Source organism: Macrotis lagotis, chromosome X, assembly GCF_037893015.1.
Source record: "Macrotis lagotis isolate mMagLag1 chromosome X, bilby.v1.9.chrom.fasta, whole genome shotgun sequence".
Lineage (NCBI taxonomy): Eukaryota > Metazoa > Chordata > Mammalia > Peramelemorphia > Peramelidae > Macrotis > Macrotis lagotis.
In genome coordinates, this window is record NC_133666.1 from 660,413,203 (window position 1) to 661,566,635 (window position 1,153,433).

Below are 1,153,433 nucleotides of genomic sequence, written 5' to 3' on the forward strand. Positions count from 1 at the left end.
AGTCTGAGGAATGCTCTTCATTTCTGAAGAAGATCGTGCCATCAGGGAAGTGATACCATGACATGTATGTGAATTGAATTTGAGTGAGGGGATAAGGTGCAAAGTCACCAGGCTCACTTTCTACTCCAGAGGCATCTGGGTCCAGTGGCCAGACATGAATCAGGATGTCTGGAGAGGCCTCTGGATCAAGGCAATCAGGGTTAAATGACAGCTAGTGCCTGTCAAGTATCTGAGGTTGGATTTGAACTCATGTCTTCCTGACTCCATGTGTGGTACTCTAGCCACTGTACCATTTAGCTGACCCAGTGCCACTTTGGTGCCCTTAAATCTGGCCACTAAACCCAGATGGCTCCAGAGAAGAAAGTGAGACTGGCCATTTTGTACAGCTCCCTCTCTTAAATCCAATTTACTTTCATGTCATGGTAATCATCTCTCTGGTGTCATGGTCCTCTTTGAGGATGAAAGACGAATAACAACAATAAAGTTAATTATTAAAATTTGATTAATTATTCCACCCAAAATTACTTAAGTTTCAATTTAATGTGAAATACCTAAATATTTCTGTTTCCTCTGGTCTTGGTTATCCCATTAATTTTCTCAATATTCTACCACTCTTTTAGGGGAAAAAAAGGTTAATCTTTAACCTTATAGGTAAAAAACTAAGACAAGAATTAAGTCCAATAACTTTTTTTTTAGATTTTTTTTTTTTGCAAGGCAATGGGGTTAAGTGGCTTGCCCAAGGCCACACAGCTAGGTAATTATTAAGTGTCTGAGGCCGGATTTGAACTCAGGTACTCCTGACTCCAGGGCTGGTGCTCTATCCACTGCACCACCTAGCCACCCCCTAATAACTTTTTAAAATAGATTTAATAACTATTTTAATCTAGCTAGCTTCTCTTGTAATTCTACACATTTTATTTTATGTATTTAAAACCCTTATTTCTGGGAAGGTGTCCCAAACCTTCACTAGAGGTCTTCAAGTTAACAACTGGATAACTATTATCAGATGTGGCCTGGTGAAGATTCTTCTTTTGGACTAAATGGCCACCAAATTCCCTTCCCACCTTGAGATTCTATGGTTAAAAATACTACTTTTCAAGTCTATTTCACATATCTAAAAAGAAAATATTATTTTTGTATCTCTACACCAATTAGATTGAAAGTTCCTTGAAGCCAGGGATAGAGTTACATATTTGTCTTTGTGAATACAATTGTATTAAGATTTGTGGAAGTGAAATGATTTTAACTGAATCATTGCTATTTTAGAAAGGTCATAATTTAAACCTTGCCCTGAACAAATTTTCTGAGTTACTTTAGGTCAATTAGTGACTATTATCAATATTAATTTAAAGGTGGCATGGCTATATACATTTTCCCGGGCTATCAGCTAATTAGTTTAGCAGGAACAATGTCAGGAATGGCTTTATTCTCCATTTTCCTGGGAAATGTGCCCAGAAGCCATTATTAGACAGTGACTCCATTCAAGAAACACCATAAATATAGTATATAATATAGTTTCAAAGTTTTTAAAAATCAATGACACCAAGCCAGTAAACAACCTATCCTTCCAGAGAACATTCATTTAAGTCCAAGTCACATTCTGTGTGAATAATAGCAGATGAGGTCCTCAAACATGGTGCCTGCCCTTTCCAAGAATGGATATCAAAACTCAGTTAGTTGTCCTCCTTGAGGGGGAACCTCAATCAATCAGTGGATGGATGGATAATTTCAAGAAAAACGTTTTTACAAAATATTTTTGGGAGGAAGTAAAATGGGACTCAAAAGGACAAAGTCTGGGAAGGCTAGGATGGAACTGGAAAAGAATGGATGAAGGAAAATGATGGCAGTACAAAGGATGGAACACTGTTACTCAACCTCAAATACTAGCTATGTGTTCCTGGGCAGGTCACTTAGAGGCTCTCTGCCTTAATTTTCTTATCTGTACAACAGAGATAATAATAGTGCCTATTTCCTAGGATTGTTGTGAGAATGAAATGAGATAATATCTGTAAAGCATTTTGCAAACCTTACAAAGTTATACAAATGCTAGATATTAATATTTCTAAAAGAATCACACAATTTCAAAGCTGACAGGTAAATGTACCTGAGCAGTCATCTAGTCCAACCATGAGCAAACAGTAATCTCTTCTATATCACATAGATTTAGAACTAAAAGGGCTCTTAGAATTTATCATACTCACCACCTTCATTTTTACTTATGGGGAGACAAAAGGGCCAAAAAAAGAAAAAGTAACAACTAAGTGTCATCAATTAAATAATTCCAATAAAAGAGATTCAATTACTTCCAATTACAGTCAATTGTACTTTGAGAAAGGAAAGAAACCAATGCTATCTCAGCACAATGTTGTTAGTTTTTTCCACTCCCTCCCACCCCCCCCCTCCAATATTTACTCTTCCTTGGGTTGTAGGAAATACATTCTATGTCTGCCTCTCCTCCCTCTTTCCATTGAGCAGAAAAATAACACCAAAATACATGAAATGAAGAACCTTAGAAATGGAAACTTAACAAAACCTAAAGTAGCCACAGAAGAGACATCAATGTTAATGAAGTCATATTTCTTCCTGGTAAAGGAAAAAAATGGCAGATATTGTGGGAAGGAGTGGAGGACTTGGCAATGGGGGAAGGTAGTGAACCTACCACCCTAATAATAATAACAAAGAAAGGGACTTTGGTTTCCTCTACACTGGGATGGGCATCTTTGAACTCTGAACTCATGAAATGGCCCTCTTCAATCACAGTGAGTTAATGTTATCTAAGATGATAAGATATAAGTATATAAATGTACAGACTACTCTACTATTCTCCATATCCATACTTTATCAACTCTCTGTTTTTCTTTCTTTATCTCTCTTCCTTATGTCTGCTTCCATCTGTCCTCTCTGTGTCTCTATCTCTGTTTGGATCTTTGATTCTCTCTCTCTCTCTCTCTCTCTCTCTCTCTCTCTCTCTCTCTCTCACACACACACACACACACACACACACACACACACACACACACGAGGATCAAAGAGTTTAATGCTTAAATGTACTGTCTGCCCTCTACTTTTCCATATTCATACTTTACCACCTCTCTCTGATCTCTCTCTATTTCTCTGTCTGTGTCTCTGTCTTCTTCCCCATCCCCTAACTTCTGTGTGTGTGTGTGTGTGTGTGTGTGTGTGTGTGTGTGTGTGTATTTGTGTGTGTCTGGCTCTGTCCATCTTTCTCCTTTCCCCTCTCCTCCCTCTTACTCACACAAGTACAGACGTGCACATTGCTTGGGGATTTTTTTTTTTTTTTACTCTTTAAAAGGATTTCATCTGTGGCCAACCCAAGACTTTAGGCCTGAATGAGTCTTTCAAATTGATTTTTTTTCTTTCTCTCTTTAACTTAAGGAGAAGTTTGTACTAGTCAGCCCCTGCTGAATCCTTTGATGCTAATTCCTTGTTTTCTGGTTTGGAGAGAGACAGCTTCCCTATCTATATTGGCAGGATGAATAAGGTCAGCTACTTTGGGGAAAACCAGGACAACTCCCATCTTGTACAGAAAAGTAAAAAAAAGCCAACGAATTTTGCCAAGAATTTTGAAGTCATGAGTCCACATGGGGGAAAAGAACAAAATCAATGTGGGATAAAACTGTTAAGCCATTTTGTCAGAGGACGGAGTTTTTAAAAAGGGCTTCTATGCCTCTGTCCCCAGGTACTATGTATGTATTTTGTATAAACCTACAGAAATAGTTATTCCTTCCCCATGATGACTTTCCCCATTGTGGTTCCAACATATATTGAGAGTTGGCATAAGAAATTAAATGGGAATTTGGGGGAGTTTTGTAGAAGGCCAGCATATAACACAGAGTCTATGTCCAAACATTTGACTGAAATTTTACAGTAAGGTGCTAAACTCATTCCATAAAAGAAAAGGAAAAATTCAAACTTCTTCGATACACAGGGAGAGATAAATATACATACATACACATATATATTACATATATATATATATATATACATATATATATATATATATATATATATATATGTGCGGATTTTCCAGATGGTAGGAGTACCATGCCTCTAACTCACAGGATGTGGAATGGATAACTAACTGTATATGCTGTTTCTTTCCATAAAATGGAATGATTATTTCCTTTTTTTGTCCTTTTTCTCTAGTACTTAGCACAATGCCTAACATATAATAGGTACCAGATAAATTCTTGTTCACTTGATTGGTTAATTTGTGAAGGAAATAGGACATAAGAGAGGTAATAAAGGTATGAAATTTTACCAAGGATACCAGGAAGATTAATATAAGATGCATAGTTGCTTTGCCAATAAAATAGTTAAAAATTATAAAATAATTTTAGCAAGTAGGTGAAGTTAGAGGAAAGTCAATCTTTAGAGAGATGTATGATAAGAGAAGGGCAGCTAGTTGGTGCAGGGGTTAGAATGCCGCAAAGTTAGAATAAGAAAGACCTGAGTTCAAATCTAGTCTCAGATACTTATTAGCTGTGTGACCCTGAGTAAGTCTTTCACCCTGCTTGTCTTAGTTCCTCCTCTGTAAAATGAGCTGGAGAAGGAAATGATAAACCACCCCAGTATCTTTGCCTAGGAAACTCCAAATGGCTTCACAATTCAATAACATCAACGAATGATGAGAGAGAGAGAGAGAGAGAGAGAAGTGGGCCATAGAGTGAGGAAAAGAGTAACCAATGGATATGGTAAATATTTTACTGGCATTAATGTAACAGCAAGAGAATGAGAGGAAAACCCCTAGAACATTGTAGATATCCTGAAGATAGGTTAAGTTGCAGGAAGACATGGATAGAGATCATAAATGATGTGGAGGAATAAATGGATTGAAATCTGTACCATAGGAAAGTTACCCACACCTTCAAGGATCAAATTATGGGAAAATCAAATAGAAAAGGATTCAGACTAGCTTTCTAGTCAAATTTTCTAGGCCAGTTGCGAGATAGTGCATAAGTAAATACACAAAGAAATTTCAAGCAAACAGAAACTGAAGCCAGGGAAGGGGAGCAAGAAAAGAATAAGACTGATTTTCTCTGCAAAGTTGTTAAGAATGAGAGTGATTTTGATATTAGCATGGGGGTCACTCCTGTAGACTAAGCATTATGGAGGACAATGCTATAAAGATCACAAAAAGAACAATTATTCCTGAGTCATTTTAGTTATGCCCAGTCTTCTGTGACCCTTTGGGGAATTTTCTTGGTAGAGATAATGGAATGGTTTGCCATTTCCTTCTCCTATTCTCCTATTCATTTCACAGAGAAGGAAACTGAGGCAAACAGAATTCAATGACCCACCCAGCATTACACAATTCATAAGTTTCTGAGGCCAGATTTGGACTTAAATTTTCTAGAGCCCATTGTTCTATCCACCATGCCACCAAACATTCTACCATGTATCCCTAAACAAATACAACCCATTAAAATGGATAAGCCAAACATCATCACATGTCACCAGCAGGCATTTTTATAATCATTTGTTTTCAGGTCAATCAAATAAATTGATAAGAATCAAAGATTTCCAAGAGATAGTCCTTCTTTATTCACTGGTCTTGGACATTCCAGTCAAATTGGTCTACCACAGTGGTTTGTAATTTTCTTGGAAAAAATAAAATAATTAAATTCATTGACATAAAATAAGCCATGCAATTGTTCAAACCCTAAACTTTCCATAGTCTTCATGAGTTAGCTTTGAGTTCATAAAATTTTGACATTATATTTCTAAGTCTTCATCATGAAACCATGATTTTGGATATTGCATACCTTTGATAAGAAGATCATTTTTTTTCCAAATCAAACCTTGATTGTAGGCCACTTCAGTCAGTATTTCATCTCTATTTGGGAATGTCTTTAAATCTAGGACAATTCTTCTTGTCAGTAAATCAATGTGTTCATCACTATGCATCATTCCTTCATTGAGGACAAGAGTGAAATTAGACTGGTTGGAATTTTAAAATCTTCAAAACATTGTAGGGGCAGGTAGGTGGATGTTATACAATCTGATAAACATATTTATACTGATTTTGGTATAGCCTTGAATTAAGAAATGATATTTATCAGTAAAAATTATATTTTCTAATCTTAAGTGCTTCGGGTTTTTATATTGTCCTGTCCAGGAAATGCATTTTTTTCCATATCTGTATTTAGAAGCTTTTTTTTACTGATCTGCTTGGTTTTCTTCTAAGTTCAAGATTATACCACAGTATAGAGAAATCAATAGCAATTCTTCCAGTCATAGAACCCCTATGAAGGTTTTTACTTATTTTTCTGAGGATTAATTAAACTGTTTTGCAACAATATTTTTTCAGCTTTTGGAAATGCTTTTTTTTTTTAGCATTTTACTTTGAACTTTGGTGTGAATGATCCCACCTCATTGTAGACTTGATGGATTCTTGAGATATTTGTCTTCTCTTTATCAACAGCTACTACAATATTTCTAATAGCCATTGAAGTGCACACTTTGAGAATTACAACTTTTGCATATTTCCATGATGCAATAAATGCAGGATTAAAAGCACAAAGGAAGAGAGCCTAAAATCCATACACTTCCTCAAATTTACAGAGAATACTAAAAGTTGAGGGGGAGCAGCTTAATCCAGGATAATATATTCAAGGTCAGACATTCTGTGTTAACATGCAAAATCACTGCTGTTAAAAAAATGAAACCATATCAAGATCATTGCTTGTGATTGCAACTGTTGTCTACATGTGACATTCTATCTGCCACCTTTGACTCTTTGAAAAAGTGATACCCCAAAACTGTAGTGAATTCTGGACTTGTCTTTGCCTTATAGAATACCCAGATTCATTTAAAAGACAATGTGGCTGCCACCTCCTATTGTCAGCACCACTACTTCTTATAAATTATTTTGTATTAATTTATAGATAGATAGATAGATAGATAGATAGATAGATAGATAGATAGATAGATGATGGATAGATAGTATTCATTTACTTGGTAGTTGTTCTACTGCCCCCAAAAGAAAGTAAATTCCTAGAAGATAGGACAAGTTTGTTGTTGTCTTCCTACACTTCTAACACAGTGTTTGATATTTATTAGTTTTTTAATAAATGTTACTCAGATTGAATTGAATATCCAGTTACCTTGGTCCAAAGAAGGGAGGAGCCTGGGGAATTCAAGTCCCCTTTTAAGATTACAGATTTTATTGTAGTGTTTAAAAAAGTTTGAAAAACATAGTTTCTGGGTGATTTAATCATTTTAATAATAAGGCAATATGTTTATTAATAAAAGGATGGTCATTTGGTTCTCTCTCTCTCTCTTTCTCTCTTAGTACAAAGGCCTTCATGGTATTGGGCTCACGTTTATATGCTCTTGGAAGAGGAAATGTTTCTGAAGGTGGCAATCATCCTGTGATTGGTTAACAATTAACGAGAGGCCCCGACTAGGTGGCGTAGTGGATAAAGCACCAGCCTTGGAGTCAGGAGTACCTGGGTTCAAATCCGGTCTCAGACACTTAATAATTACCTAGCTGTGTGGCCTTGGGCAAGCCACTTAAACCCATTTGCCTTGCAAAAACCTAAAAAAAAAAATAAAAACAATTAATGAGACTTTCCCAACATGGTTACTATGGAACTTTGTTAAACACAACTGTACATGTACAGCTTTTACCAGAGAGAAGAGAGAGTGGTAGAAAAAAATGTGAACTCATATTCTTGCAAATAGTGGAATGTTGAAAAACTCTTTGCATGTAATTAGAAAAATTAAATAAAATTTTGACAAAAAACAAGTAATGAGAGAATGAATATTGCCATGAGAGGTTGAGATATATTCCCATGAAGGTCTTAGGTTTCGTGACTTAGATCATCCAAGTCTTGATCAAAGAGATTTATCAACTTCTGTAACACCTGTTTGACCAAAGAGCCAACACTTCCTCAGACCTGTCTGAACAAACACAATGATCAGGAATCCATGAATTAGACTAAACTTAGAATTTCTTCTACTATCTTATTAGTTCTTGAGTAAGTCTTTGTATAAGATTTCCATACTGGTTGATTTTTTGACTGAAGAATTAGAAAAGAGGTAAAACTTTATTCCTAATTCAATAATTAGTTATTAATCCAAGAGAATCATTATCATTTTTCTCACTACAATGGAGAAAGAGCATTGGCTGTGTAGTCATTTGTGATGGAAAAAGTCATCCACTTTCAGAGAAAAGAGCTAAAGAAAAGACCAAACCATATTATTTTCACTTTTTTAAAAATTTGTTTTTTCTTTCCCATTTTTCCCTTTTGTTCTGATTTTTCTTTCACATTATGACCAAAAATGGAAATGTGCTTAACATGATTGTATATGTATAACCTATATCAGGTTACTTGCTGTTATGGGAGGGGAAACAAAGGAAGGAAGTAGAAAAATGTGGAACTCAAAATCTTACAGAAAATAAATGTGGATGTGTTGTCCAAGAGTTTGGGTTTAAATACTATTTCTATATTTACTACCCACTTGGGTAGTATTTATTTACTCTCTTGGCCTCAGTTCCTTCTTCCCCCTCCATCATCCTCACCTCATCCCCATAAAATGAGAGAGCTGGATTTAGAGGGATTGTAAGGTTTCTTGCAATTATAATGCTCAGATACTGTATCCAAAATGTCTAACTGGGTAAATTGAGGCACATTTATTTATTTATGTATTTAGACTTCAAACAATTCCTCCTCTGAAATACCCCATATTTGGGTAAGCTTGGCCATAAACTCTTGAAGGTTTGCCAGAATTTAACATGCTCAGTCATTCTTAATCAAGCTGGAAAGGCTTCAAATATGGATTCAAAAACAAATCAGCTATCTGGCATCAGATCACCAGCCTAGTTGTGTCCAGAGATGCTTATCCCCAGAATGATTTCTTTCTCAGCCTTGATCACTCATGAAATATTCTACCAAAACAGAGAAGCTGTGATCTGCATTACAAGAAGAGGGCACCCACAACTGATCAGATCAGAGACTTTGACATCTAGAAAAGGAAAAGGTTGATAGGTTGTTCCCCTTTGATATATGAGACTGACTCTTTAATGTCCCTCACTTCTTGCTTAATTTTCCAACTATTCATCTTTCAAAGTTAGGACTTAGATTGTTTTGGTTTTTTGTTTTTCCTTTCTCTCTATTGGTTATTCATCTACTAAGTCCTTCAGTGAGATTCCTAGTCAATTAAGGGGAATTTACTGCCCCCTTAACTCATGCCATATTTTGAGTCATCCTTTGTTTCCTTTGGGCCCCCCCAAAAGAAAAAGCTGTTCTTTCTGTCTGGAGGCTTTGCAAAGAACAGATGAAAGAATTCCATGTTATTTGAAAAACTTTTGTCCTATTTTTAGCTCTATACTTCTCGGTTACTCTGAAAAGCAGTTTGAGAGAGAAATCTAAGAGTCCCGGTTTGTGTGATGCCTTTCTTAATTTTATGAAATTAAACTGCTTAGGAAATTGTGGGCTCAAGCATCTTTAGTGCTCCAACAACACTTGGTGGTATCCCCAGTCCACAACAAGCATTCATTGAGCATCTTCCAATGCTCTCACACTGTGCCAGGCTATTGGGGGATATAGTGGTTTAAAACAAAATTCCTTGCTTTAAGGAGCCCAAAGTTCCATTGAAGTGACAAAGCACCCTCAAAGTCATAAAAATAAAATAAAACAAAAGCCAAAAGAATAAGAGCTTACCATTCTACATCAAGTTTGCAAAGCATATTTTGGCACATTATTCAATTTGAACCTCACAACCATCCTGCTAGGTAGTGTTATGATTATCTCCATTTTGCAGTAAAGAAAACAAAGCAGAATTAACATGAATGAAATAGGATTGGAACCCTAGCCTATCATACTCCAAATCCTATTCTCTAACCATTTTGCAACAGTCTCTTAAATACTAGAGTATGTTACTTCAAATTAAGGAAGGAAGGAAAGAAGGGAGAGGGGGGGGAGAGAGAGAGAGAGAGAGAGAGAGAGAGAGAGAGAGAGAGAGAGAGAGAGAGAGAGAGAGAGAGGAAAGGAAGGAAGAAGAAAAAGAAGAAAGAAAGAAAGAAAGAAAGAAAGAAAGAAAGAAAGAAAGAAAGAAAGAAAGAAAGAAAGAAAGAAAGAAAGAAAGAAAAAGAAAGAAAGAAAGAAAGAAGAGGAAGGGAGCAAACAAAGAAGGAAAGATTCACAGTGTTAGCCTTGGGACATAAACCCAGTCTTCTTTGGCTTATGCCATGTTCCCTATCTCCAGAGAGATAAGTAACACATAACTAAAAGATTTTCAGCCATACAAATTAGACTATGAGACAGGAGGTTAAGAGGAATGACTATTTAGTGGGAAAAGATTATGAATTAAGTTTTAAATGTTTTGACTTTGAGGTATGCAGCAGAACATCAGCAACTTGAGTAATGGAGTAAACTGAAGATCTAAATATGGGAATCATTCTCCCATTTCAGCCATATCTATCATGTCGGACTCTTTAAGACCTTATTTGGATGTTTTTGGCAAAGACAGTGATGTCGTTTCCCATTTCCTTTTCCAATTCATTTAACAGATGAGTAAACTGAGGCAAACAAGATGAAATGACTTACTCAGGGTCACACAGCTAGTAAGTGTCTGAGACCAGATTTGAACTCGGGAAGATAAGTCCTCCTGACTCCAGGCCCACGACTGTGCACCACAATGCCATCTAGCTGACCCTATACTCCTATAGGTAATTGCCATGATTGGATGCTGCCCTACATTCTTGAAGAGGACTAAAATGACTTCCCTATGCTAGAGTCAAGTTACAGTGTGTCTGACTCTGACTGATAAGATTGACATTAGCTCAGAATGCTCAACTACAGGTCAGGTCAAATAGTCCATGTGAATATTTGGAGTGTATTCTCTGAATTTGCACATCTTGTGTTTCTTTTGAACTACTACAATTTTGCTTTGCTTATAGAATGCAGCATTTTCTCTAATGAGGGCACACCATTCTGGGAGATCTTGTGCCGCACAATTAATTCCAAAGTTCTTAAGAGAGACCTTGAGAGAGTCCTTGTATTGCTTTTTTCTGACCACCATGTGTGTACTTGCCCTGTGTGAGTTCTCCATAAAATAGACTTTTTGGCAAGCTACATATGGTATTCAAAAACATGACCAACCCATGGTGGTTGCACTCTCTATAATAGAATTTTTGATTATTTGGCAGTTTGGCTCAAGAAAGGACTTCAGTGTTTGGTACCTTATCCCACCTAGTGATCTTCAGAATCTTCATAGGTCAATTCAGATGAAAGCAATTCATTTTCCTGGCATGGTGCTAGAATACTGCCCAGCTTTCACAGGCATACAACAATAAGGAGGTCAGTAAAATGGCTCTGCAGACTTTCAATTTGGTAGTCATTAAAAAGGTAACCACTAAAGCCATGGTAATGAAAGCAGTTGTGATATAGTAGAAAGATTTTGTTGTGGTTGTTTAGTCATTTCAGTCATGTTTGAATCCTCATGACCCATTTGAGGTTTTATTGACAAAGATACTGAAATGAATTGCCATTTCCTTCTCCTGCTCAGTTTACAGAAGAGGAAACTGAGGCAAGCAGGGTTCAGTGATTTGCCAGGGTCACCCAGCTAATAAGTGTCTGAGGCTAGATTTGAATTTAGATCTCCTTGACTCCAGACCCAGAACCACCTAGTTGCCCATCAACCTAGAAAGATCTCTAATTCAAATCTATTACTTAACTGACATTGGCAATTCACTTCCCTCTCTAGACCTCAGTTTCCTCATTTATAAAATGAGGGGTTTGTACTAAATGTCCTCCCAAGTCCCTTTCAGCTTTAATGGGGGTAATCGTAAGCACACACAAAAATACACACACATGTACATTATATATATATATATATATATATATATATATATATACATACATATATATAATTATAAAAACATACATATGTGCACATTCATATAAATTATATGGATTGTAAAGATGGATGGATTTGTGTTCATGTATATAACATATAGACATACATATATACTTAGATATATAAGCTACCTGTCTCATCACATTATTTAAGAAGAAAAGTACTTTGCAAAACTTGTAAGTAATTCAACCCTCTGTCTTCTTAATCATACTAAAGACCATGGCCTGGAGAATAGCCTTTCACCTCCTAACTGCCTGCCCCCAACCCTACCATGCCCTGTCTTCCACTGGTGAGGGCCTCAAGGTTGTAGGGAATAGCAGACAAACCCTAGCCATGCTTTATATTTCCCTCTCCAAATATCTTTTCACAACCAATTTTGCCATCACTCCTCCCCAGACACATACTCATCACCCCCTACTTTTCATTCCGGAATCAAAATCAAATCAATACCACCATTGCTCTTAGTAAAAGTGTCCCAATCTGTTCCTGTCATCATCCCTGTAACTTTCTAGGCCGTAAAAACCTCTCAATGGATGGTATACCAGTCAGATCTCATTCATTAGGAACCTACTATGTGCTCCAGTGGTAAGCACTGGAGATATAAGACAAAGAATAGCCCCTGCTCTCAAGGGGCTCCCCATCTGATGTTTCATATATATTATGCAAGTAACTATAATCAAACCGGATAGATAGATAGATAGATAGATAGATAGATAGATAGATAGAGACAGACAGATAGATGTATGCATATCTATCTATATATGATCAACTGAAAATAATCAATAGATGGAAGACACTAAGAGTAAGGCAGACTGGGAAAGACTCTTGCATAAGAAATGACTTTAAGGGGCAGCTAGGTGGCACAGTGGGTAGAGCACTGGCCCTGGAGTCAGGAGTACCTGAGTTCAAATCAGGCCTCTGACACTTAATAATTACCTAGCTGTGTGGCCTTGGGCAAGCCACTTAACCTCATTGCCTTGCAAAAACTAAAAACAAAACAAAACAAACAAACAAACAAAAAAGAAATAACTTTATCAGATACTTAAAGTAAGCCAGGGAATAAAGAAGGTGGTAATGGGGAGGAAGAGAGTTTCAGATATGGAGAGCAACCTGTGGCAATGTCCAGAATTAGGAAATGATGTGTATTGTAAGCAAGGATGCCATTGTCACTGGATCATAGAGTATGTGAAGGGTAGGTAGGTGAGAGATAGAAAGAGGACAAGGTATGAAGTTTAAAAGCAAAATAGAGTAATAAATTTGATTTTGGAGGCAATAGAAACCACTGGAGTTGATTGAATCATCATGTGGGGTGAGCTATATGACAAAGGTCACATCTATACTTAAGGAAGGATAAATTAGGTGATAAATGGAGAATGGGATAGAGAGGAGAGATACTTGAGACAGGAAGACCAATCAACAAGTTTATTTGAACATATATGTTGTCTCCTCTATTGGAATATAAGCTCTCTGAGGGCAGAGGCAGTCTTTGTTTTTATATTTACATCCCTCCAGCCTAGCTCATTGCTTGGTAACTAGTAAGGAATTAATAATACTTTTTCATTTATTCATTTATTATTCTAAACTATCACTGATAATTTGGGATTTTGTTATCGAGTCACTTCTAACTCTTCATGATCTCATTTGAGGTTTTCTTGGCAAAGATACTGGAGTGGTTTGTCTTTTTCCTTTTCCAGCTCACTTTACAAATGAGGAAACTAAGTCTAACAGGGATAAATGAGTTAAAAGTACCCAGGGACATACAGCTAATGTCTGAGGTCAGATTTGAACTCATGAAGATAAAAGTCTTCCTCACTCTAAGCCAGGTACTATATCCACTGCCTCAGCTTTTTTTGTTCAGACTCAGATAGATAAATATAGATATAGATATTAATAATTGAATGAATATGTGAACAAGAAAATAAATAAATGATAGCCCAGATGCTACCATATATATGTTGTACCATTTACCCACTGGTAGTAAATTTAACTTGCATTTCAGTAATTTCACAGTATCTCAAGAGTTGGAAGTGATGTCAATGACCATCTATTCTAACTGGACCATGATCAAATGGACGTCCAGTCTTTATTAGACAACTTCTAGAGAAGAGGGTCCCTCTGTCTCCTTGGATAGCTTGTTCCATTGTGGAACAGCTCTAATTCTAATTTTCTCCAGCATCAAGTCTTTGTAACTTTAAATCATCGATACTGGTTGTCACTGGGGTCAAGCAGAATACATCTAATCCCGCATCTACATACTTGAAAATTGCTACATACAGTCTTGTTGAAGTAGAAATAAGTAGGGAAGGGGGTGATTGCGCTTAGGATTAGTGAAGAACAGAAAAGTGGGCATAGGCCAGAAAGTTCCCAGGATTTGTAATTTTCAAAGGGGGAAGGGAAGGGAATAAGCAATTATGAAGTGCCTACTATAAGCCAGGCAACATGGTAAGCACTTTTACAAATATTATCTCATTCCATCCTCACTACAAAGAGTTTTGAGGAAAGGATAGGTGGGCTCCCATAGTCTGAAATTCTACCAGAGGAATTAGCTTAGAAAAAAAGAGGCAACTCTTTAGAATAAAATTCTGAAATTTTCTCAGTGAAAAATTCTCAGTGAAAAGGAAGGAGGCTATTGAGTCAAAAAATAACACTTGAAAGACTTCAGAATACTGATTAGTGAATGACTTTAGGAAAGCTGCTGAAGAAGCAAGCCTTCTGACCTTTAACAGAGAGGTGGAAGGTAGAGGTATGGATTAAGGTATACATTTTCACATATGATTGAGATATATATATATTGATTTTTTTTCTGCAAAACTACTTCTTAGTTACTAGTGAGTATGATGGTGGGATGAGGAAGAAAGTATTCAGTGAGAACTAATAGACCACAAGCAAATATTAAACACTTAACTATTTGCTGCTCAATGTGTTATGGCACCTAGGGCTAAAAAAGAAAGGCAAAAACAGAGAGTTCCCCCCTTCCAGAAGAGGATATTTTAGTGGGGGGAAATGGCATGCAAACAAGTAAGTATATACAAGATATTAACTAAGTAAATAGAGAAGGTACTAGAAGTTGAGGGGACCAGGCAAGACCTCCTACAAAGGGTATAATTTGAACTGAATATTTTTTCTAAATAATATTTTATTTTTTCCCTACTTACATATAAAAACAATTTTTATTGTTCATTTTTAAAATGTTGGAATTCCAAATCCTTTCCCTCCCTCTCTCCCCAAACTTGTAAGCAATTTGATATAGATTATACATGTGCAATCATGCAAAACATATTTCGGAATTAGTCATGTTGTAAAGAAAACACAAACACACACACACACACACACACATACACATACACACACAAAAGTGAAAAATTGCATACTTCAACCCACATTTAGACTCTGTCAATTTATCCTCTAGAAGTGGGTAGCCCTTTTTTCTCATGAATCCTTTGGAATTGTCTTGAAATATTATATGAATTGAATCTTTAAGGAAGTGAAGGATTCTTGGAAGTCAAAGTGCAAAAGAAAAGTTTTCCATGAGGATGGTCAGTACAAAGACACAGTCAGGAAATGGAATTCCATATACGAGGAACAGCAAAGAGGTCAGTGCATATAGATCAAAGAACTCATAATGATGGGAAGGAAGGGAAGACAGCAAGGGCAAATAAAGCAAGGGAAAAGAGGAAAAGGGAAGGAGAAGCAAGAAAAGAGAAAAGAAGGAAAGGAAAAGAAAGGCAAGGCAAGGGAAGGGAAAGGAAGACGTCAATAAAATTATTTTTAGGAAAAGAAAAAATCCAATTGGGTGGACAGGGAGCTCTAGAACCAATTAGATTTTTAAAAGACCTTTACATAAGAAAGAAAAACCAAATGAAAGAGAATGAATGTGAGTAACACAGAATAGTGTCAGCATAGAGTAGAGGGAAGAAGACCAAGGGTATAAAATGGTAAGAATGAATTGAGATCCATAATCTTTACTGTGGCATGAAACCCTTTGTAGCAGGTGATGCCTATATACTCCTTCTTATAATATGCACTATGTAAATCTGCAGATACCAATGAAGCCATCAAGACAGAGACTATCCTCATAAAACTTATATTCAAAAGGAGCAAAGAAAATACATAAAAGATGCTGGAAGGGGTTGAGGACAAGTGCCTTCATAAAATAGTAGTCTATGCTAGGGTTTTGCCAATCAGAAGAGTGACCCTGACAGGGAGTTTTCTTCAAAGTGGAAAGGTGGAATTGTGGATAAGTATTTTTCTGATTTAAGTAGTAGGAAACCGCTAATCTTTGGTGCCAAAGAAATGCTATGAGGTTCCCTTCATAATGGTTTTGTCTGGCCCTTGTGACAAGGGCAGAAAAAATTATTTTTTAAACCAAACTTTAAAAGGTGTAACAGGAATGAAAGTGAATAATAAAAGAGAAACCAACCACAGCACACCTACACAGGTGAGAAAAGAAATTCTTTGCTTGCCCCAACTAATGATTCCCTGATAACTCTAATCATCAGACTAATTGACCAGAACCCTTAAGCTCATTTTGCTTCTACCTTCTTATCAGAACATCTAAGAAAAAAAGAAAAGATGCAAAAATCCATCTGAAAAGTCAAAGAAAAATAAGACATAACAAAAAAAAAATTGGCGTTTTACCCTAATTCTTGGAACAGGGAAAAACTTCCCTGACTTTGAGTCTGTATTATATCCAGTCCTTTAATGAGTCCTAAATTTGAAGTTGTCTTTTCAGTGTGTTTCTCCCACAATTACTCTGCTACCTCTGTTAAAAGAGATAAAGAGAAGAAATTAGGTTTGTACCAGGACCATGGTTGTTGTTAATGGACATCTGGCCCCATCTGACCAAAGGGACATGTCCTCCATTTTTCTTTGTACTTCAGTCAAATGTAAGTATGTGATATTTGCTTTGTGAAGTCTGACTTTATATCAAGAAATTAAAAAAATGTTTCACATAAATTTGCAAATTTCATAACATTACACTAAGGTATATAATTATATAAAACAACATACAAAAAATCTAGACACTGTTGGCCACCCTTCTCAATTCTCTACTTTCTTGGTTTCTAACAATGACCACTCTCTTGGTTCTCCTCCTCCTCCCCCTCCTTTTCTTTCTTCTTTTTCTTCTTCTTTCTTCTTCTTCTTTCTTCTTCTTCTTTCTTCTTCTTTCTTCTTCTTTCTTCTTCTTCTCCTTTTTTCTTCTTCTTCTCCTCCTCTTCCTCCTCCTCCTCTTTTTTCTTCTTTCTTTTTCTTTCTTCTCTCTCTCTCTCTCTCTCTCTCTCTCTCTCTCTCTCCCCCACCTCCTCCCCCTCCCCCTTTTTTTCTTAGTTTCTTTTCATAATTTCTAGCCTCTTACAAAAAGACAAACTACTTCAAGTTCTCACCTCAGGCCCCATTCTTTATGCTCTTACTACTTTCTGCCCATAATGAATAAATTCACTATGATGGCTTAACTTAGCAGAGACCATAACAGGATCAGAAAACGTCATAATTGGAAAGAACCCAGAAGTTATATACTTTAAGATTTATCTGAAAGGAATTTTTACAATGAGAAGTGATCTGAATTCTCTCTCTGCTTGATTTCTCCAATGAGGAGAAATCCATCACCTCTCACTTTTGGACATTTTCTTTGTTAGAAAAGTTGGTTGTCATTTCATTCCTTGAAACAGAGCCTAAAGTTTCATCCTTGTCAATTTTATCCATTGCTCCTATTTCTAAAGTCTAGGGCCAGGAAGGTCAAGCTGAATCACTACCTACCCCGAATCTTCTTTTCTCCAAGCTAAACAACATCAGTTTCTTCTGCTGATCAACATACAATAATAAGAATCACACAAGATGAATGAATCAATAGCTGAAAAACCATCTTTTCAGTATTTTAGTGTGCCAAATACTTTATTAATCACTGAGAATAAAAAAAGGCAAAAATGAAGAATTTATATTATCAAGGGGAGATAAAAGGAGTAGACAGAGGCTATGAAGGGGCACCATGATCAGAAAAGTTACAGAGATGGTTTAGTAATGTTATTGCAGAGTAGATGAACCTATATTATCCAAATGTAAGAACAATTTATTTGATCATGGTTTTGGGGGTTCAGAACTGGGGGAGGAAAGGAAAGAAAGATGGCAGTAAGAGACGGATGAGGCAGTTAGAGAAGGACTTCAGGGAGAAGTTCCTTTTCAAAATTAGGAGTAGATGATAAGAAATAGGGGATAGATTGCAATATAGCACATATAAACAGAGAGAGCTTAAAGTTTATAAAGCAAAGGTTCTTAACCTGAATTCATTAACATGTGCTCTTATGGGGTTTTTTAATTTGATGACTATACTTCGATAGAATTTCTTTCCTTTGTAAACCTGTATGTTTTATTTCAACCATTTAAAAAAAAGTATTCTGAGTGCTGGCCCTTAGGTTTCATCAGCCTGGCAAAGGAAATAATGAGAAAGAAGTTAAGAATCCCCACAGCAGGAGTTCCCTACACCAATCAAATTCTGGGTATAGTAAAAAAATCATATATATTGTGTAAATATACATATATGTGCAGATACACATGTGTGCATATATAAATGCATATGTGTACATGTTTACAAATATAAAGAGAAATGGAAAGATATAGAAACAGATATATATACATATATACATATATATATATATACATATATATGTATATATATATATATATATATATATATTCCAAGGGCCCATTCTACTGCATTGTAATGCTTGGACTCATCCTGTTGGTAGGGGACCTGCTGCCTTGCCATTATTCCCTAAGATCTGTGGGATTTTACTCTCTCCTTATCATCTTTCCTGTCTTTATTTCAACCTGACTTCCTTCTACCAAGAACATGAGCTCTCCATTATGGTACACTTTCCTAATTTAAACCCATCACCAAATCCAGAATTATCTCATAGTTAATCTCAGTCCATGACCACATTATGGGGTGTCAGGGGTCTTAAGAAAACAAGATAGAGTTTTCAATGAGTCCTTGACACCCCTATTCCCCAAATTTCTATTGTTCCTCTCCAAGGATCCAGGTCAATCCCTCTCTTTCAAAGTCCAGTTCAGAATACACACCCTTTGGGGAAGCCTCTGATGATGATCACTTCCCATTTCAGTCCTTCCCTCAGTCTCATATCATCTCAGAATTCAGAATGAATTCACCTGCTAAACATTGCTTTCTAGATGGTCTGAAGTTTTTTCATGGGTATACAATGTCTATCCCTAATCAGATCCCCGGAGACACAGACTATATTTCTTCATCTTACTAACAGCAACTAACCTAATTATTTTTACATAAGGAAAAATCAGTAAGTAGCACAGATTAATTTGCAAGGGTAACTATCTAAGAAAACCCAGTCTTGGTGATATGTAAATAAGCTACAGTTTCATTTATGAATTTTTTTTACCCCTCTGGTAAGGAGTGGGTCAATTATGTTTGAATCCTAAGATCAGTTCTGATCACCAAATTTTAGGTATATATTGGGCACCTGGAGGAGGGCAACCAGAATAGTGAAGGGTCTTGAGTTCAAGGAATGGAATTAAAAAACATTTCTTGACTGCCTACTAAATATAAAACACTATATTAACTACAGGAAATATATAAACTTGGAAAGGAGGCACTTGTCTCTGTTCTCAAGGAGCTTATATTCTAATTAGGAAATAGCACATATGACATGGAAACGTCAGGTGGTACTTAGGTAAAATATTAGCTTGTGATCTCTTAGAGAACAAGGAATGTTTTTGCCTTTTTTTGTAACTCCTGTGCTTAGTAGTTGTCTGACAAACAGCAAGCACTTAATAAATGGTCATCGACTTGTTACTTTGATTTGTCTAAAGCAGCAAGTTAAATGACAAGGCTTCAAGGACCTTGGAGAGTAAGGGCAGAGCAGATGGTCCCTTACCAAAAGAAGAGTAAATAGACTTAGATTGAAGTGGGGGATCCTGAGATATATCAGAGTTTTCATCTAATTGACAGTGGATATCCTTCACTTGATGAAATTGGACAATGGAGGATTGAGGATTGGTTGGCTGACGGAAAGGTCCATGCCTCCCATCAGGGACCATAGACATCTTACAGTTTCTCAGTGGAGGGATAGAGGAGGAGGGGAGGAAATCCCAGTCAGTCGTCATGCAATGTGAATTTCTGTTGAAAAACTGGTATATTTAGCCTGAAGCTGAAGCAAAGAAGACTAAGAAGAGAGAGAAGAGCTGTATTCAAGTGTGCGAAGTCATTACATGGAAATAGATTAAGTGTGTTCTACTTGATCCCAGGCTCAGATTAAATGTGTTCTACTTATCCAAGACTTATGGATAGAGTAAGGAAAGAACAAATTTAGATTTACATAAAGAAATATTTCCTAAGAGTGGGTAGATTGGGCTGCCTTGGGAGATAATGGATCACTCATCATTGGAGGACTTCAGTGAAATGGAGAGTCAGCACTTTTGGGGGGTGTGATAGAAGAGATTAGGGCAGCTATGTGACACATGGATTGGACAATGGAGGATTGAGGATTAGTTAGTTAAGAGAAAGGTCAGTGCCTCTCATCAAAGCTATAGATATCTTACAGCTTCTCAGTGGTGGACTAGGGCGGGGGGGGGGGGGGGGGGGGGGGGGGGGGTAGTAGTCAGGAATATTCATGAGTCTGAGTTTGGATATTTCCTTCCAGTGTGATCCTGGGTAAATCACTTCACCCTATTTGCCTCACTTTCCTCATTTTTTGGATGAACTAGAGAAGGAAATGGCAAACCACTCTAGTACCTAGGCCAAGAGGTGGTCACAACTGAACAACAATGGAAGAGACTGGACTTTTCTAGATAACCTTTGAGGTTCTGTGATTCCATAAAAATACCATACTCAGTTAGTTTCTTCAAAATTGAATTATATTTATTCATTTAAAATATTACAGAGAATCCTTACACTGAAAATGATCAGTCTGGGAAGCTTTTTATAACAGCTATTAACCAGCAAGAATATTTGTAACCTTATAATCAGTTTCCATTATCTTCCTAAGTAATATAAAATGCATGTTCTATGAACCTTAAAACATTCATTCTCCCCTGCAAAAACAGGAATTTTAACCCAGTAAAGGCTACTCCTTTCCTTAAGTCTAGCAGCAATTCCAGGATCTTTATTTGTATTCATCATTGCTCTGATTTATTCACAAAAACTATTAACGGGCTAATTCACCGTCTGCAACTAATATGGTTTCCCTCAAAATATATTGTTTCTGAAGTAACAGACAAATGTCAGGCTTAAGTGATCACAGAGAATGAGGCAATTCCTTTCATATCTTCTAAAAAATGATTACAGCCAAATCTGCTTTGCCAAAATGCCTCCACCCAGTACATTTGGGTTTTATTTTCTTGGCTCAGTCTCAGGCACTTGATTTTTTGCAATTAGAGAAATATTTGACCACGATAAATCTCCCCATCTGTGCCAGATTCTCCCTTCTCCTGCTCCCCCAACCTATCATTCTTTTTTTTTCTTTTTTAAAGACAAAGAACTCTCTGCTGAGAAATCAGCTTCTCCCATGAGTTCATAATGACCGGGAACTAGCAACCATCCCAAACACACCTTGAGTAGTTCTGAATACTCAAGACTCCCCTACCTCTGATACTTATATCCCTAACACATTTCCTTCAAGCAGAGATTGAAAAGAAATCCTTCTATCCAATTGGAAAATACCACCATTTTCTACCACCTCCCCTTTCCACAAATGCACACATGAACACTGAGAGATGGCTTGCTGAACACACCCTTGGCGTGGTCCTGTGGCAAGGATTCTGTGAATTTATAACAATCGAAACAGCCCTTCCATATAAATCCAATTGCAAATAATGCAACAAACACATTGAAAAGGCAGTATGGGGCAACTGGATTCATATATATGTATGTATTTATACATATATTTTATATATGCTTGCATATATTGTATGTTTGTGTTATATACATACACATGCACATGTGTTTGCACATACATATTTTGTGTGTGTGTGTGTGTGTGTGTGTGTGTGTGTGTGTGTGTGTGCTCAGAGAAGCTGGTTTTAAATCCTGGCTCTTCTACTTAATAGTGGTGTGACTTAATTTCTCTGTCCCTCAATTACCTCAATGTAAAATAAAAGGGTTGGTTTTTATGACTTCCTTCTGGCTCTAAATCTATGAGATTCCATATTCCATTCCAATCTATAAGATTCCATGACTTCATTTCAATGATCTCTTTGGACTATAAATCTATACTGTTATGAAGCCAGAGCTTGATTATAAAAGAACTCTTTTTTTTTTTTACTAGAACTCAGTCTCATGATCCTCTCTTCATAGACACCTGGCCAGCAAAGCTCCCAAGAAAACACCAGAGGGGAGATATTTAGAGTGAGTTCTCTGTGATCAGCTCTGTCCAGAGGTTCCATGGTCCATCCATTCTGTGAGAATGCCCTCACTCTCACTAACTTCTATCACTCTCACTAACTTACGCTACTCACTAACTCTACACTGAAAGTAGAATATATCTGACAAGAACTCCTAAACCTAACTGAAAATCATGGAAAACATCACCAACCAAAAGCTGCTATGCCATTTTGGGATTCTGAGTTAAACTATAATGGTCAAGAGTGTTCATCAAGAAGAGCCACTATGGAATGGCAATAATCTATCCATATGGACTTAGATTCCAGTACCAGATACATAGATATCAATTGGGCTATCAAATTAACCATTTCTGTTTGATTTCATTTCCATAGCATCCTTATCTAAGATGAATCCTAATCCCCACCCATTTAAAGTATTAGAATAGCCTTCCAACAAAGTTATCTTGCCTCTACCACTATCTAATTCATGGCAGTGGGGGGGGGGGCAGAAAAATATTAGTTGGTCTCTAATTGATAAGGATTGGAATGAGAAAGAAGACTCCTGCCTCAGATACTTTCTAACTGATGACCCTGGGGATCTCCCTCTCTGTGTTCCTCAGTTCCTCCATCTATAAAATAAGGAAGCTGAATACTTCTAAGGTCCCTTGCAGCTGTAGGTCTATGATTTTATGAGTCCACCTACTTCTATGCTATGATTTCTTCTCCTTCCTCATTCCACCCTACTTGCCACTCCTAGTTAATATAATCACAGTGATAAAGTGGCAGATAATAAGATGTTTAATTATAAGGATATGATTAAAGTCATCCCTTTAAGAGGTGTTGACAAGCTTTTCCTTGATAGAATGGAAAAAAGTAATAATATCATTTTGTTGCTGTTCAGTTGTTTCAGTCATATCCAACTCTTTGTGACCCCATTTTAAGGTTTTCTTGGCAAAGATACTGGAGTGGTTTGCCATTTTCTTCTCCAGCTCATTTTACAAGGGGAGAAATTAAGGGAAATAGGGTTAAGTGACTCATTCAGGGTAACACAGATCATGTCCTGACTGCAGGTTAGGTGCTCTATCCACTATATAAACTAGCTGGACGATAACATCATTGAACTGTATGAAAAATGGCCTAAACCTTCATGGTTCCTTAAAGACTGAAGCCTATCCGTTCATATCAGCCCAGGTCAGGAACATTACTGTGAAGGGAGAACCTGCGGTATCAGAGGTCAGGAGGACATTTTCTCTGATCCTGACATTTTGGTGAAACGTTTTGCTATCTAGCAACAAAACTAACTGCCAATAGAAGACAATTTAATCAAAGTATAGTAGACAAACAGACAGAATTTTAAATCCTGTTGTTACAACTTCATACCAGGAAAACTTTCTAAGTATTGAGTCACTGGCAGCAGCAGTAGGGTGATGAGTTTAGCCAGATTTATTCACCTTACCACCACTCCACTACTGACACATTGTCTATCTAGGTTTCCCAATAAAACACATTCTCTACTCTTAGAAGTTGTAACAAAAGTATTGATGTTTTCTTTTCTGCTTTTTTTTAGGCTCTCAGACCCCAACTGGAGACAACATTCTGGCAAAACACCTCAATTCTTTTATCTCTCTCCACCCTTTCCTGGGATAATCCCCCTCAATTGTCTCCTCCCAACTGCAATCCCAATAAGTGCATCCAGACTAGCAAATGCCTAACATTAACATTATATATAAAGCTAAAGCAAACATTTTAAACATGGAAAGGTAAACAGACTTTTTATTTCCAGTTTAAAAGGTTTCAGGTTCCAATGAGTTCAAAGGGAAGAAGAAAATGCAGAATTACAGACTTTGAGTCTACTGAGGTTCCAATGACACAGCATCTGTCTCAGCATTCCTGGTGCCTGATTATTCCAATAAAGCTTCACTCCTGGAGCCCTGGCAACTGTTCCTGGTGGTAGTTGCCTTTTCCTAAGCTTCCCAAGGTTCCTCTGGACCTCCCTTTCTCCATCTCCATTTTACATATGAGGAAACTGAGGATGACAATATTTAATTGATTTGTCCAGGGTCACATAGCTGGTATCTAAGACTATATTTTCATTCTGGTCTTCCAGATTCTAAGTTCAAAACTCTAATTACTATGCACCTAGAGCTTTATATGAGCATTAATAAAAAAAAATTTCAAAATAACAAAATCTTACACTATCCTTGTTTACAAAATGGAAAATCAAATATAAAATGGAAAGATACAACCTATATAATGGAATAAATTGGGCAGATTTGGGATAAGTCAAATATCTAAACCTTTTAGCGATCCAATTGTCAATCTAGAGAGAATTCTCTAGTAATACACATATACACACACACACACACACACACATACACTCACATATACATATATTATGTGTGTGTTAAATGTTGTACATACTATTCCTGAGCTCTATCATCCTTATGATACACAACAGTTTTATTTCAATTATTTAGGTGAAGGCATACATATCATACATACCAAGTTTACAAATGGCATAAATCTGGAAGGAATAGCTAATATATCAGGACTCAAATAATTTCCAACAGGTTAGACCAACTAGACACATCTAATAAAATGAAATTCAGTAGGGTTAAATATATAACCTTGAATTAAAAAAATCAAATTCACAAGTATAGGATAGGAACAAATACAACAACCATATTTTCTGTGATAAAAATCCCAGAGTTTGAGTTGTTATAAACAATATGAACTAACAATGGTAGATGCTATTCCTTCATTCTCAAGAAACATCACATCAGGGAGGTAATGCTGTGAGGAGGTGCTGTGCTAAGTCACCAGTCTCACTTTTTTCTCCAAAGTCATCTGGATCCAATAGCCATATATGAATCAGGACAACTGGAGATTGATATGAGGCAATCAGGAGTTTGTGACTTGTCCAAGGTCACACAGTTAGGTGGCACAGTGGATAGAGCACTGGCCTTGGAGTCAGGAGGACTTAGACCCCTGATTTCTTCTCCTCCAGGGAATCTCCAGTCATCCTGATTCATATCTGGACACTAGCTCCAAATGGCTCTGGAAGAGAAAATGAGGCTGGCAACTTTGTATAGTACCCCCTCACTCAAATCCAATTCATAAGCTTGTCATGACATCGCCTCCCTTATGTTATGGTCTTCTTCAGGAAGGAAGGACAGGGGCAGCTAGGTGGTGCAGTAGATAGAGCACCGGCCCTGGAGTCAGGAGTACCTGAGTTCAAATGCGGCCTTAGACATTTAATAATGACCTAGCTGTGTGGCCTTGGGCAAGCCACTTAACCCCATTGCCTTGCAAAAAAAAAAAAAACTAAATACAAAAGATGAAGGATAAACACCATCAACAATAGCAACTCCCCCCCTCCCCCCAAAAAAGGCATTGAGATCTCTTAGGGAGTAAAGGAAGGAAAGAAGAGATCTGTGATTTCATCAGTGTGTAGAACTCCCATTATGAGAGTTTCTTGCATCTAGGCAACTATAGTTTTTATTGGCAGGTAATTGGCCCTATAATAGATAAAGTCAGTTTTGGAGTCAGGAAGACTCATCTTTCTGTGTTCAAATCTGGCCTCATTAGCTGAGTGACCTTGAGCAAATCATTTCACCCTGTCTGCCTCAGGTTCCTCATCTGTAAAATGAGTTGAAGAAGCAAATGACAAACCACTCCAGTATCTTTGCCAAGAAAATTCCAAATGGGATCACAAAGACTTGGACATGTCTAAAATAACCAAGTAACAACAACAAAATCTTACTGAGTTTCAAGGAGAACTAGAAAAATAGCTAACTATATAATACATTAAAGCTTAAAAAGTGTTTTACAAATAATAATAGCTAATTAATAAAGTGTTTTACAAACAATAATAGCTAAAATTCATATGGCACTATATGCTCAGCCAAATTAAATTGTTTTGCAATTATTATCCCACAATGACCCTGGGATGTAAATGCTATTATTACTACTTGCATTCTATAGATGAAGAAACTGAGGTAAACAGAGGTTAGGTGACTTGCCCAGAAAAATATCTGAGACAGAATTTGAATTCAGATCTTCCTGCCTCCAGGTCCAGTTCTTTATCCATTACATATAGGACTGCTCAGTGAAATATCAACCATTGTCACCCAGTTAACATATGTCAGGGAAAAGATTTGAACACAGTTCTTACAGATCTAGAGCCAGTCTGCTATGAAGTGTATCACATTGTCTCTCTGAAAGCTTAAAACGTATTGTAAGATCATGGGAAAGTTTAGTAGGAGAATAAGAGAGTGCTTCTTTACTCTACCTTGATCAGACCCCCTCTGGAGAACTGAACTCATTTCTAGGAAGAATACTGGCAAAATGGCACTTGCCGGCATGGTGTCACCCAGAATTCACTTCAATACATAGAAGGGCTTGTTAGATTCCAAGTGCTCCAAATAGTTAAAAAAAACACATACAAAAACCAGCTGAGGCAACTTAGCTTGAAAAGGAGAAATCTTGAGGAGAAAGGCAGATCATTCTGGAAGGAAGCTTCCGGGATGTCCCCTCATTGTGCAAATAAGGAAACTGAGGCACAGAGACACATGCCCAGAGTCTCATATCTAGAATGTGATCCAGGTAAGTTCAAAAGGAGAAAAACCTCCTCACAGTTAGGGCTGACCTAAAGTGGAATGGATGCCCCTGGAGGCTGTGGTCTCTCCTGTCGAAAACAGTCGGTATAGGCCACTCATTAAGAAAGGCAGAGAAGGAACTCTGAATTCAGGTACCAGCTAGAATGGATGCTCAAAGCCTCCAGAGTCCCCTTCAACACTGAGATTCTGGGATTCCCAATTTTTCACCTAGGAGCTATTGTGTGAGAGTTAAATCAACACAGATTTGGATCGAATATACAGTGAGTAGTTTGTTATGGATTCAGGCTGTAATCCAGGTGTTCTGGGACCCATTTGGAGAACTCCAATGTTGCACAAATGTAGAGCGCCGCAAGGTATTGCAAAGATTTTTATAGCTAACCTGCCCTATAGGCTTTTTAGATTCTCTAATCCGCTCACCAGGTTTGGAACAAAAAAAAAAAAAAAAATCCACGTCTCTCTGTCACTCTCTGGCGGTCAGACTGGGTATTTGCTGCAATTTGTTTTAGCAAGTCTTGAGATCAGCCAGTTATAATGTAATTCTTCCTAATTTATGGGTTTGATTGATGCACTTATCAATTAGAAACTTTCAGGGTTGGTTGAAAAGGGGGAGAAAAGTCTTTGATTCCCCTATAATAAAATTTCCCAGCAAGACTTTTAGGCTGGTTAATAGCCTCCAGTTTGGAGGTAGAAGGAAATTTAGAGGTGATCTAAGTGAATATCTACCCTTAACAGGTGAGGAAATCGAGACTCAGAGAGGCAAAGAGGACAATACGACAGAGTGAGAAAAGAATTAACTCTGGTTGGAGTTAGAGACTCAACTCCTCAAGCTAACTGTGTGGCCTTGGAAGTCAATTAAGTTCCCTGTCTCTGACTGTCAGTTATCCACAAGGTTCCTTTCAGCTCCAGATCTATGATCCTAAGAGATTTGCTCACACAGGATCTGGACTCAGATAATCCAAACTCTAAAGTCAGGATTCTTTCTACTATATAACACCTTGTGTTGTTCAGTCATGGGCAACTCTTTGTAACCCCATAGACCATAGTCCTTCTATCCTCCACTATCTCCCAAAGACTGTCCAAACTCAAGTTTGTTGCTTCCATGAAACTTTCTATCCATCTCATCCTTTGCTCTCCCCTTTTCCTTTTATTTTCAATCTTTCCCGATGTCAGGGTCTTTTCTGATGAGCTTCATCTTTTCATTGTGTATCCAAAGCAATTAAGCTTCAGTATTTGACCTTCCAGTGAATAATCTGAATTAATTTCTTAAGTATTGACTGATTTGACCTCCTTTCCACACTTTAATACTGGAAAAAACATATCTTTTACTATGTAGACCTTTGTTATATTACCTCTCCTAAACATGTATAAATTCACAGTGAATCTAAGAAATTGGGCAGGGATTTGATTTTAGCTATTCTCATATATATTCATCAAATAGCTCTTTCATTCTAATTCAGAGTACTTATCACCTGAATTCTTATAATAATCTCCTAATTGATCTCCCTTTCTCAAATTTCCCCCACCGCAACCTCTCTTCCACAAGGCTGCCAAAGGGATATTCCTAATGTACAGACCTAACTATAATCATTTCTCTGCTCAAGAAGCTTCAGTGGCTTCCTGATGCCACTTCAATTAAAATATCTTGGCTTTACAATGACCCCAAATAGTCTTTTCTAGACTGTCATATGACTCCCCCCCCAATTACTCCACAATTCAGTCAAATTGATCTATTTGCTGTTGTCTATATACAACATCCCATTGTGTCTTCATGTCATTCCATAATTAGAATACTCTTCTTCTTACCTTCTGGTTTTTAGAATCCCTTACCTGATAAATTCAATGGTTAGTACTCTTCCCCAAATAATTAATTATTAAGATAATAACTTTGTGTATATATATATATATGTATATTTTATTAATTTATCATTGTATTGATTGGTTATTTCTCCTCCCCACCCCACCCCCAGCACCAGTCCAATACAATATAAATTCCTCCTGGACAGAATTTCTTTCTTCCATTTTTCCTGTGCATTGAGTTCTGGGACTGGAGTCAGGAAGACCTGAACTCAAATCCAGTCTCAGATACCTACTATGTAACCCAGAGCAAGTCACTTCACATCTAACTCCCAGGATTGTAGTGAGGATTAAATGAGATATTACTTGTAAAAGGCTTAGCACGCTGCCCAGGGCATAGTGAGTATTCTAAAATGTATTATCATTATTATTATTATTATTATTATTATTATTATTATTATTATTATTATTATTAATTTGTTCCTTGGTATCTGACATCTAATAGGCACTTAGGAATGGTTTGTTAAATGAATGAATGAATCCCACATGCATTTATTAAAACCTACTACCACTAGGGGCAACTATGTGGCACAGTAGTGTTAAGGACTGTTAAGGGGTCCCCCTGAACTTGTCTTTTTGAGTTGCCAGTTTTTCCAAAAGCACTAGACCCAGAGCATGAAGGTGACATTACACAGAATGCAGAAACTAGAGTCGGGAAGACGCATCTTCCTGAGTTCAAATCTGACCTCAGACTTTACTAACTGCATAACCCTGGCTAGGTCACTTAACCCTGTTTGGCTAGTTTCCTTATCTATAAATGAACAGAGAAGGAAACAGCAAACCACTTTAGTTTCTTTGCCAAAAAAACTGAATGGGGTCAGAGTCAGAAATGACTGAAACAACTGAACAAAAAAAACTATCAGTAAATGAATGGATGACCACCAAAATGGATCTGTTCAGAAGACTGTCTTTTTTCATCTGAGAAACAAAACCTAAATTGCTCTTAAGCTTAAGAACTGCCTCAAGCCACAGAGCCTGCTAGAGTACCACAAATATGTCCACCAGCCCATATGACCTTTTGTCCTGCCTTTCCTAAAGTTGCCACTGCCATTCAAAAAGCTTCTTTATTATGATTGTTTTCTATTGACATTCTAAAATGCAAAATTTTTGGAATCATAGCTTTAGAGCAATAAGTTACCTCAGAGATCAACTGTTTCAATCCCTCATTTTACAAAAAAGGAAACTGAGACCCAAAAGGTGAACTGAACTGCCCAAAGTCACACAGAGGCCAAAGAGTCAGAGAGAGGATTTCAGTTCAGTTTCACCGATTCCAAATGGCAATATTCTATCTACAACACCACAATTAGACTACAACTAATTTCTTTTAGGTTCTGAAGTTTGTTGACTTAAAAGGACTTGGCATAAACCTGGTTGTGTAGGCTTGCCTAATGTGCTGAGAGCTATTGGAGGGGATGCTTCTGCCACCAGCTGAAATATTACTTATTTATGATATTGTTATCCCTATTATTCCTTCAGTAGCCATTTCTGCAGATGGGTCTGATACTTTCTCTCGAGAAAAGCAATAAGAAAAAAATTAAGCATGTGTAAAGTCATCGTTACTCACAGAGCTTCCTCATTTGGCATCTCAAAAGGCCCACCATGGTCTTTGCCTTCCCCCCTGTAGCACCTCCCTCCCTCCCACAAGCTGTATTGCTTTGCAATGTTGGAGGATTTCATTAAGTATGAACAAGCAACTCTATAAAAATGCAATTACATCAAGAGAGTTCTCAGGGAAACTACAAAACATGATGGAAAGAAAAAGGAGTCTGTCCTTAGGTTTGGCATCAGTTGCCCCATCTGGAACAAGAGTCCCTCTCCTTCCAGCATGAGAACACAGTGGCTGTAGCCTTCTGCACCTCTTCATAACTTTCAGAGTCAAAATCTGGCCATTAATTAATAAATATGCATCCAGACCCTCTGCTGTAGAGGTTTTACTTAGCTTCAATTCATTCTTATAGGTCTTCTCCCTTCAACATAGTTGGGGCAGGGGCTAAGTAATCATAAGTATGGAGAGCCAGCACCACCATGTGGCTGATGTGAGAATTACTATAAAGTAATTTTGTTTAATGTTCCTTTAGATTGTGAAATTAATAAGTATAGATAAACATGCCCATTTCTTTGTTCTCGATGAGGAAACTATAAATCATCACTATGTACAGCTTGGACTTAGATTGCTTTTTATTTCAATTTCAAAAGAAAAAATTTAGATGAAAATTTAGTTGTGTATTTAAAAGAAATAGCAAACTGTGCATGGTTTCATTACAATCTTTTTTTTTAATTATACCATGGTATAAAAGGGCTTGTCTTATTCCATAAATTAAAAATAAAATTTAAAAATTATTTCAAATAAAATATATTTCCTGCAGAATTATCATCTGCTCTGTTTGTTATCTCTCCTTATTTTTTAATTTTTTTCTATTTTTAGACCACCATTACAATCCCACAACTTTTCTTCTATTCACCTCTCCTTCAAAAAAAATTTCTCCATTGTTTAAGAAAAAAAGTGATACAGAAAAAATCCATACATTGGTTATATATAAACAGTAACGTCTCCTACGGCACCTCTGTCCATCACCTTTCTGCCAACAGGTAGGAAGTAGAATTCCTCATCAGTCTTGTGGAGCTGCAAATGGTCATTATGAGCTCTCTAAGATAATAAATTGTAGACCTATAACTGAGCAACACTGGTAGAAGGAAGAATCCTCAGCAAGGAGGAAGCAAAGGCCTAAAAAAGTGATTTTTTTCCGTCATTAATCTAGAGATGGGATATGTGAAGTGTTTTGAAAACTCTAAATGTATTAAATGCTAGCTATTATTACACCTGGAATACCTCAGAGACTGCCCAAGTTAATCCTTTCCTTAATACAAATGAGAAAACTGAGGCCCAAAAGAGAAGTTAACTAAATTGCCCAAGGTCACACAGATAGTAAGTGGAAGACTCCACATTTGAATCCAGGCCTTTTGACTTCAAAGGCTTACACTATACTATGAATGGCAGCAGATTAGTTTCTTTAGGTCCTGGGGTTTGCTATGGTCTAAATCTGTAGACACAAGAGCTGGACATGAACCTTCAGTCTGAGACATGAACCTTCAATCTGGGACTCTGTTTCATTCTCCTCTTTCTCAATATTTTTATTTACAAAACCTTGTTTCAGTTGATTGGATAATGTTTGACATCTGTCTCAGCTCTTGTAATCGATAATTAATCCACACATTATAGCAGTTCTTTTCCAAAGTTCTTTGTCATCTCTGAAGGTATTTGATGTATTTTGAGAGCAAAGTTCTATAATAATATCATGAAATAAATCCAGGATGTGGAGGGAAGGGGAGGGAAGAGGAGAGGAGAGATGGGAGGAAAAGAAAAGAGAGGGGAGAAGAGAGAGAGAGAGAGAGGAGGGGAGGGGAGAAGAGGGGATGGGAAGGGAGAGGAGGAAAGGTGACATAACAGCAGTCTTCAAGGGCTCTCTTGTGGAAGAGATATTAAACATGTTCTCTTTGACCCCATGAGACAGAAGCAGGGACAGTGGGTAAAATTTCAAGGAAGCAATATAGGTTTATATCAATGCTGCCTCTAATAATGGTAAAATGCTAATAATGGTAAAATGGTAAAATTGCTAAACACTTACAGATTTGCAAAGCACTGTTCTAGTCCCAGAAATACAAATTGAAAAGCAAGACATTCCCTGTTCTCTGGGAGCTCACATTTTAATAGAGAGAGAAAGACAACACATGAATCAGCTACAAATCAGATGGAAAGGTCCCATGATCCTTAGAGTGCAGCAACAAAGCAGATGGTCATGCATCTTTAATGTAATTTCCATTGATAAAACAAGGTCTTTTTACGATACTGAACCATTTGACAGTGCCAAGGACTTTGGCACTTTTCTTTTCTAGGTTCCGAGTAGTTATATCATCTAAGGAGACAGGGGCTGCCATATCTTTCAAAGCACTTGACAGCTAGCATCTCTACCACAGTTGTTTGCCTAAGTAATGAATGCAAGTGCCATACTGGTGGCAGGGTGGATGATCTGGAGAGCCATTACTATTCCTAGTATCATTGGACTTAACCTACCTATCAGTGGAGTTAATCAGTGGCTAGGGTTGCTCTTCTTCACAATTGTTGGAGGGGGTCAAGCTAGATCCAGGACCATTAATCTAAGGGGAGTCACAGTACCCAAGACTAGGTGATCTCCACAGTTTGTTAATAGCTTTAAAACTATCACTTTATGATCTTATAGCCTAACCTCTCTTAGTTAGTTATATATAAACTTCCTTTTTGGGTCTACACTATTGCTTCATTGGTGTATGGAACTCCTTGAAGATTACTGGAAGCTTCCACATAAATAAGAAAGTCAAAAAAAAAAAGGTTGTAGTCTGACAGACATATATATTTATAAGATGATGGTGAGGGCTCTCCAATACTTTGGCCAGAAGCAGTGGTCATGTTTAACACATTGAATCCTGGTGCCTCAGAGACAGGAAAAGGTAAGGCAGAATGGCACAGAAGAAAGAGTGATGAATTTGGAATCAAAAAGAACTGGATCCAAATCCCATCTCTGCCACTTAGTACTTATGTGATATTAGCTGATGGTTTGATTGAGTCTCAGTTTCCTGCTCTGTAATAACAGCAAATGTTTAAGGTTTGAAAATTGCTCTGCAAATATTATCTTATTTGATCCTCACAATAACAAATTCTGCAAACCACCAGGAGAAAGACTTTAAAATACAAAAGAAAAGAAAGTTGTACCCACAAGAAAATTCAAGAGGAAACAGAATTCTGTAATCAGAAGACTAATGGAACCCAAGATGCACCCAAGGTAATCTGTCCTGTAAATCTGAGTTTAACCATAATTGAAAAAAAAGATAGGGCAGCTAAGTGGCACAGTGGATAGAGCACCAGCCCTGGAGTCAGGAGTACCTGAGTTCAAATCCGGCCTCAGACATTTAATCATTACCTAGCTGTGAGGCCTTGGGCAAGCCACTTAATCCCATTGCCTTGCAAAAAAAAAAAAAAAAAAAAAAGACATTCAACAATAAAAAGGCATTTGAAACATTCTTAGAAGAAGAAAAAAATCAAATGTGAAGATATTATTTATTTCTTCAACACCTCAGACAACAGAAATACCAGAGGTGAATGATTGCAACAGCCAAGGACAGCAGTAGTAACAGAGTGACAACAGAAAAACCAGCAAGACGCTTCTCTCTAAATGTACATAAGGAGACAGTGGGGAAGGAGGAAGACAGATGGAGACAATGGTGGAGAGGTTGGCCATGGGTATTATGAACAGGCCCTTGAGGGATCTCAGCTATTGGTGAATCTATATGGGAGACCTATTGAGAATAAATTATGAAATGAGAGAGTTCATGGAAGGGAGAGAGGAGAATGATAGAAGGAACTATGTGATTTCCCCTACTAAGCTTGAGAGCTAATAGTGGGGTGGGGGGGATGATTCCTGTGGACTTTAGAAGAAAAGAGCCTTTAGAAGAGTGAGTAAGAAGGAAAGGGGAGGAATGGAAAATTGGGGTGTGGGGAAAAGGAGGTTTTATTATGGTGATGAAAGGGGGTTCCATCAAAGAATGCTCTTATGAGTAAAGAGACATATTCTGCAAAGGGAGACCAGAACCTTGTGCTGAGTGTTGTCAATGAGATTTGGTACTTGAAGAAATCAATCATCCTGCCTTGGAATGGGAGGGAAGGTGCTAGAGCTTCTAGAGGCAACTGGCACCTGAGAGAGTATGAAGGCATGAACCCAGGGAAGATATAATTGAGGCCAATAGGAAGGTAAGGTGACCAGGGATAAGGTAAATGTCAGTGGTGGGTAGAAAAATAGAAGATGGGAGTGGGGGTCTTGCCAGAGCAGTGTCCTCTATCTCCTGCAGGAATTGGCATTTTCTGTGAGGAACAATGGAACAACTCCTCTAAAGGGGAAAGCTCTACAAGGCATTGATGAAAATTATTTAGAAGGAAGAGACCCAAAGTGAGTACCTCAGTACCTAGCTCTAAATCTTTCAGAATGGAAAGAATGATCAGTGAAGAGAGAGCAGAGACCCTACTTTTATATTGGAAGCACCAAAAACTTACAGGTCCTTAGACTGAGCTGTGAAAGCAGCAGAAAATATAACAGAAGCTCTGTCTCCATCACCCCCAGAGATTGAACAGGGTCTAACACTAACATAAAATCAAGAATTAGTCTAGAAAAATGAGCAAAGAAGTTTAAAAGAAGTTGACCACAAAAAGCTACTATGGTAACAAGGAAGCCCAAGACTCAACCTCAGAAGAAGACATTTACAAAAAAGACCTCAAAGGGAAAAGTACAGATAGAACACAAGCCCAACAAGAATTACTAGAAGAAAAAAAATGACTAGAAGAAGAATTTAATTTTTTTTTTAAAGATAAAGATTTAAAATGGAAAAAAATAATGATTTTGAAAATCAAATAAGCGTGGCAAAGGAAAAGCAATAAAATTAATAACTTGGTAAAAGATAAACAAAAATACAGATGAAAATAATTCCCTAAAAATTAGAATTGAACAAGTGAAAGCTAATGACTCCATGAAACATCAAGAATCTCCCCCAAGCCCCACAAAAGTGAAAAGACTAAAAAAATATACAAGATAATGTGATATATCTTTTAGGAAAAATAACTGACCTGGAAATCACACAAGGAGAAATACTTTAAGGATTATTAGTTTACTGGAGGGATTGAAACTCAGGGAAGCCTGGAAGGATTTGCATGAACTGATGCTGAGTGAGATGAGCAGAACCAGAAAAACTCTGTACACCCTAATAACAACATGGGGGCAGTGATCAACCTTAATGGACTTGCTCATTCCAACAGTGCAACAATCAGGCAAAATTTTGGGGTATCTGCGATGGAGAATACATCTCTATCCAGAGAAAGAATTGAGGTTGAACAAAGACCAAAGACTATTTCCTTTAATTTAAAAAAAAAGTCATCTTATTATGCAATTTTGCTTTCTCTTATATTTTATTTTTCTTCTTTAAGGATATTATTTTTCTGTCATCACATTCAACTTAGATCAATGTATACCATGGAAACAATGAAAAAACTAACAGACTGTCTTCTGGGGGGATGGGGGGAGGGAAGCAAGATTAGGGGAAAAGGTGAAATATTCAAAAATAAATAAAAAATTTTTTAGGTTTTTGCAAGGCAAATGGGGTTAAGTGGCTTGCCCACAGCCACACAGCTAGGTAATTATTAAGTGTCTGAGACCAGGTTTGAACCCAGGTACCCCTGACTCCAGGGCCGGTGCTTTATCCACTGCACCACCTAGCCGCCCCAATAAATAAATTTTTAAAAAAAGAATTATTGGTTTACCTGAAAGTCATAAATAACAATAAAAAACTCTGACAAAATTTGATCAAGTGTTAGAGACAGAGATATTAAAATATACAAAACAGAAATAGTAAGTATATCCTGTACAGAAATAATAGTCATTGGTTCAGGGAGCACAAACAAAAGATAGATTCAAAAAACTTTAAATAATGGATGAGTCAAAGAACAAATAATAGAAATAATGATTATAGGAAAGAAAATAATAATGATTAAAAAACATCCAAAATTTCTAGGATGCAGCTAAAGCAATCTTCAGGGAAAAAAGTCTAGCCCTACAAACATATAATGGAAAAATAAAGTATTAATGAACTGAAAATTCATTTTTTAATTAGAAAGACACAAATGAACAAATCTAAAATAAAAACAAAAGAGGATATGCTAATAGAGAAGAAATAGATAAACTAAAAAAGGAAAAAAAATTCATAAAAATGTTAAATAAAAATATTGGAGAAATTGAGACTCAGAGGAGTAAAGAATTTTTCCAAGGTCATAGAACATATGTCAGAGCCAGAACTTGAAGTTAAGTCTTGTACACTCTTGCACCCTATTGTTACTAAATTTCTAGAAATGCCAAAGTGTAGTGTTGGTTATTATAATGAACAATTCTAATTGTCCTGTGTGATTAAAGATCAAAATATATGTTGAACTAATAATGTTTGTCCTTCATTTTCTGTGGGGGTTTTTAGTTTTGCAAGGCAATGGGGCTAAGTAACTTGTCCAAGGTCACAAAGATAGGTAATTATTAAATGTCTGAAACTGGGACTGGTGCACTATTCACCATGCCACCTAGCTGCCCCTGCCCTTCATTTTCAAAGAAGAACATGACATTGGGAAAGTGATGCCATGACAATTACATGAATAACATTGCAAGGGGCAACTAGGTGGCATAATGGATAGAGCACCAGCCCTGGAATCAGGAGGACCTGAGTTCAAATTCAACCTCAGACACTTAATAATTACCTAGCTGTGTGACCCTGGGCAAGTTACTTAATCCCATTGCCTTGCCCAAAAAAAAAAAAAAAAAGAATAGCATTGCAAAAATGTTAAATAAAATACTAACAAGGAGATTATATCACTATATCACAGAGATGAAAAAGGAGTGAGGGTTTAGGGAAGGCTAGTACCTCTGAAAATGTTGGGCCATTTTCAGGACTGCTTTCCATCTTTGAAGTCCACCTGATTCACCCAACTCTCACCTGTGGCTCCAAAAAGTTGTAGCATGAGAGCAGCCATACCCAGGTAAATCATTTCAGCAGACAGGCTAAATCAGGTTGAGGGTAACCAAAGGGGTCTCAAATCTTTCTTTTAGTTAGGGGAAATCTCTATTCAAAGCATGAGAAGACCTCCTCCAGAGGAGTGGGTGGATGAGAACAATTTGTTCCAACAGCCATGAAGGTACCTGAAGCAAGTGCTATGAAGAGTTTAAAGCTTGGTTAGATATTGAAGATGCCACAGTCATCCCCTGCATCCTAGACCATCACCAGTTGTCTTTATTTTTGTCTTGCCATTGGACACCAATGATTCTGGAAGAGAAAGTGAGGCCAACAACTTTGCACAACTCTGCCTGACTTAAATACAATTTATATATGAATCAAAAAACACAACCCATACCATTTTACCATTTTTAGCTGTCTCAAAGTCATGTGGCAACAAGCAAGGTATAGCTACACTGGGAATAGTAGCTACAATCCTGCACACAAACAGCCCAGGTCATAGGGGGTCATCTTCTCACTAAACTGAAGCATCTCCCTCAGTGTTTGAACATCTTTTTTAAGGACCCCAATGCTTACCTCCTCATGTAAGGAAAGGGCTAGAAAAGTTGCTCTAAATAAAACCCTGGCCCATTGCTAGCCCTGACAACCACAAGTAGGAAACCCAATTTGGAGTCAAAACATACACCAAAAAAAAAAAAATGTACCAAAGATTTTTACAGAGATAATTCCACTCCATATTGGTTCATGGAATGTGTGAACATTTAGGAACAACATGAAATTCAGTAGACCTGAAAGACAAACTCTTGTTGCAAGAAAACTTAGCAGGTATCATATCCAAATAGCAGTCCTGAATGAATCAAGGCTGGTAAATGAAGGCCAGCCTACTGAAGTTGGATTTGGATACACGTTTTGCTGAAGTGGTCTCAATGAAGGTGAGCACCATGAAATAGGCAGAGGTTTTGCAACTGAAAGTAATCTAGTCAACAAGCTTATATGCCTATCTATCAAAAGGCATGATATACAGTTTATGATAATGCTATTGCCACTTGCAGGAAAATGCCATGCCACTATCATCAGTGCCTTTGTTCCTACCATGACGAACCCTGATGAGGTCTAAGAAAAATTTTTTGAAGACCTGGTGACCCTCATCATCAACATGCCAAAAGAGGACAAGCTTATAACTCTGGCTAACTTTAATGAAAGAATGGCTACAGTCTATGAAACATGGCAGAGAGTCCTTGGGAGGAGTGGAAACATTAATAGTAGTAGTGTTCACTTACTATTGAAGACTTGTACATCGCTTGATTTCTTCACCGATACTGTCTTCCATTTTCCTAAATGCAATAAAACTTCATGGAGGCACCCTCACAGAAAACACTGGCATTTAATAGACTATATTATTATAAGTAGAAATGACAGGTAGGATGTGAGAGTGATAAAAGCAATGCATGGGCCAGTGCTAAACTGTTCATAGGCTTATTCTCTCCAAGCTAAATATTTGCATGCTTACAAAAATTGTGACCTCAAGACAAGATGACTACCAGAAAACTCAGTGTCAGCTGATTAGAATATTTCTCTTAGCAGAAACAGTTCATTTTGTAACATGGAAGGAAATTTAGGCAAATGCATCGTTGGCAAGAGTATAGCAGAAAAGGAGCTGGCATGTTTCAGAGATTTTGTGACAGAACTAAATTTACTCATCTGAGCCAGAACACTCAGAAATATCAAGATTGGTTTGACAAAATGATGGGGGAAATTCAGAAGTTGATAAATGAAAAACGATAACTCCACAAATTTACCAGCGGGAAAGTTCATTGGTCTCCAAGAAAACAGTGTTTAAAATAAAATAGAAGTGGAACAGGATTCTTGGTTCCATTAGAAAGCAGATGAAATTCTCTGAAAGCTATATATGAGCCAGAGACTTCTGGTGCATCTTAACAACTAAGCATTAATGATGCCACATTGATTAGTGATAAAGGACATGATCCTAAAGAGATGGAATGAACACTTTCAGAGTGTTCCCAATAGACTGTCATCAATCAATGATGAAGCCATTACCTGTAATGCCTCAGGTTGAAATCAATCCCTTCCTAACTGAATTTCCAACAGAAGAAGAGATTTGAATGCCAATAAACTGCTCTCATGTGGCAAAGTGCCTGGTGCAGATTTTATTTCAGCTGAGATTTACAAGGCAATGGGTCCCACTGTTCATATAAAAACTGACTTAAATTTTCTGAGTTATAGGACAAAATAAGGTTATCTCCCAAAAGTGTCCATTTCTGTAAAGGAAAGGAAAATAAGTTGTTTGACAATCATGGGGGGAGGCAGGGAGAAGGGCTGTAAATGGGAGTGTTTCCCTCTTAGTCATTGCTGGTAAGATTATTTCTGGGGTCCTCCTTAACAGACTGATCATTCATTTGGAAGATGGCCATCTACCTGACAGCCAATGTGACTTCAGAAAGGGTCAAGGAATGAATGATATGGTGTTTGCTGCCCAGCAACTCCAGGAAAAAAGACAGGAGCAGAACAGAGGTCTATACATAATGTTCATCAGTCTGGCCAAGGCCTTTGATATTGTCAGTCATTAGAACTTTTGGGAAATTATGTCAAAATTTAGCTACCTGAAGTTCATCAATGTTGTACATCAATTCTATGATGGCATGCCTATGCCTGCCCAGATTCTGCTTTACCAATCACCAATGAAGTGAAGCAAGGCTGTGTACTTGCTCTTTTGCTTTTTATACATTATTTTCTTTTGCTTTTTAACATGATGTTGTCAGCAATGTTGCCAGATGCCTTCAATGAGGACAAAAATAGCATCATGGTCAGTTACCCACACTGATGGTGAATTAGTTATCTTGAAAAAGCTACATGCCAAGATTAAAGTAGAGAAAGAGTTGGTGCATGATTGTTTTTATGTTCAGATTATTGAATACACAATGCAGTCTCTGAGGTTGAGATGCAATAAAAGTATGGATCTATTCTCTGCTGCTTGCCCTAATTTTGACCTAAAAGCACCAAGGAAACACAGGTTTTCCACCAGCCAGCACCACACCAATCATATGTGGAATCATTAATTAGAGTAAATAGAGAATTTTTAATACTGTGGGTGAACTCATTTACCTTAGAAATATGCTTTCCAAGGCTCTACACATAAATGATGAAGCTGACACATGCATTGGAAGAGCTAGCACAGTGTTTGGGAGACTCCAAAATAAAGTGTGAGAGAGAAGTATTAGCCTGCCTATCAAACTAAAGGTCTGCAGAGCCATTGTGCTGATCTCATTATTGCATGTCTGTGAAACTGGGCAATTATACCAGCACCTCACCAGGAAACTGAATTGCTTCCATGTGAATTATCTTAGGAAGATTCTGAAGATCATCTGGTAAGATAAGGTACCAGACACTGAAATCCTTTCTCAAGCTTAATTTGGTTAAGACCAGAGTGCAGACCAGGAGAGAAGTTACTACACTGCCTCTTAGAGTATGTTTCCTTGGAAACACTGAAAACTTACAGACTCTCAGAACTAGCTCTGAAAATAGCAACATGAAAAACCTGAAGTTTTGGGACAATGTTCACTAAACCACAGGAGCCGAGACCAACTTTAACATAAAGGAAAAATCAATAAATAGATTGGAAAAAATGAGCAAAAAATATACACAGAAAAAGAATCTGACCATAAAAAGTTATATTGGTGACAAGAAGAATCATGACACAAACTCAGAAGAAAACTATGTCATAACAAGTAGAATCAAAACCTCAAAAAGGGGGGAAATGTGATTAGACCAAAAGGTCAACAAGAATTATTAGAAAAAGTAAAAGAATATTTTGAAAATCAAATAAGATTGGTAGAGAAAAAATGAGAAAAGAAATGAAAGTGATGTAAGAAAAATTTTGAAAGAGAATCAAGGGGGGGAAAAAAAGCACAAAAAGACTAGAAAAAATAAATATCTTAAAAAAAACAGAATTGACCAAATGATAAAAGAGGCACAAAAAATCCACTGAAGAAAAGAAGTGTTTACAAAGTAGAATTGACAAAAGGGAAAAAGAGGTACAAAAGCTCACTGATGAAATGATTCCTTAAAAATTAGAAATAGGCAAATAGAAGCTAGTGATTCCATGAGACATAAAGAAACAATAAAACACAACCAAAAGAATGAAAAATTAAAAGAAAATGTGAATCATTTCATTGGGGGAAAAAACTGACCTAGAAAAATAGATCAAGGAGAGATAATTTAAGAAATATTGAACTAGGGGGTGGCTAGGTGGTTCAGTGGATAGAGTACTGGCCTTGGAGTCAGAAGTACCTGAGTTCAAATCCAGCCTCAGACACTTAATTACTTAGCTGTGTAGCATTAGGAAAGCCACTTAACCCCATTGCCTTGCAAAAAACCTTAAAAAAAATATTGAACTACCTTAAAGTTATGATCAAAGAATATAGACACTATAAATCAAGATATTATCAAGGAAAACTGCCCTAATATTCTGGAACCAATGATAAAACAGAAATTAAAGAATCCACTGATCATCTCCTGAAAATGAAAACTCTCAGGAGTTATAGTCAAAATACTGAAATCCTAGGTGAAGAAGAAAATAGTGGAAGCAAGCAGAAAAAAACAATTCAGATATTGTTGTGTCACAATGAAGATCCCACAAGATTTAGCAGCTTTCACATTTAAGAATCAGAGAATTTAGAATATGATATTCTGGAAGGAAAAAGAATTAAGATTCAACCAAGAATAACCCAAACAGAAAAACTGAATACAACTCTTCAGAAGGGAAATTTCTATTTTCTATTTAATAAAAGAGGACTTTCAAGCATTTCTGATGAGAAGACCAGAGTTGAAAAAGGAAACATTATTTTCAAATACAAGACTGAAGAGTAGCATATAAAAGTAGAATGAAAGAGAAATCACAAGGGATTAAATAAGGTTAACTTGTCTACATTCCTATATGAGAAGATGACACATGTAACTCCTAAGAACTTAATCATTAGTTAGAAGTATATATAAACAGAAATCATGGGTGTGCTTTTGGGAAGATTTCAAAAAAATAAAGAAAGGGTGAGAGAAAAAAAGGATGTATAAGGAGAAGGGAGAAGAAGAATAAGAAATTATCTCACATAAAAGAAGCAAGAAAGGAAGAGCTTTAAGAATAGAGATATAAAGTAATCAGTACTTGAACTTTATTCTTATTGGGATTGCCTCAAAGAAAGAATAATATGCTCACTCAATTGGCTATAGAAATCTTGTCATCCTATATGGAAATGGGAAAGGAAAGGAATAAGAAAAGGAAGGGTGGATTGAAGGAATCAGTGCTCAAAAGCAGAACTGACTGTTGAAGAGGGTCAGGGGAGAGAAAGAGAGAGACAGAGAAAAAGAAGGATAAACAGAAAAATAGGATAAAAGAAAATATTCAGTAATCATATCTGTAAATGTGACAGGTTAAATTTACCTATAAAAAGGAAGAAGAATGTGTTGAAAACCAGAATCCAACAATACGTTGTTTTCAAGAAACACTTGAAAAAGAAAGATACACACTGAGAAAAATAAGGGACTGGAGCAGGAGCTATTATGTTTCAGCTGAACTAATAAAAATACAAGAGCAGCGATCATGATCTCAAATAATGTAAAATCAAAATAGTTCAAATTGAAGAAGATAAGCAAAAAAACTACATTTTGTTAAACCAAAGACAATGAAGTAATATCAATACTAGATATATATTCACTTAATGGATAGAGCACTGGTCCTGGAGTCAGGAGGACCTGAGTTCAAATTCGACCTCAGACACTTAATAATTACCTAGCTGTATGGTCTTGGGCAAGTTATTTAACCCTATTGCCTTGCAAAAAAAAAAAAATCCTGAAGTTTGGGACAATGTTCCCTAAACCACAGGAGCAGAGACCAACTTAACATAAAGTTAAAATCAATAAAGAGACTGGAAAAAATGAGCAAAAAATACACACACACACACACACACACACACACACACACACACGAAGAATCTAACCATAAAAAGTTATATTGGTGACAAGAAGAATCATGACACAAACTCAGAAGAATACACAAACATGCAAATTTTTGAAGAAAATGTTAAATGAGGGACCTCAATTTTCCCCTCTCAGAATTAGATAAATCTAGCCATAAAATAAACAAGAAAAAAAGTTAAGGAGATGAAATTTAAAAAGTTAGATAAGATAGACCTCTGGAGAAAACTGAATGGAAACAGAAAGAGGCATAAACATTTGCTCATCTGTACATGGTACCATCTGCAAAAGAGCATAAAAACCTCACAACCAAATGCAGTAAAGCAGAAATACTAAATTCATCTTTTTCAGACCATAATGCAGTAAATATTACACTTAATATAGGGTTATGGAAATAAAGATCAAAAACTAATTGGAACCTCTGGCCAGGATGGCAGAGAGAAGCCAGACACTGTTTTAAGCTCTCCTGATTTTCCCTCAGAACTGCCATGAATCAAAACTCTTAACAGATTTTGAATTGACAAAACCCATAGAAAAACAGAGGGAACATATTCCAGCAAGTTCTATCACAGGGGAGCATGGGCATACCCAGAGCAGAAAGCAGAGATCTAGCACAAGGTGGCAGGGCAAGGAGAGAGACTAACTTGAGAACTGCAGCTTTGGGAGTAGAAGCCTTCATGGTGTGCATGGTGATCAGACTGGGAAAGCTCTAGCATGGATTAGGAGAACTCCAGTGGGGCTACCCAGGACAGTCATTCTACCAATTCAGTTGGTCTGGAAGGCCCAGGTCTTTCCTATGGGAGGTCCTGGCTTTCTCCAGCACAAACACAGAAACAGCCCCAGGTATTTGCACCTTTTCCCAAGGTTCAGGTGTGGTCAGCAAAATTTCCCCAGTGCTGATTATCCAGAGAGATGTTCTGCCTATCCAGCCCTGAGGGTCCAGCCCAGTGACTGGATTGTGAGGACAGCCCAGATCCAGCCTGGGGAGTAGGTTGCTGACACCCCCAACACAGACAATCTAGAGAAAACTTCTGACATCCCTTACTGGTTGGTCCACTGAATAACCCCTGGAGTTCCTAACCCCTGTAAGCAAGGCCTCTAGGGTTTTCAACACTGAAGGTCTATGAACCAGTCCCTCACCCAACACAAGACCCTAGGGAAAGATAACTTCCTGAAATGCAAAAGGCCAGTGCAAAGCAATTACCTTGGAGATAAGGATGCTTGCTCAGAAAAGGAGGCCAGAAGGGAAACTGTAGGTGAAACTTCAGAGGACAATATGAATTGGTCTCCAGTTAGAAAGTCTTCTTAGAAGAGATTAGAAAGGAGTTTAAATATTAAATGTAAAAATTGGGGAAAGAAATACAAGAGAAAATTAACACTATGCAAGAGAAAATTAACATCTTACAACAAAAAAATGACAGAAGAAAACAGATCCTTTAAAAATACAATGGACAAAAGCAAAAAGAAAACAATTCCCTCAGAAACACAATTGGGCAAACTAAAAAGCATAACTTTTTCAACAAGAGAATTAATCAAATGGAAAAGGAGATGCAAAAGCTAAATGGGGGCAGCTAGGTGGCACAGTGGATGGCGCACTGGCCCTGGACTCAGGAGAACCAGAATTCAAATCCAGAATCAGTGTGTTATCTTAGGCAAGTCACTTAACCCCAGTGCCTAGCAAAACCAAAACAAATAAACAAGAAAAACACACACACACACACACACACACACACACACACACACACACAAACCTAAATGGAGAAAATTCTTCTCTGAAAAACATACTGGAATCTGTGGAAGCTAATAACTTCATGAGACACCAAGAATCTGGTAAACAAAAATTAAAAAAAAAACTGAAAAAATAGAAGATAAGTTAAAAGGTAAAATACCTCATTGGTAAAACAACAAACCAAAAAATGGATATAGGAGAGACAATTTAAGAATCATAGGACTACGGAAAGCTAGGTGGCACAGTGGATAGAGCACTAGCCCTGGAGTCAGGAGGACCTGAGTTCAAAACTGGCCCCAGACCAGTTACATAATTATATAGCTGTGTGACCTTGGGCAAATCAATTAACCCCATTGCCTTGTGAAGAAGAAAGAAGAAAGAAGAAGAAGAAGAAGAAGAAAGATAATGATGACAACGATGACTCATAAGACTACTTGAAAACCTAGATCAAAAAAAAAAAGAGGGCAAAATACTCATTGAAAGAATATATTAAAAAAAAAAAAAAGAAGGGGTGGCTAAGTGGCATAGTAGATAAAGCACCGGCCCTGAAGTCAGGAGCACCTGGGTTCAAATCCGGTTTCGGACACTTAATAATTACCTAGCTGTGTGGCCTTGGGCAAGCCACTTAACCCCGTTTGCCTTGCAAAAACCTAAAAAAAAAAAAAAAAGAATATATTGATACCCTCCTGAAAAGGACACCAAAATGAAAATACCAAGGAATATTGTGATCAAATTCCAGAATTATCAGATCAAGGAGAAAATCCTGCACATGGTCAAAAAGAAGCAATTCAAATACCAATAAACTACGTTCAGGATTTCACAGGACCTGGCTGCATCAACATTAAGGGACTATTAGGGAAGCTATTATTATTCTTTCCTGAGAAGAATGAAGATCAATAAGAGTTCCTCTCATTAATACACAATGATTGAGAAAATACACATGTGCAGTTAAATTTTCTTTTCTAAAAATAGACAATTTTTTTACATATGGATTTAAATATCATGTTTTTTGTAGAATGATTTGTAAGGTTATTTATATTACTTCAAATTTTGCTAAAAGAAACAAGTGCAATTTGTGTAAAAAAAGAAGAAAAAAGATCATAATGTAGTCAATAGAGGAAAAAAGGAAGGCAGAATCAAGAGAAGAAACTTTAAAAAAGTAACATTCTACAAAATATGTCTTCCAGAGAGGCACATTATTTGTTATTGTTTTTCAGTTGTTTCAGTTGTGTCTGACTTTTCAAGACCCTATTTGGAGTTTTCTTGGCAAAGATACTGGAGTGGTTTGCCACTTCCTTCATGAGGAAATTGAAGCAAACAGGTGACCCATCCAGGGTCACGCAGCTAGTAAGTGTCTGAAGTTGGATTTGAACTCATGAACATGAGTCTTCCTAATTCTAAGCATAGCATCCTATTCACTGTGGCACTACACCAGTGACTTTCAAACTTCCTGATGAAAAGATCAGAGTTATACAGAAAATTTGATCTTCAAACAAGAGATTCAAGAGATACATGAAAAAGTAATTAGGGGGAAAAAGAAACAAAACTGCTATCGAATAAGATTAAACTGGTTACATCCCTATGTGGGATGAAGATTCTCATAATTCTTAAATATTGTAACTCTAATAGAGGGAATATACTTAAGTTGAAGGTACAGATATTCATGGTATGGCCATGACTTTGATGGAATGATTTTTTTAATTATCTAATTAAAAAGGGGGAGATTGCACAAAGACTAGAGACTTCTAGGGTAGAGCCAAGATGTTGGCATGAAGCTAACATGTTCCCAGAGCTTCAAAAGCTAAATGAAGCTCTGCACAAACACTAAAGCTACAGATCCAACCAAGGAAAAATAGAAGATCCAAAGAAGTTTTTAATGATAGACAGCAGAAGAAATCAACAGTAGGATCTTCAGTGAAAGTCTGTCTCTTTGGGGGAAAGGGGAAGTAAAGTCCAGTGAGGCAGGAGAGCAGGAAAGCCAGTGGGAGGTTTTAACCATAGTGTAGTCCAAGTCCTAACAGCCTGACAACAGCATGGGTTCCATCAGCTTGACAGCAAGCTGGCAGGGATGGTTCCAATAAAGTCTGAACCCTGGGAACATTGGGGCAAAACAGTACTGGGTTGGGAATAAACCACTGCATAGGGAGAACCTGAACATAAAGGAGGAAATAAACCTCTGCAAATGCAAGATCTGGACTGCACTGGTAACATATTGGTTGGCCAATGACAAGTCAGGCCAGCATAAAAAGTTTGGGTCTATACTCCCTATACCCCAGGATTTGAGCTCAGACTTTTCAAGACAAACAAAACAGGTAAAAGAGTGCTCATTATAGAAAGTTACTATGCAGATAAAGATGATAACATGCCACCTCAGAAGAAGAAAACAGTGAAAAATTATCCATAGGGGTAGTCTCAAAAGAGTCTATGAATTGTACTTAAACCCAAAAGCTCATAGAAAAGTTTAAAAAAGAATTTAAAAACTAAAGAAGAGAGGAAGAAGAAAATGGAAAAATGAAATGAGAGTCATGCAGGAAAAGTATGAAAAGTTAACCAAAGAAATCAACTCCTTTAAAAGTAAAAATAACCAAATGGAAAAAAGCATGTAACTTCAAAAAATAAAACTGATCAACTGGAAAAAGAAACACAAAAGTTAAATGAAGAAAATAAAACCCTAAAAATTAGAATTGAACAAATAGAAATCAATGAATCTGTGAGACCACAAGCTTCCATCAAACAAAATAAGAAGGCTGAAAAAAATTGAAGAAAATGTAAAGTACCTTTTAGGAAAAACAAATGACTTGGAAATAGATCCAGAAGAGATAATTTACAAATCATTGAACTACTAGAAAATTTAGATAAAAAAAAGAACTGGGAAAACATCTTGCAGGAAATTATCAATGAAAACTGCCCAAATCTCCTAGAACAAGAAGATAAAAATAGCCATTGAAAGAATATGCAGAACTCCTGCAGAAGGCAACCCCAGGATAAAAACTCCAAAGGGCCATTATAGTCAAATTCTAGAATTCTCAAAGAACAGAAAAATACTGCAGGTAACAAAAAGGAAACAATTTATATGCAAAAGAAACACAATCAGACTTACACAGGACTTAACAGCCTCAACATTGAAGGATAGGAGGATTGTATATCAGAAGTCAAAGGTTCTGGGATTACAACCAAGAATTTAATATCTGAAAAATTCAGCATATACTGTCAGAGGAAAAGATGCATGTTCAAGGAAATAGAGGACTTCCCAAATTTCCTGATATAAAGATCAGAGAATTCAGTCACCAAATACACAACTCAAGAGATGCATAAAAAGGTAAATGAAAAGGAGAAGGAAAAAAACAAAACAAATGTTAATCAATACCATCAAACTATAAACAACTCTATAAGGGAAGATATAACACTTGCAACTCTTGAGAATTATATTTCTCTTAGAATAGTTAAAGGGTTGAATATAATTGAAGAGATCAGACAGAGGATATGGGTATGGTTGATTCTTTTCTCTTCATTAAAGAAGACCGAAATGACATCACTATGAGACAAAAAAAAAAAGCCCTGATGAAAAGCAGGATGTTTACTCTAAACTTAAATGTCTCAATTTCCTTTGATGGACTTTAATTCTGCTTTGCTCACAAAGCTTAGCATTTTCTCTGATGAGGACATTATATGCTGGGTGGTCCTGAGTCCCATACCTTCTAATCAATTGTAAAGGTCTAAGAGAGAGACATTTAGAGTGTCCCAATACTTAGACCACTTTGAGAGTCTATAGTTAATTAAATTAGAAGTGACTTTAGGAGCAGAGGGTGAGAACCTACCTAGAAGGATTGAACTTAATCCATACATTAGTTAACAAGGGTTTAAGTACCCTGGTGGGGAACTAAACAGGAGAATATAAGAGAAAATGTAAGAAATGCTTGGGGGAGGGGGTATAAATGATTCATGAAACACTTTGGCTTTGGATGATACTTTGGCTCATGTGGATTGTGTGTCCTTGGAAGGTATATGAAAAGGGGCTAAGGTTAAAAAAAGATTATAATTTGATGTAATTCATGACTCTTGAGAGATGTATTTCTATTGAGACAGAAATTGGGAGGGTACTTAGTGACTCTGAGGCAATGCTACTTATCAAACAACCAAGCAATCAATATGTGATTATACTTTGAAAGTACTTTTAGTTTATCAAGTAATCAAGCAATCAACTAATCAAGGTTTGATTGATGGTACCTGATTAATAGTACTTAATTAATAAGTAATGATCTAACTATAAAATAAACAAGAAGGAAGGTAAGCAGGTAAATAAAATGTTATAAAACTTAGTATGATACCTCTGGAGAAAATCAAATAGGGATAGAAAGGAATATACTTTTTTTATGTGGTACATGGTACCTACACAAAAATTGATCATATATTAGGGCATACCTCATAAGTAAATGCAGAAAGACAGAAATATTGAATACATCCTTTTCAGACCATGATTCAATAAAAATTATGTTCAATAAAGGGCCATGGAAAGATAGACCTAAAACTAATTGCAAATTAAGTATAATTTTAACAAATGTGTACATCAAACAATAAATCATAAAAAGAATTAATGATTTAATCCAAAACAAGGACAATAATGAGACATCATAGTAAAACTTATGGGATACAACCAAAGCAGTTATTAGGGAAAATATTATCTCTCTAAATGCTTACATGAATAAAATAGAGAAAGAGGAGATTAATGAAGTGAGAATACAACTTTAAAAAAGTCAGAAAAAGAACCAATTTAAAATAACCAATTTAATTCCAAATTAAATTTTGAAAATTAAAAGTGAAATTGATAAAATTAAAAGCAAGAAAACTAATGAACTAATAAATAAAACCAAGAATTGGTTTTATGAAGAAAAATAAAATAGATGAAACTTTGGTTACTTTGAGAAAAAAAAGAAGATAATCAAATTACTAGTATCAAAAATGAAAAAAGTGAATTCACCACCAATGAGGAGAAAATTAAAATAATAATTCAGAACAATTTTGCTCAACTGTATGCCAATAAATTTGATAATCTAAGTGAAATGGATGAATATTTACAAAAAAATATAAATTGCCCAGGTTAATAGAAGAGGAAATTAAATACTTAAATAATACTGTCTCAGAAAAAAAAATTCAACAAGCCATCAATAAACTCCCAAAGAAAAAAATCTCCAGGGGCCAGATGGTTTCGTAAGTGAATTCTACCAAACATTCAAGGAAAAATTGGTTCCCATTCTATATAAACTATTTGAAAAAATAAGTGAAGGAGGTCTGTCTGCCCAATTCCTTCTATGACACCCATATGGCGCTGATAACTAAACCAGAAAGAATCACAACAGAGGTTGCAGTTAGGTGGTGCAGTGGATAAAGCACCAGCCCTGGAGTTTGAACCTGAGTTCAAATCTGACCTCAGATAATTGCCTAGCTGTGTGACCTTGAGCAAGTCACTTAACCCCATTGCCTTAAGTTAAAAAAAAAAGAAGAGTCAAAACAGAGAAACAAAATTATAGACCAATTTCCTTAATGAATATGGATGCAAAAATTTCAAATAAAATATTAGCAAAGCGATAACAGCAAATTGCCACTAGGATAATATACTATGATCAAGCAGGATTTATAACAGGGAATGCAGAGTTGGCTAAATATTAGGAAAACTATCAGCATAATTGACTGTATCATGGGAGCAGCTAGGTGGTGCAGTGGATAGAACACCAGCCCTGGAGTCAGGAGTACCTGAGTTCAAATCTGGCCTCAGACACTTAATAATTACCTAGCTGTATGGCCTTGGGAAAGCCACTTAACCCCATTGCCTTGCAAAAAAAAAAATCTAAAAAAAATAAATAATTGACTGTATCAATAACAAATCATAGCAGAAATCATATGATTATCTCAATAGATGCTGAAGCTTTTGACAAAATACAGCACCCATTCCTACTAAAAACACTAAAGAGCATAGGAATAAATGGAATGTTCCTTGCAATGATAAGCAGTATCTATCTGAAACCATCAACAAACATTAGGGGGTAAATTAGAAGCAATTCCAATAAGATTAGGGGTGAAATTAGGATGCCCGTTGTCACCACTATCATTCAGTATTATATTAGAAATGTTAGCTTTAGCAATAAGAAGAAAAAATAATAGAAGAAATCAAAATTGGTAATGAAGAAACAAAACTCTTACTTTGCAGATGATATGATGGTACACCTAGAGAACCCTAAAAATTATCTAAAAAAACTATTGGAATCAACTAGTAACTTTAGCAAAGTCACAATATAAATTAAACCTACATACATCTTCAGCATTTCTACATATTATTAACAAAATACAGCAGCAAGGGACAGAAAGAGATAGAAAGAGAAATTTCAATCAAAATAACTTCAGACAACATAAAATACTTGGGAGTCTACCTGCAAAGGCAGATTCAGAAACTCTATGAAAACAATTATAAACACTTTTCACACACACAAAAAATATCAGATCTAAAACATAGGCAAATATCAACGGCTCATAGGTAAGCCAAGCTAATATACTAAAAATGACAATTCTACCTAAATTAAATTACTTATTTAGCGCCATACCAATCAAACTTCCAAAAAATTACTTTAATGAGCTAGTAAAAATAGTAACTAAATTCATATGGAGGAACAAAAGGTCAAGCATATGAAGAGAATTAATGAAAAAATTGCAAAGTCATTAAAACCATTTAGTACTGGCTAAGAAATAGAGTGGTACTACTGGGTCTATACCCTGAAGAGATTATGAAAAAGGGTAATAACATCACTTGTACAAAATTATTCCAAGCAGCCCTGTTTGTGGTGGCAAAGAATTGGAAATTAAGTAAATGTCCTTCAATTGGGGAATGGCTTAACAAACTGAGGTATATGTATGTCATAGAACACTATTGTTCTATTAGAAACCAGGAGGGATGGGAATTCAGGGAAGCCTGGAAGGATTTGCATGAACTGATGCTGAGTGAGATGAACAGAACTAGAAAAACATAGTACAACCTAACAGCAACATGGGGGTGATGGTCAACCTTGATGGACTTGCTCATTCCATCAGTGCAACAATCAGGGACAATTTGGGGCTATCTGCAATGGAGAATACCATCTGTGTCCAGAGAAAGAAATGTGGAGTTTAAACAAAGACCAACCTTTAACTTGGGAAAAAATTGTTATCTTATTATGTAATTTTGCTATCTCTTATACTTTATTTTTCTTCCTTAAGGATATGATTTCTCTCTCATCACATTCAACTTAGATCAATATATATACCATGGAAACAATGTAAAGACTAATAGACTGTCTTCTGTGGGGGTGGGGGAGGGAAGCAAGATTGGGGGAATATTGTAAAATATTGTAAAACTCAAAATAAATAAAATCTTTCTAAAAAAAGAAATAGAGTGATAGACCTGTAAAATATATTAGGTGCAAAAGAGACAGCAGTAAATGATTATATAATCTACTGTTTGATAAACTCAAAGATTCCAGCTTCTGGGATAAAAATTCACTCTTCGATAAAAAGTATAGGGAAAATTGGAATATAGTATGGCAGAAACTTGGTACAGACCAACATCTCAAACCCTATACCAGGATAAGATTGAAATGAGTGCAGGATTTAGATTTAAAAGGTAATATAAGTCATTTACGAAAACAAGGAATAGTTTACCTGTCAGATCTATGAAAAGTGGGGGGGGGGGGGCAATTTATCACCAAAGAAGAGATAGAGAACATTATAAAAGACAAACTGGATAATTTTGATTACATTAAATTAAAGAGTTTTTGCACAAAAACCACTGCAACTAAGATTAAAAGAAATGAATAAGCTGGGAAACAATTTTTACAACTAGTGTTTCTGACAAAATTTATAAAAAAACAAGTCATTCCTCAATTGATAAATGCTCAAAGGATATGGAAAGACAATTCTCAAAGAAATCAAAGTTATCTATAGTCATATGAAAAACTGCTCTAAATTATTATTGATTAGATAAATGCAAATTAAAACATCTCTGAGATAACACATCACTCACACCTCTCAGCCTGACAAATATGACTAGAACAGAAAATGATCAATGTTGGAGGGGATATGGGAAAACTGAGGCACTGATACATTGGTGGTGGTCTTGCAAACTGATCCAACCCTTCTGAAGAGCAATTTGGAATTATGCCCAAAGAGGAACAAAAAATGTGCCTATCCTTTGATCAAGCAGTACCATTACTGGGTCTGTATCCTGAAGAGATCATGAAAAAGGGTAAAAATCCCACATGTACAAAAATATTCATAGCAACTCTTTTTGTAGTGGTAAAGAATTGGAAATTGAGGGGATGCCTCTCAGTTGGGGAATGGTTAAACAAATTGCAGTACATGTATATGTTGGAACACTACTGTACTATAAGAAATCATGAAAATGAGATTTCAGAAAAGGCTGGAAAGACTTGTATGAATTGATGCTGAATGAAAAGAACAGAACCAGATGAACATTATATACATTAACAACTTGGGGAAATGATCAACTACGATGAACTTGTTCATTTAAGCAGTACAATAACAAAAGACAATTTTAAAACACTTGTGATGGAAAATACCTTCCATATCCAGAGACGGAACTGTGAAGTTTAAATGAAGACCAAAATTTACCAATCTTCAATTTTTTAAAAGTTGTCTTATGTATTATCTCATTTTTTTCTCTCTAATGTTTTCTTTCTTCTGTATGGTTATGATTCTTCTATCACAATATGTTCAACATTTATCTATGTTTAATAGCATGGCTATATATATAGAGAGAGAGAGCTTATATCAGATTGCTGTCAGGGAGAAGGCAGAGGTAAAACGGGGGGAGAAAAATAGCAAAACTCAAAATCCTGCAAAAAAAATGACTGATAAAAACTACCTTTCCATGTAGCTGGAAAAACAAATAAATAAAATGTTGAAAATATTTTTAAAAAGAAATAAGAAGACATCAAAAAAATTAGGAACTAAATAATCTAATCCTAAAGAATATATCAAAAAAGGGTGAATGTGCCACCAATAAAGATGAAACTGAAAGCAATTGAAAGTTATGTTGCCCAATTATTTGCCAGTAAAAGTGATAATCTAAGTGAAATGGATGAATATTTACAAAAATATGAACTGCCTCAATTAACAGAAATACTAAATACCCCTATATTAGGAAAAGAAATTGAGCAAACCATCAAAGAGTTACCTAAAGAAAAATCTACAGGTCAAGATGTATTCACAAAGCAGTTCTACCAAACAAAGAACAATTCATTCCAATACTATAAAAATTATTTGGAGGCGACTAGGTGGCGGAGTGGATAAAGCACTGGCCCTGGGGTCAGGGGTACCTGAGCTCAAATCCGGCCTCAGACACTTAATAATTACTTAGCTGTGTGGCCTTAGGCAAGCTACTTAACCCCATTGCCTTGCAAAAAAAAAAATTATTTAGAATTATAGTCAAAGATGGAATCCTACCAAATTCCATGAAACAAAATTGTGCTGATACCTAAACCAGAAAGAATAAAAATAGAATGAAAACCAAAGACCAATGACAAAAATAAATAAATAAAATGCTAGCAGAGAGATTATAGTAATATATACCCAGAGTCAGGCACTATGATGAAGTGAAATATACATAGATAGATAGATAGATAGATAGATAGATAGATAGATAGATAGATAGATGATAGATAGATAGATAGATAGATACTAGAAATGCAGGGCTGGTTTGATATTATGAAACTATCAGCATGATTGACTATATCACTAACAACAAAAACAAAAATCATATTAAAATTTCTATAGATGAAGAAAAAATGTTTGACAAAATGCAAATCATTCCTATTAAAAATATTAGAGACCATAGGAATAAATGGAGCTTTTCTTAAAATGATAAGTAGTATCTATACAAAACCATTAGCAAATATTATTTATAATAGTGATAACTTAGAAGCTTCTTAATAAGATCAGGGGTAAGGGGCAGCTAGGTGGTACAGTGGATAGACCACCAGCCCTGAAGTCAGGAGGACCTGAGTTCAAGTCCGATCTCAGACACTTAATAATTACCTAGCTGTGTGACCTTAGGCAAGTCACTTAACTTCATTGCCTTGCAAAAAAAAAAAGAATGCAATAAGATCAGGGGTAAAGCAAAGTTGTCCATTATTATTACTAGTCAATCTTTTACTAGAAATGTGAAAAATTACAAAAATCAGTGAGAAAACAAAATTATAACTCCAGAAAATATGATGGTATACTTAGAGAATTTGAGAGAATTAGCTTAAGAATTACTTGAAATAATTCACTTCAGCAAAAGTTGCAGGATATAAAATAAACCCATATAAATCATCAACATTTATTTATATTACCAACAAAGTACATTCAAAGGAGATAGATAAATTCCATTCAAAATAACTGAGGACAATATAAAATACTTGGGAGTCTACCTCTCAAGGTAAACTCAGAAAGTATATGCACATAATTACAAAATACTTTCCATATAAAGTCAAAGTTAAACAATTGAAAATACGTTAATTGCTCATGAGGAAGTCAATACAATAAAATACCAATGAAAGTTCTACTTGTTACTTATTTACTTATTCAGTTTCATACCAATCAAACTACCAAAAAAGATTACTTTATGGAGCAAGAAAGAAGAATAAAATTCATCTGGAAAAACCAAGGGTTAAGAATATCAAGAAGGGGGCAGCTAGGTGGCGTAGTGGATAAAGCACCAGCCTTGGAGTCAGGAGTACCTGGGTTCAAATCCATCTCAGACACTTAATAATTACCTAGCTGCCTAGCTGTGTGGCCTTGGGCAAGCCACTTAACCCCATTTGCCTTGCAAAAACCTAAAAAAAAAAAAAAAAAAAAAAAAAAGAATATCAAAGGAATTAATGGTGGATGTGGGGGGGAGGGGAGGAAAGAGAAAGAAGGTGACTTAGCTGTACCATATTTCAGACTATATAATAAAACAGTCATCATCAAAGCAACCTGGTACTGACTAGGAGACAGAATGCTGGATCAGTGGAATACAGTATGTATAGAATTCACAATGGTAAATTAACAGATTAATCTCGTGTTTGATAAATCCAAAGAATCAAGCTTTTGTAACAAGAATTCACCGTTTGACAAAAATTTCTGGAAAATCTGGAAAGCAGTTTGACAAAAATTAAAAATAGTCTAACATCTCACACCATATTACAACTTAAAGTAAAAATGAATACAGGGTCTAAATATAAAGAGTAATATCAGAAGGAAATTAGGGAAATATGGAAACTTTTACCCATCAATTCTACAGATAAGGGAAGAATTTATGTCCAAACAAGCAATAAAAACCATTATGAGATGAAAAATAGATCATGCTGATTACAGCAAATTCAAAATTTTGCAAAAACAAAACCAATGCAGCCAAATTTAAAAGGAAAGCAGGAAACTAGGAGGAATTTTTACATTAAGTTCCTCTGATAAAAGGTCTCATTTCTCAAATATATAGATATCTGAAACAAATTAATAAGACTATGAATCATTCCCCAAATGAAAGATGGTCAAAACATATGAACACATAATTTTCAGAAGAAATAAAAGCTCTATCTATAGTCATAATTTTCAAAATGTTCTAAATCACTATTATTAATACAGGAAATGTAAAACAACTCTAAGGTAACTTCCCACCTACCAGACAGGACAGAAAAACAAAATGACAAATATTGGAGGGGAAAAATTAGGAAATTGATACACTATTGGTAGAGTTGTGAACTTATTCAACAATTTTGGAGAGCAATTTGGAACTATGCCCAAAGGGCTATAAAATCATGCATACCTTTTGGCTCAGTCACAGCTCTAGTACATCTGTATCCCAAAGAGATGAAAGAAATAAGACTTATATGTTCAAAAATATTTATAGCAATTTCTTTTTGATTAACAAAAAATTGGAAATTGAGGTTATGCCTATCAATCGGGGAATGGCTAAACTACTTGTAGTATGCAATTTTGATAACCACTGTTGTACTATGTGAAATTTTGAGCAGTTTTTTGTGATGGCAAAAATTTGAAAATTGATAGACATCAATTGGGGAATAGCTGAACATCTTATAATATATGATTGCAATGTAATACCATTGTGTTATAAGAAATGACAAGCAGAATGCTATCTTACCTGAAAAATCTTCCTTCAGTGAGATATTCAAGGCTCCCCCAAACAAAGGGTCCAACATGATACCAAAGAAAGAGGCCTGGATGCCCTATCAAAGGCTGTTTGGGCTCAAGTCTCAGACATTCAAGGCCTTATACTGGTCATTCTGATCATGTCCCAGTCAGTGTGCTTTCTTTTGGTTTACATAATTTTGATCTACATTATTCATGGTTTTCATTGATAGAGACTCCATATTATTATTAATATCATTATTATTATGACTTTCACCAATAGAAACATTTCTAGGAAATCCACAGTATCCATGGCTTTTATTACAAGAGACTTTGTTTAGGAAATAAACATTATTCATGGATTTTACTGCTTAAGGTAAGGGTGGGGAATCTTTTTTCTGCCAACAATCATTCGGATATCTATACCATTATTCTTGGGCCATGCAAAATTATCATCTTAAAAAATTAGCCTGGGAGGGCAGCTAGGTAGCAGAGTAACTAGAGCACTGACCCTGGAGTCAGGAGGACCTGAGTTCAAATTCAGCCTCAGACACTTAATAATTGCCTAGCTGTGTGACCTTGGCAAGTCACTTAACCCCATTGCCTTAAATAAATAATTTTTTTTTAAAATTAGCCTGCTATATTTGGTCATATATTTAATTAATTCTCCATCCCTAAAAAGTTCCTATATTTATTGAATTTTGAGTATAGTCTGAGATTTCAATTTCATGGACCTTATATGGGTTGCAGGCCAGACATTCTCCACCCCCTGCTTTCAAGGACCCACATTATAGCATTCACCAATAAGGACCCCACCTGGAAAAATTTACTTGACCTCAAGCAAACTGAACTAAGCAGAACCAGCTAAACATTGTACACATTAACCACAATATATTACAATGATCAATCATGAATAATTCAGAGAGAGAACTGACAAACTGCAAATACAGATTGAAGTGGACTTTATTTTTCTTGGGAGTTTTTTCTGTGTTTTCTTTTGCAACATGGTTTATGTGGAAATATATATTTTCCATGATTTTATATAAATAAATGACATTAAATTGCTTACCTTCTCAAGGAGGGGATGGTATGACATGAAGGGAGAGAATTTGGAACTAAATTTTTGAAAACTGAATGTTAAAACATTTACCTGTAATTGGGAAATATTTGATGAATTAAATAAACTTATTTTGGGAAAAAATAAAAATATAATAAATAAAATAAAAATAAAAAATAAATGAATGAATGAAAACATGCAGGTATCTCCCCTGAAAATTGCTTGCTTCATGGCATTTGTGAGCTACCAAAGAATTTTATAATTGCCTGAGAAGTCAGTCAGTAAGTTATTAACTAGCATTTTGTTTTCTTTTTAAATGATTTACCCAAGGTCACACAACTAGGTAATTATTAAGTGTCTGAGGTCAAATTTGAACTCAAGTCCTCCTGACTCCAGGGCCAGTGCTCTATCCACTGTACCACCTTGCTGTCCTTTAATCAGCATTTATTAAGCTCCTACTCCTTGCCAGTGACTATTGCTAAGCCCTGGGGATACCACCCCCCCCCCCCCGCAAAAAAAGATAAAAGACAGTTCCTTGTCTTAAGGAGTTCCCAGTTTAATGGAGCAGATATAATACAAACAACTATGTTCAAATAAAATATACACCGGATAAATTGGAGGTAATTTCAGGGGAAAGGTATTAAGATTAAGGATTGAGAAAGAATTATTTTTTGAATGGTTATGTATTTTTTTCCAAATACACGAAATAGTAGTTTTCAACAACCATTTTTTACATTTTTCTTCCTCCCTCTCTTCCCTCCCCCCCTTCCCCTGATAAAAAGCAATATGTAGGCTCTACATCTATAATGTTGCAAAAGAAGAATCAAATTCAAATGGAAGGGCAGCTAGGTGGAGCAGTGGATAAAGCACCAGCCCCGGAGTCAAGAATACCTGGGTTCAAATCTGATCTCAGACACTTAATAATTAACTAGCTGTGTGGCCTTGGGCAAGTCACTTAACCCCATTGCCTAGCAAAAAAAAAAACCTTAAAAAAGAGAGAGAGAGAAAAATTCAAATGAAGAGAAAAAAAAGTTAGAGAAAAAAGATGACAAAAATCATAAGACAGTTTCTTTTTTTAATTGAAGAAAGTAAACTTTAGTCTGCATTTACACTCCACAGCTCCTTCTCTGGATATGGGTGGTATTCTTCATAAAGCCTTTTAGAATTGTCTTTGATTATAGTACTGCAGAAATGATGAAGTCCATCATGGTTAATCTTTTTGTTGTTGTTAGAGTGTATAATGTTCTGGTTCTGCTCACTTCATTCAGCATCAGTTCATGCAAATCTTTCAAAGCTATTCTGAATTAGAAAAGAATTCTCCCATAAAGTGGTACTTAAGCTGAGATTTGAAGCAGTCAGAAAAACCAAAAGGCAGAAATAAGGAGGAAGCTTTCCAGGCTCCCATTCCTAGATAAGTCAGTGAAAATATTCATAGCCTGGGCATAGGGTATTCTATACAAGAAACAGAAAGGGAGCCAGTGTCAGTGTCATCCCAGAACATTATTTGAATTATAGAATAGGTGGAGAAGAATAAGGTGGAAGAATACTGGAAATGTAGGAAAGAGCTTTAAACACTAAACAGACAATTTTGTATTTTATCCTGGAGATAATAAAAGAACCATTTAATCTGATTGACTAGGACGATGGTATGGTCAAACTTGCACTTAAGAAGATAAGTTTAACAACTGAGTGGAGGATGGATTAGAAGGAGAGACCTATTTCAGAAAGAAAAACCAGCAACTAATCTAAAGAATCTGGCAGGAGGTGATGAGGGCCTGCATCAGGAGTGACAGAAGAGAGGAATATATAATGGGATGTTATGAAAATAGAAATAACAGAACTTCACAATTTATTGGATATAAAGTAAGAGAATGGGTTGTGAGAGAAAGAAGGAAGAGTGGAAGATGATATCTAAGCCTGGGCATCTGGGAGGATGATAGTTCTCTTGGCAATAATATGGAATTTAGAAAGAAAACGGGTTTGGAGTATTGGGGAAAAGTGTGTTATTACAGAGCTACTGAAAATTCTCCAGTGAAACTTTGATTCAATTCCTCTAGTCAATCTCTATTCTCATTGCTCTGTTTATTCAATGAACTTAAATCCCAACCATGTGCAAAACTAGATATGGAGGATAGAAAAATACAAAATCACAGTCATTGCCCTCATTTCATTTGGCCCCATGTAATATTGGTTCCCGTCTTGAATCAGGTCAATTGGTTCAGAATTGTGCAGGTAAGACGAGAAATATACAAAATATTTTCAATGACAAAAACTGTGAGCAAAGACTATTGAAAATACTGACCACTTAAATTAAACAAGTAGAACTTGCTTCAGTGATTAACTGTTATTCAGTAATTTTTTAGTCATGTCTGACTTCATGACCCCATTTGGGATTTTCTTGGGAAAGAAATTGGAGTGGTTAGCCATTTCTGTCTCTAGCCTTTTTACAGAGGAGGAAAATTAGGCAAACAGAATTAAGTGACTTCCTCAGCTAATAAGTATCTGAGGCCAGATTTGAACTCATCAAGGTAAGATCTCTTGATTCTAAGCCTAGTGCTCTAGCCACTGCACCACCTGGTTAGTAGGCACTTTAAGGGGTTACTAATGCCAATAAAAGCCTTTAATGGTGGTATAATGTCCCTTAAGTTCAATGCAAATTTAAAAACCTCCTTTCCACATTAAGAATCACTTAAAGGGGCAGCTAGGTGGCGAAATGGATAAAACACTGGCCCTGGAGTCAGGAGTACCTGGGTTCAAATTTGACCTCAGACACTTAATAATTACCTAGCTTTGTGGCCTTGGGCAAGGTACTTAACCCCATTTGCCTTGCAAAAAAACCTAAAAAAAAAAAAAGAATCACTTAAGAGGCTTCCCACATCTACCTGGCCAACCAACTGCCCAAAAACGTTCAGTTTTCCCATATGGGTTAGTCAGATGCATAGTCAGGTAAATATTCAAAGGAGAAAAAGATTAAAATATATTCTGAGAAGTTTGAACTGTGCTTTTTTTATTTCAATGAATTAAATAATTAGTAAGAATTGTCTATTTGAAATAGCAGATGTTATTCTTTGGGGTATAAAAAGCTCTTTGAAACAAGATGGAAATTTCCAAAAGAAATCAATGAACATTTAGTATATATTATAGAGTAATACCCCAAAATTTTATACTTCTGTCTCTACATCTACCACAGTGCTCAATAAACAATTAGGGGTTTTGTTGTTTTTGTTTGTTTGTTTAAGTTTTTGAAAGGCAAATGGGGTTAAGTGGTTTTCCCAAGGCCACACAGCTAGGTAATTACTAAGTGTCTGAGGCTAAATTTGAACTCAGGTACTCCTGGCTCCAGGGCTGATGCTCTATCCACTGAGCCACCTAGCCACCTCCAACAATTAGTTTTCAAAGAAAATGTTAGCCTGAATCTTGCCATAAAAGATTCTAAAAGAAAGGCATAGAGAGAAATTCATTCAAGTCATTCAGAATGGTGTGAACAAAGATGAAGCAGGCAAGTAGAAGCAAGATCAAGGAAACAAAGGAAAGAATCTGGTCTTCTTGAAAAGATTAGACTAAAAAGAGTAGCATGAGGTAAGAGTAGGGTGATGACAAATGGTAGAGAACCTTGAAGGTCAATTAATTCAACAAGCATTTACTAATATGTCTATATCCTGGGTAATGGAGATACAGAAACAGTCCTTGACCTCAAGGATCTTATATTTAGCTGAAGTAACTATGAAATATATACAAGTAAACACAAAGTACATTGTAGAATAACAAAGTAATTTCAAGGAGAGAATTCTAGCAAACATATCTTCAGTTTCCCTGTGGGAGTTGGGTTTGAGGTCTGCTTTGAAGAGGAGGATTTTCCCAGGCAGAAGTAAAGGAATGTATACATTCCAGATATGGGCAACCACCTATGCAAATGTATGTAGAGAGGCAGAAGATGGAAGGGCATCTACAAACAACAATTGGCAAGCCAGTTTGACTGGAAGTTATACATAAAAAAAGGAATAATAAATAAGACTGGAAAAATAGGTAGGAGTCAGATCATGGAGGGTTTTAAATGCCAGACTGAGAAGTATTGAATGTTTCTCTTATTCAAAAAGGATTGATAATAGATATCAGGGTGGTGGCAATAAAGGTGGAAGGATAATACATGTAGAAGTGGAAGCTTCTATATTTGGCAACTGGCTGGATTATATCTGTTACCACACCCTAAGTACAGAAAAACTTAGGGCAACTACAGTGGGTAGTGTGCTGGATCTGAGTTCAAATACCTCAGATACTTACTAGCTGTGTGACCTCGCACAAGTCACCTAACCCTGATTACTTCATAATCAGGGCCATCTCCAGTTGTCCTGATTCATATCTGACCACTGGATGGAGGAGAAAGTGAGGCTGTCAACTTAGCACAGCATCCCCCTCACTCCAATTCATGTGCATGTCATCAGCTCTCTGATGTCGGTCTTCTTTGAAAAACAAAGAACTGACATCTCAGAAAACCTTAATACCTCTGGTCTGCTGTTTCAGGGAGAAGGGAGGGATGGGAAGGAGGCAAAAATAGAATTTGGAACTCAAAATTTTTTTAATTTTTTTAATGTTTAACATGTAATGGGGGGGACAATATTAAAATTTTAAAAACAAACAAAAAAATAACCTCTTTCCCTTGGCTTCCTTTCTGCACTCAGGGCAGATGATGCTAACATCTGAGTTTCAGGCCTATTTTCTCACCTTGTAGGTATCTCCAGCTGTACATCACCTAGCAACTCAAACCCAATACATTAAAAATTCATCATCTCATACAAATCTATTCATTCTATTTCTGTGCCAAAATTTCCAGTCTAGAATGAAATTTGGATATTATCTTGGATGACTATCTTTATTTACCTACCCACACATCCAACTCAATCAAATCTATCTCTTCTCCTCCAATCTTTCAGATTTTAACCCATTAGATCCCTTCTGTCACTAGTATTGCTCTGATTACTGTTTCATAAACCATCGCCCCACTATTGGCTTCTACCTACCCACTACTAAGCCCTCCCACTTCCACCATCAGATTTCTTCCCAAATTATATGGTTGCCCAATATCTGAATATAAATCCGCCATACTTAGTATGGCAATTAAAGTCCCCTACAATCTAATCTCAAGCAATCTTTTGGAGTTTTATTTCCCAATAAAAGCAATTCAAATAGATTCCTCCATTTTTAAGTATTTGTGATTTTGGTTCTCTCATTCTCCACCTAGCTTTTTCAGTTAAAATGCCTCCCCTTCCTTCAGGAAACCTTTTCCTTTTTCCGTTAGAAGTAATCTCTCGTCACAAACTTTTGTACATACTATTACTAACAAAATCCAGCAGCAAGAAAAAGAAAGAGAAATTTCATTTAAAAAAAAAAACAACAAAACTGTAGACAATATAAAATACTTGGCAGTCTACCTGCCAAAACAAACCCAGGAACTATATAAATACAAACAAAAAACACACTTTCCACACAAAGTTAGATCTAAACAATTAGAAAAATATTAATTGTTCAAGGGTAGATTTTTTTTTGTTGTTATTCAATCATTTCAGCCATGTCTGACTCTATGGTTTTCTTGGCATTTCCTTCTCCAGCTCATTTTATAGGAGGAAACTGAGGCAAACTGGGTTAAGTGATTTGCCCAGGGTCACACAACTAGAAAATGTTTGTACTGATCCAAGATCCCCTATAATGCTTTATTCAAACCTCTCCAAAAAAGGGGTCCAACATGATACCAAAGAAAGCATCCAGGGAGTTCCAGATTGGTTTTATAAGTCTTTTTTTTTAGTTTTTTTGTTTTTTTGCAAGGCAATGGGGTTAAGTGGCTTGCCCAAGGCCACACAGCTAGGTAATTATTAAGTGTCTGAGACTGGATTTGAACCCAGGTACTCCTGACTCCAGGGCTGGTGCTTTATCCACTGCATCACCTAGCTGCCCCCATTTAACTTTTCCTTAAGAATTTGGATGCAAATTAGCTGTGTGGCCTTGGGCAAGCCACTTAACCCCATTGCCTTGCAAAAAAAAAACTAAAAAAAGAATGAATTTGGATGCTATACCATTTTTGTGCAGATATATGTAGTATTCATAATTTTTCATTGTGATATTTTTTGACAAAATGTAATTTCCCTGTTTATTTCTTTTAATTATATTTTTTAATTTTGCTTTGTCTGAGATCATGATTGCTACCCCTTTTTTTAACTTCAGTTGAAGTATAATAGATTCTTCTCCTCTTTCTTATAAATAGCATGTTGAAAGAGTCTGTTTTTAATTCATTCTGCTCTCTGTTCCCATTTTATGGGTGAGTTCATCCCATTCACAGTCATAATTATGATTATAAATCGTTAATTTCCCTCCATTCTTCTTTTTTTCTTCCTGCTTATCCTTCTCTCTCCTTTCACCCTATCCCTACTCAAAAGTGTTTTGATTCTGATCATCACTTCCCATAATCACTTTCCTTCCTATTAACCCTTCTCCTTCTATTCCCCTTCCCTCCTATTTCCCTGGAAAGAGCTCTATGTCCAACTGAGTATTATTCTCACTTTGAGCTAATTCCAATGAGAGTAATGTTCAAGCATTGACCACCACTACCACTCCAATCTTTCCCACCATTGTAAAAGTTCTTTCACATGTTTCTTACATATAGGATGAAATAGATTATTAAGGGAAGACTAGTTCCTCTGATGTGAGGACTTGCTGAGCCCTTTTCAGGGACTGTTCATATTTGCTCAAGTTTGATATATGTACCAATTACCCAACTCTCATCTGCAGCCTACAGGCCACACCCTGACTAAGTTGAGTGTGATCCATCCATGAATTAGAGGAATATATACCTCAAAGATGTGAAAATTTTCTCCCCCTGGAAGAATGGGAAGATGAGACCAATTTTTTACATGAAGGCAGCTAAAGTAGTTGATGTGAAAAAACTTAAGAGCTTGGTCAGACATCAAAGACCTCAAGGTCATCCATTGTATCTTCAGTCCTCTTGACTTTTCTTTTGCCACTGGACTTTGATGACTGGAGGAGAGAATGAGGCTGATAACTTTGTAGAACTCTGCTTCACTTAAATCCAGTTTACTCAAAAATCAAGACATCACCTTGTGATGTGATTGGTCCTCTTGGAAAAAGGATAAACAGGAATAACATGAATAATATTTGTGTACTTTCCTAAAAATTCCTTTGTTGAAAATATTTATAGCAGCCCTGTTTGTGGTGGCAAAGAATTGGAAATCCAGTAAATGTCCTTCAATTGGGGAATGGCTTAGCAAACTGTGGTATATGTATGTCATGGAACACTATTGTTCTATTAGAAAGCAGGAGGGACAGGATTTCAGGGAAACCTGGAGAGATTTGCATGAACTGATGCTGAGTGAGATGAGCAGAACCAGAAAAACACTGTACACCCTAACAGCAACATGGGAGTGATGTTCAACCTTGAAGGACTTGCTCATTCCATCAGTGCAACAATTGGGAACAATTTTGGGCTGTCTGAAGAAGAGAGTACCATCTGTATTCAGATAAGGAGCTGTGGAGTTTGAACAAAGTGCAAGGACTATTCCCTTTAATTTAGAAAAAAAACAGATATCTTATTGTCTGATCTTGTTAGCTCTGAGAATTCTCTTCTCTTTAAAGATATGATTTCTCTCTCATCACACTCAATTTGGATCAAGGTACAACATGGAAACAAAGTAAAGACTGACAGTGCTATCTGTGGCGGGGGGGAGGGAGAGCAATATTGGGGGGGAAATTGTAAAACTCAAATAATATCTTTAATAAAAATAAATTTAAAAAAATAATTGAATAATCAAAAAAAATTCCTTTGTTGTAAGAAACGTGATAGGTATTATGTCTTATTCTTCTTTGAATAAAACATTTAGCAAATTTTAATTTTTTGAATGTTATGTGCTCATGTTAGCTGAATTTTACTGACTAAACTTTAAAATTTCTTTCCACGTCTCCTGTGGAAAGTATGTCTTTCACAGGTTTCTTTCATATACATGCCCTTTGAAAACACCCAACTCTTAAAATTCATTCCTTTTCTTTGAGTTCCCATGTTTATTTAGCACACGTAGGCTTTTGTGTTGCAGAGGATGAAAAGCTGTGTTCTCAATATCAATTCTGCTCCATCTCAAGGCAGCTACATGACCCAGTAGAACCTAGAGACAGAATGACCCGTGTTCACATCTGGTCAGACAAATCCTAGCTTTGTGACCATGAGCTGGTCACTTCACCTCAGTTTGCCTCAACTACCCCATCTGTAAAATGGTGGTCATAAATCTTCCAGGGTTGTTAAGAGGATGAAATAAACTACTTATAAAGTAAGTACTTATCACTGTGCCCAATACATAGTAGGCACTTATTCCTCCCTTCTTCTTGCCAGGCTACCACTCTTTCCCAGATCTTGTTTCTATCTCCTATTCAGGGAATAGTAAACCAGTTTACAATTGTTTCTGGAGTGTCAAGGGTCCCATTACTCCACTCCATTCCCTGGTACTTTCCCAATCAAAATACTCCCTGCTAGCCACAATCTCCCTACCTGTATCCCAACATTCCCAAGGGACTAAACTCCTTGAGGGGAGGGGCTCCATTGCTCATCCCATTGTCCATATCTGATCAATATTTTTCCATTCATCCCTCCAAATCCCCTCATTTGGGAATTAATTACACCTACTTCCATTCATTTCAATTAAAAACCAACCCTCTATACTTAGGCATATATTTTTCTACAGTTTTAATTAACTATGTAACCATTTCCTAAGCATGGGTAAAATTACCTCCACAGGTAATAACTGAAGGCATTAATTTTTTCTTTGTACAGCTCTATTGTCCTTAATATAGTAGCTTTGTACTTTGAGGGGACTGAGATAGAAAAATTGCTTCAATAGGTTATGGAATTTAGACAGAAAAATTAAATGAAATTCTATGGTTGATACCCCAGATAATGGTCCAAAATGGGTAAAAATTTACTAGGCTATTAAATACATTCACATTTCTTCTGTTTCAAATATCTAGATGTGGACTTTTAAAACAACCACCACAGCAACCTAGCAGACATCAAATTTTTTCTCCCTGGGAGAAGAAAAATGGACAAATTAAGTTTTGCTAAAAATGAAATTTGCTAATCCCTTGAAATTTTTGATCTGGATATGTTCATGTGAAACCAAAGAGACATTAGTCAAATTTATGACTGGGTAAATTAAACTGAACAAGTCAAAATGGAAAGCAAGTTTAATATGTTAGTTTGTAAATGGTATTCGTTCAGTAAATATTTATTTACTGGGCTAAGTGCTGGGGATACAAAAAGAGGCAAAAGATAATCCTTGAACTCAAGGACCTTACTATCTAATGAAAGAGACAAATATGTACAAAGCAAGGTAGGATTGATAGGAAATAATTAAGAGGGAAAGCACTTGAGGGGTTAGGAAACTTCCTGTGGGTGGGATTTTAGTTGGGGGAGGTTGGGATGAGGGCAGTGGTCAAGAGGGCATTCCAGGTATGAGGAACTGCCAGAGAAAATTCCCAGAATCAACAGCTGAAATGTCTTTTTGAAGAAACAGGCAGAAGGACAGTGCCACTGGATTGAAGAGTACAATTCAGGGAATAAGTCATAAGAAAATTAAAAAGGTGGGGGGGGGCTATATTATGAAGGACTTTGAATAACAAACAGGATTTTGTATTTGTTCTTGAAGGCAATAAGGAGTTACTAAAGTTTAATGGTGGGAATGGGAGGAGGTGAAGAGGAGGGATTGATCTGACCTGTTTCAGGAAAATCACTTTAATAGCTGAATGGATATCGAGGAGTCCAAGATGACTTATAGCTTGAGAGCCTGGGGGATTGGGAAGATGGTGTTCCCTAGGTTAGTAATAGAGAAGGTAGGAGGGGGAATAAGGATTTGAGGGGAAAATAATGGGATCTCTTTTTGTACACACTGAGTTTAAGATGTATTTCTTGGACATCCATTTCAAGATGTTTGAAAAGGATTTGGAGATAAGAGACTGAAAATCAGTAGAAAGATTGGAAAGTAAAGTAGATTTGACAATCATCAGTATAGAAATAGTAATCAAGTCCAGGAGAGCTGATGAGCTCACCAAGTGAAGTTGGTTGGTTCTTGCCCTTCATTGTTGAAAACTAAGATGACATCACTATGCTAGGGATGTTACAATGTATCCCACTGCGGCTGATCAGACCAATGAGCTCAGAATGCTCTACCACAGGTCACATGTGAACAGGTCCATGTGAACACCTGGGGTGGTTACATAGCACACATTTCCTTAGAGTTGTTTCCATTCTACCAGGTTCATAATGCACAGCATTGTCTCTAAGGGCATGCCATGCTGGCCAGTCCTGTGCCAATCAATTCCAAGGTGTCCCTGCATCGATTCTTCTGACACCCCCCCCAACCCCTCCACCTCCGTGTGAGTTCTTCATAAGTCTTTTTTGGCAAGGGTACATTTGGCTTTCTAACATGGCTAGTCCATCATAGTTACACTCTCTATAACAACATGTAAGTGCTCACTTTAGCTAGAGAAAGGACCTGTGTCTGCTATCCTCCTGCCAGGTGTTCTACAGAATTTTCCTAAGACTAAGTGTGTTTCAGTTTCTTGGCATACTGGAAGACTGTCCAGGGTTCATAGGCATCAACATGAGGCTGTAAACCTCACTGGCTTTGTAAACCTTCAGTTTGAGTCTTAATACTTCTCTCATACTTCCTTTCAGTCTCTCAAAGTGAAGTAGTAATTAAAGAACCAGGACAAAACTCTGAAGAACAGCTATGAAGTCAAGATTCAGAGGAAAATGCAGCAAAGGAGACTGAAGCATTCAATTAAGGAGAGGGTGATGTCCTTAAAACTGAGATTATCAAAGAGATAAGTGTGAAGTGACAGGTCAAAGAGAATGAGAATTGAAATAAAGCCAGATCATTAATACCTTTGAGGAGCAAAGTTTATAGTCATTTGACAGATTGTAAGAGATTGAGTTGTGTTAACAGCCAGGTGGCACAGTGAATAGAGCAGAGTCAGGAAAAGGAAGAGTTCAAATCCAGCCTCAGACACTGTATTTACTAGCTGTGAAACTCCGGGTAAATCACAACCCCATTATCTCACAAAAAAAAGTGGGGACACCTAATATGGATGTAATGGGGGGCAGCAGAAGAAATATCCCATTTCAAAAGGAGGGATCACGATTTTTTTTAAGAGGAAGACATGGGCATGTTCATAGGTAGTAAAGAAAGGAGCCAGCAGAGAGGGAGTAAATGAATAGGGATGAGACAGGGACCTTCTGTGGAAGATGGAGGTGGAACACATTCACTTGGGGATACACTTGGATAAGGAATATGGGTGCCTAATGAGTTAAGAAAAAGGCAGAAGGTAACCTAAGTGATAGGAAATTGGGGAAAGGGCAGAAGAGGTAGTTCATAGTGAAATGACCTAATTTTTTTTTAAAATAAAGTTATGAGGAGTAGAAACTGTAATTAGTTTGTATAAAAGCTGTGGATAGCAGGAAAATGAAGGTACAGATTGCCTAAAAGCCATTAGACATTGTATAATGTAGATTTGTAAATGGATTTTACCACTTGTGTTCAGCAGCTCATGTGTAGACTCAAATTGGGCAAAATGGTGGGAATGATAAAAAGCTAACTTATTTGGTGGTTTTAGGGGAGATGGGTTCAAGGCCTAAAGAATTTCATGCATTTTATTAACTCAACCCCCCCCCAAATTCAACTTACTTACAAATAAACCTATTAACTTTATTTAACCCATTCTAAGGTTGAGTCATCCCAATTGGTGTGAACTCAACTGGTTAGTAGGTCTGTCTAATTACCAAGTTCATTCACATACCAAGTCCCTCAAGGGATTTTTATCACTTGTATTTTCATTCCCTATTAGTTATTACTAAGGAATTTAATATTCACCAAGTGACTACTATAAGAGTTTGAAACAATTTTATCCAAAGTTACCAAGCTACCATAAACCGTTTTCTTGAATTTCAAATGTTCTCCCTCCAGCCTTAGCACCTCAATTCTTGCCTCTGGCAATCTTGATAAACTCTGAATTATGAATATGTAAATGTTTTGGATTTAAAAATTTTTATAGCCTACCTTCTGACTAGACCACATGGGGGGGGGGGGCAGGAAGCATCCCTAGGTATACTTTATCTATTGGCCTGTTAAGATTGTTTTCTACTGAAGCAGCTAGGTGGCACAGTGGATGGAGGACTGGTCCTGAAGTCTGGAATGCTATGAGATTTAATTGCCCAGCTGTGACCTTGGGCAAGTCACTCAACCCACTGCCTTAAAATTTAAAGTTTCCTATGCAATTTTTTCCATTAAACGCAGCAGCAGATAGCAAGTTTTAGTCATGTGGATTGTAATGTCTAGTTGTATCCATTAAAATCCAAGCAAATTAAAAATCCAAAAATATACTTCCTTTTCTCAAGCTTATTTAATTGGCTGAGTGGTCTGGTTCTCTAGAAACCCTGAGGAGAGAATATAAACAGGGCTGAATACTTAAAAGCAAGTCCGCTTGCTGAAGATTTTCTCAAATAGCTGCCCTTGGCCCCATCTCCAATGAAAATCAACAGCTAAATGGAGAAACCATGCAAAATAAATTAAATGCTTCACTTTTATTATAGAACCCAAAATACAAAACTCATTCCAAGGCTTCAATTTAGGTTGACATCACTGAATATGGTCCATTTTCTCACTATTTCGGTGGTGTTCATCATAGCATCACCTGATTAATGACATTTGTCTCCATAGGCTTCCTTTCCAACAAGAATACTTTGCCTACAGTGGATTTAAAGCTCAAAGTTGAAGTTAACAGTCTAGCTTATTTCCATAAATCACCTCAAGCCACCCATTTAAAGCATGGTTACTTGCTCCCATGTATGTTAAGCAATAACAGTCTTTAAAAAAAAAAGCTGCAATTCAAATGATATTCAATTCACATAAATTAAAATTCTATTCTATTGACAGCTCATACACAGGAAAAATGTACAACACTCATGTGATTATTTTATTCTTCAACTTTACCCTTCCTTCCACAAATCACCTTAGGTACATTACTCAACTAGTGGGAAAACTTTTAGCTTATATGTCTAAATTATATTATACTCACACCTTTTAACTTTTATTAGCAAGCTGTGACCAGTCAACTAACAGTAGCACAAGGTTTTTAACCTATCCAGTCCCTATCTTTACTTTGTGAAATGTATGACTTAGATGTTTCTTACTGATGTTTGAAATAAGTTTTAAAAACTAGTCATAAAAAAATGTGAAGGCCATTTAAATAGTAACATGGTACACATCCACAGACCTTACAAAACAGGTTTTAAAATGCTTATTGTAAACAAGGGATAAGAGCTCACTTGCTTAGATATTTGAAATACAACTTTATTATGATCTAAACGAAAAAGGAATGACAGTAACAAACAAGATTCACCACTGAATATTGTGATGGGACTGCAGCAGTCTTATATTTGAAACTCAAGGGGACGTAATTGCGGTCCAAAACAGCTAAATACGCAGGTCCAAAATATGAATTATATTTTTTTAAACTGCCACATTCACTCCGAAGCCCATTCATCTCCTTCAGCATCCCAAAGATTAAGCACATGTTCTGCTCAGCTATATAATAAAGTGGCAAACACGCTACACCACTGACATCACAGGACAGTTGCCTATAAAACTAGACCTCTGACGCTGGGCTCTAGCTTCATTCCCTTACAGGTCATCATCTTCATCAGGGAGCGCAGTTGTCTGAGCAATCTGAAAGAAATGTTTAAGAAATTATAAATTTAGCAAGGATGGGAAAGGAAATAAAAGTGCATAATATAGTCTAATTAACTAGAATGACCAATACCTGTAAGTCCTGCTCATACTGTGCTGCCAGTGCTGGGTCCATGACAACCTCTGGAGGTGCAAGAGCAGGCATGGCAACAAACTCCAAATTAGGGTCTCCAATAAGTTTTCTAGCAAGCCAAAGGAAGGGCTTCTCAAAGTTGTAGTTACTTTTGGCTGAAATGTCATAGTACTGTTTAAAAAAAAAAAAAAAAACAACTTTGTAACTTGCTCACACATGCAGGCAGTCTATTCTAAAGTTTGTCAATAAACTACTGTCTCTTATCCTGATATATGTTTTGCTCCTTAAAATATCTAGTTTCAAAAGGACATAAATATGTCAGTGAATCCTTACTTAAAATGGCTAATTTTAAGACTTACCTGGAGATTCTTCTTCCTATGGAAGACAATTGATTTCGCCTTGACTTTTCTGTCCTTAATATCCACTTTGTTGCCACACAACACTATAGGGATATTTTCACATACTCGTACCAGATCTCTATGCCAGTTAGGTACATTCTTGTAAGTAACTCTTGATGTTACATCAAACATTATAATGGCACACTGAGCTGAAAAGAAATTCAATGAATATTAAATGATTAACAAAAATAGAATTAGTAGAATTCAGGAAGTCTCAGTATTTCTGCCATCAGCAATTGTAAAATCTTGAGGAAAACTACTTGGGCATAGTGGTTCAAGGGCTGGATTTGGGAGATAGCAAGATGCAGGTTCTGTCTTTATCATACTTCAGAGCACTACCTAGAGCAAGCCACTGTTTCATTTAAATAAGATTGCATCTAACAGGGTTAATTTGAGAATCAAAAAACACTAATCTCAATGAACAAAAAACTCTTCCAAATAAAACTAAAAATTTAAAGAGATGAAAAATTCTTAACTTTACATCATCATTGAAAATGATTCAAGCGTTAAACTAAATCTGCCATGTTTTTTACACAATTACAGATTTTTTGAACTTTATACTGGGCAGTTTCTGAGTCCAAGAGAAATTCTTTTTCAAGTCCTAAATCCTATAATCTTTGCTCTACTACATTATTCAGACCCTTTTCAAACTGTAAACATTTTTTTTAACAACCAGCCATACCAACACTACCTTTCAAAAATTCTAATAACAAAAGTACCTCAAAAAGCTTACCTATTAAAAACTACTTGAGCAGTGAAAGATTACCAAAACTAACTAACCATCTCAGACAAAACAGAACTTCCTTTATGGTTATTGTAATAAAGTCTTGGGGGATTGCTAGAACTTAATAAAAGGGACTTTCTGTTTTTTACTAAGAGACCAGTTCCATCTCTTCAACATTAAATACGATACACTAAAACATGCAATGCTGTCATATAAATACCTTGGATGTAATAACCGTCCCTCAGACCACCAAATTTCTCTTGCCCAGCTGTATCCCATACGTTGAATTTAATGGGACCTCTGTTAGTATGGAAAACGAGGGGGTGTACTTCAACTCCCAAGGTGGCTGCAAAAGTGAGATTTTTAATTAGTTCACTGATCTTGTTTTCTTGAAAAGAATGCAAGTAATTTAAAAAAAAAAAATACATACCTACATACTTCTTCTCAAATTCACCAGTCAAGTGACGTTTTACAAATGTGGTTTTTCCAGTACCTCCATCACCAACTAATACAAGCTGTAGGAAAAAATTAAATTATTTTTTCAGCGGCCTTCTCAAAAACATACTTGAAACACGCTCCATTTTGGACGGCCCAATGCCTTCTGGCCATTTCCACATCCTCTGCGGCTTCAGTCCCCTCGGATGGGAGGGCAGCCGGCCCGAGCCCCGGGCTCCCCCCGCCCCCCGGCGGCGATCGCGGCCCCCCGACATTACGTACTTTGAACTGCACTTGGGGTTCTCCTTGGGCGGCCATCGCGATGGTTCTGGGGAGAGACGACAGCGTCAGGCGCCGGCCCGGCCGCGCGCTTCCGCCCCCCCGCGGCGCCACGTGCCCGGCGCCCCACAAAGCTGCCCCGGCCCCGGGCGCCCCCATGCGCGCCGGCCCCTCCCCCCGCGTGGGGCGCGGAGGGCGGATGAATGAGGCGCTAATGGCGGCGGCCCCCTCCCCGGGCCGCGCGGCGGGTCCGGGCGCCCAGGGCCGCGGCGCGCCGGGACAAGCGCCCGGCCAGGGCCGCAGCGGGCGGGGGCCCGGCCAGGCCGCCCCTCGGCGCCGCCCCCCGCGCGCCCGGCCCCGGCCCGCGGCCTCCGCATGGCCGGCCCCGGCCCGGGCCTCCTCACACAAAGCGCGCCAAGCCCAGCCCGGGCCCGGGCCGCCGGCGGCCGCGGAGCCCGGCCCCTCGGGGGGCCGCCCGGGCCCGGGCCCCCGCCGCCGCCTCCCGCCCGGCGCCCGCCCGCCCGGGCCCGGCCCCCGCCGCGCCCCGCCGCTACCTTCCAGAAGCGTCTCCGTCTCCGCCTGACTGAACGATGGAAAGATGGCGGAAGCGCGATTCAAATACCCGGAGACGCAGCGGACGCCGCCGCGCGCGCGGAACGGGGCGGGGCCGGGGGCGGGCCGGGGGCGTGGCGAGGGCGCAACGTGCCCCCACGTGCGCGGGAAACCGCGCGCCCAGGCGACGTTACGTTACCGGCTGCACCCAAAAAGGGCGAGAGGGCGGGGCTTGGCGGCCGTGGGCGGGAAGAGCGGAACGACTGACAGGTCGGGAGCGCGCCGACGCCCGGGCCTTCCCGGAGCGCTGCGGCTGACTCGTGCGCATGCGCCCCCGCACACCGGCCCGCTCCCGACTCCAGCGCCTTCCACCCCGCCCGCCCGACCTTTTACCGCGCTCTCGCCGCCGGGCCGCGCGCGCCGGCGCTTCCCAAACGCCCGCCACTGTCCTCGCGGGAGCGCGCTGGGGCGCTTCCTCCGACCCTCCCGACCCCTTTTCCCCCGCCGCCCTCCCTTTACCTTTACCGCGCTCTAGGGCTCGGCCTCGGTCCCACCTCGGCTCCCAGGCTGGCGTGGCGCATGCGCGTGCGCAGGCGTGCCCCAAGGCGGCCCAGGGCCAGCCGCGGGAGCGCGCTCGCCGCCTAGTTCCTCCTTCCTTTCGCCGCACTCAGGCTCGGGCTCGGGCGCCCCCGCCTCGGCGCATGCGCCCCGCGGGAACGCGGCCGCCGCGGGAGCGCGCGCGCAACAACCGCCTCTGGAGGGAAATTGAGAGAAGAGCCGGGAGGAGGGGTCGGCGAGGGTGGGCTGCGGCCGGCTGCCAAGTGGGCAAAGCCGAGACAAAAGGCGCCAACTCGCTCCTCGAAATGACGATAGCGGCGTTTCCTACAGAACGCGCCTCCCGAAGCGCTATTAGTATTGATCCGAATAGGCAAAGCGCTTGCATCCCCTCCTTGGACCCCCTGTAAGTGGGGGGGGGCCATCAATAGGCGATTATGGGGCGCTTCCCGCCTCCCCGCAGCAGAGGACCCTGAGGCCGGCCCAGATGGCCTCCAGGCCGCCCCCCGGGAGGCCTGGCTCGTTCTCAGCCCACTGGCAAGGATTTCAAACCAAAGGGGGTTGTTTGGGGGTCCCTGATCGAGGCAAAGCACCCCGCTTTGCAAGGCCTGGTCCAACACGAAGTCTCCATCACTAGGAGATGAGCTCCTCTCTTTATGGAGGGCTCCCCGAGAGCAGGGGTGGTCTCCGGCCTGTCTTTTGGGACTGATTACATACTTTTGGTGACTGGAGCTGGAGGAAGTCTTCAGATATCACCTCATCCAACCCTCTGTTACAGAGAGGACCAGTGACCCAAGATCTTTAATAAAAGTGGGCTTAGGATGCCGGGTCTCACGAAGCTGGGGTTATCGCTAGTAAACCGTACTGTAACACCAGAGGAGCTTGAGGTTCAGAATGATGGCAAAGGAGCCTTACCTTCACTGAATCCTGCAGTCTAATGAAGGGCAAGGAAAAGGATTGATGATCTCACTAGCCTAGAGACGGTCTCTAGCACTTTCATTGCAGAATTTCTGAGAAGCTGGGAGATAAGACCACTTATTCAGAATCAGAGTTTGGCAGCTAGGTAACGGGAAGTTTGGGACTGAAGTCACAAAGACCACTATTCAAACGTGTCTTCAAAAACTTAGTAGCTTTGTGACTCTGGGTAAGTCACTTAAATCTCTGGCCGGTCACCTCTATTTGTCTCAGACCCATCATTCAAATGAACATAACAGCATCTGTCTCCCAGATCAAAGGAGATAGTTGTAATGCATTTCTCATAGGATTTTTTTTTACACTTTTTAGTGAGGCAACAAGGGTTAAGTGACTTACCCAGGATCACACAACTAGAAATTGTCTGAAACTGAATTTGAACTCATTGTTCTTCCAACTCTAGGGCTGACGTTGTATCCATCCACTATGCCACCCAGCTATGCCAACACACAGGTTTTTAATAAATACTTGTTTTCCTCCCCTCCTCCAAGCCTAGCTATTTTCTCTCTATTCTTCATATATATGTATATATGAGGATATGATATATATATATATATATATATATATATGTTTACATACAGATAGATAACAGAGACAGAAATGAGTGATTTAATAAATACTTGTTTTCTTCTTTCTCCTCCAAGCCTGGCAGTTTATTTTCTGTCTGTCTCTGTCTCTGTCCCCGCCCTTCTCCATTTATGGAGAGAGAGAGACAGAGAGACAGAAAGAGCACATTCTAGTTTAATGATGAGACATCAAAACAGTTACAATACTCAACATGACAGTATCAGCAATTTAGGAACCTAAAAACCAAAGTATCTTGTGAGGACTGAGAGGGCTAGGCTAGAGCTAGATAGAAGGTCCAAATGAGATAAAGTATTTTGCAAACTTTAAAGATCTATATAAATACTAACAATATTATCTTATCATCATCTATTATTAAGACAGCTCAGTGGCCCAGTGTACTGGGCCTGAAGCCAAGAAGCTAGCAGTATAATTTTGGGTAAGTCATTTAACATTCAGCTCAGTTTACTCAACTATAAAATGAAGATCAGATATTTTTAAAATGCTCAGTACAATACCTACCACTATACTCTCCTTTTCTGAAGAGAAGTTAAGTGATTTTGTTAAAATAACAAAGTAATAAATGCTTAAGACAAAATTTGAACCCAGGCCTCTGATTATAAATTCATTCTGCCATAATTTCTCAACTATATTTTGGCTGCTCCAAGAGCCCCAACCCCGCCCCCCTCCATTCTGGCCATTTATTAATAGAGTATGGAACCTCAGCTCCCAGGGCTGCTGCTCTCACTATCTTTACTCATAGAATAGGTGATTGGAAGAAAACTAACATCTTCCTTAAAGAATATTTAATAGAGTAAATTATTCATAAGCTATTGACTCTTCATAAGATACTGGGTTAAGTTCTGGAGACTTTTTTATTATGATTGTTCAGTGTCCAACTCTTAATGATCCCATTTGGGGTTTTCTTGCAAATATAAAATAGTTTCTCATTTCCTTTATTTAATTTACAAATGGGACACTGAGGCAAATAGAAGTGATTTGCCCAGGGTCATACAGCTAAGAATTGTCTAGTGATCATTCTATTGTGAATTTGTTGAATGGCCATACAGCCATGAGATTCTGGGAGGGGTTCAAGAGGGAGAAATCCAACAATCCAATCCACTCTAGAAATACTTTTAAGTGTCTATTATATCCAAAGTATTGTATGAAGTGATGAGATTAAAAAAAAGAAAACAAAATCCAATCCACTCCCCTCCAGGAATTTACAGGCAGGGTAGGGAGGAGAGTGATATACATAAACAAATGAATGCATACATGATTGTTTGATTGTTTGAGGAGAGAGAGAACACTAAGCTCAGGGGCATCAGGAAAGGTTTCCTTTAGGAAATGATACAAACTGAACCTTGAAGGAAGCCAAAAATTTTAAGAGGTAACAAGGGCATGAAAAATCCTTTGGACATGAAGCTAAATTAAAATCTGGACCAGAGAACAAAATGTGTATGAACAGCAGCTGAAAGAATTAGGCATGTTTAGCTTAAATAAGAGAAGCCTGTGAAAATATGATAGCTATTTTCAAATATTTGAAGGGCTGATTCAGGGAAGAGGGAGTTCTGCATGCCTAACTGCCCAACTGAATGACAGAACTAAAAGCATTGGGTAAAGTTGCAAAGTCAGATCAATAAACATTAAGCTCCTGCTTTGTCCCAAGCACTGTGCATTAAGACAGTTCCTGCCCTGAAGAAGAGCAATAACCACAAATAGAAGGAAACTGAGAAGGTCCCAGTATTAGGGCATGATAGAGAAAGTTCAGGGAGTCCAGATTGAGTCCAGAGAGGAATGATGTCTGGTCATCAGTCACTTTCCTTAAAATGAAGGGTCTGGGAAGAGTTGACCAGAAGAAGCTGCTGAAGAGTGAATTTCCAGGGTGAGAAGGCTATCATGGCATGGCTAAGGAAAGTTGGAAGAATCAGAAATAGAGCTGAGGAAGCCGAGAACCAAGTTTAGGTATGATACCAGAAAAAAAAAATTTACTAATAAGACAAATTAAGTTTTTTAAGGGCAGGGAGTGATTTGTGTTTCTGACCTGCAATCCAGTCCTTGACACATGATGCTTATTTAATAAATGCTTTTGTTGAATAATTGATTCGCCTTCAGTGGAGATATTTAAGTAAAACTTAAAATAACCATTCATCAAAAATATTCTTTAAAATACTGCTAATTTTTATTGTTTTAGATCATATTCATTTCCAAAACCATTTCTTCTCTCCTATCCAGCAAGCCTTCCCTTATAATAAAGATTTGTTTTTCAATTATATTTTTATTTTCAATTTAGAAACATCAAATAAAATTAGCATCTCCATATATAAAGTAGAAAAGAAAAAAGATTTACATAATTTTGAATATTATAAACAACTTGCTTTTCATTTTAAGTATACAATCATTTCAATATGTAACTTTTATAGCTTTCTTGCTTGCCTGTGTTTCCTTCTGGCCTTCCTTCTCTTCCCCTCTGCATTTAAAAAGAAATGTTTCAATGGCAATATTATTTCTCTTGTTTTTTTCCTTTGGGGAGGAAGCAATCCTGTTCCTACCTCCCTTCTTTTCACCCAACAAAATAATACTATCCTAGTAATAAGATATGCATAGTTAAACCAAACAAAATTTCATAATGAACATGACTGAAAATGCATGTCTCAGGTAAAATGCTTAAGCACTGATCTGGAATTATAATTGCTCATTGCATTGCTCAGCATTCTTAAAGTCTTTCCAAAGTTAAATTTCTTTTGTTAGATATTTTATACACACACACATATATACACACACAAACACACACAGACCCCAATTAATATAACAATATGCTCCAATACTGTTTCCAAGTGAGAAAACCTCTTTGAATAAGACTATATATAAAGCTGATATAGATATATAAAGTAAGTTTGAGAAATTGAGTTTTTCTATACTATTATGAAACCTAGGCCTAGGTATAGTGGGGGAAAATCTTAGAGGAAATGTAGTTAAGGTTTGTTGTTGGGATTGGAGGGGGGTGTACTTTGAGGAGCCAGATTCTTTTGCTTCTTAGCAAAGGGTAGCATAGAGAAAGGAGGTTGAGACCAGATGATGCATCACATCTTTACCATGTCATCAGAGAGACTAGACCATTTGCAAACAATGTAATGAAAGAGCTCAATTTAGAAACACCAAGGAAAAGCGGCTTCTTATTTTTGGTGAAGGGAGAAATATGCTATGGATTCTAGAAAGGCCCCAGCCCCCAGAGTTCATGAGTGAGCTACACACACCTCAATTCAACTACAGAAGGACTTCAGGAAGAGAAATAAAAAAGGACTTCTATCTTTCAAGGAACTGTGAGTTACCCCTTTGCCATATATATTTTCAAAAGTTTAACCTAATTTCCCCTAATTTTTATATATATATATATATATATATATATATATATATATATATATATATATGTATATACTTGTGGGTGGGGAATGTTTTGGGTTTTTTTTAGACAATCATGACTATGTAGTCTTTATAAATACAGTACTATAAACTAAAAAATTTCTAATTGATTCAAACTTATTGGACGATGCTGGTGGTAGGGGCTCAAGAGTAATAGTAGCAGAAAAAACCCCACCCCTCAGGATTACCCTTAAAACAATGAAATGAAAAATGATTAAGTGCCCTTTGGAATTCTAGTCTGCTAAGTGAGTGAGTCCAGTGAGTGCTCAGAAGTGCTCTATTTTACTTATTGTTGTCATTGACTAAATTCACCTCATTCTACTCACCTCAATCTGAATCTGTTTATAAAAGTTTTTTCTCTAGTTTCGCTGGTCTGTTTTTTTGTTTTGTTTTTGCAAGACAATGGGGTTAAGTGATTTAAGTGTGTGAGGTCTGATTTGAACTCAGGGCCTCCTGACTGCAGGGCTGGTACACCACTTAGCTGTCCCTGAAATCTTTTCATTATTTTTTGGCATGATAATATTCTATTACATTCATATACTATAATTTGTTTAGCCATGCTACAGTGGATGGAAAATCTTCCATTTCCAGTTCTTTATTACAACAAATATAGCTATTTATATGTCTTTTCTTACTTCCTTTGACATTTTTGGAATATAGGCATAATATGATATAAGTCAAAGAGTAAAAAATGGCTCAGTAACTTTGTAGAGGTAGTTTTAAATAGTTCTAAAAATGACCAACTTAGAATTGCACCAATAACAGATTATTTGGCCTGTTTTACAACAGCTTCTTTAATATCTGTAATTTTCTTTTTTTTATTCTATTTTTCAATTCAGTGGCTGTGAAGGAAAACCTCAGAGTTATTTTCATTTGGATTTCTCTTATTAGTGATTTTGCATTTACAAACACATATGGTGGGGGGAGAGAGAGAGAGAGAGAGAGAGAGAGAGAGAGAGAGAGAGAAAGAGAGAGTGTCGTGGTTAATTTGAATTTCTTCCTTTGGCAACTACCTTTTTGTATCCTAATAGTATTGGAGAATTATTCTTATATATTCATAGATTTTTGATCGGATTTTTAAATATCTTGGATATAAAACCTTTACCAAAGAAACTTGTAGGGGCAGCTAGCTGGTGCAGTGGATAAAGCACCGGCCCTGGAGTCAGGAGTACCTCAGACACTTAATTACCTAGCTGTGTGCCCTTCGGCAAGCCACTTAACCCCATTTCCTTGCAAAACATTTAAAAAATAAAAGAAACTTGTAGCAAAGATTTTTTGCCCAGTTAATTGTTTCTTTCTAATTGTAATTATATTCATTTTGTTTGAACATTTTAAAGAACAGTCTTTTATCTTAAAGGGATTCTTGGTTAGTTCAGATGGATACTGAGGTTCCTTCCACTTTGGAAATTCTAATATTTCATAAAATAATAGATATGAAAGTACTTACCATTATCATGAAGACTAAGTAGCTAGTCATCTAAGAAAAAATTATTCTCCTCCCTGGAGACTAGCTCTCCCAGAGGGGAGAAGATCAGCCTGGTCTCAGTGACCACAAAGGAGTCAACTACTAAGTTCTGAGCTTGCCTACCAGCAAGTCCTCAGGGTATCCAGGTGACGCATATTGGGATAATACCCTCAACTGCCTACCTCTTGGGAATTAATGGAGAAAGCCCAGGCCAAACTTAGTAGTGCCTATCCCATGAAAGTCAAGTAAAGAAGTGCCAAACCAAGACCATATGGTTTTTCTTTCTTTGGTCTACCCCTCAGAATTAAATGACTCATAGGTTTTTATACTAAGTGTATAGGGTATTAATTGCCCAAAGTTCAGAACTTGAATTAGTCTACATTTTACATAGTACTAGGAGAAAATTGGGAAATGAACCTCTGGCTAACACAGATAATAGTTTTGTTTACCATTAAAACTTTGCACATGCTTTAGATCATCAGTGGTTTTACAGCTGGTGTAGTTTCTCTTTTTTGCAAATTACACTTTTTTTTTTTTTTTTTTTTTTTTTTAGGATTTTGCAAGGCAAATGGGGTTAAGTGGCTTGTCCAAGGCCACACAGCTAGGCAATCACCAAGTGTCTGAGTCTGGATTTGAACCCAGGTACTCCTGACTCCAAGGCTGGTGCTTTATCCACTGCGCCACCTAGCCGCCCCACCAATTACACTTTGATCAGAAACCGAAACTTGGAAGATGAGCCAAAAAGTATTCAACCTATACTTAACCAGGCACATGCTGAAAACTATGAATAAACTATACAAGGTACTATGGGAGAGAAACAAATGAAATAAAAATTATAGTTCTTGCCCTCCCAATGCTTATAATCTTATTCAGGAGGCAGATCACATCTGAAAATGACTGGAATATTTATTATAGATATAGAGCTGGAAAGGATCTAGACACTCATCCCCTTTATTTTACAGATGATGAAACTGAGGCTTAAAGAAATAAAATTTGTCCAAGATCACATACATCATCAAGAGCAGAGCTGAGGTGTCAAACCCTGGTCTTTGGGTTCTAATACATACTAGTGGACTCTACAATGTTTCAATTACAACAGGTAAAAGCAAAATTCAGTGCAATCCAAAGTAGTGTTGCATACATTGATAAAGCCCCTCTTGTGTGCAAAGTACTAAATAGAAAACATTTAATAACCTCTCCAAATTGGGCTCCTGACTCTTCCTTTATCAACAAAGCACCAGAAAGCTTCCTCCTCCTGAAATCTCATTCGAGACCTGGAATATAACCTTGGAAAGAACCTCGGTCTCTGTGGTCTCTCCCATCCAATAGGCTGATTTCTCTCAGATTCTCCATTTTTAAAGAGGATACTCATGTTACTCATGTCTTCATTCCTCTCCAGACTGCACTCTTGACTTTCCTCCTGGTCTTTCTCTACATTACTCCTACAACAATCATGTTTAATTCTCCTTTCTCCTTCCACCTTCCTTTAATATGTTATCTCTCTTTTAGAAGGACCTTTATTTCTTTCCCTTCTCCCTTACCTCTTTTCTTTCTCCCTCCCTCCCTTCTTTCTTTCCTTCTTTCCTCCCTCCTTCCTTTCTTTTTCTGTCTCTCTGTCTCTCTCTCTCTGCCTCTCTGTCTCTCTCTCTCTCTCTCTCTGTTTCTCTCTCTCTCTTCCTTCCTTCCTTCCTTCCTTTTTTTCTTCTGTTTTCCCAATTAGATCTTAGCACAGCATTGGTCACATGGTAAAGTATTTAATGTTCCTTACCCTACCAGATACTGTGTTAATACTATTCAATGCGATACAGTATAATGCAATGCAATGCAAAGTAGTGCAATCCTTTAATATACAAACACATTATATGTAGAGTAGGTGTTCAATACAGTACAATGTAATATGATACAATATCCTATAATACTGTACATTACAATGTAATACCGTATAATATGATACAGCATAATATAGTACAATAGAATATGAAATAATAATATAACACAGTCTAATATAGTATAATGCAGAATAGTATAACACAATATATACAGTATGATACAATATAATACAGCACATATTATATTGCATGTGCCAGGTATTATATTAAGCACTATTAAGTGCTAAGGATATAAATATAGGCAAGCAAGACCAGTCCCTGGCCTGAAGGAACTTATTTTGATTGAGGAAACCACATGAAGAAGACCTGGAAAGAGGAAGACAAGGCCAGGTGAGGAAGGTGGTGAGGAAAGCTGGTTCAGGTTTACATAAAGTGAAAGTGCTATCTAGGGGCTGAAATGAATCACCTTTACTTACAGTATGTCAAGTGTCCTGGGCTTTTATTTTCAAAGAACCTAAATATGGATTTTTGAAATCGTTCTCTGATTTAAAAAAAGTCAGGAGCAATTGCTAAAGCAAAGGTATTCAATTAGATCTCATAAATGTAGGCACTCAGTTCACCCATACTCCCTGACACATTCTTAATCTTACTTTTCTGGGGCAGCTAAATGGCTTAGTGAGTAGAGCACCAGCCCTGGAGTCAGGAGGACCTGAGTTCAAATCTAGCCTCAGACATTAATAATGGCCTAGCTGACTATTGTCCCTTAAATAAAAATTCTAAAAAAAAGATAAATCTTATTTTTCTGTAAGCCCTCCATAAGTTTTCTACCCGACACATGAGAGATATTTTTCTAGTCATTTTGTTATTTTCTTTTGGATACTAGTGTAACATCACATTGTCTAATTGTCATTTTTTTTAATGGGCACATCTTAAGCCCATATCCTGGTATCATTTGTTCTAGGACCATATATGTAGATCTGGAAGGGATCTCAGAGGCTATCTAGTCTCATTTCTTTTACAGATAAGGAAACTGAGGTTCACAGAGGTGAAATGAGTCTTGTTCAGGGTCACATATATAGTACTTCTGGTTTGTAGGTTAGCAGTCTGTTTATACTTTCGTAATGAAAATACCAGAGTCAAAACACTTAGGAAACCTTGAATTTTCAAAATGCAAAATAGTATAATAAAATTGATTATATGCATTCAAATAGAAGTAAGCATTTTTGTTAGATTTTGCATCTAGTGTCATATTTTTCAGGACAGAAGCATTGTCTTTGTATTACATAAAACTTAGCAAAGCAACTTGTAGGAATTAACTTTGTTTTGCATATAAAAAAATCAAAACAAATCTGTTATCTCACATTAAATCAGTGGCATTGTATTGAATTGTATGGAATTTTATTTCAGTTTAAGTACCAATAAATAACATTAAAGAGCAAACCAGACCTGGAGCAATCAGATATCTTCCTAAAGAATGGCTTCATGGTCTATATCTATGCAGCAGAGCTCCTGGAGATGCCAGACTTTGTAAAATTCTTTTATTGTCACAGATCAAAGAGAAGATTTTTGTTATCCTAGGTGCTATAGAAGACATTGTTGACTAGGCATCATTCCTCTTTCCATCCAAATCTGCATAGAGATTGTAGCCATAATCACTACAATCAGATTCTACATATTCTACCATAAAGGTTTGTGATTTAAATATATGAACATAAAACATTGTCATTATTTTTAGTCTTTAAAATCATTTAGCAAATATTTTATATGTTTGCCAAATACAAAGCCAGACTTCTGTAGTTCCCATAAACCCTGTTGATGATGAAACAACAAGGAAACGTCTCTAAAACTTAGAATTATCTAACATGTTCCACAGAATGCTGACTATAATTGACTTTTCAAATGTAATATTTGCTTACTATTCAATTGGCTAATGAAACAAAATATTGATGAGTAAAATGATCTAGGTGTTCATGGACAACTTTAGTGTTGGGGAATGGGTCCCATTAAGTCCATTTCAGCCTGAATATGTGATTAATTTGGCTTTGAGGGGTATCTAGGTGGCACAGTGAATAGAGCACCAGCCCTGGAGTCAGGAGGACCTGAGTTCACATTTGACCTCAGATGCTTAATAATTACCTAGCTGTGTGACCTTGTGCAAGTCATTTAACCCCCCTTGCCTTGCAAAAAAAAAAATTGTTTTTGAGATACTTACAGCATCTTTAAGGTAAAGCATCAAGTTTCGATCTTGGTGGGGGATGAAGGAAGGAAAGAGAATTGGCACATACCTAGTTCAAAAAGGGAAGAGAGTGTAAGCCAGGGAATGCATATATAAACCTGAAAGGAAGGCTTAAGGCCTGCAGTTTGAATGCACCCTAATTTGGGATCATACATTTACTGGTGGAATGACTCTTATGGACCATCTAGTCTAATTCCCTCTCATTTTACAAATTCAGAGACCAAGGTCTAAAGGAGTGAAGTTATTATTTTAATCACTCAACAAGCAATTGTTCCCCCCCCCCAAAAAAATGGCAGCTAGATGTTGTAATGAATAGAGCACAAATCCTGGTATTAGGAGGATCTAAGTTCAAATTTGACCTCAGTTATGTGTCCTTATGTAAGTCATTTAATCCCAATTGTCTTGTATCCAGGGAAGGCATCTCCAGATGTCCTGATTCATATCTGGCCACTGGACCCAGATGGCTATGGAGGAGAAAGTGAGTCTGGTGACTTAGCAGAGCACCCCCACAACTCAAATACAATTCATGTGCTTCTCATGGCACCATCTTCCTGGTGTCATGGTTTTATTTGAGGAAGATGGACAAACAACCAACTGTACAAATCACTTGGCCTCATTTTTCTTCATCTGTAAAATGGGCAGGATACCACCAGCACCTTACAGGGATGCTATAAGAAAAAGTATTTCAAAAACTTCAAGTGCTCTATCCATGTAAATTGTTATTCATTATTACAGAAAGGCAATTTGTCAAAAGGCCCTGAATGTTTCAGGGAAGGAAAATTGGTTTCACTTATCATTAATATAAAAACAATCACAACACTATTAATAAATGATAACAACAACAATAATAGGTCCATGAAAAGTTAGAAGGAGTTTATACAATCCCCACTGGAAAAAGGAGCAAAGATAAAATTGAAAAGGTTCCTGGAAGATCTAGGAGTAATTGATACAACCCCACAATACATGGTAGCTAATAAGAAATAAAATAAAGGGAGAAAGTTAGAAAACCCAGAGACTTAAGCCAATTGTCTTGTACCTTGAACATTAAAAAAAAAAAAAAAGTTCATTTTCCTAAGGTTAAGAACTGTTGCTCTACTCTATTCTCAGAAAGTGATGACTCTTATTTTTCTAGATAATAATCTTACTAGAATATCAAAGATCTGTTATTCAGCTGTATAATTCCCAATGTGGCAACTCCTTTTACCAGCACAAGTAACAACCCATTCATGACTTAGTAGAAAAGTACTAAGGAATTGTTTCAGTCACATGAAGGTCAAGTCACTTGCCAATTATTAAGTCACTGAAGCATAATTTGAACTCAAGTCTTCCTGACTCCAAATCTAGTGCAATCTACTCTGCCTTGCTCCTACTCAGGTAACATTCATACTGATTCAAAAATTAATATAAAAAAAGATTGTCCCTATTTAATTTTCATTACCCTAAATCTTATAAATTAAATAATTTCCTGAAAAAGAAAACCAAAGTTAATAGAGGTGAGGTAATGTACTTGATAATCTTCTTTTAAAATATCAAGAATTCCTGTGTTTAGCACATTAAATCAAGATAGCTGAAAGTATTTTTAATGACATTCATTCTGGAGCATATCCTGTTTCCAGAAAAAAAAAAAGAAATTGCTTTAAGCTGATCTTAGCTATAAGGCAGTATGCTTCCTGTTAAATGTCAGAGACCATCAAGGCAGTCTTGATGTTTCTCCCCCCCCCCACACACTTTCATTTTAGTGTATATTAAAACTGTTATGATGGCAAGAACAAGGAAAATCTTAAGGTTTTTCACTGTCTTGCACTTCATAATCTAGCTTCAGTCTATCATTCTAGTGTATTACTTATTATGCTCCCTTTTGTGGACTCTAAGGATCCATCTCACTGTCTTCTTTTCTGTTCTTCGTGCACAACATCCCTTTTCTTTGCCTTTACAAAAGTCTCGTCTTCCATAGCTGGAATGTGCTTCTTTTTTACCTCTACATTTTAAATCTCTTATTACCTCTACCTCTAGCAACCCTAGGTTCCCTCACGAATCATTTCAATGGCTACATCATACATGAGGCATTTCTTGATGTCTCCAGTGGCTCTTCCCTGTCCTATGGAAATTACCTTGTCATTACTCGTATATATTTTGTATGTAATTAGATGTGTACATGGTGTTCCTCCTAATGGAATAAAAACTCCTTAAGAGACTTTCTTATTTGTCTCTGTATCCATAGTGCCTAGCAAGGTACCTATCATCTACCTAGTAGGCATATAAAAATGCTTGTTCAAATACTGATAGTTATGATAATTCAACCTGCTCTGAGCAGAAATTTTCTTCACACTATCAGAAAAGGAAAAATATATCAAGTAAATGCATAATGCAGTTTTATTCATTACTTTACATTCTGTCTTTGTATATAACATTCAAAGATCAATATTTTGAAAATTTATTCAATCCTATTTTATTGTTAATTTATAATATTTTAAAATCTAAAAATATTTTTTAATCTTCTTGATTCTAAAATTCTTCCTTTAGGAGTTAGAGAGAATGACCAACAGAAAGACAGGTAGGTAATAGGTAATCAAACTTGATTACCTATCCAGTTCTAAATCTATGATTTCCCCAATTAAGTATGAATTGATGTAATTTTGCTATTAAGAATTTTATGTTAATAATATATTTATTTTGGTACTTCAAAGGATCCATGATTTTGTCAATGTGGACACTTCTCATCCATGCACAATACCTCTCAGTTTCCTTTCTTACAAAAAGGCTTTCCACTGTGCTGGAGGCCTTCTACAGAGTCCTGTGCCATTTCATGGACAACAATGCATTATACTATGTGAGCAACCCACTTCCTTTTTATGGGCAAATAGATTCTTATATGTATGACCATTTTATACTACCTTTTTGTTTTTTGTACTTTTTTTGGCATGGCAATGGGGTTAAGTGATTTGCCCCAAGGTCACATAGTTAGGTAATTATTAAGATATGAAATTAGAGTATGATGGATTAGGGTTAAAGTCATATATTTATTGGGGGCAGCTTGGTGGCACAGTGGCTAGAACACTGACCCTGGAGTCAGGAAGACCCGAGTTCAAATCTGCCCTCAGACACTTAATAATTACATAGGTGAGTGACCTTGGACAAGTTACTTAACCCCACTGCCTTGCAAAAAAAGTCACATCTTGTTATGGTCAAAAAATGGAGGCCAATAGAGTATAGTTAACTACTGATCTATATGCTTACTTTTCCATTTGCATAAAGTGTTTATGAGAATAATCTACCACATGAAACAAAGAAATCCTTAATAAATGTTGAAGAAGGGAAGAAGCAGCCTTCTATATATAATGTTTAATTGAATATAATAGAACAGACATTTTCACAATCACATAAATTGCTGTGAATATGAAATTCCACTTTGCTTTTTTTCTTGGCTCTAAAAAGCATTTGATTTGGTAGGACAAAATGCTACCTCATAGCCCCTCCTCCTCCAATAAAGTGTGTCCTATGCAAAAGTCAAAATCATAAAAGCTCGTTTGAAGATATAGCAATAGAGATAACATGTTAAATAGCTTTACAATCACTGTTAAGCAAGGCATAAAACAGGGAGATACATGCTCACTAAAGATAAAGATTTATAATGGAGCTCCCATTTTTTAAAAGAAATTCCCTATAGATTGTGAGGTAGCACAGAGACTCCTTCTGCAGATGACATTGTTCTAATTTGATCAAACCCCAGAGCACTTCAGAACATCCTAAATGAGCTCTATAATCACTCAGAAGAGCTTTGTCTAATTATCCATGGAGGAAAACCGAAATGGAGAATTACTATTGTTCAGATAATAACATGCAATTGGAGGAAAGATCTATAGAAATTGTATGTCTGTCTGTCTCTGTCTTTCTGTTGGTCCTTTTCTCTGTCTAACAGACACCACAAATCCACAAATGGACAGAGTCATGCCCAGAATTCAATGGAAAGTGGAGAGCAGAGTTGATTGCCTTTGGGAAATTTGAGGTCTTTTAATTGACCCACTCCATATCCCCAACCTCCACCCTTCAGAGTCCTGAAGCAAAGGTCCACCTTTTTTAATGTTCATGTTCTTTCAGTGATGTTATATGCCCCTAAGTTATAGAACATTATAGTTTCTGATGTATTGAAGTTGCAAGTTACCCAAAAGTCAATGAAGATGTACACACAAATATGGGAGCAGGCTGGAATGAATTATAAATGTAAATAAGAAATCATAGGATAACCAATCAACAACTACTTTTTAAGAACTTCCCTGGTGCCTAGCACTTTCCTAGGTGTTGAAGATACAATGACCAAACTGGAACAATTCCTGCCCTAGGGTAAGCTTACATTCTATCATGCACCTATACAGACATATACAAAAGATACAATGTAAGTTGATGGAACATTAACAGGCAGGAAGATGAAGAAAGACTTTATGGAGAAAATGGTGTTTGAGTTTACTTAAGAGTCCAAGAAGAAGTGAGGAGGGAGAAGACTTAAGGTATGATGGAGGCATAGTGCAGCAGATTTCTATTGGAGAGAGTGTGTCATCATACAGTAAAGGAACCAATGAATGTAGAAGAAAAGAAGATTGGTCTCATGTTATAATCTCTTCCAGGATATTTTTACAGTTATACAAATGACTGAAATATAGAGATAATACCAAAATGTGAAAGGCAGTAAGTAGGTCAATGAGAAATAGAAAGAAGCTCAGTTTGACTGGACCATTATATGGGTGAAGGGAAAGAATCTACAATAAGATGGAAAAGTAAATAGGAGCCAGATGGGAGAGAGCTTTAAATGCCAAAAAGATATAGTGATTTTTAATTCTAGAGGAAATAGGGAACCAGTGGAGTGTAACAAATAGGGTATTGATATGATTGGACATGTACTATAGGAAAATCACTTTGGCATTTTTATGGACTGTGTTTTTGATTTAGAAAAGACTTGAAACAGAACAAATTAGCAAGTTACTATAAGGCAAGACAAGAGATGATAAAGGTTTGAAGTAGGATGATGGTTATGTGAATGAATGACGGGAAGGGTACAAATGCAAATGTTGTTGTGGAGGTAGAAGCAACAAGATTTGTCAATTGATTGGATATTTGACATAAGTGAGAGTGAAGGATATGTCCGGAAACATAAAATAAAAAAAAAATGTCTTCCATGGATCAAAAACAAAAGCTAATTGATGAATAGTCTGAGTCCTCCATTGTTCTACATACCAGACCTCAAGAGATCACAAGGAAAGCTTCCAATATATTGGATGATCTGCTTTGGCAAACTTAGAAGAAAACAAAGGTAAAAAGTCATCCAGAATGAGCAAACCTGTATTATTAATGATCTGTATCATTGCAAGGAATACACTCATGAAAAAGTAGCCCAGAGCCATTAGAGTTTTGGAGGACATGTTTTGAAAAGAAAAGCTTTGGAATCTGCAAGTAACATGATTTGTTTGGTTCAATTTCCCAAATGAAACCTATCCTTCTCAATTCTTCTTATCTTCCTAATTCACTATCGTTAGACATGTTATATTTACTCCATACTCAACTGTGTAATCTGGTCAATGTACATCTTCATCCTTGCTTAGTCAATTGCTAAGTGGTTGTAAAATCAACAAAAGATCTGCAAACCAATTAAACATTTGTTATAAGAATTATGCTACGGGTGGCTAGGTGGCACAGTGGATAGAGCACCAGCCCTGGAGTCAGGAGTATCTGAGTTCAAATCCAGCCTCAGACATTTAATAATGACCTAGCTGTGTGGCCTTGGGCAAGCCATTTAACCCCATTTGCCTTGCAAAAACCTAAAAAAAAAAAAACTTATGTTAAGCAGCTGAAATGAAAATACAAAAAAAGAAGATAATCCCTGCAGGCAAGGAGCTTTTTAATGGGGAAGACAACATAAAAAAAGAACTTGAAAAGAAACAGGGGCTAGAAAGGTATTGGTGAGAGAAGGAAAGGGGGGCAAGATGCAGAAGCTCACAGGAGTAAAGCCAGGTGGGAAATGAAGAGAAGGTTGATGGCCTGGATTCTTTACCTCTTAAATGGAGTGCCCAGTCAGAGGGAAGAAGGAGACCCAAGGGCAGAGAGGACTCATGAGGTGTGAGTTCTAGTGCTGAAATGATATTACAGATTGAAGCGGTTCCTGGCCATACCTGCATGGTGAAAGATGAAGAGACATGCATTCTTCATTCACTGGGTTCCTTGGGAATTGTTATGTCAGTCTCTTTTGAGAGGTTGTGTATCTAAGTGTGGAGGTCCTGTGGTATTCTTGAACCTGAGGCAAATAGAACAATATCATTCAATAACAAGCAAGATCTCACCATATGTATATTGTATATATGTGTTGAATGACTGAACAACAAATTCTGAGAAGTCAGAGAGCAAGGCTGCATAGAACTGAGGTTGAATTTCTACCATGATTTCTGGAAATACTCCTTTGAAATGTTCTCTTGCTATCTCTGGATGACAAAATCATTAACAACTTGAGAGAGATGATGTAGAATAAAAGAGGTTTCAGAAGAACCAAGTCCATATATATGTATATATCTATATATGCATGTATATACCTATATATGAACTTTTAATACACATTATGTAAATTATATTTAGACCAGCAAAATAAAAACTGCTTGAAAACCAGGACCATTTGACTTTTGTCTTCCTTATGCCTATTACCTAGTGGTTTTCTCATAGTAGGTATCAGATAAAGTTTGTACACTTGAATTGAATTAACTACTTTCTTAAAGGAACAAAAATTGAAAAGATATTTGAGTTTTTTCAAGCTTTTCCAGATTTCCTCTAGGGAGCACTATAGAGTTTTTTTTTTAGTGTTTCATTTAGTACATCATGAAGGTTTTTCACTATCCTAGTTCTTAAAAGAACCTTTTAAATGACAGTCTCATTCTTTAGAACAAGGGTTTAAATGTTTTAGAAAAGAGAGGGGTTTCCATCCTAGTTCCTATGAACCATTACTCACAAACACAAACTGTTCATTCATCTATTCATTCAACAAGCAACTAAAAGTCAATAAATACTATTCTAGGCATACATTAAGAAGAATACAAAAGGAGCCAGTGAAATACACATCATATATTGGTAGAGGACTTGGTTCTTTCTAAACCTCTTTTATTCTACATCATCTCTCTCAAGTTGTTAATTATTTTGTCATGGGAACAGCACATCCAGAGATAGCAAGAGAACATTTCAAAGGAGTATTTCCAGAACTCATAAATTCAACCTTAGTTCTATGCAGCCTTGCTCTCTGACTTCTCAGAATTTGTTGTTCAGTCATTCAACATTCATTGAACAAGTAGTTTTAATAGTCATAAATGGATAGCACTTTTACTGAGCAATGAAGCTGTTACAGAAAGAATATAGTATACGTTCCATCCAGGAGCATAGGAGACCTATATCTGGGGATATGCTTCTTTTCTGAGACATTCTTCTAATCAGCCTTCTTCCAGATTCCTAGCTTCCACCAGTTCAGCTTCAGGATATTGCTACAGTTGGGTCCCTCTCTTAAGCTCGCAATTCTCATCTTCCGTTGAATTTGCCATGGAACCCAAAATCCCTAGTTATATCTTTTGATGTGGGACTCCCTTAAAGCATGTAGCAACCAGTTTATTTGATCACCATGAATGGTGAAGTCAATTTGGTGATACTGTTACTAGGTTATACTCAAAATTTTTCATTTTTGTGGACTAAGAATTTACCTAAAGGAATATGGTCCTCTCTCTCTCTCTCTCTCTCTCTCTCTCTCTCTCTCTCTCTCATGTTTACATTTTTAGAAACTTTACCTTCAGTTCCAAATTCTCTCCCTCTCTCTTCCCCTTCCACATTCCTTGAGAAAGCAAGAAATACAATACCCATTATACAAATAAAGTCATGCAAAACATATTTCCATGTTAGCCATTTTATCTTTTTTTAAAAAGTCTTCCAGCTCTGTCTCTCCCTATCTAAAAAGAAAGGCACTAAAACATTCCAACCAATTTAAATTCTCCTTATCATTGACTTAGGCTAGTCTGTTTTTAAGGGCACTTATGTGGCATGCAATTAACTATGGGCATACCAAGATACATCCAGGGTATACTGGAAGTAATCTCAGGGAAGGTACTAGCATTGAGAGAGATTAAGAAAGGCTTCTTGCAGATGGTGGATTGTGAGCTGAAAGTTAAAGGATGTCAAGGAAGCCAGGAGACAGAGACAAGGAAGAAGACTTCAGAAATGGGAACAGCCAATAAAAAAGGCATAGAGTTAAAAGATGGAGTGTTCTGTGTAAAGATAACAAAAACAAAACTAAACAGTGATGTTGGATTCTGAGTAAATGGAAGGGAGTAAAGCATAGGAATCTAGGTAGCATAGTTCATAGGAATCTAGCCAAGCCTGGAATCCAGGAGACCAGGGTTCAAGTCTAACTTCAGATATTTACTAGTTGTGTGACCCTAGGCAAGTCACTTAACTTTGTCTTAGTTTCCTCTATCTGTAAAATGAGCTAGAGAAGGAAATGGCAAACCACTCCAGGATCTCTGTCTAGAAAATCCCAAATAGGGTAATGAAGATATAGACACAACCAAATAATAAGAATTCTATTCTTTAGGATAAATTTAATTCAGTTTCAGTTTTTTAAATTTTAGTTCAGATGTCAATTTTAGTGACAGCTTTTAGCATTTCCTGATCCTCTTAGTTCTTAATGTCTGTCCTTCTTCAAATTATCTTATACTCATTTATCTTGATAAATGTAGTATTCATTCACTCCTTCCTCTCTCTTTTTGTCTCTCTCTCTCTCTCTCTCTCTCTCAGTTTTTGCAAGGCAATGGGGTTAAGTGACTTGCCCAAGGTCATACAGCTAGGTAATTATTAAGTGTCTGAGAGCAAATTTGAATTCAGGTCTTCCTGACTCCAGGACCAGTGCTCTATCCACTGCACCACCTAGCTGCCCCCTACTCCCTCCTCTTTTGCAAAGAATATAACCTCCCTGAAGGCAAGGACATTTTGCCTTTGCCTCTCTGGCACATAATAAAGGGCCTTATTCCATGGCAAATGTCTGATAAAAGTTTTTTATTTTCCCTCTCCAAGTCATCATGCAAATAGCTCCTTAAATATAAGGCACAGGTTTGACTATATTTCTACCCTGCTTAAAATCTTCACCCTTAAAACACTCCCTTTATCTATTTCTGCTGCCTGTCATCTTATATTTTCTTCCATTTCATACCTAAACTCCTTAAGAAAGAATTCTGACATTCTTCTTAATTCTCTGCTAAGCTTCTGACCTCAACATACTAGTGAAACTGCTGTTTTCAAAGTCATTAATTATTTCTAAATTGCCAAATCTCAATACTCATCTTCTGGATCTCTCTGCAACCTTTGACACCTGTGATCACTTTAAATACTATCATCTTTCTAGGTTTTCATGATACTGTTTTCTTCAGGTTGTAATCCTTTCAGGCTGACTGTTCCTTCTCAGTCTACTTTGCCAGAAATTACATCCAGGTTAACCCTGCATAGGATGTCCCTCAAAGATCTATTCTGGGCTCAGTTCTTCTCTCCTTCTATATATCTCCCTTGGTTATTGCATCAGAGCCTATGGATAAATTTACCATCTCTAGGCAGATGATTCTGAGATCTATATATCTAGTCCTGTCCTCTCTACTGACCACTAGTTTCACACCTCCAAACTGTTTTTTTTTTGATATTGTGAACTGGATATCTTATAGACACCTTAATTTCAATATGTTCAAAACAAAACTGATTCTCCTTTCTCCTTTCTTCTTCCAAACTTTCTTTTAATGTTGATGGTACCACCATCCTCCCAGTCATCTAGGCTTAAAAGTTTGTACCATCCTTGACTCCTCCCTCTCTCTCTCTCTCTCTCTCTCTCTCTCTCTCTCTCTCTCTCTCTCTCACACACACACACACACACACACACACACACACACACACACACACAGCTTCCATATTCAATCTGTTGCCATGTTCTATCTATTCTACTTTAACATCATCTTTCACAAAATTACTTTATTCTCCTCTGACACTGCTTCCACCCTAGTACAAACCTATATCACCTCAATCTAAACTACTGCCAATAATCTGCTGGTTGGTTTTCTTGCCACAAGTTTATTCCTACTCCAATTCATTGCTTCCCTCGGCTGTTAAAGTGGTTTTCTTAAAGGCAGATCTGATATGTTGACCCTCCTACTTCATAAATTCCTAATTGTTTCCTATCATCTCCAAGATCAAATATAAAATCTTCTTTTTGACTTTTAAAACCCTTTATAATCTGAACTCTTCCATATTTCTTAAAACTTCGTTGTTGTTGTTCAGTAGTTTCAGTCATGTTTGATTCTCTGTGACCCCCTTTTTAGGTTTTCTTGACAAGGATATTATAATGGTTTGTCATTTCCTTCTCCATCTCCTTTTATAGATGAGGAAACTGAGGCAAACAAGGTGAAGGGTCACACAGCTAGGAGGTGTCTGAGGCCAGATTTGAATGCACAAAATTGCGTCTTCCTAACTACCCACTGTACCACGTAGCCTCCCTTGCTTATGCTTTATTACCCTCTACTTACTCTACAATCCAGCATCATTGTCTTTTTTGCTGTTCTTTACAGACAACACTCCAATATTCTTTCTCCTAACTTTGTGCCTTTTTCCTGGCTGTCTTCCTATTGAAGTCTCCTTTCTCATCTCTGACTCCTCTTTTCCCTGATGTCCTTTAAGTCTCAACTCAGATCCTATCTTTTATTAGAACTGTTTTCAATCTCCTTCAATGCTAGGTCCTTCCCTCTGAGATTACTTGATATGCACATAGTTATTTGCACTCTGTCTTCTTCCCCTTAGCACAGGAGATACTTGAGGGCAGGGATTATTCTTGCCTCTCATAGTATCTTTAGTGCTAACATAATGTTTGCTGCCTCTTGAATACTTAATAAATACTTGACTTCAGTGATTCTATCCTGATCCATATCTGGCCACTGGTCCCTGATGGCCCTGGAAGAGAAAATGAGGCTGGTGATTAGCATAGACCTCCCTCACTTAAATCTAATTCACGGGCATGTCATGGCATCACCTCCCTGAGGTCACCTCAGATAAGGAAGGACAATCAACCCCTATCACCAGTACAACAACAAAAAGAACATCAGCAATATAGTTTATAGGATAAAAGAAAATCTCCTTAGCTTGGCATTTAGGAATCTCCACAGTCTGTTTTCCATCTGTTTTTTTAGCCTGATTTCATACTACTTTCCTCATCAATTCTAAATTCTAGCCAAATCAGATTAAATTATTATTGATGGCAAACCATTTCATTATCACTGCCAAAAAAAATTCCAAAAGGAGTCAAAAAATGTAGGACATTACTGAAAAAAAACTTGCCAGCAAAAATTGTTGATCTGATTCTGTGCATTCATACAAACTGTTCCTTATGGCTGGCATTCATTCCCTTTTCATCTTCACTTCTCAGAAATGAAGTCTTCCTTCAAATTCCATTTAGATAGCATTTCCTCTGTGAAACCTCCCTTGATTTCTAGTCCCTTGTTGTTAGTACTCTTGCCCATCTCGATTTTCCTTGATTCATTCTAATTGTTTACATCTTGTCTTCCACCTCTCCTCCCTGGCCCAGAACATCTGCTTATTTAGAGAAAGGATGGTTTCTCTTTAGTTTCATATTCTCCTGTTTGTTGAGTTCAATTAAGTTTAACAAATAAAGGTATATTGAAATGAAAATAATGAAATAATAATAAATATAGAATAATGAATAATGAAAGTAAAAAGGTTTTGACTATAATTCTGTTTAGAGGTTATTCTTTGGGGAACTGTTTTTGATTCTGAATTATGAACAAGGCAGAGAAGTTGCAAACAAGCACATATAGAGGAGTGATGTACAGGAAATCTAGCAATTAAAGTTATAGATAAGTGGTTTCAGATGCCCCTTGGATGACTTGTAGAGGGAATTATTGTTCAGGTACTAGATGGCCAAAAATTGTCTCTGAAGTTGATTATAACTCTGGGATTCTTCAATGTAACTGTTGGTTTCTGTTTTCCAGCTTGTGGAATGAAGGAGAGAACAAACTGTGGAAAGCAGTTATGTAAAGTTGGCTTCTCAAAATGTCTCTGGTTTGCAGTTTGCCTCCCAAGAGACTGGGAAATTTCCCATTAGGTGAGATCAGAGCCTCTCTCTCTTGTGAGCAGAGGCATCTCCACAATTCCAGTGGGAGAGTTCATTCACTCAGTATATTTTCTAGAATTTCCCAGATTTCTGCTAGGATAAATGACTTTACTTGCTCCATGCTGTTATGTGATGGTCTTTTATTTTGGGGAAGAATCTAAAGAGCTTGTGAATTTAAGCTTTGAGCAACTCTTCTCCTCTAAGGGAGAGTGACTAGGGAAGTGTCTTGAACCTAAAAATTATCATTCTCCTAGACCAGTAATCTTTGGGGAGAAAGGTAGTTAAATATAATTTTTTTTTGTTCTCCTCTAGCTTAGAGAAGAAAAGCATTTGTTCCTTTCCAGGCAGGAATCAGAGACTTCTTTGGTGAGAAAGGTTCCATATCTAGCTATCTGTTCATGCTTCTCATAAGTTACATTTAGAAAAGTCATATGGATGCAACCTACATGATCAAAAATACAATTTAAAATTACCCTGAAGTTCAAACTTATGAGGTTGGTAAAAAAATATTCTATTGGTAAAGATGAAAAAGAAAGTTTCTGGAGGGGCAATGTAAGAAAAAAGGGACACAAACGTACTGATAGTGTAGTTATGAATTGATCCAACTATTCTGGAAAGCAATTTTGAACTATGTATTTTTGTCACTGTAGGCACATAGCCCAAAGAGGCAAAAGACAGAGAAAAGGATCCATATATGCAAAAATAATGATAGTGGCACTTTTTGTGGTCCAAAGACTAGAAATAAAATGGCTATTTGTCAATTGAGAAATAGTTAAATAAATTGAGGTATATGAGTGTGATGGAATAGACTTTTGCTATAAGAAACAAAGAATATGAAAGATTCAGGGAAATTTGAGAAGACTTATATGAGCTGATCCAAAGTGAAACAAATAAAACCATGGAAATAATTTATAAGATGAATAAATAGTATGGAGGTAAACAATTTGGAAAAACTTCAGAACTCTGATCTGTACCATGATCAGTAACAACTTTAGAAGCTTAAAGATGAAGTGAGTAGCCTGTGTCATGGCAGAGAAGTGAAGGCCTAGAGGTATAATGCAAAATATACATTTTCAGACATGGCTGATGTGTTGATATGCTTTTCTTGACTATACTTATTTGTTATGAAGGGGATGGTTCAATTAGAGAGTGAATCAGGAAGTAGTTTAAAAGAATGAAAAGAAAGTGTATCAATGTAAACTTAGGTAGATGAATGTGATGGAACATTATTGTTCTATAAGAAATCAAGAGGTTGGGACTTCAGAAAAGCCTAGAAAGACTTACATGAACTGATCCTGAGTGAAGTGGGCAGAACAATATAAAATTCTACTGCATGGACAGAGGGTCCTGTGGACATTTGCCTTTTTTCCTCACCACTAATTGGCCCCTCATGCACATAGACCAGGTTTATTCCTGAGGGAAGCTACTCACTTAAAAGAAAGGTCATTCTTTGACTCTTTACATTCTTCAATCACCCTGTCAGAACTCTGGTGGAAATTACTTAAAACTTAGCTTAAGTTTCTCCAAAAGAGGATAAAAGAAAGATAGGATCAGGTAGGAACAGAAAGGATCAGGTACAGATAGGATAGTTTATTTCCTTTATGCAAAAGATGTGTTAAACACATACATACACACAATTCAAAAAGATTCATTCCCAGAAAAAACTTAAATAAACAGCAATAATGTTACAAGTACTGTTTTATTCTCTCAAAAGGTTGATGCTGGGGGTGGGGGACGCAGTAGGTGGCTCAGTGGATAGAGCACTGGCCCTGGAGTCAGGAGTACCTGAGTTCAAATCCGACCTCAGACACTTAATAATTACCTAGCTGTGTGGCCTTGGGCAAGTCACTTAATCCTATTTGCCTTGCAAAATCCTAAAAAAAAAAGTTGATGCTCAAGATATGATGTAACTTGTAGGACTACTAATTTGGCATTTTACATTTAAACTCAACTTTGTCTAATGTCTAATGCATTCTTTTCAGGCCCATATTTTTAGGCAAGCCAGGTCAGGGCTTAGGCTCTTCCTCTTATTAGCCATTGTCTTCTGATCTAAGAAGCACAGGAGTGAATATGGAGAGGACATCTCTTAAGTAAAATAGCACCAACTATTAACACCCATTATCTCCTGACCTCTCAGACTAATGAGGTTTCCTTTAACCCTGGGACAGTTCAGTTTTGGATCACTGTTCAGTCACCTATTATCAAGGGAAGGATTATCAAATAGAAAAGCCAACTGGGGCCAAGGATTATCTGAACAGTTAAGAGTCTCCCCTGAACTTGTCCTATTGAACTGCTATATTTTCTAGAAACACTGGAGACCCTGAATGTGTCAAAGATGATGCCTGTTGACAGCCCCTGCTCTATCTACCCATGAAAAAGCAGTTGCCATCCTGTGGAGGTCAAGAATGGCATCTCTCATATCATATCACCTAGAGAGAAAAAAAGAAGAGAGGGACAGAGGATAGTCACTTCCTTTTTAAGGTCCCCTGAATGGACCATTGATTCTAACTATATAGCTCTGTTTTCCCCTTCCCTTCCCCCCCCCCCTTCCCTTCAGCCCTCATAGAATGAGGGACCAAGTCACACTGCCAAGGTTCACTGCAATAAGTCCTTAATAAGTGAGTCTGTATTTTCCTGGAAGTGTTCAGGGCAACTCAGAGCATTTGCAATATTTGAAAATAAGTTTTTACTAAGCATATATTTTCCAGAAAGCAGCCCGGGCAACTCAAAGCATTTTCATGGGATGGCCCTCCCAACTCCATGGATGGGTAACTCTCGTTACAAGAACATTAATAAAACATTTAAAAAATATAGAAGAAAATGACAAAAAAAAATTCAAAAAGGACACAAAATAATTTTGTTACAATCCAATTAAATTCGAAAATACCTAAACACCTGAACTGCATATATCAAAAGTTCATGGGCTCATGGACCTCCTTTTTTGTATATTGAAATGGTTTTTATTGTTTTTGTTGACTGTTAGATTCATAATAATAATATTGAATCTTATATGTTGTGAATATTTAATAATCATTGAAATTATTCAATATTATTAGAAAATACAGGATAAAAGAGTTAAATGGGCAATAGTCAATGTGCCATCTTCAACATTTTTGCTGTTTAGTCATTTTTAAGTTGTGTCTGACTCTGTGACCCCATTTGGGGTTTTCTTGGCAAAGATATTGGAGTGGTTTGTCATTTTCTTCTCTGGCTCATTTTCCAGATGAGGAAACCAAGGAAAATGGAATTAAATGATTTGTCCAGGATCATAACAGCTAGTAAGAGTCTGAGGTCAAATTTGAACTTGGGTCTTCCTGACTCTAGACCTGGTTTTCTAGCTACTATGTTGTCCATCTTTAACTAGATTTCCACATTATTCATGAGTTAACAGCTTCTGAATTCAAATTCCTGTACAGTCAACACAGAAATGAAACTCAGTAAAGACAACTCAGTAAATGAAAAGCAGAGCACTATCGGAAAATAACATGGCTGTCTTGAAAATAGGAGCTTTGGCTTAGTACCTATGGACAAGTACACTTCACCTCAGAGTTTTGATTTCTTTTGTTTTTTTTTTAAGATTTTTGCAAGGCCATGGGGTTAAGGGGCTTGCCCAAGGCCACACAGCTAGGTAATTATTAAGTGTCTGAGGTCCGATTTGAAATCAGGGACTCCTGACTCCAGGGCTGGTGCTGTATTCACTGTGCCACCTAGCTGCCCCTGAGTTTTGATTTCTTTAGATGGAAAATGGAAACAACACAATTTGCATTACCTATATGAGGGTTGCAATATCAACAATGGTGGTTATTGTAAGGAAAGTACTTATTATTCTATTTTTAATTTAGATTTAGGAAATTAGATCTATGACTCTATTGGTATAGAAAGTGTTCATGAGAAAGCTTTCAGTAAGCATATCTTTACAATCTCCGGAATTTAGAGTCTCAATATAGAGTTGACCAAGGGTACTGAGAGAGTAAGTGATTTGTCCAGGGTCAAACAGCCAATATGTCAGAAAAAGGATTTGAAGCCAGGTCTTCCTAGCTTCAAACTTGGCCTCTGGCTAGTATGGTAAACTGCCTCTAGCTTGGCAAGTATGTGGTTCCATCCCTAAAGAATCTCACAGTAGAGGGATACAAAATAGAGGCAGTAAAAGGTAGAATGTGATGTGCAACAAGAGACATAAACCAAGGACTCCTTCCCAAGAGCTGCAAGTACATTTTTTCCTAATAAACTGCTCTATCACTCTTTTAAAGTCTTCAATGATTTTGTCTTTCAATTACTATATTGTGCAGAATAAATTTGTTTTGATTAATGTTTGTTATATTATGTGGTATAAATCTGGGGTATGATGAAAAGAGCAATGGGTTTGAATTCTGTTTCAACACCAGTTCTGCCGTTTACTACTTGTGTGATCATGAGTGAGTTGCTTAATTTCTCTGAGCCTTTGTTTTTCCCAAAAGTCAATTTAAAAAATAAATTATTCTATCAATATACTTAATATGATTTTTTGCATCTACCAATATGCCCTCTAATACATGCAGGGTATATATATATATCTATACATAGATATATATATATATATATACTTTATATATTATCAAGTAAAATGAGATGCATAATATTTGTAAAGTCCTTGTATTATTTGTATGTATATTTGTGTATATATATATATATATATATATATATATATATATGTATAGATATATATATACACACAATTTTTTGCGGGACGCGTCCTCCTCGGGGCCCCGGCCCTCGGGGCCCGGCTCTGGGGCGGCAGAGCTCCGGGGCTGCGCCCCGTGTCGGCTTCGCACCCCCGCACGTCACGGCGGGGCAGCGGCTCGGGACGAGTCCCCGCAGGCCGGGCAGGGGTCGGGCCCCGGCCCCCGCCCCCGCCCCCGCCGCGGCCCCCGCCCCCGCCGCGGCCCCCGCCCCCGCCGCGGCCCCCCGCCCCCGCCGCGGCCCCCGCCCCCGCCGCGGCCCCCGCCGCGGCCCGGCTCGGCCCCCGGCCCCGCCCCCGCCCCCCCGCCCCCGCCCCCCGCCGCGGCCCCCGCCCCCGCCCCCGCCCCCGCCCCCGCCCCCGCCCCCGCCCCCGCCGCGGCCCGGCTCGGGGCGGGCCCGGCTCCGGGTGGGCCCGGCTCGGGGCGGGGCCGGCGGCCGGGCATGCGCAGAGCGGGGCTGGCCGTGGTTGCCGTGGCATCGGGCCGGGCGGGGCTGCGCGGCGGCGGCGGCGGCGGCGGCGGCGGCGGGGCCGAGCGGGCCCGGGACGGCGGCGGGGCCGGGCGGGATGAGGGACCGGCTGCCGGACCTGACGGCGGTGAGCGGGCCGGGGGCCGGGGGCTGGGGGCGCGCGGGGCGGCGGGCGGGGGGCTCGGGCCGGGCCGGGCCCCGCCGGGCCCCGCGCCCCCGGCCCCGCCCGCGCCCCGGCCCGGCGGGGAGGGGGAGGGGGAGGGGAGGGGCCGCGGGGGGCTCGTGTCCGCCGGGCCGTTGGGGGGCCCCCGCCACCGCCCCCCGCCCCCGGGGCTGACCCAGCCAGCGCCGCCCGGGGCGCTGCGTGTGTCAGGCCGGGCTCCCCCAGGGGGTCCTCTGCGTGCGCGCGTGTGCGCGCGTGTGTATGTGCATGCATGTGCATGGGTGCACGTGTGTGCATGCATGTGTATGTGCATGTATGTTCGTGCGTGTATGTGTGCGTGTGCATGTGTGAGCGCGCGTGTGTGCATGTGTGTACGTATGTGCATATGTGTATGTGTGAGCGCGTGTGCATGTGTGTGCATGTGTGCATGCCGCGCGTGCCCCGCACAGCGCCTGGCACCCAGTGGGTGAGCGGCATCACGGAACAGGCGGCCACAGGGAGAGGCGGCCCCGGGCCCGGGCTCAGTTTCCTCCTCTGCAACGTTAGACTAGAGGACCAGCCCGGCCTGGCGCTGCCCCACCTGAGGGGCTCCGGGCCCCCGTAGGCCTCCAGGTAAAGGCTGGAGGATCACCGGGGCCGCCCATGAGGGCAGGTGCCATCAGGTGGGGTTGGACAAGACAGGCTGGCATTGTTTTCCAGCCACAGATGAGGGGAGTACCCTCAGACCCTACAGGTGACGCTGAAGAAGTGCTCTACTCTGATTATTTTTTAAGGTTTTTGCAAGGCAAAGGGACTTAGGTCACACAGCTAGGTAATGATTAAGTGTCTGAGGCTGGATTTGAACTCGGGTCCTCCTGACTTCAGGGCCTTTCAAAACCTAAATTTGAAATCCAAGGCTCTAGATTACTGCCTATGACCTTAAGCAAGTCACTTCTTTCCAATCCTTAGTTTTCCTCCCTCATCAGGTGAGAGGGTTGGACTAGATTATCCCTAAGGCTTCTTCCAGGCTTTAACTCTTGTAATTTATAGTTTATTTGGATCCACAGTATGTATGTGACTTGGTATTTGGTGAATCTGTAGACAGGTTTGGGAGATGAATTAATTGCACCCCAACGTCTGGATTACAGGGCCTCGGAACCCTCATAAATTCCCTTTACAAACCACAAGAAAAATGTACCAGGGTCTCTGCTCTCAGGCTACCAAAGAAGTGGCAAAACAAGACAGATAGGTCCAGGGAGCAGGCCAGGGTCATAGTGTGTATGTCGAAGGAGTAATAGAAGCCCCAAGGAAGGGAGAATGGAACTGTAGCAGCAGGTTTCTTGGTAGAACCAGCTTTTCTACCTGGACCCTTATATATGCTTAAAGAGATGATACTTAAATGCTCAAAATCATTTTGCCCTTATTGATAAATTGTTTGGTAAAATGACCAGAATGTGATGATATACATGCAAATATATATATTTTTATGTGTGTCTGTGTGTGTGTATCTGCTTCTGGAGATCTAGGTCTGAGTATTCATCATCCTCCTATAGCAACTAGTATAGTATTCTGTGCATAGCTTGGACTTCAGTAAATGATAATGACTGCAGCTTTTTCAGAGGGGGCGAGAAGGGGAAGGAAAAGTGGTAAACTGGAAATAGGAATTTTATGGAAAAATGCATTGAAATGACAGTTTTTTGAAGTCATTGAAAAATGCATGGTGGGTACATTTCTTTTTGTTCAAGTTAAATAATACTTTACAGTAACACAAAATATCTGTTTTTAAAGAACCTACTAGGTAACTAACCATTTTTTTCTTAAAACTTTTTTTCTTTTTTCTTTTTTCAGCTTTTTCAATTAAAAAGCTTTTATTTTCTCTCCTTCCACTTTACTCCTACTGGGAAAAAAAACAAACCAACAAACCCCAAACCATTGTAATAACTTGGCATAGACAATCAAAACAGAGTTCCTCAATAGCCATGCCTCATTCTGCATATTGAGTCCTTCCTCTCTAGGCCTTTAACCTCATTTCTTTGCAGTTAATTGTTGACCCTTGTATTGATCACAGTTCTTAAATCTTTTTTTTTTGTTTGTTTTTGCAAGGTAGTGGGCTTAAGTGACTTGTCCAAGGTCACACAACTAGGTAATTATTAAGTTTCTGAGGCCAGATTTGAACTCTTGTCCTTTCCAGGGCCAATGCTCTACTCACTACACTACCTAGTTGCCCCTTATTAAGTCTTTCAAAATTGTTTTTTCATTGTTATGATAGTAAGAATTGTTGCTCTGGTTAAACTCACTTTACTCTGCATCAGTTCATATAAGTCTTCTTAGGAGTCTCTAAAACTTCTTTTCATTAGCCTTTTCCCCCCCTTGCTAATACAGTGAATATTAGTCAATGCATAAATGTACTTGAATATATTAAAGATTAAATCAGGCAAAATAGGAGACAGAAATATTTCCCATTCTAGGCTGAGTGTTACATCCTTCTGGATGACAGAGAGTAAGATTTTTTCAGTTCATCAGAAAAATGTCTGATGTTTTTTCTTAGGCAAAGTTTAAGGGCAAATTTAGGTCATTAAATATGTCTTTAGGGGCAACTAGGCTAAGTGGATAGAGTGCTGCATCTAGAGTTAGTCTCATCTTCTTGAGTTCAAATTTGGCCTCAGACACGTGACGCTGGGCAAATCACTTAACCCTGTTGGCCTCAAGTTTCCTCATCTGTAAAATGAACTGGAGAAGGAAATGGCAAACTACTTTAATATCTCAGCCAAGAAAAGCCCAAATGGGGTCACAAAGAGTCAGACAAGACTTAAAAAGGACTAAACAACAAAAATATGTCTTTGTAGCTACTATTGATACTATCAAAATGCATATAATTGCTTAAAAAGAAGCCCACAAACTTTAGTTTTTGACACTAGTGGGTTTTTTAGTTTAATTTTGAACCGGTCTTGCAGTCTCATTAGTATAGAAACTCTTGTGGAGGAAACTGCTATAATCTTGGGGGAAGGTGACTGGAAAATTTAAGTGACTTTACTGTGGTCAAACAGATAGCAAGTGTTATCTGAACTTGAACTCCTTTCTCCAAGACAAAAGCTCTTTCTATCCATGCTTCCTCTCATTTAATTGTGAATGTTGAAATATTTGAACAATTTTGAGCAAAAGTTTCCTGTTAAAGTAATTTGAAAAGAGCATGAGAATTTACTTAATGTTTTTGTGTATAGTTGTAATATTTAATTAAATGTAGATTTGATTTGTCCTTTTAATATCCACGTTTCAATTTGACAGTAATCTACTCTTCACCTTTTTGTAGTCTTGAGAATCTAAGATCTAGTTATATTAGAGGTTCTTTTGTTAATGTGATTGAAATGTCAGCCCCACCTTCATAGAAAAGTAAAATAAAACCCCAACATTGGCTTTGTGATTGCTGAGTTTGAAAGGCTTCCCCCCCCCAAGTTTATATGTTTAATGCTTTAGAAGGATAATGAAATACTTATTTGACTACATCAAACAAGTAGCTTCATACCTCTATGTTGGAGGGAGGAGGGAATGAGGAGGGATTTCATTTTTATAAGACTGATTAGTTTCTTACAAATTGTGTTCTAGATTGGAAAGTTAATCTTTGCCACAGTCTTGAATTTGTATTTGTAATTTAGACCTAACATTTAAGTTACTTATTCTCTTCTATTAATGTTTGTTGATTGTACATTAGAGAAAATATTTCAATGATGTTATGGATAATGTTTGTCCTTCATTCTTGAAGAGGGAGGTGATGTCATGACAAGCACATGAATTGGATTTGAGTGAAGGCGTGCTGTGCTAAGTCACCAGCCTCACTTTCTCCTTCCAGAACCATCTGGATCCAGTGGCCAGATAAGAATCAGGAAGACTGGAGATGGCCCTGGATGGTGAGGCAGTCAAGGTTAAGTGACTTGCCCAAGGGTACACAGCTAGTAAGAGTCAAGTGTCCTAGGCTGGATTTGAACTCCTGTTCTCTTGACTCCTGACACCACTGAACTGCCCCAAAGTTATAGATAGTTGAATGTGGGGAATGTGATATTAGTCCTTCACCAAAGTCCACCTTCATTGTCTCATAGTGGTCTGGAGAAAATAATTGGATTCCTGAAGTATATAAGAGGAGTACTGAGAACAGACTTGGCAGTGGTTTGTGTCTTTCACCTGAGGAACCATCTAGATATATTTAGCAGATTGGCTTTAGTGGGATGAATTTTGGGGCCATAGTATCTCTTGAAAAACATGTCAACTTTGGAAGGGATGTGATTTGCTGTGGTGAAATCAAATTTTCTTTAAATATTGACTAATGGGGAGTTAGTTGCCCTTGAGGAATAATGATGGGCATCTGAGTACATGACTAATGGTCTCTGATATGCATGATTCTAGGAGAAATATTTTGGAGGAGCTTTCCAAATTGTTGAAATCTTAGCATTACTCTCTCCCCTTTTTCATTCATCATTAAAGCTATTAGGATTTGAATGAGATTCCATTGCTTTTTTTGTTGTCCATATACCTACATATGAATATGTATATACTTATGTACATAGATAGATCTGTATATCTAAAGTGTAGAAACTAACAGTTTTTCTAGATTCTTGGATCAAATGGGAATTTAGAATTAATATTAATTCTAAATAGTAAAATATTTGAGAGAATGTGAATCAAAAGGTAATTGTTGCCTCTGTATTTGCCTTTTTTGCTTTAAAAGATGAAGTAAGTCTTGTTGATTACACTCACTACTCTACCAAGTTCAAGGAAATGATGAAATGGTTATTTTACATTTGTTGGATGAAAATTCAGGTCTGTGGATTGCTGAATGTGTCAAGTAAGGAAAATAAATACCCCATAATTCTTTAAAGTCCAGGTTTCAAATGAAGTTAAACAATAAATTAAAATTTAGGATATTATGAAAAAGTTTTTTCCAAGTAGAATTTTTTTCTTAATATTTTTTGAAACTATTTTACTTGAAAATAATAAACTTTAAAAGAGAGTTTCAGATTTTCTTCAAGGTTGCAGTATTCTGGCTGCTAATTTTATCCTGGCACAATTTTGTTTACCATCGAATGAGGGAATCCCAAAGGGGTCTCCACTGGAGTTTCTCCCGTCTTGTTGACTGTAATAAAGGTACCTTATGGCATGCATAAACATGTTCTGGGTTGTTTGTCTTCCTTTATTTCTTTCCTTCTTTGAAAAGGAATACCCAGAACATAACCTCTGGGAAATAAATTTCCATTTGGTGATTCTGTTGTTTTAAAACCTCAAGCCTGTTCTGTGAGAAATAGATATTTAGAAAACCAAAAAATTAAGAGACTTTATGCATTTTAAAAAACACATTCGCATAAAATAACAGTTTGGGAATGCCTGTGGTTAAGAAATCTTCTAAAATCAATGACATCTCATTGAGTTTTTTTTTTTAAACAGTATTATTAAAATCCTTTAAAAAAATCCTTCATGTTTACATACTCAATTTCTATATGGGTCTTTAATCTGATCACTTCAAAAAGACTCTTTAGTATCAGAGATCGCAGCCCATTCACAGCCTTAAAGGTCACTACTGGAGGGTCCACTGAATGAATGTTCTCCCTTAACTTTATTGTCCGGATGTTATCATGGTAGCATATCTGGTACTAGTGGAGGCCTATCTATCTCATCATTTGCTCTTACTACATAATTGGCCTGTCTTTTTTGACTCTTATGCAATTGGCTCATTCTTAGGCAATCCATCTTCAACACTCCATTCTTTGGTGTTTCTCTTCTGGTTATTTGTGGCATCTTGCTCACACCCACAATGTACTTCTCCATTACCTTTCATGTAATACTTGTTTTTAATTCTTAGGAGACTTAGGAGTTGCTTCATACTCATAAAATTTTCCATTACAAGGTTCAAGAGTAAGAATTTAATGAAAGGTAAAAAGAAAAGATATTAGAAAAATGTATTTTGTCTTTTTTAAAATAATAACTAGCAAAATACCCGTGACTAATTAGGAAACAGGTTTTTCTTTTGTCTCTGTAATTTTGATAAATTAATGTACATGTATCTTGACAGCAATATGATTTAATGGGAAGAAACCCAACTAGATTTAAAACTTCAAGTTCTGGTTCAGTTTTTTAAAAATTTTTATTTATTTAAGGCAGTAGGGTTAAGTGACTTGCCTGAGTGAGGTCAGATTTGAACTCAGGTACTCCTTACCCTCGGACCAGTGTTCTATCTACTGCACCACCTAACTGTCCCTTGGTTTAGTTTTTAGCTGTGTGACTAAAGGATGAGATCCTTCTCCCCTTTAATTTTAGTGCCTTCTCATTGTCAGTTATTTCAGTTTTATCTTGTGTATAGCTTGTTGGTGGGCAGTTGAGTGTCATAGAGGATAGTGTTGAGCCTGGAGTCAGGTAGATGTCTATAAGGAAACTGAGGCCTAGAGGGTGAAACGACTTGCCCAAGATCTCACAGCTAGTGGTTTGCTACTTCCTTCTCCAGTTCACTTTACAAATGAGGAAACTGAGGCACATGGGGTAAAGTGACTTGCCCGGGACCACACAACTAGTGAGTATCTAAGATCCAATTTGCACTCATGGAGAGGTGAGAGGCATTTTCCTGTTTTCAGGCCTGGTGCTGTGTCACTGGGCCATCCAGCTGCCTCCACCATTTATTTAGCTTTTATTCCAGGTCAGGCACAGTGCCAAGTAATTTATGATCCTCATATCAACCTTGGGATGGAGGAGCCATTATTATTCGCATTTATAGATGAGGGAACTGAGGAAAACAGAGGTTGAGCCTAGGGTCTCCTGAGGCCAGATTTGACTCCCAAGTCCAGACTCTTTCCACTGTACCTCCTAACTGGACTTTATTGTGCCAAGAGCTGGGGGGGGGCGTAAATGCAAAACAGCCTTGACCAGGGGTCAGCAAATTGCCTGTTTTGATAAGGCCCATGAACAAAACTTTAAAAATATGGGAAGCATTCTTAGGCTGCCTGGATCTTAATTTGCAGGAACTTGCAATCTACAGAGAATAGTGGCCAGGAAGTGGAATTATGGTACGGAAAGTCACAGGTCACAAAGATGTGATTGGGCAGTAGAACAGTACATTAATGCAAGCTTTCAAGAGAAAATGGAATGGGGGCAGCTAAGTGGCATTGTGGCCCTGGAGTCAGGAGGACCTGAGTTCAAATCTGGCCTCAGGCATTTAATAATTACCTAGTTGTGTGGCCTTGGGCAAATCTCTTAACCCCATTACCTTAAATAAATAAAAAAAAATTTTAAAAGAGAAAATGGCATGGTGATATGACTATAGCTCTCAGAGACATGAAAAGCACGAGGGGGGAGAAGAGGAATATTTGTGCTCTGGAGGCTTGGTGTGGATGATGAATCTCCAGAAGGGTCTGAGGCCTGAAAGGAAATAATTAGAGCAGAGAGAAGACATGGCCCCAGGGACCAAACTGGGCTGGGCCCAGCCAGGCTAGAAGATAGAGCAGTAGCTGCACTAGAAGGAACATCTGAGAAAGGTGGACCTATCCCCAGGGTTACTGCTAGCTGTGTCATCAGCTCTCACAGGCTTAATAGGCCTTTCTTTGAAGATGATGCCAGAAAGGAACTGGGTCAGCTGGGTGATGCTTCCTGCCCCAGACACTTGTTATCTGTGACCCTGGCCAAGTCAAGTAACCTCTTCTTAGCCTCAGTTTCCTCACTTGTAAAAATGGGATAATCATGATACCAATACAGAGGGTCCTTGTGAAGATCAAATTTAAAGCACTTTGCCAACCTTAGTACATAATATTAATATAAATAGTTAATATTGTTCCCATTATCATCATTCTCTAAGTATCTAGCCTCAGTACCTCTCTTGAACTTCACTCTCTTCTCTCTAACTTTTTTAAAGAGGATTTCTGTCCATTTCCAATAGAATGGAATGCAAAAGCATTAGTTAAGTAGGTCTTGTTCCAATGTGCTATGGGCCAGGGTCTTCTAGACAGACTCTGCTCTCAAAGACCTCATGTTGTAAGTAGGGGAGACTCCACATAGAGGAGCACGGAGGGTTCAACTTTACAGCAGATGGACCAACTTGTTATTGGTGGGTTTGGACCAAATGTACTGTGAGCACATCAAAACCCACTTTTTGTTCCTCTCTTCCAGATGGCTCTGTTTCTACTGAGGCTACCACTTTTCTTCCAGACACATTCAGAACTTGAGAGTTCTCAGATCCTCCCTCTTCTTTGCCCCACGGAGCCGTTCAGGGGCCATGTGTTGTGAATTCTGCTTCCACAGCCACGCTCCCGTTGTTCTCTTTCCCTCACTGGGCCACTCTCCTATCCAGTTCCTCATCGATTCTCAGAGCCTGTACCCCTGCCATTAGCTGGTGACAGGTCTCCCTGCCGAAGCCGCCTCCCTCTACTGCTCCCAAGTATATCCAGGGTCCAGTACAGGCTTATCTTTTTCATAATCTGACTCCAACCCTTCCCAGGCTTATTCTACAGAGGAATATGCTGTTCCTCAGAAACATTGCTCCCATCTACAGTCTCTAAAATGGAGTGACTCCTCTAAAAACCTTAGTTTCCCCTCACATCTTAGCTCCTGTCTTATCTTCTACATCACATCTTCCTGATCCCTCTTCCTCCTCCTCCTAGAAAATTTTATTTATGGTTTTATTGGCCTTTATGCCAACTTCCACCCAGCTTTGGCTTGTTTCTGATTGAGGAAAACAATAACATTAATCTGACCCAGACCCCTCATGCTGCTCTTTGGCCACATTTGGGTCTTGTCACCCTCCAAATAAATGCTTCTCCAACCCAGTTTTCCATCTCTGGTTCTGGGGTTCAATACCACTGTAACTGGAGGAGACATTTCAGTCAGTTACTGCATGACCCCACTCATCATCTGTGACTTCCCAGGCCAGAAATCCCCTCTCTGGGTTACCACTTCCTCAATGTGGTGTTCTTCCCCATAAGAATATTAGAACATGGGCTACTTAAATTCAGGGGCTATCTCATTATTTTTTTGTGTGTGTTTTTATCCCTCGCATTTAGTACATTATCTAGAATAGCCTGAGAATTTAAGAAATGCTTTTTTTATTTCATACATGATTTATATATACTTTTGTCTGTATGTTTACCCTTTATAGAATGCAGTAATAACATTTTTACAACACTGAGATTGATAAAGAACTTTACATATCATTGAGTTGTTTCAGTTGTGTCCAACCTATTTGAGGGTTTTCTGTACTGGAGTGCTTTGCCATTTCCTTCTCTGGCTCATTTTAAAGATGAGGAAATTGAGGTAGAAGAGTTAAGGAACTTATAGTGCCCAGAGTCATACAACTAGTAGGTGTCTGAGGCCAAATTTGAACTCTTCCTGACTTCAGGCTTTGAACTCAAACTACTGCACCACCTTACATCTATTATCTCATTTAGTTCAAGGAACCATACTTTCATCTTCTTTATGCCTAGTCCCTTCTTATCCTTCTTTCTTCTTTTTCCTTCTTCCAGCTTTCTTCTTTTTTTTCCTTTTTCTTTTTTCTTCTTCCATCTTTCTTCCTTCTCCTCTTTTGTAGATAATAATTACTTGTGGATTGGTTGACTTCTTACTTTAGTCTTGTCGATACAACTGGAGAAACAACTCTTTATCTGCAGTTTGGCCATTTAACTACTGCCATTTATCATTGAAATACTTCAAAAATATCTTGAAATTTCACTGAAGTGGGCAGACCCTCCACCTGTGCAGATGCCAGCTTCTGCCTGTCCTTTCAGATGGTTTGGGGACTTGCTGAAACAAAGCAGAGCAAAACATCGCCCATTAATGAGTCTGCTGAAGCCACTCTATGCTTGCTAAAACTCTGCCCGGCCGGCCTTGCCTTAGAGAACGGAGAAGCTCCTTCATGCTAAATTGAAACATTAAAATAGGGTTTTAGTGCAGAAATCCTGAGATAAGGATACAGTGTTCCAGGACTAGAAGAGGATTTGCTCCCCCCGCCCCCAGCAGATAGGTGCTGGGCACTGTGGCAAGCCATGAGGATGTGGAAAAGTTGCCAAAGCCACAGTCCTTGCCCTAAAAGTTTGGGGACAAATGCAAACCTGTGAAGCGGTATCTATAGCCTAGTGTTGTGAGTGTGCAGTGAGTCCTCCAGGTTGCCCAGAAGGGAGATGCTGGACTGGATGAGACAGGGAAGGCTTTTTGGAAGAGGATAGATTTGTCCTGATCCCCGAAAATTAGGAGACTTGACAGAGGAGGGCCATTCCAGGTAGAGGAAAGGAACCCCTCCAGTGAACATGGCTAGTTTTGGAATAGTAGAGCCAACAGGTCTTTTGCTTAATTTATGTCGGTTTTATCCAGAGTGGGAAGAGTGAACTCTTAAAGAGTTGGTAAATAAGCATTTCTTACTTGCTTCCTATGGATTAAGCACAGAGGACAGTCTCTCAAGGGACATACAGACATGCATAACTGTGCCCAGACAAGCCACAGGGCAGGATACCCTGATGATGAGCCACAGAGAAGATTGGGAAAGGCTGAGATTTTAGCTAGAACTTGAAGGAAGCCGGGAAAGCCAAGAGATAGTGATGAGGAAGAGCATTCTGGGTATGGGAGGCAGAAAGTCCCTTTCTCATACTTATTGGAGTAAATAGTGTATTTTTTTTTAGGTTTTTGCAAGGTAAATGGGGTTAAAGTGGCTTGCCCAAGGCCACACAGCTAGGTAATTATTAAGTGTCTGAGATTGGATTTGAACCCAGGTCCTCCTGACTCCAAGGCCGGTGCTTTATCCACTATGCCACCTAGCTGCCCCAATAGTGTATTTTCAAAGACCGGTGAGCTTTCCACTGTCCCACAGTTTTGAGTACCCCCTAAATCTTTCCTGTAGACTAAACATCCTCAGGTCCTTCAGTTGAGCCTTATCAAGGTCCTTCCCTATCCCGAATATCTGAAGATTCTTGCTTCAAATGCTAAAGTGAAGGAAAGTCTTCTCTTACTGCTCTGATAACACTGAGTGACAGACTTGGCCTTGTTCACAAACAAAGGTTAGAGCTGGACCAGAACCTGCATCTTCTGTTCTGTCTAATTGCTTTACACTAACATTTGTTAAGGAACTGTAATGGATAGAGAGCTGTCTTCAGAGTTAAGAAGACTAGGGTTCGAGTCCCAACTTTATGGCCCTGGTCAAGTTCTTAATCCTCTCAGTGCTCAGGTGACTTCCCAAGACTAACTTATAGGACAGGTGCCCATCTGCACTGGTAGAAGGGCCTTCAAAGAGGGAATTGCCCACAGGGCACCAACAAAGTCTTAGGTCTGGACAAAAAAGTGCCAAGTACTTTGCAAAGCTCTGGAGAGAGAGACAGAGACACAGAGTCAGATAGAGACAAGAATGCAATTGCCTTCCTGGCTTTGGGAGCTTATAGTCTATTAGAGGCAGAGGGAACAGTGTGTTCCTAGATGTTCCAACTGCACGTGGATGGGATCTAGGAGTAATATTAGTGGAAGTGGGAGGGAGACGAGGGCAGCTGGACTAGGGAGCTGCCTCATGCCGGAGGGGCCATTGGGAAGAGCCTTGAAGGAAGTTGGGGCTTCAGAGCAGTGAGAAGGGTCGTGGAGTAGTGTGACTGAGGAATGCCAGGAGGCCAGCGTGGTTGGAAGAGCACACGAGGAGACAGGCAGTCAGTCTGGACTGGTCTTGTAGACTGAGAGAGGTTTTATCCTTGGGGCAAGAGATGCCACAGAAGCATCTTGCAGAGGGTAATGGCCTGGTCAGATCTGTGCCTTAAGAAGGAACCCAAATCCAGAGCTCTTGGAGTGGTGGAGGTGGGGCTTTGTTGTATAGGGAGAGTGAAGGAGAGGGAGGTTAACAGTGATGTGGAGGGAGAAGCAAGTGAGATTCAGATGTTGGTGACGAAGGAACAGGAAGTGTCAAGGATGACTTGTGACCCTGCCTGACGGTCAGTGGGGAGGGGAACGGAGGGATGGTGGCATCTTCAACGCCCAAACTAGCCAGCGACAGTATTGAAAGGCCCCCAAAAGAATAGCCCTGAGACTATTATAGTTTTTGGTGATGTTGGCACCAAATCTGTAAAATTGTAATTTGTGAAATGCTTTGTAATTAGGTGCATTCACTTCAATTATTCCCCCCCCCCCCCATTTTTACAGCCACCTGTAAGATAGATTGGGATTCTTACTGGACAGATAGGAAAACTAGGATTCTAAAGAGGTGAGTGAACAGTTCAAAGTCAGAGATAGCTAGTAAATGATCATATTGCTGGTGATAGAATTCAGTTCTTGTGATTCCTGATTTGTCAATCATGCTCCTATCATGTATGTGATATGAAAAGTAAAAGGAAACTAGTATTCACCATTTAGTTCAATAGTTAGCATGGTTAGGGATTATTCACTGTAGAGGTGTACTGTGACAGATGCTGCCACAGTTGGGGATACAAATAAAACAAGACAGCCTCTACCTCTGCCCTCCAGATAGTCTCTACCATTTACATTCTAACAGGAAGACAGCTCGGATCTGGTGGGGGGGGTGGAGTAAGTGAGAGAGAATTTAGGCATGTGAGGTGAAGTATGGTTGGAATCCTGCTTAAAATGGTGTTTAGGTAGCTTATTTCACACAATGGGAGAAACCCCCTCCCCTTCATGCAAAAACCCAAACAAGCACCAAACCATACCATTTCATTTTAGCTTACTAAATAACTTTTAATCTCCTGCTGTATATTCCAGGATGCTGATTACTAATAAAACCAAAAAAAAAAAAGCTCAATTTCCATCAGGAAACTAATAGGATGGAAATGATTTTATACAAATAAGGGCAAAGGGAAGCTTCAGATAATCTATGGTATCCCCTATTGGGGTTTCATGATAAAAAAGCAGTTTTTGGACAGCCATTCTGTGTGTTGGTATAAACGTCTTTCATCTATTTAAAGATGTTAAAGATTTTAAGATGCCCCAACTCTTTTCCCCCCTCTAGGTACAGTAAAGGACCCTGTTTCCTTTAGCTTTTTCCTCTATGTAGCTGAACTAATTTGCTCAGTACAAGTCTTTTAAGTATAGTTTCACCAGGCTAAAAAAGGAGAGCATTTGAAAACTATGAGAAGATAATTAATGTTTCAAAACATGGTCAAATTGATATAGCTCAAGTTGGGATTAGGATGAATGCAACAGTTCTTTCTTCACAAACTTTTCATATGGTTCATATTTTGTTCACTTTACTTAAATTAATCAGTGAATGGGGCCCTTTGATTGAGATCAGCCAAGGTCATTCTAGATTCCTTGTCCTTTAGATTATACCAGAGGTGATGGTGGAAAGTTTAGAACTCAGGATCACTTAAGCGTTCATTTAAACTTCAAGTCAGCCAATTCTTCTCTGCCTTAGGGAGAAAAGAATTGAGAACATTTCCCTATCCCATCTATTTTCCAGTTGTTTCATTTTCTTGTATTTAATTCTAGTGTTTCAGCTAATGTACATTATCCTAATTTGATAGAAAGTAAATTCGGCTTAGCACCCTATATCTTTTTTCTTTTCTGGCAAGGCAATCAGGATTAAGTGACTTTCCCAAGGTCATACAGCTAGTAAGTAAAAAGTGTCTGAGACTGGGTTTGAACTCCAGTTCTCCTGACTCCAGGGACCACATATTGTACCACCTACCTGCTCCCTCCTCCCCATTTCATGTTATAGTTTGTGTCTATGATAAACAGTTCTCTTCTTCAGTTGACTTTATCACTTTCTGGCTACTTCAGATGTTTCTTATCTTCAAAACAAATGCCAAATTGATATTCCTAAAATACAGGGACCCCTCTTCCTTAATATACTCCAGCAGCCCCCTCTTGCCTCCAGGATTAATTAAAAACTTAGTAGTTTGACCTTTAGAAATTTTTTTTTATCAGCTTATAGATCTATATATTCAAAATAACAGGACTTTGGAAGACAGTTCCTTAAATGTCTATGAGATTTTGGGGAAAACACTTTACCTTTCTGTGCCTTAGTTTCCTTTTCTGTAGATGAGAAGGCTGAATTATATGGCTTCTTAAAATAAAGTGAATAAGGTGGCAGGACACTAGCAGGTGGGGGGATCTGGAGGTAAGTGGTTGGGGGGATCCTCAGGGAAGTGGTACTGAAAATGTGCCTGAAACAAAGAGAGGATTCTCTGAGGTAGAGGTGAGATGTGAGGGCATAACAAGCCTGGCCAGTGCACAGCTTTGGGGTTAGGAAGAGGAGTGCTTGTGTGAGGGACAGACAAGACCGGGGAGTGGGGTCTTCAAAGAATATGGGAAGGAATGCACTTACATGAGAAAGATAGGGTGAGGCTGGGTTGTGAAGGGGCTTCAAAGGTTAAAGAGAGGAAGTTCTGTTTGATCCTCTAGCAATAGGGAGCTGCTAGAGTTGATTGGATAGGGGAGTGACATGATCAGATGTGTGCTTAAGGGAAATGATTTTGGCAGCTTTGTTGGAAATGCACTAGGGTGGTCAGATATGGGAGGCAGTGAGACTGATTATGGCCTAGATGAGATGTGGTGAGGTCCTTAATATGGTGACTATGTGAGTGGAGACCAGAAGACTGGATACAAAAAAGAAATGTTAGAAATAGAAAAAAGGACAAGATTTGAGGGAAGATGGGAAATTGCACATAAACTGAGGCTATAGACCTAGGAATCTGGAAGGTACTCTTTTTAAAAAAATATTTATTTAAGGCAATGGGGTTAAGTGACTTGTCCAGGGCCACACAGCTAGGCAATTATTCAGTGTCTGAGGTCAGACTTGAACTCAGGTCCTCCTGATTCTAGGGCCAGTGCTTTATCCACTATGTCACTTAGCTATTCCCCTAGAAGATACTCTTGACTGAAATAGAGAAGTTTGGAAGGTGTAGGAGCAATGGAGGTAGAAGGTGAGAGTAATTTAGGGTTGAATTTGGCAATAATGTAAGGAGGTAAGGGATTTGATAATAGGATGCTTTAGGCTTGAGATGAGGTCAGAGTTGGAATAATGTCCTGAGAAAATAATGATAGAGGAGGCATTAGAGGTCAGTAATGAGGATGATGAGCTGGAATAAGGGGCTGAGGCGGAAGAGTAGGTTAGGAGATTTGGGGAGGTTGGGAAGTTGGCGTTTAAAGGAGCATGAATGTCGGAGCCCTTTAGGATGAGTCCAGGAGTTGCTGAAGAAGAAAATGAAAAACACTTGTGAGCCCTCATGATGAACTCCTTGAGAAAGAAAGGAAAGTGATCCAAGCACTGGTACATAACAGCTGCTTAACATAACACCCTGGAAAAGGGTGGGAGAGCTTAATAGAGGGGGCTTCAAAGGAGGAGAGGATGGCCAGTGATGGTGGGGAGCAATTAAGGACACTCCTCTCACTCCATCTTTAAAACTGTGATCCTATCTTTCTAGTCTCAGTGCTTTGTTGCTCTCCTTCACTAGGCTTAAGGTCTTGCCATACTGACCTTGTTGTAGCCCAGAAATAACTCTCCAGCCCCTAGCTGGCTATCGCCCCCCAAGTCTGGGCTCCTAGAACACCCCCCTTCCTTTGATCATAGACTCATCTCCTGTGTGATATCCACACAGGAAGCCTGTCCTGCCCTGTCCTGCCCCCACTCCTCCTCCTCCCCAGCTGACAATTCTTGGTTGAATTGATCAGATTGTTATCCCAAGTAGAATATAAATGAATGTTCGTTCCCTTGAAAGTCTTCTAGCTATAGAGAGGAACAAGAGTTTCAGTTTGGGCTGGACTGAATGACCTCTAAAATCTCTTTCAACTTTGAGATTCTCTGATTTTCTTGGAAGCAAAACAATTTCAGTCAATTCATCATTAAATATTTATTACATTCCTACCATGTGTAGGCACCATGTTAAGTGCTGGGGATACAAAAGGAAGCAAAAAGATAGCCCTGCCCTCAAGGATTTTATAATCTAATGGAGGAGACAACAAGCAGGCAGATTTTTACAAAGCAAGCTATATACAGGGTAAATAGGAAATAATTACAGTGGGCAGGCACAAGAAGTAAGAAAGCTGGGAAAGACTTCCTGGAGAAGATGGGATTTTAGTCCAAACTTTAAGGAAGCCAGAGAAATTAGTAGATGGGGTTGAGGCGGGGAAAGCATTTCTACAATGGGAGATAGCTGGAGAAAGCACCCAGAGCTGAGAGATGGTACGTCCTCTTGTTGGAACATTTGGGGGTCAGTGTTACTGAATGGAAGAGGACCTCCCAGGGAGAAAGGTATCAGAAGCCTGGAAAGGGAGGAGGGGGCTGGGCTGTGAAGGGCTTTGAGGATTTTGTATTTGTTCGTGGAGGTAATAAGGAACCCACTGGAGTTTATTGAGGAGAGGAGGAGGAGGAGGATATGATCAGAACTGAGCTTTTGGAAAATCACATTGATGGCTGAATGGAGACTGGATTAGAGTAGGGGGGAGACTGGAGGCAGGCATTGCCGATGCTGCCTTCATAGCCCCTCCTTTCTGGAGAGTGGGCTCCACTTCCCCATGAGATAACCCTCTGTTTACTTTGGAGATCAAAAGTCTACCAAATTAAATGATGAGAGGTTGAAGTCATCTCAAGTATGTGTCCAAACCTCAATCCCCGGGCTACATAAGCCCATACCTTATTACTTCATTTTATTATTATTATACACATTGATAATATGGGTTATTGTCATAAAAAATTAAATTGTTTGCAACTCTTCACAAGTTTTTTTTGGACAATGAGGTCCAGAAAAGCTGAAAGGTTGGATACCCATGTTCTGGAGAGTCAAGCTCCCTTATTTTTCAGATGAGGAAACAGGCCTTTATAGAAGTAATTTGCCTAAGGTTAAAACTACTTCAAAGTGTCTGAGTCCAGATTTGATCTCAGGGTTTCTTTACTCCCAGGCCAGTGTTCTATCCACTATACCTGCTTTTTCTCTCAACTATTTGCCAGTTGGTTACATTTTGGGGTTAATTGTCCTTTTTACTGAACTGAGCTAAGTATGTATCTTACCTTTTAAACCCTTTTTCCCCCCTTTCAGTGTAAGAGTAATGAAGATGGAGAAACAACTATTGTTGTTGAGAAGGACCACTTCATGGATGATTTCTTCCACCAAGTAAGATGCTTTAAAGGAACAGACAGCTAGTGAGCATATTTATATAGTTTTTTTGTAAATGTGCAGTTCTCAGATGAAAATGATAATAAACAGAGACTAGTATTTTAGCAAGTTGCCATTTGAATGAAAACTTCTATAAGCAGAAGTAGTGTTATATTAGTTACTATAGGGAGAAAACATGGATTTTACTGTTTTTACATCACTCAACCTATGGAGTGTTTGATCAGACATACAGTTTCCATCTTTTGATGGAAACCTTTAAGCAGATAACTTAGCTTCATCAAATAATGAGAGATGTGTCAACTTGATTTTCCATTTTTCTGGAAATTTCATTTTTTTAAAAGTGCTTATTTTAATCATATTATAAAGACTAAATTAGACTTCTTTTTTGAAAGAATCACTCTATATTAGAATGTATTGAATCATGATTGCTCCATTACTCTATTCATGGGTATAGGCATTCCAGATACATTATCAACACTAAAAGTACTGATTTTCCACAATACATGAATTTCCTGATATATGTGAATTTAATTACATAATAAATTCCTAATACCTTTTTCATTTCAAACATGAAGTTGCTACTTTTGCTTAATGAAAAGAACATTAAGGGATTTAAAGATTTCAAAATAAAGATGACTTAGTTTGAAATTAAAATGAACTAGCTAGCTTCCATAATTCACTGTTTTCTTTTACTGCTTTATTGGTGCATATTAGTAATCTAAATAGCAAGTAGCTATCTTCTTTGTAAGGTGTCATTAGTATGTTGGGCCTTGCTCTTGTTATCTGTAAATTTTTTAAGTGGTTGACCCCACTTGTCTCTTGAAATACATTTCTAAAAAGACAGACCTGAAATAGCATCAAGCTTTGCTGTCTTTCAGTGAGAAGATGAATTAATTGATTGAATGATTTTCATTTGGAGTCATTTTGAAAATACATCTTTACTATCAGTGTGAAAGATTCAAAAATAAAAGCAGATTATCCCTAGATTATGAAATTGTTGTTAGTTTAATAGTAAATATCTTTAAGTGAATTCTTATTTTGATCTGACAGTGAACTAAATTGATTGCTCTTTTTATTTATTTTTTGATTTAATTCATTTATTTATTTTGAATTTTACAATTTTTTCCCTAATCTTGCTTCCCTCCCCCACCCCCCCACAGACAGTAGTCTGTTAGTCTTTACATTGTTTCCATGGTATGCATTGATTTAAGTTAAATATGATGAGAGAAATCATATCCTTAAGGAAAAAAATGAAGTAATAAGAGATAGCAAAATTACATAATAAGATAACGTGTTTTTTTTTTTTAAATTAAAGATAATAGCCTTTTTGGTCTTTGTTCAAACTCTACAATTCTTCCTCTGGATACGGATGGTATAATCCATTGCAGATACCTCCAAATTGTGCCTGATTGTTGCACTGATAGAATGAGCAGGTCCATTAAGGTTAATCATCACTCCCATGTTGCTGTTAGGGTGTAAAATGTTCTTCTGGTTCTGCTCATCTCACTCAGCATCAGTTCATGCAAATCCTTCCAGGCTTCCCTGAATTCCTATCCCTCTTTATTTCTAATAGAACAATAGTGTTCCATGACATGCATATACCACAGTTTGCTAAACCATTCCCCAACTGAAGGACATTTACTCAGTTTCCAATTCTTTGCCACCACAAACAGAGCTGCTATGAATATTTTTGTACAAGTGATGTTTTTACCCTTTTTCATGATCTCTTCAGGCTATAGACCCAGTAGTGGAATTTCTGGATCAAAGGGTATGCACATTTTTGTTGCCTTTTGGGTATAATTCCAAATTGCTCTCCATAAAGGTTGGATGAGTTCACAGCTCCACCAACAATGCATTAGTGTCCCAGATTTCCCACTTCCCTTTCAACATTGATCATTGTCCTTTCTGGTCATATTGGCCAGTCTGAGAGGTGTGAAGTTGACCACTTTTTTTTTTAATCACCACTGAAATTAGAGGAGAAATTTGCTATGGTGGATGTCCATTCTATGAAAATGTTATTTAGAATAGTGGAACACACTGCAGTAAAGAAAGTTGTGATTTGAAAGAAATCCATTTTTAGTGAATTTAATTTGTAATGGGAATGGCAAAGAATCTATCAGTTGTGAATAACATGAATCTGGTTACAGATCTGGTTACACTACAAGCATTCTAAGGATGTTGCTATGGCATCCTTAGGCCTGTAGCTGGTTATTGCCCCATATGATAGTGACAGGGCAGAGTTAATAGAAAATTTTGTCTGTGCTTTCTCTGACACAAGCTTACAATTAATTTCTTTTTGAAAGGGTTGGATTGATCATTTAAAAGTTAGATTGTTGGGGCAGCTAGGTGGCGCAGTGGATAGAGCACCGGCCTTGGAGTCAGGAGTACCTGGGTTCAAATCCGGTCTCAGACACTTAATAATTACCTAGCTTTGTGGCCTTGGGCAAGCTACTTAACCCCATTTACCTCAAAGAAACCTAAAATTTAGATTGTTGAGAATGACAATGTCACTATGAGCTTGAGGATGAAATCAAAACTCTCATTGTTTATGTCAAACCTTTGTTTTAAGATGACAATTTTTTTTTTTAGGTTTTTGCAAGGCAAATGGGGTTAAGTAGCTTGCCCAAGGCCACACAGCTAGGTAATTATTAAGTGTCTGAGGTAGGATTTGAACTCAGGTACTCCTCACTCCAGGGCCAGTGCTCTATCCACTGCACCAACCTAGCTGCCCTAAGATGATAAATTTTTGGAAAATATTTGTATTTAGTTTGCTTTTATATGAATAATAAAATTAGTATATACTATTAATAAATAAAGGAGTTTAGAAATGCAGGGTTTGTGTATAAAATTAGAAATATTATCAAGATCTTAAGATTTCATCCATAGGAATGTTTCAGCTCCCAATAGATATTAAAGTCCTTTCCTGTTGACCTTGTAGTCTCTTCTTAGCCTTGGGTTCTGAGGAGTTCTTAGAACAGGCCATGGAGGAGAATGGCTGTCTCCTATCTAGAAACCAAGGTGGCGAGGCACAGAAAGGGAAGCTCAGCACCCAAATGTTAACCACTTGGCAGTGTCTAAAAAAGTAGCAGTGACCCATGAGACAGACGCAAATTACTCCTTGGTTTTACTTCCCCAGCAGTTACAGTGATGGAGAGGTAATATGGAATCATGGGAAGAGTATTTGATTTGGAATCCTGGGGCCTAGGGTTCTAATCCTGCATTCATCTGAGTTGTCTTATTGTAGGCCCATCAAACCCCCCCCCCCCACTCCCACCAGGCCTCAGTTGTTTCTGATGTAAAATTTAGATGATTCTTATATCCCTATTGGCTCAGTCTTGAATGTTAAATCTATGGCTTTAGATACCTCACTTCATTTTTCTGGGACTCCAGTTTTCTAATACTTTAATCTTGTGACCTTAAAAATAATGATCTTCCTGAGTCCCTATGACCTAAAAAAAGTCCCATCATCTAGATACCACGTTTCTGGTGACAGCCTTTCTGAATTTAACTGGACTGATTTTCAGATGACAAGACCATCATTTAAAAAAGAATTTTTTTAATTATTTAAGGTAATGGAGTTAAGTGACATGCCCAAGGTCACACTAGATAATTATTAAGTGTCTGAGATCAGGTTTTGGACTCAGGTCCTCCTGACTCCTGGGCCAGTGCTCTATCCCCTCTGCCACCAGCTGCCCCCCAAACCCTCATTTTTTACTAGAAAAAGCATTTTACTTTGTTGGCCCTGGACTGAGCCTCCTAGATACTGATCTAACCTTCAAGAATCCTGGTTCCCAGTGACCCAGTTAAGGCATTGAAGGAGAACTTTAGTATAGGAAACTTGTTATCATAAATAAGCAAAGCTGCACATTTGAATCCATCACATGAGGTTTAGAAGTGAAGCTGATTTTCTTTTTAAACAGAGGAAGCTACTGAGCAAAAGCATTGACCAGAGCAAGCCGGTTTATGCTGCGGTGCCAGAGTAGAAATCATGCTGCATGAATATTAATGTGAATAATGTCTTTAAGTGATTCCTATGAAATGGGTATTATTATTGATTTTCAAGACCTAAATCTTCGGGAGCAATAAAAGTTGATAGTGCTTTGTCAGCAATACAATTATGATAGGGCAGTGGGGTGGTGCAGTGGATAGAGCCTTAGACACAGGAGGAGGGGAGTTTGCATCCAGTCTCAGACATTCGACACTAGCAGTGTGACCTTGGGCAAGTTACTTAGCTTTGATTATCCAGGGCCATCTCCAATCATTTGGCCACTGGACCCAGATGGCTCTGGAGGGGAAAGCAAGACTGGTGGTTTAGCCAGCACCCCTTTATTTAAATTCAATTTAAATGCTTATCAGGATGTCACCTCATTGATATCATATTATGGTCTTCAAGGACAAAGGACAAAAACATTTCATTACAATTATAATTGACTCTCCTCAATACATTTGGCCCAAATGTGAGAACAGATAAATTATATTTGGAAACTTTGAGACTAATTTGGGCCTCTGGGGGAATGTTATTAAAACATGTAATTTTAATCCACTGATCAATACTGATAGTACTTAATATATTTGATTGAAATGATTAATTTCCTCATTGAAATATGAAGACTGAGAATATTATATATAGACAGGTAACTCTTGAGCTTGTATTCCAGAAAGGCCACTTTGTCCTCAGATTTTTTCCTTCGTGTGTGTGTGTGTGTGTGTGTGCCCAAGGTTACAAAGCTAGTAAGTATCAAGTGTCTGCGACGGAATTTGAACTCAGGTCCTCCTGACTGCAGGGCTGATGCTCTATGAACTGTGCCACCTAGCTGCCTGACTCTGGGCATGTCACTTCATGGCTTTTACCTCAGATTACCCCTCTTTAAAATGGAAATAATAGATACTTCTCTTCCACAGTGTCAGGTACATAATAGGAGGTCTGTAAGAGTTAGCTATTATCATTAATTGATCCTTTATTTTAAATCATACTTGATCCCAAATTGTGTCACTGCTGTTGCCTTATCCAGAAGAGAAAAATGTATTGATATTTTCTTGTCCTTTTAAATCAAAGATTATCAAATAAAGAAAGTGACAAAATAGCTGCCATTTAGCCTTTTATTTCTTGGGTAACTTGAAATTTCATTTTCTGAAGTACTGAATGTAAAAATTCATAGTAAATTTTAAGTTACCAACATCTTTTTTCCAGGTTGAAGAGATTAGAAATAATATATCCAAAATTGCACAGATTGTTGAAGAAGTAAAAAAAAATCACAGTATCATCCTTTCTGCACCAAATCCAGATGGAAGTAAGTAATTGTTTTACAACTGATAGTCTTCTCAGAAAATATGTAGGACTATTTTTTTAAAATAATATTTTATTTTTCCTTCAATTTTATGTAAAGACAAATTTTAGCATTCATATATATATTTTGGTTTTTGCAAGGCAATGGGGTTAAGTGATTTGCCCTAGGTCACACAGCTAGGTGTCTGAGGCTGGATTTGAACTCTGGTTCTTTTGACTTCAGGGCCAGTACTCTGTCTACCTAGCTGCTCCTCAACATTCATTTTGGTAGGATTTTTAATTTTCTCCCTCCCAATCTTCCCAAAATGGTAAGCAATTTGATATAGGTTATAAATGTATAGTCACGTAAATCATATTTCCATGTTAGTCATAATTGTGAAAGAGGAAACAAATTGAAAGAAAAAATCAGGAAAAATATAGTAAGTGAAAAAAATATGCTTCAGTCTACATTCAGTGTTTTCTTTATCGGGAAGTGGATAGCATTTTCCACCATGAGGTGTTTGTAATTGTCTTGGATTGTTATGTTTCTGAGAAGATCTAAATCATTCATATTGATCATAACACAGTGTTGCTGTTACAGTGTTCAATGCTTTCTGATTCTGCTCATTTCACTTTGTATCAGTTTGTGTAAGTACTGACTTTTAGAAATAATTTTTATTATTTGATTTTATTGGTATAGGGAAGTCCTAAGGAACCTCCCTCAATGCAGATGGGGAGCCTGCTTTGAAAGTGATAAGACAGAGATGTCTGTCACACAGGACAACAGGACATATGCTGAACCAGATAAAAATGCATTTGGGAGATAGTTTTTTTTTTTTTTTAGATTTTTCAAGGCAATGGGGTTAAGTGGCTTGCCCAAGGCCACACAGCTAGGTAATTATTAAGTGTCTGAGGTCGGATTTGAACCCAGGTACTCCTGACTCCAAGGCTGGTGCTCTATTCACTGTACCACCTAGCCACCCCCATTTGGGAGATAGTTAATGAAATAAATAAATATATAGTTTTCTAACTTCAGCAGTAAGAGACAGGGAGAGGAGTTCCATTTAAATTAACTTCAGACAATTTAAACTACTTGGGAGTCTATCTGCCAAGACAAACTAGGGAATAAAGGGAATTTCAGAAACCTATATGAACTGATGCAAAGTGAAGTAAGCAGGACCAGGAGAACAGTTTACTTAGTAAAAACCAAATGCATTTAAAAGACTTAGGAGCTTTGATCAACACAGTGTCCCAGTGTGATTCCAGAGAATTCATGACGAAATATGTGACCTTCCCTCTTCCATCTGGAGGTGATAGATTTAGAGGGTGGATGAACTCACTAATTTTTTGAAAAGAGTTCACAGGAGAATTTATTTTCCTTATCTGACTATTTTTTGTTACAAGGATTTTATTTTTCTTTCTTTTTTTGATGAGAATGGGGTAGGGAGGAGAGTAGGGGAGAAGATGGATTTTGGTTAATTAAAAAAATTAAAAAAGCAGTTAAGTGACAGCTTTAGTAGACTAGCAAGACTTGTGTGAAATATTTTCTTTCCCCTAGATGTTGGGGCTCTTCTCTCATTAAAAGGCTTGCTGTATCTTGGAGAAAGATGGACTCAGACAGATACTTATGGCAAAGGGTAGTTGACATTCAGGTGTTCAGGGCTCTGGGTACCTTTTGTTCTTCACATAGTCCTCAGTGGCTCCCCTTCGATGTAGTTCTTCAAGTTCCTAATTTCTGCTCAGCTCCACTATGAGGAATCCCTGGGGCTGCCTCTTCTTTCGGAAGACCATCTCTTCCTAGTATTTTCCTTGTGTGTCTCTCTCTGCTTTTGGCATGATATATCTTATCTCCTTCCTTGTTCACTATATCTACCATAAATTTTTTCAAGTGCCCTTCATTCTAATCACTTAGAATTTTGGTGCTCCCGAGATCACAGTATTTCCATGGTTCATATTCATGTGGTATTTCTGGTGTTGTTGGTTTTGGCAGTAGAAAAAAGCATGGAATCATTCCAAGTTTTCCACGCTTTACCAAATATGATCCAGCCTATTGTCCTCATGGTTAATTTTTGGACTCTTTTGGGTTCAACTCATTGTCCATCTGAAAGGTTTGTCCAAGATATTTTAAAGGACAGACAGATGAGTTGACATTCCAACTGCAATTCATAACATGGTAATATAAAATTGCCTTTTTTTCTGTGGGCAATACAGGGATGATTTTTTTTTTAACATTCATTTATAAAATTTTGAGTTATTTTGATTTCCAGATTCTCCCTAGCTCCATCATTGAGAAGGCAATCAATATGATACCCATTCTATCTGTGAAGTGATGCAAAAAAAAATTCCTTATTAAAGCTGATCTTTTTTGAATGACTATGGAAGGAATTACTTGTAGGAAGAAGGTCCAGTAGCATTGTAGGGTCTGATGAAGCCTGCCCAGTGTCATCTGCGGAACATTTGGATAACTTACTTTTATAGGAAATTTTTCCTTCATTTAAACATGGTATATGAGAGTTTACATTGGCAAACTAATGTGGAGAACTGTTCTCTATGCTTTGTGCCTCATTTGATATTGAATATTAGAACAAATTATTTCTCTAAATCCTCTAGTGAATTTTATATGATTATGACTTTAATCCATCCTCCATTCAGTGACCAAAGCAATTTGTCCCCATTCAGTAAACTCCATTGACTTGCTATTGTTAGTTCTGGGAGCAAGTATACATCTTCTGTTAGCCTTTAAAGCCCTTCACAGCTTGCCTTTTTCCTACCTTTCAAGCCTTCTTATACTTAGTCCTCTGGGTGCACTCCATGACTGGCTGCATCAGCCTCTTGCCCTCTCTCACCTGCCATACTCTTACTCTCATCTCTGGGCCTTTTCTCCGATTCTCCCCAGTCTAGAATTCTCTCCCTCTCCTCACCTCTGTCTCCTGTCTTCCCTTTCTTCTTTCAAGATGAAATTCAAACTCTCCTTCCACAGGACGCCTTTCCTTTTCCCTTCTAGATGGCAGGCGCTGCCCCTCTGGAGTAATCTCCGATTAATCTCTTCCGTTGGCCTTGGTGCTCCTTGAGGGCAAAGTTGATGTTTGTCTTTCTTGACATCTCCAGTGCCCAGTACACACTTCACCCTGGCTTGGGGAGGGTCTCGGGCTTCTTGGTGTGGCTTGTTTCTTTTGATGACATACTAAGGCGAAGGTTTGGATGGTTTGCTGATCAGATCTGCCTACACCACTGATCTGAGAAAGAGAGTCCAATGCCTTGGATTCCAGCCTAAAGAACCAAAGAGAATATTGAGGAAAACTGGTACAATGAAATTTAATGTGAATAAATGTATTCCTACTTTGGTGTACCAAAAATAAACTTCACAAGTAGAAGAAGGAGGAGGCTTGACATCTGTTCACCCAAAAAGAACTGGGCCTGTTAGTGGACTGCAGGCTTGCTGTGAGTCAGCTCTGACTGGAGCGGCCAAAAAAAGCTCAGGTTCTCATGTGACCGTGTTCTGCTTCAAGATTCCTAGGACCTGGCCTGGGGGCATCAGCCCTGCCTGATGACTCTGCTCTTTCAGAACCTCTGAGACTGAGGGAGAGCCGGATGGTATCCACGGGATGGCGGGCAGGGTTTTTAAAGGAGTTTGGTATCACATTAAATGAGGACTGAGCAAAAAAAAGTGAGGTGTGTTTGGCTTGGAAAAGAAATGATCATGATTAGGAACATGGTGGCTGTTTACCAGTCTTTCCAGAGTTGTAATATGGCACAGAGATTTTGGACTGCTACTGCTTGCCCCCATGTGGCCAAGCAAAGAGAAAGCACTAGAAGCTGCAAAGAGGCAAATTTAGATTTATTTTAAGGAAAACCAGTGGAAAAAGGTAGCCTACAGTGGCCTGGTCTGCCTTGGGTTGTATTGATTTCTTTCTCATTGGGAGTATAAAAGCAAAGGCTGCATGACCGTGTTTTCTAGATTAAGATTTTTTTGTTGTGGTTCCAGTGCACATTGAATTTGATGGTTCTTTGTACTTCTTGAGATTCTGTGATTCTATGACTCTTAATCTCCATGTTTTAATGTGAGTGTAATTTGTTGAATTTCATTTCTGTTTAGATGTCTTTAAGAAATTTGAGATTTTATCAATATCTTTTGTTTTTATATTATCTTCATTTCCCAAATATCTTTCCTCCACCCCTATCCAGCAAATCATCCCTTATAGCCAAAAGGTAGAGAAAAGAAAATAAATAATTTTTTACCAAAGTTAACCAACACATTAATGATGGGAATAATGGAAATGTCCTATCCCTGTAGCCCCACACTTTTCATCTCTCCTTCAGGGACCAATTTGGTCATTATAATTAACATAGTATTCTGGTTTGTTTTCATCTTGTTCTGCTTTTTTTTTTTTTTTTTTGTAAGGCAATGGGGTTAAGTGGCTTGCCCAAGGCCACACAGCTAGGCCATTATTAAGTGTCTGAGGCCGGATTTGAACTCAGGTACTCCTGACTCCAGGGTCAGTGCTCTATCCACTATGCCATGTAGCCACCCCTGTTCTGCTTGTTTTAGTCACTATGTTTACTGTTTTTCTAGTTCCTTTTTCTTTACTGTACAGCAGTAATTAAAAGTCTTTTCGTGCTTAATTTTTTATACTCATCATTTTAATATTTCATTATCTTTATATTCAATAATTTGTTTGGTCATTCATTAAGGCATGCATCAACCATTCATTCTAGATGTACAGGATCATTTTTTAAGGTAAATAAAAGTCACTTTTTCTTTTCATTATCATTATCCTCTTGACCTCTTTTGCCAAGTAATAGCAGAGAACCATCTTAAACATAAATTTGGAATTCCTAAAAGTTTTAAATAAAGTATTTATGTATAGTCTAAACAAAACTCTGATGTCATTGTTTAGATGATTTTTTTCATTTCTACAAAGTAATATCTGTCAGAATTTTACATAGAGCAGCTGATGGACAGATAGTTATCAAAATTAAAATTTTGAAAAAAAGGGAAAATTAAAAATTAAATGTAAGATTTTTTTTTTTGTTTTCTTTAAGGTGAAATTTTTCTTTTTAAATTCTAACTTTTTGGTGCAGCTAGGTGTTGCAGTGGATAAAGCACTGGTCCTGGAGTCAGGAGTACCTGGGTTCAAATCCGGCCTCAGACACTTAATAATTGCCTAGCTGTGTGGCCTTGGGCAAGCCACTTAACCCCATTTGCCTTGCAAAAACCTAAAAAAAAAAATTACCTAGCTGTGTGACTACTGGCAAGTCACTTAACCTCATTGCCTAGTAAAAAAAAAAAATTCTAACGTTACAGAATTTCACTTTCGATATACCCATCATCAGAATTCTTAACTTTTATCTATCTCTCTTACTTTATGAATGTTATATCTCATTGGGGGATTCATTACTAAAAGAATCTATATTAGATATTTTTTTGTACTCTTCATTAACTTTGCATCCATACAAGAAAGAAATCTATAGAATAGGTAGTCATCATCTGATTTTAACCAAAGTAGTTGCCAAGTCCCTCTAGGCAGATGGACAGGAAAGGCAGAAACTAATGGAATGGTTTGCTAGCTAAAGAAAGACCAAAGACAGCAGATTTAGGATAATGCTGGTACCTAATAGGTTCTGAAATACTTGTGAAATAATAAGCACAGGAATGGGTAGAGTGGGATTTACCTGCATCAAGAGGTAGGTGGCATGATGTGGTGTAAAGAATATGACACTTGTCACAGGACTTGGGCTTTTGAGTTTTGGTCCTTGGCTGACTTGGATGTTTTTGGACAAGCTCATTAATTTCTTTGTACCTCACCTGTAAAAGAGGAATGATAGACACACACGTTACCCCATAGAGGTATTGTGAGGAATGAATGAGTTAATATATGTAAAATTATATAAATATATATGTTAATGTCATAAAGTATTAACACCAGCTCAGATGTTAGGGAAGGGAAAATATCCTTGTACTAACTGGTTGATCCAGTGCTACAGAATGACCTTGTATGACAGCAAGGTGTAGTGATGATTGTCTTTATTAGGTGATTACATGGAAATTGCCCAAGAAGGCTTGGAGCTCTGTTTTTGGAGTAGGTCTAACTTGGTTTATTACCATCTTCTCTTAAGTGGAGTGAATGCCAGTGTAGACTATGAAGCAACAACTGGCAGTGTTGGCTATCTTTTTTGTTTATTATTGATCTCTAAATTTTGTATCTCAAATTATACTTTATTTTTAAAGGGACAAAAGAAGAACTAGAAGATCTGAACAAAGAAATCAAGAAAACTGCTAATAACATTAGAGCCAAGTTAAAAGGTAAGTTTGAAAGTTTAATTGCTTTTTTGGGTAAATGTTTAATGTTGACTTTTGGGGAAAGTCTTTGAGTTATCAGTTCTCTTCTGTATCTTTAAGATACTTGAATTGAATATTGTGAAGACCTGAATATGAAGAGCTAAATGTCATTACTTCTTATTCATTTCAGTCACTACCTCTTGTTCAATAGTATCATCACTGACTGATTTACTTTTGAATATTTGATTATGTACTAATCTTTTATAGTCTCATATTTTATTTTCTGATTCTTTTTACTTAATTTCTATTATTTCAATCTCAACATAATTAGTGATTATGTCTCCATATATATGTATACATACATGTATGTTAATAGGCAATGACCATTTAAAATATTTTATTTTTTCCCAATTACATGTAAAAACAATCTTATTTTATTTTATTTTTAGTTTTTACAAGGCATTGGGGTTAAGTGACTTGCCCAAGGTCACGCAGCTAGGCAATTAGTAAGTGTCTGAGGTTGGATTTGAACTCAGGTACTCCTGACTCCAGAGCCAGTGCTCTATCCACTGCACCACCTAGTCACCCCTGTAAAAACAATTTTAAATGTTTTTAAAAATTTTTGAATTCCAAATTCTCTCCCTTCCTCTTTCCCCACTTGCCTTTCTGAAACAGCAAGCAGTTTGATACAGGTTATGCATGTGCAGTTATGCAAAATATATTTCCATATTAGTCATATTGTAAAAGACCCCAAGAAAAACAAAACATTTTGAAAGGATGCTTTTGATCTGCATTCAGACTCCATCGTTCTTTCTCTGGAGATGGTGAGCCATTTTCTTCCATAAATCTTTCTGATTTGTCTTGAATTGTGTTGCTGAGAACAGAGAAGTCATTCCCGTTTTATCATTTGTACAGCATCACTGTTTCTATATACAGGTGCTCCTGGTTCTGCTCTCTTCACTTTGCATTGCTTCATATAAATTTTTCCAGGTTTTTCTGAGATTCTCATAGTGTTCATCACATTCATATGCTACAACTAGTCAGCTTTTCTATAATTGATGGGCATGCCTTCAGTTTACAATTCTTTGCTACCATTGAAAGAGCTGCTAACAATATTTTTAATATAAAGGTCCTTTTTTTTTCTTCTTTGATATCTTTGGGATACAGACCTAGTATTGGTATGGCAGGGTCAAAGGATATGTATAATTTTCTTTGGGTGTAGTTCCCAGTTGTTCTCCACAGTGGTTGAATCAGTATACAACTCTGCCAGTAGTTCATTAGTATTTTAATTTTCTCATATCCCCTTAAACATTTGTCATATTAGCCCATCTGATAGGTGTTCTAATTCCATTTCTCTAATCAGTAATGATGTAGAGCATTATTTCACATGACTTTAAACAACTTGGGTTACTTCTCCTGTTCATACGCTTTGATTATTTATCAATTGGGGGATGGCTCTTATTTTTATAAATTTATAAATTATAAGTTCTCCATTTTTTGAAAAATAAAACCTTATTAGAAAAATTTACTATTGAATAATTTTTCAGTTTATGATAATTGTGTATTCCTTCCATTTTCTTTTCCCTGTTTATCTTACTTTCTCTTTTCACCCTGTTTATCCACAAAAATGTTTTGTTTCTTTTACTTCCCTCAATCTTCCCTTCTCCTCCCCCCGTCTCCTTCCCTTCCCTTATTTTATCCTCTTCCCCTCTACTTTCCTGTAAGATAAGGTAGATTTCTGTACCCAACTGAGTGAGCTGTTATTCTCTCTTTGAGTCAATTCTGATGAAAATAAGGTTCGAGGGCTCCTGTCTATCTCCCTAATCTTTCCCTCTACTATAAAAACTTTTTTGTGCCTCTTTTATGTGAGATAATTTCTCCCTTTTCTACCATTTCCCTTTTCCCATTTCCTAGTGCATTCTTCTTTCTCACCCATTAATTTTAATTTTTTTTTAGATATGATTCCATCACTTTCAACTCATACCCATCGCCTCTGTTTAGGTATACTCCTTCAAATTTCCTTAATGAGGAGAAAGTTCTTAGGAGTAACAATTATCTTCTCATGAAGGAATGTAAACATTTTAATTTTATTGAATACCTTTCTATTTCCTTTTCCTGTGTATCCTTTTATGTTTCTTTTGAGCCTTATATTTGAAAGTCATATTTTCTATTCAGCTCTGATCTTTTTTTATCAGGAATGCCTTGAAAGTCCCTATTTCACTGAGGAGATACGTTTTCCTCCTTGAAGGATTGCAGTCAGTTTTGATGGGTAGAGTAAATGGTTTTTGGTTGTAGTCCTCCTAGCTCCTCTGGCCTTCTGGACCATCACATTCCAACCCCTCTAATCCTATAATGTAGAATTAGTTGCTAAATATTGTGTTACTTTGACTGACTCTGTGATATTTGCATTGTTTCTTTCTGGCTTCTTGTAATGTTTTTCTCCTTGCCTTGAAAGCTCTGGAATTTGGCTGTAACATTCCTGGTAGTTGTCATTTTGCTATCTCTTTCAGGTAATAACCACTAGATTCTTTCAATTTCTGTTTTAACCTCTGATTCTAGAGTATTAGAGCAGTTTTTCTTGATAATTTCTTGAAAGATGACGTCTAGGCTCTTTTTTGATCATGTTTTTAGATAGTATTTATTTCCCAGATAAGTTGTTTTTCCAAATTTTCTTCTATTTTTTCATTCTTTTGACTTGATTTTATTGTTTCTTCATATCATATCAAGCTTTCACTTGCCCAATTATAATTTTTTTTTTGCAAGGCAATGGGGTTAAGTGACTTGTCCAAGTCTACAGTTAAGTAAGTATCAAGTGTCTGAGGCCACTGAACTCAGGTCCTCCTGACCCCAGGGCCAGTGTTCTATCTACTGCACTACCTAGCTGTCCCCCAATTATAACTTTTTAGAATTATAGGGAGCTTTTGCAATAACTTTCCCATTTGTACAGTTCTGTTTTTTAAGGAATTCTTTGTGAATTTTTTAAACTCTGTTTTTCCATTTGGCCAATTCTGCCTTTTTAGGATATTCTCTTCATTAGATTTTTGTGCCCCCCTTTTCATCATTTGACCTATTCTGTTATTTTCTTTGGGGTGTGTGTGTGTGTGTGTGTGTGTGTGTGTGTGTGTGTTGCTTCCTTTATCAAGCTAGTGACTTTTTTCATTATTTTCTAGCATTACTGACATTTCTGTTCCCAATTTTTTCTCTTTCTCTTTTATTTGGTTTTTAAATCCTTTTTGAATTCTTCTATGAATTCTTTTTGGGCCTGAGACCTTTCACATTTTTTCTTAATGCTTTGGATTTAGCTGTTTTGATTTTGTTGTTTATATCTGAGTTTGTGTCTTGATCTTTCCTGTCCCCAGAGTAGCTTCTTGTGATCAGATTCTTCTTTGGTTCTTTGTTCATTTTTTTTTTTAGATTTTTTCAAGGCAATGGGGTTAAATGGCTTGCCCAAGGCCACCCAGCTAGGTAATTATTAAGTGTCTGAGGTCGTATTTGAACTCAGGTACTCCTGACTCCAGGGCTGGTGCTCTATTCAGTGCGCCACCTAGCTGCCCTTTTTGTTCATTTTTGTAGTCTGATTTTAACTTTATGTTAAAGTTGGACTCTGTTTGAAAGGTGGAAGGGGGACTGACAACTTCAAGGCTTTTTACACAACTGCTTTCAGAGCTAGTTCTGAAGGTCTGCAGGTTTTTAATTCTTTCAAGGGGGGTAGTGTTTCCTCCTCTGCTGTCCTGGGCTGTGGTCTTTGAGTGAGCACAAGCACTATTTTCATTCTGGAACTTTGATTAGGGACTCACTTCCCTGTGGCCACAATCTGTAGCGTGCTCATGCTTTCCCTTGCCCTGGAACTCTGACCCAACCAGGACTGCAACCAAATCTGTGTATGGGCGATCTCTCAACAGCTGCCGCTGTGATTCAGTTGTCCCCAAGGTCCTCTGCCACGTGGATGGCTGACCTGTGTTCTATGCTCACCTGTGTGAGACAGACTTTTCCTGTTGTAGGCTGACCCCACCCCCTTGCCTTTTGTGAGTTTTGCCACTTCAGAATTTGTTTTGAGATGTTGTTATTTTAATTGTTTGAAGGGGAATTTGGGAGAGCCCAGGTGAGTCCCTGTCTTTTCTCCCAGCACCTTGGTTCTATCACTCCAGTGACTTTTTTTTTTGAGAAAAAAGATAAATCTTTACTGGGCATTTTAAATTATTCATTTTTTTTTGCAAGGCAATGGGGTTAAGTGGCTTGCCCAAGGCCACACAGCTAGGTAATTATTAAGTGTCTGAGGCAGGATTTGAACCCAGGTACTCCTGACTTCAGGGCCAGTGCTCTATCCACTGTACCACCTAGCCACCCCTTTACTGGGCATTTTAAAAACTTTCAGCATGATGTGACTTATTTTTGTGGTGCATATTACTCAACTTTGGTAGCCATGGTTTTTGAGGTATTTGATGTCTCTGTGTGAAGTTAAAACAGAAATTATTTTGTGACAATGGAAAAACGATGGGGAAAAAGTCTCTTTCTACCCTAGTAGTCAATTTAATCAAGAATATCCCTTAATTGATTATTTTCAATTTCTCTTTAGCAATTTGTCAATTTAGTTTTATTTGTTGGAAATTAGAAAGCAATGGATTCCATGCAAGAAAACAATGCAATTTGAGGTCAACATTCAATAACTAATTTGAAAAAAACAAAATGAAAACTGTTCTGTTTTTTTTTCTCAGCTATTGAACAAAGTTTTGATCAAGATGAGAATGCCAACCGAACATCAGTGGATCTCCGGATACGAAAAACACAGGTTTGATTATCAACTTCATTTGGCTAAGATAAAAACTCAGAGATCATTCCTCTCTGATGGCATGTTTATCTTCACACAATCTGTTTTCAAAGTAGGGGCTGTAATATGCACAAAATAATTATATCATACAGTTTTAAGAAGAAAGGGCAGATAAATGGCTCAGGGGAGAGAGTGCTGGGGCCAGGAGTCAGAAAGACCTGAGTTCAAATCTGGCCTCAAACACTTCCTAGTTGGGTGACCCTGGGCAAACCTTGTTTGCCTCAGTTTCCTCATTTGTAAAATGTTCCATAGAAGGAAATGGCAAACCTTTCCAATATCTCTGCCAAGAAAACCCCAAATGGGGTGAGAAGTATCTATTGCTCACGAGGTGCCTAGAAGGAAAGGGAGTATAAATAAATACACTTAAAATATGTATTTCTCTATTTGGAGTAATAGTATTATAGGTTGACTTGCTGAAATTTGTTTTCTTAGTGGGGAAGGAAAAAAGTAACATTTTGATCAATTTTGTCCCTGTTATAGCATTCTGTACTGTCTCGAAAATTTGTGGAAGTGATGACAGAGTATAATGAAACACAGACTTTGTTTCGGGAGCGAAGCAAAGGACGGATACAGCGTCAATTAGAAATAAGTGAGTAAATAATGTTTTCTTGTCTGAAATCTCATCAACTGTGTGACCATGAAGATGTGTCTTAGCAACCTCTGTGAACTTTGGGTGTCTTATCTGTAAAACTGGAATGGTAATACTTGCACTACCTTCCCCACAAGGTTGTTGTGAGAAAAGTGCTTTATAAGTGTGAGTCATTATTGTTGTTCTGTGAGAAGTACATCATTTTTGAAGTGCAACACTCTAAATGAAGTGTTTTAAATTATGTTAATATCTCCTTAGCTGGAAAAACTACCACTGATGAGGAACTAGAAGAAATGTTGGAAAGTGGGAATCCTTCTATTTTCACTTCAGATGTAAGCATACAAATGTCACTAGGACTGGATATGCATTTTATTTTTAAAAAAATACTGCAAACCAACCATATGTTCATTAGCATTTCTTTCTTGTTTCTCCATTCCAAAGATTATATCAGATTCGCAAATTACTAGGCAAGCTCTTAATGAAATTGAGTCACGTCACAAAGATATTATAAAATTGGAGTCGAGTATACGAGAGCTACACGAAATGTTTATGGATATGGCTATGTTTGTTGAGACTCAGGTAACTAAATTGATTTGAATTAATTTCTTTAAAAAGAAATCTTCCTCTAATGTTTGTGATCTGATGTTTAGTTGAATAATAACTTCTAGTATGCTTGTATTTTCTGTTCTGTTAGAATAAGAGGAGGCTCCCCCTTTCTGAAACCCATTGGTCTGGCAGAGGTTGTCTGCTTGCCCAGTGGACTTGGGGGGGGCTTCCAACATGGAGATTTTGTAAATAGTATTTCAGTTTTTCTAAATGATTTATTAAAATATAAAGTGTAAAGTTGATGTAGACCCCAGAGATCAGATTGTTGTGTGACCCTGAAGAGATTCTGCTCTTGATTTTTGTGCACCTTTGGATGATCTTGATTTAGTTCCTAATAGATCCACTGAGTCCATTAAAGATGAATACTCCTCCCCCAGTATAAAAACAGACTATTCCCCAATAAATGGGTTTTTACTGAAATCTATTTCCAGTCCGTGCTTTTCCTTTTGGCAAACATTTGAGTGAATTATTATTCTTTCTTGTGCTCCTGCCAGAAGAGTTCTTTAGGATTAAATGTTCACAGTGAGACATTCATAACCATTATCCTTGGCTGAGAAGGTTCTCATCTGAACTTTACTTAAATCAATGCTTTTAGGTCCTTCTGTGGCACTGGTAATTTGTGAAGGGTAATTTGTGACAAGGGTTCACTTCACACAAACTTTAGTGACCGTTTCAATATGACATTTTTTGACATCATAAAGTTGATTGAGGGAAATTGGCATGTGCTAGCAGTGTTTTTGCTAAAAGAAGTTAACAATTACTATATATGTGGGGGAGGGAATATTTCATTCCCCCCCCATTAATGATACCAAAAAATGGATAGATTGGCAGACAGTACTTCATATTTCCCAATTCCTGAATTATTCCAAAGGAAGCAAATTAGCTAGGTAAGAATTATTAGAACAGACTTGTAGTTATTAAGTTATTCTTTTATCATACAGATTCTACAGAAAGAAAGTAATTCTTTCCTTGGGCTTCATTAGAAAACTTTAGCACTTTACAAATTTGTCTTGCCATTTACATTTAGAATTCATTAGTATAATTTCTCCTATGTGGACACCTTTGGGGTTAGTTATTGTATTGATCTAATTTAGTTCAGATTGTGTTGGGAAATTTAAATCTGTCTATGAATGAATGAGTTACTTGTGCATCATTCTTCAATGCTTTGCTATTCACTGCTGCAGATTATGTCTGCGAATGGACAGAAACCAGGTAATGCATTTTCTCCCCTTAACATTTCACCGCATTTCCTTGTTTAAAAATTTGTTCATTAATTCAGCCAATTTAGTGTCAATGTGTAAGTTATGTTACATTTTAAAATATAATGAAAAATTACACCCATTTTTAAAAAAGTCATTCTCTGTCTATATGTATGTTTTTAGAGTATTTTTGTGCATGTAGTAAAATATTTAACCCAAAGCTAGCTTTGTTTCCATCATTATGCTCATCCTTAAATATTTTTAGTATTTCCATGTTTAGAAAAACTCATATACCTTTAATTATCAAATTTGAAATCTTATCTATTTTATCTTTAATTTTAAAAATTGAAATTGAATTTTAAACCATTTTTTTTGAACATGAGTAGAATAGATTTTGCCTTCTTCCTTCCTTAGTGAATAAAAACTTCAAGACATCCCTTTCACAAGGTACATTCTAATCTCAAAATCATTATTGATATGATGTAGCTGCTCTTGGGTATGCATCTGGAAATTCATTTCTTTTAAAATTAAAATTTTTATTTTTAGGGTGAAATGATCAACAACATAGAAAAGAATGTAATGAATGCTTCAGACTACGTAGAGCATGCTAAAGAAGAAACTAAAAAAGCTGTTAAATACCAGAGCAAAGCCAGAAGGGTAAGCTTATGTTTTGGAACTGCTAAAGATGAAAATTTCATAATATCCTATGGATTGGTCTATGCTAACAGTACACTAATGCCATTTTGCTAGGTTTATTGAAGAAATAAAACTGGGTGCCCATTCTACTCTACACTAAAATATAATGCATTTCTTAGGTATACTGACACTAATCTTATTAAGAAGCATAGAAGTTTATTAGGTAAATTCTGCTGAATGTACGGGGTCCAAAATAAGTGCAAACCCTTGACAAATAAGCATAAGTAACATTTCCCTTCTCACATGCTAGACTGAAGCAGATTTTTATTTTAAAGTAGAAAAAGTTTTCTGTAGTTTTGTCAGTCTTTGTAAGAACTGATGGAGAATAATACAGTATCAGGTCAGAATAAAATGTTTTCTTTAAAATATTTTCTCATTAATTTTTTTGATATATTAGTTTATTAAGTTCTTTAATTGGATTGCCATTCCTTTGATTTTTGGATTATTTGACCTGCATAAACTTAGGCAGTTAAGCATAGATTCTTCCTAAGAAATATGTGCATTGTTGGAAATTAGTTTATTATTAACAAGAATTAAGGGGCCCTTCAGAATTTTTTTTTCTTAAAAAATCAATCTGACAAATGTACCACTAGCCTAAAGTATTTTTCTTTACTGTCATTGAATTTATACTTGGATGCCCATTTTGTAGCATTGTCTCTGTGTAACAGAGGGATGCAGTAGCACTGACAAGCTTAAGGTATGTAACAGTAATACAAAAATGACATTTGACTGTGGAATATGTGATTATATTTATATTGGAATGTAAATGTATTTGGGAAACACATTTCAAAGAAATTATTGGCACTAAATTGTGAAAAGCCAACTGAGGAGCTGGAAAGCCACCTACTCATGTTTTCCATCCTATTCCCCTGTTTAATCCCTTGCTCCCAAGGGATACTGGAGCTAGATTAAAACATCAGAGCACCTTAGGAGGACACGGTCAGACTGTTGTCCAGCAGACTACACCCAGTTGTTTCTTTAGATCCCTTTGTTGGGTCCGTGGTAGTTATCAGCATGAGAAGAGGCAGAAATAATGATATTGTCCTCAACAGGTACTTAGTAGATATGTCTATAGTACTAGAAAGAAGTTAAAAGTAAGAAATACTTATAATAAATAATTGAATTTTTTTATTGATTTTTTTTTTAAAGAAAAATCCAAGCCCTTTAGCTTTTCCCTGATTCATCTTCTCCCTGAATCTGACAGTTTTTTAATGAAGTGTGGGGTTAATAGCAGGGAGACAGCCATCAGTTGTCTGGCATGCGCTTGGTAGAGCTCTGACTGCATTGTCATTGTATTAATTGGTTGGGTAAACACAGTCTTATTAAGTCATCAGTATCCCTAATCCCCACAAGTGTAAAGGAGCCTGTTCTTGTGCTGATCCATGACTGCCAAGACCTGCTGGTGACAGTCGGGAACCCTGGCAGCTTGTCCTTTAGCCTCTTAGCCTCCCTGTTGTCCTGTTCTGGAGCCTGGGGGTTGCATTCCCAGCATCACGTTGATTGCATTATTATGTGAAACATTGCTGCTGAAGCTACAGTGGAGTTTGGTGTGGCCCATGCTGCGCCAGACCACGTTAGCAGTGTCATTGGCTCACCAGGGAGACATGGTAGATAGCGCTGAAGCATTTGGTCATCCTGCACAGATGTGTTCTGTAATTTTAGGTTGTTGGAGACAGATTAGAAGGGCTAAGTACAGCATGGAGATCACTCGTTCCTACAAGTCGGCCAGTGGCGTTCGGTCAGTGTGGGTGCTCCCTCGCTGATGTCCTGCATCTACACCAGGGAGGGAGATCTCAGGATCTTCTGAATCTGGGAGGGCAGGTGAAGCCAAACTGTGCAGCTGTGGGCTTCCTTCCTTTTTTGTTGAGGTCTGATGGTTTTTGTGGCTAGGGCATCTTTGTAATAGGCAAGTGTTATGGATTTTGTGGATGCTTTACTGCATGCCAGACAAGTCATCAGCACATCAGTTATTGATACATTTCCTTGTTAGCAGCATAACACAACATATGTGCTTTTTGAGAATCACTGCCCCTTGCACCTTAGTGGATATTCTCAAACTGAAGATTTCATTCTTGAACCGTGGCCTTTCTGGTGAAGAGCCTTGGCAAGCTTCACCTGTCTGCTCTTGGGATCAGGAGGACAGTGCTGGCTCTGGGTCTGTGCTCAAAGCCCTCCCTGCCCGGGCTCACCCCATCTACCAAACATCCACTTTACTCCCATAGCCTTTAAGAGCCCCTGTCAAGCTCCCAGGAACTAGTGAATGTAGAGTCTGGATCTCAGGATGATAAGGTTAGCAAAACAAAATAAAAGCTAGCAAGTTCACTCATGATAATGGTTAGAACTAATGTATTCATAATTGTAGGGCCTAATAGTCTCCCTGTAGCAAAATAATGATAACTTTTTATGAATTGAGGATTAGGTCAAATAGGGAAAGAGAATCATTACCCAGAATTTGAATTGACTTATGTTAGGTCACAGGGTTGTCTTAAAGTGCAGAAGGGGTCTTAATCCTGAGGCTGAAAATTAATTATGATATAATCAGGTTACTTTTCTTTGACAGAAAAAGTGGATAATTGTTGCTGTCTCACTGGTGCTGGCTGCCCTACTTGCCCTAATTATTGGTTTATCAGTTGGCAAATGATGATGTGTGGATAACTGCAGCATGCTTGCCTCTCTGCCATTGTGGCAGTAAGTAACTAATTAACTAACTTTGTTTTTATTTCTTTTTAACATTCGTAATTTGCCCCCATAGTGATGATCCCATTTTTGTTCTCCTTTATAAGCTTGCCTGTTTGCTGCTCCCTTATCTCTTCCTTTTTAGTAATGCATGCCAATGCTATCCCTAAGAGTACTTATGTCTATCCTTCTGAAATCTGTATTCTCAGAGTAGTGAATCTGGTCTCAGTGATTCACTTTCTAATAAAAGTAATTTTATTACATGGGATTTTATTATTTTTTTTAAAGGGGGGAGGGGGCTTTTCAGGAATTTCCCCCCAGAATCATCTGTTTTCATATAATAATAAAAATAACATTTTTACTGAGAACTATATTTAGGTCCTTTTAAATTTAGAATGCTTTTGATCTTTTTTTTCACATGAATATGTTTCATTGTTTTTTGATGTTCAGAGGTTTCAGTCTTGTTCAACTCTTAGTGAAACCTTTTAGGGTTTTCTGGCAAAGATCCTAGAGTGGTTTGCCAGTTTCTTCTTCAAAGGCATTCTACAGATGAGGAAATTGAGGCAAACAAGGTTAAGTGACTCGCTCAGGATCATCCAGCTAATAAATTGCTGAGATTTGAACTCAGGACAGTGAAACCTGACTCCAGGCCTGGCACTCTATCCATTGCATCAGTTAACTGCTCTGTTTCCTTACTTTAAAAAAAAAAAACTGTTAATATTTTAAAAAATTTAGAAAAATGGAAAATTTTATTTCAAAGGATAAATGGAGATACTGTATGTTAGATATTATAATAATACTATTTCAATATTTAAACTCTTATAGAAGACAACAGTTGCAAACCAATTTCTAATAGTATTTTACGCATTTTATAACTAAAGAGAAGTCTTATCTCCTTTCATTTTAGGGCATTTTTTCTATGCTCATAGCTATGCTCATAATTAGAATAGGCTTTCATGTGAGAAGCAAAATAAATGATCTTACTCAGAGGGTTTGCCTCTAATGGGTAATTTTCCTTCCTTAAGATGTAGCCTTAGTCATATATTCTAGGGACAAAACTCTACTCATTGTTTCAGCAACTGGCTGATGCAACGCTGTCAGCAGTTTCTGTTTCTAGCTCTGTTGGAATTTTTAAGAATCCTTTTAGCACAATTATTGTCCAGAATTTTCTGACATTTCAGTAGTAGAGTCACAGGACATTGTAGCTCCATCACTCTTTCAGAGGAGCGCTTCCCGCTGTCGGTGGCCCCGTCTTCCTCTAGAGCTCTTGATGTGTGCCAAGGATGGCATGGGGCTGGAGGGGAGAAAAAAGAAAAAGAACATTTGATTTCTATTCCCAGTCAACCGATAGTCTGGAGAGGGAGGCAAAGCCCGAGGATGCCCAGCAGTGGATCACTTAGAGTAGTCCACCCAGCAGTCATCCAGAGGGGAATGTTCTTATTCCCTCAGTTCCCAGGGGAAGGAGACAGTATGGGGGTCATCTTGAGGGTAGACTGCCGGCAGGAGGGTCCAGGAAATGGGAGTGAGGCATTGTTGGGGAGAAGGGGGTACAGACAGACGGCTGGACAAGACAGGATCTTGTGATGGGACAACTGGGGAATATCCTCAGTAGGTCAGAGTCTATTCAGGGGACTTGGAAGCCTCAAGAAGAGATGAGGCCCGAGGCCCAGCCAGGCCACCTGCCAGGCCTTGATGGGGTGCAGGCCTGGACAGTGTGGTGGCATCGTCTTAGATCAGCTCAGGTCATTAGACAGGTTTATATGCTTTGTGTGCGAGGCCCTGTGAGAGAGAGGAAGCAGTCTCTTCTTCCAGGACTCTTCATTCTGTAGTGGCTCTGCTTCTTCAGTACTTTAGCCAGCAGCAGACAATGGAACTCAATATATGAGACATCTGTTTCCCTAGAAAGGAATTTAGTAGTCCCATGCTTGGCAGAATTTACTTAAAGGAAAAACAACCTGACCCAATGGGTGCATTTATAACCAAATTCAGCAATGTTTTATCAGCCAAATTTCAGAGAAACCTTGATGGCATCACAGAATGTCCCCGTGTATCAGGTGGAGCATTTTCTGGTCACTTTACCATGTTGAGTAGTAGGATTCATTGAGCAGACCAGCACAGAGGTCACAGCTATGGGGCCCGATGAAGTAGAACTCACAAACAAAATAGGAGGAAACCAACTTGGAGCAGTTTTAAGAGTTAAAACTGAGAAAAAAGCCCATTTTTGTCAAAGGGTGAACCAGTGAATGGGAATAATAGCCATTCCCCATTTATAAATGCACACATTAGGGTAGCCCAAGAGTTAGCACCCAAAACTTTGTAAAGATGGGCTAATATACCCTCTTTGTGACTCTTCTTGTGTTGACTACCATCTTTCTGCTGTTTTTGGTTCTGAGCCTACATTCCTTACTGTTCTAGCCAGATGTGGTTAGAGGGAGTGATGCTTGTAATTTATTTCCAGCTGATGTAATACATTTTTGATAAAATTTGATAAATTAACTGAGGTTTTTTTTTTATCTTACAGAAAATGATGTTCATAATTATTTGTGTAATTGTTTTGCTTGTGATCCTTGGAATTATCCTAGCAACAACATTGTCATAGCAAATGCATCTCAGGAGCTAATTATCTTTGGAGCTTCAGAGCACATCTGCGGTGAAACCCACACCCAGGCTTTTCACGAATGAACCACACACGTCGAGACAAGTGGCATTCCGGCTGCTGATTTACGATTAGTGACTTCAGGGGGAAAACTCCATAAAGAGATGTGCACAAAATCGACTGAAGGAAACTGGATGGCTGCCGTGAGTTATTGACAGATACCAAGAATTTGACAATGGGAAACGTACTTTAGGGGCCTTAAAATAAGGAATGATTGAAGACTTCAATTGTTGACATTTCAGTGTTAAATTAATCTGAAGTTTAATTAGGAGTACATGCTGTTAAGAAGCAGTTGGGTTCCAGCTCTGTGGCTTCCCCCCCCCCCCCCAGCTTGTGTGTGCTCATTAAGAGAAGTTTTTCTACTGTGTTTATTCATGTTTATTTCTTGTTGGCAAAATAATTCTAATTATCCAAATAACTCTTTTGTAAAATGTCTACAATTTTAATATATTAACTTAATACATTAACACCTTTCTTTGTCCTATTTTTATATATTAAACATTGTCTTTGTATAAAAACTTCATTTAATTTTTAATTCATCTTTGTACAGTATCCTTAAGTTAGTTTGTTAATAAAGAAAAGTTGCCATCATCATCAAAACAGTGGACATGAGACACCCAAATAATAATTCAAGTACCTTCTGTTATTAGCTAATAGCAAATCTTGTTATTAGGGAGTTATAAATAAATTCAAGCTGATTTCAACACCCTCTAGAAAAGTCTAGATTATTGTTATTTAACTCTAGTTCTTCCTGTTTTGTTTCCCAAGATAATAAATTAGTTACGACCCTGTAATGATAATGATTTGTTTTCTTTGTTCATTGTTTACATATTTCCCTATTTTGCAAAACTCAGATTGAAATGGAAATATGATGAAACAACCTGATGGAACACAATTTAAGAAATGATCTTTTTTCTTAAGTCCAGTTATCCCAGTGAGATCATTTCCCTGCTTAGTTGAATCTTACAGTGCTGGGTATGCTTGTGTCTGATGACCTGCACACCATCAATCCTTTAAAATTTCTTGAAGTTTACATGACTCAATGATGGTTTCAAGGTTCAGATTCTCTTTATTTGATTTCTTTGGAATTTCTCAGTATGAAGGACACTGGTGTGACCTGAAGTGGGTGAAGTGATGCTAACTGAACACCCCTCCTACTAGTTTCACATCAGAGTAAATGATGAGAGCATTTCCAAAGGAGTGTCAGCTTGCACAGCGTGGGGTGTGACTTGAGGCGGAGGGTGGATATGGGCCTTTCCCCAGATGTTTGTTTGAATGTACATGTAGTTAGTTGCATTTGTATAGAAACTGTAAGATGAAAATACAGGTGTACAATAGGTTACCATGAAATGGCTAAAGGCAGGCTTCTTTCAATACTACAATTATGAATTTCATTCACATTCCTGAGTATATTCTCAGTTATAATCTTTTTCATTCTATAGTGCTGCATTTTGTTTGCTTTTGATATGTGATTGTACATTTTGGAATTAATGAGTATCTTTAAACAGATGCGTCAAACGGAATGTTTATTAATCTAACATATATTTTGCCCTATGGACGTTTGGATACTAAGCTTCTCTAGTTGGAATCCTTGTCAGTGAAATTGTTTTATATGGGCTTTTGTACATTTATTTGTCAGAATTATGTACAATTATAAACTTTGTAATATTAAACAACCAACTTTCTGTACCTTCTTGTGGGTCTGATCACATAATAATCTTCTGGTGACGTCTTTCTGATCTCATTTGAAGTATTGGATTTTTTTAAGTTTTTATGTTTGAATTGATAGAAATGATCTTGATTTATTTTTAGATATTTAAATCAATCCACGGATGGCACACTGATGTACACAAATCACTTTTACTCATTTGATATTAGAATTTTAGAATATATTTGTAGATTTCTTTGTGACTTTTTGTAGTTTCCATTATTCTCTAAATGTTGGATGTTTCTATTAAAAGAAAACTTTCACAGAGGGCCACACAGGAAATTTATGCTTGCATTTTTATTTCTGAAAAGCTGTATGGGACAAATATTGCATCTGCATCAATAAATTGTTCTATTAAAGAAAAATACTTTTGTCTGTGACAGTCATTATATATCTGAATGTTAATAACAATGGAGAGAACCTAAGGTTTGGAAGCAGAGAGACTAGATTGAAGTCCAGTATCTGCTACTGACAACTTGCACCTGTCACTTCTTTGATCTCAGTTTCCTTATTTGAACATTAAGGGGTTTGGACCAAGTCATATTTAGGACCATTCTAGCTAAAAAACTATGATTCTGTGAATTTATATTTTTGTTTTTATTCATTTCAAAATATATCCATGGGACTTTAAAATGATTGTCCCTCATGTCACAACTGTTAACTCAGTTGGGCTTCCTTGCTAAGGGACAGTGGAGAGTTGGGTAATGAGGTGTCAAGCTTGCAGACCACTCCACAAGAAGCCATATTAAAATATTTCTGGGAAACGTGTGCCAAGATAAATAAAAATACAATGCAACATAGATAATGTTAATTTGTGGCTTTCTAAATCTGCATGAAGTTGGCAGGGACTCATCTGTTTTTTGTTTGGGTTTGACAACATTCATTCAGCTGCTGAGTGTGCTTGATTGGAAGCAGCAGAGGAGATGGTGAACTCCTCTGGAATTTTTATATCATAGAAGTTGGGGCCATGTTTTGGGTTTCTTTTGTCAGTCTTACTAGTCACATATGACCTTTACCAGATTGATCAGAATCCTATATCCCAGAAAGAGGCAGCTGAAGCTGTGGCTAGAAGACTGGACTTTGGTCTTGGTATTACTTAGACCCTACTTTGAATCCTGCCTTAGGTATTCACTCGCTGGATGACCCTGGACAATTCCTTTAACCTCTTTAAGCCTCAGTTATTTCATCTGGAAATGTTACAATAACAGCACATCCCTCACAGGATTATTTTAAAGAGATGAAGCATCAAAAGTCCTTTGCAAATCTGAAAGTGTTTTATATAAACACATAATTCTACAGTGGACCATTAAACACTTGTACCAGAAATCACCAATCCTCAATGTACTTTTGATTCTCCTGTGGGTTTTGATTTTGCCCTAGAATCACAATCTTAGGCTACATGCCCAAATGAACATCCTGTGGACCTGAGAATTGAACCAAATAAGAATTCTTACCTAAGGAGACTACATTTCCATGATTCTCCTGCATAACATCCCTGTAAAGGTCCCTTTGAGTTGGGTCCTTGGGGCCTCCATTCATCCTGGGTAAGATACACAGCCATATCTTCAAATGTCATAGCCCCTGAAATCAAACAGATTCCACTGTTACCTGCTACCTGAAGGACAAAACCATGCTATGTGTAGAAACTAATTGATAAGTGGAGAAGATAGTTCAAAGTCAACAGGAAGGATACAAGTGAGAATGGAAATAACCTGTGAGAAAATCATCATCATCCCCAGGCTGATACCAGACCTGTGATAATGTCCTGGAGATTACCTGGCAATGATTGCCCTTGATGGATGGACAGAATGGTACAAATCCAAGTTAGGAAAGGTAGCAGCCTGATGTGGGGAGGCAAAAAACAAAAGATTTTATCCTCAAATGAGTCACTAACTTATGTATAGAGTACAAGCAAGTCACTTTTTTTAAGTCACTTTTCCTTAACTTGTAAATTAAAGTTTACTCAAATGGCTTTCTCTAGTCCTTCTGATCAAGCCCTTGCTTGAATACTTCCAGGAAGGAGAAGCTCACTACCACTTTATACCATTTCTGGAGAAAGTTCTTGAGGTTGTTTTGTGTTTTCTCCTGAGATTTAGCCTGACGTGTCCTCTGTGCATAATTTACCCATTGCTTCTACTTCCATTTTCTGGAACAGAGCAGAGGAAGCCTTATCTGCCTTCCCCATTTTGAAAAATCAGGACAACAGTTTCCCTTCTCCCTTCTTGTAGAATCTTCTTTATTAGCCACAATCTTTCAAAGATCACACCTACCAGTTCTTTTAATCATGTCAAGTCAGCCAGCATTTATTTCTTTTAATTTTTTAAAAAACATTTTCCCCCAATTATATGTAAAATAATTTTTTTTAACATTTTTTAAAACAAGTTTTGAATTCTTCCCTCCCTTTTCTCTCCCCTCCCTGTTATAGGTTATACATGTTCAATCATATAAAATATTTCCATATTAGTCATTTTCAGCTTTTGATAGGCTCTATCCTAAGTCCCGAGGATTCAAAGAAAAGGAAAAACTAACAACCAAAACAAACCCTTGCTCTCAAGAAGTTTTCTGTCAGGGTGGCTAGGTGGTGCAATGGATAGAGCACTGGCTGTGGAGTCAGGAGTACCTGAGTTCAAATTACTTAGCTGTGTGGCCTTGGGCAAGCCACTTAACCCCATTGCCTTGCAAAAAACTCTAAGAAAAAAGTTTCCTGTCTAATGTGGGAGACATCATGGGCAAAAAAACTTGTTAAAAACAAAATATATACAGAATAAATTCAAGTCATTTTTAGAGAGGTTGCATTAGTATTAAGAGTGATTAGGAAAAGCTTTTTATAGAAGATGGAGTTTTAGTTGGGATTTGAAGGAATTCAGGGAAACTAGGAGGCAGAGATGAGAAGGGAACAGCATGGTGGATTATGGAGTGAAGTATATAGTGAAGTGTAAGAAGACTGGAAAGGTAATGGGGACCCAGCTTTTGATGGGTTTTAAAAGTCAAAGGATTTTATATCCAATCCTGAGAGTTAATTGGGAGTTTTTTGAATAGAAGAGCTGACAGGTTAAGACTTGCTCTTTAGGAAGATCACTTTTATAACTGGGTAGATTGGAGAAGGGAGAGACTGAAGCAGGGAGACCCACCAGCAGGTGAGCAAAGGTGGTGAAGACCTACACCAGAATGGTTAGAGGAAGGGGTGGCTAGGTGGTGTATTGGATAAAGCACCGGCTTTGGAGTCATGAGTACCTGGGTTCAAATCTGATCTCAGACACTTAATACCTAGCTGTGTGGCCTTGGGCAAGCCACTTAACCCCATTTGCCTTGCAAAAAAAAAAAACACCCTAAAAAAAAAAAGAATGGTTAGAGGAGAAAAGGCATTATACAAATAATGTTAGACAAAATTGAGCTGATGGGTTGTAGCAACTGATTGGGTATGAGGCAGGTAGGTGGGGCAGAGATCGAAAATTCTAGGATGGTATATTGGTAGCAAACTTGGTTGATTAGGAGGATGGTGGTGTCCTCCACAAAAACGGAAATTAGGAAGGAGATTTTGGAGGAAAAATTGTTCATTTTTCATTTTGAGTTTAAGATGTGATTGGGAGATCCAGTTTGAGATGTCATTAATAGGCAGTTGATGGTAAGACCAGGTCAGAAGTGAGTTTAAGGCTAGATAAGTGCACCTGAGGATTAATAGCATAAAAATGATCATGGAATCCATGGGAACTGATGAGTTTAGAGTATAATAGATGGGGAAAGGAAGAGAAGAGAAAAGAAGATGGTCCATGACATGTCCCTATGGCACACCCAAAGTTAATAGGGATAATTTAGATGAAAATTCACAAAAGGAGAAAATAGAGAAGTCAGGAAGGAAGCAGGCGAGAGTGGTGTCCTGAAACCTTAAAGAAGCAGAGTTTCAGGGAGAGGGTGACTAGCATAATCAAAGGCATAGAGAAGTTAAGGAAGAGGATTCAGAAAAAAGCCATTGGATTTGGCAACTAAGAGACATTACTGGCACCAAAGATGCAATCTCCCTGAATGATAAACTCATTGGGGCAGTTTGTTGCTTCAGTGACTTAGCTTGGAAAACTGTTCCTGATTAGCCATTTTTTGTTCAGTCCTTTCCAATCTAAAGACCATTCCCCTTGACAGGTAAAAGTAGTATCATCATTTATCATCAGTTACCAACTCTGTCATCAGTTATTAGTGTCCCACTCATCTAAGTATTTCTTGCCCCTTATAATTAACTTTTTTTTTAAACTTGGAAAGTATTTTGTCCAAATTCACATTAGAGACAGAAAAAAATGGAATAAAATTCCAACAAAATGGAAAATCTTTGTTAAAATTAACTTTACAGAGTAGGAAAAAAATGAGACACCAAGGTCTGGTGCAAAGTCATTCAAAGAAGTCTTATCTATCCAGATCAAAATTTTGAACATCTTATTCTTCATAACAGAGTTCCAAAGTTAGGTCCTTTGTTCATATATTTTTATTTTTTTAGAAAGATTTTATTTATTTTGAATTTTACAATTTTTTCCCTTCCCTTTTGCCCTCAGAAGGCAGTCTGTTAGTTTTTACATTGTTTCCATGGTTCTTAATATTTTTAAAAGAAAATTAAAAGAAGGCAATTTTTAGTTTTTGTTGGAGTTACATATTTTTCTTCCTTCCCTTTCTCTAATTGTTGATATCAAGTGAGCTAAGTTATATATGTATAACTATGTTCAACCTATTTCCTTACTAATCATTTTTAATTTAGCATCTTTAGAAAGTTGCCTGGAACACTTCAATTTAAATGACTTGCCAGTGATCACTGAGATACCCCTTTTTTTTAAACTGATGTTTCATTAAGAACAAACTCATATCTTATATAGAATTTTGAAAACTACATATTTGAAAAGACTGCAAACTTCACAGTGTGGGCCTCTTCTTTCCCCATCTAGACAATGAGGGGGTTGGATGTGCTGAGTGAGGTTCCTCTGAGCTTAAAATCTTATGATCTTATGATTTCGGGTGGGGAGAAGGAGTGAGAGTTTTGGGGGAAGGAATTTTGTAAGGCGTTGGGGAAAAAATATACTCAACAGGCTTATTTTAGAAAATCATTCTGGTGAGTGATAAAAAGAATAGCCACAGGATATTTAATAAGGTTTGGCCTTCTGGAAAAGCTTCAGAGAGAGCTATGAGCTGGTATTAAATGTTCTCTAATATTCTTCTACATGACTCATGGGCCAGGCTAAATATAAACATGCAGGGGTTCTTTTGACTTGGGTCAGTGGGCCAATCCTCGCACCTGGGAAGCAGCTCAGGTTTTTTTTTTTCTTTCCCTATGTTCAGTGATTGGTTTCTTTGCTACGAAGTCACCGGCTCTATTTTACAGAGCCCAAGAAAAGCATGCTAAGTCTGAGCCTGCAAAACAGTCTCAACTAAGAGAAAACTGGACTCCCCAAGGCCAAATAAACTTAAGGAAAAATAACAGTTCTTGAAATCAAAAGACAGCCCTCCAGAATTGGGATACACAAATGTTACTTGGAGGGTTAGTTTTGTTTTTCTTGTTAATTGTTGTTGGGGAACAGGATCGATTTTACAAGGAACAACATGGATGTGGTGAGTACCAGCAGGCCTCAACAGAGAGCTATTATCTTCTTTTAAAATATTTTTTATATTTTTAAACATTTTATATTTAAAACATTTAAAAAAATTTTTACATTTTTGGTCACATTCAGCAAAGGGTTGATTACAATGGGGTTGAATTTAGTGGCTAATTATCTGGTAGGAGTAGTTGTGGAAATGGATTTGATGAGTTCAGGGTAGTTAGGAAGAAAGATGAGTAGATAATTTGATTAATGTGACATCCTGTCCTGTTACTTTGGGGTTAAGGGAGATGTTGGAGAAGTGCTTTTCTTACTCCAGTCCCCCCACCACAGTCCCATTGTTTGGATCTTCTTGCAAGAAAGCAAAAATGACCTGATCTATAGGTGATCTGATCACAGTGCACTTTATAGAATGAGCTAGTTCTGAGAAAGTTGTGTTTTAATTTGATTAGTTCTTGCCCAAGGAAAGTCATTTGATGTGCACTTTTGTAAAATGACTTTTCTCAAGTGACTAACAATGCTTGATGTAGTTTTGAGACCCTATTGGATTTGAAAAGTCAGAGGAGGAATTTGAATTCAGGTCTTTCCTGATTCTGCTCTTTCTGTGACATAGCGCTGCCTCCCAATCTAAAATCCAAATCTCTGACCTAGAATTGGTGATGTCACCTCATACAGGCAATATTAATAGGTGTCCAAGCAGCAACCAGGGTTTCCCTGATATACAGAGATGTGTTCTAGATTTTGTGTCTGAAGAACTAGGTCCCATCCTTTCCTTCATACTGTGTGTCTTTGGGCAAGGAAGTTGTCCAAGTCAGTTGTGGTTGGATTGAATTAAATTAATATTAATTCAGTTCAACAAGCATTCTTTTCTTTTTAGGGTTTTTTTTTTTTGCAAGGCAAATGGGGTTAATTGGCTTGCCCAAGGCCACACAGCTAGGTAATTATTAAGTGTCTGAGACCGGATTTGAACCCAGGAACTCCTGACTCCAGGACCAGTGCTTCATCCACTGCGCCACCTAGCCGCCCCTTCAACAAGCATTCTTAAACATCTACTAAATGTAATAATTTAAAATAAATAAATGTTTATTAACTCAGCATATTTTTAATTATTAGCCAGTTAATTTATTTTTCCAACTACATGTAAAGATAGTTTTCAACAACCAATTTTTGGTAAGGTTTTGAGTTTCACGTTTTTCCTCCTTCCGTCTCTTCCCTCTCCCTCCCAGAAAGCAATCTAATATAGTTTATACATATATAACTATGTTAGACATATTTCCATATTAATCATATTATGAAAGAAGAATAATACACATTTCTTAAACAGCCACTATGGACAAGGCAGTGCTCTAGCCTTGCTGGAAGATAGAAGGGTCATGAATCACATGATCCTTGTTCACTAAAAACTTAAATTTTAAATATTGAAGAAGTGGAACAGCAAAATTGAGTCTACCCAAAAGAAAAGTTGGTTGACAGTTATTTTAGTAGTGAAGGACAGGAGCGTTAAACTCAAATAGAATGGTATTCATTCATTTTTCAGTTTTATCCAACTCTTGGTGACTCTATTTGGCGGTTTCCTGGCAAAAATACTAGCAGTTTGCCATTTCTTTCTCCAACTCATTTTATAGATGGAGAAATTGAAGCAAATAGGGGAGGTGACCTGCCCAGAGTCACTCAGCTAGTAAGTGTCTGAGGCTGGATATGAACTCAGGAAGATGGCCTGACCTCACTCCAAGTCCAATGATGCCACCTAGCTGCCACCTCAAATAGAAATAGTGGCCACTAATCTTTACATGCCCGGGGCCTCATATTGACCCCCAAACCTGCATGTTTGTATAATTCTATATTATTATTATTATTATTATTTCTACATCAACACATTAAAATAGATAGGCAATATATTTTTAAATTTCAATTTAAATTTTTTCAATTATATTTAATGATAGTTTTCAACATTCATTTTTGTAAAATTTTTCTCCCTTTCATCCCCTCACACTAGGATAGGGAGTAATCTGATAAAAGTTGTACACGTTCAATCGTGTTATACATATATACTCTCAAGAGTGTTGTGGCCACATATTATTTGTATGTTTGACATCTCTGGTGTTGGATAAAGAGTCAAAACAAATCATTTCCTCTCCTCAAAGAACATATTCTACTGGGTATGGGGAGAGGAGAGTGAATATAACCTATAATATTGATCATTCTCTGCTCTCAAAAATCTTATGTTCTACCGGGGTGGGGCCTTCAAGAGGAGGTGAAAATAAAGTTAATATGAGGTGAGGGAGAGCTTTGACAATTGGGCGTAATGTTGGTTAAGGAATTGGGATTAGGGATGGGGATGTGAGGGGGTTTCAAAAAGGCTTCAGGTTGAGTCTGAGTGAAAGCTTATAGGAGTTCTGAGAAGTGGAGATGAATTGGGAGTCCATTCCAAAAATCAAGGATGGTCCATACTTAGGTACAGAAGCAAAATATATTCCCTGTTTTTTTAAGGTTTTTTTTAGGGTTTTTTTTTTTTTGCAAGGCAAATGGGGTTAAGTGGCTTGCCCAAGGCCACACAGCTAGGTAATTATTAAGTGTCTGAGGCTGAATTTGAACTCAGGTGCTCCTGACTCCAGGGTTGGTGCTCTATCCACTGCACCACCTAGCTTCCCCCTTTGTTTTGTTTTTTTAAGAAAGATTTTATTTATTTTGAATTTTACAATTTTTCCCCTAATCTTGCATCTCTCTCCCCATCCCCCACAAAAGGCAGTCTCTTAGTCTTTACATTGTTTCCATGGTATGCATTGATCTCAGTTGAATGTGATGAGAGAGGAATCATATCCTTAAGGAAGAAACAAAAGTATAAGATAGCAAAATTATATAATCTGATAATATTTTTTTTTAAATTAAAGGTAATAGTCTTTGGTCTTTGTTCAAACTCCACAATTCTTTCTCTGGATACAGATGGTATTCTCCATTGCAGATACCCCAAAATTGTGCCCAATTGTTGCACTGATGCAATGAACAAGTCAAGGTTGATCATCGCCCCAATGTTGCTGTTAGGGTGTACAGTGTTTTTCTGGTTCTGCTCATCTCACTCAGCATCAGTTCATGCAAATCCCTCCAGACTTCCCTGAATTCCCATCCCTCCTTGTTTCTAGTAGAGCAATAGTGTTCCATGACATACATAGACCACAGTTTGTTCAGCCATCCCCCATTGATGGACATTCACTCAATTTCCAATTCTTTGCCATCACAAACAGGGCTGCTATGAATATTTTTGTACAAGTGATGTTTTTACCCTTTTTCATAATCTCTTCAAGGTATAGACCCAGTAGTGGTATTGCTGGGTCAAAGGTATACACATTTTTGTTGCCCTTTGGGCGTAATTCCAGGTTGCTCTCCAGAAAGGTTGGATGAGTTCACAGCTCCACTAACAATGTATTAGTGTCCCAGATTTCCCACATCCCTTCCAACATTGATCATTCTCCTTTCTGGTCATTTTGGCCAGTCTAAGAGGTGTGAGGTGGTATCTCAGAGATGCTTTAATTTGTATTTCTCTAATAATTAGTGATGTAGAGCAATTTTTCATATGACTATAGATTGCTTTGATTTCCTCAATTGTAAATTGCCTTTCTATATCCTTTGTGTGTTCCCTGTTTTAGAGACTACAAGATATAGGTCACTAACCTAAAGTATACATGTGCATGTAGTTATGATTTATACGGCAGAAAAAAGGAACATATATTGAAGTTTTACTGAATATTCTTTTTTTTATAAAACACTTATTTTAAAGTTAATTATTTTTAGTTGTTATACCCAGATGATGGGTTGAAAATAGTATTGCTGGATTTCAGTGGGTGAGTTACACTTCAGTTCTATATCATGAATTTTTCTTTTATTTCCTTCCTCCTCCCATTCCTCTGGTCTGCAGGGTTCAATACCTGGATCTTATGCTTGACTCTTCACTCTTCCTCACAAATATCGAATCATTTGTTTTTTCTAAATCTTGTCTTTTCCATCCTACTCCTTCTCTCTACTGTACCCACCACCCTAGTTTAGCCCTTCATCGCCTCTCTTTGATTATCATAGCTACTGTTAATTGGTCTCCCTTCCCCAAGTCTCTTCCTTGCCCTTGCCCTTGCCCATTGGTTATTTCCCCACAATAATATGGCCCTAGTTCATATTGTTGCCAAAGTGATTTTCCTTGAAAACAGATAGGACAATATCATTTTTCTACTCTATAAGGTCCAGTGACTCCCTATCAATCAGTCTCCTAATCAATCAATCAATCAATCAACCAATTTCCCTTGTTTAACCTTTAAAACTTGTCCACAAAAAAACATTTCCAGCTCTGTTCTTTACAGAGGATATTCCATTTTCCATCTTTCTTACTTTGCACTCACCATCATTCATTTGGGAATGTACTCCTTCCTCCATTATAAAATTCATTTCCCCTCAAGACATAGCCCAAGGACTCCCTTCTTCATGGAGCCTTTACTGGTCCTCCCAAATGCTTCTTTCCCTTCCTTTGTGTACTTAATTACAATTTATTTTAGATGTTGAATTCTTGTAGCAATGAAGGGTCCAGTTATCTATGTGAACTTGCTATTTCATACCCTTTTCTTTTTCTATTCCTAGTACTGAGTATAGTGCTTAAGTCATAAGGTTTAATGCTCTCCTCATTCACTCATTTGTTCATTCGTTGATTCATTGATTCATTCATTCATTCATTCCCCCTTTTAGACCTCCTTGTGAGTAGGGATTATTTCAATCTTTATACATACTATCTCTAGTCCTTAGTATACAGTAGGTACTTAATAAATGCTTATTGCTTGATTCATTCCTGCTCAACATCCTAAATGACTAGTGGCGGGTTTATCTTAAAGGGTCTATGATTTAATTTATGAAGTCTTCCTGGGTTTTCTCAGTGGAAGGAAAAAAAGTCTGAAATATAATAGAAAAAAACTGAACATTGACGGATATGAAGGATAATGAGATGGACACCCCCACTGATCTGAAATTAGAAGTTGAAACCATATCAGGAACAGAAATGTAACAGGATGTGGGGCAGTGGATCTTGAATCTTGTTTAGAGGGAATCCTTTTCAAGAACTTTTTAAACTGAATCTCCTGGGGGGTGGGGTGGGGTTAGAAAATGAGGTGAAGGTCTGAGGGAAAGTTTCATTTAAAAAGCATAAAACTAGACAAAAAAATGAATTTTTCTTTTCATATTTTTTCTTCATAGTTGCTCAGCTGTTGTTCAGTTAGTCATGTCCAGCTTTTTATGACCCTGTAGACCATCCTGTACATGGAGTTTTCTTGGCAAAGACACTGGGATGATTTGCCATTTTCTTCTCTGACTCATTTTTGCAGATGAGGAAACTGAAGAAAAGAAGGTTATATGATTTGCCCAGGATCACACAACTAGCAACTGTCTGAGGCTAGACTTGAACTCAGGTTTTCCTTACTTCAGGTTCAGTGCTCTATCCACCGTGCTACCTCCCAAGTTGCTCGGCTAGTCTGTTTTCAAAGAGATGTGAGGAAATTATAGTAGCTGATGTTCATAAAGCATCCCTATCTCACTTGATACAACAACCCTCGGAGTTAGATATTGTTACCATCCCCATTTCACAATTAGGGAAATTGAGGCTCAGAAGTTTTATGACTTGCCCATGGTCTTTTAGCTAGTCTCTAGTGGTCAGAGGAAAGACATAAGCCTTCTAACACCAATCCAACATTTTCTACTAAATCAAACTTGTACCACATTTATAAGGATAGCGCATGTTTATCTATGGTGGAGATGGCCATCTACCAGCCCCTGAGATAATTATCACAAATCAATAAACATTTATTAAGCTCCAACTATGTATAGGTTAGTTGCTAGGGGGTACATTACAAAGGCAAGAAATAATCCCTGTTTACAAATCATTGCAAAGATCTTTCAGAATTTTCTTACATCTTTGCTTCTGATCCTTGAGGGAAAAATAGCAAGCAGCTTGCAATTACTTTTATCTGGAACTGAAACAATTATTTTTCAATGTATTCATCAATAGTTTTCATTCTGGACATCCCAGGTAGCTCTAAGCCTTTTGGGGGCATTATTGCTATTTTGACATGTGATTTGAAGAAATGGTTCTTTTCATATCTCATTTCTGAGAATGGATGGGGTTTACTCTAGTCCAAGCTCAGTGTGTTGATTAAAAGATGATGGCCATGTGGATATTCTCAAAGACTTGACCCTTTCCCAGGAAAATTTCTCTAATGAATTGTTCATTCAATCATTCTCTAATGATGGTCCATTATGCCCTCAGTCCTATGCTAGGCACTGTCCCTGAGAGGGGGCAGGTGATCGCCCTAGGAAGTGATTTTCATTCATGGGGAGCTAGCTTATTGTCCGGATAAAAACTAAGCTAATGTACTTGATTCAACTAATAAAAAAATGGAAAGGGGGAGGGAAAAAAGTGTGAAACTCAAACTTTTACAAAAAAGATGAATGTTGAAAACTTTCTTTGCATGTTTTTGGAATAATAAATAAATTTAAATTTTAAAAAGTAGTAAAATGAAAATGAGGACTTGCCCTGTTTCCTCCTCAGGGTTATCCTGAAGGAAGCATGTTGTAAATAGAATTACAAGATCTTAGCACTTAGAAGGGACTCCAGGGATCATCTGGTTCAACCTGCACCTGAACATGAATTCCCTCTTCACTTTCTCTAATAAACAGTCATCTGGTCTTGACTTGATAAACTCTAATAAGGGGGAATCATAGCCTCCTGACCCAGTTCATTCTATCTTTGGATAGCTCTCCTGGTTAGTACTTATTACATAGAAAATTGAATAAGTAGTTGCCATTTGACAGGTAATACAAAAACAGGAATGCAAAGAAAGGCCAAAAAAAAACCACCCCACCATTCCTATCCTAAACAACCAACTGAATATGGGATATGTCAACAGTGTTTATTAAGGGCCTATTATGGTTGTTGTTCAGATTTCTTATGAACTTATTTGAGGTTTTCTTGACAAAGAGATTGGAGGAAAGTGAGGCAGAGTAGAGTGACTTGACCAGGGTCACTCAGCTAGTAAGTGTCTGAGGCCAGATTTGAACTCATGAAGATGAGTCTTGCTTAATCCATGCTTAGTATTTAAAAATAATTTAATTAAATTAATTAAAATTTTTATTTTTTTAATTTGTGCTTCTTAAATCATCAGCTTCAGAACTAATCCAGGAAATGTGACAATTAGCATTAGCACAATCTGTCATAAACCTGATAGAAATTGATGACATTTAGATCTAAGAGAAAAATTCTGACTTGGCTAGTTAGTAGAGAATAATTCAAAAACCTATTTCTAGTTATTACTAACTAGTACTTAGCTTAACTAGAAAATAGTCTATTATTTCTTTTTTTTTTTAAGGTTTTTTTTTTTTGCAAGGCAAATGGGGTTAAGTGGCTTGCCCGAGGCCACACAGCTAGGTAATTATTAAGTGTCTGAGACCAGATTTGAACCCAGGTACTCCTGACTCCAAGGCCAGTGCTTTCTCCACTACGCCACCTAGCTGCCCTATAAATAGTCTATTATTAACTAGCTATAAAAGACATATCAACCTCTCTGTTCTGTTAATGAATCTCTAGTATTGGGGTATCTGCCCTAGCTACCTCAAAAGGTAGTTGTGAAGACCATCGCACCACCCAGTTGTCCTGTATAACAATATAATTGGACGGTGTTTATCCTTCATTCTCAAGGAAGCCCATGACATCAGGGAGGTGATGCAAGGGAACTGGACTTGAGTGAGGGGGTGCTGTGCTTAGTTACCAGCTTCACTTTCTCCTCCAGAACTATCGAGTCCAGTAGCCACATATGAATTAGGATGGCTGGATGTGAGGCAATCAGGGTTAAGTGATTTCCCAAGGTCACACAGCTAGTAAGTTTCTGAAGTTGGACTTGAACTCAGGTCCTCCTGCCTCTAGGGCCTAGATGCCCAAATGGAAGATAATCTGGAAAGGGGAGACATTAGTTACTGGAGGGTCAGGAAGAGACCTCGTGTGGAAGGTGTGAGTTATTTACTAAATCCTGAAGGAAGCCAGGGATAATTAAAGGTGAGGAAAGAGCTCCAAATATGAGGCGTAGCCAAGGCAGAGGCAGAGATGGAAGATGGGATATCCTGTGAATGAGCAATAATAGTAAAACCAGTGTAGTTTGTGTTTGGGGGAGTTTCTGAAAGGAAATAAGGTGTAAGAAGTCTAGAAAAACAGGAAGGAGTCACACTGTAGAGATCTTCAGATTGTAGAGAAGATTTTATATTTGATTCTTGAGGAACTAGGAAGCCATTGGAGTTTATTCATTAGGGGAGTGATATGATCACACTTGTATTGGCAGTTGAGTGGAGGATGGGTTGATGGTGAGGCAAGGAGACCTATTAAAAGGCTATTTAAATAGTCAAGGGAAAAGTACTGAAAGCTTTGATTCAAACACATCATAAAGGTAGAAATGATATGATTTGACAACAAATTGTGTATGCAGAGTTAGTAAGAGTGAGGAATTGAGACTGATATTGAAGTGGGTTCCTTGGAGAGAAGTGGTGTCCTTCCTTAGTAATAGGAAATTCTAAAGAATAGGATTTTGAGGAGAAAAAACAACTGATTTCTATTTTAAACATGAAATATTTGAGATACTTCTGGACATCCAGATGATGTTTAAAATTAGTAATATGGAACCATAGCTCATGAAACCACATAGGTAAAGATCTAGGGATAGTTTCCATTGAGATGATAACTGACTCCAAAACAAATGATGAGCTAAGTGACATAGGATAGAGGGGAAGAGAGAAATGACCAGGACTAGTCTTGGGAGATGGACATCCACTATTAGCTGTTTTGACATAGATGAAGCAAAGGAAACTGGAAAGGAGAGTTTAGACATCAGGAGGAGAACCAAGAAGGAATAAAACCAGGAACATCTGGAAAGAAGAGATTATTTGGGAGAAAAGGGTGATCAACATTGCCAAAGATAGCAGAGCGGTCAAAGAGAATGAGGTTCAAGAAAAAAAATGAACCCAAAGGTTTGACCGTTAAGAGATCAGTGGTGATTTTGGAAAGACTAGTTTCTTTTAAATGGGCCAGATTTCAGAGGGTTTAAAAGAGAGTGATAAAAATTTTAAAAAAGGACCACTTCATTCCTTTCTTAGTCTGACAGAACAGCCAATCAGTGTTTGGGTTTGAATTATATGGTGCTGGAAATAGCTGCATAATAATTATAACTAACATTTACATAGTGCTTTAAAGCATGCAAAATGATTTACAAATATCTCATTTTATCTTCTGAATAAGTCTGGGAGATAGTTGCTGTTATTTCTCCCATTTTACTTATGGGGAAACTGAGGCAGATAGAAGTTAAGTGACTTTTCCAGAGACACACATAGTAACTGAGACAGATTTGAACTCAGGGCTTCCCTGATTCCAGGTTTAGTTCTTGATCTCCAGTATCCTCTAGCTGCCCCATGAGAATAAGGATTAACAACTTAAATCCTAGAAATAGTTATTGAAGGATATATGGAACAAGGTGGTAATCACAGTCTCATGGTCCATCCCCAGCTACTCTGAAATGGAAGTTCCCCATTAGAATGTAAACTCCATGAGGTCAGAGCTTGTTCCACTTCTTTCTCTGTATCCTTAATGCTTAACCTGATGTCTGGAACGTTAAAATTTCTCTTTGATTGATTGACCCTTGAGCCCACACCTGGAGTATTTGGGGAATTCTGTTGTTATCAAATGGGTTTCAAGACACTGCTCTACTGACTTCCCTTTGTTGCCTTAGAATCTCACTGGGAAAGGAAGCATCCAAGAAGGCAATACTTGGTCCAGATCATTAGATGCAATGGTGATTGGTCAGTCTTCAAATACTCCATCATTTTGAAGCTTGTATCCTTGTGGCTACTCTCTATTCGGTCTATGAGCAGCACCTATGAAGATCCCTAGTCAATGAGTAGAGGCGTCTCCTTTCCTCTTGGGTTCTGGAAAGCCCAGTGTGTGTGTATAAATCAACCCATTTTGTGATGAGCTAATGAGCAGAAGGTGAGTTCTACCTAAGAGAAGGAATTGTGTTATCCCATCCACATGTGAAACAGATGTTCACGGATCACCTTAGGGTTGGGCATGGTTCCATTAAGTCCATCTCAGACTGAATACAGGATTAACCTGGTCTAAGATGGCCTTAGAATCACCTTTATGGTGAAACTTTAAGACTGGATCTTGGGGCAACGAAGGAAGGAGAGAGAAGGGGCACATGCCTGTCTCAGAAATGTAAGAGATTGGGAAAACCAGGGAATACAAACGTAAGCCTGAAGACAAGGTTTAAGACCTGCAGTTGAACTCCCTCTCCAAATGGTAGGGATCTTAGGGACCATCTAGTCTAACCTCTCTCGTTTTACAAATACAGAGACTGAGGCCCAGAGGTGTAAAGTTATTTTAATCAACCAATAAGTAATTAATTGTTAAGTTCCAAAAGAAATGGCAGCTAGGTGAACCAGTGGATAGAGCACCAACCCTGGAGTCAGGAGGACCTGAGTTCAAATCCTATCTCAGACTCATTAGCTGTGTGATCTTGGGCAAGTCACATTATCCTGATTTTCCCACATCCAGGGCCATCTCCCATCATCCTGATTCATAGTTGGCCACTGGACCCAGATAACTCTGGAGGAGAAAGTGAGGCTGGTGACTTAGCCCAGCCGCCACTCACTTAAATGCAATGCATTTTCTTGTCACGGCATCACCTCCCTGATGTCATGACCTTCTTCAAGACAACATCATCATCAAGTTACAAATAAGTATCAGACTTTCAGTTAAACTAGGGAAACCGAGACATTGCCCTCAAGAAGCTTACACTCTAATGGAAAACACTTACATATAAAAGTGTAGAGGCAAAATGAATACAAGGTGGATTTGGAAGGGTGAGTGGGCATTCCCATCTGAAGGAATTAGGAAAGGTTTTAACAGAAGGTAGAGTTTGAATTGAATCGTAAAGGAAACCAGGAATTCCAAGGGAAACATTGCCAGTATGAGGATGAGTGATTGATCTATGCTACAAACAGAGAGAGTAAGCCACCATGACTGGTCTTTGTTGAAGATCACACAGGTGCTAAGTGGACAGAACTGGTATTTGTACTCAGGTCCTGTGACCTTTATAATAAAAATAACAAACATTTACATAATACTTTACATATCTTGTCTCATCTGGTCTTCACAGCAGCCTTGTGATAATCATCTCCATCATAAAGGTGGAAACTGAGGCTGAGACTTGTCCAGGACCACCCAGCTAGTCAGCACCTGAGAAAGGATTTACTATAAGGTCTCTGGATAATATGACACACTGTAAGGAGCACTTGGCAAATCCCTAGCCCCTTCCCCAAACCCAAAGTGGGAAGGTGCTGCCCTACCAAAATCTCTGGGGCAACTGACGTCGCAGTGCCGAATTTTCCTCTGTTGACAGTGTTCTGAAATGCCACCAGCAGCTTTTAGACCTCCATGCTACAATGCATTTAAAAATAACTTTGCAGAGTCAACTCCAGTGAGGCATCTTGGCCAATGTATTACTCATCTCAGGAGCAGCTGTCAAATTGTTAACTGGGCCTGCGTTACCCTGTTATGAGAATGATGCAGGGGTGATGTCGGCTGTGTCTAAATCTTACCCATCTCAAAGAGATCAGTTTGGCTTGATTTCAGGTCTTTTCAACAACAATCAAAGTAGTTTTCTCCATTTTCATGTGTAACAAATATGTGCTAGCTCACTATCTCAGAGCAAGACCTTCCATGAGCCGCCCCCCCCACCAGATTTCCCTTATTTTTAGTGCCATTTGCTGGTGCCCTATTTCCGTGTAATCATTTGACCTCCATTTTTACAGAGATCTTTACTTCAAATGTATGGAAAGAACAAGAAGTATTTGCCCCAGTCCTTCAGGGTCTGCTGTTTCCTAGCAGCATCTTGATCTCTGGGGGAGTATAGACTCAAAATTTAGCCTGGTTCCTATCCAGTCTTGGTCCCACCAAATTCATATCTAGAGGTGTTATGACTGTGGGCTGAGAATTTCTACCGGAAGCTCAAGTCCTGAAGGTCATTTCTGAAAATTGCATCTTGAAGCCCTGATGCTTCATTGGCTTCAGAGCTCAGTCTGGAGTCCAACTTTGGGGTTCCTATTGTTCTCCCTCCTGAGCATTGAAACTCCCGAGTTCAGAGACTATACTCCCTTCTAGAACAGGAAAAAAAACCAAGGAAAAGACCAAGGACTGAAGCCCATTTCTCTGCAACCATAGAGCTGAAAGTCTAGGGGTCTTTCCCCTTACAGTGCAATCTCTCACTAGATGCTGATGGGGAAGGAATTGGTGGACGAAGTCAAAATGGTTAGAGCTGACTCAGTTTTTAGGAAGATACCAATAACTTCAGCTACACAACCAACTGAACAACCATACTGCTAGCCAACCAGAACCAATGAACAAATGTGTATACCTTTACAGTTGAAGAAACTGAGGCTGAACATGTGTTACAGTCTCCCCAAGACACATTTCCCTTGTAGTGAAAATAAAGTTATATTTGGAGTTTAAAGACATGGATTCAAAGTCTTGATTTAGTTATTTACTAGAAGTGTGATTTTTGAATGAGTCCCTTTCCTCTTCTGACCCCCCATTTCATCATCTGTAAAATGAGGGTGCTAGGCTAGAGAGCCTCTCTGGTCCCTCTCAGCTCTAAGTCTGGATTACATATAGAAAGGTGATTATTATTAGCTATTATTACTATGTTGTTTATTTTAATTTTGTACTTCTTTTTGATATGATTATATATATTTCTTTTTATTAGCATCCTCAAAAATGCTTATCATTTACCAGGGGGATTTAACATGTTCATTGATAAATACATAAAGGATATACCCACATAGACATACACAGACATAGACACACATATACAAATACATACATATCCACAATGATTTGTGTGACTCTCTAATGCTTGGGGAATCATGAAAGACCTCTTAAAAGAGGTAGCACTAGCAATAAAGGGGATTGGGAAAAGTTTCTTATAGATGGAGAGCTTTTATTTCAGACACTAAGAGGTGGAGATGAGGAGGGAGAACATTCTAGGCAGGGAACAGCCAGAGAAAATGCCCTTGAACTGAGAGATGAAGGGTTTTGCTTGTGGAATGGGCAATAGGCCAGTGTCTCTGACTTGAAAAGTTAGTTAGGGGTATAAGTAAGTACGGGACAGCTATGTGCATTAAGTAAGTTGGACCTGGAGGCAGAAAGACCCATCTCTCTGAGTTCAAATCCAACTGCAGATACATCCTAGCTGTATGACCCTGAGTAAGTCACTTAACCCTGTTTGCCTCAGTTTCCTCATCTGTAAAATGAGCTGGAGAAGGATATGGCAAACCACTTCAATATCTGTCAGAAAACCCCAGGTGGGATCTTGAAGTGTCAGATACAACTGAAACAAATGAACAACAAACAAATAAGGTGTAAAAAGACTAGAAAGGGCAGCTAGGTGGCTCAGTGAATAGAGCTGAAGTTAGGAGGACCTTAGTTCAAATCCAGCTTTAGACACTTAGGCGACTGTGAGACCCTGGCCAAGTCACCTAAACCCGATTACCTCAAAAAGATCCTCATACATGATATTACAATTCTTTGACTTAACCTTTCTGAGACTCAGTCTCCTTATCTGTAAAAGGGGAGCAGGTTTAAGTATGTGAGGAAGAATGATGTGTAATCATGTTGGAATGCACTCCAATAAGCATTAGTTAATTAATTAGCTTCTACTGGGATACAATTAATAAAAAGGAAGACAGTCCTTGCCCTCAAGGAACTTACTCTCTAAAGGATGCATAGAGACAGACTGAGAAAGGTTTTAAATGTCCAGCAGAAGAGTTTATATTTTATGCTAAGGGATATTGAGAACCACTGAAGCTTCTTGAGTAGGAGAGATAACAATATGGGCAGCCTTGTACATCAGAGGCAGCTAGGTGAGGTCAGGGAATCAGGAAGGAGGAAAACAATCATTGATTAAGTGCCTACCACAGGTGAGACACTTTACATAATTTGCTTCACTTTATCCTCACAATAATCATGTGAGTAGATTCTTTGATTATCTCCATTTTATATATGGGGAAACTGAGGGAGAGATTAAGTGACTTGGTCAAGGTCAAACCGTTAGTCTGAGGCTGAGTTTGAATTCAGAGCTTCCTGATTCCACTTTGCCACTTAGATGTCTCAGAAAACTGAGACTCCGGAGTCTGTCTATCTGCTGTCTAATTATCTAATGGTGGTTTGCAAACCTTTAAGTGCTCCATATTTTCTAGCTAGCCTTAATAATGAGAAATGCCTGGATACAGTGGAAAGAGTAAAGGTTTCAGAATCAGAGGACCTAGGTTAGAATCCCACATCTGCCACTGACTACCTACTTCAATTTGGGTAAGACACTTCACTCCACTCGGTCTCAGTTTCCTCACCGGTAAAAAATGAGGCACAGTGGCTTCCCTCCAAAATTCCTTCCTTCGCCAAGACTAAGTCTATGACCTTACCATATGTCAGCCTGTTTCCTCTTCTATAAAATCAGATGAAAGATAGCACCTCTCTCTTCTCTCTCTCTCTCTCTCTCTTTTCTCTCTCTCATATAAAAAGAGTTAATGTGTGTAAAATACATTCCTTGAGTTGCTATTATTATCATAGAAACATGAATATGTAGACTTGAAGCTGGGAGGGACATTAGAAACTATATAGTTCAACCACATCATTTTACAGATTAGGAGTCCAGAGATTTAAGTCAAAGAATTGGAGCATCATGTATTAGATCTGGAAGAGGCCCTTCCTCTTATATAGGAGGAAACTAAGTCACAGACTATTGGGAGTGACAGTCATAATTTGAACCCATGCTCCCTGTCCAAAACCAAACCACCTATACAGGATTCTTGTATAGGCAAAAATCATCCTGGATAGTCTTTGATATACCTTTCACTTCTGTCAATCTGGGATTCTTATCAGGGAAGATCCCAAATCTGGATGAAGAGGAAGGTGATATGGGGCGGCTAGGTGGCACAGTGGATAGAGCACTGGCCCTGGAGTCAGGAGGACCAGAGTTCAAATTCAGTCTCAGACACTTAATAATTACCTAGCTATGTGACCTTGGGCAAGTCACTTAACCTCATTACCTTGCCAAAAAGACCCCAACCCAACAAAAGACAACAAAAAGAGGAAGGTGATAGATTTGAATTAGATAGAACAGAGACTCCATGACCCTCCAGCTCTATTTTGGTACATGAACTTTGCTTGCCACACCATGATAGGCCCTATTTTCCCCACTTCATTTTAGAAAACTCAAGATAGTTGCTCTTGCTTCTCCAGATGGGTTGGAGGAATGAATAGTTTCCTGATTTGACACATCCTCAGGCAGTTTTCCTCAAAAAAGTCTTTGACTATGAGCAGGACTGGAGAGTTTCATCCCTGAAGATTTAGGACTAATGACTGAAGAGTTCTGATTATAACTAGCTGGAAGAAGCCTCTCATTCCTGAGACACAGACTTATATTTTATTATTTTTATCAATTTTGTATATTTAATTATATAAACTATTCAGGGTCACGTGGGTTATTAGTTATTATTATTGATAATAATGATAGCATTTATATAGTATTTTAAGGTTCTCAGAGTGCTTTACATATTTTATTATATTTGATCCAAAAAACCCTTAAGGAACTGTTTTTATACCCATTTTATAAGTAAGGTAACTGAGGTCAGGGAGGTAAAGCGACTTGCCCAGAATCACATAAATTAATAATAACTAAAAACAGCTAACATTTATATTCCACTTTAAGGTTTGCAAAGCACTTTGATTATGTTGGGATCCTTCCAACAACTTAGGTGCTATTATTATCCCCATTTGACATTTGAAGAAACCGAGGCTGAGAGAGTTTCTGTAATTTGCCTAGGATCACATAACTACTGGAGGCAAGATCTGAACCCAGTTCTTCTTAGGGCTGAGCACAGTACTCTATCCACTACGACAGGCTGCATCATTAATGAAACAAAGCCCTTTCCCAAGTGTCCCCCTCCCCACTCAGTCTCCTTTTCTCTAGGCTAATCAATCAACCAGTAAAGATTTAAGTCTGATGAGAAATGTGTCAGACATTGTGTAAGCACAAAGAAAGGAAAAATAGGTGGTTATTTTTCAATTTATTCTTATCTGGCAAAGTCTCTGGTGCTTTGACCATCCTCCTTGCTCTCTTCTGGTTGTGTCTGTCTTTCCTAAAAGGTAGAACCCAGAATTAAATGCAATATGTTATATATGATCTCCCATGAAGTAAAACATATATGGTGCAATTCATTTACCTTGTTTTGGGTATTGTGTCCCTTTTAATGTAGTGTAGGGTAATATTTAGGCAGCTAGGTGATGCAATGGATAGAGTGCCGGGCCTGGAATCAGGAAGACCTGAGTAAACTCTGACTAGCTGTATGATCTGAGTAAGTCACTTAACTTCTATTTGTCTTAATCCATTGGAGAAGGAAATGGTAAACCATTTCAGTATATTTTGAGGTAGCTAGATGACTCAGATGTCTTAGATGACCCAAATTTAAATCTGACTTCAGCTACTTTCTACTGAGATGAGCTGGGCAATTCACTTAACCCTGATTGTCCCAGTTTCCTCATCTGCAAAATGAGCTGGAGAAGGAAATGGCCAACCACTCTCAGTTTCTTTGCCAAGAAAACCTCAAATGAGGTCACAGAGTCAGATATGACTGAATAACAGTAAGAAGTAATAGTATTTATTTGTTTTGGGCTGCCATGTCACTTATCTTATATTGTGTGTAGTACACCCCCCCCATGTTGTCATAGTTTTTAAATTAATTTTTATTGATCTCTTTTGATCTTTATCACCTACATTTATTCATATATGCCTCCTCTTACCTTCTAAAGAGGATTCATTTATAACAAAGTATAAACAATAAGGGAAAACAATTCAACAAAACTACCATATGGAAAAAAGTCTGGCATTATCTGTAGTGTTCCATATCCATAGACTCCAACCTCAGTGAGGAAGGAAGGAATTTGCCTTCGTATGGCTCTCCTCTGGGGATAAACTTGTTTGTCAATATTTTGTAGTGTTCAGCATCTGTTATTTTGTGGTTGTTCTTTCATTCATTGCGGTAAATTCTGAGTATGTTGCTATAGTCATTGAATGTATTGTTTTACTGGTTATGCTTGTTTTGTTTTGCATCAGTTCATAAGTCTTCCTATGCTTCTCTGTATTCATCATAGTCAATGTTTCTTCTAGTAGGGTTATATTCTATTATGTTCACCTGCCACAACTGGCTTAGCCGTTCTCCAATTGATGAGTATCTACTTTATTTTTATATCTTTATTCTCACAAAAAGTATTGTTATAGATATTTTGCCATTTTTTGCTTCTTTTTGTCATTAACTTCTAGCAAAGGGACCCCTGGACATAAGAACACTGGTTAAAGGAAGAGGGATGCTTAACTTAAAAAAGAGAAGACTTGGGGTGGCGGGCGGGGGGGGGGGTAAGATGGTTATCTTTGAATTTTGAGTGACTATCACTTAGAAGAAAGATGAAATTTTTTTTCCCTGATGGGTCCCAGGTGGCATAGAACTGGGAGAAATACAAAGAACCAGATTTAAACTTTCTGGCAGAAATTTCTTAATAATAAGAGTTAGCTCAAAGCAGAGCAGGCTGCCTCTGGAGACAGTGGGTTCCAATTTACTGCAAGTGAGGGCAGCTGGATGATTATTTTTCTGGTAGAGATTGGTTATGGGTTGGACTAAGTAGACCGAATAACTTTCAAACAGTAGGAAAAACATTCCCTTTGAAGACAGAGAGCCAGAGTTGAAATCCCAGCTCTACTACCTTACTTCCTGTGTGACCTTTGGCAAATCATTAATCTCTCTGTTCCTCATCTGTATAATGAAGGGGATTAGACTAAAAAAAAAAAAAACCCCTTCAAGTCCTAAATCTAAGCTATGATACCACACTCTCCATTTTTCTAACTTGGAGAGGGATGATAATGGACTTGGACTCATTTTTTATCAAGCTTTATCCTGCACTGTGAGGTGCTAGAAATTCAATCACGAGGAGTGAAATAGTCCTTGCTTTCATGGAGTTTACTTTCTCTTGAAGGAGGCAAGCACATACATAGAGAGAGACAACAGGGTAAAGTGAGAAAAGAATACGACCTATGGAGTTCACCTTCTACCTTTGATGCTTACCCTCTCGATTACCTGGTGCCTCAGTTTCCCCACATGCAGTTGAACTAGAGGTCCTTTCCACCTCTAGCTCTATGACTCTAGGATCTTTTATATAAATATATGAAGAATAACTACAAGGAAGGGAGGCATTAGCAGCTGGGTAATCAAGAAAGGCATGACACATTTCTCTGAATGGCTTGGGGGGGGAGGAGAGAATTCACTGCCTAGATGGGCATTTGAAATAGAGCTACTCTGGGAGTGGAATGGGTAATCTTCAGACACCAGCCTCTCCCACCCATGTGGATGTGGGAAGCATCATGTGCTCTCCAAGAAAACTCCTGTCCTGTACCTGTCATTTCTGCTGCCCCTAGGAGCTCTACTGGCTCCCCCACTGCGCTGCCTCTCATCACCATCAGGGCATTTGGACTCCCCCTGGGGAAGCTGGGCATAATGTAGCTGGTGATGCTGCAGGAGGGGGAGATCGAAATTCTTGGTGGCACTCTTGTGGGTGAGAGATTTGTGTGTTTTTCCATTTGTCAATGAGAGCCAGAGGGATAATTTTTCCTCATTCTGTCTGAGACAGCGTTGCTGTTCACTGGAGGCTATGGAAACAGAGTATCTTCTTTCTGAGTAGCATTGCCTCAGTAGGACTTCGGATGGACCAGAGCAGTTGGCTTGTGGACCCAAGGGGATCCTTCGAAGGCTGGTCACTGTTCTTCTGTTCAAGGATATTGGAGCATCCAAAGAACCCCAAGAGAGGTGTGTGTGTGTGTGTGTGTGTGTGTGTGTTGGGGGAAAGAGGAGGGTGGTACCGGGATCCAGCAGCCTCTCAGGAAAACAAATCACAGAGTTTCTATCTTTATGCAGCTTTGGGCAGCTCTGAAGGAACTTGGGTTCTGAGAAAGCAAGTTTTCGAAAAACAAGGTTACCCTGAGACTTTTTGGACTCATAGTTCCCAAAGGAAGAAGTTAAGGGTTGGCTTCTGGTAATAATTGGAACAAAGGGTTATTCAGTAATCTTGTCCAGGCAGCTGCTCTCCGACCCTTGTCCTCTGAATGGGGCAAGGGCCCTGGTGTTCAAGGCAGAAAAAGAAGGTAGGTGACCCAGTGGTGTTCGCTTCTTGCTTGGTGTTTTTGTAGGCTGTTTGCTCAATCAGAGGACACCTGACTAGAAGTGAGAGTAAAGCAGTATTGATCAGATACCCGAAATATTAAGTTTGGCTCTATGGGTTTCTGGAAATGTTTAGTTATCTAAGATTCTAAGAATACCAGGAAATAAAACTCTTAATTTATTATATACCTGTATATACTGAATGAAGGCATTAGATGTAATGCATGGTGTGGTAGATAGAGTGCTGTACTTGGAAAAAGGAAGATCTGAGTTCAAATTCTATTTCTGACCCGTACTACTTATGCGACCTTGGGCAGGATATCTAAACTCTCAGATCCTCCATTTACTGATCTATAATATAAGAAGGTTGGACTGGTTCTGGATCTGAGATCCTGGGTTACCTCACTTGGTGACCTATTTGTGGGCAAATTGGTACATTGGAGAAACTGCTTCCCCTTCCTGGACCTCAGGAGGAAAGTTGGGTTCAAGCCCCCCCCCCCTTCCCCTGACAGTCTCAAATTGTGGAATTGGTAAATCACTTAACTTCCCAGTGACTCTGTTTTCTGAGTTCTAAAATGGAAATAATTTTGCCTGGAATGCCTAAGAGTATTTTGAGGAGATAACTGTTGTAAAAAATGGGAAAAATCAGACATTATTTTTATAATATATTCTAGTAGGAACTGTTTTTCTTTTTTTCTTTTGTATTTCCAGCATCTTACATGATGCCTTGAACACAGTGGGTGCTGAATTAGTACTTGTTCAAATAAATTTAACCTGTAAAATGAGGCAGTAAAACTATATATTCTATAATGTCTGTCCTAGCTCGAAAATTGAGCAACCTTCACCTATTTTTTTTATTCATTCAAGGGAGTGAAATTGAAAATGAAGATTAGTTATCTTCTAATCCTACATTCTCATCTTATTCATTTATTTTTATTCATTCACTCATTCATTTGGTTTTTCATCCATCTTCATTCATTCATCTATTTATAATTTATCCATTCATTCATTTATTCATATATTCAGTATGCAGGAATGCAGGAATTCATTTATTCATAATCTATGCATGCATGCATGCATTCATTCATTCATTTATTTTTGTCTATACCTGTGGCTTCAATAATGCAAGAAACTTTCAATAAAAATTAGTCTGCAGCTTCTGGTTTTATAAAGTTGCTTGGGGGGGGGATCTTGTCTGATATCACTCTATTAGGGTTATCAGAAATCAGAAACTTGAACCCATGTCATTCAGAGTTTGAGATTGGTTCTCTGTTCACTAATAAATGCCATCCTAATTCTCTTAGGCTTTTGTTGTATCTGTAAGATCTCACAGAGAAAGAGACAAGCTTTTTACAGGCTTGGGATTTATTCACCATCCCATAGCTAGAGAGCCTCAGAGGGAGCATTTGAATTAGGGTCTTCTCCATTCCACTCTAGCTATACTGCCATAGTTGGTGGCAAGGGTTAGTGAGAATATCTTAGAATGAAAAGGACCTTACAGTCAACTTGCCTTGTTTTGCTTTTGGAAGAAATAGCAACAGTTGAAAAATCCTTTTTCTTATCACCAAAATCCTTGGAACTGGCAAGTGGTTCAACATCAGAAATGTGTTTGTAGATAGTGGAAGTGACATTGAGGGAGATACATTACCTCTCACTTTGCTGGTTTTATAAGACATTTCTGTATGACTTGTTGCTGGACCCTCTTAAAGATGTTGTCTCCCCCCCATCAAAAGGTGAGTACCTTAAAAAGGGGGCTAAGTTTTCTATTTGTGTGCTAGTAAAGAGCAGTAGTATCCCAGGTATATGGCAGTTTCTGGCATATAATAGGTGATCACACACCTATTTCCTCTTCCCTTTGTTTTCACTTCCCTTTCCCTTTTAAGTTCCCTTATATTTTTGATTGAAAATCACAGAATTTAACAATAATAACAATTATATAGCACTTTGAAATTTTCAAAGCACTTTACAAATAGGAGACATGAAGGGGAAAGAAAAGGAATAAGTATTAAAATTGACCTATCATGTGTTAAGCAGCTAGGTGGTACAGTGGATAGATTGTTAGGCCTGGACCCAAAGACAGGAATACCTAAGTTCAAATCTAAATTCAAACATTTCCTAATTGTGTGACTCTGGGCAAATCATGCTGTTTGCCTCAGTTTCCCCATCTGTAAAATGAGCTGGAGAAGGAAATATTGAACTACTCCAGTAACTTTGTTAAGAAAACTCAAATCTGGCCTCAGACACTAGTTGTGTGCCACTGGGCAAATCGCTTCACCCTGTCTGCCTCAGTTTCCCCATCTGTAAAATGAGCTGGAGAAGGAAATGTCAAATCACTCCAGTATCTTTGTCAAGAAAGCATCAAATCAGGGGCAGCTAGATAGTGCAGTGGCCCTGGAGTCAGAAGGACTTGAGTTCAAATCCAGTCTCAGACACTTAATATTTAGCCATGTGACCTTGGGCAAGTCACTTAACCCCACTGCCTTATAAAAATAAAAAAATAAATAAAAGGGAAGAAAACATCAAATCTGGCCTCAGACACTAACTATGCAATACAGGGCAAGTCATTTCATTCTGTTTGTCTCAGTTTCCTCATCTGTAAAATGAACTGGAGTAAGAAATGGCAAACCATTCCAAGTATCTTTGCCAAGAAAACCCAAATGGGATAACAGAGTCTTACATGAATGAATAATAATGGCAATAAAAATGTGCTAAGCACTTTACTAATATTATCTCATTTGATCTTCATAATAACTCTGTGAGGTAGTGCTATTATCTCATTTTACAGTTGAGGAAACTTTGGCAAGGGTTAACCAACTTGCCTAGAATCACATATCTAGGAAGTTTCTAGGACTGAATTTGAACTGAGCTTTTTTGATTTCAACTCCAGAATTCTATCTACTGCATAAACTTTGGGAATATTATTTTGATCTGCATTTTACAAGTGGGCAAATTGAGTCAGACAGAAATTAAATGACTTGTCCAGAGTCACACCATTAGGACATGACTAGGGCTGGATTTGAACTCAGGTTTTCCTGACTCCAGGACCAGGACTCTAACCACTGTACAACCTAACTGCCTTTCAATTTGGGGGTTGGAAAAGACCTAGGATGGGGGTGGGGAAAGGTCACCATTTCATGTTCCTTGTGTTTTAGCTGCAAGGACTCCTTGGGCACTTCTTCTTGAGTAGGATGTCCATGCTGTCTGTCGTAGGAGATCTGAAGCAACAATCAAGCTTCCTCCTGAAGCTATGACTCATGCTACATGCCAAAGCATCCTCTTCGATGGTCAGAGTATTTGACTTTGGCAGATGGGATTTGAAAAGCTGACTATGAGTGGGTTATTTTGGGCACCCATTTACTGAAGTGGTAATGATAACTCTAAATATGTTTTCCCAACAGGAAAAGAAGTCACCATGGAGGTTTGCTTCTCCATGTGATGGTGACGATCTCAGAGTTAGAATCTGAGTTAGGAAATCTGACTTTGTGTTCTGCATCTTTCTCTTCTCATCTGTGTGACTTTGGCTAAGTCACTTCACTTAGTTGGGGCTCAATTTTATATGTTAAAAAAAATAAGAGGCAGGAAGGGGATAGAGCGCTAACCCTGGAGTCAGGAAGACCTGAGTTCAGATCTGACTTCAGATACTAGCTGTGCCACCCTGGACAAGTTATCTCTCCTCATTTGCCTCAGGTTCCTTACCTGTAAAATGAGCTGGAAAAGGAAATGGTAAATTTCTCCAGTTTCCTTGCCAAGAAAATTTCAAATGTGGCCTCAAATGCTAGCTATATGATCCTGGATAAGTCATCTTGACCTGTTTGCCTCAGTTTACTCATCTGTAAAATGAACTGGAAAAGGAAATGGCAAACAACTCCAGTTCTCTGACAAGAAAACCCCAGATAGAGTCATGAAGCATCAAAAACAACTGAAAAACAAGAACCATGTATAGTGAGTAAAGGTTCCTTTTAAGCTCTTAGAGCTAATTCTTTTGATTATCAGGATGGATTGATTAGTTAATTCCTTTGATTATCAGGATGGATTGATTAGTTAATTTTAAAGCCCTTGAGGCATAACTAGGAATTTTGTTTTAATCTGGGTCATAAGGAGTAGTAGTAGTAATAATGGTGGTGGTTGGTGGTGATGGTAGTAGAAGCAGAAGTAGTAGTAGTAAGGGGCAGCTAGGTGGCGCAGTGGATAGAGTCTTGGAGTCAGGAGTACCTGGGTTCAGATCCAGTCTCAGACACTTAATAATTACCTAGCTGTGTGGCCTTGGGCAAGCCACTTAACCCCATTGCCTTGCAAAAACCTAAAAAAAAGTAGCAGCAGCAGCAGCAGCAGCAGCAGCAGCAGCAGCAGCAGCAGCAGCAGCAGCAGCAGCAGCAGCAGCAGCAGTAGTAGTAGTAGTAGTAGTAATAGTAGTAGTAGTTTGTTGTTGTATATGGGATCAGTGATAGTACTTTCCAACCTGGAGGAAAGTGCAAAAGAAGGCTAGTGATAGGACTATGACAGGCTACATTGCACTTGTATTCTCTACAATATCATTCTCAGAATCCCAACTCTTGGAATGTGATGATGAGATGGGGGTATCTTCTGATCACAGGTCCTGTTGCACTGTTCCCTTCATTCTCGATCTTTCATGGGTCCCAAACCCCAATCTTTTTCCCTGTCCTGGAGCTTATCTTCCTATCTAAACTTTATAGATACGAACACTGGTAGGAAACCCATGTAAAATGGGGTCTTCAGTCTAGAGAATGATGGAGGGGAGGCATGTCCCATAGATGTTGGTACCCTGGAAAAAACAACAACCCTTAACTGCCCCACCCTGGTCATAGCCACAAACTCAGTTTAAATTGAACTAGAAGATCCATTTAGGACATGGGTTCATTTCCGTGTTTCATTAGAAATGGGGTCTTTCTTTCTTGCATAGGTTTGGATGTGGCCATGACTAGTAGAGAGAGGAAAGGGAACCAAATTGGTGTAAGTCCAATTTTTGTATGCAACCTTGTACCCATCTCCTGGGAAAAGCAAGTACAGAAAACAAACAAACACAGACAAACGAGACTCTGGTTGGTTAATTGGCTTCCTGGGCCTGCATTAGCAAAGACTTAGTCTTTGGTGAGCTCAATAATTGCCAAATGAATGGAGACTTTCTGTGATCCAGGAAATGGATCTTTGGTAGATAGGACCACAATGTACCATGGTTGCGGTCAATGGGCCTATCCTCTGGTGGTTAATGGATGCTGCAGGGTCCCACTTAGAATTCTGGGAACCACTCTCAATTTCATTTAAAAATCATCCATTTATTCATTTTAAGTGACTGGAAACTTTCTCTTGTAATCAGGGACAATTAGCAAATAGGAAATAATCTGATTCTTGACATTGAATTCTGGGACGATCCCAGTCTGTTTATGGGCAGTCATTGTCCACATAGGATCAAAGTGACTCCAGATTGTTTTTCACTCATTGGGGGGAAAATCTGGATGAAAAATGGACAAGTAAACTGAGAAGGGGAAATCTTATTCATGGACCCACTGGAATAAATGGCCACTAAGGTTCTTACCCAGGCTAAAATTCTACTTGATTCTGCAAGGCAGACACTTAGTCTATTGTTGACATTGTCACCTGAGTAGATAGGAAAGGAAGAACAAGAAGTAACATGAAAGGCGGAAGGAGATGGTTCTAGATCAAGATGGAGGGTGGTAAGAAGAGGGGAGGCAAGGAAAGAAAAGAGAGTAATAGTAACTCAATCCTATGGATTATAGAGCACATTTGAGTAGACTTGGAATGCTAGGTAGGTTGCAAAAAGCAATGATCAGAAATTAGGACCAAATTGTAAATACTAAAGGGAAAAAATGGATGAAAGGAGAGGAGAATAAGCTGGAGAGAAAGAAAGAATCTGTTTATTTTTAATGTCTTACTGACGGCTTATTTTTATAATACTCCACCTTTCTACTTCCTTCCCCAGAAGTGAACCCTCTCTGTAATCAAGAAAAATAGTGAAGCAAAAGCAATTGATTATGATGCCTAGAAGCCACAAGCTAGGATAGCAGATAGAATATTGGACCAGGAATCTAGAAGACTTGAGGTCAATCTAGCCTCAGATACTTATTAACTGTGCAACTCTGGGCAAGTCACTTCATCTCTTTCTGCCTCAATTTCCTCATCTGTAAAATGGGGTTATTAATAGCAACTACTTCCCTTATTGTTGATGAAATAATATATGTAAAGAGCCTGGCACACAGTAGAAGGTTAATAAATACTTGTTTCTTTTCTTCCTATGATTGTGTTTATAACATTTCATCTGAAGGTCCCCCTACCTCTCTTCTGAAAGGAGTGAAATTTGTTTCATTATCTTATACTTACTATCTATATGACTTTATCTGTTTCTCTGTCTCTCCTATCTCCCTCTTCTCTGACTCTTTCTTTCTCTCTCTCTATCTCTCCCCCCCTTTTTCCCTTTCTCTCTTTCCTACTTCTCCCTCTCTTTTTCTCTCCCCACTTCCTTTCTCTAGCTCCCTCTGCTTCCTTTCTGTTTTTCTTTCTCTATTTCCTCTACTGCTGGCCTCCTTTCCCATTCACTGTCTCTATCTTTCTGTCTTTCATCTCCTCACCTCCTCTTTCCCTCTCTTTCTCTGCCTTTCTCTTCCTGTCTCCCTCTCTCTCTGGCTTCCTCTCCCCTTCTCTCCTCTTTATCCATCTCTATCTTCACTTCTCTCTCTTTCTGTGTCTACCTTTACCCCTCCCCCTTCATCTCCCTCTTTCTCCTCAGTCTATTTTTTTTCTCTTTTATCTCTCTCCCTCTTTCTCTATTTCTTTTCCTGGAAAGGGAAAACGATGTCCTCTTTTCCATGCTACTTCCATTAATTCAATCGAAGATTTATTAAGCCTCTACTATGTGCAAAGCACAATAAAAATCACTTACATTTAAATGCTTTAAAGTTTGCCGAGCATGATATGTACCTACATACAACACACATGTATGTGTGAGTCTATATTTTATATATTACACCCATGTTATGTGTACATACAATCCTATTTGAGTCAAGTAAGGCTAATGACTTACCCAGGTTTACACTACCAGCAAGTATTTGAAGTGAGATTTTAACCAAGCTTGTCCTGATCCCAAATTTAGGGAATTTTCCAAATTTTCCAATTTTCCAAATTTTAGTGGAATTTAGGACTGAAAACTTGTGGGAACAGGAGATGCATTTACAAGTAACCCTAAGGGAGATCTATGAAGGAGAATGAGATAAGGCAAGTGTGAGAACTTTGAGAACACTTTTGACTGGAGGCAGGGTTAAAGGAAGGCTTTACAGAGGTAGTGACACCTGAATTTGATTCTCTATTTCCCTCTAGGCTCTAATACAAACTCATTATCTGACATTTAAAGCTTTGACATTTAAAACTCTTTATATATAACTTGTAGTTTAGTCTTGTCCCCATTCATGAGGATTCTTCATGACTCCATTGGGGTTTTCCCTGGCAAAAATACCAGAGTAGTTTGCCATTTCCTTCTCCAGCTCATTTTACAGAAGAGGAAACTGAGGCAAATGGGGTTAATTGACTTGTCCAGGGTCATACAGTTAGCAAGTGTCTGAGGTTGGATTTGAACTCAGGTCTTCCTGACTCCAGGACCAGTACTCTAGCCACTGCCCCACTTAACTATCCCTTTATAATCTAGCTGTGATGTATCTTACCTCACATATCCCACTCTTCTTTGAGCCTCAGTGGAACAGCCAGGCCAGCTTTCTTGCTATCCCTCACCACAGTCCACTTCTTATCTCTGTACCTTTGCCCTAGGTGTCTCCCATGTCTGGAATGCCCTCCTTCCTCACCTCTGTATCTTAGAATCCTCAGTTTCTTTCAAAATTCAGTCGACTCCCTACATCTTTTTTTTTTTTTGGCAAGGCAATGGGGTTAAGTGACTTGCCCAAGGTCACACAGGTAGGTAATTATTAAATGTCTGAACTCAGGTCCTCCTGACCCCAGGCCAGTGCTCTATCCACTGTACCACCTAGCTGTTCCTAGACTCCCTACATCTTGCGGTCTTTCCTGATCACCCCAGTTACTAGAGCCATAAGCATCTGGGTAGTATATTGGTAGAAACTGGGCCCTTAGTCAAGAAGACCTTAGTTCAAATCTTTGCTCAGATATTTACTAGTGGTAGGACCCTGGACAAAACTCTTAACCTATTTGCCTCAATTTCCTCAACTGTAAAATGGAGATCATACTAACAGGTACCTTACAGATTGATGTGAGAATCAAATGAGAAAATGTTTCAGTCCCTAAAGGTTTGTCCACTTCTTTTCCTCTCCCTCCCAAATGATTGCCCTTAAAGAAGGTGTCTCCCTAGTGTTCCCCTACAGCTCCCCAGCATCCAGGAGAAGGCTGATTCTTTCCTTGGGTAAATTTTCCTCAGGTCACAGGTAGGGGGAGGGGAGAACAATGAGCAGCTCTTGTGCTTTTCTTGGTTCCCTAGCAGGTCTGGGCAAACGGGGGTGACTGATCACGACAGCTCTGAGCTCCGGGGGAGTTCCATCTGCAGGCAAACGCCCCATTATAGGGGATGTGTCAGCTTGGGTGGGGAAAGCAGACTGCAGAGAAGAGGTGCTGAGGATGTTGTCTCCACCCCCTTTCTCCCACATTCCCCTGGTGGGGGTCCCTGTAGAAAGGGTTGTGACCAGCAACAGCTGTTGGGGTACAAAATCTGACTTGAGGAAAATTGAAGGAAGGATTCTTGCAAAGTCAAATTTTAAGACACATTCAGTTGATGCACTTGTCTGGGGAATCTTGGCCTTGGGAGGCTTAAGAGATTGGAGGACACTATTCCAGGGCATGATGGAGACAGAGGCTAGACTGGGAAGAGGCAAGGAAAGGGAGTATATGATAAGGTGACTTCCTCTTTAATTTTGTTGTTGCTGATTCTGTCTGATGAAGGAGTATTGGTCTGATACCCTGGAAGAAAGCCCTTATTGCCCCACCCTAGGTCTAGGCTAGACTCTAAGGGTCAAAGAGGCTATCTCCTGCTTAGAAACTGGAGAAACCTTCCTTATAGCTTTTGGGGAGAGATGGGGGCGAGAGGGCTTATGTGGCCTGGCTTCCTTTGAACAAGTCAGGCTAATTGATTTTTTTTTTCAGTTTTTTGTAAGGCAATGGGATTAAGTGACTTGCCCAAGGTCACACAGCTAGGTAACTAGTAAATGTTTGAGGTTGGATTTGAACTCAGGTCTTCCTGACTCCAGAGCTGGTGCCCTATTCACTGTGCCAACTAGCTGCCCCTCAAGTCAGGTTAATTGTAGTAGATGGAGGGCACATGCAGGCTAAGCATCCTCTAAAGAATAGAATCTCCCAAGAATTCTAGAGAGTTGGGATCCTTAGTACTACCAAACCAAAGGCTCCCCTCCTTATGATTGTCTTTCTGTGCCTCAATTTTCTCAATCCACAAAATGGGTATGATAATACAGGTAATGCCTACCTCCCAGGGTTGCAGTTAGGAGAACACTTTGTAAAACTTAACGATACACAGATACAGCCCACAGGAGCACTTTACAGAACTCTTGTTCTGCCTTAGAAGAAATACTGTCCCTGCTATGTTGACTGAGATAACTTTTCTCACTCTGGCATAGTTGATGGAGTTTTGCACTTAGAGTCAGGATCAACACCTGGAATCACCTGGTACTTGTACTTGAGGTTCATCTGTAAAAGGAAGACAATGATACCTTTTATACTTTGCTCATTGGTTGCTATGAGGTCATAGATTTAGAACTGGAAGGACATTTAAGGTCCAGGGAGGACAGCCTCTTCATTTTACTGATGGAGAAACTGAGGCACAAAGCATTTAAGTGACTTGCCCAAGATTACACAATTGATCTTCAATGTGAGATTCAAACCCAGGTCTTCTTGACTAGAAGTACAGTAGTCCCTTTAATGCACCAAACTCCCACCAAAATGAAAGTCTATAAAGTGATTTATACCTTAAAAGGCCCTCTTCTGGGTGTCCCAAAAGTCTAAGTGCAATTTTTAGACAGCCTGTCTCAATGACAGCTTATTTCTTCTATTGCCCTCTAATGATTCTTTTTTTAGGGGTTTTTTTGCAAGGCAAATGGGGTTAAGTGACTTGCCCAAGGCCACACAGCTAGGTAATTATGAAGTGTCTGAGGTCACACTTGAACTCAGGTCCTCCTGACTCCAGGACTGGAGCTCTGTCCCCTGCGTCACCTAGCCGCCCCCCCCCCCAATGATTCTTCAAGGATGTTTTAGATCCACTCACTGTCAGCAACCTGTATCAGTGTCTACAATGCAAAGATAACTCAGTCTGGAGGCAAGAGGTCTTGGAATCAAATTCTGGCTCTAATATTTATTAGCAGTATGACTTTTGATAAGCTGATTTGTCTTTTCTGTGTCTCAGTTTTCTCATCTACAAAATGGGGATGATAATCCAGAGGGTGCTGTTAGGAGAAGACTTTGCAAAGATTGAGATGAAATTTATTATTGTGGTGTGATTGCCCAGGCTTTCACCTGCAACCTTCCAAAGGGATCCTATCCTAAATAGTTCATTTTGAGGGGGCAGTTAGGCAGTGCAGTGGATAGAACACCGGCCCTGGAGAGAGAAGGACCTGAGTTCAGATGTGGTCTCAGACACTTAATACTTAGCTGTGTGACAAGTACTTAACCTCATTGTCTTGCAAAATCCCCCCAAAGCAGCTTATTTTGAGAAAGAGGGGAACTTGGTTCTTAGAGACGATGCCACTAGAGAACAAGTTCCCTGCAGATCCCTTGCAGGAAGAGCTCCAAGTAGAGGCCTAATATTAAATAATAATAGCTGACATTTTCAAGAACTTTAAGATTTATAACCATGATGATGACAACAACAACAGCACATTTTACCTACCAGGGTTCCCTCTGCCCCTTACAACAGACATTAATTATTTTCTAAAAGATAACAAAGCCATCCCTGGAGCCTCATGGGCATCTTCCTCCCTTGATGCAATTTTCTTGTCACTGAATACTTCACCCATGTGCACTCAGGGCCTTTTCAACTTGATGACTATAGGCATCACCATACCGTGTATTACTGGCCAGAACAATTTCTCTATAGAAACATGTGGGAGCTGGTCTATAGAAGCTATCCAGCAACAGTTGTATGGTTGTTGGGTTTTTTTTTTGTCTTGGAGCATTGTACTACTGAGAATAGCTAAGTCATTCACAGTTGATCATCATACAATAGTGCTGTTCCTGAAGACAATGGTTTCCTGGTTCTGCTCATTTCACCTTGTATCAGTTCATGTATATCTTTTAAGGTTTTTCCAACAGCATCTTGCTTGTTATTTCTTATAGCACAATAGTATTCCATTAAAATACCTCACCTTGTTCAGCATTCCTCAATTGATGGGCATCCTTTCAATTTCCAATTCTTTGCCATCACTAAAGAACCACTATAATATTTTGTACATATAAGTCATTTTCTTTTTTTTTTAATCTCCCTGGGATACCAGCTGTATCATTATTGTATATCTTTGCTGTGTCAGGGCAAAGTAAAACTCCTATTTGGTGTTCAATGACTCATGAGTGTCTCATTTCATCTCCAAGTTGAATCTAAATTAATAGGGTGCTAGTGATAATAATAATAATAATAGCAATAATAATCATAACAACAATAATGATAACAACTAGCGTTTATATATAGTTTTAAGGCTCGCAAAATGCTCAGCAAATGCTAACTGATGCAACCTTTACAACAAACCTGAGGTGGGTGTTGTCATTATTGTCACTATCATTTTACAGATGAGGAAACTGAGGCAGATAGCGGTTAAGGGACTTGCTCAAGGTCATATAGTTAGTGTATAAGGCAGAAGTTGAATTGAAGTCTTCTTGACCCCAGGTCTCATACCCTGTTCCTTGGGCCACTTAAAAATTTTTACATAATCTCATTTGATCCTCAAAACAACTCTGTAAAGTTAGCACTACAATTATTATCACCCTTACAAGAAGAAACTGAAGGGGGGCGCAGTGGATAGAGCACTGTCCTTGGAGTCAGGAGGACCTGAGTTCAAATCCGGCCTCAGACACTTAATAATTAACCTAGCTGTGCAGCCCTGGGCAAGCCACTTAACCCCATTTGCCTTGCAAAAACCTAAAAAAAAAAAAAAAAAAAAAAGAAGAAGAAGAAGAAACTGAGACTCAGAGGCATTCTGTGACTCAGTCTCAGAGGTGGGCTTTGAGTCCATAATCTCTCTGATTCTCAGATGTCTGAGAATCAGCCAATCTAGGCAAGGTTTGAATTTTTGGCCAGAGTAGTGCATGGTGAACATTTATTGAGTTGTTTAGGGATTTTGATCTAGAATCTGTTGAGGGCTGGAAGAGATCCTAGACATGTAGACCAGGGGTTTCTTAACTTGTGAATTTCTCCTTTTTCTTTTTAACCTGTGAACTTAAAAATGATCTTGATAACTTTATTTCAATATAAATGCCTTCCTTTGTCACCCTATTTATTTTGTTTTGTGCATTCAGGTGGCATAGTAGAAGGCCTGGAGTCAGGAAAACCCGAGTTCAAATCTATTTGAAGACACTTAGCTATGTGACTTTGTGCAAATCATTTAATCTCTGGTTGCCTCAGTTTCTCCAATTGTAAAATAGGGACAATAACAGCATTTCCCCTCCCCCACCAGGGTTGTTGTGAGGATGAAATCAGATAATAATTGTTAAGTCCCAGTTCCCGGGACATAGTTAAATGCTATATAATTGTTAGCTATTAGCTGTTATTATTTTTCCCTATCAGGGTGGAAAAACTCCATAAGCTCAGCTACTTGGGATGTTGAGGCTGGTGGATGACTTGAGGTGGGAATTCTGAGCTGCAGTAGGACTAAAGTCAATTGGGTGTCCTCATTTAGTCTGGCATCCATATGATGTTGTTGGGTCAGTTTCTTGTCTCTTCATGACTCCATTTAGGGTTTTCTTGGCAGAGATGCTAGAGTAGTCTGCCGTTTCCTTCTCTAGATTTTTTTCTGTGGATGGGGAAACTGAGGCAAACAAGTTAAATATCTGAGGGGAGATTTGAATTCAGGAAGATGAGTCTTCCTGACTCCAGGCCCAATACTCTATCCATTGTGCCACCTGGCTTCCCATTCACCTGATAAGCCCCCAGGAATGGAGCCAAGTCAATCCAGGTTAAAAATGGGACTCAAGCTTCAGCAATGGAGTAAACTAGTAGGGAGATCTAGATGCAAACAACAAAAACCACAAATCCCATATTATTTTGGAAAGTTTTTTCTGCCAGATCTTTTTTCTTTGGAGGCTTTGGGGATAAGTGACTTACCCAGAGTCACACAGTTAGAAAATCTCTGAGGCTAGATTTGAAATCCTAACTCTATGATTGGTGTTCTATCCATTGTGCACCTAGCTGCTGGGATCTTGACTTTCTTTAAGAAGCCCTGTTTAGTTGAACCCTTTCATTTACAGAGGAAGAACCAATGGGGTAAATCAGTTTGCAGATAAGGAAACTGGAACCCAGAGAATTTAAATGACTTGTCTAAAGATACAAAGCTAGTATGAAATCAGGGTATGATCCAAGTCCTTTCATTCCTTATATAGCATTGTCCCCACTGTACTATCCTATTAAAGGAAAAAATCCCCAAAGCTTGGCATGTGGAAGTATTGTTCTGCTCTGTTTGTCATTTATATGTTGATTGTGAATGCATGCATGCATGTATGTCTTAATGATATATGTAGGATCTGACCCTCTCCCAATAAAGAGGAAAGGATGATGTCCTAGGACTTGTCCTTTATCAGGTTTTCATAGTTTCCAGGTTGATTCATGAGGTCTGGGGTCATTTCCAGTGGCATATTTTCTTTATGTACACAAGGGAGGGGAACATGGTCATACTGAAGACTTTGTTGCCTGAGGAGTTTCCTCCAATTCCCTCAGGTATTGGAATGTGGTAACCTCAGAATTGAGAATTTCACATATGGCTTTTGTTGACACTGAGGACCGCAAAGCATCAAAAATGTTCTGTGGAATTTGATAACTATATCTTGACCTCAGCCAGGCTGTGGGGTGATTTCATCAATGTTGGCAATCCCTCCTGGGACAGAGATCCCAACCCATCCTGCCTTCTCAGTCTATATGACTTGTGTATGATTTATTGGTCATCTACTATATAGATCTCACTCTCCCAACATGGATAGCAGGCATCTTTTGCCTGGTAATGTTTCAAAACCTATGGTCACCAACCATGCCCTTCTCCATTGCTGACTGGGTAAACTTTTTTTTAACCTTTCATTATTTTTTAAATTTTCTTTAATTTATTTACACATTACTAAAGAAATAAAATGAAAGAAAGAGAAAAAAATGTGTTTCAGACTGTGTTCTGATACCATCAGCTCTGTCTCAGATGGATCACATGCTTTATCATAAGTCCATCAGAGAAGTTACTTCCATATTTTTTCACAGTTGCTATTGCTGATTGTAATTTCCTCCATCCATTCCTCCCCACTACCACCATCTATTATATTTTCTCTCTCCTTTCACTCTGCCCCTCTTCAAAAATGTGCTGTGGGGAAGCCAAGTGGCACAGTGGACAGAGAACTGGCCCTGGGACCAAGAGACCCCAAGCCCACATCCCACCCCTGAGATCCAGCAACCACCTGGCCCTGTGGTCCTGGACAGGCCAGCCAATTCAACCACCTTGCAAAGAGTAAAAAAGAAAATATGTTATATCTGACTATCTTCTCCCCTGATTTACCCTCTCCTCTATCACCCACCTCCCCTCCCCCTGTCCCCCTTTTCTCTTTTTTCTTCTATATTTCTATACCCTATTGTGTATGCTATTTCCTCTCTGAGCCATGAGAATGGAGGCTTCCTCATTCCCCCTTGCTTTCCCTCCTTCCATACCATTGCAAAAGCTTCATGAAATATCTTTTACATGAGATATCTTAGCCTACTCTACCTCTCCTTTCTCTTATTCCCCGTACATTTCACTTTCACCCATTGACTCCATTTTTACAATATTTTATATCTTCAAATTCAGCTCTCTCCTGTGCCTCTTCTATAAAAGCTCCTTCTACCTGCTCTATAAAATGAGAAGGTTCATATGAATGTTATCAGTATCATTTTTTCTATGCAGGAATACATGCAGTTTTAAGTCCCTCATAATTTACCCTTCTTGTCTACTCTCTTCACCTGAGTACTGTACTTGAAGGTCAAACTTTCTGTTCAGCTCTGTTCGTTTCAACAGGAACATTTAAAATTCCCCTGCTTCATTGAAAGTCCATCTTTTCCCTTGGAAGAGGATGCTCAGTTTTGCTGGGTAGTTGATTCTCAGTTGCATTCCAAGCTCTTTTGCCTTCCGGAATATTATAGTCCAAACCCTAAGCCTTTAATGTAGATGTTGCTAAGTCCTGGGTAATCCTGATGTAGTTCCATGATATTTGAATCCTTCTGGCTGCTTGTAATATTTTCTCTTTGACTTGGAAGTTCTGGAACTTGGCTATAATATTTCTGGGGGTTGTTTTATTTTGGATCTCTTTCCAAAGGAGATCAGTGGATTCTCTCAATTTCTATTTTGCCCTCTGCTTCTAGGATATCAGGGAAATATTCTTGTAGAAATTCTTTAAAAATGAGGTCAAGTCTCTTTTCCTGATCATGACTTTCAGTTAGCCCAATAATTTTTAAAATTGTCTTTTCTGGATATGTTTTTTCCAGATCAGTTGTTTTTTTTTCCAATGAGATATTTCACATTTTCTCCTAATTTTTCATTCTTTTGGTGTTGAATTATTTTGTCTTGATTTCTCACAAAGTCATCAGCTTCCTTTAGCTCCATTCTACATGTGAAGGATTTGTTTTCCTCAGAGAGCTTTCTTATCTCCTTTTCCATCAGGCCAATTCTGCTTTTTAAAGCATTCTTCTTCCCAATAACTTTTTGAACTGTTTTATCCATTTGGCCTAAGCTGGTTTTTAACATGCTATTTTCTTCAGCATTTTTTTTAATCTCCTTGACTAAGCTGCTGACTTCATTTTCATGTTTTTTCCTGCATCTCTCTCATTTCTTTTCCCAATTTTTCTTCTACTTCCCTTATTTGATTTTCAAAATCTTTTTTTTGCTCTATCATAATCTGAGACCAACTTCTATATTTCTTGGAGTCTTTAGATGCAGAAGCTTGGACTTCCTCGTCTTCAAAGACTGTGTTTCGGTTTTCAAGGAGACCAAAACGGTCAGGCTCCTTTTTTTCTGTTCACTCATTTCCCCAGCTTGTGCCTGGTTTTGGGGTGCTTCCTGAGCTTTTGAGTATTTTGGGGACACCCTCTCAAAGACCTCAGTATGTGAGTGTCTGACTGCTCTCCTGATCTATTGAATGGCCACAAACTCACCCCTCTGGGGCCCCAGACTGTGACCAGGGTCTGAATATGGACAAAGTCCCGGAGTTCTGTCCCAGGGAGAGAGGACAGACCTCGACAGTCTCCCTCCACTCCCTTACCTTCTGTGGGCTGAACATTCAGGGAGCAGCTGCCGCATGGCTCCCTGCTGGGTGCTCCACAGGCTGGCTTCCGTTTCCTGGGATCTGGGTTGCACTGAGGGCCACGGCAGCGCTGAGGAGGGCCCTGCTGGCCTGGGCTTCATGCTCACTCTGGCAAAGGTTTCCCTACTCATGTTCCAAGTTGTGCTTGGTGCTCCAGGGGGTGGAAGGTCAGGAAACTGCATCTGCTGCCAGGAGCTGGGACTTCCAGGGACCCAGGGACCCTGGGGCTGTTCCTGTAAGGCTGAAGCTCCATTGCCTGAGCTGCTGTCCCTCCAACCCTGTGGAACAGAGCCTTCCCACTATTTTCCAGGTTACCTTGGGCTGGAGAATTGCCTCACTGGATGTTTCTGTGGGTTCTGTTTCTCGAAAATTTAGAGTCATAATTTTAAGATTTTCAAAATATTTTGGAGACAGCACCTAAAAGTGTATATTCTCCTACCACCATCTTGGTTCTACCCCCTGGGTAAGATTTAGACTTGAATTCTTTAGAGATTATGGCATTCCCTGATTCAAACATTCAAATTCTGACTCCTATACTTAGTACTAATGTGACCTTAATGAAGGCATTTGATCTTCTCTGTAAAATAGAGTTAATCATACTTGCATTACTAGCTATGTGACCCTGGGCAAGTCACTTAACCCCCACTTGCCTTAAAAAAAAACAAATAAAAAACCTCAAACAACTATACTTGCATTATTTACCCCATAGTATTGTTGCGAGGAAAGACCTTGCAATCCACAATAATTTATTAATAATTTATTCTGTACCAGACACAGTGTTGAGTACTGGGGATAGAAAACTAAAAAGAAAACAATTCTCACTTCAAGGAATTCATAATCTTTTGAAAAATAGAATGATACTTTTTAAATGTAATAAGTATTTTTTCTTCTCACTTTCTCCACTGAAAACAAATAAGAAAGAAAGGAAGAGAAAAAGGAAAAAAGGAAGGAAGGAAAAAAAGAAAAAGGGGAGGAAGGGAGAGAAGGAGGGAGGGAAGAAGGCAGGGAGGAAGGAGGGCAAGCAGGCAGGCAAACAGGAATGAAGGAAGGAAGGGGTGGGAGGGAGAAGGAAAGGAGGAATGATGGAAAGAAGGAGGGAAGGGAAGGAGGGAGGGGAGGAAGGAAAGAAGGAAGGAGTGAAAGGAAAAAAGAAACAAAGGCAAAACCCTATAAGAAATAAGCATGATCTACCAAAAAAATTCACATTGACTAAATCCAAAGTTGTATGCTTCATTCTTCATATTAATCCATCACGCCTCTGTCATAACTGTCAGTCCCCTGGAATCATGGCTGATCATTGTGTTGATCAAGTCCTTAAGCCCTGCCGAAGTGTTTATCCTCACTATTTTGTTATAGTTATAACTTATAACTTATTCTCATGGTTTTTCTCACTTCACTTTGCAACAGTTAACAGAATTGAAGCTGCTCTAAGGAAACACGAGTTAGGTAGGTTGAAACTATCCAAACCTGGTGTTCATATGGACTATTTTGTTTTTTGCAAGGCAATGGGGTTAAGTGACTTGTCAAAGGTCACACAGCTAGGTAATTCTTAAGTGTCTGAGGCTCAATTTGAACTCAGGTCCTCCTGACTTCAGGGCTGCTGCTCTATCCACTGCGCCACTTAGCTGCCCCCACACGGACTATTTGTGCCCAGCCTGTGGTAGAGCATTCTGAGCTTGTATGGGTCTGTTCGGCCACAGTCAGACAAACTATAACTTATCTCTAACATAATTTTGTCATTTTGGTCTTCTTCCATAATCAAGAACAAGAACCAAAACCAGTTGATAGAAATCTCAGGTTTCTCTGAAACCAGAGGAGTTTTCATTATAGTGGGAGATAGCCTATTTATAAGCATGTGTATATAGAGTAGTATATAAGGGAAAGGCCTTTGGCAGCTAGAGGTGGGGACACCTGACAAGGCCTCCTATTAGAAGGTGGCATTAAACCTTAAAGGGTTGCTTTGTTTATTTTTTGCAACATGGTTAATATGGAAATGTGGTTTGCAGAATTTCTCATGAGAGGCTAGAGGGAGGGAGAGAATTTAGAACAAAATTAAAATAATAAATGTTCAGAAAAAACCTTTACTGTTACAGCAATGTGAGTTCTCTTTCTCCCTTCCTATGGATAGGGTTTCCCAAAAGTCTTAGGGAAGCTTTAAACTATTAAAGAGCTTTATTATTAAATCTTTGTTAAAATTCAAAGCTATTAAGTTATTAAAGCATCAGGCTTCCTTAAGACTTTTGGAATACCTTATTTGGACATGTGCAGCAGCATCAGAAGAATACTGAATACTAAAAAATGGGAAGAACTTGCTTCAGAAGCATGTTAATTATGTTGTTTTGTAATAATCTGAGGAACCAGATACTACAAATATTAATTATTATTCCCATTTTTCTGATGAAGAAGCTGAGCCCAAGTGACTTACCCTGATCTCACAGTAAATGTCAGACTTGGAATATAAACTCAGATGTGCTCTACCTCAAAGGGTACCACCCACTACCCCAATTCACCCTCCACCATGACCTTCCCTCTAGAGTCTAGTCTCTAAAGTGAGACTCCCCAGGAACATAGGAGAATGAAAAGCAGGGGCTTAGATTGGAATAAAATATTCAGCTGAGAATAATAGGAAAAAGGGTTGGAATTTAGTGTACAGTTGGGAAAAAGGATTTGTTTTCTCTTTCTTCTTCTGCCTGTACTCTAGTCTTCTCAGATCCCCTAAGGTTCTTCTTCAGTCCATCTTGTGTCCCTTGACTGAGACAGAGATAACCCTCATTTCAGCTTTTATATGCTAAAAGTTTACATTTATATAGACACTATGTTCTTTTGGGAGGTAATGGGGTTAAGTGACTTGTCCAGGGTCACATGGTTAGCAGATATCTGAGGGAGAAGTTGTTACCAGCTTCCAGCCTCATAGAAAATATTGGCAATGATACAGTAGTTTGTGAAACCCCATTAAAGGGCAAGTTTCATTTTTTACAGTTCATTTCTGATGATGTTAGACATATCTGATTACTATCAGTTGACTCTGAGATGGGTGGGGATGAGGGTGTTAAAAAATGGGAAGTTGTATATGGGAAAATGACAGAATTGTCTTGGCTTTTTGGTTGAGATCTATATTTCTAGGCAAAGTACACTGGAAACCTTAAATTGCTTTATAAATATTTACTTTTGACTATACAACATATAATTTCCATAGGATCTATCATCCCCTTCTCCTCACCAGTCCTTGGACACCTTAGTACTCTTCTCCAGATCCATGTCTCCATCAAACATACTGGCCATTCCCAAGTCATGTTCCATCTTCCTCTCTAACCCTTTTCCATCTCTTGTCTTTTCACATTAGAACAGAAGTTCCTCGAGGGCAAGAATGGTCTTGCTTGCTCATATTAGCATTTCCATTGTTAGCACAGTGTCCCTCTCTTTGTTCCCACCCCCATTTCCCTCTATTTCTCTCCCCATCTCTGTCTCTGTCTCTGTCTCTCTCTGATTCTCTGTCTCTCTCTGCTTCACTATCTGATATGAATATAATCTGCAGCAATGTGGTCTCTCTAGCACTCTTTCACTCTTCAATATGGTGGTTCTCTGCAGCAATATATATATATATATATATATATATATATATATGTATTTAACCCATCCATGTCCCTTTATATGGTGTGATTCCTGCAAATAATAAGGGAAAACTTACTATCTGCCAAAACATACCAATTGAATTTTTCTATTTCTCTAGAAATTTCTCTTTGAATTCCTCCCAGTCAAATAGGTTTACAATCTCATCCCTACTTTCCATTCCTACATGGAATGGCTGCCACATCTCGTTGATTCTACCCCAGTGATGCCTCTACCTTTCTTTTCCTTCTCTCCATTCACTGGACCAACATTTTGTTTAGGCTCTCATCTTCACTCACCATCTACTTAATCTCCCAGCCTCCAATTTTCTGCCCCTCTGCTGTTCATCTTCCACACAGTTTTGCCAAATTGACATTTCTAAACTAAGGATATGACCAGATTAGTAATTCTTCTGCTCAAGAAGCTCTAAGTGATTCCCTACTGGCTTTAGGATGCCTCCAAGGGCTTGGCATTTAGAGTTTTTTAATACAAGCCTGTAAATTATCTTTTCCAATGGATTTCACATTATGCCCTGGAAAAAAAAAACCTATATTTTTTCAAACAAACTGGCCTTTTTGCTTTGCTCTGTATGTAGGAATTAGGAGGGAGTTATTTTAGTCATGGAAAACAATGTTAGCATTACCAAATATACAGAAGAAAATGGGATTTGGGGGTTGGAAAACAGTAGATAAGTTTGCCTAAAGAATATATGTAGAAGAGTAATATGAGATAATGGCATGGTAAGTAGGAGCCAAATTATGAATGGTTTTCAATATGAGATTGGGGAATGAGAATTTTTATCTTAAAAGCAGTATCTTTCCTTTCTTTCTCGCTGCGTGTGTGTGTGTGTGTGTGTGTGTGTGTGTGTGTATACATATATATATATATATATATATTATATATATGACAGAGTAAGTGGAATCATGAAAATGGATTTGGAGACTATTGCCAGGTGAATAATAAGGGTCTGTCCTAGAGTTGTTGGCCATGTGGAGAGAAGGTGCCAGATGTCAGTTAAGTTATGGAGGTAGAAGCAATATGACTAGCCAAGTCATTGAATATGAGGGGGGAGGATGGGAGACAGGTAAGAGTCAGGGTAGAAATTGGGAAGTTTGGAGGAGCAATGAGCTTAAAGGGGGAAAATAATGAGTTCCATTTTTACTTTGAGATGGTTGATGAAACCATTCAGGTGAAGGTGTGAAGATTAAGGCTGGAATTTAGTTACCTTATCCTTATTCACTCATTTATCATCTATTCCTTTTTCAGTCACACATTCAATTATTCATTCATTTGCTGTGTTTGTAGTGTTCCCTCTGGGATACCCACCTAGCACTCGAATTTCCAAGGGTAAGTGTTTACCTGAATTTCAGGGTGCTGTGCAGGTCTATATTCTTTTTTTTAAATTTTTATTAAAGATATTATTTGATTTTTACAGTTTTCCCTCAATCTTGCTTCCCTCCCCCCCACCCCCATCAGTCTTTACTTTGTTTCCATGTTGTACCTCGATCCAAATTGGGTGTGATGAGAGAGAAATCATATCCTTAAAGAGAACAGAATTCTCAGAGGTAACCAGATCAAACCATAAGACATCTGGTTTTTTTTTTTCCGAATTAAAGGGAATAGTCCTTGTACTTTGTTCAAACTCCACAGCTTCTTATCTGTATACAGATGGTACTCTCCTTTGCAGACAGCCCAAAATTGTTCCCAATTGTTGCGCTGATGGAATGAGCAAGTCCTTCAAGGTTGAACATCACTCCCATGTTGCTGTTAGGGTGTACAGTGTTTTTCTGGTTCTGCTCATCTCACTCAGTATCAGTTCATGCCAATCCCTCCAGGTTTCCCTGAAATCCCGTCCCTCCTGATTTCTAATAGAACAATAGTATTCCATGACATACATATACCACAGTTTGCTAAACCATTCCCCAATTGAAGGACATTTACTGGATTTCCAATTCTTTGCCACCACAAACAGGGCTGCTATAAATATTTTTGCACAAGTAATGGTTTTTACCCTTTTTCCTTCATCTCTTCAGGGTATAGACCCAGTAGTGGTATTGCTGGGTCAAAGGGTATGCACATTTTTGCTGCCCTTTGGGCATAGTTCTAAATAGCTCTCCAGAAGGGTTGGATGAGTTCACAGCTCCACCAACAGTGTAATAGTGTCCCAGATTTCCCACATCCCTTCCAACAATGATCATTATCCTTCCTGGTCATACTGGACAATCTGAGAGGTGTGAGGTGGTACCTCAATGAAGCTTTAATTTGCATTTCTCTAATAATTAATGATTTAGAGCATTTTTTCATATGGCTATGGATTACTTTGATCTCCTCATCTGTAAATTGCCTTTGCATATCCTTTGACCATTTGTCAATTGGGGAATGGCTTTTTGTTTTAAAAATATGACTCAGTTCTCTGTATATTTTAGAAATGAGTCCTTTGTCAGAATCATTAGTTGTAAAGATTATTTCCCAATTTACTACTTTTCTTTTGATTTTGATTACATTGGTTTTACCTGTGCAAAAACTTTTTAATTTAATGTAATCGAAATCATCTAATTGGTTTTTAGTGATGTTCTCCAACTCTTCCTTAGTCAGAAACTGTTCCCCTTTCCATAGATCTGACAGGTAGACTAGTCCTTGATCTTCTAATTTGCTTATAGTATTGTTTTTTATGTCTATGTCCTGTAACCATTTGGATCTTATCTTGGGAAAGGGTGTGAGGTGTTGGTCTAATCTAAGTTTCTTCCATACTAACTTCCAATTATCCTAGCAGTTTTTATCAAAGAGGGAGTTTTTATCCTGGTGGCCTGAATCTTTGGGTTTATCAAACAGCAGATTACTATAATCCTCTCCTGCTTTTACACCTAGTGTATTCTACTGGTCCACCACTCTATTTCTTAGCCAATACCAAACAGTTTTGATGACTGATGCTTTATAATATAATTTTAGATCTGGTAGTGCTAAGCCACCTTCGTTTGCATTTTTTTCATTAAGCTCCTGGCAATTCTTAACTTTTTATTTCTCCATATGAATTTACTTACAATTTTTTTCTAGCTCATTAAAGTAATTTTTTGGAATTTTGATTGGTAGGGCATTAAACAGATAGTTTAGTTTTGGTAGAATTGTCATTTTTATTATATTAGCTCTACCTATCCATGAGCAGTTGATATTTGCCCAGTTATTTAAATCTGATTTAATTTGTGTGAGAAGTGTTTTATAATTGTTTTCAAAAAGATTCTGAGTCTGTCTTGGCAAATAGACTCCCAAGTATTTTACACTGTCTGAGGTTACTTTGAATGGAATTTCTCTTTCTAGCTCTTCCTGCTGTTTCTTGCTAGTCATATATAGGAAAGTTGAGGATTTATGGGGGTTTATTTTATAACCTGCAACTTTGCTAAAATTGCTAATTGTTTCCAGTAGTTTTTTAGATGATTTCTTGGGATTCTCTAGGTAGACCATCATGTCATCTGCGAATAGTGAGAGTTTTGTCTCTTCCTTCCCAATTCTAATTCCTTTAACTTCTTTTTCTTCTCTAATTGCTGATGCTAACATTTCTAATACAATATTGAATAGTAGTGGTGATAATGGGCACCCTTGTTTAACCCCCGATCTTATTGGGAATGCCTCTAGCCTCTCCCCATTGAGTATAATGCTTGTTGATGGTTTCAGATAGATACTGTTCATTATTTTAAGGAACAGTCCATTTATTCCTACACTCTCTAGTGTTTTTAATAGGAATGGATGCTGTATTTTGTCAAAAGCTTTTTCAGCATCTATTGATATGATCATATGGTTTCTGATAGGTTTGTTATTGATATAATTGAGTATACTAACAGTTTTCCTAATATTGAACCAACCCTGCATTCCTGGAATAAATCCTACTTGATCATAATGTATTATCCTAGTGATGACTTGTTGTAGTTGTTTTGCTAAGATTTTATTTAGGATTTTTGCATCTATATTCATGAGGGAAATAGGTCTATAATTTTCTTTCTCTGTTTTAACTCTTCCTGGTTTAGGTAGCAATATCATTTTGGTTTCATAGAAAGAGTTAGGCAGAGTTCCATCTTTCCCTATTTTTCCAAAGAGTTTATATAGGATTGGAACCAATTGTTCCTTAAATGTTTGGTAGAATTCACTTGTGAATCCATCAGGCCCCGGAGATTTTTTTTTAGGGAGTTCACTAATGGCTTGTTGAATTTCTTTTTCTGAGATAGGTTTGTTCAGGTATTTAATCTCTTCTTCATTTAACCTGGGCAACTTATATTTTTGTAAATATTCATCCATTTCACTTAGATTATCAAATTTATTGGCATAAAGTTGGGCAAAATAATTTCGAATTATTACTTTAATTTCCTCCTCATTGGTGGTGAGTTCACTTTTTTCATTTATAATACTAGCAATTTGGTTTTCTTCTTTCTTTTTTTTAATCAAATTGACCAGAGGTTTATCAATTTTATTGGTTTTTTCATAATACCAACTTTTGGTTTTATTTATTAATTCAATAGTTTTTTTGCTTTCAATTTTATTAATTTCTCCTTTGATTTTTAAAATTTCTAATTTGGTATTTGATTGGGGATTTTTGATTTGTTCTTTCTCTAATTATTTTAGTTGCATGTTTAGTTCATTGATTTCCTCTTTCTCCAATTTATTCATATAAGCATTTAGAGCTATAATATATCCTCTGAGAGTTGCTTTGAATGAATCCCATAGGTTTTGGTATGTTGTTTCATTATTATCATTATCTAGGATAAAATGGTTAATTCTTTCTATAATTTGTTTTTTGGTCCACTCATTTTTTAAGATGAGGTTATTCAGTTTCCAATTTGCTCTGGGTCTATATCTCCTTGGCCCAGTATTGCATATGACTTTTATTGCATTGTGATCTGAGAAAGATGTATTCACTATTTCTGCCTTTCTGCAGTTGATCATTAGGTTTTTATGTCCTAGTACACGGTCAATTTTTATATAAGTTCCATGTACTGCAGAGAAAAAGGTATATTCCTTCCTATCGCCATTCAGTTTCCTCCATAAGTCTACCATATCTAATTTTTCTAACAATCTATTTACCTCCCTAATTTCTTTCTTGTTTGTTTTATGATTTGATTTATCTAGATCTGATAGCGGGAGGTTGAGGTCTTCTACTAGTAGAGTTTTGCTGTCTATGTCTTCCTGTAATTCTTTCAGCTTCTCCTCTAAGAATTTAGGTGCTGTCCCACTGGGTGCATATATATTCAATATTGAAATGACTTTATTGTCTATGGTACCTTTTCAGAGGATAGTTTCCTTTCTTATCTCTTTTAATGCTATCTATTTTTGCTGCTGCTTTGTCTGAGATAAGGATTGCTACCCATGCTTTTTTTACTTCAGCTGAAGCAAAATATATTTTGCTCCAACCTTTTACCTTTACTCTATATGTATCTCTCTGCTTCAAATGAGTTTCTTGTAAGCAGCATATTGTAGGATTCTGGTTTTTAATCCACTCTGCTATTTGCTTACATTTTAAGGGAGAGTTCATCCCATTCACATTTAAGGTTATGATTACTCATTCTTTATTGCCCTCTGTGCTATCTTCCCTCTGTTTGTATTTTTCCCCCTTTCCCCCCTTTTATCCATATTCCCCAGTATTTTGCTTTTGAATACCACCCCCTTCAGTGTGTTTGCCCTCCTATATCACTCCCTCCCCTTTCTTTCCCCTTTCCCTGTTCCCTTCCCTTCCTTTTGTTATTTCCCCTTATTTCCTCCACTCCCCTTCCCTTTCTCTATCCCCCATCCCCTTTTCCCCTTTTACTTCTTGAAAGGTTAGGTGTTTTATAAGTTAACTGAGTATGTGTAGTTTGACTTTAAGCCAAGTCTGATGAGAAGAAGATTCAGTTGTTTCTCCTCTTCTCCCTTCTTCCCCTCTATTACCAAAGGCTTTTTGTACCTCTTACTGCACTGAGATTTGTCCCATTCAATCCCCTCCCTCCTCCTGTCTCTTTCCTGTCCCCCTTTCTAGGGAGGTAGTGTATTTTTTTTAGATCATTCTATCTAAGTCATAGAAAATTCTGCATGTCTGATCCTTCTAGTTCAGTATATTCTATTGAATAGAGTCAAAATTCCTGAGAGTTATTAGAGTCTTTCTCCCCAGTGGAGTTATAGCCAGTTACATCCCATTAGATATCAGTCTCATGGATAGGTCATGGATGTCCATCATTTCTGGCTATGTATATGCTCTCTGTTAGAGTTTCATTTCTCAGGATTCTCAGGATTTATGAGAGTCTCTACCCCCCCCCCCCCATGCTGGGATATAGCCAGTTTCAACTTGCTGGATTGCATTTTTTTCCTTTTACCGCCCCCCCCTTTTTTTTACCTTTTCATGTGTCTCTTGAACCTCCTGTTTGATATCCAAATTTTCTGTTTAGCTCTGGTCTTTTCATCAGAAATTTTTGGAATTCTTCCATTTCATTAAATGTTCATCTTTTTCCCTGGAAGAGAAGGCTCAGCTTTGCAGGAAAGTAGATTCTTGGCTGCATTCCAAGCTCCCATGCTCTTCGAAATATCTCATTCCAGGCCCTTCGATCCCTTAAGGTTGATGCAGCCAGGTCCTGCATGATCCTTACTGTGGCTCCTTGATATTTAAATTGTTTCTTCCTGGCTGCTTGCAGGATTTTCTCTTTTATCTGATAGTTCTGGAGTTTGGCCACAACATTCCTTGGTGTTTTCCTTTTAGGATCTTTTTCTGGTGGGGATCGATGTACTCTTTCAATAACTACTTTGCCCTCCGATTCCATGATGTCAGGGCAGTTTTCCATCACTAGATCCTGTAATATTAAGTCCAGGCTTTTTTTCTCTTCAATGTTTTCAGGAAGTCCTATAATTTTCAGGTTTCCCCTCCTCGATCTATTCTCGAGGTCAGTGGTTTTGTTGATGAGGTATTTCACATTTGCTTCTATTTTTTCTATTTTTTGATTTTGTTTAACGGACTCTTGCTGTCTCGTGAAGTCATTAGTTTCTGTAGACTCCATTATTTTTTGGGGGGAGGAGTTTTCTTCATTAACCTTTTCCAATTGGTCGATTCTACTTTTGAAAGAGCTTTCCATTTGACCAGTTGAGGTTTTGAGAGAATTCATTTCTTTTTGCATTTGCTCATTTGAGGATCTGAGAGAATTATTCTCATTTTGCAAGGTATTAATTGTCTCCCCCAAATTTTCCAGTTGATTTTTAAACTCCTTCCTTATTTCTTCAAGGAAGTCTTTCTGTGCTGGAGACCAGATTGCATTCTCCTCAGAGGTTCCAGGTCTCTCTGGGTTGGGGTCTTTCCCTTCCAGGAATTTTTCTATGGATCCACCTTTCCGCTGACCCTTCTTCATTATGCTAAGACCTTGAGTTGGGTGGGGCTGGTTCACCTGGGCTTGGGATCTCTAAAGGCTTTACTGAGTGCAGTTTCTCTGCTGGCCAGTAGGAGGTGCTGGTTGCCCTCTCTGGGGTGTCTGTGACCTTCTCCCTTTGCTTGAGGGAGGGAATTGGAGCTATTGAATTCTTTTGCCTTCAATCAATGGTGGGCTTTACCCTGGCCTGAGGTCATTCCTCAGCTGGGCTGGTTCTTTTGCTCACACCCCTGGGCCTGAGGCAGAAATAATTTGCATTTGTTTGAGAAGAGGCCTCAGTGCAATGGAGGCGTGGGCTCAGAGTTTCTCAGACCCGAGGAGCCCAGGGATGGTGTCCGCAGCTGTCCTGCACCAGACCTCTCCCCGCAGCCCCTTCCCCAAGCTCCAGGGGGACAGCCCCAGCACCAGCGCCTCTGCTTCCCTGTGGACCCAAGCCCCCTTCGTCCAGCCCCACCGCTGGTCCAGCAGGTCCGGCTCTCGGGCTCTCAGACTCCCGGTTCCAATTCAGCTGTTGGTCTGGCTGCTCTTCCCTGGGAGCTCAGACTCACCTGCTGGTACTCAACCAAGGCTGCTGCGGGAGACAAATCCTGAGGTAGATTTTCCTCTCCTGGCTTTTCTTTCTGGGTTTCCTGGTTCCGATTTCTTTTAAGAGGTTTGTTTCATGTGATAGATGGGGAAGAGATCAGGAGACTTTAGAACCGTGCCTGTCTTCTCTCCGCCATCTTGGCCCCGCCTCTGTACTAGGTCTATACTCTTAATACTATAACTCATAAGCCCCCCACTGATGCATTCATTCTTAGTCATCAGCCAGTTAAAAAATTAGCCAAAGCTAAGAGTATTTACTGTAATGACTAAGAATAGAAAATGATTACTCCTCATAAACCGGACTGTTAAGAACTGGATTGTCAGAACCACACACAGTATCAGTAGGAAGAATGGGTTCACATATAGAGTACACTAGTAAAGGAACACGCACATTGGGAACAGACATGTCCAGGGATCTCATATCTCATGGATGGGCTCTTTCAAATAGAATTGAACTGGAAAAGAAAGTTCATAACCCTTATACTCATTTTGGAGAGTAGTAAGGATGGTGGAAAGCTAAGTTTCTTGGATTTTTCCCTAGAGAAACACATTTTTGTTTTTGAAGTCGTCAGCTTTCCATTCTGATCCCTTATTTCAGGAGAGATTGAATCAGTTTGAATTTGAATTCTCTTACAGGGAGTGGTCAGGGATGACTATCTTAATGGCTGCATTAGTACACCTGGGGAATATAGCCTGCACCTCAAGTCTACAGAGAAGGGGAAGGAGATCCATAACCAATCCCAGGAAGACTCTGGAAAGCTGGTGAGTGAAGTAGATATGGTTGTTATAGCATAAGGATTAAAGCTGATGAGGAAATTAAAGCTTATTTGGCACAACTCTCCTATTTTACAGTGGGGGAAACTAAGGCCTAAGGAGGGAAATGATATTAGCTAGTGTTTACATAGCACTTTAAAATTTTGCAAAGAACCTTACAAATAATTATTTCATCATCACAATAACCATGAGACATAGCTTTTATTATTATTTATTATCATTATTACCCACATTTTACAGATGAGAAAACTGAAGTAGACTTGTCCAGGATCACACAGCTAGTAACTGAGGCTGGGTTTGAATTCAGGTACTTCTGACAGTTTTATCCACTATAACAAGCAGATGTCTCACCCAGGGTCACACAGGTTAATGGGAATTAAACCCAGGACCTCTGAATCCAAATCTCATGTCTCATCTTGTACTTAGCAAGTAAGAATACCAATGTTTTATCATCACTGGCCAGTCTGGTCTTTCAAACACAAGAAAATTGTGGGTTTTGACCTGCAGAGGGGAGAATGGAAAGAGAAAAGAGTCAAGAATTATGTGAAATTATTGCCATTGGGGATAGCCTTGAGTCTTAGTCCTGATAACTACTGAGTACTCAAGTGACTGGTAAAATTTAAGTTAGCTACAAGGAAGAATCTCTTATATAAGAACAGATTTCCATTGGGTTTAATGATAGTTTTCCTTCTTTTAAAACACAAATTGCTTTAGAACAGGGGACACCATTTTCTGATAAGGGGGTTTCACAAATAATATCCGAGTTACACCTGGTGACCATATCCACTAACCTGTGGCTTATGTACTATTTTGCTTGAGGCAGAGAATTGGACTAGATGACCCTCAGAGGGTGTTCATATATCTAGGATACACTCCAATTTTTTCTCTGATTTCTTTAAATATATATATATATATATATATATATATATATATATATATATATATATATATGTGTGTGTGTGTACATATATGTATATATTTAATTAACCACCTTTTCCCTCCTCTCCATGAACCCTTGTCACTAAAAAAAAGGAAAAAAACAAAATAAAAAAAATCTTGTATAACAATATCTAGATATAGCTCTTTAAGATTTGCAAAATATTTATATACTATCTCATTTTATCTTTGCAATAATCCTGTAAGATGGTTGCGATTATTATCTCCATTTTGGAAATGAGGCAACTGAGACTAAAAGGGAATTTTATTTAAAAACTTTTAAGTTAAATTATATTTTATTTTTAAAGTGCAGTCTTCTACTCCCCTGCTCCCTCTACTCCTGACCCCAAAACTAAGAAATCAAGAAAAAATAAACCCATCACACATAGTTATAGTATATTAAAAACAAAATTCTTCATTGGCCAAGCCCTAAAAATATTTGTCTCATTTTGCATTCTAAATCCTTCACTTCTCTATCAGAAGGTAGATAGCATGTTTCATCATTAGTTCTCCAAAATATTATTTAGTCACTCTCCTGGTTAGCACAAGAATTTTCCATCACATTTATATAGCATAAATTGCTCCACCATTCTCCATTTATGGGTAGCCCCCTTAGATACCCATTTTTTGTCATTTCAAAAATACTTTGAATTTATTTTACTGAGGTCTGATCCTTCCTTTAGGACTAATCCTCTCCCTCCAATTCCACCCCATCTTCTCCTTTCCTTTATATTTTACTATTGAGTGAAATGTATTTCTGTACTCAACTGTGTGTGTGTATGTATCCTTCCTTCTTTTAGCTAATTCAGATGAGATTAAAAGTAGAATCTGCCAGTCCTCGCCCCTTCCTTATTTATATGGATGTCTACTTATGCACAATCATTTTTCCACCTAACCTTCCTCTCCACTCTCTTCCCCAATGGATTCTTTCTCTCCTCTCTTTCCAGTCTTAAGATTATTAAGACAACAGAACCACTTCAGGTCTTGCCTAACGGGACTCCCTCTAAGAACCCTGATGATGATAGGGATCAGAGGGGATACATGGATCATTTCTCCTCATTTTAATGTAAACAGTTCATTTTTGATTGATCCTTTATCATTGTTCATTCACATTTATCTTTTTATGTTTCTCTTCACTCCTGTAGTTATACTTCAAGGTTTCTTCATAGCTGTTCTCTTCATCGGGGATGCTTGGAAATGCTCTTATTTCATTAACGTTCCATTTCCCCATATCATTATACTAGTTTTGCTGAGTAAGTTTTTCTTGGCCGTAAAAGCCCATGTCCTTTACCTTCTGGAATATCATATTCTAAGTTTTCTGCTTCTTTATAACGGTGGTTGCTAAATCCTGTGTAATCCTTATAGGGGCTCTTGATACTTGAATCATTTCTTTTAAGTGTTATTTTATTTTTTCAATTACATGCAAAAATAGTTTCCAGTATTCAACTTTTTTTTTTAGGTTTTTGTAAGGCAAAAGGGTTAAGTAGCTTACCCAAGGCCACACAGCTAAGTAATTATTAAGTGTCTGAGACCAGATTTGAACCCAGGTACTCCTGACTCCAGGGCTGGTGCTTTATCCATTATGCCACCTAGTTGCCCCTTAATATTCAACTTTTTGTAAGCTTTTGAGTTCTACATTTTTTAGCCTCCCTCCCTTCCCTCCACTTTCCCATGATAGCAAGAAATCTTTTAAAGGTTATACATGTAAAATCATAACATATTGACACCTGAATTATTTCTATCTGGGTGCTTGCAGTCTTTTTTAATTTGACCTGGAAACTCCAGAAAGTATACTCGGTAATGGAAAGGGTGGCTTTCATTTTGCATCTGCTGCTCTGATTGGTTTCAACTCCATAGAACATGGTACTTTCATGTCAGGTGCCTCCTGATTTTCCTGCCTTCGTTTGTATATTGTCTCTACCAAGAAAATTTTAAGTTCTTTGAGAACAGGGACTTTCTTTTTATTATTTACTTATTCTATCATCTATCTGTCTGTCTGTCTATCTATCTATCTAACATTTATTTATTTGTCTCCAGGGCTTAGTCCAGTTTCTATTACCTAGTGGCACCTGATAAATGCTTACTGAATTAGATTGGCTGGCAGGGGAAATAGTGTTATCAGGAAGGAGCCAGTGATAGATGATGAAAGGAGTGATAAAAGATGTTAAATATGAACGGAAGTTTGTTGATTTTGGAGCAACTCTTGAATGTTCTTTCTAATATTGGCTCTGAACTGAAATAAAGTGGTTTAATGAAGTCAGAGTACAGCAGATTACATCTCCTTTTTCCTGAACACTATCCCTTTCTTTAGGTAGCTTAAAATCATTTCATGTGATCAAAATCCAAATGGTTGATCCTTCTTGAACTTTCAATTGTCTCTAACTCCCACCTCTTTTTTTTCCAGTCAAATTTCTGTCTGTGCCCCTCCTGTTTTGTACATAGGAGCCTGATTTTTTGAACCTTAGTATAAGGCATTTATACTTATTCAATTTTATTGTAATTGTTAAGGGTCCATAATACATTGAGATAAAAGAATCAATGATCTAGACCCAGGGAAGGGGGATCATGGTTGGGAGAAAAAGGAAAAAGCATTTAAATAACTCTGTATTAAATGCTTTATAAGTGTTGTTTCATTTATTTCTCATCATCATCATCATCATTATTATTATTTATTATCATATCCATTTTTCAGTTGAGGTAACTGAGATAAGTATTTAAGTGAATTGCCCCAGATTCACACAGCTAGTGAGTGAATGAAGCTAAATGTAAACTCAGGATTTTATGACTCAGGTTTAGCACTCTATTCACTGTGTCACTTATCATAATTATTATAGTCCTTCTCCTTCATTTTATTGGTGAGGAAATCAAGACCCAGAGAGCTTAATTGATTTGCCCAAGGTCATACAAGCAAAGCTGGGATTTGAATTCATTTACTGCTCTTTTAGTAACTCAACACGGATCTTTTTGGAGCTTGAATTTGTCATCCAATATCCTACTCATCCCTCCCATCAACCATCCATGACATGTGTCCATCACATTTGATAAGGTGCATTCTTGTCTTTATCAGTCATGGACAAAAATGTTCAATAGTGTATATGATGAAAAGGACAATTGGTTGGTCATCTTTCAATCTCCCCTTGGGTTTGAGGTGTAAGAGAAGTGACATGATTAGAGCATCCAACTAATTTACCCTAAATTTCTCAAATTCCTCCTCACACCCTGAAATTCTATACGAGAGTTTCTGTTTTCCTGAGGGGTAGTGAATAGTTAGCACAAGATACTTCCACATTTCTTAAGGGAGCTGAGTTGTTGGAGACGTTCTTGAAATGGTTAATGACTCCTTCCTAAAGATCCGATTATATGGCAACACTGCTCTCTTGTTTTCTTATTCACTCTGGGACTCAACTTCCTCATCTGGAAAAAGAAGAGGTTGGACCAAATGAAGGACATCCTTGTTCCAGGTTTATAATCCCATGATCTGGGATCTGGCTTGCAGCTCTTCAGAACTCAGTGGAAAGGCAAGGGGTGGGGAAAATGGAGAGAGGGAAGGGGGAGCAGAAAGGAGGGAAGCAGGAAGGAAATGGCGCATTTGCAATCAGTCTGTTTAATGGAACCAGCTGTTTTCAGCTAAGATTAAATGTGATATAAAGACAGAGAACAGCTGTTGGTCGACAGTTAAAGCAGGTGTGTGTGTGTGTGTGTGTGTGTGTGTGTTTGTCTGTGTCTGTGTGTGTGTTTAAGGATGGAGAGCAATAGTGAAAAGTAAGCCTCCCTTTCTGAGTTGTGAATGAAGAAAAGACTGACTAATGTGTTCTTAACCTGAAGGAGAAGAATGTGAGGGGAGTTTTCTAAATCATTTATTCTAATTTTTAAAATTTTTATAGGAGGAAACCAAGTCCTAGAAAGGGAAAGTAGTTCTCCCAGAACTAGGATCAGCCCCCCTCTTCTCCTCACTGTTATATCTAGCTTTAATCTCCCTTGCTTGCCTCAACTTGAGGGCCACGTATAAGGACTGACCCTGTGATTTCCAGATGAGGAAACTTTCCTTACCAATGCAGATAATGCTGCAATTTATAATCTTAGAAAACTGCCTAAGAGAGTAGAGAGATGAAATGACTTGTCCAAGGTCATAAGGACAATTCTACAGACACTTGAAAACAGGTCTCCCTCAGCTAAAAGGTCCATTCTGCATCCGTTACACCACATCACCTTTTTAAAAAGTTATGTTTTGGGGCAGCTAGGTGGCATAGTGGATAAAGCACCAGCCTTGGAGTCAGGAGTACCTGGGTTCAAATCCAGTCTCACACACTTAATAATGACCTAGCTGTGTGGCCTTGGGCAAGCCACTTAACCCCATTTGCCTTGCAAAAAAAAAAAAAGTTGTGTTTCAGTCCTTTTACTTTTATTTAAATGATTAACAAACACTTATTTTCACTCCCTTTCTCCCCTTCCTGGGAAAAACAAACAAAATCCTTATACACAAATATTCATAATGAAACAAAATAAATTCCTGCATTGGTCATAACCCAAACTGTCTCACTCTGCATTTTGAGTTTATCACCTTTGTGTCAGGAATATGATTATTTTTTTCTCTTCAGTCCTCTGTAATCATCATTGATTTCGTGCTGATCAGAGTTGTTAAGTCTTTGAAAATTAGTCACTTTTACAATGTTGTTTATAAATTGCTCTCCAGATTCTAATCTCTGCATTCTTCACTCTGCATCAGCTCTGGTAATCTTCTCAGCTTTATCTGAAACCATGCCTTTCTTCATTTCTTATGACATATTAGTTTTCCATTTCATTCATATACCATAATTCGTTCAGCCATTGCCCCCCCCCCCCCAATTGATGGGCATCTCCCTTAGCTTCCAAGTTTTTGCTAACACAAAGAAAATTGGTAAAAATATTTTGGTATATATGGGACCTTTTCTTCTTTTTTGATTTCTATAGGGTATAGGTCTAATAGGGATATCCCTGGGTTAAAGGGTATGTGTAGCTTAGTAATTTGGGGGGCAAAGCTCTGGATTTCTTTCTTGAATAGCTAGCTGTTCTAGTTAACAACTCCACCCAAAATTTTCCTGCAGCCCAACATTTATCATTTTTCTTTTTTCCTCCTCTACCAGTCTGTAAAACCTCGGAATTGTTCTAATCTATGATTCTCTAATTATCAGTGATTTGGAATCTTTTTAAAAATATATCTATAAGCAGCTTGTATTTCTTCCCTAGACAACCACCTTGTTCATATCATTTGACCATTTGTCAATAAAGGAATTGGATCTAATTCTTACATATTCGAATCAATTTTTAAAATCCCTTTTAAAAAATAAGTGTAAGGGACTATCTTCCTTCCCTCCCCCCAAGGTCAGGTGTCTTAAATTTTCACCCCTTGCCCAAGGTTACACTTAAAGGGTGAGAAAAGGTTTAGACTCTTCATCAATGACTCTAGTCCCTAATGACGGTGTTCCCCCAATTATAGGGGGGCTCCCTTGCACCCCAGACCCATTTAGTCACTAACAATCAGTTTAGATTTTACAAATATACAAACGTATCCCTCTAGCATGGCAAGACACAATCTTCCTTCCCTTTTGTAATACCTTGGTCTCTAGGGAGGGGAAAAGGATTAGATTCAGAGTTTAACTTAATTCCAAAAGAACAACCGGATAAACTTTCAAATACAAATAAAATCCTGTGGTCAAATGGTGACTTAGAAAACCACAAATTAACATTATCTAGGTTTTATTGTATCTTCATTTATTTTGTTAAACACTTCTCAATGACAGTATTTTTTTTTTGTCCCTGCCCCAAAGCAAGACTACCAGAGCAAGCTGTCCTGGTCAAGTACCCCAGACAATTCCAGTTAGGCACCCCTAAATTTCTGGCCTGCCTTGCCTGACTGACTAGCTATACCACATGGTCTGGAATCCTGCCTCCAAGGTCAACATGGCTCCAACTTGCAATGGGGAGGGGGGATTGTTGCAGGTGAGAAGCAGAAATGAAACAGAAAATTTTTTGGAGTTGGAATAAAAGAGAGAGACAAGAGGGAAGATGCCTTCCATTATCACTGGATCAGGTCATGGAATCTGTGCTGTGGGTGAACTGGCATCTGCAGCTTCCGCCCAGGACAGAAAAAAAAAAGTTAGAGAGAGAGAAGACTGACTCAGTCTGGCTAGTTTGCAAGATGTGACCCTTTTAGATAAGGCAGTCTAGAGGAGGCTAAACCCACCTGGGAGCTAAGAGAGGCTCCATTCATGAGATCTACCCATGCCCTCTTAAGAGATACTGCCCTTTTAGGTGAACTGATCGTGCTCTAAAGGCCCTATTAAAAAAGAAAATTGATGGTGAGAGTTCAATTCAAGAAACGTACAATTCAAGAAACTTCCCCTTAGAGACAGCTAGGCGGTCTAGTGGATAGGATTCTGGACCTGAAGTCAAAAAGATCTGAATTTAAATTCATTTTTGGACATTTATTGACTGACACTGGACAAATCACTTAGCCTCAGTTTACCCATATGTAAAAAAAATCTGTAATAATAGCACCTATCTTGCAGGGTTGTTATAATGATTAGTGCTTACTACTTTGGCACATAGTAGGAACTATATAAATACTTATTTCTTCCCCTGTAGAGCCTACTATGTGCAGGGCAATGAATGGCATAGTGATGGACCTCCAACCTTAGAGTCAATATGGCTTTGATCTACCATGTCATGACTGTTTGACCTGGAATTTCCAGGTAACCCGCTTAGACTTCAAATTGCAACATCCATACAAGAATCCATTTACAGGTAGAGAGGGTTTCCTTATCTTGAGTTCTTTTCAACAATATAAGCATAGCTCAGGTCTAAAGAACAAGAAATAAGACACAGGCATGTGTTATTGATTCGTTTTTCAGTCACATCCAAGTCTTCATGAATTTTTTGGTTTTCTTGGCAGAGATACTAGAGTGGTTTGCCATTTCCTTCTCCAGTTCATTTGACAGATGGAGAACCTGAGGCAAACAGGGTTAAGTAACTTGCCCAGAGTCATACAGTCAGTAAGTCCCTGAGGATAAATTTGAACTCAGGAACTTTTCTTAACCTCAGATCCAGTACTTTAGATACTATGGCATCATCTAGCTGCCCTCTCAGACATTTAGCAAGAGATATATAACTTTGAACAGAGTGTTTCACTCCTCTGAGGACCATTTCCCCCCATCAGTCTAATGAGTGTCTCATACAGTTTAAAGTTGGTGGGGATCTTAGAGGGTATAGAGTCCAGACAATCCTCATTTGGTAAAAACTGAGGTCTTTCAAAGATCACATAATAAATTGATTCAGGGGCAGCTAGGTGGCGCAGTGGATAGAGCACTGGCCCTGGAGTCAGGAGGACCTGGGTTCAAATCTGGTCTCAAACACTTAATAATTACCTAGCTGTGTGGACTTGGGCAAGCCACTTAACCCTGTTTGCCTTGCAAAAAAAACCTAAAAAAAATAAGTTGATTGAGGAATGGTTGGAATTCATCTTTGCATTCCCTAGAATACCCAAGTCCTGAGCCCTCGAGTTCAGAAGCTTCATTATCCACAATATATTTTGCAGGCAAAAGCAGTTAACTGTGAGCAACTGGTGACAAGAAATACTGTGGGGAGACATTCAGAAGGTAGAGGAAGAGGCCAGACCATCCCCCCAACCAGCATGGTGCCTGGGTCTGTTGTGAAGAACAAGGTATGGACAGCAATGAAATAGTGCCTGCTGCAAAGTCTTTATTGAACAGTTGAACTCAAGAAATCTTTGTTATCCATGCGTCATTGTGCAAGGTGCTAGATCTACAAAGACAACAAATAGTCCTTTACCTCAAAGGGCTTCTATCTGCCTGAGGGGTTGAGAGTAGTGGTTAAAAAATGTCACAAAACACAGAATCTTTGAATTTTAGAGTTGCAAGAAACTAAAGTGTGAGACATCTTTTGTTGCTCAGTAGTGTCTGACTCTGGGTTTTCTTGGCAAAGATATTGGAGTGCTTTGCATTTCCTTCTCTAGTTCATTTTACAGATTAAAAAAAAGGCAAACCAGTTTAAATGACTTACCCAGGGTCACACAGCTAGGCAGTATCTGAGACCAGATTTGAACTCATGAAGAGGCATCTTCCTGAATCTAGGCCTGGCACTCCATTCACTTTGCAACCTAGTCAACATTACTAATGACTGAAAAAAGAATCCTTACTATTATATAGAATAATATGGAGTCAGATAGCCTTTCCTTGAACAACCTCTGATGATGGGAAACCTACTGTCTCCCAGAGAGGTTCATTTCACTTTTGAATAGCTCTAACTGTTCATTGACAGGGACTTCATAATTACATGCAATGGTTTTTTTCAGTAACTTATGATGCAGTTCATCTGGGGCATATGTCAATGGTGGATAGAGCTAGGCTGGAAAGCAGGAAGACTCATCTTCCCAACTCCAAATCTGACCTCAGACTAGCTACATGACTCTGGACAAGTCACTTCACTTTGCTTGTCTCAGTTCATCTGTAAAATGAGCTGGAGAAGGAAGTGACAAACTACTTCAATGTCTCTACCAAGAAAACCCCAAATAGTGTCATTGGACACAGCTAAACAACAACAGAAGACTTGAATTCACCAAGGGCAGCTAGGGGCTCTCTTACTATCTCTATTTATCTTCTCTAATACCTATTTATAGGCCATTTTTCTTCTGTTCTTTTTAGTCTAAAAAAAATCATTCTTGGTAGATCAAAGACAAAAGTAATTTCTTGTACCTCTGAGAACAAATTGTTCCCAGAAACCACAATAAAGGTCACCACAGAGGCCTAATTTTCCAAAAGTTACCAATTTTATCAAAACTTCTTAAAATTAATTTTTTGTCTCTGGCTTTTCTCAGATGTTAATTGTTGTTCAGACCTTTTGAACCTTGGTAAACATACTGGAATGGTTTGCCATTTTCTTCTCCAGCTCATTTTATAGATGAGAAACTAAGGTAAATAGTAAATAACTTGCTCAAGGTCAAATTTGAACTCAAGAAAATGAGTCTTGGGGTGGCTAGGTGGTACAGTGGATAGAGCACCGGCCCTGGAGTCAGGAGTACCTGAGTTGAAATCCGGCCTCAGACACTTAATAGTTACCTAGCTGTGTGTCCTTGGGCAAGCCACTTAACCCCATTGCCTTGCAAAAGAAAAAAAAAAAACAAAATGAGTCTTCTTGACTCCAGGCCTAGTGATCTAATGGTGCCCCCTGACTGCTTTTTCAAATATTTAGGTAAAGATATATGACTTTGAACAGGATGTTTAACTTCTCTTGAGGATCATTTTTCCCATCAGTCAAATGAGCATTTCATACAATTTAAAGCTGGTAGGGACCTAAGAGATAAGGGAGTCCAGGCAACCCTCCGGCAAAAACTGAGATCTATCAAAGAAATTAATGACTTGCCTAAGGCCATGTTGGAAGCAAGTGGCAGAGTCAAGATTTGAACCTGGGTCTTTCAAGATGCTTTTCTAAGTAGATAGATAATTAAACAATCCCTTTGTTCCAAGTACTTTGGTAGGAACTAAAGTTAGATATCCATGCAAGTAAGATGGTTTGTGCCATCAAGGATTTTACATTCTAATGTGTATACAGGAATTAGAAAGGTGAAGAGTATGGGTACTCAGAAGGTGGAATGATATGGAATGGGCAGGAATTGGACTGGAGGCCTGGGTCCCAGTCTGGTCAAGCAAATGAAAGAGCTGTATGGGCAAGTGGGGAGGGGATACTTGGAGTGGAGACCTGGGCTCTGGCAAGATGAGGCAAAAACTGATCCATCACAGGTGACTGTCTAGGTTATTGTTGAAGAAGTCTGAATAGAGGCAGTGCTGGAGCAGACTGGGAAAAGGGGCGGATATGGTAATAGTAATAATAGTAATAATAATAGTAATAACAACTAATACTCGCGTCATATTTCCTGTTTGCGAGGCCGCGAGGCCCTACTTTTCCATGGCTATTTCTTGTTCTTACAATAATCCTAGATGTTATTGTTATTATTATTATTATTCCCATTTTACAATGGAAGAAACTGAAGCAAACTGAGGCTAAATGACTTGCCCAGGGTCACACAACCCCCAAGTGTCTGAGGTCATATTTGAACTAAGGTGATTCTGACTTTGAGCCTGGTACTCTATCTATTGCATTGCCTGGTTTCTCCTAGGTAAGAAAAGGCAAAAATCTTCTGGTCCCAATATTGGTGATTCCATGATACACATTGTCTCGTTTACTTTTCTGGCTCTTTAGCACCCAGGTAGCATTTCAGGATCTACTTGAACCTGTTCTCTGTATGCTAGTCCATATGTTCTTCCTCCCAAAATAACTACCCCCCAAATTCCTCAGTACCTGCTTGTCAAATTGATTTCAAACATATTGTTCCTATTATCATTCTGTCCCATCTCTAATCTTTTACCTGAATCTGGATTATTTGCTACTTACAGGTCTCTCTAATTCTTTTCTCCTTCTCCTTCTCCTTCTCCTTCTCCTTCTCCTTCTCCTTCTCCTTCTCCTTCTCCTTCTCCTTCTCCTTCTCCTTCTCCTTCTCCTTCTCCTTCTCCTTCTCCTCCTCCTCCTCCTTCTCCTCCTCCCTCCTCCTCCTCCTCCTCCTCCTCCTCCTCCTCCTCCTCCTCCTTCTCCTTCTCCTCCTCCTTCTCCTTCTCCTCCTCCTTCTCCTTCTCCTTCTCCTTCTCCTTCTCCTTCTCCTTCTCCTTCTCCTTCTCCTTCTCCTTCTCCTTCTCCTTCTCTTTCTCCTCCTCCTCCTCCTTCTCCTTCTTCTTTTTCTTCTTCTTCCTCCTCCTTTTTCTCTTCTTACTCAACTTTTTTCTTCTTCCTCTTCTTCTTTTTCTTCTTATTTCTTCTTCTGCATTTGGGGCCAAGAGACCTGTGCATGGTCACATAGCTAATGTGTCTGAAATAAGATTTGAACTCAGATCCTCCTGTCTTCAATACCACCTAGCTCCCTAATCTCCCTCATTCTTAAAAAAAAAATCATTGATAAACTTCCCTTACTAGTAGTTTTCAGACTAATATTTCTCTTCCCTTTCTCAAACTTGAAAAAAGTTATCTATATTCAGTGACTTGACTTCCTTTTCTCTCACTTAGTGAATTCTTATTGAATCCATGTTGTTTAAGAAAGGGTGTGTGTGTGTGTGTGTGTGTGTGGTCAGGAGGTAAGGTCTTTAGGCGATGAAATCTCTCAAATAATTTAGTTTTGTCTTGGGCCATTCCAAATCAGGGCCATGGGAGACCTCCTTGTGTTCACGGGTAGGGAGAGTATGTCATTACTGCTCAATGTAATTCAACAAATACCTATTAAATCTATATAGTAGATGATTAAATCTACGATGTGCAAAGCCAATAGTTTACATTAGAATATGCCTTTAGATTTGTCGATTTCTGCAGTCCTCCTTTGAGATAGATATTTTAAAAAATACTCATCTTCCTGGCTGATCCACTTGCTCATTGCCTGGTTTCTGAGCAAGGAGATAGGCCAATGGCAGCTATCTTCAGCCATCTGGGGAATAACTGAAGGGGACTCTTCATTCTCTAGCATCTCCAGCCAACTGTAGTTTATATAAGCTGTAAAAACTCCCTTAAAAGAGACCAGTAAAAGTTTAACTGTCTGGCAATTGTTGGGTTTGCTGGAGTCTAGGGGGAAACAAGAAGGGAGTGAAGACTTTTTACCATTTACTTAGTATCCAACTGCTTAGTGGCAGCTCATCTCTTAAATATTCATGGGCCATTTTAAGCTGATTCAATTCTCTTGACTGTTCATTCATGACAAAATTGAACTGTTTCAAGGATGGGAAATTGCATTTGCTTCAGAGTTGGAGTAAATGGGACATTGGAGGTCAGTGTCAAGGTCTATTGGAATTAATACCGAGATGTTTTGGCCTCTGGGAGAATTTTGTTCAAACTTGGGCCCCACCATCACTGACAACCTTCTCTCTGTTGATTTAATTGATGTTTTTGAGAGACTGAGATTCTATTCTCTGGAATCGATCAGTGATTAACAAATATTTATTAAGTACTTACTATCTGCCAGATTAGGTATTTAGGTGGTGCCATAGTGGACAGAGCGCTAGACCTGGAATCCGGAAGACTAATCTTGAGTTCAAATCTGATACATACTAGTTAGGTGACTGTATATAAGTCACTTAATCCAGTTTGCCTCAGTTTCTCATCTGTGAAATGAGATAGAGAAAGAAATGGCAAACCACTTCAGTGTCTTTGCCAAAAAAAAAAACCCCAGCTAGACCAGGAAGAGACTTAAATGAGTAAATACCAAGACCAAGACCAACACTAGTACCAGCACCATCACCGCTACCACCACAACTTCCAACAATAAAATACCAAGAAACACCAACTACCATAAACAATTGTACCAATTACTTTGTTTAGCTCTGATGATCAAAAGAAAATCTATTTTCTCCCTTCAAGGAGCTTACATTTTATGAAATCGACATCATATACATAGATCATCATGAATTTGATGCATATAGGTAGCCTTAGAGGAGACAACTTGGGAAAGGGAGGAATTTAAGAAAAGGCTCTTGTAGAAGTGGTGTTTGTAGGAACTCAGAGCTGAATTGACAGTGGAGAGCATTCCAGATATGGCAGACAGGCTATAGATATGAGACAGTCAGTCCCTTTTGTGTAAAGAATAACAAATAGGCAAATATGACTGAATTGTGAAGTACATGAAAGGAATTAATGTGCAAGAAAAATGGAAAGAAAAGTGACAGGTTATAAAGACCTCAAAATGATAGACTGAAGATATTCAATGATCCTTCAGATAATGGGTAGCTATTAGACTAAGTAAAAGTGGTGACATGGTTAGATTTGTTAGTAGTGGCTGAGTTGGAGGAAGGATTGGAGAAGAGACATAAGATAAGGAAACCAAAACAAGAAGTTTGACAATAGGCTAGTTTGGCATAATATGGTCTGCAGGTCAAATTGGCCTACTGAATATTTTTGCACCCGAGTTCTCTGGTCATGCAAAGACACTTTATGAATTGTAGTTTGCCAACCCCCAGTTTTAGTTGTTTAGTCATTTCAATTGTGCCCAACTCATTGTGATCCCATTTAGGGTTTTCTTGGCAAAGACATTGGAGTGGTTAGCCATTTCCTTCTCCAGTTCATTTTATAGATGAAGGAAGTGAAACAAATTAGGATTAAGTGACTTGTCCAGAGTCACACAGTTAGTAACTATGTGAGGTTGGTTTTGAACTCAGGTCTTCCTGATGTTCTATGTACTGCACCATCTAGCCGCCCCATCCCCAATTCCTGGTAAGCAAGGAACTCTCAAAGTGTTGTCTAAAGACCCTAAGGATCCCCCAAGACCCTTTCAGAAGGTCAATGAGGTAAAAACTATTTTTACAACAATTTTAAGACACTTTCATTCTTAATAAGGTAAATATAACTCAACTAAATAAAAGTTCTTAAGTGTCATCAATATTTTTTCCAACAATAATCTGACTCTATTCTTTTCCTTATGCACACTGAGGATTCCCTAGAGGTATAAAGGGGTTTGGGGGGGTTATTTTTGTTTCCCTTTATTTGTTTAAAAACAATCATTGTTCTCAGTATAACTATCAAACCTGGGGGTCTTCTTGTTCTTTTTAATCTTCAATAATCTTCAGTTTTTAAGAGTGTAAAGGGGTCCTGAGGCCAAAACATTTGAGAACCATCTAGGCAAAAACCAGATGAAGGCCAGAATGAATGTGATAGCTGTATGTGTGAAAGATGGGGAGATAGAAATGACAAAATTTGGCCAATGATTGGGTATGTGGTAGGAGTGCAACACATCAAAGATGACACTGCTACTTTATATCTGGATGAAAAGAATAACTACCATCACCCCCACACAACATAAGGATGCTGCTAATAGCTAACAGCACTCTATGGTTTCATAGAATTTACTGATGTAATCTCACTTGTTCCTCCAGCTATTTTGGTAGGATAATGGTGCCCTCAACGACAGCAGGGAAGTCATGAAGAGAAGAGAATTTGGGAGGGAGGAGAAAATGCATTCTGCTTTTGGACATGTTGACTTTGAGATATAACAAGGACCACTAAAATTTCATAGCTAACTTCTCTAGGTGGAGTGGACAGTGGACTGCACAGTTCTAGAAAGAACACTAGAGGTCAGTGTCTCCCAGTTACTTGAGTGGATAGGTCTTTGCCAACTATAGAGGAACCTCTCTCTTCAGTAGGTCCATTCTTTCATTAAAAGAATAATGTATAAATTGATTTTAGTAACTCACATCTCATTGTTCCATAAACTATCTAAAGTAATTTCAAAGTCATTTCTCTTGGCTTCTGATAGCCCTTTAGATTTCGGTGTCTCCTCCAAGATGAGACCCCTTCCTATCAAGTAGCTAACAGTCTCTTATGAATTAATAAACATTAGTCATGTCACTATTTCATTTCATTTTTCCTTTCCATGAATTTTGTTGTGTTTGGGTTCCCTCCTTCTAGCATTATTTATTATTCCCTTATGAGCTCCTTGAGAACAGAGGTTGGCTTCTTATCTAACTTTCTAATCCCAAGTCATAGTCTTTTAAGATAAAAGAGTTGACTGACTCTCCTCTCAGTGATAACTTCTATTGTGGTGTGAAGCAGAATGGGTCCGCCAACTTTTGTTAAGTCCATGTGTGTCACACTTATGTGACAGTGTATTTGTTTGGAAATCAGAGAATCTGGGTCTGATATCCAGATGTAAATCTTACCACAAACCACTTAACCTCTTTTGTTCTTCAATTCATTCCTTTTTAAAATGAAAATGTGGGGCTGGATGGTCCTTTGAGTTCCTTTCTGTCCCTAAGTCAATGAACCTTATATAATCTTTTTCTTTTGTAGATGTCCTTACCTCTTTCCACAGATACATACTGAATCTTCTCTTGTCACATAGAGTTCAAATGATATTTTAAAAATACAGATAATAAAGGGATACCATTTTAAAGAAATACAAATAATCTTTTTAAAGAAAAAGAGAAAGGGAAAATCAACAAAACTAAGCAAAGTATTGAGAAAAATCTGAATATATCTGTAATGGGCCATACCCGTGGACCTCTCACCTCTGCAAAGGATTAGGTTATGGATATCTTCTTATATCTCTTCTTTGTAATGTTGCAACGTTGACTTTTGATGATTTGGTAGTAGGTAAGAATTTCTTAATCACCTACTGTTTGCCAGGGACTGTGGTTAGCTTTGGGGATCTATTCCAAGTTTTTTTTAGGATATAGACTTTCCAGGATTTCATGAATAAGAAAGCATAATTAGGATTGACATTGACAAGAAGGAATACCTTCATCACCGACATCCCCTTCTGTAGGTGTCATTTCTTGGCCCTTCCTTTCTTTCCATAAACCCCACATTTTTTTCAGAATCCCCTTCCTTCTCCCCGTTACTTTCTCTAAAAGATTACCCTTTATCTACCTTTAATATATCTTGTATGTATGTATAATTTCTTTTTATATGTCATCTTCCTTATTAGAATGTGAGTTCCTTGAGAGTGAGGATAATGGGGTGGGTTTTTTAAAGTCTCTTTTGGAATTAAGTGCTTATTGGTTCCCTGATTGATAGAGATCATTGCCCTCATTCAGGGGCAGCTAGATGGTGAAGTGGATAGTGCATTGATCTTGGAGTCAGGAGGATGGGAGTTCAAATCTAGCTTCAGATACTTGCTATTTATTAGGTGTGTGACTTTGGGTGAGTCACTTAACACTGGTTACCTTGCATCCAGGGTCATCTCCAATCTTCTTGATTCATTTTTGGTCACTGGACTTGGATGGCTCTGGAGAAGAAAGTGAGGCTGGTGACTTAGCCACAGTACCTCTCACCCAAATTCAATTCATCTGCTTGTCATGGTATCAACTCCCCTGATGACATGTTCTTCTTCCAGAATAAAGGACAAAAATAATCTCATTCAATTCGATAGTTATTCATGGAGAGACTATTATGAGTCAGGCACTGGAACTACCAGGTCAAAAACAAAATAGTCCTTGCTCTCAAGGAGCTTACATTTTTTTTAGGTTTTTTGTAAGGCAGTGGGGTTAACTGGCTTGCCCAAGGCCACACAGCTAGGTAATTATCAAGTATCTGAGGTTAGATTTGAACTCAGAACTCCTGACTCCAGGACCACTGCACCACCTAGCCACCCCTAGGAGCTCACCTTTTACTCAGTGGACACAACATGTATACAGATAAATAAGTAAAAGAAAAAGAAGGGGAATCTGCTTTGGCTTCCTGTAGGAGGTGGTACATGAACCATCTGAAAGTTAATGATTCTAAAAGTGAGAGGACAAGGAGTGCATCCAGCTTCCATTTAATACTTTAAACTGTCCAAAAGCACAGTTAGAAGCACTGCTAAAGGTAATACAGCTGTTTTCTATGAATGTCCTCAAGATGACAGCCTCAGTATATATTACTACCCTCCTCAAAACTCTATGACCCAACCAAACTGACTTTGCTGCTCACAGATGATTTTTTTTTGTTATTGTTCAATCACTTCAGTCAAGTTTGACTATTTGGGACCCCATTTGAATTTTTTTGGGCAAAGATACTGGCATGGTTTTATAACTTTTTCTTCAGTTCATTTTACAGATGAGGAAACTGAGGCAAAATGGATTAAGTGACTTGCCCATGATACTCTATGCATTGACCATTCCTTATACCTGGAATGCATTGTATTCTCACCTTACCTCCATTTTATAGAATCCTTTTCTTTAATCATTACCATGTATACAAAGTCTTACCTAATCTTTCTCCCACTCCACAACTGCTAGTCCTCTCATTTTTTTCAGTCATATCTAACTCTCCAACCCCATTTGGGGTTTTCATGGCAAAGATACTGGGAGCAGTTTTCCTTTTCCTTCTCCAGCTTATTTTATGGGTGAGGAAACAGGTAAAACAGGGTGTGAAGTGACTTGCATAGGGTCACACAGGTAATTAGTATTTGAGTTGGATTTGAACTTAGGAAGATGAGGCTGACTCCAAATCAAGTGCTTTATACACCATGGCATCACCTATCTACCCATATCTATCCCTTGGCCATATCTTCCCTCCCTGACTACTTTGCATTTAATACCATTACATCTATTTGAATTTATCCTATATATGTGTGGTATTTGTTCATGTTATTGCCTTTATTTAATAAAAGCTTTTTGACAGTAAGAGTTGTTTCATTCTTCCCAGGGACCATCATAGAGATGCAAAAGATGTGGGAGTGAAAATATTTAACAGATTGTACCACTAAGGTACAAACACGGTAACACCTGAGCCATCACAGGCAAATTATAATAACAAAGTCTCACATTTGCAAAGTGCTATCAGCTCTTCAAAATAGTTTTTATCCTCACTTTGACCCTGTAGGCTAGGTAGGAGAGGGATTGTCATTATTTTGCAGCTGAGGAAACAGACCCAGAAAAGCGAAGCAAGATAAGGTGTGGAGCACTCGTTTTGGGAATCCAAGGGTCTGAATTCAAATTCAAACTTTGCATCCTCTTCGGGGATCTTTGGGGGAGTCACATATTCTCTTGGAGTTGCCTAACTGCCTATTAAACTCAACTTAAATCTTGCAAAAGGTTTTTACCAATAGCTAATATCAGCCTTGAGATTTCCTCTCATGTATATTATCTATCTCTATCTCTATCTCTATCTCTATCTCTGTCTCTGTCTCTGTCTCTGTCTCTGTCTCTGTCTCTGTCTCTGTATCTGTATCTATATCTAATCTATATCTATAATGTCTATATCTATATCTGTGTCTATATCTATCTATAACTGTATCTGTCTCTGTCTCTATGTCTATCTATAACTGTATCTGTATCTGTATCTGTCTCTTCTCTGTGTCTATGTCTATGTCTATATCTATATATCATCTATATCTATATCTATATATCTGTATCTATTTCTATATCTCTATCTCATCTCTATCTCTATCTATATCATCTATATCTATATATCTGTATCTATATCTATCTGTATCTATCTCTATCTCTGTCTGTCTCTATCTCTATCTCTGTCTCTATCTCATCTATATCTATCTGTATCTATATCTATATATCTATCTATATCTATATCTATATTATCTATATCTATATCATCTGTATCTATCATCTATATTATGGTTAGTATGTTGTCTTCCCTAATAGTTCTTAAGCTCCTTGAGATCAGAGACTATTTCTGCCTTTGTGCTGTTCCCCAGGGCTTACTTAGCAAAGAAACATGGTACATAATAACCACTTGATTAAATGCTTAATGATTGACTTACCTGTGAGGTCAGTAAAAATGGGGAATTACTCACCTCATTTTACAAGATGAGGAAATTGAGGCTGATATCGAATGACTTTCTCAGGGTCACACAGTGTCTGAGGCAGGAAGACCAAGGTGTTTCTAATTATAGGACCAGCGCTCTTATCAGAGCTCTATCAGAGGTGTTAAACCTGTGACTACTCCTGAGTGCAATTTAAACCAGATTAAATGAAATTATGAAATATTTAAGAAATAAATGAAAATACAGCAAAACATAGAGAACACTACATTTTTAAACTGTCACTATGTGGCTCTTAGGGATCCTTATGGATGGATTAGTGGCCCCTGCTCTCATAGAACATCCGGACTTTAAGATACTCAAGAGTGTCATCTTTTTCAATCAAATTTAAATTTAAATCTAAATCCTTTATTTACAAATAAAAGCAACCGGAGTCCAGAGAGGGATGATCATAAGACAACTAGTGATAGAATTAGAACACAAGGTCCATTTCTCTGGATTTTTAGATTAGGGTTCTTTCCACTTAGAACTTTGACTAAAAAATTTGTTAGTAGATTGCTTTTTTTTTTTTTTTTTTGCAAGGCAAATGGGGTTAAGTGGCTTGCCCAAGGCCACACAGCTAGATAATTATTAAGTGTTTGAGACCGGATTTGAACCCAGGTACTCCTGACTCGAGGGCTGGTGCTTCATCCACTGCATCACCTAGCTGCCCCAGTAGATTGTCTTTTAAAATGCCTTCTAGTGATTAGGAATAGGTAGACTTCCCCTTCCCCCCTACCCCCCTGCTCCTTGTCAATCCCACCTACATCCTAGTCAGCTGTGAATGCAATGACCACCATGTTCCTGAAACTGGAGAGCTCTTCTTTGGCTTGAGCAATGTTTGGTGGGAGAAATGGCATGTTGTTTGTTAGGTAATAACATTATAGTCATCAAGGGCACCATAAGTATACCCAGGGCTTTACAAAGCCCAGAAAACCTTAGAGGCTACCTTTAAAAACTCAGATAATCTAGTGCAGGTGGGTCTAAAACAAAGGTCAATGGAGAAATGTCTGAAGAAATGGAATAGCTGAATGGGGATATAAATAGAAAAGACTTTGTCAAAAAGGGGTGCAATGTATCTAATATCCTCTAAGTGCTTCTGAGCTAATGAAGAGGAAAGAGAAAGATGGAAGCAGAGAGATTAGAAAACCCTCAGAAATATTCTCAATCTCATTGGGTGATGGAAGGTGGAAATAACTAGACTGGGGAAATAAGGGGACCCAGGGAAATCAAAAGGAGATCCTTCTATAAAGGGAAAGATTCCTGCAATGTGTAGACCTGGAGGAAAGAGGAATGCAATAGAGAATAGAGATCTGACTTTCAAGTCAGAAGATCTAGGTCCAAGTATTGCCTTTAAACACATACTAGTTGTATTATCCTGGGCAAGTCATTTAAACTTTCACCGTCCCAGGCACCTGGGGTTCATTTCAAAGAGATTATGAATTTGGATGGGGAAAAATATTACATCTTTAGTTTCATTAAATTTTTCTTTTCTTTGCAATTATATGCATTTTGGGGTTTTTTTTTTAGGTTTTTGCAAGGCAAATAGGGTCAAGTGGCTTGCCCAAGGCCACACAACTAAGTAATTAAAAAGTGTATGAGGTCAAATTTGAACTCAGGTACTCTTGATTCCAGGGTTGGTGCTCTATCCACTGCTCCACCTAGTCACCCCTTAGGTTTGTTTTTTCATGGAAACATATTATTATAGGGGATTCATAAGCTTCATTTGATTGATAAAGAGCCATGACCATAAAAATGGTTTAGAACTCTGGTTCTAAAGGTACTGACCTACATTGGGAAAAAAAAGTGTTTTCTTCATTGATGTTTTCTATAGCAGTAAAATCACATTTCCAGTCCTTATGTCTTTCCATTGTTCCATTCAGAGGTATTATTGGGATCTGTGAATTTGATTAAAATTTTTTGATAATTATATTCCAAAATAATTGACGTCCTTCATAGCTTCATGTGTTTTATGAATCCATAGCCATCACACAGTCATCAAAGGAATTTTTGACTCAGTCAACGTTAGGAACTTTTGAAATCCTATATTTTAGAGTTGGGGAAACTGAGTCTCAGAGAGCACCTAAGTCTTCTGAAGCTATATTTAGTATTCTTTTTTTTTATTTTTATTTTCATTTTTTGGTGTTTATAAGGCAATGGGGTTGTAACTTGCTTAAGGTCACACAACTAGATAAGTATTAAATGTCTGAGGCAGGATTTGAACTCAGGTATTCCTGACTCCAGGGATGATACTCTATCCACTGTGCCACCTAGCTGTCCCCACCATGTCTTCAATAATTTTTATATAGTGATTTCATTGCTACATGGAAACTCCCTTTGTACATGGAGGTGGATACTTGTTCTTCAGAACCTTAGAGAGTTGCCAGAATAAGGTAAATGATTTGCCCAGGGTCACACAGCCAAGCTATCTAAGTGACAGAATCCAGCCTTCCTAACTCCAATGCTGGCTTTCTCTTTATCAGACTACATCTTCATGCTGCTTTTCATTAAGCAAACATCTTCTTGCTTTTATCTGTCATTCATTGGTCTTCATTATGCCACCTGGGTCCCATGATGAGCCTTCAGATATCAAAAAATAGCTATTATTTTTCCTACCTTCCAGATTTTCTTCTCTGGGTTGATTATCCCCAAGTGACAAGTCAGTGTAATAGTTCCCTAGATTCTGTAACCTTAAGTTCAGCAGCTCAAGATTCTGAGATGACTGGGCAACCTTGGGGAACAGAGCAAAGCCAACGAGCATGTACATGGATTGAAGCTGTGACTCCGCTCTTGTAAGCATCATGCATCAACCAGCGGAGATGTATCGGAATAAGATGATAACATCTGGTGTTTCCATTTAAGAGCTTATTATAGCGCCCTTCTTGAGGATAGGTTGGGGGAGAAGAGCATATAGGCTCATCAACTTGGACCCGAAAAGATCTTTAGAGGACAGCTATCCCAAACTCCTCGTTTTTCAGTGAAGGAAAATGAAATTAAATAAATAACCTAACACTTACATGGTATGAGGCACAATTGAGATTTGAACCCATATCCAATGCTCAACTTGCCCTATATTTGCCTCCCAAAAAGCATTGACCTAAGCTTCATATACAACATGATTAATGATTGATTCTAGGAATGAAGATTTTGGATTCTCTAAAAGCTTGATTGAAGCAGGCCTCTACTTAGTAATTCAATGAGGATTTATTGAACAATTACACATGCAAGATCATGTGTTGGATTTGCAAGAAAAAAAGCTAAAATTCTTTTTTTATAAATTCATTTATTTATTTTTCCAACTACATGCAAATTTAGTTTTCAGCATTCATGTTTGTTGTAAAGTTTTGAATTCCACATTTGATAAAGATTATACATGTCTAAATATGGTTTTTTGTTTGTTTTTTTTTTAGATTTTTCTTTTCCTTTTCTTTTTTTAAATTTATTTTTTATTCTCATTTTGTACAAATGTTTTTTTACATTAATAAAATATTCTTGTTTACAAGTAAACAAAATACCCCTCTTCCCCCATGAATATAGATAGACTTGCTTGGGCGAAAAAAAGTAAAGGGGAGAGAAAAAAATTAAAATAAAAAAAAATAATAGTAATAATTGTAGGTATGGCCAGGTGGCACAATGGACAAAGCACCAGCCCTGGAGCCACAAGCACCCAAGCCCATATCCAGCCTCGTAAACCCAACAATCACCCAGCCGTGTGACATGCAAGCTCCCCAATTCCCACTGCCCTTCAAAAACCAAAAAGAAGGGGGAAAAAAAGACCCAAAATAAAGTAAAATAGTAATAATAGTAGGGGTGGCCGGGTGGCAGACAGAGCATTGGCCCTTGAGCCAGGAGCACCTGGGTCCAAATCTGGCCCCAGACACCCAAAGATCACCCTGCTATGTGGCCCCAGGCAGGCCATCCAGCCCCACTTGCCCTGCACCCTCCCCCAAATAATAATAATAACAAAAAATGTGCTTCAGTCTTTGTTCCAACACCAACAACTCTGTCACGGGTGGATCACATTCTTTATGATAAGTCCATCACAAAAGTTACTTCCATATTTTTCCACTGTTGCCATTGCTGATCGCAACTCCCTCCTTTCTTATTTCTCCACTACCATGTACTCTATTTTCTCTCTCCTTTCACTCTGACTCTGCTGTAGGGTTGCTGAGTGGCGCAGCAGACAGATCCCTGGTCCTGGGGCCAAGAAGCCTTGAGCCCCCATACCACCCTTAGGCCCAGAATCCACCTGGCCCCATGGTCCCGGACAGGCCATCCAATCCCAGCCCCTTGCAAGAAGTAAAAAAGAAAATGTATTATATCTGACCGCTCTCCCCCCATGGTCCATCCTCTCCTCCTTTATTCACATCCCCACCCCTTCCCCCTGCTCCCCACTCCTTCTTACTCCAGTTGTCTATACCCCATTGAGTATATTTGCTGTTTCCTCTCCTAGCCACCTCTGATGAGAGCAAAGATTCCCTCATTCCCCCTTGCCTCCCCCCTTCCATATCATTGCAATAGCTCATTGTAATAAAAAAAATATTATGTGAAATATCTTGGACTATTACCCCTCTCCATTTTCTTTCTCCCGTTCCATTTCCCTTTTTTTCTATTGACTCCATTTTTATACCATATTTTATCTTCGAATTCAGCTTTCTCCTGTGCTTCAACTATAAAAGCTCTCTCTACCTGCTCTATTAACTGAGAAGGTTCATATGAGTATTATCAGTGTCATTTTTCTATGCAGGAATACATGCAGTTCATCCTCATTAAGTCCCTCATATTTCCCCCCTCTCCTCCAATCTCCATGCTTCACCTGAGTCCTGTATCTGAAGATCAAACCTTCTGTTCGGCTCTGGCCATTCCAAAAGGAACATTTGAAATTCCCCTGGTTCATTGAAAGTCCATTTTTTTCCCCTGGAAGAGGACATTCAGCCTTGCTGGGTAGTTCATTTTTGGTTGCATTCTAAGCTCTTTTGCCTTCCGGTATATTATATTCCAAGCCCTATGAGCTTCCAATGTAGTTGTTGCTAAGTCCTGTGTGATCCTGACTGCAGCTCCACGATATTTGAACTGTGTCCTTCTGGCTGCTTGTAATATTTTCTCTTTGACTTGGGAGTTCTGGAACTTGGCTATAACATTCCTAGGGGTTGGCTTTTTGGGATCTCTTTCTTGGGGGGATCGGTGGATTCTCTCCATTTCTATTTTGCCCTCTGCTTCTAGAATATCAGGACAATTTTCCTGTAGTAATTCTTTGAAAATGATGTCAAGGCTCTTTTCCTGGTCATGACTTTCAGGTATTCCAATAATTTTTAAATTGTCTTTCCTAAGTCTGTTTTCCATATCAGTTGTTTTTTCAATGAGATATTTCACATTTTCTTCTAATTTTTCATTTTTTTGGTTTTGAAGTATTGATTCCTGATTTCTGGTAAATTCATCAATCTCCCTGAATTCTATTCTTTGTCTGAAGGATTTGTTCTCCTCAGAGAGTTTTCTTATCTCTTTTTCCATCTGGCCAATTTTGCTTTTTAAAGCATTCTTCTCCTCAATAACTTTTTGAACTGTTTTATCCATTTGACCTAAGCTGTTTTTTAGCATGCTATTTTCTTCAGCATTTTTTTGGATTTCCTTGACTAAGCTGCTGACTTCATTTTCATGTTTTTCCTGCATCTCTCTCCTTTCTTTTCCCAATTTTTCTTCCAACTCCCTCATTTGATTTTCAAAGTCTTTTTTGAGCTCTGTCATAGCCTGAGCCCAATTTCTGTTTTTCTTGGAGTCTTTAGATGCAGGAGTTTGTGCTTCCTCATCTTCAGACTGAGTATTTTGATCCTTCTTGGGCTCATTTGCAAAATATTTCTCAATAGTCTTCCTTTTGTTTCTCTGCTTGCTCATTTTCCCAGCCTGGGCCTGGTTTGGGGTGCTTCCTGAGCTTTTGGGACACTCCCACAAGGGTCTCAGTGTTTGAGGCTCTGTCCTCCCTCCTGGTCTGTGAATGACCATAAGCGCCCTCCTCTGCCATGGGGCAAGGTGGGGGGGGGGGGCCTGCTGTTCTATGGAGGGGCCTAGACTGCAATCAGGATCTGAATGTGGTCAAAGCCCAGGAGTCCTGTTCCTGGGGCTGAGGACAGAGCTGGGCAGTCTCTGTTCACTCCCCTCCCTCAGCTCAATGGGCTCATGCCCTGGGGGCTCCTGCTTACTGGCTCCACCTGCTTCTGTTTCCTGGTTTGGGTGAAAGACCAAGCTGCTGGCTGTGTGCCCTGAGGGCTGGGCTCCACGTGCTCGCTCTGGCAGAGGTGTTCCCCCCCCCCCCGTTCCCCCACTTTGTGCCGGTGCTCCTTGGGGTGCAGCTCAGGAGACTCCCCCGCTGCTGTGAGCCGCAGCTCCCAGTGCCCTGGGGCTGCCTCCGGGAGGCTGAAGTTTTTTTGCTCTGGTGGTCCACCCCTTGGTGGGCCGCCCCTCCGACCCCAGGGAGCAGAGCCTTTCTGCTCTTTTCCAGGTTACCTTGAGTAGGAGAACTGCCTCACTGGGTCCCTTTGTGGGTTCTGTCTCTCGAAAGTTTAGTTAGAGTCCTTAGCTGATGAGTTTTATCAGAGAGCTCCTAAGACTGGATCCCTTCTTGTCGCCATCTTGGCTCCGCCCCTTTTTTTAGATTTTTCAAGGCAATGGCGTTAAGTGGCTTGCCCAAGGCCACACAGCTAGGTAATTATTAAGTGTGTGAGACCGGATTTGAACTCAGGTACTCCTGACTCCAAGGCCAGTGCTAGCCACCCCCATGTTTAAACATGTTAAACATATTTCCATAAAACTCTCTCCTTAAAATGTTATATTAATGAAAAGCATCCTCATCTTCATCATCACCATGTTCATTATACCATCATCATAACTGCATCATGATCAACCATCATCTTCCTCATCTTTCTTTATCATCATCTACACCATGTAAATGGTTTCAACAGAAATTGTCCAAGGAGTAGCTTGGGCATAGGGCCCATTGCCCCTCAGAGTAGCCCACCCCCTCATCTATCTGGCCTACTTCCTAAGGGTTCCTTAGGGGCCATTATTCCATCATTAAGTAATTGAAGGTCCATGAGATGCCAAGGCCTATTTAAGGTACTCAGAATATGTAGCAAGAATTAGCTTTAGCTATTCTCTGGGCCATTACATCTGCTCCAATCAGCGGGTGGGTTTCTGAGTTATAGCATTTGTCTGCCAGAGCATCTGTACTCCTAGAATGGGTCTGAGGAAGGAGGAAGCAACTGTTTGAGAAATCTTGCGACTGAAAAAAATCATTTTGATCGTCAAAGATTGGACCTTGAAAATGAAAATAGCTCTTGCAAAATCTTGTAAGAGAAAACAACCTTGAATTCAGACTGAGACAAAACAGACAATTTGTAGAAGTGAAGAAGATGATCATTTCACAGAAAATCTTTTGAATAAATAATCTCAGGCTTTTAAATAAATCTGATCCTTTTCTTTAAAGGCCAGAATATAACAAATGAAAGTTACGTGGAGACCAAATTTGGGTCACTATAAAGAAACTGTTCTTCTTGATTAGAGTTATTGAATGGCAGAATGGACTTTCTTGGGTCAGAGTAAGCTCTCTGTGGTTGGGAGCATTCGGGCAAAGACTGGATAGCTATCTGTTAAAATTGCTATTGGACAGTTTTGGAATTGGGAAATATTTAAATTCAGATCTTGCTTCATACAATTATTAGTTATGTGACCCTGGGCAAGTCACATAATTTATCAACTTATTTTTCCTTATCTGTAAAATAGGGATGATAAAAATAGCACTTATGTCCTAAGGTTGTTTGGAAAAATGAAAGAGAATATTGCAAAGTTCTTGGAAAACCTTAAAGGATTATATAAAAGTTAACTATTGGTGCTGTTGTTATTCCTGTATCGTTCAGAGGTTCTTACCTTTTTCTCTGTTGTTCTGACACGCATGACTCCTCTGTAAAATGTCACTTGGATTCAGTCCTGCAAATATTTATTTATTAAGTCCAATGCTGCTTTATTTTTACTATTCTGGATACAAAGATGAAATTGAAAATGGTTCCTGATCTTTAGGGGGATCTAGGAAATGATCAATCAACCAGCAGGTGTTTAGTGCTGGAAATAGAAGCAGTTCTTGCCCTCAAAAAGCTTACATTTTACCAAAGGAGAAAGCACACACACACACACACACACACACACACACACAAATAAATATGACATATATGCAAAAATAAAGACTTCAATTTCAAGGGTTGGCATCAAGTTAACCAAAGGAATGTAGAAGAAATATCTGAGTAGGAGATGGCAACTGTGATGGAAAATTCTAAGAGATTAGCTGTGAGAAAGAAATCAGTTGCAGACAGTTTATGCAAAGACAGGGAGATAAACTATGAACTCAAAAAATTGTAATGCAGATTACAGATCATGGATGAAAAGCAGAAGAATCAGATAATTGATTAAGAGCTAGAAGGGACCTTAGAGGCAGGCTGTCTTATTCAAACCTCTAATTTCATAAATGGGGAAACTGAGACCCAGAAAGATGAAATGACTTGTCTAAAATCACATGTATTATAAGATGTAAGACAGAGCTGGAAAGGACCTCCAAAGCCATCCAATATAACAAGCTTATTTTATAGATGACAAAACTGAGATCTGCAGGGGTGAATGAACTTTGAGGTCTTATAAGTAATAAATAGAAGAATCAGAATTTGAATCTAGGTCCTAGCTCCCAACTTTAAGGGGATCATGTTCACTTTCTATGCTGTCATTAGAGAAAGCTTTCCTGTAGAAGATATCCCTTGGCTTTGGTTTTTACTCTTTTTTTTTGGATTGTTTTTTCTCCCCCCCGCCCAGGATACTGGGGCCATATTCTCCCCTCTCTCTTTGACTCCCTCTCTTCTTAGGATGAGATTGCCCATCTACAAGTGTGTATGAGAGCAGCCAGGCAATAGAGTGGGGTATAGTTGATATACCTCATCCTTTATTTAGTAGCATAATGGAAATGCTTGTGTTTTAAATATATTTTATGCTATGGTCATATCTTAAATATATCTGCTGCATGTTAATAATTAAACAGATGTGTAAGTGTTTAGTTTGGGGTAGGAAAATAGGAACTATCAGTCCAGTGCATAATTCTCTTCCCATGGGAGATTTGTCTGAATCAGGATTTTAGAATTAGGTCCGTAGACTATCTGTATAAATAGCTTCTTTTGGGAGGAGGAAAGGCTCTAGGACTACAGGACAGAGCTTGTTTCACCTCATTTGTTCCCTTGAGTCTGCAATGAAGTCGTTTCCCTATCTTAACTCAAATCAAGTGACATTCAGGGTCTCTATTATTTCCTTTCAGAAGGGCAATCCTTTGTCCTCATCCCTATCTTCTGCTGAGCAAAGGACTGGACGTCTTCAGATGCCAAAAGGTCACTTGGGCCGCAGAGGAACACCCCAGCTCCAGTTCACCCTCAAGGGGTCCAGCACCACCAAAGACCCAGAGATCCAGCTGCTGCAGATGGAGCATGAGGAACTCAGGGGCCAGCTGGGCCGTCGTCGGGTCAATCCCCTTCGCTTCGTGGGCCCTCCAGAGAATCTGGAACCCGGAGGACGTGGAATCAGGGAACTGACCCAAAGAGAGTGGGCCGAGCCCTATGAGGTGAGGCAGCTTCTTCCCTTGATCATCCCATGAGTCGTGTCCGAGGCTAGTCAACTTGTTCTGGGCTGGAGGGAATTCTCTAATTAAATCATTCAGAGCTACCTTCTTCACTAAAAACACTGTAAATGCCCCCTTGGGAGCAACTTTCTCATTCTATGGGATCTGTCCCCTGACTCTTTCTTTTACTAAAGAAAATACTAAATTATTCAGGAGAGCCAGATTTTTTTCCTTTACTAGCTAGGGTTCAATGGTGTCCACACCTTTAAGAAGGGGTGCATGGGGGACAGCAAGAATAGTGACTTGGAAGTCAGTAGACCTGCCTTCAGTCTCCACTTGATTCTTACTACCTATTTTTTGGACAAGCCTTATCACTTCTGGAGACCTCAGTTTTCTCATTTATAACATGGGAGGGAGTTAAACAAGATGGGTTCTGGGTCCCTTCCAGTTTTAGATCTATGCTGTTGTGGTTTGAGTCTGAATTCTGGCCCTTCTACATGTTCACTTATGTGCCCTTGGAAATCTTTTTCCATCTATAAAATCATGGGCTTGGATGAGCTGGCCTCTGAAGTCCCCTTCAAAATTAGGATCCTATGGGGATTGCTTCATTATTGGTACTTGCATCCCCAAGAATCTGGCATATAGTGGGCAATTAAGAGATTATGAGAGATTGATTAAATTAGTAGGGGATAGAGCAGCTAGGTGGTTCAGTGGATGGAGAATCAGGTTTAGAGTTGGGAAGACTCATCTTCTTGAGTTCAAATATGGTCTCAGACACTTAATTAGCTGTGTGACCCTGGTCAAGTCACTTAACCTGTTTGCCTCAGTTTCCTCATCTGTAAAATGAACTGGTGAAGGAAGTGGCAAAACCACTATCTTCAGCAAGATCTTCTGCAAGAACACCTCAAGGTGACTGAACAATAATAGTAGGTACTTAATCATTGCCTGATGAATGAAAGAAATAGGACCAGCCAGATGTTATATTGTATCCCAGAAGCCTTCTGGCTAAGCTAACTCAATTGAGCATTTAACAAGCTCCTGCTAGGGATGCAAAGACAAAACAAAACACCCCCTCCCTCAGGGAGCTTTAGATCCTTAGAAATAAAATGCAACAAACACCTAAGGATGGTATTTGTACATTTTTTTTGTACTCTCAGGTTTTTTTCCCCTTTCTGTATTACAAAGTAAGTATAAACCTCTTATCAGGTGTTTAATTTTGTGTGTGTGTAAAAGTAAATAATAATTATTAGGGTCTTATGGGGAAGCAGCTGGAAAAAGTCTCATGACAGAAATATTTTATATACTTTATCTCCTTTGAGCACCATAGTAATCTGTAGGGCTGCTGCTATGGGAATAATGATCTCCATTTTATTTCCATTAGGAAAATGAGGCTTGTGGTTGTTTAGTCTTGTCAGACTCTCCATGACCCCATTTGGGGTTTTCTTGGGAGAGATATTGGAGAGGTTTGCCATTTCTTCTCCACTTCATTTTATAGATGAGGAAACTGAGGCAAACTAGGTGAAATGACTTGCCTAGGATAACACAGGTAGTAAATAATCTGAGGCTGGATCTGAACTGAGGTCTTTTGACCCCCAAACTCTATGCTCTATCATGTTGTTCTTATTTTCTTGGCAAAGCTACTGGAGTGGTTTGCCATTTCCCTCTCCAGGTCTTTTCACAGATGAGGAAACTGAGGCAAACTGAGTTAAGTAACTTGCCCAGGATCATATAACTAATAAGTGTCTGAGATCAGATTTGAACTCAGGTCTTTCTGACTCCAGGTCTTCCAGACTTCATTAATACAGCACTAATCTATACCCCCAGCCCTATCACCAGCAAGGGTGAAAGAGAGTAAGAGTCAACTAAACCTTGACTTTGTGATGACACAAGCTCTTTTAACTCCATCCTGCTCAGAAGGTACTAGCTGGTAAGTAGGAACCTGCTCTATCTGTAGCCTGCAATGTTTCTTATTGGGCTACTTGTCATACTAGGGTTCAGCCTATCCTTGAAGAATGATGAATTCTGATACCCCACTCGGAAACTACTGCTTCTTCTCAAATTAGCTTTCTCTATCTCTAGGTAGATATCTTTCTAAAGATATAGATAGTTATGTTTGATAGACACACATATATACAAATATATATACAATGTGCTCAGAATTGTATGTATTCATAAATTATATATAAATACACATTTGAATGCATTTTAAAATTTAAGTACATGTCAGACATAGTAATGATACTTTATATATTATATAATGATAAATGTGAACATATGTATTATAAAAATATATAATATGTATAATAAAATATATATTATAAAAATGTATAATATAGTATATGTGCTATTATAATATACACATATAATACAGTAATATAACACACATATAATATGCATATAATGCATGTATACAACATGTGTTATATACAACATACAGATAATACATATATTATCTCTTACATGTATTATAATATAGGTATATTATTTATTGCATTTATATATTATGCATTATATAATGTGTACATATAATAGATATATTGCATGTTATATAATGTGTTCATATAATAAAATGTATAGATTATGTATGTTATAGAATTTATGCATATATGATAACTTTACATTATATGTTTTTATTATAGTACACATATGGTCCTCTCAGACCTTCTAGCTTACTTCAAGGCTTAGTGCTTTTTCTCCTTTTATATGTGAAGCCTTTCTGATCAGCTTCAATTTTGTATCTCTTTTCTATTTATCTATATAGGTATATCTATCTCTATCTCTATCATCTCTATCTCTATCTTTATCTCTGTCTCTATCTCTCTATCTCTATCTCTCTGTCTCTGTCTCTCTCTCTATCTCTCTATCTAATCTATATCTATATCTATCTACATCTTATCTACATCTATATATCTATATATCTATATATCTACATATCTATCTATCTATCTATCTATCTATCTATCTATCTATCTGTATAATGTATAGGTCTCCCTGGCTAGCCAGTAAGCTTCTGGAGGTTAGGGAATGTTTCCGTTTTTCTCTTATTCTTCTTAAGGCTTAGGACTATACTGGCACATTTTAGGCACTTTAAAGAAGCTGGTTGATTGATTCATTCCTTACTGACCTTTGTACATTTGTCTCCCCTCATAGAACGGAAACTCCTTGAGGACAGGGACTGACTCCTCTGGATTCCCAGTACCTAAGTCAGTCCCAGGAACACAGGAGGCACTGATAAATATTTGATGAATAATATACTGAGAAGCCATAGCTGGGGAATCTCATGCAATGTTTTGCCCAAAGGGAGAGGAGGCCTAGATTGGAATCTTAGCTCTGCTACTGTTGACTTATGTACACTTGGAAAAGTTACTTCAGAACCTTCTGAACCTCGGTTCTCTCAAGTGAAAAACAAGTAAATGACCTCAAAGGTCCCTTCTAGCTCTCAATTTATGATCTTATGAAATGGAAGGATTTGCATGAGATGATCTCTAAGCTCCCCTCTAATTATAAAATTCTATGATACTACGTCTTCACAGACAGCTAGAGAACAGTCTTGCAAAGACTTCATATCCCTTCCTAAAGATACTTGACATAAATTTCTCTGATCCTTAATTTTGAATGTTCATAGAGTCTTTCAACTTTCCAAAGACACAGAAGGAAAATCTGCTGGCATGCACAGAGGGACTGGCATTGTCCAACAGTCATTTTCCTTTTGGTGTCAAAGTCATTAGTCTTCTATAAAGTGAGCCTTGGGGCTATGCCCCCATAAACTTTTGGAGACAGCCCAATTTCAGTAAACCAACATTTTGCAAGCTTCTTCAAAAGGCTGGAGAAAAATACACATGGCAGGCAGAGAGAAGAAAAAATAGTTGGAAAGTGTATCTGTGGGACTTCTGTGTTTGAATATTATGTGTGAGCTTCTGAGAAAACATAGGAACAATGTAATGAAGATTCCTTGAAATGAGCTCTGAAGGGCCCCCTCCAATCCCTCTGCCTCATTTAGTACTTCTGCTTTCCAGATGAGGTCTGAAAACACATCTATTAGTATTTGAAGATTTGCAAAATACTTTACACATGTGATCTAACTTGAGCCTCATAATAGAAATAGGTTTTTATGATTATTACTATTTCACAGATGAGTAAATTAAGACTTGGAGAAATCAAATCACTCACAGAGTCTTCAGTTAGGCAGGTGGTGGAAACAAAGTCTTTTGTTTTCACGTTTCAGGATCTGACTTCATGATTCTTGCAGAAATTTTGGAGTGGTGTGTATTCCTTTTCTAGGTCTTTTTACAGATGAGGAAACTGAGGCAAACAGGGTTAAGTGACTTATCCATGTCACAGAGCTAGTAAGTATCTGAGGCCAGATTTGATATTTTCTTGGCAAAGATACTGCAGTGGTTTGCCATTTCCTCTCCAGTTCATTTTATAAAAGGGGAAACTGAAGCAAACTTGGTTAAGTGTCAGCCACTTACTCCATCATGAGGAGATTTGAACTCAGAAAGGTGAGTCTTCCTGACTCCAGTTACTACTACAGTTCCACCCAGTTGGAAACAAGGTCTTCCTGACTGGAATTCCACTGCTTTCTCCAATATGCTTTGCTCCTTCCTTAGAAGCATTATATGGAGTGCATATGGCCATGAAGATGACTGAAGCAGGTACTGTAGCACCCTAGAGGTTGGCCATACAGCAAAAGTAGAAAGAGAAATGAAAAAAGTGTCTACATTTTATTTAACCAAACTCACTATCTCTTGGAGGTTGCTCATTTACCATTGTCATGGAATCATAGTATCATAAATCTAGACAGGTCTCTAGTACACTGTCCTCATTAGACACAGGAGCGATTGAGGAAAGGCACACAGGGGAAGTGACTTGTTTAAGTTCACATCTTAAACCAATGGCAGAGCAAGGTCTCAAATCTAAGTCTCCAAACTCAAAAGTCTGGGGTCTTTCCCATGGCAATATCCTACATCTCCTCAACATTTTCATTAGAATGCTGAGTCTCACAGAATAATCTCTGTTGGCCTTGAATGTTCACCAAGTTGTTTATATATCTAATACAAAATCAATTTGTTGGGAATTTTAGCTGCTTAAAAAGACCTCATAATAGAGTCATTTGGCATTCTTGATCGCAGTTGAGCCTCAACACAATCCTGCAAGATAGACATGAAAGAGCTTATGATCTCCATTTTACAAGTGAGGAAATGAAGCTCAGGGAAGTTGAGGTTTTGTCTTGTTTCCAAAGGTAAAGAGGGGTGGGATTTGAATTCAGACTCTAGCAATATGTGGATTTTAATCCCTGGTGTTTCTATCATACCCTAGAATATTGTTTTCTATTTCTATGAGCACTAAAAAAAGAATAATTTTTAAAAATTGTTTTTATATAATACTTTGAAATTTGCAAAGCACATTTGATCCCCACAACAATCCTATAAGGTAGGTAGTTGCTATTATTATTCTCATTTGACATAGAAGGAAACTGAGACTGGGCTAGGCTAAGGGTCACCAAATAAATATCAGAGATGGGATTTGAACTTGCTTCTTCTGGAGCAAGTATAAGACAATAACCACTGTCCCACCTACTTGCCACCCCTTGTTCTCTGTTCCATAGTTTGAGTGGGTAAATATCCTAAAACCAAATTCTCCTTTGTTTTCCTGGGGAGACCAAGTCAATGTATCAGACAGAGCTTGCTCTAAAGGGTTTCTTATTCTGTCTAGCCAGTTATTGACTTTCTAGATGGGCTTCTGAAGGGAACAGCCACGGACTGCAGGTTTTTAGCACACAGATCTCCAGCCAGGTCTATTATCTCATTTAAGAAAAAAGGAAAAAGTTGCATCTTCTGTTCAAGGTAGAATAAATGGATGCCACTGACTAGGCAAAAATGAACTGCCAATAGAGGCAGGACCAACCAGATACCCTTGCCCCAAAGACCATGGCCCTGGTGATGACCCCTGGGTTCTGGGGCCCCTCAGGTGGCCTTTGACAGACGAAGGAGTGATCGCTAAGGAGGGACAATTTTTTTTTTTTGCTACAGGAAGGGCTGGTCGGCCAGAAGCCTGCTAACGTGGAGCAGCTGCTCAAACAGTCTCAGAGGGAGCTGCTTTGGCTACAGAGGCAGCTGGCCTTCGTCTCTACAGGAAGTCCCACCTACCTCCTGCCTCCTCCGGACCAAGTAAGTCCCTGTTACCATCTGCCTCTAGACTGCATGGGTGTGGGTGGGGGAGAAGGGCTGCTTTTCTCTTATATGTTTTGAATGCCCAACTAAAAAAGAATAGAGAATGGGTTTTTTAAAGTCTAAAATTCACATAATTATGCATGTGCGGATTATCCAGTTGGCAGTTTGTTGCCGATGATTTTTATTTGAAGAAAGACTGGCTTCCCTCTGCCTCATCAGCCTCTTCTCTCCCACCCCCTGTTGTCAGTTCATTTGTACTCAATTTGAACTTCAGCCTAAGCAAAATATAATTATGATTATATTTGCAATCATATAAGGAATTATTATAGCCAACATTTATGTTTAAACTTAATTGATTACATTTAATTGCGTTATTATTCAATTATGTCTGACTCTTTGTGACCCCATTTGAGGTTTTTTTGGCAGAAAAATTGTATTTCTTTGCCATTTCTTTCTCTAGTTCATTTTACAGATGAGAAAACTAAGGCAAACAAGGTTAAATGACTTGCCCAGGGTCCCACAGCTATTAAATGCATGAGGGAAGATTTGAATTCAGAAAGACTCATCTTCTTGCCTCCAGGCCCATCATTCTATCCACTGTGCCGCCTAATATTAATTAAGACTATTATTAATTGCAATATTATATCATTTGTTAAAAAAATTTGTTTCTAATACTTTTGACTCATCAATATTCTAAGAATCTCTGGGTCCATTACCATGAGGTGATGACATTCTTTCACAGTTCCTCCTTGTATATAGCTTCAGTTGATGTCTTCCAAAAATTGCCTTAGGAGAAAAAAGTCATCACTGTTTGGGGGGGGGGATATAATGACTCTGTTTGAATTTAATTAGGCTATGTTACTCTTTGGGGGGTATAGGTCATTAATGTGGAATATTTAAGTTTCTACAGATATAGATAAGCAATTGGTCTGTAATTTATTGTTGTAACTGTCTTTGTTTAGTCAGATTTGACTGAATTGACTGTGGACTCTGAGAAGTTAGGGAATATCTTGTCCAGGGTCATGCTGCCAGTACATGTCAGAGTTTAGATTTGAACCAAAAGCAGCCTGCTATCTATTTACTACCGTATTGCCTCTTAAGGTTGTTTTCCAGATGGGAAGAATCTTGAGCACCTCTGTGCCCACTTGAAGCCTTTTTCAACTTGGTGATGGTGGTGGTGGTGGTGGTTGTGACTGTTGTGGTGATAACTTATATTTATGTGGCACTTTCAAAGATGCAAAAATTTTTATGTATATTCTCTCATTGAAATCTCACCGTGACTCCGAAGTATTTGGGTATGGGTATTTGAGGCAGCTGGGTGGTTAAGTAGATAAATTGCTGGTCCTGGAGTCAATAAAATCTGAGTTCAAATATGGTTTCAAACAGCTACCAGTTGTATGACCCTAGGCAAGCCACTTATCCCTATTTGCCTCACTTTCCTCCCCTGTAAAATGAATTAGATAAGGAGATGATAAACCACCCCAATATTTTTGCCAAGAAATCCCTATTGGACAGCATTAGCATCCTGAGATCTAAGGAATCACAAAAACTTAGCCATGATTGATGAAGCATGGCTATTATTATCCCCATTATAAGTGAGGAAATAGACTCAGAAAAGTTAAGTCATCTGAACTTGGTCTATCACTATATTACAATACTAGACAGCTAGGTGAAGCAATTCATAGAGCACCAAGAGGATCTAAAGTTCAAATCCGATCTCAGACACTTTGACACTTACTTGCTGGGAGACCCTGGACAAGTCACTTAAATATGACTGCTTTGAATTCAGGGCCATCTCCAATCTTCCTGATTCTTCTCTGGTCACCGGACCCAGAAACTCCTGAAGAGAAAGTGGGACTGGTGACTTAGCATAGCACCCTCTTACACAAAGCCAATTCATTTGCTTATCATGATATCACTTCCCTGATGTCATGAGCTTTGAAAACGAAGGACAAGCATCAATCAGTCACCACTCAGGGAGCTCCTGCCCAGTGTTATGCTCTACCATCTAAGAATTCAGACTCACCTCCATGATATGATAACTGAATTACTGAATGAAGTATTTATTAAGGATTTGTGCACAAAGCATTGTGGTAAGTTCTGGGAATACAAATAGAAAAGTAAAACAGTCCCTGTTTTCAAAGAACTCATATTCTAAGGGGAGAAATAACACATAATATGGGAGACTTCAGCTGCAAGTGAGATGGAAAAGTCTCATATGATGAGCAGGAGGACATTAATGCCATCATCAAGCTTTTATTAAATGCCAATTGAGTGCCAGACACGTCATCTTATTGAGACAAAAAAAAACACTGTATAGTTTTAGCTCATTGTTGGAGAAAATTGGAGGAGTTATAAAACTTATAAATGATAAAGCTTAAATAAATCATAGTTGCTATCCTCTTGGGCTCACAGTCTAGCAGAACTTGGAATGATTGAATGAATGAGTGTATTTTTGCTGTCCCAAGCACGATACTGAGGACTGTAGACACAAATGCAAATCCTTCCCTCAGTGAACTCACATTCTAATAGGGAGTAAAACATCAGTTACTAGCAGAACGTGAACTTTACTCAGTAGGGGTCAGGAAGTCATAAAGATGTGTAGGCATGGTATGATAGGATACATGCCTACAAAAGATTATTCTGAAATTCGTAGGAAGGAAGGATCAAATAAAGAGAGAATGGAGTTGAGAATATCTCATAGGAAGATCTTTATGTACAGCTTATACTATGGCATTCTAGGATGCTGGCGGTGGGAATAGAGAGGAGGGGATAGATAGCAAGATCTTGAGAAACTTGTATTGATAGCATTTGGCAAGTTATTGAATACAAGGAGTTAGGAAGAAAAAATCAAATATAAATTCAAGATTTTGTTGAACTTGGAGGAAATCATTGTTTGGTTCATGGTTGGGTTAGCAGGTTGGTTCAGTTAGTATGTAAAAGGGAGTGGTTTTAAATAAACTTGGAAGAGTAGGCCGTGGCCAGATTATTGGTGTTGCTTTTGCTGTTGTTTATCCTTTTTCAAAAAGGACCAATAATATCACATGGTGCTATATTGACTTGTATGTGAATTGGATTTAAGTGAGGCAGAATTGCACAAATTCATCAGCCTCCTCTCTCTTCCTGAATTGTCAAAGTGTTAGAACAAAGGTCAGGATGACTGGGGATGGTCTGAGATGCAGTGGATGATCTTGTTGTCTTTGATGTGTGGCCAACCTCTAGCTCTAGGGCCCTACAGTATCTGCTTCAGTTATCTTCATGGCCATTGGAAAAAAATTGTTCTTATCCACCCATTCACCAAATGAAAATATTCCCTTCATTTAGGATCTGGTTTAGCCCATCTGCTAAAATGCTTTTACCAGGATGTGGCCATTGCACATGCTTCAGCTTCTTGAAGTCACAGATTAGAATTTGGTGAAGGTGGACACCAAAGGTATATGAGCATTTCTAAAAAGGGTTCAGCAAACCTTCGTACCAAAGGTGCTAGTCCTCCACAATAAACCATAAACCCCAGATTATGATGGTTTTTGAATGCCTATCTGAGTTAATTTTATCCTTATGGCAATAGAGAGCAACAAACACATTTTGAGAAGGAAGTTGAGTGACTGGACCCGTGCTGTTAGAAGAGCTACACACAGTGTCTGACTATAGTAGCTAATATATATATATATGTATATATATATATATGTATAATCATTTAATAAGAAGGCTAATTGTGCTTTGTAAAAATTTGGAGGCAGGCTCATCTAACTACTACTATTACTACTAGTATTACTACTATTACCACCAGCTCCACCAGCACCACCACCACCATTACTATTACACTACTATTACTACTACTACCACTGATGATGATGATGATAATAATAATGATAACTGACTTTTACATAGTACTTTAAGATTTACAAAGTGATTTCCAGACATCTGATTTGAGTCTTTGAAAACTTTGTACAAGTGATGACAGATGTTGTCATCTCTATTTTATAAATGGAGACTATGTGACTTAACTTCATGCATTCTAGTCCAGTCAAACTGTCTTACTTAGACAACCCATTTCCCACCTATGGGTCTTTGTCAAAGCTGGCCCTCATGCCTTGGAGAGTATCTCCTCCTCATTTCAAACTCTTAGAACTTCAATCATCTTTCAGAGCTTGGTTGGAGTGGGGTTGAGCCACTTCACAAGAGTTGACTGATTTTCACTGTAAGCATTTGCACCTTGAAATCAGAAAACACTCTAAATTAGGGCTTGGTTGATTTCTGGAGTTGAGAAAATGACTAAGGAAGTGTTCCAAAATGTAGGTTCAAAATTAAAAATGTGTCATTGGTACATATTTGGGGGGCAAGAGCTTGTTGTTGTTATTCAGCCACTTTAGTTATGTCCAACTTTTTGACAGAGATATTGGAGTGGATTTCCATTTCCTTCTCATTTTATAGATGAGGAAACTGAGGTAAACACAGCATCACACAGCTAGTAAATGTCTGAGGTTGGATTTGAACTTGGAATTTCCTGGCTATGCCACCTAGCTGCTTTTTTTTGCAAGGCAAATGGTGTTAAGGGCTTGCCCAAGGTCACACAGCTAGGTAATTATTAAGTGTCTGAGGTCGGATTTGAACTCAGGTCCTCTTGACTCCAGGACCAGTGCTCTTTCCACTATGCTACCTAGCCACCCCCACCCAGCTTCTTTTTGAAGAGCTGGTTGTTAAATAATTACCAGCATATCTCTGACCACTTTCTACATGAAGCCTCTCTGAATCCCAGCTGCAAGTGCATCTTTTATTTATTTTGCATATTTTAAAAGCATTTTACATTTTACTTTAAACTCATAGCAAAAAGGACATCTCCATATACATAGCAGAACACACACTAGATTATTTATGAAATCTCTACCTTATATTACTTTAAAGTAGTATAGTACTACAATTTTACTTTACTCAAAGAACTTAAAATCAATTTAAAACTAAAAAATTAAAGTATATAAATTCTACAAATTGCTTTTTAAAAAACTATCCTAGGGGCAGCTGGGGGTATAATGCAGAGAGCACTGACCCTGGAGTCAGGAGGACCTAAGTCCAAATAGGTCTTTGTAGCTTACCAGCTAAGTGACCATGGGCAAATCACTTAAACCCAATTGCCTTTGCATAAATTAGAATAACATAAAAATTGCCCTGAGTGTCTATGATGTCTTCTGTGGTCTTTTTTGTTTTAAAGCAGGTTTCAATGGTTCTCTTCCAGAAGTATTACTAACTCACGTATTTTGGCTATCTTTTTATTTCCTTAATGCAAGTTGTTTCCGGTGATGGAATGTAAGCTTCTCAAGGGCAGGACTGTTTCACTTCTCTTTCAGTCTCTAGGACCTAGCATATTGTCTGGTATATTAGGAAATGCTTGCTGATTGATCGATTGCCTGTGGTCAGGTAGCTAATAAGTGTCAGAGATGGAATTTTAAAAATAGCTTTTTTCTGCTTCCAAGTGCAACATTCTTTTGCACTAGATCCCCTAATCTCTCCCCTCTTCCCCAAAGTTTAAGACTATTAAGGCTCATAAGACAATGACAAAATTTGTCTGACCTTCAGCCTACTGTTGCATCAAGGTCATGGTTGGTGTTTCCCTTGATTGCTTTTCCCACTCACTGGAAATGGGCCCGTTTTTGTTTTCTGTTGTGTGGCTTCAGAAAACTCTAGTTCTTTGAATGGTAATTATGCCACTTTGCAGCTGGTGCATATCTGACATCTGGCAAGATTCATCACATCCAGGGCTAGATAAACAAATGGTGAATTATTTATAGGATTTTTTAATAGCTGAATAGCCCAAGTTAATAGCAATGCCTCTGTGTGGGTTATTTCGCTGTCAAGAGATTATAAGGTACATACAATAAGCATCCAAGGAGTTTATTTCTTGTTTTTAAACTGAAGTTGCCCTTGTTAGGGAAAGCTCCTCTTTTCAAAACCAAAACTATTTTGAATATTTTCTCGCATCATAGTCATATAGTTTTAGAACTGGAAGGGACCTTTGAGATTATTTCTTATGGATGAGGAAAATGAGACTCAGGGAAGTTGACACACAAATAGCAAATGACATCATGAGAATTTGTGCCTGAGTCCACCAACTCCAGACTCAATTATGTTATTACTGTACCATGATACCTATTCAACATAGCAAACAACCACATGCTTTTATTAAGCATTGAAACAAAGTGTTAAGCTCTAAGGATACAAAGAAAGACAGAGAATGGTCTTTATTCTCAAGGAAAGCACTGGCTAATGGGAAAAGCAACAGGCAAACAATTGTGTACAAACAAGCATACAGGATAAATTGGAGATAAGTAACAGAGAGAAGGAGCTAGCATTCAAGAGGATTGAGAAAGGCTCTTAGGAGATGGGACTTTAACTAAGATATAAAGAAAGCCAGGGAAGCTAGAAGGGGCAGTGATGTCATAGTGGATAGAAGACTGGTTTAGATTCCTCTTTTTGAGTTCAAATCTGGGTTCAGACACTTACTAGCTGTGTGATCCCAGACAAATGACTTCATATTGTCTCAGTTTCCTCAATTATAAAATGAGCTGGAGAAAGAAATGTCAAGCCACTTTAGTATCTCTGCCCAGAAAACCCCAACTGAGAGAACACAAAGAGAACAATAACATCAGAAAAGATGGCATCCTTCTTAGCAGCTAGAGCATCCTATCTGAAATATTAGTTATTTGAGGAAATAGTGGTTCTTTGAAAGTTGTAAAGAATGCTGTTTTTTACTGGCCCTGGAGTCAGGAGGACCTGAGTTCAAATGTGGCCTCCGACACTTAACAATGACCTAGCTATGTAGCCTTGTGCAAGCCACTTAACCCCATTTGCCTTGCAAAAACCGAAAAAAAAAATTTAAAATATAAAAAAGAATGCTGTTTTTGGAGTCATAATCTGTTTTGGTTGCTTCCTGCCCATATAACTTTGAGTAAGTCACTTCTCCTCTGTGGATTCCAGTGTCCTTATCTAAAAAATGAAGGAGTACCCTAGGGGACTTCTGGTTCTAAATTTACAATTCTAAAAATCATTACCTGTAAAAATAACTTGTTTTTTTCCTCCCATGAGTCAGAGTGGCAGAATCTTACAATGAAATGAAGCACCTTTTACAGAGAGTATGTCTCAACTCTATGGTTTGATGCCCTGCCATCAAATTCTGGGAATTTATCTATATGGCATTATTCAATGTGTTGTCACCAGCTCTACTTTCAAGCACACTATTCACAAAGCTCAGGGAAGACAGTGTTTATTTTTAGGTCAAAGGAGGCAAATTGAACTGATAGGAGAACTCATAGAAAAGCCTATATGGCACTATTCAATGTGTTGTCACCAACTCTAACTTTCACAAAGCTCAAGGAAGACAGTGTTTATTTTTTAGATCAGAAGAAACAAATTGAACTGATAGGAGAACTCATAGAAAAGCCAGTGGTGGTCTCAATGAACAACTCTAGCCTGGTCACCTATAATCCTTGGTTGTTGTTGCTTTTACAGAAATGATACACTTCATGGAGGTCCCAATGAAAAATTATATAACAATTGATATTTTTTTGGCAATTTGACCTTGCAAGATGGTTAACAAATATTTGATTTTTACAGTAATCTTATTAGGTAATCTGTGTATTGTTGTTACCATTTTAAATATATGGAAACTGAAATTCAGAGAATTTTGATGACTGTGACCCAGTTAATAGACATCAAATGTAGGGATGAACTGAGCTGTTCCTGACACAGGTCCTAGGCTTTGTGCCTCATCCTATAGGCCACTACTGCAGCTCCCAAGAGGATTTAGACTTGTTAGGGACCTTAGAGACTATCTAGTACAATCTACCCATTTTACTGAGGAGGAAACTGAAACCTAGAGAGGTAAAGTAATTTGCCCAAGGTCACATAGGTAATAAGTGGAGCTAGCATTTCAACTCAGGCCCTCTGACTCCAAATCCAGATCCTTTATACCACTCCCTGTGATTTCATTTCACTTCTACTTGGAGTCCTTTGATCTCCTGCTACTCCACCTGCAGTTCTGGAAAGTTTTCAGCAGGTGGCACTGATAGTCTTTTTTCTATTAAAAAAAAAGCACGTCCTCTGTACATTTCCCTTTAATAACAGGAGATATTCTTCCTCAGAACAACTCAAATGCAACATCAAACTGGAGGGTTTCTACTCTGAAATCTCTCCCTTATCTGCTGTCATTAAACATACTTTATTAAGGACTCAAGACCCATCCTTTTCTCCCTCTTGTCTCTGAGTCCATCTCCCATTCTCTGTTTTTGATGCAGAATTGGGACAGAATGAATTCAGTCTTAAGACCTCTTTCCTCAGCTTCTACACTGAGATCTTACCCTCACTACTGTCTTCTACAAGCTGAGAAGTTGATAGAGAACTCTAATTTATCTGCCTTTCCTCTCCCCCAATGTCTCTTAAGCATATCCTTCTTGGATCAAATGATTGGGGCTTGCCCCCCTCTATATCTAGGGTAGGATTGAGAAAACCAAGCGTGTCCAGGCAGGAATGCTACTACTTTACTACTACTACTACTACTACTACTACTATTACTACTACTACTACTACTACTACCACTACTACTACTACACATATACATACATACATGTATATATTTATATATATAAAGCATTTTGAGGTTTTCAAAGTTATTTATACATATATTATCTCATTTTACCTTCATAACAGCCCTGAGACATGGGTCCTATTATTATCTTGTTTTACAGATGAGTAAACTGAGATAGGGAGAAGTTAAGTACAGGTTCACACAAGTAGTAAATATCTCTGACTCCAGATCTAGCAACCTAGCTGCCTAATAGTGACTGCCAAGAAAGGCAAAAGAAGGGGTGGTGGTGGGGGAAATATGTCCTCCATTCTACACAGCAGTTTGCACTCCACTGAACCAATATTGATTAAGTGCCTACTGTGTGCAAATAACTGTACCATGTAGCCACTGGAAGAAATACAGCATTCACTGAAGATATGATCCTTACCTTCATAGGGTTTACAGTCTAGGAATTGAATAAGACACATATATAGACGATGTTGCAGTGATAAACCCATGAAAGAATCGCAAAATAAACTGTAATGAAGTTGGGTATGGAGAGAATTATATGTGGAAATGATACCATTATAAAACCAAAGGCCATCAATAATACTTAAAAATGAAATATTTGTGGGGTCTGCAGGAGGAGATATTTATTATGTTTAAACCGAAAGAGCCATATGTACAAAGGCATCAAATGGAAAAGATGTAGAGAATGTTTTGTGGGGCAGAGAGTCACACTTCTATGTGATAAGAGGGTAGAATATGCAGAGAGTAGTAATGTGAGATACAGCAGGAAATATAGGGTAGTGACCAATAATGAGACATCTTGAATGTCAAGCAAAGGATTTATAACTTTATTGGTGAGGCAAAATGGAACTCCTGAAGATTTTTGAAGAGGGTATTGATGTAATGACATTTATGAATATAGAATATTATTTTGACAGATGGAGAATAAGAGAGAGAAAAGAAATACAAAGATTAATTAGGAAGTTATAACAATAATGTGAGTAGGAGATGATGAAGATTTGTATTTGGGTGATAGCCATGGGAGTGGATGAGATGACATAGATGTCAGATACCAGATAAATGTGATCTAATATGCATGGGTTTATTGGAATCAGTTCGAACTGATGATAGAGAAGGTCTGGTAAAATGTAGCTTGATAGGAAATGAAGAGATAACTGACTTGGACACAGGTGTTGGAAGCCACAGGTGACTTTAGGAATATCCTTTATCCACTCTGGAATGTTATTTTTCCCATCTGGCTAAATTTATTGCTGCCTTTCCATTAGATTGAAAACTTCTTGAGGGCAGGGACTGTCTCCTGCCTTTTCTTGCATCCCTAGCTCTTAACCATGCCATTGGCATAGAGTAGGCACTTAATAAATATTTATTGATAGATTGATTTCCCTAGAGAAGGTACTGTTGAGCTTTGTTTTGTAGATAGTGTTGGACTTGGAGACTGAAAGATCTGGGTTTGAAGCACGTCTCTGATATTTAACAGCTGTGTGACCATAAGGAAATCATTTTGGCTCTTGTATCAGTTTCCTCATCTGTAAGATAGAGATAATAATAACACCTATGACAGAAGGTTGTTGGGAGGATCAAATGAGGACATTTGTGCACCTTTAAAGCCAAGGAAGAAAAGTTGCTACAGTAGAAAGGATGCTGATTTTTAGAGCCAAAAGACCTGGATTCAAATCCATGTTCTGGGACTATGTGTGACCTAGATTACTTCATCTCTGGGTCTTGATTTTCTCATCTGTAAAATGAGCTGGCCTAGATGATTCTGATATTCCCTTCCAGCTGGAGAGCTATGACCCTATAAGTAAATTAACCTTTGTGATTCTCCTTCTCTAGATTGAGAAGACAAACCCATTGTATGATGTGCAAACTATTTCATCTCCATGGACCTCAGTTTCCTCATCTATAAAATAAGGGAACTAGACTAGGTGGCCTCTGAAGTCCCTTCCTACAAGTGATACCCTATAAGTGATTTGAGCTACCTATGTCACCCCATTAATTAGATAGTTCTAAGGTTTCAAATCACAGCTCTATCATTTATTAGCTATGTGACCTTAGACAAACTTCCTTTAATAGTAATGAGACCTTCCCTCTAGGATTCCTTTTAATCTGTCCTATAAATAGCTTGTTATTTCCCCCATTAAGATATAAGCTCTTTGAAGGCAGAGTTTCTTTCCTTTCTTTGAATCCTTAGTGCTTAGCAAGGATTGAAGCCTAATTGTTGGGTCTCAGTTTTCTCATCTGTAAAATGAGAACACTGATTATTAGAGCTTCTGACATCCTTTTCAATTCTAGAACTATGACCCTGTCATCTATTGTTGTTAAGAATTATGAAGATTATTGTTAGACTAGCTAGCTACAATATATAAAATATAATACATCTAATATTATGCACATGCACTAATATTATAATAATAATGTGGTAATATAATAGTCATGGAAACTTAGAATTCAAGAATTAGAGACTACTTACTCTTACCCCCTCTCTGCAGCAAGAATCCTTTGAATCGTGAAGAGAGAACCAAGCCTTGTTGCTGGTCATGGTGCAGCAGTAGCCTGGAAGGAGGCCTTGGTGTCCTTTGAAAAAACATGCTTACTTTGTCATTCCCTGATTTCTCAGAATCGTTGGCTTTGGGCCTGTATCAATCTCAACAGCTACTGCATAAATCAATAACTTCTTTATGGGGGAATCAGGGGTGAGGAGACATTTTAAAACACTGCACTGTATGGCCTTCTCCAAAGAAATGGGCCATTCTTGTGGCGATTGTGGTGGGAGTGAGAGGGAGATCTAAGTTTGGTTTCTTTCTTCCCCACCACTACTCATGGTTACTATGAAGTCACAGGATCTGGAAAGCACCCAAGAGGCCATTTAACCAACCACTCCTTTTTAAAGATAAGGAAACCAAGGCTCATGAGGTGAAGTGATTTGTCAAGGTCCCATAGATTGTAAATGATAGACTGAGGTTTTGAACCCAGATTCTTTGATTCCAAATCTAGTGCTCTTTTTTTCAGTATTAGGTGAAGGCCACTCATTATTCCATAAACATTTATTATGTATCTTCTACATAAAAAGGTGCTTTGCTAAGCACTCAGGAAACTAATATCGCAATGGATCTATGATCTCATTGATAGGGGTCCCATGATGTTTAATATAACCTAAATTTACATGTCTGTCATACCTAACTCTTGTTCATATCCTTCCATAAACCCATCACTGGGGATCAACCCAATGACAACAAGGATGGTGGTAGAATAGATAGGCTGATTTTTTATTGATTATTGATGACTAACTTACCTTTTATGCTCATACACTCCTTGGATAACAACTTCTTTACCTGATTTCCTTCATTATTCCTTATTTATCATATGTGTTATGGTCTGCTCAGATTCACCATGAGCCTCTCCATTGTCCTCTGGGTGGTGCCCATTATCAATTTTTCAGAAACTATAGTGTTTCAAGGTTTCTATCTATACCACTGACATTGGTACTAGGGAGACACAGATGAAAAATTATCTAGGTCCTTTAAATAATAATGATAATGACTAGCTAATATTTATAAAGATCTTTAAAGTTTGCAAAGAGCAATAAAAATCTTTTTTTGTTCAGTCCTGTCTGATTCTCTTGTTACTTCTCTACAACCCTAGGATGTAAGTGCTATTATTGTTTTACAGAGAGAAATCTGAGGCAGTCAATATGTATGGCTCTTGCCTAGGAAGTGTCTGAGGTAGGATTCAAATTTGGTCCAGTGTTCTACTCATGATCTGTAATGGGGAAGGTCTATGTATGATATAGGGAATTGGGACTAGACTTGTGATTTCATTGATATAGGAAATTCCTTCTACCAATGTAAGTCAGCACCTTCTCTAAAATTTTGGGTCTCAGAAGGTTGGTTAGAACACTAAGCTGATAAATGATTTGCTTCGGGTTATATTTCCAGTACATGTTAATAAATTTACTTTTCTAACTAAAGATGATATTCAACAATCATTTTTGGTAATGTTTCGAGTTCCACATTTTTTTCCCTCCTTCCCTTCCTCCCTTTCCTCCCTCCTCCCCTTGAGAGTAAGTAATCTAATATAGGTCTGACCCCAGGTCTTTTGGTGCTGAGGCTATCTTTCTATCTCCTACACCGAGCTTACCTCTTATGCATGGATAAATGTGGTATAAATTGGGTGCAAAGGGAGAGAGGTGAAGATCTTGACAAAATCCTCTAAGAAAATGTGAGGTCACATAGGAAAACTTCAGTTATCAGTGGTGGAAGGGTATGTATCAGAAATGAAACTGTAGTCCTGGTTATCTGTCAAAGGACATCGTCATCAAAATATTTACTTGATTTACCAAGGAACAGAGAATAGGTAGGATTTGGGTGGGCAGGAACATGATAATGGACAATGGAAAGAAGCTAAAAATATCATCTTTGCCTTTGTTTGCTTTCTCTGCCAAGGAACCTGACCTTTGGATTAGAAAGGACAGAATAAAAATGACTGGTAGAAAGATGGCAAGAGAGTACTCTGCTACCATTGATGAGTCAGATCCCTCAGCCAAGACTGAGTATGTCCCAAGTTACCAAAATAACAGGTAGTTGTTCTTGTTGAACCAATGGCCATGATTGCTGAAGGATCATTGAGACTGGGAGAGGCTCCATAAGACTGGAGAACTGTAAGTATCCTGATCTAAATAAAAAGAACAGAGTCATCAAACCAAGGGCCAGTAGGTTTGACTACAATTTCTGGCTAAGTTCTATATGATATTGTTAAAAGGATGGTTACTGAACACTTAGAACAGGAAACGACGAGCACAAAGAACTGTTCATCAATAGCAATTCATACCAGTTAAACCTCATTTCCTTTTTTGGATAGTGTTACTACAGTACTTCAGGAAAATGGCTTGAATTAATTTACCCAGACTTTTTTTTTTTTAAACTAAATTTTTCATAAGACCTTTGTGGATGGTGACACGAAGACTCAATGATTGTGTGTTAGGAGGATTTGGAACTGGATGAATGTCAAAAAGTAATCAAAAAGAAAATTTGGAGCTGAAAGGGACTTCCTAAACCACTTGTGTAAACTTTCATTTTACAAATAAAGAAATTGAAATTGAGGAAGATGATGTAATTTGCCTGAAGTCATACAGCTAGTGATACTTAAAGATGAAATTTTAAGGTTTTCTAATTCCAGAGCCAGTGTTCTTTTCATTGTACCTCTTTCTCCTCTCTGATCTTTTTCCTTATCTATCTCTCAGTCTCTGTCTCTTTCTTTCTTCCCCACATGGATTTATGGGAATGTTTATATTATATACATTATAATATATATTAGATGTATGTATAAATAATATGAATATATGCATGTCTCATTAATATTTTTGATAATCCTGTGTATAAGGGATAGATAAATGTACTATATCTAGATAGGAGGATAGATGATAGATATTTAGACAGAGCTAGATATAGATAGAGGAATAGAGAGAGACAGAGAGATAGACAGGTGGACAAAGAGATAAACAGTTGATGGATAGAGAGATATATACAGATGTACAGGTAAGTTAGTAGATAGATAGATAGGTATAGAAAGATGGAATGCCAAAATCAGGAAAACTCAACTTTCTGAGTTCAAATCTGGCCCCAAATACTTCCAAATTAGGTGACCCCTGGGCAAGTTACTTAATCCTGTTTGCCTCAGTTCCCCCTCTGTAAAATGAGCTGGAGAAAACCATTCAAAAATGACAAATTATTCAATTATCTCTGTCAAAAAACCCTTAAATGTGGTCATGGAGAGTCTTAAACAACTGAAAAAGACTGAACTGATTTATTTATCCCGAAATAGTTTCATGTCAACTTAGATGTTCTCTAGTGAAGTGACCTAAAGATCTGTACTTGACCCTATGCTATTTAAACGTTTTTCTCCATTAACTTGGATCAAGGTATAGAATAATTATCAAATTTTCAGATGACTCAGAGTTTGTAGGAAGAGCTACAGAGTAAGGTTCCAAAATAACCTTGCCAGGCTAAATATAAAAAAGAGTAAATTTTATGAGGTTACATTTGTAATCCTTAACTTGGGTCCCAAAACCTCAAACTTCCCATATTCTCTATATGTGAAGTTTGACTAGGTAAGGCAATAGTGTGAATGGAAAAGATCTGGGACTTTATTGAATCCCAAGATCAAGATGATTCAACAATGTCATTGACACCATTAAGGGAAGCCTCCTTGTTTAGGGTTGGGGAGGTGAAAGCAGTATATTCAGCTTGGTAAGAACACAGCTGTAGGATTGCATTCAGTTCTGAATATTGTCCTTTAAGGAAGGCTATTGATAAGCTGGAGAGTGATCAGATGATAACAAACAGGATGAAAAATAATTGAAATAATGCTTGATGAAAATCAGATGAACAAATACAGCTAGGTGGTGCAGTGGATAAAGGACTGGACTTTTAGTCAGGAAGATCTGCGTCCAGATTCTGTTTTAAGTGCTTAATTACCTATGATGCACTTGGCAAGTCACTGAACTTCTCTCAGCCTATTTTCTTCATTTGTAAAATGGGAATAATAATAGAACCTCCCTCAAGGGACTATTGTGAAGATCAATAAGATAACATGTAAAGTCTTTACAAACCTTAAAGCTATTAAAAATGCTGCTTATGGTTATCAATAATAATATAGTAACCATATCTATATATTATATTAAAAATAAAATATTAAATTGAATTAAATTAAACTAAACTGAGATTAAAATAACTTATAAATTCATAGTTATAAATTAAAATTAAACAAATAATTTTATGAAATTAAAATTAGATATTAAATTAATGATAAAATTATTAAAATTATTTTTAAGGAAATGAAATTTTAGATAAACATTTTAAATAAAATATTTATTAAAAAGAAAAAGAAAAGTTCAGGGAGGACATGGCTGCAGTCCTCCAATATGTGAGGGATTGTCATAAGATGTGATCTTTTTTTTTTGTTTTGTTTTTGCTTTTTTGCAAGGCAATGGGGTTATGTGGCTTGCCCAAGGCCACACATTCAGGTAATTATTAAGTGTCTGAGGCCGGATTTGAACTCAGGTACTCCTGACTCCAGGGCCGGTGCTCTATCCACTACGCCACCTAGCCGCCCCAAGATATGATCTTCTTAGTCCCAGAAAATAGAAATGGAACGAGTGGAAGTTATAAAGAGAAAATTTAGGTTAAATGTAAGAAAAGTTTTCCTAGCAATCAGAAGTGTCCATAAGTGGAGAGGGTCCCTTGGAAAGCGGTTGGCTGCCAAAGACATACCTAAGAAGAGCCTAGAGAACCTCCTATCTGCTACTAACTGGTTCAGCTTGGGATACTGAACAGGTAATTTCTTCCCCTTGGACTTCAGTTGCTTCATCTATATATTATTCAGGTAAAGGGCAGCCGAGTAGTGCAGTGGATAGAGCCTCAGCCCTGGAGTCAGGAGGATCTCAGTTCAAATCTGACCTCAGACATATGACGCTAACTAGCTGTATGACCCTGGGCAAGTCACTTAATCCTGATTGCCTTGAATCCAGGGCCATCTCCAAATGACCTGATTCCTATCTGGCCACTGGACCCAGATGGCTCCAGAGGAGAAAGTGAGATTTATGACTTAGCACAAACCCCCTCACTCAAATCCAATTCATAGCATGTCATGGCATCTCCTCCCTGATTTTAGGGACCTTCTTTGAGAATGAACAACAAAGTACAACAACAAAGAGAATCCTGAGTTGGGAATCCACCTCAACCTCTAGCTCCAACTCTGCTGCTTATAAAACTTTGGTAAATCATCCAAACTTTGCGAGCCTCAGGTTCCTTATCTGTCAAATGAAGGGGGCGAGAGGATATGAGTTCTAATGTCCTTTCTAGTTTAAACTTTAGAGGACAACTACCTCCTACAACACTTCCCAGGCTTGTCTTTTAGTCTAGTCTGCCTACTTGACTTCTGGAAGTGAAGAGTGAGTCTTGGCAAGGGAGATTCTCTTTCAAGTCCAGTGTCAGTGTGATGGAAAAGCTGGGTTTGGGGAGAATTTCCTTTCTTGGTTTGTTCTTTTAGTTTATATCAGTAAATGATGGTAAAGGCTGATGCAATAAAGACCGGACAGGAGTGGCTAGTAGCTCATGTTTCACCACCAAGCTCATTTGTTTTCCAAAGTGCCCAGAATAGGTCAGGAAAAAAAGTAGAATCTTCTGGAGATTCATTCCTTCTTTTTCTGCCCCTGAGTCCTGTCAGATAACTGAAGACTTCACTTAACCCACCTCTATGTTATCATGTGGGCAATTACCTCCTAATAGTCTCTTTTGGAGCCCCAGCCAGGGTCTATGAGCACTCTTAGGCTTCTCCTGTGGCCATCTCTTAGTTTTAATTAAATAAATGTCATGAAATAACTGCTAAAGGGATTATATTTCTAGGAAGGGAGGGGAGGGGGCCTTTGAACATGTGCTTCACTATTTGAGCTTCTTCTTACACCATTCTTCAAGTTACCTTTTCTTTGTTGCCTGAGACCTGGGAGCATAATCTGAACTTCTGGGGAAGGTAGATGGAGTTCTATCCTTATCTGTCTGTCTATTTGTGTCTGTCTCTCCATACACATGTATGAACACCCACACACACATACATGCATACTCTTAGACATCCAAATATACATACATGCATATATGACTATTAAGTATATATATATATAATATGTTTAGATAGTAAGTAAGGGCTAGAGGGAGGGGGAGCAAGGAAGTGAGGACAGTCACGGTTTGGGATGATCCAAATAATCTCTTAATTTCTAGGACAGTTGAGTATTTACTTATTTCTATTATATGGATGGGGGGCAGTGGAGAAGTGAGAGGTGGGGAAGCTGAATGATGGCTCAACATTGGCTATAGATCGACTCCTTGCAATACCTCCCCAGTTCCCTGTGAGAGAGATCCTGGGATATGATTACATGTGAATCCGATAGTTATAACCCCCCTCCCCACACTTTTCTTCTCCCCTCCCTTCCCAACTCAGACCCTGTAGGTGGGGAAGCCAAATGATGGCTCTACATTGGCTGGACCGACTCCTTGTAGTACCTTCCCCGTGAGGAAGATTCTGGGATATGATTACATATGAGTCTAATACTTATAATCCCCTCTCCACACTTTTCTCCCCCCCCCCCCCCCAGTTCATACCCTGTAAGAGAGTCCCCCATGGTTAAGAGCTGGACAGCTCCTTTATGTCTCTGTCCAAAGTCCTGGTCATAATGTTAGGATTGATGCTACGTGAAGAGTGGGGGAGATGGGATAGCCATCTTTGTGTGTATGTGTGTGTGTTGTGTGTGTGTGTGTGTGTGTGTGTGTGTGTGTGTGCGTGCGTGTCCCTGTCCTCGTGTTTATGTGAGCGTCTGAACACTGCCATCTCATAGGCTTAGCTTCCTGCTGCATGGCTGATGATCTCTCTCTCTCTCTCTCTCTCTCTGCTTGCCTGCAGACAGCTAATGAATCATTTCTCCCTTCATCCAGGCAGGGCTTGCACACAAATGTGGGGCTGCTAGGGGCTACTGCTGCCGCTGCCTTCGCCACCCCTCCCTTCCTCTCTCCCTCTTGGGCTCCCCCCCTTCTCTCTCTCTCTCTCTCTCTCTCTCTCTCTCTCTCTCTCTCTCTCTCCCCCCAGTTTGTAATCTGACACAGTAGACTGCAGTTGTCTCAGCAGCCGGCCGCTGGAGAGCCAGGGAAGCACTCGATTCTAAGGTATGCTGAGATTTCTTTTCCTCCTAAAAATAGCTTTGACCATCTTCCATCACCCTAGCACACCAGGAGAAGGGGGGAAAGAAAAAAAAAAGCTGCAGGGAGGAGAGCCATCTTCTCAGGGCTGGGACTCTGAGGCCAGAAAGATAAAGTTTAGGCTGCAGTCCTTTGTAAATGTCCTTCAGTGTTCGTCTCAGGTAGCTGTCCAAAAGGAGGGCTGGGCTGGCTGACCAGCCGGGGGCTGGGAGCACAGAGGGGACGCCTAAGGAGACGAAAATGGGCTTTGCTTCTGGTTTTTTGTTTGTTTGTTTGTTTTGTGGCTTCTTTTTCCATCAGATCTGACTGGTCTTCTGCGAGAGGGCTCACAGGTTTCTCAAGGGTTGGCTTTGGTGATGGTGGGCTCTCTGGTTGGGTCTATCGTGCTCTCTTTTTCCTATTCCTATGCTCCTCTGGGCAAAGTTAGTCACCATCCTGGAGGATCTCTCTTTCTCCCCTCCCTTCCGCCTCATCTAAGGCTTCAGAGTCCCATCGGTCCTGCCAGGGTCAGTGGTCCAGGGCAGGGTCATAGGTAGATGGTGTTATTCCAGGCCCATTCTGATTTAAAAGATATTGAGCAAAAGACTCATTCCATACAGAACAGTCCTCGGAGAGCAAGTTGAATAATTCATCTGTCAAAACAGATGTTCCCCAGGCATGGGTGCGTGGGCTGTTGGCCAGAGAGCCAGTGTGTGATCAGAATGCATCCCTCGGTTTCACCTGGAGATGCAAACCGCCCTGGGAGGGGAGGGTTGGGAAAGGCAATGGCAAAATCTCCGTGGCTGACCAGGCTTAGAAGTAAGTTGTGGCTGAGTCTGAGCCAGCTGGAGGGTGGGCTGTGCGGTGCCCATCTCCAAAGTGGTCTGTTTCCAGTCATGGGATTCCAAAAGCAGCCATTCCCTGAAAACAGACAGCAAACATACAGAAAAGACGGTTTGGAGATTGTGCCTTTTCTGAAGAATGAAATCCAAGCTGGGAGGGTCAGGCAAGAGAAGGCAGGGGGAGAAGGATGAGGGCCAGCTCTGGGGAATCATTCATCACTTTGCCTTGTCACACCTTGCAGCGGGGTTGGGGGGGGGGGGAGACAATTTCTCAAGAACAGTTAAAAGCATGTATTAAAGAAGCTGGTCATTAATTCTAATGACCTCCAACACATCTCCATCCCAGAATCCTGGCAGTCACGAGGGGGCTTGGGGAGGGGGAGGCTGCCACTAAGGGAGGGGAAAATTACTGTTCCAAGAGAAGAAGAATTATCAAAGAGCAGTGAAAGCAGAAGGGAAAGGAGGCGATAGAAACCTCTTACAATGGGAGATAAGATATGAGGTAGTATCATGTGAGAACTAGGACTGCTAGCAGTTGCAATAACTTTCTTTCTTATTGCTGATACCTAGAAAGTTCTCCCCCTCCTACCATCACTGGTGATTTATGTGTATCCGGTATGGGGTGTGTGTGTGTGTGTGTGTGTGTGTGTGTAGGTTGGGTATACATGGTATGTCTATATATTTGAATTATGTATCTATATTGTATATATTTAATATTGTGTATTGTAGTGTGTGTGTATGTAACATTGCATACATGTATTTATGCATGTGGGGTATGTGTGTGAGGAAGTGTGGGTCAGGGTACATGGTATGTCTATAGATTTGAATTATGCATGTATATTGTGTATATTTTTGTAGCATTGTGAATATATATTTATGCATGTGGGATATGTGTGTGAGGGAGTAGATTGTATGTCAGTATGTTTGAGTTGTATCTCTGGATTTTATATATATTATATTGTTTATGTATGTGGTATGTTGTAGCATTGTATATGTGTATTCATGCATATGGTATATATATGGGTTTGCTCTGTGAAAGTTTATTTACATGTCTTTGTGTGAGATGAGCATATTGTAAGATGTATATATTTTGGTGTGTTATCACATGTGCATTCATGTTTGCATATATTGAGACAGAGCAATGGTGTAATAAGGGTGTGGTATGCTCTTATGTGATGCTTGTAATATTTGTAATGTGTTGTATGAATACAATGTGTATGGTATGATGCTCATGGATGTATATGTAATGTGGATATTGGTTACAGAAGTGTGTAGGATATTTGTGGATATAAACACGTGTGGTGTGTAGGATATATTTGTATGATTTCCATGACATGATCATATGACATTTGCATATGATTTACACCTGTGATGTACATAAAGAATATGTATATTCTATACATATGTGATTTATATATAGAGAGAGTTATAATTGTGTGTATGAGTGTGTAAGTGGTTAACAGGGTAGACATTTTAAAACTGGCTTTCCCACTGAAGTTGACCTGGATTTACCCTTTGTGATAAATCCTCCCTGGAAAAGATCCCTACCCTGTACCCTAACATTTCCCCCAGACTTGCTGAAATCTACTGCTCTTTGCTTCTTTTCTGGCTCTGAGGATCCTTGTGCATCACAGGGGACAGTTTCCTTGACTAGAGTGTCAGTACATGTGCCACAGATTCTAAGTGTGTTCACTGAAGAGCATATCCTGGTCTTCTGTACAGACAGAGCATGATCATCTGCCCTTGATCCCCAGTAGGCTCCAAGTTCCTTTACCTCATGCTGAGGCAGACTGGCTCCCTTCCCATGATCAGGGCAGCATGGAGAGAGGCAGACAGAAATACTTAGGCATTCTTAGTACATGGCCATATGGTATTTTACCCAGGACACAGAAAAAGCATTTGAAGGCTACTTAGATAATTTTTAAATCTTCCCTCCATCAGCTCCTTCTTTGGAAAAAAAATAACAACAGTCACAATTTCAGTTCTGAAAATTGTTGACATTTTATTTGTCTAGAAAACCAAGATATTGTTAAAACTCTGTAGGAGCATGTATTTCCAAAGAAGGGTCTCTGCGGAGGCACATGGTCCAAATGAATTGAATCTCTTCCTCCTGACTGACAGAGAACCAATCAAATTGATCCCTGGAATCTTGATTTCTTGATTGTCTTTGTTCACTGATCTGTAGGCTTAGCACAAAGAGAGAGGAGGGGCTGATTAGGGGGTTAGTGCCCTGGCCCTGGTGAGTGTCCATGGGGTAGTAGATGGACAAGCAGAAGCTGAAGCTGAGCCGTCTGTGGCAAAAGACATTGGCATCTGGAGATAGTCATTCTCAAGAGCATAGAATTAGAGGCAGAACCAGGGAAGCCAGCACTGACCAGTGGATCTAACGTCCTTTCTGGATCTCTGACTATATCCAGAATTTGTAAATATTCATTAGCTCTTTTCTCAGAAGCACTTTGAGCTTCTTTGGGGAAAGTTCCTTATAAAGACTAAAAATTAAAGTGATCCAAATGATCAAATGTGGTAATATTTGCAAAATGCTTAGGATACTGCCAGACTTTGTGACCTATAATAATAGATATAATAATAATGATGATAATTATTATCATAATAATTAACAACTTTTATTATTTATAATTAGTAATATAAATAATAATAAATTATTATGATTTAGTTGTAGTGGTTAGAGTTGTAGTAGTTGCAGTTGTAGTAGAAGGAGTAGTAGTAGTAGTAGTAATAGTAGTAGTAGTAGCAGTAGTAGTAGTAGTAGTAGTAGTAGCAGCAGCAGCAGCAGCAGTAGTACCCTTTTGGTAATTTTTCTTTTCCTAAAGAAACTTGAAAATTATAGACTATTCACCATGAAAATAGAAAGTTTTCTTGAGCCCTGAGTTCAAATCTTGCTAGTTGTATGACTCTGGGAAAGCCTCTTCCCCTGTGGCTTTCAGTTTTAATCCTTTTCATTTTACATGAAAAGATTAGAGTAAATGGTCTCTAAAGAACCTTCTAACCATCAGCCCTCTAAGAATTACACAGACCCCATGAAAAATAAAGAGGCGAGGCTAGTTTTTTACTGCACGTGTTTCTGTAGGATTTCTGTCCGAGGTCTGACAGCAATTAAGAGTTCTTCAGTGTGGGGAGGGAAGTAAGATTAGGGGAAACATTGTAAAACTCAAAATAAATGAAATCTTAAAAAAAACCCTAATATATCAAAGATTAGATAAAATAACCAAATTAGATTTATACTAGTGACGTAAGTCACCTGAGTCTTTAGGTTCCTGAATCAACCAAGCCTTGAGGATGGTCTCAATGCATTTTATTTTATCTATCTATCTATCTATCTATCTATCTATCTATCTATCATCTATCTATCTATTTGTTTGTTTATTTATTTGCAAGGCAAATGGGGTTAAGTGGCTTGCCCAAGGCCACACAGCTAGGTAATTATCAAGTGTCTGAGACCAGATTTGAACCCAGGTACTCCTGACTCCAGGGCCGGTGCTTTTATCCACTGCGCCACCTAGCTGCCCCTCTCAATGCATTTTAATGAAAAAAAAAAACACCCTAACTAACATGGAGGAGGAAGCTGGGATAATTGTTCCTATCTTAATTATCTTTGGGAAATCACTCATACTAAACCAATATAAATTTAAAAAAAAGAGTTCTTCAGAGTGAGGGCTGATTTGTTTGGCAGTGTGTATTCTCAAGAGTTTTCTGGAGGATTTGAACTTCCCAGAATCATGAATTTGTTAAAAGAACCTGTGATGGCTCCCCAGACTCACTTTGTCATTGAAACCTTCTAGTTTTTCCATTTATGAAGGTGGTCAAAATTTAAGACAGCATTCATTCTAGCACTGCCTTATACAATTCTGTTCAACAGGGATAGTTATTCAGTTAATTGATAGACAAGCCGTTACTAAATTCTTAATATGAACCTGTAATTGTGCTGGGTGCTGAGGCTCTTATGCTTCACAAATGAAACTTCCTTCCTGCCCTCAAGGAGATTGAATTTTACGCAGAGACAAGAGTTACATATATAAATGAATAGATCCCTATCATATACTAGACATGGGCTAAGGTCTAGGGATACAAAAACAAAATCTAGATAGAAACTCCTGCCCCCTCCCCAAAGAATTTACATTAATATTATTAACTCTTAACTCCTAGTCTGTACTTGAAGAAAAATAGTCATTTCCATTTTCTTAAATATTGATTACTTCTAAGGGTCTTGCCTTGCTCTGGAAAAAATCCTGCCTTCTCCCTTTGCAATAGAATATGGTTTATTGGTCTCTAGAAAATCAACATTGTTCCATTCCTCTAAAGGGATTAGATTTGTTAATAAATATTTATTAAGAGCCCACTTATCACCATTTGCATATAGATGGCTCAATGGATAGAGCCCTAGGTCTGAAGTCAGGTAGACCTGAGTCTTAAGCACTTACTATCTGGGCCAGTCACTTAATCTCTGTTTGCTTCTACAGGAAGAAGGAAATAACAAACCACTTCAGTATTTTTATTAAGAAAACCCCATTGACAGTACTGGCCTGCAATGGTCCAATCAAACTTGAAGACTGGGACACAACTGAATAACAACAGCATGTAAGAAATTATTCTAGGTGTTGCTGATACAAAGACAAAATCAAATCAGCCCCTATAATGACTAAACTTACTTTTGGAAGGGGATGGGAGATAAATGATCACAAGTCTATAAATTCAAGTCTTGTTTTTTTACTTTTTTGTTGATGTTATGATTATCGTTCAGTCGTTTCAGACTCTTCGTGACCCTGTTTGGGATTTTCCCAGCAAAGATACTGGCATGGTTTGTCATTTCCTTCTCCTACTCATTTTTCAGATGAAGAAACTGAGGCAAACAATGTTAAATGATTTGCTCAGGAACACTTAGCTAGTAAAAGTGCCTGAGGACCGATATGAATTCAGGAGAATGAGACTTATTGTCTTTGGACCCTCTGCTCTACTCATTGGACTGCATATCCCAAAGAAACTGGGAGGAATCCAAAATCTGAAAAAAGCCTAGTCTAATGGGAAAGAGATCAGGAAAAAATATTTTTTGATCTGTGCTTTCAAGTAAGAGTTCGTAACCTGGGGTGCTAGGGTGGGGTAAACTTTTTAAAAATAATTAAAATGCAATAGAATTGTTTTCTTATGTAATTCTCTATGATTTATTTTGTGCATTTAATGATTAGATTTCCTGAAGGAGTCCAGAGCCTTCACAGACTGACTATCAAAGGGGTCCAGGATACAAAAAGAGATCAGAAATTTCTGCTTCAAAGGAAGTTGATGTGAGGGCAGGTAGTATTCAGAATTTAAGAAGCATGGTTCAAATCCCATTTAGTATCTGCATGATATAACATCTCTAAACCACAGCTTTCTGATCTATAAAATGGGTTGGTTGGCCATCTCAAAGGTCCCTCCAGATCTAAATGTGGAGGTTTTCAGATCTGGGGTTCCACTAGTCCAGAGGTTCCCAATATTTTTTGTTTCCTTTTCAAAAACAACAAAATGGATCATGAATATGTATGACTCATAATATTTTCTTAGATTTATTTAGAACTTACAATAATTACATTCATAACTTTTGCCTCTCAAAAACCCCAAATTAAATTGCATATTATATAATTATAATTTTTCAAATCTGGCATCAGACACTTACTAGCTTTGTTACCTTGGTCAAGTCACTTATCCCTGCTTGCCTCAGTGTCCTCATCTGTAAAATGAGTTGGAGAAGAAAATGGCAAGCTATTCCAGTATCTTTGCCAAGAAAACTCCAAATGGGGTCACAAAGAGTGAGGCACAATGGAAGATGACCAAACAGCAAGAACAACTGAAGATGACTGAACAGCAACAGATATAAATTAACTATTTTCAATAAAAGAAGCTCCCTAGATGTGATGTTCTTCTCTTCTACATTGGACACAGAACTATTCTCTCACAGAAGTAGGAAGATGCAAAGTCAGAGGATGTGGATGGTGTGGGGGTAGCTAATTGCCCAATTTGTCTAAAAGTAACAAAATTGTATTCTACTTATTATTATGAAAATGCTATAATATTTGAAAACTTTATGAAATAATTATGGTGATTTTCATAATTGGAGGACATTATCTAAGAATGAAAAGAAGCAATCCTGCAAGCCCTCACATGCTTACTTTTAACCATGACCATATTAAATTTCTTTGTTTTATAAATTTCATTGGATATATATAATTTTAATGAAATAAGTTACAACTCAAAAGATGTTTAGCATAATGGAATAATCATATGTAAACTTAATTTATGCATTGGACCTTTTATATTTGAACAAAGGCTTTGCAATATTGGGGTCAACAGTAGACCAATGCAGTCTTAAATCTGGTTTTATTTCTGCATTTTGATTTGAAACAAAAAAACGCATATTCACACAAATATGTGATAGGAATAACAGGAGAATTTTACACACTCTCTTTGATGAGAGTTAGAAATACATTTAAAAATTTAGCTATGTAGGCTGAATAGTTAGTTATAAAATATTTACTTTTCTATTGACTGATGTCAAGAACTATATTAAATAACACATGTACTTAAAATTTAATTTCATATATTATTACTTCATCTTTAGCCATGTTTAGATATAAGCTAGGGGTAGCTAGTTGGTGAAATAGATGAGTACTAGACTTGGAGTCAGGAAGAACTGATTTCAAATCCAACCTTAGATATATACTAGCTGAGTGAGCCTAGGCAAGTCAGTTAACCCTATTTACCTCAGTTTCCTCATCTATAAAATGAACTAGGAGGGGCAACTAGGTGGCCCAGTGGATAGAGCAGCAGCCTTGGAGTCAGGAGGACCAGAGTTCAAAGCTGGCCTCAGATACTTAAGAGTTGCCTAGCTGTGTGATCTTGGGCATGTCACTTAACCCAATGGCCTTAAATAAAATTTTAAAAAATTCAGATGAACTGGGGAAGGAAGTAGCAATCCATTTCAGTATCTTTGTCAAGAAAATCCCAAATGGGGTCACAAAGAGTCAGAGACAACTGAAAATGACTGAACAATAACAGATATAAATTACCCTTTTTCCTTTTTTTTGAATATTTTATTTTTTCATTTACATTATGAAAGTTTTTCAACATTCATCCATTTGCACATATATGATTTTTTTTTTAGGATTTTTCAAGGCAATAGGGTTAAGTGGCTTGCCCAAGGCCACACAGCTAGGTCATTATTAAGTGTCTGAGGTCAGATTTGACTCCAAGGCCGGTGCTCTCTCCACTGCTCTATCCACTGCATCACCTAGCCGCCCCTAGAATAATGTTTCTAAATGTATTCAATTTGTATTCAAAGGAAACAATTATATTGTCAGTCAATTAGCAAGCATTCACTAAGTGGGTGTTATATACAAAGACAGGGCCACCCTGGAATGGGTTGCCCAGGGAAAGGGGCCTACTCCTTGGAAAGTAGTTTGGTTAAAGTTCCCAGTGAGCTGGAGGTGTGTGTGTGTGTGTGTGTGTGTGTGTGTGTGTGTGTGTGTGTGTGTGTGTGTGTGTGTGTGAAATCTGTAGAAATGAGAAGCATAGACCTCTTAGTGACAAAGATAATGGATTGCCATTTCCTTCTCCAGCTCATTTTATAGATGAAAAAACTGAGGTAGATGGGGTTACCGCTTGTCCCTGGATCACCCAGCTAGTAAGTGTCTGGAAGCTCTACACCAAATTGTACCCTACTGATGAGAAGTCTATGGTCACAGAGGTTAGCATTTCCCCATTGGTGAAAGACTATGGCTATTAAATCACTTTATTGACAATTAGATCATTGAGAGGCGGGTTAGCTTTACTGGATCATCACAAAGTGATGAAGACTTTGTTTGCGTGCCAAACGAGGTTTGGTATTGGTCTTAGAGGTGATAAGGAGGATACGACTTGAGCTATGCTTTGGGAAAATCACTTTGGGAACTGAATGGAGGATGGTTTGAAGTGGGGAAGAGACTTTTGGCGGGCAGACCCACCAACAAGCCATTGGATAGTCTAAGCAGGAATCGATGAGGGTTTGCACTAAGGTAGTGGCAATATTATAAGAGAGAAAGGGGAATAATTGAGAGATGTTGCTAAGGTAAAATCAATAAGCCTTGACAATAGTGAGGAGTTGAGAATAACACCTAAGTTGCCCAGGAGCATAGTGATATATTTGACAAAATAGGGAAATGTGTGTGTGTGTGTGTGTGTGTGTGTGTGTGAGAGAGAGAGAGAGAGAGAGAGAGAGAGAGAGAGAGAGAGTATGTGTGAAGATGTGTGGGGAAAGATATTGGCTTCAGTTGTGAATATCTTGAGTTTATATCTACTGATATCCAGTTTGAGATGTATGAACAGCAATGGGAGATGTGAGATTAGAAGTTAACAAAGAGGAGAGGGCTAGATAGATCTGAGAATCATCAACAGAGAAACAGAAATTAAATGCATGAGTATTGATTAGCTAATCAAGTGAAGTAGTATAGAGGGAGACAGAAACACTTAAGTTTAGAGGACGTGATCCGAAAGAGGATTCAGCAAAGGAGACGGATAAGGAGTGGTCAGGGAGGTAGAGGGAGAGCCATAAGAGAGGACTGTTCTGAAAACCTGAAGAAAAGAGTATCAAAGAGACAGTGATCAATAGCATCAAAAGCTGCAGAGAGGTTGAGGGGAATGAGGAGAGAAATAAGCCTTTAGTTTTGGTGATTAGGACATCACTGGTAACTTTGGGAAGAACAGTTGGGGTGAATGATAAAATTGGAAGCTAGAATGTCAGAAATTAAGAAAAGAATGAGAAGAGAGGAAGGAGAAGTATCTATTGTAGACCTTTTCAAGGAGTAGAGGCAACTAAGGCCAGAAGCAATATAGGATGACAGATAGTTAGGATGAGAGGATTCTTTGAGGATGGGGAGACATGGGTGTGTTTGTAGCCATGGATCAGTCGACAGTGTTGAATGGACATTTATATTTAGGTGGATAACACATTTTTAGAACTCAGGTTAGGATGCTCTGGATATCCCAAAATATCAGGGTTGCCCCGGAACTTTCATCTCAGAATACTTACTTATTTGTATTGGATTTAGAAGGGTAAGTTCATGAAAAATAAGAGAATAAGCAAATATGACTGAAATGGGTTTACAGAGAAACTATGACTTTGAGTAGGACAGGAAAGGCAGGGCTAGGAGGAAATGCCCCCCAAATTATTGACTCAACAAAAAGAGGAATATCTTAATAAATTGGATTGTGTGATCTTGGGTAAGTCATTAAGCTTGACTTTTCTCATCAATAAAGTGAGGTCACAGAATAGAAAGTTTCTGAGGTTCCTTCTAGTTTTAGTTCTATGAAATATTTGTGAAGAGCCAGTTACAAACCTTGTTTATAGTTCTGAAGAACATAGGGAAAGATTTCTGCCATCCAAAGCTTGGGATGTTGTTGGGAGACAAGGCATGGCTTAGTGGAAAGGAAGATCTAGGTGAAAACCTCCCCTCTGACACTTACTAGCTATGTGTCCCTGGGCAAATTACCTAAACTGCCTGTGCCTCAGTTTCTCCTTCTGTAAAATAAAAGATAATAGAGTCTCTTAAGATCCTTTCCAATTAAGCATCTATGGGCTTATGAATATACACATATGAGAAGTTAATAATGCAAAGTGCTCCCAGGATGCCAGTCATATGAACCACAGGAGTTTAGAGAAAGGAGGCAAGATCATGGCTGTATGGGGTTAGAGAAACCTTCCTGGGGAGGAGAGAGGGAGAGAGACACAGACTGGAGAGAAAAAGAGTCAGAGACAAAGAAACAGACAGAGAGAGAGAGAGAGAGAGAGAGAGAGAGAGAGAGAGAGAAGAGGAGAGAGAGAGAAGAGGAGGAGAGGAAGGGAGAGACAGACAGAAACAGAGAAAGATGTTTGGAGAGGTGGAAAGGAGCAAGGAATGGGGTTGGGGCTTAACCTGAACATCTTTTATGACAGCTCAGTTACTTAACCTTGTTTTGCCTCAGTGTCCTCATCTCTAAATTGAGGGCATTAGAATCAGTGGCATCTAAAGTCCCTACTACCTTTAAACCTATTTCTATGATATTACTGATGAGTTGTTGACCTATATAAGTGGAATGACCTTTTGGTATATTGGAGTTCCCCATTGCTAATGAAATCATAGGTCCTACCTTCAACCCCATCTCCTCCCCCTTCTAAAAAAGATAGATATTTTAAAGCTTTTATTTGCTTGAAGATCATTTAGAATAGTGTTGAGTTTGGTATTTTAGTATGCAACCCCACAAGTATTTATTTTGCATTTATTATGTTGTAGGCTCCGAACAAAATTCTGCAGATACAAAGGTAAAAGTTATCTGGTTCCTGTCTTCAAGGAACACAATATAATAAGGCAGAAAACATGAAAAGGCAAACTATATGAGCCCCTCTGTAAGATGAGAGGACCACACTTGGTAGCTCTAGAGGTCCCTTCTATTTGTAAATCCCAGGATTCTATGACTTTTTCTCTTTGAGGGACAGAGATGACAAGATTTCCTGGGGCCATGACATTATTATTGGTCTGCAGGCTTTTTGGCAGTAGATTAAAAATCAGCCTGAAGGATTGTCTTGACATTCAAGTATCATGGTCACATCAGCATTGGTTCAGTGGTCTGCCAGGGCTTGGGAGGCCTGGAGTAAGCTCTTGGCTTTACTCTTGGGTTTGAAGGTACTGCACCAATGAACCCTGTCTTGTATGATGGACCAGGCTCCCACATTTGGGCCAGGCTGCTGTTATGGCAAGACTTCCTTATGGTTCATCTGTCCAAAATCCAGCAATGCTCTCTTACTCCAATCATTTTCCACTACTGTCCTCTCCTGCAGGCCCTCCTCTAGGGACATTGCTTTGGAAAAGTTCTGGATCTTTGGTCTGGTCCCTGGACCCTGGTTCCAGTCTCCTTATGTAGCCAGCCTCAGTTTAACTGTATGTCCCACTTACCATCCATCAACCTCTACAGAGTCCCTATGACTCCATCCACCATTTACAGTTTTCCCAGACCAAGCATCCTTTTCTGCCCACCACTATCCAAGTGAGGTGTCTTCTTCCCTTTAGAATGTAAGCTCCTTGAGGACAGGGTACTGCCTTTTTGTCCTTTGATCTCCCATGTTCAGAGCACATTGTAAGTACATCATAAATTTATTCATTCAATGAAGGCTCTTCTCGGAAGTGAACCAATCTAGCAGGGAGACTTTTGGTAAGATTCCCTCCCTGATTAAACAGCCCAGCAGCCAAAGCCAGCATGTGAGCATTGATGATGATAGTTAGAAGAGACTGCCACATTGGTGGATTCAAGCTCTTTCTAACAATTGGGTTATTAATTGTCATTATTGACTTATTGTCCCCAACATGGAATAATACTCCCCTATAATTGTTCAGATTTTCTCTGGTGAAATGTTGCCAGTTTATTGCATCTGATCTAGAGATGAGCAGAAAAAATAAGGCAGCATGGCTATTTTTTTCCTTTCTGGGTAGAGGCAGTAGGATACAGTGGGGAAAATCTTTTATTTGGACTCAAAAGAATTCATATTTGAGTTTTGGTTCTGATCCTGAATATCTGTATCATCTTGGGCAAATCACTTGACTTCTGTGGGGGTTAACTTCTTTTTCTACAAAATAAGGGGACCTAGCTTAGATGGTTAATAAGTTCTTTCTAACTGGATTTATCATCTATTTGGGAGCCCAGATAATACGTTAGCTTGGTGTGAACTGAGAAATACCTACTACGCCCTACCTTTCTGAATAAGAGTAGTGTGTGGAAAGTACTTAAGATAATCCATAGGGAAGGTGCTGATGTTTACCCTTCATTTTTGAAGAAGACCAATGGCATTGAGGAACCTCGGGGAAGTAGAGAACTGAGAAAAGAAGGGAGAAGAGCCAAGTGATGCTTCTCTTTCTGTCCTGGACTTGGAACCAAGAAGACTTAGGTTCATATGTCTGACTCCACATCTTGCAAGGCAGTACGGTATCATTACAACAATACTGGCTTGGGAGACTTGGTCTGGGATCAGATCCTGCCTCTATAACTGACTATTTCTATGACAAATTGCTTTATTTTTTTTCTGGGTCATAGTTCTTCTTCTATAAAATTGAAGGATTAGATAAGATGGTCCCAGTGGACCCCAAATATAAAACTTCAATTTGCCTTTTAAGTCCTTCATAATCTGGTGTCCCCTCTTCCCTTTCCAATCTTATTATATTTACCCCATATACCATATAAGGTAAAGCATTCTAAGATCATACTGGTCTGATCAGCCATAGTCAGACACACGGTACCTTGACTCCAACAGAGTGATGCCATTTTTGATCCTCTTTGAGAACAGAGGGCAAGAACCAACCAAGCTGCCCCCATATACTCTGCAGTCCAGTGATATTGACCTCTTTACTCTTTCTTGCATGAGACTGATCCATCTTTCTACCAAGTGTTTTCAGTGGCTGGCCATTCCCCTTGCCTCTTCTTCATCTCCATCTTTTGGTTTCCTTCAAGTCTCAACTAAAATCTCACCTTCTTCGAGAAGCCTATCCCTATCCCTCTTGTTGCAAGAGCCTTCCCTCTGAGATTCTCTGTGATTGATCCTGTCTCCAATACTTAGTTTAGCAGGTCACAGGACCTCATAAATCCTAGCTGATTATCTGGCTTATGAGATCTTTTCCGACTCTAAATCTATGATCCTACCTCAGTTAATTGAGTTGTAAAATGAAAGAGTTGGACTAGATGAGAAGATGGACTTATAGTCATGGAAACCCAAGTTGTAATCTTATCCCTAATACATACTAGCTGTGGGACCACGGATGAGTAGATCTACCTTTCTGAGACTGTTTCCTCATCTATAAGATGGAGGCAATAATACACTTTGTACCTACGTCATGGGATTGTTTTGAGGTCTAAATGAGCTAATGTATTGCTGTAAGGCACCTCACAAACTTTTTGATATTTAAGATCTATCAGTGGCTCAGGGGATAGAATACTGTCCCTTGGAGTCTAGAAGACCTGAATTCAAATCCAGTCTCAGATCCTTAGTTCCTATGTGACTATAGACAAGTCACTTAACCTCTGTCTGCCTCAGTTTCCTCATCTACTAAATAAGTATATTAATAATATCTACTTGTTGGGTAGTTATTAAGAATAAAATGAGTTAAAATTTGCAAGGGTCTTAGTATATAATAGGTACCTAATAATTATTTATTCCCTTGACCCTTTTCTCCTATTTAATAGAGGTCAGATAGAAATGGTCCTAGGATAAGTTGCTATTTGATAATTGGTTTTTTATGTTTACTGTTTGGTAGACCACTTGATTCTTTTTGTAGCTGAATATCTCTGACCAATTGATATCTCAGGTGTTGGGATATAAACTTATTTTGTATACATTTGTTGAAAGCATCTTAATGACAGTTCCAAGTGCAGACAAGATGATGGGGATGATACTGTTCTTCTTAAGGCTACTTCTACTTCTAGGTTTTTTTCATTTCACATTGTTTGAGGGTTTTGAGAATTTAATATGGCAACATCAATAAAAATGTTTGTTCTTAAGACTGTTATCGTTAGGTCAGAAGTTAGCCTGAATGCCAAATGAAGATCCTCTCAACTTGTTTTTGTATCTCCAATAAACTTGTAAGTGTCTGAGTTTGAATGACTCCAGTCCATTGCAACACCAAGCTCTCCTTTCAGGGTTATTCCAGTATTTTAATCACGGAATACTTACTTGTTTAAAATAAAGCCTCTATTTTTCTTCAAACACAAGGAGTCAAGGGGAGACTTATGTTCACAGCCACCACGACAGAGAGAGCGAGAGCGAGAGTGAGAGCGAGAGCGAGAACGAGAGAGAGAGAGAGAGAGAGAGAGAGAGAGAGAGAGAGATATGGATGTTGTACCTCTCCTGCCCAACTCTCAAAAGAGCCTCAGCTACAAAGGAAAAAGATGAGAGTTGGGCAGGTTGTCCATTTTGTATATATGCTCTTTCTGACTCAGCAATCCCTAAGTCATTAGTTCTGCCTACTTTGCAACCAATTAGAAGAGCTTTCATTATAAAAAGGTCATGGCCGAGAACAGAAGGAAGTCTTCCTTCCCACCCAATTTCCACATGGTCATTTGGGTTGGAATCAAGGCAGGGGAAATTTGTTCATGCATCAAAAACTAAGCTCACCCTCTACCATTGGCCAAGTCTATGACATTACGTGTAGATGAGTTTCAGGTAGGTCAAGTGACTTGAAATCAGTTTGAACAGAGGACCTGACTATACTATTTTCTGTTCCTTCAGCCCTACAGCCAGATCTTAAGCTGGAGTTTACTGACTCCAAGTTCAATACAGAGGAATAAGCTAAATGGAAGAATCATAATTTTAGAGCTGTAGGCTAATCAAGAAATGAACGATGTGTACATTCTCATCAAAAACAAATACTAACATACCCCTTGTATTTAATGGGTATTTCCCAGAAAGTTTTTATTGACTCTAATCTTTAAACTGCCCTGTTTACTATGTCATGGATCCCTTGAACTCTGTAAAATTCACCAGCTTAGAAGGGCCCCATAGTTATGAGGTCAGACCCATGCAATCATACATCAAATGCTGGGGTACAGAGAGCAAATGTATTATTATCCCTTTAATAGTTCAATCAGCCTGAACGTTGGTTCAGGGCACAGTGGGAGCTGAATGTTGGTACTGGATTGACTTTAATCAGTGTAAGTGGCCATTAGCCTCGGTTCTAATTGCATTGGTCTTTAGTATTTTTTTTTTTTTTTTGCTTCAGTCTTCCTAAACTGGGAGGCCTGAATTCTTGAAGGAGCTTCTATATTTTGTCAAAGTTAACAGATAGTATAGGTTTTTGCAGTTGTGATGTTTTATTTGGAAGGCTAATGGATGTGCTACAGGCTTAATAGGAAGCAGAGCCGTAACTAGGGTGAGGCATTTGGTATTTTTTCCCTGGGTGCCAAAATTTAGAAGACAAGGTCAGTGCTTGTACTCTTTGGTTAGAAATAATAATAATAGGGGGCGGCTAGGTGGCGTAGTGGATAAAGCACCGGCTTTGGAGTTAGGAGTACCTGGGTTCAAATCCGACCTGAAACACTTAATAATTACCTAGCTGTGTGGCCTTGGGCAAGCCACTTAACCCCCTTTGCCTTGTAAAAACCTAAAAACAAAACAAAACAAACAAATAATAATAATGGCAAACATTTGTATAGTGTTTTAAGCTTTGCAGATAGCTTTACATATATATATATATATATATATACATACATACACATTTTTGTGTTTATATACAAATAAATTCACTTATACATTATAGATATACTCCTGTATATATGTTGGTATCTTTACATATATATACATTATATATTTTTTTATAGACATACATACACACACACACACACACACACACACACACACACACATCTCATTTGAGGCTCACAGACCTGTTAGGTAGGTGTTATCATTCCCACTTTGCAACTAAGGATACTATGGCTGGAAAGGTTTGCTGACTCACCCAGTGACACATAGCCATTATCTATGCCTGTGACTGTGTTTAGCTGATAGTAGACTTGAAAATTTTCAAAGCACTTTACACACATTATCTCTGTTGAATTGTTCACCAGCTAGGTGAAATGTTCTAGGTGTTATGATCCATTTTACAAACGAACAAACCGAGGCTTAATAAGTCAAGTGTCCAAGGGTCAGCTGGATGGGACAGTGAATAGAGCACTGACCCTGGAGTCAGGAGGACCTGAATTCAAATGCAACCTCAGATGCTTAGCTGTGTGACCTTGGGCAAATCACTTAACCCCATTGCCTTGAAAAAAACAAAAAAAAATTGTGTTCAAAATCACACAACTTGTTTCATTATTTTAAAGTTAGCTAGTCAGAGTATTTCATCAACAATTAAAACTTTAATTTGGTAGCCCAATTAAGTCTGGAGGATGACTCTATTGACATTTCATGAAAAAATAACCTAGCTTATAGAAATGCATTTTGCAATTGATGACTTCTCTGACAATAATAATGATGGCTAGTATTTATACATTACTTAAGTTTGTAGAGTGGTTTACAAATATTTTATCAGTTGATATTTCCAGCAGCCTTGGAAGGTTGGTCCTGTTATCTGCATTTTTTAGATGAAGAAACTGAAAGCAAACAAGGTTTCATTGTTTGAGGCAGATTTTGAACTCAGATCTTCCTGATTCTGGATCCAGTGTTCTATCCACTTGCACCATCTACCTACTTTAAAGACTTTCCTAAATCACACAAGTTAAGTGACTTGTCCAAGGTCACCCAACTACTGTCAGTGACAGGATTTAAATACAGGACTCCAATCCTAGATTTCTTACTTATTTTTCCCTATAACTCCTTATTCTCATTTACAGAGGGGAAAACTGAGGTTCTGAGTGCAGGTGACTTGCTTAAGATCAAAGAGCTAGTAAGTTCCTGAGGTGGAATTCAAATCCCAGTCTCTTTGCTCTAGGTGCAGTTTTCTATTCAGGGCAGTAAGCCACATCCCAATGGCTGGAGTTCTGTATTATAAGTCTTTTGAAGTCGGGGTCTGTATTCTAATCATGCTTATATGAAGGGGGTGTATTGTTAAATATTTAACAATTGACTTTCTGAAAAAAATAAACATATATTTATATATGAATGCAGATGACTAATTTTCATTATTCCCTTTCTTAGGTCTACATAGGTACATAGGTATCATAGGTACAGATAGATAAACACTGGCTCTGGAGTCAGTCACACCTGAATTCAAGTTTGGCTCAGATACTTCACTCTTACCAGCTGTGTGATTTTGGGCAAGTCACTTCAACCTGAATGCCTCTCATCCAGGTCATTTCCAATCATCCGGATTCATATCTGACCACTGGACCCAGATGGTCTAGAGGAGAAAGTGAGGCTGGGGACTTAGCATAGCCTTTCCTCATTCCAATCCAATTCACTTGTCATGGCATCACCTCCTCTGATGCAGGAGTCTTCAACAATAAAGGACAAATAACAACAGGTCTACATATTCAACAAAATGATAAATCAAGCCCTGATTTGGAGTATTTCCCAATTTCTGAGGTCTAAATTCTCAGCCTGAAAATGAAGGAATCATCCAGAGAGCTGCTCTGAGTTGACTCCAATCTGCTCCTGCTGATGTGTTCCCCTCTTACTCTTCATTCCCTCCTCCCCACAGGGCCTAGTTCAGGGCTCTCAGTGGCTAATAGGTTCTTAGGGATTGATCATTGAATCAAACTGTATGGACAGGCAGGTTATAGTTCTATTTACAAAGCCCAAGGCTATGGGCAATGGTGATGCCCGCTCTTCTCTCCTCTCTTCAAACAAGCTTTCAAGATTGGCCATAGAAGCCCATCTTTGGCCAATTTCCCCCTGGACCCAACAAAGCTTTACAAAGGAAAAATTTTGAAATCTTTAAAATTTTAAAGAAGGTTATAGGAGCTATAACACAAGTGTGGGAAGAAACTCTCTGTAATTGATTTTTTCATTAGTCAGTGCATAGGAAACAACACTGAATTTTTATGGAAAAGCCCAGATTTTGCTAATATACTGGGCACAGCAAATTGGATGGCAAACTGAGGGGAATAACTCAGATAGCTTTGCTCCTTCTTCTTCTTCCCAGTATCTCTTTCAGGCACATCCTATTTTGGGGGTGGAGGGATCAAGATGAGGGGACACTGACCTTTAATTTTAAGAATTATAGGGAATGTCCAGTGTCAGCCTGTATGTGATCTGCAACTGTCTCATAACCTATGGTCTTAGAGGAGCAGGGAGGAATTAAGTGACTTGGTCAGGGTCATACAGTGAATGTGCATCAGACCCAGGACTTGCTGACTCCAAAGCTGGCCCTCTATCCAATACATAATGATGGTCTAAAAAATGATGAAAAGAAAAATCTGCCACCCTAGATCAAAATGTAATTGTGAAGGATAAAATAGCGTATAGGGACTCAAGGAGTAATCTGAATCAGAAGAGTTGGGATCACAGATATAGAACTGGCAAGGATTTATGGGATCACTTTGTTCAACCTCTCATTTTATCCATGAAGAAACTGAGGTCCAGGGAGATTAAATTATCTATCCTACCATGTAGGTAGTAAGCATCAGGGGTAGGCAGGTGATAAGAGTCAATAGAGCCCCTTACCTGGAGTTAGGAAGACCTGAGTTCAAATCCAGCGTCAACCACTTAATATCTATGTGATCCTGGACAAGTCACTTAACCTTCTTTGCCTCAGTTTCCTTATCTGTAAAATGAGCTGCAGAATAAAATGGCAAATTGCTTCAGTATCTCTACAAGAAAACTGTGTGATCCTGAGCAGGTCACTTCATTCTCTTTGCCCTAGTTTCTCATCTAAAATGTGCTGCAGAAGGAAGTGGCAAATCCCGCTGGTGATTTTTACCAAGAAAACTCCATATGGGGTTAGGTAAACAACAACAAACCTCATATGTGGGTTTTGAACCCAGGTCCTCTGATATTGCTACCATGCTGCTTGCTAATCCCAATTCTATCACTAACTTTATGATGTTGAGTAAGTCATTTTCTTCTCTTGGCCTCAATTTTCTTATCTGTCAAATGGGGATAATAATCCTTGTCTTGTTCCTTTAAAAGGTACTTAATGAGGATTAAATGAAAGAATAGTAACGAAAGTACAAATTATTTAAAGAATTTAATTTAATAACCTTCAGTTCCCACTGAGGGTTGCTAGGTGCTGGGGTTACAAATGAATGAATCAATCAACAGCTTTTCCCTGCTAAACCCTTCCATAAATCCTTCAATGAATCCATCCTCCCCCTCAAAGAGCTTCTATTCTCTTGGGGCTGCCCAACACATGCCCAGAAAAACATAGAAATACAAGACAATACAAAATAATGTAAGAGGGAAGGAAATAGCAACTGCTGTATAGGAAGGAGCTGACTGCTGAACTGTGCTTTGAAAGAAACCAGGGATTCTAGGAAATGGAAGTGAGGGAGGGAATTCCAGACTTGGGGTTCACTTCTCCCACACCCCACCAAGTCATTGTGTACAGGAAATATCTAGTACATCAAATTGACTGGAAGGGAGGGATATAATAGGAAATAGAACTGAAAAGGGAGGTGAGAGGGGGACCTCAGAGGCCATGCTGAAGGGTTCCCATTTTATCAGTTGTAATAGGGAGCCACTGGAGCCTTTTGAGTAGGGTAAGTGGCATAGGATGGTCAATTCTAGGAATATCAGGTTGATCACAAATATTTGCCATTTAATTAATTCTTGAAGAATTGAGAGAGATCCAAAATAGAGAATCAACTAGGAGAACTTTTTAAAAGTCCAAGAAAGAAGGGCAGCTAGGTGGTGCAGTGGATAGAGCACCGGCCCTGGAGTCAGGAGTACCTGGGTTCAAACCTGGCCTCAGACACTTAATAATAATTACCTAGCTGTGTGGCCTTGGGCAAGCCACTTAACCCCATTTGCCTTGAAAAAACCTAAAAAAAAAATTCTAAGAAAGAGATGAAGAGGGTCTGAAACAGGGTGGAGGTCTGGTGAAAGGAGGGAGTCATCAGGAGCTTTCTCTCTCCTTGACTCCTACCCCATGTTTTCCTAGGTGACTTGTTTTGGTGTGGATTTTTTTCCCCTAAGACCATTAAAATAAACCCACAACATTACACTATAGAAAAAAAAAACAAACCCTAATCTTATTTAAATAAAGAGAAAACTCCTACCTCTGCTCACTCCAGAGGAGGCTGGAGTGTGGGGCTTGTTTGCAGAATGCTAATTAGAGTTTGTAGGTGGCAGCCTGAGGTATTAGGGGATCAGAGTCACGTGAGAGGTAATGCCCCGCGGAGCTGCTGTTACATAATCTTGGCTGGCAGCAGAGACTGTGTGTACTGGGAGCTGGCAGAGTCAGCAGCCAGCCTTGGCCCACCTGACAAGCAGATCAGGGGGAGGGGACACAGGCTTAGCTACTTGGCAGGTCCTGGGGCATTTGCAGGAGGGCATGGATGGACTCTTGGATTTGTTTATGCTCAACTCAGACAAGAGACTGGCATCCTGGAGAGAAGGGGGACGAGGGCCACTCCCCCAACCCATGTCCCTGTGCCAGGATCTATCATCAGACTAAGGAGCTTAGCTCAACTGGGTCAGAACAGCCCCACAAAAGACTAGAGGGTTCAAAGTCAAAAGTATAATTTAGCAGGTAGAATATTCTAGTTTTGAAATCAAGAGACTAGAGTGAGAACCCTACTTTTGATGCTGATCATGTGTGTGACCTTGGGAAAATCACCTCTCTGCTGGGTCTCAAGTTCATGGACTACAAAATGAGGAGGTTGACCTACCTGGTCTCTCAGGTCCCTTCCTGATTGTTTCTTGTCCTTTGTTTTTGAAGAGGACCAAAATGGTATCACTTTGTTAGAGTCAATGGTATCACTTTGTTAGTGTGTCCCACGGTGGCTGATCAGACCAATGTGAGCTTGGAATGTTTCATTACAGATCTGGCACAAATAGTTCATGTGAACACCTTGGGTTCTCATTATTTGCACATCTCATGTTTCCTTTGAGCTGCTCCCCATCTACCTTGCTCATAAGGCACAGCACCCTCTCTGATGAGGGCACTCCAGACTGGGCAGTCCTGTGCTAGTGTCTACCATACTCGGGCTGTCCTGTGCCAATGTCTCCCATGCCTAGGAGGTCCTGTGCCAGTGTTTCCATGCTACACAATCAATTCCAAAGTTCTTAAGAGTCCTTCATAGGACTCATAATAACAACTAATATTTTCATAGAGTTTACAAAGTTTTTTTATGTAATTGACCCCATTTGAGATTCATAACAACACAGGCTCATAAGGGCTGTTACTATCCACAATTTGTTGTTGTTAAATTGTTTCAGTTGTGTCCAACTCTTCATGACCCCATTGGGGGTTTTCTCATCAAAGATACTGGAATGTTTTTTCATTTTCTTCTCCAGCTCATTTTACAGATGAAGAAACCAAGACAAAGAGGTTTAAATGAATTAGACAGAGTCACACAGCTAGTAAGTGTCTGAGGCCAGATCTGAGGTTCTCCATTCACTGTTTCACCTAGCTGCTACAAGCCAACCCTCAAGGTACTTACATTCTAGTGAGGGAGACATCATATATAAAGGAGTTGAGCTAGGCAAGTGTGTTTTGGTCTGTGAAGGTCTGGAAATTCTGGTTGGAACAATAGTGCAGCTCACAGACATAGATTTTCCAGTAGTGTTGATTTGATTAGGGCCAGAAGTGGGATTGGGGAGGGGAGGTTGGAAAACAGCCAGGGAGGGAAGCTGAGGGCTAATTGGTTTAGCTTGTCCTGAACATGAGCTCTAAGCAGTAAAGCTTAGATCTAGTGATTTGGGCCTATTTCCCCATTTGCAAATTGAAGGGGTTGGTTTGGGTCAGGGGTTCTTAATTTGGGATCCATGTACTTGGATGGGAAATAAATTACATCTTTAATTTTACTGACCACTAAGTGATGATCATAAGGGTCCAGAACACAAAGAGATCTCTTAGAACCTTCAATCCTGTGGTAGTCGATGCATCTTCTGATCCCAAATCCAGTGTTTCTAGCATTGAATCTATAGTCATCTCTCTAAGCATTGTTTATGTGAACCCCTTCCCATGGAATCCATCCATCCATCCATCCATCCATCCATCCATCCATCCATCTGGCCATCTGGCCATCTGCCTGCATACCTGCCAACCTATTTTATTCCCAGCATGTTTTTGGGCCTAGAGACAACCTTTCTATGGGGTAAGATCTCCCTTTTAAAGCAAAAAGTTACCCCTCCACCAATGTAACTGATAGTAGCTGCAATCATTCTGTATATATTTTTTCTATTAACAAAGCAAGTTTCATTGATGCCTTTAGTTTTTATATTACAGCTTTCCTCCATGGACCCCAACACCTAGGTATGGTAGACATTGGCACAGGACAGCCAAGGTATGGTAGACACTGGCACAGGACAGTCTAGGCATGGGGGACGATGGCACAGGACCTCCCAGATATGGTAGACACTGCCACAGGACAGCTCAGGTATGGGGGACACTGGCACAGCACTGCCCAGCCTGGAGTGCCCTCATCAGAGAGGGTGCTGTGCTTTATGAGCAAGGTAGATGGGAAGCAGCTCAAAGGAAATGTGAGATGTATTTCCACTGCAAATGATTCTTTTGAAAAATACAGTTATTGGGGTGGCTAGGTGGCGCAGTGAATATAGAACACCAGCCCTGGAGTCAGGAGTACCTGAGTTTAAACCCAGCCTCAGACACTTACCTAGCTATGTGGCCTTGGGCAAGCCACCTAACCCGATTTGCCTTGCAAATAAATAAATAAAACATAAGAATTCTCCCTAGTCATGGCGAAAAACAAAAACAAAATACAGTTCTTGACATCCATTGTTTATCTATCACAGTCTCCCTTGGTCACTGATCTTTCTTCCCCCTTCCTCCCCCCACCCTCCCCAACAACAACAAATAACTTCATGGACTAAGGTTTATTTTCCTCCTCTTTCCCAATGATAATAGCTGCATTTACAATGCATAATTTTATTTTTTAATTGAATAGTATTATTGCCTTTTGCTTTTCTGTTACTTATTTCTGGAAATATTCATTGATCCCTTCCCTCAACTGAATGATATTTCATAGCATTGCAAAAGAATGGTCCTTGAAGGTCCATAAGCTAAGACAGAGAAAAAAGAACAATAATGAATTATTAAGTGGACATCTCTGGCAATTACTTTATGAGGTTGAATTAGTCCCTTGAATTAATTAAAAAGGGAATCCCCTCCCCTAAAACCACAGAATGAAGCATAGGAGACCACATTTCAGGTGACCTTTAAAAGTCAGTTTTCTGAGTCCAAGAGAGAGATTCACAGAAGAAAATGCTCTGGACTAACTTTTTGGCATCTTAGTGATTCTCATTATTGGACCCATGCAGGGGAAGACAAGGAAAAAGAAGATGACTTTCATTCTTTTCTACAAGTAGATTTTACCAAGGTGACCATTTAGACCAAGGCAAGTCAGTTTTCAAATGATTCTTTGAGAAGGTGATTAGAGACATGACCCGTGAAAGTGGTGTTGGTGGCATTCTTGTCTTTGGGGAAGATCCCCAATAGCCGAAATGTTGAATTTGCTAGAGGAAAATGACCTGTGATTTTCAATGGAAAAACCACAATTTTGAAGAGTTTCTGTCAAGTATGATGTGGGTCACTAGTATCTCAATAAAGTGTGAACATTGACTCAAAAGAAAGATGCTTTCTTTACTTGGTCACTCCCATAGAACCTAATAGGCAACTATCACAAGTCAAGTCAACAAACATTTACTAAGAACCTAGATGTACCAGACCCTTTGCCAGGCCTACAGAAGTTTGTTACGGACTATATTTCTGTGCTAAACTACAAAATTGACTCCCTTATGCTTTCATGATTGAATATGGATCACTGAGTTGTATTGAATCAGAAGCAAAAGGGAAAAAATGGTAATTTACTCTAAAATTCACAAAACCCTTGGGAACCAAATGGACAGACAGATGTGTACAAGCTTTTCAAGAGTTCCCACATGAATCAGTATTGGCCAATGAAGATTCAAACAAGGATCCCTCACCGGCCCCAGAAAACCCCAAAACAACAACACCCACAAAACAAAAAACCTGATGTCAGTTTGGAGTAGTTCTTTTCCAAAAGAGATGGTCATCAGAAATCGATTATATTTGGCAGCAGAGGATTGAATGACCGAGTTTCATTGTCACATCCAGGAAATGGAAGTTTTGGTTTTGAAATAGGCTGTTAGTGAGAGCGAATGATACAGTTTACTTTTTCTCTTGTATCCGGGTCTTCCTGACCCCATTTGGGGTTTTCTCAGCAGAGATATTGGAATGGTTTGCTATTTCCTTCTCCAGTTCACTTTATGGATGAGGAAACTGAGGCAAATAGTGTTAAATGACTTGCCCAGGGTCACACAGCTAGTAAATGATATATTTTAAACAGTTCTGGTTGGCAGATATGGGTAGCAGCCTTAGTCCTGAGGCATCTAGCGGTCACAGTGGCTAGAGCATTGGACCTGGATTCAGGTTTAAATTTGGTCTCAGATACTTAGGTGTGTGATCCTGTATAACTCATTTAACTTCTGCCTCAGTTTCCTCAGATAATAATAGATCCTACCATCTGAAAGATATTGTTAGGACCCGAAGGAGATATTTGTAAAGAGTCTTGCAAAACCTTTTAGAGCATTATACAGTTGCTAGCTACTGATATTAGTAGCTATGAATTCTGCCAATACTACTGGGAGTAGAAATACTAATGTGGATAGATTCCCTAGCTTGAAGGTCAATTATATAGTGAAATCTAAAGATGTGGGCTCTCTGTGACATCCATTGAACTGGACTATAGGCAAAAGATAGCTGCAGATGAGAGTTTGGAGCATCCATTAGACAAAATGCCACCACTATATGTCGTTTTACTGAATCAACCTTTTCTGCCCCAGCTGTCTATAGGTGACTAGTGGGAGACTGTGGAAGATGATACAAGCTGAGAAACAAGGTGATGGTGCTAGAGCAAGGTTGTCAAACTCAATGAGAGATGCGAGAGCCATTGGTACATATGGATTTCTACGGCTGCATATTGACCCCTTATCTACCTTATCTATATTTTATTGTACTTTTATTTATTTTGTTAAATTTTTCCCAATTACACTCCCAGGAGTTCTATAGGTCAAATGAGACCTATGGGACATATCTTTGACACCTCTACTAGAATAATCAATTTCTAATCCCTTGACATTACCCTGTTGTTGAGACAATAGAAGAGATTTGAGTTATGCCACTGAATACTGTATCTGTCTTTCACTGTTCCATTACAGCCAGGGCATAGTGTATTATGGCCTTAAAAGCTTTACATGATGACTTTGGACATATGGAGCAAGAGAGAACCCTAGAGCTAGTAAGGACAGATTTTTACTGGTCCCAAGTGACCGCTAGAATCACTAAAATGTGTGAGATTTGTGTTCATTGTGGGGAAAGAAAAGTATTGCCACCTTGTGCCATATATTTAGAGAATATATGCACTTGCAAACCCTTAGAACTTGCTTGCATTGATTTTCTATCTTAGAAGGAGAGAGTAAGAACACAAGTCATAGTCTGGTGATGACTGAACATTTCAAAAGGTATGTTAGGGCATATCAGAATCAAAACCCAGAAAATTTCCATGGATGCTCAGTTATTGTGGATAAAATATTCCTCAGTAATGTTCTTCCTGCCAGGATCCATCCATTTGTATCAAGGCAGAGACTTTGAAAGTATATTACTTAGAAAAAAAGAGAAATGTTAGTTTTGGCTGGCATCAAGAAGTCTAGGTCTGCCCATTATCATCCTCAAGGTGATTAACTTCCTGAATTGTTCACTGATGGACACAGGGACTAGAAGATACATCTCAGTGACTGATCCACATGTTCAACACCATCAGGAATGATGCTCCAGATTTCACATTATTCACTTTTTCATTGTTCATTTTTTCAGTTGTGTCCAACTCTTCATGACTCCATTTGGGATTTTCTTGGCAAAGATACTGGCTTTATATCATATCTTCTGATATTTGGGGGCTAAGAACCACCTATCTACTGGTTTATATTTTGTAGTTTCTGAAGATGAAGAGACTACAAAAGGTAGCTTTGTGGATAGAGCATTGGACTCAAAGTCAGGAAGACCTGAATTCAAATTTGACCTCAGACACTTAACTAGTTGTGTGACCCTAGGCAAGTCACTTAAGCTCTGCCTGCCTCAGTTTCCTCATTTATAAAATGTAGATAATACCAGGGCTGTTGTGAGGATCAAGTAAGAGGTATTTATAAAGTGTTTTGCAAGCTATCAAGTGCTAAATGAATGTTAGCTATGGTTATCATCATCATTATAGTCATTATGAACAATTTACTACATCTTTTGACTGAGAAACTGAAAGAAATTTACTTCCTAGTGACTCAAGATCCCTGACTGAAGCAAATTTTATCTAAAAGACCTAAAACAATGAGATGACAGTTTTCTAAGAAATAGTTTTCAGAATGGATATGAGGAGACACATCCTTTTACTCCTGTCTGGAGATGGGAGTCCATTGGTGTGGCACATCCATATCTTCAGATTTTTTCAATGGGTCAATCAACTTTATGAAATTTTACTCCCTCTTTTTTCTTTTTTTTTAAAAATATAAGTGATGGTCTCTGGAGGGGCAGAGGCAAGGGATATTTCATTGATGTAAAAACAGAAGTTATCAGTAAAAATCTATTTTAAAAGCATTATTGTTGTTTATGGGATGAATGATCAATTGATACTTACTTGTTGAGAGGCATGACATCTTGTCCACTTACAGAATATAACTCCAGAAACTGGCAGAAAGGGAGACCCTGTAGAGATAATTCTCTGCTGCCACTTACTGCCTAAAGGAGAGTAAATCTGACTCCCTGATGGGCAAGAAGAGCCTAAAAGTCATTTATTTGAGCTTAGGGTGCAGAAGAGATAGCCCATGGAGTTTTCAAAGACTTGTCTGAACTACCTGATAGCTTCAGAACAGACTTTTCAAGGAGAGAAAACAGAGGGTACTTTAACCTAACAATAAGGACAATTAGGGAGCCACAGAACCTTCCTGCCTACAACACAGCTGTAGAACCAGGGTGGAAACCTTTTTTTCTGTCTAGAGCTATTTGAATATTTATTATGTCATTTGCAGGCTATATTTGGTCATAAATTTGATTAGAGTCCCATCTGTGATTGCCTTGGCAAGGCCAGACCAACGTAACCCTCAAACCCAGAGGTTTCCTGCTCCTACTGTTCAATGAGTTGACTTGTACCCTCCATGAATTCAACTTTTGGGCTCTAGGACTCTGCTTCTGGTGATGACTTTAATCATTTAGACATAAGCTAGTCCAAGAGTTTGGAAAGATGGGTCAGCTTGTTACTAGAGTAACTGATGGTGTTAATTGGGAAACTGGAGAAGGGGTGATGTAGACCAATGACAGCACTAGTGTTTTTGTCTGCAAGATGTTCCTTATATATAATTACATATGTTCATTGAAGCACATGGTAATTAATTGCATATTTGTGTAAGACAGATTCATTAACTTATTAGATTAAGAGCAATTTTTTTCATTTATCTTTTGACGTATAGGCTGTTGTTTGTGCATGTTCTATTATTCAGTTGACTGATGTTATTCCTTTTTATCCTTATTCATATGTGTTGAATTGCATGTATTTTTGGGACAGGTTAATAGCATATATCTTGTATGCAATTTAAACTTACACTTTAGGAAAATCACTTTGGCAGCTTAGTCAATTTTAGATGGGAGTGAAGAGAGACTTGAGGCGGGGAGACTAACCAGATGACTATTTTGAATCTAGATATGTGGTGATGAGAGCCCACCACAAGGTATTGTTTTGTTGGTGCAGGGAATAGAGCCCTGACCTTGGAATCAGGAAGAAGGTAGTTTGAATCTAGACTCAGACACTTGACACTTACTAGCTGTGTGACCTTGAACACGTTGCTTAACCCTGATTGCCTCACGTCCAGGGCTATCTCCTTGATTCATATCTGGTCATTGGACCCAGTTGATTCTGGAGGGGAAAGTGAGGCTGGTGACTTAGCACAGGACCACTCACTCATATCCAACTCATGTGCTTGTCATAGCATCACCTCCCCTGATGTCATAGTCTTCTTTGAGAATGAAGAACAAATATCATCAACAAGTACAATGGACAAAATGGAAAAACCCAGGAGTGAAGAGATGACTGCTTGGATACTCTTCTTAAATGGAGGTTCTGGGAGAAGGCCTCTGTCCTCCAATCAGAGGAAAAGGCCCTAGGGGCCTAATATGGTAGTCAGAGAGTTCCTGGGGTATTGAGAAGTTAAATAATTGACTTAAAGATACATAGCCAGAATGGAAAGAAGCTGGACTTCTGGAGCCTGGTCTTCTATCTAATCTCCATATCATGCTACTTCTTGGGGTCTTTAATTGTCCAGACTCTAGTTGACATTCAGTGACCTTTTCATCTGTCTTTAAACATTTCCCTTTCTATTCTGTATTTAATCATCAACAAAATCCGAATATTTCAATACATCAAGAATAACAACAAAAGGGGCTCCATATGAGATCATGAAGAGATTTTAAGTGTAGATTTAATGTGTTGTTTGCTTGTGTGTTCCCTTCTTGGCCTTGTTTTTCTTTTATGTATTTGTTCATATTTGCTTGATATCCTTTAAAAATTATTCACATCATTGTTGTCATTGGGCATTTTTTTCCCTCAGATCTGCTGATTTCACTCTACATCAAACACAACATTATTTTGTGGGCGAAAACTAAAAACAAAAATGAGAATATATGACAGAGAAAGGTTTTTCAGAGTTCTTGAAATGATCCTGAAACCAACCTTCCCTAGGACCTATGGCTTATGTAGGTGGGAATCATTGATTTAGAGTGGTAGGACCTCAGGTTAGGAGACTGGAGTGCCAAGGATCTATTGTTACTGTTGTTTGGATGTGTCCAACACTTCATAACCCCATTTGGGTTTTCTCGGCAAAGATACATGAAGTGGTTTGTCATCTCCTTCTCCAGCTGATTTTACAGATGAGGGAATTAAGGAAAAGAGGGTTAAGTGACTTAGCCAAGCTAGTGTCTTAAGCCAGACTTGAACTCAGGAAGATGAGTCTTTTTAACTCTTGACTCAGGGTTTGAGCAAAACAGAGTTAGGAATCAAGACCAAAGACTCTGGCTAACAAGAATTGAGGATGTAATATAGAACACAGAACTAGGCTCAATTAAATAATTCTTGAATAAATATTTAAACATACTGTAGTGGTGAGGCACAGGATTGGAAGTCATGACCAAATTCAATTTGATTAAAAAAACATTTATTTAGCATTTACCTACTTTTTTATATCTTTTTTTCTTAAATAATATTTATTTCTAAATGTAACTTTTCCCCTCCTCAGTACACAGAATATACTCCTTATCACAAAGAATAAAAAGAGAACCTGTTCTATAAATTAACATGTGTCACTTTGGTGATACACAATGCTCTGTCCCTATAGTCCTCCACCTCCCCAATTAAGGGTCCAAATTTGGCTAAAATACAATATTTATTCTCTTCTCCTTTTTCTTCCTTCTCTCCTTCTTTCCCTTCTACCTTTCATTTTTCCTTTGTTTTTAAGGGGGTTCTTTCCTTTACATTATTATAGTCCTTTTGGTTTTTTTTTTTTTGGCTTTTCTTTATTCATTTTGGGTAGTTCATGTAAGTTCTCATACTTCTCCAAATTCTTTTCACAATTTCTGACAGCACAGTACTATTCCATTACATTGCTCTATCACACTTTATTTAGTCATTTACTTTGCTTCAGTTTTTTTCCATCACAAAAAGAAGCACTTTCATGTCTTAGATAGTTGGGGGAGAATAAAATATGACCAAAATAGACTCTGCCTTCAAGAATCATAGAGAGTAGGAGGCAGCTAGGTGGCACAGTGGATAGAACACCGGCCCTGGAGTCAGGAATACCTGAGTTCAAATCCAGCCTCAGATACTTAATGATTACCTAGCTGTGTGGCCTTGGGAAAGCCACTTAATCTCATTTGCCCTACAAAAACATAAAAAAAAGAATCATAGAGAGTAATAGAAGTAGTGGTAGTAGTAGTGATGGTAGTAGTAGTAGTAATAGTAATAGTAGTAGTAGTAGTAATAGTAATAGTAATAGTAGTAGTAGTGGTGGTAGTGGTAATAGTAGTAGAGGTTTTGGTAGTGGTAATAGCGATGATGATGATAACAACTGATGGTTATAAATTGTTTCTAAAGCCCTTTACTTCCATTATCTCATTTGTTTCTCATCACAACTGAACAGATGAGGAAGCTGAAAGTCATCCAGTTCAAGGGGCTTGTTTAGGTTCACACTGCTTGTATCTAGTGATCCAAGTCCACCTCTTTTTGACACTTTAATATTCTGTGCTTGAGAAGAGTACAAAGTCTTCTGTGATTGTCAGGGGAGGGAAAGAGATGGCTTCCTAAAAGTAGCAATATTGAAGGAGAAATAGGACTTTAGTAGTCAGAGACAGGGAAAGACAGGGAAATAGAGAGGGCATTCCCCAAAGTTGGGGGGAGGAAATGACTTAATTTGACAACTAACTTGGACAACTAACTGTGTGTCCAATCTTTGATTTACTTTTTATCTCCAGGACCTGAGATACTACCTTCTCAATGCAATCATTGCTTCTATCCATTACTCTCTTAGCCCTCCCCACCCCCATCCCAACCCATACAAGTTACATCCCAGGGATTTAGCTAGTAGATACTCAGATTTTATGCAAGGAAAAGACTGAGACTTTGGGGGGGGGGGATGAGGGTTTGAATCTCAGCTCAGTTGACTTTGGGCAACTTCTTTGGGATCTCAGTTTCCTCATAAATAAAATTGGGAAACTGGACTTCAGGTCTCTTCAGGTCTAAATCCTTGCAGGTCTAAATCAATGATCCAGTGAAGGCATCACAAATGACTTTCTATGTCATCTAGAGCATTACTCCACTTCTGAGGCTGTTTTGTAATCTGGTAAGATGGAAACAACACTTATAGTGACTCCTTCATAAGGTTGCTATACAGAAAGCATTCTGTAAAATTTTAAAGTACTATAGAAATGTGAGTAATTTTTTATTGAATTGCATTATTCATGGATATTTCTCCTAAGTTTAGCAGAGAGCTCCTTAATCATATCTGCCTTCCATGAAATGTGTTGAGAATTTGATGTGGAGGAAGACAGGCAACTGATAAGAAGCTTCATGGCTATGAATCCTTAAGGAAATGAAAGGAGATGGCCTGCTTGACTTTGGGGTGGGTGGCTTAAGAAAAAAAGGTTTTTTCCCAGGAGGTTTCCAGGTACTTCTGTCTCTATGATATTTTAGAAACATTTTTCTTGAGGATTATTTTTTGTGAGTGGGAAGAGAATCTTTCCTTCACGTTGCCAGCATTGAATTCTTCCTGCTCAGCACCTGGAGTATGAGATGAGTACTGGTGAATGCATTTATAAAGGCAGATTGTCCTCCTGTCCTTGGAGATGGGCAACTTTTCACAAAGGGGAAGGAGCCGTTCGGGAAGGAAAGTGGGCAATTTGTAGGACTGAGGTTTTCCATGATGGCAGGAGAGATGGACACTTGAGAAGAGGGGTGATTCATCCAAGGGTCCTTGATATCTTTATTTTGGTAATGCAAATATTCCTCCTTAAAAAACAACAAAAGCAGTCAAAAATAATTCCCACCATGAAAATTCTATTTTTGATTAAGAAACCAGAGAGAGTAGTGTCATGAAATCCAGAAAAGAGAGATTGATTGATAGTGTAAAGGCTGCAGAGAGGTCAAGAAAGATGAGGAGGATGGAGAAAAGGCCGTTTGATTTGGCATTTAAGAAATCATTGCAGTTTCAGTTGAATAATGAGGGTGAAAGTCAGACTATAGAGAGTTAAAAAGAGAATGAAAGGAAAGAAAGTGAAGGCATAGATTGTAGATGACTTTCTCAAGGAGCTTATCCATGAAAGGGAAGAGAGATGGAGTTGAAAGTTATTGGAGACAGATGGAAAAAATGAGGATTTTCTGAGGATGGGGAGTCATGGGGATGTTTGTAGACATCAGGAAAGCAGCCAGTAGACAAGGAAATACTGAAGTCTAGTGAAAGTGAGGGGAATATAGAGGGGTCAATCTGCTGGAAAAGAGGAGATCATATGATTTCCTCATGTAAATGAGTTTGTCTTGTCAAGGAAAAGTTTCCTCCTCATGTAATAGAGTGACTTCCTGATAGGACATTTGCAATTTGTATAGTTTACTGATTATTAACAGAAACAAAGGACTTCAATCTTCCAACTTTGGTGCCAACCTTGTCCATTGTATTTTTTTTCAGTTTTTTAAAATTATCTTTTTTTTAACTGTCTTAATTTGTACTGTTTTTTGACAGGATTATAGACTGTTAGGATAAGGTCTGAAAGTAATCTTAGACATTACTGGGTTGTATCACTTACACTTAAAAAAAGTATTTTGGAATGGAAATTTGAAATCAAAATTAGTTTAGTCCAGACCCCTTTAATTTATAGATGAGGAAACTAATAAATTAATATTTATTCCTGAAATGCCATTGATTATTATGATCCAAGTGATTATTTTGATTTATTTATGGAAGTTCAAATTGAAATGATCCTAGGGTAAGACACTATCCAGAGATGATCTATTGATATGTGTATTTGTTTAAGTATATATGTGTGTGTGTGTGTGTGTGTGTGTGTGTGTGTGTATGTGTGTATGTTTGTATATGAAGGGCCCTGACCCTCTGATTCCAAAGCCAGCCCACAACTACCTAGCAAGATGGGTTTTAGAATATTCCATTAGAGACTTAATTTTTAAAAATATTATTTTTTTCCCCACTTATATGTCCAGATAATTTTTAGCATTTAATTTTTTTTACAAGATTATGAGTTCCAAATTTTTCTTCCTACTCTTTTCCTCAACTGGGGAGTAATTTGATTTAGGTTTTATATATGCTATAATGTAAAACATATTTCCGTATTAGTCACAATGGTGAAAGAATAGCTCAAAAGGAGAAAAACAGGAAAAAGAATAAAGTGAAAAAAGTATGCTTCTATCTGCATTGAGTGCATCAATTTTTTTTCTTGGTAATTGTTTTATTAATATGCCAGAATTTTTATTAATAAAAGAAGTCAGTGACACTCTCAAATACCAAAGACTCATTATGGTTATTGGCTCACAGTATAAATCCCTTGGAAGAGTGGATGTTCCTGAGGGTGGCAATCAACTCTGATTGGTTAATTAATGAGAGAATGAATATTATGAAAGGTGGATCTATTAACTTTTTCAATGTAATAAGAAGCAATTCACCAATTGCTATGATTTAAGTATTTGAGAGATTCTTTTTAAAATTTTTCAACATTTGAATAGTATTTTTGTTTTTTCCATAGTTACATAGAGAAAATTTTAGCATTCATTTTTTTGCAAGATTTTGAATTCAAAATTTTTCTCCCTCACTCACTGCTGTCCCACTTCTAAAAATGGTAGGCAGTGTGATATAGTTTAAATATTTACTATATTTCCATAATGGTCTCAGTTGTGGAAGAAGAAACAGATCAAAAGGAAAAAGTAATAACAAGAAAGAAAGCAATTTAAAAAATACTTCAATCCACATTCAGAGTTCATTTGTTCTTTGTCTGTATTATAGATAACCTTTTCCTTTATGAGTCCTTTGTACTTGCCTTGACTTATTGTGTTACTGAAAAATACTGGATCATTTATAGTTGATCATCACACAATCATCATACACAGTTACTGATATCATATACATTGTTTTTCTGGTTCTACTCATTCTACTTTGCAACAGTTCATACAGCTCTTTCTAGGTTTTTCTGAAATTTTCCTGTTCATCATTTCTTATTGCACAGTAGTATTCCATTACATCCACATATCTCAGCTTGTTTGGTCATTTTCCAAGTGATGAGCATTTTTTCTATTTCCAATATTTTGCCACCTCTAAAAGGGTTGAAATAAATAATCAAGTAGGTCCTTTCCCCATTTTTATGATATCTTTAGGATATAGACCTAGTAGTGGTGATGATGATTTTTGTCCTTCAGTCTTAAAGAAGACCATGACATCAAGGGAGATGATGCCATGACAAACACATGAATTGGATTTGAATGAAGGGGTGCTGTGTAAAGTCACCAGCCTCACTTGCTCCTCCAGAACCATCTGGGTCCAGTACCCAGATATGAATCAGGATGAATGGAGATGGCCCTGGATGTGGCAATCAAGGTTAAGTGACTTGCCCAAGGTCACACAACTAGTTAAGTTTCAAATGCCTGAGGCCACATTTGAACTCAGGTCCTCATGCCTCCTAGGCTGATGCTCTATCCACTATACATTATAATAGGCCATAATAGGCCTTGGCCATAGTTCCAAATTGCTTTCCAGAATGGCTGGATCAGTTCACAACTCCACTAGCTGGTTATTAGCCCCAATTTTCCCATATCTCCAATCTTTAACACTTTCCTTTTTTTTTTTATCACATTAGCAAATCTGAAAGGTGTGTTGGGGGGGTAGCCAAAGAGTTGTTTTAATTTTCATTTCTCTAATCAAAAGTGATTTAGAACACTTTTTCAAATACTCATAGATAACTGATTCTTCATCTGAAAACTGCCTCTTCGTATCCTTTGATCATTTATCAGTTGGGAAATGACTGGTATTCTTATAAATTTGACTCAGTTCTGTATATAGGTTGAGAAATGAGGTCTTAATCAGAAACTTGCTGAAAGTCACTTTTCTGCTTTCCTTCTAATCATATTACATTGATTTTGCTTGTGCAAAAGCTTTTACATTTAATATAATCAAAATTATCGATTTTACATTTCATAATACCCATGAATTTGTTTGCTCATGAATTCTTCACTTCTCCATAGATCTGACAATAGACTTTTAGAATGAATATTATTTCATTGTCTATGTACCTTTAAGCAAGATGTAGTTTCCTTCCTTGTCTCTTTTAATTAGATCTGTTTTTGCTTTTGCTTTGTCTGATATCAGAATTCATACTCCTTTTTTTTTAAAAATTTTAGTTGAATCATGATAGATTGTGTTTCAGTCCTTTATCTTTACTCTGTGTGGGTGCCTCTCCACTTCATGTAAGCAACATATTGTAGGATTTTGGTTTCTGAGCCACTCTGCTTTTCACTTCTATTTTATGGAAGAGTTCATACACATATGATTACTGTATATTTCCCTCCATTCTGTTTCTCTCTTATTTATCCACTCCTTTCACACTTTCCCTCCTTGACAGTGTTTTACTTCAGTCTACTGCCTCCCCCATCTGACCCTGTCAGTCCCTTCTCCCACCTTTTACTTAATTTTCTTCCCTCCTACTTGTTAGGTAAAATATATTTCTATTTGCAACTGATTGTGTATATGATTCCCTCTTTGAGCTAATACTGCTGAGAATAAGGTTCAAGTGATGCCCATTGCCCACCCTCCCAACTTTCCTTCCATTGAATTAGGTTTTTGTGCCTCTTCAGAAGGTCTCTCTTAAGAATTTTGGAAAATAGAAATTGAGGGAATTCACTGATCACCTCCTGAAATAGATCCCAAAAGAAAAACTCCCAGGAATATTATAGCCAAATTCCCAAAATCCCAAGTCAACAAGAAAATACTACAAGCTGACAGAAACAAACAATTCAACTACCGTACTCTATAGTCAGGATTACATGGGATTTGGTAGTGTCTATATTAAGTGCTCGTAGGGCTTGAATATGATATTCTGGAACACAAAAGAGCTTGGATTACAAATGAGAATCAACTAGCTGGCAAAACTGAACACCCTCTTTCAAGGAAAAGATGGGCTTTCAATGAAACAAGGGACTTTCAAACTTTGCTAATTGAAATGACTAGAGCTGAACAGAAAGTTTGTTCTCCAAGTACAGGACTCAGGTGAAGCATAGAGGAGGTGAATGAGAAGGATTAAGAGGAACTTAATGATGTTGAACTGTTTGTTGAATGAGGTAGAATTGAAGCAACTCAAAGGAAACATGAGGTGCATTAAGTTTAGAGTACCTTCTCCAGGGGTTTATATGGATTTTTTGTGCCTGACCTGTGGTAGAATATTCTGAACTCATAATGGTCTGATCAGCCTCAGTTGGACACACTATAATTTATCTTTAACATAGTGGTATTGTTTTGGTTGTCTTTGATAATGAAGGACAAGAACCAGGTGAAATAATTTACTCCATTCTACCTTTCCCTTCCTTCTGTATCCAGTGTATTCCTTTTTTTCTCACCCCTTATTTATTTTTTTATATCATTCCCTCAAATTCACCTTATACCAAAAACCTCTCTCTAAGTTTATTTCCTCCTAGTTGTAATGCTTAAACATCTTCCCATGTAGGGATTTAAACAGTTTGGTTCTTATGTTTTCTTTTTTCCTTTCCCCTTTCTCTACTTCTTTTGGGGCTTGCTATTAGACAAAGTTTTTGTTCAATTCTGGTCTTCTTATGAAAACATGAGGGGCGGCTAGGTGGCGTAGTGGATAAAGCACTGGCCCTGGAGTCAGGAGTACCTGAGTTCAAATGTGACACTTAATAATTACCTAGCTGTGTGGCCTTGGGCAAGCCACTTAACCCCTTTTGCCTTGCAAAAAAACCTAAAAAACAAAACAAAACATTAAATCCTTCTAATTTCATTGAATGACTATTTTCCTCCCTCAAAGTATTATACCTAATTTCACTGAGTAAGTGGTTCTTGGTTGTAGTCCTACCTCCTTTGCCTTCCAGAATATCAAGTTCCATGACCTATGATCTTTTAATGTTGCAGCTGCTAAGTCCTGTGTAAATCCTGACTATGGTTTCCCATTATTTGAATTGCTTCTTTCTGGTCACTTGCAGTGTTTTTCCCCCCTTGTCCCGATAATTTTGAAATTTGGGTATGATGTTCCTCAGAGTTTTATTTTGAGATCTCTTTCCTTAGGTGATCAGTGGATTTTTTTCAATGTTTGTTTTGCTTTCAGGGCAGTTTTTGTTAATTTCTTGAAAGATTCTGTCCAGGTCTTCCTTTTAGATTTTGACTTTTAGAGTCCAATCATTCTAGCATTGTCTCTCTTGTATCTATTTTCCAGATTTTATTTTTCCAGTAAGGTATTTTACAATTTATTCTATTTTTTTTCATTCTTTTGAGTTTGATGGATTCTTGATGTCTCATAGTTATTAGCTTCCACTTGCTCAATTTTAATTTTTTTATTGAAATTTTATTTATTTTTCCATTTATAAGTTATAAAATTTTTCAATATTCATATTTAACTTGCATATTTAAAAGTTACACAGTTTTCTTTTACCCTCCCTTCCCACCCCTCTTCTCTCAGAGGAAAACAGATTAGTATATGTTGCATATGTACATTTGTGTTTAACGTATCTACACATTAATCATTTTGTGTTTGAGGCAATTCCAACTTTTAAGAAGTTGTTTTCTTCAATTATCTTTTGTACTTCCTTTTCCATTGAACTGATTATAATGTTTCAGGGACTGTTTCCTTCAGTGGATTTTTATATCTCCTTTTCCATTTGGCCAGTTCTACTTTTTAAGCAGTTAGTTTCTTTTTCCAAGCTGCTGTCCTTTTTTTCATAATTCCCATTTTCATTTCTTTTCCCAATTTTCTTCTACCTCTCATATGATTTTTAAGTTCCTCTCGGAGATTTTCCATGAGTTTTTACTGCTCTCGAGACTATTTCCCACTTTGCTTTGGGGTTTTGTCCTTAGGTGTTTGATATTGTTATCCTCTTCTGAGTTTGTATCTTGATCTGCTATCACAATAATTTTCTATGATCAGATTCTTTTGATAATTTTTACTCATTTTAGGGGGGGTCCCCCCCCTTTTTTTAGGTTTTTGCTAGGCAATGGGGTTAATTGGCTTGCCCCAGGTCCTCCTGACTCCAAGGCCAGTGCTTTATCCACTAAGCCACCTAGCCGCCCCTCCCCTTTTCCTTTAAATTTAAGCTCTTCTCCCAGAGTGGATGGTGTACTGTCTCAAGCTTCTCGTGTAAGGAACTGGCTGATTATCTGGTGCTTTCCTGATGTTGCCCTGAGGTCCCCAGGGGACCCTCATATCTGCTGCTCACTGAAGGGGTGGGGTGGAGGGTGACTTATGTTGCTGGGGGTCATAGTGGTCTGGCAGCTTAGCTGGTGCTGAGCAGGATTCAAGACCAGAGGGGTGTTTCTGTGCATCCTCCACAAAGGTCAGACTACTGGTGACTACCTATTTCCTTGGGCACTCTTAGGGTTGGTGGCTATCTGTCGGCTCAGGGTTATGCTCAAGCACATGGAAGTTCTTGGAGCAGGAATCTTCTCTTCTCTGGGCTATGCTGAGGCATGTGGGATCCTGATGTTTGCATTTTCCTGGTCTTCTACATTGGATCTCCCAAATGCACTCTCTTTTACTCAAATAAAATATACCTTTTCTTACTGACCTTCCAAATTTCTTGAGCTAAAAGATTGTTTCACCTCGACTTTTTGCTGGTCTGCTATTCCAGGATTTGTTTTGGGATGATATTTAATGGTTGTATGGAGGTGAATATGGAAGAGTTAACAGCAATTTACTGTTTACTCCACCTCTTGGCTCCTGGAAGTCTTCCATAAAAGACTTTAGTTAGAACAGACTAGAAGTAAGGAAAAGTTATCTCCAAGGAAAGAGAATTTCAGAAAGACTGGTGTGGGAATGAGGCTTGGGGTTTTTTGTTTTAAATGAAACTATAATTAGAAGCTCATAGAGCCCAAAAGCTCCTTTCCTAATTGCCAGGACAGAAAAACGTTCCAGGTTGAATACAGTACTTCACATTAAAAAAAATTTTATACCTGCTTCAGAGAAGTAAGGCCTGGACTGAGTCCCAGGCTCATTATTTATTTTCTTTTCTATTCTGGAGTCCAAGCACAAGTCAAATTTCTCCAAGATAGACTGATCCTTCATCAGATTTTTCTTCCCTATAGCCAGGGAAGCAGTTTTACAATAAACCTGCAATTTTCTCAAGTGGGTATGATTATAACCCAGACACATGCTCCCCTGGCTTCAAGGGTTTGGGTCACTCTTCTTTTATTCAGTGGAACAGCTCATCTTCCTTAGACTTCTTTTCTTCCCTTAAGTTTGAGATGAAGATATTAGGAGTCAGTAAGGCATAGTAACTAGATTTGGAGGTAAGAAGATCAAGGTTCTTAAAAGGTAAGTTGTGAATATGTTTATTTTCTGTTCCCCAAGGTTAGTTGTTTCATAGCTTGGGGTTTGTTCAAAATTACTTTCCCTTGATTCTCTTGTAAAATGGTTTAGAAAGTCCTATGCTGACCTCAGAGAAAAGATGAGAAAATGAACCTCTCTCCTTTTAGGAAAGAGATGAGAGACTGGGTACAGAATGTTGTATATACTACCAAGTTGTCATCATCATGTCTGTAGGTTTTGTTTAAAAGTTGTCCTCTTCCTTCCCTTCTTTCTCTCCTTCCTTCCTTCCTTCCTTCCTCTTTCTCTCTTTTATTTCCTTCTTCTCTCCATCACTCTCTATTTTCCTTCCTTCCTTCCTTCCTTCCTTCCTTCCTTCCTTCCTTCCTTCCTTCCTTCCTTCCTTCCTCCCTTCCCTCCTTTTTCTCAATTTTCTCATTTTAAAGGTGAGGAAATTGAGGACAGAAATTAAATGATTTGCCTAAGGCCATACAAGTAGAAGCAGAGTTGGTGGTGGAACCCAACTTCACTAACTCCAAATCCAATGGTTTCCCCCTCCCCATCTTTCTCTTATTCATGAAGCCTCTTCTTATTCACATATCCTTTAAACTTCCTTCATGTTATTCCTTCATTTCCAAAAAAGCCTTTGTTGCTAGACAGTTGGTGACACAGTGAATAGTGGAGTCAGGAAGATTTGAGTTCAAATCCAGCCTCTGGCATTTACTAGCTATATGACACTGGATAAGTGACTTAATTTTTCTCTTTCCCCAGTTTTCTCATCTGTGATATGGGAATAATCATAGGACCTTATTCAGAGTCTCTTAAATGAGACAATGTATTAGGAACTTTATAAACATTAAAGGTGCTATATAATAGTTAGCTGTTTTTATTGCTATATGAGTACCACCCAAAGGTGTTTTGTTCATATGAATATATGTTTCCTTTCACCCACTTAGAATGTAAGTTCTCATTAATCTCTTTCTTTTTATCTCCAACAATGGGTGCTCCACCAGGGTCATTACCTACCTTACTAGGTAGGTAATGAACTAAAAGGGATCAGAATCATTCTGACAGACTGGTAATGAGATATACCACTGTTGGGATAATAAGCTGATAATGGCTGTCAGAGCAGCAGATAGCCCAATATCGAAAACCCAGATTTCTCTTTTAGACTTCAAAAACATTCCTGACCCAATCCTTGGAGAATAAAATAATTTGACAGTGTAGTGGCTTATAAAGAGGACAGCTATGTGGTGCAATGGTTCATCTGCCTGAGTTCAAACCTGACCTCAAACACTTATTAGCCATGTGTCCCTACTTTAGTCACTTCACCCTGTTTGCATCAGTTTCCTCATCTGTAAAATGATCTGATGAAGGAAATGATAAACCACTCCAGTATCTTTGCCAACAAAATTCCAAATGAGATAGCAAAGATTCAGACACAACTGAACAGGTCCATGAAGATAAATAGGAACATTAGAAAATAGGCATTAAGTCCCATAGGATTTTCTTCAAGGATCCTACAATCTACGCAGTATTGATAAACTTGGAATTGCGCCCCTAACCCCTTTTTAAATGCCATGATAGTGAAGGAGTAAGCTCATGATTGGGGTTGGCCAAAATATGGAAAAATTATGTCCCAGTGAGCGTTTTGTTAATCTGGTCCATATCAACAAATCTTATTTTTCTGTTCTGGAAAGCTCAAAAGAAATGAGTCAAAGAGTTATGAAAATCAAAAGAAATAGTAGGTAATAAAGCACAGTGGAAAGAATTCTGGATTTTACATCAAGAATACCTGGTTTTAAATCTCGACTTGTCCACCTACCCATGTGACTTCAGGCAATCCACCTAACATCTCTTGGCTTTAGTTCCTAGAGATGTAAAATGAACTATATTAACTCAAAGATCCCTTTTAGCTCTTATTCTATGGCTCTATCCACTGTACCACTTAGCTGCCCCTGGGTCTCAGTTTTCTTATCTGAAAAATAAGGTGATTATAATAGATGATATCTCAAGTGTTTTCAACTCTAAATCTATAGTGTTAAGAGGAAGCAGGCTTAGAAGGTAGGCAAAATAGAACAACTCATTTGAAACTGAGCCCAGTCTGCCCCTTCCTGCCTCCTATTTTACACTAATAGGAGAATTTGAGTCTATGGTGAGTATGATCCTGAACTAGACTTTAACTAGGCAGAATTGTGAAACTCTTAGTCCTCTTATTAGATGGTCTTTGACATCAGAGCCTTTTGTATTTTGTTCCTGCATCCTCAGTTCATGCTCATCATCATGTTTTAATGGATAGAGAAAAATAACCTGAAAATGAGGAAGACCTAGACTCAAGTCTCTCTTCTGACCCATTCTGGTACATGTATGACCATAAGCAAACCACTCATTCTCAGTGCTCCAGGCAGCAAAGGTACAGACTTGCCTAGAGGTTACACCAATGAAATCAGAGATCTAGATCCATTCTCATTATCTTCAACAGTGTCTTGCATCTAGTAGGCATTCAGCAAAATGAGTTAGACAGGACTTTTCTGTTCACAAATAAATTGTCTGAATTTTAAGATGGTCCATTAGCCCCTTTTCCAAGGGAATCCAGAGAATGATGGAAAAATACTGGACCGGGAAGAACCCCTAGTGGTTAATCTTACTTATTCTTTTGTGTCAGGGTTGGGCTCTTTGATTGGTTTTCCTCTAATGGTTTTTAATTAAAGTTTAATAAATGAAAAAAAGAACAAAGAACGATCAAATCATTTTTCCTTCTTTAGTGCTCAACTTTAGGCAATTAAAATGCTCATTTGAAAATAAGGAAGTGGAGAAGGGGGAAGCAAGAAGAATATTGGTAATGCAATAATACTGATAAAAACCATTCCTTGGGGCAGTTAGCTGTGATAGAGCACTGACCCTGGAATCAGGAGAACCTGAGTTCAAATCCAGTCTCAGACACTTGATAGTTACTAATTGTGTGACCTAGAGTGAGTCACTTACCCCAACATTGCTTTACAAAAAAGAAATCATTCCTCTGAATGGGCTGACCTGGCCAGATTGGGGTCAGTCTGCCACAGCACTTGGGTATCCTGGGCTCAGCAGAATTCCCTTGAACAATCTCTTCTGTTTCATTTCTCTCTGTACCACACCCTCAATCTCCTGCCAACATTAACTCAAGGTAAAATGAAGCTTTGTCACAGGGCAACATCTTTGGGGGGTACATTTTCTCCCTTTAGCAACACAATCAACAAATATTTCTTAAAGAGCTAGGCATTAGAGTTATAAGGATAAAAAACCCTCCCTGCCCTCAAAAAACTTACAATCTAGTAAGGCAACTAGGTGTTGCAGTGGATAGAACACTGACCTTGGAATCAGGAGGACAGGAGTTCAATTATGGCCTCAGACACTTGACTCTTACTTGTATGACTTTGGGCAAGTCACAACCCTGATTGCCTCATATCCAGGAATCATCTCCAGTCATCCTGATTCTGTTCTGGCCACTGGACCCAGATGGCTCTGGAGGAGAAAGTGAGGCTGGTGACTTAGCCCATCGCCCCCTCACTCAAATCCAATTCATGTGCTTGTCATGGCATCTCCTCCCTGATGTCATGGTGGTCTTAGAAAATGAAGAATAAGCATTATTACAGTCATGCCTCTATTGGGAGGCAACCATACACACATCTATGGTGGGTATATATATATATATATATATATACACACACACACACAAACACATTTATATGGATATAAAACCAACCATGTATGCACATATTATATGTATACAAGGGTTGGATTGTTGATTGGTTCTTGTCCTTCATTATGGAAGAAGACTAAAACAACATCACTATATATGTAAATGTGTGTCCATGTAGATATTTATGTATGTCTATATACATGCATACATATATATTTACATACATAGACAAAGGTCTTCTGAACCATTGCCATTGGGGTGCAACTTCCCCCAAGATGTCACTCCCAGGGACTCATTACCATTCCCCATATTCCCCCTAATCCTTCTGTAATGGTAGCGAAATTTTCTGGGAGATGGATCACCCCTTTGTCTTAACATAACTGGAAACATGATCAAGCTGCCTTATGTACCAGCCTTCTCCTATGAATTGAATTTTGAAATGCTATTACTCTTGACCAACTTTTCTTACCATTGATGGAGGATTTTCTAGATACCGCTCTCTTCTTTCTTGATTCAGAACCTTAGAATGTCAATGGAACAGTCATCTCCCAACTCTTTTTCTTCAAGTAGTTTTCTTTAATGCCATCACTCATCTAAGGTCCTTGTAAAGAACCCCAGCTATAATAAGGACAACTAAGTGGTTCAGTGGATAGAGCACCAGCCCTGGAGTCAGGAGGACCTAAGTTCAACTCTGGTCTCAGATACTTGACAATTACTAACTCTATGACCCTAGGTAAATCACTTAACTGATTGCCTTCAATCCAGAACCATCTTCAGTCTTCCTGATTCATAGCTGGCCACTGTAGATTCAGATGGCTCTCCAGGAGGCAGTGAGGTTGGTGACTTAGCACAGTACCTCCCTCACCCAAATCCAACTCATTTTCTTGGTCATGAAATCACCTCCCTATTGTCATGGTCCTCTTTGAGAACAAGGATAAGCATCATCATCATCATCATCATCATCATCATCATCATCATCATCATCATCATCTAGCTGAGGTAGAATGGAGCTCAGGAGATGTAGGTTGCAAGGATGAGTGATTACTTCACTCTGCAAAAAGAACACTTGTGTGTATGTATGTTAGCTATATATTTGTTCCCATGATTTCTGTATTCCACAAAACAGGCAGTCTTTTTATTGGTCTAGGATCACATCCTTATTTTAATTCACAACTTTGAACTGTTCAAAGAAATGGAATGTTAAACTTGATAAACAAGATTCAGTTTTCAGATGACTATATTATTACAAATTGATCCAAATATAAGCTATTCCCCATTAGAAGTTGAAAAGGAGTGAATCTCTTTCATATATCTCTTTCATCCCACAGTCAGAATCTTGAGTCAGGAGTAACTGTATTTCTGATATCCCATTTCTGATAGTAACTATCTATGTGACTTTGACTAAGTCTCTTACTTTCTATCAATCTCAGTTTTTCATCTCTAAAAGAGACTAGACAGCCTCAGAGGTTCCTTTCAGCATTCTTAAGGATTTTTAAAAACTGTATATATATTAAATCTTTCTGTTTAAGTTTGTAATGCCTGGATAGCAAGAACATTGACAATAGCTATTCTTTCTCACTGAAGCAAGATGGTACCAGGAAATAGAGGGTTTGGGCTTGAGCCTTGGCTATTTTGCTAACTCTCTGTGCGGCCTTGAGCATGTGATTTTTCTCTCTTTCTGGGTCTCAATGTACTGTAAAATAAGGGGATGGAATTAGGTGACCTCTAAGGTCCTTCTTAGCTAAATCCTGTGGTCCTTCTCTCCTATCTTCTAGCACCATATTGGGTCTCAAACACCAGTTTGATGTGCTTGACAAATTGTAGCAGAATAAGATTATCAATCTGTACATGAAAGGAACCTGTGAGTCTGTCTAGTTCATTTTTCCAGATGAAAAAATTGAGGTTTGAGAGAAAGGATAAGAGACTTAAAGTCACTTCAGAAGAGGGATTTGAGAGCAGGTCCCCTGACTCTAGATTTTGACTGTGGAATGAAAGAGGTAGGTAGTGATTATATTCATTCCTTCTCTATGGACTTCTCTTAGAATGAGTTAAGGGCAGGCAGTTTTAGTGTGGCCCTCTACCTGATTCACAGGTGGGCAAAAGGAGACGTAGTGAACTTCAATGTTCCCAAGGGAATCAGGAGTCCAGGGACAAAATCCAGACTCCCTGCCTCCCAGTTGGCAATGATCTTCCCATGAGTCTCTGAAGCCGCTTCTTGAAGAGAAACCAGCAATGTCTCTGCCTAAAGGCAGCTTCTGAAGCTTACCTTTCTAGCCCAGAGCTTCAGTATATGAGTAGACTTGACTTTGGATACAACATGAGTGAAGTACCTTCATACTCATTATCACAGCAATAGAAGGTAATTTTTTGCTCTAATCAGACTAGTTCACCTACCATGTTCTCTGTACATTCCCTGCCTCTAGTCCTTGGTTCAACCTTCTCCCCATGCTTAAAATGCTCTCTCTAGTCTTGGGGACTCATATATTATTTGGAGTCTGAATGGACTTTTAAGATCATTGGGATCAAACCCCCACATTTTTCACATGAAGAAATTGAGGCAGGGAGTGGCTAAGTGATGTAGGTAGGAGTCTTCAATATTCTTTTTAGGTTTAAATGGCTAAGCCTAATGCTTTCTCTACGTAACCCTGTTTGAATCCAGAGAATCTATTTTTTATTTACAAGTGTTATGATTTACAAGTGTTACATACAGATGGTCCCTTTTTAGATTGTTGTTGATTTTCAATGTCTACTCCCAATTCTGTCCCAGGGGTGGCTAGGTGGCACAGTGGATAAAGCACCAGCCCTGGAGTCAGGAGTACCTGGATTCAGATCCAGACACTTCATAATTACCTAGCTGTATGGCCTTGGGCAAGCCACTTAACAGCATTTGCCTTGCCAAAAAAAAACCCAACTCTGTCCCAGAACCATTCTCTCAGCTCTTCCACTTGGAAAAATATCACATCACCCAAATCACTGAGGTCTTCTCCCTACCCTCTCTATGTTGCACTCAAAGCAAAAAATACAGTTAGCCAAAGAAATGAACACACCAGTCATGTCTTGTAACTAATGCTTTATCCTTTCCTGTTTTTCCCATCTAGAGGAAGGAGACATGTTTCATTCACCATCAGCCCTTTGAATCCATCTATTTCCCTTAGCAAGTCTCTTAATGTTTTCTAGAAACTTATTAACATGCTCCACTTTTAGAGTCAAAAGTTACAGGCTTCCTTCTGATTCAAAGGTCTAATGACTGTAGGAAAACAGAATATGGAAAAGATGAATTAACCTAGGCCTCCTGCAGGCTTTTGAGATCTCTCCCATTATAGTAGATTTGACCCTTTCAGAATGAAGGTCAATGGAATATTCAAAACAATGGCCAAGGGAAAGTCAGTGAGCTCTCCTCCCAGTTCTAGGGTGGATATTCCTGGACAAGTTTGGAGTAATGCATTCCCATTTCTGCTCAGAGGCTATGGCAGTAACAGAGGATGGACTACTTGAGGAGTCAACGTGACATGTGGGCTATATATTCTTCTCCAGATGGGTGACTTCTGGACCTTGGGCATCTGACCAATTGATGCTTCTGATATGGAGATTCACCAAAATGCTCAATCCATTCATGCCTTTTGTCAACACCCATTACATTCAGCAAAACTTGTTCACTATTTTGGGCAATTAATAATTCAGTAGGTTTAGGGTTCTCTACCATAAAATCCCAACTTACAAATCAAACCATCATGATTCAGAAACCCAGGAGGACCTATAACTGCCAGACCCTGTCACCAGAATGCTTTTAAGAAGACTGGAAAGGGCATCACAGAACAGTTTGTCCTATAACTCAATTCTATTCATGGAGATGGAGATTATGTCATACAAAAATTGGTTCAAGTAGGTAGTTGCTCAACAAACATTTATCAAACACCTGCTGCAAGTGGACTAAATTCTGAGGATACAAAGAAAGTCAAAAGTCACTGTCTTTGCCACTGAGGGGCAATGGGAGGAGGGGGAGGGAAGGGAAACTAAATGCAGAAAATTGTGCATGTACAAATATGCACCTACAGATGGAAGGTGATGGGGATGATGTTTGTTTTTCATTCTCCAAGAAGATCATAACATGAGGGAGGTTGATACCATGACATGCCTGTGAATCACATTGGAGGGAGGAAGGGCTGTGCTGAGTCACCAGTCTCACTTTCTCCTCTGGAGTCATCTGGGTTCAATGGCCTGATTTGAATCAGGATAATCCAGATGTCTCTGAATGGGAGATAATCAGTATTAAGTGACTTGTTCAAGTTCACACAGCTAGTAAGGGTCAAGTATCTCATGCCAGATTTGAACTCAGGTTCTCCTGACTCCGAGGCTGGTTCTATGTCCACTGAGAGGAAAAGCAATAGCAGTGGAGAGACTAGGGAAAGAACTCTTGAGGAAAGTGAGTTTTAAGCTGGATATAGAATGAAGTCAGGGTAGCCAGGAGGTAGAGAGGACAGGCAACTGGGCACTTTCTTTTCTTTTTTTTGGGGGGGGGTGTTATTTTTTGCAAGTTAATGGGGTTAAGTGACTTGCCCAAGGTCACACAGCTAAGCAAGTATCAAGTGTCTGAGGCTGAATTTGAACTCAGATCCTTCTGACTCCAGGACCCATGCTCTCTATCCATTGTACCACCCAGATGCCCATACAACTGGGCATTTTCACTGGTAAATTGTCTGACTTCATATGCCCTCCTTCCTTACTTCTGCCTCCTGGTTTTCCTGACTTTCTTCAAGTGCCCCACTAAAATATCACCTTTTACAAGAAATCTTCCCCAATCTCTCTTAATGCAAGTACCTTTGTTGTATTGATGATTTCCAGTTGATTCTGTCTGTAGCTTGTTTCCACATAGTTGTTCTCAGGTTATCATTACCATTAGACTGAGATCTTTAAGAGCAGGGACAGTCTTTTGGCTTTCTTTTCATCCCTAGTGCTCATCTAAGTCCTTGGCATATAGTAGGTATTTTATAAATGATCATCAACTGATTGACTAAGAATATTTTGGGCATGGGGGACTATTATAAAAAGGGATAGAGCTGGGAGATGGACTATCATGTTCAATGAAAAGCCAATATTATGGGATTATAAAATAACTAAAAAAGAGAAAAGTATAAGAATCCCAGAAGGATAGAAAAGGATGAAGTTATGAAAAGTGTTAAACGCCAAAAAGAGAACTTTATATTGATCATAAAGATGATAAAAAGCCACTGGAATTTATTGAATAAGAAACTGACATTGTCAGCCCCAAGCTTAGGAAGATAAATGAGCTAGCATTTTTTGTTGTTCTGTTGTTTCAGTCTTGTTTAACTTTTTGTGACCCCATCTGGAGTTTTCTTGACAGAAATATTGGAGTGCTTTGTTATTTCTTCTCCAGTTCATTTTACAAATGAGAAACTGAGGTAAAAAGGGTTAAATGACTTGCTCAGGGTCACAAAGATAGTAAGCCTTTGAGGCCAGATTTGAACTCATGAAAAAGAGTGTTCATGACTCTTGGCTTGGTGCTCTCTCCACTGTGTCACTCAGCTGCTATTTCCCTTTCCCTTCTCCTTCCCTTTCCCTTTTTTCCCTTTTCCCCTTTTCTCCTTTCCCTTTCCCCCTTCTCCCTTCCTTTCCCCCTTTCCTCCTTTTTTCTCCTTTCCTTTCCCCTTTCCTTCCCTTCCCTCTGTACTTGTTCTAAAAGGAAGTTTGGGAAAAGAGAAAAGATAAGAGCTCAGAAATAAATACCAGTATCCTCAATAAGTTGACCAGAGAAGGATTTTATGAACTTTAGAGGACTGGAAGATTTAGACTTTTTCAATGATGTTCTATTCTCTGCAGTGCCTCTGAATAGCTGATGCACTATCTGAATAAGGAAATGAGAACAAACTAGGAACCCTGAAGAATTATAGTTTCAAGGTTCTATAAGAAACCCCTCAAAAAGATGAGGAGGAAAGGACTTCCAGCAACCAAGAACTATACTTATCCCTCCTCTTTGCCCAAACCTCTTTTAGGAGTGACTCCTTCTCCTCTCAGCTGCCAGTCATTTGAATCTTTGGCTTACAAACTGGTTTGTTAGTTGTAGTGGCCCAATAGGGTGTGAACAAGTTTGCTCAACCAATCCAAACATGTGTGCAACATCATACCAATTCATCCAATGACTTTTTAAAAAGATTTATTTTTAACAATCATTTAGAAAAAAATTTTGAGCTCCAAATTTTCTCTTTCCTTCCAATCTCTCCGTCACTCATTGGGAAGACAAGTAATATAAAAAATTTATACATGAAGTCAATACTAAGCATATTATCATATTAGTCATGTTGTTTAAAAAAAGCAAGAAAAATGAAGAAAGTAAAAAAAGTATGCTTCAATATTCAATGAGAGTGTATCAATTCTTTCTATAAAGATTTTCATCATGAATTCTTTGAAATTGTCTTGGATCATTGTATTGATTAGAGTAGGTAAGTTTTTACATAGTTGATCATCCCTATGATATTGCTTTTATTATGTTCAATGTTTTCATGGTCCTGCCAACTTCACTTTGCATCAGTTCAGATAAATCTTCTGAGATGTTCTGAGAACATCCCCCTCATTATTTCTTATAGCACAATAGTATTCTATCACAATCATTTTTCATATACCATATAATTCCCCAATTAATGATGGCTGTTGTTCAGTCATGCTCTATTCTTTGTGACCCTGTGGACTGGAACACTCCAGATCCTTCTATCCTCCACTATTTCCCTAAGTCTGTCCAAGCTCATGATCATTAATATCCAATTAATAAGCATACCCTCAATTTCCAATTCCTTGTCACCCCCCCAAAAAACAGCTATAAATACATTTTTACAAATAGGTCTTTTTCCTTTTCCTTTGATTTCTTTGGGAAACAGACCTCATAGTGCTATTACTGTGTCAAAGGGTATGAACAGTTTTATAAACTTCCAATGATTTTAAAGGACATATAATTGGATCAAGGACTCTTTCCATACTTAATTTAAAGCCTCTGATTAAATGATTCAATTGAGAAGTATTCTTATTGGACAACTGTATCAAGGTATTGTATCTTATCTGTTACTTAAAGTGGGGTGGGATAATTTGATTAATTGACTCAATGGACTCTCACCCTTATATATGTATAAGTATATAGAATATAGACAAAATAAATACTGGGTAGTTTTGAGAGTGAGGACTTTCCCAATTAGGGTGATTAGAAAAGGCTTTATATAGAAAGCCAAGCACAGGCTATGGGGAGAAATGGGGCCATGTAGCTACTAATTTATTCTTTCCCACACTTGTGCTAAGAGTATCTAGTGAAGAGAATTATGCCCTTTCTCCTTCAAATAAATTATCATCTCTTTTAATGCCTGGTCCTTTGAATCTCCAGCCAGAAGTCTTGTTTTTGTAGCATTAACCTGAGTCGTATTGGGATTAAACCCCAGTCATTTATATCTCCTTTGCTCCAAGGGTTTTTCCCCTTCCTTAGTTCCCAATTTCATTTTTAGCATTAAAGCAAGCAGAACTGGCACAGACTTACATGGCCATCCAGATTTTAGTATTCACATATAATAAGAGAATGCTTAAAATAATATGGTTTACAGAAATAGCAGTTTTAAGAGCAGTCAGAGTTGGCTGGGTTGAGTGGGGGTTGGGAAATGAAGAGTTGTGTGACTTAACTTCCTCTCTACCCGGAGAATGGGTAAAAGAAGACAATGGGGCCAGATGAAAGGTGAGGGGATCTTTGTTCCCAGGGAAGCACAAGGGGTGTTATCATTATTAGACAGCTTCATCATTGTTCCATTCCTGCATCCCGGATACTCATTAGCTGCTTCTGGGATTCTGTCCCTAGTTCTTCTGTGCTTGCCTGTGATGGTGCAGTGACAAAACTTGATGGGACTCAGCTCAAAGTTTCATGGGAGATTTTAGCATTAGACTCCGGTGATGTTGCTTCTCTGGTTTCGAGTTCCACCAATTCTCACTCATCCTGTAAGGCTCCAGTCTATATAGCCTTCTTTCTTATCTCATACTCTCTTGGCTTAACTTTCCTTGGTTGACTCAGCCACCCTCAAGTTCAGGGTCAAAAGGAAAGTCCTCTGCCCAGATTGCCATCAACAAATGTAAGAAGCTACTAAAATTTTAGTGAACAGGGTAAAAAGGAATTCTCTCACTCTAAGGCAACAAACTTTGTTCCCATTTTTCCCTTATCCTATATTCAAACTTTTTTTGAAATGCCACAAAAATATGGACTATTAACTTAATTCTGTGTTTAGATAAAGGTTGGAGATACAAAGAAAAGTGTGTGTGGGGGGGAAGGTCCTGCTCTAAGGGGCATTTAATACACTTTTGTTGTTTATAGTTCTCAAAAAGGACTATGACATCTGGAAGGTGATGCCATGAATAGCAAGTGAATTGGATTTAAGTGAGGGAGAGCTGTGCAGCCACCAGCCTCATTTTCTCCTCCAGAACCATCTGGGGCCAGTGGCAAAATATAGATCAGGATGATTGGAAATGTTTAGATGCAGTGGGAACCTTGCTAAAATCTTTTTAAGCTAAAAGATCTTTTTTAAAGCTAAGGTCTTTAACAGGTCTCAGTTTGATGGAGGCAATGCCTATTCAGTGATTAAAGTTAGTAAAGAAATGAGGCAAAGAATGGTTTCTTTTACCTAGTAAAGAAAATCAATCTGAAGAAGGGAGCCCTCAGGGTTTCTGATCAAAACAGAAATAATTGCTATTTGCATTCACTCTGAGCCATCAGGGGTCAAACAATGACCAAGTGGGGTCTCCAGTTTGATTTAATAGACTAATGAGAGAGAAAGCTGATTCAAATAACTAAGTATAAACAAGATACCTAAAGGATAATTGGAGGTGGGGTAGGGTCTCTCTTGGGAAGCACTAAGATTAAGGAGGACTGGAAGGGATTTATAGAAGGGAAATATTAGTTGAAAGAAGCCAGAAGGCAAAGATGAGAAAGGAAAGTATTCTAAAAATGGAGAATTGGTGAAAAGGCTGGGAATCAGAGGATAGAATATTGTGTGTTTGAAAATCAAGGAGGCCAGTATCACAGAAACACTATTTTACAGAGGACAAGGAAAGAGCAAAATCTAGACTAGAATACTAGAGTTGTAGGAAGGAGTTCGAACATGAGGGCTTTGAATGCCAAAATATTTTATATTTGATCCTAAAGGTAATAGGGAGCTACTGGAGTTTATTAAGGGCAGGGAAGGGGGTGGGGTGGAGAGTGACATGGTCAATCAATCAGGAAACATTTATTAAGCATCTTCCATGTGTCAGACAAGAAATTCAGTTTGACAGCTTAGTGGAGGATGGGCTGGAGTGGGAAGAGGAATGTGAGAGAGCATGATGAAGAGGAAAGCACTGACCCTTCACTTAGAGGACCTGAGTTCAAATAGTGACTCTGTTCCTGATAACCTTAGTGTTCTTGGACAAGTCAACTAAACTTGACTATGTTTTCTTATCTGCAAAATTTATCTGAAAAATCTATAAAATCTGTTTTCTTATCTGACTCAGTTTTCTTATCTGTAAAATGAGAAATTTGTACTAAATGATTTCTCAAGTCCCTACTTCCTCTAAATCTTCAAACCTTGTTTCTAGGGACCGGACTGTTGCCATGGTACAATGGTATAAAATAGACAAACTGGATTTCCATGGCTAATTCATCCTTTGTATATATTTACCCATACATTCTTTGAGGGTGAGGAAAGAGAGGGGAGAGAGAGAGAGAGAGAGAGAGAGAGAGAGAGAGAGAGAGAGAGAGAGAGAAGAGACAGAGACAGACAGGCAGAGAGATAGAGAGAATTAGAGAAAGAGTGCAAAGGGGAGAAAGAGAAAAGGGGAAAATGGGTAAGAAAATGTATTTGTAGGACTACAGAAATGAGAGGAAAATCCAGGTATGGGGTACAGCTAGTACAAAGGAGAAAGGGAGGCATGAAATGTAAGACTGTTGGCTGGACTGCAGAGTGGGAGAAGAGGAGTGATGAACAGTAAGTATAGAAAGGTATCCTGAAGGACTTTAAAAACTTAACTGAGGAACTAAAACGTTCAACATCAGAGTTTAGATACAAAAGCAAAGACAAATCAGCCTCCACCCTTGAAGGGTTTAAATCCTTCTGGAAGAAACAGTATGCACACAGATGAACAAATAGAAAATTTATATAATAAATATAAAAAAATCTCTGTATGGAGAGCACACATGGTTGAGAGAGATAGAAAGAACCAGAGACAAAGGACAAAGCAAATAGAAAGAAGTATGAAGAGCAATACACAGAGAGAATGAGAGACAGAAAGGGAGAGGGAGACAGAGGAATAGAAAGCAAGAGACTGGGAGAGAAGACAGGATGAGAGTGAGAGAGAAAGAGAAAAACAAATTATCGAGGGAGGATAGAGAAGGAAGAAGAGGGGAAAAGGTAAAGTATATGTATGTATGACTGTGTGTGAAATGTTTCAGGATACAAAGTATGAAAATATTTTCTGAACTAAATCACTAGTAGTTTTCTTGTGGGGATTAGTTTATCTGTTTCATTTAGATGTAAAGGACAATCCAGCAGTTTCCTCTGGAGGGGAAATAAAATTCCAATGTAACAAGAAACTGGCATTTGAAATAGGAATGCCTATACTGTCAGGTAATAAATTGTGGAAATTCTCTGTACTGTTTGGCCCTGGAGTGGAGTGGGGTAGGGTGGGGGCACTCTGCCAGCTGATATACCCAACTATATGTCTGAACCTTTTTTTGGTCCTTGTGCTGAAAAATCTCTCTCTCTCTCTCTCTCTCTCTCTCTCTCTCTCTCTCTCTCTCTCTCTCTCCACATATATCTATATCTCTATATATGTATCTATATTTATATCCATATATCTGTCTCTGTCTCTGTCTCTCTGTTTTTGTCTCTGACTCTGTTTCTCTGTATCTGCCTCTATGTCTGTCTATTTTTATCTCCTATGTTTCGGTCTGTTTTATAATTCTCATTCCCTGTAAATATTGCCTTCTGTGTCTCAGAGCCCTTTACAATGTGATTATGGTGCTAGCCAAAGTGCTGATTGCAGAAAAGGCCTTTGAAAATCCATGCTTAAAGAATCTTTCTTAAACCAGATGGCCAGGAGTTTGATTCCTGTGTGGACTATATGGAAATACCCATCCTCTTTGCTATGTTTTTGAAAAGAATGCAGCTACTGCTCTTTCATCATCTTATACAAACATACAAGAAACTCAGTTTACATTGTTTTCTTACTTAGGAGGATAGCAATGCTGAGTATATAAAAACTACAATGTCCTTTAGCCTCCTTCGATTGATTTAGAGCTTTGTCCCTCATTTTCAGGTTGTCCCCTATTTTTGAGATATTCTATTAAACCCCTCATTTTGTCTTTGTCATGTTCAAGTCTTCCTTCCTTCCTTCATTTTCCATCCCTGTTCTTTTCTTCTGCTTCTGCTGCACCCTATCTCCTAGCCAGGGTCCAAGAAAAGGACTGGATTAGGTAAGGGGCAACCTGAAATGGAGGATTGCCAATGTATTATGGATTGGAATATTTTGGGTAACTTACTGATGTGAATTACTTAATAGTGGAATAAATATTTCTGATATTAAAAAAAAATCTTCTAATCTTCTAAATCAATTAGGGAATAACACAAAGGCTGTGAACCTGGAAGTACAATAGTGCTGTCCTTGACAAAAATAGGGAAGTTTGGAAGTGGGGTAAACTTTTGGGTATGGAGAATAAATTTTATCTTAGACATATTGAGTTTGAGATTTCATTCTGGGCCAGACCTGACTCAGTCAGATAGTTAGCATGAAATGAGATGTTCATAGTTCGTGTAACATTTAACAAAAGAAGATTACCTAATAATAGCATGGAAAAGCTGTTCAGCAACAATACAATGTTGGTTCATTTAAGTGTTGCTCTACTTTTCTCAGAATTTGACATGGTGTATCTGGGTCGGAAGGGTAGCCAAACCTAAGAAACTTAGGTTCCTTTTGTCTTGGACTTTTTATTCCTTACAAGATTGGGAAGATATGTTAACGATGAAACCAATTAAGTCTCTGGGACTATTTCATTGCATTTTTAGAGGAAAACTGATTGAGATTATGTGGAAGAGATATTGCTTTTATCACAGTTGTCAATGGACAATCCAGTTCAAAGTGTCCAGCAAGCTTTTGGTGCAATGGGCCTGGAACTTAGGAGAGATGTTTGGACTGGATGCCAAATACAGAGGGGTACAAATCAATTTAGCAGCTACATACTGCAGTGTATAGAGTATCAAGTCTGGGGTCAAGAAGTTCTGAGTTCAAATTTGACCTCAGAGACTTACTAACATGATTCTGGGCAAATCACTTTACCCTCTTTGCCTCAGTTTTATCATTTGTAAAATGAACTAAAAAAGAAGAAAAACAACTTCAGTACCTATGTCAAGAAAATCTCAAATGGATCACAAAGAATCTAATATAACTCATTATCAGCAACAACAGTAACAACATGATAGAGCAGAAAATATCAGCTGAGAAATAATGTGAGGTTAAGGCTAGGAGGGTAAATTGAAGAAAGAATTTTAGAGAACCTTGAATGCCAATATAATAGAATTGGACTTTATCCTGTAGGTAATTGAGAATCATTGAATACTTTTGAGGACAGGAATGAAAATAGCTCACATTTTTGTGCATTGTAAAATTTTGCTGACATCATTTCATTTGATGTTAATAGGGACTATAGGGTGATTTGGGCAGGGTGAGGGAAAGGGCTTAGGGAAGGGGAGGGGAGACAAGTGACTTGTTATTTCCTAGCTAAGAAACTCCTTGGAGGGGAGACTGGCAGCTATTCTGCAATTTATGGTCTTAGGGATTTAAGTAGACAGAGGCATCAAACACTTGGCCAGTGGGTCTCACATAGTTTACAGGCTTCATATGGTTCAAATTAATGTAACTGGAAAATATTTAACAAAGTAAATGAAATCACAGATAATATTAATATTTTATTTTCTAAGTAAATATGCAACTCTCAGAGTTTCTGATTATACAGTTTAATAACCCTTAATAACCTTCCTATTTGATATTAAGAAGAGTATCAATTTCTTAGAATCTTTCAACCATTATGTGTCAGAGGCAGACTTTGAACCCAAATTTTCCTGACTTTAAGGCCAACTCCATCATATCATACTGCCTCCCCATGATGTTCAATTTGACCCAACATTCATGCTCAAGATAGTGTGAAAGGTTCTAGGTATATAGTACTGTAACTATTCCTACTGTCCCTTGACAGTTCCTTAGTTTGTATTTTTCTAAGGAAATACAACAGAATGAAATATGGAATCCTCAATTACCCCTGGGAAAATCAAGGTTTATAGAACAGAATCTGAAAGTTGAAAGCAAAAGGAATTCATTGTATAACAATGTCAATGAATGGTAGTTCAACCTCTAATTGATGACCTCCATAAGGAGGGAACCATCTGAGATGGTCATAATGGTTAGAAATTTTGCCTTGACACTTGGCCTCAATTAGCTTCTTTTAGTCTTCCATCCACTGCTCTGGGTCCAGATGGAATAAGTCAAGTACCTGAAATACAAATCTAGGTTTTTCACAACTATCAAGTCTTCCCAGAGTCTTTTCTTTTTCAAATCAAACATGCACAGTTCCTTTGGCCAGTCCTCATTTGACATGGACTTCATTAATTTGGCTGTTCCCTTGTGGGTGTTCTCTAGTTTATCAATTTACTTCTTAAAATATGGAAACCCAAACTGAATACAGACCATTCAGACCTGGTTAGGGCAAAATATAGTGAAACAATCACTTCTCTTTTCCTGAATAGTATGATCTTAACAAGGTCAATATCACAGTATATTGAACTTGAGGTCCACCAAGACCCTTTGATCCTTTTTGGAACAATTAATACCTATTCATATCTTTGCCATCTTTGTGTGGTTGATATTGTATTCCCAAGTACAAGATTTTACATTGAAATTACTATTTTAATTCATCTTATTAGATTCAGTGTTCTATTATTATTTAATGATCTTATTAGCCCAGTGTTCTAATCTGTCAAAATCCTGTTGGATCTATCATCCAGTGTCTTAGCTTTCCCTCCCATCTTTGTGCCATCTGCAAATTCAATGAGCTTGCCATCAATACCTTTAACTAAGTCACTGAATGTTCAAGAATACAGGATAAAACAGAAAACTCTGGAATATCCTACTGTAGACCTGTTGACATTGACCTAAGGAAATAAATTAGGAAACATTTATTATTTTATTTATTAAACTGTGCCAAATAGGGATTATAAAGGCAAAGACCATTCCTATTCTCAGATAGCTCACAGTCTAATCATTGATAGTTGGTTTTTGAGTTAAGCCATTGAACTTGTTCTGCATCCATCTGACTGTGCCATGATTGAATTCATATTTCTCTATCTTCTCCACATGAATAAGTAAGACTATGCCTATTAGAGTCAGGGGTAAGAGGGTCTGGATCTGAGATAGTATGTGAAAGAGGCAGGATTGACCCCAGGTCTTCTCGACTCTGAGGTCAGTTCTCTGTCCATTGTGCCATCTATCTCTGTCTGCATAAAGATGAATCTGATGATGGGCATGGGGTGGATTGAAATGGAGGAGAGACAATTGGACAGTGATTGTAAAAGCCTAGGCAGGAAATTACAAGTACATGCCTGGATTATATTAGTGACAGTGAGAATTGGGAGTGGCTATGCTTTGAGACAAAGGGCAGTGTTAATAATACTTTAGATTCTGTGCCTTTGCCTTTCTGAGGAATGCCATCAATCATTAAATATTAATGAAGCAATATGATTAGCATATTTTATTTCAAAGGCATTAACATTTCCCCTTTCAAATAACCTTTTGGGGAATAACAGAAATCTCCAATGGTTCACATGTGGAAGCATTTTTTCTCCTTTTAAATAATAGGAGATAAATTTTTCTCTTGGCACTGCCGGGATGGCTCTTCTTAGTTAATGGGTAATGTGAAAAAGGTTCTAATCCACTTGACAAATAGATTCCCTCCAGGGAAACTTGTGGGGGCAATGATCTTTTGTTGTATAAATGGGAATTATTCATGCCATACAGATGCAATGCCAGACCATCCCCAAGATGAATGTTCCATTTCCTAATTGGGTAGAAGGAGATGTTTTTCCTGATAGTTTGCATTTCCTTTGAGAGAACTAATACATCATTTCCCAGTATTCTGTCTGTTATCTCTCAGTCTCTTGTCATATTCAGGTTCTGTGGCTGAGTGATTTGTTTTTTTCCTCTTGGATCCTTTCTTTGAGTTTCAGATGGGAGATGGACCTTCTTTCTTCATAGGTCCTTTTCCATGTGTCCTGTTTTGCTCTCTACTCCATTGTGTTGACTGATCTATTTGTCCCATCACTAGTACTTTGCACTAATATATCAGGATCATCTGCTGTTCTCCTGATCTCTATCTGGCCATTTGACCCAGATGGTTCCAGAAGAAAAGTAGGCTACTGACTTTGCACAGCCCTCCTGCACTTAAATCCAATTTACTAAGTTGTCATGGTATCACCTCCCTGAAGTCCTGTCCTCTTAGAGAATGAAGCACAAAACAATAACAAAGGTAACAGCAGCAACAACAACAGTACTATAATGTACAGAGTTGCCTTTGGATACTTGGCTATAGTAGACTTGAATTAGAAAATAAAAGGAACTGGAAAAAAATATCACCTATTCCCACCCTCCAGAGAATTAATCCTGACCAACCTCCACCTCTCCCAAGGAGAAGAGAAGAAGGACTTGAAACTTGAGAGGAACTTTATGGAGTTGAGTGCTAGGGATTAGAATTTGCCATTTATGATTTGAAGCTTCTTGGTTAGTCATTCCAGAAGCATTTATTATGTTTGAGGTTCTGTGGTAGGCATATTAAGTAATACATTTATTAGATAATTTTGTGAAGTGCCTAGAGATAAAAAGATAAAAAAGAAATAATTTGTGTCTTCATTAAGTTTATATTGTTTCAGGGAAAAATAGTTACATAAACATGTGTGTATATTTGTTTGCATGTATACATTTATATATGTATGTGTGCATATGTGTATATATATATATATATATATATATATAATTTTGGAGGGGTAAGGGCAATAGTGGGTAAGAGAATCAAAAAAGGTTCAGGTATTGGTATTGCTTGGGAAGAATTTTGAACATAAGTATGGATCATTCCAGTATAATGCAAGCCCCTTGGGATCAGAAACTGGTTTTTTGTTAATTTTTTTCTATCTATCCCTAATGCCTGTCATAGATTCTTGCCTGCAGTAATAGATTAATAAGCATATGCTGGATTAAAATGGTTTGAATCCCATTTCCTTTAAACCAGATAGTTCATTAATAAAGTCAGGGCTGTCCAGCTTTTCCTGGGGACAGTGCACTCTTATGAATAAGATCTGAACATCTATTAGTCTACAAAAGTCCCCAGACAATTCTTATTTTTTTCCAATTGAAATTTTATTTTATTTTTTCCAATTATATACACAGGTAGTTTTTAACATACATCCATTTGCAAGTTTATGAGTTCCACATTTTTCTACCATCCTTCCTCCCCTTGTCCCTCAATTAGGTAAAAGTTGTACACGTACAATTGTGTTTAACCTATTTCTATATTAGTCATGATGTGAAAGAGGAATTAGAACTAAGGGCAAAGAAAAAAACCCATGAGAGAGTAAGAAAAACATAAAAGAAGTTTTAAAAAAGTGAATCTAGCATTTTTTGCTCTGATTTCAGACTCTATGGTTTTTTACCCTGGATGTGGGTGGCATTGTCTGTAGTAGATCTCTCAGGATTGCCCTTGATTTCTGAACTGCTGAGAGGAGCTGCATCCATCATAGTTGATCATCTAACCATGTTGTTGTTAATGTGTACAATGTTCTCTTGGGTTCTGCTCACTTCACTCATCATTAGTTCATGCAACTTTCAATGCTTCTCTAAAGTCCAACTGCTCATGATTTCATACAGAACAATAGTACTCCATAATATTCACATGCTATAACTTGTTCAGCCATTCACCAATTAATGGGCATCCCCTCAATTTCCAAATCTTTGCCACTACAAAAAGAGCTACTATAAATATTTTTGAACATAAAAGACTTTTCCCATTTTTTATAATTTTTTTGGAATACAGACCTAGTATTGGTATTGCTGGATCAAAGGGTATGAACAGTTTTATTGCCCTTTGGTCATATTTTCAGATTGGTCTCTAGAATAACTGGGTCAGTTCACAACTCCAACAATGCATTAAAAGCAATTCTTATTCTTTTCAGTTAAGTTTCTCTTCTCTATAAAGAAAGGCATTGGGAGGAGTTTGTTACTCTACCTTCCAGTCCTCCACTTAGAAAAAAAGAGGAAATTGGAGGAAATGTATCATTCAAGGCTTAAGTTAGCAGAATGATGTTGAGATTAGAGGTGACAAACTAAATAAGGAAGGGAAATTTGTTATAGAGTTAAAGTAGATGCTGAGGGAAGCACTGCCATGAAAAGATTTTGGAATTTTGGATACAAAGGAACTTGGAATTCAGGCCTAGCTTTGATATTTGTAATTCATGTGACCCTGAGCAAGTCACTTTATATCTCTGGGTTTCCTCACTTGTAAAATGAAGGAGTTTCATGAGGTGACTTCCACATTCCTATCCTGTTCTAAATATCAGAATCTATGATCCTAAGACCTCCCCGATGCCACATCAAGTCATGGGAATGGTACTGAATTTTCAAAGGACCATAATGACATGGAAGCCATATGAAGATGTGCCTATCATTGAGCAACCAAATGAACTGAATTTGGAGAGATTTAACTCCAGGTTTATAGATGGGTAATGATTCTGTCTGACACAGCAGCTCATGAATGACTCCTTATTGTCTATTAACGTTGGAGAGGGGTAGTGATCTGTGATTGTAGAGTGCGGAACTGACATAGAGAATAGGATTAGACTTACTTTGGTTGGACCTTAGGGTATAGAACTGGTAACAGTGGATTCTCCCCTTCCCTATTAATTAATTAATCCATTCATAATATGTTTCGTCAAAGGTTAGATAGCCATTTGATGGGTATGTGTAGTGGGTAGTCTTACAGTATAAAGAAGAATATTGGGGAGTGGCTAGGTGGCACAGTGAATAGAGCACTGGCCTTGGAGTCAGGAGTACCTGGGTTCAAATCCGACCTCAGACTCTTAATAATTACCTATCTGTGTGGCCTTGGGAAAGCCATTTAACCCCATTGCCTTTAAAAATCTAAAAAAAAAAACAAAAAAACATTGGATTCATAATTGAGAAGACCAGCAGTCAAATCCTGCCTCAAACACTTTTAATTATAAATATCACTTAATCTTTCTGTGCTTCATTTTTTTTCTGTACAATGAGGATGTTGGTCTCAATGACCTTTAATGTCCCTTTAAGCTCCAAATCTATGACTGTGATTCTATGATGCTGTCAATACCAACATAGAAAATATCATGAGTCCTTTTAGAATGGAAGTATAAGTTTTACATTGTTCTAATTTCTCTGAGGTTCTGGGCCTTGGAGCCATTTTGGTAGCAGCTGGAGATACTTTCAGTTGCTGGCCCTGTCTGGTACATGGTTGATAAATCATTGGATAAATGATGTGCTTAATATGAAGCATTGGGCAAGGTCCACCCACTTTCCACCCCTGGGGCCTAAATGGGCAGCTGTGATGCTAAAGATTCCACATTGTTCAGTTCCCAGGAGAGTAGTCAAATAGTGGGCCATTTTGGAATTAAATTATAGCTCAACTAAAGTGACGAGTTTCCTTCTGCCTCAGTTTTTTTGGTTCCTGTCCAATGTTGGGTCCTGGTATAATTAACAACTTGCCCAGGCTTCATGGAAAGTAGAACAACCATTCTCAGCCTTTATCAAAATGCTTACATCTTTGCAAGTTTCCTGCCTTGATGGTTGTAGAATCCAAACACAAAGCCAGAAGAGGAGACAGGTTCCAGATAATTGTGTTCATCATCTCAGGGCTGACACTCTGCCTCTGTTGGGATGAGATAACCTTGGAAGATTTTTGGTCAAAAGACCATTCCTAAATGGCACTCAAATACCAAGACTTGAAACCAGATAGTTCACTACTACAGTCAGGGCTTTCCAGCTTGTCTGGGGACAATGCACTCTCATGAATAAGATCTGAATATCTATTAGTCTACAAAAATCCCCAGACTATTCTTATTTTTTTCCCAATTGAAATTTATTTTATTTTTTCCAATTACATACATAGGTAAGTTTTTAATATAATTCAATTCATAAATTTGCAATGTTATTCAGTTGATAACCAGCAAACTCAACCAAAAGGATAGGTCTATGCTAGAATGATCCATCCATCCATCCATCCATCCATCCATCCATCCATCCATCCAACCAGTCAGTCAGTCAGTCATCAATCAAAAGACATCCTAGGCATGCTGAGAATATCCATAATAAAGGGAAATAGTTTCTGCCCTCAAGCAATTTATATTAAGCAGGTACTAATGGCTCTTAGAGAGTTAATTAGGATAATGGGATATTCATGGAGAATTAATGCCTCTGGTATGAGGGCTTGCCAAATCCTTCTCAGGTTTACATATCCCATTGATGTTCATCTTTACCCAACTCTCACCTGTGGCCCCAAGTAGCTGTACTATGAAAGTAGCCATAACCTGGTAAACCATCTCAACAGAATGGCTAAGCCAGGATGATGGTACCAAATAGGTCTCAGACCTGTCAGTGAGTTAGGGGAATGTCTATAAAACCATTTCTTCTGACTTTAAAACCAGTACACTTTTCATATCACCATGAAAGATAACCATTCTTTCTAAATGTCCTGAAATTGCTAGAACTATGGGCCTGGAGTCCAAAGGTAAAACAGAACTGGATTGGAGATTGAGATTTGTAGTTGTCTATAAGAGGTTGTTGGAGTAGATGAGACTACTAAAAAGAGAGTACAGCAGGACCTGGAACAGGACCCAGTCTGTTCTTGGGGAACATTTATGTTAAAGGAGCAAGAAGTAAGCAAAAGAGACAAAGGCAGAATCTCCATTGAGGTAGAGAAGGACTCAGAAGTTGTTGGAGTTCTAAATCAAAGAGTGGAGAGAAATAGGAGTCAATAGTTCCAAAAGCTATAAAAAGATTAAGGAAGATAAGGCTAAAGAAAACCTTAGCAATAAAGTGACCTTAGAAGGAAGACAGCAAAAGTTTGCAGAGAAAGTGGATAGTGAGGAGGTAGAGGCATTGAGGGAAGTAATTTTTTCTTTTTAAAAGTATTTTATTTCATTAAATAGTTCCCAATTACATGTAAAAATTTTAATAATCATTTTTTTCTTATTCCCTCCTTCTTTTCCCCCTCCTTGAGAAGGAGGCAAGCTTACTGATATTGATTCTGCATATGAAGTCATGCAAACATATTTCCATTATTACCCATGTTGCAAAAGAAAGCATAAACAAAATAAAACAATAAGAATAAAGAAAGTAAAAATGTATACTTTTACCTACATTCCAAGTTCTCTCCCTGGAGACAGCATTTTTCATAGGTCCTTTGGAATTGTCTTGGGTGGTTGCACTGGTTAGAGTAACTAAATCTTTCACATTTGATCATCTCTATGATATTGCTATTATTGTATACAGTGTTCTTCTGGTTCTTTAAACTTCATTTTGCATCAGTTCATATCAGCCTTCCCAAGTTTTTCTGAAGCCATCCTGCTCATCATTTCTTAAAGCATAACAGTATTTTATCACAATCAAATGTCACAACTTTTCAGTCATTCCCCATCTGACGTCGGGCATCCCTTTGATGTCCAGTTCTCTGCCAACACAAAAAGAGCTGCTATAGATATTTTTGTACAAATATATCCCTTTCCATTTTATTTGATCTCTTTCTAATACAGAACTAAGAGTGGTATTTCTGGGTTAAAGAGTGTGGACAATTTTAGAGATCTTTGGCCAGTTCTAGTTACACTATTTCAGAGTTCTACCAATAATACTTTAGTGTCCCAATTTTTCTACATATCCTTCAACATTTGTCATGTTAGTTGATCTGATATGACAGTTATTTTAATTTGCATTTCTCTAATTAGCAGCAATTTGGAGCATTTTTTTTCACGTGATTATGGATAGCTTTGATTTCTTCTTCTAAAAACAGCCTTTTTATATAGCCAATGACCATTTATCAACTGGGAACAGCTTTAATTTGGCTCAGTTCTCTATATTTGAGAAATGAAGCTTTTATCAAAGAAACTTGCTATAAACCCCATCCCCCTCAGTTTTCTGGTTTTTTACATTTCTAAAATATTAGTTTTAGCTATACTAAAGATTTTTAATTTCATGTAATTAAAATCATCCATTTTATATCCTATGATGCTCTCTGTCTCTTGTTTGGTCCTAAAATGGTAAGACAATTTTTCAAGAAATTTCACAGTGAATAAAGGAGTAGAGAGAGATTGGATGTTAGTTGAATAAGTTAGAAGGGTCAAGGGATAGCATTTTTTTTGGATGGGAGGGAGACCTGGGCATGTTTGAAAGTAGATGAAAATGAAATGGTATGGGGGCAACTGGGCAATGCAGTGGATAGAGCACTGACCCTTGAGTCAGGAAGACCTGAGTTCAAATGTGACCTCAGACACTTAATAATTGCCTAGCGATAATTGGACAAGTTACTTAACTCCATTGCCTTAAATAATTTTTTTAAAAAGAAAGTGAAATGGTGTGTATGGGGGATGGTGTGTGTGTGTGTGTGTTGAGAGAGAGAGAGACAGAGACAGAGAGATAGAGACAAAGATGGAGAAATAATGATTGATGGAACAAAGTCTTGGAGGGAACAGTGGGGAATGGGAGTAAAACCTTGATTTGTAATAAGGACAACTATTTTTTTATGAGAGAGAGAGAGAGAGAGAGAGAGAGAGAGAGAGAGAGAGAGAGAGAGAGAGAGAGAGAGAGAGAAGGTAATCTAATAATAGCATATATTTACATATCTATTTAAGATTCAAAAAGTAATTTGGGGAACAGAGACAGAGAGCAGTTAAGTGACTTGTAGAGGTCTTGCAGCTAGTGTCTGAGGTCACATTTGAACTCAGGTTTTCCTGATTCCAGGCCCCATATGTCAATACCCACTGTGCCAACTAGCTGATCTAGAGAAAATCTGAGTAAAAGCAACACTGGGAAAAGAGGATAACATGTTGAAGCCGAAATCAGAAAGCAGCATTTGGAATCATGACTTAGATACTTCCTAAAGGTCTAATTTTCAGTTTCGTTTTCCTTATCTATAAAATGCAGCTTATAATAATAGGACCGTTTCAAAGGGTTGTAAAGATTATGTGATTTAGTGCATGTAAAACTCTTTACAAAGATTAAAATGTCATGTAAATGTCAACCATTGCTGTGATTTCCCAGCTTAAAAATCTTTTCCTAGCTACTACTTCCTATCTGTATCTTTATCTATTGGAATGAGTGCTACTTGAGGGTAAGAAGTTGTTAATTTTTTTCTTTGTATTCCTAGTTCTCATCACAGGGTTTGGCCCATAGTTAATACTTGATAAATTTTTCTTTTGCTTTAATTCAATGGAGGATGGAGTTTGAAGGAATCCATTTTTAGCTTGATTCAATCATTTTAATGAAATAGAAAGCTAAATCATCCATGGTGATGATTGGCAACAAAGGATGATAGGAATGGTTCAGAACAGTTTACATTAGGAGAAAATAAGCAAGTCCCTAAAGAAAAAATAGGATTGCTGGACAGCAACAAATACTCAACAGAGATTACATATGGCTGTAGGATTCAAATAAATTAACAACCAGTTCTCTGCCCTAATGACCATTTTATGTATACAAAAAGATATATTAAATGGCAGTTTAATATTTCATGCATTTAATATTCAAATAAGAACAATAAAAGAGGCACACAAAACTAGATTATATTACCCACAGCAAGTAAAGGAATCTTTATGGAGTGAAAGCAACCATGTGACCACAGCAGCCAATGTTGGAACATATGCAAAAGACTCATTCTACTTATTCTAACTTTTTTTTCCTTCTATTTCCATGGCTACCAAAATGGGCAATAAGATAACCCTTGAAATCTACATTTCTATCGGTTTAGTGTTCCAGCTTCCTATTGGTTTCACTGTTCAGGGAACACCAGGACACTCATAATATCTTGGGGGAACTTGGGACATAACACAAAGTGGAAACAATGACCTGGCTGTTTGGGACCTTTTTCTCTTTACATTCTCTGTTTGTTTACTGAAGTAACAAAAACGAGGGAATTAAAATATACTATTTCATCAAAGGTATAATGAGTTTTAAGAAATGAATAAATAAATATTACAGGCATAGCTCCATCAATTTTTTCACCTATGGATGGAATGAACATTACCACAGGTACTTAGAAAACCTTGTTACATGGATAAACTTTAAACCCAGGTGCCCACCTTAGAGAGAACTCTGATTATATGTGCCATTTTAACAACCTGTCGACTGAACTCAATATAAAATTAGGTATCAGTTTTGCCCAACTGTTGTGAACTGACTGAATTCCACCACTGATTACATAGCATGATTTTTCAGTAGTTCGAAAAAGCTTGGTTTTATTACTCCTTCTGGTGATAAACATTCTATTACAGAAGCAGAGAATTCAAGAATAAGGAGTCCCATGGTTGGGGCAGAGGGAGTTCAATATGCAAGGAACTCTAAGGATTCTAATTCTAATAATGGATTCAAGGTTGATTCTGCCTCACTAAACAATGCAGGCTTTTAAATGAAATCTAGGTGACCATTGGTCAAATATATTCAGGATTGCTGCTCTGGAAGAGATGTGTGCTAGAATCAGCTCAAATTGGCTTACCTAAAAGCCATTTGTTCCAATTTTAGCATTTTAGCATTTGCTCCTTGGGAATCAACAAATGCCACAAACAGGACTTGGTTTATTATCTTGTTGATTGTCTGGATTTAAGGATGCTAATAATGCAGATTATACTTTAAAATGTGTCATTCATACTTTAATTTTCCCTTTGAGAGAGAGTTAAACATTTACCAGTACACCTTTCACTGGATTAGATGCTATCTGAAGTCTCTTCTAGCTATGAAGCTCTTTATCTTTGACATTGGTTTAGGGATCCATCATTCTGGTCCAGCTTATTTATCTATAAAAATAGGTTAACGATAGTACCTAGTTTCTCACCAGTCTAGATGTGTCATTCATATATTTTTTTCCCCTGAGAGACAAACATTTACTAGTATACCTATCATTGGATTAGATGCTATCTGAGGTCCCTTCTAGCTAAGAGGCTCTATATCTCTGACAGAGATTTAGGGATCCAGATTAATTTCTTACCAATTTAGACTTTTCAGTGAGTTAGAAGTGGGGCAGATCTTCCCATTAGACTGTCAGGTGGGGCGGCTAGGTGGCGCAGTAGATAGAGTACGAGCCCTGGAGTCAGGAGGACCTGAGTTCAAATCCGGCCTCAGACACTTAATAATTACCTAGCTGTGTGGCCTTGGGCAAGCCACTTAACCCCATTGCCTTGCAAAAAACCTAAAAAAAAACCTGTCAGGTGCAAGATCTACCTATCTATCTAAACCCATGTTGATACAATAGGAATCAAAAGACATTTATTGAGTAAAATTAACTCATCTTGAACACCCTCCAATGGGAGCCACTTTGAGGAATGGAATCATAGAATCTCAGAATTGGAAGGCATCAAGAGTCGCTTCCAGCTATATATGAAGCCATGAGTACTTGCTAGCTGTGTGACCTTGGATAAATCATTTTGCCTCTCTCAACTTCAGTTTTCTAATATATAAAAGCAGAGAGCTGGACCAGATGTCCTTCAAGGTCACATTCAGTTGTAAATTTTTTTATCTGAATACTTGTAACTGTAGTATGACTTTGGACATCCCTCTTCATGTTTCTGAGTCTCATCCTTAAAATGGGGGAGTTTGATCACTTAGTGCTTTCTAGCATGAAATCTCCAAACTCTAGCCTAACCTTCATTCTCAAAATGTGGTCTTGGGATTCTTGGAGTCCCTGAGACATTTTCAGAGCACCTACAAATTATCTCATCACATTAAGATATCTTAATTTCTAAAAGTAAATATCAGGGGCGGCTAGGTGACACAGTGGATAGAGCGCCAGCCCTGGAGTCAGGAGGACCTGGGTTCAAATCTGGCCTCAGACACTTAATAATTACCTAGCTGTGTGGTCTTGGGCAAGCCACTTAACCCCATTAACTTGCAAAAAGCTAAAAAAAAAAAGTAAATATCAATAGATATAATTCCCAAAAAGCAAAAACTCTTTGAGATCTTCAGTATTTTATAAAAATGTGAAGAAAAAGAACAACCCCCCCCCCCATATTTGGGTCTGTGATCTTCTTTCCACCACCTTTGACAGAGATTCATGGTCCAACATCTTTAATATGGGGGAGCCAGGTGGTGTAATAGATAGAGCATAGGACCTGGAGTCAGGAAATCTTGAGTTCAAATATGACCTGAGACACTTACTAACTGTGTGATCCTGGGTAAGTCATTTCACCTTCATTGCCCTAAAAAAAGACCTTTCTGATAGACTTTCTCCCAAGGCAGGCACTTTTGGGTGTCTCTGATGGTTAGTAAGTTTTTCTTAACATTGAGTTCAAGGCTCCTTCTCTTTAACTTCCAGTTCTGCTCCTACTTTGGCCATCTGAGACCAAGCAGAATGGGTTTAATAGTGTGCTTCCAGGTAACTGGGTGGTACAGTGAATAGAATTGTAATTGCAGTCAGAAAGATCTGGGTTTGAACCCTACCTCAGACATTTAATAACTGAAGGATCCTGGACAAATCTCTTAAACATCGCTCTCTTCCAGTTTACTTATCTATATAAACAGATTAGCAATAGTGCCTACCAGCTGTGAACTGATTCAAGATTAATACAGTGCGAAAGATCATTTTTACATGAAATTAGGAGAAAATAAAATACTAAATATATGTTTTTAAATTTAAAAAATAATAACATCTACTCACATAGTTATAAGGATCACAGGAGATGCCATATATTAAAGGCTTTATAAGCCATAAAATGCTATATGATTTTAATATTATCTTCAAATCTTTCAAATTCTTGGAGATAACTATCAAGTTTCTAGGAAGTATTTTTATAAGAATGTACTCCCTTTTCCTCCTGCCCCCTTATGATCCCTAATTTCTTTCAAGACTCATTAATTCCTCCATGAAGTTGTTCCTGATCTTACCAACTGCTAATGCCTCCTCCATAAGTTGTCTTCCATTTATCCTTTGTATATATTCATTTACATATATTATATGTATAGTATAGTAGTTAAATGTGCTGGTAAATCTATCTAGCTATACTATAGGTATAGATGCTGATATAATTATTATGCCTACCCCTCCTGGGTACTCCTGGGAACTCCTGAATGGCAAGACAGCCAACACCAGCTGTTACTAATGAAAGAAAAAGACAATCCAGTCAGTTGAAGTAGCAAAATACACTTGGGAAGAGATAGGAGGAAGCCAACCAAACTACTGCAACTACCCAGAACCCTAACCCAAAAGTCTTAGAAACAGAACATCTCCTCTAAAATATATAAGGCCTTTGTTTGGCCTTTACAACCTCAACAGGAGGAACAACCCTAGTGGATAAGGGGCCTACCACCATCAAAAACTGCAAACCAACTGTTATTAATGGAAAAGACAAGATGACCTACCTAAAATAGTTAAGGTTTCTTAAAGGAGAGACAGAGGTCAGTATATATCAGGTAGATCAGACTGTCTGGACCATCATTTCCCCTCAGACTCTGCCAGAAAATATTCAGGACCTTGGACTCAAGGGCCATAAGTAATGCTGAGGACACTGGTATTTTGCAGTCATCATTACAGACTAATCACCAGGAAGTCATTGTTTGAAACTTGATTGGTTTAGAATGAATGTAGATAGCAATTATTGCTGTTTTGGCCAGAGACACTGAGGGTTTTCCTCTCCCAGACTTAATTTTCTTTTTTGGACTAGGTAAAAAGAAGTCATTCTTTGCTTCTTTTCGTTTTATCCCTGATGTCATGGTCTTCATAAAGAACAAAGGAGAAACAATAATGACCAGTAATCCTTGTGGAAAGAGGACCACTTTCCTTTCTACCATATATGCTACCCACTGTACAATTGTTAACAGGAAGGTATACTCAAGAGCCTTGTGCCCAGTGGCACTCTGCCCCCACCCCATGCCCTCAGCTTTGTCTCTTAGCCATGGTCTTTTGTTTTTTGTTTCTTTTTTGCAAGGCAATGGGGTTAAGTGGCTTGCCCAAGGCCACACAGCTAAGCAGTTATTAAGTGTCCGAGGATGGACTTGAACTCCAGTTCTCCTAGTCACTTCAAATGGTTTAGCATCAGGAACCAATTTTATTAAAGGAAATGACATTAAAAAGCAACATAACCATTCCTGTGCCATTCTACCCTGAGGATCATGGAACCTTTTCATCTGGCTCGGCCAAAATTTTCCAGTGGGAGATGTTGATACTATTTTATTTGAATTCTTAGCACTTGTTCAATCATTTCAGTTGGGTTCAACTCTTTGGGTTTTCTTGACAAAGATACTGGAGGAATTTGCTATTTCCTTCTCCAGCTCAGTTTATACATAGAAAAACCAAGACAGAGTTAAGTGAGTTAATCATAGACACAATGCTATTTATTTGTATCCTTAGCACTTGTTCAGTTGTTCCAGTTGTGTTTGACTCTTTGGATTTTCTTGGCAAAGGTACTGGAGGAGTTTGCCATTTCCTTCTCTTACACAGTTTACAGATGAAAAAACTGAGGCAAACAGAGTTAAGTGATTTAATCATGGTCACAAAGCTATTATATTTATGTCTTAGCACTTGTTCAGTTGTTTCAGTTGTGTTTGATTCTTTGGATTTTCTTGGCAAAGATAACAGAGGAGTTTGCCATTTCCTTCTCCTCTATATTTTAGAGAAGAAAAAACTGAGGTAAATAGAGTTAAGTGGGATAATCAAGGTCACCATACTATTTTATTTGTGTCCTTAGCACTTATTGTATGGTTGTTTCAATTTTTGACACTTTGGGTTTTCTTGCAAAGATACAGGAAGAGTTTGCCATTTCCTTTCATTTTAAAAATGAAAAAATGGAGGCAAACAGAATTAAGTGATTTAATCAGGGTCCCCCAGCTAGTAAGTGTCCCTGATGGAATTCAAACTCAGATCTTTCTGGTTCTAGGGCTGACTTTCTATTTATTGTGCCACTTTGCTACCCCATCCTCAACACACAGTATAGTGCTTTGCATATGATAAAATACTTAATAAATCCATTTCCCCCCCATACCTGCATGCATTCATTTGTTTTCTCAGTAGGTAAGCAAAGAATCTGAAACAGGGTAAGCACTTGCTAAATGATGATTGAGTGATTTCTTCTCCAGATTTAACATCCCATTTCTTTTAAAGAACATTCGCAAAGTATGGTCTCCAATCCCCTGCCTAATCTAACGCATCCCTTCAGTCTAAATGTAACCTTAACTCTTCTTAAGGGCCAGGACAAAGTCAATAGTTTCTGTTGGAAATGTTGCCTTTATTTCCCACCAGCTGGGAGGCACGTGAGCAGTATTTGACTGGTGGCTGTAGACAGTCACAGGGGCCCTGTATAGCTTCAAGCTTCATTGCAATCGCAGAGGGGGACGCCTTGTTTCAAAATCTCTTCCTGTTGATATTGCTGACCTCATCACTTCAGCTCAGTTCTGCAAGGCTACAGAAACCCTGAGTCTCTTCTTATTTGTTGGTCTGCCCTGAGAGCTTCAGGGTCTTTTTCTTCAAGGAAAGGAATATTTTAGGAAAGCATGATTTTTTTTTCATACAATTCCCTATCATTGGGCCTGCTCAGGGTACTACTCAGCCTGTGGATTTCTTACTATCAAACTGAGTCAAAAAGTGTGTTGGGTTTGTTTTATTATCAGTCTGATTTCACCAATCATACTTGGGAGTGGCCATCTGTCTTTTTCTCTCCTGTTTGTCTTTGGGATGGCTGGCCTGCTCTGTGCCTGCAGATGGAAGGGAAGGAGGAGGAGCAGAGGAAACAGATGCTCTGCCTTCCCTTACTATCAATCATCCTACGCCCCCAGCTGTAATTCCATCATTCTCTTTGCCACTTGAAAAAGAAACAACTGTCTTGGGAAGGCTCCCTGGGGTATCATCACCTGGTGTCCCAGGAACCCAACCAGAGCTGGTGAGGGAACAGAGAGATTCCTGAGAGTCTTCAATTCAGAACTTCCTTTTCAACTCTACAAATCCAGAATTATTATTATTATTATTATTATTATTTTCAAGACAAGATATGAGATTTCATTGGTCATCCAAGGAAAAAACTCCCTCAATGCAGATTAACACCTGAGTTATCATTCATAGTTTTCTGAGAGGGGTTCTTAACCTAGTTTGAGTCCTGAACCCTTCTGGCAGTCTGATGAAGTTTATGGAATTCTCCTTAAATCACATTTTTAAATAATTGAAAGAAAGGCTAAGTTTTAGTTAAAGTAAAAAATAAAAATATATTTTATGTGTGTCCTTGAACAAGTCACATGCCTTCTCATGGACCTGGGACTGGAAGTGCTCTCAGAGTTCGTCTTAATCCAACCTCTTCCTTTTTCAGATGAAGAAACAGAAGCCCAATGAGGTTCACTGACTTGTTCCACTTCACCTAAGTAGTGTCAGAAAATTTTTTTTTCCATTGTTCCATGAGCCTTCTTATCTTTAAAATGAATGGTGCTAGAATATATCATCTCTAAGGTCCTTCCTACTATTCTTTCCCCTCTGGTAAACTCAGTGGTCCGTATGGAGTCAAAGGTCAGGTTCTTGGGTATGAATCTCTCAACCAATGAGTAAATCCTGATACTTATTTTGGAAGAGGATCTCCTCCCATTCATTCATTTGGCAGACATGTAGTCAGCGTACTATGTGCATGACACTGTTCTAGATTCTGAGAATACAAAGATACTAAAAAAAGCAATCTGAATGTGACAACCCAGGACCATTTGCATCTGACCCATGTACAAAATTCAATGATCTTGTTTTGGGCATGAGAATAGCAGTTTCTCAACTGAGCTTCCATACAGACAGTTGTTCAAGCCTTACTCCCACCTAAAAGGTTGTATTTCAGAAGTGGCTCCTAATTGCTATTCTTTACCAGCCCCACACTAGCAGTATAAGAAATGAATTGTGCTCTCAGCTTCCATACAATCTCTAGTCAATAGCAGATTTTCATAAACTCTCAACCCGGGAAGAAGGATGGCATGGTAAATGTCTTCTCTGAACTGCCTTTTTAGCTTGCTTTATTGTTAAGAGGGATGAATATGACATAATATTAGGCTTGCTCCTGGCCATAGAATGAGAACATTGGTTGGTAATGGGAATGTTATGATATTGGACAGAAAACTAGCTCTTTACCCTGGAGCAAATCAAGTTTAGCCTTCTTCCTGGCTTTGAAGGAAGGCTTTCTATACACTGGTACCAGTTATTTTCCAACCCTACCTTATACAATATCATTTTTGTCAGTCATGTCTGACTCTTTGTGATTCCACTTGAGTTTCTCTTTGATATAGATGCTAGAATGGTTTACCATTTTCTTCTCTTGGTCATTTGACATATGAGGAAACTGAGGCAAACAGGGTGAAGTGATTTGCCCAGGGTCACTCAACTAGAAGTGCCTAAGGTCAGATTTGAACTCAGGAAGATGAGTCTTCCTGACTTCAGTCTGAGCATTCTATCCACTGAGCTGCCTATATAAATTATGACTATATTAATCTAACTAAATTAGATATGACAGATCTCAACCTCTCCCCAAATATGTACTAACCTTCTCCCCATCTGCCTTGTCATATTCTTTTGCTTATGCTTTCTTTTCTAACTGGAGTGATCTCTTTCTCTCCATTTCTGTCCTTTAAGACCCAACTCAAAAGCCATTATAGCCTTCTTTTCTAGTTTCCTGTTGATAATGACTTTCTCCTCTCAGACCTCAGATTAACCTCTTGAATATACTCATATTCTATAATGTGACTATCTGTATTTGTGACTTCTTTCCCTACTATTCTGTGATGCAGCTAGATGACACAATGGATAGAATAATGGATCTATAGATAGGAGAGATCTGAGTTCAAAAAGTAATCTCAGACATTTACTAGCTGTGAGATTCAGAGAAAATTAACCTCTGTTTACCTTATTTCTCAACAGTAAAATGGATATAATATAGTGTCTTGTACATAAAGGGTCCTCCCTCCCTCCTTCCTTCCTTCCTTCCTTCCTTCCTTCCTTCCTTCCTTCCTTCCTTCCTTCCTTCCTTCCTTCCTTCCTTCCTTCCTTCCGGTACGCATGAACACAGGAACTGCACTATTTTAAGCTTTATATCTTCTGCAGAACAAGCAAAAATAGTCATTTAATGCTTTATAGAATTTCCAACTTTTTTCTGTTCTCTTTCCCTCCTCCCAATTACCTGCTGCTCCCATGCACACAATACCACATGGATTAAAGAGTATCAGATAAATTGGAGTTAAGAGACAGTTTTATGTTCTGATGTCCCCAGGGTCTGGTACATATTAGGTAACTCATACCTCTTTGTTGAATGAATACATGCATGAATAAATAAATGTTTAGTGTATTGTACTATGAATTGGTTAGATAGAACCTGAGATCTTACATCTAGACATACTCCAAACCATCTTCCCTATAACCCTCCCACAACCTCATGCATCATGGTTCCTTTTGCTCCCTGTGATCTTTCCTCAGTGGCACTTTCTTTTGAATCAAGAGACTCAATTTGTCCTGTATAAGTTACTCTATCAACAAAGTTTTTGAGATTGACTTGTGGTGTACCACACATTATTCTACCTACTGTGGATTAAACCAAGGTCAAGACAGCTAGTTCTTTGTTCATATGTCCTTACATCTTTTCCATGTATATATGTATTTGGAGTTTCCAGAAGGCAAAAGTGATGCATTCTGGCTCTTTGAGTAGCCTTTCACACAGGCTTTGAGCTCTGAGGATATTCAGACCAGGGTGCTGGGGGATTGATAGAAACAGAAATCTTCCTTCAGGTCTCATTTGGTGGGGGGGAAGATGGAGAATAATCTGATTATCTCTTTCAAAAAGCCCCCAAAACTCACCTTAACATGCACTTGGGGTCATTACAAACTGCAACTACAAAACCTTCCTATAAATATTTAAATGGCAACTCAGCTTTCAAACCAACACATTAGAGGCAAAAGATCAAACTTTTTGACCTTTTGTTAATTTGCCAGTAAAATATGATTTTCCTGATCTCCTTTTAGTATTTTTTTTTGTAAATTAAGTAGTTGCATGGTATTCAATACTTTTTTTTTTGGTGGAAAAAAACCTATATATTTGACTCTACATTTGATTAAAGAATCAGAGATGCAGAGAATGTCACAGATTAAGGCAAATTTAAAGCTAATTTATTCTAACCCTTTTGTTTTACAAAGGTGGGAACCAAAGTCCAAGAAGGAAAAAGGACTTGATTAAGGCCAGCATTAAAAGGCAGAGTTGAAGGTACATAGATTATCATATTATAAAGAGTAAATATTATATCACATGAGAAAAGAGTCATGCAGGATGAGAAGTTGCAATGTATTAATGAAATTAGTATACGTCATGATTACATTCTCACCCTCAAGACACTAAAAGCTCATGAAGGGGCTCATGAAGGAGGGGAATCACCTAACTTTTTGATCTTTCTGTCTACTTCAACTAGACCAATGGGTTGCAAATAGTAGGTGCTTAGTAAATTCTTATGGAATTGAACTCAAGAAATTTAATGTATAATCAGTGTAGAAAAGCAGGCAGGAGTCACTCATGCTGTAACTAAACAGAACAGTTTAATTTTTGTCCTAGAAGCAATAGGGAGCCATTGAAGTTTCTTTTCTTTCTTTCTTTTTTTTTTAGGCTTTTAGGTTTTTAGGTTTTTGCAAGGCAAACGGGGTTAAGTGACTTGCCCAAGGCCACACAGTTAGGTAATAATGAAGTGTCTGAGACCGGATTTGAACCCAGCTACTCCTGACTCCAGGGCCGGTGCTTTATCCACTATGACACCTAGCCGCCCTGCCATTGAAGTTTCTTAAGGAGTCACAAGGTCAAAATTGTTCTTTGGGAATGTCAATATGGCAACTGGGTGGATGATGGAATATCAAGGAGAAAGGCTTGTTTTTAAACCAGTGTATATATTTGTATCCTTGGTATTTAGCATAGTGCTTAGGACATTGAAGATGCTTAATTAACATCTGTTGACTGAATGGAAAGAACCTGTTTCAGAATGAATATGACTTTGCTCTAAATCTCAACTCTGGCACATACTGGTTCCATGGCAAGTCACATAACCTCACTTTCTTCCAGTCAGTTCTTTAAGCCTATAATATAGAATATGGAGTAGGTGCTAATCAAAATTAGTAGCAGAAATTTTCTCATCTGATGTTCCTTATATTAACAAAATCGCAAATCTGATACGACACCCCCTTTCCACATATGTGGAAAACACTTATGAAGACAACCAGATACCTTTTCAAGGAATAAAACACATGTGATTTTTGTTCTAAAGAGCTGGTAAAGTAATTTGATATGTACACATAGATAGTCTATAAATGTTTGTATTTTGTATTTCTTTTTCTTTTTGTAAGGTAATGGGGTTAAGTGACTTGTCCAAGGTCACACAACTAGGTAATTATTAAGGGTCTGAGGTCAAATTTGAACTCAGGTCCTCCTGACTCCAGGGCCGGTGCTTTATCCACTATGGCACCTAGTTGTGCCTATAAATATTTGTTAAAATGAAATGAAAAGTTAAATGTTTCAGAAGGAAGTCTGAAAATTCATCATGAGAATTCAGGTAATGCATTTCAGGTAAAACCCCAGTATGAAAATTCTATAATGTACAAAGTGTTCTACTGGACCTTGGTAAAGCAAAGACAAAATTAAAAGTCCATTGCCTTAAGAAACTTACATTCTGGGGTGGCTAGGTGGCACAGTGGATAGAGCACCGTCCCTGGAGTCAGGAGGACCTGAGTTCAAATTTGATCTCAGACCCTTAAATAATTACCTAGCTGTGTGGCCTTGGGCAAGTCACTTAATGCCATTGCCCTGCAAAAACCTAAAAAAAACCCCTTACATTCCATTTAGGGAAGCAACATATGTATAAACAAAAAAATACGTATATCTCTCTCTATATATACACATAAACATGTATGTATTCTCATACATATACAAATATATATCTATACACATATGCATATATATATATATATATATATATATCTAAGAAGTAAATACAACATAATTTTGAGGAGCAGTAACATATTGAAGAATTAAGAAAGGCCTTATGTTGGGAGTCGATACCTGAGGTATAACTTGGAGGTAGGAATTCTAAGAATTGAAGGGAGAGCATTTAAAGAATGGGAGAACATTGATCCAAATGTGAGAGATGTAATATCCCACATGGAGAATAGCAGACAGTTGAGAATTGATAACCATCTTGGATTTGGTTGAGAAGTATTTAGAATCATCAAAGATATAAAAGAGATCTTAGAACTAGCTACTCACAAGGACCTGTTTTGATCTCATGGAAATGAAAGCTTGAAAATTTGCCAATTGCCTGAAATATAGACTGTATAATATTAAAAAATCTATGACAATTTATTGTGAGATAATAAGGATGGCTACTTGGCTTCAAATGAGAATGGCATCACTCCAATGTCCAGAAACAGGGGGAAATGCTAAGGTTTTATTCTAAAATATTAAACGTATTTATTGGAAACTCAGTTTAAATGAAAAAATTATAACTATTACAGGGGAAATTGACATTTGCTTTGGGAATCTTTTATTCATGAAAATTGGGTCATTTTTCAGGGATTGAAAAAAAAGATCAAGGAAATACCCTGTGGTGAAATGGGATCAACAAAGCTAACTATGGGATTAATCATTTGATGACTAATTTAAGTCTTGTTTTGCCTTTCAATCTATATAAAAAATATTTTAAGCATGATTTAACAGCTTTCCAACTGGTCAGGCTGGGTGACTCATTAGATAGAGAGTATTAGAGCTAAAATTGGGAAGATCTGATTTCAAATATGATCTTTCTAGTGGTCAAACTTACTAGTTGTGTGATCCTGGGCACATCACTTCTCTGTGCCTCCGTTCCTTTATCTGTAAAATGGAGGTCGTAAAGATTGTTATGAAGATAAAAGGAAATAATATTTATAAAGTCCATTGCAAGCCTTAAAAATAAATACTAGTTTTTATTATTGTAGTAAAATTTCAGGGTTGGAAGCAATTTCAAAAGTCATCTAATTTAACCCATACCTTAAAAAAAGGATTATTCCTATAGTATATTCAACCTGTGGTCATGGAGCCTAGGTAGCTGAAGACCTCTAATGATAGCAAATTAATCTCATTGTCTGTTGATGTAATCCATTATATTTTAATATGGTTCTAATTGATTAAAAATGTATTGCCCCCTGCCAATGTCAAGTCTAAATATGCAACTTCTATATATTGCTTAATTTTACCCTTTAGAGGAAAACAAAATAAGTTTAATTCTTCCATGAGACAACCCTTCAAATACTTGGAGATAAAATACCTCTACTTTTCCCACCCACTTTCCACCCATACCTCCACCCCACCCCCCCAGCATAAGCATCCTCAATTTCTTCATCGAATCTACATATGGCATAAACTCAAAATTCTTCACTATTCTGGTCACCTTCCTCTATATCTTATCCAAATTTTACATCAATAATTGAACATTATACTGCAGATGTGCTCTGACCAGAACATAGTTGTTGCCTCTTTTTTCATAAAAGACAGAACTTTTAAATTTTATATATTTATTTTATTTCTTTAATAAATGAATATGGCAATCTTTTCCATAATAGAACATAATAAAAAGATGATTGTACATGAAACTGCAAATCTGTTATGTACAACTTGCTGTTCCATTTAGTTATATAATAAAGTTATCTTGAAAGTTTCTTTTTTTTCCCCGTTTTTAATGTGGTGTGACTTAGCATTTTAAATTGTCATGTGATGCTGTTGGCTCATATTGAAATCTTGGTCCTTCAAATAATCTTCAAATAGCTTATGTCTAATCAGACCTTCCCCATCTTATACTTGCAAAGTTAGTTTTTTTAAACCCAAGCATATGATCTTGTTTTATCCCTATTAAATTTCATTTATTAGCTTCTGTGATTGGGATTCCAGGATGCCATTATCTGTTACTTTTATCTGTGTGATATTGAATAGATTATTTAATTCTCAGTATCTTCATTTTAAAAATGAGAAGTATTTTACAAAGATGTCCTGTCTGATGTCCCTTATAGTTTTAGATCCCATTAAACATCATTACTTTAATACTTATATCTCCTTTCTGCATTATGATTTATATTATAATCATTTCTGCCTCTTGTACCTTATTATACTTGAGATTGTTGAAGACAGGGACCATGTCTTATTCATATTGAAATCTCTCTAACACAATGTCCTATGCCTTGAAATTTTTTGATAAAATTTTTGTTATATTTCAAAAGAATCCATAAATGGATAGGGCATGATATTTGCAAGGCAATTGCTGTTTAAAGTATCTGTTCAGTTTTCCCTAATGATGTTCCACTGAACATTCAGTAAAGTTGATTGGTTTTTCGGTTTATGTCATAAATCTACATTGTATTCACTTTGTATATGTGTTTTCTTTGGTAACCTCAGATTATTGGCTGGTTTGTTTTGCTCAAGAGTTTGAATTCTAGGGGCAGCTAGGTGGTGCAGTGGATAAAGCACCGGCCCTGGAGTCAGGAGTACCTGAGTTCAAATCCGGTCTCAGACACTTAATAATTACCTAGCTGTGTGGCCTTGGGCAAGCCACTTAACCCCATTTGCCTTACAAAAACCTAAAAAAAGAAAGAGTTTGAATTCTAGTTTACCCAACTAAGGAAAAAATGAAAGCATATGACTAGTGTGCAGGATTTTAAAAAAAAAAATCCAAGTATCTCAATCTAAGAATGTAATCATTTTGTTCTTCCTTTCTCACGTGGCTTATGTCCACATATGAAAGGAGACAACTGGTACACCTGTGCTAATCCCATTCCTCATGCTAGGGAACATTAAGTTTTTAGAGCCTAAACTTGAGTTAGTTGACTTGCAAATAGTACCAGCCATTTAAGAACATAAGGGCAGAAAAGGTATCTAGAAGGGCCTTTTAGAGCATAGATTTTAAACTTTCAGAGATAATTCTCTATCTGAACACATGATGCCCAGATCTTCCACCATGTTGTTCCCATGGATCCCTAATAATGACTAAATTCCAGACTTCTGGCCTAAACAGAATGCCCAGCCAACTTCATTGTGTTTAAGAACTAAAGATCCTTTTTGCCTTCAATGTTCCCATCTCATAAACCACTAGGTCAATAATGCCAAAGTTATAGGTATCCTCAGAGCTTAGCCCAGTATGTGGAATATAGCAGACATTTAATAATTGTTTATTAGTTGATTGACTCACAAAGTTGTTATTAATCCCTGTTAGTATTATTTATTCAGCACCATGGTCAGCAGTTAAGACAAGGCTTAGCAGTGATGGATGGTGCAGTCCTGAGGTAGCTGATAGCCTCAAGCTTCACATCTCCCTTCTCAATACATTTCTTACTGAGGCTGGGCAGTTAGATGACACAATGGGTAGAGTGTCAGCTCTGAAGTCAGGGGAACCTGAGTTCAAATCCAACCTCAGACACTTACTAGCTGTGTGAACTTGGGCAAGTCCCTTAAACCTGATTGCCTGGCATCCAGGGCCATTTCCAGTTGTTCTGATTTGTATCTGACCACTGGACTCACTGACCTATGAGACCTCTCTCTGGAGGAGAAAGTGTGACTGATGACTTAGCACGGCACCCCCTCACTCAAATCCAATCCATGTGCATGTCATGGCATCACCTCACTGATATCATGTTTTTCTTTGAGAAAGAAGGATAAACATCATTAATCATGTTTTATAAAAAGAAAAAAGTTTGTGCTGGGGCTTGGTAGTTATAATTAGACCAGCCTGTGTTTATGTACTATCAATCATATAGTGAAAGTAAAATCCAGGTGAATCTCCGGAGTAAAGAAAGGGCCCTGCTACACAGTATTATCTGCTTTGCCCCTGCTAATTTTGTTTTTCTTCCCCTTTGCACTAATTTATCATACTGTGATTTATAATCTTATAATCTATGACCCAGGGGGATGCAAGCTAAAGGAAAATATGTATATTTGTGTGTCTCTTCTCCTGGGGCCTGATATAGCAGAACTTGGTACCAATTCTACAAGACAAGGAATTGTGTACCTTTAAAGGCTTAGCCTAAGAGTGTTTTGAGAAGCCAGACATAAAACTAATGCATTTTAGTGTAAATTAACTTATCTAATCTTTTCCAGTGTGACATCTGGATAATTAACATTAGGGTCTTGAAGGAGATGGGTGAATATTCATTTCTAGGGCACAACTACTATCTGGGATTCTGGTCAGGTTTGACTAGCAAAGAGGAGGAAATAAAGAGGGGGAATGGGAAATCATCTTCCCCTTTAAGGGTACATAAAGAGAGAAGGTTCTGAAGACGTATCTTATTTAATTCATAAGTTTGTTGAGTGCCTGTTTTGCTCTGGGAAATTCTTCTTTTGTATGATACACACATATATGCATGGGGCATATATAAATTATATATAATAATAATAATTTCTTATTTTAGATGACTGATTTGAAATTCACTTAGTTCAAAGAAGAATTAGCTGCTTGATGATACTAGTGTCAGAATTACCATCTATTTTTGTTCTTTCCCTTTTCCCTCAACTGACTTGGCACAATGAGATTATATCCTAAAGCTTAAATATTAGAATAGCCCCTGTCATTTTCATCCTCTCTATTTTGATTCTCCTGATGTTTCTATTTTTAAAGACAAAGCTATGCATCTCATTTGCTTACTGCTAAAGTGAATTCCCCAAGCTGAAATTTCATAAATACAGCATCTCTTTTTAACCTTCTTGAAAGTGTTACCTCTTCATTCTATAAGTCTATAATCTAAAGCTTTTCTTTTTTTAGAAAAATGTTATCCTTTCATTGTATTTGTTGACACAATTCATTCTGTTCAAATCTATTTGACAGGTCTAAAATGAGTACCTAGCGTGTGCCTAGGGGAAAACAAGAGCGACTTTCAGGGAGCTAAAAGTCAGTTTGTAGAGACTGGACATACATATTAGGGAGGCAAGGCATACATTAGGGAGACAGCTAACTAGTAACCCAGAAGTGCTACAAAAGACAAATGAGGCCTTTTATTCCAACTACCTATTTTCAAAGACGAGAAGATAGAAGTGCATGTAAATGCTATGCTCAAGATTATGTAGTTAATAAACATTAGAGACAGATTTCAATCCAGGTCAGCTAAATTCAACTAACAATCATAAGTGGCTTTGCTAAATGCTGGGAATTGGTTCCTTGGTTGATTGGTTGCTCCCTTAATTGCTTAGTTCTTGACCTTTGTTATCAAAGAGGGTCAAATCAACATCTCTGTGTTAAGACACAAATTACAGTGTGTCTGTCTGTGACTGATCAGACTAATATGAGCTCGGAATGCCCCACCACAGGTTGGGCACAAATAATCCATGTGAATACCTGGGATGGTTACTCTAACTTACACATCTCATGTTTCCTTTGAGCTATTTCCATTCTCCCTTCCTTCCTTCCTTCCTTCCTTCCTTCCTTCCTTCCTTCCTTCCTTCCTTCCTTCCTTCCTCCTGTCCTTCCTTCCTCCTAACCAGTCCAGCCTTTGCCTTGTTCCCAGTACCTCATGCTCCATACTTTTGCTCATATTTTCCTTACCATCTCTTCCTCCTTAATTTTTCTATAAGCACATACAAATCGACTTTCAAGGCCCAGCCCAATCCTTTCTCTTCCATGAAGTCTTTCCCTAAAGTGCATCCTATATTAACTCTCTTCTTCCTATCACTTGTATCATTACACGTAAACATCTTGGTACTTGCTTCTATTCAATTTAGAACATATTCATTTTGATTTATTTTGTTTTGTTCCTTTATTATAGCATCTGTGTATTATTTGTCTTCTTAGAAACATTCAAATTGTCTGAAGTGAGTGACTATGTCTCACATTTCCTCTATATCCTCTTCCTTGGCACTTAATCATAAGCTACCTTTCTCAAACTAAGTTCTGCTACTCACAAGAAAGGTTTTTCTTTGTAAGTCATTCATTCATTTGCTTAGTCATTCAAATAACAGTAGTAAAAGCTTTCTCTGTGAAAAGCACTATGCTTAGAAATTGTGACAAAGCAGTTTCTATGTCATCCTACATTTTAATTATAGGATTTGGCATAAACACTATATTATAATTATAATTATAATTTTTTTGTAGTTCAATTGTCTTCAATCCTGTCTGTGACCTCATTTCTTCTTGGCAGAAATACTGAAATGTTTTGCCATTTCCTTCTTCAGCTCGTTTGAAGAAGAAACTGAGGCAACTCTGAGGATTTCTTTCAGAGTCCAGCTAGTCAGTGTCTGAGACCAGATTTAAGCTCAGGAAGATGAGTCTTCCTGAATTAAGGTCTGACAATCCATCCACTGTGCTACCTAGCTCCTCAATTATAATACACAATGTCACATAGTAAGAGTATCAAAGAGATTCAAAACAAGTTGTTATGAGATATTTGAAGGGAAAGATCTTTACCAACTAGGAGATTGGCAAAAGGATTCCTGAAGCAGATGACATTTGAAATAAACTTTCAAGAGTGGGTCTGAATCCCATGAGACAAAAAGGGAAGAAGGGGATTTCAGGCATAAGATATAGTGTGAGCCAATGCTCCAGAGCAGGGAGATACAAAGTTGTTTGGCTTCAGAACTTTCCAGTTTGATTGAAATATTGAGTGAATAAAGGGGAAATATAGGGAGTAAGGTTAAAAAAAGGTAGAGGAGAACCTAGAAGTAGTAATAAATAATAATAATAATAATAGTAGATCATAGTAATATATTGCTTCAAGATTTATAAAGCTCTTAGTATGCATTATCTATTTAATTTCCAACAATCCTGTGAGGTCGATTTTATTATTTTCCTTATTCTTACAGAGGAAGAAGCAAGCTGAGGAATATGAAATATTTTCTCAGAGTCACAAAGCTCATAAGTATATGAAAGGGGATCTGAACTCAGGTTTATTTTTGACTCCATTTCCAGCTGTCTGTCTACTATGCCATCGAGATTAATAGGGGAGCTTAAAAACCACTAACTCCCTAAATATGAAGCAGAATGTGCTGGTCCTAGAGTCTGGCAAACTCACCTTTGTGAGTTCAAATCCAGCCTCTGATATTTCCTAGATGGGTGATCCTAGACAAGTCACTAAACCCTCTTTGCCTCAGTTTCCTCATTTGTAAAATGACCTAGAGAAGGAAATGGCAAATCACTCTAGTATCTTTGTCAAGAAAACCTCAAACCGGTTCACAAAAATCTGGATATTACTGAAATAATTAAGCAACAAGCCCACTAAATATGTCTCTGAATATTCCTAAAGGCACAATTTTGTTCCTGCCATGTTGAATGTTTGTCTCTTCCCTTCGCCAATCACTGCTTGCCCAAAATTTTAACCATTAAGTTCTATATGATCTTGCCACCTCTAGGAAAATTTCAATGAGTTTCTCAGGTCATCATAATTGTTCTATCCTATGGACACATATAACAACACCCTCCGCTTATGCCTGTCTTCATGTCCTTTACATGTTGCTTTCTTTTTTATTTTTTATGAGCATCAGGGATGTGTGCTTAACCCTGTATTTTAGAAGATATTTATGTGTGACTTGGATGGAAGTATAAATGATCTAGTTCTTAAATTTCAAGCTGGCCCAAACCTAGAAGGGATAGCTAACAGACTGCAGGGAAATCAGGATTCCCGAAGATCTCTTCAGGAGGACCCTTGAAACAAATCAAATGAGATAAAACAGAACGAGGATGAATATCATCTTCCAAACACCCCCCATTTTTTTTTAAAATACAAGTTGGGGAAGGTATGACTGGACAACAATTTGTATGCCAATGTTCTGAAAATTGTAGTGAACTTTTGGTTCTGTCGGGGTCATTGGTGCGTTATGGAACTTAAAAAAGAAAAGAGAGTACAACTCTTCTGAGGATGACAGAGTCAAGTGGAAGCAGGACAGCCAAGATCTTTCACAACCACTCCATCAAGGATAACAAAATGCATCAGGGCCGTTAGGTGGCGCAGTGGATAGAGCACCTCAGACACTTAATCATTACCTAGCTGAGTGATCTTGGGCAAGTCATTTTTCCCTATTACCTTGCAAAAACCCAAAATCGAGAAATTAGTGGGGCAAATGGATAAGAGTCATACATGTAGGACAGGTTGTGAATAGTGTGTGATTCTTGATGTAGAGGGATTGCCCTCCTTCCTAAGATCACAGATCCTTGGAGGCAGTGAAATAGGAACATCAATGGGGGCGGCTAGATGGTGCAGTGGATAGAGCACCGGACCGGGAGTCATTGGGACCTGAATTCAAATCTAGCCTCAAACATTTTAATAATTACCTAGTTGTGTGACTTTGGGCAAGTCACTTAATCCCATTGCCTTAAATTTAAAAAAAAATAAAATTTAAATTTAAAAAAAGAGCATTAATGGATATACTAAGTATAATATTATATACACTATATAATATTATATTATACTTTCTCTACCCTCTTCTGATAGAAGTGTGTATGTGTGTGTGTATGTATGTATGTGTATACCCATGAGCATTTTTCTTTTTTTTTTGCTTAAAATGCTTTCTCAATCTGTTGAATTATCATCATTCTTGTGACATTTACAAAGCTATTTGCAGGAGCACAAACACAGGGAATAATTTTTATTCAAGATTATGCTATTTGAAATTCAACTCCCTGTGATTTTCCTTCAAGGGTATGAAGCTCAACCTTATTGCAAGACAGTTTCTTTTAAGATGCAGGCTTAGTTTAGACTCCAGAAACTTTGTCTTAGTGTGAAGCAAAGTCCCCCTCCCTGGGTCCACCCCTTTTGTGCACCTATGAGAATAACCCTCCATTCAAACCATGAAGTAACTCCAAAGGTCCACAGCCTTTAGATTAAATTTGGTCTTCCCTAGAGTGAAAATGTCCTCCAAAATGACAAGGGGTCCTTATTGAGTTTTAACCTGTTGGAAATAAATAATTTGTCCCAGAATTTGTCCTAATCAAGGAAAAATGTTACAGAGCCTGGTCTTAAGAAAGAGCAAAATAGGGTAGAGAACTGGTCCTGAAGTCAGGAGGATCTGACTTCAAATCCGAATTCAGATACTTAATAATTATCTAGCTGTGTGACCTTGGGCAAGTCACTTAACCTCACTGCTTTGCAAAAACCAAAAAAACAAAAAAAGGAAAGACAAGAAAATTAAGAACAAAGTAGAATTAGGCAAACATTCATGTTTATTGAAATTTCTCCAATTTGAGAATTTTGCAGACATGGGTATGGTGGGGTCTAGCTGGAAAGACAAACTGCCCAAAATGGAGGCCTACTGTCAACTTTAAATAGTCTTGACTATCAGAATGTGTTATCTGAAACAGCACTTTTGCTTTTTCCAATCAAAGAAAGGTTTAGGGCTCCCAAACCCTGAATATGGCAGGGGAACTCAGGAAGTAGTATATGTGTGTGTGTGTGTGGGGGGGGGGGCCTCTGGATAGGATGTAAGAACAGACAGCAGGCATTCCAATAAAAGGAGGGCCTTATGCTAAAAGGCACCTTCAAAGCAAAGAGATATAGGGCTCTTGATGGGATTAAGAAGGTGAACCTTTGTTCTGTTTATAATTAAAGGAGTTCTCCCTAAGTATCCTTTTCAATTGCTAAATTGACTTAATTAAAGGTGATCTCACCCATACTCTGCTCATCCAACTGTTCTAACAGACCCAGAATAACTCAAATATATACATACACACACACACACACACACACACACACACACACACACACACACACACACCTGTGAAAGGGCAACATTCACTATTGACACTAGTTAGAGGATTGAGGACAAGATTTATGCATAGCAACATGATCGTGAGAATCTTGATAATTAATTTCAAATGCCAAGGCCAGGATGGATGGCAAAGGACAGTGTAAAGGTTTACACTGATTTGTACTGGTTTAATTTACAAGGCTAGAAGGGATCCATCCAAAAGCCCACTGAGGAATAACCTCAGGGAAAGCTCAGGGTCCCGGGATGTTCCCTTGCTTCACAGCCATAGTAATGGGAAATAATGTGCTATGATGAGCTTATACACTGGTCCAGTCGAACAGAAGGAAGTAGCATCTATAAAAAGCACAGATACAGTGTTAAATGAGGCTATATTTAGAGAGTGAGAAGCAAAGATGTGCCTTGCTACCAAAGGAAATTTAGCATCTTCTCTGGGGATTTTTAAGAATGGAAAAGATAGTGAAACTAGACAGTGTCAACCCAGTGATAAGAAGATGTGTATGATGACCTCACAGATTATAGTAGAAAAGACTGGATTTAGAGTCTGAAGACCTGGATTCAAGGCCTGGCTGTCATCTTGCTACCTTGGAAAAGTAAATTAACCTCTCTTTTTCATTCTTCAACTTTAAAAAGAGAGGGTCAGGCAGCATGATTTCTTGGGTTCCTTTCAGTTCCAAATTCTATTTCTCCAGAGCTGATGCATAAATAATGGCATAATCTAGCTTCAGCCTTCCTTTCCAGGCTTATTTCATGTTGCTACCTTTTCTATACTATACATTTCCACCAAACTGGTCTGTTTGCTTTTCCTTAAACTCAGAATTCCATCGCCTGATTCTTTCTTTATACAAAAAAGTTACTTAAAAAAGAGTTGCTAAATGTATGAATCAATACAATCATGAACTCTGGTTGTAACAAGGAAAGGTATGGGTGGTCAGGTATTTATAAGAAGCCTGATAACCTATAATACTGTCACAGACACAACAAACTTTACTTATGGAGACAGAATAATTTCTGTAGAAGTAAAATAACAAAACAAAGCCAGATCAATGAACATAAAATGTGCCCTATAGTATAACAAAAGAAGGCACAGAGATTGGAGAGGGAGAGGTGGTACAATGGATGGAACACCAGATCTGGAATTAGGAGAATTCATCTTCCTAATTTTAAATTTGGTCTCAGGTACTTACTGGCTGTGTTACCCTGGGCAAATTACTTAACCTTGCTTATCTCAGTTTCCTCATCTGTGAAATGACTTGGAGAAGGAAATGGTAAACCACTCCAGCATCTCTGAAGAAAATCACCAATGGGGTAATGAAGGGTTGGGCATAACAGAATAGCAACAACAAATCATTTATATAATGGTTCAAAGTTTGCAAAACATTTGACAAATGTTCTCTCACAATAACCCTGGGGAGGTTTATCATTCATTCATATTTTTCAGATGAGGAAATTATTTGCTCAGGATGGTGTAGCTATTAAATCTCTAAGGCAGAATTTGAACTCAGGACTTCCTCACTTCAATTCTAGTACTCTAGCCATTCTGGTTGCCAAAATCCATGTCTCTTCTCAGTAGATCATAGCTCCCTCTGCAGAGGCACAGCACACAGAGGGATGAATGCAAGTCAACTCATGCTCCACAGGACTTTAAGACTGATTGATCTTTCTTGACCTGGCAACACAGCTGTTAGCTTCAAGGAAGTGTCTTTATGAGTTGTGAGGAGCTACCTGAATTATTCAGACTGGTATGCTAGCTATAAAAAAAAAATAGCAAAATATATTTCAGGCACAGTTTGAGTTAAGTAGGGCCCCCTCTTTTTAGAATATTACTCTTATAACTAGTATATAAGCTTCAATAAGGCAATCACTGGTCATATCTAAGCTTGTCATCTTTCTCAGGGTCTCAAATTGTGCTGTATAAACAGTAGGTTCTTAATAAATGCCTCATGAAGTGAATTGGGTTAGGTCTTAATCTTTCCTTGGCACTAGAGAACATAAAGGCTTTCACCTGAGAGGCAGATGGAACAGAAGGTCTTCAGTTCTAAACACTGGAGTCTGGCCTAAGGTCTTTCCAAAAATCAATCAATTCAATTCATCTCAACTCAGTTCAGTAAATTAATTTTAATTATATTCAGTTACTATTCAACTCATTTCAATTACATTCTATTCAACAAGCATTTCCTCAGAACCTACTGGGTGCCAGACACATTCTACATGCTGGGAATTCAAAGATAAAAATGAAATAATTCTATTCCTTAAGGGGCTTCCATTGTCTTAGAATAACTATGTATTTGGTTATTCTGAAATAGTTCATAGACTCAAATGTAACTAAACAGTTGTGCTGTTTTAAAATCTATTCTGTTCAATGGGCAGCACCGTGTGGTGGATACTGGGCTGACTTTTCAGTGGAGGAGATCTGGTCTTGAATCCCTACCTCAGATTCTTTATAGTTGGGCTAAACCAGGTTGACGATCATGATGGGCTTCAAACCCATCAGCGAGTTATGGGGATTATCTACTTTGCCCCAAGCATGTGAAAATTTCCCCCTAGTAGAATGGGTGAATGAGTACAGTTTGTTCCAGTGGCCATGAAGGTGACTGAAGCAGCTTTCATCTTGGTCAGACATTGAAGATACCAGGGTCATCTACTACATCTCAGACCATTGCCAATCATCTTGACTTTGATCTTACCATTGGCCCCCACTGAATCTGGAAGAAAGAGTGAGGCTGACAATTATGTGCAATTCTGCTTCATTTAAATCCAATTCACTCCCAAGTCGACATCCTGTGGTGTCATTGGTCCTCTTCAAAGATGAAGGACAAGCAACACAACACAAAACAGTTGTGTGACCATTGGCCAGTTACTTAGAACTTCTGTTTTCTTGTAACTGTTCTTAGAACAGTTATTTTACAACTTCTGTTTTCTCATCTGTAAAAAGAGAGGAATTATACTTGCAGATCTACCTGTTGTGGGGAAAGTTAGCTAAACCCAAAAAAAGAGAAAAGGGAATGATTACTTTCCAGGTTTTATTCTCTGAAGTTGGATCTGGGACCAGGTGCCATCTCACACAAATTAATTTCCACTTGGAGTTGAGCCCTTTTGAAATAATGATACTTTTAATCTCCCCATCCCATTTGTATTGATTTTTTAATGGTTAATCTTCTTACAGTGGCTAATGCATGAGACCATTGACACAGCTTCAATGCATTATTGAATTGGGCCTTTTAATGCAATTTGTGTTACTAGGCTGGGTTTTGCTGCAAGCCTAAGCAAAGATACAAAGGTCAAGGAATCAGATTAAATGTTGTAAGGGTGGTGGGATCCATTTGAGCTAGTTCTAAACTGGGAAGATGGTATTAAGTCTTCTTTCTTGTTCCTATCACTCATTTGATATGTTGGGAAGCATTTTCTTTTTTCAGGAATGGATTGTATTAGATGACTACTAAGATCCAACCATTCATTGTAGCTCTGAAATGCTTAAATTCTATGATATGGTAGTTCTTGCCTTCCAACTCTAAATTTTTTTAGAGAAATCACCCACATTGATGAAATCACAGGTCCATTCATAGCTCAAAGAATTTAAAGTTGAGGTTTTTTGGTCATTCTTCAGCTATTTCAGCCATGTCTGACTCTTCATGACCCTATTTGAAGTTTTGGCAAAGACAGTGGAGGAGAAAGCCAAGACAAAGAAGGTGAAGTGACTTACCCAAGGTTACATAGTTAGGAAGTTATCTGAGACCAGATCTGAACTCAGTTGTCACTTTCTTCATGAGCCATTTCCTGCTTTCTTCCCATCCCCATTTCGTAGGAAATGAATGAAAAGTTAGAAAGACATAGTTTCTAGGTGATTAATAATCAATGTATTAATTGGGCTAGCAAATCATCAATACATTAAGGTCTGTAGTTCTCTTAGAAAAAAGATCTCACAAGGAGGCTGCTAGAATATCTCAATTCCTTTTGAAAAGGGGTTGTCCCTGAATATGCATGACTTTCATTGGTTAATCAGTAATGAGAGAATAAATATCATAATGAGATATGGGCTGAAGGATGAGACTCTGATCATGTCAGAGCTCTTGGACAAAGAGACTCATCTCAAGCCAGACTACTCCCATTTTGAAAATCTAGACAAACTTCCCAGAGTACAACAATGGGCTGGGATTCACCTATATTAGATTCTCCTTTAATCAGAAATAAACTCTTCCTTCTGGATGAGATCTCACCTAAGACTGAGGAGTGTCCCATTGTCATTTTCATCCTTGACAAGAACTGGGCTTTGAATGAGAAAATGAAAAGAGAGAGGATTTGAGTCTTATATATAAAATTGGTTATTAATATAGTAAGAAAATAATTTTTTCTCAGTTATTCCCACTCCCCCATTGCATCTTATATATTTTGTTGCCTCCTAGTAGAATATTAATTCCTTGAAGGTAGAAAGTTTTGTTTTGTTTTCTTCTGACTTTGTAATCTTCAGCTAACACAAAACCAAGTAATATGTTAGACATTTCATAAATTTCTTGAATTCTGTTTGAGAAAGTATTTAGGTGACTGGAATAATTTTAAAATCATTCCAATCAGGAAAAGGCCAGAGACTTTGTGGTCATCTATGCAAGAGGATTCCCCCTTGGCTTCATGGCTTTCTCTAGAAAGGCCAGTTTGTGGAAGAGGAGATTCCCTGACCCAACCCTTGCAGGGATTCAAAGTCTTAGTGTTGTCAAATGAAAGAATTGGACTAAATGATCTCTTGGGTCCCTTCTGGCTCTAGAAATAGGATCACAAATGGTTTGTCTATGGTTACAATGCAATGTGTCAGTGAGTAAAAGTGGCAATTCTTGACTCCAGGAGAAAAGCAAAACATCTTCTAGTAATCAGAACTCTCTCAGCTTGGAATGGACTTGAGTGGGAGGGTCCCTCTCATAGTAGAATAAATTTAGGGAGAAAGGAGCATTAGAGATCATTTTGTCCAATCTTGGTCATTTTAAAAATAGGGAAACTGGGGACCAGTGAAGTAAAGTGACTTGACTAAAACCATTGAGAAATATAAGTATTTCAAACCTTTATTTCCGATAAAATGTCTGATTTACTTCTATTGTAGGAAATGGAATGTTATCTCCCTATGTGTTAATTACAAATTCAGGAAGACAAATGATTAGGAAGTCAGAAAACTTGTCCTGCTTTCATTATACTTTAATTTCAGAAAGAGATAACAGTTCATCCTTATTTATACCAGAAAACATTGTATTAGGATGATATTCTTATGACAAGCAATTAAGCAAACTAATATTGTGAAACCTAATGGTGGGCTTCCAAGGAGGTCTAATGATTCCCCTATCTTTGTTTATGTATAAATATCCTTTCTCTCTCTGTTCAGGGAATCATCTTGGATAGATGACTTTCACCTATAGGTTTTGTGGTAAATCCTAGAGAATAAACTCCATGTCTAATCTTTATTTTCTATTATTTTATTTTAATCCTAAAATTTTAAGTTTTATACCACATGGGTCTAAATGTCAGAAATGATGAAACCTTTCTCTGACTTAGAACTCCATGAGCTGGTGGTATGTAGCTCCTCCATTTTGTAGGTTAGAAAACTTGAGACCCAGAGAAATGAAAACACTTTCCCCAATGGTCCAATGACTAAGAGCTAGACTATAATTTGACCAAGGTATTCTAACTCCAGATTCAGTGATTTCAAACAGAGGCTTAATGCTCCTCTTCAGGGACATTGGATGGTCTCTGAGGTTAGTTCCAATTCTTGAGTTTCTAGAATTAGAACCTAGGACTCATTTCTATTCCCTACATATAATTACTCTTTTTTGATAGACATACAGATTTTATTTAATTTGAGTTTTACAGTTTTTCCCCTAATCTTGCTTCCCTCCCCCACCCCCATAGAAGGTAATTTGCCAGTCTTTACATTGTTTCCATAGTATACATTGATCCAAATTGAGTGTGATGAGAGAAAAATCATATCCTTAAAGAAAAAAATAAAGTATAAGAGATAGCAAGATTAAATAATCAGATATCAGGTCCCCCGCCCCCAAATTAAAGGTAATACTCCTTTGTCTTTCTTCAAGCTCCACAATTCTTTCTCTGGATACAGATGGTATTCTCCATCATAGATAGCCCCAAATTGTCCCTGATTGTTGCACTGATGGAATGAGCAAGTCCATCAAGGTTGATCATCACCCCCATGTTGCTGTTAGGGTGTACAATGTTCTTCTGTTTCTGCTCATCTCACGCAGCATCAGTTCATGCAAATCCCTCCAGGCTTCCCTGAAATCCCGGCCCTCCTGGTTTCTAATAGAACAATAGTGTTCCATGACATACATATACCACAGTTTGCTAAGCTTATTCCCCAATTGAAGGACATTTACTTGATTTCCAATTCTTTGCCACCACAAACAGGGCTGCTATGAATATTTTTGTACAAGTGATGTTTTTACCCTTTTTCATCATCTTTTCAGGGTACAGACCCAGTAGTGGTATTGCTGGATCAAAGGGTATACACGTTTTTGTTGCCCATATATAATTACTTTTAATGAATGTTGAATTGAGTTAAATTCACAGAAATATTTAAAATTTTTAGGGTTACAAAGGAACCCAGGTACCATCTACTTCAATCCATGGTTGAATAAGGCTCTTTACAACAGTATCTCTGAGAATGAATCATCCAACCTTGACACAGAATTGAATTGTTGGATGTCAGCCTTCAGAATTGGTTCACTTTCCACTGTACCATTTGGAAGAGAATGTTGGATTTGGAATCACTTTCAATCCTGCTTGATGCTTCCTAACTGTTTGTTCATCTGTAAAATGGGGATAAACTTAACTTGCAGGGTTTTTGTGAGGGTCAACTGAGATTATGTTTATTAAGTAATTTGTACATATTATTCTCCTATATTATTATCATCATTTATTATTCTTATTCTTATTATTGCTATTCAGTTTGGTGTTTTTATTCTTATTCTGTTCCAAGCATATTCAGCTTTGGCTAATGATGGTGACTCCCTGCCAATCTGAGTGCTCACCTTCCCAGTCTCCTGTTTTTTTCCCTTTCTTACATAGTTTCTGTGATTAGCAGGCTATTCTAGGATTGGGCTGCCACTCCTCAGATGATAGGGACACTTTCTCCAAATCCTGTGATAATGGGGAGCACAGTTTGCACTCCTACAGTTCAGCAGTTAATTTTCAGTCATTGATGAGTGGCTATCAGCCCATGTGGTTGATTAGAAGAGAGGAATTTAAAGTTACAATTATGAGGGGGGAGGGAAAAAGGCTGACTGTAATTGTAATACTGAAAATAAGCTGCTGTGATGTAAGGCTTAGTGTGGAAGAAGTCATCTGTAAAGCATAATTGTTCTCCAACCACTTAAAGGCTTGTCCCTTGGGTTAAGGATCAGGTGGTCTAATCAGACTAATTATTGAGAGCCCTATCTCTGAAATGGGGAATAACAGAAGAAGAATTAGGACCAGTTAATGCTTTGGAGAGCAATTTAATTATGATGTCATATATCTATAAGTAGTTCAGAATAATCAATGTATTGAATATGGAAGGGAAATAGAATAGGAAAATGAGCCCCCCCCTCTTCCAAATTAATTGAGATCAAACAGAATATTCTGTACAGTCTATTAGGAGCAGAGTGGGGGGGTAGTAGAAAGAGAACTGGATTTGTAATAAGGAAGATCTGGGTTCAAATGTTATTTCCGACTCATATTGAGTATCCATATGCAGTCACTGGAAGCTTACCACATTGCTGTATTTCCTAGGAGAAATGTACACTCCTTTGAGCAAAGATGATAGCATATCAAACTTTGCTGATTGGAAATGGGTTGGCAAACAGTTGGCAAATGTTAGATCTTCTACAGATTTAAAACACATATTTTTGCAAATCTTAGCCAAGATACTGGACCCCCAATGGGATCAGTAAGAATTATACATGACTGAAAAATGACTGGAAAAACAATACTAAATAAGATAAGGCTGCAAAATGACTGGTGTGAGGGTGTAGAGACCATCCTTCAAAGTCAGGAAGAGTGGTTTGAATTTGATTTGCTACTGGATAAGTCCAGTTTAGTTTTCAGAACCATAATATCTCCATCATCAACCAATGTCTTCAGTGCATAGCTGTACTGCAATAATCCTGATAACAAATATTGCTCTCAAGGAGCTTACAATTTAACAGAAAGGGGAAGGCATAAACAAATAACAATGATTCAATAATTCAAGGCTGAGTTGGATGAGTACAGAGAAGTACAGGTAGGATATATATATATATATATAAAAGAGAAGAGAAAACTTATCCTCACCTGGGTCAGATGGATGGGAGAATTAAGGAGATGTTGACAGACACAGTGGCCTTTTAGCTGAACTTGGAGAGATATGTCAGTAGGAAGAGACTGAGGGGAGGAGCAAATCTTTCTCTGAGAAGGGTATAGTTATGTGTAGAGAGTGTGGCACCATGGAAAGAGTCCTCCCTGGTTCAGAGTTCAAATCTCACCTTTGATGCTTCCAATCTGGGCAACCACTCCACATTTTTCTGGACCTCAGTGTCCTTATCTGGAAAATAAAGGAGTTGGATGTAATGGTTTCTGAGGTCAGATCCATGATTCTTTGAAAGGCTTAGGAGAAAGGAGAGAAAAGGTTGAGAATGGAAGATAGAATGGTTATATTAAAGTTGGATTGGAGAAATACATGAAGTGGTAAGGCTTTCCCAGCTATAGGAAAACTTAGAATAATAGAGGAATAAAACCCTGAATTCAGCAAATGGAGCTGTATGTTGACTTTATCCTTAAGCTCAACAATCCAATACCCCTACCCCCACCCCAATCCTTTACATATATACCCAGTGTTTATGGAAATTCCTCTAAGAAAATAAATGTAAGATTACAAAACACACAGAATATGGATTTTAATTCTAAATATCAACAAATAGAAAAATGAAATGAAGAGAATTTAGGCCTGATCATGCTTGGAATTTCTTAACATAGAAATGCTAAGGTCTTGCTTATGAATTCTATCAATGTGTTTCACACAGTCTTACTTGCAGCTGGGTTTGGCATGGCCATGAATGCAAAGTACTAAGGGACCCCCAAGGGGTTATCCAGACTCCCTAACTAGGTCAGGGTCAGCACATCTGAAACATTTCCTCTGCTCATGAAGAATTTCTCAATAGCCATCACAGAGGCAATACCACTAGGGGAAAGAGCTAAATTCTGCATCTGAAAATTATCACATGCTTGACCTTAGACAACCACTAGACTTCCATGGGCCTCAGTTTCCTCATGTGTTTTTTCTTTTCTTGTTTCTTTATCCAAATCATTTTACAGAGGAGAAAACCAAGACAAAAAAGGTTAAGTGACTTACCTAAGGTCACATAGCTGGCTGTATTTTCAGACAATGTTAGAGAACTCTATTAGCCCCACACATGGATTCTAGAAGGGCAGAATGAATATTCTCTGTTCCCCTGTGCATGATTGGTTGCAGAAATAGTCCTAAGCAGCTCTGTTGATTTGCATTTTTTCTTTAAAAGGATATTTCTGGACTTGTCTGTTGTTGTTGTTTTTAAATCTGCAGAAGCTCTAACATTTGCCAACTGTTTTCAATTATGATATTTCCACCAGCCCATTCCCAATCAGTCAAGTTTGATATGCATATCATCTTTATTCAAAGGAATGTACATTACTCCTAGGAAATATGGGCAATTTGGTAAACTTCCAGTGCCTGCATATGGTAGGTTGTCATCTGTCCTTCATCCTCAAAGAGGATCATATCAGGAAGATGACACCTTAACTTAGAGTTTACTTATGAATTTATCAATGTGCTTCACCCAATCCTGCTTGCAAGTCAGTTGGATTTATGTGAGAGAAGGCTGTGCAAAGTCACTTACTTTTTTCCTCCAGAGGCATCTGGGCCTAGTAGCAAGCTATAGATTAGGACAACTAGAGATGGCCCCAGAAGCAATGGCAGACCTTGGTCTTTTTAGGCTAAGATCTTTTTTTCAGGTCTTTGACTGAGGTAATACCTAAAGCTAGGTAAGAAGAGAAAGGCAAGAAAATAAACATTTATTAATTTGCCAGGTATCATCCTGAACATTTTTATAAACATCTCATTTGATACCCAAAACCCTGTTATCCTCATTTTGTTGTTCAGTTGTTTCAGTCATATCCAAGTCTTTGTGACCCCTTTTGGGGTTTACTTAGAAAAGATATTGGAGTAGTTGGACATTTCCTTTTTCAGCTCATTTCACAGATGAGGAAACTGAGTCAAAATAGGGCTATGACTTGCCCAGGGTCACATAGCTAGTATATGTCTGAGGCCACATTTGAACTCCAATTTTCCTATGACTCTATCTACTTCACCATCTTATTGAATTTTAATCAATAAAGGAATGAACTACACATTTTTTTCCTGACTTTGGGTAACAAAATTCTATGACCATATCTACTCATCAGTCAGTTAGTCGGTCCATAACATCCATTTATTTAAATCCTCTCAAGTTAACTCCAGAGGATATCTAATAACTACTGGAGATAAAAAGAAAGGTCAGAGATAGTCCTTGCCCTCATGAAATTCACAGTCAAATAGGAGAGAAAACAAGCAGATTTATAAAAACAAATTCTATACAGGAGAAATAGGAAATAATTAATGGGGGAAGGCACTAGAATTAAGAGGCCTTGTGAAAGACTTTCTGTAGAAAGCGAATTTTAGTTGAAACTTGAAAGAAGCTGGAGAAGCCCCAAAGGGAAAATGAGGAGGGGAGAGTATTCTAGGCAAAGGAGGTAGAGAGAGAAAATTTCTGGAGCTTAGAGATGGAGTATCTTGTTCATGAATAACCAGGAGACCACTGCATGGAGGAGGCTGTGGAGGTGGAGAGTATAAGGTATTAAGAATATTGGAAAAATTAAGGGGGTGTATCTTTGTTAGGAAGGGCTTTGAGGACTAGTAGAGGTTTTGCTTTTGATTTTGAAGGTGATAAGGAGTCACTGGAGTTTATTGAGGATAAGGGTGGCATGTTTAGAATTTGCTATTTATAATATGCCATCTTTCTCAAGTGATTTTTGTAAAGTATTACCGAAACTTCCTCAGGGCCTTAATGTTTTCCATAGGCCAGTGTCAGCTTCCTTTGGCTTCTGATTAGCAAGCAAGTCAAATAATTGGAAAGGGGGCCTATTTTTAATGACAATTAGGCCACAGAAAACTTTGATCTTCTGTGCTAGAAGGTGGTTGGGTACATAATTACTCTAGTGCTCCCTTTTAGAGAGAGCCAAATTAATTTTCATTTAAGATGATGGAATTGCTTTTGAGTACTCATGTGTTTAATTAAATTCAGGGCAGGACTTGATGACTGAGCAGGGATCTGGGTTGGCCCTCAGAGGCAGTCCTGTTTCCTAGGTCCTGGTGGCATCCTGCTTTGAGCTCAGATTGGTTTCCTTGGCCATTGAGACGTTTTTTAAATATCTTCCTTTTAAATGGAAGTCTATGTGCTAGAATACTGGAAAACAACATGGTGGAGAATCCAAGATGTCAGATGGCAAATGTCATCTATACAGTGAAAAGACCCCATGGGCAATCCATCCTTCCAATGCAGGGACGGTTAATGTGGTTAGCCATTTGTCCTGGTAGGAAATCATTAGGGCCTATATTGAAAGCACTGGACTTAGAGACACAAAGTTCTGGACTCAGATTCTGACTTTCATTTACTGGCTTTCAGAATCTGACCATGTACCTTCCTCTTCCTGGACCTCAGTTTTTTGGTTTATAAAATGAGAGTATTGGACTTGTTGATTTCTAAGGTTCTTCTTTCAACACTAATATTTCATAAATATTACAGGACAATAATGGTAGAGCAGAGAGCCTAGAAGGATCTCTCATGAACCAGGAAATTAAGTATTGGCTTGTTAGAATTCGATGTAGGTGAATGTTAATAGAATCAGTCTCCTGAAATGAATTTTCCTTCCTTCGTCCCTCCCTCCCTCTCTTTCTTCCTCCCTTCCTCCCCTCTTTCCTCCCTCCCTCCCTCCTTCCTCCCTCCCTCCCTCCCTTCCTTCCTTCCTTTCCCTCCTTTTTTCTTTCTTTCTTTTTCTCTCTCTCTCTCTCTCTCTCTTTCTGTCTTTCTTTCTTTCTTTCTTTCTTTCTTTCTTTCTTTCTATTCATCCATCTAGGTTGTCATCTCTACATATATATTCATATATCCATATGTATATAAATATTCATATTATACATATTTGAAATATAAAATTTCACAGTATATTATATATAATTGCACATTATATTGTGTCAAAGAAATTGTTGATATTAATTGCATACTGTTTTTAGATTCAAATCTCCAAGAAAGATTTTAATATTTTTATTGTTCTGCTTTTTTTAGTCATGTCTGGCTCTTTGTGACCTCATTCAAGGTTTTCTTGGTAAAGATATTGGAGTGGTTTGCCATTTCTTTCTTCATCTCATTTTACAGATGAGGAAACTGAGGCAAACAGGGTAAAGTGACTTGTCCATAGTTACACAGCCATTAAGTGTCTGAGGTCATATTTTTAACTCAAATCTTTCAGCTCAGGTCTAGTACTCTATCCACTCTACCACCTAACTGTCCCATTGATACTATAGTTTAATATAGCATGAATTTATATGCAAACTATTTCTACCTTGGACTTGCACAATCTACCATGCCTTCCAACATGACTCTCTGCCTTCCCAAAATTTCAGATAACATTTATCAGAATCTTGGAAAAGGAGAAGATGTATTAAAATACAGACATGATTAACATTCCACAATTGAGCAACAAGGCTCACAGGTTGTCAATGGCTCCCCCCATATTTCTTTTTTTCATTCCATTTTGTCTGTTAGGTTTTTGGATTTGTTTTACATCTCTCTGAAACAAACACCAAGCTTTTCCTTATAAAAAAGAAAAACAGACAAAGCCAACAGTGCACTCAATTAAACCTGATAGTTGACCCACCTCTCTTCCAAGAGGAAAGATATATTGAAATTTCTGTTAGCATGAATAAAAATTTTTCATGGCTATAATTTTAAATTTAGCTATTTCTAAGTATTGCATTTTTATTCCCAGAGTCATGTTATATATATATAGCTTCTTTGGGTTCTGCATCAACTGATTGAAGTCTTCTTTTGTTTTTTTTTTCCTGACTTCTTTGCATCTGTCCCTTATTATACTGCTTTAATATTTTATTATATTTATATACTATAGTTTTTTTCAGTTGTTCTGCAATAATGGGTACCCACTGCAATTTCCCATTTGTTATTTTATTTTAAATATATTTTTATTTATTTTGTTAAATATTTCCCAGGTACATGAAAATTTTTTAGTATTCATTTTCAAAAATTTTGTTTTCTAAATTCTCTCCCTGTCTCTCATCCCTCCCCTCTCCTTGAGAAGGCAAACAACTTGTTATTTATAATAAATGTGAAGTTATACAAGGCATATTTCCATATAAACCATGTTGCAGAACCCTCCCTTCTCCTTGAGAAGGCAAACAACTTGTTACTGATTATGCATAAGAAGTTATACAAAACATATTTCCATATAAATCATGTTGCAGAAGAAAGTACAGATCAAAAAACCCAAGAACAGTAAAGAAAAAAATTTTTAAGTGTGCTTCAGGCTATACTTAGAGTTCATCAGTTCCCCCCTTTGGAGATGGATAGGATTTTTATCATGGTTTCTTTGGATCATTGTCTTGATCAGAATAGCTAAGTCATTACATTGTCATGCAACATTGAGATCACCATGTGCAATGTTTTACTAGTTCTGCTCTCTTCACTTTGCAGGGAATCATATAAGTCTTCCCAGATTTTTCTGAAACAATTCTGCTCACAATTTCTTATAGTATAATAATATTGCATCACAACTATACACCACAACTTGTACAGTCATTCCCCAACTGATGAACATTTTTTCAATTTCCAGTTCTTGCCACCACAAGAAGTACAAGAAAACATCATAGATATTTTTGTATAGCTAGGTCCTTCGTATTTTTCTTTAATCTCTTTTGGGTATAGTCTAGTAGTGGTGATGCTGGGTCAAAGTGGGTATATAGTTGTTTAGCCCTTTGGATGTAGTTTGAAATTGTTCTCCAGAATGGTTGGATTAGTTCACAATTCTACCAGTGAATTGTTTTTCCACATCCCCTCCAGCATTTATCATATTTATTTTCTGTCATGTTAGTTTATCTGATAGATATGAATTGGGAGTTCAGAGTTATTTTTCAAATCACTAGTGATTTAGAGAATTTTTTTCTTGTGATTATTAAGTAACTTTGATTTCCTCTGACCATTTATCCTTTTACAATTTATCGACTGGAGAATAGTCCCTTTTAATATAAATTTGACTCATTTCTTTATATATTTGAGAAGTGAGACCTTTATCGGGGAAATCTGCTATAAAATTCCCCACCCTACCTCCAGTTTCCTGTATTCCTCCTAATTTTTATTGCATTAGTTTTGATTGTGCAAAAGCCTTTTAATTTCCTGTGATTAGAATTATTCATTTTAATTCCCATGATCCTTTCTATCTCTTATTTTGTTATAAATTCTTTCTCTATAGCTCTTGATAAGTATATTTTTCCATACTCCCCTAATTTACTTACATCATCACCCTTCATGTCTAAATCATTTATCCATTCTGACCTTATTTTAGTATAAGATGCAGGTCTTGGAGCAGCTAGGTGGAACAGTGGATAGAGCACCGTTCCTGGAGTCAGGAGTACCTGGGTTCAAATTGGACCTCAGACACTTAATAATTGCCTAGCTGTGTGGCCTTGGGCAAGCCACTTAACCCTATTGCCTTGCAAAAACTAAAAAATTAAAAAAAAAGATGCGGGTCGATGCATATTTTCTGCCAAACTGTTTTTCAATTTTTCTTTTTCTTTTTTTTTTAGATTTTTTTTTTTTTTTGCAAGGCAAACAGGGTTAAGTGGCTTGCCCAAGGCCACACAGCTAGGCAATTATTAAGTGTCTGAGACCAGATCTGAACCCAGGTACTCCTGACTCCAGGGCCGGTGCTTTATCCATCATGCCACCTAGCCGCCCCTCAATTTTTCTACCATATTTTTGGTAAATGGTGAGTTCTTAGAGCTTTTGAGTTTATCAAAGATTTGATTACTATGGCCATTTACTATTGTGCATTATGTACCTAATCCATTCCACTGACCCATCACCCCATTTCTTAGATAGTACCAGATTGTTTCAATGATTACTGCTTTGTAATAAAGTTTAGGACCTGGCTGCTTTCTTTCACATGTTAAAAAATTGATTCGCTTGATATTCTTTACTTTTTGTTTTTCCTGTTATATTCTGTTATTAGTTTTTCTAGCTCTATAATTTTTGGAAGTTTGGTATGAGACTAAGTAAACTAAAGGAATTACCTTTTTATTACACTGATTTGGTCTACCCATGAGCCATTACTATTATCTAATTTTTTAGATCTCTATTTCTGTGAAAATGCTTTGTAATTGTGTTCATAAAATCCATGGATTTGTCTTGGTAGGTAAACAAGAATTTTATATTATTCTATGCATATTATATTATATAGATCATTATTTTCATTGGAATTTTTCTTTCTATCTCTTGCTGGATTTTGTTGGTAGAATGTAGAAATGCTGATGATTTATGAGAGTTTACTTTATGTCCTGCAACTTTGCTTAACTTGTAATTTTTCTACTAATTTTTTAGTTCCTTCCCTAGAATTTTTCAAGTTTGCCATCAAATCATCTGCAGACATTGATAGTACCTATTTTTATTCCTTCAATTTCTTTTTCTGGTCCTATTATTATAGCTTGCATTTCTAGTACAATGTTTAATAATCATGGGGACCATTGCTAGCTTATCTCCTCCCCTGACTATACTGGGAAGGCTTCGAGTTTATCTCTGTTGTAGATATTACTTGCTCTTGGTTTTAATTATTTGATGTTGCTACAAAAAGTGCTAGGGTTACATATAAGATCTTCCTCTCAATACTTTTTTTTATAATTGTCTTTTGTATTATGTCATTTCCCCCCTCTCTAATGCTTTCTTTCTTCCATTTGGATCTGATTCTTCTCTTACAACATGAGATCTATGTCTAGCATGGTTAAAAATGTAGGATCTATATTAGACTTAGCTCAACCCTGATGCCATGGTCTTCTTTAAGAATGAAAGACAACATGGGGCGACTAGGTGGCACAGTGGATAGAGCACCGGTCCTGGAGTTAGGAGTACCTGAGTTCAAATCTGGCCTCAGACACTTAATAATTACCTAGCTGTGTGACTTTGGACAAGTCATTTAACCCCATTGCCTTGCAAAAACAAAAACAATAACAACAAAAAAAAAAGAATGAAGGGCAAATACCATCATTATCATCAGGAGGAATTAACTAGGGATCTTCTGGGACCTTTCATTTTTTGTCCCACATGATTCTGGATCAAGACCTATAAATAAAAAGTATGTAGAGAAAAAGACATAAAATATTTTTGTTGAGTTAGGCTTAGGATGGAGAGACAGGTTATGAAATAGCAGCCTAGCTTGCCTCATAATTAGCATGAAAGGGTTAACTCTGGAAAAAATAGATTATCTCCATCCTTTTCCATCACATTCTCCTGTTCTTGGGTTCAGAGCACAGATTTCATTTGGAGGAGAGGGTCAGACAGAGCAGCAGTGGAATGAAAATATCTTTAGATGAAAGTGAGACTAGGGAGAGATGATGAACTGATTACAGTGATGATAGTAGAAACAATAAAATATCATGTATTAACAACTACAAGAATGTGACGAGGATGACCTTTCCAGACTCATTTTTCATCACTCTTCTTTGCACACTGTCTCCCTCTGTCAAACAGGCTGATTCATTGTTTCCCCATACTCCTCTCACAATAAGTATCTCAGTTACATTGAGTGCGACTATGTGGTGTAAAGGATGGAGCACCAGCCCTGACGACAAGAAGACTTGAGTTCAAATCTGACCTCAGATGCTTGACACTTACTAATTGTATATAACCTTGAGCAAGACGCTTAGTTTTAATTGCCTCGCATCCAGGACCATCTCCAGTCATCCTGATTCATGTCTTGGCCATTGACCCAGATGACTCAGGAAGAGAAAATGAGACTGGTGACTTAGCAGAGCACCTTCTCACTCAAGTCCAGTTCCACGTGCTCGTCCTGGCATCACATCCCTGATGTCATGGTCTTCTTTCAGAACAAATGACAAACATCATCATCAGTTACATGGTGAGGAGAGATAGGAGACTGGGATATTCTCCCTTCTCCACTGGAGTCCTTATTAGGCATCATACAAGGATAATCCCATTCAAATCTATCCTCTAATAAGAGGGCTTTAGATTCTCTTTTTCACTATCTTTTTATTTATTTATTCATTCATTCATTCACTCATTTATCTATCTATCTATCTATCTATCTATCTATCTATCTATCTATCTATCTATCTATTTATTTATGCAAGGGTTAAGTGACTTGCCCAAGGCCACACAGATAGGTAATTATTAAGTGTCTGAGGTCGAATTTGAATTCAGGTCCTCCTGACTCCAGGGCTGGTGTTCTATCCATTGTGCCACCTAGCTGCCCCTGTCTTTTTTACTACTTTTAACTATGTCCCCTATCCTGGCATCCTGGAGGGAAGGCTTGGGTTTCTGCTCATATTTAAGAGTCTTCCCAAAAGCATTAGGAGGAAAAAGTTATAAATCAGCTATGGAGCAGGCATTTATTTCCTATACACAAAAGACTAGCACTGACCATGAGCAAAATATAAGCAATCAATAACCTACATAACTATTTATCATCTTCTGGGAAGCTGGGAAATTGAATCAAAGCACAAAGTAGTTTGGGATTATCAGATAGGCATTCCACTTTTCACTTTGGTTCTGAAATGCTCAAACAATGTCTTCTGCCAAAACCAAGCCAGTGCTTGGGACCATCTTTCTATTGGTGGTTATTTCCTCCAATGAAGGAACTTGCCAGCAATTCCACTAGAAGGACCCAGGACCTTTTGAACTCCTAAGGTCAACTCCAAGTTAAGAAACATTCATTTCAAGAATTCTGTTTAATTACTAAATAGAGTGGAAAACTAAACAAAGTGGAAAAACCAATTAAAGACCCAGGTGCAACGCTCTCCCACTTGTTAGAGGAGGGATCAAATCTTAACTCACCCCACCCCAACCCAACTGTCCACTCCATGTTTAGGGAAAGCAACAGCTTGCTACTGAGGAGAGTCAATAGAAGAGAGCATCCAAGATAGAATCATTTCCTTTTTATAAAAAGGTCCACTGCTTTACTGCTTGGTTGCCAATAAACCAATAAGGAAAAACTTCAGTAATTCAAGGGTGTAGGAGTGCTTAGTCACACATTGTTGGCAAGAAAGAGCCAGCCATTTTCAAAGTACCCAAGTACTGAGCCAGCACATGGGATGGGCAATCAGGAAGGGCAGCATCATGAATGCTGTATTCAGCCCCCCTTGCACTTGGACTCTATTCTCTTGCCCTCTCCCCCCATCTTCTTCCAGCTACTTCCTGGAATCCTTAGCTTCTTTCAAGGTTCAACTCAGTTGCTATATCCTTTATGAAGCCATTTTAGGTGATTTTTAGGTTACTTATTTTTCTGAATTTTTCCTCCCCCTCCCAGATGTTATCTCTTGTGACAAAGGAGGGAGGAAGGGGGGAGAGAGAGAGAGAGAGAGAGAGAGAGAGAGAGAGAGATAACTAACCAACATATCCAAGGACCCAATAATAGACAGTATTCTAGACAGTCAACTCTGCAAAGAAGGAAAGGAGGTTCATTTTCTCTTCTTTGGGGAACAAACTTGATCATTATAATCACACAACAATCTGCTAAATGGGTGGGAGAGGTATGGATGGAGGAAGAAAATTTGGAAATTAAATTGTAATAATTAATCTAAAATTAAATTAAAAATTTAAAGTATATAGTATTCCATCTCATTTGTTTTGTCTGTTATTCTTTCTTTCCACTTACTTGCTGTAGTTTTTTTTTTTTATGTTTTTGCAAGGCAAATGGGGTTAAGTGGCTTACTCAAGGCCACACAGCCAGGTAATTATTAAGTGTCTGAGGTCGGATTTTAACCCAGGTACTCCTGACTCCAGGGCCAGTGCTTTATCCACTGCGCCACCTAGCCGCCTCATCTAGGTCTTCTAATACTTCTTTGAATTTTTCTTATTTATTGTTGACTTCAGTGAATTAATTCGTGGCATTCATGCACCACAATGTATTTACTTATTCCCCAATTTATGGTCTTCTGCTTTTGTTACAATTACTACAAAAAGTTCTGCTCTGAACATTTTGATGTATGTGGGATTTTTCTTTTCATCTTTGACCTCCTTAAGAAACATATCTATGAGAAGCTTTTTCTGATTCCTCCTAGTTATCTTTTTCTTGATCCTTCAGCCATATTTATCAGTTTGCATATTCCATATTCCATCTACTTTCCCATCTCCAGTAAGATGGAAAGTTTGGTCTATTTTTTTTTTTATTTTGTCTTTGTATTGCCAGTGCTAAGCTCTTAATAGTGCTTAATGAAAACTTCTGGAATTGAAAGATGTCTTGAAATTTCCTAACCTACAAAATCAAGATTAGCCTTTAATTCCAAGGAAAAGTTAAAGATTCTTATCTGCATCAATTATACTGAAGGAGTACGTTTTTTATTAGTTTATGTATGATAATATTCAATGCAATCGAATAACTTTGTTCCAATACTGTCTGAATGACCCTTTGCTGAAGATGTTGGAGGTGTTATTCTTATTCAAGTTCAGGTTGTTCTAGAAGGTTCCTGAATCCTTTTTAACTGAAATTCTAATATTCTGGGATTTTTCTTACAATGTGCCTTGTGAGATTCCAAGGAATATAGGGAGAAGACAGAATTCTCCACCATTCCACGGGCATTCTACCATAACCAAGGCAAATAAGAAATTGTAACATAATTTGCTTCTCTAACTGTACCATTTTGTCTACAATATTACTTCAAACTCTATGGAATATTTACACTTCAGCAGTCCAAAAGGGTTTAAGCTGTCAGAGAAAAAAGTAATGGATGTCATCATCTGTGTGAAAAATTAAACTTCGTTCTTGAAGCCGTAGCTTGACTTTGTGCTTTGAGGAAGACAAAGGGAATGTTTCCTAAATTGATTTGTTTGGTCTTTGCTTGCTCATTCTTCAGCTGGTTACTTCCAATTGCTGAGTAGCTGGCTTCCTCTTGACTTTCTATGAGAAAGTTGTTCTTCCATCTGCCTCATTCACTTTTTGCTTTCCCATTGCCCCCCCCCCCCCTTTTTTAAGTTTTTACAAGGCAATGGGGTTAAGTGGCTTGCCCAAGGCCACACAGCTAGGTAATTATTAAGTGTTTGAGGCTGGATTTGAACTTAGGTTCTCCTGACTCCAGGGCCAGTGCCCTATCCACTGCGCCATCCTAGCTGCCCCGGCCCTATTTCTTTTTGTTCAAAAGCAGTTGCTATTAGTGTGGGAGATTGCTTAGAGATTGTCAGAACTTGGGTGGATCTTAGGGCATATAAAGAGAGAACTGGATAGGTTCTTAAACAGATTGCTAGAATTTAGAGCACAGATTATTAGAGCTAGATGGCCCTTGTTGGAGATAAGAGATCTTAACCCATGGAATACTAGAGTTTTAAAGATCTTAGGTGGGGGAGAAGATGGGGGAGGGTGGGCAAGAGAATACAGCCCAAGTAGAAGCAGAACTGGGAGGAAATTTTGTTATTCAATTGAATCTGACTTTTTTTTTTGACAAAGATACTGCAGTTGTCATTTCCTTTTCTAGTTCATTTTACAGATGAGGAAATTGAGGCAAACAGGTCACCCAGTTTATAAGTGTCTGAGGCTGGATTCAAACTCAGGCAAATGAGTCTTCCTGATTCCAGGTCCAGCATTCTATCTACTGTAATACCTAGGTTAGAACATAGAATGTCAATTGGAGTTTCATATACCAATTAGACCAAATGCTTGATTTATAGATTAAACTAAAATGAAGAGATGTGTCCTGCTATATGGAACAGACTGACTGCCTTTTGAGATGTACATTTCCTACCCCTGAAGGTGTTCAATCACTGGCTAGATGACTTCTTTAATTCAATTCTCTGTGTGCTTATGAAGCACCTACTTTTTATAAGTTACTGGGGATACAAAGATAGAAATAAAATATTTCCTGTTGTCAGGGAGCTGACATCTCCAGATGGAAGGTACATGTTTAATATGAGGAGTAGTTTGGTAACAGTAGAATTGGGTTTCCAAGAGCACAGTGGAATGGGAGGAATGAGTGAACTAGAGACATAAATGCTCTGGGGTTGGTGTGGATGGTATGAGTTAGCAGATCTAAGTGGCCAGGGTAGGGAGCTTCATCCTGGGCAGTCTACAACTTGGAATTATGAGAGACTCTATATTGTAAGAGATGATCGCATCCTTTGTAGGAGTTAAAGTGATAGAGATATGGTTATTCAATAATATTAAGGGGGGAAAGGGCTATCTATGATCAGGGTTGCAGGATCAATGTAAGACTGTAGTCCCTGGAGTCTTGGACTCTGACTTATTATAAAAGAGCATGGTACATTTGAGGTGCTCTCCCTCCAGTCACCAGCTAGGTCAGCTCTACCCTAAGTTCAACTCTGTGTTTTCTCTCAATTTAAACTTTTATAAATTGATAACTACCCAAATTGAAAGTGAACCTTTTCTATTATTCTTGATGCCCTCGAATTATTTTAAAAACATTCTTGAGAATGTTGGTTTAAAAAAGTATAAAACCAGGAGACTGGGGTGGCTAGGTGGCACAGTGGATAGAGCACTGGCCCTGAAGTCAGGAGTATCTGAGTTCAAATGTGGCCTCAGACACTTAATCATTACCTAGCTGTGTGGCCTTGGGCAAGCCACTTAACCCCATTTGCCTTGCAAAAACCTAAAAAAAAAAATGACTAAAAAAATATAAAATAAAACCAGGAGGCTTAGATTGGGGGACATTTTGCTCACTAGCAAGACCATATATCCCTGGAGATATTTCTAGGGTCCCAATTAAATCCCATAATCATTATATTCATTATCTTATACGTGCCACCTCCTATCTGTTCCTCTTGTGCCTGGAACAAGAGTTGTCTGAATAATGATGGTATATGAGACACTCCCTACAACTAACTCTGTTATTTTTTTTATCTTTTCCTGTGGTTTTATCCCTAGAAGAGCTCAAAGACCAGTAGAGGGATGAGAGCACAAATATTGATCATCCAAGATATGATATAAGAAGTGCTAAAAAGAGAAAGAAACCACACCTACACACATATATTTATATAAACTATATGTATATCTATATATCTGCATATGTCTATATATATATCTGTATGTATATAGGAATATATATGTATATATGAATATATATATATATATATGTATATGCATATAAACTAATTGAGGGTGGTGGCCAGAGCTTCTCCTTGCCAGCTTGCTGCTAGATGGAACCTTAGATCCATAGAGATTGTTGAAAGAGAAATAATAAGGACATATTCATCTGGCATTTCTTGTAGTATTAAGGAAATGTTATCTGTGCTTGTCTGGATTTTCTGTGTATCTCTGACTTCCTCCCATTGTTCAGTCTCATCGGAAATGTAAATTTGCTGAGATAATAGAACTTGTCAAGGATTATGCCTGACCTTAGTCATGTCCAAGTGGAGTCACACCTTGGTTCTTCCCTAAGACTGTGTGAACAGTGGGCTAGGCTGCTACATATAAGCTCTGCTCACCCTCTCCCCAATCTTAACCGATTTACTACCTTGAGGCTGTTCCTATCTTTTCTTCTCCCATCCTCCTGTCTGACTGCTGACCTCAGTCCAATTGCCAAGCATGGCCCTGCAGCTATCTTTCTTCTCCTGACTTTTCTATCTTATTAAAAACTCACTTTTTTACCTTGTTGCTTCCTTTAAAAAATTCTGTGAATTAACTTAAAACTTTTTGCAGTAACATGGGAATTAAAATTTATGACTTTTTTTTAAATGACTTTTAGGCCATAGAGTCTTGTGATTTTTTCACCAATAAATGAAACCCCAGCAGTCTTTACAAACCCCCTTTTCAGTGATACCTACCTCCTAGGCACCCTTCATCAGAGATAGCATATAAAATATTATGTAAATATCAATTGTTATATTCATTCATATATTTTTAGGTTCATTTATTTATTACCTCCCTCTCTCCTCTTCCCTTTTTCATTATTGTTGGTCCAGATATATGATTTCATCTAGATAGAGACTTTTTGGTTGGAATTCTTTCCATATATATATAATTTATATATATATTATATATATATGTATATATAGATCAGAACTCATCTCTAAATATATAATCTTTAGGAAATTGCTTGAGACACTTGAGAGGCTAAGTAACTTACCCCATGGTCACATGGCCAGTAGATGTTAGAGGGAGCATTTTAACCCAGGTCTTCCTAATTTCAAGAGCAGCACTTTAGAGAGCTGGTAGACAGACAGATGATAGATGGATGGACAGAGAAACAAATGGCTTTATCAATAGATACAAAGAAGGATAGAGATACATGTAAGGCTATGCATATAAATATAGAGATATATGATAGAGATAGGGAGTAGAGACAGGTAATTAGACAGTTAGGTAGTTAGATGATAGATAGATAGATATTAAGTATTTTTATATGTTGAGCATTGTGTTAAACAGGATATATACAAATAAAAAATATACTAACTAATCCCTTCTCCCAAGGAGCCCTCCCAGGCTAATGAGGGAAATCAAGGGGAATGAGGAAACTGGGAAAATTGTTGGCAATAGAGACATGTCCAGGAAGGTTTGTGAAGACCAAAACTAGATTTTTCACAATATGAAATGTTTCTGAGGGAAGAGTCCTGTTTTTTAGTGGAAAGGTAGGGGTGCTACTGGCATGAAAAGAGAGAGAGATTCACTACATCAGACTACATCTCACAGCAGGTATTATCAGCCCCTGTTTATAAAGGAGAAAACTGAGACTGAGAAGTATTTAGTGATTTGTCTAGGCTTACTCAGTCAATATATTTCAGAGGCAAAACTTGAATATAAGTCTTTTTTTAACTTCCAGATCATTTTTCCATTTTACCTCATGACTTCAAACTTATAGGTAGGGTAGATTTTAAAAAAATATTGTGGTTTTAATCCTAAAGGAGTTCAATGTCCATTAGAGGGAAAAGAGAAGTACAGAGATAGTCATTTTTCAAGGTATGATATAAGAAGTGCTAAAAAAGAAATAGAAACACACACACACACACACACACAGACACACATACACACACATAAATATCTATATCTATAAACCATGTTTATATATAAACTATATATGTATAAATCTATTAATGAGATATCTAAATTATTTCATTATTCATTCATCCTTTTATTTTACATTATTTTATTGATACCTTTTGGTTTTCTATCTCATTCATTTCCGAATATATCCCCTCCCCCCTTCTATTTTATTGATGGATGTTACTATTCCACAAACTGGATGTTTTGTTTCTTCAACTGGATTTGCTTGCCTGACCTGTGAGTATTACTTGATGAGGAAGAAAGACTGCCCCTTCTCCAAAGGAATTTCTTTCCTGAAGATGACTATTGAGACTGGGTTAAATGTAGGACCAGGGACCAGGGGTATGTTGGGAGCAATACTCTTCCCACAGCTCTTATCCTGTGCTACTTCCATTGAGATCTGATAATTTTCATTAGCAATAATGATGGGATAGATTGCTAGTGAATGTATCATTTAATTAGTAAATACAATGGAAATAATGATGAAAGGCAGTGTGGTATAGTGAAAAGAGGGGAGATTATTTGTAAGCTAGGAAGACCTGGGTTCTAGTCTCATCTCTAACACATAGTATATTGGCTACTTCACAATTTCACAGTTCTTCAAACTACTTGCCAAAACTGTATGTTCCTTATAGAGAAGGTGCTACCTGCATTGGTGCAGGAAGCTTCCTCACTTGGGAGTTCTTGATAATATGGAAATCACAAGTTCGGCCTCTGCCTCAATCCTTGAAATAATTATAGCTAATATTTATAACACTTTAAGGTTACAAAGTACCTTCTCCATAATGGCTCAAGGCAGGGTAGGAGGGAGAAGTCCAAATTACATATTTCTATTATTAATGATTTTTCTTAGAACCAGAATATGGTTTCTGGGTTTTTTAATCTAACTCTTAACTTCATATCCTCAACTCCTGGTTTCAGATCTTCCTTGCTACACAGGATTATTTCCCTTCTCCCTTTTCCATTATCTCTGGGTACCAGAGACACAGACATTAATGAAAAGTCTAAATGATCTGTTGGGAGATGACAAAGTCGTCTTTGAAAGCAGACACTTTGATTGTGTGTATGTGTATGTGTGTGTGTGTGTGTGTGTGTTGGGGTGGGGGTGGGGAAGGAAATAAATAATGCCGCCAGTCTGGTACTCAGTTTCCAAACAGTCTGTAATATTCCATCACCCTTTGGCCTTTAACAACCTACTTGTATTACTACTACCACTACCACCACCACCACTACTACTACTACCATTACTACTACCACTACTATCACCACCACCACCACCACTTACTACCACTATCACTACTACTACCAGTACTACTATTACTATGACCACCACCACCACCATCCCTACTATTACTACTACAAATCTGCATTTACAGAACTATTTAAGGTTTTCAAAGCCACTTAGAGGCTATATAATTTGAGTAATCAATCAGTGAGCATTTAAGTGAGGAGGACCTAGGTTAGGATAAGACCTGGCTAGCTGAGTCATTGTAGACTTAAAATCCATAGGATGGAATCAGTGTGGCCCAGTGGAAATAGAACTTAGAGTCAGAGGACATGAGTGTGCACGTTGCCTCTGGCAATGAGGACCTTTCAATGTTGGACAAGTCATTTATCCTGCCTGGACCTCAGTTCCTCATTTGTACGACGTGGGAATTGGACCAGATGGTCTCTAAACCCTATGTCTATGATTTCCCTTGAAGGCATAAACACCCTTTATTTCTCTGGTTCCATTCTCTCCACAGGAGGCTTAAAAAAAAGATTTTTATTTTCTGAGATAGAGAAAGAGAAAGATAGAGAGAGATAGGGGAGGAATGAGAGGCAGAGTCAGAGACAGAGAAAGAGGAGAGATGGACAGAGACATAAAGAGAAAAAGAGACACAGGGGGGAGAAGAAAAGAAAGAGACCAATAGAGACAGATAGACAGGCACACACACTCATACACACTCACAGACAGAGACAGGTGGGAAGGAGGAGAAAGTAGCAAAGAGAGAGGGAGAAAGGATGGGAGAGAAACAGGAGGGAGAGAGACAGAGAGAGAGAGAGAGAGAGAGAGAGAGACAGAGAGAGAGAGATGGGGGACCTCCCTCTCTCCCATGTTTACCCACTGCCTATTTGTGAGAATTGAAGTTTGACAAGCCTGGAGAGCTGATGGACAACTGGAACTGCTCGTAGATCAAAAGTATTCCTTTTATGTGAATGCCTCATTAGGAGGGAGAGAGCGTGGGCTGAATTGTTCCCTTTTGGGGATTGAATTACTGTCCTATTCAGCTGATACAAAGAAGCGATTGGTCCCGCTTAGGTAGCACATGAATAAGTAAGTAGCCTTCCAGGGAGAGAGGCTGAGAGAGTCCTGGCCCCGGAGCTGGAGAGGCCTCCTGCCTGGCAGAGGGGCCTGAGCCGCAGCCCCAGCTTGGGCCCAGGTCTGAGAGACCCCATGTGGTCAGGGCGGCCAGGAGTGAGTGTGTGTCGCAGCCCCAGACAACAGCCGGCCTTCTGTAAGTACTTGCAGTTTCCGGCAAGGAGCAGCTCTAGGGAGATGGGGGAGCTGATGCTGTGCTACAGACTGAGGGAGGGAAGCAGCAGAGGCCGAGAGCATTGACTCTGGGTTCGAATCCTGCCCTTTATCTGCTTGCCCTCGGGGAGGGGGGTCTCTAGTCTGGACCCTTATCTGTAAGGTGACTGGGGGGATGGGGGTAGGGGAGCCTGATGGGCTCCTGCAGGCCTGATCTTTGGTTCCAAGGTGGATCTGAAGGCAGAGAATGTGCTTTCCGATCTTTCTTCCGTTTCCCTGCTGGGAAGGACTTCTTTCTTCACCTGCTTGGGCCTCATCTCTAAAAGGAAGGGATTCCAACTGTAAATAAAACCTTGTCGTCCTTTGATCTCTGGTCAGATGGTAGAGATTGTTCAGTCTAGACTGAATTAGGGGTTGGTTGACGGAGGAGCCTGAGGCCAAGGGAGGTGTTGAAGGAATTCTTCAGGGGCCTGCCTCCTTGGGGAATCCAGGGGGACTGGGGCCTTAACAATTTTGAACATTTAATCTGGTCTCTCAAGGCAACATTTTGTCCTGACTTTGTCTGATAGACAGCATCGTGTTACATGCAGACGGCTCCCGGCTTCTCTTCCTGTCCTTTACTAGGGATCTGGCCAGGGTCCTGATTACTGACTCCTAATAATCGATAACTTTCTATAGAGAAAGGTCTGCAAAGCTCTCAACATGCATGGTTTCATGTGACCCTTGAAGCAACCTTGTGGGAAAGGACTGATGGACTGGGGTCAGGGAGGCAAAGGTTCAGGTGACCTATTTCTGATACCAGCTCTGTGCCTGGACTTCCTCATGTATAAAATGAGTATCTATGCTCACATAGAAAACAGTCCCTTTTGTACCTGCCTCAGTTTCCTTTGTGTGTATAGTGGAGCTAATAGTACTTGTAGTAATTACCACAGCAGGATTGTTTGGGGCTTCAAATGAGATGGCTTTGCAAACTCTAAAGTGCATGTCTTAAAAGTCTTAAGGCAGCTTTTTAGCTTTAATAACTTAAGACAGCCTTAAGACTTTTTGGGGCATTCAGCATAAATGTCAGGGATGCTTTTGTTGGTTTGTTTTTGGTTTTGAATGGGGTGTGGTTTTACCTCCAGCGTTACCAGTGTAGTATGAGGAAACTCTTCACCAATGCAAATTTGTAACCCTTTTTTAATATAAATGTCTTTGGCCACTGAGAGGTTAGTAGCTAATAATTAATATTTAATATGGCATTTTCAGGTATTCAGAGATTACACACACACACACACACACACACACACACACACACACACACACATTACCTGTGAGGGAGGTGCCATTTTTATGTCCATTTTTTGCAGAGGAGAAAACTGAGGATCAGAGAAATTAAGTAATTTGTCTAGGGTTTAACAGCCTGTATATATTAGAGACCAAATTTGAACTGAAATCTTTCTGACTCTGAGATCAGATTTCTACCCTCTACAATATGCTTCCTCTCTAATAATAATTTATTATATTTTTTAAAAAGCATAATATAAAATAATTTTACATAATTTAAAATTAAATTATTATATAATTTATAATAAAGCAATTTGTTAGGTATAATTTATAATTAAATATGTAATATAAAATGATAGGTAGCTCAATGGATGGAATGCCAGGCTTAGAATTAGGAAGAGAGAGATCATCTTGAGTTCAAATCTGGTCTCAGATACTTATTAGCTTTGTGACCCCTGGCAAGTCACTTAAGCCTGTTTTTCTTAGTCCCCATCTATAAAATGAACTGGAGAAGGAAATGACAAAGCACTCCATTATCTCCAGCATGAAAACTCCAGTTGGGACAAGGAAAAGTCAGGCATGGTGAAACAACCAAACAATAACAAAAATAATTTATTAGACATAATTGTATTATTTTTATTGTAGAGGTCACATAACTCCAAGGATGAGGATCTTGTCTTGAAGTCCAGGGTTCAGATCCTGATGACCTGGTTTCAAATTCTGCCTCTGACATCCAATGGACATGGGTTCCTGGACCAGTTACTTTGCCTCTCAGGGTTCTAGGCAGCTCTCTCTCTGATTCTAAGCTTCAGAAAAATCATATATTTTCATTAGTAGAGGGAATCTCCTCACAGTGGAGCTCACTATAAAGATAGAATCCCAGTTCTAGATAAGGAAAACCCCCCACTATCTGTAGCAGAGCACTAAGATTGAGCTATTTAAACTTTTTAGAGAATTGAGAAAATGAATAATATTATTCTTTCAAATCCGACTCCCCAGTGTTCATCCTATTTATGTTAGTAGTTCATGAACATGGGCTTCAGAAGGTCAGGAAGCCTGCCTGTATCTTCCAAACAATAAATTCTTTTTCATCTTTTTCATCCTCTCTATCTTTGCCATAGATGGATATATTAAATGAACAGGTCTTGTGTAGTCCGAGAAGTGGTAGAAAGCCAGACCTTTTCTTTGGGCCAGGGGAATTCATGTTATGATCTTAGCTGAGGGTGTTTTTTTAGAGGCGAGCAGGTGGGTGGTGTTTTATGTTTCTCCAGGTAGTTTATGACAGGCAGTAAAAATACATCAATAAATCTTTATTTTCAGACCCGGAGTAGCCCGATCAGCTCTGTTAATTAAAATTTTGTCTGAAGTGGCATTTGATAGTTCAATAGTCACTGCTTTTGATTCATTAGGGCTCAGTACTATACAGCCGCTCTAAGGCACTGCTGGGTCCACTACTTCTGAATTAATAATAGCCATACTCCCCACTTCCCATAGAGAGGATTCTTTCATCTTTTAAGAGATTTACAAACCCCAACCAACTTTCCTGACACCCTGGTGCCAAGGCCTGTTTTCCTTTTGGGAGGGGGCAGCATAAGGTTATAAGATCTGGCTTCTAGTTCGACTCACCCAGGGGAAATCCTACAAGTCAGAGCCCCATATACTCTATGGTTGAATTGGTAAACCAAAGGGTGAAAGCTGGGAAAGGAGGTCAGAATAGAGATGATAGATGGAAGGGAGTGATGAGAATGAAAAAGTTGAGAGGACTGAGACATAAGAAAAAATTAGGTGGCATAGGGAATGAAATTCTGACTTGGAATCAGAAAGGTGTTGTTCAGTGATGTCTGACTCTTCATGACCCTATTTGGAATTTTCTTGGCAGAGATACTCAAGTGGTTTGTCATTTCCTTCTCCAGTTCATTTTTACAGATGAGGTAGCTGAGGTCAACTAGTTTTAAATGTCATACAACTAGCAAGTATCTGAGGCTGGATTTGAACTCATGAAAAGGAGTCTTCCTGACTCCAGGCCCAGCCCTCTATCCATTGTCCTGCTTACTTGCCCCAGTAAGAGGGCGAATGTCTATAATAAATGCTAGCTATTATTGTTAGCTTCTTCAATAAGGTTAAGAGGTTGTGCTCAGAGATAGAAGTGTCAGAATTCTATATTTGACAGAATGGTTAGGACTTGAAGGTTGTGCCAATTGTATACCCATCCCTATGTGTGAGTTTGAGGCCAAGCAGAGATGGGGGTTATGGAAGTTTTTCAGACTGATGACTGGGGAAGTCAAGGCGTTTGAAGTGGCATTGACAAATGGATCAAAATGGTCAAGTCTGAGAACAAGTGGTTAGTGCAGAGAGGGAGGCAGTAAATCAGATAATGAACTTGAAAAAGGAGGGAAGATGACCTGGAGGCCAGTAGATAATGGTAATAAATAGAGAGCTGCAAAATAGTGGTGGCGAAGGGATATCTCCAAATGGGATTGAGGAGCAAAGAATATAACTGTTCTTGGATGAATGCTTCAGGGGCCACGAGAGAAGGCACGTCCTTATTCAACTCAGTTCATCATAGTCCTATATCCTCTTCTGCCCTCCCATTCCATGTATTATTGTATCCATGCTGTTTAAGAAAAGCAACAAATTCCCTCTTATCCTGGCAGTTTTCAATAATTTTTCACCTTCATGTGGATCTTCCATCTGACAGTGCATCTCTGGCCACCTTCTTCAGTCTCAATCGTCCTTTTTCTATGGACCTCAGTTTCCTTATCTGTCAAATGTGGGACTTGGATGAATTGACCCCTAAGATATCTTCCAGTTCCATGTCTATGATGTTCTAACTTGCCCAAGGTCATATTGAGAGTGAGTGGTAGAGACAGGATTCAAACAAGAAGATCCAAATTCCAAATCCAGGGTTCTTTCCTTTATGCTATAGAACCAATAAGGTTAAGAAAAAGAGACATGGCTAAGTATTACAGTTGCCATATGGTGGAAAGAAGAGGCAATTTGGAGTCAGAGGATATTCAAATCCAAATGCCAATTTAGCTGTTTATTAGCTGTGGGACTTGGTTTTCCTCTCTAGGCCTCAGTTTTCTCATTTGTAAAATTATGGAGTTGATCTAGATGAACAATGAAATCCTTTGCAGTTTTGAAACCCATAATCCTGCTAGAAGCTGGTTTTTTTGTTCTGATTCTATACTCCAGCCATACTGGCTGTGTGTGTGACTCTTCGTGCACAATCTCTATCTCCTGTCTCCATGTCTTTGTTCTCCGTTCACAACTCTTGAAATCCCTGGTTTCCTTCCTAGGCATGTGCAGTGAGGAGACATCAGGTGAGGCAGAGCCTCATCTCTGATTATGAAGGGTTGAATGTACACACCACACCAGGTGTCAGCCCTTCACAGTCAGAGGTGAGGCTCAGCTCTGCTTCACCTGTCCTGCCTTCTTTGCATATCCCAGCAGTCAAGAGTCATCTTATTATCTTCTCATGGTAATGTCTTTTCCTCTAATTTCCTCATATACTCATTATTATTTATGTCTCTTATCTGTGTACCTATACGATGGTTCCCTCATTGAAAGCTCCTCAAGGGCAGTGAGAGTATTTTCAGTATCAAGCTTAATAAAAAAGTAGGTGCTTAATAAATGATTTGCTTGGGTGCCTTTTCTATTTTCTCCATTGTTAAATTCTTTCCCTCATACACAGACTCTCTCTTCTACTCCTTCCTGCCCATTGTGAGTAGGTTTGGGAAGGGAAAATGGGGCTGGTAATTTTGGGATCTTCTCCAGGAGCTGTATCTTCCATCTGCCCCTGTATAACCTCCTCATCTTGATAAATTATTGTCATGAAATTGAAAAGAGAAGAGAGACAGAGTGACAGAGAGAGACAGATAGATAGACACACAGACACAGAGAGACAGAGAAACAGATGACAGAGAGATGGAGAAACAGAGACACAGATAGAGAAAAAGACAGAAAAAGAAATACAGAGAGAGGGACAGAGATAAACACACATAGAGATAAAGAACAAAGAGAAAGAGATAAACACATACAGATGACACAGAGAGACACAGAGACAGACAGAAAGTCTGTGTGTGTGTGTGTGTGTGTGTGTGTGTGTGTGTGTGTGTGTAAGTCCCTTATAGTGTGACTAATGAGGGGAATATGAAGGGTTAATGGAAGATGGGGATTACTGCCCTTGAAGTATTGGAGAGAAATGGGAAATGACTGATTATTTGTTTTAACCAACCTGCCAGTGTTATTGATTTTTATTAATTAATTCAGCCAATAATCAGATTGCCCATAAGCCACTTGGCCTCTAGTCATACTTGCATAATTAAAGATGCTTCTAAGGGAAACTCTGGCTAAGTAATGAGTAGTTTGTCTCTGTCCAGATTCCAGAATACCTTACAGCTAATGATAGTGATGATAATTGGCATATGTATATATATATATATATATATATATATATATATATATTTCCTTACAATTTATAAAGTGCTTGGTATATATTACCTTATTAAAATCTCAGAGCAAACTTGGGAAGTAATGGAACCTAATATTATTATTTTCTTTTTTACAAATGATGAAATTGAGACTTTGAGAGACTTATCCATATCACACAGCTTATAAGATCAGAGGTAGGATGAGAACCCATCCCTCTAAGGACACTCTGTTAGCTACTCCTGATAATCATTGGTCCTCCCAACCTATTCCTTTAGGTAGGTTTCTAGTGAGAGAAGGAAGATTCAAAAAGTCGTGAAACCTTTGGCTCAACATTTGTGCAAATCCTTTGCAGTGGTTTAAAAATGATAAATAATAATATTCATTTCGATTGTAGCTTCATGACTTGTGTAGATAGAGTACTGGACTGACTTAGGAAAATCTAAACTCAAGTTCTGCCTTAAACATTTACTAACCCTGACTGAACAAGTCATTTAATTTCTCTACCCTTCAGTTTCCTCAACTATAAAATGGAGGTGTTAAAAACACCTGTCTTCCAGGGTCATTGTATACTGAACTGACTTAGGAAGACCTGGGTTTAAGTTTTGTCTAAGAAATTTACTAGTTCTGTGACTTTGAACAAGAAATGAATTTCTCTACCTCTCAATTTCCTCATCTGTAAAATGGAGAAGTCTCCCAGGGTTATTGTGAGGTCCAAATGATATAACATATTCATAATACTTTCCAACCTTAATGTGTCCTGTAAAGAAATGCTAATCACTGTTATTAATAGTGTTTTCAGATGTGCAAAATAATTTCTTCACACTAGGTACATGAGGTAGGTAAAAGAAATATTTTTACCCCTGTTTTATGGATGAAAAAACTGAAGCTCTACAAATTTAAATGGATTGGTTACCACTACATAGCTAAGTTTCTGAATTTGAACTCAAACCCAGGTCTTCCTCACATTCAAGCACTCTTAACTTCCAAATCACTAGGGCTCATCCAGATGGGATTTTCTAATGCAATAATTAGTCAAATTCTTGAGCATGGCTATTCCTTACAAGGGGTATTGATTGTAGCAAATAAAGGACCAGACTCCAGATCCAGAAAAGATGGGTCCAAATCCAGTCTGTGTGACCATGTATAAGTCACTTTAAGCCACAATTTCCTCATCTATAAAATGGGCAGAATAATTAGATGACTTTCTTTTTCCATCACAATATAGCAGAACAGAGGAGCAAAAGTCTTGTGCTAAGAGAACAGGTTTGCTCACCTTGCTTTTTCATTCACTTGTTTGTTAAATCTATTGACCTGATGACTTGCATGAAAAAATGGGTTCAAGAAGTCCTGCTCTTGCTGACCTCACAATACTGTGAGAAGGCTAAGTGAGAGGAAAGAAAGAAGATAACTTCTGTTTAATGACATGTACCTGTTTTCCTCCCCACAGTTCAGAAATGATCTGTACTTGCAGTCTGCAATCCCCCAGAAAGCCTTTGGTCAGTGCCGACTTTTAGAAGAGCGACCTCAGACTTTCCCAGTCCATGTACCTGCTCTGAACCAGGATCCTCACCATTGGAGTCTTGCAGTAAGTCCTCTCTTGTTTTCCTTTCAGCTTCATTTTTCTCTTGGTGATCCCTCTCAGAAGCATCAATTGGATGGAACCCATATCTAAGAGCTGTGTCTGATCACTTTTGGGATAGATTTCTTATATAAATGATGCCAAATGTGAACTCCCCTTGGATCGGGGATACTAACTTGGAACTAGGAAACTTTAAGACAAATTCGAAATACCACCTCAGAAGTTAGTGTGTAACCTTGGGCAAGTCACTTAACCACTATCAGACTCAGGTTCCTCAGCTATAAAGTATTATACTTGGACTTGATGCCTTCTGGGCATCTTCTGACAATGTTCTGATCATGTTCAGTTTAGAAACTGGTTATGCTTCTTTTCTCAATTGGGAATCCCATGTTCAGTAATATTGGTGTCTGTGTAAAAATGTTTTATAACCCAGGGTCCCAACCTAGCTGGTTTTGAAAGACTCATATATGTTGCCACAAGAAAGGTAAGGCATCCCTCCATATAGCAGTGAGACTACATACCATTAGTCTGGGTAGGAAATTCTACTGTTTGGACTTTTCCAGGTTGGAGGAAGTTGTTGCAGGAACCCAAATCCCTATAAACTTCCCATTGACCTGAATCAGAAGAAAGAGTCATCTTCCCATTTTGTTTATTTGTGACTTTGTCCTCCATTTTCAGGTACCTATTTTTCTTGGGCAAGACAGTTGCAATTAGGTAAATCTGATCCCTTTTCTATGTGAAGAAGATTATGCTTAGTTACACTAATGCAATTTTCTTTAATGCAAAAAGTAAACTAGATTCACAAATTTACAGGAAAGTCCAATAATACCCTAATTGGAGTAGTGGATAAAGTGCCAAATTCAAGTTAGGAAAACATGGATTCCAATCCTGCCACTGACACTAGTTTGCAAGACTTTAATCTCCCCAAGCCTCAGTTTTCCCATCTGTAAATTGGGTGTAATAACTATTGACCCTATTTCATTTGGTCATTGTAGATCTTACATGAGATCAATGTGTGAAATTCTTTTCAAATCTTAATTCTTTATATAAATATCAGCTATTATTTTTATTTGCTTGAATGGGACTTATCAGTGCTACATGGAGTAGCTATAAGGGTCAAGATATAAAAATGAGATATGCTTGTTTATTTTCTCTAAGAACAGTAAGAAAGAATATGTTGGACCAAGCTATGAAAAAGCAAAACTTAATTTATAAAAGGCTCATTAGGCAGGATCTTTGGTGGGGAGTTTCTAAGATCATTTTAAAATTGTATCATCATCATCAGTGCCCTCTTTCTCCTCCATCATCATCATGACCACCATCATTATCTTTATCATAACTGATATAATTAAATTGAGCATCCTGCCAGCTACTTCTGGGCATCTGCAATGATGAAATGCTTCCTCAGAGTGGCCCTCAGCCTTCCAAGGTGTGTCATTAGTAGAGCTTTCATGGAAGAGCTTTATCAAAAGAAGAATTGTAGAGAAATCTAATGAGATTATAGGCTACATTAGGAAAAACAGAACATCTTAAAATAAAGATGTGATGGTCCTACCCTGGACAGAACATATCTAGTCTATTGAGTTCAATTATGAATGTCACACTTTAGGAAAGACTGGCAAATAGGGAAATGTGCAGAGGAGGGCAACCAATTTAGCATTAACATTTAAAAAATAAATTATAAAAATAGTATAATTTTTATGGATCTTTAAATATTACAAAAGTGTATATATTTTTTCTTTGATCTCACATGATTCTCATAACAACCCTATTTAGTTTAAAAATGGATTTGAGTTCATGTTAAAGAACAAACAATTGAAGAAAATATGAATGTTTATTTAACTCAGTGAAAAGAAGAAACAACTGTAGTCTTTCGTTATGTGAAAAGTTATCAAGTGATAACAAGTTTGAGATTTGTTCTACTTGGCTCCAGCAGGTAGAATCAGGGGCAGATTTTATCTGCATAAGAAAAACCTTCTAACCATGAGAGCTGTCCAAAAGTGGAATAAGGCATCTCTGGAGGTGATAGGGTGCCCCTCATTGAATACCTGGATGTTGAAGGGATTCTTTTTTGTGTTTTGGTATGGTTTCATGCTACAGTTTGAACTAGAAAGCTGCCTTTGTCTCTTTAAAAATCTGAAATTCTATGATTCTATGAATGTGGAGGAAAAGAAGGTCATTCTTTCAGCACTAACTTACATAGCTCAGAAGCTTCTCTCTCTTTTTGCTGGGTCTCAGGGAGGTTATATAGAGAATGTATTATTCACTTTTTTTTTTGGAATGGTGACATGGAACATCTAATTGGGACTGGGTGCTGTCCCCATTTTGAAAGTATCAGAGAGCCTTGATGAGTGCATGTGAGTTCTTCCTAAATTTGGAATTGGCCGATCTTATTTTTTGATAAATGTTGGCTATGTTGAACTGCAGATGCATCATTAAAATTTTCTTCTCATTTAAATATAGCTTCTCACGTCTCAGGGTAGAAATGTTGAATGATTCTTGGTTTGGGGTGGGGTTGGTGGTAGAGGGAGCCCAGTCTCTGACTTTCCAAATTGGGAGGCAGACTAATTGCTCCTGGAGGTGATTGGTTATTTAATTAGGTAATGAAGTGGGGGAGAGGGGGAAACAGACAATGCCATATTTCATGGCGTTTACTTGGCTTATCAGAGAGAAATTTGTCATGATCACCATTTCATATGAGGATTGGTTGAAGGAAATGGGCATGGTTAGCTTAAAGAAGGGAAAATTCAGAGCAGACATGATTACTCTGATGTTCAAATATCTGAAGGCTTTCCCATAGAGAAGGCACTAGACATTATGATTTGACTCCAGATGAGCGGCAGCTGCAAAAAGGTCAAGTTCAGTTCTGGAGTCAAAGACACGATTTCAAATCAAGTTAAACTTCCTAACAATTCAGAGTTATGCAAGGTGGGAATGGACTGCATGGAAGTGGGGGTGTCCTTTTCCTTATCTTATTTTCAGATATTGCCTGGATGATCTGTCAGATGTGGTCTGGAAGGAATTCCATTCATATATAGATTGGACAAGAACCCTTAGACTCTTACATTCTGAGATTCTGGGATTTCATTAACCCAGTATCTGATATATAGTAGGTGCTTAATAATTGTTTATTGGGTGATTGATTGATCATTGGTTAAAGGATAAAGGGGTCAAACATCCCAGTGCTGCCAGAACCTGATGAAAATGTAATTAAGCAGCATTTATTAAAATAAATAAAAATACAGCACAACATAGATAATGTTAATGTCTTTTTTAAAGTCAATATGTAGCCCGAAGGGATCCTTGTATATTATTTATTGGTTTATTTTTCTATTTCAATTTGACACTGCTGGTAAATAAGAAATTGCTTCTGCTAATACCAATTGGCAACTGCTCTGTAACTTATATTCTTAGAGAGATGCCTAGGACACTGAGAGAATAAGTGACTTAGTCAGGGTCACACAGCCATTATGTAGCTCTCCCACTGCATCCAGGGTCATCTCCAGTCATACTGCTCTATATCTGGTCACTGGATCCAGATGACTCTGGAGGAGAAAGTGAGGCTGGTGACTTTGCATAGCCCTCCCTTACTTAAATCTAATTCACTTGCATGTCGTGACATTGCCTCCCTGATGTTATGGCCTTCTTCTTTGAGAAAAAGAGACAAAAAACAGCAATTGGGAGAGGCAAGACTTGAACCCTGCTCTTCCCATCATCCCATAAATATATAAATATATATTCAAGGTGATTTCATCATTGAAGAAAGCTCTAATGATGGCAGGGTTCAACTGGAGGATAGCTTTGAAGGAAGCTAGAAATTCTCTGAGGCAATGCTACAGTGGATAGTGGTCATTAAATCTGGAGTCAAAACACCCTAATTTCAAATTATGCCTAAATGACCTTGGGCAAGTCAGTTAATTTCATCTGTAAATTAGGAGGATTGAATTAGATGAATCCCTGGGTGTCTTCCAGCTTTCGATTTATGTTCCTTTGCTTCTAGAAGGTATTGCAGATGTGTGTATACACACACACACACACACACACACACACACACACACACACACACACACACTGTGATGATTGGGTAGGAAGGAGAACAATAACACATAATCTCATTACCTATGAATCACAGACTATTTAGAACTGGAGGAACCCTTAAAGATATCTCATCTATTTTATACTTGTGAAAATTGATGCCTTAAAGGAATCCCAAGCCAATAAGTGGCAGGGCTGGAATCTGACCTGTGGCATTCTAAGTTCAAATCCAGCAAACACCTGCAAAGGGCCTTGGGCTTCTTGGAGGAAATACTGCATCTAATTGCAAAGTATTTCCAGAGAAGAAGGAATCCAAACCCTTCTGAGCTGTGGGTGGGAGCCATCGTCCTAGCTGGGCCATCCAATCTGAATTTGCCCCCAGGTTGGCCTAGGGCCTTGTGTGAATAACTCCTTGACTGTCTAGGGAGTTGATCTTTCAGAATCAAAGTTGGAGAAGCATTATCAGACAAGGTCTTTACTTTTCTCCCAACAGGTTCCAGGGTTTGGTATCTGTCTGTACCTCAGAACTGACTGTCTCAACATAATGTTATTTCTAGAGGAAATGTTCTCTGAAAGCAGCCCCTGATGCCATCATTCTTCATCATTAAAGCAATTACGGATTTTAAATTCCCTTTTGCTTAAAAAAATGGAGAGAGAAATCAAAGCAGGACAGACTTTCTTGTTCTCCCACTCAAAATGCCCACAAGTGATCCATCAAAATTTGCCATTTATTCTTGATATGCATGATTCTTTGATGTTGTCCTAGGTCTTGTCTATTCTATACTAGCTAAGAAAAATACAAGGTTTTAGTTATTTAATTTCGAGACCAAATATAGATCTGGCAACAAAAGCAAAGAAAATTGCTCAGGAGGCCTTGACATCTGTTCTGATAGTATCATCTTGGTCTCAGTTTTGCCACTGCTTTACTGGGTGTTTTGCTAATTCACTCCCTCTCTCTGGTTCTTAGTTTCTTCATCTCTAATAGAGAAGTCAAAATGAAAAGTGCACATACCCTGGAGTCAAGGATCAGGGTTCAAATCCTGCCCCTGATATGAACTGTTTTTGTGACCTTGGTCAAATAACTTAGCCACCCACATCCTCATTTGCCACATGTATAAAATGAAGGTTTTGAGGTCTCTAAGGTCCTTTCCAGTTTTAGATCTATGTAATTTTTTTTTACAATTCAATATTTCATAAGAACTTGCTAAGGATGTCTATTATTCTGAGCACATATGAATTTATAGTATTTGTAGTGTGAATATATAGTATTTACAGTATGAATTTAGTAAATATCTTTTTTATTCTTTCATTCATAGAACAACAACACAAACCCTAACCAGTCCCTAATTTTAGATGAGTTTCCATTCTATTGGAGGTGGAGCTTGGGGTTGGCTTCAGAGAAAATTAAACACAAGACAAAGCAACTGAGATGGTTGGGAATGACACCTGAGCTAAGCCTTGAAATGAACTAGGGATTCCAAACTTCAGTAGACTTTCTCAGAGAGATTATTGGAACTATTACTTGATCTTTAAGAGGTAAATAAATCTTGAGAGATTAAGAATTTTCCTCATTTAGGATTTTGTCATAGCTGAAGATAACTTCACGAAGTACAGAGAGGAAAAGGATGAAAAGTCTTTCTCCACTAAGAAAACTTTATTTTGGGAAGGAAACATTCCTTGGCTACTATGCTGACAGTTGAATGGTGGAACAGTCTTCCAGAAGTAAAGAGAAGTCAAAAGGAGCTGTGATGGTTAAAGGAGAATCTGGCAGTGATTTTATTCACAGCTGAAAGACTGCTATTATTTAGGAGTCAGTGTGTTATAGGGTATAGAGAGCTACTATTTGATCTAGGAAGTCTTGAGTTCAAGTTCTGCCTTTGACATATATTATTTGTATTACTATGGATATGTATTTTTAATTCTCTAAACAGCTAAGGCTACAAGTTGCAGAGAAAGTGCTTATTTGCATTTTTTTTTTGGCAAGGCAATGGGATTAAGTGACTTGCCCAAGGTCACACAGCTAGGTAATGATGAAGTATCTGAGACTGGATTTGAACTCAGGTTCTCCTGACTCCAGGGCTGGTGTTCTATTCACTGTACCACTTAGCTTGCATTTTTATAGGGAGTTTCATTACTAAGGAATTCTCTATCCCAGTGAAATCATTTGTCTAGTACCTGTTTCCTTTATTATTTATCACTCTGTTAGCAAATTTCATGGCAAGTGGCTTTGATGCAGTGAATAGAATGCTGGTCCTAAAGTCAGGAGGAGCTGAATTCAGATTTAGCTTCAAATACTTGCTAAGTGACCTTGGGCAAGTCACTTAACCCTGTTTGCCTCACATCCAGGGCCATCTCCAGTCATCCTGATTCCTATCTGGCCACTGCACCCAGATGGCTCTGGAGGAGAAAGTGAGGCTACTGATTTAGCACAGCCCCCTCCCCCACTCAAATACAATTCTTGAGCATCACCTCATGGTCTTCTTAGAAAATGAAGGACATGCATATAGTACTATATATATGTGTGTGTGTATATATTATATATATATGTATATATATATATACATATTTTTAGAGAGAGAAAAAGAAAGGGATAGAGGAATAGAGGAATAAAGATGGAAGAGGGAGAAAGACAGGAGAGAGACAGAGAGTGAGAGACAGACAGAGACAGAAAGAGACAGACAGAGAGAGATACAGAGATAGAGACAGAGAGAGGCAGAAACAGACATTCAGAGAGAGGAAGAGGAAGAGAGAGAGAGAGAGAGAGAGAGAGAGAGAGAGAGAGAGAGAGAGAGAGAGAGAGAGAGAGAACAATTGTTTATGGGAAGCAATTTCTTCAGTTAAAGAGGTACTACTTAATTAAGTGAAATAGGGGCTCACAACTAATTTGTCTAGTAAGTCCCCACTGCTGTAATGTGCAAGTCTCAGAACATAGTCCTTGATTCCCCTAGAACCCAGGCTAAGAATGCACTAGAAAGATGGGTCATTTCCAGATAAGAGAGGTCACCAACCACCTCATCAGGCTGTGGGCAAGTATGGTCCACACTGAAAATCACATGGTAAGAGAGAGGGAGCATTTGGCTGGGAAAGGCTTTCCATAGGAAATAGCGTTTAAGCTGAGCCTGGATGGAAACTAAAGTTTCTGAAAGTAGAGCAGAGGAGAAAAAGCCTGTGGGTTGAGAACATAAAATGAGGGGGGCCCGATAGCTTCCATGCAGCTAATCCTCAAGCTCTCCCGAGGAAACAGGCCCATTCTCTGGATATTCTCTGATTTGTCAAAGTTCACTCTAGTACTTTTCTCAAAGGTTAATTGTTATTAATTCATTCATAAGAGGGGATAACTTTACCATTCTCAGACTGGAAGAACAGGGACTACTCATGGTCCTGGTTCTTCTCAGAGTGGCATGGGTCATTAGTAATATATATTGGGTCTTCAAAATAGCACTTAGGCTTTTGGGACACACAATCAAATAGCAATGCAAAAATCTGTAGTTGAGCATTGAGCAAAGAGCCCTGTATTTGGAGTCAGAAGGTTTGAATTCAAATCCCAAAGCCACTTACTATCTATGTGACCTTGGGCAAGTGTACTTTAGTCCCATAACTTTACAGGTTCCTTCCAACTCTAAATCTAAGATTTGGTGATCTGCTTCCTCATGCCAACCCTGTGTTATGGGCAGTGAAACTATGATTAGGAAACTGAGGTTCAGTAACTTACCCCAAATGACTTAGACCTTTTTAAGGTTCTGAGGCAAAATTAGAACTTGGTCTCCAGCTCCATGTCCACACTTTACTCTGTTGAATACATCATGTTGCCAGGTACTCATTCTTTGTTCCTTCCCTCCCCTCCCTGCCAGCTCTGTTTCAGGGCAGAAAGAACCTAAAGGTATAGAATGCAACTATCCACAGGATCCTGTCTCCATAGATGCGATTCAGCCCTCATTTCCTATCATTAGTCTTTGAATGGGAGCCTCTAACTGGGGCTTGCACTGGTTACCCATTAGTAACCAGGCAACGGAAGCATTTCCTATGGGTGGTGGCAATCAACAAAGAGTATTACTCCCTGTGTATAAATTAAAGTGCTTTGGATTTGGAAAGGATGTTGATAAGGGTATACAACAACGGATATAGTTTAATTTTTACCTGTGGACATGGTATAGGCCCAGTCCCTATGGCAACATGACTCTGCTCAATGATGTACACATAACAGACAAGAATTGCTTTTGTATTCTCAGCATGTAATATTCTTGGGAATTAAAAAATATAACTTTTTTGATCTCACTTAAGGAAAATGTGGCATTTAGCATCCCTGAAAACCATATTTAATTCATTAGAGTTATTCCTGAATAGATGGACTTTAAGACACAAGATGGGATAATGGTGATGTCTTCAGAGAGTTTTCACAGTTGACTTACTTTGGGGATATGAGGAGTAGCCAAGAGATTAATGATGTCAGCAGGTCATTAAGAGGGATTGCTAATGATAAGGTTGATTCAGAGTAGAATCTAGGGAGTGGCAAAGGCAACAAGAAACTGTAAACCATGGAAAACGAGCAGCCCCTGTTCATTTTACCAAGCTAGTGTGTGCAAGTCTTTTCTTGGGTAGGTAAGTTTTAGCATTGCACCAATGATCATTTCTTAAGTGACTCCTTAAGGAGGAGGGGCATGGTAGAGTGGGATAAGTTAGAGACACCTGAATCTACTGTTCACTACCTAAGTGACCTTCAGCAAGTCACTTAAAATCTGTGGGTCTCTATTTCCCCATTTATAAAATATGACTGTTGACCTGGGTAATTTTGTCTTTTCAATTCTGGTTACTTTATGTTCGCTGTCCTGTGGTGGGGCCTGAAGGAGATGCCAACCTTGCTGTTAAAATCCAGGCTCTGTTACCAACTACCTCTGTGACCTTGGGCAAATCACTTTACCTCCCTGGGTCTCAGTTTTCCTGTACATAAAAGGAGGGCTTCTCATCTTACATGGTTTCTAAGTTCCCTTTCAGCTCTTAATTTTTTATCCTCTTATACTTTCACAATCTCTCTGGGATTTGGCTTTCTCATTTTACAGTTGAGTAAACCAAGACTCAGAGAGATTAAATGACAAGAAAACTAAATTTAGGACTGGAAGAGACTTCAGGGACCCATCAAATCCAACTCCTTTGTTTTACAGATGAGGAAACTGAGGCTTAAAAAGATTAACTAGACATAAGATCATAAATCTATGGCATTGGAAGTTGCTTCAGAGACTATCTGGCCCAACACCCTTCATTTTACAGATGAGGAAACTGAGGGCCAGTTAGATGTAATGTATTATAATGTAAATAATGGGTACCAGATATGGGATTTGAACCCTGATCCTTTATCTCCAGGGCCAAGTCTTTCCACTTTAGATGAGGGACTAAAACAGACTTTCTGTCTGACCCACTTTGATCTTGCCTTATGCCCTTGCTTATCCTCATTCAAAGCCTTTCTTTGCCTGCTCTCTCCAGAAATTTAGACAGTGCTGTGATTAGCATCATAAGGAGAAGAGAAATAGTTTTCCATCTGAATGCTTCAGAAGAATAACTCTTCTCTGACTTTCCCCTTTCAAAATTTCTTTGGCATTCAGCTTGCTAGTGAAAATCAAACCAAGAGAAGCTGAATCCTTAAAGGATGCCCAAAGCTCTAGGCCTCTTAGAAATCTATAGCAGGGAACCAGGGAGACAATTCAGCCTTGTTAGCAATACTGAGTGAGTGCTTAGTGAACTTCTTCTCTCTTAGACTCTTCTCAAGCTTCATCTTCTTAAAAAGACAAAAAAATTAAAGTTTCCTTTTGTTTCATTTTTTTTGTTTCCATATCTCAGGAGACCAGGAAGCTGTAAAATCTATTTCTTTTCTGATAGTATCTTTCTGATTGGTTCCTTGGAGTCCAATCTTTTTCTGTGATGGAGATGGTGGTGACTTCAATCAATAGAAAAAAAAAACTAAGGGTGCTTAGATTGCAGAAAAGAAGACTTAGGAAGAGCCTTGATCACTGTCTTCAAATGCTTTAAGGTGTGTGTCAGTGTGTGAGTTTATGAAATTACATCAAAACAAACACAATGAATGTGTGTGTCAGAAATTGCAGGACAACCAACATGACAATGTGACATATCCATAGTCCATCTCTGCAAAGAAAAGAGGAAAATCTTGTGTCTTTTCTACATCATGTCTCTTTCACTTAATCTCCCTTTAATGAGTTGATGAGAATTGTTTTTAAACAATTTTAAACAATTGAGTAATTTTATAGAAATTTGTAATAGTAATTTTATAGAAATAACTACCATCAAAGTTATTTTTTAGTTCTGGAAAACAGTTTGTTGTTCTTCATCATAAGAAGGATAAACAGTCCCTGTTAGTTCTCCAAATTTTGCTTAGCCTATTAATTTACTTAATGAACTTTCTTTCTGAAAGTGTAAAAAAAGTAAATGTTAGCCCTGTATATGAGCAGGGTACCATATGCAAAGGTTTCTTTCTACTCTTATAATAACTATAGAACTTTCAAGACATAGAACCCTTTCCTTGACAATATTTAGATTGAATACCAGATTTCCAATTTATGACCAAAACCAACTGTAATCTCACATTATTTCAATTATCTTTCATATTGACTTAGCAAAGTACCAGTGACTTTTATGGGTATCATATCTTTAGATTATGGCATTTAATTGGGACAAGAATAAGATAAAGGGAAAATACATAGGTTGGATAACTCTAGAGAAAGTACCAAGCAATCAGGAAAAGTTGGAAATATAAACTGATTTTCACACAGCAGAGACATCAGAAAGTTTTTAGGCAACTTTGGAAGAGAGCCAAGCATTAGAAATACTCCCCCCCCCTCAAATTCTCAAAGTAATATCCCAGATGTGGTCTGACCAGAGCAGAGGAGGGTGGAAATTTTATTCCCTAGTCCTTGGCCTCTGTCTCAATGTAGTTTGGCATCTCAATTCTCCTTTTTTAACGGCCACATAACATTATTGGCATTTATTGATCTTGTAGCCCATTAAACCCCCCAAATCTTTAGCAAACAACAAAAATGGGATGAGTGTATTAAGATGCCTGTAAAGAGAGATTTCCCTCACTTGTTTATTGGGAAAAAAGGAAGTGATATTAAATTCAGTATTTAATTCCTTTCAACTAATTCAGTTCAACAAATGTTAAAGGTTTTACTTTGTCCATAGTCTTATGGAAAATACTGGCAGAGATACCTCATTTGGAAAAGACAGGGTCCTATTTTCAGGGAATACATGGTCTATTTGGAGAATAGGTTATATACAATGGATTACTGTAATGCCTCTTTATAACACACACACACACACACACACACACACACACCAGTGACTCCTGCCCAGAAAAGAAAATGAAAGATGAGTCCAGTGACGAGTGAACCTGGCTACAGTCAAATCTCATAAACATCTCATGGGACAGATAACACATCACTTTCCATGCCTCATCTTTTCCATTGCTCTCTGTGGGTGTCATTATTATTGGGGAGAAAAATTCTAAACCCAGGACCTGATCAGCACTTGGAAACCATCTACTTTCTCTTACTGGTTCCTCAGATATGGCTTTCAGGCATATAATGTGCCCCCCCCCCCAGAGAAGTAATATAGACCCTTAGACCCTTCAAGTGAATATGTGCTCAGTTCTCTCTCTGTCTCTCTATATCTCTCTCTGTCTCTTTCTGTCTCTCTCTGTCTCTCTCTCTCTCTCTCTCTCTCTCTCTCTCTCTCACACACACACACACACACACACACACACACACACACACACACACACACACATTCTTTTTCTCTCTTTCTCCCTCCTCCTCCTATATATCTGTCTCTTACTGTATGTCCTTGTTTCTTTGTGTCTCTTCTCTTTTCTGTTTCTGCCTGTACCTCTCTGTGTGTTTTTCTTCTTTCCTTCCCTCCCTCCCATTTGTCTCTCTATCCCTTCATCCATCCCTCCTATTTATTTCTATCTCTTTCTGTCTGTCCTTATTTCTTTGTGAGTCTCTTCTCTTTCTCTAACTCTGTATTTCTCTTCTCTCTCTCTCTCTCTCTCTCTCCCTCTCTCTCTTTCTCTCCCCTCTCTCTGTCCTCAATGTGGAATGTAATACAGTTCAGCTCCTTTGCCTCTGTCATAAAGGCATGTGTAGACAGAAGACCTTTCTCAGTATTTAATTAAATACAGTCACAAATATGGAACTAAGGAGAAGATGATGGAAAAAGTCATGTAGGTATTAGAATCCCCTTTAAGAAATCCTTAGCCCTGTATTATATTTGTGTGTATATAAAAGGAGTGGGTGTGGGTGGTGTCTAAAAAGAGGGGAAACACAAAGAGAAGGTGAGGATAGAAAGATCATGGGTCCTGTAGCAAACTTAAAAATGTTCAAGTTCAACCCACTTATGTTGCAGTTGAGAAAAGTGAGGTAGAGAGAGAGAGAGAGAGAGAGAGAGAGAGAGAGAGAGAGACAGAGAGACAGAGACAGAGAGAGACAGACAGATATGAAGAAGAGGGAAGGAGGACAAGTGAGAGAAAGGAGAACAAAACATGACAAGCGAACCAAACTGAAAGGGGCAAGGAAGAGAAAAGAGACAGAGAAAAAGAAAGAAGTAAAAGAGATGATGAAGGGATAAAGGAGGGAGAAAAAGTGTGTGTATGTGTGTGTCGGGGGCGGGGAGGGAGAGAGGAAGACGAGAGAAATTTCAGAAATGAATAAGAGCTGAAAGAGAGGGGGAGTAGTAAGGAAAGAAAAAGGAGGAAAAACATGCAGACAGAGGGAGTAGAGAGAAAAGAAGAAAAAGGAATAGAAAAAGAAGATACAAGTGAGAATGAAGATAAGGCAGAATTACAGGAATGTGAGGGTAGGGGAAAGGAGAGATTAGAGGGAGGAAAAGAAGCAAGAACAGGAAAGAGAAAATGAGGGGAGAAAGATATAAAGAGAGAGGGATAAACGACTGAAGAGGTAGTACAGAAGATAGAAAGAAGAGGAATAGGAAGGGATGAAAGGAAGAGACTAAGAAGAGGAGAGGTTTCTGGTAGACTGAAAGACTCATTCATGTTAGAAAAGGGGAAAATGAAGGTTTTTTTAAGATTTTTTTTTCCCACTTTCAGAATGAAAGGATTGAATAGAAGGAAGGGATGACATCCAAAAGTATGGTAATTTACTTCTCTGTGAGCCTCCATAAGGGACATCTTTATGTAACTCATCCTGAATGATGAGCAGAGAAATGAAATTGGGATTTAATAATCTTTTTTCCACCAAGACAGTAGTGAAGTAACCAATCAGGGTTCTGTCAGTCAGCAAACATATATTGATTACTTAATATGTGCCAGACCCAGGAGAGAAGATAGTTTAGCAGCCACAAACATGCTCTGAAAGAGAGCCAAAGTTATGCATATCTCAATCAGAGTTTTGCAAAGACACAAAATCAGAGCTTCTTGTAGCTGGAAGCTACGGCAGAGGCCACACCATCTAATCTATATCTAGTGCATAATTCCATCTGCAATATGCCCAACAGGTGTGGTTATAGTCTTTAAGACCTTTAGTGGGGGGTGGTCTCAAATTGACCATTTCCACGTTTAAACATCTTCACATATTAGAAAGGCTCTCCACCCTGAACACTGGGGCAGCTGGGCAGTACGGTGGCTAGAGAACTTGAGCACCTGAGTTCAATTTTGTCCTTGATTGCCTTGTATCCAGGGCTATTTCCAGTTATCCTGATTATCTTACCACTAGACCCAAATGGTTCTAGAGCAGAAAGTGTAGTTGGTAACTTGGCACAGTACTCCCTCACTCTAATCCAATTCACATGCATGTCATGGCATCACTTCCTTGGTGTTATGGGCTTCTTTTTTTTTTTTTTTTGTTAACAAGGCAATGGCCCAAGGCCACACAGCTAGGTAATTATTAAGTGTCTGAGGTCGGATTTGAACTCAGGTCCTCCTGACTCCAGGGCCGGTGCTCTATCCACTGTGCCACCTAGCCACCCCCATGGTCTTCTTTGAGAACGAAGGACAAACATCATCATCATAGTTGTGATTATAGATATTGAGATCGAGTATCTCTAGCTCTCACTAGTCTCTCATGTTGATCACTTTTTACACTACAATTATATTCTATTATATTAATATGCAATAGTTGTTTCAGCTTTTCTTTAATCAGTGAACACACATTTTGTTCCAATTTTTTCATTGCTAAAAATAGTGAGGCCATGGATATTTTAATAAAAATTACACTTTGATCTTCTTGAAGGTTTATGCATAATAGAAGAATCACTTGGGTGTAACAGTGTGATCAGTTTAGTAACCTTTCTATTGTGATTCCAGATTTTTCTGGAACAGTTAACCAAATCCAGTTATGTCAATAGTATATTAATTTGCCTATCTTCCCATTGTGGCCTTCACCAAATATTGACTCTTTTTACCTTTTATGATTTTTTCCTAATTTAATAGATATGGGCTAAAACTTCACAGCTATTTTTATTTGAATTATTCTCAGTATTATTTTTCCTTTGTATTTTTACATATTTGTTATTAGATTTTATTTCTTTAGAAAAATTGTACATATTTATTTCTTCAGCAATGACTCATAATAATTATGTATTTCCATCAATGTCCAAAATACACTGTATCTCACAGACTTTTATCAGAGATAATTGCTTCATATACTTTTCCTGTTACAATCTCCTCTTTTTCTAGTTGATTTTATTTTTGTAAAGGTTTTAATTTTTATATTCTAGAAGCAATCTAATCTTTTGAGATCGCCTACATTCCTTGTTTGTTATAGCATTTCTTGCTCTATATAATTGTGAAAGCTGTCAGTTCTCTTCTAATTTTTGTTTGTTTGTTTGTTTGTTTGTTTTGGTTTTTGCAAGGCAATGAGGTTAAGTGGCTTGTCCAAGACCACACACCTAGGTAATTATTAAGTGTCCGAGACTGGATTTGAACTGAGGTACTCTTGACTCCAGGGCCGGTGCTCTATCCACTGTACAACCTAGCCACCCCCTAACTTGTTTTTTTTTTTAAGTGATTATTTTCATTTAGGTTCTTTATCTGGTTGGAGCTTATTATATGTTGTGAGATAGGGGGGCCAAAATATATCCTGTCAAACTGTCTTCCAATTTTCTCAACATTTTTTCCAGTAGACTGTATGTGTATCTTTATCAAACAAAAGGTTACTGAATTTGTTTGCTCTTGGTCTTACTTCTCTAGTCTCTTTAATGGATCTACTTTCTATTTTTAAACCACTATTGAATCATTTTTATGATTACTGATTCATAATTAATTCTGAGATCTGAAAAAGCTAGGTTTTAAAATATCTATTTTTTATTATTTCACTTGAGATGTTTGACCTTGTTTTGTTATTGTAATTTTGACTGGTTCCATAGAGTAATTTCTTGGTAGTTTTATTGATATAATATTAATATTTAAATGAATTATATAATAACAATAGACATATGCTAGGCACTATTCTAAATAATTACTGAAAAAAATGTAAAGCAATCCTTGCCCTCGAGGAGCTTATAGTTATATATATCTCTTATATGCCAGGTACTGGAGGATACCAAGAAAGTTAAAAAAAAGCATTTTCCCTGACTTCAGGGAGGTCATAGTATAAATGGGAGAGACAACATGCAAACAACCATGTGCAGCATAAACTGGAAATAATCTCAGAGGGAAGGCAATAGCGGAGCAGGTGAGGGGGGAGAGAAAGGACTCTTGTTGGAAGTAACATTTGAATTGAATGCTTGATGGGGCGGCTAGCTGGCATAGTGCATAGAGCACCTGCCCTGGAGTCAGGGGTACCTGAGTTCAAATCCAGCCTCAGACACTTAATAATTAATTACCTAGCTGTGTGGCCTTGGGCAAGCCACTTAACCCCATTGCCTTGCAAAAATAAAAAAAAAAAACAAACTGAATTGAATGCTTGAAGAAAGCCAGGGAAGCCAGAACCCAGAGATGAGGAGGGAGAATATCCCAGGCACAGTGGACAGCTGATGAAAAGAGAAAGGATTGGGAGATGGAATATGGCCCAGGAGCTCCCAAAGTTCAGTGCTGCTAGATTATAAAATATGTGGAAAGGAATAAAGAATAAAAAGATGGAAAAGGTATGAGGGACCAGATTGTGAAGGGATTTAAAGCCAAGCAGAGGACTGATTTTCTATTTCATTTTGGAGTTAATAGCTACTCTCGTTTATTGAATGGAGTGGTTAGACCTGAGCTTTTTTGTTGTTGTTTAGTCCTTTCAGTTGTGTCTAAATCTTTGTGACTTCATTTGAGGTTTTCTTGACAAAAGAAACTAGAACAGTTTGCCATTTCCTTCTCCAGTTCACTTTACGGATGAGAAAATTGGGACAACCAGAATTAAATGACTTGTCCGGTGTCACACAACTGGGAAGTGTCTTAGGTTAGATTTGAACTTAGGTTCAAACCAGGACTAGTCCTTTAAGCTGCCCTAGACCTGAGCTTTAGGAGGATTCATTTGATAACCAAGTGGAGGAAAGACTGGAATAAGAAGAGACTTAAGGTTGGGAGATTTACCCAGAAGGCTTTTGCTATCATGTAGGAATGATGAAATCCTGGACCAGGATGCTGGCTATGCTGGGAGTATCTGTCTTGTCTTGTCTACTTCTACCTGTCATTCTCTTGCCTGTGACTACTTCAGATTTTCTTTCCTCCTCAGGATCATGTGCTCTCCAGCTGTTTCATCAACTCAGCCTTCTAAATAGGCAAAGGCAGAAGCTGATGTGGGGAGATTTCTCCCCACTTTCTGCTTTGGGCTTCTAAAGAGAGAGGTCTTTGTCCCTGACCATAGATGCCCTTCCAGTTTGCATGCTTGAGAGAAGTGTTCAGCCTCCTCAGCTTTAGTTACATTCAAGCATCTATCTTATAAACAAGTAGGTAGACAAGTGTTCTATGTCATGAGCTCTCCACACAATGGATAATTAATACTGTCCTTTATTTTTTTTATTTTTGTACAAGTGATTTTTTTAATACACTGCTAAAATATTCTTGTTTAAGAGTAAACATAATACCCCTTCACCCCCAAAAAATATAGACCCTCACGAGAAATGAAGTAAAGGAAAGAAAAAAGTGTGTTTCAGTCTATGTTCTGATACCATCAGCTCTGTCTTGGGTGGATCTTTATGATAAGTCCTTCACAGAAGTTACTTCCATTTTTCTACTGCTGCTATTGCTGATTGTAATTCCCTCCACCCATACCTCCCCACTTCCATATATTATATTTTCTGTCTCCTTTCACTCTGTCCCTCTTCTAAAATGTGCTATAGGGTAGCTGAATGGCATAGCAGACTGATCACCCACCCTGGGGCCAAGAGGCCCAGAGCCCACATTACCACCCCTGAAACTCAGCAACCACCAGGCCCTGTGGTCCTGGACATGCCACCCATTTCTAGCCCCTTGCAAGAAGTAAAAAAAGAAAATGTGTTATATCTGACTATTCTTTCCTATGCCCTCTCCTCTATCACCCACATTCCCCCCCTTCTCCTTTTCCCCCCTTCTCTCCTTTTTACTTTAGATGTCTATACCCTAATGAGTATGTATGCTGTTTTCTCTCCAAGCCATTTCTGATGAGAGTGAGGGCTCTCTCATTCCCCCTCACTGTCCCCCTTCTATATCATTGCAATAGCTCATTGCAAAAAAGATTCTTTTATACAAAATATCTTAGCCTATTCTACCTCTCCTTTCTCTTACTCCCAGTACATTTCCCTTTTAGCCATTGACTCCATTTTTACAATGTATTATATTTTCAAATTCATCTCTCTCCTGTGTTTCATCTATAAAAGCTCCTTCTACCTGCTCTATTAAATGAGAAGTTTCTTATGAGTATTATCAGCTTCATTTTTCTATGCAGGAATGCATGCAGTTCATTATCATTAAGACCCTCATATTTTACTCTTTTCCTCCACTCTCTATGCTTCACCTGAGCCCTGAATTTGAAGGTCAAACTTTCTGTTCAGCTTTGGTTGTTTCAACAGGAACATTTGAAATTCCCCTGGTTCATTGAAAGTCCATCTTTTCCCCTGGAAGAGGATGCTCAGTTTTGCTGGGTAGTTGATTCTTGGTTGCATTCTGAGCTCTTTTGCCTTCCAGAATATTATATTCCAAGCCCTGTGAGCCCTTAATGTAGTTGCTGCTAAGCCTGTGTGATCCTGACTGCAGCTCCACGATATTTGAATTGTGCCCTTCTGGCTTGTAATATTTTCTCTTTGACTTGGGAGTTCTAGAACTTGGCTATAATATTCCTGGGGGTTGGTTTTTTGGGATCTTTTCTGGGGTAGATCAGTGGATTCCCTCAATTTCTGTTTGCCCTCTGCTTCTAGGATATTTAGGCAATTTTCTTGTAGGAATTCTTTAAAAATGAGGTCAAGGCTCTTTTCCTGATCATGATTTTCAGGTATTCCAATAATTTTTATTTTTCTTCCACCTCCCTTAATTGCTTTTCAAAGTCTTTTTTGAGCTCATCCATAATCTGAGCCCATTTTCTATTTCTCTTGGAGGTTTTGGATATAGAGGCTTCTATTTTGTCATCATCTGAGTATGTGTTTTGATCTTTCATGGGACTAAAGTAATTCTCTATGGTCAGATTGTTCTTTTTTTGTTGTTTACTCATTTCCTCAACCCAAGACTAATTTACAGCACTTCCAAAAACTTGGGTTTTTTGGGGGGATACCCCACTGGGACGTTTATTCCTCCAAGGTCTTATGCTCTCTTGCCTGTGCTTTGATATGTAGATGGACCCTGTACTTCCCTCTGCCCTGGGGCTATAAAGAGGATCCTGCTATCTTAGTATGGAAACCCAAACTGCAACCTGGATCTGAGTATAGGCTCACAGCAGAATCCTACCACTAGGGAAAGCAGAGAAATCTCTGCAGACTTCCCTTACTGTCTCTGGGGGGTATAGGCTGCTTTCTCCAGATTCTCGCTGCAGATTCTGCGGTCTGTGCTCCTCACTCTATACTCATTCTGATGTAGCAGAGTTCTCTCCCCACCCCTACAAGCTGTTGCTGGTGATTTCTGGGCTGGGCTGGGCTGGGCTGGGCTGGGCTGGGCTGTTCTGGGCTGTGGCCGCAACTTTTTTCAAACCCCTATCCTGCTGACACACACCTTTCCCACAGAACTTCTAAGTTATATTGGACTGGAAAAATGTATCACTTAGTCTTTCTATGGGTTCTGCCCCTCTAAATTTTGGCGTTTTTTGTTTTTTGGAGTTTGTGGGGGAAGGAGTTCCCAGGAAATGCTGCCTTCATGCTGCCATCTTGCCCCCCCCCCAATAATTTTTAAATTATCTTTCCTGTTTCTGTTTTCCAGATCAGTTGTTTTTTCAATGAGATGTTTCACATTTTCTTGTAATTTTTCATTCTGTTGGTGTTGAAGTATCGTGTCTTGACTTTTCGTAAAGTCATCAGCTTCCTTTAGCTCCATTCTACATCTGAAGGATTTATTTTCCTCAGAGATCTTTCTTATGTCCTTTTTCATTTGGCCAGTTCTGCTTTTTAAAGCATTCTTCTCCTCAATAACTTTTCGAATTGTTTTATCCATTTGACCTATGCTGGTTTTTAACATGTTATTTTCTTCAGCATTTTTTTATCTCCTTGACTAAGCTGCTAACTTCTTTTTCATGTTTTTCCTTCATCTCTCTCTCATTTATTTACACAATTTTTCTTCTATCTCACTTACTTTATTTTCAAAATCTATTTTGAGCTCTATCATAGCCTGAGCCCAACTTCCAATTTTCTTGGTGTCTTTCGTACAGGAGCTTGCACTTCCTCATCTTCGGATTGAATATTTTGATCCTTCTTGGGATCATAGACAAAATATTTCTCAATGGTGTTCCTCCTTTTTTTCACTGTTTACTTATTTCTCCAGCCTGTGCCTGGTTTTGGGGTACTTCCTGAGCTTTTGAGTATTATTGGGACCCCCCACACACACACACAAGGATCTCAGTGTGTGAAGCTCTGACTGCTTTCCTGAGCTGTGAATGACCACAAGTGCACCCCTCTGCCACGGGGCTCAGGTTGGGGGGGCCCTGTTCTATGGGGGGCCTAGACTGCGATCAGGATCTGAATGTGGTCAGAGCCCCAGAGTCCTGTTCCAGATATAGAGGACAGATGTCAGAAGTCTCCTTCCCCTACCTTTGTGGGCTGAGCACTCAGGGCTCAGTTGCTTGAAGGCTCCTGCTTGCCTGCTCCATGCCTGCTCCATTTCCTGGGTATGGGCTACTGCTACAACCACCTCTGTGTTGAGTGCCCTGAGGGCCTGGGCTTCCTGCTCTGGCAGAGGTCCCTTGCTGATCCTCCAAGTTGTGCCCAATGCTCCCTGGTGTGCAGGTCAGGAAATTGCTTCTGCTGTGGAAGCCGCAGATCCCAGGCACCCTGGGACTCTTTCTGGGAGGCTGAAGTTTCTCCACTCTGGTGGGGCCCCCACTCTAACCCCGTGGAACAGAGTTTTTCCACTATTTTCCAGGTTACCTTGGTCTGGAGAATTCTGTCTCTTGAAAATTTAGTTAGAGTCATAATTTAAAAATTTTTGAATTATGGAGAGAACACCTAGGAGAGGCTCTTCTCCTGTCGCCATCTTGGTTCTGCCCCCAATATTGCCCTTTAAAAAGGTTCTCATGTGTCCCAGGGTTGGCAAAGAACTGTTTGTAGATTATTATCAATATTTCAGTTTCACTAGAGAACCCAGGAAATCAGGAAGATGTAAACCTTTTGAACCCTTTTAAGCAATCCTTGGGATAGAAATAAATTTTGTCTAAGAAGACTGTTTTAGCTGCTATCAGAGGTAATGTCTGCAATTTATACCTGTGGTTGAAGTCCTGAGATTGGCAGTGTTCTCTTCAGTCAAACACTGTAAAGGACACTGGTTGTAAAATAAGCTAGCAAGAGTTGGGTTTTTTTTTTTTTAAGGGTGGTCATGTACAATTGTATTTAACATTTCCATATACGGCATGTTGTGAAGAAAGAATTAGAATTAAGGTGGAAAAAATTATGAGAGAGAAAGAAACAACTACAAGAAGTTTTAAAATGTGAATACAGTATGCTTTGTTTTACATTTAGATTCCAAAGTTTTTTCTCTGGATGTGAATGGCATTTTCCATAACAAGTCTCTCAGGGTTGTCCTTGATCACTGAACCACAGAGAGGAGTTGCATCCATCATAGCTGATCAGCTCACAATGTTGTTGTTAACGTGTACAATGGCTAGCAAGAAGTATAACTCCAAATGGACACTGGAGTTTTGCCAGAAGGTGGAAAATTGAGTGATCCCAGAAATTTAGCACATCTTCTTTCGTAAACAGAGTAGAAGGAAAAGAGGGGAGCATGGGCACTAGTGTTGAGCAAGGGATTGAAAAGAAGAGGTCCTTATTCCAGGGGTTATGGGTTCTTCCTTCCTCTCTCCTTATAGATTAATAACACTCTATCCCATTCCATTGGAGGACTTCCTCTGCCTCCTCTCCTTTGTAGGGGAATTGATATCTATCCCACAGCCCTATGATAATAGTTACAGTGACTCCTGATAATCACAATGCTACCTTCCTTATTACATGCTGCATGGGAGGGAGCTTGGTCCCCCAGTCCCATGGAGGGACTATATGTCTCCTGAAAACCTTTGAACCCTGAGATTTTAGTCACCTGAGCAACTATAGTAATATTCTTCCCTCCACTCAATTGCTAAGAATGCTTCACAGTTCAATGGAAAGAGTCAGAGAATAATTCATATCTGGCCTTTCTTTCCTCAGTTTCTCCACATCTTCTCCAACATTTAGCGATTCCCTTTTTTGTCATATTAGCCAGTCTGACAGGTATGAGGTAGTACCTCACAGTTGTTTTAATTTAAATTTCTCTAATCAATAGGAATTTAAAGCATTTTTCATATGAATATAGATAGATTTAATTTCTTTATCCGAAAACTGCCTGTTCATATCCTTTAACCATTTATCAATTGGGGAAATGCAAGACAAAGTATTGGAAAAAAGCAACTGGGATTAGTCCAAGAGGAGGAAATAACTTCACAGAAGATCAATGATGGAGTTTTGCTCCAATCTAGAACTGAGTTTAAAGCAACTCTGATTCCCCTTGAGAATTAGTATCGATAGGAACCAGGGCAAAGAAAAAAGGGCTTGGTTGGAGGATGAGGAGAGAAGTGGATTTTTTTTTTTGAAAACCTCAGTGAGCCCATTTAAACTGGAATACATTGTTTCCTCACCTCTGACTTAGAGAATGCTTAGATTCCTTCAACATATGACTCAACTTGGGAACTGCCATCCTGGGGTTGAACTGTCTTGAAGGTTGGTAAGTAAATTTAAATACATTTATTCTATTCTACCTGACTGATCCCAGAATTCCAAATTTATGGCTCCCCTCTGTCTCTTTTCCATTTCATACTTTGGGTCAGCTAGCAAGGATGGGAATTAGGGAAGGAAATAAACATTTTTTTTGAAGTTTAAAGAATTAAAACCTTCCCAACAGAGTGAATATACATGTTAAAATTAGTAAGACTTAATTAACTACACTGATAATACATGTTACTATTTGAACTTTGTAAAGCTTCAGATAATTATGTTTTTGACTTGTTGCTTATATAAAAATATTTTAATCCAATATACCTTTTTTAATTATTTTCATTTTTTTGATGTGTTTTAAAAAAAATTTTCATTACCCTTTTTTTTCCAAAGTGACCTCCAGACTTTATTGATATAAATTGTAAGAAATTGAATTTCAGGGGGTGGCTAGGTGGCGCAGTGGATAGAGCACTGGCCCTGGTTACCTGAGTTCAAATCCCGGGCCTCAGGCACTTAATAATTACCTAGCTGTGTGGCCTTGGGCAAGCCACTTAACCCCATTTACCTTGCAAAAACCTAAAAATAAAAATTGAATTTCAGTAACACAGCAAGTGAAGATCTAAACAGATCCAAAATAAACATTTGTTACGAGCATGCTATATGGAAGGCACTGTGCTACAACCTGGAGAAGAGAGAATGCTAGATCCCAAGGCAACCTTAGAAAGGAAAGCCCTGGTATCTGTAGGGGAGATGACAGGATGCTTATCTTGAAGAAGGAAACACTTGTATTGGCTCTTGTTAGAAAATCAGGAATTACAGAGGGTAGAGTTGGGGAAGGAGTACATTTTAGTCTTCGAAAACAAGATTTACTATATAAAGACTACAATGTTGTGCATTAACAGTTGAATAGTGAAAGAGAAGAAATAAGAAGCTTTTTGTTAAAGGGTGAAAGAGGAGAGAATCAAAGCTGACTTGAAGCTTAACATAAAAAAAAACAAAAACAAAAGAACTTAGATTGTGGTAACTGGTTTTTATCACTTCTTGACAAATAGAGGAAGAAAAATGGAAGCAGTGTCAGATTTTATATTCTTTAGTTCAAAGACCACTGTAGACAATGATTATAGTCATGAAATTAAAAGACATTTGCTCCTTGGAAGGAAAGCTGTGGCAAATCTGGAGAGCTTACTAAAAAGCAGAGATATTATCTTGCTAATATAGTCACAGTTATGATTTTTCGAGTGGCAATGCATAGCTATGATATAACTGATCCCCAAAGAATTTTTACGTTTGAATTGTGATACCAGAGAAGACTTTTGAGAATCCTTTGAACAACAAGGAGATCAAATCAACCAATATTTAAAGAAATTAGTTCAGACTATTTGAAGGTTACATACTTTGACCACATAATGAAAAGACAGGTCACACTGGAAAAGACCCTGGTGTTGGAAAAAGATTGCAGGCAAAAGGAGTAAGGGATGGCAGAGGGTAAGATAATTAGTATCATGGAAGCAATGAATATGAACTTGAACAGACATCAGGAAATAGTGGAAGATTGAAGAACCTGATGGGATATGGCTCATGGGGTCACATGAAGAATTGGATATGAATGAACAATGGCAAAAATGAGGCAGAAGTTAAGTGACTTGCTCAGGGTCACACAACTACTCAATATTTTAGGACAGATTTAAACTCAAGTTTTCTTGATTTGAGACTCAGGGCTATAATCACCGAGTCACTCAATTGTTGCTAACAATATAGAGACAAACAAAAAGAAAGACAATGTCTTCTCTTAAAGAATCTACCTTCTAATTGGAAGAAGACACATAAAATGGAGTGAAAAAGGAAATGGGCTATGAGATGGGGTGAGGTTGGGGAGATTTGGGGAGAAGGTACTGGCTTGGTATCTGCAGAGTCTTGAACAGAGCTAGGGAGGAACAATGGAATGAGGTTCGCTGTCCATGGCACTTCATCAAAATGAAGGTTTTATGAGGAAATCACTAATTAGAGGAGGGAGCTTCAGGGACATAACTATCTTTCAGGATAGGAGGGGAAGTAATCCAGAGGATCTGAAATGGAGACAGGAAAATAATGGGCACTGAAGTCAAATCACTAGTACTGTTGTTTCTGGAAATGGAGTACCAACAGTGGCTCTATGAGCAGTACACTCACTTTTCCTGTGATCCTTCAGACTAAAATTCTCTTCCCCTTATCTTTGCTTATTCATACTATTAAAATGTGAACTCCTTGAGGGCAGGGACTATCTCACTATTCTGGTGGTGCAGAGCACTGACCTTGGAGTCAGGAGGATGGGGGTTTGAATACAATTCAGACAACTGCATAATCTTGGGCAAGTCACTTAACTCTGATCTCCTCTCATCCAGGACTTGGTTGTTCTGATCCATATATGGCCCTTGACCCAGATGGTTCTGGAGGAGAAAGTAAGGCTGGTGATTTAGCACAACTATCCCTCATTCAAAGCCAATTCATGTGCTTGTCATGGCATCACCTCCCTGATGTCATAGTCTTCTTTGAAGATAAAGGTCAAAAATCATTATTTGTATACTCAGTGCTTAGCTATTAAACTCGTAAATGCTCATTATTCATCTCTTCCCCCAGTTATTGGTGCCCTGGCTTCTAGAAATCATTTTGCCTACTTTATCCTTGTCCTTATCATATTGCCTTCACTATCCTTTTCTTCTCCTTCACTAACATACTCCTCACATGTTTTTCACTTTTGTGGGCATTTTAAAAATGTTTAAAAATTGGAGCGGCTAGGTGACGCAGTGGATAGAGCACTGGCCCTGGAGTCAGGAGTACCTAAGTTCAAATCTGGCCTCAGACACTTAATAATTACCTAGCTGTGTGGCCTTAGGCAAGCCACTTAACCCCATTACCTTACAAAAACTAAAAAAAATGTTTAAAAATTGAGTTACAATGAATTTTTCTAAGTGGGATATGCTTTCTCTGGTCCATTCTTAGGGATATTGTGTTTTTAGAAATGTGAGATGTTTAAAAGAAATGGTTAATGGTTCATCAGACAGTTGAAGCCAGGAATTTCCAGAGGTCCTTATCTTAGGCATGGCAGAAGGGCCTTGTTTAACAACTGCATGGGGCCAGGTCCAATGTGAGAATAAGGATATAATTTATAGAAATCTTACCTCATAATTTCTAGCATTTTGTAAACTACAAAGCACTTTATAAACATGTTAATGATGATGATGATGATGAAGATGTTGATGCTGATTGCTGATGGTGAAAGGTCATCATGGAAGGGCCTAGAAAGCATTTAGTCCTTACTGGTCATTTAACAGAGAAGAAAATACCATAATTTTGAGAAAGTTCAGTGATTAAATGTTTTGAAAATAACATTTAAGGCTTGCCAAGTTATTTCTTTTTAACAGTCCCATCAATTAGACCATGCAAAGATTTGCAATCTCCATTTGGCAGAGGAAGAAACTGAGAGCTTGAGATATTAAGTGATTTGAAACAGGTTTTTATGGCCCATAAGCATCTGATTCAAGATTTGAATTCAGAACCATTTACTCTTAATCCGAGAATTCTATCTACTATGCTATGCAACCTCCTCAATCAATTAGTGGGCAAAGTTGGGATCACTATGAGTCAATACATTTTAGCAACACAACCTCCTTCATTTAGGAGATAATAAATTTTAGAGAGTTGCCTGAAGCTTAGAAAGGTTAGACAGCTTGTCTGAAACCATACAATTTATAAGTTATCAGAAACAGAATTTGAACCCAGCTCTTCCTGATTCTGATCCATCCCTTTCTTCACTGTGTTATGTAATTGGTTCCTTACTGTGAGTAATTAAGAGAAATATATTTTTCCTAACTCAGACTGTAATTAGGTTTCACTACTCTGCAAGATATTTAAAGCTTGGGAATTTTTTATCAACTAATCAGTCCAAAGAAACTACGATAAATAGATTCAAAAAGTTGTTCATTTTGACTATTTTTAACAAATTTGCATTAATGAATAGTCTGAAAATAGATTTGTTAGAGTGCCTGTGTTGTGATTGGAAGGGAAAGACTGAAATCTCAAGACAATTCATGTTGGAGCAGAAAGGCTGTTGTCTGAGATTGGTATCTAAATAATTAGAGCTTGAATCGGGCATATGGGGGACATTCACTTCCATTTATTTTAACAAACATTTATCAAGTACCTACTGTTTGCTATGTACTATGCTAAGTGCTGGGAAACAAAGAATAAAATGAAACAGCTCTTGCTCTTCAGGAGCTGACATTAAAGAGGCAATTGGTCTAATAGAATTTAAGCATCTACTATGTGATAGACGCCACATGGAGTAGAGAAAATGGACACATAAAGTATACAAAACCATGAGGCAACCTTGGGGTTGAAAGCACTGGTAGCTGGGTACAGGAGATGACAGGACAGACTTCTTGAAGAGGGCAGCACTTGTATTTAGTCTATTTTTTTGTGAGGTTTATTTTTGCAAGGCAATGGGGTTAAGTGATTTGCCCAAGGTCACATAGCTAGATAATTATTAAGTGTCTAAGGTCAGTTTTGAACTCAGGTTCTCTTGACTCCAGTACTAGTGCTCTATCCATTGCTCTACCTGGCTGCCCCTGTACTTGAAAGTAAATCAGAGATTCCAGAGGGTAGAGCTGGGGAGGGAGTGTATTTCAGTCACGTCATCAGCAAGTGGAAAGACACAGGGATAGGAAGTGGAGTATAAGTGGATGAGGAGATCAGTTGGGCTCAACTGCTGAGTATATAGAGGGGAGAAAAGAAGACTGAAAAAGTTGGATGAGGTCAGGCTATGAAGAGCTCTCAGTGACCAAGAAGCTTATGTTTGATACTAGAAGTAATAGGGAGTCACTGACATTGATTGAGTACAGGGGTGACATGATGAGACCTATGCTTTAGGAAAATCAATTTGGCAATTCTGCTGAGGGTGGTTGGAGGGAAGGGAAAGACTTGACAAAGGGAGACCATTAAGAGACTATTGCTATGGTCCAAGCAAGGAGTAAAAAGTACCTATACTAGAGTGGTGTCTGTGTGATAGGAGAGAAGGAGATATCAAAGATTGATGATGTGAAGGCAAAAATAGAAAAATTTGACAACAGAGTAGCTATGTGGGAAGAAGAGTAAGGAAGGAAAACTGACACTGAATATGTGCGAACCTTGGTGAATGGAAGAATGAGTTATAGAAAGTTTGGAAGGGGGTGAGTTTTAGTATAGAGAAACAAATTTTATTGTTCATCTTGGTCATGTCGGACATGTTGAATTTGAGGGTGTTGCCTTTGAGATATGTAACTGACACCAGTCAAGTAACAGATTCGGGGCCTAATTATCTAGATCTGGAAATCATCTGAATAGGGGTAATAATTCAGCTCATGGGAATTGATGAGGTGATTGAGAAAGTAAAGAGAAGATCTAAGGTTAAGTATTGGGGGATACCCACAGGTAGTGAGCATGGCATGGCTGATGATCCAGCAAAGGGGAGAAAGAGAAGTCACACAGGCAGGAGAGGAACCAAGGTTTATTAGTATCATGAAAATTCAGCAGGGGGCGGCTAGGTGGCACAGTGGATAAAGCACCGGCCCTGGAGTCAGGAGTACCTGGGTTCAAATCTGGTCTCAAACACTTAATAATTACCTAGCTGTGTGGCCTTGGGCAAGCCACTTAACCCCATTTGCCTTGCAAAAACCTAAAAAAAAAAATTCAGCAGGAAAAAAGTACCCAGAAAGTAAGGATGGTCAAGAGTGTCAAGTGTTTCAGAGCCATCTAGAAGGATGAAGTTTGAGAAAGGGTCATTTAATTTGGTCAGTTAATATTTATTAAAACAATATTTATTAAGTGTTTCATTTGTGCTAAAGTATTATACTAAAATGATATAAAGAAAGGTGAAAGAGTCTCAGTTCTCTAGGAGTTCTCTAGTCTAATGGAGGGAGAGAACATGCAAAACATGATGGATAAACAAGTTATAGATGGGATAAATTGGAGATAATTGATAGAAATAAAGCACTAGCATTAAAGAGAAATTAGGAAAGGCTTCCTGTGGAAGGTGAGATTTTTAGCTGATATTTGATAGAAGTCAGAGAAGCTAGGAGGTGGAGATGAAGAAGGCATGGGACAGCTAAAAAATACCCAGCATCAGGGTTGTGTTGGCATATCCAGATGGCAAGTGCACTGGATTGAAGAGTTTGTATTAGGCAATAAGGTATAAGAAGACTGAAAAGGCAGGAGGGGGCAGGTCAGAGCATTTTATATTTGATCCTGGAGGTAATGAGAAGACACCGAAGTTTGTTTAGTATGGGAGTGACATGCTCATACTTGATTTTTAGGATTTTAGGATTTTACTTTGGCAGCTGAGTGGAGGTTGAATAGAGTGGGGAGAGACTTGAGGCAAGGAGGCCCAACAGGAGACTATTGCCATAATCCAGGTATGACAGGGTAAGGGTCTGCACTAGGCAGGTGGCAGTGTTAAAAGAGGGAAAGGGGTATATTGAAGAGATATTGAAAGGGGTGAAGTTGACAGGTGTGGCATCAACTTGGATATGGCAACTGATTCAACAGCACTTCTAGATTATGAGCCTGAAGGACTGGGAGAATGATGATGTCCTTCATAGTGTTTCATCAATATGTGCATTTGGGCAACTCACACAATGTTGTATTGCTTTATTCAACTCTCTCTTGTTTTTTTTTTGTTGTTGTTGTTGCTTGTTTATTTTATTTTTGCAAGGCAATGGGGTTAAGTGAATTGCCCATGTAAGTATCGTTGTCTGAGGTTGTATTTGAACTCAGATCCTCCTGACTCCAGGGCCTGTGCTCCATCCACTGCACCACCTAACTGCCCCTATTCAACTCTCTCTACAAAGAAAGTACTGACTTGTCTTGGTGGAGAGACTTTTCTCCTTAGGGATGTTTGTTCCCCTATATTGCAGATAAGGAAGCTGAGCCTCTGAGAAGTTAGATGACTAGCTCAAGGTCACAAAGCTAGGGTTCAGTGGAAGGAGTTCCATACCAATAGGAGCATCTGCATTCAAATCCTTCATCTTCCAAGTACTTCCTGAGAGGTCTTTGGCAAGTCACTTCACCACCTGCAGTTCCTGTTCCTTACTTATAGGAGAAGTTTGGAATAGATCAGTATTAAAGTCCCTTCAAGATGTAGATTTAAGACTCAATAAAAATATCAGAGGCTGGATTTGAATCTTCATCTTCATTATTTCAAGTCCAGAGTTCTAATCACTCCACTATTGATTCAGGACTAATCTTAGAGCGATGGGAATGCCTCAGAAAAGACCATGGAGACCTATCTGGGATATAAATCTCCTACTTAGTAGCTCAATTCTGTACTCTTTCTCATTTTCTTAACCTACTTTTTTTAGAGCTTATTGCAAAATAACCAAAGTTTATTCAAGTGATGATGCAGTAGAGTGAGAACAGTTCGTAGACGTAGAAGTCAGAGGACTTTGGGTTCCATTCCTGACTCTGACATTCCCTGGTTTCATGAATGTTAGCAAGTTGCCCCGGAGTCTCACTGTTATCTGAGCAATGAGGATAAAAATACTTCAATTACAAGGCTATTGTGACAAAATGTTGTGAACTGTAAAGTGCTAAATAAATGAATTATAACTGTTATTGATCTCTGTATTGCCACCAGCACCTAGTACATGTCTTTGTATTTTGTAAGTGAATAATAAATGATTCTTGAATGAATGCTTGCCCATCCAGGGGCATGGCTATTGACAACATGACTGGTTGATAACATGAGGATACTGAATGCTGAACCTAGGATTGCTATTTCTTTACCTTATATCCTCTATTGAAGTAAAAGATTGTTTCATTCCTGGTCTTTGTAACCTTAGTTCCTGGCACAGCAACGTTTGTTGATTGATTGAGTCATTTTCCTTTGAAGTGTTATACAGTGTGCGGTAGTGGGCAAGGAGAAAGGATTGCTTCCTTCCATCTCTTCTCAGAAACTTATTGGTGCCTAGTAGCAGAAAAGCATGGTGGTAGGTGGACATTTGTCTTTAGACTTTGGAGGGAGATCTCAACCTATATAAAGGGGAATGAGGGTGATTATTGAATTTCCTTGGTAGTGACTCTGGATTATATAACCTTCCAGACTTTTCCAATGGAATTCTTTGAGGGCAAAAATAAATTCATTTTTGACTGTGTATCTCTAGTGTCTACCATATAGTGCCTGGAACATAGTAGAATACCTAAAAGGAGCTAGTTGATTCCCTGATAGCTAGAAGGACATATATAGTCCAATGGAAAAGAACTATCCCAGATTATTATTTATTATCTCTGTGACCCTGGTCAAATCACTTAACCTCTCTGTAATCCGTTTCCTCAATAATATGAGGAAGTTGTATTAGACAGTCTCTTAGGTTCCTTCCGACTCTAAATCTTTGCTCCTAGGACATTGGGAAGGGGAGGGGGTCAGGGCTCAGGAAGGAAGAGGGAAGAGACAGGATTTTGGGGGGCCACCAGAGATTGCAGCTACTGACCACATCATCTTGCTGCCCTTTGAATGGCCCATTCTGCTTGTTAATATTTGTCATGATCAGTGGTATATTCTCAGTAATTAGGAAAGCAAGGTCCACTTTGGGAACTGACATGGGAGATGCTTACGCTGAGTTTCTCCTTATTGGAGGCCTTCAAGCAGAGCTTGTATGGTTGAGCTATGGATATTGGAGAGAAGTGTCTTGCTCATGGGACTTGATGGGTCTCAAGGTTCCTGCTAATTCTAAAATTCTATGGTTCTGTAATCCTGGTGTGATTTGATTCACTGAATAGTTGAATGTGGAGATATATTTGCCATCCCAGATAACATAAAGAAGTAGTGTTTTCATATCTGTCTCTAAGGAAGCTCCTAATGGATATCTTCCCAAGAATTGTGGCAACATTGAGTATAAAAATGTTGCCAGATTCCCATGAAGTCATTGAATGCTCAGAAAGTGAGACTAGGTAATAATATTTGTCCTTCATTCTCAAAGAAGACCATGGCATTAGGGTGGTGATGTCATAACAAGCCCATGAATTGGATTTGAATGAGGGGAGAACTGTGCTAAGTCCCCAGCCTCACTTTCTCCTCCAGAGCCATCTGGGTCCAGTGGCCAGATGTGAATCGAGATGACTGGAGATGACTTTGGATGTGAGGCAATCAGGGTTAAGTGACTTACCCAGGGTCACAAAGCTAGTTAGTGTCAAGAATCTGAGGCTGGATTCAAATTCCTGTCCCCCTGATTCCAAGACCAGTGCTCTATCCACTGCACCACTGAGTGTGTGTGTATACTGACTTGGAGGACATCTCAGAACTAGGGAATGGCCCATTAAATAGAATCCTAATTAGCCTTTTAAATTGAGATCAGAACGTATACAACCATCCTTGTGTCACTTTCTCCTTGTGGAAAGAACCTTGTCAGATGCTTAATGAAAATTTTCTGGAGGTTGGGATCTGTGGTGCAATGTTCTAGACATGCATATTATGGGATTATCCAGGGTCTATATTTAGAGATCCCGCCTGATGAAGGAATACTCGTGGAAGCCCGGGCTCTCTGGTCAGACAAGCAGAGTTTACATAAGCTATGTAAAGCTTATCCTCCATCTTTGTATTCTCAGGGCTAAGAAATCCAATCCTGAGTGTCTGACGCCAGTTAAAAAAAGTTGTATGAGATCCATAGTCTCATGATGACCATGAATGGGATCTCCCTGTCCCCAAGGTATAGAATCATAAGTTTAGAGACCCAAGGGACCTTCGAGATCATCCAGTCTAACTACCTTCATTTTGAAATTGAGTAAACTGAGTCAACCTCACAAGATCCTGGGTTTGGAATCAGGGGTCCTGGTTCAAATCCTGACTGTGACTTATTAGATGAATGAAGGCAAGGCACTTAACCTCTCTAGGTCCTGCTTTTCTCTTGAAATTGTTGGATTTATGGGGCAGCTATGTAGTGCAGTAGATAGAACACCAGCCTTGGAGTCAGGAGGACTTGAGTTCAAATTTGACCTCAGACCCTTAATAATTACCTTATCTATGTGACCTTGGGCAAGTCACTTAATCCCATTGCCTTGCAAAAATCCAAAAATAAAATAAATTAAAAAATAATGTTGGATTTAGACTAAATGATCTCCAAAGTCCTTTTCCAACTCTAAATCTTTGATCAGCCAGTTTTCATTGAATGCTTATTATGAACCAGTCTGCCAAGCACTGGAAATACAATTCAAAGCAGTAAGACAGTACCTCCCCTCAAGGAGCTTATGCTCTAATGGAAGAAGACAGAACATAAAAAGAAGCTGAAAAGGGTGGAAGTAGGGAAAAGGACTTGATAGAGATTATCTGGAGGACAATTTGGAAAGGACTGACACAAGACTGGCCTGGGGGATCTTCTTTACATGGAAATTCTAGGAGGAACCAACTATCAGAATGTCCATGGGAAGAGTGGAGCTTAGTTCCACTGTATGAATTACAGGACTGGATAAACATTTGGTAAAGGAAGTGTAGACTATATAGTAAAGGAAGTGTAGACTATAGATTGGTGTTATGATCCAAAATGACTTGTCCCATGATCTATCAACATTTATTAAATGGCTACTGTAGGTTAGGCACTATGATAAAGAGTCTATTCCCTCAAGGTCCCCATTATCAACTGAGGGAGACGGCATGGTCTCATGTAAGCATGTACATGATAAATGCAAGTCAGTTTTGTGGGGGAGCAGCTGGAGAACCAAAACAAGTTACTTTCTAATAACTAAGGGGAATTCCTCTTAAGTTAAGTAGCAGTATATGATTTAAAAAAAATGCTTGCTCAACCCTAGTTCCTTTTACCTACAATGCCTTCCTCCTTTCTCTATACTTAATTGTATGTAATAAGATGTGTGACCTTACCCCCACCTTTCCTGGACCTCAGAGGAGGCAATATAACATAACAGAAAGAGGATTAAGTTCGGAATAAAAACACCAGATGACTGATACTTATTATAAGTGTAATTTTGGAAAAGTCACTAAATTCTGGGACTCAGAAAAGGATGTAGAAAGAATATAAGCTCTTAAAAGGCAAAATCTTTTTTAATTCTTGTTTTTGTATCTTTAGTACCTAGTATGGTGATTCACATATAGTAGGCACTTAATATACATTTTGATTGAATTGGATTGAAAGGGTCTCTGACATTTGCCACACATGTGACCTTGGGCAAGCCATTCATTTCTCTGGTGCCTTAGTTTTCTCATTTGCCTAAAAAGGAAATTAGGCTTGATAGCCTTTGAGATAGAGTAGATGGCTCTGTGGTATTGGACAAGTCACTTAATCAATCTGGGTCTCTATTTCCTCATTTACAAATTGAAACTGGGGGGAATTAGATTAGATAGTTTCTGAGGCAGCTTTTAGCTCTTAGTGTCCTGTGATAAAAACATGTGTGTGTGTGTGTGTGTGTGTTATTTTTTAAGAGAATGTGAAAATAGAATACATGAAAATATCCTGTCCTAGCTAACACTTTGGTTGCTGGAAATTCAATGCTTTCTTCCCTGTGATCAGAATCACTAAGAGATATCTTGGAGGGAGATCCATAGCACTACTTTGTGTTTTAAAGTGATAAGATAACAAAATGGTGACTAGTGTTTTATGCGATTGATGTTCTAGATGGAAACCTCTCTGTGAAAGAGGAACACTAAGAGAAGGGATATAGCTTTGTTTGCATGGTTCAGATGGGGGCCTGTTGTAGATAGGAAGATGTGGGTCCTGGAGAAGGAGAATTGCCTTTCTACTTACCTCATTTTCCCCCTGACTTTATGGGAGAGAGAGAGAGAGAGAGAGAGAGAGAGAGAGAGAGAGAGAGAGAGAGAGAGAGAGAGAGAGAGAGAGTCAACCTCAGGGTGGCACCCTAGGTCTGAAGCAGCTATCAATGTCCCTAGGAAAGAAAGATGGTGAACAAAAGAGGAATGGGTCATATATAGAATCCACCTTGGGGTATACAAAACTTCACAAACTATCCTACCCCCAATAACTTTCCAGTTTTCTTAACATTTTTACCCTCCTCTAGGACACGACTAATCCAGTGGTACTGACTTCCGTGTTATTCCTTAAACAAGACCATCCACCACTCAGCTCTCTGTAAAAATGCCAGTGCCAGTGTAGACACTTACTAACTGTTTATTGATTGACTAACTGGCAATGATATAAGTTCTTTTCTTACATGGGGATCTCAACCACAGGATGACACTCTGTATTCAGAGTTGCTGCATATGTGCCTGGAAAAGGTGTATACCAAGTCATATCAATAGGCTTTTATTAAGCTTTTACTGTGTACAAGTATCTCCAGAATGACTTGTCCCATGATCTATCAACATTTATTTAACACCTACTATAAATTCGGCACTGAGATAAAAGAGTCTGTTTCCTCATCTGTAGAAAGGGGATTGGACTAGATGGCCTTTGAGATGGATTAGATAGATGACTCTGTGGTATTGGGCAACTCAATCAATCTGGGCCTCTATTTCCACATTTAAAATTTTAAAAATGGGTGGAGCCAAGATGCTGGAGATACAAGGAAAAAGAGGGGGGGAGAAAAAGAAACAGTTCCTGTTGTCAAGGAGCTCATGGTCAATGTAGAGATTCGTCTAATAATATCATGTGTAGGGCAAATTTTTTCTAGTTGTCCAGGGGTTCCTGTAGGAGTGCTTTCTGCGTACTTTATTTTATGTTCTGAATTTACTCTTTCCAAACTTGGTTGCTTTCAGAGATATTGAACACCTACCCATAAAGAAAAGAGAAAAATTAAAATAAAGTATCCTGCAATCTGAATTATGGGTGAAGGAAAACATAGAGATGAAAATGATAAAGAACGCCAAGTCTTGAGTCAGGAAATCCTGAGTTCAAATCCAACCTCAGATATGTACTTTGCTAAATGACCCTGGGTAAGCTGTTCAACTCTGCCTCAGTTTCTCATTTTATAAAATGGGAATAATAATAATAATAATAACAGCTGTCCTGTAGGGTTCTGTGAGGAATAAATGAGGTAGTTGTAAAGAACTTAGACTAGTGCCTGAGACATAATAAAGGCTTTATAAATGTTCACATGTTGTGATTTTCATTGTTGATATAATTGTTTTTGTTTCTTTAGAAATATCAGTATTTTGTATATTAGTACGTGGCACTATATAAATATATTAGTGATGATAATGATATGTATATAATGATATACCTATATAATAATGATTAGATGATGAAGAAGAAAAAAACCATTTATTAAGAACTTACTATGTCCTGGAAACTCTGCTATTCACTGAGATTAGAAACAAAAGTTAGTCCCTTCCTTCGAACAGCTTTCATTCTAATGAGGGTGGAAGGAAAGAGTGATAGGTATAGGACCTGTATTTCTTTGGTATAGGGTACAGCTGAGTGAGGGATCATCCTTAACCAATGTAGGTCAACATTTTTTCTGAACTATTTGGCTTTAAAATTTGCTTAGAGCATTGAGAATTTAAATAGCTCGTCCATGGTCATACAGTCAGTAAATGTCTTTGCCCAGGTCCTCCTAGTTTCAAGGTCAGTTCTTTCCATCCTGTTATAGAAAATAAAGACAATGAGTTACACCCAGACATTGATTTATTTAGAAAGGCATGCAGTTGCAGAAGCAACTTGGGTCCAAGGCTCTCCAGTCAGTGTAAGGACCCTGAACTTTGTTTTTTGATGTTATTGTAAAGTGGAAAGGAAAGAAAAACACGAGTAGGGATTGAGTGAGTCATCTTATTTCTTATTGATGGAGAGGACCTCGACTTTCAGAGTTAAGGGCAGCTACATGGAGCAGTGGATAAAATGCTCATCCTAGAGTCAGAAAGACTCATCTGAAGTCAGTCACTCAGTTTTGTGACCCTGGACAAATTATTTTACCCTACTGGCCTCAGTTTTCTCATTTGTAAAGTGAGCTGGAGAAGGAAATTATAAACCAATCCAGTATCTCTGCCAAGAAAATCCCAAGTGGGGATATAAAGAGTCAGGCATAACTGAAACAAATGAATAACAACAACATGGGGAGTTATCTTGTGCCTTTCTCAAAACTAGGTGACTTATGAGATGCTGAAACTTAACTTTACAAAATGGTGGATAAAAGGCAAAATGGAGTAACCAATATTATTTTAATAACTCTCCCTTCAATACAAAGGTTAATTTTGAGATTTAGGGTAACTGCAAAGAAGAGAAGTAATTTATTAGAAGATCTTATTGTTAAGGGTCTTTTGTAGTGAATAGTCATCAAACCCAATTGACATTAAGGTAAGTAGCTTTTCAAAACACCTTTTTTTGCTAGAGAGAGACAGCAAGCTAAATATTCTCTAATGATTATGAACAGGCTTGATGTGGGAGTGATGTATCTAGGTCATCCACTTGTCAAGCTGGATGGTAGTATGACTGGTCAGCCAGATCTGGAAAAGTCCATTCCAAAGAGCCGAAGACTAGATGTTAAAGTTACAGTCTCCTGGCCCAAATGGATGAACCGACTCTCCCGAAGACAGAATTTATATCAAGACTGCCTCTTTCCAGACATGTGAAAGAGAACTAGACAAATATATCACAACTGTTATCAGGCTTTCATCCTCTGTGGCCAGGCTCAGGATAATCCCCAAACACTTTGAGCATTGCTTGACTATTTATGCGATAAAGTACAGCCCTTATTTTCAATCAGTAGTAGTACATGGCAGATAAATCTTGGTATTATGACCTTGATCACACACCTTGCTAGTCTTTGCTGTGATATATGTCTTTACTCAGTGACTCAGTTGATCTCTGTACATCACAACATATCTGAAGTCCATAGAGTTTAGGAAGTCAATAAAGTCCAATTTGCAGGTGTTCAAATGATAGTGTCACCATTTTCCCCCTACTTTTGTCACAGTTTTCTTCCACAAGGAGTTAGACTGCTGTCAAGAATGGCACAAGTTGGGGGCAGCTAGGTGGCATAATGGATAAAGCATCAGCCTTGGAGTCAGGAGTACCCGGGTTCAAATCTGGTCTCAGACACTTAATAATTACCTAGCTGTGTGGCCTTGGGCAAGCCACTTAACCCCCATTTACCTTGCAAAAAACAAAAACAAACAAAAGAGAATGGCACAAGATGGGGGAAGCTAGATGGCAAAGTGGGTAGAGCACTGGCCTTGGAGTCAGGAGGACCTGAGTTCAAATGTGACCTCAGACACTTAATAATTGCCTAGGGCTAGTCACTTAACCCATTGCCTTAAATTAAATTAAAAAATATAAAAATGGCACAAAAAGGACCTCAGGGTTTCAGTTCCTATAGGCCTCTGGTCATGGCGTTTTTTGTTGCAGGAGGTGAACCAATGTGGAGTGGGGCATCCATCTGGCAAAACTCACAACACCCTCCAGTCAATTCTGAAACCTGTGACAGTAGAGGGGCTAGCCGAGAACATGAATCAATGTTTTAGGTGGTTCTTGAGGATTCCATAAGACAGTCTAGTTCAAGTGAGAACTGCCAAGCCTAAGAAGCTTTTTTAAATCTAGTTACAAAGAATAGGAATTTAATCACCAATTTGAATTTAAATAATACAATCTCCCTTATTTGGATCCTACTATGGTAACTCAGAATTGTTCAACTATTAAGCTATTGATTTAATATTGATCTAATATTGCTGATAATAAAACTTCCTTTATTCATCTGCCCTGATTACAGAAATTTGCCATGAAAAGGAAAGGAAGGATGTGGTTTTAATGATATCAAGGCTGTCCCAGATGACATAAGCCATAATGGGAGAGCACTTTTTTAGTTTTGTCAGCCATAAGTTGTATCTAACAGCCAGTTTGTAACAATTGGTATCAAAAACCAGGGTTAGAATTAACCATGAGGGGAAAACTTTCATTTTTAGAAAGTAATTAGCACTATGAGACAATGAGTCAAGAAACTTCTCCCTTTGCCTATCCCCTCAGTTCTCTCAGACTCAGACATCCACCTGAAGCAGTTCTCTGACCTCATTTCCTTGGGGGGTAGTTTATGGCATTCCCCTTGAATAGCATGGCATTCCCCTTGAATAGCAGACTATTGGATGATGACAATTTGGACAATCATCTATGAAATCAGAACTCATAATAATATCATATTATTACTCTCAAGAGTATTTGCTTCAAATAGCAGCATTTCACTAATCACAGCTTAGGGATAGTTTATTATCATTTTTCTTATGTTACAATAATAGTTAACAGTAAGTACATAAAAAGGATGTTTTATTTACCCCTCATTTATAATTCAAGAATAATTATATTCCAGAGTTTCACACAAACTGTGAATATATGATAATTGATTCCAAACCCCAGAAAAATGCTGACTATATCACCCTTCCAATTTTTATTGTCTATTAACCACCCGAGGCAAAATGAAATCTTTGATTCTAAGGTCTATTGTTACTAAGTAAGCTCAAGATGTAATTTCAATAAATGCTATTTATTAAGAGTTACAATTTCAGGGTGGCTAGGTGGCGCAGTAGATAGAGCAAGGGCCCTCAAGTCAGGAGTACCTGAGTTCAAATCCGGCCTCAGACACTTAATAATTACCTAGCCGTGTGGCCTTGGGCAAGCCACTTAACCCCATTGCCTTGCCAACTCCCCCCCCCAAAAGAGTTACAATTTCATAATTTTCATGTGTCGTGGTCAAATAATTTCAGATGAAGCTCATTCTTTTCTATAAGTAGACTTAAAGATTTTCCCACTTTGGTTGGGAGCAGTCCAAGTTTTTCAATCTCAGTTCTTTAGATTTATACAACAAGCTATCATCAGGGCTGATAAGATCCTATGACTTTACTGGACTAGAAATTCCCCCAAATCTCATAGGTAAGGCTAACTAAAGAGGTCTTTGCTACTTTTCACCCAACAGTAAGTTATTTTTATTATCATTCACTTTAAAGCAATATACATCTCATTCAACATTTAACAGTAACTGGGGCGGCTAGGTGGCACAGTGGATAGAGCACCAGCCCTGGAGTCAGGAGGACCTGGGTTCAAACAGGCCTCAGACACTTAATAATGACCTAGCTGTGTGGCCTTGGGCAAGCCACTTTAACCCCATTTGCCTTGCAAAAAACCTAACCCCCCAAAAATGTTTAACAGTAATCAAACATTTTTGACCACATTCTTTTAACATCTCAATTCATAATCCAACAGCATCCAGATGAAAAGAAAAGTTATTTTTCTAACATTTCTGATACAATAGATTTCCAAGTTTCTAAACAACATTTTAGAAAATAATAATATACACAGTATATCACTTACGTAAAATATGAAACAAAAATTATTACCAGTCAGATTGCATTTCCAAATTACGTTGCATAGAAAATCATTCATTTTATTCCTTTTTGGTATTCTATAATTATTGTATTCGAGACCAACATAAAGTATTTATATCTACTAATATTTGTTTAGTGTTTGCATGTGCAAGCTACAGTGTTAAGCATTTTATAATCATACGAGCCTCACAATAATCTGGGAAGTGGGTGTCAATATTATTCCTTATATAGATTAGGAAACTTTTTTTTAAAAAAAGAAGTCAAATAACTTAGCTTTTAAACACTTCAAATTTCAGAGCCCACTGTTTTGGTTTGCACATTTTCAAGATTTTTCTCCCCACCAATCTTTGTAGTTCCTTTAAAATTGTCCTCTAGGAAGAGGAGAAAAATGTGCTATTTGTGACTAATTTTAATCTTCATTTCAAATTTTAAAAACCTACTAAGATGTTTTTAGCAGTTGCAAAAATCTTTAAGCCATAATTTGGAAATTTACAGTAAAATTATTGCATTCAGTTATAAATTTAGTCTCTAATGCCAAAAGTTTCTACAAACTAAACAAATAAATGAATTCTTCCTTTTCTTGTTTGCCTTTATCTCTGAAAATCTCCCAACTGGCCAGGGTTGTAAATGCAGAGAACAAAAGAATTTGAAGTTTTCCTTCTCATCTTCTACAGAAAGTTTAATCAAAAAGTCAGTGAAACTAAGTCCCAGTTTAATATTACCAATAACTGGGAGACATGTTTTGAGATTCTATCTTTCTAAGCTACCTACAAAAGTAGTTTCTTCAGAGTTCTGTGGTTCTTTTTTTGAAGTGACCAATGCTATTTTAATGTAACAATAATTATATAGCATTGCTGCTCTTTCTAAAGGGGCATAAGAGAACAGTGCCCAGGAAAAGGAATTGTGATCCAGGCAATCAAAGGGATGGCGGTACATGGAGCCATAGCCAGCTAATATCACACCCTTTGCAGTAATGATGATAAAATTGATTTAATTGCTTTTGCAAGAGCAATAGAAGGAAGGGAAGATGGGTAGTGATGGTAAAGGTGGCAGTAATGGTGGTCGTGATGGTAGAAAAGGAGGAGGAGAAGAAAAACTTGGGTCGTCCATGGTTTTTTAGTGGCTATGTCTAGATGCCATGGGAGTTGGAGTGCTGCTGCCTTTGGAGTCAGAGGAGCTGAGTTCAAATTTCAGTTCTGCCTCCTGCTTCCTCTGTGACTTTGTGAAGCTACCTCACAGATTTGATCTTTAGTTTCCTCAACTAAAAATCAACTGGGCTTGACAGATGACCTCTAATGTCCCTTTTGGCTCTAAATCTAGGATTCTTATTATTGAGAACCTTTCAAGACTGAAATTGGACTGTGTGAGCCCAGAGTTCTAGGACTGAGCCACAGATTATATTTTGAAGAGACAAAGGCTATAACAATTATAGATAATGCCTTAAAAATAGAATTGATTGCCTCTTCAGGTAGATCCAATGGCAAGTTGGACATCTAGAGGAGTTAACATATTCCTTTCTATTGAGAAGGAAGAAACAAAGAACAAAAGGATTTCTTAAACACCTACCATGGGCCAGAATTTACATTTATTATCTCACTTAATCCTCACAACATCCATAGGAGGGAGTTACTATAATTACCCCCATTTTACAGTTGAGGAAACTGAGGCAAATAATGATTGTGACTTGCCCTGGGGCATACAGTTAGTAGATCTGAGTCTGAAGATTTGAATTCAGGTATTCCTGGAAATCATGCTCTCTGACATTTACTTACTGTATAATGCTAGGTAAGTGGCTTAATCTTGCTGAGCCTTAGTTTCCTCTTCTGTAAAAGTGGAGATGATGACATTCAGTGCCTGTTTCCCAGAGTCATTGTATGGTTCACTTGAGATGATGGAAGTCAAGTGCTTAGGAAACCTTAAAGTCCTATATAAATGTCAGCTATTATCAGGTCTTTGAGGTCTTGTGAGTCTGAGCACATCTTTTTAAATAAATTAGATCAATCACTGTATCCCCAGGAACACGGACTAGAAGGGCCCTGGCTCAATCCAAAGTGTCTTTGGAGATAAGGATTCCGAATGTGCTAGGAGGTAATCGTATTATGGACCTCGTAAACCTCTCTGCAAACATTGAAACCTCTAGTCTGGGACAAAATTATGCCCGCAAGCTCAGCATCAGCTCCCTGGCAAACTCAATTAAGTCATCAAGTTGGAAGCCAGACCGAAGAGTAAATTAATTTCTAATCTAGGGACCCAACCTGCAGTCTAAGATGATGGATGGGCCACAAAACCACTGGTCTGAAATCCAAAAAGAAAGAGAAGGAGATAATCAGATTCTCTAGTAAATTTACTTTGTTTCCTTATGCTGCTTCAGAGTTTAGGAGAAGTCAGAAATTGCCTTCTGACTTTGTTTCTCTGTCCAGATGGAGATCTGAAGGAGGACCCCGGAGAGAGTTTGTAGACCATGATATCATGAGCCCAATAATCCCAACAAACCAGATGTGGAGTTCCTTAAACTCAATAATCCATCTCTTGCCTCCACAGATTTACACGCCACCTTCAATGCTGGATTGAACATCACATTTTCTTCATTGATTTCACATCTGATTCATTTTTCTTCAAGCCTCAATTCACTTGCTTTCCTTGATTTCCTTCATTGCCATGTGCCAGTTTTTATACACCTCGATTTTCTGTGTACTCTCCTTGTTGGTATTCTCTTCCTTCCTCCTTGCTTCCAGAATGTAAATTTCTTGAGGTCAGGGATCATTTCATTTTCATTTTTCTATCACCGGTATCCTGCACATAACCTGTAGTTCTAATTTCCTTGATTTCCAGTGAACAAGCTTTAACTGCCTAAGTTGGATCTCACTCTGATCTAATTTATAGTCTTAGATCATTGCTTAGGATAATGAGAAATTAAGTGACATGTCAAGGGTCAAATAGCCAGTATATTTGGGACAGGACTTGAATCGATGCCTTTCTAAATCTGATCCATTAGCCTATGCTTTCTCTCACTATTATGTACTTAAATGAAAAGTGGACTGGTTACAGAAAATAACCCTGCATCCTCCCCACCAAGTTGAAGGTGATAGGCACAGAATACCAGATAGGACCTTGACTTAGAGTTAGGAAAAACCAAGTTAAAATCCTGCCTCCCACACTTACTAGCTATGTGACCTTGGACAAATCACTAAATCCTCTCTGGGCCTCAGCTCCCTCCTTTGTAAAATGAAAGGGTGAGACACAAAGGTCTCTGCCCTCTAGTTCCAAATCTATGATCCCATGATAAGGTTCCGATTAAGAATCAGGAAGCTTTGACTTTGATTTCCAGCTCTGATGTTTGCTAGCTCTGTGATTCTGGGCAAGTTTCTTATCTTAGTCATTTTTTTCATCTGTAAAATGGAGTTATTAATACTTGTAGCACCAATGAGAAGATTAAATGAGATACTCTAAAGAACTCTGCAGACTTTAATGTGAGCCATATTTCTATGATGATGAAGATGATGCATGCAATTTGTTGGTTGGTGCCTTCCTTTCAACTATTTCCTACGGAATATTCATCTTGAAAGACGGTTGTGGAGGAAACAACCATGCTTTTGGAGTCAAGAATTCCAGCAAGAATTTATTTAAAAAAACCCCTACTAAGTGCAAGGCAATATTCTAGGCTGATGCCAAGACAAAAACAAACAATCCAGGCCTTTAAAAAATTGGCATTTTACTAAAAGGAAATAATTTGCAAACAGCTAAGTAAATTTGAGAATTGAGGAAGGAAAGCTTTAACAACTAGGGAAAGAATATGAAACATTTCATTAATTTTTTCAACATCCTTTCCAGGACCTAGGATGATTCTAAGTTTAGAGCTGAAAGGGACCTTGAGGTCACTGAGTCCAACTCTCTCTCCTTTTACAGATTAAGAAACCAAGGCTGAAAAACAATTAAATATCTTGTCCAGTGTCACAGCTCTAAGGAGGGATTTGAATTAAATACCTTCTATGTGTTAGCAATCAAATTTAGAAATTTTCTGATGGGAGGGGAAGATGGGTTGATAATGTGGCAAGGGTGAGTGGACAGTGATAGTGGACAGTCAGAAGGTTTCATTGTTATCCTCAGGATGTCAGAAGAGAGAAAGGCCTCAAGCTCATAGTGGAGACCTTTTGCTGTCTTTTTTTTAGGGTTTTTTTTTTTTTGCATGGCAGTGGGGTTAAGTGGCTTTCCCAAGGCCACACAATTAAGTAATTATTAAGTGTCTGAGGCTGGATTTGAACTCAGGTATTCCTGACTCCAGGGCCAGTGTTCTGTCCACTGCACCACCTAGCTGCCCCTACTTTTTGTTGTCTTGAGAGGAAATAGATTAAAAGAGTCACACAGGAAGGGTAATCATGTATGGGTTGCAATTTGTGTCTTTGAAGGGAACTTCCAAGTTGATATGATGCATTTGAGTAGGGGGCAGGGAATCAATCTTTGCCTTCAAGGAAGTCACATTTTTGGGGGGCAGACCACATACACATATGTATAAACAAATTACAGGTAAAATAAATTCAAGATGTTTGAGGGGAGGAAGACATTAAGACAGTTGTATTCTGTGTGACTTTGGGAAAATCACTTCCTCTTTAGAGACTATGGCTGTATTATAAAGAAACTAAAGGAATCATTAAATCCCACTTGTAGCATTAAATCCTAGGACTCCATCAGACTTTTCATATTTTCATAAGGTCTGTCTACTTCCTTCAAGACAGCTCTCTGCACCAAGGCCTTGATTTCAAGGAATTCTTAATAAACCCTGCTTCGTTGAATTAGGTCTGGTAGTTCAGATGGTCAGGGCAAAGTGCTAATGATGCCTAGGTCACAGATTCATATCCGAATAGACCAATTGGCTTCACCTTATACTAAGAGGTCCAGTAACTCTGGTCTCCTTGTACTTGTTCATCAAAAGGTCTTCCAGCTCCTGACTCTCCAAATGTTCACTGATTATCATCCATGCTTGGACTGTTCTCCTTTCTCGTCTCCACCTCCAAGCTTCCCTCAAATCTCTGTTAAAATGTTACCTTCTACAAGAAATCTCTCCTAAGCTCCCTTAATGTTAGTGCATTCCTTCTATTGATTATCTCCAATATCCAAAAGCTAATTTGTCCATGGTTGTTTGCATGTTGCCCAATTGGACTTTGAGCTCCTTGGGGACAAGACTATCTTTTGCCTTTCTTTGTTTCCTGGGACTTAGCACAATGCCTAATAGAAAGTAGGCACTAAATAAATGTTTATTGACTCACAGACCTTGTTTCACAGCCAGACAGTGCCCTTTCCCCTTAACTCCAACCATAAGCTTTCCCATATTCCCATCTCTCTTGAAATGTGGAGCCATACGAGAAATGGGATGAGGCAAGAGAGTGTGGGTGGTTCTTTCCAGTAGGCCCTCCTAGCTCCCTGTACTGAACTACAAGAAATGGTATGATGGAAGGTGTACTTATTTTGGAGTCAAAAGAACTGGGTTTGAATTCCATTTCTGACACTACTGTATCATATGACTTCACCTCTCTTTGCCTCGGTTTCCACCCCCTGTAAAATGGAGTTGGCCTAGATCAGGGATGCTTAGGCTTTTCTTTTTGTGGTATGCCCTACTACCAAGTTCAGTAAATCACATGGTCCTCTCCATGTATTCAACAAAATGTATACATTTACAAGATAAGCAAATTATATTGAAGTAGTTATCAAAATATATTTTTTAAAGTTCCCGGACCCCAGACTCAGAACTCTTAGATGAAGTGGCCTCTCAACTTCCTTCCTTCTCTAAACCTATCATCCCATGAAAAATCGAAATATATTTGTGTGAATTCTAACACATTTCCATCTAATCTATGGACAAGACTAACTAATGAAGCCCAAATAAGATGAAGGAATGAAAGTAGTGTGTGTTACAGTTGGAAAAGTCTGTGAGATATGGTGCCTGGGGTTTTGTTGCAGTGGCATTTACTCCATACTCTATAACCAAGCAAAATCTCTTTTCCTGTCCTGACTCAGTTTCCCCGTTTGTAAAATGCAGACTGTTCACTAGGAATGCTCTCTTTATGTTTCTCCTGTGGTCTGTGACTTAAGCATTGATAGTTTCCTTCAAGGTTAAAAATCCTTTTGAAGAGTTCTCCCTCCTTCCCTTGGCTGGTATTAGCATTCAAAAGTGTCTCTAGCATGAGCTTCATCATTTTCAAAAGCAATTGCAGCTGTTAATTATTCAAGGCAATCGGAAAGGTTTGTTAAAAGACATGTAATTTTAATAGACTGGTTTGGCTTCAGGAGAGCTAGTGATGAAGTCTACTTTTCATGCAGCAGGATGGCTGCTAGTGGGAAGATTGGTACTCGGAGGGTGACTTATCCTCCCCATGACTGGGCAGGTTGCCTTCTTTCCCCAAAGGCTGATTTTGGAACAGGGCAAAGCAGCTGCATAATTGGAAGATGACAGCTGGTTAAAAAAAAAAGAAGCCAGGATTCCTTTGGGAAGGCATTCCATCATAAGGCGCTCAGTCTGATCGCTCTATGTGTCTAGTGAGAAGAGCCATGAGCTGGTGGTCAGGAAAGAAACAAATATTTATTTAGTTCTTACTATGAGTTAGGCTCTGGGCTAAATATTTTACAAATACCACTCGTTTAATCCTCACAACAACCCTGGGAGATAATTACCCCTATTTTACAGTTGAATAAACTGAGGCAGATAGAAGTAAATGACTAGCACAGGCATATACAGTAAGTGTCAGAAGCCAGATTTTATCCAACATTCTATCTTATTGTCCCACCCCCAATGTTCCTATATTGATCAATCCATCCACACCCTCTAATATGTCAGACACTGTCCAAGGTACTAGTATCCAAATACAGTAGCACAATACTGCCTGTCTTTTAAGATGTTCACATTTAAAAAATGGGGAAATAATTTGTCCAATAATGTATACAATATAAGTGTATACAAAATGGTACCCAATAAATAAATTCCAAGTTGTCTGGGCAGGAAGGTTCTATCACCTTTGTAAACAATGTTAAGTGTATCAAAATGGCACCTAATAAATAAATAAATTCAAAGTTGTCCAGAATGGGAAAAGATCATGAAAAGGTTCATCTAGAAATTAGTGTCTGACCTGTTTTCTATCTAAGAAATGAAAGTGAAGACTGTGTATTTTTGACATGAGGGACAGCCAATGCCTGTGGAGATAGGAGGTGAAATATCACATGGAGGTAGCAAGAAGGAGACCTATTTGATTATACTATAGAATGTATAAAGGGGGAGTAATGTACAAGATAATATGGCTAGAAAGGTAAATTGGGGCCAGGTTATTAAGGCCTTTAAAAGTCAAACAAAGGAAGTTATCTATGATCTAAGAGGCAATAGGGAGCCATTGGAGTTTATTGAGTCTGGGAATGACATACGCTTTTAGAAAATCATTTTGGCATCTGAGAATGGGATATTCCCTTAGTTGGGAGCTGAAAATAAAGCAGGACAGTCAGGTCTCAGAATGTCAACATGCAGGGGCATGATTTCTCCTCTTGTCAGTCCTAGGGCCTGTCGATATCATTCTGGGGATTGCTACAAAGGGGCAGCTAGGTGGCACAGTGGATAGAGCATTGGCCCTGGAGTCAAGAGGACTTAAGTTCAAATCTGACTTTAGATACTTGTATGACCTTGGCAAGTCACTTAACTCTGATTGCCTCACATTCAGGGACATCCCCAGTCATCCTAATTTATATCTGACTACTCAACTCAGTTGGTTCTGGAGGAGGAAAGTGAGGCTGGTGACTTAGTCCAGCACCCCCTCACTCAAATCCAATTCACTTGCTTATATGGCATCACTTTCTGGGTGACAAGGTCTTCTTCGGGGAACGAAGGACAAAAACAACAAGAGAATTACTACTGCTAAAGGTCCTAGTTCTCTTTTGGGGCCCTTTTCCTTTTTTCTTCATCTCTTCCCAAAAGTTATGAAACTTGTGGTTGTCAACCATTCTATAAGGACTGTTCTCTCTGAAGAAAGGATATCTCCTTTTCCTTGCATATCCGGGACAGAGTAGAAAAGAATATTTCCTCTTTTCCCCTTCTACTGATCCTTGCCACTCCCCTCAAGTGGCATAATTCCTATCTATGCTCCTTGCATTTCCATTAACCTGCCATATAATCTTTGGTAAACCATTCCACTCTTTGGGATTCATAGGCTCATGGAATTATAGTTGTAAAGTCTGAAGGAACTTCAGAGGCTATCTAGGTTAATCTCCTCATTTTACAGATAAGGAAAACAAGGCCAGAGACTTCTTTTCCTCATCTATACAATGAAAAAGTTAAAAACATACCACTGGTCTTTTATTGAGTTTCTGTGGTGTGCAACTAATATCTATACTCCCGATCTCATAGGGATGGTGAGGATAAAATGAGATAATCAATGCAAAACATTTTGAAAATAAAAGGCTTATACAGATGTGAGGCAGGGAGAAGAATAATAATGATACTATTAATAAATTATGAGTGTGGAGGTGGCAAAATTTCCATTGCAATCTCCCAGTGCTACTATAAGACAATGCCCATACATTAACCATGAGTAAATGGGAAGTCAAAGGGGAAGGGAAGAGGAAAGAAGAGGGAGAGAGGATTCTGGAGATAAGGTAGCAAGTAGTGATGGGGTAGCCCACACTATGGTAGGCCCCATGGGGGATGACCTAAGGAGAAAAGGAAGAGAATGAGGTGTGTTTTTGAGGAGTTTATAATCTCATTAAAGAGAGATTTATGTACAAGAGAAAGCCAGGTGGAGTTTGGAGGTTGTTGAAGGGAATGTGTGTGGTGTGTTGCCGGTGCAGGCTGAAGGTGGAGGCAATAGCTAAAGCCAGACAGGGTTAGGAATTTGGGTAGGGAAATAGGTGTAGCTAAAGCTACATATTGGAGAAAGGGGAAGGAATAGTATCTGGAGCCAGAAGAATTGATTAAATCTCACAGGGTTAAGGACATGGTGGTAAGAGTAAGGATGGAGATGGAAAATTACTATTCTAGGTTAAAAGTTCCCAAATCACAATTTACCTCTTCTTTTAGGCTCCCTCAGATCAGGAGGTGGTTAAGTCAACTAAAGTTGGGGAGTTTGTAGGAGAGCAACTATAGTCAGGGAGAATTGAGGGCATAGACAGGGGCAGGTCAAGGAAGAGAGAGTTTCTGTTGCATATAGGTAGCATTTGGGGCATGAGCTGGTTAGGTGATGTGGAGGCTAAGATGGATTTAAAGAACATTTGGGGCATGAGTCAGGGCAGGAGAGATGGAGTTTTAAATATGTCTAGGGAGTATTGAAAGTAGAGAAGGCTGGTCCAAGTCACAGAGCATGAAAAAGAACTGAAGGCAGACATAGTTGGAGCCTTGGAGAAAGGTTAGTGTGCTAGGGTCAGGGCCAGCTAAAGTCAGGCAGGACCTCTTAGCCCCCTCCCCTCTGCCTCTGCACCATGCAGAGTAGAACAGCCTGGCTACAGTCTGAAGAACAGCTCTTATAGGAGCCCAGGGACGCCTTGGGTGCAACCCCATTTGGCATTCTCTCTTAGTAATCATGGAAGGCACGTTTTCCAGATCCTGGGGAGTCAGGGGCTGGGGGGACTTGAATGCATCCAGCTTCTGCTAAGCCCTTCTGCTCTTTGCAGCTTAGCAGAGTAGGAATTAATTTCCCACGATGCTCTCCAGCCTTGTAAGCTCCATTCTCCCCCTTGCCGTCCTCCCAGGAGCTGAGGAATAAATCATAGAGGAGGTTAGCTCCCTCCCACTCCCTCCTCTTGGCTTTTCCTTTGGAATCCTCCTTGCTGAGCCGAGGAAACCCAGAGGTGCTTGGAGAATGAATCATTTTTATTGCCTAGCTGGTCTTGCCTTTAACTCTAGGAAAAGGTCCTTTAACTGGATCTCGAAAGAGGTGCTGAGCACAGACCTCAACATTCCCAGGGGAATCTTTGGCCTAGAGAGCCAGGGACCTATTGACCATTTCTTGATTAGATTTTGTCTTGTAGGTTGCTATCTGAGCTGAAGAGAAACAATATGATTTTTATTCAGTAGTAATCACTTGTCGGAGAGTCACCATTGCATCAAAAACATTTATTAAAATATTTACTCCATGCCTGTGCCACAATAAGTGCTGGAGGATATAAAAAGGGACAAAAACAGTATGTAGAGTGTGGAGGTGTCCCAAGGCTTTCCCCTCTAACCCTCCATTCAGAGAGCTGCAGGAACCAGATTAAAATATAATTGGGAAATATTTAATAAACTAAGTAAAAATACAACATCAATAATGTTAATTTGTGATTTTCTAGGTCAATATGCTGCCAGCAGGGACCCATTTCCATTGAATTTAATTTCACTGGTTTGATGATGTTTGTCCTTTGTTTTCAAAGAAGATCATGATGTCAGGGAAGTGATGCCATGACAAACAAGCGAATTGGTTTTGAGTGTGGGGGGGGGGCATGTGCTAAATCACCAGACTCACTTTCTCCTGGAGAGCCATCTGGGTTTGGTGGCCAGATATGAATCAGGATGATTTGAGATGGTCCTGGATGCGAGGCAATCAGGATTAAGGGACTTGCCCAAGATCACACAGTTAAGTGTCTGAGATTTGAACTCCCATCCTTCTGACTCCAAAGTCAGTGCACCATCCACTTCGCTATCTAGCTGTCCTAGCTCCAGTATAGTGAATGGTGGAGTGTTGGACTCAGAGATAAGGAGATCAGGGTTTAAATCTTGTTTCTGATATTTAGAAGTTGCATGAGCATGGAAGGAAGGAAACAAATCATTGATTAAGCACCTACTTATATGCCAGACAGCTGGGAGTGCCATAGTGGGCAGAGTGTTTGCAATGGACTCAGAAAGACTCATCTTCCTGAGTTCAAATCCGACCTCAGATACTTACCAGCTGAATGACCTTGGACAAGTCATTTGATCCTATTTACCTCAGTTTTCTCAACTGTAAAATGAGTCAGAGAAGGAAATGGTAGCCACTCAAGTATCTTGACCCAGAAAATCCCAAATGGGGTCACAAAAACTGAGAAATGACTAAACAACAAAACATATCAGATACCTAGTGCTTCATAATTTTTATTTCATTTGATCCTCAAAACAAACCTGAAAAGAAAATGCCATTATGATTTCTATTTTATAGTTGAGGAAATTTGGGCAGACAGGAGTGACTTGTCCAGGATCAAACAGCTCATAAGTATCAGAGGCTGGATTTGAACTCAGGTCTTTCCAACTCTCGACCCAGAGCTCTATCCCCTGCATCATTCTAGGAAAATTGCTTAACATCTCTGAGCCTCTAGCAACTCCCTCACTATTTCTATAGACTATTTTTCACCTAGTGGAGGAAGTTCCCACATGGAAGAAATCATCCATTTTGGATATGATGAAACATAGCATAGTCAGCAATGGTTGGGCACTCAAAAACATTTTAGTCTAATCCCCTTCTTTTTCAGAAAACAGAACTGAGGCCCAGGCTAACTAAGCAGTTTGCCCAAAGTCCTATGGATAGTAAATGATAGAAGATTTAAATCTGGACCCCGATGATGGCATTTCCCCCCATTGTGTAACACTGCTTATTTCTGTCCATTTCTTTGTCTCTTTTTCTGTTTTTCTGTCTCTCTTTCTTCTTTCTCTGTCTCTCTATCTCTTTGCTTGTTTCTGTGTTCCTGTCTATCACTCTGTCTCTGCCTCTCTCTCTATCTCTGTCTCTTTTGACTTAGCAAGACTTGTTTCTGGGGGGAAAATAAACCAACCCCCAAACCCTTAATCAAAGAGCAACTTTTGAAGGGGGGGCTTATAAGATATCAGGTGCAGAAAGTGATATTTCTCTCTCCAGCATAACATTTTCCTTTAAATATCATTCATCCTTTGGTGCTCTTAGCAGATGGTACATTTTGGCTAGACATGGTCTTGTGGAACTACGGACAGCTCCCTCCCTTCTTCTCTACTCCAGGTGATTCATCTCCCCCCCCCCCAACTTTCCATGCTCACAGGAGTAAAATGGCTTGTTCTTTTACTCTTTCTAAAATACACCCTAAGGAATCTACCCCTATATTGTGAAAGTAGTTGATAAAACTAGAAGTGCATGGGTGAGATAGTCCATACTGAGGATGAGAGTAGGAACATTGATGAATGATTTGATTAGAGCAAGACTAGAGATTGGCAGTTGTTCAGTTATGTCTAATGCTTCACAATTCTATTTGGAGTTTTCTCAACTTGCTTTGACCCCTTGGGGTTGTCCTGACTACTTTGCCATTTCCTTCTCCAGTTCATTTTACAAATGAGGAAACTGAGGTAAACAGAATTAAATGCCCAGGGCCATCCAGTTGGTAAGGGTCTAAGACCAAATTTGAATCCAGGAAGAAGCATCTTCCTAACTCCAGGTCTGTTACTCTATCCATGTTACCATCTATTAGCCCCTCCTAATAAGCAAAGCTATTCAAAAAAGAAGGGCTTATTTTGGGAGGTGGTGATTCCCCTTCTGGGCCCACTGGCTATTTCTACCAATGAAGGATTCTAGGTTAAGGCTGGAGAACTACTTGTCAAATATATTGTAGAGGGAATTATTTGGGGAGTGTGTATGAGGGAGGGGTATAGGCAGGACTAAATGGTCAAATTCTGTGATTCTGTAAAAAACAGACACACCCTAATTGCAGTGAATTAAGTTGCCATATGCTTAGAGGAATAAAAGATAAGAGTAACAGATGAGAAATACAGTCATTTTGAGAGGTGTCATCAGAGTGAGTTGAACTCTTTAAATAGGAGCAATATTCTCTTATTTTTAGTTTCTCTTTGGGAAGGGAAGAAAGAAAGGGTTGGTCACTAGTATATTTAGGATGGTCATAAAAGTTAACTTTGGCTGAGTTGATGTGAATGAGAGGTACCAGAGCATTCCAAGAACTGACTTTCCCAAGGTATAGAATTGATTTGTCCCTCAGATTGGCATTTACCCTGAAGAAGATGCAGAGTTCCCATTCAGTGGAACTTTGGGTGAGAGTTTGCTGGCACCAGTTCTGGTTCCTGAAGTGACTTTGATGGATAGTTTCTAGGAAACCACAGCCCATGGCAACAGGCCTGAGAGAGAGAGTGATATAGGGAGGGTGCAGCAGGAGGGGTGGAGGTAGTCAGTGAAGATGGCCAGCCTTGCTCTGCAGGGAATTTTCATGAGGCTTTCTTTTAAAAAAAAATATTTTCCTCATCAAGGGATTCTGCTTGTATCATCTCCCAGTTGGGGGTCTGTCCCTAAGCTTTGGTACTGAATCTCTGCAGTTTTCTTCCACCCAGTAGATATTACCAAGTTAAAACTACCAGGATTTTTCAGGGTGGTTGTGCAACCAACACTACACCCTAGCCTGTGGGATCCTATTAACCCAGTGAGGAGCCTATAATGCTTCGAAATAGCCTCAGGCCTCAGCTATTTCCAGGAGTGCAGTGGAGTGTCCCTCTTTTATCCATTTCAGTTTATTTCGAAAATGGTTCTGGGTACATTTCAGAGGTCAGTATTAAAAACAAGCAAATAACTCATCAAATTCTAGATACGATTCTTCCTAATACAGAGCTCTTAAGATCTTTGATGAAAAGGTCAGAGTAGTAAGTGGAAAGATTCTAGGAGTGAGTCAGATTCTAGTGTGAATCCCAGCTGCTCCCTCTAATCTTTGTGACCCTGGAAAAGCTATTCAGCCTCCCTGGGCTTTACTTTACTTCTGAGGAAAATCCTTTGAAATCTGTTAAGAAGGGAATTTTTAGTTCCCCAAACAGTTATAAAGGGGGAACCCAGACTCGGGGCACGGATCTATCTGGTTCCATCCTGCATCCATGCCCTGAGTCTGGGCTTCCCCCTTTACAACTATTTGGGGAACTTAAGATTCCTTAGCAGGTACTGAAGAATTTTCTCAATTCTGTGATGCAGGGCAGGGCTTCCTGTTTTTAAAAACAATTTTTGAGAATTATGTTTCACTATAATTGGTTTCCCTTGCAATCCTATGTATTTTGTTCATTTAAAAATTTTATTCTGAGCAGGAAGGGTCCCCCGTAGGCTTCATCAGGCTGCCCGACAGATTGTTAGGAACCCTTAATCTAGAATTGAGTTTTCTCTTTGAACATCAAGTCTAGGGACAATTAGGGTAGAGAGAGTTAAGACTCCATCTTCTTGTTTTCCTTTAAGGAGCTAATGAGGACAGTGTGCTCACTTGTTCCCATTAGTGTCAGATACTCTCCTACATGCTGACTAGTTTCCAACCTCTTCCCTATTAAGCTTCTTCTTCTAAAAAAATAAACAATGTTTATAAAAATCTCCTTTTCCCATTTAAAACAAAAAAGGAAATAGTGTCATAGATTTCAATCTAAAAGGAACCTTAAAAGTCATTGAGTCTAACATTTACAGATGAATTGAGGTCCAGACACAAGAATCCTATGAGTCAGAGTCAGGATTTTGAACCTAGATTCTCCTAAGTTCAAACTTAGTGCTCTTGATAAAGTGATTTATATCTCTTTGACCAGGATGATAAAGTGGAATAGTTTTATCTGATGCCAAAACAGCTGAGAAGAGGTGTGGCACAGTCTGACTATAAGGACATGGAACAACTCCTCTCTCTGCTTTATTGCCCCCATATGTAACCCAGGATGGTGAAGAGAGACAGAGAGATGTTTTGTCCTTCATTTTCTGTTTTTGGTTTTGTTTTTTTTTTAGATTTTTTCAAGGCAAATGGGGTTAAGTGGCTTGCCCAAGGCCACACAGCTAGGTAATTAAGTGTCTGAGACCAGATTTGAACCCAGGTATTCCTGACTCCAGGGCCGGTGCTTTATCCACTGCGCCACCTAGCCGCCCCTTGTCCTTCATTTTCAAAGAAGACCATGACATCAGGGAGGTGACGTCATGACAGGCACATGAATTAGATTTGACTGAGGGGGATGCTGTGCTAAGTTACCAGCCTCACTTTCTCCTCTGGAGCCATTGGAGTCCAGTGGCCAGATAGGAATCAGGACGACTGGAGATGGCCTTGGATGTGAGGAAATCACAGTTAAGTGACTTGCCCAAGGTCACACAGCTAGTAAATGTCTGAGGTCACATTTGAACTCATGTCCTCCTGATTCAGGGCCAGCACTCTGCCATCTAACTGCCCCTAAATAACCAAGAAAGAATTACATGAAATAATACACTATAATATATAATACTGAAATAATTTACTTATTATATAATATACTAATGTAATACACTAATATTACACTATAATAATAGACTAAAGAAGGTAAGACTCAAAACAAAAACATAGATAATGAATGTGCTTAAAACAAAGCCCAAAGACAGTGACAATCCTGAAAAGAACCACCCTTCCACTGCCAGCACCTTGAGACAAAGCCCCATCTACCACACTTTAGTTATACCTCTGATCTTGGGAGCTTCTCTGGGGAATGTCTATAGCTTGTTCATAAGCTCCTTTTGTCCTGCTTTAGGGAATTTGCTCCTTCCTTCTTAATTCAACACAATATCTTCTCCTGAGTCCCAGAGTCACTAATGTTTCTCGGAGGCATCATTCACATGCTATGAAAGTGAAGTGAATGTTCCTACAACTGTGATAAGTGTAAGTGTCAGAGATCTCGGAGCAGCAGTTCCTGGCTTCTAAAAAAAATGTCCTGGAAGTATTTGCCTACTTTGTAAATACTGTCTTTTTTTGCACACAGAAGGGAAACAACAATAAAAAGAGGCTCATGGTTGCCCCTTAGAAGTCATTTCTTTTGTCATATTTCCCAGTCTTTGCCTCTGCCTTTTAGAATCCTGGCTTCATCCAAGACTTAGCTCACCATCTCCTCTAGGAAGTATTTCCTGATTGTTCTAGAGGCCTTAGAGGAAATCTTTGTCAGTCCTCATCTCATTTTGCAGGAGAAATAGGATCTCAGGGAGGTTAAATTTAGTTATATAAGTTATTAGTGTCAGAACCAGGTGAACAATAATGATGATGATGATGACACTGATAATAGTTTAATTTATTATAAGTATGTTTGATTCTTTTGTGATCCCATTTGGAGTTTTCTTAGCAGAGATCCTGGAGCAGTTTGCATTTCCTGCTCCAGTTCCTTATAGATGAGGAAACTGAGACAAACAGTAAAATGACTTGTTTAAGGTCATAGAGTTAGTGTCTTCTTGACTCCAGCCCCAGAGTTCTACCTACAATACCACCTAGTTAAGGTTTAGAAAGTGTTTTTCAAACTGATTATCTCATCAAATCTTCATCACTATATGATATGAATATTATTATCATCAGTATTATTGTTACCTACTTTATGCAGATGAAGAAGCTTGGGTTTTGAAAGTTTAAATGACTCATCCACTCTCATATAGCTAATTAACGTCTATGGTGGGTGTAGATCCTATGGGTTTCAGATTCTGAACCCTAATGTCTATGCATTTCTATATTCTGCCTTGAGGGTTCTAATTCCTACCCTCAGACAGAGATCACACCCAACACCTGGTACCAGGGAACACACCAACTTAAGGATTTAAGGGTGGAATTTTTTTGGGGGGGGAGATGGGGAGTCACATGAAGTCTCTGCTTTTGTAGACCTATATTTGTCCCCTTTGCAAGAGATTTCACCTATCAACCTTTGTAGGTTTTCTCTTCTCCTGAGTCCTGCCATGCCCAGAGTCTCAGGACTTCCTGTCCAAATAGATTAACCTCAATTTCAACTGTGTGGTAACAGGAACACATTCACCCCGTGATTCCACCCCAGTGGAACAAATGAATCTCTGAGCATGATCGTGGATCATCAGAATAAGAAACCGATTGGTGGAACTCTGAATGATTCAAACCAGAGCTGATGCCATGCTCGTTCCAGGGAGATGATCTACCACTTTTGCCCAGGACTGAGGCAGCACCTGCCAAATGTTCAGTGTTGTGAGGTTGCTATGTTAAGACAATAGAATATTGAAGAGAGTCTCAGTCTCTGGGGTGGGGGTGGGGGAGAAATAAAAAGGAATATTCTTTACTTGAAGATATGTTGTCACCTGCATATAGGAAGGCTGAGGAGGGCACAAGATTTGGAGTCAACAGGAATTGGGTATGAATTTTGCTTTTGTTGCTCACTAGCTGTGTGACCCAGACGAGTCATGTAACCTCCTCAGCGAGTTTCTTTCCTTTGCTCATTTTGATGCTCCAGTGGATCAGACACTTCCTAGCTAGGTGACCCTGGGCAAGTCACTTAACCCTCTTTGTCTCAGTTTCCTCATCTGTAAAATAAATTAGAGAAAGAAATGGCACACCACTACAATTTCTATGCCAAGAAGGTCCCAGATGGGATCATGAAGACTGGACAGAACTACAGATGACTAAATAACCTCTAGACTATAGTCACATACTTTTCTACTGGTTTATTACTTTGCTTTTTTTTTTACTTTGAATCCTTTCATAAAGTCTTCTATTTTTCTGAATTATTAATAACTACCATTTATTATGGCATTACCATATAACATTCATCCAACACAATTCCACCGTTCTCCAACTGATAGGAACAGATTTGTTTTCTTTTTTTGTTATTCCCAAATCCTAGCACAAACATTTTTATACACTGGGGTCTTTTCTTGTCTTTAACCTCTTAGGGCTATCATTCTTGCAATAGAATCCCCTGATCTTTAGTAATTAATAAATTAATAACTTTAAATAATTGAATTCCCATGTATGCTTCCAAATAATTTTCTAGAACAGTTGAACCAATTCACTACTTCACTAATGGTGAAGGGTTGTATCTGAGTTCCCACCAGTCTGCCACAATGAGTTTTCATATCTTTACTAATTTGATGGGTATGATGGCATGCCTAAGCACCCTTCAGGATTTCTCCAAGTGATTCTGCAAATGATTAAACAACATCAAGATGAAAAGAAGTCTCTGCCGACTAGACCTGGGTCATCCTCCTGAAAGAGGAGCAAAAAATCTCCCTGTCTTTTGTAGCCCTGCTTACCTCTGTCTCCCTCATTGGGTGCCTAGAGGAGATGATCACTAATTAAGAAGCATTAACAATGCTGTCACTTGGCAGGCCAAGTTGAACTTGAGTCTGACACTTCAGTGATCTATTTTGGCTGACTTTGGGGAAAGGAAGCTGGACTTTCAGCTTCTGCCAGCCCTGATTTCCCTCCATTGATGGGACTCTACTATGCTGAAACAACTCATGCCAATGCCATTTGTAATGTGGCTAGAAAGTCTCCTTAGCTCATTAGGCTGGGATAGCTTTCACCTGCTTAGCAACTTAAGCTTAATGGAGTTGTTTTTGTTAACTTATCACTTTCTAAAAAGAGATGAAAAATGCTTATTAGCCTAGAAAATAAAAGGAGAATGACATAAAAATGTTTCTGAAATCAATTTTAAAATCCTTCTTAAATTTCTGATGGAACTTAAGTCATGAACCTGGAAGCTCTCTAATGGGCACATTAGACTATGAATATTGGAGTCATTTCGAGAGGAAAAAAACAAAACCATCTTATTGACCTTTTTCATCACTGATGCATTTTTTTGAATCATTGCCATGTTCTTCATTAAGAGCAAGCCCTTAGGTGGGAGTACATGACATATTTGTAAAACTCTTTGCAAAATGTGTATAAGCTATAATGAGTTGTTTACCATTTCAAGAGGGGCAAGAGGAGGGATAGAATTTGAAACTCAAAACTTTTAAAAAATGCTCAAAAATGTGTTTTAACATGTAATTGGGGGGGAAATAAAATATATTTAAAAACTTTGCAAATGTTTAAGTGCTATATATAAATCTTATCATCATTGTTATTGTTATAATTTGTTATACTATTTTTATCATATTTTATAATTTATAGTATAATTTTAATCATATGTTTATATGACATAATTAGAGCATTATCATAATTTATATGTATTACACAGTAGTTTGAAACATAATAATAATGTTGTTATAATGTATGATACCCACACATTTTCCAGTGAATTTAAGAGTAATAATAAAGGTGATAATATTAACTAGTATTTATGATATGCTTATTATGTGCTAGGTATTATGATAAATGCTTTATAAGCATTCTCTTGAGTCTCACAACAACCCTAGGGGGTGGGTGTGATTATTATCTCCATTTTATAGCTGAAGAAACCATGGCAGGCAAAGATTAAGAGACTTGCCTGATTTACACAGCTTGAAAGTATCTGTGATAAGATTTGAATACATGTCTTCCTGAATTCAGTGTGATGTTCACCTAGCTGCCTTAGAGATATAAGGGATCGTTGGGTCCTTTTAGCTCAACCAAGACCTGGACTGCAAACCCTTTAACATCCCTGACAAGGATCAGCCAGCTTCTGCTTAAAGAAGGCACTCATTACTTCCTAAGGGTACCCATTCTACTCTTGTAATATAATGATATAATGGGCAACTGAGTGGCATACTGGATGAAGTTCTGACCTTGGAGTCAGGAAGATTTCTCTTTCTGAATTCAAATCTAGCCTCAGACACTATTTGTATGACCCTGGGCAAGTCATTTAACTCTGTTTTCCTCAGTTTTCTTATCTGTAAAATGAGCTGGAGAAGGAAATGGCAAACCACTCCAGTGTCTTTGCCAAGAAAACCCCAAATGGGGTCATGAAGAGTTGGACACATCTGAAACAACTGAACAAGAACAACAATCGAAAGGGGAAAGGTGGAAGTTTGTGTATAGAGATGAGTTCTGAGAGGATAAAACAGAGGCATACCTCCCTATGGGAGCCTGGAGTCCCCGAGACAGAGTCCAAGGTTCCATGGGGGTAGAGATGAGGAGGATCACAATGGAGGCAGCATTGTATGGGGATGACCAGCAGGAAGTAGTGGGTTTTACTTATTTTGTTTTCCTCCTTAGATTCAGTTTGTTTTTAACTAGAAAGACATAAAAGGACAAAAAAGAGGTAGCTAGTTGCTAAAAATAACATCCATGTATGCGTGTGTGCAAATGTTTCTGTTGTGTGGGAGGTAAGCTGTAGCTAATGGAATTAATGGCATTTTATTTTCCTAGAGCCTCTGCTGTATTTCTCCTTGAAACAGATAATTGTGTTTTGCTGACATGACTGAGGATGGCCAGGACACCATGGTGCTAAGACAGGGAAAAGGAACATGGATTTTTCAATTACCAGTTAGCAAGGCAGATCAGCTTGCTACAGTCACGAGTTTCCCTGAAATGCAGACTTTAGTCTCCCACTCTTTCTTCCCAAGTCTGTTTCTTTTTTTTTTTTCTAATCTTTTAAGTCACATCTGAGAAAGATGCTTTGGGTTTCCCCAGATTGCCTCTAATTCTTCAGATGAAACAATTCAGCCCCGGCTCTCCAACTGTGTCTTGTGCAACAAGTGATAGGGGAAAAAGGAGGATAGACTTGCAATCAAAAGACATAGGTTCAAATTCAGACCCTGCTACTTTCTACTTGTGTGATCTTGGGAAAGTTGCCTAACCTCTCTGGGTCTCAGTTTCCTAATCTGTAAAATAATATTGAATTTGAAGACTTCTAAGGTCTCTCCCTCTAACTGATAGTATTGTATAGTAGAATAAAACAGGGGTGGTAGAGTTAGAAGACTGGATTTATATCTTGGCTCTGCAATTTGCTCACCTTTGTGACCTTAGACAAAGTCACTATACCTCTCTAGGCCTCCATTTCCCAATCTATAATATAAAAGGATTGGATTAGATGAACTCTGAGGCCTCTTTCAAATTCTAGAATTTATGATCCTATATTACTGTGCTTTCTACTAATAGTTAGAATTTATATAGCACCTATTATGTGCAGGCACTATTCTAAACTCTTTACAATTATGATCTTATTTGCTCCACACAACAACCTTGCAAGTAGGCACTGTTATTATCCCCATTTTGTGGTTGAGCAAATTGAGGCAAACATCAGGGAAGTGATTTGTTTGGGGTCAGATAGATGGTCAGTGACTGAGGCAAATTTGAAGTCCAACCTTCCTGGCTCTAGATCTGGTCAAGTTATCACTTACCTGTCTCTGTACCACCAGTTTCCTTATCTGTGAATTGAGGGTGTTGCCCTAGTGAGTCTCCAAGAACTTTTCCAGTTCTACACCTGTGTGGTTTTATTATCCTATATTATTTTTAGTTGCATCTATTAGTTTCTGATTCTCATACTTACCTTGTAAGAGTCTGAATTGGCCATTCCATCAAAAATGAACCATTAAACCTTTCCATTCAATTTTCTCATCTGTAATATGAAGGGACTGGATTAGATAGTCTCAGAGGTCCCTTCTAGATTTTGATCAGCTTACCATGGTGAAAGGAGCACTGACCTTGGAGCTGTAGGAACTAGATTCAGATTTTACCTCTGACATCTAACTGATGATCCAAGGCAAATTAATCTCTTTGAACGCTGGTCTTATTGACTTTAAAGTGAGAGTTTGGATTAAAGCAGCAAGTGCTTAACCTGGATCCATGAATTTCCTTTAAACATATTTTTATAATTATATTTCAGTATCATTGGTTTCCTTGGTAATCCTATGAATTGTATTTTATGTATTTAAAAGAGTATTGTGAGATGAGATTTCCACAGAGCTCTCCCCAAGAGGGGTTCAGGGCACTCTAAAAGTCTATGAACCCCTGGACTAACTGATCTTTAATGTTCCAGTTCCAAATCGATGATCCTAAAAGAAGAATCACACAATTTCAGGATTAGGATTTAAAAGACCAGTGACCAAAATCCCTTCTGTAATCAAAAAGGGGCCACCTTAGTTTTTCCTTAAGACTTCTTGTTTTTGAGTTGAAGGGAACTTCTGCTACTGCCTGCAATCCATTTAGTTTCTGCCAAGCTTTGATTGTTGGGAAATTTTTTCTGAAATGAAGCCCAAATGGGCTTCTTTGAAACTTTCCATTGTTCCTGGATCTGTCCTCTTTGGCTGAGCAGAATTAAACCAATCCTCTTGGATACTTGAAGGTAGCTACCATATCTTCTGCACTTCTCTCAATTCTGCTCTTTTCCAGGTCAACCCTTTTCAATTTCCCGAACCCATCCTTTTCTGACAAGGGTCTTACCAGGAATTTGCTGGAACCAGCTCTTTTAATTAACAAGAGTCAATGATTATTAAATGTTCACTCTGAGCATTTATACTTCAGGAGTGAGAATTGCTACAAATCAGTATTTAATTTATTGTTTGATTGATTTTCTAGATTTAAGAAAGTTTCACTAATACAGATTAAACTAAAAATCTTTGTGCATATACTTTCTCTCCAGGAGCCTGTTGTTAAATATTTGCCAGCACATACAAGACAAAGTAATAAAATGTATTGCTCTTTGAATATTGCCAAAGTTCAGCAAGAGTCTAGTAGAAAGATTTGGGAATGAAGTCACCATCAGATTGAGATCTGGTGACTGGAAGTGAGAGAAAAGATTATTAATAGCCATTGATTTGGAGATATTCAGATTTCTCTCCTTTTCTTTTATCCTCATTTCCAGTCCTTAGTCTCTGAAGGTTGAGCTAACCTTCTCCTCTATCCCAGACCCCTCCCAGATGAGGCAGCCATTGTGTTCTGCTCTAGGCTTATGTATGAGAGCATAAATTCTTTAAATAGATTGCCCAAGGCTAGGAATAACTTAGAAATTCGTGATATAATCAAAGTTCAGGTCTCGCCCCTCATTAATTTTTAGCCAATCAGGGTTGATTATTGCTCTTGGTAAAACCCCTCTTCCTATGGGCATATAAACTATGAGTCCACCACCATGATCGTCTTTAATGGCCATCATTTTATTACAATTCTGGCATTATAAATAAAATTATTAAGCTACTCAGAAATTGTGTCTCAAACCTCAAACAAAGGTTAACTAATAATGTTGATGACTGACATTTGAACTGCATTTTAACTTTGCAAAGCATTTTATAATATTTTATTTGCTAATTTATTTATTACTCATTTACTTTTTATTATTCAATGTTATTACTTACTAATATTAACAGTATCTTATTTACTAATATATTATTTGAACCTCATGACATTCTTCTTTATAACCATGATGTTTGACTATCTTTGGATATTTTCCAGTTTATCAAGGTCTTTCCAATGCCTGGACCAGTACAATGGGCTTGTAATTGGTCTCCTATTCTCATCCATTCTTCATACACTTGCCCCAGTGATCCTAGGCACAGGTCTGCTTGTGCCACTCCTCTACTCAAAAAACCTTGAGTCTCCTTTTTATTGCCTCAAGTGTTACTATTTAAATCTTCCTAAATCTTTTCTCCAACTCCAATGGCTCGCTCCCAGGGGTCTGACTTTATATTTAAGCTTTTATTGCTTTAGGATTACCAGCTTGGAGGCATAGTGCCTGTAGATTTGCCACCAGAATCCTGGTGTTCTGCAATCTTTTTCCTGATGTGATTCATTTAGGATCCTGGAGGCTCACGTTGCAGCATGTGGTGCCTCCATATGCTCCTTGGCCTCCATGGCAAGGCTCCCAGGAGCAGATTTCCCTACATTATAGAGAGAGAGAGAGAGAGAAAGATCAGCCACCATCATCACGGCTGTGATGGTGATACATACACCCACCCTCCTTAGCTTTTTCCACTTTTAACACTCAAGGAAAAATTGCTTCCTAGTGATTTGGCAAAAGCTACCTCCCTCAGGTGGGTTTTCCATTAACTATTTTTTGACTTGGGCATATAAGCAAGCCTTGGGATCAGCTGATACCTGGCTTCAGATCCCACTCTTGCCCTTCCTACCCGTGTGTCTATAGCAAACCACTTAGCCTCCTAGGTATCAGCTTCTCTTGCTGTAAAATGAAATAGATAATTTCTAAGATTCCTTCTAGTTTTAATTTTCTTACAGTTTCATCAGTGGTATCTTCCTATGCAAACAACCAACGACTATTTATTAAATACATTTTCTGTGTCAGCCACTGTGAGAAGAGCTAGGGCTACAAAGACTGAAATGAAATAGTTTCTGACCTCAGGGAACTCATATTTGGGAGTACAACATGTACTCATGTACAAAAGAATTTTGTCTTTTAGTTCTTGCTAATGATTTCACTAATACAAGGAACTTCCAGGTGAGGGAACTAGTTCTTCCAATGCAGATCTCAAGCTTTTGTAATTTATTGTCTTCAAGAATTTCATGGGTTCAGGACCCCACAGCCATTATGTGTCAGAGCTAAAACTTGAATTCAGGTCTTTCTTGTAGCTTCAAGACTGGCTCACTCTCTCTCTCTCTTCTCTCCCCCGCCCCCATCAGCTCAATGGCAGTACATTTAAATTAAAACTTGCTCTCTTATTTTCGTTAAGGGACAGACCTGGTTGCTCAGATTCATGCTTCTTATTTCTTTGGTAACAGTTTTGATGCTCTCAGATCCACATCTCATCTATGGAGCTGTGAGTTAAGGTTGAAAAAAATGAGCCAGGGAAGAGCATTGGGAAGAAAGAGGCAAATGAAGGGAATTACTGTGAACATTTGGAGCTCCAAGGCCGGCCCCCACCCCCACCCTCCTACACACAGTATGAACTTCCAAGAACCAGTCAGCTGCACAAATTTCAAACATTTTCCAGGCTTACTTACTTTGCCTTCCTTTCTTGCCTATCCCCAACTCCCTCCTTGATTTCTTTTCTTTGCAAGCCTGATATCTAGTATAATGCCATATACAAAGTGCTTAATGAATGCATGTGGCATGGAAAAGTGTATTTTCTCACATATATTCTCACATTTCTCCCAAACTAGGTCTTTGAGAAGTTATTTGGTAGAAAAATTCTTCATGGGGCCAATGGATTAATGAACCTCTCTGAACTTCTTGTTATATCTGATTCTTTGTGACCTCCTTTGGGGTTTTCTTGGTAAAGGTACTAGAGTGCTTTGCCATTTCCTTCTTCAGCTTGTTTTATAGATGAGGAAAACTGAAGCAAAGAGGGTAAGTGACTTGCCCAGGGTCATATACCTAGTAGTAACTCAGGAAGAGGAGCCTTCCTGACCCTTGACTTTGCTTTCTGTCCACTGCACCACCTACTTGCTCTTCTCTGAACTTACCTAATACCTTTCCCTGAAAGTTTACCTTGGATGTGTTCTATATGTGTCTTGAATATACCTCTTTGTGCACATGATATCTCCTCCATTAAAATGTCAAATCCTTGAGGGCAGGCATTGTTGTCACTTGGGATCCCTGTGACTGACTCCTTGGATTCCCTGTGATAGATTAGCACATAGTAACTGCTTGTCGATTGATTAGCTGGGCTTGTCCTCAGGTAACAGATGCACCATTCACTGTAAGGAGCCTTCTTAAAGAAACTGCAGCATGGTAGGACTTCCTTTGTTAGAATGCCCTTGAGGGCAGGGTCTGTTTTATTTTTGTCTTTGTATTTCCAAAGTCTAGCATTTTAGTATATATCATTACTTGTTGAATGAACCTAGTCTTTACTTGATTCCCCAATGAGATGGTGCCCAAATCAGGTCATTCCATTTTTGCTAAGCTGTCTTTGTCAGGAAGACTAAATATACTTAAGCAATTTCTCAAACTCCCATTCCTTCCTCATTCTGCTCTCTGGGACCAAGCAGAACGATTCTCCTCCCTTTTTGATAGGACAAACACTTCCAATATTTGAAGACTAATTCTGTTCCCCCTGAATCTACTTTTCTGATTAAGCTCACCCAATTCCTTCTTGCGTGTGATATCCATTCTCTTGTTCTGATCCTCTAAGAGTACAAACTTGTAGTCCTCAATTGACAGGCTTAGAGTCCCTCCACCAACTCATATTCTATCCTTTCAGCTTGTCAGATGCAGCCAACTTTTCCTTTGCCAGAATAGTTTCTGAGAACCCAGGGTCAAACTTTTCCTACCCTCTCCCTCCCCACACAAACTATGATTACACATCAGAAAAGGACTTTATTCATCAGACAGATAAATAAGCATCCATCTGCTTCCTCTTCTGTAAGAAAGAATTCTTCTTCCTTCCCAAATTGGGACCAAGATTTTCAGATTTCAAATGAAGAGATAAGAACAGCTACAACACAACAAAAACATGAAGGATTGTAAATTTCTCGTTGAGTTAATCGAATTTCTCTTAGAGGTCAAATAGGAGAATAAGTCTTTATTTTCATGGCTACCTTGACTGATTCCACTATTAGGGTTTTATTTTCAAGGACTGTCTACATTTTGAGATAGATCATAGTTTCTTTTTGGCAGGATTATTCCCTTTCCCCATTTAAAAAGTTTTACTAATGATTTTTGTACCATCTTCCCTTTCCCATATATACCTCCCAATAGAGCTCTCTCTCTTGCCGTAAGGAAAAAATGGTTAAGCAAAAACAACGTAGCACTTCCATCTGACAGGTTATATATCATTCCGTGCCTATACCCTAACCCCCAACTGTCTACCAAGAGAAAGAAAATATGGGAGACTTATTTTTGCTGTTTAATGATCAGTGATTTAGAGAGGAGCTTCATCCATGAATTGCTGAATTTGAAAAAGAAAACAGAATTCTGCCTTTGCAGCAGAATTATGGATTGAATTTTGACCTTCTTTCTTATAGTGCTCAATTTTAATTGGCAAATTTTGTTGTGCTTACTTTGTGGTCTTTTTTTGTGGCAAGGAAAAAATCACTTTCTCCCATTTGACAAAAAATAATCAAATGAACAACTACAAAAAACAACACCAAAAGAGGCAGGGTCTTCTAAAAAAGTGTTTTCATTGCTTTCTCCCCTTTGTTAGAGAAATGGGAGAGAGATGCTATAGGGACAGAATGTTGTATATGTTGTTAGTCATAGCCTCTGTGTTGGTTGATTCTTAATTTTTTATTGTTGCTGATATAAGAAACTTCTATTTACTGGGGGTATGGATAGAGTGAGAAAGAGGAGGATGAGGAACAGGAAATATATATATATATATATATATATATAGATATAGATATATACATATATATATGATATATAAAGGAAATATCTATAAAATATTAGACATGAATTTTGTCCTCTGGTAATTAGAACTCTGGAATTGCAAATATGTAGGAAGCCTGGGAGACTATAATGAAGACTGAAAAGTCATTGGACCAGGTTCTGCAACTGTTCCAAAGCAAGGGCTGTGGCAGTTCAATCGACTAAATAGCAGCTGTTAATCATGGACTATAAATAATATGCTGAATACTATGCAGGGAGTTGAGGATACCAAAGACAAAAATAAAATAGACCCTACCTTCAAGGGACTTACATTACCTTGGTATTAGTAGTTCTGTTAGTCCACAGTTAGAGTAAGTATATTCTTAATATGTGTTGGGTGCTGAGGATACAAAAATGAAAGGAAGATATCCCTACTCTCAAGGAGCTTATCTTCTATTGGAAATTGCTCCAATAATCTGCAACAACAGTAAGCATTTACAAAGGGCCTCCTAACACTAGCCTTAATCACTGAATGGGTCTTTCTTCAGTCAACCTGAGACTTGGGAAAGACCTCAGCTTAAAAAATCAAGGTCTCCCATTGCATTGGGTGATCAGCACAACCACTGAATATGGGTGGTCACAGCTAACACTCTGTAGGAGGTCCTCTGTAGGAGGACCAATGTTAAGGATGACTGGATTGTGTGTAGGCACTCTCAGGTATACATACCCAGCTCACGCCCCATCTATGCCTCTTGTGTGCAGAAAAGAAAATTTGTATGGCTCCTCAAAATCTGCAAACTAAGGAAATGGATGAAGCAGATAAAACCTCCAGTCACACTTCAAAGGATAAAGGGCTCACCATTTTAAAAACAACCATTCTGGAAAATTTTAAAAGTCATTGAAAGAATAGGAGCCTTTATTAGAATGGGGAAGCTGGAACTTTGCTTTTAGAGCATCATTCTGGGCTCCATTTCTGAAACTCAACTTTCTCCAAACAAGTTACCATCTCCTTTTTAGCTATATGTGTGTGTATGTATATATATATATATATAATATATATATATATATATGCATGTATGATATGTGTATGATATGTGTATGTGTGTGGTATATGATGTGTGTGGTGTGTTGATGTGTATGTGTATGGTATGTGTGGTGTATATGTGGGTGTGGGTGGGGTATGTATAGTATGTGTGTGTGTGTGTGTGTGTGTGTGGTCATTCCTACCCCTCCCATTAGACTGTAAGCTTTTTGAGGGTAGGGACTCTTTTTTTTCTTATGTTTGTACTCTGAACCCTTAGCACACTAAATATATTTTTGTTGGTTTGATTTGAATTCTCCCTAAAAGCAACCACTATTCAGGTTCTCATGTTCCACTACTTTTCCAACTATACCATGGGTTACTCTCACCCTGGGCTTCCATTACTGTGCTGCCCTTTTCCTGGGATCTGCTCTATCTGTAAGCTTCCCCTGGAGTAGTTGACAATGACATTTGGGGCATGTTTCTGCTCCTGGAGAATGAGAAGGGGAATAATACCAAGGAAGAGTAGAACTAACCCTGCTGCTAGAGTCATTGGACATGGATTCACATCCCTTCTCTGATACCAACTACCTCTGTGACCTTGGGCAAATTATTAAATTCCTTTTGCCTCAGTTTCCATATCTGTAAAATGAAATTTAGATGCCTTGATGTCTGAGGACCTCCAATTCCAGTTTTCAAATTCTTTGACCTCAATTCTCATTCCATATTGATGCTTCTTACCTATGTGACCCCAGGCAAGTATTTGGACTTCCTTGGACCTCAGTTTCATTATCTGTAAAATAAGGAGATTAGACTAGATCACTACTGAAGTCCCTTGCAGTCTAGGGTTTAACTGTCCGGGAAAACAGCTAATCAGCTTGAGGTGGTGTGCTGGTATTTCCCTGTTTAAATACTTCCAAAGACTGACTGACTTTCTTTTAGAAGATCACACTTTTTCTCCAAGTACAGGACTCTGGTGAACCATCAAAGGAGTGGAAGAGAGGGACTAACTATGAGGAATTTAACAATTTTGACCTGTTTGTATTCCTGCATGGGAAGAAGATATGGATAACTCATGTGAACGTTCTCTTTTGTAAGAGCTGTTGGAAGGAGCATATCTATAGACAGGACATAGGAAGGAGCAGAATATAATGGTGTGATGTGGTAAAGGGATGGAGTCAGTGGGTGATGGGGGAAAGTACTGGGAGGAAGGAAAAGGAGAGGAAGAAGAAGCTGAGAGATTTCATATAAGAGTAAAAAAAAAAGCTTTTGCAATGGAGTGGAAAGGAGGAAGGCAAAGGGGAATGAGTGAGCCTTCATTCTCATTGGAAATGGCTCAGGGAGGAGATGACACACACACTTAATAGGGGGAGGAAATCTATCTCGCCTTGGAGAAGGATGGGAGGAAAGGGATGGGATGAGGGGGAATGGGGGGAGGAAAGGGGGGGAATAGGTGACAGAAGAGAGGGAAGATGGGGGAGAGGGTACTCAGATGCAACACACTTTTGGACAGGGCCAGGATGAAAGAAGAGAGAGAGAATAGAGTAAATGAGAGTGGGGAGGAATAGAGTACAGCTAGTAATAGCAACTGTGGGGAAAAAAATATTGAAGCAACTTCTCTGGTGGACTTAGGATAAAGAAAGCAACTCACCCCAAAGACAGAGCCATTGGAATCTGAACACAGATGGAAGTACAATTTTTTTCTCTCTCTCTATTCTTGAGGTTCCTCATCTTCTTGGGGGGAGGGGGTTTATGTTTATTCTTATGTTTACTCTTATAATATTCAATTTATATCAATATATGGCATGGAAACAATGTAGAGACTGTCAGACAGCCTTCTGTGGAGGGGAGGGAAGGGGGGAATTGTAGAATTCAGAGCCTTGCAAAAATGATGGGCACATATTACTGTTGTATATAATTGGAAAACAAATAAAATGTTAAAATTAAAAAAAATCACACTTTCCATCAACACTAAAATGTTTCTGAGTCAAGAAAGATACAAATATCTCTCTAATGATGAGGAGCTCAAAAGTCATCTTGACCTCTCACTAGGGTCTGTCTTATCCACAATTTAACAGTGAGCACTAGATTTCACCCACCACAGCAGATCTATTTCTGAAAAGTTGTGCATAAATTGAATTTTAAAAAAATAAAATCTTAGGTGAATTGCTGGTTAAAGGAAGCTATGTCATTCAGGAGCTTTCTTAAGTCTAAAGTATTAATAAGACAGTAAATCAAACCCTGAGGTTGTAAATGCTCCTGCTGAAGATTTAGCAATTAGCTGTTGAACTTGTTTGAGTTGCTTCCAACATACATGCCCCTGTGAGTTAATGCGATATAGCTATTTCTTCACAATGGCAAGGCCATTCAATATTACTTCTGATAGTACTGACTAATTTGACACCTTTGGGAGCCTTTCGAGAAGAGAGCATGATTAAGGCAGGCATTCTTAGCCTCGTTTGTGACATAGATCCTTTTGACAATCTGGTGAAGTCTATAGACTCCTCAGAAATTTTTTTTTTTTAAATAGTCAGGGGCAGCTAGGTGGCACAGTGGATAAAGCACCGGCCCTGGAGTCAGGAGTACCTGGGTTCAAATCTGGTCTCAGACACTTAATAATTACCTAGCCATGTGGCCTTGGGCAAGCCACTTAACCCTATTTGCCTTGCAAAAACTTAAAAAAAAATTGTCAAAGGCAATGATAAATTTCATAAAAGTTCAATAAAAATAAAGATGTCATTTTCCCCATTCAAGTTTACACTCTCCATGGATCTCTTCAATGGTAATGGAAAGAGTATTGAACATAGAATCAGATGAAGCATGGGCTCAAAACCTGCCACCAGCTTTGTTTCTAGTCCTAAACACCTCATAAATTTCAACTCTTCATTTGTTGCCTTGATTCCACTAAAATGGCAGAGCTAGGATAGCATGTAGGAGATGGATTTGTCAAGAGAGAAGATTTGAAATGTGAGGAGCTGAGTTCAAGTTTTGGCTCTGCTACTTACCTTCCTGTGTGATCCTGGTGAATCACTACATCTCCCTGGATAGCTTTTCCCTCCTTTATCACTAAAGGGGATTAAATTAGAGGATCTCCAACATTGCTTCTAGCCCTTAAAGCCTCAGAATCACATAATTTGTGAGTTGGAAGGGAGCTTAGTGACCACCTAGTCAAAGACCATGAGTCAACTCATAGTCACACCATACCTAACAAATGGCTCTCCAGCTTTTCCTTAAAGACTGGTATCTCATCACTTCTTGGGACAGACCATTTCACTTTGGTACAGTTCTAATTATTGGGATACTTTTCTTGACATTGAGCCTAAATTTACCTCTTTTTAACATCTACCCATTTCTCAGAGTTTTACTTTCTCCTCTAGGGTCAAATGGAAAGATCATAGTTCCTCCTATATATAATGACCTTTGCTTGGGGAAGCTATTATGATCCTTCTGGTTTTCTCTTCTCCAGGTTAGACATTCTAAAAAGAAAGAAAATTATATGTGAGCAGAGTTTTGCATGAATTACTGAGGGACTCAAAAAAGATGACCTACTGTCTTGCTAAAGAAAATAAATTATCTCAGTATTTTGGAGAGACTCCACAGAAAAGACCTCTTGTGATTTTTGAAAATGAAATTATATTTTCATAATCAGAAGTCCTCCTGGACCTTCTTGATCTATTTTCATTTCCAACTTTTTGTTTTGTTCCAAGCATCTTCCTTAGTAATACTATCCACTTCTTTGGAATGGCTCCCCTGGGATCTAGAAAAAATAATGTATCTCTTAAAAGACCCAGATTTCTCTCATCATAGTTTGCTCACTCGGAAGCATCTGGTTCTTTGTTAACAGCTGGGATCTAGAAATGTAGTCTTCTTTTAAACAAAAGGCATCATTGTCAAAATATTTACTTGAGAGATTTGACTTGAGGTGGTACTAGGGACTGGAGATGTTCTGAGAAGAACCACTTAGGGAGCCAGGGGGGAATACATAGGAGGAATTTATAAAAAAGGCCTATTAGTATGACAGACACTTTGATTTTACTCAGAACATTATTACCCCACCCCTCTCAACTATTTCTAAGTTTTAAAGCTAAAGATAAATCTGTTGGTTTCAACTTGGTGTTATTCTTCATTTCGTAATAATTTAAATTTCCCCAAAAAGGGATCCCCAGATGTCAGATGATCAAAAATTTAAAGTTATGTTTGGGAGTGACCTTCTGAAATAAAATCTTTGGAAATCAATGTATTTCCTATTAATAAAGTAACCAACAATCAACAAATAAGTAAATATTTATTATATTCTGGGGACAGTGCTTTTCAATGGAGCACCTAACTGTACATCCTATGGTGCTTTGTCCAAAAGCTTATCATCTTTGTTGGATTGGCTTATCAACTGGATAATAGAATTTCACTGTTTGCATACGCATGCTTTGGGTTTTCCCCACCTATACTGATTTCCATTTGACCAACTTTAAATCTGGTTGTAGCTCTTCCCCATTTGTTCTTCTCTTTTTTCTCCCCATTTAGACTTTCAGTCTTTCATTGTTTTTTTTTTATTCCTTCCTTATCATTTAACACAGTCCCTTCATTGCATGTATAGTGCCTGGAAAATAGTAGGTGCTTAATAAATGTGCATTGATTGATTGATTGTTCTTAACATCCCCCTTTAATCCCTTTGATCTCTCTCTCCCCACCAACAACTGAACTTCTAATAATCACAATATTGTGCTTCTAATATGCCTTCCAACAACCTTGTGATGGAACTGAGGTAATTTAATATCTTGTTTTCCATATCTGATCACCTCAAAAATGACTATCATAGCTGAGATTTGAACCAATTCCTGCAATTCATCTAATATGATAGGCTGCCTCTAAGTTGCTGCAATTTGGGAGGAGCCTCTGTTTTATTTTTAATGTTACTCATTTTTGGTAATCTCACTCCTCTAACACCCCCAAATCAAATCCTCCCTTGTAGCACAAGAAAACAGCTAAGCAAAAATAACTAATTACATTGATCATATCTAATAATGTATGTAAACATTCTATTCCCATAGTCTTTATGGTGAATGGGGGAAGTATGTTTCATTATTTCATCTTTACTCCCAAGATTGGTTATTAGGGTTCAGTTATTCAGAGTTCAACTTTCTATTAGTGTTAGACCTTTGACACTTAATAGGAGGCAGTTCTGTGGAACTTTCTTCCACCAATGTGCCTAGGCAGCATAGAATCTAGTAGACTGACCTGGGGCCAATGAGAAGTTAGTTGAGCTGTCCGTAGTCAAACATAGTCAATGTGTGTGGTCCTAGGCAGAATTTGAATCCAAATCTGTTTGATTCAAAGATCAGTTCTCAGAGGAAATGTATTTTTTACATCTTATCATTTCTTGACCAATTTTCCAATTTGCACAAACTATTAGCTAAGGCTTATTTCTATTCATGCTCAGCAGCTATTCTGGGGCTTCTGACACGAAGCTTTCCATTCTTAAATAGTCATGTGGCCTTCCAACTCTGGCTCATTTTTCTTTTGCCTTCCTTGCTCTTCTGCTGGTGAATTTGAAAGGAAAAGATATCTCCTGAATGCATCCTGGGAGAAAGTCATTCCCCTACAACAGGCTTTCTTTCATCCAATCTATGAGATTGAATTTAATTGTCTGTCTGTCTGTCTGTCTCTCCCTCCCTGTTTCTGTCTGTCTATCTTTGTTTCTCTGTCATTTTCTCTCTTTCTCCCCTTCCCTTCCTCCCTCTCTCTGCCTCTCTGTCTCTCTCTCTGTCTCTTCCCCCACCCTATTTCAGTCTGTCTCTCATTATCTTTGTTTCTCTGTCACTCTCTCCCCTTCCCTCCCTCCTTCTTTCTGGCTATCTCTGACTCTCTCTGAGTCTCTCTCTCTCTGACTCTCTCTCTCTCTCTCTCTCTCTCATTACCTCCCTTCTTCCCTTCCTCTCTGCATTTCTCTTTTTTCTCTGTTTCTCTGTCTTTGTTTCATTGTCTCTGTCTCTCAGCTATCTAGAACTAAGAATGCTCCAAATATGGGACCCATACACTCCTAGCAGGTGTTACTGCCCCATTGGTAGCAACTTCCCTTATAGGTATAGTTTTCAGTAGAATACTGGAACTGGAATTAGAAGATATAATGCTCCAATGTCGTCTCAACTGCTTGCAACACTGATGTCCTCTATGCCATAAAATTCTTCCTTCTCATCTCAACCTCCTTGGCTTCCTTCATTTTCCCAACTTAAAATCCAACCTTTTACAAAAAGCCTTTCTGATCCCTTTAATCTGTCTATATCTTATTTGGTTATAGTTGTTTGCATCCTTGAGGTCAGGGATTGCCTTTTGTCTTTTTTTGTAGCTCCAGTACTTAGCACTATTTTTGGACGGAAAAGAGATGTGGACAAATCTATGCTTTGGAAGATGATTTTAGATCTTTGTGTGGACAGAGCATCAGAGAAAGAAAAATAAACTGAATGAAGATGATTTAGATGGAAGGCCTTTGCAATGGCCCATGTGAGGAAATGATCAGGGTCTGAATGAGAGGAAGTGCTATACGTGGAGAGAAGGGGATTGATGAGAGATGTTGTGGAGGCTTTTCTGGATTGTTGTTCAGTCATTTTTTGACTCATCACAACCCCATTTGAGGTTTCCTTGGCAGAAAAACCACGGAATGGTTTGCCATTTCCTTCTCCAATTCATTTTAACAGATGAGGAAACTGAGTCAAACATGATTAAATGACTTTCCCAGGATTACATAGCTATTAAGTATCTGAGACTAGATTTGAACTCAGGTCTTTTCCTTACTAAAAGCCCAGGCACTTCAACCACTGCACCATCTAGCTGACCATTGTGGGATTAGATGTCTTCTGAGTTCCCTTCCAGGTTTAGATCTATGATTCCATTGTTTAAAAGGAACTGGCTGGGACGTCACTTCTCTGATTCACAGAGGGCTCTAGATGCAGCAACCTTAAGGGATTATCCAGAACAATCACTTCATTTCATTTTGGAGTAGATCAAGGCAGGGAGCCATGAAATACTTTGTCCTAGGTCTCAGAGATGATGATGAGTTGATGGAGTCTGGATTGAGATTTAACCCTTCTCACCTTAAATGCTGCTCCTTCCTCTACTCTACAGCACACTTTATTGTTATCATATGTCACCACATTCAATCTCATTAGAAGCCTGGATCAATTTTAGTGTGCCCTGATCTTTCACAAATCTGAAAAAAAAGAACTTCCCTTAGCATATTAAACCAGGCTTTGTCCTCCATTGTTAGAGCTGAGAGAGATGATCTTAAAAAAATACAGTCACTGAATGCTTAAGCCCAAAATGATGTATAGAGAGACTAGAAATAGTTGTTTTATTTTTTATTCTCTTATATAATGGGGTCAAAATGTTCTGTAACAGCAGCTCCCAAAAGAAAGCTTCTGTTTAATTTGTTAACTTTGAAATCTTACCATTGGCTGCTTCTGCTGTTGGTGGGTGAATTGTTAGATATGCTTTACTGGCCTTCAGAAGGAAGGCTTGGCATAGGGGAATAATTTCTTATGTTGTTCCTTTTTGAACAAAAGATAATTCCCATTATATAACTAACTAATGAAAATCTCTAATGTTCATGGTCTTAGTGGGAAAAGTGAATGGGCTGTGGGAACCAGCTAGTAGTGGAGAAAGCAAAGGGGCCAGCTTGTGGCTTCCAGTATGATAATGAATGAGATGCCCATTTCCTCTGCTAGCCAGTTTTGGAAAAGGAGGTAAAAATGAGGAAGAGAATACTGGCTCTAGAATCAGAGAACCTGTGTTCAAATGTCTATTGTGATGCTTACTATCTATATGACCTTGACTAAGTCTTTTGACTTCTATGAGTCTCAATAGTAAAATGAGGGTATGAGCTAAATAATCTTTGGTTCTCTTCTAGCTCTAGGGATATGATCCTATAATTCTTACTGAACTAGATAAGGTTAGTAGTAATAGGGATATTTCATGGATGTTGGTTCCTTCTAACTGAGATTCTAAGAATGGAGAAGGTATCATGGCATGATGTCCATCTTTAAATACTATTGACTTGTTCTGCCTGGTGTGAGATGGATGAAGTAGGAAATGGTTAGAAGTTTCAGAGAGGTAGATTTAAACTTGATATTACACACACACACACACACACACACACACACACACACAATTCCCAAACAAAAACTAGCTCACATTTAGTGCTGAACAAAAGTGAAACAAAATATGTCCTTATGAGCTGGGGCACCATGTTGGCCAACTGCTTTATTTTTTCAGTTGAATAGAGGACTAGAGATATTAAGTAATTTGCTCAAGATTAGATAAAGCAAAACCTTACCTTCATTTTCTCTCCTATCAAAAGAAAAGCTATCTTCTTTTTAATGTCCCTTCCAGTCCTAAATCTCCACTCCTTTGGAAGACAGCATGACATAATGGATAGACTGCTGGTCTTAGAGTCTGATTGTATGTTTAAAACACCAAGTTCCAATGAATTTCTGTCATTTTGTTGGGTAGCCTGTCTATTAATCACTTTGAGCAATTTCATCTATCACTAAGGGAGAGTTCGAAATCTTTTACCCTTTACCTTTGACCTTGGAATATTTACCCATTCCCCCTTTCCACTCAGCCTTGGATGTAATTTAGTTTTCTCGTGTGGCAATTAGTGGGCTAATTATTGGGTTGAAGCATCACAAAAGTATCTTGTTGTGAGTGTGCATGGCAGGACTCAGAAAGGTTTTTCAAGTGTCTAGCAATAAGCACATGAGGAAAATGTAGACAGGTAAAAAAGGAAAGTGAAGATGTCACATTGACAGGGAGGGCTCTTTTGTATCACTTGCCTCTTAAAATTCTAAAATGAAAAGCTCTTGCTGATCTGGTTCCATATGTAGAATAATAATTTTTTTCCTCACAAAGAAGTTGGATTTGGAGATCTCATTTCATTTTCAATGGGAAGAAAGATTTGACCAGTGGAGTCAGATGGTGAATGCATATGGTGACAAGTGACACTGAGTTGTTTAGATTTGTCGACATGCAGTGATTTGCTAGACACAGTGTATGGTTTTCTTTTAACTTTTCATTCCTTTCTCTCTTGAAAGGACTCAAAGGAATTTTGATGAGTTGTCAGATACATAGCATCCTTCGGTATTTCTTTGGAACATGTGGTATATGGATGGATCCCTTTATGTTTGTGAAACCTGAGGATGTTTTTTTGAGCCTAAAAATGTACTTGGAATCTGATTTAAAACTTTTGTTTATTAAATTCAGGGAAGAGGTGGGGCAAAATCATTTGCCAGCCAGTTTCTACTGAAAAATTGGTTCACATAGAGGATGTCAGAGGCTCTCTTCTCACCTCCACAGATGCTAATGACTTTTCTTTTATTGCTCAATTTGTAAATGGTTCAGAGCTAGGTTTTGTACACCAGACTTTTAACTCTAAACCCTCTGTTTTAGGGCAATTAGATGATGCAGCAGCTAGGGAGTGCTAAGCTTGGAGTGAAAAAGACTCAGCTTCCTGAATTCAAATTCAGTTTTGGGCACTTATGGACTACATTACCTTGAACAAGTTACTTGAAACTATTTGCCTCAATTTCCTCATCTGTAAAATGAGCTGGTGAAGGAAATGGCAAATCACTATAGTATCTTTGCCAAGAAAATCCCTAATTAGGATCATGAAAAGTCAGACGTGACTGAAAAATGACTCAAAGAAAATACAGTGGGTTTCGCTTACCTTGATTTTAACAAAGCATCTCATATTATTTTAGTAGTTAGTTTGGGGAAAATATGGAAAATTGGATTCAGAAATAATTGTATGGCTGGACTCAGAGTTACCATTAATGGTTCATTGTGAGTGTCACAGCTACTACATTAGAAATGGAATTAGAAAATATCTTGACAAACTAGAGAATTAGACAGCATCTAATAAGATAAAGTTCCATACAGATAAATGTAAAATCTTACTCTTAGGCACAAAACCTCAGTTACCAAAACAAGATGGAAGAAGCATGGTTAGACTAATGTTATTCTAAAACATGGTGGGGTTAGTGCCTTTCAAGCTCAATATGTTAGTAGCGTGAGATGACAGCTAAAATATGGGCAACCTCAAGATGTCAGTATTCTCTTTAGAGGTTTCCCATCAGAGGTTGGAAGACTACTCCTTGACTATGGTCTTGTAGTGATTTCTTTCATGGACTGGCTGAATGAGATGACTACTCAAGTTCTCATATTCTATGATTCTCCAGTACTCTTCAGCTAAGAAGAACAATTCCTATCTCATGTAACAGCCCTTCAAATATGTGAAGACAGCAATCATTTCCTTCAACTCTCTTTTCTTCATCTAAAACTCATATGAAATAAACCTGAGCTCTTTCAACATTCTGGTTGCCCTCTTCTACATGGTTTTATCACTTCTTTTTTCCAAAATATGATACTCAGAAGGGAACATGGTGCTCCAGATATGATTACACCACTGATCAATGAGCCCATTCTTAAATTCTAGACATATTATGTCTTGAATCCAGACGAGATTTCATTTGCTTTTTTAGTTGCGATACCATACTCTTGAGCATGCAAGTCCTCTGAGACTTATCATCAATTTTTCCTGTCTACCTCTTAAATGTATATAGCTGTTTGCATGTTGTCATCCTTATTAGACTGAATTACATCCAACAGACATTTATCAATTAAAAAAAGACAATCCTTGCCTCAGAGAACTCATAGTCTAATGGATTGTGAGCTCCTTGAGGTCAGGGACTTCTTGCTTTTTTTGCTTTTCTTTGAATCCTTAGTGTATGGTACATAGTAAGTGCTTAATAAATTTTACTTAATGACCAGAAACCCCATTTTTTTCTCTCTAGTCTCCTTTCTTTAACTTTATTTTTTATGATTGATTTTTTGGACCCTAGTATAAAACCTTACATTTGTCTCTAGTAAATATTATCTTATTAGATTCAGCCTCATTCTTACCTTCTAAAGACCTTCTGAGATATTAACTCTCTCATTCAATGATGTTTTAACTTTAATAGCTTATTTTTGATGAGGTGTCAGAAACATAGCATCTTTTAGTATTTCTTTGGAACATAGGATATATGGATGGGTCCCTTTATGCTTGTGAAATCTGAGAATTTTTTTTGAGCCTAAGAATGTACTTGGAATCAAATTTAAAACTTTCATTTATTAAATTCAGGGAAGAGGTAGGGCAAAATCACAAAAAAAGTTATCAACAACTTCTTAACATCTACATTGCATCTACAAATTCATCTAAATTGGTTTTAATTCTAACCCAATATGAGAACAAGAGAAGACCTGAAACTTATAAAGAAATCATGAAACTTGGATGATATTCTATTGGCCTTCATGGAGACTTAATGACAGAGAGAACAATGGATGAATGGATAGAATAAGGAAAGAACAGGCATTGAGTACATGGTGTATACTTGAAGAATTCCTACTAAACACACACACACACACACACACACACACACACACACACACAGAGAGAGAGAGAGAGAGAGAGAGAGAGAGAGAGAGAGAGAGAGAGGGCACATTCAAGGATAATCAATCTAGTGAAGATACAATGAAGAACCAAGATAATTGGCAGCATAATTTAGACTCATAACCTCTATCTAGTAAGTAAGAAAGAAGGGAATTGAACCAGAGATAATATGATTGTCTCCATTAAGTAAGGTCACCAAATTCTTTCAGCAAAAGTAGGTAGATGAACCTCCCAGTCATTCAAATGACTACTTGGTCTAAGCCAGAAAAGATCAAGACAAGTCATAAGAAAAAAAATCAAGCTGTAGAGAAATCTGAGTTTCTGTAACCATGGAAACTGCTAAGCATTCTTATGAGAAGAGCTAGTAGCTTCTTAGAGTGTAGTGTGACAAGAATTGGTCAAAGTTTTGCTGGCTGATTTTTAAAAGTATCTGAAGTGCTGAATTTTTACATTAACTTTTGAAGTAGCACCAAGTTCATTTGAAAATAGGCATCCTTTGGGTTTGACAAATATGCACGAGATAGTCACAGGTCATTAAAATATCTCATTCTGTCAAAGACAGTGACAGTAAGAGATATAACCACGGCTGTCCTTGTGACTGAAGAATGAGATACAATTTCAGAAAATTTGCTAATGAAAACTAGATTCAAAAAATAATGCATTCCACATTAAGATTAAATTTATTTAAGAAAAGAACTTTGTATCTTCTCAGGAGATTCAAGGATCCATAGAATGCATGCCTCTTGAGGACATATCTTGATCTTTATGTGCTTCATTTATGGGTTGTCGATTCTAAAAATCAAGGAGATCTTCCAATACCTTGGGTTCCTTTTGGACAAATTATGGAAGTCTATGGCTAGATATAGATTTATTATGATCTGAATCATTGAACATAGCTTCTAGATCAATCCTATTCCAAATTCATTTGAGTATCTTCAATGTCTCATTTACAATTGGAAGACACTTAAAAGATTTTCTTGTCTAAAACCCTCAATTATAGATGAGATTTAGATGGACTGACTGACTTAACCAAAACCACATAGGTAGTAAACATGGGAATCAGGATTTATATAGTGTTCATTGTACACCTGGTGTATTATAACATGACAAATGCTCTCATCAGATGATATCAATCAGTGAGTAACCATTTATTAAGCTCCTATTTTGTGTCAAGCATTGCAATATTCTGGAGATAGAAAAAAAAAGGCAAAAGACAATTCTTGCCCTCCAGGAGCTTACATTCTAAGGGTGTATGTGTGGGGGCAGGGTGGGACAACACGCAAATGACTATGGAAAAAAGAAGTTATGCGAAGGATAAATTGAAGATGATCAATAGAGGAAAGACACCAGAATTGGGTCTTTTTTAAAGAAGATAAGTTGTTTGCTCTTTGGTCTCTTGAAGAGGGTCAGAAGGTAAAGATGAGGAGGGAGAACATTCCAGGCATGGGGGACAGTCAGGAAAAAATGACAGAAATCAGAAGTTGGAGAATGTCAGAATAGAAATCCTATACTCAGTAATGCATTCTTATTGTTTAAATAAGTAAAATCAAAGCTTTCCATTTACATTTTAAAGAATATTGATCACCTTTCACCTCTCCTTTCAAAAAAATTAGCAATTTGAGAGGCTTATGAAAGGACTGCAGGGAAGAATCCATATTCTCCCTAACTTGACAATTTAAATTGAATTTCCCTTGAAGGGAGGGAACTCTCTCTCTCTCTCTCTCTCTCTCTCTCTCTCTCTCTCTCTCTCTTTCTCTCCACCCCCATCATACACACACACACACACACACACACACACACACACACACACACACACTTTTTTTTAAGCTTTGCCTAGGAAGTAGTATTCAAATTTCTGAAACTCAGTTTTAAGTATTGCCTAAAGGATTCTGGTCTGAAGGTTCTGGAAGGAAAATTTTGACTTAGCTTACAAGTTAGTGGGGGTGAGGAAAGCCAGTGTTTTCTTAAAGTTAAGGGGCAGCTAGGTGGCACAGTGGATAAAGCACAGGCCCTAGAGTCAGGAGGACCTGAGTTCAAATCCAGCCTCAGACACTTAATAATTAGCTAGCTGTATGACGTTGGGCAAGTCACTTAATCCCACTGCCTTTCACAAGCCAAAAAATAAAAAAATAAAATTATGGTTTAATTTTCATTTACCTAATGCTGAATTTATGAAGATATATGTTCTTAAGTTAGATTTTTGGGGGTGGGGTGGGATGAAAGATACAGAACTGAGAGGGGTTCCAGAGATCATCTTATCCAATAACTTCACTTTACAGCTCAGGAAACTGTAGTTCAGGAAGGTCTTAGCCAAGGTCACAGTAGTAGTAATATTAGTAGCAGTAGCAGTAGTAATAGTAATAGTAGTAGTAGTAAAGGTGGTTGTGGTAATGGTAATGAGAGAGAGAGTAGTAGTCTTAGTAGTAGTAGTGGTGGTGGTGGTGGTAGTGGTAGTAGGAGTAATAGTAGTGGTAGTGGTAGTAGTAGTAGTAGTAGTAGTAATGGAAATGATAATAATAGAGGTAGTAGTAGTAGTAGTAGTAATAGTAATAGTAGTGGTAGTAGTAATGATGATGGCATTGTTAATGGTAGTAGTATTAGCATTAGTAGTGTAATAGTGACAGTATTAGTAGTGGTAGTAGTAGTAATGGTGGTGGTGGTAAGTAGTCATTGTCATTGTCACAGTAGTAGTAGCAGTAATAGGAGTAGCTAATATGTATATAGTGCTTACTATGTACCAAGCACTCTTCTAAGCATTTAAAATTACTTTCTCATTTGATCCTCACAATAACTAAGGAGGCAGGTGTCATTATAATTCCCATTTTACAGATGAGAAACCCAAGACAAATAGAGGCAAAATGATTCAGAATCCGGATTTGAACTCAGACCTTCCTGATTCTAGCACTAGTGGTAGCAGTAGCAGCAACTAATATTTATATAGTGCTTTAAATATGGCAAAGTATTTTACATGGATGTGTTATACCAAAAGTTCTGTTTGATAAACTAAAGCTGCCCTAAGACTTTTGGGACACTGATCTCTTTTCCCTTTAAAACAACCCTGTTGCAGTAAATGTGTTTTATAAAGGACTGAAAGAAATTAGGTAATTTGCCTGAGGTCATACAATGAATAAGTGTCTAAAGGAAGATTTGAATTTAGGTCTTCCCCATTGTGAATCCTATTCTCTATTCCTCATACAGAGTTGAGCTTACTAGAGTTAATTTTGGGACTATAAGCTGGTTTAGTGGATAGAGCCCTGGCCTTAGAGTCAGGAAAACCTAAGTTCAAAACTGGCCTCAGACACTAGCTGTGTAACCCTGGGCAAGTCACTCGCTCCTGTTTTCCTTAGCTTCCCCATCTATAAAATGAATTGAAGAAGGAAATGACAAACCACTCCAGTATTTTTGCCAAGAAAACCCCAATTGGGGTGGCAAAGAGTTAGGACTGAAAAGGACTGAGCAGCAACAGTAACAAAAGCAAGATGAACTGACCTTACCAAAGGCTAAGCTGACCTAGCTTGTTGCTCTAATTTTTAGAGATTTGTTCTGCTTATAGTCTGGCCTGCTTTGAAGGAGGTGATCCTTGGCCTGGTACCCTATGCTTCAAAGGGAGAAAGAACTCTTGGGCCTACTTAAAGAGAAGGATAACTTTCAGGAATATAGAGGTGGTGGTTTCATTATATTATGTCCTGGACAGATCTTGGCTGACTTATTCTATTCTATTCAGTCTTATGGTATAATATTCAAGTCAGAAATATTTGAGTGTAATCCTACCTGAGACCATGGACAGTTTCTTACCCTAAGTTTCATTTTCTTCATCTATGAAAAGAGGACCAATCCAATTGTCATTCTTTTATTCAGCAAACATTTACCAGATGTGTCTAGCCACAGGCTATATTATTTAATAGTAACAATAACATTAAATGGAATGTTTATATAGTGTTTTAAGCTCATAAATATTCTATTTGCTCCTTACAACAAACCTGGGAGGTAAATGATGCTATTATTAGCCCATTTTTTGATCAAAGAAAGTGAGGTAGACATTAAATGAATCACCCAGGATCACATAAGTAGTAAGTGAGTGAGGTCAGAATTTGAAGCCAGGTCTTTCTGACTCCAAGGATGGTATTCCATCACTAGCTTCTCCTAGCTGCTATGAGTTTTGATGGCAATATTTTCACTTATATACTCAAGGGCATTGAAACCAAAAGTCTGACACTGATAAATTCCACAAAGAATGATACATGAACCCTTTTCAGTGAAATCAAGTATTCACAACATTTTATGTGTATCACAGATTCCATTCCTAAGGAACCCTTTCTAAGAATCAAGTTTTTAAATAATTGTGGGAAATACTAAATTTATTAAGGGTCATTGAAAATAAAGATGGAATTCTTTTTTCATACACATTTCATTAACCTCTGAAATCTAGCCATGATATCCATGTTAAAAACTATTTTGTTCAATCTATTCAGGTATATAGTGGCAGGAACCTAAATTTCCCAGTCTACTTGTGAAATTTCCCAGTTTGCTGTAAGGTGAAGTTGTGCATTTATTCAGAGGAACTGGGTAAGAAGATAAGACAGCCTCACAACTATGCAGCTGTGTTTGTTTGCCTAGTCAGAGGTGTGTATGTTTATTACCATAAATATTATGATAACAGATGTCCAAATTCATCAAAACTGTGGTGAAATTTTATTTTAAGATGTATTTTATATTAATAGTTACTGTACCATTGGTGAGTTATTTTCATTAAGACAAAGTCCCCTTAAATGACAGAAGAGTTTGAATGGATGTTTCATTGACTCTATCCTGCTCTAACTGCATTAGGAGAAGTGTGTCCAGTCTAGGTACCATGATTTAGGAAGAGACTTGATAAGATGAAGAATATCTAGATGGAGGCAGATAAGATGGAGGAGAATGCTGAGTCCATGACACATTAGGATTGGTTAAAGGGAAAAAAAGATGTTTAGTCTGAAGAAGAGAGACTTGGAGGGTAGAATGATATCTGACTTCAAGGATTTGACATTATCATGTGTCAATCAATGAACATTTATTCATTATTATTAATTTATTTATTAAACTTTTACTCTCTTCTAGGTTCTGTGCTAAGCACAGAAACTCTAAAGATAAAATGATTTAATTCTCACCCTTGAATAGCTTATAGTTTAACCCAGAGAGGTAATCTGAATGACTCTGTTGTGGTTGTTGTTCAGTGCTGTCCAATTCTTTATGACTCCTTGGACCATACAATCCATGGAGTTTTCTTGGCAACAAAACTGAAGTGATTTGCCATTTCCTTTACCATTGACTGAGATAAACAGAAGTTAAGTGACTTGCACAGGTCACACATCCAGATTTGAACTCAGGTCTTCTTGGCTCCAGGTCCAATATTGAATCCACTGAAACAACTATCTGGCTCTGTATATCTCTAGGCAATTCAAAATTGTCTCAAAATCATTTGGCAATGGTGAAAGGAGGCACTAACTTCTGGGGGACATCAGGAACACATCCTGTAGAAGGTGGTTAAACAAATTTCAAAGGAAATAATGGATTTTAAATAAAGTGAGGCTGTATTCCTAGAATGGAATATGCCAATGCAAAGACCTGGAGATGGGAAATGAAGTACTATGTTTGAGGAAGAGTAAAGGCACCTTGTCTAGAATGCAGTGTTTGTGAAGGGGAGAATGAATTAATAAGCTAGAAAGGAGGATTGGGGCTAGGTTGTGCTATACAAGTCAAACAAAGGAAATTCTATTTAATCTCAGGAAAAATAGAAAGCCACAGGAGTTTGTGGAAGAATTAGGCTTATTCTACTTAGTTCCAAAAGGCAGAATTTGAAGCAAAAATGGTGCTTACAGAAGTGCCAATTTAGGTGAAATATAAAGGAAAACTTCCTAAAAGGGAGAACAGTCTAAAAGTAAAATGACTGTCTTAGGAAGTTCCTAATTAGATGTCTTGAAGTAGAGACTGAGAAAATCATTTGTTGGCCATTATTTAGAAAGGTTTCTTATTCAGGTATAGACGAAGGTTGCTAGGGGGTGCCATAGGGTGGAGCACTGGATCAGGAGTTAGGAGGACTTGAGTTTGAATTTGACTTCAGATACCTACTAGTTGTATGACCCTGGACAAATCACTTAACCCTGTTTGCCTCTGTTTCCTCATCTGTAAAATCAACTGGAGAAGGAATAGTCAATCTCTCCAGTATCTCTGCCAAGAAAGCCCCAAATGGGATCACAAAGATTACTATGACTAATCAAAAATCAGGGATTCCCCAAATCACCTCCAGAATCATATATGAAATGCTGTGAGATTCAAAGCCCTGCACAACCAAACTCCTCATCCAGCCCCAATCTTATATTTTTTTGGTAAGTCAGTGGTTTTGCCCAAGGTCACATAGCTGGGTAATTATTAAGTATCTGAGGCAGGATTTGAACTCAGATCCTCCTGACTCCAGGACCAGTGCTCTGTCCATTGTACCCCTAACTGTCCCCCCCAATCTTCTTGTACCTTATTCTGTCCACCCTCCCCACGGTGCCTCAAACTTTGATCCAATAATTCTAGCCTTGGCTATTCCTTGGGCAAGACTCTCAATCTCTTAGCTCTGGGCATTTTTCTCTAGCTGTCCACCATGCATGTAATGCTCTCCCTACTTATCCCTGTCTACTGGCTTCCTTCAAGTTTCAACTAAAATCCCATCTTCTTCAGGACACCCTTAAACCTCTCTTAATTCTAATTCTTTCCTTCCTTTAATATAGCTTATTTTTCTTGAATGTGGTTTGTTTGTACCTGCTTGTTTTGCTTTGCTTTCCTCCCTCTTTAGATTGTAAACTCCTTGAGGGTAGCACTGTATTACTTTTAATTGTATCCTTGGCACTTAAGAAAGTTCCTAACACAAAGTAGAAGACAAATAACTTTTTCATGGCAGACTGACTAGTAGGGGTTAAAAAGCCAAAAGATGGAAACAGTTGTCACCCTCAATAAACTTACATACCACTAGGGTAAGGATTACAACATAACTATAGATAGGAATAGGGACTAGACCTGGACTTTCACAGGGAACATATGGAATTATAGGAGTTTCTTAAAGGAATAACCTTTCCTCTTGTGTAGGTTGGCATCTTCTCTGAAATCTGTGGAGTTAGAGAATTGCCTAACATTCTGAGAGGTTACGTGATTTGCCCAGCTTACACAACCAGGGGTAAAATTTGAACCCAGGACTTTATGACTTCAAGGCTAATTCTTTAACCATTATCCCACACCACCTGTACATATTACAGATTTTACAGATACATATTGTTGTTTAGACTTTATTAATGGCATCTGACTTCTGGGGTTTTTCTTGGCAAGGATACTGGAATGCTTTGCCATTTCTTTCTCTAGTTTATTTAACATATGAGGAAACAGAGGCAAATAGGGGTAAGTGACTTGCCCAGGGTCACATAGCTATTAAGTATCTGAAGCCAGATTTGAACTTAGGTCTTCCTGACTCCACACCTGATATTCTTTCCAAGGAGCCACCTACCCGCCCATTTATAATTATTAAGAAAATGGGATGACTCATTTTACTTTCACCTATTAATGAATCTATGATGTCACCAATGAGGATGATTCTTTATCTCTTAAGATAAATATACTTTGTCTTTTGACCTCTCTATACAGATAAGCACAAAGTAATTTAAAAGGGATTGGGTGGAAGGCTTAGAATTGAAGTGAGTGCACTAACAATTGAGGAAATGAAAAAAGGCATCCTTTAATAGATAATATCTAAGCTGAGCCTTCAAGGGATCTAGGACTCTCTAGAGACAGAAGTCAGGTAAGGAGGAGGGTCATGTCACCCATTCAAATGTGTAGAGATCGATATATTCAAGGACTTTCTGGAGAGTAGAATATCACATCTTAGGTATACAGAGATAGATAATTATAAGTGAATTAAATGATTAGCAATTTATATTTAGAGTAAGAAGACTCTTCTGGAAGAGAAATCATGAATAAATCAAAGCAGTAAAATTAATATGCTTGAAGTTTAGAATCCAGGAGGACAAAGAATACAGTCTGTAAAAATCATTTCTGAGTTTCTTGGGGAGGGGGAGAGTAATGGGGTAGTGGTGGTGGTGGTGATCGTTTCTGGAAGGAAGTTGCTTCGATTGGTCTCAGTCATCTGATGGCTATGATGGTGATTTTGGGGGGATGAGTCTGGGACTATTGCTTGAGGCACCTGATAGGATTACCCTTAACTGTATGATCTCTTTCTTAAATTTCTGGTTTTTCATCAAAAAGCATTTAAGAGCTCATTTCTATGTTTCAGGGACTGTGTTGAGACTTAGGGATACAAAAAAGTGATATCAATCCCCATAGTTTAGGAATTGACATTTTAATGAGGGGAGACAACAATTAAAAAGTGGTACGAGCAATGTTAATAGAAGGTCCTCTAGAGGGAAAACTTTATAGCAGGATGTAAATAAAGGAGAAAGGAGTCAGAATGGGAATGGGGAAAGGGCGATGGGGTTTGAAGGAAGTCAGGAGGTAGAGGGGAGGAAGGAGAGCACTTTAGACATGGGTAAAACCAGTTATAAGATTATGGAGTTGGAAGATGGAGTGTGGTCTGTAAGAAACTGGCAAATACCAGTAGCCTGATTGTAGAGTTTATTGGTGGAAGGAAAGTGGAAGAGACTGGAAGGATAAGGAGTCAGGTAATAAAAGACTTTTAATGCCACACAATGGACTTTTTTTTTTTTACTTAATCCTAGAGATACTAGGGAACCACTGGAGATTATGGAGTGGACATGGTCAGACCTGTGCTAGAGGAAAGCCACTTTGGTAGCTTAGTGGAAAATGGATTGGAGTGAAAAGAGTCAAGAGGCAGTAGGCCTAACCAATGAGTTATGGTTATAGTCTAGGCTAGAGACGATGACCTTAAAAAGGATGGTGCTTGTTTGAGAGGAGGAAGTGGAGGGGGAAAGGAGAGGAGGAGAAGTAAAAGGAGGATGAGAAAGAAGAAGAGGAGGAAGAAGAGGGGAAAAAAAGAAAGAATAAGTCGAAGGAGGAGGAGGACGAGGAAAAGAAGACAAATTATATAATATGTTTTGAAGATAGAAAAAACAAGATTTGGCAATAAATTTGGGTAAATAGAGTGAGTGTGAATGATGCAATATTGAAAGTCTGGGTGACTGGGAAGGTTGGAGTGCCATTGCTAATAATATGTTTAGAAAAGGGGAGATTTGGGGGAAAGTTAATGAGTTGAGATAATATATTGACTTAATATGCTGAGATGCTTATGGAATATCCTACAGAATGGGGTATTTGAGTCTTGAAAGAAGTCTTGTTTGTCCAACTTTCTGAACCAATCATCTTTGGTTTCAATGTGTTTTAAAAAATTCAAAAGACCTTCAGGATCTTGGAACTCTACTCATTCATTTTCAATGAACAAAACTAAGGTTCAGCACTCTAGAGAGTTTGGACCAGTATCACCAGAACTCGGTGTCCAAAGCTGGTGATTCTAAATCTAGGGTTCTTTAGCCTATGACGCACCCAAGGATATTTCCAGAAAAAATCTCAGGTGGTTCCAAGTAAGAGGCAACTGTTTTTGTGACACACTGAGTCCTTGTCATTGATTACTGTTGACTGACTGTCTCAGAAGCAGTTAATCAAGGGAATGTACTGTGTCACAGTGGCTTGCTCCAAGTATAGTAGATATGGAAAGTTGAAAATGCATTCATTGGGTCTGGTGCTTTTCTGTGGTTTAAGAATTGAGTTCATAAGCCCAGAGCAGTGTTTGGAATGTTATAATAACTGTATCTAGCATTTCCTTATCACTTTTATATCCTCATAACAACCCTTCAAGTTAGGTACTATTAGTATCATCCTCAGTATATAGATATGGAACCTGAAGCACAAAAAAATCAAGTGGCTTGTTTGGGGTCAAACAACTTGCAAATGTCTGAGTCAGTAGTTAAATTCAGGTCTTCCTGATTCCAGGTCCAGCTGCTTAAGGTCCTACCTTTTAAAGAATGAACTTAACTTGAAAAGGCTATCTCACAATTATCCTCTGACCAGTTATGTAAAGGAAAGCTGCATTGAAAGATAGGATAGCACTGGTCAGTTCATGACTGTTCTTAACTCTAAAGGACTGATATCTACTCTCTTCTCTACAAAGAATACACTGTGAGTACAAAATGGTTTTGGCTATTGGGTGGATATGTTTTACTGAGGTGCCCTTGAGAGCCATTGGATAAGAGTACTTACTTGTTCTGTAATCAGAGGTCTAAAAAGAGTGGGTACTAACTCTTTCAGTGGACCATTCAACCAAGTGGCTCTTCAGAAATATCTCTTCCTGCCAGAATCTGAACCAAAATTATTTAAACTCTTGTCAAGGAACCAAGGGAAGTTGGGAATCTGTGTTCAAATTTAAGCTAGTAACCAAGAGAGAAGAGAGCACATGAAAAGTGAATACGAAGAATTGAAAGAGACATATGAAGGCTTATAAGAAGTGATACCATCCAATTGAATAAGTATTTATTTATTAAGCATCTATTTTGTACAAGCCAACTTTATTTTCCCCCAGCTTTCTTCATTTGACAGAATTCTAATATGATCATGTCCCTAGGAAATGCTCTCATCAGGAAACTCATCCTTCCCTGAGAATGAATCAATTTAGATACTTACCTCAGCAGATAGTCATACCTCTAAATCCTTTTGATTGGAATCTCCTCCCAGTTTTATTTTGTATGGTCTCTTTTCTCTTAGATTGTAGGTTTCTTGAGGACAGGGATCATCTCTCTTTTCATTATTTGTATCTCATTGTTTGGCACTGTACAGACCCCATATTGGGCACTCTCTAAATGTTGAGTATTACCTGTAGATGTACTAGGTAATCTATTAAGTCCCGAATAGAAGAAATAACGAAAAAAGGAAAACAGTTTTCATTCTAAAGAAGCTCATAATCTATGGGTTGGGAGAAGTCATATAAACAGAATAAGGAAAGCAAAAAAGGTTAAAACAACAATCACAGGGGCAGCTAGGTGGTGTAGTGGATAAAGCACTGGCCCTGGAGTCAGGAGTACCTGGGTTCAAATCTGGTCTCAGACACTTAATAATTACCTAGCTGTGTGGCCTTGGGCAAGCCACTTAACCCCCCATTTGCCTTGCAAAAAAACCTAAAAAAACCCCAACAACAATCACAAAAAACATGGTCAATCAAGAATTCACAGAATCATAGTTGAAGAGACCCACCTCTTCTGCCATTTGGTCTAATCCATACACAAAGGGGATCCTGATTATTAGACGGTCATTCAGACTCTGCTTGAAGGCCTCCAAGGCACCACCTTTCATTCTAATTGGTAAGAAATGTCTCCTGACATCAAACATAAATTCAATAAACATTTGTGATCTGCTGGGCACCAGAGAGAGTCAAAGGACAAATAGCACAATGTAGGCAATGTCAACATGGCAAGACAATCGAATTCTAGCCAGTTAAGATGGTCAATGTTAGTACCATGTTACTTGCTTTCTGTTAACAATCAATAAATTAATTGTTTAGGGGAGTATAGACATAAGGGAGTAGTGACTGTTTATTGAGAAGTATCTGTTTTATCAAAATAAAATGAATCTATACTTTCAAAAAATGAAAATACATCTCTGAGGATGGTGTTAATCAAGACAAAATCTGGATTTAATGAAAAATTCCTCCCCTCTGGCAACATGACTCTTCTTTTGTAGATTAAAATCTTCTTTCCACAGTCATCATTTTCAGCCTTGTTTTAAGAGCTGGGTGAGGAGTTTAGATGAAAGTCAATTTCCCTCATATCAGGGATCCTTCTCAGACCCTTTTTAATAACAAAGTTCTCATGGGGCTGGGCATGTGAGACCCAGAAGTTTGTATTTGGTTGTTGGTTGATCATAGGATAATGTTTAGAACTAGAAGGTATGTTAAAGACCATTGAACCCAATTCCCTCTCTTTACCTATGGGAACATTGAGGGGAAAAAAGTGACATCTATGATTATGTATATAATACAGTTATTATCCATATCTACATCTATATCTATATCTACATCTACATCTATATCTATATTTACATCTACATCTACATCTATATCTATATCTATATCTATATCTATCATCATCTATCTCTATCTCTTTCTCTATCTCTATCTATCTATCTATCTATCTATATATACATATATATATATATATATATCAAAGTTAGTAAATGTAAGAAATGAGATTTGGATGGATCCAAGTTTTCCTGTTCCAAGTTCAGGATTCTATCTATCATGGAGTTCTATGACTTACTAAAATCACATTGTGAGCCAATTATAGGTCTTGTCCATTTCTATTCCTTGCTGCCTGCCTTCTTTCTGAATCTGTTTCCCCAGATACTATTCCTAGTCCTCCAATAATGCCATCGAGAGGGCAGAAACATTGGAGATATATCAGGAGCACTAGAGTTAACTACAAATGAAATTTTTATAGCAGATAATATAGAAAGAGAGTGAATAATGCTTGAAAGAAGAAAATCATGGAAACTGATCAGAGTTGGGGGAAGGAAGGAGACACAGGCTAAGATTATTATAAATTATATATTATAAATAATAAATTATATGTAAATATAAATAAATTATAAATATATAACATTTATATAAATATAAAATTTATTATTATGTTCATTATCAAATGAGATTATTTTTGTAAAATACTTAGCACAGTGGCTGGTACTCAATGGTTGCTTAATAAACTTTTGTTCCCTTGCACTCTATTTCCTTGGAAAGCTGTGTAAATGAAAGTAACTCTGCATGTACTGATGATATGATAAAGAGATCAGTAAGATTTTAAGGTTTTGATAATTACCCATGAGTCCAACTTGCCTTATGCTTTATTCTTCCAAAACTTATTCTTTGGCCCTATTGTGATCCATAACCCCTCCACACTTTAGTAGTTTTTCAGGCCATCACCCCTACACTCTGGCTGCACTTTGCATCTTTCCTACTTTTGACTCTTTGTCTAACCAAATCAACTTCATACTATCCTAGACTTTCTGGTACCATCTCCTTTGTCTTTGTGCTCTTGCTCTTTTTGGCAAACTTTAACCTTGTGCTCTGCCTTTTCTATTTCTATTCAGTTCAATGAAACTGAGTAAGCCACTTAAACCATGTCGTCTGTTCTGCTGCAAATTTTTATTATCTAATCTTAATTGGGCAGCTAGGTGGTACAGTGGATAGTTCATGGGGGGGTCTGGATTCAGGAAAACATGAGTTTCAAAGGTGACCTCAAGCATTTACTAGCTGTGTGACCCTGGGTAAATCACCTAATCCAGTTTGCCTCAGTTTCCTCATCTGTAAAATGAGTTAGAGAAGGAAATTGCAAACACCTTCAGTGAAACTGCCAAGAAAACCCCAAACAGGACCTTGGACAGTTAGTTAGGCATGACTAAACATGATTGGATGTCAGCCTCAACTTCAACTGGGCCCTCAATGTAGCAAGGCAATTCCTTGATGATGATGATAGCAAATATTTAGTATTATTATATCTAGCATTAGTATAATGTATTAAAGTTTGCAAAATGGTTTACAAATACTATCTCATTTGATCCTTACCACAACCCTGGGAGATATGTGCTATTGTTATCCAAATTTTACTCATTTTCTTTATCTTCCAGTTGAGGAAACCAAAGTGAGAGAGGAATGTGGTTTACTGAGAGTCATACAAATAGTAAACATCTGAGGTCACATGCAAATTCAGGTTTTCCTGTCTTCAGATCCAGCCACTCTATCTATGGCACCACTTTTTATTCTTCCCTATTTGATTCTCTTTCCCTTTGTCCAAGCAGCTAGTTCAGTCCTTCTCTTCTTAAGCCTTTCATGTTACCTTACCTCTCTCTCAACTGAGGACAACTCTTATTCTTTTCTGAGGAAATCAAGGCCATTTAGCATAAGCTCCCTCTTCTCTTCTTCTCCTCATTTTGAAACTCTGACATCATCCCCCACCATCTTTTCCTTTACTCTAGTGTCTAAAAAGTTGTTAAGTCTTTCTCTTTACTAAGATAAACACCTCTACATGTATCCTTATTCCTGTGATCTTTCATCTTTTATAGTAAGTTAGCCACACCTTCATTCCCCTTTTCTCTCTAATCTTCAAACTCTCCCTATCTATGGTTTTCTTTCTTGATGTCTGCCATGCCTTTAATCTTCCTCATCCTCAAAAAGTCCTCCATAGCCTCTGCTTATCCCCACTAGCTATTATCTTTTATCTCTCTTCCTTGGTTAGTCACATTCCTTACACAGTTTGTCTGCATTTGTTGACTCTACTTCCTTTCCTATCACTCTGAATTCTGTCCTCATCACTCAATTGAAACCCTCCAAAGTCACCAATGATCTAATTAGCATATCTAATGTTTTCAGTTCTCTCAGCTCTCAGATCTTATGTCTATATACAAATATTTAAATGCAACATTGCCTAATAGAGAGCTCATCTTGGAGCCATTAAAGTTTGTGTTCAAATCCTTCCTCTGACATATATTAAATATGTAACTTTGGACAAGTTATTTGATCATTATGTGCCTTCATAATTCTCTAGGTTTCATAGAAGGTGCCAACCTGTGTTGGAAGAGTGAGAGAGAGAGAGAGAGAGAGAGAGAGACTGACTCCTCTCGTGGGGAATTCACCATGCCAATGATATAACAACTTACTTCATATTCTTTTACATATTTATTTAAATGCTCTCTCTTCAGCTTTATTACCCACCCAATGCTAAAATAAAAACTTCTTGGGGGTATGAAACCTAGGTTAAAATAAGGAATAGAGTGTCTTATTTGGAGTCTGGAAGAACTGAATTTATATCCTGCCTCAGACATTTACTAATTTGAAGATCCTTGCCAAGTCACATACTTCTCAACCTCAGCTTTCTCATTTGTAAAAAAAAAAAAAATTAGTATCCTTTCACAGGGTGATCATAAGGTTCAAATGAGATAATGAGTACAAAGGACTTTGCAAACTTTAATATATTATATACATGTTAATTATTAATATTATTTATTGTTTTTCACTTTGTATAGCCAGGACCTCACTCATATTATTGGTTAAATGATATCAGTGGTTAAAGTAGATTCTGGGTCCAAGTGATACCTAGGAAACTCCTTTGGTCACTGGATTCCCAGAAACATAGAATTTGAACTTTGAAAGAGACCTCAAAGACCACTTAATTTTACTTAGATCTAACCAAGAATCCTTTCTATGACATCTCCAATAAAAGTTCATGTAGCTCCTTGAAGAAGTCCTTTAAGGAATGGATTACCTCAAAAGGTGATGAACTTCCCCTGTACAAGCTGAATGACTTCTATGGGACCCTCCTCTTGTTTATGACTTAGATTAGATGGTTGCTGAGGTCTTTTCCAAATCTGATATTCTGTGATTCCTTTGAGGATGATCCCACTTCCTCCTGAGGCCCCAGCCTACTTTTGGATAACTATAACTGATGAATATTTCCTGAGGCAGGAATTCTTAACCTTTTTGCATATGTTATGGATTTCTTTAAGAATATAATGAGGCTCCTTAGAATAAGAGTTTTAAATTAAGTATACAGGATTACAAAGGAATCTACTTTGAAAATGAAGATGTAATTTTTTTCTATTTAAGTTCATGAAACCCTTGAATTCTACTATGAACCCCTTGGGTGTATCCCTTAAAGTCAAGAAACCCCTCATCTAAGAATTTCTTGTGGTACCCAGAACCCACAGTGCTGAGGACAGCACCTCAGCAAGTGTGTAATGATCACATATGACATGGGGCAGTGTACAAACTCTAAGACATCACTACAGTGCTGGCTTAAAAAAGAACTGTTTAAAAAAGAAGCAGACTACACAGGAGTTTGAGCCCCAGTCAGAAATGCACACAAGTCTGTTCATTTTCATCTTCTCTTCCCAAGTACAAGGGGCCAGTAATGTTCACCTGCTGTGCCATGTGGTTGCCATGACAACTGCTGATATTCCCTGTTTGGCAATGCATCCTCTTTGTTCATTACAATCAGTCTGGTTTGTCGAAACATCATCCTCCAACTCATTCTTCCCAGTTACCTTTTAATTATTCTTTTAAAAAGTAGAGCCAGATCATCATGAAGTTTTGCCAGGCATGGGACATATGTTTTTATAGCGAGGTTGCAAACAGTTTCCCTATCTTGGTGTATCTGCTGGGTTGGTTGTAAGGTCTATTATGTGAAAATTTCTTAGTGATTTTAGAGAAAGATTTACAAAGCTAAAGAGGAATTGGACAAAAAGATCCCTGCTGTTTCCTTTTGATCAGGGAAGACAACCTGAAAACTGTTACTTTACCATGGATTATTTTCTAATTAAAAAAAAATCTGAAAACTTCCTAGGAAACAAGAATTGAATGGCAGGCATTTCCTAGTTTACCAAATATATTTCTCTTCCATTTTGTCTTTCATCTTCTTCCCTTAGGTGAAACACTGAATGGTTTCCACATAGCTTTTTAGACTTTAGAGCTACAAAAAGTCTTCATGATCCACGTGTTAATTGGGGAAAGGGGTTCTTATTCATTCACACAAGTAGTAAGTTGAAGAACAGGACCTTCCACACCTGTAACTTCCACAGTTGGTGCTTTTTTCATAGGTATAACATGGTCTAGCTACTTCCTTGACTCCTAGACTCCTGAAGGATGTTCTACCCCAATACAGGGATACATCTTAACCAACTTCACCTGATTCCTTAAATGATCACTTTGGAAAGTTGCCTCTAATTTCTTTGAGATACCTTTGAGACCCATACTTAAATATACAGATAAATCCATGATCTTGTCAATTTTAGTTTTCTTTCTTATAATGGAGATGCAACTTGTTTCTCATAAGTTCATCAAAGGGGAGTCTACCCAGTATGCCAGAAGCCTTCCTTTCTTTCCCCAAAGACTGCATGGGCATCAGTGGAGTATTCTGGCAGTCCACCTGTCATCTCTTTCACTCACCACATGATTAGCTCATCTCTTATCTTCTTCTCAGATAATTACATGACATCTTTTACTCCTGCTCTTTTGTGGAGTTCATATGGTTATAGATTTAGAGCTGGAAGGGTATCTTCAAGGTCATCCCACTCAACCCTCCCTATTTTGTAATAAGGAAACTGAGACCCAAGAGGGTAAAATGACCTTGCTTTGGAAAATCATTTAACTTCCAAATGCTCCAGGTTTAACTGTTTCAAACTATAAATTACAGAGCATCTGCATTGATGAGGGACTCCTTAGAGAACTTCCCGCACTGATAGAATCACAGCTCTAAATGGTGGTGGAATGGAGCGGAGCCCTGAGACAGAAAAACTCAGTTTCCCAAGTTCAAATCTGACTCCATATACTTACTAGTTGTGCGACCCTGGACAAGTAACTTAATCCTTTTTGCCTCAGTTTCCTTATCTATAAAGTGGGCTGGAGAAGGAAATGGCAAACCCACTCTTGTTTTTTTGCCAAGAAAACCCCAATGGGGTCATGAAAAGTTAGACACAACTAAATAACTCAACACTTCCTAAAATCATTATCATCATTTACTCTTCTTACTATTATTTTACCTTTTTTTTAAAAAAAGGCAAATATTTTATTGAATCTCTTTTTTCTGTAACATCATTGTTAGTTTCCATAGTCCTTCCCCTTGGAATCTTGAAAGGATTGTAGATGTAGAGCTGTGAAAGGGACTTCAGAGGTCCTTAGAATCAATGACTCATATCGTGCCTGAGGTCACATGGGATAGCCAGGAATTGAACCCAGGTCCGATGACTTTAAGAGCACCCCCACCAATTTTCTTATTAAGAATAAAATTTATGTGTTTTTTAATGATTTTGATTGAATGATGTTGAATCCTAAAGTGAAAGTAAGGACTTTTAAAACATCTCACTTCAAACTCTTTCCCAAGGTCACCTGAGGGTTCTCCTCTCCTCTAGGACTTCATCATCTCCCAGTAGGTTCTTATCTAAGGCACCTCTTCTCCCTTTTTATTTTCTTTGAATACTCTTTACCTCCTCCATCAGTCATTGGAAGTATCTGTATATTTGCCTTTTTCCTGCATCTATGAACACACAACTGAGAGACCAACTAGGAAGCGTGAGATGGTAATTCCAACATCATACTAACATGGGCATACCTTGGAGATATTGTGGGTTCGGAACCAGACCACTGTAATAAAGATTATCACAATTAAGCAAGCCCCATGAATTTTTTGATTTTCCAATGCAGACAAAAGTTACTGTAGTTTATTTAGTGTGCAATACTATCCTGTCTATGAAAAAGCACATCCCTTAATTTTAAAATACTATATTGCTTAAAAAAATGTCAACTATCATTTGAGTCTTTAGATTCACAATCCCTTTGCTGATGGAGGATCTTTCCTCAATTTGGCCTTAGTGGCTGCTGACTGCCAGTCTGCTTGTTTCTGAAAATTGGGATGACAGTGATCATTTCTTAAAATAAGACAACAATGAAATTTGCCACATCAATTGGCTTCCTTTCCCTTGAAGCCCTAGAGTACACTGTAGGATTATTTATTCATCAAATTTCAATATTATAGTATTTCAGAAAATATGAAGACCAGAGGAGAGGGAAAGAGATGCTGTATGACCAGTCAGTAGAACAGTCAAACACACATGATGTTTAAATTTGATTCACAATTTTATATGGAAAAGATTCATAGCACCCCTAAACAATTACAACAATAACATCAAAGATCACCAATCACAGATCACCATAATAAATATACTAATAATGAAAAAGTTTGGAATATTGCAAGGATTACCAAACTGTGACACCAAAACACAATGTGAGCATGTGCTGTTGGGCAAATGACACTGAGAGACTTTTTTCAATTCAGGATCATCACAAATCTTTAGTTTGTCAAAACAAAACAAAAGAAAACAGAGGCCTTAATATCTGTGAAGAACAATAAAACAAAGTGCAACAAAATGAGGTACCTGTGTATATCTCATCAGTGTAATGGCAGTGAGGCATAATGGAAAGAGCTGTCCTGTGAGTTGAGAAGACCTATAGGCAAGTCCTTTTCCTGACACATAAGACTGTGTGATGGCAGACTTGTCTCTTTGATACTCCAGGCAATTGTCTCTAAGCATAATTACAGAGCAAGTACTAAGCCGCCTTGGTGGATGGAGCTTCTTCATGGAGAATTTTCTACAATGATGGAATGAATCACCATCATTAACTCTTATTACCATTAATTTCATTTTTTAAAAAATATTTTGTTGTTTGTTTTTTTTCTAACATCCTTGTTGCTTCCCAAATAGAATCCTCAAAGAATCATAGAGGTAGAGCTGAAAGGGACTAATTCAACTCCCTCATTTTACAGATGAGGAATCTTAGGCCAAGCAGAGTTCATTTACTTAACCAAGGTCACATAGATCATAAGTAGAAGAGGTGGAATTTGATTCCAGATTTTTCTGACTTTAGCTTAGCTGGGTGGCACCATAATGTGCAGGACTTCAGATCTAGAATCAGAAAAACTCATCTTTGTGAGTTCAAATCTGGCCTCAGACACTTACCAGCTGGGTGACCCTGGGCAGGTTACCCCTATTTCTTCAGTTTCCTCATCTGTCAAATGAGCTGGAGAAGGAAATGGCAACCACTTCCATATCTCTTCCAAGAAAATCCCCAAATGAGGTCAGACACAAGAAAATCCCCAAAGGAGGTCACAAAGAATCAGACACAGCAACAATCTCTTGACCCTAGACTCAGAGATTTTCCCATAGCCTTCTAGAAACAGACTGTGCAACTGTATGCAATTATCTGTGGAGCCATGACTACTTCCTTTTGTGTGAATTTATTGTCATCTACATATCACTTATAAGGAGCCAGGGACATTCCCAGCATAGCAAGCTCAGATTCACTTCTAGCTACTTCAAGGACCTTTGACTTCCTATGATTATGAGCAGACATCGATTCATTAGCATTTCTGCCCATCAAAACCCTCAAATTATCTGAAAACACCCTCAGTAACATCAATTACCATCTGTTCTTTCCCCAAACCCAGGAAACCAATTACTATTCTAATCCCTTCTCAGAGGAAGGAGCTCTCCATGTTTCAATGTCAATGCTCCCTCTCAGCTCAGGATTGGGGAATCAGCCCTCATGGGTGTCAGTTCAAGTGTTCTGGCAAGCACAACCATTATCTGCCTTAACACATGGCTCAGGAAACCACTCTAATGTAGGAACATTTTGTCTGATGATTCATTTATTTAAGATGAGGTGGCAAACCACTGTATGCATTGCTATCACCGTAAATCTAATTGTCTGCACCTGAGATGACTTTTCATAATTTACTACCAACTTTCAATGGAAGGCTGAGACCACTTGGAGACTTGAAACTGGTCATGAGGAAGAGTGTGCTGCATCCCTCTGGGCAAGAGCAGTGTGCCCTCTAATGCAATTGAATTGAATTGCATGGAGCTCTTATCCTTTCTGGAACTCTGAGAAATCAAGGTTTAAAAAACAAACAAATAGGGTTCTTAACCTCAAGGAACTTTTATTTTATGGGGGAGGACAGAGGGGGTAGCATGTTCAAAGAGAAGTAAGCAGAAAACAGGTGCAAAATAAATGCAGAGAACTTTCAAAGCATCTAAAATAACCCAAAGGGAAAAAAATGGTTCTTTGAATAGACATTTGTGGGGATTACGGGAATTAAGACAATAACTAACATTGATATAGTGTTGAAAGACTTCTAAAGTTCTTTACATTTTATCCTCACAACAACCCTGGAAGGGTAGTATTAATATTAGTTCTATTTCATAGATGGGAAAACTAAGACTGAGAGAGATAAGGGCTATTGTTATCTTCATTGAATAGATGAGGAATTGGAGGCAAATCTTAAGGTTAAGAGACTTGCCCAAATTCACACAGCTAGTGTCTGAAGAAGGGTTCGAACTTGGGACTTTCCAATTTTAAGTCCCAAATTCTACCCTCTATACCATATCACATTTGATGCTTATATCTACCATGGTAGAATGCTATTACTATATTCATTTTACAGATGAGAAAACTGAGAACTGTTGCTGAAGTAACAATGTGTGTCTAAGGGGTTCACATCCTGTGTTCTATTATATCCCATAATCATCCTCTTTGCCACCTGCCATTACCTGGCAACATGCTCATACCCAAGGCGGGTTGAGCAGGTTATGTTGAATACAAATTAAACTACTGGGGCTATTTATTTCATTGTGGAACTATCTTGGTGATAGAAATCTCTCACCCTGCGATTCGAGGTCCTCTACCATCTGGCCCTAGCCTACTTTGGCAGCTTTATTTCTGTTACTCCTCTATATGAAACCCTTTGCTATAACTAAACTTATCCATACAGTATTCCTTAAGCATGTTATCTCCCCCATCTATGAATACTGCCCTCATTTATATAAACGTACATGCACATGCACACATATACATACACACTTCTATTCCCAATGAACTATTTTTCAAAGTCTGCTTCCTCCATATTGCCACCATCTTAGGAAGGAAAGGCTTTCTTTAAAATGGTTTTAAGTGTATGATTAAGCTGAGGTCAGGTCCATGTTATGTTCACCTTCCTCCAATGTGAGTAAGACTTCAGAACTGGAGGGGCATGACACAGACATCTTGTTTATTTAATCTCTATCTCAACAAACACACATTCTCTACATTGCTCTTTTCACATAGGCATCTAGTCTCTGATTGTGGACATAGAATCAGTAAGCGCTCACTACCTCCTGAGGTAAATCATTTCACTTAGGGACAACTCACACTGGGAGGATGCCTTTTCTGACATCCAAACTGAATGTGCCCTTTTGCAACTGCCACCCAAATTTCCTTGTCTGACCCTCTGGGTCCAAACAGAAGATATCTTCTCTCCCTTATTATTGAAATATTGAAGGACAGTTAATTTATTCCCCATTCCTCTCCTTGACCTTCGGAGCAAGCTAAGTGAATAGAGCATTGGACCTAGAATCAGGAAGATTCATCTTCATGAGTTCAAATCCAGCCTCCAACATTTTTTAGCTGTGTAATCCTGAGCAAGTCACTTAACCCTATTTTTCTCAGTTTGAAAATGAAATGTCAAACTACATGGGTATCTTTGCCAAGAAAACCTCATAATGGTGTCTCAGAAAGTTGGACGTACCTGAACAACCACCTCTTCCCCCACCAAGAAAACCCCCAAATGAGGTCAGACACAAGAAAATCCCCAAAGGAGGTCACAAAGAGTTGGATACAACAACCTCCAGACCAGTCCTACAAGGCATGATCTCATAGTCAATCAGTTTGCATTTATTAAGGACCTACCATGTTCCAGATACTGTATTAATTACTATATCTGTTCACTTATCAATAATATAACATCTATAGAAAAGAATATCTATTTATAATTATATCTCTATAAAATATAAAACAACAAAAGATAGATTATCAAACATTTTTTTACTGATTATTTTCAAAAATTAGATTTTCTTGCTGCTTTGTCCTTTTTTGGGGGGGCACATTTATGCCTCATCTCCTTGAGGGCAGGGAACCCATTGGATTTATCTTCATATTTTCATCCCCCTCCCCCAATATAAACCCCTGCAAAAAATAAGTGCCCAATAAATATTTGTAGTTAGATGGATTGTCTGCAATAGCCTGGGGTCTCGCTTTCCTGATCCAAAATTGTTTTTGTTTAGGTAGCAAAGCCCCAGGCTTTCTTGGTGTTTGCTAGATGGTTGTTTTATTTTTTCATTTTAATCAAAATGTCACCCACTTGTTTTTATTGGAAGAAAAGGGATTCTTTGTGAGCATTTTCAGTTCTCTCACACTCTCTTTATTTCTTTTGGACATGAGACTCTCCTCAGGATGAGGGTGTGGGAAGTGATTGGCATGTCTGAGCCCGGCACAGGGCAAGAGCAAGTGGGCTGTGTGATGGTGTTGGGGACTCTTGGCTCAGAGCTGAGAGCCTGCTGAGCTCCCCAGATAAGCATATGAAGCACTGATTTTTTTCTTATTTCAATCCAAAGGCAAATTACAGCCTTTCTTTCTCTCCAGGAGCTTTTAAATTCACTCAAGTGGTATCTTCTGCACAGTAAAGTGAAAAGAGCACTGAATTTGGAGTTGGAAGAGCTGGCTTCAAATCCAAACTCTGTTTCTTATTATACTTGTTATTTTGAGGTCACTGAACCTCTCTTGCTCCCTTTTCCTTGTTATTTTGAACATCTAAGGTCACCTCCCAGTGTACATAGCAGATCCCTCAGCAAGTTCACTCCAGTGTTAGTCTACCATGTGGTAATTCCTGAGCCCCAATCGATGTAGTCACCTTTACCAATATGTCAGAGGACATCATTATTTAACAACAGCATTTCATTAAATTACAACAGAGGAATAGTTATCATAAAATATTTCCATTGTATATGTCAAGCACACTTTGCTCACAAATGATCCCATCAGCAGCAGCAAGATCGAATGTATGTAGAGAATGTATGGAGGAATCACACATATGGAGAGTACATGTGTTCAGGACACATGTATGGAAGGATAGTTCATGACCTTGGTCTATAGTACTGCTCAACTTACCTTTTTAGTTCTACTGGACTTGTTCCCTATTTTTTTTTCAAATGACATGAAACTTCTGCCAAGTCTATAATCATTGCCAGACATGTGGGCATAATATATAATTTCTATCACATCTTATTACTTTCTGGGTTCCCCCTTATTGTTCTTCAATGATCCATTGTTCCTACTGATTACTTCTAGGAATGGCTTTGCTAGGTACTAAAGCATATCCTCCCTCTGCTTCTTGCTTCTAGTTTTAGAAGAAATTCTTTACTGAGGTGTTGAGGAAGAAATGGGCTCTGCCTTTGCTCTGTTGGTTTAAAATCTAGAACATCATTTCCCTAGAATTCTTTCATAAAAGCAAAACCATAAACATACCCAGTCACTGGACTAAATGGGGGAAATCCTTAAAGCAGCCTTGTTCCTAGTTGGAGGAATCTATTTCTCAAAACTATAGTAGGAACTATTTAATATTATAGTAGAAAGATTAGCTTTAGCAATGAGAAGAAAAAGAAATTTGAAGGAATTAGAATAGATAATGAAGAAATAAAACTTTCACTTTTTGCCCAAGATATGACAGTTTAATTAGAGAACTCTAGAAAATCAATTAAAAACTACTTTGAAATAATTAATAACTTTAGCAAAGGAGCAGGATATACAATAAATCCACATTGATCATCATTTCTATATATGATCAATAAAGGCCAAAAGCAAGCGATAGAAAGAGAAATTCCATTTAAAATAACTGTAGACAACATAAAATATTTGGAAATCTACTGCTCAAGACGAATCCAGGTTTTATATGAACCCAATTACAAAATACTTTTTTCACACAAATAAAGTCAGATTTAAACAAATGGGAAAATGTCAATCGCTCATGGTTAGGCAGAGCTAATATAATAAAACTATAGTGGGAATGGGAGCCTTCTCTCCAGATTTCTCACCTCAGGGCCTAAGCTCTTTGAATTTTGAGTGTGTGATATTTAAAAAGTTCAAAAGAGGTAGTTTCTGGATAATCAATCATTTTCTTAATAATGTTACCATATTATTATTAAAAAGGATCAGTGACTCTTTCAAATGCCAAAGATGAATAAAGGTAGTGGACCCTGGGAAGAATGGGTGTTCCTAAGGGTGGCAATCAACTCTGATTAGTTAACAATTAATGAGAGAGATAGTGGATATTAAAATGAAAAGTCGACCTATTCTAATGAGAGGCTCGGGGATATAACTTTGATTTTGTCTTTTATTTTAAATTGCCTGGCTTTGAGCAATCTGATCAAAGAATTTATCCCTTCTAAGCCTGTGTAGATAGAGCACAATGGTCTTCCCCACCTTAGGTTAAATTTCTTTTAAAGTTGAACAGGGTCTGACTATAATTGAGGAGAAAGTTAATTCAATCTCATTATCAGCAATGCCCTTCAAAGGCTGGACAGCCTACAGGCTTCTGAAAAAATTAGTTCAATAATTGATCATTGATATGAGAGAAACAATTATGTCTCTCAGATGCTAAACCATTTGAAGCCTAAACATTTATTACTGATATTGTGTTTGATGTATATATTCAGTATAATAGAGCTTCCTTGTTTATTCCATATTAGTTTTTGAATGTTTCTTTTTGCTCTGTCAGCATGATTGCAATTTTTGCTTTTTTAAAACTTCATTTGATGAATAACAATTTTTTTGCCATCCCCTCAGTTTTATTTTGTATCTTTGATTTTTAAGCATGTTTCTTATAAACAACATGATTATAGGGTCTTACTTACTTGTCCAATGCGACAGTTTTTCATTTTATTGGGTTAATTGATCAATTTAACATTTAAAATTATGAGAATTAGGCTTATCTTTTTCTCTATATGTCTATAATATTGTGCTTTTTCTCCAAGTTGTGATTTCTCCTTTTTTCTGTTAATACAGAATTATGCTTCTTTAATTTTTTTTTAAGGAAGCTCTTTTCCCACTGGCTTTTTTCCTTTTCGCCCTGATTCCCTCCTCTCATTTCTTAACCCCCTTTTCCTTTGGGGTTTGCTTATTAGTTCCTTCTTTATCTGTTTTATCTGGTCTTGTTTATTAGTTTTTATTTTAATTTCATTTTGCAACTTTTTCCAAAAAGAATTTCTCTCATTTTCTTCATTATCCATCCTCTTTTTTTCCCGTCTACTCTTGGCCCTCCTTCTCTGATTCATGATCTCTATAATTATTTGTCCTCTCTCTTTTCTTCATGTAATCAAAATTTCCAAAATATCCATTCTAGACTCTACCTTTTAGAGCTTGCCTTGTGGATTCCTCTTTCCCATTGTGCCTCATTCTCCGAATAATACCAATTATTGCAGGTGTCAGAGAGGCACCGTCTCATGGCAGGGTGGCTCCCACCATGTCCATGATTATGCACTCTACCATTGATCTATACTCTCCTGTAGCTACTCTTTTTTCCATTTGCCTCAAAATCTTTTCCCTCTGTTCCTTGTTTTCCCAAGACCCATCTTTAAAAGACCAAGGTTTCCCATGCATCTGGGGCCACCTCTAGTTGTCCTGATCCCTATCTGGCCACTGGACCCAGATGGCTCTGGAGGAGACAGTGAGACTGATGACTTTGCACAGCATCCCCTCATTTAAATTCAATTCACTTTGCATATCATGGTATCACCTCACTGATGTCTTAGTCTTCTTCAACAAACAGCAACAGTCAATCAATCAATCAATTCTTCCAGGCGCCAGTTATGCTCAAGCGTTCCAACTCCCCTTCCCTTGACATAGGAAACTTATAATTTTAAGCATCAAGCCCCCTATTCCAGAGACAAGGAATGTCTGCCAGAGGGCCATTTGATCTGGTGCTGCTATGATAACCACTGGTGGGGACTCAAAATTCAATAAATCTAGGAGCTTTTTAGAGGTGAATTAATTAAATATTGACCAAATATGACAGGTGGATGATGTTATAAATATCCAAATGGCCCTTGGCAGAAAAAAGGGTCCCCACCCTTGCCCTCCACCATAAACTCAGATCAAGGTTCTCCTTTCCCTTTTAGACTCTCTTCACCATAGGAGCATTCATCAATGGAACCCCTCTCACTACCAAAGTAAAGCCGTGTTTTTCTTCCTTTGATTTTTTATCTTTCTCACTACTCCTCATCCATCCCCCTATATCTTATTTTTCTTACCTCATTTTACAGATGAGGAAGCTAAGGCAAACAAGGGTTAAGGGACTTGCCCAGAGTCACATAGTGTTTGAGGATAGTTTTGAATTCAGGTCCTCCTGACTCCAGGGTCAATACTCCATCAACTGTACTACCCAGAACCTACAAAGCTACAGGTTTCTTGTGACCATCCAATGAGATGATGTTTACAAAGAACATTTCAACCTTTCAAGCACCATTTGCATTTCTTTTGTTGTTGACTTCTGGCTGTTTTCCCAAGATTACAGAGAGGCAGAGACATGAATCACATTCAGCTTTTGTGACTCTGACTTGCATCTTCAATATAATGAATGAAATTTGATTCTCCCCAACCTACCTACCTACAGGTGCATTAATGCACTTGAAATTATGAAGAAGTTTCCATTATTGGCTCAAGATATAAAGTTAGTAGAGATATTAGAGGTTATCAGACTTAGGCTGCAGTCACTTACCCAAGGTCACACAGAGAATAAGAGACAATACAAAATTTGAACCTATTTTGTAGTCTTTTGACTCCAAATCCAGACAATTTCCCATTACACCACTGCTGTACCTCACCTTAAATGTTGTACCCTATGGGGCATCAGGGCAGTGGATAGAGTACTGCTGGCTTTGGAATCAGGAGCAACTAAGTTCAAATCCAACGTCAGACTAACTGTGTGACCCTGGGCAAGTCATTTAACCCTGACTGCCTTGCCAAATATAAGTCTATGTAGAAGTCAGGTGCAGTTCAAATAATGTCTTGCTCTCATCCTTTTCTCACAGTTCCCTCTTAGTTTCTACATTCAGGACCAGAGTCTTCCTTATTCAGATTTAACACAAGACAATAAATCAGGGATTTCATTTCCCTCTTGTGGTGGGAAGCGATGTAATCTTCCATAACTCATTGTGGAGATCATATCACTTCCAATGTCTTTTATGATGTCCCAAGGCCTCAGAAGGAAAACCATTTGAAAACAATTTCAATAGCAAATGTTCGTGTGAAATGTGAACATTTGATTAAAGTTATACTAACACGGTTGGAATATGGTAGGTGAGAACATCCTGTCTTCAGAGCCCTTCATACTCTTAAGTCCCTCCTCCCTAATTGGTCAAGGTCTTCACCATATGAGCCAGTCATGTCTGATTCTTCATGACCCTATTTGGGGCTTTCTTAAAAAAGATGCTTGAAAAAACAAGGTTTCCATTTTCTTCTCCCACTCATTTGCCAATCTGTGGCAAACAGGATTATGCTCAGGGTCATACAGCTAGTAAATGTCTGAGACTATAATTAAATTCAGGTCTCCTTGACTCTAAGCCTGGTGCTCTATCCACTGAGATACCTAGATGCCCTATATGTGTCGAAGTCTGAATAATGAAAAAAGTTTTTCTGAGATATTGAGGATCACATCAGATTTCTTAGTTATGATGCAGGACATTTTGCTGAAGAATCATGAACATGGTTTCTTTTATCCCATTTACCCCATACTTGTCTTGTTTGAGCATGGCTAGTTATAAGTTGTTTCCCTCATTTACTCCTCAGAGACCTTATATTTGCCTTTCTTTATAACTTCACCACTTAGTATGGATACAGGCTCACATTAAGTAATTGTTCAGAAAATGTTTATTGATTGCAAATATATAAATCTTTGGGGATATTCTTAATCTTGGAGCGATGATCCTTGAATGTCAAAATGACCTAAAGACTCTCTCCTCATTTTTGCCTTGGGAAGTTAATTTGTAGAGTTCATGACTTGTAGTTAGGAAGATCATGATTCAAATATTGTCTCAAATGCATATTATGTGACCCTGGGCAAGTCAGTTAACTGTTCCCTGTATTGCTTGAATCATATGCAAAATGATTCTAAACCAATTTATGATGGTTTCTAATGTCCCTTCCAGTTTCTATGCTCCTTCAATTCCTACTTGCCTTTAAAAAACTGCTCATGGGCCACCTTCCTAAATATGTGAGGTCTTTCCAACTATCTTTAGGTGAATTTTTTTTAGGTTTTTTTTTTTTTGCAAGGCATTGGGGTTACATGGCTTGCCCAAGGCCACACAGTTAGGTAATTATTAAGTGTCTGAGGCTGGATTTGAACTCAGGTACTCCTGACTCCAGGGCCAATGCTTTATCCACTGTGCCACCTAGCCACCCCTAGGTGTAATTTTTAAAAATTACTTTGTTTTACTCTGGAAATAATTTTTATTTAATTCTCTGACATATTGTTTTCCCCAGTAAAATATAGGTTCCCTGAGGGCAGTGATTAGTTTGTGTTTGTCATTCTGAAGCAGATCTTTGAATGAAACCCCCTTTGTAGTTTCAAACTTCTGTTGCATTTATATTCTAGTCACTAGTATAATTATTCTTTGTGTGGAGTAAGTTCTTAATAATGGCTTATTAAAATTCAGTAATTCAATAAATCTAAAAACTTTTTGGGGGTGATTAATTAAATGTTTGACCAAATATAGCAGACTAATTTTTAAGTATAATTTTGCATGGTCTATGAATGATGTCATAAAATATCCAAATAACACTTGGCAGAATAAAGGTTTTCCACCCTGTTCTATACCTTCTGGGCTGTTATACATATCTCATCTTCATACTTTGGCAACTGAGAAAGGAAGTAATCATTCAAAATGAGGCAGGATTTTTAAAAAAAAACACTTTTCCATGGTAACTGAACAGGGGGTAAGTCTAAACCAATTTATGACACCTCCTAGTAGATGAAGACAAAGCCACATTCTTTACCCAAGGTCTTTGATGAGAAGAGAGCATGCTGAAACCCAGGACTAAGGGTTTGTTTTACCTTGTTCAAAGATAGTCAGGGCATTCTTCTTATTTGCCTCAACAAGAATACTAATGTTAATAGCTAGAATTCATATGGTACTTAACTATATAACAGATAGTGTACTAAGCATTTTGAGTCCTGTGCTAAAGGTTGGGTTGATCCTGACCAGTGGGACTAAGCAATTTCTCCATTTTTTCTGCCAGTCCCATCATTTGGTTTGATTTTTCAACATTCTCAGTTTGAATCATTTACCATCTTAAACTTTCTCAGGATAGGGACGCTCTGAATGATTCTAGTTTGCTCTTGAATGTGGGATTCATCATCTGAGTTGGAGAGAATTCAGTTTGCTTTACATTGACAAAAGGCTGTGCCAGCCTCTCTGCTATGTGTCAAGGATATTTTTGGAACATACCTGGGATGTCAGGAGGAGGCTCCCATAGTGCAAAATCCCTTTCCTGAGGCAGATCAGCAGCTGCTCTGCAACATAGACTATGCATTGTGTGTTTGGGTTTGCCAAAATTGTGGTTCAGTGACTTGCCTGATGTTGCACAACTAGTAAGTGTCAGTGGCCAGATTTGATCCACTATGCCACCTAGCTGTCTCTGCAACTTGGAATCTTAAGACGTTGTCTGGGATGCTAAGAATCTCAGTGATCTGCCCAAGATCACAGTCTGCATCAGAAGGTGAGACTCAGACCCAGGTTTCTGTTCCTTGTAGTCATCTCTATCCATTACATTTCATTTCTTCTTGAATATTACAAAAGCAAAACCAAACCAGGGTATACAAAACCCCCCAAAAAATCTTTACCCTCAAAATTTTTAGATTCTTCAGAAAAATAATGAGGACATAAGAGACCAATTCAAAATATGTGATCAATCAAACATTTCTTAAGCATCTATAAAGTATCTATTTAAGCATCCATAAAAGCATTTATTTGTACCTGTGTAAGTCACAAAGACAAAAGGGTCTCTCCCCTAAGTCATCTTTTTGCACACAAAATATATCATGAAATAAATACAAGACACAGGGAGGAGAAAAAAGAACACTTATGCTGAGGAAATCAGGAAGTACCTCTGGAGAAGGTGCTGTTTGAGGTGAACCTTATAGGAAGGTAACAATTGCAAGAGGTAGAAAATGAGGAGAAAATCTCTTGGCTCATGAAATGGAACAGGGGCATTAGATGAGATGCCATGGGGATGGGTGGCATTATCTAGGTATGAGGGATTTTTTGGACTTATAGTGAAGAATCAATTAGTATAAGGGTTGGACTATAAGGTTACAGAAGTCCCCTTCAGCTCCCAAATTCTGTGATTCTCTAAAGGAGGCCAGGGTGACTGAAATATAGTGAGTATTGGGAAGTAATGGGAAAGTATCTAGAAAGATAGGTCAAGAAAATTCTTTCCCAGTAAATATTTGCTACCGAGGTTTGTGAGTGGACGAACATTCAAACCAACAAGTGTTCATTATATGTCCATCCTTATGAGAGGTGCTGAGGTAATTCAGTAATTCAGTCATTATTTAACAGGTGTTTATTGCAGGGAATAGAGACAGTGTGTTATGGTGATCAGATAGCTTCAAAGCCAAGAAGATCTGGGTTCAAGTCCTGCCCTGAGATTTGCTGCTGTGATCCTGGGCAAGTCATCTAACTTGGTTTTGTAAATAACTCTTTAAAGCTATATATTGTAGATAAGATACTAACCTACTTTGGTGGAAGACATTTCCTCATGAGCAGCAGAGTCAGACAAAATACCCTAGGAAAATATGGAGAAAAGGAAAACCTTTATTTTCACTGTGTTAAGAAGACAAGGAAAGCTTCATGAAAGAAATGAGCCTTTGAGTTAAACTTTGAAGAAAATTCAAGATAAAGAGAGAGGGCATACCAGGCAAGAGGGGCAGCCTATGTAGATGCTTAAAGATGGTAGGGGGCAAGATGAGTCTAGGAAAAATCTAAATATCAGATTGATTGAAATGGAGACTGTGTGAAAAAAGACTAATGTGAACTAAAACTTGAAAGGTAGATGGGAACCAGACTGTGAAATGTCTACTATGTCAAGGTAAAGAGGTAATATTTTATCCTAGGGGTGATAGGGAATCACCAAATATTTTTGAGGACAGGAATGACAAGATCAGGTCTGGACTTTAGGAATATGGGAAGAATGGATTAGAGAAGGGGGGAGACTAAAGTCATCAGAACAATAGTCTGAAGGACTCAAATAAAAGCTTGAACTAGGTTGGTGGCATTGTGAGTGGAGAGAAGCTAAGATTAAGGATAGGGATAAGACCTATGAGAGAACTCCTGGATGAAGTAACTCTATTAGCAAATAGAGGTTGGGGGCAGCTGGGGAGCAGTGAATAGAGCACTGACCATGAAGTCAGGAGGACCTGAGTTCCAATCCAGTCTCAGACACTTAATTATTGCCTAACTGTGTGACCTTGGCCAAGTCACTTAACCCCATTGCCTTGCAAAAAAAGTGCAGGTTGACACCTCCTTTGCAATGGAGACCACAGATAACTTAGGGGACTTGCCCAGGGTCACATAGCCAATACAAGTCAGAGAAAGAGATCCAAACCCAGATTTTTCTGACTCTGAAGTCAATTTCCTATGTGAGGGAATTAGAATCTTGCCCTTAGTGAAGAAATAAGGAAGGTTAGTTCCTTTCTTCTCACTGAAAAGATGAAAGATGTTAACATTATGGAACTGTTTCACAGGTTATGGGGTATGGACAATATAACACTTGATTTTGCTTAGTTGATTTTTTTTCCTCTTTGTTATGAGGGAAACCTCACTGTGGGGGGGGGGGAGGGAAGGGAGCTATCTCTGGGAGTGATTATATTGTAAAAACAAAAAACATAAATAACACTTTAATTAAAGAAAATGACTCAATGAAAAAAATAAAAGATACTTGTCAGATGATGTCTTTGACTCCTTCTAGCTCTCCATTTTTTTCATCTTTCTATTCTCCTACTGGTACAATTATTTGATCAATAACTCTTTCCTCCCTAAAAATAAACTGAGTGGTAGCTGAGGATGTTGTAGTAGGAATTAGATAATCCTGCAGTCACTTTAAAAATGTCAGATAACACTGTCAAGGAAAACAAACGGAAATGTTGATCACTGGGCAATCTACTTTTATGAAACTCGTGAAGCATGAAATGAGTCAAATGGCCATAACATTGTCAATAAGAAAGACATTTAGTAGCCTGGCACTGGAGGAGATAGCATAGGCAGAAGCATAGTTCACTTTAAATTGGTCTCACAAATTCAATTTTCCCCTTGCAGTCAACATCACGTAACAGTGCAGCTGCTCGTCCAGATGCCTCGCTCTGGCTAGCACCCCTGTGCAAGTGGGGGGAAGAGAGAGAAACTGACCCCTTCAGTTAGAGTAGACTGTATTTTCATTCTATATTTAAGCATTTTTTTTTGTTTGTTAGTATTTATAAAAACTGAGTCTACCTGTGTCATTCAGATTGAAAATATAAGCATGGGCCTGCATGGGCATAGAAATTTTAACCTGCTTGATTCTTAGGTTTTTGTTTTTGTTTTTATTTTCCAAGGTGGTGAGGTTAAGTAGCTTGCCCAAGGTCACACCGATAGGGAATTATTATTGGGTCTGAATTCAGATTTGAACTCAGGTCCTCCTGATTCCAGGGCTGGTGCTCTATCCACTGTGCCACCTAGCTGCCCCCACTTGCTTGATTCTTGACCTGGATTGATGTGTCTCTTCTTAGTCAACTTGGCCCCCTTCCCCCAACAACTTCACACCAAAGCTTTCAAGTTTAGCCAGCTAGTTGGCATGGGTTGCCATAGGTCAGAAGTTCAAGAGATCCACCAGCCTCAGCCTCCCTGGTAGCTGGGATTATAGGCATGTGCCACCATGACTGACCTGGCTTCAAATATTTGAAATGATGTTCTATAGAAAAAAGGTCTTAACTTCTCTTTGGTCTTAGGAGACAGGACTCTGGGAGTAGTAAGCAGAAGTAGTTAATGAGAGGCAGATTCAGTCATTAATGTTAGGAATTAATCTATAAATTGGAATGGGGAAAAAAGGGAAAAAGAAATTTAAAAATGAATTTTAAAAAAATTAAAAAAAGGGACAGTTGGGTGACTCAGTGGATAGAGCTCCAGCCCTGGAGTCAGGAGGACTTGTGTTCAAATCCGGCCTCAGACACTTAATAATTAAATACCTAGCTGTGTGATCTTGGACAAGGCACTTAACACCATTGCCTTGCCAAAATAAATAAATAAATAAAAACAACCCAAACAAGTTAGAGTGGAATGGACTGTTGAGGAAGAAAACAGGCTTTCCTTCACTGGTGGCCTTTAAGCATAAACTGGTTTTCCTTGACAGTGTTTTCTGACATTTTTTTAAGGTTTTTTTTTGCAAGGCAAACAGGGTTAAGTGGCTTGCCCAAGTCCACACAGCTAGGTAATTATTAAGTGTCTGAGGCTGGATTTGAACCCAGGTACTCCTGACTCCAGGGCCTAGCCGGCCCAATTTTCTGACATTTTTAAAGTGACTTTAGGTTTATCTAATTCCTACCTCAACATCCTCAGCTAGCACTCAGTTTATTATTATGGAGGAAAGCATTATTGATCACTATATAATATTGATTATTATCACTGTATTGGTTAAGAAGCAATTTGCATTAGATGACTATTGAGGTCTTTCTCTCCTCTAGGATTCTGTAAGATCTTCTCTAAGATCTATGGGTTTTAAAGAAGCCCCAATATGAGTCAACACTGTGTTACGGCAAGAAAGCTAAGGGAAGCTTGGAATTCATTGAGAGGCATGGTTTCTGGCAATAAGGAGATGATCATCCATTGAACTCTGCCCTCAAGTACTCAGACCTCATCAGGAGTGTCATATGAGATTCTGAGTGGCATATTTTAGGAAAGAAATTGGTAAGCTGAAGAGTGCCCAGAGAAAAGTAAACCATATGGTAAAGGGCTAAGAACTGAAAGAACTGAGGATGTTTAGCCTGAAGAAGAAAAGACTTGGCAAGTGGGTCTTGGGGGAGGGACACCTGGTAGCTGTCTATGAGTGATGACACTTTAGTGAATTTAACCTCCCCAGGTATCTTTCCTCTTCTGTAAAATGAGAGAATTCAACCAGATGACCTCTGTGGGTCCTTGCAACTCTATACCTGTGATCTTATGATCTTATTTAAAGAATTGTCATATGAAAGAGGTTTTAGACTTATTCTGCTTAGTCCCAGAGGCAGAATTAGGACTATTGAGTTGAAACTGAAAAGAGGGAGATTTCAGTTTGTTTAAGGGTGAAAATAACCTAACTATTTGGCAATAAGACCATAAATATTTATTAAGATCCTTCTATGAACCAGACATTGTTCTAAGTGCTAGGAATAATTTAAAAAAGAGTTCTTGTCCTCAACAAGCTTACAATCTAATGAGAAAGACAAAACAGAAAAGGGAACTGAAGAGGGAGGATGGAGCTGCTCAGTCCAGAGGAGTGAAGTCATATAGAAATAAAGAGATGTATGGCTTGAGTAATCTTAAATGAATAAATCCTTGCAGGAATTCTTCAGTACTATCCTCTAGAGACAGAAGGATGGGTTTCAGGGGCTTAGGATCCTGAGTTCTATGGTTCAAGCTATCTTATAGTATGATGAGGTTTCTAGGGCAAAATGGCAAAGTCCAGAGAAATGTAGTCAGGTAGAAAATATTTGAGAGGTGTGAACTGCCTCTGAAGGTAGTGAGGTCCCCTTCATTGGAGTTCTTCAAATAGAGGTCACCTGATGGCTTGTCAGGAAGATGTTCTTGTTCTGATATGGGTGGGACAAGAGAGCTTTTTCAACTCTAATATTGTGTGATTTGTCTATCTTCTAGATTGGATGCTTCCTTGTTTGTTTGTTCTCTCCCCCTCCTCACCTTTGTTTCCCAGGATGTTTAGCTCTATTCTACTCCTTGTACTCCATGTTGACTTCCTCTTGTTCCACTCAATTGATCCCTTTCCCTCTCTGCAAGCCTGGGTTGCTCAAATAGAGGCATTGTTGCCAAGTGATTAAAATACTGGAGTAAAAGTTTCAGATCTTGGCTGCCTGACAGAGAAAGAGGGGGGAGGAGAGGAGAAGGGAGGGAGGGAGGGAGGGAGGGAGAGAGAGAGAGAGACAGAGAGAGAGAGAGAGAGAGAGAGAGAGAGAGAGAGAGAGAGAGAGAAGAAGGGGAAGAGACACAGGAGAGAAGAGGTGAAGGAAGGAAGGAAGGAAGGAAGGAAGGAAGGAAGGAAGGAAGGAAGGAAGGAAGGAAGGAAAAGAAGGAAGGAAGGAAGGGAGGGAGGGGGAGGGAGGGAGGGAGGGAGGGGGGAAGGGAGGGAGGGAGGGAGGGGGGAAGGGAGGGACACCAAAGATCTTGTTTCATTATCCACAGACAGGAAAATATCACAGAATCTCAGTTGGGGAAGGAACCTTAGAGGCAACTAGTCCAACCCAGACCCAATCTACAACATCCCCAACAAAGTGTCACCTGAGTTATTTGCCAGAATATTCTCTTTCTGTCTGATTGTATCTGTCTGTCTGTCTATCTATCTATCTATCTATCTATCTATCTATCTATCTATCTATCTGTCTCCCTCCCTCTCTTTTCCTTTCCCTCTGTCTCTCTGTGTTTCTCTTTCTCTCTGATTGTTTCTTCCTTTATGTCTCAATTTCTCTCTCTCTCTCTCTCTCTCTCTCTCTCTCTCTCTCTCTCTCTCTCTCTCTCTCTCTCTTCCTAAGGCCCTTTCTGTTTTTCCTGATCAACAGCATGTATTAATCACTTAACTTGGGTCACACATTTTGCTAAGTGCTAGAGACACAAAGAAAGGCAAGGTCACAGTCCCTTCCATCAAAGAACTCACATTTTAATGGAGGACTCAACATGAAAACAATTCTGTCCACACGTAATTGTTGGTGGTGTTTCTGCTTTGGCCTAGAAGAGGACCAAGACATCAAGGAGACGTGGCCAAGGCACCAGCTGGAGGGGAGGTGGGGAGGGGTGCTGTACAAAGTCACCGGCCTCACTTTCTCTTCTGGAGACATCTTGATCCAGTGGTCAGACATGGAAATAGCCTTGACATCCATACCTATAGTGTGAATGGGGCATAATCTAGGAAGGAAGGCACTAGCATTGGGGATGGGGTCGGACAGGAGTGGGTCCAAACTAGGGAAGTGTAGTAGGTGGATTGGAAGAGAAGTCAAAGAAGCTAAGAGGTAGAATTGAGGATGGAGCAGGCATTCTAAGCCTGGGGAGAGCTAGTGACAAAAGATGAAGTGTGTTGTTTGAGAAACCCAAAGAAGCCTAGTGTCATTGGATAGAAGAATTATAGTGTATAAGAAGACTGGAAAGGTAGGAGGGAATGATATTGTGAAGGACCTTAAATACCCAATGGTAGATTTTCTATTTGATCCCAGAGGTAAGAGGGATTGAGTAATGGGATGGCATGGTCAGACATGATCATTACTTTGTCAGCTAAGTGGAAGATAGATCAGAGTGGAGAGAGGCTAAGTCTGCCTATTAGTTACTTTGACCCATTTCTCCCAGTTTTACACTCTAGGGCCAAATAATTCATGATCTCTCTTCTCCATGAAAACTGTTCAAATATTTGAAGACCACAGCTATCCTGTGACAACTCCTCCCCTCACCCCATCCATCTCTTCTCCAGATAAATCACATAGAGTTTTTCCAACCAAACCTCATAAGAACATGAACTCAAGGTCATGAATTTTTATCTTAGTCCCCCTTCCTCTACAAAGATGGAGCTCTGCTCATTTATGACCTGCTTTTTTTTCCCTTGCCATTGATCAAATAATAAAATGACTTAAAAGAGGCAAATAACTGAAGTGGGAAGAAGACAAGACTTGGAGTCAGGAATAACCTGGGTTCTTTAGGTAGAAGTTGAAAGAACACTTTGAATATCTTAATAGAAGGAATTCTTTTTCAGGTACAGGGGGAAAAAGCTCTGTAGTCTCTTCTACTTCAGAGATTTTGTGATTCTGTACTGAAATAGTACCACCAATAAGTTGCAGCTCTCTGAGCATGGGCTGGTCGTCCCCTTCCTGAGTTATGGACAACCCAAGTCCCGATAATGAAATCACAGGTTTCCAAATCAAATCCAAAAACAATCCAAAATAAAACCTAACCTGTTGTTATGCACGATTTTTAGATGCCATCTTGAATCTATGACAGAGCTGGGACCCAAACACAGGTCTCCTGATTTCTAAAGCTCCTTCCACCACAGAATGCCTTAGTGAACACTAGAGTGATTGAGAGGGCTTGGGTTCAAATTTCAGATCTGATTCTTGTTCTTGTTGGGAACTAGGTGACATCATTTAATCTTTTTTACACCATTAGTCTCTAAGGTTGATCCAGATCAGTTAGAGGTGGGTTGCAACCTCTATTAGTGGAGATAATTCCTACAACCTAGAAGTCACAAAAATAATTTCCCCAGGTCTTAGTTTCTTCAGCTTTAAAATTGAGTCAGATAGACTTTGAGATCTTTCCAGTTCTAACCATATATTCATTACCATACAGATCTACTTTTGTTCCCTGATGAAATCGATAAGATCCCTTTATACCTTTCATGAAGTCCCTCATCTTCTTTTCATCCATAACCACAAGAAAAATAAGAACTCAATATATGCATAGAACCTACTGTATATCAGGCTCTAGTCAGTGATTTTGAACCTCACAACAACTCTGGGAGGGTAAATGCTATTATTATCCCCATTTATAGATGAGGAAACTGAGGCAAAGATTAAATGTCTTGCCCAGGGTTATATAACTAGTGTCTGAGGTTAAATTTGAACTCAGGTCTTCCTGATTCCAGGCCCTGTACTCTATTTACTGTGCCAACTACAAATGAGCCCAACATTGTCAAATCTCTCTCCAAGATTTCTTACCCTGATGACTATGAATTTATTTTTAAAAAATATTTTGATAACTGCATTTTAAGCATTTAATTTTCACTTGTAACTGATGCATTTTATTTTATTCTTGTCTTTGTTGAGTTATTTCAAATGCAAATACTCTGCATTTGAGGTGTTCTTGGCAAAGATACTAGAATGCTTTGCTGTGTCCTTTTCCAGCTCACTTTACACATGAAGAAACTGAGACAAATAAGATTTATCTTACTCAAGTGACTTGTCCAAGGTGGCACAGCTAGTAAGTGTCTCAGGCTAGATTTGAACCCAGTTCTTCCTGATTCTACTCACTGATCCATCTAGCTATCCCTTAAAGTTTTATTGGTAATGCTCTAAATTTACTTTGCATTTATTTTGTTCATGTTTTGTAAATTCTTACCTAGAGCTATGCTGTTTCTGATAAAATGTCAGCTCCTTGAGGGTAAAATTTCATATTTTGTCTTTTATCCCCACATCCCATCATGGAGCATTAGTAGCATATGATAGGTTGAAGTGAGAGAATCAATAAACAACAACGATAGGTAATTTTTTTTAGAGCACAGGCAAGAATACTTCCCCCCCCGCAACTCTCTTTGTGTCCCTATTAGTGGCCCACAGCCTGGAAGAGTAGAGTGGGTAAGATCCTAAGTGAGTCCTTCTGTTGGTAATCCCAGAAAGTTACCTTTTGGAATCACTAGATCAATGCTTAATGCAGAGTTCTGAAAGGGCTATCATTCCATGGTTTTGGGATTGGGGGAAGGTGTAGTGGGGGTTGGAGTTGGTCTGGAAGCTTGACCTTGTAGCCATACTTGGGTTGTCGGAGTAGTTCCTCCATGCTGAATTGCCACTGTTGGAAACCCCATGTTGATTTCTTTAATTCAATCTTGAGATTGTTCCTCTCTTGCCCCATTTCCCCCAATTTTCATGGTTTCCTTTTTCCACTCTGGTGTTTAGAAGTGTTGGCAGCATTAAAGGATTATGTAAATCTGTGATAAACATTCATTTCAACCTCAAGGAAGCTTTAGAAAATGAAGAGTCTGGGCATGATGCTTCTAAACAGAATCTGGGGTTTGAGAACTTGGAGTTGAGTTGCCCAGCATACTCTTTGAACTCTCTGATGTTTATCTGCCTAGTCAAGCCACATTCTTGGTGAAGGATGGAGTGGGAAATATGATTAGGGAAGTTGGAGAAACCATTGTTTTGGCTTTAAATATGAAATCATAGAATCATACATTTAGGAGGGACTTATAACTGATCCAGGTCAGCATCCTCATTTTACAGAGAGGGAAACCGAGACCCAGAGAGATGAAGTGACTTACCCAGGGTCACATAGTAAGTACGAGACAGAGTTAGTGTTCAAATCTAATTTCTCTGGCTTCAGAGTCTTGCTAGCTTCCATTCTCCATCTTTCCTAGATGAATTGCAACCTGGATCAGGGTGGAGTGTTCTGGTGCTAAAACTCTGTCTTATTCAAGCATGAACACACACACACACACACACACACACACACACACACACACAGACACACAAAACACTGTTATCATTATTTACAGAAATACAGTTCACAAAGATAACCGTGGTTCTATTCTCTTATCAGCATCACTTCTACTGAATGGAGAGGAAACATGAATTGAGAACAAAGTCCGTATTATATTCAATCTGTCTTAGCAATAGTGACAGTGGTTTTAATAATAGGCCAGTTGGATTGTTGTTACCTTTGTTCTCAAAGAGGATCAAAATGACATCACTATGTTAGATTCAAGTCACAGTGTGTCTGACTGGCTGATCAGACCAATATGAGTTTGGAATGCTCTACCACAGGTTGGGCACAAATAAGCCATATGAGTATTTGGCATGGATTCTCTAAGTTTGCTTATTTCCTTCCCATTTTTTACACTGCTTCAATTTTGCTTTGCTCATAGAGCAAAAAAAAAATCACTCTTTCTTTCTTTCTTTCTTTCTTTCTTTCTTTCTTTCTTTCTTTCTTTCTTTCTTTCTTTCGCAAGGCAATGGGTTAAGTGACTCGTCCAAAGTCGCACAGCTAGGTAATTATTAAGTGTCTGAGACTGGATTTGAACTTATTTCCTCCTGACTCTAGGACTGGTGCTGTATCCATTGCATCATCTAACTTCCCCAAGGACAACAAACACTTTCTCTGATGAAGGCGTGACAAATTAGATGGTCCTATACTAGTGTCTCCCATGTCACATTATCAATCTATGTCACATTATCAATTCCAAAGTTTTTTTTTTAGCTTTTTGCAAGGCAATGGGGTTAAGTGGCTTGCCCAAGGCCACACAGCTAGGTAATTATTAAGTGTCTGAGGCCGGATTTGAACCCAGGTACTCCTGACTCCAGGGCCGGTGCTCTATCCACTGCGCCACCTAGCTGCCCCAATTCCAAAGTTTGTAAGAGAGACTCACAATATCCTTATGTTGCTTTTTCTGTGACTGTTCTCTATGAGTTATCTATGAAATAGTTTTCTTAACAAGTTTTTATTTGGCATTTGAACATTTGAATAGGCAAGTATGTTACAGGGAAAGGAGCACTGGGTTCAGAAAAAAGAAAGATACAGTTGTGTATCTTATCTCTGTTTAGCTGTGTGACCCTAGGCAAGTCACAACCTCTGTGCTCCAAATCCATATTTTGCAGAATAGGGATAATAATATTTTGGGAGACTCAAAGGAGATTATGCATTTAAAGCCCTTTGCCAACCTTAAGGCAATAATAATGTTGGTAATAATGATGATGTTTGTCCTTTGTTGTCAAAGAAGACCACAATATCAGGGAGGTGATGCATCCCTGGATTTGAGTGAGAGAAATGAACAGCTAAGAGTTGAATCACATTATAGATGTTTTGCAAATGGTATTTCATGTTTTCCTTACAAACAACCTGGGATGTTGGTGCTGTTATTACACCCATGTTAGAGCATTGCCCTTGAAGTCAAGAGGATGGGAGTTCAAATCTGGCAGCAGTCACTGAACTCATACTAGCTGTGTGGCCTTGGGCAATTCACTTAACCCTGATTGCTTCACATCCAGAGATATCTCCATTAATCCTGATTCATATCTGCCCACTGGACCCAGACGGCTCTGGAGGAGAAAGTGAGGCTGGTAACTTAGCACTTCACCCCTCACTCAAATCCAATTCACTTGCTTATCATGGCATCATCTCCCTGATGTTGTGGTCTTCTTCGGAAATGAAAGACAAACATACCCGTTATACAGATGAGGAAACTTAGGTAGACAAAAAGTTAAGTGACCTTCTCAGGATCAATATAGCTAATATCTGAGGTTTAATTTGGATTCAAGTAATCCTGACTAGCTCCAACCTTCTCTTCACTGAAGCATCTAGTTGCCTTTAAATAAATGTCAACCCACTATTAGTCCATGTTTCCCTATATTTCCCAGCTGACTCCTGATCTTACTAGACCTAGGAAACACAGTGAAAAGAGCCCTGGACCTGGAGTTCAGGAAGACTTGAGTGCAAATCCTCCTGCTTCAAATATTTTGAAAATAGGTGAACCTGGACAAGTCACTTTATTTCTGTCTGCCTCAGTTCTTTAACTATAAAAGAGAATAATAACACTTATCTCCCATCAAATGAAGTAATATTTGTAGAGTTTTGCAAACTTCCAAGTGATATACAAATGCTAACTAACATCATCATCACCATCATGGTGGTGGTGATGGTGGTGTTTTGTTACCATCTTGGTCAAGTATCTCACATTCATTAGAAATAAAAGTCTGAAATAGGAAAGAGGGATGGATTTGTCCAACTCTAAAGGAGAAACGAGTTGAAGGAATCCCAGATTTGTTAAGGCATGAGTCTGGAGTTGGAGTACAGCTGTGCTTGGGGGGACTGACAGTCCAATAGTGAGTCATTCCACAGCTTTGCTCACTCACTAGCTCTTGGATGTCTTGACTTGCTTCTATGAATGGAAACATCTTGAAAACTCCTAGTGTCTCATTGAAAACTGGTGGTGGATGAAAAGCTATCTCCTCAGATGCTCAAGTCCATTATAGCTGACTCCAAAGAGGAGTACTAGGAGTAGCACTGGGATGTTGTAGATTAGAGTTGATGTCTGGAAAAGCTTCCTAACATCTAGAAGAAATGAATCACCCTTTCAATGAAGGTTGTCTAGCAAATCTCAGTGAATCATTGGAGGTGCTATATAGAGGGGGCTTCTGTTAGTTGGAGGTCTTTTCGCTTTGATAGTCACTCATTCTGATTCATTAGAGAGAAGGCATTATTCAACCAGTAGCTGTCAAAAAAGGAAATATATGGGAAGATACTCACCTGGTACCCATCTGTTTTCCTGGCATGGAACAAATTTGGGCAAATGAGAGCCAGAATCTAAGCTCTCTGATGGAAGGGGATAAATAATCAAGGGGGAAAAGAGCCAAGCTAAGACTTAGAGTGAAATGAATATTAAACTAAGAGACAGGAGATTAGTTTTTCCTCTGAGTTTGTCCGTTTGCTGAGTGATGCTGAACAAGTAACCACTACTCTGAGCTTGGATACCTTATCTGTAAAGTGAAAAAGCTATAATAATAGTAATTAATAATAATAAAAATAATAGCATTTATTTAGGGCTTTAAGGGATGCCAAGTACTATCTATCTATCTATCTATCTGCTATTGTATTTGATGATCAGCTAGATGGCACAGTGGGTAGAATATTGGCCCTGAAGTTAGGTCAGCTTGAGTTCAAATCCAACATCAGACATTTACTAGCTGTTTGATCTTGGGCAAGTCACTTAACTCTGATTGCCTCATTTCCAGGACTATCCTCAGTCATCCTGATTCATATCTCACCATTGGACCAAGATGGCCTGGGGAGAAAGTAAGGTTGTAACTTAGCACAGACTCTATCATTCAAATTCAATTCATATCTAAGTCAAGGCATCATCTTCCTGATGGCAGTATCTTCTTTGAGAATGAAGGACAAACATCATCATCATCATCATCATCCTATATAACAAATTCAAGTAGTGGGTAAACTCTTTCAATCCTCAATCCTGGTTGCTCTGTAATACCTAAGGCCCCTTTCCTTTAAAATTTTTTTTTCTATTCTATGTTTATTCCTCTCTCTTCACTCTCACTAGAATCATCCTTTACTATTAAGAACAAAAATGATGAAGCAAATAGAAAGCAGTTCTGCAAAACTGTTCTCCATATTGAAAAAAATAAGAAGCCATAAGAAGTGTTGCCTAGTCCTTCACCTCTACAAAAGAAGTTGCCTTCTCATACTCTAATTTGGGGTCAAACTCAATTGTTAAACTCTCACATCATTCAATTCCAATTGTTTTTAGTTCTCTGCTATTTAAAAAAGCGAAGCTATCAATATTTTAAAAAGTGGTGCTATAAATATTTTGTAGTATTTGTGACATATCTCAGATTAGACAAGGGAGCTGAACGAAAAATCAGACTTTGAAATCAACCAATCCATTAGCATATATTAAATACCTATTATTTATGTTCTGTAGCCAGCAAGACCTGGGTTCAAATTCCCAGAGTTGTTGTAAATCTCAAATGGTGTAGTATTTGTAAAGTGTTTCACAAACTTTCGATTGATATGCCAATGCTAGCTAACATCATCATCATGGTAGTGGTGTTATGTTACTAGCTTGGTCACTTATGGACCACAGGTTGTTGAGCTATTCATCAATCAATCAACATCGATTTATTTTTAGTTCTTAACTATTTAAAAAAGTGATGCTATAAATATTTTGGGGATTAGCCAAAGGAGATGAATAAAAAAATCTTGGCTATGTGACCCTTGGCAAATCACTGAATAACCGAGTGGTCTAAACAGCTCTGTAATGTTGTATATTGTGGGGCTTAATTACATTTATAAAGAATTGCCCCCATCCCAGCCCCACTTGGGAGTTCACAAATTAATGAAATCATATCCTGTAATATGATCTCCTATCTTTATGTCCTAACCACAGTGTGGTAGATACTGGAAAAAAACACAAAAATTAAAATAATCCCTAACTTTAAGGAGCTTATATTCTATGGGAGAGACAGCATGCTTATATAACAAGATACACAATATAGACATATCCATTACAAGGAAATTTGGGCAGGGGGTGACAATAGAGGGGATATATGGTGTCTAGCTTGAGCTTCTTAGAAAAAGTAATTTGACTCCTGTAATATTTCTGAAAATTCGTATTACTTGTTGAAATTATCCTGAGCCCATTTCCTTCTTCAAAATGTTCCTTAGTAAACTCTGTGCTCCCAGCTTCTGGCCTTATGTTAACAAGGCTGGGTTATTATAGTGTGGTTTTCAACTCCTCAGTCATGATACTGTTCTTGTCCTTAGCAAACTGGAAGCTTTTATCTCTACTTCTCTGCTAAGCCTCAGATTTTTTTTTTTATTTTTGATAACAACTGAAGAGTAGACATTATTTTTAGTGACTGCTTTCATACAATTGCTTTTACTAAAAATAAGGAAAATGAATTTTGACAGGAGAGGTCACCAGCATGCTCAGTGGTATACTTGATCATCAATTTCTCATTTATTTTGGGGTTTGACCCAGGAGAAACAGCCTGAATGTCTCTATTGAAGAATTTTGAACAATGGAAGGGAGAGCAGGACATGTATACCCCTTCTTGCCTTTTCCCCTTGCCTAGGGGAAATGTGGGTCTAGGAATAGAGAAAAAAAGGGATTTGCAGGTACAATTTTCCTAGAAGCTCATAGAATGTTCTTGTGGTTGTTGTTGTGAATATCTTCTATTTTTAATATCGCTTTCTGTCCCAATGAGCTATTCCAGGTAACCAAGAATAGGAAAGAGAAAGATGTGGGAGGAGAGCTTAACTAACCAACATATAAACTGAGTCTAACAAGTCAAGTCAACAACCAGTTATTAGGTACTTACAAAAAATATGCTGGGCAATAGAACATTATGCAATAATCCACACTCAGTTCCTCACTTTTTCAAAGAAGGAAGATGAATGTTTTCGACTTTTCTTTGGGACAAAACTTAAAATGTTAAGTAGTATTCACTTTGTTATTGTCAGTTATCTTGTTCAGTTTTGTTACCGTTGGAATATTCAGTGGTGTTATTATCCTTTATACTGTTTATCTGTGTTATTGTTAGTTTTGTGGTTTTTGTTATTAAGAGTATTCAGTTGTGTTATTGTGAATTGCAGTGTTCAGTTTTCTTTTTCTTTCTTTTTCTTTCTTTCTTTCTTTCTTTCTTTCTTTCTTTCTTTCTTTCTTTCTTTCTTTCTTTCTTTCTTTCTTTCTTTCTTTCTTTCTTTCTTATTATTTTTTGCAAGGTAATGGTGTTAAGTGGCTTGCCCAAGGCTTGACCACACAGCTAGGTAATTATTAAGTGTCTGAAGTCGGATTTGAACTCAAGTCCTCCTGACTCCAGGGCCTGTGCTCTAGCCACTGTGCCACCTAGCCGCCCATTCAGTTTTCTTCTTGTCACAATTCAGTTTTGTTATCAATAATAGTAACAATAATGGTTACTGTCATTTATTAGTATTATTGTCAGTTAAACCGTTTGACTGTGTTACTACTGTCCCTTAAAGTGTTCAGTTTGTTATAGTAGATGTTCCGTTTTATTACTGTCATTTACAGTATTTGTCTTTGCTATTGATAAAATTGTCAATTGTGTTATTGTCAGCTACACTGTTGGCTATTATCTGTTACAGAATTTGCTTTCGTTATTGTCACTGTTCGGTTGTATTACTCTCAGACACAGTGTTCAGTTGTGTTATTGTCAGTTGTATTTGTTTCATTGGACTGGTTGGCAGTTACGGTCACCCAGCTGCTTCTAAAGCCTAAAGTGCCCTGATTGCAACTTGCAGCCATTGTCCCTGTTTCTTCCCTCTGAAGCTAAGCAAAGCCAATCCTCTTCTCCAAACTATTTAAGTTAAAGTTACGGAATTTGTGTTTCTTACTGTTCACTTATGTCATTGCTAGCCACAGTGTTGGGTTTTATTATTGTTCGAGTACTCATTTGTGTTGTTGTCAGTCACATTGCTCAATTGTGTTATTGTCAGGAACGTTGTTTCAGTTGGTTATTTGCTATTATAGTGTTTGGTTTTATTATTTTGTGTGGGTTCTTTCTATTAGAAAGTCAGTTTCTTGAGGGTTGTTGTGGTTTGGGTTTTTTAAAATAATCTTTTTTCCCCTTTCAGTATCCCTAGCACAGCACAGGGCCTGATACATAGTAGGCACTTAATGAATTCCAGATGATGATAATTGTTCATGTTTACATAGTCCTTTGCAAAGAATTTTACACACATTATCTTCTTTGTTCTGCTTGGCTCCAGGGATCAAGACTAAGGACAATGGGTAGAAATTATAGAGTCAGGATCAGGCCTTATATAAGGGCACATTTCCCAACAATTAGAACTTTCACCACGTGGAATGGGTTGTCTCAAGATGAAGTGAATTCTCTCTTGCTAGAGGTGTGTAGACAAAGGCTGGGTGACCACCTATGGGGTAGAAAGGGTCTTTATTCAGTTTAATATATGGGATTAGATGGCTGCCAATGCATACTATTACAATGATAGTATATTGGACTTGAAATCAGAAGACATTAGTTCAAATCCTGAATGCCATTTACCAGTTGTATGTCCATGGGCTCTCTAAGCTTCAGTTTCCTCCTTGGAAAATAATGGAGTTATTCTCTGGGACCTCTAAGCTTCCTTCCAGGCTGAAATCTATGATCATCTCCTGACCCCCTTTGATCCCTGAGATTCTTTGATTCTATGAATGTTCTTTCCCATCCCCTTGCCCAGTGGCGCCACTGAACTGGGTAGTGAGCACCCCTTTCTGGACTTTGTGTCTGCTGGTCATTTGTTAAATAATCTCTGTGCCTACAATGCTGGTCCTTTGTTGAGTGGGTTCTATCATGCCAATCTGGGTTCAAGCTGGCTCTGTTGGCATTACTCAGCAGCTGATTAGTAATACTCCTGACTCACTCTCCAGTTGATACTAATCCTGTAAAATCTATTTTGCTACTTTTAAAAATACATTTGTTTATTATATTCACAGCTGTTCAACAGTATAACCAAGAGGCAGAGATTGTATTATGGACAGGGGAGTGTAATAAGGGTGCTCAGTAAAGGGAGCAAGGATGTATTCAGTTCCCAGGTTGCAGGGAAGGGAAGGCAGAGTTCTCTAGTGGAAAAATATTCTGAATCCGTAGATAATAGACTTAACTTGAATCCCAGTACTGCTGCTTACTAGCTATGTGACTTTGATAAAACTTACCACCCTCTGTGCCTTGTATGTAGCAGGGTTTAGATCATTTCTATGGCATGCAAAATGAGGGCATTGGACTACACATATAAAAGAGAAGACACCTCAATGGCCATCTGGTCTAACCTGTATACAAATAAGAATCCTCTATTCATCATAGCTGATGAGTGGTTTCTAATCCAATCAGGAAGAAAGTTTTTCCTGAAAAAGGAAGATGAATGGATAGATGGAAAAGAAAGAAGAAAGGAAAGAAGGAAAGGGGGGAAGGAGGGAAGGAAGAAAAAAAGAAGGTAGTAAAGAAGGAAGGAAGGTGCCTACTTTTAAGTGCTTTATAAATATTATCTTATTTGACTCTCACATAACCCTATTAATATCATCACCATTTTACAATTGAGGAAACTGAGGCAAACAGAGGTTATTTGATTTGGCCAGGGTCACTCAAAACTAGTAAATATCTGAGGCATTTACTTAGGTCTTCCTGAGTCTAGGCCTCTACCCACTGAATCACCCAGCTGCTTCTAAAGACTAAAATGTCCTGTTTCTTCCCTCTGGAGCTAAGCAAAGGCAATCCTCTTCTCCAAAGCAGTCCTTTAAATAGTTAAAGATAGTTTACTTAAGGGACAATTAGGTGGCACAGAGGATAGAGCACCAACCCTGGAGTCAGGAGGACCTGAGTTCAAAATCAAACTCAGGCATGTAATACTTACTTAGCTGGGTGACCTTGGCCAAGTCACTTAACCCCATTACCTTGCAAAAACAAACAAGCAAAGAAAGCTTACTTATACTTCCTAAGCCTTCTCCTCAATTAGCTAAACATTTGTACTGATGTTCATGGGACATGAACTTGAATCTAGGTCTCTCCATCTAGCACTCTACCAAACCAAGCCACCTGTAGGAAAAGAGTATGCCATTGAGAAGACAAAGACAACTTCATAGTGGTACAGCTATCTCTCTGTCTCTCTGTCTCTCTGTCTCTCTGACCAGAGGAAAAACAAATAACCAATAAAACAGAAATTCATTGTCTACAGCAGTCCTCCATTTTTCAAGGAGACCATCTCTTGAGAGGCAGAGTAACCTAATAATAACAAACAGGGCTTTAAGGTCTGCAAGATTTATAATAATGGATATTTGTTAATATTTATATTTTCTCATTTGATGTTCACAATCACCTGGGCCAGCTAGATAGTGCCGTGAGTAAAGCACTGACTCTCAAGTCAGGAGGATATATCCAACATCAGACACTAGCTGTGTGGCCCGGGGCAAGCAAGTCACTTAACCCTTATTGCCTTGCATCCAAGGGCCATCTCCAGTCATCCTGATTCATGTCTGGTCACTGGACCTAGATGGCTCTGGAGGAGAAAGTGAGGCTGGTGACAGTACAGTCCCACCTCACTCAAATCCAATTCGTGTCATTGTCATGACATTACCCCCTGATGTCATGGTCTTCTTCGAAAATGAAGGACAACATTATCACAATCATCCTGGGAGGTAGGCACAAAATTATGATCTCCATTTGGTTGTTGTTTAGTTGTTTTCAGTCATGTTCAACTTTTTGTGACACCTTGTTGAGTTTTCTTGGCAAAGATTTTACTGAATAGATTGCCATGTCCTTCTGCAGCTCATTTTATAGATGAAGAAACTGAAGCAAATAGAGTGAAGTGACTTGGCCAAGATCATACAATTAATAAGTGTCTGGAGTTGAATTTGAACTCAGGTTCAGCATTCTACCTACTGTGTCACTTCACTGCTCTGTGGATCTCTATTTTATATATGTTCAAAGTGTAACAAACAGAATAACAAAAAGACTTGCCCATGATCAAATGGTTCTAAAACAGATGTGGCAGGAGATGAACTCAGGTCTCTTTGCCACCAAGTCTAATAAGATACCCAGCTCCCTAGTAAGTAGATAGTATATAGAACTGGGGGAAATAATTTGATTCTGACTATAGATCAAATGGCTAATTATAGAATGAATGAATGAACATCCAAAATGTAGCAGTGTGTCTGACACAGAGTAGGTTCTTTTTTTTGCAGGAAATTATTTTTTCCAACTACATGAAATAAGCATTTAATGGTTGATTATTAAGCACTTATGGTGTGCCAAATGCTACATTCTAGTACTGCAAACACAAAAATAAGACAGTCTCTATTCTCAAGGAATTCACAATCCAGTAGGCATCATACTAGAATGTGAGCTCCTTGAGGGCAGGGACTATTTCACATTCTGTCTACATGTACCTGGTTCTTATTATTGAGCCTGGCATATAGTAGTCACTTAATAAATGGTTGAAATTGGGGTGGCTAGGTGGCATAGTAGATAAAGCACCGGCTTTGGAGTCAGGAGTACCTGGGTTCAAATCTGGTCTCAGACACTTAATACCTTAGCTGTGTGGCCTTGGGCAAGCCACTTAACCCCATTTGCCTTGCAAAAAACCTAAAACAAACAAACAAACAAATAAATAAATAAATGGTTTAAATTGTAGCCAAATTCAGGTACCAGAGTCTTGATTTCTTCATCTATAATAAAGCATCTCTTAAGGCTTAGACTTCCCCAAGTTATTATGTATGAGGGTACAGTGGTTGTGATCTTTATATACCTACAGTCAGGGAAACTTATATAACTTTAAAGGTGTCTTCCGGAGTTACTCAAGGGATCAAAGTGTTATCATTAAAAAGTTTCCGGAGAGCCTTGGTCAGCAGACTCCCTGGGAAAGACTTTGCCCATTCAGGCTTTCCCAGAGGAACCCTATTTGCTCTTCAATTCATTATGAGCCCACTCAATAAAAGAAGCTCTTTGAGGACTGGACTTATTGCAATAAATTTCTCTTAATTGCTTCTGGCCGCCTTTGATATCAAAGCAGGTTCAGTGTTCAGTGGAAATACCTAGCTACCAGGGTGGAGTTCTTTGAGGGAGCCTTTGGGAGAACAATACTGGATTCATCTCTTTGAGGTGGAGGTTTCTTTTCAATAAGATTCCGTGAAAGGCTGTATAGGTAGTAGAATCTGTGCTAGATCTGGGGGGTCTGAATTCAAATCCTGTCTGATACTGAGTCACCTTAAATTACTTAACTTTTCTGTGTCTCAATTTTATTAATTAAATTGTTGGGGGGGGGGGTGAACTCAATGACTTTGAAAGTCACTTCCAGATCCCAATTTATGATTTATATGTTTATAGAGTGCTATTTATAGAGAACATTTCATATAGGAGGAACAGCCTTTATGAATGCCCATAGGTAGGAAACAAAATTGTTGCATTTGTAGGAAAAACTAGTCATCCTGTCTGGCTGGAACATGAAAATTTGTAATAGGAAGTAAATAATATGGAATAGGATTAGACAGTTATACTGGAATTGGGCTGTGGTGGGTTTTTAAATAGCAAACTACAGATTTTGTAGTTTTATCTTAAAGGCAATGAAGAATTAACAGAACTGCTAAGTGGTGCCACAGTTCACAGAACACTGGCCCTGGAGTCAAGAAGACTTGAGTTCAAATCCAGACTCAGACACTTACTAACTGGGTTACCCTAGGCAAATCCCTGCATTCTGTTTACCTGTTTCCTCATCTGTTCAATGAGCTAGAGAAGGAAATGGCAAACCACTCCAGTATCTTTGCCAAGGAAACCCAAAAAGGTGTCATAAATTGTTGGAGAAGGCTGAATAATAACAACAAATTAGAAATTACTGCAGGAGTCACTTAACCTGTGTCCTTTTTTTGCCTAAATTAGCAGCACTAACTGCTACTTAAAAGCCATCAATGTATAACTTTGATTGCAATCCTGAAAAGATTTCTGAGGTCGTTGACACAAGACCTTCTTCAATCTACTGGCAAATGGTTTTCAATTCATCACTTTAGGATCTCCAGTTAGGGATGATAGGTTGAAAATCTAGAGGTGGAAGGGACCTTAGAGGCTACTCTTAGACCTTAGAGGCCTCATTTTACAGATGAGGAAACTGAGAGTCAGAGAGACCTTAGGGTCATAGACCTATTATAGATCTGAAATGGTATCTAAAACAAGGTCTTCCTGACTCCAAACCCACTATTTTTTTAAGTTTTATGTAGCAATTTTTAAAAAAAATTACAGCAGTAGTCATGTTATAAAAGTAAACATACCCACCCCCCAAAAGAGAAACCTCAAGAAAAAATAAAGTAAAAAAGAAAGTATGCTTCAATCTGTATTCAGATACTTCTGTCTTTGGGATGGGTAGTATTCTTTAGCGTAAGTCCTTCAGTGTTTTCTTGGGGCATAGCATTAGTGAGAAAAGATAAGTCATTCACAGCTGATCATCCTACAACATTCCTGTCGAATCTGCTCATGTAAGTTTTTTTTTACTGAGTGTATCTTGTTCATCATTTCTTATAACAGAATAATATTTCATCTTAATCACATGCCACATTTTGTTCAGTCATTCCCTAAGTAATGGACATTCCCTCAATTTACAATTCCCTGCCACCAGAAAAAGAGCTGCTTAAATATCCTTCTACAAATAGATCCATTTCCTTCCTGTTTTTCATCTCTTCAGGAATATAGACTTGGTAATGTGGCATTGCTGGGTCAAAGGTTGTATAGCATTTTGGACAGAGTTCCAAATTGCTCTTTAAAAATGAATCTTTTGGGGCAGCTAGGTGGTGCAGTGGAAAAAAGCACTGGCCCTGGAGTCAGGAGTACCTGGGTTCAAATCCGGTCTCAGACACAATAATTACCTAGCTGTGTGGCCTTGGGCAAGTCACTTAACCCCATTTGCCTTGCAAAAAAAAATTGAATCTTTTCATAACTCCAACAGTGCATTAATGTCTCATTTTTCCTACATCTCCTTCAACGTTTGTGATTTTCTTTCTGTCCTATTAGTAAATCCAATAGGTATAAGGTAATAACTTAGAATTATTCTAACTGGCATTTCTCCTGTCAATAGTGAGTTAGGACATTTTTTAAAAATGATTTAAAAAGCATCGATAACTTTATCTTAAAACTGCTCATATCTTTTGAACATTTATCTATTGGGGAATGACTTATTTTTTATAAATATGACTTAGTTCTCTATATTTGAGAAATGAGGTCTTTATCAGAGAAACTTATTTCAATATTTTTTCCCATAGTTGCTGTTGCTAACTGTTTTTTCCTCCATCCTATTCCCCCACTCCCATTTAATCTATTTTCTCTCTCCTGTCATCCATTCCCTCCTCTTTGCACTCCTGTCATCCATTCCCTCCTCAAAAGTGCTTTGCACCTGACTACCCCCTCCTACAATCTTCCTCCCTTCTATCACCTAACACCATCTCCCCTGCTGCCTTTCTCCCATCCATTTCCTCTCCTATTTTCCTCTAGGTAAAGCTAGATTTCTATACTAAATTGAGTATATACACTATTGCTCTCTGAGTCAATTCTTATGAGAGTAAAGCTCAGTCAATACCCTTGCCTTGCTCCTCTTCCATTCTACTGCAAAAGCTTTTTCTTGCCTCTTTTATGTGAAATAATGTATCCCATTCTACCTCCCGCTTTATCTTTCTTCGAGTACATTGTTCTCTCATCTTCTCTCCATCCTTTTAATAGATTATCCCTTCAAATTCAATTTCTACACACTCCTTCTAATTGCCCTTATAAATGAGAAAGTTCATATGAATTATCAATATCATCCTCCTAGGCAGGAATATAAGATGTTCAATTTCATTAAGTCCCTTATAATTTGCCAATTCTTTTTACCTTTTTATGCTTCACTTGAGTCTTGTATTTGAAAATCAAATTTTATGTTCAGCTCTGGTCATTTCATCAGGAAAATTTGAAAAATTCCATATTTTATTGAATATCCATTTTTTCCCTGAAAGAGTATGTTCAGTTTTGCTGGAGAGTGAGTTCTTTTTCCTTCCAGAATATCATATTCCAAGTCCCATAATTCCTTAATATAGAAGCTACTAAATCTTGTGTTATCCTGACTATGGCTCCATTATATATAAAATTTTAGGTGTTTGCAAGGCAAATGGGGTTAAGTGGCTTTCCCAAGGCCACACAGCTAGGTAATTATTAAGTGTCTGAGACCGGATTTGAACCCAGTTACTCCTTACTCCAGGGCCAGTGCTTTATCCACTGCGCAACCTAGCCACCCCTTGCTCCATTATATTTTAATTATTTATTTTTGACTGCTTGTCTTGTTTCCTTTACTTGGAAGTTCTGAATTTGACTATAATATTCCTGGCAGTTTTAATTTCGGAATTTCTCTTAGGAGATGATCAGTGGAATCTTTCAATTTTTATTTTACTCTTCAGGACAATTTTTCTTAATAATTTCTTGAAAAATGATGTCAGGGCTCCTTTGTTGGTCATGACTTTCAGATAGTCCAATTATTTTAAAATTACTTATTCTGGATCTGTTTTCCAGGTCAGTTGTCTTTCCAAAGAGATGGTTCATGTTTTCTTCTAGTATTTTGCTATTTTTGTTTTGTCTTATTATTTCTTGATTTCTCACAAAGTCATCAACTTCTCTTTGGTCCATTCACTGTTTTAAGGAATTATTTTCTTCAGTGAACTTGTGTATCTCCTTTTCCATCTGGCCAGTTCTGCTTTTTTTAAGGCCTTCTTCTTCTCCTAATTGGTCTATTGAACAACTTTTTCCATTTGGCCCAGTATAGTTTTTAGGATGCTATTTTATTTAGCATTTTTTTTTTCTATCTCCTTTACTAAGCAGTGACAAATCTAAAAGACTTGTGATGGAAAATACCATTCACATCCAGAGAAAATAACTATAGAGTCTAAATGCAGATCAAAGTTTACTGTTTCACTTTTTAAAATTGGTTTTATATTTTTCCCTTTCGTTCTGATTTTTCTTTCATAATATTGCTTATATGGAAATATATTAAATATGAATATATATATATATATATATCCCATATCAGATATCTTGCTGTCACAGGGAGGGAAGGAGGAGGGAAGGGAGGGAAGCAGAAAAATGTGGAACTCAAAATCTTACCCCCCAAAAATAAATGTTCAAAACTATCTTTAAATGTAATTGGAAAAATAAATTAAAATTTAAAAAGAGAATGTAGAAAAAACAATATTTTGATAACTGCAAAAAATGAAAAAGTGAGCCACCTTGAAGGGTTGTTGACAGAGTTGTCACTAGAAATCTTGGTGCCTGAGGCAAATTTACACATCTTGGGGCAGGCAGTGTGAAGTTACTTTCTAATCAGCTTTGCAGTTCAAACTGTGAGAATAATACAAAAAAAAATTTTCTTAAGTAAGAGAGAAGGAAAACTGTTTCATTTTATGCTGCACATCTAACATTTCTGTACCCTTGAAATTTTAGTGTGCTGGTACCAAAATAACCCAATTGCCTTCCTTTGGTTATAGTTCTGGCCATTCTGGAGAATGAACTTCGTACGTTTTAAAATAATAGAAAAATGAAATTCAGAGATCCTAGATTTCATTCTAGAAAGGATTTGCCTTGGGGTCCCTCAGATCAAATGACAGGGCCCAGATTCAGCTGAAGGTCTTCTGATTTCAAATCTCCCAATCCTTCCACTCTATGATACTGTCTAAGCAGGTGTATAAAATAATTTTAATGAAAAGCATCAGTCAATTAAGAATGTATTAAGTATAGAATAGGTGCTAAACTGTGAGTACAGAGACAAAATGAAATCATCTCCTATTTGGACAGAACTTGTTGTTCTATTGAGGAAGTTATATGTACACATATAATTAGATTTAAAATACACACAAAAGTGCAATAAGAGAGATAAGAGAATTGCAGATGGGAATCATGGGTAATAGATTTAAAGACGGAAGGAAACTTAGAGGTCATCTAGTCAAATCTCTCATAAGATTTGGGAATATGAGGTCAAAAGGGTTGAAATGATTTGTTTCCATGGTCTTGTTTGTCCTTTGTGAAGAAAACCATGACATCAGGGTGGTGATATGACATTCATATCAATTGGATTTGAGTGAGGGGGTACTATGGCCAGATATGAATCAGGATGACTGGGGCCCTGGATGAGAAGCAATCAGAGTTGTGACTTGGCCAAAATCACTCAGCTAGTAAGTGGCAAGTGTCTGAGGCCAAATTTAAACTGGGTTCCAGGGCCATTGTTCTGTCTACTGCACCGCCCAGCTGCCCTGTTTCCATGATTGGTAGTAGGTAGCACGATCAGAACTAAAACCTAGGTCTTTCAATTTCAAATTCATAGATCTTTCCTTTGTACTAAGCTTCTCCTAGAATTAGCTGAGTAAAGAAATAGCAATTTCTCCACCTCTCTGTCTCTCTTACTGTCTACCTCTTAGTCTTTGTCTTTACCTTTCTTCTCTCTCTCTCTCTCTCTCTCTCTGCTTCTGCATTTCTTTCTCTCCCTGGCATTATGTTAGCCTTGGACCTACCAGTGGACTTCATAGACAATATTTGGACCCAGTCAGTGACCCTTGGCTTATTGACCCTTGACAATCCTGGCTTAGTTTCTTTCTATCTCTATGACCTTGAATAAACCACTTCCTCTGTCTGGGTCTGAATATCCTCTTCTATAAATGGATTGGGATGGATTATATGATTCCTAAGACTCTTGCCAGTTCTAAATTGACAACCCTACAATCCTATGACATTAAAGCTGTCTACTAGTGTTATACTTAAAAAACCTCATTTAAAGGGCTCCAATTCCAATTTCAGTTTGGTCTTTTCTATACTTGAAATAACTATAAACTTTAAGACAGTTCAGCATCATAAATCCTTAATCTTATCTCTTGAGACAGAATATTCATTATTATTTTGACCTTTGCAGAAATTCTGACACTGACTGTTTGCTTTCCTCCGAAATAAATTCTAAGATAAACCAGCTTTTCTTCATTCCCCAAACTCTCTCAATACCTACCATCCCATCAAATTATCCCCTTTCTAATTCTGGAACCATTATCAAATCAACTCTGTCCTTATTCTTCTATCTCTCTGTCTCTCTGTCTCTCTGTCTCCATCTCTCTCTCTCTCTGTCTCTATCTCTCTGTCTCTCTTCTCTCTCTGTTCTCTCTCTCTCTCTCTCTCTCTCTCTCTCTCTCTCTCTCTCTCTCTCTCTCTCTCTCTCTCCTCTCTCCTCTCTCCTCTCTCCTCTCTCCTCTCTCCTCTCTTTCTTCCTGTCTCTGATTGTCTCCTTCCTTTCTTTCTTCTCTCTTCTCCTTGTCTCTGTTTCCATTTCTATCTCTTCTCTGTCTCTTGCTCTCCTCTTTCTCTGCATGTCTCCTTTCTCTGGCTTTGTCTCTGTCTCTGTCTCTCTCTGTCTCTTTCTCTCTTCTCTCTCTCTTTTCCCTCTCTCCTCTCCTCTTTCTCTCTTGTCTCTGTTTCCATTTTTCTCTTCTCTGTCTCTTACTCTCCTCTTTCTCTGCATCTCTCCTCTCTCTGTCTCTGTTCTCTGTCTCTGTCTCTCTCTCTCTCCTCTCTTTCTCTCTCTCTGATTGTCTCCTTCCTCCTTTTCTTCTCTCTTCTCCTTGTTTCTGTTTCTATTTCTCTCTCTTCTCTGTCTCTTGCTCTCTCCTTTTTCTCTGCATCTCTCCTCTCTCTGGCTTTGTCTCTGTCTGTCTGTCTGTCTCTCTTTCTTTTCTCTGTCCTTCTATTTAACTTTCTGTCTCTCCTCCATCTCCCCATCCCCATCCCTCCCTTAAAATAAATTTCAGTAATTAAAACATGAATATAATACATATCCAAAATTATCCTGGATTCCAATCATTCAGAGACAGCTAGATGGTACATTGGATAGAGTGCTAGATTTGGGGTCAGGAAGACCTGTTCATGCGTGAGCATTTATTGTCTATTATGTACCAGGCTGTGGGCTCCAAATTAGATTTGGTTAGTCTAGGTGACTTGACTTCAGATCGGGCCTCAGTCTCTTCTTAACTGCAATTCTGGGCAATTCACTTGATATTACTAAACCTCAGTTTCCTGATCTGAAAAATGAAGATACTAATAGCACCGTCCCAGGGTTGTTGTCAGGATAATGTTCTAAATGGAAGCTGATTCACCATGGAACAACTAAAGTTCAGAACCAACAACTCACTTATGGTCCTCATATATTAGAACTCCCATTCATCGCTTCCTTTCATGGATAGTATGTTAGTTAGCAAGGGAAACTTGGAGCCTCATCCCCTTCCAATATTATTTACTGATTTCTCTACTCTTTGAGACTCTTCAGGATCAATTTATCTTCTGCCTCTGTTTCTTCATCTGTAAAATGAGGTTTGGGCACTGTCACCTCTAAGCCCTTCCAGCTCCAAATCTATGATCTTTTCAATCTCTAGTCCATTCTGACTTCTAACTTCTAATCCCCCCCTTTCTCCAAAGTATGTTTCTCATCTTGTGTTTCTATTCTTGGGTTTTTCATCTTGGGTTTCTATTCTTTTAAGAGACCTTCTCAGAACTGTTTCAGTGACCCATGGTAAGAAAGGTTTCTCTATTACCTTAGATAAGTGACAGTAATAGGCTAAGCCCATCCACCCCTCACCTTAAAGTACCTTGTAGCCACTTCCATATATTCCAAATCATGGAATTTCAGAATTAGAAGGGAATTCAATTTCCACTTATTTGAACCCCTGGCCTGAATTTCCCCCTTCTACAATCTCAGCAAGATTCCTTCAAGAGGCCTTTCCTGATTGCCCCGGTTTCTAGAATCTGCCCCTCCTATCCAGCTCTACCCCCCATCATTTTTTTACTTATTTTATTGACTTACCTGTGAACATATTGCAACCCCCAATAGAATTTAAGCTTGCCAAGGGCCCAGGAATGTCTGACTTTTGTGAGACCATTCCTATTATATAGTAGGTGTTTCATTAATGCTCACTGAGTGATTGAGAGGCCACAGGCTACTGAACTTGAAGCTCATATGTACATATGTACTAACCTTCTTAGGTTAGTAAATGTATGTAGTTCCTTGAGTCAGAGAATAATAAATGAATAGTAGATGAATAGTTCCAGACCCTGAGTTCAAATTTGATATCCAATACATCCTAGCTGTGTGACCTTGGGCAAAACACCCAACCTCTGTCTGCCTCAGTTTCCTCCTATGTAAAATGGGAATAATAATAACACCTACCCAAAGCATTTTTTTTAGTTTTTTTTGCAAGACAAATGGGGTTAAGTGGCTTGCCCAAGGCCACACAGCTAGGTCATTATTAAGTGTCTGAGTCCGGATTTGAACTCAGGCACTCCTGACTCAAGGGCTGGTGCTCTTATCCACTGTGCCACCTAGCCGGCCCCCAAAGCATTTTTTAAGGGATCAATGGACTCCTAACTTGATAGAGATATCATGTCCCTCCTTTCTCCTGGCAGAGGGCTACACTTATCCCTCAGAACATTAGGTTAATGAGCCCTTCTTGTTTTCATATTTGTGTTTCTGGGAATTCTTGGCAGACTGCAGAGCATTAGACTAGAGGGGAGAACAAAAGTAGAAGACTAAATAAAAGGGTGTTCTGGTAATGTTTAGCAATCAGCCCTTTGGAAAAAATATGTACACATGATATGCTTGTATTAACCTTGTATTAACCTTTTCTCCTTCGCTTTCTTGAGTCTAAACAATCAGCAAAATGATCAATTCACTCCCAATTTGTAGCATTTGTCATTTTGTAATGAACATTTAGCAATCAGCTCTGGAGAGTCAGTGGGTATGAGTTGGTTCTAGAATGCCCCTAACTAAAGGTAAGAAATGTCTCGTGTCCTGGCCAATAGGGTCACTGTTATTCAGTTTGACGCCTCTCTTTTGCTCAGTATAAGAAAGAGCAATAGAACCTTTTGCACTTGAATCACTAGTATCTAGAACATAGTAGATCCTTAATAAGTGGCTATTGATTGATTGATACAAAGGTTTTATGGTAGAATTCGCATATTGGAAAATAGACAAACTTTACTGAAGAAAAAGCAAAAGGAATGGGTAGAATTTTTAAAAGAGTCTTTGAGACATTGGAGTACTGAATTTGAATTCTGCCTCCAGAGCAACATGACCTTGACAATGGTGCTTCTATAAAATTGGGGTTACTTAGGGCGAAATGAATAGAGCACCAGACTTTGAGTCAGACAGTCAGACATTTCAGTCAGACTGATTTCAAATCTGATATCCAACACATCCTAGCTGTGTGACGAAGTCACTTAGCCACTGTCTGCCTCAGTTTCCTCAGATGTAAAATGGGAATAATAATAAACCTACCCAAAGCATTTTAAGGAATCAAACGAGCTAAATAATTGTAAAACACTGGCACATATTCAGTTCTATATAAATGTTAACTATTATTATTTCTTCACTAGATTACCATGAGGATGAAATGACCCAATATATCACAAGTGCTTTTTTTTCATTTTTTTTTGCAAGGCAAATGGGGTTAAGTGGCTTACCCAAGGCCCCACAGCTAGGTAATTATTAAGTGTCTGAGACCGGATTTGAACCCAGGGACTCCTGACACCAGGGCCGGTGCTTTATCCACTGTGCCACCTAGCTGCCCCCCCCCTTTTTTCATTTTTAAAGATTTTATTTGAGTTTTGAATTTTACAATTTTTCTCCCAGTCTTACTTCTCTCACCGCCCCCCCCCCCATGGAAAGCAATCTTGTCAGTATTTTGTTTCCATGTTGTACATTGATCCAAATTGAGTGTGGTGAGAGAGAAATCACATCCTTAATGAAGAAACAAAAAAGTATAACAGAAAGCAGGATCAGACAATAAGATGTCAGTTTTTTTTTTCTAAATTAAAGGGAATAGTCCTCGGTCTTTGTTCAAACTCCACAGTTCTTTCTCTGGATACAGATGGTATTCTCCATCACAGACAGCCCAAAATTGTCCCTGACTGTTGCCCTGATGGAATGAGCAAGTCCATCAAGGTTGATCATCACCCCCATGTTGCTGTTAGGGTGTACAGTGTTAACATTCTGGTTCTGCTCATCTCACTCAGCATCAGTTCATGCACATCCCTCCAGGCTTCCCTGAATTCCCATCCCTCCTGGTTTCTAATAGAACAGTAGTGTTCCGTGACATTATCACAAGTGCTTTTTATATTTCCTACTGCAATAAAAATGTGAGCTATCCCTGCCCACTTCCCTTGATCTTGGTCTATAGAGGGAAGGATCCTCAAAAATTTTCTAGTCAGACCCCCTCATTTCCTAGATGGGGAAACTGAGGCCTGGAGAAGTTAAGTAATTTCTCCAAGTTTATACAGGTCACAAGATGGAAGAGGCAGGGTGGCCCAGGACAAAAATCAACCTTTACCCAAATATCCTATCTCCCAAATCTGTACTGTCTTTTGGTATTTGGAATCCTAAGCCCTTCCTAGAACATTCTACCAAAGCATTCTACCCAGGCATGACTTCCCCAAGAAAGCACACCATGAAATAGACCTTCCTCTTCTCTCTCCCTTTCACTGCAGGATTTGGACAAGTGACTGCTATCTAACTGCTCATTGTAGGATTGGGAAAAGTCAATGGATTTGGAATCAATGGACCTCAATTCAAATTCCAGCTCCTCCACTTACTTTGTGTGTCACCTTGGCCAAGTCCCATGCCCTTATTTAAGCCTTCATTTCTTATAAACCATGTGTCTGTTCTAGTAAGTGATGGATTAATTTGTAGCCCATCTTGGGAATGTAGACAGCTGGATCCACAAAAGGCAAAAGAATGGTTTTAAGAATGGGAACTTGAGGCTCTATGTAATACATGCATACATATTTACACACATACATGTATGTATCTGTGTATGTGTGTATTCACATGCTTAGAACTGGTCCCAACTTTAATGTATTCACATATAAAATGGGGATAATATTTATTTCAATAGAGAGTAAGAGATAAGGGAATGTCTGAGAGGTCAAGCTTTTCCCAAAAGAGTACAGTGGTCAGATGTTACTCAAGTTTATAAGTTATTTTTTTTCTGAGATCACATTTCTGGCATCCAACTTATTCTATCAACTCTTAATTGGTCTTTTTGCCTCTAGTTTCTTCCATCTCCAATCTGTCCACTACAGTTAGAAGTGTCAAATTCAGTCAGCAATATTACATGAAAAATAAAGAGCAAAGAGATTAAGATGTAAATAGGAAATGTTTAACAAAATAAAACCACATTACCAAAAAGATAATGTTAATAAGTGGTTTTCTAAGATAATATGCTGATTCTAGAGATTGTATGTAGTTCCTTAGTCTCCATCTTTGTTCAAATTTGATATCAGACCCTATTGCCAAATTGATAATCTGAAAACACAAATCTGACCATGACACTCACCTGCTCAAGGAACTTGGATGGCTCCCTATTGTTTCAGGAATAAAAAAAACAAACTTCTTTGGAGCACTTTACCATATCTTTCTAGCATTTTCACACTACTCCTTAATACATTTCTTTATTTTTTTATTTTTATTTTTTTAGGTTTTTCAAGGCAATGGGGTTAAGTGGCTTGCCCCAAGGCCACATGGCTAGGTAATTATTAAGTGTCTGAGACTGGATTTGAACCCAGGTATTCCTGACTCCAAGGCCGATGCTCTATTCACTGAACCACCTGGCCGCCCCCAATACATTTCTTTATATTCTAACCAGATTCACCTGCTTGCTACTCACCATATATATTCTTTTCCCATCATCAGGCATTTGTGTGAGCTGTACACTATGTCTGGAATTCTTTCCCTTTTCACCTCCGCCTCTTCGAAAACCTTAGCTAAATTCAAGACTCAGTCCAAATACTTCTTCCTTCAAAAGAACTTTTTTTGATCCCTTCTTCCCCATTTTCAAGACATTCCCTAGCCCCCAGATTACTGTGTATTTACCCTGCATCTATGAAGTGTTGTTCAGCCAATTTTCAGTCATGTCCTACTTTTTGTGACTACATTTGCGGTTTTGTTGGCAGAATTACTGGAGTGCTTTACAATTCCTTCTTCAGTTCATTTTACAGGTGAGGAAACAGAGGCAGAGTTAAATATCTTACCCAGGGATATTCAGCTTGTGTCTGTGGTTGTATTAGAACTCGGGAAGACAAGTCTTCCTGATCAGGTCCATTGTTCTATTCACTGTGCCACCTAGCTGCTCCCATGAAGTATTATGTTGTATTATGTTGTATTATGTTACCTTGTCTTTGTTTTGCATATAATTTTGATCTTTTTGATTTACTTATCTGCACACATATATTGTATCCATCATAGAATAGAAGTTCCTTAAGGACAGGCAGGGATTGTTCTGTTATTGTCTTTGCATCACCAGCCCCTGACATAGTTCTTAACCCATAGTAGGTACTGGGTTGTATCATTTGAATTGAGATTCTAAATCCTCTTGCAGTTTAGATTAAAAAGCCAGTAAGCCAGAAGCATCCTGGGTATTATATTTCAAAGTGCAAGAATGTTTTCTTAGAGAAGAAAAGCACTAATATTGAGAAGAACTGGTCTCCATGGGTTTGGCTTTCTCTCCTCCCTTCATCTGTTTTTTTTTTAAATCTTAGCAGGGATATTGAGATTTCTTCTTTGTCACCATGGCAGTGACCTATTCTGAACCACTGTCTCAAACACTCTGGGATGTGAATGTGGAGTCAACCTTAATTAGAAAGCATTCATATACAGTCAAGAGCAACTAATATTCCCACCAATGGAGGACCCCAAAGGGGACACAAACAATAGTGAGGAATAGATAGTAGGGATTTGCATTTTATAGAATTGATAGCAAACAGGGAGCCAATTCTAGGCCCATAAAAAGCCTATTATTCATGCATGAGAATTTAGGTTTTATTAGATCCAAGAATTTCCTTCTCTCCTTTTCTTCTCCCCCACTTTCTCACTTCCCCTTTCATTCCTCTCTTCTTTCTTCTCTCTCTCTCTCTCTCTCTCTCTCTCTCTCTCTCTCTCTCTCTCTCTCTCTCTCTCTCTCTTTCTCTCTCTCCTACCCCCATGCCCCCTTCCATTTAACTTGGCCCTCCTCTGACACCCTCCCTCTCTCCTTCTTCCTTCCTTCCCACTATTCTTTCTCTTGTCCTGTCTCACTTCCACTTATCTTTCTCCCTGTTTCATAGTCTTCTTCCTTTTCTTATCTCCTTCCCCATTTTCCCTCTCATTCGTCCTGCCTTCTTCCTGCTTCTCTTCTTCAGACAAAAATGATAATCTCTTTCTTCAATTAGCTAACATTCCATTGAAGATATATGTACACAAACAATTAAATGCAAAATCCAGTCCTTATCACTTTCCCTTTGTTAGAATACCATTGTAAATGATTGAACCTTTAAACTCTACTACCCCAAGTGATTCATAAAGTCCATTCCATGGAGGAGTTAATCTATTGATCCCACCCTAAGTGGATCTGAGCTGCCTTGCCTGATTGTAAGTACAGACTGGCCTAGACCCATCTAACCAGGCTCAGGCTTTATACCTGTCCCCCTTAACCATTTCACTATCCAAATGGCCATATAGAATATATCTCCACTTTCATTTACAAAACTTCTCCTCTGCTTCAAATACTTTCCTCTTTCTACTCTGAGTACAGTCATTAAATTAACATGATCATGGCACTAGGAAAGAACATGCCAGTCTACTGCCCTTTGGCTTAGTTCACCATCCCTGTGATTCTCCTTATCCAAAAGCTGCTTCTCTGGCTTTTACTCCTAATGTATGTTGCTTTTTTCCTATGAGAATGCAATATCCTTGAGAGCAGAGACTGTCTCTATTTTGTATTTACATCACCAACACTTAGTAAGATGTTTGATATGTGGTAAGTAAACTCTTTGGTATCATCCTCTCTAGTGACTTGGAAAGGTTCCTAGGATCATAGATTTTTGGAACCAGAAGTATCCTCAGTGACTGTCTAGGTCAATTGCCTCACATTTTATAGATGTTGATGATGTTGATGTATTGTCCTTTGTTCTTGAAGAAGACCATGACATAAGAGAAGTGATACCACGCACATGAAGTGGATTTGAGTGAGAGGAGGGCTTGTGCTAAGCCACCAGCCTTACTTTCTCTGCTGAAGCCATCTGGGTCCAGGGGCCAGATATGATCGGGATAAATGAAGATGACCCTAGATCTGAGCCGTTCAGGGTTAAGTGACTTGCCCATGGTAATACGATTAGTGTCTAAGGCTGAATTTGAACACAGATCCTCCTGACTTCAGGGCACTGTGCCATCTAGAAATAAAGAAACTGAGGACCACATAACTTTCCAGATCACCTAGGTGAGGTAGGAAAAACACCAGTTCATCTAAAGTCACAGCCAGGGCTCTTTCCACCATGGCACATTCCCTGTTCAAGAATAATTAGGAAGCAGTGGCAAGACCACCGGATTGGGAATAAGAAGACTTAGTGCTAGTCTAGGCCTCTCTATTTATTAACTTATTAACCTTGGGTAAAGCACATCATCTCTTCAAGCCTCAGTCTTCTTGATTATAAAAGAGGAATAACAATATTTGCATTTTCTAATTCATAGTGTTATGAGGGGAAAACATCACATGGTCCTTGAGGGGAAGGATGGTCTTTTGATCTTTCTATGTATCCTTAGTGCTTGGCACAGTCCCCAGCATACCATAGGTGATTAATAAATGCTGATTGATTGATAATGAATTATAACGTAGATCTTTTAGTACTATATAAATGTGAGTTATTGGTATCTTGGCCCACCTCTCTTAAACTTCCTCTGGGGATCATAGAATCATAGACTTGAAGATGGAAGGAACTTCAATGGGTTTCTAACCTAACCCCCCCCATTTTATAAATGGAGAAACTGAGACCCAGAGAATATCAGTGACTTGCTCAAGATCGCAGAGGTCAAAAAAGACAGAGGCAAGATGACCCAAGGCAAAAATTAGCTTTTGCCCACCTGCCCCATAGACTAACTAATCCTCCTATAGATTTTCAAGTATTTGCTTTCTTCAGATTAACTTTCTTAAAAGGTCCACTACAACATTCTACCCAGACATGAGTTCCCCAAGAAAGCACACCTTGAAATTGGCTTTCTTTTTTATCTTTCACTCCAGAATCTGGGAAAGCAACTGTTATCTCCTCATCATGGGGCTGTGGGAAGGACACTGAATTTGGAGTCAATGGTTGTGGATTCAAATTCCACTTCTTCCATTGATTAGTTCTGTAACCTCAGTCAAGTCCTGATTTTCTTGAAATTTCTTGAAATATTTTGGAAACCAATTAATACAGAGCTTTTACATATAGTTCTACAATAGCATGGAACACATGATCTGTGAACTTTAGAACAACATTTGTATGGTGACTTTAGGATCATAAAGTACTTTTCACACATTATTTCATTGAAGGCAGCTAGATGGTACAGTGAATAGAACATTGGACCTGGAGTCAGGGATGCTGGAATTCAAATATTACCTGAGCTGTGTGATCCTGGACAAATCACATAACCTGTTTTGCCTCAATTTCATCAATGTAAAAGGGAAGTGATAACAGCATTTACCTCACAGGGTTGCTGTGAGAATAAAATGAGATAATATTTGTAAAAATTTATTGTTTTTTCAGTGAAGTCCAATTCTTCATGAGCTCATTTGGGTCAAAGATAATGGAGTAGTTTACCACTTCCCTCAGTTTATTTTACAGATGAGAAAACTGAGGAAAACAGGATGAAGTGATTTGCCACAGGGTCATAGTTAGTGTCAGAGGCTGGATTTGAACCCAGTCTTCCTGATTCTAGGAATTCACTAACATTTCCAAAATTGTATTGGAAGATACTATATAAATGATTATTCCTTCCTTCCCTAAATATATACATATATATATGTAATATATATATATATATTATATATAATTATACTTCTGAGGAGTAGAGATTCCATTTTAACAAATGAGAAAAATGAGATCAAGAAAGGTTAAGTGATTTGGCCATTTTCATATAGCTAGTTCTGTGTTGGGCTTCTGATATGAATTCAAAATATTTCTGTAGCCATCATCTCCACATTGCTGATCATCCATCAATTTCACAGTCAATTACAGCCATATTTATTATTATTATTAATTATCCCAGCCATGTATCCCTCCACCCAGCCAGCTGGCTTCTTAAGACCTATCCAAAAGATATTTCATGGAACCATTTCCTTCTTTCCTAGGAGCATGAATTGAAGGATGCTGCACAAGGGAAGAGTCGCCTGAGACTTCAGTATGCTAACCTTTCCCACAAGGCACTGCAGTATGAGCAGGTAACCATGTCCATTGACTGACTGACTTGGGGGAAATCAACATAGCTCAAATTGTAGGTAGACATGAGGTCCAATGGTCAGGTCATTAGTGGAATTATCTTTTTTTATTTTAATATTATTAATTTCAATCAAGAAAAAATTCATTTTTCTTGCCCTCCTACCCTTATCTCTTATATTGAAAAAGATAAAAACAAAAACAAACTCCTTGGAACAAAAATGCATAGTTGAATAAAACTAATTCTCACATTGGCTATAAATATATACATATATGTGAGTATATACATATGTATATGTAGAGAGAGATGAGATATATATGAGATATTTTTTATATTTCATTCTCCATGTAGATATATACTTGGATCATATATATAATTTATGAATGTATAAATATATACTGTGTATCTTTATATGTGATATCTCTATCTATAAATAGATGGATGGATGGATGGATGGATGGATGGATGGATGGATGGACAGATAATCTCACTCTACATCATGAATACATCATAATCTCACTTCTACATCATGAATCTATCACTGCTCTCAGATTATGGATAGCACCTCATGAATTCTCTGAGAATTGTGTGACTGATCACTGTGTCAGTTAGGGCTCTTTAATGTTTCCAAGTTGTTTTTTAAAATATTGTTGCTATTATAGAAATTTACTTTGTTTACTTTGTTTTAAACTTTTCATTCTGCATCAGTGCAAGGCAATCTTTCAAGGTTTCTCCAATATCATCATCTTCATCATATATCACAGCATGACACAATCCTATTTCATTTATATACTACAATTTGTTCAGCTACTCCTCAGTTGATGGACTTTCCTTTTTGCCAATTCTATATAGTAGCACAGCAAGAGCTGCTGTACATATTTTTGTACATATAGGGCAATTTCATCTTTGCTGATCTTGATGGATAGTTCTAGTAATGGTATCTATCAGTGGCTGAAGGGATGAGCACAACTTAGTGTCTTGTTCAAAGTTACAAATTACTTTCCAGAATGACTGGACCAGTTTAGCCAAAATGTGTTGATTTTCCTACAGCCCCTCCCAATTTCTGATTTTCCATTTTTTGTAACCAATTTTGTGAGTTGTATGGATGAGAAGTTGAATTTCTCTATTACTGATTTTTGGAGTTAAGTAGCTTGCCCCAAGGTTACACAACTAGGTAATTATTAAGTGTCTGAGGCCGAACTTGAACTCAGGCCATCCTGACTCCAGAGTTAGTGTTCTATCCACTGAGCTGCCTAGTTGTCTCTATTCTTATTAATTTGAATCAGTTTCCTAAATACCCTGCAAAATATACTTTTATCAAAGAAACACACTGCAAAGATTTTACTTCCCAATTACCTGCTTCCCTTTTAATTTTAACTGCATTCATTTTATTGGTACAAAAATTTTTAGGTTTCATATAATCAATCTACTTCTGCCATTCTTCTCTTCCCCATCCAGAGTCTATCATAAGTCCTTACTCTTTTGTTCTTTCCTTTTAAATTATTTGCAATTTACTCCTCTATGATTAGAAGTTGTTTTGCTTAGGAAAAATGTCTTCCTTCAAGGTACCCTCCCTCTTGTTCTTGATTGACTACTCCCGTTTCCTTCCTCTTTGTTAAATGAAATGTATTCCTGTATCGTGTGTGTGTGTGTGTGTGTGTGTGTGTGTGTGTGTGTGTGTGTGGTGGTCTTCTCTCTTTTGATCATTTCAAATAAATTGTTCATAGAGGAAAAACTAGCTTGTATGTGCATAAATTATATATATGATTAAGAGTCAGAAAGACTTGTTTTCAAATCTGGCCTCAGAAACTTATTACTTGTATGACCTTAAGAAAGTCTCTTAGCTTCTCCCAGTCTGCTTCATTTTACCTGTCTATCAACTGAGGACAATAATGACACCTATCTCTCAATATTCTTGACCTTGACTAAACCCCTTACCTTCTTTAGTTCTCTACAAAGTGAAGGGGTTGATTCCAGTATTTTTTTTTTTTTGAGGCAGTTGGAGTTAAGTGACTTGCCCCGTCTCACACAGAGAGTAACTGGCTGAGGCTGGATCTGAATTCAGTCCTCTTGACTCTAGGGCCAGTGTTATTCTCCACTGAGCGACTTAGATGCCCCCCCCCACCCCCCACCCCCACCCCGCCCAGATCCCTGCATTTTCAAAAAATATCTATTAAGCATCTACCCTTTACTGGATAATCAATGGTGATAAAAAAGACAAAAATCAGTCCTTGTCCTCAAAGAATTTACATTTTGCTGGAGGCATATAAATTGTCCATGGATAAGTTGATAACAAACTAATTTCAGGAGGGATAGAATTCTTACCACTGGGGAGACCAGGAGAAACTGATGTTAAGACATGGGACCTTGGGGTGGCTAGGTGGCATAGTGGATGGAGCACTGGCCCTGGAGACAGGAGTACCTGAGTTCAAATCCAGCCTCAGACACTTAATAATTACCTAGCTGTGTGGCCTTGGGCAAGCCACTTAACCCCATTGCCTTGCAAAAACCTAAAAACAAAACAAAAATAACAACAACAAAAAAAAGACATGGTACCTAGGGTGGGTTGTGAAGGAAGCTAAGTAATCTAAAAGGTGATGGTGTGATAGGAATGCTTTCTAGGGAATGCATCAGGGACAGCCTATGTGATAAGTACTATGTTGGAAAGAACAGTCACACACAAGTCTTGGATTCAAATTCTGTTTCTGTCTCTTGCTAACAGTATGACCATGGGCAAGTCACCTATCTGGACTACAGTTTTCTCATCTATAAAAGGAGGGGATTAGACTGAGTGAACTCTAAGGTAGCTTCCTGCTCTAAATCTAGGATCCTATAGGGACGGCTAGGTGGCATAGTGGATAAAGCACCAGCCTTGGAGTCAGGAGTACCTGGGTTCAAATCCGATCTCAGACACTTAATAATTACCTAGCTGTGTGGCCTTGGGCAAGCCACTTAACCCCAGTTGCCTAGAAAAAAAAACAACTAAAAAAAAATCTAGGATCCTATAAAAGCAGAGTTTGGGAAGCAACTGGTAAAAGTTAATTGGCCAGAACAGAATGTCTAGGGCTTAAGGAGTAGGAAGAGAGTGTTGCTGGGGATGGGGGTTGGGGAATAAATAAACTAGACTAGTAATGGGAACAAAGGTTGTAGAGAACTTTAAGTTGCAGATCAAGGAGATTGTATTTCATCCTGGAGGCAATAGGGAGCCTCTGAAAGTTTTTGAGTGATAGAATCAGGCCTGTGCCTTGAGAAGCATTTGGCAGCTGGGTGGAGAGTGGATTCAAAATCTGAGGAATTAGATCTATTACTTAAGACTTCATTATTGACCCTTAGAGAGAGACAGCAGTTTCAGCTGAGTGGTGGGATGAGAATCCAGATTATCAAGGACTGAGAAGTAAGTGAATGAGAAGGAGCAAAGCAGAATGCAGAAGGAACATAAGCGCGGAACATGGAAGTATGACAGTGTTGGAACTAGCACGTTAAATTTGAAATATACAAAAACAAGAATAGAAAGAAGTATGTAGGAGATGAGGCAATGGAATCAACACATTTTCCAAGAGTTTGGACTTGGAAAAAAGTAGGAAAAAAAGTAGCTTATAGATAAATGTAGATAATCATACAGTCAATCAAAGGGATTTTGTATGTGTGTATGTATGTGTGTGTGAATTTTAAGACTGGATAAAACCAATAATATTTGCAGGTAGTAAAGGCTAATACTGGAGAGGAGAGGAGAAGAAAGAGGGAGGGAGAGAGAAAGAGAGAAGGAGAAGGAGGAGGAGAAGGAGAAGGAGAAGAATGAGAAGAGGAGGAAAGAGGAGAGGAAAGTGAAGAGAGAAGAGAAGCAAATATTTAAGAATAGAAGGGATAGGGCTTTGGAACAGGGAAATAGTTTAGTATCCATGGCTTTGATTTTTCTTAGTAAAGCAGGAATGAAGTTCTCTACTGAGCAGGATGGAGGGATCAATAACTTCAAGAGAGAAAAGAAGTCTGAAACTAATACTGTAGTTTGTGTCTTACTGGTAATCAAAGATCCCCTAAGATTTTCTATGATCTGGAACTGTGGATTATTTAGAGATCACTTAATTTTTCTGCAAAAATTTTGTAATGATTTATTTTAAACTACTATATTATAAAAAATCATCTAGGTGGTGCAGTGAATAAAATATGGAACATGGAATCAGTAAGATTCCTTTTCTTGAGTTCATATACAGCCTCAGACATTTTTTTTAGCTGTGTGACCCCAGGTAAGTCACTTGACCCTATTTGCCTTGGTGTTCTCATCTGTAAAATATGTTGAAGAAGTAAATTGCAAGCTACTCCATTATCTTTGCAAGAAAACTTCAAAAAGGGTCATGAAGAGTCAAATATGACTGAAAAAATTACTAAACAAGATTAAAATATCATGCAGTGCTTAGATTGGAATTTTTTTTCTTTTTTTCCCTTTATTATTTCTGATCATACACACATGGAGACACACACATACACACACACACTCACACACACACACACACACACACACACACAAACTCTATTTTGTTCAACTAATTTGCATTAACATGGTAACCTTTCTGGGGTAGTTCACACACAAAATTAATTAAGAAGTCATCTAGTGAGGGCAGCTAGGTGGTGTAGTGGATAGAACCAGCCCTGGAATCAGAAGGACCTGAGTTCAAGTCCAGCCCCAGACACTTAAGCCTAGCTGTGTGACCTTGGGTCAGTCACTTAATCCTATTGCCTTGCAAAAAGCATAAAAAAAGAGAAGTCATCTAGTCCAACCAGTGGTTAAGAATCCCTTGTATACATCTCTCAACAAGTATTCATCCAGTGAACACTTTGAAAACTCCGGTAATAGGGATTCCATTACCTCATGGGGTGATCTGTTTCATTTTTGAACAAGGTAGAGCATAGTCTTAGGCCAAAGGAATGAATCTCTAATGATGGAATTGCATTTGTCAGAGACAGGCTGATACATCTAAGGAGGAAACTTGTTGTGTCCCCATTCCTCATAAAATTCCATAAGTAGGTAAACTATTCTACCAAAATAAGTTCTAAACAGTGAAGCTGGGTCATCATGCCTTTGTTTTTTGGATGTCTACCACCTAAATCAGATCATTCCTGCCTTCCTAGAACTATCTTGTATTCATTTCATAGATGTATGTGTATGTACATATCTGCATATATTTATATGGATAGAAGGAGATTAACAAGTCTTATAAGACTGTTGCTTGGTAGTTTGATTAAAATCATAGATCATACTTTTTTATTTTTATTCTTTTATCTCTATAATCACACATTTTAAAAATAACTGTTTTGTTCAAGGCTGAGGAACATGGAGCATTTGCTCAGTAATTCTGCTTGGTAAATGTTTGGCAGCTGTCACTGGAACCCAGTCAGAGTTGTGAATAGGCCTCTTGGCAGGCATATAGCCTTCTTGTCTCCCTTCCTGGGGTCTGGCTCAGGTTTGCTAATAATGCCCCCAGACATGCCATCCTTTAACATCCTTGGCTCCGTAGTCTGTATCCAGTGTATCATTTTCTTGTTTCTTACTTAAAAGTGTATTCTTACTTGCAACTTGATCTTCACCTGCTTGCCTGAAACAGCCCTTGGAAATGGAGCCTCATGGCATAGCTTTAAGAGAGGAGAAAGGGGCAGAGGCAGAGAGAGAATGACAGGGTCCTGGAAAGGCTAGCAAACAAAGACCTAAGTCACTCAAAGCTCTCATTTGACATTTTCTCCTTTTCCAGGTTTGGTTTTACTACCATTTAGCTAACAGAGAGGAAAGGATGGGTTCTAAATCCCTGAATTAAATGTCTGCCCTCATTGCCAGAGTTCTCTTTTAATCCATTAATTGTCAGATTGATCAACAAAAATTTGTGCAGACACTAGGGATAGAGAGACCAAAAAAATGAAATGAATCCCTGTCCTCTGGGAGCTTGCATTCTTTAAAAATCTTATCTCTGAAATGACTTCCTCCATATTACGTAACCTCTGGCAATAACCAGTAGATCCAAGGATATCTATTAATACCACTATGTAAAAGGAACTATGCAAAGTGATAGATTCAAAGGCAGAAGTGAAACACTTTCTGCCTTCCAAGTGACCCTAATGTAACTAAGGGAAACTCTATTGGCTCATCGTCAGTCGATAAGCATTTATTATGCACCCACTCTGCATCAAAAACTATTCTAGGTACTATAGGAACAATTTCTGTCCTCACTGTCCACATATGCCCACTGTGAAACAATAGATATAAAGCTAGAAGGGATCTCAGAAGCATCAAGTCCCACCCCCCCATCCCCTACATCTACAGATCAGAAAACTGACAAGTTCCCCTAAAAAATAAACAAATTAAAACTTTGAATCTAAGGGGAGTCAGGAAAGATGGTAGCATTCACATTGTGCCAGTTTAGATTTATATAATGGCATTAACACTGTTTCAAGGGCACTGGAGAAGGGCAGGTCTTGGTTTCCACTGCCTACTTTACAATCTTTTCACTAGTAGCAGAGCTCAAGAGAGAAAAATTCATTATCGGGACCCTTAATTATGGATGCAAGAAAGTGTTTTGCCTGCCTTATCCCCGAAGTCTGCCTTGAGATAATTGGCATGCCAATGCAAAGATGGAACATCGGACCATCTGAAATATTCGGTGGCAGCTCCCTGGAGTCAGTCGCCTTGTCAGATAGATGAAGAGAGGCAATCAAATTGAGAGTAAAGGAGGGTGATATAAATAGGATATGGGGAGTTCCAAATTGGAAGTACCTCAAGGAGCTGATGGGTTGTCATTGGAAGTGCTTCTGTCACCTCAGATAGCGACTCTTCTGAGTGCAGAGGGATCCCAAGTTCCTATATCTAGAGTTGAAAGGGGCCTCAAGGGTCATCTTTTATAGATGAGTAAACTGAGACTTCTGAAGGTTAAATGCTTATTTGCTCAAAGTCACCCAGGCAGATGGATTTTTTAAGTTTTTGCATCAGAGAGATTTGTTACCTTCAAAGAGATGACTCTTAACCAACTTGACTTGTTGGTACTCAGATTAAAGCCATATAATCCCACCTTTAGCCTTTCTAGAGTTTATGCTGCCCTAGAAGAACTTTTGAGAACCCATTATATATATGCCCCTGTATCATGGGTGCCTATCACAGGACTTAGAACATAGTAGGTGTTTAAGAAATGCTTGATGGGGATAGTCAATCGGAGACTTCAGGCCATAGAGGATAAATACTACAGAGATCATTAGATTGTAAACTGCTTGAGGGCAGGGACAATCTTTTGTCCCTCTTTGTACCTCCAGAGCTTACCACAATCCTTTGCACATAGTAGGTTCTTCAGAAATGTTTATTAATGAATGAAATATCAGGAGTAGGGATTTTAGAAGAAAGGAAGTCAGGGGGTGAGGAGTGCATGTCCATATTCTCCTAAGTCAGCTCGATGGTGCAGTGGGTAGAGCACCTGCCCCAAAGTCGGGAGAACCTGAGTTCAAATCCAGCCTCAAACACTTACTAGCTGAGTGGTCTCGGGCAAATCACTTAACTCTGATTGCTTCACTCCCCAGTCATTCTGATTCATAACTGGCCACAGGTACTCCTGACTACAAGCCAGTGCTCTATCCACCCTAGCTACCCCTATAATGAATCATTATTAATACCTTCCTGTAATCTCACACTTGGAGGGAGGATCTACATAGACAGGAGCACAGATTTCTTCGAATGAAATTTGGTTTCCCCTATGAATTCATCCATGCAGGAATTCTTAGCATAGAAAGTCTTTCCTTCACTGCAATTGCAGCTCTGTAATTTATAGTCTTAAATAGTTCCCTGGGATATAGAGAGATTATTTTGTTACTTATTCATGGTCATATTAAGTGTATGTTAGAGGCAAGATATGAACCCAGGACTTTTGACTCTAACCCCAGTATCCGCTATATACACGCTACTTGTCAAAATAAGATATTTTCATATATGTAGACCATGCTTCCTGTTGAGCCATTTTTCAATTGTGTCAGATGCTTTGTAACCCCATTTGGGATTTTTTGGGCAGATACTAAAGTGGTTTGTCATTTCCTTTTTCGGCTCATTTTACAGATAAGGAAACTGAGGTAAACAAGTTAAGGGATTTATCCAGAGTCACCCAGTTAATGAGTATCTGAAACCAGATATTAACTCAGGAAGATGGGTCTTCCTGATGTCTGGAAGTCCATGCTCTGTGGCACCAACTTGCTGCCCACATGTCCTCATCCGGCAGATCATGCTTAAAGTTTTACAAAGGACTTCCTAATACCTTGTCATCCTGAAACCTTGTCATAACCTTATAGGGTAGTTGGGGTAGGACTTGATACCCACATTTTCCATTTGAGAGAACCAAGGCCCATGGTTCATGGACATAGAATGAATTAGTGAAAAAGTGAGGAACAGAACTAATTTTGCTACACCCTTGCTTCTCCCAGCACCAATAGACAGAGGCTGTCTGGGAGCAGCCAAGTGCAAACTCCACACAAAAATTGTGCTTTGCATGGCAATGCTAATAAAAGAGCCCCAAGGAAGCCAGAAACTGATTTCTTTTCTAGTCTCCTGAGGTGATTTCTTTCTGGGCCAATGCTATCAACCAACAGGCGGTAGAGAAGGACCCTCAGCAGGGTCCAAGTGTGAGGCCAATGAAAGGCAGCCTGGCAGAGCTCAGGATGCCAAGTGTTTTCATCAACCCGCCATGCCTGTGGCCCAGGAAGCAATCTGGGTCAGCTGCCATTGCCACAGGGTGGCCCACGTGATCCTGTTCCACGCATACCCCATATGGTCCTGGGCAGCCCACTTGGTAAGGGTAGAATCACCATTCACACTTAGCGAGAGCTGTGCATTGCAAATTCAACAGACAAGGTTGTTAGAACCTCTGAAGAGACACACTTGGGGGACTCTTCTCTATCCATCATGAGGTCAGTGGTGATTGAAGTGCAGAGAGCACTGTCCCAGCCCCTGGAGGGGGAGGCAAAGAAATGGAAATTCACTCTTTGCTTACAGGGAGTCTGCCATCTAAACCCTGGAGAAAGGATGTATGAGTAGGGAGAAAAGATCATAGACTCTCAGAACTGGAAGGAGAGCTTCTAGCTGAATCCCAGCTATAACAGGAATACTGCCTACCAGTTAACAAGCATTTATGAAATGCCTACTATGTGCCAGATATTAGACTAGTCATTGGAGATAGGAAGAAAGGCAAATGACAGGTTTTGCTCTCAAAAAACTCATGTGACTACATGTAAATAAATAAGCTAGATCCAGGATAAATTTAAGTTGATCCGTAAGGGGAAGTTTTGAGATTAAGCTCCGTGGGTTCCACTAGAATTAAGGAATGGGCTGGGGCCTGGGAATGCTTCTTGTAGAAGCTGGGTCCTGAAGAATGCCAGGGATGCCAGGAGGCAGAGATGAGAAGGGAGCTTCTAGACATGGGACACAGCCAGGAAAAATGCCCAAGGTAGAGTTCCTCCATTGGAGGAACAGTGAGGAGACATTAGATGGAAGAATATATAAAGAGGAAGAGGATGTTAAGTATAAAAGGGTGGGGAAAGGTTGGGGTGGGGCTGGTTAGGAAGGCCTTTGAGCACCAAGCAGAGGATTTTTATTTTTGAGCCTAGAGGTAATAGGGAGCCATGCAAGTTTGAGTAAGGGAATGAAATGGTCAGATTTATACTTTAGAAAACCCAACGTGGGGACACTAGCATGGCATTAGACAAGTCCAGGCTTGAGGTCATGAGAGTGGTAAAATCAGAGAAGAGAAAGGTGTATATGCAAGAGTTTTCTGCAAAGGTAAAATTAGCAAGTTTTGGCAACACATTGGGTATGGGATTGGGGTGGGATATGGTGAAGAGTCACCTAATGAGGATTATGGCTAGGTTAACCTCCATATGCCTCCATTTCATCACCTGTAAAATGAGAGGATTGCACTAGAGAGCAACTGAGGTCACTTGTGATCTATAATCTCATCTCATGGAGTGTCTGATGAATTAAACATCAGATGCTAGATAAATGGCTAGTGATGGAGAACTTCTTATCACCCATAATAACAATGAGCATAGCCTATGACAATGAGGTGGCCCAGTGGATTGATCACTGGACCTAGAGTCAGCAAGATCAGAGTTCAAATTCAGACTCAGACACTGCTTCCCCCTGTTTGCCTCAGTTTCCTCATCTGTAAAATGAGCTGGAGAAGGAAATGGCAAAACCCTCCGGTATCTTTGCTAAGGAAAGTTCAAATGTTGTCATGAAGGGTCAGAAAAGACTGAAACAACCAAATAGCAGCAAAACATTGATGAAGTGCTTTTCTTTAGATTAAACCAGAATTTGCCTCCCCATTTCCTAAAGAAATATCCATATGTTGGCAGTACACTAAAGAGGAAGAGCTTAGATGAGGAGGCAAAGGATCTGAGTTCAGATCCAGACTTTACCAGATATCACTTGGATTGGTGCTGACTAGGACTGGTGGCAGTTTACCACATGTAAACCATCTTTGGTGGTTTCTTCTGACATTATTCCTGCCACTATTTGCTATTTATGGGGTTGTGACTGAATGTTCCTCCTTTGTCAGTAAGATTAGAGAATGAGACTGGCTGTCTTCTAAAGGTCCTTTCTACATATAAAGACAGAATGGGGAAATGGTGAAAGGATGAAAACTTTTTGGAGACAGTGAACTTTGACCTGTGCTTGGATGAAATGGATAGAAATGTGTTTCTTTTAGAGGAAAAAATAACTATTCTTGGCATAGAAAGTGTTAGACAAATTTCATTTCCAATTCTCCATCGTCCCATCTAAGATGAAGTTGGAACAAAACTTCTGGCTTATAACACATAAAGTTTTATGCTGAAGCAACAAGTTTAGGGGCACCGGGAAAGCGGACTGGGTATAATGATGTGTCCAGGAATGTTGGTAGCATCTTAGCTAATGTTCTTCTTACCCACACTTTTCCTCCTCTAGGTCGGTTCACGTGTCCCAGCCCAGGATCGCTCCTATAAGATTCCCAAATGACTATGGTCTATTCTTTCTATTTAAATAGATTAGGAGATGGGAAGTACTTGGCATAATGAATGGAGCATTTGCATTGGCAGTTGAGAAGACTTGCATTCAAATCCTTTCTCACATGCTTGCTCTCTATGTAGCTAGTTGTAGACAAATTGCTTGACTTTCCGCAGACTCATTTTCCTCATCTGAAAATTAGGGACACTTTGTTGTTGTTTGTCAGTCCTTTCAGTCGTATACAACTCTTCATGACCCCATTGGGGTTTTCTTGGCAAAGAAATTAGTGTGCTTTATCATTTATTTTTCCACAGATGAGGAAACTGAGGCAAATAGGATGAGGTGATTTGCCCAGGATCTCACAAATAGGAAGTTTCTGAGGCTGGATTTGAACACATAAAGATGAATCTTCCTATATCCATGCTGAGAACTCTGTATCATTGTACCACCTAGCTGTCTCCCTATTGATGATTACATGATATCAATTGCCATACAAAGAATAATTATGAATTTATGCTTTATGAAAGTCCTAAGTATATGATCATGAGAGGTGTGCTCTAACTAAGGTGTCCTATAACAGGCCTTCAAAGAATTACAGAACTCACAGACTTCTAAAAGTTCTCAGTAGTCAATGAAGGCAATGCATATGTAAACAATAATCCTACAAGTCTTCTCCATAGCCAGCCTTTGCTTGAAGACTTCTTGTGATATGGAATTCCACATCATCTTAGGAAGCCCACTATGCTTTAGGAAAACTGTAATGATCAGGAGCTACTTCATCATAGACTTCATTATATCTCTGCAAATTCTGTCCATTTCTCTCAGTTCTTTCCTCTCGGGCTAATCCTTCCTTGATGTGACAATCCTTCAAACACTTGAAGATGGTCATCATGACCCTCCTGAATCTTCTCTTCTAATTATTTAAATTCATCCAGTCAGTCCCCCATCACATGATCTCAAAACTCTTAAGCATTCTATTTGCCTTTCTCAGAATGATCTCCGAATTATCCACATCTTTCTCAATATGTAGCCTCATTCAATCAAATTCAACATGCATTTATTAAGCACCTTCTGTATGCAGACATCAGGATTACAAAGGCCATGCTCTCAAGAAGATGACATTGGATGATGATGTTTGTTCTTCATTCTGGAAGAAGACTATGACATGCACTTGAATTGGATTTGAGTAAGAGGATGGTGTTCTAAGTCATTACAGAAGCTCTGTACCAGCCTGGGAAAATCTATTTCATCCCTCCTTGGGCAGCTTAATCAGAGCAGATAAACAATTGACTTTAGCCTTACTGTATCACAGAAACCCTGAACTCAAGTAATCGACCAACTTCAGCCTCTACCAATAATAGAGATTATAGGCCTGTATCACCACAACCAGCTCTTGTCATGATTTTAAGAACAATATGGGAACTTCTCTTCCAGAGCCATCTGGATCCAGTGGCCAGATATGAATCAGGATAGCTGGAGATGGTTCTGGATGGGAGGCAATCAGGATTAAGTGACTTGCCCAAGGTCATACAGCTAGCAAGTGACAAGTGATTGAGTCTGGATTTGAACTCAGATCCTCTTGTCTCTAGGACTGGTACTCTATGCATTGTGTTATTGGGAAGATGACATATGCATAAAAATTAATGCAATATATACATATACACACACACACACACACACACACACACACACACACACACACATATATAATAGTAATTTCAAAGGAGAGGCCATCAAAAACAAGGAGAATTAGGAAGCATTCAGTCTTGGTTTAGTGAAAGCCTGCTATTTCTTGTGGTAACCCATAACACTTTGGAAGAGCTGCTCTTGCCTTCCTCAGTCCCTGCAAAAAAAAAAAATAGCACCTTAATCCAGTGGTCTGGGAAACTAAAAACCAATGGTATCCAAAAGATCTCTGCCTCTCGGTTTGATAAAAGTCACAAACCAATCGTGACATTTTCTCCCCTGAGATCTTGAAAGTTATTTTTTCTCTCTGGCTGTCTGATGTATAACCTAATAGCAAAACTGCTTTAAGACATTCTTATCAACAAAACCTCTCCATGACCTCTTCTAAGAACACCTTTCAGGCAGGTAACAACAATCCAGTGGAGGGGCTGGAAAGTTCATGCCTCCCACTTTCTACATATCTGCTGGTACTGACATTGTCTCTAAGCAAATATCATGACAAAAAAGTGAGTGGGACTGATTAAAAACTCCAATAAAAGAGTGTGACTTTCAGTGGACTGTTAGAACAGCATGATTCATGTGAAAAACCTTTTTTGGGGGGAAGGCAAATATTCAGTTCCATCAAAATGGGTCTTCTTCTGCATTATCAACAGCAAAAAGATCTTGGAAGGAAATGGGAAATTGTTTCTAGATCTCTCTCTTATGACTCATCCTTGTCAGAAGTCCAAGGGAAAATTTGGAATAAACTGACATTCCCAAGAGGTCACTCATCTGTAAAATGAGGTATTGGACTAATACAATCATAAAGATCTCTTCCAGCACTAAAAAATTATAAATGAAGGGAGGGGGATTTAGATTTGACTCTATCAAGGAGGGAAATTTTGATATTGAAATTCTCCCATTGCATGGATTGGCAATGGCAATGTGTCTATAGTTTATAATCTTTTTTTTAGGTTTTTGCAAGGCAAATGGGATTAAGTGGCTTGCCCAAGGCCACAAGGCTAGGTAATTATTAAGTGACAGATTTGAACCCAGGTACTCCTGACTCCAGGGCCGGTGCTTTATCCACTGCACCACCTAGCCACCCCTATAGTTTATAATCTTTAGAGAGTTACTTGAGTCATTGAAAGATTAAGTGATGTGTCTAGAGTCATGCTACTAGTATCCAAGTTCTTTCTGTATTCGAGACTGATCCCCTGTTCATCATGTCCTCTAAGAGTCATATTGCTTTGTTTTTGTTTTGGGTGGTGCAATGGGGTTAAGTGAGTTGTCCAAAGTTATGTATTGAATCTGAACTCAGGTCCCCCTGACTCCCCAGCCAGAACTCTCACCACTGCACCACCATATTGTCCTTTTTGTTTGGTTTTTATTTGTTTTATTTTTAAACTTTTGCTCCAATACCTGCAAAAGTTTCAATATTTAAGGGCAGCTAGGTGGCGCAGTAGATAGAGAACCAGCCCTGGAGTCGGGAGGACCTGAGTTCAAATTCAGCCTCAGACACTTAATAGCCTACTCTGTGTGACCTTGGACAAATCACTTAACCCCATTGTCTTAAAATAAATTTTTAAAAAGATTAAAAGCTTGTAATATTTACTTTCAAAACCTTGTGATCCAAATTCTCTCTTTTCCTCCCACTTTGTTGAGAAAGCAAGTTACTTGATGTAGGTTAAAAATGTGTAGCCATGAAAAACTTTACTACAATAGTCATATTATAATAGTAAGCATAATTCCCCCCCCCAAAGAAAGAGAAACTTGAATAAAAATAAAATGGGAAAAAATATGATTAAGATTGTATTCAGATACCATCAACTCTCTCTTAGGAATGGATAGCATTCTTTATCATAAGTTCCCATATTGTTCTTAAAATCATGACAAGAGCTGGTTGTAGTGATACAGGCCTATAATCTCTGTTAGTGGTGGAGGTTTAGGTTGGTTGATTACCTGAGTCCAGGATTTCTGAGATACTTTAAGGCTAAAGTCAGTTGGGTATCTGCTCTGAGTCCAGTGCCAATATGAACCATTAGGCTGCCTGAGGAGGGATGAAACAGATTTTTCCAAGCTGGTGTAGAAGCTTCTGCATTGACAGTATTGGAGTGGCTACTGCATTTTCACTTCAGTGAGCTAAGGAGACCCAGTCTAAAATAAGATATAAAATTAAACAACAAAAAAAAGAGTTATTGAAGCTGATATACATATAGAACCATGAAATGTTAAAACTGGAAGAGAGTCTAATCCTTTTATTTTACTGAAAAAGAGACTGAGACCAAGAGAAGGGAAACGATGTGGCCAAGATACCTAGATAATGAGCAGATGGATGGGACATCTGGATAGCATGACAGGCCTGGAGCAAGACCTGAGTTCCAATTCAGTCTCAAATACCATATAACTGTGTGGCTGGGGTCTAGTCTGGGCAAGTCACTTAATCCTGTTTGCTTTAGTTTCCTTATTTGTAAGATGAGAATGAGAAGGAAATGGTAAACCACCCCAATTTCTTTGCCAAGAAAACCCCAAATGAAGAATTAGACTTGATAAGCTAGGTAATACATTTCTAGTGTGTGATCCTTAAAGAGTCCCCCCAAACAAACAAATTTCTGTGACATAATTAAATCATCGCACATTTTACAGATGGTGAAAATTGAAAGCTAATAAGTCAAGGGACTTGCTCATGGTCTCAGTTAGTGAAATTAGAGCCAGGATTTTCATAGAACTACAGATGAATCTCTAAAGAAGAATGTCCTCTATAGTAAGCCTATCAAGTAGTTATCTATTCTTATCTTTATCTCCAGTGAGAAAGAATCAACTGACTCCCACAGCAGTTCAATGCACTTGAAAATACTTCTTACTTTTAGGAAACTTTTACTAAGTTTGCCTCTTTGAGACTTTTCTCCATTTCTCCTGGTTCTCTCTGGGGTCCAATTTGTTGTACAGCTGTTTTACTTGTTTCCAACTCTCCAGGCCCACATTTGGAATTTTCTTGGCAAAGATACTGGAATTGTTTGCTGCTTCCTTCTCCAACTCATTTTACAGATGAGGGGCCTGAGACAAACAGTTAAGTGATTTGCTCAGGGTCACACAGCTAGTAAGTATCTGAGCTCAGATTTGAACTTCCTAACTCCAGATTCAGTATTCTACACTTTATGATGCCATCTGGCTGTCCTACAGAGCCAAATAACCTCCTCCTAGTAGCCCTTTAAAAACTCTCATGCCCTGGCTGTCTTCATTCTTTTCTCCTGACCATCACATTGGTGAAAAGCAAAGTTTAATTTGGTTAAAATCTGTCTTTTCTGAATCATTAACAACAAAAAGAATATGAAAGTAAATGACAAGTTGTTTCTAGATCTCTCTTCTGTGGTTCATACTTGTCATAAGTCAAAGGATAGAATTGGATTAAATTGACACTGATAAAAGGTCACTCATATATAAAATGAGGGATTTGGACCAACCTGATCATAAAGTTCTCTTCTACCACTAACAAACTATGTCATATTGCATAAACTGGAGGCCCTTTAACATCCTCAATTTTCTCCTCTGGTCCTTCTCCTATTTATGCATGTCCTTAAATTGTGGCTCCTAGGGGCAGCTAGGTGGTGCAGTGGATAGAGCACCAATCCCAGGGTCAGGAGGGCCTGAGCTTAAATGTGGCCTCAGACACATAATAATTGCCTAGCTGTGTGACCTTGGGCAAGTCACCTAACCCCATTGCCTTAAATTACAAAAGTTGTAGCTCCTAAAAGTGAGTCCAATGCCCCATATTTAGTTTGTCCAGTGCAGTTTCAGAATCCTCCTGATTCCCACCTTAACCCTCCTTTCATTCTCCCATAGTGAACCCCAATGATTATAGGTAGCAGAAGTGAGGGTTAATGCTAAGTCTCTTGTCTACTACCCCAATGTTCTTTCCATGATAAGACAGGGGCATCTTTTGTAACTTGATTAGCAAATGAGCACATGTCCTTGACCACTATGGGCTTTGATGTAAATGAGTCAGAAACTTATTCCCCTAGATTTATCCAATTTCAAAAAAGGTTTGGATTTGTGTGTGACATTAGGAGCATTCTATGTCTTTTGCTTTTCTCATGGACAAATTTACATGAAATCTCTTTTGATTTGATTGAATTCAATTAAACAAATATTTATTTTTATTTGCTATATGTTTGGCACTGATTTTAGAAGTGGGCATGATCAAAACAAAATGGCAGTGGTCCATGCCTCAGGGATCTTATATTCTCCTTTTCTCCTTCCCTCTTTTTTAAAGGTAAAGGCAGACTATGATCGGCTCAGCCACATCCTCACCTTAGTGACCAAAGAACGTGATTTGGCCGTGAAGGAGAAACACCAGCTCCAAGCCAAACTGGAGAATCTAGAGCAGGTCCTAAAGGTAAGGGCACAACCTTGCATTGCATTCTCATTTTTCAATTTGTCAAATCCCAGTGTGAGAAAGAAGGGTGAAGGATAGGGTATGGAATGACAGAGAACTTCAGTGGCATTTTCTCCATTTTTGTTTTGAGATGGGCATCTTTAAAGAATTGTAAAGGATGTTCCCAATGATGTCATAAAAGAAATGTTGAAAAGGAACATGGCAGCATGGTCATTTGGTGAGAGTGAGTTATGGGCTCCACTGATATCCTCATTAGACCGAGTGAATATGACAAAGGCTGCCTGCCCATGTGAGGAATTCCATTTTGGTGAACTTTGGGGACACCATGGATAAAGACTGCACAGGACAGACAGATTGTGATTTGCAGTTATCCATATTGATGAGATGATGATGTTTGTCCTGAATTCTTGAAGACCATGAGATCAGGGAAGTAATTCCATGACAAGCATATGAATTGGATTGGAGTGAGGGACTGCTGAGCTAAGTCGCCAGCATTGCTTTCTCCTCCAGAGCCATCTGGTTCCAGTGACCATACTCAGAACAACTGGAGATGGCCACAGATACGAGGCAATCAGGATTCAATGACTTATCCAAGGTCACTTAGCTAGTACATGTCAAGTGTCCAAGGTCAGATTTGAACTCAGGTTCTCCTGACTCCAAGGCCAATGCGCTGTGCCAGCTAGCTGCCTCTTTGAGATGATAAGTCCATTGGAATGTCAACAATATGGACTTGTAGGACACCTCTCCTTTCTGTGGCTAAGGAAAAAACACTCCGTAATGAAACATTAATGTTTTTGCAAGTGATGCTATAAAACCAATTATGCATTTCCATGGCTTAGGAAGAAGTTAAATACAACTAAACTGGGAGATTGAGCAGAGAGCCACCTGCCTGGAAATGTAGCTTACTTAAGTTGAAAGATTTGAAGTATCTGTATTAGTTTTTTTTTTTAAAGGATTCATGAATTTTCAACTGCTTCTCAGATGTTTAACAACCTTTATTATAATGAGGAGAGTTAGATCAGAAAATTACTTTATCAGGGAGCAGGTAATTGGCTACTAGCCATGCATTTCTGATGGATGGAAATCTGCTTAAATAGACCATTCCCTAGGATGCAGACATATTGGAGAGCGTTTTGCTAACGATGTAATTGGCTTGAATTCTGATAGCCTCCTGTAGACAAGTCATTTTAATTCATACTTTGCAAACTAGTATGCAGATGACAGAGGTGTTAGATCTGTCGCCTTTAAAAACAAAAAGGTGTTTTATCTGGAAGTGTCTATAACTGATTATAAAGGGAAGCAAGGGAAAATTTGAAAATGTGTTAAAGATCGTTTTTCCTCCTCCCTCCCTTGAACCCCTCCAAAAAAAAAAGAATTTTTGTAACAAGTAATTAAGGTATTTGGGGCAAGAAATCTGCCTCCCATCTGAAGAAACATGATGACTAGTCACTTTACTCTGATATCCAAAAATTGGACTGATAATGTTCGCTTCTCTTTATTACCTCCAATGAGATAAGGAAAAGTAAGGAGAGGTAAGGGCAGTTAGGTAAACTAGACTTAAAATGAGGAAGATGCATCTTCTTGAGTTCAAATCAGACCTCAGACACTTGTAGCTGTGTGACCCTGGGCATGTCACTTCACCGTCTTTGCCTCAGCTTCCTCATCTGTAAAATGAACTGCAGAAGGAAATGATAAACCAATCCATTATGTTTGTCAAGTGAACCCTAAAACGGGGGGAGTATGTTACAAACTGACATGATCAAGTTGAATCAACTACAATCAGCAGAGACGAGAACAAGAAGAGAAACAAGCAACTGTAACAGTGGGAACGTGAAACGTTACACACACTTTCAGTTAAGGTCACTGCATTATTCATTTTGCTTAACTCTTTTACTTTCTTGTAAGAGAATTCTCATCAAAGGGAATAATGTGTAAATGTCTCTAAAACAAAACACATCTAAAAAATTAAAAGTAAATTTTTTTTAAAAAAAAATGACAAAATATGATCAAAGAGGAGATAGGAGGAGCCTCTTTACAGAGATAGAAGACTCTAAGTATAGCACAATGGGAAGGAGAATAATGTTAGATTTTTTTTAACATGAGTTGGTTAGGTTTAAAAAAGTTGGCTGAGCTTTTTTTTTCTTTTTTAATAATTTGTTAAAGAGAAGGGATATTTGGGAGAGGATGGGGGAAATGGTGATTAGAAACAAAAGATTTTAATAAAATTTTATTTTAAAATGAGATAATGGATTTATAACTCTTTGCAAAGCCTTAAAACTATAGAAATGTCGAGATAGTCTTTTTTAGTGTGATTTGCCAAGTATTCTTTGTTCTCAATTATAAATTATCAGAGAAACTGATTTGCAAACAGTTCAGCTCTTCAGGGGCTATGATGTTCCAATATATTTTATGTTCATTGCACATTTATAGGATCATAGATGTAGACCTGGAGGAAAATATAGAGGTCACGGGGTTCATCTCCCTTCATTTTATAAGGAAGGAGGATGAAGCCCAGGAAATTAAATGACTTACCAAAGATCACAGGGGAAGTCTCAAAATAGGGTTTTGAATCCGTCTTTGAGGACCAATTGTATCACAAGAAAACAACCAGTCCAACTGCCCCTATTTTTACTGGAGAAAGAGTTGAGAATTAGATAAAGGAAAGGACTTGCCCAAAGTCCCAGAGCTGATAAATGACAGAATTAAGATTTAGGATTCCGATCCACTCACTCCAAATCTAGATATCTAACAACTTTAGAATCCTGCTTCTTCCTTGCCAGTGAAAAGTTGTCCATTCTCATTTAAAGTCCAGTAGGAACATAAGGGTAAGGGGTGGTGATGACATTATGAAGATGACGAGGATGATGGAATTGAGGGGATTAGGACAGTGGTAGTAGGAGTTAAGTGAATCAAACTAATCCCATTTTGTGACTCTGTTCTGGAGTTAGTTCTATTCAATTAGGGGTCTAGTCAAACTATTGTTTCAATAAGGAAACCATTGGACTCTAGAAATTGGGAGAAATTTGTATTGCATTGTTTGAATCTAGCCCTGCATGACTGGGAAGCTGTTACATCTCTACCTAACCCTTAACCAAGGACTTAGGCCATGCTGACCAGAAATTTAGTCAGAACCAAAGATTGATGTGAGGAGTTTTCTCACAATTGTACATCTCACGTAACACACATATATCTTATCTGGAAACTGATCCCAGTATTTATCAATCAGCTACTGTTTTCGTGTTCCTTTGATTGTTTATAGATTTTTTTTTAGGTTTTTGCAAGGCAAATGGGGTTAAGTGGCTTGCCCAAGGCCACACAGCTAGGTCATGATTAAGTGTCTGAGACCGGATTTGATCCCAGGTACTCCTGACTCCAGGGCCGGTGCTTTATCCACTGCACCACCTAGCCACCCCTGTTTATAGACATTTGAGGAAGTGGTGGTGCCTCCTTTTCTGATGTCAAGGAATTGCACCTGTTTACTCCCCCCCCCCCCATTTTGGAAAGTCCCTAATCTTTCCTTCAATATAAATCAGATTACCTAATGTTTTATTGTTTCCTTTTGATTAGTCAAATAAGACTAATTTTTTTTAAAGTATACAATATACAGTTTTTTGTTTTTTTGTTTTTTAGGTTTTTGCAAGGCAAATGGGGTTAAGTGGCTTGCCCAAGGCCACACAGCTAGGTCATTATTAAGTGTCTGAAACTGGATTTGAACCCAGGTACTCCTGACTCCAGGGCTGGTGTTTTATCCACTAGGCCACCTAGCCACTCCATCAATATACAGTTTTTAAAAGTATAAAGTATCCCCCCCTGTATTTGGGGCCCAGGTCTAAGCTGAGGAACTCTGGCTCCACTTTATTAGGTAATTGGCATGCCTTGTTTAATAAATCAAAATACGCATAAGATCAGATCTTTGTTTCCTCAGTCATTCATCTTTTACCCACCACAACGATGATGATGATGATGATGACTATTTGAGATTATAGTATAAGTGAATGAATGGAGAATTGACTTTTTTTAGAAAGTTATTCAGTTATGTCTGACTCTTTGTGATCCCATTTGAGTTTTCTTGACAAAAATACTGGAGTGCTTTGCTGTTTCTTTCTCTGGCTCATTTTACTATGAGGAAACTGAGGTAAACAGGATTAAATGATTTGTCCAGGGTCACCTAGCTAATAAGTGTCTAAGGTCAAATTTGAACTCAGGTCTTCCTGACCCCAGATCTGATTCTCTATCCTCTGCACCACCTCACCACCTTTTTGATTCAGGAAGATCTGAATTCACATCATACCTTTGATATATACTATTCATGTGACCCTGGTTAAGTCCCTTAACATTTCTGTGATCTAAGTAATTCTGTTAGACTCTGTCATTGCTGAGTAGCTATTAATATACAATGGTGGAGGAGGTTTCAGTCCTCAGGAATACAATTGCCTACAATGAAGTAACAGGTTTGGTTCTAGAATGCTCTTTCTCTGTCTCCAAATTGTCCTGTGAGGTGGGTCCTATTGATATTACTATCCTTACTGAATCAGCTGCAACAAGTAGAGGTTAAACATAGCGATGTCATTTTTGTTCTTCAATAATGAAGGACAAGAATCAAATCCTTATTTTACAGAGAAGGAAACAGACCCAGAGAGGTTAAATGAATGTTCTCATCTTCTACTCATTATCCCCTTCTCACCTACCCTATGGGTACTACTGCTATGAGCAAGTAGGTGATGCTACAAGTCAGGAAGACCTGAGTTCAAATTCTTCCTCAGATACTAGCTTAGTTACCCTGAGCAAGTGACTTAAGTCGTACTGTTCAAATACCAAACGTGTACTTGCCAAAAAAGACTATTTTATGGAGAACTCACACAGGGCAAGTGCTCACAGGGAGATCAGAAGAAACAATACAGGGACACCCTGAAGGTCTTTCTTAAGAACTTTGCAATTAATTGTGAAGCATAGGAGACACTGGCGCAGGAATGCCCAGCATGGTGTACCCTTATCAGAGAGAATGCTATAGTTTAAGAGCAAGGCAGAATGGAAGCAACTCAAAGAAAATGTGGCATACAGTAAATAAGCCAGATGTTCACACTGACTATTTGTGCCCAACATTTGTGGTAGAATAGTCTAAGCTCATATTGGTCTGATCAGCCAGTTGGACTACACCGCAACCCATTTCTCATATAATGATGTCATTTGGTCTTCTTCAATAAGGAGTGAAAAGAACCAACCAACAAGAACAAAGGCAATATCAATTTGATTATAGTTACAGAACTAAAAAGTGGGAAAGAGTGGACGTGAAAGTGTCCATGAGGAAGTCCAGTGGCCATAGAAAAGATGTATGAGGAATGGGTAATAAGGTGAAGCATAACTGGTACTTGTCTGAAATAATGATCCAAGTGAGACATCTCCTACTTAGGACAGTTCCAAGTCATAATCTTTGCCCCAATCATCAAGGGCCTGGAAACAAGGAGAAATGTTATATTAGGTAATAGAGAAGGCACCATCTGCAGTTATGGAGAGGGATCACTGAAACATAACTTCTCAGTTCATGGAAGGAATCTTTGAGCTCATCTGCTCTGACTCTTTTCAATGCACAAAGAAGGAAACTGAGGAATCCACATGAATGGAACCCCAGATTCCTGAGGATGAATTGAAATGATATTAATGGACAGTTTACCTGTTAGCAGGAATCATCTCTTCATTTATTAATCCATTATTAATCAGCAAATAGTTGGGAAAATCAGGGTGGTGTCTTGGGTTGACAGATTTGGAATATTAAAGGTGTTTGTGTGTGTGTGTGTGTGTGTGTGTGTGTGTGTGTGTGTGTGTGTGAAGAGGTAAGGATAAAAAAAAGAAAACTTTTATACACAGTAAGGGGGAGTGAGAAAACAAAACTTTGCCTACTTCATGAGTTTTCTTAGAACCCAGCCTGGCTGCCAAGGCTATTTACAATCAGCCTTGGAGAGTGGCCTTTAATGGAAGCAAAACATAACTCTGTGTCCAAATGCTATAAACAGCAGATAAAGAATAAAGAAAGAGAGATCAAGAGTTTTGTCCTTTCAAACAAGGAGTGTGGAGGGAGGGAGGGCAATTATGTGCTATTAAATAATTGAAAGGAAATCATCACCAGGCAGTTTTTACAGAATCCTATGTGAACTTGCCAAGTTCCTATAACTGGGGAAATGAGGTCTTATTGAGCAAAAACTCTGGGAAATGAGGGGCCTTCTTTTTCTGGGTTCTGGACGAGAGATCTCCAGACTTTTCTCCTCTTGGAGAGTGTTCCTCCACCCTTCTCTAGAGAAGCAAGATAATTACATCCTCAGGACATTTGAGCCTCAATTTTATGCTGTTTCAAGGCTTTTCAATTTCTTCTGATATCTTTGGAGTAATCATAGCTTACGCTGAACCCATACCCTTTCCCCAGCAGTGGGATCAATCATTCTACATTTTAGTAGCAATGTAGCAATGGTGAATTCAACCGCTCACTGGGCAAAGAAGTTCTCTTACTTAGGACAAATTTCAGAGGCGCGCACACACACACACACACACACACACACACACACACACAGCTATGTTCTTGCAGAATAGTATAAAATGGACCAATCCCTATGGTCTTTGAGCTTCCTGAAGTCAATCTCATCATTGCCACTAATGCAGAATGGATCCTCAACAATCCATTTTCAAGGACTCCAAGGTATAGCCAATCTGTTAATAAGCATTTATTAAATGTTAGCTATTTGTTAAGCATTGGGCACACTAAAGGGGGGGGAGGAAAAAGTTGGTCTCCTACCTTGAAATGTATAAAATTTAATGGGGAAGACAATTTACAAGTCATATACATACAAGATAGATAAGAGTTAAATTGGAGATGATGCTAGCAGTAGAGGAGAGGCTTAGGACTGAGAAAGGTTTTGTGAATAATGCAGAGTTTAATCTGTGTCTTGATGGACACCAAGGAAGAAAGAAAGCAATGATGAGAAAGGTGAGTCTTCAGGCATGGCAAATTTGGCAAAGCAAAAAGGCAGAGTGAGAAGGTAAAATATTGTGTAGGAGAAAAGCCAGTATTGCTGGATTATGGGGGTTGGGGCAGTGTTGGGGAGATCGGAAAGGTAGGAAGGGACGAGGTTGAGAAGGGTTTTAAAAGGCAAAGGAAAGGTTTCCTGCTTGATCCTGGTAATAGGGAATCACTGCTCAATGGAGAATGGACTGAAGTAGGGTGAGGGAACCAGAAAACCCTACTTTTAACATTTGCAAAGCACAATTTCTGGCTTGTATTGGGGGAGAGGGTGTGATTTCCTTGATGTAAAAAACTCCCACTGAGGAACCTTTCTTTACAAATATAAATCTACTCTGGGGCAATGAAAGATTAATTGATTTAAACCAGGATCACGTAGCCTATGTGTCAGAGATGAGACTTGAACTTAGGTTTTCCTGACTTCATGCCCGATCTCATAAAATATGGGTCTGGCACATGGTTAGAATACAATAAATGCTTAATAGATTGAATTGAAAGTGATTTACCTGTGTTATCTCATTTAAACCTCACCTCAGCCATATGAAGGAGAGAATATAATTTAGTAGAGAAACTATGAGACTGAGATAGGTACAGTATTGGAACCCAGGAGTTAGCTGGATTTCAGCTAACTTAGGTGCTCTCTAATTCAACCCTTTCATCTTAGAATAAAAAAAAAAACTGAGGTTCAGAGACTTGTCCCAGGTCTTAGAAGTATACAATCATAGGTTTAGAATCAAAATGAGACCATCAAGACTAATGTCCTCATTTTACAGATGGGTAAACTGAAGCACATAAATGTTAAATGACTTGCCTCAGGTCTTAGAAATACAGGATTTAGAACTCAAAAAGCATTAGGTGTCATCTGAACTAATGTCTTCTTACAGATGGGGAAACTGAGGCACAGCATAGTTAAGTGATTTGCCCAGGATCACACAGAGCTGGGATTTGAACCTAGTATCACTACCAGTGTCTTATCCATTATGCCACAATGAGATTTGAAGTCAAATACTCTTAATCTGAATTCTCCTTGCCATCTTTCCCCAACTCTTATTCCTTGTTCACCTGCAAACAGAACTGGGATGCTCTGAAAAATCTAGTTAATGGAGGGCTCCACCCAACCATGAGGTATGATTCTAAACTCACTAATGACTTCTAGCCTACTGAGCTCGGTTGACAGAGCTCAAGGGACACCCCTGGTCTCCCCTTTTGTTCAAATCTTCAGCTTCAGAATATGCATTCTACACAGAGGTATCAAACCTTCTGGGTGGAGGCAAATCCTAATCACCTCACAGAAGGAAGCCTTCTGTGTCAGAGTGTGAACTCTCCACACTTGTGGATTATCTCACTTTGTCTTCTCTCCTCCCCCCGGCACCTCCTTACCACTGTAAAGGTAAGGGAACTCCTCCAGGAGGGCATCTGCAGCTTTCTGTGTTGTGCAGACACAAAGCCCAATTAACCAATTTCTGTTGGAGATCACCAACATGTCTTCCATCTGTCCAGGGGAGTGTTTGAGGAGCAGGCAAGAAGCATCGTGACTTGGTGAAAGGAGCCTTGGCCAGGGGCTCAGGACCACTGGGCTCAAGAGTGAGGGGAGCCAGGAGAGGAGCCTGGGTGAAGTCCCTTCCCTCCGGGTCTCCTCGTCCTCTTGGAGTGGGGGAGCTCAATGAATTAGGACTCTCATGGCTCTAGGACTGGAGGGAATCTCAGAGACCATCTAACCCAAGTCTTTCATTTCACAGGTAAGGAAGGTCTAGGGAATCAACATACTGTGCCCATAGCTCGAATCTCAACTCTATTAGCCACTGTGATCCCAGGGAGTCACAATCAAGATGCCTCCCTCCCTCCCTCCTCCCTTCCTTCCTTCCTTCCTTCCTTCCTTCCTTCTTTCCTTCCTTCCTTCCTTCCTTCCTTCCTTCCTTCCTTCCTTCCTTCCTTCCTTCCTTCCTTCCTCCCTCCCTCCCTTCCTTCCTCCCTCCCCTACATCTCCAAGCTTCTGGGAGCATACTCTATATTCTCAGCCCCCCAGACCTTTCCTCCACCTGTAATGTCTCTCTCCTCCTCTTTCCTTATTGCACAACTGCCTATTCTTTAAAGCTCACCTGAAGTGTCAGCTTCCCCTTCATTTCTTAGGTGGATAATGTTCTTGGTTTTGTACTTCTCCAACACACTTAAAATAATACTGTGTAACTCTTTGTACTGATGTGTTATCAATCTATTAAACTCCAAGCACCATGACTGATTGATTAATGCTTATTAACCAACCAAATTTTACCTCCCAACTAGGCCATAAGGTGGCCATGGAGGAATGTCAGTTTTCCCATCTGTAAGACACCTAATGATACAGTACTGAATAACCTTCTGGATTGGGGGTCAAGAAGACCTAACTTTGAATCCTATGCTAGACACTTACTAGCTGTGTGAATCTGAGCCTCAGTTTGCTCATCCAGAAAATGGGGTTGATAATAGGCTCTCCTAGGCAATGTTTTGAGGGTCAAATGTGATCATATATTTAAAATGCTTTGCAAACCTTAAAGTACTATATAAATACTTGCTATTATTAAAATGAGAAAACTGGACTAGATTCTAATGTCCTTCTTTAGTGTAGACTCATAATCTTGAGTCTACAAAGGCAGGCACCATCTTTTCCAACGGTTGACATTTATATAAGGCTTTAAGATTTGCCTAGTATTTTATTTATGTCATCTTATAAAATCCTGTGAAATGAATGCTGTTATTTATTCCTGTTTTACAGATGAGGCTACTGAGACAGAGAGGCTAAGTGACTTGCGCAGGGTCATTCAGTGAGTGGTTGTCTGAGGTCAGCTTCAAACTCAGATCTCTCTCCAATACACCACACTGCCTTTCTAAGCTTTATTTCTCTCCAAGCACCTAGCCCAGCTCCTTGCATTCAGAAGGGACTTAAACATATTTATGTTGATTGACTAATTGGTTTTGGAACCATTTAGCAACAAGAATAGATTATTTATATTCCATGTAAGTAGATCCATTCTTATAAGTGGAATTCAAGGAGAGGCATTGTGTGAGGCAATCAGACAAAATAGCTCCAGAGGCAATTCAGTCTGGTGAAACCTATGGGCTGAGTAAGAAGAATGTTTTTAAATGAATAAAATTAAAGAATAAGATTTAAAATAAATCAATTCTATTGAAATAAATTTATCTATGTCTACACAAATGGATATATACCTATGTACATGTGTATTACATGTATGTGTATACACTCACACACATACATTTGCACATGTATGTGTATATCTCAAGTTCACAGACTCTAGGATAAGGATTACTACTTTAAGTAAAACAAAGAACTGAAATCTCTATGAGAACCAGACAATGGTCAACTGATCCGAAGTATTGGACGTCAGTGTGGGAACTACTGTTGGCTAATTCCTGAGTAGTATTTAAATGTATGAGTACACCAAAACACAGAACACATGACCAGAGCCCGCTGAAATGAAAAGAGTGCCAGATCTGGAGTCGGGGAGCTGGGTTCAAATCCTATCCTTGCTACTTTATGACTTTGGGCAAGCACTTGCTACTCTATTGGTCTGCATGTAGGGGATGTCCAGAAGGGGTCAAACCAGAATGGTGAAGGACCTTTGTCTCACTTTGTCTTCTCTCCTCCCCCCTCACACCTCCCTTATCACAAAAATTCATAGAACCTAGATGCTATAAAAAGCTCAGCTCTTTTGAAACATCTAAAGATCTGTTGGTAGAAGAATGGATTAACCTTAAGAATCTCCAAAGATTGCCCCTCATATCTTGTAATATTTAATATTTACAAGATGCTTGAAGATTGGTATAAAGTTTCACATATATTATCTTATTCTGTTTGACACCAGACGATAGAACCAAGGGATAATGGATGTAAGATTCCCAGAATGTGTTAGAAAAATTTTCCTACTATTCGAGTTACTCAAAAGGAAATAAACTGCCTCAAGTATGGTAGATTCTTCTTCCTTATAGATCTGCAAGCAGAGACTGAATAACCACATTAGGGTTGATGTAGTTGCATATCTGGGTTGCACTCAATGACTGCCAAGGTCCCTTCCAATTCTCCAGTTCCATGCTTCTGAAATTAATCAAGTTTGGGGAGAAAATTCTCCATTATAGTATAATAGAGATACAGTTTATACAGTTGAAAGTCTTGTTATACAACTTTCTCTCCCAATTTATAGATGAACAAACTGATTGGATGGTTGGTTGGTTAGTTGGTTGGTTGGTTGGTTCTTGTTCTTTGTTATCAAAGAAGACCAAAATGACATTACTATTTAGAGACAAGTTATAGTGTGATCATGACTGTGGTTGATTAAACCAATACGAGCTCAGAATATTCTACCACAATTTGGGCAAAGATGGTCCATGTGAACAATTGGTCTATTTTCCCTCTAAACTTATGTATCTCACTTTTCCTTTGAGCCATTTCCATTCTGCTTTGCTCATGGAGAACAATACCCTCTCTGATGAGGACATGACATGCTGGGCGGTACCTGTGTCTCCCATACTGCATCATCAATTCTAAAGTTTGTAAAAGAGACCTTCAGAGTATCCCTGGTATCATTTTTTCCTGATCCCCTCCATGAGTGCTTACCTTGTGTGATTTCTCTGTAAAATAGTTGAATCAACTTGCCCAATGTCCCACAGATGAGTGACAGAGCTATGATTTAAACTGAGACCTAGCAATCCACATTTAGCAGTCTTTTCACTTTACCCCATTCCCACCCATGGAATCACCTCATCTTTAGGACAAAAAGAATGTGATCCCAGCACACAGAGACACATGACCCTCCCCACAATGTATAAATGGCATCACCCTGAGCTAAAGCAATATCTAATAATATTATGGTATTAAAGTTTCATATATTAGCATGCCATCTTTAATTTGTATGGCAATCCTGTAAGTTTTATTTATTAGAAGTCAGATGGCCCCAAGCAGGAAAATCTCTGAAGTATAATTTTCTTAGTTGCATTATGGAACAGAGAGGTGTTTCGGTAATGGGGTGTTAATGCAAAGAGGCCTTATTTGTCAAAGCTGCCCAAGTGCGTTTAGAGATGGGATATATTCAAATTGCAGGCTTTTTTCTCTAGAAGAGCCCTGACTTTTCTCCTCTGCTGCCATAGGTCATCTGGAAAGAGGGAGAGGGGAGGAGGGGCTCTCACCTGATTATTGGAGGGGCAGAATACCAGTCAAAGCAGTTCCTGCTCATTAAAGTGTGAAGATCAGATGACAATAATGGGACCTTGTGATTTGAACATCTGGTGTTCACAGTTCCATAGGATGAATGTTGGGTTGAAAATATCTTCTAGCAAAAGGTTTCTTTAATCATTTTTATAGAACAGGCCCTTTCAGTAGCAATCTGGAGATTTTTATGAACCCCTTCTCAAAATAGCACTGTTCAATATATCAAATAAAATACATGGGGTCACGTATAAAAACAAATAAAAATGGGAAAGAAAAAAGGGAAAGGAAAAAATTTATATTAACTTCATTGTATATTTAGAAGAAATAGCAAGAAGTACATTTTGGAGTTTGATGTTCAATCATCATTTTTATTATGCTATCCTATAAAAATGCTTCTTTTATTCCATAAATTAAAAATAAAATAAATTTTTAAAAAAGAAATACAGGTATCAAAAAATTTAAAAAGAATTCACAGAAACGAGGTTAGGAATTCCTGGCAAAGAGGACCATGGGATCATAAATAACATATGGAAGGGCCCAAAGAGGCTATCTAGGATAAACCTTCACATTTTGACAAATGAGACAACTGAGTCAGATGAGGAAACAGAAAGGTAAAATAAAATAATTTTCCTTCTTACTATTCCTCGCATATAACACATCTCTCATCTTTGTGCCTTTGCAATGACTGACCCCTGTGCTCAGGAAATTCTTACTAATTCTTAAAAGTTCTGGTTACCTTCAAGATTCTCAGATGGCACTGGTCCTAGAGTCAGGAGGACCTGAGTTTAAATCAGACCTCAGACACTTGATAATTACCTAGCTGTGTGACCTTGGGAAAGTCACTTAACCCCATTGCCTTGAACCCCGCCCCCCCAAAAAATAGAATGTAAATTCTAAGGGGGAAAGGACTGTATTCTCAGAGTTGACTCCACAGCAGACCCTTCATAAATAATTGTTCATTGATTGGTCTAGTTTGTTGAATAATAAGCATTAAAGGTAACATCTGAATCCAGTTCCTCTGACAATATTCTTTCTACTGTAAAATTCTGTTTGCTTTAAGGGATACCCTACAGTAAAGGGCCTTGAGTTTTGCCAAATGAAGACTCATTAAAACAACTGTAGATGATTAGACTGGAGAAGACTGGAGTCTTTGAAGTATATGACCTGATCAGGACAGATTAAGAACAAATGTTAGAAATGATGAAAAGGCAAATTTTGGCTTGATGCCAGTTAATATTTCATATCATTTAACTCTGTCTTCATGGGAAAGAGGCCTATCTCAGGAGGAGGGAGGTTCCCCTTTACTAGGAGGTCTTCAAGCAAAGGATTAAGGACCATTTCTTAGATTTGTTATAAAGGGGAAGGTTTCCCCCCCTCCAGATATTGATTGAATTGGAAGCATAAAAACATTTAGACTGTAATTCTAAGTATATAGGAAAATAGATCCACTTGAGCATGTAAAAATATAGAGTTAGCTCAAGATCTAACTGTATAGGTCATTTAATCAACCTCCTCACTTTACAGAGAGGGACACCGGGACACAGAAAGGTTAAGTAATCTGGCCAAAGTCCCACCCAGAGAAGAACCAAAAGTAAGGCAGTTAGGTAGCACAGTGGACAGAGCATTGGTCCTGGAATCAGGAAGACTTGCGTTCGGATCTGTCTTTCAGACCACTACCATCTATGTGACCTTGAGCAAGTTATATAATCTAGGTCTGTCTAAGTTTCCTCAAGTGTAAAATGGGAATAATAAAGGTGTCTACCTCCCAGAGTGGTTGTGATGGTCAAATTGGATAATCTTTGTAAAGTGCTCTGCACATAGAAGGGCCTTAATAAATGCTTCTTTCTTTTCTTCCCATCCTATTAATGCCAAAACAATCACTTTATCTGCCTGCCCAGTAGTTCATCGATTATTGAACATAAGGAACAATGTAGGAAGGTGATTTGTTCTTGAACTGTTTTTTAAAACAACTCCATCCATTATATAAGAAGATGCGAACTTTCAGACTTGCAAAGCCTTTTACAAAAATCACACCACATTTTTTGCAGGGCCTCTCTGAACTTCTAATTAAGTTACTAATCCACCATTGGAATTATGTCATGTTGATTTTTCAGCTTCCAAATATTGCTTACTTCTCTCTCTCTTCTCATGATGATGATGATGATGATGATGATGATGAGGCTACCTTTCACATGCTGGGCCACTCACAGACTTAATTCTATTACGGGTCTGCCCACCCGTGTTGGTCTCTTCTCCTGCCATTGGTTCATCTCTCTTCATCTTGGTGCTAGATTAAGCAACTGATTAAGCTACTGATTAAACAAATAGGATATTGTTCCTGATGTATTAGTCCTTTCTAAATCAGCATTTAATATATATTTATATATATACATATATGTATATATATATAATATATATATATATATATATATATATAGAGAGAGAGAGAGAGAGAGAGAGAGTTAATTGGCTAATTAGAACAAAGATCAAAATGAATGCAAAATTAGAAGAAATAATAAAATCTAAAAAGTGATTTGAAATGAAGACAATTACAACCTGATCTCCTGTAACATGTTATTCAGACTGAAACGTGGGAAATGGATGAAAGAAATGCATTGACACTATTTATGCCAGTTTCCTACAGAATTTTAACTGATAAATCACTTGTCCCAAGGACACCAAAGGAGTCTTAAAAACTATTGTAGTCAGCAAACACTAAACTTACTTATCAGGCTGAGAGATGTAGTAGCCATGGGCATCCCTGCTTTCAATATAAATGTCTTTGTGAAATCAAAGGAGATTAAAATTGTCCACTCAAATGTCAAATTAATCTTCCAGCCAAGGTTTAGCCTTGGATCATTCTCACCATCTTCTGTCTTTCTTCTTAGATTTGTGCTGCTAAACAAAGGGGAAACAAATCACACGATCATTCTGATTTGGTCTACTACAAACTTATATTATGCAGCTTCAGCTGAGCCCTCACTGCTGCTAGGCAATACTTTTACATCTACTTTAGCAACTTATTCTGCTTTACAGACACTGCCAAACCTTTTCATACCTCCTTAAGTCCCCATGGTTCCTCCTGTTCCCACTCCTTCAGCTAACAGTCTTGCCTCATTTTTTTTACTAAGAAAAATTGAGAGCATTCACCCAGAATTCCCTCTTCTCATTCCTTCTTACTTCACCCAAATACTTCTTGCCATAATCATCTCCTTTATCCTTATCTGACATGTTGAGGTGGTGCTTCTTGCTCTGTACATGAACAAGTTGAACCATTCCATCCTGTTTTCTTTAGTAGTTTGATTCTCTAGCATTCCTATGCTTTCATCTACCTTTAGTCTCTCCTTATAACTGCTTCCCCACTCCTTGCAAACAAGCCCATGTCTCTTGTTCCTTAAAGCAAAAACCTGGTGCAGCTAGGTGGTGCAGTGGATAGAGCACCGGCCCTGGAGTCAGGAGTACCTGAGTTCAAATCCGGCCTCAGACACTTAATAATTACCTAGCTGTGTGGCCTTGAACAAGCCACTTAACCCCATTGCCCTACAAAAACTTAAAACAAAATGAAACCAAAAAAACTCACTTTATCTCTCCATCCTTGCTAATTATCAGCCCATTTGTCTCCCGCTAAATTGCTTGAAAAGACCATCTACTGAAAAATGCTATCCACCTCCAGAGAAAGAATTAATGGAGTCTGGATACAGACTGAACTATTTTTCTCTTTCTACTCTTTCTATATTTCTATCTTTTTGTCTTTCTATCTATTTTTATAAAATAAATTCCGGAGGTACCCTGTAAAATACAAAGTCCTCTTTTAGCATTCAAAATCCTTCATAACTTGGCTCCTTCCTCCCTTTGTAGTCTTTCCACATATTATTCCCCTAAAACAGACTCCAGAGTAGAGCCAAAAGCGTGGCCAAAGCATGTCCCAGTATATAGCCTTTGTCTTCTACAGGTAGCCCTATCTACTAATAATGCCAACTCCCATTTCTAATAGCAGTTTAGAGTTTGTAAAAATTTTCCCTCAAAACAGCCTTGTGAAATTGGTAATGGGGGCGGCTAGATGGCACAGTGGATAAAGCACCAGCCCTGGAGTCAGGAGTACCTGGGTTCAAATCCGGTCTCAGACACTTAATAATTACCTAGCTGTGTGGCCTTGGGCAAGCCACTTAACCCCATTTGCCTTGCAAAAATCTAAAAAGAATAACAAAAAAAAAAGAAATTGGTAATGAAAATGTTATTTAAAGATGAGAAAACTGAAAAAGCAAAGAAAGGAAAATGACTTTTCTCCAGGTCACACAACATCTAAGTATTAGAGGTGCAGCTAATGCCCTAGTCTTCTGAATGGCGTCAATGAAATATAATATATTTTCAGGCACTGCTTTTGGAGTTAGAAGACCTTAATTGGAACCCCACTCCTGCTATTTACTTAACCTATATGATCTTAGGGAAGTCACTTGATTTTCCTAATGATCACAACCCCCCAAAACTTGGACTGGATGATCTTTACGTCCTTCCAATTTTAAATCTTTTATCCTATGTTTCCTAATACTATAATTATTCTACCACCAAACTGCCTTTCATCATGATGTCTAGTACAGTTTTCTCCTTCTTCCAAAGAAAACTAATAACAAAAATCCTTCAGGGACTCTCGCCACTTTCAATATAAACATCTTTTTGAGTGGTGACCAGTGAAATAAGAAACCTTCTAGAAGGAACCCTTCAAACCAAGTGAACAAATATCAAATCCCACCCAAGGTGGGACTTCCCAACTTTAGATCCAAATGGAATAGTATTGCTCAGAGTAGAACATGTGTGAAGACTCTGGAATGTGTCTTTGGGAGAAGTACTCTATATACAAAAAGATATTTATCTAATTTAGGAGAGAAGGGAAATCATGGTGGACTGGCCCTTAAAAATAATTTTGAAATCCAAAAGTCTTTCTGCACCTCAGAAGTCATTCGTTCTCATTGGCTTTACTCTGAATAGAAGACTATTATCTTTTTTTCCCCAAGGCAAAGGAGAGGATATTCCAGAACAGATGCGTTGTTTGGGTTTGTTTTTTTATGGGCTGTATTGTTGAGGTTTTGAAAAAAGATTATTATCATTACATATTGTAAAGAAATTTTCCATACTAAAAAAGAATGGCATTTCAATAATGCTCGAATCTTTGTTACAGTTGTCAATAGTTTATAATTCTTCATTGAAGAATTGTTCATTCATATCCTTGGACCACTGATCCATTCCTCCAAGGACTCTAAGTCTATGTGTTTGTGATAGTCAGCAGACAAAAATAAGATTTTCTATCATTTATTTGGAGGCACTTAGCTTGCAGTAATTCAATCCAAGTAAACTAAGATTTATTGTGTCCATTCTATATGCCAGAATATATGTGAATAGGATCATGAAGGAGAGAGATGATCTCAGAGTCAAGAAGACCCAGATTCAGGTCCTGCCTCTCACATATAAGAGCTTTGTGACCATGGGCAAGTCCTTCAGTGTCTCGGTGCCCCAGACTATGTCTAAGCTACAAAGTCCAGAAAAGGTGCCGACTTTCATTAGAAAAGAGAATTTCCTCATTGGCAAATCCCTATACCATTGACATTGAAGCAGCTAGGGAGGATGGTGAGTAGAGCTTTGTACTTGTATTGAAGGAGACCTGAGTTTGAATCCTGCCTCAAGAATCAAGAGAAGTTACTTAATCTCCCTCTGCCTCAGTTTTCTCATCTTAAAGTGAGGAGAATAACGGTAACTATCTCTCTGAAAGGAAATTGCATAAGGAGAATGGGGAATAATTAGGAAATAATAAAATGAGGAGGTGGGACTAGCTGGCCTCTGAGCCCCCAGCTAGCTCTCACTCTGGGCTGTGATGATGCTATCATCTTAATTGACTTTGCCACTCTAAGCCTCTCCCCATCTCAGCCTCCTCTGTAGTATGACAAGTCACATCAGCTTATCAAGGAATCAAACACCCTGCATCAGAGTTTTCAGGTCTAATTAATGTTTTCAAACTCATTTCCTGTGTTCCACAAGAAGTCCCTGATAGTATTCTCTATTGTACGACAACTGATAGGAACAGCATGCAAGGGCTGACTGGTCTAATGAGCTCATTTGGTGGACTTATCGAGCAGTTCAGACAATCTTGAGAAACAGGAAATGTATTACTTTGGAGTTTCATTACACACACAAACATATGGAGACGGATTTTGTGTTTTTAATAAGAGACACCGCCAGCTTAGATAGCCTTGTTCTCAGAATGTCACTTGTCTCCTCAGTGAGGAGGAGTGCAGGGGCCGGGTGAGCTGTGCAATGTCCGTTGATTGAATGGTGATGGATTTTCTTAGCATTCTTCTGACTTGAGACTTGAGCAAGAGAGATGCATCCTCTTTTTCACTGGCCCTTCAAGTTCCAGCCTCCTTTTCCTCCTTTCTGTATTTGATTCTGGAGGGAATAAGGAGCCAGTGATGGGTAAATTGTCAGAGGGAAGGATGAGATAGAGGGATAGAATGTGAGTAAATGTGAGTAGGAACAAGAAAGGTTTGTTCTGGGAATCCTGAAAGTGGCTTAAATCGAAAAGAGAGATCTCATTGGGAAATATGGTGTGGGGGGGGATAAACTGGATCATTGTTTTAGTGTTGGGAAGGACTCCAGTTAGAGGACTGGTAGTCAGAAGACTTGGTTGTTCCCCCTCCCCTCCAACCCATTTTGGTCATACTACTTATGTAACCTTGGCTAAGTCCTTTCACTTCTCTGCACCTCACTTTATTCATTTGTAAAATGAATGCATTGGACTAGATGACCTCTAGGTGCCTTCCAGCTCTTAATCTGTGATCCTATGATTTGCTCCAACTCTGTATTTTATCACTTAAGAAAATGAGCCTCTCCCCAAGATAAATGACTTGTCCAAGGTCATACAGAATCAAGCTTTGAATTCAGATCTTCTAACTTTATGAAAATCAACTGATTTTCCCATACTACTATGTGGATAAAGGATGGAAATGTCAGGCTGAAGATTTGATACAGTAAAAGTAATGGGCCACTGTGGAATTTTGAGTGACAAGTTAAAAAATAGTATCTGAGAAAAAATAATCCAGCATCTTGATTCAGGGTAGACTAATTCTTCTTGAGATTCTGGGCTTTAGCAGAGAGCTTTGAAGTGACATATACTGCTCTAACAAGAAAGTCTAACCAGGGAGGCAGCAGGGCATCAGAAAGAGATTGTTAGCTTGGGATTCAGAAGAGCTGATTTTAAATCCTGACTTACAATCCTTCAGTTTTCACCCCCAGATTCTAGAGTCTTCCCCTCTAAGGTTACTTTGTATATATCCTTGTATGTATCTATTTACAAGTTGTCTCCTTCATTAGAATGTAAGCTACCTAAAAACAGGTACTATTTTTTGTCTTTCTTTGTTTCCGGGGCCACTTAGCACATCGCCTGGTACCTGCTAAGTGTTCTGTTGATTGGTCCCATGATTAATCACGTTACCACCCAAAGTCTTAGTTAACTCATATGTTAAATGGAGAAAATTATACCTACACTATCCACCTCTTAGGAATTTGTGAGGAAAGTATCCTATAACCCTCAAAGTACTTTGAAATGAAATCCCTGTCAATTAGGAAAAAAGGTATCTCAGGACAGCTAAGTGGTGCAGTGGATAGAGTACTGGCCCTGGAGTCAGGGTTCAAATCCAACTTCATACACTTAATTATTTCCTAGCTGTGTGACCTTGGACAAATCACTGAATCTCATTGCTTTGCAAAAAAAGAAAAAAGAAAAGGAAAGAAAAAGAAAAAAAAAAGTATCTCAGAAGAGAAATGATACACAGGAGCTGTCCAGTCTAACTCTTTGCCTATCATCAGAAAGTGAAGTCTTAGACCGGCTGAGATCACCAGCCCTGAAGTTAGAAGAATTTGAGTTCAAATCCAGCCTCAGACGTTTATAAACCTTGTGACTTTGGACAAGTCACTCCTAGTTGCCTTGCAGCCAGAACTATCTCCAGTCATCCCGATCATATGTGGCCCCTGGACCCAGAGAAAGTGAGGCTGGTGACTTAGCTCAAAGCAAATTCACTTGCTTGTCATGACATCATCTCCCTGATTTCATGGTCTTCTCCAAGAAACAAAAAAATTAACACCATCATTCTAATGTTACCTCAGAGGCTTGCTCCAGATCTTGAAACCTGAGGATCATGGCATCTTTAGACTGTTCTGAAAGCAAGCATGTGGTTTAAAATAACAAACTATTTCCTGTTTCTGAAGAGGCAGGTGAGTGCTGTTTTAGAATGTGGCTCTTTGCCAGTTTTTGAACGTGAAGACAGGAAAACAAAGTGTCTAAGTTGTTTGACAAGGTCACAGTTTCAGATTTTGTGTGTTTGTGTGTGTGTGTGTGTGTGTGTGTGTGTGTGTGTGTGTGTGTGTTTGCTGAATTGTTTTTTCTTTGTTATAAGGGAGAGTTCAATTTGGGTTGGGGCTAGCAGGGGTGGGGAGGGAAAGGTGCATGTCTCCAAAACTGACTGATGTAAAAACAAAGGACATTGACAGAAGCATGAGGAACAGGAAGGGTATAAAAATTAGGAAAGGGAGGAGAAGTATTAGGAGGAGGAGGAAGGAAAGAAGGAAAGAAATTGGGGAAAAGGAAAGGAGAAAGTGAATGAGGGGAGGAGGGGAAGAATGAGCAGAAAGAAAAAGAGAGGAAGGAGCAGAAGAGGAGAACTGAGATTTATAAACCACTTTCTTACAAATAGCAATAGGCAGTGCAATTAATATGTTGTTATTATAGATAAGAAAATAGGAGCTGAGAAAAGAAAAGTGCCTTTTCCTCCCTGAAAATTGCCTTTTCTTGTACTCCAAACAGCTTATAACTACCTCTCATTGCAGCTAGTATTCCCCTTTTAACCTTGAAAAAGGGAACAAGAAGAATTGTTGAATATTTGTTAATCATATACTTTTCAATGTTATTTGAATCCACAGTAAGTCTATATAAGCATTAAATAATTATATGTTTGCACTTTGGGAGGGGGGAGTTTGTGAGGCCATGGGATTAGGTGACTAGCCCAAGGTCACACAGCTAGTAAGTATTAAGTATCTGGGGCTGGATTTGAACTCAGATATTCCTGACTAAAGGACCAGTGTGCTAGCCATTGTACCAACCAAGTGCCCCAATTATTATGTGTTTTAGAAGAAAGAAGGTATAAAATGTGTTCTGGGAAAGAGGATAAAGAAAAAAAGAAGGAAAATGAAAGGAAAAGCGAGGGAAAAGAATGGGAGAAAGAAAGGTAGAGAGAAGAAAAGGAAGGGAAGAGAAAGAAAAGGAAGAGACAGAATGGAAAAATAAAATGAAAAGAGAAAGAAAAGGGAGATACAGAAAGAAAAATGAGAGAAAAAAGAAGATAGAAAACCAAAAGGAAAAAAAGAGAAAGAAAAGAGAGAGGTAGAAAGGAGAAAGGAAAAGGTAGATAGAGAAAGAGAAAGAAAATAGAGAGTCAGAAGAGAGAAAGAAAAGGGAACTAGAAAAAGAAAAAAAAGGAGAGGAAGAAGGAGAGAGTAAGGGAGAAGGAAAAGGAGAGAGAGAACAAAGGATAACAAAAGCCTTGACTTTTTTTTTTCTATGATTCATACCAGATTCTAAATTCGTCGAAACAGAACTCACTAAAGTGCTCTGGTAAATCTCATGCTGACTCCTGGAGGTTAGATGTACCCTCTTAGGAAACACAGATCTTTGCTGAAGTCCCTTGCTATGAGTGGGGAGAGGGGTGGGCCTCCTGGCCACAGAACCAATTCTCCTTTGAGCTCTCTCTAATCCGAGTTGGGGGCAGACTTAAGCGAGTTGACTCATTCATTCATTGTCACGTCCTTATCTTCTGAAAACAAGAATCTAACCAGAGTAAGGCTACTTAAAAGTCAGTATTAATGTCGGCGTTCATCTATAAATATCTCTTTTAAAAATACATCCTGCCACTGGCAAAGCTTTTTTGATGGCCATTCCCTGCTTTGTGGCGTATATATCGTGAAGCTCTTTCCAGATGTGAAATCCTCGACTGGACATGTTTCATACGCTTAGGAATGGGAAAATGTTTTTAAAGGGGTTATGTGGAGATTTGGGAGAGCCTTGCTTCTGAAAAGAAGCCAGGTCTTTCTCAATTCTCATCCTCAAGCTCTCCATGTTTGAGAAAATGTGGGACTTGTTTCTACAAGGTCATCAAGAGGAAACTAAGACCAAGTCAAGGGTGCAGAAGAGTAGAATGGGAAGTTTGCTGCCCTGGCCTTCTGACTTTCCTACCTTACTGTCCAATACAGTGAGACCCAAGATGCATGCAACAGATGGGAGTGGGTCTTCAGAGAGACTGTGGTATGGTAGAAAATGACTGAATTCACAGTGAGGGGCCATGGGTTCGAAGCCCAAATCCGTCATCTAATGCTTTCCATGTTAAGGGCCACGAAGTGGTGAAATGGATAGAGCACCGACCTCTAAGTCAGGATGATTTGAGTTCAAATTTGGCCTCAGACACTTGACACTTAACTTACTGTGTGACCTTGGGCAAGTCACTTAACCCTGATTCCATCACATCCAGAGTCATCTCCTTTTGCCCTGGTCCATATTCAGACAGTTCCGGAGGAGAGAGTGAGGCTGGTGATTTAGCACAGCATCTTCTGACTCAAATTCAATACACATGCATATCATGTATCACCTCCCTGATGCCATGGAACTATGAACAAACATCATCATTCATGTTAAGTGACTTGAGTAAGTCACTTGTCTTTTTTTTAAGGTTTTTTTGCAAGGCAAATGGGGTTAAGTGGCTTGCCCAAAGCCACACAGCTAGGTAATTATTAAATGTATGTATCCACTGCGTCACCTAGCTGCCCTTGACTTTTTTCTTTAACACTATTTATTCATCTATAAAATCAGGAGCTTACAGAGGTCTTCCATGAGAGGATGAGGTCCATCAGGAAATACAATGTAAAAAGGAAAATGGCAACAATCATTGTCCTTAAAAAGTAAATCAATCCATCAATAAATAAAATTTATTAACGACCAAGCACTCTACTAAACACTGGGAATACAAAAAGAGGTTTGCCCTCATGTTTTTGTTCAATCAGTTCAATTTTGTTGGAGTCTTCATGACTCCATTTGAGACTTTCTTGGTCAAGATCCTGATCCTGGAATGGTTTATCATTTCTTTCTCCAACTCATATCTCAGATGAGGGAACAGAGATAAACAAGGTTAAGTGATTAGTCTGGGGTTATACAACGAGTAAGTGTTTCAGACCAGATTTGAACTTAGGAAGAATAGTCTTTCTTACTCCAGGTCCAATATTCTATGCACTTAGGTACCATCTAGCTGCCTCCTGCTCTCAAGTAGGTTAAGTCATATGTATTTTACTGCATCACTTCTCTGAACTCATGATCTTCTTCAAAAACAATGGGCAAACATTATTATCACAATCTTATGGAGGAGATTACAAGCAAATAGATATGTACAATTTATATATCTCTTTATATATATGTGTGTGTGTGTGTGTGTGTGTGTGTATATATATATATATATATATATATATATATATATATATAGACACATACATATATATAGGATAAAGAGGAAATCATAAACAGAGGGAAGGTGCTAGAATGAAGAGAGACTGGGGGAGACCTCCCAAAGTAGTTGAGATTTTTAGACTGGACTTAAAGGAAGCCAGGTAGGTTAGTAGTTAGTACAGAGGTAGGAGAGCATGCCAGACTTGGAGGACAGCCAGAGAAAATGCCTGAAGTTAAGAGATGGAGGATCTTGTCCATGGGACAGCCAAGAGGTCAGGGTCACTGGATTGAATAGTATGTGTAAGAAGACTAGAAAGGTAGGAGGGGCCACATGTTTGAATGGGATAAAAGAAGGGCATTGCACTCCTGAAGTGTTTGGGTCTCTTCTGATTCTAAACTGGTGATCCCATATGTATGTATGTATGTATGTATGTATGTATGTATGTTTGCATATTTGCATGTGTAGAAGTGTGTATGTGTGTGAAATACACACACATATATGGTGTGCCATGGGTGCACGATTCATGTCACATGGATACATGTGAAAACACACATTTACACCTACTATGCATGCACACATATGACTGCATGTGTATATACCTAAACATACTTATATTTACATGCTTCTACATGCACACACACTTGTGTGCATGCACATAGATGCACAATATGTGCAGCTATATACATAGCACATACATATGTTTATCAAAGTGAATCAGTCTTTAAGCATTTACTAAACATTTACCATATTCCAAGTCAATAAACATTCATTAAGCATCTGGTATGTGTGTGCTAATGTGGATACCAAAGCCCAAGGGATGCAATTATTGCTCTCAAGAAAGCATAGTGTTGCCAGAGGAGGTAACATGTATACACATGTACAAAATGGGACAAAGAAAGAGAAAAGAAGGAAGAGAGGGAGGATGAGACAGACAGACAGACAGACAGATATAGACAGATACAGACAGATAGAATCAGAGAGAGAGAAAGAGAGAGAGAGAGAGAGAGAGACAGCAGACAGAGAGATACAGAAAGACAGAGAGACAGAGAGACAGAGAGAAAGCTCTTAATCAAATAAAAAGCCTTGGAAGTGGGGGTGGGGGTCTTCTGGGAAGAGGTAGCATTAGGTTGAGTTGTAAAGGATGAGTAGGTGGAGAGGAAGAAGGAAAACAGTCCAGGCAGGAATAATGCTGGGAAGGCAAGTCTCTTCCTAGCTCTCTGCTTCTAAGATAAAAGGATGTCTTCTGCCATTGCCCATCTCAGATCTTGCATATTAACTGTCTTAACTATCTCATACTTAGACTACTAGTTTTGAAAAAGCTGACATTCTGTGGATGTTGAGTCGTTTTAGTCGTGACTGATTCTTTGTGATCCCATATGGGGTTTCCTTAACAAAGATACTGGAGTGGTTTGCCATTTCATTCTCCAGCTCACTTGACAGATGAGGAAACTAAGGCAAACTGGAGTAAGTGACTTGCCCAGGATCACACACCTAGTAAGTGTCTGAAATCAAATTTGAACTCGGCCCTCCTGGCTCCAGGTCCCATGTTCTATTCACTGTGGTACAGACATTAAATGCACATAATTGCTCAGCAAGCACTATTAAAAATCCACTACGTGCCAGTCTTTTGTTTGGCAACCAAAGAATTTTAAGACAATCCAGAAGCCAAGTATCCCATCAGTCCATCTTCAGAAGGAAGCGTGTTGAGTTGGCCACCAACTCTGCCAATCCTAGAACCATAGACTTTGAGCTGATAGGGACCTTGGAAGATTTCTAGTCCCCATTTTTCAGGGGAGGAAACTAGCTCCTACAGAGGATCACGGACTTGGCCAAGGGCAATTAAGTGACAACGTCATAATTTAAACTCAGATTTTCTGACTCAACCCCAATGATGGTCCTACTGTGACATGTAATATCATCCTGCTGGCCACAGCCATTACACACAAATCCAGTGTGGGGCATCCTAAGGCCCATCTGGAGGCACCATGGCAGCAATCCGCGTATGGCCAAACTACAGGAACAAGAAGATCATTCTTTTTCTTTTCTCAACAAGTGTAGGTCTCCTTCACCACTAACAAGGTTTTTAATTATGGCCTGTCAATGTCATCAGGAAAAACAGTTAACAGCTGTTCCCATTGGCACAAGGAATGGCTCTAATCAGCTTCTGTGTGGACTCTGGTTTCCCACCTTACTCCTCAACGCCCCTCTCATCCTCTCTTGTTTTTCAAGAGGCACTCCCACCTCCCCAATATAGTCACACATCCATACACACACATGTGCTTGGGTGCACACATGCATGCAGACATATACACATTCACAAGAAAGGACTTTTGCTCTCATTTTTCAAGATGTCTAGAATGCTGTAGTAGGAAAAAATATTGAACTTGGGATTCAGAAATACTTCATGAAAAAATTCTCCGATTTTTACTAGCTGAGTGACCCTGGATAAGTCACTTAAATTCTCTGGAACCTCAGTTTTTTCATCTAGAAAAATGGGAATAATAATGCTTTTTGTATTTACCTTGAGAGTTCATGTTGCTGTTGGATATCATTGGGAGTCAAGACCTGGGTTTGAAACCTGCCCCTGTTATTTAAAGCTTATCAAAATAAAGTCAGAGTCCAATTGAGAGATATGCTTTGGTGGTGGGAGTAGAGAAATATTTCCAAACTCCGTAGTTTGATTTAAAGCCCACATTCTTGAAATGGAGATGACAAAGGAAGGGCTGACTCAGTTCTGTTTTTATATCAGTCCCCTCTCTTGCAGAGAGACACAGAGTGTTGTTTTTATTTTTTTGTTCTTTGTTTTTTTTTTTGGTAGAGTAAAATGTAGTAAGATGATTCAGTGAGAGAACCATGGAGGATGGTAGACCTCAGAAGCCCTCTAGTCCCACACCCTCATTTAACAGAAGAGGAAACCAAGTCTCTTGAGGCTTAGAGAGGTCATAGGATTATAGATTCTAGAGCTGCAAGTCCCTCTGTGTCAACTCCTTCATAAACCAATTCCTTCATTTTAGGGAGGGGGAAACCACCTTTCCCAAGGTTGGATAGATAGTGACAGGATTTGAACTCAGATCCTCTGACTTCCAAGCTAGGACTTTTTTCACTGTACCATTTCCTCTTCTATCATCTCTAAGTAAAATTTGAAAATAACTTGTTCCTTCTCAAATTGGCTTCTTGGTTCTGTAACCCAAAATCATCCCTGCTCAGAGAAGAGGATGTGTGACTTGTCCAGCACATAGCTAATAAATGTCTCAGGTGGGATTTGAAATCCCACCTTACTGACTATGAATCCAGTGCATTATCCTCGATATTGTTTCCTCTTCTACACGGACAAGGAATCTTCCAGCCTCTGGGTAAGATCTCTGGAGCAGGGGGAGCTCACCCCCTCCTGAAGCAGCCTATTACTCTTTTGAACAGCTCTGATCATTGGGAAGTTTTGCATCCTATCCAACCCAATTCTGCATCTCCTGCAACTCGGAGTTCTGCCCTTGGAACCCAGCCGGATAAATCTCATCTTTCATCAAGACAGACCATCAAGTGTTGAAAGATAGCCACCTTGTGCCCACTAAGTCTTCTCTTACTCTGACATTAGAGAAACCCTTTGGAGATGTGTATATCTCTGTCAAGCAATCTCTTTCCATCTTTTCAATGCCCGCTATTAATGCTGAATCAGATGCAATGTTGGTTAAACTCCACTAATGGCTCTAGCTGTGTGACTGACTGCAAGCAAACCTGCAAACCAACCTCAGTCCCCTCACTCTTAAAATGGGAATAACTTTAGCACCTACTTAACAGGACTTTGTGAGGATTTAATGAGAGAAAATTCATCAAGTTCTTGGCAAACTTTAAAGTCATATTAATATGAGTTATTATTGTGTGAATAATGAAAATAAATCTAAAATTGTTTTCTCATCTTTAATAGAATCCTAAACTCATAGAGTTATCCTGAGGGTCAAACAAAACTTGTAGATGTCTAGTGCTTTGCAAGTCATACATATGTAGGCATGTACGTATGTATGTCTATATAAAAGCAGATACACATTTATACACATGGGTACACATATATAAATGCACATGTATGTCATATTATTATTATTATTATTATTCCTTGGGGAGGAAAGCGAGAAACCTTACCCAACAGCATATGACCAAATACTAGAATGGGAGGGTCAGTCTTCAGAGGTAACTATGTAGTCAAGGAAGACTTCTAAAGATGTAAGAAGTAATGCTATACCTTTGGGGAACAATGTGGTATATTGGAAATGACATGAGACTCCAAAGACTGCAATCTGACCCTGCATTCAAATCCTAACTCTACCAATTATTGCTGCCTGTGTGGGCTTGGGCAAGTAAATTCTGACAAATATATGGCACTTTAGTTTGCAAAACACTTTTAATGAGCTAGATTCTCTTATTTCAGCCTCACCACAACTATATGAGTCAGAACTATAGGTATTACTAATTCTATTTAATAGATGAGAAATCTGAGACTCAGAATGAGTTGAGCTTACTAAGTGTCAGAGATGGGGTTGAAATCCAGGTATCCCTGACATCTATTATCCCCTATGGCTCCCCAGCTTTCTAGGGACACAATTTCCTTATCTGTGAAATGAAAAGTTATACTAATTGACCACCGAGGTCTCTTTCACCTCAAATATGTGCTCCCGTGGAAGGGCAGTTAGGTGGCACAGTGGGTAGAGCACTGACCTTGGAGTCAAGAGGATGGGAGTTAGAATCCAGCCTCAGACCCTTATTACCTCATGTCCAGAACCATTTCCATTTGTCCTGATTCACATCTGGCCACTGGACTCAAATGACTCTGAAGGAGAAAGTGAGGTTTGTGACTTAGCATAGCACCCCCTCATTCAAATTCAATTCACATGCTTGTCATGGCATCTCCTCCCTTATGTTGTGATCTTTTTCAAAAATGAAGGACAAAGATTATTATGTTCCCATGGACAATCCTGAGAAGGCAAAAGCAATGAATTTGGGATCACAGGAACTGGATTTAAATCCTTCCTCTGACCTTTAATCTTCAGGTTCCCATTGATAAGACTTAATTTCCCTAAGCTTCACTGCCCTTATCTATAAAAGGAGAAGACCTAATGGACTAGGTGATTTTTGAAGTCTTTTCTATCTCTATATCTCTGTAAGTATTAAAGAAAGTAGGAGCTCCTTGAAGGTAGGAATTATCTTTTACTTCTTCTTATATTTCCAGTGCTTAGTCCAGTGCTTTTTCTTAACTTTTTTTTGCCTTGCCTCTTGGCATCTCTGTTAGAGCTGATGACTCTGTTAGAATACGGAGTCTCAAGCTGCAGAGAGAATTATTTGCTATATATTCCCAAAAAACCTCCAGGAGGTGCATGCCTGCATCTGCTATGTTCATATATTTGGATTGTGCAGATGCTTAGTAGGGATTTAAAAGTGTTTATTGAATGATTGAAAATTTTCTTCCCATGCAGCTTGTGATTTGGAGAGGCAAAGAGAATATTGATGTTCATAGTGTATCTATTTTCATTAATCTCACCTCTTCCCATTAAGATTATTTGTTCCACGAAGAACATGGTTTTCTTATTATTTCTGCAAACATCAACTTCAAACAGATGCGTTTTATTAACGTAAAATGCTACTTTTAGCATTGCCTACATCTTGTGCCCCCCAACTAGAGTATACACTCCATGAGGACAGGGGTTGCTTTTTTGCTATTTTTTGTATCTTCAGCAATTAGCACACTGCCTCAGACATAGTTAGAAATTAGGGGAAGTTTGTTGCCTGAAATCTGGCCATCCCAGAAGAACATCTCTTCACTATTGTGTCCTACCCCAAACTTCCTGATCCATTGCCCTTCGAGGGTCCCAAGTCAGAATCTTGCATTACATTCCTGTCTAGACCAATTGTTTCCATAGTTAATGTTGATAATGAAACCTTGCAAAAGAGCAAGTTTCCGCCACTAGCTAATAACTTCCTTCCCAGAGCTAAATAAAGATTACCAGCCTGCATTTTGCATTGCCCATTTCTAAAATAAACAGAAGCACAAAAATTAGCTGGAATAATTGTGTAATTAAACAGCTGTATAATTGTTGCACCAAACTATGGTGGCTGAAGGGGAAGCGAAGACCTTTTTTTTCCACTAATGCCAATTCATTTAAACATTTAACTAAATAGTCCAAGTGTGTGGATGTGCCAGGTGTAGGCATAGACCTAGAGATATTTTGGAACATGAAGCAAATACTTCTCTTTGCAGTTTTGAGACTCCAGATTTTAACAGTCACCAGTTTATGGGATGCCATGGGGTAAGGCTAAAAAAAATGTGTTGATGCCTCCATTATATAGTCTAGGATTTAGAGGAAAAGAAAACATCAATTTCTATTGCTTTTGAATCAGCTAGTGTGCTTTGGAAAAATCTAATGCTTTCTAATGAAGTTATAAAGTTCAATGATTTCAGCTTCTTTTTTGGAGTTCCTAGGACCATACCTAGGACCATACCTAGCCCATTCCTAGGGCTGGAAGGATCCTTGTCCTTTTATTTCAGTCCTGCTGACCCCATTTGAAAAGATTCTGGAGTGGTTTGCCATTTCTTTCTCCTGTGCATTTTACAGATGAGAAGCCCAAGGCAAAGTTAAGTGATTTGCCCAAGGCACACAAGCTAATAGGTCTTTGAAGTCAGATTTGAACTCAGGAAGATAAGTCATCCTGTCTCCAGGTCTGGTGCTCTATCCACTGCATTAACTAACTGCTAAGAGATGCAGTGGATAGAGCACTGACCTTGGAGTCAGGAGGATGGGAGATCAAATCCAATCTCAGACACTTGACGCTTACTAGCTGTGTGAACTTGGGGATGCCACTTAACCCTGACTGCCTTGCATCCATGGTCATCTCCAGTCATCCCGATTCATATCTGGTCACTGGACCCAGATGGCTCTGGAAGAAAAAGTGAGGCTGGTGACTTAGCACAGCACCCTCTCACTCAAGTCCAAAGCATGGGCTTGTCATGGCATCACCTCCCTGATATGGTCTTCTTCAAGAACCAAGAATAAACATCATCATCACCTAGCTGCTGGAAGGAAATTTAGAGATGATGAAATCTAATCACATTATTTTATAGGTGAGCAAATCGATGTCCAGAAATGGTCACTGGTTGCTCAAAGTCATACAGACTAAAGGGAGCATAGCTAGGCTTTGAATTCTTTTCATCTGACTCTAAATTGGGGCTCTTTCCTTTTAGCCATAATACCCTTCCTATTATCTTCATTCTGCCTGCTGTGTCTTTCTACCTATTCTTATAATTTAAATTTTAGTACCTGAAAAAAATGTATTTCATCAAAAAAAACCACTTTTGATACATTTAAATCTGATAAAACTCAGTGAGATAGCAATCCAAAGCTGGTGATCTTGGGCGTAGCTCTTTTATCATACCAGGAAGCCAAGTTTGAAGGAACAAGCCTTTGTTCTTACACATCTAAATCCTGTGGGATTCAGTAGAATTTGACTTGTTTCCTCTTTTTTGTATATGCAGCACTTGGTCTTAGTGGTTGACAAGGAGTAAGCAATTGTGTTTTTTGCTCTGCTTCCTCTCTGGACATCTCTGTTTCCTTCCACCATGTATCCCCTTCTTATCAGCTCTCCTTTATGCACTATTTGCTTCCATTAGAATATAATCCCCTGGAGAACAGGGATGATCTTGTACTTCTAACTTTGGCATTTGGCACCGTATTAGGTAAATAGTAAATGCTTAATAAATAGTCTATGTATTTACCTATCCAACATATGATCCATTCAACCAAATAAGCATTTTCCTTAGGAAGACCTGACCATAAGATTTAACACTAATGGAAACGTTCAACTCCCGAGCTTCACACTCCTTTAATTATCCTGCCATATGCCTTTACCCCAGCTAGACCACTCATACTGTCTGTGGTGACCCGGGCTGAAGATGTCTCTGTGCCATAGATTTACATTCCTGTTTGTGCAAGTCCATGTAAGAATTCTTGTAGTACTAGGCAAACTACCACCTGCCTGCTGCCGAGTGTAGCGGTAATTACAGCTTCTGCTATTGCAGCTTCATGCTATCCGTGTCTACAGATGGTAGAGGGGACCCAAAGGTTGTTGGATTTAAAAAAGAGGAAGAAATTAGCATGGGGAGCCATCAATTCCAAACATATGTACATTTTCCCAAGTAGTATGCCAAATGCTATTCAGAACTTTAGTTTTTAAAACAAATAGATTAAAAAATCCATGGGCAGAAGTCCTTTGGATAGAGAGAAAACAAGGCACCATATATTTGCTAAAATTATCCAGATTCCTACCTGAAAAAAGCCTATGGACAAATTTGGAAATGTCATTTCAGAACTTTCGGTCTCTTCAGTCCTCTCCCTTGAGCACTATCCCATCTTACTTCTGCAATGACCTAAAATTCTGCAGAATTCTATAAAATTCATCTCTTCAAAGATAGAAGCCTATAGTCTGGAAAGTATCCGATGCTTTCCTTATCAATGGTAATTGCATTACAAAGACTAAAAACCATGGAAGAAACAACCAAATTAATCCCTCGTAGAAATACAAATATATGGTGGTGAGAGAAATATTGTTGGGGGGGAGAAAGAGACATGAAAAGAGATTTTGCTATGCTGACCCTTTTACATTATTAACATTACTAACATTATCAACATTGTGTCTGAAAAATCACCATGTAGTTTTCTGATATTTGTTTACAACTTCACTAAGATTTTTGGGACATGCTGTATGTGCCAGCTATAAGCTAGGACCTAGAAGATAGAAAAAATGAGTTACATTTAGATAGACAGACAGATAGACAGACACAGATAGATAGATAGATAGATAGATAGATAGATAGATAGATAGATAGATAGATAGATAGATGCAAAGGTAGATAGGTGGGTCAATGAGAGAGAGAGAGAGAGAGAGAGAGAGAGAGAGAGAGAGAGAGAGAGAGAGAGCAAGCAAGAGCCAGAGTGAGAGTGAGAGCGAGAGCGAGCGAGAGAGAGAGCGAGCGAGAGAGAGAGAGTCCTTTCCTTCATGGACCTCATGTTTATTCAAGAGATAAGAATATACAAGTAACAACATACCATGATTGAATGAATGCCTATTTATTAAGCACTTCCAGAATATTACAAATACACAGTAAAACATTAGTTTCCAGGAAAAAGAGGCCACATCCACTTGGAGGGCAGAGGATGGACCTTATAGAATGAGAAGGAATTAGACAGGTGGGCCCAAAGAGATAGAGATGGCAAGGCTCAAAATAAATAACATGTAATTTGGAATCAGAGAACCTCAAATCTCAAAATCTGCTATTTGTATAACTTTAGCCATCATTTCATTTCATTTCTTATTTTGACTCCATGACCCCTGAGATCTCTTCTGGTATCTAAATCCCATATTCCTTTGACAGAGATTGAATTGTGGGGTGTAGGGGGAAAAGGGGGCTGGAAAGGTGGTTTGTAACCAAATTACTCCTGAATGGAATGCAAATCACAGAATCTCAGAGTTGGAGAAAACTCCAAAGGTCATTAAACTCGATTTATGCTAAGGAAAAAAATGCCCATCATATCTCACCCACTAGAGGAAGGACTGTGAATGTGAGACAAAGAAGTCTTCCCTTTATTCAGAAGTTAAAGGGGAAACATTGGAATTTTTGGAGTCGGAAAGTGACACAATCAGAGCAGTAACTACCCAAACCTGAAATTAAAAGACTTCTTTTATTCTTTATGTCACAGAGGAAAACTCAAAAGAAAAAAAAAGAGAGATCTAAAAGAAGAAGATGAAAAGGAGGGAGCTGAGGACACAGGGTTTGTGACTTTTCCTTAGGAACATAAGAGTCACGAGACAGGAGGTAGAAGACAATTTTGTGGTTGGAGCTTCCCATCAGAAGAGGTCTCCCATGCTCAGGCAGGCCTCCCCATGGGAGGCAAAGGTGCGGCAGATTTCCCACCACCACCACCTCCATCCCCCACATGGTTCGTTGCTCAGGAGGACAGCCTTGGTGGAAACACCCATCTGTTTTCACCGCCTCCAAAGCTAGACTGAGTGTTCTATGTTGAGTCAGACTCCAGGAGCTGACTCGTGCTCCACAGCATCCCTGCCGCCAACCACAAATCTTGGAGATTCTAAACAGTGTCCTCTCTCATTCTCTTTCTGTCCCTTCAAATAGCATATGCGAGAGGCCGCAGAACGGCGGCAACAGTTGGAATTGGAGCATGAGCAAGCCCTGGCCGTTCTCAACGCAAAGCAGCGGGAAATTGAGCTCCTGCAGAAGGTGAGTTGGTGACTTGGGGTCTGAGTTGGGTGAGAGGCAAGGTGGGCTTAGTAAAGAGAGGAGAAAAATAAGCACAAAGTCTACAAGGGAGAGTGGAGGGAGATACTGGGTTTGATCCTTTCTTGCCATCTTTTCTCCCAAGAGCACTTAATTATTATTTTATTATTCCTTTTATTATTCTTTTTATAATTCTTTGTGTCTGAGTTAAAAAAGGTTTAAAGTATGTGTTTCCAAAGGCTTTTGGTATTGTCTTAGAGGCTGCTGCAAAGGAAATATAGCATGAAAGTGAGAAAGAACATTAGAGGTTTTGTGGAGATGGTGTGGTTCAAAGGAAAGATCCCTGATTTTGGAGGCAGAGGATTTGTCTTTATCACTTACTACCAATGTGACCTTGGTCAAAGTTGCTTAACCCCCTTGGGTCTCAGTTTCCTAATGTATGAAATAAAGAGGTTGGGCTAGATGGCCTTTGATGTTCCTCTTCCAGGTCTAGGTCTAACCCAGCCTCTTCATTGTATAAAAGGGGAAACTGAGATTCAGAGGTGTTAATGGTGTTATCCAAGGTCATTATTAAATGTTAGAGACAGAACTTCTGAAAGTTTAAATGGAATCTAGAGTTTTAGAATTGAGGGTGTATAGACCATCTAAGTCAACCCCCTCCATCTTGTAGATGAAGAAACAATGGTTTAGAGCAATCAAGAGTTTGACCAAAGCCCAATAAGAAATGGCTTGCTTGACCAAGGTTATACCAAATCCAAATTCAAACCCAAATCTTTTGCCTCCCAGTCTCAAGTAATTTTTGCGATAGCATACATTTGTGTTTCCTATAAAATTAACCTTTGATTATTGATCTACTGAAATTTCCTTGGGACTATGAGGCTTCAGTCTTAGAACAGCAATGGTGGCCCTCATGACTTATATATTGAAATATCAGTTCTTTAAAGTCAAAACCAAAGGCAACATCATACAATGGAAAACACACTGGACTGTAATTATAGGACTTGGGTTTGAATCTTACCTCTGATATTTCTACCCACGTGACCATGGGCAAATCATTAATTAAGTGACTCAGGAAGTCTGGATGTCTTCATCTGTAAAATGTTGACTCTGAAAACCACATATTCAAATTCTCTTTATTTTAGTTTAGTTTAGTTTGTTAAATGCTCATCTATAACATGAAGAAGACACTCCCTCTCTCGTCTGAGTATTTTCTCTGGTTGTCCTCCATGCCTGGGTATTCTTCCTCCTCATCTCCTCCTCCTTCTAACTTCCCTGGGTTCCTTGAAGTCCCAGCTAAAATCTGACCTTCAATAGAAAATATTTTGTAGTGCCTCTTAGTCATAGTGACTTCCCTTTGTGAAAACCTCCTATTTATCCTGTATATAGATTATTTGTATATTGTTTGCATGTTGTCTTCCCCAATTGATGATAAGCTCCCTGAGGATGAAGGCTGTCCTTAAACTCTTTTTTTTAATCTCCCTGATACATGGTATAGTGTAGGTTTTTAAGAATTGCTAATTCACTGGTTGAGAGAACTAGACTAGACACTTAGAAACATTATGCATCAGGAGATGTCTATCTTTAAAGAAGGGTTAGACATAAGATGATAGAAGTTTCAGATATTTACTCCTTTTGTGACCCCGGACAAGTCACTTAATCCTGACCTCAGTTTGCTTATCTGTAAAATGGGTTAGAAAAGGAAATAGTAGACCATTCCAATATTTTTTGCCAATTAAACCCTAAATAGGGTCACAGGGCATTGAACTTTACTGAAAAACAAGTGAAATGAGAACTACTGATAAATTAGAGAGGATATGAAAGGTCATTTATTCCAATCCCTCCTTTTTCTTCTTTTTTTTTAAAAAAAATTTCTTTATTTAAGGCTATGGGGGTAATAATGGCTTGCCCAAAGTCACACAGCTAGGCAATTATTAAATGTTTGAGGTTGAATTTGAACTCAGGTCCTCCCGACTCCAGGGCCAGTGCTCTATCCACTGTATCACATAGTGGCCCCAACCCCTCTTTTTACAGTTGAGGAAAATGAGGCTCAAGGAGTGGCTTGTTCAAGAACACATAGGTAATAAGTGATAGAGAAAGAATTGGAAATCAAGCCTTCTGAACAGAATATTGCTTGTGTTTCCATCCCAGAGAGCAAACAAAGAACAGTGGATAGAAACTGGAAACGTCTAAAAGTAGAATGAACTGTCTTGGAGGACAGGGAATGCCCCCTTGTCAGAAGTATTCAAGTATAGGCTCTGGATGACTAGTTGTCAGGGGTCTTGTAGAGGGAGTTTTTGCTCTGAAGTGAGGTGGTCAGGATTGTCTCTCAGGTTCCCTCCCAACTCTGAGATTCAGGGATCCTCAAAAAGCATCTCAGAAACAAAACTAATAACAGACACTGCGTGATGTGTTTCCTTAACCCTGGTGATAGGGTAGCAAGTAATTACTCTTTATTACATATATAGCTACCTCTGCAGATCACAGTGTATTTATCCAGCTCTCTGATCACAAAATGAAGAACATCATATTACTTGTTCAAGCTCACTGTCGATAGGAATCTGCCAGAGTGATTTTTCTCCTCCGGAGTTTATTAGCAGCCCCCGCTGACTGTCGAGTGATAACTCCTGAGGTTGTATTCTTAATCATTTATCAAGATCTCATATTAAGGAGAGATTTTATTAATCCAGGGATGATGGACAATGCCATGGTTTCTATTACCTGTCATAATGGGTTTGCTAACACCCCAAGAAGCCGTATTTTATCAGATGCTATCTGGTGGAGATATTACTAAGACCCCAGAAGAAATATGAGTCTGCTCATCACCTATGGTGCCTGAGACTTTGTTATTGAGTTGGAGATGAATGTGCTTCCCTGATATCTAAATTCATTCTCCCCCCCAGCCCTGGACCCAATATCCTGAGGTTTGGCTCGCTCAAGGAATATCTGATATTAGAGAGGAAATAGGATAGAAGAGTTATATGGGACAACGGAGTAAAATGCCCTGCCTCTCTTGTTCCCTAGTTGTGGGATCTTGTACAAGTCAAACAATCTCCCTGGACCTCAGTGTTTTAAATTCATAAAATGAGGAGGCTGGATTAAATGGATTCTGAGATCCCTTCCAGCTATAACAGGAACAGTAATGATACTAATAATGATAGCATTTTAAGGTGTGCAAAGCATTTACAAATATTATCTCATCCAAACCCCAAACAACCCAGAAACAGGTTTTATGATTTATCCCTATTTTATAGATGAGGAAGCTGAAGCAAACAGGGTTAGGTGACTTACCCATAATCTCACAGCTAATAAGTTTCTGAGGTCACATTTGAACTCAGGTTTTTCTGACTTCAGGCCACATTGTAATTATCACATACCATTCTGATTTTATGAGGATGAGAAAACAGGTGAAAGGCATGCTAATTAATTTAGATATTTCTCAGTGGATACTGGAGCCTGGAGTAGAAGTGGCCAGCTACATTTTACAGAGTGGACAGCTAGGTGGCAAGTAGATATTTCCTGATTTCAAGTCTTGTAGAGGGAACTTTTATTCTGGGGTGAGTTGGCCAGGATTGTCTCTGAAGTTCCCTCCCAATTCTAAAATTCAATGATCCTAAAAAAAAAATCACAGAAGCAAAATTATTATTATTATTATTAATACAGGATAAATGGGAAATCCTTATCAGAGGAAGGGCACTATAATTAAGAGGAGTTGGGAAAGGTTTCCTGTAGAAGGCGGAATCTTAGTTGGGACTTAAATGAAGTCTGTAGGTAGAGATGAGACATGAGAGCCTTCTCTGAATGGGAAACAGCTAGAGAAAGTGCTCAGAATTGAGATAGGAAGTGTCCGATTCCAGGAACATGTCAGTGTCCCTGGATCAAAGAGAATGGATCCGGGAATATGATGTTAGAAGAATGGAAAGGTGGAAGAGGACTAGGTTATTGAAGGGCTTTGAATGCAAAACAGAGTATTGTGAAGTTGGTCCTGGGGGCAATAGGGAACCTCTGGAGTTCACTGAAGAGGGGACCACATAATCGAACCCACACTGTAGGAAAGTCACAACAGGAGCTGAATGGAGATGGATGGAGTGGGGAGAGACTTGAAGCAAGTAGGCCCAAAGGTCCAAGGGGGAGGTGAGGGTCTGCATTACACAGGTGTCCAGTGTCAGAGGAGAGAGGAGGATGTGTTCAAAAGCTGTCACAAAGGTGAAATGGAAATAGTTTGGAAAAGACAGGGAGCGGTTGTTTGAGAGATAGTGAAGAGTCCTAGATTGGAAGTCTGGGGGAAGATGGCAGTGCCCTCTGTTGTTGGTAGTGTTTGTCCTTTGTTCTCAGAGGGGTCCAAGACATGCAAGTGAATTGAATTTAAGTGAGGAGAGAGCCGTGTAAAGTCACCAGCCTCACTGGCTCAGCTGGAGCAATCATGGGTCCAGTGCTACAGTAATAGGGAAGGTTGGGGAGGTGGTTTAGGGGAATAGTTAATGAGTTCTCTTTTGGATATGTTGATCTAATCTTTATATAGCACTTTAAGGTTTGCCTCATTTGATCTTTAAAACACTGTGGTAAAGTGACTATTTACCTTTACCATTTTACAAATGAGGAAACTGAGGCAAAACAGAGAAAGTGACCTGTCTGATAAAGCTAGTATCTAAGGTAATATTTTAACTTGAATCTTTCTGACTCCAGATGCAACATCCTACTCACTCTGCCACCCTGTCTCTCCCCACGTTCTCATTTATGTGAGCAATATATGGAAATACAGCCGTAAGAAAGATTTCCAATTGATTAAGAGTTTATTCAGAAAGTCACAAAATGGGAAGACAGGAACATTCTCCCAGCAAAGGCTGATTACTATCACTGAATTGTGAGTGTTCTGTCTTCTTGACAGCAGACTCCTATATTTCCATGCCTAATATCCCCCACCTTTTTTTCTTCATCACAAACGACAGTTGTAATGATCGAGCCTTTACCATAAAATGACTTTTTTGTACATTTCCAATTCATTAGAGGGCCAGATTGATTTGGTCATTATTTTTAATCTCTCATACTTGTGAAATGATTTTCCTCATTTTGTAAAATGCTGCCACTGAATTGCATAAAACCCAACCTAAAGATCTATAATGACTATTTCTAGGGGATTTCAAGATCTTCTCTTGGGTCTCCCAATTTTAATTACTTTCTGTGCCTTTTGGATACATGGAAGACCCCTGGGTAAGGCAGGACCTGTCAAGAATAATTATTTTCTCCAGGACATAGTGCAAATACAAAAGAATTGAAGAGTTTCTACTGACCTTCCTGGCTACAAATTCCAAGAATCTAAAGCTATTATTTGTGTTGGCTATCTATGGTTAATATGGTGGTACTCTGCCACATATCCTTTCCACCATGATGGAACTAGACTTATTTGAATGAAACACTCTAAACCATTTGGAGTGTAAGGGGTTCTATGATCCTGGGTAAATCACTCTACCCCCTGAACTTCTCCCTTTGGATGAACCCTCTGTCACTGCAACCTCTCTTTCTCTGATGATCACATTCCTCATGGAACCTCCATTTTAAGGAGGACATCTAAGGTGGCTAAGCCTCTCCAGGCTGTCCTCCCTGACTCTTACTAATATGTGCCAGACACTGGGAGTGAAACTAAAAATGAAATAATCCCTGCCCTTGTTGAGTTTAGATTTTTTTTTCAAGGCAATGGATTTTAAGTGACTTGCCCAAGGCCACACGGCTAGGTAATTATTAAGTGTCTGAGGTCAGATTTGAGCCCAGGTACTCCTGACTCCAAGGCTGCTGCTCTATTCAGTGTGCCACCTAGCCACCCCCCCTTGTTGAGTTTAAATTCTATTGCCACACTGCTTTCTCCCCCTTCTGAGGTATATTGTGATATCAGAAAATGATACATATCATACTAAAATGGAAAAAAGAAGCTAACATTTCTATTTTATAGTGAGTTTTGTACCAATATAGTGCTTCTTGCAAAGATACTAAAATAGTTTACCATTTTCTTCTTCAATTCATTTTACAGATGAGGGAACTGAGGCAAACAGGGCTAAGTGACTTGCCCAGAGTCACATACTCATTACAAATATTGTCTTATGTGATACAACAACTCTGGAAAGTAAGAACTATTATTGTCCTTATTTTGCAGATGAGGAAAATGGGACAGAGGTTGAGTGACTTGCCCAAGGTCACACAGCTATAAAAGTCTAGAGTCCAATTTGAACTCAAGTGTTCCTAACTCCAGGTTTGGTGCTTTAGCCAGTGGGTCCCTGCCTCTATGCCTCATAAACCTTTTCACCTTGAAATATCACTCTACCCCTGAAATTCTCACATTGGATGTACCCTTTGCTATTCCTCTCTCTCTCTCTCTCTCTCTCTCTCTCTCTCTCTCTCTCTCTCTCTCTCTCTCTGTCTGTCTCATTCCTCATAGAACCTCCTTTTTAAGAGGACATCTAGGGCAGCTATGTCTTTATTCCCCTCCAAACTGTCCCCCGATTCTCCACACTTTCTTTACCAGCACTTAGCATCATGACTGGCATGTTTTATTGTTGCTCAGTTCTTCTTTCAGTCGTAACTAACTCTTCATGGCCCAATTTGGGTTTTTCTTGGCAAAAAAATGTGGAATGCTTTGCCATTTCCTTCTTCAGCTCATTTTACAAATGAAGAAACTGAGGTAAGCAGAGTTAAATGTCCTACCCAGAGTCATACAGCTAGTATCTGAGTTTGGATTTGAACTCAGGTCTTCCTGATTACAGACCTGGTACTCTTATCAACTTGGCCATCTAGCTACCTTTCTGTCATATATTAAGTACTTAATGATAGCTTATTGACTTGACTTCCCCTCTCTATACCTCAATTTGCTCATCTGCAAAATGAGAGGCTTCACCTAGATCATCTGTAAGGTTGCTTCTAGTCCTTGATCTATAAACCAATGAAAACGGATATTATATTCTCTCCAAGCTGATCACCACCTCCAAGAGGTTAGTTTGCCTGAAGTCTTACTACATGCCCCAGTAGCCAGAACCTATCTAGAGACAACCTATCTAGTTGCCTATGGAGATTAGCTTTACTGGAGCTGAGAATCATTCATTTAAATCTAGAAGTCACTTTGAGATTATTGATTGAACAGATGAGGACACTGACTTGTCCAAGGTCATGCAGCTAATAGGAGTCATATTCAAACTCAGATCTTCTGACTTCAAAGCCAACATTCTTTCCATTATACCACAAAACCTAATCCTCTCATTTTTCAGATGAGGAAGCTAATATCCAGAGAAAAGCCTCACCCAAAGTCATAGCATCTTGAAATTAGAATTGAATGAGATCCCAGAGGTCAGCCAGCCTACCATCCCCATTTTACAGATGAATAAATTGAGCCCCTGCAAAGTTTAGATCTTTGCTCAAAACTACACAGGTGGTAAGTGACAAAGTTGGGATTCAAACCCAGGTTTGAACTTGCCTGTATCCAGAATTGCTACCATTAGACCATAATTGGCTTCTTTTTTAGGCTTCTGCCTCAATTTACTGCTTATACATTTTTAGGCTTCTGCCTCAATTTACTGCTTGTGCATTTTTAACTGTTAAATTCAAATAATCTTCTTTGAGCACCCCTCATTCCTTTGCCCCATAATGCCCCTGTTTAGAAGTAGCTGCTAAAATGAGTTCACCATTTTCAGCTCAACTTAGAAACAGCCTTGTTATTGCCAAGCTGGCTGAGTTTTAACTGCCAGTTAGTGTTGTGGGGTTGTTGTTGCTTTTTTAAAAAAAAAATTCTTAATTCTTGCCAGTTGACAATTATCTTCGACTCCACTGAATCATCGGAGCTGTTATTTATATCTCCTCTATATGGTCTCCAATTTTTTTTCCTTTCTGCCATTTTGAGAATTTGACATCTCTGGGAACAATATTAAGTTGATTTAAAAAGCAAAGTAATTAATTTCCTATATTCTCCTAGGAGCCATCACTGCCAATAAACGCACTGCAAATAGGCAGGGAATGAAGTGGTGGGATCACGAGGTGACTCAAATGCCCACCAGTGTGATGTGCCACAGAAAGAGGATTCTTTGCTTCATGGAAAGAAGCATCAAATCCAAGCCTTTTGTTATTGTTGTATGATTCTTTCACTTGAGTTCAATTCTTTAGGACCCTATCTGGGGTATTCTAGGCAGATTACTGGAGTGGTTTGCCATGTCCTTCTCCATCTCATTTTATAGATGAGGAAATTGAGGCCAACAGAGTTAAGTGACTTGCCCTAAGTCACACAGCTAAGTGTCTGAGGCTGGATTTGAACTCAGTTCTTCCTAACTCCATGCCTGGCCACCTAGCTTCCCTAATTCAAGGCTAGGGATTTGATAACTCCTTTATTCTGTCCTCTATCCTGGTTGACTTCTGGATAATTGTGTTCATTTTGGGGGGCATATTTTATTAAAAAGAACATTGAAGACATGGAGGATAAAAAGCTGCTTGAAAAAAGATTCCCCTTATAGGGTATTGAACACTGGGTCTGGAATTGTAGGAATTGGCTTAGAATCTTCAGTGTTTTCCTAGGCATACAACCTAGGGAAAGTTATTTTTCCTGGGTTTCAGTTTTCTCATCTGGCATTTGAGAAGATTGGACTAGATAGACTCCGAGGTTCTTCCAGCTCTAGAATCTATATTAAGTCATTTGACTTTCCTGAGTCTGAATTTATTCATTTATTAAGTGAGACTTGGGGGGAGGCAGCTAGATGGTGCCGTGGATAGAGCACTGGCCCTGGAGTCAGGAGTACCTGAGTTCAAATCCAGCCTCAGACACTTAATAATTGCCTAGCTGTGTGACCTTGGGCAAGCCACTTAACCCCATTGCCCCTTAAATAAATTAGGAAAAAAAGAGAATTATTGTACTAGACAACATCTGAAGTCCCTCTTGGATCTATATCTATGAAACTGATATCCTACAAATCATTTAATTGTCCTGGGCTTCAGTTTCTTTATTTGTAAAGTATAGAGGTTGGACTGGAAAACTTCAGAGGTCCCTTCTACTCTACACTCTATAATCCTTAGAGCTTTCCTCAGTATGGGAGTGAGGATGAGAGACAAAAGAGAAGTTTGTGAGAAAGTCTTTAATTCTATTACTGCAAATAGTGCAGGGGACTACCCATTCACACCCTTTGGTGTTTCAACAAACATTTCAAATAGCTAATAGTGATAATAGTGTTCTATTAAGCACCAGGCCCTCTGCAAAGTATTGTAGGTAACGAAAGAAGAAGAAAGGAGAAGGAGAAGGAGGAGGAGAAGAAGAAGAAAGAAGAATGAAAAGAAGAAGAAAGAAGAAGGGAGAAGAAGAAAGAAGAAGAAAGAAGAAGGAGGAGAAGGAGAAGAAGGAGAATGAGAAGAAGAGAAGGAGAAGAAGAAGGAGAAGAGAAGGAGAAGGAGAAGGAGAAGGAGAAGGAGAGGGAGAAGGAGAGGGAGAGGGAGAGGGAGGAGGAGAAGGAGGAGGAGGAGGAGGAGGAGGAGGAGGAGGAGGAGGAGGAAGAAGAAGAAGCCTCGCCCTTCAAGGAACTTACTCTCTAATTTTGGAAGCACCTGCCCTTCCCCTTTCCCAACCAGCATCTATACAAGATATAGAACATAAATGAGATCATCTTAGACAAAGGAGGCCAATAGGTGGACAGAGCATACACCCTGGAGTCAGGAAGACCCGAGTTTAAATCCAGTCTCAGACACTTACTAGCCATGTGACCTGGGGCAAGTCACTTAACTTCTGTCTGCCTCTGTTTCCTTAAATATAAAGGTCTTCAAACAAAAGTTTGTTAGGTATGATATAAAGGTGTGGCAGTTATGGTCCTCTGCAAATCATGAATTCTGAAATGGTCTTCTTGAACCTAGAGCAAAAAGTGCTAAGAGGCAGATGAAGGCACTTCCCCACAATAAGAACCATTCACAAGTAGGGTAATGATGACTCCTCCTTACTAGAGGTTTCTGAGTCAAGGCTGGATGGTTGCTTGTTAAATATACTGGAAAGGGGAATCTTTTAATTTTTTATGGGTGTGGTCTTAATGGTATTTGAAGTCCTTTCCAGTTCTGAGATGCTGGGATCTCTCCTCCCCTCCCCTCCCCTCCCCTCCCCTCCCCTCCCCTCCCCCTTCCCCTCTTGTATGTGTGTGTGTGTGTGTGTGTGTGTGTGTGTGTGTGTGTATGTGTATGTATGTGTGTTGAATGATGCAAGTTGAATTGGGAAACTATCAAAATTCAAGATTATCTTTTCATTTGTTAAATTTCTTGGCTATATCTGTCACTAATTATCCCCCAGTCACATGGAAGTTAACATCCAGCCAAAGACTCAGCATCCTTTATGTAGAAATCAATGTTGCTCATGAATTTTTTCTAAATGCTAAGGATTTCCAAGAGGCAAGTGCTCAGTGGTGTTTGGAGATAATCCTCTCTGAGCACGGATGTCTTCCTTGGAAGCAGTCACAAGGATTCTCATTAAGTTATTCTCAACCCAGATGAACAATATATTGGAAGGGGCAGTGATAAATCAGAAGAAAGGACGAGGCTTACCTGTCTAAAAATGTTATATGTATCCTGATCATATGGAGGAACTAATTTTAGTTGAGAAGATCATAAGATTATATGTATAGAATTTATATAGTGTTATATATATTTACATTCACATGTTTATGTATATATATAGGCATATATATACATATATATATATATGTCCATGCCTACCTATATCCATATATATGTGTGAGAGAGAGATCCCAGAGGACATATGCTTCACTTCTCACATTTTACAAATGAGGAAACTGAGGACCTGGAAAGTGAAGGGACTTAACCAAGGTCACACAGATAGAAAGTATTAACCCATCAATAAACATTTATTAAGCATCTCTTTGATGCCAGGCAGCAGATGTAAGGTGAAGAATTTCACTAAAGATATGCAGGTTTAGAGGAAGCCAGCTGGCCTAGTTGATCCAGTTACCCTCCAGCTGGTATTTGGTTAAATGCTCCCAAACTCGGGAAGGGGGCTCTGCAGCCTTGCAGAGATTTTTAAAGGCTTGTTTCTTATTAAGGAGTGAAGTTGATTTGTGGTTTTTCTAAGAAGTCAAAAGGGATTTAGAAGTTAAACAATACAGTGATTTTAGTCATAGGACTAGATTTTAAATTCCTGCTTTGTCACTTACTTCTTGTGTTACCTTGGGCAAGACATCTAGATTCTTTGGGCCTCCGTATCCTCATCAATAAATGAGGAAGGTGGGCTACATGGCCTCTGAGGTCTTTTCTATCCTTAAATCCATGTTCCTATAATTCCACCATTCCATCTGGAGACACCAGAAATGGACCAGGGAGGAACAAATAGACTATTTCTTCTGCCATTTTCCCCTCACTCCATTCTCTCCCTCATCTTTCTCAGGTACCCATTCCTCTCTCCTAGTTCCCTCCAGAATTCAAAAATCTGCACAAAAGCTCTGTCCATCAGTCTTGGGAAGCTATCATGATATTCAGGTAATCCTGTGATTCAGGAGAAAGCTAAAAAAAATGGAAATAAGTCAGGAGATAGCTTGGTCTAATGGAATGAATGCTAGAGACAGCAGACCTGTTTTCAAGGTCATACTTTCTAAGCACAAAACCCTAGGAAGACCAGTTAATCTATAGAAGCTGCAAAAATTTTCTCATCTGCAAAAAGGGCATCCCAGAACCTGAACTGGAAAAGGACCAGGTTGAATGATTTGCTCAGGGTCATGAAGGTAATATAGGTCAGAGGCAGAATCACTTTCAAACTGGTAATTCCCTGAGCATGGCTCTCTTTGGTATCATACTTGTCAAAAGGTCATCTAGCATCTTGGTTAAAGTCTCCAGGGAAGGAAAATCTTTTCACTAACTCCAGAAGCAGCTAGGTGGCTCAGTGGATAGATTCCTGGCCTTGGAGTCAGGAGGACAAGAGTTCAAATCCAGCCTCAGACACTTGCCTCTTGCTAGCTTTTGTGACTTTGGGCAAGTCACTTACCCCAATTTCCTCCCATGTACTGGACCCAGATGACTCTGGAGAAGAAAGTGAGGCTGGTGACCTAGCACAGCCTCCCCCCCCCCCCACTCAAATCCAATTCACGTGCTTGTCATGGTATCACTTCCCTGATGTCATGGTCTTCTTCCAAAATGAAGGACAAACATTAGAGCTAACCTATTAACTGTGTGACCATAGATGAGATGCCATCCACTTTCATTTCATCTTTCAAATGGATATGATAATGCTTACAGTAACTACTGGTAGGGCTGTGGGGATGATCTGAAATATAAATGGAAAGTGGGTTCTTGCCCTTACTTATGTAAAGGAGTTTTTTGGGAGTCAGTAAAAAGAGGAACTTCTCTGGAAAATGTTTGTTTTTAAATACATGAAATATAGCACAATAAAATACAAAGCTTCAAAGGAAATTAATTATATTAAAATAACTGTCAAAATATATTTTTTAAAAAACTAACTTCATGGGTCCCAGGTTCAATTCAGTTCAACCCAATAAACATTTATTAAGTGCCTGTTATATACTAAGCAATGGGTATACAAGTCCCTGTCCTCAAGGAGCTTACAATTTAATTGGCAAAGACAATATACATATATATATATGTGTATATATATATATATATACACACACACATATATATATATATATATATATATATATATATATATACATATATATGGAAGTTAGAAAACATGTTGGGGGTTGGAGGAAGAACAGGGAATATTCAGTGTGGGGGGTATCTTGCTCCATGTAGTTGAAATTGGGCAATGCTGCAGATAGTGAATGGAAGTCACGAACCCCCTAATAGAAAGGAATGGTTCAGCACCAGAGTACAGAGTGCCAAGCCTGAAGTCAGGAAGACTCATCTTCCTGAGTTTAAATTCCACCTCAGACACTTACTAGCTGTGTGACCCTTAGCAAGTCACTTCACTTTGTTTGCCTCAGTTTCCTCTCTGACAAATGAACTAGAGATGGAAATGACAACTCACTCCAGTTTCTTTGCCAAAAAAAACCCAAAGGGGGGCATGAAAAGTCAAATGTGACTGAACAGAAATGACAACAATGTAAAGGATTATCATTTAAAATAAATCACTTTTTAAAAATTTTTATTTAAGGCAGTGGGGCTAAGTGACTTACCCAAGGTCACACAGCTAGGTAATTATTAAGTGTCTGAGGCCAGATTTGAACTCAGGTACTCCTGATTCCAATGTTGGTGCTCTATCCATTACACCACCCAGATGCCCCCTAAAATTAATTATTTTCAAACAGGTAGAGAGAACAGAACAGTAGGCTAAAATTCTGCCTCTGACGCTTAATTGCCTTCATGACCCTGAGCAAATCATTCAGCCTCTTTGGACCTTCATTATGTCATCTGTATAATGGGGAGATGAAGTAGACATCCTTTCCAGAGATGTCAAATCCTATGATATTGAATAATTAACCAATCTTCTTCCTTCTTTTCCTCACATAAAGGCTCAGGTTGAAGCCAAGAAAGAGCATGAAGGAGCAGTGCAGCTGCTAGAGGTGAGTCAATATTATCTCTACTTCTCTTCTTCTCTCCTTTGGCATCACTCAGTGTGCATAGATGGGGCTCTTCCAAGGTCTTTTCTTTCAATACTGTCTATGTCCCTTTACCACCACTGGAGGTAGGGGATGGCGAGACATTCACCAATCACTTTTGATTGCATCTAGGAAGAGAGGACAAAAAAATCGTTGCTTCTATTTGACTCTGGAATGGAAGGATCCTTCAATGGAAGGATAATTTTTTAAATGTTACTAAAACTCTGTGCAGAACAGACCGTTCTTGATAAGGTCATCACAAAGTTGGAATAAGAAGACAGCTATAAATTTAAAAAATGAACCCTAAGCTAGAATGGCCATATCTTTAATGTTAATTCAGCCCATTCTAACATACCATAATTATGATATTAGGGAAAGGGAACCATCGGTATTCAGAGAGGAGTGGAAGACCAAATGAGATTCTAAGAGATCGTTTCTGAGTTCTTTTCCCATATAAAGGCTGTGTGGTATAGTCAGTTGAAAAAATCCAATCTTTTCTCACCCATTAATAGCTATCAGTTTAAGTAGACTTGTGATGTTGTGAATGGAGAATATTCACTTTGAGGAAAGTCCATCTACTAGAGTAGGTCGGCTCCTTAAAGTCTTGGAAATTACTTTGAGGCACTTGCCCAGGGTCACATGGTCAGTAAGTGTCAGAGGCAAGATTTGAACCCTGGGCTTCCTGAGGCCAAACTCTATGATATGTTATCTCTCCACCTGCAAAATAAGGGTTATCAAGTAAGGACTTAGGGGGTGGGAGGGAGGTCCATCATAACAATAGGATAACCACTAGATGATCACTTGTGGATGTGTCGCATTTTTGACTGCCCATGTCCCTTCCAACTCTGAAGTTCTGTGATTCCCTATTTACTAAGCATCCACCCATGGTGCCATTCAACATCAACTAAATAGACCTCTAACCCTGCTCTTTGGGAACTTCTTAAACATGGCTCCATGGATATTGTTTTGTGATAATACATGTATCACCACCATTTGAAGAAGTTTTCACTGAGTGGTCTCTCCAAACATTCAAGCTTTTTCTTCAGATTATGTTCTCTTCTTTGAGGACATATTGGTTTCCAAGCCCAGGATGGAGTGAAGCAGGCCACCTGCAACATATATCTCCCATCCCCACTGCTCCTTCATCCATAATAGATGGGCCATAATGAGCACCAGGATTCCTACCTGCTTAAGGCAAAGGTCATACCCTTAATGATCTGGTATCATACATAAATTCATCAAAGGTCTAGACTCCCAGAAATCAGTGATCTTTGCCATAAGCCCACACTCCCCTGTGGCCTTATTCCATTAAGAAAGGCCAAAGAGTGCTTGTCTTCCTTATCTCCAATCTCCAGGTCCTTTGTACAGCTGCTACTTCCCAAAGGGGTCTTTTCCTCCAGCCCCAGGGATCACTGAAGCCATTAAGGAAAACGCAACTCTTAGGTTGCCATTCCAAATCTATTCCTCCCCCAGGAGGAGATTCTATCATTCCTCTCCTACATATTAAAATTGATTTTTAAATACTTATTAGATAATGAATCCCTAGTAGGAAGCACATGATGAATTATAAGGGGGACTATGGGCGGGAGCAACACCTGGGGAAATAAGGAACCCTCCAAATAACCATTTATCTCCCTGAAAAATCACTCAGCTCCTCTTGTTTGAATGTTGTCCCACCCCCTGCCTTGTATCAGGCATTTTCCATCTGCAATAATCTTAGAGATGAAAACTCACTGGTGGTTTTCCCAGATGTGCTGAGGCTTGTTTGTTTGAAATTTTGTATTGGTTTAAATCTGCTTGCTTAGATTGTGGCACAGTGCCAAGGTTGATCTTTTTTTTTTGTTCATGTCATCGAGTGTGGTTGGCCTGTGCATGATTTTATATGTAATCATTGTCTTTATTTTGTTTTAAAAAAGGGGAGGGGGAGAAAGGATCCAGATGTGTTGAAAATTGTTTTGTTTTGTTTTATTTCCTTATCTCATCTTTTTTGTTATTGTGCCTTGTTGGGATTTTGCTTTCCTCCAGACCACCTTGGACAGCATGCAGGTATTTTGGAGTGTAATTTGTCCTTATGCCTGGTGTGTGCTTTCCCTAAGTATCCCCCCTTGCATGGAAGCTATCATAGTGCCACTGTGACCTGGGTCTGCTCAGAAGGTTTTCTGCACAGGTCAATGTTCTTGCCATAGCTTGTTGCTAGGGTTCTGTAACTGGGCTGTCACTCTGCCTGGCTCCCAAGGGATCCTAAACTCCTGCATGAACATTGGAGTTAGTTGTGGGGAAGAGGAAATGGTAACTAAATTTAGAGACAAGAAGATTTGGCTTCTGCCCAATCTTGGCTCTGCTCCTGACTAACTGTGTGACCTTAAACAATTTACTTCTGAGTCTCTGTTTCTTCCTCTATAAAATAAAGAGATTGAGCTCCAGGACTTCTAAGATCCCTTTAAGGTCAAGATCTATGGTTTCTTGAATAATAAGTCCCAGATAACCAAATATTATCCACATTACTCCCTGAGCAGGCCCAGGAACATAGTTTCAGTCTAGTGTCCAGATTGTAATTTTCACACTCTAGAAATGTCCTTTCAATTCAAATGACCTGGGAAGACAGAAGTTGGGTATCTTTTCCCCTACCTCATAACTAAGGGACTTCTTTACATCCCCATTGATTTTCTATGGAACACAGCTACAGAATAGGCCAAGGGTAGCTATCTAAGAATTGGATCTGGGTCTACCTCAATTCACCTAGGCAGTTTCCATTCTTATTGGCTCCAAAGCCTCTTTCAATAAGTGAACCCTCTATAGCATTTTATTTTATAAGCATCTGCCTTTATCCTTGAACCTAGTGTGTGCTAGACTCAATCCCTCCAGTGACAATGTTTTCAGCCCATCAGGAACCAAACTATAGTCTGCAAGAGGTCTTCAACTTTGCCAACAACCTATATGACCCATTACTTCCCTCTTCCCAGAAGAGGTATTAGAGTTTCCAAAAGTCTGACAATGGATTTCAAGATAAATTTTGGAAATGGGAAGTCTGGGATAGACGCCCTCTATTAGCTGACATTCTGTTATCTAGAACTCCCTAGGATCTTTCACTTCTTTTATATATTTCCAATGCCATGATTATTGCTTATGTCTCTAGTAGTGACCCAAAGTCGGTAAAGGATGCAGAGCAGCAAAGAATTAAATGATGTTAAGTAGCATTTTGGTCTAAAAATATTTGGGGTTTCAGTTTGGTGATCTATGTAGGCATATAAAGATAATCAATTCTTAATCATTCATTGAAAGACAATCACTCGATTTTGATTATATGGCTCCTGATACTTTTTGATAAAGCAAATCACTGTATTTTTTAACCAAAAGGTACTTAAAACTATTCTCTTTGATACACATTTATTAAATATTTACTATGTGCATGGTGTAGTAAATAACCTTGGAAGAGCTGATATGATATGATATCTATTTAGCTATTAAATAGAAAATACATTGTAAATCTTAAAATTCCATTTAAATGCTAATTATTACTGTTATCATCATCATCATCAGTAGTAGTAGTAGTAGTAGTAGTAATAGTGATAGCACTAGTGACTGTGGTAGTGGTAGAAGTGATAGTGGTGGTGGTAGTAGTGATGGCAGTGTTACTGATGATAGGAGAGATGGTAGTACAACTAGAAGTAGTAGAAATAGCTGGTACTTGGTTAATATGCTAGCTCTTTGACCTCGGGCAATTCACTTAGTTTGTCAGGACTAAGATTATATACTGCAGAAAGGTGCAGGCTGCTTTAGTGAGAGATTTTTCCTTACCCATCCTTTCCTGTTATGTGTTGGACCCTATTATGTATTGAGTATACCAAGACAAAGGACAAATACTTCCTGAAGATGGGACTGGAGGCAGAGTGAGGTGGTGGTTTATATTTATTATATAATTGTGTATTTATACATATATACACTCATATGTAGCCATGTATATATCATATAACCATATATATATGTATATATGAAATATTCTTAAGAAGGAGAGAGCAACCAAGATCTAGAGAGATCAAGAAAGACTTCTTGGAGAAGGCAGCAACTCAGTCTACTTTGAAGAAGTGGGAGGTGGGAAGTGACAGCCTTATAGGCAGAGGACACATTCTGTGCAAAGGCTCTGGAGGTAGAAGATGGGATGCTATATGTGGCCTGGGAATGGTCAGGAGACCAACTTGCCTGGAAAGGGAAGTGTTTGAAGGGGAGTCTTATAACATAAGATTGAACAAGAAGACAGTTGGAAATGTAGGACTAGACTTTGGGCGAAAGAACTAGACACTTGGGTTTTAGAGTCTTCCATGCAGAAGGATTCATGGAAACCCTGGGAATGATGATTTCTGAGAGAATAAGTTCAGACAGAGGTTGGGCTCCATAGATTTCTCCCCAAAGATTTGAGGATAAATTCCAAGGGATTCATGAACATGGATGAGAAAAATTACATCTTTGTTTTCGCTTACTTCTAATTGAAATTTAGCATTTCTTTCTCTTAGGAATATAGGCAACAAGCACAATTCATTGACTTTCCCCTGCCAAATGGGCCCATGATACAAAAAAGGTTAAAAAGTCCTGATTTAAATCACTAAAATAGGGTTCAGGAATGAAAGCTAAAGAATATAATATAATATATATATATATATATATATATATATATATAAAACCTAAAGAATAAAATAAAGATTAAGATGTTCATGTTATGAGAATCCAACTATTGATGACTTTACATGACAAGCTGAAAGCTATTTTATTTTTTTTTTGAGCTATAATAAGAAACTGTGGATTTTTTCACACTATGGGAACATCATGGTCAGATCTATGTTTTTAACTCCATAGCTGTGTACAGGAAAATTAGAGATGGGAAGGACGAAGCAGATCAGTCAATTCCAGTAATCCAGATAAGTGATCAGGTAGGGGGAGAAGGAAGGAAGGAAGGAAGGAAGGAAGGAAGGAAGGAAGGAAGGAAGGAAGGAAGGAAGGAAGGAAGGAAGGAAGGAAGGAAGGAAGGAGAAAAAAACAATCTACTTTCAAAGAGTTAATGTTCTAAAAGGGGCATAACTAGCAAACTTGGGGAACTGGAAAAATGGTACCCTGGGGGCAGCTAAGTGGCCCAGTGGATAGAGCACTGTCCCTGGAGTCAGGAGTACTTGAGTTCAAATCCAGCCTCAGATACTTAATGATTACCTAGCTGTGTGGCCTTGGGCAAGCCACTTAACCCAATTGCCTTGCAAAAAAAAAAAAAGAATGGTACCCTCAATGGAAATAAGGAATCTTAAAAGAAAAAAGGGTTTGGGAGAAATACAGTGCCTAATTCCCTTTTGAAGAATGCCTTTGGGATATCCAGACCAAAATATCTAAGAGGAAGTAGGTGGTGTGGACCAAATCTTGGTAGAGACAAATTGGCTTACTATGCAGATTTAGAAGTTATCTGCATAGAAATGATTCTCAGTCCTGTTTTTAATTCAAATATCAGTTGTCAGGCTACTGGGATGAAGAAGGGGTTGGAAGAAAGAATGATTCATTCTGAATATGTTATGTGCTTGGTAAACTTTAAAATACTATATAAATGTAAGCTATTATTATTCCTTTAGTACCCCACTGTGAAAATTCTTCAATGTCTTGGAAATGGTTCTTGCCTAGCCCTGGCAAAGCTAAGATCAGGAAGTAAGGATCTGAACTGAAGACTGGGGTGGAAGGAAGGGCAAAAGCATCCTTCAACTCAAGTCAGGAGAGACTTTCAAGAGAGAAATCCTCAATTGTCAATTTAATGCTGATGACTGTTGAAGGTCAGAGGCAGTCCACGGAGCTTCCATTCTAAGATGGGAACATCCCATGGAGGAGGGACAACACCAGGCTAAAAAGAACAGTGAAAGAAAACATGACTTTCCCTCCAAAATCCTATTTTGCCCAAGGAGTCAAAGGATAGCAAAAGTGAATGCCAGCTGGCCCGAAGATTTTGATTCCTGGGTACCAGGTTAAGGATCAATGTACAATTGTGTTTTTTTTTCCCCTTCTGGTTCCACTGGAGAGACCAGCAAGAGATGTGGTAAAATCATTCAATCCTCTAGTGAATTCTTTTCCTAGTGCAGAAAAAGATGGTTTCTTGGAGTCTGGGAACTCAGGGATAGACTGATCAGCAGGATTAGTGTTCAGACCTGAAACAGATAGTTAGGATGCCATCAATCAATAAGCAGGTAATAAGCACCAGGCACTATCCATGGTGCTGGGCATGCAAAGATAACTACTAAGTCCTCTCTGCCCACAGGGAGTGAGTCTGCTGCTGTTGTTTTGCAGGTTTGTCGTGAAAACATAACCCACCTCTATCTGATCTCCTAAGGAAATCTTATTTTGAACCTCAAAAACTTTAAGAATGTGTAGAGATCGGGGCGGCTAGGTTGCTCAGTGGATAGAGTACTGGCCCTGGAGTCAGGAGGACCTGAGTTCAAATCCAGCCTCAGATACTTTATAATTACCTAGCTGTGTGGCCTTGGGTAAGCCACTTAACCCCATTGCCTTGCAAAAAAAAATTTTTAAAAAGCCTTAAAAAAAAGAATGTGCAGAGATTCCTTTCTTCCCAAGCCTAGACTTAATCCAGCTGGATCCAATGAAAAGGACACTGGATATAGAGTCAGAGGACCAGCTGCACAACTTACCTGTATTATTATTACCTCGATCAAGACCCTTGGCCTTTCCGGAGGTCAGTAAAATACAAATCTCAGACTCAAAGAACTCTAACATCAGAGAAACAGGATATAATTGAAAAAGTGATTGATTTGAAGTCTGAGAAGCTAGGTTCAAGTCTCAGCTCTGCCACTCACTATGTGACATTGGACAAATCACTTCATAGGGTTCTAGTTTCCTCATCTATTAAAATAAGGAGATTCAATCTTGTCCTCAAGGTCCTTGATAAATATTATTGGTTCTATTATTACATATGAACAAAGTGATCTGACTTTCCCAGAGTCACCCAGCTCATCAGTATTCAAGCTGGCATTCTACCCAATCCCCATAATTCAAGTCATTGCTCTTTTTCAATGGCTGTTCATCATCTTTCCTTTTTTATATGATGGATCTCCCTGGAGGTCTAGTGAAATCTATGGAAGTCTTCTCACAATAATATTTTTTTAGGTTTTTGCAAGGCAAATGGGGTTAAGTAGCTTGCCCAAGGCCACACAGCTAGATCATTATTAAGTGTCTGAGACTGGATTTGAACCCAGGGACTCCTGACTCCAGGGCCAGTGCTTTATCCACTATGTCACCTAGCCACCCCCCCCACAATAATATTTTTAAGGAAATACTAAATTTTAGGTTGATGTTAGGAAAAATTAAGATGCCATTTCCCCACTTAAGTTCACTAGGTAAAGTAGGTAAAGAATATTCTTTATATATATATATATATATATATATATACATACATACATATAGGGTTTTTCCCCCCAAAACCTATAATTCATCAGTGTAAGAAACTGTCAGGTGATAAAAATCCTTCTATCAATGTAGATCTGCAATTATTCTACAAAGTGTAGCTTTGGTTTTTACATAATATTTTTCCTGATCATATGTAAAGACAGTTTTAACATTCATTTTTGAACTTTTTGATTCTCAGATGCCTTCCCCTCTCATCTCAAGTACCTAAAGATTAACTAACTTGGCTAGAGTAACTTAGCCAGTGTATATCAGAGGTGGATCTTGAACCCAGGATATCCTGGCTTTGAGGTCACCTCTCTGTTCACTATACCACTTAGTTTATTGACGGAGAGATGTGGGGGGGAGGGGAGGGGGAATGAAGTGGCAGGAGAAAGGGAGAGGAAGAGGCAGGTAACTAGACTGGTACATAGATGATGCATACATTCATATAAACACATGCATTCATACATATACAAATCTACAGATAGGTAGATATACATTATATGTTTAAAGATTTGTATCTTTAGGGAGGAATCATTTAGCAAATTAGCCATTTATTTGTTAAAGTATTTGTTAAAATACTTCCTTAAAGACTCAGTTCAAGTATTGCCTCTTTGTGATCCCCGATTTTTAGTTTCTTATGCTCCCCCAAACTACCTTATACTTTTTAGCATTTGCTTTGTCCAGACTCCTGTGTACATACCTTTTGCCCTAATACAATCTAAGTTCCATGGGGCAATTTCATTGTTTCTTTGTGGCCCCATTCTCTTGCACATCAAAGACTCTCAATAATAAATGTTTGTGAAATAAATGAGAGGCATTATATAGAAATATATATAGTGACTGATTCTCCCTCAGTGTCTTCTGCAGAGTGTGTAGGAAATGTGAGATTTAATTAAGGGTGCTATGGAAATGACTTTGGTAGTTTTTCACAGCTGTTTAAATCAAAGGCTTTCTCCATTTGAACTGGTATAAATTCAGTAACCATTAAAGATTATTTCAATGGTGTGATATATGGATCCCTGGAAATGGGAATCATAAGACCTGGACTCTGTTCCTGATTCTGCCTCTAATTAGTATGCTGTGCAGTCTTAGTCAAATTGCTTCCCTTTTCTGAGTCCCAGTTTATCTAAAAAATGATCAGGTTGTACTGGACCTCAGTTTCTTCATCTGTAAAATAGAGTCAATGACCACTGAGGTTCCTTCTAGGCCTATAACCAAGATCTTTTAAGTCTATAGGATTCTAGAGATCCTATAAGACTATGACTAGATAGTATTCAAAGCTCATTCCAACTTGAAAAGGCCATAGATTAAATCATGAATTGGTTAATGACTCAACTTAACTAAAACAAAAATACATATGCATGTTTAACTTCAAATGTTTTTTCATTCTCTAACTGGTAGCAAAAACTAATGATATTGGAGGACGTTAGCTCAAAGTCAGTCAACTAGTATTTATTAAGGATCTAAGAACTGAGAAAAAGACTAAAAACAAAACAAAAAGCTTGTCCATGTTCTCAAGGAACTAAGAAAACTTAAGTATTTAATTAGAGTTAAAACAAAAGAAAATTAAGCCAGTCTTGAAGTTTAGTCTCTAAAATTTACCATAGAACCTATAGGTGGCAGTTATCTATAGAAAATGGCTACCACCTATAACATTTTGACCAGAAATATAGGTTGAAAAACTCATTAACTTTGAGAATTCAGTCTGTCTAATGGAAGAAATGAAATGAAAGTAATAAATTTTTAGAGTTGTCATTGAATTAGAAATAGACCACTAATAAAAGACAGTATTATTAAACTCCTAATTAATGGATTAACTAATTAGCCCTAATTAATGTCTCGACTAATGGCCATGAATTTATTAATTGATCTTCATTGCTGACACAATCAAATGTTCAGATTTTACCAGTTATGCAGTTCATGTTTTTATAGCCAGACAAAGAAATCTATGTGTCCCTGCAGAGTTTAATTCTTAAGGGTCCTCCCATGTGGAGAAACCCAGTTAGTTGAACAAATAAAAAACCAAGTAAAGGGATCTTCGAAATCATGTTTTTGCATTTGGTTTTTACTCATCTTTATAAACACCCGCATCCACATTTGCAAGTTTCTGCTGTTGGTTCCAATTATAGCTCATTTGTCTGATGACGGTAATGCTGCCACATGCTGCCCCCGCAGCCTGGTGGCTTAGAGCAGATTCAGGGCTGGGGTTCTCTACTCCTTTCAAAGTTGCAGGTGGCTCAGAATCAGTAGACAAGTGTAAACAGTGATTTATAAATGCAGCAGAGGGTTAATGCAGAGTCATGGTCTCACCCCACCCAGCAGAGGAGCTGAACCAGGGAAATGACAAACCTTTGAATGCCTAAAATAAATATTGATGTGCAAATAAACCAGCCTGGTGTAGAATAGCATAGTTTACAAAAAGAGAGGAAGCAGGAAGCTTGGTAGTACATAGTTTCTCTTTACTAGTAGAGAGCCATCCTTTACACCTTTCCAGTTCAGCTGCCTCCCTGAGCATCATTCTTTTGAGCCTCCTCTGGGCTGCCAACAGATGGAGAGTTTTTCATTCTGACATTCCAAAAGTCAAAACCCAAAAATTTAGCAATCCTTCCCCCTGACCCAGAAGACTAAAAATTCATTCATTCATTCATTCTTTCATCTATTCATCCAGTACCTAAAAATATACCTCAAAATAATGTCTTTTTTGGTCAAAAGCAAAAGGAACCAAAGTATATTAGTTTATTTTTTAGCAACTTAGGAGTTTTACAGTTTTACAGAGTTGCCCAGGGTATTTAAGTGGTTGAAAGGATTTATTCAGGGTCATAGAACCATCATCATCATCATCATTTTCATAAATAATGATGATGATGACATTGATAATAACTAATATCTTATTTTATCTTTTAATCTTCACAAAAAGTCCATGAGATAGGTGTTGTTATTCTCATGCCTATTTTACAGATGAAGAAACCACAGTATAGAGAGTCAGTAAATTTCCCAGAGTCACAAAATGTCTGAAGCAGGACCAACACTCTAGCCACAATACTGTATTTTGAAACATCTTGCATATGGTAGGCATTTCACAAATATGTGTTGAATTGAATTTGACAAACTTCTGCTGAGTGCTGTTGTGAACAGAGTCTTGCACTTGTTCCTGAGTGAGACATAAAGTTTAGATAAGACCTTTTCTGTCTGAGAACCTAATAGTCTAGTAAGAGACTAAGGAACAGATAAGTTCCTTGATAAGTAAGAGAGATGTAAAAAAGGATTATGATGGGGAGGCCATCTGTGAGTTCAGAGGACCCATCAAGAAGGAGGTTTAAATTTGGGTTTAAAAGAATGGATAGGGATCAACAGGTGGAAGCTCAGGCACCATGTGAGCAAAGATATGGAGATGGGAAATCTGAAGCACAGAGACACTTATAGCGTATGGGCCCTCAGGACAAGGGGAAAGGACCAATGGTAATCATTGACCCAGAGGGTGCTGACTTTCCTGAGCATATTTTGGCTCATGCTCTAGATACACCTATACCTAGCAAGCAAGGTTGTTTGGTTTGGCTGAAACATAGTGCATGAAGGGAGATAATGTAAGACTAGAAAATAGAAAAAGAACCAAGGGAATCACTGACAAATTTTAACAGACACTTACAAAGTATCCCTGATTAATGACCCTTGAAAACCTTTAGCAATAGGGAACTCTCTACCTCCCAGTCTGTTTCATTGGGGGATAGTTCAGCAAGGAAATTTTCCTGCATATGTAACCAAAATCTGCCTATAGGTAATTTATTTTAGGTCCTGGTTCTGTCCTCTCAGGGCCAAATGGATCAAGTCATCCTTCTTCCACATACTAGCCCTTCTAGTACCTCAAACATAGTTATCATGGCACCTTTTCAAAATCTTCCTTTTCCAAGTTAAATATTCCCAAATGACTTGAACTTGGGTCCTTTCACCATCATGAATATTCTCCATCTTGTCAATATTTTCCCTAAAATGTGGTAGCCAGATGTGAACCCACAACTCCAAACATGATACACAGTTGACTACAAAAGGACTAACATACCCATTGTCCTAGATCTTGTGTTTCCTAATGAAGTTTAATATCTGCTTAGTTTTTTGGTTCCTGAGTCCATGTGCTTGATTCTTATTGGACTTGTGGTATACTAATACTTCCAGATCCTATTCATAGGAATGGTTCACTAGATATGTACCATTCCTCCTTCCGTTTCCTATGCAATTGACTTTTTAACCAAACACTGAATTATATTTATCCCCATTAAAATTTATCAGATATGTTCTATATCATGCAATCAACTTTAATTTGAAGTTCACTAAATGCTTTCTTCCCCTAACATTGTTCTTTTTAAGAGAAACTTTGATGAGGCTGTGACGTACTGGGAAAGATTTTTTAAGACTTTAAATTTATCCCTATTCAATTCCAGCCTCTTAGACCTGATCCAATATTTTAGACTGGTGAGATTTTATTTTGTATTCTGACTCTCATTCAATATGTTAGTTATCATTTCCTCTTTGTTTTGTGTCTTCTGCAAATTTAGTAAGCATGTTATCTACATCCCTCTCTAAGTCATTGATAAAAATGTCTGAGTTCTCTGAATAAGGCATAAATTGGACCCAAGGAGACTCAATCAGGCTCAATTTATATCTGAGAAGATCTGAACAGATCGTCCCCATATTAAGGATTCCTTTTCTACAGGGGGTGAAGATCATCTTAGGCCCTTTTCCCAAACATATGTGAGTGGATGGGGGGTATAACCAGATCTAGTTAGATGTCCCTCTATAAGACCACAGAGGGACAAACTATTCTGGTGTAATATATACTTAGTCTTATGTACTTAGCCCCAGTTAGATTCTTTTAACAGTTCTGTCCCTTGATTGAACAACAGTTTTAGGAATTTGGAGTTTTGAGGTCAATCAGCTTTATTAAAAACTAATTGAAAATGGCCTATCTTTTGTCATATACATATATATATATATATCCTTGGGTCTAAGCTTGGTTAGTAGAAATGCCATCAGTATTAGGGAAAGGTACTGTGGTATATAGTTGGAGAAGGCAGATCCCAGAGAATCAGAATTTATATTCTGTTTTGCTATGACAAGTAGAACAGGATTTTGGATGAGTTGACATCTGATTCACTTCCCCATTGTTAACTTTCCTATACCATAGTTTCCTTGTTGCGAAAATGAGGGAATTAAATCAACTCTCATCCTAAAATGGTCCATATTGTCATAATTTCACCTCCTCCTATTCTCTTAAATCCAAGTCACTAGTCTTGACTTTATAAAAACTAAGAAAAGGAATCCACAAGTTTTATCTTTTAAGCATCTAGAATCTTAGTTTTTTAAGCTAAAAAGAATTTTAGAGACCATTTAGCTTAGCCCCTTCAGATAGAGAAAATGAAAATGAAACAGGCTTGCCCAAGGTCACAAAGGGGGTGGCTGAGCCAAGATTAGAACCAAATCCAAGTCTGCTGCATTATGCTAGCTCTCTTTATTGAACAGCTGCTTGGGAGGTATCCTTTTATCTTTGACCTTGAGATAAGGACTGCTTTGGGAGCTAAGGGACCCCTCCCATTAGTGATTTTCAAACAAAGACTAGCTTGAACAGCTGTTGATTTAGTTGGGGGCTCGTTTTGAAATGTGGGTTGGACCATATTGCCTGTGATCTTTTGACCTGAGATTGTGTAAATCTATAATCTGTGATCTGCATATTGATGGCATCAAGGAATTCTAAGAAAAACCAGAGTCAAGGTGAATTCATGAAGTGTTTTTTTTTTTTTGGAGGGGGGGGGGGACTGAACTCAGTTAAATTTGGAGAGACCAAGGAAGAAAAAGGTAATCTACTTGGAAGGACATTCTTAGCATCCCTTGGGTTTCAGTGGATTGCTTTCTCCATGGAAGGATAAATTAAGAGACTGATCCATTCAGTTTTTTTCTGAGCAGGAATAAACTTACTGATGTTTTATGAATTGAAGAGATTAATTATAGGTTCGGAATTCATTAGGCTTATTTTTAGAAAGCTGTGTTCACAGAAACAAATAGCGCTTCATTCTGCACTAAGGAAATCAGCAGGCTCATTGCCTTTTGGGGTGGGGAAGAAGACTGGCCATCATTTTAAAATTCAAGAATTTTGGAATTAGACTGGCATGCAGACTTCATATCAATCATTGGCTTTACCAAAGGATGCCTCATAAGGCAGAGTCCAGATCAGCCTAGTATAGGCAAAGTAGTGAGGTCTTCAAGCAAAGACTGAACGTCTATAAGTCAGAGCTTTGTAGATGATGTTCTTGTTCGGGGTTGGTTTGGATTAAATAGCCACTGAGATCCCTTCCCACTCTGACATCCTGCGAAAAAAATGATGTGGAACTGAGTAGGTCTTATATTAAATATCTGGTGCAATAGATAGAGTATTCAGTTTGGAGTTAGGAAGATCTGAGTTCAAATGTGACCTCAGTTACTTATTTGTGATTGTCTATGTAATGAATGATTTCAAGGGAACTGGTTATGCTCCCTCCCCTGAAAGAATTTCCTTTACCTTCTTCCTGAAATCTCTTGAATAAAAACAATGTCTTTTATTCTATATTATCAGTGCTAGATGATAAGATTCATGGAAGGATAGCTAGGTGGCTCAGTGGATAGAGCATCAGTCCTGCAGTCAGGAGGACCTGAGTTCAAATTTGGCCTCAAACACTTAATAATTACCAAGGTCTGTGTGACCTTGGGCAAGTCACTTAACCCCATTGCCTTGCCAAAAAAAAAAAGATAAGATTAATGGGGGCAAGGGATACAATCATTTAAATGTATTTCTTTTGTCCTGTAGCATAAAACTGCACCCATTAGGAACTTAATCAATGTGTAATTCCCGATCTGTAAAATGAGAATAATCATAGCACCTTCCTGTCAGGAATTTAATGAGGTTATAATGAAACAATGCCTTTGCAGATGTTAAAGCATTTTATAAATGCAAATCATTAGTTGTAGAGTGAATTATAAATGATGATTGTTATTTATAATCTTTAATGGTATATAATAACATTTTATAGTTCTCAAAGTTCCTATCTTTAGATCAGCTTCTTTGATCCTTGGAACAACCCTTCAGGATTGGCAGGGCAGGGTCAGGAGAAAAATGATATTATTCTCATTGATCAGATGAAGAAACTGTCAGAGATATCAAGAAACTTGGGGCGGCTAGGTGGCGTAGTGGATAAAGCATAGGCCCTGGAGTCAGGAGTCCCTGGGTTCAAATCCGGTCTCAGACACTTAATAATTACCTAGCTGTGTGGCCTTGGGCAAGCCACTTAACCCCGTTTGCCTTGCAAAAAAAAAGAGAGAGATATCAAGAAACATGCCTAAGATGTCCTAATCAGATAAATATGTGGTACAATGCTGGACCTCAAGTCAGGAAAAAAAATAGTAACAAAATTAATTAATAATAATTGCATATTTAAAAAAGTCAAGTCATCCCCAATACATTCATTCATTTATATATTCATTCGCCTATTTAGTGGGTTAGCTATTTGTGAGCAATTAATCTGTCAAGTCAAGAAGACGCGTTCAAATGTGTCATCAGACACTAATCATTTGCATGACCTTGGACAAGTCATTTAATCTCTTTCAGTTTACTCAACTGTAAGATGGGGATAATAATAACATCTACATCACCGTATCCTTATGAGGATCAAATGAGATACTTATTAAAAAGGACTTTATATACTTCCTGGCCCATCACAGATGCAACATAAATGTTTATGACTGTCCTTCCTTCTTTTTGCTATTAATGATTTAGATGGCACTACTATTTTTTACCATGTCATATATCATGGGTGAAATTCAAATCCAAGCCGTTTTTATTCGGCCACATCCAATAAGTATCCTAAACACTCACAGTTTAACCCTAGACAGAACAGGGAAGGCAGGGACTGTTTTATCCCTATTAAACAGTTGAATAAACTGAGGCTCAGAGATTTAGAGACAAGATTGCCCAAGGTCATCCAGCTAAGTCTTTCATGCTCGCTGCCCCTTGTGTCACAGCAAGAGATGGGACCCTGGGAAGTGGTGCACCATGACACATACTCTTTCATGCTGAGGTCTGCTTTCTTGGGGTGGGGATGGACAGCCAGGAGTAAGAAGGGACTGAGATGAAAGAGTAGATAGAAGTGGAAGGAGGAAGCTTGTCTCCAAAGTTCAACTCAAGCACCACCTCCTATGTGAGGGTTTTCCTTGGTTCTTCTTTCCCACCCCCACTCTCATGTTGTTGGATTCTGTATGTATTTATTGTATATATAATTACACATATTTTGAAGTATATATACATACAATATCTATATATCTTATATAATATATACATTCAAATCCATATGCATATATATGTATATATAAAATATGAAATATGTGTTATCTCCTCCTCTTACAATGTGAGTTCTTTGAAAGAGGAATTCTTTTGTCTATAGCTCCAGCCCCTGGCACAGGGTCTGGGGAATAAATGCTTACTGATGGATGAATTGATTGAAGTTGTCCTTGCTCATTTAATCCAAAGTAAAGCCCTGGCCTAGGAATTGTCCTCATCCTGTGTTCATCAGCATAATCAATTGTTCGATAAGCGTTAAGCATTGTACCAGGCATTCTGATAAGCAATGGAGATACAAATACAAAGAATGGGACAATCCTCTCTCTCTAGGAGGTTACATTCTCTCAGGAGAGACAACACATACATACATATCACCCCATGCAAGGGCCATGAGACCTTCCACATTGTAGACCTGATCTACAATGGAGACATACCAATATCAACAGCCCCCTGGTGAAAAAAGGCTACTTTCTTAGAAACCTCTAACAATCTCATGCCAATGAGCTGCACCACCCATTTCCTCCTACATCCCAAGCTGATGGCTTCAGACTCTAAGAGACAAAGACAGCCTCCTCCTACTCCCAAAAGACACAAACTGCCCCCAAAGCCTGAGCAGCATCTTTCCAATACTTGCCAGACAGTTTGGTACCTCCGATTTTATATATTAATATGCAATGGAACTGGGCCAGTGACTCAGCTGGCAGTGTGTGTGTGTGGGCCTCACATATCCTGAATTTCTTTTACCCACTCTTCCCTTTCTTCACTCTACAAACCAGGAGCCAGTCTCCTGCCCTACCAGCCCACTCTGGGGTCCTGCATCCCCACTGACCGTATCTCCATGCCCCTGTTGTGCAGTCCAAGGTCCAAGAACTGGAAGAGAAATGTCGGACCCAAAGTGAGCAGTTCAACCTCCTGTCTAGGGAGCTGGAGAAGTTTCGACAGCAGGCGGGGAAGATTGATCTGTTGACCAGTAACTCTGTGGTGTCTTTGGATATCCCGGGCTCCCCTAACAAGCCTTTCACCCACTTTATGAATGGAATAGCAGCCTCCTTTGGCAAAGGTAAGAGATCAGAAACCTTTTCCTAACTCAGTTTCCCCAGCTAGGTGCTCAGGTGACCTCAGAAGAGGAAAAGAGGTGGTGTGGTGTTGGACTTGGAGCCAGAAAGGCTTGAATTCACATCCTACCTCTGACAGTTATTAGCCATGGGACCTTGGTCAATGTTCTATAACTCAGACAGATCCTTGGGATTTATGGACTAAATCACAAATGTCAAACATACTGGCTACCTGAAGCCCACAACATGCCCCAGCACTGTAACCAGATCAAAATATAATTGGGAAACAGTTTTCAAAATAAATTTAAATACAAAAAAGCACATAGAGAATGCTATTATGTGGGGGTTTTTGAGTCAATCTGGAGCCCACAGGGATCCTTATGTCTGGTTGCATGGTCTCATTTGAGTCTGATACCACTATACTAAGAGTCATCATTGCCATCTGCGTTGGGGGAGGAATGAAATTATGGCTGCTTCTCTTAGGAATTCGTTATGTGAGGGCATTGCCATCATTCACCAATCATCATTAAAGTAAAAGAGTTATGTTGACTTTGAAAAACCAAGTGGTTAAGAAAGTGGAGATAAATTTCTATCTTAGCCATGAAACTTCTATTTGGAAAACACCACAGTGACGACAACAGAGCTTAATGTTAGCTTGTGAGCAGGATAGAGCCTGCTCACAAGCAAAAGCATCACAGGGTTTATTCAAGGAAACCTGTCTATTCCTCCCTCGAGGGATGAGAAAGAACTCTGCAGCATTGGCCAATACGCAGAGCTGTTTGGGGCCTGTGATACGCACAAAGTTAAATGGAGCAAGACCACACTCCCCAGATTTCACTGCCTTTAAAAGTTGATGTTTTTCTAATCTTGAAAAGTTAAGTACCAAAGCCTAATCTTTGGAACAAAAATAGACCGAAAGAGCTAGCATGCTATAATGTCTCATGGAATAGATTTGAAGCCAGAAAGATCTGGTTTCAAATCCTGACTTGAATATATTGTCTATGAGGTCTTTAATTTATCTACCTCTCTGTGCACATTTTCCTTACCTGCAAAATAGGGTCAAGGGAGTTAGATTAAATGTCTTCTTGGACTCCTTCAGGTTCTAAATCTATGATCTTATGATGTATTAAATGCAATCTTTAGCTTTTTTTCTGGTCCAGATCGAGAAAATGGGACAGATGAAGGTTCAGATCTTCCTTAGTCCACTATTGTGATGCCCTAGGAAGCATAGTTATAACAAACAATTTTGATCTTAGAGGAAAGCAACAGGAAATATGCCCTCAGATAAATTGGGTTGTTCATGATATTAAAAAACATAGAAAATAGAAAGGAAATAATTAAAATAAATTCAATTAAGCAAGAAGGAAGATGATACTATTGACTTCTTTGAATACAAATTAAATTTCTGGAGGAAAGGAAAGAACTCTGGGTTTGACATCAGAGGGTTGCCTCTTTGTGTGAGCCCAGACAAATTGTTGGTCGAGATCAGTGGTGTCAAACTCAAATAGAAATGGGGGTTGCTAAATCATAGACTCAGTGTGTACATACTGACTTAGAAAAAGACATATTGAGGCAGGTAGATGGTGCTTGGATAGAGCACTGGCCCTGGAGTTAAGAGGACCTGAGTTCAAATCTGGCCTCAGACACTAGTTGGGTGACTGCACAAATCACTTAATGCTCTTTGTCTCCGTTTCTTCATCTACAAAATGATCTGGAAAAGGAAATGGCAAACCACATCAGTATATTTGCTAAGACTAAAAAAATGACTCAACAAGAACAAGGTCTAGGGGTTCTGAGAATGCAAAGGCAACAACAAAAAACAGTTCCTCCTCTCCTGAAAGTAACATTTTTTTTCACTTAATAGTATTTTATTTTTTCCAATTTTATGTAAAGATAGTTTTCAACATTCATTTTTGTAAGATTTTGATTTCCAAACTTTTCTCCTTCCCTCTTTTCCCTCCTCCCTCCCCAAGATAGCACACACATAGGTTATATACTCAATCATGTTAAATATATTTCCATATTAGTCATGTTGTGAAAGACAAATCAGAATGAAAGGGAAAAACTACAAGAAAGGAAAAACAAATTTAAAAATGAAAATAATATGTTTTGATCTGCATCCAGACTCCATAATTATTTCTCTGATGTGGATGGCATTTTCCATCACAAATCTTTTAAAATTGTCTTTGATCACTGTATTGCAGAGACGAACTAATGCTATTATAGTTAATCATCACACAATATTGCTGTTATTGGTATAATGTTCTCCTATTTCTGCTCACTTCATTCAGGGTCAGTTCATACAAGTCCTGCCAGTTTTTTCTTCAATTTTCCCGCTCATCATTTCTTTTAGAACCATAATATTCCATTACATTCATATAACACATCTTGTTCAGTCATTCTCAAATTGATGGACATTCCCTCAATTTCTAATTCTTTGCACCACAAAGAGCTACTATAAATATTTTTGTACATGTGAGTCCTTTCCCCTTTTTAATGATCTCTTTGGGATACAGACCCAGTAGTGGTATTATTGCCCTTTGGGCAAGTTTCAAGTTTCTCTACAGAATTATTGGATCAGTTTGTGACTCTACCAACAGTACATTAGTGTTCCAGTTTTCCCACACCCTTTCCAACATTGATTATTTCCCTTTTCTATCATATTAGCCAATCTGATAGGTGTGAATTGGTATCTCAGAGTTGTTTTAATTTGCATTTCTCTAATCAATAGCAATTTAGATTAACTGGGTTCATGATATTAAAAAAACATAGAAATTAGAAAGGAAATAATTAAAATAAATTCAATTAAGCAAGATTTTTTTCATATGACTATAGATAATTTTAATTTTTATTGAAAAACTACCTATTTATCTCCTTTTAACTTATATTCTTTTAGAGAAAACAATATGATATTCATATTTTTAAAAATATGAAATGTGTTCAAAGAGAAACAAAATAATTATAAGTGGGGCATGAGCAGCTGAAGATAACAGGAAGGACTTTGAGTAGGAGATGCTTATAAATTGAGCACCAAAGAAAATGAGGGTTAGTAAAGACAGGGGAGCATAAAGTTCTAGGCAAAGATCGTAAAAAGTCATGGAGCTGGGAGGAAGATAACATACCTAGAGTAGCATGCAAGCCAGTTTGGCTGAGCTGTAGCTATCTGGTAATATATAATAAGTCTGCCAAGGCAGAATGGGGATCAGATTATGAAGGTCTTTAATTGTCAAATAAGTTTGCTATCCAAAAGACATTATGGAGCCATCCATGGGACCTTTTGAGCAAGGGAGTAAGATGGTAAGATCTGTAATTTAGAAATATTAATCTTGCAACTGGCTATAGAGCATGGACATGGAAAAGCAGAGACTTGAGATAGGCGGTCATGGCAATCACCCAGTCCACCAACGACTCTTCTAAATCTCATGAATTTAGGAAACAACCTGGGACATTGAGAAGTTCAATGATTTCCCCACAATCATATGGTCAGTAGGTATCAAATCGTCATCTCCCAGGTCTTCCTGATTTCAAGGCCAGCTCTTTATCCCAATACCATGTTGCTTCTAAGTGGCAGCAGCAGCAATAGCAAGAGCAGCAGTAGTGGCGGCAGTGGCAACCATCGTGTGTGTTTATGAGTTCTGTCCTTCCAAGATACTTTCACATATATCTTCACCACATTATAATTTCATCTGCAGCCTCTACAGGAACGAACAATGAGCCAAATCAAGTTAAGATTAAATTGAATTAAATTAAAAATGTAAAGTCTCATGCCTGGGTTCAAAAAATCAGTTTCCTAAACACCCGATAGAAGAGATATAATTACACGATAGTTCATTTGAAAAAATTCCAGATTGGCCTTCAAGCTCAGTATTCATCAACCGTGTGAAATAGCAATAAAAATGCTAATGAGATCATAGACTGCATTAAAAAGGTATAGTTGTCAGATGGAAGGAGAGATGATAGACTGCATTGCTCTCTTCCTTTGTCAGATAGTATATAGCGTAGGTCACAATGTTCTTTCCATTGTCTTTATGCCTGTTGATTGGTTTAATGATTGGAGAATTACCAGCAAGTTCTCCAAAAGCATATCCTCCACTGCTATCCAAGGTTTCTCTATTACTTGCAAATTTCCTTGGATTTTATTATTACTATCTTTAAGACTTTACTTTTAAAATACCAACACCCCTAAGAGAGTAGGATACTATATTCTGTCTTTCACAGGTCCGTGTGAATAAGCTTAGTAAATGTTTGCCTCTCTAATGGGAAGGACTTGGATTCAGCGGAGGATGCCCTTCCTGTGGGGAAAGAAGGGGTATGGGGGGCTGTACAAAACCTTTCTTGGCTTCAGAGACATGGTGTTAGGACCCAGGGATCATAGATCCAGAGCTGGAAGGCACCTTAGAGACTACCTCATCAACCTTCTTTTTACAGATCAATCAATATGCATTTATTAAAAGCCTGTTGTGTACAGAAACTGTGCTAAGAGCTAGAGATAAAAAGAAATCAAAAGATAATCCTTTCTTACAAACTAATGGATGGGAAAAACCAAGGCCCAGAATGTTAATTGGCTTTTCTTAGCACACAGGGGCTAACCTTCAGAAGCAAGATTTGAATCCAGGGCCCTGACCAGAAAGCTGATACTCTTTTGATTATACCAAGCTGCCTCCTTTGGGAGTCTTCTACTGCTAGGCTCCATGTACTATTCCAAGTATCTAAACATGAAGTAGGTAGTATTTGTAGATCAATGAATTCCTGTGTCAGGAACAAGAGGACCTCTTTATGATTTGTATCAGGCCACTGGGCTTCCTGGAAGGATGCCATCTTCTAGTATACTTCTGATTTATCAACAATTCAGCAGAAACAAATCAATGAGTCCTTCCTGACAGTTGCTTGGGAGCCCCTTTAAAAAGTTAAAACATGTTTAGTAGAGTCCAGACTATCATCCCTCTAGGTTGTCAAAATAATATTGAAATACATTTATTTTTAATAACTGTTTCTCAAAGCAAATCTCTCAAAATATCCTCTCTGCAAGGAAGGCCAGGACTCAGAGTCTTATGATTGTTTAGGGCTCCCTGATAGGAAACCCAGTGGAATCTGAGTTCTGGCCACACACACATTCATACCAAGAACTTCCTATGCAGACTCATCTTTTTTTTTGCATTGTGAAGTGGTTTTACCTGTTTTACCAAAGATCAGAATCCCATGAGCCTGTGTCAGTCAAAACCTCTATTAACCTTAGTTTCCTCATCTGCTAAAAACAAGAAGTAATAATTGCTGACAATTGTGCAGTAATTTAAGGTTTACAAAATACCTTGTATACTTTATCTCATTTTATTGTTAAGTGTCCTGTAGGAGGCATTATGTTATAGAAGATAGGAAACTGGGACTCAGAGACTGGAAGGACTGGCTTTAGGTCCTGCCTCTGACATGCACTGGCTGTGAAACCCGAAACAAATCATTGAACTTGTCCCAGGTTAAACTCTAGGCCTCTCCAAGATGAGACTTACTATCTGTGTGACCCTGGATAAGTCACTTAACCTCTCTGAGTCTCAGTTTCCACATCTGTAAAACTGAAGGAACTGAACTTGATGCCCTCAAACATTTCTTCTATTTCAGAGTCTTTGGGCATTTCTCTCCCAGGGTTATTGTGAGAATTAAATGGAGCTATTTGTAAAGTGCTTAACTAAATAAATCTTCCTTCTTTTCTCCCTCCCTCTCTCCCTCCTTCCTAACTCCTTTGTTCCTTTCTTCTCTTTTTCATTTCTTTCTTCTCTCCTTCATTCCTACCTGCCTTTTCTTCCTTCTTTCCTGTCTTCTCTCCTTTCTCTCTCTCTCTCTCTCTCTCTCTCTCTCTCTCTCTCTCTCTCTCTCTCTCTCTCTCTCTCTTTCTCTCTCCTCCCTCCCTCCTTTCCTCCCTTCTTCCTTCCACTTCTGAGTCAGTAGCTAGCACTCTAGATTCTACAAAAAACTTTGCTTCTACAAAAACCAAGCCATTTGGGCAGCATGATCTCTAAAGTTTAAATCGAGGGTCCTGAATTAGGAAAAGTGATATCTCTTTAGTTGACAGGCAGAGTAACATGACTCTGACGTCTGTTGATGTCGTCAGACTGATCTTGGGTAGCAGCCTAAGTTGATGCCCCAAGTCGAGGCTAATCACCCAGAAAGCAGGCAGAGGAAGGAACAAACTGAAGCCTCTTGGGAGGGTGGAATGGATGCAATGAAGCACAGATTTGGAGACATTGCATGAGATGAATAACAATCAACCACAATGCCAACCAGGGCAATTGAGAAGACCCTAGAATAGAATTTGCTTTGGTATTTATAGTCTTTCCCTGTCTGGCTCTAGCTACCTTTCAAGTGTTATTTTATAATAATTATCCTTTCAGGACTGTTATGTTCCAGAGAAATTGGCACTTGATGTTCCTTGAACTGAGCTGCTATCTCTAGCCACCGGATCTTTAAAGCAGCTGTGCCCACCTCCTCAACAGCCCTTCCTGAAATACTCTCCCTCCTTGCCTTTGAGTCTTACAATTCCTAGTGTCCAAGGTTCACCACAGATGCCACCCCCTACCCACAGCATTTCTTGAGCCCTCTGGTTCTTAGTACTCTTACCTTCTTCAAACAATTTTATATGCACTTACCTGATGATCTGGTTGTTTCTTTCCAGAAAAGTATAAGCACCTTTATATCATCCAGTGCCAACCATAGTGACCTAAGCATGATCTTAGATCTAGATTTCATTGATATAGGGAATTTCCATTGAGTAAAACCTTCTCTTGGGATCCCAGTTACTTAATAGCTAAGTGATCCTAGACAAGTCACTTAACACTTATTGCCTTAAAAAAGAGGGAAAAAAGGAAGGAAAAATATGGCTCCTTTTCCCAATACAGAGCAACATCTTCTCTGCAACTTAACCTTATAGAGTTGCCTGAAGATACTGAGAATTTAAGTGATCTACCTAGGGTCACATCCCAGGGTATAACAGAGGCTGGACTTGAACCCAGGACTTCCTGACTCTAAAACCAGTTTCCTACTACTCTGCATTGCCTTTTTTTTTACTATGTACATTGTAGGTATTTAGTAACTGCTTACTGAATTCAATTGAACATCCAAACATCTGTGTTTTAAAGGGTATTAGGTTTAAATCTTTTCATTTTTTAAATGAGTAAACAGTATTTGAATTCAGGTCATAGGATCATAGAATTTAGAGCTGGAAAGGACCTTAGAAGTCTAGAGCACCAGCCCTGGAGACAGGAGGAACAGAGTTCAAATCCAGCCTCAGACATTTAATTATTGCCTAGCCATATGACCTTGGCCAAGTCAGTTAATCCCATTGCTTTAAATAAATAAAATTTAAAAAACAACAACAAAAAAAAAGAAATCTAAGGGGCAGCTAGATGGCACTGCAGCGGACAGAGCACTTGTCCTGAAGTCAGGAGGGCCTGAATTTAGATGTGACTTCACATCCTTATTAGTTGTGTGACCATGTGGATCAAATCATTTAACAAATCACCTAACCCTGATTGTCTCCCCCCAAAAAAAGTCAGTCCAAGCCTCTCATTTTAAAGATGAGGGAATTAAAATTGGTTTCCAGTTGGCAGTCCATAAACATTTATTAAGTGCCTACTGTATACCAGTCACAGTACTAAGAATTAAAATAGTCCCTGCTCTCAAGGAGTTCACAATCTAAATGGGGAGACAACAAGCAAATGCTTCATATTGTTTATGCCACTCTTCCAGAACTTAGCACATGGTGTCTCTTATTTTTATCTATTGTAATATGTTTTCCTTGACATCTCAGGGAAATTATGAGCTCCCTAAGGGAAGGGGATGTGTCATCCACAGTGTCTAGTGAAGAGCTTCATACTCATCTGAAACTTACCATGCAGTATCTCTTATTTTTTAATCTATCCATCCATCCATCCATCCATTCATCCACCCACTTACCCACCCACCCATTAATCCATCCACATATCTATCCATCCAATCTCTCTCTACCAGCAACACGCACACACACACACACACACACATATACATATATGTGTGTGTGTGTGTATGTATATATACATATATATATATATATATATATATATATATATATATATATATATATATATATATATATATAAAAAATTTAAAACCAAATTAAGTAGAAGATGAGATTTTAGCTAGAATTTGAAGGTAACACTTCCTCCGGGGAAGCCAGGAGAAAGAGATGAAGAGGTAGAGAATTCCAGGCATGGAAGAAATGTCCACAACAAGCAGGGCAATGTCCTGGACTCCACAGTATGGGGAGAACTTGGAAAAATGTAAAGTGTATGAAGGATCCCAGAGGGGTTAAGCAACATACTCAAAGTCATATAGCTAGCTAGGGTCTGAGACAGTATTTGAAACCAAGTCCTCCTGATTCCAAATCTAGTCCTTTAGCCACCAAACTGCAAAACTAAAGTTATTTCTACCTTATTCTGCTACTTCGAGTGAAAAAAATAAAGCCAATCAGAAGCAGAATAAGAATTCAGAGACGAAGGCTTTTTCATTACAAATGAAATAGTCTCTTGGAAATATCATTAAACCTCTCAAGCCTTACCTATCTGAAAAATGAGAGGGTAGAAATAGTTGTCCTCTGAACTCCTTCATGACCCTGTTGCATGTTTTCTCTGCCCTTACCATCATGATAGACACTGTGGAGCCGACATACTCCATTTCCTTAGAAAGCTTATAATCTCAATGGGGAGAGTTTATTTCAATATATAAACAGGCAAAAATAAGAGACAGTTCATGGCAGGCTTCAAATATCTATTCAGCACTATTTTAGACACTGGAGGATGAATTCCTTTCCCTTAAGGGAGCTTAGAATCTCATTGAGAAAAGGGTACTGAGAGAGACAGAGAGACAGAGACAGAAACAGAGACAGAGAGATGGAGATGGCTGAATAAAAAAAATGAGACACTACATAGTAAGTTTCAGATGAGTATGAAGCACTTTACTAGACACTGTGGATGACATGTTTATAATTTCCCTGAGATTAAAAGGAGCAAATTTCACAATATATAAATAGACAAAAATAAGAGATGCTATATGGTAATTCTAGGAGAGTGGCATAGATATTATGAAGTCAGAAGAAGAGAGGATCACAGATTTCAGGTTACCAAGAAAGGCTTAATGGATTACTTGAGCTGAGCCTTAAATGAGTGGGAGAATGAAAATAGGAGTTGTCTATATCTATGGGGATGCTTTGGGAGCCATGTACATTTGATGGATATGAATTTAATCATTCTCTGGATTTTTTTTCACTTCAACCCCTCATACAATAGAATCACATCTCAACTGCCTCTTACCTAGGAACCAGAAAGTCCCCTAGTCCCTCATTGGGTGGAAATGAAAAAAAAAAACTCCTATCCCCAAAGAAATACCAGGTCGTCTCAGAGGGAATCTCCCACCCAGGGGAATAGTAACTTATCATAGCTTCAAAGACAGAGCTGTAGAGGACCATAAATACATTGATATCTAGCTCTTCATTTTATAGATGAGGAAAATCAAATGAGGGAATGAATTAACTTGCCCAGGATCATAGAGCTGGTACCCCTCAGAAGAAGGATTCTCATCCGTGCCCTCTGTCTCGAGATCCAGTTAAGTCCGAGTTATACTATCTTGCGTTGTCTCTAGGAGGAGGACTCCTGGGAAGTTCTAGAGGGCTTTGAGCCTGCTTTTTTAATTGTAAAATACTTGAAATAACTTATTTCATTTGATCTTCACAATCCACCTGAGAGATAGAAAGGATTATTACCAATTTTATAGATGGAGAAAAAAGAAAACAGGGGAGTTTGAGTGCCATACCAAAGATAATATTGAATCTGAACATCATGGTGGATCATCTCTGCTCAACAAGTTTCTTTCCCCAGCTCATCTTGGGCAGCCTCAAGTTTCTCCTTATTCTTCCTGCCTCAAAAATACAGCACATAGAAGGCACTTAGTACATGCTCATTGAATTAAAATTAATTTCTGAGGTAGAGAGAAGATCATGTCATCCACTAAGGATGCAGTCTCCCCACTCCTTCTCTCAGTCCAACAGAACTGGTCTGCTGTCATTAATGTCCATGTTCACACACTTGTCCCCCAGCTTCTGTGTGTGTGTATATATATATATATGTGTGTGTGTTTCAGATTTTATTTTATTTCTCTCTATTTTTTTTTATTTTATTTTCATGGCCAGGTCAGGACAGTACTTCTGGAAGTCATTCTGTGATTGCTGAATTTATTCGACCCCGACCACTCTCCAGTGACAAACCTGAACCACTGTCTGTCAAACCTACTTTTCTATCCAGGTCAAGATCTGGCAGCCCAGGATGCAGATTTGAATCAGACGTGAGTCCTGTTATGACTGTGCCAGGGAATTGCTAGATTTGCCACTTAATATTATACTACTACATTCAAGAAGGAAGCATCTTCTTTCCATTATCTTCCCTTGCCTTCCTTTGCCATCTTTCATTCCCTTCCTTCCTTTTCCTTCCTTCTCTAGAATTTTTCCTTTCTGGTTCCTCTTCCCTTTCCTCCTTCTTTTCTCCTCTTCCTTCTTCCTTCTTATCCTTCCATCCATTCCTTTACTCCCTCAATATTCTTCCATTACCTCATTTTTCTTTTACTTCCTCCTCATTCTTTTCTACCCTCTTTCCTTCTCTTTCATTCTTACTTCCTTATCTCCCTTCTTTCCTTACTCCTCCCCTGAATATTCCTATCATTCTCTTCCTTTCTTTCCTCCTTATTTCTTCTATACTTTGTTCTTTCCTTTCTTTCTCTTCTTCTTTTCTCCCTTTTCCTGCTTTCCTTCCTCTTTTCTTTCTTTCCCCTCTTTCCTGTTGAGTATATCATAATGGGGTTTACTTTTGATCATGGAATAGTTACTGAAACCCCTTCAGATTCTGGAATTTTGCGATTCTATGATTTCATCCTTCCTTCCCTCTTTCCCTCTTTTTCTTCTTTACTTCCTTATTATTTTATTATTCCTTCTCTCCTTCCACACATCCTTCTCTCCCTTCCTTCCTCTTTCCCACCTTTCCCTCTTCCCTTCCTCTAATTGATTCTATCCTGCTTCTTACACCACTCCACAGATAGTTGTTCCCTAGTATCTATGTCCTTTTCAGAAGAGACCCTTCCAAGACCCAATCTCTGTGAGGAATGAGTATGCAAAAGGATCAATTGTGTCTTCCACCATTTTCTTCCACCCTCTTGATGTCCCATGTTTGTTCTGTTGCCTGTTAAATGTTATTGGAAGTGGCAGGCTCATTTTATCAATGAAGACTCTTTGGAAGTCAAGGGTTCAAGTTTGGAAAGTAAGCATCCTTGAAGACTCAAGGCACTAAGGACATGGAGACTAATTGGGAGGGTTTGAGATATGTCATGGGTATATGTCCTTCACAAGGCTTGGAGGACTTTCTCTAGGAAGACAATCACTTGTCCAGAAGGACCTTAAAAAACTCTTTATGAGGTAGGTTCCTTGTCCCTTGACCCTGTTTGGTAATCTAGATGATCCCCAGTCTGAGTATTAAGAAGTTATTGATGTACATATGAGAGATGAATGCTCTACTGCTCAGTTTGGGCCATCCCCATAGTTAAATGGTGCCTTTCTCCTGTCATGCATGATAAGTGACTTATGAAGTTAACCATATAGAAAATACCTTCTTATACAGAGAGCAGCAGAAAAACACCTCACCTCAAAGGGTTTCCTAGCCTCTGATTCTCAAGCAGCCCTAATAAACAAGTTCTTCCAGACTTCCAAACAGGGTAAAATGGTTGGTTTCAAAATTGAACAAATGAGTATACATCCCTTCATTCTTCCATGAACCGTAGATTTTGAATTTTTCCAGGTTGAAACATAGGCACTTCAGATTATATTCTCAATATGCTGCAACTAGTTTGAAGCATTTTGGATTTGTTATATCCCTTCTAATAATTCCTCAGAAGACTTAATTTATTATTAATTACTCTGTTGTTCTCATCCAAAACCTTTCCCTCTTTCAATTTTGCAAAAATACTATGTAGACCAAGAAGAACTATAGAAATAAGGATAGATTTTGGTAGTAGATAAAGAGCTTGCCCTGGAGTCAGGAAGAAGGTTTTTAAATGCTGTTTCTGACACAATTGGTTCTGGGGCCTCCCCAATGCCTTCAGGCTAAACTTCAATTTTATGTAATTTGCCATTTTACAACTCTGAAGGCCATGGCTCCACAGTTTTTTGTTTTATATATTTTAAACCTTATCTATACTCTCAGACTTTTACCATGATAGATGTGATGTTGCTGAAATGTCTCTGATCATATGACTGGCAGTAAGCTGATAATATGACTTCTGGGATAATGTCCTTATGCTGAATCAGGAACTAGTTAGTGGTTCATCTGAAAACATTGGGAATCTTGGTGGGAGAAAAGGAAGGAAGGAAGAGATAGTGTGTTGTGATGGTTTTAGTTATACAGCATCCACCAAATGAATACCCAAATCCCAGAGAAATCTTGCAAAGTTTAATTGCCCAACTATTGCCACTTTCTCCCTAATCCCAAAAGCTCCAAAGTCAATAAATACAATGTAAATAGGAAAAAATGATGACATACCAAAAAGTGAAAAATAAATGTAGCAAAATTATAAAGATTAAATGAAGACATAGGAAAAGAAACATCCAACCTACCACTTAGTGGAAATGATAGTTTTTATATAGTGGACATATTTTCAGATTTCACAATGTATTAATCAGTTATACTGATCCCCCCCCTTAAACAAACAAATAAACAAGATTTGTCATTTGGGATGACTCTTGAGAAGGGGGAGGGAAAGGAAAAATGGGATACTATGGTGATATAAGAAACAGAAATATCAATAAAAAATTTTATAAAAGAAGAAAGTCTCAAAATACAGCAATACCTTTCAGGGGACCAGTAAAATGTCCTGTTGCCCTGTGGGAAGTCCCTAGTCTTGATATAGCTCTTAGCCTGAGAATACTGAAGGTTAGATTAAACTTTTATTATGCTTAAATGTTCACAATTTTCAGATGTGGTATAAAAGTCTTGACTTTAGATATGGAAAGCATCTCCTGGTCCCCTACAAGCAAATTTAAGGATTATGAGGATATTAAAAGAATATGGGAAGTGCCAATTTTTAGGTTATTTCACTGGTGTAAGTAGAGAAAATAGGGGATAAAGAAGGGAACTGTTATGGGTTTTTAACATTTAGTTCTAAAACATAACAACTTCAATAAACCAAGAATTCATTGTGTTTTTAATAGATGGATAATGAACGGAATTCCAATACCTCAAAGCAGAAATACTCGGGGAAGGTTCATCTGTGTGTTGCCCGCTACAGGTAAAGACCAGCAACTTTTCTCCTTACACCTCCCTTCTCCATATTCATTGTTTTTTCAGTATGATACAGACAAGGTTTAAAATTGAAGGAGAATTTGATCATCTAGCCCAGGTCTTTCGCTTTATAGTTGAGAACAAAAAAAAAGTCTAGGAAAGTAAGGTTAGCCATGCTCACACAATTAGGATTCATACCCAGATATTCAGATTCCAGATCCTGTACTCTCCATTTTTTCTGAAGCATTACCCTAACTCAGGTTATCCATGGGAAGTCTGGCATATAGCAAGAGTTTGCTGACTGAGTCAAATGAGGAAGATTGATTCAGTGGTTTCCAAATCTCCCTTCCAAAATGACATTCCATGATTCCATGAAGACAGTGTGACTGGGTGATTTGACCTACTTGTCAAGTCTTCATTTTCCTAGGTGTGAACATCTGGAGAGGGACCAAAAAAAGCTCAGGAAGTCTTCTTATCTCCTCTCCAACAGGAGATACAATCTTACAGGAGGTATCAATGATGGAGAGACAGAAATCATCCAAATATTTTTACAGCCTAGCTATGTGATGATGTTCTGTATACCTCAAGGGTGATAGGCAGGTGCTGAATTGTTACATTGAGAGAATTTTATCACAGAGCTTTGCTTCCTCCAGCTCACACTGGGTCAGTTAAACCTGTCCCATTTTCCTCTAATAGGTCTGACACAGAAGAAGAAGAACACAAAACATGAAAATTCAGGGAAGCACACAGCCCCCTGCCAGGCTCGAATTAACTTCACATTCCCCAGAGAGGGAAGAAACCATTTTAGGAGCAGGTGCTAAAGGCTTCTACAGCTTGCCAGTTGCTTCCCTGGCCAGCAAGAAACCAGGCAAAAATAAAATACAATTACTCCATTAATTTATGTATTAAACTTTAATTACTAAGTCACTGTGGATAACCAAACACTAAATGGGAGTTGTCTCCTATTTAAAGTTGCTTCTCTGTTGTTGATATTTCATCAGTGAGGTTTTTATGAATGTTTTCTCGCCTTCTCACCCCCACCTAATATAGAAAAACAAATGTGGATGGCACATGAAATGTACCCCACAGGGCTGGACTGGGGTAGAGGTTTTTGCACATCTGCTTAAACTCAGAAAGCTCAGCAAGATGCTACATGGAAAACTTGTTTTGCATAGAAAAGGAATACCAGCAATTAAACAGGAAATCTTTGGAAATTCTATGAGAAGAAGCATGATATTGTGAAAAGAACACTGAATCTGGAGTCTACAGGCTTGGATTCAAATTCTGCCTATGTGTGTGTGGTATTTGTAGCTGTGTGTGTGTGTGTGTGTGTGTGCATGTGTGTACATATGTGTGTATAGTATACTCCTACTAGGTAGCAGGCAATGTGTTAACATATTTCAAAAATATCTCATTTTATTCAAACAACAAAGAAATCATCTTTGTCCTTGAGGAGCTTTCATTCTTTGGGGTTAGACAATTTGTCTATGTTGACAATCTATATATATGAAGTTAATACATAAATACAAATTTCATCTGGGTGCCCAATAGTGCAAGTAAGGAAGCCTCTGAGATGGGCACACTGTTTGAACCCCTATTGTATGTTTTCCTTTGGACTGGAGCCAATGACTATATATTTCATATATATGTATATATGTATATACATATATATATATATATATAATTAAAACTTTAAATAGTATGAATTTGAATACATGGAAAAACACTGGACTAAGCCTGATAAGATGAAATGTAACAGAAAAAAATATAAAACCTTACAAAAAAATAAACTTCCCAGGTTTAATAAGGGGGAAATTTAGTCTGACAGAATTTTGTCTGAAAAAGATCTAGGGATTTGAGTGTACTACAATTTAAATATGAGTCTATAGTGAGATGGGAAAATCTAAAAAGTAACGTGACTTTGGTTGTATTCAGAGAAGAAGAATGTCCAGGAATTAGGAGATGATGGTAGCTTTTTTGCTCTGCCCAGCCCAAGGATGTGTTGGGCATTGTGGGTTTAGAACTTTTTTTTTGCAAGGCAAATGGGGTTAAGTGGCTTGCCCAAGGCCACACAACTAGGTAATTATTAAGTGTCTAAGACTGGATTTGAACTCAGGTACTCCTGACTTCAGGGCCGGTTCTCTATCCACTGTGCCACCTAGCCACCCCTCAGCCAAGATTTTGAAAGCATTTAAGTCATGTCATGTAAGGAAAGAATTGTAGTGATCCTGAGAGGAGAAGAATTAAACAGGACCTGAGAGTTATATTTAAATATCCAAAGGGATGCTATATTGTTGAGATATTAAATAACTTGTTCTATTTGGTCCCATAAGGTTAAAAACAATAGGTGGGAGTTTTTCATTAAGTGACAAATTGATCTGAGAAAGATATACTAAAAAATTAGAACTGTCTAAAAGGAAAATGGGCTACCTTGAGATAAAATAATTATTCAATAAACATAAACATCTGCTACATCCCAGACACATAAGTCTGGTGATACAAAGAGAGACAAGAGACAGTCTCTGCCCTCAAGGACACAGTAACAGGGAAGATGGTAAGTGCCCCTTCAATGGAAGTTTTTCCATGCTAGTATGACCAACCTGCAGCCCTGTGACCATTCATGGAGCCCACATTGCATTTGTTGTTGCGCTTCTTGGTGGTGTGGATTGCACTGTATTCATGAATCTTGAATAATGAATATTGAATTCCGTATGTGATGCTTGTTGGGTTTTTGTTGGGCCCAGAAGAGCTAAAAGGTTAGACACTCCTGAAACCTCTAGATTATTGCCTGTCAAGTATGCCATGAGAAGGGATTTTTGATCCAGTCAAGTCTGGTCATGATATCCTATGAATAAGAAAGGCATTTAGTACTTTTTGAGTACTCATTATATGCTAGGTTGTCTGGTTGGTTGGTTGTCCATTATTGCAGAAGACCAAAATGACATCATTGTTAGAGACAAATTACATTGTGTCTGACTATGGCTGATCAGACCAATCTGAACTTGGAATGCTGTACCACAAGTCATGCACAAATAGTCCATGTGTACGCCTGAGGTGTGTTAGGTATTGTGTTAAATGATGGGGCTACAAAGAAAGGCAAAAGATAATCCCTGCTATTGAAGAATTTACAATCTGCTGCAGGGGGGAATAATATGTAAAAAAAAAAAAGATGTACAAACAGGAAATAGGCAAGATAAATTGGAAAAGTATACTAAGATTAAGGACTTAATGAGGTTCCTCTCCATTTAGAAATTCCATGATTCTGTCATATCAGTGATCTAAGTGAAGATAAGAAATGACCCTAAAAAGAACTTTGCATCAAATTCAAATTACTCCATTGATTTGTTCTAAATTTGTTTTAATCTAGTTACAACCCCTTTGATGGACCAAATGAAAACCCAGAAGCCGAGCTCCCCCTCACGGCAGGAAAATACCTCTATGTTTATGGTGACATGGATGAAGATGGATTCTATGAAGGTCATTATATTTTCTATTTCTATTTTACTTTATTTCAATCAATAAATGGTTATTTCTTCTTCCTACCACTGCACTCTAATTACTAACAAATAGGTATAGTCAAGAATAATAAAAATTTTATGTTTCATTTTGCATCTCGAATTTGCTACCTCTCTTACAGAAAGTGAAAAAAAAGTCTCATTATTTCTCTAAAATTGTGATTGATCATCCTACTGATCAGTTAAATATTTCAAATTTGGTTTACAATGTCATAATTATAGAAATTGTTCTGATTCTACTCATTTCACCCTTTATCAAGCCATACAAATCTTCATAGGTTTCTTTGAAATAAAGGTCTTTAACAAGAATAATTTCTCAGGGACAACCTGAATTATTTCCTACCATTCTAGCCTTTTTATTATATTTTTATTATATTATGTACACCCTACCAAGTACTCTGAGATCCAGTGATACTGATTTCCTTACTTTTGCTCACAGAAGACCTTCATCTCCTGGCCCAGGGCCAGAGACTCTCCCTTCTGCCTAGAATTCTTTCCTTTCCCATTCTACCTTTTAACTTCCTTGGATCCCCTTTAAGCATCTGATAAAATCTCACCTTCTATGAGAAATACTTTCTGATCCCCTTTAATTCTCACCATATATCTTCTAAATGTTTAAAAAAAGAAGATTCAGAAGCTTTAGGAGACTTTTAGTCAGTCAACAAGATTTATTATGCCACTGCTATGGGTTAGGCTCTGTGCTAAGTGATGGGAGATAAAAAGGCAAAAGATAGTCCCTGTTCTCAACATGTTGAGTCCAACAGGAGAAATAGCATAAACAACTATATGCAAATAAATATGCAGAATAATTTGGTGATCATCAGCAAGGAAAAGGTACTAGCATGAAGAAGGTCCAAGAATGATTTATTACAGAAAGTAGAATTTTACCTGAGATTAGAAGACAGCAATAAGGCAGGAGAGAATTCCAGGCACTGGGGACAGCCAGGGAAAGAGTTCTTTGCCTTGGAAGATAAGGTGTCCTTGGCATTGCATTACAGAGGACATGATGAGGATTACAGGATAAGAAGACTAGAAAGATCAGAAAGGCTCATGTTATAAATGACTTTAAATTCCAAACAGAAGATTTGATATTGGATCCAGCTACAGGGAGTTGCTGGAGTTTATTGAATGTGGAGTTACATGATCGTACCAGTACTCTGACAGCTAAGTGGAAAATGGACTAAAGTGGGGAGAAATTTGAGTCAGAAAGACCAATAAACAGTCCAGGTATGAGGTGATGAGGGGCTGCACCAATATAGTAGAAGCATCAAGGAGAAAAGGAGATATATTTGAGAGATGTTATTAATATGAAATCTATGGAACTTGGATCTGAGGAAAGAGGATGAAAAGACAAGGATGACAGGGATGGAAAATGATGGTAACCCTATAGTAATAGGGAAATAAGGAAGAGGGGAGGGGGAAAATTAATGAGTTTAGTTTTGTACACATTTGTACAGTTTAAGATATCTTTGGGACATACAGTTAAAGATGTTCAATAGGCAATTGAAGATAAAAGACAGGTTCAAGGGAAAAATTAGTGATGGATAAATAGATCTAAGAATCACCTATATAGAGAAGATAGTTGAATCCACAGGAGTTGATGATATCAGTCAAAGTACATAAAGGAAAAAAAGAAGAATACCCAGGACACAGCCTTGAGGGAAAGCTATGATGAGCAGATATGGTATGACCTGGATGAATATCCATCAGAAGATATTGTGAAGGAACAGTCAGAGAAAAGGAAAAGAACCAGGAGAGAGCAGTGTCATGAAAATCTAAAAAAAAAAAAAGAAAGTATCACAGAGAAGATGATTGACAGTGTCACAGGTAAAGAGAGGCCAAGAAGGATGAAGATTAAGAAAAAGCCATTGGATTTGGCAATCAAGAAATCATTGATAACTTTGGAGAAAACAATTTCCTTGGAATTTTAAAATAGCAGTATGCTTAAGATCTGTAGTGGTAGAAGTCATGTCCTCATCTGGCATGCCCTACAATAATGAAAACACCAAACAAAAAGAGAGCTCCACCCTGCCCCCAGTAGAGAAGCTGCCTCCATCAATGCTACAAGTATACTTACTTGCAACTTAGAGTCTTGGAGAGTTTGATGAATTTAATATTATGTTTATTTGAATTCATTGTTATTAATAACAATAGAATCTTCATGGGTGAATAGAGTAGTGTGGGCACTTCACTCCTCCCCACAGCCAAGACTTTTGTAAGACTTCTATCATGATAAAAGGATTAGGTTTATATTTTTTTCCTGGCTTCTGAAGACTAAACTACAAGTAATGGGTAAAAATTACATAGCAGATTTTAGATTCGTTTGAGCAGAAATTTTCTAGCACTTAGCGGCAAATAAAAGTAAACTTGGTTGCCCTGGAAAATAGTGAACTCCCCCTCATTGGTGGTTTCAGGCAAAAATTGAAAGGCCACTTTTCTTCAGAGAGGATTCTTGCTCAGTAATGGATTGGATTTGAATATAATTGTATATAAGAAATGATGAGCAAGAGCTTTCAGGAAAGACTGGAAAAACTTACATGAAAGGATGCAAAGTGAAGTAAGGAGAACCATGGTTATAGCAATATTGTATGATGATCAGCTGTGAATGTCTTAGTGATTCTCAGTAATAGAATTATCCAAGACAATTCCAAAATATTTATGATGAAGAATATTATCCTTCTCTAGAGAAATAAATGATGGAGTCTGAATACAGATAGAAGTAAACTGTTTTTAACTTTATTTTTCTTGGGTTTGGGGGTTTTGGTTGTTTTTTCCTGGTTTGTATTTTCCTTCACAGCATAACTATTATGGAAATATAGTCATTATGGAACATTATGGAAATATGTTTCACATGACTACACATATATGACCTATTGCTTGCCTTTTCAGGAGGGAGAGAGAACTTGGAATTCAAAGTTTTAAAAAAAGAATGCTAAAATTATTTTACGTATAATTGGGAAAAATAACATTTTTACAAGATGCAAAAAAAAAGGAATGGGTTGGATTTGAAATGCTATTAGGTCCTGTCCAACTCTGACCCATTATATGATTCTGTAGTTCTCTGAAATGGTTTATATATTTGTCACATTTTCTGTTCTAGAAATAGGAGAGAAGCAAATAAAGGATAGTTGTAGCTGCATGGATTAGCAGTCAAATGATTTCATTAATTGATTCCCTAAACTATTCAATTAAAACCTAAAAAATCAATTATCACTTCCAGTTTGAATTTGCTAATAAAAATGCAGGGGAAAGAACACACACCCCACCCCTTTTAGTTTGGAGCCATACAAAAAGACCCCTCTATTCTAGTCTTACAACCTTTTCTTGATGCAGCCTTGGCTAAGGCAATCTAGAAGGTTTTGAACACACTCTCAAGTCATCTCTGTTGGCCCTTGTGCATGGTAATTCTAAAGGCTTGCTGATTCACTTCCTGAGAGCCTGTTCACTTTTTAGTACAGTGTTTCTGTTTCAATCTTCAAAATAATTCCAAGGCAGCTGGTAGCAAAAGAGTGAGTCCTTGGCATAATTTGCCATTCTGGTATTGATTCACACAGGAACATGGGATCCATGCCCAAGGACAACTGCCAATGAGCAGCACTTTGGTTGCATGGGAAACTCTTCTTAGTCATTATTGAAACCTAAACACATGGGTGCCTATGGCATCTCCATAACTATAAGAATAAGTGGTAGCAAGATTAGTATGGTCCTCTTTGAGCAGTCAGGACCAAGGACAGAGATGGTTTTGAATTGACCCACACTAAACCCAGGGGGGCTAATTCTAAGTGGGATGGAAATATTATCACCATACCCAAAGTCTGCAGGAAACCCACCTTGAACACAAATATGAGCCTGTCACCTATCATATCCAATATTTCTTTACTCTCAGATATCTAGCCAACCTTGTATATCTCCAGGGTATCAAACAAGGAAGAAGACATCTGGAGACAGATTATGTATCTGTTCTTTCCCCATGCCTATGACCTTATAAGTCCCAGTTGAGGCTTTGCTTGAAGGATGCTACTGTTTTCATTTGTTTTTTTTCTTTTACTTCTAGTGTGACTTTGGGACAAGTCACTTCCCCTCTACATGTTTCAGTTTTTTCTTCTTTTAAGAACTCTCTCAAATTTCATCTTCCCCAGGAAGTGTCTACCAGTTCCACCAGCTGCTGCTGCTTTCTCTACTCCACATACAATGTCTAATTGGGAACTAGATAGTACAATAGTTGGAGCAGTGGTCACGGAGTCAGGAACATCTGAGTTCAAACCCAGCCTCAGATACTTGACACTTACAAGATGTGTGATCTTGGGCAAGTCATGTAACCCTGATTGCCTCACATCTAGGACCATCTTCAGTAGTCCTGATTCATACATGCCCACTAGACCCAGATAGTTCTGGAGAAGAAAATGAAGCCGATGACTTAGCACAGCATCCCTCACTCGAAACCAATTCACTTGCTTGTCTTGGCATTATCACCCATAGATTTCTTCAAGAATGGAGGGCAAACATCATCACCAGTTGAACTCAGTGGCCCTGGAAGTTCCTTTTGACTCTGAGATTCTATGATTCTGTGATTCTCTGTCTGCCTGAAATCTGATTCTGGCTACACCTCCAGGGTTTCTCTCCAATGTATCTTCTATGTATAAAAAGGGGGCAACAGAGAACCATAACCCTCTCCCTCATTCTGGATAATTCTAGTTTATAGAATTAATTTTGTCTCCAGGACTTGCTCAGTTTTTTTCTTTAGTATCTGTCACTTTCTAGCACTTGATGGAAATATTTCTTCATAGCTGGAGTAGCATTATTATTCCGAATTTTACCAATGCCATGGTGTAATTTTTAATTCTAGACATATCTCATGATGGCAAAACCTTTCATGTCTAGGGATAATCTCTGCTTCCCTTCTGGAATTGATGGAGAGTTGAGGATTGAATTGCCTTTTTTTGGTAGGATCAAAATGTGATCCTAACAGCTCAGATAAAATGAATAGTGAGCAGAGAGGCAAGGAGATATAGCTGACAAAGAGTCAGGAAGCCATGAGTTCAAATCCTGCCTCTGACACATAGTAGTTTGACCTTGAATAAGTCACACAACTTCTTAGTGTGTTGGGCAACTCTGAAAGATCATACATAGTAGTGGAGGGGTGCCAGCCTGCACAGATAAAAGGATTTTCTTCATATGGAAGATTTTCTTTATCTGGAAGTTTCCTTTTCTAAAGAAATCACATGTCTAGTTCCTATCGCCTTAATAGAGTAGGAGCCAATGGAGATTTGAAAGACAAAAGATACAATCTTCTTGTTGGTAATAGGTCATAGGAACAATGATTTAAATAGAAGTGATCTCAAAAGTCATCTAGTTAAATCCTTCATTTTTACAGAGGACAACAATGGAATTCAGATATATCCCAAGGTCATACAGGTAGTAAATGGTTTTTGGATGTCAACATCCTTTTCACATAATTTTTCACGGAATTTTTCCATGGAGGATTTGACTTACATTTTCTCTACCCCTATCAAATATTTTTACTGGATATTAATAAAGACCTAGACTGTTGCCACACCATGGCATGGAGTGACCCACAGGTTATGCTAATAAAGCACCAGTCCTGGAAGTTGTTTCAAAAAAATGGTTCAGGGACAGACAGAAGACCTCAGAGGTTATATCGTGCAACCTCTTCCCTTAAAAGGAAGCTAGGTGATGACATAGTGGATAGTGTGCTGGGCTTGAAATCAGGAAGACTCATCTCCCTGAGTTCAAATCTGGTCTGATTCACTTACCAGTTGAATGACCTCAGGCAAGTCATTTACCCCTGTTTGCCTCAGTTTCCTCATCTGTCAAATGAGATGGAGAAGTAAGTGGCAAACTACTTGTATTTTTTGCTGAGAAAATCCCAAATGGGGCCATGGGGAGTCAGATACAATTGAACAACAAAGCTCTAGGTCATTCTCTGTGAGGCTCTAAGTAGAAGAGAAAGTGCCAAGCTGCATTGGCAAAAAGTGTTTCCTCACCTCAGAGTTCCCTATGTGAGTGAAACCACAGGATTAATCCCTATCTCTATAATAGTACATCATATTTACATAGCCTTTTGAGATATGCAGAACACTTTACATATACACAATAACCCTCTGAAATAAGTACTATTATTAGCTTCCATTTTACAGATTATAAAAACTGAGGTGTTTAGACTAGTGGAAGTAAGTGTCAAGGGTAAGAATCTCTAGATCTATCATTCTTTCGACAGTATCATCATACTCTAGATAACGTCTAAGGGGATCACGGTTGGGTTAATGTTTGTTTTTCATTTTTGAAGAAGATCACAACATCAAGAAAGTGATACCCTGACAAGCATGTGAATTGGATTTGAGTGAGAAGGGGGCTGTGCTAAGTCACCAGCCTCACTTTCTCCTCCAGAGTCATCTGGATCCAGTGGTCAGATATGGATCAGGATGACTAGACACGGCCCTGGATGCATGGTTGGGTTATCAGAAGAGTGAATATTTTTTTTTCCTTTGCAAATCCCTGAATACTCTTTACAAAGTGATAGAAGGTCTGTGATTTTCATTAGAAACCTGCACTGATGAAAGAAATCCATGAAGAATTGATGTATCGATTAGGAGAATTAAAAGGCAGTATTTGTATGCTTCTTTTTACCATGGGAAAAAAAAAATCAGTGTGCGTGTTTCAACTTTTAATTGCATTTTACATTACTGCTCAACAAAGGTATAATAATCATTTCGTGTTCCTGGGGTAAACTTCCCAACAATGTCCCAGGAGCAAACAGAATGAAAAAACCTCCAATCAACTTTAAAGAACAATTTCTTCGAAAAAGGAAGGATACAGACTTCTTACTGATTAGTTGTTAGGATTAGTTTTGTTTCTAGAGGGATCATCAATTTATCTGGAAATGATCTCAAAGGCATTCAACTATCTTCTTTTACAGATGAAGAAAATGTGGTTCAGAGGAGGTAATGTGCCTTAGGATCATAGGATCACACACCTAGAAATAGAAACCATCCTGTATAGCTCCCTCATTTGATACATGAGGAAACTAGAAAGTTAAATAACTTGTACTAAATTACATGGGTAGTCAGTGATGGTGATGCAGAGGATGGAGGAGTTTAAATGTCACCTGAACCTTCCAAATGTCAGCGTCCTTGGGCATGGTCTTAGTCTGGCAAATTGACAAATCAACAAACATTTAATAGATTATTATTTGTCAGATGGTATGCTAAATTCTGGTGATTCTTAGCAAAGGAAGACCAAAAAGTAAAATTCCAGCTTCTCAAACAACTCAAAGTCTAATGGGGAGAGAAAACATCCCAATAAATATGTACAAACAGGATATATATGATTTCCCAATTTATCTCATATATATATATATATATGTGTGTGTGTGTGTGTGTGTGTGTGTGTATTCAGAATATATTGTTTATATATGCAGTTTATATGAATATATAGATGGAAAATAACAATAGAGGGATATGTAATCATTAACTATATATAGTATAAATTTTTATATATGTATGTTTACATATGCATGTATGTATATAAGCAATATGCAGTATACATATGATAAACTGGAAATCACCGATAGATAGATAGATAGATATGCACATATATATATATATATGATAAATTGGAAGTAATCAACAGAGGGATGTATACAGCATTATAAGTGGTATATGCACACATAGTATATAGTGTATATATTTATTTACATAGATACACACAAAGATGTGTGTTTATGCATGCTTTGTGTGCAAATATATGTATATGCATATGTAAATATATATATATTAAATTGAAAAAATCAAGAGAGAGAGAAGGCATTAGCATTTAGGAAGATCAGGAAAGACTTTTTGTAGAAAATTTTAGCTGGGACTTGAAAGAAGGCAAGGGGCAGAGATGAGAAGAGAGAAAACTCCAGCTCTACCATCAGGAGAGGGGAGTGTCTTCTGGGAGGAAAAAGCAAGGAGATGGGTGGCACTGGAGGGCAGAATAAGTGGGACAGGATAAGATTTTAGAAGACTGGAAAGGCTACTCATACAATATGTTATCTAACTATGTGAACTTCCCAGGGATCCTTTGGGGCCATTTTCAGAAATAATACCTTCCTGGTTCTCAACCTTCCTAATGCATTTCTGACTGATGTATTAAAATGAACTTTAAGGCCAGGCAAAACCTTCAGTTGTGTTTGTTAAGTGGTAATGTTGTTCTTTGTCCTCAACAGGAGAATTACTAGATGGACAAAGAGGACTGGTCCCTTCCAACTTTGTGGATTTTGTCCAAGATAATGAATCCCGTTTGTCCAACACATTGGGGAGTGAACAGGATCAGAATTTTATCAACCATTCTGGTGTGGGCTTGGAAGGAGAAAGCATCCTAGATCTGAATTCACCCACCCAAGGAGACTCCAGCATCATCAACAATGGGGCTGGGACGCTGGATGTGAACATTGATGAGATTGGAGAAGACATTGTGCCTTACCCTAGACGAATCACCCTTATCAAACAACTAGCCAAAAGTGTTATTGTGGGCTGGGACCCCCCTGCTGTGCCGCCAGGATGGGGGACAGTGATCAGCTACAATGTCCTTGTTGACAACGAGACCCGCATGAATCTCACCCTGGGCAGCAGAACTAAAGCCCTGATTGAAAAGCTGAACATTGCAGCCTGCACGTACCGGATCTCTGTGCAGAGCATCACAAACCGGGGGAACTCGGATGAGCTCCAGTGCACCTTGCTCGTGGGCAAGGATGTGATCGTGGCCCCTTCCCACTTACGGGTAGACCACATCACTCAGATTTCAGCTGAGCTCTCCTGGCTCCCAACCAACAGCAATTACAGCCACGTTATCTTTCTCAATGAGGAAGAGTTTGACATCGTCAAGGCCGCAAGGTATAAGTATCAGTTTTTTAACCTGAAGCCCAATATGGCTTACAAAGTGAAGGTTTTGGCAAAGCCCCACCAGATGCCGTGGCAGCTTCCTCTGGAGCAAAGAGAAAGGAAGGAGGCCTTTGTGGAGTTTTCAACTCTGCCAGCAGGTTAGTCCCATGATCTCCCTTGTATTTAATTCCTACTAGATATTACTATTAAAAGCCTACTAGACATAAGGCACTGCGGAAACACTGGGAATATACAGGTAATAATTATTTAAGGGAAAAAATACTATTATCGCTAAGACTGAGCTCCATGTTTCTATCCACTATGGCACCACCTAGATGTGCTATGACCTGTATAACTTTGGGTAAATCATTCATTCTCTTTTTGCCTCAGATGTGAATGCCACATGTAAATGAGAGAAGTGGAGCAGATGTCCTCTCAGAATCCTTCAAGCTCTGAGTCTGTCATCTTACAATTTCATTAAGACCTGCTGTCTACCAGAAACTATGTGGGACAAAAAAAAATAGTTCCTATCCTCAGGAAGACCAACTAGGTGGTGCCATAGTGGACAGAGTAGGACTCATCTTCCTCATTTCTAAAAATGACCTCAGACACTTCTAGCTGTATGACCCTGGGCAAGTCACTTGACCCTCTTTGCCTCAGTATCCTTATTTGTAAAATGAACTAGAGAAGGAAATGGCAAACCACTCTAGTATCTTTGTCAAGGAAACCCTAAACAGGGTCATGATGATTTCAGCATAATCAAAAATTGTTTGAACAATCTTACTTGTTTAGGGCCACAGACCTAGCAAGATTGGAACTCAGATCTATCTTCATTCTCTCTCTGTCTCTGTCTCTGTCTCTCTCTCTCTCTCTCTCTCTCTCTCTCTCTCACACACACACACACACACACACACACACACAAAGACACCTCCTCCTTCCCTCTGTTAATCTCTCTCCCTTTCTCCTTTCCTCTCTGTGTCTCTGTTGCTCTCTCCCTTTTTCCTCTTTCCTTTCCCTCTCAGTTGGATTCATAAGTCTTCTCCTTATATCCTTGCCCTTCATGCTTATGACTATCCATCCTTGCCGCCTGTCTTGACCCTTTTCTTCATTATAGTCCCTGTGTTCAAAGCGTCAAAACACAGAATTCATCTCTCCTTCTTTCCCATTTATGAGGTAGAAGTTGTCATCAATCTCAAAGAACACCTGATCTTACCCCATCTTGATTTCATTGCATTGAAAAGATCCCTCTGAAAGTTCTTTTAGGATTTAGAGTTAGGATTTTAAAGGTCATCTAATCAAATCTCATTTTCCATATGAGGAAATTGGGATCAAGAGAGGCAAAGCTCTCTTTGGTCTCAATAGTCAACCCATTGAAAAATCAAGTGCTGTTCCCTATACCCATCAAATACCATGATGAGCTTAAGATCTTTGACTACCAAAAATGGCTAGATCCTCTGTTCTTATAAAATCCTGTCCCTACTTACAGGGGGGCTCAGATATAGTAATGGATTAGCCATGAAAGAGTTTTGTTGTATTTCTATAACGTTGTGATATATAAAGTCTTGGGAACAAAAAAGCAGGGCAAATATTTTCTTCTCCTAGGTAAGATAATTAGCAGAGAAAAGGCTCCTCATTCCAAACTAAGAATAAGAATAACAATCATAATAACATCTAAATCCAATGGAAGTACCGGCAGCTCAGGGAACAAGCTCATTAGCAACTCAGCCTGCCTGATTCCCCTAGCTGAGAGATACAGGTCAAGGAAAACAGTATGAGGTCACCCCTTTAGAAGAGAAAGGAGCTGCAAAGAGTCGAGGGTTGATTTGGTTCTATTTTACATGCATTAGGGGAAGGGAGCCAAACTGAGTTGAGGCTGAAATTGGTTCCACTTTATACACATCAGGGGAGCTTTCTCCTCAGGGACCAAGGGTCAGAATTAGAAGAATGACTTGCCACTCCCCCTGACCCCTACACCACACATAATTACATATATCTGGCTATAGGAGAGTGGGGGAAAGCTCAGGTCTAGAAGTCAGGGGACCTGGGTTTGAATCCTAATTCTGTTTGTCATTTGCTGTGACCTTATGTTAAATTCTAAACCTTTCTGGGCCTCAATTTCCTCATCTGGAAAATGAAAGCATTGGATTTTATCCAGCTCTGTTTTTCCTTGATTCTCTGAAGAAGAGATTCTTAACCTTCCATGGATAGATTTCAAAGAGTCAGTAAATCTGGATAGGAAAAATTACTTTATTTTCAATTACCTCTAATTGAAATTTAGCATTACTTTCAATTATGAATGAAAGCTATTATTCTGAGGTTTTGCCAGTCTGCCAAAGGGGTCCCATATAATAAAAAAGGTGAAGAACCTCTGCTGTAAAATATTGCAATAGTTATAAATGGTGGGGAGGGAGGAGAAATCATGCTTTGAAACCTGTTGTTGTGCAGTCACTTTCAGGAATATCTGACTCTTTGTCATCCCATTTTGGATTTTCTTGGGAAAAATACTGGATTGGTTTGCCATTTCTTTTTCCAGCTCATTTAAAAGATAAGGAAACTGAGGTTAAACAGGATTAAGCAATCTGTCCAGGGTCACATGGCTAGTGTCCGAGACCAGAATTCAACTCAGGTCCTCCTGATTTCAAACCCCAGAACCTTATCTTCTGTACTACCTAACTGCTGGTGAAATCAATACTAAATAAACTCCAAGAGGGTGCCCCTATACATACTATGTTATCCAGTGCCTTTCTTGCTACAGTCAGTGGCAATTTCCATCAATAGAACATCAACAGATAGAATGTAAACTCCTTGACAGGAGGGACTTATTCATTTTTATCTTTTCATTGGCAGCACCTAAAACAATATCTGTCATATTAAATATTTCAAAGAATACATGCTCTCTTTGTTGCAATTTCCCCTTTCAAAAGTGAAGATCAAAACCCATCTACACCTACCCTAACTGTGCAGTTTCCCAATGTTATCCAATAAGTTTGCCATGGGAAGTTGGCTGGGCATTCTGACAACTTTCCTCAATTTCTAGTAGCATCACTGTCCATTGGTCAATCAACTAATATTTTTTAGGCATTTAATGTATGTTAGATTCTGCAGCAGATGCTGGTGATACAAAGAAAAACCAAACCAATTTCTCCTTACCTTCATGGAGTTTATATTCTAATTCAGGAGGCTACATTCAGAAGTTGGTATGTATGTGATCTTGGGCATCTCCACTCTACAAACAAGGAGACAGGCTGAGAGATTAACTGAATTGCTCAGGATCATACATGACAGGATTTGAACTCCATCTACTCATTATACCACCTAACTACCTATGATGATGTAAGTAAAGAAGCAAAAGGAGGAAGGGTAGAATGAGGGATGAAAGATCTAATTTGACTGAATGTTGATTAAATGAAGGAACACAGTGCAAGTTATGACTGGGCAGGTGATTTGGAGTTGGACTATGAAGGATCTTTAACACAACGATGAGGAGTAATACTTCATTCTCTAAACAATAGGTTTTTGAGTGAAGGATACATATGTTCCACATGGTGCATTATGGTGAGGCAAAGGAGTGATGGATGCATTTGAAAGGGGATAGATACTGGCTGGGCATGGTGACTTCATGCCATGTTACTGGGGAGGATGAGGAAGAGACAAAGATGAGTCAAAGGCAGTCAGAGTGGCATAGGATGAGACTTGAGCATGGGAATTCTGAATTGGAGTAGAGTTAGAACTAATCCACACTAAATCTGAAATCAATATGGTGACCTCCTTGGAAATGGAGGGACGCCAGGCTACCCAACCCCCACTCACATCAGATAATATCAGGCTAAAACTTCTGGGCTGATCAGTATCAGGACTGGGCTCATGAACTGTCATTGGATTAGTGAGATAAGGAGATCTAATCTCTTGTTTACAAAAATAAGAGAGGGCTGGAGGGGATAGACTGAAAGTCAAAAGATCAGTGAGGAGGTTAGTATGATCATCTAGGTTAGAAAAGAACATGAGTAGAACACATGGCACTGGGAAAGAGAAGGGGCTTGGATAGGAATATATTATGATTAGAAAATGAAGGATTTGACAACTGGTTGGATACGTCAAGGACAAGGAAGAGGCAAAGGTAATCAAGTGGCATAACATATAGAGATTCAGACCTGAGTCAGAAAGACATGAGTTCAAATTTTATCTCAGACATTTATTGATTGTGTGATGCTGAAGAAGTCACTTAGCCTCTGTCAGCCTCAGTTTTCTCATCTAGATACCTTTACACCTAAAGATACTTGTATCCCAGGATTGTTATAAAGATCAAATGAAATATTATTGTTTTCTTGTTTTTTAAATAATATCTTATTTTTAAATGATATCTTATTTATTTCATGATGAAGCTATTTTTAAGATTATTTTTAAAATTTTGAATTCTAAAATAGATCTTTCCCTCCATCCCTCCTCCCTCCCTGAGGTGGTAAGCTATTCCAAATAGGTTAGACATGCACAATCATATAAAACATTTCCATATTAGTCATTTTGTATAAGAAGACTCAAACAGACAAAAAAGATCAAAAAGGAGGGAAGAAGACTGGAAGAAGAATGGAAGGAAGAAAAGAAAGTGAAAATAAGGAAAAAGAAAGAAATAAAAGTGAAAATAGCATGCCTCAGTCTTTATTCAGACAATATCAGTTCTTTCTCTGAGGCAGAGCGTATACTTCATCATTCATCCTTTGGGATTGTCTTGGATAATTGTATTGCTGAGAATAGCTAAGTCATTCACAATTCTTCATCATTAATATTGTTGTCATTGTATACAATGTTCTGGTTATGCTCACTTCCCTTTCCATCAATTCCTGAAAGTCTTACTAGCTTTTTTGAAATCGTCTGCTTGGCATTTCTTATAGCACAATATTATTTAATCACAATCACATACCACATCTTGTTTAGTCATTTCCCAATTGATAGACATCCTCTTGATTTCCAATTCTTAGCCCCCACAAATAGAATTGCTATAAATATTTTTGTACGTATTTTTTCAACATTGTACAATAATACTAGCTATTATTAGATGGCATCAACATGGAGAGCCTTGGGGAGGAGAAAATAAATGACTCTATGAACAGAAGCAGAGAGCTAAGGAGAGAGCTTAGGAAGTGGTGAATAAAGAATCCAAGATTCTTGATCTGGGGACTGGCATGGTCAGGGATGTGTTTTAGGAGGATTATTTTGGCAGAGCATGGATTAAACAGAAGAGAGACTGAAAGCAGAGAGACCAGTTAGGAAACTATTATAGTATTTTAAGTGAGAGATTTAGATAAGGGCCTGAAAGAGAGGTTACCAGGGGAGTGGATAAAAAGGAATAGATACTGTGGAAGTAGCATTAGCAAGTCTGGGCAATTGATTTGGATATGTTGCTATATGAGTAGTATGGTAGCTAAGAGTTAAGAAAGAATTGAGGTTTAGAACCTGGGGAGAGGGGTAAGGGAAGATGGAGGTAGGCAGATTTAGAGGAGGACAAGGTTGAAGGTGAGAAGATTGAGCTGATCCTATCTCATTTGATCCCATTTACCATTGTTTTGTCCTGTAACTGCTTAAATAATGATTCTTTGTCTCTGAACTTCATTCAAAGATTCACCTGTAATGGGTTAAGCTTTAAAAAAAAAAGCTTAATTTGCTAATCACTATACTTCCCTCAAGAAATTTAGATTAATCTTGGGGCCTGAGTGTGAACATAAGGGAGTCAGGTCTAGTATCTTTACACCACCAAGCTATCCTTCAGATGTCTAGTTTGTTATCCAGTTGGTCTGTTCTTCTCCCCAAGCTTCAATCAAGCAATGAATATTTCTTAATGTCAAGAGAAAATGGGAGGGGGGTGGGAATCATCAGTAGCCCCCATCACCAAACTTCCAAGCAATCATATTGTTCCCTGTGCCTCAGTTCTGAGCCAATCATGTTGTCATCAATTCCATGATATCATCCACCCAGTTCTGTTCTTTCTTCTGTACTCCCCAGAACCTATAAAAGGGGAGCTGTCCTTTTGCTTGGGATCTCTGACATAAGTGGAGGTATTCAACTGACCATTTATTGACAGCTATATACATCACTATTTTTTTTTAGTTGTTTTTTTTTTGCAAGGCAAACAAGGTTAAGTGGCTTGCCCAAGGCCACACAGCTAGGTAATTATTAAGTATCTGAGACCAGATTTGAACCCAGGGACTCCTGACTCCAGGGCCGGTGCTTTATCTACTACGCCACCTAGCTGCCCCTTTATATACATCACTATTAATAAATGTTACCTTGCTCAGAGAATGGCCTCGATTTACCTTTTTATTAAATTTCACCCACAACAGGGAGACATTTAATGACATTTTAGACATATTACATTTGAGATGCCTATTTGGCTTCCAGATGGAGATGTCCATCATAATAGTAATCATTCATTTTAAAACACAACACTTTAAGTTTTGTGAAGTGCCTTATATGTGTTATCTCTTTTGATATACATGATGATAGTGATTGGCATTTGATCCTCACAGTTACTCTGTGAGGCACAATTATGATGCACACTTTGCTGCTGAGGAGAAACTGAAGCTGAGAAAAGACTTGACTAGGGTCACATAGGTGATAAGTGGCAGAGACAGGATCTAAATACAGGTCTTGGGGCGGCTAGGTGGCACAGTGGATAAAGCACCGGCCCTGGAGTCAGGAGTACCTGGGTTCAAATCCGGTCTCAGACACTTAATAATCACCTAGCTGTGTGGCCTTGGGCAAGCCACTTAACCCCGTTTGCCTTGCAAAAACTAAAAAAAAAAAAATACAGGTCTTTCTGGTCAAGTCTAGTGCTTTTGCTGGAGCTTTGAAGAGGGATGAAGGCTGACAATTCAGATTTGAAAGTCATTGGCATAGAGGTGATAATTGAACTCTTTTTTATTTGTTTTTTGCAAGGCAAATGGGGTTAAGTGGCTTGCCCAAGGCCACACAGCTAGGTGATTATTAAGTGTCTGAGACCGGATTTGAACCCAGGTGTTCCTGACTCCAGGGCCGGTGCTTTATCCACTGTGCCACCTAGCTGCCCCTGATAATTGAACTCTTGAGTTCTTGAGATCACGGCAAAGAATGGAGCTAGAGAAGAAGGAAGGTGCTATGGTTCTCCTATTTTATAGAGGAGGAAACTGAAGTCCACAGATTGAATTTCCCAAGTTCACATGGCTAGTTAACTTAACCCTTAAATCCCTATCCACTGAACCTCTTACCTGTGAAAGGGGTTTGAAGGAGATCAGGATCATAGGAAGGACTGAAGAGAGTTAGGCATGCTTGTAGGCAACAGGGAAAAGAGCCAATCAGTTAAGGAGACCTTGAAGGAGAAACAAGAGGGAATAATAGTTAGAGACAAATAAGATGGGATAAAAGGTTCAAATAGGTCACACCTTCCCTGGGCCTCGGTTTTCTCAGTTGTAAAGAAAGAGGGAATTGCAGTAAGTAGTCTTGGAGGTCACTTCCAACTCTAGGCTGATCTATGTCTGGTCTCTGATGATGGAGAAGAGTTGACATTGGCTAGAACATTAATGAACTCTCTATGGGGGACAGAGTTCTAGATTGAGAGGAGTCTAGCTTGAGTCTCTGCTCTGCCCTAGGACACCTGCACAATCTAAAGCAAATCACTTAATATCTTTGGACTTCTATTTGAAAACTCTGTAAAAAGAAGGAATTAGACCCCAGTATGTCTAAGAAGCACCACTGGTAAAAGCCTGGGACAAAAAAAGAGGAGAGAATGCATGCTGGTGGAGAAAGATTTTGAGGGACAGAATAGGAAAACTGATATGGATAGTCCCATTTTTATGTGTTATCTCATTTGATGTACATGATGCTAGTGATTAGCTACTCTGTAAGTGCTGTCCCTCTGAGATTACTTCCAATTCCTCCAATTCAGTTAACCCTGTGGGCTTCAGTTTCCTCATCTATTAAAGAGATGGGTTTGGACGACATTCATAGGGGAAATATATTGGACTTGAGAAAGAAGTTGAAAATAAGCTCCAGGAGGACAGGGTTTGTTTATTTTTTTTAATCTTGAATCCCCAGAGAAGGTATGAGCATTTGTGAACTTGTACTTGAGAAATGGGAAGTTTATTCCAGTGATTCTTTATTGTTGTTTAGTTTATCAGTTGTATCTGACTCTTCGTGATTCCATTTAAGGTTTTCTTGGCAAAGATAATGTAATGGTTTACCATTTTTCTTCATTGGATCATTTTATAGAGAAGAAAACAGGCAAACAGGGTAAAATGCCTTGTCCAAAGTCACACAACTAGTAAGTGTCTAGATTTGGATTTGAACTCAGGACCTCTCTCTCTCTCTCTCTCTCTCTCTCCATCACTACCTAGCTACTAGTGATTTTTCCTCTTTCTCTTTTTCTTGTCTTTTTTTTGCTGTGAGATAGAGTCATCATCTTAATAAGTCTTTTCCTGCAAAGGACATTTAGTGGAATGATTGTTACCATTCCAGGTTGGCAATACCGTATCACCCATGCTAATGAGGCATTACTAAATGAATTGTCTTCAATTCAGCCTCCATGAAATGAATATATAATTTAAACCTGTCATTCAAAGATGAAATTTCCTTCCAAACATCACATCTTTCCACCAGAAGCAAGACCAGTGAGGCACCTCCTGAAAAATAACTATTCAGCATCTGGGGAGACTAATGAGGAAGCCTGTGACTCCAATTTGCTCTTGATAATGATGGAAAAGATGCTTTCCTTATTTCTGATTGTAAAAGTAGATATAGATGGTCTCTGAGATGTCTTCTAGCACAAAGTGTATGAAGCCTAGATTTGAAGTACCAGAGGTACTGGACAGTTTGTGTCTTCAGTAGAATGTAGGTTTCCTGGAAGTCAGGGGCTATTTTCACTTTTTGTCTTTTTTCCCTATAAGTTCATAGATTTTGGGGTTGGAAGGGATCTTTTATCTTATCTAGTCCAATCCTCTCATTTTACACATGAGAGAACAGAGGCCCAAAGAAGGTGTCTGGCCCAAGCTCTCACAGGTAGTTAGTGGCAGTGTTTCTATTTCAATATATCCAACCTCCAAATCCACAGCTTCTTCCATGATATCTCTCTTTCTGAATTGCTAAAGTGAATTGATGTTTAAGAACTCTTATCCTTTTTATTTTTTTGATAATGATCTGATCTTTCTTGAAGAAGAATATTGTGACTGTCCCCTGTGCCTAGAATTCTCCTGGCATATTTTCTCTAGGTAATTCTTTATCCCTGCTCCTTCCCTGACTTCCTTCAAGTTTCAGCAAAAACCTTACCTTCTACAAGAAACCTTTCCCAATCCCCTTAATTTTAGTGCTGTTCCTCTGAGATTATCTCCAATTCATTTAACCTTGTGGGCTTCAGTTTCCTCATCTGTTAAAGAGATGGGATTGGACTGTATTCATATTGGACATAATTCAATAAACATTTCTTAAGCATCTGTAATATATAACTCAGTATTGAACAGTCAAAGATTTTTAAACTGCCATAGCCCTGACCCTCAAAGAATTTACCCTTTTTTGGTGGTAATGAGGGTAATCCATGTACAAAGGTCAAAATGTGATGGTAGACTGATGTAAAAATAAATTGTGTTTAGAACGAGGATAATGATGGTCTCACTGGTGTGGTATTTTAAGTTCTGGGCTCCACGTTTCAGGAAAGACATAGATAAGTTGGAGGTCATCAGCAGAGAAGAAACCTAGATGATCAAGGGTTTAGAGATCCTGACAAATAATAATCAAGTGCAGGAATTTCTATCATGAGGATCAAATGAGCTATTACACGAACAGCACTTTATAAACCTAAAGATGTTATATAGAAACTCGCTTTTATTATAATTAATCTTTTTGTTGTTCAGTGTAGTCATCATGACCCCATTTAGGGTTTTCTTGGCAAAGGTACTAAACTGGTTTGTCATTGCTTTTCCACTCATTTTATAAATGAGAAGACTAAGGTAAAGAGGTTAAATGACTTGCCCAGGATCACACAACTAGTAAGCATCCGAGGCTGAATTTGAACTCAGAAAGCTCAGTCTTCTTGGCAAGATGGGACTAGGGTGAACCACTAGAGTTTACTGAGGAGAACTGATATGCTCAGACTTGTGCCTTAGAAAAAATACTTTGGTGGCCAAGTGGAGGAGAAATTGGAGTGAGGAGAGATTTTAGGCAGGAAAAATTCAATAAAAGGCTACTGTCATAGTCCAGGAATGAGGTGATGAGGTCCTAGACCAGGCTAGGTGAGTAGAAACAAGGCTGGGCTTAGGCAAGAGATACAGTAGAGACAGCAAAACTTGACAATGGATTGGATGTATAGAAGTGGGGAAAAGTACTAATGCTGATGCTTAATGCCTGTATGTCTTCGAGCAAATCACTTCTCTCTGAGGCTCAGTTTCTACTCTGTAAAAGCTGAATGATACTTGCCCTTCCTCCTTCAGGGGTGAGGAAAGGACACATCAGTGGGAGCTGCTGCTCTTATGAATTTTATCTCGTATAGTAGAGTGGAAAACCCCGTCAGAAGACCAAGTATAGAATTCCGACTAGCTATGTGAACTTGGTCAGTGAATTAATCACTAAACCTTGGTCAACCTCAGTCTCTAAAATGGGAATAACTATCCTTATTTAACCTAGTTTAGAGGTAAGATCCTCAAGTGCTAAAGACACACACATACATATTAATAGTGGAACCCCCAAGAAAAAGTTTCGTTCGTAATACCGGACTGTTATTATCCATTCTCAACATCCGACTTTCTTCATGACTCTACTCAAGCTCTACCTTCTGCCGAATGCTTCCCTAATGTCCTAATGTCCCAGGCTGCCAGGGCCTCTCTCTTTGAGATTACCGCTCATCTACTCTATCTCTCAGATTCACCTATTTATGCCCAGGCTGTCTTCTCCATTAAAGTGTAAGTTCCCTGAGGACAGGGACTGTCTTGGTTTTGTTTTTTGTCTTTGTATCCCCAGCTCTTAGCACATTGTCTGGGAAAGAATAGACTTTAATAAATGTTGGTTCATCTAAAATTTGCATAAAGTGAACATTATACTCTTTCTATATATCTTGACCATTCTGATTTCCATTTAGTTTGGAGAAAGTAATTCGAGAAAATGTTCTTAGCAGGATAATCTAGTCTGCATGTCTAATACTGGGTTTGGATTACAGACTTCAATTCACCAGACATTTAGTGGGATTGTTGGGATACTTGATTGAACACTTGATATGATAATTGGAAAATCTAATGTCAAATTCTGTTTTAGACACTTATTAGCCCTGTGACCCTGATTAAGTCACTTAATTCCCTCATCTGCAAATGGGGGAAGTAATAGTACCCACCTCAGCAGCTCAAATGAGTTAACATATAGAAAGTGCTTTGCAAATTTTACATTTTTCTATAAATTCTATCTCATTTTGTGGTAGGTACCATGTTAGCCTAGCTTATCTGGTCTTGTTTGTGGATCAATGTTGGTGGAATCATTACATAGAGCCTCCAAAAAAACCTCCAACAAAACCATGAATGGTTTTTGATGGATAAGGTGCCCTCCCCAGCAAAAAGCAGCTGTTTTCCAGGCAGCTTCCACATCTGTGCCATAGCTGAAATGGCTGCAAACAAAGGCATTTTTCTGTTTCAGGGCAACTCCAGGGACAGACAATAAGTATTTGTTTATCTGCCTTTGACAAATACAAAGCAATTATGATGCCTCCAATCTCCATGTACTTGTCCCACTGTTGGGAACCATGCCATTCAAAATTGTTATTTAAAGCAAAGACTGGGAGATGAATTCTCCCCAACAGAGAAGATACCCTCTAAGGAGCAAGGGAGTTCCTGAAAGCTGGGAACACTTGAGAAGAAAAGGCGGAATTATTTGGGCAAATAATCCAAACCATGGCCATTGTCTGGCTGTTCCATATATGAGATTCTTATCTTCCCCCAACTAAACTGTAAGCTCCCTGAGGGCAGGGGATTTGTGGTGCTCTTCTGATCTAAACAATTAGAGCTATCTCAAAAGTAGAATAAGTTGCTTTGTGAATTTATGTGTTCTTCCTCATTGGAGATCTCCAAGCAAAAATGCAATCAGTGGTCACTGATTGAAAATGTCAGAGTAGATTTTTACTCAGAGTATTGGATTAGATGGTCTTTGAGGTTCCTGTTAGCTTTAAGAGTCTGTAATTTTTACAGTGTCCACTTTCCAAATCTTTAAACTAACTCTTGACATCTTTTTCCACTATTTCCCAAATATTTTTCCTTCCCTTTCCTACTTCCCTAGATACCTTGTTTTTCTGAGGTTGTATGTAATCTTGGGTCATATAAAGGACATACCCTCCCAATATTACAACAGTGAAAATAGTGACAACCACCATCCAAATTCAAGTAATTATTCAATGAGAAGTGGGGTCTCTTGATCATTGTAGGTCCTCCAGCTCCACCTCAAGATGTCACCATTCAAGCCGGGACCACTCCAGCAACCATACAGGTCTCCTGGAAACCACCAACTCTCACCCCCACTGGGATGTCCAATGGAGCAAATGTGTCTGGCTATGGTGTTTATGCAAAAGGGCAGAGGGTGAGTTCCTATCACCTCCATCTCGAGTCCTATGAGTAAGAAGAGCACTGAATTTAAAGTCAAGGATCTGGGTTTGAGTACTAGTTCCAGAACTTATTAGCTGTGAGACTTTGGGTGGGTCATCTGATCTTTCTGGACTTCATGTTCCTCATCTGTATAGAGAGGGAATTGGATTAGATGGGCTTTAAGCAACTCTACATTCCAAATCTCAGCATCACTGTATTTGATGCCCCCCCCCCCCCCCAAGAAAAGGTAGAGATACCCTCACTTTAGGAGATACAACAACTTAAGAAAAAATATTTTGAAGCAAGAGGAATGCATACCTCCTCCAATAAGATCCATGATATCTTTAGCCCAATGCCTAAAAGCCCTATGTCTTTCCATGCAATGTCTCATCTTAATCAGCCCTTCTCAGTACATTTCTCCAAACTCTTCACATAATTCCCAACAGAAGTCCCAAATACCATTTTAAGATGTTACTCTAGCTAACTTCAGCTAAATTCCTTAGGCAAGATACTCTCCTGGTTCTTTTCCAACTCTGGAAAGGTTCATAGGGCCACAGATTGAAAGCTAGATTGGACCAGAGGTTACCAAACTCATTTTGTAAATGGAGAAACTGAGATCCAGAGAGATAGTGATTTTCCCAAGTTTGCCCTGGTAGCAAAGTTGAAATTCAAACTCAGATCAACCTGATGATGTTTTGTCCTTCATTCTCGAAGAAGATCATGATGTCAGGGAGGTGATGCCATGACAAGCACATGAATTGGATTGGAGTGAAGGGGTTGTACTAAGTCACCAATATCACTTTCTCCTCCAGAGCCATCAGGACAACTGGAGAGGGCCCTGCATGCAAGGCAATCAGGGTTAAGTGACTTGTCCAAGGTCACACAACTAGTAAATGTCTGAGGCTGGAGTCAAACTCCTGTCCTCCTAACTCCAAGGCCAATGCTCTAACCACTAAGAAATCTAGCTGCCCTGGATCAACCTCCTCAAGATCCAGAGACCTTTAAATTAAAACATGTCGCTACTAATTATTAATTGGATTATTGGTAGCTAGAAAGAGTTATTCCTTATTATCAATTTTCCTGGTTAACAAATAATTGTCTTTAATCATTAAAGGAAATCACAGCTAGAATAAGTTTTTGCCTTTGGGGAATATTGACATTTGAACTGAGGATGTTGCCTTATTCTAGAATGAGAGTCTGTTACCTTTTTTGTAACACATTCCCTCATGGCAGCCAGATAAAGTCTTTACAGAACAATGTTTTTTAAATAATTGAAGGAAATGTTTAATTGCTGTAGTAGTAAAAATAAACATGTCATTTTTTCCATCCAAGTTCGTGGACCCCCTGAAATATGTCCACAGATGCCAAGTTAAAAACCCCTGACCTAGAGCAATGAGCCTCAAAAACTGGCATTATAGCAGACCAGTAGCTCTTTGGATTGTGTCCTATCTTCCTATTAGAGAATAAAGACAACCATCAAGTCAGTCAGCCCCTGTTCCTTTCATACCAGACATGAAAAGATGATGGCTCCTCTCACAGGGCCCATTAGGTCCCAAATGTTTCTCATTAAACATATTTTGTTAAAGCCATGTCTGTTTGGCACAGAATTTCCTGCCCAGTTTGAACTTGGCTTGGCCAATTCCACATTTCTTCCAGTTAGATGGGCAGTTAGACCTGGCAGTAATTAGCATTTACTTATTACTCACAGTTGCCAACTTTCCCTTCATTGACTACGGGGAAGAGAAACGATATGGGTCTAATAGATAACACCGGGAAGGGCATCTGTCAACCAACCTTTAAGTTGACTCTCTGTGTTCTCAGGTGGCTGAAGTCATCTTCCCGACAGCTGACAGCACAACGGTGGAACTGATGCGCATCCGGAACCTGGAAGCCAAGGAGGTGACCGTGAGAACACTTTCCACCCAAGGTGAATCCATGGACTCCTTAATAGCTGCCATTCCACCTGACCTACTGGTGCCTCCAATCCCACACCCTCGAACTACTCCCAAACCTAAGCCATTAGCAAGTGCCGGAGCCCCAGATACCAAAGACGAACAGTTGGGTCCCCACATCAAAATGGATGAGTCTTGGGAGCAGACTCGCTCGGCCGCCCCCACACATGGACACATGCTGGAACCTCCGACATCCAACTTTCCAAGCTCGGCTCCAGGGAGGCGGTCACCCTCACCCAATCGGATTCTCCCACAGCCACAGGGTGCCCCTGTCCCTAACACTGTGGCTAAAGCCATGGCACGGGAAGCTGCACAAAGGATGGCGGAGAGTAATCGGGTAAGTAAGAATCACTTGCCCTTATTCCTTGGGGAAGTGCCTACTCTAATATTGCCAATCAATTCAATTCATTTCAATTCAGTGAATATTTATTGCCTACTGTATGTTAGGCACTGGAGATGCAAAATTAAAAGTAGTTAGTGGGGCAGCTAGGTGGTGTAGTGGATAGAGCACCAGCCTTGGTACTGAGTTCAAATGTGACCTCAGACACTTAATAGTTCCCTAGCTGTGTGACCTTGGGCGAGTCACTTAGCCCCACTGCCTTGCCAAAAAAAAATGGTAACTCGTGATGGCCCTCAAGGAGCTTAACTTCTGTTGAAGGGATGCGATATATTCTCATATAATTAAATATAGTCATAGGAGTGGGATGGGGCAGCAATTTCAGCAATATAGAAAAAACTCCTATTGTGGAAATTTCATCATCTGGTTTAGGGGGCAAGTTGTCTATAACAAAGAGTCAAAGAGAATTGTCTAAAGATATGAGAGATTAACAAACTTTTCCAGAATTTCACACCTGGCTTGTGTCAGAGACAAGACCCAGATCTTAATAATAGTATTAGTTAGCAGTTACATGGTGCTTTTAAGTTAGCAAAGGGCTTCACATTTGTTGTGTTAGGAGTTTTCATGTGATCCTCAAAATAACCCTGGGAGATGTCATTCTTATCTCCATTTTACAGATGAGGAAACTGAGGCTGAGAGAGATTAAGAGATCCTAACAGGGTCACACAGTTTTTAGGTTTCTGAAGTTGGATTTGAACTTGGGGATTACACACACACACACACACACACACACACACACACATACACACATGACTTTTCCCCATGCTTGTGACGTAGAATTTCAGAGTTCCTCCAGATAAATGTTCTCTAACCCAGAAATATCTTTTCATCATTCTCCACCTCTTTTCTGCTAACTACTTGGAGAGGTCACGCGCATGACATGGTCACAGCTTATAAATGCAATGGGCACTGCTCTGATTAGGATCATGGATTTCAGTTTTGAAAAGGTGATAATAGGGGAAGGAAATGTTCTGAGAAGAGGCTGGCTGAGGAGATGATCACCCCTGCCACAAGGTTCCTTGGTGTTTTGATTGTTCTTCTCATCTCACACATTTGTTCTTTTCCTATAAGAAAATATGGAATAAGATTAGACACCATGGCCCCTGCCCTTACAAAGCTCATGATTTGTTTTGGACAACAGGACTTCTAAACATGGGAAGAGTCTTTAACAATGGAAGTGCATCATGATAGAGAGCACTAACCTGGCCTTGGGGGTCCTGTTCTGCAAGTTATCTCAGTTTCCTCATCTGTAAAATACAGTTTATAATCCTCTTGTTAATCTCCTTTTTTCCACTAGTCTCCTCTCCTTATTTCTTCCTCCTTTTCTCCAGTGTTGACATTTCCTGTCACATAATAATAAATATTTATTTTCCCTCCCTCTCTACCCCTCCTTGGTTTTCTTTTTTCCTTTCCCCTCACTGCCTTCCATTTCTTCTTTTATTTCCCTCTCTTCTTTCCTTCTTCCTATCCTCCCTTCTTCCCTTTGCACTAAGTGGTCATTGTGAGACTCAAATCAGGAAATATATAAAAAGTGCATTGCAATTTTAAAGTATAATTACATTCATTGTAATTATAATCATGATTATTATTATTAAAGTGTCAACTTGATGGCATGGATAGTTGGCCTCAGAATCAAACTCTGGGTTCAGTCCCTACCCCTGATACATACATACACATGTGGCACTGTGACTGAGCAAACTGAATAACTTCCAAGTGCCCCAGGCAAATTTTCTAAGACTCTAAGTTGAAAAGAAGATGCCTGCTACACAATTTCCTCACTGTGAATTCCCAATACTAATGAAATAACAGGTCCAAAAAAAATTACTATGCTGAGAATGTTCATCAATCACTATTGGATAACCACATAGGACCAGAGATTTAGACCTGGGAGAAACTGGAAGGATTATCTTAATCCAATTCCTTCATGAGGGCTTCAGGTGCCAGTGGAATATCACCTGGGACCTTCAGGTAATGAAGGTGTTTTAAAGAACAGGAATTGAGGCCACCAGGGAAGTCAGCTCTACCCCCTTCTGCCACCATATTACCAAGCAATATACATATTTTGCTGTTGTTCAGTCATATCTGACTCATCAGAGCCCTCTTTGGAATTTTCTTGGAAAATATATCACAATGTTTTGCCCTTTCCTTCTTCAGCTCATTTTATAGAGGAGGAAACTGAGGCAAACTGGGTGAAGTGACTTGCCCAGAGTCACACAACTAATACATATCTGAGATTAGATTTGAATTAAAAAAAGAACACTTTATCTACTGTGCCATCTAAATCAAATCCTAATTCTTGGGGCCCAGGAAAAGAAATTCTGAAGACCCTTTCTGCTTTGATAGTCTAAGGTTTTGGAATTCTTGGTGAACCTGGTATCTAAAAGAGTATTGGGTAATAAAAGTTAATTTTAGGTCACCAGTCCCAAAATGCTGTAGACCTGAAAGTAGATGCTGCTCAAAGGAGGGACCTTCTCATTCCTCCCCCTGTTCCTGTCCCTGAAAGGAACTGGCTCAGCAGGACCAAATTCTCATCTAAAGTATTAGCAATCTCCTCTGCAGGGAGCAAGGAGGCTCTGGGGCTTCCTTTGTGGGTCGAATTTCAAAGTGATTACCTCTTCGGTGCTCATCCCCACCCACCTGGAGCTCTGCCTGAGCCTACGCAGGGCAAGTTGCAAACAGACGTGGTCCCTGCTAGGAAAGAACTTGACCCTTCACTCCCTTCCTCCCAGTCTGTGCTGGAACCATCTGTTCTGTCTGCATCCAAAGTGTCCTTTCCTGTTACCACCCTGCATCTCAACAAACACCAAAGCAAGAGGGTCTGATACCTGCCTCCCCCTCCTTTCTTTCCTTCCTGTCTTGTGTTCTTACTTGTTTTTCCCTTCTTTCTTTCCTTTTTCCCCTTCTTTTTTTCCTTTTCCTTCCCACCCTTCTCCCTTTCCTTTCTCCTTATCATGCCTACCTTTATTATTCTCCTGCCTTCTTTTGGCCTACAGTTACCTTCCAGGACTTCCTTTTATTCTTCTTCTTTAAGTCTCTCTCTTTGCTTGCCCTCTCTCTCTGATCTTGATGACTCCAAGACCAATCGCTCAAACCCCTGCACTACCTATCAACCAAAACCAAAATGTTGGCTCAGCCTCTGTTTGTAAACCTCCAGGGAGGGAAACCCACCATCTACATCTTGGATAGATTTAAGTGTTAAGAAATTTTCCTGCTATGTGTCCTAAATTTGCGAAGTGGTAGCTTCCACCCATTTTTCCTGATTCTGAACTCTGGGATCAAGCAGAACCAGGCTAATCCCTCTTCCTTAGGACAGGTTTTCCAATACATGAAGTCATTATCATGTTCCCTTCCGAATCTTCTCTATTCTGAGCTAAGCATCCTCAAATAACTGGTCCCTACCTCACTGTCCTTCTATTCTACTTGATGGAAAATCCCTTCTGAATGTCTAAGATCTCAGAAAGTCAAATCCAGAAAAATAAGCCACCCTTATACAGACAATATTAGTAGACAGAGTGATAAAGATCAGAAAAAAATCAGCTGCATTTTTTTCTATAAAGCATCTATCCCAACAAGGTACAAGAGCTAAGAAAAAAAAAATCTTTAGAATTGAGTAGCTAGTGCCACCCAGTGGCCTGAATTAAAATGATGGCTTGGTAGGTAGAGCTCAGGTTCTCTACTGTAGCAGTTTTCTATAATCTCAGGGCAGGAAGGAAGCTCTACAACCTCCATGACAAGATGAGCCAGCTTCCATTTGACCTCTAATGAGGAAAACTCAAGAACCATCAGGGTAGCCTATTCCAACTTTGGACAGTTCCCCGACATCAAGCCTAAATCAACTTCTTTGCAACCGCTACCCATTAGTTCTGTCCTCTGGTGTAAGACTCAGTCTCTCTTCCTTCAAATGCCTAAAGGAAGGTCTCATGTCATTCACGCTACTTTGGAAAAACTCCAGACAATTTTCCTTAAAGTGTGACACCCACGAGTTAATCCAAGATTCCAACTCCTGATGCAATGGCTTCATCGGGAATTTTCGAATATACTCAGGTCTACTTGCCAGCTATTATTCTTTCTTACTACCATGTTTTTTAAAAACTAGCAAATGGGTATAGTATAACTAGGCAGCAACTTCTCCAAAAACATCTGGGAGTTTTAGTGGCCTACAAGGTTCCAAAAAGACACCAAGAAAGCTAAGTGATTTAACTGCATTAAGATCAATCAATCAAGAACCATTTATTAAGCATCTACTTGGAGCTTGACTTTGTGTTAAGAGCAGAAGAGTGCCTTGATCTAATGGTTTTTTCCCTCAATGTCACATAGGTCTTAAGCATGAAAAGTGGAACTTCATAGTTAGAGTAAGGAAGAATTGAGTTTGAATCTTGCCGCACACATGTGCTAGTTGTATGACCTTAGGCAAGTCATTATTATTGCTTGTATGTTCTGAAGTAGGAATGAAGCTTCTCAAAAGCAAAATAGGACATATAGTTCGAGAACACTTTGGACACCTTAAAGTGGCTTAAGATCACAAAGTCAGTAGCCTCACCAATCTAGAGCTAGAAGGGACCTCATTGGTCATCTTTATTAACTTTTCCATTTCTAGATGAGCAAATGGACCCACAGAGGTCCATAGAATCAACCTGGAGCTATGAAGGATGTTAGAAGTCATAAATATACCAACCTTCCTCTTTCTAAATGAACAATAATGCTCATAGGATCATAGACTTGCAGCCAAAAGAAATTTCCAAGGTCATCTAGTCTAAGCTTTTTTATTTTATAATTGAGAAATCAGAGACAAAAAGATTTAGTGGCTTACCCAAGATCTGTTACTGTTAGGAAGATACTGAAGTAGTATCTAAAGCTGGTTCTGAACTGAGGTTTTCCCTGACTTCAAGTCTAACACCTTAAAAACTTTTCAGTTCATAAAGATGTTAGATTTTGGAGTCAGGAAGACCTTGGCTCAAAACTTTTCACAATACTCATTCGCTTTGTGATCATGGGCAAGTCACTTAACCCTCTATATGGGTTTCCTTATCAATAAACATGGGGGATATAACAATAGTACATCCCTCATCTGGTGAGACCCGAGGGAGATCATGTAGCTCAATTTGCAAATGGTAAAATGACACATAAAGTTCTGTTATTCTTATCACTAACATAGACTGTCCATCTTTTGTTTTTTAGTTCCTGCCAGAGATAACTAGCAATGTCTCACTTGCCTCTTCTCTTTTTCCCTCCAAGTTGGAGAAAAGGAGCCTGTTCGAGGAAAGGAGCAGGGCTGGGCATTATGCAAACTCTGATGAGGAGGAAGAAGATGGCTATGACTCACCGGACATCAAAAGGAGAGGAGCATCTGTGGATGATTTTCTGAAGGGTTCTGAGCTTGGCAAGCAGGTAATTGGAAGCCCATGTAGCTGGCAGTGACCAGTTCTTACTGATTTATTTCTGTATGGTATCAGGGACCTGGTCACTGCCTAGGTGGTTGAATTTTAATATTTACCCCCAAAGTGTCATTTCAGCTAAAGAATTCAGATGCCACCCCACCAAAACCTCTGATAGGAGGTGCTTAATAATACTTATTGAACTGACCTGTAAGGGTAGAGAATTTGGGCATATCTTTTGCGGATAGATCCTTTTCTCACTTATTAGTTGGAATAGTCCAATCATTAACTGAAAGCAGAAATTCTTAGCTCTTTTTTTAATATCATAGACTCCTTAACTATCTAAAAAAGCCTATGGATCCCTTCTAAGAATAATGTTTTTAAATATATAAAATAAAATACCTAGACAATCAGTCAATAAATATTCATTTAGCCTTCACTATGAACTAGGCACCGTGAGAAGTCCTAGAAGTTCTATTTTCCTACAATAAAGGCAAAAGACAGTCATTGATCTCGAGGGGCTCACGTTTTAATGGATTACAAATTAAATGGGTTACATAGGATTGCAAAGGAACAATTAGTTGGCACCATGGTGTAGAGAGCCTCCAATCTGGAGAATCAGTAAGATTCCTCTCCTGAGTTCAAACGTGGTCTCAAACACTAGTGGTCGACCCCGGGCACTTCACTGAACTATGTTTGCCCCAGTTTGCTCATCTGTAAAATGATCTGGACGAGGAATATGGTAAACCACTCTAGTAATCTTGCCAAGAAAGCCCTCAATAGGATTACCATGAGTCAGACATAACGAAGAACAATAACAAGTATTACAAAGGAAAGAAATTATATTAAAATATATCAAAATATTGGGGGGAGAGTTTAGAGACGTCAGCTTAAGAGCCCCTGTCTGAAGGTGAGGTTGTGTGGCTGGAAGATTCAAGTCTAATCCATATCGGCTATGCGACCCTGAGCGAGACATTTACATTCCATTACCCCAAGGAACAGAGACTGTAAATCCCAGAAGCAGGTGCTTATCTAGATCGGCAGAGAAAATTTCCTCAGTGAGTCAAACGGGAGGATGAAATACAAGATTTGGTCCAAAAACCTAAAGGAAAAAGGACAACTGGTCTTGACAATATCACAACTGAAAAGAAGAAAGGGAAGAGAAAGAGGATGAAGAGAAGAAGAAGAATTTATCAAATAGGTTCTTACTATTTTCCTATTTTATACATAAAGGAAACAGGCTATAAAATGAAATTATTTGCCCAAGGCTACGTACCTAATATGGATTTGAACATAGTTCCTCCTCTTCCCAAGTCTGGCTCTCCATCCACTGTGCCACCTGGATACCTTTAATTTACAATTTATTATTGTGTAACCCTGGGGAAGTTGCTCAAACTCTCTGCACCTCAGACAAGGCTGCAGTCTGCTTTTGATTCCAATGTAATCACAGCAAACAAGGGTTCTTTTTTCATTGCATCATGACTTGTTCAGATGTACCTGGACTATCTTATAGCTCTAAATCTTAGCTTATTTGAGGAAAGGAAAGGTTTTGCTCGTGATGTTCTTAAATCAGTGTTTCTTCTCTGAGGTATCACCTCACACCTCTCAGACTGACTAATATGACTAAAAAGGACAATGATCAATGTTGTGGAGGGGGTGGCTAGGTGGCGCAGTGGATAAAGCACTGGCCCTGGAGTCAGGAGTACCTGGGTTCAAATCTGGTCTCAGATACTTAATAATGACCTAGCTGTGTGGCCTTGGGCAAGCCACTTAACCCCATTTGCCTTGCAAAAACTAAAAAAAAAAAATTAAAAAAAAATTATCAGATTGCCTTCTGTGGGGGGGGAGGGAGGGGGGAATTGTAAAATTCAAAAAATGATTTTTGGTAGAAACTACTATTCCCATTTAGACCATAAGCTCCTTGACATCAGGTATTCCCTCTTGCTTCTTTTTGTATCTCTAGTGCTTAGTGTACAACGTATATTTAATAAATGTCTATTGACTAACTGATGGAGAGTAAGGGATTTACCCAGTCATACAAATAATTAGTAATAGAGTCAGGATTCAAACCCAGATCCCCTAACTCTAAATGCTATGGGAAAGTCAGAATGGAAAGGACTTGAGAGGACATTTAATCTAGCCAATATCAGAATCCCTCTACAATATTCCTAGCCAGAGGTAAGCCAGCCCTCAGTGTAAGACTTACTAAGGTGACCCATTCTATTTTTGAGCAGCTCTATTTGCTAGGAAGTTTTCTTTCTAGAAAAACTAAATTTGCCTCCCAAGAGCCTGTTAAAAACTTAAAAAGTAAATCATCTCTTCCATCACAAAGTCCCCAAGCAACAATGGCTTACCAGAGTCAGTTAGATGGCATAATGGATGGACTTAGGATCCTGAAATAAAAAAAGACTTTATTCAAAACCAACCATAAACACTTAATAGCTATGCAACTGGGGAAGATATTTAATCTCTACCTCAGTTTCTTTATCTATTAAAAATTAAGATGATAATAGAACAGTTGTTATGAAGATTAAATGAAATATATGCAAAGTGCTTAGCACAGGTTTCTGGTATATAATAGGAATTTAATAAATGTTTATCCCTTTCCTTTCTTTATTCACAAGATTTCATCATCCTGGAGTGGTTCAATTTACTTAAAATTTTTGAAAATGATAAATATTTTTGATATCTTTCATTTTTATATCAGTCATGTCTGACTTACCCATTGAGTTCTCCCTTATGATAATAGAACATGTTCAAAAACCAATTAATGATGACTATATCTGACAGTAGATAAAGTATTCCACACTTGTCTCCCACCTCAACCCTGAAAGGAGGGGGAGATTAATGTATTTACCTCTTCTCTGGAGCCAGGATTGGTCATAATAATAGCAAAGTATACAGCTTCATTTGGAAGTCATCATGACAGCCATCAATAAGCTACTTGAAATTTGAGGAAAGTCTTTCTTTGATACATGGGAAGCTCTTTGACCTTCCCGTCTCCCTGCCCCTATTCTGCTCACATAGTGGACAGGACTGTGCTGGACATGGGAGATAGGTGATCACCACCAAGCTTGAAGTTTCTAATATTTGATCAGCTTCCATGTAAAAGATATTGGCTGATTCCTCCAGTGGGAAGTTTTTTCTGAGTGGGACGATGGATGGTGTCCAAAGAAAGAACCCTTGGTCATTTTATAGCCAAGTTCTCCTAGACTCTCTCTCTATCTGCTTCAGAATTCAGCTATTCATCTGGGGAAAAGGGGAAAGGAACAAGTAATTATGAAGCAATTATGTAGGCACTGTTCTGAGTACTAAGCTCATATATTTGATCTGACCTCCAAGAGTTATCCATGAAAAGCAAAAGATGTGCAACACAACCCTTCTTACATGTTAGGAAAAGAAAAAAATTTAAATGCACAGAAAAAAATCAAAAAAAAAATCAGTGAGGTGCAGTGTAGCAAGGGGGAAATGACAGGATCTAGATTTGAGAGAGCTGGGTTTGATTTCTGACATTAACACTTGTTTCAATGAATACTCCTCCTTTCTGGTACTTATTTTTCCATCTATAAAATGAAGGTGGAGCAACTAGATAATAGGATCATAGATCCATAGCTGGAAGGGATCTCAGAGACCATGTAATCCAATCCTTTCCTTTTGCAGCAAACTGAGATCCAGAGATTGTGACTTACCCTAGATCCAAAGGTTGTAAGCATCAGAGGCAAGATTAGAACCCGGGTGTTTTTACTCCCCAAGTGTCTGTGCTCTCTCTATTGATGACCTCTAAGTGCCTAACTCTAAATCTAGAGAAACCACAGCACCCTGTCTGAGGGGAGAGGTGCTAGGAGGAAAGCCAAGGTCCCATTTTCAGTGAGTATGCCATTCTCTCAACTCTCACCCTACAGTCACACTATGGTCACGGAGAGGACTATCACACAGAGAGCAGCCGGGGCTCCGACCTGTCTGACATTATGGAAGAGGATGAGGAGGAACTTTATTCCGAAATGCAGCTGGAGGACGGGGCCAGGAGGCGGTCCAGTGGAACCCCACACAACACGCTTAAGGTCAGTGGCCAGGAGCAGTTCTAGCTGAGGCTGGGTCTCTCTATCATTGGGCCATCTCTCCTCTTTTTATCTTTTTTGTCCAATTCAGTCATCCTGGTTCTAGATGACCCCACAAACTGTACGTGTAAAATGCTCAATCTTGAGGCAGCTTCTTTCTTTCTATTGACCTAGCATCAAGAATGGCATGTATATCTCTGCCTCACTTCATCCATAATGCCCCTTTGGGTCATGGGTGAGTCAGGGGGAGAGCCAAGGCAATTCAACCCAGCAGGTATGTCTCAGTCACCTTCTGTGCTAAAGATGCAGTGAGGTGTGATATATAACTTCTTCCCTCTGTGAGCTTTCTTTGTAGTTGGAGAAAAAAGGTGAAGAGATTTGATTATACCATTCTTCTGGGCAAAAATTTTCAATGGCCCCCTATTGCCTATCAAGGATGGTTCAAACTTCTTTCCTTGGAATTCGAGGTTTTCCACAATCTGGTGCTTTACACCCTTCCATTTTTATTTTATATTCCTGATCCCCTCATGCTCTACAATCTATTCTATGTCTCAGCACACACCATATTTCCTCACCTTCATGTACCCTCTTCTCTGACTGAACTGCCTTTCTGCCCTCTCTTTGTCTGCCAGATTCCTACCCATCCTAAAATCTAAGCTCGTGTACCATCTCCTCCATGAAACCTTTCTTGATTTCACCTCTCCAGTGAACAATAAGCTTTCCCTTGGTCCTCACAGAGCATTTTATACCTCATGAATGCAACTGAATGAATTAGAGAGTTCTAAGGATAGGAATGGAAACTGGATCTGTGATTTCAGTAGTATAAGAAATTCCTTCTACCAATGTAGGTCAGCACCTTTTCTGCAACTTTGAATCTCAGAGAGTATCTAGAGCACTGAAAGTAAAATAAGAAATGGGGGGGGGGGACTAGAATGGCATAGTCAAAATGTCAGATGTGAGACTTGAACTCAGGTCTTACATTCTCCAAGACTGATTTTTCTATTCATAATAGAAGAGAAAAGATCCAATGAAAGCCTCAATCTGAGAAGAGGGAACTATGTCCCAAATGAGGTATTTATGGAATGAGGCATCTTTTGAGCCAGGAAATCATATGTTAGGTGAGGGTGAGAGAATAAAGATATAATGTAGAGGCAAGGAACATCTGACCTGGGGGTCCACAAGATCATTTGGTCAGGTGCTTCCATGCCAACTGTACATGGTACTTGAAATTCAATAAATCTAAAAGTTTTTAGGGGTGAATTAATTAAATCTGATCAAATACAGTGGGCTCATTTTTAAGTTGATAATTTTATATGACCCACAAATGATGTTATAAATCTCCAAATGTTCCTTGGCAGAAAAAAAGGTTCCCCTTCCCTGGTATAATGGATTAAGAATTGACCTGGGAGCTAGCTAAAAGGATCTTTGTAATTCTCAATGAGTAACTTGACCTCTGAATATCCCAGTTGACTCTCTAAGACCATCAGTTGTAGAGAAAGGATTGATCAGTATTGACAGAGGTGTTGCCTCCCTATCCTAAGGAAAATTCCTACACTTGTGAAATCATAGATCCATAAAAAAAGAAGCAATAACTTCATAAATGGGAGATGGCCCTTTATCCCTCCTTTCCTTACCTTATCCACATCAGAATAAATAGATCTACTCTCTTTCCTCTTTTCTTGGAGCTACTCTAACCCTATTCCAATAGTTAAGAATATGTCAGTAGTGGGGTAGACTATAGAGAATTTTTGTCCAATTTGTGGAAACTTCATCCTTGTTCTCAGCAAAGCTCAATGAAAGCCCCATTTCTCCTGTGAGACCCTATGAACCATGGTGGAACACTGGTTCATGTAGCTTGAATGGAAGAAACCAAATGCATCATCCCCAAATGACTGTCAAATCAACTATACTTTGAGAGACAGACCTGATTCAGGTTTTTACAGAGTGCCATGACTAGATTCTGAAAACTGTCTCTTCTCATGGCCCATGAACTTTGACTGCCCCATCACTGCCATTTCTGTAGACCTCCCCATGCCTCCTTTATGAGTAGCAATATCAAATCCTGTCCTCAGTTGGCTTCTTACCTCCTACTAGTGATTTCTATTGCTCCAGATTCTCAGAACTAGAAGGGACCTTAGAGGTCAGCAAACTCAGTTTAATTAAACTCAGTTAAGCATTTATTGAGCACCTACTTACTGAGCATCAGGTACTGACTAAAATGGAACAGTCCTGCCTCAAAAGTTACATTATACCAGGAATTCCCCTTGTAACCTCCATGGCAAAAGGTCTCTAGAAGCAAGAATCCACTATTTTATCCTTTGCATTCCAGTGATGATATGGTTGTCCATGACTAAATCCCATGAAAATTAAAATACAAAGCAATGGGAAAAGGAATATCCTACAGTTAGGAGAGGGGAGGTAAGGAGAATTATGAAATTATTTTATATTAAGAACGGTTCTAAAGTAACGAACCCGGTGGCTAAAGTTCAAATCTCATATAGATCTTTTGGGTTTCCCTTTACTGGAGGTCTCCAAGAGGAATTTCAATAATAATAATGGACCAAATTTGGGCAATTGTATTCAAATCTCAACTCTTCTACTTATCTATGTGTCCTTGGTCAAATCACTAAACTTTCTCTGGGTCTCAGCATCTTCATCTGTAAAATGAGGCGATTAAGTAGATGACCTCTAAGGTGCCTTTCCAGCCCTAAATTCTCAATCAGTTTAACAATTCAATCCAACAGCATTTAACAAGCACTGATTATGGGACAGGCATAATACTAGATACTGGGAACACAAAGACATAGATCCAACATCCTTTGTCCTCAAGGAGCTTCCATTCTACTGAGAGAAAGATGATATAGGAGATAGAGTTCCTGTTTAGACTGGTCTAGATGAACTCTAAAGTCCCTCCTAGGTCTAACAATGATGATTCTTCCATCTTCCCACACCCTGTATTGCACCTTCTTTATTGACTGAGCCATGCAATTTGCATTTTCATCCCTGGTGAGCCCTGAAGCTCTTTTAATCAGAGCCTTTTGCAACTCAATGGTACCCCCAGTTTTTCTCAATTTTATACAAATGGCACCTGGTTTTTGATATCCTTCCTGTCCAGCTATTCCATATTCATCTTTTAAGATTCAATTCAGTTGAGCAATGCTGCCTCCCTACTCAACACAGGGTCTCACAATAGTAGTAAAATGCATCAATCTCTAAGGACTTGTAAGCAAAGAAAGGAATTACCACCCTCCAGAGGTGAAATATTGTGGTCCCTCCACAAGAGAAAGTCAATGTAACATTTACTTCCCCTTCTCCCTCCAAATCATACTCAGGTCCCATACATAAAGGTATCCATCCCCCACAATAGTGATATGTGCTCTCCAGTATATGGAGGTACTTTGCATGTTTAACAGACAAATTCATTCTCATTTACTATCTGAGTAACAGCTACATGGAATGTTACCTCCAGCTGCTCCTCTCCGAGTGTGCATCCCTTCTCTCTACCGGGTATGTATTCTGTTCCTCTGGGGTGGCTGGTGTCTAGGAGCAAGATTTGTTTGAGGGCTTGATGGCAGATCAAAGCCCTTAGGCTTCTTGGTTGGGTGAAGTTTTCAGCTTGGGAGTGAAAGAACAGCTGGTGTCATCTTGTCATCAAGATGGGGATCCCCATTCTGGTATGGGGTGCTACCCTGGGAATGCTTCCCCCTAGCAAGTGCCTTTTGCCAATAAGAAATGGTACTATGTAAAGCTTGTCCCAACCAACAGGACATATGGCCATCAACATAGGTAGGCTGAGATGTAAGCCCACATTCTTGGCGGATTCCAAACACACATGGGCCAGGGAAAAGCAGGACAGGCAATGTAATCCCTAGACACAACTCTGTCGTCATGGAAAACACAGAGGAATGATCTGTCTTAGGCATTGAGCTTGGAACTGTTCTTAGCTCTGATCCCCATAGAACCTTCCTTCATCTGACCCCTTTCTAAGGTACCACTTTTGATTTTCTCTCTTTCTCTCTCTCTTTTTTTTTCTGTCTTTTAATGGGCTGCTTTGGCTCCTCTTCTTCAAGCATCAATATGCCTGCTCTCTGTTTGTACTGTGATCTCCTGCCTTCTCTCCAACACTCTCAACATGTCTTTATTTTCAGAGAATCATCCAGAGCCTGCCATTCCCCCTCCACTGAGTAAGCCGCATGCCTTCCGTTTGTCATCATATCTAAAACTAATTCTGTCTTTATTTTTCTTTCCTTCCCTTTTTTTGGCCTCATTTTCTGTTTTCTCGTTCACTTTTTCCTTCTGCACCTATTCTTCTTTTTTGTTCTTTGTTTGGTTTAACATCCCATACTACTTAAGGAGTGCTATGAAAATAGGACCACCACTGATGCAACTTTTTGGGAACAGTCGGAATTTCCCCAACAGACCCACCACAGTAAAAAACTTTTTAGTATCCCAGAAGTAGCTGAAGAGGATGGAGACTATTCTGAGCTGCTGCATAAACAAGGTTTAGGGTTGTCCTATAAAATGAAAGCCCCAGGGCCCAGAGGGCCTAGGTTCCCCAGGTGTTGCATTGAAGACAAGGTTCAACAGGCCACCTGGTTCCCAACCAAGCACAGGTTATCTGGGTTTGCCCACCACTCAGAGGACTCTGCCCCTGAAGATAAGGGTTACAGATTTAGTCGAGCCCTCACCCGAAGCCCGGACAGTGGGCTTGACTGTGGGAGTGAGGAAGAAGAGTCTCGATTTAGCTTCCGAAATGTTCATGGTCATCCATCCCCTCACACTGGCCCCCCCTGCTGCCCAGGCGGCAGCCACTGTACATGCCGGAGAAGCCCAAGGCCCCTTCTAGCCCGTAGGAAAACATTGACCCGGCAGACCAGCATTGAGGAAGACTTTGGAGAGCAGTTTGCCCCCAGTGAGGTCATCAGGAACAATGAGACCACACCTGGCCCCGAGAGAACTAGCCCCAGGAAGAGTCACTACAATGAGCCCATGAAGCCAGAAGACCCTTGCTGTGCCTGGAAGGTCCAGATGAGTGACAGCAGGGCACCTGTCCTGCTTTCAAAATCAGCTCCCAGAGATGGAGAAGGTTCTTTGGTGTGTGAAGTAAAACCTCCCTTCTAACATCCGCTTGCCAATTCAATCGATTTTCTTTCTTTCTTCTTTTGATTTCCTAGTGTTCATCTTTGGGGACTTCCCCCACTGGCTCTCCTTTCATTCTTCATGCATTTTTTTTTAATTTCCTCAGCCTCATCATTTTGCAGGCTTCTTACCATGCTCAAGACCTCCTTACTTTGCTTATAATGATGATTTTCCCACAGAACAAATTACAATAATGGCTGCTTTTATTAAAGGACAACTGAATCTAAATTTTAATTAAGGGTTAGCTGAACTAGAATTATTGGAAAGTTTGGCTTTCTTGGTGCTTTTGTTTCCCTTCCTCAATGCACCCATCACCATTGTTATGACTGCTGCTGATAACAAGATCATTGTGGTTTGGAGTATTTGACTTTAAAACAAAATTGAAGGGAAGAATTCATAAACGAGACTGTGTTTTGCTTCAAGATTGCTGTATCCTTCCTACCACCCATATTCAAGAATTGAATTTTCTATCCTTTGCCAACCTTTGTCCTCAATACCTAAGACAATTTTCTAACCTGTTCCCAGGAGTTTGGTTGCTAGCATTTAAAGAGTAGGTGTTCAATTATAATAATAATAATAATAATAATAACTGACATTTATATAGTACCCTAAAACTTGCAAAGTACTTAATAGACATTATCTCATTTGAGCCTCACTGTTACTCTGTGTGGTATAGATAGTATAGGATATTATTATCTCCATATTACAAGTGAGGAAATAGAAGCTCAGAGAAATTAAGTGATTTCCTAGGATCAGAGACCTAGAGCTGGAAGGAGTTTTGGAGGTCACTGAACTCAAACCCGTCATTTATACATAAGGAAAGAGGCAAAGAGAGGTTAAGCATTATGGTCAAAGTCACATGGTAGGTGTCAGAGGTGGCATTTGAACCTGGCTATTCCTGAGAATAAGTCCAACATTCTATCCACTATACTGAGTTTGTTTGCATACATCTCTAATTTGCACCCTCTTTGCAGATCATCCCCTTCTACATCCTATACCTTGGAATGGAAATGCAGGCAAAGCTTTGAACTGGTTAGCCTGAACCTTCCCCCAACCTCATTCATCCACTCCATCCCACCCTATCCCCAAGCCTGAGTTGGTGCAACCCATTATGTTTCTGCAATTAGACATTAAATATGAGACCATCACCAAGCAAGGATTTTACCGCCAGTCAATGAAGTCTCAAGATTTTAATCTCTCTAGATTCACAATTCCTTTTCCACAGCTTAGAAAGTATAGTATTCAATAAACCCTTCCTTTATTCATCATACACTCTTTTATTCAAATAAGTATCATGTAGCATTATAAATCTTCATCTTTTTCCTTGTAATAATTTAAACTGTAATGTAAATGATCAATGAACTGACCCAGGAGTTTCCCTTAGTTTGCCATAACTCATTGAAGTTTGTTTCAGAGCAGTGTACAGAAAGAGCCAGTCTCAAACAAGGCTGAACATGCCAAGGAAATTCCAGTCTAGATTTTTATAACCCTCATAGAGATAACTCTGCTCCAAGGAGTGCATTTGGAAAATTCTGAATGTTTAAGACTATAGAATGTTAAGTATGGAAGAAACTGTAGAGATGAATTAATCTTTGGATCATAGCTCTACAAATAGAAGAGATTATAGAGGTCATTGTCTCCTATCTCATTAGAAAAAGAGAGGAAATTGAGGACCAGAGAAAGGTAGGGACTTGCTATAAGGTCTTATACTTAGTTAATGGCAGAGATGGGACTGGAACCTGGGTGTCCTACCTTCTAGTTCAGGACTCTTTCTAATATTCAACACTGCCTGGGTAAAAAGAGATGACACCCATTGAAATACATTATTTGGCTACACGTAGTAACAACTCATATGGCACCTTAGGAATCAAACTATAGAAGGAAGACCCCCATTGTCTTTAAAGGAATGAGAAATTATATTTTATTCTGCCAGAATATAAGCCTTGGCAACTTTTGTTCAAATTCTTTATGGACAGCAACTGCAGACCCAAAACATGGCACCCAAGTGAATCATTTTGTGCAACATGACCAAACATGACTTGATTGGAGCTTGACTTTGGTCTGCTTCTCTTCCAGGTTCTTCAGCTAACCTTTCAGTTAAAAGCTAAGTTTAGTTGCCTTTAGAGCTTCTGCTCCCCAACCGAAATAACTTTGCAAATGTCCTTGAGCTTAGTGATGGTGAAACTTGTGACTCTGTTGTGTTGTTTTGTCTTCAGCTTTTAGGAAATCCAGCCTCTGCCGGACGGACTGATAGGGTGGATCACCCGGGTCGAAGGTTATCACATGGCAGTGCTGGACCTCAGAGGCCCCGGCCAATGATGGTCCCTTCCATTGGTCAGTTGGCCTGATTGGTACATTTCTGTTCTTTACAAGTACAGAGTGAATTCTTAGTCCTTAATATATTACATATGTGTGTTTTTGTTTATATGTATATATATATATATATGTATTTGTGTTTACATACATTTATTAATATGAAAGAATAGTATTAAAAGCTAAAATAGAGAAAATTCTTACTAATCCAGTAAGTCAAGAAGAACAATCCAATTCAATCTAAGAAGTATAATTTATGTTCCAACTATGTGCCAAACACAGTACTGGGCACTAGAGATACAAAGACGATATGTTCCCAAGGAGTTAACATTCTGAGGGAATGCAACAGATGGAAACAGATGAGTATGTACATGATAACTTGAGGGGGGAAGAGGGCATTAATACCCAGAGGAACCAGGAAAAGTTTACTATGGGAAGTGTTCCTCTTTTAACAGAGCTACTATTTAGCACCCATATGTGACCAATCTGAATTTCTCTTCCTCTCTATCCATGGCTCATCCTAGGATGAGTCCTGCTAAGAAAATGACAGGAAAAGGAAGAGATAATGAAATCCCCAAAATAGTTCATTAATCCTTGGATCACTGAGAGACAATATGAAAATCGGGGTGCGAGCAAAATTGATCAAGGGGATACAAACAAATGGTACTGCTGAGAACAAAAAGTGATTACTGGGAGAAGATGACATATTAAAATGTTGGTTGATAAAATTTAGATCCATGGTGAAGAGAATGACTTTTCAAGGCATGGATACAGGAATCTGAAATTGGTGTTCCCCTCCATTCACCCACCTAGCCATCCTTCCATTCGTTGATCATCTTCCAACTTTCTGTTTCCATTCTCTTAACTACTTTTTGGAATTCAGCAAGTTGAGCCAAAGTTATCCTTTCATCTGTTCCACTGGATCCATTGAATTAAAAAGAGCCTGTGGGCAAATGTCCGAGGACACATTGGAGCAGTTTCATTTTTCTATTGTTGGAATAAATCAGGATCAGACAGTTTTGTTCTAGCCAAAAAAAGAAAAAAGAAAAAAAAAGAAAAGAAAGCAAAAAGAAAAGAAAGAAATTCCAAAAAGTATCATGCACAAGATAATGGAACCTAGTTACTGAGCAAAGTTGTTGGGTTTTTTAAAGCATGCACAAACACACGTGTGCATGCACGTATACACATACAAACTTGCACAACTTCTCTCACGCTCAAACTGTAATCATAGCAGGACTGCAAATAGACTACAAAGATAAAAATAAAGAAAATAACCAGAAACAAATACCCTGTTTTTCTAATAGAAAGTTCAGAGAAACAACACCATTTGAGCATCAGATGATGGACCACTTAAAAATTCTACCCTGAAATGCTAATGGGGCAATGAATTCCATTTCCAGGTTTTCCTTTCACCTGCATAATTATAACTGAATTCCTCCAGTTACTCTAAAATAGCCCAGTATAACTGGGCTTGACTGCCTCATTCTAGTTTTCAAGATCTCTGACAGTATGATTTTGATGGAATAGCTGGAGGATTTTTTTAAAAGCATGATAATGTTTTAAGTGATATGAAAAGTCCTAGGCAGCCCATGTCCTTCAAAGCATCTTTAGCAATCACAAGCATTGAAAATCAGCTTGAACAAATAGAAAGAACTTGGCAAGGTTCCTAACTTGTTCCATAATGATTTATAAAATATTCATAATCTCAACTAGCTTCACTTGTCAAATCTACATTCATTCCATATGGAAGTTTCTCTATGTTGGCTACAAATTTTGATTTGTTTTTAAAAGAGATTATATTTAGTGTCATGACTCAAGGATTTATCTTCCAACTATTAATGAAGGCAGGAAACAAAGCAAGAGGAGTGGAAAGAGGAAAAGGAAGGAGAGAAAGGGGAAAAAGAAAGAAGAAAATAAAAACAGGCAAGTGAAAGAACAGAAGAAAGGAAATGAAGGAAGGAGAGAGGAAGGCAGAAAGAAGAAAGAATAGAAAAAAAGGGAAAAAAGAAAATAAGGAGAGGGAAGGATGATGGAAAGAGAGAGTGACACAGAGAAAAAAATGAAGGAAAGAAAGGAGGATGTCAAGCAGGAAGGAAAGAGAAGGAAAGGAAACCAAAAATGAAGGGAGTGAAAAGAAAACAAGTAGGCAGATAATCTGGCAGGTGAGTTAATCTCTTCATTTAATCAACTGACCAACAAGCATTTATTTAGTGCCAGATACCTTTAGACACTGCTGAACAAAGAAAAAAAAATTAGTTCAATCTCTGCCCTCAGGGAGTTTATACTCTATTGTGCAAGAAAGTATGTACATAAATAGATCTAAAGTGATTAAAGCTTAAACTTGTTCTAAGACTTTTGGAATCTCATATACATTCAAGATGTGCACAAAATAAATATGTTAATTTTGGCAAGAAGTCACCAGCAACTAGGGAGATCTGGAAAGCCCTCTTGCAAAAGGCAATACTGGAGCTGAACTTGGTGGAAGTGAGTGAGAGTGCCTTCTGTGAATGGGTCACATCCAGGGCAAAGAAATAGGCATGTGTGAAAAACAGCATGAAAGCCAATGTGTCTAGACCATTGAGTTCATAAAAGAGAGTTACTACTGGGAAAGTAGGAAGGAGCCAACTTTTGAAGAGTGTTAAATATCCAACAGAGGAATTTATATTTGACTCGAAAGAAAATAGAAAACCAATGTAGTTAATTGACCAAGGGAGTGATATAATCAGATCTATGCTTTAGAAGAATCCTTTTTGGCAGCTATGTGAAAGATGAATCACTGAAGGGAAAGATGAAGTAAACAGATAAATTAGGAGGATATGGCAATCACACTCCCAGGTGAGAGGGGATGAAGACTTAAATTAAGATGGTGACCGTGTGAGTAGAGAAGGGGACAGATATGAGTGCTATTGCTGAGATAAATTCAATAAGAGTTGGCAATCGATATATGTTAGAGTGAGGGGGAATGAGGTCACATCTAATGATGACTCCCGAGATGTAAAGCTAGGCAACCAGAAGGATAGTAATATCCTCATTTGGGGAAAGGGTGGTTTTTGAAGAGAAAATAATGAGATTACTCTGAACATGTTGAGTTGGAGATATCTTCAGAACTACAGTAGAAAAATATCTAATAGACATTTGGCAGTGGAGGTCTGGAGAGCAAGAGGAAAGCTGAGGTCAAATATCTAGATCTTGTCATCATCTGCAAAGAGATTCTAATTAAAGCCATGGTTGCTGATGAAGTCACCAAGTAATCCTACAGGTGTCTGCTATCATCATGTTTGATCTCTGAGTTCCAAAGATTTTGGTAACAGACCAAGAAATGAGGAAGGTAGGAATGATTCAGTATAAGACAAGACTTCAACAAAATCGGGAGCTAGTTTATTTGGAGAGAGTACTGAATGTGGAGTCAAAAGAGACTGGAGACTAAGAGAGAATGTTAAAAAGAGAAGAGAAGAAAACCTGAAAAGAGATATAAGATATCTCTAGAATTCAATAGATGGTGACCCAGCTATGAAGATATATAGGAGATGTCAGGTAGGAGGAGACCCAAGAAGAAGCAATGCCATGAAAAAAAAAAAGAAAGAAAGACTATCCATCAAGAAATATGGACAGAGGGGGCAGCTAGGTGGTACAGTGGATAGAGCATCAGCCCTGGAGTCAGGAGTACCTGAGTTCAAATCCGGCCTCAGACACTTAATAATTACCTAGCCGTGTGGCCTTGGGCAAGTCACTTAACCCCATTTGCCTTGCAAAAAACTAAAAAAAAATTAAATATGGACAGAAAAAAAGACATAAAAACAGGAGATCAAGAAAATAATGAAAACTTTAGAGAGAGCAGCTTTAATTAAGAAAGTCAGAACCTAAGCTGCAAAGGATTAAGACATAATTAAGAGGAAGTGGAGGCAATGAAAATAGAAAGTTTAGTCTAGAAGACTGACTGGGAAAAGGTGAGATTTCATATAATTGTATAAGGAGATCCCAGAATCAAACAAGGGTTGACCCTACCATGTCAAGTCCATTTAAGGTAACAAATATATACCAAGCACTGCAGCTGGTATTGGAGATACAAAGACAAAACACAATCCCTGCTCTCAAGGGGCTCACAGGCTAATGGGAGAAACAACAAACAACTATGTCCAAAAAGAAATTGAGTCATTTTTCAGTTGTGTCCAATTCTTCATGATCCAGTTTGGCAAAGATACTAGAGTGGTTTGCCATTTTCTTCTCCAGCTCATTTTACAGATGAGAAAATTGAGGCTAACAGAATTAAGTGACTTGTCCAGGGTCACATGATTAGTTTTCCTGGATGCCCACAAGATATACAGAGAATAAAGTGAGGTAATCTAAGAGAGAAGGCACTAACATTAAGGGAGATCATGAAAAACTATTTGTAGAAAATGAGATTGTGACTGGTACCTGAAGGAAACCAGAAATGAGCAGAAAGAGTATTCCAGATGTGGGGAATCAGTCAACAAAAATTCAGAGTTGAGAGATGGGGTGTATTGCTAGAGGAACAGAAAGGAGGATAGTGTCACTAGATTATAGTTTAGAAAGAGGAGGAAAATGTAAGAAGACAAGAAATATGAAGGGGGCAGGTTATGAAGGCTTTAAAGACAACATATAATTTTCTATTTGATACCAGAGGTGTTAGGAGGCACCAAAGGATATTGAATGGAGACTGGGGTTGACCTCAGAATAACAGATAAGTAAGTCTTCCTGACTCTTTGTGCTTTAGGAAGACCACTCTATTAGTCAAATTAAGGGTGTCTAGAATGTGAAGAGACAAGGCAGGGAGACCCACCAGCAGGTTATGAAAATAGTCCAGGTTAGAGATGATGAGGCCTTATACCAAGGGGACAGTACAGTCAAAAGAGAGAAAAGGCATACATAAAGGAAGTTGTGAAAGTAAAATCAATGGCATCAGATATACCTATGTATTTCTTCTTGAGAACCTCTACTGAATTTGCTTTCTGAGTTTCCCTTTAGTCAAGATGTTAGAAGGGTAAAATGAATTATTGCTAGCTGAACTACTTAACAAATTCATGTAGTCTGTATTTCTTTATTGATATGGTGGGAATAAATTCTAATGACCTAAGCTTAAGAATGTAAAATCTGCTGAATTAAAACTTCTGGAATATAGAGCCATAAAGTCAATGACCATTAGAACAAGGAGGTACCTTAAAGCCCTTAGTTTTAGAGAGAAGGAAATTGAACCCCACAAATTGTAGGCTTGGGTTTTGCTCATGATCCCAGTGGAGATCAGAGCAGAACCATTGTAGAACTGAGTTTTTACTCCAAAGCTAAAAGTCCTATGCAGTTCTATTCATTGTATGTGAATACATCTCTATATCTGTTCCTACCTAGCAGTTTACCTGAGAGGGCTTGGAAAAGTCAAGAAGTTTCCCTTTGATTGCCAGAAAAAAAAAAAGACAGGGAAGGAGATGTAGCAGAATGATTGCTGGATTATAAATCTGAGGACCTGGGTTTGAATCCTTTACCATTTATTTATCTGTGTGACTTCAAGAATGCCATCTAACCTTTCCCTCCCCCAAACCTCAGTTTCCTCATCTGTAAAATGAAGGTGTTAGAGCAAATGACATCAAAGTTCCCTTTTATCTTAGCTCTATATCTAGGAACCAAAGGAATCAGTGCTATCAAATGAGATCAGATATGTGGAGTTTGGGGGGCAGCTAGATGTTGTAATGGATAGAGCACTGGCCCTGGAGTCAGGAGGATCTGAGTTTAAATCCAGCCTCAGAATTTAATAATTACCTGGATGTGTGACCTTGGGCAAGTCACTTAGCACCACTGCCTTGCCAAAAAAAAACCCAGATATTTGGAGTTTTTGTCCATGACTTGTAAATGTAAGCCACCATGTAAATGTAAACCAAATATAAGTTCAAGGCAGTACACCTATCTTTTTTTTTAATAGGCTGCTTGATAAATTCTAGAAAAAATAGAGTATCTGATACTGAGAACTTTCTAGTAGCTCATTTTGAGAACTCTCTCTGAAGTTAGACTCAGAAAAACATCCCAAAACACTTCAAGAATACAACTTGGGAACTGGGAAGATGGAAATCCTACAGGTGTGTGCTATCACCATGAGTTCCAGAGAATTTGGTAACAGACCAAGAAATGAGGAAGGTAGGAATGATTCAATATAAGACCAGACTTCATTTGGAGAGAGTACAGAATCTGGTGTCAAAAGACTTGATTACCTGTTTGACCATGAGAAAAATCACTAAGCTTTCATTGGCCTCTGCTTCCTTCTCATTAAATTGAGAATAATCTTATGATCTTTTGGGAAATTTCCAAACAGAAAAAGAGACCCAAAGAAATTATTAGATTCTACCAGTTAAATGTTCGATCATTTCAATCATGTCATTTCTTCATGATTCTATTTTGGAATTCTCTTGGGAAAGATACTGAAGTAGTTTCCTATTTCCTCTTCTAGCTCATTTTACAGATGGGGAAACTGGAAAACAGGATTAAGGGACTTGCCCAGAGTCATACACCTAGTAAGAGTCGAGTCAGATTGTGCCCAGGAAAATAAGTCTTCCTGACTTCAAGACTGTGCTCTCTTCATTATGGTGCTCCCAAGCTGCCCAACCAGTTAAATAGACCAATGGAATTATTGATGTGATATTTTCCTTATAATAAATAAGGTGAAAGTGAGAAAAAAAACACCAAAATATTTACCAGATTGCACAGAAGCCTGGTCTTACTTCCTAAAGGTTAATTCAAAGCCCACTCAAAAAAGTCTTTAAATAAATACTATGAGGAATTCCTGAGCATTAAAACAAAAAAGATCCTTTTACAATTTCCCAGATAGTATGTCCAGCACTATGGCCTGATGGAGAGAGTGAATGTTGGACTTAATGTCAGAAAGACCTGGGCTCAATACCACCTCCGACATTGGTTGGATAATCCTGGATAATCTTTGTCCCTCTGATCTTGATTCAACTGTCCAAGATTCTGGGTAATAGAAAGGCTAACGTGGGCTCATAGAGAGAACTCTCATAATGAAATATCTTTAGAGATGGAAAAGATCAATTAGTTCAACTCTTTCATTTTACAGATGAAGTCCAGCAAGGTGAGGCAACTTACTCTCTTGCAAGGGAAGTAGTATAAAGTATATTAGAACACAAATACTCTGTTAGCAAATTTGATGCTGCTTCCATTTCAAAGTGACAAAAATCCTTGAAAAAAAAAAAGAATCAATGCTTGGAAATAGTGCCTGTATCAAAGGGTTTCTGGGTACAATGTTGAAAGATTATCATCAGGAAGTACCTAATTAATTGTATTTGGAGGTTTTTTCTTAGAATCCTCAATTCTTTAAAATTAGTTTTATCAAATCAAAGGACTTATCATCTTAATCCAATTCTCCAAAGAGGAGTAAAAAGCATCAAATTCAGGATAAGAATCTGCTTCAAAGATCCACCTTCTTTCTTCTCCCACCCCACACCCCATCACCTCAGTTACAACTTGTCCTCATTCCTGAATCAGATGAAATCAGTGAAGGCTGACCTTTTAAAAAGGAGACCTTCATCTCCATGGTCCTCCCGTGCCAAAAGAGGCTTTGTTTAATAGACCATTCCCTTTTTCTCCATAGAAATTACAATGGACAGTAACAATGAAGGCGGTCGGTCTCGGTCAGGTAGTGAGGGAAATATTCCCTCTGTAAAAGAAGAACCTTATTGTCGCGGCATGGGTGGACACAGAATGCGGCCTCTGCATCGTGCCATGACCCCTGATCTTAGACACGGTATGCCAGAACTTCTTCCTCCTTTATCACAAAGACGCATCTTCCAACTGCGTGTTAATCAAACTCCGTGTCTGTGACAAGCTTGTATGTCAGGGCCCGACAGGAGGCCAAGGGGGTATCATTGAAGGTAAGTTTCTGGGGCTCAGTCCAGCCAAATCCCCAAGAGAAAAATGGGGAAAAAAGCCTCAAGTTCCTCACTCCAGTAAACTTTCACATAATGATTTTTTTTAAAAACTAGGAACACTTCATTGCATGAACCTCTGTAAAGTTGTTCAGTCTTTCTCCATAGCTGTTTGACACTCATAAATACACAGCAGAGTATCTCCTGAGCATAGTACAGAGTGTATATATATATATATATATATATATATATATATATATATATATATATATATATATATAGTATATTTTTAGGTAGTAAATAAATGTTTATCAGTGCACATAATATGGATTTCTTAAGCAAAATATTGACATTCTAGCAAGAAACTAAAAATATACAGAAGTACTGATAAGCCCATTTTTTGCCCAGTCTGAGTTTTCCCATCCAATTGAATCATACCTTATGTACCCATTTATAAACTCAACAAAATTAGCGAATCAGCAAGTATTTTTTAATTGTCTCTTATGAGCTAGGCATTATGCTGGTGTTGGACATGCAGAATCAAAAGTTAAAAACAAACAAATAAACAAAAAAAACCCCAAACTTCATAATTCCTACCAAATTCCTTCCCTTGGAAGCTGATCATTTTACCAGACGACATAATGCCTATAGACATAGCAAAATGCTATCCAATGAAAACAAACATATTAAGTTACCAAATTTGAGTTTTTACACCAAGAGATCCCCAGCCTCAATTCAATAATAGGCCAGAACCAAAAAAAAAGTCAAAAGTTATATTTCTTAGCATGTAATTTTTAACAAATCATCAAAATTTTGTGATTTACCTAAAAAATTTTTAAGAATTTAAATGGTAGAAGTATTCAAATCAGAATACATGAATTCATTAAAGAAATTACATTTTTTATTGAATGAATTTGGGGATTGTACTTTTAATATCATTCATTCATATTTAGCATCTATATAGCCCCAGAAGACAATTACAGAAAGACAATGTAATCTGGTGGGAGTAGAGAAGTGGGGACCAGAGGAGTTTTCATGGAGGAAGTGGTCTTTGGAGGATGCCAGAAAGGGAGTTGAACATTCAACCTTTGGAAGAAGATTGCTGCCTTTAGGAAAAATAATACAAGCACTGTGGTTGCTGTCCTCATTTTCTCACTTCTCTTACATGTCTTCTTCTCCCCTGCTTCTGTGTGTGTATGTGCATGTGTGTGTTGGTACTAAACTGGTCTGTCCTTCCAACCTCCTCACTCCCGAATTTTCCCATTTGCCTTCCTCCCTCTGCTGTGAACCTTTGAACAAGGAGAATATTTAGCTTACATCAATCATCTCCCATCGAACCACTACTGTGTATATGTAGCTATATAGCTATACATATAATGTCATTCAGTATATATGTATCTATATGCATACATGTGCATTATTTCAGTTTTCCAACCAAAAACAAACAGGTAACTAGTAAAAAAAATTCCAACTTATATTTGCTCAAACGGTTGAAATATTGGTTGTGATGGCAAATATTCATAACAGATTGCCATTTATTTTTAGACAAATAATATTGCCTACTGCCTCAGAAATAATGAATGAATACTTATTTGCATGTAGCATAGTGAATAGAGCATGACCTCAGAGCCAAGAAGTTCAAATCTTCCCTTTTGCCCATGTTAGCTGTGTGACTTTGAGCAAGACATTACTTATATGACTCAGTGATCTAGAATCTAGAAAATTCTCTAAAGACAAATTACAGAAAAGGTACTTATTTTATGAAATGCAGGTGGGGGGAGGGTTCCCTATGCCATTGAAATCATTGATCCAGTCCCCATTTCTAATTAATTACTTAAATATTTTAGCTATTTAAAACATTAATATTCATTATCTCATACTCCAATGGTTCTATGATCTCTTTAATGTGGGAACTGTCCCCCTGGTCATGCAGATTACAATCCAGCCAGCCAATGCCTGCCTGTCCTATGTGGTTTTTACTCATATGCTCCCAAGAACACACTAAAACAAATAAGACCCTAGGGGAAATGTTGGTTAATCAAATGAAACATGGACTATGCTGTGATTTTGACCTTTGTATTACAAAAGGCAAGGCCGTCAATTTGGGAAATGGATTTCTCCTATCCAAGATTTCTAAACCAAGAGGATCCACCCAAAGAGACATACAACTTCCCTTTTCTCCTATGACATGTTGGATAACACAAGAAAGAAGAATGATAACCATTTCCTATTTTTTTATGCCTAGTCCATTGAATGTCTTCTAGCTCAAGGTGGATTTGGGGGTGGGTTTATATGCACTCATTCTTGATTAAATTAATTTCTATATATGCAAGAAAAGGCAAACAAAATAGTGTTCAACAAGGTTTCTAGATGAAATTTGATTTGAAATCATAATTCCTACCAAAACAGAGAATTTCTCAATTCCGCCAAGGGATGGATTTGATAAGAACCACCAAGTTCTATGTTTCTTTATATTATACTTCTAGATGGGTACTGCAGTCGGGATCGCCTGTCTCCAGACCTGTATGAGGAATCTGAAACAGATCCCGGCGCTGAGGACCTTTCGGTCCGAATATTTGTCGCTCTCTTTGACTACGATCCACATACGATGTCTCCCAATCCTGATGGGGCAGAAGAAGAGTTACCATTTAAGGAAGGACAGATTATTAAGGTGCAAGGGGATGGAATACCACCACCACCCCCTCTATCCCACCCACCCCCATGCTTGAAGTTTTCCTTTTTCTCTCCAATGGGAGAACTGGTCAACCTGGTGTTTTCCAAAGGAACCGTGATAGCTGTAATATTAACTGAACCCAATGATTAATCAGCTTCCAACTTTAAACACATTTGGTACTTAGATTAAACGAATGATTCCAAATGCCATTAACAAGGCAATATAAGAATTTGCATAATTTAAATACTGCAATTATTTATGTTTTTCAAAATTCATTTTTCCTTGCATGGCCAAAGAAGTAATCACTCAGTGATAACCTACTGGTTGGTGAACCTCTTTATACTTCTCCCTGGGGAACAAATGCAATTTGTTGCCAGGACATAACTCATAGTTTATGCAGCTTGGCAGGACTTGCTAAACTTATGGTTTTTAGCTTTTTTTTTTTGTATTACAGACTACTTTGATAATCTGGCAAAGCCTCTGGATCCTTTCACAGAATGATGTTTTTAAATGTAAAAAAATAAAAATATATAGGATTACAAGAAAGAAGAGAAATACAAATTTCAAAATATATATTTTGAAGTTCATAATTAAGAATTACTCCTGTGAAGAGCTTGCAGTCCAAATCATTTAGTATTTTATTAAGTGTTTGCTAAGCACAAGGAAAGAGGTAACTATGGGTAAATAGACGAAGAACCAATCTCTCAGAGTCAAGATGATCCAGGATCAAATCCAACCTCTGACAAATGTTGACTGGGTAATCCTGGGTAAATAATGAACCTCTCAGTAATCTTGCCAACTCTCTAAGGCCATACATTGCAGAAAAGGGGATGACAGCTTGTGCCGGCAGAGGAAACTGTCATATACGATTCTTAATACCAGAGAAATAAGAGATCCAGTCCCTACTCCTATGATTGAATGAATAAAATGAATAAAGACTTCATAAAGTGCTTTCCATGCAAAATACTGTTGTAAACATGGGTAAAGATAGAAAAGGAAGACCCTTCTTATTTTCAAGGAGGAGAATAGAATCTACTAAAGGAGATAATACCAATGTCTATTCTATATAACTAGGAAGAAGACACTCTGGGAAGCTGTAGGGTACAAAGACAAAACAAAATACAAGTTCCCTGCCCTCATGGAGGGTGTCCAAATATAACCCCATAACTCTTGAACACCATTTAGGTTTATGGAGACAAGGATGCTGATGGCTTCTACCGTGGGGAAACTTGTGCCCGACTCGGCCTTATACCTTGCAACATGGTCTCAGAAATTCAAGCTGATGATGAAGAAATGATGGACCAGCTCCTTAAACAAGGCTTTCTCCCTCTGAATACCCCTGTGGAAAAAATAGGTAAGGGTCAACCTACAGCACCAGAAGTTGGAGACTGTTGCCTTGGTTGTTTTCAGCCTTTTGCTCTTCTAATTTTATAGCATCCAGATCAATGATCAGCACAATAGGGGATCTGTTCTGTGACCTTTATCTGTTGCAAATTATTTGGGAAATAGGAACACCAAAGTGCCTTAGGCAAGATCACTTGACAAAGCAATACTTTGGGGGTCTTATTGGATATCTCAGGACTAAAAAGGTTCTGAACATAGAAGACCCCTGTGCTTGCTAGAACTCAGTGGTGTAATATCACTCAACTGGTACCTAAGAATCCTACAACTAGAAAGTATAAAATAACTACTTGTTTATTATGTGATTTTTTTTAAGTCTTTAAACATTATCCTATCTACAACAAATGGGAAATTATGATGGCAGTTATTTCATCCTTCAAGTTAATACTGCTTATTCAAAAGGTTTAAAAGATTTTGTTGTTGTTATGGTGGTGGTAGTGGTGGTGATTCCTTTTTTACATTCATTTTAATTTAGGTAGGTATCATTCATTCATTTACCTTAACCTAATCACCTTAAATCAATGATCTTAATCCAGTGGTTAAGCATTGGTTGAAACCATTTTCTATAAGTCTTCAACAGAATTCTTTCACATCGCTTATTCACATTTTTAAGCAATAGAGAAAATCTACCTAGCCCATACACACAAAAATGACTTTGCTCCTTCCAAAATAACTATAGAAATTGAGAAAAAGGGAAGTTTTGTGTAATTCAGTTCTAACATTTTAATTGTTTAAAATTGAGGTTATTTTAATTCAGAATTCAAGAACACACTTCTCCCACTCCAAATTCTCAAGTTTAAAGAAAATGTACAATGGAATGCATCATAATCCACTCCAAGAGACATCCTGTCTTTGTGAGGGTTTTTTATAAGCAACCATATTGAGTTCAACTTGAAACTTGTACATGTCTAAAGTTTAAATATGAATATATTTTGCATAATTATTTTCATTTCTCCTCCCCCACCTTGACTTGAAGTCCATGAGAATGGAGGTCTTTGAACAGCTTCATATCTTCTCCTCTTTTTTATTTGTATGCATCCCTTTCCTGAAGTCAACTGTGATCGTTTCAAAGAGAGCGCTCTCTCTGTACACCACAAATCCCGAAAGTCTAAAAGAGGTCTGTGCTAAGAAATAGTAACTTGATTCATGTGATCAAGGAGGTTATTTTGAGCTGTCTACATTGACTTTTTGTGTCCTGTACTTTTCTTCTTTTTCTTTCTTGTTCTTTTTCATTTTTGTTTATGGTAGAGGGACCCTTAACCTCTAGGGTTATTTATCTACTTACCCCCACTCATTCCTTAAGAAACATGCTGATGGGGCAGCTAGGTGGTGTAGTGGATAAAGCACCGGCCCTGAAGTTAGGAGTACCTGGGTTCAAATCTGGTCTCAGACACTTAATAATTACCTAGCTGTGTGGCCTTGGGCAATCCACTTAGCCCTGTTTGCCTTGCAAAAACCTAAAAAAAAAAAAAAAGAAATATGCTGAAGGTGGTTGTTCTCACATTCCCAAGGTAGAATGTCCAAGATAAGGAGGGGAAGGTCCTAACTCTTTCCTTTTTTAATTTGGAATGTTCCCCTTCTCCATGCATCTGTTCATTTTATTCTCTCTTCTCTCTCTCTTCCTCTATCTTGATTCTTGCACCTTTCTCTTTGTTGTTCAGTATCACCATACCTGTTATATCTGTCCAATTTTCCCAGACTCAACTTCCCCAAATTAGCTGTCAATGGGAAAAGGCTACATATACACATATACACTTCCTTCTTTTGACCCTGAGTAAAATCCCTCTCACTATACCTCCCTCTCTCAGCCACCCTCTTTTCCCCTGCTGATCTTTAGCTATCAGCTGGAGCTTCAGGCCTCAGGTTGTTCCCAAGTTCAGGGTCCTGTGTGGTAGGAAACAATGTCATTCACTAGCTCATCTGGCCAACCCTCAGTGTTTGTTGTAAGTAAAACTAACCAGCATGTTGCTCCTATATCGCTTCTTCCACACTTCAAAAACATCCATGCTTCTCTCATCATCTTAAGAAGTAGTGCTTCTCAAATTTCCTTGTAATTGCATCATCCCTATTTTCATATCACATCCAGCTTCTGGAAAAAACAAACCTATAAGTTCGGGTATGCTTTGCTCTCTTCATTTTAAGGAAACACAAATTAGAAGTCTGGAAAGTTAACTGTGGTCACTCAAAAGCTACATGATCAACTCTCATTGCTTTTAAACCATTTGCCTTGGGTGCATTTTCATTTGTTTGGTATCTCCGGGGGGGGGGGAGGAATAATCACTATTGATAGAATTTTAAAAATAGTTTTGGGGGAGAGGGAATAGCTTTAGCTCTATTTAAGAGATGGAAAAAAAATCCATCTTTGTTCTGGAAGGAGATGCCATTCGCAGAGCTAGTTTAATCATTGAAACATTACAGAACCATTTCCTTAGTATAAGCTTAGCACTGGACTCTATCATCTAAGGTTCAGTCTCAGCAAGATCGGAGAGGAACCTGATCAAGTAGACTGAATGAAGATGACGACCATTTATTAAGACCTGGAAAGGCTGAAATCTGTGTGGGTGGAGCAGAGTCTCATACCACTACCATCACCATCACTCACAATAAACAGATCCTTGAGATGTAGAAAGATATAAAGAGAGAGAAGGAGGGAAGGGGGAGAGGAGAGAGAGAGAGAGGGAGAGAGAGAGAGAGAGAGAGAGATTCCTAACTATTTTCCTGGACTCCAGAGTCTGATAAAGCTATGGATTCCTTCTCATAATGTTTTTAAATGAATAAAATAAAATAAAATATTGGGATTTAGTGACAAAAACAAAACTGTTCTTGTTCTCAGGGAACTTACACTTATCTAAGGGAGTGTAAGGAGCAAAACATGAGCAATTGTGCAGCTAACATCTGAGGCATGTAGTTATTTATGGGGAAAGTTTTGTTGTATGACTTTGATATTAAAGGAGCTATACCCTTGCCAGGTGGCTGATGGTCTCTTCCTTTATATATGATTTACTCTCTCCCTCTCTCAATTATAAGTAATTTAATCAATAAATTGGAGGAAAGGAAACAATCCAATGACTAATAATGACCTTTATAAGAAAAAAAGAAAAACAGGACAAATGCAATCTAAGGCAACTGTTATAAAGGAACAAGCAATTCATTCTGTGAGTAGATGCTGAGCCTTGGTTGGATCTTGGTTCATTCTCTTAAAGGGAGTGGGTCTCTTTCTAGCCTGCTAGGTCTGTGATATGGCTTAAACATTAGGGAGGGCAGACATATTTTTTTGAATAACTTGATGATAGCTTTCTTCTCTTCCCTCCAACCCCTGGAACAGAGAGGAACAGACGGAGTGGCAGGCAGCACCCTGCATCCACAAGAAGAATGGTGGCTCTCTATGATTACGACCCAAGAGAAAGCTCTCCTAATGTTGATGTAGAGGTACTGACCCAACACTGTTTTGGTTCATTCCTACAAAACCCATCACCTGCAACCTTGTCTAAAGAGGGCCCTTTCCAGGGCAGTAGTAGAGCCAGTTTATTTCCTGATCAAGCAAGTCAATGTCTAGATTTTTAGAGTGAGCATTAACACCTTGAAAATCAAGAAATGCTACAAATCAGGGCTTGATGTAGTGTTTCATTGATTGTATAAATATAAGAAAATAGTGGAGAAAATATTAATAATGCATATTAAACTTAAAAAGTGTGATCCATTTGTGTATCCATTTGTTTGGACACGCCGGTACCACACCCCATCCACTTTCACCTTTCTTGCTTCCCTCCCAGAGGAATACTGCTCATCCCTGCCAGGAAATACTCAAAGGGGAAAAAAGGTATCCTCAGTTTCTCCAACTGCACCACCTGCACCCTTAATATTTTCCTGTGGACAGAGATGGTACCACCAAACTCTCAGGTGCTAGTTTCAAAGAGTGAGGCCAGCAGTTAACTGCCAGCAGTTTGATATGAGAGAGGGGAAACTCAGCTGCTATCATTCCTGAACCACTCTTTTCTAAGGAAAGCAACAGGTCTGAAAAAAAATATGAGATAAACGGAATGTAGCATTTTGTCTTGAGACTATCAAACCAAGGCAAATGAAATAGGTGTCGACCCTGCAAATCCCTATCTTACAATTCATTCTCACTTGAAGGTTTACAAAGCAGTTTTCTTCATAACAACTGCTAGAGGTAGGTCAAATATTGAGTTATTTGACCTGGATCTGCAACTTGCCTACATAAGCTTGGGCCAGTCCTTTTATTTGTTCTCTCTGAGCCTTAGTTTCCACCTCTGCGCAATGAATGGACTAGATGAAATGATCAAAGTTCTCTCCTAGAGCAGATTGCTATTATCATCCCCATTTGACTGAAGAGAAGAGTGAAGCTCAGAAAGGTAGTTTCCTGATAGGACTTAGAACCACAGATCCTGAGATAGGATGTTCATACTATATAAAATAACATTAATTTAGATAGGATTGTTATTTTTATTATATTGACTCAACCTATCCATGAACAATTGATAACTTCCCAATTTTTTAGATCTGACTTTATTTGTATGAAGTGTGGGATGTTCTTAAGGTCATCTGAGAACCTCTCATTCTAAAGCCTACAGATCTCTGCAGGTACCTAGTTATAAAGCAATCGTATTATAGGAACTGAAGCACTCCAAGACTGAATCATGGGCACTTGTGTGACCTTGGGCAAGTCACATAAGTCTTAGAAAGATTTTGTGAAGCACTAATTTTATAAAAAAGAAAAATGGAACAATCTCTGCTCTCAAGAAGTTTAGTATATGGAATAAGTTTTTTCAGGAAGTGGGAACCTGATCTATGTGCTACAGCATGTCCCAAGTCTTAGTTCAGTTTACAGCTTCAGTAACTTAAATGTTCCCTAAGAATTTTTAGGACACTTAATACGTCCCTTTCTTGCAACAAATTTTGTTAAATTTTCTTATTTACTGAGTCTGACAGGACTTAAACTTCTGTCCCTAAACTCAGTGAGATAAACTTACAGAGCTCACTTGCATATGATACCTAATGGGGATAGATAGATAAGATAGATGCTAGAGACAAGTAAAGAAAAAGAATAGCTTGGATAGATTAGATTGATAAATAGACAGATGATAGATATAGATATATAAGTATCTATCTAAATATAAAGTGCAGGGGTGGCTAGGTGGCACAGTGGATAGAGCCCTGGAGTCAGGAGTACCTGAGTTCAAATCCGGCCTCAGACACTTAATAATTACCTAGCTGTGTGGCCTTGGGCAAGCCACTTAACCCCATTTGCCTTGCAAAAGCCTAAAAATATTAAAAATAAAAAAAAATAAAATGCAAAACAATGCATATCTTTTTTCATTCAGTCCTTACAACAACCTTATAAAGCAGTGTTATGATTGTTTCCCATTTTACAGGTGAAGAAATTGAAAGTAAAATAGATAAATGATTTGCCTAGGATCATATATCTAATAATGTCTAAATTAGAATTTGAACAAAAATTTTACTGACTCTAAGTCTAATTCTTTATCTATGACATGTATGACACTTTCACCTTGTATTCATTTTCTTAGAATTATAAATATTTTTATGGTAATGGTAAAGGTATTAACTTTTTACTTACAACTTGATTCAAGAAACATTAATAAATCACCTACTCTGTGCATGCTAGATGGTGAGTTATTTGATCCAAAATGGAAAAATCCCTACCCTTAGAATTTTTCATTGTATTTTCAAGTTTTTGAAGATACCTATGGTCCTATGTAGGTGGTACAATGGATAGAGTTCTGGGCCTATAGTCAGAAAGACTGGAGTTCAAACCCAGTCTGTCACATGTTGTGTGGCCTGGATAAGTTACTTAACCCTATTTGCCTCAGTTTCCCTAATCTGTAAAGTGGACTAGAGAAAGAAATAGCAAACCACTCTAGTATATTTGCCAAAAAAAATAACAAGCAAAAACCTCATGGATAGTATGATGCAAGGAGTATAAGATTCAGACACAATTGAACAACTGGGCCACAGTGGTCCCAGAGGTCCTTATGCTCTAAAAATAAAAATCTCCCATTAAGGAAATTCTAGACTAATGACAGAAGATCATCAGTTTAGAGTTGGAAGGGTCCAGTTAGTCCAGACCATTTACAAAATGAGGAAACAAACTCAGAGAAGTTTATGTGACTTCTCCAAGGTCACACAAGTGAACTTAACTCAATCGTGTGATTCTAAATGCAGTGCTCCACATTTTTCCAAAAAGAACAGTGAATTCAGAGCTAAAATGGCCCTTAGAGATCATCTGCTCCTATCACTTTATCTTGGAGATAAAGAAACTAAGACCAAAAGGCTGGAAATGATTTCTCCCAGTTTATAGTAAGCTTATAATTAGTTGCAAATTTGGAATCAACCTTAGTTCTTTTGAGTGTAGACCCTTTTTGCCAACCAATCCAATCACCAATTACGCATTGTTTCCCCACTATGTGTGTACAATACATACTAAGGAAAAAAAAAGACAAAACAAAACCAATCCCTGCCCTTAAAGAAATGACAATCTACTAAATGTATAGGAACACATAAAGAAATAATCATTTGAGGAAGAAAGAGTGAGCATTATCAGTTAAGAGGAATTGCAAGATAAAAGGATATTATACAAGATTATAATTATATATATAAATTAATGTAACTAGTCAGTTTTGCGATATGCTGTCAAAGAAAATAGACAAGAAAATAGATCTGAACAAGATATATAGCACTCCTTCCTTCCCTTTCTCCCTCTCTTTTCTTTTAATCTCTCTTTTCCCCACTCTTCCTAACTTCTTCCCTTCTTTCTTCTTCCTCTTTTCCTCCTTTCCAGCCTTCCACCTTCCCTTATCCTTCCTTCTTTTCTTGCTCCTTTTCTTTCTGCCTCTGTTCCTTCTCTTCTTTCCTCCCTCCCTCCCTCCCTCCCTTCCTTCCTTCCTTCCTTCCTTCCTTCCTTCCTTCCTTCCTTCCTTCCTTCCTTCCTCCCTCCCTCCCTCCCTCCCTCCCTCCTCCCTTACACCTTCCTACTTCCTGACCTTCTGTAAATTCTCTTTATTTAAATTTAACAAGCGTTTCTTAAGTACCTGCACTATATACTGGACTAGATCCTAAGGCTATAGGGACAAAATTGAAATAGTCTGTCCACATGTAGCTTATACTCTGTATAGTTTTGTGCCATCCTCAATAAGCAGGGGGGCAAACTTGCTTCAGAGGACAAATACATATTACCATTTCTCAGATAACCACATAGAGGAAAACAGTATTGTCAAATTTATTTTCACAACTATTGCTTCATTACATCCTAAAGCTGACTTCTTTTCCTTCCTCTCTTTACAGGCAGAACTGACATTTTGTACAGGAGACATTATTACTGTGTTTGGTGAAATTGATGAAGATGGATTTTACTATGTAAGTTTTAAATGTTCCAAAAGAAGTTATTCTTGGGTTATATGTGTGTATGTGTATGTGCATGTATATGTGTATGTGTATGTGTATGTGTATGTGTATGTTTCCCCCTGAAAGAAGAGGGACTCATTTGAATTATAGAAAATCTAGTTAACAAATTTTGCCTGCGTTTTTTAAACGTGTGTGTGTGTGTGTGTGTGTGTGTGTGTGTGTGTGTGTGTGTGTGTAAAACACTCACCTGTGAAGGCAGCAAGGTGTAATGTATAGAGTTGATCCTTGATTCAGGAAGACCTAGATTCAAATCTGTTCCTGATACATACTGTCTATATGTCCCTGTGTGACTCCCCTTACTCTAGGCACTTTCTAAGATTCAGAGAAGGTACCAACTTGGAAGAAGGGAGAGAGGGAAATGGAGAGAAGGGAGAGGAAGGGTGGGGAGAAGGAGAGAAAGGGACAGAGGGAGAGAGAGAGGAGAAAGAAAGAGAGGAAGAGAAGGAAAGAAAGAATGAAAAAATATAATTTCCATTCATTAAGATAATATATCTATTCTCTGATCTGCTTTCTTTTGTATCATGGCTAATATGGAAATGTTTTCCATGAGTAAACATGTATAATCTACATCAAATTGCCTTTTCAAAGAAGGGGAGAATTTGGAACTCAAAATTTTGTAAATGAATGCTAAAATTTTTGTTTCCATGTAATTAGAAAAAAATTAAAATTAAATGTCAAAAAGATAATATATTCATTGAAGAACAGAAAAATATTATTTTATAGATGTATCCACACATATAAATCTATTTTAATTTAATTCTAAAAGGACTCATTAAACACTTGCAATGTGTTAGCTGTAAGGTAGTGTAGAGCCAGCTTCTGAGCTTGGAAGACTTGGATTTCAGTCTGGCCTCTAAAACATATTGCCTGGTGACAGCACTCAGTAGCCCACAGGACACTCTCTAAGATTCTAAGTCACAGAGAATGTGCTCATCTTCATTGTGGGAGGTATGAAGAAATCACAGGTTTCATGCAGGAGCTCAAAGTGTATCATAAAATGTATCAGCTACTGTGCTAGAATAGAACCAGAGATAAAAGAAAAAAGTGACAACAGACCCTGTTCTCAAGGAGCTGATATTCAATTTGAAGATAAGGAGAAACAGCTTCGTACATATAGTCAACAAAAAATATATTGAAATTACTGATTGAAAGAGGTACTCAACCTGTGATTTCGTGGATATAGACATCTCCTAGGTAAGGAAACTCCCATTCTTAATGTAGATACAAAATCATTCAAAGTGTGAGACAAATAATTAATAAGTCTAAAATAATAACTCTTCTTCCAAAGCTTCATTGTAGAACAAAATCTAGCAACAAGTATCATTAGTTCTCTGACTCTGTATAGAATTTCTCTTTTTGGATCTGAGAAAGAATCCAAAGTGGGGTGGAGTAGAGTATAAATATGTCTCCTGTCCCTGGTTGGGATAAGTATGTTCTCGCCAAACCTTATTTGTCAATAAGAGCTTTAGCTGCTATGAGTGAAATCAAATTCTTTCCAAGGACAAATTAAAGGAATTCATTTAGATTCTCAAATGTTATGCCACTAGGGCAGAAACTCTAGTGGGTACTACTAGGTTAGAACAGCATCCTGAATAGCCCAAGAGCCAGAGTATGTTCATCATCATAGACATGAGCCAAGGTAGGAGAAGCCCATCCCTGCCTGGATTAAGTGGGGTCAAAAGCATTTCTCACCCACAGTATTTCTCCAAACCTCTCTGCTAAGCTAAAGGGGGGGGGCGTGTTCTGTGTTGTAAGAACAAATGCAAAATAATCAGGTATTCTTGACATACAAATCATCACTAGCACTTACACAATGCTTTCAAGCTGCAAGGTGACATAGTGGACAGAGGTCTTGGAGTCTTTGAGTTCAAATCTAGCCTCAGACACATCCTAACTATGACCCTGGACAAGTCACTTAACCCTGTTTGTCTCAGTTTCCTCATCTGTGAAATGAGCTGGAGTAGTAAATGGGAATATCTTTGTCAATAAATCCCCAAATGGAGTCATGGAGAGTTGGACACATCTGAAACAACTCAACAACAACAATGTATGGTGCTTTACAAAAACTTATCTTAGCCTAACAGTAGGAGGTAGGTGCTATTCTTGTTTCTGTTTTATTGATTAGGAGACTGAAGCAAACAGGGTGAAGTGATCCAGGTTCACACAGCTAGTAAGCTTCTGAGGCCAAATTTGAATTCAGGTCCTCCTGAATAGCTGGTGCTCTATGTACTGCACAACTTAGATGCTCATTCTGAGTAATTCTGAGTAGCAAACACTGTTCAGGGCTGAAGATACAAATAAAGCAACAGAAATGGTCCATGACCTCATGGAATTTACAATCTGACCAGAACTACACATGGCCAGGGAGAGGCACTTTTGTTAGAATCTTATATATTATAAAATAGATAATATCCACTAAAATCCACCCCAATCCCATCATGCAAGCAACATTGATTCTTAACAGCTGCTGTCACTGAAGATCATCAAATCCACCAAGCATTAAAGATTTCTAGTGTGAGCCTGTTTAGTGCTGGCCTGTCTAGGATAGCCTGTCATCTCAGGACTAGCCTGGATATGTTTGGAGAGGCTTTTGACCTAAGGGTTGGGTACCAGGGGATGAATATTTTTTGTGATCTCAGTATTTCTTATAACTGTCTCATCTAGCAGACATTTTGACATACATCAATACAGTGTACCCCCTTGACAACAGAATCACACTCTTAGATTCTTGGAGTTAAGTAGTTTATAAGTTACTTAGACTCATTTATTAAAGACATTTATAAACATCAGATAAAACTAATTGCTCTTACTATTCACATTCATGTGCAATTTGGTTCAACTTCATTTCTAATGCACATGAACTATCACAATGAACTTATCTAGATTCAGAGAAGTACAGGAATTCACAGAAAGGAACATCAAATTTTATCCAGTTTATCAACCCCCCTCTTTTTATCAGCTGAGGAAACTGAGGAACAGAGAGGTTTAAGTGATTTACCCACAGTCATTTTAAATCCTTATTATTAAGTGACACTTGAGTAGCAGGACATTGAAATGTTTCTGGAATTGGCCTTGTTCATCTTTGATGGGATTAGTTGACCAGAAACTTCCAATTACTTCTTTTCCATTCATTCACATTTCCAGGTCTAAAATACTAGCTCTGAATAATTAGGGACTATTATTTGAATAACCCCCTGATATTTAAAACAGTCAAATATTCAAATGGAGTTAAAATTTGAAAAATGAAAATATAATCATGGTGAACTAGATGGACTGCTAGGCAGGAATTCGGGAAAAATCAGCTTCCTTACATCAAATCTAGCCTCAGGCACTTCCTAACTGTGTGACCCTGGCCAAGTCTTTTGATTTTATTTGTCTGTTTTCTCATCTGTCAAATGAGCTAGAGAAGGAAATAGCAAATTACTCTAGTATATTTGCCAAGAAAACACCAAATGGGGTCAAAATGGCTAAAAACAATAACAAAAATATAATTATATTGAAATACAGCACGGTATAGTATATAAAGAGTTGGCTCAGAATCATGAAAACTTGGGTGTAAGTCTTACCTCTAATGCATAGTTATGTGGCCAAGACTGTTATTTAATTCTTCCAGGTGCCTCTTTTTTAAAAAAAAAATTATTATTTAAGGCAATGGAATTGAGTGACTTGCCCAAGGTCAAACAGCTGGGCAATTACTGTCTAAGTCTGGATTTGAACTCAGGTCTTCCTGACTCCAGGGCCAGGGCTCTATCCACTGCACCATCTAGCTTCCCCCTTCCAGGTATCTCTAAGTTGAGATTAGTTGATCATCTACTTTGGTAGGAGTTTTTTTCAGCAGTATTTCTCTACACTGATGAAGTCATAGGCCTAACTACTAGCAATAATAGTGCTAATAATACTACCACTTGAATTGAATTAATAATTAGGAGGAAATAAAAGACTTAATCTTAGAAGACAATAATTAATGATTTCTTTCTCTTCCCATGCACACATTTTTCTATATCATAGGGAGAGCTAAATGGACAAAAGGGCCTAGTCCCTTCAAACTTTCTGGAAGAAGTGCCTGATGACGTTGAAGTCTACCTTTCGGATACACCATCCCGTTATTCTCAAGATGTCCCAATGCGTACCAAGGCTAAAAGGGTAAGCAGTTGTATTACATATTTTTAATATATGTTCCAGTCTTTCATATATGTTGTCTCATGTTTTTCTCTATGTGGACATTTTACACTTGGTGGGTTTGGAGTGGGGTGGGAGAAATGTACCACCTGAAGCATTGCAATATGTTCTTCTGCTAGTTGCTCAGTATTGGAATCTGAAATTTTAAACTCGATTTTATTTGCTTTAACAAACAGTTCCATTTTAATTCTAATTTTGTCAACTTTTATTCATAAAGGAGCTTCCCATGTGTTACATAGACCATAAAACAGAAAATATGATAAAACAAAAAAATGACAATAGCTTTTCTTTATAGAGAAAACCTAAATTAATTTTGGTGAGCAATGATTGTTATTTGCTTACTTCCATTAAAGTCTATCAATTTCCCTCTAACATTAACATTAGTGTACTACTTCCTATACTTTTTTTTAATCTGAGATTACATTCGTGTTGAGTGTTTCATCTTTATTTTGTTTCATCACTTCAAGTTTTTCTATATTATATATTTTATATATATTTTTATTTCTTTGCTCATCTGCTTGGAAACAGAAGAAGAGTGTTCATTTCACACCTTAATAAGGCAATGTAGCCTTCACGTAAGTGAGCAACTGAAGATACCAATAAGATACCCATTTAAACTACCTTGCAATAACTAATGCAGTAGTCTTAAGATTTAACTTGGGTTTCAGAAAAAGAAATATGTCTCAAAAAATCATTGGCCCAAAAATCTGAGGATGTTGCTTTTTTCTCATTTATGAAGCTTACCTGAATTTGTCATAAAACAAATTCACTTGTGTTCATGCCTCACTACCATATTGTAACCAATTCATGAAAAGGTCAACATTTGGAACATATTTCTTAATGAAGAAAGCATTTCTGTTTACGTAGAGAAGTGTTCCAATGTCTAAGGATTCTAAAAAGCAAAAGCTGCAGATTGCATTGTTAGCCAATCCCTGAAAAAAAAAGACATAGTCCATTACTTGGAAAGCCTTTTATCTATCCCTCCAAATAATTAATAAGAAGATTATAATTCACATGAATAGTTTAATCATGTTTACCTGGAGTTGTCTAGTAACATTAGCAACCTCAAATCCTGGCTTGAACTACCTAGAAATGTTTTCTCAGGCAGTTCAACTTCTGAACCTACAAAACATGATGCTATATAGTCCATAACAAACATTTAAAAACAAAGAAACAAATCAACCAACTTCTGGGAAACACTGAATAGTGTTTGGTTTACCAATGCAATGTTAACTGTCATGGATCATGCAGCTCAGTGGATGAATGCATTAGAATAAATACATGGTATCTTCAGGTGTACTTGGGATGCTTTACTAAGTTATTTTCCATTAGAATTAGGCCTTGATTTTTAAATCCAAGGAAGCTTGAAGACCCTTGGCTAAATGTTATTTTCTGTAGAACAAGGAACATTTTCTATTAGAATAATACAAAAATTTTATATTAGAATAAAGCATGGCCTAAAATAATGAGGGCTGTGGGAAAAGTGAATTCTATGATGTACATTAAAACATGCCTCTAACTGTGTAGCCTCCTTTAGGCAAACAGGAACTGCATTGTATAATCAGAATAAAAGAATTCTACTGCTAGGGTTCAAGGACTGGCATTATATCTAAAATATCCTGAAATGTTCCCAAATCCTAATCACTGAGAAATACCCATCTTCAATTTAAGATATACAAAGCACACTCTCAAAACAATAAGGGCCTTTAAGCTTTCTTTGATTGCAATTAAGGTTCATTTTAGTTCTTTTTCTTTTTAACCAATGTGCCATCTCTCTCCAATATATATATATACATACAGCACAATAAATTGTGCAAAATGGATTCAAGGACATCAGAATTTTACATCTTCAAGTAGTGTTTTTTGTTTTGTTTGTTTTGTTTGAATACAGTAGGAATTCCTTTGGGAAATTTTGTTCCCAAGATTCAATTACTGGTCCTTAGCCCATTGTAGTTATCCTGGGCTAACTGTTCTGTTGATTCAAAAAAATTCAAATTATCCTTTGCGGAAATTTTCTTTTTTTTTTCTTTTTTTCTTTCGCCATTATTTTGGCAAAATGAAATGTGGCAATTGTTCAGAACCATTAGGTCCCCAAAGCATGTGTCTTAACGCTTGGTGGCCGTTGTACTTTGGGAGGTGACGCTTATATGTAATTTGCCTTTGGTATATTTTAAGCCACTGATAAAAGAAGTGAGTCTTTTTGCCCCCTTTGGTGGGAAATGGGACCTTAAGATATAAACCCCACTGAGTTGATGTTGTTGGCTTTCAAACATTCAATAAACTGTCACAATATACCTAATAGGTTCCTCCTGAGAATACAGGTACGTCAAGGAGAGCACCATCCCCCACAGTCCATCTCCATTCTGGGTCACCTCCGTCATCTATGGGTTCTGGTAGTCCTGGGAGAGGCAGGGAAAGGGCCTCGAAAAAGAAAAAGGGTCTGCTTTCCAAAGGGAAGAAACTTCTGAGAAAACTGGGTGCAGTGAAGTGACCTGTGTACTTCTGGACGACTTGTAACGCCTGGCCTGTGTAATTTCCTTTCATCCCAAACTAGGGCTTTCATGACTCACTAAAGTACTTTCGAAAAACCATCTCCTTTTTTCCCCCTGCCTTTCTGACATCAGTAGGAAAAAAATGCAATTTTGCACTGTGGTCCACTTTAACTGACTGCAAGAATAAAGTGGGCCTGTTGTTCTTTCCAAGTCATTGTTGCCAATCTGCTCTGATTTTCCAAAAGATGATTTGTTGGGGAGGGGGGAACCATTAAACAAGTGGATGAGTAGCGACTGGGATAGCCCACTCCCCATCTACAATATCTCATCTCTTTGCATTTGTTACCTGCCCTTAAAGGGATGATTTCAAGTTTCTCCTTTCCCAAATGCTTGCCTCATGATGCGTAATTGTCACTTAACTATGGTCTTGAAATTCCTAGTTTATTCAGCCTTGATGTTCTGCCTTATAAAATGCACAGTGATTTGTACTGTCTAGTAAATATACAGTGTATACTTTGTATGTGTTCTACATTCAAATGTCTTCATTCTCATTGAAACACGAGTTTGAAATCAAATAACCTGTTACTGGATCCATTTAATGTCTGTAATTTGGGAAAAAAAAAGAAAAAAAAGTTATTTCTTTTTCATTTTATTTTAGACATTGGACTGAGTTCACTGATTGGGGAAAAAAAAGGAATTCCAGATACAACCTAAATATAAAAATCTCATGTCCTATAAGTCATTCAAAAATAAAAATCAAAACACTTTAAAAAACTTTCTTTGGATTACTCTCTTCTATGTAATGTCTGAGTCCTCCAATCTGCTGGAAAGCAACCATTTTTGCCCCTTCCGTGTCCTTCCGTAGCTGTGCAAGTTTTGGTTCAATCATTTTTCATTTTATTGATGTTAGCGTGAAATACACGGAAATGGGCTCATTAATGAGGTGTCACGTGTGCATGTGTGTCTATAACACTACATCAGACACAAAAGCACGAGGAAAGCATCCTAAAATTTTGAGCCCAGCTGCTTCCATGCCCATTTTTCAGTATTGGCATCTGCTGAACAAAAGCGGTCTTACCAGTTGCTGGCCAATCTATTTGGCAGTAGCTCTTTTGTAACTCTTGTCCCCTTGAAAATTGTTTTTACTGTTTATACATACTTTTCAGACTGCCTTTCTTTTGTAATTTATGAAAGGTTTATAAATGATCAAAGCTTCCCCCCATTGTGTCTTCAAAGAACTCGACTGTAAATTATTGTAAAAAAAAGCGATAATTTGTGTGTGCTAGATGTATGAAATTCAAGACAACTACTGGCCTAAACTTGTGGTTAAATATTGTGTGGGTGTGTGCATGTGTACAGTTCATGTAAAATATTTTATGTAAATAAAATATTTGATATTTTATAGAATGTTGTTGAGACATTTCTTTGTATACGTTGGAGCCTCACTCATTAATGTTGTTTAACTGCATTGTTAGTTATGTCTTCCTTCAGATAGAATATTTCTAGTATTCTTTTCAAATATAATCAGCTTCTTTTGCAATCCTATGGATTTTATTTCACAGTGTCCTTGAAGAGTCTATAGGCTTCACAAGACTACCAGTGGGGTTCATGAAACACACAAATGCTAATGCTGCAAGTATTTCTGAAACATGAATTCTGTCAATGCATGATCGTTGTAGAAGATCCATTTAAAGACAAATAAATGCAGGCATCATTAGCAATTTTTTGTTGCTTAGGACAAGCGACACAGAAAGAAAACTACCAAGAGGATGGGGGGGGGAGGGGAGGCAGCAGCAAGGGATCAGAGAAGAACTCACTTGGACTATACCCTATACCCTTTATTTCTTGATAATGAATTATGGATGTCAGAAGTTTCTAACTTTGAAGAGCTACCAGTGTCATTTTAATTTTAGCACTCCAGGATTCCTTGTTGCTTTCAAAGCTCTCCGTGTTCTATCACCTACTATTAATTTTGTTCCCCATGTTATTAATATTGTAGATACATATCTAACCCATTGTGGAATGTAAACCCCTGGGGACAGGAAATGTTTTCCCTTTTCTTTGTAATTCCAAGTGCTTAACAGTCCCTTGCTTGGATTGCTCAGTGTTTGAACAGAATTACTCTAGCTCCATCTGGAGAGGGAGAGGTGAAGTGAGAAAATGAATCCTAGACACAAAGGACAATCTGGACTAAGGTGTGGAGGAAGGAGATGCAAGACAAGTTCCATAGGTGAGTAGTCCAATCTGGCTAGAACTTGGAATGCATGACAGGGAGTGATGTGCAATAAGTTTCAAATGGCTATAGAGAAGTTTCTTCCAAAGTTCCTTTTGTCACTAGAAAAGTTTGGGAGTAAAGGACTGGTCTTCTAGGTCTCAGATACTAACCAGAGGGTTGAAGCAGGGGCCAGGGATGAATGTAATATTTTACATCAAACATGGAAAGAAATCTTAGCCATTCCAATTGAATTCCTAAAGCAATCCATGTCAATTATCTTGAAAGGTCTATCTCTGTCCTGTATTTTTGACTCAATTATTAGCAACTGGGGACTATCCTTTGAAGCCTAACTCAGATGCTGCCTTCTCCCGGAAACTTCCTAGAAGGGAGAAAACTAATACACTGAAAGAATGGGATAGAGACTTGCAGGTAGGTGGCACATTGGATAGAGCACTGGCCTTGGAGTCAGGAGGACCTGAGTTCAAATGTGGCCTCAGACACACAGACCTAGCTGTGTGACCTTGGGCAAGTCACTTAACCCCATTGCCTTACAAAACCCCCAAAAAAATAATGAAATAAATACAAAAGACTTGGTGGGGAGAGTCACATTTTCATCAGAGATTGATATAAAGAAGAATAGAATGGGAGATGATGTCAAGAGGTACAGAGGAGAGAGAAAATGGAATTTCCAGTGAAAGGTCTCTAATTTTTTAGTAGAATGTGAAGTGAGGTCCCTAGGTATGAGGGTTAGAGGAACAGAGTGGACAGAAGGTTTGAGGAGAGAAGAGAAAGTATGGAATAGGCTATGGAAGGTGAATAGAGAATCATGATGAGGTTTTTAAGAAGAGATAGTTAAAAGGATTGCTTTACCACAGCAAGTTAATGTTTATGTTTTTGTTTGTCCTTCATTCTCAAAGAGGACCATGACATCAGGGCAGTGATATCATGACATGCAAGGGAGTTAGATTTAAGTGAGGGGGGAGCTATGCAAAGTCACAAACCTCATTCTCTTCTGGGGTTATCTGGGTCTAGTCACCAGATATGGATTAGGACAACTGGAGATGCAATGGATGCAATGGGAGAATATGGCTTTTTAAAGCTAGGTCTTTCCTGGGTCACAGTTTGAGGCAACACCCATTAAGGTTAAGTATGTGACATGATGAGGAAAAGAGGCCAAGAATGACCCCTTACAAAAAGAAGGGAAAAAATTGTTGGGACATCAGCCACACCTATGTATCCTCTACCTAGCCACCAAAGTAATTTTCCTTAAGATCTGACAATATTACTTACTTAACCAGCTCTAACAAAGTTGGCTTCAAGGGTCAAATATAAACACCTTGTTTGACATATAAAGTCTTTCATGATGTGGCCCAAACCCATTTTAGGCCTATCATACATTGTTTGTCTTCATTCCAATCATCAATTTGGTTAAGCACAGTCCTTGCCACCTTCTTAGAATTCTCAATTTCTTTGATGCTCAAGGGCTACTTCCTGTATACCTTTTATGATTTCTCCTTTAAAATGACCTTATATTTATTTTTAATCTATCTACAAATGGACATATTGTTTTCCCTACCTTTAACTAGACTGTGAGAAAAAAGGATTGTCCCACTTTTGTCTAGTATTTTTAGGACAGGGCATGGCACGTTGAATGAAGAAAAATGTATTCTTACCATGATTTTTTTAGGTGAACTCCATTCATTATTTCTATATTTTAAACTGTGACCCAGAAATCCAAGTCCCATTCTGCCATTTTCTCATCCAAGTGTTCAGTTTTCAAATCATATTTCTTCACACAATATCTTTATCAGGTGAGTAAAACACCTATCCTTATGTCCCTATCATCTTCAATTTCTTGTCCAAGATTTTTGTAACCTGAGATTTATTTTTGTGTTAACTTGGATAAATGGCTTTCGTTGCTATTATATATATATATATATATATATATTTGTGTGTATGTATGCACATATAGTCACTGGGGAAATAGTATTTAATGAAAAGGGAGTCGTCTTGGGTATATAAATTGGGATTTCCTTTCCCATAAAGAAACAGTAATAATAAAACTCCAGAACCTAAAATTTATATTCCCTAAATTAATTATAGTTAGGAGAACAGATGTAATTCTTCTTTAAAAATTTATTTTATTTTCAATTTATGGAACAAAACGAGCATTTCCATAACAATAAAAAGATGATTGCACATGAAACCGTAACTCTACCATGCATAACCTATTACCTCCAACTATTATATAATAAAGTTATCATGTAAATTCCTTTTTTTCCTTCTTCTTTTCTTCCTTGAGATGGTTATATCGTTAGACACAAACACACATACATGTAAAAATTTATTATTTCTTCTCAGGATGCAGATAGTATCTTTCTTCATGTCCTTTAGTTTTAATTTGTCTTTTTTATAATAGTCAAAATTACTTAGTCATTCAGTCATTCTTAATATTATTACTGTACACAGTGTTCTCTTGGTTCCGCATATTTCATGTCTTTCCATGCTTTTCTAAGATCACTGAGTTCATTTCTTATAACACAATAGTATTCCATCACACAAAATACCCCAATTGGTCAGGATTTCCAGTTCTTTGCCATGACAAAGAGAGCTGCTATCAACATTCCATTCACATTCGGCTATAATTACTATTTCATCTTGTTTTTTTTCTTGCTTAGACTCTCTTTATTCCTTATCCCTTTAATCTTATCTTCTCCCCGTCACCCTACTCCCAGTTTCACCCACCCCTCCAAAAGTTACCCCACCCTCTCCCCCTACCAAACCCCAATCCATACACCCTTCTAAAAGTCCCTCCCTCATCCTGTCCCCTGGTTTTTTTTTTCACCTCTCTACATGTTCAGATGAATTATACACTCCCAGGGGTACACATCATATCCTCTTCAACCCAAATGAGAGTAAGGATCCAGCATTATCAGCCCTCCATGACCTGACCTCTACCTGCTTCCTCTGTATTAGTTCTTTTCACATCCCATTTTAATTGCTTCCTTTTGCCTGTTCCTACCCAATTTTGCTTTTTTAGAATTATCCTGTCATATACAACTCAGCCCCAACCTTTCTTTCAAACTATCTTAATAAGAATACTAATATTTTCATATATGTAATAAGTAAACCATTTGACCTTAGTGAGTACCTAATAATTAGTCTTTTATGTTTTCCTTATGTTTCTTATGGATCTTTTATATCAAACTTTTTATTGAGTTTTGATCTTTTTGCTACAAATACCCCAAAGTCTTTCAGTTCCTCAAATTTCCTTCCCCTCCCCCCCATTCATTCAGGATGATTCTCAACTTTACTGACAAGCTATTTCTGGAAGCAACACCAGCTCTTTTATATTTCAAAATATAATGTTCTAAGATTTGTTGGCTTTTAAGAGTAGAAGATGCTAGGTCTTGTAAAAATCCTAATACTGCTTCTGTAGTTTTGAAAATGTGGTTATTTTTTCTTAATTGCAGGATTTTCTCCTTAAACTGGGAGTTTTGAATCTTGGCTGTCATTTCTGTAAGTTTATCTCCTGGGATCTTTTTCAGGTGATGAATGGAAGATTTTTTTTTCTATTTCTACTTTAATACTCTTATTCTAAGACTTAAAGAAAATTTCCCTTAATAATTTCTCATGATATTGCATACAGATCCTTTTTTTAAATCATAACTTTCAGATAGTCCAACACTTCTATTTGTTCTCTAAAGAGTTTTTACTAATGAGATGCTTCAGATTCTATTTTTTCTAGTTTCATTATTTCTTGGTGTCTTATAACATCATTCATTCCTCTTGTCCAATTCTAGTTTCTAAAGAGCTATTTTCTCGCTAAAGTTTTGGGATCTTTTTTTTTCCAATTTGTCAACTTTCTTTTCACAGTTTTCTTGGATTGCTTTTATTTTTTCTAGTTTTTCCTCGATCTCTCTTATTTGATTTTTGAATTCCTTGTTAAGTTCAAAGAACTTTTGTGACGAGAGGCTTTTGTTTTAACCTATCTTCCTCTAAATATAAACTCAAATCTTTTTATACCAAAAGTAGCTATCTATGATTGGGTTTTTTTCTTTTGCTTACTCATTTTTATTTAACTTTATATTGATTTATCTTATTTTAGCAGTTTATAATCAGTTTTTAATAGTTTTTGTGAACCAGTCTGGAAAACAGACTAATGCTATAATGATGACAAACTGAAAAACAATAGGAACGTGCATAACTTTATTTGCATCAGTTTAATCTCACATATAACTGTCATATCTATCTTGACTTTAACATATTTTACAGTAAAGTAGAATTTGGGACTTTTTATATATATATATATATATATATATATATATATATATACAAGAAAAAGAAGGTAAAGATCACTGTTCCTTTCTAAATGAATCAAAACACTGAAATTTTAAACTTAAAAAAATTAATCCATGGAAACTCATTATCTAAGCAACAAAAATCAGTAAACTCTGGTTAAAGACAGATATATCCATGTACTATCTCAGTATTCTTTTTGCAAAAAGATCATTAATCAAAAGAAGTACTTGATGATTCTTTTATCAGAATTAGAAATGCTAGTTTGCAAGTGTTCACATCTTTTCTCCAGTTTATTCAATCCTATGTCCTGTGACTTGGTGTGGATGAATTGATCAGTCTTTACAGCTAGCAAATCAGTTCAAAAGCAAAGGGTGCAGTAGGGAATAAGAAAGAAGTCAGTAAGGGGAAAAGAATATCTATCCCCTTCCCCACTGATAATACACAGAGCTGTTTTTTAATTTAAGAATGATATTTTAATTTAAAACTGAAGTTTGCTCTTCTTAGCTATTATTTTTACAAAGATTAACAAACCAGAAAACTATAGGGTCTATATCTTTTCCTGGGGAAAAAAATAGTTTGTTTTGAGGCAGATTAGATGGGAAATGATCCCTATTTTTCAAGAACAATGTTAATGAAGCTACTCCTTAGATTAAATGAAAAAGGAATTATAGGACTCAGGGATGAATATCAACAAAGACCAAGAACATATTAAATTCCTAAACTGAGTATTCTATCATCTGAGTTCAGAGAAAATAACATATGTCCTTTTAAATAAAACATGCCAAGGGTAACATTTAACAACACAAAGTTAGAATATCCCCTGTGCTAATGCTACAATTGTTTTACAGCAAAATACAGAATTTCATATCATGATTCTAACATCACAATCTTAAATATGACCCATCATTAAATCTTTACCACAAAATTATTTTCCCTCGTCTGTCAGACTATGATATTGATTGCTTTCCTTGCTTTGGGATGGTTCTCCTTTATAGTTCTAAGTATTCTTTCCCAGAAGGATTCTCACGTGAGCTAGTGTCTCTTCAAAGAGTGTTAACAAATAAGTATTAAGAAAACTCATTTGTCCCTCAAGTCCCTTCCTATTCTATATTCTATGTAGAAACTATTGTTAACAGTTATGGAAAAGACAATTCCAACATTCTTCTGAAAATCTCCATCTGTGAATGAAGTCCAAGGGTCTGCTGTTCAAAGGAAATAAAGGCGATCTGCCAGTTTTTGGCTGGGATTGTTATGAATACTCTGGCCAACCAGCAAAGCCAGCTTGTGGGCATATTGGCATGGAGCTGGAACTCGAATGACACCCTTCAGTGAAGAAAGAAACAATTCAACACTTAATTTGATGACAAGATTTTAATCCCTTTTCAATGCTAAATAAAAACCTACTGAGAAATGAGTCAGTCTGTAAACATTTATCTAACATCTACCACATTGCATTCCACTTTGAAAAAACTTTCCTAATTTAATTTTGTCAGCAGCAGCAGCAACTTACTCTCTAATATCCTTAGTGGATAAATCCTTGGGGATAGACAGAACTTTCAGCAGCAGCAACTTGCTCTCTAATATCCTTAGTGGGTAAATCCTTGGGGATAAACAGAAACCCCTGAAAATCCAGGTAACACAAGTAGTATGACAGGGAGTTTGAACTCAAGTTGACTCCAAGTTACAGCCTTCTCTAGATTACTTACTATCCTCTCTACATATATTTGGTAAGTACAGATTTATTTACATTTTGCCTTCCCCTTTAGAAAGGAAGCCTCTCTTTTTATTATAGCCTTACTGCTTAGTATATAGCACCTTGTACGTAGAACACTCCATAATGGCTTGGCTGACTTATTGGCAGCATTCAATCTCCCAAGGTTTCTTCCTAAATTTTATATATATATATATATATATATATATATATATATATATATATATATACATACACATATAAATTAGATCCCAGTATAGCAAGAGTTCTTAACCATTTTTGTATCCTGGTCCTCTGGCAGTCTGGAGAAATTTATGGATGCCCTCTCAGAATAAGGTTTTTAAATGCATAAAATTAAAGTCATGGGATCACAAAGGAAACAAAGTTCGGTGAAAATAAAAATGTAATTTTTCCCCATCCAAATTCATATATCTTCCCACAAAAATTTTATCCCTGGACCCCTTAAAATCTGTAGATCTGAGGTTAAGAACCTGCAGATAAGAAAAATACTTACAGTCCAGTTAAAATACATGTAGCATAGCTTGTAAGTTAAGCACTGTATTTGATCAGGTTCAAGGTCAGTATTATCAAAAATCACGTTGTAATGTGTCGGCATCACGCTACCCGACTTTACAGATTGGCTTATGATAAAGAAATCATACCTATAATTACAAAACACACAAAAAAATGTCCATCTAATTAGAAAACTGAGGACTCAGCAGGTTCATTAATATATAGTGAAAACTTCATTTGAGATTGCCAACAACTATTTTACTACATATCAAACATTTGGAGTTATGGGTTATTAGAAGACAGACGTTTAGACAAACAATAAAAGTTGTCAAGTGTGCTGCCAAAAAAATCATTTTACTCTTTAGATGTCAAACTTCATTTTCTGCTTGCAATGCTCTTCAGGAAAATAGCCTTTTTATTAAGTGTCCATTAAGTACCAGACATGTGCTACTTGTGCTCAGAGTTTGTAATCCAATAATGGAAGAGAACTCACAAAAGGCAATTTAAAAGAAGAAAAGATAGAAGACTTTTGGAAAATTTAAATGTTGGTCCTGGTCCTGGAAAATATGAGTCCCAAGTTGAAAATGTGACTGTTAGATAAGTTAAAAGACATTCCAATCAATACTCCTCTACCTAGAAATATATTATTAGAAAATATAATTCAATATATGAATCTATCTTTTATCAGTCAAAGCATTTTTAATTATTCTGATTTATCAGAACTATAGTCTTGACCTTATGAAGAACTAACTTCAAGATGGATAGCTAGTGGAAAAAGTTGTAACATCCAAGTGAAATTTTAAAACATAAAACTGTTTTGAAGGATTTGAGGATTTTCTAAATAATGATGTAGAATCAATGTTTAAATTCCCAAAACTCAACAGAAAACTGGAAAGAAAGTATACTACTATCATCATTAGTGTTAATGATGAAAGGTGTCATTTGAATGAACATAATTTATATAACTGTGAAAAATAATGTAACAGCAGATTGGGAAAAGAGTAAGTGGATTGGGAGACAATACCATTTGTCAAGTTATGGCTAAATTACAACTGCAGATTGTGGACACAAGAGTCTGGCAAAAATCAGGGGCAACTAGGTGGCCCAGTGGATAGATTATCGGTTCTGGAGTCAGGAGGATCTCAGTTCAAATCCAACCTCAGACACTTAACTACCTAGCTGTGTGACCTTGGGCAAGTCATGTAACCCCATTACTTTGTAAAAATAACAAAAAAGAAATAAAAAACAGCAGCCTGTGAGAAATTATTGGCTATACAGAATTTACAATAAAGAATACTATACATTTATTATTTGTAAATTGTTGCTGTTCATCATTTGTGTCAGGAAAATAAATATATATGCATACTTTTTTTCCTAGAGAGTTAATTGATAACCTTTACCAGCACATCAAAAAGTTATTTATCTCACAAAACAGTGAAAATCATGCAAGGGGAAAAGAGCCTGTGAAGATATTGACTTAAAATCTATTTTTTTAGGTTTTGTGATATAAGGATAAAGTAACACAGATCTGCCAGTGTTTCTCATAGGCAGCAATAATGGAAATGGAAATATCTCATTTCAATAATGGAAATACTACTATCCCATGTGGAAAAAAATGTACTTGAATGGAACAGACAATACACATGCACATGTGATCATGTGCGTATATTTCATTACATATATGTATAGTTTAATACACATATGTGTTGTGATACTATAAATATGTATGTATATGTATATATAAATATATACATGTGTGTGTCTATGTATACATGGTTAACCAAAAGTTACAACTCTACAAAATATGGGTAAGAACTAGTTGACATCAGGGTAACAACATATAACACAATCACACATACCCCCCCCCACACACACACACACCAAATTGTAAGACTGAATCTCCCATCTTACTCAGATTGGAAACCTGGAACAAAATCGGACCCATGTAGAGGCACTACTGACTCAACAAAGGAATTTTGACGTGCAGCATAGGTTGGAACCTATTATAGCCTCCTCATCAAACTTGCTCACCAACTCCATGCCAAATTTAGTGAAACTCAGAATTCCTATACTTAATTGATCTACCAGTCACACCCCAATGGAAGGAAATATAGGTATGTAGTACTATAACTGGCCCTGACCATGTCTACAGAGAAGTCTAGGAATTATTTCAAAAGGATTATGCTTGCTGAACTTTAAAAATCTGTCAAAGAAGAAAAAATTCTGGAAAATCCCACAGGTACTGCATTTATCAAGGAGCCATTAACAACTTTTGAGTCATATGCTTTCCTCAAATCTAAAGAAAATCATGAGACTGATCTATGATGCTTCCATATAGAGTACATTCAAGAAAAATCACAAGGAGAGAACAGTCAGACTTCCACAGGCAGTTTCCTACAGCATGTCTTAATAGTCATATTATTAACAGGAAAAGATCCAACTGTTTATGTGTTAATTTTTTTTTGAAGTACCTGATTCAGTAGTGGGGGGGGGGGGGAGCCTTAAAGTCTTTGTCCAGAAAAAGATGTTACTCAATCATTCACCAAAACCAAGAGAGATTGATAATCTTCAAAAAAATGTTTTGATTATAGACATAAGGGCAAGATGTTGAGGTAAGGAATAAATACTTGTTATATAAATGTTGAAAATGTCACAGATGAAATTCTATTTTCTAAACCAAGATTTTACTAATGAGGTTCTTTGTTAGAGTCTACACACACTCCTGAGTTGCCCAAGAATGTGTGTGCATGTGTTTTAAAATTTCTATCTCTCTATTTTCTTTCTTTTTTTTAAGACTGAGTTTCCTTATCTTGTTCAGGTAGGAAAAGCAATGACTACTTAAGGTTCACTCCTTATTGCCACAGAAGTATTAACCTGCTCTATTTTCAATCTGGGTTGATGTGTCCCTTTTTAGACAAACTTGTGATCCTCCACTGCAAAAGGTTCACCTGAGTGAAGAAGAGCTTAGTGACTGATCAGATTAACCTACTGAAGCCCCAAACTTCCAAGAGAGTCACCACCTCCAGCCTTTCCAGTAGCAGGGATTACAGGAATGTGCCTCTGCAATTGGTAGAATTATTGTTGCCAAGAGTACTTCAAACAGTGAATTGTACTATAACAAGAGAGACATATCCTCCAAAAAAATCTATGCAGCTTGATAGTGAGCCCCAAAAGGACTGTCTTGGATAACTGGGGAAATCTAGTATTTTTAATGATCATGCATTGCTCATTTTGCATAGTTACATCTTGTACCAAATGTTCTTTAAACTCTTCCCACCCTTCTTCTAGTTCTCAATTTGAGGAAATATGTTCATCATTTATTACTATCCTCTTCTATGAGTTTTTATAAGCAAGCCTATTTTCCAAAATGCTCCTGCCTTTCATAGTCACATCTCTTTCCTTGGCAAGGAGATCAGTTGTTTATTGATTCTGAAAGGTTTTAGGTAACTTTAGCTTCCTTATGATGATTGATTTACAGGGTTTATATTTTTATATAAAATTGTTATAATCAGTATAGGTATCCTTTCCTCTACACATTTCCCCTTTTGTGTCATCAATATCTTATTTAAATCAATCAGGTTGGAGCCATTTTATTTGTACAACTTACAGTTTTCATTTTTATTCTTCTAGTTTTATGTCACTTTTGATTTTTGTTCTAAAAAGCCAATGAACTTTCAAGAAAGCTGATTTAGGAAGGACTTCCACCATGGTAATAAATCATTTTTCTGATTAAGACTGAAATGGAACCAAGATGGTGGAGTAAAGGCAGGGACTCACCTGAGCTCTCCTCCAAACCCAAAAATTATAGAGTGGCAGAAGATGGAATGAAACAATTTTTCAACCCAAGAAAGTTTACAGGAAATGTCTATTGTACCAGGTGAGAGAGGAACACAGTCTAGTCCAGACCATGCCACACAGATCTGGCCCCATCAAACCAAGAACGAGCCTATGGAGGCATTGACTCAGTAGAAGCAGCAGTTGCTTCCTAAGCTTTCAGCACACAAATGTAAGAGTGTCAAACAACTGGTCAGAGGAATCTGTTGCTTGCTCATACTCAGATCTAGGTCACAGACCTTGGTGGTGGTATCACAACCAGGAGGAGAACTAGCACCCCAGATCTTATGGCTGCAGAGGAGTGAGGATCCCGACTCAGAGTTCCAGAGCACAAAAGAGTGTTTGTGGTCACTCAAAGCCCAGAACACAGGTCAAGAGATAGATTATATCAACTTGGAAGAACTGAAAACTTACAGGTCTCTAGAAGTATCTCAGAAAACAGTTGCAAAGAAAGCCAAAAAGTTTTTGGACAGGACATCCTCCACTTTAAAGAAAAATGCTACTTTGACAGAATTAAAAGTCAAGTAATAGGCTGGGAAAATGAGCAAACAAAAAAAAAGTTTTGACCACAGAAAGTTACTATGGTAACATCAAGATCAAAACACACACTTAAAAGAAGATAGCATACTCAAAGGTCTAACATCCAAAGCCTCCAAGAAAAATATGCATTGGTCTCAGGTCATAGAAGAATTTGAAAAGGATTTTGAAAATCAAGTTAAGAGAGACAGAGGAAAAATTTGGAAGAGAAAGAGGATGATGCAAAAAAAATCATGAAAAATGAGTCAATAGCTTGGTAAAGGAGAAAATAACACCTAGGGGCGGCTAGGTGGTACAGTGAATAGAGCACTGGCCCTGGAGTCAGGAGTACCTGGGTTTAAATCCAACCTCAGACATAATAATTACCTAGCCGTGTGGCCTTGGGCAAGCCACTTAACCCCAATGCCTTGCAAAAATATATATTAAAAAAATAACACCTGAAAAACAGATTAGGTCAACTGGTAAAAGAAGAACAAAAAGCCAATGCAGAGAAGAATGTCTTTAAAAACAGGAAAATGAAGTACAAAAAGCTCACTGAAGAAAATAATTCCTTAAAAAATTAGAAACAATTCAACAAGACCAAAAGAATAAAAAATGGAAGACAAAGTAAAATATGTCATTGGAAAAACAACTGATCTAGATAATAGATACAGGAAATATAATTTTAAAATTACCGAACTACCTGAAAGTCATGATCAAAAAAAGAACCTAGGAATCATCTTTCAAGAAGCTGTTAAGGAAAACTGCCTTGATATTCTAGAACCAGAAGGGAAAATAGAAATTGAAAGAATCCACTAATTGCGTCCTGAAAGAGATCCCAAAATGAAAACTCCAAAAAATATTATAGTCAAATTCCAGGGCTCCCAGAAAAAGGAGAAAATATTGCAACAGTCATAAAGAAATAATTTAGGTATCTTAGAGCCACAATCAGGATAACACAAGATTTAGCAACTTCAAGATTAGAGGATCTTAAGGCTTGGAGCATGATAAGAAGACAAAGGAGTTTAGGTAATAACAAAGCATCAACTACCCAGGAAAACTGGACAAAATCTTTCAGGGGGAAAGATGGATATTTAATGAAATAGGACTTTCAAATTTTGCTGATAAAAGAAAATTCAAAGCTGAACAGGAAATTTGACTTTCAAATACAAGACCTAAGATAAGCATAAAAAGGTACACAGGAAAGGGAAATCATAAAGGACTTAATAAGGTTAACTTGATTGTAGCCAGATGGTTCTGGAGAAGAAAGTGAAGCTGGTGACTTAGCACAGTCTCCCCCTCACTCAAATCCAATTTATGTGCTTGTCAAAAGAAAATGAAGGACAAAACCATTATTATTTTAAAAATTAAGGTTAACTGTTTACATTCCTTAATGGGGAAATGATACTTGTAACTCATAAGAACTTTATCATTATTAAGGAAGTGAGAAGGAAGAGATAGATTGAGGGTACAAGTGTGAATTTAATATGAAGAAAAAAGTAAGATTAAGGAGTGAGAGAAGAATGTACTGTGAGAAATAGAGAGAGAGATATAATGGGATAAAATATCTGACATAAAAGAGGCAAGAAAAAGCTTTTTTAGTGGAGGGAAGAAGGGGGGACCTGAGATGGTATGAGTGAACCTTCCTCTCATCAGAATTACCTAAAATAGAGAATAACATACATATTCAACTGGGCATAGAAGAGAATTATTTTAAGGGGCAAGCTAGTGGTGCAGTAGATAAAAGCACTAGTCCTGGAGACAGGAGAACCAAGTTCAAATTTGTCTTCAGACACTTGACACCAACTGGCTGTGTGACCCTAGGTAAGTCACTTAATCCCAATGGCCTCTCAAAAAAAAAAGAAAAGGTTTATATACTCCAACTATAGAAATCTGATGTCTGAATTCTACAAATTTATTGAACATGGTGACAAAAACAGTATTCAAAGTTACAGAAACAAATCAAGTGTGAAAATGATTCCATCCCACCTTTGCTGGATCTCCAAGCTTCACTCCTCCAGTTTTTGATTGAACTTACCATTCTGGTCTGGTAACTTCCACATCAATGACTGTCCCAGGATTTGGATTTATAAGGTGTCCATTTTCCTCTGCAAAAAATCTGGCATTCACTCGTTTCCTCACCACAATGATTACAAGTCTTGGGTTAAAAGATAAGAGATGATACATTTCATTTACATGTCCTTGAAGTCTAATCCTCAAAGTTTCTATAATTTCAAGGGAGTTTAGTTACTTGGAAAATTACACATGCCTCATTTAAAAGGAAAAAAAAACATATAAGGCCTATCTTCCCCCTCCCACTCCCCAATGAATATTTTGCCTTAGGTAACATCTGGATTCAAAAGGATCACATTGAAAACCAAATGGGAAAGGAGTTACAACAAAATCATTCCTGTAAAAGCAAGCAAACCATATTGAAACTTCAATAAATTTTTCAGCAGACTGAAAACTTAGCAGGGTCAACATGATTCATTAGTTAAAAATATTAATATAATCCTTGACTATATAGAGGAGTATTGCCCAGGCCAAGGGAGGTCACAGCCTTGCTGTTTTCTACTCAAGTTGAACATCCAAAAAACTGTCTTTAAGTCAGGGTGCCATATTTTAGGCAAGTATTAGTAAACCAAAGGATAGTCAAAAAGGGATCAACCAGGATAGGGAGGTTACTGGGGATCATGTTATATGAGAATTAGTTAAAGGAACAAAGGTCATTTAGGTTTCAGAAAAGAAAATAAAGTTATCAGATTTTTTTCTTCCCCTTTAAGCAATGGAAAGGCATCACTACAGAAGGAAGGTTAGCTTGGTTCCTCTTAGCCTCAAAAAATAATTGACAGAAATTAAAAAAAAAATAGATTTGTAATTTGTTTAATTGGGGTGGTAGAGGAAGAAGGAGTAGAGGAGATGATTAATTTTACAAAAAATAAAACGTTATCTAGAAATTTTTTAAATTAAGAAATAAAATTTTAAAATGAAAAAATGAATCTCCCTTTGATATAAGGGTAAATTTCCTAAGAATTGTAGCTATCCAATGCAGAATGACTATTAAGTGAGGTAGTTAAGTTTTCTCCTTACATCTTCAAAGGAACAATAAATGACTATTTAGCAGTAATTTTGTATAAGGAATAATTTGTCTGGCATTCGAAGACAGGCAGTAAAAATTTATTTAATGTTTAATATGTGCCAAGGCACTTCGCTGAGTATACGTGAAAAAAGCAAGAGGACAATCTCTTCCCTTGAGGAACTTATGTTCTAATGGGAGATGATAATCCATATAATGGAGTCAAAAGGAAGGAAATCATAGATGTGGTGGCAAAGTCCAGAGTCAGCAGCACAACCAGGAACTAAAATGAAGCATGGTCGGCAGAAGGAACTCACCAATGGGAGAAGGGGATGGGCCTGCAGGAGACGTTCTTGGGTAAAAAAGCCTTTTTTAGGAAAGATGAATGTCCATATAAGATATAGATTAAATGGTCTCTGCAATTCCTTCCAGCTCTGAAATGCTCTAATTTGACCTACATAAAGTTGGGGGAGAGAATAAGGGGTCTCATCTTATCAGAACCAATGTCAAGGTACAAAACTAAGAATGAATGTGTTAGAGTATTAAACTGTGGCTGAGAGGACTCCTTCCCATTTATCTTGTTGCTATATTGCTTGTACATCACTGTTTGTATTTTTCCTCAGTAGACTACGAACAACCCAAGAGCAGGGACTTTCTTTTGCCTCTTTTTTAAAAGTTTCTCTAGTGTTTAGCATATAGCAGCACATCCCTAGTGTTTGATATACAGTTGGCAGTTAATAAACGTTTATTGATTTACTTCCATGATATTATGATCCAAGGATATGTAACATTCATCTAAGATTTAAAGATCACATTCTTAGAGTACTCAGAATTCTGATAGATAGAAGTCAACTCTCTAGTATCTGACAGTTTGAGGATAAGGATGGTTAAATTCAAGTATCTCAAAGGTAGCTGTGTGGAAAAGAGAATAGACTTGGTGTGTCTGGTCCCAGAGGGAAGAACCAAGAGTAATGACTGGAAATTGCTAAGAAGTAAATTTTGTAGGGGTGGCTAGGTGGTGTAGTGGATAAAGCACCGGCCCTGGAGTCAGGAGTACCTGGGTTCAAATCTGGTCTCAGACACTTAATAATTACCTAGCTGTGTGGCCTTAGGCAAGCCACTTAACCCCATTTGACTTGCAAAAACCTAAAAAAAAATTGTGATCAAGACCAGGAAAATGTCCTTGATAATTTGTGCCAAAGTAAAATGGCTGGTCCTTTAAGTGGTGGGATCCCCCTCTAGGAAGGTCTTCAAGCAGGTTGGATGAGAACTTATTGGAAATTTAAGTGGGAAATTTGCAAATACAGATTGGGCTAGATGATTTATCAGTCTCTTCTAATATTCTGGTCATCCAGATTCTTTTTGAAAACATCCAATGTGAGTCATGAAATGGTAATGGTGCAGGACCTAGTGCTCATAAAGTAACCATTTTACTTTTGGCTAACTCCATTAGAAAGTGTTTTTAATTTGTTTTCATTTCCCTGAGAAGGTTAAATCTACATTCAAATCAGCAACTTTCTGGTCCTATTCTTTAGGACCAAGCAAAAAAAAGATCTTCAACTTAATTACCCTTCAAATACTCAAAGACAACTAATCTATCCTCCTTTCTTTCTTCTTTTTTCTTAGTATTCTAAATTATTTTAATTAATCTTTGTTAGGCATGATCTCAAGTTTCTTTACTAAACTATTCCTCCCTCCAGGGGATATGTTCTAATCTTGTCAATCTTCTAAAATACTTAGAACAGAATATTCCAGTGCCTACTGTGACACACTTCAGTGGAAACATTATCTTTTCTGTTCTGGACACTAAACTGCCATTATTGCATTGTTCACTCAAATTGGACAGTTTAGAGGGAGCTGAATCATTCTGAAATGATTACATATCTTATTAAAAAAAAAAAAGACAACCAAGTACAACCCCTACCTACCCTCTCTGAATGAGGGAATGCATTTTTGGTTTAAAAATCAATCCCACTCCATTCCTCTGCAGAAGTTAGAGGCCCATAAGTGTTGTACATGATACACACTTTCAGGTTTCTTTGATTTTTTTCTTCTCCCTTTTTTGGTCTTTAAAAACACAATCTGTCACATGAAAAGGGTCTCTGGGAAGGGATACTGGGGAAGCAATAGTGATGTAAAAAAAATTAAGCCAATTAACCTTTCCTGGAAGAGAAATAAAGCAAAGAATTCTGCTCTCCCCACTCTTCTTTGATATAGGTATACCATGATGATTTATACAGAAAATACAAGAAAAGCACTGAAGATACTGAGATAATAACTTCAGCAAACTTTCAGACTAACATAGTCACAAAAAATGATAGCATTTCAATTTATATTAAATCCAAGAAGAAATAAAAGAAAGGGAAATCTCATTCCAAATAACAAGACATATAAAACATTTGGGATCAGTCTGCTAGAGCACGGAAAATACTTACATAGATTCAATTAAAAACATTCCCTAAAAAAAAAATAGCAACTTAAATAGCTAGAGAACTATTCATTGTTCCTGGCAGAGCCTTGCAAATATAATTTAAAAATGTCAATACAACCAAAGTTAATTTACAGCTCTGTTATGCCAAATGATCATAGAGTTACTCGTAGGGTTTACTGGCAAAGTGATTTGCCATTTCCTTCTCCAGCTCATTTTGCAAGTGAGGCAAACAGGGCTAAGTGATTTGTCCAGGAAGACACAGCTAGTAAATGTCTTTTTTTTTTTTTTAGGTTTCTTTGCAAGGCAAATGGGGTTAAGTGGCTTGCCCAAGGCCACACAGCTAGGTAATTATTAGGTGTCTGAGATCGGATTTGAACTCAGGTACTCTTGACTCCAGGGACAGTGCTTTATCCACTGCACCACCTAGCCGCCCCTAGTAAATGTCTTAGGCTGGATTTGAGCTCGGGTTTACCTGAATCCAGGTCTTATTATCTATCTATTGGGTCACCTGACTGCCACTAAGGGCTTATTTTACATAACTCAAAAATAACAAAATTCATTTAAAAAAGAGAATTCCAGGAAGTCAAAGCGAATAATGAAAAAAATGTAGGGATGAAACTAGTACTGCTAGATCTTAAATGATATAAAAAAGCAGAAGTCATCAAAACCATTTAATTATTTGAAAATCAGAAAAGTAGATCAATGGAACAGACAGACAAGGAGGAATTAGAAACAATGGAATTCAATAACAGTGTTCAATTAGCAAATTACTTAGGAAAGTATTTATTTGATAAAAAAGAAACTGATGAAAAACTTGAAAGCAGTCTAATAGAAATGAATATTGACCAACATCTTATGCAATATTCCATAAAAAATTCAAAAATGGATATATGACCTGGCTATTAAGGATCATACCAAAAAAAAAATAAAAGAAAACAGATTACATATCATAGGATTCCCACAGCTCCCAGCTAAGAGATGTATTCTTAACTGAATAAGAGATAAAGGGAATTAAAAAAGAGAAAATAGATAATTTTGATTCTATGAAACTTCAAAACTTCTGCACAAATAAAACTAATGCATCTAGAATTAAAAAGAAAAACTGACAGGAAAAAATCTTTATATGAAATTTCTCAGGAAAGGCTTTAGTATATAAGTCAACATTTATTCCAAGTCTAAACTACAATTTTTATCACCCTTTGCCTCTTTTCCCAGCCTTTTACATGACTGTAAAGTAGCAAGGGATTATTTTTTATTCTGTTTCATGGACAATAAACAAAGAACATATTATTGAGGGTCACACATCATGTGTACTGGTAATGAGTTTCTTCACACTTAGACTGAGTCTTCAAAAAATAGACTTGCTAGGAACATAATGAAGACTGGTAGACTTTGATAGAGCTTACTCCATCCCATCCCTTGGTATAAATTTTAAAATTTCAGTGGAACTACCATGCCACAATTAAGTACTCAGAGAGGATTTCAAATTTAAAATCTTGGATTTTTTTTATTTGTTTTATGAATCCATGCTGATTCTGTGTGACCCTCACTTCCTTTTCTAGATCTTCATAAGCCATTCCTTCAATATACCTTAAATTTTTTTCCAGAAGATGAATTCAGGATCATCAGTTTAGAATTTAACACTATCACTTGCTTCCTTTTTTAAAAAAAACATGGAATATTTGATCATAGCTCATCCTGTGCACTTTTCTCCCTTAAAAATGAAAATAGAGGCAAAGTTGATTAAACATCAGCTAGTTCTTGAAGTATTCTGGGATGTAGTTCATTTAGGTTTGTAGCCTTGAATTCACAGAAAACTATTAAGTACTTTTATACTATTTCTTCACTTTTTGGGTTTTAATTGATCTCTATTTTTTATTCTGTTCCTTCAAGTCCAAAGATTATTTTCCTTGTTAGAAAAAAAGAAAATAGAAGAAAAAATTTTGCTTATTATCCCATCTGCCCCAAATACTGGTCTTCTCTCTTCTTGGATCTCCATATTTTAGGACTTTTGACCGCATCCTTAAACAATCATGATATTCTATGGTATAGATCCTCAATTATTTGTCCTTATTTCTATCTTTAATGTTTTATAAAAATCTAATTTAGTTGATTACTTCTACCTCACCACTAGAGTCCGTTCAGTTTGGACCTGTGCTTCCTTTCAATGATCTGTATATCTGCCATTAAGAGCCTGCCTCAAATACAAGGGGGAAGAGCCCCTGTTCTTACTATATTGAGTGAAGGTTTTTGCTTCAAGCTTGTTGTCTAGGGCTGATAATAAAAGTAAGCTCATGAACTATATTTTCAGAGTATAGATCTGAGGGAGCTCTCCCCTTTCTGTGATCCATCAGGCAAATGCAAGTTGCCTCCTTACTATCACCATACATCTTCCTATATCATGCTAGCTCATGTGAAATACATTGCATCATTACCATATATTAAGCAGGGTCCTGAAATTTGTATCCCCAACAAATCTCCTTAACAAATTACTCAGATACTTTTCTGTCTTAAGAAGACCTAACCTTCAATCAATAACAGGAAAAAAAAGAATAAATTGCACATTGGGAAAAAAGCTTTCTCTCTCAACACTGGAACTCACTTGACTATAAAAAGGTGGGGGGGGGGTTCCTTAATTTCCCCACATCTGGAAAAAAATAAGCAGAAAAGAATTTAGAGTAAAATGAGTCTACCAGTCCTCTTCTATGTCAGATTTTTGCTCTGTGGAGTAAGAATGAGAAAGGAAGAGTTTCCCTGTTTCTTTATTCCATCTCACCTTTGTCTTATATTTCCCTTCTTTCAGGTATCTGGAGACCTGAATCCTCAAGGACCTGGACACTATGAGTCCTGGAGCACAGACCTTTCTATGAGTCTTTGGTCTATTTCAGCTGATTTTTCTTTCTTTCTTTTTTTTCAGTGCCAGTTCCACTTCCTCTTGAAGCACATGTGGGGCAAATACAGGTGCTCAAATAAAAATACAAGGTTCATAGACCTTGATGGTGATATTTTTAATAAATATGATTCCAGAACTTTTCCATTTTATCTGTCTGCTGTTTTCCAGTTTCATTCTTAAATTCCTTGAGATGCTTTTCTTTAGTTGGGTCTCTTGCCAAACTATCTTTAATTTTTTTATGTGGCATTTCTAACTATCTGCCATTAGGAAAAATATAAGATAAAGAATGACTACTGTTCATATTATGATGTACAGTTCAATCATCAACCAATCAGGTTTATGCAGCTATTTGTCTATATGTCTGTCTACACACATACATACACACACACACACACACACACAAATGGGTCAGAATAATACAGGAAGTAAGAGGGTTAGATAGTCTTTGAGCTTGCTTCTTTCAGTGCCCCAAGCTTCTGCATGAAACAAAAACCCATTCAAAGAGGGAGGGTTACAAGGTATTGAACCCTGTAGTCTCTGAAGAAGAGTTCTACTTCCCTCAAAAGGCAAATAAGAGTCATATTGAGTCACAACATATTAGAATTAAAGAATTAAAGAGAAGTAGTTTAAAGAATATTTGAGAGACAACTGACCAAAATAAAAAAGATGACTGGGTCAGTTGGAGACATCTGATGGACAATACATATTTTTGAGTGGGATTCCTGCAATGCTAAGAAGATATAAAGAAGGCTCCCAGTACATGTGGTGGGATCTCCTGAGGAAGACATGGACGAGAACTGAATAAGATGGGCAGGTATGGATAGGTTGCAGTCTTTTAATGTTGTAGGGAATAATTACACTGAGATAATTAATTCATGGGCATACTGGAGTATTATTTCCTTACTACATAAGCTCTACTTTCCCATGCTAAACAAAATTCCCTTCAATGTAGTACTTCAGAGGCTCTTAACCATTTGGGGGTGTTATTGGACTTTTGGGCCATCTGGTAAAGTCAATGGATGAATGAGAACAATTTTTAAAAGCATAAAACATATAGTATTACAGGGGAAGTCAACTGTATTAAAGATCTAATTTAATTCCCCTTGGGAAATTTGTGGAACCTAGGTTAAGAACCTCTGATACAGAGTTCTTTTAAAGATTAGAGATAAAAGTTTGTTTCAATAATCACTTTATAATTCATGTGTGCTTACTTGTAAGAATAATTAGGAAGAGAATTTAGGCATCTTAACATCTGAGGTACTTCATAATCCACCATAGTTTGAAGTTGACCATCTCCAACACCATCCCGATATACAAAAATAAGCTTAGGTAATGGGCATTGTTTATTGTTGTCCTTCCAGGCACTTAATGCATCTGAAAAGATACCAAGAAAATTAAGATGAACTGTAACCTGAAAAAAAAACACACTTGGTTCCAATTTGTGAGGTAACATTTGCAAATGTTGTTTGTAATATTGCTCAATTTAAATGAACCTTTCAGTTGAGATAATTAGTAATTAGGTACTGAAAAACTTACTTTCTAAGCAAAACATGAGGCCATCTAGAAACTCTTGCCCCATCTTTTGAAAACGACAGCAAGAATACCACCTGTTAAGAGGAAGAGTCAAATTCACATGAACTTGATTTTTCTACAATCTAATAAAATTATAATTATTGTAAAAATATTATATAATATTTTACATTATAACATATTGATGTCAGGATAAGCAATAAGTCAATGTAGCCCTTCTATATTTACCTCCAGTCATAACATAGGACCCCAGAACAAATCCTGGACTAGCAGAACCAGAAAGGGAATAGGGTGAAACAACTTTTAGCCCAGAAAATTTGGAGGAATCATGGGAAAAGTCCATCTCACTCCAGTATTGGGGGAATGAGAGAATGGTCTAGGAAAGGAAACATCCCAGCAAGCCAACAACTCCAACTCAGTAAATCAAAGGGAGATCCTGAGCCCTGCAGTGTGATGAAGTAAGCAAGAGCCAACACCAGGAACCCTACCTGCCTTAACAAAGCTAAGTGAACAGGTAGGCTCCTGCTCTGAAAATCACCATGTGCCTTGGCACAGCCCAGGGCAATCAGGCTTCCTCCAGGGTCAGACCAAGGAAAAAGCAAAATCATCCCACTATGTCTCAGCACATACCAGATATCACCACTAGGACTCCCCCTCACAACCAGGTAAGCTGCCAGACCTCTACAGCACCAAAAGTGACAGCTACCCTCCACAACCCAAACCCTCAGCACAGCACCAGACACAAGGTCCCCTTGGACCCCAGAGACACATCAGCACAATGCCGGGTAAACAGCTAGGACCTGTAACCACTAGCATAAGAGATCAGAGACAATGCCCCTTTCACCCTGGGAGCAGAACTCAAATTTAAAAGAAAGGAAAAAGGTCAAAAAATGAAAACAATAAAGCAAAAAAAAAAGAATTAGACCATAGAAAGTTATAGTGACAGGGAAGATCAAGACACAAATTTAGAAGAGGACAACAATGTCAAAACACCTATGAGCAAAACCCCAAATAAAAAAGAAAGAACTCATGGAAGAGATCAAAATAGTAGTTTAAAAATCATATGAGAGGGGCAGCTAGGTGGTGCAGTGGATAGAGCAGTGGCCCTGGCGTCAGGAGGATCTAAGTTCAAATCAGACTTCAGGCACATAATAATTGCCTAGGTGTATGATCTTGGGCAAGTCACTTAACCCTTAAATTTTAAAAAATAATAATAAAAATAAAAATAAATTTAAAAATCATATGAGAGAGGTAGAAAAAATACTGGAAAAATTAAGCAACTGCTTTAAAAGTAGAATTAACCAAATGGAAAAGGAGATATAAAAATACATTTTTGGAAACAACTTCTTAAAGAGAACAATTAGTCAAATGGAAAGGAAAGTAAAAAAAGTTAATTGAGGAAAACAACTCCTTAAAAGTTAGAATTGGGCAAGTGGAGGCTAATGACTCTATGAGACATCAAAAATTCATCTAACAAATGCAAAAGAATGAAAACATGGAAGAAAATGTTAAATACCTCATTTAAGAAATGCTGACCTGAAAAAGAGATCCAAGATAGAGGACATCAGAATCAGTAGACTACCTGAAAGTCATAATCAAAAAGAGGACCTGGATAGCATTCTTCAAGAAACTGTCAAGTTAAACTGCCCTGATGTCCTGGAAGCAAGAAGTCAAAATAAGGAATTGAAAGAATCTACCAACCACCTCAGAAAATAGATCCCAAAATATAAATTCCAAGTAACATCATAGTCAAATTTCTGAACTATCAGATCAAGGGAAAAAATATTTCAAGTGATCAGAAACAAACAATTCAACTATCAGGGATCACAATCAGGAGCAGCTGCAACATTAAAGGACTGAAGTCATTTAATGAAACAGAAGAATTTCTAGCTTTCATAAAGTCCAAATTTAAACCAAAAATTTGACCTCTAATGTCAAGACCCAAGAAAAGCATAAAAACATAAAAAGGGGAAAGAAAACATAAGGGATTTGATAGAATTAAACTGTTTGCATCTTTACATGGGAAAATAATACTTAATTGTATTACTGATGGTACAGATAGAAGGAATATACCAAGCAAGGGGTATGTGTAGATAGGTGAATTTGAGGAAATGACAAAAAATTTAAGGGATGAAAAAGACAGGTATAATGGGTGCAAAAAGAAGGGAGAGATAGAATGGGTTAAATTATTTCATAATTTCAAAACCCATTACAGTGGAGGGGAAGATGGGAAGGTGGGTGACAACTATTACTTGAACCTTACTCTCATTGGTATTGGTTCAAAGAGGGAATGATACACACAATCTTTTGAATACAGAAATCTATCTTGTCTAACAGGAAGTAGGAGAGAAGGAGATTAAGTAAAAAAGGGGGTGAGGACTGACAGAATGGAGGGAAGATTAGGGGAAGTGGTAGTCAGAAGTAAAATACTGGTAAGGAGGGAAAGGGTAAAAAGATAGAGAGGACAAACGGGAGCAAGGATAGAATGGAAGGAAATACACAGGTAACTATCATAGCTGTGAATCTTAATGAGATGATTTTTCTCAAAACAGAGGCAGATAGCAGAGTAGAGCAAAACCAAGAATCTTAGAATAAGTTGTTTACAGAAAAGGTACTTGAAACAGAGAAATGCACATAGAGGAAAGGTAAGGTGTTGGAGATGAAGTTAAAAACAAAAGAAGCAGGAATAGCAATCCTGATCTCAAAGTAAAAGCCAAAATCAAGAGATATAGAAGGAAACTATATCTTGCTAATAAGTTCCATAGATAATAAAGCAATATTGATTCTAAACACTTTGTGTTAAGTGGTATGGCATCCAAATTCTTTTTTAAATTTTTTTTTAAAAATTGTTTTAAGGGAATGGGGTTAAGTGACTTGCCCAAGGTCACACAGCTAGGCAATTATTAAGTGTCTGAGGTCAGATTTGAACTTAGGTCCTCCTGACTCCAAGGCCAGTGCTCTATCCACTGCGCTACCTAGCTGCCCCGGCATCCAAATTCTTAAAGAAATTAAGTGAGTTACAGGAAGAAACAGACATCAAAACTATATTAGTAGGGGACCTGAAATATTTCCTCTCAGAATTTGATAAAGTCAACCAAAAAATAAACAAGAAAGAAATGAAGTTGGTAAAAAGAATATCAGAAAAGTTAAATATGACAGATCTTTAGAGAAAACTGAATAGGAAAGGAAGCAAATATACCTTTTTTTCTCAGCAGCACAAGGCAAATGCATAGAAAAACTGACCATGTAAAAATCTCAAAATCCAATGTAAAAAGTTAGAAATACTAAATGTATTCTTTTCAGATCATAATGGAATAAGGATTGCATTCAACAATGCATAGTGGAAAGAAATTAAAAATTAATTAGAAACTAAATAATCTCTAAAGAATTAGTGGTTCAAAGAACACATTATAGAAACAAATAATTTCATTAAAGAAATTGACAACAATGAAAAAACATATCAAAATCTATGAGATCTGATGTAATACTTATGGGAAATTTCATTTCTCTAAATTCTTAAAACAACAAAATAGAAAAAAAACCAAATCAATGAATTGGGTATGCAAATAAAAAACTTGGAAAAGAGCAAATTAAAAATCCTCAATTGAGTACCAAATTGAAAATCCTGAAAATCAAAGGGGGAGATTACTAAGATTCAATGTAAAAAGAAAAAACAATTGATTTAATAAATAAATCTAATAGCTGATTCTTTGAAAAAACCAATAAAACACAAGCTATTGTTAATTCAATTTTAAAAAAGGAAAGATGATAAATAAAAAGGGTGGCATAGTCACCAAGGAGGAAAAAATTAAAGCAATCATTAGGAAATATTTTGCTCAAATGTATACCAATAAATCTAATAATCTAAGTGAAATCAGTGATTATTCGGACTAACAGATCAGGAAATGGAATTCCTAAATAACCCTATCTTAGAAAAAGATATTAAACAAACCATTAAGGAATTCTCTGGCAAAATATTCCCTGGGCCAGATGAATTCACAAATAAATTATTCCAATATACTATGAACTGTATGAAAAACAGGCAAAGAAGGAGTCCTACAAATATTTGCTGATACCTAAATCAGGAAGTTGTAAAACAGAAAAAGAAAATTATAGACCAATTTCCCTAATGAATGTTGATGCAAAATTTTTGAACAAAATGCTGGTAAGGCTATTACAGCAATATATCATAATGATTATACACCATGATCAGATGGGACTTACACCATGTATAGAAATGCAGGGTTAGTTCAGTATTAGGAAAACAAACAATATAATTGACCATATCAATAAAAAATTCAACAGAAATAATATGATTATCTCAACAGATGCTGAAAAAGATTTTGACAAAATAAAGCACTAATTCCTATTAACAACACTAGAGAAAATAGGAAGAAAGAGAACACTCCTTCCTTAAAATAATAACCAGTATCTATCTAAAACCATTAGCAAACATGATCTGCAAAAGGGATAAACTAGAAACCTTTCCAATAAGGTCAGAAATAAAGCAAAGATGTCCATTATCACCACTATTATCCAATATACATTAGAAATATTAGCTATAGCAGTAGAAGAGGAAAAAGAAATCAAATAAATTAGAATAAGCAATGCAGAAACAAAACTATCACGCCTTACAAATGATATGCTTATATACTTAGAGAACCCTAGAGAATCAACCAAAACATAATGTGAAATAATTAACAACTTTAGCAAAATTGCAGGATATGAGATAAACTCAAATAAATCATCAGCATTCCTTTATATGATCAACACAGCCCAGCAGGAAGAGATAGAAAAAGAATTTTCATTTAACATAACTAAATACTTGGGAGTCTACCTGCCAAGACAAACCAGGAATTATATGAACACAACTACAAAACACATTTCATACATATGAAGTCAGATTTAAACAAATGGAACAATATCAATTACTTATGGGTAGGTTGATCCAAATGGCAAAAATGACAATTCTGCTAAGTTAGTTTACTTATTTAATGCTATACCAATCAAACTATCAAAAAAATTTTTATAGAGCTAGAAAAAATAAATTCATCTATAAGAAAAAAAGATCAAAAATATTAAGGGAATTAATAAAAAAGAACTATGAAGGAAGGTGGCCCAGTAATACCAGATCTCAAACACATTATAAAGCAGCAATCACTAAAACTAACCCAAGATTTTGGGATAAGAAGTCACTATCTCACAAAAACTATTGGGAAAACTGGAAAACAATAGTATACAAATTAGGTATAGATCAAAAGTTTATACCGTGTACTGGGTACATGAGTTATACATAAAGGGTGATACTATAAACAAATTAGAAGAATAAGGAATAGTCTACCTCTAAAATCTATGGGAAGGTGAAGAATTCAAGACCAAACAAGAGTGAGCATTATGAAATCTAAAATAAATAATTTTGATTATATTTAAAGACTTTTATATAAACAAAACCAATGCAACCAAGTTGAGAAAAAAATCTTTACAATCAGCATCTCTGATAAATATGTAGAGAACAAAGACAAATTTGTTAGAACATAAGTCATTCCCTAATTGATAAAGAATATGAATAGGCAGTTTTCAGATGAAGAAATCAAAGCTACCTATAGGCATATGAAGAATGCTCCAAATCACTACTGATCAGAGAAATGCAAATTAATACAACTCTGAGATACCACCTCACATGTTGGAGAGGATATGGGATTTTTGAGATACTAATGCACTATTGGTGGAGTTAAGAACTGATCCAACCATTCTGGGGAGTAATTTGAAACTATGCTCAAAAGGCCATCAAACTGTGCATACCCTTTGGTCCAACAATATCACTAGTAGGTCTGTAAAACAAAGAGATCATAAAAAAGGGAAAAGGACCTACATGTACAAAAGTATTTATAGCAGCCCTCTTTATAGTAGCAAAGAATTGGAAATAGAGGGAATACTAATCGATTGGGAAATGGCTGAACAAACTGTGGTACATGAATATAATGGAAATACTACTGTGCAATAAGAAATGATGAACAGGCAGATTTCAGAAAAAGCTGAAAAAATTTAAATGAACTGATGCAAAGTGAAATGAGCAGAACCAAGGAAACAATGGACACTGTATCAGCAGATATTGTGTGATGATCAACTGTGAAGCACAAAGGACTCATGAAGGAAAAGGCTATTCATATTCAGATAAAGAACATGATAGCACATGTATAAACTTTATCAAACTGCCTACCATTTTCAGAAGAGGGAAGGGGAAGGAAGGACAAAAATTTGGAACTCATCTTGTAAAAATGAATTCTAAAATTTTCATAATAATGTAATTGAGGGAAATAAAATATCATTAAAATAATATGATGGAAATTATTATAAGCAGTATATATTTATATAGAATTTTAAGGTGACTTAGAATAACTGTTTCTAGAAGACAGTGTTGTGTTTGGGGTGCCTCAGTGGAGAAGTTTAATGGAGTATGGACACTGTTATGTAAAACGGATTCTGTTTCCTGATATGGATATAGATAACTCTATGCCCATTTCCCCAGAGGCATAGTTAGATGGGGCAGTGGATATAACTCAGAGCTTGGAAGCAGGAAGACTTATCTTCATGAGTTCAAATTGTACCTCAAACACTTACTAGCTATGTGATTCTGGGCAAGTCACTTAACCCTGCTTGCTTCTATTTTCTTGTCTGTAAAATGAGCTGGAGATGGAAATGGCCAACAATCCCAATATCTTTGCCAAGAAAATCCGAAACTGGGGTTCCAAAAAGTTGGAAATGACTCAACAACTACTCAGGTCCTCCTGATTCCAGAGCTGTTGCTGGCCCAGTGGACAGAACCCCCTCACTCAAATCCAATTCATTTGCCTATCCTGGCATCACCTCACTGATTTCATGGCCTTCTTTGAGAACAAAAGACAAACATCAGTCCTCTCTTCCCACTCCTGCTCTCTCCCCATCTGTAGGCAACCCTCCAATAATAGATTTCTGGCAGTTGATACTCAGTAATGGAGAATGCTTTCATATGAAGAGTTCTTCAAACCAATGAAATCCATAGTTATGGATCCAAAAAAGAAAAACAAACAAATGAAAAAGAATCTTTCCTCCAATTCCAAAAGATTGCATTCTTCATTTTCACCATAGACAATATCAATGGGAGGGAAAATAGAAATACTTTCTTAAAAAAAGTTTTTATTCCTATCTTTTGTTTTTTATAGCATAGTAGTTTTCCTAGTAATACTCCTTTTTCCTTTCTCAAAAAGCCTTCAATGTAATAATCAGAATTTTTAGAAAAAAATTTTAAGGAACAATATCAGCATAATTGATCAATGAAAAATATAAGTTTGAAAACAAACCTAATGGTTAACACTTATGGACTTCATACCTCTTTAAATGGGTATGATGGGAATGTCAATAAAGACACTTTCAATGAAAGCTAGGGGTCAGGTAAACTAAGGAAGGATATCTAAGTTACAGGAAAAAACCTCTCTAATCTTGCTTTCTTGACATTCAGGTATCTAAAATCCTTTGCCCCAAATACAACTTAAGCTAAAAACTTTGTAAAATTCATTTTATATCTATCAAGTCCTACTCACTTAGTCAATGATGCATCCAGGCTAGCAACAAATCCTGCGACTGATTTATGTCCCGACGAGATGTCATGGTAACAATCTATTCCAATGAACATAGTATCTGTGAACTTAAAATGGACAAAAAAGGTAAACATTCAAATACACGAGGAAAAATATAAGGAAAAGCAAAAAAGTTTCTTTAAAAAAAACCTCTTAATGTAAGTTTTAAATGATCCACAATTGGAGGTCTTAAGAAAGGTTTTTATCTCATGAGCATAAATATTTATTACAGAGCATAAATAAGAGTAGAGTAGCCTACCATGTTATCCAGTAGTCATGAATTACAATATTGTATGACATAAATACCACCTACTTGATTGGCTTGCATAAGGAGGCATTCACTTCTATCTCTATTTCTAGGCTTTCAGAAGAAAATTCCATCAATTATATGGCTGGAAAGTATTAAAATTTCTAAATATGCCTAAACTATACCCTTTGTAAATATTTACAAAATGACATTTTCAAAAAAGGGACACTGCAATAAAGTACAACTTACAGGGATAGAAACCTTCCAAAGATGTCCTCCAATCTTGCAGTTCATTTGCAAGGCCAGCTTGGTAACAATTGGCAGAATTTGGGGTTTTTTTAATGTTTCAGCTACTATGCACTGACTTGGAACTGGGCAATTTATACATAGGTATTTTTTAATAGCATCATACTTTTCTTTTTTATTATTGGACAGCAGACAAACCACCTTGAAAATAAAAGAAACAACTATCACAACAAGTCAATCATTCATTCAACAAGCATGTATTTAGTGCCTATTATATATACATAAAGCACTGTGCAATTCACTAGAGAAAGGAAGAAACATAAAATGAAGACTATCACCTGCCTTTGATGGACTTATGTTCTACTGAAAGAACACAGAACTGGGATAGATATGTGAGTGCAATGTAATTTGGCTAGAAGGGGCATTTCAATGACTAAGAAGATTACGAAAGGCTTCCAGGAAAAAGTTAAATGTAAAGTGAACTGCATAAATAATCTAAAAAGTAGAAATAAGAAGGCATGAAAAATGGCTTGTGCAAAGACTTGAAGACAGAAATGGAATACAATGAGCAGAGATTGTTTAGAACTGACAAGAAGGATGATGGTATCTTCAAGAGAAATAGGGAAGAAAATGAGTTGTTTTAGGTAATTTATTTAATCTCTCTAAGTCTACATTTCTACCACTATAAAATAGGGAGAATTAAATAAATTATTTATAGTTTACAGACGTTAAAAAACATTATATAAATGATAATTCTCATTTATGAGTCCTAAAGCAAGCATAGGATTTAAAATAAGCTAGAAGGTGTGTTTTTGATTGAAACATCATCGGGTCTTCTTTACTTTTCATTAAAAGAAACTTCTAAAGCAATAGTATCATCATACAATTATAATTTACATAAAACCAATAGTGTAAGATTCAGTAATTTTGATTTAGATGATTAAATCTATGAAGAAGTTTGTTAAATACTATTAATATGAGCCAGCCCATTCCATAATTGAATAGATTTTTAAAATCTAATCTCCCTAGTCTTCTGATTCTAACTTGACCCTATGGAATTCAATTACATATAAAAACCTTCACAAAGTACAAAATTTTAATAAGATGACATTTGAGAGACTCTAACAAATTCATCTATGAGGCACTATTTCAAGTTATGGTTAAGGACAGAAAAATGAAGCAAGTTCCTTGAAAACATTAGAGACAAGGTAGTACTTTAGCTGAAACCAGGACAAGTTCAATAGTATGTGCAAAAAAGCACAAAAGAAGCAAAGTACATGGTACTTTGGTAATTGGTAATTGGTAGAATACATGAAGTATTGGTATTGGTAGAATACATGGTAATTGGGAAAATACACGAAGACTCGATAAGGATGGGAAAGCAAAAAGGTATTGGATTAGAGTGTCTTTCCCCAAGCTTGACATTCTATCTCGTTTTTCTGAATTTGCCAAAGCCATTTCCCTTCACTTAAATGTTTCTTTTCCTTGTCCCTGTCTGTTGGAATCCAAGCATCATCCTTCAAACTTCATCCCAGAAATCTTCCCTCATTTCTCCAGTTGTTAGTTACCTCTCCATAAATTTACACATGTGTGATTGTGATAGAACCTACTCCTAGCTGCCCTAACACACACCTTAGAATAGGCTCAGTGAGGGCACTGCCATTTTTATTTTTGCATCCCCAATGGGTCATTCTGAAGTCTCTGAGTCATAGGAGCGCAGCCAAGCAGAAATTGCTCTGTAGCCAGATGGAAATAAGAATCAAATACTTATTATTTCAGAAGTGAACAGTTGGATACTTACGATTTGAGTCTGTGGTGTAACATTGTCTTCCAAGACTTTAAGATACTCTTCAGTTTTATCTTGTACTGGACATCTAGGAAGGGAATAAATTCACTCTCATATAATTGGAAATCTGTAGCTGGTTCACGTTATATCATTTATATAGGCTTAAAAAGGTTTGACATAGTGATGAACTCAGCACATTAAATCCAAATAGAAGTTAAAACAAATTTTAAAAAGAAAAATTCAAATAGTAAAAATGGACCCCAAATGGCTAAATATGTTAAAAATGTCAATAGAAAGATTTGTATACTAAAATTTTTAATATCATATATTCAGAATTTTTCTTCCTTTCAAATCTCTCACCATTAGCACACAATTCACAGATTTTTATCATTTACACTTACAGCTATATGCCATTTTCTGATATTTTGATTGCATTAGAAGGAATTGTTTCCCCATCCTTCTCAATAAATTTGTTCCTCCCATCTAATTACTATGGTGGAAGTTTCATACTCTTGACCAAGAGTCAGCTCTCCAATGTTGTCTCAACCAGATTATAATGTGATTGGGAAATGTTCAACATCATACATCACCTAATTTGTGATTATCTAAGCCAAGATTGGGATTGACACCATAGGTCTAGGGAATAGTCTTCTTATTAGCCTTTAGCCAAATGAAGCAAAGGTTAATCTCCTGAAGAAGACTAACCTACCAAAGCTTATGTAGTAATAGGCATTATAGTTAACTTAAAATTGAATCCTTTATTCAAAACTTCTATTTAATCAGAATCTGGATATTTACTAAAAAGAGATTACCTGTAAATCACTAACCTACAGATTTACAATTGGGGTTTCCTTTAATTCTCAAAGTTTAAGGGCCTTTGCCAAATGAAGGTAACAACCTAATTTCTTTTTTAATCTGTTTGAAGTACTACCCTGCATGTTGGAAGAAACAGGTGTAATGACAGGACTGATCACTGTTAGGAACTGAACTCAGTCTAGATCTGCTGACTCCCAGTAATGGCACTTTCTAGAAGCATGACCTTTGTCAAATCACTGGTTATAATTTTCTTCCCTATAGAATGGGGTTGACACTTGCCTTGCTTACCAATAAGGGCTACTATGAAGAAAGTATCTTATACATTTTATAGTGCTACATAAATGTACATCCTTATCAAGGTCAGTTCTTAGAAGTTTCTTCCTAAAATCCAAGAAATGAAATTCCCTGTATTTCTGCTTTTAAAAACTTGATTTTAGTCTTCTTATGGGTGCATGTGACTTCCACAAGCAATATAATTTTGGGGTATTGGTTTATGTACATTGTCATGCAGGTAACAATCCAAGCAAGAAGTTTAAACCCAGAGGTCAAGCTTTGAGCTGAGCACCAGGTGGGGCTTCATTTAGGATGAGCAGGTTAGCCATAAAGTCAGATAAAAGGACTCAGGGTAAAGAAATCTAGTTACAAGTACACACACACACACACACACACACACACACACACACACACACACTCACAAACACATATACTTCTTCCAGCTATCCCCTAGATCTGGAATGCACTCTCTGTTCAAATCCAACTAATGACCTTCATGGTTTCCTTTAAATCCTAAATAAAATCTCATCTTCTACAGGGACCTCCAAGGACCTTTTCTCTCTTAGCTGTCCCCTAATAATCTTGTTTACAGCTTGCTTGAGTTTCTTTGCTTGTTGTCTTCTCCATTAGATTGTGAGCTTTTCTGCAGGACCATCTCTTCTCTCTTTTCATATCTCTAGTGCTTAGTACAGTGCCTGGCTTAATCAAAAATTTACTAAATGACATACTAGGGTTGAATCCAAACAAAGTATTTAGTGAAAATGAAGAGCTGTCTGCCATTTTGAGCCCACTATAAAAAGAAGTTATGGGAAAATTTTTTTTGCTCTGTCCTCCATCCCACCAATCAGAGATATTAGATTACTGACCCACATTCAACTTGCAATCAACAAATATCAACCCATGTTCTCCCCAAGGTTCTCATCATTTTTTGTCCCAGAAATCAGTTCCTCCATGTTGGAGACAATCAGAAACAGAACAGTATTTCCTCAAATGGATTCATCCTATTTTTGAAAGAAATATCATTTTGACAAAGGAAGAAATTATTTGCTGTTGCTTCTTTGGAGTAATGATAGGTTCAACAGAAGACTGAAGTAATGAAGTCCTCTGTCACTTGTTCACTGTCACTCTGGGCCAGATGGGTGATATGTTTCCAAATTCCCTCAACTGGTTCTTTTTTTATCCAAAGGGTATATAATATATTCTCTGATTGTTCAGATGATGATACTTCTCCTATCCCTGCTGATCATTACCACTATGTCTTTCCCAGTTCCTGGATTGTTGCCCTTGAGCATTTTCTTGGTAAACAATGCCATTTCACCCTCACATCTTTTAACATAACTTCTTCCCAAACTTTTCCTACTACTGATGTGGGTTTCTTGGGCAGTGCCAGTCCAAGATCAATGGAGAGTGCTTGTTAAATAGTCCTCAAAGTATTTTAACCTTTCAGGGGTGGGGGTGGTGGAAGTCTATTTGACCTGAGGGATATGTTTTGTATTTATTCATGGGCTCCTATAAGTCATTTGTGTGTCTTGAATTTTCTGTGGTAGGTGAATAAAGGTTATGATATCCATAATGTACACTGTATGGGAGTTGAGAAACCCTGTTATCCACATCTGGGGGAAAATGAGCCCCTGAAATTGAAGCAATAAGCAAAAGAGAGAAACTGATTTTTTTTAGAGGTAAGGAGTCAGAATCAAACCTGGTGGGTTAGAGTTTTTGAGGTGATTATCTCTATTTTCCTCAAAAAACAGTTGTTCCCTTTACAACCAGGCAAAGAAGGCTTATTATAAGCACTGTCAAGCAATCTCTTACTGGATTATTTAAGCCTAGTATTCACTCAAAGCATTATAAAAAAGACCCTTCCCCAAATGCATACTGTGTCAGCTACCATCATTTCTAAACTATGGAAAAGTTTGACTCTACTCACCGTTTGGGGGCCCCCAAGTTTATGCCTAGGGTACGTGTAATTAAAGTTAGTTTCTCCCAAAAGGTTTGTGCTAGTCTTGAATTTTCATAATTAAAGACAAATAACCAATTAGTTAGTGGTTTAGGATAACTCAAGTGTCCTTTTTTAATTTCTTTTGACCAATCTGTACACTGGATAGATATAGCCTAGAAGAGAGAGTGTTAGAAAACATGTTATAAAACATTAATGTACCTTACACCTAGTTAACATGTATTTGTTGTATTAAGTAGCAGACAATTCAATCCTGAGGCCAGATATGAACTCATGAAGATGAGGCATTCTATGCACTATGGTGCCTCCCAACAAATGCACCAGATAAGCCAATACAAAATATGGTGGGAGGATAAGGTGACAACAGAAACCAAGAAAGGCTTCCTGTAAGGTTTAGTTTTGGAGAGAGCTAAGGATTCTAAGAGATGGAAAAGGAGCAGGAGAGTATTACAGGGCTAGGGATAAGAGGGCTGAAGATGGAGTCATGAACCTTATGGACATCAATTTAGCTAGAGCTCCCTGTGATATGCGTAAACCTGGAGAGTCAGGCCAAAAGCTGGGTTTGCTTTCAGAAATCTGACCTCAGGTACTTCCTAAGTTTGTGACTCTCCTTTGTAAAATGGGGGGGTCACAAGACAGCACCTACCTCTGGGAGTTGTGAGGATCCAATGGGAGCAAATTTGTAAAATGTTTTGTAAACTTTTAAATACTATAGAAAAAAACTATACTTTGGGGGTTAAGTTTATTTTTTTCATTAATGTGGGAATACAGCAGGAAGACCCATAAAAGAACAAGGGAAACTTTTGCTGTTCTAATTATTTGTGAGGTTTTTTTTGGTTTATACAAGTTTGATCTGGATCAACTTGAACTGAAGATTTAAAAAAAACCACCTTAATTTAAGAAACGTACTCTCCCATCTTCATTGAGTATCTGCACTGGCAAAACTCTCCCAGTGAGAGATAACGATTGCTTTTCAAAGTCTAAACCCCATTCCTGAAGCTCTCTCTGAACATCAGCATTCCTGTGGAGTGAAGAGTATTTGGACACTGATAAATAAAACAATGGTGTGATATTCAATAAGACATGTACCAGAATCAATCATCAATCAATCAATCATCCTCTATCCAAAACTCTTAGATGGCACCTCTTAAGCATTGAGATTCTGAAAAGTCTCTTCAAGTTCTGACAAAGTTATGGGCACCCAAAGATACATAAAGGCAGCTCAAGGTAGCCTTATGTCTTCCTGTCTTACTCTGCTTTTGGGGCTGTCTGCAGAGAAATTGTTAAGAGTTATCCCAATTCATTTTACTTTTCTCTCCTACTACAGTAGTCTAGTACAAATCTGGAAAGACATAAGTTTAGCTTCCAATTATCAATATCTATAACTATAGCTATCTATCTGTCTATCTATGGAGTTAATTCCGTCCTGGTATGATCACTAAGTATTTATTTAGAGACTGCTGTGTGGAAGGCTCTAGAGAAACAATTCCTGATTTTCACAATGCATATAGTCTCTTGGGAGAAATATGCATACATCTATTGACTGCATGTGTATGTCTTTACATGTTTGTGAATGTATACATATGTATGTGAACATAACACATACATAGACATAAAAACTCATTTCATTAGGGGATAGGGAGGTAGAAATCAGGAAAGGTTTCACGTAAGACGTGATTATTGAGTTAAACTTTGAAGAAAACTAAGGACTGGATAGATCTGACCAACTGAGCATTTGTTGCCAAAGATGAGTATGAAAACCTGATAATATAAATCACCATCTACTATACTTGCAAGGAACTTTATCTTTTTTTATTCTGAGAACTGTACTTCAATGTAATTGGTTTCCTCTTAATCCTATATTTTATTTTATGCATTTAATAATAGACTGTCAAAAGGTGATGATGACACAGAAAAAGGTTGTAACCCCTTAGAATAATGAAACTTACCTGTGAATACTGTCAATGAGTTTTCGGAGTTCATTGTACCTTCTTTCAGGAGACAACCTTGTTCGATTAGCTAAGTTACTGAAGATCCTATTCATTTGCATTGAGCGTGTTAGACCTTTGAAATAAAGAAAGGATGCTGTGTCCAAATGAGGAGCTAAGAATGCTTACAGAGTTTGTTTTAAGCATTGGGCTGCAGAAGCAGTTCTTTCTTGGAGAGCTAGGCAGAGGTTCAAAGAGGAGATGCTTAGGGATCTCAGAAGCCAGAGCACTTGAAGGAAGAAGTGTTAAATGAAGGAGAGAAATGGGATCGATGGACAAAAAGAAATGAATAAGTGATTCTGTCTGCCCTCTAAAGAAAAGAAATTCACACAGTACCTGTGAGATTACAGAGCTCAGGAATGAGTAGGGCAGGGTTTGCCAGTCTTCCATCAGGCCCCTTCTTCCTCTTAGGCTGGCTGACCAAGACTGGCTGCTCCAAGTCTGTGATTTTTGCCCTATATTGCTGTATAAGAAAAGAAAAGAAAGGAATAAAGATAATTATCATTAAAAGCTAATTCTTCCAACAGTAGATAAAGCAAAGGACTTTACCTGATGTAAGTACAACTCTTGCCTCAGATACTTCCTCACTGTATGACCCTGAGCAGGTCCCTTCTCTCTCAGGCTCACTTTTTTTTCTCAGTAAAATGGGAATAACAACAGTGAGTGACTCTCAGGGTTGTTGGGAAAAATCTTAAAACCTCATATAAATTCTAGTTATTATTATTATCATTATTATTAAGACAAATATTGGATATCAAAAGCCCTTTTGATTTGGAAAATTTTAAAATTGTCTGTGAATGGTATTATGGATCATGGGTACTCTGGTGATTTATTCCCAGTCCTAGAATTCTCATTGCCAAAAGAATCATAGGTTTAAAGCTGGAAGGAGCTTCAAAGTTCACCTAGTTGAAACTTGACTAACGATACCCTACTATTTAGTGGGAAATCAAGGATATTTTGGGATATTCAGTTAATTGTTTCTCACTAATATATATGATGCTAATAACTTTATTTTTTAAGATAAGAAATCTTAACCAATCAAAGCAATCAATCAACAAGTATTAAATTCCTACTATGGGGGGCAGCTAGGTGGCGCAGTAGATAAAGCACTGGCCCTGGAGTCAGGAGTAGCTGGGTTCAAATCCGACCTCAGACACTTAATTACCTAGCCACTTAACCCTATTTGCCTTGCAAAAACCTAAAAAAAAATTCCTACTATGCTCAGGCAATGTATTAGATGTTGGGAAAATGCATAACAAACTGAAGAGAAAACAAAACACATTATCAGAAATTATCTTTAACCAATTATATGGTAATAAAATTAATAACTTAGAGGAAATTAATGAATATTTATAAAAAGATAAAATTTTTATCATTATTAGCTCCATTAACACATTTTATTATTAACTAATATTAACAAAATGAAATAGACTTCAAATATATCAATGAGTTCCCAATACTTTACGAACCAAATGGATTTATATGTGCATTCTATCAAATATTCAAAGAATAGTAATTCTAATATTATATAAGCTATTGGTCTAATAAGAATTGAATAATAAGAACTGAATCCCTTCCAATCTCTTTCTATAATACAAATGTGGTCTTGATACCTAAACCAAGGAGAAATAAAGGAGGGGAAAAAAAAAAACCTAATAACTGAATAACCACCCTAATGAACAATGAAATATTTTAAATAAAATTAATTAAATGGGCCACTGAAAGCATATTAGAAAAATTATATACTGTGACTAAGTTGCATATATGCCAGAAATAAAGGGTTTGCTCAGCATAAAGATTACAAATACAATAAATCATGTTAATATAAATATATTTAAATGCTGAAAAGAGATTTGACAAAATCCAAATAAGAACACTAGAAATCATAGGAATAATGTTTTTTTTCTTTTTTCTTTTTACAAGGCAATGAGATTTAGTAACTAGTAACTAGTTCAAGGCCACACAGCTAAGTAAGTATTAAGTGTCTAAGGTTGGGTTTGAACTCAGGTCCTCCGGACTTCAGGGCTGGTACTCCTCTCATTGTCACTTAGCTGCCCTGACCCTTTCTTAAAAGAGTAAATATTTTCTATCTAAAACTTAGACTGAACTACGATATAATAGAGAAAAGTTGTTTCCAGGAAGATCAAAAGTAAAATAAGGATGCCAATTGTTACCTCTACTATTTAACCTCTACTATTATTATAGAATAATAACACAGAAGAAATCATAAGAATAGGAAGAGGCAAAAAGAGTAAAAATATCATTTTTTAAATGATATAATACACCTAGAAAAATGCTAGAGTCCATCAAACTTCATGGGAGATAAAGTGGATACTTCTGAATATTCAAAAAAATCTGAATACATCCAATAATGTTTTTGCATTAACAAAACAAAGAAGTTAAAAATTAGAAGAAAAGCAGGGAATTTAAGAGGGTGGATGGGATTCTTTGCAGGTGATCTAAAAATCTTCTGCATAGAGATAATAATTGAATCCATGGGAGTCAATGAAATCACCAAATGAAATAGTATTAAGCAAAGCAAAAAAGATAAGACAAGAAGAGGGCCAGTGCCCTGTGAGACACTCATGGATGCTCTTTTCCAGTTATGGACATTTTCATTCGCTGTTCCCCATGCCCAGTCTTCTTGTCCTCTTCATATCTGTTCCTGGCTGCCTTCTACTTCCTTAAAATCCCACTGTCAAAAGAAATCTTTTCTGACTCTAAGTTTTATCCCCAATTTGTCCTATCTCTATATCTTTTGTTCTATAAAGTTGTTTGCACTGGCCCTGGGGTCAGAAAGATCTGAATTAAAATACTATCTCAGGCACTTACTAGCTGTGAGATCCTGGGCAAGTCACTTAACTTGTGCCTGACTCAATTTACTCAATGATAAAATGGAGATAAATAATAGCACAAGGTTGTTGTGAGGAGCAAATAAAATGGATAATATTTTTAAAGTGTTTAGCACACTGACATGTATTAGAAGATTAATAAATACTTTTTCCTTTTCCAAGTTTTATTTTTTCTTTCATTGCCCCCCAATCCAGAATGATTATAGTATCATATATTTTGAGCTGAAAGAGATCTCAGAGACCATCTAATCCAACTCAATCATCTTAATAAATAAGAAACTCAGGCTTTTCACTGATACTACTTTTTAGGCAACTCTAGCTATACTAGTTTACTCTAATGCGTGTTATCTACAACCTATAAATTTATATTTATAAAAGTGATGTCTAGAGCATCATTTATCTATAGGTAATCTGTAACTGATAACCAGGGGGACAAAAAAGGTAATTTTATTGAAGGCATTCTGAAATTCTGCTACAATTGAAATATTTTGGAATAGAGAATAAAATCTTGAAAGTCAATTTTCTACCTGTCTATAGTAGTCTAAGAAGCTGATATCAGAGCCATCTTTTTTAAAGGTGCTTCTTGGATTCTGTTCCCAGTCAATGGCATCAACTCTATACGTCCTATTGTTGTGTCTGTGGAAGGAATACATTTGAGATTTTATGACAGTTTAATGCCTGGAACTTCTCATGAAATAATATTTGAAAAAATAAGATTTTTCCAAAAGTATTCTCTAGGCTCAGAGGTCTGAGGGAGAAGAGTAATTAAAAGGGAAGTTCTTTAATATTCAGTTTCTAAAACTAAAAACAATACAATGTCAAAATGAATTGTAAATACACACATTTAACAGAACTAGTAATGGTGCAGAAGATTCTGGAAGAGTTATATCCTAGATATAACACCAGTTATTTGTCAATTAACAAACATGGGGACGAGGAATATAAATGATCCTCCCACAGTGGGGCCATTTTCCTTTTAGGGGTAGGAACTGGGAGGGTAACTCACTCACAAGCAGCTTTTAAACAAGGTTGTATATTTGAGAAAAAGGGACAAAACTATCATTTCTTCCCTTCTAATACCTTCTCCTACCTTGAGAACTTCTGCAACATTTTACCCAGTCTTAGCACTTAAAAATACAAAGTTACATTAGATGAAACATTTCAGGAAAACAGAAAGACTTACTTGGTATAAACAATTTGCCCCCGTATTTCTTTCAAAATATCTCCTCGGGATATGGGTCTTCGAGATTTCTGAAAGTCATTTATGAGGTCTAGGACAGTATCCTTTCGCACAACTTTATGACATGCATCAGTGCACAGCATAATGTCATTCTCATACTGAAGAATAGAAGTAATGAAACCTGGACAAATATTCAACCTGTCAGACCAAATAAAAATTGTCTCCTATAATCAATGACTTAAGCAAATTAAGCAGATTCCCAGATTCCTGACTCCAAGGTCAGTGCTCTATTCACTCTGACACCTAGCCCTAGAATAAGTACAAAAGATAAACCCACAAACCTGGGGAGGAGGGATAAAATGAATCAAAAACCTGAGCATCAAATATATGATTTATATGAAGACATATAAACTCATATAAAGAAATTTTCACAGAATCAGTCCTCAAAGTCCAATTCTGATGCTTCAATGACATTGAGCCTGAGTTTTGGAAGTCTCTACCAGAAGTGTAAGTTTGATCAGGATCACCCAAAAGGAAAAGACTGTCCTGAGCAAAAACCTATGAGAATTTCTTTTCTTACTTTTTTTCCTTCCTTTTTTTTTTGTACTATTGAACACTAGGTTCCCTTCTCTCATCAATTCTACCCCCAACACTTTTAAAAAGTCCACCTTTGTAACAAAGTCACAGTCAAATAAAATAAATCCATACATTGACTATGTTTAAAAAATTATAGACAAACTTCAATATCCAGTGACTTCAATGCAAAAGAGAGCAAGAGTGACAATGAAAATACTGGAAAATATAACAGCATTAAGAAACAAATGGCAGAAGATTCACACCTTTATATTATGAATATTTTGAGAAGCATTGGACTGAGCAAGGAAAGGAACAAATATTACCAAAAAAAGAATTAAAATGTATTTATAAAAGACAGACACTGGATGCCTACTGATATGGGAATCATTTTCAAATCAATTTTTTCCAAATATAGTCAGAAAACTGATTGTTAGAACAAAGAAAAATAATTTCAAACTAGAATAAAAATGAAAATATATATATAAAATTAAGGCAACTAAAATGTATTTAAATGATTTGCTGAATCTGAAAAAATCTGAAATTTAAAAAAGCACTGACACAGACTATCATTGTTGCCTAATGATGCTTAACCAATATAAAGCAATTGTCACAAGACAGAGATCAAAAGAGTATAGAAAAACACAAACAAGAGGAGAGAAATAATAGCCAAGGGCAATCATGTTACTTTAGAAAATACAAGTAATCTGCATGATTTAAGAGAAGAATGGTAGGAAATAATAAACAGTACTGCTTGACAAAACTGCTTTAAATGGAAAACTTTACAGAAAGTCTGGCAACTGGGCAAAGTCATTTTCAAGGGTATTTTAAGAAAAAAAAACTGAATGAAATACAATAAATAAAAGAGAAACAGAGATCCGTAAGGACTATTTTTAATGAACTCTCTTAGGCAATGACAGAGAATTAAATGAAGTAGAGTAAGCACATTTCAGCTCAACATCAATGCTCTTTTCTAAGTTCTCATTCTCCTTGACCTCTCTGCAGCTACTGACACTGTTAATCATTCTCTTCCGTGTTTTCAGGACACTACTCTCTCCTGATTCTTCTTCTACCTGACCATTCCTTTATCTCCTTTGCTGAATCCTCATACAGATTGTACCCTCAAAGATGTCCCACAGGATTCTATCCTAGGTCTTCTCTTATTCCTCTGTACTATTCCATTTGGAATCTCATCAATACCCATGGATTTATTTATCTTCTCTATGCTGTTGATTCTCAGATCTATCTATCCTGACCCAACTTCTGCTGAGCTACAGTCTAGCATGTCCAGCTGCCTTTCAGATACCCTGAACTTGATGTCAAGTAAACAACTTAAACTGAATACGTCCAAAACACTAAATTCATTGTCTTTCTCCTCAAACTCACTGCATCTGCTACCTCCCCTATTATTGTCAAGGACAATATCCTCCCAGTTCCTAAGATTCACAACCTAGGAGTCATCCTGGACTTTTAACCCTACATTCAAGTTGTTGTTAAGGTCTATCATTTTTCACCTTTTCAACAGGTCTTGAATACATCTCCTTCTCTCCCCTGATACTGCCATCCTCTTATATAGATCCTCATCACCTCACACCTAAACAATTGTAATAGCTGGTAGTAGGTAATGACCTCCTGAGTTTGGCCTTAAAAAAATAACTGATTCAAACATAGTGTTAACCTCCAGAGTTTGTCCTAATAAGGGACAAACTATAGCCTCTAGAGTTTGGTTTCAAGAAAGAGCAAAATAAAATTAGATTAACATACATGTTTATTAATATTTCTGTAAGCTCTCCAATTACGTAGGCATGCATGGCCCCACCTGAAGAAAAAAAGGAACCCTCAAATGGAGTGTTAGAGAGTGATACTTTTTTAAAATTTTTTTTATTTTTTTATTTAAGGCAACGGGGTTAAGTGACTTGCCCAAAGACACACCGTAGGCAATTATTAAGTGTCAGAGGCCAAATTTGAACTCAGATTCTCCTGACTTCAGGGCCCGTGCTCTATCCATTGCGCCACCTAGCTGCCCCTTAGAGAGTGGAGAAAACTTAATGGGGATAGAAAAGAACATACACTTTTCTCAGCAGTACATGGCACTTTCACCAAAATTGACCATGTACTAGGGCACAAAAACCTTAAAATCAAATGCAGAAATAATAAATATTTCTCAGACAATGATGCAATAAAAATTACATGTAATAAAGGGTTAGGGAAAGATAAACCAAGAACTAATTGGACATTAAATAACCTTATCTTAAATAATGGGTGGATCAAACAGCAAATGATAGAAATAATCAATAATTATATCCAAGAAAACAATAATAATGAGACATCATACCAAAATTTATGGGATGTAAGCAAGGCAGTTTTGAGGGGGAACTTTATGTCACTTAAGGCCTATATGAATAAAATAGAGAATAAGGAGATCAATGAATTGGGTATGCAACTAAAAAAAGCTAGAAAAAGAACAAATTAAACATCCCCAATTAAATACCAAATTAGAAACTCTGAAAATCAAATGAGAGATTAATAAAATGGAAAGCAAGAAAACCATTGATCTCATAAATAAAAATAAGTTGGTTTTAAACAAGTCAGTAAAATAAATAAACCTCTGGTTAATCTGATTTTTAGAAATGAAAGAAAATAACCAAATTACCAGTATCAAAAATGAAAAGGGTAAACCAAACACCAATGAGGAGGAAATCAAAGAGATAATTTGGAGCTACTTTGCCAAACTGTATGCCAATAAATTGGACAACTTGAATGAAATGAATGAATGAATATTTACAAAAATACAAATTGCTCAGATTATTAGTAGAGGAATGAATTACTTCAATAGCTCACTTCAGAAAAAGAAATACACTCCCTAAGAAATATATACCCTAAGAAAAAGTCTCCAGGTCCAGATGAATTTACAAGAGAATTCTACCAACATTTAAGGAACAATCAATTCCCATTCTACATAAACTATTTTTAAAAATAGCAGAGGAAGGAGTTCTGCCAAACTCCTTTTATGATACCAATATGGTGCTCAACCAGGAAGAACCAAAACAGATAAAGAAAATTATAGACCAATCTCCCTAATGAATATTGATGCAAAAACCTTAAATAAAATTTTAGCAGTGAGACTACAGCAAGTTATTACCAGGATAATACACCATGATCAGGTTGGATTTATATCAGGCAGGCAGGGATGGTTCAACATTAAGAAAACATTCAACATATTAAACATATCAATAGTAAAAAAAAAATAGAAATCATATGATTATCTCAATAGATGCTGAAAAATCCTTTGATAAAATACAACATCCATTCCTATTAAAAATACTAGAAAGTTTAGGAATAAATGGAATTTTCCTTAAGATAATAAATAGTATCTAATACCATCAACAAATATATTTAATGGGAATAAACTCAGAGCATCTCCAACATCTCCAATAAATTCAGAGGTGAAATAAGGATGCCCATTATCACCACTACTATTCAATATAGTATTAGAAATGCTAGGGGTGGCTAGGTGGCACAGTGGATAGAGCACCAGCCCAGGAGTCAGGAGTAACTGAGTTCAAATCCGGCCTCAGACACTTAATAATTACCTAGCTGTGTGGCCCTGGGCAAGCCACTTAACTCCATTTGCCTTGTAAAAAGCTAAAAAAAATGCTAGCAGTAGCAATAAGAGAAGAAAAGGAAATTGAAGGAATCAAATTGGCAATGAGGAAGCAAAACTTGCTCTCTTTTGCAGATTATATGATATACCTAGAGAACCTGAGGAAATCACCTAAAAAACTCCTTGAAACAATTAATAAATTCAGCAAAGTAGTAGGATATAAAATAAACCCACATAAATCATCAGCATTTCTATAAAGGAAAACAAATCCCAAGAACAAAAGATAGAAAGAGAAATTCTATTTTAAATATTTGGGGAATCTTCCTCCCATGAAAAACTCAGAAATTGTAGGAACACAATTTTTTTAGGGTTTTTTTTTGGGGGGAGGGGGTCAAGAAGGGCAAGAATAGCAAGGGAACTGACGAAAAAAAAAAACCATAAAGGAAAGTGGCCTGGCTCTACCAGATCTCAAACTGTACTATAAAGCAGCAGTCATCAAAACTGTCTGGTACTGGTTAAGAAATAGAGTAATGGACCAGTGGATTAGGAGGGGTTCAAAAGAAACTACAGTAAATGACTACAGCAATCTACTATTTGACAGACCCAAAGACATCAGCCTCTGGGATAAGAACTCACTATCTGACAAAAATTGTTGGGAAAACTGGAAAATAGTATGACAAAAACTAGGCATAGATCCACATCTCATACCCTATAACAAATTAAGGTCAAAATGGGTAAAGGATTTAGACATAAAGAGCAATACCATAGATAAATAGACCAAAAAAACTCTATCTGATCTATGAAAAAGGGATAATTTCATGACAGAACAAGAATTAGAGTACATTATAACTGCAAAATGAATGATTTTGACTATATTAAATTAAAAAGGTTTTACACTAATAAAATCAATGATACCAAAACTAAAAGAAAAGCAGAAAGCTGGGAAACAATTTTCACAACTAGGAGTTCTGATAAAGATCTCATTTCTAAAATATGTAACGAATTGCATCAAATTTATAAGGTCACAAGTCATTCCCCAACTGATAAATGGTCAAAGGATACAAATGGACAATTTTTAAATGAAGAAATTAAAGCTATATATAAGCATGTGAAAAAATGCTCCAAAATCACTATTGATTAGAGAAATGCAAATTAAAATAACCATGAGGTATCATCTCACACCTATTAGATTATACCAGATGAGAAAAATGGAAGATGATCAATGTTGGAGAAGTTGTGGGAGGATAGGGACATTGATGCATTGCTGGTGGAGTTGTGAATGGATCCAACTTTTCTGGAGAGCAGTATGGAACTATGCCCAAAGAGTAATAAAACTATTCATACCCTTTGACCCAGTAACCTCAATTATAGGTCTGTATCCAGAAGAAATTGTAAAAAATAGGAAAAGTCCTACATGTTCCAAAATATTCATAGCAGCTCTTTGTGTAGTAACAAAGAATTGGAAATTGAGGGGATGACCATCAATTGTGGAAAGGCTAAACAAGTTATGATACATGAATACTATGGAATATTATTGTTCTATAAGAAACAATAAATGGTCAGACTCTACAGAAGCATGGAATGATTTATGGGATCTGATGCTGAGTGAAAGTAGAGCCAAGAGAACAATGTACACATCAGCAACATTATGAGATGAGCAACCTTGATGGGAAGCAACTCCTCTCAACAGTCCAGAGAGCTAGTACAACTGCATTTGACTGGTTATGAACTGTATTATCCCCTCCCAGAAGAAGAAGAAAAACAAAACAAAACAAGACACAGAAAAAAACCCTTCTGGATCTGATGAACACTTTATAAAAATTATCGCTTTATGTATCTCTTTCCCTTAATCCTAATTCCTCATGCCAAGAATTAATAATCTGTAAATATGTTTAACAAAATATGTGTGTAAAATGCTAAAAAAAAGAAAAGGCCAAGATCTCTCAATGAATCCATTGTCATCTCCAGTTGTCCTGATTCATATCTGGGCAGTGGATCCAGATGGCTTCAGAGGAGAAAGGGATGCTGGTGACTTTGCACAGTACCCACTCACTTAAATCCAATTCATTTGCATGTCATAGAATCACATCCCTGATGTTAAGGTCCTCTTTGAGAACAAAGGATAAACAGCAACAACTATAACACTTATAAAACATACCATCATAATTTGAAGGGTTATAAACTTATTTTCACTTAGAAAATATGACATTCTATTTTGTTAAATACTATATAGATATCCATTCCTATTATACAAACCCTAAATCCCTCATGTCTTCTGCCCCGTTGTAAATATCATAAAAATTGTGTCCAATTTGTACAAGCTTCATGGTACTCAAAAGTCTGGAAATTAAAAGGAAACAGAAGTTATTCCCAAGAAGAAAATGAAACTGATTGATTAAATTAGACAATATTTGTAAAGTGTTTTGCAAATCTTAAAGTGCTATAGAAATGTTAGCTATTAATATTATCATTATATGTAAAGTGCTACACAAACTTTACAGGGTTATAGAAATGATAGTTTCTGAGAAATCTACTATATTCTCCTCTCAAAAGAAATTCCAACATTAGTTAGCATTTATATATCTGCAATGTGCTTCCCAAATACCATCTTGTTTGATCCTCACAACAATGTTGGGAGGTTCATCCCATTAAAATGGGGATAATAATAATCCACAGGTTGCAGGATTGTTGTGATGATCAAATGAGATAATATATGTAAAGTGCACTTAGTTGGCATTTAACATGTTTTTCTCTTCTCCCCTTTCATATCATTATCATCCCTATTTTATGTTTAGGAAACCAAGGCAGACAGAGGCTAGGGGTCACGTAATTAGTAAATAAATGTCTGAGACCAAAATAACTTTGAACTCAAGTCTTCCAGACTCCAAGTTCAAGAGGACAAGACCCTCGTTTTACCTACTTACTCTCTACCAGTTACTAGCCCAACTCTCAGTACAGAGGAGGTAGTTAATACTTAAAGAATTGAGTTCAAATTATTTACTGAGAAAAAATATCTACCTAATATATTCAACGTTAACCCTATGAAGTTGCTGATTAGGATCTATAGAGCAGAAAATTTTGTCTCTATTAAATATACCAATTACAAATTCTCCAGAGTGATCTGTTTTTCCATGGAATTATTAAGGGAAAGATGGAGTTGAAATTTACATTGAGAATGAACTGTCTATGAAATTTTTTACTATCCCTACATGGTTGAATTTCGAAAATCACAAAAGGATTACAGGGATACCTGGTTTCATTAATAGTCATCACACCTAAAAATACAATGCTCTGAGTTCCAAGGAAGTGAAAAGGATTAAACAAACCTTTTGAAAATAATATTGTAAAACTGTAAGCAATGTGGCGAATTGGGTAGAAGTTCATTGATTAAAGTGATAGTTATCCTAACATTGTCTCCATTCTGTGTCTGACTAAACACTTCAGTAACCTAAAAAAAAAATAGAAATAATAAAAAACATGCCTAATACAGCAAAATGGAAAAAACAATGACAATTACAAAACGGAAAAAATAACCCCAACATTAAAGCAGAACTGTGAAGTCAGTTTACTTTCTGAGCTGTTTCCAGAAATCTGAGCCTTTTTTTTCTCACAATTAGGCTAGATTTACAAGACAAGCATTATACAGTCAGCCTTGGGGTAAATGTGATAGTCTATTAAATGGAAGTTATTTTCATAAAAAATAGATTGTTTTGGTAGCTAAGCCAGCAATAAAAACTTAAAAAGAAAGAATATCCAAATATACAGTTTAGCTTTCTAAAATTCACCTCAAGCAAATGTTTAATAAAGGAACTGGGGTTGTCTAGTTTAAAAGTGCTTCTGCTTGGATTTTGGGGGACGAAGAATGATAGCAAAGAACAAAAACAGAACAAAGTAATTTCAGTAACTGTGTCTATATCAAGATTGTAAACTGCCTTTTAATCATACCTTTAGGGGTAGTGAAAAGGGATAAGAGGAGATTGCATCTAAAGTTTCATTGATTTAGGGAACCTCTGAAGAGAAAATTCCCTCTCCCCATGAAGATCAGCACCTGCTCTGAAACTTAGTGTTAGAGACTCTAAAAGGTTAGTGACTTAGAATTTAGTAAGGTGAATTAACCTAGATTACTGCAAGGCTATGGTCACAACCAGGCATATCAGGAAAATGACCTAAACCTGGGTCTTCCTAGCCAAAATCAGAAGGATTTTAACTTTCAATTAGACTTCTTAAAAAAATTACTTTATGGGTGGCTGGCACAGTGGATAGAGCACTGGCCCTGCAGTCAGGAGCTCCTGAGTTCAAATCCGGACTCAGACACTTAATAATTACCTAGCTGTGTGGCCTTGGGCAAGCCACTTAACCTCATTTGTCTTGCAAAAAGAAAAAGAAAAAAAATTACTTTGTATTATGAAATAGTAGAGAAATCTTTACTATTGACATTCATTTTAAAAAAAGTTTGACATCTAAAAACTATCTTTTGAATCATTTTTTATCATGTTTGAATCTTTGCAACCCTATCTGGGGTTTTCTTGGCAAAGATACTAGAGTAGCTTGCCATTTGCTTTTTTTAGTTCATTTTATAGGTGAGGAAACTGAGACAAACAGGGTTAAGTGACTTGCCCAGGGTCACATAATGCAGAAACGTCTGAGGCTGGATGCGACCTCATGAAGATAAGTCTTTCTGATTCCAGGTCTGGTACTATCTATTATACCACAATACCTAATTAGTTCAAAGAGGGGACATCCCTACTAAAGTAAGGTGTTTAAAAGCAAAAATATGTAGGAAAATTCTTCAAAGTATAATTAAAGGCTTCAACTAGGCTTGCTATCACACAACTTTGCCATAGGATATGAATAAAATTTATTGTGCAAGCCAGATGGATTGGGAATTATAGCCTAGATTAATGTGGTACCTTTATTGCAAAGAAATTTTTATTCAAATTTGCACGTGCTAATATCAGTATCTAAGATTACATCTGTCAATAAACATTTTAAAAGGAGCATACTGTAATGCTATAAAAGATCCAAAAATGGTGACAAAGAAAACAATATGTATTCCTGGATTTTAATCAAAGATCTACCAGCTATAAGATGTTTGGGAATCACCTTAAAAACTGACCAAACTATTATTTCATATTATTTTAACTTTTATCACAACTGGCAACTGCAATGACTAAACCACATTTTCCTTAAAAGTCTAAAGCTGCAACACCAATCAAATATATTATATTACCTTATTTTTTAGTCTATGGCACAAAAATAATATTGCTCCATCAAAAGAATAACGTTTTCCTAGGAGTTGCTTGTGCATGTCAAGTAAAACTGAACGGAGTCTTTTGGAATCCATCTGTGGGCTGAAGTCAACATGATACTGGTAAAGTGCCCACTGAGGAAGCGATGTCAGCCGGAAGTGGTTTGTCTTCAAATGGACTACTGTCCCTGAAGTACCTGAAAGATTAAGCCAGATCAGACAGCCTGTGAGACATCAAGACTACTTATTCTTTCCCAGCATTTATTTTTTATTTGCTTTCCCAACAACATGCAACATGGTAATTTTTACTAATCATTTTCTTTGCAAGGTTTTGAATTTTACATTTTTCTCCCTCTCTCCCCTCCCTCCCCTCCCTGACAGAAAGCAATTTAATTTAGGCTATACATGTATAATTATGTTAGCCATCAATCCATATTAATCATGCTGATAAAGAAGAATCAAACCAAAATGGAAAGGAAAAAACTAAAGAAAATGAGTCAATACATAAGACAACTTTTAAAAAAACTGAAGATAGTTTTGGTCTGCAGTTAAACTCCACAGTTCCCTCTCTGGATATGGATGGTATTTTCCATCACAAACCAAAAGGCTCTGATTATTGTACAACTGAAACCACCATTTCTAAGGCTCTAATATAACTGGACATTTTCCCCCCAAGATTCCAGGTTAAAAATAGTACAATACACTGGAAAAGTTCTGCGAGACATGACTCTTAGGGACACTAATCTAAAAGCCATTTAAGAGGATACAAAAATATGTCTTTATAAAAAAGTTCTAATCTAATAGTATCAAAAGACTCCTATGAAAAGCTCAGGTTTGAAAAAGAACCACCCAATGATCTACAGATTTCAAAGATTTGAGTTAGGCTGAATTAGTTGTGAAATAGCAAACTTATTCTCTCCTCACACACATTTTTGATACATACATTTATTACATTTTAATGTATCTATCTTCCACAAAAGGGCAGAGGATGATATCTTAGTTGACAGTCTAACAATAGAGAAAGCCTCAGACCTAACTGATGTCTTAGAGTGTGAGACCATCTGTGTAGGAATGAATAAATGAATGATGAAGCATTTATTAAGTACTTACCACGTGCCAGATACTATGCTAAGCATTGACTGATTATACAAATACAAGAAAGCTAGACAATCCTTGCCCCAAGAAGCTTGTGTTCTAATGAGGGGAGATTAAAAGCTGGAGGAATAGAAAATGGGGGTGGGGTGAAGATGGGGAAATAGAAGGGCAGTAACATGATTTGCCAATGCCTAGAAAATGATGTGGTATCCTGTTTCTGGACAAGATAAAGTGAATGTTCCTTATTAGAGCCAGTCATTAAAGCAAATATAAAATCAAAATCTCAAGGTAGTGACAATTTAGTTGAAAATATTATGTTACCTTAAAAAAAAAAACAAAGGAAAAACCAGAAGCACATTTTAACAAATTAATCCTCCTTGAAAGTCAAAGGCCTTTAAGAGGAAAAGCTCTCCAAAGCAAAGATTTCTAAATATGATATGACTAATTTAAAGGGTGATATTTGGTGGTCAGGATTCAGTGCAAAGAGATATTCCTTCAGAGTAATAATGCTGGAGTCATGTGGGCTTCATGTTTAAAAGGAAGCAAAAGAAATTCTGTTCCCTTGGGACAAATGGGGAGGGGGGAGTCAAAAGGTAGTCCAAATCTTCCAAGACCTCATGCTAAAAATTAAAACTGATTAGGATTAATTTAACTATATCTTAATTGTTATAGGACTTCCCTCCTCTGTATTTCTAGGCAGGGAATCCTTCCATCACTTTCCAAGTCTACAGTTAGTTGTCTATGGTCCTGAGATGTTGTCTTGCTCAGGGTCATACACTACGTGGCCTGACTTGAACCCAAGTGTATTGGGTTCAAGATCAATTCTCTATCTACTGTGTCATGCTACCTCTAAAAAAACTTACCTAGAAAGAAAAAAAAAGATAAAGTGAGAGAAAATACTGAATTTTCCATCATACCAAGTTTAACCTGTTCTTCTCAAGGTGTACATGCTACATTCAGATACTAGGCACCAGAGAAAATACTGGACTGAACTCTGAGAAACTGACATACCTCTTTTACACTCTATCAAATGATGTAGTTTTTGTCGAGTATTTACACCACGGTCATGAAAATTCTTTCTCTTTCTCCGTGATGGCTCCTTCAATCTGGCTGAGACTTTACCCTCTTGGACTATTGGTGAAAAATAAAGTTTAAAATTTGCTAAGACAAAAACATGAATCATAATAGCATGTGTTCTTCTGGAACTTTGTAAGATTCCTAAACATTTGCATTTTATTTAAATAAAAAATAGTATTATTAAGGGAAAGCAGTAAAAGCAAATAATCATTAAATCAATCAATACACAATTTATTAAGTGCCTGCTGTGTTATACATTGTGCTAATAGCTAGGGATACCAATAAAAAGCAAAAGTCCCTGCCCTCGAGGAGCTTATGTTGTAATGGGAGAAACAAAATTTGATAGAGATGATTACTAGAGATAGAGATTTTGATAAAGACTGCTCTAGCTGTAGTAACTCATGAAGTCAAATAGGAGAGGGATAGTAGTAGGGAAGTAGAAGGAGATCAACTACAAGCCATTACAGCTTACACATCTAGTGTAGCTAGGAGGCACACTAGTGAGGAAAGGGGTCAGGAAAGTTGCCTCATTCTTCTTTATTTGTTGTTTTCCAGTTAATGTCTGACTCTTTGTGACTCGATTTGGTGTTTTTTTGGCAAAGACACTAGAGTTTGCCATTTCCTTCTGCAGCTAACTTTACAGATATTATAAGGAAACTGAGGGAAACAGAATGAAGTGACTTGCCTAGGATCCACAGCTAGTAAATGTTTAGATAGGTTTGAACTCAGGTCCACCTGACTTAGGGTTGGCACTCTATCCACCAAGCCACCTCTAGTCTTCTTTTTAAGAATTTAAAGGATTTAATCCCATTTAAAGATTTAAATGGGTTCTCAAAGCAAAAGTTTTAGAATTACATCTCTAGCCTCATTCTTCATAGTGTGAGTAGAAGCTGAGGTGCCTTACTGTAGGAGTTATAGAGGACTCAGTTGGGCAAGGCACAAGAGACAAGAGGAAGATAAAAGTTCATTAGCAAAGAACAGAGAGAGCAGGACAGGGGTACTGGTTTAAGAATTGCAGAGAAAAAATTCAAAAAACTTACTGAAAAATTATGGTTCACAAAACTAAAGAATAAGCTCAAGAAGGAAGAGACAGGAAATAATGAAAAATTATGATCAGATAAAATAATAACTGAGTTTGGGGGTCAAAAAAGTGGAAAGCTTGTTGATGAGGGGGAGATCTAAGATGAACCATCACCACAAATAACCAAAATGAGATCATAGCATCTGCAAATACAAAAGGAACTGGAGGTAAGGTATTTGAGGGAACAACAATATGAATGCTGATATTATTTAATTTAATGCAAAAGTTATTTCTAGAAAGGGAAGAAAGCCAGCGAACTAGGTATTAGATGTCCAGAGAAAGGAAGAAGAACATCCTAGTAGCCAGTATGTAATAGCCACCATGATCAATATTTGGATGATATATCTTGGTAGTGAACTTCAAAGAAAGAGGGCATCCTCAGATATCAAATAGAGTCTGGAACTGGCAATGGGAAGCAAGAACAATCATGTACTTCTGTAGTATCATTGTGGGGTGAGGGCAGGAAAGTTGAAGGAGGGCTATAAAAGTTAAAGAAGGGGCAGCCAATGGTCATCTGGGGGAAAAATCAGGTTTATATGAGTGCCAGATGATAAAAGGAGGACAAGAGAAAGAAGTACAAAAGGAAGAAAAATTTTGTTACATAAGGGTATAATGGAAGAAGCACAGTGAATTGAATTAATCCTTCATTGCCAAATATATGGCCCTGACTCAGTTTTCATTCTTTATGATTTCTCTGCTATTTTTGGCATTATTGATCTTTTCCATCCCTTCCCTTGACTTCAGAAACATCATATTCTCCTTATTCTTCCTCCTGACTCCAGGGCCAGTGCTTAATGCACTGTATCACCTAGCTGCCTCCTCTAAAAACATTTTCTATCTCCCAGCTATACTCCTTACATGGGTGTTATAACCTTAGTAAAATCAATCCTTCTCAGTTTCAGTTTCTTCATCTGCAAGAGGAAAAAATGTGAATTATATCATTTCAATTATCTTCCAGTTATAAAGTCTATGATAAAGCTCTGCTTCCTTCATCTTTTCCTTATTCTTTAATATAGATATTCCCATATCATAGTCTTCCTTTTTCAGCACTGTCATAGGTTCATGGATGTGGAAATAAATATTTTCAATTTAAAAAATAAAGTTTAATTTAAAACAGCACAGGATCATAGATTGTTATTGTCATGCTCTATCATTTAAGTCAATTACCCTTCCCCCAATTGAACATACATTTATCAGAAACCAGTGTGCAAGGTAATGTATTAATATTGGGGTTAATAGATAAATGACACAGTCATTGCCTTAAAGGGACTTACATTCTGTTGAGTGAAAACTACTTGCATACAGATAAATGAATGCAAATATATATGAATTAATATGAGACTGAAGAAATAAGAAAAAGCCTTTTGGAAAAGTCATAGAACTTGAGTCAAACCTTGAAGAAAACATAGCTTGTACAAAGACTCAAATTTCAAAATAGAATGGAATATATGGAGAATAAGAAATAGGGTAATTTGGTTATAAGGAAGAGAACATGATGGAAAGTAATATGAAATTGACCTTAGCTAGTACCAGATTGTGAAGGACTTTAATTGCAGAGAAGAACATTTAGTCTTTTACCCTAGCATTAATAAAAATACACAGGTTTCTTGAACAAAGAAGGGATTGACATTGTCAGACTGAGACCCATGCTTTAAGAATATGAATTTGGCAACTGTGTAGATGATGGATTTGGAGAGAACAAAGAATGGAAGCAGGTGGAGTAATTAGGAGATTGATGTAATTCAAATGAGACTAGAGTGGTAATTATATGAATAGAGGGAACGAAACAGATTTGAAATTCAATAAAGCCTGGCAGTGAATTGGAGGGGCCGGATCCGATTCATGTGAAGAAGTCTCAGAAGATTCCTTGGTTTTGAATTTGAGAAATTTGGTTGGTTCCTACAAGACAAGAGTGAATTTAGAAAATGGAATAAGTTAAAAGTAAAAGATAATGAAATCTACTTTGTACATATTGAAACTCAAGCTACCAAGAAGATAAAAGAGTGGAGGATATCTTATTTATTTTTCCAACTTAATGCAAAGGTAATTTTCAACGATATTTTTTGCAAGGTTTTGTGTTTCACATTTTCCCCCCTCTCTTCCTTCTCTCCCCCCTGTTCATAAGAAAGCAACTTAATAAAGGTTAAAGAGTAGAGATACCTAGCATACAGTTAGTGCCATGAGGTTAGAGCTCATGAGAAAACTATAAACTGGATATGGAGAACTGGGAAGCATCTAAATATAGATGATGTTCAAAACCCATGGAAGCTTATGAGATCACCAAAAGAGTACAAAGAGAAAAGATGGTCCAGAGCATAGCCCTACTTTTCTAATCTATAACCTTAGGAAAATCAAGTCCTCTGGAAAATCAATCATCTGAAAGAGGAAAGATCTAGATTATATAATTTCAAAATTATCTTCCAGTTCCAAAGTCTATGAAGAATCTCTGCCTTCTTCATCTTTTCCTGATTCTTTAATATGAATATTCCCATATTATGGTCTTCCTTTTTTAATACTGTCATAAGACCATGGATGGGCACATTTAAGAAGCACAAGGACTTAGGAGACCAAATTTAGAAGGAACAGTCAGATCTGTAGGAGAATCTGGGGGAAAAACATGAACTCTGTTGAACTTTTATATTCTAGTATAACCTGGTCCCATCTATCTTTCCACCCCGGTGGGCTTTACTCAACAGTCCATACACTTTGATTTAGCTTAAATGGTCTTTCTGTTCTTTACACACACAAATTTTGATCTTCTGCCTTCCTGCTTTTCCCTTGGGCATCCCCTGTGCCTGAACTGCACTTCTCCCTCTCTTTCTTTAAGATACAACTCAAATGCCATCTTCTATATGAAGCCTTCCCCAATTATTTAAATTGCTAGTTCACACCTTCCCAAAATACCTTTCACTTAACTACTTTGCATATATATGCATTTATCTATTTTGTAGTGTATTTGTTTCTATCTGCTCGTTGTAGCCATTTGAATGTAAGTTCATTATAAGTAGGGATTGTTTAATTCCTTGAGCTTGTATCCTTTAGTCTAACTGCTTCATAATACGGGCATACAATGTAACTGATTGACTGAAACAAGAGAAAATGGGGTACACAAAAAATACCCAGAGTAAAATCATCTGGCAATAAATAATAGGTCATGGACAAGAGGGTCTTCTTTTTTGAGAGAATCAAACATTTAATATTGTACTACAAAAACTAGCTACAAAAACAGTAAGACAAGAAGAAGGAATAGATGCCTTTAGAATAGGCAATAATGAAATAAAACTCACCCTCTGCAGATGATATGATGGTATACTTAGAGAATCAACTAAAAAAAGTTGAATTAATTGATTTAGCCCAGTTGCAGGGTATAAAATAAACCTTTATAAATCATCAGCATTTCTACATACTATCAACAAAATCCAGCAGCAAGAGATAGAAAGATAAATTCAATTTAAAATAACTATAGGCAATATAAAATACTTGGGAGTCTATAACTCCCAAGACAAACCCAGGAACTACATGAACACAATTACAAAACATTTTCATGTAAATAGTCAGATCTAAATCACTGGAAAAATTGCTATACGTAGGTCAAGTCAATATAATAAAAATGACAATTATACCTAAATTATTTATTCAGTACCATACCAATCAATGATTTTATACAATTAGGAAAAAATGATAGAAAAATTTCATTTAGAAGAACAAAAGGTCAAGAATATGAAGGGAAACCAATGAAAAAATATATGAAGTTTGTTTAGTCATACAAAATCTCAAACTGTAGTACAAAGTACTAAACATCAAAACAATCTGGTACTGGCTAAGAAACAGAATGGTGGATCAGTGGAATAAATAAAGTATTCATTGTATAATAGTAAATGACCACAGTAATGTAGAAGCTTTTGGTAGAAGAACTCACTATTTGACAAAAACTTCTGGGAAAAGTAGAAAGGAGTTTGGTAGAATCTAGTGTAGGCCATCATCTCAAACCATATTTCAAGATAAGGTCAAAATGAGTATATGATTTAGACAGAAAGTTTGATATAAAAAGTAAATGGGAAGCTTGGAAAATCTTACCTTTCAGATCTATAGATAAGGGAAGAATTTATGACAGTAACGAGAGAAGGTTAGAGGAATTAAAATGGATAGTTTTGATGACTTTAAATTTAAAGTCTTTGCACAAACAAAACCAATGTAACCAAAATTGGAAGGAAAACAATAAATTGGGAACAAATTTACAGCTAGTTTCCTCTGAACTTATTTCTGAGTCAACTTGATAAGAATTTGAGTCATTCGGGGGCAGCTAGGTGGTATGATGGTTAGAGAATCAGCCCTGAAGTCAGGAAGACCCAAGTTCAGAATTGGCCTCAGACACTTAATAATTACCTAGCTATGTCACTTTGGGCAAGTCATTTAATCCTCACTGCCTTAAATAAACTTTTAAAAAGAAATTATCTATAGTCATAAGAAAATAAATGATTAGAAAAATTCCAATTAAAACTCTGAAATACGATTTCACACCTAGCAAAGTGACTACTATTTTAAACAGATAAGGAAAATAATATATGTTGGAGAGGATGTGGAAAAATTGGGACAGTGTAATGCATTGTTGGTAGAATCGATCCAACCATTCTAGAGAGTGATGTGGAACTATCCCCAAGGGGCTATAGAATTGTGCATACCTTTTGACCCAATAGTACTACTACAAGCTTTATATCCCAAAAAAAGATCAAAGAAAAAGAAAAAAATATTTATAGCAGCTCTTTTTAATGGTACAAGGAATTGAAAATGAGGGGATGCCTATCAATTAGAGAATGACTGAATGATTATAATTATAATGGAGTCTTATTATACTATCAGAAATGATGAGCTTGATGCTTTTAGAAAAACCTGGGAGTCAAGAACTGTATAGTGAAGTGAAGGGAACCAGAAGAACAATCTACAAAGTAATAACAATACTGTACATTGATCAACTGGGAATGATTCAGCTATTCTGATGAATACAATGATCCCAGACTATCCTGATGGTGAAAAATGCTATCCACTCTAGAGCAAGAAGTGATGGAGTCTGAATACAGATTAAAGTAAAATTTTTTCACTTTCTTTTTCTTGCCTTTTTTAAATAACATGGCTAATATGGAAGTATATTTTGTGTTATTTCATATGTATAACTAATTTCACATTTCTTCTTTTCTTAATAAGTAGGGAAGAGTTGAGAGAAGGAAAAATTTTGGACCTCAATTTTTTTAAATAAATGTTATAAATAAATTAATTTTTAAAAGAAAAGAGAGAAGAAAAGGAAACAAAAAAAATCTTAATAATGGTTTAATCCCATCCCAATGACATCACCTGGAAATGAATATGTTCCCTCCTCAGCTCTTCCTTCTGCCCCTCTTGGTTCCTCATGCCTAACAAGCTCACTTGCTGGTGCCAGTGTGGGTACTTGCACTGCTGGTGTCCAGGCTGATGCTACAGCTGGTAGTGGTGGTATGGGTGCCCGAGCCTGTGCTGGTGCCCGAGCCCGTCCTGCTGGTCGAGCCAATATTTCTGAAAAAGTTGGTACCCTAGCTGTTGCTGGTGGCCGAGTCAATATTTCTGCCCAACCTTGGGTTGGAGTCAGTGCTGGTGCCTGAGCCACTTCTAGAGCTGGATTTGGAACTGGTTCTGGAGATGTTCCTGGTTCTGAAGCTGGTTCTGGTGCTGGTCCTGGTTCCAGAGTTGTTTCAGGTACTTGTTGCCACTGCCGTTGCCAATGTCGATGCCTAGCCCTCCCATTACCAGACTGTTGACCCTGCAGTTTGTTTGGTTAATTTATTTTTCTTAGCAATTAAAAGTACTATTAAATCTCACAAACTAGTAGAGGATTCAATTGCATAGTCAAAAATGACATTTTAAAAAAAAGCAATATAAACTATCTCCAAAATAGGAAAAGTAGAAAGATACATGAGAATTCTTTTAAAAAGAGGAGTTAAGATTATTTGCAGACAAAAGACTTCTATTCAGTTGTTCCTCATTTAAATATTTTAAGAAGAGAAAAATATTATGAGCTATTATTTGAATTCTCTCATGGAATCCCGTTTGGAAACTAGGTTTAAATAAGCAAACATCATTTTCTGTAGTCAAATGACTTAGAAAGAAGTCACTGGGCATATATAGAATTTCAAAATCCTTTAAGGATTTGATGGGGGGGCAAGGGTTGCTAGTTGGTGGCAGAAGAGCAGGATTATCAAATACAAGTATAGACCTCATCTATAATATTCAACAACTTAAGCCAATTTAACCATAGTTTTGTAAGGGATACTAAATTCCCAAAAGTGCTCAGCAGAAGAGAAGGGATGAATGGTTCTCAATATGTCTACATTTATAGAAATGAGAGTACTCACCCCAACAGGTATACCACTCTGGGGTTCCTTTGGTGGTCTTCCTCTTGCCATTCCTTTTTTCCTGGCTCGACCACTCATTTTTTTTTCTAGAAATGAGAAATACATTAAACTTCACTTTTCCTTAGTACTTCCTTGAATTTCTCTTATTTTGAGTAAACTTTCAAAATGAACTTTAGGAGAACATGTATTTACCAAACACAAACACAACTAGTCCTTTTCACTTGGGACAAGATATTCCAAGTTAGCTTATGATAATGAAGACATTTTTTTTTTCAAATGAGGTCTAACTTGCAAATGGAATCTTGAATGGATTTATTTCAATTCTGTGTTTTAAAATAGCAATGCCTTAAAGAAATCATCATAGAACTAAAGATTTTAAATTGATTCTTTTTTTAACCATTAGTTTGAAAACCTGGGTATAAAGAATGAAAAAGAAGAATGAGCTTTTTTTCCCTTCTTAGTCATGAAAGAAAATTTAGCTTGGATAACTTGACTTATTACTTTTATATAATATTAGTTTATTAATATTTATTTGATTAATACTAATGTTTAATTTATTATATAATATTATGTAATAATACTTACTTTTATTTTTTTATTTTGAGTTTTACAATTCTCCCCCCCCCCCCCCAATCTTTTTAATTGATCATCCCTGGGTTTTATGAAGAGACAGGAAGATCTAGAAAGGATCTTAGAAGTCATCTAATTCAAACTCATTTTACAGATAAGGGAACCAATGTCCAGAAAGGTTTAGTGTTAAGTAACTTGCCCATGATCATGAGATTTTCATTTGATTCCTCTGAATTCTGATCTAGCATTCTGTTCATTATTCCATGCAATCAGTCACACAAGTTTTAAGCAGAAACACCAAATTTGGCTTGATTCTCTACCCTGCAACCCTGAATTCTTTGGATTTCAATATGTTGCTGTGACTGATGGACTTGGGACTGTTATGTAATCATGAAGACCCCAGTCTGATGTGTACTTACCATGGTTATCTTACTTAACCTAAGGCTCAGTTTTTTCATCTGCAAAATGGTTATAATAATGACCAATAAAATCATATACTCAAGTATATACTTATAAAATCATATGACCCAAGTAAGATTAAGATAGAGACAGTGAAAATACCCCCCCCCCCAATCCCTCTCATGAGCAGTTTTGGCTGGTTAGAATAAACATCACCTTTTTTTAGAGTTTGTCCTAATCAGGGAAAAAAAAACGTTACTAGAGGTCTTGGCCCGAAGGAAGAGCAAGGCAGAATTAGATAAGTAACACATTTATGGCTATTTCTCTAAGTCACAGTTTTCCGCAAGCATTTTGCTTTTCCTTAAAGGCCAAACACTCTGGTAGTGTTTATCCCTGATTAGGACAAACTGGGATAAGGTTAATACTATTTTATTCAACAAACCAAAACGACCAGTGGGGACCCCTCCACGTTTCTGAGGGCAATACCAAAGAATCCTTCAAAGAGGGAAAGCTATAAAGGGAGAGAAAGATCCTTCCTATGGGATGAGGGTGCAGGAAGACGGGGGGGGGCTCCCAGAAGCCCCCTCCATGACAAACCCCGGGGACCCTCACTTTTCTCATCCAGGGTTGGGGGTGAAGTGATGATGCCCCTTCGGACATGCACAAGGAGAGAAGGGGGAAGGCGTTAACAAGCTAGTGAAGCGACCTTCCCCCTTCCCTCCTCACCGCCCTCCCAAGCGGTGGAGGCCTCCCAGTTCCACAGAATGGGGGTAAAGGGCTCCCCGCCAACCCCTGGGGGGTAGGGCAGTCCTCAAATGGAAAAGGGACGGATGCAGAACCCCTCCCCCTTCAAAATTACTACGATCTCCTCCTCTTCTTCCTCCTCTTCCTCCTCCTCTTCCTCTTCTTCCTCCTCTTCCTCCTCCCCTCCCCCGCCTCGGCCCCAGCCAGCCCCCAAGCTGCCTCTCCCGCCTCTTTAGAGCCTCCAATTGAGAACACCTGACCCCACATCCCCCTCACAGTGGATCACTCCGCCGGCTCTCACTCGCCAGGACAACCCTCCTCTTCCCTTTGTATAAGTCCCCGGCAGCCCCCACGCACAACCTGGTCACGGTCCTTCGGGGACTCGCCCCGCGTGGCCGGACGAAAGGAACTAGAACTAGGATCTCTTTTCCCCTAGGCGGATGGATATGACCCGGGCAGAGCTTGGAGTGAGACTGAAGCGAGTCTGAAGCCCCGCCCCGGAGCAAGGCCCCGCCCAGAAGCAAGGCCCCGCCCAGAACCAAGGCTCCGCCCCGAAGCAAGGCCCCGCCCAGGAGCAAGGCCCCGCCCCCAGGCCGCGTGCTGCCCCGGGATTGGTCGGCCGCCTTCCCGGCGCTCCCTCCGAGGCGGGGCAGGACGGCGGGCGTGGGGGAGCCGGGCCTCGGGCCTGGGAGGAGGGGAGCAGGTGCTGGCCGGGACAGGACGGGTCCGGGGCCCGGCCCGGCCGACAGGCCTAGTCAGGAGGCCGAGGTGGCGGCGCCCCAAGCCTGACTGAGAGGTCACCCCGGGGTGCCTGCAAAGACCAGGGGGTGACCGGAAGAGAGCCCCCTCCCCTCCCCCTCTTCTCCCCATCCCTCTCCCCTCCTCCCTCTTTCCCTTCCCCTCCCTTTGGGGTCTGCCGAGCCGCTGCGACCCCGTGGCCGCCTGCCTGGGGCCCCGGGCAGCAGCGGCGCCTGCATTTCGGTTGTCTTGGGAAGACCGGAGCTCACCGGCGGCAGGGGTCGTGAATGTGGAAAGTGGGGACCAGAAGCGGAGAAGTGTGGTCGGAACCCGTTGTAATCCGCTCAGATTGGGCAGAATGGGTGTCCCCGTCCCTCCCCACCCCCTTAGGCTTTGCTTTTACCTCTACCTAATTCCTGCCCCACTAAGAGAAAGGCCGTTGGCCTTTTGCCCTCCGGAGGAGAGGCAGGACAGAAAAGCCCCAGGCCCGCCTTCTCTGACCCTGGCCCAGCCGCTGCTGCTTGGCTCTTCTTTTATCTCCCTCCACTTATCCCTTCCTAGGTGTTGCCGCTTCTTTTAGTACATTAGTGCTTTATGTCCATCCTTGCTTTCCCGAGTCCCGATTCCTCTTAGGCAGAACCCAACTCGAGGAGCCAGTGGCTACGCACTGAGGTCCTCCTGGAGCTGGACTGCAATGCATTCCACCTTACCCAGCCTGTGGTAGGGCATTCCAAGCTGCTATTGGCCTGAACAGCCACAGTCAAACTCTGATTTGTTTCATACATTTTGATCTACTTTGATAAGGAAGGACAAGAACCAACCAACCTCTTACTTCCCCTTCTTTCCCCCTCCCTCTTTTATTTCCCCTTCCTTTCCCTCTCCCATTTCCTTCTTCCTTTTCCCTTTCCTTCTTTTACTTCCCCTTTCCCCTATCCTTTTACTTCTCTCATTTTTTGCTTCCCATTTCTTTCCCCTCCCTTTTACTTCCTCTTCCCTTTCCCTCCCATTTTTTACTTCCTTTTCCCTGTCCTCTTTTACATCTCCCATTTTTACTTCCCCTTCCTTTTCCCTTGCCTCTCCCCTTCTCTCTTTTACTTACCCCTCCCTTTATGCTTCCCTTACTTTTCCCACCTCCCTCTTTTACTTCTTCCTTTTCTCCCTCCCTCTGTTCCACCCCCTCTCCTTCCTCCCACCCCTCTTTTTCTCCTCTCTTGCCTTCTCTCCCATTTCCCTTCCTCCTTTCCTATCCTTCATCCCTCTCTATTCCCTTCTTCACGGTTCTTCACCCTTCACCCCCATCCCACCCCTCTCAAAGATTTAGTCAATTTTGGAGTCATTTATAAGTGGGAATCTATAAAATAGCAATAATAATAACAACAGCACCTGCCCTTCTGGGTTGTGGTGACATAAATATGTTTAAGCTTTTGAAACACCATAGAATTGTTCTGTATTGCTATTAGAGAAAAAAAACTAAAGATTTAAGACTTGGAAGCCAAGCAAGGATCTTTAATACTTCCCTGATTCTCTACTTTCTTCCTCCCAAAAACTCAAGGATCTGGATCTCATAGGATCATAGATTTAGAGCTGAGATATTCTAACCCTCTCTTTTTAAAAATTTATTTTTTTGACAGATGAGAAAACTGAGGAATAGAGAACTAAAGCAACTTGCCCAGAAGTCGCACAGTAAGAACCTGAGCTGCGATTCAAACTCAAAGTGTCCTTATTCCAAGGCCAGCACTACATTTAGTTACCTCTGGTCTAGATAATCTAGGTTTAACACTGGATGATTCTGAACAGCAGAGTAAATCCTTTCATTGATGGGTGTAGCCAGACATTACCCCAGCTAATGGATGGTTATTGAATGTCCTTTTTAACAAGGAAAAAGTCAGCACATGGGTCTGAATATGAAAAGTCTTTTGTTCTTACAATTGGTTTCAGAGGCAACAGAGAAGGCCTGGTGTGATTTCAGAATTGGGTGTCCAAGAAATATTTCACACCCGATGAATGATGAATGAATTTCCTTTTTAATAAAGAAAAAGTTGGATGGTCCAGTAAACTTCAGAGCTAGCAAAAATAAGCCTGGTATAATTCCCAGAGTTTATTCCTCACCAATATGTGATACCTGAAATTCTTTTTTAATAAGATAGGAAAAACCCTTTTATTCCACTGTTACTTCAGAACCAATGAAGTAGCCAACTAATTCAATTTCAGAAGCAAGTCATTCATTCTACAGGCATTTATTAAGGACTTACTGTGCTGCATGCCAGAGGCACAAGTAGGGCAAGCCTTGTGTGTAGTGAGACTCCCAAAGCCTGAGTATATGGGACTAGAGTTACAAAAGAAAGACAAAAGCACAGACCTTGCCCTAAAAGAGTCCACATTCAAATGGAAGAGGCAACATGGAAATAAATATATGTATATCTTAAAGATATGTACCTTGAATATATATATATATTCATATATGTATGCATGTATGTGTCCAAATGGTAAGGGTGATGCTTGAAATTACTTTTTAAGAAGCCCTTTCTTTGAAAGAGAAAAGACCTTTGTTCCACAGTTAACTCCAGACCAAGCAGAGTAGGCTTAGTGTGATTTTATGGGTCAGTTCCTCCCAAATACTTCCCGTCAGATGACTGGTAACTGAAAACACACTTTATCAAAAAAGGAAAACTCTTTTATTGTTAACTTCTATATGAAGTTAGTGTAGATACTTCTTCAGCCGATGAGTAGTAACTAAAATTCTTTTTTAATAAGCTAAAACTCTTTATTACACAATTTAAAAATCATGGATAGACCCTGGGATAGTTTCTGTTTGTTTTTTGTACCCAATGAGTCCACAACTGGTTGTGTGGCTGTATTCAGAGTAGATGCTATTCCTTCAAAAATCCCATGGAGGAATCTCTACAACTTGAATTTGACCCTGTACTGTTTAATATTTTTATCAATGACTTAAATAAAGGCATTGGTGATATGCTCATCAAAGTTGCAGATGACACAATCCTGAGACAGATAATCAGATGGAAAACATTTCTTAAATGTTTACTAGTGTGGGGTCCTGTACTAATGGCTGAGGATACAAAGAAAATGGGGAACTGCCCTCCAGCAGCTTGCTGGTCAGGTGGCATGTTTATAACTAGGTATGCACAAGAGAGATACAGAGTAAATGTGGGTATCTGAAAGTTGAAGTTATCAACAATTTAGTAGGACCAGGAAGTGCCTCCTTTGTTTGAAATCCTTAAAGGAAACCAGTGAAAGTAAGAGGGTAAGGTGAGATGGCAGAGCATTCTAGGCCTGGGAGATGGTTAGTATTAAGGCGGGAGACAGGAAATGAAGTGGAGGAACTGCAGGTAAACCAGCATAGGATTATAGAGGGGAATCAGATATTAGAACACTAGAAAAATTAAGGAGTCAGGTTTGGAGAGCTTTAAATACCAAACAAAGGAGGCACTGGGGCTCATTAACCAAAGTTGAAATTGGTAGAATGTAATTGGTCAGATCCAAGATTTAGAAAAATCACCTTGGTTTTTTTCCCTGTTTGGATTTGATTCTTTCACAAAATTATTAATAAGGATCTATGTTTAGCATGGTTATACATATATAGCTTATATTAGATTACTTTCTATCGAGGTAAGGGGGAGGGGAGGAAGGGAAGGAGAAAAATAAAAAACAAAACCTTGCAAAAAAATTGATTGTTGGGGAAGCTCAGTGGTGCAGTAGATTGAGCACTGACCCTGGAGTCAGGAAGACCTGGATTCAAATTTGACCTCAGACACTTAATAATTACTTAGCTATATTACTTTGGGCAAGTCACTTAACCTCATTGCTTTGCAACAAAAGAAAAAACAAAAACCCAAATGTACAAAAAAATGATTGTTGAAAACTATCATTACATGTATTTGGAAAAATAAATAAATAAAATATTTTTAAAATAAATAAAGATAAAAGAAAAATCACCTTGGCAGCTAAGTGGTGGATGAATTGAAATGGAGAAACACTTGAGGCAAGGAAATCAGTTAGAAGGCTATTATTGTAGTAATGCAGTTGAAAGGTGATGAGAGCCTGAATTAGATTTATAAATTATGATGTAGTTGCTACAAAAGTAAAAATGAAGAGATCTGGCAATAGATTGACTTTATGGAATGAGTTAAAGAGAAGACTAGGTGACAGAGGATACTGATATCCTTGACTGTGATAAAGAAGTTATGAAAATAGAAAACTACATTTTATTTGATTAGTTTTGTCCTAATGCTCTACCTTGTCCAGGTAATTTTATACCCTTAATCTTTCATCTAGTCTGTTTTCCCTTGCTTTATGTTTACAAATAGGATAAGCATACCATCTATGCCTTTATCATTAATCTGAAGTCTTCTGCTGGAGACCTCATTCAAAGTTAATATCAAAATATTAGTGATTATTCTGAGTCCAGCCATTCAATCACTTTCATATCTATCTATCTTTATGCTATCATCTAGGCCATATTTCTCCTTTTTTTTTCTGTAAGAACAATATGAGACTTTAGTAAAGTTTGGGAGGGGGAAAAAAGATAAAGATATGCCTCAGACATTTGCAATGTTCAAGAGGTAGTTGGAGATTCATTACTACATCATCAGAGAGATTAGGGCTAATCTTGGAATATATATATATATATATATATATATATATATATGCATATATATGATATATATATGGATGTTGAACCCATGATAGCTGATGAGATCACTGAGTGAAATAGCATAAAGTAAAAAGAAAGGACAACCTAGGACAGAGTCTTGGAGGACACTACAGAGATAGGGTAGAGCATCAATATGAATCCAATAAGATAAAAATTAATAATTAATAAACGTCTTTCACTTGGGTACACAAACTTTAAGTGTTGCAAAGGGGTAGAATAGATAGTGATGATGTTGATGTTTGTCCTTCATTTAGGTTGGGTTTTTTTTTGCAAGGCAAATGGGGTTAAGTGGCTTGCCCAAGGCCACACAGCTAGGTAATTATTAAGTGTCTGAGACCGCATTTGAACCCAGGTACTCCTGACTCCAGGGCCGGTGCTTTATCCATTGTGCCACCTAGCCACCCCCCCCCCTTTTTTAGGTTGTTTTTGTCCTTCATTTTAAAAGAAGACCATGATATCAGGCAGTCAATGACATGATATGTATGTGAATTAATTTGAGTTAGGGGGTGCTCAGTCACCAGTTTCACTTTCTCCTCCAGGACCATCTGGATCCAGTGACCTGATATGAATGAGGACACCTGTAGAAAGCCCCGAATGTGAGGCAGTCAGAGTTACTTGCCTAAGGACAAACAGCTTGTAAGTATATGAGGCTGGATTTGAACTCAGATCCTCCTCACTTCAGGGCTGGCACACTTCCCACTGCAACCATCTAGCTATTGCTTCGCAGAAGATGGGGGGTTTTGTTGAATGTTACCTCAGTTTGAGTTAGTGGTGGGACATGTCAGACAAAAAGGCTATTATGTTCTTGGTCTGCATTAAGTGGAGCCCAACAGGTTCCTGGAATAAAAATTGAAGTACTGTTTGTTGTTTTGTAGTTGTTTGTAGTAATGTATTTTAGTTCTGAATATTATGCTGTAAAGTATTCAAAGGAGGACAGTCAGAATGGTGAACATCCTTGAAGCCCTAGTCAAATGTGAAGGAATTTTATACTGAAGAAGATCCAGGAGGTATATGATTTGAAGGATCATCATGTGGAGAAGGGATTAGACTTTTTATGCTTATCCCTAAGAATACTGAACCTGGAGCCTTGAGTAGAAATTCCACAGGGATCAATTTAGGCTATCAGGGGAAAAAAAAACCTTCCTATTAGAATTAGATGAAGTAATATAGCTCACTTAGGTTTTGGCAAAGAATTTACTGAAGTCTTATGCTATTCTTATAGAAAAAAAGGAGAAATATGGATTAGATTGATAGCAGAAAGATAAATATGAAAGTGATTGAATGGCTGGACTCAGAATAATCACTAATATTTTGATATTAACTTTGAAGGAACTCTCTAGAAGAAGATTTCAGATTAATGATAAAGGCATAGAGGGCATGCTTATCCTGTTTGTAAATAACATAAAGCAAGGGAATATATACTGATGAAAGATTAAAGGTGCAAAATTACCTGGACAAGCTAGAGCATTAGGACAAAACTAATAAAATAAAATGCAGTTTTTTAATTTTATTTTGAACATACTAATACCTAGCATTCCTATAGTACTTTAAAGTTTACAAAGCACTTTATAAATATCGGTTTTCCTCAAAATATTCCTGGGAGGTAAATGCTATTATTATAACCAATTTTTAAATAATGAAAATGAGGCAGATAGCAATTACATGACTTGCCCAGAGTTACACAGCTAGTAAGTATCTGAGGCAGCACTCAGATCTTCCTGAATCTAAACCCACTGTGACTAGCTGCCAACATGTATTGAATTTACAATCTACTAAAACCACCAGATAGCTCATTATTATTTTTTAATTCATTGAAGACTTTAAATTTGTCCTGTCATTCTATCCATCATGCCTCCTAGCTGCCTCACTAAAATAAACAATTCCATATACATAGTGTAATAGAAAAAATTCTGTCGAGTCCGGAGGAGGGAACTCAGGCCGACATCAATATGATGCATAACCTGGTTCATTTATTGATCACAGGATACATACTTTTATACTCTACATTTATGTAACCAACTACATAAGCGTTTCATTTTAGCAAGCATTTTTTTCACATGCATACCTTGTGTATGTCTTAGGTGATTGTTTTGAGAACCAAACAGTGTTCTGATAAACAGAGAGAAGATTGTTTTGAGAACCAAACAGTGATTTGATAAACAGAGTGCAGAAGGTAATTATCTCAGAATGCGCTATCTATCCGAGCCTGGGAATACACCTTGTTAGCTCAGACATGCAGCTACTCCCTTATCTAAGCTCTGAAGTACATCTTGCTGGTTAAAGCACATAACTATTTCTGTGTTAACCCTTCATAGCTCTTAGCCTGGAACATATGTGACACAACAAAATTCTCTGAAACTTTAAAGCTGAATTCAGAGCTTGCTTTTCTAAGTACATAATAAATTCAGTATGTAACTTTTGTTCTTGTGTCTGATTCTTTTGGTTCTATTCCCATTTATGTGGGTGGATGAGTGGGAAATTTGCCCTCAATCCCTTTTAACCTTCCCATTAGAAACAACAACAACAAAAACTCCACAGACTTAATCAGTTTGAACCTTTGGAATGATATTCACTGCATTGACTAGATTTCTTCAGGATTTCAAAGCAATTTGTCTTTATACTACTGTTATTTATTATTATTACAATTGTTATATATTATTATTTTTATTTGCATCATATTATTGTTGTTATATATTATTCACTGCATTCATCATCAGTTCATATAAGTCTTCCCAGATTTCTCTGAAATCTTTCTTTCATTTCTGATGGCCTAGTATTTATCTATTATATTCATATACAGTATTTGTTCACTTATTCCCAATGGGCACCTCCTCAATATAAAATTTTTTACCACTACAGAAGGAGTTAGAGATATTCTTGAACAAATGTGTTCTCTTTTTTTAATCTCTTTAGAGTAGAGATTTAATCTTATTACTTTTAAATCATATCATAAATGGTTTACATATATCTTTGTGACTTTGGGGGCATAGTTCTAAATTATTTGCAGAATGGCTAGACCAATACAATGATGTGCCCATTTTAAATGAAATTTAAGAGGAATAGATGTAAAGTCTTATTTCACTTAAAAATTCAACCCCAAATAATTAAAGTATTTTAAAATTTATTTTAATTTATCTTTTTGTTGTTATATTAACTTCTTTAACTATTATTTCCTTCTCTCTCCTATCTAGAGAACCATCCTTTAGAGCACTAGTCTTGGATTCAGGAGGAAGGGAGTTTGAATCCAGCCTCAAGAACTTGACACTTACTAGCTGTGTGACCTTGGGCAAGTAACTTAACTCTGATTGCCTCGCATCCAGGACAACCTCCAGTCTTCCTGATTCATACCTGGCCACTGGACCTAGATGGCTCTGGAGGAGAAAGTGAGGCTGGTGACTTAACAGAGCATCCCCTCACTCATATCCAGTTCATGTGCTTGTTCATGGCATCACCTCCCTGGTGGCATGGTCTTCTTTGAAAATGAAGGACAAATATCCTCCTCCTTATAACTTAATTAAAAAAAGAAGAAAATGAACTTAAATAAAACAAATCCATATATCAACCAAATCTTTAAGACTAAACAGTCTGCCACATCTGTGGCATTATCACTTCTATAAAGAAGAGAAGGAAATGCCATCTCATTATCTCCTCTCCTGGGAAATGTTTGGTTGTTATATTACACTCTGTTTAATTTTGACATTGTTGTTTGTTCCTTTTATGTTTTTGTAGTCCATGTATATTGTTTTCCTAGTTCTAATCACTTCGCTTTATGAGAGTTTTATGTCTTCCCATGTCTGCATGTATTCTTCATATTCATTTTTTCTTTCATGGAAACATCATGTACCACAATAAGTTTCCCCTAATCAATGGGCATATGCTTCCCCCCCCCATTTTTTGTAGCATTTTTGTAGATGATGGTGATGTTTTGTCATTTGTTCTCAAAGAAGACAGGTCATCGGTGAGGTGATGCCATGACAATAACATGAATTAGATTGGGACTTGGGACTGAGCTAAGTCACCAGCCTCACTTTCTCCTCTGGACTCAATCTGGGTTCATTGGACAGGTATGGATCAGCATGCCTGGAGATGGCCCTGGAAGAGAGACAATCAGATTTAAGTGACCTGCCCAGGGTCTCACACAGTAGTAAATGTGAAGTATCCTCCTGACTGCAAAGCAAATGCTCTATTTGCTGTGTCACCTAGCTGCCCTAACTTTTCAGCCTTTGACTTCTTTTGGGGGAGGGTGTGTGTGTGTATGTGTTTGTCCCTATCTGTGTCTCTGTGTTTATCTATGTCTGAGTATCTATGTGTGGTGTATGTGTGTATTTCAGCATAATTTCAAATTGCTTCCCAGAATGGTCTGATCATTTCACAACTTCTCCAAAAATGAATTAGGGGACTTGTGTTTCCTTAGTCAGGGAAAGGTTTATTAAGTTTCTGGGAACATAAAAGAAGAAAAAATAGTCCTGACCACATTTTATTCCAATTAGAGAGATGTATAATATAGCATATATTCAAAAATAGTATCATTTTTGGAAGATTTACTGGTCACTGGCAACATTAGGAGAGATTTCATGTGGTAGATGACTTTTGAAATGAATTTTAAATATAAATAGGTATTGTAAGAGGTGGAGATGAGGAGGAAATATATGTCAAGAAGGGGGCAGAAAATCCACTGGAACCAAAAAGGAGTGACATCAGTTGTCATTTATGTATAGGAGACAAACAAAAGTAAAACAGCCTCTACTCTTGAGGAGATAGCTGATGCTACATCCAGGGTGAATTGGAAATAATCATCAGAGAAAAGACCTTGGAGTTAAGAGGGTCCTGGGAAGGCATCAAGAGAAGGCAGAAATGAAGAGGGAACGCATTCTCAGCACTGAGGCTGATCAGTGGAAATGCCCCAAGTTGGGAGATGGAGAGTCTGGTTTGTGAACTGCACTGTGGGAGAGAGTATGTGGAACACAGAATTGTAAGGTATAAGGTGACAGGATAGGTAGACGGGGCCAGGTTATGAAAGGCTTTAAATGCCAAATAGAAGGTCTTTTTTATCTACTGAAGTGGAACCAATAGAGTTTATTGAGTAGGAGATGTGAGATGAGAGGGATTAAATGAAAGTTTTGAACTTGTTCAGTTTGACCCAACATGACTGCACTAAGAGCAATAGGCAGAAATTACAGGGGCACCTTTAGACTTGATGTAGCAACCACTTCTCCTAACATGAAGTTTATAAGTAAAAATAGAATGATCATTTGTCTGATATGGTAGTAGAGGGGATTCTTCTTCAGGAAAGGGCCAGTCTAGATGGCAAGTGAAGTTTCTTCCAGTTCTGAAATGCTATAATTCTAGATAACTTTTCTGATTATTTTCTAAATATGGAAATTTTAAAATGCTTTATGCATCATGCATCTACTTTGTACAAATCATTGTACTAATCTTTCTGGACTTTGAATTCAGCATTTATTCAACATTTCTTAATTATGTTACTTTGAAATACAAAGATAAAATTCCAGACCTGCCTAAAATGAAGTTACAGTCTAATGGGAGAGAATACCTACCCAATAACTAATTTGAGGCAAAATATTGTTAAGTTCAAAGGAGAGATTTAGCATTTGAAAATTTTAAGGAGTTGACACATTAGTTGACCCTTGAAGTAAAGGAAGAGAATTTCAGCAAGAAAGCTGGGGAATGGGAGTGGAGGGAGAAGATTGTACAACAAAATAAAGGAGTCAATTTTAGGCATGTGAAGAAAGCATTGACAAAAGATTGAGTTTTCTAGAAGCAGAGTAAAAGGGTAGATTTTCGAGTCTTTTAATACGAAATTTTATTTGTACACCCTAAGTTAATAAAGTTAGGTAGCAAAGAATGGAAAGGCACAGAAAATAAGCATTTTGTGTGCTAAGTCCTTGATAAGTATGATCTCATTTACTCCTCACAACAATCCTCTGGGTAGGTCCTGTTTATCACTATCTTATAAGTGAGAAACAAGGTTAAATAACTTACCCAAGGTCACACATCTGGTAAGTGTCCCAAACACTACACTAGCTCTGGTGGTATGCACATCACTCTCAACATCTGGGTGGACTTCCCTGGAAAGTATACTGTTAAAGAAAGTGAACATACCCACAGCATTACAAATGTCTCCATTTTCCACATAAGGATGGTACACTGTTGGCTGCTGGTGAACCTCAATTTTCCTGGTGTTAATTGTCAAGCCAAAATTAGCATAAGTGGTAGAGGACTGATTCATACTCTGTTACATCCCAGCCTTAGAAGTTGCATTGAGTGCACTGTCATCTCCGAAAAGATGGTATAGTTCATATTGTTAGGGCAGTGGATCATCAGGCCCACTATTATGTTAAAAGATGGGTTTAGCCAATCTGGAAAGTAGTTTGGAACTCAGCTAACAAAGTAACTGATTTTTTCTAGGTTTTTTTTTTGTTTTGCAAGGCAAATGGGATTAAGTGGCTTGCCCAAGGCCACACAGCTAGGTAATTATTAAGTGTCTGAGACCGGATTTGAACCCAGGTACTCCTGACTCCAGGGCTGGTGCTTTATCTACTGTGCCACCTAGCTGCCTTGAAGTAACTGATTTTATATCCTTTGATCCAGAGATTTCAAAGCTAGGCATATACCTCAGAGACTTTAATGATAAAAAAAATTAAGCATGAGCAAATTTATAGTAGCACTTTTTGTAGTCTTAAGGAATTGAAAACACAAAAGGATGCATATCAACTGGAGAATGGCTTGACAAATGGCTTAAAAAAAAAGACTAGTCTATTAAACTATTCCAAAACAAGCTCTAACTATATACTTAATATAAAAACAAATTGACCTAGAGAAGAAAAATCAGGGGTACTTTAAAAATCTGTGTTTTGGAGGAAATTTAATGACCCTAGTGAGAGGAAAACACAGAATATGGGGAGGAGAGGATTCTGGGAAGTTGACAAAGTAGGTCAGAAAATTCCAAGCTCTCCAAAATTTCCTCCAAAAAAGTAACTCAAGGTGAAAGAGAGGCAAAAATAACAAGAGTTGAAGGAGAACAGTAACTGGAGAAGATCCTAAGAAGATTCCAGGACTGAGGTTTGGCTAGGTGAAGAGTAAACATCTCCAGGCTAGCTCCCTGAAACAGTAGAAGTTGAGTCCTAGGGGAAACTGGTTTGGGAGTTGATCTTGGACAGTGTGAAGAGTCAGTTGTCTGATCAGGGAAAGAGAAGAAACCTCTGCTGATAGGTGATGCCAGACTCAGAGATGCAGTCCATGCCAAGAACGAACCAGCACACAACAAGAGGGGAAGCAGTGTTGTGGGGACACTGCTAGCAGTGGATATTTACAGAAAAACTAAGTTCGCAGTCTTGGTTCCAGACCAGAGAGGTGAACTGAAGGTTATAACCACTGGAGGATTGTCAAAGATTAAGATCATTTCAACCAAATTCTACAGAGGGGCCCCAGCTGTAGCTTGTAGGGGGAGAAAAGTATAGAAGTTGGGCTCAGGACAAAGCTCCTGAGTCCAGAAGTACCATCCCTCACACCCCAGGATTAGTGGTGAATATAATAACAAACTACTAAAAAGAAAAATTTTAAAAATGAGCAGGCAAAGGAGAAAGAACCCAACCAGTCATTATGAGAATAGAGAAGGCAGGGGTCTTCAGGGAAGATACTGAAGCAAAAAAAAAAGCCTTTCCTGCCCCAAAGAGTAATGTCAAATGGCTACCTGCTCAAAAATAATTCACAGAACTCAAAAAAAGACTAAAATAAAACGAGAGATTGAGGAAAAACCAAACCAAACCAAAACCAAAAGCAAATCCAATAAAAATGGGAGTATGAAAAAAAAGTAACCAATTAGAAAAGGAGATTTAGCAACTTTTTTTTTGGTTTTTGCAAGGCAATGGGGTTAGGTGTCTTGCCCAAGGTCACACAGCCAGGTCCTCCTGACTCTAGGGTCAGTGGTCCATTCACTGTGCCACTTAGCTGCCCTGAGATCCAGAATCTTAAGGGGAAAAAATGATTACTTAAAAATTAGAAATGGGCAATGGAAAACCAGTGAAATTATAAGAGATGAAAAAAATAGAACAAAATGTAAAAAATGAAAAACTAGTAGAGAATGTGAAATACCTCATAAGAAAAAGAATTGATCTGGAGAAAAGATAAAGAAGAAAAATATAAGAATAATCAAATGACCTGAAAACCATGATCAAAAAAAAAAAAAGAATCTTGATTCAATAATACTAGAAATAATTAAAGAAAATTGTTCTAAAATGTTAGAACAAGAGAGGAAGGTAGGGAAAAAATTACTAATTATCCCCTGGAAGGGATCCTAGGAGGAAAACTGACTGAAATATCATAGCCAAATTAAAAAATCCCAAGAAAGGAAAAATATATTAAGAGCAACAAGAAAAAGAAACAATTCAAATACAACAGAGCGCCACAGTTAGAATTATACAAGATCACAAGAACTACATTAAAAGACCTCAGATCTTAGAACACTACATATTGAAGAGCAAAAGAGCTAATGTCTGCTGAAAATATCATTTCAAACAAAGTTAAGCACAATCCTGAACCAAACAACAAAAAAAGGACGTTCAATGAATTGCCAGGCTTTCAGGATTTTGTTGAAAAAAGCCTAGAAAATTTGGCATATAATATTCAAGGGAAATATAAGGTGAAAGGAAAGATTGGGGTAGAGATGAGTAGGAAGGGATTGTAAAAAGAAAAATTGTGTAGAAAAAGTTTAAAAAGTTATCATCTTATACAACGAAGTATGAGAGAACATAGATACAGAAGAATTGTTAAATGGGGAAGGAGAACTGATAGTTCTAGAAACCTATTCTCAAAAGGAATGGGTTAAAGAGGGGATAGATATAGATATATAGATAGATTAGCTAGAAATAGAGATAAGGAGATGGAGATAGAGACGGAGTTAAAGAGGGGATAGATATAGATATATAGATAGATTAGCTAGAAATAGAGATAAGGAGATGGAGATGGAGACGGAGACGGAGATGGAGACGGAGACGGAGATGGAGACGGAGACGGAGATGGATATAGATAGAGATGGAGACAGAGGCAGAGACAGAGATAGAGACAGAGATAGATGCATGCATGCATACAAATAATTTTATGGAGGGTATAAAACATTTCAAATTTAGAAAGAAATAAAATGAAATAAAAGGGAGGGTACTGAGAGAATGAGGGAATAGGTAAATGGGTATATAGAAGGGTGTGTAGATCAATGGGGAGGGAGCTATAGAGAAGGGTATGTAAGGGAGGTTTTCTTGGGAGTGGCAGGGTAAGGAATAAGAGGTCAAAGTAGTGAGAAGTAAAGTAGGAGATCGTGGAGGGGTTGTTGTTTTCAGGAAATGTTATAAAAATGAAAGAAATACATAAACCAAATAAATATATATATATATATATATGAGTATGTATGTTTATGTATATATGTGTAAGGAGTATATATATTTGTGTGTACATCTATCATCTATCATCTATCTATCTATCTATCTATCATCTATCTATCTATCTATCTATCTATCTATCTATCTATCTATCTATCTATTATCTATCTATAATTGCTTAATTGTAGCCTTCATGGGCAGGGGGAGAGGAAGGGGGAAAAAGTGAACAGTTCACAGCAAGGAACAGAAGAAAACCTACAAGGACACAAAAAAATGGATAATTTTGAACACATTGCAGTAGTAATTATTTTATAGACTTTTGAAATGGAAATTTATTGCTTTATATGATGACGAATTCTCTCATCTTTTTCTACAAAAAAAAGAAAATACAGGCAAATTTGATATAAGACTGATTGTTAAATGAGCAAAACTAATCTTAATTATAATATGAAAAGGAATCTGATTAAGAAAGATCTATGTATCAAATATCTTTGACAAAGGTCTGATATCCAAAACACACACACACACACACACACACACACACACACACACACGTATAAAGAATTGAAAGAAATATAGATTTAAATACATTAAAGATAACTAAGTACCTTAGACCTTCCTTGTAGGGCTTTAGACACTAGTTGTGTTCTGATTTTCTGGCAGAAATCCTGTGTTTGAACAAAATGAGCCAAATTCTGATTTTTCTGGGAAATCTCATTTCTCAAAAAATTTAAGAGGAGAGGGCAGAGGAACTCCACAGAATTTAACCATGTCTATGAACACCTATAATTGTATTTCTGACCCATATATTACACTTATTTTTTATTGATTACAAAATACTATTTAACTTTCTGAGAAAATATAAATTAACAGAGCCTCTTTCAAAAAGGTGTTTCCGATTTACAAGATAAATAAGACTCTTTGATGCATACAATGACAGAAAAAATCTTTGACTTTCCTCAATTATATTATCAGTATCAAATAAACTATAAAATGAAGACATGTTTGCCAAAGTGTTTACTATCATGAATAAAGATAGTATGGAATCTAAATGAAAGAGCAATTGACTTTGAATTACAAGATCCTCCAGGTACTTTTTCGTATATGCACTAGCTTGTTTCATCAAAACTCAGAATACTAGGGGGTCTCTTCAGTGAATTGTATAACTGATATTAGCCTAAAACTTATGTCCAAAATATATGTCTCATTTGTGTACTTGACTCCATCATCTGTTTTCAGTGTGTAGGTTGCTTCATTAGTCCTCTAGAATTGTTTTGATCATTCTGGTGTGCTTTTAAGACTTTCAGAGTTGGTTTTTTCTTTACAATGTCATTATTGTATAAATTGTTCTGGTTCTGAAGAATTTCTGTAGGAGGTAGGGCTTGAGTTTAGTCTTAGAAAGAATGCAGGGCTTCTCATGGTTAAAGGTAAGGGTAGAGAAGATCCTCAGTCTAGGGACAGCCGACACAAAGGAAATGTGAGAAGAATTATCAAAGATACCAAGAGAGCATCCCACAAAGATAGAGGTGGAAGGACTCCTACTGAGAAGGAGATATTAGAGGGAATTTGAAAGTTTGGGGCTAGTTGGTGCAGTGGAGTCCAGAAGGTCTGACCAGCTGTGTGACCCTGGGCAAGTCATTTAACTCCTACTTGACTTAGTCCCTTATCCATAAAATGGGAAAAATGAAAAGACAAACTAGAGAAGGGAATGGCAAACTACTCTAGTATCTTTGCCAAGAAAGCTCCATGGGGTCATGAAGAGTTGAATATAAATAGATAGCAATGACAAAGTAAAATATATTGGGCTAGACGGTATGGTGGAGAAAGCACTAGGTCTGGAATCACGAAGACTAATTTTCCTGAGTTGAAATCTTGTCTCAGACACTTACTATATGTACTCACTCAGACACTTGTTATATGTGGCCCTGCACAAGTCAATTAACCCTGTTTGACTCAATTTTCTCATCTGTAAAATGAACTGGAGCGGAAATGGCAAACCACTTCAATATCTTTGCCAAGAACATCCTCAATGGGGTCACAAAGAATCAGACTTGGCTGAAAAAGGACTGAATAGCAACAACAAAGTAGATTTGAAAATCATCAGCATAGAAATCCATGAGAATTGATGATCTCACAAGTGAAATAGTATAGGAGAGAAGAGGTAGCACAGAACCCTCTGGGTACATATAGTTAATGGATAATACTTAAATTAAGATGTAGCAAGGGATACTGAGGGACTAAGATAGGTAGAAGGGGGGAAGATAGGTAGAGAACTAGGAAGAGAGCAGGGACACAAAAACCCAGAGAGAAGAGATTTTTAGGGGAAAAAGTGATTGCTAGTTAAAGGGTGTGGAGAAGAATGAGGTTTGAGAAAAAGTCATTTGATTTGTCAATTAAGAAATGGCAAGTAACTTTGGAAAGAGGTCAGTTTTGATTAAATGATGAGATCAGATAGATTTTTGAGGATAGAGGAGATATGGGAATATTTCTAGGTAATAGAGAAATAGCCAGTAGAGGGTGAGAGAGGGGATAATCTTTTGGAGAAGATGAAATGGGATCACTTGTCCACAATGAGAGGTTTGCCTTGGCAAGGAAAAGGGCAACCTCTTCAAATGAGACTTGCTGTAGTGGCAGAATGCATCTGAATGATGTGAGATGGGGAGGGGAAAAGAGGGAGCTCTCAGTAAATGACTTAAAAGAAAGAAATATTAAGTTCAGAAAACACTGAAAGCATATTCAGCTTTTTGGGGTACAGATTTAGTTTTTATAACTTTTCAGATTCTTCTAGAGTACAAAACCAATCAGAATTTTGGGAAAACATAGGATAGAGAATACCTTTCACAGGGGAAGGAGGCAGAATCATTCAGGGGAGAAAATGGGGGCTCCCAGGTTAATATTTGTCATAATTTGATAGGGTATTATCAGAATTAGAAAACTTTCTCTGTTAAGGACATGAGACGAAGTGAGATGACCAAATACTTTTATAATTGTGAAAGAAATGTTTTAGACAAAACTCCAGGGCTGAGGTAACCATTTAGATTATATTATAGATATTTCTTGATAAATTGGAAATAAGCAGTTAAAGTCTGAACAACTGTGGATGAAGTTATCCACTTTATATAGTTGGATGTTTCATTTCTCCTTATTTTTCACTATTAGGTTACCAGGAGGTGGGAAATTTCTATACTGTTAGTCCATCAAGATATTGTGAAATTATTATGGTTCCTGGTTTTCCCCTGCATTATTATATCTATTTTTGAAGAGAGAATATCTTTTATTCTTTTTGATAATTCTCTTAAGTTCCCAGGAACTCTTATGTAATATTAGATTGCCTCTAAAAAGTTTCTGCTAATTTGTGATTCTACCATTGAAATATGAATACTCTGCCCTTTTCTCCACAGTTCTTCAACCTTTGAGTTAGGACACTTATAGTTATTTTTATGAGCTTGATGAATATGAAGTGGTACCTCACAATTGTTTTAATTTGCATTTGTAATATACCCAGTATCTAACATTCCCCTTGTAATATGGTTTTGTCTAGTTTTTCCCTAAAAGCTCATAGTGCTCAGACTTGATTGACTTCAGGATGAGCTCCCTTGACACAACTTCCAGGTAGCCTCTGGCCATACTGACATTGCTTACTGATCACCAGAGGGCACATTTACATTGGTTTGGGGCCTTTCAGATTTGACAAATGCCCTCAAACTGCCCAAGACACCACACTCTCCCCTGCTGACCTATTTTCATATGGGGAAGGGGAGTATGCCATTTCTACCCAAGAACCACCGTTTCTTTTGCTGAATATTCTTTCAATGTTAGTGTTAAATAAACTTCCTTTTTAACTGTAAAGTGACCTACAAGTGCCTCATCCCATCCAGTTATTGAACCTGAACCTTGATCTGAGTCAAGTCTTCACCTAATAAATAGAATTTCTTTTTAATGTGGTTTAATATTTTTTGTAATCTATGTATCTTCTTTGTCAATTAAATCTTAATATCTTTTGATGATGTGGCCAATAGGGATCTTCTTCACAAAGTTGTCGTGAGGTGAACACCTTGATAAATGGTAAAATGCTGTATCAATGATATGCAATGTTATCATTTATTTATATAATGCATTATAAAACAGTGATACCCCTGAAGTCTGTTGAGTAATATTTGTCCCTAAACTAAATGGTTCCAAATAATATGTCTTATGAGTTCTTGTATTTGCTGTTCATATTTCAATACAGTGCAGCACTCAGTAAATATTTATTGAACCAATAAGTGGGTTCCATATGAGTCAGAAAATACTGAGTTAGCAAAAAACAAAACAAAAAAAAAAACAACCCAAAATTGTATTATACAATTTGTATAATTTGTAGAGGATAACTCAGAAACTGATATTATATATTCTTGCCAGCAGGTGGAGCAATGAAGTAAGAAATAAAGTATAAATAATTTTACTCCTCTACCTCAAAACCCCTCAATCACTATTATTAATGGACATTTACTGAGTATGAGAAGAATACAAAGTATTAGTTCTCTTTCCGTAAATATAGATTTCATCCTTGTGGTTGCAGATGATGATGAAAATGGGATGATTTTGATGAAAGTACTGATGGACATTCATCATATTCATATTTTAGAATAATATTATATCTGATTTTATGCAGTAGACTATAGTAAGAAGACCTGTATTTAAATTACATCTCTAGCACAGGTTGCATGTGTCACCCCACAATTTCTCAGGTAGCTCCCTAAGAAGACCTACTGGGACATTCCCTTGTCTGTGGGTTTTCATGATACTGCTTGTGTCTGTCTGCCTGCTCCTTTCTGATCTTCTTTGGTGGATCAGCCTGCATCTGGGAGGGTGAAGTTGAAACATGGGAACATGCTTATGTGAGCTCATCAGCTCCTCTGGGTTTAGTTTTCCTTAGGCATATAGTCAATAGTCTAGATTAAGATCCTACTATGTACCAAGCACTGGGCCAAGTCTAGGGATACAAATGTGAAAATGAAAGGGTATGGTGAAGTCAAAGAAATAAAAATGAGTACACCAAAGAATCCACATAACTACCAGATCTCTGTTTCCAAGAATGTCTCTCCTTAACTCTGGTCCTGTATCACCAACAGCTTAATGGTCATTTCAGACTGAATGCTCCAGAGCTACCTCAACTTCCATCCAGACAGGAACTTTCTTTTGAACTAACCTATTTCCAAGAAGGGTATTACCATGCTTCCAGGCACTCAGATTTACAAACTATTCAAATATTCTCTCTCCCTCACCTCATATACAAATACTCACCTAATTTGAATTTTTCTCTTTTCCCTCAAAATAATTGTACCTATCTAGTTCCATAATCTCTCTTAAGTCCATCACCTTCTTTTCCATAACAAGGCTACTATCAACTAAGTTCAAGTCTTAGCCATGTTTTGCCTGGATTATTTACTAGCCTGCTAATTAACCTTTCCTTATTCTAATCCATTTTCTATATAGCTGCCAAAGTAATTTTCCTAAAGCACAGTTCTGACCATGTTGCTTTTTTGATGGGGGAAAAATTTTTCACTATCCATTTGGCATTTAAAATCTTTCACAAACTAGCTTTAGACTACCTTAGCAACTAGATATATAGATACATCACTCTCTCCTATACCTAAAATTCACCTATTCATCACTTCTCCCTGTTAAATTCCGTTGTTTTCTTTAAAACTCAGATCAAGAAACTCTTACTATTAGGTAAGCCTTGATCTCCTTGGCTGTTAGTACCTTCTCCACAAAACATTGCTTTGATGTTGTTTATACTTTATATACTTAGCTAACAACAGAAACCGCTGAGTCAGTGATGTTATTCAATAAGCATCTTTTCCCCCCCTTATTTTCCAGTTACATGCAAAAATAGTTTTCAACATTCATCTTTTTGCAAACATTTGACTTGCACATTTTTCTATTACTCTCCCTTTCCCCACCTCCCTGTGGCAGCAAACAATCTGAACTAGATTGAATGTGTAAAATTGTGTTTAATATATTTCTATATTAGTCAAGCTGTGAAAGAAGAACTAGAACTAAGGGGAAAACATGACAAATAAAGAAAAAATAAAAGAAGTTTTTAAAAAGTAAACATAGCATGCTTTGCTCTGCATTAAAAATCTAATTTTTTTCTCTGGAAGTGGATGGCATTTTCCATAACTCTCTCAAGATTGTCCTTGATTACTGAGCCACTGAGAGGAGTTCCATCTATCTTAGTTGATCATCTTACAATGTTCCTGTTAGTTTTTGTAATATTCTCCTGGTTCTGCTCACTTTACTTAGCATCAGCTCATACAAGTCTTTCCTTGCTTTTCTGAAGTCGTCACTCATGATTTCTTGCAGGACAATAGTACTTCATAACATTTATATACTATAGATTGTTCAGTCATTCTTCAATTGATGGGCATTCCTTCAACCTCCAATTCCTTGCCACTACAAAAAGTTTGTACTTGAGGGAATTTTCCCATTTCTTTGTGATCTCTATGGGATATGGACTTAGAAATGATAGTTATGGATAGAAGAATATGCAAAGTTTTATTGCCCTTTGAGCTAGTTTCAAATTGCTCAAATTGTTGGATCAGTTCACAACTTTGCCAAAAGTACTTTAATGTGTTCCATTTGTCCCAGTTTTCTACAATGTTGATCATTTTCCTTTTTTGTTATTTTAGCCAATCTGATAATAGGTATAAGGTGGTACCTTAGAATTATTTGAATTTGCATTTTTCTAATCAATAATGATTTGGAGCATTTTTTCATAACTATAGCTTTAATTTCTTCATATGAAAACTGCCTGTTTATATCTTTGACTATGAATTTGTATTCTTAAAAATTGACTCATTTCTCTATATTTTAGAAATGAGTCCTTTATCAGAAACATTAGCTATGAAAATTATTTCCCATCTTTCTACATGTTTTCTAATCTTAGTTATGCAAAAACTTTTTAATGAAGTTGAAATTATTCATTTTACAATTTATTATGTTCTCTATCTCTTCTTTGGTCATACATCTCTCATTCCATAGATCTGATGCATAAGACTATTCTTTGTTCTCCTAATTGATTTATGGTATCACCCTTTATGTCTAAATCCTATACCCGTGTTCATCTATGCCTAATTTTTATCGTACTATTTTTCAATTTACCCAGAATTTTTTGTCAAATTCTAATCCTAGAAGCTATAGTCTTCTCTAGAAATATAATAGAAAAGGTGAATGGGAAATGCAAATTATGAGAGTTTTCATGATGTTGAACTTCTTGATTCCTGCATGGGAAGAGGATGTTGAGAACTTATATGAACCTTCTCATTTATTAGAACAATTAGGAGCATATATATATATATATATGTATATATATGTATATATATGTATATATGTATATATATATGTATGCATATATGCATATATAGACAAGGCAAAGGAGAGACTGCATATAATGGTTTAATATATTATAAAGATGGAGTTAATAGGCAAAAGAAAATGTACTAGGGGAGAGGTAGAATGAGGCAAGTAATTTCATGTAGAAGAATCAAGTAAAAGCATTTGCAATGGAGTGGAAGGGGGAAAGGTGAGGAGGAATGAGTGAATCTTCATTCTCATCGGAAGTGGCTCAGAGAGGAAATAACATACACTCAAAAGAGTATAGAAATTTATCTTACCCCAAAGGGAAAAAAAGACGAGAAGGATGGGAGAAAGGGACATTGGGAGGGGAAAGGGGTAAAGGTGATAGAAGAAAGGGAAGATTATGGGAGAGGGTAGTCAGATACAACACATTCTTGAGGAGAGACAGGTTGAAAGGAGAGAAAGAATAGAATAAATGAGGGGTGGGGAGGAACAGGTTGGAGGGAAATATAGCTAACAATAGCAACTGTGGAGAACAAATATTGAAGCAACTTCTCTGATGGACTTATGATAAAGATGCAATCCACCCCAAAGACAGAGTTGATAGTATCTGAATATAGACTGAGGCATGCTTTTTTTCCTCTGTAATTTTCTTGTGGGGGGAGGGGGAATTATGTTTACCTTTACAAGACTATTGTAATAATGTGAAAAAATAAATTTAAAATAAGTTGCATCATTTAGTTTTTCTTTTGTACCTAATCTAGTCCACTGATCCATTTCTGTTTCTTAGCTATTGCCAGACAGTTTTTATAACTGTGAAGAGTGAGTTTTTTTTCCTTGTTGCCTATTCTAATTCATTCAATTTCTTTTTCTTTCCTTATTGCTAAGGCTAACATTTCTAATACAATACTAAATAGTAATGGTGATAATGCGAATCCTTGTTTCACCCCTGATCTTATCCAGAATGCCTCTAGTTTATCTCTATTATATATAATGTTTGTTGATGGGTTTAGGTAGTTTATCTTTAGAAAGTTTATCATTTTAAGAAAAACTCCATTTATTCCTATACATTCTAGTGTTTTTAATAGGAAAGGTATTTTTTCAAAGACCTTTTCAGCATCTATTGAAACAATCAAATTATTTCTGTTAATTTTCTTACTGATAAGTTCAATTATGCTAATTGTTTTCCTGATATTGAACCATCCCTACATACCTGGTATGAATCCTACCTGATCATAGTGTATTATCCTAGTGATAATTTATTGTAATCTCTTTCCATCAATATTAATTAGAGAGATTGGTCTACAGTTTGTCTGTTTTGGTTTTTCCTGGTTTAGGTATCAGTGTCATGTTGGTATAGTAAAAGTACTTTGGCAGGATTCCACCCATTTTTTCAAATAGTTCATATAGAATTGGAGTTTATTATTCTTTAAACATTTGGTAGAATTCACTTGCAAATCCATCTGGCCCTGGAGATTTTTTTCTTAGGGAGTTCAATGATGGCTTTGTTCAATTTCTTTTTCTGAAATGGGGTTATATGGGTATTTTATTTCCTCTTCTGTTAATCTGGGCAATTTATATTTTTGTAAATATTCATCTATTTCACTTAGAGTGTCAAATTTGTTGGCATAAAGTTGAGTAAAATAGTTCTGAATTAATACTTTTTCTCCTCAGTGGTGATTTCACTCTGTTAATTTTTGATACTGGTAATGTAGTTTTATTTTTTCTTAAAATCAGATTAATCAAAGATTTATCTATTTTATTGCTTTGGGTTTTTTTTTAGTTTTTTTTGCAAGGCAAATGGGGTTAAGTGACTTGCCCAAGGCCATACAACTAGGTAATTATTAAGTATCCGAGGTCAGATTTGAACTCAGGTACTCCTGACTCCAGAGCCATAGCTCTACCCACTGCGCCACCTAGCTGCCCCGGTTTATGTCTCTTTTGATAACATTTCCCGAAAGCAGGGCAGCTAGGTGGTGCAGTGTAGAGAGCACCAGCCCTGGAGTCAGGAGGACCGGAGTTCAAATTAAACCTCAGACACATTACAATCTGGCTGTGCGACTTTGGGCAAGTTACTTATCCTCATTGCCTCAAAAAAATAAAAACCAAAACAAAATAAATAACATTTCCTGAAAGCAACAACCCCTCCTCATTCTTCTACATTACTTCTACTCATTACCTTACCCTCCTATTCCTTGACCTAGCACCTCTCCAAGAATTCTTTCCTTAGGCGTCCTTCCATAGCCCCCCTCCTCAATGATCTATGCACCCTTCTATATCCCCCTCTGCTGATCTACATTCCTTTCTACATGTCCGTTTAACTTCTTCCCTCTCCCTCTAACTCAGTACTCTCCCTATCCCCTATTACTTGGTTCTAAATTTAAAAGGCTTTTATACTCATACATATACACGCATATACATATTCACACACACACACACACAATATATGTATTATTCCCTCTTTTAACTCAATGCTAAGGAGAGTAGGTTTCCAGAACTACAAGCTCTCCTTTCCCATCTAATTCCTCTGTATTAATTTTTCCTCTCACACCTCACTTGTAAAATACTTTAAAAAATATTTTCCTACACTATTTTTACTTTTTAGGATCTCATCCTATTCAACTCCACCCATCATTCCTTCGAACTACCCAATTATTAATAACAATCTTGGAATATGGTTTACATTTCCACATAAAATAGTAAACAATTTGTCCTTATTGAATCCCTTGTAATTAACTTTGGATGTTTACCTTATAATTCTCTTTGAGTTTCATTCTGAGTTTATCTCTGCTTTCTGGAGGTGGATAGTATGTTTAATCTTTTGTAATTGTGGTTGTTGACTGCATAATCGGTAGGTAGCTGGTACCATGGATAGGTCGGGAATTAGGAAGACAGGAGCTGGCTTCAGACACTTCATAGCTGTATGGCCTTAGGCAAGTTACTTAATCTGTTTTTTCATTTCCTCAACTTTAAAACAATAATAACAACACCTATACTGAAGATTTGTTATGAGAAATAATACTTAGAAGATACCTTAGCACAGTGCCTGGAACGTGGTCGGTACTATATAAATAAAAGTATTATTATTCAGATTTCCCAAATTTTTCAGTTTATTCTTGCAATATTGTTATAATAGAAATAGTTCTCCTGATCATGTTCAGTAGATTAGTTGGTACAAATTCTCCAGGTTTTTCTGAAACTGTCCCCTTTATCATTTTTTTCTTATTTTCTTAAAGCAAAATAGTATTCCATCAAATTTAGAAATTATAACATGTTCATCTATTCTCCTGTTCATAGGTTTCCTCTGAGTTTCTAATTATTTGCTACCCCTAAAAGAACTCCTACAAATATTTTTGTACATTGAATTTTGGAGGTAGGAATTGAATTATGTCAAAGAGTAAGCACAGTTTTAGAGTTTTGGAAGCATAGCTGAAAATTGCTTTACAAAATAATCGAACTAATTCATAGTCCCCCAAAAGTGCATTAAAGTACGTGTTTTTCCACAGCCCCTCTAACATTTACTCTTTTTCTTATTTTGTCAACTTAATCTTATCAGTGTGAGACAGTACCTCAGAATAAAACAACTTTTGTTTTTCATATGGTTCTTCATAGCTTGAATTTCTTCCCCTGAAAACAACTTATTCATATTCTTTGATGATTTATCAATTATAAAATGGCTCTTCCTCTTATAAATCTCAGTTCCCTAAATATTTTTTTTTAAATTTTAACTTTATTTTTCTCTAATTACACATATAAAAACAAGTTTTAACATTCATTTAACATTCTCTCCCTTTCTGCTACTCTCTCCCTGTCATTGAGAAAACAAGTTATTTGATATAGGTTAAAAATGTATAGTCATACAAAAAGCATTTCCAGAATAGTTATGTTATAAAAGTAAACAGATCCTGCCCCCCCGGAAAGAAATCTCAGTCTATATTCAGATATCATTAGCTCTGTTTTTGGGGACGGATAGTATTCTTTATCATAAGACCTTCAGCGATGTCTTGGGTCACAGTATTGCTGAAAAAAGGTAAATCATTCACAGCCATCATCCTGCAATATTACTGTTACTTTATATATAGTAATTTCTTATTGCATTTGTTCATGTAAGTCTTTCCAGGTTTTATTGAGCATCCTTGTTCATCATTTCTTTTTTTAAATTTTTTTTATTAAAGATATTATTTGAGTTTTACAATTTTCCCCCAGTCTTGCTTCCCTCCCCCACCACCACCCCACAGATAGCATTCTGTCAAGTTTTTACTTTGTTTCCATGTTTTACCTTGATCCAATTTGAGTGTGATGAGAGAGAAATCATATCCTTAAAGAGAATAGAATTCTCAGGGGTAACAAGATCAGACAATAAGATATCTGGTTTTTTTTCCCCCAAATTAAAGGGAATAGTCTTTGTACTTTGTTCAAACTCCACAGCTCCTTATCTGGATACAGATGATTACTCTCCTTTGCAGACAGCCCAAAATTGTTCCCAATTGTTGCACTGATGGGATGAGCAAGTCCTTCAAGGTTGAACATCACTCCCATGTTGCTGTTAAGGTGTACAGTGTTTTTCTGGTTCTGCTCATCTCATTCAACATCAGTTCATGCAAATCCCTCCAGGTTTCCCTGAAATCCCATCCCTCCTGGTTTCTAATAGAACAGTAGTGTTCCATGACATACATATACCACAGTTTGCTAAGCCATTCCCCAATTGAAGGACATTTACTGGATTTCCAATTCTTTGCCACCACAAACAGGGCTGCTATAAATATTTTTGTACAAGTAATGTTTTTACCCTTTTTCCTCATTGGTATTACTGGGTCAAAGGGTATGCACATTTTTGTTGCCCTTTGGGCATAGTTCCAAATAGCTCTCCAGAAGGGTTGGATGAGTTCACAGCTCCTCCAACAGTGTAAGTGTCCCAGATTTCCCACATCCCTTCCAACAATGATCATTATCCTTCCTGGTCATACTGGCCAATCTGAGAGGGGTGAGGTGGTACCTCAGAGAAGCTTTAATTTGCATTTCTCTAATAATGATTTAGAGCATTTTTCCATATGGCTATGGATTACTTTGATCTCCTCATCTATAAATTGCCTTTGCATATCTTTTGACCATTTGTCAATTGGGGAATGGCTTTTTGTTTTAGAAATATGACTCAGTTCTCTATATATTTTAGAAATGAGTCCTTTGTCAGAATCACTAGTTGTAAAGATTGTTTCCCAATTTACTACTTTTCTTTTGATCTTGATTACATTGGTTTTATCTGTGCAAAAGCTTTTTAATGTCATCGAAATCATCTAATTGGTTTTTAGTGATGTTCTTCAACTCTTCCCTAGTCATACACTGTTCCCCTTTCCATAGATCTGACAGGTAGACTAGTCCTTGATCTTCTAATTTGCTTATAGTATTTTTTATGTCTATGACCTGTAACCATTTGGATCTTATCTTGGTAAAGGGTGTGAGGTGTTGGTCTAATCTAAGTTTTTTCCATACTAGCTTCCAATTATCCCAGCAGTTTTTATCAAAGAGGGAGTTTTTATCCCAATGGCCAGATTCTTTGGGTTTATCAAACAGCAGAGTACTATAATCCTCTCCTGCTTTTATACCTAGTCTATTCCACTGGTCCACCACTCTATTTCTTAGCCAATACCAAACAGTTTTGATGACTGATGCTTTATAATATAATTTTAGATCAGGTAGTGCTAAGCCACCTTTGTTTGCATTTTTTTCATTAAGCTCCTGGCAATTCTTGACTTTTTATTTCTCCATATGAATTTACTTACAATTTTTTCTAACTCATTAAAGTAATTTTTTGGAATTTTGATTGGTAGGGCATTAAACAGATAGTTTAGTTTTGGTAGAATTGTCATTTTTATTACATTAGCTCTCCCTATCCATGAGCAGTTGATATTTGCCCAGTTATTTAAATCTGATTTAATTTGCGTGAGAAGTGTTTTATAATTGTTTTCAAAAAGATTCTGAGTCTGTCTTGGCAAATAGACTCCCAAGTATTTTACACTGTCTGAGGTTACTTTGAATGGAATTTCTCTTTCTAGCTCTTCCTGCTGTTTCTTGCTAGACATATATAGAAAACTTGAGGATTTATGAGGGTTTATTTTATAGCCTGCAACTTTGCTAAAATTGCTAATTGTTTCCAGTAGTTTTTTAGATGATTTCTTGGGATTCTCTAGGTAGATCATCATGTCATCTGCGAAGAGTTAGTGTTTTGTCTCTTCCTTCCCAATTCTAATTCCTTTAATTTCTTTTTCTTCTCTAATTGGTGATGCTAACATTTCTAATACATATTGAATTGTAGTGGTGATAATGGGAACCCTTGTTTGACCCCTGATCTTATTGGGAATGCCTCTAGCCTCTCCCCATTGAATATAATGCTTGTTGATGGTTTCAGATAGATACTGCTAATTATTTTAAGGAACAGTCCATTTATTCCTACACTCTCTAGTGTTTTTAATAGGAATGGATGCTGTATTTTGTCAAAAGCTTTTTCAGCATCTATTGATATGATCATATGGTTTCTGATAGGTTTGTTATTGATATAATTGAGTATACTAACAGTTTTCCTAATATTGAACCATCCCTGCATTCCTGGAATAAATCCTACTTGATCATAATGTATTATCATTGTGATGACTTGTTGTAGTCGTTTTGCCAAGATATTTAGGATTTTTGCATCTATATTCATGAGGGAAATAGGTCTATAATTTTCTTTCTCTGTTTTAACTCTTCCTGGTTTAGGTCACAGTACCATGTTGGTCTCATAGAGTTAGGCAGAGTTCCACCTTTCCCTATTTTCCCAAAGAGTTTATATAGGATTGGAACCAATTGTTCCTTAAATGTTTGGTAGAATTCACTTATGAATCCATCTGGCCCTGGAGATTTTTTTTTAGGGAGTTTAATAAAGGCTTGTTGAATTTCTTTTTCGGAGATAGGGTTGTTTAGTTATTTAATCTCTTCTTCATTTAACCTGGGCAACTTATATTTTTGTAAATATCCATTTCACTTAGATTATCAAATTTATTGACATAGAGTTGGGCAAAATAATTTCAAATTATTACTTTAATTTCCTCCTCATTGGTGGTGAGTTCACTTTTTTCATTTATAATACTAGCAATTTGGTTTTCTTCTTTCTTTTTTTTAATCAAATTGACCAGAGGTTAATCAATTTTATTGATTTTTTTCATAATACCAACTTTTGGTTTTATTTATTAATTCAATAGTTTTTTTTACTTTTGATTTTATTAATTTCTCCTTTAATTTTTAGAATTTCAAATTTGGTATTTGATTGGGGATTTTTGATTTGTTCTTTCTCTAATTTTTTTAGTTGCATGTTTAGTTCATTGATTTCCTCTTTCTCCAATTTATTCATATAAGCATTTAGAGCTATATGCCCTGAGGGTTGCTTTGAATGAATCCCATAGGTTTTGGTATGTTGTTTCATCATTATCATTATCTAGGATAAAATGGTTAATTCTTTCTATAATTTGTTTTTTGGTCCACTCATTTTTTAAAATGAGGTTATTCAGTTTCCAATTTGTTCTGGGTCTATATCTCCTTGGCCCAGTATTGCATATGACTTTTATGGCATTGTGATCTGAGAAAGATGTATTCAGTACTTCTGCCTTTCTGCAGTTGATCATTAAGTTTTTATGTCCTAGTACATGGTCAATTTTTGTATAAGTTCCATGTACTGCCGAGAAAAAGGTATATTCCTTTCTATCCCCATTCAGTTTCCTCCATAAGTCTACCATATCTAATTTTTCTAACAATCTATTTACCTCCTTAAGTTCTTTCTTGTTTGTTTTATGATTCGATTTATCTAGATCTGATAGCGGGAGGTTGAGGTCTCCCACTAGTACTGAGTTTTGCTGTCTATGTCTTCCTGTAATTCTTTCAGCTTCTCCTCTAAGAATTTGGGTGCTGTCCCACTGGGTGCATATATATTCAATATTGAAATGACTATTGTCTATAGTACCTTTTAGGAGGATAAAGTTTCCTTCCTTATCTCTTTTAACACTTTCTATTTTTGCTGCTGCTTTGTCTGAGATAAGGATTGCTACTCCTGCTTTTTTTACTTCAGCTGAGGCAAAATATATTTTGCTCCAACCTTTTACCTTTACTCTATATGTATCTCTCTGCTTCAAGTTGAGTTTCTTGTAAGCAGCATATTGTAGGATTCTGGTTTTTAATCCACTCTATTTGCTTACATTTTAAGGGAGAATTCATCCCATTCACATTCAAGGTTATGATTACTAATTCTTTATTGCCCTCTGTGCTATCTTCCCTCTGTTTGTATTTTTCCCCCTTCCCCCCCTTTTATCCATATTCCCCAGTATTGTTTTTGAATACCACCCCCTTCAGTGTGTTTGCCCTCCTATATCACACCCTCCCCTTTCTTTCCCTTTTTCCCTTCCTTTCCCTTTTGTTATTTCCCTTTATTTCCCCCACTCCCCTTCCCTTTCTCTGTCCCCCCTCCCCCCTTTCCCCTTTTAATACTTGAAAGGTTAGATGTTTTGTAAGTTAACTGAGTATGTGTAGGTTGACTTTTAGCCAAGTCTGATGAGAAGATGATTCAGGTGTTTCTCCTCTGCTCTCTTCTTCCCCTCTATTACCATAGGTTTTTTGTACCTCTTAGTGTAATGAGATTTGTCCCATTCAGTCCCCTCCCTTCTCCCGTCTCTTTCCTGTTCCCCCCTTTTAGGGAGGTATTGTATTTTTTACATTGTTCTATCTAGGTCATAGAAAATTCTGAGTGTCTGTCCCTTCTAGTTCAGTATATTCTATTGAATAGAGTCAAAATTCCTGAGAGTTATTAGAGTCTTTCTCCCAAGTGGGGTTAAAGCCAGTTACATCCCATTAGATAGCAGTCTCATGGATAGGTCATGGATGTCCATCATTTCTGGCTAGGTATATTCTCTCTGTTAAGAGTTACATTTCTCAGGATTTATGAGAGTCTCTTTCCTCCCCGACCCCACCCCCCATGTTGGGATATAGCCAGTTTCAACTTACTGGATTGCATTTTTTTCCTTTTACCGCCACTTTTTTTTAACCTTTTCATGTGTCTCTTGAACCTCCTGTTTGATGTCCAAATTTTCTGTTTAGCTCTGGTCTTTTCATCAGAAATTTTTGGAATTCTTCCATTTCATTAAATGTCCATCTTTTTCCCTGGAAGAGAAGGCTCAGCTTTGCAGGAAAGTAGATTCTTGGCTGCATTCCAAGCTCCCATGCTCTTTGAAATATCTCATTCCAGGCCCTTTGATCCCTTAAAGTTGATGCAGCCAGGTCCTGCATGATCCTTACTGTGGATCCTTGATATTTAAATTGTTTCTTTCTGGCTGCTTGCAGGATTTTCCCTTTTATCTGATAGTTCTGGAGTTTGGCCACAACATTCCTTGGTGTTTTCATTTTAGGATCTTTTTCTGGTGGAGATCGATGTACTCTTTCAATAACTACTTTGCCCTCCGATTCCATGATATCAGGACAGTTTTCCATTACTAGATCCTTTAATATTAAGTCCAGGCTTTTTTTCTCTTCAATGTTTTCAGGAAGTCCTATAATTTTCAGGTTGCCCCTCCTCGATCTATTCTCGAGGTCTGTAGTTTTGTTGATGAGTTATTTTACATTTGCTTCTATTTTTTCTATTTTTTTGATTTTAACTGACTCTTGCTGTCTCATGGAGTCATTAGTTTCTGTAGACTCCATTATTTTTTTGGGGGGGAGGAGTTTTCTTCATTAAGCTTTTGCCAACTCCTTTTCCAATTGGTCAATTCTACTTTTGAAAGAGCTTTCCATTTGACCAATTGAGGTTTTGAATTTTCTTTTTGCATTTGCTCGTTTGAGGATCTGAATTATTCTCATTTTGTAGTTGTCCAATTGATGATCTGAGAGATTTATTCTCCTTTTGTGTTTGTCCAATTGTACTTTCTAAGGTATTGTCTCTCCCAAATTTTTAAACTCCTTCCTTATTTCTTCAAGGAAATCTCTCTGTGCTGGAGACCAGATTGTATTCTCCTCAGAGGTTCCAGGTCTCTCTGAGTTGGGGTTCTTTCCCTTCCATGAATTTTTCTATGGACCCACCTTTCTGCTGACCTTTCTTCATTATGCTAAGCTCTTGAGTTGGGGGGTGGTGGTTCACCTGGGCTTGAGATAGCTGAAGGCTTTACTGAGTGCAGTTTCTCTGGCTGGCCAGTAGGAGGTGCTGGTTGCCCTCTCTGGAGTGTCTGTGACCTTGGTTGGGAGGCCTTCTCCCTTTGCCAGAAGGCAGGAGTTGGAACTATTGAATTCTTTTGCCTTCAATGAATGGTGGGCTTTACCCTGGCCTGAGGTGATTCCTCAGTTGGGCTGGTTCTTCTGCTCACACACCTGGGCCTGAGGCAGAAGTAATTTGCCTTTGTTTGAGGAGAGGCCTCTGTGCAATGGAGGCGTGGGCTCAGAGTTTCTCAGACCCGAGAAGCCTAGGGATGGTGTCTGCCGTTCTCTTGCACCAGAACTCTTCCCCCAGCCTGGTCCCCAAGCTCCAGGGAGACAGCACCAACACCAGCGCCTCTGCTTCCCTGTGTACCCAAGCCCCTTTCATCCAGCCCCACCGCTGATCCAGCAGGTCCGGCTCTCGGGCCCTCAGATTCCCGGTTCCAATTCAGCTGTTAATCTGGCTGATCCCAGGCTGCGTCTCCCTCGGAGCCCAGACTCACCCGCCTGTACTCAGCCAAGGCTGCTGCGGGAGACAAATCCTGAGGTTAATCTTCCTCTCCTGGCTTTTCTTTCTGGGTTTCCTGGTTCGGCTTAATTTTAAGAGGTTTGTTTCATGTGATAGATGGGGAAGAGATCAGGAGACTTTATAACTGTGCCTGTCTTCTCTCCGCCATCTTGGCTGTTAAGTTGCTCATCATTTCTTACAGTAGTTTTCCATCATCATCACATAACACAATTTGTTCCATCATTCCCCTGCTAATGGGCATCCCTTCAATTTCCAATCCCTTGCCACCGGAAAATAGCTGCTATAAATATCCATATATATGTCCTTTTCCCTATTTTTTTAAATTTTTGAAGATAGACCTGGTAGTGGCATTGTTAGGTCAAAGGGTAGAATAATTCCAAATTGCTCTACAGCACTGAATCATTTTACTTCTCAGTACATCAATAGATCATTTCCCCTATAACTCAACATTTTTCTTTCTGTTCTATTAGCCAATCCAATAGGTATAAAATAGTACCTTAGAATTGTCCTAATTTACACTTCTCCAATGAGGACACTTTTTAATATGTCATAGCATTAATAACTTCATCTGAATATGTTCATATCTTTTGATCATTTATCAATTGGGGGAATAGTTATATAAATTTTTCTTAGTTCTACAAGTTTAAGAAATGAGGTCTTTATTGGAAAAACTTGTTTCAATATTTTCCTCCAGTTACCAATTACTATTTTCTTCCCTATTATTTTCCCAAACCCCATTTATTTTCAATGTCCCCTCCCAGTCTTTCTTCCTATCACTCCTACTTTTCCCCTTCTACTTTATATCTATACCCAATTGAATGTTATTCCCTCTTTGAACCAATTTCAGTGAGAGTAAGGCTCACTTCCCAGTCCCCTTTAACTTCCCCCTCTCCCACTGCACTACAAAAGCTTTTTGTTACCACTTTTTATGTGAAAAATCAGTTCCCTATATCTAAGAAAAAGAACCACCTTTATTTGAGGCCCCCACCAATTTCCTGCATTCTTTTCATTTTAGCTACAAAATCTTTTGTTACCAAAATTTTCACTTTACACTCTGGGGATTTCTTAGTCATATACTCTTCCTCTAAGACTTGATTTTCTGTTTTCCTTTAATGTACTTATATGACCTTCTAAAATACTAAATCCTATACCCATTTGGAGCTTATCTACTTACTACTAGACTGTCTTCCAGTTTCCCCAAATTTGTCAACACTGAATTCTTATTCCAGTATCTACAATTTTTGAATTTATCAAACTATGCATTTGCTTCTGTGTATTATGTACCTAATCTATTCCACTAATCAACCTACTTCTTACCCAGCACCAAATTGTTTTGATAATGGTTTTGTAGTGCATTATAGAAAAGTCATTTTAGTGGCTGAATGAAGAATGGATTAGAGTAGCAAACAGTTGAAGCAGGCAGACCTATCAGTACTCTTGTCACAGCAATCAAGGTAAGAGGTGATAAGGACCCACATAAAGTGGGCGTGTTAGGGCATTTTTTTACAGCTGTTACAAAAGTGCAATTAGCTGGTCTTGACAAGAGTTTGGATATGGCAAAGACAATGAGTTCCCTGTTGCAAGCCTAGAGGGACTGATGGTTTTTGCCCTCTACAATAATAGGAAAGACAGAAGGGGGGGGGGGGGATTGTTTAGAGATGTGTGGTTTGGCAAATTTTGAGTTTAAAATGTCTATAGTTCTTGATGTCTGAAAAGGCAGTTGGAGTTGAGAAATTACAGTAGGGAAAGTAGGTATGTGGGTCATCCACAGAACTACAAATCTTCCAAATCACTGGAAGCTGATGAAATAACCAAATGTAAAAATAGAGGGAGAAGACAGTAGGGTCCAGGACAGAACCCTGAGGGACCTTTGTGATTAGAGGATCTGATGTGGAGGTGCATCCAGCAAAAGAAAACAGAAGTAATCATTTAGGTAGAAAAAAGGTAGTTTCCTGAAAACCCGAGAAGAGACCGGTCAACAATTTCAAAGACTTCAGAGGTGTCAAGAAGAATGAAGGTTGATAGACTATTGGAATTGGCAACTAAGGCATTAGGAACTTTGGAGAAAGTAGTTTTGGTGGAAGGCAGTCTGTAAGATTAAAAAAGTGAAATTAGTTCTAAAGACCAGAAGAAATAGATGGTTTTTAGTGGGAATAGGATTCATTGCAGTTTTTCCCCCCAAGACTGTAGAGATATAACATTTGTAGGCAGTCAATATCTATTGACTTTTATTTCAAGATCTTTATATTTTTGTAAATATTCTTCCATTTCATGTAGATTTTAAGTTTTATTGACAGATAACCGGGTGAATTACTAAGTTACATATAACTATGTTATTAGGAGCTACTTAATTTGCTATAAATTAACTTAAATTTTTCCATAAGCTATTAAAATAAAATTCTAATGGCTTCATTTTTCGTAAAAAATTCTTGTCTTTTTATGCTTTTCTCAAGTCTAGTGTCATTTTCTACTCAGTTCTGATCTTTTCATTCCTTGAAGGTCTATTGTGTCCCTTGCTTAATTTTTTTTTTTGCTGGATAGATTATCTAGATCTTTTTATGATCTATTTCATTCTTCTATATTTGTAGTTGAGAAATGTGTTTTCTGGTTGCTTTGCAGTATTTTTTCCTTGACCAGTGAGTTCAGAATTTGGCTAAAATATTCTTGGCAATTGTTTTGGGATTTCAGGGTATGACTGGTGAACTTTTCAATTTCTAACTTCCTTAGCTGTCCTGATGAGAAGTTGAACAAATGCATTTTCTTGATTGAGAAGCAATAGTGAACTTTGCGCTCAAATGCTTGCTGCCAGCTGTTTATTCAATTTCACTTTATCTCATTATGGACTTAATGCTGGTGATTCTTTTTTCCAACTATTCAAGCCTAATTCCTTTCCCAAGCAACAGACTAATATTCCCTAAACTACCTTTTGGACATCTTGGAATTGTATGACCTGTAGATGTATAAAATCGAGTGTATGATTTCCCCCAAAAACCTCCCCTCTAAGGGCACCACCATTTTTCTGATCACACAAGTGTTTCCTCACTTATTCCCTCATATCCAAATGTTACCAAATGTTTCCATTTTATTTTCAAAATATTTTCTGCTGCAACCTTTTCTCTTCTGATGCTGTCACCATCCTGGTACAGGTCTTCATCACTTCAAGCCTGAACTTTAATGACTTTTTGGTTTGACCCCTCTTCAAATTTGTTCCTTTTCCTACAGCGAAAATTTCACCATGTCACTCCTCTATACGTTAAACTATTGGTTTTCCTATCACCTTCAGAATCAACTATAATTTCTGCTGCTATTGAAAACCCTTCAGATTCTTAGCTTCCCATTTTTATCTCACCCTTACCGTTCTCCATAATCCTATGTGCCTTTGGGGTATTTTCACTGGTTGTTCCCCATGGCATACCTAGCTCCTCATCTCTACCTTCTAGCTAAAACTGGGTATTTTTAAATAAACTATTTTATAATTGTTTTCCAATTACATGCAATGTAGTTTTCAGCATTCATTTGTGAGTCGAGTTCCACATTTTAGTATCACCCTCACCCCTCCCCATGGTGGTGAATAATATGATTAAAGTTGTACATGTACATGTGTTTAACATATTTCTATTAGTTGTAAAAGAGGAATTAGAGCTGAGGGTGAAAAAACCGTAAGAAAAAAAACAAAAACCCCTACTTTCTATTCATTAATGTTAATTCTGTCGATTATCCTTTACACATCTAATTTTTACATAGCTTTTCATGTTATTTTTGATCTTTTGCCATTCTTTGTATCCTCTGCGATTCATCAAGCACTTGGCACTTAATGCTTGCTTACATTTCACCTTGGCTCTTTAATTGTCTGCTATTTGGCCATTTCTTATCAGGACAAAGTTTGGATTTCTTCCCTCATTGGTATTTCTTCTCAGATGCAGCAACTCTGAACAAGAGACCTAAGATCTCCTATCTCCCAGATTTAAATGGTTGCTTCTAAGACAGGGCATGTCAGTCTTAGGGATGATGTTGGATCACCCGGACTGAGTAAACAACACAGAAGAGGCAACCCAAAACCTTGCTTAGGAAAGAAATGTGCTATAAAAGTTCCCTTGCACTGATCTGTCTTCTGTCTGAGAACAATTCAAGGGCCAAGCCTCACCCCAACTTCAACACAAAGTTGGGGCAATCTGCCTTATTTTCTATTTGATTATGACCCTTTAGAGGTGAGGATAAACACCCCTAAATGCCTGGATAGCTTCTCAAATTCAAATTAATGTCAGGTTCATGAAGGGTATTAGAGAGGGTGTTTCTTTCACTTAAGTTTTGATTATGTAAGCCCTCACTCATTATAAAAAATACAAAGCTACTGAAGCTTATTCCCAATGTTGTAGGCTAGGCATTTGGTAGGTAGGTAGAGAGGAGCAGCACTACTCCAGTCATTGCTAGAATTGCATTTCTCTACCAGATCAGGATGGTCAAGGAACATTATTATCTATTTCAAGCTGCTTTCCTCTCTTTAGGAGAGCATTTCTACATTTGCTAGGCAAGTATAATTTATCAGATAATTGTGATATCCATTCTCTAAAATTTTCCACATAATTTTCTTATTGCATGTGTTATGTGTATATACAATCTTTCTACACCTTCAGAGATCATATTCATGTTTTGCTATGGCTGAAAAAGTTTCAGAAGATAGCAGTGTGCATTAAAGGAAAGATGACTTTACATTTGAAAGAGCAGAAGCTCCTAGAGCTTTGGAAAACAATCATGTACCTTATCATGTAAAAAAGACATTTGATGGAATGTTCCTTAAAATGTTAAGCAGCAGCAGCAGCCAAGATGGTGGCATAGAAGCAGGGATTCCCAGATCTTCCCACAAAAAACTCCAAATGCCATAAAACTATGGCTCTATCCAAATTCTAGAGGGGCTCCACTGGGACCTGGGGTTACAAGGACTACAACAGCTACGCAACTTGGGAGCAAACCAGCAACAGCTCATGGGGAGCCTGGGTCCATGGCAACAGGTGCAATTTCCAGACCTCTTGGCCAGAGGTTACTGGGGACAGCTTGCAGGGAGAACTCCGCCACACCAGAATAAGCATGAAGCCCACCCAGCAGCTGCTTCCAAAGTGCTCTGCCCACAGATGGTAAAGAGGTTAGGAGAGACTGCAGTGTCTCTCTGCTTCCCCCTGGGACAGGACTCTGTTTGCCCAATCTCAGATCCAGATGCAGTCAAACCCCCATATTACCATAGAGTGGAGGGATCCTCCTCACAACTCCAGGGGAGAGGGGATTGCTTGTGATCATCCACAGACCAGAGCCCAGACCAGGTGAGCAGTCAGAGTCTCTCATAAACAGAAGAAAAAGAATCTGACCATAATTTCTTTGGTCTCACAGAGGATCAAATACATTCTCAGAAGATGACGAAGTCAAAGCTTCTGTGTCCAAAGCCTCTAAGAAAAATAGGAATTGGTTTTGAGATATGGAAGAGCTCAAAAAAATTTGAAAACAAAGTAAGGGAGATTGAGGGAAAATTGCGAAGAAAAATGAGTGATGAAAACCAAAGTCAGCAGCTTGGTGGACATACAGAAGTTATGGGAAGCTGATGACGTTGTGAGAAATCAAGAAACAATTAAAAAAAACCAAGAAAATGTGAAATAGCTTATTGGAAAAAACTGACCTGGAAAACAGATCCAGGAGAGAACATTTAAAAATTGTTGGGCTACCTGAAAGTCACAAACAGAAAAAAAGAGCCTTGACTTCATTTTTCAAGAAATAATCCAGCAAAATTGCCCTGATATCCTAGAACCAGATGGTAAAAGAGAAAATGAAGAAATCCACTGATCACCTCCTGAGATCCCCCCCAAAATATTCCCAGGAATATTATAGCCAAATTCCAAATATGCATCCATAAAGAACCATTCAAATATGGTGGAAATACGGTCAGAATTACACAGGATTTGGCAACGTCTACATTAAGTATTCAAAGGCTTGACAAATGATATTCTGAAAGACAAAAGAGCTTGGATTATAACTGAGAATCAACTTCCCAGCAAAACTGAACACCCTTTTTCAGGGCGAAAGATGGACATTCAAAGAAGCAGAGGACTTTCAACTTTCCTGTTGAAATGACCATAACTGAAAAATTTGATCTCCAGACTTAGTACAGGACTTAGGTGAAACAAATTTTTAAGGACCTTACTGATGTTGAATTGCTTGTATTCCTGCATGGGAATGTTAACTCATATGAACCTCCTCATTTATTAGGGCAGTTAGAAGGAACACAAAGCACAGGAGGGAGTTGAATATAATAGTATAATATAGCATAAAGATGGAATCAGTGGGTGGAAAAATCTTTTGCAAAGGAGTGGGGGGGAAGGTGAGTCTTCATTCTCATTGGAAATGATTCAAAGAGGAAATAACATATACACTCAATAGGGTATAGAAATCTATCTTACCCCAAAGGAAAAAAAAAGAGAAGGATGGGAAAAAGGGGACGTTGGTAGGGGAAGGGAGGTAGAGGTGGTAGAAGAGAGGGAAGACTGTGGGAGAGGGTAGTTAAATACAACACACTCTTGAAGAGGGACAGGATGAAAGAGACAATAGAATAAACAAGAGTGGGGAGGAATAGAATGGAGGCAAATATAGTTAATAGCAACTGTGGGAAAAATATTGAAGCAACTTCTTTGATGGTTAGAAAGAATGCAACCATCCCAGGGACAGAGCTGATGGAATCTGAATACAGACTGAAGTATAATTCCCCCCACCACTTCATTTCTCTTGAGGTTTCTCTATCTTTTTTGGGGGAAGGGGGTTTATGTTTCTTTCAGAACAAGATTATTGTAGTAATGTGAAAATAAATAATTAAAAATGATAAGCAGTATCTATCTAAAACCATCAAACAAGCATTATAGGTAGTAGGGATAAGCTAGGAGCATTCCCAATAAGATCAGGGGTGAAACAAGGATGTCTGTTACCACCACTATTAGTTGAAGGAATCAGAATCAGTAATGAACAAAACTCTTATTCTCTGCAATTTCTAGAGAATCCTAGAAAATAATCTAAAAACTAATGGAAACAATTAGCAACTTGAGTAAAGTTGCAGGACATAAAATACACCCATATAAATCCTTATCATTTCTATATATTACTAACAAGATACAGTAACAAGGGATAGAAAGAGAAATCTCATTTAACTTTAGACTGCATAAAATTCTTGGGAGTCAAAGCAAACTCAAACTTTATGAAAACAACTATAAAACACTTCACAAAATCAGATCTATACAACTTGGGCAAATATCAATGGCTCAGCAAATATCATAAAAATGACAATTCTATCTAAATTACTTATTTTAGTGCCATAGCAATCAAACTTCCAAAAAATTATTTTAGTGAATTAGAAAAAATAGTAACTAAATTCATATGGAGGAACAAAAGGTCAAGCTTATCAAAGGAATTAATGAAAAAAATGCAAAGAAAGGCAGCCTAGCTATATCATATATAAAATTGCATTATAAAACATTAGTCATCCAAACTGTTTGATACTGGCTAAGAAATAGAGTGGAGCAGATTAGATGCAAAAGACACAGTAGGAAATGATGATAGTACTCTAATGTTGATAAACTCAAAGAGTCCAGCAAACTCTTTGGGATAAACACTCACTGATAAAAAAAAAAAACTGGGGAAAAAAAAAGATAGTATGGCAGAAAGTAGGCATTGACTAACAACTCACATCCTATACCAAAATCTTGGGTGCAGGGTTTAGACATAAAAGGTAGTATTATGGAGAACAGGGAATGATTTACCTGTCAGATCTATGGAAAGGGGAGCAGTTTATAACCAAAGAAGAAATGGAAAACATTACATTAATAAGTTTTTGCCCAAACAAAACCATTGCTATCAAGATCAAGTGTAGTAAACTGGACAAAGGTCTCCTTTTGGTTTTTTTTCTTTTTTTGTCAAGAAAATGGGGTTAAATGGCTTGACCAAGGTAACACAACTAGGTAATTATTAAATGTCTGAGGCTGGATTTGAACTTAGGTATTCCTGACTCCAGGACCGGTGCTCTATCCACTGTGCCACCTAGCTGTTCCAGGACTCATTTTTAAAATATATAAAGAACTGAGTCAAATTTATTTAAAAAAAAAAGTCATTCTCCATTTGATAAATGGTTAAAGAACATTGAAAGGCAATTCTCAGATGAGGAAATCAAAGCTATCTATAATCACCTAAAATTGCTGTAAATTATTAGAGAAATGCAAGTTAAATCATCTCTAAGGTAGCATCTTTAGGGTACCATCTCACACCTCTCAGAATGGTCAATATAACTACAAAGGAAAATGATCAAGGTTGAAGAAAATATGGGAAACCCAGGGCAAAAACCTTTCTGGCCAGCAATTTGGAATTATGGCCAAAGGGCAATAAAAATGTGTATGGCCTTTGATACAGCAATATCACTACTGGATTTGTATTTTGAAGAGATCATGAAAAAGGGTAAAAAATCTCACATATACAGAAATATTCATAGCACTTCTGTCTTGTAGTGATAAAGAATTGGAAATTGAGGGGATGTTCGTCAATTGAGGAATGGCTAAACAAATTGTGAGATATACATACATATATGTATATATATATATATATATATATATATATATATATATATATATGATGGAATACTTGTTATATAAGAAATCATGAGGGATGAGATTTCAGGAAAGGCTTGCATGAATTAATGCTGAGTGAGAAGAGCAGAATCAGAAGAACATACACTCTAACACAACATAGGGTGATAATCAACCATGATAGACTTGTTCATTTCAGCAGGACAATCGCCTCAAAAGATGATTCTAAAAAGACTTGTGATGGAAATACCATCTATAACCAGAAGAAAGAACTGTGGAGTTTAAATTAAGATGAAAATTAAAATCTTCAATTTTTAAAAGCTGTCCTATGAATTACGTCATTTTTTTCTATTTTTTTCTTCCTTTGGATCTGATTCTTCTCTCACAATGTTATCATTCTCAATCTATGTTTAGCATGGTTACACAAATATAGAACCTGTCTCAGATTTCTTACTATTGGGGGAGGAGGGGAAGGAAGAGAAAGAGAAAAATTGTAAAAAAAAATTGTAAAAGTTTGAAAATAAAAAAGTATTGGTAAAAACTACCATTGTATGTAGTTGGAAAAATCAAATCAAGTATTTTTTAAAAAGACATTTGAAAAAATCTGAAAAACCTTTGAGAACTAAGTGGGGGTGGGGCGAAGAACAAGTCAGATAAAAAAGGTCCAAATCCCAGTTTAGCCTTTGTTACCTTAGTCAAGTAACTTCTCTGAGCCTGTTTCTTCTCCAGCAACGGAGACAAGACAGGATCTTAAGATTCCTTTCAGCTTCAAATATATAGAGAACATAATTATGATGAGGTCCCCAAATTTAGCTAAACCATTTCTACTATTTTCCTATAATGCATAGTTCTTACAAGATTAAAATAGAGCCATTAATTTACAGATAATCCAGAAATCTTCCTCCAGCTGCCAAGAGTGTCCCCAAATGTCCCTTCTTATTTTTTTGTCAACATTTTTTCTAGTCTTAAATTCCAGTAAGTTGTATCTAGATTAGGAAATTGGACCTTAAATCAGCAGACAAGATTGAAACAAAAAATCCTATATCCAGGGATGTGCTGGTAAATGTTTTAACAATTCTCAGCTTAAGCTACATTATTAACCTTTTCATCAATAATAATGATAAATCTAATCCAAATTTGTTGCATTTACTAATTCTGAAATGTGAATACTCGCACTAAAAAAAAAAAAAAAATTGCAAGAGCTGACTCTGACAAGTCCCTGATAACCTAACTTACTTCCTCTGACAAGGAAGCTTCCATCTCAGGGTTAGGAAACCACCCAGGCACACTGAATAGGTGAAATGTAGTTTCTAATTGCACAGTGCAGCAATATCCCAAATTGACTATCAGGCTTATAATTCTTTTAAATTACTTAAACTTTCTTACTGTATACCTCAATTCCCTCAACTATTTAAAGAAAAAAGAAAAATTCAGTACAATAAACAGGGAAAAAGTATGTCTTATGCAGAGTTTCATGGACATGGCTTTCCAACTCTGCAAATAAAGAGGAAATGAATAACTTCTTATTTCTTCTTTGGGGTCAAGATTGATCTTAAAATTTCATAGCATTTCAATCTTTTCTGTCTTGTACTTCTTTCTATTTATATTGCCGTAGTCACTGTGTATATTAATATATTTATATTACTGTATATCTCATGTACCACAGTTTATACCATCTCCCAATGGGTATATACTTTTGATCCTTGGTTACCAAAAACAAAAGCATTGCTATAATACATTGGTATATAGAGGATCTTCTTTTTTTGTTATTGGCCTCCTTGAGGGCAATGTAGTGTATATAATCTTTGGGTTAAGGGGTATGGAAATTTTAGTTCTTTGTTGCAAGTTACTTTTCTGAATGGTTGGACCAATTCACAACTCCACCAATGTAACAATAATATTAAATTTTAAATATTATTAAAAACCTAACTTTGAGGACAGGAGTTTTAGAAGGCCCAGGTCTGAATACTCACATGAATGGGAAACTTGCCTGAAAAGTTAATTACCAGGACTAAAAGGTCTGACTTGTTTTTCTCCCATTCACTTCACTGCATCTGTAGTACAAGTAGCAGAGAACTTACAACCAACCAGTAGTCTTCAGATACTGATGCAATTGTTCTAAATTCACTACCAAATCAAGATAAAAGAGGGTAATTTTATATCAGTAACAAGTTATTGGTGCCAATTATTTACTGTTGATTTTCTAAAGTCTGATTTGGGGAAACTAAATATGGAGTTTGTTCCTCACCTCTAACTGTGGTCTTTGTTTTGCATGTCCTCTTACTTAAGAGGGATAACTTGCAAATGCAATTCAATTTCAGAATATATGCCATAAAATACTGAACTCATCTTAAATTTTATTAGCTCAACTTGCCTTTTTAAAAATATCATTGATATTTATGTGATTACATTAGGTGAACTAAGCAATAATGGGGAAGCACATAAGTCAAAATTTATGCCTCTTCATTTTTAGCACTGATATCCAAACAAAAGTAATTTTTGTACCCCCTCATTCATTCTAATCCTAAAACCCCTAAACCATGTTGTTTTGGGGTGATATATTAATAATTTTTGCACTAAGTAGAGAGGATACCTTTAGAAACTAGTAGACATACAAAAACAGAAGCAGAATTTAACATTTGATAAATAGGCATTATATTTGCAAAATGTGCGCAAAATAAATTTCTTTAGCTATGCTGTAAAAAAGAAAATTCTGCCATATCCCAACACAGAAACAATCTTTGAACTTCTGTCACAGAATTCAGATATGTGCTCCATTAAGAATTATAGGGACTGGGGGAGGGTTAAAAGTAGGTGAGAAGGTTTAGTAAGAGTCCCTTAACAAACTTAACTATTATCCAAGGGTAATTTGAAAAGTGCCTTATATGTATTCTCAGTCCTCAAAACTGGTCACTAAGGTATAAGTATTAGTTATCCCCATTTTTGGTGAGGAAATAACCTTTAAAGCAACTTCCCTAATGCCACACAGCTTGTCAGAAGTAGAATTTGAACCCGGATCTTCCTGATCAAGCAAATCAGGGTGTCAAGTGCTGCCACTTCAATCCTCTGTTGGGAGAAGGTCACAGTGCTTAATTAATTATTCATACTCCAAAGCAGTTTACTAAGGCATAATAATAATAAAGGGGGTCATATTATGTATTAGTACAGGGAAGTACTCCCACAAACAATCACTGATGCTTCAAATATTGAATCAAACAATTAATTCTAGTCTTTCCTCATACTGTTACATACACACCTCTGAATATAATCTTCCCGTGGAGCAAATTCAAGCACTTAAAGAAGTCATCAGCTTTAATTTGAAGAGGGATATACTACAATTTGTGACTAAGTATTAATAGTTAAAGCTAGTATTAATATATTTTAAAACATGCAAAGTACAAAATTTTACCTCACAATAGGTACAATTATTGCCATTTTGCCAATAAGGAAACTGAGGCAGCTAGAGGTTTAAAAAAAAGGTGATTTGCCTAAACACATAACAAGGATCTGTTAAGTCAAATTTGAACCCATATCTGATTCAGGCTTCAATTCTCTAACCACTGCCCATCAAAGCATTGTTGATATATCTTACTAAAGTTAAAAACCAAAGTATTTGAAGGCATCTTCCCTAGAACAATCTATACTTAAAAAAAATATCTCTCACTCTAATGGCTTAGAAGAACATAGATTTATATCTGTAAGGGATATATATTAATGAAGACCAAGTTTAATCTTTACCTTTATTTCCTGTTTGAATATGGAGGAGAAAGAGAAGTGACTTGGTTTGATAGGGTCATCCACCTAATTAAACTCTTGATATCTCAATTCCAAATTCAGTATGTTCCCTATGTACTATATTGCATGACAACACATACTGAATAGTAAGTATTTTGGAGTCAGTTAAGACCTGAGTTTGAATTCTGCCTCAAAACATAGATAGATATGACCTTAGGGAAACAGACTAAAACACTCAAGTCTATCTGTAAAGTGGGTACCTCTCTCCCTCATAAGGTTAAGAGATAACATATATAAATATAACAACACTTCAAAAGTGCTATATCAATGTCAATTATTGTTTTTATTACAATATTTTAAGATGAAATAAGCTATTCTGGAGCAATCTAATTGCTTATCAACAAGGTGGATCTTGTACAAACCTTGTACACAAAGGAAAAATATGAAGTTCCATGAAGAGCTGGCCTGTGCCTGCTAAAAATATTTGCTTATACCTGAACAAGACAATAATATGTAAAACCAGAGTTTTGGCTAATTTCCAGCAATTTCATTTGCTGCACACATAGTTTGTCCAAAACTGCACTGACAAATAGGAACTAAAGTCAACTTTTAACTTTTCCATAAAACACATTTTAACCACTTAAATAAAACCTACCTAGGATTCTCTAAGAGAAATAGTTTTTAATACTTGCCCAAGTGAAAGTTATTGTTTAATATTATTTAATGATAAAGTTAAACAGACAAAATTTATTTAACAACCATTTATTAAGTGCCTACTATGTTCAAAGCACTGTGCAGGTGCTTGGGGGGGGGAGAGGAAACAAAAATAATTAAGACAGTTTGTAAGCTCCAACGAGGCAGAAACTGACAGAACTTATTCCATCCCTTATCAACAATTTGCAAGTTAGTTTCTCTCACAAACGAATTTTTCTAGTAAGTGTGATAAACTTGAGCATCTTTTACACCTGGGACTTTGGGGCATCAGTTTTCCTTGTACAGTTTCACAACATACTCTTTTCCCTAATTCCCAAAATACTTGAGGGAAGGAAATTAGATAGGAGCAAGCTGCTCAAAAAAAAAAGTGTTGATGATTGAGATTGGCTTTGAGAATTTTAAAATAAAACTTTCCAACAGGTTCAGAAGGTTTAACTAAAACTTACAACAAGATGCAAATAGTAACATATTTTAAAACAAAACTACATCACTTTAAATTTATGCTGTCCGTATGCTGTCTCTATGTTGCTGTCCATGCTGAATGACAAGGCTGAAATTACATTTACAAAGGTAGAGAACAGTTCTTGATTTCAAGATGCCTTAAATCTTCAAATATTGAATAGTCACTTAAAGGTCTGGTTTCCTTTAAGAAATAAATTCTATAAATGTTGGTGTAAGTCAAATCACTAACTTAAGAAAAACACATTCAACTTCATTCTGATGACATTTACAGTTAAAATTGAGGTTGTTTTTTTTAACAAAGTCTAGCATTTTAAGGAAAACTCCATTTATTCCTATACTCTCTAGTGTTTTTAATAGGAATGGGTGTTTTCTTTCCCTGTAACTTCTTTGGGTGGATAATCCCTTTTGGGTAGATGCTCTCATTTTTAATTCTGTTTTTCCTATATGCCCTATCCCCCCCCTTAGATTAAGTAGTGAGATAAAATTAAGGCCTGGAGAATTCTCTAAACTTCTGAGTGAATTTTTCAACACAAACTCAGAAAATACAAAATGAATATACTTTCCAATTAAAAAAATTGTGAATTCAACTAAATAGATATTTGATGTTCTCTTCTGCTTAAATACCTTGTCAGAACATAATACAGCTAACAGAATGTCACGTTTCAAAATCTTCAACACTTAGAATGATGGGGGGAAAAACCCATGAATTATGCCAATATAGCCCTTGATTTATTCCACTGGTGGAAAGGCACTAAACTGTTTCTATCACTAGAAGCTTCCAACTTTAAAATATCAGTTTGCTCTTTCTAGCTTCTCCCCATCTCATATATCTTTTATCCTTAAATGGCAAATCATCTCTTTAAGATAAAGGAGTTAAAAAAACAAAATAAAACTGTCCCACAATATCAGCATTCCTAATAGCAATTTTTAAAAAAGTCTATATAATTTACAATTGTCATTTGTTTCCAGAAATACAAGAGTAATGCCCAGTGTTTTCCCAAATAGCCTTTTTGTTTGGTGCTTCAAGTGCTGTATCTACATTTTATCACAAAATCCACATCCTTGTGAGAGGTAAAAAGCAAGATAAATGTTCTTCAGTTTCCCCATCTGTAAAATGAGTCACTTGCATAGTCACACAATGAGTCAATAGCAGAGTTGGCAAAAGATCTCACATTTCTTATCTCCCTTTCCATTTTACAGTTGTTAAGGGGGGAAATGCATCTAACAAGACTTCTGAAAGCTCTATTTGCAAAAAAGGAAAAAAAATCTATGAAGCTAGTCTTTCAAATTACTGTCTGAATTCTTCTACAATTCAGAGATAATAAAGACGATTTGACAATGACAGATTAGGTTCTTTGTGAATACTTTGGCCAACAAGGAAAGCCAGTTTGTGAGCATACTGGCAAGGAGCTGGAACTCGAATGACACCCTTTAGGGGAGGAGAGAGGGGAAAAAAAGTTATTTGAAATAAAACTATATTGATAAGATTATAAATGCTGCCAATGTTAAATGAATACAAGTTAATATAGATTAAATTTTTAAAAAATAATCACTGACTTGAAAAAGCCAATATGGAAAATACTTACTGGCCAGTTATAGTACACATGACAGAGCTTGTAAGTTAAACGTTGTATATGGTCTGGTTTCAGGCCACTGTTGTCATAGATTACATTATAATGTGTAGGAGAAACACTACCACTTCTTACAGCCTGGCTCACAATAAAGAAGTCATACCTGCAAATTAAAAGACCCAGAGATACTTTTCTACATTTTGTGAACTGAAAAAAAGTTATCAAAGTAATTCATAATAATAATCAAGCATTTATATAAAAACTTAAGTTTTGCAAAGTATTAACAATATATGAATGGATTTGATATCTATAATATGAAAAAAAGTATTTCAAATAGTGCTAAATGAACAAAAATTTCAGAAAAAATTGAAAGGAAATGCTTCAAGTCAATAAATAGAAATATTTTATTTTAACCTTTTGATTATGGGGATTTAGGACAAAACACTGTCATTACTCTACTTCAGGCATTTAATGATGTTAACTATTGGAAAATGATAATGCTACTTCTGTTACGCCTGCAGTTTTAACAATGAAACACAAATGCAATTTATGAAAAAGTGAATTATCTCTGTAGTATTTTCAAGTTTTACCTTCTCTCCCAGAGCCATTTTGAACTACCCTCCTGAAAATTAACATCTGCCTGAGAACAAATTGGAAGTTAAAATGTTACCAGTTAGATCACAAAAATAAATTTTAGATTTAGACTGTTCATACCATTGCCATGGATAATAGCTGTCTATATAGAAGACAAATCATTTTAAAATTTTTAGTGCTTTACAGACCTGAGCTTGCTTCATCTGGAAAATTCACTTAATTCTACTATTTCTTTATAGATTACATATGCATTTTCCTTTGTTAAGTACAATATATTAAATATAATATAAACATAACTTTCAGTAACTCTGGATCAACATGCCATCAACTAATTGAAGATATAGATCAATTCTCTATCTGGCCAGATTTCCAGGCTTCCGGCTATCAGGATTGGCCAGGAGATCTTGGCTAACTGCTTCTATTTATCATTTAAGTGCTGAGGGTCAGTTGGTAATCTATCTCGTGTGTGAATGCTATAGGTATTATACTCATTGACGTGATTAAGCTTAGACTACACAATGGCTGTTATAAGCCCTGAAAGATATTTTTGCTGAATGAGTGCTCTATTCTTTCAGGAAATGACCACTAGATTGCTCTACTTTTTATTACAAGGAACATACAGCAGTCTCCTGCCTCTCTGGTCAATGTGCCATTTTGTAAACAATTCTTTAGGTGATGAACAAATGATAGTTCTTTCTGAATTATATTAGGCTTTATTGCCCAAGTGCTTCTCCTTCCCACCCATGCCCCCCAAGTTTTGTTCTCAATCTCCAACTGACCTAGAAATAGGTGAAGTGTTAAGGTACTAAGAATTTGGGTTAGAAAATTAGTTATCTGGGGTAGGAGCAGGGTGTAGGGAACACACCAAGTACAGTACAATTAGGTCTATGTTGAGTTTATCACAGCAAATTAGGAAGATAGATGTCAAGAATCAAAGAATGAATTTGTTAATCTAGTTATATGAGTTTACAGAAAAGAAGTACGTTAATCATATTTAGTGTTTGTCCAGGAATTCTTCCTACTTTATTGGATTCCATTAGAACTTACCATTCTGGTCTGGTAACTTCCACATCAATAACTGTTCCAGGAAGTGGATTTTGAAGTCTTCCTCCAGACTGGGCAAAAAATCTGGCATTCACACGTTTCTTCACAACAATTACTGTTAGTCTTGGGCTTAGGGATTAATAAAACACAGTGACATTTATCAAAAAGTCAACCCTTGCAAGTTATTGAAGCATTCTTATATTGTCTTACTTTTTAAAAAGGCTCATAAATTAAACACTGTATTTATTCAAAGTTCCATAGGCCCTAATACCCACGTGGTATTATGGGCATTAATTCTGCCAGAAACAAAATTAAGTTGCAGAACCAGAAAGGAATTCTTGGATTAAGGAGGGTAGAAAACAGTCAAACAAACAGTAACAAGCAGAAGCTCTTCCTGAAGGTATTATCACTGCATGTCTATCACACATTTAAAACCTGTTTATACAGTATCTCCATCTTCAAGCACAGTAAATAGACGAGTTTTTGTTTGTTCTTTTAGTAATAACATTGTGTCCAAATGTCCAGGCATGTGGAGGTGGTCTGCGTTGGGGGGGGGGAGGGAAGTGTAATCTGTGAACTTTTTATTCTTTTTATTCAGTTTTATGCTTTGGAGACTTGTATATTTTGTTTCCTAAAGTAATAAAGAACTACCCTGAATTTTCATAAATAGCAAATTTAAAACATAGGGCCTTCAATCTGACTTCCAAGCTCTAGTATCTAGTCCTCTTCATCATCTAGTTTGGGTCCAAGCCCCAAAACTCAGCAGGGGTCCCTGGCATACTCGGGGCTTCATGAGTATCTGCTTCATGAAACACAGGCTGCCTCCTTATGGCATTTCAAGCTTTGTTTGCATGGCACTATCTTCTGATATTCTTAACCAGGAACATTCTGCATCCTTTGTCCCAGCTCATTCAAAGTTTTTGTGAAACTCTTCCCCCAATAGCCCCAAATGGAACAGAACATTCTTCTCTGACCTTTTCCCAGCACTTGGATGTCTATCTACACATATATACACACAAACACTATACAGATCTATGCATGGGCATACACACACACAACATTCATTTAACACTTGAATGTTTACACTCTCTACATAGACAGAAAACACCTTTATGGCAGAAATGCTTCTCCTATACTCTTACATCCTCATCACGCTCAGAACTTTTATTATATGCACAGTAAATACCCAATCTTTCCTTTTATTTTTTCTGGTGACAAGTGAACGGGGCACATACCTTATAGGTTGTTTTGTCCTACATGAAGTGATTAAAGATCAACTTTGCAGACAAAAACCTAAACAAGGCCCTACAATAATAATAATGCATGTGGATGGATCAAGAGAAAGAAAAGCATCTCTCATACAACTGAGTTCATTAAATGATGAACTGTTCTCCTTCTTTCCTGGGTATACTTATATAAATAACTTAGAAACCAAATTGAAAGGCTGGATTATAATTAGGACTTTAAAGCTAGTAGGGACTAAATTGTTTAATTCCCGCATACAAATAAAGATAAGGAAACCCAATGAACCATAGGGACTTCTGGATCTGAACTCAAGTCTTCCTTATCGAGATCCAATATGCATCTTTATTAACTTTTAAAAAAATCATCAAAATAATCTAATTTGTTCCTATAAGTAGCTGCTGGTTCAGCCAAAAGGGGCAGTTTGATGCCTTATCATGGAGAAAAAGCTGGTAGCCTACTTTAAATGACTATTTCCAACCCTAAAATAATGTAAAAAATCACATTCCTCATTTTTTTTGTTTTTTATATCAATCAAGAATTCCATAGTCCTTCTAGTCCTAGGTGTAGTATTTTGCTCTAATGCCAAGTCTTCTAGTGCTTGGTCCTTTCTGATCCTTGGTATCATTTTCATTTGTTTCGAATGGGCATTAATTAAATATGAGCCTGATAGTAATCTGCTTCCTTGAGATGTGATACCCTGTGTGACAAGGCAAAGGAACTAGCTTATTACTACAGTTGTTCAGATATACTAACAGGGTCAAAAGGTCTAGCAAAATAGGGAAGGATATATGGTTAACACTGGCCAATGTTCTACACTTACATAGTACATATACCATTCTTCCAAGTTTCTGAAGAAGTTAATTGGCAGGAAAACTAAAATTTATATGCTTAGGGGGAAAAAAGGTGTACCAGATATAATCTATTTGTCTTTCTACCAAGATTTTACTCTTTAAAGCACTAAAGAACTTTGACAATGCACTAAAAAAGGAGATAAGAATATGTTATAATAAAGATTATAAAAAATACGTTGCTTTCCTAGCAGAAAGGGAATCAATAGCAAAAAGAAAAATTATTTATCAGCAGTTCTGATTAATGTTGCTGTGTGTGTGTGTGTGTGTGTGTGTGTGTGTGTGTGTGTCCATCCACAGGAAGGAGGAATAACAGTCAATATAGGGAGGTGATAATACTTTACTTGGACATATATTTAAAATGTTTCCCCTCCTCCCAATTTTCAACAGAATAAAAAATTCAAACTTTTCTAATATGAAAAAGCAAGTGTCATATTTCATTTTACAGAGCAAATACGACCTTAGTATACCTTAGTACCTTCGGACTATGGTATACTTTTCCCACTATTAAATCAACTCTTTAAGACTGAAAAAAGATAATGTCTAAATCTGGTCAGTAGAAAAATTTCCTTACTTTCCCTTTTAAATGCAAGATAGATTTTGTCAGTTTGTTTTAGAAGGGGAAAAACCCTCCTATAAATTTTTTCTTAGACTTTCTTTTTTTTTTTTAAGGTTTTTGCAAGGCAGTGGGGTTAAGTGGTTTGCCCCAAGGCCACACAGCTAGGTAATTATTAAGTGTCTGAGGCAGGATTTGAACTCAGGTACTCCTGACTCCAGGGCCAGTGCTCTATCCACTGCACCACCTAGCCACCCCTAAATTTTTTCTTAGATTTTCAACCAAGATACCCCAAAGAACCATAATACAAAATTCAGTTTGCACAGGTTATTGGCTAGACATTTAAAAGGAAGTATGAGGCTCAGTCCCTATACACAGAGAGCTTACCATTTAGGGATGGGGAATAAAAAGGAACTTTGAGGTTATTAATCATAAAAACTTAGTTAGAAGTATCTAATTAGTAGCTAAATCAATATAATAAGTTCAAAGGGGGGGAAGGGCAGGAATTCCCAAGAGAAAAAAACAGGCGTGGTGATTCGGATACTGTCTTTTTTGATTGCCTGTATTCTTCCAAGGCAGCAATTATAACCAAGTGAATACTGAAGCATTAGATAAAGCAAATGTTCAGTTGTTCTGTTAAAGATTCAAGTTGTACTCTAACTCTGCTTTATTGAAAAGATAAAATGAGAAAGGGGAAAATATTTTTTCCTTTGCCATCAGTTCAAGTTTGATTATGCCTTATTAAACCCTGCTTAACATACTTTCTTTTTAATCTACAGTTATAGTTTTAGACGATCATGAGAATAGAACAGAAAGTCATTTTTATATTGTGTGAGCTTACTTGTAACCTTTACCAACAGATTTTAGGCAGTCCAAAAACTGTGGTACTTCATAGTTTACCAAGGTTTTCAGTTGGCCATCACCTACACCATCCCGATACACAACAATTCGACTAGGCATATATTCATTGTAGCTATTCCAGGCCCGCAATGCAGCTGAAAGAAAATCAACAAAGCTTTTAAAAAACCAAAGTCTGAAGAGTAGTTTGGATTTCTGAAATTCTGCCTCTGTAATTTTTTTTTGGGGTTTAAGCAGCTTGCCCAGGGCCACACAGCTAGGTAATTATTAAGTGTCTGGGGCTGGATTTGAATTCGGGTACTCCTGACTCCAGGGCCGGTGCTCTATCCAACTGCATCAGCTAGCTTCCCCAAGAGAACCAAGGCTCTGTATTTTTCAATGATGTTACTCTTAAATATAGCTTCCTTTAAGAACAAAAGTAAAAAATAATTAAAAAGAACCCAAAGTAATAAGCTAATCAGATCTTACCTTGCAAGCAGACCTTGAGCCCATCTACTAGTTCTTGTCCTCTATCTTGAAAGACACAGCGAGAAAACCAGCTTTTACAGAGAAAAACAAACTATTAATGTCTGAAAACTATATAAAAACAAAAAAAAAGTTTAAAGTCAAAACATCATATATAGATTACATATCCTACTATTAACAGTTATATAAGTTCATCAGTGCTGGACATCCCTCCAAATAAAAATCTTGGCAAACTTGACAATTTACACAAAGAGCAGGGAAAAGTAAGGCCCCCAGGCTACATAAGGCCCACAAAATCATTTTGTTTGGTGCTGCCATGGCAACTGTAGGCAGGACTTGAAATTCAATAAATCTAGAAGCTTTTTTAGGACTGAGTTAATTAAATGGGTGGCTAAAAATAGCAGGTGAATGATGTTATAAATATCCAAATGGCCCTTGGTTTACATTATAAGGCTCATTACTGTGTGTGTGTGTGTGTGTGTGTGTGTGTGTGTGTGTGTGTGTGTGTGTGTGTTTAATCTTGGAGAACCATTGCAAATACACAGTGAGCTGGATCCATAAACTAAATAAGCAATAGACTGAATTTCCCTTAGAAAATGGAATTTTTTAGCTGAACAAAGGCCCATTTTTTAAAAAAATCATTATTCTTCTAATAGTGTCTTAAGGCCATGTTTGATAGAATTTCATAATCTTCCTCAAAAAAAAATTGACTACCCAAAGTAAAACAGTCCAAAGTTCCATCACAAATGGGTTTGAACAAGAAGAAACATTATAAATCAGGTCACATGGGTAAAGATGTCAGAAATTATTGCCAGTGGAAAAGATGGGCCAGTCATATAGATAAACAATGACTAGTTTCCAGAAGCATTCTTCAACCATGTGATCTACTGTTTGGATCTCTTACGGGTAACTCAGAATAGAAGGGCACTGGAAGAGTCACAGAATGGACAGTAAACTATATTAGTGTAGAAAGTTGTCGGTACAATAATCATCTCATAGCTCCGATGACACAGCCATTGTCATAATTCAACAAGCTTATTCAAAGTTTAATATAGAAGACGCACCATGCTATGGGCTTGGAAAACAAAAATGAAAACAATACCTGTCCTCAAGCTTCATTTCTACAGGAGAGATAAACTGCATGTAAAGAGATGGAAATATCAAAGTAATTTCAAGAAGAAGAGCACTAAAGCCTGGGTCTGAGGAACAAGGTAGCACAGAGAATTAGGAAAGCTGTAGTTTAAAAGCTAGAAGCTGAACTAAGCCTCAGTAGAGGCTGTCTCTTAAAACAGAAGTGAGGAAGTACACATTAAGTATTAAAGTTACCAGTTAAAGAAGGCTAGGTTTGGCAAGGATTAGATGCCCAAGCTCCTAAGAAGCCATTAATTTTTTTCCTACTATGTTTTTGTTTTGGAGATCAGTGAAAGCCCCAAATTAACACTGCACATAATAAACAGGGTAATTAATATGCTGTATGTACTATTTTCTATTTGTAACAATGTCTTAAAAGAGTTATTTTATGGCACTAAAACCTTCCCTTCTAAGGTAACTGGCAAATTATTTCTCCCCCTCCCCAAATAAAGGCTTTAAAAAAAAAAAGCATGGTATTCAACAAGAGTATTAAGTTTTTCTGTCTTCCAGGTAGTTGATACCTGGGGACCTACTGAACATTTTACAACTTCTGAATGCCAATCTTTCTCAAAGTCATTCCTTCTATATTGCCCCTCCATCCTCCTAGTATAGCTTCCATTACTACATAGCTTCTTTATCCCCCTAATAATACATCTATTATCATACTGCTGGTCAAATTAAGTCTTCTTGTTCTAAATCATGTCATTTTCTTCAATATCACTCCCCATATAATAATGTTCCAATTCCTTAGCACTGAAGTCATTCCACAATTTCTACTTTACTTTTCTAGTTCTTATCTATAGTTCCCCCAACATGACATAATAATGTTCCAATTCCTTAGCACTGAAGTCATTGCACAATTCTACTTTTCTAGTTCTCATCTATGGTTCCCTATATTGCAGCTCATTTATAACATTTATCCCCCCATCTCCATCCATGAACATCCCATATTTTCTAATTGATATGCCCTTTATTCTGTTTCTTATAATAGATATGTTTTTTGCATTATTACCACCACCTGGGAAAATTCTCAAATCATATCTCTTTCATGAAGTTTTTTTCCTATTACACCATTCAGCTGCAGTATTTCCCTACCTCTACCCTGCCATTACTTAGCATTATGTACTTTAGAAATTAGAAATGCTTAGAAATAATTATACCTAACTCATCTTTCCTTGCAAAAAGAACTTCATTACCAATATTTATTAAGCATCTATATGCAGAACTTTATGATAGAGGAACTAAAGAAATTAATGTATAGTCGCTGACCTATGGAGTTTATCACATACTAAAAATAATATTAATAGCTTAAAAATATTTGGCAATGAAGTTTATTTTTATAGGAAAATAAAATGAAAGTTTCAAACAAGATTTAAAAATAAATTTTGGAATAAAATCTATCTTTAGGTTGAAGAAACATGGATAATTTATTGCACTTCTCAACTTCCAGATTAGGAACATGGGGAACTCAGGTTCATTTGTCTAAAATACCCAACCATCAGAAGCCAAGATCTGAACAAACATCCTCTGGTTCCTAATAAAGCTTTCTTTACACAGCACTTCTATATGCAATGTGTTATCCAATGGTAAGGAAATAGTCATTTTTAATCAATAAGAAGGCTTTACCACAAACTATTTCTAGGTAATCATTTAATATCAGTTATTTGAAATGATTATATATAACCTCAGATACAGAAAAATCCCTCCTCCCAACATACACAATTGAGCTTCAAAAGTAGCCTATATTCTATTATTAAACCTTACAAATAAAAAACAAGGATATAAATAGACCTTTCTCAAAAGAAGCACTGACAACTGTTTAAGAAAGGCAAATTAAAACAACAGGAATAGTCAATGTTGAAATAAGTTTTAAAAGGAGGGCCTAAAATGCATTTTAGGAAGAACTCTGAATTAGAACCATTTTGGTTATAATTATGAAAAACAAATACAAATTTTACAAAAGAAAAATCTGTAAAGAAAGCAACCAAAATATTCAAATATTCTGACCCAGAAATTCCAGAGTCAGAAAGAAAAAAAAATATCCATCAGTACAGCAATGGCAAAACCAATTGGGATATATAAATGTGATAGAATACTGTGCTGTTAAAAAATGATAAATATAGAGAAACACAAAATGATAGGAGAATTGACACTAAGTGAGCAGAATTAGGAAAACAACATACTCAATAACCACAACAATATAAATGAAAGAAACAACAAAACTGAAACTAAATGCTGTAGAATTATAAATTATTAAGTTAAGTCTCAAAGAACTGTGGAAGTAGGGTAGACTATAGGTGTGGGATTTTGCATTTTCAACTTCTTTGGTAGGTTGGGTTTCGTAGATTTTTTTTCCTTTTCTTTTTTGTTATTCTTTATTATAAGTGATAATTCTGTAGAATGGGGAAAGGTGAGAAGCACAGTATAGGTTATAAAAAAATTTAAAAAACAATAGAATGTATTTTTTTTTAAAAAAGTGATTTGGCCACTAAGAATTATTAGTGCCTTATTGCCCATTCCAAAAGAAAAATGGCTCTAGTTGTACAACTCCCAGCTCTTCTTAGACTGTAGCCACCAAGTCTTCTGTCTCCTTCTATAAAGAGCAATACTCCTCACTTCTCCCCAACTTTTTAAGTCAAATAACTATCCCTCCTGTCCTTTGATGATTTCAGTGTGGGGGAGTCCATTAGGCCTTGGCTTCCATTGAGATTATCAAGTGTCCAAACAAGCTGAGTAGTCACAGTCCCATTAGCCACAGAAAAGAATACTACCCACGAACTCATCCTCCCTTCTTCCTCGAGTTCTTGTTCAGTTCAGTTTCTGCATTTCTGTCAAAGCTGTTGCTTTTATGCATAAAATTCACTCAAAACTATTCTACATCAAACCTTCCTTACCGTGTCATTCCTTCATTGATACTAGCAACAAATCCTGCAATTGACCGTCGCCCAGCTGTAGTGTCGTGGTAACAATCAATACCAATAATCATTGCTAGCTTTAGCTTAAGGGGGGGGAAAAAAACAAATTCAGTGATATAACTTACAAATATAACAATTTAAAGCAAGGAGAAAGAAAACCAAATGATTAAAAATTCATTAATGACCTATCTTGACCCTAAAGAAACATGATGTGAGCAAAGAACTTGGGAAATGTGATATAAAACCCCAAAGATAAACAAAATTTTTTAAAACAGAATCAAGGAGATGTATTTCTTAAAATGTATACTATTAAATATTGCTAGTTAGTTTCAAGTACTAACTTACTTTTTTCTTTCATATTTAGCTATTTCTGTTTATATGAATAACTTAAACTGACAACTATGTTAAATGCAATAGAGAAATTTTACTCTAGTCCTTTATTTGTGCTCCAGATTAACATCCATTCTAATTGCCATACTTAAGTGGCTTAGAATCAAAGCAAAATTTTAGACCTCTATGTAGCTATTGTCAAAAACAGATAAATTAAATACATCAAAAACAAGAGTACAATAAAATCAAACTTACAGGCATATCAACCCTCCAAAGTTCTCCTCCCATCTTGCAGTTCATTTGAAGGGCAATCTTTGTAGCAATGGCCATTACAGTTTGTTGCTTGCCTAAGGTTCTGGCTATCACACACTGACTTGGAGTGGGACAGTCTGTACATAAGTATTTTTTAATAGCATCATACTTGTCTTTCCGATTACTAGACAACAGACAAACTACCTTAGGAGGAAAAACAGAAAAACAACCACAAGTATAAGATTTCAGTTTAACTTCTCTAGAAAAATTATTGAAATAGATGAGATAATGAAGCATTTATTGACTACCTCATAGCTAATTAGACTAAAGACTTTGGTTTTAAAAAATTCTCATGAGGGGTGGCTAGGTGGCGCAGTGGATGAAGCACTGGCCCTGGAGTCAGGAGTACCTGGGTACAAATCCAGTCTCACTTAATAATTACCTAGCTGTCTGGCCTTGGTTAAGTCACTTAACCCCATTTTCCTTGCAAAAAACCTAAAAAAAAATTCTCATGAAGTAACACTTTCATATACCTATGAGATCTTGAAAGACAAAATATTACCACCCCCTTCCCATTTCATACACCTCTCTGAAGCAAAGATTCGCAAGTATAATACAATGCTATTATTTTCAAGACTTTTTTTTGGCAAGGCAATGGTGGGGGTGGGAGGTTAAGTGACTTGCCCAAGTTCACACAGCTAGACAATTATCAAATGTCTGAGGCTGGATTTGAACTTGGGTCCTCCTGACTCCAGCTGGTGCCCTATGCCCTGCGCTACCTAGTTGCTCCCAAGACTTTTTAATATAATGATTCAAATTCTTTTTCTTTTCATTTCCCTCTTTTGTCTTTAAGATATTTATATGGAGTGGCATTCTGGGAGGTAGATATGTCAAGATTGATTCCAATTAAAACTTTGTTCTTGTTTAGTCATTTTTCAGACATGTTTGATTGTCACCCCATTTGGGTTTTTTTTTTTTGGCTGAGACACTGGAGTGGTTTATCATTTCCTTCTCCAGCTCATTTTACAGATGAGGAAACTGAGGCAAACAGGGTGAAGTGACTTGCCCAGGAAATCTTTGGAGCTGAATCTAAACTCAGAAGATGACCCACAGTGTCCCAATAAAACCTTAATGAGGGGGCTGAATGGGGGAGGAGGTTACATGCAGAATATAAATACTATGGGCATTTCAATGAAATTCAGTGGTGGGGGGGAGGAGAAGCAGGAAGTCTCAATACTATTTAACATAATGCAGACATAATCTCGCATAAGATATACATGATTTCCCCACCCACATATCCCCTATACTTTAGGCAACTGGATCTCACACTGTTCTTGACTCCTTTTGGCTCACACTGCTCTATTTCATAGTTGACACTACACATGCACAGGCCACGAGCAGCCATCCCCATGTCCCCCTTCTCTGTGCCAGGAATGCTGCTCACTTGCCATGTTGTTGATACCTCTTCTCACACTTAGGAATAATTTCCTATCCCAATTATTTCTGTCATTATCTCTCCTACACCACTCAATTGTGAGCTTCCCAGGAATGGAGATCTATTTCTTAACCTTTTTATCCTCTCCTGTTACTTAAGTTTACTTTGGGTTTTCTTTTTCAGACTGGTGAAATTGTTGCAATCACTATTCCTTTTGTACCCCTTCACAATTCTCAGATAAATATAGCAACAAATACCTGAGGGTGGCATTTAGTTAAAGGGAATATAAGTAAAGAAGACAATCCCTACACCTTTACATCCCACTCTAAAGTTTTTTAATCTAAGCATTGTTTGCATCATCTAAGATACTACCATTGGCCAAAAAGTAACTTGAGAAAGTGTAGGCATCAAGGCAGAACTTATATATAATTTTTTTCAAGATTAAGTTAAAATAAAAAGTAAATGAACAAGCGTTTCTTCCTTTACATAACTTTTTTTTGCCAGTGAGAGCAAAGTATAGATTTAGAGTTGGAATGAACCTCATTAATTAAGCAATGTACTAGATTGGAGTATATTTTTACTTTCTATTTTCAAAGCATTAGAACCCCTTCCAAGGTTCCTTCGACTCCAGCCTTCACTCTAGAATAGTACTAATATACCAATATTGTCTATGAAGTCTTGGAAGGGGAGGGAAGTAGTAATCTAGTTGGAGAGACAATAATATACAGGAGACAAACAGATAAATGAATGCTAAGTGGAAGTCCACATTGTAAATACAGTTGAATTGAAGAAGAGGGGAAGAGCTATATTGATATATGGAGTGAACTTTGATTTCATGTTTATGAGGGAGTTAAAGACTTGTGTTAAACTCTAAAGTGGAAAATTTATAAAGATGGAGTGAGGATGGAGTATGAGACAAAGTTAAGGGGCTAGCATGAGCCAAGGCATTTTAGATAAATATTAGCATACCTAGAGAGAACTTTGATTTTAGCCTTTCAAGAACACAGGGTACCTTCAAGTTAAGTAGGTTTCTCCGAGCTAGAATAAGGACCTCATCCCTCAGTTACAAAGTATTTTTCTGGGGAGAAATGCATGACATGTTCTAGATCTTAAACTTTTAAACAGAAGTCAGAAAATGCCTGTCTATCAATTAGCTACTTACAATCTGAGTATCTGAGGTAACCTTTTGCTGCAAGACTCGAAGATAGGCTTCCGTTCTATCATCCACTTCAATCCTAGAGAAAGAATTAGTTTATATTCAGAAGGCAGTATAAGATTCATCTAACTATAGGGAATGGTAGAATTCACACAAATCACATTAAGTTAAGATTTTACATACTAAGAAACAATCCATAGAACCCAAACTTCAAAAGAGTAAAAACAATATATTAAGGCCAGAAATCCAAACTTTAACAAAAGTGATAGCTGACACTTATACAGCATTCACTGTGTGCCAGACCCTGTACCTAGCACTTTGGAGAGGGGTCTTTCATTTGGTCCTTTCAAAAACTGGGAAACCACTTTCTGTCATTTCTGAGGCAACACAGGATTTGAACTCAGGTCTTCCCAACTCTATGCTGTTTACTCTAGCCATTGTGCCACTTATTCATACCCGAAGACAAATGCTACTAAAATGAGAAATTTGTTTTTAAAAACTGCCTTAGACATAAAGGAGAGGGGAGAGATTTCCCACTACTGTGAAAAGCTATTTAATAAAATATCAAATATATTTTAAATGCTACAACTATACTCAAAACATCACATTTCTTGTATTCCAAATAAACCTGCAATTGGGAAGGAACTTCTAAGTACCAGCCTGCCCACATATTAACTTCCAACAACTGTCAAAATGTTTCATCTTTTCTGTGTAAGAGCTAATAACAGCTCACCTACCAGTAGTTCAGGGAGAATTCAAGTTTTACAAGTATCTGAATTTATTGTTTTTCTTTCATTCCATTTGACTTCAGACAGTCTGACTGAGAAATCAAAGGAGGACCATCTGTAAGCAAAAGGATTTTATACTTAAGACTGAAATTTACATGTTCTTTCTAAGTTGGTGCACAGCCTTTAGCTTTCCACTGGGCTGGAGGTGGCAGTGGTTTGGCCCCTAAGACTATGAAGGTAGTAATAGAAGGAAAAAAATGATTCACCTATTTTTTTCCTCTTTTTGTCTTGGGCAATGACAAACAAATAGTTCTTTATTAATTTTCTTTTCCCTGGCAAAGATGAAAGTAAAGACCACTTAGAGAAGGTCTTCCTGGTAATGCTAATTTTTGTTTTTAAGTCTTTTAATAAAGTGGGAGAATTGTAGAGAATTCACTTTTCCAATTCTTCTTAGTGTATGCAAAGGTTCAAAATGATTCATATTTAATGTCATCAACACAGTTAAGAAAAGAAGCTAATTAGGAGGCTCACAAATATTAACATAGCTAAGGACCAAACATTATCAATTCAGTTTCAATCTTACCACACACCCATTTTTTCATATTTATCATTAAATAATGTACATAAATAATAATCATAATATGCATGTATATGATTTTCATAATTATTTAAATGCTCACTTATAAGGGCTGAAAAGAGTAAATGTGAATTTCAGATTTTGTTATAAGTTATTAATCCTTCAGTGTTATAATAATCAAAATGTTTTTCCCTAGGCCTTTAGAAGCAAAATTCCAAAATATCAGCATATCATTTCCCATTTCTCAAATCTGAAAAAAATTTTCCATTATTTCTTCAAACATATATTCAAAATATTATAGTAAATATTGCCTAATATTAGATATGATTTAAAATCTTTATTCATAATCTTAATAGTTTAATTGGTTATTATTATTCTTCAGTCTCATTCAAATATGATTTCTGCAAAATAACCCTTAAGTTATAAATTTAGCATACGTATAACAGTCAACATATAAAATATGAAATAAAAACTGAAATTTATTATTATACTTACATTATTGCTTTTTTCATTTGTATGCCCATAGCTGGTGTAACCTTAAATAGGTTTTGTATTAGTGAATTGGCAGCCTCGTAATTTCTTCGGGTATAAATTAATAACCAATTATCCAGTGGTTTGACACTAATTAATGGAGCACCTCTTGTTTCTTTTGACCAATCTGCAAATTGTGGATTGTAGTCAAACTAAAAGAGAAAGTTTGAAAACAAATTATATGAATAAGCTGTATGTCACCAGCTTATCTGGATTTGAACACTACTGTCATAAGAGTCATGATTATCATGGTTTACAAAAGAACAATTTATTCCTAAGTGCATCTAAAACCGATTTAACAAGAAACAAAAATTAGTAAATTATTTAAATTGTTCAATTCTGGGATAGTACTGTTCTTAAAAATAGACATAACTAGATTCTTCAATAAGATCACTTTTTTTTTTAGGTTTTTTTGCAAGGCAAATAGGATAAGTGGCTTGCCCAAAGACACACAGCTTGGTAATTAGTAAGTGTCTGAGAACGGATTTGAACCCAGGTACTCCTGACTCCAGGGCCGGTGCTTTATCCACTGCGCCACCTAGCCACCCCTTAAGATCACTTTTTATTATGACTTTACTGCGTAGAAAATTGCCCAATTAGTTACAAAATTTTTTGCTTTTCTAAACTACCATTTTCCTTTTAAAATAAGGAATATAACTTGTGTTTTACAATATAAATTAGCACTTAAAAAACAATGATGCTTCTTGAGAAAGGCTTTCTGATGAGTGTTTAATCCAAATTTACTAATTATTTCAATTCTATAAATCAACCTTTTTGATACACTGTTATAAAAATAATGATCTGACATAGGATTTTAATAACAAAACCACTTTAGATATAAGTAACTAAGAATTATTTCATTAAAAACTAAACCACTAACCTCTAGATTTTACAGAAGTCAAATATTTCTTCAAGTGCTGTACATCAAAATCAAGTTTCTTCTCAGTATCCTAAGTGGTAACCTCCCAAAAACTATAACAGCACCTCCATTTTAAAAATCGGTCTTGTGCCCAAAATAGTAAGTAGGTAGAACCACATGGCACAATTTCCTTGGCAAAAGTGTCCAAGGAGTCCAAGGTATGTATGTTTGTATGTATAGAATATATCTACATACATAAATATATGGTAGTACTGTTGATTATGTATTTGGGAAGATGATATATAATATATAATACAATCCGAGTTCTAACAGTCTCTTCCCTATCAAGTCCCCATCCTCCACCCTTATCATATGGTACTAGTCTTAAATTTTATGACTGAATTAAACTATTTTATTTTTAATCAAATTAACTTTATAAGAAAGCAACTTAAGACATCTTAACTGTTTTTCCTCCTTGGTGAATCTTTTCTGCTTGCAATATTCTTCCGGAGAATGACAGTAAGTTGGAGTCAAAGCTCAAACCCCAGTCACGAAGCTCCTTCTGAACATTGTCATCTCTGCATTTAAAATATTAAAATATTCATAAAACAAAACAAAGCAATAAATATAGCCCCCCAAGGAAATTATTTTCTAATAATTCTTAGGATCAGTGGTTTTAGATTTTTTTTCTTCAAAGTATTGTTTTATTTTTGAAGAAATCACAAAATGTCACATAAATTTGCTATCAACTTGTTTTGTTTCCTCTAAAGTTTCTGATCTTCAGCTTGCTTTCTTCTACTGAATCATTATGCAAAGCAGCTTAATTACTAAATTTGCTTAAAATTCTGCTGTCCTGGGTAGACCACATATGAAATACTATATTCAATTTTGCACACCAAATAAGGAAAAGTCATTGTTAAGATGGGTAAGATCCAAAGGACAACAACCAAAATAATGAAAGGCCTTGAGTCCATGCTATGTACAGCACCGGTACCAACTAAAGACTTGGGGATTTTATTTTAGATGAAACTTGGGGAACACATAACTGTCCATACTTAAAACTGAATATCTGTACTTGACCCCAAAGGAAGAAGTTGGAGAAATGATTGGGAGCTATAAAGGGGGTAGTGTTAGCCTTAAGTTTTATAAAGGACTAACTATGCAGGGGCTACTTTGTGACTGTTTGTTGGACAGGTTTTCAATTACGGGTTGTTTTGAGGTCCTTTCCAACTCTGAAACTCAATGGGATACTTCACTCACTAGATATGATGAAACTAATGAAACTGTGACAATTTATCACATTTGTAATGAATTGTAAATGCATAGAAAATTTTAAAAAATCATTTAACCTATTATAGTTAACAGAAGACCTACTTGTGAATATAGTTAACAGAAGACCTACTTGTGAATATAATCAATGAGTCTTCCAACTTCACGCTGCCTTTGTTCTGGTGTCAATCTTGTATGAACAGCTAAATCTTTCATCACATTAAAATCATTGCGCATTTTGTCAGTTAGACCTTTAAATGAAAATATGTACAAATATATTTATTTGAAGAAGTAACAATCTGGTTAAAAAAATAAGGAAAATGGGGGTAAGAATGAGAGCAGAGCAATGACAGTAGACAGGGGAGAAACTAAAGGAAACTGAAGACCTCAAATAGAGACTAGAAAATCTGAAAGAGTTAATTACTCTAGAAAAAGTTGTGTAAGTACAGAGATGGTCAATAAGCAGAGCAAATAAAACTGAATACCTGTGAGGAAGCAGAGTTCAGGCATGAGCAAAGCAGGACCGGGTAACACCCCACCAGGGCCCCTCCTCCGCTTGGGCTGGCTGACCAAAACGGGCTGTTTTAAGTCGGTGATTTCTGTGTTATATTGCTATTTAACAGAAGCAAAAAAGACTATCGATGACCATTAAGAAATATCCTGTTAGCCACAGTAATGAGTAAACTTAAGTACTTTTGAAAACAAGAATGGATGCTAATGGCTGTCTCAAGTTATTTGTTTTTTAAATCTAACCATGAAACCATTACAGTTTTCATACCTTGAACATAATAATGTCACCCTTTCCCTTAAGAAATTTTTATGGTTAAATGACATTAACTAGAACATTCTTATTAATAGGCTTACTGAAAACTCAGACTTCTAACTGCAATATTAGCTATGTTAAGAAGGGTTCTTTGTGGTATAATGAAAATAGACCTGGATTCAGTAGTCAGGAGATCTAGGTCTGATTCCTAGTTCTGGTACAGACTGCCTTTGTGCCTTTAAGTGGGTCGTTTAACCAACCTGGGTCTCATTTTCATTACTTTTTCAACTACATGCAACGGTAGTTTTCAATCAACTTTTTACAAGGTTTTCAGTTTTACATTTTTCTCCCTCCCCTTCAGACAGAAAGCAATCTAATATGGCTAGACATGTCTAACCACAAATTCATATTTTAATCATGTTGTGGAGGAATAATCAAATCAAAAGGGGTTTTTAACCATTGCAGAGGGAAAATAATACATGAGATTTTTAAAATACATAAAAAATATGACTTTTTAAAAGCTGAAGCCAGTAAAACTTTTAGAATTGACTTTGATTATTTTGCTCCTGAAATGAACAAATCCAACATAGTTGATCATCACCCAATGTTGCCCTGGTACAATGTTCTTCTGGTTCTACTCACTTCATTTTGCATCAGTTCATGGAAGTCCTTCCAGACTATTCTTAAGTACCACCTCCCTCAATTCTCATAGAATAGCATTCCATCACATTCATATTCCACAATTTGTTCAGTCATTCCCCAATTGATGGGCATCCCCTCAATTTCCATATTTTGTCTCCATAAGAAGAGTTGCTAGGATGTTTATACATATGGGTTTTACCCTTTTCCATGATTTCTTTGGAATATAGACACCTCTAAATAAAGAAATGTCTTTGTAGTTTCACAAGTCATATGTCAAACTATTAAGTTTTAGTCTTTCTATTCTCTTTGCTCAGATCTTTTCACATAAAAATCTTAGCACCTATAAAAGGAATTTAACTCTAATGCGATTTTAAGGAAACCTGTATTATGAAACCAAGTTATACATAATTAATGCTAAATCCTTCTTCTAATACTTGTAATAAAGGCATATTGTACATTAAAAGAGAGGGTGGAGTCAAGATGGCAATATAAAGGCAGGGTTTCCAGTAAAACTCATTCCTCAAAAATCTCCAAAAGCCATCAAATTATGACTTTAGCCAAAATGTAAAGGGGCAGAACCCACAGAAAGACTGAGTGATACCATTTCCCAGTCCAAGACAACTTAGAAGTTCTGTGGGAAAGATGTGTTTCATTGGAACCAAGGGGTTGGAAAAAAGCTGTGGATGCAGCTCAGGGATCATTGGGGACAGCCTGAAGGGGTGGTGAGAACTCTGCCGCACCAGAGTGAGTGCACTGAGGAGCACTGGCCTCAGAGCAGCCCTGTGGTGAGAACCCTGCAGCAAGAATCAGGGAAGCCAGTCTGTACCTCCAGAGCACAGCCCACAGGTGGTAAGGAGGTCAGGGGAGACTGCAGAGCTCTCCATGCTCTTCCTGGGGCAGGACTCTGCTGTTTGCCCACACTCAGATCCAGGGTGCTGTTTGAGCTTCCATAGAGGAAGGACTCTCCTCACAGCTCCAGGGCAGAGGGAACACCTGTGGTCATCTACATATCAAAGCACAGGCAAGAAAGCATAAGACCTTGGAGGAATTAAAAGTCCCAGTGAGGTATCCCAAAAATCCCCCAAAGCCTTGGAAGTATGGTAAATTAGTCTTAGGCTGAGGAAATGAACAAAAGAAAAAGAATCTGACCATAGAAAATTACTTTGGTCCCATGTGAGATTCAGATGATGACAAAATTGAAGCTTCTATATCCAAAATTTCCATGAGAAATAGAAAATGGACTCAGGCTATGGATGAGTTCAAAAAAGACTTTGAAAAGCAAGTGAGGGAGGTAGAGGAAAAATTGGGAGGAGAAATGAGAGCGATGCAGACAAAGCATGAAAACCAAGTCAGCAGCAGGTTGGTGAAAGAAATGCAAAAAATATTGAAGAAAATAATATGTTAAAAACCAGCTTAGGACAAAATGGGAAAAAGCAACACACAAGGCAAATGAGGATAAGAATGCCTTATAAAGCAGAATTGGCCAGCTGGAAAAGATAAAAAAAGCTCTCTGAAGAAAATAACTCCTTCAAATTCAGAATAGAACTAAAGAAGCTGATGGCTCTGTGAGAAATCAGAAAGAAATACAACTCTTCCAAAAAGAGCCAAAAATTAGAAGAAAATGTGAACTATTTCATTGGAAAAACAACCAACCTCAAAAACAGATCCAGGAGAAATAATTTTACAATTATTGGGCTACACTGTAAGTCATGACCAGGAAAAGAGCCTAGACTTCATTTTTCAAGAAAGTATACAACAAAATTTCCCTGAGATCCTAGAAGCAGAGTATAAAATAGAAATTGAAGGCATTTATTGGTCACCTCCTGAAAGAGATCCCAATATTCCAGGAATGTTATAGCCAAATCCCAAAATTCCCAAGTATTTTCTCAAAAGAGAAAATACTAAATGTTGCCAGAAACAAACAATTCAACTACCATGGCTCTATAGTCAGGAATACACAGATCTAGTAACATCTACATTAAAGGCTGGTAGGACTTGGAATATAATATTCCAGAAGGTAAAAGATCTTGGTTTACAACAAGAATCAACTACTCAACAAAACTGACAATCCTATTTGGGGGGGGGGGGAGGAACTTTCAATGAAACAGGGGACTTCCAAACTTTGCCACTGAAGCAACCAGAGCTGAACAAAAAGTCTGATCTTTTAAGTACAAGATTCAGGTGAACCACAGAGGGGGTGGATGAGAAAGCCTAACTATGAGGAACTTACTGATACTGAACTGTTTGTATTCCTGCATGGGAAGAAGATACCAATAACTTCTATGAACTTTCTCATTTATAGGAGCAGTTAGAAGGAGCATATACAGACAAGGTACAAGAAGGAACAGAATATAATGGTATAATATAGTAAAAAGATGGGAGTCAATGGGTGATAAAAGAAAAAGTACTGGGAGGAAGACAAAGGAGAGGAAGAAAGGACTAAGATATGTTAAAAAAAAATTAGTAGTACAAATTGATGAATTTCTGTAAATTTTTATATGACAAACTTCCTTTTGGATTCTCTCAACTGTAAGTACTAAATTCTAAAGCTATCTTCAAGATCAAATTCAGATAATTTTCAAAATTATTGACAAAGTTTTTGCTCCAATTTCTATTTAAAGTATATTTCTCACCTATTTCTCACTCTTTAGAAATTTTTATTCTCTGTGCTGGTTCAAGCCAATGAGGAATCCATTAGGGAGTTATTCGTCTCCCTTACTTTTTTATCACTACTCATATATCATATGACAATTCACAGGATTTCCCACTCACATCTTATGATGTACTATCTACAAGACATTTAACTGTTTAAATCTAATAGCAGTTTGACTATGTGTTGACCTTTCAATAATGACTCCAAACAAATTCTAGAGTGGCAGAACCCACAAAAAGCCTAGATCCTCAGGAAGCGTCTGTTGCACCAGGTCAGAAAGGGCCCGTGGTGCAACCCAGGCTGTGCCAGAACAAACCAGTTCCAGTCATCCAGGAACAGACCACGAACTGGGGCCAAGGAAGCAGTGTCGGGTTCTAGGACTCTCAACCCAGGGATCACTAAGGACAACTTGGAAGGTCAGCAGGAAAACTGACACACCAGAGCTAGTGCGGAGCTGAGTCCAGTACAGGCCTCAATGCAGACCTCAGCTCAGACTTGGCCCCAGGGACCAGAAGCAGGCAGAAAGGTTCTGGGCAGCTGCTTCCAGAGTGCTCAGCCCACAGATAGTAAGGGGTTGGGGGAGAGCACAGAGGTCTCTCTGCTCTCCCTGAGGCAGGACTCTGCTGCTTTGCCCATACTCAGATCTGGGTCGCAGTCTGGGGCCCCCTACTGCCATAGAGCAGGGACCCTGCTCACAGCTCCAGGGCAGGGCGGGGAATGCTTGTGGTCATCCACAGACAGAGCCCAAGCCAGGAGAGCAGTCAAGAGTTTTTCATAAGACTTTGGAGGAATTGAGAAAGTTTTATGGAAGGTATCCTTGAAAAGAGCTGCAAAACCCCTCAAAAGCTTGGGAAGGTGGATCCTCCACTGTGGAAGCAGAACCCCACCTTCACAAAGAGCTAAAATCAAGTCATAAGCTGGGGAAATGAGCAAACAATAAAAGAAAAAAAATCGACCACTGACAATTACTTTGGTCCTGTGGAGAATCAACACACACACACACACTCAGATGATGACAAAGTGCAAGCTTCTCTATCCAAAGTGTCCAAGAAAAATATGAATTGGTCTCAGGCTCTGGAAGAACTTAAAAAAAAAATCAAGTAAAGGAGGTAAGGAAAAAATTGGGAAGAGAAATGAGAAAGATGAGAGAAAATCATGATAACGGAATCAGCAGCTTGGTGAATGATATACAAAAAATACTGAAAATATAAAAACATCATCTTAAAAACTGGTTTGGGAAAAACAGTCCAACCTTAAAAAAGAATTGTTCAGATGGAAAAGGAGATACAAACGATCTCTGAAGAAATTATTTCCTTAAAAGTGTAGAATGGAGCTAAAGAAAGCTGATGACTTTGTGAAAAAAAAATAAAACAAAACCCAAAGAATGGAAAACTAGAAAAAATGTGAAATATATCTCATTGGAAAAATTAGCTGACCTGGAACACAGATCAAGTAGATCATTTAAAAATTATTAGACTATCTGAAAGTCATGACCAAAAAAGAAAAAGAGCCTAGATATCATTTTTCAAGAAATCTTGAAATCTGAAAGGAAATTCTTGAAAGGAAAACTGCCTAGAAGCAGAGGGTAAAATAGAAATTGAGGGAATCCACTAAATACCTCCTGAAAAAAAATCTCAAAATGAAAACTGCCAGGAATATTATAACCAAATTCCAGAAGTCCCAAGTCAAGGAGAAAATATTACAAGCAGCCAGAAAAAAAAACCAATTCATATATCATGAAGCCACAGTCAGGATTACACAGGATTTAGCAATATTATTACAGGCTCGTAGGGCTTGGAATATGATTACAACTGAGAATAAGCTCCCCAGCAAAGTTGAACATCCTCTTTCAGGGCAATGATGAGACATTCAATGAAATAGGGGCCTTTCAAACTGTCCTGTTGAAAGACCAGAGCTTAACAAAGCCTGAGCTTCAAGTACAGACTCATGTGAAGCATAGAGAGGGGGGATGGGAAGGGCAAATGATAAAGTATTTAATGATGATGAAACGTGTACATTCCTGCATGGGAAGAAGATATTGATAAAACTCATGAACGTTCTCGGCACAGGAGGGAGCTGAATCTAGGATGTTAAGATGGAGTTAATTGGGGGGGAAGAATGTATTGGGAGAAGGGGACGAATAAGTAAAGTTATTTTATATCCAAGAGGCAAGAAAGTTTTTGCAATGCAGTGGGAGGGGGAAGGTGAGGGGGAACGAGGGAGCCTTCACTCTCATTTTAAGTGGCTCAGAGAGGAAATAACATATATACTCAACTGGGAACAGGATTCTATCTTACCCTGGAGGAAAATAGGAAAGGGATAGGAGATGGGGGACAGGAGAGGGAGGGATTGTAGTGATAGAGGGGAGGGAAGACTGTGGGAACAGTCTGATACAACACAGTTCTATCTAAGGAGGAAGAGGATGAAGGAGAGAGAAAAAATGGGAGGGGGTGTAAGAGACTGTTGCAACATTGTATGGCAGTACTAGCCTGAGGGAGTCAACACCTGCTGGATTAGAAGAGGCTATTGATTAGCACCATTGCATGGGAGTACTGCCAGGAAAGCCAGGGAGGGACAAGGGGAGGGGGTATTTAATCCCTTGCTTTCTGTGAAATAAAGAGAGAACTGCCATCTTTGTCTCTCTGCTCTCCAGTGTTCACCTGAATAAAATGATAGGTTAAGGAATAAAGTATAATTTAGCCAGCAGGTACCTAACATGACACTCAAGCATGGGTCACAAAGGCATGAAATAAGCATGTTTGGGGCCATCTGATTGGAGTCCAGGAGAAGGACCAAGCAGAAACACAAAGAACCATGCATCAAAGGACTGAGCCTTTGGGCTGTCATACAAGTGAGGAAAAAGCTTCCAGGTAACATCCCAGAGCTGAAGATTCTGGAGAAGGTAACAGGGTAATTATTATCATGGGGCAGATATTAAGGATATTTAAAAGGGAGTGAGAGCAAGAAAGTATAGAAGACACAAAGTACGGAAGAAAAACAAATATCAAGAAAGGCCTAGGATTACTCTTACAGAACCATCTAGTAGAGAAACTTCAGCATTACAAAAAGCCATTGAAAGGACCAGAAATGAGGGTGAGAGTTTGGGAGACTTAGGAGCTGAATTTCAGTCATATCCTGTTATTGAAGAGCAAGATCCTTCTAATCCAGGAAACCTTAGGCGAACATATGAGCCAGTAGATATAAAGGCAGTCAGAGATTTAAAGAAGGCAGTGGAGGAATACAGGGCAAGATCACCTTTTGTCCAGTTGCAACTGGATACTCTTGCATACTCCTTATTAACACCTAATGATTGGAAGCAGATAGTTAGGGCATGTTTATCCCCCGACAACCTGTCTTTTTGGATGACACTGCAGAACAGTGTAGACAGATGGCTTTGAAGCATGCACGACATCCCAATGCCGCCACATATTACGAACAACTAAGTGGCACAGGTCAATTTTTCAACACAACAGACCAACCTGTGTAACGAATGCTTGGGGACCTATTCCGCTACAAAATGAAAAGAACCATTTGCACTTATTAGACATATGATAAGGCTTTGTAGATTTCTTTGCCCAGTTACAGGAGGCGATAGGAAGAACTTTAGGAGATGTAGCAGGAATAGATGTATTAATAAGAATGATTAGCATGGGCTAATGCAAATGCTGATTGTCAGAAAGCAATGATTGGCTTTGAAGGGATGCCATCATTGAGGAAATGATTCAAAGATGTGACAGAGTAGGGTCTCAGCTGTATCATGCAGAACTGATGACAGAAGCATTTACTAACATGCACAATGGAAATAAAGAGAAAAGGACTTGTTTTGTGGACATTTAAGTATTGATTGTTAGAATGCCCTAAGAGCTAATCCCAGAAAGGTCAGGACACATTGTCCTAAAACACCTTGCCACCCAAAGTGTAAAAATGGCAGGACACTGGGCATCAGAATGTAGACAAAGAAATTTAAAATGGGGAAATGGGCCCTCTCTCAGTGGCCCCTCAGAAGCAATCCTGGGGTATGACAGTTCAGGAGCAGTAGGGGATGAAATAGAAAAACCAGTATGCAGCTTTGGCAGCATGTTTAAAAGTGCTGGGAAATTTAGGGTACCTCCACAGGTTTATACTAAAGTGCCTATTAATCCTTTAGAGTGGATGGATAAGGAATGTGCAATCATTTTGGCTTCACCAAATTCAGAATATACTTACATCACACCTGTAGTAAAGGCATGTGAGTGGGGAAATTTTCTCTACTGCAGTAATGAATGCTAATGATGATGATAGTTACATAAATGAGAACCAATGTATAGCTCAGTTACTTGTTTTTTCAGGATCTTGTATAAATTATAAGAAAAAGTAGCTGATCAAGTGGCCAAAACTGAGAAATAATAATGAAACCATGTTCACTAATAGTTTCTATTAAAAAAAAAAACCTTTGTGTTATCCAGGTAGAGGTAATTGCTTTTCTAGGTTTGATTGGCACTGGGACAAGGCATTGTGGAATGGATATATTTAAATTGTGCAGGGAAATAATGTGTTCATTACATACTTGTGAATGCTTGCACTTTTGATTAAAAAAGGCAGAAAATAGAATGCTAGCGTTATTCAGAAAAGAACCTTCAGATTTATGTTTCATTATGGATGGAAATTATAGATGGCAGTATTAAGCACTTAGAATGGCAGATTTTGAATATGCCAATAACACCTAAATCACCATTAATGCTTAGTAAGTTTTTCCTCTTCATGGCCTTGGATTGTGGAGTGAATAGTGAAAAAAGGAGCCTGTAGATGGTATAAATGTCTTTACAGATGCAGCAAGGAATAATAAGCTTCCCTTTATATTCCAGATAGAAATAGAAGGGATTGGGGTGGCTAGGTGGCGCAGTGGATAAAGCACCAGCCCTGGAGTCAGGAGTACCTGGGTTCAAATTTGATCTCAGACACTTAATAACTACCTAGCCGTGTGGCCTTGGGCAAGCCACTTAACCCCATTTGCCTTGCAAAAAAAAAAACCCTAAAAAAAAAAGAAATAGAAGGGATCTATTACTCCGTTTCAATCCACCCAACAAAATGAGTACAAGCTGTGAGAATTAATGAACCCATCAATATTATCAAATAATAAATGTTTGGGGTGTACAACTTCCCAAATCAAGGAAATCAATAACCATAGTATTATTCATTTATTTAGGGAATCAAAACTTTTGCTTAGAAGATGCACTTGTCCTCTATTTTTGCTTACATATTAGATCTCATACTGATGCTCCAGGTCCTATAGCTAAAGGAAATGCTATTGCTGATGCTATATTAACCTTTCCTATTTTTGAAACTATGAAGGCTCAGGATAAATTACATCTTTTGGCATGATCATTATGAGGTTTGTATGGGATTACCAAAGAACAAGCTACAATGTACTCATTGTGTGCCTTTTCTCCCAAAAACATCAAGGGATTCTGTGAATCCAAAGGGGATGGGTCCAAATTCTCTTTGGCAGATGTATGTCACTCATGTATCTGAGTTTGCCAGACTGAAGTATGTTCACGTCTGCCTTGATACCTAATTCAGGTTTCGTCTGGGCAACTCCACAAACTGGGGAGGCTTTTAAACATGTGAGAACTCATTTATTGAGTTGTTTTTCCTCTTGGTGGACTTCCCAAGACTTTGAAGACTGATAATGGTTCAGCCTATCTGGCTCAATCATTTAAAAACTTTTGTGCAGAATTTGCTATCACACATATTACAGGAATTCCTTATAATCCACAGGGGCAAGGGATGGTTTGAAAGAATGAACCAGACGATTACAATGGTGCTTCAAAAACAAAAAGAGGGAATATATGATAAGCCTGCCAGTAGACTGAATTATGCAATATATACTATAAACTTTTTGAAATTTGATTCCAATGGGCTTACTCTGGCTATGAAATTTTGGCCAACTGAACGATGCAAACAAAAATAAGTGGGTATATTTCAAGAGTCAGTATGAATACCTTATGCAAGAAAAAGGAATGTGGAAAAAATAGGGAAGGAAAGTGGAAAGGACCTGACCAGAATCAGAGGGCCAGGATATGTTTGTATTTCCACAGGAAATGGAAAAACCTGGGTTCCTGAAAGGAATGTCTGCATTGTCTGTCTAAAGGAGAGAATCAACATCAGGAGGAAGAAGAATATCTCTGTAATAGAATAGTTAACTTTGAATTTTGTGAAATTGCTTAAGAATGCATTCATTTTTGATTGGCTATTTCAAAATTTTTAAGAGGTTCCTCAAGAAATCCTGATTGATTGCAAAAGTTATTTTTCTTGATCTGTCAAAATATAAATATATGTGTGTGTATACGTGTGCACATATGTATTTCATCATCTATAGGACATTTTACATCTCTCTACTGGCCTGGAGAGGTGGGAAAATGTTTCTCTATTCTGAGATCTGGTACTAGCCAGGGTAGCCAGTAATCTCACCTTGGTAAATTTGAAATCTGATACAAAAGAGTTGTGTCCATGTCTAAACTCCTGTGTCTTTGTGTGTGTGTGTGTGTTGTGTGTATGTAATTCAGATCTGATGTAATTACAGTTACCTGAGTTAATATTGCTCCTTTAGGTCTGGGTTTTGAATTTAATTGCTTAAAAAGGTCCAATTTAAAATTAAATAATTAATGAAGTTGGGATATGAACCTATCAGCATGTATCATTTGAAGTTTTCTAAGTGGAAAAGTTTGAAATGATTTCAGCTGTGAGTTAGGTTTTTGTTGGCCTAGTGTTAAGGGCTGTGTTCAGTTGAGACTTTAGTAAAGGTTTAGTAAATATTGTATTCAATTTTGTAAGCTGATTTGTTTTGATGTTAAATCAGTATTGATAACTGTCAATATCACAAGGTCTTTTGTTGACAAAAGAAGAAGGTTTATAATATTTATCTCATCATCTATCATCACGTTTATGGAAGGTATATGTATGTGTGTGTGTATATATATATATATATATGTATGTATGTATGTATTTATCAGCTATGTGTGCTGTTATAACTTCAAAGAAATACTCAGTGTTTGGTTCTCTTGTGACCATGTAAGCGATGTGAATACTGTAAATGTTAAAACAGAAATTAATACGCGGTTGCTTTAAGGGGTGCGGTAAGGGAAATATCACAAATGGTGACCCCCTGTGGATTCGCATTTAATATAATGGAAATATTATTCTAAAATTGACCTGAATACCTGGTTTGATTTTTACTATTGTTTTATTGCATGGAATCAATAACACATTAGAAATTTAAGGTTACCTAAGATGTTTTAATGGATTAAAAATAACTCTGAAAGTAATTTGTTTGTATTTTTAAAGATGGCTAATAGTTAAAAGTTTATGTATAGATATTTATAGCCAATTGTTGTATGAGAAGTATGGAGACATTATTTTAAACAGTTGATAACTAAATGGGTTCTATCCTTAGTTATGCGAGCAACAAATTGAATTATGATTTTTTCCCCTGGATCTCTTAATACCAAGTTACAGCCTGGCACACTCTTGGTTCTCCTTAGTGCTCAAGCCACCTGAAACTCTGGTTATATCATTGCTATATTACAACATGTTGATCTGTCTGACATCAGGTATGACAGAAAGACAATATGCCAATAATATGCCAATAAAGCCATTTAGCCCTATGGGGTTTGATGTTCAGACCTTTGAAAGAATGACCCTAGTCTCAACTAGGGTAGGATTCTTTTAAAGGTTCCCTCACCTGGCCCACTTTAGCTATATAACAGCATGTAGTCATATCATTCCAGGTGCATCATAATTAGTGAGCCAATGGATCAGGATAATGCATATTGGCATATTTGATTGCTTTAAAGGAGAGATCCATTCTTCTACTAGAATTTTTGTTCACTTTGCTGCAAATTACTTTTTGGCAGTTTTAAAATGCTTTTTTCAGCCAGGATCTAAAGTCTAATTCTTGCCCCTTATAAGACATTCTAGCTTTTTTCTAATTATTGAAACTTTGTTAAATAGCCTCTGTTACAACGGCTCTGGTTTTTGCTTACTCAATTTTTCCTCGAGTTTTGCTTCTCTTAGCTGTATAGCTCCAAGACCAGCTTCTTCAGGATGCCAACCAGCTATGCCAGTCAATCATTCCCTGGACCCTGCCTCAATGACACCGCAGTAATCCATCTCTTAAATGGACCCTGACAGTCCCAGAAGAATCTGGTCCTGAATAATCTGAAGGGGAGGAATTCGCCTCAAAAAAAACAAAACAAAACAAAAAAAAACGAAAAAGGGGAATTTGTAAAAGACTGTTGCAACATTGTAAGGCAGTACTAGCCTCAGGGAGTAAACACCTGCTAAATTATAAGAGACTTGATTAGCACCATTGTATGGGAGTACTAGCCTGAGAGAAAGAGTTAAACCCCTGCTTGATTGGGGGACAAGGATGGGTATTTAAGCCCTTGTTTTCTGTGAAATAAAGAATGAACTTGCCATCTTTGTCTCTGATCTTCAGTGTTTGCCTGAGTAAAATGATAGGTAAGGAATACAGTATAATTTAGTAGGCAGACCCTAACAGTAGGGTGGAGGGAAATACAGCTAACAATACCAACTGTACAACTCATTTTTCTGATGGATTTACAATAAAGAATGCGATTCATCCCCAAGAGCTGATGGGGTCTGAATAGCAACTGAAGTGTATTGTTTTTCTCACTTTATTTCACTTTTTAATGTGTGTGTGTGTGTGTGTGTGGAGGGTTTATGTTTACTTTTACAACATAACTATTGCAGTTATGTTTTTAATGGCTACACATTTTTAACCTACACCAAGTAACTTGCTTTCTCAATGGGGGGAGTAGGGTGGAGAGAAGAGAGAAAATATGGAACTCAAAAATTTTGGAAGTAAATGTTGAGAAACTTGCTTTGGCATGTAGCTGGGGGGGGTGTTTAAAAATAAAAGGAAAAAAAATTTAAAAAAATAAGAAAACCCCCAATGGGGTCCTGAAGAGTTGAACTTGACTGAAACAATGGATCAGTAACAACAATTATCTCAAGTGTCTTTGTCCCCACCCTTCTTTTACAAACTGACTTTTTGCATCATTAGATTTCTATTCCAAGTCAGATTATAGGAAAATTTTTCTCAAATACTTGCGATGACCTTGATTGATATCTGCATAAATTCTAGTCTTGAATCTAAAACTTTTAAACGTTTTATTAACACTTATGCTTAAAATGTTTTAAAAAATGTTTTTTCCTCCGCCAGTTCAAACAGCCCTGAAAAACTATTCATATCGGACCCCATCAAGTATAAATTTTAAGTACCCATTAACCAGAAAATAGAGATCTCACTTGGTCATTACCACCAAAATACAAGTACTTTTGTGATGGAAAAAAAAAGTAAAACTCCACTTATCTGGTATCCCTGGGAAAAAGAATAGTCCCTTATAACCAAATTTCTTCAGATAAGTACCAAAATGTTTAAGCCCTTTTTGATGGAACTCATTCTAACTTTTATTATTCTCTAGCCTGCTTTTGAAAAACAGTATGCTGAATACTTAATTTTTCCTGATGACAAAAAAAATCATCATTATTATAGCAAAATATATTACTACAGGGAAACCTCTCAAGAGTTTTACTCCAGTGCATTTTTGGCTACTACATGATTTGTCAGTCTCCAGATTGCCATGCTTTGGGGCTTTGACTTATTTTTTTCCCTCAATTACCAGACTGCCAATTGTTAGTTTTTGGAGCTGTAAGTTTAGATATGCCTTTAGCAATCTCCTTTTTATCCACCGTAGTATAGGAAACCAGACAACTAAGCTCAACATCATTGATTAAAAATCAGAATCAATAGACATCAAGAGTCTCAAAACATGATGAGAAACAGTGATTTTGGTCACTCAGAGGTCCTTCCCTCTTCTTCCTAGATAGCTGAAGTTGCTACATAGGTGACATCAGATAAGATAATACTGCATCTTATTGTGTAGGAATACTTATATCTAAAGATAAACATACACACAGGTATGTTTTTGCTCTGTATATAGCACTGTAACCTGCCTTGAGAATGAGAGCAAAAGGAATCATGTAAATTTGCTAAAGCTTATTTTTATACCTTTCTGTAGTAGTCTAAAAAGCTGATTTCAGAGCCATCTGCCTTTTTAAAGGTGCTTCTTGGATTCTGCTCCCAGTCAATATCATCTACTCTATAGGTTTTATTGTTGTACCTATGGAAACAATTGCAGGCGTTTCAATAATCCAGAAGTGATAATTGCAAACTTTTACTATAAAGAAGATTAGTAAAGAATGAATAGCAGCTAAATAATTCTTCTGGTTAAAAAGCTTGGGGGTGGGGTGTGAAGGATATTAAATTAAAATTTAATTTTCTAAATTTTCCTAATTTCTAAATTTTCTAAAGCAAACTTTTGTTAGCTCTAAATGCACTACTTAAAAGACCTAGAAAGAAGGACATTCTGAAGAGCCTATTTTGGAGTTGAGGGGGATGTCCATCTATAAATTAACACAACAGAAAAATGAAAAACTGAAGAATTCCCCATGATGTTGCTTTTGTACTTCAAAGTATAAGTAAAACGTATAAGGCAATCGTTAAATAAAGCTATGCAATTCTGATGGGTCAAAGGGGACACCTATTTCTCCCTTACTCTTAAATCCTCCTTATCTTATGAATTCAACTGGCCTGTCACATCACAGGTTCAATCAGTCTTACAAAGAGGAATATGTATTAAAAGCAATGTATCCTTATTATGAAGAACCTACACAGAAAGACTTTAGAAAATTAAAAAGAACAAATTGAGCTCTCACTTGGTAAGAACGATTAATCCTATTAATTCTTTCGAGACTTGTTCTTGAAATCGATGTTCACCAAACTGTTGATACAAGCTGAACATAAAATCTAAAACTGTCTCACTTCGAAGAACTTTGTGGCTTACATCAGTACATAGCATAATGTTATTCTCATACTGAAGAATAGAAGTAGTGAATCCTGGCCAAATCACCAACCTGTGAAGAGTATAAAAAATTTTTAGAGGTTCTACTCTAAATTCAAAATACTCATCTTAAATGACCCATAATACAAATTTCTCTCACTTCTTTTCTGCCTTATATTTAAACTTTAATAAGCATCAGTGAAAGCTTTATTAAATACTCTGGTTATTCCCTTTAAACTTATCAAAGTTCCTATTTTGGAGTGGACAGAATGTCAAACTTATTTTAAAATCGTTTTCACCGAGGGACATACAGTAGATAAACTGTTTAATGGTTCCATCTGAAAGACTAGAAGGGAGAGTAGTATTTACTGGACAGCAAACCCAAAATGACTAAAAAACTGTTAAAGTTATAGTCTCATTCTACTCTGGTATGGTCAAACCACATGTTAAGTATTATATTCTGGTCACTACCTTTTAGAAGGATTAACCAAAAGCTGGAGAACATACAAAAAGAATGTTAGGAAAAATATGGACAAGATACTCAAGATAGTGCTTTAATTATACAGGTTGAAAAATGTTTAGCTTGGAAATGAAAAGGATTCAAGAGAGACATGATGATTTTCTTCAAATATCTAATAATCTGTCAAAATGGGATTAGAATTTTCTACTTAATCTTATACATGATAAAGAACTAGAAAGAAAAAAAACATTCAAGATTAATATAAGGAAAAACCTCCCAGCATAATTAGAGGTGCACAAAAGGAAAATGAACCACTTTCAGAGGCAATGAATTTCCCAGCACTAGAAGTATTCAATCAGAAGCTAAAGGTCAGGGCAACTAGGTGGCACAGTGGAAAAGAGCACCAGCCCTGGAGTCAACAGGACCCAAGTTCAAATCTGGCCTTAGACACTTAGTTAAGTACCTAGCTGTGTGTAACCTTGGGCAAGTCAGTTAACCTCAAAGCCCTGCAAAAACCAAAAAAGAAGCTGCAGCTAAGGGCCTAGTTTGTAGAGATGATATAGGAAAGAAAAACTGTGCAGGTGTCATTTGGATGGATTAAGAGACCAGAAGCCTCTTAATTCTGAAATCACAGATTTATATATATAGACCAAGAGCTGTAGCTGTAGAAGGACCAACTAGTACAATCCCCTTCAATAGGCAAATGTGACACAAACAGGTGTCCTGCCCCAGGGTCACCAAAAGCATATATGGGGAAGATTCCATCTGCATCCACATGCCTCAGCTTTCAAATCTAACACCTTGTATCACATGTGTTGCCTTTTGGTATGAACTGTGAGTCTATTGTCAGGCAATATCATGTACTGGTCATATTTTAAAAGTTTACCTAATCAATGAAAGTAAAATAAAACAAATATTCAGATGTAGTGACTAATTCGATTTGGCTATTGAATTTGTATTGCCTTTAGATATCCAAAAATTGTTAAGGTTTGGCGAAAGAATTTATAAATTTAGCACTGTTGTTATTAAAGTATTGTTCAATTAACCTAAAAGGCTCTTTGTTGCCCTTCCTACCTACCTTATAATTCTATTCTCCAATATATCATTAAAATTTTTATAGTAAAAATAGATTGAAAAATCTGGGGGCTCACATTTCAGTACTTTGGGCCTTTTTCCTCATCTGAAAAAAAGGGAGTATTTAGTAATTAGCTAGTCAAACTCTAGTTTGGTTTTAACATTCTAAGGTTCTAATAATATGAGCCTTTTTATCCACACTTGAAAAATACCCATCAAATAAGATTTTCATTTCCTTTATCAAAATAGATACAAACTTACCTATGATTTGGGATATTGATTGGGTCACTTGGATTATAATAATTACGACCAATTTGTTGCAAATTCATGATCTTCAAAAGCCTGAAAACACAGAAGTCAGAAAAGTTTTAAGGGCATTCATTTTATTTTACCATCTTTGGTAATTAATCAACTGCCGAACAAGCTTTTATTTTAGGTTGTTTTTTTTTTTTTTTTTTGCAAGGCAAATGGGGTTGAGTGGCTTGCCCAAGGCCACACAGGAAGGTAATTGTTAAGTGTCTGAGGCCACATTTGAACTCAGGTCCTCCTGACTCCAGGGCCGGTGCTTTATCCACTGTACTACCTAGCCGCCCCTCAAGCTTTTATTTTATACCAGCTATGTGCCAAATACTACCTTGTGCAGGGGACACAGTAGACACTATTTTCTTAGAACAATATCTTCTGGGGGCGGGTAGGTGGCACAATGGATAAAGCACCGACCCTGGAGTCAGGAGGACCTGGGTTCAAATCCGGTCTCAGACACTTAATAATAACTTCGCTGTGTGGCCTTGGGCAGGCCACTTTAACCCCATTGCCTTGCAAAAAACCTAAAAAAACAAACAAAAAACCCAATATCTTCGGCAAGATTGCTACATATGCTGATGGATCTATGACAGTAATTGGTAGGTGAGCTTTCCTTTTTACTACAATCAGTGCACAATCTCTCCAGCCTTTGTGATTCTTGGATATGCAAATTAAGACCCTAAAGAGCAATATACCAAGCTTAAAACTATCAATGTTACTAATGAGACAAATTCAAACAATTCTGTGATACCTCTTATTCATTATTCTGGTCAAAGTAATTTAAAATATCCAAACTAAATACTGAGGTTGTCAAGAAATAGGTATACTCATTAATTACCAGAAAATTATAAACTCATTCAACATTCTTGGAAGCCAATCTAGCAGGATGTGGTAAAAATAATCATATCCTTTATTTAACTCAGTTCCACTATTGGGAATACACCCTGAAAGTATTAACAAAAAGCAAAAGTATTTCCTAAAAGCATCATTTGTAAATGCAAAACCTAGAATTCACATTACCCTAACAATATTAGAATTAAAACCAGTTAAGTATAACAGAAAAAAAAACTTGAAATAGAAAAATAGAAAAAATAAAACATACAACTAGAAAGTGAATGAGTGTAAAGACTCAAGTGATTAAAAACTTATGTGTTTAAAGTCATTTGAATATAAACATCCTGTACCATATAAATTTTTCAGAATCTTCTCTTCCAACATGACTTCTTATGAACTCATAACAGCTAATAGCTAACATTTATTATGGGCCAAGCACTTTAACAGTTTCTCATTTGATCCTCATAACAATCCTGGGATGTAGGTGCTTTTATTATTCCTATGTTACAGACAAGGAAACTGAGGCAAACCATGATTAAGTGACCGATTCAGGGTCATACAGGAAAATTAAATAATTAGAAAACTCACTTGACCTCCTAGTGCCCTAAACAACTCAAGTTTATAAGTTGCAGAAGGGCGGTTGATCTGCACTGGTAGAAGGAGATTCATATATCAATGACATCATGAGCTAGGTTTAAAAAAAACGTAAACTACCAAAGTTCCATGACAGAACCCTTTGGTATTCTCTTAAACTGATGGGTCTTCCCAATTCCCTACCTGATACTTTATCCATTAAACCACCTAAGATAGCCCTGAAGATTCAACATTCTTAGTGAAAGACACTAAAAGAGTTTTAACAAACCTTCTGAAAATAATGTTATAAAACTGTAAACAGGTCGGTGAAGTGGGTGGAAGTTCATTTGTTAAAGTGATTGTTATCTTCACAGTTTCTCCATTCCGAGTCTGACTAAACACTTCTGTAACCTGTGAAGAATGAATGAATTAAAAAAGTGCAAGCACTGGGCTTAGAATCTACTTAGAGAAATGTTTAACAGTCTGGGCTCTCCTGGAGATAGGAAGGAGAATAACACAAAGTTCCCCAAACAGGCAGGCCCACAAAACCAGATAGATGATGGCAAGTCCAAAAGTTCTCAGGTTACATATGCAGTTAAGATAAAACTACTGGGGGCCCATCAGGCAAATTTGAGTGTCTACAAAGGCAGGAAAGATGGCAAGGCTGATGGTCCTACAGATTCTTTATTTCATCAAAAAGAATAGAATTATTGACTCTTAGCTAAGCCCTATGAAGTCAAGAGTAAGAGGAAAAAAAAGTGGATAGAAGGCAGGGTGCCCCTGATGATGGATGGGATGGAAAGCAAGGCATTAATTAGAAATACTTCTATTAACTTTTTTTAAAAAAAGGAAAAATAAAGTCCTATAGTATAATATTAACTAAATTAGCTTTAAAATACCTACAAATACAGGTATTTAACCAAAATACAGGTATCTTAACCAAAAGGAATCTCAAGGATATATTTCAGTAGCCAATACTAAAAATAAAGCACTATTCTCTTGGATTTTCTTTTGAAAAAAGTTGCTTTTTTTAAAATCACACTTGTACATGAAAGAGTCTTTAAGCCCCCAAATATTACTATACATTTAGTACTTCAACATAATAACAACAACAAAGACATGACATAAAATGTAACTATATAATCCCAAGATCAAGTAATGGCATTTGGTATAACTTTATGCCTTTAAAAAATTCAGAATGGTATACTTATAATTTAATTTTGTTATCTGAAAATGAAATAATTAGGAAACTCACTTGACCTCCTAGTGCCCTAAATACCTCTTAAGTTTAAAAAGTTGCAGAAGGACTGTTGATATGCTTTGGCAGAAGGAGATTCTTATATTAATGATATCATTAAAAAAGTTTAAATGTAGAACTCAGTTTAATTCTAAATTTTCATTATGGGACATTTTGGTATTCTTTTAAACTGATGCTGTTTAATATTCTGAATTATCCAGGTTCACAACTAGTGATTTTCCCTAACTTTTAAAAATTGTTTTTAATAACAAAAAGCATTCAAAAATATTGCAACCTTATTTTGTAGTCTTTTGGGTAGAAATAATATTGTTCCATCAAAAGCATGACATCTTCCTATCAGGTCTTCATGCTGAAAAAGTAAAGCTGAACGGAGTCTTCTGGCTTCCATTTGTGGGTTATAGTCAACATGGTACTGATACAAAGCCCACTGGGGACGAGACGTCAATCGAAAATGGTTTGTGCTTAATCTTACTACTATGCCTGAGGAACCTGAAAAAAGAACAAGAGGTTATCCACTTGTGAAATAGCCAGGGTGCTCATTCTTCCCTAACAAATGCATTTCAAATAAAAATCTAAGTAGATCAGGTTCTCTTTAAGGGGTTAAAAAGAGCAAAAGTAGTCTCAGATATAGCCAACCTTTACCTCACATAGAAATTTACTCCTTAAGCAACTTAGCCCACTCAAAGGTATAACATTTGAACATGTGCACTTGCCAAACAATCTCACTAGAGTGAAAGAACTAACCAATAGCAAAAGAATTTCACAAAGGGAGGGAAATTCGGCAAAGAATTTTAACACTCTCTCAGTCATGAGATGTGACTTGACAATGTCTATTTCAAAACTTGTTTTTCTTCACCCAGGACTAAAAGGGTAAGAAAAAAGAAAAAGGGCAAACCAAGAACCCTCATATCATCTTATTTTGCAATGCATCTAAGATTAATTTGTAAATGGAAGAAACAAAACTGGAATGTCCCCAATTTTATGGTCACTTTTTAAAATAAATTCATTTTTTCAAATTTATATAAACAAGTTTTCAACATTTTTTGTAAACTTTGAGTTCCACATCTTTCTCCCTCCCCTTGACAGAAGAGTAATCTAATATAGGTAATATGTGTATAACTATACTAAATACTAATCACGTTGTGAAAGAAGAATCAGAACAAAAAGGGGAAAAAACTATGAGAAAAAAATGAAACAAAAATTTGTAATAACTTGAAAATAATTTTGTTCTGCATTCATATTTCATAGTTCCTTTTCTGGATGTGGATGGCATTTTCTATTACAAGTCCATTGTCTTTGATCATTATACTACTGAGAAAAACAAGTCTTATCATAGTTGATCATCATACTGTGTTGCTGTTAAAGTGTACAATGATCTTCTGGTTTTGCTCACTTCACTCAGCAGCATCAGTTCATGCAAGTCTTTCCAAGTTTTTCTGAAATCTGGCCACTCAAGAACAATAGTGTTCCATCACATTCATACCACAATTTCTTCAGTCATTCCCCAATTGATGGGCATCCCCTCAATTTCCAATTCTTTTCCACTACAAAAAGAATTACTATAACTATTTTATGATCTCTTTGGGATACAGACCTAATAAAGGTATTGCTGGATCAAATTGCTCTTCAGAAAGGTTGGATCAGATCACAACTCCACCAATGATGCATACCCACATCTCCTCCAATATTGATCACTTTCCTTTTTTGTCATATTGGTCAATGTGATACCTCAGCTACTTTCATTTCCATTTCTCTAATCAATGCTTTTTTTTTCATATGACTATAGATAGCTTCAATTGCTTCACCTGAGAACTGTCTGTTCATATACTTTAATCATTTATCAGTTGGGGGTATAACTCGTATTCTTATAATTTAGTTCAGTTTTCTACATATTTTAGAAATGAATCCTTTTATCAGAAACACTAACTGTAGAAATTGTTTCCTTTTTGATCTCATTTGCATTGGTTTTATTTGTGCTAATATAACTAAAATTATCTATTTTGGGTTTAGAACATTCCCTATCTCTTGTTTGGTCATCAGCTCCTTCCTTTTCCACTGATCTAACAGATAATCTAATCCTTGTTCTTCTAACTGGCTTATGGTATCACCTTTTATGACTAGATCCTGCTCTATTTTGACATTATTTTGGAATAGGGTATTGGAATAGGGTAGGAGATGTTGGTCTATGCCTAGTTTCTACCACTCTATTTTCCAATTTTCCTAGTAGTTTTTTTTTAGGATTTTTTTTTTTTGCAAGGCAAATGGGGTTAAGTGGCTTGCCCAAGGCCACACAGCTAGGTAATTATTAAGTGTCTGAGACCGGATTTGGACCCAAGTACTCCTTAACTCCAGGACCTGCACTTTATCCACTGCGCCACCTAGCCGCCCCTTCCTAGTAGTTTTTGTTACAGAGTTCTTATCCCAAAAAGCTGAAGTCATTGGGTTTATCAAATAGCATTATTATTATTATTATATTTACTACTGTTTTTTCTATACTTAATCTATTCTACTGATCCATCAATCTATTTTTTAGCCAGTACCAAACAGTTTTGATGACTGAACCTTTAATTTTTAGATCTAATATGGCTAGATCACATTCCTTTGCAATTTTTCATTAATTCCATGGATGTTTTTGATTTTTTGTTCCTCCATCTGAATTATTTTTTTCTAGCTCAAAAAATTAAGTTTTCAGTAGTTTGATTGGCATGGCACTGAATAAGTAATTTAAATTTAGGTCGAATTTGATCACATTTACTGTTGACTAGATCCTTCTCAAACTTGACTGTATCTTAGTAGACTTAAGATGCAACCTTCTAAGGGGGCATTCCTTTAAGGTAACATACCTGTTTTTGACTCTTTAACATGTTCTAAGTTCTGTCTGGTATTTACTCCAAGGTCATGAAAATCTCTTCGACGGCCTCCTCTCTCCCCCAAAGATAGCTCCTGAAATCCAGCTGAAATCTGAAGCTCTTAAATGATTTTGAAAAATAAAATTATATATTAGTTAAGAAAAAAAACCAAAATAAGAAACTATAAGATTAAGTTTCCTTATGCTATTAAAACAGAACCTTGAAAGCAGCTTAAGTAGTCAGAGAGCAATATATATATATATATATATATATATATATATATATATATATATATATATATATATATACACACACACACACACACACACACACACACCCCATACATACAACTGGACTTTTTCAACATTGCTCTAGTTATCTGCTGGCAGAATAATCAATAAAATAAAACAAAGCCTAAAAATTTCTCAACAATCTTTAGAAGAAATGACTTTAGAATGTAATATCAAGATAGCATCTTTTAGATATTTACAATTTTTGTTTTCTAGTCTACAATTTTCCTTATCATACAGCATTCATTATGTTGATAGCACTGAACAGTAGTTTTTTTTTTAAAGGCCAATGGGGTTAAGTGACTTGCTCACACAGCTAAGTAATTATTAAGTGTCTGAGGCCGCACTTGAACTAAGGTCCTCCTGAATCCAGGGCTGGTGCTCTATCTACTGCACTAAGATAAGTATCTGCCCCTGGATAGCAGTTTTCTAAGTAGTAGAAAGCCAAAGTAGTACTTTAGATCATCAAAGCTTCTGCTGTCATTGCTTTGATTCTTTAAAGATGAATGTGAACAGAAATTTAAAGTATATATCCGGGGCAGCTAGGGCACAGTGGATAGAGCACCAGCGCTGGAGTGAGGAATACCTAAGTTCAAATCCAGTCTCAGACACTTAATAATTACCTGTGTGGTCTTGGGCAAGCCACTTAATCCCACTGCCTTGCAAAAAATAAAATAAAAAATAATAAAGCATGTGTCCAACATCTTTGTCAAATAATTTTCTCCAACTGAGTGTATAGATGATAAGAATCATTTTTTACTTTTTCCTCTAGGTAATCACAAAGTCTCATGCACCTAAACTTTTAAGTGGCCTTTTCTAGTTTTTTTTCCTATACTGAACTTTTATTTCAATTTTGTGCTATCAGATGAATCCTAGTTGGGTAAAATATATTGATAAGTGTTACAAGGTTATAAGACTCAATTTTTTTTCATATAAAAAGAATTTTTATGAGTCTTATTCCTTTACACTCTCAGAACTATTTACCACTGGATGGAAATGAGACCTATGTTAATATGATTGGCAAAAGATCAAAACCATTGTTTACATCTGCTCAAAGTCATATATAATAGTTGCATGGATTTATGCTCACAACATTGGCACTATTCTATCACCTTTCAAATACATGAAAAGTCTACTTCCTCTAACCTGCCTAGATCATACTGTTTTTGTCACTTCCGTGTTAAAATAAAACCTCCTTATAGACCATCTTTCTCTCCCCTTCACACTATGATTGAGTTACATATAATACTGTTCCATTCAGTCCAAACATTTAGTAAAGGATTACAGTGTTTAAGACATTGGACATACAAAATAAGTTAATACAGTCCCTGTATCATACATTCCATACTGAGGAAAAGCAAAGGAGAATATGATCTACACAGATTAAGTTATCTATTACAAGTTGGATTAAGAATACAGAGGGAATCTGATGAGGGTAAAGGAGAGATCTCACTTGTTCTAGATAGAAGCGACATCAAAGAAAACCCACTTTGGGAAGCAGGGAAAAAAGGGAAATCAGACGTTTCACTAAGGAGGCAGAGCCAAAGAATCGTTTTCCAATCCTTTATGCCTCATTTAAAGACAGATTTGGAGGACATACATACCAAATAAGGGGGCCAGTCTGCATTAAGGCAGGGAAGCAGAAGGACGTGTCCAGTTAAAAGAATAGTTAGTGGTCCAAAATGGCTTAAATATAGTTTGTGGGGAAAAATATTAAATAAAGCTAGAATTAATTAAGTAGGACTAGACTGTGAATGTGATTTAATAAAAGGACAAGTATTTTTTCTTTTAGTTTGGAGACATAGGGAATTTTACAGTGAGTAATCTAAATATGAAAGATGGTTTGGAAACTAGACAGACTCATGTCAAGAGTTAAGAAGCTGTTCTAGTAGCCCAGGAAAAACATGATAAAGGTCTGTACTTCATCACTGAAGGAAAATTAAGTCTTCTAACTGAAAATAGACTACTCTTCCTAAACTGAACAAGCATTATTTTCCCTGATAAAGCAAATTTCTTGAATCTCAGGTCATTTCTTTCTTTTTTTTGCAAGGCAATGGGGTTAAGTGACTTGCCCAAGGTCACACAACTAGGTAATTATTAAGTGTCTGAGCAAAATTTGAACTCAGGTCCTCCTGACTCCAGGGTCAGTGCTCAATCCACTGTGCCACCTAGCTGCCCCACATCTCAGGTCATGTCCAGTCCTCCTCCTCTTTGCTTTCCTTCAGCATATACACACACACACACACACACACACACAAAACATTTACCTTTCTACTCATGACCAAGGAAAAGAATTCCTTATTTGTCCTCTATGGTATGTCTCTGTGGAGAAAACTCCCAAAGATGCAACTTATTCTACCAAAGCAGACTTCTGAGAATATCCCAGGGGCCCAGAGAGATCTGAATGTCTTGCCATGTCCAACCAGCACTTCAAAAGCTGAAACATTCTAGTCTCTAACTTTACTCCCAAATAAAATAACCCTATGCTTCCTGACTGAACTTTCACCTAGTTTAACCACATTCAAAAAGTCTTACTCTATTTTCTTTACCTTAATGCTAAGCCATCAACACATTTCTTGATTTCATCTTCTTTAAGTCACTAAACTGTACAAAACCTCTGGATGTCATCCCTTTTTCACCAGCCTTCTATAAATACATATTTTTTTTTAGGTTTCTGCAAGGCAAATGGGGTTAAGTGGCTTGCCTAAGGCCACACAGCTAGATAATTATTAAGTGTCTGAGATCGGATTTGAACCCAGGTACTCCTGACTCCGGGCCGGTGCTTTATCCACTGTGCCACCTAGCCACCCCTATAAATACACTTCTTAATCAATTTTCCCACCTCTACTTTCTCCCTTTATCAATCCTGTCTTCCTGTGCCAGTCACACTAGGTTTCCTTCCTTCATGCATAAATCTGGTCTTAACCCAATGCTCAAAAATCTTCACTGTCACCATCCATAATGCCCACAGACTTGTAGTCAGCATACTAATTTTCTCAAGACTTTGGGGAGGCATGTAGTCTGATACACCTTGAGTTTGAGGTACTATTCGGACATGGCAAGGGTCAGGGCTGGTGATCTATGGACAAGCATAGGCAAGGAGCTCAGGATTTGGGAATAATCTGAATGGAAGTGGACATCTCAAGAAAATGACATGGACAAAGAGAGATCAGTGGGAAAACTGTACCAAAGTTTCAGGAGAAAATGAAGAGCAAGTAAAGGAAAAGTCAACTCTGATTCTACCTACCAATAGCAACTACAGCACGTTCTTTATAGAAATTCCTTTGGGGAAAGGTTAATTGTTTAAACATAGGGGCCATGCCAAAATGATAAAAATGATAATACTTAAATTACTATTTAATGAAACCATACTAACAAGAGGTTACTTTATAAATAACAAAATTTATCTGTAATAACTAAAAGGTCAAACACCATATCAAGAGAAATAATGGGTAAGAGGGGAGTTAAATGGGTCGAGCCAGACCATGTTTTACTCTTTATAGGATATGCACACACACACAAACACACACACACACACACGTATATGTGTGTGTATGTATAACATATAGATATTTGTGTATAAGGTAGTAATTAAAATTATTTGTTTTGTTAAGAATATAAAAGCTAATAAATGAAAGATTAGGTAAACATGACCCAGTGTTCAATAAGCCCAGGGAAACCAACTTTTAGGGTAACAACTCGCAAATCTGAAAAAAATTGCTAATTAAGTTGGAAAGTTGTCTAACAGAAATTAAGTTTTAGCCAACATTTTATAATAAACTCTAAATGAAAGGAGAAACCTTTGAAATTATGTCTGAGGTAGGGATTCTTAGCTAAGAAGTGATAAAGGTGATCATCACAGATGATAAAACAGGCAATGTTACAAAAAATTTTTAACTTTGATATAAGCAAAAAAAAATTAGAAGGGAAAATCTTCGGAGAAAACCTCTATATACATCTGATATCCAAAATATATAAGGAATTGAGGAAAATCTCTAAAAACAAACATGATTCTTCAATCACTTAAGTGGTTTAAAGAAATAACCATTTTTCTAAATTTTTTTTAAAAGCAAGCTATCAATTTATAAAAAAGTGTTCCAAATCAATAATAATACACTATAACTCACACCAGATTTGCAGAGATGACAAAAAGAAATGCTTATGAAACTGTAAGGCTTTTTGTACAATCAAGCACCAAGACTAATAAATACCACTTGAAGGAGGCAACTGAATAAAAGAAACTTTGTCTCATCATATCTTCAGCATTGTTTTGAAACCTAAGCTATAAGCAACTCCTTCAAATACCCATCCTTCAGGTTCCTCAATTTATTTATTTACCATGACCTACTTCAACAAGGAAAAAAGTCTCTTCCAACCTTAACAAACTCACTTGACCCTTCCATTCCTCCAAGCAATTGTCCCATATTTTTGCCACTCTTTATGGCTAAATTCCTTGAGGAAGTCATCCTATCAGTGCCTCTGCCCCCCATCCTCCCACAACAGACTAGTCTGGATTCTGACCTCATCATTCAACTGAAACTACTCACTTGTTAGCAATGATTTCTCAAATGTCCAAATCGACTGAACTTTTCTCAGTTATCCTTGCTGACTACTCTGCTGTCTTTGACTCTTGTCAGTCACTTCTCATTTTCGTGATCCTGGTTCTCCTAACTTGGTCTCCATTGATGGACCTTCGTGGTATTCTAAAAGGGACTTGATATCCCTATGTGAGTCCTCTTCTCCCTCTATACCCGAATGATTTGGTGATCCTAGCATCTCCATGGATTCAATTATCATTTCTATGCTGTTGAGTACCAGATTTCTGTGCTGACTTTCAGAATCACACCTTCAACTACATTTTGTATATCTCAGATTAGAACTCTTGTAGATGTCTTGAATGTAGCATTTCCAAGATTTATTATCTTTTCTGCAAAACCTTCCCCCCCTCTAACTTCACTACTAGTAAAGTTCACTAGTTTACGATACTACATTCTCCCAGTTACCCAAACTTATCACTCTCTCCAATCTGTGACTATTTTTCAACCTTTCCTGCCTTTTCAGTCTTCTTACATCTTCCACACTATTACTCCCTGCCACATACTCTGCAAACCACTGATGCTAACCCTTTTTCATGTTTCTCACACAACCTACTCTGTATTTTCCTAATCCATTTTCAATTGTTGTCCTCTATTCCTAAAAATGCTCTCCCTTCTCATCTCTACCTGCTAGTTTCCTTCAAGTCCTAGCTAAAATTCTACTCTATATGAAAAGCCTTTCCCAATACCCTTTCATTCTAGTTCCCTCTTCACTGGAGATTATTTCCAAATTATCCTGTTTATACCATTTTTCCACAGGTTTTTTTTTTTTTGCATTCTGTCTCTGTCTTTTACCTTTCTTTGCATCCCCAACTTAGTATGGTCCTTGGTACACAGTAATTACCTAATACATTTACTAGCTAACAATTCTCAAAAGAATTTCAAATTGTTGACCAAATGAAAGAATGCTACAAATCACTAATAAAAGAAAGGCCAATCAAAATATACCTTAGGTTTTGTTTCCCCATATAGCACAGATGTCAAATGAGAAAGATAAACCAATGTTGAATAGGTGGTAGAAAGATGAGCACATCAAAACACTGTTGGCAGAGATGTTCTTTTGGTACAAGTATTCTTTCAAAGCAACTTGGAATTATTCCAAGGAAGTAACTGAAAGGTCAATACTTTTTGACACAGAAATTCCACTCTAAGAAAGGTCCCATTTACACCAAAATATTTATAGCAGCCTTTTCTGTAGTTCCAGAGAATTAGAAACAAAACAGATTTACATCAACTTCATGATGACTAAATATAGTATTATAAATATAATAAAATATGATGGTATTATAAGAAATTTAAGATGAATAAAGATAAACAGTGACAAGGTCAAGTTCAGTTCACACTGGTTTTTGAGAACTTATTTTATTTAAATCATTAAAATGAATATTTGCTCCTCATAAAATCACTAAATGATACTAATTAGGACTTAATTTCATCTTTAAAGTGTGTGTATGTATGTATGTGTGTATGTGTGTATGTATGTATATATATATATATATATATATATATATATATATCACATTTTTTTCCCCTGGAGAGCCAATAGTTAAACAGTTCCCAGTATATTTCTGTAGAGAAACATGGGAAATTTATATGAAGTCAAGTGAAGTATTCAGAGCCAGAAAATTTTATATATATATATATAAATATGTATATAATCATGACTACCAACAATATAGTGGAAAGAAAAACAACGAAGCAATTGAAAATGTATACTGTGAAACTATGACCAAACTAGGGCCATGAAAAAAAATATATAAAAAAGTACTCACTCTCTTTTCTTTTCAGATGGGGAAAAGTTAAGTGTGAGAAGACTTCAGAGAGACTTTTTTGCTGTGTGTTAGTTTTGCTGAATTCTTGTTCTTTTTTTTTTACTATGTTTTAAAGGATGGCTTTCTGGGAGAAGGATGGACATGATGTTAAATGTAAGTGATATAAAAATATGTAAATAACATTTTAAAAAATAAAGAGTAAAGAGGAACCCAATTTAAAAAGGATTTATTCAGTAGTGTCAAAAAGATTTGAGAAGAACTGGGAAAAAAAGTCATTGGATTTAGTGATTAGTAGTCCTTCTTGACTTTTTAAGAATATTTAGAATTAAGATATTTCAAGATCTAAGTCTGTGTGAAGGCATATTGGAAGTAGGCATTAGCCTGCCCCTCTAGTCTAAAAACTGCTATATTAAATATTAAATAAATAATTCCTACATCATTAGACACATCCACAGTGCCCCTTTGTGGATCTATTTACTTGTCTACAAAGCGACTAAAGACAATGTCTTAAGGCCCTTATAATTCTGAGAATCAAATGACAAAGTCTTAATTATATTAATGTGACAGAATTCAGGTCTGATCTTTTAGAGCAAGTCTAATTCTAGATTTTGTAGATGAGGAAGTAGATTTAGAGGTCACAGAAACAGATCTAAGGCTAGAAGAGGCATCAGAGGCCAACTACCTGATTTACTTAAGAGAGAACTACAGTCCACAGAGGTAGAATGACCCAAGGTCCATGTAGCTAATAATGGATATAGTTGGGATTTCCAACTAGGACTTCTCACTCCAGAGCCAATGCCACAATAGGTCATATTTAAGACACCATCCTACTTACACAATTATTTTGAATTCCAAATTAGGGTATTTATACCAACCTAAAATAAAAATTTCTTTGTGAATATTTTATGATGCCTAAAATGAAGATGGTTAACTACTTGTCAAGCAACAAATCCCTGGACCAGAAACCAAAAATGTGCATTTTAAATCCCAAGCAAATAATATTTAGTTTAAGGTTGTCCCTTATCAATGATTTTGTTCATTATGCCTCATGATTTTATAATTTAAACAAGTCTTTCTACTCTAAAGCACACACTTAAGAACAAAGAACCAATAAAAATAAAGAGAGAAATGATTAAGTGCAAAAATACAAAGCCCCAGACATGAATTACAATTCATAATACTGAGAAAAGTGGTAACCAATTACCTGCAAGCTATCAATGATCTCTGAAAGATCATGGAAGCCAGGAAAGTTAGTGTCATTCTGATTATCAAAAACAAACCAAAAAACCCAGAAGTCAGCAAAATCTAAAACTTCCAGTTGAAGAAAAAATTCTAGAATGCATCATTAAGAAGACTGGCTAGCAAATATCTAGAAAAGGAAGTAGTGATCATGAAGAGTCAGTGTGGCCTCTGATGTAAAAGAACTAAAGTGGGGTGCAGTGGATAAGAGCACCAGCCCTGGAGTCAGGAGTACCTAAATTCAAATCTAGTCTCAGACAATAATTACCTAACTGTGTGGCCTTGGGCAAGCCACTGAACCCCAATGCATGCATGCATAAATAAATGAATAAATAGATAAATAAATGGACTAAAGCTTATGAGCTATTGCATCTATACATCTGTGAATCATCTACACATATGGGATTAATAAATTCATGGGAGCCAATGAGATCATTCTGAAGGATTAGAGATGAGGGCCCCCCTCTATGCTCCATAATGGTAAGGCAGCCAGGGCTGAAAATCTGGTCAAGGAGACTAAAGCCAGTCAGGAACCAGGAAAATTGAGGAGATACCAAAATCCAACTACATTCAATCCAACAACAAACACCTCCTATTATCCTAGACATGAATTAGGTGCTTGAGCAGGACAAATAAGAACATAATCTGTATATGTGGAAATAACTGAGGGTAGGGGGCAGGGAGACCTTTTAAAAGTGAAAGTATCTGAACCAAATCCGGAAGAAGTTACAGAATCCAAGAGACAGAATGAAAGACAGAGCTCCTTCTAAGCATAGATGTCAAGTCTGTACAAAAGGCAACTTAGTGGGAAGTAACATCGTGTATCCAGGTAACAGCAAGTAGTTGGGTTATCAGTAACTAGCATTCATTAAGTAAAGGACTACTACCTGACATGTACTATATTAAACACTGAGGATATGAAGAATAAAAAAATCAGCCCCCCACTCTTAAGACACTTAATCTAAGAGGGAAGACCACATAAGTACCAACAGGCTAAAGATAAAGAGAATAAGAATAAATAGAGATAAAGAGAAGGTACTAGTATTAAGGGAAAGGTTCTTCTTGTGTTTTTCTCCTGGGTCTCCTCCCATCTCCTTTACAGGATTCTCATCCAGGACATGCTCTCTAATTGTGGGTTTTACACAGGGGGTCTTTGTCCTGGGCCCTCTTCTCTCCTTTCTGTATTACTTTTATCAGTTCCCATGGGTTCTCCAACCTATCTTTCCCCAATTTCTCTACTCATCTACAGGTATCAATTTCCAACTGCTTTTCAGAGATCCTGTATGTACCAGGAAATCCTCTAAAATAGAACTCATTATCTTTTCCCAAAACTACAATCCTCTCTACCTCCTCCCAACTATAGAGAACACAATCATCCTTTTAGATACTGGGGCTCACAGCCTAGGGGTCATCCTGGCTTCCTCACTGTCTCTCACCTCCCTCCCCCCAATAAATCCAAGTTGTTGCTAAGGCCTGTTGATTTCATCTTTGTAACAGCTCTCCCACCCCCCTCTGCTCTGACTGCCACCCCTTCGGATGCAACAGCCCCCATCAACACATGCCTCTTGGCAAGGTCTGTCTGCCAATTCTCCACTCCAATCCACCTTTAATTCAGTCACTAAAGTGATTTCCCTAGATACTGGTCTGACTATGTTACCTTCCTATTCAAAACTCAGAATCTCAATTTTGTGTTTTGATTTGAGTGCTACCCCCACAATAAGAAGTACAAAATCCTCCACTTTCTGTTCAGAGTCCTTCATAACCCAGCCCCCTCCTACCTTGTCAGTCTTCTGAAAGCTTACACTCCCCACATACTTGTCAATCCAGTGGCACCGGCATCCTTACTGTTCCATGAACAAGACAGTCTAGACGAAAGGTTGAAGGCATTTTCTGTTTCCTGTGCTTGGGATGTACTCCTTCCTCATCTGTCTCGCTTCCCATCATCTACAGGAAGTCTTTCTTCAGTTCTTAATTTCAAATTTAGTCTGTATATAATTTGTATAAATTTATTTGCTGATTCTTCCCCCCATTAGATCTTTGAGGACAGGGACTGTCATGACCTGGCAATAGTAGGCTGTTAATATTACTGATTTTGCAGAAAATGGGACTTTAGTCATTTCAAATTGTGTCCGACTCTTCATGACTGCATTTGGGATTTTTTCCTGGCTAACATACTGGAACAGTTTGCCATTTCCTTTTACTGTTCTTCTTACAGATGAGGCTAAGGCAGCTTTTGTTCAGTAGCATGTGTTTAGGAGTGATACAAGACTGTCCTTGGCAAGGAAAGATTAGATGGGCAAAAAGGAACTAAAAGATTCAAGAGAAGACAACAGCATCAAGTTGAACTGGTTCCAATGCAGGAGTGATAGTCTGAGAAAGACCTGAAGGTCAGGTCACAGGGGGAGAAGTTTGGTATTAGAAGGTTAAGGGAGAGGTAGAAAGCCAATAAAACAATTGTGATTAGAGAAGGAAATTCTAGAGGTCATGAACATGGCTGTGGGGTTTGTGTGCGGGTGATGATAAGTTAAAAGGTATAATCAACTGTGCATGCGTGTGCATGCATGATCTAGAGAAGTGGGAATTGAGTAAATTGATGTGTTTGTGTTATCAATACTCTTGGGTGATATCTCTTAGTATGAGGGCAAGGAGTAAGAAAGGAAAGAAAGACTGAGAGATCCAGGCACTGAACTCACTGAGAAAGCAATGGTGTGGTCAGCAGAAAGTATATGCTAGAATTTTGATTAGGTGATGAATAAGGATTGAAAGAACCCCAAGAGAGATTATTGAGTAATGGCCAGAAGAAAAGCTGTAAGTGACAATGGAGATATAAGGAGCACTCCCAACTTCCATATGATCTCCAAGGAGTTGGGGATGTTTGTCAAAGTTCCATCAGTGCTGGAAATGATGACCAAGAAACCTGGGTCACCAGGAGGGCACCACATCTCATTGAGTGCAAGACAGAAGGAACAAGAAAAAAGGCATAAGGTGAAAACTAATTAAGAATCCCTGTTCCAGAGAAATCTGCAAAGTGCTAACAATGATAGGAAAAGCCCTTCAAATGTGAGAATTGAGGTCACTGAAACCTAGGAAGAACAGTTTCAATTAATAGTGAAGTAAGAAGCAAGATCAAAGGACTGAACAGAGATGAGATCATTAGAGGCAAGAATAGGAGTGTTTTTTCTAGGTTTCTGGTTTTGAAAGAGAAGGGAACTATATCTAAGAGTTAATATATAGTAAATCAAATGAAAGTTTGAAGATTAATAGGACAAAGAAAAAGAGCAAAAAGATAAAAAAAAAAAGATGTTGGTATTTAGAGGGGGAAAAAGACAAAGGGGGCAAGTTAAAATAAGGTAAAACTTTGGAATCTGAATGAACATTTGGGGAATATTTTTGTTTAAGATTTAGACCAGATTGCCCTTGAGGTCTCTTAGAACTCAGATCCTGTAATGGTTGAAACATATGTTACAAATTGGTTAGTAGTAGCTCAAACTTTGATTCCTAAAATTTAACTGAAGTGCCTTAAACATGCCTTTTTGCCCAAAGGGTACTTTCTGTTTCTCCAAAGCCTTGAAAGCTGGAGTACCCCACTAATGGTTTTTCCTCAAGCATTTCACATCCCCCTTACTTCTCCTGCTCAGCAGGAAATCCTATTCACTCCTACTTTATGGAGAAAATAAGATGCCACATGCCATGAAAGTCTTTTCTTCATTCTACATGTCAGAATTCCTTGTTATAATTGACCAATCTCTTCTTTGTTTATTTCTGAACAGACAGTAAGGACACATTATGTTCAGGGTCAACCCTTCTATTTGTAACCTCATCACCACCCAGCCTTACTCCTACAATCTAGTCTAATGATTCTCACATCTACTCATCCTGCCCTAACCTCTCTACTGACCTCCAATGTTACATGACAAACTGCCTAAGACACCTTAAAATGAATGTCCCCAAGTCATCTCAACATAACCAAACTGAACTCATTCTTTGTCCTGAAACCCTCCCCCCTCTCCTAACTTCTCTATTACTGCTGATTGTACCACCATTCTCCCATCACTCAGATTCACAACCTATGTGTTATCTTCTACTCCACTTATGTCCAACATGCTGCCAATGCCTAGCAAGTTTCCCTTTATAACATCTTTCTTAAATTCTCCCTTTCTCCTTTCACTGCCACCACCCTGGTATAGACCTTATTACCCATGGTTCTGTGGGCCATTCCAATATATCCTCTACTAGGCTGTCAAAAGTGATCTTCCTCAAGTGCAGCTCTGACAATGTCACTCTACCAGTAGCTTCCAATCACCTCCAGGATCAAAGAGAAACCCCATTTCTTCTTAAAAGACTTTCAAAACTCATCTCCCTCCTCCCCTCTTCTCTTACGTACTCTACGATCCAGTGAGTCATCTCTGGCTGTTCCTCCCGAAAGATTTTCCAACTCTGGGCATTTTCACTGGCTATTCCTCACACCTAGAACTCTCTTCCACCTCATCTCCACTTCTTGGCTTCTTTAAAGACCTAGCTAAAATTCCACTTTCTAAGGGGAAGCCTTTCCTGATTCCCCTGTTAAGACTAATTCCATCACATGGCCAATGCATAGTTCCCTCCATTTCTCTGTTCCCCAACTCTTGAAATCTAGAAATTCTGATCTCATGGCTTGAGTGACTATTCTCTCCAAACTTAGCAATGATCTGTTCATTGTCAAAACCAAAAAACCTTCTTAATCTTTGTTCATTTCTCTACAGTATTTTATTTTTGATCACCCTCTCTTCCTAGTCTGTTCTTTCCGTATTTTCATGACACTGTTTTCTCTTGGCTCTCCTATCTGACTCAATTTGACTTTGGTGTAGCACTATCATTGTCCCTCCCCTTATCTGTGGCTACCTCATAGGCTCTCTCTCCAGTCATCCATTCTATACACACCCACATTTATGGAGTTCATAAATTCCCAAAGCTCCAATTATCTCTATTCAAATGACTCCTAAATCTAAATCTCCAGTCAAATCTACACACCTCCAGTCAATCCATCTATCTATCTATCCCTCCAGTCAAGTCAATCCATCTTATCATCTGGGGCTCCAGTTCACCTCTACTTTGAACTTTGGTACCACATTGGCAGCTTCATATCCACTCAATAAATCCTAACTTCTTTTCTATGCAGTATACTACCCAACCACCTTAGTTCAAAAACATCTTCACCTTCATTAATTCCACCTCCTCCCCAACACATTCACTCAACCATTTTAAAACTACTTCAATATTCCATATCTGTCCCCTTCTCTCATACTATAATCATTTTACCTAGGGCCCTTATCACATCTCCAAATGTAATAGCCTCCAAATTTCTCCCCTCTCCAATCCATCATTCACAGACCTAGCCAAGAAAAATTCCTGAAGCATGAGTCCAACCAGGTCACTTGCCTTCGGAAACACTTTCAAGGGCTTCTTCTTGCCTCCAAGAGGTGTGGGAAACACCCCACCCCCACCCTTTTAAAGCCTCCACCCTCTGGGGCCACTTTCATGCATAGTTTCCCTTCCTGAACCCTGGGTGCCCAGCCTCCCACCTCAGCTCCACGAGACTCAGTCCCAAGGCTCTCCAAGGCTCAGTGCCCCATGCAGACCCAGTCATATACAACAACATGCTGCCTCCCCTCATAGAATGTAAACTCCTTGAGGACACGACTGTCATTTTGGTCTTTATATTCCCAGCATTAAGCACAATTGTCTGAGGGGGGGAAAAGGTACTTAATGACCGCTTGTAAATTAACAGTACAATCTTCACCTGGATATAGAAAAAGGTGGCTTTAACAACTCTAGAAATTTAAGCTTATTTTCTAAGGCAGATGGTGTATAAGCAAAAAGCTGCAAAGGTAATCAAATATACTTAGAGAATTTATTCCCAATGTAGTAGCTAGAATTCTGACCTAGGAGTTTCCACTTATTCCTGTTACCAACATACAACTTTAGCAAGAAAAAGAATTAGTTGTCCCTTCTAAAACCCCTTTCACCTTGAGATTTTGTAGCTCCTAAGGCTCCTCTCTGTCGTCCACGCCCAACAAGTTCACCTTCAGAGGTTGGTTGCTGAGATCTGGGCTTCAAATATCCAGGTTGCTGACTCTGAAGTTTTGTTTTGTTTGTTTGTTAATGTTGGGGGTGGGGGGGAGACATTTAAATGCATAACTTACACATGCAAATAAGAGGTCAGAAGTGTACAATGAAGCATGATAATTTAGTCTTTCAAATTCACCTATCTTTTTAATCTTCCAAACAAGCAAATATCCTATTCCACTAAAAAGGTTTAGTCTAAAAGAAAAATAGAAAAATCATAGCACTGGCCCAAAGTTATACAAAAACCTTTTAAAACTACTTCTGGATATCTCAAGCAAATCAGTTTGGGTCTAGAGGAGGGAAAACAATTTTTTTTTCTACTTATAAGATTACAGATGGATGATAAGATAGATGACCTTTATTTTCTCAGTGCTTTATTTACATATATTCTCATTTGTACCTACCCACATCCTGTGAGGTAGCTACTATGGCATTACCTTTTAAATTTTACAGATGAAAAACTAGATAGAGGTCAAGATCTTTCCCTACTGTCCCAAAGTCAGTGTCAAAAATCTGATCTCTTTTGGCTCCAGTCCAGGGCTGTACTACAGTCCTCAATATTATGTAAGAACATAAGCTATAGCTATGGTAAGTTATAGCACTGTAACTTAAACATATGCCTACTGGCAAAGTTTTCAGTCATCTTCAACATAAAACTACTAATTCACGGATTAAATCTGATTAACCTGACCTTCTATAAGATTAGTATCTTCCCTAAATAACTAATAAAGCACACTTACTGCTGCAGGTCCAACAAGTTGTGATGTCTCTTGACCTCGAGCCCTTCCTCTTGCTCTAGCTCGGGCCCGTCCACTCATTTTTTCTGAAAATGTGTAATTCTGAAATGTGCAATATGTTCTAAGTATGCTAATCAATTTGATTTTCCTTGACCCTGACTTAAATTCTTTAAATTTTTTGAAAAATTTGTCAAAATAAGCTTCCCCCAAATTTTTTCTAACCACAAAAAAATACAGTAGGTTTTTTTCTCCCAAATTAAATTTTCTCAACACAGAAAAATACAGTAGGTTGGTTTAAATGCTGTAATTTTTTGCCTAAGTGCCCAAGCTTGAAAATGTGCATTGGAAAACTCATTCTAATAATTAAAGTGTTTTCCAAACTAAATTCCCAATATGATTCTTTAACCATAACAGATAAAATTTTAGTTTTTCAAACAGAATTCTGCCCTCGTCATTGATTTCAAGAAAATAACATTTCTTAAACCAACATTTCAATGTCAACATTTCCCCCAACTATTCCTCCACTGATGTACATCTAGAAGTGGAAGGGAAGCTGTGGATGGGCTGCCAAGGTAACAAAAAATGAGCAGTCCAGATGGCAAATGTGTAACCTGAGGTTTCGCTTCTAGGGGCTTTGTGGGATGGTGGAGGGGCAAGGAAGCCAATTTATCAAGAGTCTGAAGACTGGCATTCCAACTAGCTCTCTTTTCTTTTGGGGGTACCTAAAGCACTTGTTGTGCTTCGTGTAATCAAGTTGGGGGATTTTTCTTGGGCTATTTACCAGAAGTCCATGTGTAGTCTGGAAAACAAAAAAAAAAGCACATGAACTTTAAAGTCATTGACAGATGGGGTACAAATCTTTCAGGTTCGGTAGGAAACCCTGCGCCATGCTTCCGGGGCTGCCTCACACCTCATCGAATCGTCATTAGACAACTCGGTTTGGCGGGCGAGAAGGGGGCCGAGGCCTCCCCGGTGCAGCTGGGGGGGGGGTCCGGGGGGGTCCCGGGGGCTCCTCGGTGGGGCCAGGTGGGGCCCCCACCCCCCTCCGGCTCGGCGGCGCCGCGGGGCCCCGCCTCAGCCCAGCCCCGACCTCCAGGCCCCGAAGGCCGCGCCGACCCGGAGGAAGGGCCGGGGCTGGCGGCCGCGACAGTAACCGTTTGGGCCGGGCCCGGCCGGGGGGCGCCGGGCCGCCTCGCCCCCACACTGCGGCCCCCCGAAGGGCGGCCCTCCTTACCGCGCAGTCCCTCTTCTCCCCACACGCCTCAGGCACCCGGGCCTCCACCGGACCCCCAACACCCGCCCGGCGCCGGAGCGACAACGGCCGCCGCCCCCGAGCCCCGACGGTTGGCGATCCCTCCGCAGCCGCGGGCCGAGCGGCCGGGCCGCGGGGCCCCTCCCCGGGCGCGTCCCGTGCGGGCGGCCCGCGCTGCGCTGCGCTGCGGGCGGGCGAGGGCCGGGCTGCGGAGCCCACCTCCCGCGGCCGGCCTCAGCGCCGGGGTCTCCTTTTCTGGGCGGAGGGGTCCGGGGTCTCGCTTAATGAAGGCACGTGCCCCCGCGGCACGTGGCCCCAGCCCGGCCGGCCCCGCCCACCCTCCCGAGGACACTGAGGCCCGGGGGGCGGGGCGGGGCGGGGCGCGGCCGGGGGCGGGAGGGCGCGTGGGCCGGGGCCCCGCCCCTCCGGCCCCGCCCCTCCCCGCCAGCCCCGCCCCGCCCTGCCCCGCCAGCCCCGCCCCGCCGGCCCCGCCGGCCCCGCCCCTCCCGCCAGCCCCGCCCCGCCAGCCAGGCCCCGCCCCTCCCCGCCAGCCAGGCCCCGCCCAGCAAGCCCCGCCCCGCCGGCCCGGCCAGACCCGCCCCGCCAGCCAGGCCCTGCCATCCAGGCCCCGCCCAGCAAGCCCCGCCCCGCCGGCCCGGCCAGCCCCGCCAGCCCCGCCCCACCATCCAGGCCCCGCCCCTCAAGCCCCGCCCCGCCAGCCAGGCCCGGAAGGGCCCAGCTGCCCCGGGATCTCCTGGACCCGCAGGAGGGGGAGGGGCGGCCGGCTGGACACGTGCTGCGGGCAGTGAATGGGGGCCTCGAGGCCGGCCCCGGGGAGCAGCCTCTGGGAGCCCCGGCCCGGGACCCTCGCTCAGGCTCTAGAAGAGTAGCAATCCCTTATTATTTGGATTCACACAGCGGTGAAAAGGCCTGAGAAGACCCCACCCCCTCCTTGTAAATAAACCACTGACCCTTTGGCCTCCCTGGGCTTTCCTCCCAGCTTGGCCCACAGACCCTGCCCCGCTTGCTTCTACCCTCCCCCCCCAAGATAACCAAACCAGCACTTTTTCTGACCATGCTGGCTCTCAGCTGCTCACCTGTGAATGGAGGAAAGTGGACTATTCGGTTCCTGGCCCGTCCAGTCCCAAAGCGTCTGGCCCTATGAAGAGCCAGCACGATAATTCTCTCGTGTGTACCCACCCCTTGTCCCCGGGTCTGTGGGCAGAACATGGCTCTCCTCCAGCGTCTGGCACCGGACTCGGAGCTTCATTAGATGTGTTTGAGTCCTTGGAGACTTGAGAGCAGCAAATGCATTGAACGGTCACTGACAATCCATAGGTTAATACTGAGAAGTCAACAGAACTGTTCAATTGTGCTGCTGAGAAGAATCCAGTCGTCCTTCCTAACTCACTCAACTCAGGGAAATTGGTGCGGAAATAGTAAATCAGCATGGTAGGAAAAACACCACCATCACGGGCCTAGGCCTCTGTTCTGCTACCAACAAGCTCTGTGGCTTTGTAGTTGGTTCCACTCTTTGTGATCCCATTGAGGGTTTTCTTGGCAGAGATACTGGAGTGGTTTGCCATTTCTTTCTCCAATTCATTTTGCAGATGAGGCAGAGTTAAGGAACTTGCCCAAGAGCACACAGCTAGGAAACATCTGTAGCCAAATTTGAACTCCTGACTCCATCTAATTGCCTCTGATTTGAAAAACAAATTTAGGTAGAGTGACAAGGAAAGGAAGATGGAAGAATGTGAGATTGTTATCTGAGAAGAATTTCAGTATTCTAGATAATAGAGGCTGTTGGGAGCCAGGGTCTCTAAGCTGTTTGACACAGTCTCAGCAAGAAGACTCAAGGCAATCACACTGCCTGATGGAACAACATTTCCTTCTTCAATATATATATAGGGATTTCATGCATACCAATATTTATAGGTTTATTATTGATTACAATATTTACTCACCCTAATACTGGAATGACTATAAAGGAAGGATTTCAGAAAAATTCCTTGAATAAAATAGATTGTAAACTCTGTCTAAATTTAACAGGACTACCTCTCCCTGAAGCATACAAAAGGCTTCAACATTATGAAATCTCTGGAAAACCCAGCACTGCGAATTCCAAGGAGATGCCAGAATATATACAGGGAAAACAGATACAAGATGGGTCAGATAGAATTCCAGGGAAATTAATAGTTTTGCCCCCCTTACCATACACAGGAATATATGAAAAAAGATGGTGAGAAAATAGTTAGTACAGGTGACTGATATGTGAACTCCAGCAGCCCTAGTTTCATGGGAAAGAATAAAAAAGTCACAGAAACTGTGGCTTCTACCAACAAGGCCAGAAAGAAAAATTGGTTATTGTAAGAGTTAACGGATGGGTGGACAAGCATAAAGCCCCTCACTACAGACTGTTAAGGAAGTATATTGAAAAACATTACCTACACAAAAAATATAAAAAACTTTCCATTAAAAGAATTGCTTAATTAATAACTTTAAACGAATTAACAATTATACAATGTAGTAATAAATATGGTAACAGACAGGTTAAGGTCATCATGGTCTGAGTAGGGATAAGAAATTAATTAACTATATGATTATTAATTAAACTTGTAATCACATGATTAAAACTTGTACCTATATGAACTATATGAAACTTGATGAACTTGATGAAAATTGTACACTCTTGTAACCAAGGAAATGATCTCAGCTTGCTTGCTTGAAGCATACACGATTTTGAAAACTATAAAAATAAATCCAAGCAGCTGACAGTCAGTCAACCTGCTCCTGCCTATACCCACTTGTTGACTCAACTCATTTCACCGACTCTAGCCCTCCTGTCAGGTTCCAAGAACCCCTCGGAGGCTGGACCCCCGCAAGAGGCAGAACACAATGGCAGAATAGGAGACAAGAATATTTTTCCTGTTATGCATTAAAATTGAAAATGAAATGAAATGAAGAGATAAACTAAATTATCTCTAAGTTTCTTTGTGCTCTAGACCCCAGACCTTACTCAATTTTTTTTAATACTGACAGTGTTACTTCTTTGGGAATTCACAAAAAAATTTGAGCTCTGTACATTAGCAAAGACAAAGGAAAAATGCAATGTGTAACATCCAAATGACTGTGGATTTTTCAGAAAGAGGAATGCTTTCGTTTCTTTGCAAGAAAGCCTATCTCTTTTTTCTTTGTAAACTCTCCCCATCCCCTTTTAGAGCATATTCTGGGATATTACCAACAGATGGAGCAATGAAACAAGAAATAAATGAGTACCATATAATCTCTGGACTAAAAAAATCCACAAATGGTGTTAGCACTGTTCATTTTATGTCTCTATGTTGATAGTTCCTTGCCCCTCTGATTTAAGAGATAATTACATGAAGACTGGATCTGATTTTGATGGAGACCCTTATTAATATTACTAATAATCTGATTTCAATCAGAATCATTTCTGTTATAAGTAAAAATATATGTCAATAGTTTGTGTTCATATATCTCTTTATGATGGGATGGGTTATTTCTCCTTCCCTGATTTGGATGACTTAATAGTTATAAGAGCTGGTACAAGCAAAAATTGCTTATAATGTAAATGTCTCAAAATTTAAAACTAAAAAATAAAGGAGAGAAATTCTGATTTTTCTTAGTGTCTATTATTGACAGCCAAATCCAGTCACTTATTCCAGTTGGCTAACATTTTAAGTTCCTTCTATTCAAAATCTCAAAAAGACCTAGATACATTATCTCCTTACATACAAGAACACACAGCTATAGTGAGCTTGTCAGCTGAATCTAAGTAAAGGAATATTAGAAGATTAGTAGGAAAGTACTTAATTTACCATTTTAACAATAGTCCTTTTTCTCCACTAAGAATCATCTTAGAATAATTACTCATCTAAGAGGACCACCCACTACTTAATACAGTTTTTGGCTTACAATAGTAGCTTAAGTGTTTGTTGACTTGATCTGGAAGCAGATGGTGTAGTGGAAAGAGTGTTGGCTCTAGCAGAGGTTGTAGGTTCAAATCTTGCCTCTGATGCCCACTGATCTATTTGACCTTGAGAAATCACATTTGGTACACTGATCCTCAGTTTCTGTACTATAGGAACTTACTTTATTATTAGGTATTTAATATTGAGAGGAGAGGGATTTGAACTAGGTGCCCACCTTGTTTCTAACTCGGACTCCATTTCTATTAGAGCTAAGTACTGCCTAACTTTTTAAAATCACTTTCAATTTTATTGCTATATTTTGTTTTTATATTACATACATTTACATATTACTCTTACTTTGTGAGAGGTCTCTTGTAACAAAGTAAAAGTCAAGTAATACTTATTAAAGTGACCTTATCTGAAAGGGCATACAACTTTTCACATCTCTGCTTTAAAAAGAATTAATCTATATTCTCTCCCTTCCAACCCTCCCCATTGAAAAAGAAGAGAAAAAACCAAATTTCTTATAATCAACATGCATAGTCAAGCAAAAAAAAAATTCATATGCAAATATATGTGTGTGTGTCTATGTCTCATTCTACTGCCAAAATACATCACCTCTCTATAATGAATGGAATGTTTCATCTTTAGACCTCAGGAATCATAACTGGTTCATGTATTGATCAAAGTTCTTACAACTTTCAAAGTTGTTTTTTAGTATTGTATAAATTGTTCACTTGGTTCTATTCATTTCATTAGTCATCAGTTTATAAAACTCCAATTTATTCATTTCTCTGATGTTGATGTTATACCTTAAATTTGTTTTTCAAGACTTTCATTTTACTCTGTAGTACATATGTCTTTCTATTTTTTTTTTATTCTGTATCCAGGCACTTGTCATAGAATAAATTCTTAAAATATATTTTTTTCCATTCCATTCCAAACCATACTTCTCAAAGCAGATTAATCATTCTTTCATCTCAGATCAGTTTAACTTTATCATAGAATGGTGATACCCAAACTGAGTAGAGAGAAAACACTGGGTTTAGGTCCTCAGATAGTAATTACTGTAGGACTCAGTTCCCTTGGACATATTTTTTGTCATTGAAAGGATAAGTAAATATAGTGTATTTTTTTTTTCTATAAGAACTAAATAACACAAGACTTCACTTACAAAGTCTACTTAAAATCTTATACTATCAAAGCTGGAAGGAATCTTAGACAGAATCTCATAAACATGAAGTTGACAAGCCTTGGCAACAGATTGAATGGAGAGAGTGGTGGGAAGGAGAAGGTGAAGATGACATAGGCTGGGAGTCTGCAGAACCCAAGGAAAGTTAGGGTCCAGACATCCTCTCTACACGTACCCCACCCCCCATCACCTCTGGTAATTTATACCACTAACTGCCCTAGGTCACATAAGCTAGTAAGTGTCTGAGGTTAAAGTTGAACTCAGATTTTCCTGACTCCAGGGCTGGCATCCTACCCATTGTGCCATAAGATCATACAGATCATTCCAAGCTAGAAACATTGCCTTGTGATTTGTTGTGATTTGAGACACCACCCCATCAACAGAATCATGTATCTTTGAAGTGCTGAGGCAAGCATAATATTTGACCTTGCCTATTTTTTGTCTTTTCTTTCAGAAGAGTGGCATAGAGTTATTACCTTACATTACAGGTCACCTGTCATCCAGTCTTCTGCTCAATAAATACATGGTAATACTTCAATCATTGGTTCTTTTCCCACTATTACTTTGCTTTTGTATATGTGGTAATTATTGATAAGATTTCTTCCAAATCTAAATTAAACATATTTTCCTGCTACTGTAGATCACCTTGAGAAGCAAAGCCAACTCATATGCATGTCATGGTCTTCTTCTAGAACAAAGGATAAAAAAACCTTTACCTTAATCCTTCTGGACTTCAGTTTTTTCACATGTAAAATGAAAGGATTGGATTTAATGACCTCTAAGATTCCTTCCAGCTCTGATCTTTGAGACTGTGTTCTAGGTTCTTACCCTTGCATTCCTTTGCTTCTCCATCTCTTCCATTCCAGCTCCCCTACCAAGTGAGGAATGAATTTAACAAGGGCCATCAGCTTTTATTTCACAAGACAAGTATCAAGAATTCTATCACAGTAGTGAACAGTGATGCAATTCAGATGTATGTATCACAGTTGACCCAGTGTGACTAGGCCACTTTAGTTCAAGATGTGGGTCAGACTAGCAGATGTGGAAGGGAACTCAGAAGTCATTTGGCCCATCCAGGCCTGATCAGAAATACCTCTCCCTACCTCATTCCCATAATCCTCCCTGCCCCCACCAAATGCTGATCTCCCCCTCCCCCCCAGTCACTCAAAACCAGCCAATTAGAAGTAACTTCCAGACCCCAAGATAGCCCCTTCCACTCTTAGGCATCTCTACTGGCTATTTCACTTTTTTTTGGCATTAAGCCAAAATTTGCCTCTCTGTAACTTAAACCCAAGCAGAAACAAACATATGTTTTACAAATTCAAATGTTTGAATCTGACTTTAAAACAGGAGGGGATATAGGAAACAGTTTAAATCTGAGTTTTTAAGCAATTGAATATGTCACCTTGTTCAAGTCATTTTATGAAAACACTAATAATAGCATGATGTAGTGGCTAGAGTCAAGAAGACTTGGGTTCAAGTCCTGCCTTTTGATACATCATGGCTTTGTGATCCTGGGCAAGTCCCTTGACCACTCAATATCAGAGACAGTTCTCTGAGAAGCTACTTTGAAGAGCAGATACCAATGATTAGTAAGCATTTCCTGCTGAATTCCTTAAATCAATGAGATCACAGTGTTGGTACAACTATAATAAAGTGGATTTATAATCTTATCTCACTGATGTGAGATAGAGATAGATAGATAGATGTGAGATAGATCTTTGAGACTTTGTTCTAGGTTCTTGCCCTTGTATTGACTTGCTTCTCCATCTTTTCCATTCTAGCTCTTACACTCTCAAAGGTCTAATCTCACTGATGTTCCAGCAATAGAGCTGCCCAGGGGCAGCTGGTGGCACAGTGGATAGAGATGCCTATCTCTCAATTTTCCTGTGGGTTCACTCACCCTCCCTGTGACTTCCCTTTCTAAAGCAAGCACTAATCCCTGATTACCTAGTTACTTCTCCCCCCCTCTTTCTCTTCCCTCCCCTTCCCTCCTTCCCTTCCTGGGTCTGGAGTCAAGAAAATTTGAATTCAAATCTGTGATCCCATCTGGGGTTCTGGTTCAGAGGATTCTGTGAATGATGCAAGGATGTGATTAGAATTTAAGACATCAGAAGGCTTTCTGTTTGTCACAGAGAACATAGGACTTGTAAACATGTTTTCCAAAACTAAAGTTTTGGGATTCAATAAACTCAGAGTATAGAGATGGTTGGGGTCTCATCAAATTCCCTATCAAAGAAATCAGGAAATTAAATACTTTTCATGGGAGGAAGAGCCAAAGATCCATCTTCTGTAACTTCTTCAAGGGACAAAGGTGAAAGGGGAGCTATTTCAGATTCAGTTTCCAGAGAGAGATATAAATTGATGTCCCACAGAGTCCAAGGAAGTGGTCAAAATTCTCTAATACCTGTCACAAAGTATCATCTGGAGATAGAATGCCTGGACCTTGGAAGTGATAGACTCAACAAGGAGTTTGAGAAGACATGGAGCAAAGGGAATAAGAACAGGTACCAAAAAGCAAAGGAGTCAGGAGTCCCAAGAAGAGGAAGAGAGAAAGGTGAAATAAGAGTGAATGTCTCCCATCCAAATGACTTCCTGTAGTATTCTTTGGTAAGGTTACATTTTTTTAAAATATCTCTATCTCTATCGATCTATCTATCTATCTATCTATCTATCTATCTATCTATCTGTATATCAGAAGGTATTGTCTAGAGCACAAACACAGTCTGAAGAATTAAGGAGACAAACAGGGACAACATGGTTGCCTAGGACAACGAAGACTAAAGAATTAAGTCAGAAAGGGTATGGAAGGTTTCATTTTCAAGGAGGGAAACAGTTGGAGAGAATAGCCTCGGTGTGTCCAGTGACCAGGAGAACAAATACTCAGTCCCTTTCAAAATGTACAAAAGATATTTTCCCAGAATCCACATTTCATATGGAAATGTTTGGAACCAGTATTATTGTAAAATCAGTGGGGGGGGGGGCTTATCTGACCAAGTGTGCACTGGTCAAGACTGGTAAGGAGAGAGACAGCAGGGAACTCAGAACAACCTCGAGGCATTCTGGGATTTTAGAGTTGGTCAGGAGAACACAAAGGGAACCTATGGTCTGATTTAGGTGATCCCACAACTTAGTTGCCTGAAAAAGTGACTTTTTATAGGAACCAGGAAGATACCTGTGCAAGTGTTTGGTAATATTGTAAGGATAAAGGGTGCAGCCAGAAAGATATTTGAAGGTGATGAGGAAGAGGATAAAGTAGGACCTTATGATATCTCTGCCAGTCCCACATGATTTCGTATCAGTCAAAATGGAAATAATATGGGTTTCAACATTGTCCCTAGCCTAGAAGTAAGGGTCTTTACTTGTCAAATTTAAGAACAGATGGGCTATGACTATACCAGGGAAATCTACAACTAAATACTGAGAGCTTTATTTCCATGCTGGTTTTTTGGGGAATAGAGGTAGGACTAAGAGGTAGGGGGAGCACCTCCTGGGGATGATGGAGACATACCCAGCAGTTGTGAACTCTGCCCTGTCCTATGGAGTTTCCTATTTGAATCAAAGCATTGGAATTCCAGTCTTGAAGAAACCCAACCAGTTTTAAACATGGGGAGGTGGGGACCAATAATAGAGAAAAGAAAATAGCATGATTATACTTTCATGCACTAGTAGTGATTAAGAGCAGAAGGCAGCAGGCAATTCAAATGTAAGAGGTGGAATGTCATGACTAAGAGGGAGAGAAGAAATAATAACCACTAAGCATTTATCTCCCTGGTCCTCAAGATTCCCCTTTGAACAGGATTTTCATGTCTTCTAACAGTTTATGTCTATTGTTGGAGTTAATTGGAGGAGAGGCTGGGGAGAGAGCAGGTTTAATCCTAGAAACGTGTCCATTTGGAGAGACCCTCCATTGTCACAGGGGTAGAAAGGATGACTCTATACACTGGACTCTTGCACTTCTGGTCTTTTCAGTATGTAGGGGAATACTTGTGGTACTGGGACATATGATTGTGCATGTCTCCCATGTCTCTTATTGACTACTTGCACTAATCTTGGGAGTTTGCTAAAAAGAGAAAAGTTGGTACATGATTATAACAACAGTAAATCAGTCCTTGATGACTTAATACATAAGCAGCAAGATCAAAGAGTCATAGTGGATAATCAGTCATGTAGTAACAATTATATCTCATAGCCAGATTCAGGAATAAGCAAGTAGGAAACATTCCTTTTCAAAGAGGCACAGTGGAGAAATTGAACCAAAATTGGGCTGAGGCCACAGTTGCCCTTTCAGCTTTCCTAGACACAGACCTCTAACAGTTCAGAATCATATTCCCCCTGAGTATCTTGTGGCATTAGCTTTTTGCAGTTTTCTAGAATGGTGGTGATCTAGCAGACCACTTACACTGGAATTCAAACATCAGAATAAAAATCAATTGTAGTCCCAAAAGCTTTTACTCAAATGGCAAATTTTATTAATCACAGCTTAAGGTCAGATCACTTGTCCTTTTCAAATTTAAATTTGTCCTACTGTAAAGACCAAATCATTAAAAATCATTACTATATTATATATAAATTCATAGCAAATTTATAGCAAGCCAAGTTCATTATTTAGAAATGTTGTGACCCAAAGATGGCTCATTTCCCAGAGCTGATAACCTTGCTCATACTGATGATTCATAAATCTGCAAATCTGTAAAATAAGGAAAATTGACTGGGAACTAAGAGAGGGGGTTATGATCTTTGCTACTTCCTCATCCATGTCCCCACAGTGTAATTAATTACAAGTTTCAGATTTCAGCAATAATACAACAACTTCAAAATATTATACTTTTATAAGTGATAACCATTTGATTGTAGATGCCAGTTCTCTAAATGGCAGGGCTCATAGGGTTTTCCGCAGAATTTTAGTTACCATATGTTAGGTGTGGATAAAGTTTCACAAAGTTATTTTTTGGCCTGAGCAAGGGACTTAGAGGGTTTGCTTTACTTCTAGAGTAAGGTAAAAATTCCCAGAGGATGATCACGGACCTTTCTACAGGTCACATAAAAGTCTTTTAAATAAATTCCTAAATTAGCACAAAGTTTTTAAGTACCATCTTCCCAAAAGTTTACCACAGGATGGGGTCTGTTTTCCTAACTCAGTGAGAGCATACATAATTATCCTTGTCACAAATAAAAAAGTTTATCAATGTTTTAAGATTTACCCAATATACTTTTTTGTTTATATCTATATTACTAGCACATTTGAGCACAACTTAATTCAGTTAAAAATCTGGATTCCATAATTCCAGAAGTAAGCCATAATTTATCTTTTTGTTCATGGTTCTCTATATTGTTTATCTCTTTACATTAAACATTAAATCAAGATATAAAATTTTCATCAGCACATCAAAAATCCTTTAAAGATATTTTTGACCCTTATAATCTTTTTTTCTAATTTATTCATATTTTATTTTATTTTTCCCATTACATGTTATTAAAGTTTTTCAATATTCATCCACTTGTATATTTTTAAGTTACACACTTTTCCACCCCCCCCCCCCAGCAGCAAGCAGTCTGGTAAAAGTTGTACATGTATATTCCTTAAAAAAAATCTTATCAGCTTACAGAACGTACAAAGTATTTTCAAATTACTTTTCTAGATAAGTTTCTCTTATAGGCACAGGACATTTCTTAAGATTCAGATAAAAATGGAAGAAGGGTAGTCCAGGGAAATCTCCAGCACCAGGAAAAAGAAAAGATTTTGGGTTTAGGAAGAGTTTTAAACCCAGATTGAAGTTGTAGGAGAGCAGACTTTTCCCTTTCAAGGTGACAATTTCCAGGAAATAACTCTTGACACCTTAACCATTCATCATCTGGGGGAAGTCAAATTCTTTTATTCTATCATTGAAAAAGGGAGAGGGGAAGATAGCAAGAAGGAGGCACTTCCCTTTCAGGGGAGGGAAGGAGAAGAGGAAACTGGACTGCTCAACCAGAATACGGAAAGACAACAAACACAGAGATATTCTAACAGCGCTGAAAAAATTTTTATAGCAGCCTAGGCTTTAGATCTTGCTAATCACATAATTATCTGCTGGTTTGATCTTCTGGTGGCTTCTGGACCACGAGCTTTCTGTCACTGATTATAATTTAGAGATACATTAAGAGGCCATCTTTTTGGTTCCTCAGATTATATTGTGACTAGGCAAAAAGAAATTAGACTTTATAGTTTTGCAAAGATTGTCCCAATGATGAGGTTAACTGCAATAATAGAAGTATTTAACTTGGATTTCGTGTTACAGACAATAGAAGATAAAATTCTGTGCCCTTTCAAAATAAACTGCTATATCTACTATCTTAGGGCAGCTAGGTTGACCTTGTGAAGAATAGATTATAGAAAGAGTTTTTCTCTCACCTAAGAAACTGCTTCTCTATTATAGATAACTACAATCTGTACCTCAGGAGAGGAAAAGGGATATGGGGGAGAATTGCGGACTCAGGCATGGTTCCAAGCTGACCTCAGCCTGGGAAAGCACCATCTCCCTTATCTGTGGATCCCAGCATGAGGAGACCTTGGCCAGAGCCTCCTTGATTTTTCTCCTCCCTTTCCTCTGAACTTCAACTTTGGGAACTTCATTAGAGGAAAATTCCCTAGCCTATGGGTACCTGGCTGACATCTCCCTGGGCAGGTGGTTGATCTACCTTTTTTTGACTCTACTCATTTTCTAAATGTCAATAAAAGTCTCTTGACTCCTTTTGGCTGAGAGGTGATTCTTTATGTGAGATTCTCTCATTGCTTCTGAACCAGGTATCTCAGAGTTCTAGCACACCTCCAGAATGTCTTGAGATTCCCTGTGACATCATGATGTCTCAATTCTAGAGAAGACATCCCAAAGGGGAGTCTTTGGGGATAGAAGGAACCTAGCAGGTGACTGAAGCAACCCCTGACCACTCACTTTTCTCTCTACAGACAGGGAAAGTGGAAATGAAAAGACCTCTCAACCGAGAAAAAATCCTTCTCAGAGAAAACAGCCATAGTTCATTTGCTAAAAACCAAAAGGGCCAACTTGACCACTAACTCTGCCTTCTACTTCTGGACAGGGAGGGAGAAATGAAAGAGCATGCAGCTGAAAAAGGTGTTCTCAGTGAAAAAAAAACAAGTCTCCTGCCCAGACAACATCTCACCATGCCATGTCTCTCAATCAAGGAAGCTTTTAATATAGGGCACTAGAGTACAACAGGCTAGGCAGGGGCCCTAGCATAGGGCAGAAGGTGTTTGGGGTAGGGTACTTTAAGGTGGAATAAACAAAATGATTTTGGCAGGTGCAAGGATGTGGTTGGGGAAGGGCATTAGGTTTTGGATGCCAAAGGAGGCTTCAGGCAGAATGAAAACATATTTGTCACAGGAAACATAGGACTTGTAGACATGTTTTTCAAAACTAAAGTTTTGGAATTCAACAAATTGGGATATATCAGTCCTGGGGAAGTCATTTAACTTCTCTGTACCTCAATTTCCTCATCTGTAAAATGGGAATAACACCACCACCTACCTCCCAAAGTTGTTATGCAAATTAAATGAGATAATTATTAAGCCCTTGGCATAGTTGTTGTTCAGTCATGTCTGCATCTTTGTAACCCCATTTGAGATTTTCTTGGCAAAGACCCTGGAGTTGCTTTGCCATTTTCTTCTCAAGTTCATTTTACAGATGAGACAACTGAGGCAAAGAGGGTTAAATGACTTGCTCAAAGTCACACAACTAGGAAATTTCTGAAGTAAAACAGTAAGAAAAGATCTGAGGTCCAATGTACCACCTAACTGTCTTGCTTAGTTCAGTATATGAAACATGGTACAAATAGGTGTTTTTAAAAATGCCAGTCAATGTGCTTTAGTACTATGATAAATACAGGAATAAATGAAACATAGTGAACTCAAAGAATATTCAAAGGAATTATTTTTCCAAAATTAAACTGGTTGGAAAAAACTTTTCATTTATTTTCTTTAGTATAAAGAAATGTTTCCAAACTTGTAGGCCTCAGACTCTATGGGACCACAGTCATAACAAGGGTTCCTTCTGTTAATTAATATATCTGCCAAACAGACTGAACAATATATTTCCCACATATATTTGTATTTTTCAAATCTGTGTTATGATTTATAAAATACAAACTGAATTATAGGCTTTAATTGAATCCATGACAGTTTTTTGGCAATGTATGTTCTCAATGAGAAGGGAAAGGAGAAAGGAATTTATCCATGTATACTAAGCAAATTTACAAATATTACATAATCCTCATAACCTTCTAGGTAAGCACTGTTAATTATCTTCATTCTAGAATTGGGATATTGAGTCATACAGGGTATATGACTTGCTCTCAGGATCACACAGCTATTAAAAGTCTAAGGTCAAATTTTAACTAAGGTCTTCCTGACTAGCTAAGGTCTTCAACTAGGTACTATCCATTGTGTCATGGGGATATCCCATCCCATATCATTATTTTTTTTTTACTTTAAAGAAAAGTCCTGGGGTGGCTAGGTGGCACAGTGGATAGAGCACTGGCCCTGGAGTCAGGAGTATCTGAGTTCAAATCCAGTCTCAGACACTGAAAAATTACCTAGCTGTGTGGTCTTGGGCAAGCCACTTAACCCCATTTGCCTTGCAAAATCCTAAAAAAAAAAAGTTGTCATATTTGACAAACTTAAGAACCAATGGAGAAAAATGAATTTATTACCAGCAGAGATTCATTAGAATTAACTATCAGTGATAGGGATGGATATACTATGCAAAATGATACACAGCTCTTTAATTCTATTAGTCCAATTATTCAAAACATGATGCCCTTGGAATTTAATCTTCAGTACTTTTAATTTTTTAAAATAATCACAGAAAAAAATACAAAATTGGATGGGGCTTTTGGTAGCCCATTTTTTTATACAAAGAAAGGAAAGAGAAGTATAATGGATAGAATCAGTCTTAGAGTCAGGAAGGCCTGGGTACTAATTCTGTCTCTAGTGGGCAGCTAGGTGGTGTCTTAGAGCAGAGAATGCTGGGCTAGGAATCAGGAAGACTGATCTTCCTGAGTTCAAATCTGATCTCAGACACTTATAAAAGTGTGTGACCTTGGTCAAGCCACTTAACCTTTTTGCCTCAGTTTCTGAAAATGGCAAATCACCATAGTATCTTTGCAAAGAAAACCCCAAAAGGGATCCTGGAGAATTGGATATGGGTGAAAACAAATGAAATAAAATCATTTAGGTGACCAAACAACAAATACTCATTAGGTGATCTACTATGAGTAAATCACTTAATTTTCTTAAACTGGAGGAAACTTCCCTTTCATTCAAAGTTGAACCTGAAAAAAAAGTCCCTACACAGTCTATTGTCAGAAGTGTGATTTCTGAAAATTATGAGAGGAGTTAATTGTATATGGAAAAAACAAACTGGCATTAATTTTCAGAATATTCAAATAATGATGAGTTGGACTTTTATATAATCTAGAGGAGAAGGTAAGGGGGCATGTAGCAAGGGAGAATTTTATTGAATTAGTATCCCATGAGTCTATCCTCTAACTCCAAGGAAATCCTATTAACCCTGTGATTAGACTACTCTGACCTATGAATTTGTAAAGGGGTCCATCCCCTTTTGTCTACCTCAGAATAAGACCATATAGCCCCCTAACACCTAAGGCCTACCCAATGGTAAGGTTGTTCCTATATAACTGAATTCTTGACTTCTCTACAACTGTCCAAATGGTATTCTGAATATACAGATCTAACTATCAAACTACCCTACTCAGAATGCTCCAGAGGTTCCCTTATTAGGAAACTCCTCTATTTGGCATTTAAAGCCTTGCTCCATCAGGTTTCCACTCACCTTTCAGATCTATTACATATTATCTCTACCATGTGATTTATATCCCTGTATCCCCAGCATCAAGTTTAACAGCTGTAACATAGAGAATACTTCAAGAATGCTTGCTATGGATTCCTGGGATCAGTTTAGAACACCTTCAAATCCCAGTCAGAAAAAGCCAGGGACCAGATGACAGAGAAGTCGAATTCATGTCTTCTTTTCTACCCTTCTAAAATATGTCCTGCAGTTTGACTATTCAATAAACCCTGCAGTTCAACCGAGTGTGTATCATTGCCCCTGTTCTTTGAAATTGAGAAGACCTAATTGGCATCAATTCTATTTGCTTTCCACTCTCAGACAGGTGAACAAATTTCATGCTTTCCCTTGGGATAAATAGGTTCATCACTCAAAATCTCATCATGGAGATCGTTTCAATTATGGTACTTAACAGGCAGCAATGTGGGGCAGTGGATAAAGTCTGCGTCCTAAAGTCAGGAAACTTTTCTTCCTATGTTCCACCCTGCCTCAGAAATTTAGTAGTCATTTAACCCTCAATTATCTCATCTGTAAAATGAACTAGAGAAAGAAGTAGCAATAGCTTCACTAAGAAAATCCCAAATGGAGTCATAGAGAGTTGAAAACAAAAAAACAAAAAAACCCAACTAAACTACAACAAAAATCAGTTATGTCTGCCCTTTGATTGGAGGACTGATGATGATGATTATATTTGTCCTTCATTGTCAAAGAAGGAGAGGGCAGCCAGGTGGCACAAAGGATAGAGCACCAGTTGTGGAGTTAGGAGGACCTGAGTTCAAAAATCTCACCTCAGACACTTAATTGCCTAGCTGTATGACCTTGGGTGAATCACTTAATGCTATGCCTTAAATAAATATTAAAAAAAAAAAAGATCATCACATCAGGGAAGTGATACCATGACAAGCAAATAAATTAGTTTTGAGTTGGGGTGGGGGGGGTTGTGCCAGGTCACCAGCATGACTTTCTCCTATAGAGACATCTGGGTCCAGTGGCCAGACATGGATTAGAATAACTGAAGATAGTCCCAGACACGAGACAATCAGGGTTAAGTGACTTGCCCAAGGTTACACAGCTAGTAAGTATCAAGTGTTAGACACTAGATTTGAACTCAGCTCCTCCTGACTCTAGGGTCTGTTGTTCCACTGTGCTACCTCACTATAAACTCAAAATAAATTTATGTGGTCTTTATTTAACTTTCTGAATTTAAAAAGCAGGCATCCAACACTGGATAGACCACTTGGTTACAAGAAGGCCTATATTCAGAGCCTTTTCAGCTGGGTGTAAGACCTGTTTAATCTGGTTGACTGGAAGAATGTGTAACTTTTCATAATGCAGAGTCAAATGCATTATTTTTAAAACTTTTTAATTTTGTTAATGAGAATTTGGTGAAAAATTCAGGCCAGGAACTATGTTAAGCACTGGACATACAAAGAAAGGTAAAAAATAAAAAAAAAAACCCAAGCCCAGTCCTTTCTCTGAGGGACAATATGGAAATAGCTATGCAGGGACCCACAAAATATATGCAGGTTAAGTGGGAGATTATCTTATAAAGAAGGCCTCGATCATCATTAGGAACTGGAAGAGGCTTCTTACAGAAGATAGAATTTGAGGTGAATCTTAAAAGGAAACCAAAGAAAGCAGGAGACAGAGGTGAGGAGGGAAAGATATGGGAGACAGCCAAGGAAAAAAGCATGGACTTGGGAAATGAAATTTCCCAAGGTAATATTTCATTATCTGTGAGAAACAGCAAGAAGGGGACATGGAGGGTAGTACAGTGTAATCCATCTGGAAATAAAGAAGGTGATAGGTTGTGCGGGTGTTTAAACGCCAAAGAAAAATTTTATATTTGATCTTGGAGGAGATAGGGAGCCCCTGGATTTTGTGTGTGTATATGTGTGTGTGTGAAGGGGATAGTTACATTTTTAAGGCAAATAATTGGCAGTTAAATTGAGAATGGAGAGAGACTTGAGACAAGAAGACCAACCAGAATGCTGTTGTGATAACTGAAACATGAGATAATAAGACCCATACCAAAGAGGTGTCTGGGAATAAAAAGAAGGGACCTTACACAAGTGATGTTAGGAGGGTAGAAATGATAAGGCTTAACAATAGACTAGAATTTATGAGATAATTTGAGAAAAGAGGTGAGGATGGCACCAAGATTTTTGAGCAAGGAAGTAAAATAGGGTGAGGAATGAGGAAAAGTCATTAGATTAGCAATTAAGAGATTCTGGGTAATTTTGGAATTTAACATTGAGATCAGATGCCAGACCACAGAGTTAAGAAGAGAGTGGGAAGAAAAGAAGTGGGGGCTGTCTCTAGGAGATAACCAAGAAGAAAGAAAGATGGTTTACTCAGAGTAGGCACTTCATGTTGCTGAATGTAACTGAATCCATACTTGGGAACTTTTTTTGTTTGTTTTTTGCAAGGCAGTGGAGTTAAGTGACTTGCCCAAGGTCGCACAGCTAGGTAATTACAAATTGTCTGAGTTCAGATTTGAATTCAGGTCCTCCTGATTCCAGGACCAATGCTTTATCCACCTAGCTGCCCCATACTTGGGAACTTTTAAAAAGCAATTAATTCCATTTTTATATTCATTTGTATTTTTAAAATTTTATACTTAATTTCTTTATAATTAAAAATTTAACTTATACAACTGAAAGCTCACATTAAAAGCTAATCAACACTGTAATCTTTTTCAATCTTTAAGATTCCTTAAGCTTACTTCACATGTTAAAATAAGTGTGTACAATATTTCACATTAGCTTTGCTATACTTCATAGAGAGGTATTCATATTTCTGTGTGATTGATATGTTTGCCATTCTTTGTTGAAATATAGAAGTGTTGTATGTATTTGAAAATAAAAGGAAAATAAATTTTAAAAGAACTTATGTTTGACATTTTTCCCTAACTTAAACCATCTTTCATCTGAATTAGTACAAATTTATCTGCATTTCATTTCCTGGATGTTTTAAAAATTGCACATTGTTCAAATAAATTACAAAAGATTCTTCAGTAAATGTTAGTGTTCTATGCATGCTAATTCATTTGAATTGCCATTAGTCTAATCTGTAATTAATACCTTAAAAAGAAAAAATAAGTTATTTTATGATTTTCTCAATATGAGTTTTAATAATAATACTTTGTGTATATATGTATATATGTCCTATCAACAAATTAATAAATGGTGACTCTTGGGGGCAGCTAGGTGGTGCAGTAAAGCACCAGCCCTGGAGTCAGGAGTACCTGGGTTCAAATCCAGTCTCAGACACTTAATAATTACCTAGCTGTGCGGCCTTGGGCAAGCCACTTAACTCCATTTGCCTTGCAAAAACCTAAAACAATAAAAAAAAAATAAATGGTGACTCTCCCTCTAGTAGTCTAATTTACAACTGCTCTTTTCATCAGGAAGCTGCTCTAAAATGGCATTTTTTACTCTTGAATTCCATCAAAGTCCTCATAGACTTGACCTTGGATATGTTGATGACTATGCTACTATCACTATGCCACTGTGTAACTTTCGCTGACCCTGCCATGCTAGGAGGATTTTACTTTTGATGACTCTTAATGACATTAGCTTGACCAACTTGGCTAAATTTAGAGGTGATGACCACCAGGTTAGCTACCACATAGCAATTTGTTTTTGTTTTTAATTTTTGTTCTTTAAAACTAGAATAAATATTTGAGCTTAAGGAGGATTTGACCCTCCACAGATGAAATTTGTCACGTTTGAAGTAAATACTTCCTGGTAAACTGATAACCTGTGGTTTCTGTTTATTCTTTTGCCCCAAAGTCTGTTGTAGTGCTTTAACTCCACTTTGATAGCTAAAATAACCTAACAAATAAGAAGAAAAACCAGTAGTATAAGAGCTTGTGTCAGCACAGTGATCTAATCTTGATTTACACCAAACAGAAGTAAAAAAAAAAAAAGCTGAACCATTCCATGATTATAATGACCAAACTAGACTGTAGAGAAGTTGAGAGGTGCCTCCCTTCCTTCTCTGTAAAAGTGGAGGACTGTAAAAGAAGAGCATATGGGATCAATTTCCTCATTAGATTTGTTGAATTGCTTCCCCTCTCCCTTTCTTTTTTTAACCTTTGTTACAAGAAATTATTTTCTCTATATTATATTGAATTATTAATTATCAAACTTTTAGATATTTAGATATTGTGATATATTTGAAAATTGAAAATTGAAAATATATTTTAAAAATAAAGTTCATTTTTAAAAATCATTTTCTTTGTCATATTCATATGGTATATATATATAAATAATATTACTGTTAAAGTCATATTTTTCATTAATTCTCTTATATAATAAAACTCAGTTGAAGAATTATGTTGTTTTCTGTGTCTCAAAACTTCTAGTGCCAGGGAAATATCATTTTGATGAATTAGAAAAATTCTACTGTATTAAGGTGTTCGCATATCAATTTTGTTGATCATCTTCCCTTTCTAAGAGGATCTTGGTATGGGGTCTTGACTTTCATGAATTGGATCCAAGTGAGATGGAGTTGCACAAAGTTATTTATGATCAATTAAGAACTAGTTAACTCTATTTAATTAACTTTTAGGATATGTGATCACTTATTTAGATCTAGGTAAAAAAATGCTCACAGATAATTAGTTTTAAAACCAACAAAATTCTTTGTTTGCTTTAGATCTGGTGAGCCTCAAGTTTAATTGTATTTATTATTATTATCCCAAAGGACAGGAACTAAACCCATTCTGCAATTCCAGTTTAAGATGGGAAGCCTGAGGTCACTAAGAAGGTGACAGTCCTTTTCAACATATAATTTTTCATTGCTCCAATATCAGTGGAGATGAATATTTAACAAAGACAGTAGCCCAGTTGTGTAGGGCATGTTTGTGGCCTTTAGAAACAAAGATCAGTACTGTCTATACTTCCCTGGGCTCCTTAACCATGGTGAGGAATGCTATTTTTTTGGCCTGCGGATCTCTTTGGTGGGTTGGGGGTTAAAGCTGTCCAAACCTGCCATGCAGATCATTGGAGCTCAGCATTATTAGAAAGATAATCAGAAGGATTAGAAAAGCTTCATCATAATCGTTTAAGCCACTGGAGTTAGGGGGTGGGGGTGGAGAAAAACCATTCCAATTCAAACCAAATCTATAAACACCCACACATCAGATATCATTGAGATATTAATTTTTCCTAATTCTGTCAACTCCTCAATTTTATATCCACAGACACTGATTATTTTTAGCCAGTAATTGGGAAAAATTGCTGAAGAAAATAGTACTTGGACTTCTTAATCCCTTTTAGTGCTTCAAATAATAATAATAATAAAAATAACAGCGATGACTAATATTTATATAATACTCATTCTATGAAAGGCACTGTGCTAAATGCTTTACAATTATTATCTTATCTGAAACAAATATCCATAAAATGAATCTATTGATCCTAGTCCTCCTTAGATATTTGACTCATAACATACTATGGCTGGCTTCTTGTTTGTGTGTGATACTTGAACATGCTGCCACATTTATCATCAGCAATTGGCAAACATAATTTTGAGCATCTTTAGATCGAGGACAAGAGATAGACACCAGGTACAATCAGGTAGGTAAGCTGCTATATCTATAAGAAGAAATTGTTTTAGTTGTGTATTTTGAAAGGTGGAAAGTTGGGGAAACATTATAATTTTTTTTTCTTCTTTAGTAAATTGCCAAATTTGAGCCATATTTGAGCCAACCAAAGCATGTGCGTGTTTTGTAGCTCCCAGACAAGACCCCTGCTTGTATGTTTATTTTTCCCATGACGTGGACCTCTTGCCTGTGGCCTCCTGTTGCAGCAATAAGCCATTTCCCATCTATGTCACCTCTAAAGGGAAAGAGATTGCATGGAAATAGAACAAAGAAAACAGGACAAAAGAAATCAGGGAATTTTCCAAAGGCCCATTTGATGTATGAGTATAAACAGGAAAAAGATGCCTGCAGAGCCCGGAATTGCTTCAGTAGGCAGCTGGGAATTCATGTTATTAGTAGTACTTTCAGAGATAGAATAATAAAGGAATCTGTAATAGGAGGATGTATAAGAATTGGGAATGGGCATGGAATTAGGGTTTCTTGCTTGTCTTCTCTTAAAAGTTTTATTTACAGCAGCAAAGCAAAGAGGATTGAAACACTCTCTGGGTTATTCAGTTTTCCATTGAGTTTCCTTCCTACAGCTGCCAGATTGATATTCCTAAAGCACAGATATGACCACATCACTCCCCTCCATATTCAGGATTGCTGAGCAACACCTTATTGCCATTACAATAATATGCATATTTTTTTAAATGGCACATAAGGTCATCCCTAGGCTCCAGCCTATCGATGTGCCCTCTCCAGCCAAAGCCGCTTCCCATAAGTAACATTCCACCTCCCACCAGGATGCTTTTCCACAGGTTCTTCCCTTTTGCCTGAAATGTTCTCTCTTTACCCCCATCTCTTGTAACCAATGGCTCAGTTCAACTGTCTCCCTTTCACATGATTTTTCCTGATACCCATCATTTGCAGAGAATGGTCTTCCCCTCCCATCCCTGAGTATGAAAGAATCCCAGAGACAGATTCAGAGAAAGCCACAGAGAGATCCTGCATTTACTCAACTGTGAAAATACTGGATGTCTCAAGTAGGATCTGAGCTCCTTGAGAACAGGTTATTCATATAGATTATGCCTGGAACTTTCCCTGGGACAAGGTAAATACACAATGCTGGGTGATACATTTAGAGACTGTTAGAACATAAAGGAAAAGGAGCCAGACTGACCAAAAATTCACTGAGGGGCTCATAATCATTTTTTCCTCAATCAATAAGGTCCTTTTTAGACTTTCCTTGGCAATACTATAGAAACTGAGAATAGCTTGAGTTGTCTTGGCCTATGACCAAGCTGATTTGTACTTTTGTTTCTGGCAAAACAAATGGTATAACCTTTGGTGAGTCATAGGAACTTAGGATTTAGAGCTGGGAGGTAGATATCATCCAGACCAGCTAATTTTTATAGATGAGGAAACTGAGGCACAGTAGGGCTAAGAGACCTGCCTAAAGGAACACAGGTAAGAAGTATGAGATCCTTGATTCTGGAGCCAGGGCTCTTTCCATTGTGGGACCTGTAGTGCCTCAGACATAGTCCTCACGGACCAAACAGAATTGTATAGTACATTGTAGAAGCACTAAAGAACCCCTAAAGCCTCTTGAAAATGAGAGGAAGAGGCTCACCTAGGTGGGAGGAGCCATGTTTAAGTTGGGAGTCAAGATCATTTCTTTTGTATACTCTGCTTAATATAAACAATACATATCTTTTTTTAATTAGATGGTTTTTTTGCAAGGCAATGGGGTTAAGTGACTTGCCCAAGGTCACACAACTAGCTAATTTTAAGTATCTGAAGTCACATTTGAACTCAGGTCCTCTTGACTCCAGGGCCGGTGCTCTATCCACTGCTCCACCTAGCTGGCTAATATATATATATATATATCTTTTCTAGGTGAATGTTTTTTGGTTCATGAGCATCATCCTTGATGATCAAAATCCTTGATGATTTCCATGATGAAGTTATACACATATTGAAATGTGTTTTGATAGGATAGTGAGGAACAAGGGATGAACTTGCAGGTTTTTGTGTTTGTGTTTGTATTTGTACATATGAATGTATACATGTATATATATGTATATGTAGGTAAATGCATAAAAGACAAGTATATATAATATATATTTCTATGCATAGACACATATAAAATGTATAAATATATACATATATTTTAATTATTTATATTTATATTATATATGATGATGATGATGATGATAATGTTTGTCAATTATTCTTGAAGATCATGACATCAGGGTGGTGATGCCATGATAGGCAAGTGAATTGAATTTGAATGAGGAGATGCTGTGCTGAGTCACAGGCTCACTTTTTCCTCCTGAGCCATCTGGATCCAGTGGTCAGACATGAATCAAGATGACTGGAAATAGTCCTGTAAATGAGTCAGAGTTAAGTGACTTGCCCAAGGTCACACAGCTAGAATATCTGAAGTCAGATTTGAATTCAGATCCTCTAGACTGCAGGGCTGGTGCTCTATCTACTGTACCACCTAGCAGACCTGTATTATATCTGATGTGGTATACACAATATACATTATTTGTTATTCAGCTTTTTCAGTTGTGTCCAACTCTTCCTCTGGGACTTACTTGGCAAGATACTGAAATGATATGCCATTTCCTTCTCCAACTCATTTTACAGATGAGGAAACTGAGGCAAACAGGTTAAGTGACTTGCACAGGGTCACACAGCTTGTAAGTGTCTGAAGTCAGAATCTGAACTCAGGAAAATAAGTTTTCTTGCTCCAGGCCCTGCACTCTTATCTACTGCATCACTTAACTGCTACACACACACACATACACACACACACACACACAAATATATATTTTTATATGTGTATCTGTAGATATACAGATTTATGAAGCCAGCCAATATATCTGTATATGTGAATATCTATATGACTAATATGTTTTTTATAAGGCACAGAATGTCAGATACCCCTACAAGAAAAATGTGGCAACAGTTTTGAAAGATTTTGGATACTCAGAGCTCTGAATGTATTTTTTTTAAGTTAAGTAGGTAAGGAGAAGATGCTATTTTAGTCAAACCAAATTATTTAATTTGACCAGAAACTCTCAGAAAATACACAAAGATTAAGTTGTATCATTAAGTTATGGACCAGATTTCCCAGTGTCATAACTTAACCTTTTTAATCCTCTAAAACTTTGTTCCCAGTCAACTAGTTCATTATGGGTTTTTTTAAGTTGTTGTTCAAAGCCCAGCTGCAGGCCTGGGGCACGGCTCATTAATATCAGGAAGTACCCAAAGCCACAGTTGGGATTAAAGAGTTGAGCTGAACCTTAGATCTTAGCTTTAAAGTTGTAATGTACAGTGAATCTGGTTACGTGGAAAAGGAAACAGTCATTGTTGGGGTATTCTTAAGCTACAAAATCAGTTTTTGAAAGATTGCCTTTAATCCTCAGACAGACTAGTTGCTTGAGAAAAATATGAGTTTATAGGCCAGGATTAAGCTATGCCCTATAAGTATTAGATTTGCTTGTTGTATTGGGTTACTATCATGGAAAACAGCGAGTGATTTAAAGCTTAAGCTCATTGACTTTCCCAAATCTAGTTCTGATGACTATCCCATTGGGCAATTTCAGATGTATACTCCATTGCATGACTATGTTTTTGATGACCACTTCTCAAACATTAATTCCTTCTGCTATTATAGAAGCAATTAAGTGACACTGGACAGAGACCTAGGCTTGGAGTGAGGGAGAACTGAGTTTGAATCTTACCTCAGATGCTTATTAGCTTGGTGACTTGGGCAAGTCATTTCACCTCTGCTTGCCTTTATTTCCTCCTCAGAAAAGTATGAAATAGATATGTTCGTAGCTATGAATATAGATATAGATATAGATGTAGATTTTGCAAAGGTGCCTCTCAGGATTGTTGGGAGGACACAATGAGATCTTTGTAAAGTATACCAGTTATTATTATTATTATTATGATTATCTTCAAATACTATACACATTTTAACAATTATTATTAAGGTGGTATTTGAACCCAAGTCCTCTGACTCTTTCCACTGTACCTCACTAACTACAGATAAGTAGTATGGCTCTTTACCCATGTACCTAAATACCATGGTCATTTAAATATTCTCTGATATACTAATTTTAAATGTTTGTAAGTATTATTTTTGTACAGGTAGCTTGCTGATAGCTATATATCAGTATCGTTATTCTAGATTTGCATTGCTGGGTCCATATTGAAACAGGAAGAAGAGATTAGAATGGACTACTTTTGAAAAATTATGTGGCACTTTAATCATCCCCAAGCTGCTATGAAAAAAAAAATCTAATTCTAAAATATCAACCAAGAAACAGACACTCTGGCAGGTCCCACCACATTAAAACACAGTGACAACAGTCACCCTGATCCATATCAGACCACTAGACCTAGCTGGTTCCAGAGGAGAAAGTGAGGCTGGTGACTTTGCACACACCCTCTCCCCCCAGTTCAATTCGCTTTCATGTCATGTCATCATATTCCTTCGAGAACAAAGGACAAGGAACAACACCTCTGAGGGACCAACGTAACTTAGTTTGAAGACACAATTTCCCACAACAAAGTGATTGATTTTTTGGCAGTGGCAATTGGTGAACAGAAAGAAAATCTATGGCCAAAGAGAAAAACTATGCTTATACCTTGATTCAACAATACCACTTCTATATCTGTATCCCAAAGAGGGTGTCAAAAAGAGAAAAAGACCCACATGTACAAAAATATTCATAGCAATTCTTTTTTTTTGTGGCAACAAAGAAGTGGAAATTGAGAGATGGCCCATCAATTGGGAAATAGCTGAACAAGCTGAGGTATATGAATAAAATGGAAAATTATTGCTCTATAAGAAATGAGGAAGAGGCAGATTGCAGAAAAACCTAGAAAGACTTACATGAACTGATGCTGGATGAAATAAGGCAGAACCATTGTGACCTTAACAGCAGCATTGGGTGATGATCAACTTTGACAGACTTGGCTCCTCTCAGCAATCCCGCAAAGATAATTCTGAAAGACTTGAGATGGAAAATACTATCCACAGCCAGAAAAAGAATTATGGAATCTGAATGCAGATCAAAACATACTATTTTCACCTTTTTAAATTTATTTTTTGCTTTTCCCTTCTTTTAGACCCCACTTTATTCTGATTTTTCTCTCACAGAATGACTAATATGGAAAAGTGTGTAACATGATCAGACATGAATAAACTATATCAGATTACTTGCTATCTAGGTAGAGGCAGTGGAAGGTGGGAGGGAGAAAACTTAAATAAAAATGAATGTTCAAAACTATCTATAATTGAGAAAAATAAATTAATTTTTTTAAAAAAGATAATTCTCTACTTGGTTGGACTGCTCTAGTAGTAATGAAAAAGGTGGTGGGCAGTGCTAGGAATGACAGAGTTCAGACATTAATTGTTCTTACTCTAAATGTGAGATCCTTGTTCATTAGCCAGTCAGTATTTGAGGAACTCACTCATTTTCTTTCCTTCAGAGTCATCTGGATCCAGTGACCAGATATGAATCAGGACAACTGGAAATGATCTTGAATTTGAGGCAATCAGGGTTAAATGACTTGCCTAGAGTCACACAACTAGTAAATATCAGAGGCTGGATTGGAACTCCTATCCTCTTGACTCCAAGGCCAGTGCTCTAGCCACTGCACCACCAAGCTGTTGGTGATTTAGTACAACCTGTCACTTAAATCCCATTAATGTGCTTGTGATAGTATCATCTCGATGTCATGGTCTTCTATGAGGACAAAGGATAATATCACCATTATTTGAGGAATTGCCTTGTGAATAAGGGCTCAGGCCAAGGACAGACCTAGGAGCAATGAAGGGGAAATAGAGCAGAATTAAATTTAGGATTGATGTAAAGGGACATATTCTGATAGTTACTTATCCCCAAAATGGAAGGAATTGCCTTGGGACTAAATGGGTTCCCCTCTCTTTTCAAGCAAAGGTAAACCAAGCACAGGTCAAGTTTGTTGTAGAGCAGAGATGTCAAACATGTTCCTTAACTCACAAAATTCCCAAATGCCATAGAACCAAATTGAAATGTAATTGGGAAGTAGCTGATAGAATTCATTAAAATATAATAGAACATAGTTAATGTTAATACTTGGATTTCTAAGACAATATGTAGCCTTCAGGATCCTTTGGGAAGGTTTAGTGGCCCCTGGTTCTATTTGATACCACTGGTGGGTGGGTTTTTTTTTGGGGGGGAGGGAATATAAATTGGGCTGAATGATTTCTGATGTTCTTTCTAAGAGTCCTCCTTCCTCAGGTTCTGTGTTGACATTCTACTACTGGAGTCAGGAAGATTCATTTTCCCAAATTCAAAACCAGCCCCCAAATTCAAATAAGCCCCAGACACTTGTTATTTGTGTGACTTTGGACAGGTCACTTTACCTTACTTGCCTCAGTTTCCTCATCTGTAAAATGATCTGGAGAAGGAAATGACAAACCACTCCAGTATCTTAGCCAAGAAAACCCCAAATGGGTACAACGAGTCAGACACAACTGAAATGACTGAACAATAAACTATCCCCGGAATTTAGCACTATTGTAATAGAGATGTTTGATGATTGAGTGGGTTGTAGGGACAGAATATTCTAGGCATATGCACTAATGGGGTTCTACCAGAGATCTTCTCCAATATCAGCTGATACCATTGTTTTAGACTCCTTTGGCTGTCTGGCATAGCCTATGGAATCCTTAACATAATGCTTTAAAATACATAAAATAAAACACATAGAATTACAAAGGAAGCTAAATGTATTTAAATAAAGATGTAATTTCTATCCACCTAAGTGCACAGATCTCCATGAAGTCTACCCACAAATGGATCGATGATTGACTGAGAACATGGGCATTCTATCAATATTAACATTGTTGATATGAGCATTGGTGGTGTGCCCATTATATATTCAATCATTTTATATAAACAGATACAAATAATATATTTTATATCATATTTTATGTATATTTATATAGCTATCTATATGTGTATATGATATATATGTATATCTGTATATACATATATATGTATATCTGTATATACATATATATATATATATATATATATATATATATATATATATATATATATATAGCTATCTATCTATAGATAGATTTATGTTCGGTCATTAAACTGGAAAGGATATTTCGAGCCATCTGGTTCAATTCCATTTTATAGGTGAAAGGATATGCATAAGAAGTGTCTAAGCTCATGCAGCTGAACCAAAAGGCGGAAAATCAAGACCTACGGAAAAGTCACTTGAACTGACTCCATTACTTCTTGCTACCTAAGCTTAAACTGGAGATAACCTGTAATAGCTAAAATTGACATCACAGATCCAAGTCATTCTTCACTACTTTCTCTAGGAGTAATAGATATTCACAAAGAGGGTTCACCTCAGGCACTCAGAGGCTCTTTAATTTTTAAACAAAGATTGAATTACACCATCCATCCATTCTAAGGTAAGATGGTAGATGAGTCTCTGAAGAGAGATTTATAACAAGGATTGAAATCCTCAGCTAAACCAGAAATTTTGAATACTCCAGAAAATCCCATTCTCCTACTATTCTTGGTTCTCATTCATTTACTGAGACAGAATTTTAAGACTGGATTTATGACACTTTCCAGTAATAAGTGAGACTTTTCTAGATGAGAAAGGAAGAAAATACAAATGTCTGCAATACCTGTAAATTTTCTTTCAAGTTTTGCTGGATACTGATGACTATGGCATGATCCCTGTCCTCAAGTGGCTTATAATCTGAAATAAATCTTAACTTCTCAAGATCTCAACTCCAAACACATCAAGTTTAGTGAATTATCCAAAGATCTCCCCATTCAAGTGAAAAGGCTTTCTTTTCAGTCAAGAAGATGAATATCTTTATGAACATAGAATATGTGCTTTCTTTTAACAGAAAAAAATGATTTTTTTCTTTAGAAATCCTTGGTCTGGGTACTGTCACAATATGTTCAGACCACCAGCCTGCCTTAGAAGACCAGTGCTTGACTGATGCTCAGACAACAGAAAGCCTTTTGCTGTAGTCTCATCCTGGAAACATTTTCTTTGGATCTGCCAAAGGGCTTACTTAAAAGGCTTACTTTAAGCTGACAGTATAGATTTTGAGAAATCAAGATCACTTTCACAGCAGGATGACTCAGGGAAGAAGACCCTCATCATATTTGGAGAAAAAGGAGGGACTAGGAGAATATGGGAACATATTTAACCTCATCTCGATAACTAACAATCATCATCTTAAAAATCAGTGACTATGCTTTGCTAAAAATAAGGATGTTCTTATGACCTGTTACTCATGTACAAAATGAGCCCAGACTATTCCTCTTACTTTATGTCTGGTATTTTATATTCTTGTGGACTCCCTTTGCTTTTGGACTATCAGGTGGTTAGGCAGTGACCCCCACTGTCAGTATGCCTCCCTACAGAAGCCCTTACCCCTCTTAACTCACTTGTGTATTTAGTCAGTTAGGACTGCAGGCTTAGAAATGAGATCATTAGGTTTCTTGAAATTATGAGTGTAATAAGAGTTAAACTCCCATGAGCCCCTGAGCAGCATACTTGTGTATGGACCGAAACCCCCTTTTTCGGCAGGAGGGGGGGAATTAGGCAACTTTTTCTTTTGCTTCTTTCTTAGTTCTCACCAAGATATCAGAAAGGAAAGACTGCCAGCTCTCTGAATTTGAGATAGCTGAGGTATGCCCATTACAGGAAGCCAAAAGCATACATGATATAGATAGTAGCACATACATATACTTATATACATATTTATATATACATATGAATACATATATTGAAATATTAAATTTATATATATACATAGATAAATATATATGCATATAATATAGACCTAAACAAACATATACATTTTTAAACACAATATTAAACCACCAAAAAGCCCGCATTTTTAAACTTCTACCCTCTGGCAGTATATCCACATATAATCATGTGAACTTTGGGCTCTGCCCCAGAACCACCCTGGTCTCTGATAGGTCAATATGGGCTTTATCTCACAAGGATCCAAACTTCTATCTGTACTTCCAGGCTATTCTATAATCTTAGCTCCCAACTCCTCTACATATGCTGTCTTCCTTCTTGAAAATGTAAGCTCCCCCTATATTTATGACCTGGCTGCTTGGTACAAGGCCTAGGTCATATTAAATTCTTTTTAATTTTTTTCTATTTCTGCAAGACAATGAGGTTAACTGACTTGCCCGAGATCACACAGCTAAGCAAGTATCAAGTGGCTTAGATCGGATTTGAACTCAGTCCAGGGCCAGTGCTCCATCTACTGTACCACTTAGCTACCCTGGTAATAAGTTCTTAAAAATAAGTCCCATCTGTTTGTCTGTCTGCTTGCATGTATGCATGTCTGTCTGGCTCTGTTATATTCTATTTACTTAGAAAATCTAAGAGGGGTTCATTAAAAAATTAATTGGTCTTATTTCAAATGAGATAGGTACCTGTATATGGGTTGTGTACAGTTTCACCTACTGTATTTCTACCTCCTGGATTTCATCTAGATACTGCCTCCCCCAAGCTCAAAATGTATATGGATTTAAATTGATCCGAACACTCAGATTGCTGGTTTGGGGAAAGATTTTTAAGGTGTATTTGTCCAGAGCATTTGATTTATGCAAATAGGTCTAAAGCTGCAGACAATGATCATTTAGCCCCTTAGCTCAATGAAAACATGTAACTGCGCTTTACATTGGCAACATAAAAATCAAATATTTAAAAGGTTCTCTCTGGTTTCTTCTGTCTTTCTTTATGTCTTTCTTAAAGGACTTGTCTGTCAGAAATTTGCATCCCACAGACTGTTAATGCAGCTTAGGTTATCTTCTTGTCTGAGTCCCATATGTGGTAATAAATATGAAATTTCCCCCCCTCTCCCTTCAGGAACAGATCAGTCTTTCACAGATTTGGCAAGCACCTATCTCGTCTGGCCAGGCTTCTTAACCAGTAACATATGGTCCTTTCCCCCTTTATTGTCACAATGAGCCTGGCATAAAGTAACAACAAATGTGGCCATTCACAAGACTGGCATATTTGCAGATTATTATCAGAATATGATCATGAAGGGATATTGGTTAATAGAAGGACTGAGAGTAACATGGAACACATTTTATAGGCTGGAGGAGACCCGGGGGAAATAGAAGAACCAAAGGATACATACATAACTTGACTTCTCTGCCTCACATCTCTCCAATTTTCCCTTTAATTTTAAAGGACTACTAGAATATTGACTCAAATCCACTTTTGTCCATTTGCCATAGATTCTCCCTCAGATTAGAAAGAATTATCCAGTAGGTAATCTCTATCAGGTTCACTGAGGAATTGCCCTAGCTCTTATTTCCTTTTTTTTTTTTGGTTTATTACTTTGTTTTCACATTACTTCAATAGTCTTGTTGTAAAGGTAAACAAAATCCTCCACTCCCCTCACAAAGATAGAGAAACCTCAAGAAAAATAAAGTAAAATAAAAAAACTATTCAGATAGCATCAGCTCTGTCTTTGAAATGGACTGCATCTTTATCATAAGCCCATCAGAGAAGTTGCTTCAATATTTTCCCCCACAGTTGCTATTGATAACTGTATTTCCCTCCATCCTATTCCTCCCCACCCCCATTTATTCTAATCTCTCTCCTTTCATCCTGTCCCTCCTCAAAAGTGTGTTGTACGTGACTACCCTCTCCCATGATCTTCCCTCTCTTCTATCACCTACACCCTCCCCTTCCCACTGTCCCTTTTCTCCCACCCCTTTCCTCTCCTTTTCCCTTCTAGGGTAAGATAGCTTTCATTTCTTTAGCACATAATGATTTACAAAGCTCTTTTCTCTCAACAATCCTGAGAGGTGGTAGCTAATGTCAGTATTGTTATCACCTTTCTGCAAATGAGAGAACTTGGGCTCTGAAATATTGGAACTTCCCTGGGCCATCCAACTGAGCTATGTGGGAGCCAGAAACCAGGCCAAGATGCTACACTGTTGCACAGGTAAAGCCTCCATAGATTTGTAGTTAAAAAGGTTAATATGGGAATTATAGGACCCAATGGTTCTGTAGATAGAGTGTTGTCCCTAGAGTCAGGAAGACTTGAGCTCAAATCAAGCCTCCTACACTTAACTAGTTGCATATGATGCTGACCAGGTCATTTAACCTCTGTCTGTCTCAATTTCTTCATCTGTAAAATGAGGATGATAACAACTGTACTTACCTCCCAAGATGGTTATGAAGAACAAATGAAATAATATCTATAAACATATAAATATTAGGTATTATTAGAAGAGTCAGAACTCTGAAAATTTTTGAAATAGCTCAATCTTGCTCCTGCCTAACTTAACTAACTTAATACAAGAATGTCCTTTCCATGGGGTGGCTAGGTGGTGCAATGGATAAAGCACTGGCCCTGGAGTCAGGAGTACCTGAGTTCAAATCCGGCCTCAGACACTTAATAATTACCTGGCTGTGTGGCCTTGGGCAAGCCACTTAACCCCATTTGCCTTGCAAAAACCTAAAAAAAAACCCCAAAGAATGTCTGTTTCTCCCCAATTCCTTTTTTTTCCTTCTTTCATTTGGAATATCTTCTTTCCTCAGTAGTGTAATAGAATTTTTATTAATAAGAAAATAAATTATAAAAAGAATTTTGGATCTATCCATATGCACATGCAAATATGTATATATATATATATATTTTATACATGTATACATACATTTGTTCATGTATATCAGAGATTTTCTTTCCTCAGCATTCTGATAGAATTTTGGATTTGAGAATAAATAAATTGAAAATAGAATTTTGCATCTATATACACATATAAACATATGTATGTATATATTGTATGTAAATTCAATTTTTTTTTTAGGTTTTTTTTGGCAAGGCAATGGGGTTAAGTGACTTGCCCAAGGCCACACAACTAGGTAATTATTAAGTGTCTCAGGCTGGATTTGAACTCAGGTCCTCCTGACTCCAGGATCAGTGATCTATCCACTGTGCCACCTAGCTGTCCCTGTATATTCAATTCTAATAGAATTTTGGTCTAAAATTAAATAAGTAAATGAGTTGGATCTATACATACACACTTATATATACCCATACACAGATATATCCATATGCACATTGGTTCTTGTCCTTTGTTATTAAAGACGACCAAAATGGCATCTCTATGTTTGAGACAAATTACAATGTGACTGTCTATGACTGATCAGACCAATACGAGCTCGGAATGCTCTACCACAGGTTGGGTACAAATGGTCCATGTGAACACCTGGGGTGGGTAATCTAAACATACGTATGTCACGCTTTGAGCTGCTTCAATTCTCCCTCCCTCATAGAGTGCAGCCCCCTCCCTGATGAGCGTACACCATGCTGGGCAGTCCTGTGCCAGTGTCTCCCAAGCTGTACAGTCAATTCTAAAGTTTTTTTTTTTGTTTTTGCAAGGCAAATGGGGTTAAGTGGCTTGCCCAACGCCACACAGCTAGGTAATTATTAAGTGTCTGAGACCAGATTTGAACCCAGGTACTCCTGACTCCAGGCCCAGTGCTTTATCCACTGCACCACCTAGCTGCCCAGATTCTAAAGTGTTTCAGTGAGACCTTCAGGGTGCCCTGGTGTTGCTTCTTCTGACCCCCTTGTGAGCACTTGCCCTGTGTGAATTCTCCATAAAATAGTCTCTTTGGCAAGTGTATATTTAGCATTCTAACAACATATCCTGCCCATCATAACTGCACTGTAAATTTGTAAATGTATATTACATATATTGGAGATTTTCTTTCTTCAGAATTTTAAAGAATTTTGAATTTAAATCTAAGTAGATTGAAAAAAGAATTTTGAATGTAATGTTCATTTTCAAAGAAGACCATGGCAACAAGGAGATGATGCTGTGACAAGTGCATGAATTGGATTTGAGTGAGAGGATGCTGTGCTAAGTCCCCAGCCTCACTTTCTCCTCCAGAGTCATTTGGGTCCAGTGGCTAGATATGGATCAGGATGACTAGAGATGGCCCTGGATGTGAGGCAGAGTTAGGTGACTTGTCCAAGGTCACACAGCTAGAAAGAGTCAAATGTCTGAGGCTACATTCAAACTCCCATCTTCCTGATTCCAAGGACAGTGCTCTATCCACTGCACCATCTAGCTACCCATTTGGATGTATAATTCATACAGACATACACAATACATGCATTTACATGCATATGTATGCATACATATATATATAAATATGTATATACTTACATATACACATTCCCTTCTCTGAATTAATCCTGCCTTCTTTCTTTTTAATGAACATTAGCTCAGAGTTTCTTAATTCATAATCTAATGGCAGTCACCTATCCTGAAAGATAAGTGATGTCACAACTGACATTTATATGATGCCGTATAGTTTGCAAAGCATCTTACATGCATTACTGGTCATTCAGTCTCTATTTGAAGTCCTATAGTGATAGGAAAGTGACCACCTCTGAAGGCAGGCCATTCTACTTTTGGACAGTTCCATAGATGTTTTAAGTAGCAAGATTTTTTTTGTTAATTAGTCCCTTCTGTGTACCTATATTAAATATATTCCATATGCCTGTTCCTGTTTGAATCATGTTGCCACCTTTTTGTTTCTTCACAATATCTGCATTGCCTCTTCTCTAAGAAATCAAGCCAGATGTGCTTCTGGTTCTGGGACTGTCTTGGGAAGCTCCACTCATCCTCACCCAGTTGGGCTGTGGGGGCTGGATATGAAGCCACAGTCAGGTGGACAGGTCATGCTGAAAGACACATTTCATCAACTGCACAGACTAAAGTCACATTTCTATAACTTCAGAGGAAAAGGGAAATTTGCTACAAGGGACCGTCATGAATTTGATTCTCTTGGAAAAATGCTTTGGCTCATAATGTAAGCTCAATACAAAGTAGTTGAATAAATTAAAGAATTTTGAAATGTTTCTGACTTTGCCAACAGAGCAAGTCCTATTTGTTCTTTCTCTTATTTTCAATTAGTAATTATTACTTAATTGGATCTCTTAGGTGGTACAGTGGATAAAGCACTGGCTTTGTAATTGAGTCTAGTCTGAATCTAGCCTTAGACACTTGCTACTTACTAGCTGTGTGCCCTTGAGCAAGTCACTTAACTCTGATTGCCTTGCAACCAGGGCCATCTCCAGTCATCCTGATTCATATCTGGCCACTGGACGTAGATCATTCTGGAGGAGAAAGAAAGTGACTTAATACAGCACCCTCTCACTCAAATCCAATTTGTGTGTTGTCATGGCATCATCTCCCTGATGTCATGGTCTTCTTTAATAACAAAGGACAAAAAATCAATATTTAATTTGAAATATATATATATATATATATATATTATATATATATTTTAAAATATGCATGTTTCACCAACTTTCTGTAAATCATTCACCTTATTTTATGGAAGTTAAATGGTGCAGTGGATAGATCACTGGGCCTAGAATAAACTCTAGACTCAGATACTTATCAGCTCTTCTGGGTCAGACTTAACCTCTGACTCAGTTTCCTATCTGTAAAGTGGTCATAATAATAGCATCTGCCTCCAATGATTTATGTAAGACTAAAATAAGATAATAATTATAAAAACTTAACACATTGCCTGGCCCATAGTAATTATATCTAAATGTTGGCTATTATAATTGTTATCATTATTGTTTATTATTATTATTGTGATTATGATTATTATTGGCTCATACAGGTCCAGATGATCATGTTCTCCATAGACTCAGGGTAAAGAGTCATTGTAAACATTCATCATGAGTTAAGTCATTTAATGAGATAGCAGGGAATAAAGAAAATGAATTGGGGGGTATTTAATTGGCAGAAGATCCCAGAACAATGAAACAGAGGTGGGAGACCCAACTCTCCTTGCTGCTCATTTTTATTATTGATTCTCTAGTAGAAGAAATGTGCAGTAGAGGGTAGTAGCATTGAATTCAGACCAGCCCTTGCAGTGGTGAGGGAAACTACACATTCTCCAAGCCAATTCCTTATTAGGTCAATGTCTGGCATATGTTATTGGACTCTAAGCCCAGGAGGACAGAGAGGTTGGTTCCTTCCTACTTTTGTTATAGCTTGCCAGGTGGGTACAGAAATCAACACATTTTGCTACTGCTAATTAACAGGATACAGGATATATCTAAGAAAGAGGAGCAATATATATATATATATATATATATATATATATATATATATATATATATATATGTATATAGCCATCTATTTTCCCAAACAGGGATTCACAAAAAACTTCTTTGGTCAGACTTGAATGTCAATAAATCAACTCCCAGACTAAGTATGTGACTCTTTAACCTCAAGATGGCCTACAAGATTTAGATAATACTATTTAGACCACTGCATTGCTGCTACAGATTTTTTCCTTTTTTTATTTTTAATCAGTTAACAGGAATTTATTTTCTGTTCCTTCCACTTCCCCACATTGGGAGAAAAAAAAAAAACCACCCTTCTAATAAATAGATACAACTGAGCAAAACAAATTCTCACATTGACCAAATACAAAAAATGTGTTTCTCATTTTGTATATAGGCCAGCCCAGGAGGTAAGGAGCATAATAGGGAATTATATTAGTTGTTAGGTAAGCAGTTCTTAAGTCTTTCAAAGTTTCTTTTTATAATGTTGCTATAATTTTTTTCCTTTCTACTCACCTCATTCTGCATAAATTCATACAATATTTCCAGGTTTTTTTCTGAAACCAATCCTTTTTCATAATTTCTTATGGCACAGAAGCATTCCATTATATTTATTTACCCTGATTTGCTCAGTCATTCCAGAATTGATGGTTGCCTCCTTAGTTTCAGTTTCTTGCTATCATGAAAAGAGCTGGTATACACATTTTGTATATTTAGGTCCTTTTTGTATCTCTTTGGGATATGGCCCTACTTGAGTCAAAGAATATACAAAATTTAATAACCTTTTGGCAGAGTTCCAAATTGCTTTCCGGACTGGTTGAATCAATTAATTCACAGCCTACCAATAATACAGTAGCATGCCCATTTTCCCAGGGTTTTTGAGAATGTCTGAAATCATCTTTAAGACTTGAGGTTTTCCAGAAGAAAATGTCAGTTGAATTGTTCTTTGTCTTTTAATTTAGATGTTTCTCACCTTGAAACATTTTCATTGCCATATTTGGGGTTTTGACTCCTAGTAACCTGTGCCCTGGTCAGATTCCTGAAATATTGTGCTCAATTCATATACCATTTTTTGGGAAAGACCTTGATAAGTTTGAGATTGTCTAGAGAAAGAGAACAGGGATGGTGAAGAGCCCTCAAGTTCATGTCTTATGAGGAGCAGGTAAAAGAACTAGCAATGTTTAAGCTGGAGAAGAGGAGACCAAAGAAGGAGGTCAATAATCTTCAAATATATGAAGTGCTCTCATAAGGTAGAAGTTTATTAGAGTAAGTCTAATGAGCTTCTACCACATGAAAAGCATCTACCACATCTTGAGATGCTCTAGGGGCTTAATTGAGATCACTGGGTAGAAGTCACAAAGAGGTTGATTTTTAGAATAGATGTTGGGAAAAAAACCAACTTTATAATAATTTTTGTTGTTCATTTATTTCTGACTCTTTGTGACCTATCTGAAGGTTTTCTTGGCAAACATATTGCAGTGGTTTCCCGTTTCCATTTCCAGCTCATTTTATAGAGTCAACAGAGGCCTTCAGGACTTTGTCTTACCAAGGGTTACACAGTTAGTGTTTGAGACCAGATTTAAAACTAGGTCTTCCTGATTCCAGACCTAGGGCTCTGTCCACTGAGCTGTCTAATTGTCCTCCCTAGTAATTAGACCTATCCAAAGAAAGTTAGACTGACTACTAGCAAGGATTGAATGACCACTTCCTGAATATATTTCAAAAGAGATTCTTTTTCAAGTAGAATTCAAAGCTACTGAGATATTTGACCACTCTGAAATTCTGTGATTTCCAAATCTCATCACCCACACTTTGATCATCCTCCTTATCTCCCTCTTACCAGAATTCAGATTCTGACTCTGGGACCATGAATTCTGATAGGTGAATTTTCACCCTTATCTTTTTTTTTTTTTTAGGTTTTTGCAAGGCAAATGGGGTTAAGTGACTTGCCCAAGGCCACACAGCTAGGTCATTATTAAGTGTCTGAGACCGGATTTGAACCCAGGTACTCCTGACTCCAGGGCCTCTGTGCCACCTAGCCGCCCCCACGCCTATCTTTCCATGAACCGATTCTCCAGACCATTTACCTGACTTGTATTAGAATGTAAGCAACTTAAGGGCAAGGATTGTTTAGTTTACGTGGAGTTGTATTTCCAGTCTTTCCATAGTTTCTGGCTCATAGTAAGCACTTTTTCCATTGCTTAGTATGGTACTCAGAACTCCTCCTATGACCCCTATCTGGACTCATTGTGAACTAATGGTGTTGGCACACTTGCTTTTGTTTCCTATACCCCTGCAAATACAACCTAGCATCTTGTTAGTCTTTTTTTATGACTACTGTGCAATGGGTTGATGATATAAATCACTTTTACCTCTGGACGTACAAAACTCTCTTAGCTCTTTCTACATCTCCCTTACAGTAAATCTTTTTTTAAAAAAATTCTAGTTTAGAATGAATCAATCAGATTAACAAGCTATTTAACAGAACACTTTATATTGGATATGAATTGATCTCTGGTGCTGTGTATACAAAAAAAGAGACTATCCATCACCACCAGGAGCTGTTTCTTTCCTGTCTCAAATGTATTAAAAACAAAAATACTTCAAGTGCCATAAATACCAAACTTGTTTGAATGGCAAGTAGTCTCCCTGGGAGTGGAGGAAACATTTTAAAGACTAGATTATCTAAAGGTATACCTCTCAATGAGGCTTTCTGGGATACAGGTAAATAATCACAACACAAGAAACAACTTGAGAATGTCTTAGGTCTGGGAAGGTCAAGGATTCCAGGCATAGAGGAAAGAGCACTAGTTTTGGAGTCCAGAAAATGATAGATCCAAATCCCAGTTCTGCCATTTATTAGCTTTCAAATCAACTTCCTCATCTAGAAAATCAGGGAGGAATGCAGTGTTAATGAAGAGCTAATTGCTAAATGTTTGATGTGAATATTTATACCCTTGGTTATCTGCAAACACTACCAAAAAAAGGACTTGGTTTATTGTTATGTTTCTTATTGAAATATAGGAAAATGATGGAGAAAATGTTAATGGTGAAGATTAAACTTAAAAATGTGTTATGCTGGGGCAGCTAGGTAGTGCAGTCATTAGAGCATGGACCCTGGAATCAGGAGGGCCTGAGTTCAAATCCAGCCTCAGACACTTAATAATCAGCTAGCTGAGTGACCTTGGGCAAGTCACTTAAACACTATTGCTTTGCAAATACTCCCCCCCCAAGTGTGTTATGTTTGTATTTCCCCATCCTGTAGATCTGGTTGTTAAATACTATTAGCATCCCTCTGATTTCAGTTCAAAATTATATGATCGTATGAAATGTAAAAATTTCATACTTGGGGCCCCTGGTGGGGTTATTTTTCAATCATATAGTAAATGATCATTTATTAGCTTACAACTACATGCTGGTCTCTGATTTAAATGCTGGGGAGGAGGGAGGGAAGGGACAATACAAAAAAAATGAGAGGAAAAATTCTTTACCCTCAAGGAGTTCACATTCTTGTGGGGGGGAAAAACAATATGTAAATAACTAGGTACTTATAAGTTGTATACAAATAAATGGGAGTTGATCTCTAAGGTAAAGACTAATAGTTTTAATTTGGGGACAAGGGAGGGGAGAGCCATTCCTTCTACAGAAGATGTAATTTTAATGAGTCTTTTAGGAAACCAGAAAAATTAAGAGGCAAAAGAATAGCTCATAAGCTACTTAGGAGCAAGACTACTTTTTTTTTTCCATTTCTGTATAGCCACAGAAAGAAATAAAGGGAAACTACATAGTGCAACAGATAGAGCATCAGGACTGGAGTCAGGAAGACTCAGTTTCCCAAATTCAAAACCAGCCCCCAAATTCAAATAAGCCACAGACACTTGCTATTTGTGTGACTTTGGACAGGTCACTTTACCTTACTTGCCTCAGTTTCCTCATCTGTAAAATGATCTGGAGAAGGAAATGACAAACCACTCCAGTTATCTTAGCCAAGAAAACCCCAAATGGGCACAACGAGTCAGACACAACTTGACTGAACAATAAACTATCCCCAGAATTTATCACTGTTGTAATAGAGATGCTTGATGATTGAGTGGGTTGTAGGGACAGAATATTTTAGGCATATGCACTAATGGGGTTCTACCAGAGATCTTCTCCAATATCAACTGATACCATTGATATTCTGCAAATAACTTTTTTTTTAGATTTTTTTTTTTGTAAGGCAAATGGTGTTAAGTGGCTTGCCCAAGGCCACACAGCTAGGTAATTATTAAGAGTCTGAGGCTGGATTTGAACCCAGGTACTCCTGACTCCAGGGCCCGTGCTCTATCCACTGCGCCACCTAGCTGTCCCTGCAAATAACTTTTAAGGAGATTACTATAATAGAAGAGGCAATGTGATATAGTGGAAAGAGAAAGCAATTTGGAGTCGCAAGACCTGAGTTCAAATCCCATCTTCTTACTATGTTTGTGACCTTGGGACAAACCCCTTCAATTCTCCAGGCTTTCCTTTCTTTACATGTAAAATGTGGGAGTTGGACAAGTTGGGCTCTAAAACCCCTGAGTACTGAAATGTTTGGCGTAAGGATTATGTGTTACAAGGTGGCTCATGATAATGGAGTCATACTCAAAGGAAAAATGGAATAATCCCATTTCAAGATTTAAAACAGTTAGTCTGGCTTTAGAATTCAAAAGCCAATTCCTTGAGTAGAAGGCAGACTCAGTGAATAGTCATCAAGGGTTCACTTTGCCAACATATTGAAGAATATAGTGACATACCTTTTACTTCCCCCCCCCCAAAAAAAAATTAGAGATATTTCCAGATGGGAGACTTTTCCACAAAATGAGTCAATTTTCTCAACTATTATTACATGTTGTTACCATAAAGTCCACTCCTGAGCATCTTCAAGAAATACAAAATTCTCACTATCAGATTTTTGACCAAGTGAATTTGGCTTCTTTAAGGTGATATTAAAAAAAAAAGCTTATTTTTTTTCCAGTAATTCATGTTGAATGGCACACCCCTTCTCTTTCAGATTTTCTCTGTAGTCTTTGGATTGGTTCTGTTGGAAATGCTAGCCCTTTCACAATAGAGGGTGTCTGAGATCAAATAAGATTTCCCTGCAGATTCAATTAGTTGTGAAGTGAGGGTGGAATTTGACAGCCAAGCTCTAATAGCTGCAATGAGGCAATGTTCTCGATGATTGCATAGGATAGATTTATTCTGCACTCACCCCCCCAATCATCAAACACAATTAAGACTTAAATAGTGTTCCCCAAATGCCCTCATCCACAAAACTGAATTTTTGCTAATTGTTCATTGAACTTCCTTTCTTCACAAGGACTTGGCTTTCAAACCCTCAAGATGGGCTAGTTCTTTATTGCATCTTGAAATGGGATTATTCCATTTTTTCTTTTGAACAGTGACCTATATGAACCATATGCCAATACACAATCCCTGCACCAGATATTTCAGAAGATTCTCTGCCTTCTTTTTTCTTCCTTCCCTTCTTTTCCTGCAGCATTTCATCTCCTCCTGTTCTCTCTTCCAAAGGCTGAATATTCTAGGGCTTTCCCTCTGTTGACTACTCCCAATTTATACTGTAAATAGTATGTTTGTACAGAATCATTGCCTTATTGTTCCCCTTAGGACTAGACCTGCTTGAGAAGAGTGACTGCCTTTTGCCTTTCTTTGTATCCCCAGGGTTTAGGACAGTGACTGGTTCAGAGTAGGTATTTAATCCATGTTTAATGACTGACTGTTTAAATATTGGGTTTCAAATGAAGGAAGAACTGAGAGTAATTGTCCTCACAGGGGTAGTCTTGTCTTTTTTTGTTAGAAAAACTGCCAAAAATTTAGAATGACAAATAGATCCAACCTGTGGGACACTGACTATTATACTGAGCTGCAAGACTCCTATTATATAGGTAATGATTACATTTTAAAAAGGGCAGCTAGGGGATATGATGGATAGGGCACTGGACTTGAAATCAGGAAGACTCATCTTCAGGAGTTCAAATCCAGGCTCAGACACTTACTAACTGGGCAGCCCTGGACAAGTCATTTAACCTTGTTGGCCTTAGTTCCTCATCTGAAAAAATGAGTCAGAGAAGAAAATGGCAAACCACTCCAGTATGTTTGCCAAGAAAATTCCAAATGGGGTTATAAAGAGTCAGACACATAGAGAGTCAACGACAGCACATCTTAATACAACCCAAAAGGTTTGGTGGTAGTTATTTGCTTTTTTTATTGTACTTTTTGACTTCACAGATATAGGGAATTCCTAATGAAAAATTTCCCTTTATCAACGGTCAATAAACAGTTGTTATTTGTCTACAGTCTATAGTCAGAGTTTTTGAGACATTGAAAAGTGAAATTACAGTCAGAACATGTTGGAAGAGGGACTTGAATTCAGGTCTTTCTGTCTTCAAGTCAAACCCCCCATCCATGAGTCTATGCTGCTGCCTCTGTGGGGTTTTTTTAGGTTTTTTTTTTTTTTGCAAGGCAGTGGGGTTAAGTGATTAAGTGTCTGAGCCTGGATTTGAACTCAGGTACTCCTGACTCCAGGGCCTGTGCTCTATCCACTGTGCCACCTAGCTGCCCCTCTGTATTCTTTCTTTCTTTCTTTCTTTCTTTCTTTCTTTCTTTCTTTCTTTCTTTCTTTCTTTCTTTCTTTCTTTCTTTCTTTCTTTTCTTTCTTTCTTTTCTTTTTTCTTTTTTTTAGGTTTTTGCAAGGCAGATGGGGTTAAGTGGCTTGCCCAAGGCCACACAGCTAGGCAATTATGAAATAACTGAGACCGGATTTGAACCCAGGTACTCCTGACTCCAGAGCCCATGCTCTATCCACTGCAGCACCTAGCCACCTGTATTTCTTTCTTAAGAAGATAGTTTACAGCGTGAAATACTTTACATTCTCTACTTGCCTCCCAGAGCCTGGTCAGACAAAATAGGAATTGGAATATCATATAGAGGTTTTAGGTAAAATTCATCTAAATTTAGGACCTTATCCAACTCAATCATTAGCCAAGGAGTCCTGGGAATGATTACAAAAGTTGTGTACATTAGACAAGAGTTGAGTACATTTGTCTCTTCTTTCCTATCCTCCACTTTATTCATTTCAGTCTAAGTAGATTTGACTCAGAATTTTAGCCTGTGTCAATTGTTTTGGACCCTGACTCTTATCTAGTATGTTAGCCTTCCCTCCCAACTTTGTCATTCATATCAAATTTTTTTTTTTAGATTTTTCAAGGCAAGGGGGTTAAGTGGCTTGCCCAAGGCCACACAGCTAGGTAATTTATTAAGTGTCTGAGGTCAGATTTGAACTCAGGTCCTCCTGACTCCAGGGCCAATGCTCTATCCACTGAGCCATCTAGATGCCCCCCATATTGAAATTAAAAAAAAATACCAATTATGTCTTTATCCAAATAATTAATAAAACTGTTAAAAAGCACAGAATTAAATATAAGTCCCTGAACTGCTCCCTTAGGTATCCTCCACCATGTTGATACTGGGTTATTAAAGATTAGTTTTTTGGGAGCAGCTAGGTGGCACAGTGGATAGAGCACCGGCCCTAGAGTCAGGAGGACCTGAGTTCAAATCTCACTTCAGACACTAATTACCTAGCTGTGTGACCTTGGAAAAGTCACTTAAGCCCTTGGTCTTGAAAAAAACCGCAAAGATTAGGTTTTTTCCCAACCAGTCAAACAGTTCTGAAGACTCTACATTAAACAATGGTCTCTCTATCTTGTTCATGAAAATTACATGAGATACTCAGACAATCTCTTTGCCACAATATGAGTAGTTTAATTTATAAAATTACATAATCAATTAACCTAATAATCTTGTCCAAAAAGTCAGTGAAGTTAGACAGACATTTTGTAGGGGGAATAGGTGTTTTTTTCCAATTTATTCTTATTCAGTATGAAGTGAAAAATAACATAAAATTAATTTACTCCTAATTGGTTCAATATCCTTCCTCTTTGCCCCCAAATATCTCCTTTTTCAATTTCCTATAAAAAAGGTTTATTGATGGCTTATTTTACTGTAATCATTTCCCTCCTATGTGATAGCACATAGTAGGTGCTTAATAAATATTTATTAACTGATTAACCCAATTTCCAATTGAATCTTTCTTGAAACACATTTTTACTTTTTTTATTTTTCCTAATTACATGCAAAAAGATTATTTTTTTTCATTTTGACATTTTTTAACAATCTTTTTAAAGAATTTAAATTCCAGGGGCAGCTAGGGTTGCACAGTGGATAGAGCACCGGCCCTGGAGTCAGGAGTACCTGGGTTCAAATCTAGTCTCAGACACTTAATAATTACCTAGCTGTGTGGCCTTGGGCAAACCACTTAACCCTGTTTGCCTTGCAAAAACCTAAAAAAAAAAAAGAGTTGAACATAACTGAACAACAAATTCATGTGAAATCATGTAATACATATTTCCATTTTAATCATGATGTAAAAGAAAAAAAGACAAAAGGAAAAAACAAACAAAAAATTAAACTAAGTGAAAAAATAGCATGCTTCAATCTGTGTTCAGACTATCAGTTCTTTCTTTGGATGTGGATAGCATTTTTCATCAAGAGTCCTTTGGAATTGTCTTGGATCCTTGCATTGCTGAGAATAGATAAGTTATTCACAGTTGATCATTGTACAATATTGTTGTTACTATATACAAAGTTCTAGATTTACTCATTTCATTTTGTGTAAGTCTATTCAGCTTTCTCTGAAATAATTTTGTTCATCATTTCTAATAGCAATAATATAACATACCTTGTTTAGCCATTCCTTAATTGATGGGCATCCCCTCAATTTCAAGTTCTTTGCCATCACAAAAAAGGGTTGCTATAAAATTTTTTGTCCATATAAGTCCTCCCCCCTCTTAAAAGATATTTGGGATTCAGATCCAGTAGTAATATTGCTGGGTAAAAAGAATATGCGTTAGGTCTGTAGTCCTTTGAGCTTACTTCAAATTGCTGTCCAGAATGCTTGGATAAGTTCACAAGTCCACCAACAGTGTGTTAGTGTTTCAATTTTCCCACCTCCCCTCTACTTTAGTTGTTGTTTTTGCTTACATTATTTTGGTCACTCTAAATAGTTATTTCTTGGTTCACCTTTCTTCAGTCACAGAAATCTTCCTGTGTGTCTTTCCAATTGTTCTATCTGCTTTATCTCCATAATTTGTTGATGATTTCCCAACAACAGGCATCTTTGAAGGTGATGCTAAGAACATATGCACATACACACACACACACACACACACACACACACACACACATATATATATATGTGTATGTGTACACACACACACACACATATATATGTGTATGTATATATATATATATACATGCATAGGTATGTTTGTATGTATCTATCTATATCTATCTATCTATCTATCTGTCTGTCTGTCTGTCTGTCTATCTATCTATATCTGTCTATGTATGGAAAGACAGCCAAACATCCACAGACTATGGAGTAACTAACCAATGTTAGACTCTTTAAGTCAGAGGGTATTAAAGTCTTACAAAATAACAAACTAATTGCCACAATGTTCAGATCAATTCATAGATTTGCCAAGCAGTACATTAGTGTCCTACCTTCCCATAAACCTCTCTGATATTAACAATTTCTGTTTGCTGATTTGATCATTTGATGGTTATGATACATGAAACCTCAGTTATTGACAATGTGCATTTGGATTATTAATGATGTGGAATAATTTTTCAAAAAATTGTTGATACTTTTCTTCTTGAAATGCTTCTTTTTTCATTTTTATGGTTTGTTTATTTCATATTATTACAATAATCTTGTTATGAAAGTAAACATAAGTCCCCCTGCCTCCAGAAAAGATAGAGAAACCCCAAGAATAGTGAGAGAGAAAAAATGTACTTCCGTTTGTGTTCAGATTCCAATGGCTTTGTCTCTGGGATGAGTTGCTTCTTTATCATAAGTCTACTAGAGAAGTTGTTTCGATATCTTTTCCCACAGTCACTTTTATTAATTATACTTCCCTCCATTATGTTCCTCCCCACTCTCCTTTATTCTATTTTCTCTCTCCTTTCACCTTGTCTCTGCTCAGAATTGTGTTGGATCTGAGTACCCTTTCCCATGATCTTCCCTCTGTTCTATCAACTACTCCCCCTCTCCTCCCCCATCCCCCTTATTACATCCCTTTCCTCTCATTTTTCTCTAGGATAAGATAGATTTCTATACCCTATTAAATGTGTATGTCATTTCCTCCCTGAGCCATTTCGGGTGAGAATGAAGGCTCACTCATTCCCCCTCCCTTCCCCCATTCCACTCTGTGGCAAAAGCTCTTTCTTGACTCTTTTATGTGAAATATCTTAGCCCACTCTTCACTTCCTTTCCCTTCCTCCAAGTACTTTGCTTTATCACTCATTGACTCCATCTTTATAATATATTATACCATTACATTCAAATCCCTCCTGTGCCTTATACATGCTCCTTCTAACTGCTCTTAGAAATGAGAAGGTTCATATGAGTTATCAGTATCTTGTTTCCATGAGGAATACAAGCAGTTCATCATTAAATTCCTCATAATTAGTCCTTCTCATCCACACTCCTCCATGGTTCACCAGAGTTCTATACTTGGAGACCAAACTTTTTGTTCAGCTCTGGTCGTTTCAATAGGAAAGTCTGAAAGTCCCCTGTTTCATTGAAAGTCCATCTTTTCCCCTGAAAGAGGATGTTCAGTTTTTCTGGGTAGTTAAATCTCGGTTGTAAACCAAACTCTTTTGGCCTCCTGAAATATCATATTCCAAGCCCTATGAGCCCTTAATGTAGATGTTGCTAAATCCTGTATATTCCTGACTATAGAGCCACAGTAGTTGAATTGTTTGTTTCTGGCAGCTTTTAGTATTTTTTCTTTAACTTTGGAGTTTTGGAATTTGGTTATAATATTCCTGGGAGTTTTTCTTTTGGGATCTCTTTCAGGAGGTGATCCCTCAATTTCTATTTTACCTTCTGCTTCTAGGATCTTAGGACAATTTTGCTGCATTATTTCTTGAAAAATGAAGTCTAGGCTCTTTTCCTGGTCATGATTTTTAGGTAGCCCAATAATTTTTAAATTATCTCTTCTGGATCTATTTTCTAGGTCAGTTGTTTTTCCAATGAGGTATTTCACATTTTCTTCTAATTTTTGGTTCTTTGGTATTGTTTTATTGTTTCTTGATTTCTTGCAGTCATCAGTTTCCTTTAGCTCCAGTCTACATTTGAAGGAATTGTTTACTTCAGGGAGTTTTTTTTAAATCTCCTTTCCCAGATGCTTTTTAATGCATTCTCCTCATTTTATTTTTGAGTTTTTTCCATTTGAAGTAAACTGGTTTTCAACATGCTATTTTCTTCAGTATTTTTTTAGGTTTTTGCAAGGCAATGGAGCTAAATGACTTACCCAAGGCCACACAGCTAGGTAATTATTAATTGTCTGAGATCGGATTTGAACTCAGTTACTCCTGACTCTAGGAGTAACTCTAGACATATAGCACTTAGCCTGGAGTCAAGAAGATGTGAGTTCAAATCCATCTTCAGATACTCACTAATTGCTTGACCCTGGGCACTTCACAATCTGTTTGCTTTAATCCACTGAAGAAGGAAATAGCAAAGTGCTCCATTATTTTCTCCCAAAAAAGACCCATACCAGATGAACCATGGAGTTATAGAAAGATGGACACAAATGAACAATAATAACAATAACTTCATATCCACTTGTTAGTCATTTTAAAGTATTATTCAATCCAGTACACTATTAAACTCATACTATGTGCCAGAACTATGATAAATCCTGGGTATATAATTAATGAAAAGAATGATAGTCCTTGTCCTTCAAGAACTTATATTTGAATGGGCGAGGGGGAAAACACACCAAAGGAGGCAGGAAAGGGAGTTGAGACACTAGGGAGAACCCAAAGCACCAAATCATCTTGGATTTGAAAATTCCAATTCATGGAATTGAAACCAGGCAGAGCTGCTGATGCAGAGTGAAGGATTCTGCTAAATTGCTTTCCAGAATGATTGACCTAATAAACAGTTCAACCAACAGTACATTCATGTGCTTGTATTTCCTCAGCCCTTCCAACATTTTCCATCTTTTGTCATCTTTGTCCATTTGCTGGTTGTAAGGCAAAAAATCTCAGTGTCATTATGAGTATTTCTTTTCTTATTAAGGATTTGGACCAGTCTTTCAAATAGATATTTAGTCTCAACAATTTATTCATATCCTTTGACCACTTACTTATTACAGAATGGCTTTTGGTCTTAATTATTTGTGTGAATTTCCCATGTATATTGGATATTAGATTGTTATTAGAATTATTTGATGGGAAGATTGCTTTTCTCAATCAGTATCTTCTCCTTCATATTTGGGTTGATTTTATTTGGGTAAAAGATTTCCAGTTTCACGAAGTCAAAATGATTTATCCATTGTGATTGACTCTATCCCTTGTTGGAAGTTAAACATTCTCTGCCTAGTAATAGCCTGGCTATGTCTGGTCTCATTCTTTTCCATAATTCTGTGGTGCCTTTTTTCTATTGTATCACATCCATTTTGAGTTTATTGTGCTAAATGTTATAAGATGTTAATTTCCATCAAACTGATATTCAGTTATCCCAGAAGTTTGTGTCATATAGAGGATTCTTCCTAAACATTTTATTTTCTAAGGTAATATTGAGCACTAGACATTTAATTTGATTAATTCTGATTCTTTTACATTATGGTTTGTTTCACTCATTTGCTTTCCTATTTATAAAAGTACAAAATAATTAGAGTATTTTTGCATTATAATATGTGTACAAGTTTATAATGGTTAATTAATTTACTAAAAACCAATATTTACAAAATTTTCAACCTGATAATGTTCCATTCCTTTCATTCTTGGATTATTTTCCTTACTTGCATGGATTTTCTCTAAATGAGTTTTATTGCTGTTTTTTAGTTGTATAAAATAACATCTTAGTTTGATTAGTATAACCTGTCATTTATATTTTGATGGATTAATGGAGAGGTATCTTTGTGGTGTAGTAGAGTGCTAGAACTAAAGTCAGTAAGATCTGATTTCTAATCCAATTTAATTAATTTAACCTCTCTGCCTCTTTTTCCTCAATTGTAAAATGTGGAATATATATATATATATATATATATATATATATATATATATATATACACACACATATATATATTCACATATAGATGGATGGATGGTTGTTCTTTGTTCTCAAAAAGATGAAAATGACATCACTATATTAGGGTCAAATTACAATGTGTCCAACTGTGACTGATTAGATCAATCCAAGCTTGGACACAATAGGGAGGACACAAATAGTCCATGTGAACATTTGGGGAAGGTAAGCTCTAAGGGCAAGATCTGCTTCCTGATAGTCTTTATAGTCTCAGAACATAGCAAAGTGCCTGTCAGATAGTAGTCCCTTAATAAAAGGTGATACTGACCAATTGATTATATGCTAGAATCATCACATAGAAAGTAAAACATAATAATTCAATTTTAAAAATTTCTTTTTTTGATTGGTTTTCAAAAATTGAAGTTAATTTATTATCTTTTTCTTCCTTTTCTTGCTCCCCAACTAAATAATTAAGAACAAAACCAAACCCCTCACAATGAATACTCATTGTGAGTTGAATTTTAAAAATAATCCTACACTGGATATTTCTAAAAATGCATGTCTTTTTTTTTACTTTAAGTTCACCAACTCCTTTGGCAAGAGGTGGATGATTCAGTTCTTCTTTAGACCTTTGGACTAGTGGCTTATGATTATATGAATCAATTATAAAGTCTTTTAAAGTTGTTTTTCTCTATAAGGTTTCATAAATTCTCAATTTACTCTGTATTAGTCATAACTCTTCCCAGTTTTTAACATTTTTATTAATATTTATGGTATAGCAATATTCTATAACATTTATATACACAATTTGTTTATCTATCCCTTAATAAATGGGCATTCCCAAAATTTCAGTGCTGTTATAAGAGGAATTCCTGTGAAAATTTTTGTACCTATAGTTCCTTTCCCTCTTTCTTTGGTTTCTTGAAATATAGATTTAGTAGTGGTATAACTAGGTCAAGGAGAATGTCCACTTGGGTAATTTGAGGGGCATAATTCCAATTACTCTCCAGACTGGCTAGAACAATTCATAGTTTCACCAACAGTGAAAAAGTATGCCCGATTTCCCACAGGTCTTCCAACATTTGTAATTTTCCTCTTTTGCCAACTTTGCCAATATGATATATAGAAGAAGAAACTTCTGAGTTACTTTAATTTTCATTTCTCTAAATATTGCTTTGGAGCTTTTCATATGTCTTTGAAAGTCAGGATAGTTTTCTTTGAAAGTAGCCTGCTAAAAAAAAAAGTAGCCTGCTCATGTCTTTTGACCATTTATCTATTGAGAAAGTTTTATTTATTTTTGCAAGGCAAGGGGTTAAGTGACTTGCCCAAGGTCACACAGCTAAGTAAATATTGCATCTGAGGCTGGATTTGAACTCAGATTTTCCTGACTCCAGGGTTGGTGCACTATCTATCTGCCCCTATTTTATCTTATAAATTTGAAAAAAATCCTTATGTAACTTGACTATATATAATCTTTAAAAGGGAAACACTGCAAAGATTCTCTGGCCCCTTACCAATCTTTCTTCTCCTTTTAATTGCTTTAGATTTATTTTACAAAAGCACAATCAAAATTGTTCATTTTATTCTCTATGATGTTCTATCATGAACTCTTCCCTTAGTCATGGATATGAAAAGTAATTTCTTCCTAGTTCCTCTGATTTTCTTCTAATGTCATATTTTATGACTAAGTTGTATGTCCGTTGTGTTTGTCATTAACTTTTGAAAATTTTCCTAGAGATCAAAATGTCTTTACTCAATTTAAATTTGGTAGTAGACCCTGCTGTTATTGCTCTTTTTTTTGGTACCCACCATTTTCCATCCACTTCTGGAGATAATTTAGGCCAAATCCCTTAGTTTATCAGTGGGGAGAATGAGTCCCACAAAGATTAAGTAACTTGATCAAGGTTAGACTTAGTAATTAAATTAACAAATGGCCAGCATTCAAACTAAAGTCCTCTGACTCAAGATCTAGTGATTTTTCCCATTAGATCAGATACCTAGTGTTACCTTCCCTATTCTGATTTGATTCTTGTTCAGATTCAATTCTGGGAGAATAGAATTGATATACACTAATTCATGTCTCTATCTTGGGTGATAAGGCATTAGCATTCTCCTTTATATTTGCATTTTAACAGACCTTCCAAAAACCTTCATCCAAAATGAGTGATGATGATAATGAGAGCCTAAGACACTGTGGTGAACTTGTAGACAGAACACCCCTCATATCACAATATATGTGGAGTTCTAACACTACATTATGATGGACCTGTTTAAAACTTTAAAGATAATTAAAACCCAATGAAAAAGTAATTTCAAATTCAATGATCGGGGTGGCTAGGTGGTGTAGTGGATAGAGTACTGGCCCTGGAGTCAGGAGTACCTGAGTTTAAATCCAGCCTCAGACACTTAATAATTACTTAGATGTGTGGCCTTGGGCAAGCCACTTAACCCCACTGCCTTGCAAAGAAACTAAAAAAAAAAAACTTAATTATCTTTCATTTTGACTGTGCTAAATATTTTTATTAGTAGAGGAAAAAATAGAAAGGCAGTATGGTATAATTATGTTGGAGTAGGAGAAGAGAACTGGATTCAAATCCTACTAAAAATCCTTAGTCGCTGTGTGATCATGAGCAAAACACTTAAATTTTTTATACCTCTTTTCTGTATGAATGTATGTATATATATATATATATATTTATAATTTATTTAAGGCAATGGTATTAAACCACTTTTCTAACATTTGAAAAGTGAAAAAGTTGCCTTAGATGATGGCAAATGCTCCTTCTAGCTTTAAATCTATCACCTTAGAAGCAGTTCTAAATTTCTTTAGACAAAAATATTTAGAAAATCTGGGAATGACCTACCTTATCATATAGAAACAGTGATAACAGCAATAGATTAAATTTTATTCTAAAAATTTAAGTTTAACATTTTTTTGCTTGATTCCAGCAGCAATATCACATTGATTATAATTTATAATTGCTCTTTAAAAAGATATTGGTGAATTACTTGGTTAACTTCAGAGGGTTTATTTAAATGCTGGTCATGGAAAATCCCTCTTGTTATAGCATTTTAAATAGAATTCAAAAAGAAATAAATTCTAGAGAGATTCAGCTTTTATTTTTAAAATGATCATTAGTGGAAAGGCAAAAAAAAGTTACTGAATGTGCTACTTAGTACTTAGAACTGAAAAATATATTAGAATCAAGACTAATCAGGAACAAAGAAGTCTATGCTCTCTACAGAACATAACACGATGGTAATTAGTGATCAATGAATGTTTAAGTCACAATTGAACTTTCCTGAAGAAATTTTAATTGAAATGATTTCTTTGCACCATTACTGTCATCAATATTCCTTCTGCTTCGTTAACCTGTTTGCTCACACAAGCCATTTAACTAATTTCTCATGGTATCTACTGCAATATTGACTCATAAATTTACTTACCAAAAAACTATGTCCTTATTAAAATAGGGAGATGTGTGAGCTTAGACAGATTCAACATCCTTTGGCAACAAAGAAACTGTCCATTTGTTTTGGAATCAGATCGAAATAAGACATGTCACATTTCACTAACGGAAGACATGCAAGTAGGCCATTAGTCCAAAGCTTTTGTACTAAGCATTTCAAAGTTTGGACCCAGTGGGTGGGGCAAAAATAAATCAAACCTCCTATGGAGAAAATGTATTTGGGATTCAAGCATCTAGAATCTGACCCTATATTCTGCTCCCTGGAATTGTCAGTGGCTTCAGGGGTCGTCTGATATATACCTCCTTTTCTCACTTCTAAGAATTTTTAGCTTAGAGTGTGTTTGAAAACACTTCAGAAAAAGGATGGAAAACATAGAGTGCCTTCTTTGAAATCCACTCCTTTGTTAAATTTCTTTCCCAAGAGGAAAGTCGCTATCCAGCACCTGGGGGCACCAGATGACTCTAGCCAACATTCTCAGAAATGACCTAATGAACTCCCCCAGGGTTACAATAGAAGGTTTGTCATCATTTCCCATCAGCCATTTATAACTAAGCTATAAACTGAAACAAAACAATCAATAGCCCATTTAATCCTTAATTGGTCCTTCTTTAGAAACAAGATGAGATAGGGAATTTCCTCATGTCTGAATTTAAAAGATTTCTATATATTTTCAAGAGTTTTTTTTTCCCGTCTTTGTTTGTTTGTCTTAAGTCATATCTCTCAGAAACTGTATGCTTAGAAAAATGTATTCGGATCTTTCTGCTTTAATTTCAACTTGCCAGCCCTGCCATCACCTCCAACAAAATGAACGATAGTGGTTAAAAAGAAACCTTTAAAAAAAATTAGTTTGCTCCAGTCTGAAAGCTCACACAATGCTTTAGCACCATGGAAACAGAATGGACCAGCATGAGGAAGTGGGCTGATGCTTAGCATCAGCTGCAGACTACAGTGTGAGAGTAAGGATCTGTTTCTTTGTTTACACACATAAAGGAGACAGAATAATACATCTCAGCAGCTGAACACATTTATTTTACTTTAACCCCCCCCAGTTAAAATCCTTGTGGTCTTTGTTTTGCAAAAGGATCAAATATAGGAAAAATATAAGTATCCACCCTCCCAAACTTGCTATCAGTCAGAAGCTTCAGGAAACAGTCTGGCCCAGTCTCCTGCCCTTAAAAAAAAAGGCAAACCATGCAAATCAGATGGTGGCTATCTGTTCTTCAAAGATTCCTAAGTTCGAAGATTCCACAATTTCACTTAGTACTCTGTCTGTTACAATGTTTTAATCACCCCTCTAATTAAAACATTCTCTACCTGATACTTTTCAAAAATCCCATTTTTCAACTTAAAATCTATTTCCTCTTGGTGAGTTCTCTCTGGATATTGCAACAATAAATGCAGATTTACATTTGATTTTCTAGATTTTTATTTTTAGTTGCATGTCTATTTCATTGATCTGCTCCTTCTCTTTTAATGATGAAAGCATTTAGAGGAATAAAGATTTCCCCTAAGGATTTCTTTGGCTGCATATCAAAAATTGTGGTCAGTTGTCTCCCCATTGTCATTTTGTTTGATGAAATTATCCATTGTCTCAATAGATTTTTTATGCAGTAATAAAAGATTTATAAAAGGTTTAAAAGATATCTTTACAGTTTATCTTTACAAAAACTATAGGTGGCTTATAAATGAGGAAACTGAGGCAGGCAATGGTTAAATGACTTGGTCGGGATCACAGAGCTAGTATATTGAGCTCAAGTCTGCTTCTCTATCTATTGTTCTATTCACTGTGCTACCTATTTGCCTATAAAGGATGGGTTTAATCTATTTCCTTTCCTGCATGCATTTATGAGATTTTTATGCTTTAATGCTTGGTCAATTTTTGTAAAGGTGCCATTTACAGGCAATGTATATATATATATATATACATACATACATATATATATATATATACAGATATATATATATATACATATATCCCTTTATGTTCTATGATAGTCAGAGGTCTCTAATATGTACATCATTTTAATTTCTAACTTTTCTAAAACTCTATTCATGTCCTTAACTTTTTGCTTACGTCCAGATAACTGAACTATCTAGGGTCACTTCCTTATACTTAAAAACTTTCACTTGACCTTGTCATTCCCCAAATTATCCCATCTCTTCACCATTTTTCATCTAAAAAATTGTTTTCTATAATTATTGCTTCCATTTCCTCACTACTCAAACATTTCTCAATCCCTTGGCTTCTTCCCTTATCATTCCATTGAAATTGTTCTCTCCAAGATTATCAGTAATCTCTTAAATGTTCATCTCAATGACCTTTACTTAATTCTATTCCTTTTTACCTTTCTGCAATATATCATTCTCCCCCTTTCTCCACCCCCCCCCCCTTCATTGATACTTTCTCTCCCTTTGGCTTTTGTGTCACTCACTTAGCTGACCACTCCTCAAATGCTGTTTATTGGGGCTTCTTCCTCCTGCACTCTAAATATGAATATTTGCCAAAACTCACTTTCTCTCTCAAACCTTCCCCTCATTATATCCTATGGATTCAATTATTATCTTTAGTTGATGAATCTATAGATCCAACCCAATCTCTCACCTGAATTCTGGCCCCCAAATTACCATCTGCCTTCTGGACATCCCATTTGAATTTCTTCTAAGTGTCTCAAATTCAACAAATTTAATACAAAACCTATATTTTCCTCCAAACCAACCCTTCTTTCAAGCATCCCTATTTCTACTGGGAAAGTCTTCCAAAATAGGAATCATCCTTTATTTTTCTCTTTTACTTAATCTCTACATTCAATCAGTTGTTAAGTCTCATGAATTCCACCTCCATTGTTGTACTACTTTTTCCTGACCTTGTGGACTATCCTTTTTCCATGGGATTTTTTTTTTAGGCTTTTGCAAGCTAGGCAAATGGGGTTAAGTGACTTGCCCAAGGCCACACGGCTAGGTCATTATTAAGTGTCTGAGACTAGATTTGAACCCAGGTACTCCTGACTCCAGGGCTGGTGTTTTATCCACTGCGCCACCTAGCTGCCCCTCCATGGGATTTTCTTAGAAAAGATACTGGAATGGTTTGCCAGTTCCTCTTCCCAGAAAAAGAGATTAAATAAATTCCACAAGATCATACAGCTGGTAAGTGTCTGAAGCTAGATTTGAACTCAGTTTCTCCTGACTCCAGGACTAATGCTCTGTCCACTGAGCCACATAACTGCCTCTTCCAACTTTTAAAACATTTCTTAATATCTGTCTCCTCCTTATGGGCATACCCTGATTTGGGACTTCATTATATCTTACCTGAACTATTTCAGTAAACTCTTAATTGGTCTTTCTGTTTCTAATCTCCCCCCTCTCCAATCACAGTCTCATTAGTCATTTGTTCTAATAATTTATTAGCTTGATGTTTAGACTTCTCTAGCAACCTCTCAAATTCCTTGATGATTAAAGCCCACCTAATTGTCCTTCCCTGCATGGAGGAAATCACAACCAGAGAGAAATTAATGGAATAAAAAATAAGAATTTTTAAAAAGGTAGTATTGATGCAATGCTTTAATACTTTACATACATTAGCTCGTTTGAGCCTAATAAATAAATTTGAAGCTGTTCCCCCCCACTTCCAGTTCTCAGTCCTCTTCTTTACTCCTCCCAATTTTAATATGATCTCCAGTGAGGTCTCTTGAATCAGAGATCCTGCTTCCCATCCTACAGCCTACAAGTCTCCACTCCATTAACATTGCCCTTTTCACCTGTGCTGTTACTAGATCCCTAAATTGTTTCTTTGGCTTCAACACGCTTCGATAGAAATCATCTTTAAATACCCAAGGCAAGGGTTGTCAAATCCTTTTTTAAGGTCACCCAAGAGGGAAAATCCACGCCACTTTTGGAGAACTCTGTTAGAAAGTGTTAAGTTTAGGGCTTTTTTTTTTTTTTTTGCTTTGTTTTGTTTTGTTTTGTTTTTCCTCTGAGGTGGTGATGAACTGTTCACCAAGATGACAAACAATCAGATTGGGTTTCAGGACCATAGTGTAAAATATAGGAACACAATTTCCTGGCTAAGGATCAGCTGCACCTTATAAGGACCATAAAAATGAATTTTCATCCGAAGAAAAAGGGAGTTAAGGCAGAGCAGCAGATATAAAGTAGAGAAAATGACAAATTACTAAAGGAGAGTAAAAAGAAAAATATTGTGATGAGAAAATTTGCTTTATACTTCAATGAATCTATTATTTCATAAATATTAGTTTTTCCTCCAATGCACATGAAAATTCCTTCATGCCTTTCTTTTCTGGTATTCCTTAGTTAATACCAATATGTACCTTTCTATTTATAATCCCCATTCTGCTAAAATTTATTAGAAGGAAATCAAGATAGTGCCAACTGAGTCCTCCACAAATTAATGTTATCTAATCTTAACTGCTACACCATTCTTTTACTTTTTCCTTACTCTGTCACCCTCACAGAAGCATCTGTGCCAAGTCTCAGTCTCTGTTCTGAAGCCTCCACCCTTTTCTCAGCAGATGACCCCAATCCCTTATTTCACTGAAAATATGAAGGGTATTGGTCATAATCTCATTTATCCCCCTTCCTCACATCTCAAAACTCCTAAAGAGCCTTTAAATCTCTTATCATTTTCTCTAGACTCTGAAGAAGTAATAGTGCTATTCTTGTCAAGACCAACCTTTCTGAATATATTCTTGTTTCTTCTATCTTCTATTACCTTGGGGAGCATTGCCCACCAATTATTCCCTCCTTTCATCTTTAGGTTTTCCTTTTTCTTACTAATTCTTTCTTTAGTGCTAACAAGCATGCTCATCTTCTCCAAACTTGGGGTGGGGTGGACCTAGACCTGGACAAGACCTTTCTCTTTTCCTTAATCCCTCATTCAGTCAGTTGTTAAGTTTCATTAATTTTACCTCCATTGTAGTCCTGCTTTTTGAGACCTTGTGGGCCATACTTTCTATGGGATTTTCTTGGGAAAGATATTAAAATGGTTTGCCAGCTCCTCTTCCAGGAAAAAAGAGACTAAGTGACTTCCCCCAAATCCCAAGATTGGATGGCTGGCAAATCCGAGGTCACATTGGAACTCAGTTCTTCCTGATTCCAGGACTAGTGCTTTATCCACTGGACAAGACCTTTCTCTTTTCCTTAATATCTATGTTCTATCAGTTGTTAAGTCTCATTAATTCTACCTCCAATTGACTCCGTCATTCCCTTAAACCATTGCTTCATGCTTCTCTTCACTCTTTGTGGTTCAGACTGCTAGGAGTAGTGGTTTACTCTCTCTGTCTATTTCTTGATCATTCCCTTGGATCTCAAGTTCCTACAGTTAATATTCTGACTCAACCACTCCTTTGGAATTGCCTTTGACAACCTTATTAGATCTCTTAATTGATGATTTCTATACTTCTTCCTATTTTTGGCAATTCTAGTAACTTCCTCCTCTGAGATTCTCTTCTTTTGGCTTCTATGCTACAGCTTTGGGAGCCATTATTTGGGAAATTTCTCCTGATCCTCTTGTCTGATTGCTCATTTTCAGTTTCTTAGGGTAACTTGTGTATTCTTGAAACTTGAAACTTCTTTTCTTTTTTTGCTTTCGTTTTTCACAAATTCTTTCTTGATGATCTCATCAAGGCTCATGGGTTTAATTATCCTCACCAAAAGCTGGTTCTAAAAATCAATGATTTGAATAGATGGAAAAGTAGTTATTAAACACTTATTGTATGCCAGTCACAGTGCTAAGCATTAAGGAAAGATAAATACAAGTAAACAAGTTAGCTCCTGACATCATTTATATTTCAAAAGGAGAAGACAACACATAAAAGGATCTATAAGCCTTCTGTAGAAGATCCATCAATCAGAAGTATCAGGGACTCTTCCAGACCAGTGAAATGGAGGGAAAAAATAGTTCCTGCCTGCCCTCAAGGAGATTTTATTCTACAGAGGAATCTACTCAGTGCATGGAAAGCCTTCCTTTGCTTCTAGTACTATTTCTAGGTTGCCAGTTAGTTCTCTGGCAGTCTGTGTCTTATTTCTCACTTTCATTCCACAATTGGTCCATTTCTTTTCTAATCATATATAACTTTATATGATCATATGTCATTTTGAAACAGAAATCATGTTTACAATTTAATCACTACTGAGGCAGCTCCATGACAGTGAATAGCATTGGGAAGCTCTCAGGAAGATCCAACTCAAATCCTGCCTCACACATCTACTAGTGGGTAACCTTGGACAAGTCAGTTAACCTATGACTGTCTCAGTCTCCCCATTTGTTACATGGGGCTAGTTTTACCACTTAATTTCCAGAATTGTTATGAGGCTCAAATGAGACAATGATTGTAAAGCACTTGACACAGTGCTTGACCTATGGTAGGAGTAATTTCTATTTTGTTTTGTTTTCATAGGCAAGAAGCTGGGAAGTTTCCTGTTCCATGATTTGGAACATGTGTAGGAAGGTAGAATATTCTGAAATTGGTTCTAGTATTAAATAGTATTAAATGCCTACTATGTTCCCTAGAGATACAAAGAGGGCAGTTAGAAGACTTAGTGGATAAAGTGTCAATCCTAAAGTCAGCAGGACCTGAGTTCAAATCTATCCTCAGACACTTACTAGCTGTGTGACCTTAGGCAAGTCATTTATTCCTGATTGCCTTGCATCCAGGGCCATATCCAGTCACCCTGATTCTTCTCTGATTGCTGGACCCAGATGGCTCTGGAGGAGAAAGTGAGGCTGGTGACTTAGCACAGTACCCACTCAATCAAATAGAGTTCACATTTTGTCATGGCATTAATGCCCCTGATGTCATGGTCTTTTTCGAAAATGAAGGACAAATATTTTCCTGCTTCTATGCTGTCAAGGATTGTCTGTTCAGAAGACTTGGCTCTATCCCTTTTCTAGGATCATTGCCATCTTGGGCTCCTGAGCCCAACAAATCTCTAGGTCAGTGTCAATACCTTTTCAAGAAAACAGTCAACTAAGTTGAGGATCCTAGTAAACAGTCTTCCTACCAGAAAAAAGAAACTGATACAAATATATATGAGCATAGTTCATTTTCCAATATATGAATGATCAAAAGGTATGAAGGGCTAATTCCTTCTTGATAATCACTTGAAAATGTTGAAAACAATAGGAAGAGAAATGCAAATGAAATTTTCTGAAAAATCACTTCAAACTAGCAAGGAGAGTTAAAAACAATAAAAGCCTAAGGAGTCATTCATTTTCAACTACATAGGGGGTGGCTAGATGGCACAGTGGATAGAGCACCGGCCCTGGAGTCAGGAGTACCTGAGCTCAGATCCGGCCTCAGACACTTAATAATGACCTAGCTGTGTGGCCTTGGGTAAGCCACTTAACCCCATTGCCTGGCAAAAAATGTAAAAACAAAATAAAACAAAAACCATTTTCAACTACATACTAAAGGTAGCTAAGGATTATGCAGCTCTTTTTTAGGGAGCAATCAAGTGGTATGTAGTGGAGTAACAAACTTGTTCTCTTTTCAATGTCTGTATCCTAATAATAGTTTGGGGGTTAGGGGATAAGACCTGTAATTTCATTAACACAAGGAATTTTCTTCTACCATGCATATTGACACGTTTTGCAAAATATTAGTCTTGTAGACTTTCAGAAAAATCTGGAAAGACTTGCATGAATTGATGCTGAGTGTAATGAACAGAACCAGAAGAAAATTATACACACTTGCAACAGCATGGGATGGTGATCAATCATGATGGACTTGTTCATTTTAGCAGTACAATAATCAAAGACAATTTTAAGGTCCTTGTGATGGAAAATACCATCTGTATCCAGAGAAGAAACTGTGGAGTTTAAATGAAGAGCAAAGCTTATTATCTTCAATTTTTAAAAGTTGTCTTATGCAAATTCATTATCTCTAATGTTTTCTTTCTTCCTTTTGGATCTGATTCTTCTCTTACAACACGTTCATTTTTGATCTATGGTTGACATGGTTGCAAATGTAAAGCCTGTATAAGATTGTTTTCTGTCAGGGGGAAGGGAAAGAGAAGGGAGGGAGGAAGAAAAATTATAAAACTCAAAACTTTACAAAAAAATGGTAAAAATAACTTAGTATATAGTTGGAAAAAACAAATAAAATATTTCTAAAATTAAAAAAACATGGGGGTGGCTAGGTGGTACAGTGGATAAAGCACCAGCCCTGGAGTCAGGAGGACCTGAGTTCAAATCCAGCCTCAGACACTTAATGATTACCTGACTGTGTGTCCTTGGGCAAGACACTTAACCCCATTTACCCTGCAAAAACTAAAACTAAAAAAATAAAAATAAATTAATCTTAGCAGTTATATGATGTAGTGGATAATGTGCCAGGCCTAAAGTTAAGAAGACCAGCCTCAGACACTAGCTTTAGGACCCTGGGCAAGTCATTTATGCGTGTTTGCCTCATTTTCCTCATCTGAAAAAATGAACTGGAGAAGACAATGACAAACCACTTCAGGATCTTAACCAAGAAAATTCCAAATAGGGTCATGAAGAGTCAGTTATGACTGACATAACTGAACAGCAACAAAAAGTCTTGGCTAGTTACTTAGAGCACTAAGAGATTGAATAGGTCAAATGTCTTTCATAGAAATAATATCACAATATACACACATGGATTTCAAAATTAATTTTTTCCAATCAGAAAAAGAGCTACACTCTCTTTCATTTCCACCCTACCCCCTCTAACTCTAAATTGATAGTGAAAGTAAAATAATGCCTCTACTACAAGCATGTAAAGTCAAGCAAAAGAAATTCCCATATTGAAGCTATTTATCTATCATCTATCTATAGGTACATATATTTATATAAACTCCATGCACACATACATAGATGTAGGTAGGTGGCACAGTAGCTAGAGGGCTAGGTCTGGAGTCAGGATCACTTGGGTTCTGATCCAACTTCAGACACTTCCTAGCTGGGTGACCTGGGTAAGTCACCATGTGGTGAGCCTTAATTTCTTCATCTGTCAATGTGCTGGAGAATGAAATGGGAAAGCACTCAGGAGCTTTGTCAAGAAACCCTAGTGTGGTCATGAAGAATTGGGCACAACTGAAACAACCGATCAACAGCAACAAGACACACACACACACACATACATAAACACACACACACACACACACACACACACACACACACACACACAGAGAAAGAGACAAAGGGAGACAGAGAGACAATCAATTAAAGATTATTCCATCCTCTTTGGGTGGGATGACACAAGCACCATGCTAACTGGATATTCTCAAAGGACCCTTATGACTAGCTCCATATTAGATCTAGGCATATTCAAGTCTTGAGAATTTTTTTTTTCCCTGATTGCGTGCAGCATTTTTTTTTTCCTTTGACCTGGAAGTTCTAGATTTTGGCTATGATATTCCTGAGGATTTTCATTTGAGAGTTTCTTTCAAAAGGTAATCAGTAGACTTGGTTTATTTCTACTTTGCCCTCTAGTTCTAAGAGTTTTGAGTGCTTTCTTTCAAGATTGCTTGAAATATAATACCATTTTTTTTGTTCATTATGGCTTTCAAATTGTTGTTTTTTTTCCCCTCCACAATCTATTTTTCAAATCAATTGTTTTACCCATGAGATATTCACTCTCTTTTTTCAGTCTTTAGAATTTCTTTTAATATTTCTTATTGTCTCATGGAGTTCTATATTAGTTTCTATTTGGTCTGTTCCAATTTTTAGATATTTTATGGTTTGGGCAAAGCTCAGCACTTTTTGTGCAAATTTGAATAATTCTTCCTCCCCTAACATTTCCCTCCATTTCTTTTCCATTTTTTCCTTCTAATTCTCTTATTTCTTTTATGAAAACATTTTCAAATTCTTTAAAAAATAACCTTACCTCATCTCTTCCAGGAATTCTAATTGAATTTTTGTCTCAAATGCCTTTTTTTTGAATTAGGTTTTGCTTCTGGATAGTTTGGAATCATTTTCTCTTTCATGGTCTCTCCTTCAATATAGCTTTTTATATTGGGATTCTTTTTTTTTATTGTTGTTTGTCCATTTCGCCAGTTTACTTCTGGAGGGAAAGTCTGGGCTGTTCTTTCTACCTTTGTCTTGGAAATTTTGTGTGTTGTGTTGGTCCAGGCTCTTAGGGCCAACTCAGTTGTAGATTAGAAGACCACTCCCAGAGTGGTGTAATCCAGGACAAATTCAGATCACTGCTTCTCCTAGTTCTGCAATTTCCCAACCTGTTTTTAATTCTGAGTTACTAGACTCAGCCTCTATCAGCCACCTGGAAAGCTCTGCTGGTTCAAAGCGATAGAACTATAGGTTTCTCTTTGGTCTGAGATTCCTGCCCTAGTTTTTTCTATGCAGACTTCAGACTGGGCTGAAACTGAAACTGAGACACTTCTCTGATTTTGGGAGTCTGAACCAAACCACTGAGGATTGCTCCTGATCTTTCTTCTAGTTTAAGTATAAGGGGAAAGAACCAGCAATCATTTCCATCCCTGGAATTCCACCCCTGTGTCCAGGTCCCACCTTCAGTCTACCTTGGATCTGTAACTTAGAATTGGGTAGTGAACAACAGCAGCTGGGGAGTGTCTTGGGTATCTGTCCCCACAGCCTACTTACATGGGTATTGGACCTTGTCTTACTCTTGGACACAGTCTTTAGAATGCTCTGCACTGAGAGCTTCTGGCCAAACTATTTCCAATATCCACAGGTCTCTCAGCTTATCTCTATGCTGACCTGGGCTGGAAAATTACTTGTGATTTTCCTAGTAGGATTCAGTCATATGTAGTTTCCAGATTTGGTGAGAGAGAGAGAGAGAGATAGAGAGAGAGAGAGAGAGACAGAGAGAGCAAGCACTTGGCTATATTAAAAAAAAATTTTATTTTCAGTTCCACATTATTACCCTCTCTCCAGCCCCACCCTTAATCACTGAGAAGGCAAAAAATATGACACTCATTATTCTTATGAAGTCATCAAAAATATATTTCCACATTTTGATAACCATAAATTCCTGCTATTCCATCTTGGGTTCTCAGATTTATTAGGCTCTAAAACCTAATGAGAACCAACATCTGAGGGCAGTTCTTCCTACAAGTAGGTAAGCCATGCCCCTGTAGGGGGATAGAACCAAATACCTTACTGAAAAGTGATGAAATGATGAGCAACCAATATTTCCTGAGTACTTTCTAATCAACAAAAGCACTTTGTTCTTTTTTTAATTGCTTATTCTGTTCTCTCCCTAGCATGCTTTCCCAGCTCCTCCTGCCTATTGAATTTCCTTCCCTTGAAGTAATGAGGATTATAGATGGTAGACCTGGAGTTGGATCTCTTCCCTCGTTTGAACTTGGATAGCAATTATTCTCTATCCTGTAGTAACTAATGCAAGCCAAGAAAATCTGTGCTGTTGAAATCCACAGGTAGATGCCATTTGTACTAATAGATTTATTATCCTGCTCCATTAAAAATGGCTATGAACATTGATCACTTCTTAACAGGCCTATCTTAAATTTTGATTCTTTATCCCCACGGAGGATGCAAACTCAAAGTCAGTGACTGTAGTCACTGAAAACAGTAGGGAGGAAATGGAGGGAGGAAATATTGTGTATATTGTATTATGGACTCCTGACTATGGGGAGTTACTTAAATGATAGCTAATTAGTACTAATGGCTTGCATTTATAGAATGTTCTAAGGTGTGCAAAGCACTTTAAAAATATTTTCTCGTTTTATGTTCATATCACCTCCTCTGACAGGGAGGCGCTAATGGGAATCTTCTGACGTGAGTATTGGAAAAAACTAGAAAGCTTGAAGCTTAAAATAAATAAGGATACTGCTTTCCGTCTGAGATTGCTGCCCTTTGAATTCTTTCTAGTTATCTTCAGTAGTTTGTCTTCCCTTTTAGAATGTGTAAACCCTATGAGGGCAGGGTCTGGTTTTGCCTTTCTTTATTCTCCTACCAAATGACTAAAATGTATTGAACAATTCTCATGTCCAGGAGCTGTCCTAAGTCTGACACCAGATAAGGAGGGCTTTTATTTATTGATTTGGGTGGCAACTTCAAATGAATGATTTAGCTAAACACTGTGTTTTTGTAAAGATTTGGCTAGACAATTATTCTGTTTGCCTATTTTCAACTTTCAGTAAATCATTATTTAATAAATGTTGAGTGTATCTGTGGAACTCTTAAAATATAAAATATAAGTGAAAAAATATTAGGTCTTCATCAATCTTTGTCTTTCACTGACTTTACAGTATTTTGAAAATGTCATCATCTATCTTTTTTAGGTGAGTAGAAACTGAATTTTTAACTCTCCATCTTAGTACACAATAGGTGTTTAATAAACCCTTAATGACTGACTAATTGATTTGACTGGCCAGGGCTTCAAAGGAAGCAATAAAGGAAGCTAAATCCTTTGTATCTTTGTACAGGTTTGTCTTCAGAAGAGGTTTTCATTTATTCTTTGTTTGTCTATTTTATCTTTTATCAGTTGACAAACATTTATTAAGTGTCTACTGTGTATCAGGAATGGTGCACCCCTAAAACATAAAACAAGTGGAAAAAATGTGGGGTCCTCATTAACATCTGAATTTCACTGACTTTACAGCATTTTGAAAATGTCTTCATTTCCTTTTTTAGGTGAGAAAAAAATTGAGGTTTTTACTATCTATCTTTATAATAAATAGATGCTTAATAAACTCTTAGTGACTGGTTGACTTAACTGACCAACAACTTCAAAGGAAACATGAGTTCATCCTTTGATCTTTGTAAATATTTGTCTGAACAAGAGGTCATCATTAATTCATGTTTGCCTATTTCAACTTTTCATCAATTGATAAACATTTATTAAGCGTATCAGGAACTGTGCACCCAAAATGTAAAACATCTTTTAAGTGAATATATATTTTAGGTGAATATATATTTAAAATTTAGTATTTAACTATCCATTTTAGTGCACCGTAGTTGCTTCATAAACTTAATGACTGGCTGATTTGACTGGCCAATGACTTCAAAGAAAACATTGAGCAAATCCTTTGTATCTTTGTAAAGGTTTGTCTGGACAAGAGGTTATCATTTATCCATGTTTGCCTATTTCAACTTTTCATCAATTGATAAACATTTATAAGTGTATCAGGAACTGTGCACCCCAAACCTAAAACACAAGTGAAAAAATGTTGGGTATTCACAATCTCTGAATTCCACTAACTTGACAACATTTTGAAAATGTTATCATTTATCTTTTTTTAGGTGAGCAAAAATTGAGGGTTTAATTATCCATCTTAATACACAATAGGTGTTTAATAAACCCTGAATGACTGATTAGTTGATTTGATTACCCATTAATATGGGACTGGTAAGTAAATCCTTTGTATCTTTGTAAAGGTTTGTCTGGAAAAGAGGTTATCATTTATTCCACATTTGCCTTTTTCAACTTTCATCGGTCTATAAACATTTATTATTTACTGTGTTCCCAGCATTGTGCACCCCTAAAACCTAAAACACAAGAAAAAAAATTGGGTTCTCACTGACTTTACAGAATTTTGAAAATGTCATCATCTACCTTTTCAAATGAGTGGAAATTGAGAAAAATTAACTCACTATCCATCTTGCTTAAGGGATGACTATCTAGCCAGTAACAGAGCAAGATCAAACCCCAAAGTTTGGTGTTTTTTCCATTCTCCACTCTAATCACAGAGGCAGTTGCTGACCATCTTACTTTGGCAACTGATTTTCCTAGTGGGTAGTAGGTTCCTACCTAGTAGATCCCTTTTATGTGATTCTTTCGTTCATAAATGCTTGGGGGAAGAAAGAAAAAGTGGCCCTGAGGAGGGAACAGAGAAGTGTGGCATAAAAATAGGAAGTTTTCCCCTTTCCAAATCCCTGATGATACCTCACCCTCGAACAATAGTTTAAAGCAGAGAGACACAAATGATAAATAAGACCCTATTAATGTGCCATTCAAAATAGAAAGGTTGAAAAGGGGGGGTAGGGGAAACATTTGGATATTAAAAAGTGATCTGGTGTCATATACGTTCAAGTAACCCCCTTCATGGAGAGGGAAGGGGTGAAAACTTTGTGAAGAGGGGGAGGGGAGAAAAGAAAGAAAATGCTTAAAAAGGAAAGCTGAGCCCTTTGGTGCTGAGCAGTGAAAGTGAGAAGTGGTTCCCCCCTGCCGGGGAAATTGATGAATAATCCCAGAATCTCAAGCTGAGCCTTAGGCTCCAAGCGGCTGGTATCCCATACTAACACTAATCAACCGGTATGAAACATCCATTTTAAACGCAAATGAGGGGGCCCTTTCAAACCAGACCCAAAGGGGGGGAGGGGATTAGAAAAGGGAGTTCAAAGCTCAAAATGGTTCTTTCTTTTTCTTCTTCTCCTTCTTCTTCTCCCTCTCCCTCTCCCTCTTTTTTTTTTCCAAAGGGGACAGAAATAGGGTTGGTTATTATCTTAAGTTATTGCTACAAAGAATTTTGAAATTAAAAGATAAGCACTCCGAGGAAGCTCAGTAATTTTCATAAAAGAGGGACTTAAAACAGATGTGCCCTCTTTAATCGGAGTGGGTTTGGGGCGGAGTGGGGGGGATGAATTTCTAGCATAGCAGGAGAAAAAAAATCATATGGTTTCACATTTGTCTCTAGCACTTGCATCCGTGTGTGTGTGTGTGTGTGTGTGTGTGTGTGTGTATTTTAAGAGTATGGTTTTGTTAATTGTATCACAACTGGTAATAGAAGTACTTTTATCAGCCCCTAATATGGGGTTGATGTGTTAGCAGACCTCCTGCTTCTCAGAAAAGATCATTTTCTTGTTGCTTTTGAGGCTTTTAGGAATTAATATTTTTAGGCCACACAAATATCAAGGTGAGGCCAGACTTACAAGTGAAGCCAAAATGTTTGCCACCATAAATGTCTTTGGCTCTCCTGCCCTCATGGACCCTGGTTCCCTGAGACATCTCATCCTCTGGAACTTGCTGAATTTTAGGTTGCAGAAATTAAATTCACATTTCAGTGAATCATTTCTTTGCTGCTTGTTGCAAGTCGAATCATTCTGTATTTGGCTAAATGAGCTCATCAGACTGAATACAATTTCATGTGAGTTTTTTCCTAATTCCCTTTTCTTCCTTTTAAGGAAGATGGGATGCATTTTCTGTATGGCTGTTGGTAATGATGATGGGGGAATGAAAAATCACTTAAGGATTTTTATTAAAGAAACAAAAAAGAAAAACTGTACCCAAAATATGTTTTGATTATTAAAATATACAAACTTTACAATGTGGTGACACTTAAGATCTTCAAAGCAATACAAATTACTCAATACATTTTATAGTTATTTGTGTATATTTTATATATATATATTTTAAATATTTAAAAATATTAAAAATATTTAAATTAAAAATTTTAAATATTTATATATATATATATATATTTTAAGCACTCCAAAATTGGGACATTATTAAAATTAGGCATACTGTATATACATGCTCTATATACAGTATGTATAATTAAAAGGATTTCATATAATGTCCCAATTTTGGAGTGCTTAAAATATATATAGGGGCATTATTAAAATTAGGCATACTATATATATATATATATATATAGTCTATATACAGTATGTATAATTAAAAGGATTTCATATAATGTCCCAGTTTTGGAGTGCTTAAAAATTAATTGCTACTTTTATAACTTCATTCCTGAAAATCTGATTTTTCAGAGAGTTATCTTTAGAAAATCATGCAAACCTTATTTAGCATAGGATCTTTCAACAAAATAGGTACTACGTTTTAAGATTGTTTGTCAATAGTATTTAAGTATCAACCATGCAGGGACATGAATGGAATAGAATATTACTGAATTGAACCAAATGACCTATCAGTTACCCTTTGCTCCTATCACCTAGGTAGTCCATCTTTAGGATGTACATTTCTTGGTTGGTCTCCTTTACACCATGACCATGAGAACATCCAAAACTACTGTCCCATACAATTACTTTGCCATCCATACAAAATAATCTGCACATTCATCAAAGACATCCTGAATGAGTTACTAGACAGAAATAGGTGGGCTTTTTCAAAATCATATCACAATATATTCTATCTTCACACACATGCAATTGATTGAAAGGTGCAGAGAATACAAAATTCCATTGTAGTTATTGTTTGTTGACAATTAAAAAGCATTCAGTTAGTATCATCAATTAATATCACCTTAGAGGAAGAGATTAATTATTTTGTGTGTGCAGTTTGTTAATTATAGGAACTTTGGTCCTCTTCTCCTGATAAATGAATGCAAAACATAAATGACATAGAATCACAAAGAGAAGTAATTATATTGAAATATATTTATCAAAATATTCTTTACAAAACAGTTCACAATGGGGTGGCTAGGTGGTGCAGTTGATAGAGCACCGGCCCTGGAGTCAGGAGTTCTTGAGCTCAAATCTGGCCTTAGACACTGAATAATTACCTAGCTGTGTGGCCTTGGGTAAGCCATTTAACCCCATTGCCTTGTAAAAACCTAAAAAAAAAATAGTTCACAGACTAGGGCCAAGAACCTCTCTGCTTTGGCGGCTACCCAGAAAGGTGCATCCCATGCAGTTATCAAAATTATACAAGATTCATTTTATATAATATTGTCCCATTTGGGAGCTAGGTGGTGAAGCGGATAGAGCACTGGCTGGGGAGTCAGGAGGACCTGAGTTCTAATTTGAACTCAGAACACTTAATAATTATCTATCTGTGTGGCCTTGGACAAGTCCCTTAATCCCATTGCCTTACAAAAACCAAAACCCCCCAAAACCCACCCAAAACACCAAACCAAAAAAAAATTATCCCGTTTGATCTTCATAGCGGTTCTCTGAGAGAGGTGCTATTCTTATTTCCATTTTACAGATGAGGAAATTGAGTCTGAGAGAACTACACTAATAAGTATCTGAGGCAGGAAGTGAACCCAGGCCGCCTTGACCCCTAGTCTAACACTATTCACTAAGCCATCTAACTGTTTCGGAAAAGTCATAGAGATTAACTTATCCAAAGACCCTCTAATTTTTATCCAGCATTAAGGGGGGGTGGGGTGGAGGGAAAGGGCTTTCCAGAGGTGTTCAGCAATAACATGGAAAAAATCCTATGATGAGTCCAAAATAAGCATTCTTTTGTCAGTTTTAGCAGCCAAAAACAGGGAATATATTGGACTGCAGTTTGCCGAATCTCACTTTAGAAAACAGTGAATAATGAAACCATATGTTAAGATGTGTAAGGGCTGTGATCTTTTTACATAGATGCATAGGTTTCCCCATTCATGTGGCTCCTTTTTAGGTTTCTGTGGGTTCCCATTCTCCCCCACACTGTGAGCATGGTTTGGAGAGTGATCCAAGTTTATAGGTGGATTGATATAGTTTGATCATCCCTGCTTTTGTTTTCTATGTAAATATTTTAATTAGTGTTGCTTTTATCTTTTCTTTTAATAAATGTTTCATTTTTAAGAGCTAATGAAATTATCGCACCTCATTTTGTTTAATTGAGAAAAACACCAGTGGGGTTCAGGTACTAGAGGTGCAAGCAGTTGGAATGGAACTTGAAAGACCTGAATTGTGGCTACGTGGGTATCACCAGCCAACTATCCTCCTAAGAAAAATCCCTGACTTGGCATTGTCAGGGCAGAATGGGGAGAGTTAAACAGTCCAGATAGAGAGAGAGAGAGAGCTGCTGGTATCACTACCACATCATGTTCAAGATACACTGCTAAAATGAGTCTGTTGAGTTCCATATTGCATTTCACATATCCAAGAAGGAAAATTAAAAAAAAAAAAACCAAAACTCAGTGGAGAAGATAGTCTACTGAGATATGCAATTGAGTCATTTAAGTGATCACATGATATAATAGACACAGATTGCTTTGCAACCATAGCACAAAGTAAATGTTAGCATTATCATCACCATGTATTGAGAATGAGACTAAATGCACAGTTCAAGTGTTATAATAGGCTACTGAGATACCAAAAAGAAAACCAAAATTAGAATATAACTTTTAGAACTTTAAGTGAGGGTGGCTAGGTGGTGCAGTGGATAGAGCACCAGTCCTGGAGTCAGGAGTACCCGAGTTCAAATCTGGCCTCAGACACTTAATAATTACCTAGCCATGTGGCCTTGGGAAAGCCACTTTACCCCCATTGCCCTGCAAAAACCAAAAAAAAAAAAAGAATAAAAAAGAACTTTAAGTGGATGCTCTATAGAGGAATTATGAAAAGTCACAGACAAGCATGGAACATGTTTGAGAAAACATCTTTCAAATTAACTCCTATATTTTTTCCTGTTGTTCTTAGGAGGTCTTAAAAGTGTTCACAAATATACACTTGTGTATATAAATACACAATACAAATGTGTGTGAATATATCCTATATAAATAATAAATTACATACATGAATATGTGTATATATGTATACATGTACATATAAATATAAACACACACACATAAACATAGACACACATTTTAAACTCTCTCCATCATTAAAAGTAAAGACAAATCAAGAATCACAGTATGGGGGAGGGAGTGACTCTCAATTGGCAAATTCCTAAACAAATTATGGTATATGGTTTATGAAAATGTTGGAAAATGACTATGTTATATGAAACAAAGAAACAGATGGTTATAGAGAAACGTGGGAAGACTTGTATGAACTGATACAGAGGGAATAACTGATGCAGGAGAACAATTATTACCATAATAATATTGCCAAGATAAACAGTTTTGAAAAACTTAGGAATCAGATCAATTCGATGATTAACCATAATTCCAGAGAACTAAAGAAGAAAGACAGAGAGGTGATGACTTACTGCAATATTAGGTATATCTGGAGTGAGAGTTAATGGGAGAATTTGTTTTGCTTGAATAAATATATATATATATATATATATGTTTAGAGTAGGTTTTGTTTTTCTTGTTTCCTTGATAGAGGGTAGGGGAGAAAAATGAGGGAGATAATTTAGAGATAAAATAAAATAAAAGTGAATTTAAAAAAAATGAATAGGAAGATATCTAGGAGTTGACAACAGTTTGGGGAGAGGAGTACCCACATCAGTGAAATATCATTGAACTCTCAAGTGGACAGACTGACTCCTTGGAGAATAATTTTATATTTTTTTCATTCCTTCCCTTGTTCTTAGTTCTTGGCCAAATCAGAACTAGAATATTATGCTGATGGTAGGCACTATATTTTCGAAAGGACCCTGACAGTAATAATAGTAGTAATAATAATAATAAAAAAAAGATATTACCATCCACCCCCATCCTCCCAGGAGAAATCCCTGACTTATTGTCAGGGCAGATTGGAGTGAATAAAACAATCTAGATAGAGGGAGAATTGCTGGTACAGGTACCACATTAGACAACATGTTCAAGATACACTGCTGATAAGTCTTTGAGACTGAATTTGAATCCACGTTTTTTGTGACTCCATATCCAGTGCTCTATTTACCCTGTCACCTCTACCTCTATCTATCTAGAGATCATTCAGAGAAAGACAGTTAGAATAGTGAGATCTCTTAAGATCCTCTATAAAAACTGGTTGAAGGAACTGGAGACACTTAGCTTGAAGAAGGAGGGTCCTAGTTCTTACAATATTTACTTGGAGAATTTCGAGGGCAGTCAGAATATGGAAATGGATTTCAATAGAAATGGAACATCTAGATATCTCCATCTTGGTCAAACATGAGTGACTATCCAGGCTTTTGAGTTTCTTAATTCCCAAGTTTTTAAAAAAAAAGGTTCTTTAGGAAAGTGCCCACCATCAAGTCCAAGGTCCTGAGTTCTTTATATGATTACCCTTACTGAAAATAAACGAAGATGATTTGAACTTTAAATATTTTTCTACTTTTCAGATTTCTTATTTATTGTCCAGTCCAGATCCTGACCAGAGAAATCGCTGCAAATAACTAGGTCTTTTAATGATTTCAAATGCAGTCAGATCATCTCCTCCTCTGAAGTGATTAGTGAAGGGTATGGTCAGAAAAAAATACCAACATTTCAATAAAGGAAAACTAGATATAAGACCTCAATTGATCAGTAAACATCTATGGAATCCATTTAACTGGTTAAAATACTGTGTCTTTTAATGATGCAGTGGATAGAACTCCACCCCTGGAATCAGGAAGATTCATTTGCTAAGTTCAAATCTTGCCTCATACTCTTAGGTGTGAACCATGGTCAAGTCATTTCACCTTGTTTGCCTCAATTTCTTCATCTATAAAATGAGCTGGAAAAGGAAATGTCAAACAGTTCCAGTATGAATAAAAATTTTACAAGGTTGTTTGTAGCACTCAGAGGGATCAGGCAGAAAATGGTAGCCAAGCTGCATCATGTGGGGAGAGATGGATTCTATAATGCAGAATGGGAAGTCAGGACAAAGGCATGGAAATGGTAGATGGGAGTGTGGTGTATGAGAAACAAAGAGATGGTCAATTTAACAGGATGGTAGAGTATGCAGGAGGGGAAGTTAATTCCACCAAGGAGTGAAGGATAGACTGCATACAGGCTATCTATTGCCTAGACCTCAGAAAGCTAAACAACAAATTTGATCCTAGAGGTTAGGGAACCAACAGAGTTATTGAATAGGGGACTCACTTGGTCAAGTATTTGTTTTAAAAAAAGACAAGCCAATGCAATTCAACAAATATTTATTAAGAACTTACTATTTGTCAGATGTGATGGGAACATAAGGACAAAAATGAAACAACCCCTGATCCCAGGGAGCTTACATATACTTACTTGGCTCTTATCAGAGACATGTAAGGTGTCCCCACAGTCTTAGTGTAGTTTTAAGCTTAACATTCTGCATATGACTAGAAAATGAAATTCTCTGGTCATGTAGCAAGCATGAGCAATAATAGATGGGGATCTCATATGAAGATAGGAAAAAAAGAGGAGTTCAGATTCATACTTTGGATGAATACTTATGGAACATTTATGGAAATAAACAAGAATTACCCATGATGAAAAGGCAGTGGGGCAAAAGGTTTTTGATCTGTTTTGTGTACCTTCCCCTCTGACTGTTTGTTTGTTCCTTGTTCTTGAAGAGGATTGTTGGAGTCAACTTACCTTAAGTCTGACCATGACCCAGAATATGGGATATTTACTGAGCAATGTTCTACCTCTTTTCATACAGTTCCCTCCTGGTATTTCAGCTTTTCCAAAAACTTTTTCTAAAAACATGGATATTGTCAGATATCCATTCTAGTATTTTTTTCAAGGCAATGAGGTTAAGTGGCTTGCCCAAGGTCACACAGCTAGGTAATTATTAAGTGTCTGAGGTTGGATTTGAACCCAGGTACTCCTGACTCCAAGGCTGGTGCTCTAGCCACTGCACCACCTAACCACCCCCCAGATATCCATTCTTAGAGAATTGTTAGATTCTCCAATGAGGAATTATCTAGGTGCTGCTCAGAGTCCATGGCCCAGATCATTGACAGGGCAAGTCATCAATAAATATAGATGTGAACTTCTGTAAAAACCAGGGCGAGTCAATATAAATAAATGTGTTAGGGAGTAGTTCAGTAGAGATCAAACATTAATGTTTGATTAGTTGTAGCAGATCAATTTTGCAAACAAATCCTATAGATATGAAGTTTGATGCAATCACATAAGTGAAGTCTATTACATAGCCCATGTAGACCTGCATGGTAGCCTAATGACATCAGCTGGACTACAGCAGTCTCATATAATCTACCATTACTATCCTACTTCACCCTTTTGTTTTGTTTTGTTTTCAGTCTGCCTCCCTGTGTCTCATCCAAGCTGGAAATGCAACAGTCTTTCATGGGTAGTTGGCATAAAATTTTAGTCTGCTCTATTTTTCTAACCTAGGTCAGTCTCCATCACCTGCTCACCCCTGCCCTTTGAAACATTCACTCTCAGGAGGTTAATCATATTGATGCCAGACTTAAGGAGGATATCTGATTGGTTCTAGAGCTACTGTAGCCTAGAACTACAGAGTTCAAGTAATCCACCACCCTCAACTTTCCCACTAGTAAGGATAACAGGTCTACCTCATCATACTTGACTCATTGTTCTTCTTCCAGTATCTTCTTTTATATAGACTATTATTTGTCCAATATCATGAAGAGTTAATTTGAGGGTTTAAGCCACAGGATACTAAGTAAAACTAAGAAAATATTAGTGATGCTCTAATTAAAATTAATATGGTCCTTGATGTTATCAGATCTATAAACTAAATTCGAGATGTAATACTCTGATAGTAGGCATTATTTATTCTTTCTGTATACACATTTATTAAACATTTTAAAGGCTAAATTCTTTCAGAAAACAGATCATTAAAAAACCCGAATGATTTCTGCAGTTTATATTGCTAGTATTTTATGGTAAATTTCACCACACGTCATGTTACAAAGTAGATTAAATGCCCTTTGATATTGTTTATACGCTGGCATGAATTGCTTTAAATTAATTGTATATTTCTTAGAGGCTCTAGTTTTAGGAGATTTTTTTGATCTAGGGAGAAAGCTTACTTGAGCAATCTGAAACCTAAGAATATATTTATAGCTAGACTGTATTTTGTGTTGGAGTTACTGAAATATTTGAAATGTTCCTTTGGGAAGTCAGTATTAAGAAAATAAATGAGCAGTTTCCTAATGAACTTATTTTTAAATGACTATAAAATTTATACCATCACTATTTGAAAAAAGATGCTTCATAAGCAGCATCTTGATTTTAGATTCTGAGGTGTAAGTAAAAAATTTAAAATCAAATTTCTTTTAAGAATTGTAAATATATACAGATCCTCTTCCATGGTTGGGTCCTATGGCATGGTACTTGAGCCATTACTATGTTCTAAAGTTTCTAGATCTTCTAGAGGAATCTTCACCCCTTTCACTACACATCCATCTGTCTATCATTTATGTGTTTATATAATGTATATATATATATGTATATATAGAGAGAATGCTATATATCATTAACTTATTTAACTTATTATTATCCATATACTCCCATAACCTATCTCTTCTTTTTTAGTCGTGAGGGCAAGGAGTGAAGATCCCAAGATCAAGATCTCTCTCTCTCTCTCTCTCTCTCTCTCTCTCTATATATATATGTATATATATATATATATATATATACACACATATATATGTATATATAAAATGTTATACACACTACACATATAAGTCATATTGCAATGTATATAATAAATTATATAAAATACATGTCAGATATAAAATATATGTTATATATAAATGTATATGTTTTATATATATTTATATAAATATATGTAAATATGTGTGTGTGTTTGTGCTCAGGAAGCCCTTACTGGGGAGTGGGATGATATTTAGTTAATCATCCACGCATTATCTATGTCCTGAGCAGAAAGGAGACATGAAAAAACCAATCCATATTCCCACTTCTTGGCACCTCTCTAGTGCTTGTGTATGATATACTTATAGAGAATTTACTCATTTTGTGCCTCTGGGTAAGAAAGAACTGTTGTGATATAGTCAGTCAGCCAACAAACATTAATTGCATGCTTGTTCTCACTGGGTGCTCGCTGGGAAAACCATTGGACAAAGTGTCAAAATACCTAGGTTTGCCTCTGACACTAATTGCATTTGCATCTTGAGTGACTGAGTTTCACACCTTAGGCCCTCATTTTCTCATCAGAGAAGCCATGTGGCATAGTAGGCAGAGAACTGAACTTGTAGTAATAAACTCATAAACTAGAGGCAGAAGGGACCATCTGGCATTGTAGGCTTAGAGACAGAAGGGACTTTGCAAGTCTTATACCCAACACTTTTATTTTACAAATGTGAAAGTTGAAGTGCAGGGAGATTAAGTAAGATTCAAGTCTTACCAGAGGCAAGATTTAAATCTGATTTTCCTGACCCCAGAGCTTGGGTTCTTTCCATGATTATCATAGTGAGTTATAAAAACTTGCATTTAGGGAAATCTGGGACACTAATACATTGGTGAAGCTGTGAACTCATCCTTTCTGGAGAGCAATTTGGAATTATGCCCAAAGGGCAATAAAAATATGCATACCCTTTGATTCAGTAATACCACTACTGGTTCCATACCCTGAAGAGATTATGAAAAGGGGTAAAAGCATCACTTGTACAAAAATATTCATAGCATCCCTGTTTGTGATGGCAAAGAATTGGAAATTAAGTGAATGTCCTTCAGTTGGGGAATGGCTGAACAAACTGTGGTATATGTTCGTCATGGAACACTATTGTTCTATTAGAGACCAGGAGGGATGGGAATTCAGGGAAGCCTGGAGGGATTTGCATGAACTGATGCTGAGTGAGATGAGCAGAACCAGAAAAACATTGTACACCCTAACAGCAACATGGGGGTGATGATCAACCTTGATGGACTTGCTCATTCCATCAGTGCAACAACCAGGGACAATTTGGGGCTATTTGCAATGGAAAATACCAACTGTATCCAGAGAAAGAATTTTGGAGTTTGAACAAAGACCAAAGACTGTTACCTTCAAATTAGAAAAAAAAATCCATTATCTTATTATGCAATTTTGCTATCTCATACTTTATTTTTCTTCCTTAAGGATATGATTTCTCTCGCATCACATTCAACTGAGATCAATGTATACCATGGGAAACAATGTAAACACCAACAGAATGCCTTCTGTGGGGGGTGGGGGGAGGGAAGCAAGAATGGGGGAAAAATTATAAAACTCAAAATAAATAAAATCTTTCTTTAAAAAAAAAAAGAAAGCATGCCACTGTGGTGGGTGAAAAAGACCACTGGAAGACTGTTTTTCAATTAGTTGTTAAAAATTGCAATAAAAGATGTAGAAGTTAGCCAAATTAAAAAAAAAAAGAAAGACTTGCATTTATATTGATTACTGCCTCAGACAGACATTAATAGCTGCGCCATCTAGGGCAAATCAATGCTACTCAAAGCTTCTGTTTCCTCTATAAAATTGGGATGATGTTAACATTTATCTCACAGGGGGGAAAGCCATTTTTAAATCTTAAAGTTCTGTGAAACTGTGAGCAATTAGTATTATCTTAGTTTTCATTTTGCTCAATGGGCTCCATCTGATTTTCCAAACACAACACCTCTCCCTGGTCACCACTCACCTTTATGTGTTGTGTCCCTCCTACCCCACCAATAAGAATGGAAACTTCTTGAGAGCAGAGACTGTGGACTTTTCAGTGGTAGTTTTTTAATAATTGGTATTCCCATTGCTTAGCATATTGAGAAAGGGTTTAATAGCTGCCTTTTAATCATTTATTGATTCAGATTGAGATGGTTCTGAGACATGTCATTATCCTATTATTATTCTTTTATTTTTAATGTTCAGCATACTATTACATAGCCAGACAAAACATACACACAATTATGCAATAATTAATTATAACTAATGGAATATGATGGTGTTTGTCCTTTTTTCAAAAAAGACCATGACATCAGGGAGGTGATACCATGATGGACAAATGAATTGGATTTAAATGAGGTGAGATTTTGTGCTAAGTCACCAGGCTCATTTTCTCCTTTGGAGCCATCTGGGTCCAGTAGCCAGACATGAATCAGGATGAGTAGAGATGAAACTGGATGTGAGGTAATCAGGCATAGGTGACTTGTAAAAGGTCACACAGCTAGTAAGTGTTAAGTGCCTGAGACTGAAATTTGAACTCAGGGTTTCCTGACTTCGGGGCCAAGCGCTCTACCCAATGTGCCATCTAGTTACCCAACATAAACTTATATTTTGTAGGCTCAATTAACGCATATCTGGAATATTTATTGTTAATTGTTATTGATATCATCTGTAGAATGATTTTATCACAATCTCTGTTTCACAGGACTTTTTGAGTGAGATAATAAATAGAAAAAGGCTTTGTAATTCAGTTAATCCATAAGTATTTATTTAGGTTCATTATGCTCTAAATGCTGTGCTGAGCATTTAGAGAAAAAGAAAATACAGTCCCTCAAGGAACTTACATACTATTTGGGGACTAAACATATGAATAGCTATGTACATTCAAGTTAGAAAGAGCTATTTTGTAATTCTAAATGTTATACAAAGGTATTCTAATTCAATACGATAATATACATAGATATTATACATTATTGCAAAGGATTATTATTATTATTATTATTATTATTATTATTATTATAACTGCATCCATTTTGAAAATAACTCTTTAAGTGGTAGATTCTTTGTCTCTGGGAAAGAGTCTGTGTAAGCCCTCTCCTAGTATAATATCTGCTTTGCATGTAGTTTGATGTACTGATCTTCACATTTCATAAATAATACCAATTTGGGGGCTCCTTCAAAGCTAAAAGTTCTTTACTCTCGTTGTTCAGTTGCTTTTCAGTCATGGTTGACTCTTTATGACACTATTTGGAATTTTCTTGGCAAAGATAGTGGAATTGTTTGCCATTTCCTTCTCTAGCTCATTGTACAGATGAGTAAACTGAGGCAAACAAGGTGAAATGATTTGCATGGGGTCACACAGCTAGTAAATATCTGAGGTCCTCCAGGCCCAGCACACAATTCATTGAATCACCTAACTGCCCCACTCCCAAAGTTTTATCAATCAATAACAAAAAATGACTACATTAATATTACTACACCCCTTTTATTTTGTTTTTTTTTTAAAACTTTTAACCAGATGAGATTAAGGAAGTGGTCAAAAGCCCATAAAATTGTTTGGAGATGGTATTTTCATTTTTATTAGAACTCTATTTTACAGGCAAGAATAAAAAGAAATTGAAAAACTCAATCATAGAAAGCTTCCATTTCGATCAAGTATCCAATTTTTAAGGGAAAGTCCATGCTCTATTAGTATGAGAACCAGTATCATCTGAGTAGAAAAGTTCCCAGATGCTTGGTCTATCCAATTTCCTTTTGTGATATAATGGGATGCATTGCAGTCCTGGATCCTGACTGAGCAATGATGGTTCAAGAGTAGAACCTGCACCAGGTTACGCCAATAATTACAAGCCCCCCAGGATTCTAGCTCAGAAATTTTTGTATGTTCTCAGGAGACAAAGATGAGTGATCATCAAAGGCGCAGAAGCACAGCAGGACTGTCATAAGCCTGAAGTTACAACTTAGACATGCAATAGAAAATATCATTGCTACCTCTCCAGTGCATAGCCCGTAGTAATTAAAAACTTGGCCCCTGCTGTTTTATCATCTCATTAGCAATGGGGGCACAAGACTTTTATCCTTGTTTGTCAGGAATCAAACATACCAGAGGAACTCTGATTATAAATTGATGAATGTAAAGTTAAACTTTTAAATAAGAGGAGTGTATTCACAATGTTTTTTAAGCTGATTAAAGAGATCTCTCTTTTATTTTTCTATTAAAAAATAATATCTAAATCCAACATAGCATAGTAGAGGTCATCTCTAGTATTGAACATGAAACACAATTTGCAAAATGGTACACTTTGTAAGTATTTCCAATTTAAAATAAATACTGGTCCTGAAAAACTTCTTGAAAGCCCTGATACAAAGGGAGGCTATCTGACCATTTCAAGGCTTTTGATGAAGTTAAAAACCTTCCATGTGTCTCAATTATTTGTATTCTTTTTTTTCCCTTTCTAAGAACTGAATGGCCTTGATACTAAAAGAAAGGGGGGGGGTTCTGGTCATTTAATGCTCTGTCTATTCTTTCTTCTTTTCTTTCTTTCTTTCTTCCCTTCCTTCCTTCCTCCCTCCCTTTCTTCCTTCCTCCTTCCCTCCTTCCCTCCCTTTCTTCCTTCTTTTCTTCTTTCTTTCTATCTGTAGCTGCAGAACCTCTGACATTTGTTTCCACAATGGAGATCCTTTAGAACTTGGTCTCTCGGGGTCTAAGACTTCCAGGATTCTACTAATTCTGAGGTACTTTATTGGATTCTGGTCTGTCCTTAAACTTATAATGTTCACTGTGATTGGTCAGGGATAGATTTAGTTTAAATGGCCACTTTTATGTTTCTTCTGTTTCATTCCATTGAACAAAGCTTCAGATTTAAACCTTTCCATAGCTTCTTTGTCCTTGTCTTTTCTCCTGGATCTGTGACTAATTTCTTAGAGGAATGATCATCTAATTGGCTTAAGCCATTAAGTGGATAACTAGTTAGTAGTTTTTTCACAGTTAAGAAGGAAAGATGGTGTTTTATGGAAAGAGTGTTTTAAAAATATTTAGGCAGTGGATTGAGTTCTGGGCCTTGAATCAAGAAGAATAGTATTCAAATCTAGTTTCTGAAACTTACTTGTGGTATGGCCTTAGGCAAGTCACTAAAATGGGGATAAAAATAATGTCTACCTTCCAGGGCTTTTTGTGAGGATCAAATAAAATGATCATTGTAAAATGCTTAGTACAAAACCTTATGAATAGATATATGTAAATGCCAGTCATTATGAATATCTAGACAAGAGTTTTATCTCAACAAAAGTAAAGCTAGTGCTTCATAGAGAGAATGTTTTTAAAATATGATTACGATAGTGGATAGAGTACTGCACTGGAGTCAGGAAGAGCTGAGTTCAAATTCAGCCTCAGATACTTACTAGCTGTGTGACCCTGGGTGAAAGATTTCACTTTTGTCTTGTCACAGTTTTCACAACTGTAAAATGGGAATAATAATAGCACCTTCCTCCCAGAGTTGTGAAGATTAAATGAGAAAGTATTTGTAGGGTATATAGGCAGTGACTGGTACATCATAAGTTATAATACATATTCATACACATATATGTGTGTCCATATGCATGTTTAAAACATTATATATCATTATTATAAGTAATGTCAGTATCCTGAAATTAAAGTATATAAATGAGAGTTGTAGGGAATGAATTGAGAGCCAGCATCAGAACCAGCATCAGGTCCAAATTCTATAATAAACATATACTCTATGTATGACCCTGGACAAGTTACTTAGTTCCATTCAATTCAACAAAAATATATTATCTATTCTGTTACAGGATTGGGGGTACCAATAAGAAAAAGAAAGAGTCTCTTCTTGCAAGGAACTTATAATCTAATGGGGGGAGACACTCAAAAGGAATCAGGAAAGGTGGGGGGGGGCTTGCTGACATGGAGTCATCATGTTCTTTGGAGCTAAAAGGAAGAAGAGCTATAGATGAAAAGTGAAAGTTAGTTGAGAAGTCCAAGTTCCAGCCCTGCATAAAGGAAAGTTTTGGGAGTTTATTACTCCACCTTCCAGTCATCCACCTGGAGTGGAGAGGAAACTGAGGGAGATGGGAAGGATGAGTATGCAAAGCTGAGTTAAACAGGAGGATGATGAGATTTCAGGTGATCAGTTTATCCTGAGTGGGGCATCATTTTCCATGGAGTTCAAACCAAGTTTAGCTGCATGTGGAAAGTGGACCCTCTCAGCTCAGATCCTTGTCTCATGTTTTAAAAAATATATATTCATTTATTTTTCCAACTACATGCAAAGTTAGGTTTTCAACAATCAGTTTCTGGTAAAGTTTGAGTTTCACAATTTTCTCCCTCCCTTCCCTTCCCTCTCCCCCTAACAGAGGATCAATCTAATATAGGTCATACATGTATAACCATGTTAAAGATATTTCCAAATCAATCTTGTTTTGAAAGAATAATCAGAACAAAAAGGAAAAAAGCATGAGGAGTAAAAAAGCACCATAAAACACAAAACATTTTAACAACTTAAAATAGTAAGCTTTGGTCTGCATTCAACCTCCATAGTTCCTTCTTGGATATGGATTGTATTTTCCATTACAAGTCCTGTAGAATTGCCTTTGTTATTGTACTGTTGAGATGAGCAAGTCCATCTTGGTTGATCCTCTCACAATGTTGCTTTTAATGTATAAAATGTACAGATTCTGCTCACTTCACTTAGCATCCGTTTGTGTACATCTTTCCACACTCTTCTGTAGTCCTGCCCCTCATGATTTCTTACAGAACAACAGTACTCCATACTCTTCATTTATCACAATTTGTTCAGCATTCCCTCAATTTCCAATTCTTTGCCACTATGAAATGAGCTTATATAAATACTTTTTGAACATGTGGGTTTTTACACTTTCTGGGGTCTCTTTGGGATACAAACTTATTGCTGGATCAAAAGGTTTGCACACTCTTGTCCTTTGGGCATAGTTCCAAACTGCTATCCAGAAAGGTGGGATCAGTTTACCCTTTTCTCATATTTTACTGAAAAAAACTGAGGCCATTTACCAAGAACTTCCTCTTCTCCCCTCCTGTCACATCACCAAGGTGTGTTTTTCTACTATTTTCTCTGTCTTTTTTTTTTAGGTTTTTGCAAGCCAATGGGGTTAAATAGCTTGCTCAAGGCCACATAGCTAGGTAATTATTAAGTATTTGAGGTTGGATTTGAACTCAGGTACTCCTGACTCCAGGGCTGTGCTCTATGCACTATGCCACCTAGCTGCCCCTTCTACTATTTTCTCTTTGGCCCCTTCTTACATACATCTTGCCCAAGCTAACCTCTCTACATACATAAACGATCCCATCCTGTCCCCTCCCATCTCATGCCATCCCATCTATCTTGTCCAGCACATTGCTCCCTCTGTCATGCCTACTCTTTTTATTCATCTTCAATCTCTTCCTTGTCTATTGCTTCCTGCTACAAACTTGCCCGAGTCTCCTTTATCCTCAGAAAATCCCCATGTGTGTTATCATCCCTGCTAGCTGTCATCCTATATCTCTCTTTCCTTTTGTGGCTAAGCTTCTTGAATTTGGTTTGACCCTCTGGGGTGTGGCCAATGACTCTGCTTGGAGTGCAGGTGAGAGGAGACAGGTGCATGGCAAAGATGGATGAGCAGCCTTGTAAAGGGCGTGGCAAGCCCTCACATCAGAGGTGCCTGTCTTCCTAAAAGTCTTATACACCCCAACCAGGTTCAGGGTAACCAACTGGCCTCAAACCTGATGGTGAATTAGCAGATGAGAACAATTTGTTCCAATGGCCATAAAAGTGGGTGATACAGGTGATGTGGAGTACTTGTTGTTTGTCCTCAAAGAGGACCCATAAGCTGAGGGTGATGTCTTAACTTGCAAGTGAATTGGATTTAAGTGAGGCAGAACTACACCAAGTCCTCAGGCTTACTCTCACCTTCAGAGTGATCAGAATCCAATGGCAAGACAGGAGTCAAGAGGACTGGTGATGGCCCAGTATGCAATGGATAACCTTGGCCTTTTTTTAGTTTTTTTTTTCCTTTTTTGCAAGGCAATAAGGTTAAATGATTTGTCCAAGGTCACATAGCTAGATAATTATTAAGTATCTTATTTCTGACTCCAGGGCTGGTACTGTGTCCACTCTGCCACTTAGTTATTCTGGACTGGGTCTTTTTAAATTGAAGTCTTTCCTAAGTCTCAGTTTGTCTAAGGTAAAACTCATTCAGTGACTAAGGGCTAGAGATTTACTGAGAAGTTAGTACAAAACTCACCCCTCCATACACACTCATGGTCCTTAGGGAGAGAGGGCTCAAAATTAAAATACAAATGTATTAAGAGACAGCAACTGAAAATGTGTACATTTGAAAACTATGTGCTTCTCAAATGATTAATTAAATTGTAAGAGCCAGAAGACTCCCCTTTTCCATTATTACTTTGCCATAAATAATACCAGACTCATTACCTGCTATTTAGGAAGATTCTTTTGCCATTATTTATCCTGAGCTAGACTTATAAACTTGAGGATAAACTTGAGGTCACCAGTAGTCACTTAATCTTACTTTTATAGATGAGGATAAAAGTTAGTCAACTATCATTATGTTAAGTCTTGGGGATAGCAAGAAAGACAAAAACCAAAATCAAACCAAACAAAAAACTCTAATGCAGATCAATACATTATCTTCAAGATCTTAGAGAATTGCCAGAGGCATGGCAAGATGACTTATTCGAGTTTGTACAGCCAATGTTCTGTGATTAAGGGAGGCAAGAAAGAAATATGGGTTTTGCCTTAGTCAGACTATGACCTTGGAAAGACCTTAGTTTAAAAAGGCCAAGATCTTCCATTGAATTCTGGGACATCTCCAGTCATTCTGATCCATAACTGGACACTAGGCCCAAATGGCTCCAGAGGAGAAAGTGAGGCTGGTGACTTTTCACAGTCACTTAAATCCTTCACTTAAATCCAATTCAGTTGCTTGTCATGGCATCAGTTCCCTAATATCACTGTCCTCTTCAAGATGAAAGGATAAACAACAACACAGTCAATGTTCACTTCCAGCCCAGGGAGACCCAATCTCAAAAGAAAATGTGACTTATGTATCTGCTGCACTTTGCTAGTCTGAAACAGTCTTTCCCCTCAAGTAGCTTACATACTACTAATTCTGATAGTTTTACATTCTACATGAAGTCATCAGTTCTCAACAATATGCAATTTATAGTTTGATAAAAAAGAATATAATATAGATTTATAAATATAATCATCTTATTTACTATGTCTCTGTATATATCAAACATTATTGAATTTTTCCCATTTTTCTACCATTGGTACTTAGAGTGATGTTTGCCAAATGCCTTAATAAATGTTTATGGATTCATTGAAGTTTTTACAAGTAGTACTGGTGAGCATGTGCAATGCAATTCTGATTTTCAATCTTTCTTCATCACTCTCTAAGTCTCTTCATCTTTCTTTGCATTCTTTCCCATTTGTAGTTTTATGAAGCAATTCTACTCCATGAAATTGACATGCCATAAGTCAATCATTCAACCATATAACTTTCCCCTCCATAAAATGAATATACTTATTTCTTTAATGTTTTATATTAAAGATCAATTTTAGTTTCAAAGGAATGATAACAGATAAATTAAATTCCAAGCTTGTTCCACCAAAAGTTTGTAAGCAAACCTTGCAACACACACACACACACACACACACACACACAGAGCTTTTCATTCATGTAGACAGATGGGATCTTTCCAATGTCTCTATTATGCAAATATTCATCACAGATTTCTGATTTTGAAACAAATGAATCCCATTATGCACAGAACATAAATTAAAGTTCAGGAATGAGTTAGAATGAGGGATGTGTAAGTTCAGGGAAGTGGGATTGTGAAAAGCGATGTGTTTAGAGAATAGAATGGGAGTTTGGAAAAACTGAATTCAAATCCTGCCTCTGATATTTAGTAGCTGTGTGGCATTGGGCAAGTGAATTGGCCTCTCTGCACCCTCAGACAGCTCTCAAAATCTATAAGATAGAGATGGATTACAATCTGAGGTGGTTACATAAGCAGTTCCCGTGACCAACAGGATCTCAAGACCTCAATATCTGAGTGCATTGCCATCGTTATTTCCATGTTGTCTCCCTTATTAGAATGTGAGTTCTTGGAGGACAGGAATTGTTTTTATCTTTTTTATATTGCCAGAGTTAATCCCTTTCAAATAGCGATTGTATTACTGCTTTGCTGATCAACTAATGTATGTGGAGTTATGGAAAGCAGAAGTATCAGAAACTTATCTAGAGGGACAATTAGTAATTTTTTTTCAATAATTTTACCCCAAGGAATCCTATCAAAAAAATTTTGGAGCAGTTTTTTGGAGCAGGAGGGGATGCACCTCCAAGTGATATACCTTTATGGCCAATCAGATCTTTATACTGTCTTTTGCTGGGAAGATTACAATTATTTACAAGACATGTGTGTGAGAGCCAAAAGTCTTGCATAGTCAAAGGAAGTATACAATTCTTGCCTTAGTCACTTCTTAGATGTGTAATCCTGGGTAAGTCATTTAATCTCTCTCAACCTCAGTTTCCTCATCTGTACAATGGGGATAGCAATAGTATCTACTCAGAGTTGTTATGAGGATCAAATGAGCCTGGTACACAACTGGTTGGTTGTTGGTGTTCACTTTTGAAAAGGAGCAAGATGACATCTTTATGTTGGAGTCCAGGGACAATATGTCTGACTGTAGTTGATTAGACTGATACTAGCTTGGAATGCTCTACCACAAGCCAGGTACAAGTAGTTCACATGAACATTTGGAGTGGAGTTGTCTCGAAATTTGATTACCTTACGTTTCTCGTAAACTACCATAATTCTGCGCACACCATGTTGGATGGTCCTGTGCAAGTGTCTTCTTTGTCTCACAATTGATTTCAAAGGTCTTCAAAGGATCTTGAGAGTGTCCTTATATCACTTCTTCTGACCTCCATGTGAGTTCTTGCCTTGTGTGCATTCTTCTTGTTCTTTGCTCTCAAAGAGGAACAGAACAACATCATTATGTTTGAGACTTGTAGTGGGTCTTAATTATGCCAGATCAGACCAATGTGAGCTTGGAATGTTCTACTATAGGTATGGTACATATAGTCCATGTGAACATCTCTGGTTGGTTTTTTAAACATTTCCTTTGGGTTACATCAATTCTCCTTTGCTCATTGAACACAGCACCCTCTCTGATGAGGGTATGCCATACTGGGGTGGTCCTATGCTGCACAATTAATTCCAGAGTTCTTAAGAAAGACTTAGAGTGTCCTCTTCTGACTCCCCTGTGAGCGCTGGCTCTATATGAGACACATAGTGGGTACCTAATAAATATTTGTTGCCTTCCCCTGATTCTAAGTGTAATAATGTAATTTGCATTAAATTTCAGAAAAATGATTAATAGCTTTTTGGACTTTTCTTAAAAACCCACAGTTCCCTAAAATGTAAATTTTCTGTAAGGAATGTGGGCAAGATGAATGTTCATTGCTAGAGCAACTTTCTAGTTGAAGGTAGATGAATTTTAACCCCAGAGAGGACAAAGATATGGTTTCCATCTAAAAGCAAGTCTCAGCATGAAATAATTTCATTAAAAGTTCAGTAAGATGATCCTCTGTTATCCTAAACAGGCTGACATTTCCCCCCAAGACATTTTAGATTGCCCTGGAATAATAGAATAGAAATTCTTACTAGGTTCTTACTAATGCACAATATTGGGCTTGAAATATGTGGAACTATATGAAATATTGAGGCCCTCTCTATCACTTATTGGTGATTATCTGTTACCAAGCCCTGCCCAACCTTGAAGAAGATGCTGCTGATGCTGTTAATTAATAACCTGACATTCACCCCATATACATTGCTTCCCCCCAACAGAATCTCCTGTAGGGAAGTGACTCTCATTTTTATCACAGAGCTTTGTACATAATGAGTATATAATAAATATTTTCCCCTCATTTATTTCTTCCATTTAAACACTTAATATATTTTTTTGCTTTGATCTTCATAGAAAAATTGGAAGGGAGGTACTATTATTATCCTCAATTTTAAGATAAGGAAACTGAGACTAAGTGAAGTTAATTGTTTAGGGCCACACAACTAGAAAGTGATATGGATGCAATATCTTTTCAGTGTACTGAGAGTCTCTTGTCAGCCAGATAGGTTTGGGAATTCTTTCTAGATTAGGTCTGTTTCCACAGTGATGCTGTCCACGGGGAAAAAAAATGCAGATGATGGCATCATAAGGAGAGCCCAGCAATTTTGCAAAGCTTGCTGCTACCTGTGGGGGGTAGACTTTGTGTAAATGGAATCAGTCTAACAATATAAATCCCTCCATTTAGCTTTGAATGCACTTTGTAACCTGACCCCAATCTTGCTTTCCAGCCTCATTAGAAAGTATTCTCCTGGTTACTCTCTTCAGTCCAGTCAAACTGATTTTCCCTCTTTTCCTTAGGGCTTGCCATCTTCTGGCCATCTCCCACAGCTGGAATGCATTCCCTCCTTCTGCCTTTCAGAGTCCCTCTGTTCCTATAAGAAACTACTCAGGATTTTTCAATCTGTCAATAAATCATGCTGATTTATGTCCCTCTATAAACCTCCCCCCCCCCCAACAACAAACAAACCACTATTTATTGAATGAGATAGCTCTTTGGGAGGGGAAGGGAGGATACTGGGGATAACTATGATATAAGAAACCAAAGGACGCAGCATCTGACTGGAACTATAATTGAGTGAAGCCTCCCTCATGGTTTCAATGAGTCTCTCTTTTTCCCCAAAGCCACATCAGCAAGAGTTGCCAAGTTTGCACTTTTCCAAGGTCAGGTGGTAACAAAGATTATACAGCACTCTGTTAATTGACCCCCATATATGGAAGGATGTAGAATTATCTCTGATAGGGTAAAATGAATTATTTCTGTTTGATAAGGTAAAACTGAAGCTGAATAGCAATGCAAATAGAGTTTGAAAATGCTTTGCAACAATTGGCTACATACTGGTGGAAAGATTGTGAGCCCAGCTATCTAGCCAATAGGTAGCAGGCCAGAAGGTTGGGACTGTGCTAGGGCCTAGGATAAAATGGGTTTGCATGCCTCTGCACTTTGCACTCCTCCTAGATCTGTAACTCATGATATGGAGGTTGTCCACTTTTCTCAATAAAAGCAAATAAATTCCTCTTAGTTCTCTGGTTTGGAACATCTGAATATTCTGTTTAAAGAGAACCAATGCTGTAATACATGGTTCTGATCCCACACATATCCTATAAATAAATAAATATTTATTTATTTATTTATAGGATATGTGTATATATATATATATATATATATATATATATATATATATACAATGACACCCCAATTTGATATACAATTGTCCTGATTCCCTTTTCTAATCCTATACTTCTTTGAAAGAGGAAATGAAAGGAAAAATATTAAGCATTTCTTATTCCCATTAGATTGTAAACACCTTGAGGTCAGGGACTTTTATGTATCCCTAGTGCTAAACACAATGTCCGATGAGTAGATGCTTTATTGAATGAAGAAATGAACCAATCCACATGATAAGCACTGGATAAGGTAAAGGTGAATCTCTGTCTTCAAAGAGATTATCTTTCTAATAGAAGAGACAAGTTTAATAAATAAATAAAGCTTATTTTTTTAAAATGTAGCTTAGGCATCATCTTCTACATGAAACTATTCCTGATCCCTAACCATTAGTGCCTTCTTTATCAAACTACCTTGTAATTAACTACTTTGTCAATATTTGTGTTTATTAATAAAATATTTATAATGTCTACATTTTTGTATGCGCTAGTTTTCTCTCCCCTTAGAAAGATCCTTGGAAGGAAGGAGATAAACATTTATGAAGTACCTGCTATGTACTAAGGACTTTACAAATATCTCATTTCCTCCTCAAAACAACTCTAAGTTATGTTATTATTTCTGGTTTGTAGTTGAGGAAACTGAGGCAGAGATGAAGTGACTTGCCTAGGGTAAGATAGCTATTAAGTGTCTAAGACTTTCTTTGAACTAAGGAATAGGACTTGTTTTATTCTCTGTTCTTGGATCTCTATTCCCTAATACACTGAGTACTTCATAATACATGCTTAATAAATATTTATTAATTGATTGATTCAATTGAATAGTTGTCAGTTGAGAACAAATCCAGAATTAAAAATGATTTAGAAAAAAAATTAAATCATTTGGAAGGGGAAGAGCCACAGTAGGCGACTCATTCCCACCATTCTCTGAGTTACACAAAACTCAAAAATTAAAATTAAAAAATAAAAAAACTCAAAAATAGTCATCTGATTGGCCAGCATGTAATGAGTTTCCAAATAAGGCACACAGATAACTTAACATGTATATTTTGGGAAATTGGAAATGTTTTACATCAATCAGATAGCCTGGAAGGTTTTGGGGGGTCACTGCAATACATGTCTAGTTTCTTGCCATTCAAGCAATCTAATAATTTCCCCCTTTTGGAGCTTCCAAAACCCAACATTCCTATAGTAGAAGCAGCACAATTATAGACACAGAAAGCAAGATTAAGGTTTAAAAGGAAGTTCATTAAAATAACCCAAATCAGTGGAGGTATCTCCTGTATTGTCCATCTTATCAAGACCTTGATGGAATTCTTTTAAGAAGAGCTCTTTTCTTAAAGACTTAAAATCAGGATGATCAAAGTGAATAGATATCAGGTGCTGTGAGTCAAGGGACTTAGTCTTATACAAAGAAACAAGTACTCAACCCAATACAGGAGGAAGCTAGATGACACAGTGGGTAGAACCCTAGCTCTGAAGTCAGAAGGACTTGAGCTGAAATCTGGCCTCAGACATTTCCTTGCTGTGTGACTTTGGGCAAGTCATTTAACCCTGATTGTCCCACATCCAGGGCCATCTCCAGTTATCCTGATTAATATCTGGCCTCTGGACCCAGATGTGTCTGGAGAAGAAAATGAGGCTGGGGACTTAGCACAGACCCCTTCACTCAAATCCAGTTCATGTGCTTATCATGGCTTCCCTCCCTGATGTCATGGTGTTCTTCATGAACAAAGGATAAACATTACAATGCAGGGATTCTCAAGCATTGAAAGCAACATCAGAGAAAAACACATATAACCACGAGAACTTCAGGTTTTATTAGGATCTGTTTGCATCTTCCAATACCAAGGAGCCATGACTGCAACCAAGTCTATCAGATATCCATTGGAGAATTTTGCCTACTTAAAACCAATTTCTTTAGTTCCTCTAAGCAGGTTTCAAAAATGTTCTCTATTATTAGTGCCAGTAGTGTTATAGTAAAAGCATCCATGTTTAACTTCCTCCTTCTCTTCCTTCTCCTTCTCTTCCCCCTGAGCAAAAATAGTGGCAACCCTATTCTCTAAAATGTCCTGTCTAAGAGTTTTCAGGTGAAAAACTTAAAGCTATATATAATCATATAAAAATGATCCAAATCATTACTGATTAGAGAATTACAAATCAAAACAACTGTGAGATACCACCTCATACCTATTGGATTGATAAAGATGACAAAAAGGGAAAGCAATCAGTGTTATGGAAAGATTGGGACATTAATATATTGTTAGTAGAGTTGTGAACTAATCCAACCATTCTGGAGAGCAATATGGAACTATGCCCAAAAAACAATAAAACTGATCATATTCTTTGACTCAGAAATACCAATACTATGTTTATATCCAGAAGATATCATAAAAAATGTAATAAGTCCCACATGTTCCAAAATATTCATAGCAGGTTAAATTCGAAATTGAGAGGATGCCCATCAATTGGGGAATGGCTGAACATGTTATGGTATAAGAATGTTATGGAGTACTATTCATCTATAACAAACCATGAATGGTTGGACTCTAGAGAAGCATGGAAAGAATTAAAGGAACTGATGCTGAGCAAAGAGAGCAGAACAAGAGAATGTTGTATGCATTAACAACAGCATTGTGAATTGATCAACTTTATGAATATAGCTCCTCTCAGCAGTTCAGAGAACTGGGACAATCCCAGGAGACCTGTTATAGACAAAGTCATCCACATTCAGATGAAGAAAACAAAACAAAACAAAACAAAAAACCAAACTGTCTAATCTGAATGAACACCACATTCACTTTTTAAAAATTTTTCTGTTTTTCCTTTCTATCTCATGGTTTTCTTTCTTTTTCCTTTGTCCTAATTCCTCATAAAGAAAGTCATTAAAATATAAACATATTAAATTCAAACATTGATTGGTTGGTTCTTGGTTCTTGTCCTTTGTTACCGAAGAAGACTAAAATGACATCGCTATGTTTGGGACAAATAACAGTGTGCCCAACTGTGACTGATCAAACCAATACTAGCTCGGAACGCTCTACCATTATTTGGGCACAAATAGTTCAGGTGAATACCTGGACACTCTAAACTTATGTAGGTCACATTACTTTGAGCTGCTTCCGTTCTGCCTTCCTCATAGAGTGCAGCCCCCCTCCCTAAGGAGGGCATGCCATGCTGTCTCCCATGCTACACCAGTGCCAGTGTCTCCCATGCTGTATAATCAATTCTAAAATTCTTCAATGAGATTTTCAGGGGGTATTGTTTCTTCTGGCCCCCTTGTGAGTACTTGCCCTATGGGAGTTCTTCATAAAATAGTTTTTTTTTTTTTTTTTGGCAAGCCCAAGTCTGACATTTCTAACAGTGTCCAGCTCATCGTAGTTGCATTCTCTGTAGCAATGTTGGAATTCTAGGCAGTTTGGTTTGAGAAAGAACCTTGGTGTCCTGAAAGGTGATCTTCAGAATCTTCCTAAGGCAATTTAAATGGAAGTGATTCAGTTTCCTGACATGGTGCTGGTAGACTGTCCAGGTTTTCACAGGTATATAGCAATGAGGTCAGCACAACAGCTCTGTAGACCTTCAGTTTGGTGTCATCTAATACCTCTTCTCTTCTACACTTTCTTTTTAAGTGTCCCAAATACTGACTAGCTCTGGTAATGTGAGTGTCAACCTCACTGTCAATGTGAACCTCCCTGGAAAGAACATTGCCAAGGCAAGTGAGCTTGTCCACAGTACTCAAAACTTCTCCATTTGGTGTATTCTCTGGTTCCAAAGATGGATGATGTGGTGCTGACTGACGGAGTCCCTGTGTTTTCTTGGTGTTAATTGTTAGGCCAAAATGAGCACAAGTAGCAAAGAATTGATCCATACTTTGTTGTGTCTCAGTTTCAGAGGCTGCATTGAGTACACAGTAATCTGCAAACAGAAGATCCCTCCACTTTATTCTTGGCTTGTAGCCTTTTTAAGCTGAAGAATTTGCCATTGGTGGTACCTGACCTTGAGACCGTGTTCATTCTCAGTGAAGGTGTTTGATAACATGGCTGAAAATGTCATACTAAAAAGTATGGGAGCAAGGACACATTCTTACACAACATTCATTAAATTATTCATTGCTGAGGGGAGAGGAGGGGAGTGGAAGAAAGTATGCATGTAGATGAATGTTGAAAAATTCCTTTTCCCCTTGAGTGGTGTATTTGCTATTTGCTGGGGCATAGATATCAACTAGTGCACAAGAGGGACCATCCTATAGGCAAGAGAGACTCTGATAGCTTGGTAGCAACTCATATCCTTTTTAGTATGTTGATTCTTAGCATGAATTCACAAGTTCCATGAATGGTTCAACATAACTCACACTGGGCAGAAGAAAACTTGACCCTTATTCCATCTAATATTTTTGTAATAGAGTCTAAAATTCAAGTTATGTCAAAATTCCAGAGAAATGTATGATTCCTAATTAATTCAATAGGGGTAGAATATCGTCATGAGATCGTCTGCTGACAGTCCTCCATGTAGACAAGTTATTGTTGCTGAAAGTTCTAATAGATAGCAAGATACACAGTTTTCCTTTCAGGAGGGACAGATTTTTAGAATTATAGTTAATCCATTATTCTACTTAGATGAAGCATGCCATGATGGTGATAACAATCTTAATGAGATCCATATTGAGTTACTGAACTTTTAATTAATTAATTGAATTAAATGAATTGAATTGAAAAGTCCACTGATAAATCTTAGTTCTTATGGCCTTTCAGAACAGCTGCCCCACCTACCACTGTCAGGAGGGTCATTCCCAAGAGGGACACAATGATTATGATCTACTGCCTGGTCTTCACTAGATAATGAGAAGTCTGAATAGGTCTCATCTATACTTGTTCTCCACCTCTAGTTGCTTGCCCAATTGGAGGACTTGGTTCATGTGGGAGAGACTTTTCCCTTTCCTCCACCTCAAGTTGGAGGTCTGGTGAACCTTTCCTTTTGACCACAAATTCAAATGATCTAGTAAAGTATATCCAGGTCAGGGAATACTGGTTTTCAGTAGCTACCATGCTTCTGATTAGGTTTTCCCCGTATAAGTGGTAAAATCATCTGTTCAGGGTCTGAGGACCCTAAGTGCATTACAACTTCCCCTAGAGGAATGGGTGAATGAAAAAACATTTTGTTTCAATTGCCATGAAGGTGTCTAGAGCAGGTGTTGTCAAGTGCTTGGACCTTGATCAAAAATTAAAGACATCAAGGTCATCCACTGCATCTGGAATCACTGCCAATCACTTTTCTCTTGCCACTAGACTTTGATGACTGTGGGAAAAAAAAAGTGAGACTGGTGACTTGGTGCAACTCTGCCACATTTAAATCCAATTTACACAGAAGTCAAGACATCATTCTGGGATGTCATTGTTCCTCTTCAGAGACAAAGATGAACAACAAAACATTGACTAAGAATCACTTGGGCTAGTCAAGAAGGCCATGTTTCCTCCCAAAGTCCACGATAGGAACCAGTTTTCCACTATGTAGTGGGTGACATAGTTTTGTGAAGGGGTTTCAGTTTTAATCAGACTGGTCATGAGGTCTAGTTTGGAATAGGTCTTTCAAAGGGGACTTCATGGAAGGATTGTCCCATTTTTTTAATTTCAAATTTGCATAAGATCTGGTGGTCAGCTTTGATCCAACTAAGTTCTATTTGTTCACATATTTTAGCCAACCCTATTTAATTGTCCTGGATTTCCTTTCACAGTTTCCTGATGACTCAGAGTGGGAGCCACAGTATACCTCATTCTTTTCTACATGGGAGATTACTTGACCTGTAAAATGTACCTCACCAGGGCAGCTAGGTGGCACAATGAGTAGAGCACCTAGCTCTGGAGTCAGGAAGTCTTGAGTTCAAATGTGACCTCAGATATTTAATAATGACCTAGCTGTGTGGCCTTGGGCAAGTCACTTAACCCCAGTGCCTTGCAAAAAAACCCCTAAAAAATGTACCTCACTCTATCCTCCCTCTGAATTTATGACCCAGTGAGATTTCAAACTTGGAGATGAGTTTTTGAGCAATTTCTTTGTGATAGTGATGGCAGCAGCCTTTCTGCATGGAAATGTTTACATCCATCCTGAGAACATGTCTATCATAATCAAGCATACTTAATATTCTCTTTGGAAAGATGTTTGATGAAATCCATCAGGATGTTAAGAAAGGGTCCCCAGGTAGAAGATGGGCCTCCTAGGGTAGTCTTAATTCTAATGTCTGGGCTGTGCCACTTGGGTGACACCAGAGCTTCCCAATACCTTAGATTTCTTCCACTGTACTCATTAGGTTTGCATGTGCCGAGGAGTGTGAATACAGAGTAGACGAGAACATGAGGGATCCCTGGGCAGTATTGTTTAGAGACCTAAATATCAGTGTCATCACAGACCACAACCACCCTTTCTGCTCAATCTCAGGAATAATTACCTGTCACTAAATAGCCCAAGAAGACAAAGAAGACCAAGTGTCCCAGGAATAGTAGAAATGGAGAACAGAAAAAAGAGAAGCAATTCCCAGGAAAGTGCTGCTCCCTTAGTGGTGTGATCAGCAGAGGTGTTCCACTGACTAGCAATGTCAGTGGAGGATGAATGAGCTTGGCACTTACAGATAGCAAGGGAGGAAGGGAACTGTAATACTTGCAAGGGGAAGTCAGATGCCATGAAAAGAGCTGTCAGAGTTGGCAAAATTGTGCACTACCCCAAAGGCATATCTGCTTTCTGGGTCAATAGCAGCAATCTGGGTTCCACGAGAACATTAAGCTTAGGGACCTGGGCAGATGAACAGTTAAATAGAAATCCTGAAACCCAAACAGCAGTGGGGGAGTGATAGCAGACCCAGAGCAGAAGTTCCCTTTCTTATCTCTAAAGGAAGAACCATCAACAAACAAGATGAAATCTGGGTTATAAAGGGAAGCATCCAAGAGATTGTGCCAGGGTGAGGAAGTAAAAAGATAATCACTATCAGGAAGGCATTCTCAGGGTCTGGGGGTTGATAGAAGCATCTTGGGATTGAGGACAGGACACTGGGAAAGAGTGACATCCTCAAGAAGGAACCACTCATTTCTGGATATTTGGGGATTAGAAAGGAGTTGGGTAGCCTAATGATATAAGCAGTTGCCAAATATCCAAGTATTGTGAAGGAGTGATGAGGAAGGGGTTGTTCTAAGACTCCAAAGACTGGATTTTCTCAATAAGGCTGTATCAGTAGCCACTCCACATAATCAAATAATAATAATGTTTGTCCTCCATTTTTTAAAGGTTTTTTTTTTTACAAGGCAATGGGGTTAAGTGGCTTGCCCAAGGCCACATAGCTAGGTAATTATTATTAATTTGAACCAGATTTGAACCCAGGTACTCGGGACTCCAGGGCTGGTGTTCTATCCACTGCGCCACCTAGCTGCCCCCTGTCTTTCATTTTCAAAGAAGACCAAGACATCAGGGAGGTGATGCCATGACAAGCACATGAATTGGATTTGAATGAAGGGGATGTTGTGCCAAGGCACCAGTCTCACTTTCTCCTCCAGAGCTATCTAGGTCCAGTGGTCATATATGAAATCAAGGATGACTGGAAAAGGTCCCGGATGTGGGGTAATCAGGGTTAAGTGATTTGCCCAAGGTCACACAGCTAATAAGTGGCAAGTCTGAGGCTGGACTCCCATCCTCCTGAATCCAAGGTCAGTGCTCTATCCACTGCACCACCTGGCTTTCCCTACATGATCAAATAGGGAGTCCTTGAGCCATGGTGTCAAGATGAAGACTCTATAATAAGCTACAGGCCAACTTCTGTACCACTGAACTCAAGTTGGTATCCCTAAGGCAAATCCTTGCTTCTCATAACAAAAGAGAATGGAGAGGTGTTTTTTAATGAAACTGTTTCCAGTAAGGAGGGAATTCTGGAGGTAAGTTCCTTCTGTGCCTCTGAGGACCATGAGCACTGCTAATCCAAGGCAACTTTAGTGGTAGGTTTCTCCAAGGGTTGTACAATGTTGGAATAAGCAAACATTCATAGGTAGTAGTGACCACCCATTCACAAAAAGGCCCACAATTTTTTATCTGGAGTTGCTATAAACTGATGATGCATTGGACTTGGTAGGAGGCATTGCTTAGCCTTCGATATGGTAAAAACATTGGTAATGAACAGACCAAAAGGCCTCCTGAACCTCTTGCAGTTCATCTTATTTCCTAAATCATGTAAACAAATGAACAGGGAATCTTCCTGACATAAAATTAGGTGGGGGAACAAAGCAGGAGGACATTCAAATACTGGATCAGAGTGGATACCCAATAAGAGTGGTAGAATTGGAGATTTATTTAACTGAATGAAAAAGATAATGGGGGTAATCTTAGAAGCTCTAAGGAAGTTGAGTCCTTCTCTTTGAAGGTGAAGATGAACAAAAAATAGCTACCTGGTGGTTGGAAATAGAGAAAGAGACAAAGCACAAAGAATGCATTGGGAAAATAGAAATTGTCAAGGGATTAGGTACCACAGGATGCAGGGAAGCCACAAAAGAATTAATGTCTTGGATCTTGGAGGGACATACATTTATTTCCTTTTCTTGGTTTTAGGACTGGTAGAATAGGGGTTTTTCAAGGGAATTTAGTCCTAGTAAGAACTCTGGCTGAAAAGAGGCCATTGAGAACAGGTTCAATACCTTCTTTTTTTTTTTTTTTAGGTTTTTGCAAGGCAAATGGGTTAAGTGGCTTGCCCAAGGCCACACAGCTAGGTAATTATTTTTTTTTAGGTTTTTGCAAGGCAAATGGGTTAAGTGGCTTGCCCAAGGCCACACAGCTAGGTAATTAATATCTTCTTACACTTCATGGGAAAGGGGTGCTGTTTGAGAGTGGGAAAAAGAAAATAGATAACCATGGGATCCTCTTGGAAACAACCAACATCTTTCTCCCCTGAAGCCCAAAAAGGAGTCAGACATCTGAGAGAGATCCATAGAATCCTCATCAGGAGAAATGGAGAACAAGGGAAAAATTGGATGGATAAATCTGGTATTTTAAGTTTCAAGCCTTTCTCTGAACATTGAATATGGCAACCCCTTTGACAGAGAAGAGCATAATCCAACAAGTTAATGGGGTTACTTGGGCTCCTAAGAAATCCATCCTGTTTATCTCGATCCAGTAGAGATGCATTCAGGGTCTTGGAGACAAGATGTAAGATAGTCTGGACCCTAAGTCCAATAGCCAGGATGGAATGACTGGAAAACAGAGATAGGTTATTGCAAATTCTTGTACCCCATAGATCTAGTAGCACCAGTGTCCAATAGATTTGGGGTAGGTTTTCCCTCAATATGAACAGTAATAGTAGGTTGGGGAGGGAATGGAAAGATGGACAATGAAAAGAGGTCTTTGAGAGATTCTATCTGGCTATTTAATTGGGTTTTCTTTGGGTTTGAAGGTTGTCTGTTATCCCTCCTCCATAGAGGACATTTATTCAATGTCCCTTCTGTTCATAATAAATACTGAGAACTCTGGGAATGGGTAGGTGCCAATATCCAATATCAGCTCCTCCTTTTAGGGAGCTCTGGCAAGGAAAAAGTTTTTTTTTTCATTTTCTCTTTTTCAGTCTTGTCCTATTCTGAAATCCCTGAGGCAATTATTAACTTCCTCAAGAGTAGCCCCATGTATACTAATCAAGGCTTTTGGGGTATCTGACTTCAGTGGTTCTTAGAGAGTATTAGTGAAATGGATTTTCAGGGTTTTCCCCCATTCCACCATCCTTTACCCCCAAGAGTTTCCTTAGAGTGCTGTGATTTCTATAACAGCTCTGAAATCAAGAAAAATAGTCACAAGATATGTTCATCCTTCTGTCAGATACAGCTGCTTATTTCACCCCAATCTAATTTCTTGGGGAATCTTTCTCTGAAAGTCTCAATCAGTTTAACCTGGGTCCTTGTACTTTGATTAGAGTCTGAGTGACATTCATTGGACCATTCCTGATTTATCACAGTGGACTCCATAAATCCCCTCCAAGAAATATTAGAAGTTAGTTGATGTCCTTTGAAGAACAATAGTAAGATTTAAAGATAGATTATAGCTTTTAAGTGAATATAACAGATTTATCTTGGATTTTGGGAAATCGGACTCCCAATGATGTAATTCTATAAGTAACCAGAGTATATAAATTAATTGAGGAAGACCAATCTGTGTCCCAGAGACAAAGGGAAGAGTCTCTACCTGTCCTTTCTTTCTTCCTTTCATCTGTTATTATTGTCCAGTCATTTTTCAGTTGTGTCTGACTCTTCATGACCCATTTGGGATTTTTCTTGACCAGCATATTGGAATGATTTGCAATTTTCTTCTCCAGCTCATTTGACTGATTGAGGAACTGAAGTAAACAGAGTAAAGTAACTTGTCCAGGGTCACACAACTAAGTCAGTATCTGAGGCCAGATAGAAATCCATTGACTACCATTGCACCATCTAGCTGTCCTTTCTTTACCTGTTTTGTACTCTTATGCCTGAGCCAAAGCTTATAAGGATCCTAGATTTTCCTTACGTACTATAATTTTCCAGGTTTCTGTTTTTTAGAAGGACCAAAGGCTTGAGGATGAGAGATATCTTTCCTAGTACTCAATGTAGATCCAAGAGGTCCATAGGGAGTGCGGAGGGGTGATTTTTATGGAGTATAGGATAGATTGGGCAAGGGGTAGGGCAGAACCTCAAAGCTTTCTATGACAACCGAGAAGAACACCTCTCTATTCTTTAATTAAGTTCTTAAACTAGTAATTTCCTCAATCAGCTTTCAATCGTTTTCTTTAAGGCAGTAAACAATAGACTGATTTTTTTTAAGTTGTCATCTCATGCCAGAGGAAAGAAATGTCCATCTGTGGGGAATGATTGAGCTCCATCATTTCTCTCAAATAGACTAATTTCTGTATGTCAAAGGAGCCTATCTCAGAGAACTCTAAAGTGGGATTGTCTCTGGTATAAAAAAAATATGAAAGATATTTCACAGCATGTGAACCTTAGAGTATCCTATTGGTGGGCATCTGTGGGGAGTAATTAGGACTAGATTGACCCATTGTCAGAGAGAACTTACAAATAATACCAGACACAACTCAATACAGAGGTTTACTTAAGGGAAGGGAGAGAGTGGGAAAAAGGGGGGATTCCCTATTGTTGGGTATGAGTGTTTGGTTTAAAAGGGTCCAACCCTGGTCAAACTAATAGATGTTCAAGCTTCCCTTACTAATCTAAGATCATCCTAATGGGTGTAGTCCTGATATTAGGCAAGAAGTTCATTAAGGTTACTCAATCAATTAAATAGGTATCAGGACAATGTAAGACACACGGACATCTGGTAAAGGATTCTCTCCCAGCAGGTCATGCAGTTCAACTGGGAATCCTTGTATTGGAGTCCAGGATCATAGTGCCATACTCAACAGGATATCTGTGATGCTGCTACCAGCATATAATCTCAGAACAACTATCTGGCTTATCTCTAATAGTCATATGAGTATTGAGAGGAAAAAATAGAGAGAGAAAGGGAGGGAGAGAGATGGAGAGAGAGAGACAGAGAAAGAGAGAGAGACAGAGAGAGAGACAGAAAGAGACAGAGAGACAGAGAAGAGAGAGAGAGAGAGAGAGAGAGAGAGAGAGAGAGAGAGAGAGAGAGAAACAGAGAATGAATCTACCAGACCACTAGTCAAATTTAACTGATTGTACTGTTACATTCCAATGAACTGAAAAAAGACACCTGATTTTCTGGTAAGGGTATCTAGTTTAGTTCTAAACAATCTTGAGTAATTTCCTCAGTCAAAATTCCATACAACCCCCCCTCCCCAGTTTTCTGGATTCCTCAGGTCTAATATCTAATTCAGGGTTGGGGACAGCCTGACTATATTCCATCCAAATCTTAGGGTATTCACTAGGCTCTTGCCATGTCAATTGATTCTATAATAGGTTGTTCTCACCTACCTTGATCCTGAGACCACAGGTCCAGGTCCAGGTGAATTTTTGGAATTCCTCAGGTCAACAATTAGGGATCCCACTTCTAATACCAAATTGTTGGGCATGAGAACAAACCTAGAACTAAAAAAGAATTTTAGAAAGAAGTTTATTAAGTCATCTGGAAGAGAGAGGCAAAATAGGTGACCCACTTTTCTGAACTTCTGTGAATTACACATTAAATAATATTGAAATAAAGGAGCAAGGAAATAGTTGTCTGATTGGTCACCATGTAATACATTTCCAAATAGAGTACATAAATTACATAAAATCTATCTCTCAAGAAATTAAAAATGCCTTGAACAATCTTCAAATCCCCTGAAAGGTTTCTGGGGTCAGCATGACCTGCACCTCCTCAGTCAAACAACAAACAAGTCTAGTCTCTAAGCAATCCAAACCTATTTTTTTTTCTTTTTGTAATGCCAGGCTAGATTTAAACAATGCAATAATTCCTCCCACAAGCTCTACAAGTTTTTATTAAGTGCTTACTATATTATGAGACTAGTAAGTATCACCCTTTCACAGAGAATATGCCTGTGACCCTGAAAGCCTACCCCTGTACGTTTAGCAATTTATATGTATCACAGCCTCAATCTGCTATGTAATTTCCTTGACTCTATTTCTGATCATATTTTTTTGGGATGAAACAATGAATGAAAAAAAATTAGCAAACACTCACTATGTCCAAGCACTGTGATAAGATCTGGGGACACAAATTAAAAATGAATCCTTGCCCTCAAGGAGATTACATTCCAATGGGTGAGACAATATATATATGATATCCTGGAAGGGATGCTTTAGTTTGGAAAGGCACTGGGGATATGTGAAGCCTAAATAAAGGGACAAATACAAAAAGTTTGGCAATAAAATGAATGGGAGCAAAAATCTCCAAAAGAAACCCACAGGACATTCATTAAACAAATTATTAAACAGGTATTCTCTTAATCCTTTTCACAAATATCTCATTTGATCTGCAACACAACACTTTGAGGTAGCTAATATTATTATCCCCATTTTACAGTTGTGGAAACTAAGGTTAAGAAATTTATTCAGTGTCATATGTATAACTGGTAAGTGTCTGAAACTGAATTGGAATTCAAGATCTTTCTTCACTGTGCCAAGAAAACAGGTGTTTTACACCAGCTCAGCTGGCACCACATCACCCATACATGGAACCATTGGTTACATCCTATGGAGAGATTTTGAATGCTGTAGATAAGTTCACTCACATTAGCAGTATACTTGTCAGAGATTCCACATAGATGATAAGACTGGCACATATATTGCCAGAGTTAGCTCAATGTTTGAGAGGCTCTGAAGGAATATGTGGGAGAAAAGAAGTATTAGACACTACCAAAACTGATGGTCTACAGAGTCGTTGTCTGACCTCATTGTTGTATGCCTCTGAAACCTGGAGCATCTATCAGCTATTCAGGAAACTGAATCACTTTCATTTGAATTGTCTTAGGAGGATTCTGAAGATCACCTGGCAGGAGAAGGTCCCAGTTACTGTGGTCCATTTTCAATTACCCTTAAGCAAGATCTTGAACTACCAATCAGTCAAATTCTACTAACTGATAGTGCAAGTCTGATGGGCTGGTCACATAGTTCAGATGCCAAAAGTATGTTTTGCCTAAAAAAAAAAAGATTTTTTTGGAGAACTCACACAAGTGCTCATGTGGAAGTCAGAAGAAGTGGGCAGCTCAGTGGTACAGTGGATTGACTGGAGTCAGGAGGACCTGGGCTCAGTTCTGACCTCAGACTCTTGATACTTACTAGCTGTGTGACCTTGGACAAGTCTCTTAATCCTATTTCACCCCCCCCCCCAAATAACCAATACTAAAACTGATGGAAGACACTGACACAGGGCCTCGCAGCCTGGTGTGTTCTCTTCAAAGAAGGTTCTGTGCTCTATGAGCAAAACAGAATTGTAGTAGGTCAAAAGAAACGTGAAATGCAAAAATTAAGAGATATCTCCATTTCCAGTATTCATATTTGTTCCATACTTGTCCCATACGTGACAATTTGTGGTAGAGCATTCTGAACTCAAATTGGTTTGCTTGGCCACAGTTGGAAACCCCAACATAGTGATGCCATCTTGATCCTCTTTGGGAATGAATTTAGAACTTAAAGAGACATACGAGATCATTTAGTGTGAACTCTTCATTTTACAGATGAGGAAACGGAAGCTTAGGCAGACTAAGGGACTTGCTCAAATCAAACAGACAGCCCACCACTATCAGGATTTGAACTTATATCCTTTGATTTTTAGACCCAGCACATTTTATACTGCAGCATAAATGATTCCCCTTCTCCTGCTATGGACATTACAGATCATTTTATTTATACTTCTTGGAGGCACTTCCACTAATTCCATTTTTCTCCTAAATTCTCTCTGGTGTGTATGAAGGTGTGTGTGTGTGTGTGTGTGTGTGTGTGTGTGTGTGTGTGTGTGTGTGTCTGTGTGTCTGTGTGTCTGTGTGTGTGTATCTTCCACCCCACCCCAAACTCCCAACAATTACTCAATACATTTAAGGAAAGGGAAAAAAGGATACTAGATTTATGATTTTGTTGATCTAGGGAACTCCCAAAGATGAAACTACCAGTTCAGATAAATTACACCTCTAAGTATGGTTACTTATAGTCTTAGAGAGGCACAAATAGTATAGTAGATAGACTACTAGGCCTGGTATTAGGAAGTGCTGAGTTCAAATCCAACCCCATACACTTGTTAGCTGTGACTGGGCCAGTCACTTTACTTCTGTCTTCAATAATATTACCCTTTAAGGGTGTTGTATCTGGTGAAATAGTATTTCATCAGCATAGTGACTGGAACATTATAACAATGCTAGCTATTATTTATTATTATTATAATAAATTGTGCTATACCTAGTAAGCACCTACTAAGTGTCTTTAAAATTTAATAGAATCCCTTTTATGCCAAACATTTTAATTTGGTTTCATCTAATATATAAACTTCCACCTTTTCAGATCTGAATTTACTGTAAGAAGTCAATTCTGGGAAAAAATCTGTCTTTCTAATTCTGTTTTAAATTCCCACCTTCCCCCACCCCCATTCTCCCCTTCTGAATTAGTTGTTTCCTTTCACTACCAGACAAATGGTCCAGATTAAGGCTCAAGCATTTCCTGCAGCTAATGGGATGTCTGAGCAAATCAACTGGCCTCAGTCTATGTATGGCAGGGTTAACCGCAGGGCAGACTTACCTGGGACAGGGGGAGTCTGTGCTCAGCTCTGGTTCCCAATTCTGACTTGTAGAGCTCGTGGGAAACAATCTATAAATATCTACATGTTGGTAAAATCCATCCCCAATGTTATATAAGAAAAAAATGCTCTTAGCCTTTTCCAAATAGTTTCCTATCTTTGCCACCCTTTAAAAATGGCGGTCTCTAGTCAAATTCCCAAATAGTTGCTTCCCCCAGGAAAACCTAGAGCTGAGTCTCTGTTCGTTCAGGGATAACTGTTTCCAACAGTTGGCTGCAAAACTGAATGGGACTGGGGTGGCTAGGTGGTGTAGTGATAAAGCACCGGCCTTGGAGTCAGGAGTACCTGGGTTCAAATCCGGTCTCAGACACTTAATAATTACCTAGCTGTGTGGCCTTGGGCAAGGCACTTAACCCCATTTGCCTTGCAAAAAAAAAAACTAAAAAAAAACCTGAATAGAAACTGTTAATGCCAGCAAAAGGAGATGACAGTGATCTGGATGTTCAATCCCAAGGGGTAAGAATTGAAAGGTTTCCTCCATGGGTTGAAGAAACTCTGGATTTGAGGGTTCTAGGATGGGGGAACATTATTTGTCAGATCAGAGACTTGGGAATCTCTGATGACATCCACTCACTCAGTCAGCAAGTATTTATTAACCATCTTTTATTTGCCAGACCTTGTGATAGGAACACAAAGACAAAAGGGAAAATAGTCCCTACCCTCAAGGGGCTTATATTCTATCCATGCTGACAACCATGTGTATAAGAAGCAGGGATTCCTAAAATGGGCTGCAGACACCTTTTTGAGATATGTTGGTCATCATAATTAATTATGATTGGTTTCCCTTTTATTTTAGCATTTAAAAACTTATTCTGGAAGGGACTCAGAGACTTCTCCAGACTGCCAAAAGGATCGCAAAAGAAGGGTATAGACAGATGGAAGGTGATTGTGGGAAAGATTATAAGAATAGGTGTGGGAATCAGAAAATGCTTCATGTAAAAGGCTACACTTGAGTCAGTAAGACTTCTAAGACTAAAGAGTGAATTTTCTGTGTGTGTGTGTGTGTGTGTGTGTGAAAATGCAAAAGTACTCAGATGTGCAATAGAGTGTGATGTAAGAGAAATGACAGCTAGATAGCACTGTGGGTAGAGAGCAGGAGCTGGAGTTTGGAAGCCTGGAGTTCAAATTTAACCTTACTTCTTAGTTGTGTGACCCTGGGCAAGTCACTTAACCCTTTTTTGCCTCAGTTTCCTCATTCAACAAATGAACTGGAAAAAGAAATGGCAAAGCATTCCTGCATTTCTACCAAGAAAACTCAGAGTTGTGAAGAATCAGAAATACCAGAACAACAAAAGGAAGATCAATTTGATTAGATTATAAAGTATATGAGGGGAGTAATAAGGAGAAAGACCAGAAAGGTTGACTGGGGTCAGTTTGTATAAAACAGAGATTATCTTTGCTTCTCAAGGTAATAAGTAAGCACAGGAATTTATCAAGTGTGAAAGCAACGCAGTTCTTTCTGTATGATGAGAAAATTAGTTTGGTAACTTTGTGGAGGATTGATTGGCATGAGTCTTAAATCCAAATGGCCTCATTTTACATTTACTGAGACTGATGGAAGTTGTCTTGATTGAAAACATGTAAATAGTATGAAATGGAACCTGCACCAAAGTTTATTCCCAGTGCACCATCCTGCAACGTTTTCCCCTAATTTTCCCATCTGTTCCAGCTCTTGCCTGTTTCCTAAAAGCTACTCCTTAAGGCAGATGCTGAGGCAGGGCCAGGAAACCGCCGAATGCTACAACATCCGTTCTGGTCCATTCAGTATCCTTGGACCTGAAAGAGTTCATGTAGATCAAGAAAAGCCTTCACTGACCATTAAAATTTAGTTATCTTTCCCTCATCTATTGATTGTTTATTTGTCCACTGTTTCTCACACAATATTCTATTTCCCACCTCTGTGCTTTTATATAGGCTTAAAATATGTCCCCTCTTAAAATCTCTAACTTCCTTCCAAGTTCAGTTCGGGCACTGCTTCCTATATAAGAACTTTCTTAATCCCCAATGCAGTTATTAATGCTTCCTCTACCTTGGTATTTATTTTGTATATATTCTGTATATGATTATATAATGGGTTTCTGGCACATGCTCAGCTTCAATAAGATGACTTGAATGATGCAATCTGTTCATGTGGAAGACAATAGAGCATTTGTTACCAAAGAAAGATCCGGCATTGATTTAGCACCTCCAAAGATCTAGGCATTGTTCTAAGTACTTTACAAAAGTTATCTCATTTGTCCCAAGAGAATGGATTCACTCACTGAGAGATCATACTATACAGTAGCTAGGTGGCACAGTGGATAGACCCCAAGGATTGGAGTCAGAAAGACCTCAGTTCAAAAATGCTAGAAGGGTGTTTTTTCATACATGCTCATGCCATGAGTCTATGTTGCCCAATTAAAGCAGTATTGATGCCCCAAGGAGCAAGGAGTCACCAGGTGAAGGAATGGGAAATGGGAGGAAGTGATGTGATGATAGACCTTTATGAAGGTCAACTCAAGAGCTTCTTCACCACTTGGTCAGATGATCAGAATCATTTATGAAATGTCTACACGTGATCCACAGCCTCTCTAAAGGCATTTCCCTTTCACATCATTAGCTAGCTCTCTAGAATCTTTCACATGGAAAGGCTTTAACAGCCAAGAAAGCTGATGGGCATCGGCACCTTGGTCAGTTCCCAATTCTGTAAGTGTGGTCTATACTAGTAGAGGATGAGCTCCTTGAGGGCAGGGACCATCTCATTCTTATTTTTGTATCTCTGGCATCTTGTCCAGTGCCCAACTCTTAATAGGGGCTTATTGGGTGCTTAAAAGTGGCCCCATGACCAGTACATAGTAGGTTCTTAATAAATGATTGGCGATCAATTCCTGTTGAAGCCTAGCAGTAGAAGGCAAACTCTGTAATAACAATGATTGCTTTCATTTTTGTATTTTTAGATTCTCAGGATTCAAGGTCTAGAGTGGAAAGCATCTTCAGAGGTCTTATAATTTAACTCCTTCCTTTTACATACGGAGAAACTGAGGTTGAAGTCCCAAAAAGGGACTTGTCTAATATCAGACATTAGACAGGATTTTGAACACAGACCAAGCCTCCTTCTGCATCTGCAATGTCTAAGTCAGCATCAACCATATGATCCTTAATCCATGTTAGATTTGAGTTGAACCATCAGGTCAACTTCTCTGGAACCTGATTCTTTGCAGGAAGTTGATTCTATAACCAAGGAAGCATGTATAACCCTATATAATCTTCCCAAATAAAAAACAAACAACAAACAACAAACAATGTGGGGGGACAGGAAGAGGAGAAGTAGAGAAACCAACCCAGCTCTAAATGCAAGCCTAGCTCTCAGCCTTCCTGGACCTATCAACCTCTCAGCACATCATCAAATCATCAACCACACGTCTCTCTTTCCTCTTTCCCTGTCTCCTGTCGTTTGCTATTTGCCAGATGGGGGTTGCTTCAGTCAACCACTTAAGCAAGTCCTCGTACAAAGAGAAAATACATAGAACTGCAGCCTCCTGTCATTCATCACCAATTAGCTTTGCTTTAAAAAATAAACAAAGTAAACCTAAAAAAAAAAAAGACACCCTCTTCTCCCAGATGCAACCTTAGAGATCTTTTGGAACAAGTGAGGGGGAACCTCATGGCTCTATCCACCTCTAATTGAGACTTTGGGGAGCATACCTAAATTCAGAGGTTCCTTCCCCTGCCCCAATCCCAACCCCCACCCCAACTGACTCTAGATGCACTAGTAAGAGTCCATGAGTGAACCCCGGGATGAAGCAGAGACGACGCTCCTATGCTCAGAGCCATCTTGATTATGTTGGGTCCATGCATGTTGGAAAACAGTCTAGGAACACTGGATGCAGGGTCAATGCCAAAATATTGAGGCCCAACTTGGCAACTCCCATCAATGAGTGTTCCTACCCTTACACTTTCTTTGTTTAAGGGGGGTGGGGGAGAGAAAGAATCATACTTAAAGAAAAGTAAACCACACCCTGGTCTGGTGCCAACAATATTAACCAACTTCTTTGTAGTGCCTTTGAAGTTAGCAGGGGGCATACATGCTTGTGGTGTGGGGGAAAGAATGATACTTTAAGCGATTCCTTTTCATCCCTTTCACTTAATGAAAGATTAATGACCCTGTTATTTTTTGTTTCTCTTCTATTTTAAAAATTTTTTCCCCTTGTCGAAACTGAAATCCTGCCTGTAATGATTTTCTGGATCACTGGGCTTCTTGAATACCCTAGCCTGCCCCACCATCTGCAAACTGAACTCCCTCCTGGAAGCTCACACTTTCCAGGTGGATTCTGGGCAGGCAAGGGCAATGGCCCAGGGTTTGGCTAGGAGAGGTACACTGGCCCATTTGCTTTTGAATTCAGAACTTGACTGTTTCGTTTAGACAGTTTCCCTCTACTGGCATCCTGATTGGCAAGACTTGGCCACGTCTGAGTTTTGGGGCAATGTTTCTCTGGTGGTTCCCTATGAAATGACTCAGGACATGTTCCTGCATCACATATACAGAAGGAACTTGAATGAGGAGAACATATTGAATGAAGAAATCCTTGGCAAGAACCAAGATGAGCTTACTTTGTTTGGGGCATGCTGTGAAAAGGCCCCACCTCAAAGTGACTTTAAATGCCAGACTCCTAGGACCTCAGGAGGTCATTCAATGGTGAACAAACATTTATTTAGTGCTTCCTCTTTTCAGGGGACTATGCTAGATGCTGAGAGAGAGACAAAAATGACTATCAGTGTGAAGAAGGGTTGAAACCCCTCAGGAGTAGTCATTGAAGACTGAAATCCTAAAATTATTTAATTAGGGAGTGAGCTTTGGTGCCCCAGTCCTACCTCTACTCAGTGGTTCAATTTGGAGGACCCCTTCCATGAATCCCCCTGGGAATCAATTGCCCTGATATTTCCTGCTACTATGGAAAACAAATCATTAGCTCTGGAAGGGACCTCAGATGCCATCTTGTCCAAGATTATCTAGCAGATGGGGAAACTGAGGTCTAGGGAGGTCAATGAGGTCACAGTGTTCCTCTCCACCCCAATCCTGCCATCATATGAGAAGATTTTGGAATCCCCTTTGATATCTTCTCTAACACCTTCTTAACACTTCTCTCTCTCTCTCTCTCTCTCTCTCTCTCTCTCTCTCTCTCCTATTCTTCCTTCTCCCTTCTCTTCCTCTTCCTCTCCCCCTCCCTCCCTCTCAATCTCCCTCCCCCCCCAAATCTGGAAACTACATATGACTGAATCCTACTAGGAAAATCACAAGTAATTTTCCAGTCCAGGTCAGCATAGAAGATAAGCTGAGAGACCTGAAGATACTGGAAATAGTTTGACCAGAAGCTGTCAGTGCAGAGCATTCCAAAGACTGTGTCCAAGAGTAAGACAAGGTCCCATACCCATGTAAGTAGGTTGTGGAAGCAGGTGCCCATAGGCACTCCCCAGCTGCTGTTGGATAAATACCTGAACCTCTTTCTGCCTCAGTTTCTTCATTTGCAAAAATGGGTTAACTGAGGTTCAAATGACACAAGTGGAGGAAGGACAGTCTTGAATGTCAGATCAAGGAGTTTGATCTTAACTTGGCACCCAAGGGACCATGTACCCTAATATCTATTGGTATACATATATATGATAAAGGTGTGTACATACATGCATAATACACACACACACATACATATATATATATATATATATATATAATATTTTTCTTGACTGATGTCCTTTCTTTCTCTTCTGTGGGCATACACATACACCCACAATACACATGTACATCCTTGCACACATATACACAGAGACAATTCACATATAAGCATAAACATATACAAATACATTCATGCATGTGTGTACATGTGCATATAACCATCCATACACACATGCACATGTATATATGAATATTGGTATGACCGTGTATGCACATTTGTATGTCTGTGTATGCACGCATATCTGCAGAAGAGAAGGAAAAGACACCAGCCAAGAACAATATTCACCATGTTGCTGTTCATTTTTCATGTGAAATAAATCATCCTGTCCTTTGGAAAAATGAGGAAAGGGGAGGGGGTAGGGAGATACAATCTATATTAGAATTTGAGCTAGGACACATAGCAAACAGCCCCTGCTTTTCCTTCCTATTGTCTCTTTATGGGCCTTGACCCTCTCATAGGAACTTACTCATATGAGGGAATGAAGACCTGTTTATTTCACAATTAAAAAGAGCTGTTTATTTTGCAATTAGGAAAATCTTTCTGTTTTGTGCTGAAGAACTAAAACATTCTAAATCTACACCTGGTTATAATGTCTTGATGAAATCATTCTTGTTGTTCAGGTGTTTCAGTTGTGTCCACTTCGTCATGACTCTATTTGGGTTTTTTTTGGCAAAGATACTGAAATAGTTTGCCATTTCCTTCTCCAGCTCATTTTGCAGATGAGAAAATTGAGGAAATGGGACAAAGTGACTTCTTGCAGTTGCTAAGTATCTGAGAATGGATTTGATTTCAGGAAAATGAATCTTCCTGAAATCTTTCTTATTAAAAGTTCTTTCTTATTCAAAGTAAATTCCTTCCTGTCCTAATTTCAGAGGAAATAGAGTCCCATGACTTACACTGAGTTCTATACTTTTCCTAGGGGAATCCTTGTCACACCCTTTAGGGCATCTTCAAATCTACTTAGTGAGAGATTTGATCATATCATACCCCTATTCAAACATCTTCATTGACTCCCTGTTATCTACTGATTAAGTTTTTTTGTCAAACCTTTCCATAATTTTGTCCCCTTCTGTCTTTCCAGTCTTATGTCTCATTGCCTCCTTCCAAATATTCTTCTACCTAGCTATGGTGGATGGTCCCCATCTACCCTGACAATTCCATCACCCTCTGCCCTACCATGCCCTTTGTATCCATGTCTCAGTACCTTTGATAAAGCTGTTCCATAAGCCTGGAATGATCACTTCCTCCTTTTCTCCTGTTGAATTTCAACCTATCCTTCAGAGCCTGGATTACTGCAGTAGACTGCTGGTGGTTCTGCCTGCCACAAGTCTTTCCTCATTCTAATCTATCCTCCATTCATCTGCCAAAGTGATTTTCCTAAAATGCAACCCTGATGATGTCACTACAACCTTCCCCACCCACCCCTTACAAAAAAATAATAACTCCTATGAAACCTCCAAGAGCAAATAACAAAATATTCTGGATGGTATTCAAAGCCCTTCAAAAGCTAGCCCCTCCTACCTTTCCAGTTTTCTTGTGCTTTACTTGCTACCACATCCTCTTTAACTCAGTGACACTTTATTTCTTGGGTTTTAGGTATTCCCTTTGGCTGTCCCCATGCCTCACCATCTTTGTCTTCATCCTTGGTTTCTTTCAAGTCTCAACTAAAATCTCACTTTCTATAAGAAGACTTTCTCAACCCTTCTTAATGCTAGTACCTTTTCTCTTCTAATATTTCTCATTGTATATTATTGTCTCCACCATTAGATTATGAGTTCCTTGAAGGCAGTGTCTTTCTTTCATCTTTCTATATATTGCTTCCTTTTAGCACTATGCCCCATAGGGCATAGTAGATAATTGATAAATGTTTATTGACTGACTGTAAAATGAAGGGATTGAACTCAATGGCCTCTAAAATCACTTGCTACTGCAAATCCATGATCCTGTGGTCTACGACTTTCAACTCAAAGAGTATTTCAGACCATAGACCTTTGATAAGATGACCCCTACCAGCCAAACAATCAGTTGACTTCAGTTCTGTATATTACAGAATTTAGTGAAGGCAGGCCCCCAAACACAAAACAGAATATTATATCCATCCCCTTTCCTGGTTGATTTCAGCTTAGGAACACAGTGGTCTACTACTATCAAAATTAAACAGAAATTTTCTGCCATTACAGCAAGAAGCCTACTTAATAAATCAGTAATGAAAAGGAATAATTTATTACAGCTTGTGAATTCCGACAGCTCTAAAAAGACGTCCTTATATGTCCCCCAAAGGGAAAACTGAGCCTCCTTTTTCCCTTCAGTATTCTGGCATTAAGCATAATTTCTCTGTCTGTAGAACTTTGCTCTTGAAGAGGAGAAGGGATTAGATTTTTACATCACAACCTATTTTAGGCAATTATAATCCACAAGTAATCTTTCTCATTCACCTCTCCTGGGGCAAGGAAAAAGTATGGGAGCATTCTTCATTTAGATCAATGTTTGCATTGCTATGGAATGAATTCCCTGGAATTCTGTGGACACTGCCATGGCTTCCAGATGAACCAAGGCTCTGGCACCTGGATGGGACTTGTCAGTTCTGCCAAAAGAGGAGACAATAGCTGGCATGCCCCACAGGTCCCACAATCTTGACTGCTTTCAGAGATGCTTTAGCTTTCATTTGACACTCCACAAAAAAAAAACAAACCACAAAACACCTGGGGAAGCTTTAGATCATTCATGTGAGTTACTCCTGGCTAGCCTTCAACCCACCCATTGGCCCCATCCAGCAGGGAGCAGCACCAGGGACAGAGTTCTGACCTAGCACAGAGTTGTGGGACATCACAGCTTATGTTATGATAAGTTGCTTGCTACCATTGGATAAAAATCTGCCCTTGTCCACTTTACGAGAGCTAGGTTAAAGATAACTGGTGGAAAGGGGGACGAGGTGGTATCTAGAAGTTGATGAATCACCAAAAGTGAACCCCACAGAGATTTAGGTTGTATGTGTCCAGGGAATGAGAGATACAGATTTCTTTTCAAATGAGCACCTATAGGTATTGCCTGAAGGGAAAAACGATTGGCTTTTTCTTCCCATTTGGGAACGAGTAAGGGAATGTTTAATTCATTATCAAATCATTTCTTTATACTTTATAAGTCAACTCTTAAGGGTAACACATGTCCTGTCTTCTTTTCTCCTCCCCAAATATTGCCCCCCTAAATAAGAAAAAGAGATACTTGTGAGTCTTTTGGACCATTAAATCAATGTTCTTGTGTTCTGCCTTTAGCATTGATAAATCATTAAAAATATCCCATTTAGCAATTGTGGCTTTAATAGAATTCATTTTTAAAAGTCTTTTTTTCAACATGATAAATTACTTCTCTTCTGTGTGGGATTGTATAGACTCAGTCTGGGGGATGGGAGTAGACAAACTGGGTAATATAGTATGTGGAAATCAGGAAGATCTGGGTTCAAATCTTGCCTCAGACACTTCCTAGAGGTATGACTCTCTGAATATTAGTTTCCTCATGTGTAAAATGAGGGGGTTGGACTAGATGGTCTCTCAGGTCCCTTCCAGCTCTAAATCTATGATTCTGTGAGAGGAAAGGATATTTGGTTTCTTTGTGTCTCCATCCAAAAGCTCTGCCTCAGGGGTGCATGTTTACCCATCACCCAGAATGGACAGTTTAGATTTGCACTGTTCTGTCTTTCCATTCACAGTTGGGTGTCCAGCCCTGTGGCTATTGCTCCCTCCTCATTGTCTGGGACATCCTGGGATTTGTGATGGAGGAGCAGAGAAAAGAGAGTGAGGCCAGGCATAGATTGACATGTGCCCTAGATTACTGGAGAGCAAATTTCAAAGTGTGCAGACAAAAGATAGACTAAAATTCTACAGGAAAGTCAGCCCCAGAGGAAAAGGAAGTGCCCAAGAATGCAATGCTGAAGACAAAAAAGAGAAACTCATCTAATGAGGGAGCAAAAGGGGAGCTTTCTAAAGAGACAAATGTGAACATACAGGTAATTCATCAACCAAGATTTGAAAAAGGAAAGTCAAGATGAAAGCAGAGCCAGTTGACAAAGGATGAGTATAGAAGTATGGCCCTAGAAGGATAAGCCCAAATGTGCTAAAGCTTAGAATGAGCTGAGGCTGGTGAAGAAAGCTAAGGACAACAAGAAAAAAATTGGATTTTTTAAAAAAAGCTAAATTGGGAGAAAGGAGTAAAAGAAGGGAGAGGACCACTTCCTGCAGCAGATAGAAGGCTTGTGGATCACACATCATTGAGAAGTTAGGGCAATTCCACTCAACTTCTTCTTTTAAGGGAAATAGGTCTGTGATTTCATTGGTGTGCACCAATGGTATGGATTCAAATGAAAATAGGGGATGTTAACCTGTATATAAAGATCCCAGTGGACTACGTATTGACTTAGAAGACCATGTAATCACATTAACTCTATTTTATTCTATTTTAATTTATTTTGATAAATTTTCCACAATTGCATTTTAATTTGACTCTAACCTTTTGGGACTGCAATGATGCCTAAGGACTATGTGTTTTTCCATTTGTTATAGAGGAAATTTCCGTATTGTCAGTTTGTTCTATCAATACAAATTCATACCTGCTCTGCAACTTAAAGTCTCTGCAAGCCCACCTTGAAGCACTGAAGGGTAAAGTCACTTGCCCAGGGTCATGAATACAACCTATATCAGAGGCAGGTCTTGAATTCAATTCTTTAATCTAAGTCTAACTTTCTATCTACTTCTTTCCTTGTTTTCTCTGATAATAAGAATGATCTCTGAAATGAAGAAACATGGTTGAGAAGCTCATATGTACAGGGAAATAGGAAGAATCTGAGGTACCCTTGATGAGATCAAATGAACTGAACCATATAAACTCTATCTTAAGATACCAAAATAGCTAGCATCTGTGATGGATGAGCCAATTTCACTGATCTTTGAAAGATCATAGAGGAAAAAGAAAAAACATGAGGAAGAATATTGAATAAGGGTAGATGTTTTCCCAATTTTCAAAACAAGGATGAGAGAGAAATCTAGAAATTTTTAGATCAATGGGTTCAATCTTGACTTGGCAAAATTTTAAATTATATTTCTAAAGGGGTGGTTAGTGGGTATTTAGAAAAGGAAGCAGTAATTACAAAGGAACAGTGTGACATGAGCAAGAATGGGTCATGCCAGACTAACCTTCTTTCCTTTATTTGATTGTTTTTTTGGCAAGGTTATTAGTATGGTAGAATAGGGAAATGTTGTAAATCTACTTGGTGTAGAAGTTAGCAAAGTCTTTGGTTGGATTAAGTCTTTAACCCTATTCTTGTGGATAAGATGGAGAATGTTAATCAGATAATGTCAAAGTTTGAATGAATTCAGAACTGGTTAAATAGCTGGAATAACAGCACAATCAGTCATTGATGGTTTGATGCCAGACTTGATGGAGGTCTCTGGGCAGTGCCTCAAAGATTATTGCTTGGCTCTGTGCTTTTTTATTTAAGTGATAGATAACAGTGTTAAAGGTATAGATGACATCTTCATCAAATTTGCAGGTGACCCAAAGATGGAGGTATACCCTAGCACACTGAGTGATGATCAGGATTTAGAAAGATGGTCAGAGTTTTGAGTTGAGTCAAATAAGACAAATGTAAAGTCTTACTCAGGATCAAAAAATCAACATCATAAACATCAGAGATGACATGTCATGTTTAGATAAGAGGTACTTTAGGGGTAACTAGGTGGCGCAGTGGATAGAGCACCAGCCCTGAAGTCAGGAGTACCTGAGTTCAAATCTGACCTCAGACACTTCATAATTACTTAGCTGTGTGACCTTGGGCAAGTCACTTAACCCCATTGCCCTGCAAAACAGAGAGAGAGAGAGAGAGAGAGAGAGAGAGAGAGAGAGAAGCCTGGAAAGACTTGCTTGCACTGATGCTGAATGAAAGGAGCAGAACCAGGAGAACATTGTACATAATAAAAGTAACATTGCACTATGATCAACTATGATAGATTCAGCTCCTCTCAGCAACACAGTGATCAAGGATAACTCTAAAAGACTTGTGAAGAAAAATACCATCCACACCAGAGAAGAAACAATGGACTGTGAATACAGAGCAAAGCCTATTGTGTTCACATTTTAAAACTTCTTTTACAGTTTTTTCTTTCTCATGTTTTCCCCCTTCATTCTGATTCTTCTTTCCCAACTAATATGGGAATATATTAAACATGATTGAACATGTAAACCTATATCAGATTACTGCCTGCCACGGGGAGAGGGGAGGAAAGGGTCTTAAAAACTTGCAAAAAGATTGTTGTTGAAAACTATCTTTGCACGTAATTGGAAAAAATAAAAATTGAATATGTGGTTTACTAAGACAATATTCAGTTGGCAAGGATCCTCACATATTCTCTTGTTTCTATTTGAATTTGACTACTGTATGTGGCCTGGGTTGTTCATCTTCTGTGTATTAGAAGCACTGCTTCACCCCAGGTCTTTCTATTCCCAAGGCCAGTTCTCTATCCACTCTACCATGCCACAACTGTGTTTCTATATGAAAGGAAACCCCTTGAATTTCCTGAGAAACCTGAGACCATTAGAATCATCTAGAATCCATCCTACTTTTCTGGGAGGAATAGCAAATTTATACGCACATGGGAAATGGACTCACAATGTAACCTAGAAAGGATATATAGAAAAGGAGATTCGAATTGCTTGATTCTTGAAGTGAGAGAGAAATGGGTATTGTCAATAGCTTTCCGATGAGACAACAATGAACTGGGAATGGTATGGGTACTTTCTTTGCCCCAACCTACCCCTCATCTTAGAATGTAAACTTCTTGAGGGCCGGAACTGTCTTTCTTTGTTCTTGCCTGGAAACTGGCAATTACTTAATAAATGATTGTTGATTCTTCCTGTTACTGGTGACATAGCTATAGGCAAAAATTGAGACTAGGCAATATAGTCAGACATGGGGTCTCAGTGAAAGACTAGGTAGCATCTCACTTTATCCCTGCAAACTTCCACACTTCCTGAAGTTGATCCATTGCCACCCATGTTTTGAAGATAAAGTCTGATTTTCCTCCCTTCTACCAGCAGGGTGCTCACTTGTCTCAGGACAAAACCCAGAGAAAAAGTCCTAAGGACTTTTCTATTGTACTTTTTCCTTCTTGTTCCTTTTACTGAGAAGACATGGACAGACTGTTTTTGGAAAGTATAGGTTTCTCATATTCTGCCATCACTGAATTCCTCTAAGGAATTTGCCCCTATGAATGAAACAGAGAAATGATATTGATAGAATTAAGATGGATTTCCCATAGTTCTGTTAACTCCTGTATCCATTTATTGGAACTTTCATGAAAAGCTTTTTTGTTTTTTTGGTTCACTTACATTAGGTCTGCCAGCAATATAATTTCTTTCCTCTAAATGGAAAATTTGCAGAAATGAAGTAGCTCAGTCTAGAGGGGTCTGCTGCTATCCCTTCCCTCTGGTATTATCTTCTGTTTCTTCTTACCTTTCTCGTATATTGATATTTGTCCATCATTCTTGAAGAAATCAGGGAAGGGATGCCAGAATAAGCAAGTGAATTGGATTTGAGTGAGGGGGAATGCTATGCTAAGTCACCAGTCTCACTCTCTCCTCCAGAGCCATCTGGGACCAGTGGTCAAATATGAATCAGGATGACTGGAGATAGCCCTGAATGTGAGGCAATCAGGATTAAGTGATTTTCCCAAGGTCACACAGCTAGTAAGTGTCTGAGGCTGGATTTGACCTCAGGTCCTCCTGATTCTAGGGCCTATACTCTATCCACTGGGCCACCTAGCTGCCCACCAAAGATAGTAACATGCTATCTCATATTTTACATTGTGATTTGCATGTCGTCTCCCTATTAAACGGAGCTCTTTGAGGACAGGGATTAGGTTTTTGATAATTCTTGTATCCTCAATACTTATCCCAGGGCCTGGTATATAGTAAATCCTTAATAAATGTTTGTTGATTGACTTACTGATTAATAAGAGGTCATAAGAATTATGGAATCCCATAATTTCAGAGTAGGAAGAAGTCTCAGTAGCCTCAATGTTCAACCCATACCCACAAAAGGATTCCCATGACAATCCAATGAACAAGCTGTCATCCAACCTTTGCTCATAGACCTATAGAGTCATACAGTCCATTGTCTGTTCTACTGTATTCTACTCTAATTGTTAGAAAATGTTGCCTGATATCAGTCCTTAATTTGTTTTTCTGCAGCCTCTATCCCTTGCTCCCATTTCTGCCTTCTAGGACCAAATACAAGTCTTCTTCCTTTTTATAAATTATTTATTTTTAAATACTTGAAGAGAGAAACTTCTCCCATCTCCCTAACCTTTTCTTTTCCAGGTCAAACAATCTTATTCCTCCTAGCAGGCTTCATATACCTTGGATTTGAAGTTCTTGGTCAATTCTGATTGTCTGCTCCCCAAAGTTTTATAGCTAATGAATATTAGACCTATGAAATGTGTCTATCATATTTCCTAACCATCCCTCCCTCCCACCTCTGCACATCTGGAAGAAGTAAAAATTATCCTAGCTTTCCTAGGAATGAGAGAGGCTAATTATAACCATTAGAATTATAAATGTTTTATCAAGTACTGATTGCATTGTTGTACACAATCTGGTTCACTATTCTGTCAACCCTAATATGATGTTTGTATGTATCATAGATATGATATAATATGATCTTGATATATATGATAATTATATGATCTTGGTCAAATGATATGTGATGATAATAATATAATCTTGATTCAGATAGCCTGGGTTGGGTTAGAGGGCTGTGGTCAGCTTTCAAATGAAGACTTGCCTTCTGACCAATATCTCAATCTTGTTTCTGGATCAATGGGTAGGGAGTCTTAAAATAAAAGTTAATTCTGGGGCTCCCTTGAATTTGGGAGAGCAGGAAGCTTTCAAAGCTGAGTTGGGAGTAAAGAGATCTGAGAGCATGAGAACAGGATGCTTTTGAGGAAAGAACATAGATAGATACTGCTAGGAAGCAGAGGCAGCCCTGGCCACATTGTTCCCAGCTTCTCCGAACAAACATCTGTGACGGCTGATAGAGAAGCCTGGCTGTCTTTTTTTTTCTGTAAAGATAAAGGGGAGCAGTGGAAGTGACTCTTTTCAATGGAATTTGAGGACTGGCCAGTGGGACAGTCCTTCTAGAGGTAGGAGGAAATCCCCACACTCACTATAGTGTTAGAACATCCTTGCAGCTGAGTATAGGCTGAAGTTATTTTCTAGCCAGAACAGGAAGATTGGGTCATTTTCTAGAGCTAAGAGAAAATGATGGTGATAGTGGGTAGCTATTCAGAAGCTGGAGTTGTGCTAAGTGGCTAATAGCATCCAATTGGAACTGGGACTAGGTTGTCTGAGGTTTCTTCAAAACAATGAGAAGGAAGGAAAAAACATTCAGATAGCATATATGTCAAATATAATATACTGTATACTATATATTTCATATATATATATATATGGGAGGAAGATACCATTATTATTCCCATTTGACAGATGAGGAAACTGAGGCAAAGAGGTTAAGTGACTTGCCTAGGCTAGCACAGTCAGTATCTTGAGGCTGAATTTGAACTCGACTCTTCTTATCTCTAAATCCAACTCTATGAAGTCCATTTTCAAAATGGAGAGAATGTAACCAGGAGAAAGTGGTCAGGTAAAAAAGTATGAGGCCTTTGTTGCAATTGTTGTCATCCAATGTATAAACATCTTTTTTAACATCAGGTCTGGAATTTTAAGGATTTCTGAGTGGGAATGGTACCCTAAGTCTATGGGCACTGCCTTGAGGATGACTGAGTCCTGGGTAGTGAAGAGAACTTTGGATTTGACTTTTAAGAAGGAGTGAACACATAATCAAAACAGCCCTGAGATAAATACTATCAACATCATTATTCCCATTTTTTACACAGGGAAACTGAAGCCAAGAGGAGTTAAGTGCCTTCTATGATGTCTGAAGCATAAAAGTCTAGTAAATTCTTGTTGCTTGATGAAGAGACTCATCGTCGTATGATATTAGAAGCAGGATCTGAATCTAGAGGTAGTTGGGTATCATGGTAGATAGAGAATGAGACTCGGAATCAGGTAGAGTTGAAATCAAATCCAGCCTTGGATGGTTACCACTTAACCCTGTTTGCTAATTGTAACTGTAAAATCCTTCTTTGGACTGTTGTGAGGCTAAGATTGCTCTCAGACACTTTAGAGTTATGACAAAAGATATTGGTTCCTGGCTTGTCTCATGAAAACAGAAAGAGAAAGGATGATAGACTGACCAATGGTAGACTGTAGGTCTATTCCAGTGCAACACTGTGGGCTTGTTCTAAGGAAGTAAGTAATGTGGCATGGGATAGAGGGCATGGGACTTAGAGTCAGGAAGTTATGGGTTCTAATCCTACCTCTGATACTAGCTTTGTAACCCTGGGCAAGTCACTCTGAGCTTCAACTTGCTCATCTCAAAAACAAGGACTCGGTGACCTCCTAGGTCTCTTCTAGCACTAAATCTATCATCCTATGACCATCCGTATTACACTGGGAGGAGGTTCATCAATGAATGATAAATGATTTTGCTTCATGGAGTATCTGGAATCCATATTGGTCACAGAAGTATATGAACCTCTAATGTAATCCCAAATCCTTCAAGAACTGAAGTATGTAAAATTACAAATAGAACCAACTCCATTCTACTCCTGCATGGCAATGAATGAGCATTCATTCACAAGGTTGTCTGGTTCTCTATCCTTCAGTTTTGCTCATTCATAAAAGAATGGGGTTGGACTCAGGACTTCAAAGGAGCCTTCTGGGTTTGGCCCCAATGTATTAGGAAGGACAGATTGTTTTGCTTCTTGTATGAAAGCTGTATCAGTCTCTCACCAGTCCATGTATCCTTAAAAGGGGTAATGACCTGAGGTCCGAGTGAGGCCGGGAAAGCAAGACCAAGTGTTTACTGCTTTTTATGAGGTAGACACTGTGCTAAATCCTTTATAGATGTTATCTCATTTGAAATCCTCGATGACCCTTGAGAGCTTCAAGCTCTTATTTTCACCATTTTACAATTGAGGAAACTGAAATGAGAGATGAAATGACTTGTTCAGAGTCACACAGCTAGGAAGCATCTGGGACTGAATTTGAACGCAGATTTTCTTGACTCCAGGTGCTATAGCTACTGAGTCACCCAGCTACCTCATGGGAGGCTAGAACTGCTACAGCTTTGGAGCCACAGTGGTCCGTTCTTCAGGAGGCGAATGGCTGGGAGCTTTACCTGGCGCAATGCTCAGTGGATCCTCTAATGAACTGTTCTAAGAGATTGCCTGTTGGAACCGTCTTGCTAGTCTCCCCTCCAATGGACAAGAAGCACCATAGATAGTGAAAAGAATGTTGAATTTGTCATCAGAGGACCTGGTGCAAATCCTCTCTCTGCCATTTTGTGGCCTTGAGTAAATAAGTCACTTAGCTTCTCTGGGCCTCCGAAACTGAGAGTTCCTGGCCATGGCAACACTCAGGGATGGTTCCTGATGCTGAGGTGCCTGAGGATGGTGGAGCCTGGGAGCTGCAGGAGGGCTAAGTCTGACTCTGGCATAGTGAACCACTGGGCTTGGAGGGGTACCTGGCTGCCCAATGAAAAATCAAAATCAACATGCCCGGGGGCAGCTAGGTGGTGTAGTGGGTAGAGCACTGGTGCTGGAGTCAGGAGTACATGAGTTCAAATCCAGCCTCAGACACTTCATAATTACCTAGCTGTGTGGCCTTGGGCAAGCCACTTAACCCCATTGCCTTGCAAAAACTAAAAAAAAAAATCAACATGCCCAATTAAAACCTCCATTCCAAACCTATGACCTATGAGTGGTCATTATAATTTTAAGAAGTGTAGGTTAGAAACACCTAACCCCCCCCAAAAAAAAGGAAGAGAGAGAAGGGAAGGAGAGAAGGAAGGATAAAGGGAAGGAAGGAGGAAAGAAGATGGAGATTGAAAGGGGAAGTAGGAGAAAGGATAGGAAGAGAAAGAAGAGTGGAGGATGGAAGGACAAAATTGGAAGGAAAGTAGAAGGAAGAAGAAAGAAAAAAGGGAGGGGAAGAAAGGAATGAAGGAGGGGAGAGAGGGTAGGAAGGAGGGGCAATAGGGAGAAAAATAATAGACGGAGGAGGGAAGGAAAGGAGGGGGAAGGAAGGGTGAAGGGAGGAAGAAAGGAAAAGGTGTTGGAAGAGAGGGAGAGAAAGAAAAGGAAGGAGGGAAGGAAAAGAGGAGAAGGAAGAAAAAGGGGAGTAAGGGAGAAAGGAAGGAGAGAAGGGAAGGAAAGAAGGAAGGAAAGAGCATTAGATTGGATGTATCTTGAGATGCATTCCACCCCTAAATCTGTGTTCCTCTGACCCTACATAAGCTGATCAAAGGGGCCAGTCCATGAAATGGGAGTAGGAGCTAAGGAAATAGTGATTTTCTTCTCTTAAGTCCGAAAGAAGTATCTGGGTCCATGTAAGTGTAAGCATCTGGTCATTTTAACCAAGTTGCTTGACTTCTAAAATCTCCCACTACCCATAAATTCTGCTCCCTCATAAAGAAATCAAAGCTAGTCCTAGGAAGACTACATTGAAATCCACCAGTCACCTACCTGAATCCAAGTGAGGAATTTAGCCTTTAAAACTTAGTTTTTAATGGGTGGGGGAAAGGTTTTACTTTCTAATCAGGAACATCAAACAAAACCTAAATCCTACCTAAAGTTCTTTTTGTGAAAAATCAATGAATGAATAAGAATCAAAGTGAATTTTCCAACTTCCCCAAATAACATTATTTTTATTATACATTAAAGGAAGAATGAATATATGAACATAATTAAGAGAATATCATATTTGTTTTTTTCAATTTTAGAATACCATGCTGCTGAGCCATAAAAATATGAATAAATTATATCTCTTGTCTCCATGTGATTCACTGAAAACTTCTCCTAGTCTGGCTTCACATGTGGATTTTTAAAATTATAGTTTAAGCCCTTTTTGTCATCTTCTTGGATTCTGTATTTTGTCCCATCTGGCATTATTCTCAGAGAAGGCAAAATGGATAGTCTGTGGCACAGGTGTAGACAGCAGAAATCCTTAGTCATTAGAATGCATATACAAAATGAGTTTTTGGAGTTATTTCTTTTTTAGCCAGGATAGTTTAACAAGAACAACACTACTGGTTCACAGGAAGAGAAATGGGTTCATTTAGGAAACTGAACCAAGCTCATGGATTTGTTATCATTATTAATATAGAAGAACTCAACTGAATGATAGATGGGAAGGTCCAGAAACTTAAGTTCATTGAGCAAGAAGATCCTGGGATCCTGAGGGTCCCATAGTCCCATAGGAACTAAATATCAGAATCGGCACTCCTCCTTCCCCATTAACTTGTATCTATTTATTTATTTTGAACATACTTAGATAAGGACATGCTGTCTCCCTTGATAGAATATAAGCTTTTTCAGGGCAAGAACTGTTTTTGTTTTGATTTTCTAATCACTTAATGGTATTTGGTACATAGTAGGAAGTTAATAAATGTCTTCCCTCCTTCCTCCCTCCTTTCCTTCTTCTCTCCCTTTCTTCCAGTCTTCCTTCCTTCCTTCTAAAGCCAAAGCTCTTTTATCATTCTCATTCCCAATTTTTTTTCATGACTATGGCGATATCTTCTTCCAGAATGACTTATCCCAGAAGATCTGCTCCTTCCTCTACTAGATATAAGACTCCCTATTTTAAGACATTTACAATAATAAGCTCATTTTAAGGCTAGGGGTCAATATAATTATTCCAAAGGTTCACATGTTCCCTTTAGCTTCCCCTTTATCTTTTTTTTAGGTTTTTGCAAGGCAAATGGGGTTAAGTGGCTTGCTCAAGGCCAAGCAGCTAGGTAATTATTAAGTGTCTGAGACCGGATTTGAACCCAGGTACTCTGACTCCAGTGCCGGTGCTTTATCCACTGTGCCACCTAGCTGCCCCTTCCCCTTTATCTTTATGGAACTGTTTTTAGGATGAAAAGTTTATTCATTCAATCATAATTGCTTTGAGATCCCAGTTCATAAAATTCCAAACATTTAGGTAGAAATTGGACTTGCTACTTACTTTACATTTATATCTATCTTCAGTTAACCCCGACCTCCATGCAATTCTGTCAAAATTCCATTTACTAGAAAAGCTTGAACAATAGTCATATTTTACACCATAGTGTCTATGTATGTAAATGCATATGGAGAAGAAAAGTGGGGAAAGAGCTAGTCTTTTTTGGGACATTTTTCAATCTAGGTATTCTGCTTTGAGATGCTAGGAGACCCCATTACTTTTCTTAATATTTCCATTCTCTCTCACAGTTCAGTCTTGCCTCTTTTTCCTCAGGGATGGGTTGAAATTCCTTGGAGCCCCAACCTCTAATGAATAACTTCTGACTATTTCATAATCTATAGGATATCTCCAGAGTGTAGCCCAATCCAAGGCCTCTGAGATTGAGTAATTAGACATTTTTATCACTTGTGGTTTCCATAAGTCAATCAACCCATCCTATGTGAGATTTTCCTATCAAGAATATAAAATGTCCTTTGGAATAAAGGGCAAACATCATCATCATCAATTGATGTGAGGCTTAAATGTACTCTGTCATTCTGGGAAAGATTTGGTGGGTGGGGGGCTTAAAGTAAGTCTTTGGATTATCTCAGGGATTTCCGGGATGAATGGGATCCCTGTTGCTAGGGGTAAGTGAGAGCATACTGTCCATGGGAGAGCCTGAGTTGATATTTCCTGGAGAAGAGGCCCACTTCTCTTTCTCTTCAGTCCTGGACAAAGAAAGAACTCAGCTTCTTAGGGCCAAGCTCTCTACAGCTGTGTCCAGTGGCCCAGATCCTTGTGATGGAATTGCCCCTCCCTCTACCTCCTGGGGGAGGGGAAAAGGAAGCCCATATGAGAAGACACCCGCCTTTCTAGGCAATTGTGTGTGGATGGACTGGCTTTGTGGGACAGATAAGGCTCATGGGGGATTAGGCTGAAATGACCAAATTTCTCTCTCCACTGCCTCAAGCCCCACTTGAACCAAAAATGAAAAAGTCAGAGCCAATTTTCCTTGTCCAAAATGGACTCTTAAAGACCTGTGTGATCACCCTGGGCAGGAAAATTCCAGGTAATTGATGGAAATATCAGATTTCAGCAGCTAATCCCTGGCAGCAGATTTAATTTGCAGGGACAATTTCTTTCCTTTTTTTTTTTCTTTTAAAAAGTACAGAAAGTGAATTCCATTGTTGAAGACTTTTTTCTTGGTAGCTTCTGTGTTTTTTCATTGTTATTTTTGATTCTTATGTTTTTCCCCTTCTTTTAGTTACTCCTTCCCCAAAGTGTCTCTTCCTGGGAGGCACTAGGTATGGAGAAGGAGGGCTTATTGAATACAGGTGGGGAACAGAGAGTAGCCATACAAGAACAGACTGGAGGGTGCAGAGTTTATAAGCACTCCTTCTCCTAGATTGCAAGCAGCTGTCCTTCTGCCTCAATACAAATGTGCCTTATGAAAATGAGGGTGGTCCAAGGGATCCCTCCCAGGGGCTGCTGATTTCACTTAATGGAATCCTTTCATTCCAGGAATAATTATTGAGGACCTCCGGGATATGAGAGTGGGGGGTGGCATTGCATGTATGAAGCACCTTGAGTCCAAGAGACCCCTTCCTATCCTTCCTGGAGCTGCCCAGGCCCCCTCAGGAGATCAGAGATCTAGAGATGGTAAAAGATCTCACAGGTCATTGAGTCAACCCCTTCATTTGATAGATGAGGAAACTGAGGCAAACAGAGTTAAATGATTTGTCCAGGGTCACGCAACTAATAAGTGTCTGAGGCTGTATTTGAACTCAGAACTTCCTAGACTGGCCACACTACCTAGCTCCTTCTGAGTGTCAAGCTAATGCTTTTCCCTCTGACCCAACCTTCATCATTATTATCCTCATCCTCTCCCTCTCCCTCATCCTCATCCTCCTACCTCATTTTTCCTCTCCTTTATCTTTCTCTTCATCACAGCCTTTCCAGATGCCACTCATTCACTGTTACTCCTAAGTCTCTTCCAGGGTCACCCAGAAGCAACCTATCTCTGAAAGCTACAGGCTGTAGATTAGATCCATGTTGGAGCATTTTGTCTGTCCTTAGGCCCTGTGGCTTACGGGATGGTTGGCATTAGGAGAAACAAGGGTGTTGCCAAACAGAATTTAACTGAAAGGAAGCTTAGGCCTCCCTGAGCTACAACAAGAGGCTGGGGGGAAATTACGGAGAAGTTCGTGTGGCTCTCTCATTTTAGAGACCTAAGAACGTTTTATGAGCAAAGCTAATGGATGAAGCATAATGTTTAATGAATAATAAAGGCAGGCCATATGCTCTTTCCAAAAAAAGAAAAAGAAAAAAAAAAACGCTGCAGTGCATTCTTCGTTAACTCAACCACAATCCAATTAATGATTAAAGCATTACAGTCCTGTTCCAGAATGTAGGGGAAGATGTTTCAGATCAGCATGTTGTAGGACTCAAAAGGAAATCCCAGCTCAAAAATATTTTCCAAATTAAAGCATCTAATGATCAGCTCTGTCTATAAATGCCTTTTGCCTTCTCTGGCTTTAGTGCATTGGCATTTTTTCAGAAATGGAATTTTCTGTTCAGTTTATAAAGAACTTACTCCCTCCAGGGCAAGGGACCCTCGTAACATCAGCTCATATTCACTTAGTACATTTCTGAAAATGAGCTCTCAGTTTCTTAAAAAAATTAGAATTGAACTAGAAATTACGAGGGACCTCCAAAATTCCCAGGCCATGGTGTTCCCCTTCAGGAAGAAACCTCTAAAAGGCAATCTAGACAGAACCATTCTCAAGGCAAGTCTAATCAGAAGTCATTATTAATCACCTATTATTCAACTACATTCAGCTTGGCCCCATGGGTGATCATTATTATCCTTTGTGCTTAGAGGACCAAAATGGCGTTATGTTATCAGGGTGAGGGTACCATGACTGATCAGCCTAATATGATCTCATAAAGCTCTAGTACAGGTTGGACACAAATAATCCATATGAACCTTTGGAGTAGAGGCATCTCTCAATTTGCACATCTCATGTTTCTTCTGTTTCCTCTCATAGAACATCACACCTTCTTTGAGGAAGGCACACTATGCCGGGTGGACCTGCTCCAGTGTCTCCCATGTCATGCAATCAATTCCAGAGTTCTTCAGAGAGACCTTGAGTGTGTCCTCAGATCACTTCTTCTGATCTTCCTGTGCACACTTGTCTTGTGTGAATTCTCCATAAAATAGTATTTTAGGCACACAAACCTGGCATCTGAACAACATTACCAGCCCTTCAGACTTACACACTCTCTATTAGAAGAGCTTAACTTGAGAATGGTTGACTGGTACCTTATCTTGCCAGGTGATCTTCGGAATCTTCCTAAGACAATTCAAATGGAAATGATTCAGTTTCCTGGCATGGCACTGGTAGACTGCCTAGATTTCACTGTCATACAACAATGAAATCAGTACAACACCTCTATAGGCATTCAGTCTGGTAGATCATCTAATAGCTCTTCTCTCCCATACTTTCCTTTAGAAAATGCCAAACACTGAGCTATCTCTGGTATACATCCCTGCAAAATAGACTTCCTTATAAGTGAACTTATCCATAGTATTCAAAATTTTTTTAAAAACTATATATAATACAAAGATATCGAGAGAAAGGGAGATTGACAGAAGATAGGGGTTAGGGGAAAGAGATAGAACTTTAATTTAATTGGTAAAGGGAATGTCCAGGCAAAGGAACTCTTTTTAACAATGCAGGTTAGTTCCTTCTTTAAGAGAATTGTCTAGAGGTAAAGTGACTTATTCAAGATCACAGATCCAGTGAGTGTTAGAAATGGGACTGAAAACAAGCTCTTCATGTCTTTGATTCCAAGCTTTCTATCCATGAGGCCATGATATCTTTCAATAGCTATTTGATTCCTCCTCAAAATTACCTTGTCTACATTTTTAAAAGCTTATTTATCTTTATGCTCTCAGTCCAATAAAAGTTTCTCGTCTAGTGGATGAAGTCCTAACTCTTTTTTCTACCTTTCAGTCTTCTTACACTGTATGCCCCAAACCACACTCTTCAATCCAATGATATTGAACTTCTGGCTATCCCATGAACAAGCCCCTCCATCTCTTGGTTCTGGGTATTTTCTCAGGCTGCTTCCCACTCCTGGATTGTTTTCTCTCTCTCTCCACTGCCACCACTATTGACTTCCCTGGCTTTCTTTAAGTCCCAACTAACATCCTACTTTCTCTTAGAAGCCTTCCCCAACAACTCTTAATTCCAGTGCCTTCCCTCTGTCACTGGGTCTTGGGCTTTCATCAGCCATTTTGACTTTCGTCTTGCCACTGAACTTCGATGACTCAGGAAGAGAGTCAACTTATGAACTTGTACACTACCTCACTTAAATCCAATTCACAGGTGAGTCAAGATAGCACCTGATGTCACGGAGACACGATTTTTTCCACTGACTCTTGCTACTTTCTTCTCTTGTTTACCCAATCCCTACCAAGAGAATAATTTCTGATGCAATAACATCACAAAAATCCACAATTCTGAAAGACTTAAGTTCTCGAATCAATATATTGATCAATCACAGTTCTGGAGAACTGATGCTGAAAGATGATACCTTTCTCGTGACAGAGAAGTAACGCATTCACTATGTCTGGAATTAAGCAAGTTGCCAGGTGTTCTCTTCAAAAGCAAAAAGGATGAATAATATCAACAACAACAACAACCTGTAAATCAAAGAAACTTTTCAAAACAAGAAAATGAGACTAATCTGGAATAATCTGCTGTTGAAGAAGTCACGTAGACGTTTTGTCACTGCTACTTCCTTTTCTAAGTGTTCACTGAACATCCTTTTAATGATACATTCTGGAATTTTTTACCAGTAATTGAAATCAAGCTCACTGGTCTATAGTCTGCAGCTTCCTTTCTCTTTCCTTTTCTGAAAATAGAGGCCCATTTGGCCTCTCCGCGTCTTATTGTACCTTTCTTTTTTTTTTCAGCAGTCTTTCTGAGATCAATGCAGTAGCTCATTGATCACTTCTGCAAGTACTTCCAGTTGCATCTAAAGATAGAATTCATCTGTGCCTGGTAAGTGGAGCTCATTAGGAGAACTCTTGTAATATCTCCCTGCTCATCTTGGTTATCAATTCTTTACTAGTGATTTTTGTTCTGACCCTGCTAGCCTAAAATTTATTCTCCTTGGCAGAAGAAATGATTTAATTATCTGATCAGCTGCCATACCCTTTTCTTTAACAAATATATCTCAATGACTAATATGGAAATATGTTTAACATAGCATAAATATATAACCCATTTCAGATTACTTGCTGTCAAAGGGAGGGGGAAGGGAGGGAGAAAAATATTATCAAAAAATAATGTTGAAAACTACCTTTGCATGTAGTTGGAAAAAGATAAACACATTTTAAAAAACTGATATAAAAGCAAGTATTTTATCATGAATTTAATAACGATCTCAAGAAATCTAGACAAAAAGAAATGTAACTTCATATAAAATCATATGAATAGCCTGATTTAAAGGAAAGAATACAAACATCAGAAATTCCAAATTATCTTCTCTCTTCCTCATCCACTTCCACTTTCTTGCAATGTTCTTTTCTCTCATGTAAAATTTTGCTGTTTTTTTACATAGTTGCCTTCCATGTGCTTATTATTCTAATTTTCTTTTCTCTACTTGGCATTGTTTCCATTAAATATTTCCATATTTCTTTGTATTCTTTATATTTGCCATTTTCAATAGCACAGTGATCAAAAAGATGGCATGTGGGGATGGAATTTAGATGTTTGAACCATGATTTTAAGTATAGGAATTTTGAACTCTTGACAAGGGATGAAAGAAACCTGATAAGGGTTGGGAAAAATTCATTTGCTTTTAGTCTTGCAAATCTAATCAAAGGTGACTCTAAACTGAAAGGGTAGGGGTGGATGTGGGGATAGGATTAGATGCCATGAAGAGAAATTATTATAGAAAGAATAGCAGTGGAAATGTCCAGAAATTTCCTAGAGACAAGCAGCCAACAGTAATACTCTTAGTGTTAGATGTCTAGAACCTCAGGGTACCTCCATATTATGATGAGATATAAGAATAGGACATGAATGGTGATACCACCCACTTATATTTCCCTGATTTTCTAGCATTCCCTCCTATTTTGGAAAAAAGATCCTTCTGGGTAGGGTTCTGATTTATTTTAATCAGTCATGCAATGAGTATTGTTTAAGCGCCTCTTATATGACAGATAAACTGGTAGGTATTGGGTATACAAAGAGAAGAAGGCATTGGGGACAGTGGAAAATAATGGCTCTTCTCTACTCCATCTAGTAAATAGTCAAAGGATATAAACAGATCATTTTTTATCTCTCCTTTTTTGGATGGCATTTTTTAAAATTTATTTTTATTAAAGATATTATTTGAGTTTTACAATTCCCCCCCCCAATCTTACTCCCCCCCCCACTGAAAGCAATCTGTCAGTCTTTACTTTGTTTCCATGTTGTACATTGATCCAAATTGAGTGTGATGAGAGAGAGAAATCATATCCTTAAGGAAGAGACAAAAAGTCTAAGAGATAACAAGATACCTGTTTTTTTTCTAAATTAAAAGGAATAGTCCTTGAACTTTGTTCAAACTCCACAGCTCCTTATCTGGATACAGCTGGCACTCTCCTTTGCAGACAGCCCCAAATTGTCCCTGGTTGTTGCACTGATGGAATGAGCGAGTCCTTCAAGGTTGATCATCGCCCCCATGTTGCTGTTAGGGTGTATGGTGTTTTTCTGGTTCTGCTCATCTCAGCATCAGCTCATGCAAATCCCTCCAGGCTTCCCTGAAATCCTGTCCCTCCTGGTTTCTAATAGAAAATAGTATTCTGTGACATACATATACCACAGTTTGCTAAGCCATTCCCCAATTGAAGGACATTTATTTGATTTCCAATTCTTTGCCACAACAAACAGGACTGCTATGAATATTTCTGTACAAGTGATGTGTTTACCCTTTTTCATCATCTCTTCAGGGTATAGACCCAGTAGTGGTATTGCTGGGTCCAAGGGTATGCTCATTTGTTGCCCTTTGGGCATAGTTCCAAATTTCTCTCCAGAAAGGTTGGATGAGTTCACAGCTCCACCAACAGTGTAATAGTGTCCCCGATTTCCCACAACCCTTCCAACAATGATCATTATCCTTTCTGATCATATTGGCCAGTCTGAGAGGTATACCTCAGAGAAGCTTTAATTTGCATTTCTCTAATAATTGATGATTTAGAGCAATTTTTCATATGGCTATGGATTGCTTTGATCTCCTTATCTGTAAATTGCCTTTGCATATCCTTTGACCATTGAACAGATCATTTTCAAGGGAAGGAATGCAAACTAGCTATGACCAGTTGCAAAACTGCTCCAAATCTCTAAAAATTAGACAAATGAAAATTAAATAGGATTGAATTCTTTAAAATAGAGGAAAATTAAAAATATCAAAGGGAAGATAGGAAGACAGGCACATTATTGGTGGAGCTGTGCATCAAGCTAGTCATTCTGAAAAGCTATTTAGAATTATATCTCAAAAGTGTAGACTTTTGACCAATGATATCACTACTAGGGCTATATACCAAAGAAATCAATGAAAGCAGGAAAGAACCCATATGTGCAAAATTATTCATAGAAACATTTTTATGTGTGGGGGCAAAGAACATGTAATCAAGTGGGAACGGTTGAATAGTACCAGAATTTAATGAAATACCTTTGTGTTATTAATAAGAATGAAAGGGACAGTTTCAGAGAAACCTGTGAGAAATTGTATGAACTGAGGCAGAGTGAATTCAGGGAAAAGAACCAAAGGAACAATTCCTAATGTAATAAAATCACAATGTCCACAATTCTGAAAGACTTAAGTTCTCTAATCAATATAATGATCAATCATGATTCTGGAGAACTGATGAGGAAGGATGATGCCATTCTTTTGACAGAGGAGTAATGAACTCACTATGCCTCAAATAAAATGAGATGACAAATATAGAGTGCTTAAAAGTGCTATGAACATTTGTCAATGATGATGATGCAAAATGAGTCACAAATTTTTGGACATGGACAATATGGAAATTTATTTTGTTTGGCAATGCACTTTTATTACCAGATTTTGTTTTTCTTATATTTTTGATGGGATGAAAGAGTTTGGATAGACACAAACAAAAAAGCTTATTAATTAAAAATTAATTTTTAATTTAAATTTTAAAAAAACAGCAATATTTCTGGAGCCAAAGACCATAGTTCAAATGTCACCTGTAAGCTTAAGCGATTTGATCAACCTTTCCATAGATCTCCTTTGTGTTCCTCCTCTGTAAAATGAGAGGGTTGGAATAGAAAGCTTCTAATATCCCTTCCAAGTCCATAGCTATGAATTCTATGGACTATGATAAAGATGAACGTCTCTGTCCTCAAGGAAGTTCCATTCTCTTACATTTTTTTATTGATAAACTTTGTTTTTATATTGCTTTTATTCCTTAATATAGCCATCTCCCCATCCAGAAAGTCATGCTTCATAACAATAAAAATAGGGAGGAAAAAGGTACAGTAGAAGGCAATTCAGCATAATTAGCACAAAAATAAAGTCTGACAGTATAGGCTGTGTTCTCTTCCACAATTTCCCATCCCTGCACAAGAAGGGAAGGACGTGCCTCTTCCTATCTCTTCTCCAGGGCCAATCCTGGTCAGTGTGATTACAATCTTCAGTTTCAGGCTTTGTTGTAGCTGTTCTAGAAAGCACCTTTAAGAAATCCTCCCCATCTAAATAACCCCCAAGGTTTTTCTAAATTACAAAAGGATATTTAATGTACGTTGTGTCAACAAATTAGCTTTAGGCCAAATTTCAGAAACTATAGTTTAGAATGTTCAGGTCTTTATTACACTCTATATTCCACTGGAACCTGGGCTATAATCAATTTATACAGTACTTTTATGCCCATTTTATAGGACTTGGAGCATAATTTTACTCATGTACATAATTAGAGAGATTTATGTTTGTGATTTTGCTTTTATTATGTGCTCTTGGTCATGTCTACAATTTACATGATGCTAATTCCTTGGTCTGGAACACACAATCCAATTTTAACATAGATCCTTGGAGAAAAAGAAAAAGATTCACTATAAAACGATTCACTTTATGATAGCAATCGGTTCCATTCTGTGTTTATGGGACACTTATTAGCTTTGCAGCACTATATTTGAGATTTCTTTGCCAAAGTTGTGCCTTGGAGGAGGCCCTTAATGGAAGGAGACCTAAATCAGAAGAACAGCCAACTTTTGGATATAATACCTGATTATTTTACATGACTCTCCATATGCCTTTTCTCCTTGTAATATCCACCTCCAAAGGAAACGACAAATCCAAAATGACCAGATTTGGCTTTTGAAGCTCTCCATTCTTCATGTGCATTCGTTGTCTTTTGATGTTGGCTTAGGATCTGTTTATATTTCTTATAATAATAGCCAGCATTTATATGGTGATTTAAGGTTTGCTAAATGCTCTGTAAAATCTTATCTCATCTGATAATCCTGAGATTGTTTAATTATGTGAAATTATCTTTAAAAACTAATAATGTTTGATGTTTGAAATTGCTTTTACAGAAAAGAAGAAATGACTTTGATCAGACAGACTATATGCAGTTTTTTTGGTCACTCAGTCAATTAACAAAGCAAAGAACTTTGGGAAATCCTGATCATGAGTAAGGGATGATCCTTGCCTCAGAAGAACTAGCAGTCTGCCTGCAGTCTTCCCACTGTTACTCTGAATTCAGTTTTATGACCCATCCCCAAGCACCTTCCTGTCATTTTTCATCCAGAGGTAGAAATAAGAAATGTAGTAATAATTGACCACGTGCACAGTTCTTTAAGTTTTGCATTTTAAGCAAGGCACTTTTGCCTCTATCCAATGAGATAATATTTATAAAACATTTTATAAAGGTGCTATGTAAATATTGGTTGTTGATATTAGTGTTATTATTTACAGAATGACTTATCGGGAGATGATGAGAACATTGATTTGGTCCCACCCATACCATAGAGAATCCCATCTGCATCATCTTCAAGAACTGGCTAAACAAACTCTGCCTAAAGACGTCCAATGAAGGGGCACTCATTGCCTCCTGGGACTGACTATTCTACTTTGTTATTAGTGGCAGCAGCTTAGGGGTGCAGTGGATAGAGGACTGGTCTTGGAGTCAGGAAGAACTGAGTTCAAATCCAGTCACTCCCTTACTATGTGACCTTGGGCAAGTCACATGACTTGTGTCTGTCCGTGGAGAAGGAAATGGCAAACCACTGCCACATCTTTGCCAAGAAAACCCCACGGAGAGATTCCACATGAAGAGCAGGACATGACAAAAACAAGTGAACCACAACAAGTTATTAATGGTTTTATTTTCCATGAAATCTGTCTTGAACTGGCTCTCTGCAACTTCTACCATTTTACTCCTATTTCTCCCTATTGGGGTCATACATAACAAATATAAAACCTCTTTTACTTGATAGCCCTTCAGATGCTTAAAGACAGATGCTATTTCCCCTCCCTCCCATTTTTCTTGGGTTAAACATTCCCAGTTCCTACCGTGTATCCTCGAACAATATAATTCTCAAAACCCTTTACTATGTCCTTATCATTCTTTTTTTTAAATGTTCTCCATTATTGTTGTGTTTCTTAAAATGTAGTTTCCAGAACCATACTACATGAAGTCGGTTGGTTGATTCTTGGCCTTCATTATCGAAGAAGACCAAAATGATATCACTATGTTTGAGACAAATGACAGTGTGTCCAACTGTGGCTGATCAGACCAATACAATCTCAGAATGCTCTGCCACAAGTTGGGCACAAATAATCCATGTAAACACCTGGGGTAGATCCACTATACTTATAGATGTCATATTTCCTTTGAGCTGCTTCAATTCTGCCTTCCTCATAGAGTGCAGAACCCTCATTGATGAGGGCATGCCATGTTGGGCGGTCCTGTGCCAGTGTCTCCCAAGCTGTACAGTCAATTCTAAAGTTCTTCAATGAGACCTTCAGGGTGTCTTGGTCTCACTTCTTCCAATCCCCTTGTGAGCCCTTGCCCTATAGGAGTTCTCCATAAAATAGTTTTTTGAGCAAACTTATGTCTGGCATTCTAACATGGGGCCAGTCCATCATAATTGCACTCTCTGTAGTAATGTTGGAACATTGGCAGTTTACCTTGAAAAAGGACCTTGATATCTGGTGTCTTCTCCTGCCAGGTGATCTTTAGAATTTTCCTAAGATGATTTAAATGGAAACGATTCAGTTTCCTGACATGGTGCTAATAGGTGGTCCAGATTTCACCGGCATATAGCAATGAGGTCAGCACAATGGCTCTGTAAACCTTCAATCTAATATCTCTTCTCTCCCATACAATAGTTTTCTATCATAAAGTCATATTTAGTCCCAGCCATACCATAGCGAATCCCACCTGCATCATCTCCAATAAATGGTTAAACAAACTCTGCCTAAAGTCCACCAATGAAAGGGAACTCATTATCTCCTGAGACTCACTATTCTATTTTGGAATAACTAGTTTTTAATGACAGCAGCTAGATGGTGCATTGAGTCCTGGATATATGCAATTTATCATTGTTTTTAATCATAGTTCTAAAGTATGTCAAACCTCATTTGGGGTTTTCCTAGCAAAGATACTGGAGTAGTTTGATATTTCCCTCTCCAACTCATTTTAGAAATAAGGAAACTGAGGTAAAGCGACTGGCCCAGGGTTACCCAGCTAGTTAAGGTCTGAGGCCACATTTGAACTCAGAGATCCCTGACTCCAGTCCTGGCACTCTATCCATTCCCTATCAAGGATAATAGCACCTTACTTGAAAGGACTTGTCATGGAGATGTGAGTTTGAATCCTGTCCAAGATATTTATTAGCTGTGTGACCTTAGACAAGTCAGTTAACCTTTGCCTGCCTCATTTTCCTCAATTGTAAAATGGCACCTATCTTTCTTAGTTGTGAGGTCAGTAATAAATAAACATTTAAATAATGAACACTTAAATTAAATAAACATTTATTAAGTGTCTACTAGTTGTTCTAAGTACTAAGACTAAGACAATCTCTGTCTTTGAGGAACTCACAGTTTAATAAGGGAGACAACACATAAAAAGAAGTAAAAAGTGTGTAGGGGCACCTGATGCATGGACATGGAGCATGATGAAGTTATGGGTCATGGTAGGAAAATAACCTGAAGAACTGTATGTTTCTGAGTCCATTTCATCTCACAGAATATGTGCTTTTGGAAATGATAAAGTCTAAGAATAGGAAATGTTGAAAATTCCTCGCATGCCATCCTTAGATGAAGAAGCCTCAGGGAGGAGCTCCCAGATGCCCATCTCTCACTTCTGATCAGATAGATGGGCATGGATACTGAAAAGGTGTGTTTCCAACTTGATTTGTTTTTCCTGAAGAATGAGGAATTTCTAGATGTGATGAATAGAGTCCAGGAATAGAACTGAATGAGAATGGGTTTTTTGGTACCTGGGTCATTTCCTGGGTGAGAAATGATGAGGAAAATTCCCTGGATACCATTCTTAGATTGAATCAAATGAGATCACATTTGGAAAATACTTTGTAAACTTTAAACTCTTGTTTAAACACTAGCTGTTATCATTATTAGTCCAAAGATTGTTCTTCCTGGGGTTGTTGAGATAATAGATGCAAAACACTTTGCAAACTTCAAAGCTATATAAATGAATGAATGAATGAATGAATGAATAAATAAAGCACTTATCATGTGCAAATCCCTGTTCTAAATGCCAGGAGAGGGTGGTGTGTGTGTGTGTGTGTGTGTGTGTATGGAGGTGGGGGGTTACAAATAGAAAGTCCCTGCTCTCAGTCTTGTGGGGGAAGACAACACAGTTGTATTAGTGTTAGTATTAATATATTAGTATTAGCATTGATGTTCTAATTATTCATTCTAATTGATGTGTCATTATTCATTGCCATCATTTGTACCCTGAGCAAAAGTTATTTCCCTTATTCCATCTTATTTTGCCTCTAAACAACCCAAGAATCAGATACTAGAGACATCATCCCCATCTTACAGATAAGTAAACTGAGGCTTAATGAGATTAATTGAATCATTCATAGTTACATAATTTGTAATCATCAGAAAGAGTTTTTTTAACTGTTTCAAAACTGATTCCAAGTTAAAAAACTTGTTCTTTTTTCCATGAAAACTCATTGCCCCCACACAGACACAAATAATTGTGAGATGAAATGTAAATACCTAAGGATAGCATAAACCAGTTTTGTGAGAGCTTGGAGTGGGAGAGATTTGATTCTGCCCTGGTAGTTCTAGGCAGGTGCATTGGAAGTGACATTTGAAGCATAGGCCTTGAAGGATGATTATTATACAATGAGCAGTATTTAGGAGAAAATCAACCAACATATTTTAGAACTATGGTCAACACAAGGATAAATCACACATGTCTAAAGAACTCAAAATTGGACACTTGTATCAGAAATGTGGTGGAGAATATAGAATGAGTCATAGATTTGGGAGCAGGAACAATGTGGGAATTTTTTATTGTTGGACTATGAATATTGAGGGGTTGTTTTTCTTTTGTTTTAATTATACAATGAGATGAGGCGATGGGAGAGATAAACACTTGTAATAGTGATTCATTTTTTTTGTTAAAAAAATTCTTAATATTCTCTTCCCTTCCCTTCCCTTTTTGCTTCATTCCACAACCACATGAACAAAAGTTGAAAGAACCTGAAGGGTAATGTTTTGTAATTTTGTCCATTTCAGAGACATCACACACACACACACACACACACACACACACACACACACACACAAAATGATCACCTTGTGTCAGCGACTTTACCTTTAGCTACACTTTGGATAACAGTCCAATAGACTATTATATTCAAAGAGTTTTTAACCTGATTCAAATCTACTATAGTTTCCATTTTATTATGATAGCCTTCCAGAGCCTAGGGTCACCTCAGAGATCCCAAAGAGGCATCTGTATAGGATAAAGTGGGTTAACCTCCATTGTTACTGTGTGCCACCATATTTCCAAACTACAATACCTCCTTTTTCATTAATAGAAGTCTTCCTTGCTCAATAATGCGGTTGAGCCGAAGCAAATTGAGAGAGGATTATACTTACCCATCCATTTCTTCCATCCCATCCACCCTGAGGAGCTTACTTCATTTGGGCCCTACATCTCTGCCGAAGCTCCTAACTCCCCTCTTTGGGGATCATATCTCCAGTCTGACCCCTAGGGCCTCCATATTGTGACTAGCCATGGAAAGGGCTCTGATGTAAAATTCAGAAGAGAAATCAGAGTATTCGAAGGTCAGAGGCTTCTTCCATGACTGTTGAGAGCCGTTCACAGACAGCTGTTGTTTAAAGGCTTAGAGAACCAGAGAGAAAAGCATCAGTGTAATTCAACTATCAAACGCTGGCTTCATTAGCCAGGTCCTTTGTTGCCTGCATTTGAAAATGGGAAGGTGAGTTGTCCAACTGAGAATCCCTCTTTAATTTCATGTATTTCAAGGAGCCAAGATCGGCTTTGTATGTTCAGGCTATTGTCGTTCCGACTTTCATATTTTGAAACCTCAACATTTAGATCTGAATCCTGAAAGCTTACAAGACTTTAGCCTGTGCTCGTGTCCCCAGCTAAAATACAATGTGAAGTTTCTAAAATAATTGTGTCTCTATGACCATTTTTTTTCAATAAGGCATTTTCTACATGAACAGAATTCTTTGAAGTGTGAAGCCATGAAGATGGTGAGGGCCAAAGGTGAAAACTGTGCATAGAAGTTTCCATTCCAAGCAGAGGACTAAGGGGTTGGAGGGCTAAGGAATTAGTCTATTGATATTCAGGGCTTTGACCTGTGAACAATCTCAGTGGCCCAGGGGTCAGGGCAGCTGCACATCTCTGCATTGTGTGGCAGCAGAGGGAGACAGACCTTATCAGCTTTAGTTTGCTTTGGTGGAAGGATCAACGGGACTTCGGCCATGTGGTCACCAGTTGCTATTGGCAAGGGGATGTGGGGTGGGGGTGCAGAGTAGAGCTTCCTATTCACACCATATTCATAATGGCAACAGATCTGAAAATAATTCATCCAGAGATGTGCCGCTTGATGGGTACTTTAAAAAAAAAACCAAACCAGAAAAGAAAGAAGAAAATTAATAGTATATCCTGTGCTGTATTTTAAAGGGCACAGACTGAGGAAGGTAACACCCTGCTGCTATTTCTTTCCTTGAGATTAAAAAAAATCTTCTCTCTGACTTTGAAAGTAGCAGCTGCTGATGCCTTTTTTTTTTAAAAAAAGAGGAAAATCAAAGGAGCACCAACCACATCTTCTTGACAATGGAGAACGCTTTCCCCTTGGTACTTAACTCATTTTTAAAACAGTTCTGCAAACCTTCTAGAAGAAACTCTGGGTTTAGAGTTGACTGCTTCCCTTGCATTAAACTAACCATACTAGAAGCTGGGTTGGCAGTTGGGGTGGGGGGGGATGGGTGGAGCCCACTTTATTAATTTTTTTTATAAGGCCTTGGATTTCTCCAGCACACACCAAGAATAGAATTCCCAAATCTCTGTTTCCTAACTTGTCACAATTCGGAAATGCCATCTGAAGTTAGTCTAGGGCTAAGCAAGGATTATTTAAGGGAATTCTGTTATGTAAGAGGTTATGGCAGGGAAGAGACCACAGAATCTAGTATATTATAAGCACTGAACAAATGAGGAAGGAAGGAGGGAAGGAAGGAAGGAAGGAAGGAAGGAAGGAAGGAAGGAAGGAAGGAAGGAAGGAAGGAAGGAAGGGATCAAGGAATCAAGGAAGGAATCAAGGAAGGGAGGAAGGAAGGAAAAGAGGGAGGGAGGGAGAAAGGGAAGAAAGGAATCAAGGAACAAAAGGAAGGAGGAGGAGAGGGAGGAATCATTCTGACCACCAGACTGCCCATGACAGAGTTGGTCTATCATACTTCAACTCCTGGTTTATAAGCAAAAGCTTGTCCCCAGGTCCTTATTTCTTTCCATAGCCATTCCAGTGCTTGAAACTTAAAAAATGATTTTTTTTTAGGTTTTTGCAAGGCAAATGGAGTTAAGTGGCTTGCCTAAGGCCACACAACTACGTAATTATTAAGTGTCTGAGGCTGAATTTGAACTCAGGTACTCCTGACTCCAGGGCCAGTGCTCTATCCACTGCACCACCTAACCGCTTCAATAAATGATTTTTAATGAATGGATTGGTGGTTTATGCTGATTTCAATATGGTTATATATTGCTGAAGCAGCTAAATAGTGCAGTGAATAGAGTGTTGAGATCAGGGTCAGGAAAATCTGAGGTCAAATTTAAACTCAGACCCTTACCAGTGCAGTGACCCTGAACAAGTCACTTAACCTACTTCAGTTTCCTCAACTGTAAAATGGCAATACTAATAGCATCTACCTTTCAGGGTTATTGTAAATATCAAACTGGGATAATATTGGATTTGAAATAATATTATGCATATCAATATCTTAGACATAGAAGATAATAAGTTATTTCCTTCCTTTCCCCTCTCTTATCCATAATATCTGAAATTTGTCTTCATTTCATGAAAAACATGAGAATGCCTTATCCCTGGGCTTCTTAATATTTTTTAGCAATGTCTTAAATCAAGACCTTTTTTAATATTTTGTACCCCTTTGGTAGTCTGGCAGAGCCCATGGACCCTATCTCAGAGTAATATTTTATTTTTAAAATGCATAAAGAAAAATCAATAGAATTGTATAGAAAATCAATTACATCAAAATATTGCTATCAATATGTAAACAAAACAAAACAAGTTCACAGACCCCAGGTCAAGAACCCTTGATTCAGAAGAAGCTTAAAATGTAAGCTCATTGAATCAGGGACTATTTTTGCTATTTCTTGTATTCCTGATGCTTAGCACAGTGCCTGGGCTTAACTAAAGAGTCTTAGATTGAAAGTATATAAATAATAGATACCTGTTGATTGGATAAAATGATGAAGGTATCCATGAAACACTTATAAAATTTGCAAATGAAATGAAACTGGCAGGAAGAGCTAGCATATTGCATGATGAAGTCAAGTTCCAAAAAAAAATCTCAGTGGGTTAGAACAGTAATTGCTCTTTAGTGGTTTGTAAACTCCCAAGGGGTTCATGCTAACAAAATAAAATTCTTTAATGGTTTTTAAAGCAGTAAACAATTGCCCAATTATGTTTCATATATATATATATATATATATATATATATATATATATATATATATTTCTTTGTTACAACAACCATTTCTTCATGTTTCTTCAGAGTTTTGAAATTTTATTGATCATGCTTGTAATGATTTGGTGTCCAAGAAGCAAATACATCAAACTGCTTCTATCTAGGTGTGATGGATTCCTGCAGTTTTTCAACCTATCCTCAAATTATTTTCAAATTGTCTGTTTGGCATTTGAATGTACAAAGCTTTAATGACTAGACACCTGACTTGCAAATACCTTCTGACATTCTTGACATTCTGTTATATCCCCTTCGGTTCCCCTATATCTCAAGAGTTATATCATCGTGTGATCAAGATGTTGCAAATGTTTGCATTCTTGCAGTGCCAATATCTGGCTGTTTGAAAAATATGATCACTGGGTCTGTGGATGATGAGCTGGCTTGGAATGATCATACACCCATTGCAAACATCCTGCAGAAACAAACCTTATATTACTTCTCTTGTGAAATTAAGGCTATTTTTTAATTTAAATTAATCATCTTAATTTGCTTAAGTAACTATCCTTCTAATCAGGTATATTGTCAAATAGTTATTTGGCAATGCAGGTCATTCATTCAGTAGAGAATGAGAAAGGTTATGAAGACCATTGCAACATCTGCTTATCTAGTCCTAATTTCTCTCGAGTTCAATGAATGTATAGCTGGTAAGCCAGCTATAGGAGAGAAGAAAGTGACACCTGGGGTCACTCTTTATAAAATTAGTTTAAATATAAATAATGTTAAAAATGAAACAATATATGCAATTGAACTTCAAGAACATTTATCATTTAACATAGCCTTATCATTAGCCAGTAGAAAAGTAAATAATTTATTATTGTTACTAACTCTTCATTTTCATCAATCCATGAGATGGTTAAAACTAAAAAAAATGAATTTCCATCTTTCAGCAAGAGAACTTGCTAAATTCTACACATTTATGTGAATGATTAATTTCACTTTATTCAATGCTTTAAGTCCAAATATATAGAAACAGCTAAGGTACATAATGAATGAAGTCCTGGACCTGGAATCAAGAAGACTGAATTCACTAAACCTGTCTGCCTCAGTTTTCTCATTTGTAAAATAGAGATAATATCACTTACCTCTCAGGGTTATGAGGATCAAATGAGATGATATTTGCAAAGCACTTTGCAAACTTTAAAACACAATATAAATTATCATCATCATCATTATCATTATCATCATTAAATAAACTTGATGAGGAACCAGTTTTAAGATGATGTTTGATGTTGAGCCAAATATTTCATACCTTTCTTCAAATAAAAATAATCTAACATCAAAATTAAGTTTATATATAAATATCACATTATGTTAAATATCCTTGAAGTTGTAAATTATTTTTAAGAATGTTCAGATTCAAGAAAATCTATTTTTAAAAGGTATTTAGTATGAAAATGTCCAGATAATAGTAAGCATTTGAGACCTTGCCAGATTATTTTTTTTAATTCTTATAGAATTCCCCATACACAGCAAGCTATGTGGAGATAATACATCCTAAATAAAACTAAATCTCTCTTTTGACCTATCTTGGGTGACCTGCCTAATTAGTTCCCTAGTCTATTCTCATCCCTCTCATTGTGAGTCTTATTCTCCAGAAAAAACAGAGTTACATATTCTAAGTTTATCTAATTCATTGCTTTATTTCTTCTTAGATGAATAAAAAGTTGTTGGAGAAATCCCAAGGCTCAGGGGATAAAATTCTAGACTTGGGGGTGAGGAAAAATTTATTTGAAATTCAGCCCCAGACACTGTATCTGTTGTGACCCTGGGCAAATCGTTTAACCTCTGAATACCTGTTTCCTCAACTGTAAAATGTAGTTAATAACAGTACCTATTTCACAAGGTTGTTGTTGTGACAATCAAATGAGATAATTTTTTGTAAAAAAAGTGCTTAGCACAGTGTAGATATTATAAATATACTTATTCCCTTTATATATAAATATTCGTAATTATTTTATAATGTTTTATAATTTTATAGAGAGAGGTTTTGTGATGATGATTTAGAATACATTTTTATGTTTTATAACTATAATTATATCTTGTAAATTTTAATTTGGAGCTTTGGGGAGTAAAAGTTACCATTGCAGTCACTGTAAGCACTTAATGAATAAATCTGAAAAAAATGTTATTATATTAAATTACCCTGGGGGTTCACAACATATTTTTGGTTACTGTTGAAAGTGGGTTTGCAGAACAAAAAAATTTGTAAGGCACTGGAGTAGGACAATGGATTGAATTGAATTAAATGAAATATGAAAGTATAAATTCCCATATGGGTTCAAAAAATTGGTCTCTCAAAGACAAGAAGAGAGAGGCATGGCTAGACTACAGTCCCCGTGAAAAAGAATTGGGGATTGCAGTATACTCAACATGAATCCAAAGTGGGTTTTGGCAGCCAACCTATCCTTAGTCTATGTTTTAGAAAGTCAATGTGCAGAATGAATGAATGAGTTAATAGTTCCCTGTGATTCCATCTTTATGAGGTCACACCTGGAATACAATCCCGAGCACCACATTTTGAAAAAGATGTAGACTAGGTAGAGTATTTCCAGGAAAAAAAGAGACCAAGATGTCAAGAAGACTAGAGGACATGCCATGCAAGAAAGTGAAAGAAATGGGGACATTGACTGGAGAAGACTGAGGGATGGTTTGATCAATTCTGTGTGTGAGTGCTCTTGTATGGATGAGGGATCTAGATTTGTTAAGGAGAGAAGCAGAAGAGGTGTAGGTAAATTTGATGTCAGAAATAAACTTCCTACAAGCAGAGCTAACCAAAGGTAGAATGGTCTGCTTCAGGAAAATCTGGATTTCCCCTGCACTTCAAGAGGGCTCCAAGTCAGAGCTTTAGGATAACTTCTCACATATATTACAAAGAAGATAGATCAATGTTCAGATATGGGTTGATCAAGTCCCTTATAGTTCTCTGATTTATCTCATGGGAGGATGGGAGATGGAGAAAGATACAGACACAGAGACAGAAGGACACATTCAAAGAAAAATGGATAGACAGTGAGGGGGGAGGGAGAAACAGAAACAGGGATACAGGAAAGGCGGGGGGAGAAGAGAGAGGGAGAAGAAAACAGAAGAGAAGAAATGAGGAGAGGTGAGAAGAGAGATTAGAGTGGTGAGAGAGAGGAAAGAGAAGAGGGAAGAGAAGAGGTGAGGAGAGATGGGAATAGAGGAGAGAGAGAGAGAGAGAGAGAGAGAGAGAACTTTTTAATGCTGCTGTATAAATGTCCCTTATCTGTTTAATTAGATTCTCTTTGCATGGGACCACATTAGTAAGTTATTTCACAATTAAAAAGAAATAATCATGACTTTATTTTCCCTTTGGCTGATGGTTCCTAATAGTCTTACACAGGTTGCCTCAAGGAGATGCTATTTGCTCCTAAATAGAACAAATTTCTCTTGCTCTGTTTTGCCCCCTCATCTATTCTCAACTCTTATTCTTCAGAAATAGGGAGCTACACATCCTAAACATACTTAGTTTGTTGCTTTTTTCTTCATAAACAAGTGAAAGGTTGGCGGAGCAACCCCATTTACATATAGAGCTTTATATATCCTTATTATGCTTGGTTATAGAAAATGAAACTAGGGCCAGTTGTGGAAATTAAGAGAGACAGATTTTTGACTAAAGACTTATGTCTCTTATTTCTATATCACTTCAATGACCGGAAAGGTAATACAAAGTAGAAGATAGCAACCTAGCCTAGAAAACAGCAAGACTTGGGTTCAAGTCCATTTACTGGTTGTATGACCACATGCAAATGAAACCAGCTCTCTAAGACTATAAATCGGAGAGAAGGTGCTCATTTGCATTAATAGAGGTAGTTTCCTCATTCATTTCCTAATTTCTATGTCAATGAATCACTGTGCCAGTCATAATCCATTTAAAGACTACAAAGAATTTTCCTCACAGTAGATGTGTTATAATAACAGTAATGAGTATATATGGCACTTTACAAATATTATCTCATCTGATCTTCACAAAAGCACTTAGAAGTAGGTATTATTAACATTCTCATTTGACAAATGGGGAAACTGAGGTTAATTAACTTACCCTGAACACAGGACTAGTAAGTCTTTAAGGCCAAATTGAAATTAGGTTCTTCTGTCCCCAGGTTTGGTTCTGTAGTCACTGTGTCCCATAAATATTATTATCTTTTCAAATATTAATGTTAAAAATATTAAGTCTTGGGTGGCTAGGTGATGTAGTGGATAAAGCACCGGCCTTGGAGTCAGGAGTACCTGGGTTCAAATCCGGCCTCGCGAAAAACCTAAAAAAAAATTAAGTCTTGTAAGGAAATAGACTGGACAATAAGTATTTTTTTCATCCACTTAGTTTTTCCTATGTAGTTCAAAAGATTCAGAGAGATTGTGAATCTTTGTTTAGAAGGTATTGCTTGATGTAAACAGTATACATCCTCTACAAACACCATTTTTCCTTCTTAACCTTGACTTTTGTGCCAGATCTCATCTATGACAGTGATTTTAAAAATCAGAGTTATTATGAACAAGCTGATTTCTGTCATATATTTTATCTTGTTCATTTTAACATATACATGGGAGACCATTTGTTGGAGAAGGTCCTTTAAAATGGTGTTTTGCTCTACTAAATCATTTGGTTTCAGTTATTTTAATAGTGAAATAATAGCATGGGAGCTTATATTTTCTAACTGTTTAGTCAATTATGTGTTGGCAAAGATGTGGCCCAGTTTTTGCACTGGTATAAAACTTGTCTGTTCCCTTCTAATACCATCATTAAGGATGCCATTGGGACATGTGTAGATAATTCTCATAAAATGTTATCTAGACAAGAAAATGAACATAAAGGTTGGTAGTTACTGACTTTCTTGAGCACTTTTTGGGTCATATTATGATTTGAGGTTATTCTCATATCTTTGAGATGTCCCCTTCCTTCATATACTTTGAGAATCCATGCTTTAATAGTCTCCTAATTGTTACCTTTAGCAGAGACCTCCCCTGTGTACTTGGAGAATAGTCCAATTATTTCCCCCCCTTTTCATTTCATAAATATTATTTCTACTTTCTTTATATGAATATCTGGATCTCATAGGATAATTGATCTAGCACTGAAAGAGACCTTAGATATTCTATAATCCAATGCCTTCATTCTACAGATGAGGAAACTGAGAGGGAAGTTAGTTACTTTGGATCACACAAGTAGAAAGTGGCAGAGGCAGGATGAAAATTCAGGCCTTCTTATGTAAGTAAATCCAATGTTTTTCCCATTATACTCCATTGCCTCCCTGCTAATGTTAAAAGGAAGACTCGAACCCATCTCTCTAGGGGAATGATCGTAAACTTGAACTGAATTCTGATACTTGAATATATATATATATGGAGTGCACTGCTCAGCTGTCCTTGGGCAGAAAAAAAACTTGTCAGAATCTGTTATTTTCTTCTTTTATCTATTTCTTGTTCTCCATGTTTCATTCATATTCTGCCCTCAGGTTGACTTAGTTCAGTTGAGTCTTGTGTTGAGTTCTCTCTAAACTGATTGTTCCTTTCCCAAGTACTCCATTTTGGCTGGAACATAGAGCGAGCAAGGATGGGGAGGCGAGATCAGTCAGGGAAGGTAGGTTAGAAGCAGATTACCAAAGCCTTTAAAGTCAGAGGAGTTTGCCTTTTATCCTGGAGGCAATTGGGGACTACTGAAGCTTCCCATGCAAAGGAATGATGTGGACAGACCTATGCTTTAGGAATATCAATTTGCAGTTGAGTGGAGGAGGATAGTTTGGAGAGAGAAGAACTGGATGCTAGGATACCAATTAGGAGATCTTTGCAATAGTCCAGCTAAGAAGTCACGAGAACCTGGGCTTTGCTGGTGATTGGATCAATAAAGAAAAGTGGAAGGATGGGAGAAGTGTTATATAAGGTAAAGGAGCAAAGTTATAAAACTGAGTTAATGGGAATATTGTGGTGTCTTCAACAGCAGTAGGGAAGTTTGGAAGTCAATTTGGGGGGGAAACTGAGTTTTATTTAGGACTCTTATTTTTCAAAGGGCCAAAAGAAATAAGAAAATGGAAAAAAAGGAATTGATGATATTTTAACAGATGAGAAGTGACTTCTTATTGATGTAGGAGTCATTCTTGCTTTGTGTTTACAGTTTTTACACAGATTAAAGATTAAAGATAAAAGTTAATACAAAGCTAGAAGGAAGAATAAAATGTAGAATAAAAAAAGATGCAATTCAATCCACTCTCACCTGATCTAACAAATTATTGATGCCTCCAGATGAGATAAAAACATCAACATTGTATTTGTATCTCCAGCCAACTGTTTGTATTTATTTTGCATGCCTCTTGTTTTTACTTCTCTGTGTATTTGTTTCTCTTCAATAGACTGTACACTTCCTGAAGGCAGGGACCCTTTTATTTTTGTCTTTCTATCCTCCACCCCAGGCATGCTGCCTGTCATGTGATGGATGCTTAATAAATGGTTATTGATTAATCACTGAGATTTCGAAGGCCTCTTCCAGTCTTAAATCCTATGATCTGGTTGCTTAGCTGGGAAGAACCTGGCTGGGATTTAAAAGATAATGGACAATTTCCTGTTTGAAGAGTTGTGCCTAGCCTCTGTTCATCAGATGTACTTAAGACCAACATGAGGAACCTATTCAATGTGCTTTAGCTTGGGAGCTGGAGGCTGGACTAAATGACCTCTGGAGATCCTTTCCAGCTGTTATCTTCTAAGAGTTTATAGGGTTTTTAAAAAAATGAAACAGTGCTGACTTTTCTGAAGAGTGATCTAATTAATTATTAAATAAAAGAAAGTCCACCCGCTTACCCACCACGATTTCCTTATTAACCAACCTAATCCCAAGGCAACAGAGCCCATTTTGCTTCAAGAATAGAGGCTGAGGAAAGGTCCTATTTTTCTCCCCTTCCTCCACTTAAGCCTTTTTTCAAGAAGACAAAAACCCTCTTAGGCAGCCTTCTTGCCACTCCATGGAGGGGGGACCCAGGACTATCACTGGCGGGCCAGAGAGGAAGGAACAGCATCTCTGCCCAGCCCGCCCCCCTCCTTCCTGACTCTCTCTAGCTTTTCCTTTTTAATTTTTCTCCTTGAAAAGAATGAGTGATCCTTGTGCTCAGATGGTGTTACTGACACCCCCAACAGAGCGCCAGTAATTATTCCCACTCGGCTGGGGCTTTGATAAATAAGGTTCTGAGGCCTGCCTTTGGCGCAGTCACACTGGCTTTGTTCCTCTTCGAGTTATTTTCCTTCCTAGATAATGAAAAAAAGGTGGGAAACAGTGCTGCCCTTCTAGGAAAGAGGGATACGCCAACACGTTATTAACCTTAAAAACCATCATCCTCTAGCCAAAGGACCCAGGTGCTAGGGCGACAAGGGACCGCAAGGTTCTCTTTCCATCTGCGTCAAGGGTTTGGGATGAGACTCCAGAAAATGAAGAGTCATTCACCACCAAAAAACCACAGACCAGAAAACTGAGGAATTGACAATTGTGTGACAATCCTGGGAAGTAGATGCTCTTATTATTCACATTTTACTGTTAAAGAAATGGAGGCAGATAGAGGTTAAGTCACTTGTTTAGGGTCACACAACTCATAAATAAATGTTTGAGGTGAAATTTAGACTCAGTTCTTCCTGACTCCAGATCCAGTGTTTTATACATTGTGCCATTTAGCTTTTTTCAATCCATCAGTCGATCAATTTATAGGCACTTATTAAGCGTCTAGGTGGTACAGTGGAAGGAATGCCTGATCTGGTATCAGGAATACTTGGATTCAAATTCAATTTCAGACATTTATTGGCTGGGTGATCCTAGGCAAATCACTTAACCTCTCTTTGCTTCAATTTCTTTATCTATAAAATGGGAGCTATAATGATACCTACCTTCCAAGACTATTATGAGGATAGAATGAGATAATATTTGAAAAGAGCTTTGTAAACCTTAATATATTAATATATTAATAATAGCTAATATTATTATTATTACTACTACTGACATATATACCAAATACTGTTCTAGTTCCCAGGGATACAAATATAAAGATAATATTGACTCACAAAGAATTTACCTTCTTGGTGGAAAACAACACATGTACATAAGAACATTCAGAGTAAATATTAAGAGGATAAACTCCTAAATTCAGGGAAGGTCAACAAAGAGAAAGTAATTTTTTGAGAAAGGCCTTCATTGCTCCTAGAAAGAAAAGAAGAAATCTTGAGGCAGAAGTGAGGAGAAAGTGAAGGGTAGCCAGGGCAAAGGCAAAAGATGTTGGCATAGAAGGTAAAGAGAGAAGACAATTTTGCTGGAACATAGAGCAAAAGAAGTGAAGTGGAGGCAGGAAATATAGGCCAGATTGTGAATATCTATAAAAGCCAAACAGAAGAGCTGATTTAATCAAAGAGTCAATAACTGGGACTAAATGTGATTGGTGTTCATGTACTTAAAATGAGAACATTCTAGAAAGCCCACCTTGGTATCTATTTTCTTTGTACCTCTGCTATTTCCTTCAAAGGATGCCTTGAGGGTAAGGTTGGTTCTGTTAACTGTCTTTGAATCCCTAATTCTTAAACAGTGCTTAGGAAATAGAAGGCACTTAATACATGCTTAGTGGTACATTGATGAATGGTCTGCAAATTTAGAGCACCGGAATTCTCCCAACGCTGAGCTTTGGTTTCCTCCTTTCTAAAATGGGTGTGATAATACTCATAGTACCCACATCACACAGGTTTCATGGAGACTCAAGTGCCATAAGAGCATAGAAACTTTAAAGACTCAACATAATGGTGGTGGTGGGGGGGTCTATCCCTGTGATTTCATTGGTATAGAAAACTCCGGAATCCAACTTCCTCCATCAATGAAGGGCAGTCCCCTTAGAGAGTAGCCTGGGAGCACTAAAGGGTTAACTGATTCATTCTAAGTCCCATAGCTATTTTGTATCTGAGGCAAGACTTGAATCTTGTTATTCCTTTTTCTTTTTCTTTGGTTAGCCCTTTATCTACTCTACGGAGAGAGACAGGGACAGGAACCAGACCTGGATTTCATTGGTATAAGCAACTCCCAGGTGAGTAAACTCCTTCTACCAGTTCAGATGGTCACCTCCTCTGTAACTTAGATTTTTTTTAGGTTTTTGTAAGGCAAATGGGGTTAAGTTGCTTGTCCAAGGCCACACAGCTAGGTAATTATTAAGTGTCTGAGGTTGGATTTGAACCCAGGTACTCCTGACTCCAAGGCTGGTGCTTTATCCACTGCACCACCTAGTTGCCCCAGTAACTTAGATTCTTAAGAGTTTCTCTGGGCATTGAGTGATCGTGTCTTGTCTAGGCATTATATGTCTTGAACCCTTGAACCTTGAACTGACTCAGAGGCCAGTTCTCTTTCCATCATACTATACGGCATCTCTTATTAAATAATCTCTTTTCCTTTTTGAAAGGACATAAGATTGGGGCAACTAGGTGGCACAATGGTTAGTGCACTGACTCTGGAATCAGGAGGACCTGAGTTCAAATATGACCTCAGACATTTAAGACTTAGTAGCTGTGTGACTTTGGGCAAGTCATTTAACCCTATTGCTCCACAAAAAAAAAAAAAAGACATAAAATGTACCTGATGGCTAAAGGAATGGTTCTTTCTAGTTTCATACTCTAATTCTGGAGAAGTAGTTTTAAGTTCAAAGACTTCTTTAACCACTATCCATTCATAAAAGGTCTCATATGACAAAAACTCTCCTAGAAGAAGCTTTCACTTCCTAGGGAGATCATTGACTTTAAATGCTCCTGATCAAATCATAGATGTGACTCATTATAGGCTCAAAGATTTGAACTGGCCAAGGTGTTGAAGACAGAACTATATTCAACCCCCTCATTTTTGAACATGGGTTGAATTCACATTTTCAAGCTTCCTTCCAGCTCTAAAATTAGGAGCCTATGGAACTCAGATGTTAAGTGACTTCCAGAGGGTCAAACAGTTTTTAGGGGAGAGGGTAATAAAAACCAGATCTTCCTGATTCTCTCCATATTGTGCCAACCTTCCTATTAATTAAGTGCTCTTTTAATACCAACTACCTGGAAAGAAACTTGGAGTCTAAGTATGGTCCATATCAATCTACCTGGAACTCACCAGTTTTATCAGTTTTGCCCTCTTTCTGAAAGGCCCCTTCTGATGAAAAGAAAAAACAATAAAACAGGAGCAGCTAGGCGGCATAGGAGGATCTGAGTTCAAATTTGACCTCAGACCCTTAACACTTACTAGCTGTAATGATCTCGGGCAAGTCACTTAACCCTATTGCCCTGCAAACAAAAAAAAAAAACAGCAAAAAACAACAAAAATTAAAATAAAATAAAAGGAGCGAACCAAGTCAAACTGGATATAGATTGGTGTCAGAGGAAAAGATTGACCATCTACAGACGAGAAAACTGGACGGGGAAAGATTAGGAATGGCCCAGTCTTTCTTAATTTAGAAAAAAATAAAAACACCCCCCCCCAAAAAAAATTAGTGATATTTGAAGACCGCTCTCTGACAGTCCCACTTGCCCTTGTTCCTCTATTCCATTTTGGATTCTGCCACAGGCACTGATAAGAAAGAAACTGGGCCAGGATTTGAATTAATGCTTTTAGACAAATATCCGTTCCATCTCCAATTCTAATGCTAATTACATTTGTGGATCAAAGACCATTCGTTAAAGTTTTGCTTTTGAAAAACAGAGGGAGATTTTACTTTCTTGTTTGATTTTTTTTTATGGGCCTTGAATGGAGTTGAGGCTGAGGTGGGGGGAGGGCTTGACTGAAAGGAAGGAATGCCTCATCCAGTAAGGACTTGTAAGGGGCCAGATGTTCCCAAAATATCCTTTTGGGGGATAATAATCATAAACTTGAGGATTCCTTCTGTGCTCGTCTTGACTCTGTTGTTTGAACTGGACAGAGCGTGTTATGACTAGCTGGGATGCAGCCAGCTTGCTGATATGAAAAAAAAAAGGAGGGTACCTTTAAAAAAAAGTTAGAAAAGAAGTGATAAAGATGAAAAGGAGCTGGGAAAAACTGTTTTTCAATGTGATGCCTCCTGGGCTCTAGCAAGGCAGAACAAGGCTGTTTGGGGAGCAAAGGAGGAGAAACCATATCAAGGCAAATGAAAGAAAATGAGAGATTGGAGGGCTAGGAATGTGGAAAAGTGAGGATTAGGCACTAAAGGGTTTGGGCTGCCAGCAGGAGGCAGCAAAAAAAAAAGTTCAGAGGGTGAAAAAGCCAATTAGTGGAATATAAATCTAAAAAGCCAATTTCGGAAATAAAGCAGTGTTAACTTGGAGCAGCTAGGAAGAGGATTAGAGCTGAGCATTGACAACCTGCAGTTTGGAGAGAAGGTTGAAAGGAGCTAAGCAGGAAAGGGGGCCAAAGCAGAAGGCAAATATTTAAACAATCAACCTCCCCACCCACCCCAGGAGTAGGTTTCTGTGTCATATATGGAACAGATAGATAGGGGGTGTGTGTTGATCATAGGCACTAAGTATCATAGCTTTGGCTTGGTGGGCTTGGCTCTCTTCTCCATGAATTTATAGGATCTTAGGTTTACAGCTAGAAGACACATCAGAGGCTATCTTATTCCAACCCCCTCATTTTGAGGAAATTAAGGCTCTAGATGACTCAGTGGATAGATTGTTGGCCAGGGAATCCAGAGGAACTTAAATCAAATCTGGCCTCAGATACTTTGGAGCTGAGTGACCCTGGGCAAGTCACTGAATCATGTTTGTCTCAGTTTCCTCCTCTGTAATATGGGCAGAAGAAGGAAATGGCAGATCGCTCCAGTCTCTGCCAAGAAAATCCCCAAAGGGGCCATGAAGTAAGACATATCTGAAACTGGACAACTGAATGGCAAAATCTCAGATGGAAAGGTTGATTAGCAGCACTGGGGAGTTGGAAAGATTATCTGACCAAGATGGCCTGTGAAACTTGAAGTAAACCAACAAGTCTAAGAGGTGGGGAAGGAGGGAGAGCATTCCATACATGGAAAAATGTCAGTGCAAAGACCCAGAGAGTAGAGCCCGTATGGTGACTCACAGAGTACATAAGAGCAGTAAAGATTGGGAAGGCCAGGATATGAAGAGCATTAAATCTAAAAAACGGACATTATAGTTGATCCTGGAGGCAGAATGGAGCCACAGGAATTTATTGTTTGGGGGGGGGGGTGACTTGGTCAGACTTGTACTTTAGGCAAATCCCTTTGGTAGCTGTGTGGAGGATGATTTGGAATGAGAAGAGACTGGAGGATAGAGAGACCAGTTAGGAGGCTAAGTCCAGTTGAAAGGGGATAAGCTGAGGTGATTGGAAAGAAGAAGAGAAATTTGAGAGTGGTCATAAAGGTAGAAATGGCAAGATCTAGGCAGAAAGAGAGGATGACACTAAACTTGGGAGTCAGGACCGTGAGGATGGAGAAGTTTGGAAGAGGAGTGGAAAGAAAAGTTCTATGTGAGGCATGTTGGGTTAGAGATGTCTTCATGAGATGGCTTCATCTTGGGTCCTGGTCTCTAATATGTATCTGGTCATTTGCATGTTCTCTCCCTCAGTAGAATAAATATTCCTCAACCATAGGAGTGTTGGTTTTGTCTTTCTTTTATCTGTCACAGTACTCAGCAGATGCTTAGTGAATGACTGGTTCCAATTTCAAGATTCCTTGCACTGTACTGCCATCTTTATTGTACCATACTGGATTTGAAATAGGCCTGATTCTTTCCTCATCTCTGAAGTTTTCCCTATCAGCCTACAGGAGCTTGATTGCCTTTACTGGACCTGAGGCAAAATTTGAAAATTGTCCTTATTGAGAAAAAGTCAGGAGATCTGGGTTCAAGCCCAGTCAAGCCCAGTTCAAACCTAGAGTGACCCTGGGTAAGTCATTCAATTTGCCAGTTCCTGGGGGCTCTTTAAAATTACCTGGTGCAGGGGCAGCTAGGTGGCACAGTGGATAAAGCACCGGCCTTGGAGTCAGGAGTACCTGAGTTCAAATCTGGCATCAGACACTTAATAATTACCTAGCTTTGTGACCTTGGGCAAGTCACTTAACCCTATTGCCTTGCAAAAAAACCTTAAAAAATAAATAAAATTACCAGGTGCTGATCTTCAAGGGTGAAGGTGGAGGGATGTAAAGGAGGGAAGAGAATAAGCATTTATTAAGCATTAACTGTTTCAGGGGTTGTCTACCTCAAGCATGTGAAGACTTCCCTTGTGGAATGGGTTGAGGAGAACAATTTATTCCCAGGCTTCTGAAGTGTGCACTGTGGAACACTCAGAGCTCGAAGCTGCCAAGGTCATCCACTGCAGCCTGGACTATTGCCATTCATCCTGATTCTTGTCTTGCCACTGGACTGGGAAGACTCTGGAATTGGGCAATAATATTCAGGGAAGTTTTCATTTTGGGATCTCTTTCTTGAGGCGATCAATGGGATGTTTTTCAACTTCTATTTCACTTTCTGGTTCTAGAAACTGGTAACTGGAAGAGAGAATGAGGCTGACGATACCTTTTTGCAACTCTGCCAACTCATAAACAAGGTGCACCATCATCTGCGCTGTCTCTGGTTCTGTTTGGAAACAAAAGACAACTATATGTAAAGAATGTAATAAATCTTCACAATTCTGGAAGGTAGGTGCTATTAATTACTAATTATTAATACTAATTATCCCCATTTTACAGTTGCAAAAACCTAGACAGAGCTTGACTCCCCCCACCCCAGTTAATAAGTGTTGGAGGTTGGATTTGAACTCATCTTCCTGCTTCCAAACTCACATTTTATTCACTATACCATCTATCTGCATAGAAAGAGAGAATTTCCCTTCTTGAAATTACTTATGCTAGGGAAATCATAGCTCTTGGTGTAGTGAAAAAGGCAAAGAAAATTTCCCAGGTTATCCACCTAAGGCTCTGAGCATCCGTTGTATCCCATCTATTTTGACTTTTCACAAGCTAAAACTCTACCAGCCTCGGAGAGGAGATTTTTTTCTTGTGTTAAATAAATAAAGAAATGTGTGCTTATATGAAGTCATATTTGAAAGCCTTCTTCCTCAAGTCCCTCTTGCACCTTGCAGAATTTGCCTGCTCCTAGCCCTTTCTGTAATCAGACTCCTGATACCTTCGTTCTGAAAAGGGTAGTTCAGTACCTGCTGTTTCCAAAAGAAAAAGGGTGTATAGCACATTCTCAGGTGTGCCAACCAGCAGGTAGCAACTAGAAGTATCAGCCAAAAGGAATCATTATCTTAGCTACAGAGGAACTTCCATCCTGGGCTTTCTGACAGTTTACTGACTACAAAATGCTGCTGCTCAGCAAGAGTCAGCTTTGGGATGGCTGGCTTCTTCCTCCCTCCACGCCAATCTCCCTGCAGCCAGGTAACATCTGTTTTGGAGCTACTGTCAATCTAGGAAAAGAGTTCCTTAATAAGTTAATAGGAGCGCTTTCCCCACCCTCCCTCCACCTCCTGCCTCTTTATTTCCCAATGACTATTCTGAGAATTACTACTGAGAATCATAAGATGTAATGGTGCAAAGCTTATTTTAAAAATATTTTTTATTATGAACAATGTTGTAATGGTTATTCAATCATTTTTTTCAGTCATGTGTGACTGTGTCACTCCTTTGGGAGTTTTCTTGGTAAAGATCCAGGGGTAGTTTGTCATTTCCTTTCCCAGATCATTTTACAGATGAGGAAACTGAGGCAAATAGGATTAAGTGAATCACATGGGGTCACACAGCTAATAAGAGTCCAGGGATGGATTTGAACTCCAAGATAAGTATTTCTGACCTGAGGTCTGGCACTATATCCATTGCACTACCTAGCTGCCCAAATAATAATTGTTCATGCTGTCTTTATAGAATATAAACTGTGAAGGGCAGGGATTGATTCTTTTTTGTTTTGGTTCTCTAATGCCTAACATAGTGCTTGGTCCATAGATTGAAATAAGCACTAATCTCATGATTTCATTGATACCCTTGGATGAGATGCCCTCTTCTCAGGCAGATAAGTCCTTTGAATACAACCCTAAAAGCCTATAGAATTGACTTGCCCTAGGTCACATAGTACATGTTGGAGGTAAGATTTGAACTTAAGACTTCCTGGATCCATGACCAGTTCTTAAGTCACTCATTGATTGAGTGGATGACTGATCCTTAGCTATCACATATCTCTAATAATGGAATCACCATCATCAACCATCATCATCATCATCATTATCATCAACATCATCATCATCATCATCATCATCAGTTTGAGGATTGAGCACTGCACTTGGTGTCAGGAAGTCCTGAATTCAAATCCTGCCTTAGTCATTTGCTAGCTATGAGGCACTGGGCAAGTCCCACCTCTGTTTACCTCAATTTCCTCATCTGTAAAATGTGTATAACAATTGTACCTATCTCTCAGGATGGCTGTGAGGATAAAATGAATCATTTGTAAAAATACTTTGTAAATTTTGAAGTCCTAATATTTATTTATAAGTATATTTACTGGGGCAGCTAGGTTGCATAGTGGATAGAGCACTGGCCCTGGAGTCAGGAGGACCTGAGTTCAAATCCAGCTGCAGACCCTTAATAATTACCTAGCTATGTGACCTTGGGCAAGTCATTTAATCCCATCACCTTGCCAAAAAAACCCCATAAATTTATTTACATATTATTAGACATATTGAACTAAACAGTATATTTAATATAAATTAAATGTGATGGTTGATTGTAATAATGTATGTAAGATACTTTGCAAACCTCAAAATCCTATATAAATGCTAGATATTTATTATTTTTCATTTATAATAATTAAGTATAAATATAATAATAAAGTTTATAATTTTATTGAATTAAACAATATTTAATGTAAACAATAAATGTGAAAAATAATTCATTATACTATATAGTGTTTTACAAATCTTAAAAGAGCTACATAAATTTTAACTAATTAATTATTGTTTATTCCCAATAACCGCTGAAGTGTGTGTGTCTTCCCAGTGAGCCTAAAAGATTAGTAGGAATCTTTACCCTCAGTGAACTTACAATCTAATAATGGATAGCAAATGGACAGCAATAGATGCAAATACAATTCTGAAAACTATCTTGGTTTAAATGAATATAAAGTAATATGAGATAAAATGGGGCATCACTTGCACTTGGTGGGGCAGGGTTTAAGGAAGACACCATGGAAGATTTTTTGACTGTTACTAAACAAAAAAAAATCAGAGGAAGCCTACTGAGATAGCTTGCCTAGATTTTAGCAAAATGATTAATATGGCATCATACACTCTTCTTGTGCAGAGTGCAGAAGATGGAGAGATGTGAATGACTTACTTGGGCTCAAAAAGCAATTATTAGTGGATCAATGGCTACTTAGAAGAAGATCCCCAGTGGAGTAATCTGGGCAATCAATGCATGGCAAGCTCACCAAATTTGCAGATGAAACAAAGCTGGGTAGTTAAGCAATCACCATTGGTGACAAAGTCAGGATCTGAAATGATGACTAAGATGGTGTTAATTTCAGTTGGACTAAATGTAAAAAAATCTAATGCTTAGGTTGAAAAAGTCAACTTCCTAGATACAAGATGGGAAATGTACAATTAGTCATTTGAGAGGGGTACATGGGTGGTGGAATTGAGAGAGTGTGAAGTCAGGAAGACTAGAGATCAAATCTGAACTCAGACACTTACTAGCTGTAGGACCCCATATGGATAAAATATATTTATAGCAGCTCATTTTGTGATTGCAAAGAATTGGAAACCAACGAGATGCTCATCACTTGGGAAATGGCTGGTCAAGTTGTGGTACATGATTGCGATGGAATACTATTGTGTTATAAGAAAGGATGAGCAGGTGGACTTCAGAAAACACTTGGAAAGACTTACACAGAATGATGCAAAGTGAAGAGAACAGAACCAGAGGAATATTGTACACTTTAAGAGAAATATTGTATGATGAAGAATTGTGAATGACTTAGCTAATGCAGAACTACAAGGCAATTCTGAAGGATTTATGATGAAAAATATGATCTACTCCAGAGAAAGGACTGATGTAGTCTGAATGCAGATAAAAGTGGTTTTTAATCATGTTTTTTGGTCTGTTTTCTTTCACAAAATGACTAAGATGAAAATATGCTTTGCATGACTGAACATGTATTACCTGGGGCAGTTATGTGGTACAGTGGCATAGAGCACTGGGCTTTGAATCAAGAAGAGTGATCTTTATAGGTTCAAACTGGCTTCAGACAGTAACTGTGACCTTGGGCAAATCACATAACCCTGGTTGCCTCTGTTTCATCTGTAAAATGATCTGGAGAAAGAAATGGCCAAAGCACTGCAGAATCTTTGCCAGCTAGGTAGTAGAAGACAGAAAGGTTTGGTCTACAGTGGTCCCTGGGGTCACAAAGTGTTAGACACAATTGAACAACAACTATATATATATATGATCTGTATCAAATTGCTTGACTTTTCTGGAAAGGGGAGGGAAGGAGAGAATTTGGAAATAAATGTTTTTTGACAAGGCAACGGGGTTAAGTGGCTTGCCCAAGGCCACACAGCTAGGTGATCATTAAGTGTCTAAATGAATGTTAAATAGTAGGGGTGACTGGGTGGCGGACTATTTTATTTTTTTTTTTTGGATTTTGCAGGGCAGTGGGGTTGGGGTGGCTTGCATGTCACACAGCTAGGTGATTGTTGGGTGTACGGGGCCAGATGTGGACTCGGGTGCTCATGGCTCCAGGGCTGGTGCTCTGTCCATTGTGCCACCTGACCATACCTACAATTATTACTATTATTTTTTTAATTTTAATTTTTTTCTCTCCCCTTCACTTTATCGCTCAAGCAAGTCTATATTTATGGGGGGAGGGGGTATTTCATTTACTCTTAAACAAGAATATTTTATTAATGTAAAAAAAAACATTTGTACAAAATGAGAATAAATATTAAATAAAAAATGAATGTTAAAAATTGTTTTTATGTGCAATAGGAAAAAATTTGAATGTAAAAAAGTGGTATAACTTTCAGAAAATAAATGATTAGAACTCTTTTGTACTTGACTCTTGTTATAATTCATTTGGAGTGCTTTGTTCATTTCTGGACCCTATGATTAGAGAAGACATGGATAAGCAACAAAGCATGTAGAGGAGGGTATTAAAGACAGTAAAGAGCCTTGATCCCAGGCCACATAAGATTAGTTGAAGGTAGTAGGTCCATTTAACCCGGATGAAAATAGAAGGTTCAAAGCTTTGCATTTGCTGCAGTTGTCCCTTTTCCAGTTCATCCCTGTTTATGTCTAAATCAAAGGTAGGATGGTCTACTAGACAGACCTAGGGTCAAACCCCATCTCCAGTATTTACTGAGTGACTTTGGACATGTTCCTGAACCTCTTTTCTCCCATCTGACCAGAGGTTTCTCATCTGGAAAATGAAAAGCCTGAACTAATTGCCTTGTAAAATTCCCTTCAGCTCTAACATCCTATGATCCACACTATGGGGTTCATTTATATCTTTTCCAGATTTCCTGTATAAATAAACTAACTCAATATTATCACAACTGAGGAGTTCATGATTCATTGAATAATAACCTTCCATGATTATACAGAAAGCAAAACCAGTACTTACATGCCATGCCACTGGTTCTTATGAGGTTTCCTGGGTGAGATGTCTGCTGATGATAATCCTTCCCAGTGGTGTATCTCCTGTTGTTTTTTTTTTTCCATCTCCTGAGCCTGTCCCATCATTCTTTGTCTATCTGGGTTTCCTAGCCCTTTCTGCTCATTGATCCCTATTACCGCCAGAATTCTTGTGGAAATTGCAGCTTTTGCCCAAATTTCTTTGTACAGGGAGGAGTTGTGAGTTACACCACAATTTCTTCTGTTTTTATTTCTACCTGTGTATAGAACATATCCATAACCCATGTCTTTACAGTTGTCTTTTATTATAGGAAGAAGCAGTAAAGATTCTAGTCACAGCAAATTTCAGAAAACTCATTTTCATTCTAGACGTACTAAAAGACTACATTAAGTTGCCTCCTTAAGTACTGGGGCTGATTCAGTTTTTTGTACGTGCTCTATATTTCCTACTGTCCTTTATCCTCAGCCTACATGAATTGTTGTTTTAAGTTACTTTTTTGGAAGATGTAATTTCTAACGTCTATTCCCTCTTCTATTTCTGTCTCCAAAGCTATGCTTTCCCACCTCCATTTCTTTGCTCACACTATCTCTGCTGTCTAGAATCCATGCTCTCCTCCCTTTACCTATTGGATCCCAATTTTAATATCCAACTCAGATTCCTTGTCTTCCAGGAAGCCTTATCTGTTCTTTGCCTACTGATCCTCCCAGCTTCCTTTAAGTTCCAACTAAAATTCCTTCTTTTGCAGGAAGCCTTTCCTAACTTCTCTTAATTCCAGTCTTCCCTTTATAAATTGTTTCCTATTTAACATTTCTACAATTTATTTGTATATTGTGACTTGTGACTCTCTCTAGATTGTAAACTCCTTGAGAGCAGGGCCTTGTTTTTTGCCTCTTTCCTCAATACTTAGGACAGTGTCTGACATATAGTAGATGCTAAATAAATATTTACTGATTGATTTCTGACCCTTCACTCACCTCATACTCTCTCTCTCTCTCTCTCTCTCTCTCTCTCTCTCTCTCTCTCTCTCTCTTTCTCCCTTCATTCATCACATAGTATTTTATTTTGGGGGTAACTAGATGACCCAGTGGAGTCAAGAGGACAGGAGTTTGAATGATGTGACCTTGGGCAAGTCACTTAACCCTGATTGCCTCACAACCTTGAACAAGCCACTTAACCATAATTATCTCACATCCAAGGTCATCTCCAGTCATCCTGATTCATATCTGGCCACTGGACCCAGATGGCTCTGGAGGAGAAAGTGAGACTGATGGCTTAGCACAGAACCCCTCACTCAAATCTATTTCTTGTGCTTGTCGTGGCATCCCCTCTCTGATGTTATGAACTTTTTTGAAAATGGACAAACATTATGATTTTATTTTGTAGAATTATTGTGCATTGTGTATTAGGAGTCTAGACCTTAATCTCATACTAAAATAAGAATTCTAGGATAGCGATACAGAGGAAAAGGGGTATAAACTCTGGAATCAGATGTCCTGGATGCTAATCCTACTTCTTACTCATACTATCTGTGTGACCTTGGACAAGTCACTTTTTTCTTCCTGGGTCTCAGTTCCCTCAGCTCAAAATAAGGAGGTTGGGCCAGATGACCTCATAGAAGTGCTCTGGCTATAGGAAATTTATGAGCAATCTATCTTCATTAGAAACAGTAAAATATTTTGAAAAACATTGTTTTGGACTAAAGCTAAAGAGACCAAATGTTTGTAGGATCCTCAGATGCCTCATGCCTATTGGGTATTTACTTTCTTCAAGAGTAATAAAAATAATAATACTAGTTAACATTTATATAACACTGTGTTAAGCATTTTACAACTATTATCTCATTCGATTCTCACAACACCTTGGGAGGGTAGTGTTATTACTGCTCCCATTTTACAAGTGAAGAAATTGAAGCAAACAGTGGTTAAGTGACTTGCCCAGGGTCACACAGCTAGTAAGGGTCTGAGGCTGGAAGGTACTGGACACAGGTTAACACAAAATATGAAATTTCTTATATCTTAGCCTGACTTAAAAGTCTTTATGGATCATTTGTGTGTTCTACCTAAATGCTGTCTAGGTAAAAGTAAAGGGAATAGATTGTCCTGTTACAATCACAGGGATATTTCTCTTTTAGTCATTGCTGCTAAGATTCTTGCCAGAGTCTTTCTCAATAGGCTGATTTTTCAGATGGAAGATGGTTACCTCCCTGAGAGTCAGTATGACTTCAGAAAGGGTAGACGAAAAGTCAATATGGTGTTTGTTCCCCCATAACTCCAGGAAAAATACCAGGAACAGAATAGAGGTCTGTAAACAACATTTGTGGATCTGACCAACGTCTTTGATACTGTCAGTCATGAGTTTATGGAAAATTATGTTAAAATTTGTTGCTCAGAGAAGTTCATTAGTATTGAACTTCAGTCTCATGCTGTCATGTTGTGAGTTTGCCTGAGTCCTGGGTGGTAGACAATGCTCTTGAGATTTTCCAGTCACCAATGGAATGAAACAAAGATGTGTCCTTGCTCCCATACTTTTAGCATGATGTTTTCAGCCATGTTATCAAACTCCTTCACTGAGGATAAACATGGCCTCAAGGTCAGCTACCACACTGATGGCAAACTCTTCAACTTGAAAAGGCTTCAAGCTAAGACTAAAGTGCAGGGAGTGTTGGTGCATGATCTTCTGTTTGCAGATGATTATGCACTCAATGCAGCCTCTAAAGCTGAGATGCAACAAAGTATGGATCGATTTTCTGCTGCTTGTGCTTGGTCCAACAATGAATCCCAAGAAAACCCAGGTGCTCCATCAGCCAGCACCACACCATCCCTATGTGAAACCATCGATTACAGCAAATGGAGAAATTTTGAGAACTGTGGACAAATTCACTTACCTTGGTAGAGTTCTTTCCAAGGAGGTCTACATTGACAATGAAGTTGACACATACATTTCCAGAGCTAACTCAGGATTTGAGAGGCTCTGAAAGAAAATGTGGGCGAGAAAAGGCATTAGACTGACACCAAACTGAAGGTCTACAATGCCATTTGCTGACCTCATTGCTATATGCCTGTGAAACCTGGACAGTCTACCAGCACCATGTCAGGAAACTAAATCACTTCCATTTAAACTGTCTTGGGAAGATTCTGAAGATCACCCGGCAGGAGAAGATACCAGACACAGGTCCTTTCTCCAGCTAAACTGCCAAGCATTCCAACATTACTGCAGAGAGTGCAATTATGATGGGCTGGACATAGAAGTAGAATGCCAAATGTGCGCTTGCCAAAAAGACTATTCTATGGAGAACTCACACAGGGCAAAGGCTCACAAGGGAGTCAGAGGAGGTGACACTGGGATACCTTGAAGGTCTCATTGATGAACTTTAGAATTGATTATACAGAATGGAAGATACTGGCACAGGACCGTCCAGCCGGGGTGGGGGGGATACTGCACTCTATGAGGAAGGCAGAATGGAAGTAGCTCAGAGGAAATGTTACATCCATAAGTTTAGAGTCCAGGAACACCCCAGGTGTTCACGTGGACTATTTGTGCCCAAGCTGTGGTAGAGCATTCTGTGCTGGTATTGGTCTGAGCAGTAACAGTCGGACCCACTGTAATTTGTCCAAACATAGTGCTGTCATTTTGGTCTTCTTTGATAATGAAGCACAAGAATCACTGTCTAGATAAACACTAACATATTAGAAGAAAGAATTAAAGGAGGGATCCTTGCATGCAATTCCCATTCTATTCCTTTAAACTATCTATTGATTCTTGGAAATGAGAAATAGGTAACAGTTAAGTCATTGAGGTTTATTCTGGCTTTTCCTGGCGGCATAGTTAATGAAACTATCTGCTAGAGAAAGAACTCCCTTACAAACCCTCTCACCCAGGAAACAATTTATTTTCTGACTAAGAGGAGAGACATAGTAGTCAAAGTCAAAACATCACAGAGAAGGATCAAGTCTATTCTTACTTTAGACCATCTAACACACCAAAACCAAAATGATTTTTCTAAAAGAAGATCTGGTCCTTTGAGTCTCCTTCTCAATTAATTCTGGTAGTTTCCTATTGTCTCTAGGATAATCTTTGCTTCTATATTATGTAGTTCTCATTGTTTTTGTTGTTTTTTGTTTTTGCAAGGCAATGGGGTTAAGTGGCTTGCCCAAGGCCACACAGCTAGGTAATTATTAAGTGTCTGAGGTCGGATTTGAACTCAGAGTTAATGAATTGTTTATTGTTTTTCCTTCTATTACCTGCACATAGAATATAGTAGGTGCTTAATAAATACTATTTGACTGACTGACTTACTGAAGGTCACACAGATATTAAGTGGCATAGCTAGGATCTGAACCCAGGTCCAAACATTCTTTCTACTGCACTATATTGTCTTCCAAGAACATATATAGTCATCCTTGAGATGGGTCTCATGCCAAGATTTCTTCTTGTTCATTTTCTTCTTCTCGTGTGAATAATGAAAGTCATCTAGGGTTGGGGCTTGACAGGTTGTGATCATATGAAAGGATGATGAAGGAGGAGATTCAAGAAAAAATGATGGTGTAGAGATGAATCGATTGACTAAGAAATTGAAATGGAGAAAAGAGTTATTCAGATAGGAATGATAGTGTGAAAAAGGAATGGAACAGTTGCAGGTCCTGGTGAGGACAAAGAGGTTGAAAGGGAGTAAGACAAAGGACGAGATGGAATGATAGGAGATTGTGATCAAGTAAAGAAATTTCAGAATTCTTGAGCCTGGAACAAGTGAAATGGCAAGATCAAGATAATTCCCATGTAGCTAAGGGAGAGTAAAGGAATGAGTCATGGAAATTGAGGAGACTAAGGAATTGGGAGGTTAGTTTACTTGAATTAACATCAACATGGACAGAACTAATTGTTAGGAAGTTTTCCTGACATCAAGCCTAAATTCTCCTCTCTATAAATCCATCCATTGTTCTTCAGGGACCAGACAAAGTCAATCTAATCCTTTTTCCATAAGACAGCCTTTGTGTCAGTTTGAAGTCAGTTATCTTGTCCCCTGAGTGTTCTCTAATTTAACTCCCAGTTCTTTCACTTAATCCTCATATGGCATAGACTTGAGTCTCTTTACCATTCTCAATGCCCTCCCATAAATATTCTCTAGTTTATTAATTTCTTGTTAATTTCTGAGCCTAGGTTTTTTAGATTCTGTATTTCCTATTCCTTTTGTCTCTATTTTATATTTTAAAATAAATACTCATCCATTTCTTTTAAATTTTCAATTTTAAACATATTTTCTGATAATCTATTTCCTTTGTTCATTTTAAGATCTTACCTCTCTTTTTATTTAAATAATTTTGTTTTATTGTTTTTTTAAAAAAAATCAAATTGATCATCCTAATAATCTTTTTGGTAGTAGCAGCAGTAGGTAGCATTTATAAAATAATTTAAAATTTGTAAAACATCTGACCCAACATTATATCATTTTATCTATACAACAACCCTAGGAAGTAAGTGCTATTATTATCATCCTATTTTACAGATGAGAAAACTGAGACAGACATGAGTTAAGTGACTTGCTTTGAGGTTACAGAGCTAATAAATATGATAACAAATTTGCTTTAGCTGCCTCTCAGAAATCTTGATTTATTTTCTTACCATTGTCATTTTCTATTTTTGGCTTTTGCAAGACCATGGGATTAAGCTACTCGCTCAAGGCTACACAGGTAATTATTAAGTCTGAGGCTGGATTTGAATTCAGGTTCTTCTGACTCCAGGGCTAGTGCTCTATCCACTGAAGTACCTCTGCTCCCACCATTGTCATTTTCTTTGATATAACTTTTCAGTGTTTCGATAATGGTTTAAATAGAATTTATTTAGTTTCTAAGTATGAGTTTTGCTTCTATTTAGGGTTTATAATTTTTATTATGATGATATAAAATGATGTATTTAATAGTTCTGTCTTCATTTATGCTTATCATGGGGTCAGTTTTATAGAGATGTTATGTAATATTGGAATACACATGAACTTCTTAAGATTCTCACATAGTAATTGCTAAGGTCTGTTTTTTTATTGTTCTGTTAAGAAACTTTACTGCATTTTTTATTATCTTTACAATAATTTTCTCTAATTCTGAGAAAGAAATGTTGAAACCCCTAATAATTATTGCCACTGTCTAGGTCACCTTGGAATCCAACTACCTTTTCAAAAAAATTTTTTTAGGTTTTTACAAGGCAATGGGGTTAAATGACTTGTCCAAGGTCACACAGCTAGGTAATTATTAAGTGTCTGAGACCGGATTTGAACTCAGGTACTCCTGACTCCAGGGTCGGTGCTCTATCCACTGTGCCACCTAGCCACCCTGACTTTTTATTTTAAGAATTTAAATTCTATATTATTTAATGCAAGCATGCCCAATATTTACTTCGATATCTTTAATTTCTTTCAATATCTTTAATATCTTTGAGCATAATATCATTTCCCTTTTTGTCTCTCTTCACAATTGCTGTTTTTATTGACTTATTTGAGATAAAACTCTCCACTACTTCTTTGGCTTCTTTTAAGACAGAACAAACTGTCAACTCCTCAGTTTTCGTACTTTTATGAGTTCATTCCATTCATATCCATGTTTCTGACTATTAAGTCTATCAAATCTATTAAAGTATTTCTTTCCTTTCTTTATTTTTCACTTGAGATCATCCCTTCCCTCTCAATTCCTTCTCCATTTCTTCCTTACTTAAACCCTTACTCAATTTATAAAATTTTTACTACTATTTTAAAAAGTAATTTAAAAATTTTGAACTTTCTCATGTCCATAAGATAAGAAAACTATTCCTAAGTTTATCTATTCCTCCCATGTCCACTTCTATATTTGTATAATCTATTCCTCAAGCTCCCCATGTGTATCTATCATTTCCTTTTTCCCCTTTCTTTCTGCAAGGTATTTTTTCCCATATGTGTTTTTTTTTCTTTTTGAATCCTGGAACTCATTGCTTCTCTCTTTGTTTATTCATGGATCCTTAACAGGACTTTGAAGAGACAATAGTTTCTTCTCACCTTTTTAGAATGTAAGAATTTATTACTTGGCATTTTCAGATTATATGAAGTTTGAAAACATTTCTTTTTCTCTTTTGAATTTGACTTTTGGTGTCTCTTCCTAACTCTATATATCTCAGGAAGAATGCTTGAAAGTAATCAATAAGATAATGCTCATCTTTGCCATCTAAGTTATATTTTATTGCAAGACATTTTCCTTTTCTTTTCAATTTTTCAAATGCCACTATTTTCTCTAATTTCTCATAATTGATATAGTGTATTTGGGGGCTTCATGGTTTGTGATCTGTGTTATACATATACACACTTACACTCATCTGTGTATGTATGTGTGTGCACACATGCATTTGTGAATAATTTTTTGACCTGGGTGCCATATGGTTTCTGAGAATTACATTTATATATATATATATATAAATCTCAGATTTATCTATGGTAATATCTTATGAATTCTGGCAATATGTACTTTGTACTCAGGTTTCAATACCTCTGGATAATTTTATTTTATTGTTTCTTGATATATAGATTTCGTGTTTGGTTTTAATTCAGCACACTTTTAGGAGTCTGATAATTCTTAAATTTTCTCTTTATTCACTCTTTTCCGGTTTCATTGATCTTGACAGTAGATATTTCATATGTCCTTCAATTTTCCCCATCTCTAATATTTCTTGTTCTTTCATTTTTTTCAGTTTTTCTAGTTCCAGACTTTTCTTTAGGATGTTCCATACTTTTCTTAGGTTTGACAGCTTCTAATATTTCTTGTTTTTTCATTTTTTCAGCTTTCCTCGTTTCAGGCTTTTCTTTAGGATGCTCTATACTTTTCTTAGGTTTGACAGCTTCTGTCACAGATCTTTTTTTCATTGCTTATTTCTTCCTTTAGTTTTTTTTAAAGAATTTTTAACCATTATCAGAGTGTTCATGGCCATTCTATATGCCTTTCTGTGATTAATAAAAATTATTCTTTTATTCTTAAAATTTATCCCAGGATTTTCATATTTCATCCTTGTATATGGAGTTTTTCTTATCCTGGGATTCTCTTATATTTCTTCATCATACTGGACTTTTCCTTTAATTGGCCTTTTAATTTGCTCATTCTCAACTGTTTCTACCACTTCTTCCCTAAGAGACTGAATTCTTGATCTTCCCCCATGTTGAGAGGCAGAGACTCTTGGATGCTACTGAAGGAAGTCTATACTAGTAATATCTTGAGAAAAGTTTTAGTTAATGTACAAGCCACTTAATTTTCAAACTGTCCATTCAGTAGCTGCCATCCAGTCATAGAGCCTGAAGTGAGAAATCCTTGGTTCAGTGTTTAATATAGGAGTAGATACTGAGATAAACTCTGAGCTGGTTAAAGACATAGAGTCATTATTCATTGCCCATCTGGGTGGTGAGATGGCTAGATCATCAGAACTAGTCAGGAAAACCCTCACTTAACCACTATTTGCCTCAGTATCTCCATCCATAAAAAGGTGATAATAATAACACCTGCCTCCCCCATTTTATAGTTGAGGAAGCTCAACCAGAGTAAGGTGAGGAAATTTGCCCAGAGTCACACAATTAGGAAGTGTCTGAGACAGCATTTGAATCCAGGTCTTCCTGACTCCAACACTATTCACTGAGCCACACTTCAGCACTTGGGTTGTATCTGCAAAATGAGGAGTTTGGACTAAATCACCCTTGAACTCCCTTGTAGTTCTAAAACTATGAGCCTATGATAATTGTTGGAATTTCATGCTTGATTTTTACTATTTTTTTAATTTGGGCACATTTTTTATTACCATATTTTGAGGTAGAATTGAAGGTCTCAGGCTAGGGATCTTTCTTCCACCATCTTTCTGAGTTGAGTCTTTCTACATCTTTGCCAATGCACACAATGTTTTGAAGAGTGCAGAGAATGCAAGGTCCCACTGTGTTTGTTTGTTTCTCTCTCTCTTTTTTTTTAACATATTTGACTCAGCAGAATAGAAACCCAGTCTTTAAGAGGCGCCTTCAACAAGGTGTTTCCCATATGTACGTTAAGATCATTACTGCATGAAGGATATACATTATCGAGATTATACTATGAAATTTGATGGGCAGGTCACTGAGACAATTAGTCATTACTCATACCTTGGACAAGCACGTGAAGTGAACTCAGAATGGAACAAGAGAACGACAATGGGCAGAATTCTATTTGGAAATGTGCCGTCACTTTTCGTTCATTCTAAGTTGCTCCTTGACACAGAAACTTGTCTATTTGACCCCCATATTTTTCAGGTGCTGAGCTTTGGCTTCAACATGTGGAATGTCAAAATGATGAGTGACTCAAAGAACTTTGGTCATATAAGCATAATTATAAAGTTAGAATAATCCTTCAGATCAATAATATATAGGTTTTTTTTAACTGTGTCCTATTCATTGTGACCCTGTTTAGGAGTTTTGGCAAAGATACTGAAGTAGTTTGCCATTTCCTTCTTCGATTAATTTTACTGATTAGGAAGCTGAGGCACACAGGGTTAAGTCATTTGCCCAAAGGTCCCATTGGTAGACAATGTCTGATGTCAAATTTGAACTCAGGAAAATGAATATTCCTGACTCTATGCCTGGTACTTTAGTTGTATATGTGCCACCCAGTTGTATATTGTAATACATTTATCATATTATATTTTTGAATACAAAGTTCACAGATCCAACTTAAGAACCTTGATGGTGAATATTGTTGGAATTAAAAGGTTAAGAATTTGTGCCTAGGGGTGGCTAGGTGGTGCAGTGAATGGAGCACCGACCCTGGAGTCAGGAGTACCTGGGTTCAAATTTGGCATCAGACACTTAATAATTACCTAGCTGTGTGGCCTTGGGCAAGCCACTTAACCCCACTGCCTTGCAAAAAAAAATCCTAAAAAAAATTGTGTCTAAATTAAAAGGTTTACAATAAGCACCCTAAATGATATCATCAAGAATTTTACATGATCAGAAAAAGAAACAGTCTCCAGGAGGGCTGAGAGGAAACATTTCTTTTAACAGATAATGCCTCTTTCTTTTCTGCCACTTTTGTAAGGCTAGGAGAAAACTAAGAAACCATTTAGAAATTTTAGGACTTTCTACATCATCCTAAAACACCGAGACATCTTTGTTCTGGGACACCAGAATCAGAAATTGCATCATCCTCCAAAAGGTCTGATCAAAGAATCACTATATCTTTGGATTCCCTGGAAGCTGCCAAGGGAGCTCTAGGTCCTTTCCCCACCCAAGAGTTGGGATGATAGCCCCTAGAAGTTCACTCAGCCTTCCTACATAATTTGTAGAGAAGATTTGTACTGATAAAATTCTTCACCAGAGTTTATCTACATCAAATAATGACAGGTTCCCTTAAAACACACACATACACACACACACACACACACACACACACACACACACACACAAAGACAATCTTGGACATATTCTTGCTGTTGAGTTGTTTCAGTTGTGTCCCACTCTTTGGGACCCTACTTGGGGGGTTTTCTTGGCAAAGATACTAAAGTGGCTAGCCATTTCCTTCTTTCTCATTTTACAAATGGGAAAACTGAGGCAAAAAAGTTTAAGAAACTTGATCAAGGTTAAACAGCTAGTAGAAGTTTGATATGTATGTGGTCTTAAATTCTGTTTACCATTTTTCCAACCATATCATATTTTCACAGTCTTTCTTCCTTTCTATTTTTACTCCCTCCCAAATGGGAAAAAAAATTAGATGAACAACTTTTAAAATTTAATGTCACCTGGGTCAAATGAATGAAAGGCTATAAAAATTGAAAATGTGCTCATCTCCATTCATTTCCTGCTATCATCTCAAGGACTGGATTTCTTTTGATACTTTTACTCCAGAATCGACCTCAAAACTCATCTAATCCAATTTCTTCATTTTATAGATGAGAAAACTGAAGCACAAGGAAGTTAAGTAACTTGTTCAAAGTCACATAGGTAATAATTATGAGGTGAGATTTGAAACCAAGACTTTTGACTCCAAAGTCATTTCTTTTCCAGTGTTATCTCCCATGGCAAATGATGAGTTCCTTACTCATACCAACACCCTAACTTTTGAGTGAGAATTGATTAACTTGGGAGAATTTGCTTTTTAACCTGAATTATGTCTTAAAGTTGGTGAGAACCTTAGGGTGACAAGGTGGAGTTTTAATGATCTTACTCCATTTAACTTTTCTTTGCTTGACTTTTTGGTGGCCCCTGGGCTACCTTTGTTCATCTCTATCTCTTAGAACTTTTTTTTCCTTTAAGCCTCGGTTTAAATCTGATTTCCAGGGTGGCTAGGTGGCACAGTGGATAAAGCACCCGGCCCTGGAGTCAGGAGTACCTGGGTTCAAATCTGGTCTCAGACACTTAATAATTACCTAGCTGTGTGGCCTTGGGCAAGCCACTTAACCCCATTTGCCTTGCAACCCCCCCCAAATCCTAATAAATCTGAACTCTAGTATGCCAAGCCTGACTCCCCTAAGTTGCTCATTTCTGCGCCCTTCTCAGAATTCTGTTGCATGGGAGATAGTTTATCCTGACTTATCTGTGTAAGTGTTATTTACTTTTCTCTCCTTCCACAATAAAATGGAAACTCATTGAGGGCAATGATTGTTTCATTTTTGTCTTTATGTCTCCAGGATATAACTTTTTGAAGCAAACCTGTGATTTCTTTGGTTAGGAGAACTTCAATAAGGAAGTTCTTTCTACCAGTGTCCATTAACTGTTCTGTAATTAATGGTCTTAGAGACTTGACTGGGGTCACTGAGATGTTGAATGATTTGTCCAGAGTCACAAGGCCAGTATATGTCAGACACAGGACTTGAACCCCTGTCTTCTTCACTCCAAGGCCAATGATCTATGTGCTACCCTCATACTTCTTGGCACATAATAAGTACTTAATAGATACTTAATGAATATGTGCAACTGGAATTTCTAAATGTAGTTTTTGCCAGCCTTATGTATCCAAATATTTACAAAAGCCCCTGGATTGAATGAGGAAATGGTCAGGGAGGTAGATATGGTTCCGTTTTAATTTGTTTTGCACAGTACACAGCAGTGGATCAAAGGCACTCGCAGATGACAAATGGGCAAAGAAGTAGGTATAATTCTATTTTGATTTGCTTTGTACAGTGCCAAGAGCAAAGCATCATGGTATAAACATAGGTTCCTCATCAATGGCAGATGGGCAGGCAGATAGGTATGGTTTCATTTGCTTTGTATAGTGCCTACAGCGATGCATCATGGTATAGACATAGGCAGACACAGATGCCAGATGGGCAGAGAGGTAGGTATGGTTCAGCTTCATTTGCTTTGTATAGTGCTCAAAACAGTGCATCATGGAGCAGATATAGGCAGCCACAGATGGCAGGTGGGTAGAGGAGTAGGTATGGTTCAGTTTTAACTTACTTTGCACAGAGCAAAGGGCAATGCTTCATGGCATGGAGGACATAGACACCCACAGATCTCCCAGTCCCCAGTTGGCTCTAGCCAAAGGTCATTGGCCTGTGGTATAATTCATAGAGCCCATGAAGTACATTCATTGAAAGTACTCTTGCTGTCCCAGTCATCTTCTCTCTTTTTCTGGAAGAATTCACTCAACTCTGGCATCCTTTGTAGATCTGACTGTCCCAGCAGTTACCAGAGCTGCCTTTAGAGAGAACTGGGGTGCAGGATGAGAATGTAGCTGATGAAATGAATAGTTTTGGCTGGGGGGGGGGAATCCTTGAAACCCTCCCCAAAAGTTCAGAGAGCCCTGAACTCCCATTCATTGCCCCCAAATGGGCTGTTTGTTTATCACAGTGAAAGGAATACTTTCTCCCCCTTAGCCAGTCAAAAGTAATACATCCTCTTTGAGGCTTTGAAAAGCCTTCCAGGATTATGAATGAATACTTCAAGAGTGTATTATAAATTCAGACATGTCTATTGGGCTTTCAAGTTTCACAGCAGGAGCCTCTTACTGAGGCAACCTTAGGGTGAAGGCTTCCCCACCTTTCCAAAGTGACTCCTCCCCCCAAATCTTCTTAGGCTGCAGTGAAAAAAGGCAGAACCACCTGGCTGAGTTACGTAAAGCCCCTTCATTCTCCATGAATGTTTCTGTACAGTGCTGACATAACATAATTTAGCAGATTCATGTATTCATCCATTCCTTTGGCGATGCTCCCAAGCTTCATTGTTCTCGCTACTTTGCACAGTGTACATTGAGGTACTGAAACCCTAATCCTTTTCACACTAAAACAATTGGAAACAGAATGATGGAGGAAGGGGGTGAAGATGGGGAAAAGCTGCTGAAGGTGGGTTGCGTGAGGGAGAAGCTTTTAAAATCATCCGATAATAGAGCCAGACCTAGAAGAGACTGTAGGGGCTAGTAAGTCTGACCTCTCTTCTCCCCTTTGCTTTAGAGGAGGTGATCGAGGTTCAAAGAGATCAATGGAGTTGTCCAGGTTAATAATTGTCAGAGGCGAGATCCTCATGACTCCAACTACTATGCCACCTTGCCTACTCACTCCCCATTGATATTTGTACAGGGATTCTAATTTGCTCTAGTTTTTAAGGTGGTCGAGACTGGAAGCTGGTAATTTGCAGGAGCAAGATGAGACTCTCCGCTTTCCATCTTCCTCCTTTCCCTAGCCCACTAGCATATCTGCTGACCTAGTTGCTCTGAAAGAATTAGATCATTAGAAGTTTTTGGTGTCAACACCTGGAGCCAACAACCTGGTAAGTGGGGAACAAAAGGGACCGTGTGATCAGTAACCCAGGAGAGACAGCATTCAGTGGTTTAGCATGAATGACAAGAATAGGGGTTGGTTCCCATGGAAATGCCTCAGGCTTGGGTGAAAGGTAGGTACCTCCAAAGATGGAGAGCAGGGTGATATTTTGGACAGAATGATACACTTTCCACTCATTGAATCTGGGGATAATGAGCAAGCTCAGGGAACCATGGAGGTGACTCATCATTCCAATGGAAGCTTAGCCCAGGGAAGAAGCTGGAGGGACCCTCCACAACCAACTGGGGTAGGTGGGGTAGATAGATGTTCCAGCCATTCCTGAGCATGACTAAAGCAGCACCCCAATTCCCCTATGTTCTGGACCAGATAATTCTATGTCCTTTTTGTTTGTTCTTCCCCACTTACCCAGAGCTTAATTTTCTTTCTAATTTAACTATGAGCCAGTAAAAAAAACTTTGGGAATCCCCATATTGAGCATCCTGCCTCTATCAGATATAGCATTAAGACACTGGTGAATGAGGCATTGGGTTACTATGGTACCCTGAAGGCAATGATTTCATCTTGTATTTTTGCAGAAGGATGAAACTTCCTTTCCTTTTGCCAATAGAATGATCTAGGCCCTCTGTAAAGCCTCCCCACTGTGCATGGGGAGAGCATGAAAGAAATGAGAGAAAAGGCTGCTAAACAAAACCCTATTTTGTTTCATTCTTGAAGATTATAGTATTAGGGAGTGATACCATGACATGAAGTGGACTGGATTTAACTGAGTGGAGTGGGGTGGGGTGGGGTGGTTGTGCAAAGTTGCCAACCTCACTTTCTCCTCCAGAACCATCTGGGTCCAGTGGCCAGATATGAATCAGGATGACTGGAGATGGCCCTTGCTTACTCCCTAATCATTGTTTGACAACCCATCTCCCATCTTTCTCTTTGCTGTAGAATTTCTTTCCTTCTCATTCCCATCTCTTGGGTGAAAGGTAGGCACAAAACAGCTCAAATGCCTCTCCTACAGGAGGCATTTTCAGACTGCCCTTTCTAATGTCTTTTTCCTCCTCTCTCTGGTCCCTCAACCCCAAGCCCCCCCGAACCAACCTCCATGAAACAAACTTTGATTTATTTTGTATATATTTTTCAAAATAAAGAGCAGTAGAGTAGAGTAAATAGAGAACCATTTTTTTTTTTTGCAGGGCAATTGGGTTAAATAACTTGCCCAAAGTCACGCAGCTAGGTAATTATTAAGTGTCTGAGGTCAAGTTTGAACTCAGGTCCTCCTGACTCCAGGGTCAGTACTCTATCCACTGTGCCACCTAGCTGCCCCAAGAGCCAATCTTGAAACCACAAAGACCTCTGGTTCAAATGGCACCTCTGACACTAGAATGGCTGTTGGGGCCTGGGGAAGCCACTTCTAATCTTAATGGCCCAGCATCCTTCTAGAATTCTAAACTTCAGTGAAAGTGCTAACCCACACTAGTAGATGGAGTTTTCCCACCAGGGAGATCCCTATGCCAATGAAATCATAACCCTGATCTGGATATGTGATTTATCTTTTTTTTCCTCACAAAATAGGGAAACACATTGATATATTTTTCAAAATAAGAAATTTGCTACCGGTGAAAATTTCAGGTTGTAAATGCAAAAGGAGGAAGATGGGCATTTAGCTTTGCATTTTCAAATACATTTTTGTCTTTGTATAATATTTTGTTTATTTTTTTATTTCAATATGGTTCTCAGTAGAATATAAACTCTTTGAGGATGAGAGCATTTTAATACTTGTTTTTATTTTTCCCTCTGGCTTGTATAGTTCTTGGCATTTAAAAGTCACTTAATAAATGCTTATATTCTTGATTAATTGATTTTCAAGACATTCCTGAAACTCCATTCAGTTTGCAACAGAAGATGGGTTTCTCAATCAATTTTTCTCTCGTCCACCCAGTGTCCTCCCTGAACTCTTTGATCTTTAGACAGACTCAGTGATGTAAGACTGTTCTAGTTTAGTTTTGCTCATGCATCATTTCTTTTGGAGCATCCCCGAGCCAAGGGAAGAACCTCTGGGCTGATGACTAAGCTAATGATATTCACAGTTCTCCAAACTGATTGCTCAGCATGAAAGGAGAGATGACTGGAAGAAATTACTAGCCAGCCTGCTCTTCTCCCACCCTGAGGCAAAGAGGTTCCAAATGGGAAGTGAGAAATAGTTCCCACTCAACAGAAGCGGGTAGCGTGGCTGGAGTTACCTGAGATTTTGGGTCTTGTGCAGAAGCAACAACAGAGGGAAACCTTGGGAGAGAATGGGAACATATTTTGTCTCCCAGATCCTCCAGGTAGCTAGGTGGGACATGGGACTCCAGAAAGATCTGAGCTCAAATATAGCCTCTGAAACTTATTTCTTCTGTGTGATCCTGGATAAATCATTTAACCACTACCTGCCTCAGTTTCTTCATCAGTAAAATGGTAAAAATAAAACTTTCTAGGGATAAGGTGAAGATAAAATGGGATCCTGGACAAATCCTTTAACCACTGCCTGTCTCAGTTTCTCCATCGGTAACGTGGAGGGATGCTGTGAGGATAAAATGAAAAAAATATTCATAAAGTACTTTGCAAACCTTAAGATTTGTGGTTCAGTCATGTCCGACTATTCATGACCTTATTTGGAGCTTTTTGGGCAATGATACCGGAGTGATTTGTCATTTCCTTTTCCAGCTCTTTTTTTGCAAATGAAGAAGCTGAGGCAAACTGACTCCAGGTGCAGCATTTTATTCATTTTATCACCTAATTACATGACTTAAATTATGATATAAATGTTAGTTATTATTGTCATTTTCTTTGTCTTTTATGCCAATCTGTTTTCTTAATAGACCTAGATGAGAGAGACGAATTTGCTAGGCATTATCCTTCCTAAGAACAGGAGAGGAAGATCCTTGGGAAAGTGAATGGTGGGAACTTGAGAAAAGGGAAGAATGTCCTCTGAGCAAACATAGGTCACTGGCCACATGTTATAGTAGACATGGGTTGTTATGTCTTGATCTGTAGAGCTGAAGGAAATGGAACTTGGAATTCCAAAATACACACAAGCAGGATATGATTTCATCAGCCTCATCAGTATCACCTTAGAGTTGGAAGTCACGTCTGCTCTAAGCAATCCTGTTGTATAATGTCTCACCACCAATAGATGCAAAGGTTCTTTGCCTGACATCCATGAGGTTGGTTTAATTTTTTTCATGGCTGTAATTGAGTGTAATTGATTTCATTTGTAATCTTAAGTATTTTGTTTTATGCATTTAAAAGCCTTATTCTTCGAAGGGGTCTATAAACTTCACCAGATTGCCAGATGAGCCCATGAGCATCCCTCATTCATTAAAGGTCTCTCATTTATATCTTCGAGTTACCCAAAAATATGTCAAATAAACCCCAGGAATTCTTGGTCTGATAAGTGCCATGTAATCATTTGATGGTAAAGAAAAAATGTTTTCACTTTGGGGCTTCTAGTAATGCCACTCAATTTTCCTATTTTTTTTTAAATCACATCTTCACATCTATTGAAACCCTCAGACATTTTTAAAAAATCAACTTTATAGTCATGCTACCCCCTCCTTCTACATTTGAAATATTTTTTGAACTGGGAGACTTTGTATTTATCACTATTAAATTTTTTCTTAGATTTGGACCAATATTCTAGTCTATGGATCCTATTGAATCCTGAATCTGCTTTCTGTCTGCCTCAACTTTCTCAGGATAATAATAATAATAACAGCTACCTTTCAGGATTTTGTGAAGTTCAAATGAGATAGTTGTAAAGCATTAAAACAGTACCTGCTACCTAGCAGGTTTTTAATACATGCTTGTTCTCTTCCCTTGTCCCTACCCACTTTGATTGTGTTAGTTATGCTTTCCCAATGAGTATTGCCTATAAATGGGATAAGTATGTTATTTATGCTTTTTTCTTAAGTCACTGACAAGAATATTAAATCCTATAGGATCATGCGTTCTTAAAGACTTTCCAAGCTGACATTGGCTCATTAATTAATTCATTTATTCAACAAGTACTCACTAAGTGCCCTTCTCTTCACCATTTCTCCATCCCAACTCTCTTTCCCCTCCTCCTGATGTGATATCTAGCTCCTGAGTTGAACTGGGAGTCAACAGACACAATCCTTCCTGGTAAGATGGAGGGTAACCATGATGCATCCTAAGGTCTTCCAGATCTCACCATCTCTCCTACTGCCATATCCTGCGGACTTCCAAGTTCTATCATCTGACCGAACGATGCACCCTAAGGATCCCTGGCCTTGCCATCTGCTCCACTGTTAGATTTCCTGTTCTTTACATCAGTCATGCAAGGGACTTCTCCCCTATATGTGGCTTCTTCCAATTAAAGTAAGATCTTCCTCAGAATAGATGTATTCCTTTTTCTGGCAATAGTCAATGCTAAAGAATTGTTCCTTTTTACTCATTCATTCCTACTACGTGCAAGCATTCTATTACTGGGGCTATGGAGACAAAAATGAGATTGTCTTAATCCTGAAAGGCATGTTATGGAAAATGCTATCTACATCCAGAGAAAAAAAAACAACATCGAAGCCTAAATGCAGAGCAAGGTAAGCTAAGTTCACTTTTAAAAATTTCATTTGTTTTCTCTTTCTTTCTCATGTTTTTTTCTTAGTTTTAATTCTTTTTTTCACAGCATGACTAATATGAAAACATGTTAAACACTATTGTACATGTACAGTTTATTTAAAAGATTATTTGCTGCCATGGGGAAGGGGTGGAAGGGAGGAAAGTAGAAAAATGCGGAACTCAAAAATTTGCAAAAGGATGAATGTTGAAAGCTGCCTTTGCATATAATTGGAAAAAATAAATAATTTTTTAATATGAAATTGTCCCTACTTTCAAGGAACTTCTGATGTATTAGGAGGAAACAATATAGACAGACAAGAACACATAAAGCATATACATCCAAAATAAACATAGAACAACTGTTGGGAGTGGTGTGGGGACTAGAAATTGGAGGGATCAGATAGGTCTTTGGTTCATTGACTCCCATCTTGAGGTCAAAAAGATTGTTTTATTTATTGGCTAATGACTAGGACTTACCCACAGTGAGGAATAGAAAAAAGGGTTCAATATGCAATGTGAATCAAAATCTGGGACAGGTGATTTGTTCCTAAACACAAAAGAAATGCTAAATGTGGGACACTCACAAGTAGCCATTTGAGAAAGGCAAACTTGAAACAGGCTTGGGTAGCTGAAATCATGACTCAGCAGTTACAATCTGATGAAAAGCTAATACATAAACCTTTTTAGAATATTAAACAGTTTTTCCAGTGGTTCATTAGTCATATTATAATTGTGACTCTTTCCGCAAGATTACTAATTCATGTCTTCTCCAGGCTTGAGTCAATGATCTTGTTGGTGATGCAGAAATTTGCCTCCTGGGAAACTTAAGGCTATTATTGGTAGGTAGATAAGAATGGCAGAACATAGAGCAAGGGAGGGAGGGAATTCTTTCTTAAGTAGCCTGGCTAAGCTATGGAGGAAAAGAAAGGAAGAAAGGAAGGAAGGAGGGAGGGAGGGAGGAAGGAAGGAAGGAAGGAAGGAAGGAAGGAAGGAAGGAAGGAAGGAAGGAAGGAAGGAAGGAAGGAAGGAGAGGGAGGAAGGAGAGAGAGAGAGCAAGAGCGAGAGTGAGAGAGAGAGAGAGAGAGAGAGAGAGAGAGAGAAGAAAGGAAGATCCAAGTTGTCTAATGAATTCTCTGTGTAACAGAATTGTTCTATTTTACCTTTTTTTTCCCTTCTCACTGGAATTCTTTCTCTTTGTGCCTTCAGAATTTCATTGCTACAAGTTCCCATCATTCCTTAGTTGAATTCTCTTATAAATTTCAGTTCATTGCATCCTCCTAACTTTTATATGAACCCCTTGAAATCTATTCTCCCCAAATCTAGGACACAGATCAGATTGTCCCACCAATTTCCTCTACTTTATTAAATCTATAAAATTAAGAGGCTAGACTAGATGACTTCTAAAGTCTCTTCTAGTGCAGAACCTATGATCATTTCTAAAATAAAATGAGCACTATTCTCCTACCCCACCCACTATCCCAACCCTGACACGTGCCCATCATTTCTAGCCCAGGAACCAGTTCTTTATTGATAGGAGTCATTTGGCAGAGTGCTGAATGTGGAGTCAGGAAGACCTAAGTTCAAATCCTGCCTAAGACCCTTATCAGCTCTATGGAATCCTAAGCAAATCACTTAACCTCTGATTATCTCATTTTCATCTTTAAAATGGGGACATAAGAGAATCATATCAGTTAACACGTAAAGAGTTTTGCAAACCTTAGAGTGCTTTCTAAATGTTGCGATTATTTTAAGATAAAATTATCGTCAAATCAAGAAATCATTAGCTGCTCTGCTCTTGAAATAGAGAGAAATGTTGAGAGATGAAGTTCTCCATTTCATTTTCGTCTGCTCTGCTTGTTATCTGTTTCCCACACTTCTCCTCTATTTCCTTTTCCTATCCAGGTGGTTTGTTGCATATTCCAATAACACTATAGCTACTGTTTATGCCTCTGTTTCTTTTCGCCTAAAAGTTCTCCACCAGACTTTCCAGATCTGGTTCCTGGACTCCCTCACAAATGTATTTTCTTAACTATACAGTGTAATTCTGTCTTTAACCATTTTTCTTTTATCCAAGTTGCTTCTTTTTATTGTTGTGAATGATGACAACACTAATTAGTATTTACATATCACTTTCAAGTTTATGTTTCACACATATTATCACCTTTAATTCATACATGAGGACATTGAAGCTCAGAGAGGCTAGATAAATTGCCCAGGGTCACACTGCTAATGACCTTCTGAAGCAGAATAATGAATATCCTTCTATGCCTGGCTTCTCCAATCCTGGGTCTCATCTCAGTAATTTATGAAACTACATTTGACTCTTGACCCTAGGATCTCAATGTTTATAGTGCGAATTGTTTGCATTTGTACAGTCATCAGAACGCATAGGCTCGATTACTTGCTCCTTTCTTAGTTTGTCTTTATTGTTATTTAGTTATGTCCAGTACTCCGTGATCCCATTTGCAGTTAAATACTGAAGTGGTCTTTGATTTCCTTCTCCAATTCAATTTTCCTTTCCACTTCCTCCAGATGAGAAAACTGAGGCAAACAGGGTTAAATGACTTGCCCAGGGTCACACAGCTAGTAGGTTTCTAAGACTGGATTTAAGCTCAGGTTGTCCTAATTCCAGACTTGGTGGTCCATCCATGGTACCAATTAGCTGCCTTTGGATTTGTCTTGTGTGAGTCAAATTCTGTCAACTCTATTGCTCTTACTTTTCCTACCTTGTATTTATTATCTGTGGTCCCTAACTTAGTAGATTTATATATCATATTCATTTATAGTTATATTCAGTTTTCTCCCTTCTCCTTTGTTTTTTTCACTTGAAAATCCTTTTGAATAGATATTTTCAACAAATAATAACAGTATTTCTAGGGTTCCTTAAGGTTTGCAAAAAAACATAATTATCTCATCTGATATAAGTATTTCTAAATATCTCATCTGATCCTCATAACAACCTTGGGAGAGGTTATTATCCCATTTTGCAGATGAGAACATTGAGTCAGATGGTAAGTGACTTATTATCCAGAGTCGCAGCTACTGAGTGTCTGAGACTGGATTTGAACTCAGATCTTCTTGATTCCATATCTAGTGCTCTATCCTCTATATTATCTCATACTTCATCCCTAGCCATGACTCTCTAATACCTATATTTTAACCCCTGAACCAGAAATTTAGATAGTATCTTTGCTTCTTTGAAAAAAAATCATTTTTTATTGGTGACTTTTTTTGGGTACTGCATTTATTTCCTACCCTATCTTTCTTCCATCCCCTTCCTAAGGATCCATATCTTGTAACAGATTTTAATAAGAAAGAAAGAAAAGTAATTTAGCAAAACTAAAGAATGAATCAGTCATTCTGACAGTGTACTTAATATTACACAGCTATAGTCCCCTACCTCTATACTGGAAGAGAAAGGTACATTTTTCTCCACCTTTCTCTAAAGTCAAACTTAATCATTCTAATTATATAGCATCAAATTTCCTTTGTTTATTGATTCCATATTCATTATTGTAGTTACTAAATGACTATTATTCTCTTGTTCTGCTTCTTTTTCATTTGATTCAAATACTTCTTCCTATGCTTGTCTGATCTCTTCATATTCATTGTTCAGCAAGATGCAGGCTTAGTCTCATATATTTTCATGCCATCACTTGGTTAGCCATTCTCCAATCACTGGGCACCTACCTTATTTCCAATTCTCTACTATAAATATTTTAATGTATATGAGACCTTTATGACTTTAAACATATATGACTATCTGCCTTACAGTGCTATCTCTGGTTCAAAGAGAATAGATATTGTAGTCATTTTTAAAAGCATAATTCTAAATTTCTTGGATAAATTCATAGCTCCACCAACAATGTACTAGTGTGCCTGTCTTCTCCAACCCCATGCCAACAATGACTATTTTCATTATTCAGGTTCAACTAATTGTTTACTTCTCAAACTTCCATTTATGACATAAATTAATAATAAACGTTCAACAGTTACTAAAAGCAATATCTCATCCAAAGACTTACCATTGTAGTTATCAATTCTCACGAAGTATTTGTTTTTGCTGTTTATTATGGAGACAAGTGAGAGTAGATGGGGGTATTTTCTGCTTCCATTTCTATAGACTTTCTTGCCTTACATTCCTTGGGTTAGGGTCTTTTTCACTTCCCTAAATAAGAAGAGGGTGGAGTGAACAGGATATCTTAAGGACTTCATTTAGACTTTTGAAGCAATTTCTTGACTGTAAGGGTTTGGAGAAGCTGTCACATAAGCAAGTTATAGAAGCAACTTTTTCAGCATTTTTTAATACAGTAGTTTTATGTTGAAGGATGAACTCTATGCAACTCAGAAAAAAGACAACAAAATTGTTGAGCTCCTTGGTTTCCTTCTGTCATTCTGCTGTGTGTTGTGTTCTGTGTGTGTGTGTGTGTGTGTGTGTGTGTGTGTGTGTGTGTGCTCTGGACCCTTGGAGTAATCTGATGAAACCTAGGGACCCTTTCTCAGCAAAATGTTTCTAAATGCATAAAATAAAAGACAGGATTATAAAGGAAAGCAATAATATGAAAATGTAATCATCAGAAAATTAAAGTCATAAAGATAGGTAAAGAAGAAATAAAACTATCCCTATTTATTGATGATATCACAGTTTACTTAGAAAATCCTAGGGAATCAGCAAAGAAATAGAGACAGCAAATTTGTTGTCTCCAGAAAACTTGCAGGCTATAAAACAAATAATCAAAAAATCAATGGTATATGAATGAAGAGAACCAGGAGGAGATTGAACACATTAATGGCAACAATGTGGATGATCAGCTGTGATGGACACAACTCCTCTTAGCAGTTCAGTGATCAAGGACAATCCTGAGAGACCCGATATGGCAAATGACATCCACATTCAGAAAAAAACAAATGAACTATGGAGTCTGAATGCAGAACAAAGCACACTATGTTCACTTTAAAAAAATCTCTCTTATACTTTTTATTTCTTTTGCATATTTTCCCCCTTAGTTCTAATTACTCTTTCACACCATGACTAATATAGAAATATGTTCAACACAATTGTCAGATTGTTCGCTGCCAGTGGGGGGTGGAGAAAGGGAGGATGATAGAAATACACATAAATATACAGACACACATTCATATCTATATGTATAGATATATACATATATCTATATACACATATATATTTATGTATTTAGGTAAATTATGTATGTATACACAGGAAGATATATGTAGATCAATAACCTAACCAGTTGAGAATTAGAAGCAAAGAACTCAATAATAATCAAATGTTTAAAAATCTAGAAAGGATCTTTTATTTAGGAAAAATTCTCTGATGAAAACTACTGGAAAAATCAGAAAGCAATCACCTAGAGATTAGGTTAGACCAACACCTTACACCATGCTCCACAATAGATTCTTTTTTTTTTTTAGATTTTTGCAAGGCAATGGGGTTAAGTGGCTTACCCAAGGCCACACAGCTAGGTAATTATTAAGTGTCTGAGACCGGATTTGAACCCAGGTACTCCTGACTCCAGGGCCGGTGCTTTATCCACTGCGCCACCTAGCTGCCCCTCCACAATAAATTCTAAATGAATATATGATCTTGGTCTTAAAGATATTGAGAAGTAGATAATATATTTTGCATAGTTATGGGCAGATAAAGTATTCTTGACAAAACAAAGGAGAGAGGCAATTATAAATGATCAAATAGAAAACTTAGATTCCATGAGTTTGAGAAGCTTCTGTGCAAATAAAATTAATTTACCTGGGGCAAGAGGGAAGTGGTTCAATGAAGGAAAGAGTATTTGTTCCAAATTATTATGAAAAGGTTTTGTATCCAAGATATATATCCCTTTTCTTTCTCTGTCTCTCTCAACCTGTCTTTGTCTTTCTCTTTGTCTCTTTGTCTGCCTCTGTCTCTGTCTTGGCTTCTCTTGTTTCTCTCTCTCTCTCTCTCTCTCTCTCTCTCTCTCTCTATATATATATATATATATATATATGTTTATATATATATGCATACACATGTGCGTTTGTAGGTACATATACATACATGTATGCAAATACATAAATTTGGTTTCTGGGAACTACACTGTTCCTACCTGTGGTTGCTCATGGTATGCTCCTCTCACCAACCAATTTCCTAATATTCCCTTTCCCTCTGCCTAGGGATTATGTCTTCCTCCCTTCTTCCTGTTACTTGATCCTGATTTTTTTGTCAAAAATTTTGCCATGGGGTGGCTAGGTGGCCCAGTGGATAGAGCACTGGCCCTGGAGTCAGGAGCACCTGAGTTCAAATCCGACCTCAGACACTTAATAATGACCTAGCTGTGTGGCCTTGGGCAAGCCACTTAACTCCCATTGTCTTGCAAAAACTAAAAAAAAAAAATTGCCACAACAGCTTCTCAGAGTGGACAACTTAAAAGATTACACTGAGAGACGTTAAAGCAGAGTTAAGGAATATGACATTGGCTAAAATGATCCGAAGTAAAGATTTGAGCTTTGAGTGATAATAGATGCTGGTTGGATGGAAAAGTATAGCTAGGGAAAGACCCAACATTATTTGAGCCTTCATGAGTAAACGACCATAATTTATCAGAGAGCATCTTGTTTCTTGCCTTCAGAAAGTTTGTCCAATAAATCAATGTTTTACCTTTCTCTATAAGTGAGCCAGAGCTAGATTCAGGGAAGGATCTGTGGGGTGAGCTAGGGGAGCTGAGAAACAAAGGGAAAATCCAAAGCAAAGATCTATTCTGAGCTTGAGTTCATGTGGGAGAAACAGGGAAATGAGTCCAGGGGGAGGAACCTGTCATCTCTCCTGGCATTCCTTGTGGCTCAGGGCCCCAGGGAACCAATTTCCCTCATTCCACATCAGATCCTTCATTCTTACAGTGGGGGGTGGGGTAGGGGTGGGGAGGAGGTGTTGTGTTTCTAGTGCAAGGATGGAAATAGAAACCCTGAGTTCAGTTGAGAAACTACCAGTAAATGGAGAAGGGCCAGATTTCTCAAATGAATAAATTAATCAAAAGTGTGAAGAAGATGGAAACAAGATTTTAATTAATTTTGAGAGAAATATTTTTAATCAATGGATTAGAGTTTTAATCAATGGATACACAGAAAGTATCTTGGCCTTGGATCAGAGAGGTAGACATAGCAAGCCAGGTCCAAATCATACTTTCTAGCAGTATGGCAATCTCAAGCTAACCCTCTGAAAGGGAATTGTTGGAAGAGAGAGAGAGAGAGAGAGAGAGAGAGAGAGAGAGAGAGAGAGAGAGAGAAGCAGAGACACAGAGATAGAGACAGACAGACAGACAGACACACACACACACACACACACAGAGAGAGAGAGAGAGAGAGATTCTCTCAATGGTCTGAGTTCCAGAGATCCATGAGAGTTATCATTAAGGCTTTACCTGTAATGGGTGCATTGCAATTCAAGCTGAGACACCTAGAGGACAAACTAGACCCAGTGAGGAAAGGCAACTTTAGGACTCTACAATACACTAACCCTCAGAGTCCCATAGGTTGCTGTACCTGTGGGTAATTTCATGAGGATTTTACAAAGAGAAAAAATTACTTCCCAATAACCAGAAGCTGTGAGTTTACCTTTTGTCAATATGAACTCTCTAAGTGAGAGCCTATTCTCCTGAGTGAACTTGTGAGGAGAGAGTGTGTGTATATGGGTGTGTGTATCTAGAAAACCTATGTTTGTTAATACTTACTCCTTATTAGACCAACTATGGACAATGCCATCCCCCATCTAGAGGAAGAAAAACAAAACAAAACAAAAAAAAGTTTCAGAATCTGATGAACACTACATTCCCTTTTTTTTTAAAAAAAAAATCTCATATATTTCTTTTCCTTAATCCTAATTCCTCATGCCAAAAATGGCTAATACAAATGTGTATGTACAATTTTAACCTGACTGTTTGCAACTGAGGGCAGGGGGATGAGAAGGGAGGGTGGAAGGAAAGTTTGTAACTTAAAAATATGCATAGACATGAATGAATATGGAAAAACTTTCATGACATGTATTTGGGAAAATAAAATATGAATAAAAAATACCTACTTAGTAAATACTTTTTCTAAAAAGCTACTGATATCGGACTGATAATCTATAGGAAGCTTACAAGATGATGACTCAGAAACAACATTAGCGGAAAACTGCAAACCCTCTTCCTCAAATCCAAAACACATGCTTGTCATGGCATCACCACCCCGATGCCGTAGGCTTCTCAAGAATGAAGAACAACCATCATCAGCTATCATCCTGTGGAAATTAGAGGTACTCTTTCACTCTAGTAAGAATTTTTAGAGAGCATTATACTAAGCAAGACATAGTTTTGCCTATATTCTTTGCCCTGACTGGAGCTAATATCACATTTTAGTCATCTGCCTGAATGCTGTTATTCTATAAGTCATTTAGATTGTCATGTTCCTTCAGCTTATAGGATGACAACATAGCACTGTATTAATTATCCATCAAGTTAGTACAATATAAGTTACCTATCTGGGTGCTTTCTTGAGATATCAGCCCAGTAAATAATTTACTTTCCTTTTGGAATATGTGGGATAACTATCAAAACTTTGAAATCTTTGAGGAATGATTCATGTCTAGTCTTTCTTCTATTTTCCTGCCCCCAGCCACCATATTCACCTGACAAATATTCAACAAGCTGGGATCACATTATGTACTGAAAAATAAAAAAATTAAATATTACTTAGGGATTAGGTCTAAACCTGTCTGGGTCCTTCTGAATATGAATCTAATAGTCTTTCCATTCAAAGGAAGTATAGTTCAACTCATTGACTCTAAAATTGGAGAATCTGGATTCAGATCCTGCTTCTAACACTTATTTGCATATTTGGGGGTAGGGTGATTAATCTCCGCATGCTTGACTTTCCTCATTTATAAAATGAAGCATTTGGATTTGATGGCCTCTGAGGCATCTTTCAGCACTAGAGTGATAATTCTAAGAATCTTTGACTTTCTTGGGTCTCAGTTCCATCATCCGTAGGCTGAGGGAGTTGGCTAGATGGCTTCTGAAGTCCCTTCTAGCTCTTATCCTATGATATTTTGAATTTTGCTATATAAAAAGAAGGCATTGGATTACGAAGTTGTACAGCCTACTGTAAAAGCTCTGAGTGTGTGTGTGGGGGAGCTAGGTGGCACAGTGGTAGAGCACCAGCCCTGGAGTCAGGAGGACCTGAGTTCAAATCCGATCTTGGACACTTAATAATTATCTAGCTGTGTGGCCTTGGGCAAGCCACTTAACCCCATTGTCTTGCAAAAACCTAAAAAAAAACCCCTCTGAGTGGCAAATTGGAGAACCTGAATTCAAGTTCTGACTCAGTAAGTTGGTGACCTTTGATAAATTACTTAACCTTTGTGACCTTCCTCATCTATAAAATAAGAGTTGAACTCTTGACCTTTAATGCCTTTTCAGCTTTAAATTCCATGATTCCTATGACTAGATTAACTGTGAGGTTTCTTCCAGCACTTTCCAGGATGTACCCTGGTAATTCCCTTCACTATAAGGATATTTTTAGTACAGTGTTGTGTTGTCCCGTTAGAGCAGGGTATCTCGATCCAAATTATATTGTCATCTCATAAACTCTCCATGTTATTGACCATAGCTGATAACCCATTCGTTCAGCTCAAGGGATAAATTTAGATGCCTGGAATTCTGGAAGAGGGAATTAGGGCTAGGGAGGAACTTGATGACTGGGAGAATGAGGAAGAGAAGTAAAAATTAATTCAATGAGTATTTTGCACTAATTCTGAGGAAATAAAAGGGGGGAACACTTTCTGTCCTTAAGGAACTTATATTTTTCAGAGGGTTCATTTGTCATAAAAAGCAAGGACTTTTGGTAATGAAAGTTTTGTTGTCCAGTCAAATTCAACTATAGACAAGGGTTTGGAATTCACATGTTTCCAAAGGACCCAAGGTAAAGCATACTCCTCACTCTTTGGCAGAGAAGTAATGGACTCAGGGTGTAGAATGAGACATATTCTTTGGACATAGCCAATAGGGGAATTTGTTTTACTTGATTAGGTACGTTTATTGCAAGGGTTTTCTTTTTCTTTTCTTTTTTCAAATGGGAGAAGGGGCCAGTTAAAGTCATACTGATTTTGTTCATCAAATAATATTCAAAAAAGAAAAAAAAGAATTGGTTTAGAGAAATTTGGTTCCATCAGAACTGAGATCTTCTGCTCACAATGGAGGAGGGTACAGAGGTCATCTACAGAAACCAAGAGGACAAGAAAGAAGGCTTTCCTACTGGGCATATCCCTTGGTTCCTTACTCTTGCTCTACCAGAATGGTTACCTTTTGCTCCCCTGATCTGGATTGAAAAACCACAAGGGTAGACCAAAGGTAGATATTTCAAGAATACCTCTAAAGAAATGACATAGTTAGCTCCGGGAAGCAGACTGAGACGATCGTACTTGACCTTCTTCTGTTTATTCCTATGGGAACCTGGAGGTAAAAGAAGAAAAGGGACAAATATTGAGGAATAATAACTGGGTGATGAATAGCATGGCCGAGCCTCTATAGGCAAACACAGAGAGAGGTTTGTTGACATCCTGTATGGGGAGCTCACAAGGGGCCAGAGTAAAGTGATTGAGTTGGAATGAGGTTCATTATTCAGTCACCAAACTTAAGTTTCTTTCTTTCTTTTTCTTTCTTTCTTTCTTTCTTTCTTTCTTTCTTTCTTTCTTTCTTTCTTTCTTTCTCTCTCTATTTCTTTTTCTCTCTTTGTCTTTCTTTTTCTTACCTTCCTTTCCTTTCTTTTCCTTCCTTCCTCCCTTCCTTCCTTGCTTCCTTCCTTCCTCCCTTCCTCCCTTTTTTTGTCTCTTTGTCTTTCTCTGTCTCTCTGTTTCACTCTTCATCTCTGTCTCTATTTTGGTCTCTCTCCTTCACCTATAGTATATTTATTTGTCACCCAAGGGACAGAAGTGAACTACAAATAGTGCTGACACCACGATATTCTTTAGTATATGTCAACTCATCACTTCCAGCTCTTGGGAAATCTTTGGAAGTTCCATCTATTGTTTTTGTTCGGTCATTTTCAGTCATGTCCAACTCTTTGTGACTCCATTTGTGATTTTTTTAGTAGTTTGCTATTACCTTCTCCAGTTCTACAGATGAGGAAGCTGAGGCAAACTGGGTTGAGTGACTTGCCCAGGGTCTCACAACTAGTAAGAGCCTACAGCCAGATTTGAACTCAGGAAGATGAGTCTTTCTGACTCCAGACCCAGAACTCTATCCTTTAACCTCCTTTGACCTCTGTAAAATGAAGACAGTGGACTAACTGATCTCCAAGATCCCTTCCAGCTTTCAATTTATGAGCCCATGTTCCATTAAGCCCATGAGATTCTGAGCAGTGGTTTCTTTCTTTTTTTTTATTTGATGAACAAAATTTGTTTAGTTTTGTTTGTTGAACCAAAAAATCAATATCACTTCAACCCATGCACTCATCCCCATTGGAAAAAGAAAAGAAAAATATTTAGTTACAAGGATACCCAATACATAAGGAGAAAAATGAAATATTCTCAGAGTTCCTTTTCTACATTTGCATATATGTTTATGCATTTGAAAGGATGGGAGTTATTGAGTGGATTAACCAATTGCTCCTTCGCCTAAAAGTGTTGAGATGTTAACAAGGAGGGAACTGTTCTCTACTGACCTCATTAATGATAGGCTTTAGAGTCAAAAATACTGAGCTGGTTTGGAATTGGGAATGGGATCTCAAGTGCTGAGCTTAAAAGAAATGGAGGCATAGAAGTATTCTGGGAAAGGAGAAAGAAAAATTTGGATTGAATTGTGACAGAAAAGGAAGAGATTGAGGAGGGCCATTGACTTTATAGACATCGAGGAAGAGAAAATTCAGTCTTAAGCCACAAACTATACCTATCTCTTCAAGAATAGAAGGAAGTTCCAAGAAGAGGTCTGCTTTTTCTCTAATTTCCAGGCTGCTGTCTATTCCTAGACACAATAAATATTCTTTTCATGACTTCTCTCAAACAGTTCTGGTAACCTGAATTTTACCTCAGCCACAAAGAGATCAAAGATGAGTTAGAAATAAATATGCACATAGTAAGATAGAGAATCAAACACTTGTCTGAATGTTGGGGATTGTCCATCTGGGAGCTCTGAACAATTGTCATTTAATATGATCTCCTTTAAGTATTAGAAGAGGGAAACAGGAAGACCTGCTTGACCATTATATTGCTTTGGGCTTAAAATAATATGCTTCTTGTTGAGTTTGGGGTTTTTTTTTGGGGGGAGGCAATTGGAGTTAAGTGACTTGCCCAGGGTCATATAGCTAAAAAGTGCTGGATTTGAACTCATGTTCTCCTGACTTCAGGGATGCTGTCTATCCTTGGCACTATTGATTATTTTTTTTTTGCAAGACAAATGGGGTTAAGTGGCTTGCCCAAGGCCACACAGCTAGGTCATTATTAAGTGTCTGAGACCAGATTTGAACCCAGGTCCTCCTGACTCCAGGGCGGGTGCTTAATCCACTGCGCCACCTAGCCACCCCGGCACTATTGATTATTAAAAAAAAAAGGTATGGCTTAGTTTATTTTCAGAGATATCTTCCTCAGTACATTATTGGTGCATTATTTTATCATATAACCTACACATGATGAATATAAGGTTTTATGGGGAGAGAGGGCATTGACTGTTGAGGAATTATGAAAAGTTTCAAGAAGAAGGTACCGTCTGATTCCAAGGAATGCAATGATTCTAAGATATGGAGGTGAGGAAAGAGTGCATTTCAAACATGGGGATGGCCAGTGTAAAAGACTAACAAGGTGACTCAGGGGATAAAGTGCCAGCCTGGAATCAGAAAGTCCTGAGTTCAACTCTAGCCTCAGAAAACTTAATGGCTATATGATTTTATGTAATTTCAATTTGTCTCATTTTTCTCATCTGTAAAATGGAAATAATAATAACACCTACTTCCAAGGATTGCTGTAGGAATCAAATAAGATAGTTGTAAAGTGCTTCACACAGTGCCTAGGGGCTCATCATGGACATAGAAGGTGGAGTGTGATGGATGACAGTGAGTAGAACTCTGTGACTAAACTGCTTGAGAGGAAACAAGAGTAAAAGGCAGGAAATATAGTAAGAGGCACATTTGTAAAGTTCATTAATGTCAAAGAGAATTTCTATTTGTCCTTGGGGCAGCAGGGGATCACTGTAGCTTATTAGGCAGGGTGACAAAATCAGACTTATTAGGAAAATCACTATAGCACTATGGAAGACAAATCAGAGTAGTACCATACTATGGTTGAAAGAGCATTTGGAATCTAAAGTCTTGTATTCAAAATCTGGTTATTTATCATGTGACCTTGAGTAAATTATGAAATCTGAGACTCAGTTGTCCTAACTGCAAAAGGATAGGTTTGTATTCTAAAGTCTCAATTCTAGAAATTGAATCTTTGAGTCCTCTACTCCTCAACAAGTGCTTCTCTCCTTCCTTATCATGGGAGGTAGGTGATCCAAGGTTCTCCAAGGATATGCCAATGGAGCACAACCTTAATGCCAGTGGAGCATCAACAAACTGCAAGTCTGTCAGTCTGATCAAAAGACAGGGAGGCTAGTCTCCATGTTGGTCATGGGACAATGAATATTTTGGTCACAGCAATAATGAACATGCTAAATATATTAAAACTGAGAAGGGATGCGATCTATGATTAAAATGAAAACAGTTGTCAATTCACTAATCCTTAAATTATGAAAGTATGAATGGATAAAAAACTTTCTACATAAATGTAAAAGAGCCATAGCATTTCAGACTGGAAGATTCTGGGTTCAAATGGTGCTTCCAAAGCTAACTCCCTATGTGACTTGAGCAAATCACTTTAAGTTCCTCAGTTTCTTTCTCTGTAAAATCAGTTAGTTGGACTACATGACCTTACTACATGTAATTCAATATTTATTATTCTATGATGCTGTGGTATCATGAACTGTGACCATGTTAATCTTAGAGGTTATATAGTCCAAAGATACAGTTAGGACCAGGTGATTGGGGCTTTGCCCCTGGTGTTGATACATATATAGAGTGTTGAGAACAATCCTGGTAAGTGAGCTCATCCCTGTCTCTGATCCACCCTGATTATCTTGACCCCTTCCCAGACCCCCTATTGAGGTTCTCATAACTTCCCTTGGTCTCAATTTCCTTTCCACAGGGGAAAATCTCTTACCCTTTAGCTCTTGGGGATTGAGGTCCAAAACCTCTCTACTCTCACTGATGCACAAAAAATTAAATTTTTCCTTAAAATTTTATTGGGGGTGGGGCAGAATCCTTGCTCTTTGTCACAGACTTTTATTTTTTATAAACATACCCCAGGTTGCCTGAATTCCTAGTTTCAGCTCCAATCTCATATGATTCAAGAAGAGAAACTGATGCTTTAAGAGGGTCAAATTCCTCTCCCAGGCTTCCAGAGCAAACCAGTGGCAGGTCTCCCCCTTTCTGATCCAATTACCCTCCACATTGTCCCTGGAAACATCCATAGGGACATGGAATTCTTCATGAATTCTCTCTCTAATGAGTTTAGAAAGCCTATTTCCCTTTAGTCAATAAAACTACCAAGGACAGAGCAGTCAACAGACTCCAGTGTGAGGGCTCTATCCCCAAACCTTTGACTTGATTATTTTCTTTAAAAAAAAAAAATGAAGAGGGTTGGGCATGGGGTGGGACAGGAAGAAATGGGTTTTTCAATTCATGTTGGAGAATTGAATTAGTTAAGAACAAAGGGCTAATAATTGTCTTTATGGTTGATATGGGTGATGTCGGTATCCTACCTGTCTAGTGAATTGAACCCACTGAGCCTGGAACCAAGAAAAAATGAGTTCAAAGCCAGTTGAGATGCTTACTAGCTGTGTGTGATCATGAACAACTCTCACTTCACCTCTCTGCCTCAGTTTCCTATCTGTAAAATAGAAATGATAATTGCACCTACATTCCAGTGTTGTTGTGAGGATCAAACAAGATAATATTTTTAAAATATTTTCCAAACCTTGAAGTACTATGTAAATGCTAACGATTGATATCATGTGGTAGTAATTATAATTCTGTAGTCCAGAACACTGAACTAGTGGTTAGAAGATTTGGGTTTCCTTCTTGGCTCTGTCAGACTCTGCCTTTATGACTTAGAGCAACTTACTTAGCTGTTCCAATCCTTAGTTTTCTCTTTTGTAAAATCAAAGGTTGGACTGAAGAAAGAGAGGACCTGAGTTCAAATTCTGACTCTGCTACATCAGAAAGACCTGAATTTGAAACCTGCCTCAGATGCTTGCTTTCTATTCAACTCATTTTCTCTAAACTTTGTTGGGCTCTAAATATTTTTTCCCACTCTAAATGATTGAGTCTACCAGTGAGACTTTGGGCAAGTCATTCAAAATCCCTGAGTCTCAATTTCTTCATCTATAAGATGTAGTTACACTCCAGATAGTTACCAAGGCTCCTTCTAGCTCTTGCTCTGTAATTTTTTCATTCCATGACTGGATTTCAATGCTGACATTATGGGATGCGGGGTTATCCCTTTCTCTGCCATGGAATGATTTGGGGTAGATGATGATATCTCCCTTGAACTACTTGGCCTTATTGTTAAGTAGACACAAAATGGATCATAGACAAGGAATGCTGTCTTCACTGTAATCATTTGTCCAATTATCTTGGTTCATTTGAAAGTATAAGATAGCAGAGTGGAATTCTGGGGAAGATTTCTACACCCATAGGTACAAAAATATCTACAATTTTCTCATGGAAGCAAATAAATAGAAAGTGAAGAGGTGGCCATAAATTGGGGAATGGACGAAGAATCTATATATATATTGGAAAATTTTTATAAGAGAAACCTGGAAGAACTGGTATGAACTGATGTAGAGTTAAGTAAGCAGAACCAGGAGGACAATTTTCAAAATAACGACAATAACAATTAAGTCAAACAACTTGAAAAGACTTAGACTAACACAATTATCAGTCCCAATTATCAGGTCTTATAATTAAGCATGCTATCCACCTCCTTGGGAAGAGATAAAAGGTTCAGAATGTAGACTAAGGCATATTTTTTTTTCAGATGGCCAATGAAGGAATTTTATTTTGTAATATATTTTATTTTTCTTGTTTTCTTGATGGAGGATAGGAAGAAGAGAATGCAGGTATGAAAATGAAATAAAATATATTTTAAAAAAGAATGCAAATTTCTTGAAAGCAAGGACTGTTTTTGCCTTTGTATCACTAGCACTAAGCATAATATCTGACAGATAAATGTGCGCTTAAATGGATTTGTTAATTGACTAAAAAAAGAAGAATTCTGAATTTGGAATCAGAAGACTGGTTTTCAAATGAGTTCTTCCACTTGCTACCTTTATGACCTTGGACAAGTCATGTAACTTCTCTAGACTCATTTTTCTCATCTGCTCAAAAAAAAAATGAATATTTTGAGCTGGATAGGCTGAGATTGATCCCAGTTCTAAAATTGTGATCTATATAGAAAATGAGCTCCTTGAGGGTCAAAATCTCTTTACTTTTCTGCTTATTCTCAACACAGTGTCTGACACATAGTAGGCACTTTAAAAATACAGTTGACTCTTCTTCATTTTTAGAAAGAATAGGGGCTCTTGGGGTGGCTAGGTGGCACAGTGGATAAAGCACCGGCCCTGGAGTCAGGAGTACCTGGGTTCAAATCCTGTCTCAGACACTTAATAATGACCTAGCTGTGTGGCCTTGGGCAAGCCACTTAACCCCATTTGCCTTGCAAAAATCTAAAAAAACAAAACAAAACAAAAAGAATAGGGGTTCTTTTTGTGGTGGCAAAGAATGAGAAATCAAGGGGATGCCCATCAGTGGGGAAATGGTTGAACAAGTTATGGTATATGATTGTGCTATAAGAAATGAGGAGAAGGATGCTCACTGGTGTGAAGTAGAATGAGCATAATCAGGAGAATGTTTTACATATTAACAATACTTTACAATGATTAGCTATGAATGAATGAGCTATTTTCAGCAATGAAATGATATGAGACAATTCCAAAAGAATCATGTTGAAAAATGTCCAGAGAAAGAACTTTTTTAAAATCAGATTACCCAGGGTGGCTAGGTAGTACAGTGGATAGAGCACCAGCCCTGGAGTCAGGAGCAACTGAGTTCAAATCCGGCCTCAGACACGTAATAATAATAATAATTACCTAGCTGTGTGACCTTGGGCAAGTCACTTAACCCCATTGCCTTGAACCCCCCCCAAAATCAGATTAACCAAAGGTATGTCTATTTTATTGACTTTTTCATAAAACCAACTCTTAGTTTTATTTATGAGGTCAATGGTTTTAATCTCTCCCTTGATTTTCAGAATTTCTAATTTGGCATTTAATTGGGGATCTTTAATTTGTCCCTTTTCTAGCTTTTTTAGTTGCCTACCCGATTCATCGATCTCCTCATTCTCTATTTTATTCACATAGGCATTAAGTTTCCCCTCAGAATTGCTTTGGCTGCTTCCCATAAATTTTGGTATGATGTCTCATTATTATTATTTTCTTGGGTATAATCACTGATTATTTCTATTCTTTGCTGTTTGTTCCACTAATAAGGGTCTGAATGCCGATCGAAGCATAGTTTTGAAAACCTTTTTATTATTCTGGTGGTAATTTTTGCCTGCTTTTTCTTTTGCAACAAGGTTGATAAGGAAATATGGGCAGCTAGGTGGCACAGTGGATAGAATGCTGGGGTCTGGAGTACAGAAGACTCATCTCCCTGACTTCTGAGTGTCTACCTTCAGACACTAACAGTGTGACCTTGGGCAAGCCACTTACCTGGTTCACCCTAGTTTCCTTAGCTGTAAAATGAGCTGGACAAGGAAATGGCAAATCACTCCAAGTAGCTTTGCCAGGAAAATTCCAAATGGGGTCACGAAGAGTCAGACACTACTGAAAACAGCCAAATAACAACAATGTGAAAATGTTTTGCATGATTGCACATGTATACTCTATATCAAATTGCTTGCCTTCTCAAGGAGAAGGGAAAGAGGGAAGGAGGGAGGGAGAAATATGGAACTCCAGTTTCTTTTCATGTTAAAAATTTTTGTTTACAGATAATTGAGAAAAAATAAAAATTGAATGTTAAAAAAGAATGTGAGCTCCTTGACATTTTTGCCTTTCTTTGTATCACCCATGCTTAATGTAATGTCTGGCACATTATAGATGCTTTTAAAGTTACTTGTTGATTTGGTTTGGAAACTCGGGCAAGAGAGACAAAGTAGGTGATAACTGGTTGACAAGCAACCCTCAGCTACAAGCACAGGAGCTAATACTGGAACAGTGTTGTCTTCTCCCTGGATGGCCTGGCAGAAACAACTGGCAATAGCCAATGGCGAGACTCTGTGGGATCCACAATTGTTGCCGGGGCTGGTGTGGCCCTGGACGGGAGAGCCTGCCAAGTGCAAACTATTGTTCGTCTGCCCTAGAGATGGAGTCAGATTTCTGATGTTCAGTCTCCTGGGCTAAGAAAGAATGCATTGAGGTCAAAGTACTCAGATTAATGTTCTGTTCTCTGTTTGGATCCAAGCTGGCATGGAGGACAACATCCTCCACACCCTGGCCCCTCTAACCCCCCTGCCCGCGCCCCAAGCCGGGTGAGTGCATGCATTCCTGAAAGGTTGGCTCACAATGGCCCCATGAGCCAGGATGCTAGGACAGTTTGGTCCTAGGGTGGAGAGATTTCTCGCATAACCATGAAAGAATGATGAATTTAGAACACAGGACTTGGGTTCAAATTCTAACTTTTTCTGCTCTTTACTACTTATATGACTTTGGGCCATTTATGATGAATTTAGAACACAGGACTTGGGTTCAAATTCTAACTTTTTCTGCTCTTTACTACTTATATGACTTTGGGCCATTTATGATGAATTTAGAACACAGGACTTGGGTTCAAATTCTAACTTTTTCTGCTCTTTACTACTTATATGACTTTGGGCCATTTATGATGAATTTAGAACACAGGACTTGGGTTCAAATTCTAACTTTTTCTGCTCTTTACTACTTATATGACTTTGGGCCATTTATGATGAATTTAGAACACAGGACTTGGGTTCAAATTCTAACTTTTTCTGCTCTTTACTACTTATATGACTTTGGGCCATTCAGTTTGCCACTCTAGACCTCAGTTTCCCCATCTGCAAAACAAGGGGATTCTGGCCTGAACTGCCATGGAGAGGTAACTGCATTTGACTGTTGGGGCTCCTTGCCTTTGTGCTCCTTCCACAACATAGCCTCTTGGGCACTGGACTTGGGCCAGGTTCTCTGACAAGGTTGAATGCCCCAGACTTGGGTGGAGGCCTTGAGGGAAGTTTCTTGGAGGCATTGCCTTGAGTCATAAACCTGAATGACCAGCAAGGAATGCCCCCATCCAGTGGGCACCATCCTTCCTCTCCAATAGCAGTGAGAGGTGGGGAAGGGACTCATTCACTCCAAGGGTTCTCCCCATCACCTCCTTTAAGTGCTCCTGTCATACTGTTCATGAGTCTGTCCTGAGAAACTCTTCAAACAGGGAAACTTTTTCTATTTCTCATGCTAATTGTTACACTCCAATAGAGGCTGGTGTTTTTGTTAAGCCAACTCCCAGACCAGTCTCTGGTCCACTGAGCTTTGCATAATTGAAAGCCCACTTAGTTCTGAGTTTGCTTAAGCAAGTGAATGAGGCCTCAGAGGGGAGAGGGAGTCCCTGATACTTTCCAGACTAGGCCAAAAGGGAATGAAATTCATCAGGTCAGAATAAGAAGGGACCTTAGAATTTTCCTATAATTCAAATCTTATAGTTGAGGAAGTTGAAAACCCAAGGAGATGTGGCAGAGAGAGGATTTGAACTCATGTCCTCTGCACTATATTGACTTTAATAACAAGACCTTCTAGTGTAATACAAAGTCTAGTACCAGGGATCATGGAACATGAGTTCTAGAAATGTAGTACAATGATCATTCAAATGCAGGCTGTGGTATTTACTAACAACCTGGGTCAACTTAGGCTGGTGTAAACATTTAACAATTGGCTTTTCAGAAAAAAATCAGTTATTAACATTTTCTCCATCACTTTCCTAATCCTGGACAAGCCACAAAGCCATCATTCAAGCCCTGATTTATCATATTTACCCATTTCAAGTTGTAAATGTTCACACTGAAAATTTAACAATGAACTCTTATGAGCTAGAATTTGCTATAAAATATTTTTTAGCAAGTCATTTATGCAGTAAAATGAGGAGGTTTTCTGAGATCTCTCTCAGATCTGGATCCTATTCTGTGATTAACTTGTGTGACCTTGGACAAGTCACAACTGACTTGGGACGGAAGGGAATAAATATTTTTATATAGACTAAGGGTTTTGCAAATATCCTCACACTTGATTCTCACCATAACCCTGTAAGGTAGGTGCTGTTATTACCCCCATTTTACAATTTAAGAAACTGAGACAGGAAGAGGTTAAATGTTTACCCAAGATCAAACAGCTAGTAAATGTCTGAGGTTGGATTTGGACTCAGGCCTTCCTAACTCCAGTACTCTATCCATTGTACTACCTAGCTACTATGATTATTATAGCGTATTTGAAAGTTTGTTATTCAGTTGTTTTCAGTTGCTTCTGACTCTTCATGACCTCATTTGGGGTTTTCTTGGCAGAGATACTGAAGTGATTTGCCTTTTCCTTCCCCAATCCATTTCCAGATGAGGAAACTGAGACAGCAGGATTAAGTGATTTACCCAGGGTCACACAACTAATAAATGTCTAAGGCCAGATTTGAACTCTGGGAGATGTGGCTCCCCGACTTCAGGTCCAACTCTCTATGCACTTTTCCACTAATTTCAAAACTCTAATGTTAAATAGATCTGATTTTAAAATATATCTATAATAGAAGTTCACATTTTCACATAAAATCCTCTTTTTCCCATTCTCTTCATGTATTGAAATGTTTATATTTTAATGCATAACTTTTAAAAATGTGGTTTTTTTTATTTTAAGAGCAAATTCATCAGAGCAGTACAAAGGAAGTCACGGAGGTGACTGGAGGTTGACTTAGGAACAAAGAGGCAAAGTCTGACTCTCCAGGAAACAGATGAACCCAAGTTTCTCCTTTTCCAAGCCGTTCTTTATTTTAAAAAAAAAAGTTTTGTTCAAAACCCAAAGAAAGATGTTTCCACATTGTCTCCAACAACCCTGGAGTTAGTAAAAATAGAGAAAGAGAGGAAAACCTAGGGGTAGAGGGGCTCTCACTTTGTTTACTGAATTATTTCTGAAAACTGCCACAGTCAGAGTTCAAATATGCATTTAATTTGTAAATCCTCAATGGTGACTCCAGAAAAATCCATTCTTATTTTTTTCCTTTACATAAAGTGTTAGTTAACATGACTAATATGAAAACTTGCTCTACGTGATTGCACATATATATAACCAATATCAAATTGCTTACCATTTTAGGGAGGGGTGAGAGAAGGGAGGAAGAGAGGAGAAAAAATTTGAGATTCAAAAATTTTTTAAATGAATGTTAAAAATTTTCTTTACATGTAATTGAAAAAATACTATTAAAAAGAAAAGGAAAAATAAATAAGGTATTAGTGGATGTGGTGCTTGGGATGCTGGGCTTGGAGTCCAAGATAAGAATCCATATCCTGCTTCTAATATTTGTTAGTTAATTGACAAGTCACTTAACCTCTCTGAGACTTAGTTTCCTCACCCATAAAATGGGAATTATAATAATACCTATCTCCTAGGATTGTTGTGAGATCATATTTGTAAAGTTCTTTGAAAACTTGAAATGCTATGAATATGCTAGTCTTATTGTCCACCCCATCATGGGGTTAATGTAAAATCAAATAAGATGTGTAAATTTCTTTGAAAATCTTAAATGCAATATAAACACAAACTATTCACTTGACCTATAAGCAATGATGATGGGTAGCACCGATTCCAAGTCTAGTGGGTCTATCCCTACATTGGATTCCTCCTTGGTCCTAAAGATCCAATCTCAACTCCAGCCATAAGATTCAGCTGTTCCCCATGCCAAGACAGAAAGAATCAAGGATTGGGAAGTTCTGAACTGAGTTCTAGGTCATGTAAAAGAATTATTACTAACTTGCAGGATTCTCAGAGAAATCTCTTCTCTTCTTTGGGTGTCTGCTTCCTCACTGCTAGAATGAGACTTAGGTGAACTGGTCAGCAAAAAAGGTTCCAAAGTTAGACAATCCATGGAAGGAGCATTTGTAGAATATTGAATATGGAATTTGGATGGATTGAGTTTGAAACCTGAGTCAGACACTTACTAGCTATGTGACTGTGAATGAATCTTTCCCTCTCTATGAGCCTTAGTTTCTTCATTTGGAAAATAAATGTGTTAGACTAGTTTCCCCAAGCTCCAAAATTTTGTTGTTATAAATACTACACATTGGATAATGGGTCTTCCATTAATAATCTTTTGGTATAGGGGTCTATCTTAGAGTAATGTAACATATATATTTTCTTAAGCACTTACCTAGTCAGGTTAAGCTACCAGTGCTAAGCACTTAATAAATATCTCATCTGGATGAACCTACAGGCAAACCCTCCAATATTTCTGCCAATCAATAAGCCTCCCTGATGCCTTGTCCTTCATTGAGAATGAAGGACAAAGATCAATCAATCCATCAATCAAGTCAATGCCAGTTCTTGCATCTCTCATTCTAGCTTCCAAAGACGTATCCACAGGATTATTGATGTTTATCAGAGGGAAGTCTCCTTTCTCCTTAGTAGGCATCAGGGAAGCTTTGCATTTGACTAGACAAGCTTGGAGAGTGAATCAAGTTTAGGACTTCCTAGGAAGAGGCATTTCCCTCAACCTTTCCCTTCTCTTTTAACATTAGCACGGGTTTAGAGATAGAAGGATCCTTGGAGATCCCTTACAATCTCAGCAGTGAGTTAACAACTCTTCTCCAGAAGAGAAAAATAAAGTAGGTTGGACATATTTTTAATTTTAAGGTGCATTACAAACAAACATTTCACCTTCTGAAGTCTAGATAATTGACAACAATAAATCAAGCTTTGCTTTGTAGCATTTGTCAATTTTTGAAAATATAATTCAATTGTAATGATTGGGTCTTGGGAACCCTGTTAAAATTGACTTCCAATAACCATTATTTGGTCTAACCCCATCTTTTTTTTTTCAGATGAAGAAACTGAAGTCCAGATCATAGAAGTGATTTGCCAATGGGACACAGCAAAATCAGAATTTTATTCCTTCAAATCCAGGGCCAGCAAGATGATTATAGAAAATCTGGTACAAAAGATAACCCTAAACCAAATTCTGCTACTGCCACTGTCTATACATATCTGTGACCTTGAAAAAATGCCACCTGATTTCTCTGGACTTTATTTTCTCTCCTCTATCTAAAGCCAAGTTTGGACTTCTTGTTGCTCAGCTATGTCTGCCTCTTCATGGCCCCATTTGAGGTTTTCTTGGCAAAGATACTCCAACTCATTTGACAGATGAGGAAAATGAGGCAAACAGGGATAAATGACTCATCCAGGGTCACATAGCTAGTGAGTGTCTGAGACTGGCTTTGAACTCAAGGAGATGAGTCTCCCTGAATCCAGATCTGGCTACTCCATTTTGCTACCCTGAAAGCTGAACTAGCTAATATCTTATATTATCTCTATGGATTGAGGACACACTTGGTGGAAATCAGAGAATAGGAAGGCTATTGAGTTCAACCATCTCCACCACCTTCGATACCTCAAATAGCATCAAGGGAGGCTTAAACCAGCAAGAGACGGTTGCATGGAGCTTTGGCATACTATAAGACTTTCTCCATTCATTCCATTTTTACTCAAAAGAAATTGATCTAGCTACAAGAAAGACCAAATGATAATATTCAAGATTATCATGTGCAATTGAACTCAATGATACTCTGTTAATACACACATATGTATATATTTAATGTATGTATATACATATATAAATATGTAGATAGATATGTATGTGTGAATGTATGCATACATACATGTGTGAACATATAAATACACACATATAGATATCAACTAGGTGATAGTATCAGATCTGGAGTGAGAAAGACCTGAGTTACAATCCAGCTTCAGACACTCACTAGCTATATGACCCTGGGCAAGTCACTTATGCCTATTTACCTCAGTTTCCTTATATGTAAAATGAGCTGGAGAAGGAAATGGCAAATCCCTCCAGCATCTCTGCCAAGAAAGCCCCAAATGAGGTCATGAAGAGTTAGACATGACTGAAATGCCTTAATAATAACAATTATATTTGTATATATAATTTATATGTGTGTATATATAAATGCGTATGTATGTATATATATACATATACACACACACACAAATATATATCTTAAGACAGTGAATTAGATCTAGAATTTGAAAGGATCATGGAAGCTAGAAACAGTAGGCATAGTAAATAGATCACTTAACTTGGAATCAGGAAAAAACTAGGTTCAAATTCTACCCTGTCCTTTACTAACTAGATGACTATGGACAGGTCACTTCACCTCCCTGGCCCTCAGTTTCCTTATCTGTTAAAAAAAAAAGCATGCCCTCTGGCACCTCCTTCTGTTCTAGATGTATGAACCTATACATGCTGATATTTATGAGGAGCCACAAGAATCATATAGGAGAGGAAGATCCAAAAAAGGTTCTGAACTGGACAAGTGAGGAGAGTAGTCCTACTAAGAGATACACACTGGTGCTGACCGTGGCCAATTTCTTTCTGAGTCTGTTTCTTCTCAGCAGGGAGTTGGACCAACTCTAAGGTCCCTTCTAGCTCTAAATATATGATCCTATGGCTTTTCAGCTCTATCTACTTCTAGAGAGACTGGATAACACAGTGGAAAGAGTCTTTCTTGAAGCCAGGATGCCCCCCGTTAAAAGTCTACCTCTGTCTGACATATCCTAGATATATAACCCTGGGCACTCTCTAAGATGATAAATGGCAGAGAAAATATTAGCTTGCTTTGGAGGAGAGTGTCCTCTTGGAGGGAATTCCCTACACCAATAACAATACCAATAATTTATATGGTACTTTGAAGTTTGCAAAGTCTTTACAGGAAGTAGTTTGGTTTTTTAGATGAAAGAGTAAAGGTCATTTTCTAAGGATCTACAAAGAAGCTTTGAGTTGATCTGTTTCAAATGTGGGTCTCTTCATCCCTCCCTAGATAATAGCCTGGACTCCCTCCCTACCCACTCCTGTTTTGTGCCAGACTTAGTGCCATCTTAATAGCCTTAACACCTTAGAGCTGCTAAACTCAAATCAAGTCACTAGTCTCAGAAACTACAGATATGCATGTGCCCCCAAGCCTGGATATTATTATTTCCATTTTTTAGATGAGTAAATTGAGTCTGAGAAGGGTTAAATGACTTATCCAGAGTCACACAAATATCAAACATCTGAGGTACAAATTGATCTCTGATCCTTCAACTCCAGGTCCATCTCTTTATCTACCATACCACCTCCCAAAGACCACTTCCTCTCTTCCTGTCTCATACTTTCTATGGCATTGTTATTATCTGTATTCAGTCCTTTTTCAGTTGTGTTCAGCTCTGCATGACTCAGGTGGTGTTTTCTTAGCAGAGATACTGGAGTGATTTACCATTTTCCTTTTCCAGATAATTTTACAGAGGAGGAAGCTGAGGCAAGTAGGGTTAAGTGACTTGCTCAGAGTCACACACAGCTAGTAAGTGCTTGAGGCAGGATTTGAACGCAGGAAGAGGCATCTTCCTAACTACAGACCTGGCACTCCATCCACTTTGCCAACCAGTTGCACCTACAAGCATCCAATTCATTTCAGCAAGTTTTCTGAGCAATATTCATTCATATCTCCAAACTAGAGTTGCTCCATCTCTAAATTTCCTACCTCCCTGACCATTTTGCCAAAAGAACTATATAAATCTTAAAGAATTAAAAGGATATAAGTTGCTATTATTATTATTATTTTGTGGGAGGGGGAATGGGATTCCTAGGAACCTGGAGCAATGGATTCTTATGCCTTAACCCAGACCCATGTTAAATCTGAAACAGGGTTTGAAGACAATGTAATTCTTCTGCCCCCACATTCCTATCCAGCACATCAAACTTTCTCTATGGCACCTTCACTCTCCCAATGTAATTTTTACGGATTTTTTCTTCTTTCAGTAGAAGAATTTTCAACAAAGTACATACAAGAGGTTTGATGAGTTTTATAGCCAGGGTCTGGATATTTTTGGCAGCCTCAGAATGTGTCTCTAGCCTGGGCTTACTGTCACACCTTTGTCCTGCCTCTCCCCTTGATGAGTTCAAAGCACTCTTGGTAACCATCATCCGACTGTAAACTCAGTAATAACCCAGTGGGTCGTCTGAGAAATAAATGGCAAAATACCAGAGAAATCAGCAACCAGCTCTTGGTTTGTCTTCCAAAACTGAGTTATTGATGGATTGACTTTAAACTCTTAAGAAAGAAAAATGAGAAACACAATATTGGCTTGAAAGGGATGACATGTAAAGACCAGAGGTGAATTAAGCTAACAATGGCACAATGCCCAGGACAATCAGGGCTGCACCTGCTCTCACGGGGTTTTGCATGTTTTGGCATGGACTTTTCCCACTTTTTTGGGCCACTGCCCATAAGCCCCAGAGGGGGAGCTTACCAATTTAATAGCAACTTCAGTCTGTTCAACAACACAACAACAACCAAAAAAACCTATTCTCCATCTGTTAACATGATTACTTTTTTCCAGTATTTTTTTGTAAAAATTTACTCTTCAGTCAATCAACAGGTATTTCTTCAACACTGGTCCAGACACTACTGTGCTTGCTACTGAGAGTTACAAAAATAAGGGTGCAACAGTCTCTATGCTCACTCATCCTTTTAAAAGGGGAGATAAAACATAGCTCTATAAAAGAACGTCAAAATACAATCTTCTTTTTCTTTTTTTTCTGATATGGGAGAGACTTGCACAGGACCATCCATCATATCATGGCTGTATCAAAGAGGGTACCATATTCTATGAGCGAAACAGAACTGCATTTGCTCAAAAGAAACCCAAGATGTACAAATTTCGAGACATTTCCACTCCAAATGTTATGGATTATTTGTGCCCAACCTGTGATAGAGCTTCTAAGCTCATGTTGGTTTGATTAGCCACAGTTGAACACACTGTACCTTGACCCCAGCATAGTGATGTCATTTTTGATCTTCTTAGAGAAAGGACAACAATTAATCATATTTTCTTTTTTTCCCCCTGCCACTGTAGTAACAAATTAACACCACCAGCTCCTTTCTTCACACTGTAACAATGAAAGCTCTGACATATTCCTTGTTTTAACTTCTGTTACTAGTTATGCATTGGGACCCAGGAGCTTGGACAGCTACCTCACCCCCTCATAGTTTTAGGGGTAGACCCAAGTGTTTCATAATGATAATAATGCTTAAGAACTTTCAATAAATAAATTAACATTTTTAAGTGTCTACTTTAAGGTTGATGCAGCTAAGTGGTACAGTAGCCGTACACCCTGGGTAAGTCACTCAACCCTTTTGACCTCAGTTTCCTCATCAGTAAAATGAGCTGGAGAAGGAAATGGGAAGCCATTTTAGTATTTCTGCTAAGAAAATCCCAAATGAGGTTACTGGGAGTGGACATGAATGAAAAATGACTTAACAACAAGTATGTGCTAAGGAAATACACCTTATATGGAGATTCAAGGAGGTAAAAGACAGTCCTTGCCCTCAAGGAGTTTAAAATCTAATGGATATTGAGAGTATAGATGGGAGAGTGCACAGGGCACACTTCATTTAATCTGCATTTTTTTAGGTCTTTTTGCAAGGCAAATGGGGTTAAGTGACTTGCCCAAGGCCACACAGCTAGGTAATTATGAAGTGTCTGAGGCTGGATTTGAACTCAGGTCCTCCTGACTCCAGGGCTGGTGCTCTATTCACTGTGCCATCTAGTCACCCCTATTCGCACTATTCGCGTTATTTAAAAAAAATTTTTTTGATTGAGTTTTTTTTTTGGCAAGGCAATGGGGTTAAGTGACTTGCCCAAGGTCATACAGCTTGTAAGTATCAAGCATCTGAGGTTGGATTTGAACTCAAGTCCACCTTGGTCAGTGCACCAGGGTCAGTGCTCTAGCCACTGCACCACTGAGCTGGCCCAAGTCATATGCTTCGAACAGAATGCAAGCTATTTGAGGACAAAGACTGCTTTGTTTCTGTTTTTGTACACAGCTCTTAGTTCAATGTCAGAATATAGGAGAATAGAATATAAAATAAGTTGTGTTTAATAAATTAACTCCATTCCCCCCCCCCAAAATAAGAAGCATATGACTTGTACCCAACAAAATTGAGCAATTAGATTACAAATAATTGGGAGACCTCAGGAAAGGTAAGAGATGATACCCAATCCTTTTCTTGAATGAAACTAGGAACTTTCCCAGGAAGGTGAGGAGAGAGGGTATTCCAAACATGCAGACAACCTCAGAAAAGGAAGTCTGGGATCTTTTATTTGAGGAACAGTTAGCAGGTTGAGTTGATTGAGAGAAGAAGAGATAACATGTACCATTGGAAAGGTAGACAAGAGCCAGATAGATGGTAATGGGCTCAAAATATTAGGCTCAGGATCTGACATTTTATCTTAGAGGTAAAAGGAAGTGTGTCAGTGGATGTATAGGGGCTGCCTTGGAACTTAAAAGATCTGGGTTCAAATCTTACCTATGTCATATATTAGCTTGAATTACTCATTTAACCCAAGTAATAATCTAAGTCTAGAAGTCTCAGAGCACATATCAATCTGTTTTGATAGAACAAATTTTCCTCACTGAGAGTTCTTTATATGGGGTGGCTAGGTGCTGCAGTGGTTAGAGCACCGACCCTGGAGTCAGGAGGACCTGAGTTCAAATCCAGCCTCAGACACTTCATAATTTCCTAGCTGTGTGGCCTTGGGCAAGTCACTTAATCCCATTTGCCTTGCAAAAACCTAAAAATAAAATAATATAAAAAGGAGAGTTCTCTATACTAATGAAATCATGAACCTAATCCCATCCTAGAAGTAATAGGATGCCCCTGAAAAAGCTTCAAAGGAGAATGGACTGGCAGGGGCAGATTTGTGTTTAATACTATCAATTTGGAGGCCATGTGGAGGATGGATGGGACTGGAGTTGGAGAATAATCATAGATCTAGAATGAAAATGACCTCAGAGTCCAGTCTGACTTTCTCATTTTACAATACAGAAACAATAGCACAGATGGGTTAGGTGATTTGCTGAAGGTCACAAAGCTAACAGAAAAACAAGAGGCAGAAACAAATCCAAGTCCTCTCAATCTGAATCCCACAGGGGTGGCTCGGTGGCATAACAGATAAAGCACCGGCCCTGGAGTCAGGAGTACTTGGGTTCAAATCCGGTCTCAGACACTTAATAATTACCTAGCTGTGTGGCCTTGGGCAAGCCACTTAACCCCACTGCCTTGCAAAAACCTAAAAAAAAAATCTGAATCCCACAGACTTTCTGCTCTGTCACATCGACTCTCAAGAAGAGACTCGAGGGGGAGACAAATGAAAAGGGTGTTGGAGCAGTCTGGGCAAGGAGTGATTGAGGAGAGCCTGAACTAGTGTGGGGCCATGTGAGTGGGAAGAAGAGACTAGAGATGTGGTGAGAGCAGGTTCACTAAGACTCAGACACCGGCTAAATAGAAGACTGGGATAGCTAGGAAGGAACAAGGGTGTGCTGGAGCCAGCTCTAAGCAGCTTAAACTGATTGATAAATTCTAGTAATGAGCATTTATAGCATGAAAATTGGCAAACTATAATGCTGGACTTGATTCATTATTTGTTGGTGGCCTAAATTTGATAAAAGTGTGGAGAATATGTTAATAAGCTTAAAGGAGTGTCTCAGTAATATTTTTCCTCCCAGAAAGTTGGTTGTTTCCATGGGCAGCTGGGTGGTGCAGTGGATGGAGCATTGATCTTGGATTCAGGAGAAGGAAATTCGAATCCATCCTCCCAAACTTGGTCCATACTAGCTGTGTGACTTTGGGCAAATCACTTAACCCTGATTGCCCCACATCCAGGGTCATCTCCAGTTGTCCTGATTCCTATCTGGCCACTGGACCCAGATGGCTCTGGAGGAGAAAATGAGGCTGGGGACGTAGCATAGTAGCCCCTCACTCAAATCCAATTCATGTGCTCGTCATTTCATCATCTACTGGAAGTCATGGTCTTTTTCGAAAATCAAGGACAAATATCATCATCAAACATTTACCAGCATCCTACTGAAGAGTCTGTAATGTTTCAAAGGTTTTTAATCTAGGGTACTACAAAGATGGGTGGTATAAGTCAATTTAAGCATGGGGAAAAATTAAATAGAGAATATGGATGTGAGATAGTTCTTAGGGAGAGATATGAGTTATTTTTTAAAAATAATGAATTTGAGATAGGCTGTTCACATGGAAGTGTCTAGTACACATTTATATTGGACTGAAGTTTAGGAGAGAGTTTTCACGTGTACTTGATTCTTTGTAACCCCATTTGGAGTTTTCTTGGCAAAGACAATAGTGGTTTGTCTTTTTCTTCTCTAGTTCATTTTACAGATGAAGAACTGAGGTCAAAAGGGTTGAGTGACATGCTCAGGGTCTCAAAGCTAGTAAGTAATCTGTGACTAGATTTGAACTCTGGTCTTTCTGACTCCAGGCTCTGTACCACCTAGCTATCCTTGGAAAGAATAGAAAGCTGTATCCATTAATTATCTGTTTCTTCTCTCTTTCTCTCTTTCCTTCCCTATATCTCTTCCTTCTCCCTTCTTCATTCCACTCTTCCCTTTCTCTCTGCTTCACTTTCAAGATTCCCTATAATCTAACAAAATGAATATTCAACTTATTTAAAACATTACCTGCAGAAGAGCTTCACTGGGAAAAGTTTGCAGTCAGGGGCATGTCATTGCATTAATAAGCTCTAGCAATGGGGAACCAACATGGTTGACATGCCTTTGACTTTAGTGACTGGGGAATGATTTCAGAAAGATAGAAAACTGTTCATGACCCAGTGAAGAGAGTCTCCCCTTCTCTGTGTCCCCAACTGGCACCTCTCTTCCCAGACACTGCCCCCAGTCAGAAGAAAACAGAAGCAATGCAGGTCACTCAAACAGGATTCCTCTCTCCATTCTTCACAACTGTAGAAAAGGAGGAAAAATTATTTTCTGTTTAAAGTTCATCATTACTTAAAAACAAAAACTTGGAAAAACAAATGATGTTAAGTGAGGGGACATGTCCGGTGTCAGGGTTTCGAACATCTTCTTGTCCTTTGTTCTTTGAGAGATAAATTCGAAAATGTCACAAAATTCAAAGCCAGGAAAAGAACCTTTGAGTCCAAGTCCCCTTAGTCCAATCTCCTATTTTATAGGTAACCCAAGAAACTGAGTCTCAGACAGATCATACGACAACTAAAGTCACACTAGGAGGGTGAACAGAGGAGGAATGACATTCATAGAATACCTACTATGTGCCAGATGCTAGACCAAGTCCTTTATGCAAATAATCTCATTTGAGCTTCACAACAGCTCCAGGAGGAAAATACTATTGTTATCCCCATTTTACAGTTGAGGAAACTAAGGCAAACAGAGGTTAAGTAATTTTCCCAGGGTCACCCAACTGGATAGTATCTGTCCAGGAAGACTTAAGTCTCCCTGAATCCAGGCCCAGCATTATGATTCATTGAAGTAGGAGTAGGAGTAGGAGTAGTAGAGGAAGAAGCAGTAGCAATAGGAATAGGAATAGTGGTAGAAGTAGTAGTAGTAGTAGTAGTAGTAGTAGTAGTAGGAGGAGGAGGAGGAGGAGGAGGAGGAGGAGGAGGAGGAGGAGGAAGAGGAGGAGGAGGAGGAGGAGGAGGAGGAGAACAGTTCATGAAATCATTTGGTCTGGAACTGTCACAGCAACCACAGGTAAGAATTGAAAATTCCATAAATCAGGGCAGCTAGGTGGCGCAGTGGATAGAGCACCGGCACTGGAGTCAGGAGTCCTTGAGTTCAAATCCGACCTCAGACATTTAATAAGTATCTAGCTGTGTGGCCTTGGGCAAGCCACTTAACCCCATTTGCCTTGCAAAAAAAAAAAAAACTAAAAAAGGAAAATTCAATAAATCTAGGAACTTTTTAGGGGTGAAGTAATTGATTTTTAACCAAATATAACAGGTTAATGATGTTATAAATATCCAAATGGCCTTTGGAAGAGAAAAGGTTCCCCATCCCTGGTCTAAACCTATGATTTCATCAATGTGGAAAAATCTTTTTTTAACTTTCTGTGTTTCATGTTTATTTTAATTTTTCCTAATTCCATGTAAAGATAATTTGCAGCATTCATTTTTTGGTAAAATTTTAAGTTCTTCTTCCCTCTCTTCCCTTCCCACTCAATGTGGGGAACTCCTGGTATGAGAGATCACTTCATTAATTTGAGTCAACCCAATTCAGTGCAGTATGGAAAACATGCTAATTTTGGGACCAGAGAGTATGGGTTCAAATTCTACTTCTTCGAAAACCTTGGGCAGATCACTTAATTTCTAGGGGCCTCTTTCTTTATCTATAAAATTAAAGGGTTCAATTTATGAACTCCAAGACCTTTTCCATTTCTAAATCTATGATCCTTAGTCATTTCCCATCCTGAGTCTCAGTTTCTTCCTTTGTAAACTGAGCAGACTGCACTAGATTTCCTCAAGGATCACCTTCCAACTCTATATCAACCTACAATTCTTGGATATCCTTGGTCAATCACTTAACCTCCCCAGGATTCAGTTTTACTTCCTCTGTCAAATGAGGAGGTTGGATTAGAAGACCCCAAAAGGCTCTAAAAATGTGTTGCTTTCTAACTTTGCCCATGTTCCAAATAAATATAACTCAGAGGCACAATTTGAACTCAGGGTTTCCTGACCTGGTCAATCCCTTCATCCTGAACAAACTGTTCAGTGGTTACTACAAACAAATTCTCATTTGTCCACCTTCTAGTCATTTCCTCTAATCCTTGTCACTAGGTCTTTGTTCTTGCTGTTGGATAATCAAATTGACAAATATTTACCTAGAGACTATTATATAAAAGTCCTAAGGCTGAATTTTCAAGTAGATTACATGATCTGGTTGGGTTTCAGTCTTTGGATTTTGATGTTTACTATTGCACCTAAAACAATTTAAGTCAATGGGAGCAACATGGCAGAATGGATGAGAGTGTGGCATTTATAAGAGAACCTGGGTTCCTATGCTGGCTTTTTTTTTTTTTACTTCAATTGATCTTGAATAAGTCATTTTCCCTCATAGGAACACAGTTTAATGGTGGAAGGGACTTTAAAATTTATTTAATACAAGTTTTTCATCTAATGGATAAGGAAATCAATGTTCTAATGAGGCCCCTGTGTACTTTATTACACAGGTGATAAGTGAGAGTTGGGATCTGAACCCAGGTTATCTGACTACAAATGTTCCTTTCCACCCCCAGCTTAAACACCTATCCCAATATGACAGTGCACGACCTAATACTTCATCCCTACAATGTGAGTAGGTTGAATCACAAGGAATCTTTATAAGTTCCTGATTGTTTAATGCTTTTCTAACTTCATCTCTTACCAACCCCATCTCTGAGTTGTACCAATGCTTGTCCTTCATTTTTGAAGAAGACCATGACATAAGGGATGTGATTCCTTGGCAAGCACATGAATTGCATTTGAGTGAAGGGGGTTCTGTGCTAAGTCACCAACCTCACTTTCTGGGTTCAAATGGCACTGAATATGAGGCGGAGTTAAGTGACTTGCCCAAGGTCACACAACTAGTAAGAATCAAGTATCAGAACTGGATTCAAATTCTCATTTCATGAATCCAAGGTCGGTGCTCTATCCATTGGGACACTAGATGTCAAGGAGATGCTGGCTCTTGAATGAATGAATCCTTCCACTCCTTTGCTTCCTTTAAGGCTCAATTTAGTTGATCTCTCCTGCAGGGACTTTTTCCGGATTTAACCAGTTTTAACTTATCTCCTTGTCCTGGAATAACTTTGGATCTATGAAGAGGAGAATGAAAATTTCCTCAGGGCAGACAGGGATGTCATTTTTGTCTTTGTATCTCCTTGCCCTGGAATAACTTTGCATCTACTTCTTTGCTCAAGTTGTTTTTCCCCTCCAGCCCCACCCCATGAGAGCGAAAGCTCCCTGAGGGCAGGGATGATGTCATTTTTGCCTTTGTATACCCAAGCCTGGTACAACACCTTATAACATATTAGGTTCTTAATAAATGCATGTTGAATTAATTTGAAGCTATATAGCAAGCTTGCAAATGGACTCCCACCTTCATCATCAGCATCACATTGGAGAAGGAAGAGAATGACCTATCTAGGAACTGGCAGCTCAGCCAAGACACAATTGACACACTTTTCAAGATCAAGGTAGATTAGAATGACAGGTTTTTTCTGTTTTTCATGCCCTTGTGACCAGTCTTTCCTGTCTGTTCTGAGGCCAGGTAGGGAGTGGGGGATAATCAGTAGGTGGAGTTGTTGGAGAAACATTCCTATCCTTATTCTTTTTTAATATAGAAAAGAATTATCTAGAATAATGACCTAGGGTTACTCTGGCTTTATCCACAGGATAATTATACTTGCTAAGAGTTTAACAATTTTTTACAAGCTTCAGAAGAAACTCATGCAAATAAAGTATAAGAAAGCAAGCTGTGAATTCCCTCATCCTTATACTCTTATCGGATTCTAGGCAATTCACTCAACATGCCTGAGCCTCAGTTTCCCCATCTATAAAATGAAGGTGGTTGGATTAGAAAGCTGAGAGGTAGACAGCTTGGCATAGATTCAGGTGACTTAGAGTAAGGAATATCTTGGTTCGCACCTGATCTCAGATACTTATGAGCAATATGAAACTGGAAAAGCCGTTCCACTTCTCTGAGTCCCAGGTTCTGAATAATAACAATAAGAAGAAGAACTGGCACTGCTGCACTGGTTTAGAATTCTAGAAACACTTTACATACATGACTCATTTCATTTCTACAATAGCCCTGTTCTATTATTACTTCTATGTTGTTAAAACAGGGGGGACAGTGGATAAAATGGGGAATTTCGAGTCAGGAAGACTAGTTGTGTAACCCTAAGCAAGGCATTTTGCCCCCGTTTCCTCGGCTGTAAAATAATATCTACTTCCAAATGTTGCAAGATACTTGAAAAGCACTCTGGAAACCCCAAAGAACTACATAAATACTGTTGCTCAGTCAGGTCCAACTCTTTGTGACCCCATTTGGGGTTTTCTTGGCAAGGATACTGGATTGCTTTGTCATTTCCTTCTCCAGTGGATTACAGCAAATGAGTTCATTGATTTGTGTAGGGTCACACGACTAGTGAATGTCTGAGGTCAAATTTGAACTCAGGTCTTCCTAATTCCAGACCCGAGACTTGATCCATTGAGCCATCTAGCTGCCTCGTAAACATTTTAGATATTATTATTTTGTAAATGAAGAAATTGAAGCTGAGAAGGTAAGTGACTGGTCTAGGGTTTCAAAGCTAGTAATAATCTAAGGTCACATTTGAATTCAGGTCTCTAAGGCTGTGGCACTGAGCTGCCTATGTAAAAAAGAGGGAGTTGGATTGGAATGCCTCTGTGGACCCCTATAGCCAGAGAGCAAAGAAGCTCAGTCTGCTTCATTACTGCCCCTTAGACTCTCTAGTTTCCTTCAAGTCTCAACTGGAACCTAACCAAAGTTTCTCCTGACCCCAGCAGCTACTAATGATCACTTGCCCTTCAATCACCTTGCAATCTCTTTTCTTTATGTAGATATAAATAGGTACCTCCAGTAGATTGGAAGCTCCTGGAGGGCAGAGATTGCTTCGTTTTTGTTTTTGTATTTTCAGCTCCTCACACATTGTCTGGCATGCTGTAAGGACTTGAGAAATGTGTGCTGATTGATTTAGAGGTGAAGTCACTTTTCCAAGGTCACACAGAGAGTAAATTAAAGAACTGGGATTTCTACTTAAGTCTTATGGATTCTTGGATCTTTCCACTATACTTCATCAGCATTGAGGAGATGGAAGTGGGAGAGAAATATTCCATCACCATATTTCATTCAAATTCACTTGGGACAACTTTGGGGGCAAACCACAATTTGCTACTCTTACCAGTAGTTAGAGGAGAGGAAAATTTCCATGGGGATGGATGGCAAAGGAATTTCCTCAGTAGCAAAAATTCATTGCATTTTTTTTACCCCCTTCTATGTCCCCCTTCCCCTAAGTGGGGGTTGCTTTGCTTATCTGCGCATAATAAGTGGTATTCCCTGCCTATCTTCAGGGTAGGTCAGCAGGCACTGGAATTAAAAATCCCCCAAAAGCAGGTGGAGAAAGAACCAGGCAGCCATTCACTGATAATGCACTGAAATCAGTGAGATTTGTGTTTCCTTCCTGTCCTTTGAATCTAAATGAGAAACATACTGAGAGTCGTTAAAAGCTCCCCCGTCCTTCCTTTCCAACTGCAATGGAACTCATTGCCAAACAGGAGACACTGGGTGTCTGTCCCAAATGGAACACAGAACTAAATAGAAGACGTTTGGTGATTGTATGTGTAGGTGCCCATTGATGGAAAAGAAAATGAAACTGATCATTCAAATAGAGAGCAGGCCTATGGGGTAGCTTGGTCCAAGAGAGTCCTGGATGTCACCCTTTTATGCAGTGATATTAGGGCCTACCTAGCAGGGAGGGACAGTAGCTGAACTCAGCCAGGACAGGGGCACATCCACCATCTCAAAACTTATTTTTCAAATATTTCTGGGTTTTGGCAAAATCCCAAAGCATGTTTTGACTTGACTCTTCTCCCTTAATTTATAACCTATGTGTTTCTTAAAGGAAATTTAATCCGTCTGTTTCCAATTCTTTTACACTTAACTCATCCAGTCTTGTTCTGTAAGAGCCATTTGATGTTTAGTACCCTTTGAGCCTTTTTTATGAGGTCTTTTAAACCACCCCTCCCTACACACACACACACACACACACACACACACACACACACACACACACACACACCCCCAATTCCCCAAGAAACAGGAAGCCAGGTTTTTCTAGGAGTAAACAAATTCAGACCCCCAGAAGTTTCCCTCCTTAGACCTGGAGGATAAATCTGTAGGGTTCGAGCTCTCTGAACTTGTCAACACACATCCTCTTGGGCTGACTCCCCAGGTGGAGTTGGCCCAGTTCAGCTTATAATGAGGAACAGTCCCCTCGGGATAAGAATCAGACCTTCTGAAAAGATACCTAGGAAAGCCATAATTCTGACAGAAGGAACAAACGACAACTTCTCTTTTAACCTTCAGTGCTGAAAGCGAACCTGGGAATGTGGGGCAGAAGCCCATTGTCATTTTGGACTCTGTGCCTTTCACTAACTTGTTGCCATCAAGGTTATGGTTTCAAATGTCTGGAAATAGTCTATACCAGTTACTGACCCGATGGAAGGCACATGCTTACAGACAACTTTAAAGAGGAAAAAGCCTTACAACGTGGTCAAATACTGAACGGTAGAGCTGCAAGAAACTTAGAGTCATGGTTGGGTTAGACTTTGAAGTTCAGCAAGTCTAACTGTTTCAGGTGAGAGTCTTTAAGATTAGAAGTGACTTGGCCAAGGTAATAGAGTCAACAAGTGACAAATGATGGATGGAATGCACATCTTCTGATTCAAAATTCATTATTCTCTCTACCACACCATGCTACTCCTCATTTTACAAGTGAGGAAATTGAAGCCCAAGAACTTATAGTAAACAAAAAGAATTGGGATTTAAATTCAGGTGCCCTAATTCCAAAATACGGAGCTCAATCAATTCACAAATATTTATCAAGCCCTTACAATGTGCCACCGTGGTGAAGGCTGCTGATAGAAACAGAGGAACCAGGAAGGCCCTGCCTTCAGAGAGCTTACAGTCTGATGGAGGAGACAGCATAAAAATATATGCAAAGCAAAACTATCTATAGGATAAGTAGGAAACAATTAACAAAGGAAAGGCACTGGAATTAAGAGTGGTTGGGGAAGGTTTCCTGGGGTAGTTGGAATTTTTTGTTGTTCAGTCATGTCTGGCTTTTTTTTTTAAGGTTTTTGCAAGGCAATGCCCAAGGCCACACAGCTAGGTAATCATTAAATGTATGAGGCTGGATTTGAACTCCTGACTCCGGGACCAGTGCTATCCACTTTGCCACCTAGCTGTCCCTACATGTCTGACTTTTTGTGACACCATTTGGAGTTATCTTGGCAAAGATACTGAGCTGTCTGCCATGTTCTTCTTCAGCTCATTTTTAAACTATAGAGTAAAATGACTTGCCCAGTGTCACCCAGGTAAGTAAGTGTCTGAGGCTGGATTTGAACTCAGGTTTTCCTGACTCCAAGCCACCTAGCTGCCCAGTTAGGATTTTAGTTGGCTCCCAAAAGAAGCCAGGGAGGTCAGTTGTCTGAGTGGAAGAGGGAGTGTGTTTCAGTTATGAGGAATAGCCGGAGAGAATACCCTGAGATGAGAAATAGTCCTATTTGTAGAAGAGCCTGGAGACCAATGTCCCTTGCAGGAAGAATACATATTGGAGGCGAAAGTGTAAGATGACTGCAAAGGTAGAGAACAGATCAGATTATGGAGGACTTTGACAAACAGGACATGCTCTATTTGTTACAAACTCAAGTCCAGATGTCCCACAGAATCTTAGAACCACAAGCTTAGAACTGGGTAAGTTCTGATTTTTGAATTGAAGCCACTGAGTGCAACCCCCTCATTTTATGAATGAGACTCGAATCAGTTAAATGAACTCCTCAGGATTACACAGGCAAGAAAATAAATCAATAAAAATAAAGGATTATAAAGGCAGTAATCCTTTTGAGTATCTCATTTCACAGGATGAGTAAACTGAGGCTATGAAGAAGAGACAGACCTTGACTTGCCCAAGATCATAAAGCTAGTAAATTTAAAAACTCAGGTCCTTTGACCTCTTGTCAGCTTGAACTGGAGTGGGGTCACGTTTCTTGTTCTCTGCCTTTTATGAAACAATGGCTGCTATTAGAAAGCTCAGTCTAGAATTAATGCTCCTCCCTCATCCTGACAGCATAAATTACACAGTAAAGCCTATGTCCCTGACCAAGCTATCATGGACCTTCTTAAAATCGTTGGATCAGAGAGTTAAATCTAGAGGAGGCTGAGGCTCTTGAGTCTAAATCTCTCATTTTAAAGATGAGGAAACTGAAGTCTATAAGGTTCCTGTGCAAGGTCACAAAGCGCTGACCTATCAGACACAGATACAAATTTAAGTTTTTCTAGCTCCCCATTACGCCAGGCCTCCTAGGTTGTTCTGCTAGGTACAGGATCCAAGAGGGAAGTTGCCAGTCATTGGTTTTTGAGAAACATATTTCTCTTGGAAGGTTCTATAAATTTTGATAAAGCACCTACTGTCTGCCTGGCACTGTCCAAGGTTCTACAAATACAAAGACAAAAATAAAATGATCCTTGCCCTTCTATTCTACAAAGGGGTAGTAGGGCTGGGGTGGATAACTTCAGCACAGATAATTCAATACAAACTATATACAAAGTAAATAATAAATAAACCTGGAATGAAGAAGGTACTAAACACCTGAGGATGAGGTGAGACTCTTGTGTAGAAGGTAACACTTGAGCTGAACTTTGAAGGGAGTTAGGGCTTTCAAAAAGTGAAGGCTGAGTCCTTTTCACAGATGAGGAAACTGAGGCTGAAACACAAAGGTTGGAGATGAAATATCATGCATGGGGAGCAGCAAGTGCCCGGTTTGACTGGACATGGAGTGTGTGACAGTTTGGGTATGATTTATATTTTGTTTTTATTTTTGCTCCCCTAAGAGGAAAGACCTTTTCATTTCTCTCCAGGATTTTTTTTTTCTTGCCTGTTCCCAATCCACATGACCTAACATTGGAGTCAGAGGATCTAGGTTTGAATTTTACTTTTATGCTTACTACTTGTATGATCCTGGGTAAATAAATCAACTTTTCATTACTGGGTCTCAGTTTTCTCATCTGTCAAATTGAGCAGCATTGGGCCAAATGTCCCCCAAAGTCTCTTTCAGCTCTAATTCTAGGATCCCGTGATCAGAGGTAGCCATTGGCTTTGAGAATTCTCGCAGATGAAACATGGGCCTCTGTTAAAATCATTCCTCATGGTTCAAGTCATGACCTCTGAGGAAGGGGAGAGACAAGATCTCCAGCAGCCACCCCAGGGCCCTAGAAGGGAGGAGGGATGGTTGGAACAGGCTTCCAGTGACACATTCTTATAGGTCCTTGAAATTTTTCTCAGCAGGGTATTACTCAGCTCAGTGGTTTAATAGCCAGAGGGTGGACACTGAGTGTAGAAGCTAAAAGTGACTTCTCCCCTTGTGACTTGGCCCTCACTTGGGCCAATCTACTTTCTTGGAACTACTGGTGGGTTTATCAGCAACTGCCCATCTCTGCTTCCGTCCATATCAAAGACAATCAGATAACAGAAGGAGCCTTCTTGGTCTAGGTTGAATTGTTATTTAAATGAAACATTTTCTTTCTCCCATTTATTGCCCCTACTCCTCTTTTGGGGAGGTAGGTCTCCCAGGGACTCAGACTTCCTAATCTCAAAGAAGATATGAGGAAGTTATATACCCCTTTGATGACAAATGGCTTTAAAACCCACACATTGCCCCCTTGAGTTGTTAGCATAGTTGTTAGAATACAGCCTGGCATAGTTAGAAAATTGCCCTCGGCATCGGGGTAAGGAGGAAGATGAGGTCCATGTCTTGCTCTTTACATATGTACTTACCAACAAGTATTTATTAATTGCCTACAGTATACTAGGCAACTCATCCCCCTGATAATCATGATTTTCTTCCAACATGAAGGACAAATAGCAACAAGATCAACAGCTAAGCCTGGAGATAACAAAGAAAGAAAAGAAATTGCTCCTTTTCTCAAGAGGCTCCCATCTCAGGATCAGTAACTCCTTATTTCCTGCCAGAATATAATCAATTTAATTTCTTGTGCTGTTAGTACTTTCAGAAGGGAGATAAGACAGCCAAGGAAAATACTGATGAAGAATACAGATTTTATTATAAAATTTTCCAAGGAGATTTGTAGATGATGGTGAACACCATAGCATTGTAGCCTTATAACAACCCTGGGAAGGTAGATTCTAGCCCCATTTAAGATATAAAGAAACTGAGGCAAGTGACTTATCTAGGATGGCACAGCTAGTAAATGTCCATTGATGTGCAGTTGTGTCTGCCTCTTTTGACCCATTTGGGATTTTCTTGGTACAGCTACTAGAGCAGGTTGCCATTTTCTTCTCTTGCTTAGTTGACAAATGAGGAAGCTGAGGCAATTAGGGTTAAGTGACTTGCCCAGGGTCACCCAATTACTAAGTGACTGAGACTGGAATTGAATTGAGGTTTTCCTGAACCCAGACCTGATGCTCTATGAGTACTAATCCACTTTGCTGCCCCTGTCAATGTCTGAGATTGGATTTTAACTCAGTCCTTCTGGATCATAAGACTAGTAGTGCTTGTTCTGTTAGGCAACTCAATCTCTTGGTACCCTCAGGCAACTTTCAGAATTTCAGAATTGTAGTAAACTGTGTCAGTGAAAGTCATTTCAATACCCAGAGATCTTTCCCCTAGTAAAATCTATGGTGAAACCAGGAAGGAAAAAGATACAGTTGCTGCCTTCAGCATATCCCTAAGGAAATGTAGGACCAGAAAAGTAAGTGACCCAGATGATTGCAACAGTCTCTGGACCTCAAGTCTCTCTTTCCTCCAATCTGTCCTTTACTTAGTTATTAAACTGATATTCTCAAGTCATAAGTACAATTCATAAACTCCACTGTTTCCCTAGTAGCTCTGGAATGAAATACAAATTAGAGACAGTTTGGGGGTGCAATAAATAACGTATCTAGCCTTCAATCAGTAAAATTGATCTTCCTGAGTTCAAATTTGACCTTAGACACTAGTTCTGTGACCCAGGGCAAGTAATCTGTTTGCTTTAATTTCCTCATCTGGAAAAAGAACCGGACAAGGAAATGGCAAACTACTCCAGTATCTTTACCAAGGGTTGCACATGACTGAACAACAGCAACAACAAAATACAAATCATTCTTTTTGGCATTTAAAATCTTTTAAAATCTAACTTCATCCTATATTTTCCAGCATCATCAATCTTAAATTAGAAGAGACATCAGAATTCATCTAGTCCAAGTGCTACGTTTTTAGAGGAAGAAGAAGGCACCAGGGATCAAATGACATACCTGAGATCATGAAAGAAACAAGGAGCAGAGGTGTGATTTGAACCCTGCAAATTCACTGCTTTTGACCCTAACCTATGCTAACATACTCCCTATTTGGGATTCCCCTTTATGTATATTTTGTTCTGCTCAAACTAGCCTTTGAGGTTGGATTTCATTTCTTACTCTTGGACCTTTGCAAAGACTGTCCCTGTCCCCAGAATATGCCTTTATCTGGGACTCAGAATACAGAGCTTCCTTCAAATTATTAGTTAAAAGCCACTTTTACATGAAACTTTTTCTAATTCTTCCCTTCTTCTAGCTGTTAATACTCCATCCTCCCCCCTTAAAAAAAATCCCTTATATTTATTAGCACTCTATGGATTAAATCTGTGCTTTACCTATATTACTTTATTTGTCTTATCATTATATATATATATATATATATATATATATATCACACATACACACATCCAACTCTTCATAACCAACCCCATGGTCCCCTGTCTAGTGTTTTCTTGGCAAAGATATTGGAGAGGTTTGCCATCTCTTTGTCTCATTGTGTACCCATTTTACAGATGAGAAACTGAAGCAAATAGGGCTCGAGAGCTGTTCAGGATCATATGGTTAGTAAGTGTCTGTAGTCAGAATTGAGCTCATGATATGAATCTTCCTAAATTCAGACCCAGTCCTCTAACCATTGCACCATCTACCTGTTATTTCTTTGGATGGCATTCTTTGAATGGGACTACTTTCACCTTTCACTTTAAACTCTAACTTAAATTGAAAAAAAAAAAAGATTTCCTCAACCAAAGGTATTGACAACAAGCTTCAGTGCTGAAGGATGCTTATTCCAGGGAATCTTCAGGAAGGAAAATATTTTGTAAATGAATAATTGGGTTGCTCCAAACCAGTCAGTTCCAGTTGGGTGTTCTTCTGGGAGAAGAGAGTGCCGGAGGCAGGAGGAGGTAGAAGAGGCTGAAAGTTACAAACAGGTGCTGATGTGCCCCCCGGGGGAGGGTGGGAGGAAGGGAGAGAAGAGATAGAGAGCCCCAGACCTGAGGAGCTTGTCACTTCTGATCAAAGTCAGCCAGGAGACCTCCTAATCACCATCACCCACCTCTTAATGCAGATGCGATTTTGTCATCTGTCAGAGTTATTAACTTTGTAGTTCTGCCTAAAATAGTTAAATCTTGCCAGGAGAAGCTTGCAGATTTTTTTAAGTGCAACTGTTCAGGGAAATGCTACCAAATTTCCCCTTTGAGGCCACCTGTTGGGAGAGACCACCTGTCATCAAAGACCACCTGAGTACATCCCATCCCCTCATTATGGAGCTATCTCCTTCAAAGCTATAGATCTCAACATTCTACAAGGAAGAATGGATGAATTTTAAGGTTGATGTTGCTGGACTAGGGGTGGGAAGCCCCGCCCCCACCAGAATGACAGCTGTAAAATGAATAATAGTTTCCAATAACAACCCTTGTCGAAACCATCCCATTGCTCTTGGGACATGGGGTTCAATTTAACAGATACCTCTCTTCAGTAGCTTGGGTGTTTCACTTTCCAATTATGACAGATCACCTCAACAGCTGCAATAGAGACCTCTTCTTTACACATCTCCAGCTTAGCCCATTTCCCCCAATAGCTCCCTCACCTGCCTATACACTACCCTTTAATTTAAACAGAAGTCGAAAGAACTTCTGTGGATACATGTGTGACCTTGGGCAAGGTAGTTAACCTTTCTGTGTCAGTCATTATTAATCACCAGCTCTGGGCCAGGCCCCATAAATATCCAGGAAAGGAAGACAAAACCATGGTGCTGGATCTCAATGAGTCAGCACTTTAATGGGGATGATAACATGGAAACAACTATAGATGTACAAAATATTTGTTTGTGTTGTTTGTCCTTCCTTCTCAAAGAGGACAAAATATTTACAGAGTAAATGGGGAAGGTGCTAGTAGGTGTTGGGCTACTTGGTCTCGTGCAGAAGGGAAGATTTCAACTGAGTCTAGAAGGTTGTGGTGGAAGCCAGGAAGGGGAGCATTCCAAATCTTGGGGAGAACTGGTTAAAAAAATAAAAATTTAAAAAAGCACAGAGTGGGAAATTGAAGGGTACTAGTGGAAGTTAATAGAGAGAAAGAAAAATGAGGTTGGATTAGTGAACTCTTCCAATTCTTTTTTTTTTTTTTTGCAAGGCAGTGAGGTTCAGTGGCTTGCCCAAGGCCACATAGCTAGGTAATTATTAAGTGTCGGAGGCTGGATTTGAACTCAGGTCCTCCTGACTCCAGGGCTAGTGTTCTATCCACTGTGCCACAAAGCCACCCCCCTCTTCCAATTCTTGACCTAAGATCCTGCAACCAGGGTTTGTATACTAGAGCTGTCATTTGTTACCCAGGTGACCTCAACCGACTTCATCCTTCTGGACCTCAATATCCTTCATCTATAAAATGAAAGTTTTAGACTATATGGCCTCTGATGGATTTGCCAACACTCTATATGTGATCTTATGATTGTGTCCCTTAAACTGGTTCAATAATCCACCCCAAAAAAGGGAGTGGACTGAGAAATTAGTTACAAAAACTATTCTTGGCTTTATGTCTACATCTACTAACTATGTGATCCTAGATAAGTCATTTCTTCTCTTACTGCCTTAGGTGGCTCAATGGATAAAGCCCCAACCCTGGAGTCAATAAGTTTCGTCTTCATGAGATAAAATTCAGCTTCAGAAACTTCCTAGTCGTGTGCCCTCAGGTACTTCACTCTTTTCCCTTCAGTTTCAGCATCTATAAAATGAACTGAAGAAAGATATAGTAAGTCATTCCAGTATCTCTACCAGAAAACCTCAAATAGGATCAGGAAAAGTTAGACTGGACTGAATAACAACTTCCTAAGAGAGGTGGCTTGATAGTTTTGGTAGGAGTGTTTCTTAAACCACAGAAATCACAGGTTTGATTAAAAAATTATCATTATCCCTATACTTTTCCAGTTCCATAGATATTGCATACCAAATATGATAACCTTTGAGATGAGTTCTTCCAGACTCAAAGTCAGCTTCCCTGTGAATGGAGTTAGTTGTGATGCTATTGTGATTTCTTAAGAATTAATATGTAGGGGCAGTTAGGTGGTGCAGTCCATCGAACACTGGCCCTGGAGTCAGGAGAGCCTGAGTTCAAATTTAACCTCAGACACTTAATAATTATCTTAGCTGTGTGACCTTGGGCAAGCCACTTAATGTCATTGCCTTGAAAAAACAAAACAAAAGAATATGTATTGAACTGATGGTGAGCAAAGGGAGAAGAACCAAAAGAACATTGTACACGTTAACCAAAACATAGTGAGTTGATCAACTATGAAGGATGCATCTCATCTCAGTAGTTCAGAGATCTAAGACAAGCCTGGGAGATCTGATATGGAAAATTCGATCCACATCCAAAGGGGGGAAAAAAACCCACAGAATCTAAATATATACTATGTTCACTTTTCTAAATTTCCCTTACTTTTTCCTTCCTATATCATGGTTTTCTTAGTCTTAATTCCTCTTACAGAAAATGACTAATTGTAAAATTTGGAACACAAATGTACATGTCCACTTTTATCAGACTGTTCATTGCCATGGGAAGGGTAATAATAAATGTGTAGCTTATAAATTTGCAAATGGATGAATGTTGGAACATAAACTATAGTGTGTAATTAGAAAAATAAAATAAAATATCAATTACAAACAGAAATGTTTGTTTATTTTCCTTCTTTATCTTTTGGAACTAGTAAATTATTATTATTATTATTATTATTTTATTTTTTAGGGGTTTTTTTGGCAAGGCAATGGGGTTAAGTGGCTTGCCCAAGGCCACACAGCTAGGCCAGATTTGAACTTAGATACTCCTGACTCCAGGGCTGGTGCTCTATCTGCTGTGCCACCTAGCCACCCCATTAGTAAATTATTTTGTTGAACCTTATGATACATCATAAACTGCCAGGAAGAAGAAAAATATCCTCTCCTTTCTCAACTGGTTATGAGGAGCCTTTCTTCATTAGCCAAATGAATATAACTTTCTTCAGGAGGTAGGGGAAAAGGAGAGTGAGGAGGAGAGAAGATACTCTTCAAATCATGGTGGGAAGACTGAAGTTGAACCTTAATAAAACTTTCAAACCTTAAGAAAGTGGGGACCTTTACTTCTCCCCAAGCCCTCAAATCACGGGATATTACAAATCACTAAATGAATCTATAATATATCATGTTTACTTACAAGTGTCCCAAAAGTCTTGATGCAATTTAATCTTTAATAATCTAATAGTTTAAAACTGCACTGAGACTTTAAGGACAGCCTCTATTTACTACTCATCACTCCCCTATACCCTCTTTGTGTATTTCTTGCTTCTCATTTCAAAAAGAAAACGAAGATTAAAACTTTTCTCCAAATATTTTTTGCCCTACTCATTCCCTCCCCCCTTGTCTTTTTTTTTAGGTTTTTTTTTTTTTGCAAGGCAGATGGGGTTAAGTGGCTTGCCCAAGGCCACACAGCTAGGTAATTATTAAGTGTCTGAGACCAGATTTGAACCCAGGTACTCCTGACTCCAGGGCCGGTGCTTTATCCACTATGCCGCCTAGCCGTCCCTCCCCCTTGTCTTGAAGAAGAAACCACAATTCATCACAATAACTTTTAAAAAAGCAATTATTGGGATTAGCACTATAGCAGGCAAAGGGTTAAATGGAAGAAATAGCATCAGTTTTGCCACTTATATAGGTGAAAGAAGAAACTGAATGAGTCTATTTTTCTATAATCTACTTCCCCTTCTCCAAAGTGTTAAAGGGTTACCTCTTGATTCTTGCCTCCAAAGTCCTGGAAATGGTACTATTCACAATAAACACAATAACATGCCTGCAAATATATGTATATGTTATCTAGTCACATATGCAAAGATATATAGATAATTAAATATAGACATAAAAATATGTGTATAAATATAAAAGATAGAAATATATAAAAATATATAAAAGATAAAGATATGTATTATGTGTTGTGTATGTATATAGGGTATGTTGCTATTCAGTTGTATCTGGGATCCTAAGGGATTTTTTTTTTTTGGCAAAGATACTGGAATGGTTTGCTATTTTCTTCTCTATTGAATTGAAGCAGAGTAAGTGACTTGCCCAGGGTCACACAAATAGTGAGTATTTAAAGTCAAATTTGAACTCAGATCTTCTTGCCTCTAGGCCTAGCCTCTATCTTTTGAGTGACCTAACTGCCTCCATAGATGTATATATGTGTGTGTGTACATATATATATAAACATAGATACACACATATGTATACATACCCTATAAAGATATCTATATATACAGACATAAAAAAACTTTTTGATATGCCTATAATATATAAACATATATGGTATATATAAATATATATGTATATAAACACAAATAAAAATATATAGGCATACAAAAGCCTATACAAAAACACTGTGAGTTGATCAACTATGATGGATGCATCTCCTCTCAGTAGTTCAGAGATCTAAGACAACCCTGGGAGACCTGGATATATGTGTATGTATATTCACAGGCATACACAGACATAGGTCTTTGAGACCTTTACTCACAATACTCCTGAGAAGTTAGGCAGTGAAATTTTACTCCTATTTTAAAAATGGAGAAACTGAGGTTTCTGAAAGTTGAATTTCTAACTCAATTCCAAATCTTCTAACTTCAAAGATCAGTATCCTTTTTTCTTTTTGATCATAAGATAGGGCTTAGTGATGTGACATAGAGGCTCTCTAAAGGGAAGTGACTTGTCCAAGGTCACAGGCACACATGATCATTGTGGCAGGTAGAGCCAGGCCTGCCTTTAGAACCCATGTCTCTTGGTTTTCAAAGCCCCCAAATTCTTAATTCTTCTTCTACTTTCCCTGTTATGAGCCACAGGGACTTACTCAGTCTTTGGCAGGTAAGTTCAATAAGCCTGTGGCACAACACTCTTCCAGGGACCCTGTCCTGCTTCCAGCCCACTGCCACTGTCCTCTGATGACTGTGGAGGAAGAGGAGAGAGAGAGAGAGAGAGAGAGAGAGAGAGAGAGAGAGAGAGAGAGAGAGAGAGAGAGAGAGAGAGAGACTGCCAACTTTGCAGCCTCATTTAAATCCAATTCATTCTCAAATCAAAACATCCCTCTCATAATATCAAACCAAGAAGCAATGGTTCCAAAGGAGCAATGCCTTTGATCCCCAAAGGATAGTGGTTGGGCCTAGAGTCAAGAAGATGTAACTTCAAATTTGACTTTAAATGCTCACCAGTTGTGTGACCCTGAGCTCCTTCTATAAAGTACTGCCACTATTGACCCAGGAAAGAAACTTCTCGTCACCAAAATTCTTGATGTGGTAAAAGGTTCAATATCAGAAATGGATGTGGTTTTATTCATGGAAATGCCATTAAAAATGACTCATCAGCATCTGCTTTACCACTGGGCCTGGAGAGTCACCAGACCTTGCTTACTAAGAGTAGCTGTCCCTCCCTATTCAAATGTGAGTGTGAATTCTCAAGATCAAGCCCTGTGTGATTTTCTATTTAGATCCCCTGTGCTTTATATACAGCAAGCACTTAATAAATACTTTCCCATTCACTTCTTTTGGTTGGGGGGGGGTTGTTTAGGGTTTTGGGGTTTGTCAAGGCAGAGGGGTTAAGTGACTTGCCCAAGGTCACACAGCTAGGTCATTATTAAGTGTCTGAGGTCAGATTTGAACTCAGGTTCTCTTCTTTCATTTATTCAGGTAGTAAACTGAATGATGATCTGTGGTGGCTGGCCAGCTAGCTCTTGTCCCTCTAGGCAAATGCTGTTTACAACACTCTCCAAAGAGAACCTTTAAGAAAATTCAAGTGAATCTGAACCCTACTGACCTACTGATGGATGGACAGATACTGAAAAAATTTGAGTCCCTAGGGAATATCCAGAATTCTAAGGTTGCCTGGTGAATAAGGGAAAGAATTTTGTATATTATAAGACAAAGTGTTATTATGATAAATATTAAATAACTAAAGTGCTCCTTCAGCAAACTGCATAAACATTTCTAAATGCAACCTGTGGGAATCTGTGATTAGCTCATGCGTCCATATAAGATTAGGCAACAATTTGGGTCAGCGAATGGAGTCCTAAACCTGGGAATAATAGGATTCAAATCCATCTTCAGATACTTTGTAGCTGTATGACCCTGGTCAAGTCACTTAACTGCAATTTTCTGTTTTGGAAAATGGAGATAATAATGGCACCTATCTCCTAACATTGTAGGAGAGAGTTGAGATAATATCTGGAGATGTTGATGCAGGTTAAGTGTTATACAAATGTTAGTCATTATTACCAAATCTGTTTCTATATTTTTAATCTCTTGAAACATTTAAAAAAATTGTACCTATTATTTTTGTTGGGGGGGGGGGGGATTCCTGTGAGTAAACTCCCTCTACCAATGAATTGCCCGTGGGCAAAGAGAAAGTGCTGTGAGATCCACTTAGAGGATGTTTTAGATCCCTTTTCCATTATTCACATTCTTGTTATAATGGTATTAGAATCAGAAGGACTGAAATCAAGTTTTACCACACACATTATTTACTAGCTGAGTAACCTTGGGGACTTTCACAGGAACTTGACTCTGAGGGAAAACCCAAAGGAAGTTTCCTCTGAATTTGCTTCCTCATCTCTGGGCATTTTTATTGGTCATTTCTTAGGTCTGCTGAGATACTCTCTCCCTTCTCAGTTCTGCCTTTTGGATTCTCTGCCGTTTTAGCTAAAACCTCATCTTCTGCAAAAAACACAGAACAATGCCAAACAAACTTTCTCAATCCCCTTTGTTGCTTAGTGCCTTCCCTCTGAAATGATCTCTAATTTAGCTGTATGTGAATGTAGGTATGTGTATTTTAAATATATATATAATACAATTATATATAAGAGATTCATGTATGTATCTGGACATACCCAAGTATGCAAATATTTACACATGTGCCTCTATAGAAATACTACATATATCTCTGTAAATAGGTCTCTATATGTGCATGTTTCCTTCTAAATAGATAGGTACTACATGTGTCTCTAGCTACAGGTCCACAGAGATGCATTTGTAAGCATATATGTAGCTATAGAAATAGATACTTTATATATATCTCTATTTCAGTCTCTGCCTATATGTTTGCTTCTCTATATACAAGTCTATATAGATACAATATATCTCTATAGAAGTTCCTAGATCTCTATGCTATGTATACATACATACTTAAAGATATAGGTTGCATGCAGCTCTCTCTCTCTAGGTCTCTATATATGCATATATATGGATGTACAAATAGAGATAGATACTACATGTATTTTTTACAAGTTCTTAGTATCTACAGAGATAGATCTCTAAACTGCATAAAGTTCTCTCTTGATGCATATTATAATATATATCTACATCTAGTCATGTATCTGACATCTATTTCTAGTTGTTTGCATGTTTTCTCCTCTATTAGAATATTAAGTCACTTGAGGAAAGCTGTTTTTTTTTTTTTTTTTTTTTGCCTTCTCTGTATCTCCAGCTTTTAGCACTCCTTACAATCTGCCTGGAAGACTTATACTGAGTAAGGTGCTCGGTAAAACTTCCAAAAGGTTAAAAAAGGGGAAGAGTTCTTGCTATTATTTGAATAACTTTGTCTTCTTTTGGGATTGAGTATTAATCCACTTTTGGAACTATGACAAAGTGGTGAAGTGAGAACTGAATGACCCGGTCCTTGTCTCTCTTGGACTCCAAGAAGCAGGGGGCCATACAGTATTAACTTCCGGAGGAGATATGCTAGAAATGGCAATGAATTCAGAGTTCTTTTGCTTCTTTGGATAAGCCTGGCCAGGTCACTTAATGTCTTGGACCTCAGTTTCCCCATCAGTAAAATGAGAGGTCTAGATAAAACTACAGAACTAGGGCAAAAAGGGTCTTAGAGGTCATCAGATTTGGCCTCCTTGTTTTACAAATGATAAATGTCAAGTCTTGTGAGGTCAAAGTGCCCTGCCTAAAGGTACACATAAGTCAGAGGCAAGATTTGAACCCATGTCCTTAGACATTAGAATGCTCTTTCCATCTCACCAAGCTGCCTCCCTTTTGACCTCAGTTACACTCCTGTTTCTAGATTCTTCAAAAGTTGGCTTCTTAGGAAACCCACTTTTTTAGAGAAAAGTAGATTTTGAGGTTTAAGTCTAAAAATACACCAAAAACTTTGCCTCTCCCAGCCCCAGTCCTATTTACTCCTTTATCCATTTTCAGCCTCCTTAGCCAATCATTTAATTAGCCACTAACTTTCCACAAGCAGATATCAAGGCCAAACCACAGGATCCTACAGACCTCTCTCTCTCTCTCTCTCTCTCTCTCTCTCTGACTTGGACAAGGTGCTTACAAAGCGACACTTCTGTTTACTGAACAAACAGGTTATCCAAGAACAAGTAGGTCCTGATAGAATCAGCCAGGCCCGGTTCTCTGGTTCTCTTAAGGTCCCCTTTGGCCATTCCTAAGCTTCCCCACTTAAGCACTAAGCAAAAGTTTGCTGGCCTAGTAAATCCTTAAGGGCAGTCAGAAATCGATTTTTCTGAGGTGCCCCCAAATCTCTGGTTTCATATCTAAGTCCTCTTAATTGATGGGGAAAAGGGGGGGGGGATTGAATGGTGCCTTTGACTCAGCCAATACCAAAGGCATCTGTATTTGTGAGCTTGGGTTGCCGCTTCATTGCTTCTGAGAAGCCAAGAATAAAACCTCTTTCCCAATCTCTTTCCTGGTTCCCTCCTCTTGGAGGGCCCAACGGTCTAGCCAGCAGTTTCTCCCCCCCCCCCCCCAAGCCTAAGTATAGGGTTAGACCCTTTGGTAAACAAGACCACCATTGATCCTTCTATCCCAACAGCCCAACTGGTGTGGAAGGGCATGGAACTCCAATCTCCAAAGGACACCAGGGCCCTCCTAGTTCCTGTCTCCCCTCTGAAGACATGAAAAAAGGATGCTAAAACAAGATTACGGCCACAGTGTGTGTGCTTAGTAAACAAGGCTCCCTTTGCCTGAATTGTCCCCACCACCGACCTCTCATGTTCAGTTGCTAAGATTCTCCTAAGTCTTTGTGTTGACTGCATGTCATTCTTATGTAACCTGCGATTCCATTATTCCGCCACCCTTGTAATCCACATCTCTCCTAGCTGGAAAGGGCGATCAGCCCATGTCCACAAACAGGGGAGCAGCCTCCCCTGAGCCTGCCGAGTCAATGGCTAAGAACAAAGTTGCTTTTTGGCCCCTCCACTCCATCGGAGAAAGGGCAAGTGGCCACCACAAGGGAGTATCAGCAAACTAAAGAACATATTTTATTTTTTTTTAATAAAATAGTGGAGCATGAAAAATAATCATATGTTACAAATATGTACAAGTAAGAAACTGGGCTTTTCCAGCACAGCGAAGAGCAACACAATATACAATTTTTTTTTCCCCTTTGCCCGGCAAGTGCTTCTAAATCTATTCATGGCAAGAATTTGTTTAACAATGGAAAGAGTCAATAAGCCTTTGGGTGCCTTTGAATGATCCCTCTCTCCCCTCTCTCTTTTTTTCCACAAATCAGTCCAAACTTGTATAACATTGACTTGATTTCCATTAAAAAGCCACAAAATGTAACGCTCAAGGGTTTCGGAGGGCCAGACCTCTCAGTTCTTTTGTTAAGAGGGTTCTTTTGTGGTCTTTATGTACAGCAAAATACTTGTTTCTTTTTTCTTATTTCATGGTGGGAGAAAAAAAAATGTATTGCACAGTATGCTACCCAGGGGTTTGCGGGTTTCTTTTGGGGTTTTTTTGGGGGGTGGGGTGGGGTGGGGTGGATGAAGTTTCAGTTTTAGCCAAAAAGTTTTGTGGAGGCTGTGGACCCTCTCTCTCTCTCTCTCTCTCTCTCTCTCTCTCTTTTAGTTCTCTCTAGCCTGAGGAGGGCTGCTCAAAAGGGGGAATTCTTTGCTTGGGCTGCTCCCCAGAAGTTGCTTTCTCACACGGGGAGGGCCATGACCGAGGGAGCGCCTCCGGAAGGGTGACTTGCTTACCCAGAAACATTAGGGGAGTGAGGGGGGAGGCATCAGGAGACCCTTAGGAGATTTCTCGGCTGTCCACGGGAGTTTTTTCCCTTCCTTTGCTGCTGGCTAAGGCAGAGGGCAAGCCTACTGAGATTTGATCCGGCTGGGTCGCATCTATATAAATATATCAACACACCTATGTACATAGATGTAGACAGGTAGACACCTATCTAACACGTCTGTATGAGATAGGTCTACCCCCCCCTCCCAAGCTACTCCGATTTACCGACTCTCCAGAGCCCGTTTAATCGACGATAGAACTTTCGCGTCCATTTAACTAGAAGCGGATGGCAAGGGCCTGTCACTCGGGGTAATCATCACGATCTTTTTTTTTTTCCTTTAAGTTTAAAAATCCTCCCTCCCCTCCCATACTGTCTGGGAAGGGCCCCGGGGGCTTCGTTCGGGGATCGCCCTTTTCCGGGAGTCCCGGCCAAGTCCTTTCCTCCAGCGGGAGGGGGGCTCTCTCCCGCCGCCGCCCCCCCCTGGTCCCCTCACACGCAGGTGGGCGCCTGTGCGGCCGCCTCGTACTTCCCGTGCTGGGCTTTCTGGGGGTGCTGGGCTTTCTTGTAGAGGCCGCCGGCCGCGATGAGGGCGGGGGGCTTCCTGCGGCTCCGCTTCTTCAGGCTCCGGCTGCAGACGTTCTGCCAGGACTGCAGCGTCTTGGAGGTCCAGATCCAGACCCCGCTGGTGATGCCCACCACCAGGAGCATGAACGTCTTGACCATAAAGATCTCCACGGCCGGGATGGAGCTGCTCATGAGGCAGTCGGGGGCCTCGCCGCGCTCGTCCACCCGGCAGCGGCGCTGCGCCGCCAGCGCCTTCCAGCGCTCCATGTTGAGGCGCTCGTAGCAGTAGCAGGCGATGACGCAGGTGGCGGGCACCGTGTAGAGCACGGAGAAGACCCCGATGCGCACCATCAGCTTCTCCAGCTTGTCCGTGTTCTCGCCGCCGGTCTTCATCACCCTGCGGATGTGGAAGAGGGCCACGAAGCCCGAGAGCAGGAAGGAGGTGCCCAGCACCAGGTAGCAGGCCAGGGGCACCAGCACGAAGCCCGTGAGCGCGTTCACGTCCATGCTGCCCACGTAGCAGAGCCCCGTCAGCTCGTCGCCCGCCACCCGCCGCGTCACCAGGATGGCGATGGTCTTGACGGCCGGAATGGCCCAGGCGGCCAGGTGGAAGTAGCTGCTGTGCGCCTCGATGGCCTCGTGGCCCCACTTCTTGCCGGCGGCCAGGAACCAGGTGAGGCTGAGGATGACCCACCAGAGCGAGCTGGCCATGCCGAAGTAGTAGAGCACCAGGAAGACCACGGTGCAGCCGGGGCTCTCCAGGCCCTCCTGGATCACGTAGAGGCGGCCGCCGTCGCGGTCGCAGGCGATGCTCTCGGCGCCGGCGAAGAGGCGGATGAGGTAGCCCACGGAGTAGACGCAGTAGCACATGGAGAGGAAGATGATGGGGCGCTCGGGGTAGCGGAAGCGCGGCGGGTCGATGAGGAAGGTGAGCACGGTGAAGGCGCTGGAGGAGAAGCAGAGCGCGGCCCACACGGCCAGCCAGACGGCGGCGAAGCGCTTGTCGGCGCGGCTCCAGTACACGTCCACGCCGGGCGCGCACAGGGGCGCGCAGGCCGCGCTCTTCTCCACGCGTCGGAACTTGCCCGGGTCGCCGCAGCCCGCGCGGCCCGGGCCGTCGGGGGGCCGCGGCGGCCGCTCGGCGGGGCCCGGGGCCCGCGGGGGCGGCGGCGGCGGCGGCGGCGGCCTGAAGAGCGGCGGGAAGAGGCCGGGGCCGCGCGCCGGCTCGTCGGAGCCGTTGTGGGGCGCCTCCATGCACAGGTAGTTGGGGTCGTTCTTGTTGGGCAGCTTGGCGCAGTCCAGCGAGTCGGGCCACCGGAAGTTGAACTGCTCCATGATGGGGGAGCACTTGAGCCGGGCCTGCTCACACATGACCCGGCAGGCGGGGATGGGGGTGGAGACCTGCTCCGTGCACATGGGCGCGTAGAGCGAGCAGAGGAAGAAGCGCAGGTGGCCGTGGCAGCCGTACTCCACCAGCGGCGCGAACTCGTGCAGCTGGATGGCCGCCTCCCGCTGGTCCTCGTGGCCCATCAGGTTGGGCATGCGCGTGCTGTTGTAGCCGATGTCCTTGCACATGGGGATGGCCACGGGCTGGCACTTGCCCTCGCCGGGCCGCTCGGCCTCCAGGGAGCCGATGGCCGCGCACGCCCCCAGCGCCTGCAGCAGCAGCCACAGGCGGGGCCCCGGGCGGCCCATGGCGGCGGGACAGCGGCCCCGTCGGGGCGGCCCGGGCCCGCCTCAGAGCCGCTGGCCGCCGCCCATGCCCGGCCCGGGGCGGGCTCCCGCGGCGGCCGGCGGCGCGGACAAGTTTCCCGCGGCGCCGTCCGGGCGGACCCCGCTTCCCCCCCCCCCCCGCCCCGCCGGCCGGGCGCCCCCGCTCCTTCCCGCCGCCGCCGCCGCTCCGGCCCCGGCCCCGGCCCTGGCCCCGGCCCCGGCCCCGGCCCCGGCCCCGGCTGCGAGCAGCTGCTCGGGGCCCAGGAGCGTCCGGAATAAGGAGCCGCGCGCGCGGGGAGGGGAGGGAGCGCAGGGCCGAGCGCGGCGGAGCCCGCCCCCGGCCGCCCGCCCCGCCCCGCCCCGCCCCGCCCCGCCGCCGCTTTGCATGAGAAAGCCGGCGCGGCCGCGGGGATTAGGGCGCCGGGACGGCCCCCCGCGCCCCCCGCGCCCCCCGCGCCCCCCGCGGCGCGCGCTGTCTGGCCCCGAGCCCCGGCCTCCCCGCGCCGCGCCCGCATGGGCCGCGTCCATCTGGCCCCGGCCCCGCGCCCCGCGGCTCCCCCCCTCCCGGACCCCCCGGGCGGGCCGCGCTGCCCCCCGAGGGCCGGAGCCCAGAAGGGGAGGGGAGGGGAGCGCGGCCGGGAGGGGCTGCCTCCCCTTTCCCCCGCCCCCCTCGCTTTTATGGTGGGTTGGAGGGCGCTCCCAGGGGGAGGTGGGATTTGCCTTTTATAGCCCCGGCCATAAACCCGGCCAGTTCCTCTCCGGGCCGGCACTCCGCAGCCCCGGCCCGGCCCGGGGGGAAGGGTCGCCTTTGAGACTTCAAAGGGACGGGGTGGGGCCCGCGGTAGTGGGATTTGGGGGCCTCAACAACCGAAAACATTTCAGAGACAACACCTCCTGCTCCTCCGAAGCGGGGCGGGGGGGGGGGGAGACCCAGAGAGACAGAGACAGACAGAGACAGACAGACAGACAGATTCAGAGGCAGAGAGAGACAGAGACGACAGAGAGACACACAGAGACCACAGACAGAGAGACTGAGACAGAGAGAGAGAGAGAGAGAGAGAGAGAGAGAGAGAGAGAGAGAGACAGACAGAGATTCAGAGGCAGAGAGAGACAGAGAGACAGAGACGACAAAGAGACACACAGAGACCACAGACAGAGAGACGGAGACAGAGAGACACATAGAGACGACAGACAGAGAGACTGAGACAGAGAGAGAGAGAGAGAGAGAGAGAGAGAGAGAGAGAGAGAGAGAGAGAGAGACTTGTAAAGGGAGACTGTCCTCTACGAAATAACTGAGGAAATGGGGCTGAACTGAGGCGGGGGTCGGGGGTGGGTCTCGCACTGACGAAACCCCCTGAGTCGGCTCCGACCTCGGAGTTGACTCTCCTCGGTTCACTCTTTCACTTTAAGTCTGCGCCTCGTCGCTGCTGATAGGATTCCCCAAGGAAAGATGCTTCCTCCTCTGGTTCTGTAGGTGCAAGGTGAGGCTGGAAGCAGCCCCGGGGACACCGGCTCTTAGGGTCACCCGAATTTAGTTCATGGTGTTCAAAGGCAAGGATCCCGTTTCTCTGCCTCATTCACACCTGGCTCACTCCCAGTCCTGGGTCAGAGACACTTTTTTTCAGTGACCAGAGATAATCTTAGGACCCTCCACCCCTACCTCGTTCCCTGCCCCCCACCTTTACACACTCACTGGAGAGCAAAAGCCAGCCGAAACCAAAGCAATTTCTGAACTCCTAGGGGCTAAAGTCAAGAGGCCGGCTAAAGCCCTCGGGGCATCTTAGAGAAGTGGCCAAGGTCTCTCACGTTTTAGGATCCCTCTGAACAAGGGAAAGGATTGGAATTCTCTGCGAAAGTCACAAAAGTCCCTCAAAGACAGTTACTATCCCGGTAGTCACGCTCTCCCCCTGCCCCCATAGGCCTTCTGCAATCTTTAAAGCTTAAAGGATGCTAACACTATGTATGTGTGTGTGTGTGTGTGTGTGTTTGGGGGGGGGGAGACTGCTCTGTGAAAAGTTCAGTATCTTAAATATTTCTCATTCTCCAAGATAAAAGAAACGGATTGAGGAGAAGTATACAATGGAGATATCAGCTATTGCTGGGACTTTTCAGGGGATCTGGGAAAGAGCTGTGTGATTAACTCCCAAAGCTTTTTATCAGAACTGCTCAAATTGCCCATCTCCAAGATCACTAGTATTGATAGGAACTGGTTTTAAAACCATTGAATTTTCATGCTGGAAAGGACAGTGAAAGTGATCAAATACAACTCTCTCTCTCTCTCTCTCTCTCTCTCTCTCTCTCTCTCTCTCTCTCTCTCTTAACAAATGAGAAAACTGACTTCTCAATCTGCTTTCATTATTCCTTATAGGACACTGACCAACGAAGCTTTATTTTATGTTAACTCATCTGCTCTGTATTTTTTAATAACAAACTAATACTTATTTAATATTTACCTCAATGTTCTCATCCAGATGGTTTTTAGAAAAAATACTTTTATAGACACGTATATGTATATGTATATTAATACTATCTATCTCTATGGTAGAGAGAAAGAAACTTTCTCATGTTATCTTGCTTGTTGCTTGCAGTAACAATTGTTATGGTCCCCACTTTGCAGATGAGGACACTGAGGTCCAGAGGTGGAAGTGAGTTGACTGAACAGACAGAAACATTATTCAAATTCAGATCCCGGATTAGTATATTTTGCATGGCCCTGCTCTATTTGCTTCTCTAGGAAGTTGGTTATAGAACTGTGTCTTTGGGAAATTATAATAGGTCGGGACTCTCTGGGTAGGCTGAATTCACTTCTTCCAGACAGTGGAATGGGAAGTGAGGGAGGAGTTCAGACCGGACTTCAACCTAAAATATCAATATAATGGAAGAGAGTAAGTCCAGAAGACTGGCCTCTCTCCCCTGTCGCATGCCTGCTGCTAAGACCCTGGATAAATCACTTAACCTCAGTGCTAGTCTAGCCTATCCTTGTTTGCCTTTTATGAATCACATTGCTAAGCAGAAATTGTGGTATTCCATTAATACTCTCAGGTACTCTCTAAGACCATCATTTGCAAAGAAGGTACTAACTTGTGGCTCAGCCTCTTTATTGGTCTCCTCAGGAAGTATAAAGTTACCAGTAAAATCACAGATATAACAATCTCTATCTTATTAATTCATTCTCACCTTACATCAACCCAGTGAGGAATTATTTCACATTTTACAGATAAGGAAACTGAGGCTTCCAGGGATTAAATGACTTTTCTAGGGTGAGATCACCAATAAATGGAACAGGATTTAAATCCAGGGCTTGATGTTTCCCAGGTTCAGAATCCAATTCACGTTGCTAAACTACTTCTTTGACATCAATGAAAATCCCTGATCACTGTCATTTTTCAAAGATGGGCTTATTTTTCAAGAACCAAGAAAGCCCCTAATGCAAAAATGAACAAGGCGGGTATCAGTTTGCTTTCTGACCTTTTCTTCCTGCCTAAGGCCTTTCAAGATAAAATTTTCTTTCTTTTTTTTTTTTAACCTTTTCATCTCTTCTCTCAAAGCAAATGATATCTACATATGGATGGTGTAGACACACAACTCTTCTTGCCCTGTGTATGAACTATTTGGAATAACTGAGTATTTTTAACATGCAATTTTAATTTAGAGCCATTAGTATAATAAGGAAAAGCACTTGAAGTCAGAGTTCATAGCAAAAGGGGTACCTGAGAGACTTCTTGCCTGCCGGTCCCCTGGTCAACTCAGAAGAGCCAGGGCCCACCAAATAGGTCTTATAGACAACCAGCCAGCCAGCAGAGAGGCCTCTGAGAAATCAGCAACTGGAAGATACCTACCAATGAAAAGGGCTTTTTGATGGCTCCAGCTGAAAAGATATTGGATTTTATTTTTTTCCTGTGTGTGGGATTGGAGATGAGGGATTGTATGGAGCCGCCGGGCACCCCTGCTGCTTGGCCCTGGCCAGCCCGGCCCCCCTCTGGCAAATGTTATGGAGAATTGGGAGGAATTTTATGGCTGTCTTTTCCCTCAGCTCTTTTTTCTTTTGTCTTCTTTGAAGAATGACTTTAGACATTTTATTTACATATTTAACCACAGATGAAAGGGGGAAAAGAAAGCACTGGGGCTTGTCGTGGGAATAGCTATATGTTTAAATTAATAGAAATCTGATTAGGTCTCTAAAATGTTGAGCACAGGTTGTCGTTTTTGGTATTTTTTTTTTTAAAGGAAACTTTATAATGGAACATGATTTCCAATAATATGCCAGCTCACAGAGGAAAGAAAAACCCAACCAATACTTTGCTACTTCCCCCTCTTGGTTCCAGTCTGACCCCCCCCCTCCCCCTGCACCACTCCCCAGCCCCCCACTCCACCCCCCACCTTAACACATCCATCTGCCTTTCAGCCTAGTCAGAGGGAGAAAGTGAAAGATTTGGAAGAGGAAATGTTCCAGGAAAGAGGAGCCGAGCTCTGCAAGGGACTGCTGCATCATGCCAGTGAGTGGTAGGAAATAACCCAGATGTGGTTAACACTGAATTGCAATTGCAGCTCTGTCCCGCTTCGGTTACAGTCTTGGGACAGTCATGGTCTCACCAGACCTTCCTTTGTGTGATGGGGTTAAAACAAAGGCTCTCCTAGGAGAGAAAAATGCATTGACACACACACTCTAAACTTCTCAATTTCATTCCTCTCTACCAGTCTGGCTGACCCAGTCTCTGGCACAGCCGAGGGTGCGCCCAGATGCTCTCTTATTGGGGGCAGAGCAGGAGAAGAAGCTCCCAAGGGTGGGCTCAACACTCACTGGAAACCAACTGGAAGAAGGAATTGCATCCTCCCTCTGCCTCGGCATGCCAACCTTTTGGGACTGTCCTCCGTGGGGCCCCAGTGTCAAAGCAGTGGTCTCAGGCTTGAATTAATTCGTTTTGCAATCTAGAGTCTTTCTCTGCATCCTTGGAGTTCTCGAGTAGGGTCAGGGGAGGCATTGGAAAGGGAAAGGGGGTTCTTCAAACTCCTTCACCAGGGACAGAAAAGTGATTTCTTTGCTAACTGTTGACATTCACACCAGAGACTCCCTAGGTATCCTTCCAAGGATGCAGGGTGAGGGAAACACATCTCAACCTCTCCCAGGTTTGCAAGGACTATCATGGATGAGGGAGACCGAGCAAAACTCTCCCACCTCAGCTTCTCCTGGGTAGTCAAGAATTATCACTGATGAGGGAGACCAAGCAAATCTCTCTCATCCCAACCTCTCCCAGGTAGTCAAGGATATCACTGATGAGACAATCCATGCAAAATTCTCCTATTCCAACCTCTCCCTGGCTTTCAAGGACTGTCATAGAGGAGGGAGACCCAGCAAAAATGTTCCATCCAGTCCCCATTAGCCAAGGACTCTGATTGAGGAGGGAGACCTAATAAAAAAGATTCCATCATAACCTCTCCCCGGTAGCCAAGGCCTGTCACCAATGAGAGAGCCCGAGCAGATTGGCTTCTCTTCCCTCTCTCATTCTCCTCCAGGTCTAGAGACACTCCTGATCTTGCAAAGGGGCACCTCCAGTGAACAAAACCAGATTCCCAGGCCAGGACCATGATGAGTGCGTAGCAGCAAACTTCCCCGGGCAAACACGTTTTCCTTGCTGCTGTTTGTGTGTGTGTGTGTGTGTGTGTGTGTGTGTGTGTGTGTGTGTGCTCATACACCCCCGTGGGCCCCCTCCCGCCCCAAACCTCCTCTGAAACAGCAGTGGCCAACGAGCTGGGGAGCCAACCCTGGCTGCCTCGGCCCCATCTCAGCGGCTCTTTTTCCGGCTCTTTCCCTAGCAGTGGGGTTTGAAATATGACCAAAGGTTCCACAGGGTGCATTAGTGTGAATTGCAAATCAGAACATTTCTTTAATCCCCCTTTCAAGGCCTGGCTTTGGATCAGTGGCGTCTGAGGGACTCCCCACTGCTTCTGGCGCAGGGGGAGCCATTCAAGGGGGCAGCTCCTCTCCTCTATTCCCACACTCCCAAAAAACAACACCACAGACAGACACCCTCCAACTAAATTAGATTAAACTCCTTCCTTTCCACAGCACATTAGCCTTTTCACTGCCCAAGATTCATGATTCCGAGCCTCCCAATTTAAAGATACAGTATTCCTTTTGCCCATAACAAAAGAATGATAAAGGTAGGACAATGGCAGCCTTATATGTAAGTACTTTCAAATTACAAGGCCATTATCTGTGTAAAATATAGGCAGGCCTTCGCACATGTCCATCCCAAAGACACACACACAAATGAATCTTAGGCCTGTGACAGAACTAGTCCCAATAAAATATACATAAAGCCCCAGCCGGCGGCTGGAGCTGGGGCAGGGGCTGGTTGGGAAGGCTCATTTTGAACCAGTCAAAGACATTCTAGATAATGAAACAAAAGGCCCACCATTGTTAGCATTTCCATTTCAAACAACGTCGCCCGGACAAAGACCTAGCCGGCGTTTATCTGATTTGGAATCACACAGAAGATGAGTTCAAACTCCAATCTTCTACCGGTTCCCTTTCTTCCCCCTTACAAATTTTTTTTTTAGGGGGGTGGGGGTGGGGTGGGAGGGAGGAATGTTTGTATATATTGATTTAATTACTCACCTTCCCATCTGTTTTCTTTCTCTTTCCCCCCCCCCCCCCCATCCACTCTTTCATTCTTGGTTGGGAGAAGAGACACCATATGGGATGTTGGGCTCTCCTTGTTATCTCTACCATCGACTCTGCAGGTGACAGAGACCCAAGGGACGCAGGGGTAACCTCAGCTTCAGAGAGGGGCTGGGGGGGGGGGGAAATCAACCCTTCCTCTCTCCCTCGCCCCTCCCTTCTCTCGCAGGTCACACATACTTTTTTGTAACAAACTGGATTGTCAATCCCAAGGTTTGGGTTCAAATTCCAGTTTGGCTATACCCTACTGTCCTAAAAGTAGATCTCTAAGAACTCTCCTTTGAGTCAACTCATGCTAGACTTAAGGAAGACCAGGTGGCTCAGCGGATAGAGCTCTGGCCTTGGATTCAGGAGGTCGGGAGTTGAGTCCAGCCTCAGACACTTTACTTGTACTAGCTGTGTGACCTGAATGCCTCACACCCAGGGCCATCTCCAGTCATCCTTATTGATATCTGCCCACTGGACCCAGATGATTCTAGAAGAGAAAGTGAAGTTGGTTACTGAGCACAACCCCCCCCCCCCCCAAATCCAGTGAAGGACAGGGCCTCTAGGTGGTGCAGTGGATAGAGCACCGGCTCTGGAGTCAGGAGTACCTGGGTTCAAATCCGGTCTCAGACACTTAATAATTACCTAGCTGTGTGGTCTTGGGCAAGCACCTAACCCCATTTGCCTTGCAAAAACCTAATAAATAAATAAATAAATGAATGACTGACTGAATGAATGAATAAATAAATAACTAAAGCAAATGAAGGACAAGACTATAGCTCAAATCCTACCTCTGGCACTGAGCACAAACCACTTAACCTTTATGGGCCTCGATTTCCTCATTGGTAAAATGTGGGAGAGGTTGGACTAGATAAACTCTGAAGTCTTCTTCATCCCTAAATATAAGATCAAGTGATCCCTAAGCTTCCTTCCAGCTCTCAGTTCTGTGATCTTGAATGTTCTGGTTGAAATTTGTTCTTCAGCTATAAGATTCAATTAAATTCAATAAAGATTTACTCAGCAACCAACACTGGGTAATCCAGATGAAAAATTAAAAAAGATCCTATGGTAGGTGTGAGGAATATAACTTGCTCAGAAGAAAATAAATGCAAACCATATATAAAATAAAACAAGGAAATAGATAAATTAAATGAGGGGGGCTAGTAGGGAAGAATCATAGAAGTATGGACAATGATTATTAACATTTCTATGGTGATTTGAGGTTTCCAAAGTATTTTTCTCTCCTCTCAGGGAAGTAGAAGCACTATTCCTATTTTGCAGATGAGAATACTGAGACTTGTTAAAATTAAGACTTTTGGCTGTGCAAGGCATAAAATGCATTGTCTCTGCTTTGTAAATTCTTTTTTGACTGTTCAGATGCCTGCCTCACTCTCTCTGTCCTCCACTCTGACTATTGACCTCGCTGACTTCCTTTAAATCCTAAACTAAAATCCCACCACCTTCTACAGGAAGTCTTCCCCAACCCTTAGTTCCAAGACTTTCCTATTTATTCTGTGTATAACTTGCTTTGCATGTATTTGCTTGCATTTTGTCTCCCCTTTTAGATTCTAAACTTCCTGAGGGCAGGGACTGGCTTTTGTCTCTTTTTGAATCTCCAGCATTTAGCATAGGATTGTATTAGGTACAGAGTTGGTGTTTAATAAAAGTTTGATTGTTGATTAAGTGACTTGCCCAAGGTCTCTAAATAGCCCTGGGGGGAGGAGAATTCAAATTTAGGTTTCTAGATCCCACTTTCAACCTTCAATCCACTATATCCTCTGGTATTTATTTATTAACTGATTTCCATGTGCTAATTTTCATTATACAAAGTGCTGGGAATGCAAATATAAGCAGAAAGAAGGCCCTTGCCCTCAAGGAGGCTACATTCTAAAGGAGGAAGACAACATATAAAAAGGAGCAGAAAAGGGGTAGTAATAGTGAGATGGGACAAAGGTGCCAGCCAGATTGAGTATAGGCTGGATAGGAATAATGAGTCACTAAACAAGGTGAGTTGGTGGAGCCATAGTGGGAGATTTCCTGAGTTCAAATCCAACCCCACAGACACTCACTAGCATTGTGATTCTGGGCAAGTCACTTAATACTTTTTGCCTCAGTTTCCTCATCTGTCAAATGAGCTGGAGAAATGGCAAAACACTCCAGTATCTCTGCCAAGAAAGCTTCAAATTGGGCCATGACTGAACCACTGAAAGATAGCATGATAGACTTGAAATCAGGAAGACTCCTGCTAGTTATATGACCATGGGCAAGTCACTTAAATCCTTTTCAGCTTCTGGAAAGTGAAGATGACAGATATCACCTACCAAATGATCGTTGTAAGGATCAAGGGAGAGAATCTAAATAAAAGTTCTTTGCAAACTTTGAAGTACTAAATAAATGTTCATTTTTCTTACTGTCTTCTCATTACTTATATGACTTTGGACAAACCACTTCACCTATCTATCTAGGTCTTTGTTTCTTCATCCAGGATGTTGGAGGGCACCGGATTTTTGGTCTTTAAAATTCCTTCTAGGTAAGTGGTGAAGTAGATCGAGTGTAGGACCTGGACTCAGAAAGACCTGAGATCAAATATGACCTCAGACATTTGTTAGCTGTGTGATCCTGTCCAAAACATTTATCTCTACTTATCTCAGTTTCCTCATCTATAAAATGAGAAGGAAATGGTAAGCCACTTTGGTATCTTTGCCAATAAAATTCCAAATGGTGTCTTGAGGCCCTGAGCACAATTGAACAACAATGGTGATGATGATGATGATGATGATGATGAATGATGATGACAACTAGCATTAGTTCTGACCTTTGTGAGTCTGTTTCTTTATAAAATATGTGTTGGGGGAACAGCTAGGTGGTGCAGTGGATAGAGCCCCGGCCCTGGAGTCAGGAGGACCTGAGTTCAAATCCAGCCTCAGACACTTAATAATTAACCTAGCTGTGTGACCTTCAGCAAGTCACTTATCTCCATTTGCCTTGAAAAACTAAAAAAACAAAACTAAAATGTGAGTGATGGCCTAAAGGGGTTCCCTTTCTACCCTATTTTCCTTTGCTTTACTGGCTTCCCCATTTTCATTTGTCCTATGAAGTTTCTCTTGCTGAAGTAAGGAAAAGACATAGGAGGAGTCATGACTGACTCCTACATGAGACATTTCCTTTAAAAATAGTTGGGAATGGGGAGCAGGGTATTTGTCTCCCCTCCCAGGGATAAATTGTAACTCAATTATGGGCTTCTGCTGCCTTTCATGAAGAGTTCAGGTTTAAGTCTCATATTTTATTACCCCAACTGAACATCTCATTTAGATAATTTTCTGCTCTGGATTCCTCATTCAAAGACAAAGCATTAATCCACTACAAGGTTCTTAAATGAATAAAGTCTACTCCTCTGATCTTCCCTTAGTGTTGCTAAAGCAAGTGCAGGATTGGCACCAGCCTTATGCTTTCCTTTAGGAATGAAAATCACTCTCTCTCTCTCTCTCTCTCTCTCTCTCTCTCTCTCTCTCTCTCTCTCTCTCTCTCTCTCTGGCTTATAGCTCTTCTCCCTTTCTGGCAAAAGACATTGGACATTTTTGACTATGATAGAACATCCTGATTTAGAAGAGATTGTTAGGAGAAATCACCATAATTATTGGGACAAATTGAACCTTAGAAACCATTTTGTCTAGTTCAGTTCTCTTCACCATCATCAACTGCATCTCCTTTTGTCTCTGTGGCCCTCTTTTCCTTTTAGTGATTTCTTCCTGGAATATCTGTATGGATAGAAAAAAATTATATTATTGTACTGTTGAAATCAAAGACACCAACTTTTTTGTCTTTCTCTGTGTTTCTCTTTGTTTCTCTTTTCCTGTCTCTGTGTCTCTTTGTCTCTCTGTCTCTGTCTCCCATCAGAATAACTTTGAGACTGATAATGTAATAATAAGCATGGGTTTGGTTAGACTTAGAAAAGTTCTAATGTATGAGAAAGCTAAGGCCCCTAAAATAGGTACATATATTGGAAATGGGTTCGCATTCTCTAAGGAACTGGTCAGCTCCTTTTCTGATATTTAGTGCTAGAGACTTCCCTGGATCATTGAAAGGTTAAATGACTTTGCCAGGGTCACAGAGCCACCATGCTTCAGGGATGAGACTTGAAACTAGGACTTTACAACTTCCAAAGGAGCTCTCCATCCACCAGCCAAGCTGCCTCTCAAAGCCCATCCGGGTCAAATAATTTGCACAAGATGGCTCTGAGAATTAGTTACTGAGATGAAACTAAAATCCAAGTCTTCTGAAGTATACTGGAACCAACTCAAAGCTTCCTGAGAGAGCCCATCATTAAAATTTCTATGTAAGCTTTTATACCTTGGAATTTGACAAAAGACTACAAATTGGGGTTTCATTTTTATTGTTTTGTTGATAATCTGTATTTAAGAAAGTGATGGAGAGAGTGTTAATACTGATGATGATGATGATGATGATAATAATAATTATAGTGCCACCTATTTATTTCTCTCCCCCCTTTCTTTTTCTCAGAGAGCTGATTGTTAAATATTTATTGGCACATATTCTTATCTGACTCCCAATTTACTATTCTTTTCACTATACCATGTTTACCATTTATTATTAGACTTTGTTTCAGAAAAATTGTTGGACTTGAGAGTAACATGCTTTGCCCTATGTGTAGAATTTTAGGTAAAGATTTAGAATTTCCTTACCATTTTTTTGATAGTTCATTTCAACTCAACAAATAACTAGTTTATATTCACTCTTTGCAAGACTCAGGACTGCTCCAAGCTGAATTTTATAATTCACTTGCATCCCCTATCTAGTGGACTGCATATTTCATTACCTGCTGGGGACTGCCCCAGACTTAGATACTTTTTAGAATTCTTGACTCAGGTGTAAAGTGAACGGTAATTTGTTGCTTATTCTTCATGATGGGAGTAGAAAGAAAGTAGGGTGATTGTTCATATCAGAATCATATAGATGGAAGGACCCTAAGATCTATATAGTTTATAATCTGGAAATATATTTGAATGATTTTGCATATATAGCCTATATCAGATTCCTTGTTGTCTTGGGAAGAGGGGAGGGGGAAAGAGGAAACTTTTATAAAAATGAATGTTGAAAATTATCTCTACATGTGATGGGGGAAAATAAAATGCTAAGGTTTTTTTTTTTTTTGCCATAGCAGTATGTCCAAAAAAAAAAAGTATTCATAGCAGTATGTCCTATAAGTCCCAGGATTTATTTGATGACCTACAGTGATGGGGAGCCCACAATCATACAAGATATTTCATTTTGCCTTGGAAAGTTTTATGATTTCACACAATCCTTTAATTAAGCCCTTTATGAGGTAGAGTAATGGCCTAAATCTCTCTAGAGCAGGATCTTGTAAACTATGACCCCATGGCAGCCTGGCTCTACCTATTTACAAAACCTTCAAGCTTAGGACCTCTGACTCCAATTCTAGCTCCCCTCCCCACTCCCCCCCACCCCGTATCACACCATCAAAGCTGAAAGAAATATACACCTCTTTCTCCTTACTTTCCCATGCTATCACCTGAAGTTCTGAGGCTCCACTGTTAGCACAGGAGACTTAATATCATGATATGAATATCTAGGTATCATGGAGAGCAGAATTTTCTGAATTAAAAAAAATGTTCATTTACAAAAAGTAAAGTTGTATTACTCAGGCTCTGTTGTCTTCTAAGTTTCTTTCTCAGTCTAAATTTGATGATAAGTGTGATAACTTGTTTGTAGGAATTTCATTTATTCCACCCAGGAAAAATTCACAAATTTGATAATGATCAAACTTATATCAAACAAAGCTAAATGACCCTTAAAAGCTTCCTCCAGAAAATACATAGGACTGTCCCTCAGGAAGCAAGGGGAGGCAATGTGGTTGATAACACTGGTACCATTGTCCTTGGGAATGAACTAGGGGTAATAAGCACATGTCAGTTTGGTGCACAGAGTGCTTAAGTGGGCGTTTCTGAAACTGGAGACTTTAATACCTGTCAAAGCCACCACCTCCTCAGCCCACAGACAGGCTGAGACTTATGTGCAATAGACATCAGGAGGTCACTTGGTTTAACCAGATGAGTCATTAATTTTTATTTATCATTTAAATAAAGGAATAGATAACAAGTTCATCAAAATTGCAAATGACACAAAATTAGGAAGGAGAAAATAATATGATGATTACAATAATATAAACAAAGACAATACTAAAGGGCAGCCTAATTCGAAATCCCAAAGAGTCAGTTATGAAATATAGCTCCTCAGTAGAAAGGTGGGAACCAATGAATGTATAGTTGTCAGACATAGCCTTTGCATCACCAGTCTTGCTTAATTGTTTTGTTTTGTTATAAGGGAGGAAACATCAATAATGAAATACTTGGGATGGAAAAAAGACATTGATCACATACATACATACATGCATACTTATGTATATATGTTAGCTGAAAAAGGAGTGAATGCACAGGATTCAAAAAGGTCTTGACAAGTTAGGAAAAATATAAATCAAATCTAATAAAATCTTTTTTGAAAATTCTGGATCTGTATAATTCCTGTGTAAGGAATTCCATGTGAGGAAATTCCTGTTCCCAGTGCAGGTGGAATCTATAATTTATAGGCATATCTTGAGTTACTAGAACACTTAAAGGTTAAGTGGATTGTCCAGGGTCACCTAACCAGTATGTGTGGAAGGCTTTTGTGACACATTAATTCAGGTCTTCCTGATTCAAAAGTCTACCCAGTGGGCTACATATTACTTTTCTGGAAGTAGTGAATAATAGGGATAAATGTGAAATCATACACTTGGGTTTAAAAAAATTAACCTCACAAGTGGTGGTTTTGACATTTATATCATGCTTACTATGGACCAAAGAACTATGGGCCAAATATCTCATCTGATCTTCATAATATCCATTTATAATTTTTATAAAATATAATATTTTATAATTGAGGAACTTGAGGCAGATAGAGGTGAAGTGACTTGTCATACACAACTAGTAAAATATTTGAATCCAGATTTGAACTCAGGTCTTCCTGACTCCAGATCTAGTGTTTGATATACAGAAAGTTCTTATTGAAGTACTTTCTCTATTAACATAGTCAACTGGAAACTGAGTTGTTCCATGATTAACTCAGAGTTTCACAGCCATTACATGCATCAGAGCTTAGCTTTGAACCCAGGTCTTTCTGACTCTGGGACCAGCTTGCTAGCATTGTGCCATCAGGCTTGTGTCATAAAATATATCCAGAGTAAATTAAAAGAAATTTTCAGAGGGAGAGCATACTAATGGTCCGTGAAGAAAGGATTCCTTAGACAGGAGCAACTAGTCTGTGCTTGGAAGGATGCTCGGGATTTTGCAGGGAGAAGGGAAGTATTCCCAGACATGATAAACAGCCTGTGCAAAGGCCTGGAGGAAGACTAACTATATCAGAGTCAAGGGAAACCCATAGGAGAGTGCATTAGAAAGGGAAAAATTGAAGATAAAAGAAAAGGAGTAATGGATATGGCAGACTCCAGGTGTAACCAGTAGGGGATGGGAAGAGCACAAAATCAAGACTCGAAGAAATGATTACATTGATAGATTGACTCAAGGAGTCAGATGTAGATGGAGCAGTAAGGATCAATCAAACTCACAACACACTCTATGAGACTGAACAATGGAAGGAAGGGAAGGGAAGATGGGTAAGGATCTAGAAAGGTTTAGAGATGTCAGGGAGTTCATGAAGGCAACTGTGGTATTGGGGGGGGGGGGAGACTAGATTTGAACCACAGACCTGTGTTTAAATTCTTTCTCAGATACATAGCCTTATGACCTTGGCCACAGCCAATTAACATTACTAGACCTCACTTTCCTCATTTGCAAAATCAAGGGTTTGGATTCAGTCCCTTCCAGTTTTAAATCCATGATCTTATGATTGATTGCCCTAAGTTTCTCAAAATAATATGCATTTCTCATCCCTCAAATCATTGCTTCATATGTTTCTCCTATTTCTATTAATGACATCCCCTCTCTTAGTCACAGCTACTGGAAACCTCATCTTGGGATTTCTTTTCCTTCTTCCATTCAATCAAGTTCAGCTGATTCTCTATTCACAGTGCCTCTCACATTAGTTCCCTCCTTCTCGGCCAGAGGTTATCACTTGGATAAAGCTATCATAATTTCTCAGGAATAGTGTAAGAGTTTTCTAACCAGATTCCCCAATTCTTATTTCCCCACTTCATAATCACTGGCTCACAGATTGCCTCATTGCCTGAAGAATTCTTGCACTTCTTCAAACATTTTGCTCACATTTCTGCAAGATTGGTTGGTTGGCATTCAGGAGAGCAATTTGGAATTCTGCCCAAAGGGCAAGCAACTTGCCCATACCCTTTGATCCAGCAATACCATTACTAGTTCTGTATCACAAAGAGATCATAAAAAAGGGAATGGCCTACATATACATATACAGTTCTTCTTGTGAAGGCAAAAAATTAGAAATTGAGGAAATGCTTATAAAATTGGGGAAGGGCTGAACAAGTTGTGGCATATGAATGCAAAGAAATACTATTGTGCTATAAGAAATAATGAGTAGGTAGATTTAGAAAATCCTAGAAAGATTTATATAAACAGAAGCTGAGTGAAGCGAATAGAATCAGGAGAATATTATACATAATAACAATAACACTTGCAATTATCAACTATGGTAGACTTAACTCTTCTCAGCATTAAAATGATCCAAGTATTAAAGTGATAGAAACTACTATCTGCATCCAGAGAGAAAAAACTGATGGTATCTGAATTAAATTGGAGTAAACTATTTTCACTTTTTTATTTTTAGTATTTTGTGTTTTTTCCTTTTGTTCTGTTTTTTTCTTTCACAACATGACTAATATGGAGATATGCTTTATATGACTGCACATGTATAACCTATATTAGATTGCTTGCCCTCTTGGACAGGGAAGAGAGAGGGGACGGAGGAAGGAAAATTTGTAACTCAAAATCCTTCAAAAATAAATGCTTAAAATTGCCTTAAGTGAAATATTATTAAATGCCACTAATAAAAAAGATTGAATTGTTTGTTATCCTTCATACTCAAAGATGATCAAAGTGACATCGTATGTTGGGGTCAAGTTACAGTGTATCCAACTAGCTGACCAGACCAGACCAATAAGAGCTGGAATATGTCAGCACAGATAATCCATATGACCATTTGGCAGGGAAATGTCTCTAATTTGCACATCTCATGTTTCTGCCTTCTTCCCACATCTCCACCTGAATGTCCCATGAGCATTTCAGACTCCATGCTTTGATGAACAGAAGTCATCAATTTATTACCTCTCCCTTAAGCATTGTACTCTTCCAAATGACCCCCATATCTGTTGGGAACCACAGCATTAGTCACCTATGCTTTGGGATAAGTCATCCTTATTTCCCTTGTCTGTCTGTCTGTCTTTCTTTCTTTCTTTCTTTCTTTCTTTCTTTCTTTCTTTCTTTCTTTCTTTCTTTCTTTCTTCCTTCCTTCCTTCCTTCCTTTCTTTCTTTCTTTCTTTCTTTCTTTCTTTCTTTCTTTCTTTCTTTCTTTCTTTCTTTCTCTTTCTTTCACTAAGTCTTGTGACTTGATCCATGTGGGGAGCTCTGGTTGAACAACTTATTTTACCAATGGAGATTAAGAGGAACACCTGCCTCTACAGCTTCCTGTGGTGTTTTTTTTTTTGACTGTGCTTCAATAAATATTTATTGTTGACTGATTTATAGTCTTAGAGCTGTTTAATGTGGTGAGATGTTAAGAAAGTGCTGAGAGTATCACAGAGATTATGTCAGAGGCAGGACTTGAGTCCAGGTCTTTCTGGCTCCTTGACCCAGTCTCTATGTGAGGTTGGGTCCTTATCCCCTATATGAGTGATTCTCAAACATTTTGGTTTCAGAACTCTTTTACACTCCCCCCCCCCCCCCACGGAGGCAACCAGTATTAAATTACTTGCTAGTGTCACATAGTATCTGAAACTGGATCTGAACTCAGTTTCTCCTGATTCCAGGACTGGTGCTCTATCACTGTATCACCTAGTTTTTCCTTACCTGTAAACTTTTAAAAATTGCGAACCCCACAGAACTTTTGTTTATGCGACTTATACCTATTCATGTTTATTATACTAGAAATTAATATTTTTATGAAAATGCTTATGACTTCATAGATTCTCTGAAAAGGTCTTGGGGAACCCTTAGGGGCCCATGAAAACCTTTGCACTATACCATGTTGCCTCTGTCTTCCTTGACATTTCCTCTGACTTACCTCTTATATTCAGTCAGCCCCTTAGTTGTGTTGTTTGAAATATCATATTATCTCTCAAATACACTCTCTTCTTAAGGTCTCATCACCTTTTTAATTGGCTTCTCTTTTCCACTTTCCAATCTCTTCCCAACAGAGCTTCCAGAATGATTTTTCTCAGATAAACCTCTGATCACTTAATCCCCTGCCCCAATCCTGTACAACTTCTTATTACCTTTAGGAATAAATCTGGGGGCAGCTAGGTGGCACAGTGGATAGAGTACTGGCCCTGGAGTCAGGAGGACCTGAGTTCAAATGTCAGGTCAGATGCTTAATACTTAGTTGTGTGACTTGGGCACTTAACCCCCCTGCCAATTAAAAACAAAAATAAAATAATTAAAAAAGGATTAAATCTAAACTCTTTTTGTTTTTTTTCACAAGGCTAAGTGCTTGCCCAAGGGCACACAGCTAAGTAAATACTAGGTGTCTGAGGTGGAATTTGAACTCAGGTCCTCTTGACTCCAGGGCCAATGCTCTATTCATTGACCTACCTGACCATCTCCTAAATCTCAACTTCTTACCCTGAGATTTAAGCCTCTCTTCAGTGTGTCTGACTCCTAGATCTCCAGTTTTCTCTCAAGTCCTTTTCCTTTACTTATCCTCCATTATATCTATACTTTTCTACTACCCTCTCCAGCAGTGGCATTCCAACTCCCATCTCTGTGCATTCACACCTATGGTGACTGGAACTTGCTGTCTTCTGCCTCTCTCTTTGAAAGCAGACTCAGATCAGGAGCTACTCCTTTCCAATTAAACCTTTCCTGGTTCTTCCCCCATCTCCTTCCAGTTAAAGTGCTATGTATTTCACTCCACATTTTCCTAAAACACTGCCTACCTAACTGTAGGATTACCAGTGATATGATATTAAACTAACCTTCTATCTCCCTGGAACTCTGAATGAGAAGGCTGCACTAGATAGCCTCTGAAGGTCTTTCAGATCTAGATAAAGGATTCTATGATCTTACTACAATCCATCTTTTTTTCAAAAATCAACTTTATTTTTTTTCCATCACCAAAAATCTACCCTGCCCCCATGAGAATGGAAGAAAAAGAAAAGCCCTGTCATAAACATGTATAGGCAAACCAAGCCAAGTTCCACATTGGTCAAATCTATAAGTTTAAAAGAAAATGATTATAGATGTATGTGTCTATATAATATAGGTTATATATCTATTTATACCTCATTCTCTACTCCTCAGAGTGGAGATTCTCTCTTACCCATACCTGGGCTAAAAAAACAAAAACTAGCTGAGGAACATGTTTCATCATTATCTCTATGGAATTATGATCCACTTTGGATTTTCTCTTCACCCCTATCCCATTTGCTATGTCCATGTGATATTCCCCCTTGATTACTATTGGGTGATAAGCTCTGTTGAGGATAGGACTATATTGTTTTACATAATTATATTATTAATACTCAGCAAAATGTCTCAATTGGAAGTGCTCATGAGATACTTGTTGCATATCCCGTGTCTAGTCAGTGTTAATAAATAGAAACACATATATATATATATATATATATATATAAATTATAAATGTATAACCAGTGTTCATAAATAATGGTTGATGAATTAAATTAAACCAATCATGTTGACTTTGGGACACCAGCTGGATAAAGGCATCCAATAGGCAATTGAAAATTCCATCTTAGATATTATGAGAGAATGATAGATATAGACATTTGGGAATTTTCCATATAAAGAAGAGATTTTAAGAGGAGAGAAATGCTCTGAAAGGAGGGAAGAAGGCAATAGTAAAAAGAGAGAAACTAAAGAAATAGTAAAATCTTGGTGAAAATTTTCATTTGGAGGGGTGATGGAAAAAAGGGGACAGTGACAGAGACTACAGGTCTGATCAGAGAATGAGGAACGTGTTTGGTTCTACAGAGAAGTCAGGGAGGATGAAGAAAGTGCCCTCTGGATTTGACAATTAGAATGTCATAAATGATATTCAAAAGAAAGGTTTTTCTAAAACCTTTCATTGAGAAAGAGTCAGATTCCTGTATGAGACAGTCTGGGTAAAAATGGGCTTTGAACCAGGGCTGGGGACTGGCCAGAGCAGAAAGACAAAAAGAGCATCAAAGGATTCCTGATGGGTAATAAGGCATGGTTGAAATCAATGACCATTCAGTTCCATCCCAGAGAGACAAGTGAAGTTAGAAGGAGAATAATGGACAGAGGTCACTTGGAAAATGGCAAGCAAGTTCAGCTAGAAGGAGGGAAGAAGAGATAAGAGTTAATAAGACTGTGGCTAGACAAGGGATTCTGAGAATTCAAGACATGAAATATGGAGCTGTTTGAGTTATGAAGAAGTCTCAGATTGGGTCCCTTTTAGTGAGTCGCTGAAGCAGAATGAAAATATATATCTTGGAAATTGATAGGTAGATGGACTGGGAGACCAGGAGGAAGTTTCTCCCTTTTTTTTGGGACTCAACTCAAGGGCCACCTCCTCCAGGAAGTCTTCCTTGATTCCAATGGTTAGAAGTGACCCTTCCTCAAGTTTCTTAAAGGTTTTTGGATCTCTCCATTATATGTTTATAGGATCATAGATGTTAGGTAGATGAGACCTTAGAAAGTATCTAATTCATTTTACAGGTAAGAAAACTAAGGTTAAGGAAAGTTAAATGACTTTTTCAAAGTCACTAGAAAGCATCAAAGACAGGACTTGAACCTAGCTCCTCTACCAGAGTGAATACTATTTCCATTGAACTATGCTGCCTTCCTATGAGCTATATTCTAATTTATCTTATAGTTATTTGAATGTAAATATTGAGTCTCCTGTTAAAGGCAAGTAAGGAAAGAAGCATTTATTAAACATAATTTAGAAATTAATTTATTAAGCACCATGAGCTTAGGTAGGCATTGTGCTAAGTTCTGGAGAATACAAATAAATGCAAAAAGACTGCTCCGCCCTCTAGAAACCTGCATTCTAATAAGGGGAAGATAATACCAAGGAATTTGGAAAGTGTATGATAGAAGGAACATGATGTTGATATCTGGAAAATTCACCAGCACAGCTTCCCAATCATTTCATGGTGAGGCATGAATGTGATAGGTGGATAGAGAGCTGGGTCTGGGGTCTTAAGGACCAGAGTTCAAATCTAACCTTAGTAGTTTACTAGTTTGTGTGACCCTGGGCAAAGTCACTTGATCATGTGTGTGCCTCAGTATTCTCATCTCTAAAAATGAAGATAATAGCACATATCTCCTAGTGTTGTTGATCAAATGAGATGATTTTGCAATCACTTTGCAGAGTGCTATATAAATATTAGTTATTTTTATTACTATTATTTCATCCCTGATATAGAGTTTTGGACCTTAAAATCAGCTAGCATTTAAAACTTATCACAACCTGGCCCCTTTCTATCTTTTCAGTCTTCTTTCATGTTTCTCTCCTCTACTGGTCTTGCTTATCTTCTCCACAAATGACATTCCATTTCCAGATGCCATGCCTTTGTATTGGTTGTCCCCCATGCCTGGGTGCCATCACTAGTCACTTCCCCTGCCCATCTTCTTTACATTCTTTCAAGGATCTGTCCAAATCTTAGTCTTCCATTGTCTCTATAGGTGTCTTATCAGGTTACCTTCTATTTCACTGAGTAGATACTATATGTACATAATTATTTGCATGTTATCTTACCCATTAGACTGTAAACTCCTTGAAGGCAGAGGTTGTTTTTTCCTTTTTTTTTCCTATCTCTAGCACAGAGCATAGGACTGGACTTTAGACTAGACTGGACCTTACATTAACAAATACTCATTGAATTAGAAGAGTCATCAGCTTTGATGTTGATGCCTTACAAATGCTAGTTATCTCATTTATTAATATTTGAATTAAAGAATAATTGAATTAAATGCAAAGTCTTGTTTCTTTCTTGCATTTACCTTTCTATCCTCAACAGAGGGAATTTCCTCATTGGAGACTTTATCAATGAAATCATAGGTTAGGTCCCTGTGCCAGTCATTAACCTTGATGCCTCAACATTGTTGTTGTGAAGTCATTTTTGTCATGTCCCACTCTTTGTGATTCCATCTGTGGTTCTCTTGGCAGAGGGGCCATTTCCTTCTCAAACTCATTTTACAGAAGAGGACACTGAGGTCACACAGCTTGTATCTGAGGTCAGATTTGAGCTTGGTCTGATTCTTGGTCTGATACTCTAGTCATTGTACCTTCTCACTGTCCTGACACAAGTGGGTGCTTAATCAGATGCTTATTGGATGAATGAATGACACCCCCAGCAGAGGACTAGTTGGTGGGGTAGTAAAATATAGGAGACACTTCATTGAAAAGTTAGCAGAGAAACCTTTGGAAGTTGCAATGACTGTAAAATTCAAATTCTTTTGATGTGGTTTGTTTAGCAAGGGGGCTATAAGTGGCTGTAAACTGGACCTTTTTGTTTCTAGTTGAACCTTTGATGTGTAGGCAGGGAAAGGAGCAACTGGTGGGGTTAGAGTATTAGGTCCAGAGATTGTGCTATTCCAGCTGGGGAACCTACCTTGAAGATTGAAGTAAAGAGGGAGAGAATCAGAGAATTTATTAAGGATTACCGGATATAGGGCACAGTGTTGATGGGTAGTGAGGGCATGGTGATGAAGTAAGTCTTCCCCTAACTCAAGGGGCCAGAACACTTAAAACCCAGCTCTGACTCTTCCATGCATAAGCCATGTGACATCCAATTAAATGAATTTCTTTTTCTAAACATCAGTTGTTTCATCTATAAAATGGAAACAATCATACTTGCACTAACTACGCAAGGGTATTGTGAATTAGGTTCATAGGAGAATGTTTTCTAACTATAATGGTGCATGCCTGTAATCTTGGCTCCTGGAAAGGCTGAGTTTAGGAATTCTGGGCTGCAGGATGACGATGCTAACTGGATGTCTTCACTGAGTTCAGTTTCATATGGTGAACACCTGGGAGTGGAGGAATAACGACTCAAGTTGGAAAAGAGGAGGCCAAAGTTCCTATACTGACCGCTGATGATGGGAACAAGTCCAGCCTGGAGGAGATGGGGAGATAAGGAAACTGAATCTTAGAGAGGTGGGGTGTGAGAGAGGGAGAGAGAGAGAAGGAGGAGGAGGAGGAGGAGGAAGAAGAAGAAGAAGAAGCAGAGGAGGAGAAAAGAAGAAGAGAGGCAGAGAGGTAGAGAAAGAGACAAGACAGAGACAGAGACAGAGAGGAGACAGAGAGGAAGAGATAGAGACAGAGAGAGAGACAATCAGAGTTAGAGAGACAGTGGGGGGAAAGAAGAAGAAGAAGAAGAAGAAGAAGAAGAAGAAGAAGAAGAAGAAGAAGAAGGAGAGAGAGAGAGAGAGAGAGAGTACAATAAAAGCTCTTTTTGCAAATTACACAGCTTTATGAAAATGCTGGCTATTGTTGATAAGAGAATAATTGATCCAGTGCCTTATACTTCATGACATAGTGTGCTACCCCTGGAGTAAGAATTTCTGGGTTCAAGTCCTGCTTATGCCACTTACTATCTGTGTGACTTTGGCAAATCACATCAGGTCTCTGGACTTGTGTAAAATGAAATAGTCTCCTCCCAGTCTCTTAGAGCAAAAACTCATTAAGTATGTTCTTCTTGGTGTCTCACATAATTCTTACTGTAGTAATTTAAACTTTGATAATCCCTGGTGAGAGCATCCCCAGATCAACCAGGTGGGCCCCGAGTTTATAGGAAGAGTGAAGCCCTGGGATCCAGCCCCAGATAGGAAAATAATATAGCTGGGAAAGTGAAACTCTCCCTTGTTTCTGTTTTCCCCGCCTGTGAAATGGGCATAATTATATGTACAGCACAAGTGCTCTGAAGTTTAATTACCATTTGTGAAGCATTGTGAGATTACTGGAGTAAATGGTCCGAGGACCCAGGGAGAAGTTCTCACCATGATACTGTCTCAGGTTCTCCAATTCAAGCCAAGCAAAAGTGAGTCACTGTGACTGACAGATCCATGAAGGATGGTTAATATAGACATATTCTTAGAATCCTAGCTTTCAGAAGGGACTACATCTGGTATGCTTTTGGGGACCAACTGGGTGTCCTGAGGGGGGGGAAAGAAATTAAGACCTCTTTCTTCAAGACTGCCCAGATGATGGAGCAAGAACATTCAGTCATAACAGACAACAGTACAAAAACATAGCAATGGGTAATGTTGGGCTCTGTTATGAGGTCCAGTCAGTATGGCTATACTGGAACATAGCAAGCATTTAATAAATGTGTGTTGACTGACAAGAAAATGATATCTGTAGAACACTTTAGTTCTTTTCCTTCTTGGGAACTGGTAACGGAGAGCCTAGAGAAGGAGGTGGTAGTTTGGAACCTGTAGACCCACATTTGCTATAATACAAAAAAAGGTTTAAAAGGTAAGGGAAGCTACAACATCTGTTTGAATGGTGTTTCATTTCAATGAAGAGCAGACAGATTTCAGAAAAACCTGAAAAGTCCTATTGGAACTGTGAAATGAGCAGAACCAGGAAAATATTGTATACAGTAACAGCCACATTGTGTGATGATCCACATGATAGACTCAGCTCTTCTGAGAAAATCAATGATACAAGACAATTCCAGAAGACTCATGATGGAAAATGCTACCCACATCTGGAGAAAGAACTATGGAGTATGAATGCAGATCAAAGCATATTATTTTAGCTTTTTTTTTGTTTTTGTCTTTCATGGTTTTTTCCCCTTTTGTTTCTTCTTTTAAACATGACTAATGTGGATATGTATATTTTTCATGATTGCATTTGTATAACCTATATCAGATTGCTTGCTATCTTGGGGAGGGAGAAAATTTGGAACTCAAAATCTTATAAAAAATGAATGTTGAAAACTATCTTTACATGTAATTGGAAAAAGTAAAATGGTATTTACAAAAAAATGATTCATTTCATGAAGCATTCTTTCTTATAGAGTTTATAGAATTCTAAGATCTAGAGCTGTGAGGGATTTTAGAGGTTATCTAGACCAGTGCTATCAAACTCAGATATAAATAAGAACCAAAGGTCATACGATGACTTGGCTTTAAAATGTTATTTATATTTATATTTTAAATTTTTATTTATTTTGTATTTTTGTTTATTTTTTTAAAACTTTCCCAATTTGGGGAATGACTGAACAAATTATGGGATCTAAAGATGATGGAGTACTATTTTACTGTAAGAAATCATGAAAGGGCTTGACTTCAGAAAAACCTGGGAGGACTGGCATGAGCTGAAGCTTGGTGAAATGAGCAGCACCAGAAAAACATTGTACACAATAATAGCAACAGTGCGTGATGATGGGATTGCTCATCTTAACAAAACAATAATCAAAGACAGTTCTAAAGGACTTATAATGAAAAATACCATTCATGTCCAGGGAATGATAGGGTCTGAATGTAGACTATTTTCAATTTTTAAAATTTGCTTTTTTTCCCTTCTCATGTTTTTTTCCCTTTTGTTCTGATTCTTCTTTCACGTGATTCATATGAAAATGTATTTAACATAATTATACATGCCTAACTTATTTTAGATTGCTCTATTTCAGATGGAAGGGGGAGGGAAGGAGGGAGGGAGAAAAATGGGAAACTCAAAAACTTACCAAAAATGATTATTGAAAACTAGTTTTGCATGTAGTTGGGAAAAATAAGTAAATTAATTAATTTTTTAAAAAAAATTATTAAAATGAAATGCTGTTACGTGGTCAAAAAAATTCCCCAATTCCATTTTAATCTGGTTCAGAATACAGCAGAATACCAAGTATTTGACACCTCTGATTTAGAACAGAAACTGGATGAATTGAGTCACTCACTCAAGGTCACAAAGAATGACCTTTTCTTCTCTTCCATGGCAATTACTCAGTGATATTTATTTAATCCACAAATATTCATTATGCAAGACCCTAGGTCTTAATATGGCAATGATATGAAATAAAGAGAAGATATTGTCTCTGCCTTTATGGAGCTTCTAGCTCAGAAGGAGAATATCCCCCTTCTTGGATGCCACTGGGTATTTATCTCAGCAGTTGGCACTGGATGGCAGACCTATCTAGTTTCCTCTGATACCAAAGGGCAAGGTTTGTAGCCAGGAATGACATTTCCCGCTCCTCTTCATACCCTTGTCATGCCTGAAGACTTTGACATACTGAGGGATGAGGTAGGAGAAGAAAGCGGGGATAAACCAATGAACATTGGAACCCTTGTGGTGTAATTGAGTTGGGCAAGTGCTGAAAGGAGGTGAAGGAAGATGGGGGGTGGTTGTTCAAAGAACAACCCATCTCAGGTTAAGAGAGAGGGTGGGCACCTCAGGGGTTCTCATGGCAAGGTGCTCTGCTCTCAGAAGACTGTGAGCTTCAGGGAAGAAGCAAACCCCCTGGCTATTTGCTGTTGGTGCAAAGTCATATTCATCCCTTCTTTATTTGGCTCCACAGAGTCCTGTCTCATTTCTCTTTACTTTATCTTTCATTTCTAATTTTTCTCTGATTATGATTCAATATCCTATTGCCTGTGTGCAGGGATGTCAGTTTGCCTACCTGGAGGACTCTCCACTTCTGGGAAAGTTCCCTCCTCCAAGGTCTTTGTCTTTTCCTCCAACACTTCCAGGTCTTTTCTAATTCAAATGCAAGTTGCTTTAAAAATATCCCCTTTCCTCCCTAATTCCTTTTTAGTTAGGAGTTTGGCCTCAGTACCAGAATAGATTAATGATACCCCCCTTTTTATTTTTTATTTTTTGCAAGGCAATGGGGTTAAGTGACGACTTGCCCAAGGTCACACAGCTGGGCAGTTATTAAGTGTCTGAGGCTGCATTTGAACTCAGGTCATCCAGAATCCAGAGCCAGTTTTCTATCCACTGCACCACCTAGCTGCCCTGTGACATCTCTTTTTGAAACTGGTAGTGGGGCAAGTGTGATCCCTTCCAGTTTTAACTTTCTTTTAAAACCAACCTTGTTAGCACTGCTTAACTGAGACCAAGCTTTGATTCTTACATCTGACACCGACTTAGTATGTGACTATTTGACCCTGGCCAAGTCACTTGATTTCTCTGGGTCTCAGTTTCCTCATCAGTCAAATGAGAAGAATAAGAATATTTATAGTAGTTGCCACATGGTATGGATGTGATAATCAGTTGAGATAATATATGTAAAATGCTTTGCAAATCAAAAAAAAAAAAACAACAGAACAAACCCAACCTTGTTGGTACTGTGGTGTCTAGGAGGAGGAGGCCCAGTGTCTAAATCAGAGCAGGGTGAACTGGCTGTGTATTTGGACTGTGTGTGTGTGTGTGTGTGTGTGTGTGTGTGTGTGATGTGGGAATGAGCTCCCAGGGTGGTGACTGTTTTGCTTCTGAAATGTGATGCAGGTAGGAGGAAGAGGAGGAATCATCCCAAAGGCAGAAATCACAGCACTCAAGTCAATGTTGCAAGTATTTGATTCTGATGCAACCGGTCAGAACCTTCATAGTGGACATCTGTTAGCGTCTCCTTTGACAATGTCACTGGATCATAAATTGATGGTTTCAGAGCTGGTAGAGGTCTGAGTGGCTATTGACTCCAAGGTCCTCAATTTACAGGATACTGAGGCACATATGTATGTGTGTGGATAGACACACACACAGACCTATATACACACATGCACATAGGTTCATATACATACAGACATGCATATATGCATACATATATGTAAATATATGCTGTAAGACTCACTCAAGTTTATTTAGTTAGATAAGCTTTAGAGATGAACTTTGAATTTATCCCTTCCTAGGTTGATATCATGGTTACCTATATTTATTGGTGAGTCTCATATTTACAGAGTTTTTGCCTGCCTGGAGGAACTCAAAAGGTCTCTGACTGTAAAACTTAAATAAAACTCTTTGGTTCTGGATTCATGAATCCACAAGACAGACTGAGCCCAGGATTCTGGGTTCAGAGAGTGAATGGAAGGTGTGGAGGGCTGTCTGGCTTTTTCTTGAATAAGTACTGGAATGTGGGAGGATGTCTGATCTACCACAGCCCAACCCCACAGGCAGGATGGGCAACTTTCTGAAGCTGAGGGAAGTCGGGTATAAGGACAGAGAATTAGAAAGACTTGCCCAAGGGCCCCTAGCCACTCTGCATCAAAGCTGGGACAGGCAGCCAGCAACATCATTGAAACACTAGGGGTTAGTGAGTTAACTCACTAATGATTTGATGATGAGAGCAGGATAGTCACTTGTCTCAGAATCATTTCTATTTGAGTTCCATTGAACAAGATAAGGGCAATATTTTTTTCTATAAAAGTAATTTAAGCGTGTTGTGTATGTATGTCTGTATGTGTATGTTGTGGGTTACACTAATGATTATGATGAATATAATAACTAACTTTTAACCTTTTTGTTGTTGTTATTGAGTCACATCTGACTCTTCATGACCCCATTTGAGGTTTTCTTGGCAAAGATGTTGGAGCACTTTGCCATTTCCTTTTCTAGTCTTAGAATGACTTTATAAACATTGCACTTTAGATTCTTAATCTTATTTGATTTTCATGATAGCTTTTTCCCACTGTAAGTTTCTTGAGGGACGAGGTTGTCTCACTTTTGTCTTGGTAGTCTCATTATCTAACTAGCCTGGTGCTTAGAATAATTATGGCACCTAGGTGGTCTGGTGGATCGAGCCCCAGGTCTAGAGTCAGGAGAATTGGGGAAGGTTTCACAGGAAGAGGGGGAAATGAGCTGATGTAAGGGGAGGACATTATAGGTATAAAGCCTGGTGCAATCAAAGCTACAGAGATAGGAAAAGGCAAAGAATGATGGGAAGTAATAGGAAAGAAGTCTGGGAAGATTGTAGTAAGTTTTAAAGGTAAATTTAAAGAGTCTGAACTTGGAGAATAATGATGGTTTTTGTCTGGGTGATTGGAGTCATGGGAATTGTATATTATCAAGGTTACTCCTGCAATTGTGTGAAGGGTGGCTCAGAGAAGAGGTAGGAGCATGGAGAAAAGGAGACAAACTAGGAGTCATTTACCATAGAATGGAGGGAGAGATGAAGAAGACCTAGATTAGGATAGGGCAGTGGGAGTGGAAAATCAGGGACTGCTATCTCTGGTTGATGAATCACAGGCTATGAAGATAGTAGCTGCCTTCAGGTCCTCATCTGTAAAATGATGGGGTTGGATGGGATGGCCTCTGGTATGCCCTTAAGTTCTTTATCTCTGATCCCATGATCCCTTCCAGTCAAATGTTCAGATCTGAATCTGATATGGAAAGACTAAAGGAATTTCATTGTTGGGAGTGGTGAATACTAAACAGTCACTTTTCAAAAAAAAAAGCAAGGGAAAAAACTCCCCCCCCAAACCTGAACCAAACTTTTTGTCTTTCCATCTTAACTAATGCGTTTCCCTTCTGATCTTGAGCTCTAATGCAGGAACTGTTTTGTATTAGGAACCCTTGTGTTTTTCATTTCCAACCCACCACTGAGTATTTGCTACTAAAAGATTTAGGATGAAAATTTGCCTCCTATGACTCTTCCACTTTTCACAAGGACAAAGGCATTTGTCTGTTCTGGGTTTACCATAAACACAACTGGAAATAATCTGAGGAGCCACCGGGTCCTGGCAGGAGGGTCTGCTGAAAAATGCAGGGACAAATACTTTTCTTTCCTGAGCTGATTTTGAAGACTAAGTATTTCTGGGTTGGTTCTTTTCAAAAGAAACTGATGTGTAAGGAGTGTTAGGTAAAATAATGGACTATAGGAGCTTTCTTTCAATTCAACAAATGTGCGAAAACCTATGTTCACAATGCCTGGCACATTAGACCTTTAATGGATGTTTACTCACTGGCACAGAGTAAAGGCATAATAAATGCTTCTTAATTAATTACAAGATACTGACTGTATATGTAACTAGAAATCAAGGAAGTCTGTCTTGTGTTAACAGTGAGAGAGAGAAAAGAGAGAGAGAGAGAGAGAGAGAGGTCAAGTACTACTTCTGTTTGTATCAGGCAGAGATTCCATCCATCTACCCTTACCCCATATAAAGACTTCCCGGAAAGGAGAATTTTTGTTCAATATATATATTTTCTGGTGGAAGTTGTAGTTGCTGTTTATCTGTGTTCAGAGAAGATGAACATGACATCTGTGTTTGTCTTTCTCCACATAGGGTGGTGTAGATATTCTGACCATTAGCAGGTGAGATCCCAGCAGCATTTTCCAAGTCTATGTAAAAGAAAGGAACTATGGAAAAGCATTATTGCAGAAATATGACTTCAGGTCAGTTTATCAGTATTTATCAGATCTGTATAGATGAATTGCAGAACCTTGTCCTTAAAAATACTTAAATACTTCTGTAGCTGATCTCCCTCACATCTTCTTATATAACTGTTGCAAAGTCCAAAGCCAAAGAGAGCCAAAGGGATAGATGTGGATGTGACATCTGTCTTGCTTTCTGGAAGGAGGGGGCTGCAGATTTTTAGGTCCAGGATGTAGGAGATGCCAGTGTAGAATAGGAGCAAATTCTCCTTTCCAGGGCTTACTTTTGAGTCTTTTTTCTTCCTCCTCCAAGGTTGATGACCTCACTGCACCAAAGCAGTCAGAGTTTCCTGTCAGTAAGGGAAAAAGAAGAGTCGAACCAGTCAAAGATTTTTCTGTCCACACCAGGGCTTTCATGAGTTTGTGCCCTCTACTTTTGAGGAAGAGCCAAAACCCCAAAATGCAGAGCTCCTGAGTCTGTTATCCAGTGACTGATTCTACCAAATACGGTGAATCTGGCACTGATTGAAAATTATCAACAGTTATCAAACCTTTATAACATCTCTTGTGTTCAACCCCTTCTATCCTTTGATGCTGACACCATCAGATATAGGAGAGCAGCAAGGTGGTACAGTGGATAGAGCACTGGTCTTAGAACCAAGAGGACAGAAGTTTGAATCTAGCCTCAGACAGTTGACACTAACTAGCTGTATGATCTTGGGCAAATCACTTAACCCTGATTGCCTCGTATCCAAGGCCATCTCCAATCATCCTGATTCATATCTGGCCACTCAGATGACTCTGGAGGAGAAAATGAGGCTGGTGACTTAACACAGTACCCCATCACTCAAATCTCATTCATATGCTTGTCATGTTATCACCTCCTTGATGTCATGGTCTTCAAAAATGAAGGACAAACATTATCAGGTATAGGATCTATCACCTCAGTCTGAACTATTAAAGTAGATTGATATTTGGTAATCTTGTCTCAAGTCTCTCCCCACTTCATCCTATTCTTTAATCAGTTGTCAAATCAGTCTTCTAAAAGTTCAGATCTTACCATATCACAACCTCTCCCACCCCCATTCAATGAACTCCAGTGGTACTCTATTTCCTCCATAATCAGGAAAGTTCTGATGGATTTTTAATGCATTTTATGAAGTTCTTTCTTTTTCCTTTTATTTTGCACTTCCACCTACCTTTGTTACAATTATCTAATTTCCTTGCTATTCTTCTCCCAAGATACAACATCTCTGGACTCTAAGCATTTTCTCTGACTTTCTCCCATGTCTAGAACTCTCTTCCTGCTCATCTCCACTTTCTGACTTCTCTGTTTTTCTACAAGTCCCAGCTAAAATCTCATTTTCTGCGAAAGATTCATTTCTGTTGATCTGTGGAACATTTTCACTAATTTGATCCAAATCAGATTTGCTCAGTGTGTTGACTCCTCCATTAAACCTCCCTGAGAGAGAGCTGAAACTGATTGTTTTTGGTTTTTGTTTCTACAGTTTCTGGAAGAGAACATTTAATAACTGTTTGGTGACTGACTTTGCCCATTCAAAGGAGGATTTACCATGAGAATTAAATAGAGTGAATGGTACCTTTCCTGGAACTTCAGGATTAAGAGCAAGCTTTGCATGCTATCCATTGGCATTAAAGACTCTCAAAACTGTGGATGTGAAAATGCAAGAATTCTATTTTGTGTTGTTTATTAATTTTATTGTTTCTATGTAAAAGAAAAATTTAAGGATTGCTATTTGTGAACATATTTGGGAAAGGATGGTTCAGAAAAATATAGCCAGGTCAAAGAGAACATAGAATTTTTCCAGGAGACAGAAAATGAGGTGAGGGCTCAAAACTAATCTAATGGAATCAATCTGTACTAATCATATCCCTTCATTGAGTGAAACTTGGTCATCCAAAGAGAGATGCCAGTGAGAGATAGTGGCTTCCTACTGTTGAGAACCACAGAGAGCTTGGTACTTCTCTCGTGAGATTGGGGCATATAACTGTCAGCATAATTAAGGAACTTCTAGGATTTGGGTCCTTTTCTGCAAATAGGATTTAGCTAGTACTACCTGAAGGTGAAATTTTGATAGATCCAAGCTACAAAGGGGTTTTGTTGACCCTCATCACTTTAGAAATTCTATCAAGACAGATTAGTCCTGATTATAGGCTAGTTTTTCTATACCTCTGGTGACTAGAAAGCAATATCAATAATCAATCAGTTAACTGATTGATTACTATGCATTAGGCACTTGTTTTCTGGAGAGGCCAGGATTCAAATCCTGCCTCGGATTCTTACTAACCATATTAGTAAGGTGGTAGGAATACCATCTGATTTATGTAATCTGGGCTGATTGTGTTTTTTTGGGGGGCAGGGAAGTTAACTTTAGTATTGATTTAGTCTGACAGATTAGGATTTGAACTTGAATTTTTTTTAATCTCTCAGATCAAATGTAAAATCCTCTGTTTACTAAGCCCTTCACAAAAGGTCATTTCCTACATGTCTGGTTTCTTTCACCTTATTCACTCCTAATGTTCTGCGTGATCTAGTGATATTGGTCTCTTTGCTGTTCCTTGTACAAGACCTTCCACTTTCCAGATTCATTAATCATTTCCCTCATGTATGAAATGCTCTCCATATTTTTTTCAATTCTTGGTTTCCTTGGCTTTCTTTAAGTCCCAACTAAACTAAAATCTCATCTATTGTAAGAAACCTTCCACACACTCTATTAATATTAGTGTCTTCCCTCTTTTGATTATTTTCGACTGATCCTGTGTTTATTATGTTTGTACATAATTGTCCACTTATTGCCCTCCTTATTAGTCAGAGAGATCCTTGAGACCAGGGACTATCTTTTACCTTTCTTTGTATTCCCAGAACTTAGCACAGTGCCTAACATAGAGTAATTCACAGTTAACTCACATGAGGTATAGAAAGCCTAAGCTATGAATAGTCAGGACTAATCTGGTTTGGTATAATTTCTAAAGTGATGGGGATCAACAATACTCCTTGATTGTATAATGTTGATGTGACAGATTCAGAAATAGAGGAGAGTCATTTTCCCTGGAGTCACTATTGTATCCTCTTTTTCTGATTGAGTAAACTTCTCTATTAAATATTTTATGGCCCCTGAATGTTTCTTCATACTCCAAATCCAAGTCTGCACCATTGGAGTTAGGGCTGAGTTAGGGCTGACCTGGAATACCATGATATGTCGTATTATTTCTCTGAGTTTTTTCCCTCATGTAAAAAATGAGGATAATAAAATCTGTAATCCCCACTTCTTTTTTTCTTTTTTTTCTAGGTTTTTGCAAGGCAATGGGGTTAAGTGACTTGCCCAAGACCACACAACTAGGTAATTATTAAGTGTCTGAGGCCGGATTTGAACTCAGGTCCTCCTGACTCCAGGGCTGGTGCTCTTTCCACTGTGTCACCTAGCCACTCCTATGTAATACCCACTTCTTAAGAATGTTGTAGGGGCGGCTAGGTGGCGTAGTGGATAAAGCACTGGCCCTGGAGTCAGGAGTACCTGGGTTCAAATCCGGTCTCAGACACTTAATAATTACCTAGCTGTGTGGCCTTGGGCAAGCCACTTAACCCCATTTGCCTTGCCAAAAAAACCTAAAAAAAAAGAATGTTGTAGAATGTGAACTTTCTCACTGATGCATTTGTACAAACTGTTCCAAAAATTTGGAATGTGCTCACTCCTCCATAGCTCAGAATGTCTCTTAGAATGTCACTTCTCTATAAAGCATTCTCTGATTTTCCACCCTTCCCAGTCATTAGTTACTCTTATCAATTTTCTTTCTACTAGATTTATTTATATACATGTTGCATCTTCTTAGTAGTCTATAAGGTCTATTGTTGGCTAGGACACTGGTGGAACTAGGCAGGCTTGTGTTAACCACCCACACTCCAACAATAGCTTTGGGGCTGTTTTGAGTGAAGGAATTATAGAGTAGAATTGGAAAAGGTTGAGTTAACTTTGTTTCATGTAGATTAATCTGGGAAAATTGTGGGTCTTTTGTTTTGCTTTATTTTTTAATTAAAATTTTAGTTTATTTCCATTTCTGAATTATTTCCTTCTCCTCTCCATTCCCCTGACCCAGACTTTGAGAAGACCAGAAAACTAAATTTGTCACTAATATATAATCATACAAGATAAATTCCTATATTATCTATATTCAAAAAAGGAAGATAAAGATAAAAGAGAGAAGAAATTGTGTTTCAATCTTCACTCTGAGTTCATCAGCTTTCTATCTGGAAGTGAATAAAATGTTCTATCATGAATCCTTTGGAATTATGATTGATCATTGTATTGATCACAATGACTAAGTCTTTACAAAACTGTTATTATGGTACAACTTGTTTTCCTGGTTCAACTTATTTCACTTTGTATGGATTTACATCAGTCATTCCAGGTTTGCCTGAAACCATTTGCTTCTTCATTTCTTTTTTTTTTAAGTTTTTTTGGAGGGGTTAAGTGGCTTGCCCAAGGCTAGGTAATTATTAAGTGTCTGAGACCAAATTTGAACCCAGGTACTCCTGACTCCAGGGCTGGTCCTTTATCCACTATGCCACCTAGCCGCCCTGCTTCTTCATTTCTTATAGCACAATAGTATTCCATCACATTCATATACTATAATTTGTTATGGACATCCCTTCTATTTCTAATTCTTTACTACTACCAAAAGAGCTGCCATAAATATTTTTGCATAGATTAGTGTTTTATTCTTTCTGGATGGCTTTAAGTTATAGATCTAGCAGCAGTATTGTTGATTCAAAGGGAATAGGCACGGTTTAATGGCTTTTGGAGCATAATGTGAAGTTGTTTTCCAGAATGGCTGATTTAGTTCACAACTGCACCAATGGCATAGCAATCTTATGTTTTCCTAAAATGTCTCTAACATTTGTTACTTTCCTTTTTTTGTAATTCTAATAATTCCATTGGATGTGAGGTAGTGCCTTAAAGTTGTTTTAATTTTCATTTCTCTAAAGATTAGTGATTTAGTGTATTTTTCAGAAAAACTGACATTTGATCATTTATACCAATTGAGGAATAGCTTGTATTCTTGTAAATATGGCTCAGTTACCTATTTAACTTAGGAGTGAGATCTTCATCAGAGAAATTTGCTGCAAAGATTTTTTTTCCAGATTCTTGTTTTCTTAACAGTGGATTCTTTAGACAAGAAGACATAATTTTAGCTCTAGGACTCTCTCAAGGAGCTTATGAAACCTAGGAAATTTCCTTGCCCATTGCATTTATCCTCATTGCTGGTGACTTCTACCTACTTGGTTATTCCTAGGAACTGCTTTTTTTTTTTTTCCTACTTTGGAGAATGCTTTTTTCCCTTGAAAGTCTATTTGTATTTGTGTGTGTATGTGTGTGTCTGTGTTTCTGTGTGTGTATCTGTGTGTGTGTGTGTGTGTGTGTGTGTGTGTGTGTGTATTCATAAGGATTTTGGTTTATTTTCACCTTTATCTGGGTGATCCATTGCATTAGAACCAACAGAGACAATTAAGACAAGTTTCTTGGGGTAAAGGGATTTTTCATTTGTGGCTTTCCCTTGTCAATGAACATGGCAATAGTTTGCACACATAAGGAGATACAAAAATATTTGTTGAATTGATTTCCTAGATTTGATATTTTTTCCAACTGTCCCCTATGCCTTCTGTTTAATCCATCAACAAACATTTCTTTAGCACTTACTATATCTATATATATCTCTCTCTATATATAATGTATATATATACATACATATATGTATATATATAATATATACATATATATATATATATGTATATATATGTATATACCAGACATCTTTACCTTCCAGAATCCTTATAATCTTTTGGGGTTCTGTTCAGGTACCACCTTTCTGTAAAACCTTCCCCATCAGACTAATTGTGGGTGTCCTGTCTCATCTCAAATTATGCTGAATTCATACTTCCATACTATTGTATTCTCCTAGCTGAATGAAGCCTCCCAAAGGGCAGGGACTGTTTTCTTTTTTCTCTGTATCCTCATCATCTCAAATTGGTGTCTTGGGCACAGTTCAAAGCTGAACAAATGTTTACTGATTGGAACTGAATTGAACCACTCCTTCCATTGATGCACTTGGCAAACTATCCACACCTTCTCATCCTCTGTGATTCCAGTCTGTTCTCCAAAGATTCCTCCAAGAGGATCCACCCAATGCATTGTTAGCCTTTCCTCAGATCTTGTAAAAATGTCATCACATCCAAGGGAACCTTCAGGATGTTTGTCTTATCCCTTATTCTATGCATGAAATGGGCCCCCTTGCACCCCCCATTATTAATTTCTTTGAGTTGAGGAAATAGTAACTCATAGTTCAATAGCATCATGTAGCTCTAGGACTTAAATTAATCTAAGAACTAACAAGCATCTAAAAGTTCCTATAATGTTCCACCCCTTTTGGATCACTACTCTGTCATGGTGGAAGGGTTTGTGTAGCTCCATGAAAGTAGGAGTTATGTCAGAGAGGGTTAACCAAGATGACAGGTTAAGGTGGAGAATTTTGACAAAAGGTGATCCATTGGAGAAGGAAATGGCAAACCACTCCATAGCCTTGCCAAGAAAACTCCATGGAAATATATAACACCAGAAGATGAGCTCTTCAAGTTGGAAGGTGTTCAACACATTCCTGAGGAAGAGTAGAACATAACTACAGCAGCTCCAGAAAGAACGAAGTGACTGGGCCAAAGCCGAAAGGAAGTGCAAATGTGTCTGATGATGAAAATCCGATACTCTACAACTCTGTATTGCATAGAAATCGGGAATATAAGATCTATGAACCAATGTAAACTGGATGTAGTTGGAGAGTTTATTTACAAAGATGATTAGGGGGAAAAGGAAAGGGACCTGTATGTTCCAATACATACATACATACACACACACAGACACACACACACACACACACACACACACACACACACATATATATAATATATATAATATATATATATATATATATATGTATATATACAAAACGGTTCTCTTTTTAGTGGTAAAGTATAGGATATTGGCCTTCAATTGGGAAATGATTGAACAAGTTGTGTTATGTAATTGTGTTGGAGTATGACTATGCTATAAGAAATGATGAGCCTGATGACCTTAGAAAAAACATGACTAGATTTGCATGAAATAATGAAGAGAAAAATGAGCAGAACCAGGAGAACATTGTATATAGTAACAACAAAAATGATAGAAAGTATTGCATTCAATAGGTCAGTGAATTTGGTAAGTTCAACAGTGACCATTAGTTTGCACCCCATTCCTAATGAAGGACCATGCCAAAGAATGTTTAAATTACCAAGCAATTGAACTCATTTGTCAAAGTTTATGCTTAAGATTCTGCAAACTAGGTGTCAGCAAAATGTGAATCAAGAATTATTAGAAGTAGAGGTTAGTTTTTGAAAAGGCAGAAGAACTAGAGGCCAAATTCCAACATTTGTGGCGATTTGGAGAAAGTAAGGGAATTCCAGAAAAAAAATTATTTCTCTTTCACTGACTATCCTAAAGTCTTTGACTGTGTGGATAACAATAAAATATGGCAAATTCTCAAAGAAATGGGAATACCAGATCATTTTACTTATCTCCTAAGAAACCTGTTTGTAGACCAAGAAACAACAATTAGAATGGAACATGGAGCAACTGATGGGTTTAAGATTAGGAAAAAACCTACAAGATTGGATGTTGACATTTTATTTATTTAACTCATGTGCAGAGTACATTATGTGAAATGCCAGGCTGGATGAATCGAAAGATAGAATTAAAGTTGTCAGGAGAAATGTCAGCAATCTCAGATATGTAGACGATAACACTCTTAACAAAAAGTGAAGAGAAATTAAGAATTTTCTTGATGAGGGTGAAAGAGGAGAATGTAAAAGGAGGCTTGCAGTCTAATATCAAAAACCCTAAGATCTTGGCAACTGGTTCCATAACTTCTTGTCAAATAGAGGGAGAAGAAGTGGAAGCAATGTTCAATTTCATATTTTTCCTATGCATTTTTATCTAATTAATTTATTTAGAATTTTACAATTTTTCCCCTAATCTTTCTTCCCTCCTCTCACCTCCCACAGAAGGCAGTCTGTTAATCTTTACATAGTTTCATGGTATACATTGATCTAAGTTGAATGTCATGGGAGAGAAATCATATCCTTAAGGGAAAAAATAATGTATGAGATAGAAAAATTACATAAAAAGATAACTTTTTAAAAAAAATTAAAGGTAATAGTCTTTGGTCTTTGTTCAAACTCCACAATTCTTTCTCTGGATACAAATGGTATTCTCCATTGCAGATACCCCAAAATTGTGCCTAATTGTTGCACTAATGAAATGACCAAGTCCATTAAAGTTTATCATCAACTCCATGTTGCTGTTAGGGTATACAGTGTTCTTCTGGTTCTGCTTATCTCACTCAGCATCCATTCATGCAAATCCTTCCAGGCTTCTCTGAATTCCCATTTCTCCTGGTTTCTAATAGAACAATAGAGTTTCATAGTGTACACATATCACAATTTGTTCAGCCATTCCCCAAATGATGGACATTCATTCAATCTCAGATTCTTTGCCACCACGAACAGGGATGCTATGAATATTTTTTGTAAAAGTTATGTTTTTACCCTTTTTTCATGATCTCTTCAGAGTATGGATCCAGTAGTGGTATTGCTGGATCAAAAGGTATGCACATTTTTATTGCCCTTTGGGCATAATTCCAAATTGCTCTCCAGAAAGACTGGATGAGTTCACAGCTCCAGATTTCCTCATCTGTAAATTGCCTTTGCATATCCCTTGACCTTTTGTCAGTTGGGGACAATTTCATATTTTTGAGTGAAAAAGATCACAGCAGATGATGACTACAATCATGAAATGAAAAGACCCTTGCTTCTTGGAAGGACAGCTATGGCAATTCTGGCCAGGATACTGAAAGCAGAGACATCACCTTGCCAGCCAAGGTTTGTATAGTCAAAGCTATGATTTTTTTCAGTAGCAATGTGTGGTTGTAAGAGTTGGACTATAAGGAAAGCTAAAGTCTTTTGGACAACATGGAGTTTAAATCAATCAATACTTAATTCAATTTATTTTTTTTTCCTCTGGAAGGTCAAATACTCAATCTGAAGCTTAAATATTTTGGCCAAAAAATGAGAAGTCAGAATTTATTGGAAAAGATATTGGGAAAGATGGAAGGCAAAAGGAAAAGGGGACAGCAAAGGCTAAGATGAATAGATAGTGTCATGGAAGCAGCAAATATGAGCTTATATAGACTTCAGGAGATAATGAAGGATAGAAGGGCCTGGCATGCCATGGGCCATGGGGGATCATGAAGAGTCAGACATAACTGAACTACTGTAATAACAACATCAGCAATAGCAAACTCAATGTTTTGGACAGTAGGCTAAGTGCTGGGCTCCATCCCTACATCATTGGTAGGCTGAATGTCTGTGAGAGATGATTATTGAATAACGTGAGCATTTATATCAAGGAAATCTGTGAACAATACAAATCAGGGTTTGAGTCATTATTTTGTTGATGGAGATGTTGATATTGTGGATGAGACTTAAAAGTATGTCATATGTATGGTTTTTTGCCCCCCCTAAGAGAGCTGACTGATAAATCTTTACTAACCTCAGGTTTACATTCTATTGGGGATGAAGGTGGGAAACAGTATATCTATATCTATATAGATATAGATATAGATATATAGATATATCTTTATATCTATATGTATATATATATTTATACGTATCTCTCTCTCTCTCTCTCTCTCTCTCTATATATATATATATATATATATATATATATATGAGAAGAGATACAAAATAGATGAAAATGGAGATCAAGTTAAGGGGAAGGAAAGCTTTTAACTGTCCTTGTATAGGAAGTGCGATCTGGGCTGAATTTTGATGGTAACTAGAGATTTTAAGAGGTACAGGTAAGGAGGGATAACATGCCAGGCATAGGAGACAATCTTATAACAATCCTATGAGGCAGATACCATTAGTACTATTTCCCCAATTTTATGGTGGAGAAAATTGAGACCCAAAGAAATTAAGAGAATTATTCAAGGTCACAGTCAGGAAATGTTGCACTAGGATTGTTCTTTGTACCACTCTAAAGCTAAATCCAAAAGGTGTGGAACACCTAGTTCCTAACCCTCCTAAAAGTTTATAATTTAGGGGGAAGAAAGAATGAATGTATAAGGAGACATATAAGAACTTTATGAAGCAATGCATAAACCAGAACGTATAGGAAAGAATGGGGGCCTTCCTGCCATATGAGTGTGAAGATGTGAAGACATTATGGTGCTAGCTATTAACAAGTAACTGTTGTGGTCCATATATACAAGTTGATTGTTACACTAAATCTGATTAAACAATTATTTTACTTCATTTAATGTGTACTCTTTCTATCAATATAGATTACAATCCATCCATTCCATCTCATCCTGTGAAATTTTCAGTTGTGTCTTTCTATATGGACTGCATAGATTTTATGCAACAGGGTCATAAATCTAAAGTTAGGTTGAGTCTGATCTAGTCTAACTCCCTCACTTTGCAGAAGAGGGACTAAGCCCATGGAGGATATATATATATATACATATACATATACATATACATATACATATACATATACATATACATATACATATACATATACATATACATATACATATACATATACATATATATATATATATATATATATATATTCAAGGAGCTATTGCTTGGTTTGTGCTTCAGACAGTCATGAACAGAATTAATTTTCTGAAGATCAGAAAATTGGGGGTGGGTGAGTTTGGGGAATGAACTCTCATTTCCAGAACGCCCTTGGCTATTTTTGATGAAAATTGCTACAGTGGTATGGACTAGATAAAAGCACAAACACATTTTTTTTTTTACCCTTTAATGATCAATTTTGAGTCTGAAATTAAGCCCAGCAGGTAAGAAGATCCTGTAGAGATTTCAAAAGATATTGCTTGTTTGTCCACGTTCTCTGGAATACTGCTTTGTTAAACCTTGCCACCATTCTGGAAAGCTGAAATGGAATTAACCCTCCAAGTCTTTTCCTTCCTTTCCCTTCTATCAGTTCTGGTTAATCTAGAAGACCTTGACTCCCTACTTTTAAAGTTTTATTAAATGACGATTGCAAGTCCCTGGATCATCGATTTAAGACTAGAAGGGACCTTAGATGCCCTCTCTAGTCCAGCCTCTTCAATTTACAGATGAGGAAACTGAGTGCCAAAGAAATGAAGTTCCTTGTCCAAGATCACAGAAGGAGGTAATATTTGAACCCCTGACTCCAGGTCAGTCTCTGTCTTTCTCTCTCTCTCTCTCTCTCTCTCTCTCTCTCTCTCTCTCTCTCTCTCTCTCTCTCTCTTTCTCCTTTCCCCCTCCTTTCCTTCTTCCCACTATTCCTTTTTCTTCCCCTTCCTCCCATTCTCCCTCCCTCCCTTCCTCCCTCCCTGTTTCCTTCCCCCTTTCCTTTTTTCCTTCCTTCCTTCCTTCCTTCCTTCCTTCCTTCCTTCCTTCCTTCCTTCCTTCCTTCCTTCCTCCCTCCCTCCCCTCCCTCCCTCCCTCCCTTCCTTCCTTCCCTTCCTTCCTTCCTTCCTTCCTTCCTTCCTTCCTTCCTTTTTTTTTCTTTCAGAAATTGGAGTAAAGAGACTTGCCCAGGGTCACACAGCTAGTAAACAGTGCTCTTTCCACTGCATTTGTAGGGGAATCCTTTTGATGTTGCCCATGAGATCAGATTAACCTCTTCTCATCATATCAGACCTCACTCCAACAACAGGACAAACCACCCACCCACCCTCAAGATCTCTATCTTTATTTACCCCCATCTCACCCACTTGGCTACTGGTGCCTTATTCTAATTATGAACTTGACTCCCTCCATCTTTCATGCCATTAATTGCTGAGCACCTGGTCCCTGCCTGGGGTGTCTGAGTCATCACAGAGAACACCTTTCTGACTTTCATTTTTCTGAAATGGCCTGGGGCCATCGACGGTGGTTTGTTGGAGTTTTGTTACTTACTGGTGGGTGTGCCAATAGCCTTTCAAAGCGACTTAGATTCTACAAAAAGAAGCTCAGGCCAAAGTGGGGAAGCCAGAGAAAGGGGAGATACATTTTTTGGAAACATTCTTGATGCTTTATTGGAGGAACTCAGAGGAATCATTTGCCCCATGAGTGTGTGTGGAAGGTCAGAGACAACTCTTGACAATGCCAGGGCCTGTCTTCCCCAAATTTATTTCTAGGCTCCAGACTTGAGAGAGACATATTGCACACACTGTTAGCTGCATACCATTAAAAAAAAAAGGATTTCTACCTATATATTATGAACACACACATCTATTTGGGCCTGCCAAGTTTGACCTGCGGGGCATCTTGCTGCAGGTCAGCTACTTGCCGAGGCTTGTCAATTCTGACTGGAGAGAGATTTATTGTGTCCAACTTATTAAAACTGTTCAAAGGCTTGAATCCAAGTCAAAGCTGTCTGTTTACAAAGGGGTTTGGGCAGTGTTGCTTTAAGACATTAATGATTTCATCCTCAAGGCTCAAGGCCTTTAGAGCTCCCTTGAAGAGACAAAAACCCGACTCTACTGTTCCAACAAATTGTCTTCACCCAGACTTCATCTAACTTGAAGCAGGAGTTTCCCAGATGAAAGCAGGGAGGCCAAGAAACGAGGGAAGAAGAATACCCATTGACTGGGTTACATCTCCAGGTTCCAAGGCTTTTCACAGGGATTAGGCCAGCTTGGCTGGGACCTGGAGCTCAGGAAAGGGAATCATGTGTAATTAGCCTGGAAAGCTAGGCCAGAGCCTGATCCTAAGTGATTCTAAATACAATTCTATCCTAGAGACAATGATGATGATGACAATGTTTGTCCTTCATTCTCAAAGAAGAACATGTCATAACAAGAACATGACTGGGAGTTGAGTGAGGGGAGTTATGCTAAGTCACCAGCCTCACTTTTCCCTCCAGAGTCATCTGGGTTCAGTGACCAGATATAAATCAGAACTACAGAAGATGACCCTGAATGTGAGGCAATCAGGGTTAAGTGACACTGCCCAAGGTCACACAGCTATAATCAGTGTCAGGTGTCTGAGGGCAGATTCGAACTCTTGTCCTCCTGACTTCAAGGTCAGTGCTCTATCTACCACCCATCCTAAAGTAAATAGGGATCCCATCAAGTCTTTTTTTTTTTGTAAGGCAAATGGGGTTAAGTGGCTTGCCCAAGGCCACACAGCTAGGTAATTATTAAGTGTCTGAGACCGGATTTGAACCCAGGTACTCCTGACTCCAAGGCCGGTGCTTTATCCACTAGGCCACCTAGACGCCGATCCCATCAAGTCTTAACAACATTTAGCTTCACCAGGAAAAAAACAAACAACAAAACAACTTGGGTTATCAGTTAAGCTATTGTGCAATAAAATGTGATATGCTTTTTGATTCAATAAATACTTATTAAGTACCAACTAAATGTTAGACACTTGCTTAGCACTTGGGAAAGATAGGCCCTGCCCTCAAGGAGCTTACAATTAAATAATAGAGATGATACATAAAAGGAAACTGGAAAGGAACACCCAAGGGTACCTGACCCAGGGACATCTTATTCCTTGGTGCTGAGACCAAGCAGAGCTGTAGATGCAAGATAGAGAGACAAAGATCATTGGATGATAAATTTAAAACTCGAAGGGATTTCAAGGTCACTTATTTCAACCCTTTTCATTTTACAGATGAGTAAACTGAGGCCCAAAGTGGTTAAATGACTGAATCTCCTTCAAAGTCAAGTCTTCTGCCTGCACAGCTAGTGTTCTTTCCTCTTCCCAGAGCTGGCCTGCCAAAATGATCCAAGGAGTTCATTGTGTCAGCTGATACCAATTGAAGAAGAAGGTTTTGTGGATGCGGGAATGCTTGATGAACACAAGGGTAGGGGAGACAGGGTTTGAATTGGGCAAGCCCCTTCTGGCTTCTACCAGTAACAATGGAACATTGGTTGACTACCTGTGTGTGTGTGTGTGTGTGTGTGTATATACACACTCATAGGAAATTCTCCTTTGTCTTCCACTTCATTGTCCTTTCCTGCATGGGCAAGCTGATCCATTGGAGATAATTGGCAAGGGACCATGATTCTCCAACCTGGCTGTTGTCTTAGTATTGTACTTCCGAGCTTGGGCAGACCTCTACAGGCTAGGTAATCTGATGAAGTCGTTCAATATAATTCAGGACATCAATCTAAACTTGGCAAAACAGGAGTCGGGAGATGCTTTCCCTCTGCCAGTCATAACATTAGCACTGCCAGAGTCCAGGTTATGTCAGGGCATTCAGTCAATGCACACCCACAGAGAATGAGCAGCTCCCATCAGAACATATGTATGATGTGAGAACATGAAGATATTCCTGATGTGGTGATCCTGGGAGGTAGAGGCAGGAATCTTCAGTGGGGAGACTTCTATTTAGAATGTCCTAAAAGGACTGGGGATCAGGTAACCTAACTTCTAGTCCTAGCTTGTTACTTAACGTGATCTGGGACCCTGGGACAGGTTTTCAGTGGCCTCTTGTATAAATTGCAGGGGTTAGAACAGCTATATTATGGGATTCCCACCCCCTCTTCCCCTCCCCATGAGAGCCATGATGTTAGTGTAGAAAATGGAATGAATTTAGATCTGTCTTTGAATCGCAGCTCCATTGAGATCTAGCTTTGTAACCCTAGCCAAGTCTCTTTATCCCTTTGAAACTCAGTTTCCTCATCTGTAAAATGGGGATAATACCATCTGCCCTATCAAGCTAACTGGTATCTTGTAAACTTTAAGGTTCTGTAGAAATGGGAGTTATTATGAGGATGGAGAAGGAGAAAGAGGAGGAATAGAGAAGGAAAAAAGGTCAAAACAAAGGAAGAGAAGGAAGGATAGGAGAAACCCTTAGGGCCAGTTCTTACGGTGGCATAATGTGGCTCCATTCTTATGTTTTATTTTCCATTCACAAGCCTTCACTTTACACATAGGGGAATCTCCAGTATGTTGTAGCTTCTGGCTGACTAACAGTCTGGGTCAGAGATCCCCAAGCTTTCCAGTGATGGCGTATAGCCTTTGGCATTATTGCTAAATAGCAAAATCAGAAACCAGAAAACTGTGGTTCAATTTCCTGACTGAAAACTGATAACCACAGAGTGATTCAGAACCTTGGTGTGTAATACAGTAGAGGCAACATAGGGGCAGGGTGGAATATCCACATATGCTTTTTTTAAAGACATTTTTTTTTCTTTTCCTCTTTCTTTCCCCTCCCTCTCTCCCTCCTTCTCCCTACCTCCTTTCCCCTCTTCCTTCCTTCCTTCCTTCCTTCCTTCCTTCCTTCCTTCCTTCCTTCCTTCCTTCCTTCCTTCCTTCCTTCCTTCCTTCCTTCCTTCCTTCCCTTCTTTCCTAATAGTGTTTGTCTTGGGTCAAAAGGTATGTACAGTTTTATAGTCCTCTGGACATAGTTCCAAATTGTTTTTCAGAATGGTTGAATCAGTTTACTACTCCACCAATGGTGCTTTAGTGACCCAACTTTTCCACATCCCTTCCAACATTTGTCATTTATTTTTTCTGTCATATTAGCCAATCTGATAGGTGTGTCAGATTGTTTTAATTTACATTTCTCTGACCAATAGTGATTCCAACATTTGTCATTTACTCTTTCTGTCATATTAGTCAATCTGTTAGGTGTGGTAGAGCTGTTTTAATTCATACACACATACACACATATTTATATATGTATATACATATTTACCAGGAAAGACTTACATGAACTGATTCTGAGTGAAGTGAGCAGAGGCTGAAGAACATTATACACCTCAACAACAACATTTTGTGTTGATCAACTATATAGTCTTAGCTCTTCTCAGCAATACAGTGATCAAAGACAATTCTAAAATTCATCTAAAAACTGCCTGTTCATACTTTGACCATTCATCAATTAGCGAATGACTTGTATTCTTATAAATTTGATTCAATTCTCTATATATTTGAGAAATGAGATCTTTATTAGAGAAACTATTTATAGTTATGATTATATATTTGCCTCCATTCTATTTACCCAATTTATCTCTCTCTCTCTCTCTCTCTCTCTCTCTCTCTCTCTCTCTTCAAACCATCACTCCTCAAAAGTGATTTTGTGACCATTGCCCGCCCCCCATCAGTCTTTCTATCAGTTTCTCCCTTTTCTTAACTCCTTTCTCTCTTATTTTTCTGTAAGGTAAGATAGATTTCTAAACCCAACTACTGTTATTCTCTCTTTGAATCAATTATTTTTTTAAATTTAATTATTTTTTTGTGAAATTCAGAAATAAAATATATCCCTCCATAACAAAGGGATAAAAAAACAAAGAATTGCATCTGAAATTGCAAATTCATTATATACAACTTGTTAATCCTTTCAAATATAAAACAGAGTTATCATATGACTTTATTTCCCCCCTTCCTCCCACCCAAGTTTGAGATGGCTATCATTAGACATAAATCTGTATGAATGTGCATATAAATCCACACATACATATATATAGGCTATATATATATATTCACACATTATGCATATTTTTTTAAATTCAAACATCATCTTCCTTCATAGGATTTTTGTGGATAATTTGGATATTTATAATGTAATGATTTGGTCATTAAAAGTCATTCTTAAAACAATACTTTTGTTATTTTACACAATATTCTCTTAGTTTTACTCATTTCACTCTTCATTGTTTCATGGAGGTCTCTATATGTTTTTCTAAAGTCTGAGAGTTTATCATTTCTTTTAGCAGAGTGATATTCTAGGACATATATGCCACAATTTTTAAAACCATTTCCCAACTGATGGTATCCCCACAATTTTCAGTTCTTTGCCACCACAAAGAGAGGTGCTATAAATATTTTAGAGCATATAGGTTCTTTTCCATTTTCCATAATCATCTTGGGAAGCAGACCTAATAGTAGAATTGCTAAGTCAAAGGGTATAGGCAGTTTAATAAATTTTGGGGCATAATTCCAAACCTCTCTCTCTCCAAAATGGTTGGATTAGCTCACAGATCCACCAACAATGAATTAAGGTCTCAATTTTTCTGCATCCCCTCCAATATTTATCACTTTCTGCTTCTATTTTTTTAGCCAATCTGATAGGTAGAAATTGATAGTTCAAGATTGTTTTTATAACATTACTTGTACAAAAATATTTATAGCAGCCCTGTTTGTGGTGGCAAAGAATTGGAAATCCAGCAAATGTCCTTCAATTGGGGAATGGCTTAGCAAACTGTGGTATATGTATGTCATGGAACACTATTGTTCTATTAGAAACCAGGAGGGACGGGATTTCAGGGAAACCTGGAGGGATTTGCATGAACTGATGCTGAGTGAGATGAGCAGAACCAGAAAAACACTGTACACCCTAACAGCAACATGGGAGTGATGTTCAACCTTGAAGGACTTGCTCATTCCATCAGTGCAACAATCGGGAACAATTTTGGGCTGTCTGCAAAGGAGAGTACCATCTGCATCCAGATAAGGAGCTGTGGAGTTTGAACAAAGTGCAAGGACTATTCCCTTTAATTTAGAAAAAAAAAAACAGATAGCTTATTGCCTGATCTTGTTACCTCTTAGACTTCTCTTCTCTTTAAGGATATGATTTATCTCTCATCTCACCCAATTTGGATCAAGGTACAATATGGAAACAAAGTAAAGACTGACAGATTGCTCTCTGTGGCGGGGGGGAGGGAAGCAAGATTGGGGGAAAATTGTAAAACTCAAATAATATCTTTAATAAAAATAAATTAAAAAATAAAAAATAAAATAAAAAAGATTGTTTTATATACATTTTTCTAATCAACAATAATTTTGAATTTTTTCATAAGATTATACATTGTTTTGATTTTTTCATCAGAAAACTGCCTGTTCATATTCTTATCTTCATATCATACCCTTATTCACTGGGGAATCTTTCAGTCAATTCTGATGAAAGTAAGACTGCCATGCAGTCTTTCCTATCTTTCCTTCTCCCTTTTTCCTTTTATTCCTTCCTTCTTTCTTTACTTCCTCCCTCCTTCCCTTCCTTTTCAATCAAATCAAAAGTTTGGTCATTCTTCTTTCCAGTGACTTCTTCCTTCTCTGACGACCACAGCTACAACTAATGGCTCCCTTCACTGGAGCCAGTTTTTCATAAATTTTCAGTTCACAATATGGATCCCAATCCTTGCATGACTGTCATTACAAACACATTTACCCAAGATATGGAAAGAACAAATTCATGTACTACCTCCTGTAGGTTCATTCTCTTAAAATCTACTGGAATAGTTAGATTGAATCCCAAAGGGCAATTGACTTTCTCCCCCTCAGGAATACTGAAGATCCAGGCTTCTTAATCTTTTTTATACTTTAACTTCATTTAAAAAATTGATAAGCATTTATTTTATCTTCCCCCCCCACCAATTTAAAAAATAATTCCCTTGTAACCAATAGGATGGTTAAACAACATAAATTCCTACACTGCCCAGGTACAAAGACATCTCAATTTACCCCCATCAGTCTATCACCTCTATGTCAGACGATGGGTCATTTGAAGTCCTCTAATAATTTTTAATCATTACATTTGTCAGCATTCTTAGGGCAGCTAAGTTGCACAGTGGATAGAGCACTGACCTTGGAGTCAGAAGAGTGGAAGTTTGAATCCAGCCTTAAGCACTTGACTCATACTAGTTGGGTGACCTTGGGCAAGTCACTTCACCCTGACGGTCTCATATCCAGGATCATCTCCAGTGGTCCTGATTCCTATCTGGCCATTGGACCCAAATGGCTTTGGAGGACAAAGTGAGACTGGTGACTTAAGCACGGCACCCCCTGACTTAAATCCAATTTACATGCTTGCCATGGCATCACCTCCCTGATATCCTGGTCTTCTTTGAGAATGAAGGACGAATGTCATCATCATCATCATTATTATTAAGTGTCACAATTTTGCCATTATAATACTATTATTAATATTCTCCTCTCCTGTTCCCTCCATTCTACATCAATTCATACAAATCTTCCCAGATTTCTCTGAAATAATTTCTCTCAGCATTTCTTAGGGTATGTGAGCTTTTCATTGCACTGACTTATCTACTGTTTGCTCAGTCATTCCCCAACTGATTAGCAAGCACTTAATTTCCAAATCTTTACTATTACAAAAGAGCAAGTATAGATATTTTTGTACATATGGGTCCTTTTCCAATTTCTTTGATTTTTTTATATATGGATCCAGTAGAATTATCAGTGGATCAAAGGGTATGTATAGGTTGGTGACTTTGAAAGCAAAGCCGCAAATTGCTTTAAAGAATGGTTATACCAATTCTAAGAGCTGAAGTTTCTAATACTTTGTTCATGAGCCTCTATATCACATGTTCTCTCTGGTCTTGATCAGCTAGTTGACGTTAATTTACTTTTGCAAAGAATATTTGTTTAGATGGTATAGCAAAGAAAGAAGACACAAATATATCCCCCAAATTAGACATTTTCCTCTGGGGAGAGTGGGTTCAAACTTAAATTGGTATAATCCAAAGCATTCTTCCTCAACCTAGAGGATTATTCTTCCTATTACATACAAGATGTGTGGGTAGAGTGAGCTCAGACTAGACTATATCCAAGAAAAAGGTGGGGTTGAGGGATACCTCTGTACTTTTTTGCTTTAGGAGTTCTTTTCTCCCTTTAAGGACCCCCCCCCCAAAAAAAATCTACTTTGGAGAGTAGTGTCAAAAATGAACATGTTTCTCCCTTGCTCAGCTGGGTTAACTCCTTGTATGATGTTAGGTTCTGTTTGGTAGGTCAATCCATTCATTACTGATTCAAGCAGTTTGCTCCTTAAAGATGTATTCTTTACCAGACACAGCCCCTGAAGCTATTGCATAGTAAGTAGTCTCTGATAAAAAAAACCTGATTACTGAAGGGACCTTGGAAATCTATTCTGATCCTTAGGAAATAGCAAGATTGTAAGTAAATTCCTTCTATATCCATGTGTTCATTCATTTTTTTTTTTATTAAAAAAGAAAAAAACACAAAGAAGCAGCATCATGTACTCAGGGCCATATGGTATCCAGGTGAGGAGATAAGGCAATTGCAACTTTTCCCCTCCTTTCCACAACCACATGGCATTTCCTCCAGATTTGAAAGCCATCAGGGAAGAAAACAAGACCTTCTAAAACCTTTTGTAAGCAATCTCAATTCTAGTTCCTCAGATAATGAGAAGATACTTTATCACCATAAAGTGTAGGATCTTTAGTTGCTCATGGTAGGCTCACTAGGACTCATATGGTGAACTGAAACATGGCAGGTAAATAGTATGTGTATTCTGTATAACTCACCGGGAAGAACAAATCTGCTCATACTCTAAGGACCAGGCTCCCCTAATTAAGCACAAGAGACAAAGCCAGTCAGGGGCCTGCCTAGGCAGGACCTAGAGTCATAGTCACTTAGAAGCTGAATGGGAGATGGGAGCAATTTTCCCTTCCCTCACCCTATTTTAAGGATGCAACTTAAAACAGTGGAAAAGAATGAGAGAGTAGAGGGCTGGGCTGATCCCTTTTGTATATCCTCTGAATCATCAACCGCCCTGGCTCAGTAGCCAATCAGGGGATTTAGTTATGAATCATACAAACCAGAACCACCTCAGCAGCCAATCAGGGGATTTAACCATGAATCATACGTGTCCCAGAACCACCCTTTGGTCCCCTCAAGCTTTGCCTGGAGCCAGGTGGGATGACTGAGCAAGCTTCATGGGGGAGAGAGGGATACCTGCCTCATTTCCTCCTTTCCCTCTCCTTTTTTCAAACAGTTATTGGCATCTATTCTCTGGCTAGGTGGCACAGTGGATAGAGTATAGGTCTTCGAGTGAGGGAGTCTCCTCTTCCTGAGTTCACATTTGACCTCAAACGCTTCCTAGATGTGTGACCCTGGGGAAGTCACTTAACCCTGTTTGCTTTAGTTTCTTCAACTGTAAAACGAGTTGGAGAAGGATTGGCAGACCACTTTGCCATGAAAACCCCAATGAAATCACAAAGAGTCAGATATGGTTGAAATGACTGAACAGCACCAAATAAATTTAAAGGTGGAAGGGACACCAATGATAATCAATTCCATCCCCTCCCTTCATTTTACAGATGAGGAAACTGAGTCACAGAGAACAACTTGACATTTCACATGGGTAATAAGTAGCAGAACTGGAATGCAAACTGAAGACCTCATCCTTTAAATCCTGAACTATTTTCATCGTTCTATAATCACCAATATAGGAAATTAGGTAGGGAGGCATATCCCAAAGACCAGAGCTTCACCTTCTCCTTTTCAAAATAATATATGACATGGTAAGTTCCTCTAGAGAGGAACAAAAGATCATGTGAGCTCTTGATGAGAAAGTTTTCCTTCTGATTCTTTAAAATGAGAATGAAGCTTCACCTGTGAGTTAAGTGGTTTAGTGTTTAGAGCCCTGGGTCTATAATCAGAAAGAACCAAGTTCAAATCCTTCCTAGCATACTTAATAGTAGTGTGACCTTGTGCAATGTAACTTAACCTCTCTTTGCCTCAGTTTTTTCAACTATAACATGGGTATCATAATAGCACTTACCTCACAGAATTTTTGTGAGGATCAAATAAGATATTTATAAACTTTCCCTCATTAAATAAGCTCTCTATAAATGCTAATCATTTATTCTTATTGTCATAAATTCAGTTTCAAGTATACCCCCTGCCCTAGGTACAGCCAGTGAAATCATTGCATAAGCCAAAAGTTAGCTTTCCAAAATAAGGTTTAAAGGAAGTGTTTGTAATTTTTCTTGGAGAAGAAACCTTATTAATGTAGTGTTCACTAAAGCTTCCTTCCTCAGAATAAAAACAGGTTATATTCCTAATCAGAACAGCATTTCTGACAGTGTAGCAAAATGGCTAGAGTTTTGAATTTGAGTCAGGAAGTCTTGGGTTCCAATTCTGCTCCTGAAATTTACCAGCTGTATGATCTTAGACAAATCATTTAACCTCTGTTTGCCTCGATTTCCTCAAATAATGCCTACCTTAAGTGATTGTAGTAAAGGTCCAATAGGGTATCTGTTAAGAGCTTTGTAAATTGGTATATAAATATACCAATATATAAATGTTAGCTATTATTTGCTATACTGGACTTGAAGTCAGAAGAATAGCTTCAAACTTATGTTTTATCCCTAAGATTGCAGATTTAGAGCTAGAAGGGACCTCTGAAACCTTTGAATCCAATTTTTCCCTTCACATATCAGGAAACTGAGCTACAGTGGGCTTATGTAAGGATGGCCTTTGCTCAAGGTCTGAGAATGGACATGAACCCAGGTCATCCTGACTGCTATTGCAGTGCCCTAACCCATGCTTTCTTTCACCACATGACTATTGGTCAAACTAACTTCTGAGCTTCAGTTTCACATCTGTGAAATGGGGTTAACAATGATTAGTTTTCTATCTTTTAGGGTTGTTATGATGAAAGCGTTGGTTTGCTTTTTAATCATTCCCAACTCTTTGGGCTTTTCTTGATAAGGATACTGAAGTACTTTGCCATTTCCTTGACCAGATAATTTTTACAGATAAGAAAACTGAGGCAGAGTGAAGTGACTTGGCCAGGATCACATAGCTAGCAAATGTCTGGGGTCAAATATGAACTCATCAAGATGAGTCTTTCTGATAGTCATATGTATGGGTATTTGTCCCAAGTATTTCTATTATACATTTTAAATATTGAGTTGTATTATTTGTGTATTTATTTGCAACCTTTCTTCTAATCTTTGTTTCTTTTCTTGGCTTATTATAGTCATCTCCTTAAGGCAGAGATTGTTTCATTTTTGTCTTTCCCCCTTTCCCCTTAGTTGCCTCATCAGCAAGGTGAAGGAAAAGTTGAACCACATATCCTCCCAAATTCCTTCTGGCTCCAAAATGTTATATTTCTAGTAAATATTTACAAGTCATTTTTTTAGTTTCTTTTTGCAAGGCAAATGGGATTAAGTGGTTTGCCCAAGACCACACAGCTAGGTAATTATTAAGTGTCTGAGACCCAATTTGAACCCAGGTATTCCTGACTCCAGGGCTGTAGCCCTGCGCCACCTGGCCACCCTATAAGTCATTTGATTGAAACATAGTATTGACTCCTTTAGAGCACCAAGAACAATACAAATATTTGAAAGACCTGTGATTTTTGTCAGTGTGGAGAATTCCAATTGTGGGAAATCCCTCCACCATTATAGATTGCAACCCACCTATGACAGTAGAAAAAAAAAATCCTAGAGAATTTCTTGAGGAGTACTGGGATTTCCCCAGTATCTACAAGTGTCACACAGGAAGCATTGAACTTAAAAGTTCAACACTTTATCTGGTATTGGTCTATTTGCTATTCCTCACATACAATACTCAATTTTCCACTTCTACTATTTTAAGTAGATAGAGCACCAAGCCTGCAGTTAGGAAGACCTGAGTTCAAAACCATCCTCAGATACTTATTAGCTATGTGATCCTGGGCAAAGTCACTAAACTCTGTTGTCTTCAGTTTCCAATTCTGTAAAATGAGCTGGAGAAGGAAATGGCAAGCCAAGCCAGTTATCTTCACCAAGAAAACCCCAAAAGGGGTCTCAAAGAGTCAGATGTGACCAAAAACAACTGAACAACGTCAAAGCCTGTTTACATCGACTGTCCCTCATGCCAAAAATCTTCTCTTGGCATTCTTATGCACACATACACACACACACACACACACACACAAACACACACACTCCACTTGACTATAAGCTTCTTGAGGGCAGGGACCATTTCTATGCTTGCTTGTAGTTCTGTTTTGAGAATAGAAGAAACTAACTAGGTGAGATTTCAGATATTTTTTCTTCTTCTCATAAAACCTGTAGAATAGTGCTTGGCAAAGAATAGGTAATTTATCAAATACTTACTGATTTATTAATTGGTGGGAACTAAGGAGATGCCTCAGAGAAAATGAAGAGAAAAAGAAAGCTGTCAGGGTGGTTATCCCATAGCAGAAGTAAATCCACAGTGCTACACCTTCAGGCTTCCATTTTCATCTTCATGAGAGATGATTCTCTCATAGCCAAGTAGTGAAGCATAATGATATTTTTTTGATCATGGGCACTTTTGTAGCAGGAGCAGGATCTGTGTTCAAAATAGGCCTCTGATACTTAATACTTATTAGCTATGTGACTTTGGTGAAGTCAAACCCATTGCCTTGGATAAACAACAAAAGGCTGTATGCTCTGTGAGCAAAGTCGAATTGAAGTAACTCAAAGTAAATGTGAGATGTGTAAAATTAGAGACATCTCCACTGAAAATGTTCATATGGACTATTTGCCAACTTGTGGTAGAACCTTCTGATCTTATATTACTCTGATCAGTCACAGGTGGACCCACTGTACCTGAAGTCCTACATAGTGACATCATGCTGACCCTCTTTAAGAATGAAGGACCAAGGGGCAGCTAGGTGGTGCAGTGGATAGAGCACCAGCCTGAAGTCAGGAGGACCCGAGTTCAAATCCAGCCTCAGACACTTAATAATTACCTAGCTGTGTGATCCTGGGCAAGTCACTTAACCCTATTGCCTTGCAAAAATAAAACAACAAGAATGAAGGACCAATACCCAACCAACTTTTAATTTATGTATATTTTTCAATTTGGTTAAGAATACATTTAAATACTGACTCTGTCTTCATATTGCCTGGTATTCCACAGTTTGGAACCTGAAGGTCAATGGGAACCATATAAGTGCTAGGGACCTGTTCTAGGGCCGGACTGGATACTCAATCTCCAAACATCTCTTAAGAGTTGGGAAAAACACAGACCATTTCCAAACGACATTTCCATGTGCAGAATTGCAATGAATTCAAACCATAATGATATATCTGCCCCATCGATATGAGCCCTAAAAATTACCAGATGTTGTACTTATTGGTTAATTCTCTATGAATTTTGCCTGTTGGTGTTTTTGTCATAGAGGAGAAATTAGCTCTGTTAGTTCAGTTGATATAATGGAAAGGATGGGGGGTGGGATGGGGTTGGAACACTAATTAGAGAACCTGAGTTCGAGTCCTGATTCTGCCTTAAGCTTTCCCCCTGTGGATTTCAGTTTTCTTATCTATATTAAAAAAGGGGTTTGTACGTAAGGTTCCTTCTAATTTAAAATCTTTGATTCTATCATTTTGCAACTTCCCCTGGCTTCTATCCATTTTGAGTAAGCCACCTTGGATTTAAGATTGTCCCCCCAAATATCTTATTTTCTAGAAATCACATGGGCATGAAAACACCTTCTGAGGGGGCCCTTGGAATAGAGACTATGTCCTCTTCTGACTCTTCTGGAGACTTTCCAGCTCAGAAATTCTGCCGGCTGCCTTTCTAACAGGCCTATCTTACCCTTTGGCAGCTGGATGAGTCAGGAGACTCTCCTAACTATTGGTTCCTCTGTCAACTTTCCTCCTGACCTGGATTTTACTTAGAATAGGTCATGGGTTAGGGCTTTTCCCCCCCTTCCTTTGTTGTTGTTGATTTGTTTTGTTTTGTTTTCTGAAAGGAGAAGAAAACTTGGCCACATTTTTCCTTCCTTCTCATCTCTTGCCAAGGGAATTAGCCCAAAATATTTATGTCTGACAGCGCTAGCTAAGCCCAGATTTGAGCTGAAGCTGATCTGACTTACTTGCTCTTGTCTATGGGGAGGGGCTGACATCCCCTGCTTAGGCCCATTCATTCTTTGTGTCCAGCCCAGGGGAGATCAAGTCACCCAATGGCAATGGCTTGAGCTCCGAGATCAGGCAGAGACTCCAGGTCAGCCGCCACTTATCTGTGTGAGGCACCAGAGTGGCTGGGAAAGTACAAATCCATTCCGAGGACAAGGAAGGATTGGACCTAATCAGGAGTTCAGGGGGGGAATAGAGAGGCCTATGGGGAGTAGATTGAGGATAAGTAGAAAACAGTCTGGATCGTTTGCTCTAGAGTCCCTGAGCTGGCTTTCACCTCCACTAGGCTGTCTCCCCACCCCCTGCCAAGGGTCACACATGTTGGTACCAAGAAAGTGTTCCCAATGCTATTTTTGTTGGCAGGGGGAAGTGGGGAGAGAAGGGCAGATGGGAAATAAAGAGCATTTTGGCTCTGGTCTTAGGCCAAGTCTCAAGCCTGCATTCTCTATGAAAACAAACACAAGTGAGAATGTTCCTATCCCTGGAATGATGGGAAAATAGTTAGGAAGAAGTCCAAGAAGACAGCTGCCCTGGTGGTGTTCACTGGGTGTGTGCGTGTGTATAGGGGGGTGGGGAGGTGGAATGGCAACTGGAAAGTCCAACCCTGGAAATGGAACAAGGAGAAAATGAGGGTCAAATATCTACAATAGGAGTTTTTTTGTTTTTTTTTTTTTCTCCACCTGGAGCATTGTGAATAGGTGAATAGACATCACTCTCTCACTCTCTATCTTTGAATAGTGAATCTGGACACATTGCAAGCTTTGCCCTCCTGAAAATGGTGCTCCTCTATTTGTCTCTTCTTAATCACTTAGATGGTGAGGAGGTACAATGGATAGATCACTGGGTTTGGAGGCTCAAGGACCAGAATATAATTCTTGCTTGTTTTCCTTTGCTTTGAAGAGGGTCAATGACATCATAGGGTGAGGTCTTGACTTGCTTGTGAATTGGATTTAAGTGAGAAAGAGTTGTTCTAGAATTGTTTGTGGTAAGGCGAAAATTAAGATGATTGGTAAAGGCTTGGGATGCAGTAGATGACCTTGGCATCTTCAATGTCTAACTTCTAGTGTTTCACAGCCTTCAGCTTTCTTTGTGGAACAAAGTGCCCATTTTCCCTGGAGAAGTATTCATTTACTTGGGGTAGTCACCCTCCCTCCCTCCTCCCAACAGCTTTTCTACATTTGTTTGTGAGTTTTTTTATGTCCAACACAGGTTTAATTTTTTTTGAAGGCGCTATATACAGTCGAAAAAAAGATATAATCCTTTCTATTCCCACTCATTTTTCTCTAAAGGTCAGACATATCTAACTTTTCTGCTTCTATTCATCTCCTTGACTTTGTTTAAAAATTTATTTTGACATACTTATCTGACTCTGATAGGGAAAGGTTGAGGTTTTCTCCTACCCCTTAGTATAATTTTATTCTTGATTTCCTCCTCTAATTAACTGAACTTTTCCTTTAAGAATTTGGATGCTATGCCATTTGGTGCATATATGTTTAGCATTGACATTACTTCATTGTTAGTAGTCCCTTTTGGCAAGATGCAGTTTCCCTGCTTATTCCTTTTAATTAGAGCTATTTTTATTTTTTGCTTTGTCTGAGAGCATGATTGCTATCCCTGCCTTTTTAACTTAAGATGATGGAGAACAGATTTTGCTTCAGTCCCTTATTTTAACTCTGTGTGCATCTCTCTGTTTCAAGTGTGTTTTTTATAAACAACATATTATTGATTCTAGTTTCTAACTCATTTTGCTATCTACTTCTGTTTTATGGGTGACTTCATCTCATTCATATTCACAGTTATAACTACTAACTATGCATTTTCCTTCATTCTGTTTTATCCTTTATCTTCTTATTTTTGTCTTTATTCTTGTCTGTTTTACTTCTGACCATTGTCTTCTTTTTAATGACTTCCCTTTTATTACCCCCTCCCCCTTTCTTTTCAGTCCCTACTCTTTCTACTTCCCTATTGGATAAAATAGATTTTTATTACCAATTGAGTGTGTGTGTGTGTGTGTGTGTGTGTGTGTGTGTGTGTGTTTCTTCTTTGAACCAATTTAGATGCTAGTGAGGTTCAAGTGTTACCCCCCTCCACATTTGTCAGCCCCTCCTTTATAAAAGTTCTTCCTTGCATGACTCTTTTATGTGAAATAATTTTGCATCTTCTTCTACTTTCCCCCTTCCTCCAGAGCATCTCTCTTTTGTCATGTCTCCAATTTTTTTACATCATCCCAACAAAATCAAATCATTTCCATAGTCTCTTTCTATGCAGAATCCTTCTAACTGTATTAATAATGGTAAAATTCTTAGATGATATATGCCTCATCTTTCTACATAGAAAGGTAAACAATTTAACTTCATTGAATCTCTTATGATTTCTCTTTCATGCTTACCTTTGCATGCTTCTCTTGAATCAGGTTTTCTGATTTTTTCTGGTCTTTTCATAAGGAATATTTGAAAGTTCTGTATTTCTTTAAATATTCATTTTTTTGCCATCAAGCATTATACTCAATTTTGCTGGGTAGTTTATTTTGACCTTTTTTTTGCCTTCTGGAATGTCATAATCCAAGTTTTTATACTCCTTTAATACGGTAACAGCTAAATCTTATGTCATCCTGACTGTGGCTCATTGATATTTTGAATGATTTCTTTCTAGGTGCTTTTAGTATTTTCTCTTTGACCTCAGAGCTCCAGAATTTGGCTATACTATTCCTGGGAGTTTTTATTTGGGATCTCTTTTGGGTGGTGATCAATGAATTCTTTCAATTTCTGTTTCATCCTTTAATTCAAGGGTAATTTTCCTTAATAATTTCTTCAAATAGGATGTCTTGACTTTTTTTTTGAGCATGACTTTCAAATAAATCAATAATTCTTAAATTATCTCTCATTGATCTATTTTCCAGTTCAGTTGTTTTATATTTTCTTCTAATTTTTCATTCTTTTGACTTTACTGTTTCTTGTTTTCTCATGGAATCATTAGCTTCCACTTGCCCAATTCCAGTTTTTAAGGAAGTCATTTTGATTATGTACCTAGGAAGGGAGAAGTAATTGTTTAAGTACAAGAAGAAAAAAAGGTCATGAGAAAATCATTCTGTTGTCAAAAAAAATCCCACACTTTCATAAAAACCACAGGTAAATTATCTTCTTCAGTGAGCCTTTGTGCCTCTTTTTCCATTTGCTCAACTTACTTTTTGAAAAATGAATTATTTTTCTCAGTGAATATTTTCATCTTTTTTTCCCCATTTGGTCAATTCTATTTTTTTAGTGTGATATTTTCTTCAGTATTTTTTGTAGTTCTTTTTATCCATATGTTATCTTTTCATAATTTTCTTCCTTTTCTTTCATTTTATTACCTAATTTTTTTTACCATTATATTTATTTGATTTTTGAAAGTAATGCTTTTTTGGCAAGGCAGTGGGGTTAAGCAACTTGCCCAAGGTCACACAGCTAAGTAAGTATTTAGTGTCTGAAGCTGGATTTGAACTCAGTTCCTCTTGACTCCTGGGCCAGTACTTTATCCACTGCACCATCTAGCTGCCCCAGTATCATCATGATCATCACCATTTATTTATTTATTTTTTTGCTTTGTCAGGGATTCTTGCTGGACCTGTATCCAATTCACATTTTCTTTTGTCTGTTGAGTTTGTTTCTTCATCTTCCCTGTCACCATAGTAGATTTTTATGGTCATATTCCTTTTTTGTTGTTGTTGATGTTTGCTCATTTCTTCACCCTATTTCTTGAATTTGGAACTTTATGTTAATGTTGGGTTCCATTTTTGGCATGGGGTGAGAAAGGAGCATTGTTTCAAGTTTCAGGTTATTTTCAGAGTTAGCTCTGGGAATTTGGAAGGTTTTATACTTTCAAGGTGGTTTGATCTGGGGAGTGGTACAATCACTACTCTTTTGGTCTTTACTCTGGTCCTTAACCTGGAAGGGTCCCTGATCCCTTGAGTTTGAAATCAATACTGCTCCTCATGATCCCTATTTCTTTAGCATCAGAAATGATACTGTTCCTAGGGTCACATAGCTAGTAAATATTGGGAACAGTATTCATCTCTATGTCTTTGTGACTACACTATAATGCTCTGCCTAGAGTCAGCTGTCTGTAATCCACACTGTGGAGAAAATCATTATACACATAATTTATCTGTGGTTTTATGAAATGGTGGTTTTGGGTTTTTTTTTTTGGAAAGCAGACTGCTTTTCTAGTGATTTTTTTTCTTCTTGTTCTTGCACAATTATTTCCCCCTACCAGGGGACATATCAAAATGATGTAGAGAGTAAGGAACTTTAGATTAGATTATATAGTTCACTCTATTCTGGCTCACTTCTGGGAAAAGAGCATTGGGTTTTGGAGTCAGAAGACCTAAATTCACATCCTGGAATTTCCTCCAGAGGGTGGAACTTGGGCAAATTATTTGATCTCACTGAGCCTCAGTTTCCTCTTTTCTGAAATTAGAGGATTGATCAAATTGTCTGTGAATTTCTTTTTTAGTTCTAATTCTAAAGTCCTGTGATCACAGGGTGGAAGAAAGGAGTCATTTCATTATTCCCATTTTATAGATGAGGACTTGGAAACTAGATGGTGGGCAATGACTTGTCTATTAAGTGTCATGGCAGGGAGTCATGACAGGTCATAAATTTAGGGAAGGAATCTTAGAGGCCAGTTAGTCTAAATTGCGCAGTGGATAGATGAGGAAACTGAGACTCAAAACTAACAGTTATTTCCCCAAGTTCTCACAGACAGAAAATAGGCAGAATCAGGATTTGAACACAGTTCTTCTGACTTCAAATGTAGCTCCCTTTCTATTTTGGTGAGGATTGAATAAGAGAATGCTCACCAAGAGGTTTTTTATACTACAGCTATGCAAATGTGAACTATTGTGTTGTATTCCTAGAGACCCAGGCCCCACCCATGCTGGGTGAATCAATGAACTGCCACTTATGACAGTCATCCAACCCATTGCTCCCTTCCCCCCCTCCACCAGTGAGCTGAATGGCCTTCTGGGCTCGCCACACCACCTGGCCCCAAATGCCCACCATTAGCATCACGAGTAAGCTAGACAACAAAGGACCAGCGGGCATTGTTTCCAGTAGGTCATTACTCTCTGTCATTCCCACATTAGGCAGTTGAGAAAGGGGAGCAGAAAGAGGCCCCTAGGCCTCTATGGTCAGCCCAAACTATCCAGACTGTGGGCTGAAATATTTAAATTCTTTACTGATTGGAGCTGGGGGTGAGAAGTGCAAACTACAGAGAAGGAAGGAGCCAGGACTGGGAGGAGTAGGACATAAGTAGACAGAAGAATGACATTTAAAGACTTTAGGAAATAAGGACCTTTGATAGTATAAATGTTTATGGACTGGGCAGAATTTGCTCTGGTTCTGAGCAAATGCTTATCATATCATATCATATCATATCATATCATATCATATCATATCACATAACAACCTAACATAATATAACATAACATAACATAACATAACATAACACAACATAACACAACATAACATAACATAATATAATATAATATAATATGATATAATATAATATAATTTAGTAATGCTACTAACTCACTGTGTGATCAGGGAAATAATTGGATTTTTGTTGCCTTTGGTTTAGTCATTTAGAAAGTAGGAATCAACACCTACCTAATATATAGTATTGCTGTGATGCTGAAATGAAGCCATGTGTGGGAAAGAACCTTAGCCACTATAGGATGCTGGTAATGGGATTTTTAATGCACTCCTAATGGCAGAGTAGCAGAAGGAACTCCTAGGTTTGGTGTCAAGAGAGGACTAGCTTTGACCCCTGACGTATACTTTGGATTATACCTTTAAAGGAAGACTCTTTATTCTGTTTTGTGTCCTGGATTCCTTGATAGGTAAAACCTACAGATTCCCTCTTCAGAGTCATGACTTTAAAGGGATCAATTTTGGGATTACAAAAGTCAGTAAAACTTAAGATGCCAATTTTTTCCCTTCATCCAAGTTCACCAATTCCTCAAGCGTCCTTGAATCCCAAGTAAAGAATCCTGTTCCAGAGGTAGAAGAGACCTCAGGGACCATCTCATCCAAATATCCCTATTTTACTGATGTGGAAATTAAGGTCTAAGGAGAGTAAATCATTGGTCCAAGGTCACACAAAGGGAAACAGTAACAGCAAAATGTGACTCTGGGGCTTGTATTTATTAGTTATGTGACTGGCATTAAAGATACTCCACATCTCTGTTTTATTCACTTGACAAATGGAGATAATACTATTAGCATCTATATAGAGCTATTGAGACAGTAATATGCTCAATGAGCAGTGAGGTCATGCAAAGGACTTTGAAAACCTTAAAGTGATATATAATATAGAATAAACAATACATGTTTTATATTTATATATATTTTAGAATATATTACATACTTTGTGGAGTAGTTAAGTGGCGCATAGATAAGGTTCAGGGCTTGTAGTCAAGAAGATTCATCTTTCTGAGTTCAAATCTGACCTCAGATACATATTAGTGCTCCTGGCCAAGTCATGTAACCTTTTTTTTATCTCAGTTCTCTCATATGTAAAATGAGCTGGGTAAAAAAAAAAGGCAAACATTCCAAGAAAACTCCAAATAGGTGGTGCATAGATAAGGTTCAGGGCTTGTAGTCAAGAAGATTCATCTTTCTGAGTTCAAAGCTGACCTCAGATACATATTAGTGCTCCTGGCCAAGTCATGTAACCTTATCTCAGTTCTCTCATATGTAAAATGAGCTGGGTAAAAAAAAAGGCAAACATTCCAAGAAAACTGCAAATGGGGCCACAAAGAGTTGGGCATGAGTAATTAATGCAACAACAGATATATTTTATATAATAGAAAATATATTCCATAGATTTTATAGATTTATTTTTATATTATAGCTAAAATATTGTAGATTTATCTATAGCTTATATGTTATCTTTTCCCTAGATTTATATATAATTGTAAGTAAACATATTTCTATAACATAAATCTGCTTTCATATAATTATATATATATCTACATATAAATCTCTCTCTCTCTCTCTCTCTCTATATATATATATATATACATATATATATATCATCTGTATAGAGGGTCTAGATGGTCTGTATTAATTGAGATTTAGCTCTAGAAGGAACCCTGAAGGCTGTTTAGTCTAACTCTCTCATTTATAGATGAGGAAACTGAGACTCACAAAAGTTCAATAGCTAGTTATATAATCCTAGATCTGGAACTAGAAGGAACTTTAGGAATTTTCTCATCATCCCATCATTTCACTATTGAGGAAACTGAGTCATAGGAAGATGAAGGGATTTCCCCAAGGTTGTCCAGGTAGCAGTTTGGATTTAAATATGGATTCTAGGGCAGTATGGTGTCATAGGAATAATACTTGATTTGGTTGGCATCAGCTACTTCTGACCTGTGTTACTGGGCAAGTCATTTCATCTTTGAGTCTCAATTTTCTTTATCCATAAAATTAAGTGTTTAGACTAGGTATCTCTTGACTACATCGTCCAAAGCTTTAGAACTTGTGAGCAACTAACAGTAGGCATCTAGAATCATATGGGATAAAAGTCTCAGGTCAGGATGCTCCTAATGGCAACTAGTCCTGAGAAGAGATGAATTATGGAAGTCTACCCCAACTCTTATAAGGACTGAGCCTCCTCTAGCAAGTACTGATCAACATGTTACAGAGGACTGAATGACCCAGAACCTAGTGACTCAGGAACCTTTATAATCTTTGCTGGCAATGAGAGCTCCCAGTAGAAGGCTAAATTACTTCCAGGAAATCTTTTTTTTTTTTTTTGAAAATCCCTCTTCATTTAGAAAAAAGAAATTACATAACTCAATATTTGAGTTTTAACTCTCTCTCTCTCTCTCTCTCTCTCTCTCTCTCTCTCTCTCTCTCTCTCTCTCTCTTACTCTCTCTGGGCTAGGCTAGCTATGTCTTTCTCTTAGAGTTCTTAAAGGAGAAAGTTCAACCTGGGCTTCCTAAACCCTGAGTTCAAAACTAATCTCAGATAATTGCTAACTATTTGAACCTGACCAAGTTATTTAAATTCTATTTCAGATTTCTCTTCTTTTCTTTCTTTTTTTTTTTTGTAAAATTGGGTAGAGGCTATTGTGAGGTTAATAGAAAATATTTGTAAAGTTTTTTCCTAAGTCTTAAAGCTCTATATAAATTTTAGCTATTATTATTCTTCCTCTGAGGATTTGGATGCCTTTTCTTTATTAGCATTGACTCAATCTGCCACCAGCTGTCTCCCTCTGTCCTCACCATTATTAGTGGGACAATGACTAGCTTCTTAGTTCCGTTTAACCACTTCAGATTATGTAGCTTTCACAAATAAATATTTAATTCAAAGATATAGCAAGAACAAATGTATAAACATTTCTCCTACACATAACCCTTCCCTATATCATCTTTGTCAGAGGAGTAGTCTCAAAATTTAATTTAGTTCCTATATAGCATTGGTCCCATCTCAGGCCATCCATCCATAGCCTAGACCTCACTATTCAGCTTCCTGTGACTTGTTCTCACTTTTCAAAACTCCCAGATGAGAGACACCAATGTCTTTGAACTGAAAGGGAAAGGCCATGCTGAGTCATTGAGAGAGGTTCATTTTTTTTTTTTTTTTTAGTTTTTGCAAAGCAATGGGGTTAAGTGGCTTGCCCAAGGCCACACGGCTAGGTAATTAGTAAGTGTTTGAGGTCGGATTTGAACCCAGGTACTCCTGACTCCAAGGCTGGTGCTCTATTCACTGTGCCACCTAGCCACCCCGAGAGGTTCATTTTGTTGGGCTTCATGACCTCAGAGTGGATAAGTCCCAGAGCCTCTCTCTCCTTACTGTTTGGTCTCCCAATGGATGTTGTAAGTGAATCAGTTATGAAATGTTCATCCTTCATTCTTAAAGAGGATCAATGACTCTAAGAGAGTGATGTCTTGATTTGAAAGAGAATTGGATTTAAGTGAGGTAGGGCTGTGCAAAGTCATCAGCCTCACTTCCTCCTCCAGAGTCATCTGAGTTCAGTGACAAGACATAGGTCAGGATGATTGGAGATGGCCCCAGGTGCAGTGGGGAGACCTTGGTCTTTTTAAGTTAAGGTTTTTTTCCCAGGACCCAACCATATGTCAAACGAAATGAGTTATACAAAGTCCTCAGACTCTCAGTGATATTTTTACAAGTTGTGGTGATTTTCCAGAAACCAGGTTCATCAGACTCTCATTCCAGGTCAGATCCATCATTATACCTAAATAACTCCTCCCTATCCCATGAAAAGAGACAAAGAGGAGTTCCCAGAGCTCTGCTTCATTCATTTGGTGCCAGAGACCAGAAAATTATAGAAAACTACAGGTCCCCAGGTAGGAAACATTCTCCACCTCCAAAATCAATCAGCTTTACTTACTATACATTTTTTCAGAGTTATAGGTGTCTGTCCATTATCTTGATGGCAATGCTTATGAAAAACTACATAATAATTATATGTGATGTAATTATTCTAGGTAACTTCTTAATGCTACCTTTAACATACTCTAGTCAAAATTTGTATATTATTACAAGCACCTCCCTCACATAAGTCCTATGAATTGAAGTTGGGCTAATGCTATCACCCCCATTTTAAAGGAGAAAACTAAGGAAAGTAAAGCAACCTATCTGAGTCATCTAGCCAGGAAGTAGCAGAGCTGGAATGTGGATTCAAACTTTCTTGGATTTTTAATTCAAAGCTCTTCCTAGTGTATCATAATATAATAAAATAATTTGAGAAATATTTTTAGGTTTGAAAAGGACTTTAGAAATATTATCATATTGGATCCTCACAATATTGTGAGACAGTTGCTCTTATTATCTCCATTTTATGATTGAAGAAACTAAGTCAGTCAAGGCAGAAACCTAGATGCCTCACTCTTTCTCAAACCCCAAATCCAATTCATAGGGCAGTTAGGTGGTTAGTGGATAAAGTTCTTGGCCTGGAGTCAGGAAGATTTGACTTCAAATCCAGGATCAGAAGCTTCCTAGCCATTTAACTCTGGACAAGTCACTTAACCTCTCTGTGGCTCAGTTTCTTCATCTGTAAAATGGGTCTAATAATAATAAGATCTATCCCCAGGGTTGTTATGAGATCCAAAATATAATATTTGTAAACCTTAAAACATTATATAATGCCAGCCATTGTTAAGCACCACCATGTGTCCCATTGTGCTAAGTATTACAGATACCCAAAATGTCAAAATCCAGTCCTCCTCTCAAAGAACTCACAGATAAATGGGGAAGACAACATGCAAATGATTGTTTACAAGGAAGATAAAGAAGAGACAAATTGGAGATAATACCAAGATTAAGGAGAATGGGGAAAGCCTTCATATAAGAAGGAAAGATTTTAGGTGAAATTTGAAGAAAGCCAGAGAAGCCAAGAGATGAATGAGGAAAGAGAGAATTCCAGGAATGGGGGAGAAATGCCCTGAGTTGGGACATGGAGTGCTGAATGGGAGAAACAACAAGTTTTTCTTGTTACATATCCTTTAATTCCCAATCCATAGCAACCCTGTCTCTATGAATAGCTGTCCAACAGTTCGGTTCTATAAATAGTGTGCAGAGCCCTGTAGAGAACTCATTATTTTTCATCTTAAACCCACTCTACTTTTTAACTTCCCTTCTTCAGTGGAGAGGGCCACTATTTTCCAAACACCCATGTCCATACAGAGAAAGTCCTTTCCGGTAGTTTCCTTGGCCAATCAGCTTTCAAGTTTTATTGATTTCCCCTCCCTATCACCTGCCTCTGGTTTTTTCCCCCTTTTCCCCACTCTCCTTTCATAGAGCAGCTGTTGTAGGCCCTTATCCTATTCCATTTCAGGCTCTTCCAATTGGTTCCTAATTAGTCTCCATGCCTCTAGACTTTCTCTTCTCCAATCCACCTTTCACACAACTGCCAGTGTTAATCCTTCTGACAGATTGAAGTCTTGCTCCAGAATCTTCAGATTTTCTCCAAGATCAGAGTCAAATTCCTCTAACTGTAGTTTCTTCATCTATAAAATAGGAAATAATTATAACACTTACTACCAGGATTATTGTAGGAATCAAATGAGATAATATTTATGAAATGCTTTTCAAACCTTAAAGCACGACCCAAATGCTGGCTATTGTTATTTATCATCATCCTCATCACCAACACCACTCCACCAGCATCATCATCCCCGTCATCACCACCATCATCATCACCATCATTCCCTCCCTCATCATTGTTATTATATGTTGCCTCTCCCATTAGAATGGAAACTTCTTGAAGGCAGGTATGGTTTCTGCTGTTTCTCTGTAATCCTCATACTTAGTACAGTAAACCTTATTTGTTGATGGGTAGTTAGGTGGGAGAGTGAAGAGAGTTCCAGGCCTGGAGAGAGAAGGTCTTTCTGAGTTCAAATCTAGCCTGACACTTATTAGCTGTGTGACCTTAGACAAGTCACTTAACCCTGTTTGCCTCAGTTTCCTTATCTATAAAATGAGCTGGAGAAGGAAATGGCAAAACGGCAAAATATTTCTTTTTCCAAGAAAACCCCAGAAGAGTCACGGAGAATCCGATATGACTGAACAACAACTTGTTTGAGAAATTTATGTACAGACTCACATAGTCACAGATTTTTGAGATGAAAGGAACATTGGAAGTTTTTCAGACCAGCCTTCTTCATTGAGGATATTGAGGACAAAAACAAGGGACAAATGACAACCAGAGTCACACATGATGTATGATTCAAACTCAAATGTTCCTCATTCAGAGATTCTGGCCTTTATACTGCTTTATCCTCTTTGGAATGCAAACTTGAGGACAGGCACTACTTACTTTGGGATCTCTGATACCATACCTTACATATGTCATACTTTAAATTAAAGCCTGTTTAATTGAACTGAATTGGTAGGTTCAAGAGAAGATAATTCAGATTTTTCTGGCTTCCAAAGGAAGTTCATGATGTATACATAGAAGTAATTGTGACAGTTTATCTTTTGTTTTAATAAGCACGTATGTCATTGAAATCCATTAGCATATAAATGTTGTAGAGAGGTTAAAATAAAAAAGCAAATCCGAAGTTAAAGGAATAATAACAGGACTGAAAAGGCAGTGGTACAAGGGCTTCTTGGGAGAAGGAATTTGAGTGGTGCTTCACAAAGACAAATAGGAATTCAGCAGGCAAAGGCGAGGGGAATATTCTAGGCTTGGGGAACTGTGTGAGTGAAGCCTCAGAGGGAATGTACTATAGGTATCTAACAATTAACTTCACATCTAGTGCCATCTGTCACCACTGGGGCTGAATTTTGTTTTAGGGACATCTATCTGGTTTCATGGCCATGTATGTCCAAGATGAGTAGAGTAGTCGAGTCTATGAGCTTGGATTTTGTTTTCTAACAATAGCTCTGGCTAAAAACTAGTCCAACTTTTCTTACTGGTGAGGATCTTGCTAAGTCATTGATCCAATAGCCTTTTCAATTCTTGCTGTGGAGAATTTGCTGAGCTTTGAGTTTCAGGATCAGAATTATTACCTTTCTCTTCTCCTGTCCTCAGTTTCCTCTTCTGTAAAAATGAGAGGGGTTGGACTGGATGATCTGTAAGGTGCCTTCTGGTCCTAAATCTATGATCCTGTCATTCCCTGGCTGCCCACTATTAAGGCATTTTTGTGGGAAGGGATGCTTTGTCTTCTTTCCTTACCGATCATGATTTGGGGGAAATTGAAAACAGGAACAAGTGCTCTGGTAAGTCTATCTTCTTTGGTCTCCTTCCCCATGGAATGTAGATCTTATTCCTTTGCAGATACCAAAGAGCATCTGGTCCCTAAGCTCTGTTCTCACCATGATTGAGATTTCATAAAAAAAATTCTTCTGGTTTGCCAAGGGCAAGAGTATATGAGAGCCTGGCAGATCCACGCCCTGTCCCAGGAATAGCTCTGCCTTTGGAGCAGCTGCCTGGGGCCTGTCCCCTCCACCCTAGTACCCCGGGCCTGTCACTCTGCCCAGCTTGATGCAGTTCATTTCAGTGCCCATTTATTCTTCCAATTGTGCCACTGAACTGCCTTGAGAAGTCAGTCAGTGTGCCAAGTAGAACCAATGCTTACAAACAGTAGGGTAGAAGGAGGGATGGTAGTGGGGTG

The 1,153,433-nt window shown here is 38.2% G+C and overlaps 7 protein-coding genes and 2 long non-coding RNA genes across 27 annotated transcripts; 4 read left to right on the top strand and 5 right to left on the bottom strand.

Annotated features, from left to right (window-relative positions):
• Nucleotides 1-71,586: 71,586 nt before the first annotated feature.
• On the bottom strand, nucleotides 71,587-76,017 carry RAN (RAN, member RAS oncogene family). Of its 3 annotated transcripts, XM_074205247.1 has the most exons (8): nucleotides 75,935-76,017; nucleotides 74,990-75,218; nucleotides 73,916-73,961; nucleotides 73,629-73,713; nucleotides 73,419-73,544; nucleotides 72,436-72,623; nucleotides 72,077-72,247; nucleotides 71,587-71,982 (listed from the first exon to the last, which is right to left on the bottom strand). In XM_074205247.1, exons 2-8 carry the CDS (start codon nucleotides 75,043-75,045, stop codon nucleotides 71,938-71,940), a joined length of 717 nt encoding a protein of 238 aa, XP_074061348.1. In that variant the 5' UTR covers nucleotides 75,046-75,218; nucleotides 75,935-76,017; the 3' UTR covers nucleotides 71,587-71,937. The 3 variants fall into 3 exon arrangements, with proteins under 3 accessions (XP_074061348.1, XP_074061350.1, XP_074061349.1); XM_074205249.1 differs by lacking the exon at nucleotides 75,935-76,017 and having other exon boundaries at nucleotides 74,984-75,071; XM_074205248.1 differs by lacking the exons at nucleotides 74,990-75,218; nucleotides 75,935-76,017 and adding an exon at nucleotides 74,467-74,552.
• Nucleotides 74,791-78,468, top strand: LOC141499564 (uncharacterized). The gene is made up of 3 exons (XM_074202237.1): nucleotides 74,791-75,425; nucleotides 76,936-76,994; nucleotides 78,391-78,468. The coding sequence occupies exons 1-2, from the start codon at nucleotides 74,791-74,793 to the stop codon at nucleotides 76,964-76,966; spliced, it is 666 nt and encodes a 221-aa protein (XP_074058338.1). The 3' UTR covers nucleotides 76,967-76,994; nucleotides 78,391-78,468.
• Nucleotides 78,469-102,945: 24,477 nt separating this feature from the next.
• STX2 (syntaxin 2) lies at nucleotides 102,946-146,935 on the top strand. 3 transcript variants are annotated; one of them, XM_074205250.1, is made up of 11 exons: nucleotides 102,947-102,994; nucleotides 119,989-120,063; nucleotides 125,258-125,357; nucleotides 131,562-131,636; nucleotides 136,328-136,401; nucleotides 136,921-137,029; nucleotides 137,288-137,361; nucleotides 137,471-137,608; nucleotides 139,381-139,491; nucleotides 142,091-142,218; nucleotides 144,728-144,817. In XM_074205250.1, the coding sequence occupies exons 1-10, from the start codon at nucleotides 102,965-102,967 to the stop codon at nucleotides 142,169-142,171; spliced, it is 867 nt and encodes a 288-aa protein (XP_074061351.1). In that variant the 5' UTR covers nucleotides 102,947-102,964; the 3' UTR covers nucleotides 142,172-142,218; nucleotides 144,728-144,817. The 3 variants fall into 3 exon arrangements, with proteins under 3 accessions (XP_074061354.1, XP_074061351.1, XP_074061353.1); XM_074205253.1 differs by lacking the exon at nucleotides 119,989-120,063 and having other exon boundaries at nucleotides 102,946-102,994; XM_074205252.1 differs by lacking the exon at nucleotides 142,091-142,218 and having other exon boundaries at nucleotides 144,728-146,935.
• A 4,977-nt stretch (nucleotides 146,936-151,912) lies between these two features.
• RIMBP2 (RIMS binding protein 2) lies at nucleotides 151,913-687,110 on the top strand. Of its 4 annotated transcripts, XM_074205265.1 has the most exons (28): nucleotides 151,913-152,156; nucleotides 200,176-200,301; nucleotides 208,823-208,948; nucleotides 228,912-229,211; nucleotides 235,241-235,378; nucleotides 374,921-375,058; nucleotides 520,594-520,683; nucleotides 537,614-537,736; nucleotides 571,651-571,755; nucleotides 585,228-585,278; nucleotides 601,954-602,158; nucleotides 612,364-612,515; nucleotides 615,424-615,500; nucleotides 618,861-618,970; nucleotides 627,236-628,048; nucleotides 640,309-640,460; nucleotides 642,287-642,754; nucleotides 648,050-648,202; nucleotides 652,092-652,250; nucleotides 656,601-657,341; nucleotides 659,603-659,720; nucleotides 667,312-667,464; nucleotides 670,072-670,256; nucleotides 671,445-671,613; nucleotides 674,986-675,089; nucleotides 678,984-679,055; nucleotides 683,112-683,246; nucleotides 685,585-687,110. In XM_074205265.1, the coding sequence occupies exons 1-28, from the start codon at nucleotides 152,148-152,150 to the stop codon at nucleotides 685,771-685,773; spliced, it is 5,361 nt and encodes a 1,786-aa protein (XP_074061366.1). In that variant the 5' UTR covers nucleotides 151,913-152,147; the 3' UTR covers nucleotides 685,774-687,110. The 4 variants fall into 4 exon arrangements, with proteins under 4 accessions (XP_074061366.1, XP_074061362.1, XP_074061365.1 ...); XM_074205261.1 differs by lacking the exon at nucleotides 656,601-657,341; XM_074205264.1 differs by lacking the exons at nucleotides 656,601-657,341; nucleotides 685,585-687,110 and adding an exon at nucleotides 683,811-684,351.
• On the bottom strand, nucleotides 256,581-274,267 carry LOC141501353 (uncharacterized). The gene is made up of 4 exons (XR_012472215.1): nucleotides 274,228-274,267; nucleotides 272,675-272,786; nucleotides 271,310-271,503; nucleotides 256,581-256,718 (listed from the first exon to the last, which is right to left on the bottom strand). It is a non-coding gene; the product is annotated as an uncharacterized LOC141501353 (long non-coding RNA).
• Nucleotides 687,111-692,205: 5,095 nt separating the features above from the next.
• Nucleotides 692,206-748,974, bottom strand: PIWIL1 (piwi like RNA-mediated gene silencing 1). Of its 7 annotated transcripts, none has more exons than XM_074205268.1 (21): nucleotides 748,891-748,974; nucleotides 746,818-746,903; nucleotides 745,784-746,225; nucleotides 739,288-739,407; nucleotides 737,164-737,378; nucleotides 735,260-735,381; nucleotides 734,190-734,273; nucleotides 727,760-727,954; nucleotides 727,104-727,212; nucleotides 724,061-724,187; nucleotides 723,686-723,800; nucleotides 722,646-722,757; nucleotides 721,707-721,891; nucleotides 718,706-718,778; nucleotides 716,908-717,105; nucleotides 716,376-716,479; nucleotides 708,802-708,872; nucleotides 708,477-708,639; nucleotides 700,904-701,023; nucleotides 694,517-694,664; nucleotides 692,208-693,614 (listed from the first exon to the last, which is right to left on the bottom strand). In XM_074205268.1, the coding sequence occupies exons 2-21, from the start codon at nucleotides 746,893-746,895 to the stop codon at nucleotides 693,498-693,500; spliced, it is 2,898 nt and encodes a 965-aa protein (XP_074061369.1). In that variant the 5' UTR covers nucleotides 746,896-746,903; nucleotides 748,891-748,974; the 3' UTR covers nucleotides 692,208-693,497. The 7 variants fall into 7 exon arrangements, 6 of the variants coding, with proteins under 6 accessions (XP_074061370.1, XP_074061371.1, XP_074061369.1 ...); XM_074205267.1 differs by lacking the exon at nucleotides 748,891-748,974 and adding an exon at nucleotides 748,646-748,691; XM_074205266.1 differs by lacking the exon at nucleotides 748,891-748,974 and having other exon boundaries at nucleotides 746,818-747,348.
• A 283-nt stretch (nucleotides 748,975-749,257) lies between these two features.
• LOC141501377 (uncharacterized) lies at nucleotides 749,258-757,613 on the top strand. Of its 2 annotated transcripts, none has more exons than XR_012472222.1 (3): nucleotides 749,258-750,951; nucleotides 754,480-756,113; nucleotides 757,132-757,613. It is a non-coding gene; the product is annotated as an uncharacterized LOC141501377 (long non-coding RNA). The 2 variants fall into 2 exon arrangements; XR_012472223.1 differs by having other exon boundaries at nucleotides 754,480-754,576.
• Nucleotides 757,614-790,112: 32,499 nt separating this feature from the next.
• Nucleotides 790,113-851,757, bottom strand: LOC141501378 (piwi-like protein 1). 5 transcript variants are annotated; one of them, XM_074205277.1, is made up of 22 exons: nucleotides 851,578-851,757; nucleotides 851,125-851,142; nucleotides 850,347-850,445; nucleotides 849,507-849,615; nucleotides 835,600-835,725; nucleotides 833,031-833,245; nucleotides 831,788-831,909; nucleotides 830,050-830,130; nucleotides 828,130-828,327; nucleotides 827,423-827,534; nucleotides 813,778-813,904; nucleotides 813,426-813,543; nucleotides 812,487-812,601; nucleotides 811,129-811,316; nucleotides 809,335-809,407; nucleotides 806,741-806,941; nucleotides 806,135-806,238; nucleotides 802,113-802,183; nucleotides 801,628-801,781; nucleotides 798,141-798,266; nucleotides 796,515-796,662; nucleotides 794,499-796,357 (listed from the first exon to the last, which is right to left on the bottom strand). In XM_074205277.1, the coding sequence occupies exons 3-22, from the start codon at nucleotides 850,422-850,424 to the stop codon at nucleotides 796,241-796,243; spliced, it is 2,583 nt and encodes an 860-aa protein (XP_074061378.1). In that variant the 5' UTR covers nucleotides 850,425-850,445; nucleotides 851,125-851,142; nucleotides 851,578-851,757; the 3' UTR covers nucleotides 794,499-796,240. The 5 variants fall into 5 exon arrangements, with proteins under 5 accessions (XP_074061377.1, XP_074061378.1, XP_074061374.1 ...); XM_074205276.1 differs by lacking the exons at nucleotides 794,499-796,357; nucleotides 851,125-851,142 and adding an exon at nucleotides 790,113-793,083 and having other exon boundaries at nucleotides 851,578-851,660; XM_074205273.1 differs by lacking the exon at nucleotides 851,125-851,142 and having other exon boundaries at nucleotides 851,578-851,660.
• A 231,781-nt stretch (nucleotides 851,758-1,083,538) lies between these two features.
• Nucleotides 1,083,539-1,085,376, bottom strand: FZD10 (frizzled class receptor 10). The gene has a single exon (XM_074200539.1). The coding sequence runs from the start codon at nucleotides 1,085,354-1,085,356 to the stop codon at nucleotides 1,083,587-1,083,589; it is 1,770 nt and encodes a 589-aa protein (XP_074056640.1). The 5' UTR covers nucleotides 1,085,357-1,085,376; the 3' UTR covers nucleotides 1,083,539-1,083,586.
• Between the last annotated feature and the right edge of the window lie 68,057 nt (nucleotides 1,085,377-1,153,433).

What these genes read in the sequence shown, in the direction of transcription:
- RAN (XM_074205247.1), bottom strand. Translation starts at nt 75,045, where the DNA reads ATGCGCCACGCCAGCCTGGGAGCCGAGGTGGGACCGAGGCCGAGCCCT. An exon ending in ATAGGAAGAAGAATCTCCAG is followed by an intron (nt 72,248 to 72,435) that starts GTAAGTCTTAAA and finishes TTTTTTAAACAG; the next exon opens with TACTATGACATTTCAGCCAA. An exon ending in AGTATGAGCAGGACTTACAG is followed by an intron (nt 71,983 to 72,076) that starts GTATTGGTCATT and finishes CATTTCTTTCAG; the next exon opens with ATTGCTCAGACAACTGCGCT.
- PIWIL1 (XM_074205266.1), bottom strand. Translation starts at nt 746,922, where the DNA reads ATGTATTTCTCATTTCTAGAAAAAAAAATGAGTGGTCGAGCCAGGAAA. An exon ending in GGGCAAATTGTTTATACCAA is followed by an intron (nt 727,213 to 727,759) that starts GTAAGTCTTTCT and finishes TTCCTTCCACAG; the next exon opens with ACACAACAATAGGACGTATA. An exon ending in TTACACCACAGACTCAAATC is followed by an intron (nt 717,106 to 718,705) that starts GTAAGTATCCAA and finishes TTTATTTTCAAG; the next exon opens with GTGGTTTGTCTGCTGTCCAA.
- RIMBP2 (XM_074205265.1), top strand. An exon ending in AGGAAGACTCTGGAAAGCTG is followed by an intron (nt 200,302 to 208,822) that starts GTGAGTGAAGTA and finishes TATATTTTGCAG; the next exon opens with GCAAAAGCAGTTAACTGTGA. An exon ending in TACCCCTGTGGAAAAAATAG is followed by an intron (nt 671,614 to 674,985) that starts GTAAGGGTCAAC and finishes CCCCTGGAACAG; the next exon opens with AGAGGAACAGACGGAGTGGC.
- STX2 (XM_074205250.1), top strand. Translation starts at nt 102,965, where the DNA reads ATGAGGGACCGGCTGCCGGACCTGACGGCG. An exon ending in TGCACCAAATCCAGATGGAA is followed by an intron (nt 125,358 to 131,561) that starts GTAAGTAATTGT and finishes TTATTTTTAAAG; the next exon opens with GGACAAAAGAAGAACTAGAA. An exon ending in ACCAGAGCAAAGCCAGAAGG is followed by an intron (nt 139,492 to 142,090) that starts GTAAGCTTATGT and finishes TTTCTTTGACAG; the next exon opens with AAAAAGTGGATAATTGTTGC.
- FZD10 (XM_074200539.1), bottom strand. Translation starts at nt 1,085,356, where the DNA reads ATGGGCCGCCCGGGGCCCCGCCTGTGGCTGCTGCTGCAGGCGCTGGGG.
- LOC141499564 (XM_074202237.1), top strand. Translation starts at nt 74,791, where the DNA reads ATGCGCCCCCGCACACCGGCCCGCTCCCGACTCCAGCGCCTTCCACCC. An exon ending in ATCCCCTCCTTGGACCCCCT is followed by an intron (nt 75,426 to 76,935) that starts GTAAGTGGGGGG and finishes TCTATTATTAAG; the next exon opens with ACAGCTCAGTGGCCCAGTGT.
- LOC141501378 (XM_074205277.1), bottom strand. Translation starts at nt 850,424, where the DNA reads ATGAGTGGACGGGCCCGAGCTAGAGCAAGAGGAAGGGCTCGAGGTCAA. An exon ending in CTCATTGATTATATTCACAA is followed by an intron (nt 812,602 to 813,425) that starts GTAGGTCTTCTG and finishes TTTTAAATGCAG; the next exon opens with AGATGACAATGTTCAGAAGG. An exon ending in TTCACCAAGGAGGAAAAACA is followed by an intron (nt 811,317 to 812,486) that starts GTTAAGATGTCT and finishes TTTCTCTTTTAG; the next exon opens with TTTGACTACAATCCACAATT.